Source organism: Myotis daubentonii, chromosome 5 (assembly GCF_963259705.1).
Source record: "Myotis daubentonii chromosome 5, mMyoDau2.1, whole genome shotgun sequence".
In the NCBI taxonomy this organism is placed as follows: Eukaryota; Metazoa; Chordata; class Mammalia; order Chiroptera; family Vespertilionidae; genus Myotis; species Myotis daubentonii.
The window spans coordinates 60,530,125-61,681,178 of record NC_081844.1 but is presented as its reverse complement, the minus strand read 5'-3'; the positions used below and the strand labels follow the sequence as shown (position 1 = coordinate 61,681,178).

The following is a 1,151,054-nucleotide window of genomic DNA, read 5'->3' as shown; positions in this document are numbered from 1 at the left end:
AACTAGTTTTGATGACAAAAGGGTTGGATGGCTTATTCTATGGAAACATAATGAACAGCTGAGGGCAATAATGGGCTATGGAAACCAGGTGTGAGAGCCAGAGGGCCTCTGGATGCATGCAGAAAAAGCTTTCATCTCTTATAGCAGCAGGCCTGACAAAACTGAGGACCAAGCCCAGGATTTAAGTCATAATGGATAAACTTCAGAGACAGTTGCCAATTAAGGCAAGTCCATATGCAAAGATCAGGGCACTGTTTGGGAAAATCCAGAACTCTGACAAGTGTGATGGAGACATCTGGATGGATGCTGCTGTAGGTTTTTACTCCCCGGACTCCTGAACTTTCTGAGCCTTGCAGTCAGCTCACTCCTCTCTGTTAAGGATGAGCATCCCCCATCCCATTCCCAAGCTGAACAGAAGTCTCCTTCCCTAGGCAATATGTTCCCCCTCAGGACTTGTCCTATCTCCAGGCTACTAGGCCTAGGATTAGGGTTAACTAACTAGAATTAAAATGAAGCAAAGCTCAGCTGGGCCAGCAGAGAGGAGAAACTGTTATTCCCCAAAGGAGCTCCAAGAATTTGGCCAGCATGTGCTGGGAGGAGCAGGAGTATGCTTGAGACTAGAATCCGAGGATGTTGATAATAGGGGTCAAAACAAAATGAGGGGAAGTTTGATAGCACCACATTGGGTTCTTAGGTTACAGGACTTGACTTACTAAGACTTAACACCCTGGCTCCTGGGAGATGGTGAATAACCTCTAGAAACATGGAAAAAGCTATGGCCAATTCTGAGCAAAGCTGAAATGCCTGTATTACTGTGGCAGATGGTGGAGAGAAGAATTAAAAGGGTGAGGAAAATGGGCATGCTGTAATGGATAGATTATCTTTGGCTGGAAGATCAGATGATTACGGAAAAACTGGAAGGCCCAGGGACAAACCATTTAATAAGGCCATAAAGACAAGAATTGATGGGATGGGAAGGGGTCAAGGGTCACTAAAACTTTAGCGGTAACTCTAGGCTACTGCTCACAAGAGAAACAAACTATTACAAAGTTTAGTTCGCTGATAGTAATGGGTGATAAGACCCTAAAAAAAATAGTGGCCAAGTGGCAATGCCTAATGGCCAAAGTCAGATGGGGTCACAAGTATCAAAATGACTCTCAAACTGGGAGTGATTATCCAAGGGGGCCTGGCCTGCAGAGAGTTATGAAGAAAGCTAATAGGATATATACAACCCCTTTAGGGGTAAAATAATTAACTGGGGGACATTTTTCTTTCCATCTCTGACACTGGGCTTTCCATGATTAGAAGTCTGTGTCCTCAAAGGGGGCATCTTTCTTCATGGTACCCAAAAAGCACTCCACTGAATTATAAACTATGCTTATTGACTTGGCATTTTTAGTTTTTTATGTCCAGGGATCTGCATACAAGAAGAGAAATCACTGTCTTGGCATAGAAAGTGATTGCATCAAGAGGAGATAGGGCTGCCTTTATGTATTGGGCAGGGAGGAATATCAGTGGAGTTCAGGTGATCCACTTGAGTTTCTTTGCTCGCTTGTCCATAAATGGACATGGCACTCTACTCCAGCCTATGGTGACTAGATCCCAGGGGATGAGGGTCTGGGTTATACCACCAGGTAATCCACTGAGAGCAGCACAGGTAGTGGCAGGCAGGAGGTGACAATAATTGGGAAATATTTTTTCTCTTCATTCTGGTCATGGTTAGTAAACTGCTGGAATATTGTAATGATGTATGTGAGGGTGACTTTTACACATCACCTACAAGCTTCTGCTCTTGTAGAATGTATTAGTCCATTTCAGAGGTGTCCTTAGTGCTGCCATGGAGTCAAAAGAGGCTCCTGCCACCGCTGTTGTGCTCGCCAGCCATGAGCCTGGCTTCTGGCTGAGCGGCACTCCCCCTGTGGGAGCGCACTGACCACCAGGGGGCAGCTCCGGTGTTGAGTGTCTGCCCCCTGGTGGTCAGTGCGCATCATACCGACCGGCCATTCTGCCATTCAGTCGATGTGCATATTAGGGTTTTATTATATAGGATAGAAGATATTTCACGCTACCCCCTTTTTTTCAAGTGGGAGAGTAGATTTGGTCCCTGCCACTTCATTCTGGTTGAAGTTCAGTCACAGTCTTGACATATTTTACTGCAAAGAAACTAGTCCTTTGAAGCTGACTCTGACATTATTTTCCATCCACACTTATAAGGGTTTTATTAGTATGGATGACAAAAATCTACTTGTAATACTGTGTGTATCTATTTCTAACTCTGTTAACTTAGTTATACATACATCTTGCCTTAAAAAATCCTGTCAGTAGTTTTCCATCAGTATAAGAAGAATTCTTACTACCAACTTTACATTTAGGCAATATAAGCTTTAAAAATTATATTTATGCAGGTTTAATGTAAGTACATGCTTTTACTTGTCAGGAGAAATCATGGCAACCAATGATCCTTGATTTAAAAATTTTTTTTAAATAGTTACATACTCATATTCAGAGAAGAAAAGTCCTAGGGTGAACTTGGTGAGAATCCTAAAGTTCTGATGGATCTCTTGGGGAGGAGTTGATTATTGTTATTTCTTTTTAGAACACATATTTTTTCATTGATTTCAGAGAGGAAGGGAGAAGGGGAGAGAGAAACATCAATGATGAGAGAGAATCACTGATCAGCTGCCTCCTGCATGCCCCCCCTACTGGAGATCAAGCCTGCAACTCAGACATGTGCCCTGACTGAGAATCAAACAGGTGACCTCTTGGTTCCTGGGTAGAAGCTCAATTGCTGAGCCACACCAGCTGAGCATTATTAATTTCCATATCTTAAAAAATTAAGCATGGAATGCTCCTTGATGACTGAGAGGAAGGCACAAATGGAAGAACAGAACTCTGCAGATCCTCATCAGATTTACAAAGTTAGAAAGAACCCTGCATCATCTGGGTTAGTTCCCCACCCTACTCAGAAGTCGTCCATAGATCACTAAGTTTATCTAAACTATTTAAATACTGTGCTTCTTTTTTTTAGAACTATAACTAGTTGTGTCTATATCTTAATAGGAAATGAATATTATGATATAGAATAAAGTTAGCCATATGCACCTGAAGCTTAAATAGATAGGCTCATGAGATCCTGACTCTTGGATAGATTTTTAGAGTTTGGGCAACATTAAAAATCTATTTTAGTGTGGTAGGCAGAATAATGGCTTTCCAAAGATATCCATGTCTTAATCCCAGGAAACGGTAGGTTATGTTACATTGCAAAGAGGAATTAAAGTAGCAGATGGAATTAAGTTTGCTAACTAAATACTCTTAAAACAAGATTATTTGGGGTTATCTGGATGGGCCTAATGTAATAAAAAAAGGTGGAAGAAGGAGGCAGAAGAAAAAATCCAAAGTGATAATGATGTGCAAATGGCTCAAGTCTCCCTTGCTGGTTTTGACTATGGCGGAAGGGGACTGTGGGCCAAGGAATAAGGGTTAACTTCAAGAGAAAAAAAAAAAAAAGGCAAGGAATGAATTCACCCCTGGAGCCTTCAGAAAGGAACACAGCCCAGCCAACACCTCGTTCATAGTGCAGTGAGACCTGTGTCAGACTTCTAACCTACAGAACTATATATATAAAAGGCTAATATGCTAAGTGTCTGACAGTTTGACCGTTAGCTATGATACGCACTAACCATCAGGGGGCAGATGCTCAACCCACAGGCATGGAAACATGGAACAGACTGATGAATCTCAGAGAGAAGGGGGGAGGGGGGAGAGTGGGAAGAGATTAACCAAAGATCTTATATGCATACTAGAGACCCCTCAGGGGATGTTGGACTGCCAGTTTCAGCCCAGTCCCCGAAGGCCAGGCCGAGAGACCCCACCGGTGCACAAATCCTCTAGTAAGATAATAAGTTTGCATTGTTTTAAACCACTAAATGTGTGGTAACTTGTTACAGCAGCAATAGGCAACTAACATACTTAGTTATCTCCTAAATCTTAAATACAAATATTAACTCTTTGGTCTGTGGCTAGAAGATCAAATGTTTTCATAGAGCATAATTATTATTTCCAAACAAAATTTAAATGCTCCCAGAGTTAATGGTGAAGTAATTATTAGTTAAACCATAACTTAGGTGCAGACATTTATTGCAATAGAATTTCTCAAAAAGTGGAAATAGAAGATGGGAGAAACAAAGTTTTCCATAACATTAGCACATTGTCTGACAGTGTTTATGTTAATGAAGCAATTTAAAATGGACTCATGAAACCCTATACTCTTTGGGATACTGTCACCAGGCTGCAATGAAAACAAAAGATGCTAAATTATTATTGATACTGGCAGTCATTATGTTATATTTTTTTAGAGTTCTTTATTCAATACCACCTATGAGTCTTTTGTAGACCACTGAGATTTTAATGAAATCCCAAAGCAAACCCACACTAAACACTGGAGAAGTAAGAGTTCATTACAGTATAACTTCCCTGGGCTAGATGTATGTTGAGAATTATAAACTCGAGTTAATGTAAGAGAATGTGCAAAGAAGAAATGCTCTGTGATTGCTTTTCATATTTGAGAACTTGCATAGTCCTGAGAATGCAATTGTGGACCCCTCAGGTTAATGGGATGTACCTGTTAAGATGGCATAGCTCTTTTTGTGCAAAGCCTATAAGCTAAACACAGCTATAATAGGCAGAGTAAAAATAGTAAGAGACTTTCTAAATAGCTCATGCAGCTGTAAAGTAGAAACTAATTTTTACATGGTTAATGCTAGGAAATGACTCCTATATCATATAATCACAATTGTAATATGCAGGGTGCATGCACTCGCACACACACACACACACATACATTGCTATCTTAAAGTTTGAGATTTACATATTACCTGTGTAATTTTTATATATTCCTTATTATATAAAATAAATACAAAATCTCATTATTTACTTGATACTAATCTTAGATATCAAGTTTTTCTTGGTCTCCAAGAAGAAAAGGTTTAAAAAACACAATGAAAGCACGGTTGATATAGTCTATATAGTTTTGACCTTTGCTGGTGTCTAAGCCAATCTATAATAATAAAAGCAGAATATGCTAATTAGACCGGACAGCCCAACAATCTTCCGGATGTCCTTCCAGATGAAGCCGCCATGGCGGGGGCCGAGGCAGAGGCGGTTAGGGGCGATCAGGCAGGCAGGCAAGCAGTTAGGAGCCAACAGTCCCGGATTGTGAGAGGGATGTTCGACTGCCAGGATCGGGCCTAAACTGGCGGTTGGACATCACCCAAGGGGTCCCAGATTGTGAGAGGGTGCAGGCTGGGCTGAGGCACCGCCCCCCTCCCCTCCTGTGCATGGATTTCATGCACTGGGCCTCTAGTGGGTATATAATATACCTGATATGTTCATCAAATTATTTTACTTTGCTGGTGGGATCTCTGTTTTTTTTTTTTTTTTTTTTTTTTTTTAAAGAAATGTACTTAACACTACCAGACAATCATAAAAAAGGAGTAGTTATTGAACCTTTGTTTCTGTTGTATAAAAGAAAAGTTTAAAGAAAATGTTTCTGTATTAGAATTTCAGTCTGAAATGCCACCCAGGCCTCTCAACCCAGCCTTAAACTTGAGTCTAAGAAAACAGTTGATCTTTATCTTTCAACTTGACAAAATGTCCTCCTTCTTTGAAATCCATTTTTTTTTTTTTTACATGTGCTTGTCATTGTGAGTTAGAAATGTAAAGCTCTTGGCGGTAAGATAGGAACCTTCTTGTTTAATTTTTTGACACTCTAAATATCCACTCTACCAAGTTGGCATTCCAAAAATATTGCTCATTAAAACCTTAATCTTCCTTTAGTGGTTTAGAAATGGTAGCAGGAGTTGTTGGATTTAGCTTCTTCACTTAGAGCAGTGGTTCTCAACCTTCTGGCCCAGTTCCTTATGTTGTGACCCAACCATAAAATTATTTTTGTTTCTACTTCATAACTGTAATGTTGCTACTGTTATGAATCATAATGTAAATATCTGATATGCAGGATGGTCTTAGGCAACCCCTGTGAAAGGGTCATTCGACTGCCAAAGGGGTCGCGACCCACAGGTTGAGAACCGCTGACTTAGAGGGTTAAAAAAATAAAAACACTTAATGGGAACATTACATCCCATTCACCAAATATTCCTCGAGGCTCTTCTGTACAGCAGTAATGAATATTCATTGGAAGATTAGCTGACATAACCACTATGATCAAGTTCTGCAGTTGATACATAAGAAATGTAATAGGGATTCATGGATTCAAAAAATGTATGCTCTTATTGAAATAAAATAGAAGTAAAATAGAAATTGATTTTAGATCAGACAAAACTTAGTCCATCAGTTTCTGCTTTGAGAGCCCATTTCAACTGAAAACTCACCATTAGGAAGAATGTATTAGCTACTAAAATGGCCACTGATAAGAATATAATCATGTATAATTAAAATAAATGTATTTGCATAAGACTACATCTCAAATAATAAAGCACTCATGATAAAATCAGATGTATTTCCCCCCTGGCATTTGTCACTTTTCCTTTCAAAAGGCATTTATTTTGGCTGGCCTTCCGAGAATTCCTGATTTCTCATCATGTTGCTGTCCTCTGATACTAATGTGTAAGACCACCGTGACCTTCATTTATATTTAAACCATGAGCTAACTCTAGAAATAGACGTCATATCGCCCACTGAGAAAACTGCTAGGTTAGCAATCTGTATTACAGAAATACTATTTTTAAGAATAACTAAAAAGTATAGTTTTTTTAACAGATATGGCAAAATAAGAAAGACCAACATGAGTGTGGCAAAGAGTGAGAAGGGCCTGCCACCCACAGGAAAGTAACTGCGTCCCAGAAGGTTCCATGGTCCAGCAGGAGGGCTGCTGGGTGAATGCTGAAGCCCAACACAGGAACGGTTGGTGGGACCACAGCCACACATGCAGCTTTTGGTAGCAGGAGAAAATACAGTAGGCCCCCTCTTATCCACAGAGGACGACCAGTGGATAGTACCACACTCTATATATACACCATTTTTTCCTACCTTTCACTTAAAGGAGGCACTTTATGGCCTGTCTTTGGCATATCCAAATTGCCAGCTTCACTATTCTTGCACTTTAGGGCTGTTATGAAGTAAAATAAGGGTGAGTGGAACACAAGCACTGCCATAGGGCGATGGTCAATCTGAGAACATGAGACCTCTACTCAGTGACCAATGGGGAGGGAGCGTCTACGGTGTGGAGACCCTGGACAAAGGAAAGATTCACATGCTGGGTGGGACAGAGCGGGAAGGTGCGGGATTTCATCATGCTACTCAGATGGTGCACAATTTAGAAGTTATGAATTGTTTATTTCTAGAATTCTCCGTTTTATATTTTTGGATCTTGGTTGCCCGAGGGTAACTAAACCATGGAGAAACAAAATTATGGATAAGGGAGGGCTACTATATTTGAAAGAGGATTTTAGGGTCCATGATGTCACCCTTCATCCATTCATAATGCCAATGTGGTTTCTACCCAGTCCACCTCCCACTTCTCAGAGACTGTTTCATTAAGTCTACCAGTGATCCCCATGCTCTACCACATCCAAAGATCAGCTCTCTATTCCCTTACCTAGCCTATCCTCAGTATTTTACATCAGTGGCTACTATCTTTCCCCTCAAACATTTTTCCTTTGGTTTCCACTATATCACACTTTCCCATTTTTCCTCCTACCTTGCTGGCCATTCCTTGTTAGTCTCCTTTACTGGCTTTGCCTCCTTTCTCCACTTTAAATACTATATCATATCTAACTGCTGTAACTCAACATGTCACTGTACATATCTAACCTACATGATCTTAACTAGTGCCAAGGCTTTAATTCTATCTTCCAAACGTAAGGTACTGCTGCTAGAGACATACGATACTGGGGTGTGGGAGAGCATGGTAGCACAGGGAGGCTGAAAGGGAAAAGGGCGCCTCTTGAGTTCCTTGTTCCAAGAAAAGAGACCACAAAGTTGTTGGAACAGGAAGGCCCTGAAGTAGGACAGATGGGGTGTGAAAGGCAGAGAAGGTAATGATAATCATCCAATTAAAGATACACCCTGGTGTCAGAGCCCTCATTTGCCACAGTACTAACCATTCTTACGTCTCAGTTGTGCTGTGTCTCTCTTGACCAGGGCCACGAGCCCCAAGTAAATGACAGGGCTGTGTATGCCGCCTCTCAGATCATAGGGATGATTGCAAAGCGTGGTGCACCATGCTGAGCCTCCAATGACTGTTATCATCCTGGTTAACTCTGGACAGAGATAGAGGAAAACAGGCATTTAAATGTTGCTCATTGAAAAGGAAGTGTGTGTGGTGGGGTGGGGGGGGGGGCAGAAGAGGTACAGAAGACAGATGACAAGCTGAGAGTAGGGGGAAGTGAGGTTTGTTTAGAATTTTCTGGGGTGAGGAACATATTTGTGAGGTTCACTTGTGCTTTTCTGCGTCTAGTCTTTCCAGGCACGTAAGGTTGGGGCATTGAAGTGGGAAAGAAATTGTATTTCCATGCCCCCATGAGGTTTGGTGTGATGATGTGACTCTCTTTAGCCAATGAAATGTGAGTAGAGGTGCCATGTGATGCTTTGGTCAAAGTACTCAATTCCCACATGAAGCTGCCCTGTGAGCTCCTGCCGGCTTTGTGATCACAGGTGCCCTGAGTGTTGCTTTGCAAACTGACTCCTGTAGGTGGAGGGTGAGGAGAGCCCAGGGAAAGGCGCAGAACACTCCGGTTGGGTAGGTGGCAGTTTAACAAACCAGGGGACTTACCCACAAGGCTTGTGCTGAGCAGTTGCGAGACGAGTAGATCTCAGCACCTCGGGCAGAATCTGAAGTTTCTATAGATGTGTTGTTGTGGTCAGTCATGTGTACCATCCAGATGGTGTTAACTGCACATTGCTCTCCCCAGGCTGTGTTCTCAGCTCCCACTATGGAAATGGTGGACAGAACCTACATTCCAAAAGCAGGGGAGGGGTGAGGAGCCTCTGATTGCTTGGGCCCAGCTCCCAGGTCAAAGGGCAGTGATGTCGTCATGGTAACTTCCCCCACAACAGGATCAAGCCAAGACCATGCCTCCAGGACAGATAGCAGATCTGGGTGAGTAAGAAGTACTCCTGTTCTGTTAAGCCCTCGATATTTTGGTGTTTTCTGTTACCACAGCATGAAACAGCCAGTCCTGACCTGCACACATAGATGTTTTTGTGCTTAGCTTGTTCCTTAACTGCAACTCCCTCCAATTTTCTGCACCTTCGTCTCTTCCACTGATGGTTGATAACCAATTGTCTACTTTTCGAAGGAGTCTGAAGCTTTGGAGCCTTTCTGCCTTTTCACTTGTACCTTCTTGAATAAAATGTGCTTAGATGTAGCATCTGAACTAAATGCTTCCCAATCCATTTATGCTGGCTCCAACAAGAGAATTTTTTGAAACATGGGGAGGAAATTTTCTCATTTCTTTGGTTTTATGGGTGAACACAGTATACTATAGAAACAGTGAGTGGGATGCCAACCAGATAGCAGAAAAGGACGTTGGAACTGCCGGACAAAAAAAAAAAAAAAAAAAAAAAGAAAGAAAGAAAGAAAGAAAGAAAGAAAGAAAGAAAGAAAGAAAGCCAGTAGGAAATAGTATGCTTATGTAACTTTGATAGAAACTACCGAGGATTTGACATTCTTTCTTCTCTAGAAATCCTGGTTCTTGAATAAATGAAGGAAGAAGTACTCGTTTTGATGTGGGGACTTCTTTAAAATTCTCTTTCTCTTGGCTCTTATTTCATGCCATTATAATCTTTGTACTCAAGCGGCCTCTGAAAGAAGGATCCAAGATCCTTAATGGAGGAGGAGGGGACACGGTGGTTCATTTAACTTGAATTCTTATCAGGTCTTCGGAAATCTTAGTCTGGTATTCCCCAGCCAAAGAAAGAATAATTTCTGATGGAAAACCAGGGACACTTGAAAATTCTGACAAAAAAAATCCATTTCTAAAATACATTTAATTCATTTATAAAATACACGCAATCTAGAGTACATTCATTTACCATCTAAATGAGGCTTCAATGGATCCAGCCGAGTGTAGTTGCAGTGCTAGGTCTCAAGGCAGAGCTCTGGGCACTACTTTAACCTGCGGGCGGCGTCATTATACATGGCAATCAGCACGATGGCACCTGCTCATTAGGAATTCATTGCGTGCTCACGCGGCTATAATGCACTTCCATTTGTATTCCACAACAATTTAGCACTGGGGACTTACAAGGCATTTGATCAATCTTGTGTGGCGCTCTTGTTGTTACTCCAGGCAAATTAATGTGAAGACGAGTGCAACATATTAAGCAGATTTAATTGTTCATTGATCAAGCAGTACCTCTGGAATGCATGCACTTGAAGATGTAATATTTCCTCAGATTTTGAAGGTGTGAAAATATATCGGTTATCCTGTTAGATTGAGTGATGGACGATGAACATTGAAATATATGCAAAACTTATTAACTCCTTTTTTTTTTGACATGAGGTGTTTTTTGACATGAGGTTATATTACGTATATATGGTCTCATAAAATCATAGTTTTTTTTGTCATTAATTAAAACAGTACTGAATTTACAGATTAGTTTTTTTTTGCTTTTCTTTATTTTAATGGGTTTAAAATGATTATGAAAGGTGTGACAGCTGTTGAACTTTGAAATTTAGTACCTCCTCACATTTTACCAAGCTGGATGAAGCCATCACAACTTGAGAATAGACAACGTCTTCAAAGTAATAGTAAGACATAGGCTATAATGCCGGGAACTGGGGTTTTGTAAACGTTACCATGTTACTCAAAGAAAGCACTTATCAGAAAAGAGGTTGCAGGAGAAAAAAAGAGGCAAAATCCCTCCTCTCTCAAACTTAACTGCATGTAAATGTTGCCATGTGGAGCTTTTCTAAACAGTCTTGTTTTATGAATGGTTGTTATCAATGGATTCTGCTTCATCATCTTAGTATTTTAAGTAATTCCAAAATTCAGAGGTTTGCTCCGATTAAGAAAAGCCTGTCAACTCTTTCTTTCTTGCTTTTATATAATTATAAATATAAACTTAGAATTTCTTATTTTGTAGAAGAATCCAGAGACAATGAGATTATGAATTAAAGGCAGTTTATAGAAAAACAGGCCAGTCGATACATTATGTGAGGGGCTAGGACTGGCAATATTTCTGACTTTGATATTGGAGCAAACACCTGAAAATTGTAAGTGTGGAATTGCAGCCGTTTGGAAGAGATCATTATGATGATTTAGTGCAATCTTCTCAGCTTACAGGTGAGGACATGGAAATCTAGTTATAAAATTAAAAGCCTTTTTTTTTCTTTTTTTTTTTAACCATCAAGAGAACTTATATGCATAACCCATAGACACAGATAATAGTATGGTGAAGGCCTGGAGAGGGGATGGGGGAAGTAGAAAGGGCCAATGTGGGAAAAAGGGGGGCATCTGTAATACTTTCAACAATAAAGGTAAATTTAAAAACAAAACAAAAATTAAAAGAAAGAAGAGCGTTTAGAAATGACACTAGTAGGCACCATATAACAATTAACAAAGAGTAAAAGGCCGTTTGTGACATTTTGCTTCGGGTACTGGATTAGAAAGTATGAGATTTAAGTTTGGTGCATTTAATTAGATTTAGAGTTTGAGCTTGTAAGGAATTTCTATTTATTTTAGTTGGTTCAGATGACATTAGATCATTAAACAGTCCATGAGAGATTATTGTTGACACTATGCTAAAAAAGTTTAACAGGATGAAGCCTCTTTGTTATCAAATTTTTTATTCTTCTTTGATGTATTGTTCATTTGGTGAAGTTTTAATCTCATGTTTTAGTGGTTTCCTGGCTTTGGAGTTTATGACTCAGATGATGCTATTTAATCAGGGGTCAGACTAATAAACCCTACCTCGTGCTCACTAAAATTTCAGTACAAACAGAGTTGAATGACTGTGCTATCTTGTCAGCACATGGCTTTTTTTAATGTGCAATTGCCCCTGGAGTTATTGCCCAGTTTATGTTGTAAGCTTTGGAGCAACAAGAAGCATGTCTGTGTAACTTGATCTGAATAATTTTTAATAACATATGAAGTTATGTTAGAGTAAATTATGGCAATAGCAATAACTAATAATATTAACAATTAAATTTAAAATTCATTTATTCCATGACTACTCTATGCATGGCACTGTGCTAAGAATTGGATATGAATTATCTATGCAAGATAGGTATTATTATTTCCATTTTACACATGAGTAAATTGAGGCTCCAGAAGGTTAAATAATTTGCTGAAGATTCAGTTATTACATGTTACAAATAAAAAGCAGCCTGCTTTAATCCAAAGATCACAATGTTCCATTGGATATGTTCCAACTCAATGGTCGGCAAACTCATTAGTCAACAGAGCCAAATATCAACATTACAATGATTGAAATTTCTTTTGAGAGCCAAATTTTTTAAACTTAAACTATATAGGTAGGTACATTGTTATTAACTTAATTAGGGTACTCCTAAGGCTTAGGAAGAGCTACACTCAAGGGGCCAAAGAGCTGCATGTGGCTCGTGAGCCGCAGTTTGCCAACCATGGTTCTAACTGAAAGTTGAATGACATCTGTCCCTTAGGTGTGCTGTATTTTACTGTATTCCTATCACGACAGAGTAGTGCTTCTCAGACTTGAATGTGAGGATCTAGTTAAAATGCAGATTTTGATTCAGTGGGTCTTGGGTGGGGGCCTGAGAACCTGAATTCCCAACAACCTCACAGGTGATGCCAGCGATGCTGGCCTGTGGACCACCACTTTGGGTATCGATCTCTAGAGCAGAGATGCCCTACTTGGTGGGGAAGGAATGTTGGGAAACACGCTCATCAGATCTTCATGGGAAGCATTTAGAATAACTTTCAACCTATAGTGTTTTCCTGTTCCTAGATGAATCTCACCTGCTCTTCTCCACCCCCTAAGGTGAGGCTGAAGAGAGCCTTGGATACCGATCAGAGGCCTGCTACTGGGATAGAAAAGGATTGAAAAGGACTGATCCGGCCAGCTCAGAATAGGATATCAAAAAACCAGTTTGAGGCCTGGGTGAAAGCATCCATGCTAAGGCAAAGGGGAGAGAAAACATAAAGGGAGGGAACTGAGGTAGGGAAAGAAGAGATGCGAAGGAAGGAGAAAGATGAGAAAACGTGAAGGAAAATAACTAATCAAGGAGAGCCTCTCTTTATGGTGACAATGATGTGAAAACGTAAGCATGGAGGTATTTGGTGGAAGAGCATTCCAGTCAAAGGGATCAGCAAGTGCAAAGGCAGTCGCTGTGGCTGGAGTAGAGAGGGGAAGGGAAGAGCAGTGAGGTTAGGGAGATAGCTAGAAACAAAGTTCTATGGGACTTTGTAGGTCAAGGTCAGGAACTGAGAGGAGGCTGAGCAGAGGGGTAATATGATCTGACTTGGGCTTCAAAAGGGCCCCTCTCATTGCTGTGTAGGAGCAGGGAGACCAATAAGGAGGCCAGTACAAGGGTCCAGGTGAGAGACAGTGGAAGCTTAGAGTAGGGTTTTGGTAATTGGGAATGTTAAAAGTTGGTTGGATTCTGTGTTCCCTATCTTAGTGTCTGAAGTCCAGCTGAAGGAATCAAGCTGGTTAATTCAAGGAGCTCTACTGTCTACTACAGTAGTATGGGTGCATTGTGGGCCAGCTGCACCAGAATCCGCTGTGGCTTTTGTTAAAATAAAGATTCCCTGGACATGCTCAGGTCTCCATGGAATATCTGGCCAACGAGGCCGAGGAATGAGAGATTAATAGCTCCTGCTGTAATTCCCTCGCTGGATACATTTTGAACCACTGCCTGGTCCTTACAAAAGAGAGAGAGAGAGTTGAGTCCTTGCAAAGATTTGTGTCTTGTTAGCTATTTCAAGCCCACACTTTAAATCCCTGCAGGCCAGAATTGAGAACATATTGTGAGCTTAATAATGAGAACTGGAACAGCTCACTGTTTTGGCCTAAACTCTCAATATGGGATGCCTCCAGCAGGCTGTTCCATTTCAGCCTTACCAGGGGCTTCATCAAACTTTCTGGCATTTTTACATTGATTTTCATATTTTGGAACCTTTTGGGTAGACTTGATTTTTAGCTTTAGAGATTGTAAATATTGCCAGTCCAGTGTGGCTCAGTGGCCGAGCGTCATCTCAGGAGCTAAGAGATCATGGTTAGATTCCTGGTCCGGGCACATGTTCGGGCTGTGGGCTCAGTCACCAGTAGGGGACATGCAGGGGACAGCCAATCAATGATTTTCTCTTATCATTGATGTTTCTATCTTTTCCCCTCTTCCTTCCTTGCTGAAATCAATGAAAATATTTTAAAAAAAGAGATTATAAATACTAACAACTGGACCTAGAGTTTTCTTAAGCTTGTGTCTATATGATCCCCAAAGTGTGAAGCTATGTGTTTAAGACATGAGAAAGGAGATTTGGCATAACTTTCTAAGGCTATTCTGCTTTCTTGTATATTCATAAATGAATACTCTCTATTAACAAACTATTTTTTGTTTTTTTTCTTCTTTTATTTTAATAACAAACTATTAATGTAATAAAATAGATTTCCTTGGCTTCCCAAACAGCAAATGATGCTTTGAGATGAGGTAGTGAGGATTAAAGCATTAAATAATAGCTAATAGTTTTGTTCTGTCTTGGTTTCATTCCCTCTACTACCTACTTTATTGCCTCATCCTTAATCTTTTCCGTAGCTAAGAGTGAATACTAAGCTGTTTCTCTAAAATCTTTTGCCATGGTATGCGCTTCCCCTGGAACCAGGGTATTACGTGTGTTATGTGTGTCCCTGAACTAAAATTCTTCATGGCTTTATGGCAAAGTATTGTGATATCATGCTGTATGTCTTATAACCATTTCTTTCCTGCTTGCCTACTGTATGTGAGTTTTCCCAGTTTTACACTATAAAATAATGAAATATGACACTGCTCTAAACATTTTTACATAACTTACTTCGTTTTATTTGGGGCTATTTTTTTTTTTATTGCTTAAAGTATTACAAAGGGTATTACATATGTGTCTTCCCCCCCCCCCCCGCCCTTGACTATCCCTTGGCCTCCCCCGCCCCCCAGCGTCCCATGTCCATTGGTTATGCATATATGCATGCATACAAGTCCTTCGGTTGATCTCTTCTACCCCTCCCTCCTGCCCCCCAACTTTCCCCCGCTTTCCCGCTGCAGTTTGACAATCTGTTTGAGGCAGCTCTGCCTCTGTATCTACTACTGTTCAAAAGTTTATAATGGTCTCTATTATCCATGAATGAGTGAGATCATGTGGTATTTTTCCTTCATTGACTGGCTTATTTCACTTAGCATAATGCTCTCCAGTTCCATCCATGCTGTTGCAAATGGTAGGAGTTCCTTCTTTTTTACAGCAGCATAGTATTCCATCGTGTAGATGTACCACAGTTTTCTAATCCATTCATCTACTAATGGGCACTTAGGCTGTTTCCAGATCTTAGCTATGGTGAATTGTGCTGCATATATCCTTTCTGATTGGTGTTTCTGGTTTCCTGGGATATATTCCTAGAAGTGGGATCACAGGGTCAAATGGGAGTTCCATTTTCAGTTTTTTGAGGAAACTCCATACTGTCTTCCATAGTGGCTGCACCAGTCTGCATTCCCACCAGCAGTGCACAAGTGTTCCTTTTTCTCCACATCCTCTCCAGCACTTGTCATTTGTTGATGATAGCCAGTCTGACAGGTGTGATATGGTACCTCATTGTTGTTTTGATTTGCATCTCTCGGATGATTAGTGACTTTGAGCATGTTTTCATATGTCTCTTGGCTTTCTGAATGTACTCTTTTGAAAGGTGTCTATTTAGGTCCTTTGCCCATTTTTTGATTGGATTGTTTATCTTCCTTTTGTTAAGTTGTATGAGTTCCCTATAAATTTTGGAGATTAGGCCCTTATCAGATATGACATTGGCAAATATGTTTTCCCACGCAGCGGGTTTTCTTGTTGTTTTGTTGATGGTTTTTTTTTGCTGTGCAGAAGCTTTTTATTTTTAAGTAGTCCCATTTGTTCATTTTCTCTTTAGTTTCAAGTGCCCTAGGAGCTGTATCAGTGAAGAAATTGCTTCGGCATATGTCTGAGATTTTGTTGCCTTTGGATTCTTCTAGTATTTGTATGGTATCCTGTCGTACATTTAAGTCCTTTATCCATTTTGAGTTTATTTTTGTGTATGGTGTAAGTTGGTGGTCTAGTTTCATTTTCTTGCATATATCTGTCCAATTTTCCCAACACCATTTATTGAAGAGACTATCCTGGCTCCATTGTATGTTCTTGCCTCCTTTGTCAAATATTAATTGAGCATATTGGTTCGGGCCGATTTCTGGGCTCTCTATTCTATTCCATTGATCTATATGTCTGTTCTTGTGCCAGTACCAGGCGTTTTTGAGAACAGTGGCTTTGTAATACAGCTTGATATCTGGTATTGAGATCCCACCTACTTTGTTCTTTCTCAGGATTGCTGCAGCTATTCGGGGTCTTTTTTTATTCCAGATGAATTTTTGGAGAGTTCGTTCTAGATCTGTGAAGTATGCTGTTGGTGTTTTAATGCGAAGTGCGTTGAATTTATAGATTGCTTTGGGTAGTATGGACATTTTAATGATGTTGATCCTACCAATCCATGAACACGGTATGTTCTTCCATCTGTTTATGTCTTCCTCTATCTCTTTTTTCAATGTCCTGTAGTTTTCTGAGTAGAGGTCTTTTACCTCTTTAGTTAAGTTTATTCCTAGGTAGCTTAATTTTTTTGGTGCGATGGTAAACGGGATTGTTTTTATAATCTCTCTTTCTGAAAGTTTACTATTGGTGTATAGAAATGCCTCAGATTTCTTGGGGTTAATTTTGTATCCTGCTACATTGCCAAATTCATGTATTAAGTCTAGTAGCTTTTTGATGGAATCTCTAGGGTTTTGTATGTATAATATCATGTCGTCTGCAAATAAGGACAGTTTTACTTCTTCTTTTCCAATTTTGCTGCCTTTTATTTCTTCTTCTTGTCTAATTGCAATGGCTAATACTTCCAGTACTATGTTGAACAGGAGTGGTGAGAAGGGGCATCCCTGTCTTGTTCCTGTTCTTAGAGGAAATGGTGTTAGTTTTTGTCCATTGAGTATGATGTTGGCTGTGGGTCTGTCATATATGGCTTTTATTATGTTGAGGTATGATCCTTCTACTCCCGCCTTACTGAGAGTTTTTATCAAAAATGGGTGTTGGATTTTGTCAAATGCTTTTTCTGCATCAATTGATATGACCATGTGGTTTTTTTCTTTCAATTTGTTTATGTGATGTATCACGTTTATTGATTTGCGGATATTGTACCATCCTTGCATCCCTGGGATAAATCCTACTTGGTCATGGTGTATGATCTTTCTGATGTACTGCTGGATCCGATTTGCGAAGATTTTGTTGAGGATTTTGGCATCTATGTTCATGAGGGATATTGGCCTGTAATTCTCTTTCATTGTGTTGTCTTTACCTGGTTTTGGCATTAGGGTGATGCTGGCTTCATAGAATGAGCTTGGAAGTGTTCCTTCCTCTTGAATTTTTTGTAGTAGTCTGAGGAGGATAGGTTTTAGTTCTTCCTTGAATGTTTGGTAAAATTCTCCTGTGAAGCTATCTGGTCCTGGGCTTTTGTTTGCTGGAAGCTTTTTGATGACTGCTTCAATTTCTTCCATAGTTATTGGCCTGTTGAGATTTTTAGATTCTTCCTGATTGAGTTTTGGAATGTTGTATTTTTCTAGGAATTTGTCCATTTCCTCCAGGTTGTCTAGTTTGTTGGAGTAGAGCTGTCCATAGTATTTTTTAACAATCATTTGTATTTCTGAGGGGTCTGTTGTTATTTCGCCCCTATCGTTTCTGATTGGGGTGGGGGGGACTATTTTTTTAAGGAAAGGTTCCCAAATGTAAAATCACTGGACTAATTTATAAGAGATTTAAAAAAATTATAACTTATTACCAGATTATTTCTCAGAAGACTTGAGCTGATATTCCATGCCATGCCATGGGTAATATTTCCTCTTAATTCATCAGAGCAGTATAAAATTGAAACCCTTAATATATATATATATATATATATATATATATATATATATATATATATATTGCCATTTAATAGATGGCACTTAGCCTATTACTTAAATCTTTTTATCATCTTTCCTGTGGTTACAATAGGGTACTTGTAAAACTGGGACATGAATTTAGGGCAGAGTCAGAGTGACAGCTTTCCTGCAAATGGCTCTCTGGCTCAGAACTGTTGTTTTTCGGTCTCTGACCCATTTTGTAAGACACATTCTGACCAAATGGAAGTTCCAGGTACTCCACCCGTCTGTTGCTTTGCAGAGAAGTTCTGCTGCTGGGCAGAAGAGGGCACTGCTTGTTTGTACCAAGTAGGGACAAACCTATCTGACCCATTTAGGGAGAGTAATTGGTGCCAGAGACAGCGCTTCATTTTGGGGTCCGAGGACTACTGTGGGGAAGGCCTCAGTTCCACCCATGCCTGACGAAATCTGTTAAGCATTCAGTTTGCTGTTACTCACTGAGCTTAGAGTTCCAGGTTGTAGAGGTTACATCGCTGACACCAAGGTCTTGGCACCCAGGCAGGCACCTGCCTCAAGAGGGAGTGCTGGCTTCCCCCAGGAGACAGCAGCCCAAGCCCAATACTGGCAAGACTCTGGGAAACCAGGAGGTCAATTAGCATTTGATGAGTGGTGAAGGCCAGGAATTTAGAGAGGCTGGGATAGCAAGCAGACTGGGAAGGTAAGGACATTTTTGTTAAAAGTGCGAAGTGCTACTGAAGATTTTCAGGCCAATCATATTTCTTCTTTTTTTTTTTCCCCTTTAAAAAGCCACAAAGGACGTGTACAAATGCATTATTAGTGCAAAAGGTTAAATCTTAACACAGAGGGCTGAACAATCCTTAAAGTCCCTTTCTTACCTTCTTGTTCTACTCACACTCCCTTCCCCAAAGACCACCACTGATAGAAAAAGTTTGATGATTTTGTGGACATACTAGTATATAGGTCACATATATCTTTCTTTCTACAAAAGTGGGCTCTTACAATACATACTACCCCCAAACTAGTTATTTTTTCACTTAATCATAAGACTTACCACTGTTTCCCTAAGAGTTCACATAGGTCTACCCTATCCTGTATATGACTTGTGACACGAATGATCATGAACTAATTAACCATTATGCTGACGAGAGACATTTAACTTGTTTTCAGTTTTCATTATTACAAATAATGCGAAGTGAATGTCCTTGTGTGTATGACTTTGTGCACAGAATTGCTTCTGTAGGATGAATGCTAGAGGTAAAATTGCAGGGTCAACTTTTATGTGCATTCAAACATTTAATAGATATGGTCAAATTACCCTCACAAAGGGAGACTGTAACTTCTTAAAGCCATTGATATGAGTCAGATGTCACCACAGGCAGCTAACTCTACAAACACAGTCCACAGCCACTAATACTTCTTTTTAACAACTAGTAGTTTGTTCCCTAACTGAGGACTCATCTCTCTGCTGCACATTGCAGGCTGTTTCCTGTCCAGCTGTGGGCTGGAGGGGAGAGATTTCATCTTAAGGCCTATGTGGTGGTGAAAAAACCACCAACAAAAGAGGCTGGTGTGACTGCAGGGTTCAGAGTAACCTTGGAGGGAGTTCAAAACCAGGAAAACTTCCTGGGGGAGGTGTCTCCACAAGGAAATCTCGGAGACCATGGAAGAGCCTCCTTTGGGAACGAGATAGCGCAATATCTGCTGACTCAGCAGGGACTTCACTTTTAACCATTTCCAGGCCCCAAAGTCCAAAGAAACATTTCTGCCACATCAAAACTGTGTTAGCTCCTCATCCCTTCTCACCCTACACCTCCTTTTCCCATCCCCACATTCTGGAAGCAGAATCAAGTGTGGAGCTGAGAGCAGGAGGAGGGACCACCGCCACCGCTCCACTGCCCCCAGCCATGGGAGCTGGGGAAGGGAGATCAATGCTGAGTTAAATAGAGGACTTCAGGGCTTGCTACTTACAGGATTTGGAGAATCAAATTCCTGAATTGAGATTGTGTTTTACATAAAATCAAACAAAAGGCCCTATCATCTCAGAGTTGCCAGGAAATCTGGGACTTGCTCAAATCAGGAACCTTCATTCAGACATAAAGCATGGTTCTCAATCTTAGCTGCACTTCTGTGCCACGGGGGAAACTTTCAGAAATCCCAAGGGCCAGGTCATGCCCCAGACCAAATACATTAGAATATTGGCAGGTGGGGCCTAGGCGTCAGAATCATTACAGCTCCCCACGTGATTTTAATGTGCAAACAGTGAGGGGCAAAAAATGAAGTTGCATTTTTATAATAATCAAGAGACTATTCCCCATACTGGAAACACTTTGGTTTGTGCTAATCCCAGGGTCTTTATAATTGAACTTCTTCCAGAACTGATGGACAAATTACAGATTTAAAAGTAAATTTTAAACTTTAAATATATTTTTCCATGTTACCTAACTCTCTCTCTATATATATAATGTAAACTATGTTTGGCATTGATAATTGAGAAGTCTGTCTAAAACCCAAGCTGTTAAGTTGAAAAATGGCTGTGGATTTTATAAGTAGGCTGTAGTGTGATGAGCTTTCGATTATGTTTGTAGCGGGACATACTCTAATTTACCGTGACATACAGATTTGACTAGCAGGATGCTTTGGGAGCACTGCAGAGAGTTTTGGTTGGTTTGGCTGAATTGCTTCAATACCAAGAAGAAGAAACTTATAGAAAGCTGCAGCTTGGCAGAAAAGGCAAGGGACTCACTTGTGATTTTTTTTCTCATACTAACCTCTTCCTCCGTGTGTTTATTGATTCCCAAACGCGGAGTGTTTGCACTGACTGCATCAGAATCCCCTTGGGAGCTGCTAAAAGTATTGATTTCCTGGCCCTGCCCCAGACCTCCAGAACCAGCCTTTCTCTGGTTGAGACGGGGGAAGCTGGGCAACAGTATTTTAACAAGGGCTCTCCCGTGGTTTTGAAGCCCAGCCACATGTGAGCAGTCCTGGCAAATGCCAACCGGTGATGAGACCTTGGAGTAAGTATAAAACCTGCTGTGGGGAGAGATAAGTCATCAATTAGGGATCAAACTGCTAGCTGTTTAAAACACTTATTATGGACTGTGGGCTGTGTTCTTGCAGAGCTAGCTGCCTAAGATGCCATCTGAAAGGTTCCTCAGTGAATGTTTTAAGCCATTTGAGGAGCCTTTGAGAGGGTTGCCTGCCTTTTCAGTTGGGTGGGGTGGGGGTCACATGCGGAATTTTCATTGACGTTTTCTTCATCTGGTTGTATGTTGAAATGATTAGGTTAGGAAACAGGACAGAGGAAGAATCCTGGTCTCTCACTGAGCTCAGCCATCTTATGGGACATCAACTCCTCTCATGTCTTTCATGAATCTTTCATCATCTTTCTCTTTGTAGCACAAGGAGTCCAGGCTCTGTGTCATCTGCATTGCTGCTACTTTGTTGTAAACCAGGTTCGTGTCTTGCCTAAATTATTTCAGTAGTTTTCTAATGGGGACTCTTTCTTCTTTCAGTTTTTTGTTTTCTTTTCCCTCTTGATCTTCTTATATGAGAGAAATCCTATGAACTGTAACTCAGATCTTGTACCCTGCCTCCCCCCCACCCCAATTAAAGTCCTTCAGTGGTTTCACAATTCCCAGAGGGTAAAAGCCAGAGGCCTTATAATGACCTAAAAGACTCTACATGGCCCATCCTCGTACCCTCTCTGCCTGCACATTCCACCGCTGCTAGCGACATTGCCTCCTTGCTGTCCAGAGAACATAACGCTGCAGTTCCACAAGCTGACTCCCACCAGGCCAGCTTCCACCCTGTCACTGACCTTGCCCTTTCCTCTGTCTTGGAGTGCTTTACTTTGGGATGTCCACTGGCTCATTTTCCTTACCTCCTTCATGTTCTTACTCAGATTGTTCCTTCGCAGTGAGGTGCTGGCTTCATCTCAAGCTGTATGCACTCCTCTCACTCCTCTTTCCTTTCCTTGCTTTTTGTTTCACTCAGCACTGATCATTATTTGACATACTTTATGTTTTACTGAATATATATATCTGTGTTCCTCAATTTGAATGTAAGCTTTGAGGACAGTGATTTCTTTCTTCTTCATCATCTGTTTGGAACTACTAACAGAGTTCCAATATGGACAACTATCTGACACTTAGTTGTTCCTCCAATATATTTGTTGAGGACATGAATGAAATGAATGAGTCCTATTGACATCACCTGAGACTTAGTGAGCAAGACAAATAGTGGGACTTAGTGACAAACTTTATGACTGATATATTTTTCAGTTAACCTTTTTCCCCTACTTAGAATCATATTAAATTAAAGTATCTTCAAGGGTTCTCCTGCTGGCTAGGCCAACTTTTTATTTTTGGGTGAGCTCAGGGCCCTTTCTAGTACAGTATTATTAATATACACATTATTCATGTTTTGGTTGAGAAGTGGCAGGGAGGTAATTTGAAAAGAAACTTCGTGTGTGTGTGTGTGTGTGTGTGTGTGTGTGCACGCGCGCGTTTGCGAGTGCCCGCTCACACAAAAACTTTGATCTGCTCTTTCGGTCAGCAGAGACTAAGTCCCTTGGAGCACTGCCATAGTCTGTACTGACCCTCTTTAGCATGCTGACATGAGGTGGGTTGGTACTGTGCCTTGGGCAAAGGGTGTAACCCTCCTTTCCCCGTGATCATGCCTAGCAAAATCTGTCTCTTCTAGGTTTGCAGAACTCTCAGAAAGATGTGACAGACTAGTTTGGATAAGGGGCCCAGGGCCTTTTGAAAGGGAACTGTGTTCTAACCTAGAGGTCAGCTGTAAAGGGACATATGGTAAATGTTTAGGACTCACTGGACAAGTGGTCTCTGTCACAGTAACTCAGGAGACAACTTTGCTGTCATAATGCCCAAGTAGCTATAAACAACACTTCAGGAAATAAGCATGACCGGACTTCAGTAAGACTTTATTTACAGACACTGAAACTTGACATTCATTTAATTTTCCTGTGTCGTGAAATAGTCTTCTTTTGATAGATATATTTCAACCATTTAAAAATGTAAAAATAATTTTTAGCTCGTGGGTCATATGAAAGAAGACAGTAGCACCTGTGACTTGTGAAACATTGCTCTAATCCTTGATTTCCAAGATAGAAAATAGTCCAGGAGCCCCTTGTTGAGGGAGGGACTTATCCCAGCACACAGGAAGTAGTGTTATGCTTTGAGAAACATTGGACAGTGTTCACATATGAGAGGGAACTATAACCCGGGGTCTGGGTATGGGGCAACCTTATGGGCTATGAGGGTTTGGCAGTACTGGAATGATCACGGTGTTAGATGCCCATCCTCAGGGTTGGTAGAGCCAGTAATCAGTAGGGCCAGTGGTCTGATCAGGCATCCCAGTGTCTCTCTCTGCTGAACATTTGGAAGATGAACCAACCCCTTGTGAAACCGTTGTACAATTTGGCATAGTGCTTGGGAGAGTTCTCCAGAGGAAGTTACTGGGTTTCCTGTGAATGTAGTTTTATAGGTTCAAACTAACCCTATTTGTAACCTAGGCTAGTGAAAACGTTCATATCTGTTATTCTTTTTTGTTTGTTTGACTAGAGATAAGCAATCAGGAAAAATGGATGTTTTGCTATATCTGTTATTCTTAAATGATTTCTCTTTAGGCCCCAGAGTCTCATAGCATGGCAGCTCCTGAGAGCTCAATAAGTAATTAGTGATTGAAGTGTAAGAAACATAAAGCACTGCCCATTCCTTGGTCAATGTTTTTTTTCTTCAAGAATTTCTGCGATTAAAAGGAAAAGGGTAAATGTGTATTGAACGTGCCTCCACAATTATTAATTATCTGCTTTCATCCTCCCCAGAAGGTAGACATTCTTGTTTACAGGTGATAAGTAACCTGTCCAATGGCTTATCGCTAAAAAGAGGTGGAGTCCATTTTTGAACACAGGCCTCTCTGGCTCTGTACACCTCCATTGTGTTTCAATAGATGGATGTCACCCATTCTCTGTATAACACAGGAGGAAAAGTGAATTTGATGTGTTGGTGAAGATCATTTTCAAGCTCCTTCACTGTCACTAAAACCCAAATAATCTCTCTTCCACCTGGCTATTTTTCTGCTCATACCAATTAGTTTGTAGGCTTTGACAAGATACTTTAAAATATAATATACATGGGTGGGCAGAAGTAGGTTTACTATTTTTTGTATGGAGAAAGACATGCAGGTTACGATTATTACAATAGATTTATTAACTATCTCTGTTTCACATACATCTGTAAACCTACTTTTGCCCACCCTGTATAATCTATAATAATGAAAGCAGAATATGCAAATGGACCGAACAGCCGAACAGGGGGATGACCTTCCAGACGACCTTCCAGACACAGCTGGGGCTGCAAGAGCCAAGGCACGAGGCCTGACTCTTGCACAAATTTCGTGTATCGGGCCTCTAGTCTTTTATAAGGATGAATTCTGTCTTACTAGTCAGCCTAAAATTTCTCTCAGAGCATTACAAACTCAGCTTTGGAATATACTTGAAAGACCCCTTCACCCCTCCCCACCAGAGTCACTCAAATACCTTTCCTTTAAATTCAAACACTTGAAAGCATATGATGCCCCTCATCTCCTTTTTCATAAATGAATCACTCCCATCATCTTCAACTGTTGCTCACAGACCAGACTGCTCACCTTTAGGTTCCTTCTGGTTTCCCTCTCTCATTCTCTCCCTTCTTCACTGTCCCATCTCACCACAGTGTCTCGGCCAGGGGGTGGGGAGAACACAGAATGGTGAGGTGACTATGCAGTTACGGATGTGCTGATGTGTCCTCCCTGCGGGACTAGAGAGAAGCCACTGCCTAGACAGTGGCCTGGCTATACCCTTGATTTCCTGGGGTACAGCAGCATGGTGCATAGCATACCTGGACAGTTTGCAGGCTGCTGACCTGAGCACTTGATGTTATGTCTTCTACTCAGATAAGATATTGGGGTTAGACCCATCAATACCAAGTATCTGTAGAGAACAATACTAGAGGGATATTTCATAATGGACTTCATGAGGACCACTGAAGGGCTTATCGAGACCATTGGAATTGTACTCTTTCAAGAGAACTGTGAATATTTGGGGGCACTTATATGTGAGAAGCTACAAAGAAACACAGTAGGTTGAGATGTCAGTTTCTGATTCCACCTCACTAAGAAAGTGGCGATAACACCTCTTTCAACAGTATGGCTAAGGACCTACTTTTTAATGGTGTGAATCTTTGCAATATTTCACACTGTTCTTGTTGCACATGATATGGTTTTACTTCAGGGACCTTATAACTGAACATGGGGAGTTTTAAGTTTCTGATCATTCACTCCATCCTTTCTTTCCTATCTCTTTTCACTTTCCAGGTATCTTTTGAACTAGAGTATCTTTTGATCTTTTGTGTTCCAAGGATAGGAGAGGTTTCAAAGCCAGGAGTAGACATGGAAAATAGACCTCATATTTGGGCAGCTACATCATGCTTCCAATGAGTTGCCCCTCTAGTTCCCCTGGCTGCCATGGCTCAGAACTCTGCTGCTCAACTTCCCTTTCCATTTATGGTGGGGGCGATGGCAACCATGGAAATGCAAGCAGAGGGCCTGACTCTGGGTTAGGGGTCAGCAAGTGCTAGTTGACCTTCCCAGTTCTTCCACAGAACCCTGGGAAAGCACAATATGTGTGAGCCTGCCTGCGGGGACTCTGCCTGTGCATGGAAGAGGGGCATTAACTTTGGACCTGGCAGGGCCTTGCTGCCATTGCTACCCATACATGTTCAGGCGGCCAGTCCTCCCCACCTACCCGAGGTCATTTTAAGGAAACAAAGAGACAAAACCAGAATATATATCAAGAAATGGTAGGGTTCTGATGAAAAACTAATTAAAGGAGACAGATGGCCGACACACACTTCTTTGTCTGGATTATTTTGAAGAGTTATTTTTATAGCGTGTGAGGCAATGCTTGACAGCAGGTGCTCGTCTCCAGCATTTAGAGTGTGTCTAATAGAGCCTTAGGTAGGGGAGCAGGAATACTGACATTTTATTTTGTCATTTTCCTATTAAGATGTCAAACATACGTTTTAACAGCATTTTTAATGATTTCAGGGGACAATTTATCAGCTCTCACCTCTGAGCTACTAATACATTTACTCAGATTAGAACATCCTCTCCCTGTCTTTTCAAAGCCAAGTGTTTCATGGAAAGAATGTCAGGTATGCTATTCTTTTCAAATTATAAAATTTAAGTGAAATATGGGCCTTACGTGCTGTTTCTTAGGATAGTACTGAGATGAAATCACTTAATTGCAAATCAGAGCTCCAGGGACCTTGTCCCAGCAGTGCAACCGAAATAGCAGAGGGAGCCAGGTGAAGTCGGGTTAGGTTTCTGGCAACATCATTTTCCCATTGTGAAAGAGCACGTAAACAGAGAGGGAGGGAAGAGCGCTCAGTGGAAGCAAGTGTTGGAAGAACTTTTAAAATTCTGGCAGTTTTATCAGTTCATTCTATGATCCTTTATGCTATCAAGTACTGCTCTGGAAATCTGCAGAAAGTGTATGTAAAGAATAAAGAATCAAATGGAATGAAGAGTAGGAGAGGGAAACATGAAAGCAGAAAAGTAGTTAGAGATCTCTTTGAAGGGTTTTAAAAATATGTATTTTTTTTTATTGCTTTCAGAGAAGAAGGGAGAGGGAGAGATAGAAACATCAGTGATGAGAGAGAATCATTGATCAGCTGCCTCCTGCAGACCCCACACTAGGGGTTGAGGCCACAACCCAGGCATGCGCCCTGACTGGGAATTGAACCTTAACCGCCTCGTTCATAGGTCAACACTCAATCATTGATCTACACCAGTCAGGCCACTGAAGGGGTTTTCAAGAAATATTTTTTTTTTCACGAAACACTTAAGTATAAAACAACTCAGGAAAGTAGGTGATTGGACTTACTGAGGAAAAGAGGAAAAGTTCACAGTGTTAATTCAGGAACATATGCTCCCACGGATAAACAGCAAGTATCGACTTGAGACTTATGGGGTTGGAGAACTGATTGCAAAATGTGTTGGGTGACTCAAAAACTATTTTTCTACCCATTAAGGAGCATTAGGAATAGAGAGTGGTTTTGAAATAAATAATTGAAAGGAAATACAAGGCTCTTCCTGGCTTAATTTTTGCTAGCAGCCCCAAGCAACTCAATACATACCTATGTGGATAATAATTATTGAGAAATGAAATTATTACTGAAAAAATATAATCCCTACTTAGGGATACATTGCAAATTTCTTAGTTAAACATTGGTGAAAAATAAAATAACTAGCAAGCTTTTTCAAATTATATGCATAAATACAAAATCAAGTATTTCTGATAAAATATTGGCAGTAATTTTCAATTTAATATGTACTTGTGAGAACTAATTTGAGTTCTAAGAACAGGACTCTAAATCTTTACTGAAACAAGGCACTGAAAATTGTGGAAATATGTGCAGAAATGTGTCCCATCTCATATTAAGGTACATCATAGTTATTCTTTTATAGCCTAAGATGTCCTTAAGGGGACTACTTTTGCAATCAAGTGACTTTCCTCCTTTATCATCTTGTGTTCATGTCTCCACTTGCATATTTTGGTCTTTCTTTTCTTTATACATCTCCTTGAGTAATACTTGCACAATTCATTTATGTATTTTTACATGGGAGAGATAACAAAATATAGAGTTAAAGATTGGAATATGAAATTCATCTTTAGCAATGGTGACCTCTTCATTATGATCAGGCTACAATTATTGGATATTTGTGGACAATGAACACAGTAGTAATCAGAGAATGTTAGAGTTGAAAGGAACTATGGAGCTCATCTATCTTAAATTTATTATTTTCAGACTCGACTCCACTCAGAAGGAACCTCATGTAGGGTTGAAGATGCTCTGACATATCAAAGGTCACATGTTATGTTGGATACCTTCTCTTTGACCCACTTTCCACATTCTCAACTCTGCTCTAAATGTTAGATGCTGATTGTTAGGGACATTATATGAATAAGATTTCTAGTGTTCTGGCTTCTAGTTGAGATTAACTATGAGGATATTGCCTAGAGACCAGAGAGTAGGGAGGAGAGTGGGGTCAAGGTATTTATCCTCCTGGTTCCTTTACTTTAGGGTTGCTATCAGCTGGCTGCATCCTTAAAGTGACAGGAAGCCCTCTGCACAAAATTCTCCCTCTCTGGGCTCTGACAAGTGTTCCCTATCCTTGCTCCTCAGTTTATAAATGTAGAGGCACTACACAGTTACTAACCCTGGGTTCTACATCATTCCTGTGCTTCCCTATACTCTGCCCACATCTTTGTAAACAGTTCTTTAATTAAACTCCCCTTAAATGGCCCAATTTTAGCATGCCATCTGTTTTCTGTTGGGACCATGAGGGATATATAACCTATAGAATGACTTTCAGTTTACTTAATTTGTAATGCCCCTTGAGATGTCTGTAAACTAATTTTTATTTAAGGTTTCACAAAGTTCTGACCGTTGACAGAACTTAGCCATTTTTAAACCTTCGATAGATGAGGGAATTGCAGTTGGGACCGGAAGGCAGAGTCAAGACGGGTGGCACTGGAAGTTTACATTCCATTTGCTTACATTGGCATCGTAATAATTGGTGGCTCAGTTGCATTCTTTGATTCTGAATTCTATCAAGTGGATTTCTACTTGGTGACAGATCCATTTTCTGCCTTTCTACTATAAACTTTACAGTAAAGAGCAAGTCATTGTCATTTAACTGGATTATCAAGTTTGATTGACAAAGCAACAAAATGAACAGTGTTGGTTTAGACCTGTGAGATAAAGGGTGCTTTCAGAGGACTGAGGAGACCTTGATATCTGCCATCTCTACCCTTGCCCTCTAAAATTCTGTTAACCACTAGCTTATGGTTAATAATCACTTCAACTGTAGAGCCCATTCTTGAGTTTAAGACATTGGTTTTTGTTCAAACTGTACTCTTGGTTGATCATAATAACACTTTAAACTATTGGTGATTGAAAATGACCTCAGGCAAACATGTTTTAGCTCTTTCTGAGAAAGTTTTGATTTGGGAACAGAGGGAGATCTGAAGGGTTTGAATCCTTGAATTGGTGTATAAGTGAGAGGAGGGCAGTGGAAGCAAAGAGAAAACATTTTCATGTGGGAAAAATGCATATTATAATTTTTCCAGTCTGGAGAATAAGATTCGGTTTAGAAAAAAGTTGAAAAAACTCTCAATTACAGAACCGGGTGTAAGGGATGCCAATAAAGAAAAACAGTGAGACACAGTTTGAGAGAAACGCCCATTTTACTGGTCCCAGCCTTTGGCATTATATATGAATATACATTACAGTGAATAGGGCTCAGTGAAGAATACTAATATGTTTTGACTACTTACTGCATGCTAGGCAGTGTTCTAAATGTTTATATTTATTAACTCATTTGATCCTCATAACAATTCCATGAGGAAACTTGGTGAGAGGCTGGATAACTACAGCAAAATGACTGGTAGGGTGTATGATTGAAAGTCTTTACCGTCTCTTCTTCTAAAGCAGAGGTGGGCATGATCCAAGTCTTATAAAATTATTTTAAATTAAGATTTACCTTAACACTATCTAAAGATATGTCTCTTTGAGATTAGTTAACTGGCACTGGAGAAGAACAATTCATTTGACTCTTTAAGTTGAAACTCTAGAAGAAGTAAAAAAGAATGACAATCACTTTGTTCATGCCTACTCGTGTTTTTTTTTGAAATATACTTTTTATGTAAAAATGTACATGTACTAAATATATAATTTGATGCATGTTGATAAATATCTGTATCTGTATGTTAACTATGGGATTGAGGTCTGAACATTATTTTGCATCCTAACTAGAGAGAATTTTGAGCACCTGTCTAATTGTATTATTTCACAGAAGTAATGAGAAGAAATAGTGCATAGACCAGGCCTAATTTTATTTTTCTTTGTTTTCATGATCCAAAGGTGTTTCTTTCCTTTTTTCCTGCTTTTTTAGTTCACTCTTATCAACCATCTTAATCTTTTTACTTCTTTTTATTGGAGTTTGTCCCTAATTGGAAATGGCCCCTTAGGAACTTGCCTTGGTACATTCAATCCAGCCTGATAAGGGTGTTTGAAGGATTATTATGACCATTTTTCCCCCAAGGATATAAAAGCAGCAGGATTTGGAAAATTAGAGAGAAGCTTCAAGCAAGATGGGGAATGGAAGATCTAAGAGTGGCAGCTTGTGTGTAGAGAATATGGCATCACCTGCTGCTTGCCAACTCTCTGCCTGGCACCTTTCTCCTCTCTCCGTCACAGCTTAGTACAGAGGCTGAGACACATGCCTCTGATCTTGACAGCATCCTCCTGACCTCTGAGGACAGCTTGAAGTGGTCCCTACAGATGTGATATCAGCACTAGTGGTTGCTCACGAGTTATCCTCCAACTTTTTTGTTCTTCCCTGCATTCCTACAAGAATAATGGAATTCCAGAAAGCTGTAGTTGAGAGAAAACTTTGAAATCATGTAGAAAACCTCTGGAAGACAATTGGGCTAATTGCCCCTCAGTTTGTTTCCAATACTGTGATTTTAGAATTCATTTTTCCAATAAAAATGTTGAGACACTGGAGAAGTAAATGGCTTGAAAAATAACATACCAATAATTAATGCAGAGGTAGGACTGCATGGCATGTGATGCAAACTTTGGCACATCCATTATCAGCTTCATAAGCCCTCATGCCAGTCCTCAGTAAGAATCTGCATTCTTTCTACCTCACGTTTAGACTTTTGTTTCCTACTCAGACTCTGCAGTCTTTCAAACTCTTGTTAAAGGGCCCACTCACCAACTGAGGGTTCAATATGCCCCTGAGAAAGGTGGAGGTGAGTGTGTCAACATAGCACACTAGTCCTCTTCCATTGCCATGACTACTGCAATCCCAATGATATAATAGCTCACAAGACCAGATCTCACACATATCACCTCCTGACTCACCCCAAATTGCTCATGTAGGAAACAACTTCCCAGCTGATAAGTTTGCTCTTATAACTATAAACTTGGGAACAAGAAGAGAAATTGCATTATTTTTTTAAATTTCTTTATTGATTAAGGTATTACATATGTGTCCTTATCACCCCATTACCCCTCCCCCTCCCCCTTCATGCCCTCACCCCCCTGTTGTCTGTGTAAATTGCATTAATTTAAAATGAATATTTGCATACTCTGGTTTCTCTTCAGATCGCATAAATCTTTCGCCTTTTACTAAAATGAATATTTGCTTTGGATACCAAGCCAAGCACTGTGATATTTCAGATTTTCCAAGTGCTCTGTCAATCACAGAGACATGTGGAATTTGAAGTACTTTCTACTGAGGAGCAGATTGTAATCTAAAAGGCTCAGACCCTTCCCCATTTCTGTTTCCTCCATCAGAGCTCAGCATAGAGCTCTGAAATGATGCATGTCTAGTCAGTGTGCAGACAGAACTTATATTTACCAAAAGAAGAGAATACCCTGCCGTAAGAGGAAGTCTCAGGAACAATATGGCAGAGAGAGCAGAAGTGCACCATGAAGTAAGCCCGGAGCAGCACGGGATACAACTGAGAGGCAGCCTAACTGCCAACAGCCAGTCCTTGAGGTCAGTACCCCTTTGTGGCCCAGGCCTTTTCTTCCTTCCCACAGCATCTCACATAAAACTCTGCACCCCCAGTTCTTCCTGGTCCCTCTGTGAGCACTGCCGCCAGCTGCCGCCTTCATAGCCAGCTCCTGCTCTGTCACGAGATTGCATCTGCAAGAGAAGGGACATCCTCCTCTCAGGTCCCTGCCCAGCTCTCAGAAGCTTTTGGTCTGGGTGCTGCCACAGAAGGATCAGGGAAGAGATAGTGCATTTAATCAGTTCTGATTTTTATCCTCTAAGTACACATAAGTGTATGGTAATGCGTAATGATTTATCCTAACACATCTTCATCTGAACTCCAGAACGTTTTCTAAGTAATGCTCCATCAATCCTCCAAGCAGCTTTTAACACGGATAGGAAAATGAACATCTTTTCTATGACTCATAAACAATATGGATGCACTTAATAAAGCTAATTTTATGGAGATTGTGATGACGGTTCCTCAGCCTCAGTCCCAGAAGTGGGTTCTCGCTGGGGCAAACATTCGCTGAGTCAAAACTTGTACGTAGATGCAGCAATGCCAATGGATCTGCTTTATACTTGGATCTGCTTTAAACATTAGCTGGGTATTGACTAATGTATGGCTCCATAGAAATTTCCTTCCTACCCTTGCCAGTTTAACTCAGTGGGTAGAGCATCAGCCTGTGGACAGAAGGGTCCGGTTTGATTCCAGTCAAGGGCGCATTCCTCGTGGCAGGTTCCATCCCTAGCCCTGGTCCAGGAGTGTGTGTGAGGCAACCAATCGATGTTTCTGTCACTCCTCCTACCTTCCACTCTCTCGAAAAATCAATGGAAAAATATCTTCAAGTGAGGATTAACAAAAAAAAAAAAAAAAAGAGAGAGAGAAAAGAAAAAATTTTCCTTATATTTTAAAAGTTGTATTTTTAAAGGACAAAACCATTTCATAAAATTATAAATTTAAAATATGGAAGTCACTCTTACCATAACCCCTTTCTGATTCTCTGGTAGTAATAACTTAATTTGTGTAAATGGGATAAAATGTAAAGGGCTATATATCATTTTTGTCACTTAGTAATACATGCTGTGGTGTTATAAAATATATAAATCTAAGTCATGCTTTTTAATTGCTGCATGCTTTTTTTTCTAGCCTAAAAGATTTTATTATCCTATTGATTATCCTTTATGTATTTTCCAAGTATTTTTCATACTGCAAACATTGCTATGATAAATATTTTTGTGAGCAGAATTGCTATAGTGAATATTTTTGTCACATCGTTTGCCACAAGAAAATAAACGTTATAATTTTTCTTGGAGAAGGTATGGGTGTCTTCAGTATAAATTTCTAAAGGAAGAATTGCTTTCGGGAGAGCGCGGGAGGCGGGGGAGAGCGGCGGGCCCCTGCGCTCGGTTTTCTGTCTAGCTGTGACCAGTTGAGGCGGCGCGGCGGCATAGGGACGATGACCTCGCGCGATTGGTGTGTCCATATAATCCAAGAAAATGGAAACTGAACAGCCAGAGGAAACCTTCCCCAACGGTGAATTTGGTAAACGCCCTGCAGAAGATATGGAAGAGGAACAAGCTTTTCAGAGATCTAGGAACACTGATGAGATGGTTGAATTACGCATTCTGCTTCGGAGCAAGAATGCTGGGGCCGTGATTGGAAAAGGAGGCAAGAATATTAAGGCTGTGCGTCCAGACTACAATGTCAGTGTTTCAGGCCCAGAGAGCAGTGGCCCCGAGCGCATATTGAGTATCAGTGCTGATATTGAAACGATTGGAGAAATTCTGAATAAAATCATCCCTACCTTGGAAGAGGGCCTGCAGTTGCATCACCCACTGCAGCCAGCCAGCTCCCGCTCGAATCTGACGCCGTGGAATGCTTACATGACCAACACTATGAAGGAAGTGACTTTGACTGTGAATTGAGACTTTTGATTCAGTGGAGTCTGGCAGGAGGGATTATTGGGGTCAAAGGTGCTAAAATCGAAGAACTTCGAGAGGACACGCAGACAACAATCAAGCTTTTCCAGGAGTGCTGTCCTCATTCCACTGACAGAGTCGCTCCTATTGGAGGAAAACCGGATAGGGTTGTAGAGTGCATAAAGCTCATCCTTGATCTTATATCAGAGTCGCCCATCAAAGGACGTGCACAGCCCTATGATCCCAAATTTTATGACGAAACTTATGATTATGGTGGCTTTACAATGATGTTTGATGACCGCCGTGGCTGTCCTGTGGGATTTCCCATGCGGGGAAGAGGTGGTTTTGACAGAATGCCTCCTGGTCGGGGTGGGCGCCGAGAAGAGATTGTGATGATATGAGCCCTCGCGAGGACCTCCCCCTCCTCCTCCTCAACGAGGTGGCCGGGGTGGTAGCAGAGCTCGCAGTCCTCTTCCTCCACCACCACCACCTAGAGGAGGGGATCTAATGGCCTATGACAGGAGAGGAAGACCTGGAGATTGTTACGATGGCATGGTTGGTTTCAGTGCCGATGAAGCTTGGGACTCTGCAATAGATACATGGAGCCCTCCAGAATGGCAGATGGCTTATGAACCACAGGGTGGCTCTGGATATGATTATTCCTATGCAGGGGGTCGTGGCTCATATGGTGATCCTGGTGGACCTATTCTTACAACACAAGGAACTATTCCCAAAGATTTGGCTGGATCTATAATTGGCAACGGTGGTTAGAGGCTTAAACAAATTCATCATGAGTCAGGAGCTTCGATCAAAATTGATGAGCCTTTAGAAGGGTCCGAAGATCGGATCATTACTATTACAGGAACACAGGACCAGTTACGGAATGCACAGTATTTGCTGCAGAACAGTGTGAAGCAGTATGCAGATGTTGGAGGATTCTAATGCAAGATATTTTTTCTTTTTTATAGTGTGAAGCAGTATTCTGGAAAGTTTTTCTAAGACTAGTGAAGGACTGAAGGAGTCCTGCATCTTTTCTTTTTTATCTGCTTCTGCTTAAAAAGCCAACATTCCTCTGCTTCATAGGTGTTCTGCATTTGAGGTGTAGTGAAATATTTGCTGTTCACCAGATGTGATGTTTTTAGTTCCTTACAAACGGGGGTGGGGGTGGGGGGGAGGGTGTGCAAAAACTAACATTGAAATTTTGAAACAGCAGCAGAGTGAGTGAATTTTAATTTTTGTTCATTGTTGGTGGTTAGATAATTCCCCCTATGTAATTATTGTGAACACTTTGCTTTGTGGTCACTGTAACATTTGGAGGGTGGGATGGGATAGGGAAGAAAAGTAAGACTAGTCCATATGTCCCTGGCATCTATTCAGAGCAGTGTGCAGAATGTAATGCTCTCTTGTAAGAAACGTTTTATGATTTTTAAAATACATTTAGTAAACCTATTTTTGGTGGTCATTTTTTTTAAGATGGTCATTTTTCAAATGGCTGAATTCCCCAATCTACCCTCAACTAAACACTAAGTTTGATTTTCAGCTCCTCTGTTGGACTTGGATTTGGGCAAAAAAAATAATCTTTGCAAATTCAGTTCTGGTGATTTCTGGATGGTTTGAATGTCCACTGCTTGGGAAGAAATTCCATCATACCCCACTCATGCTTACAATAAGCTGGGGGTTTTGTTTTTGTAAATGCTTGCCCCTACTTTGCAACAGTTCCCTATGTTAGTAATTGTGAAGAGCCAAGGTGGGGAGCAGTACCAAGAATTAAGTAATGGTATAAATGTATACCAGAAGCCTGATAGCAAGTTTTATTAATTCGGAGTAATATTTGGTTATGGAAGTGACTGATGCTAAATAAATTCTGGTTATTTTTCATTAGATAATTTCTTTTTTTAAATTTTGTTTTATGGCTTAAAGTATTACAAAGAGTATTACATATGTCTCCTCCCCCCCTCCCCCGCCTTGACATTCCCCCGGTCTCCCCTACCCCCCAGTATTAGATAATTTCTTATCAACAAATTTAAACTGTCAACCTGCTTAGTGTCTATTAGTTAAACTTTGTAAAATAAATATACTTGTTTTTCCATTGTATGCAAAATAAAAGAAAAAGCATTTCTTTGTTATATGTTGGATTTTGTAGGAAATGTTTGTGAACAAGTAAAAAAAAAAGGGGGGGGGGAGTTCCTGTGGATGTTTTGTGTAGTATCCTGACGTTTGTATTAATAATAGTTAAGTTCACTTCCGAATAAAATTCCCATAATGCTAAAAAGAAAAAATAAAAGAATTGCTTTCAAAGAGTAATTCCATGCATTAGTTAGTTTTGTAGAGCAGTTTAAGACCATCATTCATTATTATTCACCAGGTGACACCCTGGCTTAGTGGTAGATGACACCCTAGGCAGTCCTGTTGGTCTTGGTGGGGCTCTCCCACATGAATGAGAGTTAACTAATTCTTGGCTGGTCTACATAACCTCAGCATTTCTCCTAGAATATTCTCCTGGGTGTGTTCTCATGGCAAGACAGAGCTCAGTGAGAGGAAGCGGAAACACGCAAGCATTTCTTCATGTCTCTTGTGTCAAATTTGCTACTATCCCATTGGCCAAAGCAAGCTATGTGGCCAAGTCCAGATGCGTGGGAGCATTAGCAGAGCTGTGAAAAATTAGGATCATTTGTGCAAGCAATTTCCACACATATTTAGGTTGCCAAATTGCCTTCCTAGAGGACTTAACTATTTTTTTATGCCACTACAAACGGTTTATAAGAGGATTTTGGCAACAAATTCAGTCTCCCCGTGTGGGAGATTGGCAGCACAGCGCCGCTCACTTCCATGACCCTTGTCTCTTTCTTTTGACGTCTGCTCTTATCTTCTAGGGCTACAGGCTAAGTACGTTCATTATGTTCATTGCTTTTCCTTTTGTATCGTTTTTCTTAAAGAGTTATAACATTTACATTCTTTTTTATAACTTTAATTTTTAACTTTAATTAAAGCAACTTTAATAGTCCTTTTTTTGCCTTGGCCAGAATTAAAAAGGCATTAATGTTTACTTCATCCGTCTTTTCATAAAGCAGACTCCCCATTCCTAAGCATGCATGTTTTGAACTCCATTTTAGTTGGATAAAATTTTGCTATTAAGTTTGCAAAACATGGTCATGAGTGCTGCGTTTTCTGAGATCAGACAGGGTCTATCCATCCTGTTGTCTTCTTGCTTTTATACATGAATGAGCTGAGAATAAATTTTTGGGTCACATGTTTCCTCTTATTTATCTAATATCTTTTGGAATTGAATGATCCTATAGAGAGCTTTTTAAATGATGATTTTCCCCCTCATTTATCCAACATTTATATTTATGGAGCTTCTACCATGTGACCGCACTATGCCAGGTACTAAGAGTATAGAAAGAAGCAACATCTAGGCAAATACCTCTGCTTCCCTGGAGCTTAAATTCTAGTGGGAAGACATTGACAATAAACAAAGTGAATAAGTAATAATTATCTACATATTACAGATAAATAAGTAAGTATCAGTAAACCAGAAAAGGGGGTATATGCAGTACCAGAGGGAGGGTTATCTTTAAAAGGGGGTAGCCAGGAAATGAGTCCATGAGAAGGCGACATTTGAAGGAGATGAGTAAATACGACTTACACATACTTGCGTCAAGAGCATTCTAAGCAAGGTGAGCAACAAGTGCAAAGGTCCTGAGGTGAGTTGTGTCTGGTATATTTGAGGGAGAGCAAAGAGGCCTGTTTAACTGGAGGTGCAGAATAGAGGACTGAGGTCAGAATATTGTGGTTAAGATCAGGTTGGGCCTTGCAGCTTATTTCAGGAGTTTGGTCTGCATCAGAATGAGATGTACAGAGAGCAGCTGGGTTTGAACAGAGAAGAGACAAGGTCTGACTTATTTTTATTAGGATCATTTATTTATTTATTTTTAGTTGTCTGTGGTCTTCACCCTTTTTTTGTACCCCTTTCTTTGACATTTTTATTCTATTATTTGATCTCCTCTCTGACATCTTATTTCATAGATAATTTTCTTAATTTTTTGTCATAGTGCAGAGTCTAAACCAGCCGTGGGCAAACTACGGCCTGCGGGCTGGATCCGGCCCGTTTGAAATGAATAAAACTAAAAAAAAAAAAAAAAAGACCGTACCCTTTTATGTAATGATGTTTACTTTGAATTTATATTAGTTCACACAAACACTCCATCCATGCTTTTGTTCCGGCCCTCTGGTCCAGTTTAAGAACCCATTGTGGCCCTCCAGTCAAAAAGTTTGCCCACCCCTGGTCTAAACTCTCTAATTTCTTGGAGTGTGTATCATTCTAGTGTTTGTTGTTTTAACAGTCTGCATTCTTTTACCCCCCATTTTCCCCTGCTCTGGCGTTTTTTGCATTATTGATGAGCCTTTTGTTTTCAGGCTTTTCATTTTTGAAAGGGGACAGTGGTGTCTGGGCCTTCTCACTGCTCACATAGCCAGTGTATATTCTATTTTGCACCTTTCTGTATTTTCATCAAGCTCTGATCTGGCAACAGATTAGGCAAGAATTGTTAGAGGACATTCCAAGTTTGTAAAACACTGAGATGAAACAATGGAATAAAAAGCCTTCAGGCAGCATTAGAAAAGCTTTTGTTAATGTTTACCTGGCCTCTGATTTAGTCCAGAGTACATGTGAGACGCGCTCAGTAGGTAGTTAATTCAATGATAAAATGGCTCTGAGTCTTACACTGGAGATGGTTGTTAGGAATGAATGGTCGTTAAGAGAGGAGGTAAAATTAAAAGAAGAATGAAAATAATTCAAATGAAAAATGGGGTCTGGGCTTTAGTTGAATTCATATGGAAATTCTTGTACAAAGCCTTAAAAAATGCTGTGACATTTTCAAATGCTCAAGACTCCTGATTACTTTTATGGACATGAATGGCTGCAACGTTTGTCATCCTATTGATCATCAGGACTCATTTGGTTGATTTTGCTGGATAGTCTCTTTCCCCCTCGTTGATCTAAATATCTTCTGGAAGCTGGTTTCACAGATGAAAAATGTGTCTTTATCAGACAGGAAGGGTCCCTCTCAGGATCATTCAGTGCCCCTGAGGACTCTAAGGGTACAGGTATGGAGACCGCAGAAACAGTGACTGGGAAAATTTGGGGCTTGGATTGGTCCAGTCTGCATCAGTTTCTTACATTGTTTTATTTCCCTACTCTTTGCTGCTTTTCTAAAACTGTCAGTTTCCTGGATGACCCAGAGACCATCTCAGTACAGTGGGGCCTTGACTTAGGAGTTTAATTCCTTCTGAGACCAAACTTGTTACGGAGCTCATTAAGGAGCTCGTTAACTCAAATTACTCTGTCAACTCAATGCAAAAAATCGGCTGAGAGACAGCTGGTATCTCAAAAAACTCGTTAGTCGGGACACTTGTACTCAAGGCCCCACTGTATTTCCTAGTTCTCATTAAATGTTTCAAACAAATGCTTGGCTATCAATCTACACTAACACTGAGTTGCAATCCAAGGAAAACCTGGGTTCTCCTGGTTTATAGTGTCATTGCTGACAGGACTGTGAATATGTACGTTCAAGACAGATGCGACCCTTTCCCTAGTATCTGTAAGTGCTCGTTATGGGGAATGTAAGGCATTTGCTTGGAAGTGGAAAGGGAAACCTGTATGCTGCCGAATTAAGCTGGAGAATCGGTGGTAATTATAACCCTGTTTGTTTTTTGTCTTCTGAAATGTCAAAATGTATTAACAGTTTAGCTAATGTGCTATAAAACACATTTAGATAATGTATTTTACTTTGTCTAAAATATAAAAAAGGGCTGGAGGAACCTTGTGGTGAAATGAATGGCTGGTATGTGAGTGAGAGAATGGTGCTGAGGTTGTTGGCTGGGCACTGGGAGGGTGCAGAGAGCTAACATTTACCTAGCACTTCTCCAGTGCAGGCTCTGTGCAGGTGTTTTAAGTAGAGTATAGTATTTAATACATAGAATGACTCTGCTAAGTTTTTTTTAAAATCTAACATTTTAGAAGGTAGAGCCAAATGAAATGGCCATTTTTGTGGGTAAAAAAATGACTGCATCTTGGCAATTTCAAATGGTTCAACCTAATATTTTCTTTTTATGGAGTGAAAAAGCTGGTATGTAGAGATATGAAGTAATTTTCCCAAATCATGCAGTTTCAAACTCAGGTTTTATGACTCTCAAATCCATTCTTATTTTACTGTACTGGGCTCCCTTCCAAAGAGGCTGTGTCATTACTTCTCTGTTAATGGTAGAGAAACCATTTAATACATCTGCATCATGGTTTCCATACCCCAGTGATCTATTAATACCACCCACCTACTTGGTAGAACTGTAATTAGGATCATATGTAAAACTATTTGGGGAATATGTCCTAGAAACTAATTACCACATTCCTGTTTTTTAGTCCAGGAATTTGGTCAAAAGATATAACATCAACCAAAATGAAAGGCATATAACTTTCTTTGATATAAACTATATCTTTAGAGTCACCCCCTAAAATCTCTTAAATTTCTTATAATAGAAAAATTATCTTTTTCTGTAGAAAACTAATTTTCATGACTTAGGAATATTTAGCAGCTGACAAGATTAAAACCATGTAAACATTATTGACTGACTTCTTAGGGGTAGTTTAATGCATTTGCTCAAAGGAAAGAGAGAAACTTCACTGATATGTTTGGGAGATTCACTAACCTTAGGCATCCACAGCACCTCATACAGCTTTTCTTACAAATTATAAATACTCAATAAATATTAAATGAATAACAGAGTATGGAAAATAAAGGAGAGAGAGAATAAAAAACCTTTTACTATAAATTCTGCAGAATTGATAATATCAGAATTGACTTCTGAATTTTTGAAGATTATCTGAAGAGCATAATAAGCGTTAACTATTAGAATTAATATGGTAATTTGTTTTACTTGAATGTATGTGTGTAGGGTCCAAATGTATATTTCTTCTCTTGAGTGTTCCTGGAGCACATATGTGCCATGAACTGTATTAAATGGTAGTGAAACAGTGACAACAAAACAGACACATTCTCATCCTTATCCAACTCAGTTTCCTCTGGTACTCGAGTCTCTGCATGGTGAATTAATTTCAGGGCGATTTGAGGAGGGTCTTTGAGCACAGCTGAAAGGGGATGAAAGGACAGTTGTCATTGGGTTATAGTTCAGAAACATATACAGGAACAGGAAATTGTTTGGATGCTTTGGGAACATGCAGTCAGTGCTTAGCTGATGAAAATTATGATGGTTACATGCCCAGCTCCTTTTGCCCGGGAGTGAGGATGTCAGACGATAGAAGGGAGGCGCTTGCAGCACAGTGGATCTGAATTAGGGATGTGAAATATTGGCTTTAGATATGGATCACCAACCATGAGTTCTCTGTTCCCAACTCTGTCCCAATCCTAGGAGTTTCTGCATACCTACATTTCCCCAGATTTTCAGCAGAATATTCTGTAGTGAACTGAAAAGCTTACCACAAGTGGTAAGTGCTACTTGTTATTAAATCATAGAAATATTTTTGAAAGACTTCTCGTGGCGTAAAAGACTTGCACTCATAAAGTCTTGGGACTATGAGTCTCAGTACTTTTCCCAATTTGTGACAGGTACCTAAGAACACATGGAGGTGATGAGTTAGTGGAATGGGCTGGAAATGACGTTATGTTCTGCCATTAGAATCAGAGCATCCATCAAGGCAAAGGCCAGCGTCTGGGATGTGATCCAAGATGATCTTGAGTAATGGCAGGCGGCAAGTCAATGCTGCTCACACGCTGTCTGTGTTCTAGAAGAATTCACGTCCTGATTTTGCCATTTTATAAAGATACCCGTTGAGCAAGGCATGGTATGAGATTCCCCATTCGAGTGACACCTGAAGATCTGGCTTTAGGGTTGCAATGATCAGTAACAGCAGTGATGTGTTAGTGTGGGTGTGACACATGTGCCTTCACACAAAAACAGAGTAGCATAAAGTTGCATTGTTTAAGTTAAAATTCCAAATACTGTAACTATTAATACTTTATCTTAGCTATTTCTTCATGAGGTTTCACATCCTTCAAAATGGTATTTTTTGTGTGTGTGTATGTGAACTTTTGAGAGTTTGAGTCAAACAGTCGACAATTGCCGGGAAGCAGTATCTCAGTGGATTGGGTTAATGCTCCAAAGAATGGCAGTTTCTCATCTATTTTTATACATTGCAATCGAAGGAGGGAACATAGGTGTGTTACATGAAATCCACTGGTGATAGATTAGAGAAGTGGGAGCAAGCATAACCGGGAAACCTCTGGATTGGATAAAAAGTAAAATGGTAGACACATACTTAGGTGGGTGCAGGAACAATCAACATGATAATAAAGGAATTTGTGGTATCTGTCCTGGCGCCCAGGCACATTAGGTTGTGCCCCAAGGGGTCCAGAAAAAAGGGAAGTTACAGGTTACCCAGACATTTCAAGGATATGTTATCATAGATACAAAAAGACAGATAAGCTCAGTTAAGGTAAAGGTTGACCTTGTCAATGAAGATACCAGCCTAAGAGGTGACTACCCACCATAACTGCTTTTAGTTAAAGTTTAATTTCAGACCATCCTTTGTGTTTACTTTAGGTCTTTGAGTTTGCAAGACTGCCATGCAGGCCTTCCCTGAGCTTGTCAGGTTAGCATGTGGCCCCTTTCATCCACACATCCCCCTTTTTGTCATAAATCAATGCAAAGGATGCATTGATGTCCACCGTTTTGGCTGGATAATGGGGTCCAGAGTGCCACGATGCTAGGAAGACTCTTTCTTTCCTAGGATGTCTCACTGCCAGCATTTGTCTTGATGAACAAGGTGGACCACTGGGGATGGGACAAGACCATAACCTTAGATGGCATAAAATTCTTAAAAATTTATAATTGAGGTTTATGAAATATGACTAGATTCATTTAGCCTGCTTTTTCTTTTTCTTTTTATCTTTGTGGTTTTGCCTAGGTAGAGATTAGCACTAGGTTGGCAAATGTAGTAATTCTTCAATAGAGGCTGTCCCACAGTGGGGAGGATTTCAATGGGAAGTTACTGTGGGCAAGCCAAGGGTAGAAGTCAGGGTGGGGATTGCATGAATTTGGGGGGCGGGGGTTGCTGATTCATCCACGCAGAACTCTCTAAGTGATACTCCCTGTTTTTTTCACCATATGGTCCTGTTCATTTTCTTCATAACAAAAGTCTGCCTACAGCAATCCAGAGCCAGAGTGGGACATTTCTGCTATGAGTTTGAGCTTGTTTAGATTCCAGTTCTACTCCTCCTCTGGGGTGTGACAGACCAAGGTGATCTGGTGGAGATGGGAAATGTATACGGCTGTAGAGATGTTAGTTTGTTTATGGTTTCCAGATTTAGTAAATAAAAATACGGAACACTAAGTTCTGTTTGAATTTCAGAGAAACAAGAGATACTCTGTTTAGAATGAGTATGTCCCAAAATACTGCGCTAAAAATTTTAGCTATTTATCTGCATGTCAACTTTAACTGGGTTCCTGTATTTTACCTGGCAACCCATTCTTTAGTTAGAACTTTAGTGGAGGGAGCTACCACCTAAAGTGGGCTGGAATTTTGCTATTAACGTTTGTTGATGCTGGTTTTTTGCACAGTGGTATTTGGTGGACCACCTTCGGATAATCAAATGTGAAGGAAAACGGGAACATGAACTCAGCACCCTGGGCTCAGAGTCTCATAGGAACTTTTGTGTCTTGTCAAAGGTCCCCCCCTCAGGACCTCCTGTGTGTCAGGGAAGGCAGCGGGCTACAAGTGGCCAAGTTTGCATTGACCTAGGGGTCTCCTGAGAGGATAAGAATTAAGATTCTCCAAAGCTTTTTATTGGAAGTTTCCATATAATTAAAGCCTGAACAACGTGTTAAAATGGTCCCAAACGACACCTTTTTGCAAATAAAGATACTTGGAAGGGAACTTTCCTAAGGTCAGGGGAGACCGAGCTGGTGGCCTAGCACAGTGGCAGCCATGCCGCCCAGTTTGTGCCACGGGCTGGAAAGCCCCTCATCCCGTTTTCCTGGCAAAGGGTGTGCTCTGGCAGTGATGCCAAACATGTGAGGAGTAATCTCATGAGGCCAAGGTGTTTGATCCTTTGTGAATGCCACCCCAGCGAGAGTCAAGCCATTTCTGATTCGAGTACTCCTGTGGCGGGGGCACACGTTTGGGTGGGCAGTGCTAGAGCCTCACAAGAATGGACACAAATGCAGGGTTAGGAGAGCCGTGTCGCAGGTTGGTGAGCTCAGGTTTGAAGCACGCACCATGTAGTATCTCACTCAACTCCTTCTTTCCACACCCACTCCCCACGTGGAGCCCTACTTATTCGCCTGATTCCTTTCCTCCCCAAGTGTTAATTCTTTTGGAAGCCCACCTCCCCTTGCAATTGGGTTGTTCTGTCTCTCTTTGTCTCTGTTGCACTTCAAACACATTGGACTGCTTTACTAATTCTTCTTATTGGAGGCTGCTTGGCCCTAGTATATCAATGAAAATTAGAGAGGGGTAAATGGGGGGAAAATGTGTGATGGTGGAGAGGTACCCCGATCTTGGCCTCACCCATATATGTTTAAGGTGACTAGTGCCTGGTACATAGACACAGTCAATAAATATTAGTTTCCTTTCACCTCTTTATTAGCAGCTGCCCTGTAACCGGCGAGCTAGGTTTATACCCAGACAGAGAGGAGAGGTGAGGAAGGAAGGTAACAGAGATTTTTTCTTTCTTTGCTTCCAAGGATTTATCAGTGGAAGGGTGTCATATTAGAGTGTGAATTGCTACCTACCTGGAGACTGTCAGGTTTTAAAAATTCTGAGGGCCTTGCTTTTTACTTCAATTAGATAAGAAAGTTGAAGTAAATCCATGATCTGTAATCCTGGGTGCACAGTAAGATGACCTGCGAGAATCCAGAAAAATACAGCTCACACCAGGATGACCATATAATTTGTCATCTAAACTAGGATCATGAAAGCATAAAATGGGACTAATCTGTAATAATAAAAGCGTAATATGCTAATTAGACTGGACGTCCTTCCAGATGGATGACCTTCTGGACGAAGCTGGGCCTGCAGCCCCAGGATCCAGGCAGCTGCCATGGCTGCAAAGACCTACTCTTGCACGAATTTCGTGCATCGGGCCTCTAGTTGTTCCATAAAAGGTGTCAAATGGGACCTTTCCTAGGGAATTAGCAATGTGTTTTCTCTCTACACATTTCTGGGCATTCTGACTTAATTGGTCTGGGGTTGGGGGGTCTGGGGGCGATGCAGAGGCTCACAGTGATTCTCATGAGCAGCTTGCTTGCTAATCACTGGAATCTTCCTGAAGTCCTTTGCACTGTCTCATGTCTTTCATGCCTTGGAGCCAATAGTTTACTGTGAGTATCTAAACTCTGGGTATTTGTGTTTTGTCCAAAGTAGGCATAATTCATTGCTTTTTCTGAGCCCTCTGGCTACCCTTTCTCTTTCCTTTCTATACAAACTAGAAGGGGGCAGGAGTAAAAGTAAAATTCTTGAGGGCTGGTTTTGCTTATTTTTCCCTTAAGAGAAACTTAATTCTAAAACAGCCTCTTTGGTATGTGGAATCTAATGAACAAAATAAAACTGATGATCTAAAATAGACCCAGAGTCATAGACGCATGAACAGACTATTGAACCTCAGAGGGAAGACAGGGGAGGATGGGTGGGGAGAGGTCAACCAATGAACTTGTATGCATATATTCATAACCCGTGGACACAGACAATGGGGTGGTGAGGACCTGGGGGTAGGGGGAGGGGGGAGGATGGGAGTGGGCTGGAAGAGCTTAATGAAGGAAAAAGAGAGGACCTATGTAATACTTTCAACAATAAAGATTTAAAAAATAAATAAATAAAATAGCCTCTTTGAAACCATGATCTACCACCGAGAATAGATTAAAAATTTATTGTGCCCTCTGGGAAGAACAGGTTTACTCATTCCTGAATTTAGGTCATATTAGTGAACTAAGATTAATGGCACATCTAATTAAGATGAGTGCTAGGAATTTCGTGTGAAGCATTGCTCTGACAATTACTGACCACGGCATCTCAGCGTCTCCAGCTTGCCCAGGGAAGGCACTCAACAGTCAGCTCTTTCAAATGAGCAGAAATCACATTTATTACTTAACTAGGACTCATTCTGGAAATGCAGATAATTTATATTACTCTTTACTGCCCTCTTATAACACACAGAACTAATTAAAAAAACTCTGGAAGTGATGAGCCGATCAGAGTATTTATACCGTAACTGTAGTCTCCAAAGGGTGCTCCTGAGTCATCCATGTGTCATACAATGAATAGCAACTGTCCACTCAGAGACTATTTGATAAAGGTAGATATGGGGACCCAGAACAGCCATTGGCACAGCAGGAAAGCTGACACAGGGCGATACAATTTCATTTCTCTAGAACATACACTGAGAGAGAGGGCAGTTAACAAGAGGGGAAGAGCATAATGTAGAAGTTGGAATGTAAGAAAGGGTGGGGAGAGCATGGTGGGCCACTTGGAATCCAACAATATGAGGGATCAGAAACTAAGGGAAAGCAGATGCAGTGCTGCTGAAAGTGTGGTGTGAGCGTCAGTGCTTGTCTGCCTACTGTTATCACTGCTCTGTGATAAGTGAAGAGAAAGAGAGGAAACTGAGCTTTTAGACTGTAAAACAATTTAACATTGCTTAGACATCCAAATGTGTGATTTTGTGTTTTATAAAATTATTGGTCTATGATGGACTGAGGAGTGGAAGGACGAGGGGAACATTCCTTGACCATGGTAGTTTGAGAACCACTAGACCAGTGGTCGGCAAACTCATTAGTCAACAGAGCCAAATATCAATAGTACAATGATTGAAATTTCTTTTGAGAGACAAATTTTTTAAACTTAAACTATATAGGTAGGTACATTGTTATTAACTTAATTAGGGTACTCTTAAGGCTTAGGAAGAGCCACACTCAAGGGGCCAAAGAGCTGCATGTGGCTGGTGAGCTGCAGTTTGCTGACCACGGCACTAGACTAAAGTGGTGGGTCATGGTATAGGAAGAAGAAATCGCCTGGCATATTAATGGCTGAATTTTCATGAAGATTCATGAGTAGCTATTGCTAATGCTCTTTTGAGCCACCTTGAGTACGGAACTACCCCACCATCCTATCGTATTCTTCCTGAGGTCTAGTTTTCTGACATTTGAGCAAGTTTGTTTCTTGTAACTAAGGCCATAAATGAAAGCAAAGCAAAGCAAACATCTACAGAATTGTGTTGGGACTTCTAATTTATTGTATAATAGAACTGAGGAATGTCTTTAGATTTTTCCATTTTGCTTATTGAGTTGTTATAGCATTTTAAATTAGAAATGTAGAATTTAGCAATTTATTAATTTAATGACAAAAGTATTGCATGGACTGATGGACCCAAGAGGAAGCCAGCCAAACAGGAGGGAGGGATTGTATGGCTCATGAGAGAAAATCCTCATAGCAAAGGAGCCCGGCAAGTCATTCAGGCCATAACTTGAGTTTGTACTTGATCCTACTCTGATACTCATTCCTATGTTCCTGCATTCCCTGGATACCACTGTAAAACTGAACAAAATGCACCATCTGACAATTCTTCTGGGAATTCTCTCCTCTTTGCTTGCCAGTGAAAGGGTGGGATGTATGGAGGGCGAGGAGCTTTTCTCCTGGTCAGAGACACATATGCAGAGACACTGAGAAGCTCTAGGGCAGTGGTTCTCAACCTTCTGGCCCTTTAAATACAGTTCCTCATGTTGTGACCCAACCATAAAATTATTTTCGTTGCTACTTCATAACTGTAATGTTGCTACTGTTATGAATCGTAATGTAAATATCTGATATGCAGGATGGTCTTAGGAGACCCCTGTGAAAGGGTCGTTCGACCGCCAAAGGGGTCGCAACCCACAGGTTGAGAACCGCTGTTCTAGGGAGATGTAGTGGAGATACCTGATGCTACAGTGTTATTGATGGCCAAGAGCAGGTTAATCTCAAATGTGGGGTGCCTGCATAGAAAGTGGGCTGTGGGTTTAGCTAGCAACATGGTGGGGTAGTTTGGAAAGTTTCACCATGTTGGAGGTGAGTGACTGTGGAGTACAATCTAGAAAGCTAATGAATGCAACATCTGAACCACGAAGATACCAGGGATGCAGGTAGGAGCACAAATTACAGGTGGGTCAATTCTACTCACCTGTGCTCCACCACCTTTGAACCAAAAAATCTGGATCATTCAAAAGGCCAGAGTAGGAAAAAGGGCTGACATCTTGTTGTTTTTGCAGGTGGTGCTCTTGATCTATTTGATCCACAATGTGTTTAGCCTGGAAGCAACTGAGTCACTTCTGTGATTTGTTTGGGGGACAGTGGAATATCCAGACTCAGGAACAGGGGAATTAGGGAAGTCTTAGCTGTGGGTGTGAGAATAGGTAGGACAGTAGATTGGGGTATCAGTGATTGAGGACTGCAAATGCCAGACTCAAGAGCCTGAATTTATCCTGTAGGCCATAAGGAGCCAGGGAAGATTGCTATAAAGTGGAATTATATAGAGAAAGTTAATTTTACAACATAGATTTATGCTGATCCTAGAATGATGTGCAGGATGGCTTAGGGTTCATGCAAAGGGATCTGGCACTAAGTCTTGTAGAACTAATGGGAGCCTCCATTAGGGGTGTAAAGGAGGGAATGCCAAGGAATGGACAGGAGAGACATTAGACAACAAAGACTGGGGATTGATCACATATATATTTGGGTAACTTAACTTAGTCACTTTAATCTCAGTACTCACTTTAATTGTTATCCACAACATATATTAAGCTACAATTCGATTAGTCAATATAAAGAGTAAGTTAAATAGACCTCAAGATATCCTTCAAGTGTTCCTAATGGAAATAGGCAATCACAGAAAAATATGCACTGAACAAATGCTGTAAAATCTCATTGATTAAAAAAAAATGATGGGGAAAGAATCAGATTAAAACAGAAGACACTGTGAGTTACAAAATGTTTTAAAAGAAATGCAATTTTCTTACTTTCTTAGAAATAGGTGCTCTAGATAAACATATACAGAACAGGTTTTGTTTTAGTAGACAGCTAAACTTTTTATAATTAATATTATTCTTCATATGCAATGTGCTTCTAAATAATCATCTTTAATCATAATTTGGTAAACATCACATTTGTTGAACCCATTGAAAACAGTTTTGGCCTTTGAAAACATGCAGTTATGTTTTATGAAATTGTAAGATAGAACTGGCTGGTGTGGCTCAGTTGGTTGGAATGTTGTCCTATACCCCAAAGAGTTACCCAAAGAACATCTTATCTTCGGATGCTTGAGTTAGACTGGCAAGAGAATTAGTAGGAAGTTGGATTATTTTCTCCCTGCTCCCTGAATTCTCCTAAGATCACAACTATACAAGCCCATGCTATCTTTTGGTTCCAAAGTATCAGCCACCTGAACTAAAAAAAACCCAACACACACACACACACACACACACACACACACACACACACACACACACACACACAGACAGACACACACATACACACACACCCCAAACAGGCAAATAAACAAAACCCTAACTGGTTAAGATGTAAAATGATTGTTGGGTCCCTGATCTCCAAGGTGGAAATATGCTGAAAAATCTGCTTACACTCTAAGGAGGGCATTCCCCCAACGATCTCTTCAGATGTGATCAAGGAAGATAGAGAAAATGAAAGGACATTTCAGAGTAAAGCCAGCCAAGAGCCATGAAGAATAATGGACAATGGACTTATTAGCAATCGACTTATCAGCTATTTATGATGAACTGGCACCCAATCAAGAAAATCTACCAGTTGCAGAATATGCCCAGAAGGATGTCAGAGTTGCTATGGACCAGTCTACTGCCTTCTTTTCATTAGTCTTCTTTTCAAATAAGAACTTAATGGCTATTATTCTGGCTGAATTTTACCCATTGTATATTGACCATGTGTGGGTCAGGTAATTAAAATGTAGTTCCTCCAAATGAAAAGGAGCCACATTTGTTCACGTGGAAATGTTCACAAGATTCTGGACTTTGACCTTGATGTCATGTTGGTTTGTCTCTCCCGAGAGAAGAGATGAATGTGTTTTTCATATGGAAGGAGGGAAATATACACTTAGGACCAAAAGGGAGAAGTATGATAGATTGTATTATTGTTCTCAAATATTCATTGCTTCCCTATGGCAGGATTACACTTCTTTGCTTCATTATATCAGATTTGGCCACCTTCCTTGCTTTGTAAAAGAACATATGAGTAGAAATGAAAAGCTATTCATTCAAGGGGAGTCCCTACCCTCCTTCCTCACTGTACTCCTTCCATCTTAGAAAATGGTTTCTCTACTAGCCTATGTCTCAGGACAAAAGAAAGACCTGTAGTAGATTGGATCATGAGCTTTCAAGAATATATAACATGATCAAGAAATAAACTTTTGTTGTCATGTGCTCCTAAGACAAAGGACTCATTTGCTATTGCTGCATAAGTTAGCTAAGCTTATTGATTCTTTAATATTTTGACTTCTCAAAGCAAAGTTTTGATGACATTGCATAGGTAGCTTTCTTTCCTGCACTTTCTTCCTAACTTTATTTTGAAACATTTAAAAACATTCAGTAGTGTTCATCAAAACATAAGGACAAATTGCTTTTATATTCTTAAAATCAACTGAAAAGTCAGATGCATTAGAATGTTCAGACAGAGGTGACCTGAACAGGATATTGGCAGTCATTTGTGTGTTTTCTCCTCACTTTTGCTACGGACTTTTGCCAGGTTGTGGTTGAATTTATATCATAGTTTATGAATTAAGTAGAGGCCCAGTGCACAAAATTTGTGCACTTTGCGGGGGGGGGGGCGGTGATCCCTCAGCCCGGCCTGCACCTTCTTGTAGTCTGAGACCCCTTGGGGGATGTCCACCTGCCTGCTTAGGCCTGCTCCCTGGGAGTGGGCCTAAGCTGACAGTCAGACATCCCTCTGGCAGCCCAGGAGCCTTCTGGGGATATCTGACTGATGGCTTAGGCTGCAGTTGGACATCCTTAGCACTGCTGAGGAGGTGCGAGAGGCTTCCACCACAGCTGCTGCGCTTGCAGCCATCGGCCCTGCTTGTGGCTGAGCGGAGCTCCTCCTGTGGGAGTGCACTGACTACCAGGGGGAAGCTCCTGCGTTGAGCATCTGCTCCCTGATGGTCAGTGTGTGTCATAGTGACTGGTCATTCCCAGTTGTTCTGCCGTTAGGGTCAATTTGCATATTACCCCTTTATTATATAGGATTGGACTTAGTCTAATTTAAAAGAATAATAAAAACTCTGGCTGGTGTTCAAAGAACCTCTGATCTCTGAGCTGTTCTTTCATCACTTGTGTTCTAATAATTTAGATTTTGCTACCATGATAGTGGACAACACAGAGAGCTTGAACATTCCTTCTTCCATTCTTGTTGTTTTCCTATTTATTTTCTCTCTTTTTTAAAAAAATTAGAGAGAATCTACTTATTAACTTAAAGGGAGAATAAGGAAAAAATGCATTCACAGAAATAGATGAATCTATATTTTTAAAAATCTGCCATGTGGTTTGCAATTGATTATATATATATATATATATATATATATATATATATATATATATATATATGTTTTTATCATTGAAGAAGCTGAATTTCCCACAGCTTTGGAACAAGGCCATGGATTTCCAGGAAAAGTAATTTCAATAGAGATATTTTATGACAATTAGATGGCAGAGAGAAGAGCTTTTAACAACTCAGAGCCTGTCAAACAAGAAGACATTATCTAAATGTCTTTGAAAGAAGATTTTAATTTCATTCGGTTGCAAAAATAAAGCTCATGGAAGTAATGGCATTTTTGTGTGTATTAACATTTTCAATATGCACAAATAATTCTGTCATACCTTTTCTAATTCTTATCAAGTCAACGGCTAAGAACTAAAAATTATTACTTAAAAAAGAATCATCAGGGAGAAACCAAGATGGCAGCATAGGTAAACACCGGAAATTGCTGCCTCACACAACCACTTCAAAAATACAACTAAAAGACAAAACAGACATTATCCAGAACCACAGGAAGGCTGGCTGAGGGGAAATTCTACAACTAGAAGGAAAGAGAAAAGCACACTGAGACTCAGAGGAGGTACGGAAATAAAGTGCAGAGGTACGGAGGTGCACGTGGAAAGGGCAACTGAGGATGCAGTTGTCTTTTTCAATCAGGAGGGAGTCTCAAGCTCATGACTACTCTGAACTCCAGTTCCTGGTGAGTTTCTGGGGACCCAGACTCATACAGGAAGAAACTGGACTGTCTGGCATCAGTCGGAACTTGAGGGCAGCTTTCTCTCACAGGTGCTTGCAGCGATTACCGGGACACTGAGACCCGGGGCCTCTTAGGGTAGGACTGAGGATCAGCCATAGCTGTTTGCTCCGCTCTGTTAATTCCCTGAGGACCTCCCCCCCCCCCCCACACACACACCCAAGCTGTGCGCAGAGGCTTTTGCATATGAAAGGCCTGGCCCTTTGCAATCTAAAAATTACCAAACAAACTGCAGCTGGGTCAGAGAGATCCAGAACTTCCAAAAGAAGGCCCAAGGCCCCACAGAAGCTTGCATTTCTTCACAGCTGGGCCTCATCTAGGCACCTCCAAACCCAAACAAAGAAGAGGAATCTGCAGATCTCTCCATAGCTCCTGCTGGGTAGCCTCAGGCAGAGGCTAAATTAGCCCCTCCTTAGAGATCCAAGAGCCAGTGTACACAGTGGTCAGAGTGGGACCATCCAGATTACAACTCCTCAGATCCATAAGGGACGCACTCAGAGGGCAGACTCAGTGAGCACCAAAGCCCCACTGAAGCAAGTCTTGCCCCATAAGTGTGTCTCCAGCACAGAAGTTCTCCGACTGTAGACACAGCTGATTCTCACAGCCAATTAGCCTGGAGGTCAATTCCTCCCAGTTATACCTACAACAATCAAGGCTTAACTACAACAAGACTGTGTACACAGCACACAAAGGGGTGCACCAAGAGTGTCCTCCTCAGGTAATTGGGGAGGCTGAGCCACTGGGCCCTATAGGACACCTAACACAGAAAGCCATTCTATCAACACAGGGAAGCATAAAAAATGCAGAGGCAAAGAAACAGGACACAAATGACAGAAATGGAGGAAAGCAAACTATTGGATATAGAGTTCAAAACCACACTTTTAAGGTTTTTCAAGAATTCTCTAGAAACTGCCGATAAACTTAGTGAGACCCTCAAGAAATCTAGTGAGACCCTCGAGGATATGAAAAAGGACCAACTAGAAATTAAGCATACACTGACTGAAATAAAGAATATTATACAGATTTCCAACAGCAGACAAGAAGATTGCAAGAGTCAAGTCAAAGATTTGAAATACGAAGAAGCAAAAAACACCCAACCGGCAAAACAAAAAGAAAAAAGAATCCAAAAATATGAAGATAGTGTAAGGAGCCTCTGGGACAACTTCAAGCGTATCACCATCCGAATTATGGGGGTGACAGAAGAAGAGAGCGAGCAAGATATTGAAAACCTATTTGAAGAAATAATGACAGAAAACTTCCCGTACCTGGTGAAAGAAATAGACTTACAGGTCCAGGAAGCACAGAGAACCCCAAACAAAAGGAATCCAAAGAGGACCACACCAAGACACATCATAATTAAAATGCCAAGAGCAAAAGACAAAGAAAATCTTAAAAGCAGCAAGAGAAAAAAAGTCAGTTACCTACAAGAGAGTACTCATACAATTGTCAGAACTCAACAGAACTCAACAGAAACTATGCAGGCTAGAAGGGAGTGGCAAGAAATATTCAAAATGATGAATAGCAAGAACCTACAACCAAGATTACTTTACCCAGCAAAGCTATCATTCAGAATTGAAGGTCAGATAAAGAGCTTCACAGATAAGAAAAAGGTAAAGGAGTTCATCACCACCAAACCAGTATTATATGAAATGCTGAAAGGTATCCTTTAAGAAGAGGAAGAAGAAGAAAAAGGTAAAGATACAAATTATGAACAACAAATACACATCTATCAACATGTGAATCTAAAAATCAAGTGAATAAATAATCTGATGAACAGAATAAACTGGTGATTATAATAGAGTCAGGGGCATAGAAAGGGAGTGGACTAACTATTCTCGGGGGGGGAAAGGGGTGTGGGGGGTTCGGAAAGAGATTGGACAAAAATCATACACCTATGGATGAGGACAGTGTGTGTGTGTGTGTGGGGGGGGGGTGGGTAAGGGCAGAGGGTGGGGTGGGAAACGGGTGGAGGGGAGCTATGGGGGGAAAAAGAGGAACAACTGTAGTAGTCTGAACAATAAAGATTTAATTAAAAAAACACACACACACAAACGATAAAAGAATCAGAAAAATACATGAGTTATATTTATCTGGGATATTAGTCAATCAATTAATTGCTTATTCAATAATTTAGTTATTTTCTTTTTAGGCACTTATACCTAGCACTAAGGACAAATACAATGAAAACCAAAATATAATCTTTGTGTAAGTCAACTTCCTTCTAATAATTTTAGGGTAAATAAGTGAATTTTAAAAATTTTGGTACAGTAACTTTATTCTGAACTGTTGGTGAATGTAGCTTTCTCTTGACTTGCTCCAAAAGGCATTTTGCTTTGGCTTTAGATTTAATTTTACAAAGTAATGTTTCCTAGCTTTATAATAAGCCAAATACTTCATTTCTGAGGGAGTTAATGAAAACAGATAGTAGATATTAATGTTTCAGTTCCTAAAAATTCCTTTAGATGTCTCTGTTTCATATCTCAAGAGAATTAGGCAATTGGGAAAGACGCTGCCTGGAGCTGGCTTTTTAACAAGTTGAGTTTGTCCTTTAAGCATAAACAAGGCTTTTCAAAAACAGAATTTGACAAAGTTAATGAAAGAAAAATTTGGATGACAGTATGCAGATATATCATTACTACTTTATAGTGTTTATAAGCCCCCAAATCATTTAGATTTGGGGAAATGTCCTTTTCTATTTAGTTTGCAAGAAATTCTGTTGCATAATACAATTTTATTACTGTTTGGTTTTATAGTATAACTCGTGTTTTTATTAGAAGATATCCATTCAAACTCAAGTGACAAAAATTATGTCTATATATTCTTTATCCTATGACTAGCCTTTTTAAAGTATATGAAATATTAAAATGACTCTGCTTTATTATATGCATGCACATATCTCTTAGAAATATAAACATGCTAGGATACAGTGATCTGTTTGTAAGGAAAAAAGACATCTGAAAATGTTATTAGACTTGTAGTTAAGTGAGGTGGATTCAATACATACACTTTACCTTCCTTCTCTACCAAATCCTAACTAAATTGATAGTAAAAGTATAAACATGCATAATCCAAAGGACAAAGAGAACATGGGAAGATATTATTTAAAAAGTCACCAAAATTTTGGCAGATGGAAGAGCAGAATGAAAAAAGCTAAAAAGTACAGATGGGGATGATAGAAAGTAGGCCACAGAACTCTATAAGGCACCAAGTCCCTCTGAAGGAAAAAGGTAGGAGTGAGGATAAAATTATCAGGCTTTGCTCCTCAAAATATTGCCCACCATACCTTCTGTTAGCCCCACTAAGTCAAAGGTTGAGAACTGGAGAGCCTATCAACCACCGCTTCTCCCAACCCCTGTAGCAGACAGAAAGTTTACATCTTCAATTTACAACCAAAGAAAGTTTGGGTTTGGAAGCCTCTGAAATACTAGAATGAAAGATGAGATAATATACTGATGAAAGAGGACTTAAGTGCTTAAGTGAACATCTAAATAGTATCTATATATATAAAAATCCAGCAACTGGAACACCGTAATGACCAGAATGACTGGTCACTATGATGCCCACTGCTGCTAGCGAACTGGCTTGATCGGGGGGTGGGGCTGGAGGCTAACCCCCCCCACAGCTCTTCCCCCAGGCCGACCTCCCCCCTGATTGGCCGGCCCTGCCCCTGATCACCTCCCCACCCCAATAGGGAGCAGGGCCAGCCAACCTCCTGCAGCTCTTCACCCTGGCTGGCCCCACCCCTAATCGGCCCCCACCACCCCAATCAGCCTGCAGCCCCTCCCCATGGCCAGCCCTGCCCCTGATTGCCCCTCCTACCCCAATAGGGGGGGGGGCTGGCCGGCCAACCTCCTGCAGGCCCTCCCTCTGGCTAGCCCTGCCCCCAATGGGCCCCCCACTCTGATCAGGGGCAGGGCCGGCCAGCCAACCACCCATGGCCCCTCCTCTAGGCTGCTGACTCCCGATTGGCCCCCCTACCCCATTTGAGGGTGAGGATGACCAGCCCACAGCCCACAGCCCCTCCCCATGGCTGGCCCCACCCCCAATCATCCCCCCCTACCCCAATCAGGGGTGGGGCCCATCGGCCAATCACCCACGGTCCCTCCCCACAACCGTCCTGGCCCTGATCAGCCTGATTGGCCCAACTGGGGCGAGCCAGCTGGCCAACCTCTCGCTGTCTCCTCCTCCTGACAAGCCTGGCCCTGATCTGCTGATCGGGGCTGGGCTGGCCAGACCCCACTTGTGCACAAATTTGTGCACTTGGCCTCTAGTATATTGATAACCCCTTAGTCTTCTCCCCTTTTCAACATGTGTAAGGTGGGCAGTGATGCCTTAAAACCAACAGGTAGTTCGTTGGCAGATTTCTTTCTGGAGTACCTGATTGACTCAAGAAACATAATCTATAGTTTCTGACATTTATGGGTTCTGACTACCCTTCAACGAAGCCCACCAATAGAAATATTCTTCCCCCCAAGCAGAATTATCAATATGATCACTTGATATATGAAGGAAGCATCTCATATGAGTTAGAGATGAGAACAATGTAAAAGGAACTCAGAAGAGACAAGGCAATGTAGAAGCAGAAGGAAAAAAGATAAAATAAAGAATCATTAATATTTATAGGGACTCAAGGAATATATTTTACTCTTGAAGAAATAATAAGTTTAAAAATTCATAGAATACAAGTGTCATAAGTAAAAATTTTTAGCAGAAGTAAAACATTTAATACATATATTAAATATAAAGTAAGAACTCTTAAAAAAATTAGACCAAATAAAGATAAAACAAATAGGAAAGAAAATATTTTTAAAAATTAGTGGACCAATCAAGGACAAAATATTCAACTAGTATATGTTTGAGAAAGAGAAGGAAAAGCAAAGAAATGGAGGAAAAAAGATTTAAAAAATAATGTGAGAAAACTTCCAAGTATTGAAAGCTCTGAATTTCAAGGCTGAAAGAGTTCTCTCAGTCCTCAGAAATAAATGGGGGGTGGGGGTAGGGGGGGCGGGAAGACATCATCAACACATAACATCATGACGTTTTAAAATCCCAAGGATCCAAAGAAGATCCTGAAAGTGGCCAGACAAAAACAACAGGTCATATTCTAAAGATGATAATCAACGAAGCAGTCCCCTCAAAATCCTGAAGAAAAAGGAAGTGCAACCTAGAATCCTATCTCAACCAAGTTATCCATCAACTGTGAATGTAAGATAGTATTTTCAGGTATGAGGGATCTTAAAAAAATGGATCATCTGTGTACTTTCTCAAGAGGCTACTGAGGACCTGCTTCACTAAAAAGAAGGACCAAACAGAAAGGAAGGAAGGCCATGGCTCTGGCCAGGTTAAACGGGCTATGAAACAGGAGCGAGATGTAGGGTCCATCTAGGTCAGCGGTTCTCAACCTGTGGGTCGCGACCCCTTTGGCAGTCAAATGACCCTTTCACAGGGGTCGCCTAAGACCATCCTGCATATCAGATATTTACATTACGGTTCATAACAGTAGCAACATTACAGTTATGAAGTAGCAACGAAAATAATTTTGTGGTTGGGTCACAACATAAGGAACTGTATTTAAAGGGCCAGAAGGTTGAGAACCACTGATCTAGGTGATAGTGAAGGGAAGTCCCAGCATGAGAGCTGTGTAATAGATTGTAGGACAATTAATTCAGATGAGAAATTAGCCCGGAGGACATCAGGAGGTATGCTTCCAAAGTAAAAGTGGAACTGGTGTTGTGCATTTGCCTGCTGAACATTATGTATGAGTCCAATAAGCCCAAATCAGGGATGTAATCAAAACACTATTTTTTTTGTCTTCCGCGTTGCTTTATAGCTTTTTAGTAACCCAATACATAATGCACCTCCCTACCCCAGCCCACTGTGAACAATCTTTCTTCTTTTTCCTTTGAACAAAATAGATTGCATTTTCCAGCCTCTCTTGCTGTTAGTTACATGTGGCCACGTGACTGACTGTGTTCTGGCCAATGGAACTTTGGGACCTACCTCATAAAAATTCCCGTTCATATTCTTTTTCCTTCTCGCAGACTTCATGCAGAAGTGACCCAGGACGATGGTGAAGCCATACAAGTAGAAAGAGACTAGGTCTCTGAATCATTGGCACAGCCACCTGCCAATCAAGAAGAAGACATTTCATGTGGTCCAAAAATAAACAGCTATTGTCATATCATGCAAAACATTTAGCAAAACTGTTCTCTGGGGACTTGCAAGGGAGACCATGCCTCTACCCAGCCTCTAGCTTTAGGGAAGGGTTTGGAAAAAATCATAGTGCTTGACATTGCCATGTGATTTCAGCAAAGTCTTACTGAAAAGGAGGTGAACTCAGGAAAGAATTGGCAAGTTGAAAGCAGAAATGAAAGCGAATAGAGAAAGACTAGAAGTTTGAGCCCTTAAATTTGAGACCTTCAATCTCAAATATATTCTCAACAAGTAAATTAGAATATCCTGTCCCAGACTATAACTAAAATTCTGCATTTGGTTTAACACTCAGGCTCCACCCCCCACCTGAGGCAGACCAGCTGCTTTCTGTGGGAGCGGGGCAGGTATTTTTGCTATCCTTCATGCCCACATATTCGCCACTTGCAAGCTGTTATTACTGATGCTATGGGTTATGGGAATAGAGCTCAGTGGGAGGAAGGGAATAGGGGGGAAATAATTTCATACTAGCCCTGCTTCTGTTGTAAAAGAGGCAAATGTTTGAAGCTGATTTTCCTCTTTGGGCTGCTTTGGAAATGACATGACTCCATTGTCCAAGTTAACCAACTGCGTGGCACTCCTTTGCTCTAAATCTGTCAGTCCTCTCATTTCTCATTCCAGGAATATTTTGAGCCCTCCAAGTTGTCCCAGTGAAGGCCTTTTTGTAAAGGATAGCAACCCCCCACCCCACCCCTTCTCCTAGGAAAAGGTGAAACAGCCTGGCAAATCATATCTTCACAAATCATATCTTCCTCTCCAATTGCTTGATCCTCTTTATATCTGGGTTTTGGATCCATCTGATTGGTTCTTTCATATCTCCTTTTAAAATCTGAATTTTGGTTCAATACTTCTCTTTGGAACTTCATATTGCTGTGACTTAGCTGGAATTTCCAATTTAATATACCATTACATTGTATTAGAAAAAGTTTTATCCCTCTCTTGGAAGAGTAGGGGAGAGAATTAATTATAAGCACCAAGAAACCAATTGCATAATAGGAATGTTGAAAATTATGCAATGTTGAGTTCTATATGAAACAGAAAATTTTATAAGAAAGGAAACGAACTGCCTTCTCTCCCATGCTATTGAGGGAAGGCAAGTAATGGGGATGGGCCATCATAGTCGTAACTATTCATAGCAAATCAATTTCATCTGCCAAAAAGAAGAATGGAGATTACGGATTTTAAAGGTGTTTTCCTCACAACAAATTGCCCATTCCAAAATATTAAAAAATAGCTAAACGAATTGCATTTCTTTGGGTAATTTGGTATCTTTAAAAGAAAAGTTTAGGCATGGTTATTGAGCTCATTGTCCAATCCAATTTCTAAAATTAGAACCCTCTACTTTGATCTTTCTCTCTGGTCCATTTTTCCTGACTGCTCACTATTCTCCAAGTACAGTCCCTCCTCAGTTGGTCCATGGTGGGTATCCTAGATCACTGAAAGTAGGAATATTGTGGCCAGATTGTCACCTCACTCCTCAAATATATTATAAACCAAATGTAGGAGGGAAATGAGCTCATTCACAAAGAACAAAGGCTACATCTCTAAAGGTTCCTGGCCTTTTAGCCTGCACCGTATCCTTATTTTGCAGGTTAGGGTTTTCTGTCAGTCATAGTAAAGGATCACTGTTACCCCCTTTCTCAGCTCACACGGGCAGTCACTTTTCCCATTTTCTGTGACTGCGCTACTGTGAATAGCACATCCCATACTACATTGGACTGGGTATGTGAAATGGTATCTTCCTTACTGTGAGAGAACTCCTTAAGGTTATGGATTTTATTCAACTTTGTGTGCCCAGGTGGAAGAACAGTGCCTGGAACAAAGGGCTCAGTAAATGTTGAGTGAATGAAAGAAATTGAATATGATTCTTACTGTAATTATTTATGTTTATATGTCCCTTCCTCTCGACTGTGAGTCCTACAAGGTATGAATTCTATCATACCTATTCCAATGGCCTTAGCATTTAGCATTGTGCCTAGTGCTTAACCCGTAGCAGTTGCTCAAGATAATGTGTGTAAAATGAAGAAATGAATGCATTAATTTATGAGATGTGCAAGAGCAAGCACTCTGTAGTCTGTGTCATCTGTGCTTTTGTTATACCAACTCTTGCCCTTATCTTTAGGGGCTCAAGACTAGTTGAAATAAAAAAAATAGCTTTGGGAGTCTGTTGCCATCCTCACCACCTTTTAAAATACACTGTACCAGTTTTGTTTATTTCAGATAATAAATGTTTGCTTTTTCTTTTCTTTCTGTTTTCTCTTCTTTCTTCTTTACTTTTCTTTCTTTTTCCCTGAGTTACCCAGGTCTTGAATGAAGACCAAGGTTATAAGTGCAGTTAGGATAAGCCTTTTATAGAACTGTTGCTTTGGTTTATAAGCCCAACTTCTTGGACCAGTCAATGCTGTTGGTATTGGATGTCTTAATGCAATGCCTGAGGCTTACAGATAAAAACACTAAAGAGCAAGGTGAACATATGGGCTTCCTTCCTGAATAATACTTATTGCAGAATGTCCCTGGCAATGCATAAAAATAGATGAAATATTAGCATTTTCAAAGCCCTAATCTCATACCCACACAAGCGTCCGCTCTTGTTTTAACGCCTAGCTTGGCTCTGCTCCACCTCAGAAGTACACCTACCTCCACCTGGGGGCAAAATGAACAAATTGCTCTTCCTTGTTCACAAGATGGATTGAGTCTCTGAAGATCACCTCTCTGTTGCAAACTCCAAAATCACTCTCAGGCCTAAGGTCTGCTTCTCTGTACAAAAAACAAAAACCACCAGGAGGATGAATTTTTAAAATCAGGTTGTTACGGGTAGTTGAGAGTTCAGTTTGCCCCTCGCTGGGGAAAAAGAAAATTTAACCTGCAAAGCAGGAGTAAAGGAATATTTTTAACACATCGAAACTGGCGAAATCTGTCACTCTCAATTGTGTAGCCTAGCAAAATGAGATGAGTGTAGTAGTGGCAGTTGAGAAAAATGGCTTTTCAAATTCAGTTTTTTTATGAGAGTAATTTAGGAAGTGCAGTATGGGAGTCATTAAGTACAAAACGCCATAAATGTCAGTGTGAGTTGTATTCTGCTTTTGTTTGGCTCAGCGAGTGGCACAGCGTACCTTCAGTCTGATGAAGAGGTTGTCTCGGAGGATATAAAGCAGAAGCATCAAGGCAGACCCTCTGAACAGCACCACATCCCCCAGGAAAGGGGTCCCTCAAACAGCGTTTGCCTGTCTTGTTGAGGAGACCAGGAGAGGTCAGAGGAAGCTGTAGCGTCCATGCCGTGAGTGATGTAACACCCAGAACTTCTCAGTGGGCCGGCCTCAGACTTTCCATTGGAAAATCAAGAGGTGAGCAGAAGCAGCGAGCTTGTGGGAAAAGACTTCACACAGGGAGGCAGGAGGGAGAAATAAAGCTTGAACCATCAGGCTGTGACAGAAGTAAATGGGAGCCCAGACCCAGCTGTGGCCCAGACTCCTGTTTCCATCAGTCACTGTTTTGGGGAGGCGACGGAAGGGGGAAAGTCTCTCCCACCCCCTCGCCTCTGTGAGCCTGGAAAGTAAGGGAGTGTGAAGTGTGACCCTTTGTAAATATTCGTTTGATGGTCTCACCAACTCTAGAGAGTTTTAAAACCAAGGAAATTTACTATAAATCTAAGATCTCAAGGAGAAAAATATTTTTATGAGTCTTGTCTTTATTGAATAATTCTTGAGTCCAGTACAGCATGGCCGACCTAACCTCTGTCTAGATACTGAGATGGGAGTGGCACTTAATAGAAATAGAATCACAGTTATTTAATAGCTACTCACTATAAAGAAGAGATTTTTTTACAGTCCCTGAGAAACTAAAGAGCGGGTTACAAGAACAGGCCCTGGAGATAAGGCAGCAGATTCCGCATCAAGGGCAGGACCTAACTGAAGGGAGACAGTGTTCTGGGGGCTAATCTTTGCACTGAGGTTTAGATGAAGTATATTCAAGTTGGTCAGACCTCCAGGATTACCCATCAGAAGAAACTGACTAGACTCTGTAGTGGGAGCAGTTATGTTGATCAAGTAAAGAGGAAGGCAGGATATGCAGTAGTCACTCTAAAAGAGACTGTTGAGGCAAAGGCCTTACCCCTGGGAATATCTGGGCAAAAGGCTGAATTCATTGCCCTCACCAGAGCACTAGCATTATCTAAAGGAAAGCAAGTAAACATCTATACTGACTCTAAATATGCTTTCCTACTACACGTGCATGGTTCTATCTGGAAAGAAAGACTATTAACAACCAATATAAAGGACGTTAAACATAAGCCAGAAATTCTGGACTTGCTACAAGCCATCCTGAGCCCTGCTCAAGTAACTGGGATACACTGTCCTGAACACCTGAGAGAAAACACAACCACAGCAAAAGGAAAGGGAATGGCTGATAAAATAGCGAAAGAGGCAGCAAAAAGAAAACAACTGATGTCCCTAACACCAGCAGTAGACCTATCTCAGGTTCACCCAGAACATTCTGCCTCTGACCAGAAGAGGGTGGAGAAATGGTGATTCAAGGAGACCAACAATAATTGGAAAATCAATAAACAAGGAATTATCCTCTTTCCTGAACAGCTAATACAGTAGTTCTCAACCTTCTGGCCCTTTAAATACAGTTCTTCATGTTGTGACCCAACCATAAAATTATTTTCGTGGCTACTTCATAACTGTAATGTTGCTACTGTTATGAATCATAATGTAAATATCTGATATGCAGGATAGTCTTAGGCGACCCCTGTGAAAAGGTCGTTCAACCGCCAAAGGGGTTGCGACCCACAGGTCGAAAACCACTGAAATAGAACCCATACTAAAATACATTCATGAAGCAACAAATTATGGGAGAGACTGTACTAACATCAAACCCTGGGTTGTGGGCCAAGGAATAGTCCAGGCAGTTTTCAGAGTGACAGCTAAGCACTTTTTATGCCAAAGGAACAATCCAAAAATGACTCCCACCTGAGGAAGGGAGGGAGACAGTTCCCTTTTAAGGATTGGCAAATAGATTTTACCCAGATGCCAAAATCTGGGGGCTGGAAATATTCACTTGTATTTGTTTTTTTGAAAACACATTTTTATTAATTTCAGAGAGTAATGGAGAGAGATAGAAACATTAGTGATGATTGATTGAATCATTGATTGGCTGCCTCTTGCACCCCCCACACTGGGGATTGAGACCACTACCCGGGCATGTGCCCTGACCAGGAATCAAACTATGACCTCCAGGTTCATAGGTTGAAGTTCAACCACTGAGCCATGCTGGCTGGGCTCTACTTGTATTTGTTTACACTTTTTCTGGATGGATAAGAGGCCTGCCCCACAAGTAACCAAGCCTTTTGAAGGACATAATCCCTTGGTTTGGACTTTTTAACAGTTTACAAAGTGCTAATGGCCCTGCTTTCATTTCTGAAATCACACCAAAGGTCTGTCAATTCCTTACTATTACATGAAAGTTACTTATGGCCTGGAGAACAGACGCCTCCAGAAAAGTTGAAAAGATGAATCACACCTTGAAGAAAAATATAGCAAAGCTTTGTCAGGAGACTCCTCTCCATTGGGATCAAGTTTTGTTAATTGCTCTGATCTGAATAAGAACAGCTCCCTGAAGTGGGATTTGTTTAAGTTTCTATGAAATAATATATGGGCGGCCCTTTAACCCACTAAAGGAGGATATATATGTAGATCATGATATCAAAATTAAAAAAGATACTCAACACCTTAACCAGACATTAGCCATAATAGAGATCTTTCTGTTTCAGGTCCATTGCATCCTTCTGAAGCCAGAGACACAGTCCTACTCAAGACATGGAAAGCCAGCTCCCCAGAGGATCAATTAGAAGAAAAATGGACTCAACCATGGGACAAGCTCCTAACCACCCCATCTGCCTTAAAACTAGCAGGGGTGAAGCCTGGGTTCATCACATCAGAGTAAAAAGAGCACTGGAAGGAGAATGGACAGCCCAATCCAAGAAACATTGAAAGCCGTCCTCCGAATAAAACAACTGCCTTAGTCTTAACCTTTTACCTGTTCCTCCAGATATTAGGAGAACTCTATCCCTTTAAACAGAATGAAAACACTAGGGTATATTTATAAAGCCAAAAATGGTCTGAATATTTCTGACTTTTGCCTTTCAGGAGGGACTTAGGTAGAACAAACTTTCACCTCTTGTCTTGTAGGGGTAGGTGCCCCCCCTATAAGAAACATCAGGAATTATACCCACTTCATCACCATCGATAAGACTATAACCTACAATGACATTTATTCTTTAGGACCCAGCACCTACCAAAAGGACAAGGACATGTTTTCACTGAAAATGGTGGCTGCTGCCCTGGTAAGGGAATGGGTTTATGTTTCTAACTGCTCTGAAAGTTGTGTCAGGTTACCTGCGGACCATGCCATGAACTGTACCAGTAATTTTTCAATAGTTTGTGCTTATGGACATGTCAAGTTACCAGGTGGGTGGCTTCTTATGTGTGGACTATCTGTTTAATCATATATACCAGCCAACAGCACAGGGGGACCAAGCTCCCCAGGAAGACTCACCATCTTCATGCCTCAGAGATATCTCAGCATCCAGACCAGGCATGATCTCTCCACTTACTTTCTCCAGATGGCAATGACAATGTACAATTATGGAGTCCGGCTAAGCATATTCCCCTGATCATCTTTGTAATTCGGGTAATGGTTATCTCCCTAAACGTAGACATGAGCAGACAAGCTTGCAGTATGGTAAAGGCCTTAAATGCCACTTCTAGGGCCATAAGTGCCTTAAACCAAGAAGAGTTAGGACAAATAAGAGAAGCAATTCTAGAAAACCGAGCTGCCCTTGACTATATACTCCCAAGGTATTATAATGGCTGTGAAGAATTTAAAGACTCTGTTGTTTTAATTTTACTGACAATTACCAGCGTATAGAAAACAAACATCAGGTTAATGATACGATTTCTAAGGTTAAGCAATAAGAAGGATTTTTGATGGCTATCATCAACAAATCAACAAATGACAAGTATTGGCGAGGATATGGAGAAAAAGGAACCCTCATGCACTGCTGGTGGGAATGCAGACTGGTGCAGCCACGGTGGAGAACTGTATGCAGATTCCCCAGAAAACTAAAAATGGAACTGCTATTTGACCCAGTGATCCCACTGCTAGGAATATATCTCAGGAAATCAAAAACACCGATCTGAAAGGATATATGCACCCCTATGTTCATAGCAGCACAATTCACCATAGCTAAGATTTGGAAAGAGCCTAAGTGCCCATCAGCAGATGAGTGGATTAGAAAACTGTGGTACATCTACATGACGGAATACTACACTGCTATAAAAAAGAAGGAATTCTTACCATTTGCAACAACATGGATGGAACTGGAGAGCATTATGCTAAGTGAAATAAGCCAATCAGAGAAAGATAAATGTCACATGATCTCACTCATTTGTGGAATATAATGAACAACATAAACTGATGAACAAAAGTAGAACCAGAAACATAGAAGCATCAGACAGATTGTCCAACCTATGAGGAGAGGTGGGGGGTGAGGGAGTAAGAGATCAACCAAAGGGCTTGTATGCATATATATGAGCATAACCAATGGACACAGACACTAGGGGCGGGGTGAGGGCATGTGCTGGAGGGTGGGGGAGGCTAGGGAGAGGTCAATGGGGGGAAAAGGAGACATATGTAATACTTTAAACAATAAAGAATTGAAAACAAATGAACAAAAAAGAAGAGATTTTTTACAGACCCAGGAAAACTGAAGGAAGTATTCCAAGGAGGAGAACAGGCCGTGAGGATAACGCAGCCAGAGCCCAGATCAAGGACAGCACCTGCCTGAAGGGAGGCAGTGTTCCGGGGCTAATCTTTGTGAGGACAATGAAGGAAGGCAGATTCTGGAAACTCACCAACATTAGATTTTTTCCCCACCCACTAACCCTGTATAAGAGCTTGTTTGAAATGAAATGTCAGAGCGGTATTTTCAGAGTTTTACACCTGCCGATCTTTCAGATTGCCAGCTATCTGATTAATAAATGCGCCATACGTATTCAACTTTGTCTCTACTTATTTGACTCCGGTAGTGGTCGGGAGCCAGGACCCTTTCGTGTCCAGTATTAATACTTTGGGTTTTTGACTAGCTTAAGTTCATCTCATACCTGGTTCTCAGAATAAAGCCTCCACCCTTCATATTTGTACATCAGCCTCTTCCTTTTTAAAAAACCAATCTTTATCCAACCCTGCACAAAAAGAGAGGGCTGCACCATCTCACCTAATCTTATCCCAATTCGTTTATATGGTTTTCTTTTGCAGACACTTAGTTCCTCTGAAAATTGGCCATGATTGTCTCACTTTTAAGCCTTTGCTTTTTGAAGTGTTTTTATGTGAACTTCAAATTGTACATCATGGCTTAGTCACATTGAACTAAGTTTCTAAAGTTCAGGTCAAGTCAACCTACTCTAATCTTCCTCGGCTCGCGTGAATGACCCCTCTCTGTGAATCTGTGGTCTCCATACCACCTTCTGTGACAGCCATAGTAACTCTCCCCTCTTCCCAGAAGTTTTCTCTATTATATTCTGGTCTCCTTGGCAGCAGATTCCATTGTACCCATCACAGAGTTTTGTTTGAGCTTGTTTTTCTTTGGAAGTTTTTACGTGCTGTGTGGCAGTGTATGTGTGCACGTGCACATACATGCGCATCTTAGGAGAAAAAAAGAGACGCTTCCTCTTTCCTTTATCTCATCCAAAGCACACTTGTTTATTCAGTCTTTCTTCCACTCTTGGCCCAATTATCAGCGAACAACCACCACTACCCCCTTGCCACATCAGGGAGTATAAAGGGCAGACACCCTCCAGTCTTACACCATTCCCCTGTGCTGCTCCTCTGCTTGCATAACCTCAGTTCAGAGATGGTGTGGATACAGTTGGCTCAGCGGTTTCATGAGGTCAGCAGAATGGCCTACATACTCCATCCGTGTCAGCCTTGTAAGATGGGCTGGAGCAGAGGAAGTGTTTCCAGTTAGGAAAATATAAGGTGATAATTCACCATTCTTTTGTATTTAGTGAGACAGAATCCATTTCAACATTATATCATTCAGTTAATGGGATCATGTTCACTTATTCATTCATTCCTGCAATTATCCATTCACTAACTCATCTATCATATATTGAGATCTGTTCTGGGCGAGTAGTTTTAGTAGGAAGGTATAGCCGTTATCTATTGCCATAATAATGTTGAATAGCAAATAACCAGAAAACCTCAGTATCATACAACAATATTTATTTAATTCATGAGTTTGTTCATCAGTGATTTCTGTTTTGTGATTTTGGCTGAGCCAGGCTTGACTGATCTCAGCTGAGCTCACTCATTTATCTGTCATCAGCTGGCAGTTAGGGGGTTGGCAAGGAGCCCCCTGGCTAGGAGAGGTGAGAAAAGTTCTTTTTCATGTGATTTCTCACCTCCAGCAGGCTAGCCTGGCTTAAGTACATGATGGCGAGGATCCAAGACAATGACAGAAATGAACAAAACTTCTTGAGACACAGCCTCACAATGGAACTAAGTCACTTCTGTCCTATTCAATTGGCCAAAAGTGAGTCTAAAGGAGAGCCCAGATTCAAGTTATGGGTGGAGAAGATGAGGAATAAACTCCAACACTTTAAGGGAGAATCTGCAAAGACTCATTGCAAAGAGCATGGGTTCAGGAAAGCCATTTGAGACACCAATACAATTGTCCTACCACAGGGAGACAGACTGGCAGACCCCAATTTAGACAATAATATGATAAGGACTATGAGAGCAATATGTACACAGTGGTAAGAGAGAAATATATTTATTTACAATGTTCTACCTTTCTAAAGGAACAAGAGGAAGAAAGAAGCCAGTAAACAATTTATGCTCTTTTTTCTCTCTCTCCTTTCCCGCCAATACATACAAGTCGGGTGTTCAAGACTTGCCTGGGGCAGCCACTTTAAAGAAGTGGGACTGAGCAGTTTGGATGTCGGCTCCTGTCTGCAGAGGTCATATGAATGCATTATTGTTTCTCTGGTGAAGACTAAGAAACTATGTATTTGGAAACAAAGCTCTTATTGACAACTTCAGATTTGTTTCTTGGTCTTCAGGGAAGACTTTTCTGTGTTATTTTTTGCTTTTGAAGTAAGTAATGGGCACTAAACTTCATTTCACTTTCTCATCCTGCCTTTGTCATTTTGTCTCATTAGATTTCGGAGTCTCACTTGTCTGTGTGATTTAGACTCCCAAGAACTCCCAAGGCAGAAATGGCTGCCAGCTATATTTTACAGAACTTAATCAATGCTAGGTATAGGTTTAAATCAATGAGTCTTATACTTTCTGAGTCATCCTGCAATTCAGCATCATACTAGTAACCTCTCAAAGAGTCAGTTGCTCTTTACCTTTGGAGGTTGGTATGGAAAAAGAACCAGTTAGAGCCTCTCAACTGTGGTCCCCTTGGACATAGCTATAGTCTCAGCAATGGACAGTGAAGAAGTGAAGGGACGTGATTGCGTGGTTGAGAGAAATACCTTACCTTGAAGAATTGTTCTAAACTCTCGAGTTACAGTCTGCCTGTCCCTTTTTGAATTCCCAACAATATCCTATTCTCATAAGAAATAACAAATTGACTTTTTGTAACTCCCACTATATTTTTCCCCAGCATCCTATAGTTTTCTGAGTATAGGTCTTTTACCTCCTTGGTTAAGTTTATTCCCAAGTATCTTAATTTTTTTTGTTGCCATGATAAATGGGATTGTTTTTTAGTTTCTTTTTCTAAGAATTCATTACTGGTGTGTAAAAATGGCATCAAATTCTGGGCGTTAATTTTGTATCCTGCTACATTGCTGAATTCATTTATTAAATCTAGTAGTTATTTTGGTGGAGACTTTAGGGTTTTCTATGTATAATATCATGTCATCTGCGAATAATGATAGTATGTGCTACCTACATGACTTAATTTAGACCATAAGCAGCTCCTTCCAGTCCTAAAATATCCCACTATTACTTGAGTGCCCATACTTCCCAGTTTTCCTGGGATAGTTGTTTTATCCCTGTTGTCCTGGCACGACTAACTTTCACTTTAAAAGTGTTCCTGTTTTCATAATACATTATTTAGTCCCCTACCTATTAATATAGGGTTTCATTACATTATATAGGGTTTTCAGTTTCCAAAATCCTTTACACTTACTTACTGGAAATATTATTTAGAAATCTAAAATCTCAAAAAACTTTATAATCTATTGAAAACAATTAGCAAGTCAGGATTTGATGAGTGTGAGGGAAGTAATGAAAGAGAGTTTTGAAAGTGAAATCACAAGACCACCAAAGGCAAACTCTCACTTTCCACTGGTGCCAGTTGTCCACTGTGGAGACTGGTCATCTGACAGGTGGTATGTGGCCAACAGAATGTTTATTGCTCAACTGCGTTAATAGGCAAATATTTCCTCATTCTCTAAACTGAAAAAGCCAATGTAAGGTTAAAAGTACTACCAAGGCCTCAGGACATTTTTTCTGTTAAAAAGATTTCATCAGTGCTTTAATTGATTATGTAATAGTTGCCCTTTTAAAATAATTGTATATGTATTCAAAATTATAGTTTACTCGTCAGCTTCTTTCTTCCATATTTATTTTTTTCTTATAATTTTTGTTGAGGAACATGTGTGGTTTGACCTGTAGAGTTTCTCACATTCAACCTGTTTAGCATGTTCCTTTGCCCTGTGTATTTCTTGTAAATTGGCATCTGGGTTTAAAAGCTTGTGTTTTTTCATCAGGAGGCAAATAATGACTGTCATTTTGTGAAGTTAGCAGCCATTTACCTTTACTGCCTGATTCAGGGGTCAAAAAACCCCTGTGAACCAAATATGGCCCATTTCTGTTTTTATAAATAACAGAACACAGCTAGGCACATTTGTTTATATAATGTCTATGACTGGGTCTGCTCTGAAAACAGAACTGAGTAGTTGAATCATGCCATGTGCCCTGCCAAACCTACTATATTTACTGTCTATCACTTTACAAAACAGTTTGCTGATCCCTGGCCTAATTCATTCATTGCTATTCAAAATGGCAATAATCCAGATATATATATCTTTTAAAATACAAAATTCTCTTAGAAATCATACTGATAGCTCCAATTTTAACATAGGATCACAGAATTCTTACTTAAACTCTTCTATAATTTTACAGTCTTTCTTAAACATCAAGAATCCTGGTTCTCAAAAAACAGGAATGATGGAATTTCACTTTGCATAATTACTCACCTGCTTAATCCCATTAGGAATAACAGCTTAGTAATAATAAATTATGATTACTAATGATTTATCAATTTAATAAATTTGTACATTACATAAAGCATATTATATTAAAATTATATTATATAAATTATGAAATTTAATTTGTAATTTATAGTTTATAAATATATAATATAAACCAATATAAAATATGTAAATATTAAAAATAAATGATCCTATCTAATAAAGAGGTAATATGCAAATTGACCACCACTCTAACACACAAAGATGGCCACCTCCATGTGGTCAAATATGGCCGCCCCATGTGGCCACAAGATGGCTGGCAGGGGAGGGCAGTTAGGGGCAATTGGGTCAGCAGGGGAGTAGTTAGGCATCAATCAGGCTGGCAGGGGAGTGGTTAGGGGGTGATCAGGCTGGCAGGCAGAAGCGGTTAGGGGCAATCAGGCAGGCAGGCAGGTGAGCGGTTGGGAGCCAGCAGTCCTGGATTGTGAGAGGGATGTCTGACTGCCTGTTTAGGCCCCGATCCTGGTAGGACATCCCTCGAGGGGTCCCAGATTGGAGAGGGTGCAGGCTGGGCTGAGGGACACCTCCTCCCCCATGCACGAATTTTGTGCACCAGATCTCTAGTAATTAATAATGGTTTATTAATAATAAATATATTACCACCAAATATTACAAAAACACAATTAAACATTTCTTCATTCCCTAGCTGATTTGACTCAGTGGATAGAGCAGTGTCCTGTGTACTGAAGGGTCCTAGGTTCGATTCCAGTCAAGGTCACATGCCTGAGTTGCAGGCTCTATTCCCAGTAGGAGGCAACCAATGAATGATTCTCTCATATTGATGTTTCTAACTGTCCCTCCCTCTCCCTTCCTCTCTGAAATCAATAAAAACATATTAAAAAAAATAAAAGATAAACATTAATTTTTTTTCATGTGGTATCTTTATTTTTTGTAACATACTTTATTCTCTACCTTTTGAATTAAACTGTTGTCTTACTAATTTTCTGTTCAGTAGATCTGTCCATTTTTGAGAGATAAGGTGTTGAAGTCTCCAACTATAATAATGGATTCACCTATTTCTGCTTGCTGTTTATTCAGTTTTTGCTTCATGTATTTGGACATTGTTTTTTTGTGCATATGAAGGATTATTATGTCTTCTTAGAGAATTGATCCATTTCTTATTATGTAATGCCTCTCTATATCCTTGATACCTTTGCTTTCTCTGAATTCTGTACTCTCTGGAATTAATACAGCTACCTACACTTTCTTTTGATTAGTGTTAGCATGGTATATCTTTCTCCACCCATTTACTTTTGTCTACTAAAGTCCTGAGTCTAGCATTTATGAAGCTAGAAGTGAGGAAACTTGAAATGATCAATTGGGCAAAGGAGATAAAAGGTAGAGGCTCAGTAAGAATCTAAGCAGAGAAGCAGAGAGAAGGAGAAAGATACAAGCTTGCCCCATTCAGGCATCTCCCTCTCAGGTTCTCCTATAATCAAGTCTCTATTCCAATACCCACTAACTAAATAGCATTGTAGTGCAGATGAAAGTTGATGTTAGGTACTCACTCTCCTAAAAAGGAAGATAAAATAGAAGAGACCTAAAACTTTACTTTTGATTTAGTGGCTTAAGGAAGGTGAACTAGAGAGAAATGTCTGCAAAAGAATACTTTTACTCCCATAGCCATTATTTGTGTGGAATCCTTGATGGAAATTGCCTGCCTCCTCTAAGCCCAATTTCCAGAAGTTTGACAGAGATGAATTGGATATTACTTGAAATGCTTTTATAAAGACAAAATGAAACCTGACCAACTAAAACTAAAGGAAACAGTGCTTGAGGAAAATTGTCCCTCTTCAACAAAAATCCAACAACACATCTCTAGTCTCATTAATCACTACAGAAATCAATACTTTATTTTGTTTTTAAGTTTGCATCTTTTTAAAGTCCCAGAAGTGCCTAGATCATTTAAAATAATTTTATTTAATTGAAGCTGATTTTTCATGTTTTCTAACTATTTATGAGAGACTCCTGAATCACTCAGTGATTTTATAAAATTTTATTGTTAAATTTGATAAAGATTGATTTATTGATGCCACTAATGGTAATACTTTTTGCTAAATCAAACATTTTAAAAGTGAGCTTCATTTCCATCTGCCAATATCAGCATTTATGTGTCTGAGGTCTTTTGCCACCATGGAAGCCATCTCTCTACCATGTACATATAGACAAGTGGTACCATTGCTGGATAATTGACATCTCCCAGCTCTAGAAGGCGACCTCAACCAATGACTCTTGAGAGTTTCTTTGTAAACATCCCAGTTCCTGTGTCTCAAGGGTGGAATCATTTTGTTTTACATCATTTTCCAGAGTTAAGCTCCAGTTACAGTGGTAGTGGAGTTAAAACAGCCAATCAGGGTTGCCTTCCCTTCAGTTAGATGCCACTGTAAAGCCCCTTTAGGAATGAAAGACCTATCACTATAGCTGCAAGAAACCCTGCTAGCAGATAGTTCTTAGCTATCAGCTCCACTTCAGGATTTTCCAACCCCCTTCAGCTGGAAAAACAAAACAAAACATCTTCCCCGAGAACATTATCCCTGTCACAGGGCAACTTGCATCCAAAGATTGATTTACACAGGATGGAAAGGCCTGACTCTCTCGAGCCCAGTTTGGGACAGTTATGAAAGGGCAATTCCAGACCCAGTGTCACCTGAGAGCTTGCTTGAGGCTTCCTTGCCTTGAGACTTTGTGGCAGCCCAGTGTCTCCCTCTGTCCAATCCTGCCCCCTTCACTTGCCTTCCATAGGTGTAGGTCCCGAGGACACTCCTTAATAAACCTTCAGCATATTACTCTCCATCTCCATTGGTTTACTGTGGACGCCAGCCAAGGAAAACTTTTTTGTTTCATGGCTCCACTCTCCTGTTGGTATTCTCTCGGTGTCCAAAATTAATCGTCTGCACTAAAATTATTGTTTCACTTCTGAATGTGGTCCTATGGATCAGACTCTCAGAATAGGATTCTGGAATAGAATTATTGGATTATTTTTCCAGCAAGAAGGCAATTAGTGGTGGTGGTGAATGGAACCGTGACCCCCACTGGCATGCTATAGCATCATGATGACCAAGGCTGTCACCTGTGTGTTTCTCCAGTGGCTCTTGCAGGGTAGTGCAGGGGGGATGGAATGCATTCGCTCATGTGATGTATCTAACATTATAACACATGGTTGTCATGAGATGACAGAACCGTGGAACTGATATTAAGCACAATCCATGTGCTGAGGGAAGAAAATGACAGACTCAAGTCAATATACCAATAATTTAGGGTGTGCTGTTAAAGCTATAAGGCCTGTAGACAGCATTGAAGGGACTCTGACCTTTTGCATTAGGAGAAAAAAATTGGACACAAAACTAGATTCATGGCCTGATTATAAAAACAGCAGAAATGAAGGTAAGGTTTCTTTCTTGCCTAGAACCAGGGCCTGTGATAGAGGAAGGAGTGAGATACTGAGACCTGGAATCAGATCATCTAAGTGGATGTGCCTGATGGAAAGCCTTGGTTCCCACATCCCCTTCAAAGTTTTGGGCCTGCATAAGGCCCTCCCTTGATACAGGCGAACAGATTATTTTGCCTAGAGAAGAGGCAGAAGCCTTATCTGCCTCAGATGCCTCTCAATGAAGTGTTTCTCTTCAATATTTACCTCCTCTCCTTTCCCCTTATGGTTTGTAGACCAATAACTCGGGTCAGGTCTTAGCATAGCCTGACTGGGGATGAACTCTTTCTTCCTCTTGTCAAACACAGTGATTAATTGCCAAGAGAGTGACAAGATCTGGCTAGTATGTATCCATAGAAACTTAGAAATAATCAAGATACTAGTTGGGAATGATAGTGGTGTAGATTATAAGGCTTACAGGGCAACGTTTATTAAAGTGGCATCATCTCCCTACCCTGCAATTGAAAGTCTGACAAGGACACTTGGGTCTGGCCCTAACACAGCTGTTGGAATTGCTTCTGGAAATTTGAAGAAGAATGATGGCCCATGCATCTTGAGTGAATTTATTCTGACACATGAATTTTTACCCGCTTCCTTGAAGAATTAAGCTCCAGGAACCACTGTAGTTGTTGGCTTAAAATGTACTTTTACTTCCTTCTTTCCCTTTGTATTTCTTTCCCATTCGTTATTGGTGCTCCCTGCACCTCCAGGATAAATACTCAAACCCTATCTGGGGATCTGTTTCTCTGGAACTCCAACAACAAGATCCAAATACATTCTCTTAAGTTTTCTGTTAACTGTGAGCCCAGGCAGACTGTGTGTACTTTTGTTAGTAACTTATTCCCTCTGGGTTTCAATTTTCTTCATCTAATATATGCAGACACTAATAGTATCTACCTCATGGAGACACTGTCAGTATTAAATAAGGCAACATTTGTAAAGCCTTTAGGACATTTCCTGACACGTAAGTTATTTGTTAAAATAATATTGAAAGTTTTCTTTTCTTTCTTTTTTTTTTTTTTGAGGAAGTAATGGGAAGATTTATCTTTAAAACTGCTTTTTGTTTTCCTGAACACTTTAGGGAGTAATATTTTTCTGGCTATGTTAAAGTAATTAGCTCTTCTTAACCATGCAGACTTTTGTTAGAAGTAACATATGTAGTAACTAAAATTAATGCAGATACATTTTGTTTTGCTGAGCAGCAAAAAAATACATAATGTGTTGGCTTCCATTTCATGTGCAAATTATTGAATAAATGAGTGAATTATAGAACTTAAGATTCATCAGGCATTGTTGGATAAACCTTAAATTCACTATTGGGGATCCAAGTAACTCAGAACTTCACAGCAAGTTTAAATATGCTGTGAACATTAGCAGGTGCTTTTATTGCTTTATCTCTGCAGGTCCAAGATAGAAATGGCCCTCAAGGGATAAAAATGGGTTTTCATGTTGCAGGCATAAGAAGCTTTCAAACGTATTTTGGAAACCTTTCCCTAACAGGTTCCCAAAATACATTTTCCAGTAGTCTTAGAGGGCTTGAGTAAGAGGTTTTAATTAGAACTCTCCCTTTTCTAGAGCAAACAGATACTAGATTCCATTCCATGATTTAGCTGGTTGTAGGGTCATGGGAGCCGTCAGGAACATTGTTCAGGGAAATCTCTGTTCTCCTTTATACACAGCTCCAGAGGTAACAGTCTGCCTGTTTTAAATTCAGGTTTCAATCCTGTCACTCCAGCTGGTGGTTGGTAAAGAGGTTGATGTCAGTGTGACAGCTCGGGCTCACTTCGATTTATTGTGTGACCCAGGTTGCTGGGACAGAGGAAGTTTGACTTGTTTTGCTTGCCTCCTGACAAGTTTTTTCTGACTTCATTCCTAGCCAAGCATCTGAGCCATTTTCTTTCCCTGGTTGTTTTCAAGAATTCTATACTGACAGCTTCATCAACACGCCTTTTTCCTCTTTTCTAGAGCTCCTGTACTGCATTCCAGGACTGAATGAAGACTTTCTCCTGTATCCACTGGGCTTTTCCCTCTGCACTAGGTTTCCCGAGACCTCACCAAGGATCCCGGAGACTTAGATTTGAATGTAGATGGTAAGAGCTTGCCAAGCTTCAATGAATTATTTTCTGATTTCAAAAGGAACATAGACTCTTTAAAAAGCTCTAAGAAAGTATGAAAAATGGGACGTAAATGTGGAAACTCATTCATTGTCCCATGTGTATATTATTATAGATTTTTCCCCCAAATCGAAATACTTTGAAAGGGATCCTAGTATATATTCTCTTTTGCTACTTGAATTGTCCATATGTTCATCATGGTTCTATAAAATGTGTACAAAGTTATTAAATTTGTAACTTCCTGAGAGGGTGTGGGTTAGTTTAGTTTTTCTTTACTAGAACTCATTTGGATTGCTCTTTCACCTTCCAAGTATATTTGCTAGCTTTTAATTATGAGAGGACACCCGGTTTTACTAAGGGTGTGTTTTCATGAAATTTTAGATTAAGACATAGTGTTAAAACACACACACAATAAGTATTTAAATATTTAATATTAGTTTCAGCATAGGCAATAACTAATCAAAACAAATTTAAGACATAGGAAATCTGTCTTCTACAGTGACTAAAATATATTAACTGATGCACAAACATAAGAGAAACAAACTTATCACAACAATTACAACTTACATGAAAGTTAACTACCCAAAGGGAATATCTAGCTTCATTAACTTTCTGACCTTTTTATGTTACAACTTATCCCAATCCTATCACTCTCTCTTTATAGACTAGGTAGACATGTAACTATTGTATTTATCTCCAGTGTCATGCTTAATTTGGTTCCCAAACCAAAACTCTTTAAACTCCAGTCAACTGAGTGTTCTTTTTGAGAATTTTGTCATTTTCCCCTTACATGGTGGTTCTCAACAGCTTGCTGTTTTGCCTTCCAGAGGACATTGGAGATGTCTAGAGACATTGTTGATTGTCACAATGGAGGGAGGAGATGGTGCTACCGGCATCCATTAGGTAAAGACTAGAATGTTATTAAAAATCATACACTACACAAGACAGCTTCCCCAAAGAAGAGCTATCTGACCCTAATTTACCCAGTAGCACAAATATTGGAATGCCACTCACCATCTCCATACCACAGTCACGGAAGATACTTTCCTCATCTCAGAGTCATCAACCTTAATCACCTATGCACAATCCTTTTTGCAATATAGTCACAGGCTCTGGGGATTAGGATGTGTATTTGTGGGGGATAGAAATTATTTCTCTCTCTTCTCCATTTCTTCCATTCTCCTTGAGATCTTAATAGGTGGCTATTGTTTATTTATATCCCTTGGTTTTTCTGTCACATTTCCTTCTCTTTGACCCCTTGATTATTTTATGCCTTGTCCATTTATTTTTAAATTAAATTCTTAAAAAATATTACACCAGCATTGTTAAGAAGTTAATACCCTGCACCCAGTTTCTCCTGACATTTTACATTTGTATGGCACATTTGTCACAATTAATGAACCACTATCAATGCATTATTGTTAACTAAAGCCCATACTTCATTTGGATTTCCATCATTTTTTTCCCTGATGTCCCTTTATTGTTATTTATTAATGTCCCAGGATTCCATCCAGGACACCAAATTCCATTTAGTTATCATGCCTTCTTAAAATCCTCTTGGCTGTGACAGTTTCTCAGACTTTCCTTGTTTTTGATGACCTTGAGACTTTTAAGGCCTCATAGGCAGATATTTTGTAGAAATCCCCTCAATTGAGATTTGCCTAATGTTTTTCTCATGGTTAGACTGGGGTTATAGGTTTTTAGGAGGAAGGCCTATGGAGATAAAGTGCCATTTTCCTCACATCCTATCAAGAGTATGTACTACCAGCATGACATTACTGTTGATGTTAACCTTGTTCACCTGGCGGAGGTGGTTTTTGTAGGGTTTCTCCCCTATGAAGTTCCTCTTTACCCCCTCTTTCCATCCTTGTCCTCTTTTACGTGCTCAGCTCACGCGTAAGGAGTGGGGAGTTCAGCTCTGCCTCCTTGAGGGTAAAGTATCTACATGAATTCTTTGGAATTCTTCTGAAAGGGAGATTTGTTTGTTTCTACCCATTTAATTATTTATACCATCATTTTGTTGTAGGCGGCAGGAATGGCTCCAGGTGTTAGACCAGTGAGGTCAGATGGAACCTGGGTTCAGCAACCTCAGTACTTGACTCTGGCTAGGAAAGAATTCAGAGCCAAGACCCAAACTGTAAGAGAACATTTATTTATAAAATCAGAGGCAGAGGAAATAATTCATAGAGAAATGGGCTTAGGAAACAAGTTATAGAGGTAAAGGAAGGGCCCTTGGAGCTTGGGATTGAGGAAGCTCATGGCAACATGCCTGGAGGGAGGGGAAAGAGGAGGGAGAAGGGAAAGGGAAAGGTGCAGGCATCTCCTAGGAAGACGAGCTCCCTGGGTCCCCTGTCCTAAGGATTTTAGGGTGGAGATTTTAGGGGAGGTCCCAGGGGAAGAAGGCCTTAATAGAATATTCAGCAGCTTTCCAGGTGTGTCCTTTCAGGGTCTAGGTCTCTACTGATTGATTGGTGGGCACCAGGGCAGGGGGTCATTATCCAATGCAGTTCAGCCTTGGGGTCACTGGTCTGATTTTGCTCTTGGAGCAAAAATACAACAGAGATCTAGATGTTATCTCTAGGGAGGAAGGGTCAGGAGGTCCAAATTGCATGACCAGCTATATGTTAGGAGAGGAAAGGTCACCCTGGGGTGAGGTCCCACCCTACAATTGTCCTTTGCTAGGACTCCAGGGCTTTCTGCCCTGGTGACTTCTGTACCTGGCCCGTTGTCCTTGCTCTGCTAATGTCTGTCTAACTGCCTACCACAATTTTTAATATTTTTATGGATTCATGGATATTTATTTTATACTTTGTGTTATAATCCAATATTACTTTATTTTTTTATGCAACATTTTTTACCTTTGATTATTGGGAAACTCTTTTAGTCAGCTCCTGTGTCCCTGTAGCATATCCCCATCATTGTGGGGTTGTTTGTTGGTCTGTATGCTGGTTTTGGAGCATGTCCTTAGTTTCTATCAATTCATGATCCTATAGGTTTGTTTATCTTGTACTAGAGGCCTGGTGCACGGATTTGTGTACTGGTGGGGTCCCTTGGACTGGCCTGTGGGGATTGGGCCAAAACTGGCTCTCTGACATCCTCCGAGGGGTCCCAGGTTGTGAGAGGACACAGGCCAGGCTGAGGGACACCACCTATAGAGACTGGGGATGGGGAGGGACCATGAGAGGGCTCCAGGGCGTGTCCACCTCATTTCACCCAGTCCTGACAGGCCAGACCCCAGCAGCAAGCTAACCTACTGGTTGGAGCATCTGCCCCCTGGTGGTCAGTGCACGTCCTAGCAACTGGTCAAATGGTTGAACGAACAGTGGGACACTTAGCATATTAGGTTTTTATATATATAGATACTTTCTGCCCCAATCCTAGTATTAGCCATTTCTACAAAAAGCCTGCATCCTTTTATTGGAAAATGATATGAACAACCCAGATCTTTGCATTAAGTGTGCTTGTCACTACTGGTGTGTTTTTGCTTCTAGGTCCTCTCAGCTGACAGAACAAGGAAATATTTGGTATATACTAATGTCTGTATAAACATATATCTGTATATATTTTATGTACAGATGTCCCCGACTCTATTCCATCACCACATGGATTATTCTAACTTACTACTGTTTCTTTTTTTAAAATATTTTTATTGATTTCAGAGAGGGAGGGAGAGGGAAAGAGAGATAGAAACATCAATGATGAGAGAGAATCACTGATCAGCTGCCTCCTGCCCACCCCACACCGGGGATCAAGCCCACAACCCTGATTATGTGCCCTGACCAGGGATTGAACCATGACCTCCTGATTCATAGGTCGATGTTCAACCACTGAGCCACACCATTGTTTCTTATCTGTAACTTCCCACTCCAACAGTGAAAAACCTGACTTTCACTAAGACCATTTTCTTTGACCACTCAGCATCTAAACTTCTTTTGATTGATAATTGTACCCGTATTTTCCTCTGGAAAGCACCCTTCTTGCACTCCTGTCCATATAATTTAGTGAAGTGGGTCCTACTCATTGGAGTAACAGTTGCATTCATTTACGTGTCCCTCCCTAATTAGCGCAACCATTCTCCTTGGCTATGGGTACTGATTCTGTGAGAGACACATGGCTCAGGTTAGTCCAAATTTCAGGACTTTTGCTGGAGTAACTGGGAAGAGAGATTTTCTTTCTGCCAACCTTAAAGCTGTGATGAGGCAAATCTAGTCACAGGGGAAAGCCTGCTGGAGAAAGGTGCAACAGAAAGTAAAGGCCGAATAGCGATAGCTTCCCTGTGATATCATCGGAGACCTGGATCCAGTCACACCTCTCCATGAACATTTCCTTTGTGAACCAGAAACTTCCTTATTTTGCTTAAGACTGTGATTTGGTTTTTTTCCATCTGTAGCCAGAGTCTCTGTGTCCTGTACCCACCCAGGCTTAAGTAGCTTTTATTAAATTTATGATTCTCAGGCACTGGAATGCAACACACTCAGTATGGATAATATCCTTTCAAGCCATGCATTTCAGTAAACCCAAGGTTAACTCTTAAGCCCTAACATTAGCATTTCTTTTGTGTGAAAACTAAGTAGAAATTTTATGCTTACAGTTAGGACAATTTTTAATTCAGGTCACTAGAAAATAAAGGGCCATGTTTGTCTTTAGTAATAAATTGGAGCAAACTGAAAATCATTGAACTTTTGCTTCCCCCTCCTTTATGCACATATTCTTTCATCTTCTTTTTTCAAATTACCATTTGTCTGCAAACATGTAGATGCATCATTTCCTTCTCATTATATTGTTTTTCAATCTGATGTCATTTTTAAATTCTGCACTTACAGAGAAAAAGTGGCATTTAGCCTGAGTTCTTGGTATTGTTTATAACGTTTAGCTACACATTAACATTGGAATATTTAGAATAAAAAAAAGAACAACACAAACTTCTAGGGTAATTGGAGTTTTCATTATCTTATTGACCTCTATGCCATGTGTGGAATTTTTGCCATCATTTAAAATTTTTGTTTGTTTCCTGATTTGAATGTTTGAGCTAATGCTCAACTAGAGGCAATGTTTGAAATAATTCTCAAACTTTAGGATGCTAACAATAGGTTGAGGGAATTGACCTGTTATTTGGTTCTTTTGACCAAATAGTTAGGAAACGTCAGTGTTAGGAGGTTACATTTATTCATGTCCCTGCCATTTCCCTTCAGGTGGAAAGAGATCCATCGCGGTAATAACCCTAGCCTCTCTGTGCCTCACCCAGTCAGGCCCCTAAGATTCTCTGAATGATGAGTTTGGGAGGTGACGGTGCCCATGCATTGTGTGCCTTGCTCTTCCTTTGCCGCTGCTCTTTTCTCCTACATGCCCTTTATTATCTCAGCCAATCAGGATACAAGCGGCAAAGTCTCTCTCCCAAACAGTGTTGCCTGAACTATGCCTGTTATTGTTACCTCTCTTTATAAGCTTCAGGTGACTATTCTAGTCCTTCAACTACTTAAAACTGCTTCTGACCTCACTAAGAGTGCCCTTATAAGCTGTCAGATCTTTTAAAACAAATACACTTCTTTTTCTGATATTATCTATAATTCTAGGTAACCCCTAAAACAGCAGCAATAGCAAACCTCTGTGCCCCAGTCAATGGCAATAAGGTCTAGTGAAACCTTGCTTCTAACTTCTTTCACCCCATGTATTCCCTGTTCAAAGATGTATCTGGACATGCACGGTGACAGCGTTTGCTTTGACCAGGTGCTCTGACTCCTGGGTGTGAGAACATCTTACAGATCCTCCCTTTAAGGAAAAGGAGCTGATGATGCTCACTGTACATGATCAAGACATGAGTGAAGTGTAGAAGGAAGTCATTTTATGAGCTGAGTCAGCCTGGATGCTGCGGAGAAGGAAGGAAACTTTGCATTAATGAAAGACAGAACAAAAAGGATGGGAATTGATAGACTCACTCACTCAAGGAATCATGAGTAAATGAGGTGAATTATTTAGAGATGATAGGAGAAGAAATGTTGCAACACACTTGCGTTTTTTTGTGTTGATATATACTTTAAAGTATGTTTGGGATGAAGATGCTCACTCTAAAACTGTGCTTGAGACAGTCTATAAATTAAATTAGAATTAAAGACAGACAGTTGACACTGCATTTTTCCCCTATGTTTATTCTATTGCCTTTGCAATGTAATTTTGTAAGATGTTTTGGGCCCAAAATAGAATTGTGTATATAAAGCAGCCAATTTAGTCAAGTGAATATCACATTTCCACTCTACCAGTCAATGGAGAAAGGGCAATTATGCATGTCTATAATCACTGCCCCCATTTTCTAAGTGGATATGGAGAGTAGAATATATGAAAACACCTCAGAATCAAATCCAGATATTCCATGGAATATTAAAAAGGGGGATGGTTACCATCCATCCCCTATGCTCCTGAGGTGGTCCATTTAGCATTGTCCAGAGATTTTTGAAAAGAGAAAATAATTGGATCTCTGAGCAGCTCTTACCCTCAGGCGAATTGGATGTGTAAACCTTTGGAATACCCAGCAAACGCTCTACCCATTTCTGAGTGAAACTCTCCTGCCTATCAACCCTGATGGAAGGACAGCCCGGTGACTTTAATGATTCTTATCCCTGTTCTAAAGGGATGGAACTCATTAGATTTAGATTACTAGATTTAGGGAGAGTAACTGACCCCAGGTCAGGCTAAGACTGGCCAGACCGCTGTTATCTCTGTGGTTTACTTTAAGGAAACCATAAGCCGTTAATTCCCTGTTTTAGGAAATTGAATTAAGTTTTCGTTGGCAGTGTTGTTTGAGGTTGAAAGTTGGACCATGTGGCCATAATGGACAGGAATAATGAATACTCAGAGAAGCATGTTGGCGGAGATTGAATGGATATGCAGAGAATCAGAGGAAGACATCAAGTTCTGACACCTGGAGAAAGGCACCATGAGAAATAGGGGAGACTGAAGGAGTGTCCAGTCCCTGGAGTCCCCTCAGTTGCAGATGGTACCCCATTAATGTATGTGCCCATTCCTGCCCATGGGTCTCCTGTTAATAGGCCCTCTTTTCCTGAAGTTAATTGAGCAGATCTCAGTCTCTTGAATCCAGGTACCAGATTATATTTTCAACACAAAATGTTTATTGTTAAATGTTCCCTCAGACTTGCCCAGTTTAGCTCTAATGGAAAATTTGTACTTCCTTTTCATGCATAAATGAGCAAGGCCACAAATTATGTTCTTATTCAACAACTTTTTTTTGGTATTTTAAAATAGAAATATCTCTGCTATTTCAGGCTGTTAGGGAAGTTTCTATTGGAACCTTCAGTTAGGGAAAGTTAAATGTATTTCCTTTGGCCACAAAACCTTGTGTGATAAGTGCATATTTTTCAAAATTTTCCATAATTGAATTTAACATGAACTTTCACTATCCCTCATGTCAGAACACTGAATCTGGTCAAGTGTGTAGTAAACTCACGCACGTTGGTGTTTTCTAAGTCATTTCTGGCGCCCCTCCCTCTGTGGTATTTATGGCTTAAGAGGCACTGGGCTACTGCTGCTGTGTGGGTTCCCTGCCATATGACATGTCCTGTTTGGGCTGTTCCCATTGATATTCATTCTTGCAACATTCAGATGTCCCAAGACATGTTGTAGTCCCCTTATGTATAGCATAGGTCACTGCTTCTTAAAATGTAGTGAAGGATGATTCCTCCTCCCCACCTCCCCACGCCCCTGCCACCCCTGCCAGGCATTCCAGATTATTTTTGTTAATCAGTCCTAGTATGTAGCTCATATGATGTGCAACTCAGCGCACAAATTTGAAACTTCCAATTGGTTTATGCCTTTTTCAAAAAGGGAATTGCTACACCACCCCTCCCCCTTCTCTGCTTTTGGAGGTCCAACCTCATCTTGGTGCTTATCATGCCAAATACCCACCTGGTTTGAGTTCTGGGATGGGTGGGGACACCAGGCTTTTCTCAAGGATTTACCAACATCTAAACTCTCTTCTTCTCCTCCTTTTAAAAAACTCTTCCTATTTTATATTAGGCAAAATTTACTTAGTATTGGGAGTGGAGGTAGGGAATACACTGGCTCATAATCTCTTTTATTTTCAGTCTTTCACTTATAGAATACTAGTAGCCTGGTGCCCGAAATTCATGCACATTAAAAGGGAATTAATTGTCCTAACTGGTTTGGAACAGTGGATAGAGCATCAGCCTTCAGACTCAAGGGTCCCGGGTTCAATTCTGGTCAAGGGCATGTACCTTGGTTGCGGGCACATCCCCAGTGGGGAGTGTACAGGAGGCAGCTGATCAATGTTTCTCTCTCATCGATGTTTATAACTCTCTATCCCTCTCCCTTCCTCTCTGTAAAAAATCAACAAAATATATATTTTTTTAAAAAAGGGGAATTAATTAGCGGAGATATTCTAATATTGCTATTTGCCCTTTCTCTATAATAGAAGTGTGAGAGATGAAAGGAAATTAGTAAAATGTATATGAAAATAACATATAAATGTATTAATAAATAAACAGTAGCAAAAGGCTATAACAACAGAGGCATGATATAAAAACGACAAAAACATGATATGAAAACAACAAAAACATGATATGAAAACAAATATATGATATAGAAACAACAGTAATGCAAACAATGACTGATAAAGTGATTAAACTTATTCTAATATCTCCCTGTACACCACATTAAGAGTGAAAACACTTTCAGAGTGCTTGACAAATTTCCCTTGTGACGAAGTACTTAGAACTTTAACTGTAACTTCACATGCTCTTCAAACTCGAGAGAAAGCAACATATAACTGACCATGTGCAAAAACGGGTTCGGGTAAGAATATGCCTACTTTGTCTAGAGTTTGTCCTGTGATTTATCAATAGTCATCACAAATGCTGGCATTGCGGGAAACCGTCGTCGAATCAATTTAAATGAGTGGCCAGTGTCAGATGGGGACAAATTAATTCTTGGAATCAGAACAGGCTCTCCCTCTGCAGATCCTGTTAATACTTCAGCTTCAATAATGTTAGGTCATAATCGCTTGATAATAAATCTGGTACCATTACAAACATTCCATTTACTACTGAGATTTCTCAATAGCATGATGATTGCACCCACTTTCAATTTTAATTTATGACACTGCATTCCTGAAGGAGTAATACTATTAAGAAATTCAATGGGAAAATTTTCCTTTTCAGCATCATCTGTGGAATCAATGGAATCATCACTCAAATATGTGTGAAAATCTCCATCGAGCATATCCAAATTTTCTTTTCTTTCTTTTTTTTTTTTATTGTTAAACTAAAATTTCCTAGGTTATACTTTATTTATTTATTTTTTATTATTAATTAAAGCTTTATTGTTCAGATTATTACATTTGTTCCTCTTTTTCCCCCCCATAACTCCCCTCCACCCAGTTCCCACCTCACCCTCCTCCCTCAGTCCCCACCCACTGTCCTCATCCATAGGTGAACAATTTTTGTCCAGTCTCTTCCCGCATCCCCCTCACCCCTTTCCCCCGCAAGAATAGCCAGTCCACTCCCTTTCTATGCCCCTGATTCTATTATAATCACCAGTTCATTCTGTTCACCAGATTATTCACTTGATTTTCAGGTTCACTTGTTGATAGATGTGTATTTGTTGTTCATAATTTGTATCTTTACCTTCTTCTTCTTCTTTCTCTTCTTAAAGGATACCTTTCAGCATTTCATATAATCCTGGTTTGGTGGTGATGAACTCCTTTGGCTTTTTCTTATCTGTGAAGCTCTTTATCTGACCTTCAATTCTGAATGATAGCTTTGCTGGATAAAGTAATCTTGGTTGTAGGTTCTTGGCATTCATCACTTTGAATATTTTTTGCCACTCCCTTCTGGCCTACAAAGTTTCTGTTGAGAAATCAGCTGACAGTCGTATGGGTACTCCCTTGTAGGTAACTGAGTTTCTTTCTCTTGCTGCTTTTAAGATTCTCCCTTTGTCTTTTGCTCTTGGCATTTTAATGATGATGTGTCTTGGTGTGGTCCTCTTTGGATTCCTTTTGTTTGGGGTTCTCTGAGCTTCCTGGACTTGTAAGTCTATTTCTTTGACCAGGTAGGGGAAGTTTTCTATCATTATTTCTTCAAATAGGTTTTCAATATCTTGCTCTCTCTCTTCTTCTGGCACCCCTATAATTCAAATGTTGGTACGCTTGAAGCTGTCCCAGAGGCTCCTTACACTATCTTCGTATTTTTGGATTCTTTTTTCATTTTGCTTTTCTGGTTGGGTGTTTTTTGCTTCTTCATATTTCAAACCTTTGACTTGATTCTTGCAATCCTCTAGTCTGCTGTTGGGAGTCTGTATAATATTCTTTATTTCAGTCAGTGTATGCTTAATTTCTAGTTGGTCCTTTATCACAACCTCGAGGGTCTCATTAGATTTCTTGTAGATCTCATTAAGTTTATCGGCAGTTTCTAGAAAACTATTGAAAGACCTTAAAAGTGTGGTTTTGAACTCTATATCCAGTAATTTGCTTTCCTCCATTTCTGTCATTTGTGTCCTTTTTCTTTGTCTCCGCATTTTTTATGCTTCCCTGTGTTGATAAAGTGGCTTTCTGTGCTAAGTGTCCTCTAGGGCCCAGTGGTTCCCCAATTACCTGAGGAAGACACTCATGGTGTACCCCCTTGTGGGCTTTGTGCACAGTCTTGTTGTAGGTAAGCCTTGATTGTTGTAGGTATCACTGAGAGGAATTGACCTCCAGGCCAATTGGCTGTGAGAATCTGTTGTGTCTGCAGTGGGAGAACTTCTGTACTGGAGACACCCCTCTGGGGCAAGACTTGCTTCAATGGGGCTTTGGTGCTCACTGAGTCTGCCCCCTGAGTGTGTCCTTTATGTTTCCACGGAGCTGCAAACTGGATGGTCCCACTCTGACCTCTGGGCTTCCTGGCTCCTGGATCTCTAGGGAGGTGCTAATCTAGCCTTTGCCTGAGGCTATCCAGCAAAAGCCTCCCTGCAGGGCTTGGGCAGGGTGGGTACCACAGGATCAACAGGGCGGGGCTAGCAGTTATGACGTCTCCACTTCTCAGTATCCTAGAAATCACTGCCAGCCCCTCAGAGAGAAAGCTGCCCTCGAGTTCCGACCACTGCCAGACAGTCCCACTTCTCCCGTATGAGTCTGGGTCCGTAGAGACTCACCCGGAACTGGAGCTCAGAGCCTGAGACTCCCTCCTGATTGAAAAAGACAACCGCGCCCTCAGCTGCCAGCCCTCTCTGCATGCACCTCCGCACCTTAGTATTTTACTTCCGCATTGCGCCTCCTCTGAGTCTCAGCATGCTTTTCTCTTTCCTTCTAGTTGTAGAATTTCCACTCAGCCAGCCTTCCTGTGGTTCTGGTTGATGTCCGTTCCATCTTTTAGTTGTATTTTTGAAGTGGTTGTTTGAGGCAGCAAACTCCGGTGTTTACCTATGCCGCCATCTTGGTTTCCAGCCTGGGTTATATCTATCCAAATTTTCTTCATTTAATTTTTGAGCATGCTCATTTTTTGGACAAAGAATTGCATGTTTAGATATATTTTTAATATTATCTATAGCAGTGGTTCTCAACCTTGGCTGCACATTAGAATCACCTGGGAATCTTTTTTAAATCCTGATTACTGGGCCTCATCCTCCGGAAATTGTTTCTTTGTTTTGGGGTGGGGCCACAACATTAGGAACAAAGAAACAGAATTAAAACTTTATTGTGGGGAGCCACTACAGTGTTTTGGACAGGTTCAAGCCTTGGACTGATGAGAGGGCACAGTCCTCTCATTGCCACGTGCAAGTCCCATCTTGGAGGGCAGTGCCCTCCCAGCACAATGGTAGCCAACTGCTGTAGTTGTAAGCTTGAACCTATGGTCCGAACATGTGGCCCCAGGTGCCTGAGTGATGTAGGCTTGATAGAGTTCAGTTGCATGTAGTTGAGTAGGATTGAAACCCAGGAGAATGTTGTAAACATCTTGGTTACTCCCTTACTTTGCCTCATAGAATCTGCTATAAAATAAAGGCATGGCAGTGGGTGTGGTTGCTGTCTCTCAGAGAAGCAGCGTCCCACCTAGACCCGGCTTTCATTCTCTTGTCTGTCTTTTCTAAGCCTTTCAGCTGCCCCCACTCAGGCTCACCCTTGGCTGTGCTGGCGTGGCACACTTTATAAAGAGATACCTCCATGCTCCCCGGGCGGGTTCCTGCCTCAAACCCCGCCCTTACAGGAAACAGCTTGGGGGAGGGTGCAGCCATTGCCAAGACAACCCCTTCAGGACTGACTTCCTTCTGCTTGGTTGAGCTTCTGGTGGTCGTGATGAACACCACCCAGGGTTTTTATATAAGTACACTAGGGGCCTGGTGCACGAAATTCGTGCACTGGATGTGTGTTGGGGGGGAGTGTCCCTCAGCCCAGCCTGCCCCCTCTCACATACTGGGAGCCCTCAGGCATTGACCCCCATCACCCTCCAATCGCAGGATCGGCCCCTTGCCCAGGCCTGACGCCTCTGACAGAGGACCCTCATTTCCCCCCATCACTGGTTCTGCCCCCAGCCCAGGCCTGATGCCTCTGGCCCAGGCATCAGGCCTGGGCAGGGGACCCCCAGACCCCTCCGATTGCTGGCTCTGCCCCTTGCCCAGTCTGATGCCTCAGCCAGAGGCGTAGACCCCCATCACCCTCTGATCGGCCGCTTGCCCAGGCCTGACGCCTCCGCCAGAGGTGTCAGGCTTGGACAGGGGACCCCCATCTTCCCCTGATCACTGGCTCTGGCCCCCGCCCAGGCCTGAGGCCTCTGGCCCAGGAATCATGCCTGGGCAGGGGACCCCCATCTCCCTCTGATCACTTGCTCCACCCCCCACCCAAGCCTCACGCCTCTGACCCAGGCTTCAGGCCTGGGCAAGGGGACCATCATATCCCCCCAATCCCCGGCTCCGCCCCCCACCCAGGCCTGATGCCTTAGCCAGAGGAGTTGACCCTCATCACCCTCCGATCACCAATCACTGGATCGGCCCCTTGACCAGGCCTGAGGCCTCCAGCAGAGGTGTCAGACCTGGACAGGGGACCCCCAGCTCCCCGCGGTTGCAGGCTCCGCCCCTGCCCAGGCCTAACGCCTCTGGCTGAGGCGTCCGGCTCGGGCAGTGGGGACCCGCAGCAGCAGCAGCACCGCGATCGTGGACTCCGCTTTAGGCCCAGGCAAGGGACCCTTAGCTCCCGGGACTGCCAGCTTCGACCATGTCCAGCTCCCATTGCTGGCTCCACCCCTACTTCCTGCTATCACTGGCCAGGGCGGCAAAGGCGCCTGATTCTCCGATCATGGCTGGGGGGCAGGGCAAAGGCGGCCTCAGGGCCGCCTTTGCCCTGCCCCCCAGCTCTTAGCTCCCCCCTGGGTTTCTGATCACTGTCAGTGGCAGGGGTCTTCTTCCTGCTTTCCCTTTCGCCTCCCTGCATTGTGCCTACATATGCAAATTAGCCGCCATCTTGTTGGCAGTTAACTGCCAATCTTAGTTGGCAGTTAACTGCCAATCTTAGTTGGCAGTTAATTTGCATATAGCCCTGATTAGCCAATGAAAAGGGTATCGTCGTACGCCAATTACCATTTTTCTCTTTTATTAGTGTAGATGCTTTATGCCTTTACTTCTTTAAGGCTTAATTTTGAGAAACTGAATGACAAACAAAAAATATCTTTTACTTTATGCCTTCAAACCTTCTCTTTGACAAAGCTTTCTCTCTGCTGTAAAATTAAGTGTCTATTTTTAAATTCCAAAGTCAAGATTTTTTTCTGTTTCTCTGTATTCAACTCTCTTAGTCCTTGGCCAAACCAATGAAGTCCCTTGCATGGGGAGTGGTTAGAAAGTTCAGGTAATTTCACAAAAATAACCTTTCTTGCAACCTCAAAAATGTTTTTCAGAACTATAGAGAACTCTACCTTTTGCAGTGATTTCCTAGTTCTCACTTTTCAAATTTCTAGGTGAGGATTTCTAGAAAGGTGTTGCTCTGATATAGAGAACCCGACTCCAGTCTTCCTTCTTAAGCACCTTCTGCATGGGGCATAGCTGATGGACAACTCCTGTGGCCACATTGTTGGATCCGCACACTCATATCAGGCCACACTTCCCTGAGGCTGTTCCCAGCTAATGACTAAGCACCATGGAGGTACCAGATTGAGGAATTCCTGTACTAGTGAGATTTTTCCAGTGGCCAGCTTTGGTCTGGAGTCTCAGCCAGACTCCCCATTAGCCTGGCTTTCTTACAACTCTGCTGCAATCAGAGGATATTTCTACACAGTCCTTCCTTCCCTCTCTCCTGTGCCAGGCACGAACTCTGCATTATCTATACTAATAGAAGGGTAATATGCTAATTAGACTGGACATCTTCCAGATGTCCTTCCAGAAAAAGCCACGGTGGTGGGGGCTGAGGCAGAAGTGGCTAGGGGTGATCAGGCCAGCAGGGGAGGGTAGTTAGGGACAATCAGGCTGGCAGGGGACCAGTTAGAGGCATTAGGCTGGCAAGCAGAGGCAATTAGGGGCAATCAGGCAGGCAGGCAGGTGAGCAGTTAGGAGCTAGCTGTGCCGGATTGCGAGAGGGATGTCCGATTGCCAGTTTAGGCCCGATCCCTGTGGGTGTCCCGGATTGGAGAGGGTGCAGACTGGCCTGAGAGATGCCTCCCTGTGCATGAATTTTATGCACCAGGCCTCTAGTTGTCTGAATGTTCTCCTTGCCTACTGTTGCACTTCTCCCTTCATCCTCCACTGGTGCTTCCATAAATGCATCTCTAGCACTTATAAATCATGTCTTGATGTATATTCCTCAGTGGACACAAACTGACACATGTTGGTAACTTTTACAGCCCTTAAATCCACTGGGTTAGGACACAGAGCCTCGGTCTTCAATAAAAGACCATGGGAAAGGTCAAGAAGTAAACCAAGGTATATATTTCACTTTCCTGATGGAAGTGAGTATGGGTTTCTTGGACCTGGGTCAGTTCTGAGGGTGTGCCATACGGCTTCTAGGATCTGGGAGAGTCAGAAATGTTGGAGCTTACTACTTTTGGTACAGGTGGAACTGGTGCATGAAGAAAATGTGAAAGGAATCCATGCACTGTTTCTAACCCATCTGAGGCTGTAATATGTTTTACTGTACTCTGAAGGAATAATTGGTTAGAGTCCTGATTGTTCTAATAAACTCATTATTGGGGGCCCTTTTGTCAGACATATATGCTTTAGAATGATCCTGATATATTGCTTTCCTTCTCATGTGATGGGCAAGGGGAAGACTTTGTGTGATGTGCAATTCATATTATTGATGTATCAGCTAGTTTGCTTTTGAGTTTCCCAGGCGTATTGAAAATAAATTAGAGAATTATTGGAATACCAGTAATCTCTGTACAGTATGATTTAATATCTTATGGGTTACACCACCCTATTCTTAAAGTGATAGAAGATCATTTGTATGAAAATAAGTTTAGTGAACATCTATCAATATGATTTTACTATATATTTTTGTGAGAAAGAAGTTAAATGTAATAGTGAATTTTATGTGTCAACTTGACTGGACCACAGGGTGCCCATGTATTTGGCCAAACATTATTCTAGGTAAGTCTATGAGCATGTTTCTAGATGAAATTATCATTCAAATTGATAGACTAAGTAAAGATTGCCCTGCCTAATGTGGGTGGATATGAACTCTTATCAGATATATGATTTTCAAATATATTTTCCCATTCCATAGGTTGCCTTTAATTTTGTTTATTGTTTCCTTTGCTGTAAAGTAGGTTTTTAGTTTGATTGAGTCCCCCGTATTTATTTATTTTTTTATTTGTTGCCTTTGCTTTTGTTGTCAGATTTTAAAAAAAATTGCCACCCAGTCAACTGAAGGTCTGAACAGAACAAAAAGCCTGAGTAAGAGGCAACTCCTCCTGCATGACTGCTTAAACTTGGCCATTGTTTTTCCAGTCTTGAAACTTGGGCTTTACTTGAGTCTCAAGCATGTTGGCTTTTGCATTAGAATTTATACTATCAGTTATTCCAGACTAAAATTAGACACTGGCTCTTTTGGGTCTCTAGCTTCCAGATTGCAGATCTTGGCATCTCTCAGCCCCTGTAATTGTGTGAGCCAATTCATTATAATAAATCCGTTTATACGCCTAGCACAATGTTGGGCAAATGGGTATATTTCTGAGTAATGTAATATATAGAATAATAGAGGCCCAGTGCATGGATTAGTGCATGGGTGGGTCCGGCTGGCCCGGCCCAATCGGGACAGATTGGGGCCAGGCCTGTTGGGAGGAGACAGTGGGAGGTTGGCCTGCTGGCCTGCCCCAATTGGGGCTCTATCAGGGCTGGTGGGCTGCGGGGAGGGGCTGCGGGCAATTGGGGTAGGAGGGGCTGATTGGGGGTGGGGTCAGCCATGGGGAGGGGCTGTGGGTGGTGGGGCCAGCTGGCCCCACTCCCAGATGGGGTGAGGGGGCCGGTTGGGGATCAGCAGCTTGGGGAGGGACCATGGGAGGTTGGCTGGCCAGCCCCACCCCTGATTGGTGTAGGGGGGTCGATAGGGTGTAGAGCTGGCTTGGGGGAGGAGCCACATACTGATTGGGGTGGTGGGGGCCCACTGGGGGTGGGCCGGACGGGGGGAGGGGCCACAGGCAGTTGGCCTGCCGGCCCTGCCCCTGATCAGGGTTGGGGGGCTGATCTGAGGTGGGGCTGGGTTGGGGGAGGAGGGCTGCAGGAGGTTGGCCAGCCGGCCTCGTCCCCTACTGGGGTAGGGGGGGCAATAAGGGGCGGAGCTGGCCAGGGGGAGGGGCCGTGGGAGGTTGGTCAATCAGCCCCACCCCCTGATCAGGCCCATTTGCTGGCTGCAGTGGGCGTCATAGGAACCAGTCCTTTCGACATTCTGGTCACTGGCTTTTCATATATATATAATTTATATGATCTATATATCTGATATATATCTGATATATTTACCTACCTGTATTCAAATAAATGGAAATAAGTCATTGGTAAATATTTGAAAGGTGAAGTGGGCCCTTGGATTTTCCTTCTTTTGTATTTTAACTTATTAAGATCCAGCAGGGAAGTAATCCAGCAAGAGATGCAATCTTTATCTGTGAAGCAGAGAGACGTGAAAGGGGCAAAAAACAAACAACACAAAAAACACACACAAGAAGTAGGCAGCTAGAACATATATGTAGGGAATGAAGATTATGAGAATATGTAATAAGTTACAAGTTTGATAACATCTGGATTCCCAAGTAACAAAAGAAAATGATGAGACTGAAGATCATCATTCAAGATGAACCTTAGGCATTTAAAAATCTAATTGATGATTAAGATGTTCACCTAGTGGCTTGGTGATTTTTAAGAATCCCACTTACATTGTTTAGGATAAAAATGGATGTACTTAGATCTTCATAAGGAATGGTTTCTGTGCTCTTGGGCCAGCACAGTAGATCAATAATGGAAGATTGAAGCTCCTATTTAGCCTGCACCCTATTTTATACTGCAACTTAGCAGCATAAAAAAGACCATTGAATAATCAGTATGTTTAAACAAGTAAGCAAACACTCATTCTTTTTCATGATAGAAGAAATACACAAAAGTGGTATTAACTATCTGGCTAAAATAAATTATAATGAATGCAAACTCATTACTGTTGAAATGAATGAATGCATAGCAGAAGGTACATTTATTGAAGTCAACATACTTAATTACATTTGGAGTAATAAAGAGAGTAGGCTTGAAGTCCAACGTCTCTTGAGCCTAAACATTAATTTTAATCTAATTTTCTTTTCCTTGATGTTGAGAAAATGAAAAGGCAAATAAAATTAAGAGACCAACCTTAACTTAATTAGCTTTGTTAACAGGGGATTGTAAGCTATTTGTACCATGTGTACTCCACATTGTGATCCAAGGAAAGGTCACTTGATTTTAAAGCCAGCAATGTTGTTATAATAATAAAAATAGCCATATGGCCTTTCTAATTCTACAAGAACAGGAGACATATATAAAGCTATAAGAGTCACAGTGACAAGGATGGAAAGTACACAGAATTTTGACACTGTGAAAGGAAAGTGTCTCAGCTGGGACTGCTATAACAGAATATCATAGATTGGGTACCTTAAATAATAAACATTGATTTCTTACAGTTCTGGGGACTGGAATGTCCCAAATCAAGGTACCAGTACATTTGGTTCTTGTGAAGGACTCATTCCTGGTTTGTAGAGAGCTACCTTCTTGCTGTGTGCTCATATGGCCTTTACTTAGTGCTTGTATGGAGAGAGAGAGAGAGAGAGAGAGAGAGAGAGAGAGAGAGAGAGAGAGAGATTCATCTTCTAAGTACACTAATCCCATCATGAGGGTCCCTAATGTAAACCTATTTCTCCTGTTAACGTAAAAAAACCATTGAAACCTGTAAAGAATTTTTGTGAGTTTATTTGAGCCAAACTGTCGACATATGCCGGGAAGCAGAACCTCAACGAATTGAGATAGTGCTCCGGAGAATGGGGGGGTTACATCTGTATTTATACATGAAATTCATTGGTGACACATTTAAGAAGGTAGGATTAAGCGAAGTGGGGGAAACCTCTGTGATAGGATAAAAAGTAAAATGATGGACATATACTTAGGTGGGTGCAGGAACAATTAACATGATAAATGAAAGAATCTGCTGCATCTGTCCTGGGCTCAGCACACCTGGTTGTGCCCCAGGGGCTCCAGATACAGGGAAATCACAAGTTACCCAGACATTTCAAGGGTATGTTATCATAGATGCAAAAAGACAGATAGGCTCAGTTACAGTAAAGGTTGACCTTATCAGTGAAGATAATCGGCTTAGGACGTAACTGCCCACCATAACTGCTTTTAGTTAAGGTTTAATTTCAGACCATCCTTTGTGGTTACTTTAGGTCTCCGAGTCTGCAAAACTGCCATGCAGGCCTCTTCTGAGCTTGTCAGGTCAGCATTGTGGCCCCTTTCGTCCACACTCCCAATGTCCCCCTCCCAATATCATTACATTAGAGGTTAGGGCTTCAACACATGGATTTGGGGTGATACAAACATTCAGACCGTAATAAAGAGTCTATATTTTAATGACACAGGTTGATGTTCAAGGCCTTTCCTCTTTTTATATTAAAAAAAAATCTCTCTCTCTTACCCAAATTATGTGCAGACTTTTATTTGTGTGTTTGTTCACACTCCAGGATACTGCTATCACACTGGGGTATTGTGATGTTGCTTAGCGTTTTAGGTGTAGTTTACCAACTAAAATGTGAAAACTCCAACTGAGACTTCTTCATGGCACCAGCACAATGTTGGGCAAATAAGTGTATTTTTTTGCTAAATAACTGTTGGATGAATAAATGAAGAGTAAAACCCCTGGTATCCATTACAAAAGATGACTCTGCTGGAAATGGTCTATTCCCCTTGAGAAGGAAGAAACAGCCTGAGCAGATAAATGGCTGCTAATTGTTCCCTTCCTATTGCTGGGCTGTTGAAGATTCGGGCTCTGATCCAGATGAGACTATTGATTTAGAAGGCACCACCTGATATGTCTTGGAAGTTACAGGACTGCTAGTATAGTATCTATGAATTGCTGTATCTGGTCAGCATTTCCCATACAGCTTCATCGTTGGTACAAAACGTTTAGCTTCAGAAAGAAAATCATTTCTGTTGCTTTTCTTAAGAAGAAATATTTGGTCTTCTAAAACTGTGTTAACTATCACAGTTCCTTAATGGGAATCCCAGGGCTAGGGAAAGAGGGGCACTAGTAATCATTTTAGCATGCCAGCCAATTTTTAATGCTTCCAGTTGGTGAAAGAAGAATGGATAGGTAATCATGAGGACAACAAATAAGGAATATAATCTCTAATGGAGCAAAAGCAAAGTGTTACATTGAAAAATGTCAAAAGTAAAGCTAAAATTGGTATATTTATCCTAAGCAAATACACTGGAAGGAGGCATTTGAAAAAGTCCTAGTGGAAGTCTAGCTGAGCCAGATGATCTGCTGTGAGCATATTTTGGCTTGATAGGCGCTGTCAAAAAGTAAGAGGCTGATCCTTCTTCATATGTAAAATGAAAAAGTTGGACAGTAAACTCCTCAAGGTCTGACGTTGTATGTATGAAGAAGAAATTAACACATTGGGTGATATTAGAGGTTTTTCTCCTCCATCTTTCTTGCATTATTATATGATTTCTGGAAAAGTTGGTAGTTTCCTGGTAGTTTTACAGCAGAGGCCTAAAGGCATTTAAGTGGAGCCCAGGTAATATCTCTTCCAGTTGGGTTAGTCCAGTGGTTCTGAACTGAAGACTATTTTGCCCTGCTGGCCTCAACTGTCAAGAGACATTTGATGATGTCTGTAGATATTTCTGGAGCCATGTGAAAGCAAGTTGAACGACTAATGTCCCATCAATTTCAAATACTTTGATAGGTATTTCCTCAAAACAAGGACTTTCTCCCATATAGCCATGCAATAATGATCAAAATCAGGACATTTACATCAGTACATTACCATTCTAATTTGAAGACCCCATTCAAATTTTGCCAATTGGTCAATACTTTTCTTTGTAACAAAGGGATCCAGGTTAGGATTTGTTGCATTTAGTTGTCACGTCTCTTCACTCTCCTTCAGTCTAAGACAGTTTCTCAGTCTTTCCTTGATTTTATCACTTGGCACTTGCGAAGATTACAGGCCAGTTTATGTTTTAGAATGTCTCTCAGGTCAGGCTCATTTGATATTTCCTCATGATTAGGTTAAGAGTTAAGCATCTTTGGCTGGAACTCCACAGAAATGGTGCTGTATTCTCTTTCCTGGCATCCTTTCAGGTAGTGCTTGTTTCCATTTGTCCTATCACTGATGACGTTAGTTTGATACTTTGTCCCATCAATAAATTAAATTAATTAATAAAGATGATGCCTCCACAGTCAAATCACTCACCTTCAAGAATTTTATGGGGAACTACTTTGAAACTGTGACTATCTCATTGTTTGTCAAACTTTCAAAGAATTCATTTAAATATTTGTGGGCTTGTGGTATCTTACTTTATTAATTGGGCTATATTTCATAATTATCACTATTTATTTTTTATGTTCAACTTATCCTGATTGGCTAGTGGGTGTCCAGTCAAGTTGTCTTTTGGATTCTTTTGACATGTCCCTGTCCTTCATTGAGTATTTCCTTGCTGTCTGGGACATATGTTAAAGCCCTACCCCCAATGTGATGGTATTTAGATGTTAGGCCTTTAGGAGGTAATTAAGCTTAGATGAGGTCATGAGGGTGGGGTCCTCTTTGGTGGTATTAGTGCCCTTATAGGCAGAGACCAGAGCTCGAGTCTCTCTCTCTCTTTCTCTCTATCTCTACCTCTCTTTCTCTGCCATGTGAACTCCAGCCCCCCTCTTTCCCACTATCTGCCATGTGAGAAAACAACAACAACAACAACAACAACAACAACAACAACAACAACAAACAGCTGTCTGAAAGCCAGGATGAGGGCTCTCAGATCATGGAATATCCCAGCCTGCAGAACTGAGAAATAAAATTCTGTTGTTTAAGCCACCCAGTGTATGGTATAGTGGCCTAAACAGACTAAGACACAGGCCCATGTTAAATGTTTCCCTGTCCCAGCTCAAGAGCCCAGTGACTGTCCCCTAAGCTATTCAGAACTCTAGACAACAGTGCTCTTGTTGCTCGCCTGGAATTCATGTCATGCTTTGGGCTTTTTGCCCAAAATGTGAAAACCTATCACATTTCTACAGACTTCAACCTCTGTATTCTAAATTAATGTGAACAGAAATCCACAGGAACCTAATTAATGGCTTGTAATGCTTTAACAATGTGCTCACATTTCCATGTAAATTTCCATCCTCAAGGCTCCATGATGCAACCATGAGTTTTGGCTCGAGCTCTTGGTAGTGTGCTTGTGCGGCAGCCTGGCAGGTACAGGCCTCAAGCTAGACTGCTCCCCTGGCCGCACACGGTACTGTGGAGCTATGCAGCCTGGCTGGGTACAGCGCCGGCCTTCGCTTTGCCACTGAAGGAGAACAACAGGTGCCAAAATCTGCGTCGAGTTTCTCCTTTGCTCACTGCTGTTCCTAATGAGATATTTCATCTGGACTCCAAGGTGAAATACCTCGGGGTGGCGGGTGGTGGAGGAGGCTGGAAGCACGCGCTCCTTCGTCATTCTTCCATGTCGTTTTTCTCCTGCGTTTCCTCTGGATCTGCCTAGTCGCTTACTGTAATATTGGTCTGTGTTAAAAATAGTAGGAATTCTTTTAGACAGGAAGGGGGATGCCAAAAACTGTAAGTAATTTTACCAGTTAGGAATGTATTGACCTTCACAGTGTACTTGTTTATTTTCTTTGTTTTTGTTACAATAAATAGGCATTTAAAAATATGCTTTAAGAAATCAAGGAAAACCATATGAGAGTAATGTTGGCTTTTGGGATGTTAATGAAAACAGTTACTGAAAGCAATCTCCAAATTCACTGGCGGTTTCTTTGGTAGATTATATTTGTTACCATCAAGTGGAAGTCACACCGAAGAACATTTTACCTGGCAGGATTTGTCACCGGTTGTCCCCCCGGGCAGCTTTTCTTCACCCGGATTTCCTTGCTAACTTTAATCTCAGAATTGAGAGTGACAGTGGCAAAGTGACCCTAGAACAAAATGTGAGGCATCCAAAGATGGAGTGCCCAGGCCTTCCCGCCACGAGCCTGTCTGAGCCTCCAGCTTCCCAACCCAAATGCCTGCTTTCCTGAAAACATGTTTTATTATAAGGTACCCTAACAGATGAACTGTCTTCATTTCAGTGATGCGCTAGGAATTGGTGCTGGGGGAACGGGGGCGTGGGCTAGTGGAGGGGACAGAGGAGGAAATGTGGCCCACAGGGCGGTGCCCTGCTTAGGTGAAGATAAGTTTGCCAGGTGCCTGAGCGGGGAATTCTGAGTAGCATGAAGTCACTAGGCACCTACGGAGAAGGAGGGACATAGGATGGATTGGAACACAGAGCCAAGGATTAAACAGCCTTGCAGAGAAAGGAGAGCTTGGATGTGGCTGCCAATAAAGTGTGATCTTCCCTAAGATCTTCCCTAAGAGCCAAGGATATTAGCAGTTTCCAGGGAGCACAGGCTAGATCTTGTAGCTGTGTTGCCTACAAGGGGGCCTTATAACATACATCATCTCTCCTCCTGGCTGTTCACTTTTGTTATATTTCTGTGATGGTGTAGCTATAATTTAATTATTTGTTATTTACCAGACACCATATAAACAGATGGTGTCTACTATCTCATTTAATCTGCTTAACACTCTTATGAGACAGGTATCATCATCCTCAAAGCAGCATTTTTTAGGTGAAGAATCTGACCTTAGAGGGTGAAATGAAATAATTAGCTCAAATTAGTATAGCAGAGCCAGAAGTTGACCCAGATCTGACTATTTCAAAGGCCATACTTTATTTCCTAGATGTGGTATTCTACAGTGCTTCCAACTATGACCTTAACTATTGTTGTTTTTTTAAGGTCACAAACCATGGTTATTAAAGACTTTGACACTTTAGAAATTCTGGACTTAGACCCTAGCCTTATAAGCACTATGTTCTAAGTAACTGAGCCAACCAATTACTTATATCGGTTAACTTTTGCTACGTATACACCCTGAAACATAGTGGCTAAAGAAAACCCCCCTTTTAGCTAGTTCATGATTCTGTGTGTGCACAATTTGTTTGGGCTTGCTGGGCAGTCCTTGTGATGAAGACTAGGTTAAACTCCTCTTGGCTGAACACTGTCACATGCCTGGGACCTCAACTTCAACTCTAGGGATGTTATCTCCATGTCTGTCATCGCTCAGAAGGCTAGCCTGAGCCTGCTCACATGGGCGGAAGGGTTTCAAGAGCACTAAGAGGTGCAGGAGGCGGCTGATGGGTGTTTCTCTCTCATCGATGTTTCTGACTCTCTATCTCTCTCCTTTCCTCTCTGTAAAAAGTCAATAAAATATATTAAAAAAAATAAAGAGGCACTTCAATGTACAAGTACCTTTTAAGTGTCTCTTTGTGTCAATGTTCACTAATATCCAATTGTTCAAAGCTAGTCACATGGACAGCCCAGATTCAAAGAGTGGAGAAATAGCCTTCTCTGTCCGGAAGGATTTTCAACTTTATTTTGCAAGGACATCACAATGCACAGGTGTTACATGACAAAGCTGTGGATGCAGGAGGGGAAGGATTTGTAATCATGTAAAAAACTTACCTCATTCTGCCCAGTTCTTTTAAAATGTTTGGTACTTTCCATGAAGGAAAATCAGACAAAAACTGAGGGTATGCCATAGAAAACATTCATCATCACTGACTATTGACTCACAAATATGAAGTCCTGTCTGGTTGGTCAAATTGTAAAACAATGCTCCTCAGCCTTAAGTGAATGACAAAGGTTAGAATTCCACAGTCATTACTCCTGCTTCTTAACAAATTTCATGTTTTTAATTGGCAGGGGAATTCTAAACATTGTTTATAAGTCACATATACATTTTCACAAATGACTGTAGAAAGACAGCTGGAGAATAAAATACCCTTTGTTCCAACATGCTCTGAAACCCTAAGAAGCCTGCCAATTGGAACTTTGGATTTTCCCCGTGAAGATTCAAAAGCAAGTGGTTATATAATTTAGAGAAGCCAACTCTTAACAGAAAATAACAATGACATGTCCCTTCAGGAATAAAAGCTATCATTAAGTGCCATGGGATAAACAAATTACTATGAGAAGAAAGATAACCTCTACCACATGAAAAAAAGGGACTTCCCTCAAGATTTGGCACCTCTGACATTGGCTTGGTGGTTACATGGCAGAAATGTTTTAGTGAAGTTCCCTTTCCTTCATAATGTTCTTGATTTCTACTGGGTCTGATTCTCTCTGCCTGAAAGTGCTGAACTATTTTATCTTCCCCGGGAACTGAGGATCCATTCACATTTTGGCAGGAGAGTTGAAGCAGAAGCTCCCTCATCTCTTCTGCATGGATTGAGGGTAATGAACTCCCTCACAGTCAATCCTGGTCAATGGGAGAGATTTTATTATGTGAAATAAAAGCCCATACTGGTTGTATAGATAGTTTGAGGTATGGATATGTTCCTGCATGGATGTCTATGGAAAGCCACCAAAAGGACTGCAGTCAGTGAAGCAGAACCTTTTTATGACCTCAGCTCAGAAATGTGCCCCCATGAAATGTTAAATACACACACCATCACAGTCTCAAACTTGGCTTTTCCAATTGTTTCAACAACTGAATATGTATATTCTCCCCTCCTCCCCCTAGCCCCTGCCTCCATCCCCTCCATGGTAAAAGATAGGCAAATTGTTTTAGGTTAAGCTCTAGGAATTGCTCTTTTGGCAAATATTGGCTTTGAAATGCAAGGCTCTTAAGTCAAATAGATTCAGTGGAGATGGCTTGAGATGATGTTGAATAATGCATTTGATACTCTCTTGTGGCTTTTGTGGTTCACCTATTATTGGCCGTGGGTTCATTTGCTAAATGCCAGTTATCAAAGGCAAGTTGCCAGAAGCTAATTTACCAAATTGTAGTCTCTAAATGGCACATTTGCAGTGTGGTCAGTTTCTGAATTGAGTGGAATCCATGTTGCTGAGCTCATGGATTCCTTGGCTCATAACCTCCATTCCTACTATTGTGGCTGTTTTGTTTATGAGCCTAATAGCAGAGGGAGCTAGGGAAGGAAGCTAACCGATGCCCACAGAGAGCTGTCATCCAATCCACATAATTTTTGAGATTCTCCTCACTTGAGGTCATCCTTTGGAGAGCATCACATGAGACACTAATATCTTCACATTCTGTTTCCATTTGTAGATATCCACATACCTCTTACTCAGACCTCCCTGTCACCAATTTTCCAATTGTGTTTCTTCCCAGTCCCTGACTTTTTAGCCAAACCATTTGCCACAGAGTCTATGGTTTGCCTACTTCTAGATCACCAGATTCACTGCTCAAAATTCTGCCCACTGGGGGCAGTTTCCCCTTCTCCACAGTCCTGCAGAGCTGTCTGAGATGGGCTTGAAAGACAGCTACGGTTGTTCTCTTTAATGTGATGTCTGTAATTGGGCAGGGCCATCTATCTGTAAAGCAAGTCTGGACTTTTTTCTTCTTTATTTAGCTGGCCACAGAGAGCTTCATATGAGCCATGAGTACAGGTTGAGAGAAAGAAGGAAAATAGTAAGAATAGGGTTTTATAACGTAGGCCTTTTGTGCCTGCTCTAGTTCAGTTTCATCTTCCATTTTATGATGGAGTATATGCTTAATTTTGTGTCTTGGTGGGCTAGACCACAATTGGCAGTTTAGGTCACATGGTAACTTGGTGGCCCATGGTCATGTGACTAGTTTCCATTAAAGGCCAATTATAAGCCAAAAATATATTTGTCAAAAAAGTTTAGTAATTTGAAAAGAATGGCATGTTTTTGTTTTAATCCCTAAAGGTTTGTGCTGTATTTCCTTTTAAGAGTCTGTCAAAGGTTTTGTATAGCATCCTTGTCTGCCACTGATATTTCAAGCACCATCAAATCTGTTGGGTCATGTAACTGAATTGGTAGAACAACTTTTACGAAAGTGAAACTGTTGTAGGTCCTTCTTTTATTCAGGGCCCCAGTCAAAAGCGGGCGTTTTCAGGCTCCTCAGTAAATGGATCAGAGTGGTTTGCCTAAGTGAAGCATATGTGGCCTCCCAAACAAAAAACTGTACCTTTTTCTTGGTGTTAGGAAGGGTCAGATGCAGTGCTTTTCATCCTGGAAGGGATTTCGCTGATGTGGCTGGCTCTTGAGATCTTCTGGGATTTACTTCCTGAACTTCCTGGCATGCAATTGTCTTGCTAATATGTGCAGAGTGGCCACAATATAGGCTAAGCAGGCCCACTCAGCACAATTTCATCAATGTAAAGGACTACCGTGATTCCATTGGAATAAAAAGGCAATCAGGTCCCAGCAGACTACATTATGACATAGTGCTGAGAGCTGATAGAGCCCTCAGATAGGCCAGTGAAAATATTGTGCTGGCCATGCTAGATGAAAACTAATGACTTCTGATGCTCTTTACTAGCAGGTATGCAAAAATATAACATTTTCCAGATCAATAGTTACATAGCAGGTACCAGGGAATGAGCTGAACAGCAGCTGCAATTGCTTGATAGTGTTTATGATAATTTACTACAGGCCAACTAAGTGAATATGGAATTTTGCTTAGTGAGCTTACATTAATCAATTCTACCTTGTCCAACTTTATATTCCACCTTGATTCTACACCTATAATATATACTATCATACATATTCCCCAAACTTCTATAATATAAATTGAGAAAGTCATGCAATTCTTTTGATGTGTATTGCATCTCTACATGAATCATACTTGAGTCTCATTCTTTGGGACACGTTGAGATGTGAGTGTATTTATAGCTCTAGAAGCCAAGGGAGGTAGTAGGAGGATCAGCAGGTCTGTGCAAGACAGCTACTCAGGGGCGGCCATTACACTTTCTTCAATCAATGAGAGACTTTCTTAGGTAGGGATGGAAAGAATGCTTCTAATAGCAAAGAAGGCTCAGCAAAATTTAGAACTTTAAGGTTCAAGATATGCAACTTTATTGCAATCTGTTCCATCCCAATTTTCATTGTCCATTTCCTTCCCAGTTAATGCTCTAATTTTAACAAAAGAGACAGTGTGCCATCAGAAGTTCAGTTTGTGTTGTGAGTTAGCCATGTATAGATTTCACTTTGGATTTGATGTTTAGAAAACTTGGCCCTAAACTAAGATTTTTATAGGGGTTAGGATATAGAATGTAGGAGTTTCTTTTAGGGCAAACGTAGATGTTTTCAGCTCCCTTATGTGAATCAGGAATTTAAAGCCCTAGTTTCTCATTTTCTTTCTTAAAGTTTTAAACTTATTTGGAAACAACCTACGAATCCCTATGGTACTCCTTATTTTTATTGAAATGTATGGCAGAAAATAGTGGGTCATCCACAATCTTGCCTCTTTAGGCTCTTGACTACAGGTACTTTCAGATGATAATTTGTGTTTGTGGTGATTCTGGTGTAAACACACCTTCTGTACTGCCAGTTGTATAAAAGTATAACACATATACTAGTAATCATGTCCAGTCTGTGATACTTGATAATGAAAATAAATGACTATGTCACTGGCGTATGTATGTACTATACTGTACTTTTTATCATTATTTTAGAGTGTATTCTTTCTACTTATAAAAAAGTTTGCTGTAAAATTGTCTGCTGTGTTACACTGGCAGCAGCCTCATCCATCTCGGGTTTACCGTTCTCTTGAGTGCATCATTTTTCCTTGTGCTTGATTTAATCGTGTTGTTTTATAAACATAGTGCAGCCTAAGTGCCCAGTGTTTATAAAGTCTACGGAGTGTACAGTAATGCCCCAGGCCTTCAGATTCACCCACCACGCACTCGCTGTCTCACCCAGAGCAACGTCCAGTTCTGCACACTCCAGTCATAGTGAGTGCCCTATACCGGTGCGCCATTTGTAATCTTTTATACTGTAATTTTACTGTGTGTTTTCTATATGTAGATGCACAATAGGTACAATGATATTAGAATTGCCTACAATATTCAGTACAGTAGCATGCTGTTTCTCCATTTTAAAATCTTTATTATCGTTGTGTGACCTAATAGATTACTTACGGTGAAGTACTTTAAAATTCTTCTTCGTTTGACTGAATTTGGTTAGGTATTAATTGGGCTGAGTAAGGGGAAGTCTCAGGTTTAGAGCCTTCAAGAAAGGTGTGTAGTGTTGCAGTAAATGTGCAGGGAGATCCTAACAGTGATAAAGTGATAAAGTGCACCAGTCATTGTGCGCTAGCCCCTTGATGGCCTCAGGTGTAACTTTGCCTCTAAGATGCAGAGAACAAAATGTCACATCTGTAATTTACAAGTTGATCTGAACATTTGTAAGACAGTTTAGTTAATTACTATTATTACAGCATGACCCTTTTAACTCTTTGTAATTTATGCATAAATATTAATTTTATTATAGAATGTTTTGGCAGAAACTTGATACTCTAATTCTTATAAAAATAAAAGATGCACTGTTTTTCTATCTGAGCCACCACTTTTTAATTCATTACGTCCAAAATTTAAATAGTGTGGAAGGCTGAACCAACTTTATAATTAAAAATAAGAAAAATTAAATAAAGTTTAAAATCTGGAATATTATTTTATATTCAGATTTCAAAGAATGCCTTGGGTCTATATTTTAAGAAAAGTCTGAATTCTAATTTTGATTTCAATTTAATTCAGGCAGGCAAATTTAAAAGAAAAAAGGATGGAGAACTAATTTTTCACTTCCTGTGAAGGAAGGAAAACAATGAGGGGAGCGGGCCATTGATTTGATGATAACAGGCTAAGAGATCATAGAGAAAAATTAACTTCATAAAGGGAGAGAGAGAGAGAGAGAGAGAAATCCTGCCAGTTCTTATTTTGCAATCTCCCTTTCATCTGTCCTTTCTCTCCAATTGCTCTGTTTTCATCCATGCTGAAATGCCTACTGCTTCTATCTTGCATCACAATAAGAAATTTAGAGCTTTGCTACCTCTAATTCTTTCTGAAAAACCTACCATTAATGTAATTCCAGCATGAAAAGCTCCCAGTAGCTCCTTTTTGCTCATAAAGCAAATTCAAATGTGATATGACCAGTTCTGTCCAATTTTATCTCTCATGATCCCCAATGTTAAACTATTTCTCCAGCCAGGCGTGGGCGCCCCATCCCTTTGAATATGCTATTATACTCCTGGGCTTCTTCATATGGAAAGATTGTCCAAATCTGTCCCTATCTTGTTCTCCCTCCTCTCTCAGCAATTTGGCATGTGATTGTATATAATCTTATGCTGGAATCAGAACTAGTTGTTAGTTTTGTTATTTTTTGTTTTGATTTTCTATTCCAGGGAAGGTGTCATGTTTTATGTATCTCATTGTCACAGTGCTCAACACAGCATATTTACCCTGTGTCTGGGGTAGAGAACCGGACTGAGCTCTGGGGTGTCCTTGTGGCTGCCTGGAAGCACTCCCAGGAGGCCTAGCAAGGGAGGATGTTTACAAAACACGGGCTCCCTGGGACTTATGCTCAAGGTTGAATGAATCCCAAGGGCAGAGTTTTATGAACTGGGGAAAATGAACATATGGAGATTTCAAGAGATACCTCTCAGTCTTCACTAGTTCTAGTTTAGAACTGCCATACATATTTTGGGAAGAAGTTGATAGAAATAAAGAAGTGAAGGAACTCGGAAGGAAGGAACTCGGAAGGAAGGAAGGAAGGAAGGAAGGAAGGAAGGAAGGAAGGAAGGAAGGAAGGGAGGGAGGGAGGAAGGAAGGAAGGAAGGAAGGAAGGAAGGAAGGAAGGAAGGAAGGAAGGAAGACAGGATGGAAGGAAGACAGGATGGAAGGAAGCAAGGAAGAAAGGTCCTATTTTGTATGTTGTATGTTTGGCAAAGGAAGCCCTGGGAGTTCTGTGAAAGTTGTCTTTTTAAAAATAAAAATAAAAACAGGATTCCTTTAGATAAGTTTACACTGAATTCAAACTATGAATCTATCAAGGAACTGTGGTCAAGCAGGCATCACCCCTGCTTACACTGAACACCCATTAAAAAGATCATTCTGACATTTATATTAGGCCCGAGAAGTTGAATTAATTACTGAATTAATTTATGTCCTGTCCTAAAGCATTTAAGGTATCTTTAAAAAATTTATTAAGTATCGCAAATTAACATATTGTAATCAATTAGAAAAATAAAGTAAGGAGGAAAAAGAGAGGTAAAGACCTCTCTGTAAACTACCTAAGAGGTTTTCTGTGTCTCCCTCTTATCCTTTAATGTGTGAATAGCCCTTGTTTCTTATTATCCCCCTGCAAGGCGTCAGTGCAGCCTAGTTATCTTTCAAATGGTTGGAAAAGCATGCCCCTACTTCAGGTCTTATTTTGTTAGTCAATACATTCTGTTCATTAGATTCCACAAATAAGTGAGATCATGTTATATTTGTCTTTCTCAGATTGGCTTATTTCACTTAGCATAATATCTTCCGAGTCCATCCATGCTGTCCCAAAGGGTAGGAGATCCCTCATTTTTATAGCTGCACATATTCCATTGTGTAAATGTCCCACAGCTTTTTTATCCACTCATCTACTGGGCACTTAGGCTGTTTCCACCTCTTAGCTATTGTAATGGAACAGACTGACATACCTGATGTGGGGTTGGGGGTATGGGAAGAGATAAACCAAACAACTTATATACTTACTAGAGTCCCGGGGCACGAAATACATGTGCGGTTCCGTTCCCTAGGCCTGGCCTGCGATCAGGACCATCTTCCCCGGCTGCCTACAGCCAGCCCCACCCCCTGCTGCCACCCATCCCTGGTTCCCTGTTTGCCATCAGGTGATCAGAGCCTGCTGGCCAGGGACCGAGAGGTGGTCAGTGTGCCTCATGGTGATCGGTTCAGCAGTCATTCCACCATTAGGGTCAATTTGCATATTACCCTTTTCTTATATAGGATAGTCATAGCCCATGGATAGTGAAGACAGGGGGTGGGGGGTAGGGGCTGGAAAGAGGGGGGTTAAGGGGGGAAAAGGGGAGATATCTGTAATACTATAAACAATAAAAAGTATATTAAAAAAAAGAAAAACAATCCTGCAAGGGCATTTCCCTTCAATGGCATGTTTTTCTAGGTTATGATCAGTGTAACCTTCAGCAGTTGGGCCGCCTGCCGTCTTGTATCGGTAGCCATCGATGCCCTAAATACTACTCAGGAGAGTCTTTGTCAGGCCAGCCCTACAACTCCAATACCAACTGTTTCAGTTTCATCTTCTGAGAAGCACCCAAGACAGGATTAGAATTCCAAGATTTACTGAGGAAGTGCCTGCAGAGGGTAAGGAGGAGGCCGCAGGCATAGGCAGGGAGAACCTTCAGACTCTCATGCAGGGTCTGACACCTGTGGGAGAGAGGAGGAAGAAAGGCAGGTTTGATAGGAAGAGTCTCCGGCCATGGCAGTGTTTTAAGAAAGTTTGTCCAAGCTAAAGGGGAGGCCAGGAGCCAAAGCTTGCCATTAGAGGAGTCTCCCATCTGCTGTAACCTGGGCCTCTCTATGTACCGTCAGCATGCAGACTGGGGGCAGGAATGCAGTGCTGGATCCAGAGGAGTGGCAGTGGGGAATGTCAGTCAATGTCGCCTCCCCCAGCTGCGTATTGATTTCCAAGGCCCCCACAGGTGGTAAGGTCTGTCTTATAGGGTATGTCATCTCTGGCCTAAAGTCTTCTGTATTTGAATCTTTGGTGACCATTGAACAGTCAGGATCATGAAAGTTTGTGTGTTGTTATAAATAGGTTAATGTTACCTTTTATAACCTGGCTAATTATGACATTAAAGGATAATGTCAAGTATGTCTGTGTTTTGCCAACAAGTTATTTTGGATGAGACATGAGCCTTTTTAGATCTCAACACATCTCCAAGATCTGGAGCTTGGTGAGTAGCAGGATGGGCCATATGCAAAATCAAGACCTGGAGGTGGGGATGTTAGGCACTGATGAGGGAAAGTGAACAGTGAAGGTCAGAGAACATTGGTAGAAATATAGTATACAGGGTGAGGCAAAAGTAAGGTTACAGTTGTGAGTATGGGAAGCACAGAGTTTATTCTTGTATTATTATTTATTAATTATTGTATTCTTTCCCATGTGAGCAACTGTAACCCTATGTTTGCCCTACCCTGTATATATGAAACCGACTTTTAAAACAGGAAATTATAGAAATGCAGTGAACATATCAGACACCATTACATTTGTAAAACAATTTCCTTTTCTGTTTGGCTCTGTAAGAAGTCATAATCAGGTTTCTGTGACATTAATAGGTAGCCTAACTTTTCTGCCTTTGAAGCTCCTTCATTATAATTACATTATTCTTCATTATAATTGCATTAACTCCAATTTTAAGTAAATTGACAAATTAAAAATGTACTTGAGGAATGTTAATAACATAGTGTCCTCCCCCAAATAGTTACATATTTCTGAGTCCTGCTGTTAGAACCAGTATTTTCCTAGAAATAAAAGTTTTCTGTGAATGAAGATTTTTGTGTCACACAGTGCGAACTCCCACTGGAGATTCAGGATCAGCAATGAGGATGCTCATGGTTCAGTTTTTACTTTATTCTTGTGTCGATGTGACGTCGCAAGGACATTTAGAGGGTTTAAAGACAGAAGTGAGGAAAGTAAATTAATGGTTAATCCTCTGAAGTTGTGAATAAAAAGCACTGTGCATTATGTGGTAGAAAAATAGCAAGTTTATTTAATTTTAAAACACAGCTTTGAAGCTTGAAGAAGTTAAAGATTAGAAAATGGAAGGATAGCTCCCTTTCATTTTAAAATGAGTTAAGAAATGAATTCTAGAGAATTAAAAAGAGAAGCAAGGTTATCATAAACTTTGGAAATAAGGAAGGTGAAATTAAAACTTCAGGCAAACCCTGCAGCTGAATAGTAGGGAATAGGAGAGCAGCCCCCACCGGAAAGTCAGTGCTGAACTTAGAGAACTGGACACAGAAACAGGATGCCCTTCAGCGAATCCGGACCAAAACGAGAATCGAGCAATGTAAAGGCTATTGATTACTCAACCTGGGGTCAATGTCATCTGGAGCAAGTTAGATGTCAGAAGTGTTGTGATCTCTATTTTACAAAGAAATCAAAGATGCTGAATAGTGGGATAAGAGCACTGCCTTTCTTTCCTGGTAATGGTGATTACAGGAAGGGACTTATGCCCACATTCACATCTGCTGTCAACTTATGGGATGGCTGTATGGTCAGTGAGAGCTCTGAGGCTCTGGGACACAACTTCTTTCTTTTATGGGAAGAGGACTGACCATAGATGGAATTTAGCTTCGGTGATGATGTACCTACCAGGGTACAAATCCTTTGGGAAAGAGGCATGCATATTCATCTTTCTCTTTCCCTCTTCTGACTCCTAATTCAGTACTATGTACTTTTGGGAAAAAGTTGGAGAAATAATACAGAAAAATCTAGTCTAATCTTGTGTTGCAAATGAGGAAATGAGTGGTTTGTTGTTGAGTAACTTGCCCACCATCACATGGTCAGCCCTAGAAGCTTTAGCGAAGAGTAGGTTTCATTTATAAAATAAATGAAGGTGGGAGCTTCGGTTGAACTAAGAAGGAGACTTTTTATTATTGTGTGGTATGTATATTAAATATTTCTATGCCTACAGGACCTTTAATAAGCAAATAAAGTAGGTGTTGGCATGAAAGTCTTATATTTAAAGCCAAGAAGAGCTTTCATACCATTTTAATGATCTCTAGTAGAAAAATTTATTACCGAAGGGAAATATCACTGAATCAATAATGAGAAACACAAATAAAAGATATACTTTCTAATAATTTATTTTATTAAAATCAATTCAAGATATGAAAACTTTATTGGAGCTTATATTGTCTCCTTCAACTTGCCTAGAATTAGGCAAGTGCATTAATTTATGTTTGTTAATTAATAGAACTTAATGAAATTCTTCTGAAATAATATTAGAGTTTCTCATTTTGAAGTATGGCTTTTTCAGGCCCGCTTTTTTTTTTTTTTTTTTTATCTTTCTTTATTAAACAAGGAGTGAACTAATCCTTTAAATTATTTTTTTCTGTCTATGGATATACACTTATTTCTAATAAAAGTTATTTTTTTCTAGACAATGTGTCCAAACTTTATATATATATAATGATAATTACAAAGTCATATTAAATAGCAGGTGAATATAAGTGAACATGGAAGGGGAGCCATCATTTATGTCTACTAAGGATGTATATGTTTACATTTATACATACTATGTTCCATTCTCTGTCCTAGGTTCTTTATATACATAATTTAATTTACTCTTTATGACAATCATTTTTGTTTGTGTGATTATCTCCTTTTATAGATGAAGAAATCAGGGCCGAGATAAGTTAAATACATGGCTTAAAATCACATGTCTAGGGAGTGACAGAGCCCTTATTAAAAAGCCTTTCTGTTTCTTTCATTCATATACCTTTCACTAGGCCAGAAAATATAGATGAGAACTGAAAAGAGGCATAAGTAGACAAAAATGAGGACTCTAAATAGCAGGTCCTGATAACAAGCTTATTCCCTTTAAAACATCTGACTTTTGACTTCTTACGCTCTACAATAACTTTTTCTTCTTTTCCTATTTATTTTCCCTTCTCTCCAGTGATCTTATTATCATTTTCCTGTCACTATGGGTTCATTAGAACAGCTGACATAGACAAGACCAGAAAAACAAAAAAAAACAAAACAGGATCTAAGGGTAATTAGGTCCTCATTCATCAAAGACAAGTTCAGAGAAAAATAGACATGATGAAAATGAGTATCACACATTATGGAGAAAGCTTAGCAGCTGTCATCATGGTAAAAGGGATGGTTGAGTGGAGGTGGGGGGTTGGAAAATTATATTTATGTGCATAGCCACACATAGCAAATGATTTACATTTTTGTTTTCATTGGATGGGCCATTGAAAAAAACAAAGAAATTGGTTGTGCTCTATCAATTTTGTTGCCAGATCAGATTAGATGGTATCACTAACAGGAAGATAAAGCCCCTTCAAGGTCTACAAGCTCCTTGTCAGTAACATACAGATTTTTAATATGTTCTCTTACCAGTAAATTTTCATGATTTAAACATGGGCGAAATTGAATGACATCCTGTTCGAGTCTGAAAGGTGAAGGATGAAGTTGAATAGAAGATATGAGGATTTAGAGGATGATATGGTATAGTTTGCAAGGATGCCAATGAAATCTAAATGTGGATGGGAGGGAGTGTTGTACAATGGCCAAGGGGTCTCTGCAGTCACACTGCCACTTATACTCTTGCCATGGTGTTGGGAATGACCTTGGGAATGTTGCTTAACTGCTCTGGCGGCAATTCCTCATATTAAAGGGGGGGGGGTAAATCATAATTATTGTGATAATCAAATGAGTGAACTCATTTTAAGCCTTAAGACAATGCCAGGTACATAATACATGCTTGATAAATATCAGCCATTTTTTATTGAGATCAGGAGGAAGCAGCCCAGGAAAGAAACACACACACACAAAAACAGGCCCTAGCCATTCCCTGAGAAATTAATAAGGAGGGAGAAAGCTTTCACTAGAGCTGCTGAATTTGCTGTCCTGTTTTATTTTCCCCCTCCAGAGTCACTGCACAGACTGAAAATGGAGGGATCTAAACAGCTGGGGGCTCAGTATGTTAAGCCTACTGGTCCTTCTGAATGTGTCTACTTCAGTGATTTATTTGGAAAAATGAATTACTACAATTGACTGAAGGTAAATTGCTTTTCAAAGTAGTATCTGCTTACTGTGATAGTCAAAACAAACCTTGTCACTTTGGGAGTATTTTTAGTACTTAGGGATGGTTATTAAAGGACACACATACCCCTCCCCCCCCCCCCCGTTCCCCCCCCTCCCCACTTGCTCCTTTTATAATGCCCTGTAGAGGGGTAATTGGATTCAACTGTAATTGTAAATTCTTCTCAAGGGAGATGTTGACACTGGTCAAAGCTTCTAATAAAATTAAAATTTTATTTGTATTCCTGTGGTCATTATTTATGGGACTTTTGGCACTATCGCATTGATCAATCACTGTTCAAAGACCCACTTTGTCATTAGCAGCTGCCATCCATATATACTGCTCTTGGCTGCATGCTGAGAAGGGAGAAAAATCTGGTAAAGAAAATTAAAAGGAATATTACTTGGGCTTTTGCAGACGGAAAACAACCTAAATATGATTTTTAAGACATTGTTTGATCTTTGAGGATTGTTGCCTGCTTTTGCCTGCCTGCTCCAGGACAGCAACAACTGGATACTCTATGGGTAACTTAGTTTACTGGCCCATTTTTCATTGAGTGTTGCTTATGGCACATATTTTGACATGCATCTTTTGTGTGTCTGACAATATTTTGTGCATTTGTAATGAAAACTTATGCATATGAAGAGAAGGAAGAAAGAGAATTTGATTGGAATTAAGAACCCAGCCACTTCCACCATGCCTCCTGCTACCTCCCATCCCAGCCATCACCATCCTCGGCTAGGATTACTATAATAGTTGGGACGCTTGGCCCCTTCTTACGCTGCTGCTATTTCCAATGCAGCTCCCTTTAAAGGTAGGTCATGTCACTCCTCTGCTCTTGTACCTCACAGTACAACCCAAGCATCATATCAGTTGGGCCCCTGCAGGCTCTAACGGTTCCTCTTCTTCAACCTCTGACCCCTCATTCTCCACTTCCAGCTGCACTGGCTCTGTTGCTATTTCTGTTCTCTGCAGCCTCATTCCCACCAATGTCCACATGTTTACTCTCTCACATCCTTCACGTCTTTACCTAAGTGCCACCTGAGCAAAAATACCTTTCCTGTCCACCCTGTATATAATACCAAGCCCGAATTCCAGCATGCTGTACCTCCTTAACTGAGGGCTATATTTCTCCATAGCAACTGTTACCATATGTCTCAGTCTAGGAACATTCATTTATTTCTTGACTCTTCCCAACTAGAATGTAAATGCCCTGCTGGCAAGGACTGTGTTTTATTCGCTGTCTTGTTCTTAATAATTAGAATAGTGCTTGGTCAACAGTAGGCACTAAATAATTTTTTAAAAAATGAATAATTGAAGCCTACTTGGCTAATCCCAGAAGATAGAAGGATTTCCTCCTGACTTAATTTCTCCTAATGAGACAGAGATAATTGTGATATATTCTCCATCACTTAGAAGGGTAATAAGGTCTAGAGCACAGGTGTGCAATGCTTAATCTTCCTTCTTCCCTCCCTTTCTTCCTTCTTTCCTTCCAAGTTGGATTTGTCCTGAGTAAGTGCTGGAGGCCAAGACCAACAAGTAGTCAGCATAATAAATGGTTCTTGGGGCTTTAGCAAGGGCTAAAAGCTATGCACCGATCGATCGTTCTGTCCAGACAATGGTGGCTGAAGGCAATCTCCTCCTAACCTGATCATCTTTTACTATTTACCAAGCCTTACCTTTGATATGTCTGTTTGGTTTGCTAAAGGGCAAATGTATATTCTAGTAAATAAAAAACAGTGAGTCTGGAGATTCAGGGAGCCCCTCTGCCTGGCTTTCCCCCATGCCTTCTAAATTTATATTTCTTTTCTAGTATATCCATTTGTGCATAGCCCCTTCTCCAGATTCTGAATCTTTGATGCAAAAGGTAGTGGCAAATAAGTGCTTTTCAATGATCATTCCAGTAGGGGTCCTGACAGTGAAGGGCAATATCAGAGTATATACTAAAAATTTTTAAATTGCACATATTCTGTGACTCCATATCTCACAGTCTTGGAAACTTCTATGGAAAATGCTAGGAGGCAGGCAAGAGGATTTTCATTGTAATATTGTTTGTCACTTGATGACTAAAGAAATATTAGAATTAAAATACTGTGAAGATTTATTTTATATTTCATTTTCCCCTTTACATTGTTATATTTTATTTGTTTATTTTAGTTATGCATTTTATTTATTTTTATTGATATACTTCTTCATGTAACATTTTTACTTATTAAATATTTATTTTTATTTATACTTTATATTATTTTTCAAAATAATATTTTATATTATATTATTTACACTTTATATTATTATATTATTTTCTATTTATACTAGAGGCCCGGTGCACGAGTGCACTGGTGGGGTCCCTCGGCCTGGCCTGCAGGAATCATCGGGCTGAATCCGGCTCTCCAACATCCCCTGAGGGGTCCAGGATTGCAAGACGATAGTTCTCAGGTGATGCACCCCGGAATCTGGCTCCCTCCTCTCTGGTTCCGGGTGCGTCACCCGAGAACCGCGGCTGCCAAGTCACTGCAGCTCGGCAGCTCCTGTGTTGAGTGTCTTCCCCCCTGTTGGTCAGTGCACATCATAGCTACTGGTCGGAAGGTCAGATGGTCAGATGGTCGCTTAGGCTTTTATATATATAATTTTTATTTATTTTTTTAAATATTTCTACATATACATAAAGTAGTAGAAATAGTTTTCTGTATGTATATGTGTATTAATTTGTCTTCCTCCAGTCCTGGCCGGTGTGGCTCAGTTGATTGGAATGTTTGATTCCAGTCAGGGCGCATACCTAGGTCGGAGGTGTGATCCCTGGTTGAGCACATTGTGAAGGCGACCAATCGATGTTCTCTCTCACATCAATATCTCTCACTCCTGCCCTCCCCCGCTCTCTAAAATCAATAAGCACCTCCTTGGGTGAGGATTAGAAATTAAATAAAATAAAAAAGAAATTTCTCTTCCTTCAAAATCATTGTTTTCTTACAGAATCCAAATATATTCCTCCTCCCCGCTCTCATTTTCCTACATTTCTTTTAATATTTTTTCTTTTCTTCTATGTTTAAATTTGGACCCCCCTAAAATAGTCAGACAATGCACTGAAGCTAACATATAATTTATTACATTTACTGAAAAACAGCTTAAAGTTTCTGTACTTAATTTCCAAAGACAGAATGTCACAGTCTATATTTCTATATCTAGACAAAGAAGAGAAAAATAATAACAAAATCTTCTTATTTGCACGAAATCCCAATTTTCTTGCTCCTGTGGGCTTTGCTTGAAAGAAAAAAAAAATCCTATAACTAATTTGCTTCCTTTTCTTCTTTTTTATTTATACTACCTTAATACATAAGGTAGTATACTAGTTAGACAAAAATTTAGAATGAGAAATTAAACAGTAGGCATTTTAACAAAGAGTACATATGAAATGATCTAAATCAGTTTATTTCAAGGTAATAATCTCAATTATATGTTGCCAGAGACTTCAAGAGTATCTATAAAGTTCTAATTTTCCAAGCTCTCCTATTTCTGTTCATATAAATCTTAACTTACTCAACAATTATTATTTATTGAGCATAATTTATGTATCTTAAGGTGTTTTAGTTGCTAGGGAAACAAAACAGAAAAAAAACCCCAAACCAAACAAAACCAAACCAAAACAACAACAAAACCTTCCCTTCCCTACAGAAGAGCAAAAACAGTGAATATAAAAAACTAGTATGTATTACATTATAAGAAGGCAATCTATTCTATGGGGAAATTATAAAGTATCATTTATTTGTTAACTCTACACCAGAGGTCTGGAAACATCTATATAATAAAAACTCAGTGGTTGTAATGCCGTAATGACCAAAGACTGGTCACCAGGAGGTGCCTTGACACTGTGTCCCACGGCGCTGGCGGGACTTGATGCTGGGTCCCACGGTGCACCGGGTATGAGTCTTGCGTGATTTCGCGTGCTGGGCCCCTAGTCTATAATAATAAAAGCATAATATGCTAATTAGACCAGATGTCCTTCCGGGTGTCCTTCCAGATGACCTTCCAGACGAAGCCTGGGCTGCAAGGGAAGCCTCGGTCCCAGGTAACTGCCAGTGGCCAGAGGGAAGGAAGGCCTACTCTTGCACAAATTTCGTGCATCAGGCCTCTAGTCATTTATAAATAATATGACAGCATCCCTCCCACCTCTCCATCAAGTCTTAAGGTAAATTGCTTTAATCAGAAACTCTTCCTCTCCTCCACTGAGCATACCAGAGCTTTCTACAGCAGTCCTCCCTATGGTTAATAACCTCTTATTGTGCCTAATTATAAGTTAAACTTGATCATAGGAATATTGCATAGGAAAAAACATGGTATATAAAGGGTTTGGTACTAGGCTCAGTTTCAAGCACCTACTGGGGGTCTTCGAATGTATCCTCAGCACATTAGGGGGACTAGTATCTTCAAAGGCATCTTAATGAAAGGTGCAGAATTAAGTTTATGGAATTAAGTGTCTTAAAATATTATTTGTGCTCAAACCATCTTTAATTACATTTGTCACACCTCTTTTTCAGAAATATTGGCTTGAAAGTCTCAAATAGCAATACATACATATACATACACACCACATCACACCATGCACACACCACACACACACATACACACTCTCTCAATCTACAGGAACCATATAATAAGTATAAATTATATCTAGAGATTTAAAAAAAATCTATACTGAGGATATTTTTTCATTGATTTTTTTTTTTTTTTTTTTTTTAGAGAGAGTGGGAGGGAAGGAGGAAGGGAGGAAGAAAAAGAGAGAAAGAGAGAGACATTGATGTGAACTCTCTCACATTGATCAGTTACCTCCTGCACATACTCTGACCAGGATCAAACCTGCAACCCAGGTACATGTTCTTGACCAGGAATTGAACCTGAGACCTTTTGGTGCTTGGGCCTATGATCCCATCACTGAGCAACACCAGCCAGGGCATATCTAGAGATTTTTAAATATTAAGTTACTAGAGGCCTGGTGCACAAAGTTGTGCACAGGTGGGGTCCCTTGGCGTGGCCTGTGAGGATTGAGCCCAAACCGGCAGTCCAAAGCCGCCTGCCACTCGTGCCTGCCGCTCCCACTCATCCTGGCCCCGCTGCACCTGCTGCGGGCTCATGCCCAGGTAGTCCTGATTGGGAGAGGCTCGCGCCACCGTAGTGGTGCTTGCCACCATGAACCCTGTGTCTGGTGCCCATCCCAAGGGGGTTTGGGGGGTCAGGATGTGATTGGCCCTCCAGGTAGGCGATGGGACACCCTTGCTGGCCCGGGATCCAGATCCATCCTGCTGAAGTTCACGCCAGTTGTTGGGAGCTACCTGGCAGCCACTTTTATATTGTTTCTTCCTTGGAAAGCGGCCGTGGTGCCCAAGGATCGTGCCTGGCCCATTCTCTGGAGATTGGACCCGCAGGACTACTGAGGGAGGGAGTGGCTGCCACCAGGTTGGTGGGCTGCCTGGACAGGTCAGTCAGCTGAGCGGCACTCCCGCTGTGGGAGCGCTCCTGCGTTGAGAGTCTGCCCCTGGTGGTGATTGTGCATTATCGCGACCAGTTGTTTGGTTGTTCAGTCTTTTGGTCGCTTGGGCCTTTATATATAGATTAGGTTCTGGTTACGTGGTAACATTTAATAAATTATATGATACGATAAATTCATGTGTCATTGTATTTGATACAAATTTAAATTTTAGCATATTTATTTGCAGCTGGATTTCAGTGTTTTTTGGCTAGCAGTTTAGTTACATAATAAAGTATAGTGGCCTTAATCAAACACATCTGTAATGTTTTCTTTGTAAATATTTTTTATTTTTCTTGAGAATCCAGATGTGCACTTTTCTCTCTGTCAACTCTGCCAAATTAACTCATCCATTCAATGCAATACCAAAGTGAAATTTTATAAATGTTAGTTTTTACTCCTATTACTGCTATGAATTTATTATTACCATCACATTGTTAACATAATTATAATCTTTCTGGCATTCTGAGTCCTTTTTGCTGGTTAATTTCTTCTCCTCAAACTGAGAAGTTTGCATCTGACATAAAGGCTGGCCTTCCTGCCATCCTGGAGATTTTACTTGTAAGTAAAGGAGTGATCTTGGTTTAAAAATTGTGCTTTTGAAATTAATTATATTTGTAACTCTACTAGCTTGTCTTTTTAATGTTCTGGTTTTATCTGTCCTGGAAAGGTTAGGAGTCATCACTCCAAACACGTGAGAGCTTTACTGGAAACAGTACCCTTTCCTCTCTTGTAATTGTTTGGCATATTTTTCCCAATAAGATCATGCTCGTCATGTCTTGGCTTGCTTTGTTCATAACCTTCTCCCTCCCTCATCCCTCCACCATTCCCTCCCTCACTTCCTCTCTTCATTCCTTCTTTTCTTCCTTTCTCCTTCCATTCATCCTCATTGCTCTAATTGTGCTTAACTTTGTTCTAAAGACTAAAACTACTATCCTCTCAGTGGCATAAAAAACTCAAAACAAAACAAGTCTTTAGGACCAGGTAGATTAAAATCTGTTTGGCCATCTTGTAGTATCTTGTTAAAACTCCTTGAAGGGACTGTGATTTTATTTTACGAATTTTAATTGTAGCCACATATATTTGAAAAACAGCATGTGCATGAGACAGGTTGTTTATTTAAAATCAATGCTTCTTTTGAAGATTCCTTGTAAAACTCTATGCTCAAAACTCCCCTCTCCTATCCACCCACATAGAATTTATGAACCACAAATTGCAAATCAATGACCCAGGCTGGGGGTGGCAGTGGGGGGGTCAGAAAACTACATCTAGCAGGTGCAAAACAATTTGATTTTTACAGCTCACAGGATAGGAAATTTTTTATTTTGTTTTAAAATGGTTGAAAAAAAATCAACAGAAGGATAATATTTTGTGGCATGTGAAAATTGTGTGACATTCAAATGTCAGTGTCTATATATCAAGTTTTATTGGAACACAGCCACGTCTGTTCATTGATGTGGTGTCTATGGCTGCCTTCCCCATAATAGCAAAGCTGAATAGCTACAACACAGAAGCAGGGGCCACAGAGCCGGAATATTTGCTATCTGGTCCTTTACAAAAGGAGTTGACAATGCGTCCTCTAAGCTTCATTGTAGCATAAACCCCCACAACATCTGAAAACTGGAAGTGCTTTTTAGTGATAGCGAGAATTCACGTACAGGCAGTTGGAGTTACTTGCAGAACATTGCGTGGGCTTGTAAAAAATATATAGAAAATTCATATTGGAATAGAAAAGAAACAAAGCACTTCTGCATTTGTGCATGGCATGACCTTCAGCAGCATCCAGAGGACTGCATAAGACCTCTCAGCCAGGCTCGGGGCTTCTGTTCTCTTGAAGGGCCTTTGGCACATGCCTGCAGGGCTGGCTGACAGCCTGGGAAGCTACCTCACAGTCTCTTCCTTTCCCCCGAAGGCTTTGGGACTTAGAACATAAGGGCAGCATACCTTTTATTCCATTTTCTTTTCCTTATTTCTTCATTTTCCCTTTCAAAATTGTTAATTATTTCCTCATGTTTGTATTCATAGATTTTTTTCCTTTCTTTCCTTTTTTTCCCCCATTACCCCCTATGCCCTCTTCCACCTCACCCACCCTCTTCCCCCACTGTATTCATAGATTCTTAACATTTCCAATCATGAATGTTAGGAAGTTTTTTTGTTTATTTTGGTTCTCACTTCCTTTCAGTTCTTATTGTAAAAATATTAGGAAAATGATTACAACTTCATTCCCTGGAAGAACTTAAAACTTATGGCTGAACCAGCAAATGGAAGCCAAATGATTTTTAAAAAGCCAAGTGTATTTTCCTCTTTATAAAATGAGATAGTATATTATTCTGACATGCACACATGCATACAGATTTTATATGTTCATATCAACTATCATGGAAAGTAAGTGTACCTGCACAGTAGCAGGAAGGAAAAAGGTTATTTTTTATGGAAGCAACAATCAACTAACAAGTAATTATGGAATACCCACAGGGAAGGTGCTAATGAAATATTTAGTTGGCCAAAATTGCTTCTAGCAAGGAGATACAGTGACTGACTTTATGAGGCTGTAAATTTTTGGAAACTGTTTACAAGCCAACAGTTCTGCCAGAAAGATCCAGATTAGCAGGATTTTGTTTAAGGGAAATTTTATTGAATGTAATCAGATATGAGAAGCTGAAATCAACATGGTAAAATTGTTCCATGTTCCCTAGACCCAATCATGAGATTCCCTTTTCAGGGACAGAAAATGATAATGTTTATGTGACTCACTAGGGAAAACCAAGGGCAGTTTAAACCTTAGAGCAGGCTGCTCCTAGCCAGCTACTGCCTTGCAGGCTATGCCAGTGCCCAGCTACCCTGGGGGATAGGGCATCAATATCTGCTTGGCACGCTGGTTGGGGACTCTGGGCTAGAGAAGTGACATTTAATGGAATGTATTTCATTCTTTTATGAAGCTTTCTCTTTTAATTCTTTATATTGAACCCACCTTTTTCTGAATATCTATAATAGATACGGTATGTATCATACAATTGAGCAATAAAAATGATAAATAGCCTTAACGTAGTCTCTAGTTGTTGAACAAGTGTATTTCTCACCTCACAATTGATATTGAAATCTTCTGGAGAGCAGAGATTACAGTTTTTCATCTCCTCCAAATTACATAGCACATGGTGGGCCAAGAGAAGAGATTTATTTATTTCACTTATTTATTATTTATGCTCTGCTTTCCAAAAAGATTTAACTGGCCTGTAATAATAGACATGCTAGGACCATTAAAGTAATGATTTTTTCAAAAGCTAAGACAAGAATCATAATACATATTGAAATGATGACATCATAAAGCCCTGGAGAATTTCACCACAGAATTTAGCCGAGATTCCTAGTAAAAGGGCTTAAGAGAGAAAACAGTGTCACTGAGTGATGGCTGTAACTCATGGGCAGAAGAGGCAGCAGGTCCCCTGTGGTCTCTGAATCCTGAGCGTCGGCACATGTGGACTGTTTACCCCAGGGAGCTTTGCTCCAGGCAAGAGATCTGTCTCATTATTGTGCTCTCTCTTTATGAGCAACTACAAGAGCAGCTTTGTAGGTTGGAAAAATCAATTTGCCAGTAGCCTCAGGTCCACCTAGCTCACTGCTTCCAAGCCATTCATCCTTCTGTTCTCCCTAGGCCTGAATTCAACAGGGAAGTATGAAGAATAACATAGTCCTCATGGCACTAAAAGTGAAAGTATGCGTTTTTACCAGGAAAACTAAGTTGTCTCTAATATTGAGTGCAAATCCACTTTATTACAAGTGGAAATCCAATCCATACTTTCCTGAGGTGCTAACATGGTCTTGTTGTCATAGTGGAGGTAGAGTTGATTAAAAGCCCTTAAATTTGTTTAAAAAAATTGATTTCACAGAGGAAGGGAGAGGGAGAGAGATAGAAACATCAATGATGAGACAGAATCATTGATCAGCTGCCTCCTGCATGCCCCTGCTGGAGACTGAGCCCACAACCTGGGTCTGTGCCCTGATCAGGAACCAAATAGTGACCCTCTGGTTCATAATTCGATGCTCAACCACTGAGCCACGCCTGCTGGGCTAAAATCCCCTTTTAACATAGATTCCCCAAAGAATTTTCCACAACATAATGGACAAGTACTTAACATGAGTTCTATTTAAGATACAGAATTGCTTTTCATGAGACCAAAGTCAACTTTCAAATTATAGTTATGTAAGGAATTGCCATGATGAAATTAAGTAATCAGGGATGTAACTTTCTCATCTCTATCTTCTTATATACTAGGAACTGGGGAACCTGAGGAATATCACACCCTTGAGATTACTCATTTCAAGTACTAACTGTGGTATCCAAGAGAATATAAACTCTAAATTAATTCAGTAGCTTTTATCTACCTTTTAGCCCAATATTCTTGCTAAAATTAAATAGGAAGCAATTCAGAATTTTAGGTACTGGATGAATGAAAATACTGGGTGTTATTGATTTAGATTGGGGTCAACAAACATTTTTTTCATAAAGGGCCAGATAGTAAATATGTTAGGCTTTGCAGCCGTATGTCTCTGTTGCAACTATTCAATTCTGGCACTTTAGGAGAAGAGAAGTATCTTGGGGAAACAGAGGAGTCTTCTGTTTACAAATTATTTATTTTAACTCTGATGGCAATCTTAGGAAATGTATATGATGATATGGCATTTTATATATGAGGAAACTGAGTGATAGGAAGCTCTAAAACAATCAATGAATTTAAACACTCCTATAGAATGCACTATAGTTTGATCTAGCTTAACCAACTGTTTCATTTGGTGAATATTTTTCCACATTTATTTTGAGATTAAGAATTGTACCCCTTAGTCTAATAGGAGTCTGGTCAACAGTCGTCTTCTCTTAGAAAACATTGTATTCCCTTAAGGAAAGCTAATTGCTTGATTTCTTTTCTGTTATGAATTGCTTAAGATTTGCCCAACATATTTGAGATTATAAAGTTCAATGAATTTTATGTATGAGATCAAGGGCCATTTATTAGCTTAATTCCATAAGTGTTTCTGCCTTTGCAGGGTGAGAAGAGTTATATGTTTCACCTTTCCATCCCTGTTCAGTCCTGCCTGGCATGCTCATGTATTCATTCATCCAACAGGTATTTTCAAAACATCATGATGAATCATGTGTTAACTTTTCACCCATGATCAATTCCTAGCCTGTCCTGTCTGCAATTCTCTCCAGAATAATCTGGAAGCTTTCTCTAAGACTGCTTAATGGATCGAGCACACTTGACTACTTCCTTCTCCTTGGTTAGCAGACTCCTTCTCTTTCTCTATATAGCCACAAACAGGTTTGGTCAAGGATTTGTGCATCCGCATTCCACCATTGTAACTTCCTCATGGTAACAGATTTGAGTCATAAAAATAATTGCTAAAGAAAATCTTATTAATTTGTAAGCAGAAGTAAAACACAATGTCTTTCCAACACACCCAAAGCTAAGAAAAGTGTGTAAGGTGTAGCCATGATAATAAAAGCAGATCTGCCATGTTGGAAAAAGGGAGGAATAAACTTGCCACATGCAATGCTCTTCAGAGCCAACATTCAACACTCTGACAGAAAGTCTTCCTGACATAGTGTGTAGATGATGTCTTAGAAATAAGGAGAAAGGACTCAGACACTTGATCTGTAAAGTGAGATATTGGCTTATCACCTCCAAGGTTATTTTAATATTCTATTATTTAATAATTATCCTTCATATCCTTAAATATTAAGTATATGGTTAATGGGGATATCCAATAAAAAATATTTTTATTATCTGTGAATCCAATTTGGCCAGGCAATAGTTGGAGCTCTAGACTCATAACCAAAATTGTGGGGGTGTGACGCACAAAATCCTTAAGAAATTGGTCATCATGAATGATAGTGAGTATAGTCACTCCTATTTCCACCTCTTTGATTCCTGGACTTAGTAGTCTAACTACCACAGACATAGTGTCATATAATGGCCATTAATTGGAGATGAACCTTGTCTTAAATTATTGAACTCTCACAGGGTATTTTCTCTAAGCGGGAGGCTCAGCTATGCCTTCAAAAAGTCATTCAACTGGTTAATCAGGCCAGCAGCTTCTGGACAGTGTCATGTGATGTAGGCCATAGTGGAACTCATAGTTGTTATCCACAACTGCCTGTCTTTGGATGGAAATCGGGTGTTTTGTCTAAGGATTATTTGGCAGAACCTCATGTCAGTAGCTCAGACATGCTGTGAGTCTTCAAGTGGCTGAGAAATTATGGGAAGCAAAGGCAAAATCATACCCAGAGCATCTTTCAATTTTAGCCAGAATGAATTTTGTATTTCTAGGGAGGAAGGGGTTGAATCTAGTCAACTTGCCATCAAGTGGCTGAGATTTATTGACTGATTTCTTCAAGGGATAATATGCTATCAAGGGGCTTGGGCACTAGCCTTTGTTTTGGCAAGCTGGTCATTTCATTATTTGAGATAAGAGAGAAACAATTTATTTAGAAACTGGATAAATAAATGAAAGAAATTGACTATTTATGAAATTTTTACTAATAAAACTCTTGCCTTGGCATAGTTGATAAGGGCAAATGTCTATTTCTGAAAGTATTCCAATTAGCAAGTAGTGGATAGTAAAATTAGCGTATCATCATTTTCGAACCCTTAAGGAATTAATTAATTGATCCCGGCAATGTTCATCATTGGCTGCTAACATAACGAAAAGATAACCAGACAGTAAGTCAGTATCTACTTTAGGATAACACCACCTATGAAACAGTTTTGACACCAACCCCCCACCACCAAAAAAAGGTCACCTGAAACATTTAAGAGCTGAGATCTGTTAAATAGTGGAAACAGAAGGCTGTTAAATGACACACAGGGATGAAATCAGTACAATGCACTGTGCATTATAGGATACATGCAAATTACTGAAAGGAAAGAATTTCAAGGCAAAATAAACCATACATTAATATAAGTGACATATTAATCAACCAAATGTATGGGCCTTGTTTTGATTCTCATCTAAATATCCCAAATGTTAAAAAAAATCATAACACAATTTGGAAAATGTGAACATTGGCTACTTGACGGCATTAAGGAAATGTTTTTGTGTGTGTATGGGTGTGTTTAACAAAAATGTTTCAGTTGTGTAAGGAAAGTATCAGTATTTAGAGATACATACTGAAATATATATTTAAAATTATAAAATGTCAAGAATTTGCTTAGAAACAATCTGGGTGAAGAGAACTGGGAGGTCGAGATGGAATGACTGAGTTGGTAACTGCAAGCTGTGTGAGGGGCCCGTGTGGTTTGTTTTATTTTCCTCCCCCCTTTTTTGGTATATGTTTGACATTTTCCATAATGATAGGTTACAAAAACAGAAGAAATATCATGCTTTTTAAAATAAAATATCTCATTCTATCTTTTGACCTTTTCTTTAAATTGCAATTAGCAGAGTAAAGATGGATAGAGAACTTGAAAGCATTTTCGTGTCTGCTTTTAGCTTTTCCTTCAACAACCTGCAGATCTACCAGCCAATGTTTTACACACTTAATAAGGACCTGACCTTATTTTCTTCAGTTTAACGGGCTCTCTGTGGCATTATGTGTCTTCAGGAAATCACGGTTAAGTGGTTTCACTTCACATATCACCTGACCTCCCTGGAGAAAAAAAACCCAAAACACAACCACCTCTTGACTTAGATGGAATAAATTTGAGGAAGTGGGCATAGAAATTGTCTTTTTTCATTACTTTTCTCTTTATCATTTTCAAAATTTCACTATTTCCTTATACTATAAGCTACTTCTTGCCATTTTCTTAATCACTTATTTTTACCAAGATTCCTAAACAACAAGAAATGCCTGATTCTAACTAAGTGATCAAGTTTACCTTTGGTTTGATGATACATGGCTTGATTGAATTACTCAGTAAACACATATGATTCAAAGCACTGAAGGGATCCCAGGAAGTATATTACATACTTCTGCCTATCATGAAATGTATCATTAAATTGAAGAGAGATAATAAATATGCTCACATATGCAAAGAAAGGAAAAAGCAAAACGTTTTTTTTCTAAACTGACTGGCAGTGACTTTTAAATAAAGCACGATGACAAAAATGGAGAAAACAGTGCAAGTGAATGTAATCGTAAAATACTTAAGACTTTAGCTGAATTCTCTTTAAATGGATGCAATTCATACAGTGGGAATTGAAAAAGAAAGGGAGAAAAATGTGAACAAAGATACCTGAAATGATCATGTAAGAGATGGTTAGAACTTATTTAACTGGGAAGGAAGTGAAGTGAAAAACAGAGAGAAATTGGGCTGTAGAGATTGTAGAGGTCAGATTATGCTGGGTCAAGAAAAGCAGGTAAGAGGACATAGTGGTAGCGATACGTAGAAGTGAGATATGAGGTCAAATTTGAAAGTGATCCATTCCTCTGGGGATGAACACTTGGGTTGTTTCTACATTTTAGCTATTGTGAATACTACTGCAATAACTTGGGGGTGCAATTATTTCTTTGGATACTGTTTTCAATTCTTTTGGATATACATATAGTCAGAAATAAGATTTCTAGATCATAAGGTAGTTCTATTTTTAATTTTTGAGGCTGCATCATTCTACATTCCCACAAGCAGTGTGTAAGGGTTCCATTTCCCCACATCTTTGCCAATACTTCTCATCTTTACATTTTTGATAATACTCATTCTAACAGGTGTGAGGTGATATCTCACTGTGGTTTTGATTTGCATTTCCCTGGGCATTAGTGATGTTGAGCATCTTTTTATATACTTGGCCATTTGTATATCTTCTTTGGATGAAAGCAATGAAAAGAGACACAAATAAATGGAGAGACATCCCGTGTTCATGGATTGGAACACAGTATTGCTAAACTGCCAATTTTAAAGAAGAATAAATAGAATTTCAATTTGATAATAGATTTCAAAAGATAGAAAAGAGGCTAAGAATCAAAGAGTACTTCAAGGCATCTATGCTTAAAGACTGGACAATTGTGTTAAGGTAGAAATAACTACTCATAGCAGAGAAGAAAGACCAATTTGTAATTACAGATATGTGTTGGGATATGTGATGAATTCTCAGGAGTAAAGGTCAGTTATGAAACTCTCCAAATATCCAAGAAAAACATTAGTGTCTTCTATCTCATATGAAAGGACACTGGAATCTATGTACCTTGTGACAAAAATTTCATACATGATATGAGAATTTGAGACTTTAAATTCCATTTCTTCCCTTTGGGCAAATTATTTAACATTGCCCAACCTTGGCTTTATTCCATATGAGTACAATAAATGATATTTCCTTCATAATACTATTTCGGGCCTCAAAAGTGATAACATATGTGAAACTGCCCAGCAGAGCGTCCAGAACAGTCAGACTCAACAAATGTTTGTTCCAGTGAAATTAAATGAAACCCTCTAAGGTCAAATTGCTTTGTGGTTCTACCAATCAGATAACCCCATCCTCTTGTCACACCATGACAGCGGCTCATCTATCACAGTGCTCCTTTAGGCCTGGGACCCAGGTCTCTGACCATTTGCTTTAGGTCGGCAGGATGAAATTTTTTTATAACTGGACAGTGAAAAATTGAAGGTGTTCACAGCCTCAGTAAGTACACACTTGCACTTTGGAAGTCTGCTTCTGATACTGCTCGAGATGCAGGCACAACTAATATCACATTTGTAATGTATGGTGAGGGGATGTCCTCTTCAAAATCTAAATTTAAGCATTCAGTGAGCCTTTGAAAAAAGGTGATGGGAGTCAAGACAGAATTTAAAATGTAATGATACCTCAGTGATTTATTGGCTTAAAAGTGTCTTGGCAACATGTTAGGGGAGGGTTGGGAACACAACCTCTTCCTCTGTGCCTGCCTGTTTTGATGGTCATTGTTTAACATGATTAAGTACCTGGTCTGTGCTCAGAGGCACCCCAAGGCCTTCGTTTCTCCCGGTGCCCCAGCCCTTCTGTGCCTGTAGTTTGGGTTTGGGGGAAAGGAGTTCGGACTCATTGGCCCCTAGGGAAGCAGTGGTGGCTGTGTAGCAGTTCTGCACTCCATGAACCTATTGGCGAGGGCACAGTGGCCTTGGGCCTCGTTGGATTGGCTCTGTGTGTTTAATAGGAAAGTGGTTTCACTTCCTCTGTCTCTGAGGTAGATTGGAAATTCTTTGTCCTTCAAGCAGGAGGAAAAGATGCTCATGGCGACTTACTACTCAAGGGTAATTTATGAAATTTAAAACGTGATTAGAAAAGGTCCTTGGAGAATGTACTTGTAGTAGCTTGAAGTTTGCTTAAAGCTGAGGAGAACGGGGTGCATTTTGTCATGATGAAGAGGCAAGATGTGATGCAATTACAGTAGAGATGGTCGGAGTAGTGCAGGCCAGGCCGGGGGCCAGGAGCCAGGAGCCAGGAGCCAGGGGCCAGGGCTGAGTCTCCAGATGCACCCAGCAGGTCTGCACTCTGATGTGATAGTGAGACTCCCAGTGGAAGTAGGTGATCATTCCAGAAAGTATACTGAACCGATTCAGTGACTTCTTCTCCATCTTTCCCCAGACTTAGAAGAAGATACACATAGAATTCTGGGGTCTTCCAGTTAGAGGATTGACAGCTTTAGTGTTTATCATTGTTGTTTATTTTCCACAAATGTTGAGACCATTAAGACTCATGTTTACCCATTTGCCTTGCAATCTCACTTTAGTTTTCTTTTTTTCACTCTCAATAAAACGGAACCCATTCTTGCAACAGTCTGTGAGCACACAGACTTTTATAAAAAATTCATTGTATGTTCTTGCTTTCTTCTCACTTCTCTTTGTATGACCCACACTTTTCCCAAAGGCAATATGCATAGTCACCTTACATCCACAGACTCACTTGGATTTGAATTCCAGCTTGTCCATTTACTGCCTGTGAGCCATACAACCATCTGCGTGTCCTCTCCCATCCTCAGCCTTCTCAACTTCTCGGAATGGCTCTAAGGATTAAATGAGATTTGTTTGTTCAATCAGCAATGCTTATTGGGAAGGCAGAGGGGAGCTAGTCCCAATACCTTCTATGTGACACGATAAATGGTGGCAGGGGCTGGGGTCACCATGGCTAGAACAACAGCGGCAACAACGACATGTCTCTTCTGATGGAGCTAACACCTGATCTAGTGAGATAGGCAATAACTAAATATATAAATACAAAAACAGGTTTTGGAGTAGTATTAAGTGCTATATAGAGAAAAAAGAATCAGGGACAGCGGAGAAGGAGGAGCTCAGAGTGCTGATTTAGACTGAGCTGGCGATGTGCAAGTCTCTTAGGGAAGCAGAGGTCTCCATCAAGTGCTGGAACAGTCTCTGTAAACATCTCAAGAGAGCATGCCAGGAAGAGAAAAGAAACAGAGCAGACTCTGGGGTGAAACATGCTGCTCTCTCACGCTGAGGAGCAGTAGGAAATGATAGTAGGGCAGAAGTCAGCTAAGTGCCTGGTACATAGTAATTGATTAGAAAACTGTAACTATTTTTAATATCATAAACAGAGACCAGATTTTTCTATTCACGGAAATGATCCTGCACACAGCTCTTCCTCTTCTCAGCTCCTCTTAGCTTGTTATGTTTGCCTGACTCTTGTGATAGCTGAGTTTCCCTTTTGATTTTTATTATCTTCTGTAGAGTGGGAATATAAGCCTGAAGCCTGGGCTCCACATCTAGCTTGCATATCATTGAATTTAGGACTGAGTGAGAATGGCCTTCAGTGTGCTACCAGCTGACTCAGGCATGTTCTCATAAGACCCCTTAATATACGACTGTGTAGATTTTTTGTATCTCATATTAGCCTGTCTTTTCTGTTTACTTTTATTTCTCACAAGCCAACAGCTTCTTGAAAGGAGGGACTGTTTCGTGTTTCCACCAAATTCCCAAAATGAGGCACAGGACTCTGCACATAGCAAGCACATGCTACATTTATTGAGTGTTTAAGAGCCTGGGGAGAAAACTCAGGCAGGAGTAAAGCCTTTAAAGGCTTTCATGTCCAACAGAGAGATTTGCACGCTGGTAGGCGAGAGATTGATGTCTATTGACTTACTGAGTAAATGTGTGTAGGGAGGGTGTGGCCTGCAGCCACCCAGTCTCTGCTGCGGCAGTGGCTCCAGTCCAGAGGTGGGGTGTGCGCATGAGTGTGTGTTCCTGCGTCTGTCTTTGTCTGCGCATTATCCAGGGGGATTTTCTCTTGGAACAGGCCCAACTTCCCATTTGCATTTACTGTACAGACCCTGGCTGAGGAAAGCAGAGGGGAGCTAGTCCTAATTCCATATCTGTGACTTAATTTAGAATGCCTGCCCACAGTATCTAGATTGCTCTTTTCTTAATATAGACCAAAAATACAGCCATGCTTTTGGAGCACAGTCTTTTTTATACAGGTGATGTTATCTTTATTTGGTTAAGACTTTGAAGACATGGCATGTTTTAGAAATTATCATAATAATAATTGAGATAATTAAAATGAGTTATTTCCATTATGCAAGTTGTACATACAATACTTTTCTAAAATGAATTTATCATCCTTTGGCATTCAAATACACTATCAAAAAGGAAGAGAAGCTTCTAGTCAATTAAGCAAATAAGCTCAGTGTATAGTTTTTTCTGGCACCTTTTTCTGACTGTGATTACAAAGTTATAGTTCAAGGAAGTTTAAATCTAATCAGAAAAAATAAAAAACTTTACAAGGGAAGTCAGAGTAGAATGCTCATATCTTTTGGTTAAATTTTTTTTAAATGTTCAAGTTAGCAAATGGATACATCTGTGTTTTTAATCATCACCACTATTATTTGTATTATTGATGGCCAAGAATGAGAGATTGAATCAGACAACCAACCACATATTGGAACAACTTCACCAAGTACAGAACACAAATATTGAACACCTAATGATGTTGTAAGGTACTGCCTCTTACTGGAAACAAAATGTTTGCAATCATAGGCATGGGTCAAGCAGTGTAGTAAGGGCACAGTCTAAGAGAGAGAGAGAGAGCAATGATAAAATCATACAAATGAACTTTGATGCCACCTTGTACTGTTTGGTATATTGTCAGAGCATGGTAAATAGGCATTTCCACAACATGTCCATCTGGTTTACCTGAAATCTATCCAGTTTCTGGGACAGTTGGCACTCCCTGATGAATCTCCATTTCAGCATTTGCCTTGGATCCTCTGCAAGGACCACATACATGTTTGTTTGTCTTGGGCTGGTTTTTGCAACATTTTTACAGAGTGGGATGGCAGGCTCCGCAGAGGGTTCAGATGCCGGCCAGGATTTCTTGGCCTAGGATCATGGCAGCACTTCAGTCCACCTTGGTAAGGCCCATTTCATCAAGATTCACCCACACAGTACTATGCTAATTCTTCTATTAATCAACATGGAACAGGAAATTGCTTGTCTGCAGCCTCAGCTACACATTTTTGCCTCTTGGTTAAATGAACAACAGTCAAAGAGATAAACACTAGAATTGTCTCTAAACATGCAAATTGTTTTCCTTGATATATTATGGTATATTAATGTGTCATCAAGCAAGTTTTCCTTTAATAGTTACATAAAATAAGGATTGCAGCAATAGCTTGCTTTGCTATATCTAAATCAAAACATGATTTTATCTACATTGTCTTAGAATGATATTTATGGAGTTTGTAGAAGACGTTTTGGACAGATCACTCACTTATCTTATGTCTCTTTCAGATCTTTCTTGAAGTAACTATAATAAAAACATATATAGCTCTAGCTAATTTGATTCAGTGGATAGAACATCAGCCTGTGGACCAAACGGTCCCAGGTTCAATTCGAGTCAAGGGCATGTACCTCGGTTGCAGGCTCCCCCCAGGCCCAGGCCCTGGTTGGGTCTAATGCAGGAGGCAACCAATCAATGTGTTTCTATCATGTTGATATTTCTCTCTGTTTTTCCCTCTCTCTTCCACTCTCTCCAAAAAGCAATGGAAAAATATCCTCGGGTGAGGATTAAAGTAAAAAAGCATATACATTTCTATGGATTAGCTTGTAAAGACTGTTACTGAATTTGCTGAAGAAATTTTTGCATTTTTAAGTTATTGCAAAATACATTTTAATTTGGTGGTTTTTACTATTGCACTCCACTCTCTTTATGCAGTATGCTATACAGTTATTTATAAGTTTTAAGCAAGAAAAATATTTCAAGTGATGCTACATAATTCAAGTAATATTTTGAATTATGTAGCTAAAACTCATGTTTACAGGCATAGCAGTCAGTATTACAGGTTCTACTGACTACCTAAACAAATTCAAATAATCGTGATGAACTTATAGTGGGATATCATCATGGAGTCAGCAGTTAGCTATTAGTTCCTTACCATTCTGGCTTGCACTGAATTTTTTCCATGTAGAAATCCTCTAGCTGGAAGGAGACTACAAACATCTACTCTGAAACATCAGCTTTACACAGACAGATACTGAGATCTAAATGGGATTTGGGAAATTATTCAAGGTCACCCAGCTTGGCAGGCAGAGACTAAAAACCAAAACTCTGGCTCTGGTTAGTAAGATTCATGGGCTGCTGGGTCAGCCAACCCCAGATTTGATTTTTTATTTTTACCTAGAATTACTTCATTTCTTCATTCATAAAATAGGGGTAAATGACATGCTCTACGGGGTACCATATGAGAAGGTATATAGGAAGTGCCCAGTATATTGCCTGGAGCACTCAGCAAGCCTGGTTTCCCTTCTCTCCAAGGCTCTTTGCAGGATAACATTGAGGAGCAAATGTTCCCCTCAGCTCTTCTTTCACTTCCCACTGGTTAATCTTTTGTAAGATAGGATTTCCAGCTATATTTATAGGTTTCTTTAAGCACCAGGACTATAAGAATTTGATCTTACCAAGCATTATAAATCATGCTATTACCATTTGTATTGACTTGGATTTATGTATTCCAAGCTCTAAAATACAACTTCACAGACATTTTCAAGAGCTTGTGAAGTTTAATTTTAGATTTGGTGCTGAAGTTTAAATTACCTGAGGTGATAACATACTCTTCACAGTCTAGTTGAAAAGTCCTGACCAGTGTTATTTATTCTGTGGCTGAAAGTTCAGGGATCACCAAGATGAAATAAACTAAAAGGGTTTCTAAGTGCCCTGGTTGTAGTTTTTGTTATTAAGTAAATAGAGATTTTTCAGACCAGTTAAAAGTAACTTTTGTCATGTAAATCGTTGGCAGGATGGGTATGGGGTATAGCAAGCCCCTGCTAGATATAAGTGCCTTAGTATCCAAAAAAGGAAAAGCTTTATTAAATACCAGATGAACTTTGAGGAGTATTGCCTATGTGCCAAGTTCTCTGCTAGAGAAAACCAACTCTTCTGAGGATTAAACTGATAGCTAAAGTCCTATCCCAAAAACAAGGCTAAGCTAAGTTTTAAAAAAATTAACAGACCCACAAACCAATGCTCATTTCTCTTTACCAGTTAACTTTCCAAGCCAACCCTTTCTTTGACTCCCTTCGCAACATATAAAATCATAATTCAATCTGAAATACTTATAGAATCAGAACTAAGAAGCTATTGTATAGTAGAATTAAAACAGCAATATTGATTTCTTTTTATTACCCTGGGCTTATGAGTTTGCAAGCTATAAATCTGTTTCCTCTTGTTCTAAAAAAATTTAGGTTTTCAACCAAATTTGTTTGAGCTGCTAGTTGCTCAAATGTTGGCATAATAAAGCAGTCAGAATGTGGCTTAGTGACAAAGGGCTGAGGAAATTCCAGCCTTTTAAAGATTGAGCTGTAAACATTCATGTCCGGGAGAAGGAAGTATGGCAATATGAATACATTTTTCAAAAACTGAAAAATAAAATAATGGTTTTGAGTCTAACAGTTAAGTCTTTAATCCATTTTGAGTTTATTCTTGTGTATGGTGTAAGAGGACTTAAATGTTAGACTCAAAACCATAAAAATTCTACAAGAAAACATAGGCAGTAAAATCTTGGACATTTCTCATAGCAATATTTTTTTCTGATATGTCTCCTCAGGCAAGGGAAACAAAAGAAAAAATAAACAAATGGGACTACATCAATCTAAAAAGCTTTTGCACAGCAAAGGAAACCATCAACAAAATGAAAATATAACCTACTGAATGGGAGAACATATTTACCAATGATATATCTGATAAGGGCTTAATATCCAAAATTTATAAAGAACTTATAAAAATCAACACCAAAAACAAACAAACCAATTAAAAAATGGGCAAAGGACCTGAATAGACACTTCTCCAAAGAGGACATACAGATGGCCACTAGACATATGAAAAGATGCTCAACATCACTGATCATCAGAAAGATGCAAATTAAAATCACAATGAGATATCACTTCACACCTGTCAGAATGGCTATCATCAAGAATTCAACAAACAAATGATGGTTAGGATGTGGAGAAAGGAAACCTTTGTGCTCTGTTGGTGGCAATGTAGACTGGTGCAGCTACTGTGGCAAGCAGTATAGACTTACCTCAAAAAATTAAAAATGGAACTGCCTTATGACCTATGCTTCCACTTCTGGGAATATATCAAAGGAAACCCGAAACACTAATTTGAAAGAATATATGCTTCCCTATGTTCATTGTAGTATTATTTATAATGGCCAAGATTCGGAAACAGCCCAAGTGCCCATCAATAAGTGAACATTTTTTTAAAAAAGCTGTGGTACACTTACATAATAATAAAATACTGCTCAGCCATAAAAAAGAAGGAAATCTTACCTTTTGCAACAGCATCCATGGACTTGAAGAATATTATGCTCAGTGAAATAAGTCAGTCAGAGAAAGACTGATTTCACTTATATGTAGAATCTAATGAATAAAATAAACAAACAATATAGAACAGACTCATAGATATAGTGAACAGATTGACAGCTAGCATAGGGGAAGTGGTTTGGGGGCTGGGTGAAAAAGGTGAAGGGATTAAGCAAAACAAAACAAAACAAAACAAAACACACAGACCTATACAACAGCATGGTGATTACCAAAAGGAAAGGGGTGTGTGTGGACAGGTAGAAGAGGGGGAAGGGGGGATAAATGGTGATGGAAGGAGAATTGACTTGGGGTGGTAAACACACAATATAATGTACAAATTATGTATTATAGAGTTGAACACCTGAAACTTATATAATTTTATTAACCAATGTTGCCCCCAATAAATTAAAAAAATAAAAAGATAAAATAAAATTATGATTCAGTCTGTATTTGCTAGGACCGTGGCAACAAAGTACCACAAACTTTGTGGGAGGCTTAGGACAACAGAAATGTATTGTTTCCCAGTTCTGGAGGCTAGAAGTTAAAAATCAAGGTGTCCATGGTTAGTTCCTTCTGGGACTGTGAGCGAGGATCTGCTTCACACCTCTTCCTTAGCTTCTGAGAGTTTTCTGGCAATCTTTGACTTTCCTAGGTTTGTGGCAACATAACTCCAGTCTCTGCTTGGGAAGCAGGGCATTCTCCTTGTGTCTCCACTTAGTCTTTGCTCTGTGTGGGCGCATGCCTCTTCAGATAGCATTCTTGCCATAACTAATTACATCCACAGTGACCCTGCTCTCAAATTCAGTCACATTCTGAGGTACTGGGGATTATGACTTCAACTAATCTTTTTTTAAGGGAACACAATTCAACCATAACAAGGTCCGAAGGGAAATGGTGTGGCACAATTAGCTGATGAATTTAGGTCAGATTAAGAAGAAGACACTGACAATTTAGAACAAAACAAAGAGCATAATTAGGACTGCAAGAGTCTGGATGATCAATTTGGATAATGCAGGGCAAGAAGGAGAAAGGGGCGACAATACGGAAACCTGGAGAGCATTATGCTAAGCGAAATAAGCCAGTCAGAGAAAGATAAGTATCACATGATCTCACTCATTTGTGGAATATAATGAACAATATAATTTGATGAACAAAAATAGATCCAGAGACAGAGAAGCATTGAACAGACCATCAAACCTCAGAGGGAAGGCAGGGGAGGATGGGTGAGGGGGCCGGGAGAGTGTCTGCTGGTAAGAGATCGACCAAAGAATTTGTATGCGTATAAGCATAACCAATGGACACAGACAATAGGGTGGTGAAGGCCTGAGCTGGGGGGGCAGAGGGGGCTGGCAGAGGGCAATAGGGGTAAAGGGGACATATGTAATACTTCCAAAAACAAGAATTTTTTTTAAAAAGATGTACAAATTGGCAGGTACAGACTAGTCATAGGGATGTAAAGTGCTGCATAGGGAATATGGTCACTAATATTGTGATAACTACGTATGGTGTTAGATCAGCGGTTCTCAACCTGTGGGTCGCGACCCCTTTGGCGGTCTAACGACCCTTTCACAGGGGTCGCCTAAGATCGCCCTGCATATCAGATATTTACATTATGATTCATAACAGTAGCAACATTACAGATATGAAGTAGCAATGAAAATGATTTTGATTGGGTCAAAACATGAGAAACTGTATTTAAAGGGCCAGAAAGTTGAGAACCACTGTGTTAGATGGTACTGAATTTATCGGGATGATCACTTTGTAACTTATATAAATGTCCCATCACTAAGTTGTGCACCTGAAACTATACTGTACCTCAACTCCAATTATAATAAACAAACAAACAAATAAAAGACAGAGAAAGGGAAGTAAAGGAAGGAAAATGAGGCACAAGGGGGAAGGAGGAGAAAGGAGTATAATTGGGGGAAGGGTGGCAAAGAGGACCAGGAGAAAGATTACATTAAGCAACGCTCTCATTTTTAGACTGGCTCAAATACTCCCTGTTCTAACTGAGCTTGAGTACAGAGCTCTACTCTCTTGAATAACCTTCCAAATCATAGCTAGTTTATGAGTTTAATAATTACTCACATCTTGTGTCCACTCACTGAAGAGAAATGTGTCTTTAGAGTCCTTTTGAAATTAGATTGCTTCTGTGGGTTTAAACCTACAGGAGCTTGTAATTTGGACCATTTGTTTCCTAATAAAGAGGATTAGTTGTTGTTTTTTTTTAAATATATTTTATTGATTTTTTTACAGAGAGGAAGGGAGAGGGATAGAGAGGTAGAAACATCGATGAGAGAGATCGATCAGCTGCCTTCTGCACAACCCCCCCCAGTGGGGATGTGCCTGCAACCATGGTCCATGCCCTTGACTGGAATCGAACCTGGGACCCTTCAGTCCACAGGCCGACGCTCTATCCACTGAGCCAAACTGGTTTGGCAAGTTGTGTTTTTTTTTCCCCCATATGTAGAACCCATAGAAGAAGTCACAATGTGCTCACTCCTGATGTGAAGGATCTCAGTACGACATTCAGGGCATAGGAGAGCTGGGTGCTAGGATGCTATTGTTTCTACTGCCTCAAAAAGTAGAGCTGAAAAGGTCCTATTTATTCATCCAATACATCTTCCTGCCACAGTCAAATTACCGTCAGCACTCTTCTTTCCAGGATCTTGTATAATTCATGTTTTAAAGCATCAAGAGCATATAATTCCTGGAAAACCTGGCCTGTCAATATACTTTATGGTGATGTGATTAGAGGACAGGTATATTATGATTCATCAAGGATCAATATAATGAGAACAATAAAGATCAATCAGTTTTTGGACTCTTAAGATTACTATACAGTATTTGTATTGCTTTTTGTTTACCAAGGTACTTTTTTTTTTTTAAACATATCAAGATTTTGTCATACTAGAGGCCCGGTGCATGAAAATTCATGCACTGGTGGGGGGTCCCTCAGCCCAGCTTGCCCCCTCTCACAGTCCAGGAACCCTCAGGGACAGGAGATGACCCGGTGATCAGGGGAAGGCAACGCCCCCATCACACCTTTGCTGCTGCCACAGCTGGCAGAGCAAGCCTTGGCCAGTCCTGGTTACCTGCGCCTCGGGCCAGTCCTAGGCGGCTGAGGGGCTGGGGAAACTGGGGGACTCCAGAGGCAGGCACGTGGAGCCGCCGGGCCCGCCTGCCATCCCAGCAGGGCTGAGGGGACTGGACGCCACTATCTTGTGACTGTGGGCACCGCCATATTTGAGGGTGGGTCAGTCAATTAGCATATTCCCTCTTTATTAGATAGGATAACAAAACAAAATACAAAGCTTAGAACTGGATCACTCGACCCTTTCTTTTCTTATCTCCTCCCAGTTCAAAATGCTTGCATCTCTTAATAGCCAGCATTCTCTTAGGTCTGCAGTTAAGCTCAACACATTCAAGCCTCAGCACAATCCTATTTGTAGTTTTAGCCTTTTTTTGTTGTTCCAGAAAACCAGCTTAGTCTGCCCCCCATAGCCACTCTGCTTCCTGTCATAACGCCGCTTTCCCTGCGCATACAGAGAGCACTTGCCCTTCTTGTACTGTGTTGCTGGGTGGGGCTGATGCTTGCCACATTTCCTACAGAAAGTTTGGCGGGTTGTAGGAACATTCACCATGTTTGTGAGCGCTATCGGCAGGGAAAGGAAGATGATCTACCAAGGTACTTTTTACATATATTTTCTCAGTCAGTTCTTACAGCATTCCTATAAGATAGGTGAACTGTTGTTCTTGTGTCCCTTTCACAAATAAATAAATTGTGGTGGAATCAAGGCTAAAGCTCCTCATCTGTCTTCTCAACCTGTCCCTTTGCCCATTCACCTCATTAACTCAGCAGAGTATCAAGTCTTCCCAGGCTTATTCCTGAATGCTCAACAGTTGCTTTGAATATAAATGACATAAAAATTATATGAGAAACTAAATACACAAAGTCATAGTATGTGAGAACAAGGAATTTGTCTATGGTGATGAAGAGGGGACATCATGAAGGGGGTTCTACAGTGGAAAGGCTACTACCTATGCACAGTACTGTGTAGGACTAAAAGATGTATGTTCCAGCCAGACTTCCCGGGAAGATGGGAAACTAGGATCTGCTTCCAGCCACAAGCCTTCTTCTGTTCCAATTACTCTCTTCTCATTTTGTTTGCTGTATATTTGTCATGTTACAGTATTTCCATGGTGATAAGCTAGGACATTGCAAACACTAATCAAATCAGTCTGTAGAAAGAAGAAGACCAGGGAACAAAAGGACTTCCTGGTTACACAAAAATAACCTGTTAATAACCAGTTCTGAGGCAGTTTAAAGGAAAATGAAAGGATACCGTAAAACAGAAGGAAATTATGATTATTCAACTTATCAAAAGGTTTTAGATGCAGTAAACATGCCAGCTCTCACACTCAGTAAATTTAACAATTGATTCTCGGCACACTAAACATCATCTTTTTAATGCATTGGCACAATTAGAGAGATCATAAATTCAGTGTTATTTTTAAGTGGCTAAGAAGTAGAAAATATTTTAATCATGTTAAAACCATATGAGAAAAAAATGTAAATCATCACCAACAACCACAGAACACCCCAAAGTCTCTGTCCTTTCTTAGGAGCTAACACACAGCCCTGCTTCCTTCAATGGGGAAAGCATAGTTCAGCCAGGGGTGTATCTGTTCACAAGGCAGGTAACCGCCTGTTTCGATCTTTCAGAAAAATGATGGAGTTTTTCGCCACCCTAAACAGATGATCACATATAAAAAAAAATAAAATGTTATTTATCTATATGTCAGTTGATGTATGCCACTTATTTCTTTTTTTCTTCTTTGAGGAATGCAATGGTGTTCTGGATCAAGCAAGCCTGCTGCTATGGAAGGAGTAGTAGGGTTGTCCAACCACATGTACCACTGAATTTCCAAAACAACAACAAAAACCTCAAAGTCCATTAATGCATCTGCTCATCGACTTACTCACTCAGTTGACACACCTTTACTCAGTGCCTATTATACTCAGGCCATGGAGTAGCTGTTGAGATCTCACATATTATCAAAGCCAGCAAGGACAGATCATGATGAAAGCTCTATGTTTAGTCTTCCAAAGACAGTTCACTGCAAATGTGCCTGCACCCCAAAGGCATAAGCACATTTACACACCAACACACTGTCATACTTAGTCACCCCAGAGGCATGAACTAGACCGTGAACCCATTTAGGAAGCAATATGTGCTCCACAATGACATGTACTTAAACTCTAGATATGAGTTTAAGATTCCATAGATAAGAAGAAAAAAGGACGGATATTGAAATGCCAGCCATTTATGTTGTCAAGGAAGGATATTAAATACTTCTCAAACAAAACTACAATTTACTATCACTTTCAATTCTTTAACAAAAGGATATGAAAACACCTTCTTTTCCTCTAAAAGGGAGGGCTGGTTCTCAGAATAAATTTAGTCATGTAAACTGAATATACTTAGCTGAGTGAAAAACTCACCATATTGTTTTCTTTCTTCTTGGTTCCCTTGATGAAAACTTGTCTCATTTTTCCTTGTACACACTCCTCAGGTGCTGGCATCAGTCTATAAACCACATTTTTGAAACAATAGCAGAAAACACCACAGCTGCAGCTCTGTGATCAACCAAGAGGCTCATATCTCAATCTAGTCTCAGGCACTAATTAATGTCAGATCTTGGTCAAGTGGCTTCCTGTTGTTCAGCTGTTAAAAGGGAATTCTAATGGAATTTGTAAGGATTAAATTATATAACCCATGAAAAAATTTTGCAGTGCCTTATAAGGGCCACCAAGCTGAAAGCTATTGTGGCAACATATCTAAAGTAGCTCTAGATAATCCAAATGCCCATTCTATGCCCTTCCTGTCAAAAGCTCTGATGGGCCCTACCCGGTTTGGCTCAGTGGATACAGCGTCAGCCGGTGGACTCAAGGGTCCCAGGTTCGATGCCGGTCAAGGGCATGTACCTTGGTTGCGGGCACATCCCCAGTAGGGGGTGTGCAGGAGGCAGCTGATCAATGTTTCTCTCTCATCGATGTTTCTAACTCTCTATCCCTCTCCCTTCCTCTCTGTAAAAAATCAATAAAATATATTTTTTAAAAAAGCTGTGATGGTCTCAGAGTTTATACTTCCAGGCTGGCAAATTAATCTGTTGCCTTTTTATGGATGCCAGCAGAAAACACCACTCTTGGTTCAGACACAAAGACAGTTCATTACTCAGCAAGAGGAGTAGCCACAGTTGTCAGCATTTGTGCCCATTCCTGAGCCCCAGTTTCCACAGTGATGCTCGGAAGGCCAGGAGATTCTTGAAAAGTGCAGTGGGCTACATTGAAAAGAGGAACCCTGGCTTGAGAGAACCAGGATTTTATATAATGGGAAGTAAGCCTGTCTGGCTTTTGCCCTAGAGAGAAATATTATATTTATTACAGTGGGAAGTAAGCAAACTTGCCCTTGTTAGAGAGGGTGACATTATCTCCAGCTTTCAAGGCTATTTCCTATTCAACATCTTTGAAAAGATAGTCCAGAAAAAGGTAGTGTGTCTGCCCCAAGAACAGGTGCACTAAAGGTCCATGGAAAATGGTCGCCTAACACTCCCTACTTAAAAAATAATGTCTTTTGAAAATTTATTTTTACATCAATTTTAGATTTACAGCAAAATTGAGAGGAAGGTACAGAGATTTCTCATATTCCTCTGCTCCCACACAGGAACAGCCTCCCCCATTATCAACATCCTTCACCAGAGTGGTATATTTGCTACAGTGAATGAAAACGTTATGATACATCATAATTACTCAAAATCCATAGTTTAAATTAGGTTCACTTTTGGTGGTGTACATTCTATGGTTTGGACAAATATATAAAGGCGTGTGTTTATCATTATAGTAGAGTACCAAATAACACTCCCTACTTTTTAGAAATTGTACTCAACTGATTGTACCTCTTCTCCTCTAAAAATCTGAATTCTCCTTTTAACTGGATATTTCCCATAAATATTGAGAAATTCTTGACTGTCTACATTCCTAAAAAGGAAAAAAGCATGTGAATATCCAATTTTTCAACACTATTTATTAAAGAGACTATCCTTTACTCCATTTAGTGTTCTTGGCTCCCTTGTCAAATATCTGTTGATCACATGTGTATGGGTGTATTTCTGGGCTTTTGATTATATTCCATTGGTCTATGTATCTTTTTGTGCTGGTACCATATGTTTTGCTTATAGCTTTGTAATATAGTTTGAAGTCAGGAAGTGTAATGCCTCCAGCTTTGTTCTTTCTCAGGATTGCTTTAGCTATTTGGGGTCTTTTGTGATTCCACATAAATTTTAGGGGTGTGTTTTCCATTCCCATGAAAAATACTATTTGGAATTTTGATAGGGACTACATTGAATTTATAGATAGGTTTGGGTAGTTTGGATATTTTAACAATATTATTTCTTTCAATTCATGAACACAGTATATCCGTCCATTTATTTTGTCATCTTTAATTTCTGTCATCAGTGTCTTATAGTTTTCAGTGTACATATCTTTCTCCTACTTGGTTAAATTTATTCCTAGGTATTTTATTGTTTCTGATACTATTATAAATGAGATTTAGAAATATCTTTTTCAGATAGTTCATTGCTAGTGTAAAGAAATACAACTTATTTCTGTATGTTGACTTTGTATCTTGCAACTTTACTGAATATATTGGTTAGTTCTAAACCTGTTTTAGTGGAGTCTCTAGTATTTTTTTATATACAAGATTATGTCAACTGTAGACAAAGACAACTTCATTTCTCTCTCTCATGCATGCGATATATATATATAATATTTTTCAGCTATAAAAAGAAGAAAATCCTGCCATTTGTGAGAATGTGGATGAAATTTGAGGGCATTATGCTAAGTAAAATAAGTCAGAGAAAGATAAATACCATATCATCTCATTTATATGTGGAATCTTGAAACCCAAACTCATAGAAACAGAGTAAATTGGTGGTTGCCAGAGACTAGTGGGAGGAGGAAATGGGGAGATGGTCAAAGGCTGTAAACTTCCAGTTATAAGATGAGTAAGAGAGTAGATCTTAAATATTCTCACCACAAAAAACAACTAACAAGACAAAACAATGCAACTCAGTAACTCTGTAAAGTTAACTGACCTTATGTTGGTAATCATTGCATAATACATATGTACACATATCAAATCATCATGTTGTATACCTTAAACTTACTTTATATTATATGTCATTTATATCAATAAAACAGAGGAGGATAAAGAAAACCAACTCCTCTTTACTTCTCATCTTCCCCTAGTCACTACTATATTCTCTTTACATCCCATTTTTTAAAGATGTTTTATGCTTGATTTCCCATTTAATCACAATCCATTTTCTACTTTTATTATTAAATAGGAAATAAGTACAGAAGTACACAAATCATATGTGTATAGTTTAATGAGTACCTGTACTCAGGTCTAGAGACAGAACTATATGAATACCATTATAATACAGTAGCTTTAGTCCTAGATATTTAACATAGGGTATATAAACTAGGACACATGTACAAGAATGTCTATTGCAACATTATTCAATCTTGTAGAAGTGAAATAACCATCTGCAGAACAGGTATAATCTTCCCCTTATTATATACTTACTAGAGGCCTGATGCACAAAATTTCTGCAAGGGTCTCAGCCCTCAAAGCCACGGCAGCTTGCCTCGGCCCCTCGCATCCCTGGCTTCATCCAGAAGGTCATCCGGAAGGACATCTGGAAGGATGTCTGGAAGGTCGTTCAGCTGTCCAGTCTAATTAGCATGTTACACTTTTATTATTGTAGATAATTCTCCCCAACAAAATTTACCTCTTCTCTTATAGCCACTGTTCTTGCATATATGATAATAATGCTGTTAATTTTCTCTAAATTTTACCAATATACTTTAGTCTTTCCTGGTCTTTGAATTTTATGAAAATAGAGTCATAATTTGTATTCTTTTGTGTCAGCTTCTTTCACTCAACATAATAAGTCTGAGATTTATCTATATTCTTGCGTATACCTGAAGTTTATTGCTGTAGCTTATTCCTTTTCATTCTGTTTAGTATTTTATTGTATGTGTCTTCTAAAATTTATTTACCTATTTTTTTGTAGATGATTATTTCCATTTCTGTAATACTAAGGAATGTCACTGTAAACATTCTTATAAATGTGCCCTATTGTATGTATTCTAGATTATATACTAGAAGCAGAATTTATGTATTACAGGTTCTATGTATCTTTAATGATAATAGATCATTGCCAACTGTTTTCCAAATCTTCACTCCTACCAGCAGAGTATTAGGGTTTCTATTTTACCACATTTTATTTGATTAAAAAGTAAACACTTCAGTAATATATGTCAGGCGATATTCTCAGCACATTGATTTAAGCTTTATAATATTATAAAGATGAGGTAGTATTGTTCTTCCCACTTCCAGATAATGACATCGAGGCACAGAGAGGTGAAGTGACTGGCTTCAATTCACACATTTGAAAGTGGTAGAGAATTCAGTCAAAGAGATTAGATTCATAATCATTCTGATATGTGTCTCTCTTTTCTATGCTCACATTTATTTTCATACTTCAAAATTTTTGACAACCCTGTACATCTGTAATGGCAACTTTACTTGTGTTTTAATTTGCATTTTCCTCAGTATAAGTGGATTGAGCAGCTTTTTAGATCTTTGTTAAGTATTTGGTTATTCTCTTTTGGGGATTTCAGGGCAAGTCTCTCTGACCTAAGTTTATATTGGAAACTTTGCTTTATCTTATTGATTTGTAGACATTCTTTTCATAATCCGAGTCCTGGATATTCTGTATATCTCTATATAATTTTTTCCTACTCAGAGACTTTCATAATTGGTATCTCTTTATGAACAAAAGTCATCAATTTTAACATAGTTGAATGTATAAATTATTTTTCTACAGTGATACTTTTTTTGTTCTACATTATAAATTATACCCACCAATAAATACAGGTATAGATTATATTATTGCCCATATTAACCTCTATACATTTAATTTTTGATGAGATCTCTAATACATCATGAATTCATATTGTATATGTTATGATAATTTTATGTGTCAACTTGTCTAGGCTATGGTGCACTTGTCTAGATGTTGTTGTGAAGGTATTTTGTAGCTGTGATTAACATTTAAGGTCAAATGACTGTAAGTAAAGGATATTACCTTTAATAATGTAGATTAGTCTCATTCAATCATTATAAGGCCCTAAGAACACGAACAACAACAACAACAACAACAACAAAATAACTGAGGTTACCCAGAGAAGAAGGAATTCTTCCTCAAGTTTGTAACGTAGAAGTCCTGTCTGAGTTTCAGCCCCCAGAATATCCTATGGATTTCAGACTCAAGACAGCAGCTATTCCCTGTGTGTCCAGACTTCTGGCCTGCTCTACAGATCTCACATTTGCCAGGCCCCACAATCACATGAGTCAGTTGCTTAAAAGTCTCTTTATTTACAATATATTCCATTGGTCTGTTTGTCTGGAAAACCCTGACTGATACAGATTTTGGTACCCAGAATAGCTCTAGAGGAACAGAATGTTAGGGGTGAGTTTTCTGAGTTGGTTCTGCAGTTTTCGGGATCCATTCTCTAATACAATTAGATTCAAAGACACTAATGACTCTATTGTCATTAGTAAAGAGGACACTGATACTCCACGGCATGATATGGCAATGGAGATATCATCATTGGGTTGCTACTACTAGTAAGTGTACTTAACTCAGTAGGGGAAGAAAAGGATGAGCTCAAGTGCTCATTAATTCCAAGCTCAAGTGCTATGTAAATGACCTAAAAGTTTCAGAGTCTGTCCTGAAAGAAAGCCTCATCTGTATCTGCAAAACTGATATTTCTGAATATTAAACCCAGATTGGTCTTGTGGTTGGCTGAATTACAACACAGGTTGAATTTCCATGCTCACAAGATATCTGTTATTAAAGTGAGGTTATTGATTATGAAGGAATGGGTTCCCAAAAATTGCAGTGGGAACATATTGGCAGTTCTTAAATTCTGGTGCATCATCTTTGCCAATGGAAGCAGTCACTCTATCCCCATCTGAGATTAATTGTGCTTTGCCTGAGGAATCTGTAAAGGCATTTCCTGAAATAGTTGGCTTGCAAAACACTATTGAGTCTCTTCAGGACACCACCCCCTGTTTTTGCTTCTTCACCTATAAGTAGAGGCAAGTCCCAGCAGATTTCTGCCCTCTTGATCCACAAGTTCATCAAAATCATAGCTCAGCCCAGCCGGCATGGCTTGGTGGTTGAGCATCGACCTACGAACTACGTTACATTTTAATTCCTGGTCAGGGCACATGCCCGAGTTGTGGGCCCTGTCCCTGGTGTGGAGCATGCAGGAGGCATCAATCAATGATTCTCTCTCATCATTGGTATTTCTACCTCTCTCTTCCTCTCTAAAATCAATAAAAAAATCATAGCTCAGTTTTATAGTTCATTTTATCTTGGATGGATAAAAGGCTCTGGGCCAAAGCAGGCTTTGAGTGCCCTGGTTACCTGGTTATCTGGGTTCTTGTTTTCTCATAAGTTTTGAGTTGATAATTCTTTATTATATTGTAAATTATTCAATAGTGAGAAACTATTTTATACAGCCTTTTCCCCCCTTATTTTTAGGGTAGTATGAGTGTGTGTGTGTGTGTGTGTGTGTGTGTGTGTGTGTGTGTGTGTAAGAGGCCTAGCCTGCCATGACTAAACAGTGGAAGCATGTTAAACTTAGGTTTGGGGAAAGATGAAAGCTTTCATGTAGCCATGAGGGTTGGCAACCATATATTCCTAACCTTTCATTCTATATTATAAAATGATGGTCCACTTCTGGTTATTTTTCCCTAAGATGACTGTTTTTAAGGGCGAGGATGCATTTTTAATGATAATCATGGTGAAAAAGAAGAGAGTCTGAAAAATTCAAGGTGAGACTAGAAATAAAATAAGATTAACCATTTTTAAAAATTTTCTAGTATGGCATTGAATTAATAAGGGTGTAAATGTGTCATTAGCTCTTTGGGACCAGAAGCCATTGTCCACTTTACCTTACATTGAATATATAGGTTTGAAATCCAAGTGATTACTGAGTTCTACCATTCTCATGGAAAGGTTATTGCCATGACCTCAGAATAGAAAAAGGGAGGGGAAACCAAGATGGTGGCATAGGTAAACAACGGAGATTGCTGCCTCGAACAACCACTTCAAAAATACAACTAAAAGACGGAACCCAGGACCACAAGAAAGCTGGCTGAGGGGAAATTCTACAACTAGAAGGAAAGAGAAAAGCATACCAAGATTCAGAGGAGGCATGGTGCTGAAGTAAAATACTAAGGTGCCAATGTGCGTGGAGCAGGCTGGCGGCGGAGGGCGTGGTTGTCTGTTTCAATCAGGAGGGAGTCTCAGGCTCTGAGCTTCAGTTCCAGGCGAGTCTCTATGGACCCAGACTCATACGGGAGAAGCGGGACTGTCTGGCATCGTTTGGAACTTGAGGGCAGCTTTCTCTCCAAGGTTTGCAGCGGTTGCTGGGACACTGAGAAGCAGAGCCTCTGGGTACGGGACTGAGAGCAGCCATAACTGCTCACTCTGCCCGCCCTATTGATCCCCTGGGACCCGCTCCACCCAAGCCCTCCACTGAGGCATTTGCAGGATAGCCTCAGGCAAAGGCTAGATTAGCACCTCCCTAGAGGACAAAAATTCTCCCACTGCAGACACAGCTGATTCTCACAGCCAGTTGGCCTGGAGGTCAAATCCCTCCCAGTGTTACCTACAACAATCAAGGCTTAGCTACAACAAGACTGCACACAAAGACCACAAGGGGGTGCAACAAGAGTGTCTACCTCAGGTAATTGGGACACTTAGCATAGAAAGCCACTCTATCAACACAGCAAAGCATAAAAAAATGCCGAAACAAAGAAACAGGATACAAATGACAGAACTGGAGGAAAGCAGGCTTCTGGATATAGAATTCAAAACCACACTTTTGAGGTCTTTCAAGAGTCTTCTAGAGACTGCCAATAAACTTAATGAGATCTACAAGAAATCTAATGAGACCCTCAATGTTGTGATAAAGGACCAACTAGAAATTAAGCATACACTGGATGAAATAAAGAATATTATACAGACTCCCAACAGAAGACCAGAGGATTGAAAGAATCAAGTCAAAGATTTGAAATGCGAAGAAGTAAAAAACACCCAACCAGAAAAGCAAAATGAAAAAAGAATCCAAAAATATGAAGATAGTGTAAGGAGCCTCTGGGACAGCTTCAAGCATACCAACATCCGAATTTTAGGGGTGCCAGAAGATGAGAGAGAGCAAGATATTGAAAACCTATTTGAAGAAATAATGACAGAAAACTTCCCCTACCTGGTGAAAGAATTAGACTTACAAGTCCAGGAAGCGCAGAGAACCCCAAACAAAAGGAATCCAAAGAGGACCACACCAAGACACATCATAATTAAAATGCTAAGAGCAAAAAACAAAGAGAGAATCTTAAAAGCAGCAAGAGAAAGAAACCCAGTTACCTACAAGGGAATACCCATACGACTGTCAGCTGATTTCTCAACAGAAACTTTGCAGGCCAGAAGGGAATGGCAAGAAATATTAAAAGTGATGAATGCCAAGAACCTACAACCAAGATTACTTTATCCAGCAAAGCTATCATTCAGAACTGAAGGTCAGATAAAGAGCTTCACAGATAAGGAAAAGCTAAAGGAGTTCATCACCACCAAACCAGTATTATATGAAATGCTGAAAGGTATCCTTTAAGAAGAGGAAGAAGAAGAAAAAGGTAAAGATACAAATTATGAACAACAAATATGCATCAATCAACAAGTTAATCTAAGAATCAAGTGAATAAATCATCTGATGAACAGAATGAACTAGTGATTATAATAGAATCAGGGACATAGAAAGGGAGTGGACTGACTATTCGTGGGGGGAAAGGGGTGTGGGGGATGGGGGAAGAGACTGGACAAAAATCGTGCACCTATGGATGAGGACAGTGGGTGGGGAGTGAGGGCGGAGGGTGGGGTGGGAACTGGGAGGAGGGGAGTTATGGGGGGAAAAAGAGGAACAAATGTAATAATCTGAACAATAAAGATTTAATTTTAAAAAAAGTTTCTTTAAATAAAATGTATTTTCTTAAACAAAACAAAACAAAACAAAAACAAACAAAAAGAAAAAGGGTCTGCCTTAAATTATGACTGCACAGAAATCTGTAATATTCAATTCTTTTTCTATATACTATATGGAATATATGTATCTATGGTATATAGTTATAACAATAGCATCTATAAATATATTTATAAATATATATATATAATATTGCTTATAACTATCAGAAATAAGGTTTTAGTTATATACTGAATACATTTGACCCCTATGATTTTGCACTTGATTCATTTCTACATATAAAAAAGGATTTGGAAAACCACAAGAGTAGTAAAATAATTAAAGTAAACATTTACAACTCTGGGGAAAAGGTTAAAGACACTAGGGGTTATTGGGGGGAAGAGGTGGCTGAAGACAAGACAGCATTCATCTGAGAAGAGACACAGGCAGTAGATCATTTCTTCTTCTAATTATTATTAAAATTTTGTAAAGTATTCTCTCACTTGGCCTCACACTATAATCACCAAAGAACCTTAAAAATATACTGATGTCTTAGTCCCATCCTCAGGCTTTCCAACTTCATTGGTCTGGGATATAAGTCTGGCATATAACTTGGACATCAGGGATTTTACAAAAACTCTCCACTCAACTCTATGGTGCAGGGAATTCTTCACTATAAAATGAATTTAAGGCAAATTCCTGAAGTGCAATGGCTCAGCGTGTAAAATGTAAGTTCAGCGGTACTCAGGTTTACCATGAAGTAGAGAATACTAGAAGATGGGATTTCTATATATCCACTATAAACAGAAGAAAAGATACAGTGCTTCAACTGTAGCAGAAGGAATGCTGATTGAAGAGAAAAAAAAATACATCCTTACAATTTGATATGCAAAATTCTGCAATAGATAATAAAGGCGTGTTGTGGCATCTTGTAATTTATTCACATTAATTTAAGGCGGTTTTGCCTCAGGCTGTGAACTCAGACAGAGCTGGGCTTGAATTCCTATTCCTGGACTACTTAGGTGCACAACCCTTGGCAAAATTAAACTCTCCATGCCTTAGTTTCATCATTCATTCAATCAGGAAATAAATATTTATCAAAATACTGCCAGGCAGGCACTGCACCTGGTACTGGAGATACATCAGTGTCAAAAGCTAAATGAATGATACGCCGACTTTATCAGGCTATTTGCAAAGATTACATGAAAATATATGTAAAGTGCTTAGTAGAGTTCCTGGTTATTCTTATAAAAAGTATGTAAAGTATTGTCTAAAAGGGATGGGTAACATTGGATTCGAGGTGAAATGAGTGGAATTTTTTATTAATGGTTTTTGACAATGGTTATAAGTTTTGCTACCCTCTGTATTTAAAGCAGAGCTTAAACCAAAACACAAAGTAAAAAGAAAGGCACACCCTCTCTGAAACAATCAATCACCACCACCACTACCAACAACAACAACAAAAATCCCAAAGCATGTGCTATTTCCTGGGACACTGAGTAATCAAAATGGCTCAGAAGCACACTTTGGAAACCATCCATATTACGTTCAACACAGGATGTAATGAATCACTGCTCTCCTCAATCTCCTTTCACTTCTTAGGAAAGAGGATATTACTGATAACAAGAAATAAAATCCATTTCTGTGAACTGGACATCCCCAGAGCATTTCCACAAAGTGTGGAGTTGAATAACTGACGTAGGGTCTGTCTGTCTACCTCATTAAACTCCCCTTTCAAACAGATGTCCTTGGAAGAGAGTAAAAATTGAAAGCTAAAAAATGTTTAGGAATGTCTAATTTGCTCCTTAAGATGTTGGCAACATACTTATAATGGAATAGAAATCTAGAGTAGAAATCTTCTATGTAAAGCCAGCAAGTATCTATAGAGCTCTTCATTAGCCACCATCACTGGGAGATATAAACCATTTATCCCATTTACAGATATGGAAATTCACCACATAATTAGACACTTAAATTTTCATGTAAAATATATTCCAGATCTAATAGAGTGAAAACATTTGAATTTTCTTCAGAGTTTTACAGCTCCTGGCATACAATACATTCTTAACAGTGTTATTTTCTTTCCCCTCCTTCCCTCCACTGTCTGTACACACTCTCTTCTGTGCAATAAAAGATCCCATATTTATATTTATAAATAGAGACAGAGAAGCATTGAACAGACCATCAAGCTTCAGAGGGAAGGCAGGGGAGGGGGTGGGAGTAAGAGATCAACCCAAGGACTTGTATGCATGCATATAAGCATAACCAATGGACAGAGACATTAGGGGCGGTGAGGGCATGTGCAGGGGGGTGTAGGTGGCCGGGGATAGGTCAATGGGGGAAAAAGGAGACATATACAATACTATATGTAATCCTTTAAACAATGAATAATTGAAAAAAAATACCCCAGCAAGGATGTGTAAATGAATACTGCACTTAACTTTGAATCAATCTCAAGGGTTCCTATGCCTGTATGATGAACAGCAAAAAGGGACAACAGGTATCATACCTACTCTCCTAATTACTTTCCCAAAGGCTTGCCTTGTATACAGTCAACCAAATAAGTCTTAATCTATTTTGGTTGTTAAGGTGTGGAAAGTTTGTGAGTCTGCTTCTGTTTTCTTTGTTCATTTATATAGTTCTTTAGATTCCACATATAAGTGAAATCAAAAGGTATTTGTCTTTCTCTGGCTTGTTTTATTTTCTTTGAACAAAACATAAATGGAAACATTTTGACTCTAAAGGGCAATAAATAAAAATTTGTGCTTCCTTATGGTTTAATGATACTGAAAGTGGAAAAAAAGAAGAAGTGAATTGTTTGGGGCTTGAGATTTTTCCCTTCATTTCCCATAATAATCACTCATGCCACCCAAACCAACCAACCCTCCTTGACAGTAGCGAGAAGGAGTGAGAAAAAGTGGAAATGTTGGGAATAGATCCAATGGAAAGTGATAGGAAAAATGTACCACTTCAATTTAAATGACTGTCTTCTTACCTCATTTGACCTCCAGAAGCAGTATTTAACAGCTGGTGTTCAATACTTGCTCAGTAATTAAGATAGACTTTCAGAGGTTCCAGTCTAAGAAACTTGACTAGTGTAGCTGATTTAAGGAAAATAGCATTTTGAGCAAAAGTTTTGGGGGAAAATGTCAAGAATAGCATAGTCATGATCTAACATCTGTTCGGTTACATTGTGCCTGTCATTGGGTCAGTAAAATGTGAACAGAGGTGAGTGCTTTCTAAATTCCTTTCTAATTCTAAGCTACAGACAAATCTCAGCTGTGGGAAATACAGGTAAATGTTTGTGGAGCAGTATAGCATTTTCTATGAAAATAGTCTAACACATTTTTTTTCTTGAAATAAAGTTACTAAAAATCAAAGCATAAGAGCAGAAAGCCTTAAAGTAGTAACAGTGGCTTTTCTCTGGCAATAAAATGTACTTACCTGAAATTTACAGTAGCTGTAGAATAAAAACAATCCTCAACTCAAAATTGACTTAGTGCTTTCAGAAACACAAGAATAAAATCTATTAACAGATCAACCAAATTTAATTGAATACTATGAGTAATAGAAGAGAGGTGCAAGGCTGAGAACACCATGGTGACTCTGAATTGAAATATTTAACTTTCCATGAAGGTGAAGAGACGAGTTCCTATGGTGTTTGTGCTGAGTTGATTAAAGAAGCTATATTATCATGGACATGGTCGTACAAATATCGTACTTCAGAGATATTGTGGGTTTAGTTCCAGACCACCACAATAAAGTGAATATCATAATAAAGCAAGTTACAGGAACCTTATAAAAATCATGTTCTCACTATGCTGTAGTCTGTTCAATGAGCAATAGTATGTCTAAAAAAACAATGTACATGCCTTAATTAAAAATATTTTATTGCAAAAAATTCTAATCATCATTTGAGTCTGTTGGAAAAATGTTGCCAATGGACTTGCTCAATGCAGGGTTGCCACAAACCTTCAATTTATTTATATTTTTAAGCAATATCTGTGAAGCCCCATAAAGCAAAGCGCAATAAAATGAAGTATCCCCGTATCTGAAACAGCCGGTCACTGGCTGGAGAAGGACAGGAAAAACTCCTACCCAGCACTTGGCTCCCAGGGAACCCTCCCTACACAGAGATTCTGAGCTTCTGATTGGACACTACTGCCTCCATCTGGTGCTGTGACAGCCAGTGCATGGAAGGCAGGAGGAGAGCAGAAAGCACATTTGGTGTCAGGTAGACTTGAGGTTTTGAATTCTGACTTATATCACTGACTTGATTTGCTTGACATTAATTCTGTTTGACACTGACACCAACAAAGACTTTAATCCTGCTAAAATAATTTTAAACCTAACCTTAGCCTTGGCCCTAGCCCTAACATAACCCTAACCCTAACTCTATCCCTAACCCTAACCATGACCATAACTCTCCAGGTGATTACAATGTGCATGCAAGGACCTAGATGCTAAACTTAACCGTAACCCTAGCCCAAACCCTACTCTTAACATTAAAATTAAGCTTTACCTAAGACCTAGCCCTAAATATGAACCTAATACTAGCCCTAAATATAACCATAACCCTAACCCTAGCCTTAAAGCTAAACCTAACACTAACCCTAATCCTAAATCTAGCCATAGCCCTAAGCCTAACCCTAACTCTAACCATAGCCATAACCCTATCAATAAACCTAGCCCTAGCCCTAACCCTAACCCTAACATTAGCTCAAGCCCTAAACCTAACCCTAACTCTAACCCTAGCCCTAGCCCTAGCCCTAATCTAGACCTCAATCATAACCCTAACCCTAATCGTAAACCTAACAATAAACCTATCCCTAGCCCTAAACCTAACCCTAACCACAAACCTAGCCCTAAAACTAACCCTAACCTTGTCCTAGTTCTAAGTATAACAATAACCCTAACACTAACCTTAACACTGGCCCTAGCCCTAAACCTAACCCTAACCCTAGTGCTAGCTCCAGTCCTAAACCTAGCCCTAACTCTAATCCTAGTCCTAGTTCTAATCTAGACCACAATCCTAACCATAAACCTAACAATAAACCTGGCCCTAGCCCAAACCTTAACCATAAACCTAGCTAAACCTAACCCTAACCTTGCCCTAGCCATAACTATAACAAAAACTCTAACCCTAACACTAGCCCTAAACCTAAATCTAACCCTAATCCTAATCCTAACCCAACCCTAAAACCTAACACTAACCATAGCCCTAGCACTAGCTCTAACCCTAACACTAACCCAAACCGAGACCTAATCCTAGCCCTAGCCCTAACCCTAAACCTAACCCTAAACCTAACTCTGCAGGTGATTCCAATGTACAGCTAAGAACCCAGACACTAATACTAACCACAACCTTAATCCTAACACTAACCCTAAACCTAACCTTGTTCCCTAACACTAGGCCTAAACCTAATCCTATCCTAACCCTAACCCTAACCCTAACCCTAGCCCTAGCCCTAGCCCTAGCCCTAACCCTATCCCTAACACTAAGCCTAACCCTAAAATTGACCCTAACCTTGTGCCCTAACCCTAACCCTAAACCAAACCCTTATTGGCCATGGCGGGCAGACAAGCCAGGAGGGCTGGGAGGCTGCAGGTGCTCTTCTTGTCCTTATATTTTAAGCTATTGTTAATTATGGCCTTCTTTTAGGGTTCTGCCTGTAATTTTTGTGCAAGTTGGATGATGGCCTATCAAGATATTAACCCAGAAGTCAGGGTCTTCCGGTGTAATTAACAGCTTAATGAATGTCCTAGTCATTTCACTATTTACCAGTACATGGAAACAATGAACAAATGCAAGTTGAAGCAATGTTATTGAGTGTAAAGAATACCACTGTCGGAAAATTTACAGTCAAGTTTTTACCCCCATGAATCTGTTTTTTTGTTTGTTTGTTTTCATAAAGTGACAATAATCACACTTGTTCTAAGGACCTCACATGGGTGTCCTGAGGACCAAGTGGGCCAATACTTGTCAAACCTCTTTGTAGTCATTAACATTCTAGACCAGGGGTCCTCAAACTGTGGCCTGCGGGCCACATGCGGCCCGCCGAAAACATTTATCCGGCCCGCCTGGTGTTTTTGCCGCCGCTGCATGTCCTGCTTAGCAGTCGACTCGTCCCGGGCCCGCAGTGCGCATGTGTGGAATGTCTGAGGGACAGTGAACTGGCCCCCTGTTTAAAAAGTTTGAGGACCTCTGTTCTAGACCCAATTATGTCCCATGGTGTTGGCATCGAAAGTGGCACATTAAAAAAGATGAGCTAACTGAGCTTCCAGGTCACAGAGTGATGCATTAATATTCACTTCTGATTTTTTTTTAGCCATTACTGAATGTAGGTTTTGGACATGAAAAATAAATGGCAATTGTAAGTACTCTACCCTCTGTCATTTAAAAAAAAAAAAAAGGAAAAATAGATTTTTATTTTTTGGCCAAGTAGTTCAATTTTCATGAATTTTACCTGACACCTCCTAGAGTTTTACAAATAGAAGCTTTCTTTCATAAATTTTTTTCCTTTTTACCCATAAGAATATGTGAATTTTCCAGCTAACTGTACTGCCTCCTAACAGCATAAAAGATGGACTGAATGAGACCGAAGAGTCACAGTTAAACTTTTGCTATTGTTATTAAAATTGATTAGAACAAAAGAGTAGGCAGTTAAAATTGGAAAGCATTGTGTAGAAAAGGTAGCAATGACAAATTGGTCTTTAATTGTCTTTAAAGCTAATTGAACACAGGGACTTCTAAATAGAGTTATAATTTACAGGCTAATAAATGCCAGCAACATCTTGTTATTAACATGAAAATCAGCAAACATACAGGGAGAGACTAGTTTGGAATATGGCAACTCTATGGACAGGGAAATAAAACACACATCAATTATACATTCTATTTTTAATTTGTGTATAGTGCTCTTCTCTAAATGGAAAGAATAATAAAAACTTCTAGTGTTTCTAACCTGGTTACAAATTCCATAGAATAAAATGGCTTGCCTTCATTAGCAAAACACTAATTTTAAAAAACAAGGTTCTTTGTTGGAATATGGCAAAAACCTTCTCTCTCTTTTTTCTTTAGCCTTAAGCTATGAAAAGAAGTCTGTAAAACTATCTTTATTTTCTATGTAATATGACTTTCCCCTTCATTTGCAGATAGGAAAACTGAGATAAAGAGAAATGGAAGAATATCAATGTTTTCTCATTTTCCACTTTGTGTTATTTGGCATGTCTTTTCTTCCTAACAAACTATGCCTCGAGGAAAGACCATGTCTTATCCACCACAGACCGCTGCGGCCTTGGTTGGGGTTACCCAGTCCTGTGCACTGTCACAGAGCTCCAGCCTGCTAATGCCTGTTGCTATGTGTAGAAGGGAACAGCTAACAGTAGGCCTGTAGTCTTTCCTCTAGCCTCTGGGATTCCTCGAAAGTCCTCTTAGGAAATTTGTAGGAGGATATTGCAAATTTGGGCGGTTCCCAAGATCACCTTCACATTCAAGGATTTGCTAAAAAGCCTGATAGAACTAAGGAGGACTGTTATACTCATAGTTACAGTTTATTATAGCAAAATAGGCACAGGGAAAGGACATTTAGCGAAGGTCCTAGGAGAGTTCCAGGGACGTCTTGACAGTGCTCACTTCTACCAGTAATGACATGTGACAGTACACACGAAGGATTGCCAGGGAAGCCCACTCAAGCCTCAGGGTTCAGATTTGTTTCCAGCTTTACAGAGGAATAATTAACAAATAAAACTGCAAGATAGTTAAAGTGTACATCATAATTAATTGATATATGTATACATTGTGAAAGGATTCTTCCCAGGTAGTTCATCAACACATCTATCACTTTATTTATTTATTTATTTATTTATTTAGAACATTTAAATTCTCCTTTCTTAGAAATTTCAATTATTCAATTCAGTATTATAGAGAGGTTGGTAAAAGAATACAAACTTTGAGAAATAAGCTGAATAAGGTCTGGGGATCTAATGTATAACATGGTGGCTATAGTTGATAACATTATATAGTGTAACTGAAATTTTCTAACGGCTTTAGAAATTCTTATTGGAGATCAACCATATAGACAGGGTCACCTACCCTGGCTGACCTTAGTCCCAAGTCCTTGCAGAGATTAAGCTGCGACTGCCTGGCCCAAGGCTCTCTCCATAATTCATATTGTCAGTATAGACAACCCACAGTAGCCTCAGACCTCCAGTTAAACACAGATATTTCTATGAGGCATACCATTCCAAGAACTGAAGAGTTCTCATCCCAGGAGCCGAGGACAAGGGGCAGGATAAATCCTTTATTGCATATACACACTGCACCTGCGATTTACATGACCTTTACTCTATCAAGACTACTTACACTGTATTCAAAATAAATAAGCATTGGTTAAAGTTGCTAAGTACCTCACTGTGAAGATTCTACATGAGGTAATTGTAGCTGCTAATGATGAGATGCAGCTGCACTGGAGCTAGACGTAAAAGCTCAGGAGATCCCAGAGTTGATGGCTTCTCCAAGCTGAAGTGGTCCATGTCTAGTCAGCCTCTCCTCTTGTGACCACAGGGCCCCAAATGAGGAGAATGTTGGAAATGCATCTAGTGGGAGTAACAAGACCTCTCCCTTGCTGTTGCCAGTTAGGCAGGTTTTATGTTTTGTTTTGTTTTGTTTTGATCCCATATCCTTTATTCCAGCGAAGCAAACGTGGTGCTAGGGAAAGTCTACTGTGTCTCATGGATTTTATTATCAATCCAAACCTAAGACACATGCTGATGGCTGAGCAGAGTGGATATTGGGTTATATAACTAATGTTTTTAATGCCTACAATATGAATGACCTCTTTAATTTTTTCAATTAATTGCTTTAGTTTCAACCAAACTTTATTAGCAGTAAATTTATTAACTCTCTTTTGAGATCTTCCGCATTGCTATTCCCTTCTCTGGCCTGGTGAATTGCACAGGAAATCTAGAGGCTAACCCAGTCGGTGCCACTATGTTCATACTAATCCACCATAAATTGGGAGAGATTGCTATGCATAGATGAGCCTTGAAGACATTTGTGTGAAGTGAAATAAACCAGGAACACGCAAAACAACAACAACACACACAAAAAAACCAAAACCACATACAAACAAAAACAAACCTGTCTTAACTCACTTACAGAGATATGGTACATGAAATAGTCAAAAATCACAGAGACTGGAAGTAGAATGGTGGTTGCCAGGGGATGGGGAAGTGGAGATGCAGAGTTATTGTTTAATGAGCATAATTTTAGTTTTACAAGATGAAAAAAGGTATGGAGATGAATGGTGGTGACAGTTGTACATTATGAATGTATTTAGTACCAATGAACTGTACAATTAAAAATGGTTAAGCCTGGCCAGCATGGTTCAGTGGTTGAGCATCGACCTATGAACCAGTTAGGGCACATGTCCCGGTTGTGGGTTCGATGATCTCCAGTGGGGCATGCAGGAGGCAGCTGATTAATGATTCTCTCTCATCATTGATGTTTCTATACCTCTCTCCTCCCTTCTTCTCTGAAAGCGATAAAATATATTTTAAAACATGGTTAAAATGATAAATTTTATTTTGTGTGTATTTTGCCACAATAGAAAAAAGTGGAGAAAAAACCTACTGTGATAAGTCAAGAGTGAGATCACAAAATAAAAGAAAAAAGTTATATTTTAGTATCTATAATGACACTTTATTTCTGCTTTTTATCAAGTGGCCCTGAATTTTTATTTTGCAATGGACCTTGCAACTTATGTAGCCCACCCTGCAATAAAAATTTCACTCAGGCAATAAAAAATATATATATATATATATATATATATATATATATATATATATATATATATATATATATTATCTGACTGGATAAGAGAAGATAGAATTGAATTAGCTGACAGACTTCTTCAACAAGTGCAGAAAAATAGAAGCAATGTTACAAACACACAATGCAACTGAATTTTCCAGAGTCTTAAACCTGTATCCGGCAAGTATGGTGGGACCTGGGCAGCCTTTCTAGCTAACAGCATATCTTACACGCTACTCATTACGGTCATTTTAAGTTATCTCAATCACATATTTTAGGCTAACTTAAAAACCCTCTGGCACAGATTTTAAAAACAGTATTTTGAAAGCAACAACAGCTGGAGTGCGAATTTCTGATTAGGGCACTTGGAAAGTTAACCAACCAACCTTAGAGTAGAGATTAACATTCAGTTGCATGTACACATGCATTTAGCCGACTCAACTGGAGTGTTGCTCTGATGATGTAAAACCCAGCCAGTCCCTCGTGGGAGCTCTACATTGATTTTCTGCATTCCTTTTTAAAGATGTTTAAGTCCAACACATTTTTTAAAACAAAAATAATCCCCGTCCTTATCTGACCTCTCCCCATGACACACACACAACACAAACCAGCTGCCTTGACTCTAAGGTCTCACTCCTACTGCCCCCAAACCGTCTAACCTCTCCATGCCTTAATTTCCTTCACTATAAAATTAGGACACTAATTTTTACTCTTCGAGAATTTTATATTCATCTCCCTCTTTCAGTTTAAATATTACTTCCCCTGGGAAGCCGTCCCTGGTTTAGTTATTCTTGCTATTTCCCTTATAATACTCTATCTCTTTTATATCATTCACTAGAGGCCCGGTGCACAAAAATTTGTGCACTCAGGGGGAGGAGGGGCCCCTCAGCCCGGCCTGTGCCCTCTCGCAGTCTGGGACCCCTCAGGAGATAACGACCTGCTGGCTTAGGCCTGCTCCCAGGGGGCAGAGGGCAGGCCCAATCCCTAGGTGCAGCCCCTGGTTGGGCTCAGAGCAGGGCCAATTGGGGAATTGGGGCGCTGCCCCCTGTCATGCACAGAGCAGGGCGGATCGGGAGGTTGTGATGCCACCCTCAGTCATGCTCAGGGTAGGGCCGATTGGGGGGTTGGGGCGCCGCCCCCTGTCACACTCAAGGCAGGGTCGATGGGGAGGTTGCAGTGCCACCCCCTGTCACGCACAGAGCAGGGCCCATCAGGGGGCTTGGGGCTCCATACCCTGTCAGGCACAGAGCAGGGCCAATCAGGGGGTTGGGGCACTGCCCCCTGTCACGCACAGAGCAGGGTCAATCAGGGGGTTGAGGAGCTCCCCCCTGTCACTCACAGAGTAGGGTCGATAGGGGAGTCGGGGCACCGCCCCCTGTCACACTCAGGACAGGGCGGATCAGGGGGTTGGGGTGCCGCCCTCTATCACCCACAGAGCAGGGCCGATCAGGTGGTTGGGACGCCACCACTCTCACACTCAGGGCAGGGCCAATGGGGAGGTTATGGCTCTACCCCATCACACACAGAGCAGGGCCTGTGGGGGTTGGGGGGGATTGGGGCGCCGCACCTTGTCACACACAGAGCAGGGCCGATCAGGGGGTTGGGGCGCCGCACCCAGAACCACAGGGCGATCAGGGGGTTTGGGTGCTGCCCCCTGTCACACTGATCCGGGTGCCGGGAGACATATTACCCTTTTACTATATAGGATAGAGGCCTGGTGCATGGGTGGGGCTGGCTGGTTTGCCCTGAAGGGTGTCCTGGATCAGGGTGGGGGTCCCCACTGGGGTGCCTGGCCAGCCTGGGTGAGGGGATGATGGCTGTCTGCAGCTGGTCACACACCCTTCAGGGTGGGGGTCCCCACTGGGGTACCTGGCCAGACTGGGTGAGGTGCTGAGGGCTGTTTTCAGGCTGACTGAAGCTCCCAACCACTCCTTTTTTCTTTTTTTTTTTTTTAATTCTGGGCCAGCTTTAGCTCTGGCTCCAGCTCTGAGGCCTCTGCTGCTGAAAGAAGGTATCTGGTTTGTTTAGATTCTATAATCGAAACTCTGTATCAACTCCAGCTCTGAGATCCCGGGCTCGCTGAAAGCAGGTTTCTGGGGTTTTGTTTAGCTTCTATATTTGTTACAATGTTTTTTAAACTGCAGGCTCAGAGGCCGGCAAGGCAGGCGGGGAACGTTGGAGTCCTCCGTCACTGAAGCAAGCAAGCCTCATGTTAGTTTCAAGCTGCCTGGCTGCCGGCCGCCATCTTGGCTGGCAGTTAATTTGCATATCGCCCTGATTAGCCAATGGGAAGGGTAGCGGTCCTACACCAATTACCATGTTTCTCTTTTATTAGATAGGATTATGTTCTGATATTCCTGGACTTGTTTATTTACCTAATATACCATAAGTTTCAGACTAGAAAATTAGCATGTATTACTCATATCTGTCTTTCTAGTGCCTGGTAGAATGCCTGCCTAATATGTATTAATTTAATATATTTTTATTCATTTAGAAATTTCTATATGGCTTGCAGTAGAATTTATTGCTATATAAAAGAAAAGTTTCTTATTCAGTCTGCCAGTCATCTCTTTTTAAAGATGCAGAAGTTTCTTGTAGCAATTCTCCTTGCTAAATGTTAAGGGCTTATAAGGTTTAGGGATGCCTTCTGGCTAACTTTGTAAAGGACGTTTGCAATATTATATCTATATATCTTGTTCCCATCCATATTCTACCCTCTACTTCCCCCTCCCAATGATATACATCAGTTTGTTTTCTCTGGACATCTATGATTGATAGCTACAGCCAGACACTCTCTACAGGCTTGGCCATAGCGGCCAGTGTGTCATTCAACCAAGACTGGTGAAAGGCTGAATATCACAGTGTATTGAGTTTAATTGTCCCTGTAAAACCTTTCCATTGTTCCCTATGGAAAGACACACAATTTGAAGAGTTTAAAGCTGCTGTATTCTTGGAGTTTGAGTTTCTTTTTATTTGAAAACTGAAATGTAGGTTATAACATATAATAATTAAAAAATTCTGAACTATTCGATAACATGTTGAGGTTGTCACCATTTCTATCAACAAGCAGGAAACACACGTAAGAGAAAAATCGTACAAAAGTAAAACACTATACCCAGGCCAGGTGGCTCAGTTGGTTGGAGCATCATCCTGCGCATTGAATAGGTTGTAGGTTCATTCAGGGCACTTGCCTAGGTTGCGGGTTTGATCCCTGGTCGGAGTGCATGTGGGAGGCAGCAGATTAATGTTTCTCTCTTGAATTGTTTAGTTCTCTCTCTCTCTCTCTCTAAAAATCAATAAATGTATCCTTGGGTGAGGATAAAAAAAAAACCACTATAGAAAATAACACAGCCCAGGAGAAACCAAGATGGCAGCATAGGTAAACACCTGAAATTGCTGCCTTGCACAACCACTTCAAAAATACAACTAAAAGACAAAACGGACATCATCCAGAACCACAGGAAGTCTGGCTGAGTGGAAACTCTACAACTAGAAGGAAAGAGAAAAGCACACTGAGACTCAGAGGAGCTGCAGAAGTAAAGTGCAGAGGTACAGAGGCCCATGCAGAAAGGGCTGGCAACTGAGAACGTGCCTGTCTTTTTCAGTTGAGAGGGAGACACAAGTTCCCCACTGCTCTGAACTCCAGTTCAGGGAGAGTCTCTGGGGACCCAGACTCATACTGGGAGAAACTGGACTGTCTGGCAGCAGGCAGAACTCAAGGGCGGATTTCTCTTAGAGGTGCTTGCAGCGATTACCTCAGGACACTGAGACCCGGGCCACTTAGGGTAGGGATGAGGATCAGCCATAGCTGTTTGCTCTACCCTGTTGATTCCCTGACACCCTGCCCCACCCAAGCTGTGTTCAGAGGCTTTTTCATATGAATGTCCTGGACCTTTGTAATCTAAAATTACCTAACAAACTGCAGCTGGGTCAGAGAGACCCAGAACATCCAAAAGAAGGCCCAAAGCCCCACAGCAGCTTGCATTGCTTCACAGCTGGGCCTCATCTGGGCACCTCCAAACCCCAAACAAAAAAAAATCTGAGGATCTCTCCATAGCTCCTGCTGGGTAGCCTCAGGCAGAGGCTAAATTAGCACCTCCTCAGAGATCCAATAGCCAGTGTACCCGGTGGTCAGATTGGGACCATCCAGATTACAACTCTTCAGTTCCATAAGGGACACACTCAGGGGGCAGACTCAGTGAGCACCAAAGACCCACTGAAGCAAGTCTTGCCTCATAAGGGTGTCTTCAGCACAGAAGTTCTCCCACCATAGACACAGCTGACTCTCACAGCCAATTAGCCTGGAGGTCAATTCCTCCCAGTGATACCTACAACAATCAAGGCTTAACTACAACAAGACTGTGCACACAGCCCACAAAGGGTTGCACTAAGAGTGTCCACCTCAGGTAATTGGGGAGGCTGAGCCACTGGGCCCTATAGGACACCTAGCACACAAAGCCGTTCTATCAACACAGGGAAGCATAAAAAATGCAGAAACAAAGAAACAGGTCACAAATGACAGAAATGAAGGAAAGCAAACTACTGGATATAGAGTTCAAAACTACAGTTATAAGGTTTTTCAAGAATTTTCTAGAAAACGCCGATAAATTTAGTGAGACCCTCGAGGATATGAAAAAGGACCAACTAGAAATTAAGCATACACTGACTGAAATAAAGAATAATATACAGAGATCCAACAGCAGACTAGAGGATTGCAAGAATCAAGTCAAAGATTTGAAATATGAAGAAGCAAAAAACACCCAACCGGGAAAAGAAAAAAGAAAAAAGAATCCAAAAATATGAAGATAGTGTAAGGCACCTCTGGGACAGCTTCAAGCATACCAACATCCGAATTATAGGTGTGCCTGAAGAAGAGAGAGAGCAAGATATTGAAAACCTATTTGAAGAAATAATGACAGAAAACTTCCCCTACCTGGTGAAACAAATAGATTTACAAGTCCAGGAAGTGCAGAGAACCCCAAACAAAAGGAATCCAAAGAGGACCACACCAAGACACATCATAATGAAAATGCCCAAAGCAAAAGACAAAGAGAGAATCCTAAAAGCAGCAAGAGAAAAACAGTTAGTTACCTACAAGGGAGTACCCATAAGATTGTCAGCTGATTTCTCAACAGAAACTTGGCAGGCCAGAAGGGAGTGGCAAGCAATATTCAAAGTGATAAATAGCAAGAACCTATAACCAAGATTACTTTACCCAGCAAAGCTATCATTCAGAATTAAAGGTCAGATAAAGAGTTTCACAGCTAAGAAAAAGCTAACAGAGTTCATGACCACCAAACCAGTATTATATGAAATGCTGAAAGGTATTCTTTAAGGAGTGGAAGAAGAAGAAAAAGGTAAAGATAAAAATTATGAGCCACAAATACATATCTATCAACAAGTGAATCTAAAAATCAAGTGAATAAAAAATCTGATGAACAGAGTAACCTGGTGAATATAATAAAATCAGGGACATAGAAAGGGAGTGGACTGACAATTCTCAGAGGGAAAGAGGTGTGGGGGGTGCAGGAAGAGACTGGACAAAAATCGTATGCCTATGGATGAGGACACTGGGGGCGGTAAGGGCAGAGGGTGGGGTGGGAACCGGGTGGAGGGGAGCTATGGGGGGAAAAAAGAGGAACAACTGTAATAATCTGAACAATAAATATTTATTTTAAAAAAAGATTAAAAAAATAAATAAAACAGCCCAGCCAGCATGGTTCAGTGTTTGAGTGTTGACCTATGAACCAGGAGGTCACAGTTCCATTCCCAGTTACGGCATATACCTACATTGCGGGCTCCATTCCCCTTAGGGGTTGTGCAGGAGGCAGCTAATCAATGGTTCTCATCACTGATGTTTCTATCTCTCTCCCCCTCCCTTCTTCTCTGAAGTCAATAAAAATATTTTTTTTAAAGAAAAGAACAAAGATTCCTCAAAAAAAAAAATTTTTTTAAGAAAGTACAGTTTGCTCATTTTTATACATATTTTATTGATTTTTTTTACAGAGAAGAAGGGAGAGGGATAGAGAGTTAGAAACATCAATGAGAGAGATCGATCAGCTGCCTCCTGCACGCCCCCCCCCACTGGGGATGTGCCCGCAACGAAGGTACATGCCCTTGACCGGAATCGAACCTGGGACCCTTCAGTCCGCAGGCCGACGCTCTATCCACTGAGCCAAACTGGTTCGGCAAAAATTTTTAAATGAAATACCATATGGTCCAGCAATTCCACTTCTGGGTATCTATGCAAAGAAAATGAAAACACTACTCAAAAAGATATGCACCCCCACATTCATTGCATCATTATTTACAATAGCCAAAACATGGGAATAATCTAAGTGACCGTCCATGAGTGAATGGGCAAAAGTAGAATATTATTCAGCCATAATAAAAGAAAATGCTTTCATTTGTGGCAACATGGATGGACTTGAGGGTATAATCTAAGTAAAGTAATTCAGAAAGAAAGACAAATACCATATGATCTCTGTTATATATGGAATATATATTTAAAAACCCCACAACACACAAAAACAAGCTCATGGATACAAAGAACAAATTGCCAGAGGTGGGGCGTGGAGAATGGGAGGTAGGCAAAATGGGTGAAGGAGGCCAAAAGTGTAAACGTCTAGTTATAAAATAAATAAGTCATGGGGATGGAATGTATACCGCATGGTGACTATAGTTAATAATACTTTATTGCATATTTGACAGTTGCTAAGAGAAAAGTTCTCATCACAAGAGAAGAATTTTTTATAACTATGTGTAGTGCTGGATGTTTGCTAGACTTATTGCGATCATTTCACAATATATACAAACATCAAGTCATGTTGTATACATAAGACTAATATAATGTTATATGCCAATTATGCCTCATAAAATATATATGATAAATTATTGAAAATAATGAAATTATGCCCATGGACAAAAATGAAGTCAGACAATGTCATACAAAGTCATGTTATTCAGGGAATTGCAAACAAAATCTCAAATAACCCACTAAAACTAGTATTTTTTTCACAGTGAAAAAAATGATGCAATAATGTAACCCTTTGGTATTGAGTTAAATTGAATAGGAAGCATGTTCATAGAGTTAATTCATCTAATCACAATTTCTCCATTGTAAGAATTCTTTTACACTTTATTATATGAAAGATGTGTTCCTTCAAATCTTTAATCAAGCTCCATAATTCATTTCATCAACATAGTGAAACATATATCATCAAAACACAATGTTCCATAGATCATTCTACTGACAGAGCTCCATAAACCAAGGAGCCCTGGAAAATAAATCACATTGTCTTCTTTGTTGCCTTGAAAGTAAACATGAATACACATAGAAAGGAAATATAAAAGGAAAACCACAATAGGTGAATAAATGTAAAATATCATTGAAGACTTTATTAACATTCATGCACTTTGTGTGAAAATAGAATCACATTTTTTAATTCCTCTTTAAAGACTTACAGTCCTAATTCATAATTATTATACATTTCAATTTTGCAAAAATATTCAACTGCCTTGATTCTATGGTGAAGATGGAGGATAATGCAGAATAACTGAATCCCTGGTGATCCAGACACTGCTGCAAACCGAACCTGCTTCCACGAGCCAGTTCCATAAGTCTCAGTGTGGAGTTGTTCTCTCTTCCCCTATGCTCTAGTCCAGTGGTTGGCAAACTCATTAGTCAACAGAGCCAAATGTTAACAGTACAACGATTGAAATTTCTTTTGAGAGCCAAATTTTTTAAACTTAAACTATATAGGTAGTACATTGTTATTAACTTAATTAGGGTACTCCTAAGGCTTAGGAAGAGCCACACTCAAGGGGCCAAAGAGCCGCACGTGGCTCGCGAGCCGCAGTTTGCCGACCACGGCTCTAGTCAAACTTCTTTATTCCCTTACCCTTCCCTTCCGTGCCTTTTCCACATGGCTCGCTCTGCCAACAATTTCTTTCCCAATGCCAGCTTTCTTATGAATCTTTCTCTCCAGACAAAGTTCCTTCAGACCCCTACCTATAATAAATACTTTCTATCCTCAATTATTATTTTTTTATACTGGCCTTAACTTTTTTACAAAACCACAAGCTTTGTGAAAGCAGGATCCATAAGAGATTGATTTTAGAATATCTGAGAATGTACTCAGTGGAATATTTGCTAACTGAAATTAAATTAAATTAAATCAATTTAAATTAAATTTATTCTCATTTCAGTATTTCTCTCCTTTCATGCATACTTGGACTGGTGCTTTTAAGACCTGAGAGATGGGGCAAAGAAGGAAATCATCAAAAGCAGTGAGTTCTCGCTGAGTTTTGTTTTTTTAGAGGTAGAAAAATGACCCAGCTTTCTGCCTTTGATCCAACAGTTACCTGACTACTTACCCACACATCAGACTTTGAACTGGCCACTTAACTCAGAAATAAGTGAGTTTAAGCAAAGCAAATATCAAACAATTGTCAGTTAGAAGCAATAAGAAATTATTCCTTTAAGTGCAAGGAAATATAAAATGGAAATGGGGCAGAGTCAAATAAATTCTCACAGTTCCTATGAAAAAGCCCTATGTTCTTCAATGATGAAAAGTTATAAGAACATTTAAAAAGATTACAAATGTATAAAATTGAAGAAGACATGATATTTATCTCTGCCAGTAAAATTCATACCAAAATAAAAACTGGAAACAGGAATTATATAGCTCCACATGTTGGAGTGAGGTCACATTTTAGAGTCCAGAATAAAGGTAAATCCCACACTCCCTAAGCAGACATATTTTTTTTTTCTAATTTCCCAAACCATTTGTCAACCTGTTTGAAACATCAGCTACAATGAATTACAACACAGATAAATCACACTCAGATTGGAAGCAAAGTGAGATTAACCTGGTAGGTCATATCTTATTCTCAAGCACTCACCTCCAGCATCAAATTAAAAAATAAGATTTTTATTACCTTGACATTGGTGAAAGCAGAATTTGATCTGAGTTTTCCTTCTCTTTCAATCTTTTGGGAGAAAATTTTCAATTATTTTTAAGCCAGCAGAATAACAAAATCCCAAAACTTTTACTATGAAACTCTTCCCAGAGCACTGTTAAGTTTATATGAGGAAGCTTAGAAAACGTAAGGGTCCTGTCTTTGAATTGAATGATTATGAAATTTGGGTCTTCTCTGGCACATCAGATGCCCAAGGATATCCGTTTGACTCTCATTTTAATAATAACTTTCATGTGATCTAAACTCTTAAGTTCATGCGCTATGTAATATATAATATCTTGAGAAGAACTTTTAATAAATTTCACTCATGAAAGTGGTGATAGTATGTCCTAAATTTTCAAAACTTGGGGATTCAAATTTTATTCTTTCTTTGTGCTTGGGACTACATGACATGTTTAGTATCAATCCAACCAAATGTAGCCGTTGACTCTGTTTTGCCGTCTTATCACACATTGCTTGTATTCTTCCGTATATATTTCCATTAACGTATCTATTCTCTACATTAATCTTCCATAGCCTCTGAACCCATTTTAACTTGGTTCCCATTTCAAATGACATTCCTCCGTCAAGTGTTACTGATGATGTCTTCAATCCATTCTCCTGGGCCTCTCCACAACACTTGGAACTTCTAGATCTTGAAACGTTCTCTTCCTCAATGAATCTGATTACTCCTATGTGTCTTCCATGATCCTTCTCTTATGAATCAGATTGCTCTTTCTCAGTTCACTTCACCACATTCACTGCTCCCTAAATGTTGGCATGTCTCTGGGTTTAGTCTTGGTACTTTCCCTTTTATACCTTACCTCCTTGAGTGATAGTAAAGAAAATTCGGAATTGAACAGCAGTTAAAGCAGTAAAAACAAATTTTATTAGGAACTACAGTCATGCACTGCATAATATTTTGGTTAAAGTCGGACTACATATATGATGGTGGTCCCATAAGATTACTAGTATAATGGAGCTGAAAAATTCCTATCACTTAGTGACACCGTAGCCATCGTAATGTCATAGCACAATGTATTACTCATGTGTTTGTGGTGATGCTGGTTTAAACAAAGTACTTTTCTCAACCATATTTGTAGTAATTCTATTTCTACAATATTGCAATGCATGATAGCTATCCACTTTATAAAAGTGTAATTTAAAATAAGCCTTTCAGTAATGGCAAAATAAAAAATACACAAAATTATAGATGTTTAATTGCTTGTTAAAAATAGATTTTTAAGTGACATTTTGTAGTGTACATTTTACTAGAATCTGGCATTCTGCAAGGAAGTTTCAAAGAGGTAACACTTGGGCAGAAATAGACTCACACAAACACAGTTAACTGTTCTTTGACAAAGAAGCAAAGACAATACAACGAAAAAAAGTCTTTTTGACAAATAGTAATGAATGTGAGACTTGACGTGGGGTGAACCCACAATACAATGTACAGATGATGTGTTATAGAATTGTGCACCTGAAACCTGTATAATTTTTTTAACCAGTGTCATAAATTCAATAAAAAGCAAAAAGAAAAACAACAAAAACAAATGGTGCTGAAACATCTAGACATCCACAGGCAAAAAAGAAAGAAGAAAAATCTTGACACAGAAATTACATCCTTCACGAAAAGTAACTTAAAAGGAATCATAGATCTAAAGCTAAAATGCAAAATTATAAAACTCCTAGAAGATAACATAGGAGAAAATCTAGATTACTTTGAATTTGGCAGTGACTGTGCAGCTTCAACATCAAATTAAAAACTTTTCTATGAGAAAGACATTGTAAAGAGAATGGGAGACAAGCCACAGACTGGGAGAAAATATTTGTCAAAGACATATCTGTAAAGAAATGGTATTCAAAACATACAAAAACTCTTGAAGCTCAACAATAATAAAATAAACAACCCAATTAGGTAATGAGCAAAAGACCTTAACAGATACCTCACTGAAGATATACAGACGGCAAATAAGCAAATGAAAAGATGCTATGTCACCAGAGAAATGCAAATTAAAACAGCAAAATACCAGTGCACACCTATTAGGATGGTCAAAATCTGAATGCTCACAAGGATGTGGAGCAGCAGCAGCTCTCATTCATTGTTGATGGGAATGCAAAATGGCACAGCCAACTTGGAAGACAGTTTGTGGGTTTCCTATAAAACTAAACACACTCTTCATACCATCCATTAACAATGCTCCTTGATATTTACCCAAAGAAGTTGAAAACTTAGAATCACACAAAAATCTGCTAACAGCTTATTTATAATTGAGAAGTGCCAAACTTTGGAAACAATCGAGATGCTCTTCAGTAAGTGAGTGGCCAAGTAAACTGGGGTACATCCAAAAGGAATATTATTGGGCACTAAAGGGAAATGAGCCATAAAAAGACATGGGGTGAGGGGGTGGTACCTTAAATGCCTAATACTAAGTGAAAGAAGCCAACCTGAAAAAAGCTGCATACTGTATCATTCCAAGTATATAACATTTTGGAAAAAGCAAAATTATTGAGATGGTAAAATGATCAGTGGTCAGAAGGGATTGTCACTATTGTGTTATTAATGTCATCATAATAACATAATTAATGTCCTATTTTTCTATTACCCCCTCACAACCAAACTTTTTGACTTGTTGTTGTGTTTTTTTTTTCCCACCATAAACTCTATTTTGGTCATTCCCTCTGTAAAAGCCTTTTATGACTAACCTTGACACATGTTTATGAACCAAGAAAATGAAATACTTCAAGGACCACATCATAAATCTCTAGTGTTCTCTTCTAATCCAAGCTCTGTAGTTGCATCCTCAATTCGATTCCCCCTTGAGCCTTAGCTGAGCTACAGTTAGACTTGAACTTTTAACAAATCATTCTTAAAATACGCCTTTCTGCCTCAGAAATCGTAGTTTACAAATCCTCAAATTTTATTTTATTCTGCAATATTCTTTTTTCTCTAAATGCCACATAATTTAAGCACAATACAAGTTATTTTGGAACTTAAGAAAACACAATTATCTTGATACTAGAGAAGTTTTTGGGGAAATAAACCATTCTTAGCACAAAATCTAAACCCAAATCCTGCTATTCCACCACATTGAATACAATCCACTTATAAAGTCACCTGTTAAATGTGCTTGCATGCAGAGAGAAGATGATATCTCAAACTTATAGCTGGATATTTAAATTTTATGGAAAATTTCAAGGAGGCCCCAAGACTCCTGACAAGCATATTAAAATTTCTGAGAATTTTTCAAGAGCTGATTTTTTAAGAAAGTGTGAGATGAATCGGTTGACTTTAAACAGTGACTGTTTTCTTTAACTCCTTTACTCCCTGAAACCAGCACTAGTTAGGCAGGTTGTCGCAGCAAGTCTCCTTCAGCCCTGGCTATGACACATCCTGGCGACCACCACGCACATGAATTTCTGAGCTTCATCTGGAGCTTTTAAAAATGACATTTCTAAATATATTGCATCCAAGTTTCATGGAGAAGAGTTCAGGCATCACTCGTTAGAAGTTTTCTTGTGATTCTGACACAATGGAGACACCAAAGCTGGAGGAGGATAAAATAACTTGCAGGTTGTTGAGAATCTGTGAGCTGGGTCCTAGAGGTGGCTTGTTCTGTTTCTCAGCGAGGACTTAGTTATGATAGAATAGGCATTAAGACCTGTGTTTTTCTTAATTCTTTAAAAAAGATATAGAGTCCCCTGCATTACAAATTCATGTAGTTTACTTTATCCAGAGCTTTTAAAATTTATTTTAGAAATAACTTTGGATCTTGGATTGTTTTGAATATATTGTTTTCCTAATGATGTTTCCCGATTTTATTCAGAAATGAGATGTCTGAGTGCACAGAGTCTGATTACTGAGTGCTTATGAGTGCATCGTTGAAAGGGAAGTTGAGAGCTTTTTACTTTATCAAATAGAAGTTGACATCTAATAATTAAGTGTTGGGACATTAAGACAATATCTTGGGCCTGCATTCTGACTTTCTAAGCCTCAGTTTCCCCTTGTGTAAAAGGGAGATGTCTTACTTTGACTTTTCATGGAAGCCGACTTTAAAACAGGAATTTGAGTGCAAGTACTTGATTGGAAAAGTGGAGAGAAAAACAATTGAAATGACTAAAAATTAGGCAAGGTGGAGAAGGTAGGCAACAAAATGTGTGCTTTAGGGAAGTTATTATGTGAGCCTCAGAGCTGAGTCCCACTAGGAAAATTTTGGGAGTCAGTGAGCTACCCCACAGGGGTGTTCGGTGTGGGGTGGGGAGGAGCAAGACACCAACTCTTGTCAGTCTTGGAAGAAGGATGCTCCTAGGAAGATACTAGCTGATTATCAAACTAGCCAACCACACGAGCTAGCACTGTGGGTTTTGACAGCCAGAGAAAACCCTGGGGTAAAGGTTTAGATTGCTGCAGATAGAATGTTGGGCAGTTTGTACAAAACAGTTAGGGGGAGGGAATATGGCCCTCATTTAATAGGGGTTTTGGGAAAATTGAATGAAGCATCACATATCAAACACATAAAACACACTGGATATTCAGTATCTGTTCCCCAACCTTAGACTGCTTGTAAAGCTTCATCTATAAATTTTCTTAAATAGCGATTGGCCACTTTTTTAATAATTTAAATATGAACTTCAAGTTAAATATTTTTTTGTAATAATGCAACAAGTGGATGATTATTTAAAAGACTAGAGGCCTGGTGATCAAAATTCGAGTATGGGCGTGGTCCTTAGGCCTGGCCAGCGATCAAAGCACAAGCGTCTGGTGTGGAAGGGCAGGTCCCAGCTGACTCCTGGCCCCTGGGCAGCACCTGGGCCCCTGGGCCCTCATGCGCCCTCCTCCACCTGAGTCATGGTGCCTGAGTCCCCACACGGAGATGCGGTGAGCATGGCCAGATGCGGGCTGGGGTGCAGTGTGGGCCTCTGGGCTGCCTAGCATCACTGCACTGAAGCCGGGCAGGCAGTGCACTCTCTCCTGGCTGGCCTCGCAGACCAGCTCCTGTGCAAACCCACGGGGAGCCCAACCAGCCCCTGTGGTCCTAGCGGCTGCAGCCTGGCTCACCCAGAAGAGGTCTCAGGGTGCTGGGCGGGCTCCTCACAAGTGCCTGGCACATGAGCACGGGGCGAGGGGGGGGGGCGGGGGGGGGCTTCCCTGGTGCACGAGCCCTGGAGGGTAGCAGGGGGATTGAGGGCAAGCTTGAGGGACACCTGGCATTCTCATCACACCTTTGTCCCCATCACCCTTGCCCCCAGGTAGCTGGCGAGAGGTCACAGGGCATTGCCAATGTCCACCATGTTCCATGCCACCCCCTGGTGGTCAGCACACTTCATAGTGAGTGGTTGAACTCTTGGTCTCCCCGTCAAATTCTTGGTCGAATGACTGCCTGAGGGGACAATTTGAATATCAGACTTTTATTATATAGGATAACCTTTAAGAATAAAACAATAAAACTATTTCCATAATGATACTCTATTCCTGGTGGTATATTAAAGTGCATTATAGTCAAGAAAATGACTACATTTTCCTTGTTTTGTGTTCTTTTCTAGACCTGGCTATTTAAGAAAATTAAAAAACGTTGTGTTCTTATTACTATCATAGAGCAAAGTCAGTATAGCAGCGAAAGAATAAACAGTGTTCCGTTGTCTCATGTATCAACAAAATTACCCCCTGAGTTCAGACCTGCTGTGGTTTCAGGTAGTTGATGACATATGGCCTATAGAATATAACTGCATTCCGAGGTTACAGTTCAGTTGATGGCCAAACATACTTTGATTTCTAAGGAGAAGTATAATGATAGGAAAGGTATTGCCAGGGAATACATAATAGCAAGACAGTATTTTAACTGTTCATATTAGGCTATCAAGACTTTATCTGATCTGTTATTGTTGGACAAAGCTATAAAAGTGAAGAATGACATCTTTCCTCCCATCCATTGATACGATCCTATCTAATAAAAGAGAAAAATGGTAATTGGCATACGACGATACCCTTTTCATTGGCTAATCAGGGCTATATGCAAATTAACTGCCAACTAAGATTGGCAGTTAACTGCCAACAAGATGGCGGTTAATTTGCATATGTAGGCACAATGCAGGGAGGTGAAAGGGAAAGCAGGAAGAAGCCCCCTGCCACTGACAGAAACCCAGGGGGGAGCTAAGAGCTGGGGGGCAGAGCAAAGGCGGCCCTGGGGCCGCCTTTGCCCTGCCCCCCAGCCATGATCGGAGAATCAGGTGCCTTTGCCGCCCTGGCCAGTGATAGCAGGAAGTAGGGGTGGAGCCAGCGATGAGAGCTGGGCACGGTCGAAGCTGGCAGTCCCGGGAGCTAGGGGTCCCTTGCCTGGGCCTAAAGCGGAGCCCGCGATCGCGGGGCCGCTGCAGCTGCGGGTCCCCGCTGCCCGGGCCGGACGCCTAGGCCAGAGGTGTTAGGCCTGGGCAGGGACGGAGCCTGCAACCGCAGGGAACTGGGGGTCCCCTGCCCAGGCCTGACACCTCTGCCGGAGGCCTCGGGCCTGGTCAAGGGGCCAATCTGGTGTTTGGTGATCGGAGGTTGATGAGGGTCAACTCCTCTGGCCGAGGCATCAGGCCTTGGTGGGGGGCGGAGCCAGGGATTGGGGGGATATGATGGTCCCCTTGCCCAGGCCTGAAGCCTGGGTCAGAGGCGTCAGGCTTGGGCGGGGGCCAGAGCCAGTGATCAGGGGGAGATGGGGGCCCCCTGTCCAAGCCTCACACCTCTGGTGGAGGCGTCAGGCCTGGGCAAGGGGCTGATCCTGCGATTGGAGGGTTATGGGGGTCAACGCCTGAGGGCTCCCAGTATGTGAGAGGGGGCAGCTGGGCTGAGGGACACTCCCCCCCCCACACACACACCCAGTGCACGAATTTCGTGCACCGGGCCCCTAGTATATATATAACCACCTGAAGGCCAAACCTTTAGAGAGGGAGTGTGAATTCTGTAGCATGGCCATCTCCATTATTGGCAGGAGTGTAGCAAGTAGAAATCCAAAACATAGAAGTGTAGCCCTTGCTAATTTTGCTCAGTGGATAGAGCGTAGGTCTGTGGATTGAAGGATCCCAGGTTCAATAATGGTCAAGAGCACAGCCTTGGTTGCAGGCTTGACCCCAGCACAGAGCCGAGTGAGGGAGGCAACCAATGCACATTGATGTTTCTCTCTCTGTGTCTCTCCCCCTCCCTTCTACTCTCTCTAAATCAATGGAAAAATATCCTCGGATAAGGATTAACAAAATGAAACAAAAATATGGTCTGTGCACAAGCTGAAAAATCTACTATCATCATCTATCCCCTGGATCTAAGTGAACAATGGTAATGACGGAAAGCTTTCCGATCTGTTTCATTTTTTCCTAGGAGCAGAGTTTCCTAATGCTCACTGGTAGAAATGCAACTAATTCCTCTAGTCCTGGTGAGAAGTTCCACTCTTCCTATTGCTACCCCCCTTGCCTCCTCAGTAAGCCGTTTCAAAAGAAAATTAGCAATTGTGTTAGAGATCTGTTTGGCATGAGTGGATATCAGTTCACGTTTTCAGGAACAAGGAAGAACAGAATATATGGAGTTAACCCCTTTGGGAAGTCAAGTAAACGCACCAAAATGGAAGTAGACTGTCCCAAACCATAGCCAAATCCATGTGATAGTCTGGAAAAAAATTTCATTGTCAAGGCAGGTAGCTGTTGGTTTAAAGGTTGGTTTAAAATGCTTAGAAGCTTTGTAAAGTTGATAGATGTTACATTTTGTTTCATTAATTATGAATGGTATTAAGATGTTTAAGGAAGCCAGAAAAGCGTTTAGTGAATTATCTTCTGTGTTCCTGAAATGATATAGGGCAAGAAAATGTGTTTTATTAACAAAGGTAACATGTACAAAGTTGATGATAATCTGAGGAAAATACCTCTTGATTATAGATCACTAAACAAATATTTTATAGATGTTGTTTTGCCATTTAAAAGAGACATAAATGTAAAAAAGTAAATATACAGTTTATTTTTTTTATGAAAATACCCACTAAGATCAGATTTGAACATCCAAAGACAAATCTCCTGAATAATCCCTTAGCCTCTGGCTAATGCACCTGTCCACTTGTCCTCATCCATATTAGATCCAGAGCCTCAGCTTCTTTCTCCTCATCTCATTCCCTTGTACAAGACATACCTGAGTGCTTCTCTGATGTATGTTAGGGCTTGTAGGTTGCAGAGCATAAACGAACACAGTTGTGCTCTTTAATCGGTAGTTCCGCTGAGAAGTTTCACTCTTCCTATTGCAACCCTCCTTGCCTCTTCAGTAAGCCTTTTTAAAAGGATATAGCAAATAATGAAATTTGTTTCACAGCTACAGTGCTCATGGCCACGTAGGCTGTGGCCGGTGGCTGGGAGTGAACGGGAGTGAGAAAAGGCTCCTGAAGTCCAGGGGAGAGATTATCAGCTCAAATTTGGATAACACAGATGAAAACAGAGAAGCACAGGCAGATTTCAATATTGTTTTTGTGCTATGTCAATAGGTTTTGGTGAGTGATTTTACATGTACAATGAGAAAGAAAAGTCATTTTTGCTTTCATTTATCTAGCATAACAGGAAATCTGCATAACAGAGAGGATTACATTTCCTTTTGTAGAACTCAGAGGAAAAATAATAGAATGCCATATTCCTATCTTAGTGCTTCTTGAGTCATGCTGGGATTAAGTAACATATTATTCATGAGATCAATATATAACTCATAGAACACATAAACTTATAGTTATCATTGTTATCCTTACAAATAACTTTGCCAGTAATTATTAATATAGCTTAGTGCTTTATGTTTTATAGAATGTTAGTACATATTATCTCATCTGATATCTTTTTTGAATCCACATAAATATGCCAACTTCTTTCCCATACAGTCTGTACGGTCAAGCTTTTCCTTTTACTGGGAAAGGCTCAACTGTACTCTTTATATGGCTACTCTATGCTTAAAGTCTTGGCTTAACTGTCACTGTTTCATGGACACCTTCCATGTTCCTCCTTTCTCAATGATGTCTTTCTCAATACCCTACCATAATATCTGAAAATATACTTTTCCTTCAGAACACTTATCACCCCTTGTAACTGTATTTATATGTGTGATTCTATTGTTAATGGCTTTCTTCTTCACTCCATAACATTCATGAGGTGAATTTTTTGTTCTCTACTATATCTCTAGGCCTGACAACAATGCCTGACTCAGGAAAAGATAAATATTCTTTTTTTAAAAGAATGAAGGTAAACAATAAAAAAAAAAGAATGAAGGAAAATAATTTTTAAAATTCCCATTTATATATAGAAGACATATGGCACATTTTTCATTGTGTTTGACTTGAGATACTCCCAGGACTGTGTTACCATCATTATTATTAACACTATTCTGTATTGTAATTTTTCTGGGGCCACTAGCGCATGAATCCCTGGAGAGAATTTATTCATATTCTATTCATCTTCTCACTCTTTCCTTAGTGAAGGCAAAAAATAGAGTAGGTACACAATTTGCTGACTGAATGAGTCGTTGAGACCATAAGGATATTTTCCAATAATTCAAGAGGTTATCATGACTTGCACTATGGTTGTAAATTGTATAAGTTGAGATAAAATAGAAATAGAGATTCTGTAGATGTAGAAGCAATAGACTTGGACAACTTATCAATAATTATATATAGCCAATGAAATAATTAAAGAATGAAATTTCAAATACAAGGACTTAAGTTTGAGCAGGAAGATATTACATTTTATTAGATTGAACCATGTGAAATTCCTGGTAAAAGCAGACAGCTAGTATTGTCGATTTCACATGGATCAACAGATACATTTGATTTTTATGATGTTGAGTTTGAGATATTTATAGCATTTTCACATTCATTCCGTATTCAAATGGAAAATTCTCTCAGGTTTTGGAAATACTTAGAAATTGGGCTAGATTTATCAGTTTGGTAGTCAATTGAAATGCAGTTATAGGTATGTAGGAAGGAAAAAGAAAATAATATAGAAAAAAACTTGAAGAACACATATACTGATGGATACTTAAGCCATTTCTACATTTTTCTGATTATGAACAATGTCCTACATTTATATGTATGTTTGAACAAACATCTTATGTTTTTTGCATATGTCCTTTTTGTATGTACTAAAATGTCAACAATGCCAATATTTTAAGGTAATTGAAGCTAATTCAATTTTATAAATATGTATTTGCCTACTACCATGTGCAAGGTAGTGGGAATACAGTAGTAAACAAAAGATATATGGTGGCTGTCCATAAGAAATAGTGATATTTGTAATACCTGAATCTTATGTAATGAGTCCTTTATTAATTAGTAAAAATTATAGTTGTAGTAAGTAAAGAGAAGAGAGGGGTGAGCCTTAAAAATACACTCTCTCTTTGGTTTTTTAATTCTACTCATTGGAATTCTTTAATGGAATAGTAAGAAATTTGTGCAAAGATTTATGTACAATATTGTTTAATGAGTGTTATGTATAATAGTGGAAATTCGGAAACAAATGTGAAAAAGAAAGTATGAACATTCAGTTGATGGACTACTATGAAGCTTTTAAAATTCATATTTTTGAAAAATATTGGCATGAAAAATGTTCATTATGTAAAGTTAAATGAAAAAAAAAGCCACAAATCTCTGAGTACTGCATGATCTTAATTTTTAAACACACATGGGGGGAAAACTTGCAGAAATGGGCCAAAATGAGTTATTAGTGGTTCTTTCAATGGTGTTGTGTTATGAGCAATTTTAATTTTTTTTCTTTCCAGTCCAGGTACTTTCTCAATCATGTAAAATGAACATACATAATTTTTATAATTAGTTAAAAAGATGTACCATATGATTATTACATGCAATGCCTTATATTAGTATAGAACAGCAATGTTCAACCTTTTTCATTTCATTGCACACATAAACTGATTACTAAAGTTCTATAAGCACACCAAAATATAGCATACATTTTTTGCCCATCTGACTTTTCCGGCCATTCTCCTTAGTTTTGTTTCATTCACACCAGATGGCTATTGTGTTGGCTATTGTCATATTTTTATTTGTCAATCTAAGAGAAAAGAGGTCAGTGCCTCTGACTAAATAGTCAGGTATTCCATGATTTAAAAATTATTGTTGCACACCAATGTGCCACAGCCACTTGTTGAAAATTGCTGACATAGAAGGAAAATGAGATATGATTTTTCTACCCTTGAGGAGGTTGCAATAAAGTTAAAGAGATGAGTTATACATACATGGGAAGTATATGATTAATTATAATAAATACAACAGTAAAAAAAAGATTAAAAGAAACTTAATTTGAGTACCTGCTAGTCTGGTACTGTGCTAGTACATTCACCAACATTATCACATTTCATTGTTTCAACAGTCTTGTGAGGATTAATTTAGTGATGAGGAAATTAAAGCTCATTGAAATTAAGTCTCTTGTCCCAGGTCACCCAGAGATATGAAGTGATAAAGTGAGGATTCAACCCCAGGACTGGGTCATTTTTGTAAAAATTGATCGTTTCCACTGTGTGTGCTTGTCCAGTAAGGAGGCGCAAGAAGAGATGAACATAATCATTAACCTAAGCATTTCAGTAGAATCCATGAAAACTCACTCATTTTTTCTCAAGAGATTTAGGGATTGTCACCAACTCTAAAAGCTGGGAAGTATTTTTAATCCCTTCAAGGACTAGTCCAGTGAATGTCTTATATACTCAGTGTGTGATAAGTAGAGAATTTTTATGTTTCTGTTAGTCAGTTGCTTTAAAAGATATAACATGAATCTCTGTATAGTCATCAATTGCTTCCACAAAAGGGAAGTTCTTAAACACCACAGATAAAGCAGAGATGTATGATTAATGGCTGCAAGCCGGATTACTTTCCTGGCCATTCTCCTTATCTGCAAGTGATATAAGTTGGCAGAAAGTCAGAAAATGGATGTTTCAATCAATCCTGCTTTCGTCTGTGACAGATCTCTGCCTGAAAGGAGTGGGCAGTCCTATGTCTTTCCTCTCCTTTGTCTCTATTACAGGGTCTTGGGCTGCATTTTCTCGGACACTGGAGAAGAATTTATTCAAAATAATGGTTCTCATTTAGATAAGGGAATTAGATCTATCACTATGCCCAAACAGCACAACCAGACCTATTTCTCCCTCTCTATTAAACAAATAAAACATCACCCTTGTGTCTGCTACTGAAAAATGTCTTTACCAGCGCAAGATTTATTAGTTTGCCCAAGCTCCCATTATATTTCTTCTTATGTTTGATTCAGAACTTTAACCATGTAAAAGGGTTTGGGAGTAGAGAAAAGGGAGAAATGTGGGATATGTTTATTTAATAAAAAAAAAGACATTAAATCTTTTATTTCACTTTAACTATTATACATTAAAATGCAAGTTTATAATCATTAGTTTTATTGTTTTAAGAGCTATCTTCTTTTTTATTTCTCCCTTAATGTGATGTTAAATGATTTGAGGAAGTAGTGAGTTTCTTCACCATCAGAAAAACTGGAATCTCATGTGGAATTTTGCTAGTATGTCTAGTGTCTTGAAATGAAACTATTTTCTGTTACAATATTATGAATAATAACCATTATTTGTGCATACTTTAAACTCTGAAAAACAAGTATTTTTTCCTTCACTTTCTAAATGAGGACTGAGACTCAAAGCATTTGAATATGTATTCTAGGTGGTAATTATTTGACTTGGAATACTAACCAATTCTATACTTCTTGCTCTTTTCCGTAGGCAATGCTCTCTTTTATGTAAAATGTAATTGTTGAAACACATGTAATATGCTCATTTCTAGTCATTATGGAAATGCAAATTAAAACCACAATGAGACCACTTCACACCCATGAAGATGGCTATTATAAAAAACAAACAAATAACAAATGTTGGGAAAGACGTGGAGACATTGGAACTCATATGAATTGCTAGTGGAAGTGTGAAATGGTATTGTCACTGTGGAAAAGAGTAAAGCAGTTCCTAAAAAGTTAAACATAGAATTACCATGTGATCCAGCAATTCTACTTCTGAGTATATACCCCAACCAATTGAAAGTGGAGCCTCAAAAAGATACTTGTCCACCAATATTCAGAGCAGCATTACTCACAATAGCCAAAAGATAGAAACAACCCAAATGTCCATCAACAGATACATGGATAAATAACATGTGCTATATACATACAATGGAATATTATGTAGCCTTAAAAATTAATGAACTTATGCCCTAGCCAGTTTGGCTCGGTGGATAGAGCATTGGCCTGCGGACTCAAGGGTCCCGGGTTCAATTCTGGTCAAGGGCATGTACCTTGGTTGCAGGCACATCCCCAGTAGGGGGTGTGAAGGAGGCAGCTGATCGATGTTTCTCTCTCATCGATGTTTCTAACTCTCTACCCCTCTTCTTTCCTCTCTTTAAAAAATCAATAAAATATATTTTTTTAAAAAATTAATGAACTTATGATACGTAATACAACATGGGTGAACATTGGAGACATTATATTAAGTGAAATAAACCAGATATAAAATGATAAATATTGTATGATTCCACTTATATGAATACCTAGAATAGATAAATTGATAGAGACAGGAAGTAGAATAGAAGTTACCAGGTGGGGAGGGGAAAATAGGAATAATTATTTAAGGAGTATAGAGTTTCCCTTTTCGGTAATGAAAAAGTTCTGGAATTGGATAGTGGTGATAGTTGCAAAATATTGTTCATGTACTTAAAACCATCGAATTGTATACTTAAAATGGTTAAAAATGATGAATTTTATGTTATGTATATTTTATCACAGAAATTATAATTGTTGAAAAATGATAAAATTTGAGTTTATAAAGACATCTCTTTGATATATATTAGAAGTTGAGCTTCTGTATTTGCATGACAGTAAGATTGTATCCAAAATATCAGACCAAGTTGTGAGGGATGCTACTGACTATATGGAATATGAAGATGTCTGGACAGAGAAAGACAAACACATCAGTATAACTATATCTCTCTAGTCACACACATCCCCCAAATTTGAAAGATCAGAGAATTCAATACAGCAGTAATAAGATTAGTTGAAGGAAGTTACATAAAGCTTCTCTGAGGAAACAAAGTTTAGTCTATGCAAATGAGGTCAAAGAATTGGATCTGAGTGTGGATTTAAAGCCCCTGATCACATGGTGACTCTAAGGAAGGACTGATAATGTCAGTTTGAAGTTCAGATGATCACTGTGTATATATGTGGGTCTTACGTTTTGTTCCTGAGCTCCCACCCTTAAGTAATCATATAATTATCAGAATTGTTGATCTTACTTCTCTGAAATGCTAAATGTGGTTTTCTTGATGATTCTGTAGTTTATCAACCACAGAAAGTTTTACATTAAATAGAGATATTATGGAGTGTATTAACCCAAAATCATTTATACGTTGAGTCCAAGGTCTAGATTAAGCTTTTAGCTGCTTTGGCAGTTTTATATATTTGGCATCTAAATAATTTATAATGTTTAATGGAATCTGGTAAGTGAAATAATTTAAGTATAAATTAAAATGTGTAATAGATTTTGGAATTGTGCTTTTAAGCTAAAACTATACCCAATATTTTGACTAAGTTTGCAAAAACTGGAGATGCCTTCTATTTATAATCATAATTTATTATATTTACAAGACTTTAAGATGTATATACAAATTTTTCTTGTTACAGTTTTGATTGAGCTGTCAGGAACTTATTAAAATGCTGTAAAATTGAAACAAATTTATAAGTATAATCTAAAATATTTTAGAAAATGTAATTTACTAAGTTTGTCAATGGAATTAATTATTTAAAGTAGTTTAGTCTATCCCATTTGAATTAATAGAACAATCATCAAAGAAAATGTAAAAATAATTGCTCTTTGCTTATTAGTGTTATGAAGTAGAATAAGATTTGTTAGTTAAATTAAGAGCTTAAGATAAGCTAGTTTCCTTTATAATTACAACTTTAATAAAAGTTATAGTAATATAAAAACGAAGTAATCAAGCATAGTTTTTGCCATGCACAAAGACCCTTTCAAGACATTTAAGAACTAACATGAAAACTACACTAAAATTCCCAACTATCTATTCCCCATTCCCACCTCCACATACATTAGCAAGATACAGCCTGTGTTCTTCATAGGAGAGCTCACCATTACAGGAGTGAATCAGAAATTTTTGCTGTCGGAGCTCCTTGGGTATAGAATAAGTCAATGTTTCAGACCAGAAATATACATCGTCTTCTCCTCTTCTTCCTTCTTTTCTTTCCCCTCCTTTTTCTTCTTTTCCTCTTCATTTTCCTTCTCTTTCTCCTTCCCTTCTTCTCCCCTTCTCTTCCTTCTTCTCCCCGCTCACAAAGATAAATTCTCTCACCATAAAAGATTTACACCGTTCCCAAACTCTTTGCTCACCCGATTTTCTGTTGGCAATTCCACAAAACAATGCCTGCAGGTTGAATTGATTTTAAGTGCAAGGAAGGGCCATTCTGGAAAGTATCAATTTTATGATTTTTCCTGTTAGATTGATTATACTTTTAAAAGCCAGAAATAATTTGAATGGTGGGAATAATGCCAAGAAGCTTTGGCATATGAAAAATAGTTTTTAAAAAACAGTAAATAAAAATTTAAATTTTAGCATACTCTTATAACCCTCTTTTCCTTTCTCATTGACCAGAAGAGCATTATATTTAATAAATGAACTTGATGATCTTGAGTAAAAGCTATAGGATTCATTTTCTCAAATGACTTCATTTCTTTCAGAGGCTGGTTTGACGTAAAGACTCTGGAAATTCCAAGCTCTTTTGAAAGACTTTTCACTGTTATTGGCCAAGCTCCCTAGACTGTATAGATAATGCCATGTGCACCTGGATGGGTCTGGCTTGCTGAAGCACCTGCTGGTTTGCAAGTGCCAGACTTAAAGGCTCTTCTACTTCTCCTTGCCATGTCACTTGGGCACATCTCAGTCTTTGCATGTCAGGGAATAAGGAACCTGGAGGACTAAATTAGCGTTGTCTACGTCACTGTGTCCAGCTGCTGCCATTGCCTCAAACCATGTTGGATGAGCTTTTGGCTAACAATCTCTCCCTACTTTTCCTAGGGAAGCATACCACTACCTTTGCCATACCTATTTTAATGTTTTAAAAACACCACACCAGTTCATTTTTGCTAAAATAAAGTTGCTTAACAAATAACCAACAAATCCTAGAGGCATACAAAGTTATATGTTTATTGCTCACATGTCTGAAGTTATCTAGGGATCTGGTACCAAGATGTGGGAAATTACATCATTTAACTCTATTAGTTCATCTCTCCCTGTATCTCAATCCTTTTGCCATGTAAATTTGCAGCACCCATCCCTATAGACAGAATGACCTGCCCTGCTAAGACATCTAGGGATCAGTTAGGCAGTTTGCTGATCTTGGCTGGGCTCACTCACGTGTGGGGGTTAGCTGGGTGTTCATTGCTCTAAGCTGCTTTGACAGGTGCAAGGCAATTCATTGTGTTCCATGCATTGCTTCCACTCCAGCAGGCTGGCCTGGGCATGTTCTCATGGTAATAGCAGAAGCATAAGGTAACAAGCAGAGACAGGAAGACTTTTTAAAATTTAGCGTAGAACTGCCTCACTGCCACTTTGGGTTTAATCTGTGGCCAAAGCAAGTCCAGAATCAAGTAGCAGGGCAGAACATTTTGTCTACGGAACAGGTGATTCTGTCTGGAAAGTTACATGGCAAAAGGATTGAGATATGGGAGAGAGATGAAGTAATACAGTCAAATGATGCAATCATCTTGGCCACAGACACATGTGGAGTTCAGTGAGGGCAAAGCAGAGCCTTACTGTTGGACTTTTCTAGTCTCCTTCCTCTGCCTCAATTTTGTACATTCACCAGGACCTGAAGGAGCTGGCTTCCTCCTCATCTTCTTATCATAGGGATAGGATCTCCCTTACACATCATTGTAGGACCCCTTACACCAAGCAAGCCTCTCCCGTTATGAATGAGTGAAATAAAATAACTTAGGAAATTCTTTTCTATTTTGACACCTGGCTTCCATGACTAAATTGTTACTAGGGAAACTAAGAAATTTAGGTTTGAATTTCAGAGTTGACTGTTGGCCTCTTTGCTTAAGGCAGTACCCTTTTGCTTCTTCCCTTGAGAAATAAGCCTTAAGATTAGCTTTGAAAATTTAAGACTGCTAGTAAACACGATTTAATGGAGAAATAAAAATGCATCAGGTTAGTATTTACAAAATATACTCCCATTACATTTTATTTTTAACTTCAGGTACAGATTTTACCTCAGGCAGTGGGTTTTATTGCTTTATTTAATAGTTTATTTCAAAGATATTTACATTTTGATACAGGACCTAAGATATTTCACATCTCTGGGTTTCCATTTCCTTATCTATAAAAGTAAAGGTATTGGAATTGAAATGTTGGAGCTTGAGAAAGTTACTTAACTTTTCTAGGCTTTAGTTTTCTCATCTGTAAAATACAGACTACCAGAAATCTCTTACAAGCCAATACCTTGTTATACGTAAAATTCCAAACACCCTCAAGACCTAAACTAAATACGCAAACAGTAACAGTGGAATAATTTTAAGACTGGTCATATGGGAAGCTGGCTGTTTGGAGACAAAGGCTTTCTTCAATACAGTTCAAATCCAACAAAGGAACCATAATACAAGTTCTAAGGCCAGTTCTGCTGGAGACTGGAACACTGCCTGTGCAAAGAAATGGAGAATGTTGACTTTCTGAGGAAGTGAGTCAGACGCAACCTACTTGAACTGAAAGCAGCTAAGTGATTAAGAGAAGATTGACAGTCCATTTAGGTAGAAGTAAAGTCAACTGAAAGCATATGAAATAGCCATAGGGGCAACAAAAACAAAGTTTATTTATCAATAGTGCTGTAATTTATTACACTTCAGTATTTCAGGCTCTATACTTTCATTTCTCCACTAATTTTCACAAATACTCTGCTGTCTGTCACTTGCAGTAGGATCATCCTATTGACACACTCAGAGAGCTATTAAGAGGATTACTAATAATGTGATAAAGATATTTATGATGCAAATAAAATTGCTAATATGAGCAATCTGCAGGCATTTTGATGAGAGACATGACTCTTGTAACTATTAGTAGATATAAATGTAATTAATATTGCTTTCACCTAAGTCAGTTTCTTTAGAGGGGTAACCCTGACCACAGTAAAGGAGCTTTATATTTTGACTAGAGGCCCAGCGCACGAAATTCATGCACGGGTACGGTCCCTAGGCCTGCCCCCGCCCCCCCCCCCCCGCCAACACCCACCCCCACTTCCCCATTCCCCATTGAGTGATCAGAGCTTGCCAGCTCGGGGGGAAGAACCAAGAGGTTGGCTGTTCTGCCTGTTCATCAGCCCCACCCCTACCACAGGTTGCCCTCTGTGTGTGGGGTGACTGGTGGGGTGGGGGCCTTGGCCTGGTGCCACCCGCATCCCCCACCACCCACCTCTGGTTTCCCATTCACCATTGGGCGATTGGAGCCTGCAGGCTGGGGAAAGGGACCCAGAGGTTGTCAGTGCACCGCATAGTGACTGGTCGAGCAGTCGTTCTGGTCATTCTGCATTTAAGGTCAATTTGCATATTACCCTTTTATTATATAGGATAGAGGCCCAGTGCACAGTTGGGGGCCTGCCCTGATGGGGGCCCCAGATCAAGGTGGGGGTCCCCACTGGGGGGGGCTGGGGCCAGCCTGGGCGAGAGGCCACGGGTGGTTTGCAGGCTGGCCACGACCCTGATCAGGATGGAGGTCCCTGCTGAGGGTGAGGCCGGCCTGGGCGAGGGGCCACTGGGCTATTTGCAGGCTGGCCACACCCCTGATCAAGATGGAGATCCCTGCTGAGGGCGAGGCTGGCCTGGGCGAGGGGCCACTGTGTTGTTTGCAGGCTGGCCCCACTCCCAATCAGGGTGGGGGTGCCTGCTGGGGAGCAGGGCCAGCTGGGGCAAGGGGCTGCTGGGTGGTTTGCAGGCTGGCATCGTCCCTAATCAGGGTTAGGGTCTCTGCTGGGGGGCGGGGCCAGCTGGGGCGAGTGGTTTGCAGGCTGGCCACAACCCTAATTGGGGTGGTAGTCCCTGTTGGGGGGCAAGACTGGCCAGGGCAAGGGGCTTGTAGGCTATCCATGCTCTCAATCAGGGTGGGGGTCCCCGCTTGGGGATGGGGCTGGCTGGGATGAGGTGCCATGGGAGGTTTGCAGGCTGGCCACGCCTCCTATCAGGGTGGGGGGTCCCCTCTAGGGGGCAGGGCCAGCCGGGGCAGGCGGCAGTCATTCTGGTCTCTGGTCATTCTGGTCATTCTGCCATTTTGGTTGCTGGGCTTTTATTATATAGGATATTACATACTTTTATTTCATTAACAAACATGGTTAAAAACACCTAAATAAAAAAATTAGCTAATTAATTCCAACCATATGTTTTTTTCATCATGATTAAGTACAGTTACTTTTAAGGCATAATAAATTACCCCCAAATGTCCTGGTATAAAAAAAAAAACAAGCATTTTATTTTACTCTAGACTTTAGGGGTCAGGTTGTGGAAGGAACTTACTGCAACAGTTCTCAATCGGGGTCTCTTTCCACTGTGGAGAAGATGTTAATCTACTTTACCTAATAGTTTAAAGGCTGTGAACTTCAGCTTGGTCATGTGTTAAGAAGAATTGGGATAATTTAAAATGGTTTCTTTACAATCTGATAAGAGACTTTAAAGACTATTGTCTTGTATGGGTCTTAAAAATCCTATTTACCTATCAAAGCTGAGAAATGACTTTATTGTTCTAGCTTCTAGCTGTCTTTCCACCAGAAAAAAAGTTGGGAACCACAGAGCAACATAGTATACAATTTAACCTGATATGAAAATGCTTAAATAAAAGCAAATTTGGAAAATTCCTTGATTGCTTAGTCATACAAGCAAAGCTTAATTCAGATTACTTTGCAATACTAACTTTTTAAAAATTATTGATTTCAAAGAAGAAGGGAGAGGGAGAGATAGGAACATCAATGATGAGAGAGAATCATTGATCAGCTGCCCCCTACTGGGGATCAAGCCTACAACCCAGGTATGTGCCCTTGATAGGAATCAAACCCGGGATCCTTCAGTCCACAGGCCAATGCTCTATCCACTGAGCCAAACCAGCTAGGGCTGCAATACTAACTTAACTTGAGTCATTTCTTGCTATGTCTCTGGACCTAATAAGCAAAACTACTTTCTCACTAGCTAAGCTGCTTCATCCCAATATCCCAGTCCATGCTTTGGCCTGAGTACTCCTGGTTTTCAAGCTGTCTTTTTGATGTGTACACAATAAATATTTAGCAATTACCACTTCAGTGATTAATTGATTTACTTTGGCTATTTTTGGACTTCCACAGAATTTCACACCTATTTTTTTATTTACTACGAATTGTACCAACTACATTCTAAGTGCCTTTGTTACAATCTTAGCTATAGAAATGACTACGATAATATTTCTGCCCTTGAATAAGATAATAGTTCCTAGCCTCAGGGCATAAACAGATGTGTAAAGAGCTAATGGCCATTTTACATAAGTAGTCCTATAATGATGGCATGAGCAAAGCATCATGAGAACACAAAGAAAGCTCGGCTAACAGTACTCAGGAAATTGCTGCACTTTAAGCCTCAAGATAATACTCCTGCTAAAATAGGGCCATTTCACTGCAACAAATAACATAATTTAGAAAAAGTAATGTGGTATATTATAACCACAGGACAGAAACTGTCAACATCCTTTACCTGAAAGGAAAATAATTTCTTGCCAATTCAAGATGTTTGACCTAGTGTCACATAAGGAAAACCAAACATCTTTTGGTATTCCTTTTTGTTCGCTTGTTACTTTTTTTATGGTTTGGTTTTATTAATTGAAAGATTACTTTATAAAATTCCATTGTCCTTGCAAATCAAAACCACAATAAAATATCAAAACCACACCTGTTAGAATGGCTGTTATCAACAGACAGGTGAAAACAAGTATTGGAGAGGTTGTGGTGAAAAAGCAACCCTCATACAATGCTGGTGGGACTATAAACTGGTACAGCCAACAGGGAAAACAGCATGGAGGCTCTTCAAAAAATTAAGAAAAGAGTTACCATATAACCCAACAATCCCTCTTCTGGATAGCTACCTGAAAAATTTTAAAACATTTATTTATAAAGATACATGTACCCCTATGCTTATTGCAGCCTTATTCACAGTAGCTAAGGCATGAAAACAACCTAAGTATCCTATTTGGATAAAGAAGATGTGGTACAAATACTAGTATACAATGGAATACCACTCAACCATAAGAAGGGATGTTGTCCCATTTGCAACAACATGGACGGATCTTGAGAGTCTCATGCGAAACAAAATAAGTCAAACAGAAAGGGCAAAAACCATATGATTTTACTTATATGTGGGATATAAAACTGAAAGCAAAAAACAAACAAACAAATACTCATAGACTCGGACAATAGTATGAAGGTTATCAGAGGGGAGGGGAGGTTGGAGAAAAATGAATGAAAATGGTAAAGAGGTCAAACATATAGTGAAACAGGGAGACTAAATTATGGGTGGTAAACACCCAGTGCAATATAGAATTGTGCCCTTGAATTTATGTAATGCTATTAACAAATGTCACCCCAATAATTTAATTTAAAAATACATCATTTTTCCAAGATGATTTAGTTAAATATACATATAATTTTGTCTTCAAAAATTAAATGTATCACTTTTTAAAACTTAAATCCTCTTTGATTATTATTTATGATTGCCTATTATTTATAAGATATTGATGAAATGCTGTGGAACACATCAAGATAGAAAAATAATCAGTTTCAGGCCTTATGAGTTTTCTATTCTAGTGCAAGAAAAGTGGTGCAAAAATAATATTAGGTAAAATAAAACAAATGCTATCAAAATGTTATGGAAAATGAGGTGAATGTGCTTTGAATTTTGATCTTCATGTTTATTGTTTTTTGTCACTACCAGTCACCTCAACAACATAATGTAACTTCCGGTTTAGATTTTTAGTATTTTTATAACTTCATCCTTCGAATAGAATGTTATAGCTGGAAGTAACTCTAGCTGAGGACACTGAGTGTCAGAGAAGTTTAGTTGTGTCTGTGGTCACATGGGTAAGCCACAAGGTTCTGACACAATGTCTTACAGTGCTTACTCTGTAAGCAGGGACAGCAAGTTCATGGCCTGTTGCTAAATCTGCCCAACAGCTATGTCTTAATGTTATTATTTTTAGGTACTTCAGTATTTCAGAATAATTTATTTGATTTACTTCTGGCAGGACATGCTGAACATTTAGGAATGATTTGAGCATTTTACAATGGTGAGCCTCCAAGGGCATCTGAGTCTGAAATGCCTGTGCAATCTAGGCTCTACAGCACGTGCCATATTCCACATGACATGTACTACTTGCAGTTCCCAGAGCCTGCTAGGTTTCACTTAGCTGCTGGGTCTTTAAATTTATAGCACCCACTTCTTGGGACAAACATTCCCATCTTATCTTTTCTTCAACTGAGTATTATTTATATCAAGACTCTGCTAAGGAGCCACTGCCCTAGGAAGTTGGATCTGTCAGGCTTTGCCATGTCTTCTACTCAGAAGCATTGCATCCTGAAATTATCTCTTACAAAGCATGTCAACTTCACATAATCATCTATTTACTTCCAAACAAATTGAGGACAGGTATTATCTGTTCATCCTGGAATCTCTAGTGCTGGAATCTCAACTTCTCTGGCACATTGAAATATTTCAATAAATGTTTGCTGACAAATGTTATTTATTTATTTATTATATTTTGTTGATTTTTTTACAGAGAGGAAGGGAGAGAGATAGAGAGTTAGAAACATCGATGAGAGAGAAACATCAATCAGCTGCCTCCTGCACACCTCCTACTGGGGATGTGCCCGCAACCAAGGTACATGCCCTTGATCGGAATCGAACCTGGGACCTTTCAGTCCACAGGCTGACACTCTATCCACTGAGCCAAACCTGTTAGGGCTGACAAATGTTATTTTATCAAATAGTGTAAAAATGGTAAAAATGGCATGAGAGTTCCATATTTACATGTACTCTCTTAGAAAAGGACTCTAGCTCTTAGAAAAATACTCTAATATAACCACTTTCTTTGGATTTGTGATTTAACATTGTGTGCTTTTTAGTGTTGAATAATACGTTAAAATATCCTAGGGAAAATAATTATAAATCTTAAGTTACACAGTCAACATAATATTGAGAAAGGGGGAAGAAGCAAAGAAATTTGCTACCTGAAAAAGAAACATTTTTTAAAGTATCCTATATAATAAAACCTTAATATGCAAATTGACCGAAAGGCAGAACAAGCAGTCACTATGACATGCACTGACCACCAGGGGGCAGATCCTTAACACAGGACCTGCCCCCTGGTGGTCAGTGCGCTCCCACAGGGGGAGCACCGCTCAGCCAGAAGCTGGGCTCATGGCTGGCGAGCGCAGCGGTGGTGGTGGGAGCTTCTACCACCTCCACTGCAGGCGGGTGGTAAGGAGTGAGGGGTCCTGGACTGAGAGAACCCCGGACTGTGAGAGGGATTCCAGACTGTGAGAGGGTGCAGGCCAGGCTGAGGCTCCCCCCTCCACCCCCAGTGCACAGATTTCGTGCACTGAGCCTCTAGTGGCTTAATAAAGTTGGATCTAGGTCAAAGGGAAAGGAAATATACAAGAGTGTAGAAGAAGAAAATCATTAACATTTAGAGTGAAGGCTCCCATGGTAAAGGCTCCATTGAGCTGTAAGTCTCTCTGGCTGAAGATTTGCCCAACTGAAGACTCTGTAAAGGGAGGCAGCTCCCACTGGGAGGTACACCTTGGGTTTTGGGTTCATCATTCCAATCACATCTAGCTTTGGGGGTTCTCAATAATGAACTCCCAACTCAAGGAACTCTTGTGTCTTTCTGGCCTATTTCCCTTTAGAGGTGGCTCAACTCAGACTCCATTACTGAAATGTGGGAAGGGTATTTATCACATGGAAATGGTATATTCAAGAATGCAACTTGTCTGGCTCCAGTGGCTTTTTGACATTTTTTTTTAAAAAAGGCAGCTATTTCATTGGGAGAAACATTATCCCCAACTTCACTGCTTAAAGCAAAGCTACTAGATTTTCTCATTTTAATGAGATTTCTTTAAATGCCTAGGACTTATAACTTGACCAACCTGAAACCTAATGGTGTCTACAGGATTGCAGCCATATTTCAGCCATAGTCCCAGCTATGCAGAATAAAAAATGGACATGGTTACTTTGCTCTGTTGCAGGACTCAAGACATTTTTCACAGCTCTGTCCAATACTTCCCTCTGTGAACCTTGTTATACTTTTTACTCACTCTTGACTTTTATCAATGGCCTGGCTATATGGTCTGGCACTTCCAAAACTATACAATGGCATATTAAAGATAATTCTCTTTGGGGTCATGAACTTTAGAAATAAAGTCATGATTAATGATGATACTTGTCTGAGTCACACATGGAGGCTTCTCCACTCAGATGCCACCATTGCTCTCTGATTCACATACATATCAGACAAGGCAATACATTCACCCTCAGAGACTTGGCTGAATTTAAAGGGTTCTTGTTTTTTTTATTCAGAGAGTACCGCTATCAGACTTGTGACTTCTACCAAAGTTGACCCATTTGTCTTGCAGTAAGGGAAATTGTCACATAGGACATTGTACCTGCTGTTCCTAGATGACTGACTATATTAGACCTTTCAATGCTCCCAGGCTATCAGTAATACCTCACTGCTGTTGACATGTTTTTAAGTAACAATGTTATTTTTCCATCCAATCACCCAACTCTAGTCAGTTTATCGTATCCCTTGAAATGAATCTATACCACACGTTTAGCTTTCTGGACCATTTTCTTTTGAGAAATGATGCACCTTTTATTATAGAGGCCATTCAACAATGAGGAATGATCACAGCATTCAGAGGACTTTCCATTCTTCCCACCATCCACAGAGACCTGGTGTTTATGAGTGTTGCAATAATTCCTCAAAAATAATCTCAAAATGATTTCAGAATCTCTCATATTTCCTCCTTGTCCACAGATCTTAGTAGATGGTTTGGTCACCAGATGTAACTCTTCCCTCTCAGCCACTTCCTGAGTAATGATCAGGACAAAAGGGAAGTGAGAATATATAGACTTATTATGTATGTATGTATGTATGTATGTATGTATGTATGTATTTTAAAAATTTTCTTTATTGTTGAAAGTATTACAGATGTTCCCTTTTTTGGTTCATTGATCGCCCCCCTCCACCCCACACCACACTATTGTCCATGGGTTATGCATATATGCATATAAATTCCCTGGTTAATCTATCCCCACTTACCCCCATTCTTGCTTTCCCTCTGAGATTCATTGGTCTGTTCCATGCTTCTATGTCTCTGGATCTATTTTGTTCATTTGTTTATTTTGTTCATTAGATTTGAACAAATGAGTGAGATTGTGTGACTTATCTTTCTCTGACTGGCTTATTTAGTTTTCTTATTTTGAATATGGAAAATGTTGGCGAAAGTAAGGCATCCCTAGACCATAAGAAGTACCTTTTGTAAGTTGTTAGGTCTAAAAAAAAAACAACACCCTCAAACTTAGGGTCCATTGAAAAAAAAAATAATAATACAAATCATTTGAAACCATTTTAAAAATTTTAATCTTAAATAAGCACAATTAATCATCAATAGGCTGTGTGCATTCATTAAGCACTGAAATCTTGAAACCAGACTGGATATCACCACCCTCATCTCCTGTTTCACATTAATGCATTGCAGTACTTTGTTTTTATCATTTCAATCCAGGAAACTCAGCAGTTTTGGAAGTTATGTGTCACTCAAAGGAATTTAGCAATCTAAAGTCAAAACTGAAATTCCTTGAACTAGTAGTTCAAACAGTATCTGACAGATCTCAGAAATTATTGTGCTTCCACTGAAAAATCTAAACATCCTCCCCGACACCCTTGTGAGTTTGCAGCAGTGGACCGGGTGGGTCATGGTGACCCACAGCACCTCATGGTTTGCAGGGATCCTTCAACTCTAAGATGCTATAATTCTATGTTGAGAGAAGATTCTTATACAAGAGGACATTCTGTATTATAGCAAGTAGATTTGAGGACAGCATTACATAGATGAGTCAATAATTTGAAGCCAGGCACCTATGGATTTGTATCCTGCATCTACTTCTTCCTACCTGGAAGCCAGGGAGTCATTTAAATTCTCTCAGCTTCTTCAAGTGAAAATTAAGATAATGTTATGCATACCTCACTGCAGCACTGTGATGATTAAATAATGTAAAGTTCTCAACCAAATGCCTAGTACACTATATAAGTGCTCAATAAATGTTAACTTTTAAAATGAAAATTTAGCCACTGGTTGAGAAATTATTTTAATATGTTGAGTTTTTCATAAGTAAATAAAGTACATCACTAAATTAAATTAGAGAATTGAGACTGAAAAATAAAGATTTATGAACTTATTTAAGTAAACATTAATCATTTTCTGAGTACATTCTATCTTGTTTAAGAGCATATCAACTTTTAAAAATATAAGTATGCATAATGTCTACTTATTTCATGAAACTATAACCCTCCAAACAAATTCTGTTTTCTAGATTGTCCAGAGAATTACAAGATGACACAATCCTAGGAAATTATTAACAACACTGATCACTTGTTTTTTTTTAATACTTAAAAAACCCTATTTAAATTAATTGTGTGATTTACATAAAAGTTTTGTTTAGTAAAAATTTATATTAATATAGCATTCCATTCATCAACATAAAGAGTAAAAGACTGAATCTTTCTTTTTCCCCATTTAATCTTATTGCCAGTTTCTGAAGCTTTCCACTCTGCGCCTGTCAAACATTATTTTTTCAATATGAGCAAAATAGATCTTGAAAACTATGGCATGTTTCCTTTTCCTTCTGAAAGAAGAGTAAAACTTGGAGAGAAGGAGGGAGAGAAGAAGGAAGGAGTGAGGGATGGTGAAAACCAACCTATACCTGTATTGTAGATACATACTCAGGGGTAAAAGAGAAAACTTGTTATACTGGCTTTTCACATTCTTATCAGTTTGCATATCATTTGTGATAGTTGTGCTTGGTTGAAGAGTTATTTAAATATCCTTGAGTCATATCCTAATTTCTAGATAAGCTTCAGATCTGATGGGAGTACAGTTAATATCAGGTTTGACAGTCTTTGCAGCTGTGAGACATGATGAGTTTACCACAGGACCCAAGCTTGCGATTTTTATTGAGCAGTATTGTCCCTATACACTCTGACTTCATGGAATAGTAAAGGGTAACAATCAAGGGCTGGAACAGAGCCTGTCAGCAGTGCAATAACATTATTAGGCAGTAGCACCCCGGATGATTTGGTGGGGCAGGGATTGCGCAGCTCTAGTGAAGCAATCACCTCTGATACAGTAGGTACAAGATGATCTGTAGGACTGAATCTGCACGCTGAAGCACAAGAAACTGGAGAACAATAGCAATGGACCAGATCAACTAATATTCTTGGCACAAAAACATGTATGAGATCCAAGAGAGAAAAAAAACTACTTACCCACCCATAGGGAAAGCAACAGTATCCCAAGAGGAATTGAAAAACCTTTCTCTAAAATCTTGAAAAATTTATCTACATATTTTCTCCACATTTTTCTCTATTTTTGCTCTCTCAATGTTACTCTAAAGAAAGATTTTCCTGCTCTGTCTCTACAATGGGAGAACATGGAAGCAAAATAATGACCCAGAGGAGCCACTGGCACAGAAAGATGGCCATGTACCTTTGCAGACTTTTGTGTGTGTAGAAACTAAATTTGATCGGGAATAGGGGGCAGAGAAGACAGAACTGAAAGGAAGGGCCTGGCTAAGAGGTAAGAGATAAGCAGTATCATGAGTTAGAGACTCAACATTGAGCAGCCTATCTAGGTACTAGTAGACCCTCTCTGGAATCTAATGTCTGTGTCCTGTTCCCTTTGCAAAACCCTAGACCTCTGTATGCCCATCCGCGAGTGGAAGTATCTTAGGCGGAGATGAAGGCGTGAAAGGAAAACTCTACTCCTGACCAAAGTGAAAATAAACAAAACCATTTGGGCATCTCTCTCTGAGCCTGAGCAATAGTGATTACACGGCCAACGTTAAAATCTTCTGAAGAGGCTACTGGTTTCAAACAACATTATGAGTTCTAGGAAATTCTGAAAAGTTCTGCAACAAATGTCAAAAAATATTTCAAATGTTGAATAAAATTTTTAATAATAGGAATCACATAAATAAATGGGTTCTAATGAAATCAATGGAAATTGTCTGGAGCCAGGAATGAAGCAAGAACAGAAGTAAAGGAGGTAACTGAATCCTGAAGCAGCCCAATGACCCAGGGAAATATGCCCCTGGTCGCTTAGAACTTGGGTTTTTAATGATTGAAGACAGGCAAGACAAAGATTAGCGATATTATATAGTGAGGAATTAGGTTGAAGACCCTTGTGTAAAGCCCAGAGTTGTAAATACCTAAATCATGGAAGGGATGAGATAGGAGACATCTCTGACTAGAAGAACTGACTTTGGCTAAAGGGAGAAGGAATGGTTTTTCCAAAATATTTTTGTCCATAGACCTGCTCTTTAGTGGGCTGGTAGCTTACTGGGATATAGAGGAAGTAGGCACATTCTTTCTTAGTGAAACATTCTCATGTTAAACCTCAACAAATTCCTACAGAATTTTACCAAACGTATGCTCAGAATCAAAGATCATGAAACACAGAAGTAAAACAAGGACTTGTGAGTAAGAGATGCAGTACTAACAGATACCAGAAAGAGACAAAAATTGGAGTTATTAGAAATATAAAATGAGTATGACTAATGCTTTTATATAAATAAAAGATGGAATAAAAACCATGATTAAGGATCAAGCACCTATCAAAGATGAGCAGACGTAGTTGAAGAAAAGCAAAATTGAACTTTCAGAAATGAAAAATGTAGTCAGTGAAATTAAAACTCAGTTAACAAAATAACAGTTTAAGAGATAATACAAGCTAGAAGATATAAGTTGAGAAGTTATACAATTGTTACAGAGACAACGTGATGGAAAAGTGTAAAAGTTTGAGAAACATGAGCTAGTCCAACACATATGTAATCAAAGTTCTGGAAAAAATAATACACTGAAGAAGCAATATCTTAATGGATAATGGCTGAGAATTTCATGAGACCTAATGAACTAATTCTGATGAGCAACAACAAATCCAAACTAAGAGATCATATGTAGGTACTAAATTATTCTTCAATGCACAGATGTAATTTTCTGCATTAGATTTTCAGCAGGGCCATTCTGTTATTGCCATTATGTTGACCAGTAGTCCTTCCACCTGCCTCCCTTTAATTCCTAGCTTATTATTTTTACACAACATCCAATTGTCTCCTCAGCCTATTTTATACATATGAAAAGAAAAACTGCAGAGCACCAAATAAAACAACAGGTATTTATAAAATAGCAGAGAGAAAGATAGATTATAGACAAAGGAATGGAAACTACACTAACATGTGACTTCTCAACAAACTTCTCAACAGAAACCAGAAGACATTAGAATCTTCAATATGCTAAATGTTTCTTTCAACCTAGAATTATACTCAGTAAAGGCATCTGTCAAAGAAAGCCAAATTAAATACATTTTGGTGTATAAGTGGTCTACTACAACAGAGTGTCCCTGAAGAAACATTTGAAAAATATACTTTAGAAGAAGGAAAAGATATTAGGAAGAAGGTCTGAGCTGTATAGAAACATGGGACATAAAGAGAGATCATTGGAGAGGGCTTACAGGAGACTTCAATAGCCTACGTAATGTTCTATTTCATTCTACTTATTATACTTATATGTTCTTTATGTACCAAGTGCTTTACAATTCTATTTTATTTTTTTATCCCGAAGAGGACACTTTTTATATACAATACTTTTTAAAAATGGCAATGTATTTTGTGAAAAATCAATGGGAAAAGCTAATGCAATAAATAGTGTTGGCAAAACATAACACCCATTTGGGAAAACATAACATGAAATATCAATATGACATGATACAACCATACATTAAATTCCAAATAGATTTAAAGTAAAAAGTTCTTAAAGAAGGAGAGTGTTTGTGTAATTTTGATGTGAAACAGAAAGGTAGACTTGACTATGTACTACAGCGTTATGACAAGAGACACCATGAGCAAAATTAAAAGATACATATCAAAACAGACAAATATTGCATATAAAATTATTTATTGCTACATAAAGAGCTTTTATAGCTTATTAGGGAAAAGGGGCAAAATAAACAAGTAAGCAATTCACAAGTAAAATAAATACAAAGGGCAAATATATTAGTCAACCATATTAGTAATTAAAAAATACAAAGTAAATTCCCTAACTGGTGTGGCTCAGTGGATAGAGCATCAGCCTGTGGACTGAAAGGTCTCGGGTTCGATTCCGGTCAAGGGCATATACCTTGGTTGCGGGCACATCCCCAGTAGGAGGTGGGCAGGAGGCAGCTGATTGATGTTTCTTTCTCATCAATGTTTCTAACCTTCTATCCTTCTCCCTTTCTCTCTGTAAAAAAATCAATAAAATATATTAAAAAAAAATACAAAGTAAAGGTTGTTTAATCAGCTGTCAGATTAGCAAAAGTTAAAAATTATCTTTAGTGACCAATGCTGTTATGAGAAAATAGGTAGTTCTTAAAATATTATTTAGATTACAAATTTAAAAATACTTTTGGAGGTTAATTTGTCAATATGTGTCAAAATTTTAAATGTATATATACCTTGTTACAGCAACTTGACATCTTTCAATTTATTATAAGGAAGTAGTGATTTGATATATATGAAAAGATGCATTTTCATTGTAATATTTATAATAAAGAAGAAATTATAAACAGCCTAAATTTCCATCAAACAGGGGACACTTTATTTTTTAATTTAATTTTATTTTTATTGAATTTATTGGGGTCACATTGGTTAATAAAATTATATAGGTTTCAGTTGTACAATTCTATAATAGAACATCTGTAAATTGCATTGTGTGCTCACCACCCCAAGTCAAGTCCCCTTCCATCATCATTTATCCCCTCTTTGCCCTTTTTAACCTCCCCCTCCCCCCTTTCCCTCTGGTAATTACCACACTGTTGTCTGTGTCTATGAGTTTTTTTGTTTTATTTTATTTTGCTTAATCCCTTTACCTTTTTAACTAAGTCCTCCACCCCTTTCCCTCTAAATACATTAAAAATAGCTGAAACTCACTATATGGTTCCTCTAGAAAAAAAAAAAATACTGTAGCATAAGAAAAAGAGCAGCATGTTATTATGACAATGCAGTGAAAATGAAATCGTTGTAAAAAGTCTATATATATAAAAAGCCAGTGACCAGAACTCCGTAATGGAATGACCAGTCGCTATGACTCCCAATGCGGCTAGCGAACAGGCCCAATCAGGGAGTGGGGCTGGCCAGCCAACCTCCCACAGCCCCTCCCTCCAGCTTGCCCCACCCCTGATTGGGCCCCAATCAAGGCGGGCCAACCTCCCGCATTCTCCTCCTTCCAACAGGCCTGGCCCGATCTGCTGATTGGGGCCAGGCTGGTGGGACCTCACCCATGCATGAATTCATGCACTGAGCCTCTAATAATTTATAAAAGGATGGAAAAAACTTTTAGACAACTGTCTGCATTATGAAAATAGATTCGTGCAGTTGTTGTTCCTGAGAAATATGAGCACCAGTCAAATCTATAGAACAGGCTGAGAAGGAGATAATTTCATGTTGTGTAAAAATAAGAAGCTAGGAATTAAAGGGCTACTGGTCAACACAATGGCAGTAACACGATGAGCCCTGCTGAAAATTTGATGCAGAAAATCCGTGCATTGAAGAAAAATTTCAGAGTTCTCTTAAAATAAGGAACAAAATAATAAGGTGAAGGAGATGATAAAAGGACAGTAAACATGAAAAACAGAGAATAGAGATACCATTTTAAAAGTGTAGATAGTGCTGAGAAAGGACAAAAACAGTAGGAATATCTACAACATATTTATTGAGAGCCTCCTGTTTGTAGGGCCTGAGCTGATATACACATGTCACGTCACTAACTAACAGGTGAGGTCAGCATTAGTTCCCCAGTTACATAAGAGGAGATTAAGCCTCAGAGAAGGGTTTACTAAAGATCAATTAGTTGGAATTTGAACCCAGATTTTTCTGATTCAAATGTTTGAACTGTTATCTTTCCCAATAACATCAAAAAAATTAAAATTCAAGTTACTTTGGATAAGGGCAGAGTCATTTTGTATGCAGAACAGATAAAATCAATGAAAAAAATATTAAAATTTCATATTCCAAGTAATATATCATGGAAATATTATATGTGTGTGTGTGTATCACATAGATCAAAGGAGAAAATAAAGACACCAATATAATTTATGTGTGTGCACGCAGAGCTCTAAAATAAGATCAACAACTACTGAATTTAATAGTTAAGTTGCAAAAGAATAAAGACTACATGCATTGTTTAATCTTAAAATGTATATACTATTTGATTTAGATATGTCATGGGAGAAAATGTATTATAACATATCATTTATATAAACCAAAGAAGTTCAATTACAAGGTAATCTCAGTTGTACCCTAAAGGCATTTAATAACCTTAAAACTCCTATATAATTAAATGACTTAATAAATGAGAATATACTTACTTCTTATGATGAAGAATATAGGGTGTCCCAAAAATGCATACACACACTTTGAATAATTATAAAGTTTATTAAAATACATTTTGTTTTCAAAATTGAGCTATCAGCTGTTAAAGTGTGTATACATTTTTTGGGACACCCTGTATTTTTCTAACCAACAGCCAAAATTACATTTAAAGGTTAAAATATCAGAACAATTTCCAATTAAATCAAGAAACAAGGTGGTGTGAGCTGCTCCTTCATGCACTCTCCAGGGAAAAGAGTATCTTGATAAAATAACAGTTACTTGATTGGATTTGATAGGACAAGGGTCTCAAGGTCAGGGCACTTCTTACTAAATGCTATTTTTGCCAAATATTAAAATGTATCACAGTCTTTTGCAGATGCAGCTGTAAACAAGATGAGCTTGAGAGGAGCCCAACAAGATAAGTGTAGCCAACTGCAAAGAAGAAATTAACATGTCACTAACCAACTAGTGTATATAAGCATGGCTAAGCCTCCCTTTCCGGAGACAGAACTTTGGATATGAATCCCCTTTCCTTTCCTTGTTGCAAGTAAGTGAAGCTACCTAAGGACAACCACGTCTCTTCCTTGAGTAGAGCACTCCAAATGGTGGACCCCATTGAGTTTGGTAACACTTGGGCTACTGAGAAGCAGGACAAGTGATATTATTCTATTAAGTACTCAAATATATAGCAGAGCCTGAACCATATTAAAATTGCTGAATTTAATATGGCCTCCCGGCAACCAAATAGCTGACCTTTGCTGGTAACAGCCTAGCCTCAACCTGTTCACCCTAATGAAAACTTGATCATGTAAATTATCTCTTTCTTACTGATTGATTTGAGAGAGAGAGAGAGAGAACATTGATGTATTGTTCCACTTATTTATGCATTCATTGGTTGCTTCTTGTATGTGCCCTGACATGGGATCGAACCCACAACCGTAACGTATTGGGACAATGCTCTAGACTAGAGTCTAGCCAAGTGAGCTACCTGGCCAGGGCCTCATGTAAATTATCTTAAATTAATTCTCACATTACTTCGAAAGTATGTTATGCTTGCCAACATTTTACATGTGGAAACTGCAGTATCACACAGGAATTAAATGGTGAATCAATATTTGAGCCTAGGTCTCCCTCTTACTCGCCAAAGCCCCATGTTCCCAGTATGTACTTACTGCCAACCATGTGCCAGGAACTCAGCTCTAATCTCAAAAATAACATCACAAACAAGGGATTATTAAGCAAAAAAACGAGCACCCTGTTTTTTTTCAATCTGTCATAGCTTAAATACATTTACTTATCTGGTTTCTGAGAAGCTAATCATTGCCAAGTTTGTACCACCATCTCAGTGAGGAAACAGATACTCATCCAAAACAGGTTGAGAACAAATACGTGCCAGTACGAACAAGAGCAAAGGAAATATTCTAAAGGAATAAGAGCAAGAAGTTAACATGGAAAGTCTCCTTGAAGGGGAAATCTCTTGAGATGGCTTTTGAAAGAGGATTTGGCTTAATGTGTCAAATAAATATTAACCAGAAAAAAAAAAAAAGCGAACCAGAGAGGCACATTTAAAGAGACAGAAAAATAGGAGGTAGCAAAATGATGTGTTCTTCAGGGTAAATATAATTATACACATTTATACAGAGAGATTATAAAGAGAGATGAAACTCAGTGGTTCAGTTAATGAAAAGCTAACCCTAAGGAGCTAGTGTCTGATTTTGTAGGCAATTACCTTCAGGTTCAGCTGTGACTGCCACACAGTATGTAAGTTGGTGTTTGATCTTTTCCTATGCAAGTCAAAATAGCACGTTATCTCCTGTTTCCCTAATTAAAAAAGCTGTTTTACTGCTTATTCTGAGACTTTTTTGTTAAGATTTTAGGCGCAGACATGCTCTTTTTCCTACCTATGAAAGATTATTTACTACATAAACAATCTGGTGACTCAGTTATAAAGCTGAATGATTTATAGGTTCTCAGAAAAAATGTTCATTTCAAAATTACATTGAAGTACTATCACAAGATCATTTTAATTGGCTGTGTGTTTTTTTTCCTATTGTTGTTTATTGATTTAGTCTCCAAGAAAGTATATGTAAATTTGTGTGTTTTATTGAAACACAGGTGGAATTATGAAAATATTACTTTATGTTATTTATTTAGCTAAATGTCCTTTGGCACATTATTTATTGGAGCTTTGCCGTATGTAAATTGAAAATAATAACTCCGACCTTATTGAGTTTAGTTTTAGGATTAACAATGATGCATATTACGCCACAAGGGTATATACAACTGCTGTATTTAGGCAGTGAGTAATATAACCATCGTTAATCATATATGGGCTGTGTTCAGTGAGCTTACAAAATATTAGGGAAGATGTGGCTTTGCTAATCGTGATGGGTTCAAATATTGGATTCAACATTTAATTTCTGCATGATACTGGACAAGTTTATCTTAGATCTATAATTTCCAAAAGAAGCCAAATAGATTTAAAACTAGGCTCACCTTAGAGTATTTCCCAATTGTACCAAGCTAACTTCACACACAAAAAATATTTTCTCAGTCGATCCTCATCTGTGAGTTAAATTTGTATGGTTAATGGTACTTGCTTACATAGGTCAGAGTCTTTGAGCCTTTAATCCAGGACTCCTTTCTCTCAATTTTTGAGTACAAAAGAATAAGTATGTATCTGGTATGAAAATTCTCATTACACAATCCTGGCAGAAAAGCTAGCTAATTCAGCCCTGGCCAGTTTGGCTCAGTGGATAGAGCTTCCATTGGCCTACCGACTGAAGTGTCCTGGGTTAGATTCCATTCAAGGGCACATACCTGGCTTGCAGATCAATCATTATCTCTCATCAATGATGTTTTTACCTCTCTCTTCCTCTCTAAAGTCAATAAAAATATATTTAAGAAGCTAATTCAGATGATATTGTGATATTACCTCAAAGTAATTGTGATAGAAAATTCTAGCAAAGATTTTTTTGTACAGGGTTAGCTGCAAACCACTACTTGTAGTCATAGTAACCTACAAAAATCAACCACAACACATTGTAAACTTAATGTGGCAATTATGTCACATATTTCCCCTTTGGACAGGAGGGATTAAACCTTTTACTGTACTACTTCATAAAACCTGTGGCATGTAGTAAATTCTGAATGCAGAGTTAGCGATCAGTAAATGCTAGAGAAAGGATGATTTGACAGCATTAGTTTTAGGCCTGTCAAAGCCTATTTTGAATCTACAAATCTTAGATTTCCCAAACTACGCATTTTGTAAATGCAAGTAAATGTAGGTTTTAGGAGAAACCAAGATGGCGGCATAGGTAAACACCGGAGATTGCTGCCTCGCACAACCACTTCAAAAATACAACTAAAAGACGGAATGGACATCACCCAGAACCACAGGAAGGCTGGCTGAGTGGAAATTCTACAACTAGAAGGAAAGAGAAAAGCACACCGAGACTCAGAGGAGGAGCAGTGCGGAAGTAAAATACTAAGGTGCAGAGCTGCGTGCGGAGCGGGCTGGCGGCTGAGGGCGCGGTTGTTGTTTACATGTTTACAATCGGGAGGGAGTTTCAGGCTCTGAGCTCCAGTTCTGGGCAAGTCTCTACGGATCCAGACTCATACGGGAGAAGCGGGACTGTCTGGCAGTGGTCAGAACTCGAGGGCAGCTTTCTCTCTGAGGGGCTTGCAGCGATTACCGGGACACTGAGAGGCAGAGCCTCTGAGGGCAAGACTGAGAGCAGCCATAACTGCTAGCCCCGCCTTGTTGATCCCGTGGGACCCGCCCAACCCAAGCCCTGCAGGGAGGCTTTTGCTGGATAGCCTCAGGCAAAGGCTAGATTAGCACCTCCCTAGAGATCCAGGAGCCAGGAAGCCCAGAGGTCAGAGTGGGACCATCCAGTTTGCAGCTCCGTGGAAACATAAAGGACACACTCAGGGGGCAGACTCAGTGAGCACCAAAACCCCATTGAAGCAAGTCTTGCCCCAGAGGAGTGTCTCTAGCACAGAAGTTCTCCCACTGCTGACACAGCTGATTCTCACAGCCAATTGGCCTGGAGGTCAATTCCTCCCAGTGATACCTACAACAATCAAGGCTTAACTACAACAAGACTGTGCACAAAGACCACAAGGGGGTGCACCAAGGATGTCCTCCTCAGGTAATTGGGAAGGCTGAACCACTGGGCCCTAGAGGACACTTAGCACAGAAAACCCCTGTATCAACACAGGGAAGCATAAAAAATGCGGAGACAAAGAAAAAGGACACAAATGACAGAAATGGAGGAAAGCAAATTACTGGATATAGAGTTCAAAACCACACTTTTAAGGTCTTTCAATAATTTTCTAGAAACTGCCGATAAACTTAATGAGATCTACAAGAAATCTAATGAGACCCTTGATGTTGTGATAAAGAACCAACTAGAAATTAAGCATACACTGACTGAAATAAAGAATATTATACAGGCTCCCAACAGCAGACTAGAGGATCGCAAGAATCAAGTCAAAGATCTGAAATACGAAGAAGCAAAAAACACCCAACTGGAAAAGCAAAATGAAAAAAGAATCCAAAAATATGAAGATAGCGTAAGGAGCCTCTGGGACAGCTTCAAGCGCACCAACATTTGAATTATAGGGGTGCCAGAAGAAGAGAGAGAGCAAGATATTGAAAACCTATTTGAAGAAATAATGACAGAAAACTTCCCCTACCTGGTGAAAGAAATAGACTTACAAGTCCAGGAAGTGCAGAGAACCCCAAACAAAAGGAATCCAAAGAGGACCACACCAAGACACATCATAATTAAAATGCCAAGAGCAAAAGACAAAGAGAGGATCTTAAAAGCAACAAGAGAAAGACAGTCAGTTACCTATAAGGGAGTACCCATACGACTGTCAGCTGATTTCTCAATGGAAACTTTGCAGGCCAGAAGGGAGTGGCAAGAAATATTCAAAGTGATGAATGCCAAGAACCTACAACCAAGATTACTTTATCCAGCAAAGCTATCATTCAGAATTGAAGACCAGATAAAGACCTTCACAGATAAGAAAAAGCTAATGGAGTTCATCACCACCAAACCAGTATTATATGAAATGCTGGAAGGTATCCTTTAAGAAGAGGAGGAAGAAGAAAAAGGTAAAGATACACATTTTGAACAACAAATACACATCTACCAACAAGTGAATTTGAAAATCAAGTGAATAATCTGATGAACAGAATGAACTGGTGATTATAATAGAATCAGGGACATAGAAAGGGAGTGGACTGACTACTCTTGGGGGGGAAAGGGGTGTGGGGGATGGGGGAAGAGACTGGACAAAAATCGTGCACCTATGGATGAGGACAGTGGGTGGGGAGTGAGGGAGGAGGGTGAGGTGGGAACTGGGTGGAGGGGAGTTATGGGGGGAAAAAAGAGGAACAAATGTAATAATCTGAACAATAAAGATTTAATTAAAAAAAGTGTAGGTTTTAAATGGAGGATCTGTATTTTTAGGAGCTAGACAAGGAAAAATAGTAGAAAGGCTTCCAACACAATTCATATATCGGTAGCAAGCTCTTCATGCATGGATGAAAGTACCTTCAAATACCATTCATAATGATTTCCAACACTTCTTCTATTTTCACTATGTGTGAACATAAAAGTAAGCTTTGCAACAGTAAGATTTTCTTTTGCCTGCACTATAAATTCATTTCTTACTTATGTTTCGAATAGAACAGTATTGCCAACCCTCCCGTTTGAAAGTCATTTTCTTTTTTTTCAGGGAAATGGCCATTCAATGTTTTTTGAGGATTTCTGACTTTATGCAAGCAATAGTAAATTTTCAAATGCTTTCTTGGAACACAGCACCATTTTCTATGTGCAGTGTTGGGCAAGAATCCAAATAGGCATGATATCACATCTACCTAAAATTTTGCTTTGCAGTTTCAACTGCATGGGGGTGGTAATTTCTGTGGTTTGTTTAATCAACACAGTGTTTATTGACAACTGTTTCTTGGCTGGGATCAATGCTGCCTTTGGCTGAGTACTTAAAGGGAATATTTTGAAATGTAATCATTATTGTCCCTTTTAATTTAAGATCTACAGCTGAGCAATTTTGGTGATATCCTTGTCACTTCTTAAGGCATCAATCCTGAGGTCTGCTATTACTTAGATATTTCATTAGATAAAAAGTACCTAGTTTCTCTATGCCCCAGTTTCTTTCGAAATAAAGTAGAAATATAGGCTGAGTTTCTTTGTAAGACTAATGCCTCTTCCTGGCAATGTCTTCCAGATTCCTTTAAATAGAGTTTAAATTTGAGATTCTTAAGTGAATATTTACATGACTTTTTCTTCATTTTAATAAATCAAGCTGTAAGTGACTATTAGTAGGTGAATAGCTATGTACAGCTATTATAAAATACTAGAGGCCTGGTGCACGGATTCATGCACCAGTGGGGTCCCTTGGCCTGGCTTGTGGGGATCAGGCTGAAACCAGCTCTCTGACATCCCCCAAGGGGTTCCAGATTACTAGATGGCGCAGAGGGACCCCACCAGTGCATAATCAGGGACAGGGAGGGATCACGGCAGGGCTCCAGGGCGTGTCTGGCCCGTCTCGCCCAGTCCCAAAGGGCCAGACCCCAGCGGCAAGCTAACCTACCAGTTGGAGCATCTGCCCCCTGGTGGTCAGTGCATGTCACAGTGACTGATCGAACTGTCAGACACTTAGCATATTAGGCTTTTATTATATAGGATGTAGGTGAATCAAACACAGAGCATACACCATGACAAAAATAATTACTTGATGATTGTGGCTCTTCTCCCTCAATTAGTATTGATAATTTATTCCAGAAGCAAGTAATGTATCTTTAATAACACTTTGCAAGTGTGTTTTCTAGAATACAAGTTCTACATAAAATTAATTGGTTTTCTACTATAAAATGGTTCTTAGACCAATATATTTGAGAAATAAGTCAAACAATATCAAACAGGATTTTTAATTGCAGGATTCCCTGGAATATTTAATATGCCGGTAGTCATTTTGGACTTTCTAAAAAGAGTTTGTATTTTGATGAAATCCAAATATACTTTTTTTTTCTTTCTTAGTACTTTTTTTGTGTTCTAAGATATTTTCATTTACCTAAAGATTGCAAAGTTTTTCTTCTATGCTTTCTTCTAAAAGATTTATATTTTTAGTTTTTACATTTAGGTCTCTGAACTACTTTTGTGTCAATTTTTAGGAGTGATATGAGTTTAAGAATTACAAATAATATTTTAACTAAAAATCCAGTTATTCCTATATTTTTTGTTGAAAGATTATTATTTCATACTTATCCTGCCACAACTGCCAAAACCAAATGACTATGTGTCTGGATTTTTTTTTTTTTCTGAACTCTTTATTCTGTTCCTTTGATTTTTGTGAGTATTTTTATGCCAGTATTACACTGCTCAGGTCTTTTGTAGCTTTATATTAAGTCTTGATATCTGGTAGTATAAATCCTCCCACGTTTTAAAAAGTGTTTTGCCTCTTCTAGCTCCTCTATATTTGCATATCAGTTTCAGAATCACCTAATCAAGTTGTACAGGAAAGCTTGCTGGATTACACTGAGTCTATGGATAGGTTGGAGGAAAAGTGGCATCTTAACCTTGAATCTTCTAATTCATGAATATGGTATTTCTCCAAACATTTAGATAATAGGCTGGCAAATGTCTTCCACAAAGTGTAATGTAGTAAATATTGTTTATGCTTTGCTAAATTATATAGTCTCTGTTGAAATTTCTCAACTGCAAAAGCTGCCATACCCAAATGATACAAATGGGTGTGGCTGAATTCTAAAAACAAAATAGGCTAACAGCTGTAGGCCATAGTTTATCAACCTTTGATTTAGGTCACCTGCAGTTTCTCCCAGCAGTGTTTTGTAGTTTTCAGTGTACATGTTATTAAATTTATGCTTAAGTATTTTATGTTGGATACTTTTGTAAATGAGTTTCTTAAAACTTTTAACTTCTAATTATTGATTGATATAAAAAACATATAATTTATGTTTATATACTTATCTTGCATTCTGCTAAATTCATGTACAGTACTAGGAATTTTACTGGTAGGTTCCTCAGGAACCTATTCTCTGGAAATAAAGACACTTTACCTATTTCTTTCCATTCTTTATGACTTTTTTTTTTTTTTATCTTATTGCACTGTCTAGGTTCTCTAGTACTAGTTGAACGGGAGTTATAAAAGCAGACATCTTTGGTTGTAGTTGATTTTAGGGGTAAAGCATTCCTCTTTCACTATCAAGTAAAATGTTAGCTTTATACTTTTTTGTAGTTACCCTTTATCAGGTAGAGAGTTTTCCTCCATTTCTAGTGTCCTGAGAGGTTTCATCATGGCTGAATGTTGAATTTTGTCAAATGCTTTTTTCTTCTTTATTCAATTACTACTGAGCTTTTCATTGATTGGCTTTGAAATGTTAAGTCAGCTTTGCATTCATTACATGAACAATCCCCACTTGTTTCTAATGTCTTATCCTTTTTACACATTAGGTTAGAGTTTTAATATTTTGTTAAGAAATTTTGTGCCATATTCAAAAATATTCTGCTGTATATTTCTTTTCATATAATATTTTTGCTGGTTTTGACAGAGTAATTAATGGCCTCATAAAATAAGTTGATAAGTATTTCTTCCCCCTATATTTTCTTAGAGTTTGTATAAGATTGGCATTATTTTTCCCTTAATTCTTTAGTGGGATTTTTCAATAAATCCACTCAGGTCTAGAGTTCTATTTGTGGGAAGGATTTTAATTATGAATTACATTGCTATAATGGATGCAGATTAATTTAAACATTTTGTGTGTGTGTGCATGTGTGTGTGTGTGTGTGTGTGTGTGTGTTATCAGCTTGTGGCTTTCAAGGTACTTGTCTCTTTAAGGTATCAAATTTATTGCCACAAAGTTGTTTTTTACTTTATTTTTTTTTGTCTATTGTGTATAGTGATGTCTTCTTTTTCAATGTTGATATTGATAATTGTGCATTTTCCCTCTTTTTTCTTGATCAATTTGGCTAGAGATTTATCAATTTTATTGATCTTTTCAAATAACTTTTTTTTCATTGATTTTCTATTCCATTTTAGCTTTTATCTGTTGTTTCCTTCTTTCTCTTTGTGTATATTGTCTTCTTTTTTTCCTACTTTCTTAAGAATGGAAGCTTATTCTATTAATTTTAACCTTTTTTATTTGTAATATAAGTATTGACAACTATACATTCTTCCCTAAGACCTATGTTAGTTGCATCCCTTAAATATTGATATACTTTGTTTTCATTATCACTCAGCTAAAAGTATTTCATAATCTCCTCTGTTATTTCTTCTTTGACACATGGTTAATTTGAAAGCTTTTTGTTTAATTTGGAAAATTGTCAGAATACACTTTTAGAAAACTATTAAACACAATTCTTGTTTAAATATAGGACATAGGGCATAAGTAGAAGGCCTCAGGAGTGGCTTAATAATTCACTCTCATATGATCTTTTTGTATTTATATAGATTAGATAGATATTGATATAAATATATACATTTTCATGTTATATATTTAAGTAAGGGAATTTGAACTAGATTTTGATTGATAAGGTCAGCCTTAAAAGACTGTTCAGAATAGTATTAGCACATCATCTCTTCATTTTATTTAAACCCCTTCTCTCCATTACTAAGTACCAAAACATTAAAGATTCCATTTACTTTTAAATATATTAAAATTAAGTATGTTATTATATAACTTTTTTAATTGCTCTCGATCTTGAAACTAGGTGTCCTTTCCCGCCTTCCATGGGTACACTTTTACTCTTCAGTTCAAACAAAATCAACCATCTCTAATAGGACCCAGCCAGAGTGTGAAGGCTGCTAGCTCTGCTGTTTCTAACTCTGCTAGCCTTTGTTAGTCACTTTATTAAAATAGCCTATTTGTAGTGGCACTGTAACAGTCAGACCAGCTTCCTTACAGAAACACAATGAGATCAGGAAGCATAAGTTCAAGGGAACTGATGAGTTTCCTCCCTGGGGGTGGCTAAAACTACTCTCAGGAACTTTTGTGCAGGAAGCCATGGTGGGCAGGTGTCCATTTAGAGGCGCAGAGGGGATGCATACTCAAGCCAGACCTGAGTCCAGATTTTTGCTGGGCCACTCAATTGCATGTGACCTTAGGCAAGTCATGTGATTTCTCTGGGTCTTGGTTTCTCCATCTGTAAGATGGACATAATAATAGTTCATATCTCACAGCATTGCCATGAGGGTTTAATGAATTAGTATTTGTGCTTAGCAAGTACCTGGGGACACACCACAGAGACTACAGATGTATTAACTGGTACTGCTACAGCTCCGAAAAAGCGGTAGCTTAAGAAGCTCTTGAAAACTTAAGTTATCTTTAAGAGGAGGAGTATTCCTCTATTGTCAGGACCACCGAAAAATCAGAGGTGGGAGCAACTTTGAGGTAAGGCTGCATTTCAGGTATGCTTTAACCAAAATGAAACTGGGGGTATCCTGGGTCATGTTTTTCAAAGACCAGAGACCAACTTGCTCCTGGCCTGTGACTTATTCTTAGAAGAATCATAAATAAGGTCATAGTTATAGACTTTGAACACCAAACCAGAGGAGCTGACTGTCAACTTCTTCCACATAGTCTCGGAATCTATAGAAAATATTTACTAGTAAGTTATTGTATAGACAACTGCCAAATTGTCAAACATTGTCTTTGGAATGAAAAAACAGACACTAAAATTTGTAAAACTATCATTTTACTTTTAATTCTTTAAATTCAAAGAAATATTAAGTCAATTCTGGGAGTTAGTTAATTTTCGCTGCTTCCCACATTATAATTGTACTAGTTATTTATCTTCAGGCAGTTTCAAATTATTTCATCAATCTTGGTCTTTGCTTTTAACTTTTACAGTGGAATATACTTGTTCATTGGTGTGAGTAATTTTCAATATCTTGCCAAACAGCCTGTGGCAACTGAAAAGCAAGTTGCATATATTAGACTTTTCTGTTTGTGCTCAATGCAGCAAAAACAATTTATGCTGAAAACCCAACTTTATAGAGTTGCAGGCACTTATATAACTAATCCAAAAATACTTCTCTTTCTGTAATTAAGAAAACAATATTGACCTATATTGTTGGCAGGCAAGTGGTAGAGCAAAGCATGTTTTATGGCTATAATCATTTTCCATTTCACTTTATTGTTATTTATGCTATTTTATCTCCCCAATCTGACTACATGTATTCTATTTCATCCCGCCCGTTTTGTAGGCTCGATCAATATTTGAGACCAATCTTATTAATCTATGTACTCAGCTGGTGCTTTAAAGCTCAGCTCTAGGAAGAAAATTCCCATCAGTTTCAGTGTTGTGCAAAATTTTCAGTAGCTTAGAACATTCAAGATGGCCCTATACGCAGAGTGCACTGTCAGCCACTGATTCCCCTCAGCACTGGGGACAGCTGACAAGGTTCTGGAGCCCCTGAGCCAGTGAGCCCAGCGAAGAGCAGAGTCTAGTTCTCCCAGGCAGCCCAAACGCAGCCGGAGTTAGGATGTGAAAAAACCTCCTCTGGCAGCCGCCCTCTCTGGCTCTGCTACTTGGTACTGAGGGTTGGATAGCCAGTGAGGGGCCTTACTGTCTGCACATCTACTCCTGCCACCCGCTGCAGAGCACTCAACAGCATTGATCACAAGGGGTACAGCAGGAATTCACTTTGCAGGGAGCTCATGGAGCTCTGCTGGCTTCCAAGTTGAGGCTCGGGACACAGATCCATCTCTCCATCCCTCATCTCTATGTTCACATAGACACACACTTTAGTCCTTTGGAGGCTGCCATATCTTTTGCAACAGACTCCAAACCAGATGCAGGCTTTCACAGAGCGTGCCCATGCTGCCAATCCAAATCGGAACTTCAGCATTTTGCTATGAAAAAGTCTCATCAGATTTGAAATCATTAGCATCATCACGAGAAAATGGAACATTACCTTGTCTTGGACAGAAAAGAATGATTGTTTCATTTCCAACTATGGTGAAATTTTGAATGAGTGTAAAAAAAACCTTTTTTTACATTTTGATATTTCACTTATTTTGTTGATAGTGATTATCTAGAGGTCAACTTTTTTCATAAAGATATGAAATGATTTTATGTAGAACTTTACGCCACCTCATATTTAAATCACTTCTAATATTTTTCTATTTTATTTTTAACAGGCGGGATGATATGGAATACATTGAGTCAGACACATATTTTACTAAGCTCCAGGGAGCCTTATCATTTTTTCTATGACATAACCCTGGAAACTTTGGTGGAGGACCTTCCATGAGGGATTTTCGGTGGCTCACAAGTGAGCAAGATTCCCTCCAAAGGGCTTCCCAAACTGGGCGCCAGGCCTTTCCTCTGGACCCTGGCCCGCAGCTCCCTTAGCCTCAACAATGAAATACCACCATCATAAAATTGCACAGGATCCCATGAAATGGGGCCACGTGCAACGTTTATCCTCGACTTCGCACTCCATCAGCAGACAGGCTCATTCCCTTCAAGTTCAGCCTCGGTGCCAACTGCCTCGGACAAAGTAGTTACCCAACATTTCCTCTTTAAGACCTGAGAGCCTTCCTTCTTCTACCTTGCGCGCCGGCGAACCAAGGTGGCTGGTCGGGAGAAGCCGCCCGTTGCCATGCACACATTCCCGCTTTCCTTGGGCGGCTTGGGCGCGCACCACGCCCGCGTCTCCAGGCTTCTGTGGGGCCCTCGCCTCGCGCTTTATCTGCAGGTGCCCAAGGGGGTACCGGCCGAAGCCCGAAGCCGGAGACCAGAGCTCTCCGACCACCTCCCAAGACCCCTCCAGGTTCTGCGCCCCTGCGCGTGGTCGTGCCAGAAACCTGACCGGCGCACCAACCCGAGGGAAAGGGCAGCCGCGACATCTTGGGCAGTTATCCAGGAACTGCCATCTCACCCTTCCCCCATCGCCCTGGGTGTTTATCTTCGCTTCTGCTCCCCACCCGTTTCTCTTTCACTTTTGTTTTCGCTGGGGGGTTGGGACTCCTGGAGTTCAGAGCGCTCACCCAGTTCACTCGCTCTCCGGCGGCGCCGTAGCTCGAAAGGAAAGGCAGTCGGGTGGCCGTGCCCTCTGGCTGCGCCACCTGCAGCCCCTCACCCAGCAGCCCGGACTCGATGGAGGTACAGAGTTCAGCCTCTCCGCTTTGGGAAGGGAGGTGTGGGTGGCTGAAAGGCCGTTAGAATTTCCCCCGAACAGTCTCCGCCTTGGACCCCTCCCACCTCCAGCTGGACCCACCCGGCTCCCCGACAGGCTGCCCCGCCCTCTTCTAGGGAGCACTAGACTGTGACTTCAGTTTTCACTTGCACTTCGTGCAGAGATTTTTCACCTTCTGGCCCTTCATTTCTCTGGTGGCCTCTTCTCGCCATCCTCCGCTTCCAGAGGAGCGCAGATTGCTGGTCACTTGGCCGTCCCGCGGGTTCCCTAGTGCGCTCCTCTCTTTGCCTGTTGCCAGCTGCAGGTGAGACGCCAGGGTGGGTTGGCGGAGAGCAGTGACGTGCGCCTGACCGCCCTCGCCAAGCCGCAGGTTCAAAGAGAAGACGGCGTCTGGCTGCACCAAGCGCTGAGTTTCTCACCCCATTGAGCTCAGAAAGTTCAAGAAAGGTACTGCATCTTCCCGCTTCTTCCCTGATCCCTCCCAAACCCCCTGCAGGCCTGCGCGCGCGCGAACACACAGGACTGTCTGTACCTTTGCTGGCAAAATCAAATTCCCCTCCTTTTCTTTGATCGGGAACCTTGCCTTCCAGGGAGAGGAATTTGCAGGAATGGTCACTTTTGGCAGTCAGACCTGGGTCTGTATTTTCAGTTCCAACCCTGGACAAGACATCTGTCTCTCAGAAAAGCAGTATGAGAAACTTGGAAGAAATGCAGGGGATTTGCATTTCATTCAAATCCTTGTTCAAGGTGGTTTTAAATTAAATTCCAGTTATTTTTTTTCAAGTGTTATCGAGACTGCATTTGCAAGTGTATACAATTTATTTGAATTTAACTATGTAATCCCATGCATTTAAGGGTTTGTTAACTTCCGTGCATGTATAAGGTAAGGTTACTCTTCAATGATGCTTATAACAGATTCTTAGTGAGTCGGAAGTTTTGAAACTAGGAGTGAAGTGGTTGTCACTAGCTATTATTTTCCACTGTGTTTTTTTTTTTAAAGCTACTTTCTTTTTTATTGGATTCACTGGGGGTGACATTGGTTAATAAAATTATATAGGCTTCAGGGGTACAATTCTATAATACAGCTTCTTCCTCATGCCATGACACTGGTGATGGTGTCAATTTGTAGCTGATAGGCATCTTCATCTTGTCCATGTGCCCACAGAGGCTTTATTCAGTCTGGATGTTACAGCACCCTGCTGGGTGAACTGGGCAATACAGATGCAATTTCAAACTCCCGCCCTTTCATTAAAAAGCCGGGTCAGGCCCTAACCGGTTTGGCTCAGTGGATAGAGCGTCAGGATGTGGACTCAAGGGTCCCAGGTTTGATTCCTGTTAAACGCATGTACCTTGGTTGCGGGCACATACCCAGTAGGGAGTGTGCAGGAGGCAGCTGATCGATGTTTCTCTCTCATTGATATTTCTAACTAACTATCCCTCTCCCTTCCTCTCTGTAAAAAAAATCAATAAAATATATTTCAAAAAAAAAAAAAGCCAGGTTAGTGGGTATGGTAGACAGAAGGAGGAAGTACTAAAGAAAGAATGTTATATATATAATATAATATATATATGTAATATATATATATATATATATATATGGAAGAAAGACAAAGTAGTAGTCACTCTAGATTTTAAAAGTGATGAAAAATTTAAAAATTTCCTTCCTATAGTTAAGAAGTGTCAGAAAGTGCTGAAGTTTTTATGGTAGTGTTTTAATGTCATATTCTTAGAGTTCTTCCTCTGCTTTGTGTTCTCAAAGTTTTAGTGGTACTCAGAATGACCTTCCCTGCAGCCCTCTGCTCTGGACAAAGGGGCAGAAAGGAGCCGGGTCGGCCACTGGTCCAGAAGCTGTAATAGGCAGTGTGTTCGCAGGATTCTACTCAGCTGTTTGAATGGGTCTCAGACCCAAAACAGTTTTTTAACATTCGCATTCACTGCTCTGCTGATGTGGAGGGGGAACTCCAGAACCTGATTTGAGCTGTAGTTCTGGAATTTGGAATTTTCCTACAGATTACCGGTGGGCTTAAGAAAAACAATGTGATGCTTTTTGTTTTAATCCATGAGATTCAGATGTAAATGTGAACAGCTGTATCACAAAACATGTTTGTCAATGAATTGCATGTTTATAAACTTCTTTGGAGGATGGGAGAAATAGCAGTTTAAAGTTTATTGAAATAGTTTGATAACTGGCGGGTTTTAAGCCCTAGGAGGTCCTCAGGTTTGCTGGCTCTGAGTAAACTTCAGGAAGACTGTGAAGGAAGTCCTGAAATTTGTGTATAAGTGGATTTTTCCAAGGGAAATACCCATAATTCTAATCAGCTTTTTAAATGGGTCTTGGACCCAAAACACTTTTTAAAACATTTTAAAATTTAGAAGACTCTCCTTTTTTCTTCTCCTTACTGTTAAGTTTTGCTCACTCTGTAACTATTCTTTTGAAGGTTAGGTAATGATAATACACAATACTGTCTTTGTGCCCACAACCTGAATTATGGGAAATAATACTAATCTTAGGTAATTTTTTGAGTTCTTATTATGTATCAGATGTTGTTCTAAGAATGGATGTATTTTTTTAAATTGTCATAATAAACTTATGTGGTGGTAAGGATTGTATTTTGTAGCTCAGGAAATGGAAGCATAGCATAATTTAATAACTTCCCCCAAGTTACAGCTAAAAGGTGGTAGAGCTGGGATTTGAACCCAGACAGATTTGGTCACTGGTATTTATGAAGGATGATATTATTTCCATAGAAATACTTCCCACAATTTGACAGTGACAGTCAACCCCTATTGCATTTGGATGCAGGGTTATGATAGAATGTTGGGTTTAAAGCCATGCTTACATGGTTCTTACATGATTGACATTATTAATGATATATTTAAGGATGGTCTTTATGACCAGATAATATTCATAGGAGTGTCTATATGTGTTTGGTTATTTGGAGACATTTCCTTTATGGTTCCTGAATGAAAACATTTGTCTAATTTTTACCAGTTTTTGCTGACAGAGCTTGACAAGTAGTGGGCAAATGTGGATTGATCTATATGTTTCTATCTATTGATCTACCTGTCTATTCATCCATCCAAACAGAAGGCTGGGATTCATGGGGAGATCAGGACAGAAGACTTTCCCATTCTATCACAACTGAGGCGGTAGAGTCAGCCGTTTGGGAAGTCTGCTTTCAGAAAGATTTAAGGTATGATGCTTGGCAAAAAAGCCAGCTTTTTTCTTCAGCTCAGTATTAGCTCTTGCATTAATTTACCTAGTAATTACAGATTACTGCATGAGACTGTTGAGACTGAACATTGCCTAAGTGCTTGCTGCTACCCTATTTGATGGATTGGATGGGAAAATCCCATAGGAGAGTTGAGAGAACACCTGGGGTTGTAGCTAGTACTGGAATGTGTTATAACTATTACATTTATTACTTTGCTCTATGTCAAGGAATGGTTTCCTCTTTTTTTTTTAAAGAAGTTATTTAGTGCTGGAATCAGAAATAGAAAATAAGAGGCTCTTTGGTCTCACTTGTACATATTTTATATCAGGAGGTGGGTATTTGTATGCATATATTTTCCAGTGTTTTTTTCCACTTTGAGTCTATTGGTGTCTTGCCAGTCGTTTTCAGAAGAGCAGAGGACTGTATGTAGACCACAAAAAATGGACCAAGAACTCTGAGTCCCTATTAGCTGATCATGTTCAAATAATACACAATTACTTCTTCCTCCAATGCTGACAAGATGCAGGGACGATCAGGAGAATGACAGAAAGTGTTTACTCAGATAAAGGAATTGAAACTAAAAATGATCCTAGAAGAAGAATATATGATGCTTGTAAGGTGGGGGAGGGGGGAAGCTCTACTTATCACAGGGACATGGAGAGAGACCAGTGACACATTCAAGGACCTCTTTGTCATTTCTCCCCTTGCACATGGTTAGCACGGACTTCTGAAACTTTCAAATAATTATTCTTTAATTAAACATGTTACAGTTAGAAATCTTACGATATAGCTTTCCAATTTCTTTGACTTCCTTCATCCTCTGCAGCAACAAAAATAAGTATTGAAATGTAGTCATTTAAGAATTTTATTGTTGAAAACTATTATTTATGTTACTTTAAATATTATTAGTATGCAGTTAACCAAAACAACTCATTAACTTTGATAAGAAATTATTAGGCATAAAATTAAACTATATTGGAAGTGTATATGTGTATAGATATAGATATGGGTGGTGTTGCGATCAAGGCTTTGATTGGAAAGGGTTTTCCTAACATCCCTTTTTCAGATTGCCCCTCTGTTTGGCAAGAGGCAGGGTGAGATTCTGGATGTGGGGGGAGATGCCTCTCTTTTCATAAAATGGGAAGAGGGTGATTATGAAAGGGGAAGAGGGAAAGGAGAACTTGCTAGAAATGTGCTTGCCTCAGGCATATTTCAGGCATATCACTCATAAAATAGTGAGTCTGGAAATAGGTTTCTATAGAGCTCTCTATGCCCATAAGAGCTTGAACAGCTGCCAGCTTCCCCAGGAGTGCCTGCACTTCGCGTTGAAGGTCTCTAATCATACTTATTGCCCACCCCCCACCTGCTGAGAGGGTGGGGGTGAGATGAGGTGCCAGCCAGGTTTGGGGGCTTGGATAGCTTTTGCAGCCTAGTGTCTTCCAATCCTCCACTCTGGCCACACTTTCTCTGGGCTCTAGACACACTTGCTATTTGTTAGCTTTCCTGCATCCTATTCAAAATGCCCACCCTCTGTAGCTTTTGCTGTCCCTTCTACTGCCCAGGCTGAAGGCTTTTCTCCCTTATACGAATGTATTTGGTGCTGTCTGCATTCCCCTCTAATAGCTTTTGTCTCTGTAAATTCATCTTATTATGTGTTTGTCTCTGTAGTTATGTTTTAAATAAAGATAGGACAATGTGGCCTGTATGCCCAGCCAAGGGCAGGTCACATAGTTGACTTTTATTGACTTCAGTGAGAGTAAGTCAGGTCATCCAACAGCTTGACAGCTAAGCAGAGGAATGTAAAACATGTAGCAAACATAAGTAATATAGCAAAACCAATGTTACAATCCTATCTAATAAATGAGAAACATGTAAATTGACCTTCCCTCTGCTACGCTCACCAGCCAATCAGGAATGAGTATGCAAATTAACCCGACAAAGATGGTGGGTTAATTTGCATACACAGGTGCCGGGCAGAGAGTAGAGCGGGAGAGCCAGAAGAGAGTGGAGCAGCTTGGGGAATTTGGCTCCCCAAGCTGCCAGACGGAGAGCAGAGAGGGAGAGCTGGCGGCTTGGAGGACTTGGCAGAGTGGGAGGCTGTGGGACTGAGACAGAGCAAGAAGGGAAAACCAAGAGTGCAGGGAGCACAGGAATTCTGGGAATAGTAGTTCTGGTGGCAGCCCCAGGACTTGAAGTGGAAGCCCAGAGCACAGGGAGCACCAGGAATGCTGGGAATCATAGTTCTGGTGGCAGACGGATCCCCTAGACACTAGAGCAAAGTGAGCCTGGAGCAAGTTACTGTTGCGGTGGGTAATGGCGGGAAAGCAAAGGTGAGAGACATAAGTAAAATCAGAGTGTCTAAGAAAAATTAAAGGGAAGATATCCTAAAACTTCCAGGAAATCTTCACCAATGAAGCAAAGAAAAAAAAAGCCTCTATTATTCTGTGAGCAACAAACCAAACTGGGTTGGGGGTCTCAGACAATTTGCTTATATGATTGCAAAGACAGACAGAAACTCTTGGATTGGAGAGGGCTCCCCTAGGGCTCCCAGATTGGAGAGGGTGCAGGTTGGGCTGAGAGACCCACCCCCAGTGCACGAATCTTCGCGCACCGGGCCCCTACTATTATAATAAAAGCAGTATTTTAGGAAATTTGGTCTGGGGTAACATTTATTGAGGAAAAAACACATTAGAGGTAAGGGAACTAGCCATAAATTCATGGCAGTCTTCCAGGTGTGTAGTCTCCTTCCTATCACCTGCTCAAGGGCATAGCTCTAATAATTCATCCTTTCTCTCCACCATCACTACTTTTCTCTCTGTGGTGGGTCTTTCCAATCACTATATAGCCATGCTGTATTTTTTTCCATTAAAACAAAACAAAACAAAAAAAACCTCATGCTTTTCTCCAGCCACCACCTAGTTTTTCTGTCCCCATTTTATGGAAAATTTTCAAAGTCTATTCAGTTCTCTGTCACCAATTTCTCTCTTCTTAGTCTCTCTTGAACCAGCCAGGTTGTGGTCCCCACTGCTCCACTAAAAATGTACTTGTCAGAGGTTCTAAGAACCCCCATGCTAAATGCAGTGGTCAGTGCTTGGCTCCCACCTGTGCATACCCCTAGAGTTCTGGATTAGCTTGGAATACCTTCTTACTTTTACATCACCAGCACCTATCTGTCTCCTTTACTGGTTCTTTGTCCCCCTACCCTTTTAAATAGAGAAGTTCAAGGGCCCAGTGCTTAGGCCTTTTCTTGGTCTATACCAGCCGTGGGCAAACTATGGCCCGTTCGGCTGTTCTATCCGGCCCGCGGAGCCGAAAGAGTGGAGGGTTCTCTTGCTCTCCCCTCCGCTCCTTCACCAGCAGCAGTGTTAACATGTATTAGTTCACACAAACACTCCATCCATGCTTTTGTTCTGGCCCTCCGGTCCAGTTTAAGAACCCATTGTGGGCCTCGAGTCAAAAAGTTTGCCCATCCCTGGTCTATACTCACTCCCTTGGTGACCATATTCAGTCTCTTGGCTGTTAATATCTTCATACACGGATACTTGCTATATTTATATCTCCAATCATGACTTCTCTCTGAACTCCAGACCCAACAGTCTTTCAATATCCCTGATTAGATATCTAGTACTCAGCAGATTCCTGACTTAACCCAAAACTGCTCCTCCCACTGTCTTCCCGATCTCAGTTGATGGTAATTCCATATTTTTAGGTGCAGAGACAGTTAATCAATGAATCTTGGATTTGCCCTTGACGTCTCTTTTTCTCACACCTCACATTAATCTTCCACTAACCCATTTACCTGTGCCTTCCCACTGTTTCCCACATCTGACCTTATCAGCCCCTTCACTGTGCCACCTCGCTCCAGCCATTGATATCATATCTCATGGTATTATTGCAAGAGTGGGTCTCCCTGTTGCTACATTTCACCCTCCACCCAACCTTCTTCTCAATACAACACAAGAGCCAGAATGTTTAACCTGTTTCTGCTCTGCCTTCATTAAATAATAAAAACCAACACAAACCCACCTGACAAATAAAACAAAAAAAATCCCTGAGAACGATAACTTAAAAAAAACAAGCCACAATAATTTGTCGTTATTGTGCAACTGGGCTACTTCAGCTGGTTGGTTCTTCTTAGGTTGCTGGGGAGAAACATTCAAGAAGTTTTCTTCAGTTCATCTATCTGGCAACTCAGCTGGGCTGCCTGGAAAGTTAAAGGCTTTCCTCTTCTTTGTCCATGAGAGATAGCTCTTGTCAGCAGTTGAGAAGGCTGCTTCGTGTTCATAGAGAGTTAGGAATCTAGAGACCTTTTGTGTTCTCCCTTTTGTTTAGCTGGTGGTAATTAAAATTATAGGAAAATTTTCTTATAAATCTTGGGAGCTTCCTGTACATTTTTTCATTCCTTGAGAAAAAGACATACCCACAAAAGTCTTGACACAGGCTCCTCTTGACTTTGGCTGCAAGTCAGAATGCTGAAGGACGAGCCCTTGGGGTTTTAGAGGCGCTTCTGTCTCCCTAACAGAGCCTACGAGGCACTACATTTTAAATCTTTCTGAGGTCTTCATGAAGAGATTTTCCCCAGCCTCATATTTGATTTGATCTTTAACCTGAGAGCACATGGTGCTAGTAGACCCCTGGATGTGATTTTTGCCCTAAAACAACTTCTTTCTTTAAGAATCTTTTGCTGACTAGACAAGCAAGCAGGACAATAAATTTTCGTTTCCAACCTAGCAAGTCCCGATTCCCTCTAAATTCTGCTGAACATTTCAGTTCATCTTTCTCTTCCTGTAATTAATCCTAGGCAGCTAAACGAAGTCAGTTTTCACATTTAGAAATCTTAAGCATGTCCATAGTTCATGAGTACATTTCCTTAATTCTGTATTGTTGCTGGTGACAGTGTTGCCAAGCATCTTACTATTATATAACACCAGAGGCCCCTTCCGGCTGCCGGCTGGGGCCTTCCTTCATTCCGTGCCGCACCCTGGTGGTCAGCGCACATCCTAGCGAGTGATCGAACTCCCAGTCTCCTGGTCAAGCTCCTGAGGGGACAATTTGCATATAAGGCTTTTATTTATATAGATGAGTAGCCCTCTCTCTGATAATAATTTCATCAGTGCCCTTGCTTCTCTTCAGGTGTTTCTCCACCACCTGGTCTCATATTAATTTTAGTGCCGGTTCTTAATTGCTATGTAATAAACTACCCCCAAATTTGTTCAAGGTTTCCAGCTTAGAAATTTGGACAGAAAATAAAAAAGGCAATGACTTGTCTTCACTCCACAATGTCTATGCTCTCAGCTGGTATGATTCCAAAGCTCAAGAACTGTCTGAGATGGCTTAAGACATTGGGTAATATATATGGGTTCTCAGCTGTGGCTGTTATCTGATTCCTTCTCCACTTGGCGTTTCCACCAGGCTAAATTGGGCTTTCTTACAGCATGATGTTCTCACGGTTGTCAGACTCCTTACATAATATCCAGCTTCTATCAAATAGGAAATAGGAGCTTCAGATGCTCTTAAGAAGCCTGGGTATGGAATTCCCAGGCTGTCACATTTGTCTCATTCTATTGGAAAAACAAGCAAGTCAGAAGGTCCTCCCAGATTCAAGGGGTGAAGACATTAATATTCTCTCTCTCTCTCTCTCTCTCTCTCTCTCTCTCTCTCTCTCTCTCAATGGGTAATGTTGCCATGCTTGTTCATGGAAGGAAGGCATTGATTGATGGCAGCTATCTTTTGGAAATCTGCCACACACTGTGATCCTGTTTAAACCATAATTCATTCATTCCATTCCTCTATTCAAAACTCTCTACTGCTTTCTCATTTCACTTCATTAAAAACCAAATTGCATTGCAATGGTCAGTGAAGGGCGAAGTGGTTTGTATCTCCATGATCTCATCCACTACTTCTCCCTTAGCTCACCAATTCAGTCACATTGGCAACCTTTCTATTCCTCCGCCACCCTGCTCTATCCTTATTTAAGGGTCTTTGAACTTGGTGGCCCCCTGCCTAGAATGCTGTTCTCTCAGATATGATCCACTCCTTAACTTCTTCAGAGCTTGGCTCAACTATCCCTTTTGAGGGAGGGTTTCCCTGACTGGTATACTTCAAACTGTACTGCCACCAGCACTCTGGGCTTAAACTCTTCTCCACACACCTATTACTATTTGACATACTACCAGGTTTTTACAGTGTCATAGCCAAAACTCTTAGAGTCAGATATGTTTAGAATTCAGAGTCTTTTCCAGATTTTGAAAAAGTAATTGTTATAGACCGAATTGTGTCATGCCCTTCCCTCCTCCTCCCAATTCATATCTTGAAGCCCTAACCCCAATGGGACTGTATTGGAATAAAGGGTTTCAGGAGGTAATTAAGGTTAAACTAGGTTATTATAAGGGTAGGCCCTTAATCTGATAACACTGGTGTCTTTATAAGATATGGAAGAGATACCAAGAGTGGACATGCAACAAAAGGCCGTGTACAGACATATTGAGAAAGTGGCTCTCTGCAAGGCAAGAAGAGAGAACTCACCAGAAACCAGCCCTTCCAGCACTTTGATCTTGGAGTTCCAGCCTCCAGAATTGTGGGGAAAAAAAATTTCTATAGCTTAAACCATCCAGTCTGTGGTATTCTGTGATGGAAGCCCTAGCAGAGCAGACTGAGAGTGATACAAATGCCTTTAATATATACCATGCAGCAATCAAGCTGATTCAGATACCTCCCCAAAAGTGAAATAAGTGCAGAACATAGTCTTATGTCAGTTCAATTTATGTTTGGTTAACCTATGAATTAAGTAAAAACTTTCAGTTTTTAGAACCTTTTTGATTTACGTTTTCAGATAAGGGATTTAAATATGTTGTATTTGATTCTTTAATACATGCCTTTCTCTATTTGAATGTGAGCTACAGGAGAGCTTGTACTTTTGTTATTTTGTTCGTTGCAATAACTCCATCGTTTGTCATAGCATATGGTAGGCACTAATAAATATTTACAGAAAGGGTGTCAAAGAGTAGGGTATGTTAAAAGTAAAGGGGAGCCCTGACCAGTTTGGCTCAGTGGATAGAGCGTCGGTTGGCGGACTCAAGGGTCCCAGGTTCCATTCCAGTTAAGGGCATATACCTTGGTTGCGGGTACATCCCCAGTGGGGAGTGTGCAGGAGGCAGCTGATTGATGTTTCTCTCTCATCGATGTTTCTAACTCCCTATCCCTCTCCCTTCCTCTCTGTAAAAAATCAATAAAATATTAAAAAAAATAAATAAAAGTAAAGGGGAATAGAAAGAAGAGTTATTTCAAAGAAGATCAAGTTTATTTCTTCATTGATCTGTTTCCTTTGGCAACATACTTTTCAATTCCAAGTATGGGCAAGAGGCTCTTCTAAGTACTTGACAGGCTTTGATTCAGTCGGAGGGGCAAAGTGCAAAGAGAGTCCTGGTGACATCATCAAGATTTTAATCTTGGGAGACAGGAAAAATAAACACTGGAGGAACAGACATTGGTTACAACTGGGAAATGGATGAACTTGATTTTGCAAACATTAAGACTGAGATAAAAGTGGAACATGCAGTTGCATATGTCCTGTAATTTATTAGAAATACTGGACTGAAGATTGGGTGAGCTATATGTACAAGATATTTTGTTTTGTGACTTAATAGTAAAGAATGATTGACTGAAGCACTGTCAGAATATTTCCTCAGGAGGCCAATGCACGTATAAAAGGTTTTGGGAAGAAGACCAGAGGGATCTTTATGTCACTGTGCTGGGCTCTGACAGAAGGAATGTTCAGAAAATGTCTTCAAGAAGGTGTTGGCCAGTTTTTAGGTCTTCAGAGAGAATGTCAGACTTCACACCTTCCCGCCTAGCTTCCCTGTCATACTTACTCTGTCTGATACTCTCACAATGGATTTTATATCCCCATATGACTAGTCTTATGTACTCATCTTTTCTCTTTTAATCACAGTATAATTGACATAAAACATTATATTAGTTTCAGGTGTATAACCTATTGATTCAATATTTGTATAAATGGCAAAATGATCATCACAATAAGTTTAATTAACATTCATCACCACGCATAGTTACTGCATTTTTTCCCCATGTAATGAGAACTTTTAGAGACTTACTCTCTTAGCAACTTTCAAATATACAGCACAGTATTGTTAACTATAGTCACTACAGTGTACATTACATCCCCATGCCTTCTTTATTTACCTGGAAGTTTTGTACCTTTTAACACCCTTCAGTCATTTCACCCACGCCCAACCCTGCCTCCAGCAACCACCAATATGTTCTCTCTATCTATTAGCTCATTACTTTAAAAACATATCCACTTTAAAGAATCACTTCCTTATGAAGTTCTCATGGCAAAACCCTAACTTTGCCACCTCTCTGGCCCCCTGAAAAATATCGCCCACATCCCTCCTTTATGTTCTCTCCACGGATACTTTTCTGTGTGCAGTATTTTACAATATTGACCTGTGTTCACGTTGCCTCTCTGTGGTAATTGGTGGAGGTGGTCCTAAGGATGGCAAGAATGTGATGGTGGAGTTGGAAGGGCTGCAGTTTGGGAAACATTGCGTCCTTGTGTGACTAGCACCTTGCCCAGCACATAGTAGATCTTTAATTATGTTCTTTTTGTTGTCAGTAATTATCACATATTGCTGAGGGGTCAAGTAATATAAGGTTATGAGGAAAGGAGCTTGACTAGACTTATTTGGAAATAACCCATCAGTGGTCACATAACTTTTGGGAAACCATTCCCATCATATTCAAAAAAAGGCAAATACAATTTCTTGAGGACCGAGGGCCTAATTGGGGCCAGGCTACAGATAGAATCCTTACATTCATTATTTGGATGATACTTATGAGCTCTTTGGAGTAGTATGACCTTCATAGAACTAAAAAAAAAAAAAAAAAAAAGGACTGTTTAACATTGTGTGCCAGTTTTTTCACTGAAGGGATACTTTTACAAATTTCAAAATAAATTCTTTAATAAGTGCAAGGGGAAGAAACAAAGCGCACTCTATTGTCTAACTTGCTTCAAATCAAAAACCTTTCCTTTTCCTAATTCCAGTTACCAAATGTTTTGAAAAAAATTTTTCAATAGACAAAAACAGCGAGAGAATTTTATAAAAATAGTAGTATCCTCTATAATGAAAGCTTAACATGCTAAGTGTTCAGTCATCCAATCAACCAATCAAAGCATAATATGCTAATGATATGCTAAGGCTGCTCAACTGCTCACTATGACATGCACTGACCACCAGGAGGCAGACAGTCGACCAGTCACTATGATGTACACTGACCACCAGGGGGCAGATGCTCCAACTGGTAGGTTAGCTTGCTATTGGGGTCCAGAGCGAGATGGGCCGGACATGCCCTGAAGCCCTCCTGCAGTCCCTTCCAGGCTGGCCAACCTGATCATGAACTGGTGGGGTCCCTCGGCCTGGCCTGTGCCCTCTCTCAATCCAGGACACCTTGGGAGATGTTGGAGAGCAGGTTTTGGCCTGATCCCACAGGCCAGGCCAAGGGACCCCACTGGTGCATAAATGCGTGCACCGGGCTCCTAGTAGTTGATAATTATTTAGTGCCTCTTCTCTTGAGAATGCAAGAGAACAAATACACAGTCATAACAATATTACTCTATCACTTTAAAACTTGTAATAATCCCAAATGTCAGATTTTAAAAATCTATAGTTTATATCTTTAGAGTCTACCCCTAAGAAGCAAGATTCTAGTTCTCATTGTTTTGTGAAGGACCTTTAAAACTTCAGACATGTGACGTGATGATGATTTTAGGTTTGATATTGAGGTATTTCTCTTCTAAAACCTCAACCTCTCTTAATTCAAGGCACATTCGAAGTTTATAAAGCATTTGCTTCCAGGCTACAGGTTTGAATCCAGATAGGCTAGCAACAGACCAGATTGAAGAGCCTGTACTATTATATTCTGGATTTAACAACCCCATGACTCTCTACTCCTCCAATACCTCATTCCCCAAGGTTCCTTCCCAGACTTTTGCTCTAGGTACCCCTCTGTCTGCTGGTAGTGATGGGATGAGCAGTTGCTTAGATCTAAGGTATAGACATATGCAGTTGTGTTGCCAACTGCATAAGTTCTGTGTGCCCCATAGTCCAGGCCCAGACTGCAAGTACCAGTCAAGGTTAACACATGCAGTGAAGCAGGCTTCTCCCAGGTCCTACCTTTCAGGGAAAATGAGGGTAAGAACAAGATACTGCCATTTAGAAACCTCTTCCCATCTCCCCCTCCACTTCTGGGTCCTGACTGTCCAGCTCTGAGCTGCCAAACAATTCCCTTCTCCACCCATGGGATTTTCACAGATGTGGCATCAGTTCCTGAGCACTCCACAAACCACCTTATTTCTCTGGAACCTACAGGGCGGATTTTCAAAGAAGGAGCCAGCTGCCCTTGCTGATTCTTCATCTAACTGATCCATACAAGAAACAGTAGCTATATAAATATATGATGCTATATATCAACCCACACTGGGAAAAGATCCCAAAGATCTGAGTGTGAAAGCAAGAGTGGTAGCTTAGTCACAGTGAGGAGATTTCCATCTTCTCATTCATCCAAGGCGGAAAGGTGGTAATTGCTCTGCGTTGAGTTATGAGGAAGCAGAGCTGTCTCTGAGCAGTTGTGGATGGCATGTTTACTTTAGTTGTTCTGACCCAGAAAGTAGTGGTATGAAAATAAGTGGAATGAAGTAGATGGCATTGTAGAAGTATTTTGCTGGTGGTACTAGTGTTGTTGCAGGATAGTTACATCTAAGATCCAAAATTAAAACAAACCAAAATCTACAGCCCTTCAGTTATTGTCAATACATGTGGGGTTATGAACCCCTTCCCAGCCTATTGCAATCCTAGATTTGGGGGATAAGTTGACCTCTTTTGAGATTGAAGCTAACATGGAGAGACAGCACAATGGATCATGCGTGCCTTGTACTTTCTGTTCCCTGAATGAGCTACTAGTGAAGAATTGAACTGGGAACCCAAGACACAAGGTCAACCCCAATATTACCTCTTTGTGTAAAACTGCAAAAATACATTTAGTTTCTCTGCACTTTGGTTCTCTTCTGGAACACTAGGATGATTAGACTGGAGGCATTACCTCAGGTGTCAAATCTGATGGTTTTGAGGCTTAGCACAAGGTAGATGAATTTGATCATATGCTGCTAACCATCTGTGACTGTCACAGATGAACTTAGGCACTGGAAGGGACTTCAGACATGGACCAACCTGGCCTCCTTATTTTAAAGATTAAAAAAAACAACCTGAGGCTAAGAGACATGAAGTACCCTGCTAAGGCCACTTAGCTATCTAAAGACAAAACCAGGAGCAGTCAAGTCTCTGGCTTCCAGTCCACTCCATGGTTTTGGTACATTTGGAAGGCTCCCATTGTCATCAAAGAGCCTTCAGTCTCAATATTGCATGAACTATGGTTTTGGAAATTATGCTAATGATGCATAGACTAGAAAGATGGCAGTCTGCATGAAGTCTAGTAAATGACAGGATGGTGAACATCTCTGCCGTGTTTACACAAGCCCAAAGCGGTGATTCTATGTCTGTAGAAATGAATGTTTGTGGCCCAAGCACATGACAGCAACACATTTAATGTTAGTTGCCTGGGAGGCTATGTTCTATAACTGAGTGGAGATAATTTTCTATTTTGCATTCTAACCTAGATGATATAGTCTACAAGACTTTCCGGTTTCCTTTGTTCTCACTCCGCCATTTGTCAAGGAATCTTTTTGTTAGTAATTTGATCATTTAGGTTAATAGTGCAGTCTCAGTTATTTAAGGAAGGCACTGGTTCAAGAAGTGGCCACCCACTTTTAGCCATTATACCACTCCACACCCAGTAGAAAGGGTCAAAATCTTAAAGACTGTAACAAATGTGAAATCTTATAGAATGAATGAAGCACGTTGGGTGTTTGAAAATGTCTATCAGCCCATCTTCTTTGCACAAAGCTAAGGATCATGAAAGAGAAACATGAAAAACAAAGAATAGAAAGAAGAAAGACATGGTAACCTACTTATAGTCGTAGTTTTAGGAACTACAATTTAAATAAGAACATGTAATGAGACCCATGAAAGAGGAGGTAATGCACATAAACTGTCAGTCTCCTAATGGAAGGGCAGGCATTCTGATAGCTGTGTCCCAGACCCAGCGCTTGGCGAGAAGAAAGAACCAGCAATGCCATGAAAGGCAGACAAGTCCTGCTGTCCAGTCCAAGGAAACGAAGGCCAGCACCCACATGGACCACACTGCAACTCAAGAGTCCAAGCACTCAACCAGTTGCCAAATAAACTGCACTAATACAGAGTCTGCCTCTTAGCAGTTGTATAAGCACTGTTGCTTTGCTATATAGACTGGAGAAGTTAAGTTTACTTGTCACAAGCAGCTTGTCAAACCGTGCTTTAGAAACAAAACCTATGGGACTTCTACTGCAAATTTGTGGCCACTGTGTTGATTCAGAGATCCAAAGTTCAGGGCACATTTTATAAAAAAGCCAAGTATTTGGAGTGGGAGACAACAGAGGCCTCGTTGGTAGGAATAATTAAACCCTGGAAGAGTGACAACCAGCTCTAGTGAAACAGTCTGGAGACGGGACTGAGGGATTTTGTGGTCTAAAGTGCATCTATGTTTAATAAAAGATCAGCTTCGCCTTAGACTCTTTAACTTAATTATGTTATTTCTGAGGATTGTGGCAATGGTACCCCTTTGCTTCTGTAGGGGCTGGGTGAGAAGCAGTGGAAATGTGAGAATCCAGCGGGAGATGTGCGGTGTAATTAAGCTGTTGCTTTCACTGATAAGCTATTATCAGCAGGTAATAAGAAATGTGCATCATTCCAAATTGTCATATGGCATCGAGTGCTGCAACAGATGAGGTTATGTCTTCTGTGGCAGCAGCAAGCAATCATATAGAGATGGGTGCCATTATGGCTGCTATAAATCATAACATACACTTTAATAGTTAAACAATTATCTATAGTGGCAGTACTGGAAAATTGTTTGGTAATGATTGGCTGATTTTTATGTTGAAGAATAATTTTTATATGAATCTTTTTATATAAATACCCGAACAATTCAAAAGAAGAAAATCCTTTTTGAACATATACTTGGGAACTTTTTATTGGTTGGCTCATTTATCTTTAACTAGAAATATTTGAAGGATCAGAAAGGCACCAAAATAGCCATATATATATATATATATATATATATATATATATATATATATATATATTCCAAAAAAATGTATACACATGTTTGAATAATTATAAAGGCACTATCTATTAAAATACATTTCATTTTTAAAATTGAGCTATTAGCTGTTAAGCTGTGTATACATTTTTTGGGGAAACCCTGTATATATAATATTTTATACATATATATTTAGTATTCCTTTTATATGAAGATGTTGCGTAGTAGGACCAAAGAAGTAAAAACCGGCCACTAGATTTAGACCTCTCTAGTTTCCTGTTGTTGAAAGCCACAAGTTAACAAGGGATAAAAGGAAAATCTTTCTTCTTGAAGGGCTAAAACTACCAGGCTTCTCTCTTTTCTTTCTCTTTCCTTTCTCTTGGTATTGTTTCTTTGTCCACTTATCTCTCTTTCCTCATCATATTTTTCATGTTCTTCAAATCTTAGCTCAAAATTACCAGCAGTAAAAACCTGACCTTGACCCACCTGGCTGTCTTCTTCCACTTTGATTCTGCTGTACCAGCTGCGCCTTTCCATGACCGTTTGACAGCCTTTTTTTGTGTGAGAATTTTAAAATGATATCAAGGGGTATGTCTTGTCAAATGTTCATTTCAAGAAAAAGCTGGCACCGGGGAGTCAGTCAGTCACATCGCTAACGCATGTTTAATTTGCCAACATTTTTTCATAGCAAGGCTTCCCCGAAGAAGGAATTAGTTAGTGCGAGTTTCATTCACTGTAAAGTGGCACTTTAATAACACTGAACTAGGTGGTAAGGGTGTTAATGGCCATTTTCCTCTTGCCAGTCCTGAGGGAGGGTGGAACAGCCTGATGTGAGGGATCCAATGACTGGTTCATGGTGAGGTGTTATCTTCACAGAGTGATAATCACTAATAAGAGGTGAGACTTTTGAGTGTTCACTCTCTGTCAAGGCCTGTTCTATGTAGTTTGCATGAATGAGCTCACTTGAACCTTACAATGACCAGTGAGGTGGGTACTCACATTGACCCCATTCTGCAGAGGGAGAAACAGAGGCCCTAAGACAGGGGTGGGCAACCTTTTTGTGAGTGCGTGCCCAAACCAGCAAAATCTCTGACATCTCTGACTCAAAATTCTTCTGCGTGCCAACCCTAATTTTTTGAGAACGTGTTACGCCTACTTGATATCTCTTAAGGTGTACGTATGTGAAGAACCTTGAAGAAATAATAAAATTCATTCGAGCGACAAAAACACAGTATATGATGATGAAAAAATACATTTATTTTTTAATGTGTACATGTACACTGATAGTCCGACAGAAAACTTTATGACTCTGTTTGATATTATCTGTGGGACTTTTGCTGCTGCATCACTGATGACAGAGATTTTACATCAGGTTTATATTTCGTGACCTTCAGAGATATGCACGAGCTACTACTTTCATCCGTCAGGCTACTCCTATTACGAGACTTAACAAAATTCATCACTGAGAGCAAAGATTTACAAGCGTATGTGGATGAAACCAAAACACTGGTCGGATCTAGGAAGGCAGGGAGAGTTAAGGCTGAGGCATAGAAATTGCTCTTCCCCTTTCTCATCAACCCATGTTTATGGTCTTAAAGATAACTTGTTATGTAAAATTATTTATCTAAGATGCACCTACACTGAATTTATCTGAAAAATAAAAAAGTTGATATTAAGAAAAAAATTGTAAATGGAAGATTATAAGAGAAGGTTTCGCATGCCAGCAAAAGTTACTGGTGTGTCATGTTTGGCACGCGTGCCAGGGGTTGCCCACCCCTGCCCTAAGAAATTCATTAACTTCCCCCAAACCTTAATGTTAGTAAGTGGCTATGTCAGAATTCAAATCCAAATCTGTTTGACACCAAAGTCGTGCTATAGCTAGATCACAGTTGTACAACAGAAACTTTTGCAGTGATGAAAATATTCTGTGTCTGGCCGATGTGGCTCGGGTTGAGCATCAGCCCAGACACCAGGAGGTCACCAGTTCTATTCCCAGTCATGGCATATGCAAGGATTGTGGGCTTGATCCCCCGCAGGGGGCATGCAGGAGCAGCCAATCGATGTTATTATTTCTCATTGATGTTTCTATCTCTCCCACGCCCTTCCTCTCTCTCTCTAAATATCAATAAAAACATTTTAAAAAAATGTTTTGTATATGCTGTGTGCAGTATGGTAGCCAATAACCGCATGAGTACTTGAAATGTGGCTAGCTCAACTGAGGAAGTGAATTTCCAGTTTCATTTTATTTTAATAAACTTATGATTATATTAAAGTAGCCATATGTGGCTAGTGGCTACTAAATTGGACAGCACAACTCTGGGTACTTTTTGTATGTTGCAGACTATAAGCTAATGGGAAAACCAAGTCAGGAAAATACGTTAATAGAATATGCTATTCTTTCTCCATTTCTAGAGTTTCCCTAGATCCCACATTAAAGAAAAAAGGCCGATCTGTTGCCATATGGAAGATTCAATTTAAAAATAAATTAGTGACTGCCTCCTCTGGTTCAGGCACTGTACTAGGCTTTGGGCATTCTAAATTACCAAGCTACGGTTCCTGTCTTCAAGGAGCTCATAATCTCAGTAACTCTGAAGAATATTTTAAACATTTTTTCCCAGAGTTTCTTCATAGATGATAACACAGAAATTTAGATCTCTCCTCTCTAATTCTTTGCTGTGTTTTGCCCTCATTTTTAATATTTTCTTAACAAACATAGACTCTTCTTTTTTTACTGCAAAATAGACTTATTGATGCCAACTCTGAAATGTTGCTGGAACCACTCTCCTCATAATCCATTTACAATTATCCATTTTCAGAAGTGTCAGTCCTATAGTGTTCTGGTCACTTCCAATTATTTGTCTAGTCCAGCGGTTCTCAACCTGTGGGTCGCGACCCCTTTGGCGGTCGAACGACCCTTTCATAGGGGTCTCCTAAGACCATCCTGCATATCAGATATTTACATTATGATTCATAACAGTAGCAACATTACAGTTATGAAGTAGCAACGAGAATAATTTTATGGTTGGGTCACAACATGAGGAACTGTATTTAAAGGGCCAGAACGTTGAGAACCACTGGACTCTAGTCTATTTAAAATCCCAACCACATCTCCATATGTTCCTCCAGTTGAAGTAATAACTGGGACTAGTAAGGGAAAGGGGTGCCTTCTAGCTTCCTCTTTCTAGTCCTAATTGTTGGAAGTTAGAGACTGAGAGGGTGGCATAGGACCAAAGGGCCAGATGTCTCCTGCTTAACTAGGCCATCCTCTGTCGGTTGTTGCTTCTTTTCCTGGCTAACAGTAACTGATCTTTGATACCTTCTGTATGAGAGGATTCTAAAGTTGGGCTCTCTTATAGGATATGTGTGTGAGTTCTTCCACATTCCATATAGTGGCCTCCCCACTGGCCTTCTGTGGGTGATCAGGCTTAACCTCCCCTGGTGGTACAGCTCAACAGCTCTCATTATCTGAGTCCCATTGGAGGCCAGGCTTGATCACAGCTTTGCTGGATCAAACACTGGAAACAAAATATGATACTTTTCTCCATTGTTTTTTTTCTTTTGCCAGGTAAGTTTAAGAGCAAGTCAATAATACCATTAGCTGAGATGATATCCAGCCAAGGGATAAAATGCCAGTCTGTATTAATCATCTCTGGCTGCCATAAAAATACCATACTTGGACTTCTGGAAGCTGGGAAGTCCAAGATCAAGATCAAGATACTGGCTGGTTCAGTTCTCTGATGAGGACTCTCTTCCTGGATTGCAGATGGCTGCCTTCTCACTATGTCCTCACATGGTGGGGAGGAGAGAGGAAGCAAGCTCTCTAGCGTCTCTTCTTATAAAGGCACTAATTTTATTATGAGGGCCCCACCTTTATGCATTCACTTAACCTGATTACCTCCCAAAAGCCCCATCTCCAAATACCATAACATTAGAGGGTAGGGTTTCAATGTGAGAATTTGGGTTCAAACATAATCTCTCTGTGTATAGCCACATAACAATTTTCATCCTGTCCTCAGCTTGTGATTTCAATCTTTGTCTTTCCCTGACTGGTATTTTAGTCTCCTGTATATGGACTGGGGTTGGGCTCTTGAAGTGGAGTTAGTGATTTGTAAGTCATAGACATATTAAGGGTTTGCCTACCTCTGCGTTAGTCCTGGAGCAGGTATCTGATGTAGCTATGAAACTCCTTTAGATTGTGGGCCAACCTAAAGCTTCTTTATTCCCAACATTGGGTTTTAGTCACCAGTTCCAGGGAAAATGTCAAGCTACATTTAAAATCCTATTAAAATATAATTCTTCACCCACCCTCTTGAATTCTCAGCCTCCACAAGAAACATTCCCTTTGAGTAACACTACTTCAAGGCCAGCTCAAATGTACCTACTCACTGAAGTCTTTCCAAGTTCCTTATCTTCCTAATCTCTATAGAATTAATTGCCTCACTCTATTTTTACATGGGTTTTTCTTCATTCTTCTATTGAAACACTAACAGCTTTATTTAGGTTTTTGAAGTTTTCCCTATGCACAGGTTGGTGAGTTCCTTAAGTATTAAAACCAGTTATTAGAGCATCTAGTATAGGTCCTTATATACAATCTTGAGTAAATATTTTTCAATAAATAACTCAAGAAAGTACCAGTATGCAAACATATATATTGAAAGTCTAAACTTTTGGACTTAACATTATATTAACTTTTAACTTTATCAGTAACAGTCAGAAATAAGATTATACATACAATTTTATTATTAGTATAGATATTCTTTATATCATGAACCATTCTTATCTTTGGTTAAAGTGTTTCTTAATTTATCTTACAAAATAGGATTTATAATGCTTAACTCTTTTAAATGCTGTAATTAAGTTACACTACCTTTTAAGTAGGAAACATACTACTTTATGGTTTCCTAATGGTATAATCTGTTGGCATAGTTAAACTCCTTCAAAATGACATATTCCTTGAAAACATGATGTATTTTACTACTGAGTGTCTGCAGGGAGAGTTTGTCACTTCACTCTTAGAATAAATGTTTGCAACTTAGAGATGGTCAGTAATGACACTGAGTCCACAAACACATTTGACATCACATTTGCTTTGTGGGGGGTTTTTTTTTGTGTGTGTGTGAGAGAAAATAAAAAAAATTTCACTGGAGAACTGTATGAAATGTTATAGTTTCTTTTAAATGATGTATGATTATTTGTCTTCCAAATGAAATAGTCAACATGGATTTGAGTTAAGTTATGGGGAAGTCTGAAGGTTTTAGGAAAAATTAACCCCCCCAAATTCCTATTGACTTCTGAAGCTTTCTCCATATGAGTCTTCCTGTTTTTCTAGCCTGATCTGTGAGGCGGGAACTAAATGTGAGGATGGGAGAATCGTTCAGTACGTACTTTTAAATCATTTTACCCCTCTCCTTGACTTCTACAGAATTCATTTCCACATACGGCCATCTGGTTATTTGAAGCAGTATCCCACCATGTGCCATGCTGGTGTTGTCACAGGACGCAGAGAAGTCAATGTTAGCATATAGCCAGCCAACAGGAAGTCATGTAAGTAAGGTTTTAAGAATTATATCAGGCAGTATAGATTTTTTAATGTAAGCATGTAACGAATAATAATGAAGATGTAGCAAACCCGGTGAAGTTATATATAGGGTGTCCCAAAAATGCATATATACACTTTTAATATTTATAAAAGTATTGTTTATTAAATTACATTTCATTTTCTTTTTTTATATTTTATTGGAAGGGAGAGGGATAGAGAGCTAGAAACATCGATAAGAGAGAAACATCAATCAGCTGCCTCCTGCACACCTCCTACTGGGGATGTGCCCGCAACCAAGGTACATGCTCTTGACCAGAATCGAACCTGGGACCTTTCAGTCCGCAGGCTGACGCTCTATCCACTGAGCCAAACCGGTTAGGGCAATTACATTTCATTTTCAAAATTGAAATGTAACATCTATCAGCTGTTGAAGTGTGCATACATTTTTGAGCACCTGTATATACTCAGAAATTTTTAAATGAGCATTTTGGCTATAAAGGAAAATGCCATTTGTCATAGAATATTTAAGGCATTTTCTGAGGACAGAGAACATTGCATATATCAGAGATGGGCAATATGTATTTTTTTCTGAAAAGAGCCAGGTGGTAAATACGGTAGGCTTTGTAAGCCAACTGATCTTAGTCATAACTGCTCAGCTCAGCCTTATTGTTGTTTGGCAGCCGTAGACAGAATGGGCGTGGCTTTCTTCCAACAAAGTCTTATTTACAAAACAGGTGAAAGGTTTGGCCTGTGGGTCATAGTTTGTCCACTGTTGGCATGCAAGGTGAAGACATTCTACATCTCATTTTCTGTAATTATTTATGTTATTTTTGAAAGGAACTGGAGAGCTTAAAATTAAATAATGAATGCAATTCAACTACTCAATTTCTGAGTGATTTTGCCACTGTCAAAAAAGTAGAAAATAATGTAGATTAGGTTTTTTGGATGGCATATTGAAACTTTTGAAAAATATTTGGGAATAATGTAAATTAAAGTTCAGCCTCAAGAACTAAACAAAATAAAGTTACAGACATGGAAACCCAAGAAACTGACTTTCTCTTGATAAAGTGAATACACTTTTATTTTATTTTTACTTTCAGTAATATTAGCTCTTTGAGAAAAAATCCTGGGGCATGTGTATAGATCAGGAAAAATATGAAATAAAGGGTTTATGAAAAATGAAACTCTTTACAAGAATCTTAAGAGGAAAAGGTAAATTCCTGTCTTGGGCAATCATTTCTGGCATCAGAAAATAATAAGTAAATAAACATTGAAAGGAAAAGTATGAAGAACGTGCTTTTTTCCTATAATTACCTACAAAGTACAACTTATCCTCTAACTTCATATCCTTCCTTGAAACTGCTCTATTTCCTAGAATTTTAATTAAGAATTCCTCAAACTGAAGAAACGTACTAACAGTCTTAGGGAAAAACACATACTAGGTATTGCTACCATTGAGGAACCCAGCAATCATTAAGAAGTAATATATCAGGATAAAGAAGGGATCATACTAGGAATGAAATATGATTTCTATTAGAGTAATTCATCATATTCATTGATCTAAGGGAGAAAAGGCATATGTAGCATATGTTAATCTCTATAGATGCTGAATAGTCATTTGACAAAATGCAACAGTCATTCTGCATGTTAAGAAAAACAAAAGATGACTCAATAGAGTAAGAGTTAAACATATTATGACCATGACAAGCTGACAGACTGTTTATGCACAAACATGCACAGACACAAACATCTGAGCCCGGACACAGCCTTATAAGTAATGGCAAAATGCTATAGGCTTTCTGCTGTGTCTGCTATAAGTACAAATGAAATGAAAAGGGTGCATAGTTCTCACCATTAGCAAAGCTCTGCCTGAGTTATTAGTCAGCAAAGCTAGACAGGAGAAAGGAATGTGAGGATAACATTTAGGAAGGTGAAAGTAAAACTGTTATTTGTGGGTGACTTAATACTTAGAAAACCCAAAGAAGCTAAAATGTTTCAATTCCAACATCTAAAAGAGAAAAAAAGATAAATCTGACACATAAGAAAATTTTTTTTGGTTGGCAAAAACAATTCAAAACAAAAAACCCCAGCTACTCTGGGGAAATTCTAAAGGAGAATGATAAACTAAGAAAAAATATCTGCCTCTCAAATAACCAAGCATTTTCTCGCTGATATGTTAAATTGTGGGGGTGTGGGGAAGTGCAAAGCAATAGAACGATGGGCAAAGATTATGAAGGGATAGTTTGCATTAAAAGAAATACAAATTCCATTTCAACTCATAACAATATTCAACCTCCTATAAAATACTCGGTTTTTACATTTTATTTAAGAACTATGGGAATGTAAGTATATATTTCTGAGTTTGCTTGCGTTTCATAGGGGCAGTTTCAAGAACCCACAGGAACTAATAAAAATGGTTGTCTGAATAAAGACAAGAGGGTGGAGGGAAAACAGGGTGGCCAGGGACAGGAATCGGCACGATTTCTAAATGGATACCTCTCATATTGTTTTGTTTTTCAACCATGTAGATAGATTACCTTTATAGAAAAAAAATATTATAAAATGTATTTTTTTTCAAATTTGTAAAACGAGGAATTGCATCTCATTTTATTTTGTATTCTTGATTATTATAGACATTGAATTTCTTTGTTTTCATTTATTATTCATTTTTTCATTTTTTGAAATTATCTCTTCAGTTCCCTACATTTAGAGATATTTTCATTTTTGTAAACCAAATTTTCTAATTCCCTACAACAGTGGTCGGCAAACTGTGGCCCCTTGAGTGTGGCTCTTCCACAAAATACCACTTGTGGGTGCGCACATCCAGTGCGATTGAAACTTTGTGGCCACACTCAAAGGGCCAAAGAGCCACATGTGGCTCACGAGCCGCAGTTTGCCGACCACTGCCCTACAATATAAGCAACCAGTACATTTTAACATACTTATTTCGCTTAAAAAAATCTGTTTATCTTATCATTTTGTTTACTATACATTAACTTACAGGAATTCATGATTTTTATTTTGTCAAATCTATCCATCTTATTTTCTTAAGTATTTAAAAAATTGTTTTAAAGCCTATCCAGGATGATATACTTATATATTTTTTAATAGAATGTCTTTTTTTTTTAATTCTCACCTGAGGATATTTTTTCCATTGATTTTGGTTTTTAGAGAGAGTAGAAGGGAGGATGGAGGGGGAGAGAGAGAAAAAAACATCGACATAAGAGAGACATATGGAGTAGTTGCCTCCTGCTGGAGGGTTCTTTTTTTTTCCTTTATTGATTAAGGTATTACATATGTGTCCTTATCCTGCCCCCCTCCTCCCACCCATCCCCCGCTCATGCCCTCACCCCCCTGTGTCTGTGTCCATTGGTTATGCTTATATGCATGCATACACATCCTTTGGTTGATCTCTCCCCCTTACTGGAGGGTCCTTGACCAGGAATCGAAACTGGTCAAGACTAAGGGCTGATGCTCTAACCACTGAGCAATCTGGCAGGGCTAGAATGCCTTTTTTTTTTTTTAAAGCTGGAATTTGTCATATGATGTGAGATGAGAATATTATTCTTCTCCTAAATAGCTAACCAATGGCTTCTCAGAATGTTTGTTAAATAATGTTCCCTTACCGGCGGTGTCATGATTCAGTGTTTCATGAAGTCATCTATTCGTACTTCAGTGACAAATTTATTTTTTTGTGTGGTCAATTTTAACATCCACTAGGTCTAGTTCCTCTTTATCACTTCTCTATCTCAAAATAATTTTCACCAGTGGATTTTTCCCTATCAACTTTAAGATCATAGTGTCAGTTTAACTTTCTATATCCACTTATATGTCAAGTTCACTTCCAATTTTATTTCTTCTGAGATAATTTGGAAAAATAATAACTCTGTAGTGTATAGTGTTCCCATCCAGGAATAAAGTATACTTCTCAAATTATTTTGAGGATGGTCTTAGGGCGACTCTTGTGAAAGGGTCATTCGACCGCCAAAGAGGTCACGACCCACAGGTTGAGAACTGCTGTTCTATTGTCTGATTTTATTGACTTTTATTCAAATTCAATATATTCCTTATCATGTTCATTCTTAAGAATATAATTTTGTCATTAATATGAACTAAGTAATTTTTTCTACATATTGCTAAGATATAGAATGATGAATATGAAAATTTTTGTTATTTAATTTTTATTTATGATTTATTTTGTTCTAAACCATCCCATATAACTTGCTGTTTTAGTTCTTATGATGCCTCATGTAATTTGCTTATCTTTGTTAATTAAATAATTGTAGAAGAATATACCAGTAGTGGTTTTATTATTTTGAATAATTATAACTATAGTTTCTATTTTTCTGCCATTATTTGTGTTAATCAGAAATTCCAGAAAAATGCCAAATAATATCACCAGAGTATCTTATTCTGATTCCTGAATACAATGGGAATAAATACCTATAGTGATTTGCTAGTCAGCTTGACATTGGTATTAAATTGAAGGAGATTTTTATTATCTTAAGAAATTATTATTCTATTCCTTTGATTAAGAATGTTTTTTTTAAAAAAAACAAGTGCTGACTTTTGTCAAATTTTTAGGGCACAGTTGGTACAGTGTTTGGAGATCAGCTCACTAGAATCTGAAGCCCTCTCTGCCACTTAGTAGCATTGCTATCAGTTTTATCATTTGCCAGATGGACGCAGCAATGGTTCCTGCCTCATAGAGGTTCTATAAACAGCACATGAGCTAAGCCTGTTATGCGTGGCCTTTGGATTATAGTAGGCACTTAATAAGCAATAGCTATTACTATCATCTATTCAGATGATGACACATTTTTTCTATGGAACAACTTAAAATGAAAGAATGTGAGCAAAGCAAGTCTGACACGAGTCAGAAGACAGTGACTTACCTTATTAAGAGCATATATCTGTCTACCCTGTGTTGGAGCACCTGTGGTTCAATTCACACCCTATTGTCTTCCTTCTCAGTATGTCACTTCCCTTTAAAAAAATGGGTTTGCTTTGCCTAGTCAGCAAGATTAAGAGACAAGTTTGTGTTCTGCTTTTCAGAACTCTATTTATTCACTTATGGGGAGGAAGGGTGGAGTTCAATCAAATACTAATTTTTGAAACTCTGGATTTTTTAGTTATAATGGGGGATAATGTGAGATGTGTTTATTTTTTGTCATGTAGCAGTGTATATTTTATCACATATTTTAGTTTGTCTTGTTTTGTTTCGTTTTTATTTTGAAAGGCCAGGGAAGAGAGAAAGGCAGAGGAGTGTAATGAGTTTGGTGAAGTAGACAGGAACTAGAACACGTATTACGTTAAAGGTTATTCCAAGTATTATTTTGGACTGAATCCTAAGGTCAACAAGGAACTTCTAGAGGATTTGAAGCAGGGGAGAGACATGATACAATCTATGTTTTACCAGGATCTCCAGTCCAAGAAGAACAAACTTGGGGGCGGGCGGGCTATTCTTGGGTAGTGAAGAGAGCGTTAGGAAGTAGTCCAAGTGAAATGAGATGGTGGTTTGGACTCCGATTCAAGGAAGAATGTGACAGGTTGAGAATAATCAGCGGAAGACAGAATAAAATGCTTGAAGTGAGCCCTAACCGGTTTGGCTCAGTGGATAGAGCGTCGGCCTGCGGACTCAAGGGTCCCAGGTTCAATTCCAGTCAAGGGCATGGACCTTGGTTGCAGGCACAACCCCAGTGGGGGGCGTGCAGGAGGCAGCTGATCGATGTTTCTCTCTCATCGATGTTTCTAACTCTCTATCCCTCTCCCCTCCTCTCTGTAAAAAATGAATAAAGAATATATTTAAAAAAATGCTTGAAGTGACATATCATTGAAGTTAATAGGCCAAGAACTATGGGCACTCTGCGTCACTGGCGTGGCTCACGACAGGTCAGTAGCCTTTGCTTAGATAATAGCTGCTGTCCAGAAGCACCGGCTTAAAGTCTTTTTTCTACGGAGTGCTCCTAATTAACCATTGACCTCGTGTACAAAGTTTGAAATGCAGTTCCACTGTGACTGAGGATGGATGACAATTGTGATATGGGAGGATCACACTGCGTTAACTGCGCTTTGGGCCCTGGTGGGTACGTATTACCAGGCCCTAGCGTGCCATGATTTTAGCTAGTAATTTATGATGGGTGAAGGAACCAGTTAACTAAACTTGTTAGAAAGGTATATAATATAAGATTAAGGACTTTTTGTGCATGGATTTTGTGATATCTTTTTTATTTTTATTTGTTTTTAATATATGTATATATTTTTTTATCTTTTGACCCCCTCACCCACCTCTTTGCCCTACCCCCTGCCTCTGACAATCACCATTCTGCTTTCTGCAGCCACAAGCACCTGTCCCACTCTGCCCAACTCACCCGCTCAGCACAGGGCCCCCGAGTGTGGTGTGCATATTTTGTCTCTACATAATATTTAGGAAATTGTGAAAAGAGTATGAGGATTAGTCACTTACACATAAAAGCAAGAAACCCACCGTCACCATTTACCATGAGTAAGGTTATTTACATAATCCTCCATTTTAAGGTACAATAGGTTATCTAAATATTCTGTGGAACCCTAACTTGATATTGTTACCATTTTTTATGGGACATTAAGCTCTGTCTACTGCTACTGTTAGTAAAGTTCACTTTACAGAAATGTAATTTGTGCACTAAAAAAGTATACAGGTTGTGTGACTACTTTTTGTTCATGCACATTTTATAATTGTGGTTACATTGCTTTATAATTTTATCAAAATTGTTCATTTTATTGTAAATTGATTTTGTGATAGAGGTAACATTTAGTGCCACATATGCTGGAACACCCTTGTTAAGTGATATTCTCTTTAGAATGGAGGGCCTTTTGAAAGATAGATGCTGTAGATCCTCCATCTACCTTACCAGGTCATGCTGTATTGGGTTCAGCTTCCTTTCCATCGCCTCACCACGCCTCACCCATGCAAGCCTCTGGCTCTCTCTCCAGCCGTCTTCTATACTCCCTATGGGCTTTCACAGAAACTTCTGGATTCCTTTCAAAGAGGAAGCTTGGGTGTGTTAACGCAATCCTCTTCGCTTAACTAATTCTCAGCTTTGTTTTTCAGTCACATTTGGCTGCCTCTTGATTGTGGCTTCCCTTCGTGTTGGTATTTATCCACGATCCCAGAGTGGGTGGGACGGAGGGGGCACAGCTAAGCCTGCCACCCAATACGCTCTCAACCTGCTCCGGAGGAGGGGATCAACCCTTGCTGGGAGGATTTATCACACACACACACACACACACACACACACACACACACACACATACGTCTTCTACCTCTGTTTCCCTTCGCCTTCCCACTCTCCTGGCTGAAACATCTGCTTATGACATCTTTCTTATCCTCGGGGCAACCTGTCTCCTAGCCTTCTTAGACAGAAGGTGTTTTCACTCTCACCTCTGCAAGAAACCCTATAGACCAAGTTTCATTTTCAAGGGAGGGGCCTCTGGAAAGCTGGGCGGTAGGGATTTTCCAAGCAGAAGGTGACTTTGCTTTAATTTCTGAGGAGCGCAGTCAAGTGGTAGACACTTGGGTGCAAGCTGGGCTCTCTGGTTCCTGCTCTGAGGCTGCCACTTACCCGCTGTGTAAGTTTGGGCAAGTTATATAATTTCTCTGTTCCTCAGATTTCTCATCTTTAAAATGATGATACTGGCAGAACCTTTGTTATACAGTGGTTGTGATGACAAAAAAATAGTGGAAGTAGCTCAGAACAGTGACTGATAAGTAGTATTTGATATTTGTTAGCAGTTATTCTTTTATTATTAATAATAATAATAAAAATTATCTTCTATATATTCGAAGACATAATATCAATAGAATATGGTAAAGTGATAAATGTAAATATTTTTCTATATAGAATAGCTGTTGTATATTTTTGTATTTCAGTAATCATTACTAGCTACTAATAATATGAAATATGGTATAGTTGAAGGCCTTCTATCTGGTTCAGAGTCATTTTAAATCTGTAGTTTATAATTAAAGAAAGATGGCAACAACTTCTAACCACTGTATTGCATCAAGGGTCTGTCTGTATATGAGAAAATGTACTAGTTTGAGAGCGTTAAAGTCTCATTATTGATCATTACACTGTTTACAGTGGTTTAGCAATAAGAAGTAAATGGTCTCGCAATACCTGTCACTTTTATTTCTTCATGACACGAAGATAAGTATATTTTAATTTTGTTTTCCTTTTATTTCAGTGCTTAACAGAGAGTGTAGCATTGGGATTGGGAGTGACTTTGTTTTCTTTTTTGTTTCAATCTAGTAGTTTCAATGCCATTTCCTACTGATTAGTCTCCTTTCTTTTCACATGACCTCACAACAAAATATTATTTTGTGTCATTAATCTATCTTTGATTTATAATCTCAGTGACTTTATCATTTATAAAATCTTAACGGTGTGTATAGCAAAACAGAAACACAAACTTTTCCATTTTTCTCAAAATAAAGGATTTCAAACATTTGTGAGTAGCAAGAATTTTCCATTGACAAATATTCGCAGGATCTAGATTAAACAGTAGACTTAATACATTATAACAAGGAACACTTCTAACCACTTAAAGTTTGGGGTTGCCTGATTTTAAAAAAACAACACACACATAGAGCAGTGACAACAAAGGAAAAATGATTCTGTTTGTAGACCATTATATATGTTGACTGTAGTCTCTAGCTATAGGGAATGGCTTTGATTTTCTTGAAAATACAGTGCAGTTCCTAATCTTCTGGCCTTTAGCTACACAGCCTCTCAACTTAGAACATATCCACTCCTTCTCCCTTCAGGCATGTCTGCTTGCCCTGCAGGTCCCAGCTTCCTTGTTATTTCCTCCTGAAAGTGTCATCTCTGTGCATGTTCTTATAGCACCTCCTCGAATATGTCCACTATTATATAATTGCTGTGGGTGTATCTGTCTTCCTCATTGGACTGTGAGCTCAGTGAGGACAGGCATGACATTGGCCTTGATCACATAGTAGCTTTACTTCAGAGCACAGCACTTAGAGCATTTCAATGGGCAATCGATATTCGTTGAACAAATTAATTTGGAGTAGACTGGAATAAGTTTTGTTTTTACCTTTGTGTATCCTTTATCTAATTACTAATACAATAGAAGCCCCTTTTCTGGATCAGGACCCATAGCTATTTGTCATTCATTGAGTAAGAGAAAACATACAATGATCTGTGTTTTCGCTGTGTGCAACAAATCAGACAATCAGATCAAGTATTCAAATGGTCTCTCCTTAAGTGGTTGCTGTATAAGATCAAGGAGGTGATGTGATTTGACTGACTTTGTATTTTGGGCAGTTCCCTTAGCATATTGCTATGGGGATTATGGTCACCTAGATCAGATACCTCAATTTTGCCTTACCTCTTCACCATACTTCCTGCTTTGATGATATCTTTCTGCTTCCTATAGCTTTTCTATAGCTACCTTGGGCCTCTGGAATGGTACTAATCTCAGGGTCCCACTGTCCTCAAATATTCTGCTTCATACAAGTCCATGTGGTCTCTAGTTAATGGCAGCTTTATATGATCAAGAATGGGATTTTTTTCTTGATGGACTTTATAGCTTTAGCAGGTCCCTTAGCACATTGCTATAGGAATTAAAGTCAATTATCTGCGATGGAGCCAGACTATGTTGGTACCACAGAGTGCTATTAGAAATATTGTCTTAAAGGGTTCCAGCACAAGTTTTACATGCACACTGGTCCTGTAAAATATGAGATCCACACCCTATTCCGCAAAAACAGTAATTGACAAGAATCACATCAATTAGATTTTATTGTGCACTAAACATTTCTGTGAATTGTACTTATGTCAGTTCGGTTTGCCCTCTTTCATTTCAGATTTTCATTTGTACTTTGCGCTCTGTCTCTCACCTCTGCTTACTTTATGAATACACTTTTAATACTTGGTCAACTAAGAGTCATGTTCATATCTGTATCTTTTGAAAATTTGAAGTCAATCATAGTTTTCCTCCTTATTTAAATATTTTTCAGATAATTGACTTTAATTCCTATAGCAATGTGAAGCAGAATATTTGATCTAGAGCACACAATGACTAAAACACAGCTAAATGTCATTTTGTTGATTTTAAATAACTCAAGCACATATATGGCATATATTTCTTCAGCTATCGAGTATATAATTTTGTTTTTGAAAGAACCATTGATTTTTTTTGTTGGCAGCTTTTGAATCTTCTTTTTTTCTTCGTTAAGATAAGGATAGGAATCTTCTTTTCCCCATGAGTCACCAGGTTAGGCAGAACATCACAGACCCTCACCAGCTCAGTTGTATTAGGAACAGTGTAGATTGTGTGTGAAACAAAAACCAGTCCTGGGTTACTCAATCACTAAGTCATTTGGGACAAGTCACTGCACTGCCAGTCCGGGCTCTTAGCTCGAGGCTCTGGACAGAATTCACAGCCATCTCTGAAGTTCATTGTCTCCAATTTATAAAATGAGCAGTTCTAAAATTCTATTCTTTTCAACACATGTTTGACCTACTTTGGTCAGTGTCCAAGTCTCTGGAAATATTTAATTTATTGCAGCTTCACTGCTTGAAATTTGTTTATTGGATCTCATAAAGACACATGAGAAAATGTTACATTGTGTGTGAATATTATAGTAAAATTGATTGGAATGTGCTGGGGCTTATCATACTTAATCAGCTATGGGATTGTTTTTCTATTTTTACAAAGTAAAACTCCTTCTTGGGTTCCAATGTTTTATACACTCGGCTCTTCTCAAATAAATAAGTTCTCCATTTTTTTCCTTTTCCTCTTATTTCACCAGAAATATCTTTCACAGTATTTGAATATTCTTTGGTCACAATTTATGCATGATTGTTCTTACTTTAATGGGGTATTACTATTTCTGCTGTCTAGGTTAAATTACCAAAACACTTAAATACAGACATCATGAGGGTTGACTGTGGCCAGAGTGTTTAGCAAAGTTGTTGTTGTTTTTTCTTTCTTTCTTTGTGAAATAGGTTGCATGAGACACTGGTGTTGTCATTCTAATGGGTTCTCTTTGAAATTGATGGCCCAGTTGTGACAAGTCGAAGTATCCATATGATGTTATAAAGTGCTAAAGAAAATTAAATGAACAGTTAATTTAGAAATGGGGTCTGAGCTATAACTCCTCTCCCTGGAAGGGAGGATATTATGCGCAACATGCACATGGGGAATGATTTTTTTCTGGTAATAAAGTTGGGAAAATAGCAACCAGAACAGAACAAAACTATTCATGATGCCGTTCAGTATGTAAAGAACAAAAAAGAATTTTCACTGAGCAAGAACCTCTACTACTATATGTTTGCAATGATGCCTTCATGCAAGGGGAAACAGATGTTTATCTGTTTTTCTTTTGGTTTTATTTTCTCTTAACACTGCCATTTTGTCAGTACGTGGTTTCATAAAGCTGTAGGATTCTCATAGGAAAACGACCGAGGCCGTGTGCTTTGGAAGCCGATGTGTTGATTTCCTGGCTGGATAGTAATATTTTATTGTAGCTGGGGGGAGTGTGTGACTAGGAGTGTTAGAGGCAGGAAGTCTAACACCACCAATACCATGTCTAGAACTGAGCCATCGCCTGTGTGTTATGTGCTTCATGCCGTTGAATGAATATTGTGTGACTGGGGGTTGTCTTTATTATTTTGTTGTTTGAATATCAGAGGTTTGTCAGATGGCTCCGTTTCTTTGGAACACGAGATGGAAAGTTTTGTTGCAAAGCTTCTTTCATGGAGATAACTTTATGTCTTGGCGATTATGTCCCATAAAACTTGACCGGAAATCGTCTTTGTGAGTTGCCGCCCTGTGTTCTATTAAAAGGTCGGAAGTGGAGCATTAGTTTTAACTCAGAGCTATGTTTGCCCAGCGTGTCTTTTGGCCACATTCTTCATCTTACCACTTTCTGCCTACAGAACATCACTCCCACCAGCCTTTCTTCAGGGACTCAATAGCCTTGTACAACCATCCCTGCTGTACATCACAACCAAGCTTTGTGGGCATCTTCCTTGGCTACTTGCATTGCCAATACTGTATACCATTGGGGTTCAGTCATTCACCTCTCCTGTCATGGAGTCCTCAGTGAGTATTAATTGAACATTTGGGGCAGATTTTTTTTGACTGAAATGAGTATACTTTAATGCCAATTCTTCCTTACTAAAACTTCTTTGTTTCCACTTGCATTTTGCACTTGCATTTTGTAGCCATGTCACCCTGGTTTCATGTCTTCACTGGTTGGCATCTTAAGATATTCGTTTCAGCTGTTACACACCTATATGCTCCCTATAATTTTGTGCCTGATTAATGTTCTATCGTATGTTAGTTAAGCAGAGCCTGAGAGAGTGCCTGTCTTCCAGTATTGTACACCGTTTATCTTCTTTCCCAAGAACACCTTTTTTGAAAATCTTCACCCAAGGATATGTTTCTATTGTTTTTGTTTGTTTGTTTTTTGAGAGAGAGGGAGAGAGAGAGAGAGAGAGAGAGAGAGAGAGAGAGAGAGAGAGAGAGAGATTGGCTGCCTTGTTGGGGAGCACAAGAGGCTTGTGGACAGTCTGAGAAAAGGGGAGTGTGTGGAAGGCTGCCTGCCCCGTTTATTGGAATTCCGACGTAGGGGAGACTTAGCGGAGTATCGAAGGCGGCTCCCCTAATTATTCCTTGACCTTTCCAAACAAGTCTGTGCACGTGCAGACCCCCAGGTGTTTACTGGAATCCTTATGCTTAGTCCCTGGATGCCCCTGCCTAGAAGACAATGTAAACACATGTGTCCTCCCAAGATTAATCACCTACTGATTGTATCTAAGGATAAAAATGCCAATGAAAGGCAGGAAATCAAGGCTGCCTAGCTTCTTCAGCGGGGCGGTCCGTTAGCCCTCTCCCCCACAGTGAAACTGTCAGAGTAATCTGTTCATCCATTGTTCAGGGGCTGCTGGTCAGCCCCAGTACTGCCTCCCATATGCACCCTGACCGGGGATGAAACTGTAGCCTAGGAATGTGTCCTGACCAGGAATTGAACCCGCCACCTTTGGTGCAAGGGGCGATGGCTCCAATCAACTGAGCCACTTGGCCAGGGCCTCCCAGAACACCTTTTGATTGTTACTCCAAACTCTTCTATGAGATGCACTGTATGAAACACGATTTCTTTCCTTCCTTCCCCCCCCCCCCTTGAGTTGCATGTTTAATGAACCTGAGTGAAAAGAAGGGGGAGAAGACATTTTTTAAGGGGAATAAAAGCCAGAGTCATCTTTTGCTTTCCCTGGAAACAGGTTGCTCAGCATCCAAGGTGGAGTCTAAACTATACAGATATTTCTTCATCTTTTCCTTTAAAGATAAATAAATAAAGGACAAGTGTCAGTCCGGTGTGGGCAGGCTGTTTCTTTGTGCCTTAATGGCCACGGTCGTCCAGATGTTGAAATGCTCTAAGTGGGAAAAGAATTTTCTTTCAGCTTCTTTTGTGCTAATGGTGTTTATTTGATGTAAATATTCAATTCTTAGCTTGATAATGGGTGTCCCAGGGAATCAAAGAGATATAAGAGGATTCTTAACATATGTTTATTCCCATTTAATTTATGTTTTATATCTCTCCACTGGAAGCTGAAAAAAAAAGTGTTTTCCTCCCAAAAGTCAATTACTCTGCGTGGCCTTGTTACCCCAAGGTTGGGCTTTCTTTCTTTTCAGGTGATAACCCACAGAATTGGCTTGATATAAGGGGTTAGTGCTGAAAGTTCATCCTCTCCTTTGGTTATACGTAACTCCAGGCATTAAGTGACCATTTCGTTGTTTCTGAGGCCAATAATCTTTCTTTTCTTTTGACATCTGGCAGGCTAGGGATTTTTATTTAATTCACAAACTTACAGCTCATGTTGAAGTAATTTATGCTGAGAAGTGATTTTTCTAGCCAGTTGTTCAAATTTTTCAGTTAATGGTCGACATTCGATAGAACGTTTGAACAGGTGTACTGGGCTATAGATTGTCAGTGTAAGACTTTGCTCTTTTAATCTACCTTTCCTCCTTCAGAACCATAGGACTTTCTGAACATTTGTTCAGCTTTAACTAAGACAAGTTTAACTGTTACCTTCCTATGTCAGTGACTAATGCACTAATACCCAGCTTTGGTTCTCCTTATTCATACCTCCCTCTTCTTAAACTGAGACCCATATCTGTTTTAAAAAATGTGAACACTAGGAAGACTTTACTCAGTGATGACTAACTGGATTTTCTTTGCTGAGTCTAACCTTGAAAAGCATTGATAATTAAATTCCACAAACAAAATTAATTGTATCTACTAGTAGTTACAGATTTTTCCTCATCAAACTTTTGAACAAAACTACTTAAAGTATAAGGTAGTAGCTAGAAATCCAATCAGAAAGTTAGTGCTAGCTTACCTCTGCATGTTCATAACCCATACAAGTAATCTATAATCACATTTAAAAATATATAAGCTCTATGAGAGCAGAGATGTTTTTCTCTCATTTTCTGCAGCAGCGAACATGCACACACACACACGCACACGCACACATACACGTACATACACTGGAAAGTCAAGATTGGAAAGTTCCCTGAACAGTTAGGGAAAGGAGAGAGACATTGTGGTGTCATAGGAACAACCTGGACTTGGTATCTGCTCTGAGTTGTTCTACTAACTGTGGGAATCTGGAACAAGTTATTAACAGCTTCTGGCTCACTTGTATCTTGTCTTTATATTAAGACAACATTTGACGTTTACTTTTACATCAGTTATTAGTGTAATATGTGTTCAAAGGTGGAGAAGATGATGCTGAAGGGGAAGAATAAAGCTTTAGGCTGGAGAGAGGGTGGTCCAGATTTTCGGGGGAGGGGGCATTTCTCACTTTTCACTCTCACCTGTAGTTAGAGTTCTTTAAGGGGCTATAACCCAAACATACTGTGAATGAATTTGTACAGAGATTGAATAATGACCAGCATTAATAGGCAGGTAAAAATGCAGAAACAATATGAATACTTGTAAAAGCAAATTTTTTTTGAAAATATAGCCAAGGAAGCAACAATAACAAAGAGTGTCATCATACAGATGGAAGTTCCTATCAGGCATATGTGCTGGGGAGGTCGGGACATTTCATGTAGGACCTCAACCAACAGTGCCCCAATCCTGAACCTATGCAGCTAATAATTAACACATGGGCTCATCATGCAATCAACTGTAAATTCTCACTCTTGAAGAATTGGCAGTCTTTCCTTTCCCGTAAAAGGATGAGTGCTGATGACTAGGAATCATAAATTAAGTTGTAAAAGCAGGATTATTTAATGGATTAGGGTCATAGTTTGTTTAATAAGTAAACGGTTGGTCTGAGTGTTTATACTAGCTGAAGTTAAAAAATGATTTGTGATTTTTTTTCTCTTTGGTTACGCATTTGATTACTAACTATTGTCAAGTACAATTGTTAGGTTACATCACTAAGAATCAAAAATTGTATTCCATTGCCCAGAAAATTAAATCAGATTCCTTAGCTTGACTCTGAATGTCACATGCGATCCAAATGCCTATTCAAGTGCATTTTCTTTCAGTACTTTCCAGTCAATGGTGCCTCAGGTTTTCTCACAATCAGATGGTATTATTTATGCTGGGTCTATATTAGCTGGAATATGCTCCTACTTTGGATTCAACTTTTATTCAGTCTTTAGTATTAACCTCAATTGCCACCCCATCCAAAGTCTTCTCTGTTTGCAGCAGCATTTATTCATTCTTATTTATTATTCATTTATTCATGTATTCACAACCACTCCACAAATATTTATTGAGCACTTTCTATGGTACAGGTTGTCCTTTCCTAAACATGAGTTTTATTGTAGGTAGAGTCATATCCAATAATTACACTGAGATTGTATTTTAATGCTTATTTTCCCGCCTCTGTAAAAGCGATCTCATAATGGCAATGGTTATGGGCTGTTTGTTTGTCTTTAAGGAGAGATGATGATAGTGTAAAGCCTGACTGGGCAGGGAGCGAAGAGGCTGGCTCTGTGTCTCCTATTGGCTGCAGCTTAATTTGGGGCTAATTCAAACAAGACCTTTATTAAGCTTCTCTCAAGTTTTTTGCAGTGTTAGGCACTGTAGGTGATACACAAATAAATGTATTTTATGTATGTTTGTTACTGACATGCATTAAAAAATTATTTTATAGAGCCAACAATCTAGAAGAAAGACCCTTAACCTGAGACCAGAGGAATGAATGTTTTAGCTCCAGATGATTTTAACCTAATTTTTGTATATGCATTTATATGCATTTTTATGAAGAGATGGTGAATAGCTTTTAGATGTTAAAAGTGTCACTGAGCCCTAGCTGGGTGGCTCAGTTGGTTGGAGCATCATCCTGTGAGCCAAAAGGTTTCTGGTTTGATTCCCAGTCAGGACAGTTACAGAAGGCAACTGACTGATCCGATGTCTGTCTGTCTGTCTGTCTGTCTCTCTCTCTCTCTCTCTCTCTCTCTCTCTCTCTCTCTCTCTCAGAATCAATAGAAACATATCCTTGGGTGAGGATTAAAAAAAAAAGTGCCATTAATCATTAAAAAAAATGAAGTTAAAAAGCTCATGATCTCAATGACCAGCTAAAGAACAAGAGCCATAGAAGAATAACAATATGCTAAGCTGGGTTTGGAAAATGGTAAAATGGTACCTGCCTGTGGTCATTTAAGGAAAGGCTTTCTGAAAAAAATAACTCTTGGAGTATTTGCCAGCTATCTTCTGGCTTCAGCTTCCTCATGGAGAAAGAAGATGATTAGTAAACATCCAGATTCATCTTTATATACTTTATTTCTTACAAATTTTTGTCTGCATGCACTTATACTTCCTCTTTTATATGATAATGATTTTTAATATTTTCTATAGAGAGAATACAAAGAAATGTTGTTCTTTTCTCTACCAAAGTAAATTGAAATTTGTTTTTTTATTATTGATGGTTTAGGAAGTATTTTCATTTCCCTTTATAATGCATTACCGGCTTCACCCTCAGGCAGTTCTTGTTTGGAGGGAAGCTTGGGAGAAGTCCAGCTTGGGGGTTTCACTTGGCATGATCTCAGAGAGGCAGGTGCTTCTGCAGTGGCTCCAGCTTGGCTAGGTCTTCACTGCTCCCTCTTGACTCCCCATCCCCACCCTTGTGGGAATGTCTTGTGGGAGTTGAGGGAAACTTGGCTGAGAGCCTAGGACACAGTGACCCAGATGGGTTGTATTTACATCCTTAGAGTCACCGATAAGGTCCAGACACCCCTTGATGTCTGTTGGGGCTCGATTGTCTTTGAAGTCCAAGTAGATTGGAGGAAATGCTGGCAGCCTGCTGACTGATTATACTTGCTGGTAGTACCTGCTTGCAAACCCTGGGTGACTTCTAGGAGGTAGAAGGTGACCACCCTCTGGGGCCACCCTCCTTGTGCCCTGAGCCCCCTGAGCTATGGCAGTTGCTTCCTCACTACAGGCAATGCAAAATGCAGGCGTTGGAGCCCCACTGACTTTGTGTTAAATCTGCCTCTCATTCCAATTACCCCGTAAATTAGAACTTGCCATTGTCATTTTACACTTTCATTGCCAAATGGTTTTTTGGTAAATGCCTAGGACTTGTGCAATGAATGTCATTTGTGATCTCATATACTTTTTTTAATTTTTAGGAATAATTATTTTTCTCCACTTTACCCCAAACAGGGTAGAATTTCAGATGACCTGAACTTTTAATATAATGGATTTTTAAATGGGTTGTACCAGACAAAATTTTTGTTTAATACTTCATGAGTATATTAATGTAAATCTTATTGAAATAAAAATGCTTTATTTCCTTCATTTTTTAAAAAATATCTTACTGATTTCAGAGAGGAAGGGAGAGATAGAAAGATCAAGGATGAGAATCATTGATCGGCTGCCTCCTCCATGCCCCACACTGGGGATTGACCCCACAACCCAGGCAGAATTGAACTGTGACCTCCTGGTTCAAAGGTCGACACACTCAACCACTGAGCCATGCTGGCCGGGCTATTTCCTTCATTCTTAAATATCATTCGTAGTGGATGTCATTCAGTGACCATATTCTCTTTCAGGAATAAAGAACTTGCTATCTCACCTAGTGGGAGTGCTACTTGCTAGAGTTTTCAGCTGACAGTCTTCTCTGGGAGAAACTTTCCTTTCAGAGAGCACACCCACTCCCCAGGGCAGCCAGTGTTCTTTGAGGGGAGGGGAGGGCCGTAAAGGCCATTGTTTCCCCAATTTGTACAACTGCAGAGGGCCACCCCGCTGCCCAGCTCCACAAAACCCAGTCACTGAGTGCAGAGTGGCCTCCCTTCTTCCTCTGCCATTTCTGCTTTCTTGCCTTCCCCTACAGGTAGTGATTCTGCAGACCGCCCCCAATATACCTCCTGCACGTGAATTAGGCAGAATCTCCTCCCAGAGAACCTGCTCTGAAATAAATTTTTTAAGCACAACCTTTTTAATAACAGCTTTTCTGGGGATGAGGATAGAGATTATTTATATGATGTGACCCAATTTCAGAAACGTTCAAATTGAAAAAAAAAAAAGTGCTTCTTACAGTCAAGGAAGAGCGCTCCACACACGTGCTATAATTGCTTGCTGCGCGAACACGCTGGCTGCCACCAATAACCTGAAGCACTTAGAAGCCTTTCATGGAAGCCATTATCTGAAGAAAGGTTAAAGATTGTTGTTCTTTCCTTTCCTCACTGCACTTTTCTCTTTATATGCTCTCCTAGCTTGATCTCCTCTGAATTCAACGTTTTAAGCCAATTATTTCTCTAGTACTGCCATCTCTTGAGCTTCTAATTTGCATATTTGTCTATCTGCCAGAGCATTTCTTTGATATCCCACCAACCTCCCAGACTTAACATATCCAACACTGGGTGAGTCATCTTCCCTCACACCAGACCTATCTCTGTCCAATCTCAATCACCACTGCCCTGACCTTCCAAACCATAAAACCTGTTAGTTATCTTAGACTCTCCCTCCTCCCTCATCCTAAAATTTTGACAGCCAACAAAACTTGCCAATTTTGCTGGGACATAGTACTCCAATAAGCAATACTTTTCAGTTCCTATTGCTGCTTCCTCAATTTAGCTCCTAAGCTGGACTGCTATAATAACAATTGACTCATTTTCCTACCTTCTTTTTTTTTTTTTTTTTAAATTAAATCTTTATTGTTCAGATTATTACATTTGTTCCTTTCCCCCCCCCCATAACTCCCCTCCTCCCAGTTCCCGCCCCACCCTCCGCCCTCACTCCCCACCCACTGTCCTCATCCATAGGTGCACGATTTTTGTCCAGTCTCTTCCCACATCTCCCACACCCCTTTCCCCCCCAAGAATAGTCAGTCCATTCCCTTTCTATGTCCCTGATTCTATTATAATCAACAGTTCATTCTGTTCATCAGATTATTTATTCACTTGATTCTTAGATTCACTTGTTGATAGATGCATATTTGTTGTTCATAATTTGTATCTTTACCTTTTTCTTCCTCTTCCTCTTCTTAAAGGATACCTTTCAGCATTTCATATAATCCTGGTTTGGTGGTGATGAACTCCTTTAGCTTTTCCTTATCTGTGAAGCTCTTTATCTGACCTTCAATTCTGAATGATAGCTTTGCTGGATAAAGTAATCTTGGTTGTAGGTTCTTGGTATTCATCACTTTGAATATTTCTTGCCACTCCCTTCTGGCCTGCAAAGTTTCTGTTGAGAAATCAGCTGACAGTCGTATGGGTATTCCCTTGTAGGTAACTGAGTTACTTTCTCTTGCTGTTTTTAAGATTCTCTCTTTATCTTTTGCTCTTGGCATTTTAATTATGATGTGTCTTGGTGTGGTCCTCTTTGGATTCCTTTTGTTTGGGGTTCTCCGCGCTTCTTGGACCTGTAAGTCCATTTCTTTCACCAGGTGGGGGAAGTTTTCTGTCATTATTTCTTCAAATAGGTTTTCAATATCTTGCTCTCTCTCATCTTCTGGCACCCCTATAATTCTGATGTTGGTACGCTTGAAGCTGTCCCAGAGGCTCCTTACACTATCCTCGCATTTTTGGATTCTTTTTTCATTTTGCTTTTCCCGTTGGATATTTTTTGCTTCCTCGCAATTCAAATCATTGACTTGATTCTTGCGCTCCTCTGGTCTGCTGTCGGGCGTCTGTTTAATATTCGTTATTTCAGACCGTGTGTGCTTAGTTTCTAGTTGGTTCCCCAATATAAGATCGAGGGTCTTATTAGTTTTCGTGTAGATCTCATTAAGTTTATCGGCAGCTTCTAAACAGTTCTTGAGAGACCTTAAAAGTGTGGTTCTGAACTCTATTTCTTCCATTGACAATTTTGTCCTGTTTCTTTGTCTCCGCATTTTGTTATGCTTCTTTGGTGCACCCCCTAGTGGTCTTTGTTCGCAGTCTTATAGATAATTCTTGATTGTTGTAGCTAATTCCAGGGAGGGTTTGACCTCCAGGCCAAGTGGCTATGAGAATCAGCTGTGTCAGCAGTGAGAGAACTTCTGTCCTCTAGGGGGGTGCTAATCTAGCCTTTGCCTGAGGCTATCCGGTAAATGCCTCTGTGTAGGGCTTGGGCGGGGCGGGTCGCACAGGATCAACAGGGTGGGCCGGAGAGAGCAGTTATGGCGGCTCTCAGTCCTGTCCCCAGGGGCTCTGCCTCTCTGAGTCCCAGCACCCGCTGCAAGGCTCGGAGAGAAAGCTGCACTAGCTCTGACCGAAGCCAGACAGTCCCGCTTCTCCCGTTTGAGTCTGGGTCCCTAAAGACTCGCCCAGATCTGGAGCTCAGAGTCTGCGACTCCCTCCCGATTGAAAACAACAACCGCGCCCTCCTCCGCCAGCCCGCTCCGCGCACTCCGCACCTCAGAATTTGACTTCAGCACTGCGCCTCCTCTGAGTGTCCGTATGCGTTTCTCTTTCCTCCTAGTTGTAGGACTTCCACTCAGCCAGCGTTTCTGTGGTTCTGGGTGATGTCCGTTCCGTGTTTTAGTTTCACTTTTGAAGTAGTTGTTCAAAGCAGCAAACTCCGGTGTTAACCTATGCCGCCATCTTGGTTCCCCCATTTTCCTACCTTCAGTCTTGATTCCTTTAAATACATCTTCTGCACAATGGTCAAGATGATCTATATCACACACTCTGTATTTATTGCTCTCGACACCATCAGCCATACTTTCTAATTACTTGTTTGTTTCCTGACATTCTGAGGTTTTTTCCAGTGCTGTGTCCTTAGAAGAAGAGTGACTGGTGCATAGTAGGGGCTCAATAAATATTTGATGAACGTGTAAGTGAATGAAGGAACCAGGACTAAATTTCAGTTGTCTTCCTTCTTCGCATGTGTAATGAGCAAATTACTTACTTTCTCTGAGTTTTGCTTTATTTGTAAAATGAGGCTGATATTAATGATGCCTCCCATATTTTTCTCAAAGGTTCTTGATGAGATAGCAATGTAATATTAATAGATGGTGTTTAAAGTCCTTATTCGTCTTGCAAAATCTCAAGTGCTATACATGTAAAATTTAATCTGCACAATAATCATAGGAGGTATGTTCATTGAGCAGCTCCACTTTGCTGATTTTGGGTGGAGGAAATGAATCAAGGTATATACATGTCTTGAAGTCACCTAGAGCGTAAAGAATATCCAGGACTTACAGGCACATAGCTGGGACCACTGTCAGCCTTGCCTGTGCGCTTCCTCATTTTGTGCCTATACTTAGTGAAAATGATCCTAGATAGGAATCCTATGGCTTTATCAGTTGGAAAATATTTCCACATTTTTTTGTTTTAAGAACCTATGCTAACATTTGTCAAATATTCTCCCCATCTGCAAAGGCAACCATATGACCTGTCTTTTGATCTATTAATGTAGTAAATACATTAATAAACTTCCTGATTGTCACCATCCTTTCATTTCAATAATAAAATCTACTTGTAGTCATTTAATTTTATTCTGTTAACACACTGCTTGGTGAAATTTGTTGATATTTTATTTTAAAAGGTTGCATCTTTCATATAAGAAATTGCTATGTAATTTTTTTAAGATATCATTACATAGTTTTGCTATCAGATTTTTGTGCCCTTGAATTAAACTAATCTTATATTATCAGAAGGATTTATAAGTTCCCTGAGTGTTTGGAAAAACCTGCATGAAGAAATCAGTCTTTTTATTACATATATTTAGACTAATCCTCAATCCAGTTTTTTCCATCTTCTTGAGTCTATTTTGATAACATATATTTTCTTAGAAAGTCAGTGCTCAAATTGATTTGTATGAATGTGTAATCTATAAAAATTATAGTAATAATTGCCCTTTTACACTTTTAACGTATATAATTTGAGACTTTCCATTTTGGTTTTGATCAGATTTGTTTTAAAAAGAACTATATATATATATTAAATTAATATATATATATTAAATTAATTTCAGAGAGGGAGGGAGAGAGAGAGATAGAAACATTAATGATGAGAGAAAATCATTGATTGGCTGCCTCCTGCATATCCACTACTGGGGATTGAGTCTGCAACCCGGGCATGTGCCCTAACCAGGAATAGAACACTGACCCACTGGTTCATAGGTCAACGCTCAACCACTGAGCATGCTGGCTGGGCAAAAAAAAAAGAACCATTTCTTGATTTTACTAGTTATTTTTCCTACTTCATTAACTCCTGTTTTTTTAGTAATATTTTATTCTATTTTCTTTGTATTTTTATTATTTTCATAGATTTTTGAGATTAATGCATAAAAATCATTTCAATCTAATTATTTTATATGAGAGACTATAGAATTTTCAATCACTGTGCTTTTGCCATGTTTAACAGATACTTCTTATATAATTTTCAGGTTGGTTTTCTCTTTTATATTATCACTAGAGGCCCAATGCATTAAATTAGTGCAAGAGTAGGCCTTCTTTCCCCCAGCTGCCGGCACCAGCTTCCCTCTGGTACCCGAGACTCGGGCTTCCCTGGCAGCCCCGGTTTCATCCAGAAGGTCGTCCAGAAGGACAGCCAGTCTAATTAGCATATTACGCTTATATCATTATAGATTATTTAAAAGGATAAATTTTCATATAAGTGAATATATTTTTAAAACCTTTTCTAGGCTTTTATTGACTAGAGACCTGGTGCATGAAAATTCGTGCACTGGAGAAGGTCCCTCAGCCCGGCTTGCCCCCTCTCACAGTCCAGGAGCCCTCAAGGGATGTCCTACTGACGGCTTAGGCCCACTCCCTACTATTCAATTCAATAGTCCAATATACCAATACTGATTTGTGATCACAAAATGTGTCAGGTGTAATTTCAGATTTTTATAATTTTTTGAGACTTTATTTTAGGTCTAGTACATAGACTTTTTTTGTCTAGGTCATTGATAACGTTATCAATGTTTGGTGTGTTCATTTTTTTATGTACTATTTCTGTAAGGTAGAATATTTTCCTCTATTCCTATATATTTACCTAATATACATATTTACTACATACAACATTGTTTATTGTTCTAAAATTTGCCATAGGCATTGGTTAAGTGGAGCCAGCTCTAATTGGTTTGTGAGAGCCAATGGTTCAATATTCAGGCATTTTGTGAACAAGTTGTTAAACCACTGGCTGGAAATCAGTGTGGTGTAGGATATTTACATAATATAAATTGGCAAATGTTACAAATCAGTGTGGTTTTTATTTTTATTTCTGAGAGCCAACTTACTTGCATACCACAGACCATAGCCCTTTCATTTTTGTTTAGTATAAATTTCTAAAAAAAATTAGAAATAAATTTCTAAAAATCTTTAATAACTTCTTATTTTCCCTCTATATAATTTTAAGCTATATTGTTAGGTGCATGAAGGTTTATGATTAATATATCTTATTATAGGTTGTAACTTTTATACATGTGCCTTATCCTAGTACTTATTTGAATTCTGTTATTCTAGTATTAGTATTACTGCACTTTTTCATTATTTGCATTTTCAAGTTTTTTGTACCATTTAAATTTTTGTTAAATTATTGGGGTAACATTGGCTAATAACATTATATAGATTTTAAATGTACAATTCTATGATACATCATCTATATATTTCACTGAGTTTCTACCACCTAAAGTCAGATCTTCCATCACCATATATTGGACCCCCTTTATTCTTTACTACTTCCTCCCCTCCCTTTCCCTTTGGTAACCACCATACTGTTGTCTGTACCATTTTATTTTTGTTCCATTTCTTATAAATGACTTATTTTCAAATTTATTTCTCTGTATTTCTCATTATTTTTTAAAACACAATCTAAGTGTCTGTCATTTAGTAAGCAGATACAGATTTTATCCCATCTTTGCATGTGTGGGTGGATATACTTGTATGTTTAGACTAACTACTTCCACATTATGTTGTATGTATATTTTTTACTGTGCTTCCTTTGCTTAAATTTTCTTTTTTTGCCTACCGTGGCCTTCCATCAGATAGGTTTAGTGTTATTTACTTTTGGCTTGGAAATTATAGTGATATATCTAGGGTTTTCTTTTTCTGCAGTAAACTTTTCTTTTGATTTTTGCAATTAATCATCATGAATGTATTTCACTTTCTTCAAATAATCTTAACACGAGTTTACTTCTCCCACATTATTTCCCATATGGAGATTACTTATGATTTTTCTTCCACCTTGTTAGTTGGGAAAGTGCATGTTGGGCCAGGGGTTGCCCCTGGTGGTGGGAATTGGGAATGCAGTGACTGCAAGTTGGCATGCGAGAAATTTGATTATAGATGTTTTATAATCATGTTGGTGATGGTGATTTCACGGATGTATACAAAATTCTGCATATCATACACCTAAAATGTGAAATTATACCTCAATAAAGTTGATATTAAATGTGTGGTGGGGAATGTCTGCAAGAGCAAAGCTGTAGGATATAGAAAAGGCCCATTACCAGTTGCATCTCAGGAAATTCTAATGGCACATACTTTCCAGCAATGCTTTGTAGCTTGGAATTTGAAATTGGCAAAATAGATGTAGCAGAAAGATGAAATGTGGAGGAAGTTCAGGGTGCTACTTAGGATATGACAGTGACTAAGTGAGCCATCTGCTGGATAGGGAGGCAAGTGCAGCTAAGAGGTTAATAGTTGTGACAATGGGGACAATGTAGTTATAAATAAATTAAAAATAAAATCCAACAAACGTGATATGCACTTATTATGTGTCATGGATGCTTTTATGTGTTGGAGGTACAGGACTAAACAAGATAAACAAGGTTTCTGACCACAAGAATGTCACATTTTTGCAAAATAAATAAATGAATGAGGTTTAAAAAAGTACTTAGACCCAAATATACTAAATGTTAACTTGTTTTTTGCCCCAAACTTCCTTAAATATCACATTATACCTGCTTTAGAGAAGTGTACGAGCTAGCATTTTTCAAAAACCCACAAACGCTTTTCAAGAATGTTTGCGCCTAATGATAAAAACATTTTTAAAAAAGCACATGGCCCCGGTCAGTCTGGCTTGGTTGAGTGTCATCCTGTGCATCAAAAGGTTGCTGGTTTCATCCCTGAACAGGGCATGTGCCAGGTTGTGGGTTTGAATCCCCAGTCCAGGTGCAGTGGGAGGCAACCAATTGATGTTTCTCTCACACATTGATGTGATTTTTCCTCTCTCTCTCCCTTCTTCTCTCTAAAATCAATAAAAAATGTAAAAAAAATATTTTTTAAGCACATAAACATATTGCTACATAGAACTATACTAAGAAATATGCCCTCTAACTATATATATGCATCATCATTGTCTATCTTATATGATAAACTTCCTGAGGTGTTTTTTATTCACCTTTTATGATACCATCTATTTAAGGAATGTTTTTTTGAATAGTCATGATAACCTAGCTATCTGAATTTTATCCCTGCCTTTGTCTTTGGCATTATAGATATTTAAATGTGTACAATTTGCTTTGGAGACTTTCCAGTATAATTTAGCAATTTGTATTGTTTTAAGCATTCCCAAGAAAAACGTTTTATTTAAAATTTATATTTAAAATACATATATTCTATAAACTTTGTATGAAATTGTATTTTTAAAAGAAGAAACATCCTACCTAATAATTTACTTTTGTTGTTTTGATAAGCTGAGATTTATGGGCTCTACTATCATGTGTGTGGCTTTATGAGAGCATTAAATACCAACTTCAGATCTTATCTTTGCATGGATTACTTTTTCAAAATCACAGTAGTAACCATGGTAACCTAGTTCATATATATTTTTTAACTTACTAGTTAACACAGATTGTATCACAAAATTTTATGTTTGACATTTTCATAATATTGGTGTCAATTAAAAGTAGTGTGAAAGCAGTTACTGAAAAATGCCAGTTCCCTTAATGACAGACAGGAAAATCTGAGACATTTGAAGATATCAGTTTCTCAGCTGTATTCCAATGGGACTGATTAAGAGATCCACAGGAGTCATAGGTCTGCAAACTACAAACTGTGGGTCAAATTCACCAGTCGTCTGTTTTGATAAATGAAGTTGTATTGGAACACAGCCATACCCATTCATTCATGCATGGTGTATGGCTGTTTTCACAATGCACTAGCAGAGTGACATCCTCAAGACAGACCCTACCAGGCCTTTTATTACAAATCCTGATGTACTGTCTGGCCCTTGAGAGAAAATGTTTACCAGTTCCTGCTTTATACAGGGGCAACAGATTTGTCCACTCTTACCCACCACTACTTTCAGATTATTATCAAATGACTCACTTTTCTCTGAATACACACTGCACTGGTTTGTGTATGTTCATGCTCAGCTCTTTCTTCCAACTAGAATGTTGTTTCCTTTTAAAAACTCATGTCTAAAATCTGCCCATTCTTTACAGTGTGATTCCAATAACACTTCCTCCAAGAAGTTTTACAATAAAAAGAAAATAAAATTCCATGAATGTAGCTCCCTTACATCCCCTAACATACTTGCTACAACCCCTGCCTCTTTCTTGCGCTTGTCTGACATACACAGCTATGATTCAGTCCAGTTTTCTACCTATTCCAGGCCTAACTGTTCCTTGCAGCTTAATGTGGCTGGAGAAAACACACACTAATCTTACCTCCATTCATGACCATGAACTTCCAATAGGCATGGCTCTCATCCCATACTTATTTTAGTTTATTCTCTTTCTTACCTTGATGGTGATTTCTTTCATTCTCCTCTGTCTTCAACCCCTAACACCTCTTCCCCATCATCACTCCCTGCTGATGACTGTTAATCCTAAGTAACTGGGAAAATCAAAGCCATAGTTGAGAAGTTACACCTCCACATTGCTCCACCTTCCAATAAAGGACAGCTACACTCCCTTACATTCTTTATATTGCACATTCAATCTTGGTTTGCCTTCATTTTTAGTGTGTTTTAGTGAATAGATAAATGTCTTTACCGTATAAACTAATATTTAGAACTCTTCTCTTGATGTTAATCTATGAAAATTTATTTTACATGTGCAACTAGGCAAGTAAACAAAGAGAATAAAATAAAGCAAAACAGTCATGTGTTAGATATATTTTCTCAGTGGGATAAATTACAATATTCATATAGAATGTAACATATTTACAGCTCTTTTCACAAGTTACTCCAGAATTAAAGCTCTTAGAACTGGCCAGATGTGTTGATATGCCTGTCCACTCTTCCTGTGTTTACCCCTGTGCAGTGACATCCTGCTAGGCTAGCAGTGCCGGCCATCAGGTCAACAAGCACTGTGCAGGGAGACCAAGTCACAGGACTGCCAAAACTTCCTATTTAAACTCTGTGAGCTCTCTGAGGGTCAGGCTAGGACTTAGTCTTCTTTTAATTCCCAGATGCAGGCACCCAGGTGAATGAAGGACAAACAAAAGATGCTGATTAAAAGGGCATTTTATGACCACATGCAATTTGTATGCCAGGCTTAACCACTCTTCTGTAGTTCGCCAAAAATATGGCAGCAAAGGAAGTGGACAATGTATTTCATCCCTGTGTTTGCCTCTCATAAAGTAGTGAACCTGGTTTCAGCCACTTCTCTCTGACAGGTTTTGTTGAGAGTCAAATGAGATAATGCCTGTGGGAGAACTTGAGTTCTACTTTGGAAGACCTGCTTTTATGCTAGCAGAGACGGGGGCTTTTTATTTATTATTAGCTTAGAGTGGGTCAGGTTCTTCCTACACTAAGTAGCCTACACTTCCCAACCACAGAATTTGTGAAATTCCTTGCATACCTCCTCCTCCTGCCCAACCTGGAATGTGAGGTCATATTTTATGGCCACATGTATGACATTTAACTGAAGCAAACGACTTAATCTCTCAGAGCCTCAATTTCTTCAGTTAAATAAAAATAATATCTTCCACATAACAATATTGCCAGGGTTGAATTTGATAATGTACATGAAAATAATTTTGTAAATCTGAGAGCACTAGGTAAGCAATATGTAGCCTAATTAATATTACTATCATTGATAATAATTATACTAGAGGCCCGGTGCACAAAATTTGTGCGGGGGGGGGGTGTCCCTCAGCCTGTCCTGCAACGATGCAAGTGTGCCTCCCCCCATCCCCGGCCGCTCCATGCCCGCTGCCCAGAGACCTTTCATTGCCACAGTGACAAAACAAGCATTCTGCCAGGCCGCTCATGCTGCCTGCTCTTAGCGGCCGCCCCGCTGGGACTGGGGAACTCTGGCGGGACTGACAGGACTGGATGCCGTCATCTTGTGGCTATGGGCGCCGCCATCTTTGTGACAGAGTGGTGGTTAATTTGCATATTACCCTTTTATTAGATAGGATATTAATAGTACACATTGAGTCCTGACCAGAGAAAGGAATAGAATATTTTACCTTTTCAGGTGTTTTTTTGACCAACATGGATCACACACACACACACACACACACTTCTTTTTTTCTGAGAGAGAGAGAGAGAGAGGTGAGAGAGAACCATCTATTGGTTGGTCTCTAATCTTGGCTGTCTTAGACTTGCTGTGGGGCCCAGACAACTTGCCAAATGCTGATAACCCTACCCCATAGGATTGTGAAAGGACAGAACAGGACTGATAGCTGTGTCCCTAACCCCTTCTCCAAGAAAAAGCCACAGAATGTATCAGTTACTCAGCCTGCCCTTATCTCAGCCAATAGGAATGCAAGGGAAAACAAACTCAAGGCCAAAAGTATGCTGACCACCCCCCTGTCTTTGTGTAACCAGACCCTAGCTGCACCCTGCCCTTGCGTCACTAGCCCCCAGCCCTCACTGAACCAACCGGAATCCGCCAATCAGTAGTCTGAGTGGGCCATAACCCTCCTGACCCCAAACCCTATAAAGTTTTTGTTCTTTCAAAACTCGGGGCTCTCTCACATCCTGCCACTGCGCCAGTAAAGGAGGCAGAGGGACCAAGCCCGGGCTTGAATAAAGGCTCTTTGCTTTTGCATCGGACTGGTCTGTCTTTGGGGGTCTTGAAATCTGGGCATAACAATTGTTGTGAGGATTAAATGTGATACATATATTCAGTGACTAATAGAGTGCCTGTGAGAAAAAAATAGGTGCTCAATAATTTTTATTTATTTTTATTTTTTTACTTTGGGGAAAATTGAGATTTAAAAAATATTTAATCTTTTCATGGCATATTTTGGTTCTTTACCTATTTTGGTTCTTCCAGAGATATTTTGTAGTTTTCAGAGGTCTTGTATACATTATTTAGCAGAATTTATTCTTAAGTAATTCATGTTTTTGGATGATTCTTTTTTTTTTTTTTTTTTAGTTGGGAAATAATATGGTTCATCTCTATCCTTTCTTTTTTATTTAATTTTGTTTTATTGCTTAAAGTATTACAAAGAGTAGTACATATGTCTCCTTCCCCCCCCTTGACCTTCCCTGTGCTCAATAAATATTAATTCCCTTACTTTCTTCCCCCCACCCCCTATAGTTTATTTGTGTTTTTAATGGATCATTATTTCCCCTGGATTTTATTATAGGAAGTATTCTGGATGGATGGCTGCTGGAAACCCATTGCCATAGCCAGCTCTTCTTCAATATTTAAGGCTTTATCTGGGCATTGAGTAATGAGAATTTTGGTAAGAATAATTAGATGAAGATAGTATATGGACTTTTCTAAAAGGTCACTTAAATTTCAGATATTTCATAATGTGACTCTTCGTTAGAGATCTTGGGATGTAACAGATGTTTGTTCTCACATGGATTGTTCTTATTTTGAAAGTAAATATAATAGGATTTTTAACTCTGTTAACCTTGATATACTCTCCATGTATAGCTTATGAATGTATTATTTCACTTACCTCACTCTATTGTTCTTTAAATATATATCTCTTCAGTGAATTGTGCAGTATGGGTTTTTGTTACTCATACCTTCAGCATAGACTAAATGAATCACAGAGTCTTAGTGGTTAAGGTGACAGTCAACACTGCCATCTGAAATTCTAAAGCTTTGACAACATGAAAGAGGCAGACAAAAGTATCAAAATTCTGGGAGGTCCCAAGAGAAGTGATATTCCTAAATCACCAAGAAAGATTATTATACAGTGGCTCTCATGATGGCATGAGTGTCTTCAGTTACTTCCATTTCTATCCAATTCATTCTCCAAGTGATATTCATTTATAATTAATTTTCATACAGTTGCATGAAGTTAATCTAGAACTATAAACCCAGGTTAGTATTTTGTGTTACTAATCTATGCTGCATAAAATATGTTGAACTATTCAAAATGAAAGAAGGATGAGAAGGAGATTAAGGATAATAAAAAAATTGGTGGTGATATTATTAGATTTGTACATTTTCTTAAAATTGGTATGTATTAAAAACATATTAAAGAATTTTGCCCACAAGAAGCAAAGCTGGAGGGCAGGCAACAAAGCAGATACATTCTAGTTTTATTAATTCTGAAAAAAGAACATTGATTCTTAAATTTTGATTTAAAGATATGATAAACTACTAATTTAAATATCACCTTTTAGCTAAGATATTTAATCATTTTCTCTATGATTGTATTTTCCAGAAACCATATTTGAGGAGTACGTCCATCCAGTGCTATTTGTGTTTACTTCTGAACAGTCATTTCTTAACTGAGGCTGGCATTCATGTCTTCATTTGGAGGTAATTTTATCTTTAGGCATAAATATCATCATGCTAATTGCCATTCTTCCTCAATATCTTCCCTATGAAGTGGTGTATGTTTAGTCGCCTTACACCTTAGGTAGTCAGTATTTGGGGTATGAGAGAGGGCTGATTATGGAGACTCAGAAGGTTTGGTAAACACTGAACATTTCTATATCCTAATAGGATTGCGAAGAGTATTAACATCCTGCAGATAAAATGGACCTTTGGCATATAACTACACTTGAAAGTACCTTCCTTATTAATATCCTGCATGATTTTCATGGCAGTAACAAAATAGATATTTAAGATTCAATCGCGTTACTTTTTTTTTTTAATCTATTTCCTGACACTGGCGTCTCCTATCCTTTGAGCCCTATCCTAGTTCATTTGGAAGCATTTCTTTCTTTCTCTAGACCTTTTGTTTTTTCTCCTAAAACATTCATATTTTCCATGCCGATTAACTTTTTTCTTCTTTCTTAGATGCAACTAGTAAACTCCGCCACTTGGCCTAAGCACCCAACCTCTAGCTCTGTAATCTGACTCAGGTCAGCCTTTAACTCACAGTGTGGGGAGCCAGTAGATTTGCACAGGTAAACCTTCCTCGAAAGAAGGATTAGTGTTGGTTCCATGCTTCTATAAAAATCCATCAGGGCACAGCTATTTTTCATGAAGCTTTCAGAATCATCCCATAGTCATTTGGTCAGTGTATGTATCTTTTGTCCAGATTCAAAATTTCTGTCTTACCAAAATGAGTAAGTATATGATTGCTCAGCCTAGACTGGGCTTACCGTCTGTCATGTTCATGTTTATGGAAAAGGCTGCTGCAAGCATAGCAATGATGTGCACAGCGTACCAGGGGCATGTTTAATGTACTCTAGAGAACATTTCAATTCAAAATCATTTATATGAAGGTGATTATTGCTCATTTTAAAAATTTTACTTATTTATTAGACTTAAAAGTCTGATGGGACCTCTACTTAAAGAAAAAAATAGTCATTCATTCAAAAACATTTACTGAGCCATACCACGCATTAGGTACTGTTTTTATTCATTGTAATCAATTGCACCCGGTTTTTATATGTTATGTCTTCCTAACTTTGTCAGTCCCCAAATTAGCTTTAAATTCACATGAGGTTGTCCTACGTGTTTGGTGTTTCTGTTCCTCTAGGGATGTTGATGTATGAAGGCAAGACTAACACTCATCTTTTCACTCATCAGGACAAAACATTCTTGCTTGCTCTTTTGCCTTTAGTATTTATCAAGACGGTATTATGTTCATTCAAAATGCTTTACTTTTTGGTTTTGCTTTCAGCTGTATCAGTGCAAGCCTTCCAAAAACAGAGGCAAACTGGCAGGATGTAATAAGTGATTTGAAAAAGTTTGAAAATCTTATTCAAGTAAGTGCTGGTATTTCCATAAACTATCTGATGTAATTGTTGTGGCGTAGCCCTGTCCCTGTGTTTTGCTGTCAGTCTTAATGCATCTCACTTGAAACAAAAATATTTTTGTAGAAATTAGTGGGCCTTGTAGAACCTCAATTGAAATTTTTTGCTTACAATTTTTGGATCCTAATTATCTTTAAATTCAATTAATAAATGGCCCAGCATGAAGAGCTCTCTGTCGCAACAGCCCAGAGAGAGATTTGCTGCTTCTACTAGAGCCATGGTTGGCAAACCGCAGCTCGTGAGCCACATGCGGCTCTTTGGCCCCTTGAATGTGGCTCTTCCACAAAATACTACATGCGGGCGCTCACGTACAGTGCGATTGAAACTTCATGGCTCATGCGCAGAAGTTGGTATTTTGTGGAAGAGCCACACTCAAGGGGCCAAAGAGCTGCATGTGGCTCGTGAGCCGCGGTTTGCCGAGCCGCAGTTTGCTAACCACTGTAGAGAAACCAGACATCTTTGGGGCAATTGCAAGGGGAATAGCCTGACCCTGGGAAAGGCTCTTTGCCTGTGGGCTAGAGAACCCCTCGCCAACCTAACATCACCTACTGGGCTGATAGAGAAGAGGAGCCCACTGACAACTGTGTTTAATGAAGTGTCTTCTGCCCCCCTGGGTGACACAGCAGGGACCAACGGAGTCCCAGGGGCATGAAGCGAGCCACCCTTCCAAATCAGCACAACAAAAATTCTGAAAACGGAACTTCATTGGAATCTAAGCACACAAACATAGGTCAGACCCTGCATGCTGAACCTAATCAAGGTGACTGCAGGCTAAATTAGAACATTTAAATAAGATCAAGGTCTCCTGATGTAATGGCCAAAGTACCTGAATACCATTGAAACTCACTGATCATATTGAGAAGCAGAAAAAATTACAACTTGAGTGGAAAAAGATAATCAACACATTCTGAAACTGACATGGATTAGATGTCAGAGTTATTACACAAGTATTTTGAAGCAACATCATAAAATTGCACCCACAGGCAATTACAGATATTCTTGAAACAACTGAAAAATCAGAAAGTCTTTGCAGAGTAATACGCTATATAAAAGGGACCAAATAAGAAATTATAGAAATGAAAATATAATAACTGAAATACAAGCCATTGATCCAATTACATAGAACAACACACACACGCACACTTTATTGCACATAAATATGGTGAGATCTGAACAAGGTGGGTGGATTGTATCAATGTAATTTTCTGGTTGTAATCTTGTACTGTGGTTATGCAGGATATTACCATTGGGGGGCAATGGTGAAGGATACACAGGGCCTCACTGTAATTTCTCTTATAATTATATACAAGTCTAAAATTATCTCAAAGAATTTAATTTAAAAAGCTTAATTTAATGTTGTCAGTAGATTGTTCTCATATCTAAAGCAGTGCATAATTTTTTATATTACCTAATTTTCTTCCCTTTCAGTCTATACATATTGATGCCACTTTATATACTGAAAGTGATGCTCATGTGAGTATAGTTTTTGTTTTAAAATTACTATATTTTCCAGTTTTCAAAGTCTAAGTATATTTTTTATAAATTTACTAAAATATGTAGTTTCAAAATCTAAATTTTGGTGTTTTCTTATACAATCAATGAATTTTTATAAGTAATTGTTGAGATTGTGGGGCTTTGGAACAAAGAGCTACATAGATGCTTTTTTGATACAATATATAAAAGCCTTTTCCAACAATGTCAAACAAAATATATCATATAATTTTGTGATGCAATTAAATGCAAGAATCAGGTTAACTGATTTAATTTAAGAGTACCCAACATATCAGTTGTTTCCAGTGCTGTAGTATATTACCATCTTTAATCATATTTCCTACAAATTGCTTAAATGCATTTATGGCTCACATTTTGCATGAATCTCTACAATAGTCAGAAAAGGATCCTGGCTGGTTTCTCTGTGAGAAAAGAAACAAACGCAACCCAGAAAACCTATCACAATTAAATAATAATATTGAACTTGTTAATAAATACCTTGGCATTGCCCAAGGCATGTATGACTTCAGGCATGTTGCTAGTCCTTTTCTTGATTGGTTACTAAAAATCAAGAAACAATTCCTTGACTTCTTCACCTCATGGAAAACAAACTATGCCATGTATTGCTCAGAATAGGGAGTCCTCTCTATTATTTCTCAATTAAAACTTCCCTGAAATAGAAGGGTTTGCCCCCACCAGGACTTTCAAAGTACTATTGGAAAGAAGCCATAGCCAGAAACTAGGAAAAATAGATATTCATCGACCACTTAGTGCAGTGCACACAGAAATCGTCTCCCTCCTTTGGCTTCAGCATGCTTTCCATTTTTCTTTGCATTTATTCAAAGTAGACAGTAGTCAATTAACCACTAATTCTCAGCATCCTGAGATTGCTTTTTTTACCTTGCAATTCTTGGGTTGTAGAAAGAAGTTGAGACTGACATTGAGATTTAAATCCTGACTCAGTCACTTTCTAGCTGTGTTACCTGGGTGCTTTTCTGAACCGTGGTTTTATTTTTTATTATTCTGCTAGAGGCCTGGTGCATGAAATTCATGCATGGGTAGGGTCCCTAGGGGCTACTGGCTGCTGGCCAGGGCCTTCCTTCATTCCACGCTGCCTCCTGGTGGTCAGCGCATGTCATAGCGAGCGATCAAATTCCCGGTCAGTTGAACTCCTGAGGGGACACTTTGTGTATTAGGCTTTTATATATATATATATATTTTTTATTTCTTATCTATTTTACTACCAACTTGGTGATAGTATGTGCCCTTTTGATCCTGGGCAGCTGTTTTGGGGGAAAGGGAATGCATTAGTCTCCCTTTATCCATGAGGGATATGATACATTCTATGAACCCCAGTGGATGCTGAAACCACGGATAGTACCGAACTCTATATATACAATGTTTGAGAAAGAGAGAGAGAGAGAGAGAGAGAGAGAGAGAGAGAGAGAGAGAGAATATTTATATAACTTTTTTTGCAGTACATTATTGTTATTGTTCTAGTTTGTTATTATTTCCTGTACCTACTTAAATACATATGCTAAAGTTATTTTATAAATTAGGCACAGTAAGAAATTAGCAGCAATAAATAACAACAAACGACAACAATTATAACAATATATTGTAAAAAAGTTGTATGAAGTGGTCTCTCTCTCAAAATATCTTAATGTACTGTATTCACCCTTCTTATGATGATGTGAGATGATACGATGCCTCTGTGATCAGATGAAGTGAAGTGATGGAGTGTTATGAAGCTACTATTTACCTTCTGACGACATGTCAGGAGGATCATAGAGCCATGCCCTATGAATTGTTTTTGTCCTGGAATTTTCCATTTAATATTTTCAGACTGTGGTTGGCTACGGGTAACTGGATGACTACTGTGTTGCCAGTGCCAGGCACATGAGTGTATTTCTGCTTTCATTCACCTGTGCAGTAAGCATTATTCAGGGCCTGCAGGGTCCCAGCACTGTGCAACGCGTGGAGTCAAGCATCGCATGGGCAAATCCCGAGGTGTTCATTAAATGCCTCTTTTCTTTTCAGTTTAGGTTTTTGTTAAGGTAACCCTTGTGGGAAACACATTTTTGTGGTACCTATAAGGTACCTTTCTGATTTGGCCAACCAGGTACTACCCCTGCTTTGATTTTTCTAATAAATTTCCTGGAATCCCATCTGCCTCTGAAACTTTTGATCTTGCAGGAATAGCATGATTGACAGCTACCACTGTTTCAAATGTTAACAGTACCACCTGATCCTAAAAGTTCTTTCACTACAGATATCAGTGTTTTCAGAGTCTCAGACAGTATCCTCACCCTTCTATACAGAGGAACTGTGCTCAGTGAGTAAAGGTGGCCTAGGATTTCCACGTTTTCCAGTTTCATTCTTTCTTCTGTACAATATCACCATTCTCCTTGATTGCTTTGTTAGCAGTTTGCTTTGGTTTCAATTTCACTGCGAAAAAAAAATCAAGCTGCTTCCTTTGTAAAAAATTTTAGGGGTATTGTGTTTCTTTATAAAATATTTGGATTGACTTGTTAAAAAAATCAAAGTTGCATCTATGTGAAAATGAAAAATGGGAAAATAACGTGTTTCTCAAAGTGGTTCTTTGTAACTTTATTTTCAGCCCAATTGCAAAGTCACAGCGATGAAGTGCTTTCTCCTGGAGTTACACGTTATTTGGCAGGAGTCGAATAATATGGACATTAGAGAGGTGATAGAAAACCTTATCATCCTAACAAACTCCAGTTTATCATCTAATGGGGTGAGTTACGGCAGATGTTTCTGGCTTGACTGGGGGAAGTCATGAGCTGGACAGAATGGACAAGCAGACGCTCGGAAGGGAGGCCACGCTAGTGGCCAAAGCAAAGTGGATAGAAAGAAGTTTTATGAACGAAGAAGATATAATAATTAATTAATTTAACAAATTAATTAATTAATTTTTGAGCCCCATTGTAGGCAGATTTAATTCCAGTGGAGTGGCACCCAGAATGGAAGCATCACTAGTGTGCACACGATCCTAAACTGCTCATTGACTTACTCATTCAGCACACGTGTATTGCATGGTGCCAGGCAGTGTTCTTCAGTGCTAGAGTGACAGTGGTGAACCAGTCAGGTCACTGACCTCAAGGTGTTTATCAGCAGGTGCAGTGGGTAGACATTACTCCGCACAATTAAGGGTTTGGCATGAATACTAGTAATCCATGTGTATTGGGTTATTACTCCACCAGACACGATCTTTAGGGGTTAAGTGGTAATTCGCTGAGTCCTTACAATAAATCTGTGAGATAGTTGTCCTTGTTTGTTTCAGTGTTGAAGAAATTGGAGCACTGAGAGCTTGACTTACTTCCTCCAATTCATGCAGCTAAGAAAATGAGCCAGGATTCAGATCTGAGCAGTTTCACGTCAGAGTCTGTCTTCTTATACATGCTGTAAAAGGATAACAAAAAATATGAATAATTTGAGTATCAAATATTAATAATTTAGACTATCTCAGGCAACATAAGCAATATGGGGTTCCAGGAAGGCAAGCACTGGGAGCTCCTCTTGTAGGCTGGGAGATCAGCTAACGGAAGGTACAACAGATGATGGCTCGCATGGCAAAACGTTAGTGGCCAAAGCAAAGTGCATAGAAAGAAGTTTTATGAACGAAGAAGATATAATAATTAATTAATTTAACAAATAATTTTTGAGCCCCATTGTAGGGCCTCGGGAAAATAGGAGTGAAAAACAAATATGGTCCCTGATCTTAAGGAGGGAGGAAGCATAAATAAACTGATCAATAAGCAAATGAATAATACATCAGTTACTCACTAAATCTAATGGCCAAAAAGAAGGCAGGTAAAGGCACTGGCACTCTACTTTAGAGAAGGCTTACCTACTAAGCTGACATTTGGCAAAGACGTGAGGGAACAAGCATTAAGGATACTTGGGGGAGTATGTTCAGGTGGAGGGAACTCAAAGTGCAAAGAGCCTAAAGCTTGTGTGGCTGGACACCTTGGATTTTTCCCTAAGAATTCCAGGCTGCTTTAAGTCTTTACTTAAATGTCACCTTCTCAGTGATGTCACCACTTTACAGTTTGCAGTCCATGTCCATGTCAGCATGCTATATCCCCTTCTCTGCATGTCCTACTCTCTGACATACTATGCATTTTACTTAATGAATATTGTCTGCTTTTCCCCACTCAAATGTCAACTTCAAAGAGGCAGGTTTTGTGTTTTTTTCAGTGCTGGATCCCAACTCCCAGAACAACGCCTGGCATATACTACTTACTCATTGTATTTATGAAAAGAACCTGTTAATATTTAAATACTCTTTATGATGTGTTGTTTCTATCTTATTGATAGAAAGACTGAATCATGCAACAAATAATTCATAACAGTATCAATGGTCAGCTCTTTTATGCAATTCTGGCATAGTGTGACACATGTAGTGGAAAGAGTGGGGGGGGACTGCACAGTCAAAAGACTTGGACATGGAGAATTTCATTTATTATGTTAACTGAGCTGTGTCATTTAATACCTCTGCCTTCCTATCTGACATGATTATTTTCGGTATTAAATCGGACAGTGTTATATGGAATTTGACAGTGCTTAGCATAGAATCTGTGCTTGATGAATACTGGTGAATCTGAATTTCAAGTGCTTAATGGATATTGAATCTAATTTTGTTTTTTGCTGGTAGAGGTTTCATGGTTCAGCTGATCTCAAAAAATGTATTTATGATTCCTACATTTGAAATATTCTAGTTATCAGTGAAACTCTGTTTGAATTACAAGAATTTGTGGTATTCACATAAATAGTTCAATTCAACCAGCAATGATTGCATGAATACTATGTGTACAGCCCTGTGCTAAATGCTAGGGAAACAAAATTTCATGGCCATGCTCTCCTGGAAGCATTTAAGAATAGTGGTATAAAAAGCATAAAAGTCCATAACATCAGTGTAATATGCGATGCGTTGTAAGGGAGAATCCACACCAGGGATTCTGAAAATGTAGCAATGGGACATTTAGGCTAATCACTGGGGCTATAACAGGTTCAGGAAAAACTTCCTAGTCCAGACAGCAGCTGAGTAATCTTAGCTGAAATAGGAAGTGCTGAACAGACAGAGAGAGAAGTAAAGGCAGTGAGGCATCTAAAAGCATGGCCTGCATGGGGATAAAGGTGTGAACTCAGTGTTCCTAGGGCAGAATGTTTGAGACAGTGAGGAAATGTGCAAGAAATAGGTAAGCAGGACCTATGTGCCATGCTGGGAGACCTGGACTTCATTTGAGGGTAGATGAGCAGAAACTATTGAAGGCTCTAAGTAGGGAATCCATAGTCTGATAGACATGGCTTACTTTTGTCAATGTCCTTAATCCTATATAATAAAGAGGTAATATGCAAATTAACCCTCATGCCCTCACAAGATGGCTGCCTACGACCAGGCCAGCAGGGGGGTTAGTGAGGGACTACCAAATGACTGAACAAGCAGGCTGCATGGGGTGACCAGGCTGGTGGGGGGGGGGGGGCTGTGAGAGGCGACCAGGCCAGCAGTGGGGATAGTTGGGGGTGAGCATGCCAGCAGGGGGTCAGTTGGGGGCGACCAGGCCAGCAGGGGGGGCAGGTAGGGGCAACCAGTCCGGCAGAGGGGGGTAGTTGGGGCGACCTGGCCAGCAGCAGGGGGCAGTTAGGGGTGACAAGGCTGGCAGGGGGGGCAGTTAGGGGTGATCAGGCTGGCAGGGGGGGCATTTAGGGGCAACCAGGCAGGCAGGCAGGTGAGCAATTAGGAGCTAGCGGTCTAGGATTGTGAGAAGGATGTCCAACTGCCGGTTTAAACCCGATCCCTGTGATTCCTAGCAGTCAGACATCCCCTGAGGGGTCCCGGATTGGAGAGAGTGCAGGCTGGGCTGAGGGGACCCCCTGTGCATGAATTTCATGCACCGGGCCTCTAGTCCATTATAAAAATAAGCCCACATCAAATTTCCCAGTTCTTCCTAATATGATATTAACTTGCCCAAGTTTTCATGTCTCAAGACCTCACTGTATGATTCAAAATATACCAGACTTTCCATTCTAATCCTTTCTTTTTATTTTGCAGAATATAACTGAATCTGGATGCAAAGAATGTGAGGAATTGGAGGAAAAAAATGTTAAAGAATTTTTGCGAAGTTTTGTAAATATTGTACAAATGTTCATCGGCACTTCCTGATTGCAGTGACCCTCTTCAGCATTTCTGTTATTTACAAACACTTTCCCATTGCTCAAAGGCACTGAAACACTTTGCATTTCCAGTGTGCTGCCAAAGAAGTTTTCTAGCAAGAAGATGATCATGATCTTGCGTTGGATGAACTCTTAGAAATGAAGGCAGAAAAATGGCATTGAGTAACATGATGTATACGAACATTTATTTTTAATTTATTATTGAAATTGTACATATTTGTAACATAATATAAATTTTTGAATAAAATTATGTACATATTTTATCCTTTGAAACTGCACTGATGTTTTACTTCTTATAAGAAAATAAGGGACATTTGTTAAGATTGATAGTCAAATTATTTAACAACTGCTGGGTCTGGGACCACTGACTACCCACCTTCATTTACTTCTCAGCTAGGTGTGGCACCCAGAGGGAGAACTGACTGACTGTCAACAAGATAGGAGAAACTAGGTGTTAAATCAGGGATTTCCTCTGTAATTTGGTTATTGACATATAAAGAACTGTTAAGAAAGAAAGAAATTACAACTTCCTGGCATGTACGTAATGTGGCAATAAAACCTTCACTGATAAGTAGAATTGTATGTAGAAAACAAATGGTTACAATGATACTTTATTTCATGCTTTCCCAAGCACAGGTACTTTATTTTCAGGGTTTTTTTTTGTGTGTGTGTGTGTGTGCTGTATTTGTATAATTAACTGATTTTATGACTTTCTGTCATAAAATAATTATTTATATAGCTTTGCAACATACTAAGATTTGTAAGCTCTCTTTCAGTGAACTATGACTTAAATGAAATGTACTTGTCTCACCACAAATTTCTTTTACCCAATTCCCCTCTGACTCTTCACTGAGAGACCATAGGGTAGGAATTGATCTTCTATAGATTTGCTTTCTCTCCATTGCACAGTACAAACTGGTTCTCTATTGCAACATTCTTTTGTCACCCAGTGCACCATCCATGCTCATGTATCTCATTAATATACACTTTAAATTTTCTTTCAAGATTGTTTTGAAGAAATCTGTATCCTTTTTGACCTTCAGAGTCATGTGTTGGCTCTCAGTTGCTCCTTGACCTCAGTCCAGACAAATAGTACTTGGAAGCCACACTTTAAAGTTTAGAGATTAGGATGGTGGCAGTTCTTTGTTGGTTGTTTTTGTTTTTTTGTTTGTTTTAATTCATCTGAAATTAAATTTTTAAAATTTATCTTTTGTTTGTCCCCCCTAGATTTCTATTGATAAAAGGTAGGGAAAATGCACCAATTAAACTGTTAAGTTTCCAATTCAATCCTTACAGTTAGCCTCCCTTCAGTGTTTGCTGGGATGGGGGAAGGAAAATCATAGCAGCAGTCACATCACCAATAATGGCAATGAATATTACAGTGACCAAATATCCATCCTGGTATATAAGCAGGCAAGTGGGTTTAAAATTTTGTACTTTTGACGAGAAACCAAGATGGCGGCATAGGTAAACACCAGAGATTGCTGCCTCGCACAACCACTTCAAAAATCCAACTAAAAGATGGAATAGACATCATCCAGAACCACAGGAAGGCTGGCTGAGTGGAAATTCTACAACTAGAAGGAAAGAGAAAAGCATACGGAGACTCAGAGGAGGTGCGGTGCGGAAGTAAAATACAGAGGTTCAGAGGCGTATGCGGAGAGGTGGCTGAGGACACAGTTGTCTTTTTCAATCGGGAGGGAGTCTCAAGCTCTGAACTCCAGTTCTGGGCGAGTCTCTGGGGACCCAGACTTATACGAGAGAAACTGGACTGTCTGGCATGGGTTGGAACTTGAGGGCAGCTTTCTCTTGGGGTGCTTGCAGCGATTGCCAGGACACTGAGAAACAGGGCCTCTAAGGGCAGGACTGAGAGCAGCCATAACTGCTCACTCCACCCTGTTGATCCCCTGGGACCCCGCCCTGCCCAAGCCATGGAGGCTTTTACATATGAAAGGCCTGGCCCTTTGCAATCTGATAATTACCTAACAAACTGCAGCTGGCCCAAGGCCCCAGGGCAACTTGCATTGGGTCACAGCTGGCTCCTGCTGGATAGCCTCAGGCAGAGGCTAGATTACCACCTCCTTAGAGATCCATGAGCCAGTGTGACCAGTGGTCAGAGTGGGACCACCCAGATTGCAGCTCCTTGGATTCATAAAGGACACACTCAGGGGGCAGACTCAGTGAGCACCAAAGCCCCTTTGAAGCAAGGCTTGCCCTGGAGGGGTGTCTCTAGCACTGAAGTTCTCCCACTGCAGACACAGCTGATTCTCACTGCCAATTGGCCTGGAGGTCAATTCCTCCCAGTGTTACCTACAACAACCAAGGCTTAACTACAATAAGACTGTGCACAAAGCTCACAAAGGGGTGCACCAAGAGTGTCTACCTCAGGTAATTGGGGAGACTGAGCCACTGGGCCCTATAGGACACCTAGTACAGAAAGCCACTCTATCAAGACAGCGAAGCATAAAAAAATGCCGAAACAAAGAAACAGGACACAAATGACAGAAATGGAGGAAATCAAACTACTGTATATAGAGTTCAAAACCACACTTTTAAGGTTTCTCAAGAATTTTCTAGAAACAGACGATAAACTTAATGAGACCCTCAAGAAATCTAATGAGACCCTCGAGGTTGTGATAAAGAACCAACTAGAAATTAAGCATACACTGGATGAAATAAAGAATATTATACAGAGTTCCAACAGCAGACTAGAGGATCGCAAGAATCAAGTCAATGATTTGAAATACGAAGGAGCAAAAAACACCCAACCGGAAAAGCAACATGAAAAAAGAATCCAAAAATACGAAGATAGTGTAAGGAGCCTCTGTGACAGCTTCAAGTGCACCAACATCCGAATTATAGGGGTGCCAGAAGAAGAGAGAGAGCAAGATATTGAAAACCTATTTGAAGAAATAATGATAGAAAACTTCCCCTACCTGGTCAAAGAAATAGACTTACAAGTCCAGGAAGCGCAGAGAACCCCAAACAAAAGGAATCCAAAGAGGACCACACCAAGATACATCATCATTAAAATGCCAAGAGCAAAAGACAAAGAGAGAATCTTAAAAGCAGCAAGAGAAAGAAACTCAGTTACCTACAAGGGAGTACCCATACGACTGTCAGCTGATTTCTCAACAGAAACTTTGCAGGCCAGAAGGGAGTGGCAAGAAATATTCAAAGTGATGAATACCAAGAACCTACTACCAAGATTACTTTATCCAGCAAAGCTATCATTCAGAATTGAAGGTCAGATAAAGAGCTTCACAGATAAGAAAAAGCTAAAGGAGTTCATCACCACTAAACCAGTATTATATGAAATGCTGAAAGGTATGCTTTAAGAAGAGGAAGAAGAAGAAAATGGTAAGGATACAAACTATGAACAACAAATACACATCTATCAACAAGTAAATCTAAAAATCAAGTGAATAAATAATCTGATGAACAGAATAAACTGGTGATTATAATAGAATCAGGGGCATAGAAAGGGAGTGGACTGACTATTCTTGGGGGGGGGGGAAGGGGTGTGGGAGATGCAGGAAGAGACTGAACAAAAATTGTGCACCTATGGATGAGGACAGTGGGGGGGGGGTGGAGGTGAGGGCGGAGGGTGGGGAGGGAAATGGGTGGAAGGGAGCTATGGGGGGAAAAAGAGGAACAACTGTAATAATCTGAACAATAAAGATTTAATTTTTAAAAAATAAAAAAATAAAATTTGGCACTTTTCAGTCCTCAAAAGTAGGATTCCTCCTCATTAGTAGTTTAATTTAACATGGATCTTAAGAAACCCAAAGCAGCCCAGGCCTTGGCCACAGCGAGGGCAGGAGGCAACCAATCAATGTGTTTCTCTCACATCGATGTTTCTGTTTTTCCCTCTCTCTTCACTCTTCCTAAAAATCAATGGAAAAATATCCTCGGGTGAGGATTAACAAAAAAAAATAAAATAAAATAGAGAGAGAAACCGAAAGCATAGATATACAACTTCTTAAAACACCCTTAGCTAACTTAAGAACAAAATAACAATGTAAAACATTACCTTTTATTTTTCATTTCTATATTCTTAACAAAATCAGTCTTTCATTTTATTCCAAAGTTTTTCCTTCTTGAGTTGTCCTCCATAATTAACCAGCCCAATGTCATTTGCCTGGACAAAGACACTGTGCTCCTGTCTCACCTACTGCCCTAATTGCTGAGAGTGTTTGTGAATACCAGATAATAAAGCACACATCTGTAGGCTTAGAACCTCACATAGTAAAGGGAAAGCTAATAAAAGTCAGGTTTACAGTCCAAAGCCCTATTGATGACTTATAATCTCATCTTTTCTTCATTGCAGAGACAGAAAAAGATGTATGAGAAAATATTATTTCTAACCTCTCCCAGAATAAGCAAAAAGGACTAGAAGGCAGAGGACTTGGAAGTGCAAACAGGAACAAGACAGAATTGGTGAGCACAGGGATTTTTAAAACCTAGTCACAGGTCTAGTTTTATATACTCTCATTCTTTATCCTAGAACAGAGGGTCAATGGAATTACTTTGTTATGCTGCTGTTGTGAGAGTAGCTTATATTTTGATGTGTTACTGTTTATGGCCATCAAATTTAATGGCTCATAGGTGAAACTGACATACACAATAATAAAATCAAGCAGTAATTTTAAAATCAAGTCATATTCTCCTCCCCAACACACGGAAATACTAGCAAATGTATTTTTGTTCCTTCATCTGTGTTATATCAGGCTTTGTTAAGCTTTCTGCATTTATGTGAGTCACAGTTAGCAGATGCATACCATGTATAAACATTTTGCCCAGGGGAAATCCCATTTCCATAGAGATTTGGTTCCATGCTTCTGAGTGTGTCTGATGGCTGAATTTTTGTTTTGACTAAGGAATTTATTATGCAAGGTAAATTTTAGCTTCACTGAAAAGTCCCCAATTGTATAATCTATCTGATGCGACACAGAAGAAAAATTAATGAATCATTAATGGCGAGTCGTGATATTTTACTTCTTCAATCCAAGACTTCAAAATAAGCTTGAGAGGAATTGCAGAGGAACTCGTTACACAGAAGCAGAACTGAGAATTGCTCATTCAGTTTTTAGAAATGTTGTCAACACTTCCTGAATGTCATCATTGTCACTGTTTTCTTTCAGTAAGGAATTCACTCCTTCAGATATATTGTAATCCAATTTGTTGAAAACCTACTGTGTGAACATAATGCTGGGTGCTGCAGTTACAGCTGCGAATATGGCAGTGGTAGTCTCAGACTTCATGGAGTTTATTTCTAGCATAAGAAAGTCATATGACCCAATTAATCACGTGAGTGCTCGTTCATTTATACCAATTCTGTGAAGGGCTCCAGCAGAGCATATACAGGGATTGGTTCAAGATATCAGAGAGAACTTCTTTAAGACAGTGACATCTGAGTTCAACTATACATTATAATTAGGAATTATTTGGAGCAGGGGAGGAGTGGGAAGAAGCAATTGGAGAAACAGCCTCCAAGGAAGGATTATGGCATATTCAAAGAGTGGCAGGAAGGCCAGAGTGGCCAGGCTCAGAGAAAGTACTGAAATAAACTGGGAAACCAAGTATCATCTGATGGGATGGGCTCTGGTAAGAATTTTGCTTTATACTCCAAAAGAAAGGGACTTTTATTCTGACATGTATAAAAAATACATGTGTCTAGTGTCCCGAGAAGAGTTGAAGTCAAAATCTCCCAACCACTGAATCCCAGGGTAAAAATATATTTCTGATAACATCATCTTACACTTCATTATTGCAGTCATTTAATGAATTCCTTGCAACATTTACTGGAGATCAACTTCCACAAGCAATTATTCGTTCACTGTTAACTACAACAAACCTGTTTACTATTCATAGGATGTGAGAGACAAAAGGCCATGAGGATCAACATGTAAATTCGGTGTTGAGTTCTGCAATAGTCAGAATTGAGCTGTGGTCTACATCTTAACACAGGGAAGACTTCTTGCAAGAAGGACTTTCTAAATCACATTTACATTTTTTAAAAAAATATATTTTATTGATTTTTTACAGAGAGGAAGGAAGAGGGATAGAGAGTTAGAAACATCGATCAGCTGCCTCCTGCACATCACCTTCTGGGGATGTGCCCGCAACCCAGGTACATGCCCTTGACTGGAATCAAATCTGGGACCCTTCAGTCCTTAGGCTGATGCTCTATCCACTGAGCCAAACCAGTCAGGGCTAAATCACATTTTAATGAGAACCACGTGATGTGATGAAGGCAGGTCCTTCTCATCCAGGAAAATGGGGTAGAGGAAGGCTCCAGGATATGTGTAATGATACATTCTGCTGACTGGTGATGGGCACATTTAAAACCAGACATGGAAAGAGGCAAAACAGATGTGGTGGGATGGAGAGAAAGCGCAGTCATACTCCATGAAATCAGGAACTCATGGGGTCAGGGTGTGGAGTGGCTTAGAAGAAACAAAGGCTGGTGTGTTTAAGGAGAGGATGTGAAAGGAGCAATATTTCTGAATAAGTGACACTGAGGAGTTTAAAGGTGAGGCTAGAAAGTTGGTGCAGTGATGGTCCCACTTGACAAGTACTCTCTTTTCAAGGGTATTAAAGATCATGATCATCAGCCACATTCGACTTCCTGACTTGAGTTAATAACATCAGAGCTCCCAGGGTGGCTCTCTGAGGACACACCAGGCTGATGGAAATAATAACCCTCTTATGCTTTTATGATTCTTTAACGTTCACAAAGCACTTCCACCTGTATTATTATTTTATTTTATAAGAGGTTCTGTCCCTCATGGGTATTGATGAGAAGAGATGCAGAGCCTGTGAAACATTTTGCTTAACTTACTGATGTGGGAAAAAAAAAAAAAGGAGAGAAATCACCTGAAACTTTTGTCCATGTTCAGCTGGGTATTTATTCTATGCCCTGTTGCCTTTTATATTTTCTTTCAAATAAAGCATGAGCATAATACTTGGGGTGGAAAATTGTTTGTAGTTAAAGAAATGAAAATACAGTTTAAGCACATATTTTTATCCCATATTTTGATGATTTTACTTCACACAATTCTATTGTGGTGTTTTGTTTGCTTTGCCCAGATGGCAAACACACCATTAAGTTTATCCAGCCTGAATTAATTATCTTTTTATAGGAAAAGAAAATCCTTTCCTTTTGACAAGTAAGATGTTTGTGCTGTATTTATGAATAAATAAAAGCCGTTGTTATACACGGCATTATTAATAGCCTGGCTTTAAAGACCGCTGCAAACAGAAAGTTAACATGCAGCCACAGGCAAACTTTATCTCAAAGGCCACGATGATGCTATTACCTGCTTTTCAGTTGGGTGGCTTTTTGATAGGTGACATGGGCCTTGGAAAGGGGATTTTTCTTTTAGTGAAGGAGAGTAGGATTGCAAAACAGAGGAACTCTTTGCCCCCCCACCCCCCGCCCATTCCTCCCCCCTCTCCCCCGGCCCAGGATCTTTTGAACTCTGAACCAGAAAAGGGAAGACAAAGTATAACTAACCCTTGTCACCACCATGAGATCTTTTCTTTTAAAGACACTTGTTTGGGCTTCAGACTTTCCCTGATTGAAGGAACCCGGTTTCCCATGAAGTCACATGGTTTTTTTTCAGCAGAGCTGACTTGTCCCTAAGGATACATTTCATTCCTCGGTCATCTTTATTTCCAAAATCAAACATAAAATGTGCCCAAAGGAATGAGTATTTGCGAACAGTGTACTGAAGGCTGGCTGTGGGAGCCCTGAGTGCCGGCTTCAGGGGGGTGCATTGTCTATAGAGAATTGAAAAACAATAGTAGAATTGTACACTGGAAACCTATATAATTTTATTAATCAATGTCACTCCATTACATTTTAAAATTTAATAAAAATTTTAAAAATCTGACTGAAACTCTGTCTGCCTTTATGGATTTTAAATGATGTCCATGGTAAAATACAGACAGCCCTGATTGCCTGATTTACAATGGTTCAACTTAATCACTTTTTTTGTCTTTATGATGGTGTGAAAGTGATAAGCATTCAAGTAGAAGCCACACTTCAAATTCTGAATTCCAACCTTTGCCAGGTTAGTGGTACACACCACAATATTCCCATGATGTTGGACAGGGGCCTATTTTTTGCCTTTCAAACTCTTTATACTGCTTTGATTTCTCTGTCACCTTAATCACCTCTCAACAACATTTTTAACCCGGGGTCTACAGATAGCTAGGTTGTCCATGCATAGGTTTCAGGAAATCCCTAACCCTCAGGAAGAAAATGTAAGCATTATGACAGTGTGTATATATTATTTTTCAGGAGAGAGCCCATAGTTTCCATCAGATTCTTAGATTGTTCCATGAATCAAAATGATTTAAAAATGCCACTCTAAGAATCCCTTTTTCTCCCCATTAAATTGAAAGGTCAGTCGGTATTATATCTTGTGAAACTTGCATCATATTTTACTGCACATCTCAGGGTCTTATTAAAATGCAGCTTCTGAGTCATTAGCTCCCAGAAAATCTGTTGCTATTGGTCCATGGGTACACGTTGAGCCACAAGGATATAGAACTCATAATGTTTGCCATCAGACAGCTCTTGCCTCTGAGCTATTCCCGGAAGCCACAACCATGACTGAATAGACACCACAGAGATGTGAAACCAGATGTGGTCTCAGCCATCTGATCTTGGGCAACGTTCTTGGTACAGAATAGTACTACATAGCTTTCTCCCCTCCCCCGCCCCCGGACACATTTTTGGCTTCCTTTTACTCTAGTGATTGTTTCAGAGTTATAATCAGCAAAACTGAGTGCCGTATTATATATGCCCCAATCTTTCTTGAAAAAGTTCTTTCTATTTTAATGCCTCAAGAGGAATAGCACTCCAGCCTTTTCTGCCCATCACATCTCACCAGCCAACTGCCTATTAGTCTATTTGCTGTGCTTTTTGGCTTAGCAGCTGGTTGCCCTTGGAAATGCTGCCTTTAAGCCAATTTGACCAGTGCCTTCTCTCACCTTTATTCCAACTTCAGCACTTAGTTGCACCAGTTATATTGGTTAACTCTCACCTAGCGCAGCGAATCCTACAATATTACCAAATTCTTATCCTCTCTCCCAATCCATTTTCAAGCTATCCCACCTGCTAGATTTCACATACCTCACTAAAGCAACGACTGCAATTTTACCTTATTACTGCCCTGAATGTAATAGCTTGCTTACATTATTGACATTAATTATTGATGTTTGGCCTTGGTTACTCATCTTCTTAATTTTTGTCCTCAGAGTGTCAAGAATCAAATATGGCTAGGTTGCATTGCATCCGAGCTCCCATGTCAGCTGAAGCTGGGGGCTTACATGCTTTGGAATAGGTCATGGTTATTCCTTCTTGTACTTTAGGTCATTGCCCTTGCTGATGAATGATTTCATGCTCCCATCATTAAGCCAGAAAGGCAGGACGATTTGGTCACCACTCTTTTCTTGGCAACGCCTCAAGGTCGTGATTAACATGGAACTTAGATTAAACTGACCTACTACAAATTCTCGTCATTGAAAAAGTCTCTCAGCAGATAGTAGTGAACAATAGTGGTAGAAAACAGAGGTCCTAATCTATAATTTTTCCGTTTTTGAACTTGTCACTTGTAAAAAGAGACTATAGTGTGAAAAAAAAAATGGAGGGAAAGGAAGACTGTTGTGTTTTTCTTGAAGACTGTTAGGCTCAAGGTTAACAGCCAAGCATAATTCTTGTTTAATTGTCCTGTTACCACCTAGTCCTGTTTATGTCAGCAACACCTTTAATAGCATGTCACTTCAAATCACTGCACTACAAAGACAGGCACTTTAACTTACATTAGCTACAAAATGAGTACCCTTTCTGAAGGAACCCCTGAGCTATCAAGTACATTAGTGACGATGCATGTTACCTCTAAGATCTCTCTTAGAAGCCTCAGCCACTAATGTAATGGACACCACCCTCCTGGGACATAGGTCCGAGTGCTTCCCTCCCCTTTGTAAAGGAGATGTTGGGTGCCAATCCAAGATTTGTGTTTTCTAACACCATTGCTTCGTTTTAGAGTCTCTGTCTAAAAAGGGAGGGTTTGTTTCCTGGTGTTAGTTCTGCAGTCCTGAGTGTTTTGATGCTGCCAAGGGCCTCTGACTATCTTCTTTGAGCAGTGTGACCTCCTGAGAAGAACTCCCTAATGCTTGACTATTCAGATGTAATTGAAATCTGTAGTAATATCATTAACATTGCACTGGTCCATATATATATATATATATATATATATATATATATATATATATATATATAGAGAGAGAGAGAGAGAGAGAGAGAGAGAGAGAGAGAGAGAGAGAGACCATGTATGTAGTTGTCATTGAAAGCTAGAGACAAGAAAATACAACAGTAAAATTCATTCAGAGATCATCAAAGAGACCATTTCAATAACACGTCTCTAGGAATGAAACCCCTTGTTGATATATTATCTGATTTCATCAATAAAGCTAGGGCTATGCCATTTGATGACAAAAACAAACCTAATGATTGTTGTCAGCCATAAATTCAGGCAGAATATTCTTTAATTCTAGAAGTAATTGAAGTGTTTGGAAATCATTGTTAGGATGGCTAATAGAATTTGCTGCATGACTAACAAATTCCCACAACAAATTTACCATCTTGTATAGGTAACTTACCATTGGACATACTTTGTGAATGCAAAGCCACAGCATTTCCCCCTTGCCTCTATAATGGGTATTGCAGAACTTTGGGAACCATAACTCTGAGTTTTCTTTCTGAGCTAAATTGCCCAGAGCTCAGGGAAGACGAGATGGGGCAAAAGGAGGCAGAGTCACACTTCTGTCTACAGTGGGGCCTTGACTTACGAGTGTCCCGACTAATGAGTTTTTTGAGATACCAGCTGTCTCTCGGCTGATTTTTTGCATTGAGTTGATAGAGTAATTTGAGTTAACAAGCTCCTTAACGAGGAGCTCAGTCTCGGAACGAATTAAACTCATAAGTCAAAGCCCAACTGTATCTCTAACTCAACAGAGACTACACGGAAGCCTAGTATTAGATATATTCTTGGGATTGTTATGGGAACTCGGGAGTCTGGAAGGGAGCCTGGTGGAGGTTCCTCGAAGCAGCTAACATCAAACATTTAATGGATGAGTAGAAAGTTTACATAAAAGGTGGTTAGAGAAGTCCATTCCAATATCTTTGCCCTGACCTCAGGATTTTTGCTGTTGCCACTTTACCCTCATCACTTTCACCTGTTTTGAACTCTCTCTCTCTGTCTCTGCTACTTTCAATCCTCCTCCTTCTTACAGCAATGCATATATCTCTCATTCCAGGCTGATTTTGGAGTAAAGTTTTTACAATCTTTTGACCCTAAGTGCCTCTCAGATTGTTCTCTGTCAGAACAAGGACAATATTACATTTTATTTTCAAACCACCACACTTTCCCCAAGGACTAAGAATTTGATCTTTTCTATACAGCTATTTCCTCACATAACTTAACAAAATTGTTACTCTGGAGCGGTGATTTTCACCTTTTTTATCCCATGGCACACATAAATTAATTGCTAAAATTCTTCAGCACACCAAAAAATACATTATATATTTTTTGCCAATCTGACAAAAAAGGTATAATTTTGATTCATTCACACCAGATGGCTATTGTTGTGTTGACTGTTCTCATGGTTTTTTAATTGACAATCTAAGGGAAAAGAGATTAATGCCCCTGACTAAATACAGTGGGGCCTTGACTTACTAGTGTCCCGAATAACGAGTTTTTTGAGATACCAGCTGTCTCTCGGCTGATTTTTTGCATTGAGTTGGCAGAGTAATTTGAGTTAACGAGCTCCTTAACGAGCTCCTTAACGAGCTCGGTCTCAGAACGAATTAAACTCGTAAGTCAAGGCCCCACTGTAGTCACTTATTGAATGTGTTAAAAATTCTTAGGGCACACCGATTGAAAATTGCTGCTCTGGAGGATCCTGCTTGAATGCTCTAGCCATCACATACAGAAAAATTAATCCAAAATGCTGATTGGTGTTTGAAAAAGAAGGCAGGGTCCACGGAGGCACTGGGCCTAAATAATCCTCCAAGGAATTCTGGTGGCTTATTCCACATGGAGGCTGTTATATTTGGGAAGAATTATTGAGTACATGACCCCTGGCCTTTCTAATAATCTTAGACTTTTTTGTGTTGTTGGAATTTCAGACTTTTCTGAGCAATTCTGGTGACTTTTCTGAGTTCACTTTGTGGATTTTTGTACTACTCAACTTAGTCCTATGTCTCTTTCATCAATGGCATAGGCACTCCGTAGTCTCAGGTCCCACCACACCTGCTTGGTTTTGACATCTGTACAACTCTATGGTCTCTGCTGCCATTTGATTATACAACGACTGAAAGACCTTCACATTTAGGTTTTTACATTAAGGTGTTATCTTAGAAACCCTGAACCGGAAGCACAAATTCAGGCTGCCAGCCACCTTTTCCACAGAGGTTTCTGGGGAAGATATACGTGCAAAGCAAAGAAGGCAGACAGCAACTTATAGCAGCAGCTATCACTACCTTGGCTTTTGGTACCTCCCAGTTGCTGTGTGAAATCTTTGCCAGTGTGCTGGATGATGGCACTAGAGTCTCTCTTAACTTTGACACTATAAGCCCATCCCCTGAATCTCAATGCTCAGCACCAAAGTCAAGAGGGTATAAAAAAATCAGTGAGGAAAAACAAAGAATGGAAAATTTTCTTAATCCTTAGATGGAGGAAAGTTCGCCTACATAGCCCCAGAATTCTTAGGGTTGCTTACGTTGCCAGCTCCAAGAGAAGAAGAGAGTCCCTAGAGTAGAGTGAACTCCCCCCCTCCCCCCCTCCCCCCCCTCCCCCCGCTCCACACACACACACACACACACACACACACACACACACACGCACTGACTCAGACCTTTAATCCTTCCCTATCACATGAGCTTTGCAGCATTTTTAGTACATGGTCCAATAGGACATCTTTGAGGTTAACTATACCATGTCCTCCAGTTATGAGGATGTTTCTATGTGGCTGAAGAGAGGTGTTCATCTTGCACAGAGGTCCTGGGGAGGATCTTGTTGGTTGGGGGTGGTATTGCCTGGAAATGGTAAAATGGAAAAGTAGCAGCCTTGAACCCTCTTAAAGCACCCAACAATGGGCTTTATAGGAAAGCTGCGGGGGAGGGGGGGTTATGGAGAATTGAATTATTGAGGCCAGTTCAAAAATTTCTCTTAATTTTTTTAAGTTCAATAAAAATTCCTCAATCTGGATTCGGAAGTTTTCCATCAAATGAGCCCCCTTTACCTTTCCAAACTCATCTCTCTATTTCCCTAAAAATTTCCCCTCCCTTAACCTCACCAGTTGTGCCATCCTGAAATAATTAAGTTCTTCCTTTCTTTGGGTCTAAATCCCGTGTACTCTGAGATTCAGCGTAAGCAGCACCTTCTTCATTCTTTTTTAACACGACACCCTGAGACATTCCGATCTGTCCCACTCTTCATAATCCTTGGTAAAAACCTATGCATCATGCCACATTATCATATTATTTTGTGAGTGCAATCAAGTTCTTTTCAAGCAGGTATGATTTGTTTCTCAAAATAAGCATCGAGTTGGCAGCAAGTTTCTCTTGGGAGAAATCTTTTTCTTTTTTGCATTCCTAGGGCACTAGTAAATCATGCATTCATTCTGCTTGCAAATGTGTGTGACCAGATGGATAGATGAGCACATCTACATATCTCCAAAATTAGTTCACCTGCCAGTGATAGTGAATAATGTAGGGTCAAAAAAGGAAAAGATAAAGCCAGATGACAGTCAGTACTTTAGCAGAAACCCGTTTGAGAGAGTCGGATAACTATTTTTAATAGGAGGCCCAAATTAAGGTTTTTGAGTCAATTACTGCGTAGTTGGGAAGTGGTTCCTGCATAAACTAGATACTTATATTGTTCCTTAATTCCTGACACAGCTATGCCTTTCATTATGATTGATCTAATCAACTGTTTTTTTAATTAATTTTTTAAAAATATGTTTTTATTGATTTCAGAGCGAGGAAGAGAGAGGGAGGAGAGACAGAAACATCAATGAGAGAGAAACATCAATTGGCTGCCTCCTGTACAACCTCTACTGGGGATCAAGCCCGAAACCCAGTTATGTGCCCTGACTGGAAATTGAACCTGTGACCTCCTGGTACATAGGATGATGCTCAACCAACTGAGCCACACTGGCTGGGCTTCTTTCATTAATTTTTTAAAATTATATGAGTTACACATGTTTGTTATGGGAAGATTAGAAAATTCAGATTATAGTAGAGAAAAAAATAAAATTGAAATCCTGCATACTACTACCATTTAGAAATCATCACTGTGAACAATTCTTTTTTTAAAAAAATAATTTGACCCTCTACTTTCAGTTAATTATTTTCCCCCAAAGTTAACCAATTTCATTTTATTAAATGATTATTCTTCCACATATATACTTAAATCCTTTTCTAGATGCTAATGTTTTTCTTCATTTGCCTGTTTATCTTAATATTTGAGCAGACCAAAACATTCTGAGGGTATTGGTGATATTAACAAGTAAAAATGTGCACAATAACACAAAAGGTTAGATTTGGAAGAAAATGTAAAGGAAAAGTTTTACCTTGCACAGAATGAATGTAAAGTTTTGCAAAGTCTTTTAAAAGAGGCACAGAGTGGACTATAACTGTAGGGGTAGAGTTAATAAAACTAAAAAAGGTGTGAGTCTGTGGTAAGAAGTTTTGGTCATAAAAGGAACAAAGATAAAGGAGTGTCACAGAGGCAAACAAATGCAGGGGAAGTTCTACGTTTGCTCCCCGGAAAAGGGGTTCTTTGGTTCAAGATTTGAATTATTCATTGCCAGAGAGAGCTGTATTCCTCTCACAGTGACATGTGTACCAACCTCTCAGAGCCTGACCTTCACTAAATGTTTGAATTTTACTTGTTCCCTTTTCTCTGACTTGCTGCTTAATGAGCTAATCTCTGAGTGAAAGCTGGCTTCCTATTGGCTTGTTACAGGGAGAGAAGGTGCTGGCCTGAGGATGCATGTGTCTGGTGCCTGGGCATTTATTTATCTCATTAAAAATGCTTAAGTTACCATCCTCTTCTGAGTTAGTTTATGTTAGTGTCACTGAGATTTGAGTCTGCACATATAGAGGCAGCACGATGACTTTAAAAACAGCTTTTCTCTGAGCAGAACTAACAAGACGTGTAATAAATAGATATTCAACCTTGGTTTCAACTGAACCAAACAATTTAGATACCCAAAAGGACACTTTCTGTATTTCCATAAATTAATGTTCACCCCACCTGTTTTCTATTTTAAATAGGAAGAAAAGAGGGTCTCTAGGACCCTCACTTTAATGCCAAATAACTTTAAGGAAGATTTAAGAACTTACAGATACTAATTATTTACTAAAAAAAAAAAAAAGCATACTCATGTTAAAAATAGATGAGCTCCTCTTAGAAAGAGGATCGGCTGCCTTAAGAGTTTGGAAACCCTGAGTGTCCCGCACACAGGACAATCTGCACGCCCTGCCAAGCTCTCAGCACAGGACTCCCCGGAGTGCTCACCAGAGAGCCTGGTGACAAGGCAGAACCGAGAGATCCTTCCCAGGTGCAAGTGTCCCGACCTATCGTAGCCTGAGGGCAGAGCATCAGAACTGAGAACCCTCCCACACTCAGGCTTTCTACTGAATATGAGATAGCAGCAGTGTATGAGGAGTGGGGCAGGACAGCTGAGAAAGACCCTCTGAGGCACACACTTATGGCTCCGGTCTAATTATGACCTGACATAAACTTCACGAGGACTCCTAACCTTCTACCTAGTGCTATGTAATGGCGGTCAATCATTGGAGAAAGACTAAAAGCTGAAAGGACCTCCCCCCCCACCCCCCACCCGTCCCCCCACCTCCTACACACACAGGTGCAAAGGCACCATGGTTGAGGAGCAGAACCAAGGGGAACCCCTAGCACTCTAGGTCTTATTTGCAAACAGACCTGTATGTTCAGATGTTTTCAAACAAGGATACCAAAGCAATTAGATGGAGAAACCAAAATCTTTCAATGAACAGTGCTTGAAGAAGTGGATCTCCATATAGAAGAAAAGAACATCTGACACCATGCATGAAAAATAATTTGAAATGAATTATAGTCTTAAACCTAAAACTGAAAGTTTAAAGCTCCTATAAGATAAAAGAAAAATTAGAACTTGTGCTCATGAAAATTCACCACTAAGAAAACAAGTAAGCCAGCCTCAGACTGGAAAAAAGATTCTTTCAAACTAGCCTCTTTCCTGGCTCTTCCCAGGCTCTGCTGGTGCCTCCCCCTACTCAATCCCTTTCCTGGATCTTGAACGGAGGGACTTCCTGCCCTTATTCTATTGGCCCGTTCCCCAGTTTTTCTCAGGTCAGACTCCACCCCTTGATGGTTGCCATTTTGGTTCCCACTGCACACGCCTAGTTTTGCTTCATCATCTGGCTTCTGTGGTGCATAATTCAGCAGAGGAATTTTTCCTTGGCTGTTTATCCTTCCCCAGGTAATCCAATAATCTGCTAATCCCGGGGAACAGCCGGTTGTTTCCCAGGGAGATTGGAAAGTTGGTGTTTCCTGCCTGCTCGGTTAATGACCCTTTGGTGAAGGATGCGGCTGTAACCTCGGGTGTCCGTGAAGCCATAGCTTCCAGACTTAATCAGGCTTAGCCCGTTTAGCTCGCTTTGCTTTTGTTAATACCTAACTAGCTACCTAGCCAATGCTAACACCTTGATGGAGGTGTGGATTATACAAATGGATGAATTTGTCAAAACCCTGGACATGTACACTGAAGATTTCATAGATATATTTTTATTGATTTTAGAGAGAAAGTAAGTGAGAAGGAGAGAGAAGCATTGATGTGAGAAACATCAGTTGGCTGCCTACTGCAGGCCCCCTACTGGGGATGGAGCCCATTGTGATGGGCATGCACGCTTAGCGTCATATGGTGAAATGGGTATAGATATGTAACCTTTAACTGACGTACAGAAAATTTTGTAACTTCTTTGTACTCTATGTATCTTGATGTTAATCTGTACTTCTTGGAGGCCCAGAAACGCTCCAGCCAGGTGTGTTACCGATTTCCATTGAGCTTGTAAAGGAATAGGTTGTGGTTAAATGCTCCAGCCAGGTGTGACACCACACCGGTTTCCATTAATGGTTAGCACCCTTAAATAGGCTCTGAGAGAAAGGCTCGGGGCTGCAGCAGGGTGGGGCTTCCTATGGAGGCACCTGTTGCAGACGCTGGCCAGCTTTCAATAAATCCTCGCTTGCTGCTAAGACCTGATTGGAGTCGGTGGTCTTATTCTCGCAAATGTTGGTCCATAACATTTGGAGGCCTCAGTGAGATCCCCGGCAGGGGTGAGAGGGACCCCCTATTTAAGGCAGGAGGCTCTCCCCCATTTATCGCCGGGCATGCAGCGAGATACCCGGTGGTGGTGAGAGGTACCCCCCGAGGGGCAGGAGGCTCTCCCACCCATTTGGGCAGGGAAGGCAGTGAGGATCTATTGAAAGACCTGCAGGAGGTAAGAGGAAAAGGTGCCTAGGGTTGAGATCTCAAAGAGGGGAGTCAAGGGGAGGGCTGGACACAGCATTACCTCCCGACTCCAGCCGGTGGCCACAACGGTGGCCACCGCAGCATCTGGCAAGTGTGACTTTCGGTTGCACTGGGTTTGTCCGTCTGGTATTCGTTGTCTGGTATTTGGTATCTTGGTATCTGTTGTCAAAATTTGTCTGCTTCTGTGTGCACCCCGTTGCAGTGTCTTTTGAAAAATGTTCAGGACCTCAAGGAGCGAGCTGCAGGTTCTGGGCAACCTTAGGTTGCATTTGTCTGGTTTGTTTTGTCTTTGTTCTTTGTTGTCTTTGTCTTTGTCAAAATGGGTCAGGGTCAGTCATCTTTGTCGACCCCCTATCAGTCAGGCCCACTCCTGGTGGGTGGAAGGGGAGCTTGATCACCTCTCGGGAAGCTATGGAGCTCCCTCAGGCATTGGGTATTAGTTAGGAATTAGGTGGATTGTTTAAACTCTGAGTAAATGTCTGGTGAAAGTGTGTGAGTGTGGAGGGAGGGGGCCTGCCCTCTCCTCTCCTTTATGTGGCTCCACGACTTTGGTTACGGAGTCCAAGTGGGCTCCAACCTGCTTTTCCGCGATTCGTCATATGGCATAATGGTGACTCACCCCCACGTGGAGGTGACCAGGCCCGGGGTTTATACGGGTGCACCTTAGCTAAGACGAATCTAAGCTCACAAGGGACGCAGCCAGGCGGGCATCTGAGTGTGGATCTGTGAAAACAGGTCACCCCCTCCCTTGTCTGTCTCTCGCCACCGATCATCATGGGGTCAGGACAAAGTTTGTTTGTGTAGGACTAGCCAAATTACTACAGAGAAGGGGGACTGGATACAGCTCCAGCCTGGGCTAGTTTACTAAGAAAGTGTAAATCATTACTGGTCTGTGTGAAGTAAAAGCTACTTTGATTTATTCTGCTTTCTGTTGATATGCTTGGCTGAACGTTTGGGCTGGACCCGGGATAGTCTGAAAAAGTCTCTTGGCAGCTGCGAGAATTATTTTTCTCAGAGTCTTTTGCTCACTGTTAAAGGGGAATCAGCCCACTTAGTTAATAAAGATTTCTGTCTATCAGTTGCCCTTACCTTGGTTGTAAATTTACTGTATTAAATTAAAGTTCTAGGGTAGATTTAAAGGTTATGATATTAATGCTTTTGATTTACAGCGATTCTGTGAACTGGAGTGGCCCACTTTCCAGGTGGGATGGCCGGATGTAGGGACTTACGATTTAACCACTGCTTATCGGGTTCACCATATTGCCTACAGCCGGCCGGGTCACCCCAACCAAATTCCCTATATTCAAGTGTGGGTCGATATTTTGACTGAAAAACCAAGGTGGTTACAGAGTTGTCAAAATGAGGAAAAGAAATTGGGACAGAGACAGACAGTCCTCTTGGCTTCGGCCCAGAAGGGCAAAACTCCCCCTGTTCTCCAAGGTCCAAGTGAGGAGGCATTCCCCGGGGTCAGGCTCCCCAGTAAAGACCCTGACCTGGAACCCCTGCCTCCTCCACAGCCAGTTTCCTTTCCTCCGGAAACACCAGTCCAGGACCCGGCTCCATTCTCCCCTCCTCATACTAGGCAAGGGACAGCGTATGGAGACAGAGAGAGAGAGAGAGAGGGTCAGGGCAGAGGGGAGGAAACTTGTTCTGGATCCGGATGGACAGCCTACATCTGACCAAGACAGATTAGAGGCTGTGTTTCCCTCCAGGCGGCCTGACTGGAGCCCCTATAGTGACAGGGGAAAGGAGGCTCTCGATTGGTATCGCCAGACTCTATTGGGGGGCATCCAAGCTGCTGCTCGGAGACCCACAAACGTGTCTAAGGTGACAGAGACAGCCCAGGGGCCTAACCCTAATGCCCCGGAAAGTCAGAGGGCTGTCATTGTTGCATTTGTTTCCCAGTCAGCCCCGGCTATTAGGAAAAAATAAATTGCAGAAGTTAGAGGGCTTTGAGGGGAATTCAATCTCTGAGTTGGTTGAGGTGGCCCAGAAGGTTTTTAACAATCAGGGAGGACCCGACGGCAGGTTTAAACACCTGGATGGCGAAGGTCCTCCCGGCCATAAGCGAGAAAAAGGCCCAAGGGGCCGAAGAGACAAGAAGGGCAAAGAAAAGCCTCATGGGAGAAAAGGAGTCCGACCCTGGGCTTGGGAAAAATCAGTGTACATTTTGCAGAAAGGAAGGACATTGGAAAAAGGGAGTGCCCTGAACGAGCGGGGGAACCGACTCCTGTGCTGGTGGAGGAGGTAGATTAGGGTTGTCAGGGCTCAGCTGGCCCCCAAGAGTCTAGGATAACCCTGATAGTGGCGGGGGGGGGGGGGGGGGCAAAAGGTGGACTTCCTTTTGGAACTCAGCACTCACTCAGGCCCTCTGGTGGGAAAGGGAAAAAGAGTGAACATTTCAGCTTCCTGAAAACAGCTGCCTTGTACCCTGCCACACTCCTCCCTGACGAGGAGGCAGAAGCCCCTTTGCATGACTGCGAGGAGACACTGACTATCCTCACTTCCCTCCGCTAGGATCTTGTGGACCAGCCCCTGCAGAATCCGGATGAGACCCTCTACAAGGACAGGAGCAGCTTTGTAGAGGAAGGTACCAGGTATGCGGGGGCGGCAGTAGTGACATGAGGAGGAGCCAGGGGGAGATCTACAATCTGCCAGGATTAGTAAGAAGCCCTGGTGAGCGCCCTGGCACTGGCCCTGCCAGACCTACCCAGGGATTGCAAGGATATATCTCCTCACACTGCCCTTACAGGAGGCCAAGGAAGTGGCTAAAAGACCAGTAGGGCCCCTAGAAGTTCTTGTAGCCCTACCAGCGTGAAGGCTCCCAGAGAAGCCTACTCATCTGCCGGAGGAGCAGAGGCTAGCTGAGAAACTAAGGGCCCGGGAAGGAGAGGCTGGATGGCTAATTCTGCCAGACGGGAGGCCTATAGTGCCAGAAGCCCCGGGGCAGACGATCGCTTCCCAGACCCTCCAGAGTATCCACCTGGGGGGAACGAAGCTATCAGAACTACTAGGAAAAGAATTCTATATCCCAGGACTCCAGAAAATATCTCAAGAGTTGGCTAGAAGGTGCCAAGTGTGTGCCCAGGTGAACCAAGGGCCCCCTGTTGTGGCCACGCCGGGGCAGCGATTCCGAGGTCAGAACCCCGGAGAACACTGGGAAGTGGACTTCACTGAGATACCAGGAGGACAAGGAGGATATAAGTACCTGCTGGTTTTCATTGACACCTTCTCTGGCTGGCCTGAGGCATACCCAACCAAGGCAGAGACAGCACAGGTAGTAGTTAGGAAACTCCTCACTGAAATTGTCCCCCGGTTTGGCCCACCACTATACATGGGGTCTGACAATAACCCAGCGTTTATCACCAAAGTTACACAATCCATAGTTAAGGCCCTAAGGGTTACTTGGAAATTGCATTGTGTTTATAGACCACAGAGTTCTGGACAGGTAGAGAGGATGAATCGGACCTTAAAGGAAATATTAACTAAGTTAAAATTAGAGACTGGTGAAAACTGGGTAAGTCTCCTTCCTTTTGCTTTCCTCAGAGCTAGGTGCACCCCTACATCCAAGGGCTAACTCCTCTTGAGATAATGTTTGGGCGACCACCGCCATTGGTGCCCAGGTTCGGGGAAGAGGAGGTCCCCCGTCTCTCTACCCGTAATTTGCTTAAGTCTTTGCAGGCACGCCAGCAAGCTGCTGCAACAGCCCAAAGGATTGTGAAAGAGGCCCACCGAGAGACTGAACAGCAGAAGGAGCCCAGGGGACATCAGTTTTCTCTGGGAGACCTCGTCTGGGTCAAGTGGCACCAGCCCGGAGGACTTGAACCGTGGTGGGATGGTCCTTACCCCGTAGCCCTCAGCACCCCGAGCCGCCCTATTATGTGGGCATAGGAGTGAGTGCAGACTTTGGGGACTCTAACCGAAACGTCTGGAATGTCTCCACAGACCGAGAGACGCCAGGACTTTACCCATAGGGACATAGAAGGAGGGGGCTCACTCTAGGGGACATCTCTGGCACGGGACTGTGTGTAGCCTCAGCCAGCTACTCACTAAAAGACTCCCCTTATCAGGACAATTGTAACCAGACCCTAAGATTAAGAGGAGAGCCGGGAGCGGGGGTCCTCTGGTACCTGGAAGCCCTAAATGGGACTTGGTGGGCATGTACCACAGGAATCACCCCGTGTGTTCTCTCTTTGACTATGCAAGTGGGGGAGGGGAGCCCATCTCTATGTATACTGACCCATATTTTACCCCAGGTATATTATTACTCTGGAGAAAGGGGGCAGGAGCATCTTCTGATACAGCCAAGGCGGGTCAAGAGGGCCCCAATACTTGTTTCCCTCCTAGTAGGGCTGGGTGTAGCAGGATCCACAGCTGTGGGAACAGCAGCCCTCATCAAGGGGGACCAGAACTACCAAGAGCTGGGCCGCCAGATCGACCAGGACCTGAGCAACTTGGAAAGTCCATAGGGAAACTAGAGGAATCAGTAGGGTCACTGGCTGAAGTGGTTTTACAGAACAGGAGGGGCTTAGATTTATTATTCCTGAAGCAAGGGGGACTCTGCCTAGCCCTGGGAGAAGCTTGCTGTTTTTACACCAACCACTCGGGAGTGATCTGAGAAAGTTTAAGCCAAGAAAGAAGTTGGCTGACAGAGCGGAGGCTAGCAAGGCAGCAGGGAAATGGTATGAGAATCTCTTCTCCTGGTCCCCCTGGCTGACAACCCTCCTGTCAGTGGTGGCCGGACCCTTATTTTTACTTATAGTAGGATTAATATTTTAGGCCCTATTTGCTAGTAGATACTAGCGATGAATTCAGAGTCTGATTCATCCTAAAGACCAGTAGGGAATATGATGGGCATGCAGGCTTAGCGTCAAATAGTGAAATGGGTATAGATATGTAACCTTTAACTGATGTAAAGAAAATTTTGTAACTTCTTTGTACTCTATGTATCTTGATGTTAATCTGTACTTCTTGGAAGCCTGGACACGCTCCAGCCAGGTGTGACACCGATTTCCATGGAGCTTGTAAAGGAATAGGTTGTGGTTAAATGCTCCAGCCAGGTGTAACACCACACCGGTTTCCATTAATGGTTAGCACCCTTAAATAGGCTCCTAGAGAAAGGCTTGGGGCTGCAGCAGGGTGGGGCTTCCTATGGAGGCACCTGTTGCAGACGCTGGCCAGCTTTCAATAAATCCTCGCTTGCTGCTAAGACCTGATTGGAGTCGGTGGTCTTATTCTCGCAAATGTTGGTCCATAACACCCATAACCCCAGGCATGTACCCTGACTGGAAATAGAACCCGTGACCTTTTGGTGCATGGGAGGATGCTCAACCAACAGCGCCACACCGGCCAGGGCAACCCTGAAGATTTCTGTAGTTCACTGTATGCGAATTATATTCAACAAAAAGATATTTTAAAAGTTTTTCCAATCTTACTTTATATCAAATACACATGACTTGAGACACTTTCCCCTCTGTGGAGTTAATATAGTCAGATTTTTTTTATCTATATTTAAAGTAACTTATAAAGAATGTCTTTTTCCTCCTAAGACTTGGGAATATAAATAATTCATGTTCACAGTTAAGAACCCAACCTTAAATTGAACTAAGCACACTTAGTGAGTGAAGTTCATTCACTAGCAGGTGTAAGGCAGGTGCTCTGTGGGGAACTGTCTGAGGGTTACAAGCAGCCTGACTAATGGATTCATCATCATATGGAGCATGACTTTATAGTGCGGCAATTGTGTTAAAAATTTTAAGCCAGCCCTAACCAGTTTGGCTCAGTGGATAGAACGTCGGCCTGCAGACTGAAAGGTCCCAGGTTTGATTCCGGTCAAGGGCATGTACCTTGGTTGTGGGCACATCCCCAGTAGGGGGTGTGCAGGAGGCAGCTGATCAATGTTTCTCTCTCATCGATGTTTCTAACTTTCTATCCCTCTCTCTCCCTTCCTCTCTGTAAAAAAATCAATAAAATATATATTTAAACTAAAAAAATTTTCAAGCCAGAGGATTGCTCCCTATTTTGCTGTGATGTCTTAAACAATGGGTATCTCAAAATATGTAGTCAACATATATTTACTAAGAACTCACAGAAGACATAGTCCCACTCAGAGCTGCCAGTGGAACACTAAAACTAATTTGTGAACAAGCATATCAATCTCATTTGCATAAGTCAGTGTTGTCCTTGAAAGTCTTTGGATCTAGGGCCTCATTTAAATGATAATCTTTTTGCTTAAAACCTTAAGAGCTAATTTTTTAAATTACAGGAAAAATGTTTATTAAGATTTCTTAAAATTGGCTTAATCATATTCTTTATTCAAATATAGTTCCAAATTACACTTGATTATTATTTTTTAAAATTCTATCCTGAAAAGACGGTGATTTGCTACCATTAAGAACATTTAAGAGCCCCATTTGTAGGTCCTGGTGTTATTTCTAAAAATTGTCTCTATAATTTAGTTGAAAAATATTAAAGGAGTACTTTCAAGGTAATTGGCGTGATGATGGGTGGTAGGAAGATGATATGAAAAATATACAACTTCTACCTACTCTTGCTCCAACCCTCAAACAACTCAGAAATACCTTGAAGGGACCAAAATTCTGCCACCCTCAGAAAGAAACTTGGATCCTCCTCCCATTCTTGCCCACGAGATTCAAACAGAGAAACCTACTTCAGAAAGGAGGTTCAAGATGCTGCCTTTCCCTAATTTAAATTAATTATGGTAAACAAGAGGGCTTCAGGCAGGTGCCTTTTAGCTGTACCCTATGTCCTATGATCCTGAGTTACCTAGCAAGGATTTTTCTGTCATGTGTGTGTTCCACCTTTCCTCAACTACCGTAAATCACCCACGCTCACTTTTGAAATTTAATACCCCATTCCCCTGTTTTATCCTTTGTCCAAAATGTCTTATATATATATATCCAATGTTGCCTCACTGTCTTTGGAATTTTCATGGATATATCATGTCTATGTGAATTCCCCATGCACATGTATTACATTTTTATTTTCTTCTGTTAATATATCTCTATTAATTTGGTTATTAGCCACAGCCAGAAGAACTTAGAAGCTGGGAGGGAAAGTATTAATATTTTTAGCCCCCACAACCTCATGATAGTACAATTAGAATCATGTCCATACTACAATCATCTAAAAGTTGCTATGTGATCAGTGAAGCAGTAAATAACTTCATCTGAGTTAGGCTCCACAGAGGCAATAACAAAGAAGAAATAGGAGTGCAGTAGGTAAACAAGGCAGGAAAACATATCCCCAATAGAAAGGTCAGCTTGTGTGATGGCGTGAAGGCACAGAGCCAAGGAAGATATGCTATGTTTAGAGATTTGCAAAAAATCCAAAAGCACAGAAAAGTCATTAGAGCTGCATGATAAGAACGTTCTTGTAGGACATATTAGAAATTTTGGTTTTATCCTACATAAGTGCAAAAACCAAAGATTCTTAAGCAGGGAACTAATATATTCATATTCGTATTTCAGAAAGATTCCTTTTACTGCTGGTGACCAAGAAGGCCTTATAGTTTCTCTCAACTTGACTTAAACATTAGATTTCTTGAAATATGTTGTTGGACGAGAGCTCTATGGATTCCCTGGATCACCAGAAAGATGAGCAAGAGGGTCCTCAAGCAAACTAAGCCTTCAACATTGCTGGAGGGGAAAATTGGCAAAATGGAAGGTGTCCTACTTCGGGCACATCATGAGAAGGCAGCGTTCTTTTGAAAAGACAATGATGTGAGGAAAAATAGAAGACGGCAAGCAAAGAAGACCAAATATGAAATTGACTGACTCCGTAAAAGAAGCCCTAGTCATGAGTCTACAGGAGCTGAGCAGGCTGTTGAGGACAAGACATTGTGGACATCACTTATTCATAGGGTCACCAGGAGTTAGAGACAACTCAGTAGCATAGCATGTAGCACATGTAGGTTTTGGACCTCCCTTTTCTTGGAGCATTTACTTTAGAAAACTTATAATTACAAATTATTTTTCTGTCCCTATGAAATGTATGTAAATCTCATTAAGAACCTCTTGACAATGGCCTGATCGGTTTGGCTCAGTGGATAGAGCATCGGCCTGGGGACTTAAGGGTCCCTGGTTCAATTCCAGTCAAGGGAATGTACCTTGGTTGCGGGCACATCCCCAGTAGAGGGTGTGCAGGAGGCAGCTGATCAATGTTTCTCTCTCATCGATGCTTCTGACTCTCTGTCCCTTTCCTTTCCCCTCTGTAAAAAATCAATAAAATATATATATTTTTTAAAAAGAACCTCTTGCCAATTTTACAACCCAGGGAATATCTTTCTCAAAAACCTAGGACCCAACCCTTTGAAATATAAGCATTAAGAAAGATAGCTCCCGTATCTCCCAGTCTCTGTGGGAGGTAAGAACCTAGCTACCTTGGGCTACTTGTTTCAAATTATAAAACTCCTTCCTGTCATGTAAATAAGAGAGAGTTTGCTTTTCAATTGGGTAAGGTCAATTGGCAAACATAGGTGGCATACAATTACTCCAACCCAAGCTCAAGAATTGTCCAGCCTTTTGTGTTAGCAGAGTTCAGTCTCTCTTCCCTATTGCAATGGTCTGGAATAAAGTCTTCCTGTCTGTTTAACTGTGTCCAGTGCAAGTTTTTACTTTGACAACAGTGTGGACAAATATTTTATAGATAAGAGGGAGGGAGCACTGAGTGCAGGTGATTAATTATGAATATTTACCATATGCAGGCAGAGCTATTGAGATTCCACTAAAAAATTAGCAGAGTAAGAGACAGAAATAAAAAAAATATATATTTAGAGCCCTAGCTGGTTTGGCTTGAGGGATAGAACATCAGCCTTCAGACTGAAGGGTCCTGAACTCGATTCCAGTCAAGGGCACATGCCCTAGTTGTGGGCCGGATCCCCAATGGGAGGGGTGTGCAGGAGGCAGCTGATCAATGATTCTCTCTCATCATTGATGTTTCTATCTCTCTCCCTCTCCTACCTCTCTGAAATCAATAAAAAATATATTTAAAAAAAGAAATATTTAGAGAGCAGAATCTATAGGATTTGGTGACTATAGATTTTTAGATATGAATGGAGAATGATTCTCAAGGTTGTTTTTTGTTATTATTTTTACAAGAATCAAACCTTTAAGACTCATTGATGAAGAGTATTAGAATGTATGAAAATGGAGATGGGTAAGTAAATTTTCCTCAACCCAACTTTCTGAGTTGCTATTTGGAGGTCTGCACAAACTATATACCTCAGAAAAAGTTCACCTACATCTGTTGAAGGCACAGTCCTCAGAGAAAAATAATGTGGTAGCAGGTGAGACTGACAGACCTCCTCTTGAAAAAGTGGAATTTCTCTCATAGTTCTTCCTTTCAGTGCCCACCATGAGCTCTTGTAAATACATTGCTGGTTGTATTAGGAGATAAACATCTTGTATCTGACCTCTATATTCATCAAGATAATCTCATCACTTCTATTTGATTAGATTTAGTGCTAGAAAGAAGAGTCCATTTGAGAGAGATTGGCTAATAATAGCATCAAACAGACTTAGTTTTCTGCATATTTTCAACCAGAACATAAAACTCTGTCTCCAGGGCCATTCTCTACATTTCATCAACAGACGGTGTCACAGTCGATTGCTGTGCTCTTGTACCAGCATATAAAATCTAAAGCAGCTCTCCAAGGGAGCACTAAATATAAAACGCCTGAGTCATTCTGTCTTACAAGGAAGCATATGGGGACCTTTGCTTCCTAATAAAAAAAACAATGGGGGTGGAGACAGTAGCCACAGGATTCATCTGAATCACAAAGCTTTCACACTCAGCAAACAGCTTGAAATGTGCAACAGTTTTAGGCTGTTAAGTTTCAAGTATAATGGAATTTTGGAGGGGGGGTATTCATTTTTCAAAATTTCTGATAAACTCAATCTATCATTGGGCCCCAAAGGCCCTGATGAGTTCTTAATATTCAGCTTCCTTAGTCAGTGCTTTATTAATCATGTTTAGTGCCACACTTTATTTCCCCCAATAAAACATCAGATCACTCCCAAATTTTAGCCATCCTCCCAACAAGAAAAATCCAGAAGAAAGGTGCTTAATCTCATCTTTCCATGCTATGTTTAGAGATTTGCAAAAATCTCTCAAAAAACTCAGCAATACCTTGATGGGACCAAACTTCTGCCATCCTCAGAAAGAACCTTAGACCCTCCTCCCACTCCTGCCCAAGAGATTCAGAGAAACCTAATTCAGGAAGGAGGTTTTAGGGTGCTGCTTTACCCTAATTTCAATTACGTATGGTAAGCAAGAGGGCTTGACTAAACATTAGATTTCCTGAAGAGTCAGCCTGATGTGGGAGAGGCCATTTGGCTCTATCACTGAACTAAATTGTGCTTGGAATGGAAACAGAAATGCAAGAGCAAAGAGCAGGAGCTTTGAAACAGGGATGATGCTAAATTCCAGAGGTTTTGTCTCTGCCTTAGGGACCACTTAACTGGTGGCATCATATTCCATGGACCTGAAATTGAACAGCAGCATGATGAACTATGCTGCTCATACTTGGAAAAGTGCAGAGAAGAGAAAGAACAACTTTTGCCTTGCCAGATGTAAACCTATGGAAGTGCATCCTCCCTGCTAATTCTGTGAATTTATGCATGTTTAAGATTAGCCCATAGGTTAGAGAATGGAGCTGCTTTGTATATGTGGACTCCCCTTTTCCCTTTCTTTCTTCTGTCCTTTCATCTGTCCCTCTTCTCTCCTTCTGTCCTTCTTCTCTCCTAAAACTGTTGCACATTTCAAGTGGATAGAGATTAGTCATCCCCCTGTTGCTTAATGCTGTTGGCCAATCATGAGGTCTTTAAAACAATTCCAACTTAATGGCTAAAAATTTCATTTCTCACTAAAATCAAGATAACACTTTAAGGCTTCTTGTAGATATCCCCTCTCTTTGAAGGTCCAGACATAAATCATATGGATAATATCATTTACTATGTTCTAGTTCTAATGTATTAATAAACAGTTTATTTTCATACCAGTAGTCATAGAACCAGTGCACTTTAATGATATAGAAAATTCGTATTCTTTCCTCCACAGTTCAGTATCCTAATTCAAAATCACAAAACCCCAAACAGTTGGGTCTCAAGAACGTATTTAGGTAGGAAGAATGTGCAATTCTAAGTTGGAGTATAGAAAATGTTGGCTAATCTATATATCTATCTCTCTCTCTCTCTCTCTCTCTATATATATATATATCTATATCTATATCTATATCTATATCTATATCTATATCTATATCTATATCTATATCTATATCTATATCTATATCTATATCTATCTATCTCTCTCTCTCTCTCTCTCTCTCTCTCTCTCTCTCTATATATATATATATATATATATATATATATATATGCCTAAGTGACCAGCCAACTGGCTGACCAACTGTCGGGTACCTATGATGCACATTGACCACCAAGGGGCAGACGCCCAATGCAAGAGCAGAAACCACAGGCATGGAAACATGGAACAGACTGATGAATCTCCGAAGGAAGGGGGATGGGGGGTGGGAAAAGATTAACCAAAGATCTTATATGCCTACCAGAGGCCCAGTGCATGGATTCATGCACTGATGGGGTCCCTCAGCCTGGCCTGTGGGGATCGGGCTGAAACAGGCTCTCTGACATCCCCCGAGGAGTCTTGGATTGCCAGAGGGCACAGGCCAGGTTGAGGGACCCCACAGGTGCACAAATCCATGCATAGGGCCTCTAGTTTTTAAATAAAAATTTTAAAACTATTTTGAACAATTAAAACTAATAACATAATAATTAAGTGAGAATTTTCCTTTCACACAATCTTCCTGCCCGTTCTCCCCTCATTCCACTTTCTGAAGGGCCCCTCACTTTTACTGTCCACTTTCCCTCTAGCATCGCCTAGCAAGGAGGTCAGCCTCCCTCCTAACTGGGCCTCCGGAGATAAATCCAAACAAGCATCCCTGCATCTTTCAGAGTCTTTGTGCTCTGTGGGTCAGGGGTCCAGAGCTTCCAGTCTGTGATGGTCCTTGATCTTCTTCCAGCAAACCTCTGGGCATGACATTTATAGAAAGCACAGGTTAGCAAAGTGCTTTTTTCCTCAGGAAACAATATAGAATATTTTAGCTGTTCAGCAAATGGAAAAGACATGGTTTGCTTATTCAAAATTTGTATATTTTCTCCAATAAATGTATTTTCAGTCAGTTCCCTATTAACTACTACTGGCTTCGAATCTGACCTTTATCTGTTTTTAAGATTATATTTTTACTTTCTTTAATAAAAAAACTATATAAATATTCCTAAGCTGAACTAGTTATTAATTTTGTGATTTATTAAATATTACTAATTTTATTACCTCCTTTTAGAATTATTTTAATGTGAATTCTACCCCCCACCCCCTAAAATCTACTTTTGCAAACCCAGGGTTTATTTCTTCTCTGAGTGAAATCATATGGTGACTATAATTTGAGTTAATTCCAGTAAGCAATAAAAAGATTGCTAGATACCCAAATCAGCAATCTGGTCTTCTTTTACAGCCTCTCTTTCCAAAATGCCTCCCTTTTCAGCCCTCTGCCTCTGGGCATGGTATTCTGATTTCACTATTACCTCTACAGCATTGGGCTCCAGGGGCACAGACGCATTTCCCCAAATGATTTCCAAACTCAATCCATCCTTCAGTAATTACATTTGTAGATAATGGAGAAGGAACCATTAACCGTAGAGGGCTTTTAAATCATAATTAATTGCACATGCAAATGCACTGCTAAATTTGGATGCTCAATTAGACAGCTAATTGCATCGAAAATGAAAGCGCCGCCTTAAATTGATGACATGAGCCCTGGCCCACCGTGTGCATCCTCACACTTAAACAAACAACAATCTCCCTTCTTGATGCAGTTATAGGTGTGGAAAGGAGGGAAAATGCCACCTGCAGAAGGTGGAAGATGTGGCCCGTCATAGCTGTCCCACAATTTGTATCTGTAATACAGATGGTCTATAATCTATTTTAAACCAGATCCTCTGAAGATGAGGCACCCTGGAGATTACAAGGTTTTCGGGCTCTCTATAAACATTTACTCATGAAGGAAATGCTATACTTAGTCAGTATCTTATTCTTTAAAAATGCAGGAGACATTTTCCTATGGGCCTTTAGCTAACTCCTATAATGTATCTTGAAGCTTTATGATAAGGAACTAGGAGTTAAATTAGAAGATTTAAATTATTATAACCAACATCATTGCTCATAGATACATTGTCTCATATTTGTAGAGCAATGACAATTAATGTTTGAATATATATTTGCTCATCTCATCATAGCTCCATGTGATGAGCAGGATACATGAAATTTTCCACATGTGATGAGCAGGAAACTACCATTCAGAGAAGTGATGTGATTCGCCCCAGAAAGCCAATGGTGTTGCCTCTATGTTAAAACTCAGTCTGGTGGTCTTTCCTGAAACCAGCAGTGATATGCTTTGTGAAATAAATGAGCCTAAAATCTCTAGCACTCTAAGAGGAATTTCAGATGATTTTGTAATTTAAAAAGGAAACCATCTTAAGAGCAAAAGTAGTATCTTAGACAGAACAATGGCCGCCAAAGATGCCTATGTGCTATTCCCTGGACCTGTGAATATGTTAGGTTATATCACAAAGGGGAATTAAAGTAAGTAACCAGCTGATCTTAAAATAGGACCTTAAAATAGGTCCTGGATTATATAGGTGGGCTCAGTGTAGTCATAGGAGTCCTTAGACATGACAGAGGGAGATGGAAGAGAGACTGAGGGAGCTGTGACTACAGTAGAAAGGCGCAGACAGATGCAACGTTGCCGGCTTTGAGGATGGAGAAAGGAAGCCAGGAGCCATAGAATGTAGGTGACTGCTAGAAACCGGTAAATAAAGGCAATGACATCGGTTCTCCTCTAGAGTCACCAGAAAGGAACACAGCTCTGCTGACACCTTGATGTTGGCCCAATGAGATCTGTGTCAGACTATTGACCTCCGATGTTGCAAGATAAAAATTTGTGTTGTTTCAAACCACTTAGCTTGTGGTAATCAGTTCTGGCAGCCATGGGGAAACTAATACAAATTATGTCTAAAAGGGACTCAGCTGAACTGTAAACAATTGCTTGCAAAATAAATGAAAAATGTGTCCTCAATGTTGTGTCTGTATCGGTATGACCTAACGACACATGGCATTTGCCTCTCAGCCCATGTCACCCCATTAGAGCTCAAAAACCATTCCTGATCTTTTCCTGAGAGTTTACCCACACTTATTAAAATTGCTGGTTACAAGAGATTCATGAGCCCTTGATCTGCAAAGACAGTTGCTTTTATTTTCTATTTTACTTAAATAAGGCTTGTCGGGCTCTGTCAATGTCGATGTAAACTGCTTTGATGGCTGACTCTCAACTCTCTTTTGCACATCAGACTTAGTATTTTGAATTGATTTTTTACTTCTTCTTGAGAAATCCTAAACATAGTGTAACAGAAAAGTTGCTTGAGGGTATAACAAGTGAGGTAAAAGAGGCCTGATTTGGATTTAGCTAGATTGAATTGAAATTAACCAAGTTGTGTCCCAGATAACCACTGTAAGAGTAAAAACTTGGCCAGTAATAGAATTTCATTGATTCCAAGACAGTTAGCCTTTCCTATTTTGACACATAGAAATCAACATTCATTATAGAACCGATAACATTTTACCACCACTTCCAGCCAGATGGGTATGTACAACTTGGTTCTACTGTTCTTAATTTCTTAACTTCAATTAACTTACTAAAATGTGCATTGGTCTGAATCAAGTGTGCAGATCAAGTCTAATTAGCATTGAATGAAAAGCTGTTATGTAAGCAAAAAGGTGAAGAAACTGTATTGCCAAGCAGTTGCTCTTAGTGAAACCAATATTCATTGCTGATGGAATAACAAAAATTATACATTTCTTTTTTGTTGTTGTTGGCAAAGCAAAGGATTAAAGAAATAAAATACTGACAAATAAATAATGAAGCTATATTACATTGCCCTAATGGGGTATATGCAAAAAGATTGCCTTTTAGACTACAAGCAATACAACTGAAGGCAGGGGAAATTGACAAGTTCCTCAGGAGAGATGAAAAAAAAATCAAGGCAATGAGAGGCTACTATGACTAATTCATGAATTGTGCAGGACATTCATTAAAGCATTGATTCATAATTTCATCAGCAGTATTCTTTCCTACAAGGACAGTCATTGATGTCTCTGATTAGGTAAACAATAATGAGAAGTAGAGAAATGGAGGAACAGGATGGGTGCTTTAGTTTATACACTGAGTGGCCAGATTATTATGACCAGCCAGATTACTAGGACCAACCCATCAGTACAATGAAGTGAATTAGTTATGCAAATAATAATAATAAAACCTTGAGAGTATTTGCTTAGGAAGTTTTCAATATTCAGTATTTTTGGAAGTGTCAATGAAGTACTGATGGGGTGGTCATAATAATCTGGCCACTCAGTGTAAATTGCTCCTATAGCATGATACAGAGGCCATCTGTACTTATAATAGGGCAATATGCCAATTGGTTGGGACGCCATCACATAACAACCAATCAGCAGGCTGCACATGCTTCAAGCGCAGGTGGGCGGGGACTTGCAGCATTGGGGATAGGGGGTGGGGACTTGCACCGCAGGGGACATGAGGCTGCCTCCCAGCCTGGTGCCTGGCTGGGGACATGAGGCTGCCTCGTTAGCTCCTCATGTGAAAGGTGAGCTCAGATCCTCATTCTTATTCAGTGTAGTGGAGCATGGGAATTGGTTTATAGGGTTCAGTCCCACTTGGGGAAATGTTACTACAGTCTGAGAGTAGATGCAAAATGGGGATCATATTTATTCACCCACAGGCTTGCTGTAGAACAGACAGAATCACCATCCTCACAGAATTCAGGATGCCCACGTGCAAACCTACAATGAAAAGTCAGCAACACTCCACATGTCCAAGAACTAGAAACTGCCCTTTGAAAGGAGCGTATGGAACAGAACCGTGAGTCCTGGGAGGGCGAAAAGGAAAGCTGTCCTTGCGGTTAATTTAAGAATTTAAGGTGCAAAATTGGCATCAGAAAGTAGTGGCATAACACCGAGGCCATGCAGTCATGTGGCAACACTGAGACCATGGGACCCTTGGTACGAGCAGTTTCTGACACCGTGGGAACCCCCTGCCCTCATCCCAGCCTCTGGGTGCCGGTTACAGATGACGACATGTGCAAGGATGAGGGCTCCAGGCCTGCGGTGGCAGGGTTAGGGGACAGAAAGTCCATAAAGACTCCCCCAGCCCGCGCAGCATCAGGCTGTGTGGCACGTGCCCGCTGATGGCATCACCAGGTGACATCACCTAGAGGGGCCGCTCAGGCACTTTCCCTGGAGTGGAGCGTACACCCAGCTCAGAGGCAAGGAGGTACAGGTTTGGGGGTCACTCCACTCCCCGCATCCCCTGCAGTGTGGCCGGAGCTGAAGCTGTAGGTCCGTCTGGCTGTTGTGGGGCCTGGATAGTGTGGTGGCCCTGGCGCTGGTGGAGAGTGCTGGGCACCTGAATTTGGGGAGCCTCCCAGACCCACGGGCCTTCCCAGCTAGACCGCTCCCCTCCTGCATCCCTTACCAAACCCAGGTCTGACCCTGGTCCTCCCCATCAGACCCCAGGGGCACAACCTCCCAAATGGTGACCTTTGCCTGCATGTCCTCACTCTAACATTTCAGTCTCAGAACCTAACACCTCCCTTAACCCCCTCACCTCTGATCTAACCTTTAACAGGAGCCATTGCCAACCACATCTGGTCCAGCACCACTCTCACCCCTCTAGCCCCCCACCTTCCTCCATGGAAGCTGCTATTGCTTCCCGTGAACTTAAACAAAATAGGATTAGTCAAAGAAGAATATGTCTAAGCAAAGACCTTGAACTAAAGAAGAAATAAAGTAACTAATATACATGAGAAAAGTTAACTTCAAAGGTAATCAAGTAATTGCAAAGGAAAGATACCTGGAACATTTAAAAAATCACAATATTCAGTACTGAAGAGGGTGTGATGAAACAGACACCTGATAGCACTGCTCCAGAGTATAGGGGACAGCATTTCTGGAGACAATTTGACAGGATGTAGTAAATATTCAGGCTCCTGGGCTGGATGATTACATTTCCAGGAATTTATCACACATAATAATCAAAAAGTTGGGCCAGATAGCATCATCATAATAAAAGGCTAATATGCAAATGGTCATCACATCGTAACACCATAATGACCGAACAGCAGGAGGCTGTGTGCGAGGCAGGCTCAGGTGGGTGGGGACTTGCAGTGTCGGTGGGAGGGGACTTGTGCTGGCCCGGGACGTGAGGCTGCCTCCCTGCCCAGTGCTGGGCCGGGAGACGTGAATAGCACTATTCAAATATTTCCTCTAATTAATTCCCTTTTAAATGTGCATGAATTTCATACACCAGGCCACTAGTTTAGAATAACAGAATATGGAGACATTTGAAATCACTATAAATTAGGTTTTACTCCTAAGCCTTTTTACATAACCAGAGCAAGGTAACTTCTCTGAACCTTTATTCTGAAATATCAAATAAAGTAATATTTACTTAGGGCTGTAATGCAAGACTTGAATAAGCTTTTCATCTGTTTCTCTTTCCTATAACCAAAGGAATGTTTATGGGTCTGTTGTGAAGAATTTTTAAGGACTTTGAAATCAGAGATAGGAATTCAATTCCTGGCTCCGCCTTTCATAGAGTGACCTTATCCTTGTTAGCCAGCTCCTCAGTTGTGGTGACAGTCAGCCTCCAAGGTGGCCTTCCGTGACCCCTTATGTAATCCATCACCTCACTGGACAAGGTTTCATCTGTGTGATCAACAGCAGAAATAATGTTAGTTCACCTCTGAGTTTGTTGTAGGAACTGCAGCTTCTATCTTAGCCAGTATGTGTTTTGGTGGAAGACAACTGCCTTGTCTTGAACCTACTCAGGCAACCCTGTGGAGAGCCCCACATGGCAAGACGCAGAGACTTCCATACAGAAGCCAGCAGGGAACTGAATAAAAATGAATACAATCTCTCATCTAGAAATAAAAAGACAATAATATTCACTTCATAGAGTTTTGGAAGGATCAAAAGAGAGCATATGGCAAAATATCAATACAAATGCTAATTGCTGTGATGTTACAGGTCTATTTATCACACCTCAGGTAACCATGGTGCCCTTAGACTTCCCCTTAATCCTGAATAAGCCACTAGGAGGCATTGTGTCAGGGCTCCCAAGCCAAGACCATCCTCAGGTTTAATGATTTGCTAGAAGGATTCACAGAACCCTGATAAGCTGTTCTACTTATGGTTACGGCTTATTACAGTGAAAACAGATTAAAATCAACAAAGTTAGAAGGTACATAAGGCGGGGTCCAGGAGAAATCAGACACAAACCTCTGGTTGTTCTCTCCAGTGGAGTTGTACAGACAGCACTTAGAGCACTCATTAACAATGGATAATAAGACATGTAGAATATGGTCAATCAGGAATGCTCACCACAATCTTGGTGTTTAGGGTTTTAACCAAAGATCAGTCACCTCTGCATAGAGCACCCATGTGGCTGACCTTAGTTACTCTTCAGTTTCCTCAGAGATCAAACTGATACAGTATGGCTCAAGGCCCTCACCATATGACCTTGTTAGCATGAACCCTCCAGTGTGTCCCAAGGCCCATAAAAGACACTCATCAGGGAGGATATTCCATCAGCTTTAAGGTTATCTCCCAGGAGCTGGCAAAGGCCAGTCTTTATTTGGAATGTGCAGGATTTGAGCTCCCCAAACCTGCTGAGTTAACCTTTTACTGCAAAGGTGTGGTCCTATAGATTTATAGGTTTGCATTTATTCCTTCATCTATTAAACATCCTGACCATGCACTCTGCTCTACCTCTTATTTCCAACTAGTGACCCAGTGCACTGATTCATGCACATTGAAAGGAAATTAATTAGAAGGTGGTTGGCGGGGCAGGACTGGGTGAGATGGAATGAACAGGCCCTGGAGCCAACCTCTCATGGTCCCTCCCTGGCCAGTGAACCTGGGGTGGTGCTGTGGCTTGAAGGGCGTCTATGGAGTGAGAGGGGTCCCTCCGGTAGGTGGAGTCCTTCAGCCTGGCCTGCGGGGATTGGGCCGAAACTGACTCTCTGACATCCCCATAGGGGTCCCAGAGTGTGAGAGGGAACTCAGAAAAGTTGCTGTCCTACAGGGTGTAGAACACAAATGCAAGTGTGCAGTAAACCAGATTCAGGGCGACAGTGCTCCAGCAACAACATAACCCATGGCCGAAGGTGGAATCGCTGGTTTCAGCGTGTGTCACCCAAGAACCTCCACTGCCAAGTCACTGCAGCTCGGCAGCTCCTCTGTTGAGTGTCTGCTCCCTGGTGGTCAGTGCGCATCATAGCGACTGGTCAGATGGGTGGAGGGACACTTAGCATATTATATATATATTATGATGACAGGGCTTTCTTAGAATTATGCTACTCTCATTTGATTGGCTCTAGTATGGACTACAAAGAATTCCCTCTTTCTCCAGAGAACCAATAGGAAGAGCCCCAGATGTCCTTAATGTGACTGGGCCTCAGTGATACTGGGCCTCAGTGATACTGGGTGGGGAGCTAGCGTCAGTAGCCCTACAGAAGAAATGAGCATACTGTAGGGAGGAAGCTGCAAGGATCAATGTCAGGGCTTGGCATTCTTGTCTTTTTTCTCCCCTGACTAGTCAGGGGACTTTCTTTGTGTCTTTGTTTGAAAAGTAATCATGGTTGCAAATTAAAAAAATAAAAATTTTCTGGTTTTCCCAGTGAAGGTCAGCAAATCCCCTAATGCTGGGTTGACTAAAGGTTGGAGTCTGTATCTTTTGAAACTAGTTCTTAGAATTCTTTTATTTTATTTTATTTCTTTATTGGTTAAGGTTAGTTCCTAGAATTCTTATACAAACATGCTGTTTACCTACAAGTTAGATATTAGTCAGAGTCAGCATTTACAGAAACAATACTGAAAGACTAATGAGCTGGGTTACAATTCCCCACTGTTAGAATTAGGGTAGAGTTTTAGTGTCCTGGTTCAGGAAACCCCAAGCAGAATTCAGAGGCTCCACACTTAATCATTTCCACATGGCATATTTAAATTATTAGACATTTTTAAGGAAATACACATTGGTCTCCAAGTAAAGGAGGACCTCCCCACCCCCCTTTTCCCCTTTAGCCTGGACTATTCTTCTAAACTCAGTCTTTTCATCTGACTGTGTTTTGCTTCCAATCTGTCTTGTCACCTTTTAACCTTGCTGCTTTTTCTGTCCATTTTTATCCTCATCTTCCTACTTGGGCTTTATATTCAACATTTTCTTTTGCCCTGGCTCTTCTCGACAGTTGTTCCATGATTTTACACTGTCTAAATATGTCCACTGAAGCTTCTGTCATCCCAGACCCCTCTTCCTTGGTCTTCTGACAAATCCATGTGCCTGATGCCTGTGAGATTCTCATTACCAATGAGTAAATGAGAACTTTGATTTATACCAAACTATAGAGGGGCATAGCCTCAAATTTTGAGACAATCAACTTTGTACTTGAAGCTGTTTATTTTCTCCATCCCCATTGAGTAACCTCTCCTGCCTGCAGGTGGGTCTCTATGGAAGACTTTATTATGTAGAGGAAACTGGCCTGTGGTCAGAGGCACTACATGGCCTCCACATACGACTTACATATAGAGTGAATCAGTTTCCACCTTCTGGATTCCTGTTCCACCAACTTAGCCTTCATATCACATAGTTCAGCCTCTAGTCACAAAAATCTCTTTTGTAAGCTGCACAAGAACACAGGTGATACCCATAAGCCAGACTTACATGTAGATGTAAGAAGGGACGAAGCTAAGACTGATTGGTGCAGCCCAGGTCCAGCCTGAATGATGTGTCAGGAGCAGGTTGGGAGGGGGGGTGGGGGGGGTTGAGCTAACTGCCTTTCTGCCAGTGGAGTCCAATGTCTACAGCGCTGTAGGCCCATCAGAGGTCCACCTTTCATTATTTATACCACCAGTACATAGCTCCTTGTCTGGGCAGAGTGTGAATCCCTTCCTGTGTTATGGTTCAAGAAAATGTAAAACAACTGTGGTGGTTTTCACAGATGAGGGGTCACAATATCAGGATCTTTGGATGGCTTAAAACTAAACATAATATCATCTGTTGCAAAGATGTGGTCATTTTGAACTTCTGGAGCTCCTTGAGTATCCACCGTTAAGAAGTCAGCTTATCTTCTCTGGCCACATGCTTTGTCTTAAGTTGGCCCCTTAGATCAGCGGTTCTCAACCTGTGGGTCGCGACCCCTTTGGCAGTAGAACAACCCTTTCATAGGGGTCGCCTAAGACCATCCTGCATATCAGATATTTACAGTACGATTCATAACAGTAGCAACATTACAGTTATGAAGTAGCAATGAAAATAAGTTTATGGTTGGGTCACAACATGAGGAACTATATTTAAAGGGCCAGAAGGTTGAGAGCCACTGCCTTAGATACTGGGTCACTGTTTCAGACATGGACATGTCTGATAATATACCCTCTCTGATACCCATAAAAGTTATTAGTACAACAATCCTTAAAATTCCAAGTGATTTAATGCTTCCTTCGAGGTATAGCAAAGAATCGGGATACTGAGGTGAATAAACTCTACTCCTCACCTCATCTTTGAAGAGAGCAATGCCAAGAAATAAATGGCAAAGCGAAATTACCAAAGCTATAAAGGAAAGCTCCAGACACTTGCGAAGGAAGAAAACAGGTGACCGAAAGACAGTGAAGGGGCTTGATTAGAGTGAGCATATGTTCTGGTTTGCTTGGGGCAGAGTTTGTTTATAACTATTGCTCTGGAATGACTATTATGAACACCAGTCTTGCTCTAAAAACTATCCTGGTTTAGGTGATAGGTTGTATGGTGACCCTAAAATTAACTGGCAAACGGCCCACATGTTCACACGTAGAGAACTGAAAGGCAGGTGGAGCATTCTGAGGAGAAGCAAAGGTGTGTGATCCAGAAGCGCCTGAATGCCCCAGGATGGCGAGAAAGAGCAAGAATTCTGACTTAGAAGACACCATTAATGGGGTAATTAGGAGGTCACTGGTGACTTCTAGGGAGAAGCTTCTGAGCATTTTTGAGGCAGAGGTTGCAATTTCAATGGAAAGGGAAGTGAGTTAGAGGGTCTGCACTGGACACCGACTCTAGGAAAATGTGATAGAGGAAGGAAAAGTGGTGCAAGTCTATAAATGAATTGATCTTAAAAAAGAAATTGAAATGCAAAAGGCTCTTGAACATATGGAAAAGTGCTTAGCATAAAAAGGTAATTGAAATTAGAATTGTGCTGCAATATCATTTTTTAACTGTCACATTGGCAGTGGTGAGAGGAAAGAGGCACTCTCATATCACTGTTGGTAGTGAATAAATTATTGTAATCTGAATGAAGAGTGGCTTGGCAATATGTATGAAAATATAAAATACATGTTCTGTTTGACCTAGAAATTTCTCCTTTCAGAAATTATCCTCCAGATATACTTGCATAAGTACAGAATTACTTTATGTGAGGATATTTATTATTGAATTATATGTAACATCAAAATATTGGAAACCTAATGCCTTACAATAGGGAACTGTATAAATAATTACAGAATAGTGTGGAGTGCTCAGTACATGTCAGGCATTATTTTAAGTGTTTTATTGGTAGTGTCTATTTTATTTTCTCTAAACCTGTGATAACAGATGACAATCACCATCCTTTTATAGATTTGGAACTGAGGCACAGAAAGGTAAGTGTCTTGCCCAGAGTAAAATGGTAGTAAGTGGTAGATCTGGGATTTAAACTCAGAGCCTAGTCTCATAACCACTAATATGGACATGCCTGTTCTATAAAACCATGAGTTCTTTTGTTGTTTGCATTTTTTAAAAATGAGGTAGACCTATAGGTACTTATATGGAATGATCTCCAAGGCATAATTTTAAGTGAAAAGCACTGCATATTATATACTATAATTTGCTGAAAAAAATATTAATGCCTGTCTATACAGACTCCTTCTAGAAGACCACACAATAAGTAGGGGTTGTCTCTGAGAATACAGTTGGTGGCTGTGAGATAGCAGTAAGCGGTAGAAGACATGTTTTACTGTATTTTCGTTGGTATATTTTAGATTTATATCATGTGTTTCTATTATTTTTTAAAATAATTTTTTAAAATTAAAGTACACTTGGCATACAATATTCTATTGGTTTCAGGTGTACAACACAGTGACTCAACATTTATGTACTTTACGAAGTGGTCACCATGTTAAGTCTAAGAACCATCCGTTACCATACAAAGGGACTGCAATATTATTGACTATATTCCCTATGCTATGCCTTATACCACGGTGACTTCTTTATTTTATAACTGGATATTTATGTCTCTTAATTCTCCTCATCTTTTTCACCTATGGTCCCACTTCCCTCCCCTCTGGTAACCGCCAGTTTGTTCTCTGTATCTATAAGTCTATTTCTGTTTTGTTGTGTTTGTTCATTTGTTTTGTTTTCAATAAAATTAAATTTTAAAAGTAAAAATAAAATAAAGGGTGATACAAAACAATAAAAATAAAATATAGGTAATAGTAACAAAATGTGGGTGGTAATTGAAAACCCTGATGCATGCAGGAATAAGACAGGGGCTGACAGGAACACACTGGGCCAACCTGAGGCTTTACAAAAACACCCCTGCATATTTTTTTATTGGATAAAATACGTACAAAATGAGATCAACCCTCTTTACAAAATTTAAGTATACTGTATAATATTGTTAACTACATACGTACTTTTGTACAGCAGATTTCTAGAACTTATTCCTCCTTCATGACTGAAACTCAACACTCATTTGTATTATTCAGCTCAAGTTTCTGTAACAAATTGCATTAGACAGGGCCGCTTAAATAACATTTATTTTCTCACTGTTGTGGAGGCTGCAGGTCTGAGATCAGGAAGCAAGCATCGTGAGTTTCCTGTGAGGTCTCTCTTCTTGGCTTATAGGTGGCTGCCATCTTGCTCTGTGCTCATGTGGCTTCTTGCGGCGGGGGGGGGGGGGGGGGGGGTGGGAGGGGGGAGAGAGAGAGAGAGAGAGAGAGAGAGAGAGAGAGAGAGAGGGCGCTCTTGGGTTTCTTCCTATAGGGCATTAATCCCATCAGACTGTGACTCTGTTCTAATGACCCAATTTGGCCATAATCACCTCAGAGGCCCTGCCTGTCTCCAGTATAGTCATGTAGGGGTTAGGGTTTCAACATGTGAGTTTGAGGGGGACACAATTCAGTCCATAACACCATGGAAAAACAGCTCTGCACTTCCCTTTCCTCTCAACACCTGGCAATCAATCCCATTCTACTTTCTGCCTCTATGACTTTGGCTACTTTAGATAATCCATAGAAGTGGAATCATTCTGTGACTGGCTTATCTCACTTAGTATAATGTCCTCAAAGTTCAAACACATTGTAGCATATGACGGTATTTCTTTCTTTTTGAAGGCTGAATAATATTCCAATGTTTGTTTATACCATGTTTATGTATCCATTTAGCTGTCTATGGACATTTAAGTTGTCTATATATTTACCTTTAATGCAGATTTTCTGGATCTACTGCAAGCCCTCCAGCTCTCTTTTGCTCTCAGTAATGCCAAGCTTCTAGACTCTAGAGCAGTGGTCGGCAAATTGCGGCTCACGAGCCACATGCGGCTCTTTGGCCCCTTGAGTGTGGCCACGAAGTTTCAATCCCACTGTACGTGCGTGCCCGCACGTGGTATTTTGTGGAAGAGCCACACTCAAGGGGCCAAAGTTTGCCAACCACTGTTCTAGAGTATGCTGGTCCCATCAGCTCTTTTAGTTGGGAGAGCCAGGTATGTATGACTTTTTCTACATGTTAAGTTACTTCTCTAAAGCAGTATCTCAAATGTAGTTTATTGTGTTTAAAAAGTATAAACATAATGTTATTTTCAAATTCTTATTAGTGATTTTGCTAAACACTTTAAGCACATTTAAAAAAATACTATCTGTAGGGAGTGGCTTTAGGGTCAAGCTTCGGACTGAACTGTGGCAGAGCCACATACAAGTCTCAGCTTGGAGGGCAGAACCCTCTTAGCACAATTAAGCTTGACCTGATAGTCCTCCCTTGTTCCTAGGTAGCTAATGGGCTGTGGGAGGTGCAGCAAGTGCTGCCAAAACAAGGCTTGAGTAACAAAATAGATTTGAAACTGGCAAGAACATTCTAAATATGTTGACCACACCCCTTGTTTTGCTTTGTGTGCTCTGACTATAAAATAAAGCTTTGGTTTACAGGCTGTGTTCACTGTTTCCTCATCCAGGCAGTGATCCACTTGGATCCAACTGTATTCTCTTGTCTGTCTTTAATCCTTCACCGCCCCTCCTCAGGTTCACCCCTGGCCATGCTAGATGCAGTTCAACGATCTCTATATCCAAGGTTGGTGTTTTAACCCCATATCTGGGTAGGTTATCTTAAGCTTAGAGAGGTGGACTGGCTTACTCAAGATCACACAGCTGGCAGGTGGGTGAAACTGGTTATGAACCCAAAGTAGAGAACCAGAAATTAGAAGTTAAAACCTTGTACAAGTTGCAATCCTGTAAAGAAGGTGGATGTGGAGTTTGCTGTTGATATCTGCTATTTCGGTGCTCTGTAAAGGGAAAAATCAGCCTTTTGACTTCAGTACCATTTTGTTCTGTATAAGGAACCTAATAGGCTCCATATGCCTAGCAACTAAAGAATAGGATCAAAGCATTCTCTCTATCATTCATTCCTTTGAACGAAGAGGAGGTTGTATATAATGTTGACAGCTGACATAGACACATTAGGCATTAAGGTGGCTTTAATTATTGGTTTAATGAGAAACCATATATGTCAAACCAAAAGCTTTAAGACCCGCATTTCCAACTCACTCAATTCATTAATACCCCTTTTAATCATAGATATCTTAGAGATATAATTCCCTCTAGAATTAAACTTCTGTCAATAAACTGAACTAAATAATAACTATTGATTTCAACAATGGATTCCAACCAGTATAAACATTAAAGTGCCATGGTTAAAATTAAGTAAAAATGTTCAGTGATATGGTCTTAGAAATGATCTGTCTATTTTTAAATGGGGGCCTCAACAAATGACTATGGACAGTTCAATCAAAATCCCAGAAGTGTATTAAGGACAGTAAATAAATACCCAGAGTTTTAAACTAGAAACTATTATCTGTTCTTTAGTTACAAAGCTGAGTCAACTCTTGCCCAAGACTGTTTGGTCCTTTTTAATATCTCATCAGTATTCTGTACATTATTGATGAGTCAAAATATATGATCTGAACCCAAGCCTATAGACTTTTTTTTCTGCTTTCTCAGAGAGATTCATCAGAAGCAAAATGAAATTCAAACCTATGAAAAGAACTTTAGAAGCATCTGCAGTGAACTGAAATAATATGGGAGGAATGGAAAAAAAATAAATTATTCACCAGAAAAAGAAGAATAAGCTTTTAAAATCCTAACAGGAGAATATGCTACTGCTACCTAAGAAATGGATCACTAAGTTGTGTCCCATGATGTGGGGAAGTTATTCCTTCAACTTTTTATAGCACATTCCTAAGGTAGACTTTATTTTTCTTTATCAAACCTAATGTAATTTTGTTCAAGTCTGGAAGAGACTAAGCTTTTTCTCTCAATATTCTTTGCTAGTTTCTTTCTCAAGGTGCCTCTACTTCAGTTTCCTGACTTGAGGTTTTTATAAGATTGTAAATGTAAACATTACGGAACAAAATTTAAAGAGAAGAAATCCATAATGCTCATGAATATTTAAATAAAATATATATCCTGCAACAAATACAGCAAAATGCCCTTGCTATTTAAGTGGATACACAGCAAATGTCCCTTCATAAAATACCCGTGTTCTTCAAAATGCTTTTCCAATACCTTAAACTCATATTTATCAGAACTGACTGAACATTATGCATTTGACTCTGTCATTTCACAGCCATACTTGGAAGTATGGAAATATAGCTGGTGATGAAGTTAGAACAGATCATATAGGTTTATATCCTTCAAGTGACTGAGTGACTGAGTGGCAAGGTCTAGAAACTCTTGAAGGCACATCACAGTGGGAAAAGCAATCCAAGTGAGAAGTCTGCTCCCATCTTTAACCAGCCTTATATACAAGGCCAGGACTGGAGAAGCATGGCCGTCGGAAATAAAGGAGGAATGAAGGCTTCCGTGCCACCCACTCAGTCTATGTTAAGTTGCTTGTGAGGTTGATTTTACTTGTTGCAATGTCTTGATTTTTAGTGATTACACGAACTAGGTTCATTTGATATATATCCAGGTAGAAACTATGCTAAAAAAATGCAGATCCCTTGTCAGATTCAAAACCAAATCCCTCTGAGACAACAATACCAGATACAGAAATCATTTCTGCCATAGTAAATGTAGGTAAAATTCAAAGCTTCATGTCAGGAACACAGTCCATAATCCCAAAGTCATCCTCGCCCACTGGACTATTGGTGGATACCAATGATGTGTTTGTTATTACTTGCACACATACTAGTAGCTTTGTTCATTTCTATGAAAATTTTCTGTAGGGGAGCTTCTGCATTAAGCTATGTATCAATTAATATTGATATTACATAAATTTTATTAAAATGGGGAAGAGAGGCGGGGATAAGCTTTATTTTATTAAGATACTTTGCTAAATGTTTTAATTCCATGCATCAATCTTTGATTTCCAGGAATAAGATGCTGTAGACAGAATTAGATTTTGATTGGGAAAACATCTATGAAGCTTAGAGGAGAGAGAGAGAGGAGAGAGAGAGAGAGCAGAAGTAGGCAGAGAGAGCATTCAGACTATTGTAGATGGTGGAAACAGCACCCAGTGGGGTCAGACTGGACCTGGGTTCAGCAACCTTGGTACTTGAGTTCTGGCTAGGAAGGAATTCAGAGCCAAGACCCAACCTATAAAAGAACATTTTTTTATGAAATCACAGAGGTAGAAGTAATTCCTAGGAGAAGTAGGCTTAGGAAACAAGTCATAGAGGCAAAGGAAGGCCCTGGGAGCTTGGGAGTGAGTAAAGCAATGGTAATGCTCCTGGGAGAGGGGAGGAGGGAAGGAAAGGCTTGTGTGTGCTCTCAGGAGGGAGAGGTTGCTGGGTCCTCTGTACTAAGGGTTTGTTTTTTTTGAAAATATGTTTTTATTGATTTCTTTAGAGAGAGAGGAAGGGAGAGGGATAGAGAGATAGAAACATCAATGAGAGAGAAATATAATTGGCTGCCTCCTGGACGCCCCCTACTGGGGATCTAGCCCACAACCTGGGCATGTGCCTTGACCTAGAATTGGTCCTGTGATCTCTTGGTTCATGAGTTGAAGCTCAATCCCTGAGCCACACTGGCCAAGCTGTAGCAGGCTTTTAAGGGTGGAGATTTTAGGGGACCTCCCAAAGAAAGATCTCAAAAGAATAGTCAGTAGCTCTCCAGGTCTATCCTTTCAGGGTCTAGGTCTCCACTGACTGGTTGGTTGGTGCCAGGGCAGGGGATCATTATTCAATTCAGCAAGTCCTGAGGTCAGTCTTGGCACAGTGTTGCTTATCTGGGACTGCTGCTTTTCTGGTCCTGGAGCTGAAATACAACTGAAGCCTGCATGTTATTTCTAGGGAGGAAAGGTCAGGGGGTCCAAACCTCATGAACAGCTGTATGCTAGGGGAGGAAAGGTCATCTGGGGACGAGAACCCGCCATATAATTGTCTATTGCTAGGCAACCAGGGCTTTCACCCTGGTGAACTTCCTTACGTGGCCCATCGTCCTTGCTCTGCTCACACTCTGGCTGCCTACCACACATCTATTTCCAAAACCTTGGCTAAGTCCAGACCAGAGATGAAACATTCAGAGTAAAGTGTGCCATGAAAGACATCCCTAATCAATCAGTGTAATCGTTCCTGCTGATCTCAGATATAGACACAAGACTCTTCTTAACACAGCTCTCTAGGAAACTACTATTATAAATTTGACATGTGAGATAAAACCCAACTGCCACTTCTGGTTAGATCTCCGAACTTTTTTTATATGGATAGGAGCAGCAATAGGTCAGCGTAAGATGTACAAAAGTGAAATCTGGGCTTTCATTAATGGATGCTCTGCTGGACCTGAACACATTTTCAGGGTCTCAATACACGACTTGTCTCAAAAGATATATACACTATGCTAAAGATACATGTATATATATATATATATGTGTGGATACATTTACATGTATGATATGTATATGTATCTATATTTCTCTTTATCTATATGAGATACTTTTTTTAAATCAAGGAAGCCAAATTTGTAATCGTTTCATACTTTAAATGCACCCATACCCATTTGGTAGACAAATTCTTCAACCTCCAAAGAACAGTTGTTTTTTTCACGCATACATACTTGATGTCTGTGTTTTGGGGTAGGACGCCACTGCCTATTTCTTCAAGCTGCCAGCCCCAAAGGCTTTGCCGACACTGCACTTCCCGGCATCTCTCTGTGTGTGTGTCATTTCAAGCACAGCTGGAAGCAAGTCAGAGCTGACTGCCTCAAGGTTTGTGTCCTTTTATAGAGCACTTGGCATAATCGTCACATTATGGATATTATTCTTTAATGTAAAAATGAGATAATACCATTACAGTGGAGATCAAATTGGGTTTTGCCTATCCACTTCTAACATCTCTTTGAAAATTTTCATTTCTTCAAGTTTCCTTGGTTGGGGGAAAAAAATCCCTGGAGTATGAGCTCTCTAAGGAGTTATGCTTATGTATTAAATTCTTGCCACTGGGCAAATCTTCTGACCCAGAAAGATTTAGTCTAAAACTTTTATAAATAATCCCATCCCTTTTCATGTGCTTCTCCCTGCATTTTAATTATGTTTTTGAGAAAAGTGAGAACAAATTTGGTTGCTACTATTCTTATAAGAGTGATGCTGGTTTAGCTTGAGTACAGCCCCATTGCCCTTCTCAATATTTTCCCCCCAAGTCTTTATCAATGTGTCAAGCATAATTTATTTGACCTGATTTGATTGGATTTTTGAAAGGAAAAGGATTTAGAAATGCTGAATTACTCATTCATGATTCAGTGTGGGGTTATTCTGAAACTAGACACTGTGATTCAAGCGGATCCAGGGATGTAGGCTGAACACCAATTTCAATTGGGTTCTCTGAGAAGTGAATTTGGGCCTCGGGTCACCACAATTGGCGGTACTTAAAATTTCCATGTGACTATGTGCTTAAATCTTAACAAAATAAGGCCAGACCAAGTAATTAGGGAGAAAAGAGAGAGTGAAAATGCTGGGCTGAAGCACATCTCCTTGACATGAGGACACTGAGAAAAACAAAATCAATGCATTATTTGCTTGATTCATTGCATCTAAACTTATTGAATTGCTGTGTCTCACATGCAAGTTTACTGTACAGATGCCAACTATGTGTCAAGGCCTCCTGTAGAGCATGTCTCAGAAAGTGCAAGGGGGGTTAGTGGAGGTAATTGTATTGAAAAGAATTAGTGCCTCTCCCTTTCCAGTAGATTCTGTGTTAGGTCTTCAAAGTCCTCTTCTGTGGTCAGCCCAGTGACCCTCATATTCACTTGCGTCCATGGATTACACAGAAACCGGAGAGGCTCCCACAATTGGAAAAAAATAAATCAAGATCTGGATTTTGTTTTAAAATAGACTTTAAACATACAAACACCTTAAATGTTTGGTTAAGTTACATCCTATCCACTTGCAGAAGGTGCCTTCGAGTGAGACGCAGGGACTAGGGCACAGGCCGAAGGAACGCCAGATGGCCAGAAGGAACATCAGATAAGCTGACTGCAAGAATTCAACCATACCTCCACTTCCTAGAAAAAAGGTAACAGTAGTTATTTTCATCTCCCTTCTAACACTTACCTCCCTGTGTGGTAGGGAGACTTGAGCAGAGCCAGGAAGATGGACCAGGAACAGAAGGCCCCCAGGGTGAAAAGCCCTGGATGCCTAGCAACAGAGAATTGTAGGGCAGGACCTCATCCTCAGGGTGACTTTCCTCCCTTAGCATATCGCTGGTCATGCGGCTTGGGCCCCCTGACCTTTCCTCCCTAGAGATAACATTTAGGCCTCGATTGTATTTCAGCTTCAGGCCCAGAAAAGCAGCAGAACCAGATCAGCAACACTGTGCCAAGACTGACCTCTGGACCAGCTGCATTGAATAATGACCCTCTGCCCTGGTACTGGCTAATCAATTAATTAGTGGAGACCTAGACCTGAAAGGACACACCTGGAGAGCTGCTGAATATTCTATTGAGATTTCCCCCCTGGCCCTCCCCTAAAATCTCCACCCTTAAACCTCAGTGCAGAGGACCCAGGAGCTCTCTCTCCCAGTATATTTCCATGCCTTTCCCTTCCCCTTCCCTCTCCCTATCTCCCCAGGCATGTAATCTTTGCCTTCCTCACTTCTAAGCTCCAAGGGCCCTTCCTTTATCTCTATAACTTGTTTCCTAAGCCCATTTCTCTGTGATTTTATAAATAAAAGTTCTCTTATAGTTTGAGTCTTGGCTCTGAATTCTTTCCTAGCCAGAACTCAAGTACTGAGGTTGCTGAAGCCAGGTTCACTCTGACCGCACCGGTCTAACACCTGGTGCTGTTCTCACTGCCCCTAACACTTGCAGATGTCCAAACCACTGCTCCACATGGGCAGTTGACCAAGGTTTGACCACTATAAGACCTTCTTGGGTGGCAGTAGTAAGCAATCCACCAGGGTGACCCTCACAGTGCAGGGGTGAAGATAGGTGCTAAGCAACTCAACAGAAAGGGGCAGTAGCTTGGCCCTGACCTGAAAAATTCCACTCTCCTCTCATACCTTGCACAAGCCACCTTGTCCCCAGTTTATTAAAGCAGCCAAGCAGAACCACTCAGAGTCACTTCAGAGGACTATTGTAGAAAGGGCCCACATGCTAACCTGACAAGCTCAGGGAAGGCCTGTATGGCAGTCTTACAAACTCAAAGATCTAAAGTAACCACAAAGGATGGTCTGAAATTAAACTTGAACTAAAAGCAGTTTATGGTGGGTAGCCACCTCCTAGGCCCATATCTGACAAGGTCAACCTTTACCTTAACTGAGACTGTCTGCCTTTTTTCATCTATGATAACATACCCTTGAAATGTCTGGGTAACTTGTAGCTTCCCTTTTTCCAGACCCCTTGGGGCACAACCTAATGGGCCTGGGCGCCAGGACAGATACCACAAATTCCTTCATTGTTATCATGTTAATTGTTGACTGTTATGTGTCTATCATTTTACTCTTTATCCAATCCCAGAAGTTTGCCCACTCTGCTTTCTCCCACCTCTCTAATCTATCACCAGTGGATTTCATGTAACCCACCTACGCCCCCTCCTTTGATTGCAATGCATAAACATAGATGAAAAACCGCCGTTCTCTGGAGCATTATCCCCATCCGTTGAAATACTGCTTCCCAGCAGTTGTCAACAGTTTGGCTCAAATCAACTCACAAAAATTCTTCACAGGTTTGAATGTTTTTGCGTTAACAGGACCTTCCCTTACCCTGTGCTGCCTCCCTTGTGCTCCAGCATAAGCTTAATAAAATTTGTTTGGAAATTTCTCTGGTGGTTCCTCTTGATTTCTATCTTGGGGACCCCAGTGCCAATAACAAGAAGACCCTGAGAAAGAGACCCCAAGAGGATAACAAGTTTTACAGGCAGAGCCAGCTCCCGTCACTGGCCCTAAGCTAGGTTAGGAAGATTGGTGCCACCATGTGTAGCTGATGCTGGAACCCAGTCAGCCTCGAGGGTTTGTAGTCTGTGCGGTCACACAGGGACCCATGCATGGCCAGAGGAGCCCCGCACTTCACTTAGTGCTCTCCTGTCACTGCATTAAATTTTTAGCAAGAGACTCTGCATTTTCATTTTCCACTGAGCCCCGCAAATTATATACTCAATTCCAGCAGCAATCTCGCCCTCTAGTTCTCCCCAGTTTCTATCTATTTTAAGTAGGCCGGCACTTACCCGGTTCCTCCCCTGGAGGAAATACTGCATGGTGGGGTAGGGTTAAAACTGGACCCTAACTGGCTTATTACTTCCTAAAACTCCATCAGTAAAAGGATAATTGCTCAGGGGTTGGGGAAAGAAGTGATGGAATTACTATTGGATTACCTTCTTGATCTTTCAAAGGAAAAATGACACATTTAAAAATCATAACAATTTTCTCACTAGGTTCCATTGATCAGTGGTAAAGAACCATTTTTCATTTTAAATTAAGGAACACAAATTCTATGAAATACCTTCTCTAGCACAGGAATGCCTCACTTCTTATGCTTAGCCTAAGTTGTCAGTACGTCCTTTTGACATCAATTTCCAAGAGAAGGAAAATGTAATAATCTGCTGCCGGGGTCCAGCCCCAGCGGGTCCAGGGGTTCCCAAAGGCGTGGACGGAGTCGGTGAAGAAGGAATGACACGGAGACAGCGTTCAGTTGATCAGCAGCCCAGCCAGGATCTCTAGCCAGGATCTCCAGCCAAGTTCTGGTCTCGATCTCCAGAGAGGTTCTGCTGTTTATTGTCTTGTTACATCCATATTTATCCCAGTTGATTTTAATCCTGTCAATTTCTATTACAAAGGTTAGGGCGTTTCTTATCTCCATTCCAGGGAGTAAAGATTCTGTGGTACATCTACACGATGGAATACTATGCTGCTGTAAAAAGGAAGGAACTCTTACCATTTGCAACGTCATGGATGGAACTGGAGAGCATTATGCTAAGTGAAATAAGCCAGTCAATAAAGGAAAAATACCACATGATCTCACTCATTCGTGGACAATAGAGACCATTATAAACTTTTGAACAATAATAGATACAGAGGCAGAGCTGCCTCAAACAGATTGTCGAGCTGCAGCGGGAAGGCCGGGGAGGGTTGGGGGGCAGGAGGTAGGGGGGTATGAGATCAACTAAAGGACTTGTATGCATGCATATAAACATAACCAATGGACATAAGACACTGGGTGATAGGGGAGGCTAGGGGACTGTCTAGGGCGGGGGGATAAAATGGATACATATGTAATACCCTTTGTAATACTTTAAGCAATAAAAAAAATAAATAATAATAAAAAAAAAAAAAAAAAAGATTATGTAGTTTAAGCATGATTGTTTGTAGTGATTAACTACCGGCCTGGCACTTAGTTAAGGAGTTTCATCCCCTCCCTGACTTCAGGGAAAAATTCCTACCTGGGGAAACAACCTTTCTAGGAGAGGCATCCCCTCCCTGACTTCAGGGAAAAATTCCTACCTGGGGAAACAACCTTTCTCGGAGAGGTGACCTTGGTTAAAACACACAGCGCTAAGGGGAGCAAACATATTAAGAACAGTATGCTATATACGCCAGGTCCCTTGAAACATATGCTGTGCAGATGTTTCTTTCCTGCAGCGACTGTGTCAAGCAGCAAGGATGGACCGGCTTCCGGCAATCTGCCAATATAGAATAAGAAAGTAGATTAGAGACTTCTGAGTTGGGCCTAAGTTTGGACAGAGTATGAAATGAAATATAATCTTTAGGTCCTCGGTAGGAAGCCAGACAGATAAAAGAAGGTTTTAAGCAAATGTCTAGATACCCAGTCCCTCACAAACATTATGAACCTGGAGTTTTAGTTTCAATAAATATGTAGGTTCCCCCCAGTTTTCAAAAGTTTGCATTATGCCACTTCACTTTTCTGAAAGACCTACATTAGAACCTGTTTTTTGCTAACCAAAGGAAATCCAAAGATGATTTTCACTTTCAGGAAAAAAGGTGAAAAACAAAATTAGGGCTCACCCTTTGTTTTGCAGGGAGTGTTACAGAGGCAGCAGCACCCTGAGCAGCAAGAGTGGCCCCACCACGCTCCTTCCCAGAAGCTACACTCAGCATCTCCGCATCAAGCCCCGGGCCTGGGAACTGTGTCTATGAGCATGTGTGCTGTATCTCGGCTTAGTTTGTGCATCTGTGAGCAAGATGTGTCCTAGGGTATCAGAAAAGCCTAAGAGAGCTCATAAGGGTGTTATGCTTAACATAAAACTAGACATAATTAAGCATATGTAGTATCATTTGATAGGTTATTTTTTTGGGGGGGGGGTCTTGAAATGCTAAACAATTTGTCAAATAAATTAATGGCCATGGCTTCTTTATTTTATGTGGTTTCAGCTTAGGAAAGGGTTCATAGGAATGCTGTACTTCCAGGAAACCTATAGACTTGACCCAAGCTTTGTTCACGTCTGGTCAAAGTCTGTACATTCTGCTTCATTTGCACTGTCACTCAGCTGTCTCTCTTGGTTCTTCAATATTCTTTCTTTAGCTTTTCCAAGGCAAGGGCTGTCTGAATCACTTAGTTTTATACACATGTTCCAACACCACAGATTAATCCGAAGTGATGTGAAGCCATCTTCCTCCTCACTTCAGGCTTTCCTTCTAACATTTACAGGGATAGTTACAAAAAGAATAAATACAAATCTTTAATCAAATGGAAAACACTGTTTTAGTATGTCTTTGTAAAATTTAAGCCAGATGAATATTTTTCTCAAAGCTTTCAGTGGAAGAATTTCACACATGAAGGGTGTCTAGTGCAATAGCCAGAAATGAAATATTTCTTTTGAAGGAAGGTCGTTGTCAAGAGCATGGGAGTAAGTCTAAGGGATACCACCGACAGTAGTGTTAGGCTCTGAAGGGAAATTGCACCCACATGATTAGCCACATGGATAATGATCCTCTGCAGGAATTCCATCACAAAATAATGTAAGCATTAAGTTTTTCTCACATTTTTAATGGAGAAGTTCTCCTTTCACATTTTAGAATTTGGATGAATACATGAACATGCGAAAATTTGACATTGTGGGAGAGCTATGTAAAATGTTGGGTTTCTTCTTTTATTGTTGGAGACAAGAGACAAAGAAAGCAAGAGACTTTGACTATAAATCAGAACCTTATTTAAAACAGCAAGGTTAAAGTCTCAACCTGTGGGTCGCGAACAATGAAAATACATCCTGCATATCAGATTTTTACATTACGATTCATAACAGCGAAATTACAGTTATGAAGTAGCAACAAAAATAATTTTATGGTTGGGGGTCACCACAACATGAGGAACTGTATCAAAGGGTCGCGGCATTAAGAAGGTTGAGAAACACTGCAAGTCTAAAGTATTTATAAAGTATCTACAGAGGCATGTTTAAAGTTGATGGACAGAGACTTGACTTGGGGTGGTGAACACACAATACAATATTCAGATAATGTATTATAGAATTGTATAACTGGAACTAGTATAAGATTGTTAACTAGTGTCACCCCAATTAAGTCAATAAAAAGGAAAACAAAAACAAACCAGAATAAAGTTCCCCCCAATTATCTTCTGCTTTTTCAAAGCCTATATGTAGGAATGGAGATTATCAGAACAATTGCAGAAACTCCTACTTAAATCCTTTCTCCTGGCTTCTTTGCTCCCCAGGGAGAAATTCTTGTGTTGGAGAGGGTATTTCAGAGAATTTAATTGTGTTCCTTATCATAAAATCAGACCTGTCTGCAATAGTTTGGAACAATTAGCAAATTGTTATCCGTTTTGTTCTTCTTAAGCACTGGCCCCCAGGGGAAATGGCGAACTGTCACAGAGGCAATTGCAGGCATTCTTTTTTGCTTTACCTTTTCCTGCTGACTCCTAATCCAAGCCTCTTGCAAATACATTTATAGGGTTTATAGAGGAAAAGCAACATTTAGCCTTCAAGAGCCAAACTTATTTTCCGGTTTCATGGTTTCCTCCCTGTCAGTATTTCATGAGGGAGCTGATTTCCATTTCATATCCCGGGAAGGAGCATTATCACATCGTCATGAAGAAGTAGCCCCCATTATCCCTGAGGTTGGCCAATTGGAATTTACCCTTGCTGATGGTGGAGCTGGGGCTGCTGGGGAACAGTGAAGCCAGGCAGGGAACCAAGAGGTGCCTGGAATTTCCCCGAAGAACTGAAAAAATGGCTATCCTTTGCATCACTATGAGTGGAAGTAATTTCATGCCAAATAACATTAGCAATGTGATCGGAATCTTTTATAATTAATTATTCTTTCTGTGAGCAAATGTGCTTGAGAAAGTTCAGTACCCCTCACTTTTCAGCTCTCATCATTAGGTGTAGGTCTAGACCAGTGGTTCTCAACCTTGGCTGCACATTAGAATCACCTGGGAATCTTTTTAAAATCCTGATTTCTGTGGCCCCACCCATAACAAAGAAACAGAATTTCTGGAGGATGAGGCCCAGAAATCAGGATTTTAAAAAGATTCCCAGGTGATTCTAATGTGCAGCCAAGGTTGAGAACCACTGCTCTAGACTCAATGGCCTTGGGAAAATAGCTCAGTAATCATCGCCTCCAGGTGTTACTTTGCTTTGTCTCTTCTCCTCTCTTTCCTGAGAAATTTTAATTTTTCTGTCTAGGTTCTGTTTGCGCCAGGGTCAGGCACGGGGGCTGGAAGTGGTGTTATTTGCAAGCTAGCAAGGTGCGCAGAGCTAACGTAGCAGGTCTGAGCCTGCTACCCCTCGGATAGCAAGTTAAACCTGCTTGCAAGGTTGGCCCTTGGCTGACGTCTGGGACCTTGGATTTCGGGAGGGTTCCCACCATTCCGAGAACTGATAAAACTGACTCATTGTGCCTCATTAATAACTCATAAATGTTATTTATGTTGAACACCTGTTTTCCTTCTGGGTGTCTGGAATTTTGTCATGCACTAGGCAGAGGGTGCATATGTGGCAAGACTTCAAGAAAAGCCTTGGGTACTGAGTCTAATGAGCTTCACTGGTAGACAATACCAGTAAATTAATATGTATTGCTAAAGGAATTTAGTGCATCCTATGTCAACCTGCTGGGAAAGGTCTCTTGGAAGCTTGTGTCTGGGTGCCCTACAGACCTCACCTTATCCTTTGGTGACTTTGCTTTGAATCTTTCACTGCAATAGGTGACAGACACGAGTACAATTATCTGCTGGGTCTTGTAAGTCCTCCTCACCAATCATCAAACTGGGTCTGGTCTTGTGGACCCATCGACACACAAGATATAACAAAGAGAATGCATGCTCCATTTTTCATCTAGACTTTTGAAATTGAAGTCTTATGATGCATCTTTTTATTATTTTCCATCACTTTAGAGAACCTCTAGAAGAACTTAAACAGCAGTATGATTATACAAGCTATAATCTTGGAAATAAAGCATTAATTGTTGATTCTACATTTAAATTCATTATTTTCATAACAGTCTAGTGTACTCTATTCAAATTGAATATTGGGGCAGCTTTTATTTTTACTAGTAAAGAAGTTATCATGTAAAAGGTTATTTCCTCAGTAACACCACTTGTTTCGAGAATGCTGGCTTAAAAATTCTAGGGTTTTTGACTGAATTAGTGTCCCCGGAGAAATTTGAGTTGAATTTTCTGAGAAACAGAAATAAAAATATGATATCTGAGACAACATATTAGACACCAGAAGCTATAACACTCCCAGGATATTTTTTGTGTTGTCTGATATAAAAGAACTATTGCTTTTGTTGGTTGTATTAAATGTTACATTAGATTTTGTCAAAATCCTTCAGAAATTCTTTAGATGGCCACGGATATTACTTAAAGTTTTGATAAAATGTAAGTTTGATAGGATGGGTGAGAGACTATTAGATGAAGCTGGTTACACAGCAAGTGAGCGGCAAAAGTGGGAAAATGAGACTTCTCTTTAGCCACTACCCAACTCTTCTCCACTTCTGAGCATCTTGTACTGAATTTCAATGGACTTTTTGGAGGCAGACCTCTTGTGTGTATAAATGCAAACTTAGAGCATTTTGTTAACTCTTAGTGCAAGATTCAAAGTCCTGCTTCCACAAAACTGACTTCCAGAGTCAAAATGGATTGTTCCTACCAAGTAGAAACAATAATATGCTTCAGCCTTCCTCTAAACAGAACTCCATCTAGATTATTTTAAGCTTGGGATTTGAAGCCAGATGTGAAATCTGCTTACTAACCACAGGATAGGACTTGGTCACATTATTAATTTTTCAAATCTTCCTTTTATAATCTATAAAATGTGAATAACACCACTGAATGTGAAGGACTATAGTAATCACCAGATGAAAGACCAGCATGTAAGTACAAGACCTACAGACTGTGCGAGAAATATTGGGGTAGGCATTCAATAAATGGTAGAAATTCTGGCTTATCACCTTGTTTGGGAGAGCCCTTACCTTTGACAGACAGATGGTAAAGGCAGCACAAATAAATAAAATACATTTCTACACAACTCACTCCAGAACAATTAGTTAGAGTTTCCCATGTAAGAAGTGGTTTGATTGAAAAATCAGTTTGGATTTCAAAGCATTTGCTCTTTTGATTTATGATTTGAAGCCCGCTTCTCTCCATATTTTAACACCATGGTATGTTTCTCCTGATTAATAATCACATGGACTTCCACTAAACCTTATTTCAATGAGAAGAGGAAAACCTACTTCTTCATGATTCCTCCCACCCCTGAGAGATATCTTAACACCTTATATTCCATACTTTAGGTCAGGCCAAATTTGGTGAAAACCCATCCAGTCACTTCCTGGGAATGTAGTAACAGATAAATAGGTGAACTTCATTTCATTTTTATTGGAGATGATGATGGTAGACACTGATGCTTGTTCTTCTCCCTGTCTCTAACTAACATTGACAATGCTAATGTCTGCTTGGTCCAGAACAATATGGTCCAGAACATGGATTTAAAAATTTCTTCTGAAACTTCATGTAATATAAAAATGTTTGGAGAAATTTACAAAACAAGGCAAGCCATAGATAATGGAATTAAACCCCAAGTAAGGGTTAAGAAGTGAAGGAGAAAAGTTGTGGGCAAGATGGAGCGTTAATGGAAAGTCAGAGAAAAAATGTCATAGCACTAACATGGGACTATGAAAGAAAAAGGCTAGGGGTGCCTGTAACCAAAGAGAAAAGGCAAATTTGCTTTTGGAAGTGATGCCAAGAAGTTCATCAGACACTGTATAATCTAGACCTACTACTGCCTGTCATAGGCCTCCTGCACCCTTGCCATACCAAATGATATGTGGTGTCCTTGATATACATGTTGACATTGCCAAGCTATTGATCATGGCGCTGCCTTTACCTATTGGTCTGCTTACCAAACGTGTTCAGCATTGAAGACTCAACTCACGCATCACTCTCTCTCTCTCTCTATGAAGACTTTCAGAAAGCAATCCAAATAAAACTGATCAGTTATTCCTTTGGATCTCCACTGTACTGGCTGTACTAATAATTACTTAGATCAGAGTACCCATAACATACTCTTGAATTGGTGCCTGTGGCTTTGTTCACCTTGTACATTGTTATCTTCTTATGGGCTAAGAATTTAATTTATCTTTGTATGTGCCTGACACAAAAATATATTTTAAATACGTGGCCATTTGCATGAATAAACACAACAAGAAAGAGGAAAAAATCAAGAAATGAAATAAGGAATGAAAAAGATCTCATAAATTTAATAAAATTGTAGAGAAAGTATTTTTCTTACCTAGGTTTACCTAAGCTATAAAAGTTGCTCCTCTCAGGCCAGTCTTTAAAGATGACCATTTACAAAAAGGTTCAAAAAATTAAAAATATATATATATAAAAGTTTGCTTACTAAAGTGTTTACAGAGAAACTATAACCCAAGGGGCTGAGTAACACCATGAATGTACACACAGACAAAAAACAAACTAACAGAAAATAAACGAAAATCCAAATCCTGGCACTCACGTTTTTTCTAATAGCAAACACTTTTTGAAAATGAAGATAGTTCTCAGACATTTCAGTTGAAAAGTTCAAAAACCAGGTAGACACATACACTAAGGAGGTTTGGCAAGCGGTCAGGAGACACTTTGCTTTCCTTAAGACCATAATTAGCTCCCAGAATTTTACCTTACTGTTTACCCCTTTCACCTATTTTTTGACTCTGAACTTACATTTTAGCACCAGTGATTTTCCACGATGTTAAAGAATGGGTTTGGCAATCATGGGTCCTAAGGCCATCAGAGCTCTTCATTCCAGCATCAATCACACGAGAAGTTTATTGGCACCAAGACACTTTTTCACTATGAAACACCCAAGAGAAAATGCTTCTTAATGAATCAGAGCTGGCAGTGTTAGTCTTGAAGCAAATGACAAACTTTCAGCAGTCTCATTATATGTAATTATCAACTTTGAAGTTATGGTATTAAGGTCTACCATTGGGCATAACCAAACATATGGATTTGCTAGCTGCTGAGACTACGGAGGTTTTGATATCCAGTCATCATCACCTGTTCTTATTCGATAGTCCTCATGATCAATTATTTAGCTCTTTAATAATAAACCTATCAACCTCTGGTTTTGTAAAGTAAAACTTGAACAAATATTTTATGTCTATAGCCAATCTATTTCTTAGTTTACCACTCCAAAAATACATTATCTATAACTTAACTAGAAAAGGGAGGTTACATGTATATTTATTCAATTCAAATACACCTATATTAAATAACTATTAAGTATCAGAAAGTACACTAAGAACTTAACGAGATTTAAAAATGACTGTTACCCTGTTTCTGCTCTTAAGAGCGTGCAAATAGTGGCTGAGAAGAGAATGATAACAGTGAAATGTATAACGAAAGCAAGAAGGAAAATGATAACGGTAGAGCTATAACTATTTTTATAGGGGGTTCAAAGAAACAGAAATTCTCATCAATCTGGGGATGAAGGTGAGGGGATGGGAAATAGGATTTAGTCCATGGAAAAAGGGGGATGGATGTTGAGGATAAAAAAAGATTTTAAAGACCAAAGAAGACCTCCAAAAATAGCATGTGAGTGTTGGGAGGGCTAATGAGCTAATACAGGAGCGTACTTAGAATGTTGTTGGGCAGAGACAATTCATTATCCTCATTGCCATCAAATAGGTTATAAAATGCAAACTTGAACATGTGATTATGACATGCGCAACCTTCCCTGGTGTCTTGTAAAGTGAGAGATGGTTTTCCTAACCTCTCAGGCTTCTATTGGGCATCTTTCACAGCCAAGGATTGTGTATGTAAGCTGAGGCCTGAGCAAAAATGTGGGTCAAGTTGTGATCGCCCATGTCCCTCTGTGCAGTCACTACCCTGTTTTTCTTCTGTTGTTGCTTTGGGACCTGCGATATCTAAGAGAAAAAAGAAAAACATGTACAATAGAAATAGCTTCAGGTTGGGTTAATGTATCAAGGGACAAAAGTATTCTTCCAACCGTAATATGAGGTGATGGGAATTTTTGCTTGCATTTTCTCTCTCTTCTTTCAGACAGGGACAGAGCTTAAAAGGACATCTTTTATCCAGGGCATGATGGCTGTTTTCCAAAGATGAGCTATTTGTGTGACATCCTTTTTAGTTGTCACTTTTCTTTGTGTCAGCTCCGCATAAGCTGACAGAATCACTTAAACCATTCAATTCAAACACTCAAACACCAAATTAGGGAACTTTAAAGTGTCTTCCAATTCTGAGATGCTATGATTTCAGCCTATAAAGGTAAAGTTGGGAACGAGTTTATTAAATTTTATATCTCTATGATAGTGACTGGGTCATTTTTCAGACAATGATAATTAATGTTTTTCCTAATTAATTAGGAAAACAAATCTTTATATACATTAATGATAGGGTCTAATATTCTGAGGTATCATTTGGCCTTGTCTTTTTGTATTAATAACTTTTCTAAATGTAAGAGCAATATTTGATGCTTGGAGAAAAAAATCTGCAGTCCTCCCCACAGCTATATCAAAGCTACAGTTCTCAGTATATTGTAGTATAGAATTGTACATCTGAAACCTACATAATTTTATTAACCAATGTTACCCCCAATGAATTCAATAAAAAACTATAGTTCTCTCCATTTCCAGCAACAATGCTGTCTTCTCCCCATGTTGCCAGCCTCTATATGCTCAATCATACTGTATGCTCGATCATTCCCTTTGAGGTTCCTTAACTCTGCCCCCACCTTTGGAAATAATGGTCTACTTTAATCTGTCTCCCTTTTCTATGTAAAGGAATAACTGACTTGCTAAAATATTATTAAGATACCATATAATTCACTCATTTTAATTATATAATTCAATAATTTGTAATGTTTTCACAGACTTGTGCAACCATTACCACAATCAATTTTAGAATATTTTCATCACCATCCCCCAAAAACCTTGTACCATTTAACAATCATCTCATTTCCTCCACTTGCCCAGGCCCAAGCAACGACTCATCTATTTTCTATCTGTGTGGATGTACTTAATGTGGACATTTTCTATAAATGAAATCATATAATATGTGGTCTTTTGTGACCAGCTTCTTTCACTTAACATAATGCTTTCAAGTTTCATTCATGTTGTAGCATTTATCTGTCTCTTTGTTGTTTTAATAATTTCCAAATAATATTTTATTTAAGATATACCACATTTTATTTATCCATTTATCAGTTCATGGATTTTTGGGTTGTTCCCCTCTATTTTTGGCTATTATAAATAATATTGCTGCAAATATCTATGTACAAGTATTTACACAGACCTATATACCAGTACTTATTACTCAGAGTGCATATCCAGGATTTTAATTGTTGGGTTATATGACTACTCTGTGTTTAACCCTTTGTGGAACTGCCAGATAGTTTTCTAAAATGACTATACCATTTTATCTTCCCACCAGAAATATACAAGGGTTCCCATTTTCCATATACTTGCCTACACTTATCTGTTCCTTTTTAATATAGCCATCTTAATGTATGTGAAGTAATATCTTATTGAGGACTTGATTTGCATTTTGGTGATGGATAATGATGTTGAGCATCTGTTAATGTACTTCGGAACAATTTGTCTATCTTTTTTGGAGGAATATCTACTCAGATCTTTGGCCATTTAAAACTTCCAATCTCCTAAATACTTCATTTGTTTTTGCCTGGATTCTTGCTAGGATCCCAACTGATATTTATAGCAGGACCATCAGATTTATAGAACAGCCCTACTTCAATTTCATGAAGAATGTAGGGCAAGCTACTTTTGCAAACATAAGGAAGGAAATCACTTCCATATTACTACACTGACCTCAGCCATTTCTTTTGAATTAAAGCTGTATCTCAATATGGTCTCTTAATCATCTACTTTTCATTTGAATCATTTATTGCTACACTATCCTAAAAAATGGGAGACTAGGTACCTCTCAGAACAAGTCACAGAAAGTGGAATTTTAGGGCTCTGATTTTCCCAGCATGCTTTAAAAAGCCTTGGTGTTTGAAACAGCTTAATAAGAAAAGCTCTAGGTTAGAGTGAATGTGGCCTCTTCTTATGAAAATAATTCAGACTTCTGTGAAACCCAGCAGTTTCAATAAAGTTGGTGTTTGGAGTCACACAGAACTGGGTTTGAATATCTACTCTACTATTTATTGGCTGTATGAGTTTGGGCCAGTTACTGAAGCATTTCAGCCTCCGTTTCCTTATCTGTATATTGTATATAAAATATTTTTGAAATGTAAGTAAAATAATACAAATGAAACAACTAGAAAGAATAATGATAAACAATTATTTCTTTACCTACTGTCCGTGCCCTGTCATTTCATGTTAGTCTGGTTCTAGTTCTGAAAAGTATCTTTTTCCTTTATAAGGCTAAGTGTGTGACCAGAATTAATGCAGTTATGTCACAAAAGACACATTTTATCTATGGGATATGTGAATACATTTAATTATATAGTTTATAATAAAATTCTAAGATACATTAAATATTATTTTCTTTTTAAAAACAACAACAGTAAATAAGACAAAGTGATAGACCTCATAGAGTTTACATTTTTTTTTTATTGATTTTTTTACAGAGAGGAAGGGAGAGGGATAGAGAGCTAGAAACATCGATGAGAGAGAAACATCGATCAGCTGCCTCCTGCACCCCCCCACTGGGGATGTGCCTGCAACCAAGGTACATGCCCTTGACTGGAATCGAACCTGGGACCCTTCAGTCCACAGGCCGACGTTCTATCCACTGAGCCAAACCGGTTAGAGCTAGAGTTTACATTCTTGTGAAGACAAGCAATATATCTATAATAATGAAAGGGTAATATGCTAATTAAACCGGACATCTTCTGGATGTCATTCCGGATGTCCTTCCTGATGAAGCCTGGGCCTGAGGGAAGCCATCCCGGGTCCTGGGTTCTTGGGGGCAGCTGGAAGGAAGCACACCAGTCCCAGGTGCCTGCTGGTGGCCCGAGAAGGGAGAAGGGAAACCTGGGTCCTGGGTTCCAGAGGGAAGCTGGTGCCGGCAGCTGGGGGAAGGAAGGCCTACTGTTGCACGAATTTTCATGTATCGGGCCTCTAGTATATTTATAAAAGTGTAGAACAAAAAATAAAATTGTGCTTAGGGGTCTCTCTACAAATCTATAAGCTTCAGAAATAGCCCTGTCATTTATCTAAAACATGAATTTGATTACATGGCTGGGAAAAGTAACATCATAACCTCTATTTATAATTGTGAGCATGTTAATATTTTGTATTGACAACACGCCAAGTGAAACAGAGCAGTTCTCTTTTCAATTCATTTCTCTGAGCTGATGAATTATGAATATGAAGTGAGAAGCCTGTCTTAGGATATTAATGTTATATCTCAAAGAAGCAAGAGAAAAAGCTCTGACCTTTAGGAGCACAATGAATTCATAGAAAACCAGTCCTCCAGGCATCCACCCTGAAAAGTGCACTCTTATCTACAAACCACACAGATGAGGTACCCTCTTAACTCAAATAATAGCCATGTCTCCCTCCTGAAAATTGTGGAACTCTGCTTGGACTATAAGAGTCCAACTGTGCAAAGAGCTATGAATGAAGCTACGCAGACATTTGGATCCTGCTAGTGGAGATATTTTTTTTTTCCTGAGTACAAATGGAACATCAAACAAGCATATTTTAAGTACATAGAATATTGGCAGTTGCAGAATCTGGTTCTGGATGCTCTTGTCCTTAAATTATATGTAATCTATTTATTTTTTTTTAATATATGTTTTTCTTGATTTCAAAGAGAGGAAGGGAGAGGGAGAGATAGAAACATCAATGATGGCAGAGAATCATCAATAAATAGGCTGCCTCCTGCACACAACCTGGACATGTGCCCTGACCAGGAATTGAACTGTGACCTCCTGGTTCATAGGTTGACCTTCAACTGCTGAACCTCACTGGCGGGGCTATCTAATCACTTTATTTAAAGTGAGTCAGTTTATACTGACTTTATTTTTTTCTTGCCAGTCCCTACTAAATTCACTCTATGAAATGTCTTTCTTACCCCTGGATTAAAATTCATGTAAATTCCACAATGTTCCCAATCATTCAGATGATAAAATCTCTCTGTTTTTTTAGGTACTAGAAAGTCCTGTCAGGTTAATTATTACATCCATCAAGTTTTTGCTCAAATGCTATCTTCCTTGACCATCTTATTTAAAATTTCAGAGCTCACTTTCTCCCCAGCATTTCATAAATAATTTACTGATTTTATTTTCTATCTTCACTAGTAAATTACTGGAGTTCAGTGACTCTTCCCACCCTCCCCCGCCTCACATGTGTGGATGGTGTTTACTGATTGAGTCCTTGAACCAAAAACAGTGGGGGGCACATTGTAGGCATTCACTCAATAAATATTTGCTGAAAGGGAGAGTGCACCAGAAATCCAAATTCTCACTTAGTTTAAATGTTTTCTCCTTTCCCAGAGTGGACTCACCTCAAGAGGGACACTGTGATGAGCAAGGAGGTTGCAGGCAGCTTCCCCCCACTAATCAGCTGCTGCTTGTGGCTGCAAGAGGCAGGGTGGGAGAATACAAACTTACCTGTGGTAGTAATTTGCATTCAGGCACAATTTCATCACAGTTGTGACAGACGCACAATTTGCCAATACTTTTCTTTGTTGGGTGGTTGTGGGTTCTTAGGAGATGTCACATTGCTGAAGCTCTCTCACCTCTGTGACAAAGGTGATGCCTTGACCAATAGGTAGGCTGCTTGTGACATTACATAAAATCTAGATGTTTTCTTTTCTGTACTTTATATTAAAATAATATGAGCTTATTATAACAAATAAAATAATTATATAACAGAGGTTTATAAAGGCAAGACAAAAATCCTCCCTTTATTCCCCAAATAAACCAAATCAATGCTAATAATCTTTTTCCATAATTTGCTTCTTATTTGCAAGCACACATGCAAATATAGAATGTTTTTGTATATTTATTTTTATTTAATTAAACCATGCTCTGCTTATTACATTGATAAATTGTTCATGCTATTGTTCTACAACTTCTTCTAATGTCTTATTCAGATAAAACCAGCATATTGAACAAACATGATAAATGACACAGTTGAACAAACTTTGTTTTTTGTTCTCTTGTCTCTTGTTTCTCAGTCTTCTTTATCAATTATTTAGGGTATTTAATCTTTCCTTGCCCCTGGATGAAAACTAAGGTCACTTTAAAGGCAGACTCAATTAGATAAATATAATGTTCATTCCTAGATATTAATCAGATATTCAGAGTTGATTTAACAGTAAGATCTTCTTCCCGTTCCCTGTTTGGGTCCAGTTTATTACTTTATTTTCATTTAAGATTTGAATCTAGATGAAATTATTGTATATCGTTTGGGAAGGCTACCAAGCAGGATCGCACATGGGGTGGACTTGGGGACAGGTGGCAGCAAGCTGGAACCGTAGGAGTGGGCTTTTACTTCGCAAACAGGGGAGGAAATCTAGGATTCCTAAGCTTCCTAAGGACTGGCTCATTTGAATAATCACACAGTCTCTGAGCATAGAAGCTGTCCCTAGTTGTTTGGTACCTGGTCCAGGGTATAATTGGTGTGCCTCATAGCTGGATAGTATGGGAGCCTGATAGGGGAAGTGGTTATGGTAGGGGCTTAGCAAACTGCCCACAAAGGGGAATTGAGAGTTTTAGCAACAATTTCAATGCTGAGTCATGATAGCACTTATGAAATGTTATATTACCAGAGACATCACCTTTCCAACAGTGCAAGTGGAAGATTTCTGGTTCAGACTTGGGTGTTCCTGCCCCTTGGCAGAGTGAGCAGGGTTTTTGCTGAAGGACCCCAGTGGTGTAATATTGGAGTCAGACTGTGTGTCCCCTAAACCTGATTCTCTGGGCCTCCTAGAGATTCTCAGAGACATCCTGTGTTAGTCAGGTTTCTCCCTATGTACGGAGAGGGTTATAATAAACCAAGGTTCATACATATAAAGTTCTCACTGGTACCAATCACACATGTGTGTTTCCATCTGTCATTGTTGATCATGAATTTGGTTGACACTTCTATTATAGAGAAAGGGCGAATAGCGATATTAAAATATTTCTTCTAATTAATTTCCTTTCAATGTACACAAATTTAGTCACTGGGCCACTAGTATTATATAAAAAAGAATAAAACTATTAACTCCACACAGGATACTTTCACTTTCCCGTCTCCTCCCTGTTCTGTCTCTTCACTCTCCTTTTTCTGTCCAATATCCCTAGTTTCAAAGTTTTGCTGAGCAAGCTTTGTACTTTGAGGTTCAGGTTTTTGTCTTTTAATTCTCTGGAAGTTTTTCACATTTATTTTTAAAATTCCTATTTAAACTATTTATACTTTGCACTTCACTTTGGTGACATTTAAACCAAAATATTTTATTATATTTTTGCAAAGGCAAAGGCCAGAGAAGTTAGTGAAGAAGTCAGAGAAGTGGATAAAGAGTCAGATCAAAAGCTTGGAATTCCTGTAGAATTCGGGGACTTTGTGCAGACCAGAACATGAAGGTAGGGCAAATAGAAGCCTCCAAGTGAAAAGATACGGCAGGGTGAGTTGCTGTAGTTGCCCTTAAGCCGTCCACTTCTTGCACAGTTCAACCCTGCTTCTTGAGGGGAAATCCGTAGAATTCCTGATAGATCCTGGCCATTGATATATATAAAAGCCCAGCGAACAAACAGCGGAATGACTGGAGAGACAGGTTGCTATGATGCACACTGCAGTGGCCAACTGGCCTGATCCAAACCCTGACTGGCATCCCCCCAGTCACCCATGGCCCCTCCCCCCAGCCAGCCCCGCCCCCGATTGGCCCCCCACCCCGATCAGGGGTAGGGCCACTGGCCAACCGCCCACAGCCCCTCCCCCTGGCTGCCCCTTTCCCTGATCGGCCCCCATCAGGGCAGGCCAGCCGGACCCCACCTGTGCACGAATTAGCCTATAATAATAAAAGCATAATATGCTAATTATGCTGAACAGCCAAACAACCTTCCAGAAGACCTTCCAGACAACCTTCTGGATAAAGCTGGGGCCGAGCCCCTTACGTGAATTTTGTGCATTGGGCCTCTAGTGGATTATAAAGGCAGGAGCATGGGATTTATAGCCACATCGATTTGGTATTAAATAACTCCTGTACCGCTACTTAGGTGTTATCAGGCAGCCTCAGTTTCCTATCTGTTGAAAAGAAATAACAACCACCACCTCACAAATTGCTATGGAAATATATACGTCCACAGCCTGTGAACTGGGTACTATTAGGCACTCAAGTAACATCGGATCTCTCTTTCCCTTGGGCACAGCTGATATTTGCCTCAAGATAATAAAACTAATTTGGAATTCAAGCCACACATCTCCTGCTGAGAAGAGGAGCAACTGGAAAAACAACACCTTTCCCCCTCCAGCCAAGCATGTCAATTTCCATTTTTGTGATCACTTTCTGTGTTTGTCCTGACACACATATAGAGTGGAAAGTACCTTGAACTGGCAGATTTGTGTCCTGCAAAAATATTATTTTGGCTTTGATAGGCAGATACTTTTTGGCTTATCTCTTCCTAGTAAGAGGTATTTGTAAATCACTAGAGTTTTCTATGTGAACCCAAGATCTAGTCAACTACAAAGTAAAACAAAACCTCAAGATAGCTGAAGGACAACATTAAATTTTGATTAATCTGGTATCTTAGAGTGTCTCTAGGCAGCACAAACCTCCTTACACAATGATTTATTGCCTGACAGGTTAGCTTGGGAAATACACAAGTTTTCCCTGAAAGGGACTTTTATGAGGTAACAGGCCCACATTCTGCCTCCAGGCACAGAGGTTTCTAACATTGTCACTCTACTTTGTCCCTTCGTTCTTAGATCTGGGATTTTAAAAAACTATTTTTTTTTCTCCCCTGGAAGTATATTAAATAAAAGTTTGTTTCTCAAATATTTTATCAAGGAGCCCTTGGTTAACCTCATCTAACCAGTTATTATTTATTCTGCATTATGGTTAACTATATGGCACCTGCATTGTAGACAAATATAAAATTCTTTGATTGACTTTAAGCTTTGCAGCACACATGGCCATGTTAGAATCACCTCCTCCAGTTGTTAGCTGTGAGATTTTGTGCCTGGTTTGTAATTTGGTACCTCCACAGAGGGAAATAGTGATCTTCAAATTATGGTCCCCAGACAAACATTAGCAGCATCACCTGAAGCCTATTAGAAATGAACATCCTCAGGCCTGGCCAGGTGGCTGATTTGAAGTGTTGTCTCGTACACCAAAAAAGTTGCAGGTTCAGTTCTCAGTTGGGACCCATACCTGCGTTGCAGTCTGATTTCCTTTGGGGCTCTTATGGGAGGCAGCCAATCAATGTTTTTTCTCTCACATGGATCTCTCTCTCTCTCTCTCTCTCTCTCTCTCTCTCTCTCTCTCTCTCACACACACACACACACAAAATCTATAAAAACACATCCTTGGGTGAGGATTTAAAAATTTATAGATATAATGTAATACAATATTACATATACTTTTTAAAACCTCTATACATTAGTACTACTCCCAACATATTCTGTTATACTTTTTATGTTAGATATCTTTTACCTAACTTTAGATTTCCTGCCCCCCCCCCCCATTACACATCTCCTGCCAATTGGGATATATGCAAAATAATTTACATGCTTTCTTCTTAGCCAAATTTCTAGCTGTATTCATCCAGAATTTGCAGTATTATGTGTTTTGTAAACCAAAACCCTAGCGAAAGCTGAACTTGACATCCCACTGCAATTTGGTTTTACTAGGCCATTTGTAAATAATAAAAGATTTACAATGAATAAGCTTGCCATATAGCTGTTATTCAGGTAACTAGGTCTAGTGCAGTCAATGAGCAGGTAAATCAAAGTATCTGATGCCATGAGATGTACACCTGAGAAGGTTGCAGTGAGTGTGAAGAAGGGGAAAGAATAGTGGACAGAAAGTAGTACATTAGTTGGATGATTAAAATCTTAAAATATCTCAGATGAGCAACAAGAGTGAAGTCAGTTGGTCAGGGAGCTGCTATACATGCCATGGTTTTCCAGCTTTGCTATCTTCAAAAGACCCATTGTTCCAACTACATCCTAGAAAATGATATCAGAACTCCAGGGACCCAGGCATTAATGTAATTTTTAAACTCCTCAGACGGTTCCAAGATATAGCAAAGGTTTGAACCTAATGCTATCATTGAAACTGACATAAATGCAAAACCATGAACTTGGAGAAAAGCATATGTTGGTGGTGAGCAGCCCAGCATATGAGAATGGCTTTGATATCATGCCTCCAGAGGCGAAACTCTCTCTTATAGTCCTTCTGTGGGTTATGACAGAAGCCACATTTTAAACCCTATTCCTGGTAAGTGTTTATATTAGAGAGTTTATCTGGTTTAGGATGAAAAATATGACCTGGGTTAGGATGAAAGAAGGAGAGCATGGAAGCTGAGGCAGATATCTCAAAGGGCACGAAGGTCCCCTTCCCCTGTTGCTGCGAACAGCGAGACTTCCTCCCAGACGCCCAGGTAGGAGGGGAAGCACAGCAGATGTGGTTTGCATTGAATAAAGATCACAGATTCTTCTTAATCACCACCTTTCCTTTTTATGGAGTAAGTGTAAATTATTGTCAGTTTCGTCATTTGTAGTCAGAGCCTGAACAGATGCTGAAGGTTTAGTTTAAAATGATATGTGTCTCTTATAACAACCTGCAGTATGCTCCCCAAGGACTACTTAGCTTCCACATCCCATAAACTGAGCACAGGGGAGCTTATTCTGAAAAGCATTTGAGGTAAATTAAGCACAATGAATGCAGCTTTCTTTAGAGATAACATTTAATGGAGATATTATAGGGCTTCCTATGTGGGCTTTGAGTGGGCATTTGCCTTAATGACTTTGTTTAACAAGCTTTCGTTGCCTGGCTTGTGTGATGTGAAGTTCTATTACAACTATTTGTTCTTAAGAGTTTCGCTACCAACATGTGGCAACCACAGTTTGACTTTCCTTATATTTAAACCTATCGACAGATTATTAGCTATAATCACTTAAAATCAAATAGTAAGTCATAATAAAATGTCAATAAACTTTTAAATATTTAGAATCAACCATTATATGAACCATATGGCATAAAAGAAAAAAAAACACACTGAAATTTTATTGAGTACATACAGAGCAACACATATTTGTGTGTGTGTGTGTGTGTGTGTGTGTGTGTGTTAATTCTAAACTGAGAGTATTTTTCCATTGATCTTTTAGAGAGAATGGAGAGAGAGGGAAAGACAGAGAGAAACATCAATGTGAGAGAAACACATTGATTGGTTGCACGCACCCTGACCAGGGCCCCTGGCCAGGGAGGAGCCTGCAACCTTGACTGGAATTGAACCCAGGACCCTTTGGTCTGCAGGCTGATGCTCTAGCCAGTGAGTCAAACCAGCCATGGCCACATACCTTATTTCTTGATGGCAAAACAATATTCCAAAGAAATAAATTAATATCTAATTAATGTTTTGGTTTAATGTAATTTTAATTAAATACTAGCTCGATTTATTAGACTTTAACACAATAACCATTTGAAAGAATAAATAAGCAAGAACTGCTAAGAAAAAAGAGAGCCTAGTATTAGAAAGATTTAAAATACAAACTGTGAATACTAGTAAAAAATCAACAGATCAATAAAACAAAGTAGATAACCCCATCATTCATAATTATTTTGTTTGCGATAAAGGAAACAACTGTTAGAAGATGGAGAACTATTCATTAAATGGTTGCAGGCAATAGATGATCATCTAGAAAATTATAATATTTGATTTTTAGTTCACACCATATATCAAAATAAATTCTAGCTATACTAAACATTTTATATAAAAAGTAATATTATAAAATGACATACATACTTTATATGAACATTCTTCTGATGTTTGATTGGATGACTTCAAAAACATACAAGACTAATTTTTTAAAATTATAAAGAAAAATCCCTATATTTTTCTACATAAAAATAAAACATTTTTGTTCATAATAACATTGATGAAAATGAAAAGACATTTTAAGCACAATACTTATTATAAACATGATGGATATGATTTTTATCTTTTTTTAAAAAATATATATTTTATTGATTTTTTACAGAGAGGAAGTGAGAGGGATAGAGAGTTAGAAACATCGATGAGAGAAACATCAATTAGCTGCCTCCTGCACGCCCCCTACTGGGGATGTGCCCGCAACCAAGGTACATGCCCTTGACCAGAATCAAACCTGGGACACTTCAGTCCACAGGCCAACGCTCTATCCACTGAGCCAAACCGGTTAGGGCTTTATCTTTAATTATGAAATAGAGATGTTACTTTTGCCCTTGTTAAGTCTTATTTCTGATTGGTGGCACTTCACCTAAATATTCAGCCAGAAATATTAAACTCCTAGAGAGTAAATGGGAAATATTTGTAGAGAAAGGGTATGTGCACTCCTATTAGTCCAAGGAATTGTGGGTATGGCAAAGAAGATATAAGAAGTAAAGGTAGACTTGTAAAATTATCAATCACTATCTCCTACGCTATCTCCACATCCCTTGAGTCTACTTCTTGAGGAACAGATTTAAAACATCCAAAAAGTTGTGGAGTAGACCATGTGGTGAGTGGCTTGCAATATACTGGGAGAAGAATTACACATGGCTACTTCCCTCATGGTACTGGAGTGATGGCACAAAAGTGACATTAGATGGTGAGAGAGACACTCAGGAAGTGTTTCTGGTTCCCACCAGCTTATGCGTGTCCAGCAAAGGACACAGAGGTGCCATGTGCCTATGGAGGAAACAGAAAGGTACTTGGATCGGGTGACGAGGCCACAGGGGGTAAGGGTTTATAAACCAGTGGCAAATGGCAAGAATCAGGGACTCCCATGAAGGGTCCCAGCACATTAAGCTCAAACTACTAAGTGGGACCCTCAGCAATCACTAGTCCAAGGAACACCCAACCCAACCACTCCTCAGTGGAGACTGGGGAGGATCCTAAAAAGTTAGGCTCAATATGAAGACTCAGCACCTCTGAGGTTGTGAGATCATAGAAGATAGAGATGGCAGAAAGCACAAAAGGAAAACGACTTGTGAAGATGAGAGTATTTGTAGGTAAAATAAGGGACTTACGATCGCTTCCTATATCTGTAACATGAGTAAATTTCTGGTCTAATCACATGTGTTGCCTATCTGTATATTTCTAAAGAAAATAGCATTACTCTCTGGGAGGTGAATCACTGAGGGCCTGGAGTAAGAATAGACCTCTTAGGACCATCTTCTTCCTCCTTCACGGCTCTATCCTTCCTTTCTATACTAGTATACCTCTTGTTCTGGGAGGGAAGCTTCTTCCATACTTCTTGTTATATCCTCTAGTTCTATGGCAACAAGCCTCCTGGGTTAGCTCTCATATGGAGAGTGAAGGTGGGAATTCTCTCCACAGTCCATAGTATAAGTACCTATGAGTTTCTACATCCTCTAGGTGCATTCTAACTGGGAGTTCTGGAGTACAAGGAAGTAGGGATCTTTGAGAATAAAAATTATTTGATTTACTAGCTTCTAAATATTATCTCCATTAAAAATAGCCTTAAAGAACCCATGCCAAGTGATAAGAATTCCCCAAAGAAACAACAGAAAAAGCTGAGCAAGAAATTCTCAAAAGAAGAAATGGACATATTAAATCACATTTAAATTCACAAGTAATCAAAACTAGACATTTAAAATTATAAAACCTGATTAAATTGACAATTAAAAGAAGATAGTTCCCAATGTTGGAGGGAATACTCTGAGAAAGAATTTTTATATAATGCTTCTGGCAATGTTAATTTGTTTAAAATAGCTTCAAAGCAAATTGATGATACATTTTTGTATTCTCAAAATTATCTCCTAAGATCATATTTTTATTATTAGAAAATAAAATGAATATGCCTTTAAACAAAGCTAAGTAACTTTCCCTGGTCTCAACCACTGTCAACCATAGTTAGTGACAGTGGGGTTAGTGAGTCTTCTACCTGACATTTCATATAGTCCTCATCTGTGTCCACCAGGCATTTATATCAGTAACTGATCCAAGGAAGCCAGGTATAGGGATGTTGTACTATGAGTTTTAAGTAGCTTTAGTTTTTGTGCTTCAACTGAAATTCTATGTCAAATTTTTTCAAAGATGTGTAAATAGTCAAAACATAAAGCAAAGCAAAGTACTAACTTAAAAATAAGAATATTAAATTATTTCTCAAAGAATATTTAAGCTTAGCAAGTCAATGAATGGTAACAAATGGTCAAAATCTTTTCCTTAAAGATCTGGCAATGTGTTGTCCATATAACAGTTCATAAAGCAGATTTTGTAAAAGAACCTAACAATAATAGTGACATGAAAAATGATAAAAAATGAAGATGGAATCCCAGATGAAGGTGGCAAATGTTCAATTGAATCACTGTCTCCTCTGACAGGTGACTTCCCAGGGACAGCATTAGCAACTCAGAGAAGCAACCAGACATCTCTTCTTTCTTGAATTTCATAATGTTTTCTTCATGAGGGAATTAGTACAAAGTTATCATACACACATTGAATGAAGGATTCAGAAAGATTGAACAGACCCAGAAAAATACTACCTTTATATCTTTAACTTTTCCCCAGGAAACTTGATCTCTCTCTCTCGCTTTCTCTCTCTCTCTCTCTCTCTCTCTCTCTCTCTCTCTCTTCCTCTCTCTCTCTCTCTCTTCCTCTCTCTCTCTCTCTTTCTCTCTCTCTCTCTCTCTCTCTCTCTCTCTCTCTCTCTCTCTCTCTCTCCCTTCCTCTCCCTTCCTCTCTCTCTCTCTCTCTCTCTCTCTCTCTCATCGACTTTAGCTAGGGAGATCCAATGATCACGAAGTTGGTTTTCCCAGGGTGGGACTCGATTTCCCTAAATGTTGGAAACTTGACTACATAATTTGTGGTAGTGAGGGACTGCATCTGTGCTCTCCCCTAAAAAAAATTGTAAAGAGATGTTTTCCCTGGGCTCTTATATGAAGTTAATGAAAGGGGTCCTATACAAAGAAGTGTACATTTATCTGTTTTATAAAATGTGGCCAAGAGAACTCCTGTTTCAAAGCTGGATTCCTTTAAGCTAAATGAAGAAGTATTCTTTCTCTTAATACTATCATCCTATATAATAAAACCCTAATATGCAAATTGACCAAACTGTGGAACGACCAGCAGAACGACTGGTTGCTATGATGCGCACTGACCACCAGGGCACATACGCTCAATGCAGGAGCTGCCCCCAGCCCGCAGGCCCTGACCATTGGCGGCTGCGGTGGGGCCAGGGCCGGCAAGTGGGCGGCACCAGGCCAGCCAAGGTGGGTGCGAGTGGGGGTCCCAATCGTCTCAATGGTCACCCCACAGATCGACCCTGATCGCTGGCCAGGCCTGGGCACCCTACCTGTGCACACATTTTGTGTACCAGGCCTCTAGTTTTCTATAAAACATTAAAACATTTGATTCTCTAAAGTAAGATTTTATAGAAATAGAGAGTAAGACTAAACAATATTTTGTGGTCAAATTTACGAAATATTTATTATAAAACTTATGTTCAGGGTTAGCAGCACAGAAAGCTAGAGGGCCTGCTGATGCCTTTATTTTATGAGGGAGAGCCCAGAGGCTCGGAAAGCACAAGCCACATTTTGGAGGTTATACAACTAGTCGGCACCAAGGCAAGACCTTACCAGGGCTTGTGACTGTGGTTCATCCCATTGCATCTCTAGCCTAGGAATATCTACTATGCAGCAAGAATTATGTCTTCCTTTTTCAGTTTGCCAGGCAATGATGCACATGTGGTACATGATTTCAAGATGGGTCTAATCTAATGAAAGGGAGGTTCAAAGTGCATGCTTAGTGTTTCAGGCCATAAGCTCCTCTCCCCCACTTCCTCTGACCTAAGACCACTGACTTGTGATAGTGTCTGTTACTTAAAGAATCTGATCCTGGTTGTAACTTTATTTGATACAAGCTTGCTGTGTAATATCATGGAACTAGATTTTTTATTTTTGGGGGGGCATAAAAACCACTTCAAATGAACTCAAACCTTTCTGTGACTTTTTCTCAGCACTCATCACTCAATATCTATTATTATATGAGATAATTCATTTGAAAGGGCTTAACTGAGTGCCTGTTGAAAAGATATGAACCAAGCTGGCTGGTGATAAGAAGCATTTATTTTATAACTCTGATTCTTCTGCTAGTAGTCCTGGGACTTGGTGATGTTCCATGACGTTTATGATCCAGACCAGGAGGTTCCCACAATATAACTCTTGACATTCCAGAAGGGTGGAGAGATTATTTTCTTTTTTCTTTTAATTTATTTTATTGTATTACCTTTTAAATCCTCACACAAGAATTTTAAAAAATTGATTTTAGAGGATGGAAGGGAGAGAGAAACATTGATTGGCTGCCTCCCATACAGACCCTTGGTGAGGGGGACGATGCTCCAACTGTGTACAGCACAGGGGCCTACTGGAGCAGGTCTGCCTCAGGCTGGCCGGCAGTGTGTGGACCCTTGACTTCCTGTAAGAAATATTTCAAAACATGAGTCCAGGTGGGTTTGAGAGTATGTTTATTAATGTTTGGGACAATGAAACAAAGGAAGGAATTAGGGTAGAAGAAAAAAGGGGAGAGCTTAGCCAGGGGTGGGCAAACTTTTTGACTCCAGGGCCACAATGGGTTCTTAAACTGGACCGGAGGGCCGGAACAAAAGCATGGATGGAGTGTTTGTGTGAACTAATATAAATTCAAAGTAAACATCATTACATAAAAGGGTACGGTCTATTTTTTTCAATAGTTTTATTCATTTCAGACGGGCCGGATCTGGCCCGCGGGCCGCAGTTTGCCCACGGCTGGCTTAGGCTGTGCTTTGGCCTCTAGAAATGTTATGAGCAAAGGTGGGGCTGTTGTTAGTTCACTGGGAAGTGAAGGTCGCAGCGATAGAAGTGAGCCAAGGTGAGGCTGCTTTAGCTTACTGGGAAGTCAGAGAAAGGGGGCCTTGGAGACAGGATTAGGGAGTGAGCCAGGGTCGAGCTGCCACTGCCCACTGCTCCCCTGGCTGTAAGTCTCGTGGGAACACTAAGAAATAAAAAGTTAATGCCCGGGAAGGGGCCTGGGCATACTCTAGAGCAGCTGTGGGCAAACTATGGCCCGTTTGAAATGAATAAAACTAAAAAAAAAAAAAAAAAGACCGTACCCTTTTATGTAATGATGTTTACTTTGAATTTATATTAGTTCACACAAACACTCCATCCATGCTTTTGTTCCAGCCCTCCGGTCCAGTTTAAGAACCCATTGTGGTCCTCGAGTCAAAAAGTTTGCCCACCCCTGTTCTAGAGTGAGTCCACACTGAATCTTTGTCCAGCGGTCTTTTTATCAATTTGATCTTTTCTGTAGGTGAGATTCTTAGGGGAGGGTTTCAGTAGAACATTCATCAGTTTTCCAGGTGTATTTTTAATATGCCTATGCATCAAAATGAGCACATAGGGGAGTTTGGGATTATTCTTTGGTCTGTTTTACTTTTATCTTACGTCTGTCTGGCTTTAATGTGGTTTTTGTCATTTGTTCCCCAACTTCATCCATTCTTGAATTCAGCTGGCACAAATGGCATTAGTTGGTTTTTTTTTCTCTATTTTCCCAGGCCAGGTTGAATTAAACTATGTATTTTCTGGTTGGGGAGTGCAGGTCTAAACCATTTGCTTCCCTTGGCTAGGGAAGACAAAGTCTTGCAATTCACAAGCTGGCTGTAAGCTGCCCATACTGTTTGGCCTTGTTTAAATTCTTGTCTCAGTTTCCCCATTCTACTTGCCCAGGGAATTTCCTAGCTTCTTATTGTCCTGCTACACAACCAGCTAAGCCACCGGTCATTTTATTTTTTACTGATACATCCTAAGCACCTACAGCAGGACCAGGCACAGTGTAGACTCTCAAAAACCATTCCCAGTGAACAAATAGATGAGTGTGGGCAGAGGAACCATGTTATAACATGAATCTGGAGTCCAGCTCTGATGCCCGAAGCCCAAGCTCACAGAAAAAGCAGCTGCCCAGGTTGGGGATGGAATTTATTATTTAGGGCAAGAAATCTGACTAAGAAACAGCTTGTGAGAGGTGTTTCATTTCACAACGTTAAAGGAATGTAAGAAGATGAGATATGTCAGTAAGGATTTCTATGGCATTGCTTCAATTGTGAGAATTTTTCAGTCAAGATGACTTGTTTTATATTTTGGGCTGAATTTTTCCCTTGATATTATTTTTAAAAAGAATTGAATAATACTGGCCTCAAACTCAGCAACAGATTTGGTACAATTTCATTAACTTGAACCTCATGGATCTTGGATAATTGCTCCATTAGCCAGCATAATTTTAACTTTCCTTTTCTTTTTTAAATATTTTTAGAGGAAGTCCTCAAGGAACAAAGATACTTTTAAAAGAGACTATTTAATGTACCAATGTGATTCAGATTATTTAGAAATGAACTTTAATGAGGAATAGTTCTAGAAACTTTCCCTTAAGATAATTTAAAAAGTAATGACTAGAGCAGCCGGGGAGAGGTCAATGGTGGGGGGAAAAGGAGACTTATTTAATACTTTAAACAATAACTAATTTAAATTAAAAAGCCCTAGCCAGTTTTGCTCAGTGGATAGAGTGTCTGCCTATGGACTGAAGGGTCCTTGGTTCGATTCCAGTCAAGGGCAAATGCCTGGGTTGTGGGCTCAATCCCTAGTAGGGTACATGCAAGAGGCTGCTGATCAATGATTCTCTCTCTTCATTTATGTTTCTATCTCTCTCTCCCTTTCCCTTCCTCTCTGAAATCAATAAAAATATATATAAAAAAGTAATAACTAGATTTACTAAGTTAATTTGAATTCCTTGAGGTAATTTAAAGCCTGTTACTAACAGCTATTATTAGGAAGATGTTTTTAATTTAAATAAATGTTTTTAGGCACTAATTTTGGTTTTGGCCCAAACCTATGAGATTATAATGATGAAGATATCATCTGTGTTATGAATCTTTATAGAAGATAATGTTGTATAGAGCAATGCTGCCCATAGAAATATAATGTGAGCTACAAATACCATTATTTAACTTTAAATTTTCTAGTAGCTACATTAACAAAGATGAAATTAACTTTAATACTGTATTTAACCCAAATACCTAATGTATTATATATATTTTTAAAATATATTTTTATTGATTTTTTTTACAGAGAGGAAGGGAGAGGAATAGAGAGTTAGAAACATCGATGAGAGAGAAACATCGATCAGCTGCCTCCTGCACACCCCCTACTGGGGATGTGCCCGCAACCAAGGTACATGCCCTTGACCGGAATCGAACCTGGGACCCTTCAGTCCTCAGGCCGAAGCTCTATCCACTGAGCCAAACTGGTTAGGGCGGGTATTATATTTTTATCAGGTAATCAATATAAACATACTATTTAACTTAGTGTGTTCAGGCTGCTATAACAAAACAGCTTTTAAACAATAGAAATTGATACCTCACAGTTCTAGAGGCTGGAAGTCCAAGATCAGGTTGCCAGCATGGTCAGGTGAAGGCCCTCTTCCAGGTTGCAGACTTCTGGTTGCACCTCCCATGGCAGAAGGAGTATGGAAGCTCTGCTGTACTACAGTGTTGGGAACTCAGGAGCCGCTTGAAATGGGGTCTATCCACAGAGACGCATGAAAAGCATTTCTGGGACCCCCACATGGAAGATAAGGTGTAGTGGCAACATGTATTGGAATAGAAATAAAAGACTGCTCCCCGGTTCTGGAGTCTAATCTCTGTCATTTCGCTGTGAAGAGGTCCAGCCTTGTCTTCAAGACCAGAAAAGGGGCCAGAGTCCAGTGATTCTGTGCCAATGGGTGGGCCCATGCCAAGGCTTAGTCCAGTTTGGTCTCTCCCTGTCCGGGTAGCTTAGTCTCTGTTCCTGGCTGAGCTCTAGCCAGTGCTGAGTGGCTGTAGTCAGGCTTGTGCTCTGAGCCACACTTGGAGCCGCATGGCTGCCAGGAAGAGAGAACATGCAAGTGCACAGAGAATGAATCTGTGTTACCAAGTGAGAGGCCTTTGTTACATTCTGATTGCATTATCTCCAGCTTGGGAAGGATCAGGCACTCTTTCAAACTAACTAACCAATTTCCTAATTCTTCCAGGATTTGTGCTGGGTCCCCCCATTAACCAACCCATTTTCTGGACCTTTTGGCGGGGAGCTGGGGGGGTTTCCATATTCCTTATCCAATCTGATCCTTTTCCCAGGCTAGAGGCCTCATGATTGCCATCTTGGCTCCTACTAAGCATGCCTCAGCAGAATGACCTCCCCCTGAGCCATTTTGGCTTCTACTGGGCATGCACACAGCAGAGTTGAGTAAGAATTCTCCCTGCCATGTTATCCCTCCTTGGTGATCCCAGCTAATGGCCCTTAACAGCCTCTCTGCCCTCTTTGGGGATTTGGTCCTGAAGGGCAAGGATGCAGTGGTCCCCTGGGGAGCCTATGAATGCTGCAACTTCCTAGTGGAACAGGCTTATTTCCTGACTCGGCTCCCTATTTTATTATGTTTAATGTCTGATTTGATTTGCTCCCTTCCTTTATTTATAACTAACTAGCTACCTATGCTAACACTTCGGAGCTTTGTCTGTAAAAGGACAAAAGAGAATTATAGAATCGTAGAAGTAGTTGGAAGTCCTAGTGATTATCCCATCTTTCTCACTTTATAGCTGAGATCCTTAGAAATTGAGTGACTTATTTATAAGCAAAATGATAGCTAGGGACGAGGGACAGTGTGAACCCAAGTCTGATTCTTAAACCAGGACTCCTTTCTCGGCAGGAATTGCCACTGAGGAAAACGAAGCACAGGCTGGGGCAGGAGATAGTGGAGCAGAGAAAATGGGGTATTTTTGGATATTTCACCCCTAGGCTGAATGTGGTCACACGTGGAGTAAAGAAAAAAATTAAAATGATACTTTATTCTCAAGCATTAGAAAGCTTCAAGCTGAGCAATGGAAATTATGGGGATTTTTTGGGGGGGCTGGGGGGAAGAGGTGTGATTCATTCCCGTAATTATTGCAATGCCATGCTTTATTTTGAATGGAGATGTCATTGTAATATTTTCAGTCTCACTTTCATTTTCAATTGTTTTGTTATTCATGGATCATAGGCAGAGGAAGACAAGTTGTTACTACTGAAGCATCTCTAGGAAATTCTTCTGGGCTATTAAGCAACCATTTCCATTTCCTCCCTCCCTCATGAATTGCTGCAAAGCCACAATGCTTCGGAAATGGATTAGATGAATGCTGCTTAAGAAAATAACCCGCTGGCCTTCCGATGCCTTATACTAGTAAGGAAAGTGTCCTCTCTATATTATTACTTCACAGATCCATGTGTGCCTTGTGAAGGGGATGCAAAAGCAAGTTCTCACACCTTACTCTCAAATGAAAGGATTCTGTTTGGTCTGGCTATAGGGACCTCTCACTATCTGAGGTCCCATTGTGCTTCCTGTACACAGGAGTCACCAAAATTGATAGGAATTTTATTTTTCCCAGGCAAATGATTTAAGTTAATATAGAAAAAGTTAAGTGCCTTAAAGCTAAGAAGTAGAGTAAATTTAAAACAAAGATAAAAATGCATATGTGCTTAAAAGTACAAAAGGGAAAAGTTATAGATAACTTATTTAACTCTTGAGGCTGATAGAATGAAATGGAAGATTAAGTCTGATTTCAGTGGCGGCTTTTTAGTCTGCTGATAGCAAAATCAAGTCCGATGTGGGTAGTCAAAGTAAAATAAATGCCCATCAGTTAACCAGCATTATATATCTTCACTAGGAAAATTAATAAAGTGGAAATTTCTAGGTTTAAGAAGTAATTTCTTCTTAGTTTCCATAAGAGAAACGGCCCTGATCAAATTTCAATTTTCTTATATAATGGCACTGTTTCTATGAGCAGCTATTTCTTTTATTATTACTGTATCTTTTATTGTTTTTTTTTGTTACTGATATTTCTCAGCCTATATTTTCTATTATACACTTTTCCAACAATGCTTATTTGATCCCTCTATAGGCTCTCTATATCCACTGTCATTCATATTCTTTTGATTTGTAGAATTAATGTTGGTCAAAGTTAAATTTATATATACAATATCTTTCTATGGCATTCTTTTGTCTTTTTCATCTATAAGACTAGGACATTAAACCTCCTTGTTGGTTTAGCCCTTCCCAAGATTCTGGGACTCTTCTTGCCTGAGGAGAAAGAGGAAACATAAGAATACCATTAGAGTCAGTTCAAGCCTTTCTAATTCTGTCTCTATTCTAGTTCCACCGTGTGGTAAATACCAGCTAAGTACTCACCAAAGCCCTGTTTTCCTGCTCCTGGGCACACAGCTAATCACATCCCCCATCACCTCTGTCATGGCTAAGGTTCCATTTCCCAGTTAGCTTTGGACATGCCACTGAGGTCTGTGATCAAAGTTAGTGTATCACTTCCATTCTTGGCCCATGAAAATCTCTTAGTCATGATTCCTTTATCCCGTTCCCCCTCTCTTGCCTGCTGTGTGCAGATGGGCATGACAACCTTGAAATCCTCATGATAAAACTGACAGTCGTAAGAGGGAAAGTGTATGGTTTCTGAAACACTGCTTGAAGGAGAGATACTTATCAATCAGAAACATCCATTTAAAACTTAAGTGGAAAATAAAGTCCCCTTATAAAAAAAAACACCCACTTATAAAAAACCCACTGATTAAAAACCCACTGATAAATAAAGTCCCCTTATAAAAAACCTACTGTGTTTTATATATTACAGTGGCTGTAATTCCCTTATTAAAATGGAGACACATGCTTCTGCAATAAATTACAGTCCTAATAACTTGGTCCCTGTTTACTGGCCCTAAATCTTAGTTGCCTGTGTGGTACCTTACCTTCTCTCTCAGTCCTTCAGGAAACTGAGCTCTGCTCTGGAAGCCTGATCCATGGAGCAGGCATTGGATAGACCGTCTAGTGTGAGGATCAGACTAGAACTAAGTGCTCTCTTGTTACCCAAACACAGGTCCAGAAGCACCACCTGGTCTTTCGGGATTCTACCACACCTGCTCTCTGGGTTTCTTTTCCCACACGCCTGACTCTGGGGAGTGTAGCATCCCCAGCTCTGGTACTACCATCTCCTTGTGGTCATATGAGCATTTTACATTTTTAAAGTTTTCCTGCTGTGGAAAAAATGGATTCTATTTTGTGCTTTAAAAATAAATTGGCAGAATTACTTATTTATTTAAATGAAAAAAAAAATAACACATACAAGGAAGAAAGTCTTTCAAAATGAAAAAAATACAACCTTTAAACTTATTGAATAAATTGTGATACTTTGAATGAAATCATAATCAGCATTTAATTATCATAAGATGGGTGAGGAGATTTCAGTTTCCTTTGACAAGCAATTAGACATTTTTTAAAAATATATATTTTATTGATTTTTTACAGAGAGGAAGGGAGAGGGAGAGAGAGCCAGAACATCGATGATGAGAGGAACATTGATCAGCTGCCTCCTGCACACCTCCCACCAGGGATGTGCCCACAACCAAGGTACATGCCCTTGACCGGAATTGAACCTGGGACCCTTCAGTCCGTAGGCCGATGTTCTATCCACTGAGCCAAACCAGTTAGGGCAGCAATTAGACATTTTGGTGGACAATTACATTGCTCTCTAATAAACATCCTAATAAAAAAGAAGTTTCCTATAACAAACATGCAATGTTTTCAAGATTACAGGTGTGGTTAATCCCTCCCCGCCAATGCCCAGGGTACCTAGACTCCTGGAATCAGTGTTCTCCTACATTGAGTCTTGACTGGTCCCACCTACTTTGTAGAATGCAGCAGAAATGATGCTTCATGACTTCCAAATCTAGGTCAGAAAAGGCCTTATGGTGCCTACCTAGTTCTCTTGAAACACATATGAAAGGAGAAGCCAATCACCAAGTAAAAAGTCTACCTACCAGGAGATCGCCATTTCCTCTTTGTGAGGAAGTCCTTGGTGGGTGGCCATGTGGAAGGACCCCACGGAAAAAGAGAGCTGATCTTGCCATCCCAGCAGAGGTGCCAGGCTTCTGAGTCATTTCACATCCAGCCCCAGCCACCCTGTGACTATAGCCATTTGAGAAATGCTAGGTAAGACATGCCCAACTGAGCCCAGTCAATGCAAAGATTTAAGACTAATAGTAATAAATCATTTTAAACCACTTAGTTTTGAGGTGGTTTGTGATACCAAAGTAGACAACTGGATAATAGTCTAACAATTCTTTTAAAATATAAAAGGTTCTTGCCATCTTAGATTTGTTTTGTAACTTCAGTGTACTTAATCTCTATATCATAAACACAACTTCAGGAAGTTCAAGGGATTGGGGAAAATGGGAGAATCTGAGGTTCTATTTAGGCTAGAACAGATAATATACCTTAGTGGTGTCAGGAGTAGAATATAAGATACTAAAAACAATTTTTTTGGAAAATGAATTTTCCTAGGGCTAATGAGAATGTACAATCTAAGTAGGTGGTCATTAGAACTGCATGAATAGAAATGATTTACTGGAGTCATTTAAGAAATTGAGACTTGGTGTATAGCTATTCCAAGGTTGTAAGCTTTAAAAAAGTACATGAAAATAAGAATTGTGTGTCATTAACCATTGATCCAGATGCAAATATACATTATTCAACAGTACCCGTCATCTTTGTGGAGGAAGGAAGATAAGAATGATAAGAGGTGTTGCTAGGATGTCCATGGCTTGTAAAGATAAACCCAGGATAATTTTCATTTTACAGTTGTCCATAGTTAACATGCATTTAAAGGAAGGGTGCTGTCTTTGTTCTCAATTCTTTCATACTTAAATTTTATCCTTGATTTTCCTCAGCATTACAGATTTGATCAGCTCTTTATATTAACAAGAAAGCCTCTTTCAAGCTGTAGATTTATTTAACACACTGTAGGTTTATTTAACTTCCCATAGCTGTATTTTACTCAACAATATACTTATATTTCATCACATAAATGACTGCTCTGAGAATTCTCTGACTCCCTCATGACCAACAGGAAATGTAATGTGGTTTGTAGTTAGAAAGGATTGTTAAGGACCAACTACTTATAGCTTGAGTATTGTTTTTACTGCTCCCAAGGCAAGCATAAAAACTGAGCAGTGAGAGCTTATTCAGTAGTATTTAAGAAAGAAAGAAAGAAAGAAAGAAAGAAAGAAAGAAAGAAAGAAAGAAAGAAAGAGAGAAAGAGAGAGAGAGAGAGAGAGAGAGAGAGAGAGAGAGAGAGAGAGAGAGAGAAAGGAAGGAAGGAAGGAAGGAAGGAAGGAAGGAAGGAAGGAAGGAAGGAAGGAAGGAAGAAGAAATAAACTGAGCCATGATGCCTGGATAGCTTTGGGATTTGGGAGCTGGAATGAGGATAACATTCTGGACCTTGGGACCACCAGGGACCAGATAATATGACAGTAAATATCTTAGAAGTGGCAAAATGGACAAATTAAACTATCACCATATGCAATCTACTGCCATAGAACAATAGAATTCTGGAGGAATCTATTTGAACAATGAATCCTGGAGGAGACACAGAGTTATAATGCTGAGTTCGTGAATTCACATGTGTACTAAACATTTTCTGCATGCTAAATAATCAGGATGAGAAAGACATGCATTCATTCCCATGCCGCCCCTCAAAAAAAAAGTAGATCTTACTGGGATTAATAATTACATTTGTAATTTTTAACAGCTTTTAAAATTTATTATAGTACTTTTATATATATATATTTTTTAATCAAGGCATTCTAAAATCTAGCCATGACAAATGAGAGCCTGAAACTGTTTAATGTAAGACAGGAAAAACAGTCTTCATAGTCAAATCTATTTATATTTTTTCTTCCTAACTTATAGCACACTGTTCATCCCCAGCTCTTTTACATCAGCAGAACAGGCTAACACTCTATGCAATGGAAGCACATTTTTCTTGAGGGAGAATGGGGACTCAAGGAGAGCACCATTAAGCTGGAAATGAAGCCCTAAGGTGAAAAAAAAAGTTATCTTTGCAATTCCAGGCCAACCATGAACCAACCTGCATGATTTCACTTGAATCTGCAGAAAGTAGGTGTGTCTGGGACAACCTATAGACAGAAAAAACGCATTAAGACTTCCAAGAGACCCTCAAGGAGTGATTGTCTCTCTTGGTTGCATGTTAGAATTACCTGGGGTGGTTTTAAAACTCAGGATGCTCATTAGGTCAATTAAATCAGGAGCTGGGGTGTTTCAGGGAGGTAGGCTGGAAACCAGACATCAATCATTCTTACAGCTTGCACGTGATTTCAGTGTGCTCCCAAGCCTGGATTTGGCTGCTCTGAGGCCTTATAGGTGGGGGAGTCATCACATTATGCGCCGCCTGATGAGCTTCTCAATGGGAAAACAAGCTTAAAGACTTCACATCTGCAGCCTGTTACTCAATCATCTAGTCTCGCAAGAGATGGGATTACAGGATTTGTTGATTTGGCAAGAGGATTTGTTATGGCCTCTGAGGAAATATTAAGCACATCTCACTATGTTTCCATAATTATTTAGCCTAGGCTTGATTCCAAACACACTCCCATTATTTTACTTCACAGCAGATATGGTGCACCGGAGTCTGATCGAAATCTGCTGCTTCATGGAATATAGGTTTATTTTTAAATTTTCCATAACAACTTTATTGGACCATGGCATGACCCTTATGTGGAATTACCTCATTGCATGTATTTAGCATGTTGTTTTTCTTCTATTTTCTAGAATTATTTCATTGGCATTCAACTCAATTACTGGGAAAAAATTTTCATCTGATATAATCTTAATATCAATAAATATTTAATGTGCTCACTTTATGCAAAGCATGCTGTTATGTGCATGACTCTTCCTCTTAAGTAGGTCAATCTGTAATGGGGATGACCAAAGAGAAAAACATGTAAGTCAAATAAAATACATTGGAACAAGTTCTCATTAGTTTTATGAAGACATTCTGGAAAAAGAATAGGGCAATTTGTGCAGAAAGGAGAAAGAAACAGGACAAGTTATGGTGACAACTGAACTTAGTATTTTTAAAACTGTAACTTTTTTCTGATTAGTGAATTTACATAGAAAAGAATTGGGAATATAAAATGTACAAAGGAGATAAATAAATTATTACTAGCAATCCCACATATACATATATGAGACATTGATAAATATATATGTACATCTATAATATATTTGAATACACACTTGTTTAAATATCATATACATTTATGCCTATTTATATATGTGGATAACAATTAATACATTACACATGCACATAAACTACTGCAATATCCAAGAGGAACTAAATAAGGCATCCCTGTTCATAGCCCAAGTTCTTAATCAATTGAGAAATAAAGAGTAGAAGAGGAAGGTTATAATAATGTTTTCATTATTGATAAAGGCTAAGTTGGAGCACATAGCTTTGCATGAGAAACCAAACCATCCGCTAACTGAAGCCCAAAGTTTTGCACTAAACCCTCCAACCGTAGGCAATTCTGGATGCTGGGAGATCAAGCTCCATTAAGGGATGGCTTGGCCCTGGAGGAGCAGAGTAGAATTTAAGCTTTCCATAAAGTAGGATGGTTTCCAAAGAGGAGAAAAGTACGAGCCAAGTTTAGTCTTTAGGAATTTACAAATATATGTAATTATTATACAATATGTATGTAATGACATTACATATACTATATATAACATATATGTAATTGTAAGTATATATGATGTAGAAATTCAACATAGTATTACTATTATTACAATCTTCAAACCAAAGTATTTTCTAGCCAGGCTGCTTTATATAGGATATCAGAAGTTTTGCAATGAAATTAGATGGCAACGGTATGCTTCCCCAATCATAAAATGCATGAAGACTTTTTATTCATAAAATTAAAGCAATGAAAATGTCCCAATCTTACCTTTAAGCCCTCTGACAATATTAAATTTCTAGGGACAAATTAAAGTTCAAAGAATATCCACTCTTGCAAGTTATAGCCAAATGATGCAAATTCCAAATCAAATTCCTTTGACTTTTAAAAATAAATGCCAGCCCAGCCAGCATGGGTCAGTGGCTGAGTGCCGACCTATGAACCAGGAGGTCATGGTTCGATTCCCGGTCAGGGCACATGTCTAGGTTGCAGGCTCAGTCCCAGGTAGGGGGGCATGCAGGAGGCACCTGATCAATGATTCTCTCTCATCATTGATGTTTCTATCTTTCTCTCCCTCTCTGAAATCAATAAAAATATATTTAAAAAATAAATTCCGAAAGTAATCCTTCCCTATTTATAATTTTGTTCAGTTCAGTCAGAGGGGTTCACTACCCCTGGGGAGAGTTGTATTTTTTCAGTAGCTGCAGCCCGGGAAGTATGAGGATCTCTTAGGGCCTCAGAAATTCTTAAATCAATGTCAAGACATCATTCTCACTTCATTTGGACTCTAAAATAGGACTCAGAAAGTAACCCTAACCCCACACTCACCAAATTTAGAATATGAGCCAAAGGCTACCCTTAGATCAATGATCCACTGTAACTATCCTGTTCCCTTACACCCCGTATAAGTGTTGTCAAAGGACATTCTATTGGTGTCTGAAAAACAGATGGTAGATGGTAACTATATTTACTTCTTTTTGGGCTGCCAGCCAGTCTACTTTTCTACAATCCACATCCTTTGAATTTAATTGATAGGAACCACTCAGCAAATGATCAATTTTGTCACTACGAATTTGTTAATATGTGGGTCCCAGGGAAAGGAGGACCCACATATTTTTCCTTCTCACCCAACCTATTAGAAATCTTCTAATTTCCAGGTCCCTTTAAGCACTTCCCTCCTGAGATGAGCTTTATTGTTAGTACTGACTCCTAAGTATTCCATGAGGTATTGTGTGCCTGTGTATAACGACACATTTCCTTTGCTTCTTGGAATGGTACTAATTCGGCCTAAAAAAACAAAAACCCTGCCTTCTAGAAAAAGATGTCACCTTAGGGTCATATTTGTTGCTGCTGAAAAGCACCCTCAGAATTTCTGAACAGAAGTTGCTATTGAGGCTGCTGGAGCGGGTGCCCCTGAGGTCCTAGTGACAGCTGGTGCCTCAGCCGCTTGGTCTTCTAAAATCTCGATGCTCTTCTGCTCCTTTTCCCTCCTACAAATCCCTTGGGCACTGTGATCTCCACATGCCCAGCTACAATAATTATCATTCTGAAACTCGCCCAAACATTTTTCCCTCCTATTTTCATTTTATATGATTGAGCCTTTGGACCAGACACAAATTTAAGGTCAGCGCTTCACAGTTTCAACCTGTGCCCTGAATGCACAATGGCATGCCATTTACTGCCACCTGAGGCAAAAGACCTTAAGCCTTAGCCACAAGATATCTTAACACCTAAAAGCTAGACACTTCCTAGTGTTCGGTGGCTCCTGTGTAACCTTGCTGACTTGCCTATACTTGAAAGTACTAATCTCACTTGAGTCTAGCCGTGATACCAGGCCAAGCTATGCCCCATCTTAATAAACTACAGCAGTCTGCAGCCTAAGGCCTTAGCATCTACCAAATGCACTGCTTTGCTCAAGCCCTTGCCTTGCACTATAAGTTCAAAGTCAAAACGCTGCAATTTGCACTGTTGGGCCATCTGTGCTGGCTAAAGGCCCATGCCTTTGGCCCCATTTCCACAAAAAGTCTTTTAGGATCAGAGCCATACTGAGTTGCAATCACTTGACAAAATCAAAAACACCTAATGACTAATGCTTAAGAACTCTTAGCTAAAAGCTAACTATGCTGGTTGAAAATCTACCTGGCCTCATATAAACTCTATAGACCACAAAATCTTCCTGCCTCAATACTAAATACTAAGGTTGCTCAAACCACAGGAAATTGGCTTTCCAAATTCTTCTTGTCTCTTTTTCCAGTGTTGTCAGTCACCATAAATGGCTTTAACTATACATATTTCAATTTAGTAAAATACATGTATAAACATCAAATTTAGTAAAAATAAATAATACACATACATATTCAATTTAATAAATTTTAATAAATAAAATAAATTACCTGAAATATGAAAGAAAAACATATCAAGTATTTATTTATTTTACTAAATTTAGATCATACCATATAGAGTAACATGTATTTGGTGTTCATATATCAACAGTATTTAAAATCTTTCCTAATATTACATACTAGGGGCCCGGTGCATGAAGATTCATGCACGGGGGTGGTGAGGGTCCCTCAGCCCGACCTGCACCCCCTCCAATCTGGGAGCCCTCAGGGGAGCCCTCTCCAATCTGGGAGTTTCTGTCTGTCTTTGCAATCATATGAACGAATTGTCTGAGACCCCCAACCCAGTTTGGTTTGTTGCTCACCGAATAATAGAGGCTTTTTTTTCTTCTTTGCTTCATTGGTGGAGATTTCCTGGAAGTTTTAGGATATCTTCCCTTTAATTTTTCCTAGACACTCTGATTTTTACTTATGTCTCTCACCTTTGCTTTCCTGCCATCCCCCACTGCAACAGTAACTTGCTCCAGGCTCACTTTGCTAGTGTCTAGGACAGGGGTCCTCAAACTATGGCCCATGGGCCACATGGCAATACAAATATTGTATTTGTTCCCGTTTTGTTTTTTTACTTCAAAATAAGATATGTGCAGTGTGCATAGGAATTTGTTCATAGTTTTTTTTTAAACTATAGTCCGGCCCTCCAACGGTCTGAGGGTACAGTGAACTGGCCCCCTGTTTAAAAAGTCTGAGGACCCCTGGTCTAGGAGATCCATCTGCCACCAGAACTATGATTCCAAGCATTCCTGGTGCTCTGGGCTTCCACTTCAGGTCCTGGGCTGCCACCAAAACTACTATTCCCAGAATTCCTGGTGCTCCCCATGCTGGGAGCAACCAAGGGAGCCACGGCCCCCCAAGCCTCTGGCTTTCCTGCTCTGCTCTCCACCCGTTGGGTTAATTTGCATAATCACTCTGATTGGCTGGTGAGCGTAGCAAACAGATAGTTAATATACATGTTCCTCTTTTATTATATAGGATTACAAAATTTAAACAATTAAAATATTTAAATCACAATACATCATGAGCCTGGTAAAAACACCAATTAATACAGTGAAGCTTTATGAAAGGGTACATGCTCCTCACCATCCCACTGTTTGACTATCTAGAGCAGTGGTTCTCAATCTTCCTAATGACGCGACCCTTTAAGAGTCTCATGCTCTACCGACTGAGCTAGCCGGGCACTTCTGACGTGACCCTTTAATACAGTTCCTCATGTTGTGGTGACCCCCAACCATAAAATTATTTTCGTTGCTACTTCATAACTGTAATTTTGCTACTGTTATGAATCATAATGTAAATATCTGATATGCAGGATGTATTTTCATTGTTACAAATTGAACATAATTAAAGCATAGTGGTTAATCACAAAAACAATATGTAATTATATATGTGTTTTCCGATGGTCTTAGGCGACCCCTGTGAAAGGGTCATTTGACCCCCAAAGGGGACCCACAGGTTGGCGACCCACAGGTTGAGAACCGCTGATTTAGAAGCAACCCCTTTTAATTCTTTCAGCTGAATCTTTTATTTTTTGAATTGAAATAAAATTGACATACATTACATTAGTTTAGGTGTATGACATTTGTGTATATTGAACATAACAACAAGTCTAGATAAAAATACATCAAACACACAAAATTATGTTTCTTTCTTATGAGAACTTCTAAGATCTACTCTCTTAGCAATGATTAAATATGCAATTCAGTATTAAGTATAGTCACCATGCTGTATTTTACATCCCCATGACTTATTATTTTATAATTGGAAGTTTGTACCTTTTGATAATAATTTCTAAGGATTCTTAACTGATTCTTTTTGTTGCTCCTTTCATCATCCCTAAAAATACTACCTTGTACTACGGTGCTTCAATTACTCAATTTTAGGAGTTATTTATTCCTTTGTCTCTTAATACACAACCTCTTACTATAGTTAAGTCTCTATTTTTAATTAAATCAACACACTAAGTGTAGTTTACTTGAAAACTTATTCTTTTGGAGCTTTTTCATAAACAAGAGTTTCTAATTTTTTCTTAACCACTATGTCCCTTTATCTTACGATTACATTTCAATAATTGATTTGAGCAGACATTTTATGGAGTATTCATATGTTTGTTTTACTGTTTCTCCTGGAACATTCTGTCCCTCACTTGTCATCTAGACATTCAGAATGCTAATCCTGGGACTTCTTCTTGGGTAGGAGGCCTCCTTTCCTAAAAACGTGTCTTTGTCTATCTTGGATTAGATTATTGCTCCAGCTTAACATGTGTGGAAAGTGATATTTCTAAAAACTTGTATGTCTGAAACTGTGTTTATTCCAAACATTTGGCTGAAAAACTGGCCAGACATAGAATTTTAGTCCAAAATCTATTTCTTTCAGATCTCTGAAAGCTTTGCTCCATGACTATCTAGCATCAGTTTTATTGACCAGAAGGCTGGTACCGATCTGATCATTCCTCTGTGGATGACCTATCTATGTCTCTCTGGAATTTATTAGAAACTTGTCTTTATTCCTTTGGTTCTAAATTTACACAAATACTCGTCTAAGAATGGAACTTTTTCCATTTGGAGGCTTATGTCCTTCAAGAGTCAACTCTGGCAAATTCTCTTGAATTGATTATTTGATATATTACAGCCTTCTGTTGTCTATGCCCTCTCATTATAAAACTGGAGGTCAACCGAGTCCAGGGCTCATGCTGCCTGTCACCACCCAGCCTAAAGCAGAGACAGGAATTGGGGTATAAGTGTGTGTTTAATAATATCAGATGCTGGAAATCTGGGAAGGTGACTGATAAAACTCTAAATGTACCTTCCCTTAAGCTTGTTAGGAGAAAGCTTATACAGGGGAATCAGGGAAAAGGGATGTGGGTAGGTAGTAAAAGGGGGTTTCTGGTGACTTGTAGTTCTGGAATTTGATCCCCTGTAGGGGTCTTGGGTCTTGATAAATGCCTTCATTACAGATCCTAGAACAGAATGGTCAGTGTTCTGAAATAGGTCAAGCAGTGATTGTGTCATTCTGGTCTTTTTGCAACCTAATCGATCAGCCTCTGCATTCCTGATGGCCAGGGGTGTAAGTTCAGGGCTGGATTATAAGTCTTTTTGTTCTTGCCTGGTCAGCTGAAATCTGCAGCAAATCTTAGCCAGAACATAACATTAAACATATACAGTTGATTAATTAATTACACATTTGGTTAGTAAAAGGGTGGAAAGGAAAGAGAAAGGAGGAGGAAAGGAGGAAAAGATAAAAATAATATTTTTATTCTACCCTTGTGCCCCTATCAATTAGGAATTACTGTTAACATATCAATGTTTATTATTTGTTATTCAATAAACAATTTCAAAAACAAGATGCAAGTGCTTAGTTTAGATTGATTATGTTGCATGTGATAGAAATAAACTCCTAACAGGTCCTTGAATGTTGACTCTTCAGACCTTCTCTTAGAAAAGGTCACAGAACCAGTAGCTGAACTTGTCCCAGAGGTCATAGGGAGACCAACCCCTATTGTGTAAGTGTAGACACTTGGATAATTTAGGTACATTTGTCAAGGTTTTACAGCCAGTTAGTGCCAGAGCTGGGATCAGACTGAAGGATTCTCATTTTCTAGCTAGGTTCCTTTTCCATCACATGTTTCCCTAGTTCTGTCACAACTCAGTGGGACTGAAGAACAAATTCACACATTGTAGCTCAAACATGATGGATATGGTTTCCAAAGGAAATTCTAGGGGCTTTTATAAAAAAAAAAAAAAAAAAAAAAAAAAAAACACACAAAGTGGAGAAGGGCTACCGAGATGGCAGACACTGAAGATACCCTTCAGAGGTGTGGATTTTACACCCCCCCCCCCCAGTCACTGTTAACTCCTTCTACAACTGCTTATGGAGCCATTTGCTAAGATACACAGTGGTCATTAAATATTTCATATTTAAATATAACATTGCTTCCTTAGAAATTATTATCAAAGAATTGTTTAAATTATATAAAGTTTAAAATGCATATGGAAATTTCTGTAGTAGAATAGGGCCCTTAGAATAAGCATTAAGAATGAATTGTGGTGTTAAAGAAAACCCCAAATGGAACCCACAGTTTGAATATACTGCTAATCCCATAGCCACAAAACCAAAACTTAAACTGTCAAGGTTTCCTGCTGACAAATGAAATTCTGGTTTGGAGCCTGAGAGCGAAGTAATAATTGATTCAGGAATGGTCATGATCCAGACACTTGCAGTAAGAGTTGCAGCAAGGCCTGGACTGACAGTCGGTTGGTCAGTATATTTTGTCTTCTAATACATTTTTGTATGCAGCTATTATCCTGCAGGAAATAGCCCAAGTCCGAGGCTTCTGGAAGGAGACATAAATGAATTTGCATAACTAGGTAAATTACATGGGATAGGGAGGAAGGGAAGAAGGAGAGAAGAAAATGTTTAAAGTGTTTTCATACTGATATTCATTGGCTCCTCCCAAAATATTTTTTTAATTAAATCTTTATTGTTCAGATTATTACAGATGTTCCTCTTTTTTCCTCCCATATCTCCCCTCCACCTGGTTCCCACCCCACCCTCTGCCCTTAACAGCCCCCCCGCCTACTGTCCTCATCCATAGGTGTACGATTTTTGTCCAGTCTCTTCCTGCACCCCCCACATCCTCCCCCCCCCCCGAGAATTGTCAGTCCACTCCCTTTCTATGGCCCCGATTCTATTATATTCACCAGTTTACTCTGTTCATCAGATTATTTATTCACTTGATTTTTAGGTTCACTTGTTGATAGATATGTACTTGTTGTTCATAATTTTTATCTTTACCGTTTTCTTCTTCTTCCTCTTCTTAAAGAATACCTTTCAGCATTTCATATAATACTGGTTTGGTGGTGATGAACTCCTTTAGCTTTTTTTTTTTTTATCTGTGAAGCTCTTTATCTGACCTTCAATTCTGAATGATAGCTTTGCTGGATAAAGTAATCTTGGTTGTAGGTTCTTGGCATTCATCACTTTGAATATTTCTTGCCACTCCTTTCTGGCCTGCATAGTTTCTATTGAGAAATCAGCTGACAATCTTTTGGCTACTCCCTTGTAGGTAACTAACTGTTTTTCTCTTGCTGCTTTTAAGATTCTCTCTTTGTCTTTTGTTCTTAGATGTCCATTTTGTCTTTTAGTTGTATTTTTGAAGTGGTTGTGCGAGGCAGCAATTTCAGATGTTTACCTATGCCTCCATCTTGGCTTCTCAAGAGACCCAAAATATTTTTTAAAACTTCATAATATAAATATAGAATGCCCAACTCCTTTTCCATTGATTACCAAAGATAATAAGCGGAACAAAAGCACGGACAATTTTTGCAACCTAAGTATATTTTAATGATAAGCACACAAGAGTGTAAAATGAAGAGAATATTAGTCCAATTAATTCTGATAAAATAAAATTAAGCCATTGGATACAAAGCTTATAAGAAAGTGTTGTAATAGCACATATTTTATGTTTATTTTGTTTTACAGACATCAATATTCTTCAAATGCAATTTTGCAAAGTGTTTTCACATTTGGAGAATACACATGTCTTTTGGTAAGACTGATCCAAGAATATTCTATTTCTGCCACAACTCAGCCCTTTATTGCAAAATCAAATGCACTAAATTTATTGGTTTAATTGTTAGTATGAGATAATTCAAAGAAGGCAGAAATGGAAAATTCCATCTCAATCATTGGAGCAAAACGAGCTGTGCACTATTCACTTTTCTTTTCATATTAATGTAATTATATACTTTTTCTGGTTTTTTTTCTTCTAATATCTTAGAATTTTAACATTTTTTTCCACTTCTAAAGGTAGATATTTATTCTAAGTCTTGGTATTTCCTTATTTGAAATATTTATGCCAACGCATCCATAATTTCTTCATTTCTTTTATAAATGTCAGTTCATTTAGTTTTTAGATAATTGAAGTGGATATAATAATGTCTATTGAAATAGGCTTAGGCAGAGATAAGTAACTTGTCTGAAATAGTGGATAGGAATTTTAGGATTTGAATACACATCTACCTAACCCAAAGCTGTCCACTTTCTTTTATATGACAGTAAGTCTACATCCATTGCAACTGCTACTGCCAAGGTCTTAGACATACTCTTTATGAAAGATTATTTGGAGATCCCTGTCACCCTACTACAACAGAGGTGAGAAGAGTATGGGAATATTTGAGTTTTACCTTCAACTAAGATACTGGTCTTATTTCTTACAACTTGATTATTGAAAAACAAACAAAAACAAAACCCCACAGCTTCAGTGTTTCTTTTGGAGGAGGCAATGGCATTATAACTATATATATTTGTGCCCTTAGCTTCTTACAATAAATGAGGTTTAGATGAGAATATTTGTTTATTGAAGAAATTTACTTATACCTCAAATATTTCACAAGTCCTGAATCTATTCTACAATTACATTTCATGGGCCTGATAGTCTTGTAAAGGGCCTGTTCAACACTTTACCATTTCATCTAGACAATGGGAATTGAAAATAGCCATAACATTGAAAAAAAGTATTTAAACTGTGATAAGAATGAATGACACTTTCATCATTTTGTAACTTTCATTAAGTCGGAAATTGGAAATGTTTGCATATGGCTTTCTACTGAAGCCAATTTTCTTGCCTTTTAAAACAAGTTATGACAATTTCAACGCTTAAGACATTTTCAAAAGTATCATTATTTGTTAATTTGTTTTCTTTTTTAGTTGTCTATAAATTGTGATAGGCTGCCTTCTCAGCTCTTTCAATGTAAGTGTTCATTAACTCATGTAGGAAAATAAGGAAGCCAGCTTATTAAGTAAAGAATGCTATACTAGTATTGTTTTTGATATTCCACAAAAAATGGGAAAACCAATTAAAACTTAACATTTTTCTGCTGTGGCCTTAGATAAGAGAGTTATTTACTGTCAAACCATAGTCCCTTAGTTCCTACAGGAATTCAGTCTTCTACCCTAAATTTGCCTCTATAATTGTTTAAATAATTATTTTTATTTTTAGAGAGAGGAAGGGAGAGGTAGAGAGAAAGAGAAAAATCAATGTGAGAGTGGAAAATTGATCAGATGCCTCTGCACTCTCCCTACTTGGGATTGAGCCCACAATCCAGGCATGTGCCCTGACTGGGAAGGGAACCAGCACCTTTTGGTGCATGGAACGATGCCCAACCAACTGAGCCACATGGGCTAGGGCTGTCTCCATGATTTAATATTTTTGCCTTCTTAGAAATATGTTGGAACAAATAGCAGAAAAGATATTTTTTGTTAAGATACTTTCATGAAAACAATTAAGCATAATTTGAAAAGAAAGTGGTCTGGACTGCTAAAAAGGCTGAGATTGCTTTAGTTTGATTATACAGTCTTAGCAGCAAATTATAATTTGAGAGAACATTTGTCAAAAAGTCACCACTCATGCCCTGGCTGGTTTTGCTCAGTGGATAGAGCATTGACCTATGGACTGAAGAGTCCCAGGTTGGATTCCGGTCAAGTGTATATGCAAGGGCTGTGGGCTCAATCCCCAGTAGGGGGGCGTGCAGGAGGCAGCCAATCAATGGTTCTCTCTCATTATTGATGTTTCTATCTCTCTCCCCCTCTCCCTTCCTCTCTAAAATCAATAAAAAAATATTTTTTAAGCGTACCAACATCAGAATTATAGGGGTGCCAGAAGATGAGAGAGAGCAAGATATTGAAAACCTATTTGAAGAAATAATGACAGAAAACTTCCCCCACCTGGTGAAAGAAATGGACTTATAGGAACAAGAAGCGCGGAGAACCCCAAACAAAAGGAATCCAAAGAGGACCACACCAAGACACATCATAATTAAAATGCCAAGAGCAAAAGATAAAGAGAGAATCTTAAAAACAGCAAGAGAAAGTAACTCAGTTACCTACAAGGGAATACCCATACGACTGTCAGCTGATTTCTCAACAGAAACTTTGCAGGCCAGAAGGGAGTGGCAAGAAATATTCAAAGTGATGAATACCAAGAACCTACAACCAAGATTACTTTATCCAGCAAAGCTATCATTCAGAATTGAAGGTCAGATAAAGAGCTTCACAGATAAGGAAAAGCTAAAGGAGTTCATCACCACCAAACCAGGATTATATGAAATGCTGAAAGGTATCCTTTAAGAAGAGGAAGAGGAAGAAAAAGGTAAAGATACAAATTATGAACAACAAATATGCATCTATCAACAAGTGAATCTAAGAATCAAGTGAATAAATAATCTGATGAACAGAATGAACTGGTGATTATAATAGAATCAGGGACATAGAAAGGGAATGGACTGACTATCCTTGGGGGGGAAAGGGGTGTGGGAGATTCAGGAAGAGACTGGACAAAAATCGTGCACCTATGGATGAGGACAGTGGGTGGGGAGTGAGGGCGGAGGGTGGGGCGGGAACTGGGAGGAGGGGAGTTATGGGGGGGGGGAAAGAGGGACAAATGTAATAATCTGAACAATAAAGATTTAATAAAAAAAAAGAAATCAATAAAAAATATACTTTTTAAAAAGTATAAATACAAAAAAAAAAAAAAGTCACCACTCAACATGCTTAAACATTTCTATTAATTCTGGTTAACCCTATTAACTACTTCAATGAAAATAAAACAACCTATGCTTACATGAAACAAAAAAACAAATAAGGCTTATTCTACATAGACATTCTTTTGAATGCATTGGTACCTTAAAACATTTGTAAAAAAATGTAAATAATTAAATCTGCATAAAAAGTCATTGTCATAATAGAAATTTGTCTGAAAACTAATGAAATAAGCTGTGCCTTGTAATAATTGAAATAAGCTGTGCAACTTAATATACTTTTATTTGGTTAGTTGACTAATCAAATGAATTAGAGAGATAATAAAATTGGCCTTAAAATTTTACATTAACCTATGATCTAAGGTCTTTCTTAAAAATCCATTATGGTATAAAGTGTAGCCATTGAGAGAAAAGCTATTAAGTAGGCAACTTACCCTTTAAAATAGGTGTTGTCTGATTCCTTTGAACAAAAATCTGTGGCCTAGAAAGCACAGATCCAGAGAGATTACTGAGTGGGAGACAATTCCAAATTTAAAGACTTCTCAAAACAAGCCACAGCATATATTTTAGCAAGTAAATTATCTTACACACTGAATGGCCACCCCGCCGAAGGTGCTAAAGAAGAGGACAAAGTTCTCTGTAACATGATACCTATTATAATATACTAGAGGCCCATTGCAGGAAGATTCCTGCAAGAATAGAGCTTCCTGAGGCCGGAGTGAAGCCGCTGCCTCGTTCCCTCCCTTCTCCGCCCCCTCAGCTCCCTCCAGTCTCCATGGCCTCACTCCCTCCCTTCTCTGCCATGTTGGCTCCCTCCCTTCTCCACTGCCTCGATCCCTCCCATCTCCACCACCTTACTCCCTCCCTTCTCCGCTGCCTCGCTCCCTCCCTTCTCCGCTACCTCGGCTCCCTCCTCTCTCTGCTGCTTCACTCCCTCCCGTCTCCACCACTTCGCTTCCTCCCATGTCCACCGCTTTGCTCCCTCCATCTCCACTGCCTTGCTCCCTCCCTTCTCCACCACTTTGCTCCCTCCCATCTGTGCTGCCTCGGCTCTGTTCCCTTCTCCGCCACTTTGCTCCCTTCTGCAACACTTGGCTTCTTCTATGCTGTCTTCAGTCTTTTCTCCACACCTGTGTATGCAAACTAACTGCCATCTTTGTTGTGTTAATTTGCATACCACTCTGATTGGCTGGTGGGTGTAGTGGAGGGACAGTCAATTTGCATGTTTCTCTTTTATTAGTGTAGGTGTGCTTTGATTAAATTGGGCTGCAGTATGTGCATTGGCAGGGATGCTGTTTCATTTTATTTCATTTTATTTATTTTTTAAAATATATTTTATTGACTTTCCACAGAGAGGAAGGGAGAGGGATAGAGAGTTAGAAACATCGATGAGAGAGAAACATCGATCAGCTGCCTCCTGCACACCTCCCACTGGGGATGTGCCCGCAACCCAGGTACATGCCCTTGACCGGAATCAAACCTGGGCCCCTTCAGTCCGCAGGCCGACGCTCTATCCACTGAGCCAAACCAGTTAGGGTCATTTTATTTTTTTTATTAATCCTCACCTGAGGATAATTTTTCCATTGATATTTAGAGAGAGTGGAAGAGAGAGAGAGAAGAATGGTTACTTGCTGCACGTGCCCCAAACAGGGCTGGGGATTGGATGTTGCTCAGGGCAATGATGCTGTTTTAAAAGCAAGCAAAGTGGTGGGATGGATATAGTAGTGCAGCCCACAGGAAATTTGTCAGGCTTGTCACGGAGTAATATTGGAGGAAGGCCAGATAATAATGTAGATGAAATCATAGGGTGACATAATTATAATATTGGAACCTCTCATGATATTACTGATCCGGGTAAAAGTGATCACCTGAAACAATTAGGTGATTGTTTAATGGGGAACATGAAAAGCCACAATGCAACACCTTTCTATGTATTTCTGGCTTGCAAAGGGGGAAAATAACTTTACAAGGAAACAACCAGTTTGTCACTGCCTTAATCAAATGTTTAATCTCCACAACACCAATGACTGATGAACCAGAAAATAAGTTTTCTTATGTGGTGCAATGTAGTATCCAACATTACATATTATGCATATTCCCCCCAAAAGTAGTTCTAACTTCTGGTTTGCAGAAACCACAGGGAATAGAGGAAGAAGCCAGACAAACAGAGAGTTCAGAAAATGCTGATTGTAAAAGTCTGGGCAGAATATGGCAATGCTTTCACATTTGCTTTTGGAAAACTTAGGCCAGTGAGGTTTTCAAGAGATTGACATGACAGGACAATTTCCGCTGAAGTAAAGAGTTTTTTCATGACCTAATTTAGCTCAACTTTCTCATTTTATAGAAAAGTTGAGTTCCAAGGCCATCTGAGATAGTAAGAACGAATCAGCATTGTTTCCCAGATCCTAAATCTATAGCTTTTTGCGTGGCCTCATGTTATTCCCAGGGGTAGGATGGGACTTCATTGTTCAGTATGTTCCCCAACACTACAGACGTTACAGAGAAGTCTGGAGGATAATTTAAAAGATGATACAGAGAACATTAAACATCAAACGTGAGCCTGGACCAGGTGAACATCTTTAAGGTCTTCTCTAAGAGTACATGGTTTTATGCGTAAGTCACAACTAATCTAGCAGATTTAAGCTGGGTTAACTTTGGAATCCTACCCCCTTTTCTACTCTTGTCTTTGCATGTAGTTTTTGCATGCGGGGTAATTTTAAGAAAAGCCTGACAGCCAGGGACAATTTCATAAAACAGATAAATTTTTTAGCTCCCAAGGAATGAGTAAAGAAAGTGTTATTGTTGCTTGTTTTTCATTACCTTCAGATAATATTCACATAGAAAAACGTACTCCCATCCTGCTGTCAAATTCAATTAAGTAATCACTTCATTTGCACTCCCTTTATGAAGAAAAAAATCACATTTAAAATATTTGCAAGCTCTCTATAGCATAGCAGCTACATACTCTGTTTCTGTGAAAGATTTGTTTGTAAACTGTAAATTGCAACATGGATAATTTTTGCATCCACTTCTACAATGACCTTCATGACTATTTGTACTAAAGCATGCTGGGTAGCACTAGCTTCCAAATGGGTTAAAACAAAGAAAAGTTCTGAAGTCAACATTTTCCTCATGGGGCTAATGAGAATCAGTAGCAAAGATAGGCCATGTGTGAAGGTACAAAAAAATGGTTTTAACAGATTAGGTCATGAGTTTCCTCATGAGATTATTATAGCCATGTAAAGCAAACTGTTGTTGGACATGGCTTTTTAAACCATGCTGGTAAATCATTAGCCTAACAACTTTATTCTCTTTTACTCCAAGTGTATTGAAGATCTGTCCTCAAGAAAGGATCCTCAGAGAGGTGGTTTTTATACCCACAGAATAGAGGAGCATGGTATTGATCTGTTTTTCATGAAAAGAATAGTGCCTAAAAACTTGGGATATAAGGCCTACATCCCTTTTTCTGCACCCAGCAAAATGGAAGAAAATAGGTTTAAAAAAATCACAAACCACAACCACAAGGACAAAATTCTTATTTTCTATATTAACTATCTATAATGTCTCCTTTTTTTTGTTGTAACTATAATTATAGTTCTGACAGGCAAAAATGCTAATAAAGAGTTAAAACATTTTTTCTAAAGAAGGCAACAGGGCAGGGAGAATAAAAATGCAACGAAGAAAAAGAAAAAGAAAGAAACCCAAGAACATGGATATTCAGATATTTTATATATCTGAATAGCTTTTCTACCCTACTCCCCTTTATAAACCCCAAACAATAATGTTCCACATTCAAAATAAAGAAGAGTGTTAGACTGTTCAATCTTTTGAATTGTAGATCTTACTTTGCTACTTATTTAAAATAAAAATACTAACAACTTATTTTTATTTTCAAAATCATCCTGATAATAAATATAACTATATTTCCTATTGAATAAGTATTGTTAAGGGTCAAGAACATGTTGTTTGTTATTCTATTTAATCTTCATTATTATTCCATGACATAGACATCATTGTCCCCATTTCACAGATGAGGAAACAGATTTTGTTTTGGCAAGGTGTCCAAGTTCATACAGCAAGGAAGTATGGGATTTGATTGACTCAAAAGTTACATTCTTTTTTCTTCCTCTTTTCGTAGTCTTATTTCCTTAAGAAACTAGGTCAAATGTAGTGAACAAATGGGCTAGAAGATTCTTACTCTATTATAACTCTTGAAAAGTATTAATACTATTTAATTTGGGTTTTAAGTTCTTGGAATTATATAAATTAATTCCTTAGACTAAGACACAACTATGAAACTTACTAAATATGTGGAATTTTAAATAAAAAAGTCTCCTCCAAACTTTAACCTTATGCTATAAAAATATATTCCCATCATAGTGATGTTAGTTTAATATTAAACTCTAGATGCTTAGAGCTGAATCTCAATTCATGCACAGATTAAAGGTTTGTAAAATGTTGATTAAATGAAAAAGATCTGTAACTTTTTTGTTTCCCACTCACATAAGCATCTGCGAGGATCCCTCACTTCCAAGGTTGCTTGTGATTGCGACTTGCAATATGTGGGGGAGTTTGGGAGGACGCTGCAGAGTAGTTGGGAGCCAAACAGGTTTTGGATTCACTTTTGAGGGCACCTTTCCTCTCACTGGTATAATAGTCTCCCTCATGCAATTATTTTGAAGATTCAATGAGAGAATCACCATAAAGCATTTAGCACAAGGCCTGGCACTTGTAATGATCCTTACTTGTTGACAATGAATACATATTCAAATGTCCTATTCAAATTCCTTTAAAATACAACTATCTCCTACTTTTTCTATCTCATAAACTTGGATTTTCACTAATTTTACTTGCTTGTGTGTGCAGCTAAACCATATTATCATCATTTACTCTTTACATGAGTGGAATTGCTCAAAGGGACAGCGAGGCAGCCGTTGTACAGAGAGCATTGGTCATGGACTCAGAAATCTTCTCTGTGTGACGGACAGTAAACTGCTTTCTCTTTCTGAGCCTTATTTCCTCACCTTCCAGTGTTGTTCTGAAAAAAATAGGTCAAGTTATCAACATGTCTATCATTGAGTCAGCATATAATAGATGCTCAGCAAATAATAGTCAATTCTCCTCATCTAAAGTATACCAGTATGTTTCTGGAGTAGGAAGTATGATTTTGGCTTTCTCCTTATCCCTCTGTAGCTCATTCATCGGCACACCCTGGGTGTCTTCCTAACAATTACATACTCCCAGACTTCATGAGTAGAATGTATTTTCAACTTAATTTGACCACGTGACCAAACAGCTGAGTATGTGAATTTATTGGATTGTTTTTTCACTGAAATGGTTGAAATGCTCTTCTGCATCTTATAAGTTCCAGGGTGCTATTTTCTTTGTTAATGATGTCCAAACAAACACAATGTTAAGAATAAATGGCAGGAAACACAGTGGGAAATGAAATTTACCAGGTGGAAGATCAAGAAGAATTAAGTGCCAAAGCTCTAGCTCACATGTCTGTAAAATTGATCTGACTTAATAAGTTTAATGCAAATAGAGTTGTATTATTTGGGACATACACATCTTTAACTGTGTGAGCACATCTTGAGGTTATCCATTTAGAATTCTCATGAATAAATAAATATAAATAGCTTGGTTTCACTTTTAAAGATTAGCTTTTTATCTGACATTTAAAACTGAGCATATACTAGCATATGAACAGACTTTAAAAACCACGGTCAGTTGGGGCATGCCTGAAGACAGCTCAGGATTGCCGTATTCTTCCCAGTAAAAGAAGTACTTTATCTCTTGTCTCATCATCGTGATTAAATCTGTTTGTTTTTTACCTTCCTGTAGATCATTTTGTTGCAACCACTGTGAGACTTAAAGCATAGAGCTGCTACTAATCACACCAATTTTTCACTCCATGGCTTTGCTAGGTGATTTGGTGCAAAATATTTCCATCTTTTCTCCTAGATAACCCTGTATATCTTTCAGGATTTAACTGTGGTGTCCTCCGGCCATCTTTCCTTCATCCTTTCTTCTTATCCAGGACTAACATAATGCTCTTCCTCCATATTCTTAAATCCCTCTGCATAATATTAAAATTGTGACTTTCCTATCCGTCTGGTTTACTATGCTGTGAAAACCCTGTTTACTCTTGAATCCTGCATACAGTTCCCAGTGCATCGGACATGCTCAGTAGGTAGTTGCTGAACTAATCGGAATCTATTCTTGGACTCCCTTGTGTATCCAAGTTTATTCCAAAGTGACCCCCAAGTTTCTACTAGTCTAAGAAGAATGTTTCTTCACATACAACTCACACGAAGGAGGCATTGATAGGCACTATGATGAAAGCAAATTCTGATTTGTGTGCAGTGGTCGGTTTCCATCTTCTCACTGCTATCTGAGAGAGTCATAGACACTCAACTCATTAAAGCTGTAACATGCAATTTGCAATGGGATGAGTTAAGAGATGTGAGCTCTTTATAAATCTGGTAAGTTCCACTCTGTGGTTTTGGTTTACTGCTTTGCAAAATAAAAATAATGACTGATTTTTTTCCTATCTCGTGTAGGGATCCAGACACTTGCCCTGCCCAATCAGACAAATAAAAGATGATTATTTTAATTGATTACACCTCATCTTCTCTGAGACAAAATTCACCAAAAGAAACATTATCTTTACTGACATAGGAATACAAGTAAGCCAATCGGAAAATTAACCCATATTACATTTTTACTACATATACATCTGGGATTCACTTCTCTAATACAATTATTTTTAAATTACACCCAGAACAAATAATAGAGCAAAATGGAATCCATTTTGGTGGACTATTATCTTTTTCAGATAAAACAATACCTGCATCATTTTAGGCAGATGACTGTCTAAGATAAAACAAACAAACAAAATAACTAACTAGTTAATTAAGTTATAAACAAAACCAAGAAAAACAAAATCTAGGAAAAATATTTTACAAGCCCCTATATTGAAAATAACCTTAAAAAGATTTGCTATACAATAAGCAGTACTCAACAGAAAAGGGTATAGTGGTGTTAACAATAAGACACCAGGCCCAAAATGGATTTGCTTATGCTAAGCCCCACATTACCAAACCAAGACCTAATTTAATTATGGTTTTGGCTCTCCCAGAACTGGAATCTTAAACCAGCCCATCAGGAATCAGCTGATCAGCACTAGTTAGGTCCCCCACCTGACAGATTCCAGCCATCCCCTGCCTACAGGAAAGTGACCTTGCAATAAACAACCTGCTTTTTTGTCTAGTATAAATTCCTTGTTCCCATTCGCTTCTGCATATAAAAGTCTTTCATTTTTACTGCTCCTCAGAGCTCCTTTCTATTAGGTTGGATGTTGCCTGATTCATGAATCATTGAATAAAGCCTATAAGATCTTCAAAATTTACTCAGTTGAATTTTGTTGCTTTTAAAAATAAGTTTCTTTATTGTCCTTTTCCCATGAAAAAATAAATATATTTTATTCTATACCTTAGCACTAACACCGCCTTTTCTGAAGAAAGGTCAATTCAGCAGTTCTTGAATATCTATGATGTATTAAAATTTACATCAAAGTCCACGTTGAACCTTCTACTTAAAATTGTATTATGTAAGGAAGTAATCTCTCTTTGCTCATCTCCCTGCCTCTAGATTTAATGAAAGTAGAATCACCACGGAACAGCAGCAGGTGCCTTTTAGCTTCCTTGGTGATTGACTCTATCTCCTTCAAATGTTTTTCTAGGGCAGCATCTGCAAGCAAAATCAATTGCGCATTTCCGGCAGGCTGATTTTTCTCCTCTCAAAAAGTCACTATGCATCTTAATATATTGAAAAAAGTGTGTGTGTTTTTATAGCATCTTATTGGTTTCAGGTTCCAAGGTATTTAGAGTCAGATAATATGCTCACTTGCTTACATTTGTCTCAGTGCTTCCCCCCTCCCTTGTCCAGAACATTTTTTTAGCATTCATTCTACGTTGATCTAAAGATTTAAAGCCATTATATATGCACCGTTCATGAAATTTGAATTAATTTACATGGAAAACCTTTTTCTAATCCTCTCAATTGTAAATGTTGAATGACCATATTCTTTAAATGGGAAAAATCCATGCTAGAACAGATATTAGTATAGAACACTATAAAGGCAGAAAAAACAAATGTGAGTGTTTATCTTAAACACACAGTTAAAAAATAATTTCTACTTGTACCTTTCAGGTATAGAACACAATCAGTTTTCTTCCTCAGGAAAATAGTCCAAGAACTATTAATTTCAAGAAATTCCTCAAAAATATAATTTTTCTCACAGGATATAGTCATACTTCAAGAATTTAAAAATCACATTTAAACCATTACTTTCTCACAAGTCTTTATATATTATCTCTTGCTCCAGCCTTTGCCTAAAGCAGTACATTTAGAAAAGACATTTACTTAAAAATTTTTAGAAAGAGAGAAACACAAATAAAATTATCAGATACAATCTTCTTAGGTATCCTGATAATTTTTAAAAAGATGACTGATAAAGGCTGTGCTAAAAAAAATCACTGAATCTTATTACATTATATAGTTATAATCTAATAAATCCCACGGAAGTTGTTCATTAAGAGAAAGTTTAAAGAATTTACATATAGTATGTCTTTTTCCTGTCCACATCGTGAACAAATGAGCAGGTAGACACGGTGGAAGGCTGTTAAAGATGAAGATATAACATTTTTACAATTTTTTGAGATACTTTTAGGCTTACAGAATTGTAAGGGTGGTACAGAGACTTCCTGTACAACTTTCCCCTGGCTTCATACATACCACTGGTACAATACCATTAACTAAACCAGACACATTATTTAGAGTTCCCACTAATGTCTGTTTTCTGTTCAGGATTCAGTCCATAATCCCATATTTCATTTAGTTGTCACGTCTTCTTTGTTTCCTCCAACCTGTCACAGTTCTTCAGTATTTCTTTATAACTCATGAAATTTGCAATTTTGAAAAGTACTTGTCAGGTATTTTGTGATTGTCCTTCAACTTGGATTTTCCTAATAGCTTTTCATTAATAGACTGAGCTTATGGATTTTGGGGAATGCCAGAGAAGTGATGTGCTCATCTTATTACATTACTAGAGGCCCGGTGCACAAATTCGTGCACAGGTGGGGTCCCTTTGGGTGGTCTGCAGGGATTGGGCTCCAGCTCGTGCCCCCAGCCTCACAGCCTCACAGCCCAGCCTGGCACCCCGCCGTGGCCTGGTGCTGCCCCCTCACTTGCTCCACCATCCCGCCTGCAGGGCAATCGGTCAGGGCTGGGACACCACCTGGCTCCCTCAGTGCCTGGGAGCTGGGCAGCGGCCCTTTCCCCGCCGCCACTGCTAGTCGTGTCTGCAGGATGATCGGGCCCCGCTTGCACCTGCTTTGGCCTGGCACTGCCTGCTCACCTGCTCCATCACCCGACTCTTGTCAGGGCTCATCTGGGCCGGCAGCACCTCCACTGCCACCCGCTGCCAGCGCTGTGTCCCTAACGCCACCCATGTTCCATGTTGCCCCCTGGTGGTTAGCGCACATCATAGCGAGCAGTCAAACTCCTGGTCGAACAGTTTGCATATTAGGCTTTTATTATATAGGATAACAGAGGATAGTGATATTTTATTATTAGTGACCATCAGAGTAATTTCATAATGGTGATTTTCTATATTAATTAATTAGAATTTCTCTGTAAGTATAAGTTGTTTCTTCTCTATCATTTATTGATTTATGCAAACATTTATTTTTATCACAGATGGTTATTTTATTCTTTGGTTAATAATTCAATACTATCATAATTTTGTGACACTAGTTGTCCAACTGTGAACATTGGGATTCTTTCAAGTTGGCCCTTTTATTCTTTGATCATGTTCCTCTCTATTTTATTTTATTTGTCTTTACTTTCTGGCATATCAAGATGATCCAGATTCATTCTCATTCATAAAGACACTGAGGACAGAGAACCCAGTGTTTGTTGCTATGAAGGACTATAGAATCATGTCCACATAGTTTATGTGGCTTAGGATAAGTGCTGGCTTGACATCTCCAACTATACTCACCCACTCTCTTGATTCCGCTCTCTGGAGATATCAAAATATAGCCCTGGAATAAATTTTCTTGACTTTAAGTGGGAGTGTCAGTCTATTGCAACACTCAAGGAACCGTTGCATGGATGTTTAAGATAACAAAGTACTACTTCCCCCAAGGTTACTCTTCTACTTTTACAGCGGGTAGCATTTTGTTATAATTCATTAGCTTGCTTCACCACAGGGCTACCTACAGCATTGTTCTTGCTCAGATGTATAAACACATGTTAGTATGAACATATAGTGATGATGATAAATACAGAAGGGGAATGTTTCTTGCTGTAGGATATGTTCTTGAAATTCTCCAGATGGACAAACTTTCTTCCTTTAAATGCAAGCAGGGGCCTCATTTCATTAATTCTTTTGCAACAAGACCTAACTAAAACTCCTTGGGATTTGCCTTCTACTACCAACTGTTACAATGAATTATAAATAATCAGATCCAAATAGCTATATGGAAAAGTTATCACCTGTGCTCAAAATGACTCCACATATATTCTTGACTACAAAGATCAGTGATCTGCCCAGTGTTGAAGCATTGGCATCTGGTTCTTGGAACTTTTTAGAAATTGTGATTAATCTTGCTCCCACAGAATAGCAACCCTGAAAGGTGCATTCTGCTAGTGTCTATGAGATTAACCTTGTAGCAATGCAAAATTTACATTGTAATTGTGGTCCAGCATAAAACTATCTATTCTCTTTGAAATATTGTAGTCTACTCTTCTAATACTTTCATTAATTTTTGGACATTGCTATTTGATGAAAATGAAAAAAAAATGTATAATAGGAGAAAAAGACAGAAACATAAAAAATAAAAATCACATTTATTTGAACAAAAAATACACACAGTGTACAATGAATATGGTTTCCACAGAACAATAAAACAAAATAATACTTCTCCAAATGCAAATATAAAATAATCTAACCTATTTTTGCCTCATTTCCTAGCAATACACATTGTTGGTTCATCTAGAATATATACTTAACATAAGAAAACACATGCCAACTTTTCACATAAGTACCACAAGAATCTGAAAATTAGATGTTAGATTAAATAAAATAATGAAATATTCACATGAGAAGTATACGTGTGCAAAGGATTGAACGTGTACAGTGACATGGGTGTCTTACATAATTATAGACACATGGGGTGTGCCTTTTAAAAGTTTGAAAGTTCTTTGACGTGAAATGTTTTTAAAAATTGAAAGTAATATAAAAGCATCACAGAACTATATAGATAATATAGCAATCTTGCCAATAGTTGGGTCAATATTGCTTGCTACTTAATAGTACTGCACTGAGTCATCATTAAAGATAGACTGTTGGATTGGGTCCTTTGGAATAATTTAGATGGTTTTAAGAAAATTGTGAATGTATTCATACTATGAGTGTGAAAATGCAACGTCTTAAATAAGTCCGTTTACTTACATAAATACGGTTTATCAGGCAACATCACTTGAATTAGGTCTTCTCTCCCTTAATATTCATTTTCTCTGGGTACTCTATTTAATTGTGAGTCTTATTTCTGTTTTTAATTTAAAATTCTAAATATTCATGTAATCTATAAAAGTTCAAGCTCAGGAGAACTTATTGCATGTATTTTTTGGGGATTATTATTACCTTACAATGTTTTCCTACTTCCTTGTTATAGTAGCCAGATATGATTTGCTTCTTTGACATCAGAAATGCTTTAGGCTTTCTCTTACTTGGCTAGAAATAAAATCCAAGGTTCCATATCTTAACTCTGTACCTAATTGGTTTGCAAAATCTAAAACATTAATTTTATTTTCCTGTTCTGAAAGACAGTTTTTGCTAAAGGGAGTATCTGCTTGGAAAGTTCTGACTTAAAACCGCCAAAAAGAAAAAAAGTTATATGTTGGAACTTTCTTTATATAGCAATGAAACATAAATATGGGGCAGGGGGGTGGGGGGAAAGCATAGATTTTGAAGATTACGGGCGGCTAAATGAATGTGAATTCACACTCAAATATTCAATCAGTGACACCATTCTGAGCAAATCATTCTCTTCAGTAATGCATAATTTGTAAAGCCTCCAGCTCTTAAGGACAACCTGAGTTCAATAAGTTTGCTTCCCTTGGTAATTGCTGATTAAAGCTTGTCTCAGATCAATTTCTTAAATCTCTGATATAAGTTAATAGATTTCCTACAAGATTACACAGGGCGCCCTGAATATGAAACTTAACAACTGATACATCATCCTATTTGGAAATCAAACACCTAAAACATCTGTGGTGACTTAGCATCATGCCAGAGTTAAATTAACAGTTTGGGTTTCAGTTGAGCTGTATTTATTAGAATCTGGGCACAGTAATGTGCCACTATTTTTTCCTGCTTTTCGCAAATGCTAAAATTATAAACTTAAAAATTGGTGCTGAAGCACATTTTCACTGATCCTCTAATTAGGCTAACATTTCCCTGATTTTAGCCTGGAGTTCTTATTGCTCACACTGAGGCTGCATCGCCAAGATTTCCCTTTCCAAACACCATAGAGAGATATGTTTTAAACACATCTCCCTGATGAAACAATTTAATTATGAATAAAATATAAATATCAAATGTTACTGAGACCCTAATCAGAATCTTCAGAGAGGTTAAAAACTAAAACAAAATTGCAGCCATCTGAAGATGAATGACTGCATTTAATATCATTTTAATAATGTTATCCTGTTTCCAATTATTCATTTTCCAGAGAAAAAGTGATGGTGGCATTCAATTGTGTGCCAGTAAATACTTAACAATGGGATTTCCAGGAATCAAAGGCCATGACTTGTAGCATTTGGATATTTCTTTGGGGTAAATACTCCCACTGTGGTTGATTTCAAGCTACCGATGTGATGTTACTGAACATGGAGCCAGGAGGAGGTGCACAGTAGATCTCTATAATACTGTATAGCATTTCAACTGCAGGTACAATTGACATATCCTCAAGAGTAGAGATACATTGAACACTGTAGTAAAATAATTAGGAAGTGGTAGTTTTGACTATTACCTTTGTTTATAATAACATTTATTCCATTTTGTTTTATAATTTAATATTTAATGATGGTTGTTTTTAACAACTAACATAAAATTCCTGAAAATATAATGATCCACTGTTATGAGTTAGCGCGAGCCAGTTCCAGCACAACCACTGGACAGCCTCTTCTGGGCACATATCAAACTCTACATGGGGAGGGGTTTGACTTGCTGGGGAAGAAAATCATCAGTCTAGACAAATTTTTTTCTTTTCCATCTTGAGTCTTATTTTATGCAAAATGCCATTTTCGTTGAGGGAAAGAAAGGAAGTATCCTCCATGCAGATGCTAGCTTTTCAAGACCACTCAGTTACTCTGATAAGTAAGCACAGGCAGTTAGGTACGTGGCATAGTGCCGTAACTGGGCATTTGGTCATTTCAGTATAATTTGTCAGCTGCATCAAAGGAGCAAGCGTTCTGACTCATCAGATAACCAGACTGACCAAAATATTTACATCAAAGGATTTGGCAGACTCTTGAAACACTCATGGCAATATTTACAAGAAGCAAAGAACCACATGAGAAACAAATGAATGGTTTCCCCTAAGGGTGGGGCTGCTTCAAAACATTATTTCAAACTTTTATGATCAACTGCTCGGTGGGACACTTCCGGGCCCTGGATCTTTTGTCACTGGACCAAACATAATCAGGATGTCACCTTCCCTTGTTTTTAACTATGCTTTCCGTAGGACTCTGTCAATAGTGAATACGGAATTGATATCTAAATTTGATTATATTAGATGGAAAATATTTCTGAGCAAAAATTTATCTTGTTTGAAAATTTCATTTTCTTGGTTCATTTTCTGGCTTGACATGATTTCCTAAAATCAACCTGCTAATGCATGTATCTTTAAGTGAAAATGTAGATAGAAAAGAATGACTGAGGCTGTGTCTGTACAAAGGAGATTTTAAAACTTTCTGTTTAACTTTGGCTCTTTGATTTAGAAAACCTTAATAATTTAAGAAATAATGAAGTGGTTTTCCAAGGATACTTGGAATATATCTTAGAAAAGGGGCAATACTGTTGTTGGTATGAAACATGAATTTCCTTGATGAAATCCATGTTTAAAAGTATGTACAAATATTGGCTTCCTGTAGGGAAATTCAGATGACTATGTTCATAATAAACAAAAACTCATCTGCATTTGTAGTACAGTAACTTCTACCTTTTGAAGCATCTATATCATTACGTATTATAAAAGAAGAAAATACTTGAAATGTCTCCCCCTCCAAAAAACAACAACAACAACTATTATTGGCTTTCTAGTTACATATGTTTTCCACACTTGAGTTAAGAGTTTTCATTTTTACAAATGCAAATAAAAATTCTTGTTATAAGAGTATTTATAGGATGATAAGTCAGTCTCTGAGACTACCACTTGCTTTACTGAAGGAGGACTCAAGGAAACCTCTCTCTTCTAAACCTTTTTACCTTAAATCCAATGGGACAATGAAAACCACAAATCCTACCATTTTCAAATGAAATTTGAAACAAGTCAAAGATTTTGAACAAGTCAAAGATTATATTAATTCCTGAAATGGAGAGTGAGGTATAAAAAAATAACACTAAGATAAATTTATCCATGAATGGATCCACAACACACAGCCTCTTTTATTCAAAAGGCTGTAAGTAGTTTGGCAACCACCTCATATATAACACCCATAGCCATTAGTTAAAATAGTAGATTGATAATTCTAGTATTAAAAAGCCCCAAAGAATTATGTAAAAAATTTTATTAATTTGAAAAACCTATGAACCTAGAGATCTGTTTGGAATCCTTATTTCAATTAGTGTCTTAGTCAAGGAGCTATCACATTAGCTATGGAAACCCCCACAACATCATCCACTAAATGTAGTCTTAGCTAAGAGATGTCTATGTAACAAGCCTGTGGAATTTCTGAAGGTGACTTATGCTATCAATGTCATGCTCCTCTGATGAGAAAGGAAAAATAATAAATTCTTAAAATTTAGAGAAAATGGGTTTCATTTATTCAGTATTGTAATCTAAGTTTTAATTCCAGTAATAGATGTCAATTTCTATTTAACTAACTAGAACTCACCTATCATTTTCATGGGTATTTGGCATGGCAATTTGGAGAAGAGATAAGCCATAGGGAAGGACGGTAGGAAAAGATTGTAATCATGGTTCTAAAATTATCTACCTGGGTAATTGGGGGTATAACTTTCCTGTGCTTTCATTTACCCATTTATGAAGGTGTTACACAAAATGATCTCTAAGGCAGATTCTAATTTAAAATTTTAACAATTTATGGTGTTATTTTACTGAGTTAAGGACAAATTTGAAATTCAGGTTAACAGAAATAATTGCTTTGGTTTATCATTAGTTATGGTTGCATACTTGTTAGAAGGTTTATTCACATATACTATTCTATGCCAGGTAATGCATACTGACACCATCTATATTCTGCACCAAGATGACTGCTGGGAAACATCTCAGAGACATTTTCTTGAGTGTCATGAACCTGACCACATAAAGTTCAGGCCAATGGGGATTTTCACTTAGGACATCAACAGGATGACCGTCTTTAGTTTCCTTGCAGTTTCTGTTCCTCATGGTATTTTGCCCATTATCCAATTCAACTTTCTCTCCTGCTACTTTTACAACAGGGCCGTATATCCCATGCCCGAGCTTTGAAAAGACACCATGTTTTTGGAAAGTATTTTCACTGCTTTACTAACACTGTCCATCCATCTGTTTGAGGAATAGTCACATCTTGACTGGGTGACAAAGTACAGGCATACCTGTAAATTGTTCTGTAACCAGGATCATGAGTTAACTATACCTAATTTTAAACCACTAGAAAAATATGTTTTAAACCTCCAAAATGGGCTCTAAGAGTATGTGTGAGAAAATCTGGGACATTTCACAAAGTCCCTCTCCCTGTCACACTCTCCTAGCTTCATTGTGGAGGGACAGCACTGCTCTCTGAGTCACTGCTAGTCCCCCATGGCACCTGTTACCTCAGAATGTCTTTCATTAAATACCCCATGAATGAAAGTTACATGTTCCGAGCTGATTTCAATCAGCAAGAGTCAACACATAGAAACTTAGAACTGGAAAGGACAATATTATGTAAGATTTTTAAAAAAATGAATCTTTCAGAGTAATATGCTGATAACCGTAATTCAAGTAATTCCTAGATTTGGGCAAACATCCCTGATGATCGCCCTCCACAAATTCATGACAATAAAAGAAAAACGAAAAAGTAGAGAATATCCAACTGAAGCGTATTTGTGTTCCTGTTTATTTACATGTTGGAAAACTTAGGTGTCAGCTTTTCCATAAGTCCCCTCTGGAGGTCTGTAGTACTTGGGGAAAGCCATCAGCTGTAGCATGTTGAAAGCATACTTTCTGCATTTGATATTCTTCAGTACATTCTCTATGCGGCATCCTTCTCTGGTAAAAGGGGAAAAAGTACAACTTCATGAAACAGAATAAATAAATATGCTTTATTTGTTCAATGCAGAGTTGCAGCAACAGTCCGAGTAAAAATAACAAAGATTCAACTCTACATTTGTTTTTTGTTTGTTTTTCACAAATGATGATACATCTTACAAAATTAAATCCTAGGCCAGGCCCAATACCATTATTGCCCTCGGAAAAGAGATGATTAAAGTCTCTTTGCTCTTAACAGGTATTTAAGGTTTAATAAACTCTTTAAATATAATTTGCTCCACAATACAGCTTCACTTTAATCTCATAAATATATCTGCCTTTTTAATAACTCTTCCACAAATTAATTTCTTTAAAACACATTAAAATCTATATGTAGCCCTAAGGATACAGGTTCTAGGAATAAGGCATTTAATTGATTAAGTCTGGCCCTATAGATTTTTAAAGGAAAGTTCAATCTCTATTTCACTTCATTATTTTAACTGTGCAATGACGAGAAAAATGGCTTCTGGAACAGCCTGGTCCGAGTCTCCACTTTACAGAGGAGAAGTGCTATGCACAGACAGTACAAAGTCACAGGTGCGGAAACGGGGCATCAAGACACAGACAAGACCTCGTTAAAAAGAATAGAAAAGTACTGTCCAAACCACATCAACCCAAACCATAGTTACAAACAGGTTAATTTAATTACAAAACAGAAATAGCCATTTTCTTCATAGAGTTACTTGACAGAAGGGGGTTAATTGCAGCAAAGAAATGACAAAACAAACAGGTTAAGATATCAAACAGAAGGTTCTGCCAGCTGATGGCAACGATTTTAGCACAGTGGAAATCAAGTCCGGAACCTCCCACATGTCTAGGACTTGTCTCAGAGTTTCAGTGTGTTGTGCAAACTCAGTCTTAATTTCTTTGATAAATTTAACGGGAAGAGGAACAGGAGGTGTAGACCTTCAAGCTTTCAGGATTCTGTTCTGTGTCTTATTCCAAAGATAGTAATTTTAAAATTCTTCTTGAGCTAGTGAACAGGGGGAAACACTTCTCCATGAACAAAAGAACAAAACAATTCACTTAATGCATAGTACTTCTTCTTTAGATTTTAGGAAAAAACAAAGAAAACACAATTCAAACATCTGTTTTAAATTCTCTGGATCTTAAAATGTAGAAATATTACAGCATTGTCCCCATAATTTAAAGTCCATTATCATTTGTAGAAAAGAAAGGAATACAACAGTAAAACTTATTGGTATTTGGCTAATAGTAATGCAAGACTTAAAATAAGCCACACGACTAGCAGGTGTGAGCTGACAAGCAGCAAGGCGACAGGATAGAAGTGTCGAGAAGTTGGCTTGTTATCAGATAGACAGCCTGTTTCAGGATCATCGGATTCATTCAGGGCTCCCTGGGTTTGTCTGCTGTTAAACAGGGTGGGGGTGTAGGGGGAGAAAAGAAAATAGAAGAGCATTCACACAGTAAAGAAACTCAACCTTAAACATCCTGAAGTAGAGCACATTATCTTATACAATAAAGCTGCTTCAGATGGAAGTTTTATGCTAAATAGCCCTAAATACACTCTGTGTAGTTTTCCTCACTGACAAATGTATTTCTCATTGACAAATGTTGTTACAAAAGGAAATTCCTTTTTCTTTTGGTGCAAGAGAGAAGGGAGAGACACTCGGATGATATTTCACATGGTTTGAATCTGAATGTGCAAGGAAGAAGCAAATAAGTATAATAGCAGCAATAAACAAAACTCCATGAATAAAACTAAAACGTGGATCAGCCCATAAAAATAATCGGATAAATACATCTTTGGCAAATGAAAGAGAAACGGTATGTAGTGAAGCAAAAGAATGTGTCTGACACATTTAGGCTCACTCTCTACTGGTCTCGTACCTGTATAATGTATTACATTAGAAATATGATTTATAGAAATGGGTTGGTATTTAAAATGAAAGAAATATCTGACATGCCATCCTCGGCAGCCATAAGATTAGTTTAACAAAACCTGACTCAGCGTCCTTCTTACTCCTTCAGCTCGTAAATTACATTGTCTCCTGCTCATCTTACTTAAATATCTATGGACTCCGGAGCTTAAAAGAGATCCATCTTTGCGGAGTGACACCTTAAACAATAAAAGATTCTACATCTCCAGGTTGTGTATTTTCTGTGTAAGTAACAATGGGTACTTATAATTGGCTTAAAAGCAGCTACAATTATGGCAAATAAAAAATACGCCATACTGTCCTAGCCGGTGTAGTGCAGTGGTTGGAGCATAAGCATGGGTACCAAAGGGTTGTGGGTTTGATTCCCGGTCAAGGGTGTGTACCTGGGTTGCAGATTCAATTCCCATCCCTGACCCTGGCCCCTGTCTGCTTCCTTCCCTTCCACTCTCTCTAAAAAAAAAAATGCCATACTGATATATGTTGAAAATTAAAATTCTTCTCTATGGTATATTGCATCAGAATTTCAATCATGCTCAGTTGTCAAGGCGCGGTTTGATCTCCATCAGCTCCTCCATGTTTGGAGGCAGAAAATGAGTGGTGGGTCAGTCTTATGGAAAGTGCACCCAAAGCTAAGTTCTCAACAAGCCCCAGAGCTGCCAGTGCTCCCTTTCAACCAGGTGCAGCCCCTGCAAACCCCCTCCACAGACATTTCTGAGCAGGTGTCGACCACCTTAATGAGCACACTTGGATAAACAGTCAGTAGTGATCATTTTCAAACCGTAGTTTAACACACCAAGTCAATCACCCAGTGTGTGCTCTAGTGTTTCCCATTGTTTGGTAAGATTTAAGGACCCTGAAGCCAGGGGCCAGGTAAAGTGGAAGCTTATCTGGAAGACAAATAATTTATGGAGCAAAAGGGAGGGCTATTTTGGACTTGCGTAATTTCTATTGTCAATGGTACAAAGCACTTGGTTACTTATTGAATTTCCCGCTCCTCATTAGGTAGGAAACCTGCAGTAGATTTTAAGGTATGTTTACCTTTGAATGTGACTAAGAAAAGCTTCCTTGTCCGATATTATTTTTTCTGTGGGCTTGCCTGGGGGCTTGGAATCCCTACATTGCTCATCCCAGAGAAATATTTCATTCATTTGTTCAGTAAATTATTACCAATGTGTATCTCATTCTTTTACAACTTCTAGTTTTCATTTATCTCATAAAGAATATAATGTATAATAGAGTAACACACATAGAGGCAGCTATGATATCCATAGTCTATGAGACCACCTGGCTTCAAGCTTGAACCAGTCACCTGCTAGTTACATTTTTTAACTAGGGCAAATTTTTAAACATTTAATGTCTCCATTTCCTCATCTTTCAATAGTGTTAATAATAACAATACCTACTTCACAGAACTGCTATGAAGTGTTGTAAGTCACACTTACACACTTCTTAGAATAGAGCCTGGCATATAGTAAGCTTTCAATAGTGCTTATAATTATTAAATAATTTGTAAGTCGAGAAATACACACACCTTGGTAGTGTAGCTAGTACCTTTCTAGCTAGTAGGGAAATGTAATCAAACGAGGTTGTGAGTCACTGTTGCAGCCCACTGGTGTTCAACTGCAGACGTGCCATGGGGGTGGTGTTGGAGGTGCAGAGGGCCAATCAGAGCAGGTAACTTTTACTGATATTACTTGATTGTGCCTATGCAAAAGAATTTGTGTGTGTGCTACCGCAGTGGCCACATCTGGGCAAACAATAATCATAGTTATTTCAAACATACCACAGAGCAATCTGAATTAGTTTAAGATCCCTAGTCAACCATGCTGTGGTCTGGTTGAAAAGAATAGTTGGAAACAAGTGGTCTAATTCATGTTTGAACAATTCTGGGAACTAGAAAAAAACACTTTTCAAGAAGTCTATTCCATACACTGAGACTTGTGGAGGGTGTTGGGTCATACAACATGCGTTGGCCATTGGGGAAGATGGGATAAAGGACCAAGGGAGGCTGGATAGGTGACTTTTAGGTCCCCTTGCACATTTCCAGATGCACAAAGTAAACAGAAAGGGTCTGAAGTAATGCTTGCCCTTTTTCTACCCTCAGTTCCAGCACATACAGCTACAAAACTTGAGCAAATACTTAATCTTTTCCCATACAAAATCTCGTTATGCACAGGAACAATGAGATTGTTAAAAGAGTTAAGTAAGGTGATACATTCAAAAACCTTAGCACTTGGGGGTATAGCTCAGTGGTAGAGCATTTGACTGCAAAAACCTTAGCACTGGAGACTATTATGCAAATTGAAATAAGCCAGTCAGAGAAAGACAGGTATGAGATTATGTGATACCTGTCTTGAACAAAATAAACTGAAAAACAAAAGAGATACAGAAACAGCCGAAACCGGTTTGGCTCAGTGGATAGAGCGTTGGCCTGCGGACTGAGGGGTCCCAGGTTCGATTCCGGTCAGGGGCGTGTGCCTGGGTTGCGGGCACATCCCCAGTGGGAGATGTGCGGGAGGCAGCTGATCGATGTTCCTCTCTCGTCGATGTTTCTAGCTCTCTATCTCTCTCCCTTCCTCTCTGTAAAAAATCAATAAAATATATTTTTTTAAAAAAAGAGATACAGAAACATAAAGCATGGAACAGAATAACGAATCTCAGAGGGAAGGGAGGGAGTGGGAGGAGATTAAACAAAGAACATATGCATAACCCATGGCCCAGACAATGGTGTGGTGAAGCCTGTGGGGGAGGGTTGGGAGCTAGGTGGAGGGGGTGAATGGGGTGAAAAAGAGAAACATCTGTAATGCTTTCAACAATAAAGATAAACTTAAAAAAAGCACAGTACAAGGTATAAAACAAGGCCTGGATAAATATTAGTTATTGTCATTACTGTTATCACCAATATCATCCTCACTCACACTCCTTCCTATCCCGTTTTAAGATGAAGTTGATCTGTAGTTAATCTTAACAACCTTGTTGAAAACTTGGTTCCTCTCCAATGTTCCCTGTTAGGAGAGAAGTACTAACTCCTATCATCTATCTATCTATCTATCTATCTATCTATCTATCTATCTATCTATCTATCTATCATCTACCTACCTACTATTATGTATGTATGTATGTATGTATGTATCCAATTATGTATCTATCAACTATTTGTCATGGTGCAAATGTTAGATTCTGATTACAAATGTAGGTTAAATATTAACCACAACCTATCAATATAGTACTGCAGAAATAATCTCTCTTTCTAATAATCACACGTAGATAGGCAGAGTGGATACAAGTGGATACAGTCTCGTGGCTGTCTCCTTGCTTCCTGCTAAGAATAGCACAAATGATCATTTCTTTGTGGGAACAAATGAATTTTTCTAATTTATTGAATTTATTGAGATATAGGTTTCAAGTGTACAACTCAATAAAACACCAGCTGCACACTGCATGGTGTGCCCATTCCCCCAAGCAGTCTCCATTCCCATCCCCCGCCCCCTTTTGCCTATCTCCGACTACTCTCCATCCTCCTTTCTCTCTGGCTATCACCACACTGTTATTATATATATATATATATATATATATATATATATATATATATATATATATATATATATTCTTGCTTAACCCTTTTACCTTTTCATTCAGCCTCCCATCTCCCTTCCTCCCTGACAATTATGAAGCACTCTGCAAGTGCAAACTGCAAAGGATGTGTTAAGTGGTAACATCTGTAATTTCCCCACTGGGAAATGATGACCAATAAGTTATCAGTGGTACCCTGCAAGGTTCCGTGACAATCATGTCACTAGTTGCAGCCATCACTGACTGGCTCTCCATGGAAGCAAACCACAGTGTGTCTACACTGAAAATGTGACACAATCAGACATTTAAGGGCAGTTTCTGAATCTGCAGGAGAGAAAATGATTTTTTTTTTAATCAAATGACCTGTCAAAGCAATCACTTAAAATAGAAACAAGGAAAAGGACATGTCTCACTTTTAAACACATCACTGCCTACACAAGGAGACATTTCCTTAAATAAAACCCAATGTGCGTGACTTGATATTTGCTTATTCCCTCTCTCTTCTGTCAGTGATGGCTGCTATATCCTAGAGAGCACAAGTCCCCACTGTGGGTATCCTCTCAAATCTTTCTGACCATTGCAAACAAAAATCAGAATCCTCCTATCTCCCCATGTTGGTTAATTCATTAACAGTTTTGTTATCTGTTATTTTATTCTTTAAACCACTATCACTCGTCAAGCTCCCCCAAAGGAGAATTACCAGTTAAAACTGAAAAGACAATGGAACACTACTCAGCCATATGAAAAGATGAACTACTGCCATTTGCGACAACGTGGATGGATCTTGAGAGTATCATGCTAAGTAAAATAAGTCAGATGGAGAAAGGGCAAGAACCATATGATTTCACTCATAGGTGAAACAGAAAGCAACAAACAAACAAGAAACCTCATTGATACAGGCAACAGAAGGGTGGTTACCAGAAGGGAAAGAGGGGTGAAGTAGATTAAAGGGGACAAAGGTGGTCAAATATATGATGACAGAAGAATACTAGACTTTGGGTGTTGAGCACACAATGGAATATACTGATGATGTATTATAGAATTGTGCACCTGAAATACATATAATCTTATTAACAAAGTCACCCCAATCAATTTAATTATATAAACTGAATAGAAAATTTTTTCTTTTGACCAAAAAGCTCATTTCCTCCCATGTTAAAATGAGACCATTTCACATTTAATTACACCAAGTTTAAAGCTATGGACATACCATCTTGAAATTATGAGCCAAGATTTTAGAATTAATATCTTACAGAGCTTTATTGGGCCCTACATTCATCTGCTGAATTGACCTTAATAGAGTATCATTTTCAGGCCATGGACTGCTGGACTGTGTCAATTTTTAAACTGGCAGATATGTGTAAAAATGCATATAATATACCTCTGTATCAATAAGAGCTTTGAGAGTGGTACAGAAATCACAGAATCATAGATTCTCAGATTTAAAAGTGACTTTAAAAAATCTTCATGTTGAATTATACCTTTTCATGTAATTTCAGATGAGAAAATAAATCAAAAGGCCTTGCCTATGCTTCTGCCACAGCAAACTGTAAGGAAAGGATGCTGAGAGGGTTGTTTCCCTTGTTCATAGTCTGATTATAACATAGTCTGGTGAGATAAAGGGAGAAGAACCATTTGTTTTCAGTTTAGATTAAGGTCCATGAAATTCAATGACTGAAACTACTCATAGATGACAAACTATCTACCAAATCTTTAAAAATTTTTGATTTGTAATTAGAATATTAAAAGTAGACTTTTAGAACTTTAAAAAACCTGAGCAACTATTTAAATACAGGGGAAATTTTCATAAAAGCATAAAAAGTGTGGCATAATTTCCAGTAGCTGAGAAGCAAGATTGGCCTTTGTGGCCACTGGATCACTAGACACATTTAAAATGCTTTCTTTATTCTAACTGGAGTACAGAATCTTAATTCAAAATATCTTGTGTCAACCACAGAAAAGTCCCCTAAATTATGAAATTACTTGAAACGCATGTGACCATGTCACTGCTTTGAGTGTCCAGGTAACGGGATGTTTCTAATAATCCTGTACAAGCTGGCTGTTTAAGAAAGAACAGCATTAAGCAAAACATGCACTCAGGGGAAGGGTGGGTCCTCCCCACAGGACACTGCACACATGTAATTCTAAGGGGAGGACTCCTGTGAACTAGAGGGTACCAGAGCATGGTAACCAGGAAGATGGTAGTGGACTTGGGAACTTGGCATAGCCAAAAAGACTGATGACAATGAGAATGAGAAGAATCCCATTGGCTTGCAGAAGAGGAAAATTTATGGTTAGATGGTTGTTGGTTTCAATAGTCAAAGGTTCTGTAGTTTACAGTCTGGGCTACTTTGAAAGGCAATGGAAATTTTTGAAGTAAAGAAAGAGACCTACTGTGTGGCTTGAACTATTGATTTGATAGATACTTTATAGACATTACTAGGTGTATCAGCTAATAATACAGATTTTTTTCAATAGGTGGAGTTACACATATGTTGATATATGTGCGATTTGATTTGTATGCTGTTTTGTTGAATTGACAGCAAGCTTTAAAACTTCATAAGTCAAATTTGCTGAAGGTGTTAACATCATAGATATTTTTACACTTAAAAATGTCTAATTTCATGCCAAAAAAAAGAGCATTTGAGGGAAGTTTTAATTCATTACTTTATTTTGAAGAAAAAGTTATCGTATACTTCGGGAAGCTTATGGTGAACATGCTCCATCTCAAGATACTTGTGAACACTGGTTTAAACGCTTTAAAAATGATGATTTCTATGTGAAAGACAAAAAATGTCCAGGTCAACTGAAAAAGTTTGAAGACCAACAATTATAAGCATTATTGGATGAAGATGCATGTCAAACTCAAAAACAACTTGCAGAAAGATTAAACATTGCTCAGCAAACAATTTCCGATTGCTTACAAGCAATGGGAAAGATTTTAAAGGAAGGAAAATGGGTGCCACATCAACTGAACAAAAGACAAATGAAAAACCGAAAAGTCATCAGTCAAATGTTGCTTCAACGGTACAAAAGAAAGTCCTTTTTTGCATTGAATTGTGACTTGCAATGAAAAGTGGATTTATTTTGAGAATCCCAAAGGTAGAAAATCATGGGTTTATCCAGGTCAACCATCAACATCAACTGCAAGGCCAAATCGCTTCAGAAAGAAGACAATGCTCTGCGTTTGGTGGGATCAGAAAGGTGTGGTGTATTATGAGCTTCTAAAACCAGGCGAAACCGTTCATACTGATTGCTATGGACAACAAGTAGTCAATTTGAAATACGCTTTGATTGTGAAATGACCAGAATGGGCCAGAAGACACGGCAAAGTAATTTTGCTTCATGATAACACACCATCACACACTTCAAAACCTGTTAAAGACACGTTACAAAATCTTGCCTGGGAAGTATTAACCCACCCGCCGTATTCACCAGACCTTGCTCCTTCAGATTCCCACTTGTTCCGACTGATGGCACACACACTTTCTGAGCAGCACTTCAAAACATATGAAGAAGTGGAAAATTGGATGTCTGAATGGTTTGCCTCAAAACAAGAAAAGTTCTATTGGGACAGTATCCACAAATTACCTGAAAAAATGTGTAGCTAGCGATGAACATTACTTTTGAAGAAAGCACTTTTGATGTTTCTCTTGAAATTATCGTGTTTTCTTTTATTACAAAATCCGCCATTATTAACCGGTACACCTAGTGTCTAATTCATTCCTTACAAAGGGTCAAACTGGTTGGTAGTATTTTCTCCTCAGGTTCAAAAGGGTTGCAAAACTTGCTCAAAGGGAAGATAAGACATTTTTATCACTGGTTGTCTAATGGAAAAACTTATTCCTTTCACTTTACTGATTTGGATCCTCTAATCACAGGTTTCACGCTAGGACTCAGAAACAGCCAGGTGTGATTTCTTGCCAGTTGTTCGATTAGACTAAGAGCCCTCTAAAGCTACTCTTATCTCTACATTCCTGTGGTCCTTTGATTCTATCACAACATAAGTGCAGTACTCTGGAGATGCATATATTTACTACTAATGGAACAGGTGACATTTCAGTAAGAAATAACTGGGGAAGAGTGCCAAAATCAAAGAATGCAAAGCATGTTGACATTGTTTTGGGACTCTCAAGTTGTTATTGCTCACTCTTATCTATTTCATATTTTAGTTTAGAATTAAAAACCAAACACCTGACCTATTTGATGTTTCAATTTAATTTCTCCTTTGTATCATGTTTTGTCCTCTTCTTCCCATCTCACTCTTTTAGTTTTATTAAGTACCTGAAAAATGGACATTTTTTTTATCAGGAAAAGCAAGGCTTCAGGAGCAATATTCTCAGATATAGCACACTTTACTTTGAAGAAGAAAAAAACTCCAGGAAAGATAGGAAAGTGTCTTGGTCTCAAATCTAGATGTGTTTTATAAAATTTTAAAAAAAGGAGAGAGAGACATATGAGATGAAAGCATAATTTGCTTTATTCAGATGATTATCATAGAACGGATTCCAGTTTTTATCTCTGAGTTTTAGAAAGGAGAATATTTGGATAAAGTCCAGAAAGAAATATCATAAATGATTCAAGAACTGAAGAAGAAAGCTTATGAGAAAGTGTTTAAGGTTAATTTTGTCTGGATACAGGAAGGCTAATATGTGATCACTACATTTAAGTGTAGGTAAGACAGTGGTAAAATAATTTTTGAGAAATTAATTTGTGTTTTGCTCTCGTATATTTTAGGCTCTAGTATAAAGCATGTGCCTCAATGGTTTTAGCAAGGCTGAAAGCAAGAGCTGCCTGAAACTAAATAGATTAGTCCTTCTTTAATCTCATGAGTAAGAACATGTGAGGTATCTATTAAGGGGGAAAGGATCTTTGAGGGCTGAGAGGGAGAGGGAAAAGGAAGGAAAGGATGAAGAAGTTCTGTGTGGTGCCTCATGAGGGAGAACCACCAGATGGGAGTAAGGGCTATGAGATGCATCCCAGGAAACCAGCCCTAAATCACTGATCAGCTTCCCCAAAGATTCCCTTGTCTTGGATACAATGAAATGAAGGGGCTTAAAGGAACCATAATGAAAAGGAAATGGGCACATCAGTGGCCGGTGACTGATATAGATAAGAAGCCTTCTAGAAGTTACAGTGCAAGATAAGGCCTGTGGCAAGAGGAGAGCTCAAAACACTAGGCTGACTTGCCATCAGCCCGGCTGGATGGGAGCTGAAATGTGGACTAAAAATTGTTTAAAGAAAAATGTCAAAAAGAATCAAACCCAAAAACAAAAATATTACATCTTACACTCTAGTTAGTAGACAGGTAAATAGGCCAATTCTACCAAAAGGTAAGTATATAGATATAGAAATACACCTGCAACTCTTTTTCTATTTCCCACACAATGTGATTAGCTTTTCTTTGTACAGGATCTCCCAGATGACTTCATTTTAATTGCTTCAAAGTGGCGGTCAGAGAGGAGAAAGGAAACTAGGCAGGAAAACATTCTGTATCTGTCGCTAAATTACTTAAAATATAAACAGCCATTGTCCCAGTGCTCTTGCTGTCACTCTCAGGAGTTTGGGATCCTTTATCCCCCAGTTAAGAGGAAATTAATGTGCAGAAATAAGACTTCTGATTCTGTTCTTGATACAGAGGACAGAGAACGACAAGGCACGTCCATCGCCAGCGGGCTCCCTGGATAAGCAAGGAACTGGCAGAGCCTGGCTGACTCCGGGGCCAGCTCTTAAGCTCTCCAATAAAAACAGAAGTCCACATGGACCCATGGATTATAGCCTGTGCTATTCTGAAAGTAGCCTGGGGATCGAGGCTAAAACTCGACTAGAAACAAGGCTAAAACTTTGGATTCATGTAACAGGAAGGAAAATCAGCTCAACTACCTATTATTCAGTTAAGTCTCAACTTCTTCCCTTTAAAAGAGGAGAATGTCAACATCCATTTAACAGGATTATTGTGAAATTATGTAAAGGCACCTACCACCTTCAATAAAGAACCCCTTTCCCGCTTCCCCTTGTCAGTCTCAGTTCTATTGCGGACAGTGGTACCTTGACCCCAGTGCAGCTGCTCAGCTCTAGCTCTTTCTCCTCTCGCTCTCTCTAATGTTCAAGTGCCCAAAGTTTAGGACAGTACCCTTTACCCTCCTCTAGTACCTATACTTTCTCTGGGCGATTCCAACCAGTTCCGAGACTTTCCCATCATTTTATGCGGATGCATCTTAAGTTTCTCTCTCTAGTTGAGGCTGCTTCTCTGAATTACAGACACATACGTTGCATCTTCACTGGGATGCCTTACAGACAGACTCTGAGATAGTGAAGGGTGGACAAACATGCCACCGCACAATATGCCACATTGAAATAAGGGTTATTTTGAGATAAAGGCACTTGAAAGGCAGCAGATACAAGAGGGTGCTCTGACCTCCGCTTTCCTCCCTGAGAGCAAGAGATTAAAATCCTTGTAAAAGATGCCCTTCCTATACCAGGAGGGAGGAAACATTCTTATCATAAGGGACAGGGAGTCAATGCCAAGAGAATTCTACACAAAGACTTTGTTAAAATAATTCATCTTCCTTTAGCTCCCTTCCTCTTCCCATACATATTTTAGTTCCTTTTTCATAATTGCCTCTTTGTTCAGCCTAGTATAAAAGCCTTTAGGTTTTTGACACTTTTGGAGTCTTCATTATCCTATGAATTTTTCCATGTACATGTAAAACCTGTATGCCTTTTTCCTGTTACTCTTGTCTTAGGCCAATTTAATTCTCAGGCCCAGCTGGAGACCCTAACAGGGTCGAGGAAAAGTTTGGCCTCCCATACAGTTTCAAGGTCAGGTCTTAACCTGAGTCCACTGCCTCTGCCACCTTTCCTCCCTTCCTTCTCATCACAGGAAACGCCCACTCTCACACAGTCATGTTAAACACTTCCCTTCTCCTCTTTTGCATTTTTGCACCCCACATCCATCCAGCAGCCAGTCAGACCACTTGGCAGCATCTCCACTGCTACCACCTGACTGTGACCCGCCTTCATCTTGCTCTGGAACTAAGAGAAGCAGTGTTCCTGCCCTCACCACTCCTGCCCCTCTATTGAGTTTCATTAAATCCTAAGACATCCATTCAGCCACATGGCAATGCAGCCAAGACACAGTCTAAAACCATTCCCCCCAGAGCTTTTATGGAATGCAAATCCAGCTGCGCCCAGCTGCCCACAGGGAGCCACGCTGTCAAGATAGCAGTGGTGCTTCTCCATCTGCAGGGAGGTGGAGCTATCTTCCACTGCGCAGCAGCCAAAGCTCCTGAACCTCAAGGAGGAACTTCAGCTACATCCTCTTGCTCCACAATCCCCCAGGTTTTCAATGCCCTCCCACCACTGCCATTTCTGTGACATCACAAGCAGCTAGATGAATCCTGCCAACCTTTACAGAGATGGAATCCTGCTTTGGGCCTTTTGTTGTTGTTGCTGAGTCTGAAGTGGATGGAGGTGAGCATGAAGCAGCTCAACAACAGACACCAGGATTCCCGGTGTTGTATATTCTCAAACATTCAGTCCAACCCACTCCCTCAACAGGACCCTCCGAATGAAGCAATTTAGAGTATTGCTTGAAGCTGTCAGAGTATTCATCATTTGCTTAACAAGGATAAGGACTCTTTTTTTTCTCCACTTTCCGATCTCTTCCCATTCCCGTTTCCCAATTCTCTCTTTACTTCCACCATCCCAGGCAAACAGCGTGATGTTACAATTTCTGTTGTCTACTTCTGGAAGGAAAGGGTTCTGAAAGTCCTAGGAAACAGATGCATTCGTGGATATTAGAGCTTAGATTTGGATACAAGTGCATGGCTAAAAACAACAATAGTTACACAACTATGAAACAGACTGACTCTACAGTATGAAATATACCAAGGAGGAATAACTCCAGGGTGTCACTCAAAGTGCTTTACATATATTATCACTAATCTCTGCTACCGGAAAGGTGTCTTAGAAAAACAGATTTTGTGATGGTCAGTGAAGACTAAATAGAATTTAAATGGCCAGAAATGGGGTGGGATTAGGGGATGGGATGTAAATAACATGGAAAGGATGAAACATGAAAGTACCAGATGCATTTGGAAATGACCCAGTCTGCTTTGGTTATGATAATGGGGCAGCAAGGAAATCAACGAAGGCAGGAAATTAAATGTTAGGATACTTTCTTTTTTGTTGCTTATATATATTAGACATTTTCTAAAATGAACATATATTTTGCAATAAGAAATTCAACTACATTGTTTAAAAATGAGACAGGGCTATGTTGCTAATGTTCATGTTTGATGGTACAAAAACTATTCCAAAAAACTATCGCAAAAGTGTGATTAGCTATGTGTTGTAGCACAGCACCCAAATGCAAGAGGTAGGATGGCTTGAGCCAGGACTGCAACAGGAATGGAATAAACTAGAGACAGAGACCAATTTGAAGGTTATTATAATAATCAAGGGGGAAAAGCAATGAAGGATTGAACTTGGAGTGAAGGGGAGGGTGAGGAAGTTACAGATTTTAAAGCAGAAGTACTCTGAAAAATAAAGTTAAGAGTTTAGATAGGAGAAGATCAGGGAGATAAAACAGTAAAAAATGATGTTCAGGTTTTAGGGGAAATGCATCCTATTTAAGTATGCTATGTCTGCTGCAAGACTTTAGTTGGAGATGCATAATAAAAGATAGGTCTAGACAGACTCTATACCACAATTCTATACTCTAAATTTGTAAGTTTCCTATAAAATGTGGGCTAATCAGATGAAGTCATCCATGCAGAGAGAATATGATGAGCAGAGATGTGGGGGAGGGCAAACTAGGGAATACCTGCATCTGTAAGGCCAGTGAGGAAGGAAGCGGATATAGACAGTGATAGCAAACAGTCACAGATTCAAAGAGAGAAGGTGTTAACTAAAGTGACAAATGCTGCAGCAGCAGTAAGGAGGCTGCAAAGTAAATAAATGTCACTGGATTTGATTAGGTGACTTGCAGTCTCTGACTTTCAGGAGAATTTTGGAAACAGAAATTAGTTTACAATCAACTGATGAATGAGTGATGATGCCTGGGAGGCAGAATCCTATTCTATTTCAATTACTATGTCCAGAGACTGGACCAGGAAGGGAAGAAGAAAGACAGCACAGAGCCTCAAAGATTCAGCAGGATTGATGAAACTGTTTTAGGATAGTAAGGTAAGCTTGCTTGGAGGCACAGAGGACAGAAGAAATGGGGGAAATTCAAGAATATGGGTTGGTTGGCATTCTTAACCTTTTCAGGGGGAAAAATTGTTTATGGATTGAAGACTAGCTACAAAAACAGGGAGCTTTTACTGTTTGTCAGAAAGTCCTTACGAAGTGGGAATCCACTAACCTCAAAGCATCCCCTGAACATTGAACTAAAGATAAAGGAGTTTAGCTGCTGGGATGTAGGAATGCAGGAAAGTAAACTAACGAGAAGCTTAATCTCTTTGCATTTTGTGACACAATCATAACTTTTTGCAATATATCCTCAGTGGTTCAATAAGAAAATAAAGCCAAGATTGGACTTCTGATCACCTAACCATTAATGTCACAATAAGTTTGGACATCTATGTTGCTGCTAGTGAGTTTGGCGTAGCATCTTGGCATATAAGTTTGAAGCCCAATGTCATGTAAATCCCAAGAGTTTACACTTTACATTTAATACAGATTTCAAAATAGTATATATTTCTCCTGAACGGATTCCTTTCTCATGGTTTGGAGTGAAGCCTTCCAATGATCATATCAACATAAATATTACTAATTAGAAGCACTTTATCAACACAAATGACTATGCTAGAATTGATTTTTTTTTTTTGGCTTCCTTTTAAGTTTCTAATACAGCTAATGGCCTTAATTATCTGACACTAGATTTTGTGTCCAACATACTATTCCTGATCATGGTCACTGGGAATGCTTTACAACTGGCTTCCCAGAAGTAACTACTTGGGGGTGAATCAATGCTCTTATAAGATGCCCAGCTGTTTTCTTCTGACGAGATAGATACTTCCTCTTATTTTTCTGTTTAATGCTGAGTATTTTCTTTCCTTTGTAAAAATTGGTACTGTCTTAATATAAGTTATGTGTCAATTGACTATGGATCTTGGTTAATTTTACTTTTCACACTGTACCTCTCAGCCCCTCTAAGGATATAAACTACAACTCCCTGAAAATAATAATTCCCAAGATATCTGCGATGAAGTAAGTTGGGAAAATACTAGGTTAAAAAATCAAACAGGATTATTTATTTACTTATTTATTCAAGAAATATTTTTAGCTACTTTGTGTCTTGAATAGTCCAATTTGACTATAGTCTAAGAGTGATAGGAAAGAAGAGGGACAATGACATAGGAAAAATTGATTGATCCTAAAATGACAGAGGCCCCCAAATTTTAAGCTAAAGAATTTTAGCATTACTCTCCATGTGGTGGAAAGTGGCAGGATCACTGTTGAACTTTAGGAAAAAAAACACCTTGGGAGGAATGAAGAAAGTAGATTGCAAGGTAATGTACCAGAGAAAAGAGAACTATTAAGAGGCTATAGCAGTGGGCCAGGTGGAAAGTAATAAAGGTCTGGAATAAAGCAACAGAAAACAGCAATGAATGAGAGATCATATATGAAAGATGAGGAATGAGAGTGAATTGACATCTTGGAGAAAATTTAAGAATTAAAGACAGATGCAGATGTTATAAATTGTAAGAGTAAAGAGTATTTTATGTTAAATCCATTCTATCCTCTCTGTCCCCTTTTGTAATTACACCGATGCAGATAATCAAACTGAGTCTAACAGAGCCATCATTTCTGACACTTGCAACAACTTTCTGCAATAATTCTTGAAATGGCTGCATTGTTTGCCAAACAGATGGCTATCAAAGTAAATATGAAATGTTACTCAGAGCCAATTTTGGTACTTGCTTGGAGTTCACTTTTTTGATTAAAAGATTGTGTCAGTAGTTTCATTCTAGTAGAACCAAGAGAATTCTAAGGGTGCCACCATTTCTTTTTCTGTCCATTTGGTTTGAGCTTTGTTGCACATCAGTCAGAAGTCACATTCTGTCCAATCAACTCTTTAGTGCTACATAAAGACACTGACCTTACTTTTCTTTCATTTTGGCTACTTTTAAATTGCTTAAAGCTTTTCTTCAATTCAGATGGTTGGAGCTAGAAGGGAACCCCTAGAGATCACCAGGGCCAACTCCTTCATTTTTCAGATGAGAAAGCTGAGGCCTCCGGAGGAGGACCAGGATCTCATTAGTAGCCCAGCAGTGTAGAGCTGGGACTGTGTGCAGAACAATTAGATTAATGATACTCTTCTGCTCCCACACAATGAAACAATCTTCCCTCAGCCCCATCCCTAACAGAGAGGAAGGAGTCACTTCCTCACTCCTCAGCATCCTGTATCCTCTCATTATACACCGTGAGGATAATTCTTGTGGGAAAATGCTCCTGGGGACTTAGGAGGGAGTGAGCTGGAGACTACACACATATGACTCATTATGATCTCTCTGCTTCCTATGGCGTTGGTTCCTTTTTTTTTTCTAGACAATTAAGTTGTGAAATTGGCCTTTCTGAACCTTCCACTGTGGCTGCTGCTGCTCCAACTTATAAACCACAGATAATTCCAGGAAGAAAAAAAGAATAATGGATGGTTCATATGACATTCATAAAGCATCAACCAGGCTCACGGCAAGTTCATGATAACAGTTACCACTACTGAGTACTATTTGTTTGAGTCGCTCTTGTATATTGATATTGGAAATTGCAAGGCACCACCCAGCGGAGAATATGCACATATATTATAAACTCCATTTGCTTTCATTATTTCATCTAGCAATCAGATATCTGAGAATATACCTGAACATACATACACCTCCAACAATAAAAAATTCAGAAAGTCAGTCATTACAGCATTATCTGCAATTGCAAAATACTGGCAAATATATCAAGTGTCCAACTCCTGGTGATTAGTTGATTTCACAATTGCTGATCACTTCACCCTCACGATCTTTAATTTTCATACCATGACTGGGAGGTAGGTACGAGGATCCACTTTGCAAATGGGAAAGCTCAGAGATATTAGGTTGAATCTCCAAACTTACCCTGGTAATAAGAGATAGAGATGCAACTTGAATCTGGTTCCTTCTGAATCCTAAGTCTGTGCTCTTAACCTTGGTGTTATACTTTCGTTTTCTACATTCTGCATTGTGCGAGAAACTATGTAGATGCAGTATCTGCACATGTACATAGAGGACAGCTCAACATACTCAGGATACTTAGAGAAAAACATGTAGCATCACCATAAGTGAAATGAATCTAAGGAGTTCTCAGTGTGGGTTTAGGCTTAGAGTTTCCACACCCCCCAGTTTATGCTTATTGCCCCAGCAGGATTTAGGTGGAGTGTGTCTAGTTAAAAGGGTATAATATAATAACGGAAATAAAAAGAAATAAGACAGAGGCATGGATTTGCGGTGTTTGTTCTATAGGTGTGTATTTATGTGACAGAGTGGTAAAGAGATGAGGGGGAGATTAAAACAGAGAATGCATGGTGGGACAAAGAGGTGAGGAGGCAATGAAATGACATTATATGGTCATAGGATTCCATGTGATATACTGAGTTTTAGAGAAATTAGTTTGAAAATACTATACAGGGTAGGTTGAAGTAGAGAGATTAGAAACAGCAAAGGCAGTGGGGAGAATACTGAAGTAATCAATGTGTGAAGCAAATACCATGGGATGGCAAAGACAAATTGTCAAAATCAAGGGGAAGAAAAGGCAGAATTTCAGTCTACAGACAAGTAATTGAGACCTGCATGATTATTTATGATCATATTGGCCCCAACTTTTAGATGCCATCATTGTGGGCAGTGAGAGAACAACAGAAGTTGGCTTAGTGCACTCAGGAAGCTTTGCAGCTAAGGGATTGGACCCAAAAGATTTTATGCTCGTTAAACAAAAGTGATGGGAAAATTGGATCATATAGCACAGAAAACACAATACAGGCAAACTGAACTGTTGTCACATCAGCAAAAGAATATCATGTCACAGTAAATAACTCAAATTTTGTTGGTTTTGTTCTATGTCATTTGTACATAGGGTTTGGCTTTATAGTTTTACTAGAGGCCTGGTGCACAGATTCATGCACTGGTGGGGTCCCTCGGCCTGGCCTGTGGGGATCAGGCTGAAACTGGCAGTCTGACATTCCTCCAGGGGTCCTGGATTGCGAGAGAGAGCACAATCCCTCCCCCCTTCCCTCTGAGATTCATCAGTCTGTTCCATGTTTCCATGCCTGTAAGTTGAGTGTCTGCCCCCTGGTGGTCAGTTTGCCTCATAGCTACCAGTCGAATGGTTGGACACAATGTATTAGCCTTTTATATATACAGTGGGGCCTTGACTTACGAGTTTAATTCGTTCCAAGACCGAGCTCATTAAGGAGCTTGTTAACTCAAATTACTCTGTCAACTCAATGCAAAAAATCGGCCAAGAGACAGCTGGTATCTCAAAAATCTTGTTAGTCGGGACACTCGTAAGTCAAGGCCCCACTGTATATAGTTAAGAGCTAGATGCATAGAAGTTTATGCCTGGTTTTATGTTTGGGCATATATAAGTAGCATCATACTAAAAATAGTTTATGTCAGAAAGGAAGGTATGCAATGATTATTTCTCTTAAAGAAGTCAACACATGACTCAATTTTGAGAAACAGTCATCTATACAAATAATATTGCTTTTTACATCCTGGCTTTGACAAAGAGGTAGTTATTGGTCATGTGCAACTTAACAGTTTAAGTGGACTGGTGTACTGGAAATCAAATGGCAAAGGGATAGGAAGAAAATATGGATTAAAATGTAACAGCAGCAGTTGAGACCACATCAAGAAGTATACACCTTGTATGACCAATTATAGAGAAAGACCATAGAATGAAGAAATACAAGTAATAAAACTAACCATACAGGCTTTGATTGATACTCATTACTTAGTACTAATAGCTGCACTTGGCTAAAATATGTGCTTGTAGTTATGTAGTGAACTTTAAATATATATTTCTTTCCAGAAAGGTGAATATAGCAATAGGCAGGAATTTATTTTCTGGCCAGATTAATAAATTACAACTTTCAAGATACATTAAAAGAAAAAAGTATTAAGAAATATTAAAGACAATCTAGATGCCATCTCTAACTATCCCAAACCACAAATTAATTAACAAATGGTCCAAGGGTTGCATCCATGGATGTAAGGAGTTGGTTTTAGGCTTTTAGTCAGGTGGTGTTGTTGAGCTCCAAAACTTCATGGCTCCAATATTTACTTTCCTTCCCTTTTCTAAAAAAATATAAATAATTCATTGAAAATCAGCTGCCAAGAAGTTTGTTAGGGCATCACAAAGAACCGACTTTGTATAAAGAAGCTTCCAAAGTTAATTTAATAGTACTCTAAGACATTCTTATATACATATATGAAGCTAAAATAGATCAGGGTGCTTATCCTTTTGTTTCAGGGAATTGTATCCTAATGGATTTCAATTTAGTACAAAAAAATTAGCTGTCACTCATATTATCTTAAAATACTTGCTATTGAAGAAAAATTAATAAAAAGTCAACAGCCAGTTAAATACCAAAATATAAATTATTAACCTATAGTTTCCTATAATTCTATAAATTAGTAGGGATTTTTTTTTTAAAAAAAACTCCAACTAGATCACATCATGAATCATATAAAGAGAGCCTATATCTATCTTTATAGAACACAGTGCCTATGTACTAGAGAGTCAGGCAATCCTAGATTTGAATGTGGCTTTGCCTTTTGCTACCTGTGCTACTTGGGCAAGCTACATCATTTTGCTAAATAATCACTTTTGTTATTTTTAAAATGGGGATGATAATAGTATTGTTATACATAGGTTGATAGGAAAGTTAAATACACAGAAACAAGCATGCACCATATAGTACGTTTAGCATCCCAGCCCTATATTAAGTACTCAATAAGTGGTTACTATAATTATTAGTGTCATTACAAATGTCATTACATTTATTTATTGAATAAATGACAATGAAATAATCTACAAGATTTCTGTACCAATGACTAATTAATTTTGAAAAACATACAATGTAACATAGAATTATCTCTAGAAAAGTCATAGTCAACAATAATAATTTCAAAAAAATGTATTTGGTTATTTCTAATAATACTTTGTTCTTATAATTTATATATATGAAATGCATATTACATTACTCCCTCTATACTTTACAAATCCAAATTTTATGGGCAGTAGAACAAAGTTTGATTCTTTTTAACCAAAAGGTGTTTAACTTATAGAATACTGCTTGCTTGCTTTTATAATTACACATTATGGAATTTATTTCTCTTATATTTCTATTCCATGTCTAATTTAATAATATGTATAATAAAAGAACTCGGTCACTGAACCTTATAATTTATCTTAGTCTACCTGAAATAATCATTTAACTTTGATAATGTTTTGCTGTAATACTCTTAATCAAAAATTATTATGATATATTGGAATTTTTGTTCAAATATTTACACTATGAATAAATATAAGTATTTAATTTCTTGTAATTGAGATAATGATAATTAGGGAGGTTGATGCAGCCTGAATTATTAAAATGCTTAATAATTTCTAAAGACAAATGATGTTGCTTTTTCATTATTAAACTAGATTATTTATTCTCTAGCTATTAGCTAAAATTTATTTTTCCAGAGATTGCTACGTGCACTTAAGCATAACCCATGTTCTTCTGATAACAGTTTATAAACTAGAGCAATTGCACAAGGTATAAATTAAAACAAATACATGGGTTTCTTTCTCTTTCCTCCACTACTCCATAAACAGGCATATAGTCATAAAATAACATTACTTCTCTGAAAAATTCTAGTTAAAAATACATTGAATACTTTCATTAAACCTTCTTTAGAACATACCGCCTTTATTTTATCTATTGGCCAAAGTTTTCCATGCTAAAATTATCTAGTTTCCTAAGACACAATTTCCCAAATGGGATTCCATGAGGTATTGATGAATGTGTGGTGCTGGGTCAACAAAAGACCAGCTTCTTTTTGATGGAATTTTCCTGACTTTAGTCTATCAAGGTGTTGGAGGCTTTTGGGAGCTGGTAACACACAATGTCTTGTACTTGGATGGTTTCTCAGGTATTCACTTTATAATTATTTGTTGAAATGTACAGTTATATTTTGTTCACTTTAATATTACTATTCATATTCTAATATTATGCATTGAGATATTCGGAGGGAATCTGGTGAGAAAAGGTAATGCTTAATCTAAGGCAGACACTGTATGGATGCTGACATTCTGTGTTATTAACAGAAAGGACAGCTGTGTGCCGCTGGATGCTAGTGATGTTGGTGCCAGTGCTGGTATTTTGTTAGGAAATATGAGAGATTCTGTCTCCTGTTCTTTGTCTCATTGGCAGGCCACCACATCTTTACATAAAGTAAGTTAAAATCGTACCATAGTCATGGTCAAGCTTATCAAAAAATGCTTTAGATATGCTTTGAGTGTCTAATTCAGAATTTATATGAGTCCCTCAAGTTCTCTCTAAGAAATCATGGAAGTGACAACCTAGACCTAGAAAATTGCGGAAGGACAGTGAGTTACTAATGGCCAACCTCTCTACCAGGGAGCAAGAATGTTACAATAAGAACCCAAGTTCAGGTATTTTTTGTGTTGATTCTTACCAGTGACATAGCCTCCAGCAACCATTCTCTCATTCCCTTGAGGCTTAACTTATTCCTATTTGAATGCTGGGCCTAAAAAATGTAGAAGTGGGCACAATCATTTATTCATGTCCATGGAGTGCAAGTTGGTACTTTAATAGTGAGATACTAAATGATGTCTCGGATAAAATGAATGTGTCTTCCCAAAAGCCTAATGGTTTTAGGGAGTTATATGGACACTGGAGAGATCTGTTCTTAGAAATATTTTATCATTCTAATCAACTTATCACTTAATGTATTTAGTTATATATTAGTACACATTATCAATCTTTGCCTTTATTTCCTTCAGACAACACTGCTGACCTTTTATGTACTGATTTAGGAACTTCTTGTGGAAACGTTGTTATATGGGTCATTTTAAAAAATCCTTTGATCATCCAGTATGCTGCTTGTCATCCTCTATTATGCATAAAGTACAACAAAACCTGGCTGACTTCCCTGTGTTCAAGGTAACCGTATGCTGAGATATAATATTCTGTTGTCTATGTTTCTGTAGAAGTGAATGCCTTCTGAGTAGCAGCTGGGAACACTACTATTGCATCTGAATGCATGTATGAAATAATCACTGCTGCAAGTTCAAGTTCATTACAGCCTCATTTCAAGTTCCAGCTGGGAGTTAAACTCAAATGCAGACTAAAATGGGTTTTGTTATCCCTATTGTGCTGCTTAGAGGAAGATGGTGCATGATGTGAGAAAGAGTGATTGCTGCTGGGGCTCAGAGCCCAATTTGAAATAGTTCACCAAATACACACAATAATGTAAAAATCAGGTAATTCCAAAGAGAGTCCTTATTTTTCTTTTATTAGGAACTGAGTTAATCATGGATGTCTGCTTGACTGGATTAAGGATCTGCAACATTTATTTTAATATCTTCTGATCCATTATTAGTGCTGTGATTATAGGAGGCTTGGCAGTCACAACAGACTCCTAACACATGCTTAAATATAGTCACAGACAGGAGGGGGCATTTTTGGGCATCAAGAATTTAGGAGATGGCTATAATGATGTACAGAAGGGACACAATCTTTATTAGGTACTGTCTATAAAAGGGGATAGATGAAGGTATTTATCACTACGGCACCGTATTCAGAATAATCTGTTGTACTGACCTGGTAAGGATGCTTCAAATCAGCGAACTTAAAACCATAATCGTTAGCTGGAGATTGCCTACTAAGGCATGTTAAGACATAAGACTGATCAAGTGTGTGTGTGTGTGTGTGTGTGTGTGTGTGTGTGTGTCCCCATTCACTAGCTTGAACCTTCTAGATTCTTGTCTTTGCCTCATTAATTCAATAAATATTTTTGGTGGAACCACTCCACGCATTTATAATTCCAAAGTCATAGTAACCATGATGCTATTATGCATCCGTTTTCAATAACATAGTGAATTAAAGTTGGCTTGACAGTTAAATAGAACACTATTAATACTGACAATCACTAATTTGTAAGAAGCCCTGAAAAGGAGATTAAGACTCCTCTTTCCTTCTTTGCACTTGTGGTGACACACAGGACTCAGGGGTACAGAAGGACTCGGGACTGCTCACTCGTACAGAAGAGGCCATGACATATACAACCATCCACCCAAATTCACAAAGTAAAGCAGGTCTCTGTCATATAGCAAAGGTCTTTTCTATCCTTTATGTGATTCTCACATTCTCATTAAGACTAGGTGAGATAACGTTCATTAAGTTCTTTAAAATAGCACGAAAAGGGAATTACCTTTTTATTTGAGTTCACTCAAGAGACTTTGCTATACACATCCTATCCTGGGTCAACAGAATTTTTAATCATAATGTCATCATTTTAAACCATAAGTTTTGTTAATAGAATTTATGCAATGTTATAAAAACCTTGTTTAATTTTCTACAAAAATGTCTTTTTCTTACAGAAAGTTTTGTCCTTTGGAAGGTAACATGAATACACAAGAACAACTACAAAACAATTAGCATTTGAATAGTTTATGAGTTGGAAATGCTTTCTTTTAAATGAGAGAGGTTTAAACTATAAACACTGCTACTGTAAGTACATTTAATTTAGAAAAATTCTAGAGACAGAAGATAAATAATGGTATCTCCCTTTTTCAAAATATCAATCTTTCACAGAAACTTTGATTAGTAAATTAAATGCAGTGGTTTATAAAACAGATGATGTGAAACCTGTGAAAGTTTAATTCAACCAAGGGAGTGATAGGAAGATGAAGAAAGGGAGAAAGAATGACTTTTGATCCTCAAGAAACCCAAGCTCCAGGCCCCAGAAAGAAGCTACTATTGGATGTTTTAGTCGGTAACAAAATTCCAATATGATTGGAAGCAACTTAGCCTAAAGACACACAGATATTTTACAAGAAAATGGACAGCCTCAAGTATTAAACTGGCAAATACAAATCTGCAAAGGGTTGGTAACATTAATATTTTATGTCCATGGTTGTAATAGGATAGGTACACTGATTAAGCTGGAAGTCTACTGTCCTCTAGTTGCCTCTGGAAATCTGAATACTAGTGAAAAGGGAAAAAAAGGAGACAAATCAACTTCGAGCTCAATTTTGCAACTCAAATGCACCTTTGGTCTTGTCCTAGTTACGGGAACCCTGAAGGTTCAAATTGAAGAAATTTCTCGCCTCTTACTTCTCAACCACACAAATGATCAAGAGGTAAAAAAAAAAAAAAATGCTAAAAGGAGGCAAGTTTTTCTCTTAAAACTTAAAATCCCTGTTATGTCAGGGTATCTGTATTCCAAAATGACAGGCGCCATGGAAATAACTAATTACAGATGGGGACCTATGAATACATCATTACATAACAAACCCACACTTAGGAAATGTAGCACATTTCATAGCAATGTTTATAATGATAAAACTATTCCATTTTAATTTGAGGATGTTAAAAATCAATCATAAGCTTTTTCTATCTGCATCATTTTTATCTGTTTATCTCATTCTAAAGCTACAGAAACTTAATTCTATAATTAAATTCTTCATTCCCTTATGCCTGTGCAATTTTATTATTCTTTCTCTCCAGTACTGGTTAATAATTGAAGGTGAGAACTAAAGCAAGTAGCTGAGTTGATCTATTTCCATTCACAATTCAAAAAAGTAAGGCCTCAGAAGCTATTCCACATGTAAAAGGCATCTTGACACATACACTCCCAGTGTTGTACTTGAAATTAAGAGGTCTGTCAGTACTGACATGAACATTAACGAAGACTCCTAGGCCGCCAGAAATAAATCTGCCTGGGCATAAAGAATACAGAGTTCTTACATACCCACAGGCAAAAGATTGAGTCATAAAATCCAGAATTGGTAATATTCTATTTCCTTGAGCTACTGATGCTTGAAATTATATCAAAACTTTCTTTCTTATTCCCCAACTTTCTGCAAATCCACTTTCTGTTTATACAGTGCTCTTTTTGCTTCTTATTAGACATTTCAAGAATCTACAGTGCCTAAGATATAGTAAAAATAAAACATATACATATATAATGTGTCCACTATTCCTCAGGACGCAACTCGAAGGCTCCAGATGAAGAGCACATCAGAGGATCTCACCCTCCTGGAAGCACTCATGTACTTGTGCATTTGGGTTTGTCTTTGTCTTGTCTCTCTTACCAGATTGGAGTTATTTTAGGGCAAGGAACATATTTTATCTACCTAATGTGCCTTATACTGATGAATAGGTTATAAAAATACTACTTGAGTCAAGCCCCCCTAGAGAGCCTAGCGCTGTTCTCTCTGATAAGTACGCTGCATTTGGGCCATGTTCGTGCTAGTTAATAAATAAATGTGTTTGATTAAAAATTGATTATGCTTTAGCCTTAGTACACACCAGCAGCTCATTAGCACAATACAGAGAATTAGAGTAGCAGTTATTTGTATACCAATTTGATACTTTTATTCGTTATCACTATCAAAACGATTTTGAAAATGAGGCCTAATTCTGATTTCATGGATTCCCTCAAATGAAATCAATCCCTCATTTTCACAAATGGTGTTAAAATAAACATCACTCTATCACTGGGCTGTTATTTCTCAGATCGCGACTTTTTTTCTTTTGCTCAGAGTGTCCTCGAGGAAACTATTTTAGGTCCAATCTGTTCTGCATTCCACCAGCATGCCCTAGTCCAAGAGGCTAGGCACTCTAGATACCCTCCAGTTCAATATTTTGTTTAAAGCACTGCAGACAGAATTCACACGCCATTCCCACCTAACAATTATGAATGACACACTCAAAAAGAAGGGTTTGAGATTTTACAAAACCAAATAGAAAAACTAAAACTTGGCTGAAGTACTATTTTTACTCTGAGAAATTTCACTCCTGTATTAGAACAAAGGGGGAGGGTTCTCAGACAAACTCAGCTTCTGATGATCTGTAGTCAGATGTCTGCCACCAACACAGCTTTCTGTCGGTCTGGGAATAAAGGATGTAGGTTATTTTGGGTTGAATCATAATCATGTTTATAAGTATTAAGAGGAAGTCAACTAAAATGGAAAGTAACAGCAGAGATCAGATTTTTATTTGTATCACAGGTACCTAGCCCATATACTAGTACTGTCTCACCTGCCTGATGAAGACTGTTATAATGGGGGAAATTGCAGGCAGGTTAGAAATCACCTAGGAAACCAATGTTTTGTTCAAGGATAAGGGCTTCTAAACCTGGATACTCATAAAAGTAACTTTCTAGTTTTTCTCAAGGTCATTACTTTTAATAAGTATTGTCAATATGTCCTACACTTATGCCTCTAGCAAAACATGCTGAAACTTCTAGATTAATCAATGGCTTTTCTCTTTTTAACTTAAGAAGCATCAAAGCCTCTTATGGGTGGAATATGTCCTTTCTTAATTTACCTGTCTTGTAATAATATAAACTTAAAGGTCACCTTCTCTCTGTAGCCCTGACAGTGCCCCACATTCATCTCACCACACCTGACAAATTCATTGTGCCCTTATCTATGTTTCCCAAATCACTTTACACATGATATCATAAAAACTTAAACCATCACTATTTATTTGTGTGTGTCTTCAGTATGAAGCATGATTCTTGATAAGTAATACACACTCAAAAATTGCTTACTTCTTTGAGTATTCAGAGCCATCTACTCCTTATAGTAAATGGCTTCCACCATAGTGGAAAAACAATCCTATCTAATAAAAGAGAAACATGGTAATTAGCTTACGACCGCTACCCTTCCCATTGGCTAATCAGGGCGATATGCAAATTAACTGCCAGCCAAGATGGTGGCCAGCAGCCAGGCAGCTGGAAGCGAACATGAGGCTTGCTTGCTTCAGTGACGGAGGACTCCAATGTTCCCTGCCTGCCTTGCCAGCCTCTGAGCTTGCAGTTTGAAACATTGTAACAAATATAGAAGCTAAACAAAACCCCAGAAACCAGCTTTCAGCGAGCTGGGATCTCAGAGCTGGAGTTGATACAGAGTTTCGATTATAGGACACAAACAAACCAGATACCTGCTTTCAGCAGCGGATGCCTAAATGCTGTAGCCAGAGCTAAAGCTGGCCCAGAATAAAAAAGAAAAAGAAAAAAAGGAGCGGTTGGGAGCTTCAGTCACCCGCCAGCCTGAAAACAGCCCTCAGCCCCTCACCTAGACTGGCCAGGCACCCCAGTGGGGACCCCCATCTTGAAGGGTGTGTGACCAGCTGCAAACAGCCCTCAGCCCCTCACCCAGGCTGGCCAGGCACCCCAGTGGGGACCCACACCCTGATCCAGGACACCTTTCAGGGCAAACCAGCCAGCCCCCACCCATGCACCAGGCCTCTGTCCTATATAGTAAAAGGGTAATATGCCTCTCAGCACCGAGATCAGCGGAGCCGCGAGGCCTCCCGGCACCGGGATCAGTGTGACAGGGGGCAGCGCCCAAACCCCCTGATCGCCCTGCGGCTCTGTGTGTGATAGGCTGCAGCGCCCCAACCCCCTGATCGGCCCTGCTCTGTGTGTGACAGGGTGCGGCGCCCCAACCCCCCCCCCTCCCACACGGGCCCTGCTCTGTGTGTGATGGGATAGAGCCATAACCTCCCCATTGGCCCTGCTCTGTGCGTGACAGGGGGCGGTGCCCCAACTCCCCTATCAGCCCTACTCTGTGAGTGACATGGGGAAGCTCCTCAACCCCCTGATTGGCCCTGCTCTGTGCGTGACACAGGGGAGCTCCCCAACCAACCCTCTGATTGACCCTGCTCTGTGCTTGACAGGGTATGGAGCCCCAACCCCCTGATTGGCCCTGCTCTGTGCATGACAGGGGGCAGTGCCCCAACCCCCTGATGGGCCCTGCTCTGTGCATGACAGGGGGCGGTGCCCCAACCCCCCAATCGGCCCTACCCTAAGTGTGACTGAGGGTGGCATTGCAATCTCCCAATCTGCCGTGCTCTGTGCATGACAGGGGCGGCACCCCAACTCCCCAATCAGCCCTGGTCTGAGCCCGACCAGGGGCCGCATCTAGGGATTGGGCCTGCCCTCTGCCACCCGGGAGCAGGCCTAAGCCAGCAGGTCGTTATCTCCCGAGGGGTCCCAGACTGTGAGAGGGCACAGGCCGGGCTGAGGGACCCCCCCTTCCCCCTGAGTGCACAAATTTTTGTGCACCGGGCCTCTAGTCCTATATAATAAAGAGCTAATATGCTAATTAGACCAGATGGTGAACCGACCTGTGTGTGTGTGTGTGGGGGGGGGGGCCCAGGGCCACAGGGCCTCGAGATAGCTGGGGCTGCGAGGGCCAAGCCCCTTGCATGAATTTCGTGCATTGGGCTTCTAGTCCAGAATAAAATGAAATTGTTTTTGTAGAAACAATTAATAGGGTTATGATTAACCAAGATCAACATTCTGATCTGTGTTGTAGGAAGAAACAGAGCACAGAGGTAGGTCATCATCGTGCTGTAAATTGTCTTTGTGGTGGTAAGTAGACCCTTCAGGGAGACATGGCTCCCCCCTGCACCCAAGGCAAAAAATAGAGCTAAGCTAAGGAACTTGATATTTCACCCCATTTTCCCACCCTGGTACTAGGGTGGGCCTACAGAGGAAAAAGCAGATCCTAGGTAACTGCAGCTCTTCACTCATACCCTGTTCTCTGACTGATCATCCAATGGGGAACTGTAGTGAACTTGAACCGAACCAAATTGTCCATTTCAACAATCTGTAAACTTTATCAAGACTTTGGATTCTGGTTTAGTTAAGAATCAACCACAAATTGGTTCCAGAGCAGCTATATGCTATGTACATATGACTAATGCTTAGTTTTGCACCTTCTATGATTTATCAATGAAAACATTTCACCATATCCCAAGAAACTGCCCATAATATTTCTCTCTTAAATATTCTTTTCTTTACTTATTTATATAAATCTTTGGTTGAAGAGAACTTAAATGATCTATTAATCAGATGTCATTATGTAGAAGTATGTTTTATTATAAAACTCAGCCCCATTTCTTTAAAAAATTTAAGTAACTGCTCTATTTATATATTAACACTTTAATTAATCAATTTATTTATTTATTTATTTTTGACACTATTACAGATGTCCCCTATTACACCCTTCGCCCTTCCCCCACCTCAAGCACAGAGAAGATATAATGTGGAACCTCGCACTTATTTAGGCCACCATACTTATCTCAGGGGTTAGGGTGGCAAGAATAAAAATATATACATTTCTATTTCAATGCAAAATATCAATTACCCCACTAGACCCTGGGAGAAACCTTTGCTAGACAGCAGTGTATATGACAAAGGACTACATGTTTCAATTTATCATGCAGTGAGACAAAGTTCCAGGAACAAAGAGAAATATAGATCAAGAGAGGCAGCCTAGGCTCCTAGAAGCATGGAGGTGGAGTAAGGGCCTCACACCACTTCCCAGCTGTGAGGTCTTGAAGCAAGTCATTTAACCCCTCTGTGGCTGCTTCCTCTTTTTAAGACAAAATCCTATGATTATAGTAAATGTAGGGGAGATAATATTTGTCAAGTGCTTAGGAAAGTACCTGGCACATAGTAAGCATTACATAGTGGAAGGGAAGAAGGGAAGGACAAGTACACCTTTGCCCTACTTTGCTTTTTATTCTGCATATTACATTTAGAACATGGTATCCAACTTTATTTGTAACTGGAGGCCCGATGCATGAAATTCATGCATGGGTAGGCTCCCTAGGCCTGGCTGACAATCAGGGCTGATCGGGGCCCTCCGGCTGCTGGCTGGGGCCTTCCCTTGTTCCACACCATCCCCTGGTGGTCAGTGCACATCATAGCAAGCAATCAAACTCCCGGTCTCTTGGTCGAACTCCCCAGGGGACACTTTGCATATTAGCATTTTATATATTTCACATCTTAAAGGGATTAAAACAAGCAGTACTTAGGCTGTGTAGCTCAGATGATTAGAGAATCATCTGATAATGCCAAGGTCTTGGGTTCGATCCCCATCAATAAGTGGAACAACAAAACTTGATGTTTCTGTCTTTCTCTCTCTCCATCATCTCTTTCTCTAAAAATCAACCTATATATATAAAAGCCTAAGTGAACATTATGACCTGCCGACTGATCACTATGACATGCACTGACCACCAGGGGACAGATGCTCAACACAGGTGGTCAGTGTGCTCCCACAGCCAACCTCCCATGGCCAGCCAACCTCCTGCAGTCCCTCCCCCTGGACTGGGTGCGACAGCCCTGATTCGCCCCGATTGCTGGCCAAGCTGAGGGACCCCACTCGTGCATGAATTCATGCACCGGGCCTCTAGTTAATAAATAAAATAAAATAAAAATAAAGCAGTCAAGCAGAACACAGAAACCACCTTTAAACACTGGCAGGCTGACTTAAGGAAAGAGATGCTGACTTCCACTATTTTGATCCACACACTTGAGTGCATTAATGACTGGAAGTTATAGGGTGACAGATTTCAGCTTAACATGAAGGTGAGTTTTATAAAATGCATAGCTGTCCAACCACAGAATGGGTTGATAGGCAAGCTCCCTGCTATTGGGCATGTGCAAGTAAAGGTTACCTGACAATCTGTCAGGGATATTGTATAAAGAATCCCTGCCTTGTTTGGCAGGGTCACTAGATAATCTCTAAGGTCCTTTCCAAATCTTGCGGCCTTAAAATATCATTAATGTGAAAAGTCACAAGTGTGTAGAAATAGAAGTAGCTTGCAAACTGACTTTCAGGAGGATAACAATCAGGGCTCGAAAAACAACATTTTATTCTGTACCAAAAGCTTGTGGTCCTTTACAAACTCACAGAAAATAATGAGCAAAGCAATCAGTCTGGCATAGCTGGGGAAGCTGATATGTCAACTTAGAGTTATATTCTGTTTGTCTTATTTTAATGAGATAACACGAAGTTTGAATTTTCTTTCTTAATATTAAACTTACTGGCTGAAATAACAGTGTAAGAATAAGCATATTTCTCACATGCCCCAACAATGGGATCATGTTAATAAAGAGCAATTTATAAACAAGATCAGGTTAGGTCTAAGAAAAACAAACATTAAAATTATATCTATAAGACACATATATTTTATATATAAAGAAACATATATAGTTATATATGCATATACAAATACATGTATATGTCATTTTGTTTTGCTTAGCATCTATCACTTTGGCCTCCAAAGTAAGACAAAAACAATGTTAAAAAGGTTCATCAGAATTCACTTTTCCATTTAAGTTTATTTGAATGATAAGTCTTGCAACGATGCCAAAGTCATTTTGTTAAAAAAAAGGGGGGGAGGGCAGGGGTGGGAGAGGGCAATGGGGGGGGGAAAGGGGGACTTATGTAATACTTCCAATAATAAAGATTTGTTTTTAAAAAAGGTGGCTTTAGATTACTTCTTCAAACACCAAGATCTAGCCCCGCTCCAGTAGTTGTGTATAAATTCTCATGATGCTCAGAGAAGCGTGTCTGCTCACAGCAGAACCGTTTCTGACTGAAGAAGGAAATGTCCGACTGCCCACAGCGTGTCGGCTCCTTACCACCATCATGTTAGATTCAAGGAACAGGATCTTCAGTTGAAATGCTTTCCACAAAAACTAACTGAAGGGCTGTTATAAACTTAGGAGCAATATCTAGATTTAAAAAGAATTACTGTATTAGACATATCTTCATTAACATAAGATTCTGTGAGGTATTGGACCAGAAGATATCTGGCGTCCCTTTCAACACTCACTCAACAGGAAAACATATTTATAAACCACAGATCTATATCCTAATCGAAATGGGGACAACCACGTTAACTACACTTGTTTAGATTCTTTGATAAAACATTTGTCCTCGGTTGAGATACTATATTTTGCCCTTAGGTCTCTTGGTACCAGTGGAGGTATTAGAACACAAAATGATAATGATGCAAAAGGTTTCTTTGATATGTGAATAAGAACTCTGTTTTAACAGGGCCATGGCAAGAATGTCAGGTTGCCGTTTCCCTTAGTGGAGAAAATCAGTATCTATGGGGACTGCACACTACCTTCCTTGTAGCAACTTTCTCTCTTGTCTGCTGGAGGAATATTCAGTGCAGATGATCTGTACAAGCAGAAGGCTTGCCTCTGCTGGGGAGAGAGCCCTGCAGGCCAGGAAGGCCGTCGCCATCACCCTGGCCTGGAGAGCGGCCTTAAGGGACCATGAGTGTCAGGGATGAAAGTTGACACAGGCCTTTACCTCGTCAAACCCCATATTATTCAGAGAGCTGGTTTTCCCTTCCTTCCCTCCATACACAGGTCCAGATGTTTCCAAAATTCTTTTAGTTCTGCTCTTTTTTATGGACTGTGCCAAAATTAGTGAAGTCAAAATTTTGCTTCCATTACTAATCAACTCCAGGAGGAAATTAGTGGAGTTCAACAACATATTGGCAAAATGTGCTGATACTATTTAACATTTAGATGGAGGTGAGAATATTCAAAAGGTAGTTACTAACTTTCAAATCAAGCCTAAAATTGTTGAAATACACACACATAAATTCACTTTCATTAGTACTAATATTTCAGCATCTCAAAATTCTTAAGGCTTTTTAAAATATTAAATATTCTTTTTCATCCCAGAATCCATACCAAGATTGTTAGTGTATCGTACTTTTGTTACTCAAGAAATGTGGGCAAAGGTGGCAAAATAAATAGAAACACATTTGTTATAAAACTATATGAAGCAGACTGTGAAGAAACATGACTTTCTTTTACCTTATCACAAATAGAAATGGGACACAGTTTCCAGTTTCCATTATGGTCTGAAATCATAACCTTGGTAATAGAAAGTTTAAGTTATAGAAGAACTTTAAGGATTGCATTTTGGGGAGGTTATAACTGACTACATGAATATCAAATCATATTATTTTCTAAAAATAGATGCATTAACCTCCTAAATACAGCCCAGTAATTTAGAGTTAATTTCTAATCATATACAATATCTATAATCTATACAGGAGCTACACAATTCATTAACAACTTTAAAATTATTAAAACACACAATAAAATTATATTTATATAGTCAAACCAGAGAGGATAAGAAAATAAACTAGCCAATGCCTTGGTTGCCTTTTGTTGTTATGACCATGATTTTATATATAATTGATTATCTTTTGAGAGAGAGAAATATTGATGTGAGACAGAAACATCCATTAACTGCCTCTTGCAAGTGCCCTGAATGAGGATGGAACCCAAAACCTGGGTATGTGCCCTGACCGGGAATTGAACCAGTCATCTTTTGGTGTATGGGACCTCACTCCAACCAACTTAGCCACCCAGCCCGGGCAACCATGCAATATTTAATAATACATACTTTTCATATAAGCAGTGAGATTTTCATGTTATAGAAAAAATTATGTTTTTGTGTGACTAGAAGTTGTAGGAGTTTTCAATAAATGTATCTATTTCAAGAGTAGCTGCTGTAAAATCGGTTCAGTCTTGTGAAGAGGAAGGCATTTCTCCCTCTTTCTCTGGCAAAAATAATGTATTTTGACAGCTCTAATATGCTTTTCTCTCATTTTTGTTCTGGTCTACCCAAGAGAAAAAAATCTTTATCACAAAAATCAAATAAAACTATCTGTGCTATACAAATTCCATCTCTGAATTTATGTTATGAAATTAAATTATGAAACAGAAACTGAATAGAAGATGCTATCTATTGTATTTCTATTTTATGGAATGAAAGAGCGGTCAAGGTGATTTGCAAACTCTGAAGCATGAAAAATATGCCATTATTTTCTCAAATAGTTGAGAAGATGGGCATCATTTGAAAATACATAAATTAAGATGTAGAGACTAGATTTTGTTTTCATTTTATAAAAATGATAAATCAGTATTACCTAACTTGGTTTGATGAATGCTAAGAGCAAATTTAGGAAGGGCCTTGAGCTAAGGACAGAGGGATGCTTTATGTAATTTAATTTTTAGTACTTAAATCCTGCTTTGTTTTAAAGAAGAATTTAAGTCAGTTTAAATGGATATATAATATTCAGTAAGATATCAAGAACGAAAAGTAAGAAACAGTAAATGCAAGGGTTATGGTGTAAAACAGGACTAAAAATGAGGTTACTATATATAGATACATGTTTTAAAGACCCATTAAAGAATGCTGTACATTTGAAGTAGATGGATCACAATATTGGCCCTAAGCTTTTTAAGTCTCTATAAGAGGGAAACTGCATAATGAAAACACACAATCACACACAGACAATCCCCCCTAACTTATCCCCACTTCCACACACATGCACCAGAGCTGTTCTGAAGAATTATAAGCAAGCCTAGTATTACTGCTATGAAAATGAATACAAAGAATCTTCACAAAGAGGGAACTTTACAAGGTAATGAAAATTGTCTGACAACATAGATCAGTGGTTCTCAACCTTCCTAATGCCGCGACCCTTTAATACAGTTCCTCATGTTGTGGTGACCCGCAATTTCATTGTTACAAATTGAACATAATTAAAGCATAGTGATTAATCACAAAAACAATATGTAATTATATATGTGTTTTCCAATGGTCTTAGGCGACCCCTGTGAAAGGGTCGTTTGACCCCCCAAAGGGGTCGCGACCCACAGGTTGAGAACCGCTGACATAGATGAACCCTGAAAATATTATACTACATGAAAAAAGTCATTCACTGTGTTTGATTCTGTTTCCATGAAATGTCCAGAACAGGCAAAAGTAAGCAGTTGCCTGTGTTGGGGGACGGAGGTTGGAGAGAGACTGCGAAGGGATATAGGGTTTCTTTTTCGGGTTCTTTTAGAATAGGTTCTTACTCCATTGTGTCAATATTTGCACAACTCCATGAGTAAACTAAAAACTATTGAACTGTATACTTTAAATGTGTGAATTGTATGATATGGTATGTGTAAGTAAATTATATCTCAATAAAACCGTTACAGTGTGCATCACTGTCATCTGGGGGGCTCATTAGAGGACTGATCGGGGGCCGCACTCCTCAGTTTCCACTCCAGGAGGTCTGCGATGAGGCCTTTGCACCTACATTTCTACCCAGTTCTTAGGTGAGGTTGACGCTGCTGGGCTGAGAGCTAGTGCACAGAGACTAGCAATAATTGAAAGGGCCGTTTCTCTTACTTTCTTCATAGAGTCTGAGGATATCACAACAAGCCACAGTTTAGTAAAAACAATTGAATGAGAGAAGCCATTATGACAAAGGAGGTGGCAGCAATAATCGCACTAAGAATAATGAGAATCCCCACCACAATAACATCAATAGCAGCCATAGTGGCATTTAATATTGACTGATGTAACAAGTTAAGGGCTTCCATGATCATTATTGAATCCTCATCACAACAAATCTATGAGACGAGGATGTGATGCTGGTGAAATTAGCACAATGTTTATCAAGTAACTGTCACACTTAATCATACTATATTCTGTTTCCAACTTCCTTTCAGGTATTTTTCATTGTATAGACAAAAAAGCTAAGGGCTCTTAGAATTTCATTCCCACTGCTAAGAAGTGGAGAATCAGATGGTCTACTTCCAACATCCTTGCTCTTAACCATCACCCTGTACTCAGCCTACTATCCACTGAGCTAGATTAATTGTTAGATTTTATAGAATTCAAATCACTGCTTCCACACAAAACAATGCTGTGATACCTGAGAAGTTATTTGTTGCTACTAATAAACTACTAATTTTACAAATGACATGTTTTAGAAATGAAACTCCCAATGCCTGGAGTGATGTCATTCACAATTACATGAATTCTGAGAGGCTCAGTGAATGGAAGTGAATAGCTTATAATTGTGCATAATATATTTTTTCCTTGGGACTTGAAACCATAATCCTTTGGGCATGAACTTACTACTAGTAGTATTCCGGGCATTCGAACTTTTCTGTCATCTGTGATCTTCCAACCAGGAGAAAAGACTGCAATAGTTTAGCTGCTTTTCCATAAAACTATTGCCTTCCAGGCAAGTTTTCATTAAAGAGTGCCCTGTGAAGGTTCTAGTTTGTTCTCCTAGGTGAGAGACTGAAGCCCTATAACTAAAACTTAGGTAGAAGGAGTGCTGAAACACTTCTCTCACAGTGTTTGTCAGAGGATCATAAGCACTCTGAGGAAGGCAAAACAGTACCGACAGTATATTGATTTTAATAGTTTTGGATTTACTTTCAGTGCGTTAGGACAAACATAACAGAGCCATCAAGTGCCTGAGTCCATGGTGGCTAACATAAATGACTGTCCACGTGGCACTTATAAAAGAATCTTTAGGTGGGTAAATGAATGACTGAGATGTGGGAAGCATTCTTATATGGAAACTGAATGCCCTTACACACTTGTGAACTCTAAAAGTAAACAGGACTTGAGATAGAACGTTGCTATTTGTTCCACATGCACATTTACTCCAAAAGCTCTTCTCTTTGAACACGGTGTGGTGTTCAGGTTCGCCTTGGTTGCTGTGTCAACGCCTTCCAGGGACGTAAAGAAACTTTCTGGGTTTTGGCATAACTGCTCTGTGCAGATCATTCAAGCCTGGGCTGCCTTACATCTCAGGCTTCTTGAATGAGAACAAGTCCTTTCTAGGACTAGTTCCTGCTACACCTCATTTTCCAAGTGCAGAGGCATCAATCACCTTCCTAATCACCTATAGGTTTGTGTTTGTGTCTCAAGAGGAGGTTTACTTTCCATGTCTAAACGGAGCTCTGCCCCCGTCTCTGCTACAAAGGCTCATATGTCAGCAGCTCCTGTCAAAACACAATGAATTTCTCTATCCAAACTCAAGACACCCTTATGTCCCATTCCACCGTACTTCCACTTTAAAAACCAACACACAAAACAAATAAAAATATGCTTAGAAAACAATCACTCCTGAAACCCTCCTTTCTAAAACTTGACTTAACCACAGTAGCCCAATGGTTTGTAAAGGCTGAAATCCTCTCTTAACCTGCAATTATGTGCAAACTCCCAAAGTATAAAACGTTAAAAATGAGATGCTGGAAGTGAAAACCCAGATGGCTGATCAATGTTCAGAAAGATGTTAAATATCGCTTATCATTGGGAAAATACAAACTTAACCAAGATATCACTTTTTAACCCATCAGATTGGTAAACACTCTTATAGTGTAAATATTGGGGCATGTGGAAAAACTGGAACACATGTTTGCCTTGTGGGATATAAATTAGTATAGCTATTTTGAAGAGCAATTTGGTAGCATACAGTAAAATTGAAAATATAAATAGTCTACCACCCATTCCATGTGTAGGTTTATAAAGAAACTCCCATACTTGTGTTCATGTGTATACATCTGAGAATGTCTATTACCCTATTGCTTTTAATAGAAAAGGATCAGAAACAACCTAAAGTTCAATAGAAAAATTACATTCCATTCACATAAGGGAATACTATACAGCTGTTAAAAGGAGAGGGCTAGAGTCTATGAACATAGGTATCAAAAAACATGATATCAGCTGACTATGTTGTATGATGTGACTCACATTCTGACACCACTTATGTAAACAAAAACATGTAACAAATGTGATGAATCAATAAACACTATTCTTAACCATAACTGCTCAGATATTCCTCATCAAGAACCCCTAACTCTTCCTTGACACTTACCTATATCATGCTCAGTTAATATCTCACCTACCCCAGAACCACCCCAGGCCACAGTGATTCCCTTTCTCCTCTGAACCACGCTAATAATTAGTACTTCCTACGAATGCAGCCTCATCTGTTTCATACTAGCACTGTGGGGATTAATAGAGGTTCTTCATACATGCTGTTTAATGTAATTTTAGTGCATAGCAAGAACTCATTAACGGTTAGCTGCTACTACTGTTACAAAGTTATTTCACCCTTTGTTTAGCATGGTACTATACTGCCATAGTAGATACTCAATAAATGTTTACTCTTAACTATGAATATGACGTTGACATAATTCTGCTAATGATATATTTGCCCATTGAGGTGGGGTTCCTGACTCGTCATGTAGTGGATATCCTCAATTGCCCACAAAGTCTGTGGGCACTCAAGAGCTGGACACCCACAAGTTCCACTGCATGAGTGGGATGGCCCTGTTATCTGTGGACCACAGATAACCCCATGTTTCAAGCTCACTTTACTTCTTGATTCTCAGACCTTCTCTCACATAATCATGGATAGTTTAAGCCTTTTAGAAACCAAGTATGTATCCTGGGACTTCTAAGACCTTGAAGACCAGGGAAATTCCTCCATTTTAGGGGTTTCAGAAGAGGTACTTCCAGAGAAGCCTGGGATAGGGAAGAATGCTCAGGGTAGACAGAGATGGGGACAGCATGGGGAGCACGGGGAACAGATTAAGCAGAGCACCTGAGCACAGAGCCTTTAAATAAGTGACCTCATTGGACAACACCTACAGAACAGAAAGATATTGTTATCCTAGTGAACAGATTGGAAAACTGAGGCCTGGAGATTAATTAACTTGTCCAAAGGTGCAGAGATAATAAGTGTTTCAATATGGATTTTTAACCCCAGGTTTTCCCGATGTTGAAAGCCTGTGTTTGTGGCAGAAGTTAAATCTATTTATTTTAACTAGGTTCATTTTTATTTATATTTTATTTCATTGAATTGAATAAAAAACATATACTCCATACACTTATATGGCGAGGTCTTCAGTTCATAATTTCAGGAATGGAAAGAAATGACTTATTTGGAATGCTGCATATAAAGTTGGCAGCTCCTCTGGATGACATGCTTGATACTGGGTCTTACTAATACTTAGAAAACAAATATTCTACACCAAATGACTTAGGGAGAAGAAATCAACCTCAAAACCACTACTTTTTAAATAACATTTTATTGATTTTTTAGGAAGAGGGGAAGGGAGAGAGAGAGAGAAAAACATCAATGTGAGCGTGAAACATGAATTGGCTGCCTTCTGCATGCCCCTTCTGGGGATCTAGTCTGCAACCCAGGCATGTGCCCTGACCAGGAATTGAACTGGCAACCTTTTGGTGCACAGAACGATGCCCAACTGACTGATCCATACCAGCCATGGCTAAACCAGTTTTTTGGTTGTAAAATAATATGACAAACATAAATGTATGCAGAAGATTACCTAAAATTAGTACATCCATTTAGTTCTGGAAGTTGAAAGTTTGTTGCACGTTATTTTAATCACTCCTGTAAGATCAGTTATCTGTTGGTGGTTCATCTGTGGATCTCTTGTGAAGAGTTACTTGCTCCAATATGATTTCTAAAGAAGTGTATTCTTTGCAGTATCTTTTACCTTAGTGTTAGCTGAAGCAAAAATATCCTAAATGGGGTCATTTTTTATGTAATTATTAGCTACCCTAAGATGACAGTGACTCCATTTGGACTTATTACTGTTATTTGTCACAGATATGAACTAAAGCAACGCAGCAAACACACCACTGGAATTCTCAAGGGAAGAGATAACACTTAGTGATAATGGAAAAACTGTTCCTGCTGATGCTGTTCTACGCAAACACCTCCCTTTCAAGTAGTCAAGAAATAACTGAAAGCTTCAATTACCTGTGTCTACAATGCTTATTATTCACTTTAATATTTGAAATAGGGGGTAATGTGAAAAAATAGCAGTTCTTTTCTGTCTAGTCCAATCAAACAAAAGCAAATAAAAATAAGCTGGAGTGGAAATAAGACTAAGGAAAGAAGAAATACATTTTTCTATTTCAACACAAAAGTGATACCGACAAAGACATGAGAAATGAAAACATAAAACCTTTACTGATATTAACTGATGAAGGGTCACTCATTTATAAAGCAGAACATTAAATAAATTATGCTGCCCCAACATAAAAATGTCAGGTGCAACATGTTGAGAACATGAATTTCAACAAGATAATAAAATTCAATAGGGCTGATGGGCCTTTTAGTCTCTCTCCTATGACTTAACTGTTTACTAAAATAGAATGATTAAAGCCCTGTATCTTAAGGGTGATAAATACGTTGTAGGCTGTAATGTTCCCTGATTAATTTTACTAATGACATATCAGCTATCTTAATTTTAAGCAGCCATTATAAAATGACAGATTGCAGCGTAATGTAGCTTGAGGAAAATAAAAGTTACAGACAGACAACTAAGGAATATGGTGTCACATGTTACACTGTATAAACACATAATGCCAGACATCCTACAAGAGAAATAACTATACACCGGCATGTTCATTTTAATTTACTTTTTAGTGCCAATTACATTTCCCAACACAATTACTTTGGGATAAAACATGACATTTTACACTCCATTCAAATTTTGTATTTTAATTCCAATTCTAATCATTTATTAATCAAATATATTTAAAAATTCCTACGAAAATGTTTTCTGCTAATGCACTGGGACAAGATGGCATTCACTGGAGAGTTCATAACTGAAAATTGAATGCTGGTACTGCATTCTTCCTTTCTTTAAGAAAAATATCTGCTGATTATGCAGCCACCATGTTATAAATTTCTGCTGTAGATGATTAAGGGGGAATTTGACAATATACATACCCCTCACACTCAAAGAAAGGGAATGGAGACTAAGCTTATAGTTTTACCACAAAGCCATCAAAAGCAGTTACTGAAGGGCATCAGGTTTCAGTGAGGCTGACTTTAGTCAGGTGGTTTCCACCCTGGCTCCATCCCAGAGGCTCACCTCCAGCCCCAGGGGTTTCAAATGGGCAATAAGGGTTGGGAATCATTGTTTCGATCTGGCAATATAGGCAACTCCTAGGAGCTCCTTACAGAGTCAGATCTAGCCAGGCACCTTGCTAACTTTCTAATCTGAAGAAGATCGTCTTCTTCCATTTCAGTCAAACAGATTCTAACTAGAGGCTGATGGCGGGAGTGTGCAGCCGCAAGGAAGTACTGGATGTGTAGGAAAATAGAGAGTGAACATTTGAACACTGTACAAAGAGTGGATCCAGATTTCGACTTAAGGTAGGGCATTTGTAGCCTGTTTTGCTTTTGTATCATAACTTCTCCAAACTCTCACTTTCATCTGATGGAACTTTTGCTTATTAAATATGTCATAATTGAAAGATAACTTGATGTGTTTAATTCCGAATGTCTATGTGTGAACAAAACTTCCTAGTATATAGAACCTAAACTTCATTCATTCATTTGCTCACTCATTCACAGTATACTTATTGAGAACCCACTACCACTAGGCATTGATCTAGGCACAGCCTTACTGCAGAGAGAAAGGGAAAACAGAAATATCGTTCCTCATGGAGCTTATTCTGGCATGGGGTTTCTGAATAAGCAGGTAGACGAAGCTTCATTTCTTTTTATCAACAACATTTTGCTCATCTACATAGAATAACTTGAAACTTTTACAGCGATAAACACAATAAAATGAGAAAAGATAAGATGAGGAAAAAATGAAAGTAAGAAAGCAGTGATATAACCTTGGTAAACTCTAAATGAATACAGACAAAATAGCCTGAAGGGTGGTTAGAATAATCAAAGATAAAATAAATTGCAACAGATATAAAACAAAATAAAAAACTTCAATACATTCAAAACCATGAAAATTAAACTCCTTTAAAACAGTGATCCTGGTGTGCATTTTAAAGTCACTGGAGGGTGGGGCTCCCCACATGACAGAGAAGCTTTGCAAATCCTCTCCCTTCCCAACATCCTGGACCCTGGGAAATATTGTTGGAAATAACCATTACTGTCCCCTTAAATAAATAACAGTTTCCCCTTCAGGATAATTTATGTTGCTTGGATCACTTTAGTCCTTTGTTGTCTCTGGTCTATAAGTATCCTGTGTTTCTGCTCTCCCCTCCAGCCCTTTTGCTCATCCACAGTGACACGTTTACTCTTTTTATGCACCTTAGATGGTTTCATACCCTGATTCTGAATTTTCCCCATTAGCACTGGTAGGTTATTTTTGAAAAGAGAGATTATTTTTGAAAGAAGTTTTTTTTTGTCAACCCAATGTGTTTCATATGGCTCAGATGTTCATGTCAGGCCTCAAAGATATCCTCCTACATCTATAAAAAAATTATGATAGAACTCCACCTAACAATGGAAATGCCCAGAGACATGGAATGGGTAAAATCGAGGACTTCCGAAACCTCTCATTAGTGGGGAAAACACATAGGCACAGAAAGCGGCAAAGTCTCCGCTAGAAGACTACAGCAGTTAAAAGAAAAGGGGAAGCTAATGACATGGCAGATCTGAAGCAGCCCTGTCCAGAGGATCACATGGCATTCCTTCCTGGGAACCAGGAGCCTGTCCCACGCTTCCTGGTGTGCTTCTGCATCAGTGTCTGCAGCAAAGAGACTATTTCGTTTAACTTTTTAATTAACGTGTGTCCTTGCTGACAGACATTGTGAATGGGGTACTTTTCCCTTCCCATTATGGCTTTGACTTTAGATTTAATTACTGTGGAAATGAATCAAGAAACATGACTTCAGGCACTGCATTTTAAATGCCAGCAGAGTAACAATGTGACTTCTCTATTTTAAAGTATTAGTGTCATCCCGTCTTAATGATAAGTGATATCAAAATAATTTTAGGAAGGAGCTACCAACCTGGAGACCCTGCAACTCACGGGAAGATCACCTGTTAGTTGCAATTTGGAAAGGTTTTGTTTGGATAATAACTTAGTTTTATTTTGTGTGTATTCATAACTACTCAGATATAAAGAAACTGTCCTCTTCAAGTGCTATATAGGAAAAAAACAACAGAGCCTGTTCACTTAGGTTTAAATGACTTGATGAGATAGAACCTCCATGTATATTGTAAAAATTTAGCCAGATTCTCTTCTACTGCCTAAAATGAGTCTGGGGAATATTTAAAAGTATATTATCTTTCATGTCATGAGTGAAAAGCCATGGAAATGCAGTGAAGTTATTAAGTGGTTAGTTCTCCAGTAAAATATGCATTTGCAAAACAAACCAACCAACAAACAAAAGAACAAAAAAAACCTTAAAATGATTTTAAAAGAAAGGAAGTGAAAGACAAGTGGATACCTTCTCATGCAGTCCAGTGCTCGGATGAAGAAGTCCTTGTGCAGCTGGTGCTCATCTCTCAGGATGGAGCACTGTTCAAGCGTCACTGACATCGATGTCCTGTCTTTGGCACTTTTACAACAGGTGAAACGAATACCATTTAGTTTGCGACAAATCTGTAACACAGATGGACAGGCCGTTTATTGTTCTTTGGCTGGTTACTCTAGGGTGGGACTCCTAAACTCTTCTTGTCTCAACACACTAAATTTATGTTAATATGTGATAGTTTCGGTTGGTTCGATCTGCTCTATTGAATGTAAAACCACAGCTGGTCGTTTCAAAAGCCAGTGTAACAGATTTTAGGTAGTGTGTATGGTGTGAGGCGTGGGACTGTTGAAACCACAGGGGTGGTCAATATCCAGCAGAGGCAGCAATGCTCCCTGAAGGGGGCCCAGCTGTAGTGGATAACCCTAACAATCACAGCTTAGGAACAACACCTTAATTGTGAAGGGGCTCAGACACTTGATTTGAATCCTAAATAACTAATGTTGTCTTACTTTTAAGCAACCTTTGCTAGTTTTGGTTTTAATGTTAGAAAATTTCAAACATCTACATGGTACCAGCACAGCAGATGAGGGAACCACTAACCACTTATCAATACAACTAATAAGAATAAGGACACCGCCCCCTCCCCCCCAAAAAATATTACTGCTAATTGCACATCTACCGTGTTCCGGTGCCCTGCTAATACATTTCATATAGGTTTGAAATTTAATTAACTGCACATGAACCCTGGAGGAAGGTATAATTATTCTCATTTTACAGGCAAGTACATCGAGGTTTGGAGAGGTTAAGTAACTTGTGTACAACACTGTCCAGCCAGGATGTTAATGTAAGTCCACCTAACTCTAAGAATCAAGTCTTTAACTTCCATTCTATTCTGTTTTTATCTGTAATTCCTTCTTTTTGCGATTCTGCCATAAATCAGGAGAAGCAATAATCTCTTTTCTCATCAACTCATGGTTAACAGGTGAATCATTCCATTCTTTTCTCTTCCATATCCCTTGGTAGAGCCCTGATACCAGATACCAACAATCAACTTTAATATCAACATGTAGTTAACATAAATCTGACATAACACAGGCCTGCTTTATTATCTGCCATCAAGGAGGCCTTACCAGTTGCCTTAACTGTTTCGAGAAGAGGATATAATAATACAGTTTATCAAGGTTTTATACCATCTATATATTTTTTTTTACCAATACAAGATTTTATATATTTTTTTCTTATTCTTTTTTTTATTATTGCTTAAAGTATTACAAAGAGTATTACATATGTCTCCTTTTTTCCCCCCCACCCTTGACAATCCCCTGGCCTCCCCTACCTCCCAGTGTCTTATGTCCATTGGTTATGCTTATATGCATGCATACAAGTCCTTTGGTTGATCTCTTACCTGCCCCCCTCCTGCCCTCCCACCCTCCCCAGCCTTCCTGCTGTAGTTTGACAGTCTGTTTGAGGCAGTTCTGCCTCTGTATCTATTTTTGTTCATAAGTTTATAATGGTCTTTATTATCCAGAAATGAGTGACTTCATGTGGTATTTTTCCTTCATTGACTGGCTTATCTCACTTAGCATAATGCTCTCCAGTTCCATCCATGCTGTTGCAAATGGTAAGAGTTCCTTCTTTTTTATAGCAGCATAGTATTCCATCGTGTAGATGTACCACAGTTTTCTAATCCATTCATCTACTGATGGGCACTTAGGCTGTTTCCAGATCTTAGCTATGGTGAATTGTGCTGCTATGAACATAGTGGTGCATATATCCTGTCTGATTGGTGTTTCTGGTTTCCTGGGATATATTCCTAGAAGTGGGATCACAGGGTCAAATGGGAGTTCCATTTGTAGTTTTTTGAGGAAACTCCATATTGTCTTCCATAGTGGCTGCACCAGTCTGCATTCCCACCAGCAGTGCACAAGTGTTCCTTTTTCTCCACATCCTCTCCAGCACTTGTCGTTTGTTGATTTGTTGATGATAGCCAGTCTGACAGGTGTGAGATGGTACCTCATTGTTGTTTTGATTTACATCTCTCGGATGATTAGTGACTTTGAGCATGTTTTCATATGTCTCTTGGCTTTCTGAATGTCCTCTTGGGAAAAGTGTCTATTTAGGTCCTTTGCCCATTTTTTGATTGGATTGTTTATCTTCCTTTTGTTAAGTTGTATGAGTTCCCTATAAATTTTGGAGATTAGGCCCTTATCAGATATGACATTGGCAAATATGTTTTCCCACACAGTGGGTTTTCTTGTTGTTTTGTTGATGGTTTCTTTTGCTGTGCAGAAGCTTTTTATTTTGATGTAGTCCCATTTGTTTATTTTCTCTTTAGTTTCCAATGCCCTAGGAGCTGTATCGGTGAAGAAATTGCTTTGGCATATGTCTGAGATTTTGTTGCCTTTGGATTCTTCTAGTATTTGTATGGTTTCCCGTCGTATATTTAAGTCCTTTATCCATTTTGAGTTTATTTTTGTGTATGGTGTAAGTTGGTGGTCCAGTTTCATTTTCTTGCATATATCTGTCCAATTTTCCCAACAGCATTTATTGAAGAGACTATCTTGACTCCATTGTATGTTCTTGCCTCCTTTGTCAAATATTAATTGAGTGTATTGGTTGGGGCTGGTTTCTGGGCTCTCTATTCTATTCCATTGATCTATATGTGTGTTCTTGTACCAGTACCAGGCAGTTTTGAGAACAGTGGCTTTGTAATACAGCTTGATATCTGGTATTGAGATCCCACCTACTTTGTTCTTTCTCAGGATTGCTGCAGCTATTCGGGGTCTTTTTTTATTCCAGATGAATTTTTGGAGAGTACGTTTTAGGTCTGTGAAATATGCCATTGGTATTTTAATGGGAAGTGCTTTGAATTTATAGATTGCTTTGGGCAGTATGGACATTTTAATGATGTTGATTCTACCAATCCAAGAACATGGTATGTTCTTCCATCTGTTTATGTCTTCCTCTATCTCTTTTTTCAATGTCCTGTAGTTTTCTGAGAAGAGGTCTTTTACCTCTTTAGTTAAGTTTATTCCTAGGTAGCTTAATTTTTTTGGTGCGATGGTAAATGGGATTGCTTTTTTAGTCTCTCTTTCTGCACATTCACTATTGGTGTATAGAAATGCCATAGATTTCTTGGCGTTAATTTTGTATCCTGCTACATTGCCGAATTCTTTTATTAAGTCTAATAGTTTATTGATGGAGTCTTTAGGGTTTTTAAAGTATAATATCATGTCATCTGCAAATAAGGACAGTTTTACTTCTTTTCCAATGTGGATGCCTTTTATTTCTTCTTCTTGTCTAATTGCAATGGCTAATAATTCCAGTACTATGTTGAACAGGAGTGGTGAGAGTGGGCATCCCTGTCTTGTTCCTGTTCTTAGGGGAAATGGTGTTAGTTTTTGTCCATTGAGTATGATGTTGGCTGTGGGTTTGTCATATATGGCTTTTATTATGTTGAGGTATGATCCTTCAATTACCACCTTGCTGAGAGTTTTTATCAAAAATGGGTATTGGATTTTGTCCAATGCTTTTTCTGCATCAATTGATATGACCATGTGGTTTTTTTCTTTCAATTTGTTTATGTGATGTATCACGTTTATTGATTTGCGGATATTGTACCATCCTTGCATCCCTGGGATAAATCCTACTTGGTCGTGGTGTATGATCTTTCTGATGTACTGCTGGATCCGATTTGCTAAGATTTTGTTGAGGATTTTGACATCTATGTTCCTGAGGGATATTGGCCTGTAATTCTCTTTCATTGTGTTGTCTTTACCTGGTTTTTGTATTAGGGTGATGCTGGCTTCATAGAATGAGCTTTGAAGTGTTCCTTCATCTTGGATTTTTTTGTAGTAGTCTGAGGAGGATAGGTTTTAGTTCTTCCTTGAATGTTTGGTAAAACTCCCCTGTGAAGCCATCTGGTCCTGGGCTTTTGTTTGCTGGAAGCTTTTTGATGACTGCTTCAATTTCTTCCATAGTTATTGGCCTATTGAGATTTTTAGATTCTTCCTGATTAAGTTTTGGAATGTTGTATTTTTCTAGGAATATGTCCATTTCCTCCAGGTTGTCTAGTTTGTTGGAGTAGAGTTGTCCATAGTATTTTTTAACAATCATTTGTATTTTTGTGGGATCTGTTGTTATTTCGCCTCTATCATTTCTGATTTTGTTGATTTGGGTCCTTTCTCTTTGCTTCTTGGTGAGCCTGGCTAGAGGTTTGTCAATCTTGTTTATCCTTTCAAAGAACCAGCTCTTTGTTTCATTGATTTTCTGTATTGTTTTTTTGGTCTCTATGTCATTTATTTCTGCTCTAATCTTTATTATCTCCTTCCTTCTGCTCACTATGGGCTTTTCTTGTTGCTCTCTTTCTAAGTCTTTGAGCTGTAGATTTAGATGATTTACTACCATTTTTTCTTGTTTGTTGAGATAGGCCTGTAGAGCTATAAACTTCCATCTCAGGACTGCTTTCATTGTGTCCCATAGGTTTTGGATTGTTGTGTTTTCATTGTCATTAGTTTCCAGGATGTTTTTAATTTCTTCTTGGATCTCATTGGTAACCCAATCAATATTTAATAACGTGCTATTCAGCTTCCAAGTGTTTGAGTATTTTGAGTTGTTTTTATTGTAGTTTATTTCTAATATTATGGCCTTGTGGTCTGAGAAGATGCTTGGTATGATTTCAATCTTCTTGAATTTGGGGAGACTTTGTTTGTGACCCAATATGTGGTCTATTTTTGAAGATGTCCCATGAGCACTTGAGAAGAACGTATATTTTGTGGCTTTGGGGTGAAGTGTTCTGAAGATGTCAATTAAGTCCATCTGATCTAGTGAGTCATTTAGGATTGCTGTTTCTTTGCTGAGTTTTTGTCTAGCGGATTTATCCAGTGATGTCAGTGGTGTATTAAAGTCCCCTACTATGATTGTATTGTTGTCGATCTCTCCCCTGGTATCTTCCAGGAGTTTTCTTATGTATGTGGGTGCTTCTGCATTGGGTGCATATATGTTTATCAGGGTTATATCCTCTTTTTGTATTGATCCCTCTAGTATTATGAAGTGGCCTTTCTTATTTCTTGTTATGGCCTTCACTTTGAGGTCTATTTTGTCTGATATAAGTATTGCTACCCCAGCTTTTTTTTCATTTCCATTTGCCTGGAAGATATTTTTCCATCCCTTCACTTTCAGTCTGTGTGAGTCCCTTCTAATGAGGTGAGTCTCTTGTAGACAGCAAATATATGGGTCATGTTTTTGTATCCATTCAGCCACTTGATGTCTTTTGATTGGACCATTTAGTCCATTTACGTTTAAAGTTATTATTGAAAGGTACTTGTTTGTCGCCATTTCTATTTTTTTTTTTTGTGGCTGCTTTCTTTCTGGGCTTTTTAGTTCTTCTTTTTACACCAGTCCCTTTAGCATTTCTTGCATTGCTGGCTTGGTGGTGATAAACTCCCTTAGCCTTTTTTTGTCTGTGAAGCTTCTTATTTCCCCTTCAATTTTGAATGATAGCCTTGCTGGATAGAGTATTCTTGGATTCAGCCCTTTGCTTTGCATTACTTTGTAAATTTCTGTCCATTCTTTTCTGGCCTGATGTGTTTCTGTTGAGAAATCATTTGATAATCTGATGGGGGATCCTTTTTGGTAACTCTCTGTTTCTCTCTTGCAGCCTTTAAGATTCTGTCTTTGTCTTGTACATTTGCCATCGTTATTATGACGTGTCTTGGTGTGGGTCTTTTGGGGTTCATCTTGCCTGGGACTCTCTGTACTTGTGTAACTTTTTTCTTCCCCATATCTGGGAAGTTTTCTGACATTATTTCTGCAAATAGATTTTCTAATCCTTGCTGCTCTTCTTGTCCTTCTTGCAGCCCTATTATGCGTATGTTACTTCGTTTCATGTTGTCCCGAAGCTCCCTTAGGCTCTCCTGCTTTTTAATTTTTTTCTCCAGTTGCTGTTCAGATTGAGCTTGTTTCTCTGCCTTATCTTCTAATTCACTAATTCGGTCCTCTGCTTCTTCTAGTCTGCTGTTGAAACTTTCCATGGTGTTTTTGATTGTAGCTATATCACTTTTCATTTCTTCCTGATTCTTGCATAGGTTGTTGATTTTCTCATCCATCCTGTGAATGAATTGTACAACCATTATTCTGAATTCTTTTTCTGCCATGTTGCATGCTTCAACTTCATTAATGTTCTTTCTTGGTGACTCCTCATTGTCTTTCCTCTGGGGGTTGTTTCGTCTCTTCATTCTGATTATCTCCTGATGGTTCAAACGTCGAGTTGCGTGGGCCTGGGCCATGGGCAGTGGGGGCCTCCCACCACCCTAGTGTCACTGAAGAGCTCTGACACTAAGATGTGTGGTTGTTGTGGGTTGGTGGGAACCAGGCTCGCTCAGAGTCAGTGTTGTTAGCGCTCAATGTGGCCTCGCATGCGCCCTTAGAATCAGGGACCCTGCCTGCACTGTGCTGAAACAGAGACCCCCCTGAAGCGTGTTGAAAACCAGAGCCCCCTAGCATGCGCCAGAAGTCAGAGTTCCCCAGAATCCAGTATCAGAGTCTCTGTTGCTTCGGGCGACCTTGCCTTGAGAATCGGGGTCCCTGTGTGCCCTAGCACCAGGAATTGGAGTTACTGGCTCTTAGTATGAATGCACAGGGAATCAGGATCTCAGGCGCAGGTGAAAGGAAACACAGTCAAGTCACTGGTGCTTTGTGCTGCCTCCTGCCCAGAGAATCGGGGTCCCTGGGCCTGTGATATGCGGGACAAATTCCCGGTGTTTGCGTGATTGATCCCAGCTCAGGGCTCAGAAGCTGGCAGTGCGCGTAGGCTCAGTTCCTGGGGTTCGCGTGTTTGCTCCCAGCCCAGGGCTCAGAAGCTGGCAGTTCCAAGGTGCTCGCGCACTTCCAGGCTAAAGTTCCTGGAGCGCTGAGGCCCTGGCAAGGGGTGGGTCTATCAGTTAGTTACTCTGGCACTGCCAGCAAGTCTGCGGGAAGGGGGGATGGGCTCTGTTACTCACGGATCTGCCGCGGGGATTTCTGAACTTTTGGTGTCCACAGGTCTGTAGCTGTGGTAGCAGGTCTCTGTCCCCAGTGGCTGCAGGGTTCTGGTATGCGTCTGAGATCAGACTGGGTGGTGCTGAGGCCAGGATCCTAGTCTCAAGCAGCTCTGTTTCCCAAGATGGCGTGGTCGCCGTGCCTGTGCTGGCCGCCCAGGATTGTCCACGCAGGGAGCGGGACTCCGCTGCCTAAGACTGCCCGGTTTAGCAGCCCCTTAGAAGACTTGCAGAATCTAACTGTCCCTAGCTCATACACACACACCACCTATACCATATTTTAATGGTGATTCTTAGCCTAGGATTTACCAGTCCTTATTATTTACCAGTACCTTATTTGGTACTTTCTCATTATTTCCAGTAGAAGTGACTAGAGAACTGTGAAAGCATGATTTTACCATACAATAATTTTCCATCTAGAGAATTCCAATCCATTCAAATAAATAGTATTTCAAAAAATTTAATATAAAATAACAAAGGTTGGACTATATTCATGGTAATAAAATATAAATCTTGCTATCTACTTATCAGATATGATTTTTTAAAAGAATGAATTTTCAAATACTATATTATCACTATTATTTGTGACATCCTACTAAGAATACTGAGTGTTCTAAATTTAAAATTGAAAGGAAGCAGGGCCATTTCATCAGAGTAGACAGGCTGCATTTTTACAACACTTTTTAATTATATGAGGTTAATTTAACACATCTGATTGGCATTTGATCTTCAGATTCTCATTTTTATTTTTTAAAATTTAGTTAAGATAAAACCAAAAGCTTTATCTTTTTCAATTAGAATGTTAAAGCTTATCAAAAGCAGGATTTTCATCAATAGATTTATAGAAGGGGAAAGGAAATAGAAGCAGAAGTAAAAGCTTTTTTGAAAATGTCAAAAGGGATTTCTATATTTCTTCATTTTAAGAGTATTATCATGGGCCTTGGTTTACAGGATATTGAAACTGAGGTATCAGCCTACAGATATGCTATTAATAATAAAGTTAATATTCCCACAGAATGCTAAATTTCCACACTGTGCATATGTGTATTCATCAAGACAGGTACTTTCACACAAAGAGAAGTTGTGAGTAAGCCACATTTGGCCAGTATATGAATTTTAGAACAGTATTTCAGAAATGAATGGAATTAATGGGAAAACTTTTTTATATATCCAAATGGGAAAGTACATATACTAAGAAAAAATATACATTTGTGTTTGCATGTGTGCATCCTTCACTTTCCTATTTACATAATTGCATGGTATGTATATAATGACATGTATCTGTCCCCAAGTTGCCAGATAGCCTTGGTAAATGATCAGACTTCCTTCAAGCTACCATGTTATTAGGGAAAGAGCAAAAATAACTTACAATCTGCCTTTGTGAAATTTCTGTGAGAATTAACAAGCATAGTAGTGTTTGAAGATATAAAGAGCAGTCACACTGGGGAAAAAACTATTAAAACAACCTTCCTGTAATGCACTATGGTGCTAAATGGGACCAGTGTAAATGAGCCGCCTGAAAGCCATGTTTCATATTGTTACCTTTGATGTTCTTCCCTGGGGCTCCAAGGGGGCATGAAGGGAAACTAAAGCTGCTTTCCTCTGCCTTGCTCTTGGTAAGTTATTTTATCTTTCAACTTATGGTAAATTATCCATTCCTTTTCCACAGAAGAGAGGAAATAATATTGGATTATAATGTAAGCACTGACAGTAGGGGGAAAGGCTCTGTCTGAAACACTATTGATAGCGAATGAATAGAGTATGCTAGCAGTTGGGTTAACCTAACTCCAAATTACAAGAGTAATGCTGAGAGCAACTACACACATGGAATTCATCATCGAGAGCTCCAAGGTTTGCCTTTCCTAATGAAAAGATCCATTCCTTAGGGTCTGAATGTTTAGCAAAACTTGTAAGATTATCCAAGCTATGCCTGAAATGGTTGCCAGATAAGAGCTTGCAAACCGCAGGCAAGATGCTCTTGCTCACTCTTGTAGAAATCTGGGGTGGGAAATCAGGAAGATCTTCTACCCTGAGGGTGTCATTAACTGAGAAAGAACCATACCATATATAGCTCATTACCCTGAGAGCAATCTGCCAGTAATACATTCTATGCCAATATCTAAATTAGCAAACACATTTACAAACTCATTAATTGAACAATATGTCCAGGAGCCTTACTGAGGCTTTAAGTCAGAGATCTGATAACTACATTCTGTTGAAATCATAAGTCTCTCGAGCATGAGATGGGCTGAAACATGCAACATCAAGAAAATTGAGGACACTTCCTTCTAACCTCCAAGTGTCAAACATATCCAAGATTTGTGAGAAAAGCCAATTGAAGGATTCTTTCTCATTGAGTTTATCTTGTTCCAATTTGTGTTCTAGTCTACTGATAGCACTATGACAATGCTTTATCTCCTAGACAATGGAAGATGACATCTGGTAACTCAGAGTGCTAATGTTGGCCCCTATCGAGTAGACACCCAATATTGATTGCTGGTCCTCGCGGTGACAGTGAGTAAGGTCTAACAGGACAGTGCTTACCGTTGCAGCTAGCCACATGATTTCTACATTCTTCCTCTTTTTGGCTTGGATATTTTGATGGAGATTTTCTAATAATCCTTTTAAATCATTTTGTTCATGAAAATGTGAAATGTCTGAAAAAAGGAGAAGAAAAAGAAACAACATTAAGCTGCTCACAAAATTTTCCTCAATATATTTGCAAATGCAATCGATGACAACAAGTGGTGTTATTTGGAGCAGACTATGTAAGGATAATCATACTTATTAATCCTCTAGTTTTATTCTTTATTTAGACACATGACTCAGTTTCCCTATTCTGTGTAATTGTGGTAATGTCAACTAGTCTCATATAATACCAGTGGTTCTCAACCTTCCTAATGCTGTGACACTTTAATACAGTTCCTCATGTTGTGGTGACCCCCAACCATAAAATTATTTTTGTTGCTACTTCGTAACTGTAATTTTGCTACTGTTATGAATCATAACGTAAATATCTGATATGCAGGATATATTTTCATTGTTCGTGACCCACAGGTTGAGAACCATTGCATACTAACAAGAAAAACATTCTTTTTTTAAAAATTGATTTGAGAGAAAGAATAAGGGAGAGGGAGAGAGAAACACAAATCAGGAATCAAACCCACCACCTCTTGGTGTATGGGATGAAGCACCAACCAACTGAGCCACACCGACCAGGGCAAGAAAAACATTCTTAATGATGATGACTGCTTCAATCATAGCATGGCATAGATGGATATAACCTTCCATTTTTCATTACTGAATAGCTAGTCTGAATCAAGAGACTATATGGGGTAAATATAAAAATCCTGCAAAAACACTGATTTAAGGCAACCTCATGTCAAGATTCTTAGGAGATTTTTTTCACAAGGTTCACAGTCAGAGGCAGAGTCAAATAAAAAACCTAGTCTCCCAACTCCTATGCCAGTAATTAATTTTCCCCAAATCTGTGCTAGTGTCTTCACAATTAACTATGGGTATTAAAAAGCAATCATCTTAACACAATGGACCAGCTTCTTCAGAATTCTGAGACTCCAGAATAAAGCATAATGATTTTTTAAAATAATTTAGTTTCATTGTTGACATGAAGATATTTTTAATCAGCCATTTTAAACCACCTATACAGCTCCTAAATATAAACCAAATGGCTATCCTTTGCCCATAAGGATAATGCTCTAGCATAGACAGACATGATATTCCTTGTAATTTCACCCCCTCTCCCCACTGCATGCTTTTTAGAAGGGATCATTTTGATGTGCTTACAGTTTTCAAGTCACTATTTCCATGTCTGTCATGACAAAACTTGCCATATTCAGAGCACATCCCTATCAATCCAACACTTTACTTGCTGCCAAGTTTTTTTCAACATGACAAAAATCTTGCAGGCCACAGAAACTCAGATCTGGTTCTTGAAAGAAGTATCATAAGTAATGACTAGTTTGTAGATTAATAGATGAGCTTTCAAGATATAATGATAGAGCCTTACATAGCCACTGAAAATCATGGTACCAATAGAACATACATTGGTTTTAGTCTGAAAATCAGTCTCCTAAAATGTAAATATAGCCAATAAGTTTTGCTTTTTGCTCCTCACTCCTGCATTCCTCTAACAACAAACTTAGAGCAACTAATCTCTATGCCTATCTCCATAGGAATATCATTTATTCAAATGGGGTTGAATAATGTAATAAAAAAGGCGAAAGTACAAAAATGTTCATTGCTTTGTTTAATATTTTTAAAAAATTTAAATTTCAAAGAGAGAACAGTAAACTGTTACATCGTGCTGCAATGTAATATATAGGTAAAATAAATAAATGCTGTATGTAACATCATAAATATATACAAAACATGTTGAGTAAAAATTGCAAATTATAGCAGGATTCATATAAGATAACAGCAATAATATAAAGTTAAATGTGCAAAGCTGTACCATATTTTCTATGGTTGCATACATTTGGAGTAAGAAAGTGTATGAGAATGTAAAACACCAAATTCAGGGTATTGATTTGCTCAGAGGCAGGAGGGTTAGAGATGGAAACCAGACAGGGCTTCCCCTTTAACTGAAAATATTTCTTTCCTACAAAATCTGTGAGGCTGAAGGACAAGTTCCCTAGTGTTTGTTATTTGATGATCTGTTTTTTGTTTGTTTGATTGAAACTTTCATAATTGTTTTTAAAGAAAGCACCCAGCCCAAATTCTAGAAAAGTGATTTCTAGTGCCAAATCTTGCTCCAACTTTGATGTGTGGTCTTGGGCAAGTTGCTTAACCCTCTGTCCCTATTTTCTCAACTGCAAAATAAGGACAAGAACCCTGTCAAGTTTAATTGACTTGCAGTGGAAAACAATTAATAAAAGTCTTGGCAGAAGAGGCTACATCATTAAATTCTGTGTCAACTCTGAAAAACAGAGGAAGACATTCAGAGCTCTTAAGAGAGTTCATAGCCTCGGATAGGATGCCAAGCTTCTCAGAATTTATCCAAAGTAGAAAACGTTCTCTTATACATACACAGGTGCACAGTGATCACGATCAAGAACATTCACAAAACCAGGGACTGACTCCCACCGCCTCCCAATGGAGCAGAACAGCCAAGTACACATGCACTTTGGAGTACACCCTTTCTCCTTGTTTCGTCAAATGGGGCTTCTTCAACAAGAGTTCTGAATCGGACATTGACCTGAATCAAAGACAGGGTGTTGAGCGACGAACAGGAATAGGACTGTGAACTCTCAGCTGATCGAACTGTAACACTAATGAAGCCAAGGCAATAGCCTCATCCATCCCCTCATTGTCAATTATTTTAAGTTGTCAGAGTCTCAGATGAAATGGAAATGAATCCCAGCACCTGTTCCACTCACTTCCCACTGCATAGCAGGCATAAAATCTACTTGGGATCAATCACGTTCTCACTCTGAAGTCAATCGATACAATTCCATCACCCTTGAAATCAGGACTAGTTCAGGGATGTGCATCTAAATCTAAGCCAGTCAGAACCTGACTCTAACCTGGGCAATTGTTGCAGGGGTATGGATGCAAGTGATCTGTGATGTTCCAGGTGAGGGAGGCTCAGGACTCTGTAAAACGCAAAGGGGAAGAAAAGCTCTTTGGTTGAGGATGGGAATAGTTCATGGCAGCCATCCTTGAGTCACAAAGGGACAGTGTCAACACGAGGAGTAGCAGAGGAATGAAATGGGGTGGGGGAAATCATTTTAATATTGCAGAGCCACTAAACCCATTATATATTGGGCAGGGATATGAAATATTGTAAAGATAGTTTACAATATTCAGCTCACACAGGGCTCTGGGTGTTTTTCCTTCTTAGCTCACAGGGCCAGGCAGCCCTCCCTTATAGGGCTGACACAGGACTCAACTAGTGGAAGCATTCCAATAGACCTGGATGACAATACCCTTCTCCTTTGTTTGGGAAAAGTGCAAGAAATGGACATTATCAAGAGACAAGAGAGAGGTCTGAGATGATAAACTAATACTTGCTTACTCCTCATTTAAAGGATAGAGAAAGAAGCATTTCGTCCAACCAAATCACTATCACATTTGCTCCAAATCATATAGCAAATGTGATGGTGACTCTAAAACATGGAATAGTTTGTGCTAGTGATTTATAGAAGTGCTTTATTTTATTATTTGCTAACCCCAAATTTAGGTGTCTCAATGATCTAGGTGGGCATGAAAGGGGCCTTGAAAGGTTTCTGAGATCATGAACCCAATGGGAAGAGCAAGGAGAGAAGTACTCATATCTGCCCCAGCAGAGTCTCTGCAGTTGGTCAAAGAGGGCAGGTAGGATGTGAAGGGAAGTACATCCTGGTGGTTCAGTGTGCCTTAGAGTCAAGGCAGAGAGAACAACCGTCTGAGAGCTGCATCACTTTTCAAAGATGCAGAAGGAGAACTCCACAGCACACAGTACCCAGATAGAGCCAACAGACCTCCCGGCTGTCAACAGTTCCGGCACCAATTTCAGATATTTACTTCTCGATTCAGATGAAGACAGCAAAGATTTACAGGACATGGCTTTTCCATTCTTAGGATCTCCATACTTGGCTCAAATAAAGCCCTTTCCCATTAATTACTAATGCAAAATAGTTTTTTTTCATATCACTAAGTTTTCAAGTAATTAACAAATTTGAACTTTATCAGTATGCTGGCTACCAAAGAATTTCCCTGTACTAAATTTCATTTTGGCATTAAAATATTTTATGTGAAATAAAATAAACCTGCAGGTGAAATTTTCTAACTACGCATACACACATGCGTATACATATGCCATTATGATATTTTAAGGCAAGAGTCACTGTGTTATGAAAAGATCTAAACACTCCGCCACCTAAGATGGTTCAAACTAAGTGTCAGAATAGAGATCAGTGAACAGAGTGCGAGTGATTCAGTGACAGATAGAGTTTTATTACAGCTTTTGGTTATAAACATAAAAATATTTCTTACTTTATTAAAACCTGATATCTTATCATTGTGAATACCTCAATATCCCAACATATTTATAGTACTTATGGATGAACTCCAAAGACATTCTTGATTCTCTGACTTTGGACTGCTCAAATGCTATGTGTTTAATTTTATGGGAAAAAAGAACTGTGGAATTGAACAATGGAAAAGAAAGAGAGAGAGAGAGAGAGAGAGAGAGAGATTGAAAATAAAAGAAGAATCCACAGGCATAAAACATATTTCTATAGGCTTAGATGCCTTAATAGTTTTTCACATAAAATTGCAGTAAGTATATGTGATAAATTGGTTTCTTATTTTATATCACTTTATATCCCCTATAGAAGTTGTATTCTATCTGATTTTCTCCTTGGATATGCATGATGCATCTGATGTAGCTTATAAAAAAAAAACCTAAACCTTTACTAAAGTCTTTTACATGGTTAAGAATGACACAAAATTTCTATTGGACTCAACTGAGATTTCTAATGATAAGTTTCTTATTTTTACTTTTGGTATTGTCCAGTGGCACTGACAATGTCCTAGCACAGTGATGGCGAACCTATGACACGCATGTCAGAGGTGACACGCAAACTCATTTTTTTGGTTGATTTTTCTTTGTTAAATGGCATTTAAATATATAAAATAAATATCAAAAATATGCCTTTGTTTTACTATGGTTGCAAATATCAAAAATTTTCTATATGTGACAGGGTACCAGAGTTAAGTTAGGGTTTTTCAAAATGCTGACACGCCGAGCTCAAAAGGTTCGCCATCACTGCCCTAGCATGACCAGCCGGACACATTCAAGAGAGCAACCAGGGTAACGAGGCAGGTGTGGACCATGCCACCTTGCCAATCAGCTATGTTGGTTCAGAGAATCTCAAAATTGCTCTCACATCAGCAGCACGTGCTTCTGCCTTCCATTGACCTCTATATCCGACCTCTCCTGAAGATTTATAATCAAGCAATTATTATTGTTTTCTATAACTCTCAGACTTACAATCAGGAGGCATCTTTTCCATAAATATTGTGTAATATTCTTTTAGAAGTTCAAAATTTTCCTGATTAATACTTTCTTGCAAAGAAACATCTCCAAACCTAAAAAGAGAAAAAAGAAAACAGTAATAAGTCATAAAATAGCACCTTCAAGGAACACATTTCATCTCTCTTTTTAAAATAGATGGCTAAAGTTGCCTAAGGACTCTCCTTTATTTTATTTTTTTTAGAGAGAGGAAGGGCGAAGAGAAAGAAATATTGATGTGAGAGCTTCATATTGATCAGGGCCTCCTGCATGACCCCTACTGGGGATGGAACCCACAGCATGAGCATGGAATCCAACCAGCAATGTCATGGTACACAGGACAATGTTCAGCCAACTGAGCCACACTGGCCAGGGCAGGAGTCTCCTTTTTTTTTTTCAGAAATGTTGCACAATGGTGATTTAAAACACATCCCAGTCACCACTGGCCCTGAGTCATTCCACCAATTTCCTTGACACACCAAAATATTTTCATAATCACCAAATATAAACTTGAATGAAACATCAAGTCTAAAACACCAGCCCCTGTACTTGTACATAACAGATATTCACTTAATGTTGGTCTTCCCACCTCTGTAGGACTATATCTCTGAGACATAGATAGCTTTCTTCTCTCTTTTTATCCCTCCAATCTTCCTCTTCACCCATGAGACTTGAGGAGAGGTCCAGGACTGGACTCTAGGCTGCATATAGACTTACTAGAGGCCTGGTACACAAAAATTGGTGCACTCGGTGGAGGGGGGTCCCTCAGTCCCTGTGCTCTCTCACAGTCTGGGACCCCTCGGAGGATGACCACTTGCTGGCTTAGGCCTGCTTCCCGGGGGATTGGGCCTAAGATGGCAATCAGACATCCCTCTGGCAGCCCGGCAGCCCTCGGGGGATGTCCACTTGCCAGTGGGGAGCAGACCTAAGCTGCAGTCAGACATCCTTAGCGCTGCTGAGGAGGCAGGAGAGGCTCCCACCACCATCACTGTACTGGCAGCCATCAGCCTGGCTTGTGGCTGAGCAGAGCTCCCCCATGTGAGAGCGCACTGACCACCAGAGGGCAGCTCCTGCATTGAGCGTCTGCCCCCTGGTGATCAGTGTGTGTCATAGTGACCAGTCATTCCCAGTCTTTCTGCTGTTAGGGTCAGTTTGCATATTACCCTTTTTACTATATAGAATAGAGGCCTGGTGCACGGTGGGGGCCGGCTGGTTTGCCTTGAAGGGTGTCCTGGATCAGGGTGGGGGTCCCGCTTGGGTGCCTGGCCAGTCTGGGTGAGGGGCTGAGGGCCGTTTTCAGGCTGGCTGGGACTGAAGCTCCTAGCCTCTCCTTTCTTTCTTTTTTTTTAATTCTGGGATTTATTTACCTTCTATAATTGAAACATTGTTGCCATCACTAGCGCCCTTAGCTCTGAGGCCGCAGCCGGCTGAAAGCAGGTATCTGGGGTTTGTTTAGCTTCTATAATTGAAACATTGTTGCTTTTGGGCTCAGAGCCGGGCCACGGCAGGCAGGGAACCTTGGCTTACTCCATCACTGGAGCAAGCAAGCCTCCTGTTCGCTTCAGCTGTGTGGCTGCCGGCTGCCATCTTTGTTGGCAGTTAATTTGCATATTGCCCTGATTAGCCAATGGGAAGTGTAGCGGAGGTACAGTTAATTACCCTTTTTGTCTTTTATTAGATAGGATACACACTGACTAGGGCACATGTAGAGCCCTCCAACCTCTCAGGGAGTAGTTCTGCCAGTATTTTTTTCTGTCCATACCGTGAAGGCCTATACCCTCTGCACTGGTGCTCTTCTGCCTCTTTCTCGAGATGAAACTTTCTACATGTATATAACATATCTTATGTTTTCAATAAGCATTTCCTAGGTTTAAATTAGGGGTTGGGAACCTGTTTTCTGCCAAGGGCCATTTAGATATTTATAACACCATTCGAGAGTCATACCACAATCTCAACTTAAAAATTAGCCCGCTATATTTGGTCAAACGTTTAATTAACTCACCCCTAATGCCTTGGCAGGGTCCAACCAAATGATTTTACAGGCCTTCTATGGCCCATGGGCCAGAGATTCCCCACCCCTGGTTTAAACTAAAAACCTACTTCTCTCTCTCTCTAACAGAAACAGACTGATACAGAGAACATACTGAGTGTTGCCAGTGGGAAGGGGGTTGGGAGACTGAGTGAAAAAGGTGAAAGGATTGAGAAGTACAGATTGGTAGTTACAAAATAATCATGGGGATGTAAAGTACAGCATAGGGAATATAGTTAGTAAGATTGTAACAACTTAGCATGGTGCCAGGTAGGTACTGGAAATATCAGGGCAAACACTAGTTCTAAAATATCTGATTGTCTAACTGCTATTCTAGTACACTTGAAACTAATACCAAATAATATTTAATATAAACTGTAATTAAAAAGAAATTAAAAAATAAATAGAAAGAAAACCTGAATATCAATCTTATACCTGAAGCTTACCTCTCAGCAAGAGTTTGCTGTTCATTGATTCCGACATTAAAAAGTACGGGATGTACGTGAAGTAACTGCCCTTCTTTGATCTGCAGAGGTAGAGTCTCAAACATCCTCGCTGGAAGCTTCACCTCCACCACGTAATGTTCACTGAAGCAAGTGAAGGACAAAGAGAGGAAGTGTTGCTTATTTCATTCGTTTTTATGTTATTTTAGATTCATTGGAAACAAACAATAAAACAGTTGGAATATAGCACTGATTTAGGTTTGTGGCTGCTATCTGCTTATTTTCTGTTATTAATTCATTCAATACTCATTTCATTCACTTCTGTACTAAATTACTTGGCATAAAGGATTGTTTACATGTTTGATTTCTCTCCATTGTTCTGAGTTCCTGTAGGAAAGGAAGAGAGTTTCAGTTCATTGTTGTGTATCAGTGGTATGTGCATAAGAACCTCAATATTTGTTTTATTGATTTAGTTATTTTAAAAAACCAATCGATATCAAGAACAACAAAGTAATTCATGATACATTTCTTAATATAGTGAATCTAAGAAGCCAAATAATTTATAACATTTTTAACAAGTATGGCCTGATATTATTGATGAACCTCCCTCTTTGTGATGGCCTGATGCAAATGTAATAGTTTCATTATTTAGGGCAAACCGTTGGGAGTTCCTTATCATTTTGCAACATTAGCATATCACAGGTGGATATTTTTGGAAATTTCCATTAAAAAATACTCCTAACAGACTGTCGAATCTCAGAGGGTGGGTAGGAAGAAATCAACCAAAAACTTGTATGCATATATGCATAACCCATGGATACAGATAATAGTGTGGTGAAGGCCTGGGGCAGGGGGCAGGGCAGGCTAGAAGGGGTCAGTGGGGAAAAAAGCAGACATATGTAATACTTTCAACAATAAACATTAAAAAACCAAAAAAAACCCACAAAAACACTACTCATAGTGTTTAGTGTTGAAAATTTAAATTAGGATTAATAAAATATGGTCACCATGAATATCTACTTGTATGTTTTGAAACTTGACATCTTCTGATGCAGTGTGAATTAAATATAGAAATAGAGTTTTACGCAGAATTTAGGAAAATCCATGTGATTCCAGAACTATATAGACTGCTGGGATTGTAATACATGTATTTGGAAAACAAGCACAGGACAATCAAAGAATCTCTTTGTGAAATCTCTGTAGTTTCTCCTGTTCATGTGGCTAACCAATTATCACAGCAACATTTTTGGAAAGATTCTCCATTGATTTGTTTTGGCACCTTTGTTGAAATTGACTGACCCTAAAGGTAATACTTTATTTCTAGACTCTACATTCTGTTCCACTGATCTATATGTATATACTTATGCCAGTACTACATGGTCTTGATTATTGTAGCTTTATAGTTTTGAAAACAGAAAGTATAAGTCCTCCAAGTTTGTTCTTCTTTTATAAAAGTATTCTTGGTTTTATGGGTTCTTTGTATTTTCATGTAAACTTTAGAATTTGATTGCCAATTTCTACAAAAAAATACAACCGAGATTTCAATTTGTGGAGAATTGCCATCTAAACAATATTGAGAATTCTAATTTGTGAATATGGACTGTCTTTCCACTTATTGAATCTTATTAATTTCTCTAAGCAGTGTTTTGTGTGTTCTGTGTACAGTTCTTGGAGTACTTGGTTGAATTTAGTCCCATGTAATTACTCCTTTTTCATGCTGTTGTGAATAAAATGATCTAAATCACCACTGTTTCTGACAACTTTTCAGGAGTATACTTTTTTCTGCTTTCCAATCTGAATTGTCAGCCCCCTCCTCTGGTAATGAAACTGCTGGTTTTCATGGGCTATCTTCCTCTGGTAATGTTGTGCAAATAGAGCTGAGGTTGCCGGAAGCAACCTGGCAACAAGGTCACAGACTCCAACTGTCTTATCCCAATACTCACGAGTTTTCCTTCAATGAATGCTTCTAAATTTGTGTGTGCATTATTCCCTTAGTCCTAAGAGGACCATCTTAGACAATTCAGTCCATTTGTAATGTTGCTTTCTGAAGAGAGGATCTGCCAAGCTGAGCACTTAGCCATTCTAGAAGTCCACATCTGTATGATGACTTCTGAATTTAGATAAAGCCTGAAGAATCCCCTCAGAAACAGCGTCCTGTACTCTGTCTATATAAAATGGCCTGGTAAGCTCCCCTCATACATTGTGATAAAAATATCTGTTTCTCCCTTTTGATAATAATCTTTAAAGTATTATAGAGTGGTACTATTTTCTAGGTATGTGCATGAGCAATTTTACTCCTCTTTCTTCCAATGAATGGTAAATTAAGCATTAGTTGGCACATGAAATATTTAGTTTAATGAGAATGTGCTGTTTCTTTATGTCTAAGTAGCCACCTTTCATTCGACTACCTCAAGTCAACCAGCACACAAAATTATCAGACGTTTACTAAAGTCAAGAAAGCAAGATTAGCTTGAACTTGCTTAGTCTCCTCTTCATCTCTCTCTACCATGAGCAGGACTCTCTCTATTATAGTACCCTCATATTTATTCACTGTGCTCAGAAAATGTTTTCAAATTTCAAATACCATCAGGAAGCATTGAAAAGTGCTAACAGCAGAATGGTTAAAACTTGGAGGACTTCTGATTGAAATGATTTACCATAGGATATAATTTTTCTGTTGGAGCTCTATACTACATAGCATCATCTTCTTAATTATTTCTGATATTCTGCCTATCATATGCTGACCTTTGAAGCTATTTATTTAAAGCCATTCTCAGAAATCTCAGTCTGGGAGTGAATTGTCAAAAATAATTAAGAAAAATGGTGGCATATGCCCCTGATATAGAAACACATCTTTTCTAAAATGTTGCTGCCTTTAACAGAATTTAATATGAAGTCATCTCAAGAATTATGATGCTATTAACCAAATGATTCTAGCAAAAGTAAAAATATCCAGAGCTTTACACTGGATAGTAATAAAGAGGAAAATATTCTCTTCATGCAAGCTGGTAGTTTGAAGTCCTCATATTTCATGGAGAAGCAATGCCATACTCACCTCACTACAGTACAATTTACAGTCAGGAGACTTCTAGGAGTTTTTAAAGATCTTCGCCTATCATGTCACCTACATTTATTTCTCACCAACAAGGGAAAGAGAAAAAAAAAATTCCAGAGCAAACCTTACTTCTCCTCAGCTCCTTCATCAAGAGCCAATTCAAATATCTAACAAAGCTTGGTCTTCGGGAAATGGGCACCACTTACCGTCTCCCTGTGATAACTGGCAAGACATCATTGGATTTGGCTTCAATTATTTTAAATGCAACTTTCTTCAAGTCTGAAATGCCAACAGCCATGTCCTCCAGCATTCCGATTTCATCACCTAAATGAGAGAAAGGAGCCTGGTTACAAGTGTACTATTTTTTAAAAAATATATTTTTATTGATTTCAGAGAGGAAGGGAGAGGGAGAGAGAAATAGAAACATCAAAGATGAGAGAGAATCATTGATCGGCTGCCTTCTGCACACCCCCTACTAGGGATTGAGCCTGTAACCCAGGCTTGTGCCCTGACTGAGAATTGAACTGTGACCTCCTGGTTCATTGGTTGATGCTCAACCACTGAGCAACACCAGCCAGGCACAAGCACTCTATTTGAAGAAAGTGTCCCTGGGTAGTCTACCTCACTGCTGGGATTTGTTCTAGCATTTTAGTAAAGGAGTTTCTGAATGAAACAAATCCATTCTCAATGCTTTTCCTCAGAGGCTGAAAGTTTTCATCAGTGAAATAAGAGCCATGCCAACGGACTCCAGCAGTTCACGGGCCCTTTGAGGGAAGGAAGAATGTGCTCATTTGCTGGGAGGCAGCAGCGATGTTTTGACTGTTCTACGAAACAAAGTGTCCTGCAGTTTCTTTTCATTGGCAGGACTGATATTTGATTTCTAGAAATAATAGAAATGGCTGAATTGAAGATCCTACCTAGGCTCATGCTAGTTTTATATCTCAATACGCTGGCAAATAAAGCCTAAGGAGGAGGTAATCAAGTACCATTCTAATCAGCACTGCCCAATAGAAATAGAATGTGAGCCACATATGTAATTTTCCATTTTCTGAGAGTCAGAAATCTTTTTATTTATTAATTTCAGAGAGAGAGGAAAAGAGAGAAAGAGGGACAGAAAAACATCAATTTGTCGTTCCACTTATTTATGCATTCGTTGTTTGATTCTTGTATGTGCTCTGACTGGGGAATCAAATCACAACCTTGGCATATTAGAAGGATGCTCTAATCAACTGAGCTGCCCAGCCAGGGCTCAGTAGTCATATTTTAAAAGATTAAAATAAAAAGGTTAAATTTATTTTAATAATATATTTTATTTTAACTCAATATCTCTAAAATATAATTCCATTGATAAATCAATATAATCAAAATAAATAATCAGTTATTAATATAAAACTCTTTTTTTAAACTAGTTGTTAAATCTGGTATACGTGTCTTATACATACAGATTTGAACTAGATAAATTTCAAGTGCTCAATAGCCATACCAGGCTACGAATTGAACAGTGCAGTTCTAGGTATTAGAGGGTTAGACTTTGAAAATCCAGTTCTTGAAACTATGTTGGCAAAGAGCCTTTTCTATTAAAAAGCCAGATGGCTGCTTAGGTCTCCACTATGAAATAATTTATAATTCTATTTTCATAACATAATGGAGGGGAGTACAGTTACAAAGTGAATGCAAGGAATGAAAAGTTACATTACTTCTGGAATGCTTGATGCAATAAAGTTTTACTTTCATTTTTATGTTTAACTGAGGAATCCAAGGACCAAATATCTTATGAATAGGAGTATGACTTTCACATGTACCAACCATCCATACTCACTGTATGTACTTAACAGTCCTTCATATTGTACTATCAATCCCACCGTGTGAAGCTGCTGTAGGAAGCCAGGGTCATGCAAACTTGTGTGTAATTTGATGATAAAACCACAGACCAATCCAGCAAGCTAAAAAAAAAAAATCATTGAAGAAATTGATGGGGGTCAGCGAACTTTAATTTAAAAATATTGAAGACTTCTGAGGCATCAGAGATTTAATTAAAATATCTCAAGTACATATAACAAAACTCTATTTATATATCTACGTTGAAACCAGTTGGCAGTCTTTGATCAAGTAAGGCTGGGGCAGGCAGCATTGTGAAAGAGGAAAGAGCATGGGCTCTGAGTCAGGTCGACATGACTACAAATCCTGTCTCTACCATTTCCAGCAGTAAGACAATTAGAAGTTATTTAAAATGTACACATATTATTATTTTAAAAAATACTTTTTGCACATACAGAATAGAAGACTACTCATTTCATAGAATCATTGAAAATACTCAATGAGGAAATGTGTATCACTCAGAGCACATAGCTCCATTTGTCACTGGAGCATCCATGACAGGGGCAGTTTGGTTAAAATACTCCACTGGTCTTAAATGTTTAGAAAGAGAGGCCTTCTGTCTCTCTCCCTCCCTGTGGCTGTCTATAAAACTCATGGGGCAGAGGGAGGAGGGGAGAAGAAGGCCCCCGCATAGCCACTGTGATGGAGGCCAGTCTTGGTGTCATGGAATCTGGTTGGGTGTAGGCAAAAGGAGGCGCTCCTGTCAAACCTCCTGTTCAAGCCTTCCTGCTGGCAAATTTATTTTCTAAACAAAACAAGAGACCATAATGAGGCCCTATCCTGGAATCCATGAAGGAACTGTATAAATAGTGGGTTGCAAACAGGCCCCTTTGCCAGTCCTAGCTGGCCACTGCAGTGCAAGGCAACTATCCCTTTCCTTCCACTGTGCTCTGTACAGAGACCCCAAGGTATGATACAATGACAGCATGGGCGACCCTTTCCTTCACAGACTCTCTGTTCTGAAATTTCTACATCTACCTTTCAGAGACTTGGCCACCTCTGAAGAAATAAACACTAAGATCTTATAAACTGTTTTGTTCATATCTATATCTATATCTATATCTATCTCTATCTCTATCTCTATCTATCTATCTATCTATCTATCTATCTATCTATCTATCTATCTATCTATCTATCTATAAAAGCCTAAGTGACCGGCCAACTGGCCAGTAGCTATGATGCGCAACGACCACGAGTGGGCTCATTGCACAGGCATGGAAACATGGAACAGACTGATGAATCTCAGAGGGAAGAAGGGAGGGGGGAGGGCAGTAAGAGATTAACCAAAGATCTTATATGCATATTAGAGGCCCGGTGCATGGATTCATGCACTAGTTGGGTCCCTTGACCTGGCCTGCAGGGATCAGGCCGAAACCACCTCTCTGACATCCCCTGAGGGGTCCCGGATTGCAAGAGGGTGCATGCAGGTCAGGCCGAGGGACCGCACCGGTGCACAGATTCATGCACCAGGTCTCTAGTTATGAATAAGAAAAACTGGGTACCAAAACTATCAGGAAAGAATCCCTTTAAAAATAAAACTGCCCAGGGGAGACCCCTGTCTTCACCAATGATAGCAGCGAACAACCCAGCATGGTGCTGTGCTCACAACACAAGGGGCACCTACTGCTTGGCTGAAGACGATGTCCCTTCTCAGAGTCAGCATCAGACACTGGGGCAAGCTGTAGGCCAGTTCCTGAAGGAGTACGAAGGTCAGGGATTGCTTGGCTCGGTTCACCACTTCCCCCATGCAGTCCTTCAGGGTAAGGATGAGGGGGTACAACTGTTCATACCAGTCCTCTGGGAGGGGAAAACGGGTATAAAAACAGTGGGATAAGTGATGGAAGGTCTTGCAAGATAGGGCCCATTTGTTGTTTTTCTCAGTCAAGTTATACATATTACTAAAGATTCACAAAGCTTAGATTTGACGATCTCCAATTGAAATATCTCCTCTGAATGCCAGATGAACAGTCTTAGTGAATTGAACAACACGTTTCCTAATACTTGTCCTCTTTCATCTCAGTGTCTCTGCAAATCTTCTCTCTACCTGGAACACCCTTCCTCTACTTCCTTTCCTGACAAACACTTCAGTTTACCTGTAGGCTCAATTCAGGATTTCTCTCTTACAGGATTTCCCCCTAACTAGCATAAGTCACATAATCCACTTACCAAAGTTTGAGTTGAGTTCCACTTCTTTTCCTGCCCAGAGCAACTTTCTGTCACTGTTCTAGAACTATCTAGCATTGCTCAGCAAGAAAGGGAGCTCACTGAGGACAAGGGATTGATTTTTTAATTACCAAACCTCCAAAACTTACTATAGTGTCTAGCATATGACAGGTATTCAATCAGTTTTCATTGAATGTTAAAAAACATGTAACAAAAGCCTTTCAAGATAAGGACAAGCATGAGGAAATCACGTTTTTGACAGTTTTTGGAATTTGAGCAGATTGCTCTTCAAACCAAGATACAAAATTGGAACCCTCTGTACTTTTCGTGTGCCTAGATTTTGAATGTGTTTCAATTATAAAATTATGACTTTGGCATGTGACATAGATATGATTTTCAATGTGTTAGAAAATCAAAGCCCTAACAAATATCAAAAATGACAAATTCTGGGTTGTGTGACATCCTATTAAAATATAAATAAATTGCCCTAGCCGGTTTGGCTCAGTGGATAGAGCGTTGACCTGGGGACTAAAGGGTCCCAGGTTTGATTCCGGCCAAGGGCACATGCCCAGGTTTTGGGCTAAATCCCCCCCAGTAGGGGATGTGCAGGAGGCAGCCAATCAATGATTCTCTCTCATCATTGATGTTTTTATCTTTCTATCTCTTTCTCTTCCTCTTTGAAATAAATTTTATATATATATATATATATATATATATATATATATATATATATATATAAAGTATGACAGATCTAAAGAAATGAGTGCATGTTGAAAATTAATTATGAATCAGGATCTGAAATGATACAGATTCTCAGCATGGAAGTGTAAGTTTCACCATAATTAATGTCAGTGGTCAGTAGCAGTTAAGATCTTGGGAGAGTTATAGGGAATGAGAAAAAAATCATAATCACTATTTAAAAAAAATCACTATTGTTCCATGTCTACTGTCACTTATTTATGTTGTGGTGTAATACACTAAATGAAATAAACCAAAATGGTTGGAAGGGTAATTAATGACCTCAACTTAATAAAAAGATATGCTCTTGTAAATGCTTATGCGATGCTATGACAAAAATACATTAGGAACATTGGGAGTTATTTAAAATATTGTACAATTAAGTGTTATACTCTGAATAAAAACACTAGAGAAAGGGGAACTCAATGAAAGCCTAATAAATCTATAATCATTTAATAAAGGACTCACTTTTGGGCAGACTAGGATAAAATATGAAAAATGGTTCAATTTAAACAAGCTTGGTTATCTATTGATTCTTATCTGATTACTACACATAAAAAAGCAAATCGACAACATCACTTAGTTTCAGAATAAAAGACATCAAGAAGGAATACTCTATATCCCCATTTTTTTCATATTTATATTCTTTTCTCTCCTATTCTCTCTCCCATTCTTTTATTTAATAATTGTTCTCAATATGAATGTATACACTAAAACATGCACACACACACACACACACACATAAAAAACCAAATATTTCAATAAATTGACTCCAATGTAAATCTTAAAAGATAACAATAGACCAACATTTTGTGCTTAGGTCTGTAAAGATCAGTTTCTATTAAAGAATGCTCAACCATAAACTAAAGCTCAAGCAGCAGGTGGCGCTGTTTCCTCAGGCTGAAGCAGGACCACTTTGTCACTCCATTCAAGCAACTGATTTAAACTTCTTTATACACATGCATGGCTCCCAAGCGGAACCATGTATATTGTGTAGGCACCTTGAATCATGCTATCCTGTGTTAAGTGGTCACAATATTGGCCATGGAATTTGAGCAGATTTCTCTTTCTAGTGAGATAATCTAAAATTTACTTGTTCTACCTTTTTCCCTTTGTTAGATACCAAGTGACAGCTCAAGGTAAACATGGCTGTTGGGTTTTCTTTTTTGAAGGTCTTTAAAAGAGGAATCATCACAGATTTCTCCATTAGCATCAGGATAATTTTTAAATTCATTTCTAAATCTATTCTCACTCATATTTGATCAGTTGATTCTTAATTGCAATCAGATATTTAAAAAGAAAGTCTGATTTCTAGTCCTACTAGAATAAAAGTGAAAACCTGGAATATAGAAAGAGAAATATGCTGTTATTCCACACCTAAGAGTATTGTTAAATACTTGTCTGGTACACAATATTCTAGTATCTCCATTTACTATAATTATATACACTTTTTTGGCTAAAATTTAAGGAAAATGACAGTATAGGAAAACATTAATTATGAATGAGAAAATTACAAGCTTTTCAGCAAGGTAGAATGTCTTAAGGATAGTAGTCAGTTTCTTTTGGAGAAGCATACGAGAGCTAAAAATAGGTGTGTTTTTCCCTGGAAAAGAAACAAAGTTCAGCAGCTGAAGAAAACCTGCACTAGCAGATGCAAATTGCAATGACTCTGGGTTTGTTTCCTGTTGCTATCCACTCAGTGTGACTCTCCAGCTCTGAAATAAGCACAACATGGCATGTCAGGCCAAAGAAAGGCCCGGTCAGGTCATAAATGGCCTTTTTGCTCCAATGAGCAGCCAAATCACCCTCACAAAGAAACAGCAAATGCTTTACTTCTCTCCTGAAAGTTATTTTTTTGGGAAAAAAGAAATGCTGCAGCTGTTGATAGTCCTGACACTGTTGTCACTTCCCCCTTACCTTCCTGCCTCTCCATACATCACAGCTGACATGGTGTTTACATTGTCCTCATGATAAAGCCATTTCCTAATAGGGATGAAGATGGTGTTCATTCTGTCCTATTTAGTCAAAGTAGGAAATCCTGAAATGTACACGTCCATGCTTCTGAGCTTAGTTTCGTCAAGTTTCAGGTAAGATTTTACACGCACGTGTGCACGTGCACACACACCCACGCCCCACAGTTTTGTCACTGCACCAACACCTCTCCAGGAGCTTATTGGTCCATTTGGCATCTAAGTGCCCCATCCTTTCTGATTCTATCACTGGGCTCTTTTCAGTGACAGGGGAAAATACAAAAAAGCACGCTTTATTGTCTGTATATAAACTTGCTGAAACTCCTTAACCCTGACAGCAACAAGCAGAGTCTTTGCTCAGGAAAACAAAATGTGCGTGGCTTCACTGAGCTTTTCCTGAGCTTGGTGGAGTGTGCTGGCAGCTGGCCAAGTGGAGCTTGTTTTCCAGCCTTTGACTGTTTCTATAATGCAGCCAAGGGAAGCTTACTGAAGGATTCAGAGAACTACTGCGGGCGCCCCTCACCTCCTCCACACACCATCTATTTCCCGCACAGGATGCTCGCGTCCTCTGAGCTCAACGGCACTTAGGGTACTCCGGAGAAAAATAAAAGAGCCAAATACCAACCAACTGGAGCAGGGCATACTGCTCTCCTTCCAATTCCTGAGCCATTTTCTTCTCAGGTGCTTGGTCCTCTTTGCTCATTTAAAATAATTAACTTCAAACAAGCCTGTAGCCACTGTTGTTTTTGTTATCACAACTTTCCAGACATAGAAAAAAAAGGAGAAGCTAAAAAATTGCACGCCCATTAATCTTTATGAAAAGAGATCAGAAATGAGTCCAGCTTTGAGGTTTCGCCTGAGTTAAGGAGATGATGAACTGCGATGCCTGGCGATTAGAACGGCCTTTAAGGAGGGTGATAACATTTCCAAGGTTGTGAGAAGAAGAGACCAAACCCACAGCCAACAGGGCTTTTCTATAATCCCCAGAACTCAGGCTGCACAGAACAACGCCGGTGGGTTCACCAAGGGCCTGTGTCCTATGCCACACCTGATATGGCAGCCTATGGGCCCCTCTCAGAGAAGGCCCTGTCTTTCAGGTATGATTTTACATGAACATCATAACTAGAGGGGTCAATTAATGCTAAGGCTTCCTCTCCTGATACCTTACCGCTAAACTTCTTCGTACTGGTATAATATAATGTGGCCAACTTTGGTCATGGAACCTGCTCATACAAGGCCTCCAGTGTCTGAACATATCCCGGGGTTATGGAGCACAGAAACGAGGTTAGCCCAGACAATAGGGCAGGGGTCCTCAAACTTTTTAAACGGGGACAGTTCACTGTCCCTCAGACCATTGGAGGGCCGGACTATAGTTTAAAAAAAACACCTATGAACAAATTCATATGCACACTGCACATATCTTATTTTGAAGTAAAAAAACAAAACAGGAACAAATACAATATTTGTATTTGCATGTGGCCCGCGGGCCGTAGTTTGAGGACCCCTGCAATAGGGAAAGGAAAGCACCTGCTGAGACTTAATGCCTAGAATATCCTCCCTGGTCACTCAGAATATCCTCCGCTAAGTCTCCCTACCCCTTGCCCATCTTCATCATCCATCTCCTGGCTTTGGTCCAGGATAATTAAAAACTCAATCTGGATATATCTTTTGTTAACAAATGCTAACCTATCTTCCTTATGTCACCTTTTCTCCCTTTTTTCACTGCCACCACAAGAAATACACTCATTTGTTAGGCAAATAGAACCTCCCAGCTATGAGGTCCTATAGGTGATACTAGTACTTATAACTCATGGCCTCTGCCCTCAAGGAGGTTAAAATGTAGAATGGAAGGTAAGAGGTGTAAAATAATACCTACAATATCAGCAAGTTTGGTTAGTGCTATAAAAGATGGGACAGTGACAAAACACATTGAGAAGAGTGAAGAGAGAAGAGAAAAGGGAATACATCTCTGGTGAGAAGATTATGTTTTCCTGGTTGTGTCTTTTGCTGAACACTTTAAGAATTTTCTCAGTGAAGGGAGTTCAGGGAAGCTGATGGCCTGCAGGCAGTGAACACCTGAAAGTGAGGCTTTGTAGGAACAGAGTCTGGAGGGGCGCCTGGTTTGATAATGCCAAATGCCATAAACAAGTGCCTTAAAATGACTGGAGGGCCCGTAAGGGGGGATAGCAGGGGGGCAGGAAGGGGCTGAAATGACTCAAGAACTTGGAAAAGGATGAATAAAGTGAAAGTAAATGTTGAGTCTGAAGCTCTGAGAAAAGATAAACAAACAAAAAACAACAACAATAGCAGGGATAGGGAATGAGGTAAGTAGGGGTGGGAGAGAAGGAGGAAGGTGCAGAGTATATAAGAGCAGGTGAGCCAAAAGCTAAGATGCAAGACCAAATCTGCAAATAATGGGTCTCCTGTAGGGACACAAGTTTTATTGTAACCCTGGAGTTATGCTGTGCCTTCCTTTACCTCTACCTCAGGGCAGTCTTGAAGGTGCCAAGGGTAGTCACACAAAGGACACACATGTATCTAAAATGTACTCCTCATTGTGTCCACTGAACTAGGATCCAAGGTAAATGACTGAGCTGGGCACCTTCTGGATGTATGAAAGTATGAGTGTGCTATTCAACTGGAGACAAGCTGCTATGAGAAGAACAAAGGCAACCTTTCCTCATGTCAAAGAAACCTTGTTTGTTTAAACCCTGCCAGCCTGAGAAAACAGTGTCATAAAACTTTCCAGTCTTCCTCCTAGAAAAATAGCAAAGGAAATGCATCAACTGATATCCTGGCTAAATTTCTCATTTCGAAGCACAAAGTTGAAAGCTTTAAGTAAATTCTGCTAAGTCAGTTTCCAGGAACTAAATCCATTAATCAAACAAGCTCTGTATTTGGTATAGCACCACGGTGGAATGGGGGGTTATGCTGGACCTGGAAGAGTCACCCACTCGCATGCATTGGGCTTATTTTGCCTTTCAGCCTTAATAAAAGCTGTAACCTCAAGACGCTGCCACTAGAGTGGGAATGACAGGACACAGGTGACTTCAACTCTACTTCTTCGCCCATTAAATGTGTACAATTATCCTATAAGTGTTGAAAGAATTAAATAATACAGGTAATATTTTTATTTTTATAATATATTTTTATTGATTTCAGAGAGGAAAGGAGAGGGAGAGATAGAAACATCAATGATGGAATCACTGATCTACTGCCTCCTGCACGCCCCCCTACTGGGGATCGAGCCCGCTACCCAGGCATGTGACCTTGACCAGAATTGAACCCGGGGCCCTTCAGTCCACAGGCCAACACTCTATCCACTGAGCCAAACCGGCTAGGGCCAGGCAATATTTTAAAAGCAACCCCCAAAATATTAGCTATATCTTCAAACAACAACAACAACAACAAAGAAAACAATCATAAAGTAATTTACATATCATGCACTGTCTCCCAACCTATCTTGCATTTGTTTCTTATGCTCATCCTTCTCTCCTATTTTTTTTTGGTTTGAGAAGAATTTATTATTATTATTATTATTATTATTATTATTATTATTAATCATTATTATGGAAAGTATTACATATGTCCCTCTTTTTCCCCCCATGGGCCTCTTCTAGCCTGCCCCTTCTCTCCTATTTCTGAGAGAAACCCCATAAACTCCTGTAGCTAGGAACTTCAATTTGTGTACCAGATCTCATTTCCTCTCCTCTACTTAAGAGTGTCACTCAAGCAATTCTCTCCCCTTTCTCCTACATTGTCAATATTTCCTTTGTTACTGGATCATTCCCATTACCACACACACATGCTGTTACCTCCTCATCTTTAAAAAATAACCCTCTCTTGATTCTCGTCTCCTCTACAGCACGATCCAATTTCTCTGCTTCCTTTCACAGTGAACCTCATCAAGAGTTGTCTACACATGCTGTCTGCACTTCCTTTTCTTCTTCTTGCTCAACCCACTCTACTTGGGTGTAAACTCTTTCTGCTCTAATAAAGTTACTCTTGTCACTGTCACCAGTGGCTTCCACACTGCTCAATCCCAAGTCATTTCTCAGTCTTTGTTTCACTTGATCTATCAGCAGCATTAGGCATGTCAATCATTCCCTTATGAAATTCTTTCTAATCCTGGATTTCAGAATGTCATACTCTCCTGGTATCCTCCTACCTTACTGCCCATGCCTTATCCAACTTTGTTGCTGGTTCCTCCACTTCTTTTTGCACTAATAAAATTGGGATGTTTCCAGTTGTGATCTGTAGAACACTTCCCATTCTCTGAAAAATTCAATCCTTTGTTGACATTATTCAGTTTCATGGCTTTAAGTACGACGACAATTTCCAAATTTATTTCTTCAACCCGAACCTCTCCCCTCAATTCCAGATCCTTACCTCTAACAGTATACTTGATATTTCCATGTAAATATAACATGTTCCAAATGAGTTCCTACTCCTGGCCACAAAACCTGTTTCTTCCTAATGAGTACATAGCCACCCCACTCCTCCAGTTTTGCTGATGCCAAAAATTGTTAAATCATTCTTGAGTCCTCCTTTCCTCTCATTCTCCCATTCAAACCATCAGAAAATTCTGTCAGCATTACTTTCAAAATATGTACAGAATCCAAATACTTTTCATCACCTCCACTGCCATCTTCTTAGTCTAAGCCACCATGATAACTCCCATAGATAATTACATTTGCTCTCTAACTGGTCTATACTTGGTTCTACCTTTCCATCTATAGTCCAATATCAACATAAGAGCTTAGGTGTTAAAATTATATCAAATAAGGTTAATTCTATGCTCAAAATTCTCCACTTGCTTCTTTTTTCTCAGAGAAAAGACAAAGGGCCTACATGATCTTTTCCCCCAAGTTGTCTCTTTGAATTCATCTTCTCCTCTCCTTCACTTTATTAAAATCAAACAGGCTTCCTTATTACTTCATGATCATGGTAGGCAAATATCTGCCTTAGGACTTGTGGGCTAACTGTCTTCTATACCCAGTATAGCTTTCCCTCCATATACACATGGCTCACTTCCTTATCCCCTGTGTCTTTGCTCAGAAAGGAACTTATCAATGAAGCTTACATTAACTAGCCCTCTAAACCTTAACCCCTGCCCTCCAACAATAGTCTAAAGCCCTCTTACTTCACTCTATATTTTTTCCACAGCATTTGTCATCACTAACATATTATGTAATGTCCTTATTTCTTATGTTATTTTTTTTTAAATATCTCTCTGCTGCAAGGAGATATACTTTAGGAGGGCAGATGTTGTATCTGTCTTGTTCATTGCTGTATCCCTAGTGTCTGGAATAGTGTCTGACTCATAGTAGGTGTTCAATTAAAATATGAGAAGCATCAATCAGACCATCAAACCTCAGAGGGAAGGTAGGGGAGAGTGCGGGTAAGGGGGAGAGATCAACCAAAGGACTTATATGCAAGCATATAGACCTAACCAATGGACGCAGACAACAGGGGGGTGAGGGCATGAGTGGGGGGGATGGGGGGTAATATGGGGATAAGGACACATATGTAATAACTTAATCAATAAAGAAATTAAAAATAAAATAAAATATGTTAAATGCCTGAAAGGAAAGAAAAAAGTAACTTTAAATAATGTGGCATCTTTATTATCATAAAACTTTAGAACTAGAAGCAATTTTAAAATTTTGCAGGTGATATTTATTTTACCAACAAAGGGAGGTCCAGAGAATTTAAGTGATCTGCCAAAGGTCATGTAGCCAAATAAGTAAATTGTGGACTCACCAAGTATCTTGGCTGAGTCAAGTGTTGTGTTGTTACATCATAGTTCATTGAACAATTTTAAGAGAAACATTATTTTTCTGATAAGAGTAGACATTCAAAAATGTAATCATATAAATCATCATTGGAATTCTAAGTTTACAATAAAGATATCCATGGTCACTTTTGCTTACTTTTTACCAAGGTTTTTTAAAACTTGTAAATGTACTTTAAAAGTTGTTTTACCTGCTGATCTATGGGTTCTAAAGGACCTGATTCATTCATGTTTCTTTCTCATGAAATTCTAAATGTTCATGTGTAGAAATTAAAAAATATTAATAGTTAAGCCCTTTGATAAAAATGATACTCTGTGCTTGAATCTTTGCACTTTAAAAAATAAAACAGATTTGTTATATGTATGAAATAATTGCTAATTTGAGTATAAGTTCTGGAATATAATGATTTTCATGTTGGTATACATACATGTGCACACATGTTAAAGATATTCACTTAATAATATCAAGAACATGTGCCAAATTCAAATAAATAAGCCATGGAGATATAGTGTACAGTACAGGAAATAATGTTAGTAATATTGTAATCTCTTTATATAAAAGGCTAATATGCAAAGTGTCCCCTCAGGAGTGCAATCTGAGACCAGGAGTTCGATTGCTCACTATGACATGCACTGACCACCAGGGAGCAGCGTGGAATAAAAATGCCCTGGCCGGCAGCTGGCAGCTGGCAGCTGGGGAAGGAAGACCCCAGCCAGCAATGGAAAGGCCCCAATCGGCCCTGATTGCCGGCCAGGCCTAGGGACCCTTCGTGCACAGGGCCCCTAGTATTGTAATTACTGTGTGGTGACAGATGATTATTAGACTTAGTATGGTGATCACATCATAAAGTATATAAATGTGGAATCACTATGTCATATACCTGAAAGGAATATAATTTTGTACCCCAACTATACTTGAATTAAAAAATAATCTGCCAAATCATATGTTGTCAGAGCTTATGGCTGGATACATTAGGAAAAAGTATTCAATGACTTATGGTATTTGGTCTTCCCATGGGGCATTTCTTGATATTCTTTCAAAGACAAAAAAAAATACAGGACATGCAATAAGATGAATGGATACACAGATGGTTGAACACAGATTCCCAAAGAGCAGTGCTTAATCAGTGTATCTCAATGCATACAATTTTCCTAGTGATGTACCTCTAAGAGCTGTTTTTATCTCTGTTTTCCCATCATTTTTATCTATTACTTCTGTGAATGGACAGAAAATATTTATAAAATGTGAATAAAATAAACCTAGGTAGGACAGTAGATATGATGGATGAAAGAAATAGGTATTTATTAGAGTGTACTGAAAAGTGTATTATGCTGCAGTCATGGGTTTAGAGATCAATCTTTTCAGTAGAATTGAGATAGACTGTGTCTTGATCTCCTTGTGCCCCTAATACTTCACAATTTCTAATACACAGGGTGCTTAAATATTACTTGAATCTGGAGAAGCCTGAGAGATAGGTCAAATTTAGCAAGATTTATGGACATAAGTGGACTTCATAGTAAAATGTGGTGGTCAAACTAGCTAATGTGAGTTAAGATATCATTGATAGAATTGTATCCCAAAGGAAGGAGGTGGTGTTCCTGTGTCACTCTGTGTTCCATGCTATTGCTTTGAAAAATGACCCCCAAAAGTGGCAATTTAAAAATGGACATGAAGATCCCTTCATGATATGTTATGTGATAATGTGGAAAAAGGGAGTAAATTTGTCCTGTTTGGGGCAGAGGATTAGATCTGGGCCAGTGGGTAAAGTGAAAGGAAACACATTTCAATCATCTGGAATCTGCCACTCAAAAAAAATAAAAATGGTTTTCTATCAGTGGAGATGTGTATCACAGGTTAGGTGAGAATTGGCAGAGACACTGTAGGTAAGCTTCTTAGCATAATTTAGGAGGTTTAATTACAGAATATTTTTTTAAAAATATATTTTTATTGATTTATGAGAGGAAAGAAGAGGGAGAGAGATAGAAACATCATTGATGAAAGAGAATTATTGCCCTAACCAGTTTGGCTCAGTGGATAGAGCATTGACCTGTGGACTCAAGGGTCCCAGGTTCAATTCCGGTCAAGGGCATGTACCTTGGTTGCGGTCACATCCCCAGTAGGGAGTGTGCAGGAGGCAGCTGATGGATGTTTCTCTCTCATCGATGTTTCTAACTCTCTATCCCTCTCCCTTCCTCTTTGTAAAAAATCAATACAATATATTTAATAAAAAAGAAAGAGAATTATTGATTGGCTGCTTCCTGTATAGCCCCTACTGGGGATAGAGCCCAAAGCCGGGCATGTGCCCTGTCTGGGAATAGAACTGTGACCTGCTGGTTCATAGGTCAATGCTCAACCACAAAGCCTCACTGGCAGAGCTAATTACAGACTCTTTAAGGGCACACCGTAGTCTAAGATTCTAATATTTTCTGATTTTTATCCTTGAGTCCTTACTTTATTATGAAATTGAAGTCATGTGGTATTATGCATACAATAGATGCTTATAAGAATGTTTAAGTGTATAAAAACTAAAAGGACCATCTTGTTCATAAAGAAAACATGTAAATACATATGACCATGAATGTTGAGAACAAGAGAGAAGCTTTTACTTCTTTCAGCACTATTGGCATTAATCCTGAAAAGAAGTGTATGAAGTGAGTAAGACATATGGCAAAATCCTGGACCTAAAACAAATGAAAACCCTTCAAAACCACATATTTAAAACACTATTAAGTACACTGTAAAAGGAAAATCTGAAACTTTAAAAGAAAATTGCAGGTTAAAGAGGAACATAAAACATGGATAAAGGTAGTAACAATTCAGAATACTGTCGGTTTGACCATGTTAGCTATACACTAGCAAAACCAACACAAATTATAGCTAAAATGTAAAAATAAAGGCTGGTGATGAAGAAAGAAAAACTGACTGTCAAAGGGGTGACTTACCCTATGAGATTTCAAAATGTATCCCAAATCAAACATAAATTAACAGAAGAAAAATTCCAGAAACTGAGTAAAAACGTTTACTTAACTTCATATATAAAGAAAAAAACAAAACAAAACCTACATGAGGAAAAAAATCACTATATACCTGTCTATCTATAGACACACACATTACATACCCACATGTGTATGCATATATATGTATGTGTGTGTATGCGTGTGTACATGTATCCATAAAAATCTAGACTTACTAATATGTCTTTGGAATAATGCACAAAGATATTATTCTTATATGGAATCAGACCTTCTTATATCTTTCTGAAATTATTCACAAAAAATATCCCTCAGAATGAGGCAAAAAGCATTTCATCTATCATATTGCATTCTTTTCAGGAACAATTATGAGATACTGTGTCCTGATATCCCTCAAAGTTTCTAAGAGTTTTAGGATCAGATGCTTGTTTTTCTTCCTAATAAAATTTTGTAGTAATGCATAAAAGTAGATTAAACTATGTTGGATTCTTTAAAAGAAAACACTGTTCTTCTTTGACAAGGTTGTTATGTAGCCAAAAAAAAAAAATTGAGCATTGCAAGCAGTTCTGAAAACGCAACTGAGATGCAATTTGATAAGTAGCCTTCCATCATCCAAGCCAGAGAGGTGGAAAAGCATGCTATCAGCACTTTCATCAAAGGCACTATTGACTCTTCTCTTTCTGTCTCATTTTATCATGACTTTCTCATTTTGTTTACTCAGTCAATAATTGGAGAAAAAAGATTCCTTACCCCTTGGATGAGTTTTAATGGAGTCCACGACAGAAAGGTCCTGCTCTCCATCTCTGCTGCCACCGCTGTCTTCACTACCACCATCACTTTCAATCAGTTTGTCCACCATAGCAATAATGCAGTTCAGGCTCTTCCCCACGTTGGCCCACACCCTATCCTGAAAAGAGCATGAGTATCAATACACATTTTTATTACAAAAACAAGATAAGACAAAATCTGATGCATCCATTTTAGAGAAGCAAGAAGAGAAACCATCATGACCATGCAGACTGAGTGACTAGCTCTAATACCCTCATTAATTTGGCCAGACCATGGATACACAAGAAATACATTTTCTCTTAATAAAGCAAAATTTTAAGTGTTATAAATCTTTTTATTTAGTTGATTCTTTTTCTCTGTCATAAAGCAATGATAAATTACCATGCAACGTTAATCCATAATTGAGCTCAAAGTATGAAATTTTAAACTGGATATATATTATCATTTTCTTATAATTTTCCTTATCAATACTTAGTAAGAAAGCAAAGACACAGCAATATTTTTAAAGAATGCTCACCACTTACATTAGAAATTCCCGTTTTTCTTTTTATATTTTTATAATACATACACAAAGTTTACCATTTTTACAATTTAAAGTGTACAGTTCAGTGGCATTAAGTACATTGTTGTGTGACTATCACCACCATCCATCTCCAGAACTTTTGCATCTTGCCCAATTAAAACTCTGTACCCTTTAAACATGAACTCTTTCCTCCTTCAGTCCCTTGCAGCCATCATTGTACTTTCTGTCTCTATTAATGTGACTTCTCCAGGAAATGGAAGTTCTTAAAGTGTGGTCTCCAGCTAATGGGAATGAACTCTGCTACTGAAGAAAAAGGGGGGAGAGGATTGCTCTTCATTTTCCAGATTGGCTTTGTATGTGAGATACATTTTCAGCTCTCTTCTTCTTCTTCTTTTTATTTTTAATCCTCACCCAAGGATATTTTTCCATTGCTTTTTAGAGAGAGTGGAAGAGAGAGGGAAAGATAGAGAGAAATAGCGATGTGAGAGAAATACAGATTGGCTGCTTCCTACAGGAGCCCTGACCAGCATTGCTTAAGTGATCAACTTTTCTAGATCTATTTTTTTTTTATCAGCAAGAATGTGAAAACTAAACCAGAGCTGGCATGGGGAGTCCAAAGCAGCCCTGGCATATCTATATCTTCATGTACAATTTCCCACTTGTCATTACCAATTTCTAAGGACTTTGATTAGAACAAGCATATAGATTAACAGAGCCAATTTCCTTCTTTAAAAAGAAGCTTCAGTGTATCCTTGATTGAATGCAATTTGCACTATACTGGCCTAGCTCAACATTGCCAACCTGTCTTATTTTAATAGCTTGGTAGTTCTTTCCTCTGATCCTAACTTTATAGAGACTGCTAGATGAAAGGAGTTGTACTTAAAATACTCCATGGCACAAACTGGCACATGTATGCCTCAAGCTATGTAATACACACACACACACACACACACACACACACACACACACACACACACACACACACCATGTCCACTAAAAAGAGGCATACATTTGCCATCCATCAGAATTAAGTGAGATTTCCTGATGTTTGCTTCCTATGGATCCTCCTGCTTAACTTCACTTATTTACTTATGTAAACATCCTTGACCTTCCTTTCCAATAACCACACTGCTGGTCTTATTCCCAAATTCAGCCCCTAGTCACAGCGGACTCAGATAAGCAGCCAGTTTCTCCGGTATTGATCTCTCTACATTCCAGTGGTTTGGACCCAGACCTATATATCAGCTATCACACAAACAGGTCTACACATGAGTGCCACATTTATCTTCATTGATCAGCATGCTCAAGTCATCAGTCCTCTGGTCAAAAGCAGGCTAAGCACTACAGTGAATCTTCATTCTTCTCTCAGCCAAGTGTCACCTCTCTGGTGAGTCAACCTAGAAAATTCTTATTTCTTGTTACTCTTCACAATGAAAACTTTACCAGGTCAGTCGTCTTGCTCTCCTAGCAACATCCTATTAAATAGCTTAACATATATTTTCTGGGCACCTGCTGCTTGCCTGTTCAGTGCTGATCATTGGAGACATGAAGGAAACCTTGGAGGAACTTATATTTCTACCTGGACACATGCTGCTTTTTATGCGTCGAGTACCTTCTTCCTTCTCTTCCATCAATCCAAATACTAACCTTTTCAAGTCTGACCACTTCCAAAAACTATTCATGCTACCCTCCTCTGAATTTTTGCTGTCTGATAGACAGAGGGCTCTATGAGGGAAATGACTATTATTCATTAATCCTTTTATTCTCAGGTTCGTAGGTGATAAATAAAAGAAAGAAAGAATGAATGAATGGATAAATGAAGGAAGGGTTATATATTTTTCATCTTCTCTAATTTTCATATAATTTCTTTCTGAATGTTTTCAACATTTTTTAAAAATTGATTTCAGAGAGAGGAAGGGAGACAGAGAAAGAGAGAAACATCTATGTGAGAGAGAAACATTCATCAGTTGCTTCCCACATGAGCCTCTGACAGGGGATAGAACCATGGAGGATAGAACTGGCAACCTGGGTATGTGCCCTGATGGAGAAGTGAACCTGCCACCTTTTGGTACACAGGATGACACTCCAACCAACTGAGCCACACAGGCCAGGGATCTTTTCAACATTTTTTATGTGTATCACTCAACCACCTCTATTCTGGGAATCTCAATATCTCTGCTTGTTTTATGAGTGCTGGCCATTCACTTGAATTAGATGATATGGTTGTTGAGGTCAGAATCCATATTTTATACTTGTTTTCCCCCAAGTACCTATAGCATTGCTACACACCACTGGTGCTTAATTAACATCTGTTGATTGACTGAATAACCAGCTACTTAGGAATAGAAAGGAATTAAGATACAACTTTAAGAAGTATTACCACATTTTCAAATTAAAGTTAGAATTAAGATCAAACTCAGGCTGAGTTCACTCTAATTAATGCTACATCATGCTAAAGCTTTCAATTCAGTAAAAAATTAAATAAAACAATTGTTTAATAAAAAAAATTTCTACCTATAGGCTAAGGCTTTTAATTTTAAGTTGGTAATTGGATGTTGTCTATATATCATTAGATAGTTGTACAACTAGTTGAGTTATATGACAATATCAGTCGATATGCTGCGTACCACCAATTTCCAGGATTGATTTTTAAAAACATGAATGTACCCCAATATATTAACATTCTGCCTATATATACCTCAGCATTTCTTTCAACAATTCATTAAATTTGGGGTATTCAAAGATTTCTATTTAGGAAATAATGTCTGACTATTCACATTAAAATATATTAAAGTTTAAGGACACTTGATTTAATGTAATCATACATTTTTAAAGTGTGTATGTAAGTTTGCATATTTATTATTCACAGGCACTTCAAAATATTTGACATTGAACCAGGCATTATAAGAGTCAGGAAAATATCCAAGGGAGAGGATGATATCCAACATAAAACCACAGGAAAATCACCCATTAACAAAAATAAAATATCTCTGTTAAAATCATTGGTTTGAGTTTGAGGATGAACTGCTGATTCTGCAAATCCCTCCATTCACTCTGAAAAAAAAAAATACATTGAATGCGAATGGAGGAAACACTGCCTTAGGTGCTATAAAACAGGGGACTGAAGGTGAATGTAATAACTGCATGTGGGAAAATCTAGAATTGGGCAGCATTTCATGAATATGCATGCCCATAAAGATCTCATTTGGGGCTTCTCTTCTTTAATAGAACATTTGTGCATTTTAATGGACAGTCATGAACTTTGCTTAATCACCTTTTGTGGACTTTAATATAAAATAAGTATTCCAAGCTCATTTCTCCTGGGTGAAATGGACTGGAGAAGTTCAGGAATGTTCCCATCCATCAAAAAAACAGATGATAGAACCCATTCAGTTGCCATGTCAGAGACTGGCCTCATTCTCCCTGTCTTTTCCTGCCATTTCTGATGGGTAGAGTGGATGCTTTGCTTTCAATGTCCCTTCTTCATTACAAGGTTAACAACACCCGACAGTCCTACTATGTGTGACTTAGGGAATAAAAATAAAAAGGCTGGGATAAGGGGAAAATAGCTGCTTCCATTCATATTTTTGGGGAGAAATAGAACTTATTTCTGGGTAAGTAGGACTTTGTAATTGCCATGTGATAATCAAAAGAAATTAAAATGGCCACCACTGGGTTTCTGGAAGCTTTTGGAGGCCCTAACTCACCATGTTCTTAGCTTTGGTCATCCCTGATATTCTGTGTCCATCCTGAATTTTACCACTTTCCATGTTTGGTGGTAATTTAAAGATAACTTGAATAGTCACCTCAAAGTTGATTCTGAAATGAAAATATGCACCAAGGAGAGAGGATATAACTAGGTATTTTGACTGGAACAGAGAAACAAAATCCTCAAAATAATTTATGAATTCCAGCGTGTGTGTGTGGTGGGGGGTGGGGGGGAGGTGCCTGACATAGTGCAGTTATCTTAAATAGAAATACTTGGTGTTTCAAAATAAAAAGGTAAACAAGACCAGTATTTTGAGGACAAATTTCAGTCATTACTTTACTCTACAAATGAGTATCCAGCACCTTTTTATGTGCAGATGTTCTGCTTACTGCAGCGATACAACAGTGAACATGACACTGTCTTTGTCCTTTAGGAGCTTATAAAGTTCAAGAACACAAGGAAGAAACAGACTGGTTATAATTCATTGTTAACAAGGCTGAGTGATCATGGGATAAGAATAATGCTTTATTATACAAAGTGTTTTGGAGTTGAATGCATACACACACACATACTATATATCTGTCTGTCTACCTATTACATAAAATTTGGAAATAATTGGCCATATTTTAGTGAACATTTTACTCATTTTGATTACTAAACTATAAGGTGTCGCTTGAGAAAAGTTAAATCACAGGTTGGTATCTAGTTGTCCATAAAAATTAATTACCTCTAAAAATTGAGAATGATAGATTTCCTTCTTATTAAGATAAGGTCAATGGTTTCACAAAGCATAATTCTAGCTAGTCAGAAAACTGAACAGATTCTCTTTTGAAAATCAATTTGCATAGGTATCTCTGTGTTATGCATGGCCTGAATGATTTTCCCTAGAGGTAAAGTCTAGGATGAAGACAGAAGCCTGCAAGAGACGCTGAGAATACACGTCACTGAAGATTGCTCATAGGGTTATCTGGCAAAAATATGTTTGTCCTCAACAGTTAGTAATATTTTGAAACTATCTGTCATCATGGCTACCAATTATGGTAATATAAACTGCTCTATTAATACTTCTGTTAAGATTAGGCATTCATGTTTGTTCTAGACATCATTAGAGAAAGGTGCAATACCAAGTAAACTGTGAGATGTTGATAATATATTAGAAACTGGTTTGTGTAAATCTTATTCCAAAATGCAATCTTTGCGAATATTGAGTTACAGAGACATCACATTTTTTTCAGGATATAAATGGACTTTATTATCAGGATGACTGACATAAATATTACTGTGCATCTGTGCTATTGTTTCTATGATCTATAAAATTCTTGAAAAGTTATTACGGATTAATGTGGATCATCTATTGTGTTCATGTGACATAAACACATTTTACCTTAATAAGGCATAGCAAATGTTCTCTTAACTTAAGAATGTAACTAAAATCTAAAATTTGATTTACATTTACAACATGAAGAGGGAATTAATTAGGTAATTTGAATGCTGAAATGTCTGATACAGAAATGTAGTTCAGCTAAAAAGTAGGTTTGGGATAAATAATAATAGTTTTCCTATTCTTCTCTTTGATAAAATGTATCAGAATATAAAGGTTCAGAAGGTCACCTTTTTTAAAAACAATTTTTTAAATGAAGGTAGGCAGACTTCAGCCCAAACCCATCAGTGTACTAATGTTAACATTAAATCACAGTGTTAAAGAGAATAGCATAATTACTGAAAACTACAAAACTGGGTCAACTTAATCCTTTGGTTGGATGACATGCTTTCATATTTTGGACAAACTAATCTTGGAATCCCAGCTGTTGGAAGCATCTGTTGTAGAAATGTAGAGGAAGACAAGCAGTATGTCATCTTTACCAGCTAAAAGATGAAGAATGCTATATTAGCCTATTTGCACAGATTGTCATAAAATCTCAGTATTCCTTTGGAATTTAATTGTTTACCAACTTTTCAAGAACTCAACCTCCAAAGCACTCAATCATTAATAAGTAAAATTATGCAAATAACAGACTTTTTTGGTCAGTGATCATTTTAGTTTCAATCTCTTCCATATTGATTAGATAATTATTATATAGATTCATGTCATCAATTTTGCTAACAAAACAAGTTGAAAAGAGGCAGGCTCACTCTCATTTAGAATTAATAAAGATTCTTTCTCACGACCTCAAAAAGAAAGATTCTGCGTGTGTCAGCAGAGTATTCAGAAGTTATTTACTAACATGCATTCACTTTCAAAATATTTATTGTGAGAAGCTCCATACAGTTGTTCATGTTAGGCAACTGTGAAAACTACAGTCACTATAGGAAATTAAATAGAACAAATAGATTTTTTTAAAATGGAGCTACTGTGACCTTATGTCTAAACCTAAACCAATGTAAGTGATCAGAGAATATTTTCATATGATAACACAGAAAACCAATTAAATTTATTTAAAACATTGAATTAATTCAGGAAGTTGACTAGACTTGTAATCAGTGCTGAAACTTTTCTAATACCTAATTAGCTAGAAAAGTGGAACACAGACTTGTTTCCAATTCATTTACTAGCACAATCTGTAAAGACATCTTCAATTAGCTATATTTTCTTTGAATTTATAAAACTTTTCAAAGTTAGTTAAAGCTTTGGAAATAATGGTAAATGGTTATAGCTTTGGTGGATTTTTTTCTGTTTCTTTTTTTAAAAAGAATTTTCATGTCTTGAAAGAGAATTTTTTTTAAAAGAAAGTGGTTAACAATAATAATCTATCTAACAATCAAATTCTGTTATTGCTGGCAAATAGAGTTAAATTATTTTGGGAGGAGAGAGTTAGAAGTAACTTCTCTGAGTGGGAAATATTTCCCTTGTAATTATGGTAAATTTAGACAACGTTTTATATACTTTCTAGTAACAATGGGATCCAGAGATGAAGAGTCCTTATGAAAAGGGGAATTTGGAGACAGAGTAGCGCCCCAGAAGAACATCATGAGAACATCATGGCCACCTACAAGCCAAGGAGAAGGCCCGGAAAAGCTCCTTTTTTCACTGCCCTCAGAAGGAATGCACCAGACAGAACAGCTGCTCAGTGACCCCACGGAACTGAATGGTTCACTGGACACCTCCTCACCTCACTGTATGCGTCCCACTCTCTTCCAGCTTTGCCTGTCATAAGAAGGTTCTGTATATCAAATGTTGAGTTGAAGTCACATTAATGAAGCCCACCTTCTACCATCTGTCTCTCTCCAACCTTTTGTCATAACCTTTTGCCACTATTTGTTAACATGTTTTTAACTACCACTAGGCTCTGAGGACCTAATACTTACCTTCCAATTTGGAACAACTACGATTTAGAAAGTCCCCAAAGTTATGTAAAGTAAAGGAAATAAGGAGGGAGGCAGAAGAGGGACATTTTTGTGTAGCAGGAGGAAGGTGAGATATGAGGGAGGATTAGCATAACACAGTGAGGTGAAAATTGTAAAAACCAACGATACCCCAAATTCCAAAATTCTCACTTGACTTTATATAAAATGGTAATTATTTATGAAAAGCTTAAGTTCTTTTCTGTATCTACCCAAACTCTTAAAATTCATTATATGCATTTTTGATAGAGCTGTTTATAATATGCAGTTTTCTTTTTTATCACAAGGAATAGCACTGACCCTCATAATCAGATTATTTAATTTACATATGCTATAAAAGAAAACATAGAAAAAATTCTAAAGTCATCCAATGCCTTGGCCTTTCCAGGTAATGGAGCGCTATCACACAGGTAAATCGTTTATCTCATGACCACCCTAAGCCAAACAGGTGCTTGCAGTTGAGAAAATCGAACTTCAGAGAGGTTAAGAGGGGCAAGTGCCTTGGAGCTCTCAATAAATTGAAGGAAAAGGTGAGGTAAAAGGCAGAAATACTAGATTTGCTCTTTTGAAAATGCTTCCGTGGGAGGAATGCAATCTTAATCAGCAACAACAAATACTTATTCAGCATTTACCTCTTGGAACCCAGCTCTGTTTTTCCTGTGATAGAAATTTTATCAGAAGAAAGAGCAGCCATCACTTCACAGCACTTGAGACAGCAATTTTTTGAGAGATCTGGACCTTTCCAATAATTTACTCCCTGAACACTTTTAAATTTGGGGTAGCAGGAATAGTAATTATTAACTGTTTAACATATAATACAGCTAGCATACTCTTTTCTTGGTTAAACATATGCTACAGTCAAGAGTTTCATTCCATGTGGGCATATAATTTGGAGGGAGTCTTAGAAAATCAATAGGTATTAATTCAGGAATAACACACACTGGTCTCCCTCACCCAGCACCTTCATGTTTCTCCTGTCTTATCTGCCAACTAGAGTTCCCATCCACACTGGCTTCTTTTGTCTACTTGGCTTTACCTTTTTTAAAAAATAGTATGTTTTTATTGATTTTTTTTTTAGAGAGAGAGAGGTAGGAAGTGCGGGGGAAGAGAAACATCACTGCAAGAGAGAAACATTGATCAACTGCCTCCTCCATGTCCCCTACTGGAGATAGAGCCAGAAACCAGGGTATGTGCCCTGCCCAGGAATCAAACCAGCAACCTTCTGGTGCATGGGATGATGCTCAACCAACTGAGCCACACTGGCCAGGGCACTTGGCTTTCCTTTTTTCAGATGCTTTATGTGGCCATCCTTCTGCTAATTTTAGGACACCTAGAGGAACATCTTCTTAATATAGAACCATGAGGAGAGGGATTTAAGAGATCTTTATATCCACTGCCATTTGGTTACAACAATGAAAATACTCGTTGCATCCGAGTAGTGCATTATAGATAATTTCAGACTCTTTTTCTAAAGCACAATTGTAATGGTTTATATTACCTTGGCAATAAATAAGGAAAGGTGTTATAGAATCTAGCAATTGTGGCATCTTTGCTTTGATGACATATTCCTGGTTGTATATATATGATTTATTTGACAGCAAATACATTTTTATGTCAAATAAATGTGATCTAGGAATAAAACTTCCATTCATAATTTGCCCTGAAGTAAAAATGAGACTGATTCACCCACAATATGTATCGTGACTGCTTTCTGCCTTGTTTGGATAAAAAGCAGATTTTTCTTCTTATGCTGACTTAATGTCTCAGGACTGAACACTGGGAAGAAAGTGATGTGCAAGAGACTTACCCACTCTTCCTCATCGTATTCTGAATGATGGGGAATGGAGTCCTGCCTTCTCATTGGTGGGGGTAGATCCTGGGGACTGCTCTCCTCGGTGCTGCTCTTAGGCGAGGGTGGCTTTTTAAGGATGCCTCCTGGCCTGGCAGTGTAAAGTGCTAACAGAGCGCTTCTGACCAGCTGATCCTTAAAAGCATGAACAAAAAGCTCTGTCTGGAAAGAAATTGACAAGGATTAGAAATACCATGGTAGGCATCTCAGCATAGAGCTATGAAAAGGTCAACTGCAGATTTGTTGGCACGTAAGAGAAAATGATTCATACCAATCAATGGAACATAGTTTGGTTTGGGGATGTTGCCAAGGCCTTGAGTCCTCCTGCTCTAAAAGTCAATGCCGAGGTTCCATGCGCGCTATCAGCACCATCTGTCGCCTCAGCCCCTCACTTTTAGTTCCACATTCTATCTTTGGAGATGGATTTCACTGGGAATAATCATTCGAAAACCATCTACCTTTCAAGTAATTCCAAATAGAGCTTAATGGAAAATATCATCAGATTATAGATAATCTACATTTTAAACAGTGTTAAAGGCTAAAGGAAGACATGTCTTTTAGAGGCAGGAGACTTGGTTTTTACTAATTTCAACAGTAGAGATGAATAAGCAGTCTTCCCATGAAAACCTTTGGCTTTTATTCCTTATTATCATCCCCTAATTGTCTCCTCCACCAAATGGTTTCGGTAGTGCTCGAGGTTAGCGAGGTGACTATAAAACCTACCATGGAGGATTTTACAGGCTGATGGTAAATAACCTGGTGAGCACTCGGATAATGACAGCTTCCCAGCGATAAAGAACTTCACAGCTGTACTTTTCAATTTCCCAATGAAATGTTTAATAGCTTCACCCCGTAATATACCGGAGGGGCAGTGATTGATTTTCTGTGTCATAGTACACTTAGCATGCACATGGGCTCACAATCTGTTCAAAGAGTGGAGAAGTCACTCACTCACTGACCCATATTGTTATCATATTTATCCTTTGTAATCTCTTAGGAAGGGGTCCTTTAAGTCATAGCATTATTTTCAATAACAGTTGATATAATTACCATTTAATGTGACTCTTGACTACAGTGCTGACTGCACTAGAGCTGTAAGTCTGGGTACCTGTTTATTGTGCTCTCTCATGGTGCAGTCAACACTGCCGTGTCTAACTGGTGGTTACCACATTGTCTCTGTCTCCTGTTGTGTCCATGCAATTAAAGAAAATCAGGGGCCTAGTAAGATGATGTCATATCTGTATAGCTCTTCTTTACAATAGATCATGAAATTCTAGAACTGAAATGGACTTGAAAGTGGACCTCTTCATTAACCAGATAAGGAAACTAAGAAACCAGTGTGGTGACCTGTCCAAGGCAGACTGTGTATTAGCAGCACAGATGGAACAGATGCCGTTTTCTGACAAATTCAGTAGTGTTTCCCCTTACTCCACACCACCTCCCAGCCACTGCAACTGGAGGTTTCTCTCCTTCCCCTTCTTCCCAAACTCCAACTCCCAAAGTGTTGTGAACAGCTACCAGCTCTCAGAATTAATTGTGTCCACAATTGCCCATGTAACTATCTTTACTGCTGAACTTTATTGGATGTTTTAAACACTCTTTTAATCTAGAGGCACTTTAAAGGGAATTAGATGAGAAATATGGAAAAAGACTATGTAAGAATAAGAGATTGGAAAATATTTTCATAATAAACTAGGAAATCAAAATAAAAAGCACCTTTTTAATTAAAAAATAACACTTGAAAAAAATTGGCTTGACAGTATTCAAACCAGTATAGTTATAGCAAAATGGGGAAATATGTTGTTTACATAATTTTCCATATAGAAAAAATATGTCTATCAATGTTAATTTAAGTATTAAAAATGTGAATTTATTTCCATTCAACTTAACTAGACTACTTCTCTGTTGATAATTTCAATAGCAACTTTTGATTTATTTTTAGAGCAAAACAGCTTGCCTTCTTTGAATTCCTGCTACTACATCTCTAGTCCTATACCACTCACATAATTACCATGTGGCTAAATATCTATTCACATGCAATGAAGTCTTATATGGTTCTTATCATTGCAATCATTTTCCTCCCATAGCATGCACACACTTCATTTATTCAAATCTCATTTGGGTTGATTTATCACCAAGTCCTGGGAGATTATACAGTAGATTCTTATAGTTTTACAACTCAGAAATTTTGGGTTGTAATATAATATAATACACAAAATATTAAGAGGACACAATAATAGCTGATCTTTTACTTTGTGTTTATATGAAAAACTTATCTGACTCCTTGGAAACTCTCAAAATCCTATATGTAGAATCGCATTCTGTTAGAAAATAGAAAATAATCTATTCACATGACCTGGAAACAAATCTTAATTTTCTTGAGCAACATTACTTAGTATAGACCAATGAAGATCCTGATACTTTACAGTCAAATAAATAAGCTTATAGAGATTAATATATCCACAGAATTCCAACATGTCTGTATTTTGTTGTTCTTGCAACTGAGAAGATACTAGGGAAGCTAAAAGTCATGGCTAGAGTGTGATCATGTCTCTGAGTTGCCTGTTGCCTTGGAGTTCTGATAAGCTATTTTCTTTTCTGACTCAGCTCACATTACATTAAGTTAAAAAAGAAATGTTGTCTAAATGTTATCATAAGGGTAGGCAAAACAATTCTTTTTAAGTATCAGTTCAATAATATACTAAAAAAGCATAAACTTAAGCAAAGGCAACCCATTTTATTTGTTTGATATTTTAAAGAGAGAAATGTTATCTGAAAAATGAAATGTTTTTCTGCCTTACTGACATTTCTCCAATTCGTATTCTCATATATATTTTCAAAGTAACTTGAATTATCAGCAAGTATAAAAGTACTAAAAATTATTTCTCCTGGGAATAAATTTCCTAGTTTCCTGACTATCAGTGGCAGAGAAATAGTTAGGATATGTTCATTTAAAATGACTCTTTTTAACTAGAAATTTCAACAAATTAATCAAAGTCCCCTTCCATTTGGAATGACCTTATTGTCACTGAAAAAATTCAAGGCTATGTCTAATCCCATCTGCAATACAGAATTAGCCAAAGGAATAAACAAGTGACCATAATTTTAGTTGTCATGTATATGGCAAGAAAGAATCCTGTTTGTTTTTAAATTTGATATGCTTTAATTATTCTATAGGGCATTGGAAAATAGGCAGCATAGAGAGATAAACTATATGATCCTTCTAACTATCTAGCTTACTTCCAGAGGCAGTTTCCAGGCTATGGCACAAGGAGGAAGAAGCCACAGATGAACTTCTCAAACTGAGGAAACAGAGATTAGAGCTTGGAAAAGCCAAAGTGGTTAGTGAGAAGTCACAGAAAAGAGTACCAGAAAGGTGGGAACTGCACACAGAAAGAGCCCTGATGATCTGTAAATGGTGCTTTTAAATCTTTACCTGAGTACTGATCTGCATGTGCGAGGATTCGGGGTCATAAGGGCTTAGAATAGCTCATCTTCCCACCAGCAGAGTGGGCTTTGTAATACACAGGGCACTGTGTAGAGCCCTCAGAAGGGTATGGCCCAAACAGTGGGGCTAAATTAGTCCCAGGTTAAAGGCTGCTCTGGATCCTGCTCTAACGGGGCTTAAAAATAAGGCTTGAAAGGATCTTACTGATTGCTAATAACTTAACTTCACACTAGCACAAAATCCAACATTATTTAAGGAATACAAGAAAATCCAGCAACCAAGAATGTAAAATACAAAATTCCTGTTATTCCATAGAATATACCAAGCATACAATGAAGCGGAAAATTTCGACCCATAATTAGAAAAAACACACAGAGATTTTATCTCCCTTCCAACTGCCTGCTTCCTTGCTGATGCTGAAACTACTGACCCACACGGGCAGCTGATCAAGGTTTGACTGCTAAGGGACCTTCCTAGAGTGGCAGAAATAGAGTCTGCCATCTTGCCCCCACACCACAGGCACAGCAGGAAAGAAGAAGTCACCCTGAAATGGAAAGTTCTGCAAGCCTGCTTTTAAAAAACAAAAATCAAACAAAGAAACAAACCCTTTTCGCTCAAACTTGCAAAAGTGTCCATTAAGTCATTAGTAGCAAATTCAATCAATTAATTAAAAAATAGAAGACCATTGTTGGGGCATGGAGTCTGAACCACCAGCAGCATGGCTAGGTAGAAATGAATCATACTTTATTTTAAATCATAAGTTACACATTGTCTTCAGAGACTATGCAAAACTCTGTTAACTGGGATAATTATTTGAACTTCCAGTAACACATTCTTAAAATGAAAATGCATGGCTTGCAAACCTAAAAAGATCCTCCTGGTTTCAAGGGCTGACAGATTTATTAGTAGACGAAGCATGTCTACTCAGTTAAAAATAAAAATATAGGGGAAAAAGTTGGAGCGATGCTGAATTAAAGGAGGAGAAAATACGTGCCCTGTCCCCCCACCCAAGTCACTGCAGCAAGTTGTAAATGATGTGTGAAATGACTAGCCCCTGTCCAATGCACAGGAAGAACATAGATACTGCCCTGTGATCACTGCAGTGATGTGCTACCTACTAACATTTCTGCTTAGGTGAATCCAAGAAGCCTCATCTCGTCCAGAAATTCCAAAAAGAACTGAACCAAAATGAAATTACCTTATTTTACTGTGTATAACACTTTCCTCTCCCCCGCTTCACTTTTCCATGGCCATAATATATTTATTGATAATTAGATATATTTATTGACTATCAGAATAGTTAAGCATTGCTGATGAGTTTGTGTAAAATTTTCTTTGTAATTTTAAAAATGTAAAAATCAAAATGCATATATTACATAGAGGATACCGGAAAGTTTCCTCCCTCCCTGGTTTTTCCCTTTTTGTGCTATGGCCTGGAAACTGCCTCTGGAAGTGAGCTAGACAATCACTATGTACCCACCATTTCAAGGTAAAGTAAAATAACACCAGTCACGAAGCCCCTGGCACAAGATTTGGCGAAGTCGGTACTTGTAAAATTTGGGTCAGTTTTCCCCTCCCTTCCCATGATGGAGGCACCTGATCTGACATAGAAGGAATGCTGCAGTGCAAACTGGAAGTCTTAGGCTTTGACTTTTTAACTTTTTAATTAATTAGACAATTCACTTGACCTTTCTGAACAGGTATTAGCTAATTTTTAATACAAATAGATATTGTTTATATCCTATGAGAAAATCATAATAATGTACTCTTTAAACTAAAATGTTAAATAAGTAAAAAGTATTATTATTATTATTAATTAGCATATCTGAATAAAAAAATATACACCTATCATATCCAGGTTTCTATGAATCTGTTCTTTAGGGCTGCAAAAAACTACACTGTTATTTTATTCTAAAACTAGAGGCCCAATGCAAAGATTCATGCACATTGAAAGGAAATTAATTAGAAGAAATATTTTAGAGGCCAGGGAGGAACTTGAGAGATTATCCAGCCAGGGAGGGGGGAGGGACCAAGGAGGGCTCCAGGGCATGTCCAGCCTGTCTCGCCCATCCCAATTGGCCAGACCTCAGGAGCAAGCTAACCTACCAATTGGAGCATCTGCCCCCTGGTGGTCAGTGCATGTCACAGCAACCGGTTAAATGGTTGAACAAATGGTCCGACACTTAGCATATTAGGTTTTTATTATATAGGATAACACCATGAGAACTTTCTTTGGTCAGTTTCTTCAAGGACATATTTACTGAAAGGATCTCATAATAAATTGCAAGATGTCCTCAGAATGCAGAGGTTAAGGATAATTGTATTGGAATTGGACACCAGGACACCTGGTTTTATATTTAAAATCAAACTGCAATTTGTCTTTTTCTACCTTGGTTCTCTCTGTGTCATTTAGTTGCCCTAATTAGTTATGGAATTGATGTAGTACCTACCTTTGCCAGGCTACCTGTCCTCTCTGCATATAAGGTTCAAGTCACCCTTAGAAAAATGAAGGCTTAGTTCCCACTAACATTTCAAACAATAACTAATATTTTGGGGAAATTTTAGAACCTTTTCCCAGTAGATAATGTTGAAAGTGAATCAGGCAGAGAAATTACCCCATGTCACTGATAAGAATACACATCCAAGTCCTGTTTTCAAATGAAGTGAATTCCCATTTAAATGTATAGCTTCATATGCATATAATTTAGGTGATCACCAGAGGAAATAACTTTCAAAATCTAATTTATTTGACAAGGCCACGAGCCAAAGAAAATGAAGGATGTCAAGGAAAAGAAAAAAATATATACCAACCAATAACAGGTTTCATTTCCTACAAGGAAAAAAAAAATCAGTGCTCAGTTGAGATTTAAAAAGAGAATGAGGCCAATTCAGTTTGATCCTGTGGCAATATTCTGAAGCTTACTTTTTCACTTAGTCTAGTTTACATTTCCAGGTGCTAGGAAAGGCAATGTATGCATAAAGCAACACCCATGTGGATTGGGGTATTTCATTTTCCCCACTGTAGGAATGATTTGGGTCTTACTTTTTCTGAAAGCATCTTTAAAGAATTCTTCAAGCTGTCTGGAGAATGCTGGCTTGCAGAATTAAGCAGTAGGTCTGCATGGGTTGCTATCAGAGGTTGTAGTTGATTGATGTTGCTGAGAACTTCCTTTGCTTTGGCTGTGTTTTCAGGTGAATAGTAAATAAACTGGTAGCCAGTACTACAACAACAAAGAGAAAGGCAAGTTACACACAAAGCAGAAAGAATTTGCAGCCCTTAATATCAGATGGCAAATCATAAACATAAGTCCATATGTCATTACTTCCTATTGAACAGATAAGAACTATTCTAAGAGATTTTTACAATGTCCTAAGAAGAGTTGTTGTTGTTTTTTTTAAGTAAAATGAACAAGGTATTTTTTAAGACTAGGTAAAATAAATCTAGTTCTTACTCATATACTAGGAACATTCTTTATGTTTACATATATCAAGTATTAACAATCAAAACAAATTAGTGTTAGTATTAATTATTAATAAACTTGAGGTCACACAGCACAGAGGGAAAAGACTGAATATAAATCCTGGCTCTGGTACTTACTAGCTGGGTGACCTTGAGCAGCCTTCTGCTTCCTCATGAGGGAGGTGGGCATAATTACCTGAACAATTATTTATAATAGGGGGGTTAGGTTGGTGATCATTCGTGGCAAGTGCCTAATAGAGTGCTTGACACAGAGCAAGCAGCCAATAACTACTACCTATATCTTTCCCCATGATACTTGGGACAAAGGGAGTAAATTTTAATGGCTGAGAAATGAATTTAATGCCAAGTGGGCATATGGAGAATTTTATTGTAGAGAAAAAGGGCATTTCCAGCAAAAAATTACATTATGCTATTTTATCATCACCCTTTTCGTTCCTGTGGTTTTTCATTTGTTATAAAAAATCTAAAATTGATTTCTGCCTTTTATAACTATCATCTAGGAATTGGTCAAGCAGGTTATGTTATGGGGGTAGGAATTCCATGGAGGGAAGAAATCTTTGGCCAGTTTTATTAGGAAAGATAAAGGAGGCATTCCAGCGGGGAAAGGAAGAAATAGCAAAGCATTAGGCAAAGGGGAAAAAGAGAAGTCATGGTTGTTGCATTCACAGGGTTGGTGCAAAGCATGCTTACATCCCTTTGTATCCAACTGTCAAAGCATTTCTCACAGTACCTTGCTACTATGTTGGGTACTTATTGAAAATTCCCATCATTCCATTTCTTATTTTGAAATATTAAAACCCAATAAGAAAAATTCACATCTAGGAATCACTGTCCCCTTCCCTTTAGACACTAATGATTTTCAGGAGGAAGTATCCATTTCTTCAGGGAAATATTATTCTTTTGTAAACATATAATGGCTATCATGCTAGTTATTTAATTTTTTTCTTGCATGCTAATGAAGAGGAATGTCCTTAGTTGCTTGGACTATTCCTACGACAGGACAAGAAGTCAACGAAGGCATAGGTTTATGAAGAAAACACAGTGCTAATCTGTGACACTTAGGGGAATTTGCTCTCAACTTTGCATGTGACTGAAATTTCAGAAGCAGAATATTAAAAATAAAACATACCTTACTTATCATATATATTTTGATGCCAATTAAAGCCCCAGACAAATAACAATGGTGAGGAGGAGAAAGGAAATGATGTCCTGTCAATGATTTGTCTCTTTCTGGCTCCCCCAATCTTGGGCAGGAGTGTGCTAAGGCCCTTAACAAAAATCATCTGTACTCTGGTTTGGTACGAAGTTCAATCTACCGCGCCCTTTAGTAAATCAAACAACCGGGTGTTATTTTTGTAAAGATAATGATTATCTAAAGATATTGATGGGGCACCAGGGTGGGGCTGATGTTTGATGCCCAGCAGCTCTGACAGGAGAGAGTAAGACTTACTACCCACCCAACACAGAAGGCAGTGTGTAGTGGCTGCTCCGCGACCCCTTTCCACTGATCTGCTCCTCTGGCATTACACTTTGCTCTCTGGTGTCATCTTATGGGTACTGAGAGGCCTCCCACAACCTAGCTCTTGCTTGGAAAGCTAGCCATCTCAAGGTCATATGCGCACTTCCATTCTTCTCTTCACATAACTGTCCTCTTGTTGAGGATGGCATTCCTGGCCTCTCATACAGTCACTCCCATACATTATTTTTTTCTATGTATTTCTTACTCTGAAAATTCCCTTAGTGTCTCCTCTCCATTTGAATTGAACATGTACATTTTCAAGATTTATTTCTCAAGTGTTCATTTCTTCTATCCGAGTTCAGCTGTGCTCAAATTTTAGCGGGCGTAAGATTGACTAGGGGATGAGGACAGGGTCTGGGTGTTAGAAGTGCAGATTTCCTGGCAGCGCCAGGCGGTTCTGCGCCAGTAGGTGGTAACATTTGTAACAGAGGGAAATCCCGATGCAGGTGGAGAGTAGAGCACTGGCAGGGACACCTGCTGTCACTGTTTTGACCCTTATCCCCTCTGAACCCTTGATCTTCTACACAATAATTCTGATAAAAGTTCAGTAATCTTACCCTAAGTTCCTTATCGCGAACTAATTTTAATTTTCACAAACCTTTTACGAAACTACTTTTGCACTCCATTTTTATATTTAGCACAAGATGCTTCGGTTCCTTTTCCATTACCAGCGCTGCCTCCCCTAACTTTTTGCACCATCCCTTCATCTTTTCCCTCCCAATATACCTCCCACCCACTTCCTTCCCTCCAATACATTCCTCAGTCACCTTCCTGGGACATTAATCAGTATAACCCTCCCCTGCTCCTAAGTTGGTCTGTCGGAGTGTAGTTAGGCAGCAGGCATCGCTTCTCCCACTTTGGTCCCATAATGATGAGCACCTTACCTAGTGAGGCTGAAAGATTCATTTTCCACAATAAAAGCCAATGTTGGTGTCCAGGGTGAAATAGTATGGTATGGAAAAAAATATCGCCACCACAAAATAAGTTTAAGTAGACATAAATTTCATCTACCTATTCAGTGCCTTACTCTTAAACATGTCATATATTTTCACAGTTATAGCTTCTTAAATGGAAAGTTATGAGTACAATTTAATTATCAAGATAAAAAGAATATAGCAAAACTCTGTTTTATAGTGGTCTGAAATTTAAATTGAATCCAAACACTTGAATTAAGTATCAATCAGACAAAACCAGCAAAACTACAACATATCTGCTTGGACAAAAAATATTTTATAGGGTGTAAATAATATAGCAAATCATAGATTAGGAAAATTGAAATGGGCTTCATAATAGTTTTCCACTAGTAAAACAATTAAGTGTACATATGTAAATATGTACATTTTAGTTTCTATTTATTTAAATTCTTTAATATCATTTCATTAGAACACACACATATTCACATGTAGGTGTGTGCATGTTGTTATGGGGGTGTCATATTTTGGAGATATAAAGAAAAATAAAGCAGGTAGTGAATTAATATTCGTATTCATATACTCTAATTAGTACCAGGATACAATTTAGACAAGGACTGTATATCCTGAGCGAACATCCCACTTGGGTTGCTTTTCGCTGGTCCTCCTGCATATGTACCCCATCCTCTCGCATTGACTTGCTTCAGGGCTCAGTCCTTGGAACTCCTCCTTTTTAAAAAATCTTCATGTCCTTCCTAAATAACCTCATTTAATCTGGTGGTTTAAACACCTCAGTTGTGCTAATGACGCCCAAATTCACATGTCTAACCCAAATCTATTTTCTTGAACTCCAATTAAAAATAAAAGCTCTCTACTCGGGAGGCCCTGTGTTAGCGAGAGGCCAGCTGAGTCGCCAACGTGGCGTACCTGGTCCCACACTTGCACAAGGTGGATGAGACCGTCCTTTCCGAAGAAGACCTAGCAGTCGACATTTGGTTCGGGCACGATTGGAACACAAGTGCATGAAAGTGGAAGAGGTTCTGGACAGCATAGCAGAGGCGCTTAAACATCTGGCAGTTACTCATCTTGTGGAAACTACATCAGTACCTGACTTCAACAAAATGTATGAGTTATACGATCCGTGGACTGTGTTCTTTTTCTTCAGTGACAAGCACATCAGGATTGGCCTGGGTACTGGCAACAACCAGATGAACTGGCCAAGGAAGACAAGCAGGAGACTTCATGGAGATTGTGTACCTACTGAGGCGCCCGGAAAGGCTGGCCTGCTCGTGTCCCTGAAGGACTGACTTCTCCACAAAGTACAGATACTGAACACTTGTCCCAGGTTCGATGTGCTGTGGACTCATGTTCACATGGAGATGTCTGGAACTCTCAAAACCCTTTGAGGAAGTGTTTGGAGTTGGCCTGGCACTGTACTTTTATGTTTTCAAATGTTGTTAAGTCTCTAGCTGAAGTAAACAAATACATGGTGATGGGAACAGTCAAAACAATCAAACAAACAAACAAACAAACAAAAGCTCTCTTCTTGACACCTCCAACTCCCGATGTCCCCAACTGGGCTCATCAGCTCCCCATTCTTAACCACCAGCCCCTACACTCTTCCCAAAGTAGTTCATAGCAAGTCCATCTGCTGTGGTCTATGTCTCTTCTCTTTCTCTCCTACTCTTTCTCCAATTTTTCAGAAAATTCTGCCTTTTCCTTCAAAACACATGCAAAACCCAACCACTTATTTTCATATTCACAGCAACCACCTGGTGCAAGACACCATCACCTTCTACCCTCAGGATCATTACAATAGCCTAGAATCTTCAGTCCTTACTCTAAGACAGTGATGGCGAACCTATGACACGTGTGTCAGAGGTGACACGCAAACTCTTTTTTTTGGGTTGATTTTTCTTTGTTAAATGGCATTTAAATATATAAAATAAATATCAAAAATATAAATCTTTGTTTAATATGGTTGCAAATATCAAAAAATTTCTATATGTGACATGGCACCAGAGTTAAGTTAGGGTTTTTCAAAATGCTGACACGCTGAGCTCAAAAGGTTCGCCATCACTGCTCTAAGACATTAAAATCCTTGACTTATGCTTAGGTTTGAAGGAGGCCTGAGGCAGGCAAGGAGAGAGAAATACAGCAATTCTATCTTAGTTCCCTGCCCACGCCCCAAATTCTAGGAATCGAATCGTTCCGCCACTTATCTTTCCGCCCCTACAGGCACTGCTCCCTCCACCCCTGAACCCATTTCCTCAACCAAGCTAGTCCTGTAGTAAATGGAGGCTTGGACAAATACAGATGAGAGATGATGAACAGGCAAGGATGAAAGGGAAGGAAATGATAGAAGAGGAGGCGCCTGGGTAGGAGACCAGCATAGAAAAAGTGCCATACAGTGATGTGCTTCTGTTCCGGTGCCAGAATGAAATCTCCAGAGAAACATCTAAGGGACAAACTCCACTTTTTCCCAACTTAAGCACTACTTGTAAAACAAACAAACAAACAAAAAATAAAAACATAACAAAACAAACAAAGAATGATCCCTTGAAATCAAGAGGGAAGGATAGATAGGCTCTCAGCTTTAACTGAGAAGAAAACCATGTGGATAATAAATGGAAATGTACCCCTTAGTGTATTTGAATATACCCTTCTCGATTCACAGGGTTTAACAATGTGCTTCAGGAAACTGTAGAAGGCAAAAAACAAACAAACCCAGACTTTGCTTTTCACCAGGCAGCCTTTCCTTTTTTTTTGTTTTTCTCCCTAGAAGTATGATTTAGAAAAAAGAACTAGAGGAATACAGTATTTGTTTTGTTTACTGCCTATGGATTTCACTCATATAATTAAATGAGTTACATGACCTAAGCTTAAATTGATGTTTGTCTTTGAAACTACTCATTTAAAAAAAAATATTGGTTTCATGTTAATTTTAGAACCAGCAATTTTGAACAAGGCTGATTCTGCCATTTATTAGCTCTGTGACAGGTTATACCAATTAAGAGGGATAAACCTAGAATTCATTTTGATTTATTTTGCCCTCAAAGGAAATTTGCCTGTTGGCTCTGATCACAGTAGCTCCTACTATCCCACTTTTTAGGTTGCGAGCTCTTATCTGTAGTTTCTTAACCAATAAGACCTCTTTTCTATGTACATCCTTTCCTTAGTCCTATCCCTGCCCTAAAAAATTTTTCTCAGGCACAATTATATGATCTTCAAATAAACAGTCTAATATGTTTTCACTTCCTGCATTGCCTATTTCCATTTATCTTTAAATTTAATTGCCCTTATTTTCTTTGTCGACTTCCAAGGGGCTGTCCAGTTCTACTTCTCATAGTTTGTCTACTGGTATTTTCATGCTCACTGCTCTAGGAAGGCGGGATGGAGGAACATCCAAACCAGCTCTCCCAATTGCTCCCATCTAAAATATTTCTCAACTCCAACCTGGACTGTATCCATTCATGTGCCTAATCAAAGTATAGAGTAAGATAAGGTACAATAATAGAAACTATTCAAAAAATACACTGCAAAAGCAAATGCTTCCTTGACTGCAAATGGGTATAAGAGACCTTTCTGGAGTGATGGATATGTCATAAAATTGAATTGTGATGATGACTGCACAATTTTACAATTTAAAAAATCATTGACTTGTATACTTAAAATAGATCAGTTGTATTGCATGCAAATTAGCATACCACAAAAGCAGAGAATGGAAAGGTGGTTGCCAAGAGATTGGCAAGAAAAAAAATGGAGAGATGTTGGTTAAGTGGTACAAAGTTTGTTGTGTAGGATGTGTAAGTTCTGGGGATCTAATGCAGGCATGGTGACTATAGTTAACAATATGGTATTGTATGCTTGAAATTTGCTACAAGTGTAGATCTTGCGTTCCCACACAAAAACAAAGAAAAGAAAATGATAATGATGTGATATGATAGCTAACTTAATTAGCTTGATTATTTCACAATGCATACATATATCAAAGCATCAAGTTATATACCTTGAGTATATAAAATTTTCATTTGTCAATTATACCTCAATAAATCTGGATAAAAACAAAAATGAATGTTCCCAGCACATACACTATTATAGTGCTGGTGATTATGATCCTGAGATAGGAACACAGAAAAAACAACAGGTATATTTAGGAGTCATTTTCTTTTTTTTCTGTGTTAAAGCTGATATTTGTTGGAGGGTGTCTAGTAAAACCAACAATTTACACTGTAGATTTAAGACTAATAATTCAAATCTCTCCCTCCTCCTCCTTCTTCTGTCTCACATTTTAATAGCTAATACTTATTGGGTCTATACTAAAGGCCTAGCATTACGCTAAATTCTTTTCAGGGATTATTGTATCTAATCTTGACAACAATTCTCAGAAGAACAAATATTATTCCATAATACAGATATGGAAGTTGAAGTCTGGGTGTGTTAAGTAACTTGGCTTGGGTCACACAACTAGAATAGATGTTAAAACCAGGGTTCAAAACCAGGCTCTTATTATTACACAGTTTGAATTCTTATGTTTTACAATCTCATGAACATGATATACAAACAATTTAAATTTGTAAAAGTTATAATATGAAAACTAACATAGGAAACATCTTTTATTTAGTAATGTAATGGTAGGTACAGCCAATAAATATTAAAATATAATTTTCAAAGTTCTTATTTGCTTATTAAGGCAAAGCTTATTAGAAAAGATACATGATTCTATTTTATAATACAGCTTATACTAAAGAAAGAATTTGATAATTATCTAGCAGTAAATTGCTCTCAACAAATATTTTATGACTGCTACGTGGCCAATGCAATGAGGAACACAAAAGGCCAGGGGTAGCCAGCAAGATAGTCAGTGGATGAGAGTGATGATGCCTGTCCTCTAAATGCCACAGCCAGGGGCTGGTAGCAGAGAAGGAGAAAAAGGAAATAACTTTTTTGCCTCCTCATCTTCCCATAAGACCTTGCAAACCGAAGGCTCTGTATTCTTGCTGTGTACATTATCCTTCAGGGTAGCCATAGATTCAGGACTTGATTACTAACTTCAGTTCTATAGCTCCTTATATTTCCAGCTCAGACAGTCATTTAAAAATAATGTGTAAGGATAACACATGGCAGCCACTTTTTTAGATGTTTGTAGTTGGTTTCCTGTTACCTAGTTTCCCAAATGTGCTGGAAGTGGCAAAAGGCTTTTACAAAAACGTTTCTCTTATTCTACAACTAGATAAAAAGGAGTTAGAAAACAAAACCATCCTAAAAATATAGAACTCTGTCTGCATCTATCTGTCACATTCAAAATAAATATGTTATCCTTTCAGAAACATTCACCAATATGTTCAGATTGCTGTCTTCTGTGTACATTTAATTTCATGTATTCTTTTGGGCACATTTTCTATATTCATCCCTACATACCTCATAATCCACATACTAATTAAAATAACTACATAGTGTTCTACTCTAGTGATGCAAAGTAGTTTGCTTATCCATCCACTCAAGTTGTTTCTAATATTTTATTATTATGGACAGAATCAATAAATATCTTTTAACATTTTTTTTCTTTTATTACTTTTATTCTAGGTATACCCCTATATAAGTGGTTTCCCTGAGATATATTTGGGATAATTATAGAGAATCAGTAAGATAATATTCTAGAAATATTTTTACTGACTACTGTACACAGCAATTTTAGGCAGATTAAACTAGTAACTGATCTGAGTGCAAATCACCACTTTGATTCATGTTTTTAATAGTAAAGATATAGTAATTTACTTTTAAACTTATCTATATATATAAAAGGCTAATATGCTGTGTTTGACCATCTGACTGGTTTCTATGACACACACTGACCACCATGGGGCAGACACTCAACACAGGAGTTGCCATGGTGCGCACTGCCATTTACAGAAATGGCACGGCAGGCCTGGCACCCACAAAGAAACACTTGGCTTCCCCCAGGTGGGACACAGGCCCCACCACCACCCTGGAGTGACAGACCACCAAATCACAGCTGACACTGCTGAGACCCCATGGCGCAAAATGTGGCCCACAGCCTAGCCCAGTCCAGAAACAGTCGCTGTGGGCACCGGGTAATGATGTCACAGCAATGCCCAGCTTCCTCTCCCTAGTGACTAGTCTCCTTGCAGTTTCTTCAGCCCAGGAACAAGACTTGCTTTGTAGCCATGTGGAAACATTTTACACTTTAACCAAATGTCTGTGAAGCATTTTCCCATGCCTCATCTCATTTGAGCCTCACAGAGGTCCTGGAGTAGGAAGATAGGAGACTCTGTTGAATCTTATTTTCTTTTCATTAGCTGGAAAATGGAGATTTAGAAAGCTTAGAAACCTGACCTAACTGAAAAGAAGAAATGGTGGAACTTGAAAAATGACTTTAGGTTTTCTCACTGCACAGAATGTAGTCAAACACTGCTGTAGTTAAATATTTTACCCTTTGTTCTCCCTGTGTGATCTACAATAATAATCTGCTTCATGTTGATATTTACTGCTGTATTGCTGACAATTACCTGAAAGAGAAGTTGGGGTGCTTCACTGGGCTGGAAAAAGTTTAACTAAATCAGAAAGCAGGTCTAATTAAGTTTATCTATATATCTATATCTATATCTACATCTACATCTATATCTATATCTATATCTATATCTATATCTATATCTATATCCATCTATCTCTATATAAAGCTCTTGCTGGCACCAATTGCACATGTTTGTTTCCATCTGTCATTGTTGATCGTGAATTTGGTTGACACTTCTATAATAGAGAAAGGGCAAATAGCATTATAAAAATATTTCTTTTAATTAATTTCCTTTCAATGTGCACAAATTCGTGCACTGGACCTCTAGTATTTTAATAAAAGCCTCAGAAAAATTGAATGGAGCAACTTTTAAAATTTCTGTCTGGTGGGTTGCAAAATTAATTCCTAGAAATGTCATCTGTAACTAATATTATTGGTTAGAGCTGATATTGTTTATTTATTAAGAGCATGTGCTTGGGGTTGAATATATACTGATTATATCAGGGTGAATTGGCATGGAAGAACTTGGGGGAGGAGAAGTCTAATTTTCTATCTCTGGCTCTGTCATTATCTGTATGGGTGATTCAATTTTTGGACCTCAGTATTCTGATCAATAACATAAATAGGGGAGTTTGTGATCTCTGAGATTCCCTGTTACTCCTAACATTTAAAACATTCTTTACTGAGAAAAAAGCACTGACTCAACAAAATGATTTTCTTATTTCCAAGGACTTCTTATTATATTGAATACAGATAACTGACTTCATTAATTAAGCAATGAAAATAAATGGTTTATGTCCTGTACTCCTTTTCCCAGTGGCCTTGGCATCTATCCAGTTATAGAAAGCAGAAACCTAAGACTCCTTCAGCCCTGCCCAGTCTCTCTCAAGCCCTCATCCAGTTGGATTTAAATCCTATAAAATTTCCTAAAAAAATCTCCTTTAACTTAGTAGTTACCATTTCCTCTCACCATCACTGTTATGATGTTATGATAGTCTAATTGTTTACCCTTCTTAAATTCTCTCCACACTGTCACTATAAATGCAAGTCTGATTATGTTAATCCTCAGACAAAAACTCTGTCCATGAGTTCCCATAGACTATGGATGAGCTGCCAGGACTTGGTATCCCAGCCTTAGATTCTCTCTCTCTCTCTCTCTCTCTCTCTCTCTCTCTCTCTCTCTCTCTCTCTCTCTCTCTCTCTCTCTCTCCTCCCCTTCTTTCCCTTTCTAAAAATCAGGTGAGGATGAAAAATTAAATAAATAAACTCCAAAAACCAATAGTACTTTTAAATTTTCTGAACACTTATTTGTATATGACTTTTCCCCTGCTGTTTGCTGCCTTTGCAGTGCTGGATATTAAATATCTAAGCTAATAGAGAGCTTTAAAAATATGCTAGGAGTCACTCAGTGTCTAACCTGAGTACAACATTCTTCCTAGGATTAAACACATACTGGTTGAGATGACTTAACTGTGTCAGGGTTTAAAATATTTTCTAGTTTAAGGCAAAGGAGAAAGGTAATTCCTGACTTTACAGAAAGTAAGTTCGTAAACCATTTGACTTATTCATAGTTAGTTTTTTAATGAAGCAGAAAAAAGGTTTCTTTCTATAATTTGCTTATTAGATTTCACATTCTGTCTTTTAAGTTCTAACCTTCCTGTTGATTAACTTTTTTTTTTCAGAGCTAAAACCACAGTCACATTTGATTCACTCTGTGAAATTAAGACATTTATTTGTAAAGTCAAATTATCCAAATTATGTTCCTGAAAAATTGTGATGATATACTTAATAAGTCTTTCCTCAAAATCTCAAGATTTTTAACGCCTCTTTCTAAAATGTAATTATTTCAAGAGAAATAAGCTACGATCTATTGTGCAAATAAACTAAACTGAAGGGTGAGAAGTTCAGTGGCTTCTGAAATCCCACAATTAAGATTGATTATGTGCTTTAGTTTCATACATTTTTCTTGTCACCAAATTTATCATCACTATAAATTTTAGATATTTTAGCAAACTTTTATTTATTTATATTTAAAGTCATTTTCTTAAAAGGAAAGATTTCAATTCTAAGGATTCTGAATAGTCACACTATACGCAATGTTTCTTGCCTCAGCTCGGATCATAACTTGCTTCACAAGCTTTTGGGTAGGTTATGGAAGACTGTCATCAATTTTTAGATGTGAAAGTCACCATTGCATTACTAATATTGAATTGGACTTTAGGTTGGCTATGCTTTTTTTACTGATTTGAGAGAGAGAGAGAGAGAACGAGAACAGCAATCTCATTGGTTGCTTCTTGTATGTAGATCGAAACCTGCAACCTTGGCATATTGGGAAGACATTTTGACCAACTGAGCTATCCGGCCAGGGCCTTAGGCTGTCTATTTTTATAAAAATTATCACCTTTCTCGTTTCAGAACATATAAAAGTATATTTCCCCTTCCCCCTGAGGTGCAAGCAAACACGAACATTTGAGTACCTGACAAATAGCTGTTTTAAAACCCTACAAAACATTTTCCACAAATGCCTCTATGCTTCTGTTTTCTAATTCCACAGTCATTCCCTGAATTTCTATCACCTAATTCAGTCACACTGAGCTCTCCGGGCAGAAAAGATATTCCTATGACAGGTGATCCTTACACTTCTTTCATTCACTCCCTCATATTTGTTCAACATACACTTATCAAGTTAGTTCCTGGGGATACTAGACAAATTCAATCCCTCCCCTCACAGTACACACAATCTACAGGAGAAGACAAGATGATTAGAAAGCAGACATGGTCTAGCCAAGGAGCCAGAGGAAGCTCACAGGCAGAACTGAAACTAAGAAAGTTCAGTTTGGTTCACTAGAGAGGGTGGTGTGAGAGGCAGTTGGAGAAGAAAGTAGGGCCAGGGTACATGAATATAATAGGCACCTTGGACTTCATCCTCCAGGCAATAGGCAGCTAAGAAATGTTTAAAATTATGAAGTCACTAGGTTGTATTTGTCTTTTAAAAATGTTACACCAACTCGGTGAGAAAAATGGATTGGATGAGAGCTGGCCTGATTAAGGGATTTGCCGGTAGACGTTTACAAGATGGTGATTCTATGATTAGGTTTATCCTAAGTCATCATTCATTATTGAAATGAATGACTTCCTGAGAAATAAGAAACTAGAATTGACAGATCTGATTTTTCCCTTTATTTGAAACTAGAAGTGGAAGCAAGGGAAGAAGAGTAATCAAGAATGTCTAGTGTCTAAGTTGAACATCCAGATGAATGGTGGTAACTTATGTGAATAAAAGGAATCCTTGAGAGAAATTTGAGGGTAACAGGGTGAGAGATGACTTCATATGTTGACTTTGAAGTGTTTGGATGATACCATTAATGGGGAATTGTCTGGACTTCTTCATGAGCCATGCCTGAGCTTAACACAGAGATGCTGCCAAAAATCCTGTTCTCAAGAATATGTGACAGTTATGCATCTTATGCCCATTGATACCACTTTTTTTGGAGGATAATATGGCAGCATTTTAACATTTAACAATCTCAACTAAGAAATTCCACTTTTAAGAAGTTATCCAAAAGAAAAAAATTTTCAGAGACATAATAGTAAGAGTGTACATTGCAAACACAGTTGGTTATAGCAAAAATTAGAAAGTGTAAACGATCATCAATATTGTTTTTATTGGTTAGATGATTATGTTAAAGTCAATAAATAAAATCCTTCTTTGCTTTTAGAAAAAATGAAATCTACATGTATTGAAATGGGAATTTGTTAACACATTTTTTAGTGAAAATATACTTGTTTATGTATTTTACATAAACACTAGCTGATATTATTAAGTCCTCATTATGTGCCAGGTAGCATTATAAAATGTTTGGTGTGTATGAAGCATCACATTTTCAGAACAACCCTATAAGCTAAGAAATGTTATTTACATGCTACAGCGAGGAATCTAAGGCACAGAGAGGGGAGGTAATTTGACTAAGGTCACAAAGCCAGTAAGTGCTCAAGCCAGAATTTAATTCATATAGAGAGTGGAATCTGTTAATTGTCTGAGATGAAAGTTTCTGCCTTGCCCCAGAGTGGGGGCCAGAAAAATTAAACTAAATTATAGAAAAGTTAATAACATCACATTCCCATGACCTGAGTTTGCAGACTAAGAGTCATAATCACTGAAAACTGGTGTAGCTCAGTTGGTTGGATGTCATCCTATGTACTGCAAGGTTGCCTGTTCAATTCCCAGTCAAGGCACATGCCTGGGTTGTGGGCTTGAGTCCTTGTAGGGGATGTGCAGGAGGCAGCTGATTGGCATTTCACTCTCACATTGATGTTTCTCTCTCTCCCTCTCCCTTTATCTCTCTCTGAAAATAAACTTTAAAATCTTAAAAATAAAGAGTCATAACTACTGAAAACTCAAATAGTTGGATGCCTAGAAGAAATTGCACAGAGAAAGACATTAAGCTGTTCCAATTGGCTTATTCTGGGGAGAGAAAATGAAAAGGCTTTCCACTTTATATGCTTCTTTATTCTTTGAATTTGTGCATTACAAGCACATTTTCCTTGTATAGTTAAAATGAGAATGAAGGAGAAAAGCTGCATTACAAATTCATTTAGGATCATATGCAACTCAGCAAAAATCCTTCCATTTCTTTGTATCACATTTAGTTCAGTGCATTGAACGCCTCATCATTTAGTTTGTACAGTATGCTTGTCTCAACATGACTATTTCATTAAAAAAATTTATTCTCTCCATACTCCAAGTTTTAGATGTACGAGAGACAACCCACTTATTCTCAAAGACTGATGTGTATAGGGAGCTGCATGCAGGGAAGTGCACACGGAGAATACCAGCCTAGTACACAGTATTTTCAGACCTAGGAGTGCATTTGCTCCAATAGGAACGAAACTGAGAGCTAAGAGTGGCTGAGGAGGAATTGGCTCCCAGAAAGAAAAGAATAAACCCCCAGGAATCAAATTGTAATTTACACACAGATTTAAATTTCCATCTCTATAAAAATGACATATTGTCTGCCCCTGGACACAGTTCAAAAGAAAAAAGGATTGGCTAGGACTTTATTCATACTTATTCTTATTTCCATGGGGCCTGTGAAACACTTATTTTTGGTGATATAAAGTGTTGTTGTTTTTTAAAGGAAGGAAAATTTATTTGAAAGTGAATGGTACATGAATTGTAGCTATAATCTAATATTTTTATGGACAAGTTTTGGTGTACACAACCCACAAACACAGATGTTTTTAAAGGGAGAGCATTTATACAGAGTGGGGCAAAGGTAGTTTATATTTGTGAATACGCAAAACACAGAGTTTATTCTTATGTTATTATTGATTAATTACTGTATTATTTTCCATAGGAACAACTGTAAACAAATTTTTGCCCAACCCTGTATATTTTGAAGAATTAGTCACTTTAAGCCATTTGGAATTTTTGAATTTACAACATAAAAAAGTAAAAACATAGGTCATAGGTGGAAAAACAAACTAGAAGAGACCGCTCACACCCAGACACCCCCAGTAACTGCATTGTTAAAGATTATGGGTGATTATAATCTCTTTTTTTGGACTTTTCTACATTTTCCAATAAACATATTAGCAAAATTGGAAAATTTTCAAAAGAAAGTATTAATAAAAAGTACATAATTTAAAAGTAAAATATTTCTACTTAAAACATATGACATGATCTCAGAATAAATACTCTGCCAGGTTTCTAAGAAAAGATCAGACTAGAGTCAGAGAAAGTTTCAAAGGAGGAAAAAATTATTGGCTTCCTAAAGCAAATTATGGATTCAGTTTTATTGCTTTTATTAAATTGATTTGAATCACTCATTCCCTTTTATAAAAGCAAAGAACTTTCAGTCTTAAGCATGAAAGTGAAGAGTTTTCAAAGAAATGTTTTTGTAACTGCTCATGTTACTGGAGAGAGTATAAAAAGGGAAGCGCTGCAAAACTCTTCAATAGCTTAGATGTCTCAGCTCTATACTACTAACAAAAAAACGTTCATTTGTTGTCTTGCCTCCAAATTGAGCAGTGGTTAGTGATTCTATCAGAAGAATATATTCTAAAAGCTTTGCATCCAGTTCTCTCATTTCTGATTTCCTGAATGCTGGCTGCACCTTAAGCAACAGAGAGCTCCCTGATGCAGTATTTCCCCTTTTATCGAAGAGTGTCCTATCCTATATAATAAAAGCCTAGGGGGCGTCACACCCTTGCGCAATGTTGTCACAAGATGGCCGCCACAAGATGGCCAGCAGGGGAGGGCAGTTGTGGGTGATCAGGCCGGCAGGGGAGGGCAGTTGGAGGTGAACAGGCCAGGAGGGGAGGGCAGTTGGGGGCCATCAGGTCGGCAAGGGAGTGGTTAAGCATCAATCAGCCTAGCAGGGGAGTGGTTAGGGGCAATGAGGCAGGCAGGCAGGTGAGCGGTTAGGAGCCAGCAGTCCCGGATTGTGAGAGGGATGTCCAACTGCCTGCGGGATCAGGCCTAAACCAGCAGTCAGACATCCCCAAAGGGGTCCCAGATTGGAGAGGGTGCAGGTTGGGCTGAGGGACACCTCCCCCCGCACCCCTATGCACTAATTTCATACACTGGACCTCTAGTCTATAATAGAGAATGAGGAAACATCTATTTATTTCTCCTTACAATAGTAAGGAAAATGTTCCTCAGAATTTTTGCCATGCGATTAGGTCCCCATTGTTCTCATACAAGGTAAGGCTGATTTGCTTAACTCTTTATATCACTGTTTCACTTTCCTTCAGAAATTTCCCCCAAATTCTAGTACAGACTCTAATACTAATTTCTATTAGTGAAATTTTAGTTTGTTTTCCTTATGACTTTTCCAAACGATTATTTTTTCCTCTTCCATTTGAAATTGTGGGGTAGTTAATGTTGATTATGGTCATCTGGAACAGATGGGGGTAGGCAGACAAACCAGGATACATATTCAAGGCAGGCATGTGACGGACATTGGGATCCTTTGCAGGGAGTTAGTTCTGAGTCCATTCCAAATGAACTGGCAGATCACAGGGAATTAATAATCTCAAGAAGAAGTTAACACTGTCCTTCACTGGCTTTTTTTCCTTTTTTTTTCTTTACAAAGGCTCTTGGTTTTCATGAGGAGTCTTTTAATCTTAATGAAAGAGCTATGCTTTCGGGTCATGAACCTGCGCTGTGAAAATTCTGGCTGAATTAAAGTTCCTGCTGAAATTAGAAATGATCAAAACAGGCAACACAAGTGTTGTGGTAATTTTTACCTTTCTCTAAAATAATACTGGAGGTAAAGAATTCATTCATATTTTCTTTTTTTTAAAGAAATATATTTTATTCATTTTTTACAGAGAGGAAGGGAGAGAGATAGTTAGAAACATCGATGAGAGAGAAACATCGATCAGCTGCCTCCTGCACATCTCCTACTGGGGATATGCCCGCAACCCAGGTACATGCCCTTGACCGGAATCGAACCTGGGACCTTTCAGTCCGCAGGCTGACGCTCTATCCACTGAGCCAAACCGGTTTCGGCCATTCATATTTTCAAGAGAAACTCCACAAGCTTTCAAATAGTGTCATAGGTAAACCACTGCCTCCAGGAATACATAGATATTTGATGTGATCGTTGAAGACATAGGTTACAAACATCTGGTCTTTAAATAAAATATACTGAGAATTAGCATTTTCATTCTCCAGGAAAAATCTCATGTTTATATCATGAAAATCTCTAACACATACTAGATTTTTTATTTGTTTGGATGCTACTGAGGTCCAAATTTTCCAAGATCAAAATTCTTATATCGTATAGCTCCCATCTTTCATTCTGTTTTGCAACTTTTTAATGAGTTTGGGATTTTTTAAATAAAAACTTCTAGTAAGCAAATTGTAATACTTTTATTCATTTCAGCAAATATTCCCTTGTGTAGATTTTCTTTGTTTCTGATACATACCAATTGAGTATTCATACATTTTTCAAGTTCAACTCATCTGTGTCACTATTCCTTTCTATTCTCCATGTCCTTCATACGTCCTCTCCCATAACTATTCACTTACATCTATAACAGTGGTTCTCAACCATGGCTATACATCAGACCCACATGGGAAGCTTTTAAAACATACCAATGCCTGGGCTCCATTCCCAGGACTTGCACTTCATTTGTCCCGGGCAACATCCTGGCATACAAAAAATGTTTTTAAATCTCCAAAGGTGATTCTAATGTTCAGCCAAGGTTGAGAATCCCTGCTGTCTCTATTTATCATATTGTATCATGAATAATTGTGAAATTTTATTACTCACGGGAGTTTTCAGCACTTTATTTCTTTAATCCTCACTGGGGGAGGGAGGATTTTTTTCCATTGATTTTTTTAGAGAGAGTAGAAGGGAGGCAAGGGGGAGAGAGAAAGGAGAGAGAAACATTGACGTGAGAGACACATCGACTGGTTGCCTCCCACTCATGGCCTGAATGGGGCAAAGGATTGAACCTGCAACTGAGGTACTTGCCCTTGACTGGGAATAGAACCTGAGATCCTTTGGTCGGAGGGTCCATGCTCTAACTACTGAGAAAACTGGCCAGGGCTGGAGTTTTCAGCACTTACATTAGAGACTATATCTCATTTATAAGGTGAATTCCAATGCCCATTGCATTTGATCTACGGAATGCTGGTCTGCTAAGTACTCTGTGGAGCACTCCAGAAGACCCATAGTTCAAGAGAACATCATCTCTTACCCAAACATATCCCAAAGTGTTATGGGAAATATCAAACAAGGGCAAACCTGATATTCCATAACTGTGACCTAGTAAGGTTATAAGAGAAATAAAATATTAGGACAGAGAGTCAAATCAACTTGAGAAATCAGGAGGGCGTAATAAAGAAGGTAAAAATCTTAGGATTGACCATGTGTAGAATTTTGAATAGGATTATGTGTATGATTTTGACAGAAAGCAATGTAAACAGTGTGGAGATGAGAACAGAAGAATTTCTAGTGAAAGAGAACAGGATGAGGAAAAGGGAAGAGGTGGGCAAGTGTGAATTCCATTAAGGAAATTGTTTCATAGCATTTAAGAAGCAATTATAGGGAGAAGAGGGTGATGAAGGTAGGAAGCCAGTGGGGTGAGTTCACAGAGGCTTTGAATGCCCAGTGGATGCAACTGGATTCCATGAAGGGTTCTGAGCTGGGGAGTATGTAATCTTATATTTGTGCTTTAAAGAAAGATCAATTTGCCTAATTAATTATCTTAAAGCCTTTAAAATACATTGTTATATGATCTGAATTACATTATATGATTACTGCAAGCAAGTAAGGCTTCTTGATGCTAAAATCCTTTTCATTATGTGGTCAATGAATTCATCAAACAATAGATCACTAAGGACCAGAAATTTCTGTGCTCAGGAGACAATATTTCATTGGCTTGGCAGAGAAGAAAATAGATACAGGTGAAGACATACAATGGCTGTGGTAGTCCCCATAAAAAACTGGCCTAAAAGACTTGGCTATTTTTTTGGGGGGGGGGGGCGGTTAGCAAAAGGAAAATGAGGTAAAAAAAATGTCCTTCACTTAACATGATTTTCTTCACTTCTACATGTATAGGTCCAAGTTACTGATTTCATAGTCACGTTGATGTCTCCATTATTGCTTTTGATGAACAGATGCAATATTGTGGGTGAGAAAACCCTCAGAAAAATAATTTTCATAATGTGATATCACTTTAGGCATAACATCTTTGCTCAGGCCAGCTCTTACCACGATGGTCAGGCTGATACTGGACTCATTTATATATTGCCTTAGCAAGCCACATTTTTCCCTTACTACTGCCCAAATGAGAATACCTTTAAGATCTACACCACGTTATTTATTTACTTTTTTAAAAATTTCACTGTATTTATCAATAAAGTTATCAATAAAGCAATAGGACATATAACACATATTTAAAAACCCTAAAGCAAGTCAATGTTTAAAGTATTGGATATACTTATATCTTTTATCTTAAGTTTAATCCTACAGCTGCATGTGAGTTTGTATGTATATAAATATCCCTGTGAGAAGCGAAGAATACTGAAGAATTCAGATATCCATGAGGATATTTAAAACAAGATATATTATTCAGAATCTAACCACACAGCTCAACATTTGCCTTTGCCAGTACTACACAGTGGTATTACATGAAACTCTATGGTGAAGTTCCATGCTTCACATACCGATGCTCTACTCATTCAGCTAGTGCAGTGGTTCTCAACCTTCTGGCCCTTTAAATACAGTTCCTCCTGTTGTGACCCCAACCATAAAATTATTTTTGTTGCTACTTCATAACTGTAATGTTGCTATTGTTATGAATCGTAATGTAATTACCTGATATGCAGGATGGCGACCCCTGTGAAAGGGTTGTTCGACCGCCAAAGAGGTCGCGACCCCCAGGTTGAGAACCGCTGAGCTAGAGTCTTTGTGCCCTGGGGACAGTTTTCCGTTTTTTAATTGTGTCAGGCACTTTAAAATTGGATTGAGAAAAACAAATAAATTAAGTGAATTCTCAAGATAGAGCTGCCCAGTTCCAGACAAGATGGAGTACACACAATCTATTTTCCTTCTCCTGCTAATCACAAAACATACTTGAGTCACAACACGTAAGTCATTTATCAGAAGACTCTAAGAACAAAGAAGGAAGATTGGCTGGGAGCCCCAGGATCTGGGGAATGATATGACAATGACAGTAAATTCTATGGGTTGTTTTCTTGCCTACTATATATATCCCAACTTAGGTGTTAGACAAGCCCTCAATGAAGCACAATGTCAACTAAAAAATAGACGCCAAGAAAAACCAAAGGACTAGTAAAAGGGTAGCCCAACAAAAATAAAACTTTTAAATACACTTGCCTATTCGAGGGATGAATAGCACATAATAAAAATAGCAGTGTCTCTCTCTATTTGAATATGGTACAGCAGAAGGAGAGGGTCAGTGGGAAACCATGGGCAGAAACCTATATTCTACCCCCATTCCCTTTTTAGCAAAGAGACAGCATCCCTTTCCCCATGGATTCTGTGAATGAACCAACTTCCAACCCCCATGAATTAAACAGGAGGTGCCTCTCCCCTCAGAGCCCCTGGTTGGAACTCTGACTTCCCCTCTGTTACAATCATGAGGCAACAGAACTATTTTTTTTTTTTTTTTTTTTTTGCAGCAGAAGGGATTCCAGAAGGAGTTTCTTTGTGGTCATGGAACAGTTCTTTGTGATGATTACTCTAATCTACACCTGTGATACAGTTTCATAGAACTATATATTCTCCTCACCAAAAACAAAAACAAAAAACTGGTGAAATCTCAGTAAGGGCTATAGCTGAGTTAATAGTACTAGTATTGAATCAAAATCAATTTCTTTAAAACAAGAAAGAAAAATATATGTGCCTCATTAGCTTATATATTTATATAGTAGTATATCAGTTATTCAATTCAAAGTTATTTTTAATGTGTCTGTCCTGAACATTGGACACCTAATAATACATGTGTTATGTATGTTATAAATGTGATAAAACTTTAAAATTTAAAGATGGTGATTTTGCCACTCAGGTAGATTTTCTAATATTACTACTAAACCAACTATGACAACAGAATACTATTTCCCCCTAACTTTCAAAATTCGGGTTCTTAATCTAAGAAGAGTAACTACTTAAAAAGAGAAGTTTCCATTCACATCTGGATAAAACTTCTTATGGTTTACTTAAGTGCAATCATAATCACAGGATATTATAAGATAAACTCTGGGACCCCTCGGGGGATGTCAGAGAGCTGGTTTCGGCCCGGTCCCCACAGGCCAGGCCAGGGGACCCCACCAGTGCATGAATCCATGCGTGGGGCCTTTAGTTATAAATAATAGAAATTAGAAATAATACTTTAGGTTTTGTGTCATGCTTTTTCTCTAAGAAATGAACGTCTTCTCTTTCAATCTCATCATGTAACTGATAAGAGTTCTGTACCATGTCTCTTTTTCAAATGGCATAATTAAATGGCAGGGCAGTTCATATGCCTTGCCTCGGACCACAGTGGAAATCACCAATAGGGTAAGAGTCATAAATTAGGCCTCATGATCTCCTTTAAATGTCTGGCTTTTCAATTACATAAGACGATGCTTTTAGCTAAATCTCTACCTGAACATCATTCCACTGAATGAGCAATAGTTGATACCAGAATACTCTCTTGTTTTAGTAGCTTTGTTTCCACAAAAATTTTCTGCCAGCACAGCACTACTCAATAAGCAACACACTCAGGCACTTAATTTATTTTAATTTCATTTCTGTTTGAGTATTTTTTAGAAGTTCAACATCTTTAAGTTATTAAATATGTTGCGATACAAGAACTATTCATTGTGATGGACCAAGTTTCTTTATTATAAATGTGTATATAAACTTCTCCAAAGGAAAGATAACCATTAATGCATCTTGTCATCACTTACTTTCTTCTTTCCGTTTCAAATCTGTGGAGTAGTTTCCGAAGACCACCATTCTTAAATCCCTGAAAATGGGCAGCTGGGGCTCCCACGGTGATAACATCATAGAGAGCATCTGGAACGGGAATGGACAAGGAGATGAACACTTTGCAAACATTTCTCTCCAGCATGCTGTCTGCACTGAAGCATACACAATGTCGGAAGTCTGAGACATTATTCTGTTTAATTTTGCAGGAATGACTATGAACTTGCATCTCAAGGGGGCAAGAGGAGCTAATTTATCTTTCTAAAAGCCACCTGTGCACCTATACAAGTTATAATATATCCTTGATTTATGACTACATCTTAATTATACGCTACTGTGTAGAACAGTATGTTCTCCCATTCGTCTGTATACTTACTGAGATAACATGCTAATTGGTCTTTTGTGTATTTTATTTTATTGAGTTTTGCATCATTTAATTAGCAATCATATTGAAATTCAACAATAATGAATCTTTCCACCGAAATTTACAGAGAAAAGAAGCATTTTGGTTCAAAGCCAGAACAGTACCAGTGCATTTTTTAAAAATCTATATAGAGTAGTTTCTGCCTGTTTATACAAAATCTTATACAATTTTAATGCAAGCTTTTGCAATTTCCTCAGGTGAAAGAAGAATACACAAAATGTCTCCTGATCTATTTTCCAGCAAGATATTTTGTGGGTTTTTTTTCCTTCAAAATAACCATACATTTAAATTGAAACTCAATCCCTTGATCTTGAAAGCCATCAAGTTTCATATATATTAAGTTTATGGCCTTAAAACATGCCATCAACACTAATAAAAGAGAAAAATGGTAATTGGCATATGAGCTACCCTTTTCATTGGCTAATCAGGGCTATATGCAAATTAACTGCCAACTAAGATTGGCAGTTAACTGCCAACAAGATGGCGGTTAATTTGCATATGTAGGCACAATGCAGGGAGGCGAAAGGGAAAGCAGGAAGAAGCCCCCTGCCACTGACAGTGATCGGAAACCCAGGGGGGAGCTAAGAGCTGGGGGGCAGGGCAAAGGCGGCCCTGGGGCCGCATTTGCCCTGGCCCCCAGCCATGATCGGAGAATCAGGTGCCTTTTCCGCCCTGGCCAGTGATAGCAGGAAGTAGGGGTGGAGCCAGCGATGGGAGCTGGGCACAGTCGAAGCTGGCAGTCCCAGGAGCTAGGGGTCCTTTGCCTGGGCCTAAAGTGAAGCCCACGATCGCGGGGCCGCTGCAGCTGCGGGTCCCCGCTGCCCAGGCCGGACCCCTCAGCCAGAGGTGTCAGGCCTGGGCAAGGGGGCGATCCTGCGATTGGAGGGTGATGGGAGTCAACGCCTGAGGGCTCCCAGTATGTGAGAGGGGGCAGGCTGGGCTGAGGGACACTCCCCCCCCGCCCCACACCCAGTGCACGAATTTCGTGCACCGGGCCCCTAGTATATTGTAATGAAAAGTATCCCAATCAGAAAGAAAACAGAGTGAATGCCCTCTTGTTAAACTACATTTTATCTGAGAAACCTAATTTCACAGTAGATCCTTTTCATGTTGATTTTGGTATTGACACACTGACTGTTTTTCAGATCTCATTTACAGGGAAAACATACATTATTTTATTAGCTTCAGGTAAACACCATAACTTTTCCAAAGTGGTTCAGTCTAAATGCACCAGTAATATCTTTCTTAACAATAAATGTCTTCAAACTCAAGGTCACGAAAGAACTGAATACAAACTAACCCATCAATAAAGCAAATATTGAACAATCATTTAATAGATTGCTGGAGTGATAATCTGTTGCCTTTTTAAAAAGTCGCCAATAAAGTAGAAGTCAGCTCATCTTAAAATAATAGAATATTAGACTTCTGTGTAATTAAAAAAAATTGCCTAGGGGACTTTAACCCAGGCCTAAGAAAAAGGTTCCAGGTATCCGTGACCATATATACATTTTTGTAAGTGCATCTGTTCTACTTCCTGGAAAGGGGTCACAGCTTTCTTAAATGGTCATGAGCTCACCCCATTAAATAATCCTATTCCTATAGGCCTTAGGAACATCACTGAATGTCAGCCAGCTATTAATCTTAACTTGTTCTAACTCTTTCAACCTGCCCTTTCTCTCTGGTTTCCTATAACAAGTATAGACAACACATTCCTTTAAACATTCCAAACTAAAATTCTCAAGCTCTCAACATCAGTTGCTTTCTTTCCCTCATCATTTTATCTGATCAGTTTCAACAACTCTGCTCCCCAAATTTTATTCTCTTTTATCACTGTGAACTCTATTTTAATTCTAACCTTCCTCAGTTCATGTCAGGATTATTACTGCCTCTTCAATCTTAGCCTCCTTGCATCCACAGTGCAGATCACTTCTGTTGGTGGCCATTCAGTCACTCTACCCAAAACACAGGCTTCAATTCTTCTCATGTATTTCAAAGATTATGAGAACATTCAAATGTGTGCATGTTGTAGATGCTGAATAATTGTCAATAAACAAACAAATATTTTAAGGATGAATTGTTTATCTAATTTGTCTTTAGATTACACAGGGAATTACTATTCTTAATCGAAGAATAAGAGGTTTAAATACACTATCCAGAAAAAAAAAATTGAAATCTGGAACATACATATCTCCAGGGGAAGAAGATAACCATATATCCCTCCCTGAAACACATTCAATAATAAAAGAACAAGGGGAGTTTAAGATTACCTACATGGAAAAGATTGAAATTAGACCCTTCATGCACACAAATCAACTCAAAGGTATTAAAGACTTAAACATAAGAACTAAAATTATAACATTACTAGAAAAAAACTTAGGGACATTTCATAATATTGGTCTGTAAAATTACTTCATAGATATTACACTAAAAGCACAAGTAACAAAAACAAAACTAAACAAGTGGGACTACATCAAACTGAAAAGCTTCTGCTGGCCCTGACCAGGCTGCTCAGTTGGTTGGAGTGTCATCGAGTAAACCAAAAGGTTGAGTGTTCAGATCTGAGTCAGAGCAAATATCTAGGTTACGGGTTTGATCATCAGCAGAGGCATGTATGGAAGGCAACAGATCAATGTTTCTCTCTCAAATCGATATTTCTCTCTCTCTCTCTCTCTCTCTCTCTCTCTCTCTCTCTCTCTCTCTCTCTCTCCCTCTCTCCCTCCCTCTCTCTCCCTCTCTCCCTCCCTCTCTCCCTCTCTCCTTCCCTCTCTCCCTCTCTCCTTCTCTCCTCTCTCTCTCCCTCTCTCCTTCTCTTCTCTCTCTCTCTCTCTCTCTCTCTCTCTCTCTCTCTCTCTCTCTCTCTCTCTCTTTCTCATAAAAACAAAAATATATCCTTGGGTGAGGGTTAAAAAAATTTCTAAGGAAACAATAATGTAAAAAAGCAACATAGAGAACAGGAGAACAAGAGAAAATATTTGCAAATCATTTATCTGATGAGGGGTCAATCTCCAAAATATGTAAGGTACTTCTATAAGTCAATACAAGGCTCCAGGAAGTCTTAATATTTTGCAATTGTTATTTGATAACAATCAGTTATCACTGTATTGAAAGTTATCTATTTTGGCTCCTTCATCCTTGAATTTCACTTGCCATTCATTACTACAAAATTAGTAGACAGATCTAAGTACACCATGGGGTTTACTTCCTGATCTCATCTCAGTTTAGTTAATGAAGAATGATATACACTTAAAGTACCATGTTCATTCTTGGCCAGAGCAGATGCACTCCTTTGAATGTAGTTAGAATTAACTTCAGTTGATTGATTTCCTTTAAGGGAGAACAGATATTTAAAAAAGGCAATAAAAATAAAATTATAAGATAACAATCTGATCAGTAATATTTGTCTCATTTTAAAAATTTACCCATTTTATCCTGCTCTTTAAATTAAGTAATTTTGTGACATAAATAGCCCTTAACTGTGCATAATAAAAGCTTTCTGATTTTTTGTACTAAGAGACAACTATAAAAATGTAGGTGAGCATTTTATTTTACAGAAAATTTAAGCAAAAAAGTTGAAGGTCCTTTTTCCTTTCTTATAAAATATAATCTGTATTTCATCTACTGATATTTTTATACCTCAAAAATGGTCCCTGGCTTTGTGAAAATGGTATAGTATACATAATAATAGAAAAGTGAAATTAAAGTTGCGTCTCATCAAGCTAAAGATACCAGGTTGACTTGAAATTTAATAATAGGGCTGCTTCATAGCCTTTTAAACGCCATTTAATAATAGAAATGAGATAATAAGTCTATTTTCCCCAGAAGATCTCTTTAAAATTCCTACAACTATAAAAATAGTGCTAATAAAAAAATGTAGATATGCTGATCTCATTTCAAGGAACAATTTAAGCATAGTCCCTGACTTCAAAATGGCCCACAAATGACTTTGACATGATTCACAAGACCACAGGGATTTTTGAGGATAATCTGTTTCAAAGTAGTCCAAGAAATTTGGCATCATCATGAAACATGTCTAAAGGTAATTATGCTTCGTTGATGAGGTGATACACCCAAACTCTTGAAATGCAGAAATCAGGGAGGTCTGACAGCTCCTCTTATTTGTTCCAGCTTCAGTGTAGAGATTGGAAGTTTAAGAGGCAAAGAGGTCAACTGATTCATCCATAGTTACACAGAAATGCGGGTGACATTGTACCTAACTCCAGCTTTATGATATCATATAGTGAGTTCTTTCTTTTACTATTTTTCCCTTTCCTCTTTTCTTTCTTCCACCCTTCCTTTTCTCTCATCCTTCTTTTTCTTTCTTTCTTTCTTTCTTCCTTCCTTCCTTCCTTCCTTCCTTCCTTCCTTCCTTCCTTCCTTCCTTCCTTCCTTCCTTCCTTTCTTTCTTTCTTTCTTTCTTTCTTTCTTTCTTTCTTTCCTTTCTTTCTTCCTTCCTTCCTTCCTTCCTTCCTTCCTTCCTTCCTTCCTTCCTTCCTTCCTTCCTTCCTTCCTTCCTTCCTTCCTTCCTTTTCTTCTTCTTCTTCTTCTTCTTCTTCTTCTTCTTCTTCTTCTTCTTCTTCTTCTTCTTCTTCTTCTTCTTCCTCCTTCTCTCTCTCTCTCTCTCTCTCTTTCCTATGTACTATAATATGATCTATATACATAAAAGGCTAATATGCTAGGTGTCCGACTGTTCAGTCAACCATTCGACCAGTCTCTATGATGCGCACTGACGACCAGGGAGCAGATGCTTTTACTGGTAGGTTAGGTTGCTGCTGGGTTCCGGCCAATCGGGACTGGGTGAGATGGCTGGAGCCCTCCTGTGGTCCCTCCCTCGCCAGCCAACCTACCACAGTTCCTCCCCAGCTAGCCAGCCCCAATTGGCCCCAATCAGGACTGGGCAAGACAAGCTGGACACACCCTGGGGCCAACCTCCTGCAGTCCTTCTCTGGCCTCTAAAATATTTCTTCTAATTAATTTCCTTTCAATGTGTACGAATTCATGCACCGGGAATCTATATCTATATCTATATCTATACCTATATATCTATATATCTACATATATATCTACTAGAGGCCCAGTGTACGGATTCGTGCACCAGTGGAGTCCCTCAACCTGGCCTGCACCCTCTCATAATCTGGGACCCCTGGGGGATGTCAGACTGCCGGTTCCAGGGCCTGCGGAGATTGGGCCGAAACCAGCAGCCCAACATCCCCCAAGGAATGTAGTAGTGCACAAAGCGGCAGCTGGGCATCGCGCTGCTCTGGCTCATTCCGGCCCTGCTGGGCCTGCTGTCGTCGCCACACGGTAGCGCACTACCATGGACGGAGGAGAGGCTCATGCCACCACAGCTGTGCTTGCCAGCTGTGAGCCCAGCGTCTGGTGCCCGTCAGTCAGCTGAGTGGCACTCCCACTGTAGGATCACACTGACCACCAGGGGGTAGCTTCTGCATTGAGTGTCTGCCCCCCTGGTGGTCAGTGTGTGTCATAGTGACCTGTCAAACAGTCATCTGGTCGCTTAGGCTTTTATATATATATATGTATATAATAGATAAAATAACTTAAACATATAATATTATAATATCACAAGAATCCAGATGTTATACTATTCACAACTGATTTTCCAATAAGATAAAATTTACTGAGATATATCAGAGTGGAAAATGGTATTGTTAATTTCGGGGTACTGTTTTTGTTATTATTGTCACTGCTCTAAAAGATCTCTATTGTGGTGGGTACTCTCTTGCATTTAATTTCAATAATGAATAAGGATGAAAATTTAACTTAATGGGTCTGGGGGCACCAGAAGTTAAATGGAGGTTATTTCACTTGTCAGTATGAGACATGACATCATTAGTTCTGCTCAGTTACTTGTTTCAAGAGCTAGACATTAGCCTCAGATTTGGTAAATCTGCCTGCTATTGTTTGTAAAGCTGCCTCTCCAAATATAGCAGGCATATTAATCAAAGGTGAATCGATGCAATTTACTAATGGTAAGAAGGAAAATGAATGTAGTCTACATTCAATAACTCACCAGTGAAATACCAAGGCTTGGCCAATCTTACTTGCATCATTACCTTACAAAATGTTGTCTGTAATTCAGCCAAACATTTAAATCAGTAACCATGGATCTTAAATAAATTTAACTGCAATTCAAAATCTGCTAAATACATGTTACATAAGTAAATAGGAAATTTGATTGACTACCATCTACACCTTTTAATTTTTATTTTGCAAGTAAATAAAGCAAAGCTCAGAGTGGTTATTAACTTGATTACAGCCAAAGAAATTGTAAGTCCCTAAAAATTCAGTCATTTTAATTTCTACTGTAACATATAGTTGGTGATCTAGTCTCTAAAGCACCTACTTTATTTGAAGTCCAACCTCAAATAACTTTTAAACTTATAAAAAATAAATATTTTAAAACAAATATTTAATGTTATACATATTTTATACATGCAATATACATCTATACTAATAAAAGTGTAATATGCTAATTAGCCTGGACGTCTTCCGGACATCCTTCCTGACAAAGCCAGGCTGGGTGAAGCCGCCCGCCCACAGTCCTGGGTGCCAGTGCCTGCAGCTGCAGCCTGGGAAAAGAGAAGCTGAAGCCGGCCACCCGCCCGCAGTCCTGAGCAGCAGTTCCTGAGGCTGCGGCCTGGGCAAAGCCTCCCACCCCTGCTCCTGAGTACCTACAGTGGGCCAGAGGGAGGGAAGCCCAGGTGACTACAGCTGGCCAGAGAAGGGAAGCCTGGGTCCTGGGTGCAGGGCCAAGGCAGAGGTGGTTAGGTGTGATCAGGCCAGCAGGAGAGCAGTTAGGGGCGATCGGACAGGCAGGCAGAGGAGATTAGGGGCAATCAGGAAGGCAGTTAGGGAAGATCAGGCAGGCAGGCAGAGGGGTTAGGGGTGATCAGGCAGGCAGGCAGGCAGGCGGTTAGGAACCAGTGGTACTGGATTGCAAGAGGCAGTCGGACATCCTCTGAGGGGTCCCGGATTAGAGAAGGTGCAGGCCAGGCTGAGGGACCCCCTCCCCTTCCCCCGCCCCCCGCATGAATTTCATGCACCAGGCCTCTAGTACTAATATAATATAATACATTATGCAATAGATTTCAGTATCTTCACATTAATTCTTGGCTGTAGGAAAACTTGTTCTTTCCTACATTTTCTCCTTAAGTTCTTTAAAGGGAGGAACCAGTCTTTCTGAAGACTACTATGACAAAAATCCTCTAGTTTATGAGTTGTATCCTAGTTCTAACAGCAAAATCTTGCTTTTCTCTCCACTGCTTGATTTTTTTATCACATATAAAAAATCCCTCCATATATCCTGTTATGGGTAAATCGTGCCCCACAAGAAAGATATCTTAGAATCCAACCTTATTTGGAAATAGGGTCTTTACAGATTAATCAAGTGGAAATCAGGTTCTTAGGATGAGCCCTAATCTAATATGACTGGAATCCTTAAAGGGGAAATTTGGACGCAGAGAAGGACATAGAGGAGAACACCATGTGAAGATGGAGGATCAGTGTGATGCATCAGCAAACGAAAGGAAACCAAAGATTGCCAGGAAAAAAAAAAGGAGTTAGGATGAGGCAAGAAAGGATTCCCCTCAGGTTCCAGAGGGGGCTTGGCTCTACCAGCACCTTGATTTTGGATTTCTGGCTTCAAGACAGTGAGACAATAAAATTCTGCTGTTTAAGCTGACCAGTTTATGGTGCTTTGCTATGGCAGATCTAGGACACTGGTACATTTCCCAAACCAAACTAATTAAAAGAAATTTTATTTGCTTTTCTAAATTTCTCTCGTTTAGTTTCTAGTTTTTTCTTGTTAAATTGGAGAAACAGAAACTAGAGGCATTGCATTCATCCTAGCTCACTCTAGTCTATTTTTCAGATAGTATCTTGGCAAAAGACAGCATAATGTAAATGATTCTGTCATTTTCAATAAAGAAAGATGATGTAAAAGGCCACTTAGATAATAATTTCTCTTTGGCGGAAGTATTTTAAGGATCATCACCAAATATTTGAATGCATATTTAAATACAAGCTTCTATCGATTTTGCCCCAACAAACTACCTGGTTTGGTGATACTTCTATCATCCACCCAAGGCTGTACCCCAGGTCATCCTTCTCTCCCATTTTATCATCCTATCAGTCATCAAGTCTTACATTTGATGATGTTTCTAAAATGCCTCTGCCTCTCTAAATCATCTTTCCTCTACATCTTGCTACCTCCTTATATTTTATTGTCTCTTTACTGATCACTTTAACAGCCATGATAAAGCTGACAGATCCACTTTGTCCCACTGATGGCTAAGGCCACATATATCATGGAAACTCTTATCGTTCATTCTAGGTGTTTTACATACTCTAATTCACTTCATTTGGAAGAGAAAAACACAAATTAGAAAGATTAGAAATAACAAATTTAATAGAAACTAGTGAAGCTGCAATTCTATTCCATTCCACTACAAAATATATAAACTTTTTACTATATCATAAAGGCCTCTTCATATCGGCCATTAGAAAAAAAATCATGTTGGTTATCACATAGCATTTAAGTACTTTAGCTTCTTTACTACTTGTTGATATTCTGGTTTTTGCCGGGGTCCAACCCCAGCGGGTCCAGGGGTCCCCAAAGGTGTGGACGGAGTCGGCGAAGAAGGAACGATACAGAGATAGCGTTCAGTTGATCATCATAGCCGGGTTCGCTTGTCAGGGTCTCCAGCCAGGTTCTGTACAGGTACTCCAGTCAGGTTCAGTGTCCAGGTTCCAGTCAGGTTCTCCTGTTCTGAGTTCTGTGTCATGAGTTCTGTGTTCTGAGTTCTGAGTTCTGTCTCTTTCTGTCTTGTTACAACTGTATTTATACCAGTTGATTCAATCCTATCAATCTCTATTACAAAGGTTAGGGCGTTTCTTATCTCCATTCCAGGGAGAAAAGATTATGTAGTTTAAGCATGATTGTTCGTAGTTAAAGGGATTAATTACCCGCCTGGCACTTAGTTGAGGGGTTTTATTCCCTCCCTAACTTCAGGGGAAAATCCCTACCTGGGGAAAGCAACCTTTCTCAGAGACCTTGGTTAAAACACATAGTGCCAAGAAGGTGAACAAACATATTAAGAACAGTATGCCATATATGCCAGGTCCCTTGAAACAGCAAGGATGGACCGGCTCCCGGCAAATTCCCCCTTTTTTATTTTTTAAAAGCAGGCATTAAAAAGAAAAACCTCAAATGCTCTCTTATATCCATTTTAAGAGTAGGATTGGCGCTTTCTGCTATTACCTGAGTCCTGATCTATCATCCCAGGGAGAGCTTGCCAATCCTGCACTTTCCCAGGGTAGAAAGGCTGCAGTGGGGAAGAAAAACCTCAAATGCTCTCTTATATCCATTTTAAGAGTAGGATTGGCGCTTTCTGCTATTACCTGAGTCCTGATCTATCATCCCAGGGAGAGCTTGCCAATCCTGCACTTTCCCAGGGTAGAAAGGCTGCAGTGGGGTTAAGGATAAGGCTCCTTGGGCCTACCTTCTCCCATGCCTCTACATTTACCTTTCCGGCACCTTTCCTTCCTCAGAAAAGCATGGACGTATTTCTTGTATAAAATGTTCTGTCTGACTGGGAGTAACCTTAATTCCGCTGCTAACAAGCATATATGTTAAAAGATCAATACGGAGTCTTTTTTTCTTTAGACTCAGTATGGCACATCTTCTTAATCTAAAGATCAATACAGAGTCTTCTTTCTTTGGACTCAGTATGGCACATCTTCTCAATCTAAGAATCAATACAGAGTCTTCTTTCTTTGGACTCACTATGGCACATCTTCTCAATCTAAGAATCAATACAGAGTCTTCTTTCTTTGGACTCAGTATGGCACATCTTCTCAATCTAAGTTATGTACTATCCACCTTCTTACCCTACTTATCCTCTATAGGGGGGTCTGTAGCACCCTGGTGGAGTCCTATCCGTCCTGAGTGTGGGGGTTCTCAATGGGGGGGGCTTACCTAGGGGAATCCTGTTCCAGGGGTTCCCAAAGGTGTGGACGGATTCGGCGAAGACTATCCACCCTCTTCCTACGGTGGAGTCTGATCCGTCCCGAGTGTGGGGCGCTTACCTAGGGGTCCCTGTTCGGGCGCCATATGCCGGGGTCCAACCCCAGCGGGTCCAGGGGTCCCCAAAGGTGTGGACGGAGTCGGCGAAGAAGGAACGATACAGAGATAGCGTTCAGTTGATCATCATAGCCGGGTTCGCTTGTCAGGGTCTCCAGCCAGGTTCTGTACAGGTACTCCAGTCAGGTTCAGTGTCCAGGTTCCAGTCAGGTTCTCCTGTTCTGAGTTCTGTGTCATGAGTTCTGTGTTCTGAGTTCTGAGTTCTGTCTCTTTCTGTCTTGTTACAACTGTATTTATACCAGTTGATTCAATCCTATCAATCTCTATTACAAAGGTTAGGGCGTTTCTTATCTCCATTCCAGGGAGAAAAGATTATGTAGTTTAAGCATGATTGTTCGTAGTTAAAGGGATTAATTACCCGCCTGGCACTTAGTTGAGGGGTTTTATTCCCTCCCTAACTTCAGGGGAAAATCCCTACCTGGGGAAAGCAACCTTTCTCAGAGACCTTGGTTAAAACACATAGTGCCAAGAAGGTGAACAAACATATTAAGAACAGTATGCCATATATGCCAGGTCCCTTGAAACAGCAAGGATGGACCGGCTCCCGGCAGGTTTTGATGATTTTTTTAAAACCATTATATGTTATGTTCAAACTGCTGACAGACACTCAGTAATCAAAAGTTCCTAAAAGCCTTGGGCCAATCCATCTGATTTTTATTTCAGTTCTTTCATTTGACAAATTCTTGGTTAAAATGACGGTCACCGCCAAGACAGAGAAACAGCTTGAGTCCAACTTTGGGCTTTGGTTTCTCAAGATAAATAGTATACAATGAACAAGTCTTGTTTTGCCTTTTTCTTTTCTTTTTTTTAAAAATCCAAACAGTAGCACAATTGGCAGCTATTAGGAGTCATTGACACTACTTAAAGAAGCTAATATTCATTTTGCATATTCACCTGCAACTCAGTTCAGGTGCTACATTGATAAAGTAGTCCTCAGAAACAGCAACAACAAAAAATAATAGTGCCTTTTAAATAATCAGGGTTATTATCAGCTTCAACTGTTTCATCTTTATCTGTATATAAATGCTTAAATTGTAAAGTCTGCCAATGGTGGAGATTTTTAAAGAAACACCCTAACACAGTTGCCTATTTTGAAAAGAATACTATACACTACCTTTCAGGTGGGGGCTGTGTACGTGCATCCTCTGCAGGTGTAGATTTATTGGAACAAATTCTAATGTTTTCTCTCCTTTGCTGCTGCTTGATTTGAAAGAGGACCCTAGGTGGAAAGAAACTTAATATTACTAGTAAGTAAATAATGAGGACATGTGTGTGTACATTTGCTGAAAAATAAATTTGACATAAAGAACTGTTATAAAAACTTTAGGAAGAAAATATAACTGTATGATTTGCTTTTCTTCTCAGATATTTAAATTTTTTTAACTCTCAATTACCTTTAGAATAATGCCGTGAGGTAAAATAGTGCATTTTTTCTTTGTTATTTTTCACGCCAATTTGGAAGCATTAAAAGTATAAGATGCTTTAAAAAATATTGGCTGTTCTATGTCCATAATAATGTTTATTATTGTTTTCACATAACATATATGAAATGCAGCACAGGTTGAATATGTAGAGTTATTACTTTCACACCTGTTTCCTTGCTGAGTTCTGTCAGAATGTCTTGGTACATATTCACCATTTGATCACAGTGAGCAAGGACATTTTTCCGTAGATTGTCCCAGTGAGGAGAGAGTTCACCAAGTTCTTTTAGCTCCTGGTTCCTGTTAAGAATGGGAAATGGGACAACATTTTTATGTAAGTCCATAGACACAAACTGCTTAATTAGGGTTGTTAAACCCATAAAAAATTGATTCACCACTCTTTTTGAGAAAGCTCTATGTGCTTTTTAGGGGGGAAATAATCATTTTAATACAAAGAAAGATATGAATAATTTAGGTCACACAAACATTAAACATATCAAAGAGAAAAAAGTGCAGGTTAATTTACTGATAAAAATTTCACAAAGCCTGGCCAGTTGAGTGTCGACCTATGAACCAGAAAATCATGGTTCAATTCCCTGCCAGGACACATGCTCCAGTTGTGGGCTCAATCCCCAGTGCTAGGGAGGTGAGGGGGGTTGCAAGAGGCAGCCGATCAATGATTCTCTTTTATCATTGATGTTTCTAACTCCCTCTCCCTTCCTCTCTGAAATGAATAAAAATATATATTTTTAAAATTTTTTCACAAAGATGGCAAAGACTATCTAATATACATAGAGGCCATTCAGTTAAAAAAACCTCAACAGAAAAATGCTAAGTTCTAGGCTTTGACCATCCAAAATGAAATAAAGTGAGAAGGATAATCAGACTATGTTCGAAGGAAACATAAGCTATTCGGGTAATCTAATTTATATATAATAGAGATATAATTTTTTAAAGCCAATGAATAGTATGATCAGGTATGATTTTATTGGTCTCAGTTTCTCCCATAAGGCCAATTTAAGTAAATGTTGCATATGTTTTGCCCCTTCTTTATCAAAAGAAAAAGCTAATCATGCCATTTAGTTTTTTTATTTTATTTTATTTTATTGATTTTTTACAGAGAGGAAGGGGGAGAGATACACAGTCAGAAACATCGATGGGAGAGAAACATCGATCAGCTGCCTCCTGCACATCTCCCACTGGGGATGTGCCCGCAACCCAGGTACATGCCCTTGACCGGAATCGAACCCGGGACCCCTCAGTCCGCAGGCCGATGCTCTATCCACTGAGCCAAACCGGTCTCGGCACCATTTAGGTTTTAATTATTAACTTTTATCTAATTCTCTACCCTTTATGCAAGTTAATTTAAATAATCAGAATGCCTTTTCAAATTATAATGATAAATGGTTTTAATATGCTGCATGGTTAAATCTCTTATTCATTTCTGTAACCTTTTACCAACAACATTTTCATGAGGCTAATTTAACTAGCAATAATGAACCTTCTTTGCTATTTTGGCTGTGCAACATGCTAAATACCAAGCTAATAAATTCAGAAGATGTAGAATCTTTAACATCCTGTTAAATGCAAGAGTAATGGATGGTGTGCAAAAATGTGACTTGGTTCCAAATGTTTGTAGCTGCCTTTGTTTTGTTTCAATGGGATGCACTGTAGTTTTGCTATATCTTTCATTTGAGGTATTTATAACTTTTTGAACAATCATCTCATTCTCAACTATCCCACAGATTAGCTGTCATCACGCAACATTTGTGGGAGAAGAAGTAATTAATCAATAGAGAGTGAGAGTAAAGAAAGTTCATGACCAAAGATGGGGTAAGAAGGAAGGTTGAAGAATTAGGGAGTCAAGTTCTCTGTGTACACGCAAACACCAGGCTATTTAAATTCAAGACAAGCAACAACCACCACCAAAGCAAACAAATAATCCCCCAAGCTGGAGATATCCAAGTTTAGAAAACCTTGGGCAATTAGGTCAAATCAAAGGATGATAGCTAGTATAATATATCAATTTAATTTGTAAGCTTTTAGGCTGTAGTTCCAATATGTACTTATGATAGAAATATTAGTTAGGTATGTCTGCTTAATAATAATAGATGTTTAATACTAGTAGGTTTAAAATTTATGTTGCCTCTGAATAATTATCAGAAATAGTAATTAAAAGGAGGTGATTAGGGAGTAAAGAGAGGGAGATAGCAAAGACCCTTACTATGGTGTGGGATCCTAACATGGCATACATCTCCTTGCCTAAGAGAAGTCTGGAAGTATAGTCAGAAAAGTTTAGTGATTTGTGGGGAATGACTTAAAATATGCTGGTATTAGTCCATAAAGTTTTGTTTAAATTTTACTACACTCTTCCACTATGTCAAAATTTATACACAGGAATACATAGAGAAATCTGGCATTCACAACTTTTTTGTTCTAAGAAATGGCATTGCAATGGCACACATTCTGAAAAAGACATATAACCAACATAAGGTACCTTTGCATTAAAAACAGTCAAAAATAAGGGAACTACAGAATAACGGTATCATAAACAGAGTGGAGTAATGAACAAGTTGTAAAATAAAGTGAGGCAGAGAAAGAAAGTAGCTATAAGTTTTAAAAAAATAAATTCATTAGATTAATACATTAATATACATAAAATAGAAGATAATTAGGTGTACCAAAATCAGAAAATTTTTCAATCAGGAAGGATAGAGTTTATATTATATTTTAATTTGTTACTTGGTGAACAGAAACTTTGGAGTTTAATAGTGAGATCCAACCCCAGGGAAGCATGAGGGAGGTAAGAAGAAAAGTGTTGCAGGAAAAAAGCAGCAGCAGACATAAGGTGGTATGTTCCTGAGCTGGGCAGAACTTCACAAGAAAACAAGGCTGGTTGCTAGGTCATGTGCAACAACTCTAGAGAAGTCCTATGGCACCTTCGCACCTTGGAACAGCTTGTTAGGTGGGGGAAGAGACATTTATATGCCCCTTCCTTACCTTCTATATTTCACTGGTAAAGATTCAGCCTGTGGGATATTAACTCCTTTGCATGCCGGTTGTGTAATCTATCTCCTTTGGGTAGCCACTGGGGAAGCAATATCCCGGTGGAGACAGAACTTTCCTGGTTCTGGTCTGATATGACACAGGTGCCAGAGCCACTCTGGATCTTTCCATGTAGATGCCATGGGAGGCATGCTAATGTCTGGTCGTAATCTTCAGAGAGGCTGATACAGCTGATGGAGTTAGGAAATTAAGTGACAACAGTAACTATATATGGGGATCTCCCCTGAATGAGTGGTCAAAAAGTGAAGACATATTAGGGTTGAGCCACTATAGGAAAGCACATAAACTGGGCCCAGGACGGGCATCACCTTGCACAGCTCCAATGCACTTGCATCGTTTTCTGATACCCAGAGAGCATATAACACAGCATTCCTCATACCTCCCGAAAGAGAAGTTCAAGTACAATTCTTCAAGGTCATACTAGTTGCTCTTCCCAAGATTTAAGGAGAGGCAAAGAACCAAGCTACAATATCTAATACTCCAGCTGACCCTTGGGGCCTAATTAATAATATTAATCACCAATCTCCTCTACCATTCATTCCAGATTTTCTTCATATGTCACTGGCACTTCAGCTGGTCTGGGTTGCTGCCTTGTGAGGTCTCTCAGACTTTAATCAAAAGGGATTAGGCCCTTAGTTGTCTTGCTCATATGGAATCCCGGTTGTTGTAATTGCCCACTCATATCTGAGCATGGGGCACCTCTGGTTCCAGACTTTTTTTCTCAGGTTGTGAAACAGCAGCCTTCTTTCTTTATGACGGTAAGAATAGTATCTCTTACTGTCTTTGCTGGACCATTGTAATGAGGAATGTGTGGTAACCAGATCACATGCGGAGTCAATCATAACTTCTAGTTAAGTGGGACTATGAATTGTTCCCCTGACAGAACCTCCAAAACCCATAGCCCAAGAACCACAATTCTAACTGGAAAAGTCCAAGGCTGTAGGGAAAGGCACATTTTTATATAGATGGTTTGTTCTGTCTTACCTTGTTTAAATATTTCAAAATATATGCTTCTCCTCTTCAGCAAAATAGTAAGTTATATATATATATATATATAATGTTTTAAACACATACAATTGAATAACATAAAGGAAAAATGAAATTAAAAAACAACCCTATGAAGAATAAAGAGACATAACTGAACACAAAATGAGGCATAGGGGAACTGGAAAATAAATAGCCAAAGCTGCTGTAAAGTTTTTTTTATATATAATGCATAAAGCATGGCAAGAATATTAAATAGATAAATGGTTTAAAACTTTGTTTTTTATGGCCCTGGGAGTGTTGTGGCAGAGGGCCAACGGGAGGATGTTGAACAAAAGAGAAGCCAAGTAAGTGGACAGGCGTCAGGCCTGTTTCCTCACTCAACCCCGACTAGAACAATCTGCTCCACTGAATCTCTCTGATTTATATGGGAATTTTGTGTACAGTTTGTTTGGGGGGTGGGGGGAAGGGCTCTGTTGCTAAAAAAATAAATTACAAAATTAAAACAAAAAATAAAAGAAAGTTTAGCCTCTAGTTAAAGCTTCTGTTTAAAATAACATTCGAAAACCTACTGATGATATATACAAGGAGGAAATTTCAACACAGGGGAAACATGCTCTGAGCTTGCGAGTGGCAGAGGCTCCTCTCCCTCGTCTTTTTGTCCTACCACAGTTCTGTTTGACTGAGGTTTGTTGATTGAGCAAATGAAAGGTTTGCTTGCAGGTCATTATTTTTAGTTTTTCCTGAATTTGACAAAAGTCAAAATATAAAGTAGGATGCTGAGTTCTCTCCTAGTTAAAATGGAGAGATCTGAAAAATAAAGGAGGTACTACTGAATCCTCTAACCTTGTATGATCTAGATCTGTAACCTTGGATTGGTCGAGTCTTCCTTAAGAATTCACAAAGATTAGAAAATACATCTTCATATGGAATTTCTTCCTATGATGGTTGATAGTCTTCCTAGGACATCAACTTGACTGAATCACAAGGTGTCCAGATATTGGGTCAAATGTTATTGTGGGTGTCTAGGAGGAAGTTTCCAGATCAGATTAATATTTGAATTGTTAGGCTGAGTAAAGCAGATGGGTCTTCCTACTTTGGGTGGGCCTCATCCAATCACCTGAAAGCCTGAATAGAGCAAAAAGGGCTGACCCTCCTGGGGTAAGAGAGAATTCCTCCTGCCATACTGACTTTGAACTTGGATACTGGTGGTGTGGTTTTTTTTTCAGCCTTTGGACATGAATTGAAACATTGGCTTTTCCTGGGTCTCAAGCCTGCTAGTCTTTGAACTAGGAATACAGTATACCCTCTCTTGAGACCCCAGCTTGATAACTCACCTCCAAGACCTTAGAACTTGTCAGCTACCATACTTCACACACACACACACACACACACACACACACACACACACACACACACACACTTTATGGTTGTGTTTCTGTGGAGAACCTTTACCAACATATTAACTATACAGGGATTCTATCACAAAGATTTCTCTCTGCTTGGTGCAAAGGAAGTTAGAAGGTAGGTTGAGATAAAAACATCTGGAAGATAGTTTGAACTCTTTCATGGCTTTTTATCCCTCCCACCACATTTTACAAAAACTCTGTTAACTTCTTCAGACGAAAATTGCGTAAAGAGACTTGCACAAGAAATCTCTCTAGTTCTGAGGTCAAAGCTCCACATGCGAGCCCCCTATTTTATTAGAAGTCTGAGTCCAGAATGATAATTGTTAAAAACTTGGGCATGTAAATTCAAAATTATGAAAAGTAGTTACTTTAATAAAGAGTGCCTGGGAATAATAATTAAATCATTTATAAGGATTTTAAGACCAAATAAAAATTTATATACCAAAGGATATGACCCAGTAAAAAAGACATTAAAATGTCATTTGAAATTATTACCTAGGTAAATAGAAATACTTTCCCCCAATAAACTGTACAATACCATTTTTAGAATAAAAATGGAACCTTTTAAAACTATAAGAGTCTAAAACTACATGTGGGTATAGATGGATGGAAAGTTTAATGGTCAACTGCTTTCATTCATTATGCAAAATTAGACCTCAAACCCAAAAGAAGTCATAAAAAATGTACCCATTAGGAAAAAGAATTAAATACTAAAATTTCCAGTGAAGAATAGACTACATAAATGACCAGTGGTGATTTCAATTTCATAAAGTGGTTGGGTGACACCATAAAACCAAACAAAGTTCAACTCGATGTCAGGTTTCACAGTATTTTCAACCCACAATTCAAACTGTGCTTTAACCCAGACAAGAATAAAAACTGCATCTATAAATCACAGCCTTTTTTCTTTCTCTTTCTTCCTTCCTTTCTTTCTTTCTTTCTTTCTTTCTTTCTTTCTTTCTTTCTTTCTTTCTTTCCATTTTTCTTTCTTTCTTTCTTTCTTTCTTTCTTTCTTTCTTTCTTTCTTTCTTTCTTTCTTTCTTTCTTTCTTTCTTTCTTCCTTTCTTTCTCTTTCTTTCTTTCTTTCTTTCTTTCTTTCTTTCTTTCTTTCTTTCTTTCTTTCTTTCTTCTTTCTTTCTTTCTTCTTTTTTTTTTAAAAAGCCTTTTTGCAAATGACAGTGTTGTTCATGTTGCAATCCATAAGCCACTAGTTCACTGAAAATCGACTAGAATGGTCATTTACTGATTTTCACTTGACAGTAAAGTAAGTGGATGTTGTACTATGTAAGTTGATGTTGTAGACTCAAGGAGGTTTCAAGTTATAAGCAAAGACTAAGAATTGGAGCACAATAACTACAGGATTCAGTTGTAATCACAGAATCTGTTTGCATTTGATAAATAGCTAAATTCTGTCATTTAATTTTAGGTAACTGCATTAAAAAATTAGGAATAAAAAGTATATCTTAGTCTAGCATAAGAGTCTATTTGCTGTCCCTGATAAAGGTGATTTGGTATTTACTTATAAATAAAGTCTTTTTTATCCTTTGAAGTTTGTTTTAAGTTTATCAAACATGGACAACATTTATCTTTTTAACATTGTAAAGCTCAGTGTTCCATTTATGTTTAAAATGGTGGCACATCAATGAAGTTTCTCCTAATTCCACATATATTAATTATGTGCCTTTCCATTGTGGGCAACCATGAAAATTACCCACTGCACAGGAAGGCTGGTCAAGGAAAGAAGTGTGCTAGAATGCTCATCCTCTTTTCATTATTACTGCCCATGCTTTTAGAAATTGCAAGCATTTCTGGGCAGTTTCCCTTCCAACTCCCACCCCAGGGTCTGGGGTGCAGAGGTGACCCAGTTAAGTTTCTTAAGTCGATGGAATCCAGGAGGCCCCACAAAATACTTAGTGGTAGGGCTTTTGGTGGACACCATAAGCCTTTTCAGGTAATGAAGATCACTTCTGTACAGAATTTATCTCTTTTTTATTTTCAAAACAATCCTCAGAGATACCTGTTCCAGAGCTGGATTAATAAAAATTAAAAAATTCAGTTGCCCTCAGCACATTTCAAGTGCTCAACACCCTCACAGCTATCATATGAAACAGTGCAGTTTAGAACACTTCCATCATGGGAGGTTCCATTGAACAACCTTGCTTTAGGCAAATGAGGAGAATGTAACTGAGAAATGAAGTGACCTGTTTAACCTATATTGCTACAAAGTGGCCAAATCACGACTTATACTCAGGGCTTATGATTGCAAATCTTGTTCTATTTTCCACTTTAATTCCTGGTGAGTATGGTTTCTTCTAAGATAGTAATCCTATTTTAGGAGGACAAGACTGGACTCTTCCACCTGAGGGACTCATCTGAATGTAACTTCCACCCAGGTCAACAGAGAGCTGGTTCAAATATTTGGCTCAAGTGGGCACTTACAGCCTTGGCCACCGTAACTACTGGAAGATCAAACAACAGAACAAAATTCTTGTTTATTTTCTATTCATTTAACAATAACAAAATTGACAAGTTCTTCTTTTTCTGTGGCCCAGAAGGCTCTAACTAATCAGAAGCCTTTCATTCCAAAACATCTGCCCCAGATACAAGCATCAGCTTTGTGGAAAAAGATACACCCAGTCTGCTTTTCTGCCCACTTGGAGTTTGTGGCATTGAATAGTGAACATACTTATGAGGTGTGCTCGGTTAGTAAGCTAAAGGAGAGTGAAATAAATTACAGACCTTTTTGGATAAAACACTATTAACTGTCAGCTAAGATGAAGAACAACAACAGTTTTGATATATTGAGTGTCTGCTGTGTACATGATTCTTCACAAAAATGGTATGAGTGGTTTCCACATATAAAAGGCCTATGTATGTATGTATGCACCACGGGTTTTCATCCATAGTTCACAACAACTGTGTGTGTTTATTATTTAACCCCTTCTTTACAATAGAGAAAATTGAAAATTAAAGCGGTCAGATAAGTTTGCCATGTCATATAGCTGTGAAGTGGAGTTGGGGAGCCAAGTTCCAAACCCAGAGCTGCACTTACAGACAGACACAGACACACAGACACACACACACACACACACACACACACACACACACACCTAGACTAAAACTCTATAGTTATAAGTGTTAGAGTCTTCTGATTGCTCATTTAATTACTACAGTAGTCCGATAGGACAAATAATAATGTTATTACCTAAGAAGTAAAAAAAAATCTAGAAATGGAGAGATTATATAATTTAAAAATATATACTATCAGTTTATATCAAATGGCAGATGTAGGTTTTGAACTCAGATCAATGATGATTCCAATCTTGTGCTTTCATCATTACAACACACTCTCTCCTACTCATATAATTTGAAATAAAGATCTTGGCACAATAGACAAAAATGTTTCTGCATGAGTTCTGCCTTATATGTTCTGTGGGGATACTGTAATAGCCAAACAGCAAAATCAAACACATATTACTATCGCCAGCTTGGTGATGCTAAGATAGTAATCCTGTCTCTACAGGACCTCTCATTAAATGATCCCAAGAATCCATAACAACAAACCTAATGGCACACAACATCTGCCTTTAATACTAGGAGTTGGGAGGGCAAAAGCACTTTCCATGATAAATAATATACCATACAGTATGCCAACTGAGCATCAACATTCTGTTCATGGAAAAAATGAACAGAAAAAATAATACTATTCAGTTGTGAATCAACAGTGGAGTCCCAATGGGATATGTTTATGCATCCTTTTTGGATCTATAGGACTTGAGGTTGTTCTCAAAGAGAACATGCAAAAGAACAGAGAAAGGAACACAAAGAGAAATAAATTGGAAGAGATGCAACACTATAAAAACACCCATGAGTCCTGGCTGGTATGGCTAAATGGTTAGAGTGTTGGACATGCACTGGAGGGTCTCTCTCACATATCTCTCTTGATTATGCTCATCTTCTAACATTGATTTCATCCTCTTTTAGTTCTCAGACTATACAAGTGCCAGACAAAATAAATACAAAATACTCCCATCAAGAAACATCACAAAAATTCTGATTATTGAAGATGGAAGTTTTTTGAACAACCGAAGGAGAAAAAAATAGCTATAAATGATCAAGTATCAGAATGGTAAAAAAAATCATCAAAGAAATAGAAGCTAATGAAAATGAAAATATAAAATTATATAAAATACATATTAAATATATAATATTTTTATTCATTAAACATATCAAAATACAAATCATAAATAACTCAGAGATTCTTCTCTGCTGAGGAAAGATAAATATTCCAATTATAACCAAAATAATTTTCATATAACATTGGCCGATGGGTTAGATCTATGGGGCATTGAATTTAAAAATGTCATAATGAAAATGTTTTTATTAATCCTATTACACATGAGATAAATACAGAAAGATACAAAAATACTTTTAGATTTTTGTAAAGCTTGTGCCTAGGAGACTAAAGTGGTCCAGGTCTGTATTGGGTGATAATATCTATTCTCAGCCCATTTTCATGTACTTTCTAGTCAGGGAAAGTAGAAGAATCTTTTAAGGTTCAATAAAAAACTAATTCCACAAATATCATTATCTGGGATGAGGATAGAGGTGGGAAGGCTGACAGCTCGAGCATCCATTTTCAATATGGGCAAAACCATGCTCACTAACAGAAATGAAACATGAACTGTTTAAAAAAAAATGTCCAATAAAAATGCATCTCTATGTAAAAAAAAAAAAAAGATTTCAGTGTGCCTTTATTTCTTCCAAGTATGCAAATGCTGGTAGACAAGATGCACAGTGCAGAAGATGAGGCAAGATAAGTAGAGAAAAAGGAGGTCCCGCTTGCCTTATAGCCCATGGGAAGGGGAAATCTTGTCTAGTGATAAATAAATTCTGGAAAAAACAACAACATAAATTATATTTCGGAATGCCAAATCATGTTGTATGAACCGGCCACTATGTTGCAAAATCTCACTGTATATCTTTTTGTATAGTGAGGATGGTTTTGAAATAGAATTTATCTGGGTATATTCTAGTTGTAGTTTATAATTCCTAATATATACTTTTATCATTTTTTAAAAAGGCATTTATATAGTGTTATCAGTTTGAAATAAAATGAACCCATTTTAATGATGGTCACAGAATACTTTAATGTAAGGTATAAAACCAGACAATTAAATATATTTTGCATTTCTCTAAAACTAGATATAGTGCTTAGAAAACCAAGTTAATGGCATATGATACCATTTAAGTAAACATGTAGAACATATCTCTGAAACCTATATTTCTATATAGCAACTAGGTTTTCAATCCGGGATTTTAAAATATCTTATTGACTGACTTTTCTTTGATAAGAATACACTATGTTCAAGAAATAGATGGATGTATAACTATGTAGACACACTTTATCAGAATTCTAAAATATAACTCTGAAAATGTAAAATACAGAAATATTCACAGTGCCTAGCGAATCTTCAGAATCTATATTTTATAAAACATAAAATATAATGTTCACCAAAAAAGTGTTTGCCTTCATTAAAATATTTATCTCCATGAATTTAATATATGTTCAACACTTACAAACACAAATATCTAAGACAAAGCATGTACGTTTTCTCAAAGAAGTAGTAATAAGACTTTGAAAGTTTATATATCCCAAAATCTATCACATTTTTCCTATTTAAATATTTTGCTTCAGATTTTTCATATTTAATTTGCACGGTTGTTTTTCTACATGATACACACAATTATTTACATGCTTTATATAAAACCAAAGAAAGTATTTAATTGTTATAAAATATTATTATCCTTTCTGCTAAACTTGTAACACTATATAGCAGAAAGTTTCTCTCTTTCTCCACCTCTGGGATCATGAAGAAAATATATATATAGGAAAGAAATGAAGAAGGAAAAAAGAGAAAAATACATGATATACATCAAACTAATATTTTCCTGGGGAGTTTTATGGGTCATGAGGATCATTTTTTCCTGAAATACTGAATTTTTTTAAAAATAACTTTGTTCCATTATAGGTTTTCAAATATCATTTTCTAGTGTAGAAATGTATACCTTTTAGATAAAGCCAGTCACGGTACAGCGACCAGAGCCTCCCACATAGACATGTACGTGTGCACACCATGTTTTCATACTGCATTCGTAGCTGTTACGGAGCATCAGTTCTATGGGTGTAATCATTTTACCTAGTAACTGTCATATTTCAATGAAGATTGAGCACAGGAAAACTTTGAAGTAGTACAAAAGCTGAAGAAAATACTCAAAATAAACAAAATATGTGGCAACACTAAAACAAGCAGTAAAAACTTTATAGGTGGTAGTTTGGCAAAACTTATGTAACTTGTCTGCAAGCAACCCAAGTTGAAGGACTGTAAAGCTTGAAGCATTATAAACACTGGCAAACACACACACACACACACACACACACACACACACACACACACACACACGCCCCTTCTATGTATTTAGGATCTCTGAGTTGTCTTCAATACATCACTCTCCTTTTCCTTCCGTTATAATAACCCGCCATGACCCAAACCGTCAAGTATGCTTGATCAAGACCCGGTCTGCTTTTTAATGTCAAATCCCTGATGTATCATGGTTGTAGAGCAATTCAGTAAACTTTTCAGAAGCAAGGTCTTATACTGAGCACTTTGCAAGCAGAACCTCCCCTCTTCCCTTCCAAACACACAAGTACAGTTTTTCAAGACTGACTCCAGGAAGCTCCTTCTGGAAATCTGCATTTTATAACATTTTCAATCAGATTTTGTGTGACTCTGTAACCTGAGCCACAGATTCCAAGCAAGTTAGGCCATTGGCAGAAAAGTCATGAGTGGACAGTTGTATTATCACAGGCTGGAAAGCATGGGATCAGAGTAAATGAAATGAAAATGTAAAAAAATAAATGGGTTTGCGAGAAAGTGGGGGTGGGGGTGGGAAGGGGGTTGAGGCAAGTAAAATGATTTTAGGGATCTGAACAGACTAGGGTTAAAAGAGGCTGAGAAAAGAACTTCAGAGTAAAGCTCTGTCCAGACTGGAGGTTCCACCCAACCAAGAAAAATGTTGCAAAGTCCTTTTGCAAGGCAATGTCCCAGTCTCACATTCTTAATTTAATTTATTATATTATGCCACATCATGTTAATTTTATATTATAATATTCATTTTTCTATTATAGTCACTTATGTTCATTATAAGTATAATTTTTAAATTACTTTTTCAGTTGGATGGCATATAGCTGCAAGTAGATTTTCAAGAAAGTTTTGTGGGTGACATTCTCTGAGCTCCTGAGTATTTAAGTATGCCATTTCCATTGCCTTCATTCATAAAAAATTCATAACCTGACCCTATATAATAAAGTGGGGTCACGGCCTTTTTCTCTCAAATATCAGTGGATGTTATTCCATGGGCTTCCACAGAGAAGTGTAAGATTATCCTGATTTTAGAATGTAAAAGAGAAAAAAACAAAACTGCATAAATTTTCATTGTTTTGTTTTTCAAGCTTTTGCACTAATTGTTCTTCCCAAAGAACACTTAAAATTATTTGGTAGTTTACTGCTTTGTGCCCTGAATATCTAACACCTTTCTCACCATGTAAACTTTTTTTTCACCTTTGTTTAGCCTTTGAGAGGAGCTTATCATGTTTGTCTTCCACATTACTGAGCTGATTTCTCAGTGTCAAATCTTCTCTGCGGGCTCTGTGGATTTAATTTGGCTGCTGCAGTTTAAAACTTCATCATTCCCTACATTATCCTTTCCTTCTCAGCATGCTCCCTAAAGGATGGTGGTTCTTTTCTTATGGCTTTCTCATCCTGTTTCATAACAACCACACCTTCTCATACTCTACTGAGATGACTAGCCAATTTTCCCACATTTTTTTTTGTATTGCCTTTTTGAGTGCAGCATGATTGTTTTCTCCTTTTCTTTACAAAAATTATAAGATGCATTATTAAAATTTTAAACGCATTCTAATAATGGGAGATTTACACAGCAAAAAGGTTGGAGAAACCAAAATGTATTTGGAATAGGCTGGTCTTCACAGTGCCTAGCAAATCTTCAGAATCTATCAAGTTTTTATAGTTTTAGTTTCATAGGATTTAAATGGAATTTTCTTTTCTGAGCAACCCCCAGTGTACACTGACAGTCCCTAATTCTGCCCCTTGAAAGGGAACTTTATAATTTGGAAGCATTGTTCCTTTGTCTCCACCAAAACTTCTCATTATCCCCTTCTATGTGTTTGCAATTTTTGTTTTTGCTACAAATGCATAGCAAGAAAGAGATTCAGAGAAAGGCAAGAGAACAGAATGGGTAGATGACACTTGTGGTATGCTAAAAAGTAATACTTATAGAGGCTATGCATACACAAATTCCATGACTTAGTGGCTGTTTTCTCCTTATTTTCTACTCCTCATCACCCCCTGGGATTTACTGTCTGTGAATGGACAGACAGAGAGGTATGAATGGGAGTAGGGTGCAGGGAGGAGTTAGAGAGAGCACTAGGGAGGCCTCAGAACTAGTAGAAGGTCCACTGCTCAGCCTTTATGGGGTTTCCAAACTGATGACAAAAGACAGATTGGGGCAGCAGTAGGGGTCCAGCTCTTAGCTTTCTTTCTCACTAGCTTGCTGTATTTTTAGGTGAAATGTACTAGTGGGTCCATCAATTCTGTTATATATAGTATTATGTGAATCATAGATTCCAGTGTTTTGTGAAAGCTCATCATTTTCCATCCTGTGTCTTTATAGATATCTTAGTGGGGATTTAGGACTGGCTAAATTAGATGCAGTATTAAGTCCATTTTATAGGGTAAGGCTTGGCCCTGACTTTGACTCTGCTTTAGCTGAGAGTCTTGTTACAGATGAGCAGTTCCTGTGTGGTTCTCAGCTGAAATAAAGGTTCTGAGTTCTGCCTGACACCTCTAACTCAGCTTGCCTCTGGTGAGTCCTTCCTCATTCTATAACCCCTGTAAGGCACAATTATTCTCTCCATCCCTTCTCTATCAAATGTGACCTTTACATGACTCTGGTTGGAGTGGCTCTTAGTGTCCAATAGTCTGATTCTTTTATGACTTCAAAGATCCAAACTCATGCTTCTTTAACATGTAATCTTGATTATTCTTCCTGGGATTTGCATTGCCCACCAACTACTCTTAGGACTACCTCTAGGAGGATAAGGATTGAATCACGTGGCTTATATTAATTCATTCTTGCAGCTGGCTCCTATAAGTAGTTTGCTTAACTTTCTGTACATCTTACAGATACTCTTGGCCTCAGTCAATAGCTCTTGCCAGGTTTCTGTGGTTGATTATCTGCACTTGGCTACTCTCAAATATCACCTTCTTATCTCTCTTTCTATCGTTATTTCCCTAGAATCATGAAGTTTTCTTATAATCCAGGTTCCTGTCTCACTCTCCCTAAAATTCAGGTTCTGTTTTCTTTTTCTTTTCTACTCACTTGGATACTCACTTGGATATATAGTATTTGTGCACCCATTCCTACCTACCCTAGTAAATACAATTACGTACCACTTAACAACAGGGATGCATTCTGAGAAATGTGTCCGTAGGTGATTTGGTCATTGTGTGAAAATTATAGAGTGCACTTACACAAACATATGGAATGGTTGCTACACACCTAAGTTATGTGCTCTAGCCCATTGCTCCTAGGCCACAAACCTGTATAGCATGTTATTGTTCAAAACAACAGAAGGTTAAATCAAGCACAAGAGAATATGATGCAACCAAGAGACACAGTAAAGAAGAGATGTATGAGGTTGCTTTAGAGGTTGCTTTCAGCATAATGTGGCATGTTGTTTTACAGCATTTTAAAAAATAAGTAGAAAGAGTGCACTCTAAAGCAACGACCTATATATATAAAAGCCCAATATGCAAAGTGTCCCCTCAGGAGTTCGACAGACTGGGAGTTTAATCACTTGCTAAGATGTGCACTGACCACCAGGGGTGGAACGAAGGGAGGCCCTGGCTGGCAGCCAGCAGTCACTAGGGACCCTATCAGTGCATGAATTTCATGCACTGAGCCTCTACTAAAAAGTATAATATCATAAATACATAAATCAGTAGCCTAATCATTTATTACATTATCAAGTCTTACAGACTGTAGTGCTGTACTTTCCTAGGACTGCCAACACAGTGTACTTGTTTACATCAGTGTCATCACAAACACATGAGTAATGCCTTGTGCTGGTACGATGTTCTGACTGCTGTGACATCACTAAGCAGGCAATAGAAATTTTTCAGCTCCATTATAATCTTACTAGAGGCCCGATGCATGACGATTCGTGCAAGAATGGGCCTTCCCACACCCGCCTGCCGGCACCGCCTTCACTCAGGCTGGAGCAGCCTTTCTGCCTTCCCACACTGCCCAGAGGCCCAGAGCAGCTGGGGCAGTGTGGGATGCCTGTATCGTTATCATGGCGACATCACAAGTGTCCCACCTGGCTCCCGGTTGCTTGGCGCCTGCATATGCAAATTAACCTGCCATCTTTGTTGGGTTAATTTGCATACTCACTCCTGATTGGCTGGTGGGCGTTCTGAAGGTATGGTCGATTTGCATCTTTCTCTTTTATTAGTGTAGATGGGACCACAGTTGTATATGCAGTCCATCATTGACTGAAATGTTATGAGGCTCATGATGATACTGTCAATATTGCCAAGTTTAACCAGTCTTGTCCATGGTGTGCTCACTGGTTTATGTCAATATGGCATCCCTGGAAACTGTAAAGTCTACCAATACTCTTAAGTAACTTGATGTACTAATGTGCACATAAGGCAGAAATGCAAATTTTGAACATTTCACACCCTGCTGTGTATTACAGCAATTTAAAAAATGTTACCTATTAAAAATATTTGCTAATTTTCTGAGATTTGGGGCCTTAGCAGTGTTTAGTATAATATAGTATTCAGCATTTTTAAAGTCACTAGAGGCATATAAGGCAGGAAACAAATTGATTAGTCACGGCTCAGAGAAATTCTCATCAACTACCCACTCTCACATCCTTTTGTTTCATTATAGCAATGGATTTAATTTTGTTGTACAACAATACTGCCCATTCACGTAGCATATTTTATCAATCATCTTGAGTTTTTAGACTAACAAATATCTGAGAGTCTTGTTACAGATGGGTAGTTCAAAGAAAATCAAGGAGGAATTTTTTACAGAACTGTAACCAAAAACAGATGAGGTGAAGACACAGGGATTATTAGCAAGGTCAAAGCTCAGGTTATTGGCTGGACTTCAAGCTATTTAATAGAAATATAATGCACACCACAAAGGAGAGTCACATATGTTATTAAAAATTTTCTAGTAGTCATATTCAAAAAATAATTTACAGCAAGTGAAATTAATAATATTTTTATTTAATCCTTATTATGAAATCAGTCTTTTGTTTGTGTACTAAAAACTCAAAATCTGCTGTGTAGTTTACATTTATATAAGATCTCACTTGGACTAGTTACACTTTAAGGGATTAAGAGCCACACAGGGCTAATGGCCACCACACTAAACAGGTCTAGAATTTCATGTTATCATCATACTTTGAGAAAAAAAATATTTTTTTGTTTTTGTTTTTAAAATCTTTTTTTTTAAAATATATTTTATTGATTTTTTACAGAGAGGAAGGGAGAGAGATAGAGAGTTAGAAACATCGATGAGAGAGAAACATCGATCAGCTCCTCCTGCACATCTCCTACTGGGGATATGCCCACAACCCAGGTACATGCCCTTGACCGGAATCGAACCTGGGACCTTTCAGTCTGCAGGCCGACACTCTATCCACTGAGCCAAACCAGTTTCGGCGAGAAAAAATATTTTATAGGAAAAAAATTATTAATGCAAAAGACAAAATTATTTTCTCTTACCTACACAAATCTTCTTTTATGTGAAGAGAGATCAATTCCTTAGGAACATGAAAAGAAAGTATGCTCTCTGACATCTGCTCCCGGATTCGCATCCACTTATTGTCAGATGTGGGAAATCTATATAATTTACACACCGGGTTCTTTAACACTGAGTAGAAGAAAGAAACAAAAGCTTGAGGGTTAAATTATAAAGATATGCACACTAGATGAAGATGAATTAACAAAATCATTAATCAAAGTATTTTCTAATTATTTATTCAATCAAAATTTGTTTTTAAATAAATAATAATCCATTAGTGGTTTTGAACTTCTAAGAATTTTGTTCTACCATCTTATTTTTTTCAGTAGCTTCTTGAACATATAGTCTTTTAAAAAGAGAACATATTTTATTGATTTTTTTACAGAGAGGAAAGGAGAGGGATAGAGAGTTAGAAGCATTGATGAGAGAGGAACATGTATCAGCTGCCTCCTGCACACCTGCTCCTGGAGATGTGCTCGCAACCAAAGTACATGCCCTTGACCGGAATTGAACCTGGGACCCTTCAGTCCTCAGGCCGACATTCTAACCACTGAGCCAAACTGGTCAGGGCGAACATATATTTATCAAATTAAAAAATAACACATCAAATGCTAATTCATAAATATGACTACTGTGGTGCTCCAATTTATCACTTATTAATTTCTTTTTCTTCTAAAGATTTCCTTAATACATATGTATTTATAGATACAGATGAAAATACATGTATTTATACATAATACACACTTTGCAAAAATATATTTCTGAATTTCTTCTGATCACTCTTAGTTAACTTTACCTATTTACATAGTAGATGACAACTGGTAAGTTTTTTTCCAGAGGTTTTAAATGACCCCACTCCTAAAATCTATTGATTTCTTAAATGTCAGAAAACTTATTCCATGGTTTACCATCTATTAAAATTCAAATATCATACACAGTTTAGTGCCAATGAATTAATAACACACTTTCCTGGAACTACATTTTATCAGGAGCAAGACAGGGAGACTACGAACAAACTGTATATTCAGAGTAGTGGGCAGTGATTAGGGGAGAAGTGACAAGATCATGCCATCAAGGGCTTTAAAGATTTAAAGAAAATGTATAGGGCCAGATATGAAGATAATACTTGGTTCTATTTGTGCGTGAGGCTAGCTCTCCTCCCATATTCCTGAACCAGGTATTTCAGGGTAGAATTTTATTTCTCTCCCCTCTGGCAGCCACCACAGTTATTTCTTGTCTTTTTTTTATAATAGTCATGCTAATAAGTGTGAGGTGATATCTTTTTGTAATTTTGATTTACATTTACCTGATGTTTAGTGATATTTAGAATGTTTCCATGTACCTGTTGGCCATCTGCATGATTTAGTTATAAAAATGTCTTCAGATCATTTACCCACTTTTTAATTGGAATGTTTGTTTCTTTTGTTACTGATTTGCATGAGTTCTTTATATATTTTGGATATTAGCCTTTACCAGATATATTTTCTTTTATCTGAAATATTAAAACTTACAGCAAGTCACTGAAAAAAACTATGATATTTCATTCATTTTTAATGTGACAATGTTTCAAAGATATAAGAATTTTACTACAATATCTATTGTCATATCTCTAGAGTTGGAGAAGACAAAAAAATGTATTGAATTCAATACAGTGTCAGTCAGGTTAAACCACTCCTGGGATCTCATGAATTCTAATACAGTTAATATGATCAGGAATATAAATGTATATTTTTATAGTAAGACAAAAACTCAATCTCCAAATGTCCAATTTTTTCCTTACTAACCTAAGTAAATATTCAGCTATTTGGTTTATCTATACTCAGTATATGTGCAGCTTTTTAATCTCCTTTTTTGTTAAGAGTATACAGAATCACTGCATCCAGCAAACCATAATTAAACTCCTTGCATTTTCTTGCCTTTTATAAAATACTAATTATATTTAGAAAATTTATATTTTATATTAATTCACAAATGAAACATTCTTCATTTCCTGTCATCACAAAGCTAGTCCTTCAACTTTTGATTTTATTGTTTTTGTTTGAATGCTCTTCATTGCATTCTAAATATAAACCTTTGTTGACATGACTTCAGCAGAAATCAAGGGCAGTTTGATTAAAGAACTCCAGTGCTGTCCTCTGACCATCTGGTGCATGACATGCAAGGATTCTATGGGAACCTGCTGTTTATAAGGAGAACACATGGGGCAAATAATTTAAAATACCAGACAACTTGATCATCCAAAAAAAATCCTAATACTGTCTGCTATCTAACTCTTATGGTGTGATTCTGAACTTTTGAAACTCAGAGGTCTCCAAATACTAGTAATAAATTTTATATATTATCAGGATCTCAATGTAAACATAGTATAATATTTTTTAAAGCCAATTTCATCCATCAGGATTCCTTATCAAACATCTACTATGTATAAAGCAAGAACACACCCACTCTGTATCCTGAAACAGCATAAAATGGTCCATGACTTAAAAAAAATAATAATAATGGCTTGACTTTTAACTTCCATGCAAATTTGTTTCATTGGTTACAAAAATGACCAGATAAGATGTTCTCAACTCAAATTTCTTATTGGGTGGATAGTGAGGAGATTTTGACATCCTTACATAAAAGAAAGGCATGGTATTCATGCATCAAATATTGAACAATGGGCCATAAATGATGAATGTTTTTGTCATTTTTTTAAATGCTTCTCCCCTATCACAGAGATAAAATTCCGACAGTTCTGCACATACACTCTGGCTGTGTAAATGAGTCTGTCATGTTCAGCTCTGGCTTTTCACAGATGCCACGACTTATCTCCAGATCACCACCAAACGAGTATTACATTAAATGTTAAAAGGTCTTCTTAAAGAAGAAGAAAAAAAAGATAAAATATGAATAATTAAATGGCAATAAAGTACATATTTATTGACAACTGAATCTAAAAAACAAAATAAACAAACAAGCAGAACAGAAATAGATTCATAGATACAGAGAACATTTTGACAGTTACCAGATGGGAGTGGACTTGGGGGAATGGATGAAAAAGATGAAGGGATTAAGAGGTGCAAATTGGTTGTTACAGAATAGTCTTGGGTATGTAGAGTACAGCATAGAGAATATAATCAATAATATTCCTATAATTATGTATGGTGTCAGATGGGTATGAGATTTATCTGGAAGATCACTTAGAAAGTTATAGAATGTCTAATCACCAGGGTGTACACCTGAAACTAATATAATATGTCAACTGTAATTGAAAAATAAAAAAAATGATTTTTAAAAAAGATGCATTTCTGACCATACAATAAGCTCAACCCAGCAATAATATCTATCTAACCTCTATTATAGGGTTTTTTAAAAGGCATCCTTGTGTGTATTCTCCTCATGTTTTAAACTGCTTTTCCCAAAACAATTACTAAAAATGTCATGTGACATATTCTATCAAGAGAAGAGTGGTGGAGACATTCTGGACCATATCTTAGTCTTGTGACCAATGGTCAAGTTCTAAGCTGGTCCAGATAGTGATACATTCCCCTTCAGGCCTACCCTATAAGCTGAACAAACATAGGGACAGAAAGTAAATGGCAGATTTTCCCCACAAATTGAAGCACAACTCATTTTCTGTATTGTCTCTTCCAGACACTATAACAGGGCCTATTTAACAAGATACTGTGCCACCTGCTTTTACATGGAATTCAGAAATTGTGAAAGCCCAGCTGCTCCAATTCTGAATTATCAAAGTAAAGATGTCAAGAAGATGGTCATGCTACCACATTGACAACATACACAAAAAATATGGCTGCTTAAGCAATCTGCTTTAGGAAAAAAAGGTAATCCAGAGAGCTATCACGGGTGTGATTTTCTCTTTTTTGTGTCTCTCTTAGAGCTGTCAGTGGATTGGACAAAAAATTTTGGAAATCTGGATTCCGGGTCAAGGGGATCATCAAAAAGCCTTATTTCATCAGGTTGTCTTTAACATATTTCTCCAGAGGAAGCTCATCTGTGATTATCTTCACATAATTTTTTGCTTTTGGGAGGTGGTTGGAGTCACATATTTAAATGGAATCTGACTTTATTGGCTTTAAGCCTTACAAAATCATTATTTTAATGTACTACAGATTCTTGTAGAAAATCTATTCATTCTGTAGCTCTTAATTATGCACTTGTTTAATAGTTCAATTATTCAGCTGAATGTACATGCATTGCCTATTCTCCAAATGCTACATTATACTTACTATAGACAAGTCTGAATAATCCAATTAGACACTGACACTCCGCATTTGTACTTGAACGTATCTTAGATTTATATACATCTTAAATGTCGGTTGTGTCTTTTTAAGAGTGGGTGAGAATTGAAAAACCTAACAGAAATCACTAAAACACTATCCTAAGCATGGCTAATAGAAAAGAAAAGGTAAAAAAAGACCTTGACAGGAGCTCTGAAAATACATCAAAGAAACATTTCTTTAAGAATACTAAAGATGAGAAAGAAGGCTTCCGGGGCTGGGTGAGGTAGGTGAAGGGATTAAGCAAAAACAATCAATCTGGCTTCTATGAACCATTTCAATTCCAGGTCAGGGCACCTGCCCAGGTTGTGGACTCAATGCCAAGTATGGGGTGTGCAGGAGGCAGCCGATCAATGATTCTCATCATCGATGTTTCTCTCCCTTTCCCTTTCTCTATGAAATCAATAAAAATATATTTAAAAACAAACAAAAAATCTTATAGACAAAGACAAGAGTATGGTGCTTATCAGAGGAAAAGTGGGGAGTGTAAGATTGTAGAAGAAGGGGAAGGGGGCATAAAATGGTGATGGAAGGAGACTTGACTTTGGGTGGTGAACACACAATACAATACATAGATGAGGTATAATAGAATTGTATACCTGAATATAATTTTATTAAGCAGTGTGACTCCAATAAATTCAATAAATTAAAAAAATAAAGATGAAAATGTTAAAAAAAGGTACTCCAAAGAAAATTTTAGTTACTATTCTCTAGGTTTGTCATAAAATCTAAATTGTTATTGTAAGTTGTTGTGTTTAAAACACACACACACACACACACACACACACAGTAGAAATAGGATATAAATAAGCTGAGTTGGACAAAGTGCAAGTCTAGCGAAACCCATAAACTCTTGATCCTCCATCTTCAATTCAAGGCCAAGAATAAGAAAAACTATATCAAATATTAGAATAAAATATGAAAATAATAGTTGTGGAGCTTAGTCTCCAACTGGAGATCACAGGTGAGTTTAGTGTGCAGAATTTAGATGTTAGATTTTTGGTGGTCAAGAAAATAATTTGTCTCACTCCTTCTAGTTTGATTTGTTCTGTTTAATTGTAGTTCAGGCATTAAATCAGGGACAAAACTAGAGCAGGTAGAAATTGGCTCATATTTTATGCTGGGCAACCTGGAACAGCCTGTAGTGTACCAAACTCACATTGGTTCTTGCCAATTTGCCTCTGTTTAAGGCATTCCCTGCAACTCAAAGAAGCATCCCTCTTTCATGGTCACCTTCCTATATACTCAGCTCAGCTAACATCTCCCCCAAGGAGCCTCCCTTGGCTTCTATCCCCTGCCTCCCACAGGTGACTCTCCTTTGTACTCACCATCCCCATCTCTGTCGTGTTTCTTACCAGTTGTGCTCCAATTATCTGTTTACATTTTTGTGTCCCCCATTAGAATGTGAACTTTGTAAAGGCCAGGCCTGTGCTATTTTCCTCATACAGTAAATGCAAACATTCCACAGAAATGAGCTTAAACCTTGCAACTCAGATGTTTCCCAGCATTGCTGTCCCCAAGGAGAACAGTGAGAGTACCAACTGTGCATTAAGAGGGGAAAATGCAAGAGGGGAGGACATAAGTAAAACCTCACTTCAAGGGAGAGCACAGGCATCACAATGAAGAAAGGAAAAACCTCCTGGCCGGCATGGCTCAGTGGTTGAGCGTCGACCTATGAACCAGGAGGTCATGGTTTGATTTCCAGCAGGGCACATGCTTGGGTTGTGGACTCGATCCCCAGTGTGGGGCCTGCAAGAGCAGCTGATCAGTTATTCGTTCTCATCATTGATGTTTCTATCTCTCTCTCTCTTCCTCTCCCTTCTCTGAAATGAATAGAGTATTTAAAAAAGGAAAAACCATAGTTAAAAGAAAGGCCTCCTCACATTTTAGCCACAGAAACTTTGACTACATCATCTTCTTGCCTTTATTTTTCTTCTAGTTTATCTCAAGTGGGCAATGGAGGAAATAATGTACTTAGAAACATAGTGGAAGCATTTAAAGGTGTCTAAGAGATCACTCCATTGATTATTAATTAGATAGTGAAATTCACTCTTCCATTGAAGCTACTTAACATCCTAAATATATTAGCACATAGTAATGAATATATATGGGAATTCCAAAAGAGCAAAGTTAATGGACTCCATCGCATTTGTTAAAACAGCAAAGGGCAAAGAAATCTGTTGAGTAAGCATATAGGATCAAGGGCCAATGTTATGCCAAAATGACTCCAAATTTTACATATTAGATAGTTATAAATACAAGGGCAAAATCTATTTAAACTAATATGGATGAAACACAAGAGATATTTTTGTTAATACAAAATGATACCACCTAAAATTTGACAAGGTAGTAAATTTAGTGCCCAACGAATGAAAAGAAAAAAAGAAGAAAACTGGGAATTTGTTTTTGCCGGGAATTCATCAGGGTGTAAATAAGTATAGAAGGAAATTTCTAACAATCTCTTAAAATATTCTGAGTCATGCAATGATGGGGGTATAGTGAGGAGAATGTGACCCCCAGTATTTAGCTCAGTTGTGTGATATTGTGAAAGGCAATTAAAATCTGTGCTGTGATATGAGGCAGAAAACATTTTATAAATGAGACTTTGGTAGTGATCTGTAAGAAAAGCAATAAACTATTTTATTTGAAACCTAAATAATTATATTTGAACATGTTTCTCGTGGAGGGAATAACAGTGCAGGTTTTTATTACCTGAAGAAAATATTCAGAGATATGCTTGTTATCAGCCATTCGACAAGCATTTATTGAGTTCCTATTGTATTCTGGCCCTCGAGATACAGAAATAAGTGATGTTCCTCTTCTTAATAGTTAATAATCTAGCATCTACTGCAAAGCAGCAGCAGTAGATGGCTTAACATTATTTTGGGGGGAAAGATTATCAAAGATACGGTGGCCTATTTTGAGAAAAAGGTGTGATTCATCTGTGAAGCAAGAAGTAAAAATACCACAAAATTCTCCAAATCGGGAGCATGGCATGGATTTAGGACTGAGGGCGGGGCAGTCCCCTCACCTTTGCTCAGATCACAGCTTACACAGTCTTGAAAATCATCCCTGTCAGACACGCCCTTTGAGAATGTGAAGGACAGTATCCACGTTGATACTCAGCATGAAAGTGGTCTTTAGAGAATAGAAACGATAATTTCATGATTCAAGAAGTAGAGAATTCAACCGAGGAAGATGCTGTATCAGATATAATGCTTGCTGACAGGGGGAAACGCACTCAAAATGGGAAGGTATCAGGAAACTTTGGGATGGGGGCCATTAGCTCCCCAGATCTGGCATAGTAACATAAGGGTCCACGGAAATACTTTTACAGGGAAAATTGGGAAAATTGAATACAGAGAGAATTGTCATCCAGACAACAATGTAAAAAGATATAGCTGTCTGTGGTAAGGCTTATTAACTATAAATAACTCCTGAGAAAGACAACTGTCAATGACAAAGAAGTGATATATGTCTCCATGTGCAACTGATTGCAATGAATACCTGTATGAGATATTTATCAAAAGAAGAAAGTCATAGCAAAAATGAAACTAAGCTGTATCTGTTCCAAACATTTGTAAGCCAAAAAGGAAGTTACAGCCTGTCCAAGTTGATCTGGTCGTTTTTAAAAAACAGATGTGCAGAGAGGCTGACCTTCCTGCCGGGGTCATACTGATGGTTGGCAAATCCTGGCTTCGACAGCAACTCTCACAGCCGGTCCATGGTTCTCACACTGTAACCACCGGAGCCCGCTGGTTCCTGTTTTTGCTGGAGACAAGGTGTCTCCGTGGATGTGATTTAACGGGACAGATGAGAGACCTTACTGTTTTTGTGCTTCTCTATGTTCATAATTATCTACCCCTATGTCCCCACCCCAGCAACAAATAGATTTAAGTGTTCTTACTACCATTTTGCTTAAGGGAATGAGCCAATCAAAACTAGTGTTTTAACAACTTTATGAGTTCTATAATTAGAAAGTCAAACTAAATAAGAGCTTTACATTTCTAATACTTATTGTCTTGCAGTGTGTCCTGTTTCAGAGAATATAAAACCCAGCAGCTAAAAGGAATTTGGTTTCCCAGGTAGTTAAGGTACAGCTATATCTTTCTTACGGAATTGTCAATTCCGCCCACTCCTCCTCCTCATCTTTTCTCTCCTTCTGCCCTCAATTCCCCAGACTCCCAACGTACACATTCAACTTGCAAGACAAAACAGGGCACGAAAGAAGTGAGACCTCAGGGGGAAGAGTTTTTTCTTTTTAGTCTTACAATAGATAAGTGAATTTCCTGAATTATAAATGAAGCCTCTGGAGATATAAATAGAATAGGGAAGAGCTGCTGAGAGATATGACATTCTCTTCTTCTCACTCTATAAGTGCTTCGTAACTCAGTGGAGGCTGGCAAGTTCCACACAATACATGAAGGCACAGGCTGAGAAGGATGTCAATAGCTCCCTTTGCCTACAGATTTTTAAAAATGCCATATGGGAATATAATGGATTCATTCCAAAGTTGCCGAGTGTAGATAGATAAATAAATAGAACAAAAGGCAAAGTTACACACAGGCCAAATTCATACATATTCTATACCTGCACAATGCATTTTTATATTCTGAACAGAAACATTTTATGGTTGTACTTAGTTGTTTTTTTCATACTTTTAAAAATCTAGTACACAGTGAATTCAATGGTTGATGTATCATAAAATTGTACACTTGCAGCCTATATAACTTTATTAACTGATCTATCCTAATAAATTTAATTTAAAAAAATTTAAAAAATAAGTGAGATCATGTGATATTTGTCTTTCTCTGACTGTTTTATTTCACTTAGCATAATAGTCTCCAGGCCTATCCATGCTGTCTCAAAGGGTAAAAGATGCTTATTTTTTACAACTGCATAGTATTCCATTGTGCAAATGTACCAGTTATTTAACCCGTTCATCTACTGATGGGCACTTAGGCTATTTCCAAATCTTAGCTATTATAAATAACTAGAGGCCTGATGCACAAATTTGTGCAAGAGTAGACCTTCCTTCCGCTGGCTGCTGGCATTGCCTTCCCTCTGGCACCTAGACTTGGGCTTCCCTCCAGAACCCAGGACCCGGACTTCCCTCTGGCCGCCCGCAGGCACCCAGGACCCAGGCTTCCCTCACAGTCCCTGCTTCGTCCAGAAGTTCGTCCAGAAGGACGCCAGGAAGGACATCTGGTCTAATTAGCATATTATGCTTTTATTATTATAGATGCTGCTACTAGCATAGTGGTGCATATATTCTTTATGACTGGTGTTTTAGGGTTTTTAGGATATATTCCCAGAAGTGGGATTGCTGGGTCAAATGGCAGTTCCATTTTTAATTTTTTGAGGAAATTCCATACTGCATTCCCACCAGCAATAAACTAGTGTTCCCTTTTCTCCATATACTAGCCAGCACTTGTTGTTTGTTGTTGTGTGTGTGGGTGGGGGGATGAGAAGAGATAAACCAAAGAACTTATATACTTACTGGTGGGGTCCCTCAGCCTGGCCTGTGCCCTCTCACAATCCAGGACCCCTTGGGGGATGTAGTAGTGCTCGAAGTGGCAGGCAACTGGGAAAGAGCCTGAACCAGGGCCTGGCACCACACCACTCCTGCTCATCCTGACCCCACTGCACCTGCTGCGGTCTCGCACCCAGTCAGTACCGATAGGGAGAGGTTTGTGCCACCGTAGTGGCACTCGCCAGCCATGAGCCTGGTGTCTGGCACCCGTCCGTTAGCTGAGCAGTGCTCCTACTGTGGAAGCACACTGACCACCAAGGGGCAGCTCCTGCGTTGAGTGTCTGCCCTGGTGGTCTGTGCACATCATAGCAACCAGTGACCAGTTGCTTAGGCTTTTATATATATAGATATGCATAGCCCATTGACAGAGATAATAGGGTGGTGAAGGCCTGGAGGGGCTGAATGGAGGTTGATGGGGGGAAGGGAGACACCTGTAATACTGTTATCAATAAAAAAATATATATTTTTTAAAAACACAAAAAAATCTATCTTTTATAACATTTCACTGTCATTTAGTCTTATCTCTGCCTAATAAAAGAAGGCTAAGACAACATGTGTGTGGCAAATATCCTAGGTTCTGAGTGCTCCTCTGGTTGACTAGACTAAGGAGGTTTGAAAAGTGTCATTGGGACTAAGTGGAGTATCACCACCAAAACTGTCACTGCCATGAAAGGAGAAAAGCAGTAATCAATCATCTCTCACCCCACTAAGGGAGCATATTTGAATTGCAGAATGCAGCTGCTCCCATCAATTCCATGGCAGCTGTCTTTGTCATATTGCAATTTACACATTAGGAATAGTACCCTCATAATTTGGAAGAGTTACTGCAATTCCAAGATTCATGCCTTACAGATTTTACCACCCAAGTGATAGGAGGTGCTGATTTATTTTTTACTACGTTCCTTCTGCCTCTGCTTCCTCAGATAATCTATTCCCTTACTTAAGACATTTTTCTCTTTCTCTTTGAAATTTATATTAAATCAATCAGTATTTCAAGATGGCATTTCTTTTTGTGTGCATAAAAAATTACAAGGTTTGAATGAGTAAGTCATTTAAAAATTATCGTATAGTGTACACAATTTTGGTGATAACTTGATTCATTCAAATTGTATTGAAAATGAACTTAACATCTCCCACACTAAGTTTTGTTTCTCAAAACTGACATTTAGTAAATGAAATAGATTATCTGGATATCCTATATAATAAAAGAGAAACATGCAAATAAGCCATCCCTCCTCTATGCTCAAGCCACGCCCACCAGCCAATGAGGAGTGTGTATGCAAATTAACCTGACAAAGATGGCAGGTAATGTGCATACACAGAGCAGTGTGGGAGAGCAGGCAGCTTTGGGGGATGTGGCTCCCTCGGTCGCTCCCTTAAGGGGACGTGGCTCCCTTGGTCACCAGACAGAGAACAGAGCAGGAGAGCCAGAGGCTTCGGGGGACATGGCTCCCTTGGTTGGGGAAAACCCAGAGCATGGGGAGCACCAGGAATTCTGGGAATAGTAGTTTTGGTAGCAGCCACAGGACCGGAAGTGGAAGCCCAGAGCGCAGGGAGTACCAGGAATGCTGGGATTCATAGTTCTCCTAGACACTAGCAAAGTGAGCCTGGAACAAGTTACTGTTGCAGTGGGGATGGAGGGAAAGCAAAGGTGAGAGACATAAGTAAAATCAGAGTGTCTAGGAATAAAGGGAAGATATCCTAAAACTTCCAGGAAATCTCCACCAATGGAGCAAAGAAAAAAAAAATGCCTCTATTATTCTGTTAACAACAAACCCAACTGGGTTGGAGGTCTCAGACAATTCACTCATATGATTGCCAAGACAGACAGAAACTCCCGGATTGGAGAGGGCTCCCCTGAGGGCTCCCATATTGGAGAGGGTCCAGGTCAGGCTGAGGGACCCCCTCTCCACTCCCCCACCCCCACCCAGTGCACGAATCTTCATGCATAGGGCCCCTAGTATTACAATAAAGGACTAAAGGTTTATTTAACCTTCAGGTAGAGAAATAAATGTGAGGAGGACCCTTTGAGGATACATTAGATATTTTAACCACACAAATAATGTATCAAGTACTTTTATGATCCAGGGCTGATCTAACTGTTGGGTAGACCTTTCACTTTTTAATGAATATCCCTCTAATATTACATCCTAAGTAAAATAAAAAATTTTTTAAAGAATGTCATTTGGTCATAAGTTGAGGCGGAGCTGATCTTCTTTGGTATAATCCCTCATTCTACATAAGTGTAGTTAATGTTTTGTTGTTATTGTTAAATTTTATTTTGAGTTCTCTGTACATATAAACACAGTCAAATGGTCGCCTTCCCTTTTTCCATTTCCATTCTCTATTATTAGTGTCTTCCTTCAGGGAACAACTCTTAATAGTTTGGGGTTATGTACTAGTAAGCCTTTGAAGTACGGTATCATTCATTCAGCTGATTATAATGCTATGTATGTCTTTGTTTAAATGTACATCAAGACAGGACTAGAAAAACATTAAAGCTTCTTCTGTTGTTATAGCAACATATTAATTAGTGTTTTTTTAGTAATAGCACAGCCTAGTAATTATGAGCAAAGGCCTTAGGATTGAAACTGTATTTAAATTCTGAACCTGCTATTTGCTAAGTAGGTGAACTTGACCAATTGCCTCAGCTGTCACATGGGGATAATGATAGTACCTACTTCACAGCACATGTCAGATGTCAGAAATCAAGGTAAGACAGGCATACAAGGCATTGAGCACAGTGCCTGTCATTGTAAAAGTCATTATTTACTATTATTAGTGGTATAATAATTTATATTATTTAAATATTAGTTTCATAATTTACATATACATTTTATGACACATTTTTAACTGTACCATATATCAGTTTTATTCATAAGCTCATAATTTAACACATTGTTTAGTACCTTGTTGAAATTCAAATATATTACTACTAGATGCTTGGCGCACAAAATTCTTGCACGAGTACAGTCCCTAGGCCTGGCCTGAGATCAGGGCCATCTTCCCTGGCTGCAGGCAGCCAGCCCCGCCCCTTCTCACCACCCACCCCTGGTTCCTGGTTCCCCATTCGCCATCAGGTGATCAGAGACTTCCTGCTGGGGGAAGGGACTGAGAGATTGGCCAGCAGGCCCCGATTGGGAGATCAGGGCCTGTGGGCTGGGGCAGCTATATTGAGCGCCTGCCCCCCTGGTGGTCAGCGCGTGTCATAGAGACCAGTTGTTTCACCATTTGTTCGACTTGCATATTACGCTTTTATTATATAGGATAAGTAAAACAGTACATACATACACGCCCAAGAATGTGCAGATATGTGTATGAATTTTTCTTGCTGAATCCATATATCTACTGTTCTAGCAACTTCATTTTGAGTTCTATAATTAGAAAATCAAAATAAATAAGAACTTCACATTTCTAATATTTACTCTGTTTTCCAGTGTGTCTTGTTTCAGAGAACATAAAAATCAAGCAGCTAGCAGGAATTTGTCATTTAGCCAAGGTATTTATGCATCATTCTTGTGGAATTGTCAAGTCTCCCTCCACTCTCCTGGCTGATCACAATTACTGATTCAATGATTAAGTGTGCACAAACGATTCTATGAGAATGCTGCCCAGGCTTAGTGTTGACTCCACAGGAAATTAAAATGTATGCTCATATGAAATTAATGCAAGTTTTCAGAACGGAGGTACATACCTGCATTCAGAAAAGGTAAGTTGTCTTTTCCGCTCACATTCTCTGGTGCTGAACATTCACATACAAGTGCACACTAGGGAAGAACACAAGAAAAGGATAAGAAAACAGTTGAAAGTAATCAAAATAAGAAAATTATTTTGTTTGCAGAACAAGAGGCTGTGCACATAGTATCAAAAAATTCTGAACAAGACATTTTGTAACACTATTTTCAGTGTTATCTCTATCATGAAGCTTGCTTAACTTGTGATTATTTATTTATAATATGATTGTATTATATGGTCATAGAGTACATTTTGGTTTTAGTTAATGGCCACTTAGGAACGAAAGTAAAATCTGGGAAAGGACTGTCCATGAATGTTCCTAATACAGCAAATTAGATTTGACAAGCTGAAGGATTTTGTTTTTCTGACAGCTGGAATGATTTTGAATCAATAAAAAGCAAATTATTTTCTATATTTTAAGCAAAGGCAACTTTAAATCGTATATATATATATATATATATATATATATATATATATATATATAATCTCTCAATCAGGGCCTGCGGGCCAACCTCTCAGTCCCTTCCCCCAGCAGGAAGTCTCTGATCACCTGATGGCGAATGGGGAACCGAACCGGGAACTGGGGGTGGGTGGTGAGAAGGGGCGGGGCTGGCTGCCTGCAGCCAGGGAAGATGGCCCTGATTGCAGGCCAGGCCTAGGGATCGTACCTGTGCAAGAATTTCGTGCACCGGGCATCTAATATATATATATATATATATATATATATATATATATATATATATATATATATATAATTTTATATTTTACTTCATTTTATATATATATATATGTTGTAGTATTTAATTACATAAAGGAAAATGAGAGTTTTGTCTCTAGCAAAACAGTAAAAACACCTGCTCATACTGTATAGGGACAATTTACAAATAAGCTGATCCAGAGATGGGCAAGGCCGTGAGCCCTTACGAAGCCCACACTTGTCTCCACAGAAGAGAAGAGGCCTAGAGGAGCACAAAGCAAACCTCAAGTGGGAGACAGTATCCCAGACAATCTATCAGTAAGCGTGGGACTGTCCTTCAGCTTCCCGTGAAGCTGTAACCAACAGAGGAAGCAAGACTCTTCTGACCCCAGGAGGTTGACAAGAGACCTATTTTCACACAAACACCAGGATTTGTTTCTTCACATGAGTTTCCTTCTATCGCTAGCCAAAAAAAAAAAAAAAAAAAAAAAAAGCTGGGGGAAGGAAAACAATAAATTTTCAGAGCAAATATTTCAAACTGAACAAATAAATGCTGATAAAAAGAAAACAAACAAAATACCAGCAATTTCTTCTGGTGATGAGTTCTGTGGGAAACAGCCACCATTCTGGAATGCTCGGCCTTCCTTAGAAGGTTCCTCAGACTCAGACCGCTCCCCCCAAAATGGGGAATCAGAATTGCTTGGGCTATTTCCTAACTGTCCAGTCTGTCTCCCTCCACCCTTCCTTCTCCAGGCACTGCCCAATTTGAGAGTCACAATCACTGAAGTCACAGGTAATGATGGATTATAGATATATATAGATAGATAGAGAGATAGAAATAGATGATATAGATATAGATGACATATATAGATATAATTATAGTTATATAGTTATAGATATAGACATAGATATAGATGATATAGCTATATAGATATAGATCTATCTGTATATACATATAGATAGATAGATATAGATATAGATGTAGATATAGATACACTAGAGGCCCGTTGCATGAAGATTCACGCAATAGGCCTTCCTTCGCCTGGCTGCTGGTACCGGTTTTCCTCCGGCACCCAGGACCCAGGCCTTTGGTCCGGCCACAGCAAGGCTTGGCTTCTCCTCTGTGGCCGCAGCGGAGAAGCCAAGCCTCTTTAGTCTTCAGTCTTCAGTCATCTTCAGTCTTCACTCTGCGCCTGCATATGCAAATTAACTGCCATCTTTGTTGGGTTAATTTGCATACTCAACCTGATTAGCTGGTGTGCCTAGTGGAGTGATGACCAATTTACATATTTCTCTTTTATTAGTGTATACACACTCACACACACACACACACACACACACACACACACACACACATATATATGTATGTATACACACACACAACACTCATAAATTTTGAGATATAGGACTTTAAGTCAGGTCACTGGAAGGCTTTGGATTCATACTTTCCGGGAGCTAAGGATCCAGGAGGAATGGCACATTCTGGGTTACATTTTAGTAAGTGCTCTGCTGAAAATAGACTATGGTGGAGGGCAGTGCCGGGAGGAGGGAGGAGGGAATCAGGGAAACATTTAAGAGACTACTGTAAAAATGTAGGTGACAGTCAATGTTGGTAGCAGGGAAAGGGTCATGAGTCCTTGGATTCTGGATTCATTTAGAAGTCACAATCAACAGGATTTATTGACATATTGACTGTGAATATGAGACAAAGAAATGAGTAAACAATGACTTCAATTATTTTTTTAAAGTTTGGATACCTAATGCAACATTTCACCTAATATATTGGCTTTGTAAAAGGACAGTATTCGTATTTCTTTTGTGAATTTCCTTTCTACTGCTATGTGATAGTAACACGTTGTCTTCTAGTTCTATGTATACATATATCAACTAAAAGTTTGAACCAGGGTAATATGGTGAATGACCCTCTGCTCTATCTTCCCTGGATGAGAAACATAAATATAATAATAAAAATATGATCTGAGGAAGCAAGTAAGTAAATGTATGTGAGAGGAGAGAGTTTGGATTTTTTTAATATTTTATTTCATGCTCTGAAGGCTATGTAAAATTCAAAATTAAAATGCAGTATTTTATATCAGAGGTATTATTATGAATTGAACTGTGTTCCTTAAAATTAATATGCTGAAGCCCAAACACCCAATGTGACTGTATTTGGAGATAGGACCTTTGTGGAGGTACTTAAGGTTAAAAGAGGTCATAGGGATGGGGCCCTAATCTGATGGGGCTGTGCCCTGCAAGAAGAGGAAGACACCAGAGCTCACCCTCTCTGTCTGTGCACCTGCACCAAGGAAAGATCATGTGAGGACACAGCAAGAAGCCTGCAAGACAGAAGAGAGCTATTGCTAAGAACTGAATCATCTGGCATTTTAATCTGGAACTTTAATCTGAAAACTGTGAGATAATCAATTTCTGTTTAAGCTACCCAGTCTATGATATTTTATTATGGCAGCTGAGCTGATTAATATGGGTATTAATAGTTTATCTGCTTCAATATACATGAGAGATGATGTGTCATGTACTCACATGACTATGGGTCTAAATGTAGTTTCTTGTCTTTCTCTGCCATAAATGCAAACCAGTAAAAAGGATGCTATTATCAGGATATCCTTTCTTTCAGTGACTTTGTCCTTTCATATGTTTCAGTCATTCACTAACTTGGGACTTAAATCTCCATCAGTAACAAACTGTGTTAATACACCTCACTGACTTTGATTTCATGCATCTGCAAAAGTGTGTTTGCACCCCAAGATGATCCTGACCACGCTTTGAAAACACTGAGATAAAGTTATTTCCACATGACTTTCCTAAATGTCATGCAGAGTGGACTTACTCCATGTTCTCTGTTCAATCACCAATATTCCCCGGGACTGCCAACAGAGTCTATAGCAAATTTTATAAAAGAAATTTGCCAAAGGTCAAGGTTTACTAAGAATCAGGCAGGACGAAGGTACTGCCGACAAAGCTCGCTGTGTTTACCATTTCTGTCACCCGTGACTCTACAGGGTTTGTGCTGACACCGTCACCTCCTATTTCTAGAAGAGCTCGGTTAAGTCTCTTTTTTAAGGTCACATGACTAAGTCAGAAACATAAAGCAGGACTTGGGTGGGGCATACGCCTGCGTATCGAGTTCTCCGGTTATGAAAAGATCAGGATTCAGCTTGCGCTACCTCAGAATAGAAACGCAATAAAGAAATGAAGGGGTAGATGAACTTTGAGAACAGAGAGGCAGCTAGTGATAGAGTCAGAGGAGGGAAAGTGGCCTAACTTAGAAATGGGACATGTGTCGGCTCCTGGCCTGGCTCATGCCCACAGGTCCAGGCACCATCATCTGCCTATTTCTGATCTCAGACCCTGCTTACCCTTAAAATCCTCCCTCCTTAATTTTGATACAAACCATGTGGTGCTAAGATGGGTCTTATATAGAACTCCAAAGGACACGAGGACCAAATAAAGGGACTCACCCCAAACGGGTCTTGTTTACACAAACCCTAAGAGGATCTGCTACGAAACTTCAGCATAGCCCTGACATTTGGAGGCAACCTGATTCAAACTCCAGGCCTCCTTGGAATCTTTTCATGATCCGGGATATGCTCCAAGGGAGAGCAGGGGAACAGAGAGAAACAAGTGTTGCCTTTCTTAGCGCTAGAACTATGTATATTTGAAAAGGAGTCTTATATTGTGTAAAGTTAATGATTCATTAAGTGTTACATAAACACCATCTTCCATGTAGATGTTTCTTTACCAACAAAATCCAAATGTTCCCAGATAAGAGTCTCTAAGCTAGAAGTTAAGTCAGAATGAGCCTTGTCATTAAAAAAATGTTCATTTATAACGAGGCAGGAATTACAGTGTGTACACAAGCTCATGTTCCTGAAAAGAACTATTAGCCATTTTGAAGCCTGTCCCCCAAGCCTCAATAAAATAGGCAATTGCATTCCGAAGACAGGCATTTGGGCTAATACTCAATATCAAGTTTTCATCTCCTGCAGAAAAGGGAGTAGAAAGCAAGTAAAACTCCCGGCCACATCTTGAGAGGCACTGGAGCCTTTATCCTGGCCTTCAAGGAAGCCCCTTGGCCTCCAGCGGGCATCGCCCCTCCTCCAGAGCAGCCCCTCCACTGTGGACAATTCCCTGCTTCTCTCTCCGCAGTTTCATCAGGCACAATGTTATGAAGTCTGCCCTCCTTCACGTAAAAATGAAATCTAAGTTCAAACTGCATCTTTTTCCAAAGAGGGTTTTGAGAGTAGGGAAGTGGTTATTTGTGGTAATAGTCCTCCAAGAATTTCCTGGGCATCTCCTGTAGGGTTAATTATGGCAGAATGCAACCGTGATCAACTGAGAAGAGGCAGTGTGGACACAGGAGCAGGTGGAGAAGAGGAAGATGTTTCTGAGTGGCACCTGCCTTTGCCTAGTTCCATGCAAACAGCCTCGGCTTCAGAGGCTGAAACACACTTCTGGTACTCAGATTGCAGAGCTGATTTCTCATTTAGCTCTTGAAGAATGAGATTTCATACCCCACAGAGGTGTTGGTGATTCAGACATCCGGTGAAGATGATCCTTTCTAATTTAACTTGTGCAATGAGCTGGCGGAGACCCTACCTTTTGTCCCTGCACATCTGCCGTGATGTGGTCGGCTTCCCCATCCTCAATCTCCCCCATCTTCACGACACTGACTTCTATGGTGCCAACAACTTTGCCACCATCTGAAGTTCTGCAACCAAACATAAATGACATGGAAGGGTAAGAATCTTCTCTCTCCTTAAATTGCAGTAATCCCCCCTTACCTGTGGTTTCTCTTGTTGTGGCTTCAGTTACCCTGCTATCAACTGTGGTCCAAAAATATTAAATAGAAAAGCCCCAGAAATAAACAATTCATAAGTTTGAAAAATGCACGCTGTTTTGAGTAGCAAGACGAAATCTCGCTGAGTCCTGCTCCGTCCTGCCCAGGACCTGAATCATCCCTCTGTCCAGCCTCCCCATGCAGTACATGCAATATAATAAGGTATTTTGAAAGACAAAGACCACATTCATATAACTTTTACTACAATATACTGCTATAATTGTTCTATTGTAGTAACAGTGTTATTCATCTCTTACTGCGACTACTTATAAGTTAAACTATATCATAGCTATGTATGTAGAAGAAAAAACAGGAGTACAGTATACATAGGGTGCGGTACCATCCACAGTTTCAGGCATCCACGGGGGATCTTGAAATGCATCCCCCTTGGATAAGGGAGGGCTATGCCCATACATATCTGTTTCTGGAAACCACGAACATTGCTATTTACTTCAATGGTTTTAATTAAACAAATCCGCTTAAACCACAGCAACGCATATTAATGTTGGTGTTGTTTTTAATTTCAAAAGAAAATGAACCATGAATTTGCAAGGTAAGTACATGGATTGCCAAAACTGACTGTATGAAGGTGAAAGCCCCCCTAGGCTGGCAGGAGTGGCCTCAGCATCACGGGTCAGGGCCCTGTTTGGCAGCCTCCACACCTCTGCAACAGCAGAAGCCACAGCCCCTCTGCACCAATTACATGGGATATTGTGTACATCTATTACAGAAAACACAGCTGAGTACAATGGAAAAGACATACACATCCCTATATTCCTCTATGACTGGGCCACTGGCTACAAAATTTGATTTTGTTTCATTTTTCTTTCTAAGAGATCAGGTAAAGAAGATTCTCTGCTAGCAAACATAAGAAAGTTAAGAAACATGGAGAGCAGAATTTAATCATAGAGATTGGTTAGTAAAACTTATTATTTTTTCAGCTAAAAACCTGAGACTCAAAAAGATGGAAAGACTCGCCCAAGGTAACAAAGTGGCAAAACTGAAAATCCGGGTTTCTTTTTCAAATGTTGGTCACTGAGCAACTAACTCCTCTCTATTTAATGATGGTGATATTAAGATTTCCATCATCATTACTGTTTCAAACATGCACACGTTATGGTTGACAATAATAATGAAAGCTAAAAATAAGATGAACAACCACCATCTTTTAAGATTCTCTAATTTCTTTCTCTGAACAAGAAAATATCCAGAATAAATGATGCCATCATACCATGGAAATACTGTCACAAGTAATGGATATTTCTCCCTTTAACCTTCTTGGAAAATAGGTAACAAATCACCCATAGTTATGATGTGTTGCTATAACTTCTAAGACTAACAAATAGTAATCACATGACACTTGGTTTTTCTTTATATAGTCATGTTCTTTTCATACTGTCTTTCTTTCAAACAATTCCTTCTACATGTCACTAGTTTATTATGAGAGGTGTCAGAGAAGAGAAAATTAGTAAAAGGAATTTACCAAAATGCTAATTAAAATAATGACTAAGTTAATTAACAATTATGTTATTAGATAATTAATTACGCTTTTCAGAAAACTGAAATAGAAAATTCTGGTAAGCATATATAGCTAGTTTTACAATGTAATAAAATAAAGATTATGTACATAAAGTTATTTACTTGTTAAATAGCATATTAATATTTCATATTAAAATATAAAAATGCAATTTTTAAGTCACTGTAAATCATAACATTGACTCAATTATTTAAAATTAATATATAAAACTTAATCATTCATCACAAAGAAGATGTGTATGTGGAAGACAGTATAATCTTTTTAGTGAAAAACTATATTAACTTCAATTCTGGGATGGTTATAAATAATTCATTATACCATTTTCCAATTGAAAATGACATAATAACTTGTCATAAGTTATGATATGACATAGCTCTGTACAATTTTTCAGCACCTGATAGTGAAACAGTTTATTAACAAGAACCTTCATGGGCACTACCCGTAATTATTTTTCTAAAAGATCTGCATACTTTCTTCCCCTAATCTGATGATTAATAACAATTAAACATACCTGTTTCTTCTTATGAGAATTGTTTAAAAATTTGTGCATGAACAAAACTTATATATAACATTCTAATTTTTTCCTTGAACTAAACCAAGGGATGCACATAATGCTTTGAAACAGAAGGCAGATGTTCCACAGCCTATCCCAAGACTGTAGAATAAAGCAATATATGCCACAATGGTTAAAAGTGTGAGCTCAGGAATTTGAGCTAGCTGCTAGCTGCACGACTGTGGGCAAGGGGCTTAGCTATACAACACTTCCTTGTAAAATGGAGACAATGATAACGTTGTTATAAGGATTATATTGACATGATTTGTGTAAAGTGCTCAGCACAAGGCCTTATACAAGATACGTGCTTCTTCCTTCTCCCCCCCCCCCAGCCCCCCTTATCCTGGTAGTAGAAGTGGCAGCAGCAACATAATTATTATTGCCAGTAATGTATTATATGATATTTAATTTTATTATCTCCAGAAATATTTTATTAAAATTGGCATTAAAGATTATAGAAAAAGATTATAGGATCTTGTGCCATATGAGTTTCAACAGTGATTATGCACTCACTAGAGCTAGAAAGCCTTAGTAATAAAAGATGTTCTAAAGCTTACATTCCTAACAGTGCAAAAAGCACAAGTTTATAAATAATTACAATGACAGCAGGCATTTCAAAGCCAACGCAGATGACTGAGCGATGTCCTGTGGGAGTAAGCTTCTGAACGATATCTCTATCTGTTTCCTTTGAAAAAGTATCTGGCTATTGTTGCAATCATTTTTATGCCTCTGGGTTTCCTATTTCTACTTATCTACCAAGGCTTCAACTTATTCCCAGAGCAAACTTAAAGCAAGGGGCTTGCTTAATCTAGCGACACTCGGGGGATTGTAGAATCAACCTCCCCCTGAACCATTTTGTTTAGAACACTCTAAATATCCTAAAGGATGCCTCTTCATCTGAGATTTGTGGGAGACAGAATGGGGAATCCAGGTTGTAAACTAAAGAATTGAAGCCAATGAACGGGCAGTTAAAATGCAGAACAGTTCATTATTCATTCTGTATCAATTTACCAGACCCAGCATATGGATATTCAACACTTCCCTCCAATCAGGAGAATCACAATTGGAATATCTATTCCCTTTCTCCAAAGGCTGTCTCAAAGATCATTTAGTAGAAATTTAGGAAAAATTTATATTCTTAAACTCTCAATTATGCTTTCAACCCATCAGGTTGGGGAGGCTAGTGATAATTGCTTAGCCATTATTCATCACAAAAATTCTACTGAGTTGTCTGTAATGGAAATTCATCATATCTGTATGAAAGACACACAGAAGAGAGTTCTGGATTGGAAGCGAGAAACCCAAGCACTATTTCCAGCTCAGCTGCTAACTAGCTGTGTGACGAAGGACATATCACTTAAATTACCTGGATTTTAGTTTCCTTTGAGGCCAAACAAAGAGTCAGTTTCTAATAGCTGCTCTATAATATCAGCAATAATCGCTAATTATCCACTATTCACTCCTGTGGTTTCATAATATTATTCTATCATAGGTACCATAGGCCATCATAGGCTGGTGCAACCTTGAGGAAAATCTGAGACACATTCTAACCGATCGTGCTCACTCCCACCTTCCTGTCCAAACTTTCCCCAAAACAAAGTACATGATAAACCTGGGAAGAAACTCAAACTTATAGTCCAATAAAATAGCTATTTTTTCTTATTTTATCCAGTTATACGTATTTTTTTTCTGGCATTATGTTATTTTTACAAGGATACAAATTTGACTGAGCCAAGAAACACTTTTCGAAAAACTTATATGGCAATAAAAACAGGCTGTAGTAAGAAATAACTATCTCAATCTATGTGAAGGGGGGTGGGGGGAAACCACTATGCCATTTCAAACAGTCTACTGCCAGGTCATTACCACTAGTTAATGCAGAGAGCTGTACGAGAAATAAAAGATGGGGTAGTCCATGGCTGCTAAAGTATTCCCATCACAACGCTGCGTTCCTATTTGTTTCAGCAGATACACTTAAATATTTAATCACGCCCACAAGATGAAAGACAACAAAGAGGAAAATTTCAGCAACACAAATCTATACTCCCTTCTCACTTAGGTTTTCAGCATGCATAAAACATTCGTGATTAAGGCTCTTTAAAATCTGCCTTTAAAATAACTCCCCTAATGCTTCCTAATGACACATTCTATTTCCTATGCGGAAACACACAAACATTTTTACAAGATTGAAAAAAGGGTGATGGGGACAGTCTTCTAACAAAGGACAATTTCATGACATTCTTCCTCTAAGCTTCTTCACCACTTACGTTATACCTTTCCTAGTAGAGCAAAAAGAAAAAAACAAACCTACCACTGGAAATGTGGAACAGTAACATGTAAATAATTCCTCTACTATGGAAATGCCACAGAGATACAAACCAACAAAGTGACTTTGTAAATATCCAGGGAAAAGCCGTCATTAGCACTGTCAGTCTTTGTGAATAGAAAGTAAGCCTGGTGCTATGCACGGACTCTTCAGCTGTAAGGTGTGCCTTGCATTTACACCACCTAGACAAGTAACTGGAAAACGAAGGTCTCACCTGGACAGGAAAATAAACAACGGCCATAAGTAAACAAAGTGAGTGAGTGCCCCCGATGATCTTCCTGGTGAATTTATTTACCTGGCAACGCTAGATTTACTTAGGGCTCACAGAAGTGAGAGTTCTATTTAAGTATGTATAACTAAACATACCTCTATCCTGGCTGAAATTCAGAAATGTAAGAAGCCATATAATCCTTCCAAACTAGAACTCAAATAAAATGTTTTAGTAGTTCTAACTATTAGAACTTACACACTAAAGTTTACTCCTTAGTCCCGCCCCCCCCCCTCTTTTCTCATTACAAGCTGGCCTTCAGAAATTCCATCCATTATTATGGGATTCAACTCTCTCTTCTATAAGACTCTACCACAATTCTATATTCCCTACTCTGTCCTGATTTCCTGATTTAGAACTCCAGTTTCCTTTTGTCCTGACATCGTTATTTCACACTCTGTAAGTTTGAAATCTAACATTTCCTTTCCTTAAGCGCAACTCACATCGACAGCCATAGCATTCTCCAAAGACCAAAAACCACAGACTAGTCCACCTCAACTTTTGCTTTGCCCTGCCCCTACCTTCCAAGAAGTCACCCCATCCTGTCCATAAAGTTTCTTCCACGTGGTCCTCTCCAATGGCAACATCCCAATTAGATTCATCACCTCTGCTATGTTACACCTGGAGAACCTACCTCCTATCTGCCGGTATCTTTCTCTTCTATTCCATTCATGTCAGGTTTTCTTCTTAAAGCCTTGCTGTCACTACTTTATTTCCTTTCCTGTGTTAAAAGTTCTTAGATATTGCTCAATGCCAATCCAGAGAATCTGAAGTATAGCCTATCTTCTAAGACCTTATATCAGGACTTGTCAAGAGGTATGGATATCTCAGTATCTTTGGTTCAAATTGGTTCATATCATCACACACCATGAAATAGCAGAGTGTGCTTTAGTGGAAAGTGCAGCCAGCATTAACAAAGTTCTCACTCATGGTGTTGGCTCTTTGCAGTAAAGAGCTATGTGATCATGAGCAGGCAACTCGGACTCCATAAAATTTTCCAAATTATACATATGAAGATCATAAACATCCTACTTATCTCAGATTTATGTGACCAAAAATAAAATCTTAAATTTAAATATAAAAATGCGTTAGAAGTCCTATGGTTACACAGTGTGGGCCATGGAGCTTCAAGAACACAACATGGGTAGGTTGATGATGTTTTTCAGACTAACTGGCCTGTAGAGTTCTCTTCACTGCTAAATACTGCTAAATTCCCCCTATAAAACTAACTACAGAAAATATTTCCCTCCTTGTGACTCTATTTGGAAACTTCTTGTTTCAATGTTAAATGTGAAATACAAACCATCTCCTTGAATGTAAGAAATATATTGCTACATAACAAACGACCACAAAATTCAGTAACTGAAAGCCACACCATTTGTTATCTCACAGTTTCTACAGATCAGATGTCTAGGCCAGGTCCTTTACTCAGGGTCCACATGCCTAAAATTTATGTCAGCTAAGCTGCATTCTCATATGTTAGATCTAGAAAATAATCCTCTTCCCAGCTCTTTCAAATGTTGTTGGTAGAATTCATTTCCTTATGGTGAGGTATGTCTCTTTATTCCCCCTAGTTATCAGCTGGGATGACACTCAGCCCTAGAGGCCACCCTCAGGTTCTTACCATGTGGCCCTCTCCATAGGCAGCTCACCAGATGGCAGTTTGCTTTTTCAAGGTCAGCAGGAGAATGTCTCTCTCTAGTCTGCTAAGAGGGTGTCAGTCTGATATCTCAGATACCCAGTGAAGAATGTGTTTTAAGGAGGGAGTGATCCACTGGGCAGATATGCTAAGAAAGAGGAGCATGGGTAATTTTCCATTGGATTCAACAAGATGGAAGCCATTCATTCCTGATCATGACAAGAGCTATTTAGGTGAAGTACTAGGGATGAAAGCCTGATGAGAATGGGTTCAAAAGACAATCCTATTGGAGAGCATTATGCTAAGCGAAATAAGCAATCAGAGAAAGATAAATATTACATCATCTCACTCATTTGTGGAATATAATGAACAACATAAACTGATGAACAAAAATAGATCCAGAGACAGAGAAGCATCGATCAGACCGTCAAACCTCAGAGGGAAGGTAGAGGAGGGTGGAGGTAAGGGGAAGGGATCGACCAGAAAACTTGTATGCATGCATATAGGCTTAACCAATGGACACAGACACCAGGGGGGTAAGGGCATGAGTAGGGGGGTGAGGGGCAATGGGGGATAAAGACACATATGTAATACCTTAATCAATAAATAAAAAAATAAAAAGCCTTTTAAATAAAAAAAAAGATAATCATAGGAGTCACTGTAGAGACAGCTCATAAAATGATTCTTCTATGAAGAAGAGCAGGGAAATGGAGTATAAGTTAGAAGGCAATGTGAAAGATTTGGCAGCATTTTTTAATGCTACTAGACATGATCTAGTACAGAGGAAATAATTATAATACAAAAGTAAAAGGGGATAATTGTTGGAGTAATGTCTTGGATAGGTGAGAAAGGATGCAATCTAAAAGATGAGTAGAGGGGTTGACTTTAGACATGCAGCAGAGTTCATCAACAGTAACAGAAGAAAGGCAAAGTAGACGCTGGTAAGGTGGTAAATAAAGCGTGAGAAATTGTCAAATTCCTCTTCTCAGTGAAACAGAAACCAGATAAATCCACTGAGAATGAGGAAGAGGGGAGATATCTGGAGGTTCTTGGAACAAGGTGTGAAATAATGGTTTAAAGGTTGGGAGGGCAAATGGACCAGTGGAATCTAGTACGACTATAGACTAGTAGTAAAAGCACCCAGGAAGTTAGGGGTCGTGATTCCTAATGGAACCTAGAAGCATGGAAATTGGGCTATCCTAGCCCACTTGAACAAAATGTTAGATTTAAGCACAGTTTTTGTTGTTGTAGCTTTTATTTTTATTTCATCCATCCATCCATCCATCCATCCATCCATCCATCCATCCATCCATCCATCCATCTTTTGCTTAGAAAGTATAGTAATAGAAGAGGAGCACAGCAGTTGAGGGTGTATGCAAGGAAATTGTTTTGTTATTTCTCAGTGATGGACCATGCAACCTCAACTATGTAAGAAGAATTCTGGATATGGGGGAGGAATCTGTGAAGAATGAAGACATGACTTTAGATCAATGACTTGATGCAGTCAAGGAGCAACTAGGAAGATACTGGAAAGATCTGAGATGGAAATCAGAAAATAGAATACAGCACTTAAAATTAAGACTCTGGAGGGGTGGAATTAATGGCAAAATCTAGGGAATGACCATGGAGTGGGTTGTGAAGGAGGGTAGAGAAAATCCTGAAAGCCTAATGAACTGAAAAGATCACCTACAGGGCTATGGAATCGCATGTGTAAGAGGAGCAGTGCTGAAGAGGGACACAGTGAATTGCAAGTTAAAATCCTCATCAAACGGTGACATCTTTAGGTCATATCCGAAATGGGAGACGCCAATGGTATATTGGAGGCTGTGAGCCTCAATCCTGGAGAGTTTTCAGAGGATGCCCATCCTACACCAGGTAGCCACTTAGCAGAGCTGTCAGGGAGAGAGAGCCAGCTCCCAGTTAAATAAAGAATAATGACCAAGGAGAGGGGAAGGGGCTGAGGAGGCACCTCAGGTATCAGAACAGAGTTGGGAAGCAGAGGCCACCAGGAACAGAGTAAGAACTAGACAAACAGGGAAAATGATGGGTGGATGAAGGATATCTGCACAGGGACCCAAGAATGAGTAAAGGTTATTGACACAAGAAGGAAATTCAGTTTAGCTAGGCAAAATAAGCAAGGGCAGACAGGGTAGCACTAATTTTAAAATATTACAAAACCTGAAATTTCCCGTTCTCTGATTTTAACTTGTTTTGTAACATCGTCTTGACACTGCATTACCAAATCCTCTGGTAATTATTTCAGAGTTCAAAATGTGACTGATTCACAGTTAAAGCAGTGCAGGTAGAACAACAAAGGTCCCTACAGAAATTTTTGTTCCAAGGAAGGAAAATAAGTAAAGCAAAGTGCAAGAAACACTGTTACATAGAAATTATATACTGTTCTTATTCATGCTAAACAGAATCTGAAGGTCAACAGGAATAAGTCAAATGCCCTGTGCCAGTTTTTCAATATAAAGTATATGGGAAAGCAATACTTTTTATCCAAAAATCTCCCTTTTAAAGCATTATTTTTAAACTTTTTATTATAAGAGAGCATATCTATTAATAATTAAAAGATGTTTATCACATCTCTAAAAAAATCCATATAAGAAAAATAATGGGTTTGGGTATTCAGTCGGCTGAGGGTCTCAAAGAAAGTAGAAAGAGTAAAAATGAAGTCACAGGATTAAAATTTTCAATGCAACAGAGATTTCTCTATATCCTTTTATAAATTTTTAAGAACTGAATTGAACTTAGTATTCCAAATGAAAGTTTCACTAACTTGAAACAACTCTGGATGTAGCTATTTTCTCCTTCATTCTAAGATAAACTCCTGAGAGCTCAGTATCAAAATTGGATAAAATCTGAGAATGCTTGAGCAGAAAGTAATCTTAAGTATCATCCAATTCATTTTGTACAAACTGAGGCCCTGAGAGGTTAAGTGAAAGGTTCAAAGCCACCTCTCAAGTCATTAGCAGTGATGGAATTTGTCCAAGAACATTAGCAATCAGAAGGCTATGTCTGATTTTTTTTAAAATTTATTTCTGAAAATCAAAATATGAAATGGTAATTTATTTATCTATTTATTTTTAGCTTCTTGGTCAATAAGTAGTAAGGTTACCCACAGCTTCTGTCCGAATTGGCTACAAATCAGGTTCTCATGATCTTCTTGGATTTGGATTTGATCATTTGCTAGAACACTTCACAGAACTCAGAAAAGTACTTATTTCACCAGTATATTACATTATAAAGGATATCATAAAGGGTATAACCAGAGAAAAGACTCATAAGGTCCTGAGTGAAGGATCTTCTGTGCCATGGAGTTGACATGTACCACCCTGCCAGAATAGGAAGGTGTGCACCAACCCAGAAGCTATTGGAACTCAGTACTTTTGACATTTTTCTGGAGGGTTGCTCACATAGGCATGATCGATCATTCACTCAATTTCCAGCCCCTCTCCACTTCAGGGAGGTTAGGTGTGGAGCTGAAAGTTCCAAGCTTCTAATTATGTCTTGGTCTTTCTGGTGACCAACTGGCATCCAGGAGCCCAACTATCTCTTACTCAGAAGATAAGGTAGCTCAGAAAGCAGTTTCTTAAGAGTTTTGGAGTGGGCTGTTGGGAGCTGAACTAAACCAACACACATCAATGAAATTTTTTTCAGAATAGGACAATAAACATATTGACCAATATTGAAGAACAACAAAAAAATCTACTTCCTGGAATCATATGTCTAGTTAATGCTAGAATTTGGACCACAGTCCTAAGCAGTCATGTGACTTGGTTTCCAGTCCTAGTTAATGCAATAGGCAATCTACATGGCCACCCTACAACCTGCACTTAGACTTCATGAATCAGCGTTATGTACTGATTATTAATATGCATGGCTCAAACAGAAGGAGGAACTCTTGCCCAGAATGGGTAATCATGAGCACTTTGAAATGATACTTGTTCCATTGTCGGCCTCTCCTCTAGACTAAGAGTTGCCCAGCATTCTATTTTCAGATTTGTTCCAGAAGAAAACTCTCCTGATACTTGGAAATTCACTAGCCTTTCTTTTTGACTCCATCTCTCTGTATCTGTAGGAAAGACATTAGGTGGAACGTTTGAAACACTTTCACTGAGGAATGAACCTGTAGGTGTAAGAAAGGAAAAACCACTGTCCAGGAAATATATATATTCCTATTATTTATTTACCTTAGCTCTGAAACTCAACGAATATTGGACTGCTTCATTTTATGTCCATGACTAGCATTTTTGAACTCAAAGAATTTATAAAAACAATATTTGAGGAAGAGAAGCAATTTCATAATAAATATTATAAAACCAGTCACACATATTTTTATTCTTTTCCCCTCACTGGAGCTTCATATCGCCTTTATTATCTCAATATATTTTTCAAATGAACTTGGCAGGAAAGATAGTGTCACTCAGTCCTTCAAGGACAGGAGGGTTTTGAGGAAAGCAGAGATGGCATGAAAGAAAAAATGGGGAGTAAACTATTTTCTATTAAAGTATGAAGGGATCCGTTCTTTAAAAGCTGTGCTATAATCCCATAATTTAAGTTCACCTCAGTGATATTAATTTCATTAGTAGGCAGATGGGAAATTTTAAGCAAAGTAATTAACTCCTGGTGACAGTTATGAAACTTCGCTTCCTCCAATGTCACAATCACAGGTTTATCCTTAAAGTACTTTAAAGGCTCTGTCATTTGGTCATAGAAGCAATTCATTTCTACTAGTCTTAGAAATGAGGCTGGACAGCTAGGAAATTTAGTGCTAGTTGGCAGAACAAACAAACAAACCCAAGGATCCTTAGAAACTGTCTCTCTTAATATTGCGTAAATCCCTGGAAAAACTTCAATTTCATTCTAGATAAGAGAAACGTAATTCCCACTATACATCATTTCTAAATTGAAGATTGAAACTTTTAATCTTGCTTTGAATTAGAGAAACTGCATCAATATTGGGGAGGATAAAAATAAAATAAAATTTACATTATCTGCCATGTCTTCAATGGAGGGATGAGTATTAAACCAAGTTTATCCTGGCACTTTAAATTTGTTTTTAACAATAGTAAGTTTTAATGGAATGTGTTTGTTTATTTTCCAATTTATATATGTGAACATCAGAAAGATGTAACATTTAAAATATATATAAAATATGTATATACACACTAGAGGCCTGGTACACAGGATCCATGCACTGGTGGGGGGCATGGCCTGCGGGGATCAGCCCGCTGTGGGAGCACCACTCATCCTGGTCAGCCCAGCGGCAATCCCACTGTGGGAGCGCACTGACCACCAGGGGGCAGCTCCTGCATTGAGTGCATGTCATTAATATAGGCTCAGTAGCACTTAGGTCAGGTCCAATTTAACCTGCCTTCAATCATTTCAGTTAATTTTAAAAGCTTTCTATGCAAGATAGTAAAATTGGCCCATAATATAACAAAGTCATCAGTGCCATAAAATGTTATAAAGAAGAGTCCTTAGTTACCTAATTATCTATTGAATTCTAATAAGCTAAAGTATTTTCATCAAGGGACCCAATGGATCACCCATAATAAAGCTGGGCCCATTGCTAGAAACAACCCCTCCCTGCCTTGTAACACAGTCTTGAGAAAAACAGTTTGTTTATATTGATACAAAATGTAACAATGAAGTAAAATAAACTTGCTTATTCCTGTTTATCTCTATTATTTTATCTTTGATTCCATCCTTCTCTTCTGCCTTGTTAAAATCGTTTATCATATTATTTTGGTCATAGAAGCAAAATATGACCTTATTTTCTATTTCCTTATCTCCCATTCACAAAGTAGTCTTTTTCCTTTTCCTGACTCCATTCCTTATCTTAATGAAGTCCTATCGCAAAGAATCTCTTTCAACCACACTTTTACCATGAGACAGCCATGCTGTGACGCGGAACCAGAGACATCAGTGCATTTCATTTAATGGTTAGGGTAGAAAATCCTGGGGTAGAGCATCCCTATAGAGCAGCGGTTCTCAACCTGTGGGTCGCGACCCCTTTGGGGGTTGAACTAAGACCATCGGAAAACACATATATAATTACATATTGTTTACAGTAGCAAAATTACAGTTATGAAGAAGCAACGAAAATAATTTTATGGTTGGGGGTCACCACAACATGAGGAACTGTATTAAAGGGTGGCAGCATTAGGAAGGTTGAGAACCACTGCTATGGAGGAAATGCATCGTCAAGGGGCAGGTCACTTTCTATATATTCTGAGGCATGACATCTCCAGCACAGCTCACTCATATATATTAAGAACTGACAATGTGTCAATGGAAAAGCAAAGTCAAACCTCACTGGAAACACAGTTAAAAAATTATGGCCTTCTAGGGATCATTAGCCTCTGTTAGCTGGAGCAGGAATGATTAGCTTTGACCTGCTTCTTCTGGCACCCACTCCCAAGCCTGATGACAGAGGCATGGTCCTTTGGTGACTGAGGAGCTGATGTAAGCCATCGTGGGGGATGGCGACCCGGCCTTGTCACTGACATGCTTGGAGAGACTGGTCTCTCAGTTTTTAATGATAGTACATTTGGAGAACACCAGGGTCTTCTAGGTGTGCTTATTCCCTGGCAAGGGGTATCACAAATGGAGGAAAAATAATCGGAAGGCAGCGTGGGCAAGAAGCGAAGTGGCAACACTGACACACAGACAAACATTGCTGTGCTCTCTTGCTGCCCCAAGTTGAAACTGGGCTCCGAGAAACACAGGGACTCTGACTGCACATTTAGAAAATGCAAAGTGCAGGGAAGTCACTATAAATCAGGGAGGAAGTGGGAGGAAGTGGTGATTAGTGTCGAGAGCAATGTGTGTGGCTTAGATGAGGCTGAAAAGCAGAGGTGCTGTTTTGTATATCTTGGCCAAGGTTTTTGCATATGTTCATGTTCACATTCTTGCTTATTTGGGCGTGAGGGGAAAGTACGAAGGGATATAACGTTTAAAATAGGAGAAGAACGTGATCAGATAAGGATCTCCTATTATTAAAATTATTAACATCAGCCCGGCTGGCGTGGCTCAGTGGTTGAGCGTGAACTATGAACCAGGAAGGTCACAGTTCAATTCTCCGTCAGGGCACATGCCTGAGTTGTGAGCTCGATCCCCAGTGGGGGGCATGTAGGAGGCAGCAGATCAGTGATTCTCTCATCATTAATGTTTCTATCTCTCTCTTCCTCTCCCTTCCTCTCTGAAATCACTAAAAAAAATATTTTTTAACAAAATTATTAACATCAAAAGATGAGTTAAAAATGATGATTCTTAGTTTAACCCAGAAAGAAAAAGCAGCAAAAGGCAGAGCTTTCAGGGGAAGAGCTAAGCTCCATTTGGGACAGTTACATTATTAGGTGATTTGTGAAAATAAGTGTGTATCCACTTATGGAAGCTTAAAAATCTGTCAATGGACATAAAAGATTGAGCATGTCTTTTGTCCCTCTTTTTCCATATGTTTTGTACAAAGTTCACAAGATGATGTCTATATAAAACATGGCACGAATGGAATGTAAAATGCCACACTGTTGGCAATGCCTGTGGATTTGTGATGGGGAATGAGAGAAACAGTTGAGTTACAGCATGTGGATATGGGCATGGTGTGTGGGAGCGAAAGTATCGTGTGTAAGAGTGAGTATTCATTTGGGTGAAGGCTACAGGTTCTTGTTTTAAACCAGCATTTTCTAAATTACGTAGCTGTGTTTCCTGGGATACCGTGTCTGCTAAGCTGTGAACAAAGAAAGCTTCTTATGTTCAGATTAGTTTTGGAAAACCTGCAGGTGACACCTGCCCTCTGAGAGTCCCAGTGGGCCAACAGGATTCATTAAGGCTCTGAGAAGTCCTGCAGCAAGGAAACCCACCTCACTTTTCTAAAATATAGCATTTCCAAAATTATTTGACCATAAAACTTCTTCATTCAATAAACATATACATATAACTGAAGGATACCAGTGTTCCAAAAAAACCTGTTTGTTTGGAAAAGCTGCTATAAATGTGTCCAGAGCAGCAGAAACACAGGGTGATAATAATGAAAGTGACTTTGGTAAATGTGGGCAAATCCAATACAAAAGTTTCCGGTCAAACATAATTCCTTGCAGGCCTAATCATTCCTGAAAATTATCTTCAAAGCTAAATTAGCTCTCAAACTTCCTAGGCAGGTAGATATTTGTATACAGCTATTAACTGGATGTGATTTGCATTTTAAAAGAGGGAAGATTTCAGGCTTTGCTATTCAAATGGAGTTGCTCTTGAAGTACTCTACTATGTGCTATCCCTCCAGTGACTGAAAACTCTACTTTGCATCTGACAAATACCATGTCTTTTGAATAATGCAAACTAAGAAAGTGCTCTTTGGTTTCTGTGGTCAGACCTACATAAAAATGGATTAGGAACATAAAGACAAATGCAGACTACTTAATTGTAGAACCATATAAATGATAAATGAAAGACAGTCTAGTTGAATGAAATAAAAATAATAACACTGATGATAACAACTTTAACAACAGGAAATGACCATGATGAACGCCTTGCTTTGCATCAGATACCATTTCAGGTACACAACATTGGTTGTGTACAATCTAACCCTCACCTGAACACACACACACACACACACACACAGCCTGAGGCTAGAGAACTAATCAATCAAAGAAAGGAACATAAAAAATTATAGCTAGCGTTTATTGGGCACTTACTATGTGTTGGGCACAATTGTAAACATTTTACATTAATAATTCATGTGAGCCTAACAACAATTCTGTGAGGTGAGCACCACCGTTGCCTGCATTTCACAGATGGGAACACAGTCTCAGAGCAATCAGCCATCCTGCTGGGCAACAGAACCTGGTGTTTGGTCTCTGGGCTGTTTCCAAATAATGTGCTCTTCCCACTTTTCTACTGTCTTAATCTGAAAATATCTATGCACTTTGCATTCTCTGATTTTATGACAAATCAATGTAATTGGAACAGTTATGACAAAGTGCTCATGTAGAGACTTTTTATCATTTTAAGCAATTGTCTCCCTAAAGGACATTATCACAGTTACTTTAATAAATGAATAAAATCAGTTTTAGAAGCCAATGCCCCAACTTCTATGTTCCCTTCATTCTCCTAGTCCACTCCTGAGAGGTGTTACTTGAATTGACTTCTGTCGGCTGCTTTTAATGTATTCAGCAATAAAATGCATCAGTAAACTCTAAAAGCAGCTGACACTCTGTGATGCATTTATGAATTTCTGTCCTGAGTTCAGTGCTATATTGCTAACATATTAAGTCAAACAAATTTGATTTTTTCCCAACTCTAGTGGGATTCTGCCTGTTTCAGTCAAACAAACTGATCTCCGTAGGCCGCTTGCTGGCATCTGCACCTAAGAAGTCAAGTCTCATGTCACAGCAATTGAAGCCAGAATTCAGGTTTCAGGTAAGTATCCATTCCTCAGGGAATAGAAATGGTATGTCCAGACCGAAGGTTAAACCAACTCCTCGGCCACTGACCAATTTGGAGAATTGTAGATTCTCAAACTTAACAAGAAACAAGGAAAACAACCTCTGCCAGCACCGGGATAGAGCATTTTTCACTAGTGCAAGGAAGTGCATAGCTCATGATTACATTTATTAATTGCCCAGAATCACCCTGGGAGGGAGGTCATTACCACGTCTATTAGCAGACGTTAAAGAGTAGATAAGCCTGGGGAGACACAGTTGTTGACAAAGCTGGGACTTGAACCAAAGTCTGGTATGAAAATCTGTTGTCCTGTTAATTACATTCTTTCCTGAGAATAAAAAGAATGAAAGATTTATTGTTGGACAAAATAGCTGCTTTCAAATGTGATCACAAAGAAGAAGCTGGAGACTTGTTTTACTTAACACCATGAAAGAGATCTGGGACCATGGCAGGGCAATCAAACTCAGGAAAAAATAAGAATACTTTTCTAACAAGGACCTGTTTGAAAACGGAAAAGATGCGTGGCTTCCCGAGTTTGAGTCCCCGCCACTAAATGTGTCTGAGAAGAACCTGCTGTGCCAAGGTCTCTTCTGGGCTCTACAATCACTGAATCCTAAGATTCTAAGCAAAATGTCTCTTCTCTAGGAAATCCTTGCTATGAGAATCCTTCTCTCTCCTCTCCATGTTTCCATCCCATCCCAGCTGAGTGACCTTAGCAAATCCAACTGCTGTTCCTCAGCGTGCTTAGGAGTGAAACAGAAATAATACCACCTTCCAGGCAAGATTATTTAAAGATCAAATTTGACAAGATGTTGGAAATGCTAATCCCTCATAAAGCTCAAATAGTGTTAGTTACCTCTTCCCAAACGTCTATGAGGTCAAAGTCAGTGTCAGAATCAGAGGATCCATTCTGGGAGAGCTTCAATCGCACCAAAAGCACAGGGAAGGAAGCGCTCCAGGATGCGAGGTTTCCCCTTAGACATGTCTGGATCAATCATGAGTGTGCATTTGCTACTGACTTGTCTGTGTTTCTGCTTGTTCATGCCCAAGAAAATAATGCAGTGTTCTTATGCATACTTTCAGGCTTTCTGATGTGCATTTCTTAATAAATTCTACATAAAAGCATCAATTACCTTAGCTTTTTATATGCCATTCACATCCTCTAACTTTTCCATTGATGCATTTAATAAAGTATAATACTATTCTGTTTTATAATTAATCATGAATATTCTCTCTCAAAGAGGGTTTATTGGCCACCAGTCAATGTCTACTGCCCTTATCCTATAGTAGAGGCCCATTGCACAAAGAGATTCATGCAATAGGCCTTCCTTCCCTTGGCTGCCGACACTGGTTTTCCACTGGCAACTGGGACCAAGGCCTTCGCTCCGGCCGCAGCAGAGAAGCCAAGCCTCTTCAGTCTTCAGTCTTTGCTCCGTGCCTGCATATGCAAATTAACCGCCATCTTTGTTGAGTTAATTTGCATACTCAGCTGATTGGCTGATGAGCATAGCAGAGTGACACCAATTTGCATGTTTCTCTTTTATTAGTGCAGATAATAAAAGGCTAATATGCAAATTATCCCCAAGGGCGGGAGTTCGACTGACCAGGAGTTGGATGTTCATTGGCCACCAGGGGGTGGCGCAGAACATGGCGGGTGTCAGCGGTGTTGGCAGCAGGCTGCATTGGAGGCACTGCCGGCCCTGATGGGCCCCAAGAAGAGCAGGACTGCGGCAGGATGGTGGAGCAGGTAAGTGGGCAGCGCCAGCCAAGGCAGGTGCGAGCGGGGCCCCTGAATGCCCCACCAGTTGCCCCACCAATTGGCCCTGATCACCAGCCAGGCCTAGGGACCCTACCAGTGCATGAATTTCATGCACCGAGCCTATAGTTTAATAGAGAAAATGTTTTAGACATACAGAAAAATTAGTGTTGCCAAATCATCAGAACTTTTGGCTGTACTCCTGCTTTTTAGTACCTAGGAAAGCTAACTGGAAGACTTTCAAAAGAGAGTAGAATGTATTCAAAATAGATATAACAATTAAGACACATGGATGTGGTTTTTAAAATTCATCTCTGAGGTTCAAGTAGCTATTGATAAGAAAAGGTGCTGTTACAGAAGCATTCCATCATACAAAGAACTTTAAAGAATATATCTGGTGTTTAAAGTAAGATGATGTGTATAGTCTTTATCTCTGTGTAGGAAAAGCATCGTAGTAGTAGTAAGAGATTAAAACTCTAAACAAGTTTAATTTCATTTGAATAGAAAATAATCTATCATTTAAAACTGTATTGTCAGACTATGGCCAAGGTGCGTCTCAGGTTACTGTGGAGGTTCAGAGCCACTCAGAGGATTCTAAGAACAAACTTATTCTGATTCACTGCCCTGGGGTGTCTAGGACACCCGTGGGCTCCCAACATGTGAGATGATGGTGGCAATTTCATGTCTTTATCACGCTGAGTGCACTTGTGGAGAAAGCCATATGTCATAGTTTAAGGAGCCTTTCCCTATTATTTCCAGCTCTGAAGTGAAGAACAAGCCTTTGTGGGATTACATTTCAAATATGTAGGGTTTATCTGTTGTTCTTTTATTTTTACAAACAACAAAAATGAAGGGTGTATGTGTGTTTATGAAGGTTAAATAAAACATAAAATAATAAAAATGTAAAGACATCATAATTTGGATCTTAATTTCTCTAAGCACAAATATTTGATGGTAGAAAATAAGTATTAATGGTTTGTGGGAAAGCAAAATAGTCCTAAAAATCAGATAAACAAATACATATGCAACAACACATTCTATGATACATATGTATATGCATCAATATGTACACCTATAAATGTTATATAAAATAGGGAAATCTTAGAAATAAACAGAAGATGAATGTTGATTTCTTTAATAGCCTTTCCCATACATCTCTATATTTTAAAACATAACAACCTGAGAATTGTATTGTGTTAAAATGTCTGGACTATAAGTGGGATAAAAGTCAGATATAATCAGTACAAGGAAATATTTAAAACAAAACAAACAACCCAAAACAAGCTTTTTGTTCCTGACCTAATGTTCCCCAGCTCTGTACCTCAGAGACTCTCTAGTCAGTAGAGAGAAGATGAATTACATCAGAAGGAAAAAAACATGAAGCACCAGAAATCACAGGCTATGATAAGTCTACTGTGTCTGGTTCATAGGGAGGGAAATCGAAAAACTTGGCAAAGCACTAAAGAGAAAAAAATAAAAATAACCTAGCCATTTCAGAAATGATGTTCAACAATTATTTATTCTAGAAAATGCAACTCATTGTTTTTCAATTTGTTTTCCTTAAACACAATGAAACTCAACTGAACAGGAATTAGGGGTATTAAATTAAAAGTGGAAATTTGTTTTGATAGCCTCTAAATCTGAAATTATTATATTCCTATCTCCTTCCAAGGGTCGTACTCTCAACTTGACCGTTCTGTTCCTACCCTCCCTCAAAGGCATCGTATGTAGTCACTAATTTCCATTTTACCAACAATTTCCAGTGCCCTGATTTCGGTTTCCCAGGAAGTGTCTGCTGTGTAGCACGCCGCTGTTAGTGACAGTTATGATAAAATCACAACTGCTGCTTGTGAGTCAGCAAAAGGAGGAATAAGGTGCTCAGCATCTTATCTAGAAAACGCATGACCTGCTGCTTGTTCTAAGTTAGCTCCGAGTTTTAACCCAGCAGCACTCTGGTCAGATCTAACCACCATGCTTGGCTGGTAACAGGTTTTTCCAGGGCCCCAGTGCCTTTGAAAAACTAGACTTTTCAGCCAGCCCGTACACCCTTCAGACTGAAAATAAATGCAACAAAATTTTATTGGGAATAAAACTCCCCACACTATCAATATTTTAAATGTCTTCCCAAATAAAATACAACAACAACAACAACAAAATAACAGATGTTTACGAGACAGCCTAAGGGAAGCCAGAGAGAAGATGATGGCTTCAACGCTTACTTTTAGGCATGAATATGAATTACTTTAAATTGTGTACTACCTATTAAGTCAAAATGCAAAACCGTATGAGTCAGTACTAATCAGAAAAGGAGACAGCCAGCAGTACAAATTCCAACAGACGTCACAGCATTTTTCCTAAAATAAATTCATGGTAATAAGTGGTCCTTGGGGGCTGGGTCAGACAGCAAACAAACTTAAGAGACTATCTTCTCCCTGAGAGTCATCTTTATATTTCATCAAAAGAAGGCATCTTCAGTTTACAACTAGGATTCTATATAAATATCACAAGGCAGTGCTCTCCCCTCCATGTACACATAATTATAAAAGAATAAAGTTATATAGCAACATACTATGGTTTCAAATTTATTATAAACTTAAAAATAAATATTTATTTTTAACATTCTTTTCATTATTAAAACACGCTGGAACTTCCTGAAGATTATCTCATCTTCTCTATCAAAAGAAATTGTCCTTATACTATAAATCAGCTCTATCTATTGTCTGTTTCAATATGACTCTATTTTAACATATGTTTATATTTAAGATAGCAACAAAATAAGCTTTAAAAAAGGAAATAATCATTTTACCCTCTAGCATCAAAAAGTCTGCAATGCCTCTAGCCAATATATTTCAATCCGAGAGATGCACTTGATTTTAAAAGTAATATTTTGATAAGTAACACAAATTATTCAATAACATTGCTCATCACTTCTAATGCTTTCTTACTTTCAAACAAATGTCATCCCTTTAATGATAATGTAATTCCCCTCCCCACCCCCCCACCCCCCACCACAAGGGCTAATAAACTTTGACAATCTGAAACGTGAACTTGAATGTGAGCTTGAATAATTGCTGTTTCAATTCAACCTGTTGCAATGGAGAATGTAAGCCCTTTGAGAGCTGACATCTAAACATATGCGAGAACTATGACTGTCAAACCCAGCCAGCCCTCAGTAAATATTGCGGGCTAGTCACTGTAACGGTATTATTGCAGACCGAGAGACCCACCTCAGGCTCAGGGCTAGCAGTTGCTCCTTTGACCTCAGTAGCTCCCCCACTTTAAAACTGGCATAGCCCAGGAAGCTCCGCTGAAAATGAGAGAAAGAACAGTTTTCATTAACTTCTGAGGTTCCTAATATATCTGCTGTCATAGCGATCACACAAAATTCGTCTCTAGAAGAATAAGATGTTAAATCTCTTAGCCTGATAAACATTTCACGGACAGAAATACAATCATTACTGATATATCCACCTCATGGGGTAAGTCTCAGGGGTGCAAATGCATCCTTTTCATTAAAACAAAGACAAAGAGCCTGGAAAATAACAAAATGTGTGACACAGAAGCCAGGACTGTTCCACTAGCTAATTTTCTCCCCATATGAAAGCTGGGGTAAAAGAAAGATGCTAACTTTCAATATTTACCAATGCCACTGTCGCTCTTATTAGAATCCTTCGTCACTGGCAGCAACAACGCTGTATTCCAGATATGAGCAAATCTGGTTGTTGGAGCTATTTTTATGTGGGACTCTGGACAAGTTATAAATAGAAATGCTCTATTTTTCCCCCATCACAGCAATGCTTAAAAGCGTTTGTTTCCTTTGTTATTTCTATCCTAGCATGGGACAATTTCATCCTGACACAAAAAAAATAATGGGACTTGTTCAGTTACATTTCCTAAAATTGCTTTTTTAACCTATCATACCGGGTGTTGACTATCTATGAATATCTACTTTCTCCACTCTTTGACTCATAATGTAAAGAATAAAACTCTAAATTGGTTGTGCTTTTCCCAAATAAAAAAATATTTCATCTCTTTTTAACATTCCTGGCTTCTTCTGATTTAAGAGTCACAGTATTGTGGTATACCATAAATAGGATTTCTCATTCTCCCCTCAAGGTCAAGAAGTAAAGAAGAAAATATCAAACCCATATTACTGTCTGTGCCATTGCTGCCTAACACATTGTAATATGCTACAAGATCAGCACTACATCTTCCAGAACGTTCTGTCTTCATAAGTCTGCTATCAGGCTTCCCTAGAATGAGAGACCGGAGGCCAACTGGGTCTTTTCAGAGGAAAGTGTGCAATTATTCCATGCATAAAAGGCTGTGTCCATGCTGAGTAATTGTTGATAACAAGAGAGGAAAGCTTCTGGTCCACATTTTTCTCCCTCTTTTCCAAGTTCTAACATAGAAGGACTGTTCCAAAGGGCTTCAAGGCAAGCATTTGAAATAAACTCAGTTTTTAAGTTAGAGATGCTTATATGTTAGTGGTGATAAACCCAATTCATTAACTTGAAACTCAAAGAGATGGTTTAGACACTGAGTCACCAAAGCCAGAAGCATATAATGCTAAATTGTTAGGTGGGGACTGTTAGGTGAAAACAGAGGGTTTGTGAAAATACTGGCTCACGGAGGGATGAAATGAGAGTGAACTGAGGCACAGAAGGATGCCCAAGAGCTGTGTGAACAAAGCCTGAAGAAACACAGGGCAGAGCAAGCCCACGAGAGATCAGCTGAACAGAAGCAGTACGCGACTTCATCAGAGATACTAGCTACAGCATCCTTGTATACAAGAGCACGGAGACTCTGCTATTCCTGGGTCCCTGTCCTGTTGCGTTTTTCTTTATTAGCACTTATCACAACACACACACGTGCGCGCAGACACACACACACACACACACACACACATCTGCTTATTCTGTACCCCCAAATAAGTGATATTTGAGGCTCCTCAAGGAGCTTTATTCTGATTTCTGATACCCTCCCCCCACAGTCTAGTATAAAGTAGGCATGTGATAAATATTTACTGACAATGAATGAATGAATGAATGAATGGGATAGTCATAGCTTCAAGTAAGTTATTCTATTAGATGGAGGAGAAATGCTCTTTCTGCAGATATTTATAAACTACTATAATTCACTGAAATGTGAGAAATCAAAACAATGGTAGTGTGTAGATTGTATGCTGTTGTAGTAAGTTTCATTTAACATTTTGTATTTTAAAGAGGTTTCACTTTCTCTCTCACTGATAATCAGCGTTTTTCATTTACATTCCATTTCTCACTTATTATCCATTCTCAAAGAAAACTTTTAACTGATCAGAAACTCCATAATTCCTCAGCATTTGCCTTTTGAGATTCTGAAGGTACAAAGGGTTTTGGAATAAATTAAAAACTACACATGTCATGAATGTTATTGTGGTCTCTTCAGCAAGAAAACGAGCAAATGCCCCAGACCGGAATGCAGCAAGGAGACAGGTGGAGTGGCTATTTCCAGACATGGGCAACAGCCACGCCATGAGGCACAGCTGCAAGGAGAGACTGTGACCAGAAGCCACTGACTGTCTCTCCTGTCCACCAGACCAGGAGCTGCTGTGGAAGCAGGACCTTGGCTTGACCATCTTTGCGTCAAGCCCAGCACCTGGAACAGAGGGGCTGCACTGAGAATGCCTGCAATGTGCCAAGAATGTCCGTTGGTCCGTCTTGTCCATCACAACTGTCAGCCACATGCCTAATCTCAAAGGATAATAAGAGATCTTACAGAAATAACACAACATGTTAAAAATCAATCTGGGGAAAAGGCGCCCTAGCATTACATTATAAAAATGTATCAAACTAGAGGAGGTGTTATGTAGGTATAAACGCTACCATATTTATTTTAAAAAAAAAATCCTGGGACTATATGTTGCATAAAATGCATGAATGAAACCGCAAAATTTCATGATAATGTACAATTGTTTCACATTGCAACACCAACAATGGCATTGCCTGCCTATACATTTATTTTCTAGAAGGTTTTTATGTATTAGTTTTACTTCAAAATAAATAAAACTAGGTCCCTCTGCACCTGCCCCCCCCCCAAAAAAAAATTGGAAAACACATCATTCATTCCCATGAATATTCACTGGTCTCCAGTAAAAGAATGAATTAGAGGGAAAACAGTCTTTATTTTTGAAACCTGAATTCCTATGAGGGGAAATAGCCAACAAGAATGTAAAATAAATAATTTTGTTTCACCTAATGTAAAAGGATAAAAATATAAAACTATTTCGTCTTTGCTGTTACTGTAATCATAATCATAATTTTTTTTAAGTTTTTTAAATATTTCAAGTAGAACTCAAGGAACAATGTTTTCCATCTCTCCTTCGGTGCCTGTTTCTAAAATTCTCACCTTAAAGGCTTTAAACTGGAAGCTCCAATATCAGGGGGAAAATAAACAAGACAAACAAAGCATGTCAGCCTCCCTGGAGCTGGACCTCCGAGGTCTGAAGTGCAGTCCTAAACCAATCATTCTGTTTCAAATGGAAACCAGGCAATTCCATCATCCCCCCAGGCCTCGGGCGGGGTCCGCTGATGGCACTGCCAGGCCTTGTTTCTCTGTCTTCTCCTTCACAAACCTGCACTCTTGGATAAGTTACTCCACCACTCTAGGCCTTACTAGTAGTTTCTGTATGAAAAAGGTGCCTATGATCACGGTATATCTGTCTCATAGTCATTGTCATTGGAGCCGAAGCTATCCAGAAAAAGCACTTAGTACGTTGCTCAGAAAAAAGGAGGCATTCCATGGTATTAGCTGTCACAGTGATTAAGATGATACACTCAAGCCCTGGCCGGGTTGCTCAATTAGTTGAAGCATGATCCTGTGCACCCAAAGGTTGGAGACTCGATCCCCAGTTGAGGTGCATTTGGAGGCAATCAATTGATGTTTCCCTCTCCTATCAATGTTTTGTATTTCTCTCTCTCTCTCTCTCTCTCTCTCTCTCTCTCTCTCTCTCTCTTTATTTTTTGAGAGACAGAATAAAAATAAAATCAATAAACATATCCTCAGGTGAGGATTTAAAATAATAATAAAAATCAATAAACATATCCTCAGGTGAGGATTTAAAATAATAATAATAATACACTCAAAAGTCAGATGACTTAAAAGTGTTATAAGTCTACCTTAAGTACTTTTTGGAAAAGTCAGAGTATTTAAAAATATACACGCATATTTTCTCATATAGTCTATGAGAAATTCCCGCAATACACACACACACACACACACACACACACACACATACACACACACACACATTAAACAATAGGTTCAGAAAAAATATAAATTAAAAGAAATACTAGATTACAAGTGCAAAAAAAACAAGGATACAAAGTTTGCATGGTCCTATCAGTTACTGTTGTTGCATGTTACCTATGATTCCCTATAGCTCATATTTTTGTCAGATCACGTGGAATGTTCAGCAGTGCCCAAGAAATGTCCATCTGGAATCAGAGAATGGCAGGGCTTGTTAAGGCACTGCCATTCTGCAGGGGAAGAAATGGGCCCAGAGGAGTGAACTGCTTACACCTGGTCACAGGCCAATTCCAGTCCAGGCTTCTTGCTTTTCGGTCCAGCATTCTTCCACCCCCATCACACTAGCCTCATTTCCAAGGCAGGTGGCAATGCCTTTCCTTCTGACAGCGCTCTGCCTGCACTGCACGTGGCTCTGACCTCTCTAGTCTGCTCATGACAGGCAGCACTTACCACGATCGTTCTGGTCCAAGCACCCAAAGCAGGTGATTATTAAATGGCTTCATGCACGATTTCAATCACTCACTTGGCTGGAGTGTGTGATGTCAAGCAGAGGAAGAAAGGAAGGCACCTGTCTCAATCCCTGGCTGCTCTCCACAGGGACTGTACAAGTAAGCAGTTTATCTCACCAGCCTTCACAGGGACTCTGAGCAAGTCACAGATATCCCGCATGCTCAGCGGGGTTGTACACCCCCCTGGAGCAGGTCCTCAATGGTCCCCTGGTCGAGCACTACTGCATAAGGAGCCAGAGGATGTACAACCTCATACACATGGCCACGAGCTGGGCAAACCTCTATCAGGTACATTCATCTAACTAAGCCTTTATCAAGAGTACATGTCTCCTTTACAATGAAATTTGCAAGGAAACTCCCAAGATTGTCCAAATACTGTCTAGAGCTGCATTATCCAATGTGTAGCCACCAGCTTGAGCCCTACCTTGAGCTGTAGCTCTCAATTAAGATGTGCTCTAAGGGTGAAATGCACATCAAATTTATAAGATGTGGCATGAAAAAAGGAGTGTGATAAATAATTTATTGATAATGAATTATATTGATTATATTTTGAAGTGGTAATATTTTGCAGATAGTATAGGGTTAAATGAAATATTAAAATTAATCTCACCTGTTTCTTTTTACTCTTTTAAAAGCCTAGGCTCCTAGGAAGTTTAAAATCACATTTGTGGTACACATTATATTTCTACTGAATAGTGCTGGCTTAGAGGTTATATGGGTACAACAATAATACTTTGACCTATTCTTATAAAACTACATACAGGAACTGTGGTGTACATTTTCAAAGGTCTCTGAAGAGCTGATGGTGATATCATGAGGCTGATACACCACATCTTCCCTCACATAACCTACAAGGCAGGTCCTTTTTCAGAGCCTGTGTATTTTTTTTTAACTCTCAAGCCTAATAGTTACAGTTACACGGTTTCCCACCCCACAGGAATGGAAAGTGGATACATGCACTATCCACACTGAATAAAAGCATCGTACCTATGTTTATGCTCACGAGAGAGCCAGCATTTCAATCATGTGCCACGCAGAGGACTCTGTTAGCCAGCGTTGACCTGAGAAACATCAGAGCCAGCAGAAAGGGACCCTCACCCTCACCGTGGACAAGCAGCGAGGAGCCTGTCCCCTTGCCTCTCCCCTCACCACAGCATGAGCAGCAAGAGCAGGAAAGGGTAGGACATGCGTGAGAACCAGACTATGCTCGCCCCCCACCACAGGCTGCTGGAGGCACAGAGATGTCCAGCCTGCAGTGGAAAACGGTGTCAGGAGAGGATGGACAAAAATACTTTAAAATTAGAGATTCAAGTCTTATAATGAATAAGATGTATTCCAAGAACCTGAATGAGAAAAAAAATAGCAAGGAAATTCATACAATTGGGTCAAGATAGCAATAAAGCTTCAAGCAAGGGGGATTTAACACAGAACAGCTGGGGCGGGAGGTGGACAGTAAGAAGGAAAAAATTAAACCATCTCATCCTGAGACTCAGAAATAAATGGACTTTCTTATAAAATAATTATTAACTTTTTTTTAAAAAAATATATTTTATTGTGTTTTTTTTACAGAGAGGAAGGGAGAGGGATAGAGAGTAAGAAACATCAATTAGAGAGAAACATCCATCAGCTGCCTCCTGCACACCTCCCACTGGGGATGTGCCTGCAACCAAGGTACATGCCCTTGCCCGGAATTGAACCTGGGACCCTTCAGTCTGCAGGCCGACGCTCCATCCACTGAGCCAAAGCGGTCAGGGCTATTAACTTTTTAATGGTTACAGATTTCAAAAGGCCTTACACTTGGTGAAGGATGGGTAAAGGGTGTGATGACAGTGTGCAGTGGAGGACCTAGCTTGAAGGAGGGCGCCTGGGGTGGATAGAAAGAAAAGGTGTCTGATCTCAACCCAGATCAGGGAGGGAGACAAGTGCTTGAGCCATGAGGGCCGGAGGCTGGGAAGAACTTGCTAGGCCCGCTGGAGAAATTAAAACGAAGCCCCCGTGGTCTAGGCACAGAGACTGGTAGGGACAGTGAGAGCAGCCTGAGAGGTGAAGGCAGAAAACAAAGCAGGGAGATTCTCCTGAGTCAGAGGTATTCAACCAGTCCCCAAGAAGAAACAAGAAGCTTGTGTTAGGCATGCGCGAGCACCAATACCCTTTCCCTTCTACCCTACCAGATTCAGAGATGGCTGGCATTCTTCTCGGGCATATATTTGAAGAGCTGCCTTGCCAGGTGGCATGTTCTGACAGGTTTAAATAGCAAGAAACAGAAAGCATCACAGTCCTGTGGCTGGTTGGTTCTCTGCCTCCTTCCAGAAGAGGTAGAACTCACACCTACAATTTCCCCAGCCTCCCGGTGGTCCAGGAGTGTTAGCTGGGAATTGCATCTCAACTACCTGCAGGGCAACTTCTAGACGCCTCGCTAGCCAGCCGGCCTAAATCCCGATTGACTGGAGGATTATTTTCAGGAGATAAGAAATGTATTCCATGCAACTCAGCAAATACGTGACAGAGCTTCCTCATATACTCACACCCTTTCAATGTAACTCCGTTTCATTTGTCAGCCACTAGGCAGGAAGCCAAGGAAAACCCAAATCATTAACTTCGAAGTGATGAGCGCGCCTTTTGGAAACAAAAGAAGCACTTACCCCAATCTCCGGCAGGGTGTCCTTGTGTTCAGGCAGGACACTGGTTCGAACCTACGAAGAAAAACAAGCATTTTCCAGGTGAATCTGGAGTAGAAACCAGTGCAGAAGCTTCACAGGCGCTGGCTTTACTTTGCTTCGTCTGACGTCAGTGCAGACTCCCTGGTTAATCATTGCTGAAGTACCTGTGTACAACCCCCACTGTAGAGCAAGGAAGCTGTCCTTTTATAGCTCCCAGCTTTTCTTATGTTTCTGAGTACACAGGACTGCCTGGATCCTCACACACCACCACTTGTCAAACAGAGATATCTGGCCTGTAAGTGAATCAGCTTTAATTTCCATAAAAAGCAACCCTCATTCAATATTCCCGGGAAATGATTGAACTGGTGTAGAGGAAGTTATTCATATATGCTCAATAGATATTTATTCTCTGAATGAGCACCCAAACCCACAGTTCTTATAAGTTCTCCCTCCCACTCGAGAACTCTGGGCCTAATTGTCAGATACCATTATCGATTCACTTGCAAATTAATTCTTAATTGGGGGAGAGGGAAACAGTGTAAAATAATTAGTCGTCTGGGTAGGCTTTTCAGAAGTTTGAAAAGCATTCCAAGTGAAATATCAACACCTTGGATAATAAGTGTGAAAAGTGTTCCATGTGAACTATCAACGTCTTAGATAATAAGTTGACAGGAGTCTTCTGAGCAGTCCCGCTTAACCTGGCTGGGCATTAGAATTACTGGGGACCTTTTCAAACTTTGGTGATCTATCCCGCCCTCAGACATGGATCCTTTTTTGAAAAATAAGTACAGAGGTCTTCTATTTTTTTACACTTGTCATGCCATGAATTCATAGGGAATGGGCTCCTGCAGCTCAGGCTCCTTTCCATTGGTTCTCACATGGTGTGTTTATCTGGGTGGAACAGGCCGGCACTTCAGTTGAACCCAGGCACCTTTCTCTTTGACTTCCTTCTTTTTCTGATCATGTTCCTTCACATGTTTCGGGAAGCTATCTCAGCTCTTAAGAGTGCTTACTATGCTGAATCCATACATTAATTCTCTTGGCAAGAATCTTGCCCTTGTTTGTTCACAGCAATGTCCACTGCATGCTGGGTGACACTGTAGACTCTACCAGTTTTCCCACAGGAACAGTTGTGGGGCATCCCTTGATGTCCACAATATTACCTTTCTTACAGATCCGCACGTACGCGGCCAAAGGAGCAACTCTAAAAGGCCTAGAGAACACAGAGCATGTGCCTCTCCTCTTTCCCTTTGTGCTCGTCATTTTGGCAAATTAATGGAAGATAGTGGTTCCGGCCGAAAAGCCAGATGTGGATTCCAATGTTCAGTGGCCAAGTCTATGGTTCTCTATGTTGGAAAAAGAATGTTCAGCCTAAGAAAAGGTCTTATAAGAGTGCATCAGATCCGGACTGATGACAACTGCCGGGAAGCAAAATCTCAACGGACTGAGAAACCGCTCCAGAGAATGGCAGTTTTGCAGTTTATTTTATACATTAGAATCAAAGGAGGAGACATAGGAGGGTTACGTGAAATCCATTGGTGGTAGATTAAGGGGGCAGGAGAAAGCAAAGCGAGAACTCTCTGGGATTGGATAAAAAGCAAGATGTAGAGACACTTCTTTGATACTGCTGAGTGCAGGATAGTTAACGTTTACAGCGCACAGAGAGGATATGTGGGGGACAAGATAGCAATGTGGTGTCCTGCCCTGCTGCCCCTGGTTGTACCTTTGATGGGGCTAGAAAAGAAAATGACTCAGACATTTCAAAGGTACGTTATCTTAGATTCTCAAAAACAAAGACAATGTCAAAGGTAAAGGTTGACCCATGACAGGGAAGTTAAAGGCCCAGGAAGTGGCTACCACTGTGACCCAGTTTGAGCCAGGAATTTCTACCTGCGGGCTTCCCTGATGGTCACATTAGGACTCTGGGTTTGAAAAGCCACCGTGCAGGACTTGCAGGTTTAGTACGTGGCCTCTTTTTCATCCACATCTACTTAAGACAAAAATGTTTCAAATGAAAAAAAATCATGACTATCTTTCTCACTTAAGAAAAAGCTAGTAAAAAGCAGGAGGAATCATAAAGCCTAAATATAACATTATTTCAGTTGAAGTAAGAATGAGATAACAAGGTAATTTTGTGAACCATTGCCAGCCCAATAAATTCCATTAAGTAAATAGAAATAAATAAATACAGATCTACTAGTACATATTAGCACACTCTGCTAAACTGGAGAGCAGAGGGTTGGGAGGGCAGATGGAACAGAGGGACCCAGGACACCTGGACCAATGCTGTAGAGGTCATTTTAACAAAATTCCTCCAGAGGGACAGTACTGTCGATCACATTGCTTTTAAAATCCTTTCACCCCTGACATGCCTGACCCTGCCAGGTCAATGTTCCCTGGTTGAAGGGATGTGTAAAATGACCCTCCTAATGTCCAAGCATGTGAACCAGCTCCTAATGGCCTACTCATCCTTACCATGGTTTCTAGTTCCTGGGAAAAAGCCTCAGGCCGTGGTGAAACAGTTCATTTTAACTTCCACCTTAGCACTCTTTCTCTGCTTCTTTATGACACATCCAGCTCTATCATGGGCACAATTTGTCAGTCATTATGACACAAAATTGTTCACCAGAGCACAAAATAAATGACAAGAGAGATGGACCAGAGTAAACAACACAATTTGCAGAACACACTCGATTTCATGAGGATTTCATGATGCAGCGCTCACTGAGAAGAGCATTAGCAGTTTGGTAGCTGCATCAATGTTGTTTCGTCCACAATGTTCAGCTGCACTATTCAGCCTCATTAGAGGGAAATCATTAGCTGGCCTCAAAGGATGAGGAAACTACATATTAATAGTGGCCTGTAGTGGATCATACAGTGCGTATGTGCATATGGTATCTTTCTCTCACTCTCCTCCACCTTCTTTCTCTCTCTCTCCATATATATGTATGTTTATATGGACTATATACGTATGAAATATATATATATGTGTGTGTATATATATATATATATATTAGAATGGACTATATAGACAGTGGATAAGTATTCACACACATGCAACACATAAACACATACATATATGTGTATATTTATACATAATTTAAAAATATTTTAACACTCAAATACCATTATCTAAAGGGATATGCTTGAATTTAGAAATAAAGTGAAAAAGTCAGAAGCTGGTGAGGGTCAACATATGCAGAAATGCATAAACTACGTGATATATAATGTTGGATAAGTTGGAATTAATAGTAAAAATTCCTGCAACATGGTCATTAGACTCCAAAATTTATATTGATTTTATCAGTAGAACACTTATTCCTTATAAATATAAATAAACTAGAGAAACAAGATTCTCAATCCAAATTTGTGTACAATGTAAAAAAATCTAAAGATATCTACAGACAAGATTGCCACATCCAACATGTGTGTGAAACTGTGTGTTACTTCACCTAATAGAAGCACTTTTGAAAAGTACATATATGTCACATTTTCCTAAATCGAGTTATGTTTACCAGTAAATCACTGATTTAGAGTTTCTGACTTTGAGAAACTGAAAGACAAAACTTTTGTAAACCAGTTTTAAATTCTATAAAGTCAGATTTTCATATGAAACATTTGTTTATATTAGTATGCATGTATATTTCTAAAACATTTATATTTAAGGTCAATGCTACTGATATCATGACATGTAGGTTACACATCAATGATGCATTTCTTTTTTAAATATATTTTTATTGATTTCAGAGAGGAAGAGAGAGACAGAAACATCAATGATGACAGAGAATCACTGATCAGCTGCCTCCTGCATGACTCACACTGGGGATAGAGCCCGATACCCAGGCATATGGCCTGACCAGGAACCGAACCCATAACCTCCTGGCTCCTAGGTCGATGCTCAACTACTGAGCCATGCCAACCAGGCCAATGATGCATTTCTTAGGTAATATATACTCCTCATTACAGTGAACTCAAACTAGGTGGCCAGCACTGGGTTTGCTAGTGAATAAGGTCCCATTGCTTCCATTTGGGACATTAGAGTCTAGTGGGTGAGGCAAATGTATGAATAATCCAGTACAATGTAATAAAGGCTGTACTGGAAATGTGAGCATTTTCCTGTGGGCATCCAGAGTGAGTAGTAACTAATTCAGGCTGTGAGTGTCAGGAGAGGTTTCACAGAAGAGGTGGTGTGAGTTCTGAAGGATGAGTAAAAGTTTTAGGCAATGAAGGATATAACAAAGCAAGCCGGTGCTGTATAGAAGGCATACATCAAAGAGTTATAAAAGCCCATTTGTGGTTGAGAAAGAGTGGGTGTTCCTTGATGCTATAACATGGGGACCTTCATGAAAGGAGCAAGAGGTAAAAATACTTGAAGAGACAGGTTGGGATCATTTGCTGTAAAGGGCCATCTATCAAGGAGCTTTATGCAATTTATAGGCACCAAGAAATTGGGGAAGACATTTGGATAGAGGAGTGATATGATCAGAGCCTTGAATTATCCCAACTCCACTCCCAGTCATGCTGGGAGAAGTATTTAACATCTTTATGCCAGCTGTCTTTTACCTGGATGTCAGTTGTCTTTAACATGGAGTCAGTTGACTTTTACATCTTTACAGGACTTAGGAGAATACCTGATACAGAGGAAGAGAAGAAGTAGTGAGGGAGATAGGAGATGAGGAAGGAAGGGAAAAAAATAAAGGAGAAGAGAAGAGGAAAGAAGGGAGGAAGACTGAGAGACAGAGAGATAGATAGGGAGGGAGAAATATTTCACTAGGGAAAAAATGTAAGCAAAGGACAGATTTAGAAGAGACCTCTTGATGAGGAAGAGATGAAGCAATGGTTGTCACTGTAGCATTTGGAATATTTCAGTTCATGGGTAACATCAAGCCTCCTGAGATTTACTGGCCTTCCTCAAGAATTAATTTTCCCTTTTTTGGTCTCATTACCAGTTCTTGTCCATGTTTGTCTTCACGTTACCCCTCCCTGGCTCTCCCCAGAACATAAGAATGTTTGTCTGACTACACATTTAAAAACTGTATAACTTCCTTTAGTCTAGACTTTTATGATATCAAATAAAGCAAGACAGAATAATTAATAGGAGTGATCATGTAGAAGATTATATATTCCATCTTGAGTATGTCACCAGGTTCATGTAAAACACATTCATTTCTTTCTCTATCAACTTCTTAAGCAAAATTCTGCATACTAAATTTACCTTGAAAAAAGAAAAGTCAAAAGGTAGCATATAGTGAATTTATACTCACTGTTTCGTCAAATCCCTACAGAATGGGTCAGAAACTTTCATTGTTCCCAAGCAGGAGGCTGCTTGGACTACCACAGCAGTGGCTGAATACAGCACTACTCCAATGCTCAAATCCATGGAGAATTCCCTAAACTAGTCAACCTTGTTACAAACAGCATGGGCACTACTCCCCTGAGGGTGGGAGCAGGGTGAGGATTGCAGTGCTTTTCACAGTAACTATGAATGAGGCAGTGCCACTGCCTCAGCTGCCAGGACATCACTGGGTCCTGAGATCAAGAGAGGGAAGGCCAGGCTGCCCTGGTCTCATGCAAATACATCTCCCATTGGCCGGTGAGGAAGAAACCTTCCCCTGCTCATCCAGCTTGAGGGCAGAGCATATTGGCAATAGTAGAGGAATACCCTTGGGACACAGGGAGCTTAGATGCTATTCTTAGACTGTTGTCACATCTGGTAAGGTCTCTGATAATGAATATGTCACTGAAACACATCATTTTTTTACCAATTAAAATTTTACTCTAATTCTCTATATGTATCTCAAATTAGAATGCATAATAACATCACAGGTACTGGGTATGAACACATAACTGCTTTAATACTCAAACACATAAAAACCTGAAATGTTTAGCCCCCTTTCACAGTAGGAATAAGTTGCTCAGTCAATATTTTATTTCCTTGTACTGAGAGATAGCCAAAAAATTTTTTTTAAAAAAGATTAACAGAATCTCAAAGCTGGAAGAGGTCTTGGACATTATCAGACAATGTTTCTTAAATGCCCCTGCGTATACTCAACACCTACTGGTCTGCAGTTGGTTAGAAACTTATAAAAATACAGAATATCGGGCTTACTCCAAATCTACTGAGCAGACTCTTCATTTTAACGAGGTTCCCAAGTGAATCACATGCACATTAAAGTTTGAGAAAGAATGACATAGATGCAAGTTCATGAATGAAATAAGTCACAGATGAGAATGTTGATACTCATTTTCACATAAACATGACTGGGAGAAGGAATGGGGTTTTGTCTTCTGGTTATGAAAGTGTTTAGTAATTTTTTTCAATGTCAGGCATCTGTAAAAGCTCCAGATAATATTTGCAATCAGTAATGCCCTTTACTTTGTTATACAAATGAAAGGGACTGCTCTGGTCATCAAATCAGTGATTGATTTGGGTCAGAGCTAGGCTGGAATTTTGGTAAGACCCTGTGTTAAAGGCTAATTCTCCACCTCCATAGACCCTCCACATCCCAAATTCCTAAACACCAATATCTCAGAATGTGACTGCATTTGGAGATAACGTGATTAAGTTAAAATGAGGCATTAAAGTGGGACCCTAATGTAATAGGGTAAGACAAAGAGACCAGTGATGCAAACACAAAAGAATGACTACATGAAGTAACGCATGAGGGTGGCCATCTGCAAGCAAAGGAAAGAGGCCTCAGGAGAACTCATCCCTGCCATTTGATCTTGGACTTCCAGACTCCAGAAGTGTGACAAAATAAATTTCTATTGCTCACACCACCCAGTCTGTGGCATTTTGTGACAGTAATCCCAGAAAACTTAGACATTCAGTCTATCGTTGTCATAGGGAATGGCTTTCTGTGACTTTCAACTGAGAGCACAGCTCATCTTTGCTCTTCAACCCTGAAAGAGTACCGGATATTCTCAGACGTCTCAGAGCACTCTTCCGCACTGTACCCCAGAAGACTTGAAAATCTGGCAAATGTTTTTATAGGCAGATGAGCTGTGAGTTGGAGCTTTAGTCTCCATATTTATCACTTCAAGTTCACATGAAAACCAAAATCTCTGATGGGTTCTCTGTGTTTAGCTGCCATCTTGTGTTTATAAAGTCCTGATGCTCTGACTTCAGCTGAAGGGAGAATTTGTAAATGCCCTCAGGTGAGAAATGGATTTTGTCTCTCGCTTGTTTTTTGTGTTCCCTGGTTTCCTAAGCACTGTGAAACAGTGGGAGGTTTCCCTCAGCTTTCTATAGGCGTCCGGCCTGGTTCTTTAGCATCCTGCAAAGCTCTGAGTTCAGTAAGCCTCTTCTGAGAACAAATGGACATTGACCTGAGACACCTGAAGTCATGATTTCTCATTTAATTCAACTAACTGCTTGAAAATTGCCGATTCTCTTTCTCTGAGCAGCAATAACCCTTCTTCAGCCCATGCAAAGGCTCTTCTTCAGCCCATTCTCATTATCAGCGAATGCCACAGAGGAAAATCCGCAGGCTCCTGATAGCTCAACTCCCAAAAGCCCTCCTTTCTCTGGAATTTTAGTTCATCTCATAATTATTTTCACAGCTTGATGACGTTTTCAAACGTGATTTCTGTAACATGTCTGGATTGTTTATAGCTTATTGTCAGAGGGCTCATGGCTTGTCCCACCCCCCACATTTGACCCAAAGTAAATTTTTTAATAAATGAAAGGTTTTGGAAAGATAAGAAATCTTCCAAATGTGCTGGAGAGATGAAAAGTAATAATTAACAGAACATACTGAGAAATGATTAGAGAAGGAGAAAGTCCCATTATATGTTGGTCTGCCAATTGAGGTAAGTCTTCGATAAACCAGTTACAAATGCATAACTGCAGGTAGTTTTCTTAGTCAAAACAGGGTTTCCCCTAAAGCCTGAGCACTATCCAGAAATAATCCAATAATTATTTAGTATGGCATGCTGTCTTGGTCTTTACTAAGTAAGTGTGATTATCTTTCACATGTCAAAACATGCCTAAACCGGTTTGGCTCTGTGGATAGAGCGTCGGCCTGCGGACTGAAAGGTCCCAGGTTCGATTCCGGTCGGGGGCATGTACCTGGGTTGCGGGCACATCCCCAGTAGGAGATGTGCAGGAGGCGGCTGATCGATGTTTCTCTCTCATCGATGTTTCTAACTATCTCTCTCCCTTCCTCTCTGTAAAAAATCAATAAAATATATATTTAAAAAAAAAACACATATCATACAAAATTATATACACAAGAACATTCTATAGACTTCCAGTCACAAAGAGATGACAGGAAGACAAATATAAGCACTGTTTTATGTTGGATGCATCCAATCTTAGAGGTTTTCCCATTTCTCTAAGGAAGTGATGTTCACATCGTGGCTCTCTGATCACATGGGTCCCTTTATGCTTAATTAGCTGCTCTTTAAGACTTCTAATTTTGCGATATGAATGTGCCATTATACTCAATTCCACCAATCATACAGGAATCATGTGGTCCTTTAGGTTAATGGTGACTGCAAATGCAGCTCCAGAGGCACATAACTCTGAGTATCCCTGCCATTACCCACATTTTATTCCCTTTCCCTTTCCAACTATTACAGAGATCTATTACAGGCAGTTGAAAAATGACCGAAACAGCAAAAATACCTTTAGACATTCCCTTCCATTGTCAGAACATCTCTGAAAGATAGAGGCTCTGCTAAAACACTGAGGTCTGGTTTTTGTGGAAGTCGAAGAGGTTTCCCTGCCACTGCACTGAGAGTTTAGTTTGTGTCCTGTCTTTCCAACACATGAGTTCTGCACCTTCCTGAAAGGGACACTGGGCTGAGAAAGGTACCCTGGTTCAGACCCCATCAGGTTTCTTGTTCTACGTGTACAAGCCACGGCCTGTCCTGGACACTTACCTAAAGCCAAAAGGACGAACATCTAGAGCAGTGGTTCTCAACCTTCTGGCCCTTTAAATACAGTTCCTCATGCTGTGACCCAACTATACAATTATTTTCGTTGCTACTTCATAACTGTAATGTTGCTACTGTTATGAATCGTAATGTAAATATCTGATATGCAGGATGGTCTTAGGTGACCCCTGTGAAAGGGTCGTTCGACCGCCAAAGGGGTCGCGACCCACAGGTTGAGAACCGCTGCAAAGAGCTGCACAATTTAAGACCACAGACTTAAGTGTTAAGAGACGTTTAGGTATTTTAACAACGAAAATAAAGAACAAAGGAGCTCTTTGCACTGCAAAAGCTCTGTGAACTGATACTTTGCTAAACTGTTCATTATAAGTTGAGTGCTCCATTTCTGTTGACTTCCAAAGCCCCACCTGAGGAAATTATTAACATGTGACATATATACAGGGTTCAATTCAAATGTGGTACATGTGTATTAACAGTTTTTTGTCAGTTCAAATCTCCATTACTGCCTCCATCTCCCTTCCTCCCCTTCTCCACTATCCCAGTGCACAAGCATAATTGGGTCATTATTCAGAAAAGTGGAAAGAGAGTCACTGAAACGGATCCCTTGATCCTAACACTAGATCTAGACTAAGTATGTACTAGCTCAGAAGAAAATAATATAAAGTTTATAATTAACAAATAAGGATGATGGATCAAATATCCATGATCTATGGGTTATTTCATAAGTACACATATTTATTTTTTCACTTGTTACTGAGTGTGGTATTAATGTTTCGCCCATTTTACAGGTGAGAAAACTCAGTTTCAGAAAACTGGAGTCACTTGCTTGGACCACTTCAACAGCAGGCTATCGATCAGACATTACAGGGTCTGCTTCCAAAGTCTATGCCTGTCCACAGCGGTGTCTCCCCTGAGCCCAGACTGATGGCGACTTTAATTGTCTTCCTTTAGGCAGCTTTATGAGAGTTTTAAAAAACAAAAATCTAATAGCCTCAAGGAACAGAAACACACACGATTTATCACAATGCCAGACTAAAAACACCATCCTTAGGTAGTATCAACCCTCAATTAAGACCACAGTAATGAGTTAATGAACAAGCTATTAGACAGAGAACAGTAATATCAACACACACACACACACACACACACACACACACACACACACACACACACCTCTATTAATGTGATGCTCCATGAAAGTCATTAGTCCCAACACTGTAAGGCTAAATAATTCTATGTAGCTATAAAACAAAACAAAATTGTTGTGATATTACTCAGTATTTTAAGAGATCATTTACAACCCAGCATTTTGTAACCCCAGTCAAAAAAAAATCGATCACCAAGACCTGGGTAAAGATCAATTGACTTATACAATCAACCCACAAAGTATATTATTTTTATAAACTGAGGGAAAATAGTGTATATAGGTAGGCATAGGGGAGCAGAGCTTTCAATGTAGCTGTCCAATGAAGTATTTGTCACCAGGCCAAAATGGGGCAACTGCAATAGCTCTATTCTCCTATCACACAAGTTTCTTTCTCTATGGAATTCTACCAACGTATCTTATAACTTGAACAATGGGTCTCAATGTTGGCTGCATATGAGCATCACCTGGAGAATCTTTAAAAATGCTGATGCCAGGGCCGCACTTGTTTATGTTCCTTTAAATTGTTGTGTTTCTAATCACTCAAAAAGGCTGCATACAGAAGCACACCTGACAAGGCAGTCCCTCCCATTAATCAGACAATAAAGAGATCTGCAAGAATATTAAACAGTGCCACTCTCTCAGTATATAGTATATAAATTTCCTATATGCGTTTTTAGTTTTCCAAAATACACCAATTTTAAAAACATGTATTACTTCTGTTCATGTATAATGGGTTTAGTATTAGCTATTTTAAGTGAATTATCAGATACTTTAAAATTCTCTTAGTTTTAATTTCTACCAGGGAATGTGGTAGAAACACAGAGTTCTTAAACTCCACACAAACAAAAGCCCTTTGGGATTCCTGGTGATTGTTAAGAATGTAAAAGGACCCTGAGATCAAAAGTTTGAGAAGCACTGCTACCGGGGATCCTCACATTTAGGATTTGTCTTTCATGACTACTAGGTCAATCCTGCCATTTCAAAGAAGATTGCAGAGTCTTAGAGGTGGACGTCATGTTTACTCTATGCACCCACTAATCCCGCCTCTAAATCACGTGGTTCACTGAGCATGCCTTGTTCTCATCTCTCTCCATGCCTTTGCATATGTTGATGTGTCATTGTAAGCGCTAAGGTTATGGGTTGAGGAAGGAACAGTCACTTCATGGATTTATGGTCTAGCTGGCATCAGGAAGAGATGGTAAATAGCAAAATGAAAGTAAAATAGGGTAACTGAATAAAGTGTTCACAGGGGTATTTTGCTTGTATTGGTGAGAATGGGTTTCTCTGAGCAGGTGATTTGATTAAGACCTTCATAAGAAAAGGAACCAGCTCTGAAAAAAATGGGGGAATAGTATTCTAGGCCAAGACAATATCAAGTGCAAAGGCCCTGAGGTCAAAATGGCTGAAAACAGTGATTGAATTAAAGAGAAAGAAGTGGAAGATAGAGTCAAAGAGAGGCAGGGCTCTAGCAACATGGGCCCTATATTCTAATCGCAGTGGAAACTCTAGCAGGGTCTTGAGCCAAGAAGTGATGTGATCTTTTTCGTGCTTTAAAAATATTACTCTGATTCTATATGGAGAACAGACTACAGAAGGTCAACAGTAGAAAGAATGAACAATTTGAGACATTTGCAAATTAGTTTTATTACTTTTTCTATAATCAAGGTCAAGCTAAATGTTTAGGTATTAAAGAGATAATCATTGAGTAGCTTTGAGTCATTTAATGTTTCTGAATATTTATAGAAAACACTTCAATAGTAACAGAGAAATAAAGTCATTATATAAATTTCTTATATGTACAACTACATTAATCTATAAGGATAATAATGCTCAACTGGTCACAGGAATATTTGTGGATAAATAATTATCTAAATGCATTTAGTGATAAATAAGAAATGTTGTACTATTTATACCCTATTTATCTTATGGATATTAAGAAATAGCACAGCTTTTGAAATACAAAAATCTTAAAAAGAAGCATGGTATCTTAGAGCATGAGGGAACTCAATTCCCTGAGAGAAAAAAAATCAGCAACCAACTAAGTGATGATAATCTATAATAATAAAAGCATAATATGCTAAATAGACCAGACATCCTTCCTTCCTGTCAAAGCCGCAGCAGGTGGGGGCTGAGGCTGAGGAGGCAGAGGCCCACGACCACCGTGGGGGTTGGGGGTGGGGGGTGGGGGGCAGCAAGGCACTTGCACGAATTTCGTGCATTGGGCCTCTAGTAGAATTATAATTACTAAAGAAAGCCCTATGAATAAGATTGTTTAAGGATGATTGAGCACTTCTGGCAGGCACATATGACAGCAGTATTTTGAAAATATCTTCATTCTTACATCTTTGCATCTGAATCATGTCAGCAAGCAATGATCTGAAAACTCATGAATAGGAAATAGTGATGCATGTTTGAATGAATATAAAAGGGAAAAGCAGCACCTTTAATTGTCCAACCAAACCCTTTCTTTCCAGCACAAGAGACCAATTAACAGGGCTTCTGAACAGCATCTTTCCACTGGGCACAATTTTGCACGTCATTGGGCCTGACTTAAAATACACTTTGGAAATCCAACTCTGGGCTTTTTAAGTTAAGATTGCGGAACATTCTACATCTGCACTGGACCACTAGCTGCCTGTGAGATGGCTCTTTTCTTTTCTATTTAAATTTTTTCTGTCTGTTATACAATGTAAACTGGCAGTCAGAACCAAGTACACACACACACACACACACACACACACACACACACACAAATGCATAGAAGTATTTGGCAAAACAATTTAAGTCCATTAAACTATAACCAACAAATGCCAAAATATCCCTAGTTTCTCAAACCACTCAAAGCTTTTAAAATATATCTTCTTGATGTCTGAACACTTTACTGTCTCAAGGAAACATATGAAACCTAGAATCTTAAAGAACTTCTTAAGAGTTGGAATATCTCTGTCATTAATAGTGCATGTCTTATACTTAGAGTTTCTGCTTGGTATTTTGGCTGTCTTGGTGCCTAAAGTGGCAGGCACAATTGGAGCTACTGGGTTCAGACATCTGAGAGGAAACTATTTAAAACCAGGTGCTCTAAGCAAAGTTCACTGGAAGATATAAGAGAAACAAGGGGCATTTTCATGTACTCTTCTTATTCAAAGTTGTACTTTTACCTTTTGCACTTCTTTCTTTGATGCTGCCAGGAAGAAACTTTCAAACATTCTCAGATAGGGGTGCTCAGTATTGCACAGACAAGATGAGACCGCCATCAGGAAATGCAGAGACTTTAATCATGCGGAGTGGTATTCTGCCTTCAAGGAATGTGGTGTGCAGGTTAATGTTTAACAACTGAGGATGGCGATGGGAGGTAAAACTATGGTTCATAGAGTGGGCCAATTTCTGTGGTGTAAATACTCCCACTCTTGCCCATTTAACTTGAGACAACTGACAGTAGAGTTGGGAGATGCGCAACTGGGGCTAGTGGAAGCAGACTGCAGCACACCACCACGGGGCCAGGGTGCGGAAGTCAGTACAGCAGAGGGCCTTCGGACCCAGACATGCTGATATCCTAGTGTATTGTGAGCCAGGCTGGGGCTAACTCAGGCATCTATTTCAGGAAGAACTTAGGATAACACAATTCTATTCCCAACAGTAATTTTAAAGTAAAACCACCTTTAGTCTCACATCTCAGGGGATAAGGCCATCTCTCAAAACCCAATGATTTCTATTAATTTTAATCTCAGCAGAATTCAATTGTGTGTCCAAGAGGTGACCAGCACTATCTATTCCATCCGATTCCCAGTAGCTGCTGAGGAATTCTTTTCAAATCAATGGAAACTTTGACCATGGGAAAGATGCAGAAACACACTAAGAATCTGGCTCGCCAGAGTTGGTCTCATGACATCTCTGGGCTCCAGGGTCAGGTTTAAGTGCCCTGGCAGTGAGTACTGGATGCTTCAAAATGTTCTCTATCTTCAGAGTCTGTGATTATGGTCTTGATCGTGTGATGCATCAATGTTTAGAAAAGTATTTTCACTCAATGAGCCACAAAGCTGGAAAAAAACTGAGGTTGTCAGCATATCCCCTGGCCCATAAATAAACTTGCTCAGAACCAGAACTTCTAAATTGTTGTCTAAACTCTTAGGAAGTCTTCTACTGAGGAATTTTAAAATTTTATTCAAACAAATTTCTCTAAAGGGAATTAACTATGCTAATAATTTCACCTGATTAAGAAAAGCTCATTTTTAGAACAGCTGTTTTGTACAAGATTTATTTCACAGGTTATTCCAAACTAAGCTACATGATATGATAGTCTGTGCTTATATGACCATGTTTGAGACTTCAGACACTATTACATTAAAAAAATAAATTTATGACACTATAATTAGACTTTATTCTTGTTTATTTTCCTTCTTTTCTTCAAATTAAGCATCAAGGTAAGTAAACATAGCTAGACCTTACAGGTTTTGTAATAATAGGTTACTAGCCTTCATAGACACATCCATATTCATAAAAAGAACAATGGAAGAGAAGAGTATTAAATGCTATTCTTAAAAAAAGAAGGAAATATTTCTCAGTGACATTGGGAAATGGATATTTAAACTTGCTAAAGAGGGGAAAAAATAAAAACATATATAGTAAGGAAGTAAAAAAAAACAGGTAGGAAAAAAGACAGGTTCACATTCATCATCATGAAAACCCATACTGAGTGCTCTATCCTTTATGAGTTAAGGGGTGCTGTGCCAAAGGAGACATTAGAAATAATTTAATCTAACACCTTAAAAATTTGCAAAAGATAATTTTTCCAGCTTTACTGAGGTATAGTTGACAAAATTCTATATGTTTCGGGTGTACAAAGTGATGATTTGATATACATATACATTGTGAAATGATTACCACAATCCAGCTAATTAACACTCCCATCCCCTCACATTAGCTACCATTTTCAGTGTGATGAGAGCACTTAAGATGTACTCTCTTGGTACCATTCAAGTACACAGTGCAGTACTGTTAATTATAGTCACCATGTTTACTAGTACATTAGATCCCCAGAACCTCATCCTATAACTGGAAGTAGGGATACCTTGACAAACATTTCCCTGGTCTCACAATTAGCTCAGAAGAGTAAGGCCTAGCCCTAGACTCAATGCTCTATTGTTTCCCTTTAAAAACGTACACATGCATGTACCTCTAAGAAAACCTCGAAACACAAGACAGAATACCATTTCAGGTACATCGTGATCACAGCTGTGAGGAGGGCACGTCGGCTTGTCTGATTGAATTAGCTTGGACCTTTCGTTTGATCTCTGTGCTCTTTTCCCTAAAAGTCAGGCCCTTGGATCAGCAGCTTTGGGATCTCATGGGTACTTGTTAGCAATGCAGACGCCTAGGTCCTGCCCCAGACTGCTGAGTGAGACTCTCAGGTGAGGCAAGTGCATTGGGTTTGAGAAGCCTCGAAACAAAGGGCACATTATTTCAAAATGAAGGACAGTTTGCTAAATGACCAAATCTTTCCTTTATATCCTTTGCCTTTTTCAAATTCTATTTCGCAGAAATCAGGAGGATTGAAAAATAATAATATATTTTGTACAATTAGTTAAAATAGATAAAGATATATTTTATAATAGAGTTCTCATATATGAGAAGAAAGGAAGAGTTGTTCATAAACACCATATAATTCAACAGCAGAGCTTCATTGCATGATCTTGTACTAAATCCACGTGGTTTTTGTTTGCTTTGTTTTGTTTCTAATAGATACCTCATTAGGCAGTGCATGAACTGCCTCTAAATACTGAATGGATGAATTATTTATGGCACAACCACACCTGTGACAAACACTCCTCTGAAACCCCTCTAGAATTCTGGTCTCTCAAGATCTCCCAAGGATGATGCCTATAACTCAAGCAGGCTCACTGATGCCCTGTCGTCTAATTCCTGGGAAAAATGCCGAAAAAAAAGTAAGTCTCTGTAGGGATCCAAGAATTTCCAAAGCCGCTGGAGGAGTTATAAAAAGAAAGGCATTTGTCCATTTCCATGGGAGCTTCTTCGCTTCTCCCACTTTCTTTATTAATAGTAACTCAGATTTAACCTTTCAACAACAAAAACACAAGCTTGAGTGGACTGCTTCCTATCGTTTGCTTGGGGCCCAGGTTGCTTCTCTTCCCGAGCTTCAGCTTCCAGCTTGGGGCCTGTTCTTTTTCTAGTCCTAACTACCTTGTGTTCACTTCTCACCATATCTTATCTCAACCATCTTACTCTTTAGAATTAAGTCATAAATAATAGAATCGATTTTCTTCCTCAGAACTCCAAGTTTCCCAAGAATGCCTTAAGGATGTCTTAGCTTTCCATATGCCAGAAGGAGAGAAATACGGATGCAAATCTAATGGATATTTACTGTGGAATCACACTTCCTGTTATGCTATTCATGTTTAAATTTTCAACCATGAAATACAATCTGAAATTTAAAAACAGTGGCTTTCAACACCTGTGGGAGACATGCAGAGTCAATCATAAAACTGCAGAACATGAAGAATAGAGTCAATTGACTTTTAAAAAGTCGTTAATCTATTTTTATCAGAAAGAAAACTGCATGATTATATACGCATACAGTTTAATAAGTACAAATTATCACCAGTGTAACCACCACCTGTGGAAGAAAGAACTCAGCCAGCAACCTAGAAAACCTCCTTTTGAGCCTTCCCCCAATACAACCCAACCTTCACCACAGTAACCATTGTCCTTTTGTAATGATGTCCTTTCTTTTCCTTATAGTTTTACGACCCCAGAATGCACCTGTACACAGAGTGTGGGTTTTCTTTTTGTCTATCTTTTCACTTAACATAAAATACAGAAATACTGTATGTATTCCTTTGTCTTGCTTTGTTTACTCAACACATTTTTGAGATTTATCCAAGTTGTTGCATGGAGCTAAGGTTCATTTATTTTCATTGCCAGATAGTAATTTGTTGTAGGACTATACCACAATTTATTTATCCCTATTACTACTGATGAATATTTGGATTATTTCCACATATTGGCTGGAATGAACTAGAATGAACTGCTGCTTTGAGATTCTTATACATATTTCTGGAGCACAAGTACAAATCACTTTCCAGGGGAACTGCCCAGGAGAGGAACTATAGGGTCTTTAGAGATCACATCTTCAACTGGACCAGAATGCAAAACAGTGCTTCAAAATGGTTATATCATTTACTGTCAACCACATGAAAATCACACATATATTTTTATACTTGAAACTATTCAACATTTTAATGTTTTTCAACTGTTGATATGCAATTATATTTCATTTAACATTTCTCCGCCTACTATTAATGAGAATGATTCTCAAATGTGTACCAGTCACTTGAATGTTATTTTTGGTGAAGTGCTAGTTTAAGTAGTTTGTTCTTTTTTTTATAGTTGTCTTATTTTTGTTGATGTAGGGGTGGATTTCTTCTTTGTCTGTTAATCCTCACTTGAGGATATTTTTCCATTGATTTTTAGAGAAAGTGGAAGTGAGGGAAGTAGCGGGAGAGAGAGAGGAGACAGAAACATCTATGTTAGAGAGACACATTGATTGGTTGCCTCCTGCACTCACCCCAATTGAGGCTGTGAATCGAACCTGCAACCCAGGCAGGTGTTCTTGACCAGGAATTGAACCCTCAACTCTTTGGTGTGAGGGCTGTTACCCCAACCACTGAGAAACACCAGCCAGGGCTATAGGGGTGGCTTTATACTTTTTAAAAAAAATTGATTTTGAAAGCAAGAAAGAGGAAGGGAGAGAGAAACACTGATTTGTTGTTCTGCTTTTTAATTCATTCAATGGTTGATTCTTGCATTCTTCCCTTACTGGGGAGCCAACCTAAAACCTTGGTGTATCTGGACTAATCTCCAACCAACTGAGCTACCAAGCCAGGGCTAGATATTTTACATATTTTATAGATACAATGGGTCTTAGTCCTTTGTAATTTATATGTGTGGCAGATATTTTCCCACACTCGACAACTTGTCTTTTTACTCTTTCTATGGTTCCTTTTTCACCTGACTCTCTTAAACGTTCACATTTGAAAACATATGACAATGTGAGGGAAAAGAACTATATAATCATACACCTTTAAAAGACGATGTCTCAAGAATGTATCCAATATCATTATCCCCAATTTTGCATCCTAGAAGTGATCTGTCAGCACTTGCTGTATCATCCTAAAATTGCCTATGTGTTACTTTGCAAATGCTTTCAAGTCTCTCCATGTGTCTGAAACATTCCCTTTCACAGAACCCCAACATCTAGGCACTGACCTATATATCTAACAAATACTCTAATAAGACCCCCGTTGATTAAGTGCCACTGGAGAGAATAGCCATCTGACTGTCCTAGTAGATTAGAATTGCAGAAAACTTCGAAAGAAAATAACATATCCTGCTTGGAGAAATCTCCTCATTTGCCTTGACATAGACCCAACAAATGAGGGACTTCTTTTTGTTTTGTTTTGTCCTGCCTTTCTCATTCAACAAAACAAGGTTCTCAAAGCCTTTTAAAAGGCCTCATAAGTATTAAATATTTGTTATTAATCAATTCTGATTATCCCAACCCAGAGAAAAACTTGCATTTCAAATATTCTAATTTCCATACATTGCAATTTGTGCCAAATCCTATTTGCTCCTCCAGATCCTACTTCGCCTTCTGCCTCTGATCTCTGTGTACTGCATCAAGCGGCGTCCTTGTCCTGTGACTGTCAGTTGGGGTTTGACAGAGGGACCCTGGCAGCAGTTTGGGGGGCCCGAAGGGGATGGGGAGGTGGGGATATGCATGCCTTTTATTCCTTTCCTGCCAGGTGGCTTCTGGTTGGCCATGTCCTTTCACCAAACTGGCTTTCTCCACGCAAGGCCCTCTGTTTTCTGAAAGCTGCTCGCCCTTCTCTCTCTTGGGCCCAGGAGTGATAATAGCTCTATCATTATCAAACCAGGTTACTGTGCTACCCTTTGCAAACAGGCCCTTTGTAAATAAACCCTCCTGGAATTATCCTCATTTGCAAGTGCCATCTGTTTCCTATTGGGACTGTGGCTGATACAGGTTTAATAGCCATGCTTGTGAGCAAAAAAGAGAAGCAACACAAAGCATTAAGGTAGATTACCGAAAGTGCTGCCTTCCTGGGCTCCTACGGGCAGCACACAGAAGCAAAGTCCTCTTTTCTATGGAGCTAATGGCATAATCAGGGAACACAGAAATTATGTTGGGCCCTGGGAATGTAATAAACAATGAAGAACAAAATTATTCTTCCCTTGGAAGGACAGGTTCTTTATACCAGGACTAAGTTGTAGACCCTAATCATTACCTGCAGCTGCAGCCTGAAAGCACCGAGTAAAGCGCTCCCCTCACACAACAACACTTTGCACCCTCTTCTCGAGCTTATTCATTCTCACCGCCACATTTTGGAACATTATTTAGTTCAGGAAAGTGAATTATGTTTCCATGACCCCATGAATCCTGGATCTGAATGTCATTCAGTGTGGGTGTTTTTTTTTCCCTTTTCTTACTGTGGTTTTTTTTTCTCTTTCCCTCAAGTAAAAAAGGCAGTTCAGCTGGTGCTTATGTATCTATTAGAGGCCCCGTGCACGAAATTCGTGCACGGGTTCGGTCTCTAGGCCTGGCCAGTGATTGAAGCACTAGCATCTGACGTCTGGGCTCTGGGCAGCACCTGTGACCCTACTTACACCCACCTAGGCCTGGTGCCGCCCATTCACATGCTCCACAATCCTGCCGTGGCCCTGCTTTTGTTGGGGCCCATCAGGGCTGGCAGCACCTCCACTGCTGCCTGTTACCAGTGCAAAGTTGCTTATTCCCACCATGCTCCACGCTGCCCCTGGTGGTCAGCGCATGTCATTGTGAGCGGTCAAACTCATCGTCTGCTGGTCGAACAACCGCCCGAGGGGACAATTTGCGTATTAGGCTTTTATTATGTAAGACTCCCATTGTACAGCTCTCTTATTTTCTCATGCTTTGTGATAGTATTCAATAACAAAAATTTCTCTTATTCGTAGTTCATGCAAAACTAAAAAAGCAATGATTAAACTGGAAAAAAACAGAACAACAAATTATAACTAGTTACACAAATACATGCCTCAGGATGCTACAAAGAAATGTTTTTGTTTCTCAGCTACAAGACTGTTTTTAAGGAAAAGCCTTATTACTTATATACTATGGAAATGAAAGTCGCTCCAAACTAGGGTGATTTAATACCACCAAAAGCACATCAAATGGAGAGATTTTATTAACTGAGATTACTAAGTGGAAATGCATATGGTGTATCTGATCAAGGACATATGGTGGGGGCCGCTGAGGCAGCCTCATTTCCAATATTTCCATAGAAAAAGATCAGAAAGGCTTAGTTGCAGGATCTCTTGAAAGACCTCAGGGTGGCTCTCATGGCCCCTGCCCCCTGGTATTCCTGCCATGTATAATCCCCTTGCCTTGGGTGTGGACAACACCTGCGACTTACCTCTAACCTAGAATATGGCATAGTAATGATAGAATATTACTCTTGAGATTGTTATATTGCATGGCAAAGGTGCTAAGATGCTGGCCTATGATTACATTATGTTACATAAGATGTTTTTAGCAGATTGCAGCCAGAGACCCTTCTTGTATGGAGTAAATGTCCATGTTGGAGAAGCTCCCAGGCAAGAATCTGAAGTCAAGAAACTTCAAGTCAAATGCTGGCAAATATCGAAGGCCCACAGTCACACAGCCAGAAGGGACCAGATTCCGCCAAGAACTGGAATCAATAAGGATCGACTCTGCTCCATTTGGCAGCCTAGCCAAGACCTTGTTTGCAGACTCTGGGTACTCAGCTAAGCCCAAATCCTAACCCAGAGAATTATGTATTGCTTTAAGGTGCTAAATTTGCGATGATTTGATATATACTTCTCTAGCCCTCCGATTCCTTGCATGTAAAATAGAAACGATACAACTTCCAGAGTGGTTGCAAACTTTAAATGCAATACTGTGTCCAACGCACACCTCCTAGGACCAAGCTCTCAGAAAGCTCCCCAAAATTGGTAGCAACAAAGATTACTACTGGTATAGCAGAAAGTTAAATCTCAGAATAGTGAATACAAGATGAGGTCTCAGAAAGAGGTGAGTTCCACTAATGTTAATAGCGAAGATGCAATCAAGTAGAGTAATGATTAACCAAAAACTTAACAAATTTGGGACTAGCACTAAAAATCGAGCAATGGAAGACATTGGTCTTGCGCGCCCTCCTCTTATCCTTTCTTGTCCTCCCCACCTTCTTCCTACACTCTCTCGGCTCTCAGGTTTCTCCTAGCAGTGGAGATTGTTGAGGATTGGGAAATCTATTTTTTTAAAATATATTTTATTGAGTTTTTACAGAGCAGAAGGGAGAGGGATAGAGAGTTAGAAACATCAATGAGAGAGAAACATTGATCAGCTGCCTCCTATACACTCCCTACTGGGGACCTGCCCGCAACCAAGGTATATGCCCTTGACTGGAATTGAATCCGGGACCCTTTGGTCCGCAGGCCGACGCTCTATCCATTGAGCCAAACAGGTTAGGGCTGGGAAATCTATTTTAAGGTAGGTATTCTCATAATCGCTTATGCCGCACCAGAAACACAACTGCCTCTTCTGCCCGAATATGAAAATTGTTGAGTCTTTTTTGCACATGTTCAATTAAAATTACAGAGAAATGTTTTTAAGAACGTGAACATTTTTATAATATATAACAATTCAGAAACAGAATTCATACATTGCTGAAAGAGCATTCATGTTACTTAATAGCAGTCTGAACTACTTTTCTTACTGCCTAGATCTCTGAAACTGAGCTTTATTTATGATTCTCATTTTGATTTCAGATCATTTTAATTACCCATAAAGAGCAAGTACCAACACTGAATGGGTTACTACTTATGTTGATGCTTTTAAAGCTAGAATAGCTAGTGGCTTCATTACAAAGTTTCTATAAACCATGTCTATATGTGCATGCTATCATAAAATAAATTGGATAGAAAACCTATTATTAGTGGAGAAATGCAAGCAAAGAATAACTAGTACTTTAAGAGTGTCGAGTACAAATCAACGTCACTAATTTAAAAGTATAAAATTTCATCCACCCCTCAGTTTCATTAGAAGAAAAATCATCAGTGAGGAGATGAAGGATTTCATTTCTATCCTGTCCATTCAACCATCTGAATGAGAAGAAATTTGAATATTAACAGCATGGTAACTGGAGTGAAACATTTTTGTGGTTTCAATTTATTCCTATAAGGCAAACAGGATGTTTTCCAACATAACCACTCAAACAGGAACCCTGAAATTGATAACCTAACTGGTCAATTAACCAGACATCTCACGAACTGAATAGACTACATGGCCCATTCTAAAGGGTATAGTTCATATTTTGTAGTGACAAAGATATTGATATTCTGGAGATGGAGGAATTGACGAATATAGGACATTTATCTAATGGATGTAAGTACATCCTTTGCTTCTGAGTTCACATAAATTCCTATACCTGTGAAGGCTTTAAAAACACCTGCAAATTTGTAATAAATCAAAGTAATATAAATTGGCCTTTCACTAAACTGAGGAATTGTAGTTTTGCCTGTTTTTTTAAAAAATATGAATTCCATAATCAGAATTCCTAGTTGACTGAACAGAATAATGACTAATAGCTCCAAAACCACTCCAGTTACCTTTTATGCCAACTTTTATTTACCCTGTAGTCTGATTTATTTACCGCCTCAAGAACTGGAATACTAAGTTCAAACAGTTATCAGCGATAGCTCATATCACTGATTAATTGTAAATTTGGCCAAAGCACCTCATCTCTTTGACCCTTTGTTTGTCTCTAGTAAAAGAGAGAAACTATTCTTTACTCTTTTCCTTTGTTTAGAGACTCAGATGCGAGACTACATGTGAAAACACATTGAGAACAGGAAGGCACTATACAAACTTAATATAAGGTTATTATAAAGGTTAATACTACATTTCTGGCTCACAGGTAGCTCACTGAGTATCACTTTGCTAAGTAATTAAGCTGCAACTTAATAACATAAACAGTGAGATTTCCTGTGCTTTCAAGATGTCATCATTTAGCTGTTTTTAATATTGAATGTGCTTTGATTATCTTTCTAATAATCGCTAGAGATTAATTTTAATCCATTTACATTATATAAAACTAGAGGCCCAGTGAATGAAATTCATGCACTGGGGGTGGGGGGGTCCCTCAGCTCAGCCTGTGCCCTCTCGCAGTCCGGGATCCCTCGGGGGATGTCACAGTAATTCAAATTTAATTTAGTAATGATCAAAAGAACCAGAATCACTCTGTGGGGAGCAGGCATAAACTGGCAGTCGGACATCCCCCTCGCAGTCCAGGACCCCTCACTCCTTACTGCCCACCTGCTCACTGCTCCTTACCACTTGGCTCACTGCTCCTTAGTGCTGCTGTGAGGTAGGAGAGGCCCCCGCCACTGCCACTGCGCTTGCCAGCATGAGCCCGGCTTCTGGCTGAAGAACGCTCCCCCTATGGGAATGCATTGACCACCAGGGGGCAGCTCCTGCGTTGGGCATCTGCCCCCTGGTGGTGGTCACTGAGCATCAGAGCAACCAGTCGTTCTGGTCGTTCCACCATAGCTGTCGCTTAGGCTTTTCTTATACAGACTAGAGGCCTGGTGCACAAAAATTTGTGCACTCAGGGGGAAGGGGGTTCCCTCAGCCCGGCCTGTGCCCTCTCGCAGTCTGGGACCCCTCAGGAGATAACGACCTGCTGGCTTAGGCCTGCTCCCAGGTGGCAGAGGGCAGGCCCAATCCCTAGGTACAGCCCCTGGTCGGGCTCAGAGCAGGGCCGATTGGGGAGTTGGGGCGCCGCCCCTGTCATGCACAGAGCAGGGTGGGTCTGGAGGTTGCGATGCCACCCTCAGTCATGCTCAGGGTAGGGCCAATTGGGGGGTCGGGGCACCGCCCCCTGTCACACTCAAGGCAGGGTCGATAGGGAGGTTGCGGTGCCACCCCTTGTCACGCACAGAGCAGGGCCGATCAGGGGGTTGGGGCACTGCCCCCTGTCACACACAGAGCAGGGTCGATCAGGGGGTTGGGGAGCTCCCCAATGTCAGGCACAGAGCAGGGCCCATCAGGGGATTGAGGAGCTCCCGCCTGTCACTCACAGAGTAGGGCTGATATGGGAGTTGGGCACCGCCCCCTGTCACACACAGAGCAGGGCGGATCAGAGGGTTGGGGCACCACCCTCTATCACCCACAGAGCAGGGCCGATCAGGGGGTTGGGGCGCCGCCACTCTCACACTCAGGGCAGGGCCAATGGGGAGGTTATGGCTCTACCCTGTCACACACAGAGCAGGGCCCGTGGGGGGTGGGGGGATTGGGACGCTGCACCCTGTCACACACAGAGCAGGGCCGATCAGGGGGTTGGGGCACTGCACCCTGTCACACACAGAGCCGCAGGGTGATCAGGGGGTTAGGGAGCTCCCCCGTATCAGGCACAGAGCAGGGCTGATCAGGGGGTTGGGGTGCCACACCCTGTCACGAACAGAGCAGGGCGGATAGGGAGGTTGTGGCCCCATCCCCTGTCACACACACAGCCGCAGGGCGATCAGGGGGTTGGGGAGCTCCCCCTGTATCAGGCACAGAGCAGGGCTGATCAGGGGGTTGGGGCACCTTCCCCTGTCACGAACAGAGCAGGGTGGATAGGGGGGTTGTGGCCCCGCCCCCTGTCACACACTGAGCCGCAGGGCAATCAGGGGGTTCGGGTGCTGCCCCCTGTCACGCTGATCCCGGTGCCGGGAGGCCTCTTGGCTCCGCTGATCCCAGTGCTGGGAGGCATATTACCCTTTTACTATATAGGATAGAGTCCTGGTGCATGGGTGGGGCTGGCTGGTTTGCCTTGAAGGGTGTCCTGGATCAGGGTGGGGGTCCCCACTGGGGTGCCTGGCCAGCCTGGGTGAGGGGCTGACAGCTGTTTGCAGCTGGTCACACACCCTTCAGGGTGGGGGTCCCCACTGGGGTGCCTGGCCAGTCTGGGTGAGAGGCTGAGGGCTGTTTTCAGGCTGGCAGGTGACTGAAGCTCCCAACCGCTCCTTTTTTTCTTTTTCTTTTTTATTCTGGGCCAGGTTTAGCTCTGAGGCTGGGCTCCAGGTCTTAGGCCTCCACTGCTGAAAGCAGGTTTCTGGCCTTTGTTTACCTTCTGTATTTGAAACAATGTTGTGATCCTGCTGGCTGAAGCCCAGCGACTAGAGCAGGTTTCTGGGGTTTTGTTTAGCTTCTATATTTGTAACATAGTTGCTTAGAGTTGCAGCTCAGAGGCTGGCAAGGCAGGCGGGGAATGTTGGAGTCCTCCGTCACTGAAGCAAGCAAGCCTCATGTTCACTTCCAGCTGCCTGGCTGCCGGCCGCCATCTTGGCTGGCAGTTAATTTGCATATCGCCCTGATTAGCCAATGGGAAGGGTAGCAGTCATACGCTAATTACCATGCTTCTCTTTTATTAGATAAGATTATATAGATAGCCCCACCTCTCTTGTGAAGGGTATCATGCATTTAAAGAGAAATAAACACAGAAAGAAGAAAAATCTTTGCAGCTGGGAAAGAGAGCATTAGTCTCCTTATCAGAAATATAATATAGCCAGGTCCAGTCTGTAAAACAGGGAACCCAAGGGGGAGGTTAAAAAATATGTTTAAATAAAGTGTTGTATAGACCCTCTACTCAAACTACAAGGTTTAGCAACCAAAAAGATGGCACTCTAGTGGGGAAAATAGATGTGGCAAATTACCTATTTCCATCATGCCTGTCCCCAGGTAGCTGGCAACAATATTGCTTCTACCAGGTGTAAATTTGCAAGAATGGAAAAGATATCAGCTAGAGCAAGAAAAATCAACGCTTTTACAGCACTACACTCATCAGTCACCCAAGAAACAAGGATATAACTTTTTTGACAAGATGATAAACACTCACATCACTGAAGATGTTGATAGTTTTTCTTTAAAACATAAAGATGTAAAATAATCCTTAATTTCCACATTTTTTGCCATTTTGTCTCATTCAGTTAGCACACAACACTATTTTCTCAAGGTGGAGTCCTTTAAAATAAAACATTGTTCTCTTGGTGTCGATCATCTCATTTGATTTGTATGGAAGTGCTTTATAAGCTCTCCTTAAATTATTCTAAGCTAACTTTGCTTGGCTCTACTTATTTCTATGCAGTCTTAAATTCACAACTTAATAACACTGAAGTGCACCTAAATCATTTATATTTAGGAAATATGCACAATAATAAATTCTTTATGGCGATATCTATGCATTGCAAAATCATAATGTCATTCTTTAGTAGAAAAAGAAACATTATATATCCACAGACATACTTATAACTAATTAAATTATATTACAAGACACACTAAAGGTGACAAATCTCTTGAATAAAGAAGGCATTTCTTGGTTAAAAGGATCTGTATTCACTATCACATAACTCTTTCCTCATTTTTTAAAATGCCAGAGTGTTTTTGTGTGGGGGAATAATAGTTGGAAAATCAAGTGTTTGAAAAAAAAAGTGATAAAAATGTGCAGAGAAATATATGCCATACATTCATTCATAGAGGTGTGACAGTAGACAGCTATGGGTAAAGGAATGTGGTTACATACTCAATGCACATAGACATTTGGATCAGAAATAGTATACATGCATACAATTATTGAACCATGAATCACAGCCACATTAATTAGAAAGGGTAGAATCTGAGCAGAGGTAGATAATGCAGTGAATTCAAGTCAAACTTAAAAAGTTCAGTTCCAGTGGTCTTCACAGGAAAACAGCCACAGTAATTCATATTTAATTTAGCAATGATCAAAAGAACCAGAATGGTCAAAGAAAATAGAGGGTGTATGCTTATATAGATTTAGGGCTTACAACTGTCCATTTTCTCTATAATCGCTAATACTTCGCCTTCCTTAGTGTATACATAGCCTAGTGAGTGAACTTTGGGGCAAATGGCTTCTAGATTTTTCGTCTTCTATTATGTGATTGTGGAAGTCTGGGAAACTGTTTTTCATCTCAGGTGTCTACCTAAGTTTGCTGATGTAAAAATACAGTAGCAACTCATTTAAGTCATGCATATATAGTCAGGACAACAAGGAAATGGAATTGTAGAAAGAAACAACAGTAGAAATAGCTCTCATTTATCAGACAGCATTATCATCATCTTATGGTGCTGAGCTGGGCACTTAATTTAAATAGGCATGATCTCTGTAGCCTAGGAATTTATGAACTAAAACATAAATAACACACTCTTGTTCCTTTGCAAGAGAAGAACAGAGATCTGCCCTGTAGGCTTGCTAATTAAATCCACACATTTAAACTCTAGGATAAACTGGTCATTAGCTTTACTTCACTTTTTTCCCTCCTTTTTAACTCTTGCCCTCTGTCACCCCATAACTTAAAAAGATTTGGGGAACAAAAAACTTATAGAAGGAATAAAAAAAGGCAAATAATCTCAATCATTAAATAACATGAACAACAGACGCTGAAATAGGACTAAAAAAAGTGACATATTGATGATGTGGGAAAGGATAAAAGTCTCTTTCATTAACCAAACTGGCATCCAAATAAACAAAAATGGTAAGAGAGATGATCTGGATGAACAAAGATAATAAATAATGGTACATTAAAGTGAAGAACAAAAGAGGAATAAAAATTTAAAAAAAAAATTAAGAGAGGGTTTGGGAGCTGTTTAGCAAAATAAATTGTTCTACATGGAATTATGGCTCTAGCAACTCAGCAAAACAAACAAACATTAATTTAAGCTTACACTGTCTAAATAATTGAAATATTTGGTTTAAATTGGATCTTTTAACATTTTTAAAAAATACATTATTATTGACTAGGGGCCCGGTGCACGAAATTTGTGCACTGGGTGTGTGTGTGGGGGAGTGTCCCTCAGCCCAGCCTGCCCCCTCTCACATACTGGGAGCCCTCAGGCATTGACCCCCATCACCCTCCAATCGCAGGATCGGCCCCTTGCCCAGGCCTGACGCCTCCGCCAGAGGTGTCAGGCTTGGACAAGGGACCCCCATCTCCCCCCGATCACTGGCTCTGGCCCCCGCCCAGGCCTGAGGCCTCTGGCCCAGGAATCATGCCTGGGCAGGGGACCCCCATCTCCCTCTGATCGCTTGCTCCACCCCCCGCCCAAGCCTGACGCCTCTGACCCAGGCTTCAGGCCTGGGCAAGGGGACCATCATATCCCCCCAATCCCCGGCTCAGCCCCCCGCCCAGGCCTGATGCTTCGGCCAGAGGAGTTGACCCTCATCACCCTCCGATCACCAATCACCGGATCGGCCCCTTGACCAGGCCTGAGGCGTCCGGCTTGGGCAGCAGGGACCCTCAGCTGCAGCGGCCCCGCGATCGTGGGCTCCGCTTTAGGCCCAGGCAAGGGACGCCTAGCTCCCGGGACTCCCAGCTTCGACCGTGCCCAGCTCCCATCGCTGGCTCCACCCCTACTTCCTGCTATCACTGGCCAGGGCGGAAAAGGCACCTGATTCTCTGATCATGGCTGGGGGGCAGGGCAAAGGCGGCCTCAGGGCCGCCTTTGCCCTGCCCCCCAGCTCTTAGCTCCCCACTGGGTTTCCGATCACTGTCAGTGGCAGGGGGCTTCTTCCTGCTTTCCCTTTCACCTCCCTGCATTGTGCCTACATATGCAAATTAACCGCCATCTTGTTGGCAGTTAACTGCCAATCTTAGTTGGCAGTTAACTGCCAATCATAGTTGGCAGTCAATTTGCATATAGCCCTGATTAGCCAATGAAAAGGGTATCGTCGTACACCAATTACCATTTTTCTCTTTTATTAGTGTAGATTTTTATAGAGAGAGGAAGGGAGAGGGAGAAAGAAGAGAGAAACATGGATCAGCTGCATCCTGCACAACCTCAACTGAGGACTGAGCCCACAATCTCAGCATGTGCTTTGACCAAGCATCAAATCTCTGATCTCTCAGTGCATGGGAAGATGCTCAACCAACTGAGACACAATAGCCAAGGACTTTTTAGCATCTATAATAATAAAAACGTAATATACTAATTAGACTGGACATCCTTCAGAACGAAGCCAGGGCTACAAGGGAAGCCCCGGTTCTGGGTACCAGAGGGAAGCCAGTGCTGGCAGCCAGGCGAAAGGAAGGCCTACTCTTAAATGAATTTCGTGCATTGAGCATCTAGTTTTTATATAAAGGTACAATGTTAAGTAGCAGTAGCATAAAAGTGCTAAATGACAGGCAGAGCAAATCCCCAAATGAAGGTTCCCAATTAGAAGTGACACAAAAGGTAGGGCCTGGTACCTCTGACCTCCACAGCATTGCCCAGGTTTAGTTTCATGACTGATCCAGATGGAACAAGTAAAGATAACAGGCTCGACTAAATTATATGGTTACTTTAATTGTTCATTTCACTCTATGTAGATACAGCCAGTCCTCTCTTACTAAGAACACTGAAGCAATCTTTCTGTTAATAAATGTGTGGTCATAAAATGCCTAGATAAGCAACAATGTTTTCAAAATGTGAAGACTGAATTTTGATGATTTCATCACAATGAATGCCATTCCCTTGTATGGTAAATAATCTATTTTCAAATTAACCAAGTGAGTGCTTAAATAAAAGATTGATATCATTTTAATTCAACTTTAAAAAGATATTCAACATATCCGAAGCCCAGCCTTACCTTCAAACAGGGAGACCTCAGAAACCTCCCAGGACCCTACAACCACATCACCAACGGACTAGCTGCTTCATCTGCGAACCCACGATACACCAAGACTCCAGCTTCCCCAGCCGCAGGCACCTAAAATGTTTGTCTAGGGGGAGACAAAGTGGCGCCGAATAGGTGGCTGGGCCCTGTACCTTCTCACAGAGCAGATAGAAGAAACAGCTGGATCAAACAACATCCACCCGGAATTGGTGTATTAAACACAGCTGGTGAGGCAATCTGTGGTCAGAAAGGTCAGAGATCATGTAGAGAGAGCTCTGCCTCCTCAGATTCAGCTGGGTGTTTGTTGTTTGCATATTTTGGATTAGCTGTTGTTTGCATTCATCGCAGAATGTTTGTTGTTTGCATTTTTTTGGATTAGCTGTTGGTTTTTTGGAGTTTTCTCCCTATATACACATATATTTTCCCCCCTTCTTTTTTCTTCTCTTTTTTTTCTCTCTTACATTTTTTCCTTTTCTCAATATCATTTTTGCACTCTTTTTTCTTCCCTAATTCTCTTTTCTCTGGTGGTCACCTTTATTTGGGGTTATTGGTGTAGTGAATACATTTGTGTTTGGCGCCCTGTGCGTTGTGTCTTGTCATGTTGTATTTTGTGCCTTTAAGTCAACACAGGAGAGAGAGAGTTACATAACCAAACAACCTGAAAGGAGTGAACATGGGGAGACAAAGAAACAGCCCCCACATGAATGAAAAGGAGGAATCACCGGAAAAGGAAGTAAACAAAATGTAGGCAAGTAATATGTCAGAGAAAGAATTTAGAGCAATGGTCATAAGGATGCTAAAAAGGATGGAAGACAAATTCAACAATATGTGTAAGAACCAAGAGGAAATGAAGAAGAACCAAGAAGAAATGAAAAATCACATCGTTGAAATAAAGCACACAATAGAAAGCATCAACAGGAGACTAGAAGAAGCAGAGGACCGCATCAGTGAGCTAGAAGACAAGGTAAAAAAAAAAAAAAATACCCAAGCACAGCAGCAACTGGAAAAGAAAACTTAGAAAACAGGAGGAGACCCTAAAGTTTTGGGACAACACAAAACAAAACAACATCCACATAATAGGGGTCCCAGAAGGAGAGGAAACTGAACAAGGACTAGAAAACCTGTTTAAAGAAATAATGACAGAAAACTTCCTGGATATTGGGAGGAAGAAAAAACTCACACAAGTTCAAGAAGCTCACAGAGTCCCAAACAGGATGAACCCAAAAAGACACATTATAATTAAATTGGCAAACACCAATGACAAAGTAAGAATCTTAAAGGCTGCCAGAGAGAGACAGAAAGTTACCTTGAAGGGATCTCCCATCAGACTATTGACTGGTTTCTCAACAGAAACGTATCAGGCCAGAAGGAAATGAAATGAAATATGCAAAACAAGGGCCTGAATCCAAGAATACTGTACCCAACAAGGCTATCAATCAAAGTTGAGGGTGAAATCAGGAGCTTCACAGACATCAACATCATTAAAATGTCCATAATACCCAAAGCAATCTATAGATTCAATGCAATCTCCATTAAAATACCAACAGCATACTTCACATACTTCAAAGATCTAGAACAAACTCTCCAAAAATTCATTTAGAATAAAAATAGACCCCGAATAGCCACAGCAATCCTGAGAAAGAAGAACAAAGTCGGAGGAATCACAATACCAGATATCAAGCTATATTACCAAACCACCGTTCTCAAAACTGCCTGGTACTGGTATGAGAACAGACATATAGACCAATGGAACATATAGAGACATACAGAGAACCCAGAAATGGACAAGACTCCATAGGCAGCACAATAGCAGACATATGTCATAGCAATATCTTTACAGACATAGCTCTTAGGGCAATGGAGACTAAGGAGAAAATAAACAAATGGGACTACATCAAAATAAAAAGCTTCTGAATAGCAAAAGAAACCATCAACAAAACAACAAGAAAGTCCACTGCATGGGAGAATATATTTGCCAATGCTATTTCAGATAAGGTTTTAATCTACAAAATTTACAGAGAACACATACAACTTAACAAAAGGAAGATAAACAACCTAATCAAAAAATGGGCAAAGGACCTGAATAGACACTTTGAAAGAGGACATACAGAAGGCTGAGAGCATATGAAAACATGCTCAAATTTACTAATCATCTGAGAGATGCAAATCAAAACAACAATGAGGTACCATCTCACACCTGTCAGAATGGCTATCACCAACAAATCAAAAAACGACAAGTGTTGGAGAGGATGTGGAGAAAAAGGAACTCTTGTGCACTGCTGGTGGGAATGCAGACTGGTGCAACCACTGTGGAAGACAGTATGGACTTTCCTCAAAAGGTTAAAAATGGAACTCCCATTTGACCCAGTAATCCCATTCCTGGGACTATGTAGGGAGCATCTATAGGGTTAAGCCTCGGACTGACCTGTTGACAAAGCCACAAACAAGTCTCAGCTTAGAGGGCACAGCCCTCTTAGCATAATTAAGCTTGAACTTATGATGTTCCCTAGATCTTATCTGGGTAGCTAATGGGCTGTGGGAGGTGCAGCAAGTACTGCCAAAACAAGTGAAACTCACAAGAACATTGTAACTATGCTACCACTACCTTGTTTACCTCTAGCTATAAAATAAAGGCTCAGCTTGCTGTCTGGGTCTCCTCTGTGGCCTTAGCCAGGCACAGGAAGATCCACCTAGACCAGCCGTGTGCAAACTATGGCCTGCGGGCTGGATCCAGCCCGTTTGAAATGAATAAAACTATTGAAAAAAAAAGACCATACCTTTTTATGTAATGATGTTTACTTTGAATTTATATTAGTTCACACAAACACTCCATCCATGCTTTTGTTCCAGCCCTCCGGTCCAGTTTAAGAACCCATTGTGGCCCTTGAGTCAAAAAGTTTGCCCACCTCTGACCTAGACCCAGCTTATTCTCTTTGTCTGTCTTTTCTACATCCTTCGCTGCCCCCACTCAGGCTCGCCGAACCCTTGGCTGAGCTGGCCTGCCACAGGACTATATCCCAAGAAACCAAAACACCAATCAGAAAGGATATATGCACCCCTATGTTTATAGCAGCACAATTTACAATAGCTAAGATTTGGAAACAACCTAAGTGCCCATCAGCAGATGAGTGGATTAAAAAACTGTGGTATATCCACACAATGGATACTATGCTGCTATAAAAAGAAGAAACTTTTACCATTTGCAACAGCATGGATGGAACTGAGAGAGCATTATGCTAAGTGAAATAAGCGAGTTGGAGAAAGATAAATATCACATGATCTCACTCATATGTGGGATATAATGATCAACATAATTTGATGAACAAGAATAGATCCAGAGACAAATGGCAGGAGAGGTGCGGAGGTGGGTGGGGGGCAGTTAGAGAGCACCAACGCACTTGTATGCATGTGTATTAGCATAACCAATGGACACAGACACTGGGGTGGGAGGGTCTTTCCTAGGGTGGGAATGGCTGGGGGGGGGGGAGTTCAAGAGGGGAAAAAGGAGACATATGTAAAACTTTAGACAATAAAGAAAAAAAAAGACAAAAAAAAAAAGATATTCAACAAATAGCTATTGAATTCTTACTATGTGCAAGCCACGGGGACCAAAATTTTTCACCCAACTGCTTAATAGGATAACACAGAGAGTGTTAAAGAGCCAGGGCTAGTAGGCATTAGTTTTCAGATGAAAATGCCATCTTAAAAATGCCATATATTCCAATTACCTGATTATTATTTGGCCAGTGCTCTGAGGGGGAAGTGTGGCCTTCTCATTGGGAATCATCCACAGTGTTACATCGTGGCTGACCATATGAAGATTAGAGTAAGCCAAGGCAATATTGGTTTGATCACCTCCCACAGGGGTCAAAATCTCACAATAAACTTAATATATTTACCTTTTGCTGAATTAGCAAAGATACTATTGTGTTTGTTTAATTTCCAAATTGGAAATATCAAAATAAAAATATTAAAAATCAATAAAAACATTATTACAAATAACCCACTAATTAAAATACCTGAGTGAATACTTTCAATGTGGACTTTTCTCCTGAGGTCTCTCTGATACCACAATATAGAAGACTGAAAATGAAATATGAAATAATTTATGAGACAAAGAGGGGGTCCACTAGGTAATTGTTTTTTCTAGATTTAGGTGCATGTATAACAGCAGAGGTGGTTCAGAAAAGTGGGACAATCTTCCATAAAGAGAAGGAAGGGTCTCCGCACACACACCCCACCTCGAGGTTAAGTATTTATACCCTAAATCACAACAATTTCATGATACCCTGAGGGAAAGAGAGAAGATTCAGGGAACTATAATTGTCAGAAACATGACAGAACATCTGAATGGGACAATCTGTAAACTCTGCTACATAAATTATAAGACAAAATCAGAGCTCCACTATGTGACCTATCTCCAAAATATACATCAATAACAAAGATAAACTATGAGCTCCAACTTGTGAATGATAACATTCTTCCATCCTGAAGCCTTTGCTTATGCTATGGCGGTGCAGGGGGTAGGGAAGGGCATTAATATGAGGAGGGGCCATTGAAAAAAGACCTATGTGAACTCTAGAGGGCACCAAGGAAGAGCCTTTGTTTCCATTGGCCTCTACATTAATTGTTCCATTATTAATTCTCTTGGATTAATAAGAGGATATGAAATGGGTTGACTTTTGCCATTTTAATGAAGTTAAAATAATCACCACCTAGTCACTTCAGCATTTGCTCTCATTTAGAAAAATATTTCCTTCTGGTATATTTTACCTTAGAGGAAGAAGCATTAACCAGTCAACTTTTGAACCCAGATTGTGGACCCAACTTGGGTGGAACCTGGAGCCCCAGTCCCAGCCACTCGCCTTGCCTTCTGATTCTTCCTCCACATAGATGGTGAAGGGGACACTAGAAATTGCTAGCATGTGGGCAGCTCGTTCCTACGTTCTTTTTTTGCATCCTCACAATTGACAAGTGCAAACTGGGGATATAAGGAAATGAAAGAACATCTCTCTCAATGTGAGTCCAGTGACACACTAAAGGAACATGGCTCCAGGCCAGCAAGCTGCAAAGAGCTCAACCCAAGGCAACGACTGTCTAAAACGGAGGGGGAGGGGGGGGGCAAACTTTTTGACTCGAGGGCCACAATGGTTCTTAAACTGGACCGGAGGGCCGGAACAAAAGCATGGATGGAGTGTTTGTGTGAACTAATATAAATTCAAAGTAAACATCATTACATAAAAAGGTATGGTCTTTTTTTTTTTTTAGTTTTATTCATTTCAAACGGCGGGATCCGGCCCGCGGGCCGTAGTTTGCCCACGGCTGGTCTAAAACATCCCTAGCGAACAACTGGAAGTAAGAGTCCTTCCCTCTGTAGCCCCAGAAGATTAGCAGAGCAAAGCCTTGCTGTGTAAGAATCCCCCATGTCCACTTCAGTGAGAGCCTGCTCCAGGAGCTGTTCTGCTGGAGGGAAGGCTGACTGCATGCACTTCACCGCCAGCTCAGCGCAGGAAGCCTGAGGCTGCTGCTCTGGGAAGATGGTGTTTGCAGCTCAGCCTTGCCAGCACCACTGAGGAACACAGATCTATTTTCCTCACATGTTTACCCTTCTTTGGGAAGAAAGGTTCCTGTCCTTCCAAATGTCTACCTTATTTGGCTCTTTATTAGCTATCACTACATACTCTGTGTCTAGTAGCCAAGATTGCTATAGCAATAGCCTTTAATTGACAATCTGAGTAAAAATAAATTAAGTTGGGTCCATTATCAGCAATAGATCCTCATTTAGTTACAAACTTTGATGTCACAGAAGATAGCCCATTCTCAGCATACCTCTTTTTAGTTCTCAAAAAAGAAAAAAACAACTGATAAAAGAGATAAAAGAAACATTTGAGAACCACTTTGTAAATGAGGGTTACAAAAAAAGATGACATAAAGGGGAAGCTATTTTTTATGCTGTCTGTTGGCTCTCTTTGTAAGTTAGATTCTGGGGAAGAAAGATTGACTTTCTCATAGTAGCTTAGCACTAAATGGTCCTCCAAGAAAATGAAAGTCAAACTGCTCTCTCAGCAAATACGTAGCTTAAGACCAGAGACCGATTTAGACACAGGGAGGATCTCATGGATCAGGTTTTCCATTTTCTTACAGAGGCATGAGAACGTTATTTTCCTTAAAAATATAAAATATGGACCTTCTTTCAACATCAATAATTTATTAAAATAAAACATTTTCTAAACATTACGTATCAATGCAATACTCTTTGAAGTAGACAATTTTGTAAGAAAAAATAGTAATCACCCTATCTGAATGTAATAGCAAGAATTGTCTTCCATAAAAATCACATCATTAGATCCCCCACCCATCCCCACCAGCAAGGGGTCAAGGAATCATACATCACATCTTTATTATTCAGGTATACTTTAAACATAGACAAACCAAGAATTTTATGCGCAAATAATTCCAGGTCTTTCTGAAATGAATATTGCCAAAGAAGTTTTTTAAAAAAGGTATCATCGTCACTATCTGAATGGAGCATCTGCTGCTTTTTAGAGAGAGAGGAAGGGAATAGAGCGAAAAGAAACATAGCCCTAGCTGGTTTGGCTCAATGGATAGAGCATTGGCCTGTTGACTGAAGGGCCCCAGGTTCGATTCTGGCCAAGGGTATATGCCTGGGTTGCGGGCTCAATCTCCATGAAGGAGGCAGCCGATCAATGATTCTCTCTCATCATTGATATTTCTATCTCTCTCTCCCTTGTCCTGCCTTTCTAAAATCAATAAAATATATTTTTTAAAAAATAAGAAAAGAAACATAAATGTGGGAGAGAAAAACAGATCACTGCCTTCCATATGCATCTTGACCAGGGATCGAACCTGCAACATTTGGGCATACAGGATGACACCCAGCCAGGTCTATCTACTTATTCTTTTCAATGTAAACAGAAATAAGAGTTGTTGGGGGTTTTTAAGATCCTCAATGCACTCTAAAAATAATCATGCTCTAGGACACACACCATTATCATCCCAATCAAAACCATTTCTTATGCTCTTAGATTCAACAAGCCATGGAAAGAAAATTAGCAGGAGATGTGATGCTGTCTGTTGCTTAGCCTTTCTCTGAGCATCCAGGGAGGCGTTACATCAAGAACATATGGTACGCCCTTGCTTTATTTAAGCAAAATAATAAAAGTGGAATAATTGTTACATTCTCTGTTCAATAATTGGTGTCCACATTTCAACTACCATTTCTCTAAGATAACATAAATCAGAGTGCATAATGCATAATATTCAATATCACCCTTCTTGGTGACTATTCTTCTGAGTATTTTCTTTAGGAAAACAAACAAAAAACTAAAACCTAAATCACCAATACTAATATCATTCACTTCCACTTACCCTGGATTTGCCTCATTCTGCACTAATATTCTAATTCTTTGTTACAGCAAAATAAGTATATTACTCAGAAACAATGGAGTCTCAAACCTTAGAGGGCCTCGTGTGGTGTAAAGATACAGTGCTCTGCTATTGGTAAGATATGTGACGATATAGAAGTTGTTTAAGAATATCTAAGCCACTATTATTTTTTCAAAATTTAAAAGAGCAAAATATTAATGATTATAGCATAAATAATAAATCCTACTTTTACACTGCAGAACTATATATCTGCATCTCAATTTTCTTTTTCTTTTTCTTTTTTTCTGGCAGTTGCTTTTGTTTTATTTTTTTTTATTGCTTAAAGTATTACAAAGGGTATTACATATGTGTCCATTTTTCCCCCCGCCCTAGACAGTCCCCTAGCCTCCCCTATCCCCTAGTGTCTTATGTCCATTGGTTATGCTTATATGCATGCATACAAGTCCTTTAGTTGATCTCTTACCCCTCTACCTCCTGCCCCCCAACCCTCCCCGGCCTTACCACTGCAGTTTGACAATCTGTTTGAGGCAGCTCTACCTCTGTATCTATTATTGTTCAAAAGTTTATAATGGTCTCTATTATCCATGAATGAGTGAGATCATTGGTATTTTTCCTTCATTGACTGGCTTATTTCACTTAGCATAATGCTCTCCAGTTCCATCCATGACGTTGCAAATGGTAAGAGTTCCTTCCTTTTTAGAGCAGCATAGTATTCCATCGTGTAGATGTACCACAGTTTTCTAATCCATTCATCTACTGATGGGCACTTAGGCTGTTTCCAGATCTTAGCTATGGTGAATTGTGCTGCTATGAACATAGGGGTGCATATATCCTTTCTGATTGGTGTTTCTGGTTTCTTGGGATATATTCCTAGAAGTGGGATCACAGGGTCAAATGGGAGTTCCATTTTCAGTTTTTTAAGGAAACTCCATACTGTCTTCCATAGTGGCTGCAACCAGTCTGCATTCCCACCAGCAGTGCACAAGTGTTCCTTTTTCTCCACATCCTCTCCAGCACTTGTCGTTTGTTGATTTGTTGATGATAGCCAGTCTGACAGGTGTGAGATGGTACCTCGTTGTTTTGATTTGCATCTCTCGGATGATTAGTGACTTTGAGCATGTTTTCATATGTCTCTTGGCTTTCTGAATGTCCTCTTTTGAAAGTGTCTATTTAGGTCCTTTGCCCATTTTTTGATTGGATTGTTTATCTTCCTTTTGTTAAGTTGTATGAGTTCCCTATAAATTTTGGAGATTAGGCCCTTATCAGATATGACATTGGCAAATATGTTTTCCCACACAGTGGGTTTTCTTGTTGTTTTGTTGATGGTTTCTTTTGCTGTGCAGAAGCTTTTTATTTTGATGTAGTCCCATTTGTTCATTTTTTCTTTAGTTTCAAGTGCCCTAGGAGCTGTATCAGTGAAGAAATTGCTTCGGCATATGTCTGAGACTTTGTTGCCTTTGGATTCTTCTAGAATTTTTATGGTTTCCTGTCGTACATTTAAGTCCTTTATCCATTTTGAGTTTATTTTTGTGTATGATGTAAGTTGGTGGTCTAGTTTCATTTTCTTGCATATATCTGTCCAATTTTCCCAACACCATTTATTGAAGAGACTATCTTGGCTCCATTGTATGTTCTTGCCTCCTTTGTCAAATATTAATTGAGCATATTGGTTCAAGCCGATTTCTGGGCTCTCTATTCTATTCCATTGATCTATATGCCTATTCTTGTGCCAGTACCAGGCAGTTTTGAGAACAGTGGCTTTGTAATACAACTTGATATCTGGTATTGAGATCCCACCTACTTTGTTCTTTTTCAGGATTGCTGCAGCTATTCGGGGTCTTTTTTTATTCCAGATGAATTTTTGGAGAGTTCGTTCTAGATCTCTGAAGTATGCCGTTGGTATTTTAATGGGAAGTGCATCGAATTTATAGATTGCTTTGGGTAGTATGGACATTTTAATGATGTTGATTCTACCAATCCATGAACACGGTATGTTCTTCCATCTGTTTATGTCTTCCTCTATATCTTTTTTCAACGTCCTATAGTTTTCTGAGTAGAGGTCTTTTACCTCTTTAGTTAAGTTTATTCCTAGGTAGCTTAATTTTTTTGGTGTGCATCTCAATTTTCAAAGCAGTTTTACATACAACCGTCCCGGTGATGATCTGTCAGCCCCTAATCCACTGCCTACACTCTGCCTTGTGAAGTTGAGGCTGGGCCTCTGGAAACCACATTTTTGCGTTCCCAGCTTCGCTCCGGGTTAGGCTATTCTAACAAGGAGTACTGGCTGGACACTGCGAAGTCTGGAGGAGGAAGAAGAAACACATTCCTTCCGGGGGGCTAGCTGTCAGTCTTCTTGCCGTTCCTAAGAGCTTTGCCCTAGCTATTCTTCTTTACCCCGGGAGCAGGTTTTGTGTGTTTTTTCTGTAGCAGGAGCCCAAATAGCCTGCAATACCCCCACCACTTGCAGCCCTGTCCCACCCTCTCAGAGACACAAGCCCTAGCCTCGCCTTTGGACAGCAGAGTAGGTCTCAGGCCTATGGGGCTTTTTTAATAAAATCTCTATTGTTGAAAATATATACATCCTCCTTTCCCCCCTATTAGCCTCTTACAGCCCTCTCCAGTCCCCTCCTCCCCTCAGGCCCTCACCTATGGGAGGGGGGAGGGGGCAGGAGCTGCCATCTTTGTGATAGTTTTACTTAGTTCAACATGGTATGCCTACTTGATTCCTTATACACAATATCTACGTCCAAATACCTGGTGTGGTTTCTATCTCCCAACTGAGTCCTGATTGATTCGCTAACCCAATGGGAGGCAGATGGGCAAGCATTATTGTAACCAATTCACAAATGTTCACAAAGTTGATTCTAACCCTGGGAAAGGAAAACCTGGGAGTTGAACTCATTCTTCAACCTCCCATCTTGGCACTCTTTCCATAGAAACTGCTTCCATGGGCAACCTGCAAAAAGTATTTCTCAAAGACTTTATGTGCAATCAAGAACCATAGGTCAAAAGTATGTAACATGACTCAGATAAGCATGGTTATTTAACATCGGCTCTCTCCCACAAAGCCCCAGGTGAATTTCTACATAAAAGTTCTTTCATTTCAATCCATTCTAATAGTTTTAAGAATTTGAGTTAAGACATATTCTTATTCCTGTAGTATAACAGTCATGATCCATTAAAATCAAGCCCATTAAAGAATGTCAAAACCATACTTATGAGCTGATTATTTCCTGCGGAGTTATAAGAGTGAAATTTAAAAAGCAAAAGCAAAATACTAAATAAAAGGTAGTTCTTAGTACTGCATTTGCTTACTGCCAGATAGTCTATAAATATGAAAACTGATCTTGGGAGCTGCTGCTTAAGATGAAAGTAATAAACGCTTCCTGATGGGGTACTCAGCGAGATTTTCCAGACACGGGCTTCCTCACTCTTGTGGGCCAAATAGTATGTTTTTCCTCCTGTCTGCTCAGTGAATGTGTTTCCAAAGACTGCTTTGTGTTCCTGTAAATCACAGGAATTCCTTCACAGTACAACCAGAGGACCAGGCAGCACAGCTTGATCAAGTTGGAGAAAGCCACAAATAGTTCCCAAATGGCTTCCTTCCACTACTGGCCACCTCATGACTACAACAAAAAGTGAAAACAGAAACACCACAAGCAAATACATCAACTTTTGTTCTTCCCTCATTTCTTTCTAGATCACCAGGACTGAAACACAGGAAAAACAGGTTACAGGGACAATATCTTTAGTGCCTGTGCTATATAATATATTAACATATACATTCTGTATGACATCAATATAAATGTATAAATGCATATCCTATATAATAAAAACCTAATATGCTAAGTGTCTGGTCGTCCATTCAACCAATCAAAGCATAATATGCTAATGATATGCTAAGGCCGCTCAACCACTTGCTATGATGTACACTGACCACCGGGGGGCAGATGCTCCGACCGGCAGGTTAGCTTGCTGCTGGGGTCTGGCTGATTGGGACTGAGCAAAATGGGCCAGACATGCACTGGAGCCCTCCTGTGGTCCCTCCCCAGCCCTGATTTTGTGCACCCGTGGGGTCCCTCGGCCTGGCCTGTGCCCTCTTACAATCCGGGCTGAGGGCCCCACCCCCCCCACCGACCCTGAGTTCACAAATTTTGTGCACCAGGCCTCTAGTATGTATATATGTGCACACATATAGCAAGAGAAAACTACAGATATAATTTTTCTACACTAAATAATATTCTCAAACCATATGTTCATATGTCTCATTAGGAATTAAAGTTACCTGCTAATTTAATAGGATCAGATTTCAATTCCCTTTTGAGGCTTATGGCACATCACTCACAGAACAAAGTAAGAAATGCAAAAACAAAAGGAGCCCTCCCACCTCTCTTAATTACCATTATTTAAGCGCCTGTGAAAGAGCAACCTTTACTTTATAGCTCCAGCATCACAGGATTTGCCACTGAGAAACTCATGCTAAATAACCGCATCTGAGTTCTCTGTGGCTGAATCCAGCCTGCTGTGTGCGAGGCAATGTCTTATTGTAGCAACGTGCAAGATTATCCATGGAGCTTGAGCTGATGACAAGTGGCCTATTCATTACCCATAGACTAGCTTCAAGTACAGGTGGTGTCTTCCCAACTCACTACTCACATGACTAATCCCTTGCACACTTGACTTTGGAGATTATCTGATACTTTGAATCACAGAACTTAAATGTGCTGTCATAGAGCACAGGTTAAAAGGTGAAAAGTCACTAACTGTATTTTTTTAAATGTCCATCATAAAAGAAACAATATCTATGTCTTCAATCTTTAACTGATGAGATATATCTGTGAATATTCTCCCTTCATTCTGCTCAAATTGGTAACAGCAGTAACTGGGGATCATGCTAATAAAGTCAGTAGGGAATTGTCAAGACTTTGAAAACACTAAGATCCTTATATTGCAGGGGGGTTTTTTACATTGTGTGTGTAAATATTAGCCTCTAGGGGGAACTCTAGGCTCTTCACCTTAATTTCCCTAAAGGCTATGTCAGGAAAAGAGGAGAAATCTCCAATTCTCTAAGGGGAATGAAATCACTGGTCAGATTCCAGGACATTGATTGGAGCATGCTTATAGGACTGGAGCTTTGGCGGGGGGGGGGGGGGTGTAAAAGTCAGCCTAAGGGGAACAGACTGACAGAAGTCAGAAGGGAGGGAGATTGGGGGAGGGGGCACTACTAGAGGGAGATGGGATAGGGCTGAGTGGAGGTGGGTAAAGGGGGGCTATAAGGGACATTTGAAATAATGTCAACAATACATTTTCTAAAATAACAAATACATAAATAGATAGATAAAAATCAGCATAAAAAATTACTTTTTTCTTCATCTTCTATTCCTTTCACAGAGCAAGCTGACTGAGTCACTGTGCTGGCAATCTCCTCTCTTTCTCTTTCTGTATATCTATATACATATACATATACATATACATATACATATACATATACATATACATATACATATACATATACATATATGAATATAGCGATATTCACACATAACTGGGGTTATCTGATGACTGCCTTTGCTGAGCCATCCATTTCCAGGTTTTTGAGGGCAAATATTATGCAAAGGAATATTTGGCATTCCTGATGCACTTACCATGTCACAGCACTCTAGATCTCTCTTCAGCTGCTAGAAGTATGCAGGAATATTCTAGAGTGTTTATTTTTAAACTGCACAGAATAGCATTAACTACTTTTGTGACTTTGGGCATCTCACCTTGTTCTATGAGTTTAGAAATGTAAATGGTTTCTGAAGTGCTTTCTGGCTCCAAAATGTTATGCATTTTATCTCCATCAGTTTCTTTCCAATGCTAAGTGAAATTTAGTTCAACAACTCTTGGCAGTCTGAGTAATTTGCCTACAGGGTGATTTCAATGGCATAATGCCATTCAAGGTCATGGAGCAAAACCCCAAACATCTAGCAAAGCACATAAGAAAGAACTCAGGTCAGATGCATATGACCAGTTGGTTGCAGAGACTGGGAACACAACAGCCATAAACAACTTAAACAGGTGAAGCTCAAGAGCAAAGCCGCCATGTACCTTTAATCCAGCATACTGGATAACATGGGCAATGAGCTTCTTAGAGTCCTGGGACTTGGGCTCAGCAACTGTGTCTGCTGACTCTTACATCTACACATTCGGTGGAATGCACCGACACTAGGCATAAATCATCTTCCTGCCTGTGCTAGCAGCTTTTCATCCTCCAACCATGCAGCGATCCAGAACAGGGCTGGATGAGCACAACTCATCTAAGTGTAGGAGGAACAAGATTTTCACAGAAAAAGCAGAGTAAGAGAATTCTTGTCTCCTCCCCCCACCCCCCCCCCCCACCCCCGACATGGAGCTCTCACCATTTCCATTTTGTACATTTTATGTATCTGGACAGTCAAGGAATAAACTGGCTAGAACAATTCAGGCAAAGGACGGAGGAAAAAAATAGAATCATGAATTCCTGTTTTCCCTAACTATCAAAATGAATTGGCATTATGGAAAGTAGACCAAAGAAAGATCTTAAATGCATTTAATCTGATGTCCTCACTTTACAAACTAGGAAACTATCACTCAAAGAGGTCCAAGCCTTCACTGGAATGCTTTTTATTTTGGGCTTACTGTAGATGCTATTATGCAAATGGAAAATCCTGCTTGTGCAACTCCAGAGTGTAGAGAAGAAAGTGAAAGTACACCTAGCATTAGCCTACTGTAGCAGTTATCTATTTCTGCAGAGCAAAACATCTGGCTATTTAGTGGATTAAAATAATAGCAATGCATTATTCTTCATGATTCTGAGTTGATGGTGCAGTTCTGTTCATTTCACCTGGGCTCACTCAGGGGGCCGGTCAGCTTGAGGCGTGGCTGGTGGCAGATGCTCTACAATGGCCTCGCTCCCATACCCGGGGCCTCACCTAGGATGGCTAGAACAGCTGTAACTTCTAGGACTCTCTCCATGCCATCTTTCCTCTGGGCTTTTTACATGATGAAGGCATACTCCATGAGGACAAAAGTAGAAGTTGTAAGTCCCTTTGTCACTTCTGTTGTATTCTACAGGTCAAGGTAAGTCACAAGGACAGACCAGACTCTAGAGGTGGGAAAGTAGACTCCACCTCTTTTTAAAAAAATATATTTTATTGATATTTTACAGAGAGAAGATGGGAGAGGGATAGAGAGTTAGAAACATCGGTGGGAGAGAAACATTGATCAGCTGCCTCCTGCACACCCCCCACTGGGGATGTGCCTGCAACCAAGGTACATGCCCTTGACCGGAATCAAACCCAGGACCCCTCAGTCTGCAGGCCAACGCTCTATCCACTGAGCCAAACTGGTTAGGGCAAGACTCCACCTTTTTACAGGAGGAGCTGCAAAGAATCCAGACATGTGATATGGAAGCAACCTAGGTCTCCATCCATAAATGACTGGATAAAGAAGATGTGGTCTATATCAACAAAATAATATTAGTCATCCATAGAAAAGAATGAAATTGTGCCACATATAACAACATGGATGGACTTAGAGGGTATTATACTAAGTGAAATAAGTCAAAGAAAGACAAATACTGTATCATTTCACTTAAATTTGGAATCTAAAAAAAGTAAACAAATAAACAAAACAAAATAGGTATGTCCATCTATCTATGCAGTTGTTATTTTATATAGTTTTTTTGCATGTGCTATTTTCTGTGGATATTCTTTGGGTGTCATCCTGGATGCTCGCTCTTTACCTCAGCTACTTTGTCCTATGGCTCACTAAGTCTAGTTGTTTTTTTCTCCTGAGTTTAGCTACAATTCAACCACTTCTCTCCATTCTGCTGCCAGGATGCTGATCCAGCCACCATCATCTATTCTACTTGCTCAGCCCAATCCCCTTTTGTCCATATTCCACAAAGTAGCTGGAGTGATCATTTAAAAATACAAATAGGATTATACTTCTTAACTACTTAAAGCATTTCAGTGGTTTCCTAAATCAGATAAAATTAAATTATCCTAAAATAAAATTGAATTAAAATACCTTCAACTGATACCTAAAGACCCTACAGGTATCCCCAGACTAATCCCTAGCAAAGGTCATGAATAGTTTGAGTAGGTGGGATGGGCACTGCTAGTTGTCCAACTCTTTCATTTTGCCACTTCTTCCTTACTGCCAGACCCCCAACTTTGTTAGGGTTGGCAATTTCCCCAGCTTTCCTTGTAGTTAGAGTTGACTGCCAGATTTCAGTCAATAAGATAAAAATGGATGTATATGCTGAGGGACTTCCTTCAGGTTTCCAATTGAATATCTTCTCAAAGATGCTTTCCTAATTACCATTTATAGGATTAAATTCTCTCCTATTAATTTCTGTCTCAGAGTCCTATTTTGCCATAGCATTGATTGCAATGTGTAATTAGATAATGAATGTGTTGGCTGGTTTGCATCTGACTCCTCTGCAGGTTCTGGGAGAGTAATGAACACTTACGCCTGATTTACAGCTGTGTGTTGTCACCTCTCACAGTAGTCAGATTTAGTGGACAAGAGAATAAATAAAATAATAGGTTCTGTAAGTTTTTATCAACATTACGAACTATATTATAAGTCCATTATGTCAGCAGACATTTGTCTCATTATATTTTGTTAAAGTATCATGCTTGGTGATGTGAGAAATATAACAGTAAACGCAGCAGGCCCTTAAATGCATACACTGATGTAAAAATAACCATAAAGGGCAGCAGGTGACATCAATATGGCAGAGATGCTGTGTGAGCTCAGGGAGAGGGAAACCCCTAATGACTGTAGTGTTAGGAACATATCCTGGGAGATTATCTAAGTTGACCATGAAGCTGAGCATCATTGCAATGGAGGTAGAAGATGAGGGTGAGTGTGTGGGGGGAGGGGGGGCGGGGGGGGCGAGCAGCTCAGACAGAGAAAAACTCCAAAAGCACTTCCCAAAAGTGCAGGGTGGTGTGAGGATAATAAGTACCTCATAGAAAAAAAAAAAGGAAAAGAAAGAAAAAAAAGAAAAGAAAGAAAGAAAAAGGAAAACATATGCCAAGTAAGTATATCTTTCCTAGTTGTATGCTTCTTATAACACTTTACTTGAGGCAGCAGCTGGTAAGGACACAGATTGGTCTTAGGAGTAAGGAAAACCACGCTTGAATAAGGCTAATTTAAGAAAACACACTAGAGAGATGGAAGAGAGAAACTGGAAACAGGATATGCAGTTCTGCACAAATTCTATCAAAATCTTCATTGGGGGGTGGTGTATGTAAGAGGTGGGAGTAGTTAATACAAAAATCGCATATGTCCAAATTGGGAATCAGTAAAGACAGAAAAGAAATCAGTTAGTTATAAAGGTAAGAACATTGATTAGACATTTAACAGAAAGGTAAAACAAGAAAAATGAAGCAAATATAGTTTTAGAATCAATTTTAGTTACCTGTGAGAGAGTTTAGTATTACGCACACATGGACATGTACACACACACACACACACACACATGCACTACATACATTCATGGCAGATTTTAAAATTATTATAAATATATGTTGCAGTGAACTATGTAATTCCAATTGTGCCATGTGGTTGACATAAGTGGAAAGGATTATGTGACATGTATGTGTGCATATGGGAAGTCATAAAGTATCCTATCTAATAATAGACAAACATGGTAATTGACCATACCTTCACTACGCCCCCATTGGCTAATCAGCGTGATATGCAAATTAACCAACAAAGATGGAAGCTAATTTGCATATACTGGCTGGGAGCGAAGACTGAAGAGACCGTAGAAGGAAGGCAAGCAATGGAGCCGAGGTTGCGGAGATGGGTGGGAGAGAAGCGGCAGAGAAGGGTGGGGTAGGAGCGGCAGAGATGGGCAGGGTAGCAGCAGCAGAGACGGGAGCGAAGCCCTATTTTTGCAGGAATCTTCCTGCAATGGGCTTCTAGTATTATATATAATTACATAGAACTATATTATTTTCTATGTATATATTCATACATAGATACTCATATATCTCAAAATACATTATATGTATCACAGACTACTCTTAACCCTTGTGTCATGGACCCTCACAATGCCTCTGAGGGTAAATCATATTATTATTCTGCTGAACATTTTATAAATATGGAAGTAAACCAGCGGTTCTCAACCTGTGGGTCGCGACCCCTTTGGTGGTCAAACGACCCTTTCACAGGGGTCGCCTAAATGCATCCTGCATATCAGATATTTACATTACAATTCATAACAGTAGCACAATTATAGTTATGAAGTAGCAACAAAAATAATTTTATGGTTGGGGGTGACCACATGAGAAACTGTATTAAAGGGTCGCGGCATTAGGAAGGTTGAGAACCACTTAAGTAAACGGATAGAGATGATATAACTTGCCTAAAGAAATAGGGTCAGCTAATGCTCAACGCCAAACAGAACCAGGATTTCAAAACTCACTGAGTCCAGGGGACTTCCCATTACATTTAGGACAGCACGAAGACATCTTGTCTTGTAGCAGGTAGAAGAATGAGTAAGGTGGTGTCTCATATATAATACCGCCCTAGATTTATACACCACATTTCTTCCAGAGGCTTTTCAGATACGGTCTCATTTGTCTTCCAACAGCACTGAAAGGTAAATCAGAGCAGGTAGGTTCATCTGCATTCTCTGAGACAGATTATCTGAGGGAAGGAAGCGTGAAGTCACAGTGAACCGCTAGCTCTGCAGCCTTCAGACTGGAATGCAAGTGGCTGTTTTGCCTCCCAGGGCTCTGTCTACTAATCTGGGTCACAGGTTGGGGAGATGCCAGAAAAGGAATATAATTCTGTTATTTCATTGTTACTCTTTCTCATATCTCTCTCTTGTGCCTCTGCCTATAGATATGAAAGGACAGGTAACAGGAGCTTAAATGAGATTTTTTCTGTTGCTCCAAATTGATGATTAACATTTGCTTAATGCTAATAAGTATCCCATGTTCTAAAGATAACTGCAGACAATAAGGGCTTAGTCTCATCTTCAGAGCTTCCTAAGGTGGCTGAAGTAGTCCTACTAACCCCATACATTTACTCTGCTGACGTTTTTTACCTGTCCTTTAAAAAGAAATTGAGTAAGGAGAGAGCAAAGAAGTTAACAAGTGCCATAGATTCTTGGCCTAATGCAGCGGTTCTCAACCTGTGGGTCGCGACCCCTTTGGCGGTCGAATGACCCTTTCACAGGGGTAGCCTAAGACCATCCTGCATATCAGATATTTACATTACGATTCATAACAGTAGCAACATTACAGTTATGAAGTAGCAACGAAAATAATTTTATGGTTGGGTCACAACATGAGGAACTGTATTTAAAGGGCCAGAACATTGAGAACCACTGGCCTAATGGGAAGTAAAATCTCCTCCTGTCAAACAAGCTAAATAAGAGGAATCTGAGAGAATTACTTAATAGAGATGGGGATTCTAGTACCTCATCGGTTTCCCTTAGTACAGAGTATTCCTGATCTTCCCTGTATTATCTAAGAAGAAGGAAAGGGAACTGACAAAAGACAAGAGAAAAGGAGGTGATTTCAGTATTTCAGCTTATACTTTCAGTATTTGGTTCCCACTGTCAAGAAGGATACCTTCCTTGGAAGAGAGTGGAACTGGAACCATCCTATCAGCACCTCAGAGAAAAGGACTGCTCGCCAGGTGAAGGGCCTCAGGTCACAAGAGATACATGAACAGGATCAGGTTCAGGAGACTGTGCAGAAGGGAAGCCCCCACCGAGCTCTCCAACAAACTCATGCATGTCCCCCCCTGAGACAACCAACAGTGCAGTAACAAGAGAGGGATGGACAGCCTGGGAAACAGCAGTAGTCAACAAAGAGGAAGCTAACAAGAGCTCCAATCAGGAACAACCATTCTTTTTTCTTTTTCTTCCTATCTCAGCACACAAAACAGAGTGAGAGGAAGAATGCCCAAAGGCTGACCAGTCAATCCTCCTCTGGCTCCCAGGTAAGGAACTGGCAGGCAGAGTAGACAAGAATGTCACACTCCCCTCCCCGTGAGGTTGGAGGGGAAGTTTTGTAAACAATAACATTGGAATTTCCAACTGGCCAAAATTTGAGGAATGAGAGATAACTTGAGAGTCATGGTATCTGCCTAGGATGTCTTAAGGGACCTGCTACCCACCTGGGAAGAGAAATCTGACGTAACACAGCAGGGGAGCAAAGACTGGTGAAAAATAAAACCATTTCATGTGTGTTCCCTACTGAGTATACACAGATGTAAAAATCAACTGAGACCTGCTGGGTCCAAAGGTGTGGACAGAGTCGGCGAAGAAGGAATGACACAGAGACAGCGTTCAGTTGATCAGCAGCCTAGCCAGGATCTCTAGCCAGGATCTCCAGCCAAGTTCTGATCTGGATCTCCAGCAAAGTTCTGTTTCGGATCTCCAGCCAGGTTCTGTATCCATGTTCTCTTGCTAGGTTCTCCAGGTTCTCCAGCCAGTTTCTGTAGCCATGTTCCCTCGCTAGGTTCTCCAGCCAGGTTCTGTCCAGGTTCTCCAGCCAGGTTCAGTCACCAGGTTCTAGTCAGGTTCTCTTGCCAATTTCTGTAGTCAGGTTCAGTCCAGGATCTTTTGCCATGTTCTCTCGCTAGGTTCTGTCTCTAGGTTCTGAGGCCAGTTTCTGTCCAGGATCTTTTGCCATGTTCTGTCTCTAGGTTCTGTGTAGGTTCTGGTCTAGGTTCTGTGCCTCTTGGTTCTGTCTTCTAAGTTCTGTGTCTTGCTGTCTTGTTACATCTATATTTATACCAGTTGATTCAATCCTATCAATCTCTATTACAAAGGTTAGGGCGTATCTTATCTCCATTCCAGGGAGTAAAGATTATGTAGCTTAAGCATGATTGTTCGTAGTTAAAGTGATTAATTACCGGCCTGGCACTTAGTTGAGGGGTTTTATTCCCTCCCTAACTTCAGGGGAAAATCCCTACCTGGGGAAACAACCTTTCTCAGAGAGGAGACCTTGGTTAAAACACATAGTGCCAAGAAGGTGAGCAAACATTTTAAGAACAGTATGCCATATATACCAGGTCCTTTGAAACAGCAAGGATGGACCGGTTCCCAGCAGAGACCAGGAAGGGCTTTGCAGTGAAAAAAGAATATTATTTATGCTTCTCTATGCAGATGATTTACTACAATAAAAACAACCCATAAGCAACAGGCAGAAGAAGAAATACTATGAAGGGGATGTTCACAGTCCATGGTTTCAGCAGAACCTGCAGTTTTCAGATTCCTGCCTTTACACTCAGATGTGAACAGTGTACAGCAAAGAATCTAAAAAGGTTTACACTTAACACTACGAAGAACATTTATTTCAGACATGCAGCTACATCAATTAAATGCGATGAGTATTCACAACATTATTCATTTCACCCAGCAGCTCATTATAATGCATGCGCAAAAGCAGCCAAGATTCAGTGAGGCAACAAACCACAACGCATCCTTATAAATCACCCATCACTATTTTAAAAATATATTAAATCTTTACAATGTTCTTCTCTAAATTACTAATAATGGTCAAAATAATCAATTAGTTTCCCACTTACTCAGAGAAATTTCCATTTGATCTAGCATCCTGATTATACAAATTGATCCCACAATTACCTTCATTCAAAAATAATTTTAAAAAATGCTTTCCAACTTTAGAAAGTAACAATCATAATTTTTGCATACTTATTAAAGAATAAATGGTTCTAATACAAGCAGCTATTTTTTTAATTTAAGAGATTGTTAATTAAGTTGCTGCATGAGAATAAGGTAAACCACAGAAATTAAAAAGAAGAAATAAAATGCAACATGATTATAAAATGACTATTTAGTGTTATGTAAGCAAATTGTCACTCAATAATCCATGTGCAGCTTAGCATTATTGCTCATGGTGGCTGATGCAATACAAGTAAGAATTCAATTCAGTCCAACTGAATAAATATTTCCTTAATGCAGCCTGTGAGGGATACAATGTGTTTAGGGTTGATGTTGACTCAGAAATGCAAAGATAAATAAGACATAGTCAATAAGGAGAAAAGAGTGGAACAAATATTAATGTCCTAAAGCTTGAAAGTATCACCATCAGCAAAATGCTAGGTAACAAACAATGCATTTCCTGACGAAAGCAAGTCATATATGCTGTATCAGTCAGGCCTAGTAAGAAACAGATGGCAAACACAAAACGTTTTAACTGAAGAGGATTAAAGAAAGGAACCGCTTAGACAGGCATGGGAGGGTCAAACGATACAAGAAGATCCAGGAGCCCTAGCCAGTTTGGCTCTGTGGATAGAGCATCGGCCTGCGAACTGAAAGGTCCCAGGTTCAATTCTGGTCAAGGGCACATGCCCAGGTTGTGGGCTCGATTCCCAGTGGGGGACTTGCAGGAGGCAGCCAATCTATGATTCTCTCTTATCATGGATATTTCTATCTCTCTCTCCTTCTCCCTTTCTCTCTAAAATCAATAAAAATATATATTTTTTAAAAAAACACAACAACACAACACAAATGTATAAAAAAAAAAAGGAGAAAAACAAGAAGATCCAGAAAAGTATCTGGGTATCATGGACCCTGAGGAAAAAGATACCTAGATACCTACTAAGAAGGGCTCCCAGGAGCTAACTGGGCTCACATTTAAAAAACAGAGCTTAGCAGTCATTTCTACACGGTGGCTCTCACACAAACTGCATTTTACAGAGAATCCTCTACTGAATTATGTACCTCGGCACTAAACTGCTGGCCTGCACTATGTTTCTGCCATCTGAGCCAGCCCTCATGAAGAGTTCCTGGAATCCTATTTCAACCAATAGGACTGAGGCTTTCCCCATCCAATCAGAGCTGCACAGCTATATCTCCCCCTCCCCCCAGCAGCATCTTCACCAACCAACCAGAGCACTCCATTCTGACCAATCAGAATAGTGCCTTTTGGACCAATCAAACTGTGAGGATTTAAAGTCCTCATTTGCATGAGAATGGACCAATCAGCGATGAGGGACTGGAACTTCTGTCTATATGTCAGTTTCCCTCTGGTTCTGAGAGTGCACTTTCTGTTTCTACCAAAGGCTAAAAGGTGCATTTCAGGGCTGGAGCTGAAACACTGGAACTGAAACACAGAAGATGTCTCACTGGAGCAGAGCAGACCCACACAGAGAACAGTAGGTGAGCTGAGCAGACCCACGCAGGGCATAGATAGCTTAGCCAGAGAGGGGCCTGGCCCCAGGACCACCTCACCGCAGGGCCTCCTAACAACCATGCTGTTGTGCTGTACCACAGTTGTGCTGTTTGCTCTGAATAAAGATCCCTTCTTCACAGCACCCCAAATTGGGCATTCCTGTTGGTGTTGAATTCTCACTGATGACCTTCAGTTGACATTCTGTAGCCACAGTAATTGGTCTTCCTTATCCCTAGGGGGAAGGGATAAGGGAAGGACCATGTTTACTAGGGACCTGCTGAGAGATGGGCCAGAAGTAGTGCTGCAGGACTGAATAGGAACTGTGGAAAGAGGAAAATAGCCAATTCCAAACAGAGCTAGGCTTAGGGGTGGGAATGGAGGCTGTACATGTCAGATTTCTCTCTCCTCCCATACTCTGATCACCAGCAGGGCTGCACCTTGGCTAGGCCCCATTGAAAGCTGAAAGCAAGGGAGCTCAAGGTCCTGAGATTAGAGAGGCCTGAGCAGGAAGGAGACATATGGAGAAGAATGGCTGTGGTGGAGCAGGCACAGTCAGGGCAAACAAAATAGCCAGTTTATTTGTGTTAATGTGGAATTTAAGATACAGTAAACCAGACTTGCCTTAATTGATACTTTGAGGTTTCAAAAACCTGTTTTCACAATGAATGAGGTACAATATGGAAGATAGAAAACTTAGAGATTAAAAAAATAGGTATTAAAATGCTGCAGTCCCCAAATATATCCAACATTCGACATTCAGAGTCCATATCACAAATCATACATTTGAAAAACAAGTGCCATACTGAATGAGCTTCCTTATTCCTAGTGCTGCTTGGATAGGGCTATATAGATCAAAGCTTCTTTGGTAAAAGAGGCATCTTCTCATCCTTAGTTCCACACTGACATCCTTAACTCCACCTTTCCTTGTTTTTAGACAATGAATCTGTCACACAGTGGTCACTTAAGTGACAATTTATCCTATATACTTTTGTTGATTCAGGAAACATGGAAAATATAGAGTGCTAGAAAATGTAATATATAATTCTGATTAAATGAAATATTTATATTAAGGACAAGAGATGGTTAGTGTATTTAGGATAAGAAAAAAGAGAGTCAGTCTTGAGAGCTGCATATTTGACTCATGGAGGGCTTTAGCCCAATATTTACATCATCATAGCTTCCTGTTAAAGAAGTTTTGGTGGAGAGACTAAGATGTTTGAAAGCTTGGGAGATTTTTTTTTATTATTGACCCTTGGCTATGAACAGACCCTTTTCAGTAATGATTGGCTTTTGAGATAACCATTAAATTCCTTGGAATGTTGATAGCCATAGTTCCTATCATCAGTCAACTTCTTGCTCTCCTCATTTCTTATATCTCAAAAACTGTGAAGCTTTTGCCAGTGGGAAAGGAACAAGGCCATGGTCCTTATCACGAATGAGTAGTGATAATAAAGAGGCATGTTACAGACTTTCCTTGGAATGTACTAGCTACACCTCTAGGTCATAGAAACAAGGAACACAGAGATTCTGCCAGCAATCTTGGGAGGATTCTGGTCATGCTGGCTGGTTGATGGCATCGATTTCTGTCAGGAGATTATTTCTCTGGGGATAATGACACAGAACATAAAAGAGAGATACAGAAAAATAATTACTCTGATATCTTAGTCTTAGGTGCAAATATTAGCTCTTAATTATAATCTAGGTACATAAAAATAAGATGAAGTTCTATCTGGTAGGTGATTTTATCTAAACAGAAATCATCATAGAAAACACAAAATTCAAATATTAACTGGCCAATTATATTAGAGGTCTTCATAATTAATAAGGCCCAATAATTAGTGTGGCACGATTTCATAACGCTCTATAAATAAGCCAATAATTTATAGTGGTAATAGGTACTATATAAGCACATTTAGAAAAAAAAGAATATTCACTGAGATTATTTAAAAGGTTGGGGGTAAACACCTCTTTTGTTGATTTTTCATTTATGAATAGATAATATCAATCTCTGTGCTCCGGCAGGCTGTCATTCAAAACCATGTTACCTGAAAAGTATTGATGGACTACTTACAGTTGCTAATTCCAAGAAGTACAAGGTTATGAATACAGCAAATGTTAATGCAGTTTTAAAAAATACTTTGGACCAATCCTTAAACCAACAACATTTGTTAACACAAGGATTTACATTTTTAGGTTTTCTCTCATGGAAAATGCTGATTAGACAACTAATAACCTTCCTCAACCAACTTTTTTTTTTTTAATCCCTGTGAGAATACTCACTTTGCGCCTTGCCAAGGTCCCTGGTCTTGGCTTCACTAAATGCCATTAATTTCTTCTTAAATCGCATGAGAACCCAAGAGGAGATCTGAGGATTTATATCATGAAACAGAAGTATCTGCATTTGGAATGGTTCTAATTTGCTTCTCTAGGATGAATGTCCTATATCTATTTATTAATTAACATTTTAGATCAGTTAATTCATCTATGTGAATATATATATATATATATATATATATATATATATATATATATATATATATATATATGCAGTTATTAGGGGATGTCTAATTTAACTCCATTAACTCCTTTTCCTCCTAGTTATTTTCATATCCATCTAGACATAAGAGTTCAATAGCTCTTATATAGTTAACAACTGCATGATTTTTCCTACCTTGGTTCAAGCAGATTAAAGATGGAAAAGTAAAATTTCTTCAGAACACAATTTCCTGGAACTTCCTCTAATTCTCAAACTCAAACTTTATGTATAATTTCTAACAGATATTGTCCAATGTTGAACAGCAGTAGTAAAAATAATTATATGGATGGAACTTTGTGCGCCAGGAACTGCTAAAGGCTGGGTATGCCTAATACCCTAAACTTATGAGGAGAATTCTATTCCTGTCTCCATTTTACAGAAGAGAGAAGCAAAGCTTTATTGATGTTATTGAACTTGCTCAAGGTCACATGGTTAGAAACTAGTAGTGCCAGGACTCAAACTCAGATCTCCTTGTCACCAAGGTTTGTATTCTTTACCTTATATTCTACGGCCCCCAATTAATGCATGAATTACAAACCCCACTGAGTCACACTAGAGATGTTCGGCTGAAAGTTTCAGAATTTGTGCCAGTTCCTGGCTCTATCCCTATAATGGGATTAGAGATCTGCCCTTGCTATGCATTGTATGTAGCTTATGTATTTTGCTAGAACCCTATGTGTTCTCAGGGCTGGGGGAATTATGGTTTGGTCATCCCATATGAGTTTAATACTGAACTAACAACAGTGAAGCATGGTGTACTGCCATGCCAGGCACATTGAATGAATGAATAAGGAGCAGCCTACCGCCCAGTATATGTGCTGTCCTTCTCTATTAAGATACCCAAACAAACAAAAGGCTGACCATTGTCTGAAGCAACCCTTCTACTGAGCCATGCTGCCTCTGCAACCACACGAGCTCTCTAACACTGAACAACAGAAGTCATTTACAAATACAAAATACCCCATTACAACACAGATCACTGCTTCCGGAATTGAAACAGCCTATTCCTCCCTCATACATCTTCCAAATAACATTATAAAACAAAGTCATAATTATAATAGAAAGGATTTGTATCTCTAATCCCAAACATTGAGTTAAATTTTGGTATTTTAATAGTACCATTATCAACTTAAATTCACTGTCTTCAAACCCCAAAAATAATTTTTTTCTAATATTCAACATTTTGGACAATGGCATCTCCATTCCTTCAGCCATGAAATATTAGTAACTAATGTATTTTTCTTTCATGTTCAGTATAATAACTGATGCCTATATAGCATATAACCATTTACAAAACCAAAATTGTGCATATCCATTTCTTTATTTGTTCAGAAACCACATAATCTGAGAGACAGTAAGGCTACAAAGTGGTCAAGATACTACCTTTAATTCAAAAGGCGTACCATCTAGTTAAGGAGGCATGCAAGGAGACAAGGTGTTCAAACTATTAAGTGAATACTGGAGTGTATGTCCGTACAAACTCTTATGGGATCAGAGAAGATGGTGCCCTAGTGAATAAAAACGGACATCAAGGAGTGCTTCCCAAATAAATTGCATAGGACACAATAGGAAGATGAATGTAAGAAGAGAACTGGTGAAAGGGAAAAGACTGACAGCAAAGGAATAGAGACACGACGGATGTTCAATCGCTCAGGAAAAACAAGCCCTTTGGGGAAATGTGCGACTCCACATGAGCGCAGGGAGTGAAAGATGGCATTTGCTGGGTAACAAGCCTGGGTCATGCCAAGAAAAGTCCTGTATGCCAACCTAAGGAGCTTGGACATTTCTCCATAGGTGTGACAGGAGGAAGGAAAAGAGGTGGGAGGAGGAAGAGGAGGAGTCAAAAGGAAGGAAGGAAGGTGGTAGGGAAGTAAAAAAGAAAAGGAGGGAGAAAAATGAGGGGATCTTGGAATTTTTCAGCTCACCCAAAGTATCCAGGGGTTACTTTCGCTCTGGAGCACCTGATCTAAAGTAGCACATGAACTCTTGTGCATGTTCTGATACTTCCAAGAGACACCGAAGCTGTTGAGAACCACACCTCGTGTCCTAAGGAGGGCTTCTTCCTCCCATGCTTCCAGGAAAAACAAAATCCTGGTATATCAGACAATGTTTCATTGGCCTGGCTTAGGTCACATGCCTAGGAAATTTATGATAGAACATACTGATATACCACTAGTAACAGATACAGTGGTTAATTAATTAATTAGACAATACCAGAGTTTCCATTCATGCTCACATTTATATCTCCATCTATTAATGAGAAAACTTGACACCCAAGATTAAATGCTCAAGGTCACTGATAACCAATACTCAAACCCAAGTCTGTTCATCTACAATGTCCATGTTCTAGATAGTTATAAAAATGCCTTCATTCTAGTCAATTACCAGCTTGGGACAATGTCCAAATATATGCTCTAAAAATTACCCATTTTCACCTGGCCAGCATGGCTCAGTGGTTGAGCGTCAACCTATGAACCAGGATGTCATGGGTTTGATTCTTGGTCAGGACACATGTCTGGGCTGTGGGCTCGATCCCCAATGTGGGGCGTGCAGGAGGCATCCAATCAATAATTCTTTCTCATCATTAATGTTTCTATCTCTTTCTCCTTCTCCCTGCCTCTCTGAAATCAATAAAAATATATATTTTTTAAATTACCCACTTTCATGAAGCTCACCAACTACTACACAATGAGTCCCTGTGGAATTTGTCCAGAGTTCTAAACTCTTTTAGATGTTCCTTAAAAACAAGTCACATTGATAAAACTATTTCAGAATAAACAGATTCCCTAAGTCTTATATCTACATAATATAATGCTGTGCATTAAAAGGAAATTTAAAAAAATATAATAAAGGCATCAAATATCACTTGGATTTGGTTCTGTAAGTGTAGAGAGCTTTGGAAGGCATTTCAGTGGTGGGCAAATTTCCCTCCCCAAGTCGCTCCTTCATTTCCAGTCTGGCTTCTGACAGTCAGTGGGAATGTGTGCCTCTGATTGAGCAACTTGAGACATTCCCAAGGACAATAAATAAGGCAGATGACATCCTTTCATTCCTAGAGCCGTTTTCTAGCACTGGAAGTAAGCACAGTTACTGTATTCCACTCATTCCTGCCGCCGAGACGTCACCACAGCGTGTGTCACATGATGGCTGAAGAGATTCTTCCTCCATCTCAGCCCTGAACCAGATGTTAGCCTCTGTATCTGCCTATAGATAAATAAAATACAGGGACATGCAGTGCACTTCTCTTCTGAACTTGAAATATAGGGGGTTTTATGTAAAATAAATCATTTCTCCACCCCCCTCCACCCCCTTCACCCCAGAAAACAGGATCACTCTCAAACAGCCACAGGCTCTAACAATTCCCATTTGGAAAATATGACTGTATGTTATGCAACTTAGAGGAAAGAACTCTGATGGAAGAGGCAAGACCTACATGTGTCATAAATTCTATTTTTGCATCTATATTGAATGGATTGGTGCCCTTTCATAAAGTGGAAAGTGTTGGAGAAGATGAATAGAGTAACAACGTTTGACCTTTTCAGGTGCTGAAAACCTAAGATCATAAATCTCAAATACTTAGAGAAAAGATACATCTTACTAAAATCGTTAGAATCGCTCCCTTTGAGACCTAAAGATTTACAAGTAAAAACACCCTTGTGGTAAAATGTAATAGGCAGTAAATATTATTTGCCATGTGATTTATGGTCATTTAAAATGCAGCGTTTAAGAAGAGTGCCAACTCTCTGGAGCGAAGCATACTGGTTCATGTCCAAGCACTTCTACTTAGGACTTTCTTACCCATCTGTGCCTCAGTTTTCTCATCTGGAAAATAGACATGATACTAATAGTACCTGTCTCTTCGTATTTTGTGAAGATTAAATGAGCAAATATGTAAAGCCTAGAGAACAATGTGTGATACAGATTAGTGCTATTAAGTAAGGGATTGCTGTTTTTATAATAAGGCTGATGATGATGATTTCTTATTAAAAATATAAATAAAACATATTTAAATATAAATATGTAAGGTAAAGATTCATTTAGAAAATACTATCTTTTATCATCTACCCAATGGGAGTCTTTCTGCAGTTATTGTTAAAGCAAACAAAAAATAAAATAAAACTTTTTTCCAAAGTTAATTATGATATTAAAATATTAATATGATCATCATCATCATAATATTAAGAGCAGCAGGAATAGCTAAGTAGGAGAAATAAAAACTAATTATTTAAGCTACTGTTTGACAGTGGTTTCTAGACAATATAAATCTTGTCACTTAACCTTAATTCCATGCACCTATCTCCAAATGATTGCATAGATATTTCCACATAGATATCCCACCTACATGCTGAATTTATCATATCAAAAATCAAATTGGCATAAAGGCTGTGTATTTCTCATCTATGTTTTGTTAATACATGCAACATTTACAGAATAAGTATACAGACATTTAAGTGAATTAATAACTTGTGACATGACTAAACATGGTATAGCAAATAATTTCTAGGAACTTCCAATTTGAAGAAATAGCATTAAAAAACATAGTTCTTCTCCTCCCTTAAATATTTTTATCTTGATCAGCATTCTGGGATATCATGATGACTTGACCACATAGCTCCTGAAGGTCAGTACATTGATACTGAAGTCTCATATGCTGTATATAACCCAGCTAACCTGAGACAGGTACCAAACAATCTTATCTAATAAAGAGGGAATATGCTAATTGACCCTCATGCTGTCGCAAAGATGGTGGCGCCCACAGCCAATAAGGAGGGAATATGCTAACTGACTGGCCCGCCCTCAAAGATGGAGGTGCCCACAGCCAATAAGGAGGGAATATGCTAATTGACTGCCATGCCCTCAAAGATGGTGGCGCCCACAGCCATAAGATGGTGGCACCCAGTCCCCTCAGCCCCTCCAGGGCAGCAGGCATGCGGCAAGGCCAGGCAAGCTCCGCACGCCTGCCTCTGGAGTCCCCCAGTCCCCTCAGCCCCCCAGATGCCCAGGGCCGCCCAAGGTGCAGGTAACCAGGGCTGGCTGAGGCTTGCACTGCCAGCAGTGGCTGCAGCAGAGGTGTGATGGCGGCGTTGCCTTCCCCTGATCGCCGGGTCACCTCCTGCCCCTGAGGGCTCCCAGACTGTGATAGGGGGCAGGCCAGGCTGAGGAACCCCCCTCCAGTGCATGAATTTTCATGCACTGGGCCTCTAGTATAACATATAATTGTCACAGCTATTACACAGCAAGCTAAGGTAGGCTTATCCAAATCAATAGGCTGTCAGGGCATTTTAGCTCCTATACACAGATACTCTGACCCCAGAAGCAAGATTCACTAAGGAAGTTAGTTACTCCTAGGTATTCACAGAGCCTTCAAAAAGTAAACTCCTCCTCTTTTCCTTACTGAAGGCCAAGAGGAAGTTCTTGACTATATTTACAAGTGTGGTTATCTTCAACATTGGTTTGATTGAAAGTCATAATAAAACTGAAATTATTAATAAAGTTAGGAACCAAAATACTTCCCCTGAGAGACTTGTGCAGTGGGATTCAATATCAGAAGAATTAGATTCTGGTCAATATTTCAATATGACCTATAGCAAATTATTTAAATTTACTTTCCAGCTCTGTGACACAACAGGCACCCTATGAAGATCAAATGCGGTCTTGTATATACAAATTCTTTTAATTACTGAAGTTTTATGTTATTTATTTGTTCTTTGTTTCCTGTGATATCCCAAATACAATTAGCACTTCTGTAAAGGGTGATGTATATAACTATAAGGCAAGGTAATCCTCTTACTCATTTAAAGATACTTTGCCATCCAGTAACAACACTTGTACACTGGTTTGATGTTTTTTTTGAAACACTTAAGGGGTTTTTTTTTTGTTCTAATTTAGCTTGGTGTTTCTGAAAGTCTAAATGGTTAAATCATTTTCTGCATAGAAAAATATAAATGTGCTGTGCAGTTTTTTTTTGACAAGTTTTAGTTGCCCGTGATCTTAAAAGTTCCTTCAGACAAGCTCAAATAGCTGGGCATTCAGGAATTCCTTAAGGTCGGGCTAGAGAAGACACAGTCTGCTCATCTCCTGTCTAACAAGTGTCCTTAGAAAGAAAGTGGAGACAGTAAGGAGGGTGGACAAGAATTCTTTATTCACTGGTTTTGCTTTCCGCTATAAGCAAGGCCAAAGAACCCTACAAAAGCCTTTCGCTTACAGCAGTTTGAATGACATCTCAGAAATCAAACTGGATGATGACTCAGAATTGGAAGAATTTGGCAGAAGGACAGGGTAATTTGCTGATCAGCCCATCAGGAAAAAGTGCTATCTGAAAAGTGAATCTTAAAAGAGAGGGTTATTTACCTCTCTTATTCTCTGTCATGTGTGGCTTCAGAAGACAGGCCTGCTATCTGAACCCAAGTCAGAAGATGAAAATCAGGCAGTGAAATGACTAGTACAATGGAAACTGTGGCCAGGCCTTTGCAGTCATCATCTTTTTCAGTTCTTTTTCTCTCCATTAAGAAAGAAATACTCAGGAAATGAATGCTGGATTATCAGAACACAAAGGATCAAATTAACAAAATATTAAAATAAAAACAGAGAAAATAGCTTCTTATTCATTGCTGTTCATATGTTTCAATCAGTAACATCTCTGGAGCACTAGTACAGGCTCTGCAGCCAGCCACAAACCACCTGACAAGAACAAAGATGAGATATCCAGACTGATCAATTCGCTGGAAATATGGTCAACCTTGTGGAATCTGATACCATGAAATCAATAATCCTTCTCTTGGAAACACAGCAGTACCACGCAGCAAAGAAAGTCCTGAGTCCAAGAATAAAATCTGCAGGAAATAATGCAGACACCTGCATTTCTAGTTTCCAAAGCACTGTTACAGGTGTTAGCCTGCTGTCCTTCCTCCAGTAGTAGACAGCAGGTATTAGGGTCTCTATTTTAGAGCTGGGGAAACAGAAACCCAAAAAGGGTGACTTGTTTGAAGCCACACACCTAAGTAACAGATCTGAGAGTCAAGCTTTTGGCTATGTTCTTATTTCTCAGTGTGGCATCGCGGTTGAGAAGGAACCCTCGTAGGGGCAAAGAGTTGTATCCTTGATTCAGAGTTTGGAAATGTCCTTGCTGCTTCCATCACTATATGTACCTGATTTTCCCACAATGGCATTCAGAAGCCCTGTTCTTACATCCGCTGGAGGGGTTTTCAAATGCCTCATAGGGTCTATTGTAACAGTTGATCTCCAGTTTTGTAGTGTCTTTTCTCAGATTCATATTCAGGTTGCAAGTTCAAAGTCAAAGAAACTAGGACCAAAGGAAAGCCACTTATTTATTCCAGATGCGTGCTAAGGAACACAGAATGGGAAAGGCAAGAAAACGGAATCTGAAGGACGTGCTTCCGCCTTTAAGCCCACACTTCACAGAGAAAAGAAAATGTCCGTGAAGATTAACACTGCCCGGAGGATATTTTTTGGCTTTGGGGCGCAACAATGAAGCTGATCCTGGCATTTAAAGTCTAAAGCCTTACTTAATGTACATATATACACACATTTGTAAATATTGCTCAGTGTGCGTACTCATAGGTAAAGCTGTGCGCCTATGTGAATACGTAAGCACATGAGTTCAGCTTCTAATAAGTGGCCACAGGCCCTTTGTTGCTCTGAGGCCAGAGCAAGCTGCCCTGCACAGGTCACTACGCCTCAACTTCAATTCAGGAATGCCAAGCCAGTGGGAAGCTGCACCATATGCTTCACATTCACTGAACGGGGTGGGCTGGGTTTGAGGGGGTGGGTGAGCTCTTGTTTATATTGGAGTCCTAGCCAATGAAGATCGTCTTGAGAAACTGCTTTCACACCTCCCAAAACACTATTATGACTCTCAGTGCCCTTTTCAAAAAACCCAAATAGCAGTTTAAAAAGTATTAGCATCTTCTTTAAAATTGTAAACATCCTTATGACCCTATATCTGATTAAAGGGAATCTCTCTATAGTGTTTTTTCTCTATAGAAGCTGTTTTCTCTCCCGCCGTTAAAAACCATTCCCTGAGTTTGAGTGAAAGAACAGTGTGTTTGTGACTTCACACACTCAGCTCCTAAGGACAGCCGCCACCTCAGCACTTAGCTCATCCTCAGTGATTACCTCCTAAAAGACAGCTTGACTTAATGCCAGGGAACCTAAGTAACCTGGCTCTGGCAACATGCAAAGAAAATCTTGGCCATGTGGAAACAGACGTCCCTTAACATTTTTCAGTGTGACATCATTCTCTGCCTTGGCACACACGACTTTTCTCAGGGAGTTTAAAAATAATTTTCATGTACATTTAAATACCAGCCCGAAACTAGCTGTGGTTATCAAACGACTCTAAGGGAAGTCTATGTTTCTGTAAAAGCTCCCATTGTTCCCGCTGTGCAGAAGCGTATATAAACTTAGGGTAATTAAAAGCTATTCCGAGCTGCAGCAGACTAACCTCTTAAATCACTGGTTTCTGCTCCTTTTTAATCAGAAGAGATGTTTTGGCAACACCTGACGTGTCAGCTGTGCAAAACCACGAGGGAATGGGAAGCCAACGCAAGGCACATGTCCTCGGTGCCCACGCGGGTCTGCTTCAGATTACCCCGCCGGACAGCATGGCGCTCACTACCCTCCACCTGCACTTGCCGCTGTGCCAAGAACACGGCTGCGGGAACCAGGCAGAGCTGGTCGGTCAGGCGCTATCGGCCTAAGCCACTGGACAACTGGTAACCACGTGGGAAATGCTGGAAAACTCTGAAAATGAGGTAAATATCCCAGAGTGGAGAGAAGTAAGGTCAAGCAGAAATCCCTCTCAGTTCAGGGTCCAAGTTAGACATCACAAATCTCAGCGGTCAGTTCTCAGATCACTTGATTGGTGTCAGCAGGTAAAGAGACGGACGCTTCCACATGGACTGTGAATCATGATTTTATTACCCAGCTTCCTGACACGGACACCCCTGACACGAACACCCACAAGAAGCTCCCACTTCACTTGAGACTGCAGATCCTAGAGTCCCCTGAGAGTCCCCCTCGTTATTTTGGGGAGTTCCCACGGGTTTCATCAAGTTTTGCAAATGATTGCCATCTTCTTCCTCTTCCGCTCTGGGGGATGTTTCCAGCAGCTGCCTTCACTCCCTGCTGATGGTCCCTGACAGCAGGTCCCTCACATTCCCCTAGGCACTGAAGCCCCTCCCTCCCCCCCCCCCCCAGGCTGTCACTTGTTCCTGGCAGTTCCCTTCCTTCCAGGACTGCTGACAGCAGCCCCCTGTATAACATCAGTACTTCCATTAAAACACTTAGATTCCAATACTTTGCTCAATTTTCCACCCTTCTTCTGAACTCGGAAGAACTCTTTAAATATTATAGAAATTAATCCACAGCCTCCAACTTGCATATTATTTTTCACATCTACCTTTCCTCTTTTGTTTAGGCCATGTATGCGCACCTAAAATGTGTGGATTTCACCTGGAGAGCATTATGCTAAGCGAAATAAGCCAGTTGGAGAAAGATAAATATCCCATGATCTCACTCATTTGTGGAATATAATGCACAAAAATAGATCCAGAGACAGAGAAGCATTGAACAGACCTTCAAACCTCAGAGGGAAGGCAGGGGAGGGCTGCAAGGTAAGGGGTGGGTGTGTGTGCAAGAGATCAGCCAAAGGACTTGTATGCATATTAGCATAACCAACGGACAGGAACCCTGGGGCGGTGGGGGCTTGTCCTGGGGAGGTGGGAGTGGCCAGGGAGGGGTCCATGGGGGAAAAAGGAGACATATGTAATACTTTAAACAATAAAAAAGAAAGAATCTATTAGTTCACAATATAAGGAAGATCTGCAATTTAATTGCATCCACAATTTTTTTTGCTTTGTTTATACTTTAGATAATATTTTTATTTTTATTTATTTATTTTTTTAATATATTTTATTGACTTTTCAGAGAGGAAGGGAGAGAGATAGAGAGAGTTAGAAACATCGATGAGAGAGAAACATCGATCAGCTGCCTCCAGCACATCCCCCACCGGGGATGTGCCCACAACCCAGGTACATGCCCTTGACCGGAATCGAACCCGGGACCTCTCAGTCCGCAGGCTGACGCTCTTAGATAATATTTTTAGATGTCTGCAATACATATCACAATAAACTTGGACAATTTAAATAAATAAATAAATTGTGTAGATTTCCATATAATCAAATGCCAGCCTTCCCCTATCAGTGGTTCTCAACCTTCCTAATGCCGCAACTCTTTAATACAGTTCCTCATGTTGTGGTGACCCCCAACCATAAAATTATTTTCGTTGCTACTTCATAACTGTAATTTTGCTACTGTTATGAATCGTAATGTAAATATCTGATATGCAGGATGTATTTTCAGGGGTCGCGACCCACAGGTTGAGAACCCCTGTGATGGTATAGTCTTCCATTTTTTTTACAAGAGCTTTAATGTAATTTAGTCTATACACTTAATTAATCCACTTGAAATTTATTTTTATAAGTGAAATGAAATGAGACTGTAATATTATTTTCTTCCAGATCGATAGTCATTTAACCATCACTTTTTTTATGTTAAATAATCAATTCTATACCCGCTGAGTTAAAATCATCTAAATCATAGAGTTAATTATAGTGTATTCTGGCATCTGCTTCTGGATTTGATATTCGACCTTACTTCTATTTGTCCATTCCTATGATCAAACCATGTAGATTTGATTACAGTTGGCTTTATGTTATATTTTGATATTTTTATGCCTGAGAGTCTTAATCATTAGTTTTTAAAATGTCCTTTCCTATTCTTAGATTTGACTTTTAAAAATAAACTTTAAGATCACTTTTATCCAATACCCAATAAAAATGCCTTTCCCATTTTATTTGGAATTATATTAAAATTATAAATTTAATTTGGGATAATTTCTATTTTATGATAGTCTTTTCTTCCAACACAAGTATGTTTTCCCATTTGTAAAGATATTATTTTATATTTTCCAATAAGATTTTATACTTTTCTATGTAATTTTTGCTATAAAAGAAAGAAGTTATTGATTTTTAACTATATTTATCTTGTAACCAACCAACTTACCAAATTATCTTATTTGGTCTCTTAGGCTTTCTAGATATTTTAGAGAAATAGTTTTGTTTCTTGCCTTTCAAATTTTATATAAGTAATATAATTTTCCCACTGTATTTTCTATAGCCTCCAAGAAAATATTGAATAATAATAATGATAGTGATTAGTTTGGTGGTTAGTTGAAATGATTTTAGAATGTCATTGTTCAGAACATTTGTATTATCTTATTAGGACAAATTTTTATTATATTCCTATAATACTATCTATTTTATATTAGATACATGGCAACTAGATTTATTAAATGCCTCTTTGGCATGTAATGACATAATAAAATGAGTTTTCTCCTTCAGTTATTAATAAAATGGATTATGTTGATACATGTACTTATATGAACCATATTGCTTTCCTGAAATGAACTCTACATGGTCAGAGCATGTTCTGCTTTTTCCACATAGATGAATTCTGAATACTATATGTAATTTTTGTACCTAGGTTTTAATTGAAATTTGGGTAAATATTTTTTAAAACACTCATCAGAATTTGGTATTAAACTTACCTAGCCTTCAGAAAATGAATTGGGGAAGCTTTCTATTTCTCCCCCTACTATTTCAGGGCATATTGTTTATGTACCAATGATTCATATAGATTTCTAGCACAATGCCCACAAAAGTTCCCTGACAGCATAACTGCTCCCCACCTAGGCTGTATTTCTGGGTCAAACCTAACTTCCTAAACGTCTGCTCCTTTATGATGAGGGTTCAGAGAGCTTTTAAAACTTCTGGACAGACACCCATCAAATTAGATTTATGCTGATATCACTAAATTTCAATCTGTGGACTCAACAGGCTCAAACTAGAATCGCCCTGCAGCTCCACCAACCACTCTCCTTGATGATCTCTCATGATGCTTCAAAATAAAAGGGCTCATTGCTCAAAAACTTAGAGAGCAAAAAATTAACAGTCATCCTGTGTGTTTGCTGGAGTTAGGGCTGAGAGGAATAAGAAGAGCCCAGCATCCCATTAGGAAACACAGTCTGATTAGGCGTCTCTATGTTTGTGATTAACATTAATAAAGTTGTCAGCCTGGAAACGAGAATGGGAAATGGCCTTCCCTAATTGTTTCTACTTTAATTGGAGAAAAGCAAATTAATTGTAGATATTATTGTTTGTCTTTTTAAAACTAGGTTAAACAATGTTTCTATAGCTCACACATCTGTAGACACTGAAAGGTGAATATACTAAACTACACTTCTGCTGATCTCCAGGAATGAAAGACGTGGCCACTTCACAGTCAAGCAGCTGTTCTGCTATTGGCAAAAAAAAAATTTTTGTAGGAAACTTGTTTTGCTTCTACAAGTAAATTCACCTTGTTATTTCACTGTGAAAGAGCCAGTCTTTCTCCATGCAAACAGCATTATTTTCTTGGAGGAAGTGCGGAGGTATCCATGACTACCCTTCCCTCTACTGTGGGAGCCCAAACAAAAAGAAGAAACTAACAAAAGCCCTGAATAGATGATACAGAACAGGAACTGTGTGAGTGCCCATGACAGTAGCACAAAGAGACAACAGGAGGAACACACTAGAAAAGGAAAAAATTATGTCAAGAGCAGCATAGAGTGTAATGCACTTGATATGCAAACTACAGACAAGGGGAACTAAAAGAGATAGAAATGCAAATTTATAGAGAGCAGCATAAATGCTAGAGGGATGAACTTAAAATATGTAGCAGCATTTTTGCCCATTGTAAAACTGAGAAGTCAGATACACTACCAACACTTTCGTTAAACCCTTCAGAAAACTGAGGGTGTCAATAAACCAAAATGAAATAAAGTCCAGGGAGTGACAGACTCGTCCTAGAGGAAGAAGTGCCTATGGCTGGTATTCCTGGCGGAGCTGCAGGAAGAAGAGGGTTTCTTCATAGAAACCAGCTGGACTTGGAATGTCCTTCACATGAGTACATGTGACCTAGCATGAGAGGTCTGAATCCTGAGGAGCCTCAGCCACAGCATGAGTCTCATCCATCCACCTACTCTTTCTCACCAGACTTCAACATCATGAAGGAGGGTATTTCTATGTGCGGGAGAGCTGAGAGTCACCACTCAGTTGCACAGGGCTTTCTCCAGTGCTAGGGCAGGAGAGCAGAGCTTGGTTTGCCCATGCACTAAGCTGGAGCTCGGAAGAGAGAAGGGAGCAAACTGTGAGTTGAAAACATTGCCCCAGGAATCTGAGTTTGGTTTAACATATAAAAGTGAGTTAATATAATTCACTATATTAATAGAATAAATAGTAGAAACATTTAAGCATCTCAATACATACACAAATTTGACTAAGTTAAAAATCATTCATGATAAAAACTCACAGAAAATCAGGAATTGAAGGAAATTTCTCAAGCTGATAAAAGGCATCCATGAAAAACCTAGAGTTAAGGTCACACTTTAAGGTGAAATATTAAACACTTTTCTGTTAAGTTTGGGAACAAAACCAGGATTTCCACTGTTCCCACTTCTATGAATATTGCCCTGAAAGTTCTATTGCACTGAGCCAGTGCAATAAGGAAAGATAAAATGCACAATGGCTGGAAAAGGAAACATAAATCTCTCATTATTCACAGATAACACGCTTGTATGTTTACAAAATCCCATGTAATCCAACAAGATCCTTTAGGACATAATACAGCAGGATACAAGGTAAATATTAAAAATTGTATTTCTACCTATTAGTAAACAAGTATTGAAAAACATGTTTTAAAAATTATCTTGCATGATAGCATGAAAGACTAAAATACATCTAGAAATAAGTCACAGTGGTTGGCAAACTGCCGCTCACGAGCCACATGCGGCTCTTTGGCCCCTTGTGTGTGGCTCTTCCACAAAATACCGTCTTCTGCGCATGGGCCACAAAGTTTCAATCGCACTGTACATGCACGCCTGCACGTGGTATTTTGTGGAAGAGCCACACTCAAGGGGCCAAAGAGCCGCATGTGGCTCGCGAGCGGCAGTTTGCCGACCACTGGTCTAGAAAAATATTATGACCACACACAAACGATCTGAACAGAAATATATTGCTGGTAAAATTTAAAGATCTAAATAAATAAAATTTTATATTGCTACCATATTTACAGATCAACAAATTACATATTGTTAATATGTCCATTCTTTCCAAATTGATCTATAGATTCAACATAATTCTAATCAAAAATTCCAACAGGCTTTTTGAAGAAACTGACAATTTATTCAAAAATTTATAAGCAAAGACAAAGCGTCTAGAATAGGCAAAACAAAAACAAACAAAAGAACCAAAAACCTTGATGAAAAGAACAAAGCTGGCAAAGATAGAGGACTTATGTTATCTGATTTTGGGACTTATTATAAAACAAAAATAATCATGGTATTGTCACAAAGTTAGACAAACAGATCAATGGGACAGAACAGAACATCCAGAAATAGACCTACGTGTATCAGTAGACAATTGACTTTCCAATCAAGGTAGCAATTAAATTCAGTGGAAGCAAAAGTATTTTTAATAAGTAGTGTTATAATAACTATTTATCTACATATGAAAAAATAACTTTGATCCCTACTTCATTCCTATCACAAAAACTAATTTGAGATGGATCTTATATGTAACTAGGGGCCCGGTGCACGAAATTCGTGCACTGGGTATGTGTGGGGAGGGGAGTGTCCCTCAGCCCAGCCTGCCCCCTCTCACATACTGGGAGCCCTCAGGCGTTGACCCCCATCACCCTCCAATCGCAGGATCGGCCCCTTGCCCAGGCCTGATGCCTCGGCCAGAGGCGTAGACCCCCATCACCCTCCGATCGCCTGATCGGCCCCTTGCCCAGGCCTGACGCCTCCGCCAGAGGTGTCAGGCTTGGACAGGGGACCCCCATCTCCCCCCGATCACTGGCTCTGGCCCCCGCCCAGGCCTGAGGCCTCTGGCCCAGGAATCATGCCTGGGCAGGGGACCCCCATCTCCCTCTGATCGCTTGCTCCACGCCCCGCCCAAGCCTGACGCCTCTGACCCAGGCTTCAGGCCTGGGCAAGGGGACCATCATATCCCCCCAATCCCCAGCTCCGCCCCCCACCCAGGCCTGATGCCTCGGCCAGAGGAGTTGACCCTCATCACCCTCCGATCACCAATCGCCGGATCGGCCCCTTGACCAGGCCTGAGGCCTCCGGCAGAGGCGTCAGGCCTGGGCAGGGGACCCCCAGCTCCCCGCGGTTGCAGGCTCCGCCCCTGCCTCTGCAGGAAGCCTCTGGCCTAGGCGTCCGGCCTGGGCAGCGGGGACCCGCAGCTGCAGCGGCCCCACGATCGTGGGCTCCGCTTTAGGCCCAGGCAAGGGACCCCTAGCTCCCGGGACTGCCAGCCTCGACCGTGCCCAGCTCCCATTGCTGGCTCCATCCCTACTTCCTGCTATCACTGGCCAGGGCGGCAAAGGCGCCTGATTCTCCGATCATGGCTGGGGGGCAGGGCAAAGGCGGCCCCGGGGCCGCCTTTGCCCTGCCCCCCAGCTCTTAGCTCCCCCCTGGGTTTCTGATCACTGTCAGTGGCAGGGGGCTTCTTCCTGCTTTCCCTTTCGCCTCCCTGCATTGTGCCTACATATGCAAATTAACCGCCATCTTGTTGGCAGTTAACTGCCAATCATAGTTGACAGTTAACTGCCAATCATAGTTGGCAGTTAATTTGCATATAGCCCTGATTAGCCAATGAAAAGGGTATCGTCGTACACCAATTACCATTTTTCTCTTTTATTAGATAGGACTAGAGGCCCGATGCACGAAATTTGCGCAAGAGTAGGCCTTTGCAGGCATGGCAACTGCCTGGGTCCCTCCCTCACAGCCACAGGGGCTGCCTCGATCCCACAGCTGCAGCCCTGGATTCATTTGGAAGGATGTCCAATCTAATTAGCATATTATGCTTCTATTATTATAGACTAGAGGCCCGGTGCATGAAATTCATGCACTGGGGGGGGGGGGGCGCTCAGTCTGGCCTGCACCCTCTCGCAGTCTGGGACCCCTTGCTCCTTACAGCCCACCTGCTTACTGCTCCTTACTGCTCAGCTCGCTGCTCCTTAGTTCTGCTGTAGAGGTGGGAGAGGCTCCTGCCACCACCACTGTGCTCACCAGCTGTGAGCCTGGCTTTTGGCTGAATAGCACTCCCCCTGTGGGAGCACACTGACCACCAGGGGCAGCTCCTGTATTGAGCGCATCATAGCAACCAGTCGTTCTGGTCATTCCCCCGTAACAGTCACTTAGGCTTTTATTATATAGATTAAAAATGTTAGAACTACAAAATACTTTGAAGAAAGACACTGGAGAATATTCTAATGGCCAGAAGTAGAAAGGTTTCTTAGGGCACATAAAGCACTAAGTATGAATGAAAAAATCTATAAGCTGAATTAATTACAATTAAAAAAATCTAATCAATAAAATATATCATTAAGGAAATAATAAGGCAAGGCTAAAACTAAAAACAACCTTCAAAACATATATTCAACAAAAGCACTTATATCCACATATATAAATTCTTAGAAATCAACAATAAAAAGAAAACTTTAAGAAAATAAACCAAAAGACTTGGACACTTCATTTAAAAAAGATAGATGAATAGCCAAAGGTACAAAAAAAAGATGCTCAATATAATCAGTCCTGATGAAAATGCAAATTGAGACCATGAGATCCCACTTTACATCCACTAGAATACTAAATAAAAATGACTGACAATATCATTATTGGTGGAGGAACTGGAGAATAAAGTCATACAATAACTATGAAGAACAGCTTGACAGTTTCTAGAAATGTTTAACATGTATCTGCCCTATAACGTATCAATTATAACTCTTCAATGTTTACCTCCAAAATAAAACAAAATATCCACACAAATGCTTGTACTCAAATGTTCATCAACACTTTACTCATTGTTGTCAAAAACTGGAAGCAATTAAATGTCTATAAAAAATAGTATGAATATTACTGTGGTATATCACTACAACCAAATACGGTGCAGAAATTTAAAAAAAAAAATAAAAAGCACACTACTGAGTTACTCAGCAACATGAATGTATCTCAAACATAATGTATCATGCTGAGCAAAAGACACCAGATACAAGAAAGCACATAATATGATTCCATTCACATACATTTCAACAAGCAAAACAAATCTATGTTGGTATTTATGAGAAAGTGGTTGCCCCTGGGTGTGTGGGGTGGCAATTGACTGGGAAGAGTTACAAGGGAACTTTCTGGAATGATGGCAATGTTCTAGACCTTGACAAGAGCTGTCTGTTTTCGCGTATGTAAATTATACCTCAATAAAATATAAATATGCTCTCAGTAAATATATACTACTTGTCAACTACTTGTCACTTTGTTCTCAAAGTGGAGTTATTTAGGAAGGGCAGCAACATTTTAGAACCCTGAACCACTTTTAAATGAAATCGTAACTCCCCTTGCAGACTGGGTCACCATACGGACAGGAGCACTCGAACAGGCAAAGGCTGAGTGAATGAATAGGTTGAGAGGACCAAGAGGTACACATAAAAGAAAAGGAAGAAACAAGGTCAGGGGGTGCAAAAACAAACGTTTAAGACCTAAGCTTTGCCATTTCATAACAGGTGACAACAGCTATTTTTCATGAACAGTTGATGTCCACTTCATTATAAAATTTATTCAGATATCAGCAATTAGTTACATGCTTAATAACAGTGCTTCAGAATTTTGGACATGAGTGTTTTTCCTATAGTTGAACACTGACTTTTTTCACTTAATCAGTTTTTAAGCTATAAATCAAGAATGCTTTAAAAGTGTCAGTTGAAATGAAAATCCCATACTGTTGGAGTGAAAATGGGGGAAATCCTATAAACAATATATGTATCACAGCACAGCCTGGAAAAAATAAAGGTCTTTGACTTGCCTACTGAAGTTTTCAGAATCCCAATTTCTTCTCTTTAAAGGGCAACATGATACTTCCCTCAAAGAATTTTTATGGAGACTAAAGAAGAAAGTATACATAACCTATGAAACAGAGTCCTTTGTATGTACCTATTAATCGGTAATCTCAACTTCATTTTCCTTACCCAGTGCATCATATATTCTAGGTAGAGAAGAGGGCCAGCCAGCTCACAGAATCTGCATTTCAGCAGTCTTAAAGTGGTAAGAAGTCAATGTAGAAAATCAAGCCAAGTCAAAGCATACTAAATGTAAATGACTTTATTTTCCATAAAAGTGAACTGGACACTTCTGTGTCGAGACTTGTACTAGAATTGCTTTGGGCATAGAACACACAATGCAATAAATTTACATCCAATCTTGATGAGTGACCAGATTCGGGGGGGGGGGGCGCGGTATGCTAGTAAATGATAGTAAAAAGTGTCTTAGGACCTATATCCTCCCCTGAGAAATGTCCCGTGTCTACTGGACATGGAACTCTGCCCTATAAGCTGAACATCTAACAAGTTGGAGATAGATTCACCCCAACAGCAAAAGAAATGGAGCAATGTGCACTCCTGCAGAATACATGAGAAATTCCCATTTCTACCATAGGCAAAACGAGTCTGCAACCTAATCATGCTTTGCAGATCGATGGCTGTGCTAACCTGGGTGTTGTAACAGCCCTGCTCACTACCTTCCAAAATATCACTGCATGGCAAGAAGGGGAAAAGAGACAAACTTTGATGGTGATGTTCTTTTCCTCTAAGAACTTCTCCTTCCTTCTGAGATTTTTTCTGTAACTTATGAAAGACCCACTTGAGTCCCTAGGGCTGAGCACTGTAAATGATGCGCTGAAAACACTCCTGCATGTGCTGTTTCAGTTTCCAGGAGCTTTAAAATAGAGCATACAACCGGCATACATCCAGCAGGCATCGACTTCACCTTGAGAACGGGGGCTCTCATATTCTATCACCGGGCTGTAGTGTAATGTCAAGCTTTAAAGTCCCCACCAAACAGCTGGATGCTTGATTAGCCCATTTTTAGAAAACAGATAATTTCCTCCTGGTGAGGAAAATAATAAGCCACTCTAATTCTCATAATGACCCTAGCACCCCCGTATTTCACCTCCCCATACTGCAATGAATGGGAAGGCTGAAAGATGGAGTAGGAGGAAACAATAGCCATTCTGATTCAACAGTTAAACCCATCTCATTTGTTACAATGATTAATTGCATTTCTACTAACCTTAGTAAAATAATCAATCTCAGGTCCAGTTGTGTAGAGGAGTACAAGAACAACAACTAGTTTGATAATGGCTGCATTGAAGGCACAGATGACAACTTATCATTTTTCTTTAAGAAGATATATGAATACTTCTGTAAATGAATATGAAATGACAACGTAACAAATTTATTTGACTGCTTAACTCCAAATAACCATAAACTCAAGAGGGAAATAAAAGCAACTCAATCACCAGACTCAACTAATGAGAACTCAGCCAATAAATAGACTTCATTGTCCTGGGTTAGCCTAATATGATCAATGGTTACTAGGAGCAAATATTAAAGCTACTTTTAAATACATGCACACAAGTCATTAATTTCCCAAAACACATAAATATGCATAATCTCACTTCTTAAGCCTTAAGAGTATTATGATCTTAAAATACTTAGGTTATTAAGTGTTCATAATCATAAACTACTTTAAACACACTTCCTGCCTCCTCCTTCCCCACCCCATTCCCACCTCAAAGAAAAACTTCAGAAATGAAAGACAAGGGCCAGGATGAAAAGTCTATGTCCATGGGGACTATTAGCAAATTCATGAACTGTGTTCCTATTTACACTTCCATCACCAGAGCTAATTGTTAGTTATTTTAAGGAAGAGGCTATGCCTTAATTAACAGCACTTGGTAAGTGAAAGCTGGCTGCATTTCTCAAGCATGTTCAAGTTTCACAAGTCTTATTTCCCAGCAGGGATTCCAGTTCATCCACTACTCTTATGTGATAATACCTCTGATCAAGGAAGAAAGTCTCTAAAAGACCCTAAAGAATTAGTTTCCAGAAATAGAAGGCAATTCAGAGCATAATTAATGAGTAAGCTAATTATTTATCCCTAAAGCAGTAACATACTGCACACTGTAAATGAGGGAGATTGAAGGAGATAGAAACACCTTTGGTGTTTAATATTTCTAAAGCTGATATTTCTGAAAACTTATCAAGCCCAAGAGTTTAGGGGCAACATTTTCATTCCTGTAGCAGAGCGTTTCTATACCCCTGTCCCTTCCATAGCTTCAATCCTGTCTGTGCCTCCGGTCTGTAGGGAAGGTTGAATCTGATCATGTGCTTGGAAGAACATAAAACCGCATGGTTACTGCTTTGCTTTCCCTCTCATCCTGATCATTTCTCTGCCTATTACTCCTCTGCTCAGTGATATCACCTCCTCCTGCCACCCATGTGAACCATCTCTCTCTCCTTACCAACTTTGTGATTTCCCCCCAGTCCCTTCATTTCTCTGTTCTCTGGCAGAAGGCAAAAATAAAAAAGGGACAGCCATCGATCTGTACATGGCCTTGTGCATAGTCTATCAAACCTGGTCTAGATCAGTCCATTCCTTTTCCACAGGTGGCCTCAAAAGTCAAAAAAAAAAATAGAAAGAAAAAAATAAAATGCCAAAGAAAACATTTTTAATTGCTAGTCTTAACCCTAATTTTGTGTTGCAGAGTACTTTTGTCTTTCCCCTCTTCTTTAAGGAAGTCAGAAATAATATAACGTCACTAAAGAAAAAAAAATACTATAAAAAACAGATTTTAGATAATATTCCTTTATTTGAGTTTTACTATTTATGAGGGATTATGAGGCAGCAGCCAGAACAATAACAGCGATAAAAGCAGCAACTTAAACTTATTAATTAACCTATAACAGTCTTCTAAATAATTGACCTATATGAACCTATTTAACCCTTACAACAACCTCACAAGGTAAATATTATAAATGAACAAACAGAGGCACTGAGAATGAACTCTCCCAGCGTCACAAACCTGGTAAACATAACAGGAGCCAGATAGTCAGCCTTCATAATAGACGTACCAGACCACCACAACGATTTCTATTCCACATACATGCTGTGCATTTAATTGGACATGTTTGCTGCAACTTTACAGAAATGAACTTTTCTGGGACTAACATAGGTAGAAATTGCTTCAGTGTAGAATTTTGTCTCTATTAAATACCCCCACCATCCATCTATGCTATATATTTTATGGTAAAGAATGGAAAGAAAAGAGGAGCAAGACAGAAGTGCCTAAGTGAAGGCAGAGTTTAAAGTTAAGTTTCCCCTGGACCAGGTGCTGTGTGGTTCCCCAGGTCCAGCAGCATCCCTGGACTTCATCCAGAATCCCATGGAACCCACTGACACACCTGCTTTCAAAGTGTCTCCTGGTTTGTGCTTCACTGTTGACCATCAAGACCCCTGCCTTGAAAACAGACTAAAATGTATGCTAAAGGGAGAGACTTAAAGGAAAAGGCTCATATTTTAAATTTCCCCTTATCAATCAATGCCTACCCAATAGCATTCTCTCCAGTGCAGAAATTTTAAGAAAGGCCTCTAGAAATATTGCCTGGGTACTTCACTGTCTACCCAGGAGGTCTGGTTCAAGTGGCTGAAAAGTCAGACCAGGTAGGAAGACTGACGAAATCTAGGACAAAATAATCATTGGGACTTTATATGACTTTCATGGAAAGAGGACAATTAAAGCTTCTGTCTGGTGCTTGCCTTGCTTTCTTTGTTTGCTTTGGTGCCAGGAATAACTTCAGGAACTACAGAGAGAATGTCTCTCTATACATTATGTACAAGAATAAATTGCAAAAGTAGAACACTTTGTCAATCCGTTTTAGAGTAATTACAATATCAAGACAGTTTTAAGCCATTATTTCATTTCTTCCACTAGCATTCTACCCACAGTATTACACCTTCAGCAACTTCTTAAAACAACAACAACAAAATTATAAACCAAGAGATTAAGCCAGCCTTCCTGAAAAAGAGAAAAATCTGTTCTGGAAGCTTTTGCTCTTGCCCAATTGCCAATTTGGTGTTAAGCCAAATGAATTTGGAAAAAAAAATCCTAGCAAACTATAAACATAAAACAAGCATCAACACAATACAAACACCATATTTGAAAAAATGCCAATTACATTAAAAAAGGAAAACCACACACACACACACACACACACACACACACACACACACAAAACTAATAGTTTGGAAAAACACAACTCCCTTTCCCAAAGAAAGAAATCAGTACAAGTACTTACGGTATCATGAGACTTATCCTTGACATCATAGACTGTGAGTTTTATTTTGGTCTCCTCATAGATGGGATACTCAGATGGGAAAGTGACACCCGTCAAAAACAGTGGGTCTCTTGTTCCCTGTAACAGCACAGGCAGACAACTTTCATTTGACAAAGCAGCAACTGCAGTGGGCAGCGTGCAGTGACACAGGAGAATACAGAAAGCGTGTCTGGGCGTTTGTTTTTCTAGGAAATAGTTCTATAAAGATCTGAATTACAAAATAACGCTCAGAGCCAACAATATGGCCCCAGCCCCCAAAGAGCTAATATAGCTGTTGATAGTAAGTGGCCCTGCCTCCTTGTCAGAGCTGCTAATACTTTGAAAACCAATGTTATTTTCATTATATGCAGAACCCTTCTTTGGGGTCAGCTGTTCAGTCCATTTAGAATACATTCAATGGCTATAACCTGTAATTTAGGCATATAAGCTAAGATATTGACTGATCAAATTAAGATGAAGCCATTTTCTCATGAAGAACCATTTGGGAAGCGTATGCTGCCCATCTATTTCCTTTCTGAAATGATTCAATGGAAAGCCATGCCCTGATAATGCCCATTTGTTTTTAGATGTGCTGCTGGGTGTGTTTTCCTCAGACTAGAAAACTAACGACAGGAACTAAATATGATGGATTTGACCTATGAAATCTCTAGCTCAGGATACAGTGCTCAGGATATCTCAGTGTCTCAGAACCTATATTGAGAGAGCTGATATCCAACATTAAATTTTATATCTATATTTAAATATCTATACAAGGTGGGGCGCACATAGGTTCACAGTTGTTAATATGGAAAGTCATACAATAATTAATAAATAATAATACAAAAATAAACTATGTTTTGTGTACTCACAACTGTAAACCTACTTTTCGCCCCACCTTGTATTGCTGAATATTATTGATATGTTTGCTAGAGTTTCTGAAAGCCCAAGCAATTCATTTACTCATTCATTCTTTCTTCTCTTTATTCAGTAAGTACTACTTTTGTTCCTCACTGTGTCAGACACTTTAGAACAGGAAGTGAATAAAACAGCCCCAAGCAACTATAAAATCAAATATAAAAATTTGAAGTATGTCAAAATAAATAATTTCTTTTATATTTTGGCAATATTTTAAAAAGGATGAAGTTGAAGTAATGCTTGACATTTTTTTTCATATAAATGAACCATTTTACAATTGCAGTCCAGTTTTCTTTAAAAGAATAGGTTATATTTTGTTTGTTCAATTACAGTATTCACCACAAATTATACCAGCATATAGGAAGCCAAAGTTTCCACAGGGCAGACTCCGGGCTGTGTGCAAGCCCTGGGTCATTGCCATTAGAGAAAGGAGAGGAGTTCATTCTGAATCATTTATTCCACCAACTGCATCAAGACTGCAGGTCAGCACTGAGCCAGCCGGGCGGGCCTGAGGTCACTTCTTACAGAGAAACTCATTCTAAACAGTCAGGGCTCACTAGTCCAAAAAAGGCAGGCAAAGCTGAAGGAGTTCAAAACGCACTTTTTTAGTCCCAGATATTCAAATAAGTTCTCTCGCATGCACCAACGTTGTGAAATATGTGTGATAAGGACAAAATAATCAAAAGGGAAACACTTCCTCGTTTGAGTCTGATCCAACACAATAACAAGTTTCCTCTCGACACATATTGAATGTTATATTAGTAACAATAAATGTAAATAGGAAGTCTCTCATCTGATGAGTAATATTTGCACCTTTTGCCTGGAAACATTACAGTTTTTAAAAATCATTATGGACCTTTCTTTGAAAAATATTGTCCTTTCAAAAGACAGTCACAAACAGCTGAGAATATAGTTTCCACAGATAGACTGAGGAATACAGGAAAAATGAAAAGGGCAAAAAAAAAAAAATTAACAGGTTTAAAATTTCTCTGAGTACTTTCATTTCATTTAAATTTACATATATAACACTAAAAATAAGATCTTTTATGAAAAATGCAAATTCTTCCCTCATTTGTTTATTCTGGGAAGTTACCAGGGCATGCTGAATGACCTCAAGAATGCTTTCCCAAATGACAGGGGATAGTAACACAGCATAGCTACAGGCCACTGATTTCAGCTGCTTGCTCAAATCCAGAGAGAGACTGAGAGAGGGAGACACACACAGAGAGAGGAATGCAGGCGAGGAATGCAGGCGCACAGCATGCTCACCTCCACAATTTCCGTGCTGGAGTATCTTGTCAGTCCCTGCTCCGAGGGGTGGATTACAGAGATCTGCACCAGGGTATTCAGCTTCCGATCGCGGACAGGAGCCACCAGATCCTTGCAAGCTGGCAGAGGCAGGGTGAAGAGAAAGAAAAGAAACTGACACTAAGTCTCAGGGAAAACTTCTGTCCCGAGTTGGAAGTAAAAACTTAGCTGCGGCACTGAATGAAATCTCCGGGGACTCGGGCTGATTTTACAGAGGAAGTCCCTTGGAAGTACCTTACAGAAATAGGAAGTCACGTGCTGCGGAGCTCAATTGAGAGTTCATTTCCACTGACCACATTTGCAGCTCTTGCAAGTCTCTGCCCTGGGATCCCAGCTCTACTGTGTGACTGCACAGGCAGCTCAGGGACTTGAGTGCCTGTAGTCATTAACACCCGGGCCTTAATTCACGCTCTTAGGCTAAGTAAACGGAGCCAGGCGCTATCCAGGAAACTAGCTGTCTGGTATTGACACTGGCTGTTCAAAGGCTGGAAGGCACACTTGCTCCTTACCTAGCTATTGCCTAGACTAGAGCTAGCTAGCTTCCTAGAGTCCTGCACCAGGACAGAGGCTGGGCGGAGAAGCTAGCCTGACAGCAGCACTAGCCACAAGAGAAAGGCAGAGGAGGGGTTAAAAAAAAAAATAACCCCCAAAACCCCGCCCTCTGTCTGGGATTCCAGCCAAGTCTGGGAGGGAGAAATGTGGAGTAAAGATGGGTTAAATTTCTGCCCAGGGGCCACAAATGTAAGAACTTTCCTTTGAAACACCAGGCTCATATTACAGACTCTCATCGCTATACCATATTTACTGGAATATTTTCTCCTCCTACATATCATTCTTATAATTTGATCAAGAAAAATAAAAAGATTCCTTTGCAGCAAGCCCAACACCTTCTCTTACTGTGTTTCCTGCCTTGGCTTTGAAACAGTAATTTTACTACACACTGTTGCATCTTGAAGTATGATGCCTTTCCTCACCAGAAGGGGTTCAGTTAAGCTCAGGTGATGGCGTGATGCAGGCTGCAGCAGTGATGGGGAAATGGAAAAGCAGTCCTGGTCCTGGGTTCATGGGGGGCGCGGGGGGCGCAAGAGGGGGCCTGCGCTGGGCTCTGTAGCATGCCTACCCCATGCCTCTGACCAGCACAGGAAGAGAAGGAGGGATGGGTGTATTTAAACTACTGGAACAGAGGAACTAAGGCTTAACTCTGAAACTTGAAAGCAAAGGTTATCACCTTTCAATGGCTTACAGATCATCTCATTTTGTAGAAGCAGAATGGGAGTAGCAGGCGCTTTGGAAGAAAACAGGCCTGGTTTTGCTCTAGGCATCCCAGCTAAGCCATGCTGGGCAGATTTCACTTCACTCCTTCCTGCCAGACTTGGAGATCTTTTTACTCCTATACGGTATTCTGTCATCATTTCCCTTATGTAAACCATGCTCTTGGTTAGGGAAGCATGTGTGGAACGAATAATAGCTACAGTTCATTTAACCCTCACTATTTTTGAGGCATTTTGGTATTGATCTCCTTATTCCTCAAAATGGTGCCTTGAATTACTTCAGTTTTGCACATGAAGAACGAGTAGCGTGGAAATATTACATGCTCACGTTTACCTTACCAGGCTCTCATCACTTGCTTACATCATGGACCCTTAGCTTCCTTTCCTTTCCTGACATCCTGCATTCCTCACCCACACAACAGCACTGCTCTTTGGAAGGCCCTTTACCAGGATTCTTTATTGCCCAACCCAAGAGAACTACAGTTTTATAAAGTACTGATGTGAGTTTTTTCAACAATGTCAACATATCGCCGGAAGGGGAAAAAAAAGTTAGATTTAGACTTTACTGTTCTTTGGTGGTTATTTTGATCATTTCCTCCACTTGCCTTATGTGTTTAAGTTATCACTCTCTTTCTTTTCTGCTCACAGCATACATCTCTCAAACTCTCTCTCTCTTCACTTACTGATACCAACATATATCCGTCCTTGGATTTTAAAGCTGGGGTCTATTTGTTTCAAACGCATGCATCTCACACACTTCTTGCTCCTAGCCTTGTCGCTACCTTATGACACTTTTGCTCAAAGTAAGTTACTACTCTGGTAATTTCTTATCAGGCGTGAGTGTGGGCTGTGGTTATTTCCCAGAAGTGAGCAGCTGTTCTCCATGTTATCAGAGAAGCTCTCAGACTCACTCCTAATAAAAACAGAGAAAAGCTCCACCCAACTGAAAGTTCTGTCCTAACAAATTTGCAGATTCCCCCCAATACTGATGAAGCAAAAGCAATAATGGCACTTTGTGTGTCTTTATATTCTATACCTAAAAACAAGTATAGAAAACAACAACTCAAGTCATATCTTGGGGTACACATATCTCTTTTCTTCTCAACAGCCCAAAGAATTTATTGTTCCCTAATGCATATGCAGCAAGATGTCATGCAAGGACCCTCAGATGGGTCAGAATTCCTGAGCTGTATCCCAGATTCCCTGTTTCCTAGTTATGTGCCACTAAGTCCCAAACTCTTAGACACTCAATTTCCTCAAATGTCTATCTATTTCTCAGGGTGGAGAAGAGAAAGAAATTATGCCCTTCTTATGAATGGATTTTCTTTTCCATGCAAAATAAAGTCCACTAATATCATTATACTAATACTTATTAGCATTAATACCAACATTTACCAATATTTATTGTTGTGTTATACTGCAAAATAGTTTTTTATTGACTCATTCATATTCAGACAGCCCCATAAAAGCTATCACCAGACCCAATATTTCTTTGTAAATATCAAACCCATTACATGAGTCATTACATTTCATAAAGTGAAACCCACACCCACCATGGATCTATTAGTGCACATATACTGAAACTATATGTATTGAGAGTGAGGGGTGATAAATGCTGAGTGACTGCATTGCTTCATGAAGAGATAACTCACTGGGGCACAGTAAAGTCTCACCTGCACAGGAATTACTCAGTAGCCAATAAGAAGCCTGAAAAATCTATTTCAGAAATCAAACAATGTTCTATTGGTCTGCCAGCCATACTTACCACCCAAATTCCATTACCCAACCAAAATTCCACTCTCAGAGTGACCCGCATAAATGGCCTGCTTCTGCTGTTTTGTTTTGTTTATTTAAGTATTCTTGAATCAAATGGGTAGTGACGAATCAATGCAATCGATTGTTCATCAGTACATTTTTACTTTTCTTTAGGCCTTTTTACTGGCTTTGTTTTGGACTAAGCTATTTAAAAGTATTCTCAGAGCCCAGACGAGTGAAAATACACAAGATGTTCACAGGTTGGGATTCCAATGTGCTTGTGTCCACTGAATTGACTTTTTAAAAAAAATTTTTTTACTGAAAAGGGAAAAAATAACAATATAGAAGTAATGAGTAATTTTTAAGTATAATTTGAAACATTTCTTTAGGAAAAATAAAAAAGCTACAAGAGATTATTTTTCCTATTAACTGCTATAATTACTAGCAATGTGAGGGTCCACTTTCTATTTATGAGATTATGCGATACCTATAGGGGTCTCTAGCTCAGACCTGTACAGGAGCCAGGAGGCTCCCACTCTCCTAGAAGGGAATTCTCAGTAGATGTGCAACGATAAAAAAAATGGAGCTTCAATATCTCAGGGAAGGGCCAAGCATTCAGCCAAGTGGAAAGTGGAAAGCGTAGGCTGCGACAGAAGAGGGGACCGCTATCTACTCAAAGTCACTGCCTGAAGGAATGAAAGGCCACTGTGGCTTGATTTCAGTATTTGTCCAAAGCTTGAAATCTCAGTCACTGTAAGAGCTAAAACTCTCAGAGCCACACAAAATACATCTGTGATTAAATTTGGTCAAAGAACCATGAGTTGCCAACCTCTGTTCTGGGTGCTTAAAGCTACTCCCTGAATTCTTAGGAATAGAGTATGGATCATCTTTTGCCCAGTAGTACAAATATTTGAGAGTCCAGAAGTTAAAGGGCAGGGTCTTCCAGGTTCATATAGAGTTACTATTCTGTCTACATAAAAATACTGTTTTTATAAATGAGCAGTTTGTTTCATTCAGCCATCATTTCTAAATCATGCCAAGAGCTCAGTCCCAGCAATAATAAATTTGAAGTGGAGCACATGTTCTTTCAGGTGCCTTGGAACACAGCAGCACTGGCCAAATCCTAGGAGTTCTAAGACCTGCTGGGTGTGGAATGCACAAATCAGCAGAGGTACCTGCCACATGCTTGCACAACAGCAGTGCTGTGACCCACCAGGCCAGCGTGAGTTCCCTTCAGCACCAAGCAACTGTCTCTTTCCCCTTAAGAACTCTGTCTTCGGTGAAGTCAGCTCATTTTTCTTGCCTCACGCCATTTCATCTCTCTTCTTTCCATTCAGTGTTAGTGGCATCTAACAAAGTTTCTCCAGAACAAAGCAATGGTCACAAGCAGAGGAGATGAGGGAGCAGCACTCTAGTGAGAGTCTCCACATCTCAATAATTCTGTTCTTCAATTATCCAAAGGAAAGTTAGGCTTAGAGGAGAAACCACACAGTATGACAAATATAAAATAAAGGATTATTTTCTACTTGAGATAATATTGTATTTGAGAGCTGGATTTAGCTTAAATAGCTATATACCTTTGGATAAATGACTCTATTTGAGCCTCTGTATTCTTATCGATTAAATGAAGTTTTTTAAAAAGCAACAAATTTCATAGATTTGTTATAAATATTATATGAAGTCAAGTATGTAGAATGTAGGTACATAATAGGCACTCTAAATTAATATGATTATAGTTGTACATTGACACAAAATGGATTTTATTACCCAATAAAATTAATTTGTTTAAAGAGAAAGGAGGGAAGAGGGAGAGAGAAACATCGATGATTGGCTGTCTCCTGCATGCCCCCGCAACCCTGGAAACTTCCCTGACCAGGAATTGAACCAGTGAACTCTTAGTGCATGGGAAGATGCTTGACCAACTGAGGTGCACTGGCCAGGGCTCTATCCAATATTCTTATAAAAATTATGTGCTCAAGGTATTCCAGGTTGGTCTGGATTTTGTGTTACTTACTTTTTTTCAATAAAAGCATTTTATTACTATTGTGTGTGTGTGTATGTATATATATATATATATATACATGTATATATGTATATATGTATATACATATATACGTATATATACAAATATATGCGTGTGTGTGTGTGTGTGTGTATATATATATATATATATATATATATATATATCCTATATAATAAAAGCCCAGCTACCGAAATGGCAGAATGACCAGAACTACCAGAGACCAGAATGACTGCAGCCCCTTGCCCAGGCCGGCCCCACCCCCCGGTGGGGACCCCCACCCTGATCCAGGGCCCCCATCAGGTAGGCCGGCCGGCCCCCACTGGTGCACTTATAATATGAGCCTCTATCCTATATAATAAAAGGGTAATATGCAAATTAACCCTAATGGCGGAACAACCAGAACAACCACTTGACCAGTCGCTATGAGATGCACTGACCATCCCTTGGTCCTTTTCCCTGGCCAGCAGGCTCTGATTGCCCAATGGCGAATGGAGAACCAGGGCTGGGTGGTAGGGGGCATGGGTGGTGCCAGCCAAGGCCCCGCCCCACCAGTCACCCCACATAGAGGGCAACCAGCAGCAGAGTCAGGACTGGTGAGCAGGCAGAAATGGCTGACCTCTCAGTCCCTTCCCCTGGCCATCAGGCTCCGATTGCCCGATGGCAAACAAGGACCCAGGATGGGTGGCAGCAGGAAGATGGCCCTGATCACAGGCCAGGCCTAGGGACCACACCCATTCACCCCATTCACGAATTTCGTGTGCCAGATCTCTAGTATATCTCTATCATAAAAACCCTGGGGTCATAACACCATCACAGCAGAATGACCAAAGACTCATCGCCAGAAGGCTTCATGCACAGTGACATGTGCATGGGTGGGCGGGGACTTGACTCTGGGTCCCATATCCTGCCCCCATGGTGGGAGTTAGTCTGGGTCCCGCCGGCGCAGTGGGTCTGGGTCTCCCGCATATTGCACATTGGTTCTCTACAGTGTGAGTGAGTGAGTGTGTGTGTGTGTGCATATGACATTTTTGTACCTTCTTGTTTTCATATAATTAAGTAAGGGAATAGAAAAACCCTTTTTTGGATTATTTGTTGAATTCAGCAATCATAGGTATCATGAATATACCACCTTCTGTGCAACCAGATGGGCACACTCACACTGGTTAATTTCCCTTCTGACTAGGCACTTCCAAAGGAGAAGCCACGAATAGCACAAAGCTTTGTTTTTTGTCTGCCTCAGATGTGCTACATGTAAATGGTCAGCTTCCCCTCTAAGCACAGGTTTAGCTAGGAAGTAAGTTACTTGACTCTGTGGATAATAGTTTACAGGGAGGTATTATCTTAAAACTAAAGTATCCCTGCCGAAACCGGTTTGGCTCAGTGGATAGAGCGTTGGCCTGCGGACTGAAGGGTCCCAGGTTCGATTCCGGTCAAGGGCATGTACCTGGGTTGCGGGCACATCCCCAGTAGGAGATGTGCAGGAGGCAGCTAATCAATGTTTCTCTCTCATCGATGTTTCTAACTCTCTATCTCTCTCCCTTTCTCTCTGTAAAAAATCAATAAAATATATTTAAAACAAAACAAAACAAAACAAAAAAAACTAAAGTATCCCAAGGAATCATGGAAAGACTTGCTCCTCTGCTCTATATACTCCCTTCATCAAAGAGGAAGACTATTCAGAGGGGGACCATCCAGATTACGACTCCTCAGATCCATAAGGGACACACTCAAGGCGCAGACTCAGTGAGCACCAAAGCCCCACTGAAGCAAGTCTTGCCCCAGAAGGGTGTCTTCAGCACAGAAGTTCTCCCACTGCAGACACAGCTGATTCTCACTGCCAATTGGCCTGGAGGTCAATTCCTCCCAGTGATCCTACAACAATCAAGGCATAACTACAACAAGACTGTGCACAAAGCCCACAAGGGGGTACACCAAGTGTGTCCACCTCAGGTAACTGGGGAGGCTGAGCCACTGGACCCTACAGGACACCTAGCACACAAAACCACTCTACCAACACAGGGAAGCATAAAAAATGCGGAGACAAAGAAACAGGTCACAAATGACAGAAATGGAGGAAAGCAAACGACTGGATGTAGAGTTCAAAACCACGGTTTTAAGGTTTTTCAAGAATTTTATGGAAACCGCCGATAAATTTAGTGAGACCCTGGAGGATATGAAAAAAGACCAACTAGAAATTAAGCATACACTGACTGAAATAAAGAATAATATACAGAGATCCAACAGAAGACAAGAGGATCCCAAGAATCAATTCAAAGACTTGAAATACGAAGAAACAAAAAATACCCAACTGAATAAGAAAAAAGAAAAAAGATTCCAATAATATGAAGATAGTGTAAGGAGCCTCTGGGACAACTTCAAGGGTACCAACATCAGAATTATAGGGGTACCAGAAGAAGAGAGAGGGCAAGATATTGAAAACCTATTTGAAGAAATAATGACAGAAAACTTCCCCTACCTGGTCAAAGAAATAGACTTACAAGTCCAGGAAGCGCAGAGAACCCCAAACAAAAGGAACTCAAAGAGGACCACACCAAGACACATCATAATTAAAATGCCAAGAGCAAAAGACAAAGAGAGAACCTTAAAAGCAGCAAGAGAAAGACAGTCAGTTACCTACAAGGGAGTACCCATATGACTGTCAGCTGATTTCTCAACAGAAACCATGCAAGCCAGAAGAGAGTGGCAAGAAATATTCAAAGTGATGAATGCCAAGAACCTACAACCACGATTAGTTTATCCAGCAAAGCTATCATTCAGAATAGAAGGTCAGATAAAGAGCTTCACAGATAAGAAAAAGCTAAAGGAGTTCATCACCACCAAACCAGCATTATATGAAACTAGGGGCCCGGTGCACGAAATTCGTGCACTGGGTGTGTGTGTGTGGGGGGGGTGTCCCTCAGCCCAGCCTGCCCCCTCTCACATACTGGGAACCCTCAGGCGTTGACCCCCATCACCCACCAATCGCAGGATCGGCCCCTTGCCCAGGCCTGACGCCTCTAACAGAGGCGTCAGGCCTGGGCAGGGGACCCTCATTTCCCCCCATCACTGGTTCTTCCCCCAGCCCAGGCCTGATGCCTCTGGCCCAGGCATCAGGCCTGGGCAGGGGACCCCCAGACCCCTCCGATTGCTGGCTCTGCCCCTTGCCCAGGCCTGATGCCTCAGCCAGAGGCGTAGACCCCCATCACCCTCTGATCACCTGATCGGCCCCGTGCCCAGGCCTGAGGCCTCCGCCAGAGGTGTCAGGCTTGGACAGGGGACCCCCATCTCCCCCCGATCACTGGCTCTGGCCCCCGCCCAGGCCTGAGGCCTCTGGCCCAGGAATCATGTCTGGGCAGGGGACCCCCATCTTCCTCTGATCGCTTGCTCCACCCCCCGCCCAAGCCTGACGCCTCTGACCCAGGCTTCAGGCCTGGGCAAGGGGACCATCATATCCCCCCAATCCCCGGCTCCGCCCCCCGCCCAGGCCTGATGCCTCGGCCAGAGGAGTTGACCCTCATCACCCTCTGATCACCAATCACCGGATCGGCCCCTTGACCACGCCTGAGGCCTCCGGCAGAGGTGTCAGGCCTGAGCAGGGGACCCCCAGCTCCCCGCGGTTGCAGGCTCCACCCCTGCCCAGGCCTAACGCCTCTGGCTGAGGCGTCCAGCCCGGGCAGCGGGGACCTGCAGCTGCAGCGGCCCCGCGATCGTGGGCTCCGCTTTAGGCCCAGGCAAGGGAACCCTAGCTCCCGGGACTGCCAGGTTCGACTGTGTCCAGCTCCCATCGCTGGCTCCACCCCTACTTCCTGCTATCACTGGCCAGGGCGGCAAAGGCGCCTGATTCTCTGATCATGGCTGGGGGGCAGGGCAAAGGTGGCCCCAGGGCCGCCTTTGCCCTGCCCCCGAGCTCTTAGCTCCCCCCTGGGTTTCCGATCACTGTCAGTGGCAGGGGGCTTCTTCCTGCTTTCCCTTTCGCCTCCCTGCATTGTGCCTACATATGCAAATTAACCGCCATCTTGTTGGCAGTTAACTGCCAATCTTAGTTGGCAGCTAACTGCCAATCTTAGTTGACAGTTAACTGCCAATCTTAGTTGGCAGTTAATTGCCAATCATAGTTGGCAGTTAATTTGCATATAGCCCTGATTAGCCAATGAAAAGGGTATCGTCGTACGCCAATTACCATTTTTCTCTTTTATTAGATAGGATGCTGAAAGGTCTTCTTTAAGAAGAGGAAGAAGAAAAAGGAACTCTTACCATTTGCCACTGATGGATGGAACTGGAGAGCGGATAAATACCACATGATCTCACTCATTTGTGGAATATAATGAACAACATAAACTGATGAACAAGGACTGATCCAGAGACGGAGAGGCATTGATTGGACTGTCGGGCCTTGGATGGAAGGTTGGGCAGGGTGGGGGTAAGGGGGAAAGATCAACCAAAGGACTTACATGCAAGCATATAGGCCTAACCAATGGACACGGACAACGGGGGTGGGGGGGGGGGTGAGGGCCTGAGTGGGGGGGGGGTAGAGGGTAACATGGGGATAAGGACACATATGTAATATCTTAATCAATAAAAAATATATTTAAAAAAAGAGGAAGACTATTAATTCTAATAAAGCTTCTTTTTCTTATAATTAAAAAGAAATGTTACAGGTTGATCCCAATATAGCGTAATGAAAGCACACCTTTTATGCCCTTTAAAGACTATTCATGGGGAAAAAGAAAGACATGAATCCATGTCCCTCAAGGGCAATGAAGACCAAGGTACAGAGGACGGAAGACATACTGAATAGAAAAGCAGCCTGATACAAACAGGGCTTGAGGGAAACAGACATCTGGTTTTCAGGCTCCCTCAACTTGGCAGTCTTCTCCTCCCACCACCAAGAGAAGCAGCCACTTCCCTAAGTCTATGGTGTGGGTAAGCCCCTTGCAGCCTAGAAAACAGTTTTTTCTTTACTTTTCAAATTCTTAACATTTAGTCAGGTTGCTAAAAAAAATGTTACATATATATCCTGTTCCTTGTGCTTCAGAAAATTAGATGCCACTGATCAATTGATGCACCAATTTGGGTTATATTTCCAATCCAATAAATTACTGGACTTCATTATATGGTTTCTCAGTTACCATTGTATACCACTGATTCCATCTAGATTAAATCAATTTTACACCATACATTAAAAGATATATGTAGCCCTTAAAAAGCCTGATAGCCCTTCTCTCAACTTACTTTGCCATTATAAAATGTCTTCCTTTTAAAACATTTCTTCTGCCTTTCTGGGTTTTTTGCTCTTCCATTTTCTCAGGAATTTTAATCTTCTGAAGACTAGGATCTCAACCTTGACAATTCAGATCCCCTGAGTGGATTCAATCCCAGGGCACTGCAATGTCTGATAATTCATTTGTGTGTAGTAAAACGACTGAATACACAGTGTCCCTGCCTCATACTAACATCCACACAATGAGAATTTCATGAGTAGTTAGGAACACTATTCCCTCTTGAATATTTTCTTAAGGCTATTTCTTAGAGATATGTGGCTGTAGAGCAGGCTTAGCTAACTTACAGCCATTCATATATATCCTTCTATTTCATTCTGTATTCTCTGCAGAATCTGTACATCTCTAATTGATTGAGCTGAGTGTGATATTTTGCCCTCCCTGTTCATTTTAGCTTAATTTCAACTGATCAAGCCTATTTTCTACAATTTTTCTGATTTGGTATTATTTCTTCGTGTTCTCTGCTATTTCAAACATCCTGTCTTACATATTTTTCTCATCAGTATGAAAGGTGAGGTTATCAAAGTCATCACTTGCATATTCATAAGACTTGACTGCTGAGGTCAGGAATACATCTTTCTTAACAAACCACAACTTCTTCCTTCAGTTAAGTAACCATTTTTTAAGCCTTTATAGAAATTAACAAAAATGTGTTATTTTTCTCCTTAACTGTTGTGTGGGAGATTTTAATTAAGACACACTTCCCTAAATAATTTGTGAACACTGCATAGCTGCCAACATAAGCAATAGTTTTTGAAAAAAAGAAAAAAAATGTATAAAAGTTGTGTGGAAGAAATAACTTAAAATTTGGAATTTTTTTGTTTTTAACATATTTTATTGATTTTTACAGAGAGGAAGGGAGAGGGATAGAGAGTTAGAAACATCGAACAGCTGGCTCCTGCACACCCCTTACCGGGGATTGAGCCTGCAACCAAGGTACATGCCCTTGCCAGGCATTGTCCCCAGGACCCTTCACTCTGCAGACTGATGCTCTATGCACTCTATCCACTGAGCCAAACCAGTTAGGGCTTTTTTTTTTTTCACTGAATTCAAAATGTTAATATTCCAACTTCAAAATTAGGGTAAAATAAATTTACTCACATAACTTGAACAAACACCATTAATTTTAGGTTTCCAGGAAGTCAGGGGATGAAAAGTAATTCAGTATTTAATGTTCAAATATAAGAAATCAACCCAAGGAATCAATGCACACATATACAAACTCACACATACACACACACACACACACACACACAGCACACGCAGACTAAACAAACAAAAATAAAGCCATCCTGATGAAAGAATTCCTTACACATATTAAAATAATGCTAGATTTTTTTTTGCTTCTATATGACCACAATAAAATGCTAATTATCATACAACTTTTTTTCTTAATTTTTAAGAGAACTCTGCTATAAAGAAAAGGTAAAGTTTTCTCCTATGCAAGTTATTTTATTTTTTTTTAGATTTTATTTTAAAGAGAGAGAGAGTCAGAGAGAGAGGGCAAAACATCACTGTCAGAGAGACACATCAATTCCCCCGACACACTCCATCCGGAACCGAACCTGCAATTTAGGCATGTGCTCTGACTGGGAATGGAACCCAACCTGAGACCCTCTGATGCACAGGACAACACTCAACCTACTGAGCCACACTGGCCAGGGCAATATCATACAAATGTTAAGGTTTCTCTCATTTAAGGTTATACATGAAGCTTGCAAAGAATATGGGGGTGTGGAGCAGGAAGCACAATTTACCGCACACTTCCTATGTCCCACGTGGCATTAGGCTTACACTTTGCCTGTGTTAGCTCATGTCCAGAACAAAAATGTGCCTGTTGCTGCCTCGTGGTTCCATTAGTTCCATATACATATTTTTAACTAAACAGTCAGTCACATTTGTAGATCACAACATATGGCTAAAGATGAAGACTATTATTTATGTGTTTATTTATTTTTTACCAATAGTTCAGTATTCAGCAGCCTGCATTAATATTTTGTCAGTAACATCATTCTATCCCATCTGGTCCCATGCATGGTCAGTGGTGATTTCACTATGTAACAAGAATTTTAAGACTTCCAATACTCTGATAATAGAATTCAAGTAAAACTTGAGGAAAGGATGAGAATAATGCCATAGAGAGAAACCAGAGGACAGAGTTATTGAGGAATATCGGTAATAATTTGCAAGAAGGAATTGAAGAGATTTTGTTACAGAAATACTGCTTTCAAATTCTTGCTACATTGAGATTTGAGCACCACTGCTCCTAAATTTCATTTCAATGGATTCACTTGTAAATTAAACTGATCTCTTTGACGTAGACAGCTGGATTTAAGAAAAGAGAAACAGGACCTGAAATAAAATGTGCTACTTTGCCCCCGACCCCATAACAAGACAATATGAAAATATGCCACCATATTTTATATGGATCTGTGTGTGTTAAAAGAAAACATGTTGGCCTTTTACATAAAGTGGCTGAGAAGATAACACTCACTTCTATAGTTGAGACATTATACATACTAAAGTAAACTACCTCCTTAGTATCGTTTGCCAGTTTTTGCATCATTAAAGAATCTAGAGGGAGAGAAAAAAAGGAACCTGGGCCTGGAATAGTGGTGCTCTGGGGAATTGCTCTTTTCAGGAGCAATAAAGATGCCAGCTGTACAGAAGGCTGCATATTTGCATGTGAAAAGAACAAATTTGGTCTAAATCACTATTGTCAGTACCAAAGATTCCCTTCTCCAGCTTGTCCAGGCTCCCTCAGCTTCTCTCATGTCAAGCCTCAGAAATTTCTATTTTGTCTTATTTTCATGAGTGTTACCTAGGTAGCTGAGACTCCATCCTCAAGAAATTGAATTCAAAACAAGTCTATGCTTGCGTGTCTTCTGGTTCTGATATCCCATGCTAAATGCGGTAAACCTCACAGTGGTCTGGCATCATCGCCTAGCGCTGTGTACAGACTTGGCTCTTTGTGTGTGTGCTCCAAATCCACGCTCCACTTCAGAAACAAGTGCTTGCAGCTTTCTGCTGTTCTTTTCAACAGGAACATATGTGCTGCTTAAGAAAGAATGAAAATGTTATTCCAAGAGTGGAAGCTGGTCCCTCTGAATACTAAAAGAAATAGCTAGTGAGTCCATAAATGGAAATCTGTAGTGTCTGAAGTAGGATTGCAGAAGAGGAAGAAACACAGGAAACAACCTTAAGCCTTTTATCTGCTCAAAGGTCAAGAGGACAACATTTTTTTCAGAACTACCAGTTCAACGTGAGAGATAATAGGATTCCCATTCAGGATTCCTGTTCAGGACAAGCACAGAGCCCATCAGTGGATCCAGCAGGGCGCATGGGTGAGTGGGAAGTGGCTGCTTCCCAGATGTACTTCCAAACCTAAAGATGAGGCCAGTGCAGTGGGTGGAGACAATTAGTTACAGGAGGGGCAGCAGGAAAGTCAGGACCCAAGTCGCCAAAGGTAGATGGCTAAGAGATGTGTGCTCAAAGTTGTTGAACTCCAACTGAGGACACAAAATGATGTCCAGAAAGTGTTTGGGAGTTTGAGAAAGAATAAAGGAAATAGGATCCTGGAATATTGCCTTCAGGAGTTGATTCTCTAATAAAGGAAGCTAAGGTCCATCTGTCTGGGCAGGAAGTAGTAAGCAATTCAGAAAGCAGTTATTTAATCTGGATGACTTCATGAATAACACACAGACTCATGGTCTGCGTTCCACCCAATCCTGACTAAAGCAATTTTTAGACATGCTTTCCCAAACTAAAATGTTTTAGATGAATTTCATGTGTGTGTGTGTGTATGTGTATGTGTGTGTGTGTGTGTGTGTGCGTGTGTATACATTGCACATAGGAGCTTAAATGTTAGAAGGTGGTTCTTAAATTAAGGTAATTTTTTAAATTTCATTATTTTTCCTCCTATAAATGTATTGTGCTTAGTAATTATAGGTGGAATTATTAAATGTTTCTATGAAATTGCTGTCCCTCTAATGCCAAATATTTTACAAGTCAATTGGAAGTATTAAATCAAAGCCATACATAGAAAGAGTAGGAAATAAGGGGGGAAGGGAAGAATAGGAGAATGGATGGTTCTGAGAGGATAATTAGCTTCTCGTTTTATTGTCTCCCTTTGGGGGCAGACAAATTTTGAAGAGCCCAAAAAAGATAACTCCTGTTTTTCTTGAGTCTTTTGAGTCAATCATGTATGTGACTTTCCTGTAGAAAAGAGAAAATTTCTATATTCATGTCCAACATAGGGCTTTAGGACAGTCATTTCTTCCATCATAAGATTGTTGACTCACAGGAAATGAAATAAGGTCGGTACAGATAAGCTAAGGCTAGATATGACTAGTGATCTAGGAGACCTGAGACAAGAAGGGGAAGACCAGTGAGTCTGAAGGTGAGAAGACAAATGTGGTTAGCTGGAGGGCACAAAGGGTCTAATAGAGCAACAGCTACGAGTTTAACACTCTGTCAAAACAGTGTAGATCAGATAACTTGAAAGTGAGAGAAAGTGGTTCTATGAGAATCAGAGTTTGAAGGGAACAAAGAGCATGTCTCAGAATATTCAGGATCTCCAAGGAGAGCAGTTCAAAACTAAAGCTCACCAGAGCATCTGCTGGGTGAATGAAAAATGCTTCAGAGCCCTGGCTCTACAGGAAGTTCCAGATAGAAGGAGAAGTAGACTATACTACCCAAATTACATGAAAGAACCATCTTCTCAGCTCTTTCAGGACATGTGGTAAACTGGATAAGCTAAGAATATGAGACACCTTCTATTTGAAGGTCCCCGTGGCAGTTCTTACTTGCTCTGTGTAGTAAATACCTGAAAGATCAGAGTCAGAGACTGCAGTCCTGACTGGATGACTTTAAATTTGTGTTGGAGTCTCAGTATCCTCCACTGGAAATGGGAACGATAATTATCGTTATTCCCACTGAGTGCTTGTGAAGGTTCAATTGAATATGTGAAAAAAGATCTATTAAATTCCTAACAATCCTATATGATAAAAGACTAATATGCAAATTGTCCCCTCAGGAGTTGACCAGGAGACCAGGAGTTCGATCACTCACTATGACGTGTGCTGACACCAGGGGTCGGTGCGGAACATGGCAGGGCACTGAGGAAGGAGGAGGCAGGGAGGCCGGGAGGCGGAGATTGCTGGCCAGGCCTAGGGACCCTACCTGTGCATGAATTTCGTGCACCGGGCCTCTAGTGTATTAATAAAGTACTTCTCATTTTCATATATATTAGTTCAAATGCCTTATGAAATAGCAATTATTATCCAAACTTAATGATGAGGAATAAGAGTTTCTGAGAGAGTAAGTGGTTAATCCAAGATAGCAATTAGAATAACAGCATTAAGAGGTCACATATACATCTAGCACTATTTTTAGTGCTTTAAGTGCACTACCTCATTAAACCCACAAAACAACCCAGTTAAGATAAATTGTTCAGAGTTGCATAGGTAGCCAGTAGCAGAATCAGGATTCATACACTCTTAGCAGCCCACGCTCTCAAACACTGCCCTTGTACTGCCTTCTCTCGGGGTTACATGTATAGGCTGAAATGTATAGGCCAAATCTCTGGACCCAGTTCATTTCTACTGTTTTAGTTATCTGCTATGCTTCTTACTATGTTCATAAGAACATCTCCATAACAAGATTGCTGCTTCCTGATGCTGTCATAATACAGACATCTTAAAGTTACTTTGTGAAGAATTTTAGGTGTAGACTTCTACACAGGTAAGCAATTGTCAACTATCCAGTCTAGTTACAGAACTCATTTGTTCAGCTCTGCCTATGACTGTCATCCTATCAGTTCTCTCTATAAGAACCCTAAGGGCAGTAAAGCTCTATCTTTCTGAATATAATTTACTAACAACAAAATGTCAATAGTTAAACAATTGTATTTCTTGAGAAATTTAAAATTAATTGCTTTTTACAAACCACTGTGTTAGTAATAATTATGAAATGTTTCAGAGGTACATCTACATATATAAACTTATTTAATGAAGAAACATGAGCGGAACAAAGCAAGGGCACCCATCCATGCATCCAGTTCATGGATAGTTATGGACTGTCTAAATGTGCCCAACATGATTCTAGGTGACAGTTTCATAGCGGTGAACAAGGACACAAGTTCCCTATTTTAAGGAGCTCATAATCTAGTGAGACATGAAATTTAAGAAAATAATTTAGTGAGAATTTTAAACAGGATGATTTAATTGAGAATTTTAGAAGACCATGGATCAGGGAAACCTTCTCTGATGAGGTGACTTTCAGCTTGGAAGGCAGAGGCAGCAATGCCAAGACTCAAAGGTTTGGCCTATTTGACAGGCGAAAAGAAGACGAGTGTGGTTGCTGAGCCAAAACATTAGCACAGACAAGGTGAGAATGGAATGTGGTAAGACATTTCAATTTTATTCTAAGTGAAATAGAAGCCAATGGAGGATTTTATCTAGGGCAGTGAAGTAATCACATTTACATTTCTGGTAAGAGCTGATAGTGGCTTAGAATTGAAGGATAGTGGTGGCAATGGAGAGAGGTGTTCAACTTCAGAATGTTTTTTCAACATGGGAATTATAGGACATGATGGGCTTGATGTAAATTTTGGGGAAAAGAAGAATTTAGAAAGACTTATAGTTTGGGGATTTGTGTAACTGAATGGATGGTGATGTATTTTACAGATGGGCATCAAGGGGGCATAAAATGCTTTAAAGGGCAGGAATGAGAATCAACAAATCAGATTTAACTATCTTAAGCATAAAATACCGCCTACGTGAGCTGGTGGAGATATCTACTAGCCAGTTGAAAATGGGAGCAGAGAGCTCCATGGAAAAATGAGGGCAAGTCACCAATTTTGGAGACAAAGACTCATAACTGTTATTTAACATTTATGTTTGGAATTGTTTAGAGCAAGATCGTGTTTAAGTTTTTTGTAGTATGGGGATAAAACTTACATTCTGAATGGCACAAGTTTTGACCTGGGATATTTTTTTTTCTCCTCAAACTGACTTCTGCCCCCTCACCACTGCAGATAATGGCTGAGAGCAATCTGTGTCATTGGTAAAGTAGAGGTCATGCAGGAGTAAGGGGCACAGCACTTGAAAAGTTTGGGGCTTTCTCCTATCAGGCAAAGCATTCAACTGCTGGCAGGTCACTTAACCCCTCCAAGAGTCAGTATCTTTGTTGTGAAATGGAGGCAGCACCACCTTTGCCAGCTGCAAAAGGTCAAAGCCCAAGACAGAAGCCTTTGGGAAAAAACTGTTTTGTACAATGGAAACGAGAAGGGTCTTTTTTGGAACTCTGAGCCCCACTCCACTTGGCTGCTTCTCTTCCCCATGGCATGGCTCCCGATAGGATACATTCGGGTACCATCTGCTCGACAAGAAGGCCGGCTGACAAATTTCAGCCCCACAGACAGCAGCATCATAACCTCAGCGGCTTTTGACTTTACACAAAGCAAAGCCACCTAATGAACAAAGCCCCTAGGTAGTCCTGATCCCTCAATTACTCATACATGGCAACAGATGCTGCAAAGGTAGGGCTGATCCAGCGACCAGCCGCTCTCAGTAATCAGACAGTGGAGGGAAGAGTGTAATTAGGTGAATCACACAGAAAGAGAAAGAACCTGGATGGAGCATGTTGATCATGGATGAAAGACACAAATAAAGACATCAGAAGATGAATATAAAAAAAAATAAACCCTAACAAATAATTTGTTAAACCTATGTGGAAGGATCAATTCAGGCCTATGAAGTTAAACCTGGTCCAAGATCCCCTTTAATTAAAAGCTTCTCTGATATATATTACTCAGAAAGAAATTTGACAAGAAGAGTAAATATAATTTATCACAGCAAAATTCAGTTAAATGATACAGTCGTGGCAAAGAGAAGAAGAGGAGTCTGCCATCTCACATACTTCTCATTTATTACTGATGGCTGGTATCTGAACCTCCTGAAGAGGGCCAAGCTGGAATTTAGATCGATGTCAATAAGAACATTCCCGCCGTGGCACACACTATGTCTTCAGTCCCCAGAAGCCACTACCCACATGACGGATCTGTTAAGAAACTCTAATTGGTTCCTTTTTCTCTTCTTTCAATAAAATCTCTAATTATTTCAGGATTACAAAAACATTATGCAGGTCTTAGATAACTTTTTATTGTCTTCCTTTTCCCATTCCTGTACTTTTAATAACCAGCCACAAAGAACATGGCCTTTGGAATTAACATCTATATTCCTCCACTTCCTGGCCTCATGCCCTTGGGCAAATGACTGAATTCATCGGTGAACATGAATAGCTGGAAGTCGGTTTAAGGAGCAGAGACAACAAGTGAAAAGGGTACAGCCTAAGACCTCTCCCTAAGTGATAGCAATTATTATGCACAAAAATGCAACGTCAAGACCCCCTGCTTCAGGAAGTATTCACTATGATGAGGTGATTCAACCAACATTATATTCAGAACAATAAAGGCCAACCAATCATTAATTGCATGTCAAATACCAGTTTAAGTGCTTTATGTATATTAACTCATTTAATCCTAACAAGAACTTTACAGTTAGATACTGATATCCTCCCCATTTTACAGATAAGAAAGCCAAGAGTCAGAAACATTGTGTAATATTTCTAAGGCCACAAAGCTAGGTAGTAACAAAGACAAAATTCAAATCCTAGCAATGGGCTTTGCACCCCCTCTTTAGCTAGTGAGCTATAGTGCCCCCCACTCAGATTATAAACTGAAATCTGCGCCTGAAATGCAAATACATTTCTATTAGTTGTCTATTACTTTTATTGTTGTGATGTCGATAAATGGTTGTTTTGGAAAATATCTCCTAAGAAGTACATATAAGGAGGTTTTGCATCTTTAGATTCAACCAACTTCAGATGGAAAACAGCATTTCCCATTTCAGGGCCAGGAATTTGCGGAGATCCAATTGTATGCACTGTTCTGCACCATTTCACATAAGGGACTTGAGCATTCACGTTTTTTTTGTATCCAAGAGGGTCCTAGAACCAAAAGCCCACAGGCACCAACAGACATCAATATTACTTGCTAGTTATCTGATGCTGTCAAGACTGAGATAGCTCATAGACAGACACATTGGGATGATTCTTGTGTGTGCAAATTCTGCAGAGGTATGCAATTTTCAGGAGCACAGCATGGCTGCAAATTCTGTAGTGTACAGCTCAGCATAGCCAGAGCTTTCTCTGAGTTTCACATCCCCAGTGCCAGTAAGACTCAATTAGTTCTTTCTGATACCTAAATACAATTTGCTAGCAGTAACACAATGTTTAAAAGACTGTGTTCGTTTAGAATTTTAAAACAAATTCCTAATATGTATGTAACGATTATAAAATATTGCAAGAGGATTTCTAGAGACTTAATTTATTTTTAGAGTGGGATTAGAAGTAATAAAGAGGGAAATGTAAATGAGCATTAAACGCATCAACTTGGAAAATGAGCTCTAGGATTTTGTTTCATGTATTTAGCTACTCCCTTTGCCTCAACTGTCCCTATGCTCCTTCTCAAATCAAATGAAACCCTGTTCATCCTTCCAGACCTGGTCCAAAGGCCACTTCCTCTGAGATATTATTTCCAATGCCTCAGTTACATTTAATCACTGCTTGTGCAGTCCTTCTATCGTTCTTGGCTTATACTGTTATTTTGCTCTGATTGCAATCTGCCTGGCCTTACAGTTGTTTCTCTTACCAGCTCCTGGAAATCCTTGGGAGCGGGAATCGATAAGGAGGGGATACAGGATGATGGTTAAAAGCAGCAGCTTTCGAATCAGAAACAACTCAACTTGGATCCTGACTGTCACTCAACTCCCATAAGATCTCTGGAAAGTCGACCATTAGGAATCTTAGATTTTTTTTATCTTTTGAGTACAGATAACATGGGAGAGCATGCCCTGTACTGAGGTTTCCTGGTTCAAATCTGGGGCTCATTACTTTACCTATTTATGTCTAAGTTTCTTTTCCTGTAAAACAAGGATGATAATAGAGCAATTATTTCATAATGAAAATTAAAGTAGTTAACTTATGCAAATTATTTAGAACAATGTATGGTGAGCAAATAAGCTCTCAATAAATGTTTCTTATTTTTAATGTTATTATCCTGCAGAATTGTGGTGAGAAAAAAAAATCACTTCCTGTTTATAAGGAGGTAAGCATATACTTGGCACAAAACTATTGTTCAGTGGAATGCAATTTTTTTCTAAGGAAAGTATCATACTCTAAGAATCAAGAACATGACAATAAATTTATAATAGACAATAAAATAGGGCCAGCCCAGGCCTTGTCTAATTCTTGGCAGTTGTTTCTCTTGTCTCTTGAAGATTATCTAGCAGCTTGTATGAAGCAATATTTTTTATCAATAAATTAAATATAAAAATATATTTCTGTGCTTGGTATTCCCTTTAGCTGGCCCTGCATACCATGTAAAAGACAAAAATACTAAAGAAGATAAACTAAAATCTTCTGCTCTCCCTCTGGAGTTTTAAACAAGTCAGAGCTTTATAATCATTTATAGAACACAGACCAGCAGTAGAAGTATGGACATGGGAAAATCGGTAAGTTTGGCCTCTTAAGATTTTCTCTTTCAGAGAAACATATAAAACTATGACTGATTTACAGCAATTCATAAAGTATAAATGGACCTGACATGTAGGTTAATGAAGGCACTAGCGAGCTATAAAAGCTGTGTCTATAAAGAGATGACACTGTTCGGTGGTGCTTATCAATTCGGGCATATTTTTATACACATTTTTAAATTCTGAAGACAGAAAACTGATCACATGATTGACATGATTTTGTTTCTAACTGGGCTTTTAGAAATAAAAAGGTTCTATTTCCAAAATCCAAAATTAGTACACATAATCTAATATGCGATCCAAGAGGAGAATAGAGCATTTGGAATCAGTGTTTTCCTGGACAAAGCCTTAACAACCACAGAGGATAACCTCTTCTTACTAAAGCCACTCTAATATCTGAAGTAACCTACCTAAGGACATCTTGTCATTGGCATGCTGTGACAAAACTGAATTTTAACCATTGAACACATTAGACTTACTGTTTTGAATTTATGGCATATATGATGTCCATATAAAATATGAAACACATTTTTATAAGCTTTCTATTGACTCTGGGATGAACTTATAAAATAGTTCATAGAAATTTATTTTATCTCATTGTCAATATTAGTCTTCTCTATACATTTTCAACAATGGATTCAAGAGAATAAATGTACCCAGATTTTAAGAAATGATCACTCTTCTTAAATGCCAGCTTTGTTGAAATGAAAACAATTTTATTAAACCATAAACAAAATAAGCATTCTCCAGGGTTTTTAATTATTTCTCCCTTTGTGAAAATAAAAATGGTTTCAATACACTCAAATGAAACAATGAAAGAAATGTGGAAGCAGATTTGCAGTTGTAAGATTGAATTATTTAATTTAAAGGCAGCCAACCATGAGATATACAGTTAACAATGGACATGAGATACTCATTTTTTCAGTACATGCTTATTTTGTGATAGCAAGATATTTTTAGTCAATTAGCTTGCTCAATTGACTAAGCATCTCCTACCTCATTTAGCTGAATAAAGATGTAGCAGGGGAACTTCAGCAAGATATAGTGATTTTATAGTGGCATACAGACAAGGAAGAAACAAATCCTCCACAGAAAATAACTTATTCAAAGCAATAGACACCTAACAAAATCAGTGTAGCTGTTTTCTAAATGCAAAAATGCAAAGCCATTGGAATTCTCAATTTATTTGAATACTCAAGAATCAAATATCAAAAATCTAGTTGAAAAATTAAGTGGAAGTGGAAAAAGCTCCCTACCTTGTTTATCCTATTTTTTGTTAAAATTTTTTATTCTTGTTTTCAGACACTATGCTTTCTAATTTAAATAAATATGCACATTCTTCAACAATGATAAAAATATTTAAGAAATTATTACTCTCATTATTCCTTATGAAGTTAACTATGTAACAAGTGAAGTGTTGAAGAATTTGTGGGATTAAGAACACAAAGAAAAAAGTGATAAAAATATACACTAAAAAATATAGTATCCTTGAAAGAGTAGTTTAAGTATCTTTTTTATAGAAATAAAAAGGTTGAGGATCTTAACTACCATGCTAAGAGACATAACAAAGAATTTGGGGGATTTATCTTTCAAGATCAACAATTCAATTCCCTGAAGACTCTAAATATCTTTCTTTTGTTTAATCGTCGGGCACTTCTTGCCCTGTGATAAGATAAAATCATCTATTGTTAAGAAATCTAGTGTACTTTTTAAATAAACATAAAAAAGATATTTGAATTTTTTAAAATGGGAGGTCTATCATTATGAATCATTTCCTGCAGCTGCTCTTCTGTTAGATCTATGATCCAAAGCCAGAAATTTAAGTGACAACAGCATTGCTACTGAACTTGACTGGACTTTCAAAAAAACAGCATAGTTAGGTCTCTGAACAAGACAGATCACTTAAAATCAAACAGAAAACAGGTATTGGCCCAGACATGCTGTCTCTTGAAAGTTGGCCACTAGGTTTACTGAACCTCCTCTACCCCAACTGCTTCTGCCTGCTTCAGATTACCCCTGTTCTCCAAGATGCAAATAAGAAGGCTTATATCTGTGGTTTGAAATACACTGAATAATTCAAACAAATTTTTACTTTTCAGAAGTCCTGTCAAAAATGTAAAATAATTATTTTTTCATTCAAAATAAATTATGGCTACATGAAGGCTCTAGTAGTAAGAGCTATTGTCAGTGAGTCAAGAGGTGCCTAGGCCTATTTTGCTCCTCAGCTCCCTTTGTGAAAATGAATTGGTTCTACATCTGAGAACTCCAGGAAAAATAACAAAAAACGCGTATAACTTTATTGGTATTACCACAGATGTTTCTTGAGTTTTCACATTTCTGTTTCTCAATACTTGAGAAAGAAAACATCTAGAATCCTTAACTTACAGCACCTTTTAGCTATATATGTAATAAAAATGAAATGTTAAAAAAATAAATTATACCAAAATCAGAAATACTGATAACAATAAATTCAGATGAGGCTGTGGAGCAACAGGAACTCTTACACATCACTGGGAATGCAAAATGGTACAGCCACTTTGGAAGACAGCTTGACAATTTCTTACAAAACTTAAATATATTCTTACCATTTGATCCACTAATTGAGCTCCTTGGTATTTGCACAAAGGTGTTGAAAAGTTATGTCGACACAGAAACTTGCACAAGATATTTATAGAACTTTTATTTATAGTTGCCAAAACTGGGAAGAAACCAAGATGTCCTTCGGTAGGTAAATGGATAAATAAACCGTGGTACATCCAGAAAATGGACTATTATTCAGTGCTAAAAGAAATAAGCTACCAATCCATCGTATACAATAAAAGGGTAATATGCAGATTGGCCCTAACGGCAGAACAACCAGAACGACTACTGGACCAGTCACTATGAGGCGCACTGACCACCTCTTGGTCTCTTTCCCCAGCTGGCAGGCTCCAATCGCCTGATGGCCACCCACAGCAGGGGCGGGGCCAGTGAGTGGGCGGGAACAGCTGGCCTCTCAGTCCCTTCCCCTGGCCATCTGGCACTGATCACCTGATGGCGAACAGGAAACAGGGGGTGGGGGGTGGGGCTGGCTGCAGGCAGCTGAGGAAGATGGCCCTAATCGCAGGCCAAGCCTAGAGACCGTACCCGAGCATGAATTTCGTGCACTGGGCCTCTAGGGAGAATACATAGAGAAAACTTAACAGCAATTTCAGTGAAAGAAGGCAATCTGAAAGGATGATATACTTTATGATTCCAACTATCTGACCTTCTGAAAAAGGCAAAACTATGAAGTCAGTAAAAAGATTAGTGGTTGCCAGGGTTTAGGAGAGGGACGGATGAATAGGTGGAGCACAGAGGATTTTTAGGGCAGTGAAAATCCTCTATATCTGTGGTCGGCTAACTGCGGCTCACAAGCCACATGCGGCTCTTTGGCCCCTTGAGTGTGGCTCTTCCTAAGCCTTAGGAGTACCCTATTTAAGTTAATAACAATGTACCTACCTATATAGTTTAAGTTTAAAAAATTTGACTCTCAAAAGAAATTTCAATCGTTGTACTGTTGATATTTGGCTCTGTTGACTAATGAGTTTGCTGACCACTGCTCTCTATGATACTATAATAATGGAAACCCATAGAATGTGCAATACCAAAAGAGAATCCTAATGTAACCTATGGACTTTGGGTGATGATGATGTGTCATAGTAGGTGCATCAACCATACAAACGTCCCACTCTGGCAAGGGATATTGAAAATGAGGGAGGCTATGCATTTGTGGAGGTAGGGAGTACATGAGAAATCTCTACAACCTTTTACTAAATTTTTCAGTGAACCCAAAACTGCTCTGAAAATGAAGCCTATTAGAAATCACAAACAAACTATTAAAATAAAAACTATAAATAGTTATTTTCTCAATAAATTATGCCTCAAAATAAAAGCATCATCCCGTTTTCAAGATGGGAAGAATAAGGAGGCATTTTTGGGGAAGTGAGACTGAAAGGGGCACACAGGAAAACAAAGAAAAACTCCACCTTAGGTCAGTTTCCAGCCAACGGAGTAAAGAAGTAGACACACAGATTTCCAGACATGCTGATTAGCAACAAAACCCAGTCACTGCATGAGAGTGAGTTCTGGGCACCATATCTGTGGTTGGCAGACTTGGTTGAAAGGCCCAACTTTGTCATCACTGAACCCTATGCTCTTGGGGGAGTGAAGTGACCTAGTCCTCAGCTCAGATTCTTTATGCAAGAAGAGAGAAAATAGCATTTACCTTATAGAACATTGTTCATAAAAGATTATAAAATATATAAGGATATAAGTAATGTACCTACAACTTGCAAACTTTATGTACAAATTATTATATTTATCGACAAAAATAAGATGGAGTTTCTTACCGAGGATAAATTCCAACTGCGGTTCATTTGGCGTCTTCTGAATACCTATAAATAATAGGTAAGAATTCAGATTAAAGATAGTTAAGTCATTATCAAAAATATGTCATTGAATGTTACTATGTTTCACCATGCCCGGAATATATTAGTATATTATTTGGCAGAATAAAGAAAGTCAATTGATCAGGTTTATAAGCAGTGGGTTCTCAGCGGAAGACATAATATTTGTGACAGAACTAGACATAACTAAAAATTTGACTGAGCTACTTAGCTCCATAGCCATTAAGAATCTCAAATATTATAAGCTGTGACAAATATAAAACATTTCCCACTGTGTCTGTTTCTTTTAAATGCATGGAGATAGAGATGGAACTTTCAAAAAAGGACAACCTCTCCAAAGCACTCTTCCATATAGAGTTTTCTTTCAAACCACTCCAACCTGCTATACACAGTGAATTACTAATTAAAAGAATATCTCTAGATAGGTTATAAAGGATATTATGCTGGTGGTTATACTGCTAGCTTATTGATAGCTCAAATCAACATTCCATTAAATGCCTCTATTTCTCTTGTTGGAGTTTTTTTTTAAAAAAATCTAATAACATGGCTCAATGATTTAAGATGCAGTAGAAGGGAAAGTAAGTCTGAGGACAAAGGTAAGGAAATGGGAACATCTAATGACTAAAGGTAGAAAGACCAGGCTGTGATAAGTGAGAATGGCAGGTGAATGCCTGAGGACGGCACACAGTACAAGAGTGGATGAGGCCTGGGATGCCATTTGTTAGCTCTCATGGTGGCCAAAGAAGCAAAACTAAATTATGGACAAGTAAACCATTTGGCAGTAATGTAAGAATATTATGCAAATCCTTTCCTTCTTTATTTTTACTGGTGGACTCATCAGATACTATTTAAATTTAATAGCATCTGGTCACTAATATATTGTTAGAACCACCTCTCTGTATAAAAATCATCCATTTTTTATTTATAGAGTTCACAGGTTCTGCATGGTAACCATTTTATTTTTCTTCCTGCTGACATTTAACAATGCTATGGTTAACAATTTTAGACTTTCCAAGAGAGGTTAAAGTGACAATCATTAGGTAGGCCTTTGTGCATTTTGAATAGTGTAGATTTTTAAAAAGGTTATTAACAATTAACTCTGCTATAAGCTCTGACAACCAAATTTCTCAAAAAATGCATCCAACTAATACCATTTTCTAAGGTTTATTTTTATAATGTAAATTAAATGAGAGGTTAGGCATATGTTTGCCAATGTTAATAACTGGGCAACAAGAACCTTCTGAAAAGTAAAGAAAGGACACAATTCATGCTAAACAATAAAACCTGAACCCTAGAATTTTGAACATGGGAGAAAAACATATAATTCTTCCAATGATTTTAATTATGCGAGTAGCACAAATCCCGATTGTAATGTTCAAGTCTCCAAGCTTGCTCTCTATGGGACTTGGTGCTCTCAGGTAGGGCAGTGACAGCAGTGCAGCCATTTCACCCTGAAGCTTTCCACTTAGTCCTTGGTGTTAAAGGGAAAAATGTCTATGTTCCAAAAAATAAATCCACATGAGATTATACAAATGCTAAATAGAAGGGGTACTTAAGAAGTATTAGTGTCTTAATACACATTCAGCAACTTTGATTCTACCATTTGATATTTAACAGTTTCATGGACTATCATCTATCTCATAAAAGATGATAAGAGATAAGAAGCATTTCATAGACTCACAACAATAGAAGCAGGGCAAAGGGAAAACATGTTGTTAATCTTATGCCATTTGTTAGAACCCCAGTTTCTGTGTGTTTGTCAGAGTTCCAAGAAGGGTCACACACATACTTACTTGTCAAGTGAAAGTCCCCGCTCTCATTTGCCTGGGGTGTGGGAAGGAAGTGCTGGCCTTCGTCTGATGTGCCTTCCTCTTTGATTTCCATGATTAACCTTCACAGTTGCTTACTTTTTAGTTTTCTAATATTTCGTGTCCAAATGTCACTGCCAATGATTCCTGGTTTAGTATGGACGTATCTTCACATTAAAGACCTGATATCCCACTCTGAAATTCTGCATTGAGGAAACATCAACAGCAAAAATATCAGTTACTCTAGAGTGCAGTCGAAAGCTAAGAATTAAAGGTGGGTAGAGACTATAACTACCTGCCTGCCTATACCACTTTTACATTCAAGACCAATACACCCAGTTAATATAAAGAACTCTGGGTTAAATGAGTATTTTCCCTGCAATTATGTTATGGTCATATGAGGGAGTTCTAAATCCTGAAAGGTATATTCTTTCTCTTTTAGTTCATTCTGCAACATAGCAGATAGCTACAGGGGATGCTAACTGAAATGCACCTAATTTAGCAGCAAGGACAGACAGCATCTTGTCGAGGCATTATAATGTTTCGCCAAAGTGAATATTACTTTCATTCTTTCCATTAGAACTGCCCTTTATACTCATCTCTCCTACCATCCTTGTTAGGACATTATTCATGAACACATAAAGATAATTTGGCATGACATTCTTCTTCCAAGATGAGCCAACAGGTTGTGCAGGGGAGTTTCCAACCTCATCATTATCCACAGAGTCTCTTGCTGCTCTGCCTGATAAAGGTGTAATTGTTTAATGATCGAGGTAGATGTTGAAAAGAATGAATAATAATCCTTAAAAGCTAAAGCTCAAGGGGAAATGAAAGCAATAGCAAAGTGATAAAAATTAGCATGGGGAAAGGAACCTTTCCAAGAACTTAATACCCTGTTAATACAGACAGCCTCCAAGTTTCAAATTCATTTTGATATCTAGCATGATATACATGACCAAAAATTAAATAGAAAAAAAATCAATGTAGTTTTAAACCAAGTGACCAGTTGAATTAAAATGTATAAAATCTTTAAATGTCTACCCAATGCTGTTTAATGAGATTGCAGCAATAGAGTTTGGGTTTGGAATACTAATTTAGTCTCCAACTACACAAATCCACAGCCTTACTCTTTGTTGTTCTTAACAAAGCAACTTAATTTATAATTCAGTTCTAGTTTTTAAGATCATCTGGCAAAAATTAAATCCAGAAAGCATCTTGAATCTTTAGAAAATAATACAATAAAGTTGCAGATAAATACACATTCGCTGCTAAAGATATAACGAGGAATACTTGTTGGGGTAAAGGGCCATTGCACCATATTCTGTCAATTTGAAGATTGTATTTTGAATTAATACAATGCTTTCTAATTTATTTTTGACTATTTAAACTTAATAGTCTTTCTGATAAGGGCATGTAGTCACTGAAACAAATTCTCTCCAGTACCTATGACAAATGCATGAGCATTAGTGGGGGTGATATCTGTGGAAGACTGCTATGTATAGGACTTAGATACAGGAGTTGGTTAACTTTACTATACTATTTCTTGACCAAAGACTCAACCCTCAATTCTGATCAGTCACTTTAAAAATTGAAAAGGAGACCTAAAAAAGGTAATATGAATGAATCCTAACAAAATCCCAACTCTGTACACTAATGGTGAATAATTAATAAAATAATATAAACTCTATGTGTGGGTGTGTGTAATTTGGAGGTGAGTGGAGAGGATTAAAGTGAGATGCCTAAAAGGACTTGTTAACATGGTCCAATTTTAAGCATAACATAATCCATTCAAAGCTATTCACTATCTGAAAAATAATTTCAATTTTAGAGAGAATGGAGCCACACATACAAATCTGAAAGAAGAAATCAGATCCACGATGTTATACATTTTCTCTCAGTAATGGAGAAAAAAAGTAGGCAGAAAAACAGTGAGGATATAGAAGACTAAACAATACTGCCAACAACTTGACCTAATTGACATTTTAACACAATTCATCCCACAACAAAATACTGATTTTTTAAAAAATATATATGAACAATTCATTAAGATTATATCTTAACTCTAAAATAAACCTTAACAAATTTAAAAGAATTAAAATAAAAACAAGTATATTTTCTGACCATAATAAAATTAAACTAGAAATCAAAAAATATCTGGAAAATCCCCAAATATTTGAAAATTAAACAATACAGTTCTAAATAATTTTACATATTCAGAGGTTATTCATAGAATATATACATATATGCACATATTTGAATTAGAATGAAATCCCTGCCCTACAAATTAAAAGATACCTGGAGGAAAGTTTATATTAATGCTTATATTAGAAAAGATCTCAAATCAATGATCTAAGCTTTCATCATATAACTAGAAAAAGAGCAAATTAAGCCTAAAACAAGCAGAAAAAGGAAATAATGTGTGTAATAAGCATAACTGATAAATATTTAGACTCCAGAATATATTTAAAATGTTAGCAAAACAACCCAATGGAAAAAAAGCCTATCAAAATATATAAACAGGTACTTCAAAAATATCAAACACAGATTGCCAAGAAACAATTTAAGAGAGCCTCAACTTCACTAGTTGGAAATATAAATTAAAACCAAATGAGATGTAAGTGTATAACCATCAATAAGTAAAAATTTTGAAGTCTCAAAACCTCAAATATCGATAAGGATTTAGAGCAATATAAACTTTTATGCGCTGTGGTGTTCCAACCACAATGGAAAATAATTTTGTAATATCGAGTAAAGTTGAACAGCAATTCCACTTCTAAGCTATATTCTAGAGAAATTCTTGCAAACACATACCAAGACACAGAAGGAGGTTCACAGCAACTCAACTTCTAATAATAAAATATTGAAAACAGGCTAAATGCTCAGCAATAAGAAAGTAGATAAATATATTGCTGTCTATTCATTCTATATAAAATGGGTTGTCATCTCACATATCAACATTGATTAACTCCACAAACCAAGTATAAAGAAAAAGAGGAGAAAGAGTGAGGAGGAGCTGAAGGATGGCGGCGGGGGGGGGGGGGGGGGGAATGATGGTACTTATAGAAAGCTTTGAAACATGTAACATAATACTCTAATTTTATATTATGTAGGGGTGCAATCACAGAGAAATGCATGAAGAGTTATGATGCCTGGGAGATGTGATCAGGGAGGGGGGAACACAGGAGCCTTAAAACCAGGGCTATGACCCACATGGGGATTCACCTCTGTCTTCACTGCTCATTTTCCCTCCTGGGGAATGTCAGGGTACTTGAGAGGCTATTACCACTATAGAATAATTATATTCAAAGGTTTGCAACTAGGCCCCTATTCTTAGGAACAGGGATCTACCCTTATTTTATATCATTCAAAAACAATAGCAGAATAAAAACAGGTTTCAGGAAAAGGTTCCCTTTGAGAGAAATGGACATAAATTGACAAATTTGATATTTTACCTGAAAAAAACCAACAACTATCGGGAATTTTTTAAGGTCAAGGCCCTCCTGGCTTCTCACGAGGCCCCTGACCAGGCAGAGAATAGCTCCTGTCAGAGCAATGGATTAGCATTCAGGGGCAACATTTCTGCCCAGGAAAACCAATTGCATCAGAGACAATTGAATTGTCCAGGCCTTCAGTATGGTTTTGTTACCAATATTAAATTCAGTGAGGATCTGCTTTGTCACAGAAGAAAAAAGATGAGAGCTGTCAGGACTCCAGTTTTATCAAAAGTCCAGCTATGGGGGCTCAGTTCTGAACCAGCTGGCAATGTTCTTCTCAGCTTTGCCCTGAGGAAGTAGCCTTGACATGAAACAAAACAGAAGACCCGTGGATTTAGCAAGACCAAATAGCAACAGTCTTTTAAAGCTTTGCCACTTAAAATGTGGTCCCTGGGCCTGCAGTGTCTGTATTCCCTGGAAGGGTGTTAGAAATGCAGACCGTTGAGCCAGACCCAGATCTGCTGAATTAGAATCTGCCTCGTAGCATAGGTGATTCCTGTGCACATTCAAGATTAAGAGGCACCACTTTGAGGCACAGAGGACCACCAGATTCCAGATCTGTACACTGGGAGAGGAGAAGAAGGAGTTCTAGCAGATTAAAAAAAAAGTTGATATGGACAAAAGGGCCATGTCACTTAGCCAGACTTTCTAGACGGATGGCATGAGCTTTCATGGATCCTGGCCTGGACTTCAGTCTCTTCAGCCACTGACTCACACCGAACCTCCAGGGCTCCTTTCTTCCCAGGATCTCCTAATCTCAGCATCTGCCTGGGGCCCCTGATACCTACCTATTCTCTCACTTACTACCTGGCCTCTTGGTGATGGACTCTTGCCAGTGACCAGTCTTACCCCGGCCTAGATTCCATCCCCACTCTTACTTCATTTTATCTTTGCTCTCTCCAGCCTCAACTCTGCTGCCTGGCTCTTGGCAGTCTACTCAGCTCTTGGCAGGTTAAACCCAGGTACCTCCGGGGCTAAACAGAGCCAGGTCATGGCATGCCACACTTCGATAAGTGTTGGAGCAGCTCACAATAAGAACTGGTGACTTATTATTTATCCATGCAGGAGCATTGTCCAGAAATTTTGCTGAAAATGTCTGGACTGTGGGTTTTAGGGCACAAAGCAGTTAAAACTACTGTGACACAATGAAATAGGGAGAAGGGGATGGGATGGTGACAATAGAACCAATTCAATAAAATATAATTGACCAGCATCATACACTTCCCTTTGCTCCCTATAAATATCAACTCCAAGGGGCTCTACTGATACCCATCCAGTCTTCACAAAGTTCTCTTTACCACCACTTCTGAAGTTCATTTTAGCCAAATTTTCTAAGGACTTATATGCCTTTTCTGAGTATATATCATGTGCCATGCTCTATGTCATCACTCTATAAGCATTAAATTAATATTCATAACAAATTTAAGTTATTAACTCCAGCCTTACCAGTGAAAAACTGAAGGTTAAAAAGTAATTTGTTTCAGGACCTACGTCGTAATTACAGAACCACGGATGTGAACTTGAGTGTCTGATTTCAGAGCATTTTCTCTGTTCTTTTTACCATGTCTTTTAATTTTATCCTACCAAAATTTATACACTTTTATTATCCCTTAAGAAAGAAATTAGGGCAATGGGCAGAGAGAAAGAAGGGAGGTCTAGGAGACATTTATTTATGCTTTCATTTATGTTACTTTTTTTTCTTAAATGGAAAACCTATAGTTTGTCAATATAGCATTTAATGCCTAAGTACCAGGACCAGGGAAAAGAAAACCAGGTCATGATAGATGTTTTTATAATTCCATTTATAATGTCATTTCTGATGGAGACATACTCATCCCTTGTTCTTTTACTTGGTCTTGATATGAATATATTTGCAGTGGACAGCCAGCATGAAAAAAAATCAAGAATAAAAATTCTAAATAATTGAAGTTTGAAAATGGAAACTAATGATTGAATGCATCCAATTCTCCAGGTCCAGCATTCTGGATACTTAACAAAGGAAAAATATTTTCTTCCTTTGCTTCTTTGAATCATAGGGCTCCCTTTTGGAGATCACAGTCCAGTAAGTAATAACCTCAAATTGTGATGAGTATTAAATGATCATTGAAAGTAGCAAAATCTTGATGTTCAAGAGGACAGAACACAAAGCACAATGGAGAGAACTCTGTTCAGCAAGCAGAGGGACTATTTCTTTGGTTCATTATAAGTCAGAGATCAGTCTGTCGCTCAACTGTTTCAAATTAGGATAAGAACAATGTTGGTCTCCACTGTACTAGTATAAAAAGTACAATCGAGTCTCTTTGGATCCCTGTGACAAGGCAACCCATAATCCTGAGAACTCAGAAGGCTCTGCCTCAACACCGCATCATATCTGAGCCAGAATTTACATTGTTTCCCACAGTGACCTGATGTCCTGGGGGGGGGGGGAGGGGGGGGAGGCACCTGGACCAACTTTGGGAATACAGCCAGTCAGCCATCTGATGTGTGAGCAAGTAATTCTGTGTTGGTCATAAAGATGGAAGCATCCTGAAGAATTACAAAGTGAGGGTGGGAAGCATGCTTGATTTGATCTCAAGAATCCCTCTGCAACAGGTTGGTTACATATGTCTACCTTTAAATTACTAGGATGATATATTTCAAGAGAATACAGCATTGAAGAGACTTTAAGGAATCAGGGTCGTCCCATTTAGGGTATGAGAACACACAGGCCCAGAAATGGGACAGAGGAGCTCCTTGGACGCAGCTGGCTAATGGCCCCACGGGGATTGAAGAGAAGGTCTGTGTTCTGAGGTGGGCTTTGTGCCCTTCTCTTCAGTGAGACACTCTTGAGTGCGTCTCCTATGTCACCTAAAGGATTAATGAAAATGGGATTTTTCAGAAAAGACTGATGTCTCATGGAATCTTTTTCTTCTATAAATACTTCATGTGATACATGGGTTTTGTTTACTTAAGAAAAACTTATAAAACCTGATCTCAAGCCCCAAATCTACTTTAAAAAACAAAAATTGCTATTGCTCAGCAAAGGTTTTAAAAGCTAGTACAGCCCTAACCGGTTTGGCTCAGTGGATAGAGCGTCGGCCTACGGACTGAAGGGTCCCAGGTGCAATTCCAGTCAAGGGCATGTACCTTGGTTGCAGCTGATCAGTGTTTCTCTTTCATCAATGTTTCGAACTCTCTATCCCTCTCCCTTCCTCTCTGTAAAAAATCAGTAAAATATATTTTTAAAAAGAATTTTTAAAAAAGCTAGTACAAGTGGGTTATATAGCAATTCACTAGATGCCTGGGCACTTTTTTAATGCCCTTTACTGTCATCTGAAAAATGAAGTTAAAGACAGGAGTTTATTGTCTACACTTAAGATAACAGGGTTGTTTTCTGATCATTTCATTTAGCAATGGCGTATTCCATACATAATGACTCCAAGCAGCACGTCTCAAGCCTAGCTTGAGAAGCAGAGACGTATAGAGAGTGTTTTCATTTGGTGGAAGGTTGATTTTTTTCACTTTTACTAAATAAGAGTGCTCTGAGGAAGTGCTGCCTCAGCAACGTCAAAGATTCAAAAACCTTAAGAACACTGTCACCCACATATCCAAGGCCTGTTAAATACCATGTGCTCAAGCAAAACTGAAACCGAAGTTGATTATATCCGCGGGGCATTTCTAATACAGACATCATCTATTAATTCACAGACTGATTGAATTCCTTATGATGATACATTTCAGGTTCAATTAGTAGGAACTAAATTATCTATAGTTTCTGATGATTAATTGCTCATTTTCTTTTGAAATTTGAAATTTCAAAGGAAGACAGATAATGAGTTTAATTAAAATTTTATCTTCTGCCTTTTATTATGACAGGCAAGAATAAATGTATATATGTGATTATTCTAATTTCACTTTAGCTCTCCACAGAAGTTCACAGAGCGCCTGAGGTTATCTACAAGGAATATAATATGCCATAGCTAAGTTTTCTCAGTCATACGGTCTATGAGTTTTATTTTTCACTACCAGAAGTTTCCTTACACTCCTCTAATATGTACCCACTTACACATTCTACCTTAAAATATTATCCAATAACATTGCACTACAGTGTAAGAACAAACAATAAGTAATAAAAAAATTCAATTCCTAAATTTGAATTGGGCACAATATCTACAAAAAGAATAAGGCTGAGCAGTGAAGTTCCAAGCCATTGTTCCATCTGCAAACTCATCTAGCATTTCTCTGTGCCTCTCATGGAACTAGAGAAAAGCATGGATTTTTGTTTGTTTGTTTATTTTGTTGTGTTTTTTAAAAATATATTTTTATTGATTTCAGAGAGGAAGGGAAAGGGAGAGAGAGCTAGAAACATCAATGATGAGAGAGAATTAAGCATGGATTGTTTTAACTAATATTCTCTGTAACCTGAGCTGACATTCTGTGATCATGGGGAGTACAAGAAGGATTGCCATTGAGGCAGTATGATATTCAACTCAGCTTTTATGTGAAAAGTATGTTATAAATTTATGCCTAAATACTGAATAAAACAACCCATGTGGACTTTCTTTCTTTGTTTCCCATTTTCTCAATCTTAGGCTGAGGCTCTCCAACTTTTAGGATTGTTTTGATCCCAGGTATAAGGAGAAGTAAGAAAAGGAAATACCGTAACCATCAATTCATGGGACATGTATTTACTGAGCATCTACTATATGGGATGTACTGTTGTAAATGAAAATGTTTCCCTATTTATCCTGTCATTGCCAAAATACTCATTTTCAATCATTAAATAGCACCACCAAGGTAACACCCACACCCCCACACCCTTCTCTCCCGCCTGCCTCCCACCCTTAACACCCACCTCTCACCACCCCACCAAGTTTAGCACTTAACACTCCCTGGCTCTTTTCCTTTTAGTGAACTACTTTGAGAATTTCTCTACCAGGTTTTGTTCCCTTTTATGGAAACTTAATAAATGTGATTTTGTTTGACAATTTCTTATTGCCGTTCGGGGTCTTTCTTTTATCATTTAACTCTGCGTTAGTCTAGTATGCACATCTGAGTCCCTCTCACAAGCACTTATTATTACAGTAATTTAGCATGAGAGAGGTTGTATAGCAAAGTGGCTAAGAGGCCTATTATGAATCCAGGCAGCCGAGGCTCTTCTACTTATGCCGGAACATTGGGCAATTTACTTAACCATACTGTCCCTTGGTTTCCTCATCACACATGGAGACGATGCTAATATCTGTCTAATTAATTGTGAAGAGAAATGAATGGGTATATGAGAAGTTTTCAGGTGTTCCATTTTTTAGCAGACATGGACCAAAGCAACTAAACGCTGTGTCTGCATTGATTAAGAGTAAACACACACACACACACACAAACAAGCTACCTGGGGATTTTGAAAAATAAACAAAAGCAGGAGAATCATGAGGAGCTAAAACTTGGAGAAATTTTAAACCACATGAGAGTGAGTTTTTCATTTTCCTCTCTGTTTTTCTTGTGGTTTTGACCTGAAAGCAGACCTTAATTTTTCATTTTTGTTTTGTTTTTTACATACACCATAAAATTCTGACAGATGTAAAAGGGTTAAAATCATGCAAGTATTTTCAGAACATAATGTGAACCTTCAGCATACGAGGGTAGGCAAAGAAGCCAGACTCAAAGGGTACATCCTGTGTGATCCAATCACATGGCATTCCGGAGAAGGTGAATTACAGACACAGAGGGCAGATCAGTGGTTTCTGGTGGTTGGAGAAGCACAGCAGACATTGCCCATAAGGGGGTAGAACATCGAAGAATTTGGGACGATGAAGTGTCCTGGACTTTGATTGTGATAGTGAATATATGACTGTTTACCTCTGTCAAAAATTCTAGAACTGTACATCAAAATGTGTGAATTTTACAGTGTAGGTTTTAAATAGTAAACATAAAACAAAAATATTAGAAGATATAGCACGTTGTTAATAGATATAACTAGCATTATTAATATTAATATTTACTATTATTAGACATGGCTAGATTAATGGAGAAGTACCCTAAAAGAGGTATAATTGGTCTGCTTTGATAACAACTAATGTGAATTAATCAAGAGGAATGCAGAGACATAAAAGGAAGCAAAAAGAAATCTGCTCCATGAAAGACTAAGAAAAATAAATTGGGAAAGAAATATTAATTTATAGGAGCTAAGAATACAAATTACTAAGATTTTTTAAATCTTCACCCAAGGATATGTTTCCATTGAATTTTAGAGAGAGGAAGGGAGAGAGAAAAGCATCGATGCGAGAGAGAAACATTGATTGGCTGCCTACTGAATGTGCCGCAACTGGGGATTGAACCCACAAGCAAGGCAGGTGCCCTGACCAGGAATGAAATCTGCATCTTTTTTGGTGTATGGGATGATGCGCTGAGAAACTAAGCCACCTGGCCAGGATCCAAATTACTATGATTTCATTGATAAATTCAAGTTTGAGCCTAAAGGCATTGATAAATAGGGGCTCCCTTGGGCTTGGGGTTTGGAATAGGGAAGCAGTGGAACAGGCTCTGTGGAGAGACAGTGCCCAGCATCACCTGTGCATCCACATCATAAATCAGGGGAGGTACCTAAGGTTATAGGGAAAGGGATGCAGTGTGTTCTGGGAATTGAGCACCTACACCATTGGTACAGAGCCAGGCTTCTGGCTCTGAGAGACAGAGCAGCCAGAACCAAGGATACATTCAGAAAGCCAACCGGGCTCAGACAGCTGATGTGACTGCAGCCTGGTGCTCATGCCACCAATATCCCAGACACCAGTGTGGAAGCAAGCAGCACACTGTGCCAGATGTTCACTTCCGGGGTGTTTTTGTTTTTGTTTTAAATAAAGGTAACAAGATGGAGTAGAGGATAGAGGATAGAAGGAAATAGCCATTAATATAGGTGGCTGGGCTTTCACTGGCTCAGTGTCAGGATCACAGATGGAGAACAGGAATAGTACCTGAAAACAAAACAAAAAAATCAAAGGGGCTAAGATAATAATCTCAGGAGATACCTGAGACTGCTTCATGGAGGAGATATCTGATCGGACTTTAAGGGATGTGTACTTCAAAAATGTGGGGATCGATTAAGGGAAGGGAGAGAAGAGAGGGAAAAGAAGGAGGGATGAAAAAAAAAGCAGGGGAAAAAATACTGAAAATGGAGGCAATGCAGGCCATGACAAAAAGCCACCCTGTAGAATAGGCATAAATAACAGGAAATGAACTAATGTGATGGGAGCAGAGTGCGCTGGAGAGGCAGCAGGATGTGGGCGCACTATCGCCACGTGGAATCATTCCTGCTTCAGATGTTAGAAGGGAGTTTGTAAACCAGGGAACAGGACAAGCTGGGTGATCCAACTTCCTGGCGCTATTAGTTCACAGCTCCATTCAATTAAACAAATTAGTACTAATTGAGCAACTATCATGCCTAACAGCATATGAAGTGTTGTAATTCATAAATATGTCGCTATGCCCTTAAGTGGGGTTGACAATCTGGAGAGAGAATCCAAAATATCTATGAGAAAAAAATAGCTTGAGTACCAGGATTTGAGGTTTTGCCTCCAGGGTACAGAATCAATAAGCATAGACTGTTGCAAATACTAAACTCTAAAAGCTTACTATTTGCAATAGTCTGTGCTAGATATTATAATATATATCCTCAAATTTAGCTTTGTTTCCTTTTTACTTTCTTCTTTTCTTCCTTCCTAGAACTTAATATATCTAGATCTGCTACTACATAACAGTCAGTGTGTCTTGTCAAAAGACAAATAAGAGAGAAACCACATTGCAAATGGGATTTAGAAATTCTGTTTTAGAGATGGGTTTATTGATATGGAGAATAATGAGAAAATTTGTACAGATAGGGAACAAGTTAAGGGGCTGGGACTTTACTCAGTCCTCAAAACTTTAAAACCACTGTTTTACACAGAGCAAAATATGACCCCTGAAAATTACAATGTATAGAGGTTAAAAAGACTTGTCATTTGGTTGAGAAAATTCCTCTGAAAGAGGAAACAGTAAAAGTTCAACTTCATGCCCGTTGGCCCCAGGGGCCAGCTCATTTGAACATAGGTGATTATCCAATTTGGCTGGAATATTACCATTTCTATTTATCTCCTTCCTTCTATGTTCCATGTTGGTCTTTTTTTTCTTTTTTCCTTGTTTTTCTCTTTTAATCTATTTTCAGTTAAGATGTCTAATTAGATTCCAAATTTGAAACACATCTCTAACAGAAAGCAAATGGCAAGAGCAGTAATTAAGGGACAGCTGTCTTTTGTCTTTCTGGGGATGAAACAGGCTTTTTTCCCCCTAAGTTATGAAATCCTACTGAATTTTTCATGATTTTTTTTCTTATGTTTGAATAATAGTTAACTGAATCGAAAGATACTGAATTGATCTTAAATAGTCAATGCCCTTTCCATCACAGATGCTAAGCACCTTTCTTCTGAAATAAGTTTAGGTTAACTCTCAGACTCTGGTCCTTGAAACGTTTATTGCTGCAAATACAAAATCTTCGAATTTTATATCAAATCAAATCATTCTCAGGTGCCACATAGGCATTATTCCAAGTCATTTTTCTCACTTTAACTATTTTTTAACTTATGAGAATTTTACAAATCAAGAAGAATCTGCCTTCTCAGTGGAAAGGAATGATTCAGAGCAGCTGAGATGCAAACAGTATTTTTTTGTGTGGTTTTCCTTTGTTTAAGAGAACAAATATTACTAATATTGATATTGAAAATTACTTAGTAAGCTCTTACTCTAGTGCTCCCTGTTGGTACTTAAGGCTCTATTGTCACATGTAAAGTATAATCAGACTTTGAAGCAATTCACCATATAATTCACATCATGAAAAATCTTCTGCCTGAAAAAGCTAAACCATTGAAGCAAACAGACTTTTTTTCTGGCTTGAATTATCTAGATTCTAGAAAATTAACTATTATAATTTAATGTGCAGAGCCATAAAATAAGTCAATTACTTCAAAGCAGGCCAGCCTCAGGAGTATAAGGAACTTCTTAAAATACATAGTTCCAAGAAAGAAACTTTTTAAATATTTCCTAATGTTAACCTGGCAATAACTTTGCAAATTCTCAAGTAAAATTATGGTTCACACACAGACATACATATACACATATGTATACCTATATCATATACATATTTATTTTAGAACTTCTCAGAACCTTTAATATGTTAATGTGCATTTAAAGCTCCTGAGAATGTTAAAGTATTCAGATATTTTCAAACTTTCTTGACCCCAAACCATTTTATGCAGAACACATCATGGAACCAGTGTCCAGAGGAATGAACACATTTGAGAACTTCTTTGCAGAATAATAACACATCTATACCATGCTTTAGCAGCAGATGAAAGAGGGTAGGGTTGGGTGATAGATTTAAAAGCATCTATATTCTGGGGACCAGTAGAGAAGACCAGATAACACTGCACTGAAATGCCAAGGGCAGAAAGTGGCCAGGCAGAGCTTGTCCCTTACCATGGCCATTAAGACCCTATGGCCTAGGCCAGTTCCCATATTCATTCTCATCCTATTTTCCACCCAGCTTCCTCCTATGTCTCGCTCTACCTCTGAGACTTTGCTACAGCTACTTTCCCCCTTTTTCAATCATTTTATTTATTCAATGCTGTTTCATTTGTCTGGGACTCTCTTCCTCATACTTCAACTCTTAGATCAATGTCATCTTCCAGAAAAATACTCTGTGTCTAGCCAGTCCACAGTAGACTCCTCCCTTGCCACCCAATATGTTCTCCCACAGAACTCTGCTATTTCTCCTTCCAGCATTAATCACAGTTTTCACTCATACACTGATACCTGCTTGTTTATTTCATGTCACCTCCACTGTAAGCACCAGAGGACAGGACAGGATGAGGCTCATCAGATTGGTCAGTTCTATAAAATCACCAAATACGTCACAGAGGACTGTTTGCCATATAACAAGCCTTTAATCAATATGTGCTGATTTAATAATAAATACTAATAATTACTTTACATTTATGTCTAGGCCTAGCCTAATGATAACCCTTGACATTGATTAATGCAGCGGTTCTCAACCTGTGGGTTGCGAACAATGAAAATACATCCTGCATATCAGATATTTACATTATGATTCATAACAGTAGCAAAATTACAGTTATGAAGTAGCAATGAAAATAATTTTATGGTTGGGGGTCACCACAACATGAGGAACTGTATTAAAGGGTCGTGGCATTAGGAAGGTTGAGAACCACTGGATTAATGTATTCATAGAAATCAATCCATCTTTAGAATATGGTCAGCCACTCATAACACACAATCACACATACTGTAAGACAACAAACTTGCAAAATATTTTTTTTAAATAATAGGGGCTATAAGATTGAATTATTCATCCATCTGAATATTATGTATCAGTTACTAAGAATCACTCTTGTACCTGCTCTCTTGTTGTATTCCTCAAACAGCTCTGCTCTTCGGTTTTGCTTTGCTGATTTCAGAGCTCTGTGAAGGACAGAAGGGCACAATGTCAGGGCCGGTGTTTTACTGGGAAGTTCTCTTACAAAAGCATCCCTAGCTAACATAACATGTTGGTTATGCCCATCGTTCCGAACTTGAGGACTTACATCATCGGCATAAGATCCATGGAACAGGGCTACTTCTTTGCATTCCACATGAACCCGCTTCACTTGCTCACAGAACACCACCGGAAGGAACTATAGCTGACCCTTATTTATTTGCTTACATGAGCCAGCACTGTTCTAAGTTACATGGATTAACTCACTTATTCCTCATAACCACTGGAAAGCCCAAGGTTACCTCAGCAGTTAGAAGTTAGGCAAACCCTGCACATTCCAAAGAAAGGCCTGTCATCCGCTCCTGGAAGATAAGCTCTGGAATAGTCTGCCTGGTAGAGGTTTTGTATGCCTAGGGCTGTGGCCTATGCTGTCCCACTTTGACCAGCTATGTTTATGGTGAGCACCTGTGTTTTGCTTGGGGGAGCTGGAGTCTGAAGTCAGAATAGTTGAGGTCAACCGTCTAGTCCTGCAAGCTTATGTGACTGACCCCTAACAAAACTACAAGTGACCCCCAATAAAACTCGAGAGACCAAAGCTCAGTTCAGCGTCCCTGGATGACCACACTTCATTCATCTTCGCAGTTATTGTTGCTGGGAGAATTCAGTACATCCCCATGTAACTCCACTGGGAAAGGACACCTACGAGTTTGCAGCTGGGTTTTTACTTTATGTGTGTTTCTATTTGCTGATTTGAATCTGTTTCCTTTAGCTGTAATTTACAACTACGGCTATAAATATAACAGCTTGTCCGAATCCTGGGAGCTCTTCCAGGAAATCACCCAGCCTGAAGGGATCAGGGTGTCACCGGAGGAAGAAGGTTCTTTGAGGTGTCACAGGAAAGAATTCGGAGACACAGGAAGAGTTCAAGCACTGATGGTAGGACTGATTAAAGTGAAAGTACACTCCTGGGGAGAGAGCAGGGGCAGGCTCAAAGAGCAGCTGCACTGATCCCTGGGGTTATGCTCCTTCTATTCTCAGATGTATTATGGAATTAAATACAAATAAAATACAACACAAAAAATAAAGAAACCTGTAACTAATTATTTGTGTGTTCTATGGAGAGGTCAAGTGTACTTCTGAAGCTTAAAATTTCTAAAAAAATTTTAGAAAGAAAATGCCTGGCAGATTAGACTATGTTAAAAAAAAAAAACTTACCTAAGTAAAAAAAAACGTTTAAACCAAAGCAGATTACAATTATTTACCACAAATGCAATACACCAAAAATCTACCCTATATAAATAATAAGTACCAAAATAACAAAGGATACTTCACAACTTATTAATGAAGAAACTTATTAATGGACATATGGAAAAATGTCCAACTTCATTAGTACTCAAGGAAGTGGCCATTAAACAATGACCAAAAATATCTCATCTAACAGATTGGCCAAGAAGAAAAAATGTTCATGTTTGATGCCATTTTGATATTGCTCTGAGTGTCACTCTCCTACAACTCCTAAGAGCTCAAAAAGTATTCCTACCCTTTCCCAGAAAATCTTGGAAACATTCTCACCACATATAATTTACACAAGGTGCTCATTTCAGGCACAGCTCAGTTTAACAGCCTCTAAACCATAATAACCTTTAGGAAAGTGACTCAAATATTCATAATGGCATCACAGGTACCATACCCAGGACGTAGGAGGAATGCAATAAATGTGTTAAATATATCAATGAATTAATGAGCTTATTTCTTCATTATTAAAGTAAAAGTATGGTAGTCTTCTAAAAAAAATGTTTTCATACCCTTTGATCTAAGATTACTATGCCAAATTCTGAGATTATATTCTAGGGAAGTAATGCTAAATGTATTTTTTTAAAGTTCTATACATAAAGAATTAATACAATATATTACTTAAAATAGAAAAATATAGAAATAGACTAAATATAATAGGGAAATGTTTGAAAATATTGTTATAACATTTTGGTGAAATATTATGTCAGCATTAAAAAGAAGAGTTTAAAGTTCAGATTTTTAAAGGCTTATTCCAAAATGTTAAATGTGAAAAGCAGGACTTAAAGTTGTGTATTTGATATATAACAGGCATAGTATGGTGGTTAAGACTCAGCATAAAATCTCACCTTCACTAATACTTAACTATATCTCCATGAACAAGTTACTTAGTCTTCTTAAGCCTCAGTTTCCTCATTTATAAAATGGATAGTGACAATATTACCTATATTAAAATGCTATTTTCATTAAAAAATCAAATTAGATGATTCAAAGTGTTAATAGTACCTGTCATATAATAAGCATTCAGGAATTACAGCTATAGCTGATATTTAAACTATTAAACAGAAACAAAACCTATGCAATTCAGATAGTCTCTAGAGTCTAGATACTAATATATCAATGCGTAGGCAGTAGTTTTTGTGTGGTAGATTTTTAGCTTTTTGGAGTCTTTGGGACATATCCCCTATGTTTGGAAAATATCCCACCTTACAAGTTTACACATCACTAGGATGGATGCCAGAAATTGACTTCTCAGTCTTCATTACACGTAAAGAGCCTAAGTTGTCCTAAAGGGGTATGTGCTGAGAATGTTTGGGTGGAAGTGTAAGACCTGGACTTTTCTGATAAGATAATGTTGTACAAGGCTTCAATTCAAAAGCACGTGCTGCTCAGAATCTCTCTGACAATCCATTCCAAAAGCTGACATCTTTGCTAGCTCCCAGAGGCATTGGAGGCACAGTATGGACCATCAGGCCCACATCAGCAGTGTGGGCGGTGGCACCTGTGCCAGCATCAGTAACTGGGTGTGCATCCTGGAGTGGTGCTCATATGCGTGTGATTACACTTGGAGTTCCTGAGCCAGTGGGTGGGTTGCCTCCAAGTCTGAGCTTCTGGTCAATAAGACTTTAATGGATTCTATGCACTTTTGCCTTTAGCAGCCCTTTTCTCCATCACACACACACACACACACACACACACACACACACACACGTGCATATAATTAGAATTTATAACTGAATTTATATAAAGATAGATATAACAATACTATGTGATAAAATTTTTCAACCCAATATTTTTTTCTTCAGATCTTAAAAGAAATGAAAACATTTTCATGGGCCCATAAAAGCTACGCAGGTCATTGGCATTTTGTCTACTGTGCCTGATAGAAAAGTTGGCCCAACTTAATGTTTTTAGATTAATTCCTTTTCTCTTTCAACCAGCTTGAGTCTATTCTGTTTGTAGCTATGAACACTGATGATACAGATGGCAAAACTACAGTGAAATTTTTATTTTTAAAACGTTTTCAAATTTCTCCAATACTTTAAAAAAGCAAGTATTACTTACCAAAGGGAAGATGAGACGTTAAGAAGATCTGACTGGTGAATGTCATCACCAATTTATAGCATTAAATGACAGTTTACATACATATCTCAGAATCTCAAGCCAGGAGGGGACTGCAAAGATCATTGTGATCAATTACCTATCTGTCATTTGAATCATCTATACCTCATATCCTGACCAAATTGTCACATTCAGCAATACTGAACTCAGTAGCTCACTATCTTAGGAAGAAAATGAGATATCCTATCTCTTCATAGCTTTGACTGCTAGAAAGCTATTCTTTAATACTAAGTCCAATTACCTATTTCTGAAACTTTCTTTTCCCTCCCTGTATTTGCAACATCTCAGTATTCTTCATGCTCCCATTTTAAATATCCCATATCAGTGCCTTGGAATCATTGCATAGCAACCCAATTCAAAATATCTTTATATCTATTCCACACACTTGTTACTTTGATTCTGCATCCGTCTGTCATTTCCCTGGGTAACCTGTTGCTCGAACGCAGAAATGTGAATTGCTAAATCAGAGGCACTGTATCTTCTTTCTCTTCAGATCACAAACTCATCATTTCTTTGACTCCCATCAAAGGAAAACAAAATTGCACTGGTCCACAGTTTTAAATGAAATTTGGATCTCAATGCAAAATGCAAATGTTAATGTGTTAGAAGGAAAACTCTCCTACTTCTTTGTTTTTCCTGAAGAAGCTAGCCAAAATGGAACAGTGGACATTGTACAAAACTGGGAATATAGAAATACTGATTCTAAGTATTCTAAGTCTTGATTCTGCTATTAAATTCCATGTAATCTATAATATTCAGATCCCTCTATCCCTTTAGGAATAATATAGACTCAACATTTTTTGATGACTTGATTTCTAATAAAGAATTCAATCCCTATGTCAATAGGTATACAAAGAAAGTAAAATTAAAATAAAACTATTAAGCAATATCATGTCATTTGTATATAATATTTGGCTTTAACCAATGAACAAGACAAATATTAAGTGTGATTCAAATCAAAAGTACACCATCATTAGTTAGCCCTTGATTGCCATGAAGTCTGCATTTTTTCTGTTCTTAGAAACCAATAGACCTATATGTTCTACACTCACAGATAAGAGTTCTGATCATCCAAAAGAAAAAAAATACAGAAATATTCCATAGACATAAGTGATGACAAAACCTGTGTCTACATTAACTGAAAGTCCTTTCCTCTGATTTACTTGTTCAAAACATACTAGGTTCTTGTATAAGTTGTGGTAATAATAGCTTTTGTAATAATCATGAAATGTCAGTCACTTATTTAATTAATTAATTGATCCAATTTTTGGCTGAAGGGGCAGAGAAGGAGTTCTACATTATGAAGTCATTCAGGAACCCAGGCTGAGAGAGACCCCACTATCTTGAGGGCAACCTAAATATGGACATCCAGCAAGGAGATTGAAAGAGAAGAGAATGAGAATGATATGGAAGCACTTTATGGAGCAGGTCTGGATGTGTCACATGATCTACACCTTGGAAAGGAGCCAGGATCTCTGATAGACAGCTGGCCATCTCCATCACAGTCCTCTATAGATAAAGATTGTGGCCCGGTGGTGGAGCATCAATAGATGAACCAGGACTTCACAGTTCCATTCCCGGTCAGAGCACATGCCAGGGTTGTGGGCTTCATCCCCAGTGGGGGATGTGGGCAGGAGGCAGCCAATCAATGATTCTCTCTCAACATTGATGTTTCTATCTCTCTCTCCCTCTCCCTTCCTCTCTGAAATCAATAAAAATCTATATTATTTTTATTTTATTTTTATTATTTTGTATTGTCTAAAGTTTTAAATATGTCTTCTTTTCCCCCTCTTGAAGCCCTCTAGCCACTCCCACCACTGAGGGCAAGCCCCCACTACCCAGTGTCTGTGTCAATTGGTTATACTAATGTGCATGCATACAAGTCCTTTGGTTGATCTCTATCACCCCACCCCACGACCCCATCCCCTGCCATTTGTCTCTGGATCAATTTTTGTTCATCAGTTTATGTTGATCATTATATCCCACATGAGTGAGATCATGTGATACTTTCTTTCTTTATTCTTTCTCAACTGGCTTATTTCGCTTAGCATAATGCTCTCAGTTCCATCCATGCTGTTGCAAATAGTAAAAGGTCCTTCTTTTTTATAGTGGTGTATTATTCCATGTGTAGATGTACCACAGTTCTTTAATCCACTCATCTGCTGATGGGTACTTGGGCTCTTTCCAAATCTTAGCTATTGTAAATTGTGCTGCTATGAATATAGGGGTGCATATATCCTTTCTAATTGGTGTTTCTGGCTTCTTGGGATATAGTCCTAGAAGTGGGATCACTGGGTCAAATGGGAGTTCCATTTTTAACTTTTAGAGGAAAGTCCATACTGTCTTCCACTGTGGCTGTACCAGTCTGCATTCCCACCAGCAGTGCAGGAGGGTACCTTTTTCTCCACATCCTCACCAGCACTTGTCATTTGTTGATTTGTTGATGATAGCCATTCTGACAGGTGTGAGATGGTACTTCATTGTCCTTTTGATTTGCATCTCTCGGATGATTAGTGACTTTGAGCATGTTTTCATATGTCTCTTGGCCTTCTGTATGTCCTCTTTCAGAAAGTGTCTATTTAAGTCGTTTGCCCATTTTTGATTGGATCATTTATCTTCTTTTTGTTAAGCTGTATGAGCTCTCTGTAAATTTTGGAGATTAAACCCTTATCTGAAATAGCATTGGAAAATATATTCTCCCATGCAGTGGACTTTCTTGTTGTTTTGTTGATGGTTTCTTTTGCTGTGCAGAAGCTTTTTATTTTGATGTAGTCCCATTTGCTTATTTTCTCCTTAGTCTCCATTGCCCTAAGAGCTGTGTCTGTAAAGATATTGCTATGACATATGTCTGCTATTGTGCTGCCTATGGAGTCTGGTAGGATTTTTATGGTTTCCTGTCTTACATTTAAGTCCTTTAGCCATTTTGAGTTTGTTTTTGTGTATGGTGTAAGTTGGTGATCTAGTTTCATTTTTCCATGTATCTGACCAAATTTCCCAACACCGTTTATTAAAGACTGTCTTGACTCCATTGTATGCTCTTGCCTCCTTTGTCAAATATTAATTGAGCATAATGGCTTGGGTCCATTTCTGGGTTCTCTATATGTTCCATTGGTCTATATGTCTGTTCTTATACCAGTACCAGGCAGTTTTAAGAACTGTCGCTTGGTAATATAGCTTGATATCTGGTATTGTGATCCCTCCAACTTTGTTCTTCTTTCTCAGGTTGCTGTGGCTATTTGGGGTTCTTTTTTTATTCTAGATGGATTTTTGGAGAGTTTGTTCTAGATCTTTGAAGTATGCCGTTGGTATTTTAATGGGGATTGCGTTGAATCTATAGATTGCTTTGGGTAGTATGGACATTTTAATGATGCTGATTCTACCAATCCATGAACATGGTATGTTCTTCCATCTGTTTATGTCTTCCTCTATCTCTTTTTTCAATGTCTTATAGTTTTCCAAGTACAAGTCTTTTACCTCCTTAGTTAAGTTTATTCCTAGGTATCTTACTTTTTTGGTGCAATGGTAAATGGAATTGTTTTTTTCATTTCTCTTTCTATAGGTTCATTATTGGTGTATATAAAGGCCATAGATTTCTGGGTGTTAATTTTGTATCCTGCTACATTGCTGAATTCATTTATTAGGACTAGTAGTTTTTTGATGGAGTTTTTGGGGGATTTCTATGTATAGTATCCTGTCATCTGCAAATAAGGCCAGTTTTACTTCTTCTTTTCCAATTTGGATGCCTTTTATTTCTTCATCTTGTCTGATCACTATGGCTAGCACTTCCAGTACTATATTCTCTCTCACAATTGATGTTTCTATCTCTCTCTCCCTCTCCCTTCCTCTCTGAAATCAATAAAACTATTTCTTTAAAAAAGCTTGTGAGAGTTACTGAGTCCGAGGCAGAGTATATACATTTGTCTATACAAATCCCACATGCCTAAAGAATGAAGTAGGTAAAATGATTTGGAATTAAGGGTTTTGGTAAAGCTGGCAGCAGAAATAGGTGAAAACAAGAGGATCATCAGAAGAATGTGGTGATTACAAGCTGCAAGTACTTCAGGGAGGACAGCCAACAGGGGTCCAGGAAAAATGTAATACTGGATCAGAAGCATCAGAAATATCTTTAGGGTCAAAGTTGTAAAAGAAAGGGAATTTCTAGGGGTGTTATTTTTATACTCATAATAAAAGATCAAAATACTCCTCAGGCTGACCTTCAGGACATTTTATGATGTGCCCCTTTTCAGTCTTCTTTGATAGTTCTCTACATACATTTGCCTCAGTGATTCCGAAATGACTCTTGTTCTGAGCTTCTGCAAATTTCTTCTACATGCCAGGAAGAATATTGTTTCACCTTGGCATTCCCATATTATTTATGTTATTGTGGCTTGTTATATAGTTATTTATTGTATATCACTACATGAATCTATTGGTGTGTTTTTTGTTTTTATTCTTCTGTACATCTTTTTCTATAGTAAAAGGTAAAATGTTATTGAGTAAATGTCTGAAAAAGCAACCAGATTTATACATTAAACTAGTTGTTTTTAAACATTTTGCATACTAGAATTCCTTGGGGACTCAAGAGTTTCAGTCAGTATAACTGGGGTCTTCTGCATTTTTTAAAAGCTCCTATTGAGTTGGTTTCATTAGCTTTTGGAAAAACACAAGACTAAATCTGCTGAATCTCAGGTAAAACTATTAAAAACCACATTTCAGACAACACAATGAGCTCAGTAGTTTTAATTACCCACACATAAACTGACAGGCATATGATATAGCACTGGAAGTTTTTGAAAGAACTGAGATCCATTTCTTTTTTTTTTTTTTAATATATTTTATTGATTTTTTACAGAGAGGAAGGGAGAGAGATAGAGAGTTAGAAACATCGATGAGAGAGAAACATCGATCAGCCGCCTCCTGCACATCTCCCACTGGGGATGTGCCCGCAACCCAGGTACATGCCCTTGACCGGAATCGAACCTGGGACCTTTCAGTCCGCAGGCTGACGCTCTATCCACTGAGCCAAACCGGTTTTGGCGAGATCCATTTCTTAGAACAAATAGTTAAAACTGCTCAAGAAGGGAACATCTATTCCATTTGGTGTGGTCATGAAAGAGATGGCTGTGAGGAGCCCCAAAGTCATAATCATCACAATAGCATTACCTTTAGTACCCTCATGAGGGTGAAGAAACACAAGAAATCGTTAAATATTACAGAAAGAGACATATGGCAGCAATGTGTAGGTACTAGTTGGGAAACCTTGTTAAATTAAAGTAGAGAAAGTCAATAGCCTACAAGAATTCTGGTGATTTCTTACCAAACCCCTCCTATGAGCCCAGGAAAAATGCATGCTGTGGATGAGAACCATAGGCATGGCTAATACATGGAAATAACGATGTTATTGTCAGGGAAAAGTACATAGTGTTCCTTGTTCAAACTTCAACCAGCTCTATCAATTTTGAGCTAATATAGCTGTGAAATTTTGCTCTTCCAAATGGTTTCATGCATAAGCAGTAAACTGTACCAGTCAAATGCCACACACTGTCGCGTGTTACAAATCATCTTTCAAAACCTGGAAAGACAGGCAGAGTGAGGATGACAGGGAAACCTTCAACATAGCCTCCAGATCAACCTTATCTAGGAAACAAAGTGGTGGTTTTTTTTACCAAAAACACTTACAAGATTATCTTTCAAGGAATGTCAAAGCAGATAAAAGCACTTTTTTTTTCAATATATCAAAGGAAAGGGGACAGTTGGGGACTCAGTGAACTGGTGATTATGGCCCTTCAAAGAGAACGCTTAGGACTTAGAGTTCTGGAAAAAAGGAGAGACTACATCTGACAGGCTGCTTTTTCAAAATAAAAGATTTTAGGAGACACCACATATTCACCCCAAGATGGTAGATTAGACGTGCAGAATAAAGTAAGTATACAATAATCTAACCATAAAAGTTAGCATTTTTGATAATGTATTATGGTCAAGGCCTATGCCTGAAAACACTGTCTCATTATCTTTCTTGCTTTAATGGTTTCTAAATTGGAAAGGCTGATTGAGGCCCTAAGCACTGAGGCCAAAAGAAGAAGGTCAAGAACTAAGAATAGATTTTAAAATTAATAATAAAAACTGTGGTAAAATATAAAAATAAAAAGAACAGACCAGAATAACTTCCCCTAATGGAGATAGATCTAGGCAGGTTTTGAGATACAAGCCTTTGCAGAGTTCATAATGTGAGCTACAGGGAAACCACACCTTGAATATCTAGATGGCTCTAGAAAGAAATTTCAGAAACTGGAGTTATATTTGAGCAACAATGACACAAAAATTGGTGTCAAGAGCTCAGAATGCCATTGTGTCTGTTTCAATGTGGCTCCATAATTGTAGGTGACAGGAAGTCTGGTGTTGCAGTTCCGGGAACCGTGTGTTATGCTGGAGAAGCTCATCCAGCCCATGAGACCCATGTCCACCAAATCTGCACTGTGTGACATCCGTTAGTAGCATGAAATCAGCCGCAGTGAGAGTATTTATAACTAAAAAATGGGCAAACATGAAAAATCAGGACCTCCTGTTTTCTTTTCCTTTTTCTTTTCCCCTCGAGAGATCCAGTTTGCCAGCACACCAGCACCCTAATGGAACGCGTCAAGACCTTTGTGAACTATGACTCCAAAGAAGGAACAATTTAGAGGAGACACACTAAAGAAAATCCAAGCAGGAGGATGATATAGCTCATCTGGGCCTGCGTTAGATTTCTCTAATCAGATGACAAAATACCGCTGAGATAATGTTATTCCATTCTGAGAGGTGATGATAAATAACATTTGTATGACTATTAGATGCTTTTGGTATATCCAGAAATAGATGAATTAATATGTCTCACTCTAAGAGCCCCTCTAATAAAAAATTCAGAAGAGTGTGTTAGAAAATCACATGCCTGGACCAAAATCAAAAATCAAGAAGATACTCAGAATGCAGCAAACTGTACCTGTGCTACGTGAAGCAGAGAACAAAAAGAGCCAATTTAAGAAGCAGTTAAATGATTTAATCTTCATCTGAGCCTTCCTCCAAAGTGCAAGGGATCAGTATGGGGAATGAACATTAGAGTTAGATCATTCTCCTTTAGAAAACATGATGCAAAAGAAAATATTTCTATTGTCCCTAAAGAGATGGAAAATACTTAAGGCCTGAAAAATTGAAAAAGGAAACCAGAAAAATAATTGTTAGAACATATGGTCATCACTAGACTAACTGCCACAACCACTAAGGAAGCCAATTCTACCCAAGCTTCTGAGTGGACCCTCCGAGCTGAGACTGAACAGAATGAGAAATGGAAGGAAGAGAAATTTCAAAGTTTAACTTATTTGGGTTTAACTTCATATATTATTTCTCCTTTGTTAGTGGTTTTATAGCATTTTAAAAAAAACTATTTACATATTATTAGAGCATCTTTAAGTTGTCATATGTTACAATTTCACAACTTTGATAAAATATATTGGACATGTAGCTGGGCATGAAAAATAAAAAACTGAGTATATTTTTAGCTTAGGGCACAGTAAGGTTCTGGAATCCATTAATACACTATTCTAACCTAATTCAATGTCCTTTTAGAGTACTGCTGTCCAATAGATGGTTCTGGAAGGTGCAGATATGTTCTAATCTGTTCTTTCCTAGGGTACATCTACCAGTTACATCAAGCTATGAGCACTTGAAATGTGCCTAGTGTTACTCAGGAACTGGATTTTATTAATTTGACTTTAGTTAATTTGAACTTAAATAGCCACTTGTGGCTAATGGCTACTATATTGGACAATGCAGCTTTAGAAGTAAAATTAAATTCCCCACCAGCTTAACAAAGGAGCAGTATCTTTCTTAACTTTGTAAGTAAAGAGCAGGACTTCCTACGCCCCAACAGTGTCTTCTTTCATAGGGGCCAGGCTCAACTCTGGTGAGTCACAGGCTGGTTGTTAAAGATTACGCGTATTAAAAAGAACATGGCTGAGGTGCATGGGGCTTCCATCCCTCAGGGCTCTTATTTCTAATAGAATCACACTAGAATGGCACTCCTACCTTTCTCCTCCCTCCACACTCACTTGAGCTTCTCACTCTGTTTTACATTAGAAGACATTGTGCATTCTTTTCTGCTTCCCACCTTGTGGTAAGCCTATAATAGTGGGCTCTGTCCCATGCAGGAAGCCTGCATTTGTCCAGCTCTATCTGATTGGGTGGCCAAGTTTAATTCCATAGTGAAATATTGAAAGCTCAATCTGACATCAAGTATGCCATATAACAATCAATATTTTATCAGTAATACAGCTGTTATTTAGAGCTCCATGTGTTGGATTTCTGTGCCTACTAATCACTTCCTTCCAAAACATGGAGGGGGAAAAATAATAATTTATTGACCACCCCCTCCTTCCTCAGAATTTTAACACCAATATTTCTGATCATTTAATGGCATCCGAAGTAAAAGGTAGAATCTGTCTTTGTGGTGAACTCTATTTGTTCTGAGAGAGACTGCTTGAGTGATACTTTTAGGCTTATATACAAGCTATGTGTGTATTAGTTGTATGAAGGCCAGAGGCATAAGTCATATAAAAGTGCTTTGTACTGAGATGAAAGCCTTTCCTGACCTTCTTGTATTGGTCCAATCTTGCATTATTTGCTTTCACAGCATCTATATCTTCTCCTTTGTGAAACAGCATATCTTAATTTGTGCTATTCATTAATGAATAATGTACAATTCCCACTAGATTGCAAATTCTATGCTTCATAAGGGAAGAGACTACACTCATCTTTTGATCTTCATTTCATTTCCAGCACTTGGTAAAATGACTGGCACAGAGATAATATGCTCAATAAATGAATAAAGTAACATTTTATTTGAGGACATAAAAGATTACTTTAGTATGAGCAGAAATTATGATGTAAATTTAATTTTTGCCTTCTTTTCTACATTGTCCCTAGAAATCAGGGTCCTGTAAAAGGAGAACTCTTGTTTGGAGGAGTGTAATAATCTCTAAGAAGAGAAAACTAAAAATGGTCATAATGGCAGGAACCAATAATAACGACTGAACTCATGCTATGCTTTTGCTTCCATTCCACAGGTCAATGACAATAGAGATAGCTAGATTATTCAAAGCACATAATCACAGTGCGCAGACCAGGAAAACAGCCTCCATTTGTTGGGTGTCATTATGGTCAGACACCATGCTGAGCACTCCAGAAAATGTGAGAGTCAGGGTAAGAATGGTTTTGTGAGCCAGTTTAATCTCTACCACTTTGCAGAATACCTCCTTCTCATGGCCATTCTTTAGGTTCCCAGAGCAAAGGCCAATAAGAACCCTCTGTGAGTGGATATTACTAATGACTCACGTTTAGATTTTCCCTTTTGCACCATAGTTTCCAGAGGTCTCAGCCAGGTTTGTGAAATCGAGATCGTGTCCTTTTATGGACTAATGTAGAGCCTGTGGATATATTTTGCATCGAACTGGAAAGCAAGAAGCTAAGACAGGATTGATACAATTATATGATTAGAGGCAGTGGGAGAGACACCTGGTCTAAAGTGATAGATGAGCAGCAACCAGAACAGATCTGTGGGATTCAAGAACACTCACTAGAGAATCTAAAAAAGTATTGGGTTTCTTATCATCATATAGAATAAGGCCTCGAGATTATTGCTACTTAGAGATTAAAGGAAAATGTGATATGGAAAAGCCGACCTACCCAAATAATCTGGGGCTGTAAATTAATTAGAAAGGACTACGATGGGGTCTGAAAATGAACCGAGACTGCTGCTTGGGAACAAGGAACAGTTTATTAGAACCAGAGAATGTGGTGCATCATGAGAGGGTTACTGTACAAATATCAGAAAATGTTTCCTGCCCTAGAACATCATTACAGTTCTTAACACTGTAACTTAAGAAGAGGCAGAGAACAGCGCCTAAAGCCATCAGGGGAATGGCATATGAAGGCTGTCATATGCAGTCAAATTAAAAAGGAAAATTCTGCTAACTTGAAAACAGAAGCTGAAGAATAGCATCAACATAAAAATGAGCAACTTAAAAATCGATATAACTTACAAACTTAATATAGATTTGCTCAACAAATTTCAATGTATTAAGGCAAAGAAATACGCTTTAAGGAAATACGATCACCAGCATTTTATTAACACCAATTAGAAATACATTCTGGAAATATACATACATTTGACAAGAATTGGTCAAATTTATTGAAAACTAAGCCATAGGCAGTTATTAATGGAAAACTCAGATATAGCCTCTCTTTAGGGTTAAAAGCTACAAATTCCAATAACCATACCTTAAGGAATCCAATGCCAATCAAACATTAGAATTAGAAGGGTCTGAACACATCAGCAATTAAATTCCAGAATATTTAGGGGAGAAAAAACAATTTAAACAAGAGCTGATATCTAATTTTTTTAACATATTAAGCACCCTGTCAGTCACCGGTGATTGACACTATACTTTCCGTCCAGAAGACAAAACAGGTTGGGCGCTTAACGTGTTAAAAAGAAAACATCTGTAGATTAAGGAATTCCTCAGGGAAAAAAAAAAAAGGTCTTTATTCAGACATAAAAACAGTTGCAATTGGGAGTCTTTTATTTAATTGTTAATTAATAATGATTTCTCTTTTTAAAATATCTATGCCATCAATGTAGCTGTGTCACTTGGGGCATAAAGCAGAGGTACGGGACTACTCATCTGAGAACCCTGGCTCTGCATGGGGTTTCGGGAGATTAGTGTGCTCCTTTCTGGGGCTGGAAATAGCTTTCAGAGAAGGCATGCATGGATACGTTTTTTAACTTGACACTAGGGAGATATAAAGTTACTTTGGTAGAAGAGACTTTGATCTTGGGCCAAAAGGCTGAGAGAAGAGAACAAAGCAATCAGAGTCCAGGCCTAGTCTCAATCTTCATTTAAATGTTTTTAGGAACACATCACTGGAGTGGAAATTTTCTCATTAAAGAAAGAAAAGAAAAGAAAAACACATGTATTTACATTTCAGACTGTAGTCTATCTCTGAGTTACAAAAAAAGTAAATAATAATATTCAAAAAGGGCTCTGTGCTATGTTTAATGTAAACATCATACAGATCAATACTCCCTTGTTGGCTAAGGAAGAAAATAATTTCTTTTTCATAGCATCGTTCAGAGATAACATCTCATTTGACCTTCAGAACAATACTAGAGTGCATAAAAGCAGGTGTCATGATTTCTATTTTACAAAAGTAAAGACAATCTCTAAGAACGAGTAAATGTATCAATAGCTGCCTATTTCATAATGTCCACTGTGTGAACTGGTTCAATTAGAAGCTCAACTAGGTTGAGAAATTGGGATTTGAATAAATCCGTCTAATTCTAAATCCATGCTCTTAATCCCTGTATTTTAAATTTCTTGTCTAAAGTAACACGCTTTTACTACTGGAACAAACAATTAAACTCTTAAGCTAGTGTTATACAAATTGCCTCCTATATCCTTTCACAACTAAATAGCCATGTGAATATGGCTAAATATTAGACATTCACCAAACCCTTTACCCTTTGCCCTTTGCTCCTAGGCCAGTGATGGCGAACCTATGACACGCGTGTCAGAGGTGACAAGCGAACTCATTTTTTTTTGGTTGATTTTTCTTTGTTAAATGGCATTTAAATATATGAAATAAATATCAAAAATATAAATCTTTGTTTTACTATGGTTGCAAATATCAAAAAATTTCCATATGTGACACGGCACCAGAGTTAAGTGAGGGTTTTTCAAAATGCTGACACGCCGAGCTCAAAAGTTCGCCATCACTGTCCTAGGCCCACACCTAGACTAGCAGGAATCCCAAGCCTTTGGAGTAATTAAGTGCAGCCACATGACTGAGATCTGGTTGGTGGAGTGTAGATACAGGCTTCATGTACATATTGCAGACCTGGATTCTGATATCTCCCATGTTCTCCCTCCCTCCCCACTAGCTGCCTGAGGAAGACACCAAGGAGTGCAGAGCCACCAGGGCAAGGCTCCTGGTTCCTACATGACCACACAGAAGGTAATTTCAGACTCACACCAGCAAAGCCTGAGAATTCCATTTGCTTCACATTCTCACCAACATTTGGGGTTATACGTCTTAATAGAGTTAGTCCACATGTACTGACAATTGTGGCTTTAATTTGCCGTCTCCTGATAACTTATAAACTTTATCATTCATTTTTGACATGTTCCTTTGAGACTATTCTAATCCTTTTCCCAATTTTAATTGGGAAGTTTACCTTTTCCTTATTGTGTGATAGCAGTGTTTATAATCTGGATACATTCTTTTGTTAAATATATTTTTTGGAATACATTTTGTTAGGAATATTTTCTTCCTATGTGTGACTTGCTCTTTTGTTTCCCTAATGCTATTTTTCAAATAGAAGTTTTACATATTTATAAACTTTAATTATCAGTCTTCCTTTTTATGGTTTGTGATTTCTTACCATATATTAGAAATCATTTCCTACACAAGTTCATAAGAATAGTCTACTTTGTTAGCTTTTAGAAGGTTTATATTTTAGCACTTACAATCTGGAATATAGTTCATCTAGTGAGAGCAAGAGCTGATGTTCACTTTGTGACACAGATTTATACAGTTCCTGCAACATTTATTGCAAAGAATTTCCTCAAGGGATGCCTTGGTGCCCATATCAAAAACCAAATGACCATTATACGTAGGTCTATTTTTGGACAGTATTTTGGTCCATTAACTCATTCATCTTTATGTATGCGCTACCGCACTGTCTGGATTGGAATAGCATAACAGTAACTTTGGTGCATTTTCATATAATTTTAGTATTAGCTTGTCAATTTCTACTCCCATCCAAAATATAGTTTGCTGGGATTTTGATTGGACTGCATTAAATTTTTAAATCAATTTTGGGATAATTGACATATTTTTTAATTGATTTCAGAGAGGAAGGGAGAGGGATAGAGAGATAGAAACATCAATGATGAGAGAGAATCATTGATAAGCTGCCTCAGCATGCCCCCCACTGGGGATGGAGCCCACAATCCTGGCATGTGCCCTGACTGGGAATTGAACCATGACCTCCTGGCTCATAGGTCAAAGCTCAATCACTGAGCCATGCCGGATGGGCAAGAATTGACATCGTAATAAAATTGAGTTATTGAAGCCATTAACATGGATTAAAAACCTTCTGTAAAGTCTCTAAGCAAAATCTTATAATTTTCATTGTAGAAGTCTTGCACATAATTTGTTAAATCTCCCGTAGTATTTTTTGTCTGCGGGTGCTCTTACAAATAATGTATGTAAAATGAATTTTCTAATTGTTTCTGCATGTATATATAAACAGATTTGTGTAAAATTGGTCTTGTGTACTATGACCTTTCCATATTCACTTATTTCTTGTAGTTGCATTTTAGATTTGTCAAGATTTCCTACATACATATGTCTTCTGTGAACTAAGACAGTTTTAATTATTCCTTTGAATTGTTATGACTTTTATATATTTTTCTTGTGTTTTTGGTTTGACTAGGACCTCCAGTACAATGCTGAATAATTTGTTTGTACCATGTCTTAGCTGGAAAATAGTCAGAATTTTGCCATTAAAAATGATGTTTGCTGTAGAGTTTTTATCATGAATATTTAATAAGCATTTGAATTGATCATATAGTTTCTTCCTTTCTTCTACTAATTTGGTATAATATAAAATTAATTCTTGAATCTTACAATCTTGTATTCCTGGGATAAACTCCAAATTCTCATAATAAATTATCCTTTTTATATATAATGGAATTGTTTTGCCAATTTTTTATTAAGGTTTCTCATCTCTGTTTGTGGGGAATAATGGAATTTATTTTCTCCTAATGTCTTTAATTTTGAAATCATGATGTCTTTGTTAAGTTGATTGAAAGTGTTCAGTCCCCTTATATTTTATGGAAGTCTGCATAAGAACTGGAATTTTTTGCTCTTTAAATTTATAATAGTACTTATCAGTGATGCCACATTGGCCTGGAGTTTTTATTATGGGAAGAGTTTTAATTACAAACTTTATTTGTTTACTAGATACAAGACTGTGCATATCTTTTATTTCGTGATTTTAAAGGAAATGTCCCATTTCATCTAAATTGCAGAATTTATTGATCTAAAAGTGGTTCATTTTTCATAATATTCACTTATATTTCTCTTAATTAACTTTGGGATATATACTATCATCCTCTCTTTCAAATCCAATATTGGTCATTTATACTTCCCCTTTTCTTGATCAGCTGTGCTAGGGGTTTATCTATTTGATTAATTATTGTTTTTAAATCCTCACCCAAGTATATGTTCATTGATTTGAGAGAGAGAGAGAGAGAGAGAGGGTGTCCCAAAAAATGTATACACACACTTTGAATAATTATAAAGGAATTGTTTATTAAAATACATTTCATTTTCAAAATTTAGCTATCAGCTGTTAAAGTGTATATACATTTTTGGGACACCCTAGATATTCTTTATTTTTGTCTGGCTAATCTTGTACAATATTTTTCTTTTTAGGTATTCATCCACATCCTTGCATGTTTTCCCTTGCTGTAGAGATTCCATTGCATGATCACACCAAAATGTATTTATGCTTTCTACTATTAAGGAGTATTTGAGGAATTTCTTCTTTCCAGCCATAATGAATAGTGCTGTTTTGAAAAGTTTGAAGACTTTTTGTAAAAAAACAAAAACAAAAACTTTTCATTAATGTATAAATATATCTTCATTAGAGATACATGGTAGCACTGGGTCATGGGGTACATATGTGTTTATCTGTAGTAGCTATTGTCAAATAGATTTTCCAAAGTGGTAGATCCTACTTATATTTCCACTATTAACATATGAGAGTTTCCATTTTTATTTTTTTAATATAAAGTTCTCTCTATTTTTTTATCCTCACCTGAGGATATGTTTATTGATTTTAGAGAGAGATGAAAGGATATAGAGAGAGAGACAGAGAGAGAAGAAACATTGATCAATTGCCTCCTGTACGTGCCTGAGTGGGGATGGAACCTGAAACTTAGGCCTATGTCCTGACTGGAAACCAAACCCACAACCTTTTGGTTTATGGGATGATGTTGCAATCCACTGAACAACCTGGCCAGGGCATATTCTCTATATTTTTTATGTAAAATATTAAAAGTATATTATAAAAAGTATATTTTAATTTATTGTATTATCTTCTAAGACCCATTGTCACATCTTTATTAGAATATTGTATTTTCTATTGTTTTATATAAATCTTTTATGTAATAAAGATATCAACTGTTAAATTTACAGCAAATATATTCCCACAGATTCTGTGACTTATGTTTTAATTCAACTATGCCAAACATAGTGTGTGACTCTGGATTGATCATACTTTGAGTTATTCACATACCTGCTTCAGTTCATTAGGTATATGATGTAATGATGTGAAATATTTATTGTAATGATCTGAAATGTCACTTTAAGATTGATATTTATAACAAAAATTGTAACAATGTAGACTCATGGCTACTCTTTGGAGAGACAGAAGTACAAACTGGTAAATAGCAAACAAAAAGAGGAAGAACAAAAGATATCTGTATTAAAAATATCTAAAGGTATATAATTAGAGTAAAATGAATCTATAATGAATAAGATGAGACCTTCATTTGTTTTAGTATTTTTTGCCCTTCTTTGGCCTTTCATGAAATACTGTATATGAATGTAGTCACCATGTTTCTCTAGCTTACCCAGCTAAAACAGGCCTTTTTAACTGATTAGTCATGTCACATTTGTCACTAAAGTTGTGACTAATGCCAGGTGATAAACAATGTTGAGTCCTAGCTCTCTGAGTCTACTATTAACTGTTAGACTCACAAAATGCCAAACCAACAAACTATGCAATATGCTCAAATTATATTCATCAATTATAGTCAAACCAGTTTCTAGTCTAACATGTTTTCATAAGATTATCTTCTGAAGAATTTACATTTAAAATTAGAGAATTAAAGTGACATCTGTTAATGATAAAAGCCTCAAATTTATACAGAGACAACTAATAAGCTACAAGACTTCCAAATAGGCTTTTAAATCCACAAAATGTGTCATAGTCTTTAATCTCTGCCTCACCTGAAGTATATTTTAAGCAAATGCTTTATTGGCTAAACACAGGATAAATAAACCAAAGACCAAAGTTGTATATAGAAATAAAACCATTTCTAAATTCTAAATTCATGGTTTATAGAAGTAAAACCATTTCTAAATTCTAAATTCATGGTTTGCTATCAATGTGATTGACTTTTCTAACATTATCCTGAAGCAACAATATTTTCCAATAGGAGACTTCATCATTTCCTACCAGTATATTTTCACTGGCTTCAGCCTTTGCACTGAAAGCCTATAACTTTCTTGGCACATTGTCAAACAGAAGGAGGCCAAGACTTATCTCTAATATGTGTCCACCCACTACCCACCTGAAACAAGTAGAGAAAATGAAAAAAAAATCACTTCAAAATAAGCTTAAGTAGATAACTGTTTACAGTGATGAGATCTGCCTTGACTCTTCAAGGGTAAAGAAAAAATATATATTCCATAAAAAACATTCAACCCATCTAGGGAACTGAAATTGAGGTTTTAATACCACTCAGAAAAGCTCTGGTACCTTACTTGACTTATCAAGAAGCAAACAACTCAGCAATCTGAGGGTGGGGGGAGTAATTAATAGAGACCTCAACTATGCAAAAATCATAGGAAGCAAATACTTGAGATCAGGGAGTTATTTTTAACATATACCACTTGATTTAAAGGAGGTTTAATCAAGAAACACAATGAGTTAAAGTAATGCAAAATAAAATTTAGAATAGGTTATAATTTTGTTGATCTAAATGTATATATATAACCTAAATAGTGTGCTTTATTGGAAAAATTCATGGAGGAAAACTAAGTTTTGATTATGTCACCCAGGTTATGAGTTAATTTTGTGGGGGGTTTTTCTTAGTGATTTTATTTGCAAGCTAACTTTTGCCTAAGATATACTGCATAGAAAACAAATTGCTTTTACTAGGATACTGAATATGTGACTGTTCAGGCATCTCATGGAATTAGTTACCCTGAGAATGTTGTTACCATCACTCCACATGGGTCACTATTGCTGAAAGGCACCAATTATATTCAACAATCCTCTAAGCATCCTTCTCTCTAAAAAAAGGTCAAACATGCAGGCTGTTAAGAAATTACTTAAGTTTTACTATATCTTGAATGACTAATCTATACACTCCTGACCTTTATTTTTTTCCCCACCCCAACCCTGCAATTTGACCAAAACCCAATTACTCCATGGAATGACTTTCACTGAGATCACTAATGAGAGCCTGAAGGCTAAATCCCCTGCCTGGACCCAGGTTTCCAGAACATGCTTCTCTGTAGCCTTAGAAAATGTTATTCTTTTTGAGAAGTAGACTGGATTCTGGAGACATAGCAAAATAAACTCAGGAACAACCTTTTCCTACACAATAAGCTCTAAGATTCCTGCCAATTCTGAGTCAAACCAATAGCTAGCACTCTAGAAGCTAGGGAGGCCAAGCATGGGAGAATAATGCATGAGCTTTCTTCCCTAAAGGGTGGGGCTTGGCAAGGTTATGAGGAACTTCATTGAAGTCCAAGGGCAAAACGTAATAAACTGTACTTTTGAGGAAAACCTGGTACTCAAAAGCCTATGTATTTCTGATAAGGGTGACTGAACTCTGGTTTCTCCTGGACACTATGGAGTAAAGAAAATACATCAGGGGGTGAGTCTCTCTGCTCTTAAGGTCAGGCGATTACAGAGAGACTTGAGAACTGAGTGGGTTTTTAAGAAGCAATTGAAACAGTTAATTCTTAAAGTTGTAAATTCATTTGGTACTTCTTTAATATATAAACCTTCCCCCAGTCTCTGGCCAATTTTATAACCCAAGAATGTCTTTCTCAAGGACCTGGAAGCCATCCTTTTGAAATAAATTATTGAGGGGGGGCGGTGGTTGCAGGGCTGGGTGAAAAAGGTGAAGGGAAAAGAAAAGAAAAGAAAAGCAAAGAAAAGAAAAGAAAAGAAAAGAAAAGCAAAGAAAAGAAAAGAAAAGAAAAGAAAAGAAAAGAAAAGAAAAGAAAAGAAAAGAAAAGAAAAGAAAAGAAGAGAAGAGAAGAGAAAAGAAAACCTCATGGAAACAGACAACAGTATGGGGATTACCAGAGGGAAAGGGGAGTTGGTGGAGGTAGAAGAGGCTATAGTGAGAATAAGTGGTAATGGAAGGAGATTTGACTTGGGATGATAAACACACAACACAATATACAGATGATATATTATAGAATTGTACACCTGAACTCTATATTATTTTATTAACCAATATCACCCCAATAAATTCAATATAAAGGGGGAAAAAAGAAAGTTCTATCTCCCAGTCTCTGTGGGAAGGTAGAAGCCTAACTACCAGAAGCATCAATTAGCAGACAGAAAGCCTAAACATATTGCATATGGACCCACCTCCCCACTAATGCCCTCCAGGACTTTTCCAAGAGCTCACCACAGTTAAAAACTCTTCTTCCTTTTGTTTCAGTTGAGTTGAATGCACTCTCTCACCCATTGCAATAGACTTCATTAAAGTCTGCCTTGCCTATTTAACTTTGCCCAATACAATTTTTCTTTGACAACCACTGTAAAGCACTTCAACCATAATGTAGTGGTAGTAACAGCTATGATTAGTAAAATATTCATTAAAGTTTATTGACCCTATAAGCCAGCAATTCTCAATCAAGGGGAATTTCGTACATCGGGGACATTTGGAAAAATCTAGAGACATTCTTGGTTGTCACAACTGGGTTTGCTCTTGGCACCCAGAGGGTAGAGGTCAGGGATGCTGCTCAACATTTACAGTGTACAAGGCAGCCCCTGAATAATGTGGTGCAAATGCTAATAATGCATGCTTGAGAAACCCTGCCTTAACAATCAGATCCTAAGAGCACTCTTTCCTAAGTCTCACCTGTCATTAGTCAACAGAGCCAAATATCAACAGTACTTCAAAATAGACTGGCCCAGGCCGAAAACCGACTTCTGTGCATGGGCCACGAAGTTTCAATCGCACTGTACGTGTGCCCACTCGTGGTATTTCGTAGAAGAGCCACACTCAAGGGGCCAAAGAGCCGCATGTGGCTCGTGAGCCTCAGTTTTCCCACCATGGGACTAGGTTATGCCAAAAAAGCATGTGCCATAATAAGTTAGATTATAGTTCCTACAACAGGAGCAGGCAACTGAAAAGAACTATTAACAACCTTTGAAGAGCATATCATTGGGAAAAATGCATAGAACCAATGACATTTACAGAATATTGAATTATTTTCACACCAAATGAGCCCATATTTCACATGAGTATATTGCTGATGATAACAGGTTCTACCACTTCCTAACTATGGCAATACAGGCCAGTCACATCTCAGGCTCAGTTTTCTCGTTGGGTAAAAGAGGAATAAGAGCAGGTGCCTCACAGTGCCATTGTAAAAACTTGCCAAATATGATGCTGTTCGCTGCTCAGCCTGGTGTAAGCTCTCAGTATATGATGATGATTTTAAAACTGCAATAAGAAAGGAAAATAGGAATCCCAGAATTGACTCCTTAATTAACAAACGAGGAAATAAGTGACAGCTAATTAAGTCCTAAGCTTATCATTTAATATATTTTGAGACCAAACTAACTCTTCAAACACCATTATTTTTATGAAAATGTAAGATCTAGATAATCCAATCTGTGGGCTCAATGAGTCACTTTGGACTCATAATCACTTAAAGGTATTTCTTAATAAGAATGTAATTAGATGTTTAATTAGCCTGCATAGGCTGATGAACTGCCACTCAGCCATTATCTCCTTTAGAGGTTCATCTCAATCAATTTCTGTATACAATAGCAATTATGATTAATCCAATATAGATTAATATATAGATTGCCACCACCTATCACTATCTCACAGACAAAAGAATGACACTTCAGCCTCCTTAGAAGAAAAACTAAGTTTGCAGATGCTCTCAGCAAGTTAACTTGTTACTGTTAACAGATTACTGCTCTCTACAAGATAACTTAAACAGATTACCTGATTTCCTTTTCATTTTCTCAAAAAGCATTTTTGTAGCAATTATAAAGAGCAAGCATAGATGTAATTAACTTGTGACACATTGATCTCATTTTATTTGGCAAGCTCACAATAACAAAATATTTAAACACTTTCCCTCCTCCGCTTTTGCATACAGCTAGAAAATTCATATCAGGACAAACTGACTTAAAATGGTTATATGACGCTCAGATGTAAATGAATTTGCCTTACTTTGTAATGTAAGGCTCTAGTGAATTCTCAACTACACATTGAGTAATAGACCTTAGATATTATGTCTTATTTTTATTTATCCTGCATTAAGAACTTTTATTATTAATATTTATCTTATACCTTCTTGGCAATGTGCTAAGGATTATCTGAGTTTCCTCAGAGCTATATTTTAAATTTAGAAATGCATTAGTATGTGAGAAGTAAAAGCATGAAATCCCTTGTCTCCACTCAATAATTCACTACCAAGTCAATATATAAAGAATATTTTAAGCCATCAAACTAAAGGAAGTGCAGTTCAAAAACAATGGGTGTCTTTCCCTGAAGTTTTCTAAACCAATTTTTCTTTCAGATAGACTTGTCAACTCCAAACTGAACAGGACTTGGATTCCTAAGATCCTGGGAAATGAAGACTATCTTGCTTCATTTTCTATTCTATATAAAGTAGAGCAGTATTAAAATTTTTACATTTTTCTCATATTTATGAGTTCCAAAGGGCATATTTTGGTGACTTCGATATGCTATTCCTTCTTCAACTTTATCATAAGCTCATTTTCCAATTTTATCCTAAAATTGTGAGTCAAAGAAAAAATCCTAAAAGTGCTAGTCCTCTCTAATGTACTTTCGAAAAGGGGAATATTAAGTGTAACTTCAGAACATAATACTAAGAAAAACTTAGTAATAAGTTTTAAGAGTGGCAAAGCTATAGAATTACCCTTTACAATGACCCTAATATGAAGACAAATCTGTTTGGCATTCCATCTACTAGTAAAAGGGAAAACTTTATCATCTAGAAATCTTCCATAGACATTTTTTGGAAGAACATTTTTCTGTAAGACACTTAGTACCAGTGTAGATGCTGACCTAACTAAAGCCAGCATGTTAGTTTGTTTGGAGAACAAGACCACTAAAGTAGATAAGTGTGTTAACAATTTAATCAGTTGCTCTCATCTTTGGTTGTGAATCATTTCTGAAGCTTTTAAATACTAGGATGCCCAGACTTCCTGCAGATCAGTTAGATCAGAACATCTAGGCTGGGAACTCGGCATCAGTATTTTATAATGCTCCTCCCAGAGATTTCAATATGCAGTCCAAGTTGAGAATCAATGTTTTAAATAAATAAAAGATTGCATTACAATTGTCATGATAGCAGAGAGTTAAAAGAAAGACTTAGATATACTTTCATAATTGAAAGTATAATTGATTAGAGTAGGAGAATTACCTCTCCACCCCCTGAAATAACATTTATAATGAGGTTTAAAGTCACCACTGAAATAGGTTTTTAAATTTTTGTACTTTTCCTTATAATAATCCAGCAAAACACTGAGATCATTTCTATATGTGTATATTTAAGTTGATGCAATTTTATTGGCATAGCCCTTTGTAAGACTGCTAGAGGCCCAAAATTCATGCATGGGGCCGGGGGGGGGGGTCCCCTCAGCCCAGCCTGCACCCTCTCCAATCTGGGACCCCTTTGGGGATATCCGACTGCCAGTTTAGGCCCGATTGAGATCAGGCCTAAACTGGCAGTCGGACATCCCTCTCACAATTTGGGACCACTAGCTCTTGCTAACCTGCCTGCTTGCCTGAACGCCCCTAAATGCCCCCCATGAGCCTGGTTACCCCATGCAGCCTGCTGCTTGGTCATTTGGTCATGCCTCACTAACCCACCTGCCAGCCTGGGCACCCCATGCAGCCTGCTGCTCTATCATTTGGGAGCCCCTCACTGACCCCCCTGCTGGCCTGGGCACCCCACACAGCCTGTTTGCCCCACATGATGGTCACTTAGGCTTTTATATATATAGATAACATATGAAGGTTAATATTGTCAACCCATTCAATTGACTCTAGGTGAAACAGAAGATTCAGTCACTGGTTAGGCAACCTTTTCCCTCCAAAGTAGAACAGTAATATGAAGTCTGGCATAAGAAAATCAGAATAAAACAGAAGAAATAACTTTTACTAAATCTTGTTTAAAAGTACCATGACAAGTAAACTTATGAAAATTGGGGACACAGGTATCTGAGAAAGTGCTGCACCTGTCCTCACTGACTACTGCCCCACTGGCTGACCTGTTAAGTCAGGCCAAAGACTTTGATCCCATTTACACATCCACAAAAAGTCCAAGATATTATTCAACATTAGCCATAGATCAAGTTCCAAATGAATTGCCATTTGTCCATATGGTAACATTTTCAGAGCATCTTGGTTGATATTTTTTGTCTTTCTTTATACCTCATTTTCTAAAAGATCAAGAAAAGACAATATAAACATTTCTAGTTGAGTTGGTGTAGGTTTATGCAAAAAAATTAAATGATAAACAATTCTTATATTTCCACTTCCCCCAAGTGTTCTGTTTCTTTCTTGCTTTCTCGGTGTCTCGCTTTTCATCACCATCATCATCGTCGTCGTCGTCATAAATATCTAGACAGAGTCGCTAAAGTGTAATTTTAAAATGCCTGAGGGTCCTTTTAGTTTTCTTGTTTCCTTTTGTTCTCAAAGCCCCCCTTAGGTGACTTTCTCCACAGTAATACAAATATTTTTAGAGGAGTCTGTCTGGAGGCCCAGAACTCTGCATTTGGAATGGAACTCTAATGAGATGACTAAGTCCCGCCCCCCCAAAAGGGAGGGAATTCTGAAAGAAACAACTAAATGACTAGCTTTCACACTGTCCTCAGAAATTCAGCGCCCCTCCATCAGAGTTACCTCAGAGTAGGGACAAGAGAGCGCTGACCAGGTGGCCTTGACCCAAAAAGTGGGACAAGGACACGATGTCCATTTTCATATGATATATAAGGACATGATGTTCAGAGCATTGCATGGCTAAAACAAAAGCTTAACAACCCGAGCTAGTAAGTGGGAGGGCCCTTTGTAAACAGTACTGTGATTTATAAGCGCTAGTTAGTAATATTACTACTGCTGTTTCTTGGTTCCTGTGAAAATTTAAATGCTTGTTTTATTAGGAAAATGCTTAATTAGGTAATAAATCTCAAGAAAAGGCACTGTTCCAAGTCAGATTCATTTTTATCTCTACCATTCTGTGCAATAAGCACATTTAAAGAAATCCTAAAGGGATTCAGCCAGTGGAGGAAGCAAGAGCAGCTGACTAAACCGTTCTGTCACAGCTTTAATTCACACAAGGTCAACCCAGTCGGCCATCGTCTGCAATAAGGAAACTCACCACACTTCCTGGTTGTTATGAGGGTACTCAGGGAAGTGTCCCCTGCCTCCGTTGGTTGGAAGGGAGCGCTCTAAGGATCTCAATTCAATGATTGCAACTTGGATATTTAATCCCAGGTGATAGCCAAACACTAAAGAAACATTGAAAAATAATAACCACAGCAATCCAATTTAACTCAATGTACATTATCTGTCCTAAAAAGGAGCAACACAAACATGATACTGTATGGGACTTAAGTATAATCCTTACTATGTGCCAGGGATTGGCCTAAGTGCTCTAAATATATCAGCTCATTCATTCCTCATAACAACCTATGGACTCAGCACTATGATTACCTTCTTTGACAGCCCAGAGAGAATACGTCACCTGCCCAAGGTCAATACTGGAGCTAGAATTCAAACCTAGGCAATCAGGTCCTAAAGATCACCACAATGTTTTAGTTTTCAGTGAAGTTAGGGAAAAGACTGTATATTTTTATCGGAATTCTGCCAATTGTAAGTATGCCTTTGTGTTTGATATCTTATCTTCCTTTTGCTCCTCCAGATCCTCACCCCATGCTTTTCTACCGTGCGCTATGCACCAGAACCTGGCCAATATGGAAAGCACCCAATGGGCTTCTGGTTGGGTTGGCAGTAGCTGGAGATAAGAGGTCAAAGGGAGAGTAAGGTCAGGTATTTATTTTCCTGGTTCCCTCAGTCTGGTCACTACTAGTCAGTTACAACCTTCTGTGGAATTGGCAGCTCCCATCAAATGACTCATTTCTCCACCTCTCCCTTCCTCTGCCCCTAAACCCTTAGACATAACAATAGCTCACTGCTGTTACAATTGCTGGGGCACCAAACTATATGTGTTATTTTCCCTAAGACCTGACTACATCTTTGTAAAAGAACTTTATTAAACTTTATTCAAATCACCATTCCAAGAATCTGAGTAAAGAATTGATTTCTCCATCTAGGTTACACATGACTGGACAAAATAATCATCGCATAACCCTCACTATCCCCACTTTCTAGTCTCTGCACAGCAGGTCCAGGAAATAAATTCTACAGCTGCCCCAAAAGAAATACATTATACCTACTATAAGCATATGTGAAAATTATTTTTTATTTTTTCTTAGTGTTTTTTTTTTTTTAAGAAACCAGGAGTTGAGGTCTACAAATAGAGCGGCATTTTTATTCTAATAATAGTCAGAGATTCTATTAAAAACATCCTGAGTGTCAAACAGCAGGACAGTAACAGACCTATCCCCGTTGGGTGTTAGTCTCTTTGAGTGGAATAAGCTTATGGAAGCCTTAACTTAAGTGTCATAAATCAGACACTTAGCCTAATTAAATACAGAAATACCCCATGCCGTGCAGCTGATAACACTAGCTAGACAGTTGGCTTCCTAGAACCAGGTAGTAAAATATATCCAGGAAATGTGATTCCATGGGGCAGAAAGAGACCAGGTGCATCCTTGTTTTTCCTTTCAATCCAATTAGCCATTTATCAGACACAAAGCACATTTATAACTATGTCTCAAACAAAAGCATCGAGCATCTGAACTGACCTTAACATCTCTTCTTCAAAACATCTGATCTTAGCAATTACTGTAACAGCCCACCTTGTGTTAAGAATGTAAGTTACTTCTATTGAAGGGATGTGAGCATAACACACTGAGCCATAATTCAAAAAATTATATATCTGGTTACCCACTCAGTCCTCTTCCCTAATCCACCTTAATAGTGTTGACAACTCTTTTCTGTTCCACTCCCGGTTTCCATGCGGAAAATCTAGCTTTTTGCTACATTTCTGTTGGCTAGGTTAGAAGGATGCATTTCCTTTTACTGTGACTTGATGTTTGCAAAGTTAAATTGTGTGTGGTGGGGGGGTGCGGGGGCAGGGTGGTAATTACTCACTGTCTTTGCTTACAAACATTATTGGAGCTGAGACCGCCTACTGAGAGCTCCATCATCAGAATGTGACACACAGGTCTTAAAGCTTATGAATATGCACAACTACCAGTGGGATGTGTGTTCCGTGCATAGAGTCAGCTCTGACTCCTGGTGACTCTATGAATGAGTGATGTCCCTGATGTCATGTCCTCAACAGCCCTGCTCAGATCCTGCAGACTCATGCCTACAGCTTCTTTTATGGAGTCAATCCATCCTGTATTTGGTCCTCCTCTTTTTCTGCTGCTTTCTGTTTCTCTCAGCATTATTGTCTTTTCCAAAAACCCTGCCATCTCATGATGTGCCTGAAATAGGACAGCATCAGTTCTGTCATTTTTTGCCTCCAGCAATGTTTCAGGTTTAATTTACTGTAGAACCCACTTGTTCATATTTCTAGTGGTCCAGGACCAGTGGGATAGATACAACAAACTGACATTTCTCTGTATTAGCATTTCATAGAACAATGGATGGATGCATAATACATTAACCCATCATAGCAATAAGTATTTAGGGACTCTCTTGGGGTACTTCTGGTCTGGAAGGAAACAATGACCATGACCTTAGATTAAAAGATAGGAATCCGAAATCTTTCTTCTCTAATTCTAGTTCTAACACCAGTTAATGGTGACAACAGAGCTCCCCGACTATACTAAAATGACAACACTCTATATGACCTGGCTCACATAATTCTCTCCCACAATGATTAGGGCTAAGCTGTGGATCCAAAAAGATATTACAGAAATGATATGTGTGACTTCCAAGGTTAATTCATAAAAGCCATTTGGTTTCTGACTTTCTCTTGTGTCACTCAATCTGGGAGAAACCAGTTGATTCAGGGAACAGCCCACGTAGTGAGGAACGGAGGCCTCTTACTGAGAGCCAGTACCAACTGCCAGTCACATGATTAAGTTGTCTTGGAAGCACATCTCCACACCCCAGTCAAGCCTTCAGGTGGATGGTACTCCAGCTGACATCATGACTGTAACGTTATGAGAGATTCCAAGCTAGTATCATTCAGCTAAGCTACTCCTAAATTCTGGGTCTATAGAGACTGTATGAGATAATAAATGTTTGCTGCCATATCCTTAAAGATTTGGGGGTAAACTGCTACATAACAATAGGTAACTAAAATGCTCTTCATTCTGATTTTCTACTCTATATAAGGTTTATCCTATATGTGTATATTTCCTTTTCCCAACCCTAACACACACATATCTGTATTCCAAACAATCCCTCCACACAGGAGTATAGCAAAATATCTAGGTTATGCACACTCTGATAATGACACAATTTTAAATAGTTAATGCTATAAGATATACATGTCCATAGCTGCCTAATTCATAGTACAAACAATAAAGCTTTATCTGTAAAAGTCCTTACCCAAGAAATTGTTTACAAAAATAAATAATGCATGTTTGATCTTTATAATTATATAAATCTAATTTATTTGCAACTCCGTAGATCATGCCATTGTATAGTAGCATAAAAAAAACTTGTGATATCATTTTATTACACAGAGAGTTATAAGTATTGAGTTATATCCTGACATTAACTCCTTTGTTAACTGCCAGAATTGAGTCATATTATCTCAGCTGATATTGAAATGAGTAAGACGGTTAAGAGGAACATCTGGCTGAAATATTGCAAAGGTCTAGTTAGTGCATTTAAACCAAGTATGGGTGTCTTCAGCTGTAGTAAAATTCCAAACAATTATTCATTGTCACTTTCCTATGAGTCATCATGACTTTATACAAAGAGTGTGAAAATATTAACAATGCCAGAAGCACCCAAAGCAAATAAATATATCATTCTCTCCCACCTGTCTTCTTCTCTATATAAAATCAATCTATCATTCTCAGATCAGATCAATTTTAAAACACAGTAAAATTAAAGAAACGTATTTACTATTCATATCACTATATTTCTAAGACTGAAATAACAAAACAGATGAAAAATTACATTTCTAAAATCTTTTGGATACCTGTATAACATTTTTAGTAAAATCACTTAAAAACTGTTCTCTGTATGAGAGCCCAACATAAAAATAGGCCTGAAAACACAGGTTACTTCCTTAGGTTTGATGTGAATTTCTCATAGGGAAATCAGGATTCTAAAAAACCTAAGTAATATTAAAAGTATTGAATTGTACTTCAAATGAAATTGTACTCTATACAAATTTAGCTTCTGCAAAGGGCAGGAATTTTCTTTCATATGAGCTCATAAAATAAATTTTTTAGAGTTGTAAGAACTAGAGAAAAATAAAAAATGCAAAAAGAATGATATTCAAATGTTTTATCCTTAAACAAACACAGCAGAATTTGACTAAATATAGGGTGGTATAAAGGTAATGGTTATGGAATGAGAAAGACAATGTGCTTTTATGAAATGCTCAAATGATCAAGGGTTAACTCATTAATTCTTGGCACTAGATATTACATACCTAATTTTAAAATTTTGTTTGATATTTACACTTAATACCTGTATTTTATACATTTATAAATTATCAAAAGGGTAGAAATGAGGGACATTCACTTCTGTTATTAAGTTGGCTGACAGCATCTTAGGTATGGGTCAATAAAAAATAAAGAATAAGTCAAACAATTTTTGTTTAATCAATTTTATTTATTGTTGTATCAAAATTATGCCCTGGTGAACCAAGGAACTTAAGATATACCTAGTAATTACAAATCTATAAATCAATTTATTCTTTAATCAAAATTGTGACTGGACATATGCTTAATATAATTTCAAAGGGGTTATTTTACTCTGAGAAATCATTGATTTAATTCTGAGAAACTTTATGCATTGGATTGTATTTACTCCTGATATAATACAAAGCTATTATTTCTCTTCAGATATCTCAGAATATCTGTTAAAATGAATGAATAAATGAATTAATGAATGAATGAAAGAAGTTTTCACCAATTAATTCTGGCAATGTTTTGGCATGAATATACTCCATTTGTTTGAAAACTACTGATATCCTGTTGGTCTTTGTGTTTTTTATTTGGCTTTTTACTTACATAGAGAATTGTATGCAAAAACTACTTTTACTACTTCCTCCCCCTCAAAATCTACATTGAGTATAATATCTGCAGAATAATTTCTCAGAAAATCAAACTATTACTTGTATATAATTTGCATGCCTAGCTAAAAGGAATAAGACTTAGGTCCTGACATAAAGGAGATGGAAAATATAACCAGAGAGATCAAGTTAAATTATATGAAACAATTAAGGAGAATTAAGTTCTATGATGTATAACAGCATTTCCCAAAAGATCCAGATGTTAATAGATGTTTCATTTTTTTAAAAAGTCTCCCATGGTCAAGTAAGTTTGGGAAATAGTTCTTAAGACATTACTCTCTTGGTAATTCACAATGTCCATTAGCATATTAATGACTGAAAAGTTTTTCAGCAAAGAATATGGTTGTACTTTGATTAACCCAGAATATTCAAAATTTCTTTAACCATTGAAGCCTTAGTTAAAATGTTCTGTTTGATCATGAAAGTTTCACAAATAAAAAGAAAAAATAACATAAGCATTTTTTCATATTATTTTAACAAGCATTAGCATTTTGCCATATTTGGTTCTGATATTTTAATCTAAATAATAATAAAAGATTACTTATACAATTAAGGCCATAGCACCTCCTTCCATATTGATTTCCAGTGCCCCAGCATTAGAAACTAAGTCTTTGCAATATAGAGGATATCATTAGCAGTTGAGACAAGGGAGACGAGTCACTATTGCACAGACATAACCATACACGAGGGACTGCATGACAGAAGTGGTCTTCAGATAGGGTCTGAATACCACATGGACATGAGACATAGGTTTTGGTATCAGACAGAACTTCATTTATATCTCTTCTGTAATACTTATTGCAAGGGAATTTATCTTGCTAGAAATGAATGTCTTCTTTTGTAAATGGAGACAATATGGATTATCTAATAGTATTATTTAATGAGATACTATATTTAAAAAGCGGACAGGAAACCGTAAAAATATTAGAAGAATCCACAGGCAGCGAAATTGCAGACATATGCCGAAGCAATTTCTTCACTGCTCCTAGGGCAATGGGAACTAAAGAGAAAATAAACAAATGGGACTACGTCAAAATAAAAAGCTTTTGCACAGCAAAGGAAACCATCAACAAAACAACAAGAAAGCCCACTGCATGGGAGAACATATTTGCCAATGTTATCACTGATAAGGGTTTAATCTCCAACATTTACAGGAAACTCATAGAACTTAACAAAAGGAAGATAAACAACCCAATCAAAAAATGGGCAATGGACCTAAATAGATACTTTTCGAAAGAGGACAGAAGAAAGGCCAAAAGACATATGAAAACATGCTCAAGGTCAATAATCATCCGAGAGATGCAAATCAAAATGACAATGTGGCACCATCTCACACCTGTCAGAATGGCTATCATCAACAATCAACAAATGGCAAGTGCTGGAGAGGAGACAGAGAAAAGGGAACCCTTGTGCACTGCTGGTGGGAATGCAGACTGGTGCAGCCACTGTGGAAAAACAGTATAGCGTTTCCTCAAAAAATTAAAAATGGAACTTCCATTTGACCCAGGAATACCACTTCTAGGAATATATCCCAAGAAAATAGAAACAGCAATCAGAAAGGATATATTAACCCCTATGTTCATAGCAGCACAATTCACCATAGCTAAGATTTGGAAACAGCCTAAGTGCCCATCAGTAGATGAATGGATTAGAAAACTGTGGTACATCTACACAATGGAATACTACGCTGCTGTAAAAAATAAGTTCTTACCATTTGCAACAGCATGGATGGAACTGGAGAGCATTATTCTAAGTGAAATAAGCCAGTCACAGAAAGATAAATATCACATGATCTTACTCATTTATGGAATACAATGAACAACATAAACTGATGAACAAAAACAGATCCAGAGACAGAGAAGCATTGATCAGACCGCCAACCCTCAGAGGGGACATAGGGGAGGGTGGGGGTTAGGGGGAGAGATCAACCAAAGGACTTATATGCAAGCATATAGGCCTAACCAATGGACACAGACAACAGGGGGTGAGGGAATGAGGGGGGGGGTAATGTGGGGATAAGGACACATATGTAATAAGTTAATCAATAAAAAAATTTTAAAAAGTGAAACAAAAAATAATATGAAAAAAAGTGGTTATTATAATGTCATGTGTATAGTAGGTGTTCAAAGTTTCTAGTTGTAATTGTAGTTTTGCTGTTGTTAGTAATACTAGTAAGAGTGGTAGTGGTGCCACTCTTAACAGTTGTTAATTTGAAAATATGAAACCAATCTGAAAGAAATTCCTAGGAAAAGAAAGATGGAACTAGAGTACTGTCTGACTGTACTAGTAAAGGTGACTCCAAGCTGGGGTTTGGAGGACACGATGAAAGAGGAATTGAAGATACCATTTTAGGGCAAAAGTTCTCAAAGTGTGGCTCCAGCAACAGCAATTCTTGAGAACTTACTTGCTAGATAGGCAAAATCAGGACTCCAGACCTACTCAGACACTGACTGACAGGAGACCCAATAACCTGTGTTTTAACAACCTCTCCAGCCCCCTCCTTGCCAGGTTATTGTGATGCAGGCTCAAGTTTGAGACCCACTGGTTTGGAACAGGATGAGTAAGTGGGGATGCTGGGAAACCAGGCGAGCCAGGTACATGAGAAAATGTCAGAGCTAATGATGTAGATTCTCAGTTAAAGAGCTAAAATTCTCTCCCGATGTCTTTATGTGCTTCCAGTTATGGGTTGTGTTTTACTGAATGGCTTCCCGATCTCAGAGTCATTACTCAGCTTTCAAGTTCTCCTTGCAGCCCACCTACTCAGCAAAGCAATGCCAAGTTTGCAACCCTCAATCACTCCCCGTCCTGCCCACAACCTCCCTCCTACACTGTTCTCCTGCTTTAAGCTTGGAGGCTCCTCAGGGAAGGCAATTTGTCTGGCACAATTTCATCTAACATGAAATGTCATGTACACTTACAGAGCTTTATAAATAATAAATGAGGGTAGTAATGGCCTAGAACCCAACTTTAATAGTAGGAATCCCTGGCCATTAAATATAAAACAGTTACCAACAGTATATATATATATATGTCTAGTGGCCCTTCCCTGGTCCCTAAAAGGCAGAAGTCTGCAAAGAACATGCTGTTGTCTGTATTATTTAAGAGCACTTTTCTTTCAAAAACCAATTTCCTCTTAAATCCAATAGGTGTAAGTACAAAAGGAGGGAGAGGGAGAGAGAGAGAGAAGCAGTAGCCAGCCACAGGAAACATTTACCTCCTTTCAGATTTTTCCATGGTATCTTGGAGGGAGTTTTATTGATTCTTAGGTAGAAATGTAGGTGGAGAAATAATGAGAGATCTTATTATAATAGCCTACCAGAGACCTGAGCAGTGTATTAATTTTGGCCATAATATGTCAATTCCAACTGCACAAGAATCAGCTCCAGCATGGTGACAAGAATCAATTGTGTAGGCCTCTCACATAAGCAGATGTACCATGGCCCGTTCCGGAGCAGGATGCCTATGAGAGTACCACCAGCATTTCACAGTAGTGCCGACTGCCTTGTAACATCTGGGAATCCATGTCTAATAAAAATGCAAAATCAATCTTCAGGGACTTGAAACATGGCACTCCTATTATTTATAAAAACAAGATAATTCTGATGTGTTTCTTATTGTGGTTTACCTTTTGCTTTACAATTTGTATATTGCATGTATGCACACATGTTAACTTAAAATCCGTAAAATCTATAGGATAGCATGTAAAAAGTAGGCCAGTAAAATGTATCTTTTATCTTCACTTTAGGGAGGGAAAGAAGGAAACAAGTATTCAGGAAGAAGTCTCTGCTCAACTTTTCAGTTGAAAGATATTTGCATCAGAATGAATAGGTTTTCCTGGAAAATTAATTCTGTGACTTAGGAAAGTCCTTGGATATCAGTCAGATGATGAATCTTATATAATCAAAACATGCTTATCTAGCATCAAAAATGTGAAATGGTGTTAGGCAAATCCGCTGCATGCGGCTGCTTGTGTACAGTTGTGTAGTCTATGAGAAGCAATTTCTTTTTATGAGTCCAAGTTGATGATGTAGCTTTGGGCATTATTACAGCATGATTTATTGTTATCTAACCCACCCCTGAGAAAAATGGCACTGTCATCTGAACAGAATAAAATTTCTTTTGAGTAGATTTTTTAACAAGCCTGTATGAAGGTCACAATTTCACCATCGCAGTCAAAGGGGAAAGACCACACGAAATAAACCAAGGCACTAGTCAGAGGTGGGCTGTTTCTCCATAAAGGAGCCAGAATTTTCTAGTGACATCTACCAAAGTCAGTTCTCAGTTTCTTTTCAAAATATTGATATTAAAGCATGGTTGATTCAGCTGAATAGGACTAATGCGCACATAGAGGATTCATTCACTTATTAATGCATGAGAGCATTTTTAATCAATGCTAATTTTGTTTTAATTTACTTTTATGTCAATCCCAGACATTAAAAATCCTAACTCAGGCTGCACTAAGAACAGACATCAGAAAAATTTATGAATACCCAATTTCTATTTTCAATATATCACCATATTAATTTTATTTTCAAATCATTATTAAGATATATCCACTTGTCCCCATTGCCTCCCCCTCACCCTGGTCCTAGCTAGAGTCCTCTGTTGCCCAGGAGTAACAATGTCCTCCCACCTGGCCTCTGCACCCATCCGGCCAAGCTCTTACCTTTCTCCGCAGAGGAATCAGATGACCTTCAAAACTCAAATCGCATAATATTTCCCTCAGCTTAACTTGCAGAGGCCTCTAATGCTTCATAGGATAATGAAAAACAACGGAGGACCTGCAGATGGCTGCCGCTGGCCTCTCCATCCTCTGCAGCAGAACTCTCCAGCTCTTATTGCTCTTGGCTCTGCCTCTTCCAAGACTAGTTCTGTACTCCCCCTCTACCCGCCACCCCCCCCCTCCCCGCCCCAGGACACTTAGTTATCATTCTCTCTTAGTTCACCTTGATCCATCAGGTCTCTGGCCATTCTGCTTTACTTTTTCAGGGAACATTTCCCTGACCATCCCACTCCATCCCAAACAAACCAGATCCCCCTATTATATGCTCATCCCATGTTCCTAGCTCCTATCTCTGTAGGAGGTAGCTACTTTGAACTAATCTGTGCAATTATCTAATTAATGGCTGTCTTCCTCACCAGTTAACAAACTTCAAGAGGGAGCGGCCCATGTTAATTAAAGCGCACCAGCCTGCCACAAAGAAGACAGTCATTCACTAACGATTTGTTAAATACCAGATGTACATATACATTATTTACAAGACAAAATAAAAGAAACATTTCCTAAAAGTTAGAAGAATGACAGTGAAAATGAAACATATCAAAGTACTTGAGTAAAACTGAAATGTACTTAGACGTCTAGAAATTTAAGTAATTAACTGTCATTGTGAAATGGATAATTGAAGGAAAAGAGGGTTGATAAGTTCAGATCTTTTATTTTACTCAAAGGCCATTCATCTGTTGACCTGCTGCCTCTTGGGCTTTTAGAACACCTCACAATTTTGATTTGCTGTATGTTAGCAGTTGTGAATCATAATGGTAAGCATTAGATTTTTTATATTTGTACTAAGAAAGAGATCGGAATGCCAATAACTAATGCACTTAGAAAGCAAATGAAACGCATGTCAAAAACAGCCACACGAAATAAATGAATCAGAAAATTATTTCAGTGCAATGGTGCCCAAAATTATAGATCTAAGAGTGATAGTGCCCTTCACCCTTTTATCTTTGGAGGCCAATGTTCAAAATGTATTATAAAATATCATCCCTCTCACAATCGGGATCAGCCGCTTATGTTGTATGAACATATACACAAGACAAATGCTCTCACTGTTCCATAGCAAGGCTCTACATAAAAGACAGTCTACTTTCAGAACAGCATGGGACAGATTTGTGTATCCTTCTAGAACAGTGGTTCTCAACCTGTGGGTGGCGACCCCTTTGGGGGTCGAAGGATCCTTTCACAGGGGTCACCTCAGACCATCAGAAAACACATATATAATTATATATTGTTTTTGTGATTAATCACTATGCTTTAATTATGTTCAATTTGTAACAATGAAATTGGGGGTCACCACAACATGAGGAACTGTATTAAAGGGTTGTGGCATTATGCTTTTTAACCTGAGAGAGGAAAACAGTATGTATTTTTATAATCATCTAAGAGAAAATACAGCACTTGTATGTTGTTCCAAGGGAACAGCACAATTTACTGGTCACTGAAAACAGCCCCCTTTGTTCTTAAAATACATTCCTTGGGGGAAGTAAAGGTTCATTCTCTAGTGTTTTCCAATCTAATGCCTTTGTTCATTTAAGCTTTTAAAAGTTGAAGTTGTTTGTTTCTCTAGCATAACCTAGCCCATCCTAAATGGTATATATTTAAAATATCTAAAAGAACATCTGTCTTCATACCTTGTCTAAAAGAGTGCATATCATCTTGAAGGCTTGTCCAAATGGCTACACTGATGCATAAATTGTGTAGCAACGCCAAACATTAGGAACATCGTGACTCAGTTCATGATTCAACAGAAGGCTGAGCACCTGGACGCGCATCTTTGGTTTGCTGTCTGACGAAGTCCCTTGAGTTAAGTAACAACTCAGACACAGAGAAAAGCTGAGGGAGAGTTTAGTTCATCCACCTACACAGAGTGAGATACACCTTTCTCTTGCTTCCAGATAAATGTCAGTATCTTTCACATTTTAACAAAAACAAAATTCCAAGCAGGACTTCAAGCTCTTCAGGCCATCTACTACCTGTGCCTGTGCCCATGGCAGATCTCCAGACTTTTCCTAGGAGGGTCTGTATGTGAGAGCCAGCTATATGGCAGGGCAGCAAAAGTGAGCAGGGTGCTTTGCCAGGACCACTATTCTTGGTTTATTAAATAGAAAAACAAAGTACTCTTGGGCTAATAATATCGCTTACTTCGAGGGATTGTAAGGATAACATGAGTTAATCCATACAAATTGCCTGATGCACAGTAGTAGCTCCATAAATTGTAAAATTGTTATATGGTAATAATAATAATGATAGTTTGCAGGATTATTGATATTATTTAAATCAATACATTATATGTGCGTATTTCCCAAGTACAATTCTCAATCATCATCTTTTTCCCACTCCATACTTTCCTTCCATGGAAATCTCATTTACTCTATGGCTTCCATTATCAACTTTAAAATAAGATTCCTAAATGTACATACTCACCCATGATGTCCAGGCTGACTGTCCAATTCCCTCTAGAACATTTTCAACTGGATGTCCCATTGTTTTCTCAAACTCCTCATGCCTACATCATGCATTATAGCTTCAACCCAGGACTGACCTTACAGCTGGTGAGGATGAGCCTTGTCTTAGGGCCTGATATTGAGGGTTTTCTCTATCCCCTCTCTGACTGCACCCCTCTCCCCCAGAGCAAGAAATCTGCAAAACCATCACTATATAGTTATATCATAAATGCCCTATTTTTCCCAAGGGCAAGTAAAATTACTGACAGATTAATTGCATAAAACTAAATTTCCCAATTATCTGTCCAAAAATTAAAATAAACATTCAATACTGGATTCATGAAATCTAACAAAGCCTTATATTTAATATTTCTATAAACAATGCAGGCTGATTTTCTAAGTCTTATTTCTGTGCCTTGATAATTAGCTGCCCTCCTTCTCTCCATTTTCCACTTCAGAAATCATTTCTGATTTAACTTCTAAAAACTGGAATTGAACTATTTCTGAAGCAGGGAAAAGATAAATGACCATTAATTCAACTGATAATTAAACACCTGAAAATCACAAAAGGCTGTATTATCGTCATTTTCTGCCTTTCTACAATTAAGAATTTTATTTCCCTCTAAGTGGAAAAATTATTTTCTCAAATCAAAAGAAGTGGCAGCTGTACACAGAGTAGTGTGCCCTGGCATTTCGAGAGGTGAAGTCGCCTCTCTCTGCCCTTCACCAAACAGCTCTTATCAGGACTTACTCAATCTAGGCAACACCAAGTATGATGGGAAGGGGCTACGTCAGAATCCTCTGTCATCAATGACCTTGACTCTAAGCAGGCAAAAGAATCAAGGTTCGGGGAGCTGCCACTGACAGGGATCTGCCAGGTCAGTTAGGCAGGTTGCTTAAACTTTTTTTAGACTTCACTTTCCTCCTCTCTCAAATGCATTGACCTCTCACATCTGAAACTCTGCTCCTACGTAAGGGAGCTCTCACTTTGTGGGAACTTTAAACACATTATGAACCGGGTTTTAAAAATGAGAGTTCAGTATGCTTCTCTCCATTGTCATGTGTGTTATGATTCATGGGATCACCTGATTTTGGAAAACAAATGGATGGATCTTGAGAATATCATGCTAAGTGAAATAAGTCAGATGGAAAAAGTCAAGAACCATGTGATTTCACTCATGTGTGGGATATAATACTTAGAGTAACAAATGAACAAATAAGACAAACAAACAAACAAAAACTCATAGACATAGACAACAGTAAGATGGTTATTAGAGGGAGATGGGGACGGGAGGGAGGTAATAAAGGGAAAGGGGATCAAATATATGGTGATGGGAGGAGATGTGACTTTGAGTGGTATATAATAGATGATGTATTATAGAGCTGTACACTTAAAATCAATATAATTTTATTAATCAATATCACCCCAATAAGTTTATGTTTAAAATGAAAAGTAACAAGTGCATATTTTTTTAAAAGACAGCAGCTAACCAAGTAAAATCACTTGAGTGATGAAACAAAAGCTGTGGTACCTCTGATCCACTGGTCATGAGATAGGTCTAATCAAGGAGGGAGAGCACACCAGGCCTTGGCCATCTCCAATTACATTCTATGAAAGCCTCCATTTCAGCTTATATGTGTGCACTTTCCAGGATATCTCATGCTCTTTCTCATCCACAATTTTCTAAATAGTAGGCTCGCTACATGTCCAAGATGACCACAGCATGTGTGGGAGAAATAGGCTATTTCACTTCTTCAGAGTTGCCCCCAAATCCCTATACCTACCTGCAAATGCAGTTCACCTCCTTTGAGGAGCACACTCTGATCACTCCCAGGAAGGAGACAATATATGATAAGGTGTATGTTTGGGTAATTATTCATATGCCTGCCTCTCCTGCTGCACTGTAAGAATCTCTGTTTTTCCAGACCTGACAGCGTTGGGCATAGAGACAGAACTTAATACAATTCAATAAATGATATAAAATTACTCTTAGTGAAAACATTTTTAAAGCCTCTGATTTTTTTCCTGGTAGTTTGACATATCATTGCTATTCCATGAAATTTCTAAAGGTTAACTTATTATCTCTTGTCTGTCATATGACTTTAAAACAGTTGCTGCCACAAAAAGTAAATGGCTGAGCATTATCTCTATTTAATATATTTGAAATGAGCTATTGTTTTACTTGATGTTTTCTGTATTGGCCCAACTAACCAGTATGAGGTGTAGCCACACTTGACATTGTACACAAAGCCTGCATCTTCCCTTGAATCTTCTGTTCATGTCAAAAAACAAATTATGGTACCCAAACATAACTCTTAGGAATTGAAGCTGATGTTTATAAATCATAGTAGTCAATAATTAACACCTATAAGGCAAATTCTGCAGATAAAGTTGAAAGTACTTCAAAAATTTATAGTCTACAAAATATACTGTGTTATTTGTAAGTGATTAATTTTTGAAGCTTAATGAATACAACCACGTTGTAAACGTCAATAACCATTATCAGCTACCTAAAAATAAATTTTCATTAAAACTAAACACATATCTATAATAATAAAAGCATAATATGCAAACTGACTAAACTGCTGAACAGCGGTACAACCATCCAGACTACCATGCTATGAAACCCACTGGCGCCAGCCCAGCCAAGGCAGATGCAATGGGATTGGTCGGGGGCCCAGGCCACCAGCCAGCAGAGTGATCAATTGGAGGATTCCACAATCACCCCAAAGAGGGAGGCCCAGGCTACCCAGCGGCAGTGCTGCGGTGGGTGAGCAGGGCCTCCCTCTGTGGGGCTATCCATTGTGGGGCTCCCGGACTGGGAGAGGGTGCAGGCCGAACTGACAACACCGTCCAGTGCATGAATTTCATGCATGGGGCCTCTAATATAAGATTTAAGGTAAAGGCCATGAGCCTCAACACTGAAATGAATCTTTAAAAATACTCCATCAGGCCCTAGCTGGTGTTTCTACATGGTTAGAGTGCTGGCCCAAGCACCCAAGGGTATGGGGTTTGATTCCTGGTCAAGGGCACATACCTCAGTTGCAGGTTCACTCTCTGCCCCCAGTTGGGGCATGTGCAGGATCCAACTAGTCAATGTGTCTGTGTCTCTTTCACACCAATTTTTTTTCTCTCTCTCTCTCTTTCTCTCTCCCCTTCCCTCCCTTCCATTCTCTCTGAAAAGCAATGAAAAAAAATATCCTCAGGTGAGGATTAACAAAACAAAAAAACTAACAATAAAATACTACATTGGAATTCCTCTGTCGCTCTTGAACTTGGTTATGCTGAACTCCAGAGAAAGGAGAGAGAAGTAGTGAAATAGCCTGTTTCTCCCACACATGCTGTGGCCATCTTGGACTTCAGCTTGTGTAGCCAGCTTCCAACTGAGGTTTGAATGGAACTGTCCCCGGATGTTCGTGGCTATGGAAATTTGGCCCTCTCTTAATGAAACTTTCTACTTCTGCTTCCCACTCTCCATCCAAAACCACTCCAATAAGTCCCATATAATTTTCCAGTTTACTAGGCATACGTTCCAGGAAATAGGAGATAATTATGGTAATTGTACTTAACAGGGCAATAAATGTGACTCATGGGTAGTAAGGGAAAACTTTCAAATGAAGCACATAATGTATATTCAAACGGAAAGCTCTTGAGTCTTTGGATGATCAGCAGATACAGGTTTTCAGAGATGGGAATGGAGAGTGGCAGAAATAGGACCCAGTTAGGGCAGGAGAGTGGCCAATCAGGTTCTTAAAGGGAAATCAAGGTCTATGCCTATGTGGCCTCAGTTCTCCTGACAAGAACTGGATCTTCATGGACGCCAGGCATTAGACGGAGAAGATAATATGAGTAGTCATAGGCATATAGGAGAGGCTTTATTGCAGACCAAGTAGCCACTGCTTGAAGACAAAGCAATTCTTCAAAATAGCCTTACAAAGTAGCCGCACAAATCAGTCCTGGCTAATACAGTAGCACACAGGAGCCATACCAAGCAGCCACCTAGGCTGGTCAGTAACACATCTTTATACTAACTTAGACAAAAGAGGCTTTTTGCCAAACAGTGACATCAATATATGGGTGACAGGAAGGCAGCCTGTGCAATGTAGACAGTACAATCGCTGTGTCCTTGCTTTTGCCCTGCATATGACAAATTGGCCTTGAACACCTGGTATACTTTGATTAGGGCCCCCACATTCAAAGTAGCCTTGAACATCTGGTGTACTTTGATTAGGGTTCCCACAATGCCTTAGTTGGAGGCTGAGTTACATATGTCTAAGATGTTTCCTAAGTGGACAAAACAGAAGAAAAACCAGTTCTTAGAGAGACAGAGACAGATAGGGAAGACGAAAAATACCTTACCCCATGAACCCTAGAAATATTTCACAATTACTCCAAAATATACCTAGAATTTTTCAAATCCTACTTTCAAAGGAGACATAAAGGAAAACTGAATTAAGGAAGTGTGAATTCTTACTTCAAGGAATTTATCACTCCCCATCTTTTTTGAAAACTTGTACCTTAAAAAAACAACAATAAAACGCTCACCTAAACTTGGAGATTCTGGGAAATGATGATCATGAATGATTTTTATGGGACAGGAACCAAAAAGCACAGCACAGTTATAATTGCCAATCATCCACCTAAATCCTTATGTAAGTGATTTCCCATACTCCTTTGTAAGCATTATTTTTTAAACACAAACATATTCAACACCAACTGCTAAATTGGTTAGTTCCACATGGCAAGGGGGGCAGCCAACAATCTGATGTGTATTAAAATGGTAATACATTAAAAATAATTTCTTGCAAACATTGTGACATGGAAGAAATTTATAAAAACAACATTGACATTCTAATTATGATCTAGTCAACTCAGGCTTCTTTGTATGTGAGTATATATACTTTTTTTTTCTTTCTCCCCCTTTACCTCCCTCCTCCCAAGCCCTTCCCACTCTCCCAAGTCTTCATGGGCTACAGTATTTAAAAACAAATATAACATGAATTTACATAACCATGAAGCTAAATATGTGAACTATAATCTTTCAAGCAAGTTCACATTTATTTTTCAAGCAAGCTCACATTTATTTTGCCTAAACATCTGTAACACTGGGTATGTATTATAATTCTTTGTGATATCATAAAAGGATACCTTGAATAAATATGCCAGGAAAGAAAATATGACTCATGCTAAGCCTCACCTTAAAAAATTTGAAGGATCCTCTTATTATAAACACTGACAAGCATATAAACAGCATCTTGGTGAACAAGCCACTTTGAAATTCTAACTATTTCCAAGATGAGTGTCTATTTACATATCCATATTGCAGGCACGGGCATGCAGGTTAAGGAAGGTAAAAATATACTTTCCCCAGAATCCTTTTAGCAAAATAATTTCCTTATAGGAAATAGGAATAGGAATAAGACCTCCTTCAACTTAGTTATTGCAGAAAGACACTTAGAGTTATGAACCACATATTCTTTTACCAATGAACAGAGAAAAAAATCAGTTTAAAAAAGGGGGGGAGGGTAGGGAGAGAGAACACTGAAGTTAGAAATTATACAAACTTGATCATAAATTATATGAACTTAATCCTGGCCCCTGTTCAAGTCTCTTTGTGTAAATGAAAAGAATAAGCTACAAATCCCTCCATCTCACACACACACACACACCACCCTGAGGAGACATCTCACGGCTCTAAAACAGCAGCTGTAGACCAGAACTGTTCCTTCATTCATTTCAAACCAGAAGGTTTGGATGATCTCCAGGTTGAGTAACCAAGACCTGCTTCAGCTTGCTCACACCACCTGCGAGATGTTTTCTGTGCTTGTCACCCAGATACCTGAGTGTCTAAGGAAGTAAGAAGACAGCCAGGTGACATTTATTTTGCATATCTATATGCCAATATAACAACAAAAAACTTGCACTACTAAAGCAGGACATGTTTGAAAGTATGTTTGAAAGAAGAATTTTACCAGGCAGTATGCTTTTGCTTTTAAAGAGCTATCTGTATTAATTCAATAAACCTGTCAATGAGGTAAATTCTAACAACTGAGAAACGCACTGGAAGGTGCGGTAGTTGATGAGCTCAATTGCATTGTCTGTCAGTTCAATCAAAATATTTGATCAGTAGCCTGATAAAGAACACAATTTAAATTACTGCTTCCTTCTTTCCCATGACTTAATTTATTCTTTCTCACACCATGTTCTGTTGACCTGAGGATAAAACCTGTGTTATTTTATAGAGACCAGGAAGTCTCAAGGTTTTCCCTGGAAGGTAGTCTGTGAGAGTCTGGTGAGTAGGAGATGCATCAAATTGAATAAACTACATCATTCCACAGCGCTGATTTTAAAATTTCCCTTTTCAATTTGTTTTATATTTTGTGCTTTGTTTAGGATATTTGGTTAAAGAATTCCTTGGAAACTGATAGGGAGAGGTGGGCTAAATATATGTATATATGTTTGTTGAATTAATACAGACTATATATATAAATATATAAATATATAAATATATAAATATATAAATATATAAATATATAAATATATAAATATATAAATATATAAATATATAAATATATAAATATATAAATATATAAATATATAAATATATAAATATATAAAACTACACTTTTGGAAGAACTTTTCCTGGTTGCTCTTTGAAATGATGAGTTGTTATAGAAGCACCTGTCATTTCTACAGCCTACCTTTTTTTAATTCTTTATTGTTTAAAGTATTACACATGTCTCCTTTTTTGGTGAGCTATATATTTATGATAAAATGAATTAGTACCTTTTAACTGATTTTCAGAAATACTCACATAATATGTAATAGGAAAAAATTTACTAAGTTTTTCGTGAAATCACCAATCTAAAAAAAAAAAAAAAAAAAAAAGCATTGAGTACGAAAATAAAATGTCTACGATAGCTATCGGATCCACCTCCACCCCCTTTCTCTGTTCTTCTCCTTGTCAGAATTGGTGAACATAGAAGGCAAAAGTCTAACTTTCTCAACTTCTGTGCTGTAATGTTTTGGATGCAGTTTAGTTTCTGCCAAGGAGATGCCTCATGGAAAATACAAGGGCGACAGTGACACTGAGGGGGCAGATGGGCTCCTGCACACATGGGCCTTGGTGGCAGCTGGAGCCATATTTTCTCCTTGGTTGGTGTGTGTGGGAGGTTGTAACTTTGGCTGGGGTAGCAGCAGTTCCTGACCAGTGGGGTGGTGTCAAACCTTTGATGCAAGAAGTCACATGATGGCCTCCTGACTTTGGCTCCTCTAGTCTGTTGAAGATTTTGTGCTTAAACCCATTTTTTTTTTTTGCTTAAAGTTTCTGTTTCTTGCACTGAACCATAGCTGAAAAAAAAATACCATTACATAGGGAAATGAAATAGTTTGTTTTGTGTAAGCATTTTGGATGATATTGGAGTGTTTACAGAGTGAATCCCTGATATTGATGCTCTGTTCCCTTGCTTTTCTCTTGTATCAGCTCTATTCTTATCTTGTCCCAAAAACAAATCTAAAAATTGCTTCAAATTCTTTAAAAAGACTCTCTCTCTCTCTCTCTCTCTCTCTCTCTCTCTCTCACTCGCTCTCGCTCTCGCTCTCTCTCCCTCATTTCCTTCTCTTCCCTCCTGTACCTCCCACTCCAACAGCCCACTCTTTGGGTATTCCTCTTAGATCTTTCTAATTTTCAAAAGCTTCTTGTAGTCATGCCTTCAGCTGGTACTTTTCTTCCTTGGTCTACCTTCAATCTTTATCTGTCCTCCTCATATCTTTGAGTTTCAATTTTCTCTCTTCTCTATTATACAGAACAATTCCGCTGTCCCAGCTTCTACCCACAATTGGAATAATCAAGTTCATCTAGATAATCAGCAAAACAAAGGACACCCTTAGAACTGTGAATGTGTTTATGTTTACTTCTTTATTTGATGTTTTTGTTTATTAGTGTGTGCCTGAAATCTTACTCTTTGCCCTACATAGCTTTTTCATTTTTTTCTTGTGAATATAATTCTCTTCCTAGTCAGAGTGTTATTACATAAACAGCAACAGAAATCTCTTCTTCTACAGTAGAAATAACTGACTGACTAGCCAAGATTTGTCCTTCCCTTTCATAATGGACAGTTTTTGATGGGAAGTAGGTCCCAGACAGGAGCTACATTTCCTGGTCCACTTTTATTTAGGTTGACATTGTAACAAGTTTTGGCCAATGGAATGCAGGATTGCAGTGATCTGTGAGCTAAAATGATTATGTACTAGTGTGTATTCCCTTTGTTCCCTTCTCCTTCTGAAATGACCTTGAAGGCCATGTGTTGAAGATGAATGCATTCAAAATTAAAGGTGGCAGTAATCCCTGAATGACTATGTGGAGCAGAGTTCTCACCTACTGCTTTAGACAGTGACATGAACAAGCAATACAGTTTTTATGGTACTAAGACACAAGAATTTGGGGGATTATATGCTAAAACAATGAGCCTTACCATAACTAATTCAAGAACAACTTTTAATTTTAGCACCTACTGAACATGAGTATGTGCTTCTAAATTTGACTATAAAGTCTAAGTCAACACTAATCAAAATGATGTTACTAAAACACTGTTGAGAGGAAGAGATTATTGAATAAGTGGATGTACTGAAGAAAATATCATCCCTTAACAAAATAAGCTTGTTTTCTTTATAAATAAATTTTTTAAAATATTTATTTTTTCTATTAAATGCCTTAAAGTTTAAAATGCTAACATGTCATATGAATCTAAATAAAGCAAATGATCTTGAAATTCTTACTTCCCAGAGCAAGAATAGGATCTTTTGAATTAGAACATGGCTTGGGAAATACTGGCATTTTAGCATTGGGGCTCTCTGGTTAACAGGATTGAAGGAAGGAAACCATGAATTGTGCAGATCTCTACAAAATGGGGAGGGGGGTGACAGAAGCACATGATCTCACTCATATGTGGAATATAATGAACAAAATAAACTGACGAACAAAATAGATCCAAAGACATAGATAGAACAGCCTGATGAGTTTCAGAGAGAAGGTAAGGGTGGGGGGACTGAGGGGAGATATTAACTGGGGAATTTATACGCATATATGTATAGCCCATGGAGATAGTCAACAGTGTGGTGAAGGCATGGGAGGGGCAGATACGGGGAGGAGGAGGTCAATGGGGAAAGGGGGAGTGCACATCTGTAATACTTTCAACAATAAAGATACTTTTTTTAAACACTAATGAGTATAAGCATTAAAGAATAATGTGGATATTCTTATAGGACAGGTTTTCTCAACAGAAAACCTGTTGATATTTTAGGCTGGATAGTTTTCAGCTGTGGGCACTGTCCTGTGCATTAAAGGATGTTTAGCAGTATAAGTGGCCCCTGCCCACTAGATGCCAGTGAAGCCCTCCACAAGTGTGATAATCCAAAACACCTGCAGGCTCAGCTAACAATCCCCCGGGGAGTTGGGTACAGCATGGAATCACCCCCAGTTGAGAATCACTGTTACAGAAGATGATGAGCATTGTTTTAAAACAAACAACGAACGAGAAAAGTTGGCATTTGTCTCACTTTATCTCTCTTGATAACAGTTCTTGATAATATAGCTTATTCTTAATAGATTCCATTAAAATGCCTCAGTCACCATACCCAATTCTGTTTATAACTTAAGTTATGCAACACCTGTCCTAGTCCTTTTAAAATATTAATTAACGAATTGAATACAATCATAGATGGAAAGTTTCTTACATTTACAGAAAACACCAAGTCCTATGAAACAGAAAATGTATAAAATGACTGAGTTATGCTTTCCAAAGATTTCCAAAGATAGGATGGTGGGAAACTTAATTAATATTCTGATCCATGCTTTGGTTTTAATACTCAATAGCATATGTATGAGTAGGAGAGCAATTTATAAAGAAAAATATATAGGTGTTAGTTCTGCAAAATTTTAATGAGCCAATATTTGAGGCATCTGCTAACATTAGTGCAGTACTAGTCTATATTAATAAGCATGTACTCTTCAAATCGTAGACTGTTAGTCTCATTTGATTCTCCCCAACGATGTCTGGAGTATTTGGTTTGTTTCTGTGGAGCAAATCCTAATGCTGAAAAATTAGAATTTGTGATCAAGGAGAATCATTAACAGTGAGAGGAATACAGGAATTATAATATATTTAATAGGTTGCCTCAGGGAGAAGTTGCCAGGACAAAACCAAAAGCTATAAAATGCTTGAATTTATGTTTCAAAAAAAATTACTAACCTGAATATAAACAGAAAGCGGGGGGGGGAGTAAGAGAATTTTTTTTTAAACCTTTTACCCAACCTTTCAGTCCAGGTATGTTGGGAAAACTAAAAACAGAGACCTGAGCTAAGCACTGTATCTGGACTCCTTGGAGGTACATGGGGATACCCACACTATATTGGGATAGGCATCACAGGGTGGAGGAGATTGTGAAGAATATCAGGAACCATATTGTCTGGGCTTGCCACAAACCAAAAGCTTCCTATAGCAGAGATTGGTGGGAGCATAGGCAAATATTTCTGTGTACCAGAATTATGTAAATCTTAGAGGGAGGGTGAGGAGAAGGAAGGGAGGAGAGAGAGAGAATATGAATATGAATATGACAATGAACCTAAAAGGGGGTTTTGGATCATGGCAACTGATGTTGCAACAGAAAGAGACATTGGCCATATGGTGAGGACCTGGAAGAAAAATAATCTGAAGATGCCATAAATAAGGCTTAGGACCTACAGCCAGATGATTTAGTACACAGTAAGGTCAAAGGCTAAATAAGGATCGAATCCCCATGTCCCCACTCTATTCCAGAATGTGACATAAATCCTCCCTGGATTAAGTGCCCTGGAGAGTAGAGAAGATGTGAATGATTCTGAACTGATTGAGTTCAAACGAAAAGAGAGTTTATGTGGAACTGGCAACGATAATGTTTACTTCTATAAGGCAGAATAGCAGCTTGAAAAAGATTAGTATAGAAATACAAAGTCAATTTTTGTATCCCTAAATTTTGTGACCTGTAAAATTTAGACCCTCCATTGAAAGCAAAGAGCCTTGCCCTTTACCTTCAACTGGTCCCTTGCACTTATACCCATTTACTGGCTGAGAACAGAATTTTGAGTATATGTGGGACCAAAGCACATCTACTTGGGTTTTAACATTTTCCAGGCTATCCCCGGGTAAATTGGGTAGATTTTTAAATATTAAAGTAAATTATAACCTGGTGCATGTGCCAGACAGCCTATAAAAACTGCAATTATTAATAGAGTTAACATTTTTATCACCTTTTCCTTTCAACATTTACCAGTTTTAGGATTCTTGTTCTCTATCCATCTTAACTTCAAATCACTTTTTTAGGAAGACAAACTTTTTCCCAGAGTTCCCCTGTCTATCAGGATTACCAGACAAGCTGCAGTTATTATCTTAATACAAGTGGGATGGAATGAAAGGAACTCCGGGATCATTTTATCAGTTCAGGATCACAACAATTACTCTATCACCCTTTGTCTCAGGCAGACACCCTGAAAAATAAAAAGCAGACCCAGAGAAGAGATCTTCTTTCCATTTACTGAGTCAAGCTTATTTAATTTCCAAAGAGTGGGGTCAGATTTGTGGGTAAAGGAGCAGTGTGATTGGTTACCCAGACTCAGTGCAGCTTCTGTGAGGAGCCCTGAGAGGGTGACACTGAGAAGCAATACCTCTCAGTAGCTACAGCATCACAGGTGGGAAGACTCTGAACTGGAGTTGCAAAACCCAGCCATCCTGCTTCTAGACTTCCTGTTTCCAAACCAGGGCCCCTGCTCCTTTGTCTGCCTTTCCCACTGTCCTGCAGTTCGACAGCAGCCCAGGCAGAGAGCTAGAGGCAGTCTGTCGGGCTGCAGGGAGCTTTACTTTATAATAAACATAACCAACATGTGCTGTTTTTCTAGGAATGATGTTTAGTGCTATATATACATCATTTTATTTAATGCACTATTTAATGCACACACACACACACACAATGTATGTCTCTTCTTTATACACATCTATAAACTAGAGGCCCGGTGCATGAAAATTCATGCATTGGAGGGGGGGTGGGTGGGTGGAAATCCCTCAGCCCAGCCTGCCCCTTCTCACAGTCCAGAGCCTCAGGGGCGGGAGGCGACCTGGTGATCATGGGAAGGCAATGCCCCCATCACACCTCTGCTGCTGCCACTACCAGCAGCACAAGCCTCAGGCAGCCATGGTTACCTGAGCCTCAGGCTGGCCCTGGGCAGCTGGGCAGCTGCCATCCGAGGCTTGCCTGTGCCTCGGGCTGGCCCTGGACAGCTGGGCAGCCGTCATCTTGTGATGGCATGATGGTAATTTTGCATATTACCTCTTTATTATATAGGATAATTTATTACATATAAATTAATTATGCATACTTTATATATATTATATGTAACATATACATTCACTTTATGGAGGAGAAACTGGAGTTTAAGTAATCTGACGAAGGTCAATCACACAGGTAATAATTTAAGAAGCCCAATTTGGAAGCCACAAAGCCATTATTTTTCCATTATGCTCTTTCCACTTCTTCTCAAATACTTCATTTAAATTAGGAAGGATGATTTACCACTGGATCAGATGGTGAGACATGGCAGCCAGAGTTTGATGCTGCTAACCATCTACACCCTCTAGAGCAGTGGTTCTCAACCTTCCTAATGCTGCGACCCTTTAAAGTTCCTCATGTTGTGGATTTAAGTTTAGAAGTTAATGAAAAGAGAAAAGAAACATCTCCCCGAAAGGGGATGTTAGGTAGTCCCCGAGTTTCTTTGTGGATTCTGGTTGGCCCAACCATAAAATTATCTTCGTTGCTACTTCATAACTATAATTTTGCACTGTTATGAATCGTAATGTAAATATCTGATCTGTAGGATGTATTTTCATTGTTACAAATTGAACATAATTAAAGCATAGTGATTAATCACAAAAACAATATGTAATTATATATGTGTTTTCCAATGGTTTTAGGCAACCCCTGTGAAAGGGTCGTTCGACCCCCAAAGGGGTCACGACCCACAGGTTGAGAACCGCTGCTCTAGAGCTCCTGGGAGAGACTTCCTAAAGTCAGCATCTCTTCAGGCCAGGAGCAACAACAAGAATAATTAATATTAATAATTAATATTAATATCACTATGAAAACTAATATTTATAGTTTTCACTATGATTCACTATGAAAACAAACATTTACTTGACAAACGCAGGGTGATAAATACTTAGCTTGAATTAATTAGCTCATGCAAACCTCAGAACAGCAAAAACAATGAGGTGGGTGCCAATATTATTGCCATTTGTAAATAAGGAATTTGAGGCGGAGCGGAATCATCACCTAACTGAAAGTCGGATTTAAGCTTAGAAGTTAATGAAAAGAGAAAAGAAACATCTCCCCAAAAGGGGATGTTAGGTAGTCCCCGAGTTTCTTTGTCGATTCTGGTTGGCCAATACTCCTGGCTAAATTCCCCAATATGCTTTGAATACGGAGGCAAGAGCGCAGATAAGACAAGGGGCCAGGGCAACAGGTCTGCCACAGGACACAGCCCGAGTGAGAGACTAGTAGAGCCAATCTAAATCAAAACCACTAGACTACAGGCCCTCTTTTCTTGTAATTTTATTTGTGCCAGTTATCAATGCACTGCCTCCAGGCTCCAAATCCAGTTCACAATGGCTGCTCAGGGAAAACCGAGGTGGGCTCTTCACATGCACATTTTCGTTGGGCAGTGTGGGAGATGCTAAGCTGTGTGCGTTTCCGTTGGGCGGTGTGGGAGATGGTAAGGTGTGTGCGTTTCCGTTGGGCAGTGTGGGAGATGCTAAGCTGTGTGCGTTTCCGTTGAGCAGTGTGGGAGATGCTAAGCTGTGTGCGTTTCCGTTGGGCGGTGTGGGAGATGGTAAGGTGTGTGCGTTTCCGTTGGGCAGTGTGGGAGATGCTAAGCTGTGTGCGTTTCCGTTGGGCAGTGTGGGAGATGCTAAGCTGTGTGCGTTTCCGTTGGGCAGTGTGGGAGATGCTAAGCTGTGTGCGTTTCCGTTGGGCAGTGTGGGAGATGCTAAGCTGTGTGCGTTTCCGTTGGGCAGTGTGGGAGATGCTAAGCTGTGTGCGTTTCCGTTGGGCAGTGTGGGAGATGCTAAGCTGTGTGCGTTTCCGTTGGGCAGTGTGGGAGATGCTAAGCTGTGTGCGTTTCCGTTGGGCAGTGTGGGAGATGCTAAGCTGTGTGCGTTTCCGTTGGGCAGTGTGGGAGATGCTAAGCTGTGTGCGTTTCCGTTGGGCAGTGTGGGAGATGCTAAGCTGTGTGCGTTTCCGTTGGGCAGTGTGGGAGATGGTAAGGTGTGTGCGTTTCCGTTGGGCAGTGTGGGAGATGCTAAGCTGTGTGCGTTTCCGTTGGGCAGTGTGGGAGATGCTAAGCTGTGTGCGTTTCCGTTGGGCAGTGTGGGAGATGCTAAGCTGTGTGCGTTTCCGTTGGGCAGTGTGGGAGATGCTAAGCTGTGTGCGTTTCCGTTGGGCAGTGTGGGAGATGCTAAGCTGTGTGCGTTTCCGTTGGGCAGTGTGGGAGATGCTAAGGTGTGTGCGTTTCCGTTGGGCAGTGTGGGAGATGCTAAGGTGTGTGCGTTTCCGTTGGGCAGTGTGGGAGATGGTAAGGTGTGTGCGTTTCCGTTGTGCAGTGTGGGAGATGGTAAGGTGTGTGTGTTTCCGTTGGGCGGTGTGGGAGATGCTAAGGTGTGTGCGTTTCTTTTGGGCAGTGTGGGAGATGCTAAGGTGTGTGTGTTTCCATTGGGCAGTGTGGGAGATGCTAAGCTGTGTGAGTCAAAGGCACTGCAGAGACTGCAGGAGAAAAGGGCTTCCCTTCCCAGTTTCTATGAGCTTGCTTAGCTGCCTGCTACAGCATGAAGAGCTTTTCAGGTCCCAGCTCCTAACAGCAGGCGTGGCTACCCAAGCACCCTGCTGCACACGGTGTCCCCAGCCTCCAGATTCTGCATTACATGTGGCATCCTGGTGTCTGGTTCTTGTAACACAGGTGGTTTCTGTGCCAGAGAACTGCATAACTGCCTGCTCCTCCAGTGCCCAACGCCTGAAGGTCACAGTGGCCAACACCACTCACCACCGGTAGCTTCCCCTGGCATACCTCTCAGAGAGGTGGTTTGGAGGCGGTGGGCCTCTGGGGATATACTGCCCAGTAAATAGAAGGTGACTTTCCCACAAGCTCCCGAAGACACATTTCCAGCAAGTTCTGCCAGGGTGGCGCCATGGCAACTTGTCTGCCATCCTGTGACCATGGCTTTGCCTGTTCAACATGATCTGGATTCCAGGCTTGGAGGCAGGGGGAGGAAACCCCCCATGAGAGCTCTGCCTCAGCCCTAGAGAGAAGACTGCTCCTCATGGCTCCTATTTGTATATTAGCAACTCCAATCCCCTGGTATAGGTGATACTTCTTTCCATGAAACTTGCTCTGTCCAAATTAGAGTGTGGTTTTTCAATGCCTGATTAGACCTTCACTGAAAGAATAATCAAAACCTTTCTTCCCCATTGCAAGAAAATATAGCATTCTTTATCAGAAAAGGAGGTGATTTCATCTCATTTTTCATGTAAATAATCTTTCTTGCCTTTACTTAATACTCATGAAGCAATTGTTTAGGCTGGTATCTGAAACTTAATTCAGGGCTTTGGAGTCAAATATTAAAGAGTTCAATTTTATGAAATGCTTTTCCCTCCTTGGGTTACAAATTATCTTGATCTCCAGGGTCACAGCTCTTTGATTGCTTGTGGGGTTTTTTCAAATAACCCATTTCATATGAAGTTCATTTTCCTCTCATATTAGGAATACTATAAACCAGTAAAGCCATTTTTCCAGATCAGTAATAACTAGATTGTTTTCTTCTAATACACATAACTCTGATGAAATAGGATGCTATATATACCAACAAAAACTCAGTGAATGAATTCATCTTTTGCACAGTGTAAACACTGTAAATTTTCCTTGTTCAAACTGAGCATCAACTGGTTTGACTATGTAATAAAAAAGGTAGCAGATGTTCAGAGAAAGGGGGAAAATGTATATTAACATGCTCAAAACAGAATCTCTCTTTATCATGGGTGAGAAAAACCCTCTGGAAATAGTATACTTCTTGGGTCTAAAAATTATATCACTGGGGCGTGGAAGCCCATTTCTCAAAGTACCGATTTGTGGCACAATTCAAAGTGAATTTTGTTTACTCTTACAAGCTAATGTATAATATTCCTACATTTAAATGTATTAACCCCAACAGAAAACCTTACATTACTGTTTTCCACACGTTCAGTCTTTCTATTTCAATCCCTACATAATCGCTGTTTTCAATTAGGTTCAATGGTGCACTTTGTTCTCTGGTTTAACTCCCCCCTTACCATTCCCACTTCTTAGCTAACTGCAAATTTGGTACATATGAGCGCTTCTATTTTCAAGCAAATGAATTTTATGCAAACTCATTTCCACTGTCACATGATTAATTCCCCTTTAGCATTATAATCTGTTATATTTGTGGATGATAGGCAGAAATGAAATGGAACTTTTCTTTCTGATGGAGCTGAATCCATTAGTGATACTTTAAATGATGTAGTTAAAAGGTCATTTTTACTTCATTGTACTATAAGTGGGTTTTTTTCTTAATCTTAGAATTCAATTGTAGAGTCAGCATTAAAAAAAGAAAAAAGAAACCTCTATCTTAGTAACATTTGCTCTCCTTCACTGGATGGCTTTTTTTCCTCCTTAAATCTTCAACTATCACCTAAAGTTTAAATTGCATTAGTTTTTAGGTGGCCCTAGTTATTTTTAACTTGAACTCTTGACAGATTGTATGCTGCATAAATTTTAGAAACATTTCTGATATATTTGTAAACTCTACAAAAAAGTCCTATCTGTTCCATAAAATAGATTTTAAACTTGATTGCAAATGAGATACCAAGATACTAAAGATACTAAGCATCAAAATGAAGTGTGGAAGTGTCCACCAGAAGGAATCTCAGAAAAGACCTCAAAAGCCTGCAATGTAGCTACTGGGGTGGCTACTGCATGTGAAGGTCTACAGCAAGAAAGAAGTGAATGTGGTGGAGAAAAGTCTGTGAGGAAGTTTTATTTGAGAAAGGTGTGTCCCATAACTGAAACCTAGTGAGGGGCTCTCAAGGGTTCTGCTCAGAATGTGTATGTGTGACTGGTGCAGGTTGTGAGTGTGTGTGTGTGAGTGTGTGTGTGTGTGTGTGTGTGTGTGTGTGTGTGTGTGTACATAGTGGACTGAGGGCAGACCTTGTCCTACGGAGTATACAGAGAAAGATAGCATGACTAACCAATCTGGCAGCATAACCAGAGTGTTACTAATGTGTTGAAATCAACCTGGCTCTCAAAGTTCATCAGAACAAATTTATGAGTGTTTTCTGTGGATCATATGCAGAATCCCATGGGGGGAAAACGGGAGAAAGAGAATGGAAAGAGGCCATGTGCAGGGGCCCACCACAGACGCACAGGTGGAGTGGGTTGCCACAGTGGGATGGAACAGCTTAGGAGCTTTACCCCAAGACATGGAAATTGCCATCAGAGGAGATCTTCCAAAGAACCTATGGAAGCATCCATGGGAGAAAAAAATCTTTTAAACATCCTTTCTAGGATAAGAAAGAACAAAGCAGATTGTATTATCACTCAAGAGAGAACAATCTTCATGCCCTTCTCTTCCTCTTCCTCACACTAGTTTGACTCAGAGAGAGGAGGAGGGAGGGAGAGGCCAGGGTGAAGAGAGAAGGGAGTGATCAGACTTGATTCCTGCAGGCAAGTGGCTCTCTGAAACTGTGCCTCAGCTGGCAGAGGGGGCCAAATGGAGATTGAGTGTTGACTAATATATTGGAGTAGACAGCCTATTTTCTGAATCAAGACTGTATTTTGTGAATAATGTGACCTTAGGACTTTCTATTACCCAAAAGTAATGAACTTGTTGAGGTTTTCATCCAGTAATGGAGGAAAAATTTCTCCTATTGAATAGGTTCCACATAGACACTGGAAAATATAACCAAATAGATTTTATAGTTATGTTCCAGGATTTGTGCTTTCCAAGAATATGTATTATTTATACTAATCTATATTTAAATCTCAGGGATCCTGATTATAGGTGTGTAGAAATATATCTGTAGGAATGCCCAAAGTATATGGGTATACAATATTAGAATCCAAATGTGTCAAGGAAACAGCACCTATGTTAATCCAAAACATAATGAGGTAAAGACTCAATGTACTTATAGTGCAGCAGTTTTATACTTAATGATAATAATAATAATGATAATGATAATGGCTAATGTGAGCTAAGCACTTATTTTGTGCCAAATAGCATCCTGAGCATTTTATAGTGGAAACTTGTGTAATGTTCTCATCAATCCTAGGAGGTAGGTATCTCCAATGTAAGGAGAAGGAAAATGCGGCACAAATAAGGCAACTAAGTAACTCATCAAGGTCACTGAGTAAGTAGAGAATAAACTTAACTAATCTCTATAACAACCAAGGCGAAACAGTTCACAAAAACACTGTAAGTCTACTATAGAACAACTCTGACTGAAAGGTAAATTTGTAAAGGGACAATTAGTTATTCATCCTTTAGTTCTCAGAAAGCCCCCTTTACCCTCAATTACATTCATTTCCACATACTATTATATCTTGTCTGTGCAAAGAACAAGATATATTAAATCTAATAGAGATACACAAAATGGTCTGAGGTTTAAATAATTGGGGGTGTAAATTTCAGGAAAAATGACCAATACATTCACTTTTCAGAGTCAGTTTTCTCCATTATATCTACTGTTTATCTGATAGAATAATGGGGTCCCTTTGATCAGTGTAAACATCACAAACTGAGACACCTAGGAGTCTGAGGTGACACAATAATAGGTGTCAGCTAATGTGCTATTTGTGAGTTAGAGAAATTGTAATGTTGTGTTGTCACAGTGATGTTCAAAGAGTCCTAAGCTGGATAGTGAAGGTGGAATTCCTAAAAGCTGTTCAGTAATATATGTGTAACCTATATTGTTAGCAGAAATATGGGAATTCTCAAACAATAGTTTAAAGTTTTTACATTCTTTGTTAATTCAAAAAGCAAGGCCACACCATTCGACAGTCATGCACCTTGGACAACATACACCCTTGAGGGCAGAGAAGAATCAGTCCAAGGGAATGCTGAACTCCCAATACATTTCCCTTTCCAGTTTATAAAAGACATATATACTTTGTGAATAATATTAAGATACTGCAGATAAATAAAGAATATAGAAGTTACCTTAATTTTATCATCTAGATGCAAACATCATTAATATTTTATGCTCTTTTCAAAAATGAAGATCATATTATACATCATTTTGGTCTACTTTATATTTTGAGCATGTGTTTTTTTCATTCAAGATTCTTCAAAATCATAATTTTGATTCTCTGTATATTATTCCCATTGTATAGCAATACATATGTTCTTTACTCTCCACTTCCTGATTCTGCTGCTTTTTTGTACTATTTTTTTTTAACCAAGCCCACCAGGATAGTGCATAAAGCTCAAATAGCTGAGCAGGTACTTCCTGAAAATTCAAGAGCTTAGCCCCAAATCATATTGTTCAAATAGTATTTCTGGAGTCTCAGAAGTCTGAGAATGCTAGCCAGACCTTTTTTATTGTAAAACTATGTAATTTTTGTTTTATTTTATTTTTTCCATCACCATTTATCCCCTCTATATCCTCTTCCACTTCCATCCACCCACCTCCACACACACACACCCGCAATCACCACACTGTTTTCTATGTCCATGAGTTCTCTATCTTTTTTTTCCTCTTGTGTTCAATCCCTCCATCACCCCCAACACCCACTTCCCCCTGTCCCATACCAGAGCTGTCTGCAGGCAGACTCTTTTAAATAAAAAACATCTGTCTAAATAGGGAGTATGCCCTAACCCTGCCAAATCTGGGGATCTCTCAGATGTATCAAAGAACTCTTCAGCTGCCAGACCCCCACTTCCTTACAGGATTGCCTGGGCAACAGTTAAACATGGACTACTTACAAGTGGCTCCAACATTCTGCACTAATTATCTACAACCCAATTAGCAACATTTGGCAAAAGCAAAGAGACCTTAATCTTGTGGATCACTAGTGAATCAGAGTGAAAGAGCCAAATGGGCCATTGGTGGTCACCGATTTTAACCCCCTTTTATATCTCAGGAAAACTAAAGACCATGATGGTTACGTCACTTGGCTGAAGTGACACAGTGTGCACAGTGAAGCTGGCAGATAAAGACTGCTTTTGCCTTTCCTGAAAAAAAAAATACTATTTCTAATTATTTACACTGAAATACTGACTCCTCACTTTCTATCGTATTTCCATATTTGTGGAGGACAAATTTGGGGCTCAATTTAGGATGTGATATACTAGTATTCATATCTGGTCTCTTTTTGAGACTAAAATATTCAGGGAACCCATAAGAAATCATTGGTTGTGCAAAACTCAGAGAAGAACAGCCCAACTTCATGCCTTTATCACCACTATGTTCTATTTGAAAGCCTGATTACTTAAAGCAGTGGTCGGCAAACTCATTAGTCAACAGAGCCAAATTTCAACAGCACTTCTTCAAAATAGACTCACCCAGGCCGAAAACCAACTTCTGCGCATGGGCCACGAAGTTTCAATCGCACGGTACCCGCGCCCGCACGTGGTATTTTGTGGGAGAGCCACACTTAAGGGGCCAAAGAGCCGCATGTGGCTTGCGAGCCGCAGTTTGCCGACCACGGACTTAAAGGCTGAGAAAAAGGCTAAAATCCTTCAATGTTCTTAGGGACAGATATAAGCTAAGGATTGTTATGAACATAGGTCACATTTGAGCAGGGAAACAGGTTCTGACTCTGATCAATGGTAACCTTGGAGAGAGGCCCAAAGGAACAGCTTTGAAAGGCAAGCACATCTCTCAAACTCCTGTCACTACAGAGCAATGAGTCCTTCATGGGTGAACCCTGACAGGGTCAGGGGCTTGATAGCAGATGAGTGGAAACTGTAAGTAGTAATCTGAGTGTTTTAAGTTTTTCTGTCAGTAATGGAACAATAGCCAAAACATTTCAAAGAATATAAATATCCAAACAGAACCAAAAGAAGTCATCAAAGAAAAGGTCTACTTCCTGAAATATAATTGACTAGAGGCTGATGCACGAAATTCCTGCAGGAGTAAGCTTTTGTAGCTGCAGCAGCTGCCTTGATCCCTCCCTCGCAGCCACAGTGGCTGCCTTGATCCCACGGCCACAGCCACAGCTTCCCTTCGTCTGGAAGGTCGTCTGGAAGGACGTCAAGAAGGACATCCAGTCTAATTAGCATATTACACTTTTATTGTTATAGATAAGATCAATATATAAGTTAGAAGAGGCTAACTCAGAGGGTCCTATCTTACAGAGAAACAAAAAACAATATGACATGAGATTATCATATTAAAATTTTAAATGCATATTAATGAAGACAAACCTAATTGCCTCTATAACAACCCATCTGAATTGTTTAACTGGGGAAATTTTTCTGGTATTGGCAAATGCTTTGATATGAAACAGTTATTTTTTATCAAATGCTTTATAGATACACTATAGTTTCACTCTACAGAATCCTTGAAACTTCAGTCATTCTAGATGCCATATTTTCAGCATCACAGAGGGGTACCCTTCCTAAGTACCAAGTATAGTATATACTTTTTTCATTTAACATTTTGACAGAAAATCATTCTAAAATGTATTAAACATTATGAGACCTTCCTTAAAAGTACATTGGGCATAATGTGCTTTTCTGTGATGACCCATCACTGTAAATATTAATTATTATGTTGTGTTATAATAAAATTATGCCTGGAAGGTCCTCAGAAATGCATACTCTTGATTGCCCTTAAAACTATGGAATGTCAGAATTAAACAGGATGCAAGAGCTGGTCCAGCTTTCTCAATTACAGATGAGGACACTAATGTCAAGAGAGGAGTGATGTAATTTAATAAAGGGGACATAAACAGTGACCCAAGGCCTCCCATCTTCTTAGCCAGAATCCTTTCAATCACCTCAAATTGCACACCACAATCTATGCCTGTCATTAGTTCCTCTGCCTGTTTTTTTATGATTCTTCTCTCTCCTGCTTATTATATTCTAGGCTCACCATCCTCACCATGCCGGTGATTCAAACTCCCCCATCCTGTAACTGTGCCCCCGATGATGAGCCCTGAAGTCCTGGCACAGTCGGTTTGGAATGGGAGCCCACGCTCACCAGAGGGTGAGGGCTGGAAGTCAGGCTCCGGGGAGTGCCAGGTCCAATACAGGAGAGGGAGCTAACATATGCAGAGTAAACTAGCCTGAACCTCAATCAACGGGTCTAACCAAATGCGGGAGTGGAAGATGCACACGGAGCCAATGTGGGGAGGAGGCACAGAAGGAGTAAGCCCTGGGAGGTGGGCCCTGACAAAGGTGACTTCTTTTATCCCCACCCCAGGGTGATTCTATTTTGAAAATACATTCAGTGGGAGAGAGGTTGGGTGCCGGCCCCTCAACCAATCCTAATTCGAATGTGGCTTAGAAAAGAACTCAGGCCCAGATGGCTAGACATGGGAGTCATGAAGATCTGAGTAACCTGGTGGACTAAACAAGGGATAATAGGCACCGGATATAGGACCTGGGGCCTGGCTGAGTCAGAAGTCTCCCTAGTTTCCTTCCTGGCAACAGCTTTTCCTGGCTTTTTCCCAGAGCCCCTGAGGGTTCAGAATGGTTAAATTCCAGGTAGGAGAGGTGTTATTGATGCCATGGTTTCCATATCAATAAACAGATAAGGCAATGGCCCAATGCAGCAGGGAGAGGGGAAAGAGGTATTTTAAAGCCAGCCAATTACGGATGAGCCTGTCCTAGCAGGATGGTGAATTCTCACTTTCTGAAAAAATTGACCTTTTGTCTAAAATGAGGTGACCAAGGTTCTCAGGGAGTTGAGGACTTGTCCAGGGTGACACAATGGCAAGGCCATTGCCTGTTATTAAAAGCACCCAGGATTAGAGCCCGTGCTCCAAGTGGTGGTCATAGGTCAGGCTGTTACCATATCAGAGAGAAAGCCCTCGCCACACAGTACTTCCTCCTCACTTCTCTCTGCAGTGGCAGAAGGAAGGCTTGCTTTGTTGCACAGTCTGGAAGACAAATTGGTATTCTCTGTAGAAACGGACAGGATGATTCATGCGATGTGGTACATAATTAAGGTCTGTGAACTCACAATGAGCAAACCAGAATGTTAGTAATCTTGGGTGAGGTGTGGCTCAAGAGGGCAGCCATACCTCATTCTTTATTTTAATGCCTTTGAGGTAGGAGAGTTAAAAATTCTCTGAGATAAGAAAACTTCCCCAGAACAAGAAGTTCTTTTTAAGTTTTTCCTCCCCAACCTCTTGATCTCTCACTTCTATCATGAAAAAACACACACAACATACATCTATATGAATCTTTCATTTCATTGCCAAGAAGCTATTTTCCTCTCATCCCTTGTGCTTTGAAGTGTTCATTTAATTCAAACAATTATTGGGGCTTACAAGTGTCAAGGCCTCAGATTAAGACAATGTGGTTCTTACTTTCACAGTCATGCACAGGGTAGCTGGAGAGATGGAGATGTAAATAAATTACCTGGTGATTAAACCCCTATCGGAGATACACTGGCAAATATGTTCTCCCATGCAGTGGGCTTTCTTGTTGTTTTGATTGTGGTTTCTATTCCTGTGCAGAAGCTTTTTATTTTGATGTAGTCTCATTTGTTTATTTTTCTCCTTAGTTTCCATTGCCCTAGGAGCTGTATAGGTAAAGATATTGCTACAACATATGTCTGATATATTGCTGCCTATGGATTCTGCTAATATTTTTATGGTTTCCCATCTTATGTTTAAGTCCTTTAGCCATTTTGAGTTTGTTTTTGTGTATGGTGTAAGTTGGTGATCTAGTTTCATTTGTTTGCATGTATCTGTCCAATTTTCCCAACACCATTTATTGAAGAGGATGTATTGACTCCATTGTATGCTCTTGCCTCCTTTGTCAAATATTAATTGAGTATATGGCTTGGGTTGACTTCTGGGTTCTCTGTTCGGTTCCATTGTCTACATCTCTGTTCTTGTGCCAGTACTAGGCAGTTTTGAGAACAGTGGCTTTGTAATATATCTTGATATCTGGTATTGTGATCCCTCCAACTTTGTTCTTCTTTCTCAGCATTGCTGTCACTAATCATCTGAGAGATGCAAATCAAAACAACAATGAGGTACCATCTCACACCTGTCAGAATGGCTATCATCGACAAATCAACAAATGACATGTGCTGGCGAGGATGTGGAGAAAAAGGAACCCTCATGCACTGCAGACTGGTGCAGCTACTGTGAAAAACAGTATGGTGTTTCCTCAAAAAGTTAAAAATGGAACTTCCATTTGACCCAGTGATCCCACTTCTAGGAATATATCCCAAGAAATCAGAAACACCAATCAGAAAGGACATATGCACCCCTATGTTCATAGCAGCACAATTCACCATAGCTAAGATTTGGAAACAGCCTAAGTGCCCATCAGCAGATGAATGGATTAGAAAATTGTGGTACATCTACACAATGGAATAGTACGCTGCTATAAAAAAGAAGGGAGCCTGATGCTAAATTATAGTGCCTTACAAAGTGAAAAGAATTTTGTGTTTTCCTCACTGAGATGGCACAGAAGTGAGGAGTGAGAGCAAGGAAAGGGAGGAGGATGGAAAGACAAGGAGAAAGCTGGGTCTAAAGGCCATTTCATAGCAGGGACTGGCTAATGCTCTACCGTTTTGTCATTTGCATTTAAGTCCTTTCTATCTCCTCAAACCTGTTATAAATTCTCCTAGACACAAAGTTGTTGGGTGAGTGTTTCTGTTTGTCTTTCTGGAAAGCGTAGTGCTCGTTTTCTGTGTTGATAAGAGGGGAAGGGTAGCATGCAAAGACTGGAAGGGTAGCATGCAAAGACTGGCATTGTGATCCTCAAACTAAGCCAACTCAGTTGAAGCAGAAGCTCAGAGTGGCATACAGCCTGGAGAACATCACTTACATGGAGCAAACTTCAAAAAGTGGGATATCAGAGGACTTTCATAGGGCACAGAATAGTGACTCAGGCTAATTTTATTTTCTTTTGAGAGATGGGATACCCTAGCTGATGCTAGAGTTTTATTTTAAGTCCTGTTCAAGTTCCTTTGAATGCTGACACAACAGACAGTTTAAGTCCCTTGCTTAAATCCTGGCCCTGGTTCTGAACCAGGAGCAGATGATAACACACAGTGGGGTGCCTATTTCAGAGGTGGAGCAATTGACTCAGCATCAACCAATTAGGTCATGGGATTTCTACCACAAAGTCAACGTGAAGTTGTGGAAAGTACTTGAAATCACTCAGATAGAATTTGGGTAAGGAAGCTAACTGGGGTTGTATGCTTGTGGCAAAAATAAAAACAAACAAACAAAAAAAGAAATATGGGCTATGCCAAATGGATGGACTCGCGAGAGCATGCTGCTGGAGCTTTAGTATGCATGTGCACCACCCAGAAATCTGTTTCACTGCAGATTCTGATAGTAGGTCTGGGACAGAACCTGGGTTCTGCATTTCTAACCTACGCCCAGATGATGCTGGGCTGTTTGTCTGCGGTCCACACTTGGCACAGCAAAACTAAACTGCTTCGTGAAATAGCAAATAGAAGAGTCTGACATTTATTAAATTAACATCTAACAGTGGGGATTTTTCCTTTTGTGTTTTGCCTTGATACTTGGAGTCTTTGAGGAAGAAAAAAGAAAGTATTTTACTGGAAAAGCACACCAACTATCAGAGCACAGTGTCAGAGAAACTGGATTCCTACAGGAGACTGGTGATTAGACCAGCTTTTGAGCCTTTGGTGGAGTCACTGATTACCAAACACTAGGAATCATCTTGGGACATTCAATAGCAAGGGCTAGAGAGGATTTACAGAAGGGGCCACATTGATTCTCAGAGAAATAAACGGAATATAACAACTAAAACAATTGCTGCCATTTGTTTAATGTTTACCACCTGTCAAGCACTGTTTTAAGTATTTTTTCACTTAATTATTAATATCTCAGTAATCACATGAAGTAGGAACAATTGCTATCTCTACTTTAGAGATGAAGAAACTTAGACTTAGAGAAAGTTACTTGCCCAAGGTCACACAGCTACTAATTAGCTGGACAGGTGTTTGAACACAGGCCGTCTGGCTCTGCAGTCCACACTCATAACCACTATGCTGTCTCCACCTTCTATCTCCATTGCTCCATCAAAACAGTATTTGCTATAGAGACCAATAATTTCCAGGATGCAATGGACATTTTGGATCCTCTAAATAACAGTGGATAACACAGACCTTTCCTTCCTTCTCTGAGTATTATCTTCCCCTAGTTTGCAGGGTGTAGACTCTCCTCGTTTCTGTTCTATTTTTCTATAATTCTTCTGTTTTCAGTATCCTTCTGCCTTATCAGGACATTAAACCCTGGGTGTCCTCAGGGCTGAGGCAGAGTCTCTCCTGCCTTTCCACCCTGTAGTTTCTTCAAAAACACAAGTCACACACTCCTTTATCACCTGTACTTCAATGACTGCAGGTCTCCACTCTCTTCAGAAGCCTAGACCCAAATATCTAACTTGATGTCTCTATTTGTATGTCTGAAAAGTTAGGCCAAATGCAACAGATCTACAACTAAGTTAGGATGGCTGCCTCCATCTTCCCCACCACATACCACCTCATAGCAGAGGGTATGTCTGTGCCATACCCATAATCCCCTTGGCTTTATTATTTCCGTTCATACCCCAACTTCCACCTTCCAGTGCCTTCCCTGGCCTCTGGAGTCTGCTCTGTGTGACAAGCAGGAAATGCTGGGAGTTGACGCCCACAACTCAGCTAATGACAAACAGGGAGGAGCTGGGCATAAACATCTCAGCTCCTTTTCCTTCAACTGGGGTAACCCTGAGGTGCATGTTCCATACTGGCTTCTAGAGTTCCCCAACAGTTATAAGGTCATCGATGCCATAGTAAATTCCTCTAAAATACACCTTTTATGGCTCACCTTCCTTTCTCCATCTCGCTTCCTCACTTCCCATCAGTGTTCCCTGGGATCAAGTCCCAAATAAAACACATGCCCTTAAACCTGTCTTGGGGTCTGCTTCTGGAGAAGACCACACCAAGATACACCCTCCACCCGATTTTCTTCACGTCTCCCCATCCCCGTGAGTGGATGCACCGTCAGCCTAATTCCACTGGCTAAATAAATAAATAACTCCACTGGCTAGAAACCCACTTGGCCTCTGACCTGGCCTGCCCGCTTAACACTCCAGATCCACTATCAGTAATCCTACAAACTCTCCATTCAATAGCTTCAAAGTGTCGCCTCCTCCAACTCCTTCACTATCTTCTCGTCCAATCATTTCTCCCCTGCCATAGTAAAAACAATTAAAAAAAAACAGCAATAAAGAACCTTTACTTGATTTTCTTCACCCACTCTTGTCTCTATCAAATCAGTATGCAGCAAGAATACTATGCAAACCTGCTCATGTCACACTCCCCAAGCAGCCCCCCTCTTTGGAGCCATTGGTGGCTTCCTCTGGCTTTTAGGCTAAGGAAAGACAAGCTCAACCAGAGGAAAGGGCGCAGCGGAGTTTTGCCTTTCTTTTCGGCTTCATCTTGCATCACACTTCCTCACACCCTGCGCTCCACCCAGTCTGGACCTTGAGCCAGCGCTGTTGTACTTCCAGCCTCACTAATGGGTTTTAGTGAAGTGAGAAAACAATTTAGTTGGTTGAGATCAGCATTTTATTTTAATGAAATGGCAGAAGAGAAACACATCAGACTGTTATTTGTCAGAACTTTTTTTTTCAATGATGTGTGTACTGCATTGTGATGAAAAAACTATTTATAACCAAATATCACAGTCAAAAGGAGTTTGCAAAATGATGCCTTAAACCAGGGGTCCTCAAACTACGGCCTGCGGGCCACATGCAACTACAAATATTGTATTTGTTCCCGTTTAGTTTTTTTTACTTCAAAATAAGATATGTGCAGTGTGCATAGGAATTTGTTCATAGTTGTTTTTTAAACTATAGTCCGGCCCTCCAACGGTCTGAGGGACAGTGAACTGGCCCTTGTTTAAAAAGTTTGAGGACCCCTGCCTTAAACATACCATGTTCTCGCCTACCACTGAGCCTCAGCAGATGCTGTTCCCTCTGCCTGGAAAGCCCTGCCCTGACTTTGCCTAGGGATAGGGGTTCCAGGGAAACCTCCTGATAGCACCTGTATCCATACTGGGTCCTGATGGGAGTGTCAGGGTCTGAAAGACTGCCATGCCCATCCCCAGGCAGCACCATGTGTAGCTGAGGAGAATTCAACACCTCCCCCCGACCCGCAACTGAGGAAGATTACAAGTAAAGCCATGTAGAGTCCAAATATTAAGCTGCAGGGTGGCTACCAACCATATCAACCCAAAAGGTGCCTGTGGGAGAGAGGGTGGGAGGTGGAGCCTGCAGCGGTCCCCCAGCCCTCGGAGTGTGGCCGGTGGGACTTTCTGGCACAATGCAAAGGATAAATCGAAGGTTGACAAAATATGGCCATGATATCATATTTAGAAAGCTAGTTCAGCAGGCCAAGAGAGAGTTGATAAGCATATTTGTAAAGACAGCAGCTGTGGGGTGGAGAGGGAGGGGCGGGCAAGCCTGAAAGATAAGGAGGGTGACTGCGTGACTGGCTTACAATGCAGTCTATCTCCTGGATCTATGCGATCCTAACTGACTGTAAATCAGCATTTTAAAGTTGATGTAGATAGTCTCCGGAGCCAACTTTAATAGGGTGAGGACCCTGAGGCTGGTTAAAAAAAAAAAGTTTAAAACATTCCTGTTTCCAACTACTGGCAGAAAATGAATATATTTATTTTTTCCTATTCGGTGGAGAGTTCTTAGCTGTGGGTGACCTGTGGGGACACACAGGCAGGATTGTGGAGATGGAATGAATTCAAACCTCTCAATTGATAGGTAAGGAAAGTGAGGCTCAATCAGAACCCAGGACCTCGGCTAGCCACAGGAAGGTTCTGTCTGCACTACCACAGGTGGTCAAGGTGCAACTCCTGAACAAGACCCATGTGCGCCTCCTCTTTCTACACCAGCAAGACTTCTCGGCACCCTGTGGGATGGAGAGGACAGGCAAGCTATGTGTAGGGGCAGCAACATACAGTACCCCTCTGTCACTATGGCAGGCCATGGCTGGGGCCCTGACTCCAGACAGGAGTGCAATATGTATGTAAGCGGAGAAACAGCTATTGGTTTTTAAATGAGGATGTGGTTTAGGGTTATGGTAACTGAAATAGAAAAAAAAAGGGGGGAGGGCAAATGGAGATAATTTTGGGGCAAAGGTGAAAGACCTTTTTCTGACTAGGTATAAGGGATAAAGAGGGAAAAAGTACTACGGAAGAAGCTAAGACTTGGAGCCTGGGAAGAAAGTTGGGACCACTGCCCAAAACAGGTCATGTGGGAAGGAGAGGCATCCCAGGCCCCAGAGAGAAAGACCAAGAGCTCAGTCGGGGACAGCTTAACTTTGAGAAGAAGACAGGATATGCATGTGGACATTTCCTGCTGACGTGTTATCTAGGGGAAATGTTTTATATCACCTGAGGCAGATTCATTTCCACTTTGAGTCAGAAAGACGAACTTAGCAGTTACAGTGAGAAGCATAAGGGCCTGAGGACGTGCACAGACTGCTGGGGAAAGCATGGGTGGTGGTTTTGATCATCTTCTAAGCAGATACCTGGGAAACGTGCACTGTCCCCAGAGATTCCGGCAGGAGAACAGAAGGCAGAGGCTGAAAGGAGCTCTTTCTTCCCTTTTTCTGAAGTCTCAAAACCGCCCTGCTGTGGGGAGCCTTCAGCCAGCCTCCAATATCACACCCAAGTCGGCCTGGGAGAGCTTTCAAAGAGGCTGCCTGGAGAAGCCTGTGGTGCTGGGATAGATGCAGGGCTGGGGGGCGGAGGGTGGGGGTCCATCTTCAGAAGGCGGCGGGAGGCTGGCCATTAGCAGGGTGAGGCTGCTGACAGGAAACTGGGAGAAAGAGATGTAGGCAGGAGAAAATAAAGTATGGATAAAAGTTGGAGCTGAATTTAGGTTCAAATGTCAAGATAAACACAGGTAAGAAGCAAAGAGGATTGTGTAAAACTCCCTTAGTTCCCAGAAATAGAACTTCTGTGAAAGTCAGACTCACCGCAGAGAATCACTTCAGAGAACTGAAGAGACAACAAAGGCCTTGAAGTTCATCAAGTCCACCACCCCCACCTCCCACAAACACAGAAACACGGCCTCCACCCAGGAAGAAACTGAGCCAGAGAGGTCACATGACCTGCTGGTGGCCACACAGGCAGCTGTCAGTGGCAGAATCCCTGTGTAGGCACAGGGTTGTACACACACGCCAGGGGTCCTTCTCACCATCCCACACTGCGTCACAAAGCCAGTTAAAGATGTGGTCGTGGTATGCCCAAACCATGCAGAGTCATAATGCGTATCTGATAAACAGTAGAATAAACTGTACAGATAGTAATAGGGAATATCTGCAATGAAACATAAGATGGAATTGAGATAACATATGCCATATAAAAGATCAAATGGAATTGAGATCCCCAAGCAGGTGCATCAGAAATGGTAAGGTTGCCCATGACAATGATGTCTAACGTCTACTATTGCAGAGCTTCTGGTCTCATCTAGGGGTTCAGACTCTGCTTCCCCCTCTAGATCTGGTCCTGCCTCCAGAGGCACAAGAAACTCCAAACAAGCAGTTCAGTGACAGTCAAGCCTGTTTCTAAGCTCTGTGTTTGAAGCACAGCTGCTCAGGGCTGGGCTTAACCTCATTGCCCAGTTGCTCTACATCTGAGACCCATTCCTGATTCCAACCAAGACAGCCATACTTGCCTTTGTCAAACCTAAAACCCTAGTCACAGTCTTCCCATCTGAATCTAAAGCCCAACTTTTCATCTCAGCTCTAATCTGGCATCATTCCCCTGTCCGGCCCTCTTTCCAACCTTGACCCCAAATTCCAAGTCCAGCCTTGTATTCAGGTCACTTGTTGCCCATTTTTGTCTGTTGCGGCTGAATGTCCAGACTGACTCTACTCTGCCATCTGGGTTCCTGGCATTGATTTGTCCTGCACCCCATTTCTTACACCTGCACTATTTTCCAAATGCCATCATCCCAGCCCAAATAAGACAGTGACCACAATCTGATTTTGGCAGCAGAAAAGAAGAAGAAAGATGAAAACTAAGAGTTGAGGGGGAAATAGGGTTTCTTTTAGAAACAGTGATTACTAAGATGCTAAATAAGAAACTTATAAATGAGATAATTCTAGAAGTTATTCAAAGCCAGCTATGTCATGCTGCTGTTGACCAATTCAACTTGGAAATCTCAATGGATTACCATGAGAAAGGGTTATTTCTCCATCCCAATATATTCCCAGTTTGTGATGATTGGTGGGGGAGAACTTGCTCTATGTAGGAGCTAGGCCAGTGGTTGGCAAACTCATTAGTCAACAGAGCCAAATATCAATAGTACAACGATTGAAATTTCTTTTGAGAGCCAAATTTTTTAAACTTAAACTATATAAGTAGGTACATTGTTATTAACTTAATTAGGGTACTCCTAAGGCTTAGGAAGAGCCACATTCAAGGGGCCAAAGAGCTGCATGTGGCTCGCGAGCCACAGTTTGCCAACCACGGAGCTAGACTAATGAAGTCTCGGCTTCTGGAAGCTTCTTGATCAGGAACAAGTCTCCTTGATTTCCTGCAGGTGAAGAGAGACTGGAATTCCCTGAGAGTGTTTTCACAGCCTCTGCCTGGAAGTAGCACAGATCACTTCCTCTCACAGCCCATTAGCTAGAAGTGGGTGAGGGGTCCCTCCTTTTGCAAGAGGCTGAGAAGCCCAACTTCTCCATGTGGCTCAAAGGAGAGAAGTCCTGGAGGCCAGGAATGCTAGAAACATTACACAGAGATTCCAATTGAAGCAGCTCCAAAATTCTTGCACTTGTTGCATTAGCAAAAGGGATAATTCACTGGCAATTGTGAAAACACTTCTTGTTTTAAGTTGACAATAAACAAAGCAGTTTGCAATAAGTCTGATAAAAAGGAAATGATAGCATGCGTGTTAAAAGCTGAGAGAACCGAAGGTACCAGGGAGTGGTTGTGCTGCTACAATAGTATTGCACTGTTCTGTTTGTGTTTGTCTTATTTTTGTGGCTTGAGAAGAAAAAAATTTTAATGTCATTTTTAATGTGTGCCTTGTATGTAATGAACCAAGATTTAAAATGGAGCATTTCCTCTCATTTTTATGGGTAATCACATATAATATTCCAGAACATAAAATAGCAAGGATGTCTTGTTAAAAGCAATTTTTAGTGGGTCAGTGTGGCAGCTGGATTGCAAATAGTAAAATCACATGCATCAATTTTATCAATATTGTGATTTAATTCTACAGTGTCACATTTCTACACATCTTTCAACTTGTAATCATAAGTCATATTAATTATGGCACTAGTTTACCTAGGCCTGGCATTAAAATACTTTCAATTCTCAGTGCATAAATTGAGCCTGTTGGCAAGAGTATGCTAAAAATAATGAGGAAAATAAGCTGCTCAATTGCCCTCTAATATTGCTCACTCTTCTTCCCATGTTCTATGTTAAAAAGCTTTTGAGTCGTTTATTTCCATTTAACCCATGGCCATGGTCTTATACACTTTAAAAGCCTACAATAGGATTAAGGCAGCTGTAGTTCTGTCCATCTGATTTGCCTGGAGCCACTGAAGGGTGGGCTGGGACTCTCTTGAACCTCATCACATCTCCAGACATCACATCAGATGAGCAGCAGAAAATACAAATAAGCAAATATGTCACCTCTCATTTCACAAAATGGGGCTAGTGAGTTCACCACAGAAGTGAACTGTTCTGGTGCGACCTCACCCTCAACCCCAGAGGCCTTTGGCTAGGACACCTTCTGAAAGCCCCATTTGCCACCACCCTTGCTAACCAAGACTGGGCCCTCATGAGAATGACAGGTTTGCCCTGGTCCTTGCTTCTGCAGCTGTGAGGGAGCATGGATGCAAGGCAACCAGCCCTGTCTGTGGAATTTAAGGTACTTTTTTAATCCTGAAAGCTCAAAGGTCCTACTATTGATTTTTCAAAATCAGCCTCACACAGGATAAGACCTTTACTGTCATTTTGGTGAAAACTGAAGTGACCCTGTCAATATCACCTGTTAATAGTTGTTAAGCCAGCATTATAAATTCCCTCCCCCCAAAATATTTAATTAGACCACACTTCAATTTAACAGAAAATATATGTTAGAGCTAAACTCACTAATGACATGACATAAATTTGCAGGAGACTAGAACTTAGTTTTTTTTTCATCAGATCTGCTGGAAGACCAAAAGGTAAAAATTTAAAAGTTCTCTATTCACTGGTTTTTCTAGATATATCACTGGGTGGGAAAGAATAAAATGTACTACTGCTTAAAAAAAGAGACTTGTGATTAGATGAAAATATACTTTTGAAGCAGAAATTATTTCACATGAATAGATACCCATTTTATAAATTAAAAAAATGGAAGGAGCCTGGCCAGGTGGCTCAGTTGGGTGGAACACTGTCTTGTGTACCAAAAGGTTAAGAATTCAATTCCAGGTCAGGGCACATACCCAGGTTGTGGGTTCAATCTCTGGTCAGGGTGCACATGGGAAACAGCTGTTCCATGTTTTTCTCTCCCTCTCCCCCTTCCTCTCTCTCTAAAAAAATCAATAAAAAATGTATCCTCAGGTGCGGAATAAAAAAAAGAAAAACAGAAGAGAAAAGATTCTATGACTTGCTCAAGTTTCTAAAGGTGATTATAAATGGAGCAAGAAAGAGAATGTTTTCCTCCTAACTTTAATTCAAATATCTGATTTGAGAATTTGGGGTGCTTCTAAAGATCTGTAAAGACGGAAATGTGTATTTGTGCATATATTGTAAGAAAGATTCTAACTGAAGTTTAAATAACATGTTTTCCTCCATAAAGTTTCTATGTATGTTTCAAGTGTCCAGCATCATGTCTAGATTTCTTTTTTTCTTCTTTATCTCCTTCTATTTTCTGTTTTTTTCTTGAGATCCTAATAGGGGGGGGGAATGAGATTTTATCAAACAGTTCTGACCTAGAAAGAGAAAAAGAAGATCTTTAACAAAGAAAAAATAATAATAAACCAGATTTTTAAAGAGGGGGGTGTGGAGAGATGCACCTACATTATTTTACTTTATATGGATAGAAAGAAAAAGTTACCTAGTTTTCTATTGCTTGAACAAGGACAGGGATTCTCTTATGAGGCTCTGAAAGGTTTTACAGTTGAAAAGTAATGTGAAAAACAATCACTTCTGCCACTGAATGATTGTTATAAGGCTCAGCACCTTCAATAAAAGGATGCTTCTGTTCAATTTCCAGTCACATCAAATTCTCATTACGAGCAGCTCAACCCCATCTCTCCATGAGCCAGACTGTATCAAAAGCAGCAGCTTTCTGCATTAAGTTTTGTAACACGCAGTTACATCCCATATATCCCAGGTAACAAAGCAAATTCTAGGACTTTGCCCCTCGGTGACTGACTGACAGGCTTGGATGCTAAACTTCAATGAGACCTGGTGCCGGGGAGCACTGGTGACTGAGGGGCCTTGGAAATAAGGAAGAAATGTGGCTGCTTTCTGTAAAACCCATTGTCCATTTCCCAAATGTCTGCAGAAAATCCATTTTGTGTGAAAGAAAAAAATTAAGGATTGCTGAGAGTTTAATTCAGAATCCATGAGGAGGAAAATTAGAGAGGCAATAAGCTCCTCCCTCCCCGCCCCCCACCCCCCAAAAAGTCCTAGGGCAGAAATCTCCAAAGCCCACTTAATAATTCCCAGGCCATTCTCTCTTCCCATGTTATTTGCAAATAGCAGATATTGCTAGATTTCCTTGTAAGGTCTGGTAAGGAAATGAAATTAAATGCCACTGAGGTTAGAGCTCCAACACTAACCATGGAAATGAGACTAGGGAGGTGCAGAGTGTAATGACGAATGCTAGGCTCAGAGGGGGAGCACAGAGTCAAAACATAACTCACCTCACCAGCAAAGAGGACAGCGGACTTGACCTCAGACAGCTTTGCCCTTTAAAGAAAGCTCTTTTTGAGCAGTGAAGAGCCACTCAAGTCAGCAGAAAGATGAATATCGCTTTCAAAACAGAAAATAGGTCAACTGACATGACAGAATGAAAGCTGGAGACTGTCAATTTTCTGTAAGGCAGTAAAGTTGAAACTGAAAGGTAAAATTCAAGGATCCAAGAATGGTAGGTTTTCTTACTGGCAACGTGTCCAGTCTCCTGCTGAGAGTCTGTGGCTTGCTGTGCCTGGGAATGTTGGCTTCAGTTTAAGATTTAACCAAACTGGAGTGATTAAATGGTGCATGCTTACGGACACGGCTCATGGGCACTTCAGAATAGGCTAATTGGAGAGGAGTTAGGTGACAGAGCTAAAAAAGAAACAGCAACATTTGGCAATGGAATAGTTTGAAGATGAAATGAAATAACGGTGTTCATAAGGCAAGAACAGTGATAATGATATTAAAAATTAGAATCCAGTTTACAGTTACATTATACATGACAATTATGAGGTCGCATACATTAGACCCATGGAGCAGATTCCAAAAATGGCCATAATGCTTTGTAGTGCCTCCAATCAAAACAGTGGAGTCTGTTTGCTCGTCCTCAGATTGGGGCTCATGCTGTAACTGGCTTGGGCTAATAGAAAGTGGCAGAAATGATATTGTGCCAGTTCTGAGAGTAAGCCTCCCCAGAACATGCAGCCTTTCCTCCCACCTTCTCCCTGCCTTACTCTCCCTATCAGAATCTGCCACCTCCATCTGCAGGAGCCCCAGGCCCCTATGGGAGGAGGGAGTCACTGCATAGCGATCACCACTGTCCTGATGCCAGTTCCGGAAGCAGAGCCACCTCGCCGACCAGCAGCTGACAACAAACCCGGGAGCAGCCTCGGCTGCAGCAGCAGCAGAACTGGCTGGCTGACCGCGGACCAAACTGCCAACCTGTTGAATTATGAGCTAAATAAGAAGAGGTTATTTTAAGCCACAAAGTTTGGTGGTGATATTTTTAATGCAACAAAAGATAATGGACAGAATCTATATATTATTCTAAAAAAGCTTCACATGCCAATTATCAGCTCAATTTGACAAACCTTTATTGAGTATTCACTATGCACCAGACATGCTGACCTAGCTCAGTAATAGTTCCTTGGGGACACAGAACCCCCTGGTGCGGAGTGCATCCTGGGGGTGCCAGGAAGGTCTGCATATGAGGACCGCTGAGTGAAGACTTGAGATATACTTATCAGTGTGTCGGGTGAAGTAAAGGAGGACAGGGATTTCAGAGGAAATGGTAAAGGTGAACAGACGTTAAACAGCAAGGGATAAGCAGGAAGATGCAGGAATTTATATCAGTAGAAGGTAAAGTGTGTGACATATTCAAGAAATGGCAATAAACAAGACTGGAGGAGTTAGTAAGAGCCAGGCCAGGCCAGGCCAGGCTTTGGATGCTCTCATAAATAGCTCAGAACAAAGCACCTCTATTGATAGACACCCGGGCTAGTAGCTCTCAAACACTGGGGCGCCTGAAAGCAATCTGACGATGGTAAGAATAGAAATGTCGAGGGTCTGTCCATAAATTCTGATCCAGGAAGTGTAATGGAGGCCAGACTTTGGACTTCAAATGTTTTAATTTTGCATTTTTTTATATGTAACCTGGTGTCTGGTTACAGACTGTTCATGGACCACATTCTGAAAAGCATCACTAGTCCTGGTAGACATAAACTAGCACTGACTGAAGAGATTTTAAACAGAGGGTGGCTCGGGACTACCTATATTATTTTCAGGTTAGCATTTAAGGCTGATGTTTCTGGCTGCAGTCTGATAGGCAAACTGGAAAAACTGAGTGAAAGAGGCAAGAATGAGAGAATCTGAATTAGGACTGTGGTATTAAGGATGGGAAATAATGTGTAACATGTTTGGGAGGTTAACTTGCCAGGGATTTTTCTTACCCAAGGATATTTTTTCCATTGATTTCTAGAGAGAGTAGAAAGGAGGGAGAAAGAGGAGGAGGATGAGCGAGACGGGTGGGGAGAGAGAAACATTGATGTGAGAGAGACACAACAACTGGTTGCCTCCTGCATGCACCCTTACCAGGGCTGGGGAACCTGCAACCAAGGTGCATACCCTTGATGGGGAATCAAACCCATGAACCTTCCCTTCATGGGCTAATGCTCTAACCACTGAGAGAACTGGCCAGGACTTGCCAGGGATTTTTGATGACTGGAAGGAAGGAGAGGGAGGGAAAGAAAAGTATCAAGGATGGAACCCAGATGAAATTAGATTTTAGGTATCTTAAAAATGTCCAGAAAGCACTGGTTTGGAAGTTAGAGGTACGGATTTAGGAGTCATCAGTATACACATATAAACTAAACCATGGAGGTTGGGGAGAGGTCTTGGGAGAGTAAATAGAGGGGCAGGTCAAAAACAGGACCCAAAGATACATCGACACATAAAGGATGTCTAAAAGATGAATAGCAGCTTAGGAAGCTGAGAAGAACTACCATAGAGTTACGAGAAAATCAAGGTGATGGTGACCTTATAGTCCCAGTAGCCGTAAACTAGCACTGACTGCTCCAGGCTAACCATGGTACCCACTCACCCTACTTAACAATTAAACACGTCCCTCAAAGTCTCCTATGATCACTGCCAGGCTCAATTCACTACAGTGTTGGGTGCAGGAAACTGAATAGAGTGGTTTGAGTAGACACCTTGAGATAAACATGTGAAATGGAATTTATACAACCCTTTTAATAAATTATAAAGGATGCAGAAAATTATAAATAAAAATATAAAAAATATATACATGTAACTACTTAAGCACTTTGGTGAACAATCTTACAGAATCTCTTTGTTCATATATAATCTTAAGTAAATAGGATCTTTGATTTTATATATGAATATCCATATATATTATAGTATCCTATATAATAAAATACTAATATGCAAATTGACCGGACACCGGAATGACTGGTGGAATGATTGGTCACTATGATGCACACTGACCACCAGTGGGCAGACACTCAACACAGGAGCTGCCCCAGCTGGGGCCATCGAGTGGGTGGCGCCAGGCCGCCAGCCAAGGTGGGTGCCAGCAGGGGACCCACTGATTGCCCCGCCTGCTGGTTGCCCCACAGATCAGCCCTGATCACCAGCCAGGCCTAGGGACCCTACCCATGCACAAATTTCGTGCACCAGGCCTCTAGTATGTAATAAAATTTGTCGTATTTACACAAAAATATTGTCACCTGCATGCTAGAGATCTATATTAGGGCTGGAAAACTATTTCCTTAAAGGGCCTGATAGTAAATATTTTAGGCTGTCTGACCCCCATGGTCCCCATTGCGGCCCCATGGCCCATGTGCAGTGTAACACACAGCATCCTTAGACAATATGTCAATGAGTGGTCATCGATGATCTGACCCATAGGCTGTGTTTGCCAAATGCTGATCTATATCATAATCTTTAATGACTTCACACTGCTTACAGCTATACCACAAATTATTTAACCAACCTCACTTCGAGAAATGTATCCCAAGGAGATTTTCAAATGTTTGAAAATGCAAGATCAAATAATATGTTTAATACAGAGTTATATATCATTCTGGAAAAACAGGGACAATGAAAATGCTCATCAGAAAGAGATTAATGACATAATTTTTGGTAATTCATTTCAAAGTTAGAACACCAAGTACACGTTTATCTCTTTTCTGAACTATCTGTCCCCTAACTCAGATCAGTTTCTTCAGTTGCAGAGATCTGAAAAAAAAATTTCCCTATCAGTTATAATGTGGCTAATCATTGTTTATCCTACATGACCACGACAGGGAGAAATATGGATAAAATTATATACAATATATAATGTATAAAATTATATGTAATATATAATGTATAAAATTATAGTACAATTTATAATGCTATTTAACCTACTCATATTTCCCATTCTTATTCTTTTTGGTCCAGGATCCAATCCAAAATCACACTTTTTATTTACTTGTTGTGTTTCCTTAGTCTCCTTTAATAGAAGCAGGTTCTCAGTCCTTTGTTTTTCATGACCTTGACAATTTTCAAGAGTACTAGATAGGCACTGTGATACCCCAGGACCAATGAACCCACCTAGCACCCAGATCGTGGTTTCTAAATACCAGGCTCCAATAAACGAAAGCTATAAGTGCTTGGAGAAACAGATAGGGAAAGTACAAGATGAGCCTGAAACATCTTGTGGTGCCTGGAAATATGGAAGTGCTTAAAAAGGGGTGGGAGCATATTCTAAAAAGATACAGAAGCCAACTAGAAGGTGAGTCACAAAGGCCAAATCTGAGAAAACTGAACAACAAAATAAATGACTGGGATAGATTATAACCCAGGACACAAAATAAGAATTCACTTGTTCATACTAACATAAACAATGAATGCTCAAGTGACTGGATGAATAAGTAAATAAAGAACAGTAAACTTTTCCTTATTATAAATTTCCAACTAGTGTCTGTAGATTACAAAATGGTTGAAATTTTAAAAAATCACCATTTAGCAAACACCACAGTATTGTTTCCAGCAAGAATGGTCAATGGGTGCTAAAATCAGTGGGAAAAGTGTAATAAATAACTAGCTACTTAAATGCTCTCAGATTATTTCCCCATAAGATCCCTTGTTATATACAAGGAAATACAGTAACTTTTCAATGGAGAAACCCATCACTTGTTGCGTTCACCAAATGATCAGTTACCGTTTTTTGTAATCGAACAAATCAACATCAAAAGCCTTCGAATGTGATGTACTGAGAAGGTCAGAACCTCACTTTCTAGTATCTTTGCCAAAATGCAAAACCTGAATTCAAATATGAGAAAACTGTATTGATTGTCAGGGCCCAGTTGACCTAGTATTAGACACACTAGGATACACCATTTATTAGATGCATTTTCAGTGTGGCCTTTATTCAGTTCACAGAGAGATCCATTTAAAAGACTCTTAAGAAGAAAAATTATAGGATATGAGCCGAGCCTCAAGAAGATTAAATTGGCAGCGAGGATAAGATACAAATTGAGGGGAGTGAAATGAAAGCTACAGAAGGAGTCCATGCCTGTGAGGGATCTGCTGCATTATTTCAGGCACATTGTCATAACTATCTCGACTCGGGTAATGGCTGTAGAAATGAAGACGGGAGAGTAGACGGAGAAATAATGTGAAGAAGAATCAAAATGATTTTCTACTCATGGAAGGCGAAGGGGCTGGAGAGTGTGAAAGGATGGTCCCTATTTATTAGATGGAGCAGGCGGTGGGAAAAGTCAGTCTGCAGCCTGGGAGAGAGAGATAACTCCTAGGAATGTCTGCATGTCCCATTAAGAAGCTGAGTTTGAAGAGAACATTTAGCCTGTGCAGTTATAATGCCGGTGAGGGGCAGAACCAGTGCATAAACCCGAACCTAAGCTCAGGAGTTTCTACAGCCCATATGAAGTTCAGTGTCTACTGAGACTCTTCAAGGGGTTAAAAAAACAACCCTGCAAATGTCTGCAACTGTCAGTTTGGAAATGCACAAACCATCGGACTTATGTGAAAAATTATAAGCAACTCATAAAAAATGTAAAAGGATAGTGAAGTTCCCTTTCTATCTGTGAGTTGCATTGGGCTTTCTGTACCCAGAAGGACCGTGTTTCACAGGCTCCCAGGGCTTTCACCAGTCACCTGTTTGACTGTCAGAGCCTGGACAACCTCAGAGATCACTCACCCCAGGGTCATCCCTTTAAAGGTCAAGTATCTGATCCCGCACATTCAAGTATTTGGAATACAGCTGAATCCACAGACAGCAGCATAACCGAGGGCAGCTCTCAGGGTGGGCAGAAGACCCATCACTCAGCCCACGTGGTTCTAGGCATTAACAGCCTTGACAGGAAATGAGGGGGGGCAGAATATGCTGATCACAAACCATAACTAGACACCTTCCAGCAATCCACTCCTGGTGATGAGAGCTGTTGTTGAGACTATAGTCCCCCCCCACCACCACCCCCCTCTAGTCTTTCCCTAAAGGGAGATGATGAGGCTGAGAGAAGCAGAGGGCTCATCCTCCCTGCAGAAAGTGTAGAATGAACGAGAAAAATCTCTTCATTTTCAAAGGTTGAATGAATGAAGGTAAGCTGAAATAAGTAAGTTTATTCTCACTAAATATTTTTTTCTTATTTCTGATAGCTGTAATAACAGTAAAATAAATGCATCCACATTGGGAAAAGTACCCATAAAAAGGCAGTGCTTCTCTTAAATTGCCACAGCCAAAGTCAACACATTTTTAATCCTTCTCTAACCACAGTTCATTACAGACTCTAAGGAAGGTTTTTCATCATGGCCATTCATTTGTGTATGCTTCTGAAAAGAAATGAAAAAACATTTCTAATTCAGGTACTCTACCTTCTCGCAATTAAAACATTAATTTACTTGAGACACTGCTTCTCTAAAACAACCATGTTTTCAAAATTGACACTCCACGGAATTTGCTAGGAACAGCTGAAGGCATAGGGAGAGACACAGCTTCAGTGAAAAGATTACAGTTCCGGGGCTAACGTGGGAGAACCAGTAAGCTCAGGGTTGAGCCTTTCTCCTCCGCATCCACGCCTCTGATTTTAGTTTGGCTTTGAATACTCCTCCCCCCTTCCCCTTCCCTTTTTTCTTTTTCTATTTGCTGTTGGATAGAATATTAAGTCATAGGGAGAGAGAGCAGGCTGATCTTACCAAGGAAGTTGTTTTTCTCAAGTCCTTTCCTTCTCAAGTGGGTTCCCAGCCCAACCTTACTCAGTGTGATCTAAAGCTTCTCACTTCTGGTGACTCACCAAGGTCCAAAGTCCGCCACAGCACTACCTGAATGCTTGACTCACCCAGAAATCCACTTGTTATTGGAACTCTTTTCTTCTTCCGCTCATATAAAAAATGCGATTTAGAAATGCTGAAGCAATAACTAGACGAAGAAATAAAGGACTTGGACCTGGGACTTTATTGCTATCATCACTTCCTTTCTCTCTCTCCTTCATATACATAAAATTCCAAGCATCCCAAAGAAGCTAATGAAAACTTGGCACATAAGTATTTTTCTAAAAATACCCAAAAGTGACAACTCTCAAAAAACAATGATCTCTTTCCCATCATTGATATATTAAGAGCAGAAGGAATGCATTCATAATCTTGTTAGATAATCATAGATATACAGTAAGTAATAGCTACTAAAGACGATATTTTTTTATGGGATGTACTTCAATACACAATTCAGAACTACTTGGGATTGAGGCAGGATTGCTTCTCAGTTGGAAAAAAAATTCAGAAAGGTATTTTTGAACTTTTTAGTAGGTGATAATCCAGTAATTCTGAGAAACATTTTACAGGCATATAGAACAATTTACTATGGTACTTGCAAATGGATTATTAATACTCATAAGTCAGTAGTCTTGACCTTTCCAAATGTTACTGTTTTGCTGAAACTAGAACTTAAAAATAAAATATTATGAGATTTACCTTAAAATTTTTAGGTGAATGAGATAGCAAATTAATGAATTATTTAAATATAACACATATTTATTCTGATTATGGGCATGAATGAGAAGGAATTTGTTGTTTCATTGCCAGGGACTTGGACTGCACACACACACACACACACAAATTCTGCCCCTGTGTCTTATAAATTCTAGATGGCAACAGGATGGCAAGAAGGAAAGAGAAAACTACAGAGTCTTCCTTTATTTATCTTAACTCTTGACCTTACATGTTGGAAAGGTGAAGGATAATTGCGGCCAGTGTTTCTTCAATTCTATAGCCTTCTGGAACAGACAACATCAATTTCATAGCAATGTCATCACCGTTTATTCCCATCACAGTGGGCTGCTTGCCTGATGAAAACATAATTGGAAAAAAGTTCTTCTTATGTGGCATTGTAAACCATCTGCCATATTCAAGTTTTACAATATGTAGCAAACTCAAAAAGAAAAGAAAAAAATAGAAACAGAAGTGTTAGGGACAGTATCAGCAACTAAGAGCTACAAAGAGATGACATTATTAGGGAAAGAAAGATACGCAAAAACTGACAGCGTATGAACATGCAAAAATACATATCACTGCAAAGACACATGAATTTTCTTTGCTTTCCACATCTTCCTCTGTGTGCTTTAATATATTCCCAATCTACCAAGGAATGATTTACTTACATTCATTTATTAACAACCCCATAGTGCTATGTGCCAAATCTGTCCTAAGTGCTTTATAAATATTAAATCACTAAGTTCGCATAACAACCAATTTTCTACGGTAAGCACTATCATGCCCATTTCACAGATGAGAGAAACTGAGAGGAAGAGCAGGATTTGAAACTGAGGCAGTCTGTAGACGGGTCTCCACTCCTGCCATGACATGGTTAGTGCTGGTGACTGCTTGTGGCCGCTGCCAAAATAATCATAAAAATTTCTCTAAAATGTAAGTAACTAAAAAAATAAGGACTATATTCTATGATTAATTTCAAAGTTAGCACTGACATCCAAATTCACATTCTCATATTGGTAGCTCATGGAATATGTGTTTTCTTTCCTGAAAAGCTTTCCTATAAAACATAGGTCAATGTTTCTTACAAAACATTGTCTTTCCTATACAAGACAAAAGATGCTTTCATTTCACTGCTGATGAATACAGTGATTCAATCCACTAAAAATATATACATATGTATTTTATTTATATATACTTAACAAGTGCCACCTCTCATACATAAATTTTCTATATGTAGGAAATACAAAGGTAGGAAAATAAAATCACTATAATTTTTCCCTTCCCCTCCAAAAGATGATTGATTATTTTGGGTGAGGAGCTAGGTATAAGAATCAATAACACCCTCCCCTCACACACAAAAAAAAGTAGGAGAAAGTGGGGAATAAATAAAACTGAGACAAAGAAATTAGTTGGTATCTCCCACAGGGAACTACAATATGTACTAAAGAAGTCATATCATTTTTCAGTGTCTGTGAAAGAACGGAAGGAAACCAAAATTGCTTCCTTATGTATTTTGTTTCATACCAAATAATGAATCGATGTTCAATGACTTTGATATGTTCCCTTGTTAAACAACCACATTCCAGGAGCTCCACACTTCTTACTCTCTCTCTTTTTTTAATCCCTGAATATTCATTTGAAAATTAAGTTAGAGCCCTCATTATACTTGCTTCTTTATCCACTGAAAATTTTCAACACATTATGAAAATTAATTAATATTTTACTGCAATTTTTTTCATTACAAAGTCAGAGCATTAACATTTATTAAAGTGTCATGATTTTGTGGGGAGGGATAAAATACAAACTGGACATTTGGGAAAAATAATTTTGAGCTAATTTGACTGGGGGAGGAGGAAAGACTCAGTACCCTACAGGAGACTATAAGCTCCAGGAAGGCAGAATCTGCACTGATTCGGAACTTGGTAGGAAATGGAACACCTAGAAGATGATCTCTGATTAAGTCATTTTAAACCCTACTTAAAAGAAGAAGAAAAATGTATATTAGCAATTTTTTGTTGTTGCTAGTCCTCACCCGAGAATATTTTTTCCATTGATTTTTTTAAGAGAGAGAGTGAAAGGAAGGGAGAAGACACAGAGAGAGAAACATCGGTGTGAGAGAGACATATCCATTGGTTGCCTCCTCCATGCACCCCAACCAGGGTGGGGATTAAGCCTACAATGACATATATGCCCTTGACCAGAATCAAATCTGCAACCCTTCAGTCCCAGGGCAACGCTCTAACCATAGAGCACCGGTAAGGGCAAGCAATTTTTAAACAGTATGTCATTCCAATATTTCTGCATGTGAATAAATGCTTTTGCAGACCTCAGATGAACTGCTAATCATAGATTACACTACCTGCCACCCACACATAGCACGCACACCTAATTGTTCATGAATTACACTTCCTTCTCCTTTCATTTCAGACCTCATTTCTCTTTTCTACATCTCATTACACATACACCCACCCCTGAAGAAAGACATATCCTCTTCCAACCTATAATAATACCAAGTTCCTCATAAGATCTTCTCTCTTATTCTAAAGTTGTACCTGAGAATTACCCTCCTGTTTCCTACCTGGCTCCCATTAAAATTTATTCTGTTCACTAGTCCAGCCCCACCTGCCCAAAGATTCCTGGGGTCCTCACTCAGTCCTCTGCTGTCTTCTAGAAATTGAAGAGAGCACAGTGGGGCAGCAGGTGGGGAGGAAAAGATAAGGAGGCCTGGGCACCTCCAGATGGAAACCTATTATGCATTCAGAAACATTTCAAATCCACCCAGTGCCTACCCATCTGTTTCATTTTTTCCCTTTTCTCCACCCTTGATTTTTCATTTTGACCCTACACCTTGACTTTTCACCCCACCAACCCGGTTAACCTCAGTAAATTTTGATTTGGCCATGTAGAGGAAAATAGCTAACCATTATTCACATATACTGATTAACATTTATGTTTAAAGTAGGCCAACAATAATTATATATAATCATAAAATGCCTAAGAATCTTTGTTGTGAGTTTTATTTAATAACAATACTCTATTCTTATCACATATGCTCAGTCTTTATAAATTCTTACATAAGTAGCAAAATCAATTCCTCTCAATAAAGAAAAAGTCATCAACAAAACAACAAGAAAGCCCACTACATGGGAGAACATATTTGCCAATGCTATCACTGATAAGGGTTTAACCTCCAACATTTATAGGGAACTCATACAACTCAACAAAAGGAAGATAAACAATCCAATCAAAAAATGGGCAAAGGACCTAAATAGACACCTTTTAAAAGAGGACATTCAGAAAGCCAAGAGACATATGAAAACATGCTCAAAGTCACTAATCATCCTAGAGATGCAAATCAAAACAACAATGAGGTACCATCTCACACCTGTCAGACTGGCTATCATCAACAAATCAACAAACGACAAGTGCTGGAGAGGATGTGGAGAAAAACGAACACTCTTGCACTGCTGGTGGGAATGCATACTGGTGCACTATGGAAGACAGTATGGAGTTTCCTCAAAAAACTAAAAATGGAACTCCCATTTGACCCTGTGATCCCACTTCTAGGAATATATCCCAAGAAACCAGAAACACCAATCAAAAAGGATATATGCACCCCTATGTTCATAGCAGCACAATTCACCATAGCTAAGATCTGGAAACAGCCTAAGTGCCCATCTGTAGATGAATGGATTAGAAAACTGTGGTACATCTACACGATGGAATACTATGCTGCTGTGAAAAAGAAGGAACTCTTACCATTTGCAACAGCATGGATGGAACTGGAGAGCATTATGCTAAGTGAAATAAGCCAGTCAATGAAGGAAAAATACCACATGATCTCACTCATTTATGGATAATAAAGACCAGTTTAAACTTATGAACAAAAATAGATACAGAGGCAGAGCTGCCTCGAACAGACTGTCAAACTACAGCAGGAAGGCCGGGGAGGGGGGAGTGGGGGTAAGAGATCAACTGAAGGACTTGTATGCATGCATATAAGCATAACCAATGGACACAAGACACTGGGGGGTAGAGGAGGCCAGGGGATTGTCAAGGGCGGGGGGGGGAAAAAAGGAGACATATGTAATACTCTTTGTAATACTTTAAGCAATAAAAAAAATAAAATAAAGAAAAAATCAAAGATGTATTGTTTCACACCTTTCTAGAGATTGCAAACATAAGTTTGTGGAAAGGTAAGTTTTATTAACAGCCATGGAATTAGATAAAATAATAATTTGATGGTTTTGGCAAAGAGTGTGGCAAAGAGGTAATTCAAATCAGATTTTCCCAAAAGTAAAGGAAACACTAGAAAGCTAAAGGAAACATAGACCTATATTTTAGCCAAATGATACATTTAAAGGCAATGTTGATCAATAGTGCTTAATTGTGCCTGATATATGGAAAGCATGCAGGAAATATTAATTGAATACATGAGTGAATGAATTGCTTTTCAGGTTTATACCAGGCTGTTAAAATAAACTTGAAAATAATTAGCCATTTTCTACATTCTTCAGTTGCTTATCACTGCTTTGCAGTCAGTCAACACTAAAGGTTTACTTTTCTTGGATTGTCAGTAGTAGGTCCCATTTAATTTTATCTTCTGTTTCCAAAGCCCTCTCAGTCTTTGAAGACTGCCTGTCATACTTCCCTGTTGTTGAATTCAATTAGGTCTATAAAACTCCGTATCACTGGCACATAGAGTGATGGAATTCCACTCAATAGCTGGAGTGGTAAGGGAAGGAGGCTGCCTTGTCTCCCGAGTGGTCTGGGCATTGGAAGGCCTGAGAGCAAGATGTACCTAACAGATAAGCTCTGAGCTATCTCCACTCCTTAGGGTTTCTCCAGTAATAAGTGAGAAGTTACACTGATGCTCGTATAGCAATGGGGTATTCAACCTCTTAGCGATACTAAGGAGCTGATGGGAAGTTGGAAAGACATCAAAATAGAACATTGTTTCTCACAATCAAAACACCGTATTCCAGCAAAAGCACAAATAGTGAGAAATGTGCATGTGACTATTATTTACACGGGAATGTCTGCTCCTCTGCTTGTAGGATTAGAATGGATACAGAGAAAGTAGCAAGCATTTAAGTGATTTGAGATTTTTTTAAAGTATGACATTTTTTATCTGGATGAGTGTTCCAGCTCCTCCTCTTATTAACTCTCTCGTGCTAGATTCTTACACTTGCTGTACCTGTGCCTCTCTTTTCTCCATTGTAAAATGTGAGGAAATAATGCTTACCCTCCAGGTTGGTAAGTCCCATGGTTGGCACTTAGAAAATATTCAGTGAATGGCTGGCAAGCATTGAACAGGTACTCAATAAAAGCACATATATACATACATACACATTTATATATATTATATAGTTACATATCATATATAATATGCTACATAATATGATATACACTATTATTATATTGTATTACATATTATGCATTGTATAATTACTATATGAGATAATACATTATAATGATATAGTATATATTATATGTGTGTGTTATATTATACTAGAGGCCCAGTGCACAAAAATTTGTGCACTTGGGGGGGTTCCTCAGCCCAGCCTGTGCCCTCTCACAGTCTGGGACCCCTCGGGGGATGACCACCTTCTGGCTTAGGCCCAGGGGATTGGGCCTAAGCTGACAGTCAGACATCCCTCTGGCAGCCCAGGAGCTCTCAGGGGATGTCTACTTGCAAGCAGGGAGCAAGCCTAAGCTGCAGTCAGACATCCTTAGTGCTGCTGAGGAGGTGGGAGAGGCTCCCACCACCACCGCTGTACTGGCAGCTGTCAGCTTGGCTTGTGGCTGAGCAGAGCTCCCCCTGTGGGAGCACACTGTCCACCAGAGGGCAGCTCCTGTATTGAGCGTCTGCTCCGTGGAGGTCAGTGTGTGTCATAGTGACCAGTCATTCCCAGTCATTCTGCTGTTAGGGTCAATTTGCATGTTACCCTTTTATTACATAGGATAGAGGCCTGGTGCATGGGTGGGGGCCGGCCGGTTTGCCCTGAAGGGTGTCCTGGATCAGGGTGGCGGTCCCGCTGGGGTGCCTGGCCAGCCTGAGTGAGGAGCTGAGGGCCGTTTGCAGGCTGGCCATACCCCCTTCAGGGAGGGGGGTCCTGCTGGGGTACCTGGCCAGCCTGGGTGAGTGGCTGATGGCTGTTTGCAGGCTGGCCACAGCCCCTTCAGGGTGGGGGTCCCCCCTGGGGTGCCTGGCCAGCCTGGGTGAGGGGCTGATGGCTGTTTTTAGGCTGGCCACTGTCCCCAGCCACCCAAGATCCCAGTGGAGGCTGGCTAGAAGCAGGTATCTGGGATTTATTTATCTTCTATAATTGAAAATATGTTGCCTTGAGCGGAGGCCACAGCCGGCCAGGGCAGGCGGGAAGCTTGGCTTCCTCCATCGCCAGGGCAACCAAGCCTCCTGCTTGCTCCAGCTCTGTGGCTGCATATAGTCACTCTGATTGGCTGGTGGGCGTGGCTTGGGGCATAGCAGAGGTGCGCTCAATTTGCATGTTTCTCGTTTATTAGATTAGATATTTATAGATTATATGTAATGTATATATGCTTATATATACAGTTGATTCTTGAATAATGTCAGGGTTGGGACACTATCACCCCACACACTAGAAAATCCATGCATAACTTTTGGATCCCCAAAAACATAACTACTATTAGCCTACTGTTGACCAGAAGCCTTACTGAGAGCATAAACAGGCAATGAACACATACTTTATATATTATATGTATTATATACTGTATTCTTACAATAAAGTAAGCTGGAGAAAAGAGAATGTCATTAAGGAAATCATAAGAGTAAAATGCATTTACAGTGTTTATTGAAAAAAAATTGACGTTTAAGTGGACCCACATAGCTCTAAGTCAATTCCAGGGCCGACTGTATTTTAAAGAATTACAATGTCAGGGAGGGCAGGTTGGTTTGGGTGGGTTAGACAGTTATGATCCCACATCCCCCACAACAGTCTCCACCTGCTGTAATCCTCACCCAAAGACTATGACTGCTGCAGGAAGAAGGGAAATAGAAATACCAACCCCAGTACCAACCTCCTTATCACAGAAATGATGGCCAATAATAAAGCCAACAACAAAACCATTCTTCTGTCAGCTGGATCATGGGTCCCTTTTACTGCTCTCTGTATCCTCCTGCCGACGCCAGCGGAGGATTGCATATTTATGGGCTGGTGACTAGAAGTGGGGAGATGGCTCCACGGGATGGCCGGCCAAGCACATACGTGGAAACTTGAAGAACAACTAACTGTTATATCTGGGGAACGTGATAGAAGTCCACCCACAGAGAGCCCGCAGGGAATGGGGATTCAGAAATGGCTTCTTCAGTCTGGCTGGAACAAACTTTCCCACACAGCCACAGTCTCCCGCGGCCCTTCCTCCTTCAGAATCCTGGGCATTATTTTCTCCTGCATGTGGACCTACTGAGCAGGCGTTCCTGACATTAAATCCTGCCTCTGCAGTGACTCTCAACCTTACCCTGGCTGGAGAAAGTGACTTAAAGCACAGAAAGGAAAGTAGCACCAAGATACCATTGGGCCTAAGCTGACAGTCAGACATCCCTCTGGCAGCCCAGGAGCCCTCTCATGTCATCTTCTGTTGTGCTGTCACTGGGGACAGAAAATCGCCAATGTATCAACAGAGTGCTTCTCAAACTTGTCAGGATTCAGCTTAAATAGCCTCTCCTTGATAAAGGTTTCCCTACCTCTTTGAATCAGAATTTAGTGAGCTTCCTCATACCCTCAAATAACTAGCACAGGCTGCTTATATAGCACTTACTGTAACATGCTGGGAAACGTTTTGTGTGTTCATGTGTCAGCAGTCCCCTGCCTTCAGTTGTGTAGCTCCCTGGACATTAGGGAAATGACACTCATTGTGATCCCTGATGGCACTGGCTCCAGACAGGCAGGATCCATTAAGTGTCAGATTGCTCGATGAATGAATGAATAAATGAATGAATGAATAACTGGAAATGCAGATTTGGTGGAAACTAGAACACAGTTTCCCTATGTGACATCTGGCTAGCCCTGAGAGCTTCAAGCTCTTCAACAAAAGCCTGTTAATCCTTAATTTGGCTGGAAAAAACTTTAAACTCTGATAAGGGTCAAAAGAAGAGAAATTTGCTGTGAAATACCATTTCCCCTAGGAAGTGTTAGCCTCATTATTTTGGCTCTCGGTTCAGCCCCAAATCCCACTTGACCCACAGTATAGCAGAATCATTATGAGAGGCCAAACGAAAGGGAACAGTATAAAAAGAAAAAGAGAGAAGAGAAAACAAGGAAAATTTTTATTGGACAGGAAGAATAGGTGGATTCACTCAAGGAGAAAATCAAAATGAGAATTATAGTAACTTTAAAAAAAGCTGCAGAGGATCTTGAAAACCTACTTGAAAGTAACAGATGAGATGACGAAGGCCCAGAGTGGACTGGGAGGCGACCAAGATTAATGAACTGAATCAGGGTTTTCTACCAACCATCTATTTTCTCCACTGTATCTCACTGCCTTTCTAATACATTTCTATTGCTGCTACGTTCTGAATTTAAAAGTTCTACAGTAAAAAATAATAACATAAACATATAATCTATAATAACAAAAGCATAATATGCTAATTAGACCAGATGTCCTTCTGGACAAAGCCGGGGTTGCGAGGGAAGCCCAGGTCCTGGGCGTCTGCCAGCGGCCAGAGGGAAGCCCAGGTCCCGGGTGGCAGAGGGAAACCAGTGCCGGCAGCCAGAGGAAGGAAGGCCTACTCTTGCACGAATTTCGTGCATCAGGCCTCTAGTAATAATATAAACACCTCTGAGTCCCTAGTTCCTCATCAAAAATGCGAAATGATCACAATAGCTGATTCATAGAGCCTTTGTCAGTATTACATAAAATGAGTGTAAAGTGCTTAGGGCAGAGATGGCATATGAAAGCACTCCATAAATATTACTGGTATTAGCAACTATCATCTGCTTCAAACTCATGTCCATTTCAGTGCAGTTCTTCCAGGAAAAGCTGGCATGAAAACAGAACTAGTACAAGCATGATATAATGGATGCCATGTCACGAAATTGAAGCCGATGATAACTTGACCATTACACCCTGACCCTGTGGTTACTATTATGTATATCCGACCTAGTTGCTCCAATAATTCAAGGTGCTGTATGCAAAATTACATATTGTGTGTGTGTCCAGGTTACATTTAAGAAATTGAATCTCTGCCTGTGCCATTTCGTTACTGTTACAAATGCACTAAGTTGCAGAGTAAGAGCTCAAATGCTTTTTAACTGGCCTGGACACCATTTATGACTCCCTAGGGCTCCACAGGTAACAGCTACATTTCCACTCAACAACCAGCTGGGGCAAATTTGTTTATTTAACAAATATTTATTGAGCTTCTGCCCTGGCCAGTGTGGCTCAGTTAGCTGAGCGTCATCCCATACACCAAGTGGTCCAGGTTCCATTCCTGGTCGGGGCACATGCCCGGGTTTCGGGCTCAATCCCCACTAGGGAGCATGCAGGAGGCAGCCAATAGATATTCCTATCATTGAAGTTTCTCTCTCTTCCTCTCTCTGTCTCTCTCTAAAATCAATAAAAACATTTTAAAATAAATATATATATATATATTTATTGCGCTTCTAATATGTGCCAGGCATTTGCGTGGTGTTAGGATACAGCAGTGAACAAAGCAGGCTAAAATCCCTGACATATTAGAACTTCATTGTAGCAGAAGAATGATCCAGAATGTAAAGGGCAGAAATAAACATGTTTAACCTTTGGAATTGCCATCTATGAAGCTCAAAGGTAAGCTGCCCTTATATTGGAAATAAAGGGATTTTTAATAAAAATTTTACTTTTGCCTGGCCGGTGTTCTCAGTGGTTGAGCATTGACCTATGAACCAAGAGGTCACTGGTTCAAATTCTGGTTAGGGCACATGCCCGGGTTGCAGGCCTGATCCCCAATAAGGGGCGTGCAGGAGACAGCGGATCCATGATTCTCTCTCATCAGTGATGTTTCTACCTCTCTCCCTCTCTCTCTTCCTCTCTGAAATAATAACAACATATATTTTTTTTAGATTTTCTTTTACCTTGACGCTGTGCACACTATCTGGTAAGATCTTAGGCTTCTACATTATGACCAATTATGTTACCTGAGATGCCTTTACCTTTATTTGCATAAGGAATACCAAATGAGAATAATACATCAAAAGAAATAATATGAGAAAAGTCTGCTGGGAATGAGGATAATAATTATAGATTAACTTAAATCAGAAATACCAAAGCTTTAAAAGGAATGTATAAATCATGTCACCAAGGGAAAGCAAAAGGCACAAAAGTCACTTCTAGGGCCAACTCACCTAATCTTCAACATGCCCACCGTCCTCTCTGACTCGACTGTCTCCACTTTTAAACCTAAGCAGCACTTGTGGTTTGGGATCACACTCAAGGCTTGGCAATGCAAAACATCACCTCCTCCCTCTACACCTGTTGCCACGGAAATAGCAAATCCAAATCCAGACTCTAAACATAAGGAACAATTCAAACATAACATGGTTTCTTTTTTAATCTGGCTGTATGGAATTTAATAAAACACTGCATATTTTATTATTTATAAAATTGTGTGCCACCTTTACATCCTGGAAGCTTTATAATAAATGTGTGCATCTGTATCTATTTATGCATACATGTGCATACACAACATATACTATACATACACACATGTATGTGTGTGGGAGGCTGAGCAGCCATTAGGTGCTGTTTGAACAGAACACTGCTATTTGGAATGGCAAGATGGATGCCAGCACAGGAACAGAGAGAAAAAAAAGACAGGAAAACTGCAATAGAGCATCCTAAGTGGTATGGCAAGGTTTGCCATCCTTGGTGATGAAGGGCATGGAATTGGATACCTAATCCAGCCTTAGACAAAAGAATGGTCGGGGAAGGCATCCCGGAAAAAGTACCACCTGGACCAGTTTTGATTAATAGATAGAAGCTAGCCAAAAGAATGTCTGGGGTGGGGGGACATGCAAAGGCAGATGATATAAGAGAATGTGTGATACTGTGAAAAACTAAGAAGTTGTTCAGAACACCCTGAGGGGAGCATGTATTTGAGGCTGAAATAAGCAACTGTCCCTTTCTATTTCTATTCATTGTGACCATGGGCCACACCACTATGTAGTCTGCATGCCCCAGAGTACATGACAAGGTGCCTTATGCATCATAAATATTCAATAAATGCTCTAAGAATTAAATAGCTGATATTCAGTAACACTTGGCCAAGTAAGAGTAAAACCCAATAATAAAAATTCCATTTAATACTTAGTTTTTATATATTCTCACCCTCTATTGTAATTTCTCACTGGAAAAAAAACAGAGAATGTAGGAAGAGCATGTTGCATATTTCTTAGCCCTGTTTATCATTAACTAGAAAGTCCTGCTAGATCTTGAAAGTCCAATTAGTAACTTTACAAAACTATCTCATTACAGGCATGCGTGAGTCACCTCCTAGTACTGCTCTTGGTGATTTTAGTTCAATTGCCCAAATTATAGTCAAGGATAGCCACCATTAATAAATTCCCATTAAGAATTGTGTTTTCCCTGCAGGTTGGAAAAACAAGAAATATACAAGCATTTAGATTTAACAGAGAAATATCAATATAAAAAGTCTCTCTCAGTGTTGGTGATACAGAAAGGAGGTCCATTCAGAAGGTAGTGGCAATTTCCAAAGTAACCCCTCACAGTAGTATTTGTTATTTGGATGAAGCCATGTTTTGTCTTTTTATGAAATGGTACATCTACCTCTTAGGAGCTGACTCAAAGCCACTAAACTCGTGAGCCTGATGAAAACCAGAATGACAATCTCGTGTGTGTGTGTGTGTGTGTGTGTGTGTGTGTGTGTGTGTGTGTGTGTTTCAATAAAATTTTACTTATAAAAATAGGTTGGCAGGCCAAATTTGGCTCATGGGCCATTGTCCGGCCCCCGACAAACTTTTACATTGCATACACGGTAAAACCATGCAAAATAGAAAAATATATTGTCGATAAATTTAGTAAGGATAACTAGCATTGCTTGAGTCAAAGAACATTTAAGTTAGACAGACATGTTACAATTACACTCACTTTGCCCTTTGTAACGAAAGCATAGATAGTACAAAAATAGTATGAAGTGGACAAGAACCTGAAACTAGTTTATTCAAAACCTTCTTCAATTAACCACTATACTGCAAAGAATTTTTGAAATAATTATGTTTTTATTGATTTCAGAGAGGGAGAGAATGATAGAAACATCAATGATGAGAATCATTGATCGACTGCCTCCTGCATGCCCTCTACTGGGGATTGAGCCCAGAACCCAGGCATGTGTCCTGACTGGGAATCAACGGTGATCTCCTGGTTCATGGGTCATCATTCAACCACTGAGCCACACTGGCTGGGCTACAAGTGATTTTTAATTCTGGTAGCCATGGGCTATGAATTTCCTTTGAGAAAAAACTTTGACTTATCACTAATATTAATATATAACATTATTTTAAAATTTCTGCAATAGAAAATTGGAATTTTAATCTTTGTTGTGACAAAAACATATATAAGAAAATTTAACATTTTACAAATTTGGGTTTTGCTAAATTTTTGATGATTTTTTGTTTCATAAAACAGTGATCACAATATAATAATTGTTTAAATATATGTGTAAGATAAAATATTAATGTATTTGTTTTTCATTGCAGCCTTCACAAACTAGCATACATTTAATGGCTTAAAATAACACTCATATATCATCTCATAGTTCTGTAGGTCAGAAGTGTTATTACAGCATATCTCAGTTGGTTCCACTGCTTAAAATTTCACAAGGCAGAATTATAATCTCTTAATCTATAAGGAGAGCTATAATGATTTCCCCAGCAATCAAACATCCCCGTATGATCAATAATATTCAGAATGCTTACTTATTTATAATGACAAATTGCTACCATGTGGCCTAGAATCTTAACATTGGTTTAATCAGTGAATTATTTCCCTATAGAGAGACCTATTTGTGAAACCAAGTATATTAGTTATCTATTGCTGTGTAATAACATTACCACAAATGTAGTGACTTTAAAAAACACACATTTATTACCTCACAGTTTCAATGGGTCAGGAATCCTGGAATCCTTTAGCTGTGTCCTCTGCCTAGAGTCTCACAAGATTGTAAACAGGATGTTGGCCAGAGACATGGTCTCATCTGAGGCTTGACTGGGAAAGGATCCCTTCCAAGACACTGAGGCAGAATTCAGTTTCTTGTGAAATGAAGCACTTTGATTGAGGCGTGATGGCTTTACCATCTTTTTGGTGGTTGGCCCGAGGCTGTCCTCAGCTACCAGAGGTCACCTGCAATTCCTCGCCATGTGGGGTTCAATCCAACATGCTGCCTACTTTCTCAAAGAAGACTCTAGCAGGATGGATGCTACAACCTCATGTAACATAAATACAATATTGCATAGCCTATTACTACATGTAATAGGAGTGTATATCCTGTCACCTCTGCAATGTTTATTGGTTAGAAACAAGACACAGATCCCATGCAAACTCCAGGAAAGGAGATCTCACAGGTGTGTGAACACGTGGTGGAGAGTGATAAGGGCCTTCTTAAAGGTTTGCTTGCTATACCACATAGTAATGTCTGTTTTGTGAATGACACAAGAATCAAATATATCAGAGCAAGACAGACTAATGAATCCATTCGTCTCCATCACAGACAGTCTTGCCAACAAGATGAGAATATACAGCTTCTATGGGCTCCTCTTCCCTGAGTGATAAACAGGTATTGACAAGGTTTATGTTAGTGACTATCTTATCTTGGTCACTGGATGTCCAACTTTCCTCTGATTCTTAGATGCTACATCAATTTGCTAAGGTTACCTAATAAAATATCACAGACTGGGGAACTTAAAGAACAGAAATTTATTCTTCACAGTTCTGTAGGCTAGAAGTGCAATATATCAAGGTGTTGGCAGGTTTGGTTTCTCCTATGGCCTTTGTCCTTGGCTTGTAGATGGCCATTCTCTCCCTGCCTTCTCACATGGTCTTTCCGCTGTGCACATGCTGTCTTTTAGAAATGTGGCAACACCAATAAGCTTACAATCAGATCTCACTTGTCTGTTACCTCTTTTAAATTATTTTCCCAGCTTGAACTGGGATCCATTGAGTTTTTGTGTGAAACTTTAACTCTCAGAGAGAAATTATGTTCCTCTTAAGTTCCCAAGGAATTTGTGACTGTGGACCCCTAAAACGGAAAAGTAAACATGCCTTCATTTTGTGATCTATCCCTACCAAAAAGACAAACACACACAAACAGTAAGTGCAGCTTTACTAAACCCAATGACACTGTATTGAACATCTGCCTCAATTCATCCAACACAATTTATTGAGTCCCTGAAACAAAGCTACATGCTCTCTGCATTCACGGAGCCAACATTTAAGTGAAAAACACTGGGTAGTGGAGGAGGGGGAAGGCAGATAATAAAAAAGCAAGCAGATAAACACAAATCACATTTGTAATATGAATATGAAAGGGGATAAATGCTAGGAAGGGGCTATGAATGTGAATGGCAATGAAATGTGAATGCTGGCTAGTTAGGGGAGGAGAAACCCACCTTATAGTGAAGGGTGAGGGATGGCTTCTCAGACGTGGAGGCATCTCACTGGAGGCCATAGGATAAGGAAGAACTAACCAGGTAAAGAGGGAAGAAAAAGTGATTCCAAACCAGGCACCAGCAAATGCAAAGCCCCTCAAAGCTGTGTTTGAGGCCCTGAAGAGAATACGGAAAGCAATGGGGACAGGGATGAAGAATCCAGCTCTTGCTTACGCTGTCTAGTAGATGACACGCACAAGCATCGTGGTCAAGAAAGCAAAGGGCCTGAGTGCGGATGGAATGTTTTGGGTCCAATCCCATCTCTGCTGCTTACTGGCTGTGTTAACTAAGATGCTTTCCAATCTCAAAAGCAGTAAGGGGTTGTTGCATCTGCAGGTCGCAAAGACTCCATGAGTTAATATGACACACTTGGTGTCTGGCAAATAGTCTGTGTTGAGCAAATATCAGCTATTCTTACATGAAACAAGCCCAATATCCTATTGTCTCTCTTTATGTTACTTCCTGTATTAAACCTGCATCTGAAGAACTTCTAACAGTCACAGAGTTGCTGTGTTTTATTATTAAGGATCTCTAATTTAGAGATATAGTTAATTTGGGGAAGACTGAGACTTAAAGGCATCATCTGAGAGCTGTGGTTAAAATCCAGATGTTAATTCTGTCAAGAAAAAAGGTCCCAGTGCGGGTCACAAAGAATGTGTTTAAGTAGTCCATTATTTTATTCAAATATTAAAAGACAAAAATATGTGTTAAGAATTCAATTTCTCCCTCTAGTTCTCCCCTGGCCCCCAAAAATGACTGAAATATTTTGGTAGCTTAGAGAAAGCAGAATATGTTCCATTTTATGGGATAAAGTTAAACCACAGAGAGAGATATGTTAAACAAATTGAGTCAAAATAATTTAATCCACCCTTCACACATTTTCAACTTCTGGGCAGATTAGAAGGTACTGTCTCATAATTCAGCAGATGTGATACATTCACTGTATGTGGGATTTCTGTTATTATATGGCCCAGCTTCAGGATAATTCCGAAATCACAGTATGCATAGAACTCATCCTTAGATCAAAGAGGAATTCAGGACTCTTTTCTTTCACTTCATCACTATGAGATTTCTGGAAAAAAAATACAGCTGAAATAAGTGTAGAATGTGGGATAGAAGGGGCAGAGAGTGGCATGTCTTTTCATTATTTGGGGTACAAAGAAAAGAACCAAAGAAAAGAGAGCTGAGAAAAACCAATCACGTTTAGAAAAATATACTTTTGTTTACCCTGAAAAAAAAGCATATGAAATCTGGGAGGACAAAAATAACATTTTATATTCCTCAAAGAGCTTTAGGGACTTTTTCTCCAAGCTTTATATTGAGAAGAAGAAGAAAAAAAAGAGCACCCAAGTATTTCTACACCACAGTTATCTCTCAGATCCAGCTTCCCCAGTCCTATTGGAAATCAAGGGCAAGCAAACAAACTACCCAACTTCCTGTCAGGTTAAAAGCTTATTGATCAACATGCTACCTTCCAAATTACCAAGGTCAGCAAACGACAATTCTCCACCAACTCTGGGTTACAAAAAAAAAAAAAAAAAAAATACTAGTTCTGTTCTTTCCATTATAAATAGTTCCCATAATTCATCTTCCTTCTGATTACCCAATGGGAAAACAGACCATGAGAATTATTCCAAAAGGGGCATCAGTGTAGGCATATTGTTCTTTGTGTGAGATGAACCCAGAGTCCTGCAACCATGTGACTCCTGCAGGAGCTGAGCCTGGATCAACAGCGGTTGAAGAAGGTGCGGTGCAGTGGATGCTACTCGGAAATTGCTACAGGTAATGGCTGGTGTGAGAGATGCTCGCTGTCTTTTGCCATTGTGTTAAAATGAAAGCGTATTACTTATGCCAAGGAAAAAGCCTACTTTCAAAACATAAAAAGATATGCTACAGCTGTGCATTGTGGGAGCCAGCGACCGCTGTATTATCAGGCAATTTGGCACATGCGTGTGATACATGCTGCTCCTCTTCCCAAACACGTTAACCTGCTGCTGCCAATGTGTTCTTACTGCAGAGACCCTGGCGGCCCTGAATGCCTTCTCCACGCATTTCCCTAATCTGCTGGAAACAGAACATCTAACCGTTAGGAAAATAAACCTATTCATGGATGGCTACAGGTTGTGCACAACTGATGTCAGAAAATTATACATTTGTTGTGAAGGCCTGAGACTGGACCTGGGATTTGCACCTCACATTTATTAAAGCTGCCAAGTGAAACCGCAAACATACAGGAGAAGAGAAAGAAGCACAAGAGCTGTCATTCGCTTTCCCTGGGTCTGCTCAAGTGGGTGGAAAGAGACCCAGGGACGCAGGGGCCTGTGAAACTGTAATGTGCTCAAACAATAGTTTGCGTGTGTGTGGGAGAAGCTGGGCAGAAAAGAGGCCACCTGAAATTTGTGTCATCCGGAACCAGAGACGTTCCAAAAAGAATTTTAATGACAGCGCTAGTTACTAACAGTCGCATAATCAATCCATAAAGAATATAGTCTGCCAAAGAGAAAAGGAGTTCTTTTGTAAGAAGCCTCTTTGGTAATGAGCGTGGTGAGTGTGACAACAAACCCTTTCTGAAACAGGCATGGGCCGGTTCGCTTGTGGGAGGCCTGGTGCTGCTTCCCTACACGGCATCCTTTACACTCGTGGATCTGTGCCTGCTACTTACACATCGGGGAAAAGTCCACATCCCCCACAAGGTCCCTATAAAACTGAAATGAATGCTGCAGTCGGCACCATCAGGCCACAACACGACAAGGGCCTTCACTGGACATTTTGCTATTGATGTTCAGTCGGTGCACATTTTCTCCCAACCAGAGATGAATTACCATTTATATTAGACGATACATATATGATGCACAGAATAAATTACCCAGATTGAGTCTCACTTTTACTAGTTTATTAGCTGTGTGCCCTTACCGTGAACTTATCTAAGCCTCATTTTCTTTATCTGAGAAAACAGATATAAGAATAATATTGTACCTCTTACTTCCAAAGATCAAATTAAACACCCATGTACCCCCAGGTAGCCTCACCAACATTTTACTCTGAATGGGGTCATATTTATTTTGGGACCAAAATGACAATGATTCTGAGACCCTACCTGCCTAAACAGAAACTCTATCAATGATTTTTAAGAGTCCCGAAAGGGGGCTTTATCAACTCAGTCATTCTCCCTCTCCTCTCCTGGTGCACTGAGCGTTCCTGCTCCCCAAATCCTGCTCAGAGAAGCGGGGAGGGGGCCTTCCCACCACACTGCAGAAGGAGCAGCTGTGGAGGATACCTTTGTTCTGGGCCCAGTGAGCTATCTACGGGTGCTTGTGAAGCTGCTGGTCCTCAAAGCTGGGTTCCCTGCAGAGCGAGGAAACGCGGTCCTGAGCCTTTCCTCTCCTTCCACAGGGCACCGCCGCCTAGTCCCAGGAACTACATAGAGAAGAAGTTCTGGTCATCATTTCCAACCATCTCTCTCCTCCATCCGTCACCTCATACAAAACCTCTGTAAAGGTTCTCCAGACACAGAGCCCTGAGCAAAACCACAAATACACACAAATGCTGGTGATGACTGTAAGGTGGGCAGGATGTACAGACAGCACTGACACTCAGCTCAGCCAACTGAAAGGCCTATCTGTGTTTGGATGCATTCATTTATCCAGTAAATACTTCAGGGAGCAAGTTTATTGGGTGAGATGGATTTATAGAGAGAAATCAAGATATAATATTATTTGTGTCATAGAGCAGCTTTCAAATCCACTCTTTTGGATAACCATTTCTTGGCTATCTTTTTCTGGTTGTTTTCAGCTATTAACAATTGCATTGTTACTAGTAGATATTAAACAATTCTATTCTAGCTTTTAATCTCTTGGCTAAAGCTTCTCTTCATTACATAGTTCCATCTATTGCCTCAGCTCTCATTTCTTTGATCTTTTTCTTTATACCCAAAGAAATGAGAAGGCATGCCACTCTGGCCCTTCTGGCCCATATTCTAGACTTATTTCAGACGTATTTCTTCCAGAAAGCCTGACTTCAGAATTGAAGCCCTTAATTTTGCCTCTCACTAATGAATTACATATGTTATATCAGACATTTAGATATTATAATTCTGGCAGGCAAGAAAAGGGAGCATTAATAGCCTAAAATACTATGTCAATATTGCTTCATTTTTATATCTTTGAGGCTTAGCTGTGATGACTTCCCCCTGTTTTTGTTGTTGTCATTATTTTGTCTTATTTGTAGTCTCCTTTAAGTGAAATGCCTATTTAGCTATATTTTTGCAATGATTAGTTGAAATTACATTTTAAGTCAGACTATGTGAGACTTGCCACATTACCTAATGTATGTGATGGGGAGATGAGTGTTGAGTCCTTGCTCTCCTGGTGGTATCTCCTCTCTCTGCCTAATACTTTCTAATTCTTGCTCTTAGTTAGTCCTAATGCAGTTAGTCCTTGGGCAGCTCCAACGAAGAGTCTCACTCAGCAGGCACCTTCCTGCTAACAGTTTCCACAGCTATGAACTAACAGGTCAGTTACAGAAGTCCCCGAGGTGGTGAACTTTCCTAATCTGCCTTCTCCATACACACCCCTCCTTGGAAGTGTCCCCTGTGGAGAAAGGGCAGAGGTTTGTCAAAGTGCTTCTTATCATAGTATAATGGAATCTCCAGGAACAGGATGTATAGCTGAGCTACACTTAATGGGAATGCAAAACTTATGGATCAAGGTTGGATATTTTAAGAGGGGAAGGGAGAGCTATTTTTATTTTTACTCTGGGCCAGCAGACATAAACAAAGCTGTTCTGAACACACCTGGACATACAGTCATCCTAGTCATGGGAAACAATGAACTTGGCAAAGTACAGATGGTTAGGCAGCCATTTGAGGGAGCTCTTTGCTTTCCCTATATTGGTCTTATACAGGTCACCGAGCAACACCCTCCCTGTTATAAATCCACCATACTTCTTATGAAATGCCCAGCTTGATTCTCCTTCTTCTTTTTCTTCTTTTTCAAAAATAGCCACAACAACTATCCCCATGCTTGTTGGCCATGTGATCCTGCCACTTTTTCCATTAAGAGATAGAATTTGTTTTTCCTTTTGCCCTCTCCTGGAGTTTGGGCTGGTCTGGTCACTTGCCTTGACCAATATTAACATGTGGAGGAAGTGAGGTGAATGTGATGTCTGGGGCCTAGGCCTCAAGAGATTTTGCAGCTTCCCCCTTGGCCCTCTGGGACTTGTGCCTGAGACCACCTTCCTGTGAGGAGGCTCGGGGTGAACACATCAGCAGCCGAGCTGACCTGCCCAGCAGAGGCCAGCCTCCTTGACCTACCCACTGAATGACCAAGCCAGGAAAGACCAGCAGAATGCCTGCCAGGCAGCACACTGAACTGTGAGAAGTAATGCATCACATTTTGTTTTAAGCCAGTACATCTGGGGTTGGCGTGTTATTCAACAGAGGACAACTGTAACACATACTTAAATTATTTTCCCCTCCAGAGCTTTCAGATACTTGCAGTTTAATACTTACAATAAAGCTATTTGGGATTTATCCAAGGCACCGAATTTTAAAGACCACGCAGGTTTTAAAACCACCGCAATCAATAGCAAAGGCCCTCAGCTACCAGCTAAAGTAGCAAGCTCATCTAAGCCCTAACCCCAGTAAATGGTGGCACCGTCACCTCTTTGATATAAAGTAGAAACCAATAAAGCAGGGGCTTAGTTTGTACCACGTCAGGGATCACTCCCACTCATGCCTCTACAGGCTTCACAACGGCAAGGATTCAAGGGCATTATCTCTGCTTTTAGTTCTTGCCTCAGAAAATTACGACATCTCAGTTATCCTTAAACAAACAGCACATTTCCTGCCTGGGCTTCAGAGCCTCGGTTCATTCATTAAATTCTTCTATGATGATGAGCCAAGTATTGAGCTGGAGGAATTACATGATGTCATTCAAGCCTCACAACCTCAACAGGTAGGTGGCACTCCACAGAATACAGTCCTTGCTCCTGTTTCATCAAGTAGTAACTGAGAGGATCAGGGAGTTCAATTCCAGAACTACCTTATACCAAAACTTGTGGGACTTCCTGTTTCTTTGACTCTGTCTTGATGTCTAAATTAAGTCGCTTCTGATTTCTTTAAAAGGCCTTTTCCTAGGCCCTACAGATTCCGAAATTCCACGCATGGGAGAACTTGTAAATCAATGGTGCCACCATTTATTTACTGGGGTTAGGGCTGAGATGAGGCTGATGTCAGTTCTTAAACATTTCACAATAAATTTCATAAGCTTTTCATAGAACTTCAGAAGAAATAACAATTGAAGTAAATGTGCAAATTTAGATGAGTGAGACTACATAGTTTTTCACGTGAATGACTCTTTGAACCCCTCAGAATTCACCTTTCCCCTAGATGATCCCCTCTGAGGTAGGATTAAATTCTGAAAGGTGACTGTCAGCAGGCTTCAAAAGCAGATTTGCTGCCATAAAAATCCCTTTTCCCATAAGCATCTTTCCTTTGGGGAAACTGAATGAATATAGCATGATAAGTGTCATTTAAGAATCAGTGGTCACTCATTAACAACTTGTATTCTGGTAAAATATCTACTATCTATTTCTAAGGTCACTGTGTCTTTTTCTGGAACACCAAGAGTTGTTAACAGGCAAAGCAATAAAGTACATAGGTACCACCATGCTTGAAACTCTCTTTTAGAAAAAGAATCTACAGTTTGATGAACAAATGCCCCTAACTCCACAGTAAATTTGTTCTAGATATAAGTACTATTCTAATAAAATAAAATAAAATAAAATAAAATAAAATAAAATAAAATACCACCCTTCCTACCTCAAGAAGAGCTAAACAATTTTAAAATATTAGATTGAAGCACAGCTGTTCAAATACATATTTTCAAATATTTTGGATCTTAAGAATGTTCGCTCAAAGGAACTTTTCAATCTTTTCCCACGTAACATCCTGTCTGGCCTGGAAAGTGCGAAAATTCCTCAAGGAAGCTGCTGGCAATATATCTGTTTCATTAGTAAAGAGAACGCTGAAATCAGTTTACTCTGAACTCAGATCAAATTCTAAGTTGAGAAGGTCTAAAAATGACAATTTCAACTATCTAAGACATATGTATAAATCTTAAGTAAAAATCAGAGGCAAGTTTTTAAAACATAAAGAAAACTGATGATTAAAATATGTTTAAACTAGAGGTGTCAACCAAATTCACGATTGACAATGACAAGTTGAAACACACGCATGCGGTTGGCGCTAGCAAGTCAACTTAGCCTTTTATAGATGTAGAATAAATTTGCTTAATTAGACCTGCTTTCTGAGTTAGCTCAACTTTTTCTAGCCCAGTGAAGCACCCTAACTTCTCTTTCAGGTAACTGTCAGCAACACAATAGTAAATATCAATATGAAGAACATTATTATTGTAGATCATGCAGGGAGAACAAAGGGTAAAATATTTGACTGCAGCAGTGTTTGACTATATTCTGCACAGTGAGAAAACCTGAAGTCATTTTCAAGGTCCACCATTTCTTACTTCTTTTCAGTTGGGTCAAGTTTCTAAGCTTTCTAAATCTCTGTTTTCCAGCTAATGAAAAGAAAATAGGATTCTACCAAGTCTCCTATCTACCTACTCCAGGACTTCTGTGAGAATCAAATGAGATGAGGCATGGGAAAACGCTTCACCGACATTTGGTTACAGTGTAAAGTGTTTCCACCTGGCTACAAAGCAAGTCATGTTCCTGGGCTGAAGAAACTGCAAGGAGGCTAGTTGCTAGGGAGAGGAAGCCAGGCGTTGCTACATGACATCATTACCTGGACAGACACTTAGCATATTAGCCTTTTATATATATATAGATGTGCTGTAGTAATCTTTCCAATGAATAGATTAAGTAATGGATATAAATATGAAATTAAAGACTATCTTATAGGTAGATCATAAGAAAGGGATGGAAGAAATATACTTATTTAGAAATTAAAAGATTATTTCTGAAATGTTTGGGTTCACATGATTAAATTTAGAATCATAATTCCAGAATTTGAAACCAAATAAGAATCGTAGTACTCATTTAGTTAACCTCCTTATTTTAAAGATGAAGAAACTGAGCCATTAAAAGGTTAAGAGTATCCACAAATTACATCGAGTCAAGAGAGGAATTCAGGCCTTCAGATTTTGTTCAAGGTTTTAATCTTTTTTTCATTATTTTCACATTTCTTCCTGTGTCTGAATTTAACCTTTTTATTTCCTTTTTTCCAAAAACTCATTTAAAATATGACCTTTGAGTGAGCACTTTGGGATGATGGAATTGTTCTGTATTCTGATTATAGTGGCATTTACACAAGTCTATTCATACATTAAAACTTATACTACTATACACCACAAAAAGTAAATTAAAAACACCTACCAATAACCTTCAATGTTACTGGAGGAGCTGATTTTTTTATCTACTGTATCTGAATTTTTCATACTATAATTTCTTAGTTATTTCCAATAGAACCAAGAATAAAATGCAGGGTATTTTAATCCCTTTGTCCTTTGATTCCATTTTATTTGGTGGCCTAATATTTTATTATATGCAATTATTCTATTATCAATGTAAATGTAAAATAAGGAAATAAGAATGAATCCACTGTTATTGACCAAATTTGCTGAGAGAGAGAGAATTTTTGTGTGAGAGAGAAACTTACCATGGAGAGGTAAGCTGTTCAGATCTACTAAAGTTTTAGAAAATTATACCCATTTAGGTTAGTTCTAAATAGCTCAAGGTGACGTAGAAAATAATTGCAACTATCCACCATTTATGGAGTCCATGTGCATTAGACACTGTGTTAGAAAGGTGTCAATTATATCTGGTCCAGAAGGGTCATTCAGGAGAAAAACAACATTTTTATGCCAGTCATCTGTATTTAATGCAAACACAGGGGATAAATTCAGAAGATCATGGCAGAATGGAAAAGATATAATTACCAGAATCACGCATTAAGATTCAAATTAAAACGTCACTTTCTTTTTCTCACTCTGAGATATTTGACAAGTTGTGGGTTTGTTTTTTTTAAAACATCTCTGAGTTTTAGTTTTCTCACTAATCAATGGAAAAATCTTCCCTACCTTGCTGGATAATTGTGTGGATTAAATATTATGATGTATGTAAATAATCACATTTAACATTTATTTCGTGTTTGCCATGTATAAGACATTATCCTAAATACTTTAAGTAGTATAATTTATTGTCTGCAGATAAGTTTAGAAGCAGGTGCTGTTATCCTCAGCTTACAGAGAGGAAAACTGAGACAGAAGGTTAAGCAACTCACTGAAGATTATATAATTAGTAAGTTGAAAACTGAGACTTGGACCCAAACATTCTGGTTCCAGAGCCCACTTGCTTAAACAACCAATCCATTATTGTCTCATGTATAAATGAATTGGCAGAGAGTGGATGTTTAATTAATGATTGCTGCTGTACTGAAGCTTTTTATTTTTTATTGCAAACTAATCTCACTGGACTCCCAGAAGCTGGAAGTGGGAAAGGGTTACAAATGTTAATGATGTAAATGAAACCATTTTTCTAACACTGTGGTACTTCTCATTACATCTCGCTTCACCAATGCAGTGAAGTCAGAGATTTCTTTTAAATGTCGATGTTAATCAAAAGTGAAGGCTTACATTTTTTTAAAAAAGTCCCCAGCCCTTCTCAGTGGTGGAGCGTTGACCAATGAACCAGGAGGTCACGATTCGATTCCCAGTCAGGGCATATGCCCAGGTTGCGGATTCAATCCCCAGTGGAAGTCCTGCAGGAGGCAGCTAATCAATAATTCTCTTTCATCATTGATGTTTCTCTCTCTCTCTCTCTCCCTCTCCCTTCCTCTCTGAAATCAATACAAATATATATATTTAAATCCCCAGCCCTTAACCTCTCTCCTAAATTCTGGACCCAGATGTTCAATTGCTCTCATACCTGTTCACACCTGTTAGAACAACACAGAACTGGGGTATAGATAAAGAAATGGGATGTGAAATGGAGAACAAAATGGAAATTTTTGCAGTTCAGTCCTGGTAGATGAATTGCCTTTCCATGAGAAGAGAGACCATGAGCCAGCCTGGCAGAGAAGGAGAAAGTAACTCATCTAGAAAACTCCCTGGACTAAGGGAAGAGAACACGTAAGGACAGTAAGAAGAGAAACATCCATGAAGAGCAACGGTGACCTGAGGGAAGGAACAAGATTGTCACAGCAGATCATGGCCTCTGTAGAGAATATTGGCTACCAGAGGATATGGGCACCATCTCAGACCCTTATGTTTTTAATATAAAAATGCCTGTGCTAAAAATATAAAATACAAAAGTGCCTGTATGCATCCCATGCAAATTAGTTTTCACTGAAGAGGATGTTTTGACCCACATACCTCTATAGGCTCCTACAGATATCCCTTTAGCCCAGATCCTTTATACTCCTGACTGCCTCAGGCAACCTGTGGGAACTGCGGCCAGGGCAGAACCATCTTCATTTCTCCTTCTAATTTCCTGGTCCAAGGTCTATCACAGTGTCAGGGTGTGTATATCTCTGCATATTCTCCACTCCTAGTGTACTTGCTCTGATTCAGGCCAATATTTCCTAGTCCCAGGACTGCCTACCTAGATACACCCTAAAAGTTAAGGGTGCTGCCTGCAGAATGCATTTGCTGCCTTCTCCTTTGCTCAGTCATGAGGATGTTTACAACTTGGTGAACCCTAAGCACCATGCTCCAGGAAGCCCCAGCACACGACTGGAGTTGGTACACAGATGACACTTATTGGCTCTATCCTCACACCTTTCCAATCTGTCCTTCCTACTTTGCCAGAGTCACCCTCCTAAAACAGAGATCCACTGTGGTGGCGGAATTCTCAGAAGGTCTCCAATATTTCCACTGAGAAATATCTCACTCTGAGATATTTGACAAGTTGTGGAGTTTTTTTTAAAACATAATATTTAATTCATGTATACATGGCTTATGTAATTCCTACCTTTTGAATGTGGATAGAACGTGAATATGATGAGCCATAACCCCAATGATTAAGTTAATAATCAGTTGGCTTTGAATTATTCAAAAGGGAGTGACCTAATTAGGTAAATACTTAAAAGGGACATGGCCCTTCTGAGAGTCAGAGAGAGCTGAGATGAGAGATTTGCGAGTGCTGCCTTTGAAGATGGAGAAAGTCATGTGACAAAGGTTGTGAGCAACCTCAAAGCTCAGAATAAACCCTGGCTAATAGTCAGGACGAAATCAGGGACTTCAGTTATACATCCACAAATAACTGCATTCTTCCAACAACCATGAGAGCGTGGAAGAGGACCCTGGGCTCCAGGCAGGAATTCAGCCCAGCTCACACTTTGATTTCACCTCCTGAGACCCTGAGCAGAGAACCCAGGTACACCATGCTCAGACTTCTGGCCTGCCAAACTGCGAACAAATAAACTGACATTATTTAAGCCACTGAGTTTGTAAGACTTTGTTATACAATTTTAAAATATACCCTTTCTTTTTTCTATTTGAAAACTATAACTATTTCCCCCAAATGGCAGAATAAAGTTCTTAACACAATGAAATTTCCTCAAATATTATTGGCTGCTATAAAATAAATATTTCTCCCATTCTGTGGTAAATATCCCTCCGTGCATCACTCTCCCAAATGAAAACCCCACATGACTCAGGTATTTTTAAAGGAGTCTACTTGGGAACTTTAGCAAGTGGCTACGTATCCTCCTACTGAAGGTTTGCCATACAGTTTCCTAGTACAAGAGCCCGTCACTGTGACGCTAGAGCCTAAACGACACTCTTCTGTCTTGGAGCCTCCGTGGAAGGTCGGTGCACGTCAGCCACCTGCTCCCCTCTCAATTCCAGCCCCATTTTCCTGCTGCGGTTATTTTGTGGTTGCTCAAGTTGTTTATATTTTCCTTGATTCGTCTTTTTGACAGGCATTTCAGAATAGATACGGCCCTCTCAATTCTGCAGTCCCTAATGCTTAGTTTCTGCGCAGAGAAAATATACTCAATCTCTCTGACAGGTGGATTCTTCCCCAGGCTTCCCCCCAACAAATGATAAACACAAATGAGTGCCCAGGCTGCCTGTAAGGAAGGCACGCGGTGGAGCAACGCCAACGGGACATCAAAGAGACGACACAAAATATAGCTTTCCTAAGAAATACTCCATTACTCTACAGCCACGCTATGTCTATAAAGGAAATCTACCTCTTTCCCATTTCACTTATTATTCTCTCTTTCGCCCATTTTTTTTCTTATGGAAGCAGGATCTCACCAACTCCCCTGTGATTAACAGCCCAGAACACTGAATGTGCTAGTGCACAGAGGACAGTGTGCTCTTCCAGGGCTCGGAGGGAAACAAAGAGCATGCCCGCTCTGCTCTCAGCCTCGTCTGCTGCAGGAGTGAGGGATGACAGGCATCTATCAGAACTGCTTCCCAGGAGGACAGTTGGTCAGTACTGATTGATTATTGAGTTGAGCTCTTAACTTTGGAGGACATTGATTTTCATTTACTAGTTCAAGAAAGGCTGATGGGCTGTTTTTGATGTGGCAAAGAGTAAAAGTAAGTAAGTACAAGCAAGAGATGGAAACTGAACTGAAGTTGACCAGTTTGGAATAACAGAATACTTATAACAAGACTGGTTTCAACAGGAGGAATGCTAGGGGCTGCTTCAGGAAGAAGGGATGATGTATTTACAGGTGAGTGGAAGGACACGCCAGAGTAGCTGAGTGTGTGTGTGTGTGTGTGTGTGTGTGAGAGAGAGAGAGAGAGAGAGAGAGAGAGAGAGAGAGAGAGAGAGAGAGAGAAGAGAAAGAGAAAGAGAAAGAGAAACATGAGAAGATGCAAAGGTGATCCTGATGATATGTCTTTTAAAAGGTATAGGCAATGAATGACAAGTGCTGTGGAGGTGATAATACCTTCCACACTGGATTGATGTGGCAAATAGCATTGAACTAAAGGCCTTGCCTAAGCAGGTGCTGGTAAATGTTGCTTTCTTCCTGTCCTTCATTGTTTTATTGTTTTCCACCATTTGTAGCAAGTGATTCGTTGATTAGTAAATCCTAAATAAATATCTGCTTATTGACCGTGTGCATGCCAAGTCCCTCTCCTCTCCCTTCCCCTCCCCTCCCCTCTCCTCCCTTCCCCTTCTCTCCTCTCCTCTCTTCTCTTCTCTCTCTCATCCCACTTAGGTTCAACTTTGGACTTCCAACTGCCTCAAAATTTGAAACAAGGTAGAATCCATTTCTTACAAAGCAACTCACTACTGCTCTGCACCACCCTCTCTGCAAAAAGTTCGTCTGCCTGACACACTGCTAAACTGTGACACTCACCTTCCCCGCAAGGCTATGAAACTGAATTGGCTCAAATTAGCAGCAAAATACAGAAAATAAGTTTGTGAACTGAGACCATATAAGGCAATGTTCTCTTTGTTCTGTTCTACACAGTTCCTTGCAGATACGGTGATAATGAATAAATCCTAAAGGAATCCACAAACTCAAAACTATGATAGATTTGCATCATTTCAAAGGAATGTCAAAGGCTTGCTTGATTACATTTTCTTGTTTCCTATTCCACATTCTTTTGGATTTTCTAAAGTTCTTGCTTTTAAAACCAGACTTTTCTACTTCCCTGAATAGCCTTTCCTATCTAATAGTCCAAAGGAGACAACAAAGTAAGGGGCTACAATTTTATTTTCATTTGAAACCCAATTACTCAATTAAAGTAGAAAAATAATTTTGAAGGCATTTTGGAAGAAATGTGGTCAACAATGAGGTGGATAAAATATTGAATAAGAAAGAGACCCTTATAAATTTATTTGAGAAATGAAAAGTAGGGAGGGAGGGGGGAGAGAGAAAGAGAAAGAGAAACATGCACTTATTTATGCATTCATTGGTTGAGTCTTATATGTGCCCTGACCTGGGATCAAACCTGCAATCTTGACATATTGGGCAATGCTCTAACCAACTGAGCTATGTTCCAAAGCACAAAGTGATGCAAATATCCAATCCTATATGGTAAGCTTCCCAAACTATATAATAATTTGCAGCAGCACATTTCTTCAAAATAAAGTAATGAATTAAAACTTCCCACAAATGCTCTTTTTTTGGCCCAAAGTTCGACATTTTTAAGCATAAAAATACCTATGATTTTTTAACCTAATAAAATTTATTGTAATACAAAAAAAAATACCTATGATCTTAACACCTTCAGAAAATTTGACATATGATGCTTTGAAGCTTGCTGTCAATACAACAAAATAGCATACATATCAAACCGCATATATATCAACATATGATGTGTAACTCCATCTATTGAAAAAAATTCGCATTATTAACTGGAACACCTAAAAGCCTAATATGCAAATCGACCGGAACAGCAGAATGACCAGTCACTATGACACGCACTGACCACCAGAGGGCAGATGCTCAATGCAGGAGCTGCCCCCAGCCCTCAGGCCCCAGGCCAGCCAAGGTGAGTGCCAGTGGGCCCCCTCCCACCCCCCATAGCCCTGCCAGTAGCAGCAGGTGGCGGGTGCCAGCTGGGCCTCCCCTGATCATCCCATTGGTCTCCCCACAGATCGGTCTCCCCATCACTCTCCTCTGATCACTGACCAGGCTTAGGGACCCTACCCGTGCACAAATTTCATGCAGCATGCCTCTAGTTAAGTATAATTCACACCATATCAATTCCTGCAACACCATTAGAGAATATCACTCTGATAGCTTCCAAAACCAGATAACATCATTTAAAGGTTCCTGAATCTTGTACCTGCATCAGTCACTTGCAGATACAGTATCTCATTCAATTCTCACTGCAACCACATGTAGGATGAAACATTACACATTTGGCCTAGACTTCAGGTTTTCTGTCTTCTAATCCATTGCATCTCAGCATGGTTTCAGAAATTACTGCTCTTTGAAAAACAAAAACAACAATAAATTTTAGAAACCTCCTGTGAATCCTTTTATCCTGGCTGCATGGCATCAATTTTCTTGTTTAAAATGATACTTATGAAAATTATCTCGCCTGGTGGTCCAGCTCAGTAGGTGAGCTCCATCATCTCCACAGTGGTACAGTTCTTGTCATTTTATTCTCTAAACTTTCACTTACAGAAAGTAGCAATTAACATTTCCTGTCCCCAGTGAATTCTCCTTTTGTTATGGAGAAAGTACCCCGTGATTTCAATGAACCACACTTACTGAGTTGTCCCACATCTGAGGGAGAGGATCTTTCACATGCTCATTTTTAATATCTGGCTTGAAAATTATCTGACAAGTGTAGCTAATTTTGTATACCCAGTAAGTTAACTGCTTTAAGGTACCTGAGTGAATTATATTGAACAAGAAGAAGAGCCTTGCCGTACATTTTCCATAATTAACTAGCATGAGGCTATGGTTAAGTAACGAGAGCTAAAAGGATTCTGTAAAGTTAATGAGTAGCACATTAATTAAATAAGTATAAAATTGGAGTCTGTAGCAACATACTATATTAAGTTTATAACAATTTAATTTGGGTTTTCTCATTTACGGGCATTAATCTTTTGAAAGTCCATGTAAAGGGCATGGGAGCTTCCCAATATGTGAGTCTATTGATATTTCCACTTGTCCTCTTACTAGCTTCCTGCATTGTTGTTAGGTGTCAAAAGCAAGACTATTGTCAGCTAGAAAGCTAATAGTATTCCTTAAATATTGACAGTGATACAAAGTATAGACTATTTGAGACCATTATAAACTTTTGAACAATAATAGATACAGAGGCAGAGCTGCCTCAAACGGATTGTCGAGCTGCAGCGGGAAGGCCGGGGAGGGTTGGGGGGCAGGAGGTAGGGGGGTAAGAGATCAACTAAAGGACTTGTATGCATGCATATAAGCATAACCAATGGACATAAGACACTGGGTGATAGGGGAGGCTAGGGGACTGTCTAGGGCGGGGGGATAAAATGGATACATATGTAATACCCTTTGTAATACTTTAAGCAATAAAAAAAAATAATAATAAAATAAAATAAAATAATAAAAAAAAAAGAAACAAAGTATAGACTATTTGATTGACTGATTCTGAAACGCAAAAATATGGGTAAAATGGATACTGACAATGGAGGGCAACATTAAATCATAATTTTGAGGAAGATTTTAAAATTATCCATAAGAGAATAAAAGACATATGGGCAATGATAAAATAAACCTGTAATACTTTCAACAATAAATATGACTTTTTAAAATTCAACATGCCAAACTTAACCAGCAATACTCTCCTTTCCTGGGACACTCGCACATGAGGAAATGACTCAATCAAGTACACCAGAAAGACTCCGTCAGACACTGTGTGGATTCCTGATAGTCAGCCCTTAAAATGGGTATCAACAAGATGTGGTGGGATTTCAAAAATAGGTTATAGTCCCAATACTAGGTATTGTTTGACATTCTTTCCACTTGCAGTTTTATCTCTTTTGTGATAGTTAAACCACAGGGGATTCTTAATTTAGCAATTCTCTTGGAGTTGAAAAGTCCTTTAGAAACACAACTAGACCGTTCTTTCATGCTCTGTCAGATCTTAAGAATGGTTATTTAAAGCAGGAATATTTCAACCCCTTTAATGCACCAGCTACTGACTAGGAAATAGTGAGGCTGGATTTTCTCCACCTGAATTAACAGATGCTGCAAGTCTCTCTGTCAAAGCAGAAGACAGTCCAACGGAAGCGGTTAGTAGATGCATAGTTGGAGATGAGATATTGGTAGATGGGGTTCAGAAAGGGCTGTCTTCCAGATTGGCAGATGGGGATGGAAGTGAGCAGGATTCTAAAATATAACTAGTCAGAAGAGTGGACAGTGTAACACAGCTTGACCCTTTGTACACACGTGGTCACACTCTTAACTCTGAACCATCTGACACCCTCTCCTTATTGTCTCATTAAATAGCATCACATGTGTGATCTTCTGGGGAGTCACAGTTTTAATCTTCTGTGATATGGATGGCTAACTATCCACCAAAAATGTGCCCTTTTTATTTCATAGCACCATGTTGATGCGGGAGGTCGCTGTCTAATCAGGTTGGTCCATGTGACTAGATCCCACCAAAGGACTGTGAGACAAAGGGGTTGAAAAACTCCATCCTGAAGCTTTTAAGGAGATGGAACTGAGGTACAGAACTCAGCGGATGGTGGAATCAAAAGGTGGAAAGAGCCTGAGTTCCTTGACTAACCCCATGGAGAAAAACTAAAACTGCCCTACTGATCAGGAATAGCCACACTGGACTCTTACAGATGTGAGAAAAAAATTTTAAATGGTGCTTATTAATTGGAGCAGCTAGAGTAACCCTGTAACTCTAAATCCTCAAATAAAGTAAAATAAAAATGTATAATTTTTTAATTCCTAGCTATATAAATGTCATATAAATAATTATAATCTTAAAATAGATGGATTAGTCTCAACATTAAAAAGTTGTAACAGTTGAAAGGCATTTCATTACTCTAAAACATTTAGTAAATGTTAGCAATCATCATTTTAGTAAGGACTGAAAAGTAATTGGAACAGGCTGAAGTCCCTTGTTGAGATAAATTACCAAAAGGAAGGAAACATTCCCTTTGGTAACTGAGAAATTGAAAGAGATTAAAAACATAGATGGGGGTAAGAAGGGTACAAAGGACAATTAGTGTTTTTCTAGTCAAGAAATAGTCAGATAAGTTATTCCATCTTAACGTTATCCTCCTTGATATGGTGAATATCTATCTTACTTTTTTGTTAAAATATCATCCTATCTAATAAAAGGGTAATATGCAAATTAATCGTCACTCCATCACAAAATATGGCAGCACCCAGTCCCTGACTCAGGCCTGCGGCTGGAGTGTCCAGTCCTGTCAGCCCTGCTTGCCCCTTGCTGAGTGTCCAGGAGAGCAGTGGCCGAGCGGCGCGACTGGATCCGCCACCTCAGGTGGATCCAGCCTTGCTGCTCGGTCACCACTGGAGGGTCCAGTCCTGTCAACCCTGCTTGCCCCTTGCTGAGAGCAGACACCAGGGCCCTGCTTGTCCCTGGCCGTGGCGGCAAACCAGAGAGCAGACAGCAGGACCCTGCTTGCCCGTGGCCGCAGTGGCAAGCCAGAGAGCAGACAGCTGGACCCTGCTTGCCACTCGCCAAGAGCAGACACTAGGGCCCTGCTTACCCCTGGCCGTGGTGGCAAGCCAGAGAGCAGACAGGCAGGCAGGTCCACAGAGAGCAGAGAACCATAGGGAGCAGGCCTAAGTCGTCAGTAGGACATCCCCTGAGGGCTCCCAGATTGGAGAGGGTACAGGTCGGGCTGAGGGACCCACCCCCATCCCCACCCCCTGTGCATGAATTTCATGCACCTGGCCTCTAGTCCTATATAATAAAAAGATAATATGCAAATAGACCAAACAGCGGAATGACCGTTTGGTCACTATGATGCGCACTGACCACCAGGGAACAGACGCTCAATGAAGGAGCTGCCCCCTGGTGGTCAGTGCACTCCCACAGGGGGAGCACCACTCAACCAGAAGCCAGGCTCACAGTTGGCAAGCGCAGCGGCAGTGGCAGGAGCCTCTCCCGCCTCTGCAGCAGCACTAGGGATGTCCAACTCATGCACCGGGCCTCTAGTGTCAAATGAAACATATAACAGCACTTTAAAAATTGTCAAGTACTAAGAAAGTTAAAGAAATGCCATTGTTAATAAAGTAATCAGTACAGCTTTGTAGATAGAAGGATAATGAAATTATGTTAATTTCATTTATATTTTTTTTCAGATTAGATTTGGAAGTTTAAGAAAATTTGGAATGACACATTTTAATGTAGGAAATAAAAGTCTAAAAGTAAAATGAGAGTAAGAATTAAGTTAGTAATATATTTAAGAATAAACTAAGTTAACATTTTTTTTATATATATTTTATTGATTTTCTACAGAGAGGAAGGGAGAGGGATAGAGAGCTAGAAACATCAATGAGAGAGAAACACCGACCAGCCGCCTCCTGCACATCCCCCACCGGGGATGTGCCCGCAACCAAGGCACATGCCCTTGACCGGAATCGAACCCGGGACCCTTGAGTCCACAGGCTGATGCTCCATCCACTGAGCCAAACCGGTTTGGCTAAGTTAACATTTTAATGCAAAGACTATGTTTATTTAGAAAATAAGAATGTTTAGACGATTAGATTTTTTTTCAATATGGTAAGTAGGTCATTTTAAAACATAACCACTTAATTGTGTGTTTTTAAAATATCTATCCAATTTGCTGAAATTATTACATTTAATATTTTAAAATAGACTATTATTCCATAAGCAAAAACTAATAGACTTGAAATTTATATTCATTTACAAGTTGAAAGACTATTTTAATTGTTTTGATCTGCTTCTAAGAATGCCTATAGCAACTGTCCCCAGATGTTTAGACTTTAGATAAAGCTGTTAAAAATTTTTAGAAACCTTCAGTCAGTGAAAATTTTCTCTGATAAAATTAAGAAGTCTGGCATATAGAAAGTTTAGAAAGATGAATTTTTTTAAATGTTTGCTTAGGTAAACTAATTACCTTGAGAAAATATTTTCAGATATTCCAAAAAAAGACAAAGGACTAATATACGTAAGAGAAATGCTTAATCATATGAGTGCTTTCAGGTAATTCTTGTAATTGACTTTATAAGAATAATGCCAAGCATGTAACTCTCTGGTCCCATGACTCTAACTGTCTACCTGAGGGATCACCAGGCTCACTTAGCAACCTCAGGCTTGGCCTAAACAGGAGGTATGAGAGGCCCTGCCGAAGACTAACTCTCATCTTGTTGATTTCACTATTCACCCCCATCCATGCCATCCATGCCACCCAGGACTTGGGTGGTAGCAAACTAGGCAATGGCCCCCAAAAAATATTTTCATCAAGGCTCTCGGAGCCTAGCTTGTGGCTGATGGACTTAATTCCATTGTGCACACCTTGCTGCTTAGTCCTGCCCAGGTCTCCCTACTTCTACCCCAAGTTATCTGGGTGGCCCACTGGCCCCTGGATCTCGCTGCCATCTCTGAGGCCATGGAAGCTGTCCCTTTTCAGCTTTGTGTCTAATACTTCACCAAGGTCTCACCCAATCATGGGGTCATTCTTTCTGGTCCTGGACCAGGTTGCTACCATCCAATATCCGGTACTGTAACATATGCAAACAGTAATACGAGGGTGCAAGGTGAGAAATGAGACCATTTCTGACACTTTGGACTGCCAAAGTCAATTTCATCCCCTTTCATACAGAAACATGAAGATAGACAACAAATAACATTAGATTATTAAAATTTTATACTTCATATTTATAATTAGAAATATTGTTTTAAAAATTTTTTATACTTCATATTTATTAGAAATATCGAGTTTTAAAAATTTCTTTAAAGGAAAGCCCTAATAGAAACAGGATAAAAGTATTTCACTTCACAGAGAGAAAACAAAAAATAGAGGCATAATAGCAAAAATATTTTATAGTTCTGTAGTTATTTTATGACTACAGAAAACAGAAAATATGTAATAAGATAACTGAAGTAAAAAAATTTTTTGAACCCAAATCCTCACATTTCATATACTTTTTTCTCTCACAAATTTTACCTCTGGAATTTTATTCTAAAGAAATAATAATTGAAGGTTACTCACTGTACTTTGTTAATGTAAAAAATGAAAATAATGTCAACAGTCAAAGCAACCAATTTAAAAATTATGATATAGCAATACAGTGGGATATTATCTGCTGTTAAAAATATTTCTATAAACTATAAGAAATGATGTGAAAATTTGTGAATATTTCATTAATAGAGCAATAAAAATTTTCCTCCTATCCAGAATATTTATTTTGCTTGATAAATAAACACATGTGTGCATATATATGAAAATTTGAAACATATACATTAAAATATTTACAGTTAGGGGGGAAATTGCTGATTTATATATGAGCAATAATTTCAAATTATTCTGCAAGAAACACAGTATTACTTTTATAAAAGAAGAAAAATGCTCATATAATCTCAGATTGAGTTAAAAAAATTTAAACCTATTTATAAGAGATCCACCTAAAGAAAATGATTTTTTAAAAGTTTAAAAATACAAATATGAGGGAAAGTTTAGAGGTAAGTTAAAACAAAAAGTAATCAGAAATAAAGCCATCACTTTCACAGACACACACACACACACACACACACACACACACGTTAAATTAGTTTAAAAAAATTTAATGGTATTATATAGCCATTAAATAATATTTTCATTCAATATGTTATTATATTAATGAATATCTTATGTATAATATTAAGTAAAAAGATACCAATGTGTATATTACAAACTCAATAAAATATGCAACAGAAGTATTGCATTAAACTAATATAGTAAATGCACATGTAAAAAAGTTTTATATGACTATATTATGTATAACTCATTATGACATATTGGGTAAAAATACTACAAAAAATAAAGCAAAACATTCATAATAACTTCCCTGGGTGACTCATTATAAGTTATTTTTTAAATATTCATAGCATATATTCATATTTATATACAAATGTATTATTTTTATAATCAGACAAAATATTGTTAAATATTAAATATGTATGAGCTATTGAAACTAGTCATTTTATGCAATACCAAAGAGATAAAATTGAAAGAGTGAAATCATAAAAAGGTAACAAAAATTAGGCTTTTCTTCTGTTTCTTTAAAAAGAATTCACTAGTATCATTGCTCACAATCTAGAAACACAGAGAAAAATAACATTTTACAAAATCAATCACATGAATTTCCTTTTTTAACATTTTTTAGACTGTCCTAGGATTCAGCCCTGGAAACAGAATTTTTAACATGAGATTGATTATGTCTGTGTATGTGCTTACTTTCCTTGCTGTTGAACACCTACAATCTATTAATGTCCAATGACATCACTAGCCTTGGAAACAAAAGAGTAAAGACAAGTGCTATCTATCAACCTTTTAATTTGCTAAAATCCCTTAATGAGGACTAATAACCCTTAATATTCATTTGCTTGATAAACAAGCCATTTTATATGAATGGAAGGTCAACACAGTCTGAGGATATTTTTATTCTGCTATGCCAGATTTTAATGGTTGCTGAGGTTCAACTGCTATAAATACACACATAAAATGCCCACCCACATTTTAAAGTATGGCTTTTATAAATAAAGGAAGTCACTGAACGTGATGTGTTTTTAAACACCTATCTTCTTGAGCCTATATCAATCATTTTAGTTTGGCACTGGAAAGCCTAAATTCTGGGGCAATGCTGACCTTATAATGACAGTACAATGGGCTCAAGAACTGCCACCAGATGGTGGCAACAGAAAGACTTGTTGCCTAAATGGTAAAAACAGGAGATGGCTTTCAATGCCTGTGTGCCTGCCCAACTTAGCCCTTTTATTCAGTCCCTGTTATGCTTGTCCAATCTTTGTCTCTCTTTATGTATTTATTATTTATTGATGAGAGAGAGAGAGAGATTGATTGTTCCACTTATTTATGCATTTGATTAATTCTTATATGTGCCTTGCCTAGGAATCAAACCGAAAACCTTGGCATAGCGGGACGATGCTCTAACCAACTGAGCTACCCAGCCAGGGCCTAATCTTTGTGTTTTGGCTTTTTCTTATTTCTTGATCTGTCCTCCAGTTTGTTCACGTGGCCCACTTGGCCAGGACCCTGATATCCAAATGTTGGAGGACAGGTATTAATCACAATGCTGACAGAATCTGGCTCCACTGAGTACAAATCCCCAAGCCCAATAACTATAACTCACTCTACTGGCCTTTTTGAATATGGTCCCTACCTGGACATTAGAAAGGTTAGGAGTACAGGTTCTGGAGTCGGGATCCTGGGGTCCAGTTCTGTCTCAGCTACTTACTAACTGCATGAACAAAAATGAGTCACTTAACTTCTCTAAGCCTATGTCTCCTGAGAAAATATCTCCAAGGGCTTGTGTGGGAATTAAATGAGATTCCATATAAGAAGCAAGCATATGGCCAGCACTTCTTCATAAGTAGATCTAGAAGCAAGTTATCTGTGAATAGTAAACAATATATAAAGCCTTCAAGGGCAAGAAGAATGACTGCCTGCAGGCCCTTCTGTCCAAGAAGGAAGTCTCAGGATAGATGATTAGGTAGAGATAATTGAGCACAGGAGTCCAATTCAGGAACTAACTGCTTGTTCAAGGAGTAGAGATGAGGAAAGACACTTGCCATGTTGCGATCAATCAATGGTGACAATATGAATTTACCCTTTTAGGAGAAATATGAATATGAAGGCAGACCATCATGACATTATTTATTAGAAGACTATGGTGATGGACTGCGGAATTAAACCCACAAGGCCTGCCAACTGGCCATTAGTAATATAATAAGAAGTGAGTCACCCACAGAGGTCAACGAGATCAGACTTCCTTTAGTCCTGCAACACTTCTAGTTCCTGCCCGGTAGTAAAAACCAATCTTGTTTTGCTAGAAGAAATATGTAATTCTAAGTGTCTGATAATTTTCAAACTAGTAACAAAGATTTAAGTTCCTCTTGGAAGGGGAATTTTTAGATGGTATTGAGTCTATGGTTTCATGTGTTTCTCATTAGACAACTAATTTTACGTTATCGTGGGCAAATTACATTTCTAGGTTTTGTTTCCATATTTTCAAAATTTAGATGTGGGGATAAGTATTCTTTAGGTTTCTTCTGACTCTAAAAGTTATTGTTTCTATGATGTACTGCTCCAAAAACAAAGACTAAGTATAAGAGAGATCTGACACCCAACATAAGAAGATATAGAAAAGGGCCAGTGAAAGGAAAATTATATGTCACGCATCCACTCATGAGATAAAATTTTTAGCTATACTTTGAACTGGAAGAAATATTAGAAGACCTGTCCTCAAATGGTTTTATTTTAAACATGAATAACTGATCTGAACTTAGACCAGCATTTAGCAAGTTGAATATCTCATCTACTCAAACATTTGTTATTTCCTTAACTGTGCGATGATGAATTACATAAAACATCCCTGACACCTCTTCCCATGAGACATTAATATGACTTCTCTAATCCTGAAAAATTCCTTTCAATAGTAAGGCTGAGGGAATTGTTTTATTGTTCTAATAAAAGAGAGAGAGAGAGAGAGAGAGAGAGAGAGAGAGAGAGAATGTTTAAGGCAAAAGTCATTTCCTTACTAGAATATCATATTTCCTTTCATCTACTTCAATTTATTTTTAGCTCCACAATGTCACTAAAGCACTCAGATATTCAGACCCCTGGGCCAGCGATGATGCTTCAGAGACAGCCCCTGTAGTAGACAGAGGTTGGAAAGAGCCATTATCTGCCTGATATACTATTTACATATTACACCTCCGCATTTGATTTCTTTAGAACAGTGGTTCTCAACCTGTGGGTCGCGACCCCTTTGGCAGTCAAACGACCCTTTCACAGGGGTCGCCTAAGACCATCTTGCATATCAGATACTTACATTACGATTCATAACAGTAGCAACATTACAGTTATGAAGTAGCAACGAAAATAATTTTATGGTTGGGTCACAACATGAGGAAATGTATTTAAAGGGCCAGAAGGTTGAGAGCCACTGCTTTAGAAAGTAGGGTCCTGCTGCTTTAGAAGTCAGAAAAACATCCATCTACAAACCAATGGCTTGACAAGACACCAAATATACTTTCTTTAAAGCAGAGATCCTAATGTGATCAGCACAGTCCCCTAAGAATGTATTGGAAACACAATGGCATTAGGAACTGTGGAGCTATTTTTTGTCCTCTGGTAAAATCCTACATGAGCAGTTACCTATTGAAAGACATTATTTGGTGATAACTTACTTTTCTTTTTATTTCTCCATTTATGGCATTAAAATGATTTTTAAAATTATATATATATATATATATATATATATATATATATATATATATATATATATATATGTAAGTGGCATTATTTCTAAGTTTTACTTCAGGATAGTAAAACAAGTATAGCAAAATAGTTGTTATAGAAAGGTTGAAAAGGACTAATTAAAAGAAATATAATTAGGGGGGTCGTGTGTGGGGGCATGTGTTTAAGCTTAGGCAGTCTCTTCTCCATAACCATCAGTACCTCAAACCCATGCAGATGGTTCAGTTCTAGAAGATGAAGAGTTGAAAAGCCCTCATCTAGCAGAAAACACTATTCTGTGGGCGAACCTCTCAAGTGATCTAGATAGGATTCAATCCTTGTCCAGAAAACACTAATGATCACTCTCACTACACCAGCGGTTCTCAACCTGTGGGTCGCGACCCCTTTGGGGGTCGAACAACCCTTTCACAGGGGTCGCCTAAGACCATCGGAAAACACATATATAATTACATATTGTTTTTGTGATTAATCACTATGCTTTAATTATGTTCAATTTGTAACAATGAAATTGGGGTTCACCACAACATGAGGAACTGTATTAAAGGGCCGTGGCATCAGGAAGGTTGAGAACCACTGCACTACACCAAGAGAACTTTCTTCTTAGTCAGTAAGTGCTGTACACCCTTCAACAGTATTCCCTGCGTAAATACATTTTTAAAAAATAGACACACTGTGGCCTTATCTAGACATTAGAGACTTGATCAATTGAATTTAGGAATGGATGGCAACTCTTAGTGAAGAAGTAGCTTCTCTTCTATGCATTCCTCCCCGACCCTTTTTTTCTTCTGGGCAAGCTGGCTGGTTTCAGCTAGTTTTACACTTCATCCACTTCAAATTCTGGTTAGGAGCTAAAACATCACAACACATGAATCTAATTACAGGTCTTAGCTGGTAAATTCAAACTAGACTTGATTATCTTTAGACTAATTTTAAAATGGCATTTTAACATAATATATTAAAACCTCACATACTCCTACTAATTTGATTTCCTCAATTTGGGTCAGATAGCCCAGCCAAGAAAGCAACAGGAAAGCAAATCAAAATATTTCTTAGCTACGCTGCATTCCAAAATTGCCTACTCCGTGCCAAATCCCATTGCTCACCCTTACCTATCACATCCCCCAAGGAAAGCTCTTCAACTAACATGATCATTTGTTTTAGGTTTGCTCCCAAATTAAAAAGGCATTTCGTTCCTCCTGCAAAATACCTACTGCTAAACAACCTGAATCTGTCTTTATAGCTGCCTATTCATCTCTATAACCATGAAAAAGAAAAAGATGGAAAATCGTAGAATCAAAGACTCTTGTTTGACATGAAACAGCAATGTAAGCCTCCTTATTTAACAGGTTACCTGCAAGCTATTTAGGAATCAAAGTCACTGAAAGGAAAGGTACCTTCTTGTAGTAATTATTTTTACTAGTGATGTGCTAGTTCACCAAACACAGTGCTAGACCTGGGCTGCTAATACTGGAAGTGTCCTCTCAGCCATCTCCATATTTCCATTTCCCAGGCAGCTCGTTTGGTTTCTAGGCTTTGGACTTGGGAGAGGTTCCAGACCTACCAAGGCACACTGGAGCTGACTGAGGTGGCAAGGTCCTCTTCTCGCTCAGTGCCCCGGGGCTGCCACATTTCCACATGTGCTTTGAGGTACACCCACAACACAAAGGTGAGCCACACCCACTTCACAAACGTTCACCAGAGTTAGAAACTCTCAGTATCATTCACTTTTTGGTAATTTTCTTTTGAACAAATCCCTTCTCAGAAGCCAAGCCTAAAGGCTACCCATTTAAATGGAAAGGCCACCAGGCTGCGTTTTCAGTCAAGTCAGTATGCAATGTATAAATGATATTGTTGTATCAGTTGCTTTCATAAAATCCTACTTTTCTGTCATTTTGCTATTAACTGTAACTACATGGTCCTATAAACAGTCTAAAACACACACTTTTGGCTATTTCAATAACGCTGCAGTGAACACAGGGGTGCATATATTCTCTCAAATTCGTGTTTTGGATTCTTAGGATATATTCCAAGAAGTTGGGTCACTAAGTCAAAAGATAGGTCCAATTTAATTTTTTGAGAAAACTCCATACTGTTTTCTATAGCGCCTACACACCAGTCTACATTCCCACTAACAGCGTACATTCTCCACATCCCGCCAATGCTTGTTTGTTGACTTATGGAAGACAGCCATCTGACAGGTGTGAGGTGACATCTCATTGTGATTTTAATTTGCATCTCTCTGATGATTAGTGACCTTGACCATTTTTTCATATGCCTATTGGCCATCTGTATGTCCTTTTTGGAGAACATATATACATAACATATAGATATAGATAACAGTGTGGCAATAGCCAGAGGGAAAGGGGTGGAGGCTGGGTGGAGATGGGCAAACAGGGGTGTGGAGGGAATGGGGACAGAAAGAGACTTTGCTTGGGGCAATGGGCACACGATGCAGTGTGCAAATGATGTTATTATTGAGTTGTACACTTGAAAGCTATATGGTTTTGCAAACCAGTGTCCCCTTAATAATATTCTATTAAAAATAAATCCTATATAATAAACCCTAATATGCAAATTGACTGAACGGCAGAACGACCAGTCACTATGATGCACACTGACCACCAGGCGGGGGCGGACGCTCAACACAGGAGCTGCCCCCTGGTGGTCAGTGCTGGGAGCGCCACTCAGCCAGAAGTAGGGCTCACAGCTGGCAAGCACAGTGGCAGTGGCAAGAGCATCTCCCGCCTCCGTGGCATAGCTAAGGACCCTTCAGACCCCTCTGGGAATGTCCACATAAGCCCACAGGCAGACATCCGCCGAGGGGTCCCAGACTGTGAGAGGGTGCAGGCTGGGCTAAGGGACCTCTCCCCACCCCGGCCCCAGTGCATGAATGTTATGCACCAGGCCTCTAATAAATACATAAATAAGTCAACCTAAAACACTATAAAAAGTAAAATTTAAAAATTAAAAACTTTGAAAGGAAGAAAAATAAATAAATAGCTTAAAAAATGAAACACACTTATGTTAGTATCATTTATTCTACACTCTGCATAGTCTTTTAATGAGCCGTAGATCTGATGTTATAATCATTTCCTAGCACAGGCATTATACCCTTATTGTCATGTAAAGAAGAAAAATATGCTATTCAGAGTAACTGATTCCACTTAACCTGGGATGCCAAAAACAGGTGTCTTAGCAGACATGTAAGAGCCCACTGAACCAAAGCAGACATCAAGATATTCTAAATGCAATTCAATTGTGAGATAAAAGGCACTGCATCCAAGTGCAACTCTTTCTCCTCTGCTGTGCTTGCTAATTACAGGCCCTGGACTTCTGGGGAAGGCTGAAGGAAAAAGAGATTAAATAGGCAGGAAAGGTCAGGTATCTAAAGCTTAAAATGAGAGTAAATTTAAAAGTGTCAGTAATTTTGGCATTAAAGCAAACATCTGAATAATAGAAGGGGGAGGGAGGGAGGGAGAGAGAAAGAGAGAGAGAGAGAGGAGGAGAAAGAGGGAGAAAGGGAGATGGGGGGAAGAGCGAGAGAGAGAGAGAGAGAGAGAGGGAGAGAGAGAGAATAAAAGGCTTTTCAAGGAGATGGATGTCTGCAAATGCCAAAGAAATGAAGATTGTTAATAATGAGGGGGGGGAAAACAATAATGGTAAGATTTATAGCAGAAGGCAAAAACAGTCTATTTGTTCTAATATCTTTTTTTATCTGTCTTGAAATTCTTTAAAATTCAACATAACAAATTGTATTGTATGGCATTTTAATGCTCCATGTGCATTCAATCTTAATAAATAGGACTGGCAGATATTACTGTCTATTATTTTAAAAATTTCATCATGTATAATTATTCCAAATCCATCCAGAAACAACTCAAAAGTCCAATTATAAAGAGCACTATTTTTTCTGCTCAGTGTGCAATTTCATCTTAATGTGTGCCTTCGGAAGGCTCTGTACCCTCCATTGTTCTAGTGCTCTGTAGTTTGAGCCCCATCCTGGAAGCAATAACTGTAGTGAAATTATTTCATCTACTGCTGACATTTGAAAACAAATGTTCTAATGATGTGGAAATGATTTTACAAGAAGTTAATTTATTCTATCAATTTCCATGACTTTTCTAGTTTTTTTGACACTTTTTCCCTGTAGGAGAATATTTAATGTAATTACTTGGCAAATCTCTCTCTCCTTCTCGCTCCCTGTTATAAATATACCTACCCAATTTAACCTTGAACACAGATTGTTTTAAAAAAAGAACATAAATTTGGTGTTATCTCCTTTTCTGAAGAATCTGTCATTAATGTCAATAAAAAATAAATACTGGAAAAGGAGCGATATTCGTACAATATGTAGCAAAAACAATGATCCTTAAGAGTCATTGAGTTATGTCTCTGATAAAATAATTATAAAATTCTATTTTTTTCATTAAAATAGCATCACTAATTCATCCATAATAATTCCTACCTAAAACAATAGTGACAATTTCACACAAAGACAGGACTGAAGTGATTTGCAAGGCAAGCCTCACAGAAAGAACTTGGACACCTAGTTAATTGGGTTATTGCCCTGACACTCTCATACACATCACAGTTATAGAATAATAACCTCCTCATCTAACTAACCAGGATTCAGTGCCAGATGAAAACCAAACTTGATAAGAACTTATAGGACAAAATCAATGACTTATTTTATTGAATAAGATAAAGTTATAATGACATAAATAAATAACACAGCTTAATTAAGAAAATGAACAAACTTTATAAGAAAAGGTCAAATCAGTATGTCTGAGTCAGTATTTTTAATTATTTTATGTACAAATGTATAAAAATTATTTTCATTTATTTTCTCACAATCTTATTCAGACAAAATAACCAAACTACCTTATCGTGGAGTAACTATTTTGGTTATGTAGGCAAAATACCAGATTTGGGAGATCAGATGATTTATTAACATGTAGAATTATTATGCTAATGCATACTAACATACTGTTTTCATGCAGTGCATGACATATGAGGAAGAACAAGCTAATGAAAATTTTATGGTGATTTTTAGTTGGTGAAAAAATAACCAGATGTGACATAAAAGATAGCCTCATAATTTTGTGAGCATATTAAATATTTGTTTTGGAACAAAATGTATTGCCTTGCTTGTATATGAGGGCTACCTTCTTACCCAACATTCTTTTGTATATATTCATCCTATACAATGTTGATTTTCCTCCCAATAGCACTTATTTGCCATGCATAGAAATGGCAATAAGTAGTTGTTGGATGGGTTGAATTGTATGCCCAGACTCTTTGTGAAGAAAATGTCAATATCCTATATTTCCTACAACTGCTCCAATCTCACCGTAATCGGTAAGGAGAGGTGCAACTCCAGTTATTCTCAGGTTTAAGGTAGAAGTTTCAAGATAAACTCAGGCTCATCAACATTGAATCAATAATTCACTAGTCAGTAAGTGCACCTTTCTCAGGAATAAGCACTGTGACTATTAATATAGCGTCTGTTTGCCCTTCCATTTCTCTAAAAATTATTTTGAAGCCAGTTTATGATTTTAAAATATTAATTTTATACTTTTACCATTATGACTAAAGATATCTGCAAAGGCCTCTAATGAAAACACTAAAAAAATTAACCATGAATTTATGAAGTACTCAGAGGAATAATTTTTCTTTAAGACCGAATCCTGAGCATTGGGAGGTAATCTGGATGGCTTCAAGTTCAGCACAGCACAATCTAAAGGAATGACTTCTGACTAATTCATCAGTACTGCCCGACACCTGATTTAATAAAACATGGGCAACGTCTATAAAACACTGGTGGCAAAAATAAACACAACATCGATGACTCCCTCCCTGACCGTCTTTGGCCTCTCTGTCAGGCCACTGGCCCACATCGAGTATTAAGTCAGCACTGCAGTTCGGACAGATGTTGTACATGGAACTTCTTTCAAGAAGCCATACTGATGCTTCCCCCAGTTGGAAGAAAGCTGGCAATGCCCCTTCCTGCATGCAGAAGAGAGATTCTTTAAGAGAGGTTCCACGCTGCTGTGCAAAGCAAAATGTGTGCGGCAACACGAATACCTGCTCTCACCGACTTGCTGGATGCAGCCAAACCCTCTGTCTGCATCGGGCCAACGAGGGAGTGGGGTGGGGACGGTCAGTTGCATCATAGCATGATTCGGAGCACAAGGAAGAACAAAAAAGGGGACTCTCCACATCCTCACTTTAAAACGCGGTTCTTTGCTTCCTTACATGTCGACTTCCTTCAGTAGCTTTTGTTCGATACTGAAACCTGGAACCACATCTGTGAAGACGAGCGCCAGGTGCTGATCAGTATTTAAACATGTGGCACGATGATTTTTGCAGCATTTGTATTCCGTAACTTCATTTTGTAAAATCTTCGTTCTGTCCCTATGTTGTGCGGCACTTCATGGGTGTGAGAATTTTAAAATCATTTTAAGCTCATTAGAAGGGCTTTCAGCAGATGAGATTGGGACAGGTAGTTAGTCAGGACATTAAAAAGCCCATTTAAGGGAAGAACAAGCTGCTCTAAACATTTTATCTTAACTGAAAATATAGATATACACACATAATATTTGCCAATCTTCTGAGGTTGGAACAAGGCCTTTTCTCCAACCACACCTATGCTGATGGGTGAACTGCTCTGTGTTTCTTAAATAAAATCCAACCATAAGGCAGCATTTCAGCTTGGCTGTCTCCAAAGTGAAGTCTGCAATAAAAGGTTAACTTACCCACAGGGTGCTCAGACCCCACATTCCAAAGAAGAGCTGGTTCTTAACTGGCTCCTGGGAAGTAATCTCTAAGCCCTTAGAGCAGACTGTCTTGCCTGATAAGAACATGTGTGTATGCCTGAGGGCTTGGGTCATGGAAAATACTGCATGCAAACAGAGTGATATAATGAATGCCTTCTTTGTGTTTTTCTATCATCTGGAGCCCTGGAAAATAATGGTGATATATATAAGGTATCAACCAGTAGGATTGGGAGAAAACCCAAAAACAAAAGTATTGTAGCTTTTGGGGATGGCAAGAGAAGGTGTATTGTTAAATATACATAGCTCAATGATTATGTAGAGGTCCAGTGCACAAAATTTGTGCACTCGGGGTGGGGGTGTGGGGGGTTCCCCTTCAGCCCAGCCTGCACCCTCTCACAGTCTGGGAGCCCTCGGGGGATGTCTGACTGACAGCAGACAGCAGTTGGACATCCTTAGAGCTGCGATGGAGACAGGATAGGCTTCTGCCACCACTGCTGCGCTCGCCAGCTGTGAGCCTGGCTCAAAGCTTCTGGATGAGTAGTGCTCCCCCTGTGGGAGCGCACTGACCACCAGGGGATTGTTCCGCCATCTGGTCGATTTGCTTCTTAGCCTTTTATTATATAGGACGTCTATATGCACACAAAGATATATGATAAATAACAAGTCTCTCTGAAGAGTTTATCTCTTAAAATTTGAGACAGATGGTTTTTCTACATAAGTGAAATTTAATTCAGCTAAATGTTTTCTTGTTCAGATTTTGGCCTGCATATTACATACACAGACTGCCTCTGATGCTTACTTGCTATGCTTTGCTTGCGTATCTGCGGAGGAGGAGGGGCACTAGAAGAGTTATTTAGTTATTTTATCAAAACTCTCTAACGCACTGAAAGCACAAAACAGGACTTCTTGGTGACAGTGGCATAGGCCATAGGACTAGAGGGAGTGAAAGGCACTTCCCATCAGGGAGGCTTTTGGAGGACACTGGTGCACAGAGACCATCCTCCCCATGGAGGAGAAAAAAATAAAGCAGAGTGTATTGAGCTTTGGTGACTTCTAAAGGGTATCCGTAGAACACACTATAGAAGAGAAAAATGTTACCTACACTTGGAAACTAACAGGATTATAAGAGGTTCATAGGAGACCACCCATGACTACCAACTTTTGGGCAATGTGCCAGTCAAATGTCTTTTTGTCAGGTTATTGTGACTCTGTATTTTGTTCTCCAGGCTGAGAAGACCTGGGGATCTATGAGTCACAATGTGGACAAACCAGCAAATCTTAATACAATCTATTAAGTATTATAACAGGTATAAACAAAGGGGTGGGGTTAAAAAGGGTGTACCAAAGCCAATCTGTGCTGAGGAAAGGGATGGGAATTTGGCAAAACCTCACAGAGTAACTGGTGTTTAAGCTGAGTCAAGAAAACTGAGTATACATGTACCAGGCATCAATAGGCTTGGTGGGCATTCCAGGCAAACACAGAGAGGCAGAAGAGAGCATCACTGCTCTGGGATTGGCCATGATCTGGGAAGGCTACATCACAGGGTACATAAGGCGATGAAATGGCAGTAAATGAATATGGAAAGGTATATCTTGGATTTGTCCATTGAAAAACTCTTTCATTGCATATGTATAATAAAACGTTCTTTGGTATGTTTGTGGTTAGCATGCTCACAAGTGGGGGAGTAGCCACCAGCCAACAGGGCTGCCCTGCAGATAGGTTTGCCAAGATGTCAGGTGGGTTTTGTGAAACAATACAAAATGGGACATTCTTAGAAGGTAATCTGGACCTTCGTGAATGGCTCTGCCATAAAGGATTACACATATTGTCCCTTTGTGCAAACTCAACATATTAATACCAAAAAGTTTCATATAACTTGTCCAAGAGCATATGATTGGTGGGTTGCAGAACTACAAGTATGGCAATAGTCTCAGAATGGAGATCAGACTAAGTTAACAACGTGAAGATTTCTAAAAAATTCCTTCCCCTTGCCCTGATCAGTTTTTCCCAGTGGTTAGAGCATCAGCCTACAGACCTCAATTTCAAGTTCGATCCCTGGCCCCAATTGGGGCACATGCAGGAGGCAACCAATCAATGTCTCTGTCATATCAATGTTTCTTTCTCTCCCCCTCCCCACTCCCTTCCACTCTGTCTGAAAATCAATGGAAAAGAATATCCACAGGTGAGGGTTAAAAAAGAAAAGCCCTTCCCCTGTACCTCCATGGCTACCTAGGTACACAAGAGCTCTTCTACCAGTAATTCCAAATAGATCAACAGCCACGCAACCAAGAAAGGCCTGAGAATTTAGAAGAGTGATGGGATAGGAGTTTGATAACTTAAAAATAGAAAAGCTGATCATTTAATTACAAATTAGTATATGTCTTTAACGTTTCACTGCATTTTCCCTAGTGTTCAGGGACATTATTTGTGAAGAGGTAGCCTTGATGCTCAGCCACAGCCATTTCAGATTGAAAGGAAGAGCCAACATGTATTTCATTCAATACACCTCGGTCACATTACTCCTTCAAAAGAAAAAAGACACTTCCGCATTACTAGTTATTTGGCAAAACTGTAATTGGACTAAATTGATATAAGACTACAAAAATTAGTCAGAGTGATAATCCAAACCTCAAAAGATCAGTTTGAACAACACACATTGGTTATATATTAATAAAAGGGAATAAATCAAAGAACATATGTGTGACCTTGAACATTTCTATAATTTAATATATTTTAAACTGCTGCCAAAAAAGTGGACACTCATTTTCTCTGACATTATTCCCTGACTCAGACTTAAGTATGTCTTCCATAATTCTGAAAGGCATAATAGTCAGCGGTATATCAAAGCAAAGCTGTGGCTTCAGATATGCTGCCTCCCTGCTTTCCAAGCCGAAGCGATATTACTTAATAAGCAGAAGCTGACTTCTGCCAACACAGTCCTCTACTTGCCTGCGACAGGGAAATATACAGTCCTTTACACGAAGAACATTTGAATATTTACCATTTTATAGATCCTTCCTGGCTGCTGGGATGATAAAAAAAAGCCAAATGCATTTTAGGACAATCCTTCCTTGGGTAGACAGACTTAAAAAATAATATTTCAAAGACTGTTCAAGGGTGAGAAAAATGTTTTATAAACAATATTTTAGTGACTTCCATGGTGAAAATTTTGTAATGTGGCTTTTTATATGGTGTAGTGTCATTCCACTGAAATTCTATCTATAATCATTTCTACAAATATAAATGGTCAAGAGTTTCCCTACCAAGCTAAAGTAATATTTAAGTTTACACACCAATTATACTTTCTCTAGAATCAAATAGGTTTTTCTGTGCAAATTTATCCATAGAATTTAAGAATATTTATCAAGATAATTGATTTAAATGTGTAAGACTAAGAATCATCTAGATAATAACAAAAGGTTAACTGCATACTATATATGAGCCATAAAACGATATTTGATTTGAGAAACTAAATGACTGATTGAGTAACAAACAGCAGGCACAGCTTCACAAATCCCAGAAGGCTTATTTTCAACATTAAATGTGACTGAACCCCTCAGGTGTTGATCAGATTTTTCTTAACTCTCTAGAATCAGGTGGGAATCAAGTCTGGAACTGCTTCCAAGACACTGAGACCGTGGTTCCCACTTCCTAGATAGACCATAAGGATGTATTAAATTCTCCAGAATGCTAACGTTTAAACGCTTAAGTGGTATAGGCTAATATGCTAGTTTTCAGTTAACAGAAGGTAACAGTTAAGGCAAGTTAGGAAGGAAATGACAAAGTCACCAACTGTAAGTCAAGAACGTTGAGTAAGGAGAAAGGCTAATTATGATAACCTTGGCTGCCAAGCAATATATAGTTGTATCTTGGGTTAAGGCCAAGAAATAAAATCCAAGTTGAGAGGCAGACCCAGAGTCTAGTTGGCTCTCTGTGTGAGCTGCCCAGACACTCAGTGATCAGGATTCATCATAAAGGCTGGAGGACAGATGAGGTCAAAATAGCAATAAAACACAGGGCATAACCTCATCACACCATTTCCATGAAAAGGGCAGATCAGGGACCCTCAAAATATTGTTCATCTTTGACAATTCTTATCAGCCATTATGAATTTTCCTGTAGCATAAAATATGTTTCAAAGATTGTGTAACATGCCCCAAAACACAACCTCAATTATAAATGACAATCTTTGTTTATTCCTGAGTTCCATATGGGACTTAAAATTTAGAACAATATACCTTTGTTAAGAGAAAATAACTTCAACAGAGAAAAGAGTATGTGTCCCTTTAGCTCCACTCTCTAGAAATTAGGAAGCAAACTATCTGACCCAAGAAACACTGAATAGCAGAAATTACCCAATCTATAGGAGGTAGGGGATGATGATCAAGACTTGGTACTAAGAAAAAAGTGGATTTAGAGAAGGAAACAAAAGGTATGTGGCAAGGTTTTCTTTTCTGTTCGCTAAAAACTGATGATTTCAGGGGGGAAACAAGACAGAATTCTAAAGAAAACTGGGAACAAACATAGAATTTTGCCACTAGTAAAATGGAAGATTTTTATCATTATTATTGAAAGCTATGAGTGCTGAAAGTTACTAAAAAAGAACATCAAAGAGAAGAGGTGAAATTGACCCACTGACAAGGAATCCAGAACATGCTCCAAGGCAGAGAAGCACTGAGAGGATTACATCAAAGTATGCATGAGATTAGAAAGAGTATTTTATTACTTTTCCTTATTAATTTTCCATTCATTTCAAAAGGACTTTCTAAAATAGCTACGATGCCAAAGCACAAAATTAATCAATGGAAAAAATTGAGAGCGAGAAAATAATTATTGAAAATCCAGTGAAGCTCTGATGGCAGTTTGTACACAGAAATACACAGCATAAAGTCTTCCAGAGTTGAGCTGGGAAACAAATTCAGCTTCACATTTTCCAGGATTCGAAACAAAAAGGGTTGCAAGGACAGTGAGGTTGCTAACTCTTTCTCTTATACAATCATCCTTCCTCAAGAAAACCCTTGAAGGAAAAACAGAAGCCTTGGGCTAGTCCAGATAGCAGAGCTAGGAGGGTTCTACAGGCCAAAACCAGGCAGGGAGAGGATAGCCAGAAGAGCAAGCAAGTGGGAGGCATGGAGAACACCAGAGCCTGTTGGTTGCCACGTTGAAATTTGCAACCATAGGAATAGAAGATACAGTCCTGGGGACTGAACGATGTGGATGATATTTGCTGAGACACTGCAAACAGAGTGGGATGTTGTGGGACTCTCAATGACCACATGCACACCCCAGGTCCTACACGTTTTATCCCTGTCTCGATCAGGCATCACCTACACAGCTTGGATGACACTGTCCTTGCTCCCACACCAATGATGCCTTGGCCCGGCCTTGTTTCCCTGTCTGCCCAGACCTTCCCACCCTGTCCTGTGGAACCCCTATCCCATAGGACAGTCTGGGCTAAACTTCACTCTGTGCCTCTTTGCCTCAAAGAAATAATCTTGCCTGACAGCACTATCTGGCTTATTCATTCTCCCATGACCACATCATCCATGAATAGACACTAAAGCTGCACTCAGCCTTCTCTTGCAGACACCTGTCCCTTCCAGACCATCATTTTTGGTTTGATTTTTCAGAAAATTTTGTCTTCAGAACATTTTCCTGATTCTTTTTTTTTTAAATATTTTTATTGATTTCAGAGAGGATGCAAGAGGGAGAGAGAGATATAAACATCAATGATGAGAGAGAATCATCGACAGACTACTTCCTGCATGCCCCCTACCAGGAATTGAGCTGCAACCCTGGCATGTGTCCTGACTAGGAATCCAGGAATCAAATCACGACCTCCTGGTTCATAGATCGATGCTCAACCACTGAGCAACATCGGCCGGTCTCCTGATTCATTTTATCATCAGAATGAACTGTGGGATCAATACTCAGTCATCCTCTTTAGTAGCGAACTGAAGGCCATTTCCTTATCTTGTGTATCTCACATCTGCTGCAGGAAATATAATTTGTTTTCTTTGTGAATACTAAAGTAAGACCAAGATTTTGACAGGAAATACTGCAGGGCTATGTAAAGTTCCCTGGTACACTATGATATTTCTCACCTCCACAATTCTACATGTTATTGCCTCTTTTCTAGAATGCCTTCCCATAACACTGTCCTATGGAAGACACTCCTCCTCCTGTCATGATCAGGCACAACCTACGCAGTGAGGATGACACTGTCCTTGTCCCCACACCAATGATGCCTTGGCCCTGCCTTGTTTCCCTGTCTGCCCAGTCCTTTCAGCCCTGTCTGTGGAACCCGTAGCCCACAGGACAGTCTGGACCAAACTTCACTCTGTGCCTCTTTGCCTCAAAGAAACAATCTTGCCTGACAAGATTTCTGCTATCTCAGTAAGCCCGTGGTCCTCTCTCGTGTCCCTCTCACAGCAGTTAACTCACATGTCCATGCGTTACAGACTCCTCAGAAGGACTATGTGAAGTTCCTCAGCCTATTGGCAGACAATAAATATTTGTGAAATGAATACAATTTTCTGAAATTACAGTCTCTCGCTCAAAAAATATGTCGAGTGTTTTCAATAGGCATTGCCAAGCCGTCTGTTCGTAATCATCTATTTGGTTAGATTTAAACCAAAAAAAAAAATTATGAATCCTTCAACAGAATTACCCAGACTCTTGTTTTCAGGTCATTCTGAAGCAAAAAGGCCGCAAAATGTTTGAAGAGCTAGTGACATTTCTCTATTCAATGCTGTTAATTCTCAAGATCTGTGATGAGAAACTTCTTAAAGCAGCAGCCCAAGCTGACGGTATAGCATGGGCCACAATACAGTTCACATCACAAAGCCTCACAGTTGTTGGAGATCAACATCTGCGAGAAAACACATTCTGCCATACACACATGCATATGTTCATGCACAGCTGAGTCATTCTTTAGAAAACAATATTTATCCTCCTCCTTCTCTATTAAGCTAACTTCGCAAGGAAGTACTAGGTTCTGGTTTCATGCAACTTTGAAAGTCAAATAAACTTTCTTTATCTTGCAAAATGCAGAAATAGATAGCTAGATATAAATAGATGGCAACTACCATTTCCATAACAGAATGAACTGACATTTATACATTTAAAAATGTTTTCCATAGTGCACTATCCTGTATATATTTGTGAAGGAAGTGACATCGTTGCTATAGTTTGCTAATGAGAGCTCTAGTCACCATTAATACCATCTGCCTCTTAATATCCTTTTAAGACATAATAAGAAGTCTTTTATTGATCTGTTACTATATGATTCAGGTGTGCTGCAAAGCATGCAGACACTGCCTGGGAGGGTGAGCCAACAAGGCATCATGTAGGTAGAAAAAGGGTGAGCTGGAGAGTCTTGGCCTAAATACAACACAGAGAACAATGCTTCAAAGGTAATTTTTGTTCTTGCAGACTAGAGAAAAATATTCATCAGATAAAACAAGTAATACAAGAGGATGTGGTGAGGAAAAGATGTATGAGCAAAGGATATATTTTAAAATAAACATAAAAACCTTTTATTTTGACTTCCCATCCCCAACATCTTCAGTGTTACCTGCTGTCTCCCCACTTCTGCATCAGCTCCCCACAGGAGACTGGGCTGCCTTGGAAATTTTCTTCACTTAAAAAGACTAGGTAGGGGCTTACTGTGCTCTTGATTTAGTGTCAATTTAACATTGAAACAATCTTGAAAGAAACCCAGCTCTCCTGCGGGGAACTGTTGGAGAGTTGGCAAAAAGGACCAGGAAAGGAATTGTAAATGTTCGTCTCCCATTCCTCCAGGAGAGCCTTGCCGGTGCTTCCAGCTTCATTAAGAAAGCCAATTTAGACTTTTAAATGGCTCCCAATACCACCTTTCCTAGTCCAGTAAATAGTGAAGGGGTGACCTCTTTGTAAAGCCCAGCAAGTGGTCAGAAGTCGGTCTAGAGGCCCCAGCCCCTCCTCACCCCCCGCCAGACCAGGACCCACAGCCCTAGGACCTTTTCCCTGGAACCTATTTTTAGAAAAGCATACCCAAAAGCTGTTTATAACCAGCTCTCTTTTCCATCATGCTGTTTCGAGTTCTGAATATAATTCTCAGTTATCCTAATGTGTACCATCCCGTCTGTGCTGACCAGCTGAGCTGCAGGACTCCATGGAACTAAGAACTCAGGGAAACCATCTGTTTAATGTGAAACTCCAAGTGCACCTCCCTTTCCAATGGGTCTCGTTTCCTTCTCATCTTAATGTTATCTTTAGCTGTAACTGTCATCACACTTTCTAACAAACCCTAAAACCCCACTGAAAAAAAATCAGAGGGGAATGATAGCCTGCTGACACCAAGACGGGAATGTGATTTTGAAACATTTGGCAGCCTTTTGTTGTGTTGTTGTTAATTTTAGTTTCTCAGGATCCACATAATACAACATATGCCACAAGGTCCATGTTTGGAAAACAGATGGTACCAGAAAAAATGTCCCTTGATTAATACTCAGGTTGTACCTTCTAAGGTCAAACCCCGTATACATTTATTAGTCAGGCAGAGGTAGGAAGACCATTAAAGACAATGTCAGAGCAGGTCCCAGGTGTCTCAAAAGCATTAATAAGATCACACCTGTTTATCCATTGACAATTCATATTTGGAAAGAAAGCAACATCACTATCCTACTTACCTGATACAGACAACGTCAGTTCATCCCACGACTCCTGAATAATCTGCTTTTGTTCTCTCTTCTCTAGCCTTTCTCAAGGTAATTCAGAAAAAAAGGTAGGCACTTCTCAACTACAAAGCCCCTAAACCAGTGTTTCTCGACCTGTGGGTCGCGACCCCTTTGGTGGTCGAACGACCCTTTCACAGGGGTCGCCTAAGACCATCTTGCATATCAGATATTTACATTACGATTCATAACAGTAGCAACATTACAGTTATGAAGTAGCAATGAAAATAATTTTATGGTTGGGTCCCAACATGAGGAACTGTATTTAAAGGGCCAGAAGGTTGAGAACCACTGCCCTAAACTATTGACCTTGGGGATTGATTACAAAGACCCCTTTGTTCACCGCATCCTTTCCAGAAGCAGCCAAAGCTCCACTTGAACAAATGAAGGAAAGAACCAGGAGGTGTGAGCTCCATTTCCAACTCTGCCACTTGCCAGAGGCCGGCAGGCCCTTCACTTTTCTGGGCCTCCTTGACTCCCCTGAATTAAAGGGATCCATCAGATAACTTGAGCAACCTCTTTCGACTTAAAATCAATGAAGAATTACCCAGTGTTCTCAGGACAGATTAATGCTGGGTTAACACACAGAGAAGAAATGGGCATGCGGAACAGCTTCTCTGTCCCATTAAAGACTTAATTCAGAAGCCACTGGCCAGGCTGGCTTCTCACCTGCCCTGTTGTTACTTTAAATAGATTACTAGTGACAAACAGATAAAAAAATATTACAAGATAAATATTGAAGGTAGATATTAGTAGGTGGCATCCCTCCTACATTTCATAATTCACTTCCTTCTATTTGCCAAGAAGATTTACAGTGAACCTAAAGATATTCTCAGGTTAAATTTATCAAAATGTTCTGATTAAATTATTTAATGTTCTTGAAAAATATATTTGCTTTTATTATATGCAGAGGGATACCAGCTAAAATCCTGCAGGAAAATCTGTTTCTCTACTAGAAGCAAAAACTTAAGAAACCAATTTCTTAATTAAAAACTACCTCTCACTATTGGTCAGTTTTAACACAGGGCATTTGTGAGTAGTGAGAGGGGGAGAAATATGCAAAAATTGCAATGCAATTTATTGTACCTAGAAGATCTTCTTAATCATCTTTTTTTAAGTGTTAATATCTATGCCTGTGTGGTAAAAATAATAAAATTTATCCATAAAATATGCAAAGCATTACCTGGCAGAATAATCTTCTCTTATGGAGGTATCAAAATCACTGACCCTCCTTTCAGGACTGCACAAAGATACGATGTTCTGAAACTGAGGTCCAGCAATGAAGAAAGAAATGAAAGAGTCCCAAACACAAAGCTAATTCTTAAGCAGTCCTGCCAAAGTTAAAAGCATGCCTTCCATTAGCCAGGAAGCTCGAAGCGGATGATTCTGCTAAACTGAATAGATATTTTGTTTCCCTAAAAATAAATTTTAAAAAAATAATACATGGAAATAAATTTTAATAATGCTGAAAACCTTTCCCATGCAAAAGATCTGAATGTCTTAGTTCTTAATACATTCTTTTTTTTTAAAGCAAAGGATCAAGTATAATGCAGCTGTCACTTTCCTCCTGCAATTATCTGTAAATAAGTACTAGTTTATTTTTAAAATAGTATGTATAGTCTATGATTGAAAACAACTGATTGAAGGAAAAATAAGATGTTGCATTATGTGATTAGCAGTATGCCTCAAAGGCGGGACCCTATCCAATACATATGATTTAATAAACTGTGCTACAGAATTTAAATGTTACATAATGCTTATTAAGACAACTATAGTACTGTATCCAGCAGAGCCCAAGTTACCCTCCACAGAGCCAATTGCAACCAGATCTTAATTGTCAGGCGTAGAACTCCCTGGTCACATACGTGTCATTCACTCAATAAAGGCAATGTTTCTTATCAGGATATTGGATCGAAAGGGACAGAACAAGACAAAACCTAGATACAGTCGATAAGGCCCCAGGTCAAGTTCCCGGAGAGTGGGCTGGGACTATGAGAATTAGACAAGTGCCCCAGGTCAAGCAGGAAAATGTTGAATGTCCAAGAGCCCTCAGTGGATGAAAATGTTAGAAAGATACTAGACGTCTAGAAAGACAGTGTTTAGAACCCAGAGTGTTGGATGGTGACACTAGCATAGAAGAACTGAAGTTCACTCTGATCTTAAAATGAGTTGTTTCCTCTCTGCCCTGTACCATGTTCTCTAATAATTCAGAGAGAGCTTCTGAGCCCATGAGCCATTACTGTAGTCCTGAAAGGGTTGAAAAAGTACCCAAAAACTTCACCTGAGATTCTCCGCAACAACCAACCTCATTCCTTAACCGCGTCCACCACCTCGAGGAGGCAATTATACAACGAGGCTGCCACCCTCAACGAGTATAAAATCTAGCCGAGGGGACAAAACATATAGGTTTGCTTGATGTCAATAACTTCTGCGACTCTCAGCAAAATGACATATAATGAAACCAATTTTACTGTAGGCAAGCTGATATTAACAAGAGTTAAATTCCTATGGCCTCTCATCCACGTTATAACAAAATGACATTGTTATTCGAGGACACGCTGTATACACACATCAGTGCAAGGCAGTAATTGACCCAGTTCCTAACTTTGTGGTACAAATACTCCCTTTCCCCACCTTGCCCCAAATCCACCTCCTGTCCAAACTACACCACAGTGTCTACCCAACTTCCTCACTGCACTTCTTAAACTATCTTACCATGGCATCTGCAGTGCCAACTCAACCCCTGTCTCCCTCTTGTCTTACCATCAGCTACTACTTACATCGTTCTCTTAACATTTCAAAACTACGAGCTACAGCCATCCCCTCCTGTGCCTCTCAATTCACCAATCCCTTTGCCAGCCAGCCAGTTGAGGGGTCTAGTCAGGGGGCAAATTGGATAACACTAAGAGTATCCAAGCAAAAGTAGGCTCATAGTTCCACTCTTTTATTGTAAAATTACTTATTATATGACTTTCCTTTACATGTTTTACTTGTTTTCATAAAAGTACTTTCCTCCAGCAAGGAAGTTGATAAAACCTGTGTACAGCCCAGCACACTCCATTGTGTGCATTTATTCTTAGAATGGCAGGTCGGAGAGAGCGAAGCACAATAGGGACAATGGCAAGCTTTCACTTTCTTTTAGTTTAAAGGTATGTCAGTTATCATTTATTATACTAATAAAGAATTTTTTAAAACTTCTTAGAATCACATCTTACACATGTTGATGTGAGTTGTAAGCAGCATAAGCTGTGTTGTTGTTATTTGTTGTATAATGCTTCATAATTTCCAGGAAAAGGAGACATCTGAAGAACTGACTTCTACGAGAAGTCACCTCTAACCCAATATTTCCCCCTCCTCTGATACTGTTAAGCTTTCCCCAACCCATACCAACGTCATTGACATTCCTCAAAAAACTGCCTAAATCTATTGAGTTGCCATTAATAAAAAAAAAAAAAGAAAGAAAGAATCTGGTGGTATCAACTGTCAAAGTGAATTATTATATTATTTATTTATCTTTATATTAGCATCTAAATCAAAATAATACTCTAACAAAATAGGGAAGTGATGTTTATTGTTTTTGGCAGTAGCTTTTAATCACATGATTATGTTCTGTTCATCTTCTCTTAAAAACCTATCCAATTAGATAAAATTGTCAATCAATCTCAACTAAAAAAGGTTTGGACAACATATTCTTAGTGAGCTTTTCTATATGCTTTAATGTCAAAGTTTATTGCTTTTCATTACTTTATGTGATCAAAGCAAATACTAAGATCCTACAAGAAAAACAGGAGACAGAGTTGAGAGATATGTAAGCAATGGAAGGAAATGCAGCCAACAGAACTTCCCAGGATCATGCGTTAAAACACTCAGATCCCCAAACTGTGATCTAGTATAAATGTCAGATCACTAAACATGGGTAACCATTCTTATGTAGGGACTAGAGCCCCAGTGCACGAATTTGTGCACATTGAAAGGAAACTAATTAGAAGAAATATTTTAATATCTCTATTCGCCCTTTCTCTATAATAGAAGTGTCCACCAAATTCATAACTGACAATGACGGATCAAAACACATGCATGTGATTGGCACCAGCAAGAGATATAGATATATATATATTAGAGACCCAATGCATGAAATTCTTATGCACTCAGGATTGGGGGGAGGGGGGAGCGGGTCCCTCAGCCCAGCCTGCACCCTCTCGAAATTTGGGGGATGTCTGACTGATGGCTTAAGCACTGTATTAATACCCCTTCTGTATTCTTAACACTGCCATGGAGACAGGAAAGGCTCCCGCCACCGCCTCTGCACTCACCAGCTGTGAGCCTGGCTTCTGGCTGAGCAGCGCTCCCCCTGTGGGAGTGCACTGACCACCAGGGGACAGCTCCTACATTGAGCGTCTGCCCCCTGGTGGTCAGTGCATGTCATAGTGACCGGTTGTTCCACCGTTTGGTAGATTTGCATATTAACCTTTTAGTATAGAGGATAAACTTGCTTAATTAGACCTGCTTTCTGATTTAGCTAAACTTTTTCCAGCCCAGTGAAGCACCCCAACTTCTTTTTCAGGTGATTGTCAGTAGCACAGCAGTAAATATCAACATGAAGCAGATTATTATTGTAGATCACTCAGAGAGAACAAAAGGTAAAATATTTAACTGCAGCAGTGTTTGACTATATGCTGATCAGTGAAAAAAATTTGAAGTCATTTTCAAGGTCCGCCATTTCTTACTTCTTTCAGTCAGGTCAAGTTTTTAAGCTTTCTAAATCTCCGTTTTCCAGCTAATGAAAAGAAAATAGGATTCTAGCAAGTCTCCTATCTACCTACTCCAGGACTTCTGTGAGGATCAAATGAGATGAGGCACAGGGAAATGCTTCACAGACATTTGGTTAAAGTGTAAAATGTTTCCACCTGGCTATAAAGCAAGTCATGTTTCTGGGCTTAAGAAAGTGCAAGGAGGCTAGTTGCTAGGGAGAGGAAGCCGGGTGTTCCTACATGATGTCATTACCCAGCGCCCACAGCCAGTTTCCAGGCTCAGCTGTGGGCCACATTTTTGTGCCTTGGGGTCTCATCAGCGTTGGCTGTGATTTGGTGGGCGGTTGCTCCGGGGTGGTGGCAGGGCCTGTGTCCTGCTTGGGGGAAGCCAAGTGTTACTTTGTCGGCGCCAGGTCCACGGTGCCATTTCTTTGTAAATGTCCAGTGCACATCACAGCAGCTCCTGTGTTGGGCATCTGCCCCCTGGTGGATGATGTGCGCCACAGCAACCAGTTGGATGGTCAGAGGGACACTTGGCATATTAGCCCTTTATATAGAGAGATAAGACATTGCAAATCACTTTCTAGGCACTGCTTTACCCAAATCCCTTTGTTCTCCTGCATTCACAGGTAAATAGCAATAATAATAAGAATAACAACAACATCCTTACCAGATAAACTCAAAATTATAAAGACTCTATTTGGGAATTTCAAATTCCCAGAATACTGCATATTTAACAAAACAAGGGACTATATAATTTAAGGCTAGGTTGTTTGTCAGAATGTGACACCTGCTTAAATTTAGAGAGGATAGCGCATGATGAAAAATTTTATTCTGTTAAAATTCTGATCTGTTTACCCCTAGCCAGTTTGGCTCAGTGGATAGAGTGTTGACCTGCAAAGTGAAGGGTCCTGGGTTCGATTCTGGTGTAGGGCATGTACCTGGCTACAGGCTCCATCCCAGGCTCTGGAAGGGGTGCTTGAGGAAGGTAACCAATCGATGTGGCTCACACTGATGTTTCTCTCTCTCTGTCTCTCCCTTGCCCTTTCACTCTCTCTAAAACAAAATCAATGGAAAAATATCCTCGGGTAAGGATTAACCAAAAAAAAATTTTTTGATCTATTTATAAATGCTTTATTTAACATCCACCCCCTTTCTCTCCCTCCCTATACAGTAAAACATCTCAATAGATTTGCCTATACTCTTGGTCCTCCCATTGTCTTTTCCATCCTTCCATAAAACCATTCCAATCAAACTTTTGTTTTCATTATACTATCAAAACTGCCGTTGTCATATCACCAATGACATGCTGTTGCATAATCAATGGCCATGCAACCATGATTTAATACAGTGATTTTCAACATTATTCACCTTATGGACACATAAACCAATTACTGAAATTCTGCAGCATATCAAAAAATATATTTTTGGTGAAATGACAAAAAGTAGGTATAATTTTGATTCACTCACATTGACGGCTATTATTGTGTTGGCTGTTGTCATTTTTTAATTTGACAATCTAAGGGAAAAGAGGTCAGTGTCCATGACTAAATGGTCAGGTATTGAATGTTTTAAAAATTATTGTGGCACACGGGTTAAAAATCGCTGATCTAATAGCTAAACAATTGGCAAAGTCTCCAGCAACTGAATAGTGATATCAGCATCTCTAGTTCAGATAGTAAGCAAAGGTCAGAAGGTGTCTTTAGTCTATGGTCATGGTGAAGCCACATAGTAACTTCTAAAGCCACAAAAGGCCAGGGGCAGAGGGTGTAGACATTAGGCTCAATAAATGAAGAATCTGGTTTCAGTCGATGGGTATTTGTATATACTTTTTGCTACTTAAAATGCAGATACTTGAATGCTGAGCTGCCATTTTTAACTTAAAAATGCACTAGATAAAGAAACTGCATGATCTGTCTTTCCCATAAAAACACAACTGAGTTGAATATGGTTTTAATAATTCTTCTCTGTGCTATGCCTGCTATTCCTTCAACTCAATCCATTTGGAACCAGATCTTCAAAAATGGGAGCAATCAGTCAAATTTCTATAGAACTGTATTTCTGTATTCTTTTCCATTGTGGGATAGAGAATTTCTTTTCTTCTAAATATACGTTCTGAATTCTATTAACACCTATCATTGCTTTTTAAAAAAAAAAAAAAAAAAAAAAAAAGAGCATTCTTGTTAAGGAAAAATCTAACTGTTGTGTATTTATCCTATTAATCGTTTTCATCCTAGGCCAGTCCCATGGAACTAATATCTTTAATTCTTGCAGCAGGTGCTTTTTCCTACCTCAGATTATAATCTGTTCTTAGAATCAGGTCACATGACCTTTCTCTGAAACTACGTGTGGTTTTGTAGTTAAGAACCAGTTAAATGTCTTGAATTTATATTTTTATGCCACTTTTCAATATAAAAACTATCTGGGCCAAGAATACTTAGTTAACATTGTACCCAAAATATTGCAAAGTGTTGAGACACAGATGTTTTACACATTTGTTATCTCAGAAAATGTTAAGATCACATTTCAGTCAGAGTTATGAATTGAAAACACAGAAATTGGCTCTGGCTTCCTTAAATCATAAGGGAATTTACTGGGAAGATGTCAGGGTTGATGAGCAGCCAGAGGGCCAGTCTCAGAAAACTGGTGGGAAGAAGGGAGACCCAAGAAGGCAATCAGAATCACAGAAAAAGTCACAGAGAGAGAACAATCTGGTCTGTTGTTGGTTCTACCTGGGCAGATGATAGCCAAGGTGGGTCACAGTTACCTACCTCCTGACTCCTGTAAGACAACGGGAGAAGAAACCATACTCATTACATTACCACAGTGGTTAGTGGTCACCCCCTTCCACCCAGTGTCTGTACTGTGAAAGGTGACCTAAACGGGTACAGTATAGCCAAAAAATCATGAAGGTCAACCACAGGCCACCCCTGAAGAAATGCCACAGAGATTCAATAGCAGTCACAGCCACTTAGGTGCAATTAGGCTGAAAAGATCATCAGAAACACCCTGAAAAAAAAAAATGGGAACAAGAATCATTGAATAGCCAGGAAAAAAGGTGAGACTCCAGGAAAGGAAAAGGGCTCTGCCTTCTAAGTCACTAAATATATACTGATAAATATATGTGAAATTGCAGACCTTGTTTTGAACAAAAGGAGGGTGCGTCAGAAGGAGTGACTGATAGAGGAAGCTGTGCTTCACAGTGCAAAGGACCTAAGTCCTCAACAGAAACACAGGATGCAACATAGTGGCAAGATAAGGAGGCCCGAATGGACACGGAAACTCAGATGAAGCAAACTTAAAAACAAATGAACCAAGGTATTATGAGTGAGGCGTACAAGTACAGGAGTGGGGGTAAGCAATGAACACACCTTGAGAGGGCTAATTTTCAGCAATAAATTAGTGTAAGTCTTCTGCCATAAGGATGTGAGAATGTTCATAGTTAGAGAGAGAGAGAGAGAGAAGGAGGAGGAGGAGGAGGAGGAGGAGGAGGAGGAGGAGGAGGAGGAGGAGGAGGAAGGGAGTGAGGGAGTGAGGGAGGGAGGGAGGGAGGAAGGAAGGAAGGAAGGAAGGAAGGAAGGAAGGAAGGAAGGAAGGAAAGGAGGGAGGAAGGGAGGAAGGTAGGAAGGGAGGAAGGTAGGAAGGAGAGTAAAATGATGTATGAATTACATGTAATTTGATAAAACTATCCCTTGGGATGTCTATTTTATTTAAATCCTACATAAAGGCCGTTGTCTGAGCTGTGAATACTCACCGTACCATGGAATACCCAGAGCATGCGCTGTTGTAATTATTAAATTGTCTGTCTCCCCTTTTGGGTTTTAAGCTCTATGAGAGAGGAGGGCATATGTATCCAAATATATTTTGTCTGTCTTTGTAAGTCCAGAAACTAATAGACTTTTTGACTCAGGGTAGGCACTTAACAATTCTGAGAGATTGTATCAGTGCATGAATAATAACTTCAGTTGCTAAAAGGCCTTACACACAGGAAAGAGAAAACCTGCTCTGCTCCCCATCTATTCAGGTCAAGAGTATGTGTTTGTTTATAAATATGTGTCATGTTTTATTGACATGAATCAATATCCAGAGCTCAGTCACCAGCGCTGGTAACCAGACCCTAAAAATCACTAATTCACTGAACGGCAACCACCCTCGGCTGAGGCTAAATAAATAAGCCTAACCATGATTCCCTATTTCAAAGACAAATCCCATAGATTGAGGTTTAAAGCAGGAATTTCACACTCATAGGCCCACAGGAGCCAGATAGCATCATCCATGAGGGTCATGGGCAAATGGGTTTTGTGGTAACAATGGGGACTGAAATGCAAGAACAATGCAGGCCTTTTTCTTTTTCTTTAATATATTTTACTGATTTGAGAGAGGAAGGGAGAGGGTGAGAGAGATAGAAACATCAATGATGAGAGAGAATCATTGATCAGCTGCCTCCTGCATGCCCTCTACTGGGGATGGAGCCCACAACCCGGGCATGTACCCCTGACCAGAATGGAACCTGGCACCCTTCAGTTCACAGGCCAGTGCTCTATCCACTGAGCCAAACCAACTACAGCTATGCAGGTCTCTTCTGAAGGGAGCAGACACTGCTCGGCTCCAGTGAATTATTCCCAGATCTTCTGACTGGATTTTTCAACCTGAAATTCTAAAATTTGCTCATGAAACTACACATTTTTCAAATCTGACTTATTAGAACAATAGAGAACAAAACAAATCTCTGGGCCATATCCAACTGTTGGGAATTATCAATTCATGATCGTGGCTTTAAGCCAATGAAGCAGAAGACAGACTTTGAGACTGCTGATTGACACATTCTATTCTGCCAGATCCATCAATGCCCTTCCCTTGGATCAGCTCCTCCTACTCAATAACAACTCCAAACCTTCAATGCTATCAAGCACCAGCTTGCATTGCTTTTGGTTTCTTCAGCTCACCCACTGCCGGAAGCCAATTCCAGCATGTCATAATTGCAAGAGTTTCATCAAAAGGTTGATGGAACTTGGGGACTCAACAAGGGCTGAGTCACATATGTTGTCACCTCTTGGAAATGGCTGAAGACATTTCCCCAAACCTGAAAAGGGATGATTGCTTGCTGCCAGACAGCTCGGGGGATCTTAATCTACATGCTATTGCCTCCTACTGGCCAAACGCCTAAACAGCCATAGGCTAATTTCCCCCATTCTGACAATGCCTCTGTATAAGAAACCCTGACCCTTTGAAGTGTATATCTCTGCCTTGCCTCAGGACAATTTGTGTTAATAAAAAGCATGGTGTCCTGAGACCAGGAGATCTTAGTTTCTTTTAAACTAGGCTCTTCTGACCCCCAATGCCTTTCAAAATTATCTTTCGTCTCTGGACCATTTAAACGACGCACAGCCTTCTCCAGATTACCTGAAACCTTCTTAATGCAGGAACAAGAACCCCGGCAACCCACCTCTGGCACTTTCCTCACACAATGGCACTAATTCCTACGTAGTTACTTTTAATGGGAATGGACCCTGCTTGAAACATTTAAGTGTTTGCTTTCCCTTTTGATCAACTAAATTCCATGAACTCCATCATAAAAAATTGGAATGGAGCATAGGGTGCTTTTTATTTCACAGTCTTGTGTGGTTGACTACATATGAGATAAAACTGATGAAAAACTTGTTGGTCATTGATATTATTTCCCTGCTTTTATTTGTGTGTTTTTTTTCCTTTTATAGCTTGCAAGCTCAGTTGTTACAAGGAAAATCAATAAACAAGTTTTCAAGGAAACTTATACCCAGAGAGAAGAAAGGCCCTTTTGCCATGGAGTTATTCTTTTCCTTTTTTAAGGCTGTAATATCCACTCCACAGCCGGAGTTCACTTGCAAGTCAGCAGAAACCCTGCGTGCTCGTGAGAACTCTGCTGGGAGAACAGGGCCCCCAAGTATTTTCAGAGGGATATCTTTTGTGAGTAGGACAGCTTCTGTGGATTGAATTGTTCGGAATGTCAGGCAAGATTGAAGAAAGCAAACTAATGTGGACAAGAAAATAAACCATTACCCACATGTCCAGGGGCTAGGGCCTGGGAAATCAACTTCACTATAGGCCAGTTAAAGGGTGCAGGTCCTCCCGAGAAGCAGGTGACTTCATCTCACTGCATTTCAGTTTTCTCACGTGTGAAATGGAGATTCTGACAGATTGGAATGCAAAAATGATTCCAGTTCTCCCTGCTCCTGTCTCCAACCAATTGTAATGTGATTTTGTAACTTTTTTTGCACAATGGTAGAGTCTATTGCCCCATCCCTGGATTCCAGTCTTGCTTTGGTCAATAGAATGTGATAGAAGTGATTTGATGCCAGTTCTAAGCCCAAGCCTCAAGAAAGCTTAAGCATTTCTGCTCTTTTTCCCTCAGAACTCTGATACCACCAAAAGGACAAGCTCAGTTTAGACTGTCGCGGGAAGAGAGATCCTGTAAAACAAAGCCAAGTCAGCCCATTTGTCCCAGCCAAAGTCATGGACACAGGAGAGCTAAGACAAGATCAGCAAAGTCAACCCATAGCTGACTTTTCCAGCTGGCTGCAGATACAGAGCAAACCCAGTTAAGATCAGTGTAAACTACACAATTTGCAGATTTGTGCCAATGAGTTTTGCTCATTGGGTGTTTGTTACACAGTATAATTGTGACAAAACAAAAACAGAGATAACAGTGAGACCTAATTCTTAGTACTGTGGTTAGAACAGTGCTGGCATCAAATAAGTAATTGATCAATATTTGCTACTATTCTGGTCCATAATTTGTCAATACCACATAGAATGAGATTGGGGTAACTTCTTAAAGAATGAAATGTTTCCCAAACTGAACTCCAAAAACAAAGAAAATTAAACCTGAGATGTCTACCACAAGGTTTGTGAGATCTAATAATGACAGAATATTGATCTATTAAATTTATAGTAATTTTAATAAATTTATAAGAGCAAGCATCCTATATAATAACACCATAATATGCTAATTAGACCAGACAGCCGAATGAAGTTCCAGACGACCTTCTGGACGAAGCCGGGGTTGTGAGGAAAGCCCAGGTCCCAGGTCCCTGCCAGCGGCCAAAGGGAAGCCAGCCCGGGTCCCAGGTGCCTGCCAGAGGGAAGCCTGGGTCCTGGATGCCAGACAGAAGCTGGTGCTGGCATCCGTGGGAAAGAAGGCCTACTCTCGCATGAATTTGGTGCATAGGGCCTCTTGTATTTTCATAATGAGAAACAAGTAACATGTCAATGCAGTAAAAGTAATCGAAATCCAAAGCCCTTCACACTTCCTGTATAAATATCTAATATCAGATCTTTGCCCAGCTATCATGTCACCAATTAGATCAAACATCAAACCTCTCCCTTGCAAAATGGTCAGTAACACTTTTATTATCTGATTAATTGACCAGGTAGTTTTGGAAAATGCTGATTTTTATATCTTCCTTCTGTAGTTTTATGATGCTCATTTGAATACAAGTCTCTGAAAATCCTGCTATAAAGAAACCTCTTTAACTTTGTTTAACCCAGCATTTCTTAAAATTAGTGAGCCATGAAACCTTTTATCCTTTTGTCTATTTCTATGTAAAACTCATTGAGTTCAGTAGCACTAGGTTCCAGTGAGCACACTTGTGAAGAGACATGCGGGATGCAGCAGCAAAAAGTGGTCTTTCAACATCAGGCTGGGCGTCTGAATTCCTGGAAGAGCCCAGAGGGAACCCGGCCCTCTCTATATTAACTTAATTGTATCAATGCACAGATAAATGAGCATGTTGAGGAGGAACTCACTGGTGCATATGGAAGTGGGAGTCAGTTTCTCAATGTGGAGCTAAAACAGTTTGCTTGAAATTGGCACCATCTCTAATACAAAATACTTCAGGAACATCTGTGGCATTTAACTATTTGTAAATGATAAGGAAAGTGACAAACTGAAGACAGATTTCTCGGTCCCATCCCAGCCCAACCCTCTAAGGGGGTTAAGTACTGGAAGCATAGGGTTACAGAGCAAGCAGCTGTGTGCTCCCACACCAGGTTCAATGTTGGGACTGCCTTAACTGAACATCTGGCTAACGATGTGCCTTCCATTTATGAGCAGCACTTACCCACAGCATCTGCTCCCCAAGAGGAGATTACATGGGTCAAGAAACTGCAGCATGCTTCCAAATGTTTGCCTCATCACCTACAAACATAACTCAGCCACTGTCATGAGGAAAATCTTGATAAGTTATTTTTAGTAGTAGTTCTAAATTAGCAATACACACAAAAAATGATAATCTTATGAACTTAAGCCAATAATTCTTGACTACAACTTCAGTATGAATGAAATTATTTCTTTAGCCTATGTCCTAGCCCACCTTCCACTTACTGCAGCAACTACAACATTTTTTTAACCTTAAAAGTGATAAGGGTATAACATTTACATTAGTATTTTTCCTTGGGAGAACTGTTTCAGTAAAGAACATGTTTTCATAATTCTCTTTCTTAGCTTTTCCTAATATATTTTTAAAATGCATTGAAATCAGAATTTTTCCAAGGGGGAAAAATGGGAATAAGTCTACATTTTTAAATTTTATTTTAAAACTAGGGGCCTGGTGCATGAATTTGTGCATGGGTGGGGTCTCTCAGCCTGGCAGGTGATCGAGGCCTATTAGGGGGATAGCTGGCCAGGGGGAGGGACCCCGGGAGGTTGGTCAGCTGGCCCCCCAATTAGGGCCCCGGGGGGAGGGACCGTGTGAGGTTGGCCTGCCAAGTGGAGGGGCCACAGGAGGTTGGCTGTGGGAGTGCACAGACCACTAGGGGGCAGCTCTTAGATTGATTGTCTGCCCCCTGATGGTCAGTACACATCATAGCAACTGGTCAACCGGTCGTTCGGTTGTAACAGTCACGTAGGCTTTTATATATATAGATATGCTTGGCACTTGGTCAAATCATAGCCAATCACCTAAGATTGAATTCTATCTGATGATTAAAATCTAACAGATTAGTCTGAATCTTCCTGCTAATGTGAATCTGATTTGACTGGATATTAATGACATTATTTAAAAATAATATTATTAGTGTCTAATAAACATTGGCCAATACTATAATTTTCTTATTAATTTCTGGGGGGGGAATGAGATGCTTTTTTACCTGGTGCTTTAAGGATTAAACAATTGTGTTTATTATAATTCATGCAAAAATATCTTTTTTTTTTTTTTCAGTTTCTAGATGTTTTCTTTATCAACTGGTGAGCAAATACCCATTACACTCTTTGGCATATTTCAAAATGTCCTGAGTATTTTGAAACAACAGAGCACAGATCCAGGAAAGTTTAGACAGTTCTAAGTAAACAGTGTACAGATGTGGATGCTGAAAAATTTATACCACACAGTCTTCTGACGGGCCGAAGCACTGAAAATGCTTCTTCTACAAAAACAGAACGAAACAAACCCAAAGCACAAATACTCCTGCAATCATGGCATAAATTAATCATAAAGTATTGAAACAGAAGTTTAGAGCTTTGGCAACAGATATAATTTCTAACAAAGTACTCATCCTCACACATGGTTCTTCATGCCATCTCATTGGTGAACAGAATACTAGAAGGAGAAGTAATTGTTCACGTAAACAAAAACCCCAGTTTAAAAAAACAATTTCAAAATATTTTATGATGCTTATCATCCTCCTCATATTTCAAGAAATACTTCTTATACTTTTAAAATAAGTACTTACTATTCTCAGACAGTGTTCTAATAAAGTAGCAATTATTTTTTGTTTTTACCAATGAAGGCCACAGAAACCCTGGGAGGTTGCTGCTGACATCTAGTGGTATAATTTTAAAAATACCAAATGCATTAAAAATACAGGTACCTAGAGATAGAAAGGAACAAACATACGTATATATGCACTTTCAAAGTGCAATGGACATCCCACATTACCAATTATTTGCCTCTGCCCACACCACTCTGCCTGTAATGACTTGCTTCCCTTTCCAAAGTACTTTGAGTACCGCAAAACCGAAGAAATAGAAACTAACACAACGGCTAAAGCATTAAAGGAACCAATTGCCTCAAATCCTTAGTCCTCTACTAGGAATTACCAGTTCCCTGAGAGCCCCAACTCCCAAAGGCCCTGTCTCAATCCCAATGGTCCTAATTTCATCTCAACTTCCCAAATAATCCTAGTCCTTTCCCAACCTCCATACCTCGAGTTTAGGTACTTCCAGGGCCCCAGCCTAAAGAGGCTCTACTGTGGAGCTGGGAAGATGTTATTTCAGACTTCATATCCACAAGCATCCACACACATCCAAAATGGCCACAAAATTCCTAGGCATGGAATTCAACCATTATTGAAAACTTAAAAATAGCCATCATGGACTGCTTTAATGACTTCCAACCATCCACATGAATGATGATATACAGAAGAACATGGAAGAAATTGACATTTATGTGAAAAATGATAGGAACAAGGAGATAGCTTCTACAAGCATGTGAAAGGACTTTTTTTTATCCAATGATATGTTTTTATTGATTTGAGAGAGAGAGGAAGGAAAAGAGAGAAAAACATTGACCAGTTGACCAAGGATCAAACCTGCAACCTAGGTATGTGCCCTGACCGGGAATCAAAGCTCCAACTTTTTGGTGTATGGGGCAACGCTCCAACCAACTAATAAGCCATGCCAGCCAGGGCTAAAAGGATATATTTTGTACCCTCTGTATGCCTTTATGTATGGTGTACGTGTGTGTGTGCGCGCGCGCACAGAATAAGAGACTTTCAAATTCTAAATGTACTTCCACTCCAGCTAGAACACTTGTGAAGGTAGTAGGTAAACAATGAACTGATAGATGAATGAATAAATGGATGAGGTAGCAAATTACAATACACTTTTTCTACTGATCCTGATGTTAGATAAGCAATATCCTCAAAAGGCAGTGTTGGCTTTCAGCAAAAGTGCCTTTGTTGTGTAGCTCAAGTTAGATGTTTCTCCAGTGACATGTGCAAAGTGGCACAAAGCCAATGGGGAATACAATTAGGCAATCTCTCTTTGGTGAAGAGAGTGTGTTTCAATAGTTGAAAATTATTTGCTTTATATATTAGTATATTTGAATATTGATTTTATTCTCATTGAAAGAGGATAAAGGGAAAGTAGATTCTCAAGGTATTTCTAATTACAAAGCATAGCTAAATTATAACTCTCATAGTAAGGAAAGTAAATATTCCTTCAATGGAAATCCTCGAGATGGAAGGAGCTCATTCATTTCAATTTATCTACTTCACTTACAAGTGGGGGTAACAGTGGTGACAGATGGATCTACTTTAATCATGTTGAAGGGGACAAAAATCTCATATCTGCATGTGTACTTTTACATATAATAAGAAATGTATATATATACACACATACATGCACACATGAGAACCATTACATAGCAGTATATGCAAATCAGTGTGACAGATACTAGGCAACCATACCGAGTGAATATAGATTAAGAGAGAGAAATTGATGTTGTATAATGAGGAATTCAGAAGATTCTGTAAAGAGAAGTTTTCTGGTTATATGTAGACTTTGGAATATAGGGGAAATAAGATCGGGTATGCAGAGTGGAGTTTTCAGCATAAGAAAAAGACAAAAATATGTAGGGTCTGTTATGGAATAGGAGATTAAAAAAATAGGGTAAGTAACACAGGTTGAGAATCGGTGGAAAAACTTAAATATTAGCAGGAGTTGATCATAGACAATGCTATAACTTATAGTCTTGGGAGTGTTTTTTAAGTTTTAAGAAAATGAAGTATCCCACAGAATCTAATACTCAGAAGAATAAAGGCTGATGAGTACTTTTGCAAATAACAAAAATCATGAGAACCAAAAAGGCAAATTCATAAAAATTATCATAATAACTCTCATGTAAATTCCTCTTTAAAAATTACTTTTTAATCACATCTCCATGAAAATGTTCCAATGTTTTATTTCCTGATTTTCAGTTTAAATTCTCTTTGGGAGCATGTTTGGCCTGATGTTGTATCCATATTTCTGAAAAGTATTGTATATGTCGTACATGTAATCTAATTCAGACAATGTGACAATTACATCACTATTTTTATTGCGTGCCATAGAAATGCTTCTAGTGCTCATTTAAATTCATGGTCATTAACTTATTAATCAACCTGCAAGTTTTGAGGCTTTACTTTCATTATTATGTTGCAGAATGTATGTAATATATAATATACAATATAATTTGTGGTAAGCTCTTAAAATATCAGAAGATTTTGATCCTTTTAAGTCTCAACTAAATCTCAACAAGCGTTATTACCACAACATTTTCTACAGCCAGTAGAAACAAATCTACTAATAAACATGATGAAACAAATCTCTAAACAAATCTCCTATATCTTTATAACTTAGTTTTAGTGCTCTTGAACATAAATAACCCTATACACTAGCCTTATGACAGTTTGTTTCCAATTCTCAAAATTGTGTTTATATTAAACTTAGATTTCAACCTAAAGTACATTAAAAAATTACTGCATTTTTAATATAAATTAAGGATTGATGCTGCAATTATAATTTCCTACAGAAAAAGTCAGATATATTTAAGAATAAAATTTAACATTCCTGCATAATAAAAATAAATTTCAGGCATGACATTTTCTTAATTGAAATTCAATTTATTTTCAGGACATATAAACCTATATAAAAATGAAACAGAATAATGGTGTCTTTTTTTTTTTTACATAATCACACTAGATATATAGAAGGATATTCAGTCCTGACTAGTTAAAGTTGCCTCTCTCTGGATGACAAAATTAAGAATATTGTCACTAAATTACATAAATAACTTCACATAATAATATATAATATGAAGAGCTATTTAAATGCCCCTTTTAAAAGGGTTGAATGTAGAACTTTCAGGTATCCTTATACCCAAAAGTGCTTGCTAATCCAATAGGTTGCTCTCTGAGCTCTATTGCCAGTGTTAATCTTACACAAAAGGAGTGGGTTAGTCCTCATGTGAAACTGAGAAAACTGACCAGTCCCGTTCATCTAAAAATAGCACCATCACTAATACACCTGAATAGTCTTTTATTTAAACACTAGAGGCCTGGTGCATGAAATTCTTGTACTGGTATGGGGCAGGGGGGAGGGGGGGCGGTCTCTCAGCCAAGCCTGGGACCCACCACTCCTTACCACCTACCTGCTTGCTACTCCTTACCACTCGGCGCACTGCCACAGAGGCAGGAGAGGCCACCACTGCTGTGCTCACCAGCCGTGAGCCCGGCTTCTGGCTGAGTGGTGCTCCCCCTGTGGGAGCACACTGACCACCAGGGGGCAGCTCCTGCGTTGAGCGTCTGCCCCCTGGTGGTAAGTGCACATCATAGCAACCAGTCGTCTGGTCATTCCGCCATAATGGTTGCTTAGGCTTTTATTATATAGAATGATACATAAATATTCCATCTAAGATATTAGAGACACAGCATCAGCTCATTAGCATTCATTGTCTAACAGAAACTGTTTATAAGATTGCAAACACCCCTATTTCATGGAATCCAAATGACCAGTTTAGAGAGATGACAACATAAACACCATTTCTCCCATCCCAGGTCACTCCTCCACACTCTACTCCCAGCATCTGCACAAACACACATGTCCTAGAACATCGTCCCTTCAGGAGTTTTATCAGACCAAAAGCACTTGGATTCTGGCAAAACACAGAACTGTTCCTTTATTCTCATGATGGAAGGAAACACATTTTATACTCTGGGTACACAATGCTAGAAATCCTACCCTTTTAATGGAAATTTCCCCTTCCCACCCAACTTTCCCTTTCCTACATTCAATTCAAAGTGTTTTCATGTCTTAAACAAACAAAAGACTAATAAAACAACAGGTGCATATGTACATTTGTATGCACATGAACATGAACATATACATGAACATGTACATACCTCTGAAAAAATAATTTCACAGAAATGAATCCTGGATAGTCTGTGCTCCTTTTATCCTAATGGGCATGGATCCTTGACCCTCCCCACTGGCTTCAACTCATTCCATGTCTTTCTTTCTCTTACTGTGTCACCGCCCACCAATTCCCCCTCAACAAGCACTTTTCTACTACTTATCTCCTATGTCTACATCACATAGTTCAGTGTCAACACCTTCCACATACAGTCTAGGTATCAGTGCTCATTGCAATGTCTCTCTGTGGGGAGTCACAGTTAATAGTGCTATGCAAAATGCAGCTCTCCATTGATGTCACTAACTATTTAAGAATATTTTACAGATCCCATTAAAATTTTAGTATAGCTAAAACTTGAATAGAGTGCCTACAATTCCAAACCGCCTTTAGGAGAGAGAAGCTGATTCCTTAAGGGATTTACAGCTCCTTTGAAGTATCAACTGAAATCAGAAATAAGTATAAACACCCAATTTGTAATTCAACCTAACAATTTATTTTTGCTCAACTGCAAATTCAAGGTCAGAAACCAGTTTTCTGCTGATGTCCATTAAATTTAAATGCTACCTTTGTTTCAACACTCATTTGTTTTCAGGAATTTGACAATTTGTCAAAAGTAAAACCCAATCAGTTTCAATTAGACCCAAATAGTCTAATATACATTTCAATAAATCTCTTATGCATATACATATGGTAACATCCTATCTTCAGAGCTCTATAAATAGATAACATTCATTGAATATATGGGTATAATGCCCATCACAGTTCTAACCTTTTAGAAACCTTACTGGAAAAAAATGCTTTTAGATAGTACCTTTATTCATAAAATATGCACATGTATATCTGTAGCTTACATTTTATTTACCCACATATATCATTAGGATATTTGTATAAGTGTTCATATTTTTAAGCCAACATATGTAAATAAATCACATAGCAATTTCAAAATTTAGCAACTATATATGCAACTGTTAAGCATAATCAGGCATGCTATTCAACAACTGTATGATATAATTCAGTCTTTCCAAAGAAAATATGATTTGTATGATGGTGTCTTCATAAAACTCAAGAGTTTGAGAGGAATTTGAGCTGAAATTTTTTTTGCATATTCAAAAAGTAATATGTAAAACCATCTGACTAATGCTTGAATAAAAGGAAATTCTTATCACTGTTCTCTGACAAGAATCTAATTCTCTTATTGTAAATGTGAATAAACTAATTGGAGTTATTTCCAAACAAAGAGAACATATTCTCCTAGTCAAGATCCTATTCATATATTATGATAAATGTAGTGTCAGAACATTGACCATTATCCACAATGTTTTGATACCCTAAAATATGTTTAAAATTTTACTGTTATTTCATAATTTGGTATTCCTTATAAACCATTCCCTCTACTTTTCAGATAATGATTTACTATTACATATTCAATAGCTAAAACCAGTAATCAAGGAAACCAATGAGTTTAATGTATCAGAGTTAAACAGACTAAAAAATATATCAATTCACAATAAGTATTACCTTGGTCTGATTTTTCATAAGAGAGTGCAGATCTCTTGCCAGGTAACACCATTTCTTTGGGTTCTGTGGGCAAAGAGAAAAGAGATTAATAAAAACAACCTTTCTTTTTACTCTTTAAGTGCTTCTTAAGGAAGATTCATTAGTAATAAAGGTCAGAGAAGAAAATCATTTAACAAAATATTCAGCAGCTGCCATGGGAATCACTTGTTTAAATGCCAAATAACTTCCCCAAAGGTCCCCTCGCCCCTGCAGCCCAGAACAGGGGTATCTGTGGCAGATACTCAGCCCAGTCTTCTTTGCTTGTCTCTGTCTTCTTGCATGGGAACAAGATTCTCACTTGAGCAAGAAGAAACATTAGCTTCCATCATGTGAAAAGATCAGATGTAAGCCACGTTGAGACAGAACATTTACTTGGAGTACAACTGACTGAAATGGAATTTGCAATTATCTAAACTTACTTTCCTCCCTCCCCCAGTGTGTATGGGTTTTTAAATATTCATGAAAGTTTGGTTTTCTATTCCGTTTTTCCACAAAAGTGATAAAATGAGATATTGTGAGAACCTTCTGTAAATAATTGCAGATTACCCTCCTCATGAGATACAATTTTAGAGCTTTTCCATGCTGCAGTGAGGAGGAAAGTACTTTATAGAAGTCAAAAGTTATGAAAATATATCTTATTCCCTCCCTTAGCATATAGCAATCTTGAGGAGTATCCCATAAAAGATTTTATTGCATCATTATCTGAATGTGCAGATTGGAGGATAAGAAATTCAAGACTGAGCAATAGCTTTCCAGAAAGGACTGTCATGTAGATAGGTGAGACATTTAAATTCACCCCTTAAGAAAGTTATTTGAAGAAATGTTAACAGTTAAAAGCAACACTGATTAATTGGCTATAACAGTCATTATAAGAATAGTCATATAAATGCAATCACCATATCTTACTAGCTGTGTGAACTTATGCAAGTAAATTAAACTCTGTAAGCCTTCATTTTTCATCTGTAATACTGGAATAACAATTATTTCTACTCCATAGAGCTGATAGGATAAATAAATGAGATAAATATATATAAAGGACATAGAACTAATGAATGTTAGCTAATATAATTATCAACATCATTATGACTCCTTTTTATCATCATTCTCCTTTTAAAAAATATGCATCATCTGTATCTTGCATTATATGTTGACCCAAAGTCAAATCTTCTTCCATTACCATAAATTTGACTCCTTTTCCCTTTACTAGCTCCCTCACTTGAAACCTAAATAATTTTATTAACCAATGTCACCCCAATAAATTTCACACTGGACAGTACCTAATTTGCCTACTGCTTAATCTGACTCTGATAGCAAAGGAAATGCAGGTGTTTGGACAAGTGAGGCGAACAGACTGAGTAGCATTTCAGGAAGATGAGAAAGCTGCCAACCACTTCACTGCAGTGGCTCCCCTTCATTTTGCTGAGGATTTTAGTTCAAAGAAGCCCTCCAAGACATTGTGCTAAACTTCAGGATTCACTTAAAGCAAATGACCATTTCCTACTCTAGAGTACACTCAATCCAATTCTGAAAACACCTAGTGACCCCCACCCCCCACTGCAAACTAGGGTTTCTAACAGACTTTAGAGAAAACATAATAAATAAAAATGACTCAAGAGAAATAGTTTAGTGGAGGAAACATCTATAGAGAATTATTTCAAGGAATTGCTGAAAATACCATCATGAAACAATATATAATGTGTTGAAGCAACAGGAAGTATTGAAAGAATATTCTGCAATCAGGAAAGAGGTGTTTAAAAAATAATCTTAAAAGATTAATCAGGACAGCTGAACTTGTACTCACTGGCTGACAATCGGTCCTGTTCACAAGAGGGTACTCTGAAAGACTAAATCTGACAGGTAGGTAAGTAGGGATATGTCTTTCCAATACATTAGAGAAACTGGAAGTGTACGCATTAGACAGGAACTGAAAGTGTACAAAAACATGACGAGCAGCTTATCACGGGGCTGACCTGCAGTGCCCACTGTGTTTCTCCTCAACCTTTAATAAAAGTGCCAGTTTCTGCCACATGAGTATATAAGGAGAGTGGGCATTCTGCAGCCCAGCAGTGGGTTCTCACCAGAACCCAGACGGCATTCACACCCTGATCTTGGATTTCTAGCCTCCAGACTGAGGTCAGGAAAGCCTTGTTTCATGGAACCAAGTCAGGAGAGTTCCCATGGGAGCAGCAGCCAGCAGCATCAGACGAGGAGAGCAGTCACAAAATCAGGATTGAAGAGTGCTCGGGGTCTTGGCATTTAGACCGGTTATTGGTGTCCTCCTGTCTAACCGCGTATCAAGGAAATCTTTCAAGTCCTCCTAACGATGTGCATCCCTGCACTGGTGCAAATGCATGGAGTGCCTCAAGCCTTCTCTGGATGTGCTCATGAGGACACTGGGGCTGAAGCATGGGCTTCTGATTCACCCTGCCCAGCGTGAGAGAGTGTCCCACCTACACGATGTCAGACTGTTGTTCACAGTGCAGTGTCAGCAATCACCACCTACATGGTCTATTGCGGAGCCAGCACATGCTAATGAGCATTTCACATGAGCTAGCTTGTTTAATCTTTGCCATAGTCCTACCATATTGGTATACTGCTTCTCCCATTATATGGATGGGAAAAGTGGTGCACGTTCATATCAGACAACTGATACCTTCAGATCCAGGGTTTGGTTGATTTCTATGCACCGTGTCACATGCCCAGAGATTTCCAATTAATTTCCTAGGGTGGTGTTGGATATCAGTATTTTTTAAAGCTGCCTGGGTGATTCTAATGTGCATTTGGGGCTGAGAACCCCCTGGGGCCTGGTGGCTAAGCTCATATTCATAACCAAAACTTAAAAAATAAAAAATCCATACACTTCTTTATTTATGGTGCCTATGAATTCCCTAACCTAGATATTTGTTCACTAAACAAACTGGCTTTAAATAAAATTGTTTAAATCAGATTGCTACTAAAATTTAAAAGGAAAGTTTCTGAAGGCATTAAAGAAGAGAAACACTGGTAGCACCACTGGGAAGAAAATGGACAAGATATAAAGAGGTGTCTCCAGTAGTTGCATCCCTGATAGGGATAATTAAGAAACACTGCTTCAGACTCAAAACTCATACTGTGTATTGTGAAAGAGTGCGGCACACATAATTAGAAATAAACTAGGAAGGGACTTTGAGTCACACCAACAACGGCCCCTAACTCCAGGGTACAGACACCAAGTAGAATTACACCTCTGTGGGTTGAACTGTTTCCCTCAACAGATATGTTCAAGTACCACCCTAGTGCCTGTGAATGGGATCTCATTTGTAAACAGTCTTTCTAGAGGTCATTAAAATGTAAGCTAAGATGACATCATATGGGGGAGGGTAAACTCTTAATCCAATATGACCGATGTCCTTATGAGACAAATATAAACACACACACACACACACACACACACACACACACACACACACAGGAGAGTGTCATGTGAAGACAAAGAGACAGAGGGAGCTCACCATGTGATTAGGAGGGCAGAGATCAGAGGGATGCATCTGCAAGCCAAGGAGTGCCAGGAATTGCAGCTACCCCAGAAGCTAAGAGAAAATTAATGGAACAGAGGATCTCCTAGAATAGATTCTAGGACCTAGAGCTCTCAGAAAGAACATGTTGACATTTTTTTTTGGACTTGTAGCTTCCAGAACTGTGAGAAAACAAATGCCTCTTGTTCTAAGACGCCCAGTTTGTGGTCATTTGTTACAGTGGTTCCAAGATATTAATGCAACACCTTTTGAGCCAATATGAACTAGGGTCTTATCTATATACCCTGATCAATTGGAGCTTTAAAAAAATCTTGTAGTTACATTAAGCCACCAAACATATTCTCAATTTGTAAATTAAAATACCCAGCTGGGATCTGCTGCAAGTGGAAACCAACAGCCAATGACGAGCATCCTATATTTTTACCCCAGGTCTTTCTTCTCTAACCATTTAATAATCTTGGTTCCAATACCTCTGGAATATGGAAGTAGAGTGAAAGAGGAAAGGTAGGATAAGAGGAGGTAAATGGTCACTGAGGTAAGAGAACTGGTATGTATTTAAGCTGATTCTCAACTAGTGTTTGCTTCCCCTTCTCCAATCATTGGGGACTTGATATGAGTCACACTGTCTCACTTTATCACTTACTACAGCCACAGCTCTGAGCGACAGCTTTGGCTTCTATCTGCTGAGACCAGTTCAGTCCCTGGGCAGCCTAATGGGACAGGACCTAGACAGCCTCCTGACAGTGCTCTCACATGCACGGTCCACATCTGTTCCCCAGGGAACTCTTTAACTAACCCTGGGAAAATAGGTGAATCCCAATACAGCACTGCTACTTTGCTGGACTATAAACTGCCCACTAGCTCATTCCTTGGTCTTTAGATTCATTACTATTTTGATGACCACTCCAAAACTTTAGAAGACACATATTACACTCTCACCAAGTCTCCTTGAAGTACCTCTTTCTAGCAATAAGAGGGGAAAAAAGAAAAACCCCACAACCTACCTCCTTGTGATATTCCCAGTGGACCCTCAGTTCATGCCCCACAAATCTGCTTTTAATCTCCAAATGTCCTACCCCTGTTGGAGTGTGAATGTAAAAGTTATCTAAAAGTGCTCATGCTCCTACTGGGGAATTTCTACAAGGTGATCTATTTCATAAATCACTTTGATGTCTGGTAGCTATTCCCTTTAGGGCTCAAAATTTTCCAATTTTACAATCTATAATATTAGTTTATATAATTTGAGCTTTAAGAGACCCCTGAGAGAAGCAGCTGAAAATTGTACAGTATGTCGACTGGATATACTTTTTCTTAAGTTTCCTGAACATTCCATGAATTTTACATTGTTCTCCAATATAATCTGTCCTACTCAGTTAGGCAGAGTGCTAATGGCTCCCATGTTGTCTCTCCCAGTTCCATTCTCCTTGTCTATTCCTCCTCGTTGCGGTTCAATTCTTTTCAGCACCTTCCAAATTTACCACCCTGTCAACGCTTTAATGCCAACTTCTGCACAAAGTGATCCCTGGGTGCGGTGGACTCTGTTGATTTATGATTCGCTGACCTCGTGTAGCAATTACAGTTAACGCCTATAATTTATATCGCCTTCTTGGATAGCCTTACACTGTCACGTCTCCCCAACTATATTTTGAGTTCCTCAAGGTCAGTTATTGTATCTTTTGCCTATCACCTAAGTCCTTCATTACTTAATTCAATGTTCAGCACACAGGAAGGAAGTTCCCAATAAGTATGCACCCACTTGCTAGGTATTAAATACCTACCAACAAAGATAAAACAGAGCTAACTTATGTGGCATAAATATCTTACCATGTCTGATGATAGAAATTACATAACCAGACCTTATTGCCACATAAAACTTAAAGAATATTTGAGCAAACTAATATGTCAGGTTTAAAAAAAGGCAGCTAACAGGAATATGAAAGAGGTACAGACCATCAACACTAATAAAAGAGAAAAATGGTAATTGGCGTACGAGCTACCCTTTTCATTGGCTAATCAGGGCTATATGCAAATTAACTGCCAACTGAGATGGCAGTTAACTGCCAACAAGATGGCGGTTAATTTGCATATGTAGGCACAATGCAGGGAGGCGAAAGGGAAAGCAGGAAGAAGCCCCCTGCCACTGACAGTGATCGGAAACCCAGGGGGGAGCTAAGAGCTGGGGGGCAGGGCAAAGGCGGCCCTGGGGCTGCCTTTGCCCTGCCCCCCAGCCATGATCAGAGAATCAGGTGCCTTTTCCGCCCTGGCCAGTGATAGCAGGAAGTAGGGGTGGAGCCAGCGATGGGAGCTGGGCACGGTCGAAGCTGGCAGTCCCAGGAGCTAGGGGTCCCTTGCCTGGGCCTAAAGCAAAGCCCATGATCGCGGGGCCGCTGCAGCTGTGGGTCCCCGCTGCCCGGGCCGAACGCCTAGGCCAGAGGCATCAGGCCAGGGCAAGGGGCCGATCCTGCAATTGGAGGGTGATGGGGGTCAACGCCTGAGGGCTCCCAGTATGTGAGAGGGGGCAGGCTGGGCTGAGGGACACTCCCCCCCACACACACACCCAGTGCACGGGGATCAGCGGAGCCGCGAGGTCTCCCGGCACCGGCATCAGTGTGACAGGGGGCAGTGCCCAAACCTCCTGAACCCCCTGATCGCCCTGCGGCTCTGTGTGCGACAGGGGGCGGGGCCACAACCTCCCTATCCGCCCTGCTCTGTTCGGGACAGGGGAAGGCGCCCCAACCCCCTGATCAGCCCTGCTCTGTACCTGATAGGGGGGAGCTGCCCAACCCCCTGATCGCTCTGCGGCTCTGTGTGTGACAGGGTGCAGTGCCCCAACCCCCTCCCCCCCCCGCCCCCCCCCCCCCAACGGGTCCTGCTCTGTGTGTGACGGGGTAGAGCCATAACCTCCCCTTCAGCCCTGCCCTGAGTGTGAGAGTGGCGGCGCCCCAACCCCTCTGATGGGCTCTGCTCTGTGAGTGACAGGGGCCAGCGCCCCAACCCCCTGATTGGCCCTGCTCTGTGCGTGACAGGGGGTTGCACCGCCACCTCCCCATCGACCCTGCCTTAAGTGTGACAGGGGGCGGTGCCCCAATCCCCCAATCGGCCCTACCCTGAGCGTGACTGAGGGTGGCATCGCAACCTCCTGATCCTCCCTGCTCTGTGCATGACATGGGGCGGTGCCCCAACTCCCCAAATGGCCCTGCTCTGAGCCCGACCAGGGGCTGCACCTAGGGATTGGGCCTGCCCTCTGCCACCCGGGAGCAGGCCTAAGCCAGCAGGTCGTTATCTCCCGAGGGTTCCCAGACTGGGAGAGGGCACAGGCCGGGCTGAGGGACCCCCCCTCCCTCCCCGAGTGCACAAATTTTTGTGCACCGGGCCTCTAGTCATATAATAAGGATGCTGATATTTGGGAATATATCCACATGCAAAGGTTTTCCATTTTTCTGTGTCGATAATTTTAAATCCATTTTAACAAATAATAATATACATTTAAAATTAAAATCATAGCCCTGGTCTGATAGCTCAGGAGCGTTGTCCTGATACACCAAGGTTGCAGGTACAATCCCTGATCAGGGCAGATACAAGAATCAACCAATGAGTACATGAATAAGTGGAACAATAAACCAATTTCTCTCTCTCTCTCTCTCTCTCTCTCTCTCTCTCTCTCTCTTTCTCTCTCCCCCCCATCTCCCCTACTCCCTCTCCTTCTTTCTCTAAAATAAATAAATAATTTTTTTAATTAAAATAATGAGTCCACAAAAGAACTATTAGTTTTATTAGTAAATTTAGTAAGGTTCCTGAATTCAGGGTCATTATACAAAAATCAGTTGTGCTACTATATAACAACAAAGAAATTTAAAAATAGAAATTATACATTTAAAATTGAATTTTAAAATCTCAAATACCCTGGAATAAATCTAACAAGAGATGTTATGACCCCTACACCAAAAACCTACAAAACATTATTTAGAGAAAGTAAAGCAGACAAATGAATGGAAAGAGATACACCTTGCTCATAGTGTTAGATTCAATACTATAAAGATGTTAATTCTATTACAAAGACTGATTTGTGTATTCAGTATAATAACAATTGAAATTCCAGTAGTTTGTTTTTTAATTTTAAGTTAACAAGCTAACATTTCTACAGAAATGCAAAGGGTGGACATATGCACACCATATGGCTGGGAAAATTTCATTTCTAGGTTTATGTAACTACTTTAAACACATACAATGGTTGCCAAAATTATGTACAAGAATGTTTATAGTAGTATTCCTCACAGTAGAGATAGTCCAGATATCCAGTAACCATAGAACTGATGAACAAATTAAGATCTATTCAAACAATAAAATGCTATATATATTAATGAGAATGAACGAACCACAGTTATATCACCAACAATGATAATCATCAGAAACAATGTTTAGGGGAAAGACCATAAATAAAAAAAATAGATACTACATGACATAATTTCTATAAAATGTTGGCAAGGAGGGACCTCTTGTTTGCTATAAGTGACCAGGAGAGGACATACGGGGAGCTTTTGAGGTACTAATACTATTCCTTGTTGAGCTGGCGCCTGGATCTTCAGGTGTGTTCACTTTGCAAAAATGTATCGACACTCCGGTTCAGCTCAATGGATAGAGTGTCGGTCTGCGGACTGAAGGGTCCTGGGTTGGAATCCGGTCAGGGGCACATACCTAATTATGGGCTCAATCCCCAGTAGAGGGAATGCAGGAGACAGCCTATCAATGATTCTCTCTCATCATTGATGTTTCTATCTCTCTCTCCCTCTACCTTCCTCTCTGAAATCAATAAAAATATTATTTTTTAAAACGTATTAAGCTGTACACTGTAGATTTGCTCACTTTTCCATATGAATGTTATACTTCAATAGTTTACTTTCTTAATGGCATTAGAATCTCCACCCACCTGTATGTACCACTTGAAAAAAAAAAAGGCACAAATGATTTTAAAGATAATCCCTGATTTTAAAGATAATAAGGAAGAAATAAAGGAGCAGATTCCAATCTGCACATTATCTACAGGTGTGGTAATGCAGAACAGCACATGGCACAGAACATTGGTGTTTTCCCTGGAACACAAGCTATTTTCCATATTTTCAACAAATAATATTCCTCCTCAAATTACTTATTCATTGTTGGCTTTGTTTAATAAAAAGGGATCTGTCACAAAATGCATGTATATTCCATGGTAAAGCACATTGGTATTTTTAACATATACAAACATATTTGTATATTTGTATATATTGAGAAATTTTTTTTTGAGAAATTTTTATTATTGAGCTACACTAACCAGAAAACATCTAGAGTCAGATGGTAAACATTATACCTGACCTTTGAAGGTATTTCCTTTTGCAAATACTAAAACTGCTACCAGTTGGACTCCTTTATAATTTTCCCTTGTTTATTATGTTATGAAACAATTATTTCAGAAAAGAAAAACACAAACAAAATAATGGTTTAGAATTATAGGTTTTTATAACTGTCTGCATTTAAACTTTGGAAAGGAAATATAAATTGAAAAAAGAAACACAATAAACACCTATTTATCTCTGTCTGTACGCAGTAAGATAGAGAAACTTTTCTTTTCTGAATTATAATTATACCTAGATTGAGCATCAATAATGAAAAATCACAGAGGTAATCATCAAGGCTCAGGCATTTTGAAATGCAGGCTGAATCTGTGCCAGGGGAAAGGCAGATGTAAAACAACACCAAAGTCACGGCCCATGTTTATTTTGTGGTGTGTGTGTGTGTGTGTGAGTGTGTGTGTGTGTGTGTGTGTGTGTGTGTGTGTGTTTAATTAAATGTATTGGGGTGACACTGTTTAATATAAACATATAGTTTTCAGGTGTGGATTTCTATGTTACAATATCTGTAGTATTTGCATTGTGTGCCCACCACCCAAACTACAGCCCATGTTTAAAGCACACCAACAATGGGATACTAGTAATAATTCATTTCTACCCTTTAATTTTAATAATTAGACCTTTTACTCAGTTGATAGAAATTTTTTCTCTAAATGATACTCTAATTTCACCAGTAATATTATTTACTTAATCATGCTTCATTCTCTGCTGTTTATTCATATAATCAAAATATTTTCCCATAGACAATTTAGCAATATAATAGACTCAGGAAAACTACTTTTTGAAAACTATTTCTTAAATCTCTAAATTGAATTGTTTTATGGGGTATAGGGGAGGCTAGAGGACTGTCTAGGGCGGGAGGAAAAAATGGACACATATGTAATACCCTTTGTAATACTTTAAGCAATAAATAAAAATAAATAAATAAATAAATAAATTGAATTGTTTTAGAAGTGACTTAATTGATATTAATGCAGTAACAAAAGTAAACATTGAGAATTGCCAAATATAAATCAGGTATTGCTCTGAGTTGCTGTTTTACACATTTAATACTCATAAGAACCTTAACAGCTGGGTGCACTATTATCCCATTTCATAGATGAGGAAACTAAAGCATAGTCTGGTTACCAGCAGTTACCTAAACCAAAGAGCCAGTAGCAAAGGCAGATTTGAAGGCAGATAGCTGCCACCAATCCCGTTCCCTTGGCTTTTCTGTGGAGCTAGTGGCCTTTGCTATTTACAAGTGAGTACCTGTTATTATAGAACATCTTAGTATTTAATATATTATTTAATTCTTATTGTGAGGTCTCCCACTTTATTTTGAATATATGTTTTATTTAAATTTTTTTTACCCTGTGTATGCTTTTGCTATTTCCTATATTTTTCATGTATTCACCAGAATGGTAAATTCTATTCTTTGAATTTAGAGGGGGTAGTATGTCCTAAGAGTTTAAAGCAAATTACATGTGTCATCCATTTACATTTCAACACACATACTCACCCAGCACTATGCTCTGAATTGATTTTTATATAGTTTACTAGAGGCCCAGTGCATGAATTCATGCACCAGGTGGGGAGGGGGGTCCCTTGGCCTGGCCTGCAGGATAGGGCCAAAAGCAGCTCTCCAACATCCCCCGAGAGGTCCCAGATTGCGAGAGGGCACAGGCCAGGCCAAGGAACTCCACAGGTACACAATCGGGGCCAAGGAGGGATGCAGGAGGTTAGCCAGCCAGGTAGGGATCGATCGGCTGGACCCCAGCAGCAAGCTAACCTACAGGTCAGAGTTATGCCCTCTGGTGGTCAGTGCACATCATAGTGACTGGTTGACCGGTCAACTGTCTGCCCCCCTGGTGGTCAGTGCACATCATAGCGAGCAGCTGAGTGGCCTTAGCATATCACTAGCATATTATGCTTTGATTGGTTGAACGGCTAACCGGTCAACCAGACACTTAGCATATTAGACTTTTATTATATAGGATTGGGCATTTTCTCATCTTCTATCTCCTGTTGCCAAAGTCGGAGTCTAGATGCTTTATTCTCAAAGGGTGGCTCATAAGCCGGTGGCGTCACCATTACCTGGAAGGCTTGTTAGAAACACAGAATTGCAGGCACCACCCTAGGCCAACAGAGTCAGCATCTTTATTTTAACAAGTACCTCAGGTGATCTGTAGGCAAATTAAAGTTTAAGAAACCTGAATTAATGATATATTCCTCTAAATGAAAGGCTTTCTTAATCCTTACTTCAGCTACTTTATTTTCCCAGGTTCCCTGAAAGATATCCTTATCAATTTTACCACTAAGTGTTTTAGTCTTTTAAAATTGTTATTGAGTGTCTCACTATCTCTATCAGCTTTACTGCCTGCAGCATTACTGAATTTTACTGAATTAACCACTGAGGACTTAAAACTGAAGATCTCCTCCAGGGCTGTGTGAAAAACTATTTGTTTGCATGTTGCTGTATCCTCCACAAGTGACTACAAATACCATCAACTGGAAAAAGGCAGAGCTGCCATGCTTTAGCTCTGGTGTGTAGCCTTGTAAATGTCTATGAGAGTTCCTAAGTTAAGAGATCAGTAGTGGAGTAGCTACTGATTTATCAAAATCCTGGGAGACGTTATGCTACATTATGTCAAAATGCTGATCTCATTTCCTTTGTGAATTCTTCTCAGATTTCTTAGTTCTCAGGTATTCACTTATAAGTTGCCCTAGGGTTTTCTGGCTTTTTATATAAGTTGACCTGAAAAGATTCCAGAAAAATCTTTTAGTATAATACTAAAAGATTAGGATTTTGCTTCTGGCTAGAACAAACGCTATCAACAACAACAAAAACCAAACATAATAATTAATGAAACCCTCAAACAAAGATAAATATCCATGTTGAAAACCATCACAATAAGCTTCCAAAAAAAATTTTTTTTTAATGAAAAAAACTGATCTGAAAAATGTAAGAGAAAATTCTGGGCTGGTAAGTAGTTTTTACTGTTTTAATGAAGTACCAGTACCAATATCTTAAATATATAGAGATAAAATTTGTTTATGCCTTATCTTTTTGCATTGGTTCTTGAATGGATATCCAACATATGAAAGGGAAATGAGGTTAACTTCCTTGAGCATATAATATAAGGAATATCACTTTTAAAATTTTGCCAATAGAAAAATAAAGAATATATGAGTATGGTCTGGGTATCTACACTAATAAAAGAGAAAAATGGTAATTGGCGTACGACGATACCCTTTTCATTGGCTGATCAGAGCTATATGCAAATTAACTGCCAACTATGATTGGCAGTTAACTGCCAACAAGATGGCGGTTAATTTGCATATGTAGGCACAATGCAGGGAGGCAAAAGGGAAAGCAGGAAGAAGCCCCCTGCCACTGACAGTGATTGGAAACCCAGGGGGGAGCTAAGAGCTGGGGGGCAGGGCAAAGGCGGCCCTGGGGCCGCCTTTGCCCTGCCCCCCAGCCATGATCGGAGAATCAGGCGCCTTTGCCGCCCTGGCCAGTGATAGCAGGAAGTAGGGGTGGAGCCAGCAGTGGGAGCTGGACACAGTCGAAGCTGGCAGTCCCGGGAGCTAGGGGTCCCTTGCCTGGGCCTAAAGCGGAGCCCACGATCGCGGGGCCGCTGCAGCTGCAGGTCCCCGCTGCCTGAGCCGGACGCCTCAGCCAGAGGTGTTAGGCCTGGGCAGGGGCGGAGCCTGCAACCGCGGGGAGCTGGGGGTCCCCTGCCCAGGCCTGACACCTCTGCCAGAGGCCTCAGGCCTGGTCAAGGGGCTGATCCAGTGATTGGTGATCGGAGGGTGATGAGGGTCAACTCCTCTGGCCGAGGCATCAGGCCTGGGTGGCAAGCTGAGCCGGGGATTGGGGGGATATGATGGTCCCCTTGCCCAGGCCTGAAGCCTGGGTCAGAGGCGTCAGGCTTGGGCGGGGGGTGGAGCAAGCGATCAGAGGGAGATGGGGGTCCCCTGCCCAGGCATGATTCCTGGTCCAGAGGCCTCAGGCCTGGGCGGGGGCCAGAGCCAGTGATCGGGGGGAGATGGGAGTCCCCTGTCCAAGCCTGACACCTCTGGCGGAGGCGTCAGGCCTGGGCAAGGGGCCGATCAGGTGATCAGAGGGTGATGGGGGTCTACGCCTCTAGCTGAGGCATCAGGCCTGGGCAAGGGGCAGAGCCAGCAATCGGAGGGGTCTGGGGGCAGAACCAGTGATGGGGGGAAATGAGGGTCCCCTGCCCAGGCCTGACGCCTCTGTCAGAGGCATCAGGCCTGGGCAAGGGGCAGATCCTGCGATTGGAGGGTGATGGGGGTCAACGCCTGAGGGCTCCCAGTATGTGAGAGGGGGCAGGCTGGGCTGAGGAACACCCCCCCCCCCCACACACACACACACACACACCCAGTGCACGAATTTCGTGCACCGGGCCCCTAGTTAGATAATAAAAAGGGATTAATTTTGTTAAAGGTGCAATAATGATACTGTGGTTATGTAAGATAAACATGCTTATCTTTTAGAAATGTATACTAAAGTAAATTAAACTAAAATGTCAAAAAAATTGCCAATAGGACATCGGTACACCACTACCACAAAAGATAAAACTGCACTAACAAAAACAGAAAGACGGATATTAGCAATCCAGAAAACATTAATAATAGAGAAATTTTAATATCTATAAAGGCTTAAATAAGCAATTAGACCATTGATTAGAAGTGGTGAAAGAAAAAAAATGGTGTTTTTTTTTAAATATTCATAATGTCACTGAGCTAATACATTATATTTGAAAAAATGATGTGGAACATTTTATGGACCCTTTTGTTCAAGCTAATTACAATGATAACTCTTTGCTATATATTATTGCTTTTCATCTTTAAAATAACTACCTAACAGAGACATAAAGAACCCTTTACCCATTTTTACAACACTTCTGGCTTGGCCCAAGAAAGAGAGGAGTTTTGTACCCTTTATAGCCTTCCTATTCTATCTTATGCTTTACTCCCTCCCCGCCCCCTCCCCCCCCCCCCCCCGCGCGCGCACACACACACACACACACACACACACACACCTCCATGGGATAAGGATATCTGATTAGTCAGCCAACCATATTCTATTACTAGGTGGTTTCTGTGCCTACAGGTGTTAGAACAAGTAAAACTTAGTCCAAAAATTTGAAAATTAACTAACATTTTTTAACTGAATTAACTCTTCCTTTCTACCCCCATTCTAGGAACCAAGAATTTTGGTGGAGGATATAAAAAACAAAACTGACACAGCAGAAAAATATTTTCACAACACTAAAAGTACACAAGCACAGAAAACCCACACAGTAGCTAAATGAAGAAACTTTTAAAAACCTTAGAAAATAAAAATTACAGTTGAATGACTCCATAGTTCACTACCAAAGTGTGACAGGAAGAGGGGACAAAATAAAAACTGTACAGTGCTCAATCAGGGAATTTCTGCTTCTGATAATATAGACACTAGTAAATCTAAAAAGCCCTCGGCTTCAAAACATCTAGAAATGCTTAATAAAATACAACAAACATACTTTAAAATGCATTGTAAAGCATTTACTAATATAAGTGGTGTTTACTAATACAGGGATCTTAGAGCCTGGAATTTTAATAGCCTAATAGTAAACAGCTATTAGTAAACCTAAAGTAAATACTTTAGGTTTGAGAAAAATGGGAGCTTAGAAATAAGAACATACAGAAGCCAAAAGAAGTGTGCAATTTTTTTTAAATGCCTTCTATCAAGGACAAGTAACAAGGGGAAATTATCTATTACATCCTTAGCTTGGAATAGAGAAAAAGAAAATCTATCTTCTACATACACAAACCATGGTTCTACCCCATGGCTTTTGGGCTCACTCTTATCTTATGAGATACTAACTTATGTTATAAATTGAAAATTACTGAAACCATAAAGTAACTAACAGAAAAATAAATTAATAAAATAGAAAAGCCAGTCAAGAAAATAGATCAAATTATTATAAGACCTTAATAAATTCCAAAATACAGTAACACAATAATAGATGAAAGAACTGTTATTAATAATGATAGTTATTCATGAAAATGTCAGTGTGGAAAAGAATTATATAAATCCATAATTCACAACTTCATGGCTCTACATTTCAAAAAGATAAAATAATTTAAAGCAATTTTAATGTAAGTTTCTCTTCTCATCTAAGAATGAGATAAAAACTTTTAACCATTACAAAGATGAAGAAAAATCATTAGACAAAAGAGAGATTAATTAAATACATGTTAAAATTGCATATTAAACTATAATAAAATAACTATAAAACTATAACAAATGGAATGCCAATACATAGAAAAAATATTTTGCAAAATATTTAGGGAATTTATACGTGACCAATACTTAGATTTCACCAGATAAGTGTCAAAGCAGTGAACTAATACTATACAGATGAATAAATACAAAAAAAGAAGTCACATCAGACTGTATATAATGTGTACAACATGACAATTAAAAGTATTCCGAACAGCCCTGGTCGGTGTGGCTCAGCTGATTGTACATTGTCCCATGCACCATGTGGCAGGTTGGATTCCCAGTCGGGGCACATGCCCAGACTGTGGGCTGGATTCCCTGCAGGGGATGTGCAGGAGGCAGCTGGTTGATGTTTCTCTCTCATTGATGTTGCCCTCTCTCTCTCCCTCTCCTTTCCTCTCTCTCTCTCTTTCTAAAGTCTATAAAAACATATTAAAACAAACAAAAATAGTATTCAGAAATACCTCAACTGCCCTATGAATGAGGAATGATAAGGATGCTGTCATTTATCAAGTTGATAGTATATAATATTTTTTAAGTTCCAAGTATCAGGAACAATGCATCTTTCTCATTATTTGTCATGATGCTACAACCAAATTGTATTTGTGTGCCACCTATAAAAACATGTCTTAAAGAGTACCCTCTATCTCTTTCTCTTTTTAAAAAATATATTTTATTGATTTTTTACAGAGAGGAAGGGAGAGGGATAGAGAGTTAGAAACATCGATGAGAGAGAAACATCGACCAGCTGCCTCCTGCACACCTCCCACTGGGGATGTGCCCACAACCAAGGTACATGCCCCTGACCAGAATCGAACCTGGGACCTTTCAGTCTGCAGGCCGATGCTCTATCCACTGAGCAAAACCGGTTAGGGCCCTCTATCTCTTTCCTGACACAGCTTTTCTCATGTCTGCTTTTTAAAAAAATTATTTCCGTTTCCTCAAAATAAATGTTTTTTCTTTACATGAAATTCTACAGTTTACTTCAAAATATTGTCTACTCTGCTCTAGTCCCTCTCGCTCTTCATTAATAGTGTGTATCCATTGTGACTAGGTTCCAAGAGGGGTGGGGGGAGGGGGAGGGGAGGGGGGAGGGAGATGGAGAGGGAGAGGGAGATCCAGGCCTGATGACCCAGCAAGTGGTAGGCTATGTATGATAGAATAACACTTTCGTCATACACTAGCAGCCCAGCGTGTGAAATCACGCGAGACCCAGTCCCAGCGCCCTGTGGGACGCAGCGTCAAGTCCTTCCTGGTGACCAGTCTTTGGTCATTACAGTGTTACGACCCCTGGGATTTTATTATATAGATAGTGTACTAGTTGAAGCAGTCACAAGCCCCTACTCACAGATTCAAGTGGAAATGAAAGACCCCATATACAGCATATTAGTCGCGTGAGAATGACATGGGGATAATATTGGTGTGGCCAAAATATAACCTGCTGAACCCTGAATAAAGGAATGACAAATATATCATCGTGTAATTGATATATATGAGAGGGATTACTAATGCTCTCAAAAATGTAAGAAAATAAAGTCCCCCCCCCCCATAATTAAAATGACAATAATGGTTAAGAGTTTTGGCTTTGGACTCAGACAGACTTCGGTAGGGTTGAAATAAATTACCTGACATGTATAATGGGGATAGGAATACCTACTCTATATGTTTGTTGCCACATAATAAGGACTTGTTGTTACTATTATAAAAATGCTAACTGCAGTATTTTTGGAAAACACAAATGTATGTAGAAAAGAAAATTAGTCACTCATGATTGCACCACTCAAGAAAATTGAAACTCATTTCTATTGCCCTTGACAAAACAAGAGTCCTATTTTTATAAAAAGGATACAATTCAACATGAAAATGGAAGAGAAAAAAAAGACAGACATCCTGTTCTGCCCCATTTCATGATACTTCCCAAATGGCATGGCTCTGCAGGGCAGGTAGGAGAGGCAGGAGTCTCATACAGCACATGACAGTATATGCCTCTGAGGAGGGCCAGAGGAGGTCTCACCAAGAAGGAGGTACATAATGCATGGGCGGGCGTAGATCACTGGGAAGCAATGGGAAGAGGGCTGAGAGCAGGTGGTGAGAGCAGCAGAGACACAGCAGCAGGCTGAGGGATCCGTTTATGAGGGGCGCCGGGGAGATAGGTCTGAGCAGATTGATGGGGTCTTTTAGGGGAAGCAGTGAATAAGGAGAATTATTGGTCAGATGATGAGCATGGATGCCAATTTAAGGAATTTAAACAGTAGCTCTATAGGTCACAGAAAGCATCAGAAGTGTCTGAAGGGGGGGGGGTGCGGTTAGGACCTATACCATTGTATTTTAGGTCATTTAATGTGAAACACGCAGGAGAGCCTGAAAACGGAGATAGAATGTAAAACAGACAAGAGACTTAATGAGAAAAAGTTTTTTAAAAACCAGAGTCAGGAATTCATACAGGATGCAAAGGAACTAAATACAAACATCGTAGAAAGGGCTAGAGATTCTGCAGACACGCGCCATATTGGAGTACAACTGTTACAATAACACAATGTTGAGAAATATAAAAAAGAAATGTGAGCCAAATGGGCCAGTATATGCTATGTAATCAGAACTTTGTGAGGTAGTTTCATTCATCAGTGTTAAAAGTGAGACACAGGAATAGTATAAGTAAGTAAAGGAGCAAAAATGGAAGTGTTTGGTTGTGGTTGTTTTTCCAAAGAGCCAAAGCAATGGGGGTATCAGAGTCAAAAAAAATAAGCCCAGTAATGACGACGGCCCTCAAGTATACAGCGGAAGCTACAGGGGAAAATGCTGATGTGCTGCAATGGAAAATGGGTGTAAGTATGAAAACAAGATGTGTTTCATAGAAGTAACAAAGCGTTTCCCAATATATACCTTGCATCCCCTCTCTCCTTTCACGCAATTCCACGAAAATCTTCATGAAGCAGTAACACTCTCAGTACTTTATAAATTCACCTTCCTCAAAGGCCTCCCTGAGATACTTCTAACCCCAGGATTCTGATTCACTCTCCTACCTCCTTGGCAAGGCCCTCTTCTAAGCCCATGGCTTCTGCCTGCGGTGTATGCAGCTGGGAAGAAAGAGAACTCTCTTGAAGTCAGCTGGGAGGTGCGAGTCAGCAGTTAAGGGTGACAGCTATCATGGTCTCAGCACTTTTTCCATATTTGACTCTGATTGTTAAAAGTCATTAACAGTATCACTCAGGGAGAATGCATAACCTCCTACAAAACTGTTCCTGAGGCCTGGAGGTCTGGGTGCACTGTTCAAAGAGACAATTAGTTAGAAATTCAGACTGTCTCATTCCTGATCTGGGTGCTGCTTCATTCTGCATGTTTTCTATTCCTCGTGTTTCCATCTGAATATTTCCCCCTGTACTTGGGAAGTTATTTATTTCACTGTCCCCAAAGTATATCATATCTTGTACACATCCTGTTATGGACTCAAAGTCTGTGTCCCTCCAAAATTCATGTGTTGAAGTCTAATCCCCAATGTGATGGTATTAGGAGGCGAGAGCTACGGGAAGTGATTAGGTCATGATGGTGGAGCCCTAATGAATGGGATTAGTGCCCTTATAAGAAGAGGCCAGAGAGCTCGCTCAGCTCCTGCCATATGAAGGCACAATGAGAAGTCGCCAGTCTGACACCTGAAATAGAGTCCTCACCAGAACCCAACCACGCTGGCATCCCGATCTCAGACTTAGAGCCTACAGAACTGTGGGAAATAAATGTCTGTTGTTTATCCAGTGGATGGTATTTTGTTACAGCAGCCAGAACTAAAACCAATCTGCTTAAAAAAGAAATTCCATTTGAAACACTTGATGTTTTTAGGATGTAGAATTCTGTTTTACTCCTATCTGGGGGCCTGCCTTATAACATATAAAACTAAAACACAGACACCACAAGCCTACCGACATCTAAGTTGAGATTTCTTGTAAGACCTGCTTAGGAAAATAGACATTTTTCAGAGCTGTAGAATGAAAGCCAACCACACAAGGTAAAGATCAGTGAATCACATCAGATGCAGCTGAAAGAGAAAATCACATTGTTCTATGTGGAGAGCAGAGATTTAGGGAGCCCAAGCTGCCTTGCAGACAGGGGGGATATGGGCCTGGGCAACCACAATCTGATCCTGGAGGAGGCTGGCCTGGTAATCTCCCAAGGTCGGCATGAAATCTCATTTGCAGAGAGTCCACACGCCACGTGTGTCCTCAGTTTCGCCATCTGTAGGTCTTGTCCGGCTGCAACTTTTTTCATTCAAGAATCACAGCCAGGTTTCTGCCCACACCCTGGCCCTGAGGCTGGGACTCTCCCCTTTCAAGTGTCAGAAGTGAGCACCCTGCTGGCTGCTGGCGGCGGGGGAGGCTGTGCCCTTCTGCAGCTTTACTGTTGGGTGTTTAAGCAACTCGCTGGGGAAATTCTGGACTTAATGAGCCCTTCTCCTGCCCTTGGAAGAGTCAAAGAATGCAGCTGTCAGGCGGCAAGAGGTGCACAGGAGTCCCCCAGACCCTCCTAACTCTTCAGATAACATCATACTGTAGGTTAGCAGTGACTCTACCTCCAATAAATTCCCCAACAAAGCCCCCCTCTGCCCCCCACCCCCCGCGTGTCTTCTTTATTGTCCTGCATGTGCTGAGAGGTCTTTGAAGAAAAGCAAGTTTTCCTTTCTCCTGATGAAGATGGGAAGGGACAGCATGTGGGATGGGTAGTTATTAGAACCCAGCCACCCAGGAAGCGCCTCCGGAGTACCTATGCCCTTGAGCCAGGCTCTGAGCGCAGGTCTACAGATGTGTTCTGAAGACAGTAAGGATTCCTGGCCCGGCCCGCCCCGCCCAAGGGCAGGACCCTGTGCGTAAGAGACTCTGAGCCTGTATTCTGACAGACCTAGAATAAATGTCTAAATCAGGACTTTTAGTCAGATAAACATTTTACTGAGGTCTGATGGTTACGAACCACTCTCAGCGACCACACTTAAAACAATCAGAGTTGGCCTAACATGGTTTATAAAAATGGCATAAATTTTTACTTCAAATCCTTACTTTCTTCAAGGTTAAACTTTTAGCTGTACATTGAGGGCAACCATGATGATGCACATGTCTTTGTCATTCTCACTGTCATCAAATACGTAGGTGTATCCAGAGTTACTTGAGGTCATCAGGTTACTTATGCTCCGGGCTTTGGCACTCACTTCAGATTGAAGCCAAAATTGATTTGTTGTCGACCTGCTGATTATCACCCTGTCCAGCTGGTATGACAAAGAGCAGGTCAGCCCAGGAGAACCCCTCAAGACAAATTTGCATATGGATTCCTTGTCTCCTGGTCTCCTTTGACTATATTTGGCTTGCTGTGATCTCTTGGGAGTATATGTCTTTTCAGAGAGAGAAAACCTGAAATCCTTCACAAATTTGTTTTGAGGATGAATTTTACTGTTGAAAGCTCATCTATAGCAGAATATGCCTCTCAGGGAGGAAATAAGACATTTTTTCAATAAATTGTTTCCCCCAGGGGAGAAAAGAGATGAGCATTATGTCAATATGTCTATGACACAGAAAATATTTATGAACTTTATCGGTATTATTTTCTGTTTGTGCACATTGCTACCAAAAAAAAGACGTAGGATGCTTACTGTGCAGAATGCTAATGGAAAACTCTGAAGATGGCTTTACCACCTGCCTGAAGTCCCAAATAATTCTCCTCTGTCCTTGCCTTTCTTCCTTTTTGTCACAAGGGCTCAGTTCAGGTTTTACTGGTTCCTAAGAAAACACTAGAAGGCATTACCTTGGGGACTGATTTCTACCTTCAGCAATTGAAATATAAGAATAATATCAGTACGATTCCAAGTAAGGTCATATTTAATGGCATACGTGAAAACTGTGCTCATTTCCAAACTAGCTGATCTAGAATGAATTTTTCATTCAGAATTGCCCTTTATACTTTTAGTAATTTCTCTGCATCTCATCTCTTCTCAAAAATAACTCCAAAATATTATTAGCTAGGGGTTTCTTTTGCCTTCGATTTCTCAAGTAAATGAGTCATGCTGTTCTCTAGGACATCTTTTACTAACGAGCTTCTTTATTTGGGCTGAAGCAATGGTGACCCTGAGTGCTGACAAGCAGTAAAAATAATTGCTTGGAACCCAAACAGTGACTTTGTATGTGAATAAGTCAAGTGCACTTTGAGGTACAGACCTGTGTTTTCTTTCCTTCTACATCCCCTTTCTGTCCACAACAATATTTATTATCAGATTGTATCTTTTTTAAGTTATTCTATATCTAGATTTAAAAATTATTGAAGTAGTATTTTAAATTCGGTTTCATGCTAATCAGCAAGATGTAACCTTTTTTAAAACCAAACAAAAAAAAGTTTTTAACTTCAAAGCTATTGAAGTGATTCAGGGGAATTCTATTACATATTGAAGATGTACATATAACTATATTTTATCAACTTAAAAATATATGTATATCTGCAAAATGAAAAAATTCAGTCTCAAGGTGAATGGCTGCTGAATTTGATTTTGTAACTCTTTTCTGCTTTACTGAATTTATTAAATACAATGAGGCTTTGAGAACATGTATCTGATAACATTGCTTAATAATTCTCACATTGTTCAATTCTGACCCATGCGTGGGCTTTTGTACACTCACCTTAGAATTGAATGAGCCAGTATACCCAACAGTAGACTGACATGTGTGCAAAAAAAAAAAAAAAAAAAGACTAGAAAGGTCTTCTATTTGCCTGACACATTACAATTTCAAATTATACAATTCCTCATGATTATACCTGCCTCCATTGTAACTGCCTCAAAGGGTTTGCAAATGTTAAATGAAAAAATGCAGGTAAATTCTGGACACATATGTATGTCACAATGAATAGGAACTCTTATTCTTGTTCCTGATTTCATTTTCTTCAGTGAATGACACACATTGCTATTCTATATCTTCTCATAAATCTGTTCGTCTTTTTTTTAATCTTTATTGTTGAAAGTATTACATATGTCCCCCTTTTTCCCCCATTGACCTCTTGGTGCTGACCCTGCCCCCTACCCCAGGCCTTCACCACCCTATTGTCTGTGTCCATGGGTTATACATATCTATATACATAAAAGCCTAAGGGGCGGCTGACCAACTAGCCGATAGCTATGACGTGCACTGACCACCAGGGGGAAGATGCTCAATGCAGGAATGGAAACCACAGGCATGGAAACATGGAATAGACTGATGAATCTCAGAGAGAAGGGGGGAGGGGGAGAGTGGGAACAAATTAACCAAAGATCTAATACACATATTAGAGGCCCAGTGCATGGATTCATGCACTGCTGGGGTCCCTCGGCCTGGCCTGTGCACTTTCGCAATCTGGTACCCCTCGAGGGATGTTGGAGAGCCGGTTTGGGTCCAAACCCTGCAGGTCAGGCTGAGGGACCCCACTGGTGCATGAATCCATGCACCAGACCTCTAGTATGCATATAAGTTCTTTGGTTGATCTCTTCCTGCCCACCCACCCTGGCCTTCCCTCTGAGATTCAACAGACTGTTCCATGCTTCTATGTCTCTACATCTATTTTGTTAATCAGTTTATTTTGTTCATTAGATTCCACGCATGAGTGAAATCATGTGGTATTTGTCTTTCTCTGACCGGCTTATTTTGCTTAGCATAATACTCTCCAGGTCCCTCCATGCAATCTGTTCCTCTTTCCTTCAAGTTAGCACTGAATTCAAGTAATAGCCACAGACTCATGTTTTCCTTCTGAAAGGCATTGAGTAATTCATGGGGTATGAATTCCTCAGACTATATTTTGCCCATACCAATTTCTCTCAGTTTCCTGACTCTAGACTTCACTGGGATCAATTAGAAATAATATTACATTGACATTTTATGAACTTTTTTAAACAAATTTTTGTGTTTAATTATCCAGCTCTTTGAAGAGTATAGTATATTTTTCTCTCCCAGATAGTTTCTTCTGTCAGTGATCTCAAGTAGTCCTTTTTTTTTTTGCCTATTACTTCCCAATTGTAAAGCTTTAATTTTAACTCTTTTCAAAAGAGTTGGTGTGAGACTGTCAGAGAGAAGAAAAAATAGAGGAGCTGTTGCTTCTAAGAGCTGAATATCCCTTCTCATCAAGGCTAAGCACTTGTACATAAAGCCATAAGCATGACCAGAAGATTAATCTGGAGGCATGTAAATTATATGAAAAATTAGGCTTTACTTAATTTGCTTTAGAGAGAAATGGAATGTTACCCTGTGGTCAGCAGAATAGGCTGTCCTGTCACCTTTGCCCTATAAAATGGTTCCTTGATCTTCAGCAACCAGCCATTACTCATAGCATCTCCCCATTTGGATAACATTTTCAGTGGCATTATAGCAGTATCTACTCTCTGAAGAAAGAAAATACTGTTGATTTAGTAGTATAATGAACACTAGGAGTTGCCCACCCAGAAATTACTCCCTAAACGAGCCGTGGGCAAACTACGGCCCGCGGGCCGGATCCGGCCCGTTCGGCTGTTCTATCCGGCCGGCGGAGCCGAAAGAGCGGAGGGTTCTCTTGCTCTCCCCTCCACTCCTTCACTAGCAGCAGTGTTAACATGGCAACGTCAGGAAACACAGCCGCAGCTCCTTCTTCTGAGTCCAGTTTAAGAACATGTGGCCCTCGAGTCAAAAAGTTTGCCCACCCCGGCCCTAAACTCATTTTTTTCCTTGCTCACAAAATCCCAAGTTTGTTCTGGTCCTGCTCATTAAGCCCTAATTTTACCAGGCATCACCCCCTTCATTGGCTTCAGGGGAGATGGCCCTATTTCTGGAGCCAGCACCAGACCTGGGGGTGAATCAGAATGTGTCCAGTTCTCTTTGCCAGTGATTGCTTTATGCCACAACATGTGATGTAGCTCAGGCTGATGAGAGGATTTTTTAAAGAGATACAGAAGAAAGCTGTACCGGCTCCTGGATGTTGTCATGTCTGCATGTGGTTATGAAACTGCAGCACTCATCTTGAGACCCTGAGGGAAGTCAGCCTGAAAGGAGATGCTGAGGCTGGCAGAGTAGAAAGATCAATGTAAAGTTTGATTTTGATGACACTGTTGTTGGATTAACTAACCTTGGAACTGCCCTAGCCCTACATCTGGAGTTTTTGCTATATAAAATAATGAATCCCCTCATTATTTAAGACATGTTAAGTTAGGGTTGCTGATACTTGCAACCAAAATCAGCCTACCTAACCTACAGCGATATTATTTTATGAGATGTTTGCAAAAAGACAGACAATGTCCATCACTTCAGTGCTGGCCGGGGGGCTCTGCTCTTGTTTTAAAGCATTTTAAGGCCTATTTTCTCTCAGCTTCCAACCTATAGGTATTATTATAACTTAGAAAGGAAAGGTGAGGCAAATCATTAGACAAAATAACAAATATGTCAAATATGAAAGGTGAGAGCAATGCATTACAGTCATCAAAAAAGACTAGTGATAAAGGACAGACCTGAATCTAACCTTTTGTTATATTTATCATTTAGGAATGACTACCCTGAATGAATGAATCCTGAATAAGGCATGTGAGGTTGAAAATAATATGGGATTCTATCAAATAGAATGATAGCCAGAAATGGCCAAGATGAGATGTAATAGGAATAAGTGTAGTCTTAGATTTAGGTCCTAGAAAATGCACTGTACAAATTTAGGAAAAGGCTAAAAAGACCTAGTGGCTTCAATTGTTCCCAAATTTGGCACAAATGGTGTGTGTGGCCACTATAAACATTATGAGGTCTTGAAGATAGTGTCTAGAGATAGGTAATTTTCATCCCTGGCTAGATATTAAAATCACCTGTGTTCTTTCAAGAATGCAAATATCTGAGCTTAACTGCAAATATAATATATCAGAATACTTTGGAGTTGGCCCTGGCTTTGTGCATTTTGTAAAATCCCATAGGTAAAAGCCAATGAGCTGGTCTAAACTCTAGATCAAGCAAGATCTGCTAAACTCATCTCTAAATAGACCTAATCAATGTGACTTTATTTAGTTCTGGGAACCACAGTTCAAAATAGACATTTAAAAGTTGAAATGCATACATAGGAAGCTAAGCAAGAGGGTGAGGAGTCTTGTAATTTAATTATATTATATGATTAGTAGATGAAAGACCCAAGAATATTTGATCTAGAAATGAAAGTACTCAGAAGGAACCGATAAAAGGAAATCATTTGTGCCTGTTAGATATTTAAGATTTGAGCAAAAGCAATACTATTGTTTGATAGCTTTGAAATAAAGGATTAGAGGACTAATGAATGAAGTTGGAAAACCACAGATTTCAATTAATAGAAAGAAAACTTTTCAAGCCATAGGGTTCAGCAAAGGCAAGAACTGCTTTAAAAAAATAGCAATTTTCTCATAATTGAAAGTTCCGCAAGTGGTCAAATAACTGAACACAATGAAGAAGCCTACAATGGGGACACCTGCCCTCAATGGGGAGTGAATTAGAACACCTTTGAGGTTACCTTTCATTGAAGGTTCTATAATAAGTACTCTGAGCAAATATATCAACATTAAGATCACAGAAACAAAGCACAGAAAGCAAACTTGGAATTCACCAGTTGAAGGTCCTTCATTCTATCCATAACAACTGCTAACACTTAGGGAACTACTACTACATGTCAGACACTTCATATATATTATCCCTAATTCTATTTTTTATTATTTAAATGGAATAATTGAACATATACACAATTTGAATGAACCTACAGATAACATTTTTAAAATAATATGTTAGCTTAATAAGTTTGCAGGACTAAAGACAACTAGAATATGATGTTTTTAAAAAAGTCCATTTATAATAAAATCCACAAAGTAAAATATCTAGGAATAAATCTAACAAAAGTAGTATAAAACTCTTATGCAGAACTTTATCAAAAACCATTGAGTAAAATTAAAGAAAATTTAAGTAAATGTTCATGGAGAGACTCAATTGATCTGCAGATTTGGTGCAATTCCAATAAAAATCTCAAAACAGTTGTGTGTGTGATCTGACAAATTGATTCTCACATGTATGCAAATGGAAAGAATCGATATTAAAAAGACTCTGTTAAAAAAGAAAAACAGTGAAAGAACTTACTCTGCTAGATGTCAATTGAAAGCTACCACAATTAAGACAATGAGGTGTTAGTTTAAAAACAGAACCATGGAACAGATTACAGACCATATGAACAATTTATTTATGAAAAGATTATAAAATGGCAAAGCAGTTGGAGAAATATTTAATTCTAAAAAATACTAACCTTGAAAGAAAAGATAATTAAACTATAGCAAGAGTAGAACTTTTGGTCACACAAAGACATAATACTCCTAATTCTTACAGCAACCCAGAAAGATCATATTGTTAGTCCTATTTTATACATGAAGAAACCAACTTTTGGGAAAGGTCTCTTAACTTACTTTAAGCATTTAAGTAGTACGTGGGAGAGATGGGACTTAAAACCAAGTCTTGCCAAAACCACTCTTTTTTTTTTTTTTTTTTTAATACAACCACCAGTGACTTCTCAAGGTCTACAAAATGAGTAAACTCCCTGTTTCATATTTAAGAACTTCTGTGATCTTTCACCAACCTCTATTTTCTTTTTTTTAAATATATATATACTAGAGGCCCGGTGCACAAAAATTTGTGCACTGGGGGGGGGGGGAGGGGCGGGAGTCCCTCAGCCCGGCCTATGCCCTCTTGCAGTCTGGGACCCCTCAGAGGATGTCCACCTGCTGGCTTAGTCCTGCTCCCTGGAGGATCGGGCCCAAGCTGGCAGTCAGACATCCCTCTGGCAGCCCAGGAGCCCTTGTGGGTTGTCCACTTACCAGCAAGGAGCAGACCTAAGCTGCAGTTGGACATCCTTAGTGCTGCTGAGGAGACGGGAGAGGCTCCAGCCACCACCACTGTGCTGGCAGCCATCATCCTGGCTTGTGACTGAGCAGAGCTCCCCCTTGTGGGAGCGCATTGACCACCAGGAGACAGCTCCTGCATTGAGCATCTGCCCCCTGGTGGCCAGTGTGTGTCATAGTGACCAGTCATTCCCAGTCGTTCTGCTGTTAGGGTCAGTTTGCATATTACTCTTTTATTATATGGGATAGAGGCCTGGTGCACAGGTGGGGGCCGGCTGGTTTGCCCTGAAGCATGTCCTGGATCAGGGTGGGGGTCCTGCTGGGGTGCCTGGCCAGCCTGGGTGAGGGACTGATGGGTGTTTGCAGGCAGTCACACCCCCTTCAGGGTGGGGGTCCCCACTGGGGTGGCTGACCAGCCTGGGTGAGGGGCTAATGGCTGTTTGCAGGCTGGTCAAGCCACCCCCCCCCAGTGGGGACCCTCACCCCATGGAGGTTTGGCCAGCCTGGGTGAAGAGCTGATGGCTGTTTGCAGGCTGGCCACACCCCCTTTAGGGTGGGGAGTCCCCAGTGGGGTGCCTGGCCAGTCTGGGTGAGGGGCTGAGGGCCATTTTCAGGCTGGCCAAGCCCCTCCGGTGATGGAAGCTCCCGGCCTCTCCTTTTTTTTTATTCTGGGATTTATTTACCTTCTATAATTGAAACTTTGTTGCCTTGAGAGTAGGCAGCAGCCGGCCGGGAAGCTTGGCTTCCTCCATCTCCAGGGGCAACCCGCTCCTGCTCGCTCCAGCTCTGTGGCCACAGCTGGCTAAAAGCAGGTATCTGGGGTTTATTTACCTTCTATAATTGAAACTTTGTTGCTTTGAGTGGAGTTCAGAGCCCGACATGGCAAGCGGGGAAGCTTGGCTTCCTCCATCATTGGGGCAACCAAGCCTCCTCCTTGCTCCAGCTCCGTGGCTGCCAGCCGCAATCTTGGTTGGGTTAATTTGCATATACTCGCTCTGACTGGCTGGTGGGCATGGCTTAAGGTGTAGCAAAGGTATGGTCAATTTGCATGTTTGTCTTTTATTAGTTTAGATTTTATTTCAGAGAGAAATGGGGAGGGAAGGAGAGGTAAAAACATCAATAATGAGAAAAAATTATTGATCAGCTGCTTCCTGCATGCTCCACACTGGGAATTGAGCCTGCATCCTTGGGTATGACATGCCCTGACCAGGAATTGGACCCTGACCTCTGGTTCATAGGTCAACACTCAACCACGGAGCCACACTGGCCAGGCCAACCTCTATTTCCAACCTTACCTTTCATCAGTACCCTTAATTCAACTTAGGATCCAATTAAACTGAACTGCTAGTTTCCTTTTGTGCCCAAGGTCTCCTAACTCTAAGCCTTATCTTAAAGCTGTTCCTCTAATTTTAACACCATTTCTTCTATTCTCCTCATCTTCCTAAACTCAAATTCTATTCAAGGACCAGTTCAAATATTTCCTCCTCAAGTCCCCTTCCTCCTCGACTCAAAGTAAGTTTTCCATCCTGAGAAGCCCCACCATTAGTAACATTTCCTGCTTTGCTGTGTGTGTGTATGTGTGTGTGTGTGTGTGTGTGTGTTTGCATTATAACAATTTTTGTGTGTGTCTAATTTCTTCAATTCCCCCCACTAAAGTCCCCACAAAATTGAGTGTATCATCATGCACGTGAAGCATGGTTAATACCTTTTGATTAAATAAATGAATAATACATTTAAAAACATGCCACAAAGATTTTAATTGATTGGCCCAGGATCACATAAGTAATTTGTATCTCTCTCAGAACCTGGGCCTACATGTTATAGAGAGTTTCATCATCATCATCATCACCATCATTATTATTATTATTAAATTATATCATAAAGTGATTCTGCTACAAAAATAAACAAAACCAAGAAAAATCATGGACTTCTGATTCAGCTTTCCAAAAGGCAGAAAAAAAATACAAACAGAAAAAAACATTTTTGGAAAAATCTTCTGTTTTCTTAAAACCAGAAAATATATTTGTTGTCATATTTTTTGAATTATTATTCACCTTAAATAATTAAAGTCAAGCTCAAGTACCTCAAGGTGATATGTTAGGGCAGTCACTAAATATTCAACCACCAAAGTTCATAAATACCCAAAAACTTACATTTCTAATTAATTACATAGTATCATGGAGTTGAGAACACATTCCCTGAACAAATAAATCTGGAAAATGCTGGAAATTTTTATGTCATCATATTAAATCTGGAATATGCCATCATATAAAGAAACATCAATAAATCAATCATTTTAACAGCTTCTCTGCCATATCACATGTGAAAAAGACAAAGAAAATGTCTTTTAACTCGCAAAACAGATACACAAAAAAGAATGTAAAGTCAGAGAACTTGGTAGAAAAATATAGCAGTACATATATTACTGTGAAATGTTATTGTTTTATACAAACTGGCAGCAGTATACTTGAAGTTAGTGTCAACATTTATAAAAGCTTTCACAGTCAACTCCAGAGAGGAAAATATGCTGAAGAGCCAAGATACTCTTAAGGAGCAATAAATTATGCTGAAAATTTTTTCAATGCCTGGCTCAAAAAAAAGGGAAAAGCTGTAAAGAAGCCCAATATGTAAGAACTGTTCATTGTAAAAAGTAAAAGTGAATCTTATCATTTTAATTATTCCAACTGCTCTTATAATAATTTAGTATAAAACCCATTGAAAATGAGTGTTTTATGAAAGAAAATGTTCCCTGAATACACTATGCTCTCTTTTGCTTTTGGCCCAACAATGATGCTACCACTTCTAGGGACACCATTGCCAGTCAGCCCTCCCCACTCACAATTCCTCTCCCCCGCCTACACTGCATTCATTCTTCAGGTTGCAGAGGTCATTTATACCTTGGAGAATTCTTCCCTGAACATCCTCCCCACAGTTGGGTTGTCTGTCCCCCAAAAAAGAAAAACTAGCCCTAGCACCCTATGCAGACCCCGAATACAGCATAAAGCTACTGTCTTGTCTATCTGCACTCCCCCCTTCTTGCAACATGTATGTGCATACACACATACACACATTCACAGACACAGACTATAAGCTCCTTCTGGGCCAGGATATAGTATCTAGTATCTTTTGAAGAACACAGTACAAACACAACATTTTTATTGAATGAATACATGGTCATAAAAAAGTAATTTTTTCCCATTGGCTAAATTAATATCCAAGTGTCTCAAACATTTTTCATTGTATTCTGCAATATTCCCCATTTTATCTTTTGGCCAGGGGAGCAGACATCCTCAGGCTATCCACAAATTGAAAACCTGATTGAAGTTTTGTGCATAGGTCCCTGTGGATATTTTTGCATATTGGTTTTCCACTTTGAAAACAGAAAAAAAAAATGTATAATATCACATAACTTATTTTAATATATCTGTATTGATTTTAGAGAGAGAGGGAGTGATAGAAACATCGACTGGCTGCCTCTTACATGTGCCCTACTGGGGAATGAGCCTACAACCAGGGCATGTGTCCTGATCAGGAATCAAACCCTGACCTCTTGGTGGATAGATCAATGCTCAACCACTGAGCCACACCAGCCAGGCTCATATGACTAATTTTAAATGCTTACCATGAAAGTCTCTACAAATAAAAACATCATGATGGAATATGGGAAAGATGGAGATATGTGACATTTTAGCATTCATAACAATATTTCCAGGTTACCTTTTTTCAATTAATTTTATATTTTAAAAAATGTTCACAGTGCATCTCATAGTAATCATCCCTGTGACAGATTTTTAGAGCCCATTCCATATTAGGAAAATTCACTTGAAAGTCATGTCAAGCTCACCAAGCACGTGTGATATTTGTTATTTTCTGTTTTTCACACACTGACAGAGGTAGAAAGATTACACAGCCTGCTTTGTCAGATATTATATTAAGCGAATTGCGTTTTGGATTCCCTGTTACGATAGAATATTGGGGTAGCTCTGACCTTTCGTCCTTTCAAATATGAATCAGTCACACTATAGGGACAGTTGAGAGATAATAAGAGTCTTAGCCAAGGGTGGAACATAAACCATTTCAAAACCAATGAGAACACAAGGCCAACTGTGTAAACCTGGAAGCTGGCCAAATCCAGCCTGCTAGCCAAAAATGACCATTTCTGATGATCAAGATTCAATATGAAACCCTGACACAAGGGAATTTTAAATAAAAATGGGTTACAAACTTGAGCCCACAGTTTAGGGGTTAATGCCTTTATGTGTCTCATGCAGAACATGAGACATGTAACAATATGCTAAGTGCACACACACCCACACTTTTTTCATGTGTTTGTTTTGATGCATTCTATATATCTGTGTTAGGTGCCCCAGACCTCATTCTGCATCCCCCTGTGAGCATTTTAGAGTCTGTGGGCTCCTGAAAACACTCTGGTTGCTATTAGAGTTGAGCCAAATAAATCCATGACCACACGCACCTCAGTTCTCCAACTATCTCCTCCCCATCTACCCACCCTCAAACACATACACACAGAGTTTGTTAAAGTACAGAAGAGCCTTGAGAAGGTATAGATCATCTTAGTGATTTAAAATCTCAGTGTAAGTCTGAGAGACACAATAATCCTATGAGGTGGATTTATTCAAGAATTAAAAATAGCTGACCTGCGCTAACCCTCCTCTGGTTAAAGCTGGCTTATGGCACCTTTCCAGGAGTAAAGCAATCCTACAGAAACACTTTGCAGTGAGCCAGCCCAAATTTTTCCATCATTTTCCTTGCCTGGTTAGCCTAGATCTAATCCACTGCAGCACACTGTTCTAAGAGAGGGAGAACAAGATGTTCTCTTTAATCACTGAAGTAGAATGCAGTGTATATGGTAGCGGGTGGGGGAGGATCATACATCTGAAGAGGTGAGCCAGAGTAAAGAACATCAGCACGCTTGCCTCTAGATGTGTCCTCTTGGAAAAGTCATTCAAATTATCTAAGCATAAATTTCTACCTGCTTGCAACTACATTCTTAATAGAAACTTGCATAAATACTGTGAATTTTGGTTAAAAGCTTGTAACTAAACATATTCTAAGTCTCTTTCCAAATATATTAACTTGTCAGTGCTAATGAAAGTCTTTTATAATTTTATGAAACTTACTAATATATTTTACTTATGAAATAAAAATGATAGGTTTAAGAGAACTATCCCTCAATATATATTAATGAACTCCCTCTTTTTTTTATTTAACCCTCAATAACAAGATGTAACACCAAGCAACAAACAAAAGAATACATTATAAAGCACCAAGGTATTGCCCTGGCCAACACAGATGGAAGAGTTGCACCAGAGAAATCGGCATATGATTGAGAAGGGAAACTGAGCTTCAGAAATGTAATGCAACATAACGTCACATTTTAAGGAGGAACTCAGAAACCATAAACAGTCAACTTGAACCGGTTGCATATTTAAAGCAGGAATAAAGACTGTCATGAGGAAATAGGAAACTAGGAACCTGGAATCAAAGTCCTAGCTAACCACCAGAGTAAACATGGTGCCAGGCCAGTTTTACTAGTGCTATTCCTCTCTGCAGCCTGAAAACTTTCCAGAGACAATAATGACTTTTGTTTAATAAAAGAAGCATTCAAAATGCAGGGAGAAGTGGGGAAAATCAGCAAGAAAAAGTAAAGTAAATAGTCAAGACAGATAAAATTATTCCAGCTATTACAAGAAGGAAACAAATTTCTGGAGGAAATTAATGATTAAATATATTCATTGCCAGCTCCTTAAAAGCTATAATCTGCTGTTTAAAATTCTTTGAGTATATCCACTTTTAAGATGTTTTATTTCAAGTTCAAAAAGTTATGACAAAATGCTAATTTTGTTACTTAATTTATGAGAGCATACATTTTTCTTTCCTAAAAAAAAAGGATTAGCACATTCTCAAGACATTTTCTCTTCCTTTTGAATGTCTCAGACAAAATTACGTATGTGTATGCAATACTACATATAATTTACATCCAAAATATAAACTGCATTTAATCTGTAAGTTGTAAGTAAAAACTTAGAAATAAACCAAAAACAACAATAACAGCTCTTTTCTTACCAAAATCATTGTGTTTCTTTTCTGACCCTTTTAAAACGGTTGTTGAAAGGTGTATGAATGAACACATACATCAAACAGATAGTGAAACCCTCAGAGGTCATTTCTTGCTTTCCACAGTAATGAAAAATTCAAGGCAACTGTCAGAAAATAGCTGGCACAGCATCATACTGGGCTGACATCAAAGAAGCTGTTGATTTTATGGTTACTTTCAAACAAAAAAGAAATACCTTATTTGGGGCTCTGATGACACTGGACCCCACCCTGCGAACATAACCATCTTATTTTGACAAGAACAAAGAGGAACTAGCTGTTCTCCTAGGAGCATATTAGAACCCAGAGAATCATTATTCTTCAAGAAAGATTCTCAAGAGACACCCTAGATCTCTGAGGGTTTCTTTATTATGCAACACCTAGAGAGTCAGAGCCATCCTCTCTATCCCCACCCTCCCACCTCCCGCCATGGATGATGATCAGAATCTACCTAAGAACAAGAGCTCCTCAGGAAACTTAAGACACTGGAAACCTTTGGATATATACACAAGAGCACAGAGGTTGGGGCCAGAGCATGGAGGGTTTTGAATATGAAGCTAAGAAATCAGACTTGGTCAGAAAAGCCATAAGGGACTATGAACTCATTAAAACAAGGGAAATATGTGTTCTCAGTAAAGTTGAGTAAGTCATCTACTCTTGGGGCGAGTGACTAATCAAGTACTTAAAAATAATGAAAAAGATTTGGCCCCAAAATTTTCATGGCTTTCTGCAACAAAGCTTGGTTGCCTGATAGTAAAGAAAGCTAACAATGGGGTAATAGAGATTAGCAAGAAAATGGAAATGTCGAAACAACTAACCATGGGTCCAGAGGGACAAGCAAAACGGCTGAAGTCTACAAGATGTTTATGAGTCAAGATGATATAGAAGAGGGATGAAGGCTGGATCTGTAATGCTGAGAAATATAACACAGAGTCATGGTCTCCTAAGTGTGTTCTGAGGCCTCAGGCACACTGAGTGATGGATTGCACCAAAACACTCTCTCCAAATACAGCGCAGAATGCAAGACTGGACCAATCACGTTGATTGTATTTGGAGGAGGAGCATCCGTAGACAGATGGAAGGTGACCCTTGTGGTTGGAATAGATGGATCTCCTCACCATCCTCTCAATCAGCCGAGAATCAGTTTAGTCCAAAACAAAATTAATAAAATTGAGTTTGTTTGGGTTAGATTTAGAATACTGTACTGGATTTTCATTGCTAATGCCATCATAATTCCTATAGTTCTTAAGAGAAACATTAGCTAAACTAGTGGGACAGCATAGTATGCCAACATTTTTTATCTATGTATCCTGGATTAAAATTGAGCATTTTTAAATCATTATTATCTGTCTTGTTTAAGCTAGGATTTCAACGCATGAAAATGTATAGGAAATTGTCAGCAGAAGGTACTGGTTTTATGAAAACATAGTAAGAATGTGATGTAAATCAAAGCTACCATTCTTGTCCAGCTAACAAGGTGCTATTTTTTTTAATAAATATGTAATTCATTCAAGTTGTTCTGTTAGTTTTTTCCATCCCATTAGATTCTTAATGAGATTTTTTTCTCTAAAGAAAATAGAGATATTAAATCAATATAGCCTCCTATAAAAAAGTACAGAGCAATCTAACATCTGCAGTAACATCCTAATTATGGATCCTGGAATCAGTAATAAAAATATATGTTAATACCTACCCATTTAATTAACCATGCTCCAAATACTTTTAATTTTATTTATATTGTAGAGCAAACATTATTTACAGGGTACAGTCCATCAGTCAATCACTGACATAATCCACTGCCATGGTTTAAAAAGATATTCAAACATAGGATAATAACAGCATAATATGCAAGTACAATACACACATTTGCTTTTTCTCACTAATGTCTATTTAAAAGTCACCTGGATTCTTATTAAACCATTCGTGGTGAGTCTGGTAATTAGCAAGAGGCATAAACTCTTTTCTCATAGAAAAATCTTAAGCAAAATGAATTCAATGAGTGCTTCCTTTCCTAATACCATAGAAGGCTAGAGTGAGAATGGAATTTAGAGATCATGTCCATGGGTTCTTAAACCTAGAAGGTCCATAGATAATTCCAGATCCAGAAATCACACGGGAAATCATGAATATACTTGTGCACGTGCATTTGAGGAGGAAAGACAGTGGGGATAACATACAGAGACTTCCATCGATTCTTAAATGATTTAATGAGTCTAAAGATAGCAGAAATATCCACTTCCCATTTATTCTACACATTAGGTTTATTCTCTACATTCTACACAGGTAGAATACACTCTATTCTACACATCAGGAAATTGAGACCCAGATTGGGGACTAGAGCTACCAAAAGTCAAAGTCATGGAACTAGTTAGTGGTTATTTGAAGGGGGAAAATTCAAAGAAGCAATATACCTTTGTAGTCTAACCTAGAGGAAAATATGAATTTAAATTTGTCAAATACAAGTTTTATGCACAATTAGGGTAGGTAGCTTACATCATGCATTTTGAGACCCTTATAGCTCTTATAATCTTTATTTAGTAAATCTTTATTCAGTCAAGAAAATGGGCTCTGCAGTTTGACTGAGTTCAAACCCAATCTCCCTTATTTTCCAGCAGTAAGAGCCTGACAAACATTTTAGCCTTCCTGTGATTCTGTTTCTGATACAATGGGGATAATAGTAGTACTTGTCTTATTGGGTTCCCCCAAAACAGAACCTGATGGGATCCTTTGTGTAAATAGTTTGTTTACTAAACTTGGAAAATGCCTCCAGAAGGAATGAGGCATGACAAGAACAAGACAGAGCTATACGGGTGGAAAGTATTGAAGCTGCTTCTATAAGCCGTGGCAGCCTTGTTCATCTGGGACCTCTGAGAGTGTACAGAATATCTCAGAATTGTCGATCCAAAGGCGGGGAGGCTGGAGAATTAACCCACCAGCTCTTGTGCACCTTTGCCTGAGGGTTGCCCTGAGAATGTTAAATCGTCCCTGCCAAGCTCACAGGCAGCTCTAGTGATTTCCTACAGCTTTGGAGAAGGCCTGAGACAGAAGGCAGACTGACATACAATGTGTTTGAGGGAGACACTCAGCATGAGCCTGAGCTCGCACAAAATTGTCTCCACAGCAATGACTGGTCAGAGTTGAGTCAAAGGACAGTGACACAAGACACTAAAAGCACTGGCTCAATTATTTGCCTCAAAGCATTGTTGTAGGGATTTAATAAAAGTAATTCAAGTTAAAGTGGTTACAGCCGTGGGCAAACTACGGCCCGCCAGATCCGGCCCGTTTGAAATGAATAAAACTATTGACAAAAAAGACCGTACCCTTTAATGTAATGATGTTTACTTTGAATTTATATTAGTTCACACAAACACTCCATCCATGCTTTTGTTCCAGCCCTCTGGTCCAGTTTAAGAACCCACTGTGGCCCTCGAGTCAAAAAGTTTGCCCACCCCTGGTTAGAACCAACCTCATATATAATGAAGGACCAATTCATTTAATTGTGATTATTATTCTTTTAATATTTATTGAGTACCTACCAGAGGCCAAGTACACTGTATTAGGTAATACAAAAATAATAATAATAAATAAATAGCACAGACTCTGCTCTCAATTTCTTCCCAGTCTATTAGAGAGAACAAAGACTTCAGCATTTCTCAACCAAGGAAATAAATGTTATGATAAAAGTATACATTGAGTGTAATTGCTATACAAAGTAGGGAGAAACACATTCTGCCTAGAGATCCTAGCAAGCAGAAAGGTCTCACAGAGGAGCTTGTACCTGCATGGAATCTTGACAGATAAGTAGGAATGGCCTCAGGTGGGGGAAGCATTTCAGTTAGTGAGAGTAACATATACAGAAGCATGTCAAAGGTGCAAGAAAACATGAGATCTTGAAGAATAACAAGGGGCTCAAGGGGGCTGGAACATAGAAGTCCATAGGTGAATGTCAGGAGACAAAGCATGATCAAAAAGGGATGACTCATTTGCCTTAGTTTGGGATGTCTCTTTTAAAAATAAAAATAAATTTTTTATTGATTTTAGAGAGGAAGAGAGAGAGAGAGAGAGAGAGAGAGAGAGAGAGAGAGAGAGAGATCAATGATGAGAGAGAACTACTGATCAGCTGCCTCCCGCACGCCTCACACTGGGAATAGAGCCTGCAACCCTGGCACGTGCCTTGACCGGGAACCAAACCATGACCCTCTGGCCAGGCTGCCTTAGCTTGGAATTAATTCTACAGGCAATGGGGAATGATGGGAGGATTCATGCTTTAGGAACTTGTTAGAAGTACAGAAGATGGATTGGTGGAGAACAACATTGGATACTGAAAGAATCAGATGGGAGGCTATTGCATCTGATTTATCTGAGGTAAAGATGATAAAGGCCAAAACTAATCTAGAAGACTGTCAGTGAGGATAAGAGATAGAATGTATAAGTTTTGGTGACTGGATAAATATGGAAGTTAAGGAAAAATAATGTTTCTAAGATGACCTCCTTCTGGCTTAAGTAATTGATTGTTTAGTGATGTTTCTCGACCAAGACAGGAAATAAAGAAGAGACTACATCTCAGATAAAGGGAAATAAATTAGATCATTTTGAATATACTGACTCTAAGGTATCTACACCAAGCTCATGTTTGTTTCCACTGTAGAGTCAGCCAGAGGGTTCAGCTGACGTGAGAAAGGCACAGAGAGTTTCCCATGATGCTTTGCAGGGCACTTGGAAGTACTTTTCTGGGCCCCAAACTGAAACCAGACCTTAATAAGTAAATCTGATATTTTAGTAAACTACAAGCTATATATGAGCATTTTTTAATTCCAATAATTTATTCTAGCATCATTAGAATATACAGTAGGTGCATGATGGGTGTTTTAGAATATGATATGGATTAATGTTGTGTCTGAAATTCCACCACTAGTGATTTATTACTCTTAAGATATTGTTCTTTCCAGGAATTTTTGTTTTAAAAGTGCAAATACCTTTGGATCCACATATTGAGGTGTTATTACGCATGGCAAATCCATGTGTTTTTTTCATTAATCTAGTTGAAAAAAGAGACACTGAGGGAACAGGAGCTTTGGTGTGAGTCAGAGAAATTGGGGTCATTTGCGCAGATGGGGAAGACAGGATGGAAACAGACTAATTCTTCATTAGGATCACAAGTCATCATCAAAGGGCCCAGCCCCTGTCTAGAGGAAAGGTGGATTTGGGTTGAGGAGGGGCTCATAGGAAATGGAAAGTAACTAAATGCCGGGAGCCGGTCCATCCTTGCTGTTTCAAGGGACCTGGCATATATGGCATACTGTTCTTAATATGTTTGCTCACCTTCTTGGCGCTGTGTTTTAACCAAGGTCACCTCTCCGAGAAAGGTTGAATCCCCAGGTAGGGATTTTCCCCTGAAGTTAGGGAGGGAATAAAACCCCTCAACTAAGTGCCAGGCGGGTAATTAATCCCTTTAACTATGAACAATCATGCTTAAACTACATAATCTTTTCTCCCTGGAATGGAGATAAGAAATGCCCTAACCTTTGTAATAGAGATTGATAGGATTGAATCAACTGGTATAAATACAGTTGTAACAAGACAGAAACACACAGAACTCAGAACACAGAACCAGACAGAGAGACAGAACTCAGAACACAGAACTAAGGACACAGGGCTTGGAAGACAGGACCAAGAGAGACAGAGCCTAGGCACAGAACCTACACAGAACGTTCTCTAGGGACAGAAGAACTTCGCTGGAGAGAGCATGCCAGAGGATCCTGGAGAGGGACTGGCCTCGGAGCCTAGAGACAGAGCCTAGCGGGAGAACATGGCAAGGGATCCTGGACTGAACCTGACTACAGAGATTGGCAGGAGAACCTGACTGGAACCTGGACACTGAACCTGACTGGAGAGCCTGGACAGAACCTGGCTGGAGAACCTAGCGAGGGAACATGGCTACAGAACCTTGCTGGAGATCCGAAGCAGAACCTCTCTGGAGATCCAGACCAGAACTTGGCTGGAGATCCGGGCTAGAGATCCTGGCTAGGCTGCTGATCAACTGAACACTGTCTCCGTGTCATTCCCTCTTCGCCGACTCCGTCCACACCTTTGGGGATCCCTGGACCCGCTGGGGCTGGACCCCGGCAACTAAAGGCCGACTTCACTATTTTAGCTCTTTGGGCTCAACTTTCAAAATCTGGTCCAGTGTATTGTGTGAGAAAACTACAGTAGACACACAGAAAACAGAGTCATGCTTACAGAATACTGATAACAGTGTTTGTCTGTTTTTACAAAATCAGATTATTTCTCAATAAATATAATTTTCCAAGGAACCTGAAGCATCTTCTTGGTTGCTAGTGAAGCAGCAACCTACGTCCAATACCAATGTTCAGTCTAGAAAGTTAAGTTATATAAAGTAAAATGTTATAATAAAGATAAATCTTCATGTAATCACGTTAACCTAAGTAAAGGGGCTGTGATTTTCTAAGCCTGTCGTCTCTCAGCTTATAGAGTGGATGAACTTTCTTGACAGACCATTTCTTCAGTGAAATAATAGCATTCGTTTTCCTGCCTAATAAACTGGTACTATGAGCATCAAATCTTCATCTCCTCTATTAAGGGAAACGATTCCCACTGCCCTCCTACCATATTCTTTCATTAGGCAAGTACCTTAGGTCAGAGTTTCTTTTACCAATTATAGGCCTCATCAATTCCCCAATCTCAGTTTTAAAAGACTTTAATAGGAATTTAAGTTTCCTATAAGTAACAAGCAATTCCATTAGGAAAAGAATGAGAGAGGAAAAAGTGATTACGGAATTAAAGGGACGAGACACATGCTCGTCTGTTCAATACAACTCTGTACCAAGTCCTCTGAGGAGTAGTGATAATACAAGCATGGAGTCTACTTCTAAGAGGCTCACAGTGAAGCATAAGAAAACAGCAGTAAGACTAGGAATATATCCCAAGAAACCAGAAACGCCAATCAGAAAGGATATATGCACCCCTATGTTCATAGCAGCACAATTCACCATAGCTAAGATTTGGAAACAGCCTAAGTGCCCATCAGCAGATGAATGGATTAGAAAACTGTGGTACATATACACAATGGAATACTATGCTGCAGTAAAAAAAAAAAAAAAAAAAAAAAAAAAAAGGAGCTCTTGCCTTTTGCAACAGCATGGATAGAACTGGAGAGCATTATGCTAAGTGAAATAAGCCAGTCAGAGAAAGATAAATACCACATGATCTCACTCATTTGTGGATTATAGAGAACAACATAGACTGATGAAAAGGGACAGACCCAAAGACTGAGAAACAGCAATCATCAGGCTATCAATCCCCAGAAGGAAAGTAGGGGAGGGCGGGGGTAAGGGGAAGAGATCAACTGAAGGACTTGTATACATGTATATAAGCCAAACCAATGGACATGGACAACAGGGGGATGGGAGCATGAGTGTGCGGGGTGGGCGGGGAGGGGAAGGTTGGGGGTTAATGGGGGGAATGAGGACACATTTGTAATACCTTAACTAATAATAAAAAAAATGTGAAAAAAGAAAAGAAAAGAAAACAGCAGTAAGGTACATAGAAGATGGTAAACACCCTCAACTACAGAAAAAGGAACCAACTACCTAGAGTAGCAAGAGGGGTTGCCAACAAGATGGCATTAGTCTCTCAGTCAGTCAGTCAATATAAACCTATTAGGGCAGGGGCTTTGTTAGATGCTAGAGATCACAATCTAGTTGGGAAGGGGAGGAACAAAGGTCTTCTGCACTTGGGAAGGGCTTGAAATGAGATAAAATCATGAAAGATGATGAATGAGGGTGCTCATTAGCAAAGATGGTTAGGGAAGGCTTCTTTGAGGGCTGGAAGAAAAACAGCCATGCAAAGTTATGGGCTGAAACTACAGCAAAAAACAAAATTCCTAGGCAGGAACAAACTAGCTTGCCATCTCTGAAGGCAGGAAGAGGTCAATGTCACTGTAGCAGAGTGAACTAAGGGGATAGAGAAAGAAGAAAAGTCATAGGTTACTTAGGGGTCAGAGTATGTGGGCCTCTGGATAATGTGGTTAGAAATTTAATTGTAAGTAGAAGCCATTGAAGAGCTTTAAATGGGAATGCTATAGTTTGATGTAGGTCATAGCCAGTTTTCTCTGGCAGCACGGTGAAGAACTGACTTTAGAGGAGCAGTAGTGGAGACCAGGAGACTGATTAGGAGCTTGTGGCCATAGTTCAGGTAAGAATGATGATGGCACTAATCCAGAGGAGATATGATAGTAACTTAGACCTGGGCTATGGTAAGAAGATGGTGAAAATGAAAAAGATTCAGGATATCTTTTGGTAATGGGTTAACAGAATCCTATACAATGAAAGGCTAATATGCAAATCGACCAAACAGCAGAACAACAAGTTACTATGATGCACACTGACCACCAGGGGGTAGATGCTCTACACAGGAGCTGCCTCTTGGTGGTCAGCGCATTCCCACAGGGGGAACGCCGCTCAGCCAGAAGCCAGGCTCACAGCTGGCCAGCACAGTAGCAGTGGCAGGAGCCTCTTCCGCCACCGCGGCAGCGCTAAGGATGTCCACCTGATGGCTTAGGCCTGCTCCCCAGGGGAAGCGGGCCTAAGCCATCAGTCGGACATCCTCCGAGGGCTCCTGGACTGTGAGAGGGCGCAGGCCAGGATAAGGGACCCCCACCCCGAGTAAACAAACTTCATGCACTGGGCCTCTAGTCTATTAATAAATTTTATGTGGCATGTAAAGAAAAGGGAAACCAAGGTTTACTCTCAGGTGTGGCCTGAGCAGCACTGCAAGTGGCACTTGCTTTTACTGAGATGAAGAAGGCCTAGTGAGAAGGAAAAAATGAGTTTTCTGGCCATGTTGAGTTTGATATTCTACTTAGAAATTCAACTGGAGAGAAGCAGATAATTGGGTGCATGATTAAAGAGAGATAAAGGGGAGGTTCCGGCTAGGAATAGAAATTTGTGAGCCATCACATAATAAATGGTCTGAAACTATGTTAACATGCTGAGATGTATCATTCAACTCACGTTTATGAGGCATCTTCAATGTGTAAAGCAGATCCTGTTCCTTGTGCTGGGATCAATAGGATGGCTGCCTTTAAGGAGCTTAGGACAGCGTGTGTGCATGTGTATGTGTCTGGAGTGGGCGTGAGCCATAAATAAGTAAAATACACAGCAGAAGGAAGTAGCTATAAAACAGACCAAAGCAAAATGGAGTGGGGCTACAGTGAAAGATGTGATTAATTCCAACTGAACAATCTGTTTCTCAGAGGCTGTGACATTTCAGGTGACCCTTTAATAATGTGTTGATATTCGCAGGTGGATGAAGAGGGAAAGGGTTGAAGGTCCAGTGTGGGCAACAGCAGGGAGGTGCAAAAGTGAATACAAAACACCATCCTGGAGCAGGAAGGAATGAACAAATCAGCACAACACAGTGCCCAACAGGAAAGGAGCACCAAGCCTACATACGGAGGCCTGCCTGTACACAAAGAATGAAAGTGGCTATCCAAGGAGGTCAGACAGGAGGTGGAGGAAGTATGGGAGAACATTGATACTGTGAAAGCTGATGCTGTTAAGATCTACTGCAGCCGTATAATTGCTCTTAGGGTCTGAATCCAGGAAATGGACGCTTAGAAACTGATGCAGGAGACTAACAATGAAGGGCCTCCTCCCAGACTAGAGACAAGAAAGAGATGGGCCACTAAGGCTAGGCTGTTATGCCTGCGAATTCTCAATAAAAAAAAGGTCTGTGCTATCTCTTGCTCTTTGTCACACACCAGAACATTAATTTGACTATAATTAACATCAGCAAAGAAATTAGAACACTCATGTGCTATGACAGTAGACATTAAATCCAAAGGTCAGGGCCTTCAACTAAAAAATGACCTTACTTACACTTACTATTGCATGCAAACCATTGCTGAGAAATACAGAACCTTCAAATGACAGATTGCCTACTTACCATGTACTTATATGCCTATTTTTCCCAATGACAGAACTCTCTAACTGAATACAAAATACATATTATTAAAAATCACATGAGCTACATACAAATGTACATATGCACTATTACTCTTGCTATATTAGATATACTAAGATATTTCTTGATCTGAGATCTACTGACTAAACTATTTTGATACTAAAGTCTTTTTTACTGGAAGAGCTGAAATTCGCCTGAGCTTTCATGTATATACACACTTGCTAGAGTGCAGACGTGATAGTATATACCTCCATTTTGTATTCATTTCTGTATTCCTGAAGTTCCATAACTTTTAGAGCCTCGCAAAGTAAAGATGTGTGAAGAGAAAATACATGAGCATAAAAACACGTGAGCAAGAAACTATTCTTTCCCAGTGGTACCAGAAGGGCAGTGACCAAACTTTCTGCTGTGCTATTTCCCCAGAAAACAAGATAGATCTGGATCTCCCGAGGGTAAGGGACATCTGGTCCGATGGGTGCAGTCATGGATGCCTGCCCTCCAAAAGTTCATCCTAATCACCGTAGTTGGCCTCAAGCATCATTATGCCAGACAATATTTAAACTGCGATGATAATATCCAGTAGAAAACCTCTATGGGGTTTTGTTTCATGTCTTCATGTTGTTTTCTTTAAATTTCTTTAGTGTTTGTTTGTTTTTTACGAGAAAAAGAAGAGTGCATGAGCAAAAATATTACCTCAGAGGCTTTTCTTAAACCCATTCCTCACAGTGCTCTATAATTACTTCTTTCTTCCTATCTGGAGTGTATAATTCCAAGATGATCAGAGAAAAACTTGCCATCTGGACGTCATAAGAAAACAGTTTCCAAAACCTGCCTGCAGCCACCTGAACCAATGCAGTGGCAGTGGAGTTGGGTAAGACCCGTCATCACTGCATGTGAGATGGAGACACCTTGGGGCTCATCCTCACCCAACTGCTCTTCACCATGACATTCTTTTAGCCTCTGCTTGCAGATCAGTAAGAAGAAGTGCTCTTATCCCTCCAAAGGCCGATTAGTCATATTTTGGAGAGCTCTAATTATCATGAAATTCTCCTTTCAATCTGAGTTAAAATCTGCTGCAATGTAACTTGATCGATTTGTTCTTGTTCAGCCACTGGCAACTACACTGAGCATGCTGCCTTTGAACTATTGAAGGCAGCAATTATAAGTACTCCAGTTACAAACTCTTCATAAGCATCTATTCAATTATAAGTCCCTCATAAATATTCTCTATTTTTTAACCATTTCATTTATAACCTTGTTGCCAAAGTCACTCATTGATTTTGTCCTCTGCACTATTTGTCTTTGTTAAAATAAACTCTTTATCTTAAGTATTTTACACTTGCAAAAAAACTGCAAAGATAGGGGAGAGAATTTTAATATTGCATGCATACCCAATTTCCCCTACTATTAATATCTTACATTAATATGGGACATTTGCCCAGTGCAGGGGTCCTCAAACTTTTTAAACAGGGGGCCAGTTTAAACTGTCCCTCAGACTGTTGGAAGGCCGGACTATAGTTTAAAAAAAAAACTATGAACAAATTCCTATGCACACTGCACATATCTTATTTTGAAGTAAAAAAACAAAACAAGAATACAATATTTGTATTTGCATGTGGCCCGCGGGCCGTAGTTTGAGGACCCCTGGCCCAGTGGTTGGTTGAGCATGGACCTATGAACCAGGAGGTCACTGTTCAATTCCAAGTTAGGGCACATGCCTGGGTTGCAGGCTCAATCCCCAGTAGGGGGCATGCAGGAGGCAGCCAGTCAATGATTCTCTCTCATCATTGATGTTTCTATCTCTCTCTCCCTCCCCCTTCCTCTCTCAAATCAATAAAAATATAATAAAAATTTCTTTAAAAAATACAGAATATTTGTCACAATGAACTTATATTGATACACTATATATTGTATATATTACTATGTATATTGATTCATTATATATAATATATAACTAAATTCCATACTTTATTCAGATTTTCTTAATTTTTACCTAAGAGCCTGTCTAGATATAATATTACATTATGTTCCTCTTGACTCTGACAGTTTATCAGATATTCCTAGTTTTTAATTACCTTGATACTTTTGAGGAATATTGGTCAAGTACTTTGTAGAATGTTCTTCAGTCCAAATTGTCTGATGTTTCTCTCATGATTACACTGTGGTTATGGCTTAGGGAAAGAGACCACAGAGGTAAAGAGATATTTTCATATTCAAAGTAGGTACTGGGAACATGAAATCACTGTTAATGCTGACCTTGATCACCTGGTGAGGTTTGTCAGTTTCTCCACTATAAAGTTACTGACCCTCACTCTCCTTTCTATACTGTATTCTTGGGAAAAATGCAGAGCCCATATTTAGAGAATGATTAGTTAAGCTCCATTTCCTTGAGTGTGGAGTACCAACACAGATTATTTAGAATTCATTTTGTACGGGATATTTGTCCCCCACTTACTTATTTTTAGGTAATTTATGTATTATCTGTATGGACCCTTGGATTTATTTTATACTTTGGGTTATAATCCAGTACTGTTTGTTTATTTTGTTGCTGAAATTGTCTAAGCTTTAGCTACTGGAAGCTACTTCAGTTGGCTCTTGTATTTCTTTAAAATACCTCCATCATTAAGAGGTTTTGTTTGTTTGATTTACTTTATGTGTTTGTTCAAATACTTCCTTACTTTCAGTCACTACAAGATTCTCTGGGCTCACCTTATATATTTTCTGCCCCATCTATAAAATAACCCATTTCTCCTAGATGCTCTGTTTTTGTTTTGTTTATCTATTTCATAATGGCATGGGAAACCAAGAACTAAAAGTTAGGTGTGTTCATGGTTCTGAGCCAAGACTGGTCACAAGTGAAATTTAGGTGAGACTGGAAGGCAAAAGTGAAGCAGTGGCCATATTTAAGTTTGGAAGGTTGGTGTTGGCCATGCACTTCTGCAGCGATTACAGATAGGTCAGCTGTGAACCTCTGGCTGACCTTGCTGCAAGCAGCAGCTGCAGGGCCACACGCTTTCTGCTTCTCCAACTCCCAGGCCAACTTCTGCCTCAGCTTCTCCTGCCAGATAATTGCATCAGTGGAACTGGAAACTTGGAGGCTGATGCAGGATCCAGACTATCCTCCTTGCATGGTCCAGCTTGTCCATGGTATCCCCCTCCACTTCCACCTTTTCTTCTTGATGTTCTGTGGTGCTGACTTCAGGCCCAGCAAAAGCAACAGCCCTACAGAAACACGTTAACCAGTTCCCACAGTGACAAAAGGTCCAAGCTCTGTAAATAATGCCTTATTTCATATCAATCCCAGGGGTTCCACTTTATGACTGCATCCTGATTGATATAGGGACCCACTATCAACTCCTTTCCTCTTACTAATGGTGATTCAACTCAGAAGAGATAAACATTGAACCAACCACAGATTTGGAGAAACCAAGATGGCGGCATAGGTAAACACCTGAAATTGCTGCCTCACACAACCACTTCAAAAATACAACTAAAAGACAAAACAGACATCATCCAGAACTACATGAAGGCTGGCTGAGTGGAAATTCTACAACTAGAAGGAAAGAGAAAAGCACACTGAGACTGAGGAGGTGTGGAAGTAAAGTGCAGCGGTACAGAGGCACGTGCAGAAAGGGCTGGCAACGGAGGTTGCCAGCAACAGAGGACGCAGGTGTCTTTTTCAATCAGGAGAGTCTCAAACTCCCAACGGCTCTGAACTCCAGTTCCGGGCGAGTCTCTGGGGACCCAGACTCATACGGGGAGAAACTGGACTGTCTGGCAGCGGGTGGAACTCGAGGGCAGCTTTCTCTCAGAGCTGCTTGTAGCAAGTACCCGGACATCAAGACCCTGGGCCTCTTAGGGCAGGGCTGAGGATCAGCCATAGCTGTTTGCTCCACCCTGTTGATTCCCTGAGACCCCGCCCCACTGAAGCTGTGAGCAGAGGCTTTTGCATATGAAAGGCCTGGCCCTTTGAGATCTAAATTTACCTAACAAACTGCAGCTGGGTCAGAGAGACACAGACAGAACATCCAAAAGAAGGCTCAAGGCCCCACAGCAGCTTGCATTGCTTCACAGCTGGGCCTCATCTGGGCACCTCCAAACCCCAAAAAAGGAAGGGGAATCTGCAGATCTCTTCATAGCTCCTGCTGGGTAGCCTCAGGCAGAGGCTAAATTAACACCTCCTTAGATCTAAGAGCCAGTGTACCCAGTGGTCAGAGTGGGACCATCCAGATTACAACTCCTCAGATCCATAAGAGACACATTCAGGGGGCAGACTTAGTGAGCACCAAAGCCCCACTGAAGCAAGTCTTGCCCCATAAGGGTATGTCCAGCACAGAAGTTCTTCCACTGTAGACACAGCTGATTCTCACAGCCAATTGGCCTGGAGGTCAATTCCTCCCAGTGATACCAACTACAATCAAGGCTTAACTAGATACCAACTACAAACAAGACTGTGCACACAGCCCACAAAGGGGTGCACCAAGAGTGTCCACCTCAGGGAATTGGGGAGGCTGAGCCACTGGGCCCTATAGGACACCTAGCACACAAAGCCACTCTATCAAAACAGGGAAGCAGCCAAAATGCGGAGACAAAGAAACAGGACACAAATGACAGAAATGGAGGAAAGCAAATGACTGGATGTAGAGTTCAAAACCACGGTTTTAAGGTTTTTCAAGAATTTTCTGGAAACCACCGATAAATTTAGTGAGACCCTGGAGGATATGAAAAAGGACCAACTAGAAATTAAGCATACACAGGCTGAAATAAAGAATAATATACAGAGATCCAACAGCAGACAAGAGGATCCCAAGAATCAAGTCAAGGATTTGAAATATGAAGAAGCAAAAAATACCCAACCAGAAAAGCAAAGAGAAAAAAAGAATCCAAAAATATGAAGATAGTGTAAGGAGCCTCTGGGACAACTTTAAGCGTACCAACATCGAATTAATGGGGGTGCCAGAAGAAGAGAGAGAGCACGATATTGAAAACCTATTTGAAGAAATAATGACAGAAAACTTCCCCTACCTGGTGAAAGAAATAGACTTACAAGTCCAGGAAGTGCAGAGAACCCCAAACAAGAGGAATCCAAAGAGGACCACAGTAAGACACATCATAATTAAAATGCCAAGGGCAAAACACAAAGAATCTTAAAAGCAGCAAGAGAAAAATAGTTAATTACAAGGAAATACCCATATGACTGTCAGCTGATTTCTCAACAGAAACTATGCAGGCCAGAAGGGAGTGGCAAGAAATATTCAAAGTGATGAATACCAAGAACCTACAACCAAGATTACTTTACCCAGCAAAGCTATCATTCAGAATTGAAGGTCAGATAAAGAGGTTCACAGATAAGAAAAAGCTAAAGGAGTTCATCACCACCAAACCAGTATTATATGAAATGCTGAAAGGTATTCTTTAAGAAGAGAAAGAAGAAGAAAAAGGTAAAGATAAAAATTATGAACAACAATTACATATCTATCAACAAGTAAATCTAAAAATCAAGTGAATAAAAAATCTGATGAACAGAGTAAACTGGTGAATATAATAGAATCAGGGGCATAGAAAGGGAGTGGACTGACAATTCTCGGGGGGGGGGGGCGTGTGGGAAGACTGGACAAAAATCGTACACCTATGGATGAGGACAGTGGGGGGGGGGGTCAGGGCAGAGATTTGGGGTGGGAACTGGGTGGAGGGGAGCTATGGGGGGGAAACAGGAACAATTGTAATAATCTGAACAATAAAGATTTATTAAAAAACAAAACAACAACAACCACAGATTCACTTGGCTGTGCTCTTATCACTACCACATTTCTGCATATGGTCTATAAGAATATCATTAGAAGACCTGCAAATACCTACCTAAAATCAAAACCATCATACATATAGTTTTGCCCAGGCTTCCCCCATCTTAGAAATAAATTATAAGAAAAACAAATGAAGTTAAGTAGGCATGATTTCTGGTGGTCACCATTTTATTTCTAAGAGCAGACAAGTTACCTGTTTAATAATTCCTTTCAGAATCTCATAGAGGAAATTGCTACCAGACTCACTAGCTGGTAATTTTCAGAATTTATCTTTTTGTTTTTTTGAAAAGAAAGGTGTCTCTCTGGTTCCCTGTGATTCCTCAGAGATTGCTAACAGAGCTTCTCTAATCACAGCTATAATTTTTTTTCTGCACCCCACGGATGTAATTTGTCTGACCCTGGAGACTTGTATTAATTTAGAGCAGTTTGACATGCTCTTACTATTTCTTGTCAAGATTGCTACCAGGTGTGGGCTAACGTCTATTACCCACTTGCCCTGGCCAAGAAAAAACAGATTAGGAGTAGCCCACAGGGGAAGCAATGCTGCTCAGTAATGTGGTATATCGTGGTGCTTCCCAAACACTAATGTGCATATAAATTACCCAGGGTCTTGCTAAAACGCAGGATAATTTTCAGAAGGTGTGGATGGGGCCTGAGATTCTTCATTTTAACATGCTCCAAGAGGTGATGCTGTTTGTCCATGAACCACTTGTTGACCAGTGAGAATATAGTGAGAAGCAGATGCACATTTCCAGGGAAGCTAATGACACTCCAAGGACCATCACTTGCTCTGCCTCCCTTGGATATTGGAAGTAGCCAGGAGTTATAAGATACCGTAGGTGAATGGGAGGAAACCAGACTGCAACTAGAAAGCATTTCTGGCAAAATACTTAGAGACCTCAGAAGAAAAAAAAGACCTGGATCTCCAAGGTTTGAATAAGTTGTTGTGACCTCTCATTCTAAATAGTCAATGTGTATCTAATTTTGTAAATTATTTTATATTTTCTTATTCAAAATGAGCCCCCCCCCAAACATATAAATTTCATAGCCAGAAGGCATGAATATATGCCAGTGAAGAGTAGGAAATTAAGAGCCACACAAAACCAGACCTGCCAGTTAATAATGAGCTGGGGGCAGACACATTGCTTCTGGCCTGGGTTTGAGGATGACCATGAATAATGAGCAGAACTCAGTTAAAGGCTACTTTTAATCTGACTTATTCATTAAGTATCAAAAGGCAATGCAAAAAAATATACAAGATAGAAGTATAGATAGGAGTGAATATCTATATTGCCTTCCTTATATCTCATGGATGTACGTCCAAAATTTGGTGGTCTAGTAATCTGTGTGAAGAAAGATGCCCGCCTAGGCAGAGTGGACTTTTATATGTGATGGGAAGACTCTAGACCAGTGGTTCTCAACCTTCTGGCCCTTTAAATACAGTTCCTCATGTTGTGACCCAACCATAAAATTATTTTCGTGGCTACTTCATAACTATAATGTTGCTACTGTTATGAATCGTAATGTAAATATCTGATATGCAGGATGGTCTTAGGCGACCCCTGTGAAAGGGTCGTTCGACCGCCAAAGGGGTCGGAACCCACAGGTTGAGAACCGCTGCTCTTGGGTGACACCAAGTGATCCTCACCTCCTAGTGTTAAGGTCTTTGTGTAAACTGCTCCCCTTGTAACTTGCTTCTAATCAATAGAATACAGCAAAGGTAATAGAATGTCACTCTCTGTATTACACTGATTACATTGTAGCAGACTGGAGAGAGAGGACAGACAGACAGACTCCCCTCTTGCCTTGAAGAAAAAGTCATGTGTGAACTGTCTATGGAAAGAGCCACATGTCAAGAAACTGTGGGTGGCTTCTAGGAAGCCTGCTCTAGTCTAGCCCCTAGCCTAGGGCCTCAGTTCCACAATCCCAAGGGACTGAATTCTTCCAACAACCACATGAGCTTGGAAGAGAGCTGAGGTCCAGATAGGAATGCAGCCCTGCCAACACTTTGATTACACCTTGGTGACACTGGGCAGAAGACCCAACCAAGGCTGCCCAGACTTGTGACCCACAGAAAATATGGGATAATAATACTGTATGTGTTGACTTAAGCCACTAAGTCTGTAGTAATGTGTTACACAGCAACAGAAAATTCATATAAAGCATCAAGCTACATTGGTACCCAGAAACCACTTATACTATCGTATGAGGCAATGATACTTCTTCTGAGAGAGACACTAAATATTGTCCCCAGGCCCAATACCCTGATTCCAGAACACAAAGTTCTTGCCATCCATGCCCCTGGAGCTACCTACCACCCCTTCTCTTAGTCTGTCTCCCTAGGCTTAGGAGTTTTCAGTGTACGTCTTTAGGGACCTCCATGGAAGATGTTGGCATAACCTAGGAGAAAGACGAGCTATGTCATTCTTAAGACTTAGGTCAAAATGAAAGGGCGGGGCCCCTTTCAAAATTTTTAAAGAATTACAGGATGATGACAGCAGAGCATTAAACAAAGCATTGGGCCCATCTAAGAACAGGGCACTGTGCAACTGCAACTACTGTATTCAATATGCCTTCAGCGCATTATTCAAACTGAGCCTCAGTGTACTCGTCTGTAGAAAATGGCATGCAATAACTGGCAGTCAGTAATAGTGTGAAATGTGTGTATGTGGAAGTTCCTGGTCTAGTTTAGGTACTCAATAAATACTCGCTTTTTAAATCTTCCTTTGGGTCTGCTTATTATTGAACCATCAGCCTCAAACACACATCCTTCCTTATCCTTTTATTTCTCCAAACACAGATAACATAGTAACTTCAGCTGTCCTAAGACACACTGGCACAGGTAAAACCAAAAGATGATGATTTCTTTTAAGAGCTGTTACTTGTTTTCAGATCTTTCTTCCTGCTTATTTTTTTAAAATTGGTAAGTTACATAAAGATTTACAGCACAAATTTGAAAACATCTCAACATTTGCAAAAATAGATGTTTGTCATTTTATTGCCCTAACCTTATAATCCAGTATTTAGGAGAGCATACTCCCATCTGGTATTCATGAGCAATACAGCGCACTCTGCCTGGGATCGGAGATATCACAGTGGAGGGTCTCAGCTGGGTAAGTGTTGGAGTCAGAAGGAAGAGCTATAAGAATTCAAGCAGGTAGATAGACAGAAAAAGACTCTCTGGTGATTCTGATAAGGCAAGTATACAACTCACTACCATTACTTGGTTGGGATTTACTATTTTAGGAAAGATTTCCATACAGTTTGCCTTCTAGGGATGGACAGGGTTATGCTTGTTCTCTGTATCATTTTTTATGCATCTATAGATTTTTACAAATTGCTACTCCCTAACCTCTCCATCATGAAAATTTTTCTTCAGGCAATATATGATTTTTAATATTGGGTGAGAGATCTGTTCATGCATACAAAAAGATGGCTGATGGTCTAGATTCAGAGCATTCATTCACACTTGCCCATTCCCATGAGTACACGAACCAATACAGCCTTGGAACAGTAAGCTGAATTGCCAACTTATTTTACGTAAACAGGATAGGTAACTTCCTATATACTTAGTACAGTTAATATGCTCCTAATTTCTAGGTGACCACTGCAAGAGCCCATTCCAACTCGGTCACTAACAGAATCACAGCCAAATGTCCCTGGCATCTTAAGATTAAATTCAGAATTTTTTTTTTCTGAGACAGTTTTATAAATGTCAGTTATAAGTATTGAAGTTATTAAAATGATAACTTAGATTTATTATAATGTGTTGGATGGCATTTTGTGGGCTAACCTGGCACCCTAAACCTTGGTAACAGTGTTTTAATTATATGTTATTTATAAACAAACATTTGGAATACCAACTCCACCTTATCTGGGGGTCTTCCTGAATCTATAGCATCTAAAACCATCAATAGTACAGAGCAAAGATTATAAAAAAAAAGAAAAAGAAAATGATGCCTTAGTAATATATGTTTATTATGCTAGTGGAATTTTTTCTTTCTATTCTTATAAATTTGTTTCCCAGCCATTATTATCATTATTATTATTATTACTATTATTTTGTACCAATAGGGCACACTGAGGTCAACATGAGTGTGTCATCCCTCCCTCTTTTCCTGTGTTTCATGTTCCTATATTAAAAGTCATGGCAGAAACCATGAGAGGTTGGCCCATGTTCCATCCAAGAGATCAGGAGGCTATATTTGACTTTCAAAGGACGGAAAAGTAGACTTTGACTATACTGAGGTAAAAATGAACAAGAAAGGAAAGAAGGAAAGAAGGCAATTAGAAAGGATAAAAAGAAAGTTAGAGCACCATGAAAACCACGTGTTGATGCCGGGTCCCAAGGGCAGACAGCACGAAAGGGAGTGAAACAAAAAAATTAGACCCCGGGGAGTTGAGCTGGAAGCAAAGCCTGCAGCAAGTGTCCACAGCTCGCAGTGCTCCTTAGAGAAATGAGATCCTATTTATGAGGTAAACCTCATTGCTTTCACACCCACAGCAGAGAAAGAAAGAACAGGGCAACTTCTGCCAACTCAATGACAGCTTAAGTAAGTTCCGGTCCAATTCAGAGAGAACTACATCTTTTCTTTAAAGTGAACATTATTTTCACAGCTTATTAATGTCAATTCCACAAAGCTAAGTATTTGCATCTTCACATATGATGAAATCCAGCAGGCTTTCTCCTCTCTGACCTTCAACAAAATTCCAGAAGAGTGGTAATCACAGTTTCAACCAAGGTTGAATATCAGAGGGATTGAGAGACAGAGGTAGTGTCAAATAACTGTGCAGGTTAGAATCAATAGGACATATTCAAAACACAAAATGTGATGGAGATAGGACAGAAAAGCAAAGTTACATTTGACCTGATACATGCTGAGGATAGATACATTTGGCACTAAGAATTAAGGCATTAATACGCTCTAGAAAAACAATTTTCAGTTTAAACCAAAATTCGATTCTGTCTAGACTGAATCTGATCTTAGCGTACTTCTCATAAAGGTGTCAGAAGCTGTGCGATGGTTTCTTTTTTTGGGTTGCGAATATAAAATTAATGAGAATATAGAGAGTGCCTATGAGTTCATTTATCTCAAGACCATAGAGGCTTCAGAGAAATCAATCTCATAAGACTCGCTGCATTTGTGAGCTAAAAAGTGTTTTAAAAAATTCACAGTAGCATGGCTGTGGTTCTTTATGTGCCTGTGAGACACTCTTAAACTTGGCAGATTTCAACAAGACAGTGGTGGGACTGGGCGTTGGTGTAAGAGGGGCTGCTAGGGGAGCAGGAGTGTGGTGAAGTTGCTCATTTAGAGATTTATCCTATAGGGCTGAGTAGGTGGGCACTTCTCCCTCCAATTAAAAAAGAAACAACTTGCATCATGGCCAGTGTGGCTCAATTGGTTGAGCATCATCTCATGCACCAAAAGATCACTGGTTCAATTCCCGGTCAGGGCACATACCCACGCTGAGGGTTTGATCCCTGGTCAGGATGCATGAGGGAGACAATCAATTGGTGTTTCTCTCTATCCCTCTTCCTTCTCTCTCTCTCTCTCTCTCTCTCTCTCTCTCTCTCTCTCTCTCTCTCTCTCTCACTCTTAAGTCAATGAAAAAATATATATTTTTTTAAAAAAACAAACAAACAGCTTGCAATCTGTCCCTCAGGAGTCCCCCACTGCTGATGAGTCACCTTCCTACTGTTGATCCTATTCTCACAAGTAGGGCTGACCTCCTCCCCACTGGTTGTCCTGCTATGAACAGACCCCCCACTCTGTGTAGATAGGAACAGGAGGCAACACCCCGCAGTCATTATGTGAAGAAACCTCCTGACAGCCAGTGTTGTTCAATGTGGAATGGGTCCTCTTATAAGAAAGTGATTTTCATGCCACCAGAAACACCCAGACCAGTCATTGGCATAGATAAGATGCAAATATGAAGTGGGTGGTTGTGGTTAGATTAGATAAGCAGTTCCCATTTAGAATTTAATAAAATTTGAGAAGTACAAAGCAAAACAAAGAGAGAAAAAAATCAGATTGGATGGAAGATTTTGCAAGGGAGAAAGAATCTATAGAATCAATGAGAATGAATCTTTATAAATTAGGATGTAAGTCCTCATTTAAGGTGTGGACCATTGGCATTACAATCTTAAACATAACAAATGTAACAATAAAAGAAAACCTCGTGAAAATGAGCATCAACAATAAGAACTTAACAATTCTCCTTAAAAGAATTACTAAAGAAAGGCCATACTTTGCTTGTTAGTCAGTCAGTGTCCGCTGGAATGACGTATTTCTTCTTTTTGTCTTGTTAACCTTTTATAAAGCAATGTTATTTTAAATCAAATTGGATATCTTCCATATCAGTAATATTTGTGTTAGAGGGAAGACTAAGTGCCATGCGTAGACCGTTTTTAATGACCTGGCTTCCTTTCCCCCCTTCTCAGTTTTCAGTCCTCGGTTTCATTTTTAGGCATCCATTGTGGAAGATTAATTTTTTAAACACATTTTGCTACATTAGGATTATGATAAACAGACTTTTAGAAACCTCTGTACACTCTTTAAAACGTTAAAGTGATAGGACGTATGCATTAGAGAGAACAGAAAGTGTGAGAACGCTCCAGGAAGCATGTTCCAGGCCTTCTCCCATCCTCCCTACCGCCGTGCCACCAGTGACTGAGGCGGACTCAGTACCTGAAAGCACCGGAGTCTGGTGGCAGCTATTCGCTGTCGAATGAGGTGAGAGGGTTGGCAGGATGGCTGAGAGATGGTGAAGGTTCATCACTGGGCTGTGAAGAATAAAAGATAAGTTGCTTTCTAATAAAAAAAGATTTCAAGATTGTAAGGCTAAGAAAAATTCCAGAAACTATGGTTTTAGCTCCTGTATCTAAAGAACTTAGAAGTCATGATTCCCATGCTTACAGCAAGAAAAAAAGCTTTAAAAACTAAACATCAACAACTATTCTTAGACCAATGAGAGAAGTGAGGTTGCAGGGCAAACCGCCAACCCAAAATCTGTAAGGACAGGCAAATACAGAGAATCATAGCCAAGGACAGCTTACCTGAAGCAAAAGCTGCCGCTGGAGCATAAACTGCTAGAAACACCTTAAGTGCATATCACTGAGTGAAAGAAGCCAGCCTGAAAAGGCTACATACTGATTGATTCCAATTATGTGATATTCTGGAAAAAGTAAAACTAGAGATACTTTTTAACATCACTGGTTGTCAGGGATTTGGAAGGGGGCAGAGTGGGATAAATAGGTAAAGCACATAAGATTGTTAGGGTGATTGAATTATTCTGTACAATAGTATAAGAGCAGATTTATGATATTATATATTTTTCCAAATCGATATAACACAAAGAGTGAACCTTAATGTACACAAAATTTTTAATAAATCATTTTGGAGACCAGGAGATCCAACGCAGCAATATGGACTGTGATAAGAGAAACTAGATGTATTGTAAGTGTATGAAACATTCACTGAATGTGGTTAGGGGCAAAGATGCTGACCTAAGTGACTCTGGAAATGAGTGCAGTCTGGAAGACTAAAGGAAAAGGAAATGCACTGTACACTAGCTGATAGTTATTTCTCCTGTGAGCACAGGCTAACAGCCCTGACTGACACAGTATACATGCATGGGGAACTGAACAATTAAGTGGATGGGTGGCAGATGGTGGGAGACAGGTTTCTCCCTGTTGGAGTGGGCTTTTACAGATAAGCCAGAGGAGGAGGCTAGAATGATTCATATGGCAATGGATCCGAATTAGAGTCATCCGCAAGAAATCATGTTTATGTTAGTATAGGTAAACATGCTTATATATAGAAATGTGTGTGTGTGTGTACATGGGTTAGTATACACACATATTTCTTTGACATGTTAACAAAGAGGGCTGGCCTAAATACCTAGCACCCATATCTTGGTTTCTAATGCCATTCTTCAATAAAAAAGACTATATCTTGGCCTGCTCTAAAGTTTAAGCACTTTGAAACATTATATCTAAATATGGCAACATTTATACTATAATTTATGTGAAAACCAAGATTTATCTTATATGTTATCCAAAATTTATTTGACTGTGTTTGGATTCCATAGGAACTAGAGATGGTATTTTGATTTTTCAACTTTGTTATAAATACTTGAGTTACCAAGTTCCATTATCTCTCATTACCACCTAAAATCAAAGACCTTACTGGGACCTTGCAATTTACCCAACAAAAGCCTGAAACTCACCTTCATGAGAACACACACACACACACACACACACACACACACACACACACACACCAGAAAAACAAACCACCAACCTATCAACTAGATTCTTCCTTCAGAAGAGCAATAGTTTTTCTTTTCTTTTTTCTTCTATTTTCCCAAATAACAAATGCTGAAAAGAACTGCCAAATAGGGTTTCAGGAAACTTTCTAGGACTCTTGCTTGAAGGTGTTTAAACAGAAAGTAAAAATACAGAGAATTTGGAAAACTTCTAAAATTGAACGTCTGATAAAGATATATAAGAAAAGGAATCTCTCAGGGGAGTTTTAATAGACCTGTCTTAAGACTCACAGAATCACACAGTCAGGAGGAAAACAATATGCAACCTTTAATTAAAAACAGAACCTAATCCCACTTTTTTTCAGTGCAACAAGACTACTCTACTTTAAATGGATAAGTAATTAATCCACATGCATAAGTAATTAATTAGACTATAAATACAGTACTTTAGAGGCTAGTAATACCAGATGACCTAGAATGTGAAGATCTTTTGGAAATAGCCTTTGAGAATGCAAACATAAACCCCTATCATTCTTTATGTTTATCCAACTAACTCATGATCAGAACACCAACAGAAACTGCCACAAAATTTTTTTAATCCTCACCTGAGGATGTTTTTCTATTGATTTTTAGAGAGAGTGGAAGAGAGAGGGAAAAACAGAGAGAAATACTGATGTGAGAGAAACATATCGATTGGTTGCCTCCTGCAAGAGCCCTGAGCAGGGCTGGGGCAGGGAGGAGCCTGCATCTGAGGTACGTGCCCTAACCAGAATCGAACCCAGACCCTTTGGTTCACAGGCCTACGCTCTATCTGAGTCAAACCGGCTAGGGCTCCCAAACACTTTTATTGTCATCTCGATTTATAGTTGACTAGTTTGTGAGCTTTACACGCATACTATAGATATATTCATATATAAGGCTGTTATTAACATTGTGATCCCAAGGTCACTATGAAAGTTTTCCAAGACCAAACCTTGTAGTTATCATGTACTGTATATCCTTTACATATATCCGACCGCCAATCCTCCTGGCCCAAATACATTAGTTTAACATTATTTCTTCCCAATTTTACATGTCTAGACAGAAGAGGGCTCTTTTCTAACAATTTAAAAATTGAAGATATTACATAGGTACCAGTCTACAATGCTGACATTTTCCTGCGCTGGTTGTTAAAATACTAATCCAACTGTTGATGTCTACACTTACTGCCTTATCAGGAGTTACTAAGAATATTGCCATGGAGCAGAGGCAGTAGAGGCTGGGAATGGGACCAGAGGCAGTGTTGGCGAATGTGTGTCCCCATGTCCACTTACAGATCTGCCTCCTGCACTAAGGGGCGGCCATCGCAGTAGTCAAGAGCAATGGCTGTCACTGCCTCAAAGCAGTACAACACAGATGGGGGAGAGGTGTGGATGGCAGGCCAGGCAGCACTGGGGAAGGTATGGGTGACAGAGCACCAACCCAGAGTCTCCCTGGTCCAGGCCGTAATGGAATCACTGACATCCGGGTGTGTATCCTGCCCTGAGCCAGCTGCCCTCCAACTACATAGAAGCACTGAATAGAGGAAGCGTAATGAGGAGGTCATTGGAAAAGTTCCATGTGATTCACTGTCGTGATTGAGAAAAAGGCATCAGAGCTATTGACAACTTCCTCAAACAAAATATCACACTGACACTATTGAATAATCAACCAATGATTTTGAAAATGTTGGAATGATTTGATAAATGTAAATGACTTTACAACTTATAACACTTGGTAACCTGTCTTAGGATGTCAGTTAAGTTAGGAAATAATTATTTTTTAATGTTTCTTGTGCATTGATTAATATATTAATTTATACAACCATCTGGTTAGTAGTATTTTTAATATTATTTTTTTTCATTTTGCTCTCATCACCCCAGTCTATGAGGATGAGGGCCTATATCTAGATGTGTTTGCCAATGTATCCCCAAAGAAAAACATGTGCTGGCACATCATAAGCCTCAAAATATTATGCAATGAATGGTTAAATAATTAAATAAACACAAACTCTCCCAGTAGTTATAATTTCTCAATTCTCCCTAAATCTAATGTCAACAATTCAATTTCACAAAAATGTTATTAAAAAGCTACTAAGTGTAAGGCACCATGGGAATTCTGTGGAGGTTATGAAGAGGAACCCAGTTCTTGCCCTCAAACAACTTAAAATCTAAGGCTTGCTCTAGCCAGTTTGGCTCAGTGGACAGAACATCAGCCTGCAGGCTGAATGGTCCCAGGTTTGATTCCGGTCAAGACACATGCCTGGGTTGCAGGCTTGATCCCTAGTAGGGGGCGTGCAGGAAGCAGCCAATCAATGATCCTCTCTAATCATTGATGTTTCTCTCTCTCTCCCTCTCCCTTCCTCCCGGAAATCAATAAAAATACTATTTTTTAAAATAAATAAAATAATATAAACCTAAGGCTCTGCAGGAAACAATATACCTAACAGCATGCACGTGGCCACACCCTGTGGTACTTTAGTCTTGACAGTGGAGAAAGGGTTTGGGATTTTAGGATTGTGCCTGTCCAACGTTGCTCCTTCACATTTGTGGTTGTCAAGTGAAGAAGATACTGCACTTTCTGATTTTGTCAACCATAACAGCTGCTTCATCACCAACTTTGTTTTTGCTTTGCTTTTCCCCCTTTAAAGTTAGAAAATAATCATATGCATTTGTAATAAATATTGATGCGTTATTAATCCTGCTACATTGTTGAATCCCACCCTTGCACACACGTTGGCCTTCTTACCTAATGTGTGGCAACAAATGTGCACACATGCTGCTCATCATGAGAAGCAAACGACATGGATGCTTAAAGGTTTAAACAATTCCTAGCCGACCATAGAGGAAAAATATAAACAATTACATTACCTCACTGGTGTCTTATTTGTAATTATTCATAACAAAATAAGGTAGAAAAGACATCAGGATGCTGATTTTAGTGAAATATTTTTGAGCACTAAAGACTTCTAGTATCCACACACCATTTGTAACTTCTTCAGCTGTACAGATTTGACAGGTTGTATATGGGGAGGCATGACTATCCTTTATAAGTATTAGAAGAACACCCTTCTGGAACATCCCACCAGTCACAGATGGAGGATTCTCATCTAACTTTTAGATGGCAAAAAATAAAAGCCTTTACTATGATCGACAGCAAACACATCCATAAATAAGGTACAGGTACATCCATCTGTTTAATGCCACAGGCCCAGCCTCAGCTCTTCCTCAAGTGCTTGTGACCTAACGCCTAAAAATGCTGAAGTTTAAAGCCACTCTCATTGTAAAGGAAGTTTCTTCCACTCCACTCTAGTGTGACATGAACCTTTTTAACATCTCCAACAAGGGGGTGATGAGAGCAAAATTAATGCATGGCCTATTCATATACAAAGACAATAATAAAAATATTACCTTGAAACCGTATAACACTTTCATAAACTCTATGTCACTTTAGAATAGATATTAACATCTTTTTCTGAACATCCTCATAACAACCTGCTCTGTCATCACCATTCATTTGATAAAAGATAAAGTAATGACAATGAGTCTTTCGGGAAAAAACCTCCTCAGACAAGTCATCACGTGGAGCTAAAATACCTCTAGATGAACAGAGCCCAAAGTTTACTTGTAGGATTCAGCTGGGTTAATGCAGGAAATATAACACAGTGTTTCTCTAATATCAATGTCTTCATCTTTCCTTCACCCCCGTGTTACAAAGCGATTTAATGGTGTTTTGTGTTTATTCAGTTGAGTTTCGCTCTATGCCTTGTCACTGGCAATAAAAAGATAATGGAATAAATAATAACACATAAAAGAAGTTGGCGATGCTTTCTAGTTACACAGATTATAAATCCAAGCTAATAAAAAGTTTCATTTTAAAAGATTATAGTGCCAGCAACAAAATAAATGAATACTAAATCAATATTTTACAATATATCAGTGTCCTGTATGCGGTAAAAGCACAAAGTGACTAAAGAACCCCACATCTTATCTCTCACTTCTTTTTATCATGCTGCCTTCTGCGTCTTTGGGCAGTATTCATATTATGAATTGAAATTCTAATACCAAATAAAACGTAGTGGTAACTGCTTTAAAAATCTTGATACCAATTTCTCTCTGAATCCTAAGAAATACTCCAGACCATCACACTGTCCCCAGTTTGATGTTGTCCCTGAGAGGAGGAAAAGTCAACCAAAAACAAGTCTGAACCTTTCCCCAGGTGTAACCAGATTGGACCTTGCTTTCCACTCTAGGCTGAGGGGACAATGGCTGGAGAATGGGACACAATCCTTGCCCCAGGAGAGTATTTCCCATCATTGTGCAAAAGACAAAAGGGGAAGAATGATAAGAAAGCAGGTTAGAGGAATAAAGACCACACATCCTTTTCTCTACAGAAGAGATGTGTTTTAAACACAGTATCTTCAAGCAAAAGCAAACTGTCAGTGGAAGATAAGAGAATTGTGATGGGGGAGGAGGTTCCTTACCAACCACATGCCCAGGCTTTTTCCAACACCTAAGAGGTTGAAAAAATTACATAGAGCATGAAATAATTGGCAAACATATTAGCATAAACTGCAAAATGTAAGTCTGTTTTTCTTGAGACCATATAAATTAACCGAATGTTAAGACAAACATGAAAACAGCCTTGTTTTCACACACTGTTCATATACAGTAAAAAAGTACCTGCTGGTAAAACTACCTACTACTACCATGGCCCAAATAATCTGTCTTCTTCACCACAATTATTTTAGCTGGTTATTGGGTGAAGAGAAGAAGAAATGTCATGGACTATTAAAATTCAATATGGCCTACTAAAAACAATACCAATCAAAGCGTTTCCAATGGCCGTAGCTGGGACAATCTGAGAAGCAAAATTTGTAAAGTAATATGGGATTACAATCCAAAGCACAAAATCTTCATAAATCCATACTAACATAAATGAATGAATGACTAAATCACTACATAGAAGATACAACTCTCCTGTGCAGAAGGATTCCAACTGATGTGTGTGGATACTCTGCCCTCAAGGAGGAGCGGATCCTCCACCCTCAGGACTCCTGAGTGTGGTTGCACATGGTAACTGCTATCCAAGGAGCACAGCGTGGGAAAGGGTGGGAAGGAGTAACTACACTGGAAAAATCTGACAAACACTACCTCACCTAGGGGTCAAAATTCACCTCAACGGTGATACCACATGTGGACAGTATGTACTCCTGATAGGCTCTGATGAAAACGGCCATTATACTTCTGCGCTATTCCTCCCAAGAACCCATAAACCCAATCAAACTATGAGAAAATGTCAAATTCCAACTGGGGCATCTTATAATATCCCCAACTAGTACTCCTCGAAGCTGTCGTGGTCACCAAAAACAAGTGAAGTCTGAGAAAACGGTCACAGCCAAGAGGAGCCACAGGAGACATTACAACTAAATGTAATCCTGGGTAGGATCTTGGAACAGAAAAGAAACTTTAGACAAAAACTAAGAAAATCTGAATAAATTTGTACCTAGTTAACAATAATCAATATTGTCTCATTAAGCTTAGCAAAAGTATCATAATAATGTAACATGTTATTAATAGTGAGAACTCGGTGTGGAGGTTCATGGGAATTCTGCATTACCTCATAATTTGTCTGTAAATCCAAAACTGTTCTAAAACAGAAAGTTTATTTTAACAAAAGCTATGCAAATATAAATTTATTGTGCCACTCATAATTTTCAGTTTAACAAAACAATGATCTTTCAAGCTATCATCTATTAAATGTAAGCTGTGATGGAAAAATAAATCTGACATCCCAATCAAACTATGCCTTTGTGCAGGCATTTAGTTGTCATTAAATTTTTAACCTAATGAAGACAAATGAGATAAATAAGCTGGACAAAACATTTGCTTAATTGTCTATATATTTATATGCATTCATTGCATCCTCTATGAATTTTTCTTTATTTACAAACTGGTGTGTTGTTTGGAGACATATTTCAAAAATGTAGATGTCCTGCTTTGAAGGATAGGTGAGAACATACTGCCTAAACCCCCATAGGTACGTATTAATTTTCTCTTCACTTGTAAATTGCTGGCTTTGTACTCAAATACGATGCTGTTTCCCCCCTTCACTGTGGATCTCGTCCCCCTACTGTGTAGAGAGAGAAAAGTTCTACTTTCTATTGCGAAGTCATAATGCTAAATCTGTGTCACCATCCTTGTTTCTACGGCAACAGACTGATGTCAGAAAAGTGGTCAAGACCAATCCAGGACGGTGGAAAGACATCTTCTGCTTCTGTTCCGGGTGGGCCCTGTCGGGAAATACCTCCACCTCTGCACCCATGATTGCACCCTTAGCCGTAGAAGATTTTGCTACTCTCCATTCTTTAGGTTGTTAGCTTTCAGCAAAGAAGATAATCCTCAGAATAAAGCAGGTTAAACTCCAAGTTCCCAATTTTCATTTCATAAGAAACTATTCCATCAAGAACGGGGCAATGATACTTTTTAAGTATGTAATTATGTGTTTGTTCATACTTTCCATACCCTTACGTTAAATATGCTGTTATAGAAAAAGAGTCAATGGGAGAAAAAATAATCCACTTAGTCATTTCCTGCAGGCTTAAACTGCTTTCTATCTTGAAAGAACAAATAGTAACAATATTCCATGCTGCCTAAGTTCTTTAGAAAATCCTATATAAAAAGATACATGCATACATATGTCTGCATATTGTATATATATGAAATGTTCTTATGTACCACGTGAATCTTGGGTTATTTTTTCCGTATAGTATAACTTGAGTGTTCAAAGTCAAACCATTTTATATAACGACCACTTATTAAGCATCTACTGTGTTTCAAGTGCCACTGTAGTTATATATAACAACAGATAAGGTATAGTCATGTCTTTCAAAAAGGTTTGTGACCTAGGCAGTGGTCGGCAAACTCATTAGTCAACAGAGCCAAATATCAACAGCACTTCTTAAAATAGACTCGCCCAGGCCGAAAACCGACTTCTGCGCATGGGCCTCAAAGTTTCAATCACACTGTACATGTGCCCGCACGTGGTATTTTGTGGAAGAGCCACACTGAAGGGGCCAAAGAGCCGCATGTGGCTCGCGAGGTGCAGTTTGCCGACCACGGACTAGTCTAGTGGGATGGGGGAGGTGCTGTGAATAGTGTCCTCAAACGTTTCATGCCTCCCTGGGCCTCACCATGTGAACCTCATTTGGAAATAGGGTCTTTGAAGATTTAGCTACCTTAGGGTGAAAGCATGCTAGATTAGAACTAATCCATGGCTGCTGCCCTTATAAGAAGAGTAGACAGAGACTGTCCTATGACAGCAGAAGCAGAGATTGGATGATCTATCTGTAAGCCAAGGAATGCCAAGGACTGCCAGCAACTACCAGAAGCAAGGAGAAGGGCCAGGAAGGGCCCGCCTGTGGAGCCGTCAGAGAGCGCAGCCCTGCCCACACCTTGATTTCAGACTTGTGGCCTCCAGAACTGTGAGAGAATACATTCCTGTTGTTCTAAGTCACCAGGTTTGTGGTACTTTGTTGTGGCAGCCTTAGGAAACCAACTCAGGGGTGGCATCGATATATATACAAACAAGAATTTTTGTAAGGATTGACTCCATTTAAATAGAATGCTTTAAAATGATGACATACACACCAGACTTCCACATGAAAACAGTTGTTCTAGATGTAACATAAAGTACAAACAATTGGGCCCTTGCTGGGTGGCTCAGTTGGTTGCAGGTTTGATTCCTGCTCACAGCACATACCTAGGTTGTGGGTTCAATCCCCAGTCATTCTATACTTCTCTCTCACATAAATGTTCCTCTCTCCCTCCCTCTCTAAAAATCAATAAAAACATATCCTCAGGTAAGGATTAAAAAAAAAACCACAAAGCACAAACAATTAAGATGGGGATTAGGGAAGAAATAGGATTTAATTATTTTCTTGGTGGTTAATAGGCCTGTTCCTATACCTTGCATTGTACCTACTCATTCAACAAAGTGGTTGATCCTTCCGATTATAGGATAAACGTGTTTGCATGAGGTTTCCAGCCATGGCTAACAAGCGACATAAAACTAAAGACCTGTGAAATGAAATTATCAGTCACAGACCCGCTAGGTTTCCAAAACACAAGCAAGCTGCCTCCTACAAGCCCCTCTTTCCCCTCGATTATTCAGTGTTTTCAAAGTCAAACTGCCGATGAAATGCTTTCATCTTTGAACATGCAGCTGCCTCAGACTTCCCCGGACCCGTTACATTTTTATGCATCCAAATCCTCTCTTTCAAGGAGCATGTCCAGGGAGGTGACAGGCCAGCTATGATGCCTGGGCCGCGCAGGCCCTTCGTAGAAGGGTGTCTAACTGATTAAACGCTTAGCATGCAAACCCACATAAACCGTGGAACCGGGAATTAAGACACCCTCTCTCACAGCACATCACCCAGGAAGTCGGCCTTCAAGTAGAAGTAAATCCATTTTAAATAACATTAACATTTCCTGGGTCTCTCCTATTATCGTTCTTGTGCCACTTTATATTCCGGATGTGTTTGAACTAAACAAATAAAACCATCTAACCCTACTTTATGACCGCTATATATGGACATAAAAAGGAAACCAAAATAACAACAAAAGACACCAGGAAATTGAACCTTCTTAGATAAACTTCTCGGGTGGTTTTAGGGTTTCCTTTTACCAGTACTAGAAAGAGAAAAATAAACAGCTGGCTCTTCTAGAAAGGGGAAGAGGGAGGGAGAAAGCCAAAAGTGAGGGGTTAAATAACAAGAAAACACAGGATGGAGGGGGATCAAGTAGTCAAAATAATAAGAAAATGGAACTGCAATGATGTTAAAGAACGAAAGATGGTAAAAAGCCCGCTGCACTTGGCATTATGTGGAAAAGCATGAGAGAAGCACCTAGAACTCTGTGGAGCCCCCGAGCCCATTCTGATTTCTGATCCCCTTCCCTTGCCAGTGTCTCAGGACCCCTCTGCTCTCACCCACATTTCAACAACTTTGCATAGCCACTGAGCACAGCCTGCTTTCCCAGAAACACGGGGCAGCGGTGGATTCCGTTACTGACATTTTTACCAAAGTAAAATTTCCGTGGCTTTTTCTCATCAGAGGCTATTCCAGGGTTTGGTTTTTCTATTTAAAAATGAACAATTTAAATGTGTGTGTGTGTGTGTGTGCGTTTCCAATTATGCCTATGTCTATATTTCAGTAGGTTTACAATTTCTGTAGGAAAATTTGAAAAACATCAGTTGTATACTCCAAAGTCTTTACTGTAAACATGGCTTTGGCAATCTATAATAATAAAAGAGTAATATGCTAATTAGACCAGACAGCTGAACAACCTTCCGGACGAAGCTGGGGCTGCGAGGGCCGAGGCAAGCCACCATGGCTGTGAGTGCCAAGCCCCTTGCACGAATTTCGTGCACCAGCCCTCTGGTATACAAATAAAAATCAATAAATCAATATAAAAGAATTCTGTGGCTCGGTAAGTTCCTAGGCATCTTCCAGCCCCCAGCCAGGCAGCCAAGATACTCTCCAGAGGGTGCCTCCCACACTTGGGAGGGCCTGTAGATACTAGGAACCCTTCCGTCCCCCTCCCCTATGGCTCCGCTGGTCTCTGCCCAATTATTCCTACATCAGGGAGCCCCCCCACCTCACTAGTCTAAACAGAAAAGCAACCATCCAACACTGCTCAACTCTCCATCCAGTTTTATTTCCACCCACACGGTATCTCTCCTGCTGATATACTGTTATATTTGCTTGTGAATTTTTGGTCCTTGGGGACAGGGACTTTGCCATTTTGGCTCATTGCCACATACCCAGCCCCCAGAAGTACATGGCTCTTGCGCTTGCGATGAATCTGATGAGGAATGAACAACTCTCAGTTTGGCCCTGCATCCTGGGATTACCTTGAGGTATTTACTCTAGAAAAAAAAGTGAGTCAAACACTCGTTTTCCTAGCCTTCCTGGACTCAAGTGCTCTGGGGTAGAAGAAAGATCCAGGATTGAGGAGGGAGTACATGCTGGTGAAAGTAAACAGATTTAGCAACAAACAACTTCATTTTCAAACATTAAAAGGCTTGCATCCAGGGCTCTGGTAGACATCACGTGGCCTGGGGAAATGTGCCAAGATGTTTGATGCATTTCCTTCAAACCAACTTGTAAAGGCTTGCACCCCACTGACTGCAGAACACAGGGTCTGGTTAGCATCCGAGTCACTCTCCGAGCAACAAGGAAAGAAACCAAGAACACAAAGTGAAATGTCTTAGAATGGCAACTAGAAAATTCCAAGTGAGTCTCAAGGAGCTACAAAACTAGAATCCTAATGAATCCACTTTCTCTAAGTCTGCAGCTATCTTCCAATCTGGCTGAAGCACCGGTATAATTTCTAGGCCACAAATCCCATCTGCGTTCCTTCTCCCTCTAGCAAGATATACAGAGAAGGTATTACTGAAGGCCTTAAAGTTGTTGAAGTACAATTCAGAGGTACATTGGTAGAGGTTGTGTTGTTTCCCTGTCCAGATTCGTATTGACTGGGCCGGTGTAGGCAGGGGCCATCTCATCACCTGCCCCCTACCCTTGACACACCTACCCTGAACAGGCGTGTGCACACACTCACACAAACACACATGCACACTCATAGACACACACAGCCCACAGCCAATGACTGACTGACACCCTTGGGTGACAAGGTGTAGTGCGGTTTACGGTGTAGTTTATGCCTCCATAGTACGCCCTTTTACCCCTACAATGAATGTACATCTACCCAAGACTAGAATTTACCTGAAACCACATCCTTGCTCAGTTCTTCTCCCCTCCATTGCCCGCATCACCTCTCCCCTCCAGCCTCACCTTGAAGAGCATCCCCTCCATAACTGATGGCACCTGAATCCCCGTCTCAGGCTCTACTCTTAAAAACTCACCATAAAACAATCTACATCCAGGTTAGGCTATTGACTTAAATTCCAAAATTAGGATGGCTTTAGTGAGATTAAATTAGAATAAATCCTACCTCATGTTAAGGCCACTTGAATTTAACAGGTTCTAAGTTTATAGAACTACAAAGATATTGAATGCAGGAGAACATTTCCTATTTCAGTTGACAAGTTCATTGCCATCCCTGCTGTGCCAGTACTGGGAGGAAATGCTCGATGCAAATGAATGCTGCAATGTACTATAACACCTTTTTCTTTTGCTCCTTTTCTGCACCTATAGTTGGTTGGTTTGCTTTTATTTGTGTATCTGTTTTTAATCTGTTAATGTAGAGGAGTTGACTCTGAAGCTTAAAGAAAGTATTATTCTATTTTCAATGTTTTGTTTTATGAAGTTGGTTCTGTGTAGTTTCTGGATTTTAAGAGGACTCTATCTCATGGTTTCTATTATAACTTCCTATGGGTTATCGTCAGTTAAGAATTTAATCTGTCTCCTGCATTTTATTAGCAAACTGTGTGAATTATCTTCACAATATGCAGGCTTGGTCCTGTCTGGTCAGTTATTTCTCTTAGGAATTATAACGCCTCTTGAGAACTTGGTCAATTGCTTTTTTATTTTTAGTTCTCACTTTTTAGTAATAATATTATAAAAAACTTCAATGAAGATAGAGTATTTATTACATTCTCGTGAACCTAAATTCTCTTGAGTGCATTTATTTATTAGATTTATAAACTACTTTCTCATGGAACAGTTAGATTTATATTTCAGTCAATTTTCTATTTTCACACATTATATTAAAAATACACACTGCCTTAATTAAAATGACACCACAATGTAGCTATACATTTTTTTGGAGGATAATGTTCTTTCTTTGTTGCTTAATATAATCCAACAAGTTACTAATAAACCTGATAAGAACACACATTTCCTGCATTATAGAGATATATTCAAAAAGGAAGGAAGAATTACCTCTTGGAGTATTTATGCAAAAAAAAATATATGTAATAAGTAGGAGAATCTCTATTGTATTATTAACACAAGCACAAATATATGCATACATATATATCTATGTATATAAAAGCTAAGTGTCCATCTGACCGGTAGCTATGACACACACTGACCACCAGGGGGCAGATGCTCAACACAGGAGCTTCCATGACGCGCACTGGCCATTTAAAAATAAACAGCACCATGGATGTGACGTCATTACCCCAACGCCCATGGACTGGGCTGTGGGCCTCATTTTGCGCCAGGGGTCTTGGCAGCATTGGCTGTGATTTGGTAGAGTGTCACTCTGGGGTGGTGGCAGGGCCTGTGTCCCACTTTGGGGAAGCCAAGTGTTGGTTTGTTGGCGCCAGGTCCATGGTGCCGTTTATTTATAAATGGCCAGTGAGCATCATGGCAACTCCTGCGTTGAGTGTCTGCCCCCTGGTGGTCAGTGCACGTCATAGCTACTGGTCGGAAGGACAGACACTTAGCCTTTTATATAGATAGATAGATAGATAGATAGATATTTTCCTATGGATTCAACAAATGTAGAATGATACAGTTTTACTTTTCTTAGTTTCTTTTTTTTTTTAATTAAATCTTTATTGTTGAAAGTATTACATATACCCCCTTTTTCCTCCATTGATCCTTTCTAGCCTGCCCCCACCCCCAGCCCCAGACCTTCACCATCCTATTGTCTGTGTCCTTGGGGTATGTATATATGCATACAAGTTCTTTGGTTGATCTCTTCCCACCCACCCTCCCCTGCCTTCCCTCTTAGATTTTCTTACTTTCTTAAATATAAAATGGGGATAATGAAAATTACCTCATAGGATTTTGAAGAGGACAGAGCCTGGCAGGTAGTGAGCAATCACTAAACACCAGCTCGACTGTTATGCAACACGGTATTACTGGTTCAGCAGTCCTGTGTTTAGGTCTGGACACACAGTATGAATGGGTCCATGGGTCCCTGACACAAGAAGAAGAGAAGACGTCTGGAAGTCTTACCACCTAAACATTGGCTAAAGAAACTGGCACTGTCCTCTGAAAGGATGATTCGATTTTGCTCTGAGTGCCCATAAAGGCCAGGATGAGAACCAATAGGTGGAAGCTGTGGGATGATAGACTATTTCCACATATAGAAGAATTCCTGACTGCCACAGTAGGAAGTGGGTTCTCTGTTGTGTCACACCAGCACAGCCAGGGGTGAACCTGAGAGGGGGTGGTGAAGGATTTAGAAAAGACAGAAAAGGAATGAAAGCTGGGTCTTGGAGGGACACTGCTTCTCTGATGGAGAGACAGCGACAGCGCCCGCAAGCCAAGTCTTTATTTTATAGCCAGATTCCATGCGGTAAAGTAAGGGCGTGGTCAAGATGTTTACACTGTTCTAATCTACTCAATTACATGCACTTGAACTCTATCAAGCCCACATCACTCAGACACGTGGGCCACGTGTTCGGACCATAGGTTCAAGCTTACAACTATAGCTGTTGGCTATAACTGTGCTGGGAGGGCTCTGCCCTCCAAGCTGGGACTTGCACGTGGCAATGAAAGGACTGTGTCCTCTCATTAGTCCGAGGCTTGAACCTGTCCAAACACTGTAGCTGCTCTCCATACCCTGTCACTGGAGACTTCAAGTCAAAGCAGGGTAACAACTCATCAGAGATATTGTAAAAGTGATCCCTCAATTGACTGGGAAGTTTGGCCAGCAGAATTCAACATTCCTAACAACTGGAATAATGGAAAACAATAAAAACTAAAGCTCACTACATGTTTCTTATGTGGCAGTGTTTGAGGCACTTTAAGTATATCCTCTTTAGTATGTCATCTCATTTAATCACCAAACTTCAGGAGTAAGTGCTGAATAATCACTCCCATTTTATAGATGAGGAAACATGACTTAGACCAGCCGTGGGCAAACTACGGCCCGCGGGCCAGATCCGGCCCGTTTGAAATAAATAAAACTAAAAAAAAAAAGACCGTACCCTTTTATGTAATGATGTTTACTTTGAATTTATATTAGTTCACACAAACACTCCATCCATGCTTCTGTTCCGGCCCTCCGGTCCAGTTTAAGAACACATTGTGGCCCTCGAGTCAAAAAGTTTGCCCACCCCTGGCTTAGACTCTTGCCTCAGAGGACATGACAGCCCTTAGCTGTTAGTTACAGTGTCCTTCAGGACATGATTAACCCGACTCAGGTCCCTTCAAAAAAAATACTAGCAGAGTTGGACATCCCATCTTTTTAAACATTTTGACATCAAAATGTTTTTATTGATTTTAGACAGAGGGAGGAGAGGGAGAGATAGAAACATCAATGATGTGAATCACAGATTGGCTGACTCCTGTATACCCCACATTGGGGATCGAGCCTGCAATCTGGGCATGTAGTCTGGCTGGGAATCCAACCCTGGCCTACTGGTTCATTAGTTAATGCTCAACCACTGAGCCACACTGGCCGGGCCCATCTTTTTTTATTAAATTTATTGAGGTGACATTGGTTAATAACATTGCATTAAGTTTCAAGTGTACAATTCTATAATACATCAACTGTATATTGCATTGTGTGCTCACTACCCAAAGTCAAATCTCCTTCTATCATTTGACTCAGAAGTCCTTTTTTTGGGTAGCTACCCAAAAAATATGAAAACATCCTATATAATAAAAGGCTAATATGCAAATTGTCCCCTCGACTGGGAGTTCAACTGGGAGTTTGACCAGGGAGCAGGGCTGGCCAGCCAACCACCCGCAGGCCCCCCTCCTGCCCCCCGTCGGCCCGATTGGGGCAGGCCAGCCGGACCCCACTGTGCACAAATTCATGCACCGGGCCTCTAGCTTATTTATAAAAATACTAGTGCCCCAATGCAAGGATTCATGAACACTGAAAGGTAATTAGTTAGAAGGTGGCCAGTGGGACAGGACTGGGCGAGACAGGCTGCAGCCAACCTCCCACGGTCCCTCCCTGGCCGGCCACACCTGGGGCAGCATCTGTGGAGTGAGCGGGGTCCCTCTGGCAGGTGGGGTCTCTCGGCCTGGCCTGCAGGGATAGGGCTGAAATTGGCTCTCCAACATCCCCTAAGGGGTCCTGCATTGTGAGAGGGTGGTTCTCAGGTGCTACATCCCGGAATTGGGCTCCCTCCTCTCTGGTTCTGGGTGCATCACCCGAGAATTGCAGCTGCCAAGTCACCACAGCTCAGCAGCTTCTGCGTTGACGGTCTGCCCCCTGGTGGTCAGTGTGCATCATAGCTACTGGTAGGAGCTCTGCCCCCTGGTGATCATTGTGCATCATAGCTACTGGTCGGACAGTCGCTTAGGCTTTTATATATATAGATAAGCACCCCTATGTTTATTGCAGCATTATTTACAATAGCCAACACATGGAAACAATCATCTTTTTGTTCTTTTTCTTTTACAGTCTGCTAACATGGTCCTGCAGTTTGGAATTCCGAAATCTTCCTGCCATCTTACAAGGGTTTCTTTCTCATTCACTCACATGTTCATCATGGTTTGGAGACCTGCTCCACATCTCTTAATACTGGATTTGGGCTGACGGAGCAGCCACATTATGAAAAGGTATCGATGAGCAGAGCAAAGGAAAAAGAGGGAGCTCTGGAGGGTGCCACACTGGCAGTTTAAATGCTCAGGTAAAGAAGTGACACAAGTGCTACTTTTACTTGCAAGCCACTGGTCACAATTAGTTGCTTGGCCACCCAAACACATGGAGCAGGAAGTGCAATCCTGCACTAGCACAGAAGGCATAGAGTCAGAAGTATTTGGTGGGCGGCACTAATAGCAATCACATTCTCACTACAAAATGTCAAGCATTCTCTTATCTAAAGGCTGCTGATAGCTCACAGCTGCTCAAAATGTTTCCCCCAAGTAATGAATGAGAGGGAGGAAACTTTCTTTGGTAGCACACTACAGTGACGGCACTGCCCCTGTTTCTCTTCTCCTGAAAGTGTAGGGTTTCTTCTAACAAATAAAAAGTAATTAAGATGAACAATTCTACAAGACTATGATAGCATCTATCCACTCCAAAACAACCCATCAAAGTAAATAGAATGACACAATTTTAGTATGTAGGTTTTTTAAAAACATAGACTGAATTTCTTTCTATCTCAATAATCTTAACTGATAAAGATATCTTTTTCATTAAAGTGCTTTATTATAGTTTGCAGATTATATAAATCGCTAAGTATTTTCTCTTTCAAATGACCTTCACTTCCAACGCTAATTCACAAAGGATTCACTGGGCGGGCTGTTGGACTAGTGGTGCATTGTGTGGAAGCTGTTCCCCTCCCAGCATCTCCATCCAGAAAGCAAAGGCTGCACTGGGTGGAGGCAGCCAGTCCCTGCTCTTTTCCTAACTCACCCTCTTCCCTCCTCTAAACCCTCCAGCCTTTAAAACTCTAGAACAGGCCAAGAGTAGCTAGTTGCTAAGTGTTTTCTTGAACCCACACAAGTAAGAGATTACTTTGCAATTTGAAATTAACCATAACTCCAACTCCAAAAGGTATGGCTTTTCTGGTATGAATCACCCCCTTCAAAGGCACAATCCAAAAGCTTTCTCTCCGCAATGTCAGAGGAGTGCATTTCTTTGGCGTGAGCCTTCACAGCGATCTCACGCTCATTCCTTTTCCCCAGCCCAGCCCTTCATTCAGATGCAAGTCTTCAATTCCTCCCTCTCAAAAAGAGTGTTTGCTCACCTCAATATTATTCCACTTTACACAAACAAATTTTTAAATAAAGACGATCCTTTCCTTTAAATTATGTAAATGGTAAAATGTTCAAAATGGGAACCTTTGTCCTTGGGTTTGGATACATATTTCTTGACTCAGTGTTGAGGACTTTTTAAGTAGTCATTTCCATTTTAGCACTAGCGAACTTAAAGCTAGGAAAAGCACTGGAGGGGTAAAAACGCTGGCAATGTTGGATAATAACTACAACCTTGGACTTGTATGCTAATCTCTTTGATGAGATAAATAAAGCATATGTCAGACTTTTCTAGTAGCCATGCTCTTTTTGATATATTTTAAAGGGCAAGTCATTTGCATTTTGTGAATATAATAGGTTTTTTTCTTTTAACTTCTTGAAGCCTGAGGACTTTTCCAAGAGGGGGATGTGGTTACGAGAATGACTTTAATGTGAGGACTGATGATCTAACTTGTAATCTAGAGATGTCCAAAAAAGCTCCCATTCTCATGTTTTAGACTCTAAATCATGTAATTTGATTATTTTCACTAAATATATTACATAAATTTAAGATTTTTACTGTCACTTTATCTGGCTAGCCTTAATCTACCAGCAAGTTGTTTCCTTTACCTAATATTCAATTCAATGTATAAACAGGAAGTGCCTGCTACGTGCAAAGCACGGCACTATATATTACTGGGGCTGTCACCGTAGAAGTCCTGACCTCAAGAAGCTGACGGTCCAGTAGAGATTTTAAGAGCGAGCATGTAAACAAGCATAAGGCAAAGAAGCACGTGGGAAGCGCGAGAGCAGAAGCACCGTGCTCTGGAGCACTGACCCCAGCTCACAGTCAGCCAGGGACCTCGGGGGGCTTTGCAGAAGAGTGCCATAGGACCCGGATTGGACCTTGCAGCCTGGGTAGAATTTTGAGAGACAGAACTGAAAAAGAAGCATTCTCTGAAGAGAGAAAAGGTGGACAAGCAGGGAGAGTTCGTGTGGGGAAAATCAAGTTGTCTTGTTTGGCTGTAGCATAGGGCACAGCGATGAAGAAACAGGGGAAATGCAAGCTGCAGACTCTCAGAGCCATGTAACACTCAAGTTAGAGGAATCTCAGTGACCCTTGTCCAGTTTCTTATTTTTGCAGAGGTCGAAAATAAAAGCCCCTTTTCATATGTTTCATTGTTTAGGTGCCCTGTTCTAGATGCTTAACTTCTTTTTAATTTGATTATTTGACCCACTTTCCAATGGTAGGTTCAAGTATAATTTCAATGCAAGCAGTTGGAGAAGTTAACAAACTCACCTGTGAAACAGACGTACACATGAGACACAACAACCACATCTTCCTTTTTCCAGATCTCAAAGCCCAAAATTTAAGGATAATAAATCCTTTCCCTAAGCTTCAGTTGGTGCAATGACATTGGTAAACATATTTGGCTGTGTGGGGGAATGAGGCTTCTATACCCTTAAATTTCATAAAACAAGGTCTTCGTTCTGAATATTCTCTTATCTCAGGACAATGCCATAGAGAGATTAATAGCATTAGCTCCAGCATTTTACTGAGAAGCTGCTGTGCTTTAGGTCTGCGCCTGGAGATTCTGCCAGCTCTCCCAAACCTCCAGTCCCAGTGGGCACAGCCCTACACCCTTGTTCATTCTCCCCAGGCTAAATTGTTTTCTTAAACTCAAACACAGACAAGCCAAACAAACAGAAAACTTTCTCCACTCTCATCACAATCTTTCTCCCCCTGCACAGGCACTGCCTCGCTGATATTTTTGTTGCAAGTGTCCTCATCTATAATACTGTTCTTTTCAACTATTGTTTCTCTGTGGACACTCGCAGACAGCTGAGCCTGTGTTCCTATTCACTTTGACAAGATCTCTCACCACTCTGGTCTTCACAAATTCAACTCTCCAGCTTCTGACGTACAGAGAAAATGAATAACCCAGCAAGCTCCCTAAAATAGCCAAGATAAAGTACAATGACCATTTTCATCTTTAAAAGCTCTTGGGAGCTTGTCACTGTTGTTGAAATAGCTTCTCCTTTGTAGCTGCTGAAATCTGCAGTGGCATCTCTGTCCACAGGCCTGTTGGTGACTTCCTATTGCTCCCAAAGTCATCTTCCCACCATTGTTTCCACAGCTCACTCAGAAACACAAATCAGGCCCAGCCTTACTGCTTCTAAGAGTCACCTGCTTTCAAAGCCAGTCATCTCATGCTTGGAAAAGCCAGAAGTTCTTTATTTTAAGGGTCAGTCTCTGGTTTGCCTCTACACATCTGTAGCTTGTTCTCCATACTGTTCTTTGAGAAAAGAATCTTCTAGACATGAGCCAGTCCCATGCTGTTAGCATAAGAGCTGGGCAATGTTAATGAAGATGGATTTCACCCCAGCCCTCTACCCCTATGCACTTAAAGTGCTTCCCCGTACATTCAGGAGATGCATGCCCTGAATATTAGCAGAAGTTAATTTCATTTTATCTGCTCTACTTGAAGCTAAGTCTTGAAGCCCAACCATCAAATTTAATAAAGCTACACGCAAACTAGAAGGTCCTCATACTAACTGGAAAAAAACGCCAATAATAATTTGTTACTATTCACCAGGAGAGATGCAATAACATCCCCTCAGCAGACAGAAAAATCCCATTACCGACTAAAGCTGTTCAGAATTCTGCATGTTCACATACATTACAGAAATATATATTTTTAGGGGCCGGGTAAAAAATACTTAGCACTGCCTGCAGCATGAAGTAGAGACAAATTCAAAGGCATAGAAGTATTTCCTGAAGAGAAGTACAAACTTCAAAAAACTGAAGTATTTATCCAATATGTACTATTACTGTCTCAACCTCATCCCCCTAGAGTACAACAAACTAACCATTCTCTGTTGAGACACATTAATAGTTTTTCCAATCACTCATTCATTCAACAAATATGAACTGGACACTTGCCATGTGCTAGATATTATGCTCAACACTAAAGAGATATTGGTGAAAATATCAATACAATCCCTGCCCACACGGAGATCACAACAGATGGTGAATTAAAGTAATAATGAATTTATAAGTAGAAGATAATACAGGAAGAGGGAATTGGACAGAATTCTGCAGGACCTCAAACTTTAAAGGATAGGCAGAGAAATGACACTGAGAAGGAAGACAAGGCAAGACACGGAGTGAAAAACAGGAGAACTAGTGTGCTGCTTTCACACCAAAGCCCTAGATTTCAGATCAGTTGCAGTATGTAAGTTACAATGCTGAGTCTACAAGAAATTAAATAAAATCCCTCAATGGAAATTAAAATGAACAATAAATCAAGACAGCGTAGGATAAGTGTTAATACCGGGAAGCTAGACCTTGAGGAAACCAAGGTCCCATATGAGAGAATAGGTGTTCAAAGAAAGCCTTGGACCTGTGTCCGAGAGGAGGCTGACCCTGAGTGCACACAGAACTGCTCAAGGGCAGTACTGTTCGTCAAAGGAGAAGCTGGAATGGATGGAACTGGAGAGCATTATGCTAAGTGAAATAAGCCAGTCAGAGAAAGATAAATACCACATGATCTCACTCATTTGTGGATTATAGAGAACAACATAGACTGATGAACAGGGACAGATCCAAAGACAGAGAAACAGTGATCCGGCTATCAATCCCCAGAAGGAAAGTAGGGGAGGGAGGGGGTAAGGGGAAGAGATCAACCGAAGGACTTGTATGCACGCATATAAGCCATACCAATGGACATGGACAACAGGGGGATGGGAGCATGAGTGTGCGGGGATGAGGAGGTTGAGGGTTAATGGGGGGGATGAGGACATATTTGTAATACCTTAACTAACAAATAAATAATAAATAAATAAACCCATTAAAAAAAAGGAGAAGCTGGAAAACTACTACACAGCAACAACTGGAACACATGAGGAAATCTGTCTGCCTCCATCATGGCTCTGAGCGAGGGGGAGAAAATGAAAGCGTTTTCTGAAAAACTGTGTGTATAGTTATTCTTTCACACGGGGTTAAGTTTAAATGACACTGCTCACACAGAGGAGGGCATGCAGGTCCGTGGTATCCTGCAGAAAGAAATGCAAATCCTCTTTGAAGAAAAGGATCACCCACTAGGGTCCCTTCAGAATTGGACAGTTTGGTAATTTTAGCCAAAAAATGTTCTCACATTAACAAATGAACATAAACCCAAGAAAACAAGCCATCATGGCCAGGGTCAGCAGTAACACCAAAAACTGTAGCACCTCAAGACTTGAGATATCAGACCCAACAGATACCATAAATAACAATGCATGAATGCCTAAAGAAATAAAAAATGGGATTTTATTTGAGAAAAGACCAATAATGATCCAAAATAACCAAAACAAAGTTGAAGAAAAAAGAAAACTAAATAGAATGAGCTAAATATCTTCTGTTGACCCCTCCAGAGCCAGTCTTTCCACCCTTTTCCCACCATGCTCTCATCCCCCTATTTCTATATGACCCCCATATTAATCATATCATGACTCCTGGCTTCCGATGAGGGATGGCCTATGTGGAGCACAGGCAGGAGAAAAGAGAGAGGAGGGAAAGTGAGTCTAGGTATTGTTACCTTGGCTCCCTCTCTCTGACGTCTTCAAGGCTGGCTGCACCTCTTATCAGAAGGTCACAGGAAGTCATTGCTCTATACAATCCTCCCTTCCTCCAGTTTCCAGTACCTGTCCCTCCCTGACAGCTCTGTTGCTGTTATTCCTGAGTTTTTGTCTTCTTCCTTGTGGTTCCCCTTTATCCTACCTAACCAGAATGAAAAGATAGATCACCACAAAGAAATGGCTATTAAACTGACAGCAAAATTCTCAATAGTAACAGTAAAAGCCAGAAACTGTGGAACAATATCTTTAAAGGGCTGAGAAACTGTCAACTTGGAATTACATAACCCTATTATTCAATAGCAAGTCCAAAACAAAGGCAGCTCGAAATAAACAGAAACCAAGAGCATTTACTAGTAATAAACTCTCAATTATAATAAGTGTACTTACAAAACAGCAATAGCTACAGGAAAAAATTTCACAATGAGATAGTATAGTGAAGTGGCTGATTATAAGATCAATACACTCAAATCAATATTTCTATACACTATTAACAAATAGTAAGAAAATGTAGTGTTAAAAGAGATACCATTTTAAATAACTACAATAAAATTGAGGTGTCAAATAAAATTAACACAGGATGGAGAGGACATTTATAGAGCAAATGTTTAAACTGTATTGAAAGACACTTTGTGCATGGATACAAAGATTATAATCAACATTTTAAGAGGTCATATCTACCCAAACTAATCTAAGGCTTTAGTGCAATTCCAATCAAAGAGAGGTATAGAGTAGGGAGACAGGGGCATAAGCATGTTCCATACATTTTTATAATATACAGACTATATAGAGATTTATAAATGTATATATAGGGTGTCCCCCCCCTCCAAAAAAAAAAGGTATACACACTTTAACAGCTGACAGCTCAATTTGGAAAATGAAATATATTTTAATAAACACCGCCTTTTAAAATTATTCAAAGTGTGTGTATACTACATTCTGGGGGTCACCCTATATACACATTTTTATCCAAGCTATTTTATATTCAAAAATATTAAATTTAAGAAAAGGAGAATTCAGTATCAAGAAAAAATGAATTTTTTCAACAAAACAGTTAAATACGAGTTGATACCGCCATATGATTAGGTAAGGAAAAGATAGAGAGCTACCTGTGGAATGTGCCACAAAAGATCTTAGTGACCTTCATTGGAACCGGGGTAGAGTCCGAACTATGATGAAATGGGGAAGTATGGTAAATGCTGAATATCTCTTCTAACATGCTTGGCTCTCCCCTAGAAGCAAAATGAAGGTAGCTACAGTGGAATATGCAGTAGAGAGGGTGTTCTTCTTATTAACATGTGAAAATCTTGAGCATGTTCATTGCTCATTGGAAGGAGTCAGAGGAGAAATGAAGACGCAGGAAATAAAGAACGATAGCTATGTAGAGAGCCACCCCTGAGAATTCAGGAGGCCACACAGGAAAGAAGATAGGATTGGGACAAGATGCATGAGTGTAGTAGACTGGTGGTGGGTTATTAAAGGTAATGTTTTTGTCAGTTTCTACTTTTATGGAAAACTAAGAGTTAAGAGGGCCTAAGACTTGTATGCATGCATATAAGCATAACCAATGGACATAAGACACTGGGGGATAGGGGAGGCTAGGGGACTGTCTAGGGCGGGGGGATAAAATGGATACATATGTAATACCCTTTGTAATACTTTAAGCAATAAAAAAAAAAAAAGAGGGCCTAAGGATACATCCTTCCCTAACACCATTTTCCAGTGCCTAATTTTGATGCTGGTAAATTCAAATGGATGAGCTGGAAAATCTCAATACTTCACAAAGACATTTATTCCACCAGATCTAAGCCACAAATTGCTTGGTGGTCCCATGTAATAGAACCCTCAAGTGTAGAACCAAGGCTATGGCTTTGCATCAGTGGCTCTTTCTGACTCCACAAAAGGTTTTGGGAAGACAAGCTCTAAGGGGAAAATAAAGTAGTAAGACTGTGCAGCTCAGAGTACCACTAAGAAAAGGAATTGTGAGTTGTCTGCTTTTGCATATTAAAACATTAATCTCCCCATGGGGGAGCAGCTCCAGTAATTTCTCTGCAAATGTCTTCTACAAGGATTCACAAGGGTGAAGAAAGACTTCTCACTATCCATTAATTTAAAGAACATGGTTCATACAATCCCCTCGTGCTTTCAATGAATTATGATCAACCTAACAACACCAATTCCTCTAGTGTTTTCCAAAAAGCATTTTTTTCCCTCTTTCCAACATTAAGCCTTATGCTGGGTGATCTGCAAATGAACCTCCCCATAGAGACCAGCCAACAAATCTGCAATGGTCACGCAATGCTGGCTCGCAACACTGTCTTCCATCATAAGGATTCTTCAAAGAATGCGATTTGATGCATGCTTATCTTCATGAAGAGTTGTCACCCAGGATGTGCTCATTTTCTTCAAATATATTGTTCTTAGCAGTGTGGGTAAAACCCCACGGTGTCTGTAGCCATGGTGCAAATAAACCTGAGCATCACTGGCACCACACCGTGTAAACAAATCTGTCCTAAAAACAAAATATATTTTGTGCTCAAGATTTATCTTCTAAGACAGCAAGAGGCAAAACAATCGAGCCCGTGCAATGGCTTTTCTACATTTAGCTTCCAACTTCTATAGAAGGCTTTAACCCATGGATTTTACAGAGGTGAACATTTATTTCTGCTTGTGTGGAATGTTCTGAGTAGAAAATTTAGTGACAGGTAAAATTTGTAAGTGTGCCCAATGAATGTACAATAACCGTGTAAATGAAGTGTATCGGATTCCACAGCTCTCATGAAAAATACAGCAGATGTTTCCTTCCACCTATGGTGATTTTTTTAGGCCACAAAAAAATTTGGCTAGAATGTTCCAAGTGCATAATTAAAGGTTTCCAATTGCAAGGCAATTTTATGCTCATAATCATCATAGGGTCTCCAGCTATTTTATACATATATAATATTTTTTCAGGATATATATCTTCTTCAACAGATTGGTCCAGCCAGAGCTCAATAACCCATTTTTCCCAACCTAAAATAGAAACAAATGCAGAGGGCAGGGTCCTTCCCTCAGATACCTGCACTGTTTTTAGCCAGCCTCCCTCCTGGACGGGAACAAGCACCTGCACCCTTCATGAGCACAACAGGGAGAGCACATGCTGCCCTGGTCCCATGGCTGCAAACCACCCACCGGAGGCAATCATTTTCCTTTCCCGTCAATCGAAGCTCCAGTGAGGAACTCCCAACATGGGACTGGTAAGCACATAAGGCTTCCTCTTACTTTTGCTGCTGATAGTCAGTGAATCAGATTGCAAGGGTAGTGTCCTGAGTAGTGGGTGCTGAAGGAATTTTCTCAGAATCCTGGATCTACCACTTCCTAAGTATGGAACTGGAGCATGTTACACTTCCACTCTGTGCCTCAATTTTCTCACCTATAAAATGGAATAATATCAGTGCCTGCCTCATACTAGATACAATTGTGGGGAGTAAAAAAGTTAATGAGTGAAGCAATCACAGTGTGCAAGAAAGACTAGGTATCATTATTTTTATCAGAATAGACCAGGTGAGTTCCCCTGAGGATGCATTTTCCCCCATGTAGCTTTTATTGCTGGTTCTGATGGATAAGACAGGGGTAATAAAGAACTCTGCAAACTACTCAGCCTCAAGAAGACAGAAGTTGACCCCACAGTTCTACAAATAGTTTGTAACTATTTTCCATAGTCCTTCTGCCAAAGTGTGATAAACATTTCAAGGGTCATTTTTCAACAGGCTCTGATGCAGCAAAAATCCTCACTAAGGGAGAACCATATTCAAGGCGATGCGCTCAGCAAAGTGCCTGACATATGGCAGGGCCTCGACAATGTTCACTCCCTTCCCATTTCTTTCACTCTGTCCCTCACAACCCTCTAACTCATGTGCATGAAGGAGCAAGCATATATGAGCACAACAGACATACAAGCATGCATGCACAAGTACACATACACACAAACACGCACACACATTCACATGCACACACTTTTTAAAGACCAGATTCTTCCCAGGTTTACCAAGAATTTAACTAACAGATTAAAGTTCTTCTAGGCTTTCATCAAGAAAGGACCATTTTGGGATCAGCTATTTTATTATATCATTTTCTGTCCTTTTCAAGCTCTAACTCGTTTACATACCAACTGACCTTAAAAAACAGTGATTTTTCTCAGGTAAAATAAGAAAAATTTTGAGGTCTACCATGTCCCATACATTATACAGGACATTGGGTCCGAAAGATAAATTGAAGCTGATCCCCATCCTTGAGAAATTTGCAATCTAAGAGGAGAAAACCATATAAAACAAATAAAGACACAAAATAAAAATAAAAGTAAGCCAATATCAAATAAAGACACTAAATCAAAATATTAAGAAACTATGGAGTTGATATAATTATCAAACTATTATCTAAAAGTCCAGACTTTACACACAGGGTTGGGCAAAAGTAGGTTTACAGTTGTTCATATAGAAAAATAATACAATAATTAATAAATAATAATACAAGACAAAAACTCTGTTTTGTGTACTCTCAACTATAGACCTACTTTTGCCCCACCCTGTATTTGTGTTCAACAAAGGCACCTTCTTGTTTTCATATTTTTTCAAATGAACTTACAAAATGCATCTATACTCAGAAAATATTTTATATCTACTTTACAAAATATTTAATTTAAAATTTATTGTCTAAAGTTTAGGAGATACTATGTCTGATAACTCAATTCCTCATTTGCTCATATAATAAAAAGTATTAATCGTAGTAATAAAATAGCTTGAAGACTTACTATTCACTGAAGACTAACCATGGCCTGACACCATGTGCTTTACATCCCTTATTATTTTTAATCCTCAGAACATCTTTGCAAGGTGGGTGCTACTGAACCAGTTTACAGATAAGGAGACTTGCCCAAAATTCATCCGAGTGGACTTACACATTTCTTGGCTTTCCCCAGATAACCCCCTTAGCCCTCCGCCATTTGGCATTAGGAAATAACTATATATTTGGATGAGAATCTGTATGAGGTTCTTAAATTTCACAAGAGTATCAAATCTATCATTCTGTTTTACTCAGGCTTTATACCATAAGAAGCCACAGAATACATTTAAACAAAAACCCTGCCACAAAACATAGCATTGAAGTGCATGTTGCTCATCTTTTATTGGAGCTTCATTTTATGTAATAATATACATAAAGGATAGTTTGAAAAACATGTAATCCATTTAGTTTTCTAGTTTAGAAGATAAAAACTCAAATGCCTGCAAGTAACATGTAAGTAAAGTGGGTCGGCGGGAGGAGCAGAGATTGTCACCTTCTGAATAGATATACCTTGCCTAAGGACAGGTAAAGCCAATATTTTGTTTGTTTGTTTGTTTAATCCTCACGTGAGGATATTTTTTCATCAACTTTTTAGAGAGACTGGAAGAGAGGGGAAAAACAGAGAGAAATATTGAGGGCCCGGGCCAGGGAGGAGCCTGCAACCGAGGTACATGCCCTTGACCAGAATCGAACCCGGACCCTTTGGTCCGTAGGCCAACACTCTATCCACTGAACCAAACCAGCTAGGGCTCAATATTTTTAAATGTGTTTTCCTACTCTAAGACAGTTTAAATTCAATTTTTTAAACATGCCTATGTTTTTGGCATCTATTCTAGAAACTCTAGGTGAATGCTATACAAAATATAGCAATTTCATTTTTGATACCTGGGGAGTCAATTGATTGTATTTGTAATTCAAAATTTTAACAAACCTGAATAAGTATATCTATTAAATATATTTGGTCACCCACCCCATCCAAGATGAATCTTTATAGTTGTTTTTGTTATATTCAAAATTGTAATTGAGTCCTAAATGAGCATTCTGAATATAAGATAAAACAGAATAATAATTGTATTAGTGGTTGTCAATATTTTTAATACTCTACTTTTATGACATAATTTTATAAGTCATCTTTATATACAATTCCACTTCATTCTCACTATAAATCTATCAGGTAGTTATTATCTCTACTGAAGAGATGAGAAAACAGGCTCAGGTAGATTATAATGACTTTCTCAGAATCACATTAATCTATATTTGGAAAAACAAAGACTTATACCAGTTTTGTTTTGTTTTTAATGAATGCAACATCCTTTTTAATGGAACGCAATTGTGTCTAATGCTAGACTGTGTGAACCCAGAATGAAAAGCATGCATGTGAAAGAAAGGGGCCATACCAGTTTGGAGGGGCCCAGAGCATTTCTATATTGGGCCCCAACTCATCAGCTCAACCAGTCTAGTGGGAACCTTGTAATATCAAATAATTGCTCAAATAACATCTATATTTTTATCCAAAATCATGGGAAATGGGTAATTTTAAATGTCCCAATATAGTTTTCTACCTAGAGCACCTCAGATCTTGCACTGGATAGTATTCATATTATTAAATTTAACATTTAAGACATACTACCTTGAGTCAGGCTACTGAACATATATTTTACATTATCATTAAACTGCTATAGAGACTCAATACCTTTATATGTGGTCTTACTATAAGCCATTACAAATCATTTTTAGAAGTATGCAGGGAATAAATTATGAATAAATAAATATATACCTAAATAAAAAATACCTAGTTTCTGCCAGCAAAGGACAACCTGAGTCCAAATTCTGTAACATCTCCGAGGCAATGATTATTTGTATAATGTTCAAGTAACACTTTCATAACCCAAAACTATCTCTTTTTTCTACTGAGTACAATAGATCATTTGAAAACTTACCTATCACTCTCCCTGTACTGTCCAAATGTTTGGGGAGATAAGGTGACTAACCATCTCATTTGCCCAAGTTTCTCCTGGTTTTAGCACTGAAACTCCTCAGTCCTGAGCAAACCCAGATTTTGGTCATCGTACAAGGGAGCATGAAACAGTTAAACTAGAGCTCTTTGAAGGTGCCTTCTAGAACTAAGACTGTGTTTTTAATGATTTTTAAATCATGTTTTATATAATTAATGTTTATGTGTTGTAATCAGAAAACAGAAAAGCAATATAAGTCTGTATAAGTTAGAATTCCAAGTTAAATGTTGTGTGATTTAGAATCCCATTGCAATTTCCTTGCTGTGCACTGTCTACACTGGTCTGTCTTTTTCTTTGTTACACACTCTTTCTCAGCATCCTATAAACAAGAGATTTTGAGAAGGAAATTTAAACAAGTGGAAGAAAAACTCTCTTAAGGCTTTGAGAGGATTTTCATCACTGCTAGTGCACTGTTGCTTCAATCATTCAACTAAAAAGAAACACATAAACCTAAGCATGAAAATTAGAAAATCTTAAAATAAACAAATTCTAAGCTTTTCTTTTGTTTTCATGTGTTGTTGAACTCAATTATCTAGTCTTTGAAATGGAAAGTGGGTGTTAGTAGAATCTGACACTTGACCCAGCCATGGGTAGGCTCTTCCTGTCTTGGACAAGGATATGAAGCATGGTTCTTATGAGCACACCCCAATACTTGTAAACTTCAAATGAAACTTACATATACTACACAAAAGAACTGCCCTTGAAAATACTAAAACTGGAATTGGAGGTAGAGATGAGTAAGCCTGAAGAGCCTCACACACAATGCTTCTCCTCCTTATCTATTTGTAGGGCACCAGCAGAGGTAGGGTCCATTAGCCTGAATAAGCAAGTCTCGGCTTCAAGAAAACCTAGAGGACTCCTGTTAATAAAAGCAAGGCTTTCTCTTCTGCGTGAGTCCAATAAGCAGACTGTTTTTATATACCAGGTCAATAGAAGAGATCTAGAGTATACTGTTGTGTAGCATTTAAGAAAGACATAAACAAATTATATGTATGAAAATATTTCTGGATTTTCATTTTTAAATCTCTCTAACTGGAGTACAGACTCAAATAAATAAGCTATAGCTTCAGGCTAGTTACCCAACCCTGTCACTCCACTGTAATGGGCCAAAATTGATCATCTCCTTGGGTAATTGTGTCAGATTTGACAACAAGAAACCAAATATCAAACTGAGCTGCTTACTGCACTGTACTTTGTTGATATACAAAGTAATATATATTTTTTGACAATTTTATGATATCTCATTACTGAGCTGTTGAAGAGAATAAACCATTATATATATATTATTTATACTGAGTGTATCTTCTTAGGCTAATTTAAGGAAAATAATTTAAAATAAATATATATTTAGAGCAAGGTTGTAGCCCAGTAATGGGAAAGAGAACCCTTCAGGTATCATGTGCACCTCCCTGTTCTGGACAATGAGATGCTATTAGGCCTAATATGTAAACATAAATGAGCAAAACAAATGTGGGCCCATGGTGCACAGGGCATGCTGCAGAATTCCTTGGTCAGTTCATAAGAGTGAATCATGAAAAAGGAAAATATTTAGGCAATAATAACTGGTGTCTAACATAGGGCCTCATGCACAGCATGAACAATCCCCTAAATCAAAACTTTACTGAGACACACACCAGGCTCCTGGATAATGAGACTAAATCTTGTAAAGCTGCCAATTCTGCTCAATTCCATTTGTACACTCAATGAAATTTCAATTAAAGTACAAAAATATTTTGAGGGTAGTCTTACCAAACTTTCTAAAATGAGTCCAGAAGACATATCAGTGAGAATGTTTTAAAAGCTACATACAAACACAAAGAAAATCAACTAGAAGAAGCTACCAGTCCTACCATATATTAAGCAAATAACAACATTTAAACCTGCATGATAGTAATAAAAGAATTGATAGAACAAGAGAATGAAATAAATATACCACAACCCAAAACCCACCCAGTGGGAAGGAGGGATGGAGACAGGGAAAAAGAGAGGAGTGGAAGTGCATGTTTACCTCTAAATAAGATAATATATTTAATGATGTGGTAGAGTCACAAATAACTGGAATTTGAATGGATTATTCAAAAACTGCTGCTGGAAAATGCTTAATATCTTTAGGAGGGAAATCAATTTAACTCTTATCTCATACCATACACTAAAACAATGTTGGGTAAACAAGAGAGAAAATAAAATCATTAAAGAATTCGATGTAAATTGTTTTCAGGGAAGAATAATTTAGGTAAACTTTAATCTTCTCTATGAATGAGAAAGTAAGCAAAAAAAAAAAACAATGGAAGAAATATGACATTCAACTTACTTACACATACATTGTCAACCTCCATATGTGAAAAATAATTTAAAAAGCAATATAGATAACAAATGACAAAGGGGACTGTATCCCTAATATCTAAAGGACACTAACATTCATGGAAAAAACTAAGGTCCCAATATGCAACCAGGCTAAATATATGAATTAATATCTAAAAATGAAGTACAAATTAAAATAGGCATTTCAAAAATGTTCAGCCTTGCCTAATCAAATAATAGAAAACAGTACTTTAAAACCTAGATTTTAAAGTAAAATCAATCTTGGTCCAAGACCCAATACTATCACTTACCAGTTGTGTGGCCTTGGGAGAGTCACACACCCTCTCAAAAAATGTTTCCTAACCTTTAAAACAAGATGATGATATTGTCCTCCTCTTACAGCTGTTGCAAAGATTAAATGAGATAATAAAGATAAAGGTCTTGTATGATGGATGACCTATAGGAGGTGTTCAATAAACACTATTGTTGATGATGATGATGATGATGTTATTGTGTTTTAATAAATTTTTATTGTTCAAATTATTACAGTTGTTCCTCTTTTTCCCCCCCATAGCTCCCCTCCACCCGGTTCCCAACCCACCTCATGCCCTTACCCCCCACCCCACTGTCCTCATCCATAGGTGTACGATTTTTGTCCAGTCTCTTCCCGCACCTCCTCGAGAATTGTCAGTCCACTCCCTTCTATGCCCCTGCTTCTATTATATTCACCAGTTTACTCTGTTCATCAGATTTTTTATTCACTTGATTTTTAGATTCACTTGTTGATAAATATGTATTTGTTGTCACTTTGTTGTTCATAATTTTTATCTTTATCTTTTTCTTCTTCTTCCTCTTAAAGAATACCCTTCAGCTTTTCATAAAATACTGGTTTGGTGGTGATGAACTCCTTTAGCTTTTTCTTATCTGTGAAGTTCTTTATCTGACCTTCAATTCTGAACGATAGCTTTGCTGGGTAGAGTAATCTTGGTTGTAGGTTCTTGCTATTCATCACTTTGAATATTTCTTGCCACTCCCTTCTGGCCTGCATAGTTTCTGTTGAGAAATCAGCTGACAGTCGTATGGGTACTCCTTTGTAGGTAACTATTTTTCTCTTGCTGCTTTTAAGATTCTTTGTGTTTTGCCCTTGGCATTTTAATTATGATGTGTCTTAGTGTGGTCCTCTTTGGATTCCTTTTGTTTGGGGTTCTCTGCGCTTCCTGGACTTGTAAGTCTATTTCTTTCACCAGGTAGGGGAAGTTTTCTGTCATTATTTCTTCAAATAGGTTTTCAATATCGTGCTCTCTCTCTTCTTCTGGCACCCCCATAATTCGATGTTGGTATGCTTAAAGTTGTCCCAGAGGATCCTTACACTATCTTAATATTTTTTCCATTCTTTTTGCTTTTCCAGTTGGATGTTGTTTCTTCGTATTTCAAATCTTTGACTTGATTCTTGGGGTCTTCTAGTCTACTGTTGGATCTCTGTATATTATTCTTTATTTCAGTCAGTGTATGCTTAATTTCTAATTGGTCTTTTTTCATATTCTCAAGGGTCTCACTAAATTTCTTGGAGGTTTCTAGAAGACTCTTGAGTAACCTTATAACCGTGATTTTGAACTCTACATCCAGTCGTTTGTTTTCCTCCATTTCTTCCGTTTATGACATGTTTCTTTGTCTCCGCATTTTGGCTGCTTCCCTGTGTTGATAGAGTGGCTTTGTGTGCTAGGTGTCGTATAGGGCCCAGTGGCTCAGCCTCCCTAATTCCCTGAGGTGGACACTCTTGGTGCACCCCTTTGTGGGCTGTATGCACAGTCTTGTTGTAGTTAAGTCTTGATTGCTGTTGGTATCACTGGGAAGAATTGACCACCAGGCCAATTGGCTGTGAGGACCAGCTGTGTCTACAGTTGGAGAACTACTGTGCTAGAGACACCCTTATGGGTCAGGACTTGCTTCAGTGGGGCTTTGGTGCTCACTGAGTCTGCCCCCTGAGTGTGTCAATTATGGATGTGAAGAGTTGTACTCTGGTATGGTCTCACCCTGACCACTGGGTACATTGGCTCTTGGATCTCCATGGAGATGCAAAGTCAGCCACTGCCTGAGGCCACCCAGCAGGAGCTACAGAGAGATCTTCAGATTCCTCCTCTTTCTTTGGGATTTGGAAGTGACCAGATAAGGCCCAGCTGTGAAGCAATGCAGGCTGCTGTCTAGCCTTAGTCCTTCTTTTGGAAGCTTTGGTGCTCTTTGACCCAGCAGCAGTTTGTTAGGTTTTAGCTTGCAAAAGAGCAAGCCATTCATATGCAAAAGCCTCTGCTCGCAGCTTGGGTGGGATTGTAAGTTGGGTGGGGTGGGGTCTCAGGGAATCATCAGAATGGAGCAAACAGCAATGGTTGCCAGTCAGCCCCGTGTAGGAACAATGATCGCTGCAGCACCTCTGTGAGAAAGCTGCCCTCATGTTCCTTTCCCGATGCCAGACAGTCCAGTTTCTCCCCGTATGAGTCTGGGTCCCCAGAGTCTCACCCAGAACTGGAGTTCAGAGCAATCAGGAGCTTGTATCTCCCTCCCAATTGAAAAAGACAACAGCATACCCAGTTGCCAGCCCGTTTCCGCGCATGCCTCCATACCTTCGCACTTCCATACCTTTGCACCTCCTACGAGTTTCAATGCCCTTTTCTCTTTCCTTCTAGTTGTAGAAGTTCCACTCAGCCAACCTTCCTGTGGTTCTGGATGATATCCATTTTGTCTTTTAGTTGTAGTTTTGATGTGGTTGTACGAGGCAGCAAGTACAGGTGACTACCTATGCCACCATCTTTGTTCCTCTCTCGATGTTATTGTTTTGACATTGTTACAATTATCTTCACTTTTCCAATTAGCAAACATTTGTAAAAAATAATATCCCTCAATTTTGGTGAGGATAGAGTTATGATTTATATACTTCCAGGGAGAATAAAAATGAGTGCAATGTTTCTTGAAAAAAAGGGTTCACACTCTATATTCAGAATACTACTACAAGGAATCACTCCTAAAAAAAAACATGAAAAATACAGACAAAGACTATCAGAAATGGGGTCATACAAAAAACATTTATCACAGTGTACTAACAGAAACAAATACCAAGAATATAAAAATCTAAGTTGAGAAGATGGCTAAACAAATGTAAATGGTTCATATGCCTAACTACCAGAGAACAACAACAAAAAAGGTTAGAGAAGTGATTACATGCATGGAAAAGTGGTTTTCTTTTTTATTCATGGCTGTAAACTGGAACAGAGTTTAGCATACTACCTTTTACATAGTAGGTGCTCAATCAATATCTAAACTGAATTGAACAACAGAATTCTAAGTGAACAAAATCAGAACTCTTGTTTTCACATACACACACACTATAACCTCAACTTTTGTAAAAGAATCATAGGAAATCTTAGAAGGAAATATGATAAAATGCTAACAATATTGTCTTTGGGTGATTTTTTTTTCTTCCTCAGACTTTTCTCCCACTTGCCAATTTTTTTTCAATGAAGATTTATTACTTTTATAATTAGGAAAAATGAGTAGGAAAAAAAAAGAATGAAAGAAATCAACTGGAAGCCAACTGGCTCACTTATTTCTCATTACACCATTCTTAGTGTGTACCATTCTTCACTCTCACCCAAAATACAAAATGGGAAATGAGAATGTAAATAACATGAATTAATTGGGAGGCAGTCTTTAAACCTTAGCCCAGGAAAGAAAACATTATAGTAAGTTTCAAAAAAAGTCATAAAACCATGTGTCTAATACTAAGAAAATTATACTGGGGCTTTGCTCTTTGTATGATTTTTACAAATAAAAATGTAGTGTGGCATAAATCCTTTAGATACAAATTACTTGTTTTCTCTACAACTGAATTCTCTTATCACATAATTCTATAAAGATTTATACATAGTGGTTACTGTCAATTTTTTGTGAAATCTGACAATAAAATTCTACTCATTTAAAATTTCAACTCTACACAAAATCTAAAAGGTCTGTTTTAAGAGATGTGTGACATTCTCAAAGGGAAGAACCAAACAAGTTCTCAAATTCCCAAATTCTCAAACACACTCACCAGGAACAATTAGCCCTAAAAACTGAAGTGCCATGTCACCTAGAGCATAAAATCTCCTTCAGGTGTGACAGCTGGACCACTGCCTGGGCTCATGCATTGAATGGCCAGTTTTCAAGACTGTGATTTAAGTTCATACCTCAGCAAAATTATAGATTACTACATGATGTGCACCTTTAAGACAGATGGTAAAATCATGACTCATTCCAGCTAAATTCTTATATGCCAAGGGTCTATTATGCCTACAAGATCTGTAGAAGTAAAGTTATATAAGAGAATTGATGGGGTCAGGTATGCAGATAGTTAATACCTGTCCTAGCCTTAAAAGCCTAATGTGGTCATTGGTTTAAAGTAGATACCAACTTCCTAACGTGTTCCAGGAACACTGCTGCACAATTCTGTTGATTAAAAAAATATGACATAGAATGTAAACTGAAATTCAATCCTTAATTATATAAAATCACCATATATTCCAGGAACAAATTCAAGTGCTTAATTTACCTAATGCCAAGATTTTTGACTTTTTAAATGAAATATGTAGTGTTTATACTGTAGTCATTATTTTTAAAACTGCCTTTCATATAAACCTATTTTTGTAAATAACAGCTTCATACGTGTATTTCCTTTGGTATAACTGCTAGGATTTGCTTCCAAAATTTCAGGGAGGAGAAAGTGAGTGGGATAACAAAAATGGCCATAATTTGACAACTATGGAACTGGACGTGCATTGTACCATTCTATTTTTTTTTTATTGTGCTTAAATTTTTACATAGTAAAAAGTTCTTGGTAAAGACGTGTATTTCTCAATTAGGCCAATTTAAGTTGGTTAACTTTTCACTTCGTCTCCATTCCCGCAGCAGCCACATTCAGTGAACATGGTTGAAATGCCTACCACACTGATCTTGAGGAAGGTTCCAATAAGGTGTCTAGACAATGCAGAGATCCCATTCTGGTGCACAGATGATGGAATACATTGATTAACTCTACCATAAACCGTAATTTAATCATCCAGCCAAAGACAAGGATGCCTACATCCAGATTAACCAAGAAAACGTAATTTAGATAAATTCAGCTGTCATAATTACCAGAAAATTATAGCGTGATATGGCTAATCCAATTTGGTCATGGTGGTGGCCAGGCCATCACTATCACAGAGCACATCAGGGGATCTGCAGAAGTGTCAGTGAGACTATCTGCACTTTTTTTTTTTTTTTGCATTGTCCCAAGGGCAATAGAGAAAAAATGAACAATTACAGCTTTCAACTCCTAGAAAAAATTGGCTCAGCCTGTGTAATGACAGGATTAGGATTAAAATGCAAATGGTTAATACAATATCTATTGTGGAATGACCATATTTTTTTTCTATCATCTCTTAATTTTCCCTTTCCCTTTCTCTTAACCTAGTCATAATCAGAATTTTGGCACATTTAAGTCAATTTATTCCTAACAATTCCTCAAATAAACAGATCCCGCATAAAAGCAGAATACGTTAACCATTACAATCGAATCTTCAAAGTATGACAAACAACAGCTCTTCTAAATATACTGCTAAGGATTTAGCTACCTGTTGATCTTAATGTCATTAGCTCACTCATCATATACATAAATTTGGTTTAAAAGAAAAGCTTTAATAACAAATATATTGCAATTAAAATGACCCAAGGCTACTGAGCATTGTACACTGCCACCTAGTGCAAACCATCTCTAAGTCCAAATGCACAATGGACACCTTGTGGAAAGTAGGAATGCTCTGTTTTAAAGCGAATTTATCCAGAAAGATCAGAAACATATTTATTCATAATTGCTTCAATATAAGAAGGCTATTGGAATTACAGAAAAAAAAATTTTAAGGGTGATATATTTCAATGCTGGGCATCAACTATGCAACATATTTTGTTAGGAACGTGATGTATGCCGGTGCTCTAAGTGGAATGTGTGGTTATCTAGCAAGTTTGGCATATGAAGATGTTAAATAGGATATTAAATAATCACGAATGACACTTCCAAGCTTTCTTGAGAGCATAGCTATAATCTCCCCTCATCTACAGGCTATAATTTCAATTTCAGATGCCACTGGATTTTGTTTTACTTTATTTTCCCAGCAGTGAATAATTTTTGTGTTTTGGTTGTGCTAATCGCTAGAATTCATCTCTGATCTTTTGGCTTTTAGAAAAGTAAATCCCCATGAAAATGAAGTGAGAATCATTTGAAAGAATGGATTAAGGAAAGGATTGACTTTGCTATGGTTAGAAAGTACATTTTATTTGCTTCATTGTAGTCTGCAATGGTAGTTCCCAGCTTGGTCTACTTAATGCACTATAACTACCTGCTTTAAGAACTAAGGTGAAAGGTGAAAGACTCATATGTCTGTCAATTAAGTTTTTCAAAATGAAAAGTATTAAAAGGATTCCCTTTGCATAGTTTTAAAAGTCACGCTCCCTTTTGAGAAACACAAATATCAGGTTCTCCTTTTAAAAACTTAAAATTTATAAGTAAGTGATAAATTTAAAACATAAAGTGATATATTTAATACATAAAAATTTTTATGAAATATATTTTTATTTTGATCTTAGATTCTTTTCATTATTGTTGTTATGTCAATAATTCAAAACCAGCATGAGTATCAAGGCTGCCTATACATCCCACAAACTTTTCCATTCCTGGAAATGTGGAAAAATCAAGAACATTATTCAATAATTTCAACATTTGGCCTGTTGTACTGTTTCATTTTAATAACCAGAAGGGCAGGTAAAAATAGATGATAGGCCGAAACCGGTTTGGCTCAGTGGATGGAGCGTCGGCCTGCGGACTGAAGGGTCCCAGGTTCGATTCCGGTCAGGGGCATGTACCTGGGTTGCGGGCACATCCCCGGTGGGGGATGTGCAGGAGGCAGGGGATCGATGTTTCTCTTTCATCGATGTTTCTGACTCTCTATCTCTCTCCCTTCCACTCTGTAAAAAATCAATAAAATATATTTTAAAAAAATAGATGATAGATAGAAAGATAGATAGAGAGAGAGATGATAGACAAATGGATGAGAAGGAAGGAGTGAAGAAGGAAGGGAGAGAGGGTAAAATGAAGAGAGAGAGGTTGGGTTTGTTTCTCATTTAAGGAAGTGTTGCCTCCATTCCCTTGAATTCATTAATTTAGAAAATTCCCAAAGGAATCTCAGATCAAAGCCATGTGATCTAGAAAACTTCTCAAGATTTCCTTTAATCAGCTTAACCAAATGACTACTACCAAAGCTATTTCACTTACTTCTGCTTAGGGCTAATTTGAAGCCCCCACCACACAATTAGGAAACCTAGTTGATATGGCTGCCCAATGCCGAAGACAGAACTTACTCACAATATTGCAATTTAAGAAACTCAGTTTGGAAAACATGATTTACAAACACATATGATATTGAAATCCAACTCTTCAGCCTTTGTTGGGATTACATCTATCCTAACAGCTCAATGTTCGGTCAAATTACAAAGTCAGTTGTAAAAAAGTCTAAAGTTGCTACACTCCTATATATTTCATTGGCTTTACGCTACTTACATCTATAACTAGGTACTTCTAGTAAATAAGATTACAACTGTGCCTTATATAAGAAAAATCTCACTGCAGTTTCAGAGATATATATATATATAGCTATAACAATAAAATTTCATAAGCATTTTTAAAATGCTCCCTTTAACATACACAGTAGTAAAAATATATAAAGTAAATGAACAGCCGGCTGGTGTAGCTCAGTGGTTGAGCCTCAACCCATGAACCAAGAGGTCGCAGGTTCAATTCTAGGTGAGGGCACATGCCCAGGTTGCAGGCGCAATCCCCAGTAGGGGGCATGCAAGAGGCAGCCAATCAATGTTTCTCTCTCATTGATGTATCTATCTCTCTAGCCCTCTCTCTTCCTCTCTCTCTAAAATAAATCAATAAGTCTTGATTCAAATGAAATTGTGCCTGAAGCTCTACAGATTCCTTAAAATGTTCTCACATATCTTAATGTGGTTTGTAGGTACACATGGCATGGAAAGTTTTGGGAAACAAAGGCAATGTGGCTCTTGCACACCAACGTGCAATCACAGCATCACTGGATGTCTTTAAAAATAAATGCTTAGCCGAAACTGGTTTGGCTCAGTGGACAGAGCGTCAGCCTGCAGACTGAAGGGTCCCAGGTTCGATTTCAGTCAAGGGCATGTACCTGGGTTGCGGGCACATCCCCAGCAGGGAGTGTGCAGGAGGCAGCTGATCAAGGTTTCTCTCTCATCGATGTTTCTAACTCTCTATCTCTCTCCCTTCCTCTCTGTAAAAAAATCAATAAAATATATTTTAAAAATAATAAAAATAAATGCTTAAACTGAAATAATTTCTCTAACAACCTCTTTTCTTCAGCCTGAATATGAAAGTGTGTGTATTTATGAGTGTGTCCTAAGGATCTCCATAAACAAGGATTTCTAACGCAACATAAACGAGTAGTGACAAAACGGCGTATGAAGCAGATTGCCAGGGCTGTAGAACAATGAAGGTACAGAATACAGAAGAAACAGAGAAGTACAGCTTTCAACTGACATTAACATTTTAGCGTGAGATCATTTAAAACAGCACATTTCTATCTATTAATATCCCCATGGTTACGAAAGACAAGAATGTATTCCATACAGGTTATAAAAATCATATTTGTATATGTAATATTAGTACTGGCTGGGGATTGTGCACTGTAAAATAAAAAATGTAAGCATTTTACTCACTAATTACAACTTTGTAATTTTTGTAACTTTGTATTCTCAGATGTCAGGTACTTACCTGGAAATTGACATCTACTTGGTTGCTAAGAGATATGAGATCAGTTTGCACTTTTTTCTCTGTCTTTAGGAGAACTGCCCTCTTGGGTTTTGCTCAAAGTAGAGAAAGTTAACTGTTACCCAAGTGGGGATTTATATTACTTGTACTAAAAGAAAACCCCCAGGTTTCAGAAGAAAACTGAATTACTTTCAATTTGCACAATTTAGAACAAATATCTGGCTTTTCCCTAAGCATAATGATTTTCCATCTCACACAACTAAAACATAATAGCATTATTTTATAATCAAATTTTTAACAGATGAGTCTATGTTATGCATTTTATGACAAAAAATCTTATGAGAAATGAAGTCCTTCAGTCAATTTGCATCCCCAAAGTAAAGCTCAAACCCAACCTTTGAAAAGTATTTTCTGCACGTGTGCTTCTTTAAACAGCGGTGGGGACTAGACTAAACTTGGTCTATCTGGATTTTCTTGTATTTTGTCAAAGCATCAAAAAAAGCAAAATGCGGTTATAAATATGTACATCCTAACTGGTCATTAGTTTATCACAAATGTAAATACTGACTTGCCTAACCAAAGAGAATGTTCTCCTAAAGTAAGAGCAGCATTTCAATCAGCACATGTTTCCTAATGACACTGAGCATCCAGACTGTCTTCACATGCACATTTCATAACCTTTCAAGGTCGATCTTCTAAATCACATTTTAGAGAATTACGCTGAAAAAGCATTCCATCGCAGGAGCATTGTGTATTACTACAAGCCCAAGCGATTACATTTTTGACCCCCAGGTACTTATTACAAAAGCCCTGGATCATTTCTTCTGAATTCATGTCAACGCCTCCCTGGAGTAGATCGCAAAGGAGCACGAGGTAATGTATTTCTTTGTCTCCTGAGACGATGACCACTTGCCCAGTCCTCTTTTTGCTCAACTTCCTGCACACCGTCAACCCGCTGGCCCGTTGGTGAATCCTGGCGCCTTACATTCTGCTTTAGCATTATGTCAAAGCAGTGACCATCTCTGTCCAGAACCCATTAAGAAGACTCCTGTTACAAGCAAGGTCTCTGAAATGTAGCTGTACAACTATAACAGGGCTATCGAGTGCCCATCTTGAGGGGAGAAGATGAATTTATCCTGTTTTCTAGGCTTTTACCTATTTTCTAGACCCACACCTTTTCAAACAAGTTCTGCCATTCTGAGAGGAAGGAGATAGGGAAAACGTAACACCTGGAGTCATAAAATGTAATGACCTCAAGTAACATCCCAGAAAGAGGGAGGAAACCTGTTCCCAGAAGGAAAACAACAGGCAAAGGAGCGAAGCTGCATCTTTGAAGCAAGAGGAACTGAAACCCCTCCCGGGTGTTTCCAGTTAAGTTTTTGCAGCGGCAGCAGCAGCACGAACCTAATCAATATGCACATCCTCACTCTTCTAAAACCTCCTGCCCCCAAACAGAAACGGCCGGTCCCTCTCCATGGGCGGGGGGGGGGGGTTGAGGGGGGCGAGGAGCGCGGGGGAGGGGGGGGGGGGGTACGCGCAGAAAGCACACCCAAAGGAGGTGATTTCAGAGGCAAAACAGGTCTTTGTGGCTCCAGCATCCTCTTTTTAAGTCCCAGCTACCAGCCCGAAAGTCCGCGCAGGCACCAACCCTAGCTTCTAGCTAGCCCTCCTCTGGCCTGGGCCTGCCTGCCAGAGGTGCCTGGAGAGCCGGCCGCGCAGTTTTCCAACTCCACCCGGCCCGCCCGCCCCCCGCGGCCTCACCCCAAGGCCCTCGATTTCCAAGCCCTTGGTGGGAGCTCTCTGAGGAGGGACAAGTGATGCTTGGTGGCTCGGAGCAGACGTGCCTGGCTTCTCTGCTGGAATGAGTTGCTGGGGTTGGGGTGGGGGTGGTCACGGAGAGGAAGACTCTGGACTTGGGGCAGCTATGCCCTCGGTATTAGTGACCCTCACTCCCACCCCCACCCCTGACCCTCGCCTCAATGAAGAGAGGAGGCGGGAGAGCGGGCGGCGGCAGCTTTGCGGCCGGGATGAGATTGAGAGCGAGCCGGAGGCCGCCGCAGGTGCCCCAAAGGGACCGCACAGGTGGGCGCAGCCTGGGAAGGTCAGTGAGGCCAGAGCTGAGAGTTGGCGGGGCCCGGGGTGTGAGGGGGTCGGGGTGACCACGCGTGCTGGCCCGGCCGAGGGGCGCTCGGCGAGAGGGTCATCTCGACGACAGGGTTACCAGCCTCCAAGGAAACACGCACAGCCTCCCCCTTAGGCGGCTGGGCTGGAGGGGCTACCGGGGCTGCCAGACCGAGAAACTTGATGCAAAACACACAGGCTCCCCGCGCCAGGACGTATCCCCGCGCTCGCGGCCCTGCTCCAACGCCTCCCGGATCACCCACAGTCCTCCCCCCACCCCCCTGCACCCCGCAAAGCCCCAGCGAGCCCTCGGGTCCCCGCGGGTAATTACCTCTCCCGGAGGCGGAGTGGGGGGCGGCAGCAGCAGCAGACACTTTGAGCCCGACTTTCCGGCGTTCCTGGGGAGCGTGTGCGCGCCGAGCAGAGCCGTGACCTGCTATTTATAGAGCGGAGCCCGGCTCCCGGGGCTGCGAACCCGGAGGCTGCGGGCGGCGCGGGGCGCGGGGCGCGGGCCGCGGCTTCCAGAGGCTGCGAGTCTCCCGCCACTCCCTCGGGCTCCCGCTCTCGCCGCGCTCCCCGCTCGCTCCCCGCCCGCCCCGCCGCGCGCGCCCCAGAGAAGTTGTCACCGGCGCGGCCGCCTCTCCCGCGGCTCACACGCCCCCTGGCACAGTCGCTACTTTCTCCCCTACCCCCACCCGCCCGGTTCCCTTCCTCCCCGCTGCACGTTCCTAGCGGTCAATGTCACCGGCGGCCGAGGAGAGGCAGCTCGTCCCCCGCTCCCGATGGAGTGGAGTTGGCGCCCCAGCCGCCTGGCCGCAATGACCCAAACACGCTTCCTCCGTGCGCTGACCGCACTCCCCTGACCCTGTGCTAGGCCCTCCGCGTGCGGGGAAGGGGGCCCGGCCCGGGGTGGGAGAGCCCCGCTGCGGAGTGGCGGCGAGGGGTGACCCGAGACCCCGCTCTGCGGCCGGGTCGGGGAAAACCACGGGGTTCTGTGCCGGGCGGGAGGAGGGCACAGGCGGCGTTAGACCCGGGAGGGGGTTGAGGCCCGGGTGGAGGGGAGCGATGACCCCAGTTCCTCGGTCCTCTGCCTGCCACCACCCTGGGACACGTCTCCCAGCCGCTCCTTCTCCGCGGGGATAAGTCTGGAGGGAAAGACCTGGCGCCGGCTCAGCGCAGCCCACGGCCACCCACCGCCATCCCCAGGTCCCGGCTGCTGACTGGGGCCCAGCCAATCCCAACAAGTGTGTGCGCCTTTGGCAGCCCGAGTGCGTGGGACAAATTGCACCCTGCGTGTTTAGAGTGTCAGGAAAACGGGGTACGTAATCACACAGTCTGAATGGAGGCTCAAACTCCCCCACTTCCTCGCAAACAGCCCACAGAGGAAGGCAAGCAGCCTGATTATTCCCAGCTCTAGGGTGTGGGGCAAATGAGCGTCCCCATCTGCGCCTTACAGGTGCCACCTGGCGGTTCTCTTGGAGAGGTTTTAACTGGGCGGCTCAAAGATCATGCAGAGCGCCAGTCCACACAGGCACCCTCAGCCTTTCCCTCCCTAAGGGCTCCTGGAAATTCATATTTTAAATAAAGGGGTGATCTTGCTAGTATACACGGGCTACCTTTGCCAGGCAGAGAGACTGGAATCCCCAAATGAGGATGGTGAAGTCGATTTGGGTTAAGTCTGTATTGACAGTTACCCAAAATAGGAAGCTGTAGCTGTCCCCAGCTGTCACCCCTGCTGTCACTTCCTGGATCTAGGCATCCATTCCCTCCAAACATCTAACTGCTACCAGGTTAGAAGCTTTATCAATGAGGGCAGAGACTTTGGTGGTTTTTTGTTTGTTTGTTTTCCCCTCAGTCTTCCTCAGAGATTGGAACAATGCCTAACATGCTGTAGTTGCCATAAATGTTTATAGAACGAATTAACAAACACTATGGGCCGGTGACTGTGCTTGTCCCATTTTCTCCCCTAGTTCCTGAAGCCCTTCTTTTTCCTTCTCTTCGGGCTGTTTCTGCTGTGCTCAGCCACCATCGCGGGTGAGCTACATGGAGAGAAGGAGGGTGAGTGACAAACAGTCCCTGCAGGACTGTGGGCAGATGGCTCCAACTTGAGAAGCCCCTTGGGCAGTGTCTCCTCCATGGGGCAGGGCTGATACCCATTTTGGAAAAACACCCATAAAACTTGGGGCTTGAAACAATGGGTAAATCCTGTTTGTAGAAGTCTATCAAGATTATAGAACTTTCTCATTGGGCAAGACTTTCAGACGTTATATTTATTTTATTGATTTCAGAAAGGAAGGGAGATAGAGAAACATCAATGATGAGAGAGAATCACTGATCAGCTCCCTCCTGCACACCCACACTGGGTATTAAGCCCTCAACCAGGCATGTGCCCTAACCAGGAATTGAACCATGACCTCCTGGTTCATAGGTTGACACTCAACCACAGAGCCACGCTGGCTGGGCTGTTTCAGCCTTTTCTTAAAAATATAAGATTGAAAGAATATTAGAACATCACAGCCCTAGCTGGTTTGGCTCAGTGGATAGAGCCTCAGCTTGAGGACTAAAGAGTTCGATTCCAGTCAAGGGCACATGCCCGGGTTTCAGGCTGGATCCCCAGTAGGGGGTGTGCAGAAGGTAGCCAATCAATGATTCTCTCTCATCATTGATGTTTCTATCTCTCTCTCCCTCCCCCTTCCTCTCTGAAATCAATAAAAATATATTTTAAAATTAATTTTAAAAATTGTGGGTTTTTTTAAGAGAATATCACGGTGCCAGACCTTTGTCACTATATTGAAAAGTTGTTTAGCATATCTGTCCTCTTTGTGTGAGTGTGTGTGTGTGTGTGTGTGTGTGTGTGTGTGTGTTTATGAAGACTGCCACAGTGCTATAATAAGCCATTTCTTCTAAAAGACAGAGGTATAAAAGATACAGCTACTGTCCTAACACTCAACATGAGATACCCAGAAAACCCCCTTAAAATTAAAATCCAGACATCATGCTGATCAAGACCTTTTCTAGGGATGCTGAGGAAAATGTGATGTGCCTATGTGTATCATCTAGGAAGTTTAAATTTGGGAGGTGGTGGTGAATAAGAGGGAGGGAAGGATATGAATCAGATGCATGTACTGCATGGTATTTTAAAAATCCATCTATCACCTGGTGTTTACCTTTTTTAGTTATTTGGCAGAGTTTTCCTCGAATAAGCCTAGAGGATTCAGATGTTTCTATGGTTTATTAAACTCATTCAGCATCCATTTTTACAAACCTTAAGCTTTTAGTCATGTGTGCCCCCAGCACATAACTCCATTTGCTAAAGAAGGACAAAATATTTTTCATTTCCTTCTGAAATATCTTTGTAGGGCCAGAAGCCAAAGGTGATTCCCACTAGTTACCTTGCTGTCTAAAGCACTAAAATCAAGCCAGGATCTGCAGCACTGGCGTTGCACCCTCCTTGTTAGTGACATAGCTCATACTTTCTCATTGTAGAGTCATTGTTCCTGGAGAGTTTTACTTCAGGTGACAGTGCTATGGCATAAGGAGGACTCAATATTTTTATGATCCTTCACTACTAAAAATCTCTTCTAAAATATAGCACCAAGTATGACATAGGCACTTCTTTATTCCACAGTTGTTCGTTTATATTAACAGGAACTTTGTAGATCAAGTCATTGCTTTCACCCCAGTTTTTAAGAATTTAATATTGGAAAAATTAAGCTTTGATATGCATACCTGAAGATTACCACTTGCTTGTATATGTGTGTATTCATATGAATGGGAGATGTTCTTAGTAAACTGAAGAAAGAGGGGGGAATTATTGTATAGGTACCTACCTGGCTGTCCCTAGAATTCAAGAACAGGAATGCAGCTGGGTATCGGTGTCAACTTGAAAACAGGGACTTTATCTCTCCCCTTCCCCACTACAATCACTGCTCTGTCCTTTCTCTCTCCCACCTCTTGCCCTCACTCTCGCTCACTCCCATACAGACTGTCTGCTTCTCTGCTGTGCATTGAGTTGCATGGTTACTAACAGCACAGCTCTTGAACTTCATAATCTATGGGCCAGTTCCAAATTTTCAAAGGTGCCAGAGCTGTCGAACTTCTGTCCAGACAACCAGGGGATGGAAGTGAAGCTGTGTTCTCATAGCAGCTCCTGTCATAAGCAGGTGGGTAGTGGTGGTACACTGAGGCAGTGGGGGAGGGATAAAAATGCCCAGAATGTGGGGAGGAGGATAGGTCATTCCTGACCACTAGTGTCTCCTAATCCTTGTTCTGTGAATACCAGTACGAAAGGCAGAGGGGAAGGGAGGAGAAACCTAAGGAGCAATGATGTCTGTGTGTGTGAGCCCAGGTGCATGTTTAAATGAGGTCTGAGGTAGAATGCCCCTGGCTGAGGGTGGTGCCCTGAGATGTCTTGTCCCAGCCCAAGTAACTAGATGATTTTCTGATCTCTCAACATGGGACTGGATGAGCATGAAGAAGGAATCAAGTATTTCACAGACAGTTTATTTTAGCTTCATTTTTCATGGCAAACTAAATAAGAGATTTTTTTAAGGTAAGGAAATGAGGGTGATACCATTTATATTTATTGAAGATAAACATTCTGTTCTCATTTACATAATAGTTACATTTCTAAAATGTATATAAATTATATATTTGAAAGTGAATCATTTTCTAAAATAATAGGGTTGTGAATCTTAACATTTTTGTAGTCATCAACCCCTTTGAGAATTTGAAGAGAGTTATGGGCTCTCCCCAGAAAAAAATATACGAGCAGATGCACATATATTTATGGTAGGATAATATATATGACATATTTACCTCAGATCTGGAACTTCAACATCATGTTTCTTTTGTCTTCTCCAATCACCCCCACTTGAGCAAGTGGAACAAGGACTATAGATTCTTGAACAAAAGATTCAAAATGCTAAGTAGGTTAAAGCCAAAAATTTGGTGGGAGCAGAGGTGCCGGAGCATATGTGAACCCGGGGAACGGGTTCCCTCCTACCACTCCTGCCCAGAATGAGACATAAATGAACTATGGGTAAGAAGACAAAACCCTTAGAAGGACAGGAGAAAGTTGCAATGTCGGGAAGGATGTTGTATTTGTTTGCTAGGACTATCAGAACAAAATACCATAGACTGGCTGGCATGAACCAGAAATGTATTCCTCACAGTTCTAGAGACTGGATGTCCTTTATCTACAACTCAAAATTTGTCCCAGAGCTATTTGTCAACACCTGTGAAAACTAACACACTTCTGAAGAATCTGGCTAACGTCTGTGCCATGGAAGAAGAAATTTTTCCAGAGAGCTTGGAATGGGAACTCTCACAAACCCACTTCCTCTAACTCCCCATTTATCTTTCCAATTCTCTTTCCTAATCAATCTAGCAAGCATTCATTGAGCACCTACTATTTACCAGGAATTGTGCTGAAATCTGGGAAAAGGTGAAGGCAGCATTAACTTTATCTTCAGAGAGCACATCATTTAGAGTTGATTTTCCTAAACATATAATTTATTATTTAGTTACTACTCAATTTACTTCAACATTACATTTAATGAATGTCTAGAACGCACAAGATATAGGGGCGTGGCAACAGAGGGATATGCATGTAATTTAGTTGACGGAACTAGACAAGTATACAAACAGGTACAAAACAAAGAGAAATATTAAGGGATAGTGCCATGAAAATTAGGAGACAGGAGAAATCAAACTTAATGGGAAGGATCAGAAAAATATTCATGAAGGAAGTGACATTTTATATGTGAGGGATTTCAGGGGACATAATTGGCACAAATTCCACATGGAGGCATTTCAGCACAGAGACGAGTGAGATCTGCCTGGTGAAAACTCATCCTTCAGGGTCTGATTCAAACATCACCTACTCTGAGAAGACCTCTTTTGAGTCCTCTTTTGTGCTTCCCCAGTACTGTGAACCTGGCTGTTACACCACTTACTGTATTGGATCTGTTTACTCTTGTGTCTCCTTCTTTGGGTCACAAAATCCTCCTGAGCTTTACTTAGTTTTGTGTAATAGATGTGAAGGTTCCAGAAAAGTCTGAGAGCTTGGAGCCTAGGGAATTATACATTTACTTATTTTTAAATCAAATTATATATAACTTGTAGCTTTCATCACACTTGCTGAAAAATCTATTAGTCAGTTCTTGGGGTCCACTTTACCTCTTTTGGACATTCTGCTTGGATGGGGGTTGACTCAGTCCTGAGGCATCTTCTGACCCAGGATTTTCTCAGCACTCCTGTATTTCCTTCAAGGTCATCAGGAACTGTGGAGCCCCACATGGAACAAGAAGTTCATGGAAGTCATGGCCCACCCATCTAGATAGAACCTTCTTCTGCCAATGTTCTCTAAGATGTACCAAACTAAATGAGGAACTTCTCTGAGACATGCCATGTTTGGGGTTCTTTGGAAGGTATCTCAGTCTATCTACTCTCTCCCCATTGAAGACTAACCTCTAAGGAGGAAGAAGGACAATCACATCTATATTCCTATTCTTTTCTCATTTCCTGCCCTTTGTCCCCTCTCCACTCTCTACTTCCCTACCTCTCACCAAGACTCCTATAGCATATCCTCCTCGTTCTCTGTGGCACCTGTGCTTCCCCTTCTTGGGGAAATAATGCCAGAGAAGGTACAGGGAAAGAATTTGAGTTGCCACGAGGAGAAAATTTATCTAGGTTATTTCCAAAGTACAGTGGGGCCTTGACTTACGAGTTTAATTTGTTCCAAGACTGAGCTCGTTAAGGAGCTTGTTAACTCAAATTACTCTGTCAACTCAATGCAAAAAATCAGCCAAGAGAGCTGGTATCTCAAAAAACTCGTTAGTCGGGACACTCGTAAGTCAAGTCCCCACTGTATTATTATCCCATGTTACACAACAATGAGTGTGCGTGTGTGTGTGTGTGTGTGTGTGTGTGTGTGTAATTATTAACTTTGTGAAGACTTTTGAAATTCCAGAGAAACTTCTTATAATATACACTACAGCAGTGGTTGGCAAACTGCGGCTCGCAAGCCAGGTGCGGCTCTTTGGCCCCTTGAGTGTGGCCACGAAGTTTCAATCGCACTGTACGTGCGCGCCCCACGTGGTATTTTGTGGAAGAGCCACACTCAAGGGGCCGCAGTTTGCCGACCACTGCACTAGAGTATTGATTTCTACAACATATCCAGAAAAATATAAAGTTACAGATATTATTCTTTGTAAATAGAATATAAGCGTCTCACACAGAACGCATTGCAATGTTCTCTAAAGTGAAAGCTGAGAAATCATTATAGATAGCTCAAAAAGGTTCGTCCTTTGAAACACAGCACTTACGGGCAAATAGGATCATTTTAAACCTTAGGAAAAGGTTGAGAAAATTCATCATTGTGAAAAGACAACCATTTTATTTGGTCTAAAATGAAGTAACATTTTATAGGACTGAATTTCAGTTTCATGAAAGTTATAATGAAAAAAAATGAGTGACTCAGTTTATGCTTTCTTTAATAGAAAAATAAAAACCTCCCTGAGTTACCCTTTTCTGGTTTTGTAAGCAACAGCTCTGAGAATAGACTCCAGTGCTTTTTAAAAACCTTGATGGGAAGAGTACTCAGGGAGGAGGGGGGCCAGGGGACAGGTGAATGCCACTGTTTTAAACCTGTGAACATTTTTATCAAGTTCTCCAAATGTAGGATTAACTTGAACCATGTGGTCAGATTGATTTTTATTTGGGGGGGGAAAATGTACTCTGGGTGGGTTTTGTAGTGGTAAAGCCAAAAAGAATGCTTTTCTACAATGGGTTGTTCAAAATAATGAGGAAGCAAACAGCTCTACATAATAATGAAAACGGATGTCTTTGCTGGAGGCCCTGTTCAGTCTCTGAGGAGGACAGTGTTTCCTGGAGGCAGGTTTTAAATTAGGGGTTAGAAGTGATGAATGAGAGAGAAACTGGAGCTGTCTCCTGTTGGATCTCAAAAGCCTTTGGGGCAACTGAACTTGAGGCAGGGGGCCTGTTCAAAGGCATGTCTCTTTTAAGGATGCAAAATGCTCCTTGCATCATGTTGACAGACCAAGTAGCATCCCCTCTCCACCCATTGTGTCCGGATCCCAACATCCCAGCTACCCCACAGAAGTCACCTGTTTGGTTTTGCTTGTTCTTCCTTCATTGTCATTCCTTTCTGTGCCCACCACTCCTTTGTGAAGTGTAGTTAGACACAATAGCAGGATCTGAGCTGAGGCTAGGTGACGTTGTTCCCTCCCAGGGTGGGTCAGGAGGGGCGGCAACAGGGTGGAGAAGCCAGCCTGCAGCTGGAACCAGAAGATGATTGATTGAGGGGATTCAAAACAAATTGGTAGAACACATAAGCATTCTTTGGATCAAGAAAATACTGGACTTCCAAAAATCAAAAGAGATGCCAGCTCCAACTATTCCTAATTGTCTGTCACAAGGAAGTGTGGTCCCTGAAGGCTGAAAACACCACACACATTTGGTGGTTAGTTACAAGAAACAGAGATACAATGGGAAGACATGAAATACTAAACATCTGTGTGGTCGGCCTCGCTCAGCCGTGGGCCAACTACGGCCCGGGGCGTTTGAAATGAATAAAACCAAAAAAAAAAAAAAAAGACCGTACCCTTTTATGTAATGATGTTTACTTTGAATTTATACTAGTTCACACAAACACTCCATCCATGCTTTTGTTCCGGCCCTCCGGTCCAGTTTAAGAACCCAAAAGTTTGCCCACCCCTGGCCCTAGCTGGTGGGTTCCCTCTCTCGTTGCTCTCTGCCAAAGAAGCTGATGGCATTGCTGCTACCGGGGCCTGGTCACCTCATACAGGAGAGCTATGAGTGCAGGGATGAGGAAACTGGGGGGGACACTGCCTTTCAGAACCACAGTTTGGCTCTCCTCTGAATCCCTCCCTGTGATCATGAATACTTCTCAGCAACTTTCATTGTCTGTGCTTCTTTTTGGAGGTTCCCCTTTCTGCTCCTACCACTGACTGAACAATCTCCATTGTCCACAGTCCAGTTTGCAAAGGATAGCATAAAACTGACCGAGGCAATGAATCCCTCATATTAAGAGAGCCTCTTGCAGCAGGCTAGCTCATGTGTTGCCCGTCCACACATGGTTAGGCTAGCCTCAGACCAGGTGTCCCCGCTTCTCTAGTAAGTGTCAAGGATGGCCTAACAGGTTTCTAGAAGCAGAAAACTGTGAGTTGGAGAGTTCAGCTTGAGAGAGCTACTGGGCACCGGGCTAGAAAAGGTCGTCAATGAAACAAATGCACATTCTAATACATAAGAGAGTAGCATGTGGTGAAAACATACACACATCCAGTGAAATATGTTTCCTCTAAAGGTCACGACAACAAAGACAGAGGTTCAAGTACTTGTCAACACTTCAGACCACACTTACAGATGGGGTTAAACCAGGAAGTCAAATCTCTGACTGTTCAGGTCAAATTCCTGATGTGTGATTCATTGGTGAGCTTTGTCTTCCTACAATAAGGGAAGCACTGCCCAGTTTTTGTTCTGCTTTTCATCATAAAGCATGCAGTTGTGGCTTTTATTAGTTCCCAAAGAGAAGGCATACCATGTGAAATAGGAAACCACAGCCTGATGGTCCCTTGATAATCTATAATCCAGAGCAGCCACAGTTTATTTATACAATTATTGATGAAAGGCTAAATTTTTATTATGCACAAACCAATGTAAACTGTTCTTAAAAGGAATGAAGAAGACAAGTCATCTCTTCTTGCACAAGTATACAATTACATGGTTTTCAGCAATCTCTCAATGTTTCTTTGAAATTCCCTTGGAATGTAGCTATTTTTATATTACCTACTAGAGGCCTGGTGTTCGGATTCATGCACCAGTGGGGTCCCTCAGCCTGGCCTGTGCCCTCTCACAATCTGGGACCCCTTAGGGGATGTTGGACTGCCAGTTTCGGCCCGATCCCTGCAGGCCAGGCCGAGGGACCCCACCGGTGCACAAATCCATTCACTGGGCCTCTAATATGCATATAAGATCTTTGATTAATCGCTCCCATCCTCCTCCCTCCCTGCTTCCCTCTGAGATTTATCAGTCTATTCCATGTTTCCATGCCTGTGCATTGAGTGTCTGCCCCCTGGTGGTCAGTGCGGGTCATAGCTACTGATCGAATGGTTGAACAGTTGCTTAGGCTTTTATATATATAGATAGGTAGATTCTCTCCCCCTCAACCCCAGGAATCTGAAGAATAAAATTATAGTCAAATTTTGACTTGCTTCTATCTCATTGTCAGACAATGCCCCCTCATTAAAATGGCTCGCTGGTGCAAGAGGCAGGGACTGGCTACCAGCACACCCACATTTCCATCAAACTTTCTGAGCTACTCAAGTGAATGTGTTCCACTCAGACTCTCTGGCAATGGCACCCAAATCAACCTGATCTAAAATTATGCTTTTGTCCTTTTGGTCTGACACCCCAAGAATTCATTCCCACACATATTGCAGGTTTTTACCATCATGAATGAGTAAAATCGTGTGCTTCTTCTTGTTTAACCTTTTTCCCTCCAGCTTCAACTCTGTGTTTGCCTCCACACCAGTGTGCTGGGAACTGATTCCAGTTATGGCTCTAAAGGCCATGCTGTAGCATGGGGCACATGGAGGACTGGCACTTCCTGCTGCCTTCACTACCTCAGTGAAGCCATCACAGGGCCCCCTGGCAAGAAAGGAACAGCTTCATAGGAAATAAGCTTGCTTCTGCTTTCAAGGTAGAATTGGGGCTTTTAAGATATTCCTAGACATAGAAGTCTACCAAATGCCCTATTTCGGTTTTCCTGTTCCCTTTCTTTCCAATAAAAGATCCATTGTTCACTTAAGAGATGGAATGTCTATAGGTCGTCACTGCATTCCAATTCAGAGACGAAGAATCGGGCTCTGGTTCTGCCAACAGCTATAAGAGAGTCCTGCAGGCAGCCATGGAAGTTCCCTGATTCTCTGATCGTACCTTAAGCAAAACTTTTAAACAACATTTGATCATTTTTCCTTGAAGTTCTCTGGATCTGATAGAAAAATCCACCCAATATCCCCATCACAGTCCTTGAATTCCTTACTGTGACCATAAGTGATAGCCTTCTTATTCTAAACAACCCAGGTGATGATTTAAGTGAATAAATCAACAGGAGCTACCTGTGTCTATCTTTTTGATACTAGCAGAACCTTAACTATCTTCAGTTCAAACTAGTGAGCTAACCAATCATGGAATCTCATTACTTTTAGTCTGTTACTTGTGACCAATATAGCCAATAGGTACCTTGTGAAGGTTCAGTGATAGAGAGCAAAACCTACCCCAGATTGTGTGAGCAGGAAGGAATTTGTTTTCCGGGGTATTACATGGCTTACAATATTGTTTGTAAACTGAAGAGACTATGGCCTGATTTTCTAGGGGTGGTGGTGGGGGGAACCATAAGTCAAAACACACAAGTGCTGTTGCCCTGGCCTCAATCAGGAAGGTGCCCAATGAATCAAGGAGTCATGCTGACAACTGCTAGCTCAAGATCAAAGCACTTCCACTGCAATCCATGCCACCAAAAATCAGAGCTTTGTGCCATGTTTCCCTCCACTCTTCTTTCAATTCTGGATTTAAGTCTTACGTTAAAGTATCTAGTTGGCAGAACAAAAATCACATCCAGAAATATGAAAAATATCAATGTTAGGTCACCAGCTTCTGCAGTGCAGGAAGCCACACTGGAAAGAGGTGGGAATTGATTTTGAGCCAGCCAGTCTACACTGGCTATCACAGTCCTCTTCCAGGGTAGGGTAGGGTGAGAGTGTTCTGTGATGGAGCTTGGCTGCCTCCTGACATGATTTTCTGATGCCAACCTGCATGTATTGCCACAATGCTGTCCACTGACAGCCTAGATTGTCCATCTCCATCTATTAGACAAATATTATACAGCCAGGATTTTGTATTAAAACTCCTCCTCGATGTGAAATACTTTCCTAGAGTATTGTTACCTGCTTCTTTTTGTCATACTCTTTACATGCAGTTTGTTTCCTTATTGGGTTGACCTTTTCCAATCTCCACTGCTGTCTTCTTCATAGAGTTTGCTCTATGGAAGGATCCAAGACCCATCAATATAGCCAATCACAATGCAATCAACTTGGGACACATTGCATCAAATATCAATGTACATTGATAGAGACATTTTAATGTCATCAATCTAAATAGATTTCTATTCCAAATTTTCAAAGAGATCCATACTGTCTCTTACAAACTTCCTAACAATAATATTAATATTTACCAAGTTCTCATCTGCCAGGGCTGACCAGCAGCCTCTGAACGACAGATGAACAGATTACTCTGACAGTTTCACTGCGGGGAGCGGGCTAAGGGGCTTGCCTTGCTCAAGGGTCCAAGCAGCCTCAATTGCCTGCCTCCTTAGGCTTTTATTGGAATTTTTATCTTTAGGTACAATCAGTAGGTGAGTAATCTTGGGAGGACACGTGTTTACATTGTCCTCTAGGCAAGGGCATCCAGGAACTAAGCATAAGGATTCCAGTAAACAGCCGGGGGTCTGCACATGCACAGACTTGTTTGGAAAGGTCAAGGAATAATTAGGGGCGCTGTCTCTGACACTCCCCTAAATTTCCTCAAAGTCGGAATTCCAATAAACAGGGCAGGCAGCTTTCCACATGCTTCCCTTTTCTCAAAATGTCCTCCTTACAAACTTTCCAACCAAGTCTCATGCTTCCCCACACACATCTAGGAACTAAATAATATCTTGATTTTTCTTTTTAACTCAGGTACACATACAAGACAGTATAATTTTTCTGATTCAAATATTTCCTCTCATTCCCAAGAGAATATTAATTATCCTATCAGTCATCCTCTGTTAATCAGATTTACTCTAATTATCTCTTTTCTTTCAAAATCCTTGACTCTGGAGGCTTTATGTTTGAACTTAAGTTTGTTTGTTTAAAGAATGTAGTACAAAATAAGTAATGTAGCTCTTTCTGCACATAATTAGATTTCATTTTTCAATCAGTAAATCACATAAGGATCACATTTACCTCACTGCCCCACGACCTTTCTATACTCGTCATAGCAGAATCTAAAAGCTCTTGATAATGGTAGCTGTGACCACCTACATTGAATCTTCCTAACAGCTGGTCCATAACAGCATTTTATTCCTAATATTGTACACAGTTTACATCTAGTTGAATATACAATAGGGAGGAAGCTCTGTTTTACTTCTATTTGAGATTATTGTTGTATCGTTAACTTGTGCCACCAATAAATAGGCATTTTGTTCTAAAATAACCATTATATATTTTTTGAGATTAGGTATCCAGCATATAGTTCCAAGGTTTCTATCTTTGATGAGCTAGGAAATTGGTTTTGTGTAACTGTGTCTGACACGTCTGATTCTAAAAATAAATTCTGGATGGCTCCCAGGTTAGCTTTCTGAAATTACATAATTTTCACAAGTTATTAATATCATTCAGGATTTCTCTTTCCATACTGTTTTTAAAATGAACACATTGTCTCCCCCACATTCACCATGATCCCCAAGTCATTCTTTTTCTTTGAAAGAGGTCCTGACTAGGAGAGGTATTAACTGATTCTGTCTTTCTGACCAGCAGTAATAAAATAAAATAAAATGGGGGCTCTCACAAGCTTGACTCCCAAACCTGCCTGCCCCATGTATTTTCAAACCTTGAAAAACAGACGTTTCTATTTGTTCTGAATTCCCTTTTTAGGTGTTGACACACAGTCTTTTTCAATACAGAAGCAAAGGATATGGCGGACTCGATACTCCCAGTGTTTACATCCAGGTCTGCACATGGTTAACACAGCGTGCCACAGCAGGCAAAATCGATGGCTTCAGTTCTCTGCAGCCTGTCTTCCTGATCGATGGATTATTGCAGCTGGGCTAATTATGCAGCGATTTATATCGATTGTTTAGAGCAGCAGTGGTGAATCCTAGTGACTAAACTTGCCATTGTAAGATTTGCTTCTTCTTGGACTGTACAAACTCAAGATAATTCAAACACCTCGAGAATGTACATAGTAATTTGGAGAAGGCCCATAATCCCATGTGATCTAAACAAACCAGAAAGGGAATTGAGCTTTCTAAGCACGTACATGTGGCTTTAAAATGTGACTTAGAGACTAAGGTGGAAGTGACAAAATCTTTTCTTACCAATTTTCAATTATTATCCTATCTTTTTATCCTTTTAAAATAAAAGTAAGCACAGAAAATAGGGTGGTGAAGTTGGGGGGGGGCACGGGGATGGGCTAGAAGTGGTCAATGGGGGGAAAAGGGGGACATATGCAATACTTTCAACAATAAAGATTAGAAATAAAAATAAAATAAAATAAATAAAAGTAAGTGCAGAGATTATCCATGCACTGGATTTTATATATGAGCAAGCTGGGTCAGCCGATATCATTGTGCTTATAGAGTTGACTTAATATCAAATAAACCTTAAGCCACTTTTTTCACATTTAGAAAATGAAGACCCAAGGCTCTAATTATTTACATATAAGAGTCAATTTTTGAATGATTTCTCTGTTTTTGAAGAAGCTGTCCTTTTCATTGCAGGAGGAAAATTTTCACACATGAGGGTAGTGTGCTTTACAACTATAGTTCATAGTGACTGTACTGTGGTCATATAGTTGTGTGTGTGTGTGTGTGTGTGTGTGTGTGTGTGTGTGTGTGTCTGCATACAAATTGCTAACTAAAGCCACTGAAGTTTTAAGCCACCAATAGTTTTTTAGATGGAAAACATGATAAAGGACTATTGACTGGCAAGTTGTAGGTGACTGCAGTTGCTCTTGAATTATTGAAAATAGGCAATGCTCCACTTGCTCTTTACTTAAAATAAATGAAGTTCTTCTGACTCATGAAACCTGCAATAAAAAAATCAAAATCTTTTATTGCCATCTCAGGAGCAATGTCTCTCAAAAGACACTGTGCCCGATGCCTTAACTGAGCAAAACAAGGGATAGCAATTTATTATTATTATTATTATTTTAAATATATTTTTTATTGATTTCAGAGAGGAAGGGAGATAGAGAGATAGAAACATCAATAATGAGAGAGTATCATTGATTGGCTGCCTCCTCCACACCCCCTACTGGGGGGCAGGATCAAGCCCACAACCCGGGCATATGCCCTTGGCTGGAATCAAACCTGAGATAGGCCGACGCTCTATCCACTGAGCCAAACTGGTTAGGGCAGGGATAGTAATTTTTAATCAAAGCATACAAGGCTTTCTAAAAACATTGTAACTTTGGGACATTAACACATTAAGCGCCCAGCCTGTTTTCTCTTCCGAACGGAAAGTATAGTGTCAGTCACCGGTGACTGACTGGGCGCTTAACATGTTAAAAAGCCTGTTCACTAACAAGACACTAAAACAAAAGAAACCTAAGTGAAAATGTCAATTTAAATATTTCAAAGGAATTCATGTAATGATGTATAAATGAAAGAAAATGAGTTGCATGTCTTTTTTAAGAAAAAAATTATTTAAATATATCTAATTTCTTGTACATTCTTTATTTCTGTTATATTTACCTAAATATGTGAATGTGAAGTTTTTCTTTTTACATAATTGAAACTGCTACTGGAACAAAATATGGTTTGCTTAAGTAATATAAGGTCTAAGTGAGAAATTTTGATGACAATAATAGAACAGGTATTTCATAAACAAGGAAAAATAAGGTATTTTTACTCATTGAGTCACCACTGGGACTGGGAATTTCAGGATGATCTACCAGGTAAGCAAAAGTACAGTTCACCACTGAATTATTCTGCGGTACTTTCAAAATATTTTTTCTAATTACAGAAGTATTAACACTCATTTAGAAAATTCAGGAAAGTATTTCTCAATTAAAAATGTCTATCATAACCTACCCAGAGATATTTACTATGAATATTGTCATGGATTTTATTCCAATATTAAGTGGTCAAGAGCATGGGATATAGAGTTATTTCAAATTGCTACTCTACCACTTACACACTTTGAGAATTTGCACAAGTAATTTTACTGCTTTGTGATTCAGTTTCTATAATCTATATCAATAAAATGGGCATAATAATAGACATAATTCATGAAGTCATTGAGAAGTTTAATTGAGGCAATACATATAAAGTGCTTAGGAAAAGTTCTTGGTACATGGAAAGAGTATTATATGTAATAGTTTTAATTATTATAGTTAAGGTTTTCCCTTTTATATATTTTCTTTTGTTTATTAAAAACAGATTCATAAATCTTCTGGAAAATATGAACAAAAATTTTAAAATAAAATTACACATGTTACATTATCAGATATAACCACTGTTAATATTGGGGTTTAAAATTTTAAAACTATCTCTGACCATATGATAGACCCCAAATACTTGGGGCAGGACTGAGGATCAGCCATAGTTATTTGCTCCGCCCTGTTGATTCCCTGAGACCTCGCCCCACCCAAGCTGTGTGCAGAGGCTTTTGCATATGAATGACCTGGCCCTTTGCAATCTAAAATTACCTAACAAACTGCAGCTGGGTCAGAGAGACCCAGAGCATCCAAAAGAAGGCCCAAGGCCCCACAGCAGCTTGCATTGCTTCACAGCTGGGCCTCATCTGGGCACTTCCAAACCCCAAACAAAGAAGAGGAATCTGCAGATCTCTCCGTACCTCCTACTGGGTAGCCTCAGGCAGAGGCTAAATTAGCACCTCCTTAGAGATCCAAGAGCCAGTGTACCCAGTGGTCAGAGTGGGACCATCCAGATTACAACTCCTCAGATCCATAAGGGACACACTCAGGGGGCAGACTCAGTGAGCACCAAAGCCCCACTGAAGCAAGTCTTGCCCCATAAGGGTGTCTTCAGCACAGAAGTTCTCCCACCGTAGACACAGCTGATTCTCACAGCCAATTGACCTGGAGGTCAATTCCTCCCAGTGATACCTACAACAATCAAAGCTTAACTACAACAAGACTATGCACAAAGCCCACAAAGGGGTACACCAAGAGTGTCCACCTCAGGGAATTAGGGAGGCTGAGCCACTGGGCCCTATAGGGCACCTCGCACAGAAAGCCACTCTATCAACACAGGGAAGCAGCCAAAATGAGGAGACAAAAAAACAGGTCACAAATGACAGAAATGGAGGAAAACAAACTACTGGATATAGAGTTCAAAACCACGGTTTTAAGGTTACTCAAGAATCTTCTAGAAACCACCAGATAAATTTAGTGAGACCCTGCATAAATCTAATGAGACCCTCGAGGATATGAAAAAGGACCAACTAGAAATTAAGTATACACTGACTGAAATAAAGAATAATATACAGAGATCCAACAGCAGACAAGAGGATCCCAAGAACCACCTCAAAGATTTGAAATACGAAGAAGCAAAAAACCAACCAGAAAAACAAAAAGAAAAAAGAATCCAAAATATGAAGATAGTGTAAGGAGCCTCTGGGACAACTACAAGCCTACCAATATCCAAATTATGAGGGTGCCAGAAGAAGAGAGAGAGCAAGATATTGAAAACCTATTTGAAGAAATAGTGACAGAAAATTTCCCCTACCTGGTGAAAGAAATGGACTTACAGGTCCAGGAAGCGCGGAGAACCCCAAACAAAAGGAATCCAAAGAGGACCACACCAAGACACATCATAATTAAAATGCCAAGAGCAAAAGACAAAGAGAGAATCTTAAAAACAGCAAGAGAAAGAAACTCAGTTACCTACAAGGGAGTACCCATACACTTGTCAGCTGATTTCTCAACAGAAACTATGCAGGCCAGAGGGAGTGGCAAGAAATATTCAAAGTGATGAATACCAAGAACCTACAACCAAGATTACTTTATCCAGCAAAGCTATCATTCAGAATTGAAGGTCAGATAAAGAGCTTCACAGATAAGAAAAAGCTAAAGGAGTTCATCACCACCAAACCAGCATTATATGAAATGCTGAAAGGTATCCTTTAAGAAGAGGAAGAAGAAGAAAAAGGTAAAGATAAAAATTTTATGAACAACAAATACATATCTATCAACAAGTGAATCTAAAAATCAAGTGAATAAATAATCTGATGAACCGAATAAACTGGTGAATATAATAGAATCAGGGGCATAGAAAGGGAGTGGACTGACAATTCTCGGGGGGGGGGGGGGGGGAGGTGAAGTGGGTGCGGGAAGAGACTGGAAAAAAACCGTACACCTATGGATGAGGACAGTGCGGGGGGGGGGGGGGGAGGTAAGGGCAGAGGGTGTGGTGGGAACCAGGTAGAGGGGAGCTCTGGGGGGGAAAAAGAGGAACAACTGTAATAATCTGAACAATAAAGATTTAATATTTTAAAAAGTCAGACAAAAAGGACCACACATTATATACCTTTTTTTTTTTTAATGTTCAGAAAAGTCAAATCTATACAAACAGAAATTAGATTAGTTGTTGCTGAGAGTGGGATGTGTGGATAGAAATGAAGATTAGCAGTAAATGGATATTGGAAACAAATGGAGGGCCATAAGAGAGATTATCAGGGTGATAGAAATTTATAGAACTGATTTATGGTGGTGGTTGCACAACTTGGCAAATTTAATAAAAAGTCATTGGATTGTATGCTTTAAATAGGTGAATCACATGATCTTCAGCAATGTATTTCTATATCAAAAACTGTGTGGTCTACATAGTACATACACAGAACCGTCTTTGGAGTTTTTCAAAGTCACTTATTTCTAAACCACTCAGTGTCAACCTTATAGGTAAAACATAAAAATCTACATTTCCAGCAAGGTCCCGTGCTAATAGTATTTAATCAATTCTTAATCACATTATATCTGAGAATCACTGTGCTAAAAGTAAATGGTATCACTGGTCAGAACAAAGTAAAGATCTAGACAGCGGAAGGTTAGTGAAACAAGTGTGCACAATTTAGAAAGTAGAACTCCTTAAGGAAGAATGGTTTGAGCTGATATCTGAAATATAAGTAGAAGAGAAAATTAGGGGAGGAGGGTATTTCAGGTCCACCAGCAGCTGGAACATGATAATTAGCTGTATTTTAGGAAGGTTCTATTAATGTTCTAGTTGCTGAGGGTATAATCTGCCCTGGGCCCACATCTATCTTCTGCAAATAAAGAATGATTTTGGCCTCAATGGTTAGAGTGCCGACCCATGCACTGAAGGGTCTTGGCTTCTATTCTATATCATTGAAAAAAGAGTATAGGAACATTTCTGGTAAACACATGAATATGAAATGTTAGGGCAGACAGATCTCAATTCAGTTATTTTGTTGTTAATTTCTGATCTTTCTCATAGCACAGAGATATTTTCCATATATTGTTGAAGATAACATTACAGAATAATAAACTGTGCAAGAAATCTTTGTCATAAGTACCAATTAATCCACCAAAACAAGTTAAAATAGCTTTGCAAACTGTTATGATTGCTAAAAAGATGCAGAAGAATCTCTTGGTAAATGTTTCATTTATGTTTGATACATTCTTTTAGAAAATATGCTAAGAAGGGAACAAAATTATGATAAAAATTGGCATGTGTTTCTTCATATGATAGATAATATTGAATGATTAGCACTTATTTATGAATATAGTATCCAATAAATCTTTAATGACTTTTTTATCTGTGAGAAAAACAAAATGAACATAGCAATCTCAGCTGGCCAGAAATCTATAACTACTAAGAATAAGATAGCAATTCCTGGAATTAAACCTAGCCTGATGATTCTTAGGCAGAGTCTTCTTTTTAAAAGTTGTGGACCGAATTTAGACACAATCTTATCAGTATCTTGCACTACCTCTTTTAACCCAAAGCATCCTGACGTTGTAGGAAATTTTCTGGCTATTTTTTATGTAGAAAGGAAACTCCTCATACAACCCTGCACTAACATTTACAATGCTGCACGGTATTACTCACTATGAGAGATGATGGAAGATTTCCTTCTACGTGGAGCATCAAGGCAGGTCATAAAATAGGACTTTGTGTAAAATGTGTCATTTGATGGTTCCTGAAATAGAAACTTTTAAGCAACACCAAATCACACGTTGACTAGATGCTGTTGGCTTCCCTCTAGTTCCTCGCTCATGTGGGAACCAGTTGTGACATGCCCCTTCTTGGCTCTGAATCATGCATCACTTCCAGTCATTCACATGAAACACAGTAACAACAGAGAATACACTTGGTGAGTTTGTTTTAAAAGGTGTTTAAGGCCTTTATCCAGGATAAAGATTACTGCCCACTCTAGGGATACACATGAAGCCCAGCTGCCTGATCTCTTTCTCAGGCAGCACAAACCTACATAAAGTCTTCCTGTAATATTAAGACAAGCTAATTTACAAAAGAAACAGCTCAACTTTACACGCAATAAAACCATCTGGCAAAAGCCACCTGTTACTTCCATAACTTCCTACATCCATTCTCTTGGGTGTGTTTTTTATGTACAGTGACAAAGAAATAATAAATCTATTAACACGCATTAAATTACCCGGCAAAACCTCACTTCCCAATCAAAGCACTTCTAAATCCATGATTCCCTCAAGACTAAACATATTCTTGCTCATATTGGATCAGTTCGAAGCAAGATGTCTTCTTCAGTAATAAATCAACCAGAATGAACAAGTTGACCAAAACCAACTTGAAGACAGGTACATCTGCTCAATCGTGGAGAGGCACATCAGCTCTGGCAACTTAAAAGGCTGCAGAACAGTGCTTCTCAGATTTTAATGTGCTTACAAATCACGTGGGGTCTTGTTAAAATGCAGATTCTGATTCAAGAAGTCTGGAGTAGCATCTGAAATTCTATGTCTAACAAGCTCCCAAGTGACAGCGAGGCTGCTAGTCTGTGGACCACACCGAGGAGCAAAGCAGTTGAGCTCCTGAGCGAGGGAAGCATAGCTGTATGCATGAAATCGTTCAGTTCTAGAATGCTTTCGTTTTTTCAATAGCTTATATGTAATCAGTTTAGGAGCAACAATATCACTAAGGAGTTGGAGACTTTAGGGGGAAAATGGTAGGGGGGATTTATACGGCTAAATATTATTATTCCCCAGGGCAGAGCTTTTAAACCACAAGCTCATTTGTTGTAATGTACCCTGCGAATCACACAAGGACGCCTCAAGAAGTCGAATTAAGGAGTCACATTTATTGCAAATCCGGGACTATGAGGGGGCATTTCGCTTTCTCAAATCTCGCAGTGATAAGATGGCCGCAACACCAGATTTATATAGGCAAAAATCACAAAGGTATCGATTACATCTTTGGGTTTGGAATGAGAAACCTGGTTTGTACAAGTTACAGAAGCGAAATTGAGCCGATTAGTTATCTACCCAGATTAATTATAGTTTTGGGTCTTTGGACCACTGAGTTGACACAAACACATTATCTAGAGCCCTCGGGTCTTGGGACCACTGAGTCAACAGAAACATGTTATCTGGAGCCACTGAAGCAATTTAGGATAATTGTGCTGTCCTGGTGCCCAGGTACAGAAGAATGTGCTTTCTAAAACCAGTATGACCACAACCAATGGGGTATTGAAATTACAATCAATAGGGTATTCAATCGAATACAATTCAGAAAATCAAAATAACTTTTCTATTATTTTAGCAAGCAAATAATGACAGAAGCCAAATCAGCAGGGTTAAATATTAAACAGAAATTCCCACCAAGCATGGTTGCCACCATGCTTCATTTCCTTTGTTCATATCTTGTCCACCAGCAAATCTTACCTTCAAAATATATTCCCCTAATATATATGTGTGTATATATATATATCTCCCTAATTTTACTACTTTTTACAACCCTATTGCCAGCACCTGGTCCAAGCCAGCATCATTTGCTCCTGAATTATTTCAGTAGCTGCCTCTTGATCTCCCAGTTTTGCCCCTACCATCTTTTCCCACACAGCAACCAGAATCACCTTGTTTGTTCAGATCATGCCACTCCTCAAAACCCTACAGCAGGGGTCCTCAAACTTTTTAAACAGGGGGCCAGTTCACTGTCCCTCAGACCATTGGAGGGCCAGACTATAGTTAAAAAAAAAAAAAACTATGAACAAATTTCTATGCACACTGCACATATTTTATTTTGAAGTAAAAAACCAAAATGGGAACAAATACAATATTTAAAATGAAGAACAAGTAAAGTTAAATCAACAAACTTACCAGTATTACAATGGGAACTATGGGCCTGCTTTTGGCTAATGAGATGGTCAATGTCCGGGTCCATATTTGTCACTGCTAGTCGAAACAAGTGATGCAAGTGTGCATCCGTTAGTCTAGATCTGGTTGGAGATTTCTGATGTTTCATTCTGGAAAAAGGCTCTCCTAACTTCAAAAAAAAGGCTCTCCTAACTTCAAAAAAAAAGGCCCTACTAACTGCAAAATAAAAAAAAAATAGACCTAACTTCAAAAAAAAAAAATCCTAACTTGTTCTTACCTCGGTCCTCAGGCGGCAGCAGGCTCTGCACAGGCAAGCTTGTGACTCGTCTGATCACACCCGAGACTGAGAGGAGGAGTCGAGAGACAGAGAGAAGAAGGGGAGTCGGAGAGTGTGGTGCACATTCCACACATGTGCACTGCGGGCCCGGGACGAGTTGGCTGCTAAGCAACAGGCAGCAGTGGCAAAAACACCTGGCGGGCCGGATAAATGTTTTTGGCAGGCGGCATGTGGCCTGCGGGCCATAGTTTGAGGACCCCTGACCTACAGTTTCTTCCTATTTCACACAGACTAAACGTCAAAATCCTTCCAATGGCCCACAACCATTTGGATAAAATGTGGTCTACCCTGGAAAGAAACCTATGATTTTAGTATTTAAAGTACTTTTCTAAAGTTTATCTCATATCAAAAGACAGAACTATTCAGCAAAAAATCAAAGATATCTTTTTTATTTATATTTTCAGAATGGCAGTATCAGAACAATTGAATAGAAATGGATTTATTCTCTTTTAGAAATACCTTTTAAAAATCCTAGTTTGGTAACCTTTTTAAACTTTAAAGGATATTGTGAGTCCATTTACATAGGCTCACAGAATCTCTTCCTTATTTAGGCATCATCAGAGTTGCCAGGTAATTAGCCAGAACAGAGATTTAAAGAAAGGGAAAAAGCCTATTTCAGCTGATAGAGTTCAAAAGCATTACTTAAGTCAATCTCAACAAAAATATTTTGTGTGCTATTCATTTCCTCTTATTATGTTTCAACATCAAATAACACTTTTCATCATTGCTAACCTACAAGTATTCACTAATTACCTCATACTAAACAAAACTTTTTTTAATTTTTAAAGTTATCTTTACAATTGAAAGTATTACAGATGTCCCCTTTTTTTCCTCCATTGACCCCCTCCACGCTGCTCCCGCCCCCACCCCCACCCCCAGGCTTTCACTACACTATTGTCTGTGTCCTTGGGTTATGCATATAAATTCTTTGGTTAACCTCTCCCCACCCCCACCCCTATCCGGCCTTCCCTCTGAGATTCATTAGTCTGTTCCATGCTTCTATGTTGCTGGATTTATTTTGTTTATTAGATTCCACATATGAGTGAGATCATGTGATATTTGTCTTTCTCTGACTGGCTTATTTTGCTTAGCATAATACTCTCCAAGTCTCTCCATGCTGTCTCAAATGGTAAGAGATCCTTCTTCACAGCTACATAGTATCCCATTGTGTAAATGTACCACAACTTTTTTACCCACTCATCTACTGATGTGCACTTGGACTGTTTCCAGATCTTAGCTATTGCTATGAACAGAGGGGTGCATATATTCTTTCTGATTGGTGTTTCAGGATTCTTAGGATATTTTCCTAGAAGTGGGAAATAATCTTATTTTCTACTCTGACCTTAGACTGGATTGAGTGTATATGTCTGAGTACATTTATGTAAGTTAGAGACAGTAATAAAGAGAAAGAGACAAAAATAATAATAATCCAGAGAAAAAGAAAGTGGTAGACTAGACTAGACTGGTCTTTGTATATGAGAGATAGTCAGCCACAGAAAGGCCAACTGGGGGCTAAGACAGAGCTAACCAGAGGAATAATGGTATTTCTCTATCCAATACATCTAGGTTTATTATAATTCAATTATTTATAAAATAAAATATTCTATTTTTAAGATATAAAAAATCTTAGGCAAATAAAAATCAGATTCCAGGGCAGCAGATAGTCTTCTATGTCAAACTTTTAGACATAAAGGCAAAAGAATCAACTAATTTTTAAGGGAGAAAATTAGGCTGGCCTTAAAATTATTCAGAGCAATGTTAATTCTAGAATATAGGGAAATTTTCAACAAAGATATTGTAGGAATAATGTGTAACACTACGGATTTTATACAGCAAACAAATTCAAACATAAAGAGTTTGAGAAATACAGTATCCATGAGCAATTTCTGAAAACACTATGATGATAAAATCCAACCAAACCAGTGATGAATGGAGAAGCCAGTGAAAATGCCTGGATAAGAACATTGAATTCATGGAATTACATAGCATTAAACAGGCATGGTAGGCAATTTATAAAAATAAACAGTACAATAGAAAATGAACTGTCATGAATTTGTGTTATATATATCACCAAAACTAATAAGAAAAAATAGGACACAAGGAAAACAGAAACAAACTAATTTTCCCATACCATGAGAAATCAAGGAGACAAAGTCAAATTATGAAGAATCTAAACAACAATAAATAAGTTAGCTCTAATAGATTATTCAACAGTATCTGAGAAGTCCACACTCTCTTCTCAAATGCCCAAGGAAATTTATAGAACTGCACACATACTGAACCACAGAGAAAAAACATCAGATCATGTGTTAAAACTAAGATTTGGATTAAGTAGATGGGGAGTGGAGCTGGAGATTCGGCATTACTATGCAGATTCCAGATGAGAGCAATGCTGCTGGCTGAAGGACCAACTTTGACTAGTAAAGTCTTAAACAACCCTGAGTCAGGAGAAAAATAAAACCAATATTACAGCATATATCACAGAAGAATTATGAGCTCAAATCTATTCAAATAAATATGAATACTTGGATGTAATAGCTATGTTTCTAGGAAATATATAAGGAACAAAAAGGATTCCAAAAGGAGATAAATATAAATAGATAATTACCATGGATAAAATTATTGTTAATGGCCTTTTACAAATATTGCCTTTTTAAATGAACTATCCCTTTATATCATTTTCAGATTTTATAATCTGGTTTTAGGAATTTTTCCCCTTTATTAAAAAACTTGATATATACACATGATTTCACACATCTGTGGAATATAATGAACAGCATAAACTGATGAACAAAAATAGATACAGAGACACAGAAGCATCCAACAGACCGACAAACCTCAGAGGGAAGGCGGGGGGTGGGGGGTTTGAGATCAATCAAAGGACTTGTATGCATGCATATAAGCATCACCAATGGACACAGACAGTAGGGGGCAAGGGCATGTACTGGGGGCGGGCATGGGTGTGGAGAGGTCAATGGGGGGAAAGGAGACACATGTAATACTTTCAACAATAAAGAATTGAAATTTTAAAAATTGATATATAATTCACAAATCATAAAATTCACCTTTTTTAAGTGTTCAGTGATTTCATTATATTTTTTAAATTGTGCAATCATCATTACATCTAATTCCAGATAGATATATAATTCCAAATTTTCATCAATCTAAGAAAGAAATTCTGTTCATTAGCAGTCATTCCCCATTGTCCCCTAGTTTTAGTTCCTGGCAACACTAGCTTACTTTCTATCTCTATGGATTTCCCCATTGTGAACATGAAATATTAATGGAATCATACATTATATGGTAATTTATGTCTGCCTTATTTCACAGAGAATAATGTTTTGGAGCTTTATCGATGTTGTGGCATGTATCATAAGTTCATTCCAGTGTTTCCCTTAAGATCAGGAACAATACAAGGAGATCTGCTTTCACCACTCTTACTCAACATAGTGCTGAAGTCCTAGCCACAGTGATCAGACAAGAGAAATAAAAGGCATCCAAATTGAAAAGGAGAAAGTAAAACTGTAATTAGTCTCATATGACATAATATTATGTATAGAAAACCCTAAAGACTCCACCAAAAAATTACTAGTTCTAATAGATGAATTTGGCAAAGTAGCAGGATATAAAATTAATATCCAAAAATTGGTGGCATTTTTACACACCAATAATAAAATCTTAGAAAGAGAAACTAAGAAAACAATACCATTTACTATTGCAATAAAAAAAAAGATATCTAGGAATAAATTTAACCAAGGAGGTAAAAGACCTGTACTTGGAAAACTATAAGGCATTGAAGAAAGAGATAAAGGAAGATGCAAACAAGTAGAAGCATATATCATTTTCATGGGTTGGAAGATTTAACATCATTAAAAAGTCCATAGTAATCAAAGCAATCTATAGATTCAGTGCAATTCCTATTAAAATACCAATGGCACCCAGTAAGTGTGGCTCAGAGGTTGAGCTTTGACCTATGAACCAGGAGGTCTAGGTTCAATTTCCAGTCAGGGCACATGCCCAGATTTCAGGCTTAATCCCCAGTAGCAGGTGTGCAGGAGGCAGCCAATCAATGGTTCTCTGTCATCATTGATGTTTCTATCTCTCCCTCTCCCTTCCTCTCTGAAATCAACAAAATACATTTAAAAAAAATACGAATGGCATATTTCACAGATCTAGAACAAATATTCCAAAAATTCATATGGAATCAAAAAAGACCCTGAATAGCCTCAGCAATCTTGAGAAAGAAAAAGTTGGAGGGATTGCAATACCAGTTATCATTTCCTATATTTCCACATGCATTTTCTATTTGATACTTGTGGGCTATTTATATACCAGTAATTTACTTTTTTAATTATAGAGGTTTTAGTTTTTTACATTTTAATATATGAATAGCTAGTCCCACATCTTCCATCACTTTTCAATTTGGATAGCTTAGACAACCAAATACATAGTTTCAATCAGCTGGATATTTTTTATGTTGTTGTTACTATTGTTCTGTTTTTATTTGATTTGTTTCCAAAAGGAACACTCTCAATTAACTTTCAAAATCAGATTCTCTGGCTACCCCAGATAACCATTACTTAAATCATGATTGAGTAGAGATCCCTTTAGAGACACTCTTGAGATGATGCTATAGTTCACAGTGCCTCATTCAGGAAGCCCACAGCACTAGGAAGATGATTTACACATTGATAGATTGTATTGTTTGTTTTAAAATACTGAACTGATATGGTATTTTAATATTAGAAGTGGAACTAATTATTTAATTCAAGTTAAATGGTCTGAATATAATACTATTACTATCCAAAATCCATCTAATTCACCCCTCTGAAATGCCTTGGCCGAAATTAAACCTGATTTTGCTTTCGAGGAAAAAAAAAAAAAAAACTCACATGGGAGTGTATTATTTGTAGAATTTTAAAAAGTTGCATAATTTAAAGTAAAAAAAAAACAAAACAACTATTTGTCAACTTGTTTTAAGGTCATTGAATCCAACTTTTCCATCTTATAGAAACCAAGGTCCAGAATATTTTATAGCATATATAAGTTTACATGACTAAGCCAGTTTCATTTGATTCCAAATTAAGACTTCGTCCTGTTCTCTCTGGTACAGTTTGTGCTTTATATTGCAGGCTCTTGTTCACTGTCTGAATACTAGTCTCCTAAGAATGAGAGTCCACACCTAAATGTAGAGTTCAAGCCAGCACTCATACACCTATGAACCAAATGGAGCATGCCACGCCCAGCTAAGTAAAGATACTAGATGGAAAGCTTTCCATTCTTCACTGTTTATTTGTAGTCATATGCATTTCTGATATGACTTTACATATCCAAAAAGTACAAATTCACATTTTTTTTCTTTATATGAATCTAACTACAGCATTCTCCATTCATTGGAAGACTCAATTATTTAATAATTAACCTTGGCATCTGCTCCATAACCTTTCCTACAATGAAATGTGCAGGGATTACTGTTTAATTAGATCCTATAATTAAAACAAATAAAAAATAAGCCAAGAATCCTAGAGTCAGCAAAGCTGTGATTTGTTTGTGCTTTTTTCCTCAAAATACTCCATTGTTTTTTCAAAATACTGTTCAAGAATAGCTTTTGAAAAGCTATAATACATTTCTGAAGTATAGAAAGGTCACTCATAAAAAAAAAAAGAACAGAAAAAATGGCACATAAACCAAAATACAAATCAGGATGGCTTTCTTAGACAAGGAGCTATTATTACAGATTTGAGTATGGTGGCAAGAGCCACAAAGGAAAACAGGAACCACCCCAGTTGTCATGGGTACACTGTCCCTCACTTGGTGCCTTCATTTTTACCTTTTATACTCTGGTTATTATATAATGATCTCTTGTTCCAGTATTTTTTCTAAGACCACCATATATTTCTTTTGCCTTTCTTTCACATAAATTATCTTCTCAAAGATGCTGCTTTCATTCTGCTCACTGCACATACTTCAGAAACCTCTTTGTTTTTTCTAACAAAGCCATTGGTTAATGTTCAACTTTTAAATGTAGCCATATATATGTATATAAGTCAAAGCACTCCAGTTTTTCATATTTCCCATACTTATCAGCTTCTTTTAGAACTGCTTAAGCTCTGCTACCAATTTGCGTAAGTCTTAAAAACTGCCAGTTAATCCATGAGAATTTATTTTATTTCTTTAAGAGAGTAGAGTAGCAGTCCACATTTTAATGAAATGGAAATAAAGGCTCTTTCCCTCACCATTGAGCAACAAGAAGTTTGCTTGGCTGGTGAAGTTTCTGATTTTACTGTTATCCAGTGTAACTGCATGAATTGGCACTCACTATTTCAATATTAAAAATCAGGTAAAATGAAAAAAGTCAGCTTATGAAAGCTCCAGAAAGCGAGATAACATGAAAGCTATGTTTCTGTAGTTGATAGAAGATATTTATCTTTAAGTTTGAATCTTTTAACTCATAGAGCTTGAATATAGTAAGTACTTCTCATATTGAGTGATGAGGCAGAAGGATTATATTAAGATTTGACTATTATAACAGATCTGCAATGCTTGAGCAGAGCCTTTGTTGAGCATCTACTTTTAAAAACAACCATTAATGGGGCACAATCTTATACATTTTCTCAGTCTGAACTTCATTTTAGTCTACATCTATAATAACAAAGTCAAGTGGAATGTTGAAATAGGTAAGTACATCAAGACACAATTCCATTGTGACAGTAAAAGAACTTTTGGGAGCCTGGATTTTTCTACAGGAAGTTAAATTTTCAACAAAAACTATGTGCTTTCTTAGCTATCCATTCTACCAGTAAAGATATAAGCAGGGAAATGATCTGCTTGACTTTCAGCTGGCACATCTCTCCAAAGCCCAATCTAAGAGTGCTGGCCTTCGGACCAAAGGTTCCCAGGTTTGATTCCGGTCAAGGGCACCTACCTTGGTTGCAGGATACTCTCCAGCCTGGGCCCAGTTCAAGTCTCATGCTGGAGGCAATCAATCAATGTGTTTCTCTCACATCGATGTTTCTCTCTGTCTTTCCCTCTCTCTTCCACTCTCCATAAAAATCAATGGAAAAATATCCCCAGGTGAGGATTTGCAAAAAATATATCTATCTATATAAAAGCATAAGTGACCGAACCACCAAACAACCGGTTGACCAATCGCTATGATGCGCACTGACCACCAGGTGATAGATGCTCAACGCATAGGATCAGGCTCCCTTCTATCTGGATCGGGCCTGTGGGTTTAGGGCCAAAACTGGCTCTCCAACATCCCTGAGGGGTCCTGGATTGCAAGAGGGCACAGGCCAGGCCAAGGGACCCCACCAGTGCACAAATCCATGCACTGGGCCTCTAGTGTGTGTGTGTGTGTGTGTGTGTGTGTGTGTGTGTGTGTGTGTGTAGATATATATATTATTTGTATTGGGGAAGACTGAAATTTTCTTTACATTACTAGATAACCAACCTAAAGTCAAGGGAGTCTATCTTTAGTCACTCATTAGAATATAAATTTTGAGAGCAGAGATTTTGTCTGTCTTGGTCAGCTCTCTATATTCTGCTCCTAACTTTTGGACACATAGTAGGTGCTCAGTAAATATGCATTCAGTGAGTAAAAATGGATGAACAAGTAAATGAATGAACTAATGAATTCTCAGGTGTCCTAGTTGAGGTCTAGGCACCAAGCCCTTTTTGTAAATGAATTATAATCAGGGAATCTTAATATATTGCCTTGCTCTGCAATGATCCTAGTAAAAAGTGCACTGCTCCTGAATGATAGTCACTTGGTTGAGTTCTTCCCCTACCTGCTCCCTCATTTCCCTTTGCCAAAACACACTTGATATTTCTCCTATTGCTTCTTTCAGACTCCAAGACACCATGCTCCACACATCTATTAGGATACTCACACATTAAAAATTTTTGTGCATCCCCAACCTAGACCTTCTCTCTGTCTCCACTCACCAAGATCTAATACTCTTCTCATGATCCTTTTTATGTAGTAAAGACAAAATAAAAACAGCTGTCAAGATTGTATTTGAGTACAAACAATTTTGTACTTGAATATTTGAAAAATCAAAGCGTTTCTTTAAAGCAATACCTACACTGCATTGAATGCTACAAATGATTAGTAGTTTTGTTTTTTCTGTTCTATAAATATCATTAAAATGCAGAAAACAGAATGACAATGGCCAATTTGTAATTAAGAAAGCTTAACAAAGGGTCAAGGGGGTGTATAGTGTGAGAACAGGGTTACGTTCAGCTGATCTGTTGCAATCCTATGTTTATCTCCAGAGATGCTTTGAGTCATGGTGCTGACCCTTGGCCAAACCTGAATAAAACGTACTAACTAGTGGTGAACATAGTCCTGAGCTAGGATCTAAGAAAGACCAGGGGGCAAACTGTGCCAGCTTATCAGCATTGTTTATAGAAAACGTACAGGTTGATGGTTTGCACCTGGTTTCTGTTTGTTCTTTTGTTTCTGTCATTGAGAGTTGTCATAAAAGCTGGTTTAAGTTACGTGATGAGAGGGGAATAAAAGACATTCCTCACATGGGACTCAGATTTCCCTGAAATCAAGGCAACTAGCACATAATTGGTGGCTCATAATCCAAAGACAAGGCACATCCTGCGTGACTGAGAAAGGAACCTGGGAGCTGTGCCAGAAAGTCTTGTCCCTCTCCGATATTTGTGCTTTTATTTCTCTTGCTGTACCATATCCTTTACCTTTATTTAAGCCAGCGGTTCTCAACCTGTGGGTCGCGACCCCTTTGGCGGTCCAACGACCCTTTCACAGGGGTCACCTAATACCATCCTGCATATCAGATATTTACACTATGATTCATAACAGTAGCAACATTACAGTTATGAAGTAGCAACGAAAATAATTTTATGGTTGGGTCACAACATGAGGAACTGTATTTAAAGGGCCAGAAGGTTGAGAACCACTGATTTAAGCTTGAATATACCATGGAGAATCTCATGGGTTCTTTTAATTATCCCACTCTGTGAAAATTGATGTAGCTGACATAAATCAAGTTTCCTTTTGTGTTACTCCTCCTGATGTTTATTTGTGATGATCTCCTCAATAGTAGATCACGTTGACCAAGTTTTCAGGTCAGACATGATGCATCTTGATGGAATAAATGACCTAGATATGCCAAGCTGTTCTGACTTTCTGTATGTTGATGGGTAGATTCACAAACATAGCATCAGTATCTTTCAAAAAAATGTCATAAATCTCCTTTGTTAAAATACTTGGCAAAACTTTAATGTTTTTCACCCATTAAGTTATGGCTTTGTTTATTTTAAAATAGATCTATAAAGAATGGAATGAGACCTGAGACCTTGGATTCTAAGATTTTGTTTCTTAGTAATCATGTAGCCTTCAAGCCCTAAGGACAAACATATTTTATCTGTAAAATAGAGATAATAATTTCAAATTCATAAAGTTGTTTGAAGATTAAAAATAAGAGAATATGTTGAAAGTTCTTAACACTAGTTAAATACTTGATAAATGGTAGTAGCTATTACTATCTTTGAAATCATCAAAACATATTCTGCTCTTTTGCTGTGCTTCTGTCATCTATGGCCCAAGATAGGTGAGTCAAAATTCACATGCATTTGGTTCTAGGTGCTAGTGAGAAAGTTGCCAGCAAATGTTGTCCCTTGGGAATGTTCTGTCATCCAAACAAATGTGAAGCTATATTAGGATAAATAGGCTAAGCTGCTATAACAAGAAAATGTAAAATACAATGGCTCAAATAAAAGTTTGTTTCTCTTTTACATAATAGCCCATGGCAGGATGGCTCTACTATCTTCAACAAGTAATTTCCATCATTGGCTACAGGTTGGATGCTCTGCTGTTGCTGTTTATAATTCAGTGGGGAGAGGAAGAACACAGGGAGTGCCAGTAGGCCTCCTTTCTAAGTCCATTATCTGGACGTTGCAAACATCACTTCCATTTACACCCCGTTGTCCAGACCATACTCACATGGCCCACATCTTGTTGCAAGACAGATGGGAAAATGCAGTTTTTAGCTGGGTGGACCCCATGCCCAGCTAAAAATCATGCTAAGTTAGAAGGGAAGATTGGCAATTTCTAACAATCTTCTCTCCTACAATTTGCTTATGTATTGGCTACTAAGGACAGCAAACTACTTCCATGCCTAAATATCTCCCAGCAGGCAGCAGTCCAGAGAGTGTGCAGACATTCCAGGATGTGTACAAAATGATACATAATAGAGTGTGAAGAAAATATTAGTATTAATATTTTGTTTAGTTTAAGAAGAAAAAAAAGGAATCCAGCCACTGTGGTTCAGTGGTTGAGCACTGACGTAAGAACCAAGAAGTCAGGGTTCAATTCCCAGTCAGGGCACATGCCTGAGTTGTGGGCTCAATTCCCAGTAGGGTTTGTGTTTTTTTTTAAAAAAAAAAAAAAAGAAAGAAAAAGAAAGAAAGAAAGAAAGAAACTAAGCTTCACTGATAGTTAACATGTGGCTTGACAGAAATTCTGAATCACATGACCTCTTGGGATAAGAATAGAGGGAGTGTTCACGGTCCTTTCATTCATACTTCCTGTGTATTCAGATGTATCACTCACTATGTATTACAACTCAAGCTGACTAGTTAAATGAATTAACAGATTACATAATTCTAACAAAGCTAACTTTCACAAAATAAGTGTCTTGAAAAAGACTCCTGCAAAAAACCATAGGTTAAATGTAATACTAATATAAAAAACACAAATAAATATCAACAAAGCAGGATTTTTTAAATACAACTTTTGTGTAATTGGCCAGTAGATCTGAACATTTTTTATCATATTTTTAAAATATGGCCAAAGATGTACTTCCTCTTTGGGGATCTGTATATCTTTGTGAGGAATTATTTCTACAAAGTTAGAACAATCCAATAATAACAAGTATTAAAGTAAACTGAAATTAGACCAATGCTTCTTAATCCATGTATCACAACATTTTGACCATTGTTTTCAAAAATAATAAAGTATATCTAGCCTTAGCACTTTGGCCAAGTGGAAGAGTGTTGCCCTTCGAACTGAAGGGTCCTGGTTTGATTCCAGTCCAGGGCTCGTACCTTGGTTATAGGCTTGATCCCTGGCTGTGATCGGGGCATTTGCAGGAGGCAACTAATCTCTCCCTTCAAGAAAAGAAAGAAAAGAAAGAAAGAAAGAAAGAAAGAAAGAAAGAAAGAAAGAAAGAAAGAAAGAAAGAAAGAAAGAAAGGAAGGAAGGAAGGAAGGAAGGAAGGAAGGAAGGAAGGAAGGAAGGAAGGAAGGAAGGAAGGAAGGAAGGGGAAAGAGAGGAGAGAGAGAGGGGAAGAAAGAAAGAAAGAAAGAAAGAAAGAAAGAAAGAAAGAAAGAAAGAAAGAAAGAAAGAAAGAAAGAAAGAAAGAAAGGAGGGCAGGAAGGAGGGGGAGGGAGGGAAGGAGGGAGGGAGGGAGGGAGGGAGGGAGGGAGGGAGGAAGGAAGGAAGGAAGGAAGGAAGGAAGGAAGGAAGGAAGGAAATTTAATAACACAAAGCATGCTAAAATAGTATTCCTATGTATAATATTAAAAAGCATGTTTGTGTCCTTAATGTAGTTATCCTTTAAATAATTTACTTTGTCTTTATTTTATCTTTTTTTCTGTTGTACATTTGTGTAGGATTTAAACGCACATAAAATTTTAGAAGAGCCCTAACCGGTTTGGCTCAGTGGATAGAGCATCGGCCTGTGGACTCAAGGGTCCCAGGTTCGATTCCAGTCAAGGGCATGTACCTTGGTTGCGGGCACATCCCCAGTAGGGAGTGTGTAGGAGGCAGCTGATCAATGTTTCTCTCTCATCGATGTTTCTAACACTCTATCCCTCTCCCTTCCTCTCTATAAAAAATCAATAAAGTATATTTTAAAAAAATTTTTGGAAGAGAAGTAAATGTATGTAATTTATCATTAATAAATGTTTGTGGTTGCCCTAGCTGGTTTGGCTCAGTAGATAGAGCATCAGCCTATGGACTGAAGGGTCCCGGGTTAGATTCCAGTCAAGGGCACATGGTTGCAGGATCGATCCCCAGTAAGGGGAGTGCATGAGGCAGCCGATCAATGATTCTCTCTCATCATTGATGTTTCTATCTCTCTCTCTCTCCCTCTCCCTTCCTCTCTGAAATCAATAAAAATATATTAAAATAAATAAATGTTTGTGGTCAAGATTTTACTGAAAAAGGTGTATGGTTAAAAGAATAGGGAAAGTACTGTTTTAATCCAAAGTTTCTCAATGTGTGCTTTTCAAAATGCCCTATGGCTTACCTAATGATCTACAGGACTTCTGGTGGTTTCAGAGGAAAAATCATTTTCATTGGTATAAAATTCACAAAGATTAAATGCTATATTACCTATGAATTTCAAGGGAGTTCCTTTAAATTCTTACTAATCATGACATCATTAAGTATGCATATACACTATAAAGATTGTGCTAATTAGTCACCATTACTAATATCCAGTTAACAGATTGCAATTCATCTCAACTACCATGTTGTTAGCATTTGTGTGCTTATTACTTACATTTGCTATTATTGGGTTTTTATTGTTTCTATTGCACTTTATCATTACTATTGCCTAATGTCCAGTTGCTAAGCCCCAAGAATAAAGAATATGATTTAGAGTTGGTTTATTGAATCACAATAGTACTAAAGAAAATATGAACTTAAATACTGTAGCTTAGAATATCATTTCATTCCTCTGCAAAATAGAAACAATAATAATACCCTACGGATACCACATAAAAAGTATATAAGGTAGCATTAGGTACATGGTAAAGTAACCTTAAAATCTGCTGACTTTTCTGCATAATTTCTCAAATCATTACTCTACTTAGCCTATAGAAATAAGATTAAAAAAATTAATCTTTTAAAAAAGACTAACCTTTTATCTTACCCTCCAGAGTTAAAATTAAGGAAGATCAGCCTCATCAAAAATGATAATGTCAAGTAGATGTAATGCATCATTCTTACAACATTTCAAGTGTTAAAAATAATCTCTTTGGCACCATTCCTAACATCAGCCAGGAATGATAATGTCAAAATCACCACTGCACTTTTATCATGGTGCACGCTGTACTTTTAATATTGCCTTCATTTCAAATTCTTATCAAATTGTTGTAAATTACCACCAACAGCATTTAAATTTGCATGAAAAAGAGTAAATACATTTCCCCACTATTTGATTAAAAGCAAAATGTGAGACCTTGAAAACTTTGTAATACATAATAAAGTTCTTTTCCGAGTTTGAAAATATTCCTCATGTTGAATGAAGTAAAATACACTTGTTTAGTACCATGACAGTTCTAGACTTTTTGTCCTTTCATCAATGTAGACCTTATTGAAAAGGATAACATAAATAAGAGATAAGCTCACAAAAATAAATAATGACTGGACAAGAGCACATATTAAGAAAAATGAATTATGAGTGTCACAGTGAGCTCCAATAACACAAAACAGCACTTATTGCATAACTGCTCTCTGATCAATAAATGTACCCCAGGTTATCAAGTATTCACATCAAAATCCTAAACCAAATGAATTCATAAACCAACTTATTAGTTTACCGCAAAATAACACTAAGCATTGAGGTTTTATGGGTTTCGGGGCCATCATCTCACACTTCCATTTGTCCTTAGAAGCACTGCCTGCTGGATGTTTACCTTCGATACCTTATTGCGGCTGCGACAATAATTACCACCCAGTCTATCTCCCTTTCTTCCTCTTAGTAACAAAACCCACATTTCTGCTTGGTGTGTGACCACCCAGAGAGTAGCATTTTCATTTCCATCCTTCTTGAAGCAAGGTGTGACATTGGTGATGAAACAGGAGCAGAAATAAAATATATGCAATATCCAGGTCATCTCCTGAGAGTCAACACTGCTTGCCTGCACTTCTCTTCCCCTTTCTCATTTGGTTAGAAAATGGAGATGATGGGGTCAATGTTGGAAGTCACAGGTTGAGTCAAGTGTAAAAGGAAAACAAAACCCTCTCCCTACCCTACTGGGTCAGGAGCGGTGGCAAGAGAAGGCACACTATCATTAAACATTAGAAAAAAATATGTACAGGCATTTTGGAGACAGTTTAAAGGTCTCCAAATTTCCTTTCATCAACAGAAAAAAACACACTTCTGCAAACATAACAGGCCACAATTTTCTCCAAGTTCTCATTAATGTTTGACTTTCAACATACTGCCAGGTACAAACCACAATGAAATGTCATCTTCAACAACATAATGAGATTTAAAACCCTATAGAATGCCTACATGATGGATTAACCGTCATATGAAATCTCTTCTATAACAACATTCTATAGTCTATAGTATAACAGTGCATATTTTGCACTCCACAAACAGTATAACACACAGGTAGAAGCAAAAATAACATGAGCAGTCAGAAAAATAGTAAAAACGTTGCCAATATATATATTTTTCTCGTAATAATTAGCTTTCTTTATTAACAGAATTAATCCTGGAACCTCAATGGCTCTGGCTCAGAGTGGAAGAGGGTTACTTACGTAGGATGGGCAGCTGGATCAGATCCCAGCTCTGTTCTCCCTGGAATCAACTTCTTAATTCCAATGCCACTGCCATCCTGGGCTGGGGTAGAGAATATTATTGTTCCCCATTTAATTATCTTGTCCAAACCACAAGTGAAATCACATAAAAATTTTGTGAAAGCTGAGGCTCACAAAAGGAAAATCTACCCAGAAAGTAACATTAAACAAGATATATAGGTGCTGGCTATAATATTTTGAAAATAATGTAAGCATGTATTTTTAATTCCCTCTGGCTCTCTCAGGCATTGAATCAAGGGCTTTCGTTGTTTTAGGGAAAGAGGCCATAATACCTAGAAAAAAAGGAATTGTTCAGGAAAAAAGGAATTCCTGTGTGTTAAATCAGATTTGTTAAGCTTGTAAATAGTCTTGAGAAAATAGTCTTGAGCCCTGGTTGGAGTGGCTCAGTTGGTTGGAGCATCATCCCATGCACAGAAGGGTCTCAGGTTCCATTCCTGGTCAGGGTACATACCCAAGTTGTGGGTTCAATTCCTAGTCAGGGTGTATACAGGAGGCAACAGATTGATATTTCTTTCTCACATCAATGTTTTTCTCTATCTCTCTCTCTAAACCAATAAAAAATAAAATAACATATCTTTGGGTGAGGATTGAAAAACAAAAAGAAAATCACCCTGAAAGCTGGGTTTCCTTGATCAAGAGCACCGCCTCCCCCCCACCCACCCACACACACACACACACACACACTCACACACACACACTTCTCTTTAAATATCAAGAAGCAAAATTTGGAGGATTTTTAGAGAATTCAAGGTATGTACTAAAGAAAAGTCTCACCCACCAGCTAAACCTCTTTTTGAAGAAAAGGGAAGAGAAGAGAGACAAGAAGGCAGGGTAATTCCAAAGGGGCTTCCTGCCCATCCCCCACCACTGGGGATAAAAACCTCCCCTGCAGGAAGAGCCCTATGTGAAGGGAGGTGGCTGAAAATGAAGACTGGTTGGGGGACCTCAGAGCAGGAAGCATTTTGCATCCCCTGTTGTGTACGTCTCTCAGAGAAACCAGTGTCTTCATGGTGCACCTCCTGACATGGCTCCAAAGCCCAAGTATAGAAATGGCTGAGGGAAGTGCCTGTATAGCCCCCACAGTTACTGAGGTTGGTAGTGGATGCAGAAGTTTCCACATCCCTAAAGAAAAGAGATAATCGCTGAGGGTACTCATTGGCATGATGGCAGCAGGGAGAGTGGGTAGAGAGCGGTCTGCTTTTGAAGAATAAAGTCACCCTAGAGTAGATACCCAGGACAAACTGCCAAGAGATGAAACAGTCGAGGGTCAACCACAGTGCAGGAGAAGTCAGCAAGAGAGGAGTAAGAAGACCCCCAGGTCCCCCAGCCAGACACATTCGGCCAGAGGAATCAGTCCACTGCTTCACTGCCCTGAGGACACCCGAGCTTCCTCCCATCTTGAGAAGCAGAAGGAGAATACTTTTCACAGGATGGAAGCAAACTTATTAAATACTAGTAGCCCTGTGCACAAATCCGCATGCCAGTAGCTCACCAGTAGCTGGCTGCAGCCCTCCAGTAGCTCTCCGCCTGATGCCCCACCCTCCTATAGCTCCCCTCACCTCCCTCATAGCTTGCTGCCGTCCCCTCCTGTACCTCTCCACTGCCCCCTTGTAGCTCGCTGTCCCACCCTCCTGCTGATCCATAATCCAGTCGTTATGTGGGGGGTCGTTACGCTTCATGGCATAACTCCATTTGCATATTACATCTTTATTATATAGGACTAGAGGCTTGATGCATGAAATTTGTGCAAGAGTAGGCCTTCCTTCCCCCAGCTGCCAGCACCGGCTTCCCGGGACCTGGGCTTCCCTTGCAGCCCTGGCTTCATCCAGAAGGTCATCCAGAAGGATGTCCAGTCTAATTAGCATCTTATGCTTTTATTATTATAGATATCTTTAGTGATTCCAGAGAGGAAGGGAGAGGGAGAGAGAGAATAATTGCATGCCTCCTACTGGGGATGGAGCCTGACCCAGAATCAAACCATGACCTCCTGGTTCATAGTTCATGCTCAACCACTGAGTCACACTGGCTGGGTTGGAAGCAACCTTTTATAAGAAGTTTGAACTCTGAATCAAATGACCCCAAAACTAGGCTGTTATAAAATTGAATACATTGGTTGGGTGTTTAGTTGGCAGATACAAGGTGCCTGCCATTCCCTACTATTCATAGCAATGAGGTCTGGAGAAAAGTTGAGCTCAGATACAGAAAACAAAGCTCCATTGTTTGTACACCGTTATTTGTGACTGTTGAATTTGACCCTGTGACATCAAGAACTTAGCTTTAATCATTTTCAGCTTAGGTACTGCAGAAAATGTGGTAATAATCTCAGAGTATGACTGGCAGTGCTTAGCTTCCCTGGCCTCTCTTTGACCTCTGACCTTTGGCCTCTGCCCTAGCACAGTGGTTAAGAGTATTGGTTTTAGAGCCAGGCTCAGTTGGGTCTAAGCTTGGCTATATCATTTACTAGCTGTTTGATTCTGAGTGACCTTAACTCACCCAAACCTTAGATTCTTCATCTTTAAAATGAGGATAATAATTGGGCTTATCTCCCAGAATTGTTGTAAGGAGTAAGTTATTATACATGTAAAGTGCTTAACAAAATGTGTGTCATGCAATGAGAGCTCAACATGTGTGTGTGTGTGTGTGTGCACTTTACACAAAAAAAATGCCCTAAAACATTATCAAACTGTGCAAGATTTTTATAGCCTTGCACTAAAAGCTCCCATAGTTTTATGTTCTCTAGAAGGTTATCTGCTTTTAGTCTGGCAATTCCCCAAATACAAAGCAGCACTCAAGGGCTATTGCAGGTGCCCACACTCTGCACCCCAGGGCTTGTGGGCTGTGTGGTGGGTGTTCATTGTGAAGTAGTGATATGTTCAGGCACTGTGTAAGAACATTTACTACTATAAGGACTAACAAAGGCTCAAACAAACGGAGCAATTTTGCCATGTGCTTCCTGCTGTCCTAAGTGCTCCACCTTATCAACTCTCATAATCCCACAACCCTCCTAGGTGGAGACTATTTTTATTACTATTTTGTAGGTGAGGAAATTGAGGAAAAGCGAGGCTAACTTCCCCAAGGTCACAAGAGCTGCAATTTAAAACCTGGCAGTCTAATTTAATATATCCACCTCTTGTCCACGTCACACTCTGCTTCGGAAATGTTTCTTCTCTCCACTTCGTGGCATCTTAGCTCCTGTTTATGGAATTCTCACTGCCTCTTCTAGGATTGCTTTTTCCTTTTCTTTTCTTCCTTTACCTTTTCTTTCCAGGCCTTGCTACACCAAAAGCACTGCCAGCCAATGAGAACATCGCTTCTGTGAGTAAACCAACCAATCGCCTTCCATGTACTTTCATTGTCTGGTCTGGGTCTTGTCTGCAATAAAGATACATGTGCTCTGAGACTTGTTCCACTAGAGCTGAGTTCACAGCTGCCTTCAACAGCTGAGCCAGCCACATATCTCCAATCTCATTTCTTGGTAGGGATGACACACAAACAGGTCCAGGTGTGAAGACAGATAATAACTTGAACGTGAAGTTTAGACGTGGCTCAGTTGTGGATGTGCCATAGCCAAGTGTCCTTGCTCAGGCTCCTCCCCTTGGGTGGACTCCATGAGGGTCTCTGCAGTGCTGCACAAATCGCTCCAGCCATATCAAAATCTGTTTACAAAGCCATCACTGTGATCAAGTGGCCACCTGAAGCTAAAACAGACTTGCCTCATCCATTCTGAAGAGTCAAAACAATGCTATTTTTTATATTTGTGTGACGTGTAGTGTGTCCTATTTATTGTAATTTATGGAGTCACCATAGACTGTGCCTTGAATGGTTCAGTAGGTGTCATTACACAGTTTCAACAGATGGTGATGTCCAGTCAGAATAGTTTCCCTATGTCCTGCCCTTGTCTTGACTTGTGTTCTATGCCCAGATCATCTGTAGGTAACTGAAAAAAAATAAAATAAAATAAATATCAAAAATTTAAGGCCATAACCTTTGAGAAAAAATGAAGCCCAAACTTGGATGGTTTAAATTAAGTATTCTGTATGGACACGAAAAATTTTTTTTGATGGTCTGAGCAATTACAAAGTCACTTCTCCTATGAGATCTACCTCCAGAGGGGTTAACTATTGACAGAAAATGCTGAGGGCAATAACTCATTTTATATTAAGAAAGAAAGAAAAAAATTTTGATGTATCTAGAAACTAAGGAAAATCCAGTCCTCCGTTTTCCATTGGTAACTATACGAGGAATCATTTATTTTCCTTATAAGCAAAGTTTGTGCCAATATAAAAGACTGTTTTGCCTATGTATAAAAGTGCTTTAAAAACTGAATATTTATAAATTCATTTTACACTTTAATTTTTGATAAAAAGTAATTTCAAGGAATAATTCTATAAATTTGACTACTAAGATGTTATTAATATTTCCATATCCCCCCTAAGTGCCTTTTAATCTTTACTTCAGTATTATGATTTTTATTACCAATAAAAATGTACACATTAAATATCTAACATAATTATGATTTAAATAAACTGCAAAATTTTTATTATCATATTCTAAATTCAAATAAAAAATATTTAAATAAACAGATTAACAGTATTTGTTTCCTATTAAAAGACACAATTTATAATAAGAAAATATCTTTCAGGGAAAAGACCACATTTCCTACATCTTTTTAAGTAAAATCTCAGTAAACCCTACAGCAGGAGAGAGAACACTGGGATTTGTGGACATCCTGGCAGTAGCTGAAGCCAAGGGAACACCTGAGAGCAGCCGGAGGTAGTGTAGACAGAGGACAGAACCTGAGACACCAGCATTTGAAAGACAGAAAGAGGAGGAAGGCAGGGGGGCCATAAAACAAACTGATGAAAAGTATTCAGACGCTTAGAGGAAACCCCAGGAGAAAATGTTGAAATGTTGCCATCAGGGGATGAAAATGGCTGAGGAAACAAGGACAGGACACAGGGTAAGTGAGAAGAACCTCTATCGTGTTTAATAGACAAAGAGTAAACAGGTTTTGTACCCCTGCATGCAAAACCCAGGTGGGTGGCTGGGAGATAAGCTCTACTGCCCTGTGCTGTGCTGGGCTGTACTTAAGGCTGTTGTGTAATTAGCACAGTGGGAGGTGATTGGCCTAGGATAGGGCCTCTTATGTGTGTGCTAGAGGGTGCCACCTGGGGGAGGGGCGGGGTACCCACCCCACCCCCACCCCACCCCACCCCACCCCCCGTGACACTCAGGAGATGGAATGTCCATTACTTCTCCACAGCACAGTTCAGATCAGGCTGTGTGTTCTCACAAGGCTTCGCACAGAGTGTGGAGATGACCAAGAGTCAACACAGAGAGAAATGTAAAACTTAATGCCCCAATGTGGCTCCCCTGAGGCTTCACAGTATCAAAATTTCTCACTGTCTCCACGTGGCAGGGGCACCTTGTGTGTCTAGGCTGTTGAATCCAGGCCCAACTCTTACAGTGCCAGAATTAGGGAAGGGTCCTCCTACCTACTGTTCAGTCCATGGGTCACTTCCTCAGTAAAACCCCTGCAATTAGTTGCAAAGATGGCTGCCCTTCTCCAGTAATCTTTTCTAAAATGTAGGGACCTAGTCTTTTATCCAAAGCACATATGTACTCAAGGAAGAACCACAAAAGCATCCTGAAGAGTATGGGTGGCAATTCTTGCTTGCCCTGTAAGGGGTGTGCATATGGGTGTTGGCAGGCAGAAATCTCTCAGCCCCCATCTCCCTGGGGACTCTCTTCACTGACCTTCCTCTGGCCCTTGGTTTGGAACCAGGATGTAGAAGTGGCATCCTCTGCCAACCCTCATTTAGGTGGCACAGGCAGAACTAGTCCTTCACTCATCCCTTCCTTAATCACTGGCTCCTCCATCTCCTTTCCAGGGACTCATCCACTTTGATTTCCTCAAGGGGTCACTGTGAATTATCTCAATAGTCCCATGGAGTTCCCAAAACCCTCTAAGGAAATGGCCATCACCCTACAGCCAAGACAAAATTATGGACATTTTCATTTCATGAGTACCTATAAAGAACCTTAGAAATGCTTGTCGTTAGGTGTTGAGCCCTGTCCCTCCAGACTGAAATAAACACTGGGGGCCCACTCTAGCAATGCCAATATGCAATCACAGGCAAAGTTCTGCCAAGAATCTTGTGGAGCTTTACACTGTTCACCAAGGATGGCCTCCTCTCTCCTTCTCTTTAGCTCCAGGGCATCAGAAAGATGCCTGGGCTGTTCCTTCAGATCAGCCTGTCCTGGAACACCCCACTAAAATGAGCCCCAGACAGGACCCACTTGTAAGTGCTTGCAATAAAGTCTACCTCCAGCAGGTTGGAGTTGCAGGGGAGAAACCATAAATTAAAGTTAATTTTCATAAATGTGATACTAGAAGGAAGGAAGGAAGGAAATAGAACTTAAGTATAGATCCATTTTAGGATAAAGGATATTTCACTCATTTCTTCATTCATTTCACAAATGCTTCCCAAGAATGTACTGTGTTCCAGACACTGAGGGGCAATCGTGAGCAACAGCAGATGCCCCAGTCCTCACATGGCTAGAGTCAGTCTAGAGTGGGGGAGAGGCAGACATTAGGTAATAACCACACAAACAAATATAACATTACAGTTATTAGAAGTGCTGTGATGTGAGGTTCAAAGGTGCTAAGAGAACACATAACAATCAACCCTGACCTGGGTATTCAGAGAAAGGTCTCTAAGGAAGTGATGCTTGAACTAAGATACAAAGGTTGGATGGGGGACATGGAGGAAAGAAGAGAACACAAAAGCCACATATTGCTTGAAGAAAATCGTTCCTAAGTCTGGGTCTGGAGAGACATTGTATTACTACATGTATATATGTATGGATATAATTACCATGTGTATACCTGAAAATATACTTGCACTTAGTATATAAGCAGAAATACCTTGTTTTAAAAATCACCCATAAAGGTCTTTTTGAATAGCAGAAGAATACATTAGGACCATCAGGTTTTGTTAGGGTGAGGGCATTTGAAGTCAACATCTGGCTTCTGGATAACCAGGTGTAGGCACTGGCTTTCCTTGAAGTGCATGGCCTTGAACAAGTCACTTTGTCCTTTAGTGTCTCATTCCTCACATCTGAACATTGAGAATATTGTAACAAGATGGTTACAATAAACAATCATGAATGTTCTTCCACATTACAAAATTCTATATTTCTGTAATTATTACCTGTTAAGATAAAGTAATTATCCAAAGAGTTCTGCGGTTTGAATAGCAATGTAACATGGCTAGGAAAACAATTAGTTTGAGCCTACTTGGGGTTAAGAATAGCTTATACGTACCTTAATTTGGCATCTTTAAAAAGTAGAATGGGAATAAAATCTTCCAGTAAGCTCTTTGTTAAAAAATTTCCATTTTGGGAAAAGAGAATTCATTTTGAAAGTCTGGCAGAAATACATGCTGATGGAGTTAAGGATGAAAGGAACTAGAAACATCTTGCAGCATTACTAGTATAGCCCATTAAAGTGCTTCCTAGGCTGCAGAGTACAGCATCTGAGAGGCAAACAAGGCTCTGAACATTGTTTTCTTGATGAAAATTCCCTATTCAATCCACCAAAAAAATATACAGTAAAAATAAATAAAAAGAAAATTCAAAGCAGAACCATTGCTGGGAAATGCTGCTCTAAGTCCTGGCTTTGGTCAACTTGTAGGGTAGTTCAAGTCACATAATCATGATGTACCAAAAAATATAATGAGGACTTAACACTGGTAGTTTTTTAGGGTTGGAAGATTGATTTACATCCACCACTTTTTTTGTTACTTAAACTTTGTTACTGTCATTATTTTTCTAGCTATTGAGTTTAACCTCTGCACACCGTAAACTGCAGGACTGTAGAGCATGCTCACAAATGAAAAACATTACTGAGCCCAGTGATCCATAGGGCATGTCATCCCACAGTGAAGTGTGCATGAAGTGAGACCTCTTTATTGTTTATATGTTTTGAAGCCAACTTACAAACCACTGTCTATGATTCTAGTTATATGACTTCTAATAAAAAAAATTACTGAAAGACTGAGTCTACACACAAAGCAGAGAATTAATTATTTGCATAACTATACTAGTAGAATCTGAGAACTGGACCAAACCTCAAGATCTTCTAGATTAAAGTTTCCCAAACATACCTGAAAATAAATATCTTATGAAATTAAAATAAAATATTAAAAAGTAGAAAAAAGATTATGGGGCCCCAACTCAGCAAAATGAATTGGAATTTCTTGTGGGAAAAGCCTTGACTAAATAGTTACAAGTGCCTTCGGGTAATATCTGAGAAAGGCTGATCTTGGTCCAGCTTTCTGCATGAAATTCAAATCCCAGCCTTATGTGGTTCTTACTTTATGTCCATGAGAAGCAACTGGGGAATTGTCTTCTTTTCAATATGGAGTCCAGTACTTCCACAGATGTATATCCAGAATCGGGTCTTGCTCCTGTTTTTGTTTGTATGTCTTGTGGTGGTTTTGTGTGTGTGTGTTGTTGTTGTTGTTGTTTTTTTGTGGGGGGAGGGACATGTGGGGAGAATAGTTGTTTGCTTGTTTATTAACGTTCCTGGATGATGCTGATGCCCAGGCTGGTTTAGGAACAGCTGCCTGCTCCCCTGGGCCTTATAGGGTTTATCCTCTCTCTGCTCCAACACCCCCATGCCAAGAGCCCAAACCACTTCCACCTAAAGCAATTATGTTTTATTTTCTCTGCCTAGGAAAACGCAGATTTTTTTCCACCTCCTTTTACGAACAGACACACCCAAACTATGAAAGGAAGTAGCTCATTTGACTCCTGTTGTTAATGTATCCACAGTGAGTTGGAAGTTTTTGTGCTGTGACAACACCCTCTCCAAGGCAGCACACACACAGAACAATTAGTTGACTGGCTAAATTGTTAGTGCTAACTGATAAATCCATCAGGAATATGGCATTATACATTGTGAGTACTGTAAAACTCAGCTATTTAGAAATTGCTTTGAAGAAAATTACTGTGCACTTAATGAGAACATTTCTTATTCTAAATTGATGTTTTGAATCTCTCTGATATTACAGGAAATCACTAGAAATACACAAGACTGAGTTTTTGCATTTTTTTCAACATATATATTAAAGCCTTACTTTGTTCTTGACATTGGAGGTACAGCAGGAAACAAGATCATTCAAAGGCCCTACCCCCCTCTAACTTCTATTTAGTAGGGACTAGGGAAGAAACAATATATAAAAAATAAAATATCTGGCAAAGATAAGGCTGTGAAGAAAATAAATCAGGATAAGCAGACAGAGCGAGACTTTTATGGAATAGAGCATTCAGCGCATCACCATTAGCCAGCATTCATTAGTATGATTTACGGATGTGTATCTTCCTTCATCTATGATTATAATGATGATGGCAATATTACTTTCCATATTTATGGATATAGCTTTGGAAAAAAAAAAAACAACAACCCTGCAAACTGCTCCAGAGAGCTTAGCTGGTCAAGCCCTGCCTTCTGACCATAGGCTCCAGTGCAGAACCTGTCACTGTTTGCTGATCTTCTTAGCTTCACAGGCTGCTCAATACCTTGAATCAAAATGAGCCACCTCTGTCACTCTGCCGTGTGCCATGTCTGCCCACAGACAATACCCCTCATTCATCATCGAGGGCAGCTCCCTTGGTGTCACATCAACATTCCTGATGGGCGTCTCAGTGAGTGCCTAGATGGATGTTTCTTTGCGCATCTTGTTATAGAGCAGCTGCTCCGGGTCCTGCGCCATCCATCCTCAGCCAGTGCGCAGTCAAGCAGAGCTGCACACACAGCTTTGTCGTTGGCAGGCTGGCTGCTCTCCAGGGCAGCTGGGGAAGGCAAGTGTGAGGCTGTGTTGCTATGTATTTATATAGCGATTATCGCCCTTATGGCATGGCTACAGGCTGATCAAACAGTAGGTCCAAACTAAACCAGGACACGTTCCCTACCTCTCTTGACCTTTTTTTGAAGAGGAAAACAGGAAAAAGTGAACCACAAATAGGCCATAGAAATTACTATTTTAGAAAAACAAATAATTAGCAAGCTTAAAGTATCTTTTATAATATTACTGTGGTGCTGACCAACATGGTGAGTCCAAGAGTCCTGGCCAAGTTTGCTCCATATTTTCACCAAATGAATGAGGAACAGCCACCACATGTTACAAATACAAACCACATCTTTTATTTTTATGGTGAGTTTAGTTCAAAAGCTCTTTTCTATACATTATATCATTGTCTTTTCACTGGATTTTCATTGGAAATATTTTTCAATGCACTGTACAAATAAAATTTTAATGAAAAACATTTTAAGATGTGTTTAGAAAATTTCATTTTACTGGTACAACCCCAACAGGCCATGTCTACAGTTAACGCCTAATTATCTATGTCCATAGATGCAAACAATGGAATAAATTGAAGAAAATCCAAAATAACCTAAAAGCCAGTTTTACCACAGTCATACCACAGAATTCAATGAACTGTGTAACTGATGTAACAAATGTTCTTTTCAACCATTTCACAATTGACTTTTGCCTTCCCACTGTTACAACTGCCCTTTCCTCATCTTGAAATTTTCTTAATCCATAACTTCCATGACACCACTCTGGGTCCTTCTACCTGCCTCTTGATTAACTCCTTTTCTTCCTCTTTCTCCCTCTATAGGTGCACAGGTGCAGTGTGCCATACTTTGTCCTTCCCTTTATCTACTCCCTTCCACCCAGGTCTCATCCACCTTTACATCTTCAACTTTCATCTCTTTGTAGATGACTCAAAAATCTTCATCTTTGAAATTTATATGCATACATATGTGCATAACCCATGGACATAGACAATGAGGTAGTGCAGGCCTGGGGTGAGGGGTGGGGGTGGGCTAGAGGGGGCCAAGGGGGACCAGAGGGAGACATTATATAATACTTTCAATAATAAAGATTTTTTTTAAATCTTCATCTTTTACACTAAAAATGGGTATACATAGATTCCATATGTATTGTTCCATAAAGGGTATTAGAACAACTGACAATTCATTTGAAAAAAAAAATGCAGATCCTATCCTCACACCATATGAAAAATTCAATTCTGGTTGGATTAAAAATATAAACATTAAAAAATGTTTTCTATAAAAATACAGAGTAGTCATTAAGTTTGTAGATATATATTTAAATATTTATCTATTAAATATATATTAATAAATGTATATATTAAATATACTAATGTATTTATCATGTAATATAACATAACTTCATTTACAAATTTAATCTCTTTGATGAGTTCTTCTGAAATATGCTAAAGGCTCAGATTTATTCAGTGAAAATCAGTACTAGAAATCAATGCATCACAGATCCACATGCAGGGACTTATGAAAATTTCATGTTAATGCACCACATCTGTTACAACTTTGTGATGCATTGAACTGTGAGGCACTAATGATGGACAACACATTGAACTTATCATGAATGTCACTGAACATATTTGTTGTAACACAATACCAATAAACCATGTATTATGGATATTATGTTTACAGAACTTCTGGTCCCCTGTTTAAGGAAAAAGTATATGGTTATTTTATTTAAAATCATGAGATTAAGAGAAGCCTTTCTACATATATAAATTATAAAACACTAAAAATTTAAATACTTTACTAAGCCACTAATCATCAATATATTTACTAGGTTGACATATTTCTCTGTCAACACACTTTTAAAACTGCTGATACAAATACAAAATTTAATTTGCCTCTAATGTCTTCAACTAATCAAGAATCAACATGCTGAGAAGAATAAATTTCTCTCCCTAAGTTATCCTCAAGTTTGCCAGCTCTAGAAGTCTATAGAATATGACAGAAATAAATACAAGTGTTCTTATCAGAAATGTGAGAAACAAGGTGAAGTAATTCCAAAAAACAATGGGAAAATAAATTATGAATTAAAATAGTAGTTTCCCAAACTTTTTCTCTTAGAACATTAGCACTTCAGAATGTAAATGTTCTATAAGGGAAACAAACCCACTTTATCATCCGAAAAGCTTGGAAGAAATCTAAGCTAAGCAAGAACATATTCTTCAACTACCATTATTCTTGAAGCCTCATACACATGGTAAGTCACTAACAGAGAGAGCTAGTAGCCAATGTACCCCATGTTGATTTAATCACAAACCCTGCTTTCCATGATAGTTATTAATAGCTCATGGTATACAAAAATGCCTACCAATATGTCAAGGCACTTGCTAAATTTAAAATAATTTGTTCTAAAACTAGAAATTACAAACTGTACCTATAATTTCATAGCTAATCAAGTAAGTCGGAGCCATAGGTAGAATGTAACATGTGCATTTTCTTAAACTAAAATGACAGCAGAAAGTTTTTGATATCCATGGGAAATAACAGCCTATCTATTCATCCTGCCATGTACTCCAGATACTGGAATTCACATTCTATTTACCACAGCTATATCTGGGCTTAGGGAGTACTTTCCCCATCCCTATTCATTCTCTTTTATGATCTGCAATTAAAACATATATGTTGATGATGTTGTCCTCTTTATGTTTAAAAGCTTCAAATTAATAGCTTTTGAGTTTAGAACTTCGTATCTTCTGGTGTAATTATACTAAAACACCGTGCGCCAAAAAGGGTATAGCAAAATTCCCATGATTTAAATTATTTATACTAATTAATAGTATCTGTAGTCACAAATAAGTCATATTAAATATAAGTGCATTATAGGGATATATTCAAAAAGAAAGGAAAAATTAGCTCTCAGAGTATTTATGCAAATAAAATTATACATAATAAGTAGGAGAATTTCTCTTGTATTATTAACACACGCACAAATATATGCGTACATATATACTGAGTGGCCAGATTATTATGACCACCTGACGTTTGTAGGCAAATTAGCCGTACACTGCATCGTATGGGATATGGAAGCCGAAGGCCTGTTCGAACACCTTTGCTGTCTGCAGTTACCAAGATAAAACGTCTCCAATTTGCACAGGAACACAAGGATTGGACAGTCGAGCATTGGAAAAAAGTCATATGGTCTGATGAATCACGTTTCCAGTTGCATCATGCAGATGGCAGAGTGAGAATTTGGCGGAAACAGCATGAAAGCATGCACCCCACATGCATGAGTACAAACCTTCAAGCTGGTGGGGGCAGTGTTATGGTTTGGGACATGTTTTCCTGGCATGATTTGGGCCCTTTAATTCGTGTGGAACGTCTGAATAGCACAACATACCTAAGTATCATTGCTGATCAGGTTCATCCTATCATGTTGAGGGTGTATCCCAATGGAGATGGCTTCTTCTAACAAGACAATGTGCCATGCCATGGAGCTTGCATTATGCAGGAGTGCTTTCAAGAACATGAGGGAGACTTTACCTTGCTTAGGTGGCCCCCACAATCACCAGATTTCAATCCAATTGAGCATTTGTGGGACGAAATTAAGAGCCATCAGGCAGCTGGTTCCACAACCATCAAATCTCACAGAACTGGACAGTGCTATTCATCAGGCATGGTGTCAGATTCCTCGCATCACCTTTCAACATCTCATGGAGTCAATGCCAAGAAGAATCGCTGCAGTATTGAAGGCAAAAGGTGGCTCTACGAAGAACTGATGGGGTGGTCATAATAATCTGGCCACTCAGTGTATATTTACATATAAATATGCATATACATTGGGGATCTTATTTTCCTTTCCCTCCTCATCAAAAAAATCTGTCAAAATCCTTAGGGCGATGTGGACAAGAAATACTCTGTTCTGCCCTGGCCGGTTTGGCTCACTGGATAGAGCATCAGCCTGGGGACTGAAGAGTCCCAGGTTCGATTCTGGTCAAGGGCATGTACCTTGGTTGCAGGCACATCCCCAGTAGGGGGTGTGCAGGAGGCAGCTGATCGATGTTTCTCTCTCATCAATGTTTCTAACTCTCTATCTCTCTTCCTTCCTCTCTGGAAAAAATCAATAAAATATATTTTTTTAAAAAAAGAAATACTCTGTTCTTACTAGGATTTCTTTCTCCTTTAGACTAGCCTGCAACACTATGAGATGAGGAACCAAATTGCCCCTTAAATATTCTTCCTTGTTGCAGTGACTCCGAGGCTTACCATTTAAATATTCCATAATTACATGGACTACATGCATAAATTGCAATAATTCCTCAACAGTGCCCTCAAACAGAAGGCCAGCAAACTATAGCTCTTGGGCCAAATCCAGCCAGCACCTGTTTTGATAGTAAAATTTTATTGGAATACTGCCACATCCCATATATTTAAATATTATCTATGATTGTTTTCATGCCATGAAAGCAGAGTTGATTGCTGTAACAAAATTTCCTTTGTGAGCAACAAAACCTAAAACATTTACTATCTAGCCCTTTACAAAAAAGTTTAACCCCTGGTGTAGACTTCTAAACAGGCCAATTCTCTTGTTAATGTAATCGCTACTAGATCTGGCTTGGGGATTGAGTTTGTCCATATATTTGAATATTTTTCTGAGCTTTCACAAATTTTATTAATGAAATATAATTTAAGTCTCTAACTAAAGAATTTATGGAAGTTATATCTTTTCTCAATCCTGACTCTTGGTTCAATTAATCCTTGGAGATTCATTTTTAAAAGTTCCAACTACATAGAGAATTACTGGTTCACTTCCTAGAGAAATAAATCCAATGAAAGATATGTTAAGACTTCTACACAGAAATCTATAAAACAGTACTGAGATAATTTTTAAAAGACTGAGACAGAGAGGAGAGGAGAGGGGAGGAGGGAAGGGGAGGGAAGGGCAGGCTTCCATGAATTAAAAGGTTCATTTTCCCAAGTTATCAATTCCTCCCAGATAATAAACTTAATGGAATACCAAGAAAAATCCCACTAGAGATTCCTATAGACTCTAACAAGCTGATTCTATTATTTATATGGAAATACAAAATAAAAATAAAGACTAGCTAAGACAAACTTAAAGAACATATTTGGAGGATTTACTCTTCTACCCAGATACAAAGACATATTATAAACTTAAATAATAAAAAGTGTGTTTTGGCACAGTAGAGATAAATAGGTTAATGAACAGAAACCAGAATCTAGAAAAATAGACAAACATATATATATATTCATTGGATATATGATGAATAAATTGTACTGGGTCAGTTGTTTATTCACATAAAAAAATGAATCTTAACCTCTACTTCACATAAAAATCAATTCCAGGTAAATTATAAGACTAAATGTAAAACAGTAAAACTTCTGGAAGATAATGCTAAAATAGCCTTCTGATTATGGAACAAACCTTATGGTAGCTCTCATGACTTCTGTCCTTGGTGCTCACATCCCCTTTGAGTTGGATGGGACCTGTGACCTGCTTCTAACCAAAAGACTATGGCAAAGGTGAAAGGATTTCAAATGTGATTACAGTCTCAAATAAATTGATTTGTAGTTACAGTAGTCCCTTGAACAAATAAGGTTTGACCTGCACAGTTCCAGTAAGTACAGTCAGCCTTCCAAATCCCTGGGTTTCACATTGGAGAACTCAACCAACTGCAGATTGAAAACAGGATTTTAGATCCACGGTTGGAAATCCACAGATGTGGAGGGCTGACTGCATGCATTGTTCTATGCCATCTATAATAATAAAAGCATAATATGCTAATTAGACCAGATGTCTTTCCAGGCATCCTTCTGGAAGACCTTCTGGATGAAACTGGGGCTGCCTGGGTCCCAGGTGCCTGCCAGAGGCCAGAGGGAAACCCGGGTCCCAGATGCCAGAGGGAAGCCGGTGCCAGCATCCGGGGGAAGGAAGGCCTACTATTGCATGAATTTTGTGCATCAGGTCTTTTCTATAAGAAAGCTGAGCATCCTTGAATTTTGTGTCCATGGGGATTCCTGCTACCAATCCCTCACAAATGCCGAGTGCCTATCTGTAGTTAAGTTTTGGGGGAGTCAAAAGTTATAGGTGGCGCTAGCTGATTTGGCTCAGGAGGTAGCGTCAGCCTGTGCACTGGAGGCTGCACAGGTTGATTTTAACCAAAGGCACATGCGTGGGTGGCAGGCTCAATCCCCAGTAGGGGGCATGCAGGAGGCAGCCAATGAATGAGTCTCTCTCATCATTTATGTTTCTATCTCTCTCTCTCTTCTTCTTTGAAATCAATAAAAATATATATTTTGTAAAAAGTTACAGGGGGATTTTCAATCATATGGGGGTGGGTATCCTTAACCTCCATGTTGTTCAAGGGTCAACTTTATTATCAAAAGACACATTATCCTATATGGATCTGAATTAATCAGGTGAGAGCCATTAAGAGGGACTCAGGCCCCCCCTAAAAGAAGGACTTTCCTTGCAAACCTGATGAGTTAAGAAGCCATATTGAAGTAGTCCATGTGATGAATTACTATAAGCGGCCTCCAAAAACTCCAGTGGTTTCTATGACCTGAGGGTACCCACCAATCAACAGCCAGCAAAAATACCTATCAGCAGTCTCACAGACACAGAGAAATTAATTCTGCCAACAACCTGAATGATCTTTGAAGTAATTCTTCCTAGTTGAGTCTCCAAATGATAACACAGCCCAGCCAATACCTTAATTTCAGCCTGTGATATCCAGATCAGAGGACCAAGTGAAGCCATGCTCAGGGACTGAAATAATATTTAAAATGTTAAGTTTATAGTAACTTGTTCAGTAGCAATAAAAAACTAGTGTGATGACTTTAAGGTAGGCAAAGACTTCTCTAATAGGATACAGAAATGCCAGAAGCCAGTCCATCCTTGCTGCTTGACACAGTCACTGCAGGGAAGAACCATCTGCAAAGCATATGTTTCAAGGGACCTGGCATATATGGCATACTGTTCTTAATATGTTTGCTTCCCCTACTTAGCGCTATGTGTTTTAACCAAGGTCACCTCTCCGAGAAAGGTTGTTTCCCCAGGTGGAGATTTTTCCCTGGAGTTAGGGATTAATAGGACTAAGGAAGGGAATAAATCAGTAAAACCCCTTAACTAAGTGCCAGGCGGGTAGTTAATCACTTTAACTATGAACAATCATGCTTAAGCTACATAATCTTTACTTAGGATAATCTCCTTTAGTTACTTCCTTGTAGCTTAAAAGAACAATAGAGTAGTGACCCTGGAATGGAGATAACAAACGCCTTAACCTTTGGAATAGAATGGGTAGGATTAAAATCAACTGGTATAAATACAGATGTAACAGGAGAATAAAGACAGAACCTGGCTGGAGAACCTGACTAGAGAACCTGGCTAGGCTGCTGATCAACTGAATGCTGTCTCCACGTCATTTCTTCTTCGCTGACTCCGTCCACACCTTTGGGAACCCCTGGACCTGCTGGGGTTGGACCCCAACACAGAAAGACACTAACTATAAAGGAAAAAGTTGATAAATCAGTCTTCATTAAAATCACCATTGAGAGTGTAAAAAGGCAAGCTGTAGAGCATGAGAATATATTTGCAACCATCTTTTCAAAGAAAGTACTCAATTTCATAATACTCTTATAAATCAAAAAGAAACAGATAGACAACTCAATTTTTTTAAATACTCACTCAAGATATTTTTCCACTGATTTTCAGAGAGAGTGGAAGAGAGAGGAAAGACAGAGAGAAATATTGATGTGAGAGAAACACATCAATTAGTTGCCTCCTGAACATGCCCCAACCAGGGCTCAAGCCAGGGAGGAGCCTGTTACTGAGTTATGTGCCCTTGACCGGAATCAAACCCGGAACCCTTTGGTCTGCAGGCCAACACTCAATCCACTGAGCCAAACCAGCTAGGGCTCAATTTTTAATGGGAAAAAATTTTTAAATAGGCACTTCACATAAAGGATATCAAATGGCTATAACACATGAATACATGTTTAGTATCATCATTTTTTCATGAAAAATGAATATTAATATCATAATAAAAATCACCACATTTTCACTGGAATAGCAAGCAGTTTAAAAAAAAACGAAACCAAATAGCGATCAGGATGTGATGTGGTGCAGCTAGAACTCTCATACACTGCTAGGAGATATGTAAATTTGACAACTACTTCTGAAACTGGCTTGAAAGTATCTACCAAAGCAAACATAAACATATTCTAGAATCCTTCAATTCCACTTCAGGGAAATAAAAATTTGTACACATGTACTAGAATAGTAATATCCTTAAATATTAATATTTGACTATACTTAATAGTCAAACCTGTAAATAATTCAAGTGCTAACAACTGGATGGCTGAATAAATTGTAATATATTTATACAATACAATATTCTACAATAATTATAATAAATATAAATGCTACATAGACAACACGAACGGATATCACAACAGAAAGTTGAGTGAAAGAAATCATACATAAGGACATATACAATATGAAAGCATTTATATAAAATTCAAAACAGTCAAAACTAACCCCTGTCAAAATACTGGTTACTTTGTGGTAATGAGTGGAGGCCTGGCAAAAGGAGGGCTTCTGGATACCTCTAAATCAGCAGTTCTCAACCTGTGGGTCGCGACCCCTTTGGCGATCGAACGACCCTTTCACAAGGGTCACCTAAGACCATTGGAAAACACATATATAATTACATATTGTTTTTGTGATTAATCACTATGCTTTAATTATGTTCAATTTGTAACAATGAAAATACATCCTGCATATCAGATATTTACATTATGATTCATAACAGTAGCAAAATTAGTTATGAAGTAGCAATGAAAATAATGTTATGGTTGGGGGGTCACCACAACATGAGGAACTGTATTAAAGGGTCCTGGCATTAGGAAGGTTGAGAACCACTGCTCTAAAGGTTCTGTTTCTTTCACAGGTGTGTTCATTTTGTGAAGATTCACAGAGCACATTTAAGATTTGTGTACTTTTCTATATGTATGCTATTCTTCAATAAAAATTAGCAAAGGCAATAAAAATAAAAGAACCAATGAGGAAGAGACATATCAGAAGAGGATTGGAGCCAAAACCAGTTTGGCTCAGTGGATAGAGCGTCGGCCTGTGGACTGAAGGGTCCCAGGTTCGATTCCGGTCAAGGGCATGTACCTGGGTTGTGGGCACATCCACAGTAGGGGGTGTGCAGGAGGCAGCTGATCGATGCTTCTCTCTCATCAATGTTTCTGACTATCTCTCTCCCTTCCTCTCTGTAAAAAATCAATAAAATATATTTTTTTAAAAAAAGAAGAAGAAGGGGAGGATTGGAGCAGTAGGGTTGGTTCAATGTAATTTTGGCACCAGGATGGACAAAGAAAACAGAGCAGAATAAACAGTCTAATAGCAGACGCACAGTGTTAGGGTCACTTGATTTATGCTGATGATTTACGACTTGCACATATTCAGAGCCCAAAGAAATAGAATAAAAGAAGTAATGAAAGTACTACATAAAATAGTTAGTAGTTGAAAATCCAGCTAAACTAAGGGAGCAGTTTCAAAGCAAAGAGAATGTATGTTCATTCCAAAAAAAGAAGTTTCCGTACAAAGCCTGTGGGTGTGGCAGGTGAAAGCAGCACACAGTGATGAGTACAGTCCTGGGGAAAGGACATTTCCTTGACAATAGGTCATGATGCTCAAAATAATCTGTTACCAACTTGATTATATTGATAGGCAGTGGGATAAAATTGGAGCTAAAAGAATGTATTGCCCCACCACTGTGCTGGCTATCTCTTGCTGTGTAACAAACTAAAATTCAGTGGCTTTAAACAACACGTGATTTATTACCTCTCATGATTTTGTAAGTCAGAAAATTGGGCAGTCTCAGCTGAGCATTTCTTATGCTCCTTGTGGTGTCAATAGATGACAGCTTGTGAATGGGCTCACTAAAGGGTCTAAGACAGCTTCCCTTACATGTCTAATGCCTTGACTGTGACAACTGGAAGACTGCCTGGACTCAGCCAAAACTGTTCATCAAGATGCTTACCTGTGCCCTCTCCAGAATGACAGTCTCAGAGTAGCTGAGCGTCACGTGGAAGCCTAGGGTTCCCACACAGTGATACAGAAGTGAGCATTCCAAGGGGTCCAGGCAGAAGCGGTAAGATTTCCTATGGCCTAGCTTTGGAAGTTTCAGAACTTTACTACCACCTCATTCTATTAGTCAAGCAAGTCAATAGGGCCAGTCTAGATTCAAAATGAGGAGAGTGAAACAGCCTAATATGTAACGAGGAAAGTGTGTGGATGTACAGGTAAGGAGGGAAGGGATGCCAGCCATCTCAGAATATGCTACCATATCCCATCATCTTCTTGTTATTCCAAGACATTTTACAAGTCAGTGGCATATACTGAAAGGAAATATAAAGTCTACAAAGAACAAAAGACTCCAATTTTAGCTTAGCATAAGGATGGATACCAACAACAGATGCCAACAAGGACAATGAATGACTGAGGAATAGAAGCCCTGCCCCTCTGTTGTATGCACTGGAGAAGGCCTCTCAGAATGTATATACACTCTCGGGGAGAATGGAAAGAAGAAAATCCCAAATGGATTAAGAAATTTTTGAATTGACTAATGTGACAATGTTTAAATTTGTGCCAGTAGGCAGAATGGGTTGGGAGAAAAGTTAATTTCAGTTCTGGAAAAATAAAATCTTATTTTTGAACTCCTAAATTTGCAGGCAATTAAATTACTACTATATAATTACTTTAAGCTTTTGTTCCTATTGGTTTGATCATCTTAATTATTTATATACCACAATTCATGAATGGCTAGCTCTGATGAGTAATTGTTGTCTACCTATTTCATTTTTCCTGAAATCTTGATATTCTTCTTATATTATCATAGCAAAGAATGAACTGTCTTATTATTTGCTTCAATTCCATAGTCTTGCTGACTTCAAAGTCTAATTTGTCTTAGATATAAAATATTTACTATTTTGATCACTTAGTTAATTTCTATAGACTCATGCTCTTGTAAATATTTCTCTCCTGAGATTGTCGAGTCTATTACTCCTTGAGGAGCCTCTAACACAATTCCTTCTAGAGTTCATTATTTGGTTTGGGGGAAGCTTTTGTCATTGAGCAGAGTTATAACACTTCTTCACAGACAGTTGGGTAAATATTCACTGAGATTAGCCACCAGATATAACTAAAGCAACAAAAAGTACTTTTGAAGTACAGAGAGAACTTCAAAGAGGAGAATATCAAGGGGGTAAAGTTAAATTCACAATTGTAGATTTAGTCACCATAAACTAAGGCAAACACAAACACATTGTAGTCCACAAGAAATTCTGGGTCATCTTTTTAATTGTAGTTTCCCTGTTGGTCCATTCTATTTGTACTACACCCAAAATTCTCGTGCCTTCCAGCCATAAAGAAGGTTCTACTCCTTTGACAAATTATCTCCCTACTTATAGGTCTGTTCCCCTTCAGGGTATTCCCAAGATCCATTTAGACATGTCAAATCATGTCTCTCCTCCAACAGGAAAAATAGCTCACTGAGAATCAATTCCAAAGGCCTAACAACAGCAGACCTGGATCTACGAATCTGGATCTACGAATCAGTACTTCATTCACTTCTCCTCAGTCTCATATATCACATACGTGCCCCTCTGCCTGTGGCAATCTTACCTCATATTCCCATACTTCTATGTCAAAATTAGCTAGCTGGCAATTTTGGTGTCCATGGTGTTAAGGTAATAAAAAGGAGGCAAGAGTTTGGGAGCAGATTTGATTAGTCCCTATACAATTTGGCAGTGAGCTGAAGAAAAATGGAAGTATACAAAGTCAAGAAGCACATAAAGCAGAGTCCCTTTGGATCAAAGATTTAAGTTAGCTCTCTAGATTCTATGGTCTTTGCAATCAGGCAGTAAGTTCTGCAAGAGCAAATGGGGGATGGGGGGAAGTGAGGGGAAGAACTTGATCCTAAGTCTTGAAGTTCTCATGATTTGCTCCTAAGTCTTGAAGTTCCCATGCCCACCATTAGGACTAAAATTAAAAAGACTGACAACACTAAATGTTGACATGAATGTAAAGCAATTGGAGAGCTCATATATTATTGAATGTAAAATAATACAAACACTTTGGGGGAAAGTTTGACAGTTTCTTAAAAACTAAACAAATTCCTCCGACTCCATGACCTAGCAATTTTCCTCTTTGAGATATTTACTCAACAGAAATAAAAATACATGTTTACAAAAAACGCTTGTATAAAAATATCCAGGCCTTTCTCATACATAATGACCCAAAAGTTTAGAAAAGTCCAGGGTCCCTAAATAGGAGAATGAATGCACAATCTTTGGTATATGAAAGGCTTGAACTTCTGATACACACAACTTGGATAGGTCTCAAAAGCATTATATTATGCTAAGTACTATTCCATTTATATGACATTCAAGAATAGGAAAAACTAATTTACTGTGGGAAAATCAGAAGAGTATTTGCCTCTGGATATAGAGATAGGGTTTGAGTATTGAGAGCCATGAGGGAATTTTTGGATAGTGGTGATGTTCTATATATTGAAATGGATTTGGTTTAAACAAGTGTATTCACTGGTTAAAACTCAGCAAAAGTGCTGATAATGTTTGCACATTGTATTGCATGTAAATTTTATATAAAAAGAAAAACAGTAATCCAATATTGAATTCTAGTTAATGATATGCATGTTGGAATATCTGGGGAGAAGTAATCTGCAATGTACTTTGAAATGCATCAAAAAGATAAAATGGATTGCCCCACCAGCGTAGTTCAGTGGTTGAGTGTCGACCTATGAATTAGGAGTCAGGGCTCGATTCCTAGTCAAGGCACATGTTTGGGTTGTGGGCTCAATTCCCAGTTGGGGACATGCAGGAGGCAGCCAATCAATAATTCTTTTTCATCATTGATGTTTCTATCTCTCTCTCCCTCTTCCTTCCTCACTGAAATCAATTAAAAAAAAAATTTTTAAAGATAAAATGGGTTAAAAAGTGGATAAAGGGATATATAAATATGTGACAAAGCACATATAGGACAATATAAATAATAGAATTAGGGGTTGTGCTTATATATAGTATGGTTTTTTACAGTAAAATACTCTGAACTTTATTGTATGTTTGAAAAATATCATAAACTGATTTAACACTTGCCATCTCAGCCCCTGAACCACCTGATAGGACAAGCCCGTCTAGATTAAAGATCCTTGCAATCAGTTGCATCTTCTCTGGATGAATTAGCAAGAAGAAAGACTTCAAGGGCCTGAATGCTGTGGCCAGATCCTCCAGCAGCTTCTATGCCATCCCTGATGACTAATTTAAGAGTTGGACTGGAATCTTGGCCATAGGTACCCTGGCACCCAACTAGACAAGAACAGAAATATACTTCTCCCCCCTAAAAAATGAAACATAAATTAAAAAAAAAGAAACATAAATAGATTTTAGATTTATTGGCGTTATGATCACAAAGTTTTACACAAACTGATGTACATGAATCTACACTAATAAAAGACAAAGATGCTAATTGACCATACTTTTGCTACACCCTAAGCCACGCCCACCAGTCAATCAGAGTGACTATATGCAAATTAACCCAAGCAAGATGGCGACCGGCAGCCACAGAGCTGGAGCAAGCAGGAGGCTTGGTTGCCCAGGCGATAGAGGAAGCCAAGCTTCCCACCTGCCCTGACCCGACTGTGGCCTCCGTTCATGGCAACAAAGTTTCAATTATAGAAGCTAAATAAATCCCAGATACCTGCTTCCAGCCAGCCTCCACTGGGAGCTTGGGTGGCTGGGGGTTGTGGCCAGTCTGCAAAGAGCCATCAGCCCCTCACCCAGGATGGCCAGGCACCCCAGCAGGACCCCCCACCCTGAAGGGGCTGTGGCCAGCCTGCAAATGGCCCCCAGCCCCTCACCCAGGCTGGCCAGGCACCCCAGGGGGGACCCCCACCCTGAAGGGGCTGTGGCCAGCCTGCAAACAGCCATCAACCCCTCACTCAAGCCGGCCAGACACCCCAGTGGGGATTCCCACCCTGAAGGGGCTGTGCCCAGCCTGCAAACAGCCATCAGCCACTCACCCAGGCTGGCCAGGCACTCCTATATAATAAAAGGGTAATATGCAAACTGACCCTAACAGCAGAAAGACTGGGAATGACTGGTCACTATGACACAAACTGACCACCAGGGGGCAGATGCTCAATGCAGGATCTGCCCCCTGGTGGTCAGTGGTCAGGGGGAGCTCTGCTTAGCCACAAGCCAGGCTGACGGCTGCCAGTACAGCAGTGATGATGGGAGCCTCTCCCGCCCCCTCAGCAGCACTAAGGATGTCCGACTGCAGCTTAGGCCTGCTCCCTGCTGGCAAGTGGACATCCCCCGGGGGCTCCCAGGCTGCCAGAGGGATGTCTGACTGTCAGCATAGGCCCAGTCCCCCAGGGAGCGGGCCTAAACCAGCAGGTGGTCATCCCCTGAGGGGTCCCAGATGCGAGAGGGCACAGGCCAGGCGGAGGGAGCCCCCCCACCCCAGGTACACAAATTTTTGTTTGTGCACCTGGCCTCTACTGTTTAGATATGAGAAGAAGGAATTATTTCAGCCCCAGTGCAATTTATCTTTTTGTTTTCCTTTAGAAAATAAACTGAAATTTATTGCATGAAGCCTTTTAAAAGTAATAAAATAATGTAAAATGGTCATAAAACCAATCGTATGTTTTATAGAAAATAGCAGAATAAAATCACTTTGTGAGATGTCAAATCCAAAGACGTTTATCACTTAAGAAAAGAAAATGTTCTCTGTCTTTAAGCATCTAAATCTGTTAACACCTTATGCCCTTTCAAAACTAGAAAGCCATTTTGTTACTATTTTAAATGACTCTACCAATCTTTGGCCATACTGATAGAAACCTTCAGCATGGATTCTGTTGACCAAAAAACCATTTTAATAGTTGTCTTTGAAACTCATAGATACAGACAACAAAATGGTAGTTACCAGAAGGAAAGTGAGCAGGGAAAGAAGAAGTCGGTAAAGGCGGTCAAATATATGGACACAGAGGGAAAACAGACTTCGGGTAGTGACTATACAATAGAGCAGTGATGGCGAACCTATGACACGCGTGTCAGAGGTGACACGCAAACTCATTTTTTTGGTTGATTTTTCTTTGTTAAATGGCATTTAAATATATAAAATAAATATCAAAAATGTAAGTCTTTTTTTTACTATGGTTGCAAATATCAAAAAATTTCTATATGTGACACAGCACCAGAGTTAAGTTAGGGGTTTTCAAAATCCTGACACGCCGAGCTCAAAAGGTTCGCCATCACTGCAATAGAGTGTACAGATGTCAAATAATTATGGTGGACACCTGAAAATTATATAATGCTATTAACCAATGTTACCCCAATCAATTTAATTAAAAATTTTAATTGTCTTTGTGTTATCTTTTCCATTATGCTTACTCAGTCTTCCTCCCTCCAACCCAAGCAAAAGAACAAAACAAAATATTCAGGTTTCCTATAACCATATCCTTTACTGAAACCAGATGTATGATGATGTACTGAGATCTACTAAATTTGGCCTACACAAAAATGTAAACATGAGAACCACAAGCTGAATATGATCCATGAATTCAACATTCCGCTAAATAAACAAGTGCTATATAGGAATTATTAATAAAAACATAATGAGGCCTGGCCATTTTGGCTCAGGGGCTGAACATCAACCTCCAGGCCAGGACACCGGCCCAGGTTGCAGCTCAATCTACAGTAGGGGACATGCAGGAGGCAGCTGATCAATGATTTTCTCTCATCATTGATGTTTCTCTCTCTCTCTCTCTCTCTCTCTCTCTCTCTCTCTCTCTCTCTCCTCTCCTCTCTCTCTCTTCCTCTCTGAAATCAATAAAAACATATTTTTTAAAAAAACAAAAAACATAATGAAGTCAAATGAAGCATTAGCTCAATTCAACTAGTGGGATTCTGTCGGATAAGAATTCAATAGGAACTTTAGAGAAACAAAAAACTGGAATATATTTCTAAGAAGACTTACAAAATAATACTTAAAAGAATAGAACTTAATGGAAATGTGAAAAAAAAAGTAGTAGGCAAGAAAAGTGAGAAAGCTGGTTACTTTGTGCCCTCCATTGTCACTGAAATAGAATAAGATGGAACTGGAACAATCTATAACATTAAGTTAAGGAAGATAGAACACTCATCACTGGTTTCTTTTCAGTCTTCAGTCAATTTAATGTTTGTGAGGCATTGTACCCTGTCAGTTATTTCCTCCCTTATGAAGCTCCTCTCTTTCGTAAAGTACTAATCCTTATTCTTATCTGACCTTGCTAGGCACTCTTTTTGTATCCAGTCTCCATGGTTTTACGGTCATAAAAGGAAGGCATGAGTTTAGAAATGGACTGGATTAGTTTCCATGTAATTTTTTACTTTTATTGTATACTTTTTATTTTACTTTTAGTGACTCTGCTCTGACTACCTGCAAAAGGTAAATATTGTTTAAGATCACATCCTTTTCAGTCCCCTATTTCTTTTTATTCTCTTTCTCCTTCCTGGGTAATCTCACCCACACATGCTGGTGATTCTTAAAATTATATTCAATCTTTAATCTCTTTCCAAAGCTCCAAACTGAATTTTTCTATTTTCAGGTGTCTTAAAGGTACATGAAACTGTTAGGGGCAGAAATAGAGTATTGGGGACTAGCTATTAATTATAAGAAATAAAATAGGAGCCCGGCCAGTGTGGCTCAGTGGTTGAACATCGACCTATAAACCAGTAGATAATGGTTCAATTCCCTGTCAGCGCATATGCCTGGGTTGCGGCTCAGTCCCCAGTGTGGAGCATGCAGTAGGCAGCCAATCAATGTTTCTCTCTCATCACTGATGTTTCTCTCTCTCCCTCTCCCTTCCTCTCTGAAATCAATAAGAATATATTTTTTAAAAGAAATAAAAGAAAATTAATCATGCTCATTTAACGGTGATTGTTTTGTTCTGATTAAAGAAAGCACAGTCTAACCTGGCTGGGAGTTGTATGCCCCTGAGACCTGGGAGTAAACCTTACCCCAAAGAGTCAACCTTGGACCTGGGAGTCCAGCTTGGAATGTGGTCCATTCTCATTCAAGAACTGCCTGTCATCATGGAAAGATTAACAACCTAGTTGCCCAAACAATGGAGTCCCACACCAGCCAGCATTGCCAGCTTCCCCTTGCCTGTAATACCCATTTTTGCATGCCCATTCTTACTCCTTTTTGCCTACTTCCCCCATGTAACCTTTGTCCCACCCAATATAAGCAGCTGGCTTATGGGGTGTGGGGGGAGAGGGAGGTGCGCAGAGAAGATTTTTGTGGATGACCTGCTGCTCTCCCATATTGCTGGCAGTACTGGAATAAACGCTCAGCTATGATTCAACACCATCTCTGCTTAATTGGCTCAAGTAGTGACAGGCAGCCTGGACTCCCTTGGTTGTCTGAGTAAAAAACTTTACCATGTTGAAACCAAACATTATTTCTACCTAAAACTTCATTTTCCAGTATTTCCTATTAATGACATTTCTATCAAAGCAATCCTCCAAGCTAGCAACTATAAAATGACCTTTAGTTCCACCCCACATTGTGGATTTTTGCTTGGGGGGGGGGTCCCCTTTCTCTACTGATGCTTCTTGAAAGTAAGGATATATCTTATTCATTCTCCTTATCTCATTGCCTAGGAAAGTATCTAGTACATATCAGTTGTATAAGGTCGGAAGGAAATAAGGAAAGAAGAGAGGAAGGGAGGAAGAGAAGAAAGACATAATTGTTAGGCACATTCTTGCACTCCTTTATGCTCTGCTTGGGGCTCTCTCGCCCCTCCTAGCAATCTTCCTGTTATTCTCATTATAGGTCTCATGATTAACAGCCTTCAGTTTCCAATAAACCACCTCACCCTGTTTCCAGTGGACCACATACACCTGGCCCTCACCTGCACCTGATCTGACCAGTTATCTGACTGACCTTTACCAGAGACATAAATATCCCGCTCCTTCTTTTCTACCCCACTAATGCCATTTTGGTTTCAGCCCTTCTGTTAGCAGATGTAATAATAAATTTACAATTCTTTACCCCTTTTGGCCTTGTGCATTCCTCCTTCAGCAACCCTAACAATAATGAAAGGAAAATGGAAAGGAAGAAGAAATGAGAAGAGATGTGAGGAGGAAAGCAATTAGTAAACTTACTGAGCTATTGCCCATCTATGTATAAAAGCCTAAGCAACCATTACAATGGAATGACTGGAATGACCGTAACAACCAGTCGGTATGACCTGCACTGACCAACAGGGGGAAGATGCTCACGGCTGGCAAGCACAGCCTCTTCCGTCTCTGTGGCAGTGCTAAGGAGGTAAGGAGCAAGTGGTAAGCGGTTAGGAGCGAGTGGCGAGCGGTTAGGAGCACTGAGCACCAAGCTCCTCCCCAGCTGCCTGCCGCTTTCCACACTGCTACGTCCCCCGAGGGGTCCTGGATTGAGAGAGGGCACAGTCCAGGCTGAGAGACCCCAACCAGTGCATGAATCCATGCACTGGGCCTCTGGTAATAGGATAAAGTTTATAGCAGCTGACAGTTGACACTGTAATTCTTCTAAGGAAGAGAGCACTTTTATCTGGATGATATTCAAAGTCCTTACAGTAAAAATTAAGTTCTTTAGGGCCTACATATCAACCAGTGAAAGCTTGGAGGGAGTGGAGGAAAGCCTTCATGATAAAGAAACAGACTCTGAAAAATTCTCTAAGGCAAAATAAGAAGAAAGGAGCAAGGAATAGAAATAGAGAAAATGAGGCAAATGGGTCCATGACAATGCACTCACCCCTATTACTTTCAAGTTTTCAATCACTTCTAGGAAATTCATTAAAGGCTTGGCACAATTGGATATTTTGTTATTGCAATACAGTGAATTGATTGAGTTTAGAATCTCAGTTTACATGGGGTAAAAAATGAGACAAAACTCATTGACATAAAAGGCATAGGACAAAGAACCAGGCAGATCTGGGTTTACATTCACAGTGACATGTTACAGTAAAAGTACTTAGCCTTGCCATAAAGCAATGAAGCATGACCCCCACCTCTGCCAGGGAATTTGGTACAGATGATCATTTCAGATGGACAATGATCCTATCCAAAGCATTAAACCAAAATTACAAAATCAAGTGCTCAAGATCATGTACGATACTAGAGGCCTGGTGCATGAAATTCGTGCACATGAGGGAGGAGTCCCTCAGCCCAGCCTGCACCCTCTCCAATCTGGGACCTCTCAGGGGATGTCCAACTGCCTAAACCAGCAGTTGGACATCCCTCTCACAATATGGGACCGCTGGCTCCTAACTGCTTACCTGCCTGCCTGCCTGATCGCTCCTAATCACTCTGCCTGCCTGCCTGATCACTCCTAACCCCTCTGCCTGCCTGCCTAATCACCCCTAACCACCTCCGCCTGCCTGCCTGATCACCCCTAACCACCTCTGCCTGCCTGCCTGATCACCCCTAACCACCTCTGCCTGCCTGCCTGATCACCCCTAACCACCTCTGCCTGCCTGCCTGATCACTCCTAACCCCTCTGCCTGCCTGCCTAATCACCCCTAACCACCTCTGCCTGCCTGCCTGATCACCCCTAACCACCTCTGCCTCGGCCCCCGCCACGGTGGCTTTGTCCAGAAGGACGTCTGGAAGGACGGCCAAAGACATCCAGTCTATCTGGTCTAATTAGAATATTACCCTTTTATTAGTATAGATTGCTTTATTGAAAATTCAGCCGAGGCTAAATCAGCTTAAAGTTTTAATAGGAACTCAAGAAATTCAGCTTTGACCTTGGGCAACCTCTTCATACACCCATTAAGTGTAAGGGTATAGTCTCTAAAAAGTTTAAATACTTGAAGCCAGCACAGCCTTGAAAATAGGCATTGGCCCATATTGCTTAAATCTAAAGAAATCTTTATAACCTAAGGGACACTTTGGCAATAGGCCAACAATTAACAGCAGTGTACTCTCCCCCACCCCTAGGGATTCTGTGTTCATTGGGGTATACTCATGTTCTCATAGCTGAGTGAGGAGAGGAGAAAAGAAGACAGGAATATCTAGTAATTTGAAGTAGGAATATTTTTATCTGCCAATATCAAGTTCTAGAACTATAAATAACTCCTTACTCCTAGGACACTACACCTTTCATAGTCATTTTGATGCTATATGGGCTAGTTTATTTCCTTTCTATGCTTCAGAACAAGTTTTATAACATAATTATATGTGTTGTTATATGAAGAATGAGTGAAACCACTCGTTTTGACAGGCTAATGAGGTACAGGAGTGCAAAATGCTAGCATTATGTGATTTCACAGAAAATTCTACTATTATGCTTACTTTGTAATAAACCAACTTGTGGACCTCAAAAATATGCTTCTGTCTTATAATAAAACCATTCACAGCAATAGATAAGAGACTTCTTATTTTCCATCAGTGATAGCCACCTCTGCTATAAGGAAAAATGACCTGGGTTGTTTTTGAAGCAGAAGTATGAGTAAACACCCAAGAAACACTCCAAAAACTTATTTTAGTTATCAAAATAAACTAGCAAAGCCTCAAAGTCACTTGAAAATATCAATCTTGTGGAGGTTATCACAACCTTAGATGCTACCTCCTCTCTCATCAGCATTATAAAACATTTTTTCATTTGACTACTTTTCTCGGCCATTGGCATTGTTCCCAGCTAGTATCTTCTCACTTTAAGATACCCTATGCCAGCCCTGGCCAATGTAGCTCAGTGGATAGAGAGTCAGCCTGCATACATAAGAGTCTCTCTCTCTTTCTCTCTGCATCTATCTCTCTCCCCCACTCCTTCACTCTCTCTAAAAATCAATGAAAAAAGGCCCTTGGGTGAGGATTTTTTTTAAAAGATAGTGTATGCCACATTTATACTTTAAGTTAAAAATTGTTCAGATACTTTATATTGTATTTTTCAAATTTATATTTTCTTTCCAAGTACCAACTTTCTGCACAAGGTAGATGCCATTGTCCTTGACCAAGAGACAATCTTTTCTTTAACTCAATCATGTTTATAAGCATGATTATATGTTCTATAGTTAGCACCAAAGAAAAACACTGGTGACATTCTCTACGCTTCTTTCTTACTGTGACACTTGCCCTCTGACAGCCTGGTGACATGACTGTCAATATGTAAAACATCAGTCTCACATGTGTTCCAAATCAAGAGCCATAGAACAGTTTGGTTACTGAGAAAAGGACAATTAAGTGGCTTTCTAATTACAATGACGTCAAATGTAGAAGAGAAGAAACACTGGATGTTATCTCTGAACCCCCTCCAACTTGCATTCTGATGCATATACTTGCTAGCCCCAAACCCTTTCCACTCGTGTCCTAGCTAGCCTTGCAAAAACCTGTTTCCCTGAATACTCCCATTTTATAGAGGCCATAAACCATAAACCATACACAACCCCCAGAGGGGGTTGGCAATGCTGGCACCAGCCAGGCCAGGCCTCTGGGTGTAATCTCACTTCCCCCATTCCAACCCATGGGGGCTGCAAAGCCCATGAGAAGTCCGAAATCCTGGTCCATATTTGGGAGACAAAGACACTAAGGGGATAAAAGGGAAAGCCCCCCCCCCCCCCCCCCGCATTTGGTACTCAGACTTTGGAGACTGATACCCTGAATCACCACACTAGTGCATCTGCAAATAAAGGCGTTCTTTCTGAATCCTCTGAGTGCCCAGCTGTTCATTCTCCCATGCTGCCTGGCAGCTTATCTGCAACACTACTTTGCATGGTATGGAATAAGCTCCCTCACTGCTTTCTGACGTAACTGCCCAACTCAAGCTGCCACATGACTTCACCTATTCCATCTGCATGTAACAGAGCAAGGAGAGAATGCTCTAAAGACCAAAAATGCGATTTATACAAGAGTGTCTCTCACTCTCTTTCAGAATCGATTTATTCTTAGTTTGAATAGAATTGAAAGAAACAGTATAGTGTAATTACTAAGAGAACAGACTCCAGAGCTAGACTGAATTGAATCCTGCCTCTGTTGTTTACTAGCCCTGTGTCCTTGGGCAAGTTACTTAAACTCAATGCTCTGCTGGATCAACCTGAGAGGAAGAAAATAATAATATATTTTACAGAGTTGTTATAGGATGAAGTTAATTAAAATATGTAAAACACCTAGAACTGTGCCAGGCACATGATGTTATATTTTATTTCTAAGTTCATAAAATATTATAAACAGCAAGAAAGAAGATCAGGCCCAGCGGGCATGGCTCAGTGGTTGAGCGTTTTCCTATGAACCTAGAGGTCATGGTTCAATTCCTGGTCAGGGCACATGCCCTGAATACAAGCTCAATCCCCAGTGTGGAGTGTGCAGGAGGCAGCTCATCAATGGTTCTCTCTCATCACTGATGCTTCTATCTCTCTCCCTTCCTTTTGGAAATCAATAAAGATGTATATAAAAAAACAAACAAACAAACAAAGAAGATCAAGGCTTCTGTAGCCATTTGCACTAACACTAGCAAGCATTATCAACTAAAAGTCCATAGTAGTAAGGGGAAGGACTAGGATTACTACTTAAAAATAGACATAAGACCTGGGGGCATTGAGTATGGGAGTAAAAGCTTGGTAAATACCCAAGTTTATCACTGTATTACATCACAATAGAGTAGTGAAAGTTTATAAAGAGGAACTTGAGCCTTCATGTCCAAGGGCTTCTATTTCAGCTCAATAAAATTGTGAATGTTTGTTAAGAGGACCCCAAGCATCTAAGGAATAATTAAAATAGGCTCAATAATTTCATTAAAGATGCAACACATTTTGAAATATTTTTGTTCAAAAGAACCAAATAAAAATTTTAGTGCCTTAATACATACTCAGCTAACCAAAACATTCATTTATTCAAAAAGATTTAATCTCTAAGTGGTCTTGTTATAAGAAGATACTGAGAATAGAAACAAAATACAACATAAATTATTTCATGAGGAGGTGTGGCAAAGACTGCTAATTGTTGCCCATCTTTTACCCTCCAAGTCTTTGTTTTAGAAATAGAAATTCCTTGAGTATATGGGGATAGGACTACCCACTTGTCTAGAGATTTTATGTCCTAATCTCCCTTGCAGCTCAGCGTGGTCATATGATTAAACTCCCATCACTTGAATATGAATGAAATCTGTTGCGTAACTTATGTGGTACTTCCTTATAAGAAAATTGCCTGCCTCCTGCTTCCTCTTCCTCTCTCCAGGGGCTGTACTGAGAACATAAAGCAGTTAAGCTAGCCTCTACCATGAAGATGAAGTAGCAACCAAGGAAATGGTTGAACAAAAGGACAGAGGAAACCTGGTCCCCAGGTCAACCTGTGCAGAGTTCCCTACCTTCTACAGACACCATGCCTCCCTATACACTTCTGTCTCATTTGAGCCAGAGTAATTTGGGGTCTTTTTGTAGCAGACTCATATCATCTTAATACTAGTAAATTTAGAGAAAGATAATAGATATTAACTTCAAGTCTATATTGAGTACAAGTATTTTGCAATTTACTATGTCAGGCTCTATAAAGATGCTGAATTAATTAGATGCAAGTTCTGTCCTCTGAGACTATAATCCAGAGAAGAGGAACTAAGTACCCAGACAATTACATTCCCATGTAGTCCACATTGCTTTTATGTGAGAATTATAAATGAGGTGTTATGGGACAATAGTAGGAGATAATTCTATCAACGTGCACCAATAAATCTTGAATCAGGAAAATCTTCATGAAGATGGCCTTTCAGAAAAATCTACAATTGAAAGGATTTCAAAAGCAGGGATAAACAATGACAGGAAAGGAAAACAATGTGAATAAAAGCACTTCAGCAGAAAAGTACACATGTGCTCACGTGTCCCTTTAGAATATAGAGTTGAAGGACCTTGGAATGTGTGCTGGAAGAGTAAGTGTAGATCACATTGTGAAGAGCACTGAATTGTAATTATAAAATGTGTATTGAGCTCTTTCTATATGCAAACATTGTGCTAAATGTTTTATGTGCACTTCCTCAACTAATCTTTTATATTTCCCCTTGAGGGTAAGGAATCTATATTTAATTCAGCAGGAAACAGAAAACCTGAATAACTATGAGAAAGTGAATGACACCCTTTAACTGTGCTTCAGGATGGCTAATCACCATGTAGGAGTGTACAGTGCAGGATGCAAAGCAGCGAGAATACTTTTGGAATAGACAAGGCTAGAGATCGAAACTTGAACTAGTGTGGCAGCATGAAACAGGACTCAAGACGTTATGACGAATTTGGCAAGTAATTACTTGATTGTGTGAAGAGTCCTATAAAAACAGGAAGTGGGAGGATAATCCTAATGTTTAGAACCTGAGCCCTGAAATTAACAAAATAGGGAGTGATGTGTTTTCAACAAAAAACAGAAGGTAACTGGGCTTATTGAGATGTTGATGGGTTCCATGCAGAGGACCTTTGCTTTCTCAGTACCATGACTTACTATGTGATTTCTCAAAATTGGCTGAATATTTCTAAACCTGTTTTGTTCTCTGAATAATAATATCCAACTCACAGACTTTATTTGAGGGTTAAAGAAGATAGTGTTTTTTAAAGGACAGAAAAAGCACCTAGCACTATATAGTACATAGTAGGTAGTCACTATATAGTTATCAATAGATAAAGATATAAACATATAAATTGAATATGTGAGAGTTTGTAAAATCATCGAAGAAAATAAAAGGTTTTGAGGCAAAAACCTTGGGAAATACCTTCATTTTAATACACAGTACGAGTAACAGGGGCCAGTAAAGGTAACAGGGGGAAATAGTAGTGAGGTGAGAAGAAATGAAAGATGGGTAAGAAGACCCAGGTAGAGAGATCAGCCTCTGTCAGGAAAAGGGATACACCTTCCTCCTGGAAGTAAAGGAGAGAGAGGAGGTGAGTGAAGACAGAATGATGTGGAAGACAACACTGTGTCATGAGAGAGTTCATGAAGCTGGTTTTATAGGAAAGTTGTATAAGTCATCTAGTGAGGGGAATTAGAATGGGTAAAATGAAAGACCTGAAGAAATGTTTACAGCTTATCTTTTCTTTTACACGTAAAGGGCATTTATCCAGCAAAGAATGTTATTTCTTAATGTTTCCACTTTAATAATATTTTATCAGGTCCATATTTCTCTTCAAATCATTCATTTTTCTAATATTTGGAGAAAGTTTTTAGAGAAAATACTCTCAAATGACTGAAATGAGTCACTCCTGGTGATTTCTATTCTTTAATCTCAACTCTAAGTATAAAAAATAAATGGCCATAGTGCTGGATGGGGTACCAAATTGCACAGTACCATTCTGAAACCTTCACCTTCCTACAGAATGAGTATAACACAATTTTATAGGTCTCTTTTCCGCTGTAGTGGTTTGAGTGATGTCCCCTAAAAATTCATATCAACCCAGAACTTCAGAATGTGACCTTGTTTAGATCTCTGCAGATATACTAAGCTAAGGTAAGTGGATCCTAATCCAATATGACTGGTTTCCTTATAAGAAGAGAGAAATGTGGAAGAAAGACATGTGAAGACAGAGGCAGATAATAAAGTTATGCTACCACAAGCCAAGGAATGCCTGGGGCTCTCAGAAGTTGGAAGACTCAAGAAAGAGTCTTAGAGGTTTCTGAGGGAGGAGAGCTCTGGCAACATCTTGATTTTGGACTTCTGGCCTCCAGAACTTAGGGAATAAATTTCTGTTATTTAAGCCACTTAGTTTTCAATCTTGTTAGGGCAACCCTAGGAAATTTATATGCCTGGGGGGGGGGGGGGGCGAGGGGGGGGAGGGGAAAGGGGCAGGGTTTAAGTCTTGTGACTAATAGGTGCTTCCTATATGTCTTATAATGATTACCCACAAATCAAAAGAACCATTTTCTACTAGAACTTAGCTCTGTTGAGCTTGCATCCCTCTTTAGAAACATCAGGAATCTATTTCTTAAACTATCATTGTAAACAGAGTAATGATTTATTCTGAAAGCCCTGAAAAATAATGAGGAGTGGGCATGAGAAAAAAGCATTTTAAGATCCATTGTATTACAAATTACGCAAGCACTACAGTAGAGGTCAGTCAAATGAGAATGAGAACTAATCATTCAGAATAAACAGCCAGTAGAAGAAGAAAAAATAGCTTAAGGCCCTAATACATGTCACTTTGAAAGAAAGGATACCCAATTAGAACCCTGAGCCTGGAGTAACTACAGTGATGAAAGCAAACAAAGTGTTAGGGCTCCACCTGAAACTCTTTGATAGCACGTCAAGAGGAATGCACATGCACAAACTGCCAGAGGGAACAGAAAGGACAAAGGCCCAGTCTGTTTGAAGACTGTGCTGCTTAATCTCACCACAGATTTGAATAAAAATACCAACCTGGCTCTCTATGCTTTGAGCCTATATGATATCACAGGAGGAACTAAATCAAAACTTAGAGATCAAGGTCTTGGATTGAGGTACAATTACTCTGGAAAGGTGGTGAAAAGATGCTACAAAGAGCCATAGAACAGCAAAAGAAAAACTTTAGACCTAACCTTTTTCTTGAAACAATAAAATCAGTAGGAGATAAAGGGAGAAACTATTCCTTTTTGTATTTGTTGAACTCCTGGGAAATATGCTGTGTTTATATGTGTAAAATAAAAATTATATATAATGGAGTAAAAAGGGCCACAGTAAGAAGTTATAACAATACTAGAGGCCTGGTGCACGAATTCATGCACCAGGGTCCCTCAGCCTAGTCTGCGGGATAAGGCCAAAACCAGCTCTCCAACATCCCCCGAGGGGTCCCAGATTGCGAGGGGGCACAGGCCAGGTGAGGGACCCCCACCAGTGCATGATCGGGGCCAGGGAGGGAAGCAGAGGTTGGCCGACCAGGGAGGGGCTGTGGGAGGGCTCCAGGGCATATCTGGCCCATCTCACGCAGTCCCAATTGGCTGGAACCCAGCAGCAAGCTAACCTACTGGTCTGCCCCCTGGTGGTCAGTGCACATCACAGCGAGCAGAGTTGAGCGGCCTTAACATATCATTAGCATATTGTGCTTTGATTGGTTGAACAGACAACCGGACATGTGGCATATTAGGCTTTTATTATATAGGATTATTTGTAAAGAACATCAACATTTGATTTGAAAATGGACTGGAATCATTGTAGACTTCTAAAGATTTGAGTAGCAAGATCAAAATGACACTTCAGAAAGTTACTTCTTACTGCTCTCGGTGGGTGGGATAGTTTAGAGAACAAAGACAATGAAAAGAATTTGAACATGAAGCAATTGGGTACCCAGACTGGGTTATGTATGTAAAAGACCCCAGAATTCAAACTGGATTAAATGAGACAGGCCTATACTTTGATCTGTATTCCTTCCACAAACTCTTCAACCAAAACCTCCAATATTTTATTCTCCCACCCTTAAGTAGATATTTCATCAATCATTTGCCTACATTCCATTGATCCCAATATCCTTTTCATTGTCCCTCATCTCCATCAGGTCCTCACTTCCATCCCTAAACAAATTAAATAACATAGTTCATAATTATAACCACTCCTTTCCATGTAACTCCCAACTTACTACTCTCCTCTCCTTCCTTTAAACTCACCTGGCTAAATCTCAGTGGTAATGAAGCACAACTCCCCACCTTTGTATCTGGGCAACTGAATGGCGCTGAAGGAAAACACACAACCATGCTTTTACCCTTCTTTCTTTTACTCCATAATCTCCAACCTCAAGAGGACCCTTGCCCATTAATCATTCTGTCTTCATGGTCCATTCAGTCTCCCACTTAGATAATTATTCCATGTCCTCAAATTTCCAACACCATCACAACCTTCTGCTGATGATATTATTTCCTACTTCTCTGAAAAGACAGATGAGATCATATGAGAAATTTTTCAAACTCCCATCACCATATCTGCTTTGAATCAGCCTTTTTTCTTCATGCTAGAAATGAACAACCCATCTTCTCAAAGTTCTACCCTTCCTCCTGTGTCTGGATTTGACCTCTTCTTACCTACTCAAATATGTCACTCTAATATTTATCCTTCCTTTTTTCCATTATCATTTTTTCCTCTCACTTAGATTAATGCCATTAGCATATAAACATATTATAATACTAGAGGCCCAGTGCACAAATTCGTGCACAGGCGTGGTCTCTCGGCCTGGCCAGCGTTTGGGACTGATCCGGGTCGTCTTGCCCAGTCCTAATTGGGGCCGACCGGGGCCAGCCAGCTGGGGTGGGGGCAGGGAGGGACTGTGGGAAGTTGGCCAGCTGAGGGAGGTTGGCTGTGAGAGCGCACTGACCACCACGGGGCAGCTCCTGCATTGAGTGTCTGCCCCCTGGTGGTCAGTGCGCATCATAGTTACCAGCCGGTCATCCGGTCATCCAGTCGTAATTGTCGCTTAGGCTTTTATATAGAGAGATTTTAAAAAAAATAAAATCCCTGCTTTGTTTCCAAATTCTCCTTTAGTTATTGCCTCATTTCTTTATTCCAAAATGTTCAGAAACTTAATTTTATGTCCTGAACTTCATTCTCTCTTTTACCCACTTCACACAGGCTTTTGCCTGTACCACTCAGTAGAAACTGTGTCAGGTCACCAATTGCCACAACATTATTATATGCAATGATAAATTCTTAGTCTTTAGCTCACCTATCATTAGCTTTTAACAACCGGTCACTCCCCCTTTGAAACATTTTCTTCATAAGGTTTCCAGGATGCCAGTTCCCCTTGGTTCTCCTCTTACTTCCCTGGTGGTCTCATGTACTTTTCTTTTCATCTACCCTAGCCTGTAAACATTGTAGAGACCAAGGGCTCAAACCTCAGACCTTTTCCCACTTCTATCTACTCTCTTTTAAAAAACCTAGTCTTGTGGATTTAAAAATCATCTATACATGCATAATTTCCCAACACATCTGCTTTTCCTCTGAACTCTAAGCACCTATGTCCTACTTTCATTATGATATGTCTATAATTGGGTTAACAATATGTGAGTATAAAATGTTTACAATTTGATTAGATGTATAACTGTCATTCTAAAATTAACATGACCAAAGAAATCATTCTTCAAGAGGATGTAACAATTGTCTTTTTAATAAATGGCCTGAGAAAATTGAATATTCACATGCATGAGAATAAAATTGGACCCCTGTTTCACACCACTCACTAAAATTAACTCAAAATAAATCGAAGACTTAAATGTAATGCCTGAAACCAAAAACTACCTATAATAAAACACAGAGGAAAAGCTCCTTAACATTGATTGGTTTTGGTAATGATTTTTTGGATATGACATCAAAAACATAAACAACAAAAGCAAAAACTAAGTGGAACTACATCAACAATCAGAATTGTACACATGTTATCTATCTTTATGAAATATTGTTGGGGAAGGGAATATGAAAATCATTAATATTGAAACCAAGCTGCTATATTTTTGTCAGCAATGTCCTGTAAATATCATTCTGACCGAAAATTTCTGAAACTATGGTGTGGCTTTTTTTGTGGGTTTTTTTTTTTTTTTGTATTTCTGTATTTTCATTACATTACAATATGTAGAGATTATTCAGTGAAGAAAAGTGGATGTGATTTAAAATTTCAAATCAAAACTAGCTTAAAAATACTAATCTAATAAATAATTCTCAATTTGCTAAGTGATCACAAAACTATTTCAATTTTTTTCTCCTAACACTTGACTCAAAATTGTATCCCACAAAAAGTTGCCCCAAGAAATATACAAGGCAAAGATATTTGTGAAAAGATATTTATTCTCACTAGCAATGTGGATAATTCAAATAAAAGTGACTTACTGCTTTAGACATCAAATTAACAACATGTTTATAAATAATGTTATCTGCTATTAGCAAGCCCATATGGGAGTATAAATCAGAGTATTGTTTCTATGTAGAAATTGATTAGATAAATAAATATTAAAAGCCTTAGAAAGGGCTCTTAACTCATCAATTTCAATTACTCAAAATAAAATAAAGATGCATATAATGATTTAGTACCATTGTTTATCACCTTGAACATTTACAAGCTACCCAAAATTTTAGCAATATAGAATTAGTTAAATAGGCATGGTTTAATCGCTACAAAAAAAAAAACAAACCCACAAATGTTTTAGGTGAACACGCAATGGCATGGAAAGATGTCTCTAGTCTATTATTAAGTGAAAAAAAAGTTATCGAGCAGTACGTGTAATGTACAGTTTGAGTCAGAGGAAGAGGGAAAGAAAAACTACATGCTCAAAATTAATCTCTCCAGTGTGCTATTATGTTTTTCTTCTCTTTTTTGCTTATCTGTCTCCTAAACTTTCAACAATGATAAATGGTTTTGTAAACAGAGTAATATTTGCTCTTTAATCTACTTTCCACTTTTAAAAGCTCAGTGACTTCTACACATTTATAAATACAATTTGCAATACCTTAGCTGATACATATCCTTGCAGATATGTTCTTTTTTCACACATTCATGTTTTCTTCATTCATCAATTCTCATGCCAATTTGTAAGTTCCAAAATCTCAAGGACAATTGCCTCAAATTCTTTAAGCTTTCTGATGCCTAATAATATAAGGTATACAAAAATTACACATATTAATATTTATCAAATACATGAATCAGAAATATGTGATGGAAAGAGGCCTTAAAAATTAAAGGTAGATAAAAGCTGTTGTTGATATTCTAAATACGTTTGATTAATATTTCCCAAACCAAACCCGCAATTACTGTCCCCGCTTCAGAGTTATTACTATTTGAGGCTATCTGTCTCAGTGTTTGAGTTCAAACCTTTGCTCAAAAAAATTCTGTGGATCTGGAGCCCTGAGTCCTGCCCACTAGGCTGGCCTGCCTGCCTACTTTATCATTGCTGGGAATCATGGCTCAATGCACCTATTTTCCTATATGTATGTTATACATGTGCTAAGCAATATAAGTAAAATATGCATTACAGCATTATTTATAATAGCAAAAGAATGGCCATAGCTTAATATTTATTAATAGATGTGTGACTAGATTATACTCTGTGTATATGATAGAATATATGCCACCTCTAAAAAAAAAGTAAGATAACTCTTAAAAAAATATTTTTTAATTGATTTCAGAGAGGAAGGGAGAGAGAGAAACATCAATGATGAGAGAGAATGATGAGAGAGAATCATTGATCGGCTGCCTCCTGCATGCCCCACATTGGGGATCAAGCCTACAACCCAGGCATGTGCCCTTGACCAGAATCAAACCTTGGGACCCTTCAGTCCGCAGGACGACGCTCTATCCATTGAGCAAAACCAGCTAGCGCAAAACAACTTTTTATATATACAGTTAAGGAACTGATCTTGTAAAGTGAACAAAGCAAAATGTAGAATTACGTATATGTATAGGATGGTAGCATGTGTTTATGTATATGTATATATGTGTGCGTAGTATCATTAAAGAATATACATATTCTTTATGATAGGAGAACTAGATGATCAGAGGACAGTGTGAGAAAGAGATTTAAACTCTTTTGTACCTTTTGAACTTTGAATCCATTGCATGGATTTCCTTTTGAATGAACTTGGAGCATATCTTCTTTATTAAGTGAATTTCTTAGTCATATACACGTGGAAAGCAAGCGGGTATCCCAAGCCTTCGGGGAAGAGTGCAGCATTACAGGTATGTTACCAGATGAAAGCCACTCTTACTAATACACCCTGGTGTGGAGAGCTGTTTTCTATGGAGGAAGTGTGAGCAAAATTGCACAGGAGTTAAAGATTAAAGAGGCCTCTGGGAAAATAGATATTGAGAGCTTGAGCTCATCTCTTTTGAGATTATTAAGAACTTTCTAATTGATCAATATAGTCCCACAGATGAGAATGACTTGCCATATTCCTAAAGGGGGACTTCACCAATAGGGGAAAAGCATATGGATTGGTGAGCTGAATCACAGTTCATGGTGGAAGGGCTAATTGCAGTAGAGCAAGCGGCTGTGACTTGACTCCCTTGCTGAGCTGGCTCCCTGATAGGTGCCCATGTTTTGATTATAATGTGAGTATGAATCAAAGAGTTGAACTTGGTAGCCCACATCTGGAACACCCTCATTGGCCCCAACCCTCATGGTTAAAGAGCATTCATATTGGTGACAGTACTAATGTGACCACAGATAGACTTAACACTATGGGAGGAGACCTCTCCCTATATTTAAAAACTACTAATACATCTGCAGTGGTGTCATTATAACAATAAATTGGACAGCATAGGAAATTTAAGACCTTCCATTTTTAACAGCAGCATGTGGCTATAACAGAAGCAAAGTCATCTGAAGACAAAGGCCTTTTCTTTCTTAATGAGAATTTGGAGGTATGACTATTCCTTGAAGTCAGTCAGTCCCCAGAGGTTACGAGTAATTTTTAACTTGACGAATGAGCTGACAACTTCACAAATAAGGTACTGGACTTTCTAGCAACTTAAGCACATGAGTGTTCAAGTCAATATTAAATTGAAAGATAAAATAAATATGAACTCCTTTGTACCCCCAAGGTGGTGAAGTAGGCCATACCAGTAACATAAGAGCCGTGTCTCTGGCCAACCTCAGGGATACCAAGAGAAAGCCAATCTAGTTGGGTCTCAAGAAGAACAGGAGTGGAACAGAGCTCCTGGAACTGGAAGGTGGCCCAGAGTATAAGGCGGCTGGGAAGCTGAACAGCAGGAATCTGGATCTCGCCCCAGGGTTTCAGCACCAATGTGAAAGCTCCTCCCTCAGCACTTCCTTCTTTTTCAGTTACCACCCAACCTCTTCACCTCTGTTCATCTTTGTTTCCTCCTCATAGCTTCTGTTTACACTTTGGCTATACCCATACCATTTAGCTTTGGTTCCCTCTACTAACTGCCTCTGAACTTCCTGACATGACCCATAGCAAGAACTAATTGGCTCAGGTAGGCTTTGCCAAACTTTCCACAGGGAACCATCTTCTAGTCATCAGCCTACTGTTTGACCGTCCTTGGGTTAGATGCCCATCAATTCCACCTGTCTTGGCTCTAAACCACATCTGGAAAAACCACAGGTTGGAGTGGAGGGAAGAGCAGAACTGGTAGAAAGCAGGTTGCCTAGGACTCCCCATCAGCAGAGTCAGAGCACACAGCCGCTTCCTTTAAAGGGGGTGTGGACCGCTGCAAAATCCCATGCCAAGTCTTCATGCTAGGGAACTATGAGAACCTGTAAATTTTATGAAAACAAGGTCCATAAGAATATGGTAGGGTGGGAGTGGCTGGGGAGAGGTCAATGGGGGGAAAAGGAGACTCATGGAATACTTTAAAAAATAAAGAATTTAAATTAAATTTTTTAAAAAAGAATATGGTAGAGATTCTGCTTAAATAGTAATTTTTACAAGGGCTAAAATTATGGGCTATGAGTAGAATTTCAAACTAAACTCACTCTAATTCTCCATTGCTAAATACAGTTCACTTAGAATTTAGGAAATTAATGAACAAATTCAAAACTTTGCCAAAAGGAAAATACTCCTTAAATTAATAGACTTAAGGGTTCTATGCCTCTCTCTTCTTGCTCCTTCAAGCCACTTAGTGTGCCCAACCCCTTATTCCATGTATTATAGAGTATGTTATGTTTACAACAGAATTTAATTTATGCTCCACAAATACCCATGTTAAACTCATAGCCCCTAGTCAGACTACAAGTTTAATATATTAAATTTAAAACTATTATGTTAAGAACAGAATGAAAAAATAATTAGTTAGTATGATAATATTGTGATCTTCCAGACATGAGCTGATTATTGGGCCAGCTTCCATTACAAAACAAGGACTACACCTTGATTTAATGGCTTTCTCTCTGAACACCCAAGGGCACAGTAACAAACATTATAGGATTACTGGGCAAAGATAATAGGAAAGAATCCAAAAAGTTCACACCCTAGGAAGAATTCCAAAACATTTTTAACCTTGGATTTAAAATCACGAAGGCTTCAGCTGCTTAAGGAAGGTGAAGATCATAGGCAAAGTGTTTGGCAACAGCTTGGCTGAATATTTACAAGTGGTGGGTTTATTTTGTGACTTTAATTGCTCTCTCAGGAGAATATGGAGACTGCAGCCATGTATAAATACCTTAATTTAATTCTGGCACTAAAAGTGGAATTAAATTTTTTTCAAACGTATTATGGAGAGTAATGCAAATTTAGATCTTTTGGGTTTTGTCTGGTTATTTTATATGTTGAAGAACATCTTTAGAGTTTTAAGTATATGTATTCTATCTCACATTATGCTTCCTTCTCCTTGATTTACTTTGCTCAGTAAAATATTTTACTGTACACAGAAGCAAGCTTAGAAGCTCCCTGCAAATCGAACATTATGTTTCTCTTACTAGCTGCCCCTGGGGTTCTGAGCTATAATGATTTTTTTTGACTATCCTACTATTTGGGGAGTAAATATATGAGATTATAAATATATTTCCCATGCATATTAATGCATAATGACATATAATTTTTAAAAAGGACTAGAAGGTACACCACTTCTCTAAAATAAGTAAATATCAGATGTGGTGTTCTTAACACCATGGCATAAGATGGGTACTTTGTGATATTGTCATACTAGCAATCTTTCATGAGAGCCTTTTATCTCCATTAGAAGTGTCATAGCTGTTTAGGTATCACAGGTACTCTGAAACCATCATATTCTAAGGGAGAAGCTCTACCCGCCAAGCAATTACTCATCTTATTTGTATTTAACAACTGTATAAAATACAAGGCGCATCTCTGATGCTACATTAATAATGAATGACAGTAATAAAGTTGGGAGATCAACAACAAATCAATTCAAATGAAGAAAAGTATAATAACTGAGAAAGGATAGAGTACTGAAAAGTAAAAGGTGCAATATACAAATCCCATAGCACAGAAACCCACACCTGAAACCTATATGTTCATGTTGACCAATGTGAGAACCTGTGAGAATATGAAAAATCAAGGTGAGGATGAGAGAACTAGAACCAGATCAATGAGGAAACATAGGCTACTTCCTTCTAGAATAAAAGCCTGCACTACAATGTGATATTCCTGAGCCTACATACAAAAGGAATTCACATTTGAAGAAAGCTAAGTGGATTATTCTGATTAGATTAAGAATATGATTACAGGCATCTCTCAGGTTCGTTCCAGACCACTGAAATAGAGAGAATATGGCCTTGCTCAGTGTACTCAGCAGTCAAGGTTCAATTCCTGGTGAGGACACATGCCCTGGTTCGATCCCCAGTAGGGGGCGTGCAGGAGGCAGCTGATCAATGGTTCTCTATCATCATTGACATTTCTATCTCTCTGTCCCTCTCTCTTCCTTTTTGAAATCAATAAAAATATATTTTAAAAATAAATAAATAAAGTGAATATGGCAATAAAACAACGCATGTGATATTTTTGGTTTCTTGTGAATATAAAAGTTATGTTTACACTACACTGTAGTCTACTAAGTGTACAATAACATTGTCTAGAAAAATAATGTACATACCTCGATTAAAAATATTTCCACCATCTGCGCTGGATGGTAAAATGGTGCCGATTGACTTGCTCAATGTAAGGTTGCCACAAACCTTCAATTTATAAAAAACACAATATCTGCAAAACATAATAAAGCAAAGCACAATAAAATGAGCATTCTTGAATGTGACATCCAAGACAAAGTGAATCTATCCTCTCAGTTCCTGGGAATCTTTTGCAAAGCCAGTAAGAGGTTATATCCTGAGAGCTTTTGTGCAAGAAGCATTTTAAAGTTTGAGGTAGAGAATGGATATGCATTATCATTAAGCTTCTAGAAATGTTTGTACTTTTCAAAAGCATCTAAGGCATTTGTTTAAAGACACTCTAAGTGACCATTTCTACACATTACTTACTTCTGGGAAGCCTAAGAAACTGTCTCACTACCCAGAGTGAGACACAAAATTGACTTCTATGAATTTTCATGAACATTCAGATGATTTGCAGACAAAACAAGTCTTTCCCACAGGCAATTAAGCGCCTCTGGGAATGCCAATGACAGTTTGCATGATTTTGAGCTTGAAGTTCACATCTACTCGTTTTTTGTTTAGTTCAAAAAATAAGAACTATTCTCCTCAAAGCGTAAAGAGGCTTAAAACAACATTTAAGTGAAATATTAAAACAATTAGGTCATTATGATGCTAGCTAACTGAAACTGACAGATATTTATCTTCCCATACAAATAAAGGAAAAAGTGATGGAAGTTAAAAGAGCAATAGAAAGATGTAAAAATAAATTATTGATGAGTTATCTACCCCCAATTATAGCTTATATAGGTTATAAAATAATCATTGATAAGACCTCTGATACAGCTATTAAGTATTATAGAAATGAATTGGATGACATACCATTTAACTACTTAATAATGTAGATTTTCCCCACCATCTTCACCTTTACCTCTCTTTCTACATCTGTTCAGGAAGCAACAATTAGTGCTAAATACTGAGTAGAGGATAGGTGGTGGTGCCTGCTTTTTGGTGGTAAATTAAGGTTGGTCAGGTCAGAGTGAAGCATGCCCTCTAGAGGTTATACAGGTCATGTACTATCTATAACAAATTATACAAATTTCAAAATATTTTGTGAAAATTCCAAAAATAAATTTACTTCCTTATACATTAAGAATAAAAACTGAGAGAAGAAGAAATTTCTCTATCTAACAAAGCCATCCTAACTAAATGTCTTTTATACACCGGAAGGTGGCTGTCAGGTTAAGAGCTGATCAGGGAATTCTAGCAATAAAAATGTGGATAATATATAAACTCAAAGGGAATGAAACTATCACATTACTTTACAAATACCAGGTCCTGAGAAATAATTCCTCATTCAAGTTTGAAAAATCAGAAAGAAATAGGTAAAAGGGGACCTTTAAAATAAAATAAAAAACCCTCTGTAATAAAGAAAATAGAACTTAGTTATTACCTTAAAAATAAATGGAGATGTCGATCGCTAAATAATAGTTATCCAATAAATAAAAGTTTATATTGTTTGTGTGTTTTTTAAAATCTCATGAAATATAAGAAATCATGGATTCAGTGAACAAGAGAAAGACACAATAAAAATTGAGCTGGCAGAGAAAAAGAAAAATTCAAAAAACCCCTCAAAAAACAGTAAAATATATAATAATTAAAATATGCATTGGAGTATGTAAAGTACAAAATTAAAACTGCATAAAATTTAATCAGTAACAACCTAGAGAAATTCTCTAAGAAAATGATAGCTACAGTGAAAGAAAATATTCAACCTTTGAATAGTCATCACCACTGAAAAAGATATCAGAATGGGAACAGAAGTAATTGTAAAAGATTTATTAGAAGGAAAAAATAAAAATGCCCTAAAGTAAAAATAATAATAAAGTGTAGGTATTGATAGATTAAAAAGGCTTACCAAATTCTAGGCAAAATTAATATACAATAAGCTAAATTAAAATTAATTATAAACTAAACAAAATTTTAAATTCCAAAATAAGATTTTATAAAAATTAGAGCAGAAATAGATTTTTTTAAGACAAAGGGAGAATCTTTTTTTAAAATATATTTGTATTGATTTCAGAGAAAAGAAGAGAGAGGGAGAGATAGAAACACCAATGATGAAAGAGAATTACTGATCAGCTGCCTCCTGCATGCCCCATACTGGGGATCAAGCCTGCAACCATGACCAGGAATTGGACCATGACCTCTGGGTTCATAGGTCAACACAACCACTGAGCGACACCAGCATGACTGCAATTTGAGATGTCTCCTGTCCTTTCATGTTTTTGTGTGTTGTGGGGTTTTTTTGCCTCACTCATTCTCTTCTTCCATCTGGTTCTTCTAGAGCAGTAGTTCTCAACCTTCCTAATGCTGCAACCCTTTAATACAGTTCCTCATGTTGTGGTGACCCCCAACCATAAAGTTATTTCGTTGCTACTTCATAACTGTAATTTTGCTACTGTTATGAATCATAATGTAAATATCTGATATGCAGGATGTATTTTCATTGTTACAAATTGAACATAATTAAAGCATAGTGATTAAGCACAAAAACAATATGTAATTATATATGTGTTTTCCAATGGTCTTAGGCAACTCCTGTGAAAGGGTCTTTCGACCCCCAAAGGGGTCACGACCCACAGGTTGAGAACCGCTATTCTAGAGCTAAAATATTATTGGAGGAGAAAGATCGTTCTTTTTCCTTTGAGAGTAGCAGAGAGACTTTTCCCCAGTTAAATAAAAAAAAACATAAATGGGATGAAGAGGTGCCCACATGGCAGTACTTTTCAGTTCTCTGCTTTGGGAAAAGAGGTTGTAAACACTGAGGATGTAATAAGGTCAGAAGGAGAACTAGCTATTTCTGTCACTTAGCATACATGACCTTTTAAAATTATTTATTTTTTCATGTGATATCTTATCTCCCCATCCTATATAATAAAAGCCTAATATGCAAATCAACTGAATGGCGAAACCACCAGTCACTATGACACACATGGACCACCCTGGGGGCAGATGCTCAACGCAAAAGCTGCCCCCTGGTGGTCAGTGTGCTCCCACAGGGGGAGCACGGCTCAGCCAGAAGCCAGGCTCACAGCTGGGGAGCACAGCAGCAGTGACGGGAGCCTCTCCTGCCTCCGCTGCAGGCGGGCAGTAAGGAGAGAGGGGTCCCAGACTGTGAGAGTCCCAAACTGGGAGAGGGATGTCTGACTGCAGGCCCAGAGATCAGGCTTAAGCTGGCAGGCGGATATCCCCCAAGGGGTCCCGAACTGGGAGAAGGCACAGGCCGGGCTGAGGGACCCCCCTGCCTCCGCTCCCCCAGTGCACAAATGTCATGCAATGGGCCTCTAGTCTTGATTATAAGCAACTTGAGATCAAGAGCTATGTCTCATTCTTCTTTGGATCCCTATTACCTTACCCATTGCATTATAGTGTGGGTCCTACATAAGTATCTGTGAAGATACCAATTATATCAGGCATACCAGTGGGAGAGAGAAAACAAAATGAAACAAAAATCTATCCTAGTTATTTAATTTTAGAAAAAGAAACTGAAAAATCTATAGAGATTATTTAGGGGGAAATTGAATGATAGCATTTAAAAATTCAATAACACACAGGGAGCTGGAAACATTTATGAACACTTCATTGAAAACCCAAGATAAATGTATGTCAAATTTGAAAATGCCCAGGGTGTGTGTGTGTGTGTGTGTGTGTGTGTGTGTGTGTGTGTGTCCATCCCCAGTCAAGGTTAAGGGACTTGTGGAAGCAGATTTTTCTGCTTAAAAGAGTTATCTGAGAATTACTTAATGTGATAGAGAAAGAAAGTAGGGATGGAGGAAAGAATGAAAGCGAGAGAGAAAAAAGGAAAGAAATTAATGTTTCAAGGACTAGAAAGCTGGCTCAGCTAAACAGAGCAGGGAAACTCAGGAAGGATGCCAAGTCAGGTAAGTCAGGTACAAACCTGAAATTAGGCAGATAAAAAAAGAATTGTGTGGAACTTTTGAAGAATGCCTGAAACCATGGGCAGAATTTGTGGATGCTACCTATGGAACTGGTGGGACCACTTAAGAGGTTTACATTTCACCCAAGAGCATGGAGCGGGAGAGGGAAGCAGGAGCAGGAGTAGGTGCAGAGGCCTTGGGAAGGACTGATCTCATCCAGGCTTTGAGTATGTGGTTTGAGAGGGAAACAAGGCAGGGTAAACAAAAATAGGCCTTTATATATATCTTAGTCTCCCCCTCTTATTCATTTTTCCTTGTCCTTGCCTGGCTGTCTTCCACTTTCCTCTCTTACCTCAAAATCCTATGCACTTCTCTACTATTCCCTCTTTCCCTTAAAGAATTCAGCCCCAAAGATATATTTTATGTGAATTGCTCTAAGTTTCATAAAAGCCTGAAACAGATGCCAACATTTAAAAACTTGACATTCCATTTTTCAGGTACCTCTTGAAAACAAAAAAGATCTGGCAACACAGCCCCAGTCTCATGGGAACAAAGAGCTGGCACTGGGTAGCGTCAGCCTCTCTACAGAGAGTGACATCCTGCATCCACTCAGTCCCCATCCAGCCAGCTTCACTAGTAATGCTATCTGGCAAGTTTCTGTTCCTCTTCTTTTCCTTGCGTGAAATGTCTTCCTTTCTTTGCCCTAGATATTTATTTTCTTCATAAATTTCCCTAAGTTGTAACTGTAGTACATATGGTATTTATTTTTGTGTGTGGCTGGTTTTTTGTTATTTATTTTTGTCTATTCTTTTTTATTATATTTTTATTTATTTTTAAAATATATTTTATTGCTTTCAGAGAGAAAGGGAGAGGGAGAGATAGACACTTCAATGGTGAGAATCACCGATTGACTGCCTCTTACATGCCCCACATGGGGACTGAGCCCGCAACCCGGGCATATGCCATGACCAGGAATTGAACCGGTGACCTCTTGATTCATAGGCCAATGCTCAACCACTGAGTCACGCCAGCTGCACTAGTCTATTCTTAACGTTTAACTGAACAAATAGAAACTTTTAGTTTTGTCTTTATTTCATATCACTCCCATACCAAACAATATGCTTTTAAATTAGTCTTGACCAAGGATAAAAATGTCCTTAGCATACATCCAAAAATAAATAAATAAAATCATTTAGTCTTGCTTTAGTGCTCTTTTAAAAGCAGTACAAGTGATAAGGTCTGTCAGTGTGATAGTCGTGAAAAAAGCATAAATGTTTTAATATATGTAAGTTTTTCTTTGACAACCACCAGTCCAGAGGTATTATTTGCTTTTAAAATAGTAATTATTAGCCTCTGTTTCTGTGGAAAGGAAGACCTTCCACACAACAAACAAGAGTCACTTTGGGGCTCTTATATTCACTGTGAATACATTTTTCCTAGAACTTATTGATGAGGAGCTTCCCGTGATCTCTCTGCCTAGATGTTTTTATCACAGTTGGTCCCTGGTCTGTTCAGCCTCACCCTGCTGGCATCCTACTTCCCCTCCCATTGAACCATGGCTTCATCTCTAAGAGACTCCTCATTTACATGTTGTTTGCATATTTGAAATGCCTTTACATAATTCTGATAATTGTTCATCCTTGGGGCCATATGTAGCATCATGATCCTGCAGTGCTTCTGAAGATGCCAGGTGAAATTCATTGGTAGAGTTTTATTCATTTAGTTAACAAATATTTATGAAGAGCCTGCCTGGTGGCGGATACTGTTCTAGGTGCTGAGGATGTGACACGGACTATGACAGTCTTCACTTTCCAAGAGCTTACTGCCACCAAAAAGTAAGCTTCTTGCTTCTCACAGAATGGGAACTGGACTATGCTACCCCACCTTCTTATGTTTACAACCTAATAAAAGGTTTAAGCAGATGAGGAAAAAAAAAAAAGAAAAGAAAGACCTGCTCTCAGGAAGCTAACAATCTAAAGCTACATGTGCCAATTTGTATAATGTCATATGTATTTTTACGTTTTATTTAAGATGCACCATCATTTCAAAAATGGCTTTACTGAGAAATGTGTGTGTGTATGTGTATGCGGGTGTGCATGTGTGCATGTATTCAGTTATAAGACATATCCTGATTCCAGAAATATTAACTAAAGAGCTGGTTTAATGGAATATTAACAAATATTATTGCTGATGGTGATAGTGCAAATTAAGCATATGCATAATTTTCACCATTGTAAAAAGCAACTAAGAAACAAACTCAATTAATACAAGAATAAAAGTGAAATGAGACGAACTTCTTCTTGACCATGATGGTGTTTTTAAAAAAAGAATTCCTCTGGAAAAGAAGAAGTGAAACTGTCATTATTGGCAGATGACATGATATTGTACATAGAAAACCCCAAGGACTCCATCAAAAAACTACTAGACTTAATAAATGAATTTGGCAATGTAGCAGGATACAAAATTAACCATTTATTGAAGAGACCATCTTGATGCCATTGTATGTTCTTGCCTCCTTTGTCAAATATTAATTGAGCATAATGGCTTGGGTCGACTTCTGGGTTCTCTGTTCTGTTCCATTGGTCAACATGTCTGTTCTTGTGCCTATGGCTTTTTTATACACCAATATTGAACTCACAGAAAGAGAAAATAAAAAAACAATCCCATTTGCCATTGCAACAAAAAATTAAGATACCTATAAATAAACTTAACGAAGAAAGTAAAAGACCTGTACTCGGAAAACTACAGGACGTTGAAAAAAGAGATAGAAGAAGACATAAACAAATGGAAGAATATACCGTGTTCATGGATTAGTAGGATCAACATCATTAAAATGTCGATACTACCCAAAGCAATTTATAGATTCAATGCAATCCCCATTAAAATAAAAACAGAATATTTCACAGACCTAGAACAAATTCTCCAAAAATTCATATGGAATAAAAAAAGACCCTGAATAGCTGCAGCAATCCTGAGAAAGAAGAACAAAGTTGGAGGGATCATAATACCAGATGTTAAGCAATATTACAAAGCCACTGTTCTCAAAACTGCCTGGTACCGGCACAAGAACAGACATATAGACCAATGGAACAGAACAGAGAACCCAGAAGTTGACCCAAGCCATTATGCTCAATTAATATTTGACAAAGAAGGCATGAGCATACAATGGAGTCAAGACAGTCTCTTCAATAAATGGTGTTGGGAAAATTGGACAGATACATGCAAACAAATGAAACTAGATCACCAACTTATACCATACACAAAAACAAACTCAAAATGGCTAAAGGACTTAAATGTAAGATGGGAAACCATAAAAATCTTAGAAGAACACATAGGCAGCAAAATGTCAGACATATGTCCTAGCAATAGCTTTACTGATACAGCTCCTAAGGCAATGGAAACTAAGGAAAAAATAAACAAATGGGTCTACATCAAAATAAAAAGCTTCTGCACAGCAAAAGAAACCATCAACAAAGCAACAAGGAAGCCCACTGCATGGGAGAACATATTTGCCAATGTTATCTCTGCTAAGGGTCTAATCTCCAAAATTTACAGGGAACTTATACAACTTAACAAAAGGAAGATAAACAACCCAATCAAAAAATGGGCAAAGGACTTAAATAGACACTTTTCAAAAGAGGACCTACAGAACGCCAAGAGACCTATGAAAACATGCTCAAAGTCACTAATCATCCAAGAGATGCAAATCAAAATGACAATGAGGTACCATCTCACACTTTCAGAATGGCTATCATCAACAGATCAACAAACGACAAGTGCTGGAGAAAAAGGAACCCTTCTTCACTGCTGGTGGGAATGCAGACTGGTGCAACCATTGTGGAAACAGTAAGGAGTTTCCTCAAAAAATTAAAAATGGAGTTCCCATTTGACCCAGTAATCCACTTCTAGGAATATATCCCAAGAAATCAAAAACATCAATCAGAAGGATATATGCCCCCCTATGTTCATAGCAGCATAATTTACAATAGCTAAGATTTGGAAACAGCCTAAATGTCTATCAGCAGGTGAGTGGATTAGAAAACTATGGTAAATCTACACAATGGAATACTACACTGATGTAAAAAAGAAGGAACTCTTACTATTTGCAACAGCATGGATGGACCTGGAGAGCATTATGCTAAGAGAAATAAGCCAGTCAGAGAAAGATAAATATCATATGATCTCACTCATTTGTGGAATATAATGAACAACATAAACTGATGAGCCAAAATAGAGCCAGAGAAAAAAAATATTTTAGAACATAAGAGAAGTAATACTGTTATTTGCAGATTTTTAATATTTCCTACAACTTTTGTGATATTATACTATGTTAGTATAGTTTGGATAATATTATTATATTTAAAATCTTTTTTCTTGAAATATTAATTTTTATTGCATGTAATACTATTATATTTAAAATCATTTTTCTTAAAATATTGATGTTTATTGCATGTAAATTATATTTAAAATAGTTTTTCTTGAAATATTAAAAAAAAAAGAATTCCTCAACAGAAAAATAAAAGAAAAAGGACTGAGCTTTTAAGGGTCTGATGTTTCTATTTCTCTCTCTCTCTCTCCCCCTTCCTCTCTCTGAAATCAATAAAAAAAATTAAAAAAATAACAAAGACTGAAAAAAAAGTGCCTCGTACTTGAGCTGGGACAGAACTCCAGAGTGTGACTTAATTAGCAGCACCTCTGGGAACTATCTAGTATTCATGATAAAATGTTGGAACAATTTTTGGGTAGATGATAATGACATTCAAACTCCTTTGAGAAATTAGACTAATACCATTTAACTTACCAGTCATCTTGTAAGAAATTTGACCTAACAATGATTACTTAATCATTTATTTTGATTTTAAAATTATTTAATTTATTTATGTTCTCTCCATTTATTGTTCTTCACCATTTATTGATGGTGGGAGGAGGGGATGGAAGGAGGTGTAAGAGGGCATGGAGAGGATAAATGGTGAAGGAAAAAATTAAAATAAATTTAAAATAAAATTTTAAAAATGCCTGTGCTAACATGCACTATCCCCACTTACTAGGGGGACCTGGTACTTGAGCTGGGACAGGCAGTTCTAGTTCTGATTTACTGCATGAAATGTGACCCTTATCCAGGGAAACTGAGACAAATCCCAATTTAGCAACTGATGAAAGTGCCTCCTGAGCAACAAGCTAAATTTGTTTTGTGATGCTGGTCTCCATAGGCTAGAGATGAGGAATTATTTATGTAATTAAACAGAATTCAGAAGAGGTATCCTCCTCAGTAAATGGAGTTCAGCACCTCCAGTTGGCAGCTGTTATGTGTTTTAACATGAAGTGAATAGCTTGGCCTCATATACTGGCTGGACATTCGTCTTGCCCACCAGTTCCCTTCTGGAATGGTACTTTGCAATGCATTAGAAAGTGCACGCTAGGCCTCTGCTTGTCTGTCAGGAACATACACAGAGAGACAGCTATTTCTGATTCTCATAACTATGCTGTAGAAAAAATCCAAATTGTAAAGCAAAATTGGCAATGCTTGTATTTGGATCAGAATTTTCTAGGTATGGTGTTGCAGTAAAAATGTTCTTATATAACTTTCTGAACTTTGGAGAAATGGAAAGCATGAAAGATCTGGGTTGAGAATAACTTGTCTTTGAAGATTTTCTTGGGAAAATGTAAGTTCCAGAAGGGAGATTTCACTTTAAGGATTTTAATTTTACTGTGGAAAACCTGATAAGAGTAATAGAAAGTATTCAAACCTCAAGCTTTTTATATTACTGTCATTATAGTAATAGGATTACTGGCATCTGTATTAAATCCTTTTTAATTAGCTGAGTTGCATAATCCAAGATGGACCTTGAAACAGGGGGTAAATGTTTTCAGAGTGTGATCTAAGAATTAACATAAATAATATAATGTGGACTCATTTCATAATCTCTTCTGATTCTTTTTTTAAATTTTTTTCCCATGGGAGATAGCACTGACCTTTGATCTGGCTTTTTTAACAATGGATTAATAGAATCTCTATATATAAAAGCCTAAGGGACTGAACGACCTGTCGACCAGTTGCTATGATATGCACTGACCACAAGGGGGCAGACGCTCAACACAGGAGCTGCCCCCTGGTGGTCAGTGTGCTCTCACAGTGGGAGCACCACTCAGATGGCCGTTGGGCGCCAGCCACAGGGCTCAGGGTTGGCTGCCACAGCCTGGAGATCACAGGGGAACAGCAGGGAGCCTACCGAGCAGAGGTGGCAGGTGCAGCGGGGCCGGGATGAGCAGGAGTGGCAGGCAGGAGTGGCAGGCAGTGTTGAACTGCCAGTTTCAGGCTGATCCCCGCAGGCTATAATGAGGGACCCCACCGGTGCATGAATCCATGCACCAGGCCTCTAGTAAATAATAAAGTTAGTGGACATAAGCATTAGGAGAGGAAAAAAAAAAAAACAAGCTATATTAATTGGGACTCTTAATTGTAAGAAACAAACCTCAAAACCAACTAGATTAAGCAAAATGGAGATTTATTGGAAATAAATGTGGGTAAATTATAGACTCGAAAAGGTAACAAGACCTCAAGGAAAAAAATCAAGGAGTAACTCACCAGGATCATCTCTTCTTGCTTCTCATCAGTTCCAGTTTCTCCAGGTGGTAAGAGACAGAACCAGCAACTCTGAATCATATACTTTCAGCTTTCTCACAACAAAGAAAGAAAGAGAAAATTTCCCCCATGGAGCCACTTAGGAAAAAAAATTCCAGAAAAGTATTCTGATTGGCCCAGCTCGGGTTAAATGTCCACTACCAAAGCAGTCACAGTGTCCAGGTGGATATGATAATCTAATTGGATAGGGGGCTGGGTAATGAGCACAATCCTGGGGCAAGGAGGTAGAAAAGTACTGATTGAAAACCCTAACAGAAGAGAGAGAAAAGGAAGCCTCACTTTCCCCACCCAGAGCTAAGAGAGGGGTAATTTTGTTGGAAGGAAAAAAGGAAAGAACCTGAGTAGACAATAGCACAGTATTCATCTGGCTTTCATTTTATATTTCTCCCCTAGAGAAGAAAACTGGAGGCAAAGGGAGGGGAGAAGAGAGGGGTGGGGAGGGAAAAGGAGAGGAGGGGAGGGGAGTTTTAACTGAAAACAGTAGTATTTCTATACAGGAGGTTTACCGGAGTTACCTATATACATTTGTCAGTGCATCTTATGTTTTTAGAAAAGGGTGTGGTAAGCAAAATAATGGCCCCAAAGATGTCTTCATCCTAGGAATCTTATGTGGCAAAAAGGGCTTTGACAGTGTGGTTGCATGTACAGACTTGAGAAGGGGAGAGTTCCTGGATTATCAGTGGGCCCACTTTAATCACATGAGAACTAAAAGGCAGAGAACCTTTTCCAGCTGTGGTTAGAGAAAGACATGATGATGGAAGAAAAGTAAGAGCTATGTGAAGTTGTTGGCTTTGAAGATGAAGATGGGGACAAGAAGCTAGGCAGCGCAGGTGGCCTCTAAAAGCCAGAAGAGGAAAGGAAACATTCCCTTCTAGAGCATCTAGAAAGGAACCGAACCCTGTTTACAGTACCTTTACTTAGCCCAGAGAGACCCTCCGTCAGATTTCTGGGCCACAGAACTGTATAATGAATGTGAGTTGTTCTACACGACTAAGATCGAGGCAATTTGCTATTGCAGTAATAGAAAACCTAATATAAGATGGTATGAGACCTAACATAAGGTGCTATAAAGTTTAAGAACAGGCCATATACATAGTCTGTTAATATCATTTGTGTCCAATGACAAAGAAAAACTGTAAAAGAGCTATGCTTGGGGTAGGAAGCGTTTTTCAATTTCTAGTTAGAGGATTTTCCTATGAATTAGTAAAATGTGAGGGCATAAACTACACCATGTTCTCAAGTGATATAGCCCCTTGTGGCAAAAGGTCAGTATATGGCCCAGCCGGTGTGGCTCAGTGGTTGAGAATCGACCTATGAACCAGGAGGTTAAGGTTCTATTCCCAGTCAAGGCATATGCCCAGGTTGTGTAGGGGGCATGCAGGAGGCAGCTAGCTGATCAATGATTCTCATCATTGATGTTGCTATCTCTCTCCCCGTCCCTTCCTCTCTGAAATCAATAAAAAAAATATTTTTAAGGAAAAAAAGGTCAGCATATGAATGTAGTTTGTTTTTTCTCTCCTGACTTTTTCTTCCAGGTAGCCTAAAACTATGAGACAATTTCAAAAAAGGAAATTGAGCCTATAAGTAGACTCCTACTGGGTTTTAGGTTTTAGTCCTTGAGTGATAAGTTTCTGCTTCTCCTATAACAGACTTAAGGGAATAGGAACCATAAAGAAATGACCCTGATCTGATGCACAGAACCTGTCAGGGACTGTGGGAGCGAGCACTGCAGAAGTCTGTCCTGCACTATAGACCAGGACGGCAGAAGTAAGCCATTAGATCTGTCAGGGTTTTGATGTCTGCAGTAATGTTCTGGATCTTTGTAGGCAGGAATAATTGAAACCACATCTATCCTCAGGAGAATTCCCACTATTAAAAGAACCCAACTGGCCCTAACTGGTTTGGCTCAGTGGAGAGAGCATCGGCCCTGGGACTGAAGGGTCTCAGGGTTCAATTCTGATCAAGGGCATGTACCTTGATTGCTGGCTGGATCCCCAATAAGGGGCGTGTAGGAGGCAGCTGATCCATGTTCCTCTCTCATCGATGTTTCTAACTATCCCTCTCCCTTCCTCTCTGTAAAACCAATAAAATATATTTACCAAAAAATATATAAATAAATAAATAACCCAACTGGGGCTGTGGTAGAATAGAAATCCTGACAATCAGAATCCTTCTTTATGTGAATACCCAATAAATAAGTTCTAAATTTAGTCAATAGTGGGTGGAGTGAAGAGATCTGAAGTAAACCATGTGTAAATTACATAACCAGATGTCATCAAATACAAGCTCCTTGAGGGCAGGGACTGTTCTGTTCATTGCTTTATATTTAATGCCTGGCAGTAGCCAAATATTCTATACACACCGATTGACTACATGAAGAGCATTCAAATCTCATCATGGCTTCAGCAGGTGCCAGCAGGTCCTGCTTGGCTTGGAGTCATCCTGACAGACTATAACCCTGTCCCAGTTTATCTAAAGAACAGCCAGTTTCAGAACAGTTCTTTCTGCCAATGGCTGTTATAGACACACCAGTGTCTGTTTATCTCCACAGGAAGCTGGGACAGTGGATGTCTAATATCAACTGTGCCAGAGACATGATAATATGACTGGATGAATCTTTTAGTGCCACGAAGCTTTTGTGTTCTTTCCAAACTGAGAGCAAGAACCTGCCCCACCTTGGGCCTTTATATCAGCTGTTCTTTCTGCTTGGAAAACTCTTTCCCAGAACTTCACAAAATCATTCCTGGCTTAGCTTCAACGTCACCTCCTCAAAGGGGCCATCGAGTCTACAGTAGTAGTACCTCACTCATCCTTTATCGCATCACTATGCTTTATCACTGGCTCATATTCTAATGCTTCTTTGATTTGTTTTTACTTTTGTTTTTGTTTGATTTGTATCTGTCTTCGCACTAATATGTAACTCTAGTTATTAGTTAAGTGACTTTGGCAAGCCTCCAGTTCTCAGAGCCTCAGTTTCCTCATGTGGTCAATAAGTATCAAGTGAGGTAATAATGTGGACTGACCTTGCAGAGTCAACTTTTAAGAAGTATTGGTTTAGAAAAAAAGGGCTCTTCGATTTAGTAAGATGAATCTTTTAAATGGAAAAAAAAGTGACAAATACCGTTTTAAATTCTAACAAGAGATATAATTTATTATTCCATAAATAGCAAGACATATATTTCAATTTTATAGTAAGAAATATGTGGGGGTTAATAAAAATAAAATGTTGATGTTTTTTTAAGTGATAATTAAATAGGACTATGACTTTGTTTAATACAATTCTGTAGATGAATAAAAAATGACTGACTAAATGCTCCCAGGATTTGTCACTACAAGCATTTTAATTCCTTTTTAAGATTCAGAAACATGAAATATTTCTCATATTTTTGCAGAAAGAAAATGTTAATTTCATGATTCAGGAGTGTTTTTACAAACTTTCACAGTGTAATGAGCCCATCTTGTGGCCTTTTATAATATTGCCACTTTTAAAATGAAACATATTTGTTAACCATAGGTTTAAGTGGTGTCATTTATTAAACAAACAACTTTTGAGCCTTTACTGTGTGCCAGGTGTTAAGCTTACTGCTGGGAATGTAGTGATGGGAAACGTAAAAAAAAAAACAAGGTCCTTGCTCTAAATTCATATCAATCTAAAGGAGAGACTTTTAAGCAGAGATAATTATAGCAGGAAGGTAAGTGCTATTATACAATAGCATAATCAAGTTATACATCATAGTTAAGTAAAGTGTCCCCAGAATTTAGAATAAAACTTGTATACTTGTATCTACATTTCCAGGAGTATAATTGTCTCTACTAATTGAGATAGAAATTATGTATCATTAGAGGTTGGGTTAAATAATTTGATTAAATAATTTCTAGTCTACAAATTTATATATATATATATTTTATTGATTTTTTACAGAGAGAAAGGGAGAGGGGATAGAGAGTTAGAAACATCGATGAGAAAGAAACATCGATCAGCTGTCTCCTGCACACTCCCTACTGGGGATGTGCCCGCAACCAAGGTACATGCCCTTGACCAGAATCAAACCTGGGACCCTTGAGTCCACAGGCTGACGCTCTATCCACTGAGCCAAACTGGTTAGGGCTAGTCTACAGATTTTTTTTAAAGTATATTTGTATTGATGTCAAAGAGGAAGGGAGAAGGAGACAGAGAGATAGAAACATCAATGATGAGAGAGAATCATTCTGCAACCCAGGCACGTGCTCTTGACCAGAATTGAACCCAGGACCCTTCAGTCTGCAGGCTGACACTCTAAACACTGAGCCAAACCAGCTAGGGCTAGTCTACAAATTTTTTAAACTTAGTGAAACCTACTAGTAAGTATCTGACTCTCATCTAAATCACCTGTTCTCAGAGTGTACCAAATATATATTTTTTAATAGCTTCCTATGTATGTTGCCTATTTGTAAGCAGGTTTCTGTTACCAGTGAGAAGAAGAGACCTTGATTCTTGTCTTCTTGGGGGAAAGATTTCAATCAAGAGACAGAGACAAAGTGTGGAAAGGCAAGCAAGAACTTGTTGACCCCAGCAAAAACATATTTAGGACAGTGAAACAAGAAAGGACATAGAAGAAGCAACAGGAGAGCCTAGGATGGGCTGTCTTGGCTCATTGGAAAGTCAGAGACAAGGGGGCCTTGGAGACAGGTTCAGGGGAGTAGCCTGGGACAAACTGCCGCTGCCCATTGCTCCCCTGGTTGCAAGTCTCATGGAGTCCCTTATAGTTTAGGGGGCTATGTGAAGCGGGGGTGGGGGGGGGAGAGGAGAAGAAGGGGAAGGGAATGGAACCTTCATTTTCAGGGGTTTTAAAGGCTGGGTGTTTAGGGAAGGTCTTAGGGGCAGATCAATGGAATATTCATCAACTTTATGCTTATGTACCAAAATGAGATTTATCCCTTTTATTTTTTACTGTCAACATAGCTATAAACAAATTTTAATTAATTTTTAAAAAGCTTTACTGTTGGAAATATTATACATGTCCCCTTTTTTCCCCCATTGACCCCTTCTAGACCATCCCTTGCTCCTGCCCCAGGCCTTCACTACCCTATTGTCTGTGTCCATGGGTTATGTATGTATGCATACAAGTTCTTTGGCTTATCCCTTCCCACCCATCCTCGCCTTGTCTGTCCTTGGGTGTGGTTGGCAAATGGTGATTAATGGGATTTCTGTTATCTGCCTCTCAGATTAGGGTGATTTAAGCTATTTACTCTTAAGCAGTGGTTCTCAATCTTCCTAATGCCAGGACCCTCTAATACAGTTCCTCATGTTGTGGTGACCCCCAACCATAAAATTATTTTCGTTGCTACTTCATAACTGTAATTTTGCTACTGTTATGAATCGTAATGTAAATATCTGATATGCAGGATGTATTTTCATTGTTACAAATTGAACATAATTAAAACATAGTGATTAATCACAAAAACAATATGTAATTATATATGTGTTTTCCAATGGTCTTAGGCGACCCCTGTGAAAGGGTCTTTCAACCCCCAAAGGGGTTACGACCCACAGGTTGAGAACCCCTGATTAGAGTTCTTGGTTTAGAGAAGATAGGATTTACTAGGTGACTGCAAACTGTTGTCTAACTATCTTCCCTATTCTGCTTGTCCTGGAATTTTCCTAGCTTCTTACTATTCTATAACATTTCCATTTCCCTATACCCACTGACAATCACAGCTTTAAAGAAATGGAAAGGCATTTGCATAAATCAAATACTTCTAAAATTCTGGGAAAATAAGGAAATTGAACTCAACACTTTATTTTTACTTATTTATTGTTTTTAATCCTCACCTGAGGATATTTTTCCATTGATTTTTAGAGAGAGTAGAAGAGAAAGACAGAGAGAAATATTGATGTGAGAGAAACACATCCCATAGGTTGCCTGCTGCACCAGCCCTGACTAGAGCTCGGGCCGGGGAGGAGCCTGCAGCCGAGGTACATGCCCTTGACCAGAATCAAACCCAGGACCCTTCAGTCCGAGGACCAATGCTCTATCCACTGAGCCAAACCAGCTGGGGCTGAACTCAACACTTTAAATGTGCTAGATTCCTCTTTCTCTCTCTTACTGGAATATAATATTCTGTGCTTTATGTTGGCTTTATTATGTCTAATTAGTTAAGGGGAAAACCCAAAGAACAAAGTTGCAGGCCTTCTTGGACAAAGGAGTGTCCCAGAGCCTTGTAGAAAAGGACTCCAACAGGTACTTTAAACTACTGACACTTCAAATGATTGACTTTGGGGTACAAATTTCTGAGCTGATATTGTTTAGAAAACTACCAGTAGACTGATTTCCAGGACTTTTTTCCATGAAGCAGAAGACTTCATAAATGCAGATGCCTAACTTAAGATCCAGTGAAACAAAATCTACATAGCATTGAATAAATTGATGTAGGAAATTTTATTAGAGTAATTGAAATGCTGTTTTTGTTACAATGTTCCATTTTCTGGATAGATGAAGTAGGACTCTAGATTTGTAAGGGAACCCAAGGAGGCATGTGTTAACTCTATTGCACCTATGAAAAAAATTAGGCCAAACCCAATGGGACCAGCCCGTGAACCTGTGAAAGATTAAGAAGAATCTTTGAGAGTATTAAGATCATCAGGTGGGGAAATTGTGAGAAAAATTGTGAGAGACACTGAAATGGGCAAAGGAAGATTAATGAGCATCTTCTCAATAGAACATTAGGCATTGTCTAGTGCAGTGATGGCGAACCTTTTGAGCTCGGCGTGTCAGCATTTTGAAAAACCCTAACTTAACTCTGGTGCTGTGTCACATATAGAAATTTTTTGATATCTGCAACCATAGTAAAACAAAGATTTATATTTTTGATATTTATTTTATATATTTAAATGCCATTTAACAAAGAAAAATCAACCAAAAAAATGAGTTCGCGTGTCATAGGTTCGCCATCACTGGTCTAGTGTATGCCTCCAGGTTGTCTAATTGTACTCTTTTCATTATCTCTAACTGATCTATTTCTACAACTCTGTCAATTAAAAGAGAATGATTAGCCTGGGCCGGTGTGGCTCAGTGGTTGAGTGTCCACCTATGAACCAGGAGGTCACAGTTGGATTCCTGGTCAGGTCACATGCCAGGATTGTGGGTTGGATCCCCAGTAGGGGGCATGCAAGAGGCAGCTAATCAATGATTGGCATCATTGATGTTTCTATCTTTTCCTCTCTGAAGTCAATAGAAATATCTTTTTTAAAAAGAACTGACAGTGCTCGCTTCGGCAGCACATATACTAAAACTGGAATGATACAGAGAAGATTAGCATGGCCCCTGCACAAGGATGACACGCAAATTCATGAAGCATTCCATATTTTTAAAAATAATAAAATAAAAAGAACTGATAGCATGTAAATGACTCTTATAGCCCAGCCAGTGTTGCTCAGTGGTTGAGTGTTGATCTATGAACCAGGAAGCCAAGACTCAATTCCCCATCAGGGCATATGCTTGTGTTGCAGGCTCAATCCCCAGTAGGGGGCATGCAGGAGGCAGCCGATCAATGATGTTTCTCATTGATGTGTCTCTCTCTCTTCCTCTCTGAAAACAATAAAAAATATTTTTTAAATGATTCTTATCTATAGAGATATAAATGAATTTTGAGAAATACGATTGACTTCACTACCACCATCGCCCCCATTCCAAGGAAGAGTCTTGGTTGCCACTCATTTTATTTTACATAGTATTGGTTTCCTTATCCTATATAACAAAAGGCTAATATGCAAATTGACCAAATGGTGGAACGACCAGTTGCTATGACGCGCACTGACCGCTCCATAGGGAATGGGCCTAAGCCATCAGTTGGACATCCTACTAGGGCTCCCAGACTGTGAGAGGGTGCAAGCCAGGCTGAGGGATTCCCCTGAGTGCATGAATTTCATGAACTGGGCCTCTAGTTTATTAAATAAAATGTTTGACTCATGTTCATTTTACATTTGTACAAGAGCCATGATGTTGCCTTTTATAAAAAATTATTTTTAACATAAGTATGTTATAAATTGTTTTATTTTAATTTTTATTTCAAACCTATTCTAAGAGAGAGGGCTTTCTAAAAGAACCAACTCAAGGATTTGTGTCCCATTAGTGATATTTTATAGGATTAATAACAAAAGAGTGATTAGATAATCATTTCAAAACTAGATATGAAAGAATACCTGATTAAGGGTCATTAAACTCCTTGAAAGACTGCTTAAAAGTTGTTAGGGCCCTTCAATGATTCATAATCAGGATGGGTCTCCCAGAAGAGGCTCTCAAACCTATCAGTAAAACTGCTTGAACATTTAATCAGAAATGTTCATTATTTCCAGAAAGGTTAGTAGACTACATTGCTCCAGACTAAGTTTGGGATTGATTCTTTCACATCCTAAACATTTTTAAAAGAACCTGAGGTTTGCTCTGTTTTTAAATTTGTTACATTTACAAAAGTTAAGTACTTTAGGGACTGTTGCTTAAGAAAGTCATAATTTGTCCTGGCCTGGTGGCTCAGTGGGTTGGAGCATCGCCCCATACACCAAAAGGTTGCAGGTTTGATTCCCAATCAGAGCACATACCTGGGTTTCAGGTTCAATCCCTGGTGAGAGTGCATACAGGAGATAACCCAATAGATGTTTCTCTCTCACATTGATGTTTCCCTTGTGAGCTCTCTCTCTCTCTCACCCTCCTCTCTCTCTAAAATCAATAATAAAAAGAAATATCCTTGGGTGAGGGTTTTTAAAAAAGGAAAATCAATACATTAAATTTATTAAAGGCAATTTAAAATGTTTCAGAAAATATAATTAAATTTGTAAATGAGATTTATTGTTCAAGTGAGCTTATTCAGCTAGATACAATGACTATAAAAGTCCTCTAAAAGATGGTTATTTCACATAAAATTATTAGATTAAAAAATGTTTAAAGTACACTGCAAATGAAATAAACATTTCTAAAATATTTAAAATATGTTAAATATAAATATTTTTAAAATACATAATCCTTTCCATGGTCAAAAAACAATCTTAGACAGCCAATACTCAAACTGACAGAGTCCCAAGCAAAGCCATGATTATCAATTATTAAAAATTATATTGAAGCCCTAACCAGTTTGGCTCAATGGAGAGAGCGTCGGCCTGCATACTGAAGGGTCCCAGGTTCGATTCTGGTCAAGGGCATGTACCTTGGTTGCAGGCACATCCCCAGTAGGGGGCGTGCAGGAGGCAGCTGATCGATGCTTCTCTCTCATCGATGTTTCTAACTCTCTATCCCTTCTCCCTTTCTCTCTGTAAAAAATCAGTAAAATATATTTTTTAAAAATTATATTGAAGAGAAGAGAAAGCATCAGTGTTTCCCTTGTAGTAGGAAAAGTAATAGTGTTTTTATACTTCTGTTTCAGTTATATGTGTGTTTGTGCCTACATGTGTATTAATCACAATATAAAATTTGTTTTTTACTGAGGATATAGTCAGAAAACTTTGAAAGTCACAGATATAGATGCATCAGTAGCTCCAAGTACCTCAAACTCCCTGTCAAACTATCCGTGGCTGAAAGGCATCTGTAGTCTCAGGAATACCAAAAGGTTTCATCTCAAACTTATAAAAATTTTATGCAGGGGGAGGCTGTTTTCTTTAATTCTTCAACCAAACTAGCATTGTTCATCTTGACATTTCATTCAACTTAAAACAATTGGCTCCCTACTAAATAATCCAAGGCACCAAAGGCAAGACACACTGTATTTCTTCATATATTTACTCACTATATCTATTTTCTTTCTTTCTTTTTTTCTGAGGACATGCACATGAGCACGGTTTTGAGGTCATTATATCTATTTTCCATTAATTCCCTGATGCAATGAAAATCCTCTTATTCTGAGAACCCATCCCCCAGCCCAAACCTCTTCTTGCAATATACCATCAATGATCTCTGACTGTTAGTCTCCTTTCAATCTTTATCCTATTTGGGCTCTGGGGTATTTGATTCTATTAATCATCCCTCCCTTCTTCTTTTTTTAAATATGTATGTTTATTGATTTCAGAGAGTAAGGGAGAGGGAGAGAGATAGAAACATCAATGATGAGAGAGAGTCATTGATCAGCTGCCTCCTGCATGCCCCACACTGGAGATCAAGCCCCCAACCAGGGAATCAAACCATGACCTCCTGGTACGTAAGTCAATGTTCAATCACTGAGCCATGCTGGTGGGGCATCCCTTCCTTCCTGATATTCTTTTCTTTCTGTGCACCCAATCTCCTCTCTCTCTCCCCCAGCTACCCAACTCTTCCTGGTCTTCAAGGCTTCTTCTCAAGCATCATTTCTTAGAAAGACTTTCAGAACTTTCCATACCACACTAATATTTCCTTTCTTTTAAGTATTGTAACTTCTAATTTTATATCATCTTATGTTAGTACATAGCTATTTATTTTCTCATTCTGTTTGTGGCATAACTTTAAAACATAAAAATAGTTAATTAGGTCATAAGCATCTTATCATTAAGACTCCTTTGCTGTACATTTCAATCATACTTAGGGTGACCTTTTCTTGATGTTGCCCTTACTCCTAGATGCTAAGGGCATTTCTTAGAGTGGAAATGTTATCTCCGTAGTTTACGTTTTTTTAAATGATGAATTCCTACTCAATCTTCAGGATTAGTTCAAACTTTATTTTCTCAGTGAAGGCTTCCCTAATATCAGTTCTGCTAAACCATTCATTACTTCACCTTCTATGTTCCCAACATGAACACTTCTCATAAACATAAATCACATTACACTTTCCTTATTTGTTTAAATGTCTACTTTGCTCACTGGATGTGGGCTAGTTGATGTCAAAAAAGAGTCTCGTTCATTCCTGTATCATGGATGTCTAAAATTCTACCTTCACTCATTGTGTCAGAATTCCCCATCCAGAGAGATAACGTCCATTCATGTTCTATCAGGGCTGGTTATACAGCACTTACAGATTTCTGGATACCCAAGGGGCCTCTCTGAATCATTTAAAAACAACTTACCATTTCAAACAAAACAAACAAAAAGCACTATCTTTTGTTTTGTTTTATTTTTGAGGAAAACAAATCCTAGCTTGTTCTTCATTAATTTATGAGTTCTGAAACCAAGCTATTCTGAAAATTAAGTTAGAAAAATTCATTCACAGAAAGACATTGTTCACCTTGACATTTCATTCAGCTTTTATAACTTTTTTTGCAACTGAGGAACTCAATTGAATCATAAGTTATAAGCTTTTCACAATGATCAAGCATTTAAAAATCAAGAGCAAAAGCCATAATAGAGCTCTAAGAACTTTACAATTTTAAATATACACCCCCTAACCACTCCCCTGACAGCCTGATCGATGCCTAACTGCTCCCCTGCTGGCCCAATTGCCCCCAACTGAACTCCCCTGCCTGCCTGATTGCCCCTAACTCCTTCTGCCTGCCAGCCTGATCATCCCCTAACCACTCCCCTGCCAGCCTGATCAATGCCTAACTGCTTCCCTGCTGGCCCGATTGCCCCCAACTGCCCTCCCCTGCCAGCTTGGTTGCCCTTAACTACCCTCCCCTGCCAGCCTGGTACCCCCCAACTGCCCTCCCCTGCTGGCCCGGTCGCCCCCAACTGCCCTTCCTCCCCTGCAGGCCATCTTGTGGCTACCATCTTGTGACCACATGGGGGTGGCCATCTTGTGTGAAGGCATGATGGTCAATTTGCATATTGCCTCTTTATTATATAGGATTGTTAATAATAAAATTTAGTAAAAATTGACAATATGAGAAAAGTTATCAGCAGCAAAAGAATACAAGAGCTGTAAAACTCTACAAAAACCATGAAAATTTATTTATGAGGAATGGCAGACAACAAATGAAAATTTCATACTGATAATCTGAGTGATGCTTGGTGTATAAAGAACCAGGACATCAGGGCTTCCTCTCTGAAATCAATAAAAATATACTTAAAAAAATAAATTAAAACAGGCTCTTAATTCCTTTACTTTCCTTGTATTTCCTTACAGAGACAGATGAAAAATATATTTTTAAAAAATCCTTCTTGAAATCCTCAATTTCTTTGGCTTCTCTGATATCATTCTCTTTAAGTTTTTGTCCTTCTCTGTTATCTTTTCAAGTTTCTCTTTTATTATCTGACTGTTAAATACTGATGGTCCCAGAGTTATTCTGGATTCTCTTCTCTTTTTGTTTGGCACATTGTCTTTGGAAATTTTATTCATTCCCATAGTCCCATGTGCCAACTATACTTTTTTAAAAATATATTTTTTTGTTGATTTCAGAGGAAGGGAGACAGAGAGAGAAATAGAAACATCAATGATGAGAGAGAACCATTGATTGGCTGCCTTCTGCATGCCCTCCTCTGAGGATTGAGACCATAATCTGGAATCAAACCGTGACCTAGTTCATAGGTCAATGCTCAACCACTGAGCCATGCCAGCTGGGCCTAACTGTACTCTTTTACTTATTTATTTTTTAAAATTCTTTATTAGTTAAGGTATTACAAATGTGTCCTCATCCCCCCCATTAAACTAACTGTATTCTTTTAATTACCAATTCTCTCTCTCTCTCTCTCTCTCTCTCTCTCTCTCTCTCTCTCTCCCTCCCCCTTTCTCCCTCCCTCTCTCCATTTCTCTATCTCCCTCTCTCCATTTCTCTATCTCCCTCTCTGTCTCTATTTCCATCTCCATCTGTCTGTCATTTCATCCAACAAATATTCATTGGCAGTTATTCTATGCCAGGCATCATGCCAAACACTCTGGCCCAGATTCCTGCCAGAGCACCAGATCCACATAACCAGTTTGATTTCTGTGTGTCTCAAAGGCATCTCAAATTCAAGATGCCCAGAACTAAACATATTATTCCCTAATTTTCCAAACATGTTCCCTACTCTATTTTCTGACCCAGAGACAAGAATTATCGTTCACCAGGGTGCCCAATCCAGAATTCTCAAGTCATATCTGAGTTCTCCGTAATTATCCTCCCTGCTTCTAATTAGTTGCTAAATTCTACCTCTTAAGTACAGGGTATACATACTTTAACACCTGATAGCTCAATTTTGAAAATGAAACATATTTTAATAAGGACTGTCTTTATAATTATTCAAAGTGTCTGTATACATTTTTTAGGGACACCCTATATTTTGGCCTGTTGTGGTTTTGTGCCCAGGCTCTGGAGTCAAATCACAGCTATACCATAGCTGACTGCCTAACATTAAAAATAAGTTGTTTACTTCTCTAGACCTCATTTTTGTCTTCTGTAAAATGAGGATGGAACCTAATTCATAGTGATGTGGTGAGTATTAAATGAAACAATCTATGTTCAGCACACAGCACTGTGCCTAGCACATAGGAAGTATTTAATAAACAAAGATTATTTCATTAATCATCCTTATTGACATTGCATTATTTAAAATCTCTCTCCTCTCTTGACTAACATCCTAAATGGTCAGCAATAACATTGTAACTGGTCTCCTTGTGTCTCATCTTGCCCCTCCTCAGACCATTCTTCACACCACTGCCCAAAAATCTGACCTAAAACACATTGGCATAAAATAGAAATGAAGTGAACAGTTTACACCCTCTTAGCTAATTACACATGGAGGGGGAAATCTCCCAAATTAGATCTACCTGAAAATTAGTATCAGGTCAGTGGTAAAGACAGAGACTTGCAATCAACTTCCAGATATAAATCACATTTATAAAATATTGGCACACTTTCTCCACAACAAATATTATCCATGTCCATTAAGCTTGGCCTAGCCAAAGCAAGTGGTTAAGGTCATTTTATTACAAGACCCAGGTTCCTGATTCCTGATTCTTTGTTAATTGGCCAAAACATAATGGAGATGGATGTTTACAACTATCCTCAAAACCAAAGGGGGAATCCCCTAAGAAGAGCTGGATAGTACTAAATTTTTATAAGCATTTTAAAAACTCTGAATTGTCAACAAACTAAAGAACTTTGGAGACTGCAAGGAATACAGCACGAAAAAAAGATTTAGTTGAAATTTATTGTTTTAACCTAAGAATTCAACCATTACAAGGCTGGCCAATGTTAAGTCATGTTGGTAAAATAGTTATCATTTGATGTATTGTGAAAAACTTGTTAAAGAACAAAATTACACTACGGAATCCTGTGTCCCTATTCTAAAGCTAAAGAAACCTTACAGCAGGAGTTAAGAGAAAATTCCTAACTTGATAGGCGAAACAGGGTAATATCATTGGTATCCCTAACTACTGATCTATTAACACTAGCCTACTTCTTGAGAGCTTGTTTGGAGGTTCTAGCAGGAGAGCGCAGCTACTCGTATACCCTTGACCAAAGACTGGTCCTCTCCTGGGGCGGGGGGGGGGGGGGGGGGGGGAAGGTCGTCCTCTTCAACCAAGCACGCAGCTTCGGGAGGGATGCACATGGATCGGTGAGAGAGGAGGGGGGACACCCGCCTAGCCAGCCAGATCAGCCGAATCAACCCTGGCGATCAATGGGGTGACAGATGTCGCAGCCAGATCGCCCTCACATCCAACACTAGCCTACTTCTTAATGTCAACTGCCAGTAACGTTTTGCCTTGTCTTTTTTTTTTTTTTTTAATCCTCACCCCAGGACATGTTGAGAGAGAGAGGGAAAGAGAGAGAGAGAGAGAGAGAGAGAGAGAGAGAGAGAGATCATCGAAACTGCAAATTAGGTATGTGTCCTGACCAGGAATTAAACCACAACCTTTTGGACAATGCTCCAACCAACTGAGCCACCTGGCCAGGGCCAATTTATCTAGTCTTCATTGAAATATAATCAACCTGTATCATTCAGACTGGAAAAATACTCCCAAAGAAAGACATTGCTTAGTTAGCAAGGCAAAGAATTAACCTGAAAATGTGCAGACAACTAGTCAAAACTTAACGTTTATACCATGCCCTAAAAAAAAACCCAAAACACAAACTAACAAACAAACAAAAAAAACCTGCATGAAAGAGCATTTCCTCTATTGTTTATTAACCACATTTTTAGTCCTACGCAGAAAATTAATATTGCTCGCTGTTTAAACAAAGCTATGTTGCCCTGACCAGTTTGGCTCGGTAGTTACAGCATCAGCTATGGACCAAAGGGTTGCAGGTTCGATCACCAGTCTTGGTCAGGCGCGTTCAGGAGGCAACCAGTCGTTGTGTCTCTCTCATATAGATGTTTCTCTCTGTCTCTCTGTCTCTCTCTCTCTGTCTCTCTCTGTCTCTCTCTCTCTCTTTCTCCTCCGCTTCCCTCCCTTCCCCCTCTCTCTAAAGATCAATGTAAAAAAATCCTCAGGTGAGGATTAAAACAAAAAAACAACCAAAAAAACCCAAAGCTACATTACTCTCTTGATAAATCAAAGAACCAGAGGAAAGAAATATTCAGAACACCTTATTTTTTTTTTTTATGTTGAACCAGCTCTGCTTTGAAAAGATTCTGCAGCATACCAAACCTTATAGAATAACTAATGTCTTCATTACTGCTTTCTTTGCAAGTAATTTCAACTCTTATATAATCCCATCTTGAGCTATGTTATCAAAAAGTTCTAAAAGATAAAGATATGAAGATCACAGTTAGTTCCTTCACAGATGAAACCACAAAATTAATGAGGCAGCATCATTCATATAGCGACAGAAGGAAATGTACAACTTTTACTGCTATTATGCCAAAAAAATGTTAAAAGGCACAGTTCCATATCACCACAACAAATCCCGATTACAAATTTATGTCATTGCATGTGCATGCATTTGTAGAGTTGGGAAATCATTTGTTCAGAGATTTTTTTTTTTAAGTAGCTAAAGACTAGAAACAATTCTAAAAAGGAAGGCATTTTTCAAATTCTGTCTCCATCCAAAATACAAAAATCTTATTTCAAAAAAATATTTGTTAGTGAACAATGCATTTGGATTCTTTCTAAAATATTTGAGGCCCAAATTTATACTGCCCTGAGCTCTGTCTAGAAATAAAAAGTGCACAGATCTAAGGATGTGTACATACTTGTTTATTACTAGAGGCCCGGTGCACAAATTTGTGCATGGGTGGGATCTGGCCAGCCCGCCCCAATCGGGGTGATCGGGATGGGCAGGCTGTGGGGAGGGGCTGTGGGCGGTTGGCCGGCTGACCCCACCCCCTGGTTGAACTTCCAGTTGAACTCCCAGTTGAGGGGAGAATTTGCATATTAGCTTTTTATTATATAGGATGCCAGTCAGACTTTTAGCACTAAAGGGGGTGGGGGAGATATTTAACTAAAAATAAAGTTCAACAATAAAAATGACTAATAATATATCTAACTCTTAGCCTAATGTCAGTAGTTTCCTTAGATGGCAATAGAAGAAAAATAGAGTATAATGTGATAAAAGAAATATACCTGAGTCCATTTCTGTTGCCTCTATAGAATTGATGAAATTAACAATTCCCTGCAAGGCCAATTATAGCTGCTGCTGAAACTTTGTGAAAGCATCATTTTGAACCTTTCAGTTTTGGTCTATAGCTATTACATTCTTCAGAAAAATTGTTAGCAATAATCAACATTTTCATCATATTGAGAAAAGAAATTTTGCAAGAAGCAGTGGTTTATCTTTCATTCAATGCACTGAGTCTCTTTCAAGTATACACCCAGTCTCTGGAGATAAATTCAACAGTGTGTTCTCAACAACAGCCTCTCAGTCAGTCCTATTTTCAAACCAAAGATGACTGTGCTGCTGATATAGTGCTGTTGTGACAGATGACTACAGTAACAAATTTCTCTATTTAGTTAAACAGGCTCTATTCACAACAGGCATCGAACTCTTTCCTTTGTATCATTCACCAACACTCATTCCTTAGCATAAACGTTGCTTTTCTTCACATTCTGTGCAATATGTGCTGGAGAAAAAACATCCAATTTCCAACACTATCATTATCGTCCCTACTTTACAATCCTACAAGGGTAGTATGGTGTAATGGAAGTTACACAAGTTTTAAAATAAGGCAGATCTTGGTTAGAGTCCCATGATCATCTAGTACAGCGGTCACCAACCTTTCGGACCTAACAGACTACCAGTGGTCCGTGGACCACCGGTTGGTGACTACTGATCTAGTAGATACATGACCTCGGGAAAGTTACTTACCTTGTATTTGTTTAATTATTTGTAAAATGGGAAGAATAATACTTCATTTGAAAATTTGCTGTAAAAATTAGATGTAGTACATGCACAGATGTAATCTCTTCTCCACCAAATGATAAGCACAAAAGCTGGCATTAAAGCAATAACTTCTTCTTATTTTTTTGATCTCTATCTTTCTGCACAGCAAGGTAATGAATGCTTTATATTTTAATAATGCTAACAAGCTCTCCATAGTTATTATTGAGCCATCTCACCTCTGTTGCTTTCATTCTCATCCAGATGACCTTTTGAGAACTGGACTCAGCTCTAGAATTTCTACATAGGTGAAACTTGGAGGAACAATCTGGTAAGAAGGAGACATTAGAAAAACTGTCTTAAAACTGAATTGTGCACAGCAAGGACATTGCTTTAATTCTAGTGTAAATAGAGGTACTTTTGCATTGATGCTGTGCTTACAAAACAAGCACCCTGCTTTTCTTTATGTTGTATGTTTTAGGGCTAGCTATTCAGAAGGCTGGTGGAGATACAAGGACCTTAAAAATCCCTCTTCTCCCATAACACCCTGCCATGATTTAGCCCATCATCAAACATTATGCTCCATGACACTTTTCAAAATAGCATTCGTAGCTCACATTAGTATCCATGCCCAGAATACTCTTCCTTTCTCATGACCTGTTTATTCCTCCGTGCCTACCTTAAGATATATTAAAAGTTAAAAACTACTCATTCCCCTTCATCTGATTTTGACCAAAATTTCATTTTTCTGGAATCAAGAGAACTGCAACATACTGGCTAATGCTGGGGCCAGACTGCCTGTGTTCAAGCAGGTGGGTGACCTTGGGCAGGTCCTTTACGCCCTCTGGGCCTCTCGGCTTCCTCACCTATAAAATGAGGATAGCAGTAGTAATCCATCCCGCAGGATTGCTGCAAGGACTTAATGAGTGATAACTGTAAAGTTTGGCATAAAGTTAGTGATATATAAAGTTTAGCGATTATTACTACTAAGTTAAAATGGTACTTTCTTATATGTAAATACAGCCTTCATAGAGGCACTTACCTAGAAGCAACTGCCTCATAATCAGCTCCTCTAGATACATGGTAATTAGTCCAACTGAGTGGTGCCTAAAATCCATTTTTCTTCCATTTTTATCTGTAGCAAAGTGTTATTTTTTCATACATTCTATGTACTTGCTATGTGCCAGACACCGTGCTGGAAGCTGAGAATATAATGGTGAATAAAAACACATATTACCTCTCCCCTGGTGATATGTATGAATAGTGGGGGAGAGCATCACCAATCCAATAATCATAAAACAAATGGAAAGCATTAACTATGAAAAACGCTACAAAGTGTGTTATATGAAGGCAAGAAGGCCAACTTGCCAAAAATCAATTTGCACAAAGCCAATTTGCCAAAAGTCAATTTTCCAAATGACTGATCCTCTGTATTCCCTAACAGATAATTCATCGAAAGCTAGTTCGCCAAAAGCCAATTTCTAGAAAATCAATTTGATGAAAAATAATCTGCCAAATCATCATTTTACCAAATGACCAATTCACTGAATTATTGGGGATGTTCTGAAGTATGAATTTCACAGAAGTTTTGACACAGTCCTTTCATTCCAGCTCTTTAACCCCACATTTGACAGTCAGTCTGAGCTAATGTCAATTTCATGTTATCTCATTTCAGACGCCAAGTCCTTCTCTAATGCCCAATGTTTTAGTGCTCCAATGTAAGCAAATGGTGGGCTTCTTACATGCAGTTCACTGCATGTAAGCTTGCAATTTAAGACTTAAGCTCTCCCTGCCTCTGCCTCTTCCAGAAAGAAAACTGCAGAGAACTATCTAGAACAGAGTGATAAACTGGCCTTCTGCAAATTGGCTTTGGCCAAATTTATTTTTAGCTAATTGGTCATTCATGGAATTGATTCCAAGTTGATTCTTTCTCAGTGATTACCTAAAGTTCATGTTTTGAAAACAGGGAATTTGGCCTAGTCAGACTGGTGAGAAAGGCTTCATTGAGGAAAAAAGTAACTGACCTGAGGTCAGAAGGATAAATTTTAAAAAGTAACCAAGCAAAAGGGGGAAGAAAGGAAGGAAACAGCATATGCAAAAAAAAAACTATGTTCAGGAGGAAGCCCTGAAATTGCAAGACTTTGCAAAATAAGCCAGTGTTGTGGGAGTACAGAGAACACATGAGAGCACAGTGTGAACTGAGGCTAGAAATGTAGTTGGTAGCTAGACTATGCGTCTCACAGACTATAATAAAGACTTCTGCTCTTATTTTAAGAATGGGGATCCTTAATATATTTTAAGTAGAGGACTGACATGGTCAGTTTTGCATTTTGAAAGATCACTTTGCAAATGGTGTGGAGACCATATTTTAAGAGTGTACTGGTGCTCTAGCCAGCATGCTTTCAGTAATTACAGCGTTTGCCTATGCACTGGAGGGTCATGGGTTTGATTCCTGGTCAAGGACTGGTGTCCTTGTAAGAAGATGAAGAGATGCAAGAGAGCCCTCTCTTTTTCTCTGCATGGGCACATAGGAAAGGCCATGTAAGGACACAGTGGGAAGGTTGCCATTTACACCCAGGAGAAGAGACCTCATCGAAATCAACACTAATTGCACTTTGATCTTGGACTTCTAGCCCCAAGAACTGAGAAAATAAATTTCTGTTTTTTAAGTCACCCAGTTTTCAGTCATTTGTATGGCAGTTTTAGTGGACTAATACAGCCCTTACCTATTGAAAGACTTTAGCGGGATATACCTCCTCTGTTATGTTTACTTACAGTAGACAAACCTGGAACCTAAGGATTTACTAGTATGGGCCAGGACACTGGAAAATGTTGGGTAAACCAGTAACTACCTGAGTATAAAATGGAATGTCATTCCTGAAAAAGCTCCCTTTGGGTAAATGATATAGCAACTTGCATTACTAATGTTGAGACTTCATGTTAATCTGTGCCAGAGTGAAGAGAGGATGTGGGAATCTGTGTTGGTGGTCTCAGACCTCTCTCTGCCAAGCCTGTTCCTCATGATTGCTTGTAATGAATATTAGTAAAGCTTGATTCAGGGTAAGATCTCTGGCTGTCATGTTTCTGATTTGACAACGCCATCCTTTGTGTTCAGATCACTACCTCAGAGAATTAAATAAATCAGTGCTTCTGAAAAATGCAGTGCCAAGTTCATAGCCAGTACTCATTAACTATTACTATTATTAATATGTTATTATAATCCCAAGAAATAATAAGAGCTCTCATTTATATAATGAATATTAGGTGACAGGCACTTAAGCTAAGTGCCTTCCATGGATTATCTCATTTAATCATCCAAAAAGCCCTATGTTCTATGTTTAATGCCATCCTATGAGATGCCTGAAGACTGGAGATTTTCCCAAGGTCATAGAGCTAGTAAATTGTGCCACTGGGTTTTAAACCCAGGCAATCTAACTCCCCAGTTGAGCTCTTGTTCTTGATTCTCAATAACCCTGCCTTGCTACACTATTCTGTCTCTGAAAGCCATTGGAATGTCCATCCAGGTGCTATTTTAGTATGCTGAAAAGATAATTTATTAACTAGCACCAAAGTGGCCTTCAAATGTTAATGCAGTTTCTGAATATATGTGACTTTCACCAAGGGAGTTACTTATGTCAGGAAAAGTAGAGAGAACGCTATCTATTATTTTTACTCAATTTCTCAAAATGTAATCACCATTTGATATCCCACTGAGCATAACCCCCTGTGCTTCCCCACAAAAGGGCATGGGCTGCTCAGTTTTGAAACAATGAGATAAAACTGGACCTTTAGGAAAATTAGCATGAGATTAGGAGAGTTTCTTTTTTTCTCTCTGTATTCACAGATAATGCAAGCTATTTCATGCTGTCATTGCTTTCTTTTTTTAAAATGTATATTTTTTTTATTGATTTCAAAAAAGAAGGGAGAGGGAGAGGGAAAAAGAGATAGAAACATCAATGATGAGAATCATTGATCGGCTGCCTCCTGCATGCCCCCTCCTGGGGATCGAGCCCACAACCCAGGTATCAGCCCTTGACCAGAATCAAACCCGGGATCCTTCAGTCCACAGGCTGACACTCTCTCCACTGAGCCAAACCGGCTAGGGCTCATTACTTTCTTATAAGCAACAATAAGGATAAGCAAAGACAAGGGAGAGACAAATCAACTCTACCTACTTTGCTAATAGCAATAATTACATCAACATACACGATTAACACATTATTCTGGAGGATAAAAGAGTACTGATAGGATTTGAAATTATATTTTGAATTGGTACAGACATTCCACAGCCTTTATTATATAATTGATAGTTATAAACTATATGCACTCAATTTAGCCTTATTCCATTTTATTCATTAAGGACATTCATTTTTATAAAATATCTGTAGATTGAATATTAAACCCAATTTCCATGGATTTTTACAATCCACACAATACTGAGAATGAGTGAATAAACAACAATATCCCTGGCACTGATGCAGACAAGAGGAAGATTATCTATTAATGTTACCCAGTAAGCGTTATAGTGGCCATGTTTCTGTCCATTGTGGTTCAGCTTCCGTCTGAATATCAAACATGAAGTAATTTTTCCTGTCAAAGAGAGTAGACCATAGCCTTTGCCATCACAGAAAACAGGGCATGACAAAGAAAACAAGGTTCACAGCAGTCATATTAGAAAAGGACCATATTTGAAGTATGCACTAGGAATTGCAGATGCAAAGATAAAGAAATTTCTGTGAATAGTAATAAGGGCTGTGATACAAAACATGTCTCCAACCTATTTGCAAGGAACCCTCCAAAAGAGGATTAGGAGGATGTGGAAGAAAAAAATCTAGATTGGACCAGAAGAGATAAGAATACTTATTAAGGAGAAAATAGAAATTGATAGTAGTATCCCATTTGTAAATAATTAATATTTAATTTTGTATACCTATACATAAGTCAACTGTACATAGAAATGTGTATTTGTTGTTTTTAGAAGTCCTTATGTAAAAAATTTCTTTCCCTAAGTATTGTTAGAAAGAGATACCAGAACTGAAAGGACCTGTTGGGAGAGGCAAAGTGCCATGGGCAGCTAGCATACTGCACATTCGTTCAGTGTATGCCAAAAATGAACAGCCCTGACCATTTCTCAAGGTTGTGTTTGCAGAGAGCAAATTGAGAGATAAGGTAATGTATCCATTCCACACAAAAAGCTGGCTTGCTTACTGCTTGCTATAATAACAGTGGATTCCCAAGTTCGGTGTTGCTATCATATAATATAGCCAACTGCATGTGCAGGCTCCCAACCAGGCCCTGTGTGAATGAGGGGCAAGGGAACCAAGGCAAGCATACTGATGCATCAGTGAAATAGTAACAGGCTAACATTATCTTGCAAGCATGGTAAAATCAAATCTCAGAACCAACAGACCCTGTTTGGCACTATATTAAAGATCCCAGGGTCCAGAATAGATGAATGAGGTAAATAACATCTTTCATAATATGTTTTTGTTTTGTTTTGTTTAAGGAAGATGGTATGTATCTTGCAAGAAAAAGGGCAGACAGAATGAACAATGCAGTTTGTGATTCAGGAAGAGAGCAAAGCTAATTGGCCCAGTATGAATATGATCATGTGATTGATCCACTGTCCTCTAGCAAGCCTATTAGCAGAAACTTGGAAAAAAAAATTTCCCAGCTGGCATGGCTCCGTGGTTGAGCACTGACATATGAACCAGGAGGTCACAGTTCCTGGTCAGGTCACATGCCTGGATTGTACACTCTGTCCCCAGTGTGGGGCCTGCAGGAGGCAGGTGATCGATGATTCTCTCTTGTCATTGATGTTTCTATCTCTTTCTCTCCCCCTCTCCCTTCCTCTTTGAAATCAATAATAATATACATATTTTTTAATTATCTCTGGTGTGTGGGCTTCTGGTGTTGTGGAAGGTTTTTCAAATGTCTAGAAAGTGCCTTTTTCTATAACTCTGTAATAAACTTGCATATTTCCTTATATTTTTCAGTTTTCACATATCTTTCATAAAGTTATTTGTAGCATTTAACTTTATATTATATATTAAGGAACAGAGTTCAGAAATTGATGGGGGTGGGGCAGTAGGGCAGTCATGGCTCGTATTCATTCATTAACCAAACATTAAGTATCTGTGTGTCAGCCATTAATGTGTTTGGGTTTTTTTAATAGGTCTTTGTAGAGCAGCTTTAGGTTACAGAAAAATTCCACAAAAAGTTTAAATGGTTTAAATTTTTCCCTATTATTAATAACTTGTATTGTGTGGCACATTCGTTACAAATGATGAACCAATATTGGCACATTATTAACTAAAGACCACAGTTTACATTAGAGTTTCCTCTTTGTGTTATATATTCTATGAGTTTAACAAATGCATCATATCATGTGTCCATCATTACACCATCACATAGAAAAGTTTCGCTACCATAAAAATCCCCTATACTCTACCTATTTATTCCTCCCTTCCCCTTAACCACCAACTGATAAAAGAGGGGAAATAAATGGTTCTTCTGTGCCATTATGTGTCAGATACTTGATGCATACTAAAACATTTAACCTACAAAACAATCCTTGGAATAAGGCGGTACTATCCCCATTATGCAGATGAAGAAACAGAGGTCCAAGTGTGTAACTTACCCAAGGCCACAACATAAAAAAGAAGGTAGAATCAATCCACTTAGGTATGTTTTCAAAAACAGTAATATTTCTTCATATTGATCTGAAAGTAAAAAAGTATAGGACATTAAAAAACAGAAAGATAACTGGCCTGCTTTGTTCCTAGCTCTGATTCTTTTTTAAAATATATAAGTTTTTTAAAATATATTTTTATTGCCCAGCTGGTGTGGCTCAGTGGTTGAGCATCAACCTGTGAACCAGGAGGTCACAGTTTGATTCCCGGTCAGGGCACATGCCTGGGTTCTCTCTCATCATTAATGTTTTTATCGCCTTCTCTTTTCCTCTGATGTTTCTCTCTCTGTGTCCACATGAGGATATCCCAAATTGAATTTTTACAAAAACCCAAAATTCATTATTTAATAACTAGAGGCCTGGTGCACAAATTCGTAGCTCCTGCATTGAGCATCTGCCCCCTGGTGTTCAGTGCGTCATCATAGCGACCATCAACTGGCCACTTAGGCATATAGATAGATAGATAGATAGATAGATAGATAGATAGATAGATAATTGAGTGCTGAGTACTAGGAAATACTGCACTGGGTACCTGGTAATGAATAGGAAGGAAGATAAACATGATCCTTGTCCTCATAGAACTTACCACCTAGGGTAGAAGAAAGACATTCAAGAATTTTAAAAAAATTAATTGTGATAAGAAATAGAGAGAAATACAGGATGCTCTGAAGATTTTTTACAGAATATGTGACCTAGTTAGGTAAGGCTTCCCCTGAAGATGGGACAGCTGGGATCTGAAAAAAATGAGTTAGTGAGACTTGGGAAAAGGGACCATGGGAGGGAAGGTCACTACAAAATATATATATATATATATATATATATATATATATATATATATATATATATATATGTATATATATATATAAAATTTTCCCCCACAACATTAAAGAGCTTATCCAAATAATTAGAGAGGTTTGCTGCAACTAGAGTAATTATTTTATGTAAAACATTCCAAAACTAAGGGGATGATTTCTACAAAATTTTTAATAAAAAAATGTCAACTTAATTTAATTGCACACCAAAAAACAAACAAACAAAAAACCATGAGCTTTACAGACCCTAGTTTGTTCTCTCTATAATTTGCAATGGTGTAGTATTGTCTTCTACATTGTCATTGCAGAAACTTTAAAAAGAACCTAAATAGTAAATGATAAGGTTCTCATTCCTGCCTTCCATCTAAATCTTTAAAATATCGCACAATTACCCATTCCAGCACTCTACCCATTTTAGCAAACGGGAGTTTTCAGAGTTGCAAATACCTCAATCACAAAACAGGTAAAACTGCAACCATGCCACAACCACCTGTTCTATACCTCATTCCTAGTTATACAATACTGTAGTTACATGGCCCTCTCCAAGCCAGTCACAGCCTTGGTTGTCCCCAACCAGAAGATTTTTCACCTCTCAACATTCAAAAGTAATAATAATAGTTCTGAATTTCTATTATAAATAAGAGGAGACACACAGGTCTAAGGGAAAAGATAAGGGGGTTGATCAAGACAGGAATCAAACTATAATTAATATTCCTATCCCCCCCCCCCTTTTTTTTTTTGCCTGCATCATGTGTTTTTGATTTTAGGAACCACAGAGAGAACTGTTAGCTTTCTATGTGCCTATAAACATTTATGTCCATTTTTAAAGTTTGGCATCCCCCACCATTTTCATTTTGAATTCATGTTGGTCAGTTACGACTGCTTTGATCTTTTGGGATTTTTTAAAAAAAATCAAGTTTCAATTATCTAATTTTATTTGAATGTAATAACTGGTAAAATGTCTATATATCAACAAGGTGCTACAGTTGTTCAAACTCCTCTCAGGCAAGAGGGCAGAAACTTGCCACCCAGCTTTTGAAAAAGCTTTTCTTATGATAATGAAAGTCTTTGAGATAGCAGCAATAATTGCTATAGGATGTAAATTAAAGGTAATGAATAATAAACCTTGATTATCTTCAAGGTCTTCGGATTTCTTCATAACTTCATATACCACCCTGTGCCCTTTACAAGGCACACACTTTGCCAACAGGCATTTCACTTGTGACTAATCTAACTCCAAGCTTGTCCTTGAGTAGGCATTGAGGTTTCACATTTGTTTCATTATAGCTTCAATTCTGAAAGTTGTTGTGTTTTTTTTTATCAGACTTTCATCAAGATTAATCGCATTTTGACCTTTATGCCTGTTGATTTTAGTTGCCACAAAAAACCAAAGTCTTTGGGACTCTAATACCCATAAGGCTCTGAACATTCCCTTTTCTGACCCATTTCTTAGCTTGTTCAACACCTTAAATCTTTCCACTGTTCCCTCTAAGACACAAAATTGCCTTCTCTGAACATTCCCTTCACTTCTTGCTTTAAAACCAATCAACCCTGCAGCCCTCTTCGCTGCAGCCCAAACTCCACTACTATTAGGCCTGCAGGTAGAAAAGATGACATGTTTGTTCCTTATTGATCTTTCCAGACCATTCTTCCTCCCTCCTCCATAAACATTCCCATTTAAATTTTATGACATCAAGTTACAACACTAACTGCCTTCCCTGCTCCGGTGTTCAAACACCATCCAAGCCAGTATCCACTTCCCCACCTCCCCGCTACATTCCTTGGAGATTTTAGTTCCTAACTCCCTGACACTGTCTCAAACCCTATTCTTGTCATAATTCCCAGTTGGCTTCAGTGTTCACATAGATGATCCATCTCATAAATTTTACTCAGTGCTTTGACCTCCTCTCCTCCAATAACTTTATCTTCTACCCTACTCAGCTACATACTCTCATCTATAACTTAATCCTTGTCATTCCTAGCAACTACTGCCTCTCAGTCATCTCAGTATGACGTATTCCACTCTCTGACAACCATCTCCTTTCTTTTTAGCTTGGAATCTGGAAAATTCCAACAACCCTCTGACTGTACTAGAACTACTATTCATTTATTCTAACATATTTTTTTTAAACTTCAATCTTTATTGTTAAAAGTATTACATATATCTCCTTCCCTCCCCCCCATTGATCCCTTTTAGCTCGCCCCCCCACCACCTGCCCCAGGTCTTCTCCACCCTATTGTATGTGTCCATGGGCTCTGCATATATGCATACAAGTTCTTTTCACCCACCCACCCTCCCCTGCCTTCCCTCTGAGGTTTTAACATCTTTTTATTGTCTCTCACCCTTCATATCTTAACTTCTGTCCTTATCTGGCTTAAATTGCATGGTCAATCATAATCACTCCCTTACATACACCCAATGCTCTTGTCCTTCTCTTGTCTCTTTGTACTTGGCCAAACCACAACCCTGGTTATTTTCAACTTCCTGACTCTTACATACTTGCACCTGTTCATATAAACATGGCTGCAGGAAACAAATAAATAAATTGGTCTCATTTATACTCATGACCTCTAACTTCAAATAGGCCTTCATGAGCCTAAGCAAACCCTGAAAGCCCCAGTTACCTAGGAACCATACATAACTCATTTCCATTCCACAAGATAGCACACTGGTCCATTATTTGATGACACAATGCTGATTGGACCTGGTGAGCAAAATGCAGCAGCTACTCTAGACTTTGTTGTAAGACACTTACATGCAGATACTAGTATACTGTTTTTGGAAAAACAGCTCTTGGATTGCTTTTGAACCTTAATAGAGACTGAATGCACAACCATGCATGAGCCATTAAGATACCATGTGACCTGTGCTGCCCATCATGAACTGGGTGTTATCTAACCCACCAAGCCATAAATGTAAAACGCACATCAGCAAACAGAAATGGTATGTATGTGATTGGGCCTAAGCAGACCCTGAAAGCACCAGTTACCTGTGGAAGTGACCCAAATGCCTATGACTGCCACTCTTGCCACTCTCCCATCTTGCAACTGTGGTGTCATAGGGAGTTGCCCATCATCAGTTGACAGAGGAAGAGAAAACTGGCCTGGTTTACTAGATAGTCTTGGACAATATGCAGGCACCACCCAAAAGTGGGCAACTGCAGCACAGGAGTCCCTCTTTCTGGGACGTACCTGAAAGATAGCAGCAAAGAGAAATTCTCCCAATGGGCATAACTGTGAGCAATGTATCTCGTTCACTTTGCTTGGAGAAGAAATGGCTATGAATATGATTACATAATTATTTATAGTCTGTGGCCAATTACTTTTCCCCCAGCCACCACTGTTATTCATTACAAAGTGGCCAGGGTAACAGGGGTGAAGGTTACACATGGGCTTCCACTCAACACGGCCATCCTGGCTGTGGCCACTGCTGAGTGCCCAATCTGCTAACGGCAAAAACCCACACTGAGTTCCTGATATGGCACCATTCCCCATGATGGTTGCCAGCTACCTGGTGGCAGGTTGATTATATTGAACTTATTCCATTATGGAAGGGTCAATGTTTTCTTTTACTGGATAGACATTTGCTATAGATATGGATTTGCCTTCCCTGCATACAATGCTCCATCTGTGAACTTACAGAACTTATGCACCATCATGGTATTCTGTACAGCATTGCTTCTGATTAGGGAATTCACTTCACAGCAAATGAAGTGTAGCAATGGACTCATGATCATGGAATTCACTAGCTTTACCATGTTCCCCAGCATCCTGCAACAACTGGCTTGACAGAACAGTGGAATAGTCTTAAAGACTCAATTACAGTGTCGGCTAAATGACAATAACTTGCCAGGCTTGAGCAAAGTTCTCCGAAAGGCTGTATATGCTCTGAATCAGCATGTGTTATGTGGTACTGTTTCTCTCATACCCAGGATTCACAGATCCAAAAATCAAGGGGTAGAAATGGAGTGGCTTCACTCATTATAACCCCTAGTAACCTATTAGAAACATGTTTGCTCCCTATCTTGTGCTCAGATGGCTTAGAAATCTTAATTCCACAGGGAAGGATGCTTCCATCAGGAAACACAACAATGACTCCATCCAACTGGGAGTTAAGAATGCCACTAGACTACTTTGGACTCCTCATATATATGAATCAATAGGCAAATAAGGGCTGTGCCAGCTGGATGACTAATCCAGACTATCAAAGGGAAATTGGACTGCTACTCTACAATGGAAATAAGGAATGTACTCTGTCCGGATTATAAGAAATCCCCAAGGGTATCTCTTAGTAATGCATGCCCGTGATTAAAGTCAATGGAAATCTACAACAATCCAATCCACACAGGACTACTAATGGCCCAGTTCTTCAGTAATGAAGGTTTGGGTCACTCCACCAGGCAAAGAACCACAACCACTTTAAGTGCTTACTAAAGACAAAGGGAATACAGAATAGTGTAAAAGGGTTGTTATAAACACCATCTATTACCACATGACTATTTACAATAAGGAAAACTAATTATCTTAAGTATTTCCCTTTAATTTATTATAAATGTGCTTTTATGTATAATATATTTGCTTAATATATAGATCAGTCACCCAGCCAGCATGCCTGAACACAAGATAGGGAGCAAAAATTTTGCTAATAGGTCACTAGAGGTATTAGTGAGTGATGTCACTTCCATTTCCATCCCCTGATTTTATATATATACTAGAGGCCCGGTGCACGAAATTCACCCAGCCTGCACCCTCTCCAATCTGGGACCCCTCAAGGGATGTCCGACTGCCAGTTTAGGCCCGATCCCCCAAGGATAGAGCCTAAACCAGCCGTCGGACATTCTTCTCAATCTAGGACTGCTGACTCCTAACCACTTGCCTGCCTGCCTGCCTGATTGCCCCTAACCGCTTCTGCCTGCCAGCCTGATCACCCCCTAACCACTCCCCTGGTGGTCTGATTAACACCTAACTGCTCTCCTGCCAGCCCAATCGCCCCCAACTGCCCTCCTCTGCCAGCCTGATCTCACCCCCAATTGCCCTCCCCTGCTGGCCTAATCTCACCCCCAACTGCTCTCCTCTGCTGGCCAATTTGGTTCTGATTGGTCGGTTTCTATGCCAGTCAGCGTTAAAAGCTCCGCCTCCTAGGCAGCCATTGGCTCCTCACCCTTCACCCAGATTTGGTTCTGATTGTCGGTTTCGATGCCAGTCAGTGTCTCTGAGCCTATCAATGGGTCTGATCAGCAGCCTGGGTGGAGGCCTGGAGAGAAACAGAGGCTTGGCTGCTGGAGAGAAAGAGAGAGGCAAGAGCTGATCAACAGCTGCCACAGAGGCTATGGAACAGACCCTGCTTCTCTCTTCAGGCCTCTCTCCGGGCCTGATTCACAGCCCCCTCAGAAGTCAGTGCTGGGCTGCCACAGCAACCCAGCGCTGACTGCAGGACTGCCTTCCGGTTGGTCGAACCTCTGGTGGTGCCGGAACCAGGGTTTTTATATATTAGGATTTTTTCTTTCCTCTTTTATTCCCTTATCATGTAACATAACATACTTAAGTATTGTTAATTTTAATCATAATATTTAAATTACAGGATATCAAGGAGAAGAGTAAACATCCTTCAAGGACTTGACTTCTCTGGGGAAAGGGTTAGTTTTTCTGGTTGTATGCAGGTTAGGTAGAATTACGATCTTATAGTCTTTATTTGGAGATCAAATATGATTTTGAGAAGTATATGGGTGCCGAGTTCATAAGGGGTGGGTTGTGATAGTTAATTTTATGTCATCTTGACTGGGCCACAAGATGCCCAGATATTTGGTTAAATATTACTCCCTGGTGTGTCTGTAAGGATGTTTCTGACTGAGATTAACATTTGACTAAGTAGACTGAATAAAGCAGATTGCCATGTACACCCCCACACACAATGGACTAATGGACTATAATTAGCCAGATACTGAACTGGACCTGGCTGCAACTTGGAATGGAAACTCTGAACACTGGCTTTGTTTTTACCTCTACTGAAACCCCAACTAAACTTCTATGACTGGAATGGGACTTTAGAAACATACAGATGTAATTGCACACAAATAAAAATCACTCAGTCTCCTATTCGAGTCTCAGAAAATTCCAGAACTCAATGGGGGAAGGAATACCTCATCTTTCCCAAAACAATAGTTCTTTCTAATCCTCACAATAAATTTGATGCTATAGCCAAAACCGGTTTGGCTCAGTGGATAGAACGTCGGCCTGCGGACTGAAAGGTCCCAGGTTCGATTCCGGTCAAGGGCATGTACCTGGGTTGCGGGCACATCCCCAGTGGGAGATGTGCAGGAGGCAGCTGATCGATGTTTCTCTCTCATCGATGTTTCTGACTCTCTATCTCTCTCCCTTCCTCTCTGTGAAAAAAAATCAATAAAATATATTTAAAAAAAAAATTTGATGCTATAGGGCAGTGGTCGGCAAACTGCGGCTCGGGAGCCACATGCGGCTCTTTGGCCCCTTGAGTGTAGCCACAAAGTTTCAATCGCACTGTACATGCGTGCCCCCGCATGTGGTATTTTGTGGAAGAGCCACACTCAAGGGGCCTCAGTTTGCCAACCACTGTTATAGGGTGACATAAATACCATAAGGGAAAGTTAGTCTCATAATAGAACTGTTTCAGTTGGCCAACTCTAACCTGCTTTTGGAAATGCTTTTTCTCTTTGCCAATCACAAACAAACACAGGAGAGAAACCAAGATGGCGGCATAGGTTAACACCGGAGATTGCTGCCTCGAACAACCACTTCAGAGCTATAACTAAAGGACAGAACAGACATCATCCAGAACCACAGGAAGGCTGGCTGAGTGGAAATTCTACAACTAGGAGGAAAGAGAATATCAAACCCAGACTCAGAGGAGGCGCAGTGCTGAAGTGAAATACTCAGGTGCGGAGTGCGCGCGGAGCGGGCTGGCAGCGGAGGGCGCGGTTGTTGTTTTCAATCGGGAGGGAGAACCATTTGCCGGATAGCCTCAGGCAAAGGCTAGATTAGCACCGCCCTAGAGATCCAGCACAGAAGCTCTCCCACTGCAGACACAGCTGACTCTCATAGCCAGTTAGCCTGGAGGTCAAATCACCCCTGGTATTACCGACAACAAACAAGACTGCGCACAAAGACCACTAGGGGGTGCACCAAGAAAAGATAAAAAAATGCAGAGACAAGGAAACAGGACGCAAATGTCAGAAATGGAAGATATAGCGCTCAAAACCACACTTTTAAGGTCTCTCAAGAACTGTCTAGAAGCTGCCGATAAACTTAGTAAGGCCCTCAAAAAGACTGGTGAGACCGCCGATAAATGTAGTGAGATCCTCAAGAAATCTAATGAGACCCTCGATGTTGTGATAAAGAACCAACTAGAAATTAAGCATACACTGACTGAAATAAAGAATATTATACAGACACCCAACAGCAGACCAGAGGAGCGCAAGAATCAAGTCAAAGATTCAAAACGCGAAGAAGCAAAAAACACCCAACTGGAAAAGCAAAATGAAAAAAGAATCCGAAAATACGAAGATAGTGTAAGGAGCCTCTGGGACAGCTTCAAGCGTACCAACATCAGAATTATAGGGGTGCCAGAAGATGAGAGAGAGCAAGATATTGAAAACCTATTTGAAGAAATAATGACAGAAAACTTCCCCCACCTGGTGAAAGAAATAGACTTACAGGTCCAGGAAGCACAGAGAACCCCAAACAAAAGGAATCCAAAGAGGACCACACCAAGATACATCATAATTAAAATGCCAAGAATAAAAGACAAAGAGAGAATCTTAAAAGCAGCAAGAGAAAGAAACTCAGTTACCTACAAGGGAGTACCCATACGACTGTCAGCTGATTTCTCAACAGAAACTTTGTAGGCCAGAAGGGAGTGGCAAGAAATATTCAAAGTGATGAATGCCAAGAACCTACAACCAAGATTACTTTATCCAGCAAAGCTATCATTCAGAATGGAAGGTCAGATAAAGAGCTTCACAGATAAGGAAAAACTAAAGGAGTTATTCACCACCAAACCAGTATTATATGAAATGCTGAAAGGTATCCTTTAAGAAGAGGAAGAAAAAGATAAAGATACAAATCATGAACAACAAATATGCATCTATCGACAAGTGAATCTAAGAATCAAGTGAATAAATAATCTGGTGATCATAATAGAATCAGGGACATAGAAAGGGAATGGACTGACTATTCTTGGGGGGGAAAGGGGTGTGGGAGATGCGGAAAGAGACTGGACAAAAATCGTGCACCTATGGATAAGGACAGTGGGTGGGGAGTGAGGGCGGATGGTGGGGCGGGAACTGGGAGGAGGGGAATTATGGGGGGAAAAAAGAGGAACAAATGTAATAATCTGAACAATAAAGATTTAATTTAAAAAAAACACACAATATTCGCCTAATACTTGTTTAAACTTTTATGGCTTCATTACTTTACCTATAAAATGAAACTATTAGCATCTATTTCTAAAAGTCTGTTTTGAGAACTAAGGATTAAGTATAATATATTGTTTCAGGCAAATAGAGGGTGTTTAATAACTAATAATTTCCTATCTGAGCTTTTTCTTTCATCCCCATTACTTGACTACTATTCCCAGATGTATGTTTATAAAACCATTTAATTAGCAATTGAGGTCTTAGACTAAATCCTTACACGAAATCTTAAAGCCTGTAGGATAGCACCTACTAATCCAATCTTTAGCAGCAATGCATACTATCGTAAAACCTTCCCACAGACTTCTGTGGTGAAGACCTGGCGAGGGGGGAGTTAGGGCTCGGAGGAGAGGGGGAAGGGGAGAAAATGGGAGATATCTGTAATACTATTAACAATAAAAAATGAGTTTAAAAAAAGAGTAAAAAAAGTTGAACAGGGATATGGTACTGTTATATAAATTTTAGTTATGTTATCAAATAAATTATTTAAAGTAGACCACTTCCAATTTAAATCTTATAACAGAACATAGTATATAAATGTTTTACTAATGGCAAAAGAAGGAAACATTTTTGAATACTTTGGTATAAAAACCTACTAAATATTTTATTTATGCATGTATCACTCAAGAAGTACTTTAAAAATACTGAGTCACCGCCTGGCCTGTGGGGAAGCAGAGGGCGTGGAAGTGGGGGGGGGGGGGCAACCAACTGATATCTCTTTCTCCCTCCCTCCACCCCATCCATTTTCTCTAAAAATCAATGGAAAAAAATATCCTTGGGTGATATCCTCAACAGAAATACTGAGTCACAGTCCTTTTGGAAGCCTGATAGTATGAAATATGTTATCTGTATTATATAGACAGAAAAAATTGCACTTTGTATCTCTCATACATTCAGTTTCTGAAGACATAATATTAACAGAAATGGGGAAATGTTGTTGATGATTCAGAGAATTCGTCAAGTTTTTAACTAACCAATATTTTTTTCCTATCTGCTTTGGAGTAATCACTTCCTCAACTATTCTTGTTCACCAATCCTCGTTTATCCTCAATTGGCTCCAAATTTTTTCTGCTACATTTCAAATCCACATACTCATTCCTCTTAATGCTTTAATTTATTTATTTTATTTTTTGTTTTTAGAGAGAGTGGAAGAGAGAGGGAAAGACAAAGAGAAACATGGATGTGAGAGAAACACACTGATTGGTTGCCTCCTGCACGAGCCCCAACCAGGGCTCAGGTCAGGGAAGAGCCTGCAACCAAGGTATGTGCCCTTGATTAGAATTGAACCTGGTACCCTTTGGTCTGCAGGCCGACGCTCTACCCACTGAGCCAAACAGGTTAGGGCTTAATGCTTAAATTTCTCCATTATTTTGGTCTTCTTTTTTTAAAATATATTTTTATTGATTTTAGAGATGAAGGGAGAGGGGGAGAGAGACAGAAAGATCAATGATGAGAATCACTGATCAGCTACCTCCTGCCCACCCCCTACTGGGGATCAAGCCTGCAACCGAAGCATGTGCCCTGACCAGAATCGAACCTGTTTCATAGGTCAAGGCTCAACCATGCTATTTTTGTCTTTTAATGTGGCACCATTCCCAATAAAGTCAAACTTTTCACTGCAGTTTTACCTTCCATCTATTTGAAAAGGACAAGTTCCTTAGCTACTCCACTGCTCTTGCACGATTGCCTTTTAAATCCATCAATTTTTTCATCTTTTATCTTCAATCTCTTCCCACAAATTTAGCCTCATTTCCTCTGCCTGGCTCCTAACTCTTTAAACTATTCTTTTTAAGATTATCCTACTTGATGTGTTAAATATATTGGCGTATTCACTTTGTAAACAAAACAAAACCCACTCAAAATGGCACTTAGCAAAGTAAACAACTTACACCTTTGTTCATTTTTCTACTGGACATTTAAAACAAACCATTTATTTAACGCTGTGTCCACTTTGCAGGCCATGAATGTCTGAGTTCACAACTATGACAGGCCAACTCTGTACAGGGTTATAATTAGGGAATGTTTTCCAACATAAAGGCCTCTGATTAAAGCCAGAGTTCTTACTGTGAATCTCTGGACTTGAACTTGAAAGAGGACAAGCATGACGACTGTATCTGTTCTTCCTTATTATAAACTGTCTTCAATGTCAGCATATACATACGTTAAATAATGTGAAATTTTCAACTAATTTTCTATTTCAAAGTTCTCTTTGCTATGACGCAGGTATAGAGGGTGTCCCCCCAAAATGTATACACACTTTACAAGGCGATAGCCCCATTTTGAAAATGGCATGTGTTTTAATAAACACTGCCTTTATAATTATTCCAAGTGTGTGTGTACATTTTTGGGGGGGGGGGGGGGATGCCCTACATAAACCCATCTTTCATTTTCTCAGCTGTCATTTTCCAGGAACTCTCCTCCCACTTTTTAGACAGCTTATACGTCTTCCATATGCCACAAAAGCTCGCCAAAAAAGGATCGATCTGCTGGCCAAGGCTTGACAAAACAAACTCTACTGGTCCTGACTCATAATAGAGCCGCGGGGGCAAGTAATTTTTACTTTGTTAACCACGAAGGAGAAGAAAGGCACTCGCATTCTTAGGAACCCTCGCTCATTTCTTGATGGATGAGCCAAGTCCATAAACGATTTCTCCTCCATCTGAGTTTTGAGGCGGTTTTTTTTTTTTTCCTTCTTTCTCCCCAAGTGCTTGAGTTTCCAAAACTTTGTCCTTCACAACATTTTACATAAACAGCAATTTCTCGGGCTTCCACGAGTAACCTGACCCGGAAAGAACCTGCAGAGATCTGAAGGTGGGAATCCTAAAGCCGAGGCCGCCGCCGCCGCCGCCGCTTCGGCCCTCCGTCCGGAAGGAAGGGCGCCTGTGACTCCACACGCGGTCCCCAGTGACGCGAGCGTCGCCCGGCGACCCCACAGGAGGCGGCCGCGCGTGCGCAGGAGCGAAGGGGCGGGGCGGGGCGGGGCGGGGCCGGGCGCAGCCGGGAGGGTGAGGCTAGTGGGGCGCAGGCGGGGCCGAGGAGGGAAGGGAAGGATTGGGGCGGAGCGGAGCGGAGCGGAGGGGCGGAGGGGCGGGCCCTTCCCCAGATATTTACCCCGTCATTTCCTGTTTGGGGACCTTCTGAATCCGGGTCAAGGGTGTTCGCCTTCTCTTCCCGGCTGATCCGGCGGCACCGTCGGTGACAGCGGCTCCAGGCTCAACCCAGGGCCCGTCTCCTCTCAACACCGGCTGGAGCCCGAACGTCCACACCTGTCCCGTGTCGCGGAGGCGCGCTTTCTCCACCTGCCGGCTCGCAACCCCGCATCCTAAGCGCCCGCCGCTGCCGGGGGGCCTCCGCTGGCGCCTCCGAGCTGATGCTGAGAAGGACCGCGGTCCCGGGGCGGCGGCGGCGGCGTGCGGGCCTCCGGCTCCCTAGGCCCGCCGCGGGCGGCGCTGGTTCTCCCGCGCCCCCCGCTTGCCAACTCCCGCCCGCGCTTGCATGGGCCCCCCTGCCCGATAAATGTGGCTGCTGAGGCGGCGGTGGCGGTGGTCGATCCCGCTGCTGCCGCGCTCCAAGTTCACCTCCGCCCCGGGGTCCTCCCGCCCCACCTCGGGGCTGTCTCCGCCCGCTCCCTGCCCCTCGGCCTCGCGGCGTGGCGACCATGGACAAGATCCTGGAGGGCCTGGTGAGTTCTTCCTACCCGCTGCCGGTGAAGCGGGTCATCGTGCGGAAGGTGGTGGAATCGGCTGAGCACTGGCAGGACGAGGCGCAGTGCCAGGCCATGTTTGACCTGACCACCCGGCTCATCTTGGAGGGCCAGGACCCCTTTCAGCGGCAGGTGGGGCACCAGGTGCTGGAGGCCTACGCCCGCTACCACCGGCCCGAGTTCGAGTCCTTCTTCAACAAGACGCGCGTGTTGGGCCTCCTCCAGCAGGGCTACCATTCGCTGGACAGGAAGGATGTCGCCATCCTGGACTACATCCACAACGGCCTGAGGCTCATCATGAGCTGCCCCTCGGTGCTGGACCTCTTCAGCCTGCTGCAGGTGGAGGTGCTGCGGCTGGTGTGTGAGAGGCCGGAGCCGCCGCTGTGCGCCCGGCTGAGCGACCTCCTGAGCGACTTCGTGCAGTGCATCCCCAAGGGGAAGCTGTCCATCACCTTCTGTCAACAGCTGGTGCGGACCATAGGCCACTTCCAGTGCCAGTCCACCCAGGAGAAAGAGCTGCGGGAATATGTCGCCCAGGTGACAAAGGTGAGCGGCTTGCTGCAGAACATCTGGAAGGCCGAGCCCTCCACACTGCTGCCTTCCCTGCAAGAAATTTTTGCAATCATCTCTTCCACAGGTAAGGGTCATTGTATCCCAAGAAAAATCTCTCTGGGGAATTCAGTCTGTCTCCCTCACACGCACACGCACGCACACACACACCATGTTTGCTTCCCTACCCTGAAAATATTGTTAATGGAGAACAGATCTTAGTGCCTCATCCAAAATTTTATTCCCATCCACTATCCTCTTCAGGCTGTCGTTTCTCCCTTAAAAAGCAGGCCGTATTTTTAATTTAACGTTGAGCACTTTGAGATCTAAGACCATTGGTACTAAACAGGTTGCTTAATTACCCAGCCTCTGCTCTAGTTATGAAATGCTTTGGGGATGACAGCTACTAAATAAAGCTTCTATTCATTAGTGACTAATGGTAGCCTAGTAATGTTTACCATATTATTATTGCACTGTAACCTTATTATTTTGTTATCATGAGCCTCCCTCCCCCCCCTTTTTTTTATGATTTCAGAGGGGAAGGGAAAGGGGTAGAGAGAAACATCAATGATGAGAGAATCCTTGATTGGCTGCCTCCTGCACACCCCCTACTGGGGTTGGAGCCTGCAAACCTGGGCATCTGCCCTGACTGGGAATCAAACCTTGACCTCCTGGTTCTTAGGTCGATGTTCCATGTTCAACCACTGAGGCTCACCAGCCTGGCTCCCCTGTTTTTTAATTTTCCCATTTTTTAAAATTCATGGTCTGTGCAGTTTGTTTTATTACTGGCCTGTCCTAGTTAACTGTAGTTTTTGAGTATTGACATTTTCTGTCCACAGCAGTGTTCCTGAGAGAGATTCAGGGAAGGGAAAGAATATGAGGACCTAATGGGTGTTTTTTCCCTTGGAGGATAGCCCATGAACTGCATCCTTAGAAAGCAGGGAGGGGTCAAGTGACACTTAGCAAGAAAATGCTTTGTCATCCAGGAATTTTACCTGTGCATTTTACCTGAACTTGGAGCTTCTAGCTCTGTAGGTTGTGGGACAGTAGATCCAAAACATTGTTCACTTCCTCTCTACGTGGTACAACCATTCTCCCTGGCAATTGTTGGGATTCAACTTGTGAAGGAGGTGTCCTCCTTTATCCTGAGAACCAGAAGAGTAGAATTTTAACAAGCCATGCAGTCTGATGAATTAAATAAATTTACAAACAAATTACCAATTTTGTATTTGCAGGATCTGAGTTGGTTTATTTTTTTTTAATGGTAATCTTTCTTGTATTGCCTGTGTTGCTAGAGTTGTTATATTTCCCCAGAACTTTTTCAACTGTAGCAATAAAGATGTTCACCTTGGATTTGCTTAATTTTTATATGGTTTAAGTAAAATTCCCCTCTCCCCAAATTTCCACTTCTTGAAGAGATTTTTTTAAAATATATTTTTATTGATTTCAAAGAGGAAGGGACAGGGAGAGATGAAAACATCAATGATGAGAAAGAATCATTGATCGGCTGCCTCCTGCACGCCCCCAATGGGGATCAAGCCCACAGCTGGGCATGTGCCCTTGACTGGAATCGAACCCAGGACCCTTCAGTCCACAGGCCAATGTTCTACCCATTGAGCCAAACTAGCTAGGGCTTTAAGAGGTTTTTAAATATCTTACTTAGAACACTTTACAGATTACTGTAATTAATAAGCTATAAGTTACTTTGGAGAATCTAACCTGGGAATTTAAATCTTACATTTCTGCTTTTTAAGTGAATATTTTAGCTCGACAAAGATAATATTAAAAAGTGCAAGAAAATAAAGTAACTCATGGGCCAAATATGGCAATAGTTTTTATATTGCAGCAGTTCTGTCTATAGAATGAGCAATCATTGTAATTCTTAATCTCTAATTTCTGTAATGTAACATTCCTTTTATGTGACGAGTACCCATGAGGTGGAGCTTGACAACTGTTTTCTGATTAACACCTTTGCTGCAATTACTTTTTTTTGGTTAATTGTTCTCTCTCAATACTTCACTTGAACCTTCTTGCCATATCCCGTTTTCTTTTTAATTAAAAAAAATAGATGCATCATTTGAACCTTCTGTAGCATTGGCAAGCCTTGTGCAGCATATTCCTCTTCAGATGATTACAGTTCTCATCAGGAGCCTTACTACGGATCCAAATGTCAAAGATGCAAGTATGACCCAAGCTTTTTGCAGGTACTTCTTCATGACACTATAGATGGTAACTGTAGATTTGGGAGGAGGAGATATTTTGTTATATTTTTGTCAATAATGAAAAACTTAGAAATGTTTAAAACGGAAATCATGGAATCAAATATATAAAAATTCTCCAAATTAATTGGGATGTATTGTTTACCTTACTATAGGCTTGACAGGCATCCCAGTAATTCACAAATCCATTTTTATTTCAGCTTTTTAATTTTCAAAAACATACATACATTTACACATATTGTATAGGCGGGAGTTTTTTGAATTATTAATGTATTTTACTAGTTTCTTTGCTCATTGTTTCTTGCTACCTGTTTCTTCCCTCTGGGATCTTTTTTTTCTTCTAGCTAAGTATATACTTTTACTGTCTCTTTCAATCAGGATTTCTGAGTAATACACTGTCAGCATTTGTCTGTTTAAAATGTGGAGTTTTTTTTCCTTATTTTCTTCCTTACTATTCAGTAGCTAGTCCTGTGATACCATACTATTAGGATCTTCTTCATATCTCTTTTTATTTATGTTTCCCTTTAATATCACTTTATCAATTCTCATTTATATGTGGTTGAGTTTCAAGTCTTTATGTAAAGTCCTCATTGTTCATTTACTTTTAAGAAACACTTTTTATCTCCTCCATCTCCACAGAGACACTCCTCTGTGTCCTATTTGGCAGCAACACTCTTGCCAGTGTAACTGCAGCAGCACTAAAATTTCTTTCTTTTTGAAATGAATATATCATAAATGAAGTTGTCTTCTAAGTAAAATAGGAAGATGCAGAGAAATACAGATTTCACAAGTGAAAGTGAAATCAGAAATCGGTTGGTCCCTCACCTTCATTGCCTAAGTGAGAATAGCTTACATTTTCATTTCATGCCATAACATTGCCACAGAGTCTTCTGGTTGGTCTTTTTGCCAGCAGTGACTTTATCTCTCTTCTCTAAGTCAGCCTGACCTACTCATTTTACCCTTCTGATCAAACTGCAGTGACTTTCACCACTTACTAAGTCAAGTGCAAATTCCACTTCTTCCCATTCAGCACTCCTGGTCTTAAGTTTTGAAAACTACCATAATATCCATCTTATGATTTTATTTTGTTTTTAAAATATATTTGGAAATTAATTTTTACCTATGGGAGGTTGTGATCCAATTTTTGTATTGCATTTCTAATTTACCTACATAAAGCTATTTAACCCATAATCTACCTGGAGTAATTATTCTTATATTACAAATGTTATTGAAAAGGATAGCAGTCTTTATTTTACCATACTCCCACCTTATACTTCCCTATACTCTATATTTTTTCACATATTAGCACTTATATTTTACTGTCATTTTCTGTAATGCAAAGAAATGCAAATGTTCCATTAGACATTATGAGCAGCCTCAGCCCTGACTGGTGTGGCTCAGTTGGTTTCCGGTTAGATACATCAAAAGGTCTCCATTTCAATTCCCGGTCAAGAGCACATACCTGGGTTGCATTCACCCTGAGCAGTGGAAAATAAATCTTAAGAGCAAAAACCTTAATAAAGATAATACCTTAGTGTTAATGTAGACAGTTATAACTTAGCTGTTATGAAAATAACCATTTCAATTTAGAAGTCAGTCCTTTAAAAATATTTGGTGGAAGAGAGGCATCACAATGAATATTTCCAGTGATATATTTTAACTCATTTATTCTTCATATGAGTTCTATAAAATAAGCATGTCTACCTATAATCTACAGATAAGAAAACAGACACAAAGAGATTAAATAATTTACCTAAGTATTTAAGGTCCCCCAGCTAATAATGGTGAATTGGATTTTTAAACCAGGTCACTCTGACTAAAATCTGTTGTTTTTTTCACTACTACCTTCTTATTATATAATCCCCAAAATTGGATTACTGGATGAAATAATATGAACATTTGGCCCAATTGCTTTCTAAGAGTCTTCATTGTGGTTGATGTCTAACATTAGGTACAATCTCCATCAAACCCTGTATTACTTCGTTTCTGTTCCCAATTAACTGGGCTGATATTCAAGAAGGAAAACACTAATGCAAAATGAGGCCACTTAGGATATTTGCACATTCAGTGCTCTTATCTATTTGAAGTTTCCTTTTGTTGTCTTTGTTTAGTAGAATTCTAACAAGGATGAAGAGACCTGTTTCACAACTATAAATATAAGTGTGTTTTTTAACAGTGCATTTCATATTTCCAGAGAGGAGAAATGTTGGTTTATATTTATGTCTTAGTTCAGATAGCTATATTTGAACTGCTCTTCTTAGAGTAAATTTGTCTAATAAATTTTTAACATCAATATGTAGCATAAATTTAAAACTTAAGGTGAAATGATAGTTATCAGAAATTCTTTTTATGAAAATGTGTTATATAAGAATCTCAGCTTATATGATTGGAAACTCCTGGAGTACAAGCACCCATTATACTTGTTTCTACATTTTGATTAGTGCTTTTCACAAGCAAGCTCAGTAAATATTGAGTCACAAAGTGAGTAATTATCTACCATAATCTGTTATTTCTAAATAATGTTGAAAATATTGTCAATATTAATAGTTTTCTTTTTCTTTAATTTTCAGAATGATTGATTGGCTGTCCTGGCCATTGGCTCAGCATGTGGATACATGGGTGATTGCACTCTTGAAAGGACTGGCAGCAGTCCAAAAGTTTACTATTTTGATAGATGTTACTTTACTGAAAATAAAACTGGTAAGTGGGAGTATATAAGTTTACTAGAGGCCCAGTGCACGAATTTGTGCGGTCCCTTAGCCTGGCCTGCAAGATCAGGCCAAAACCAGCTCTCCAACATCCCCCGAGGGATCCCGGATTGCAAGAGGGCACAGGCCAGGCTAAAGGACCCCACTGGTGCACGATCGGAGGCAGGGAGGGACCACGGGAGGGCTCCAGGACATGTTGAACCCCATCTCGCCTAGTCCCGATCAGGGTCTATCAGGATCGGCCGGCCAGGAAGGGATGCAGGAGGTTGGCCAGCTGGGGAGAGACTGCGGGAGAGCTCCAGGGCGTGTCTGGCCTGTCTCACTCAGTCCTGATTGGCCAGACCCCAGCAGCAAGCTAACCTACCGGTTGGAGCGTCTGCCCCCGATAGTGCATGTCATAGCAACTGGTTTACCGGTTGACTGTCTGCCCCCTGGTGGTCAGTGCATGTCATAGTGAGCAGTTGAGCAGCCTTAGCATATCATTAGCATATTATGCTTTGATTGGTTGAATGGACAACCAGACACTTAGCATATTAGGCTTTTATTATATACGAGAGGCCCAGTGCACAAAAATTTGTACACTCGGGGGGCGGGGGGTTCCTCAGCCTGGCCTGTGCCCTCTCTCAGTCTGGGACCCCTCGAGGGATGACCACCTGCTGACTGAGGCCTGCTCCCCAGGGGGATTGGGCCTAAGATGGCAATCAGACATCCCTCTGGCAGCCTGGCAGCCTGGCAGCCCTCCGGGATGTCCACTTGCCAGCGGGGAGCAGACCTAAACTGCAGTCAGACATCCTTAGCGCTGCTGAGGAAGCAGGAGAGGCTCCCACCACCATCACTGTACTGGCAGCCGTCAGCCTGGCTTGTGGCTGAGCAGAGCTCCCCCATGTGGGAGCACACTGACCACCAGAGGGCAGCTCCTGCATTGAGCATCTGCCCCCTGGTGGTCAGTGTGTGTCATAGTGACCAGTCATTCCCAGTCTTTCTGCTGTTAGGGTCAGTTTGCATATTACCCTTTTACTATATAGGATAGAGGCCTGGTGCACGGGTGGGAGCCAGCTGGTTTGCCCTGAATGGTGTCCCGGATCATGGTGGGGGTCCCGCTTGGGTGCCTGGCCAGCCTGGGTGAGGGGCTGATGGCTGTTTTCAGGCTGCCCACACCCCCTTTAGGGTGTGGGTCCCCACTGGGGTGCCTGGCCAGCCTGGATGAGGGGCTGATGGCTGTTTTCAGGCTGCCCGTACCCCCTTCAGGGTGTGGGTCCCCACTGGGGTGCCTGGCCAGCCTGGATGAGGGGCTGATGGCTGTTTTCAGGCTGCCTGCACCCCCTTCAGGGTGGGGGTTCCCACTGGGGTGCCTGGCCAGCCTGGATGAGAGGCTGATGGCTGTTTTCAGGCTGCTTGCACCCCCTTTAGGGTGGGGGTCCCCACTGGAGTACCTGGCCTGCCTGGATGAGGGGCTGATGGCTGCTTTCAGGCAGGCCAATCCTGCAACTGAAGCTCCCAGTCTCTCCTTTTTTTCTTTTTATTCTGGGATTTATTTACCTTCTGTAATTGAAACTTTGTTGCGGCTCCAGCTCTGAGGCCGGCTGGCTGAAAGCAGGTTTCTGGGGTTTGTTTAGCTTCTATAATTGCAACATTGTTGCTTAGACTGGAGCTCAGAGCTGGGCCGCGGCAGGGGGGGAACCTTGGCTTCCTCCATCACTGGAGCAAGCAAGCCTCCTGTTCGCTTCAGCTGCCTGGCTGCCAGCCACCATCTTTGTTAGCAGTTAATTTGCATATCGCCCTGATTAGCCAATGGGAAGTGTAGCGGAGGTATGGTTAATTACCATTTTTGTCTTTTGTTAGATAGGATAGGATTAGGATGTATGAACTTATATAATCAATCTTTTTATCTTTGGGTTGTTCCCTTTAAAACATCTAATTTTGAGTATGTTCTTGTTTAGTTTTGTTTTGGGTAATAATTTTGAATAGACTATAGAAAATTAAAATGCTATTTAAGTGTAGGTAACTTAAGTAATTTGCTGTGTTCAGATATTTAATATGAAAATCTGTTTCTCCCATTTTCCCTTGAATTGAACTAATCAAGCTTTATTAAGATTATTCTGCCAAAACTATCTTTGACACCAGTGCTTTCCAAAGTTGCTAAACCTAGGAGTTATTTCTCAGGCCTCCTCTCATTTGACCTCTCAGCAGTATTTGACACAGTTAATCACTCCCTCTTGAAACACTTTCCTCACTTAGTTTCCAGGGCATTATACTCTCCTGGTTTTTGTCCTAGTTCACTGGTATCTCAGTCTCCTATAGTTGATCTTTCTAAGTTTAGAGTGCCTTAGAGTTTCATCTTTGATCTACTTTCTTCTCCACCCATACTTAGCACATCCCTAAGTTAATGACTGCCAGGTTTAATATTTCTAGTCCATTATTCTTCCATGAACTCATTATGCATCTATCTAGTTGTCTGTACTTAGATCTCAAATTCAACTTATTCACTATCTAACCCTTGATTTTTCCCTCCCAGACCTGGTTTTCCCTATCTCAAATGGCCACTCCATCCACTTCTATTGCCAAAAACCTTGAAGCTATCCTTGTGTCTCTTCAGTCTCTCTCAACCCATAACCTAAACCCTATTGCTTCCATCTTTAAAATATCCAGAATGCAACCACTTAACTAGCTACATCGCTACCACCCTGGTCCAAAGTCATTATCTTCCCTTTCTAGAATGACTACAGTAGCCTCCTGCCCCTGCCCTTGGTCTGCTACAGGTGTCACATAGGTCCTACTTAATCTGGCTCTTATCCAGTCTCCTATATTATAGCGCCTGTGTATCTGTGCTTTACACTGCCCTCCTTGCTATAGCTGTAGTACACCAGGGTAGAGGACCTCGAGGTGCTGAGCCTTTGCCCTGCTTATTATGTTCTTCTCCCAGAGTATCCATTAGGTTTACTCTCATTTCCCTCAGTGTTTGTTTTTTTTTAATTTTCTAAAAATTTATTTTTATTGATTTTCAGAGAGGAAGGAAGAGGGAGAGAGAGATAGAAGCATCAATGATGAGAGAGAATCATTGATTGGCTGCCTCCTGCATGTCCCCGACTGTGGATCAAGTCTGCAACCCAGGCATGTGCCTTGACTGGAATCAAACCTGGGACCCTTCAGTCTGCAGGTTGACGCTCTATCCACTGAGCCAAACCGGCTAAGGCATCCTTCAGTTTTTTTATAGTCAGATGTCACCTTTTTTATGAGGCATTTTTTAAAAAAATACCCTATATAAAATACCAAACCCCTTTGCCAATCAGCATTTCCTATTTATCATACCCTGTTTTCATATCACTTGTCTCCATGTTACTTTTTATTGTCCCTACCTACCCTCTTGTGACCATAAATATTTGTCGAATGAATTGAATAATGGACCAGGAAGTTACCACCTAAAAACTTGGTTTGACAGATTTTCATTTGATCAGGAAGTTTGAGAGTTACTTAGGCCATTATATTCCCTTGATCTCTGTCATGTTACTTCCCAACTTTCTCCTCACAAGGTTTAGTAAGGCAACATATGGTATGATAGAACGTTCCAGAAAGGGGGATATTCACATAAATAATTTTTGGTCTTAGGAAAATAACCACTGATTGGGTTAATGGCTTTCTTACAAACTCTGTAGATGGATGTCTTGTCTTTTTTTGAAGGTTTTTAATCGACTTCAGTTTCCTCTTGTGAGGCCTGGTGCTCTTGCAGTTCTTTCTCACATGCTGCTTAGTTTTCAGCATTCTCCAGAGGCATTCCATTTGGTAAGTTATGACAAGGTTTCTATGTTGAAAAACCTTGTCTTAAAATTTTAGTTTAATATTGAGTCATATTTGTATATAGTGAAAAGATTGTACATTAGTCTTAAATCTATTTACTTATAGCTTTATGATTTTTTAGAAATTTGAGATTGTGGCATTTCCCTCCAAAGAATCTATTTTCAGAATACTTGGTATTTCTCCCAAACGTCTCCATTTGTCACCACAAACCAGCAATGTATGTAAATCACTTAAAATGAGTTATTTCAGCAGTTAATTGCCCTAATTGTTGGGCTTGATCATTAAATCAATAACCTTCTATCAGTTTGTTAACTCAAACTTGAGCAAATATGCTAGCAAAGTCGCCCAAGGAAAAAAACCATCAATTATTTGTCCCTGGCTTCAGGCACAATCATGTGTATGCCATTTGAGAAGGGGGTTTATTTTCAAAGTTTCCAAGAAGGAGACTCTCTAACATAACATAATCATCCATTCTAAGATTTATTACTCTTATCATGGAGCATACACACATTCCTTAATCTCTCTGAAAAAGAAAAGTAGTTGAGATAATAAATGGTTGCTTTTGAATTATTTGCCTTATTGAAGTAAGTAAATATGAAATCATTTATTTAAGGATTAGTTAGATCTGAAGTTAAATTGTGATCTGGCTTAGTAAAACTTAAAAACAAAGACCTAATTACTGCCTGTGTAGTCGGGATAGCCTGACCTACTCAACTAAAATTAGATTAGGCATCAGGTAGTTGTTCATATGGTAGTTAAATCACCTGTGACTCTAAATAACTCAGCAAAGGACTCAGGTTAGGAGTTGTTAAGTTTGAGCAATAATCTGGAATCACTATTATTAATCAGCATCATTATTAATCAGCATCATTATTCATAATATATATGTTTAAAGTAGTTTAGAGCAAACCAAGATTAATATTATGTGTGTTAATATGAACCAAGTTGGTTTTCATGTGCTTTTTATAAGAGGGAAAAAAAATTTAAATGGAGTAAAAATATGACCTGGCCACATATATCAGTAGTTAAACCATTGTCCTGATATGCCAAGGTTGCAGGTTCGATACACAGTCAAGGCATATGCAAGAATCAACCAGCACCCTAGCTGGTTTGGCTCAACGGATAGAGCATTGGCCTGTAGACTAAAGGGTCGCAGGTTCAATTCCAGGTTGTGGGCTCGATCCCCAGTAGGGAGTGTGCAGGAGGCAGCCGATCACTGATTCTCTGTCAACATCAATGATTCTCTGTCATCTCTCTCCCTCTCCTTCCCTCTTTGAAATCAATTTTTTAAAAAAAGAACCAGTCCTGACTGGACAAGGTTGTAGATCTGAACTCTGGTTGGGGCACATACAGGAGGCAACCGTTTGATGTTTCTCTCCCTTCTCTCTATAAAAATCAATAAAACATATCCTCAGATGAGAATTTAAAAAGAAAAATAAGAAGGAAGGTAATAGCCTGCATGGACATATATCAAAATGCCTTTAAGAACTTAGTCTTATTTCTGTGTCAGTGATCATTTTGATTATATAGGATGCTAGAGGCCCGGTGCACGAAATTTGTGCGGGGGGCGGAGGGTGGGGGTCCCCCACAGCCCAGCCTGAACCCTCTCCAATCCAGGACCCCTCGGGGGATGTTGGACTGCCGGTTTAGGCCCAAACCTTCTCACAATCCGGGACCACTGGCTCCTAACTGCTCACCTGCCTGCCTGCCTAATCGCCCCTAACTGCCACCCCTGCCGGCCTGGTCACCCCCAACTGCCCCCCCATGCCGGCCTGGTTGCCCCCAACTGCCCCCCTGTGGGTCTGGTCGCCCCACGCAGCCTGCTGCTCAGTCGTTTGGTTGCCCCACGCAGCCTGTTTGGTTGTCCGTTCTCTTGCGATGGTTGCTTGGGCTTTTATATATATAGATAGTAGTAGACAACTTTATTACTTGATTGCAAAGCCTAAATTTATACTAGGAGTATTTGGAATTGTAAATTAAATAATCATTGTTATAATTTTCTCCTTTTCCATTTCTCTCTCCCCCTTCACCTCTGAAGAAACAAAATAAATTTAGATTCTAATTATTTTAGCAAGAGAGTATCAGATAGGTATGCAGTAAAATTCTAATTCAGATTTGCTTAGAAATGAAGAGGTGATAGCAGTAGAGTGAAATCATTGGAAGCTGGTAGTTTCCTGACCAGAATAATACCTTTGATGAAGATTAAAGAAAGTAGTGCAAAAGCTAAAATGTGATTTAAGACCTCTAGCATAAGTGTAAACCAGACAGAGCAGAATAGGAATAGCAGTGTTAATTTTAGAATATGGTTATTCTCTTTAGGAGAAAGAAAAGGGAGTTGATTGGGATATTACTATAATTGTTGTTTATGCTATTTGATGATAAGACCTTAGAGCTATAACTTCACTTTTATTACTAGTTAGCAACCCAAAAAATGTCCTACAAATAGAACATAAGATACTTTTACTTATGAAGTATAAATATATAATATCAGATTACAATTATTTAGTTGGAATAAGTATAGCACTGTACTAATGGCTTGAGCCATTTCTACAAAATAGTTTATTAATAACCTTTTAAAATGTTAGTTCTGTATTAACTTTTAGTCTAATTTTATGATGAAAGAACATTGTTGTGCTTATAACACTAACAGTTTTCTAAATGTTTATTGAGCAATAAGCATTTTAGATTTCCCTTTTATTTTTAACCCGTCCTTTAAAATAATACTTTCGGATTCCCTTTATTTTAAGAAGGGGAATGGGTGTCATTTTGTAAGGATCACCATGCTAACATCTGACATCATCCCTATGCTTATCTAAATGAAAGGTAATCCTGTAGCCTGAGCTGTAATTTTAGATACATGCAAAAGCTATTTTGAAGACTTTTCTTGAAGCAAACTTTAATATACAAAGTGTGTATAATTCTTCCAAGTAAGAGTTCTAAAATTCACACTAGATGGAGCTCTTATGCTAATTCTAGGTATATCTTTTAAGTTTGTTTCTAACATTTTTCAACTGAAGGCATTTTTTAGACTGCAGTCACTAGGACTTTAGTTTGCATTTTAGATGGAGAATAAAGATGAGGAGGGGGGGGTTATATGGAATTAAAATCACATGACTTTGAAAACTAAATTTACCTTGATATTCCAGAAATTTTTTACTTCTTAATTTTTTTTTTGTAGCTGAACATATGGAAAGTTATTTGCTGATTGTATAACAATTGAATTATATTTGTAGGCCAGAGAATTTGTTGCCAATTTGTATAAATTGAGGAATATTTGTCTTCCTTTCTCTTCAGATTGTTCCTCATGTGGTCAGTTTGGTTCACTCCCTCAGAAGTGATGGTCTGCCTTCCAGTACAGCCTTCTTAGTACAGTTAACAGAATTGATACACTGTATGATGTATCATTACTCTGGATTTCCAGATCTCTACGAACCCATTCTGGAAGCAATAAAGGTATGATAATAGTTGCAACAATATTTGTGGATGTGCAGCCCATGATGTGATAGATGGATGTTTGATTGATGATAACCAGCTACTCAGTTTTCTACCTCATGGTAATATGCTTTTTATTTGAAAAATTCCGTTAAAATCAGGGTTCATTAAAGACAATTTAACTTTGGTTTCTTTGCTGTTTTTTATTCCATTTTAGCTATGGACTATTCATGAATGTCCATATTTCATAGAACCTTTACTGAACTATTTGTGAACTTGCCTTGTTTTTTAGTTTGTATACATGTTCGATCTAAAAAGCACTAATTCTCTTTGTTTTGAAGAATGGGTCACAATAAACATACTTTTCTCTTAGTAAACTTACTGAAGGATCAGGGAGTAGCAAAAGAATTGGAGAACTTTCTTCAGTCAGACTTAATCAGAAATCATTATAAATCAGTTCTATTGATATTTCTTTTTGAAGTCTGAAATACAATATAAGGTCTCATTATCTTCTGTATCTGAAATGAATAAAAAATATTTTACTATATAGTTAAATCAAAATGATATTGGTTGAACCCAGAACACAACACTGTTAATGTGTACCATTGGTTTGACATTTGATCCTTGCAGAAGTAAATGTCTTTATGTATAGGAGCTGTCATGGATTTGATAGTGTTAATCTCTCTCTATGATGTCACTATGTCTATAGATGAAAGCAGTTATGCTTTATATGTTGAAAATTCTGTTGACTGAAATAATCTCAGAAGAAGTAAGGGTCTCACTCGGAACCCAGGAAGCACTTTCTAATAGCTCCAAAAAATCAGGAGATTAAAATTCCTTCAGAAATTATTTGTTCTCTAAGGTTTAAGTACCAGATGATACTAGCAGTCCAAAAAGCCTCAATGATTTTACCAAGTGTTCTTATTCTCCAGTGCTCTACTCATGTTTGAAATCACTTACTCTTAAAATTTTATCTCATAAATCACAAAGCAGGTAAGAAGAATCTATTTTATAATAATTTTTAATATGGTTAAACATTTTTCATGATTACTTTGAGATTTTATTTATAAGGTTAATACTGGGTAAATATTGATAGTGAATGAAAAGGAGATTTTTTTCTTTATTTTGACTATATAATATAAAAGAAATTTGTTTAGATTATTGAATTGCGTGCTAATTTAGGTCCTTATTCTATTGCCTTTGAATAGTTCTACAGTATACTCTCTGATCTCAGTTTTATTTTTAAAACATTTTGCTGATAAATAGGAAACATGAATAGTTCATATGTGACTTGAATTCCTGTTGTGTGGGGGTTTTTTATTATTCCTCAGCTTGATAAACTCTACCTTTAGGAGATTTTAATTTATTTTATTTTAGGACACAATTATTTTTGCATATAATGTGATTTGATTTTTTTTGACAATTGGTTAAGTACTATAAAAACTAAGTGGGAGGTAAAAAAGGTTAAGTATTAGTGGAAGGATATTTATGGTGTTAATTTAATAACAAGAATAGTGTATATTTTTAATTTTTTTTCTTCTTTATGATCTGCAGGACTTCCCTAAGCCCAGTGAGAAGTTTAAATTATTTTTGCATATAGTGTGATTTGATTTTTTTTGACAATTGGTCAGGTACTATCAAAACTAAGTGGGAGGGAAAAAAGATTAAATATTAGTGGAAGGATATTTATGGTGTTAATTTAATAACAAGAATAGTGTCTATTTAAAAATTTTTTTTTCTTCTTTATGATCTACATACAGGACTTCCCTAAGCCCAGTGAGGAGAAGATTAAATTGATTCTCAATCAAAGTGCCTGGACTTCTCAATCTGATGCTTTGGCATCTTGCTTGTCTAGACTTTCAGGAAAATCTGAAACTGGGAAAACTGGTCTTATTAATCTAGGAAATACGTGTTATATGAACAGTGTTATACAAGCATTGTTTATGGCCACAGAGTAAGTTTAAATTAAGTTTAAATTTGAACCTTTTTATTTTCATTTTAACTGTAGAAATTGGTGCATGCTAATGAAATGCAAAATGGTAAGATTGTCTTCATATTATTTCTTATAAACAGCAGAAATATTAATATTTTCATATAATTGCCTTATTCAGAAATGGAAAGGTACTATTAAAATATTAACTTAAGTAAATTCTACTTTATATTTATATTATGTATTACATTTAGAATCTTGTGAATTACTCTGACTTGATACTTATTAATGTAACAGAGGGATTGGTTGAGTTGATGCCTAAGAGTTTGTGTCCTCAAGTACTAATTTGTTATTATCCTATAAGGTGGTAACCTTTCATTTTATTTGTTTAATCCTCACCCGGGAATATTTTTATATTGAATTTTAGAGAGAGTGGAAGAGAGAGGGAAAGACAGAGAGAAATATCGAAGTGAGAGAAACACTTCGATTGGTTGCCTCCTGCATGAGCCCTGACCAGGGCCCGGGCCTGGGAGGAGCCTGCAACCGAGGCATGTCCCCTTGACAGGAATTGAACCCAGGACCCTTTGGTTCTTAGGCCGACGCTCTATCCACTGAGCCAAACTGGCTAGGGTAGTAATAAATTTTTTTTTAATCAGTATATCTTTTGAGAGGGACCTACTTAGTTTTTTCTGCTTGTAGATATTTTGCTATTTATCAGATCAATAACTTATTTATTGCTGCTAAAAATTTAAGCTCTGCTTCCCACCCCAAGTTGATTAATATTGAACAGATGTGTAAACAGACTTGTTCCTTTGCCCTCTTACAGATTTACTTTTAAATTCATTGCTTTTACAGCCAAACAAATAGGAGACCAGAGGTTGTTAGCTATGCGAATGCTATCTGTAAAGGTACAAATTAATGATAAACTTTTCCTAAAGGTAAAAACATGGTTGAATTTTTCTCTTCAGCACCAATAGAGATTCATAGAACTTGACTAAAGATATATACAAGTTGAGTTCCAAGTCTTTTTATGCCTGCCTAGAGGAATCATAAACTAAAAGGTGAAAAGTTAGCTTTATTTGATTTCCTAACTCCAAAGTACATGTGTACGCTCAAAACTAAGGTGTTTTGGGTTTGGTTTAGTGTTTTCTTTTGTTTCCAGGTTTGTTTAGACACAAGCGATACTAGGCATAAACCTGAGAGAAACCATATCTCACCACCAGAGGTCATCTCGTCCAGCCATCTTACTTTACAGATGATAGAGAAAGCAGAGTGACCTATTTCAGTTATAACTGGCAATAGCAGTTCAAACAGCTCATCTATTGTACAGTGGCCAATAATAATTCCATCTCAGAATAGGCAAACAGCGTGTTCTATTTCTTTGGTAATAGAAATGTGAAGTCTTTATGGTTTTTTAAAAAAATTGAATGTAAAAGTACATAACATTTAAAAATTTTAATTAAAAAAAAATCAGGCATTCCCATTTCCAAAGATAATTTAAGTTTTATGTGCAGTGTTCTAGACCTTTTTTGTAGTTACAAGATTTTATCTAGTATAAAAACAAATGCATGTGGACAAAGGGGGGAGGGAAATGGGGAACATCTATAATAGTGTCAACAATAAAAAAATAGAGAATCTTTATATATTTTCTAGCTGCTTGCTTTTATTTTTACCTTTTAATGGTTTGAGTTGGGAATATCCCCATGTTAGGACAGTGACAGAACTATAAAGTATCTGCCATAATTCACTCAACCTTACTCCTATTGATGACTATTAATAGCTTGTTTTGCTCATAATGAATCTCTCAGCCCATATGCCTGTGAGGATATTCTTTGAATAAGACATCCCACATGTCTCCAGAAAGGCTACACTATTTAAACTTACCTACCAGCTAATATATAATTGTACTTAATGACCCCATACCTTTAGCGGTACTTAATATAATCAATCTTTAAAATATTTGGGTGAAAATGTCTTTTTGTTTTAATTTGCATTTTGCTGACCATTGCAGATTTTTTTCTGTCTATTTGTTGTTGCTGTTCATTTGTGGTTCTTTTCTAAATACTCTATTCTTTCCTTTGTGGATCTTTCTGTTTGGTCTTTTTCATATTGATTTCTATATAATCTGGATGATAATTCTTTGTTACATTCTTCAAATTTGCAGTGTTTTACTTGCAATTTATTATTTTATGTAGTTACTTCTGCTATTTTTCAGTTATAGTGCCTGAATTTCAGGAAGCCATTTTCCTCTAAATTTTCCCCTTTTTTTCTTTAAATACTTCAGTAGTTTTATATTTCACATTTAGCTCAATACCCCAAGTGGACTTGTAATGATGTAAAATTTTATCTAACTCCATTTTTCCCCCAATTGTATACTACCATTTTTAAACCACTCTAACTTTATAGGATCTTTTAATGACAGGATATTACTTATTTCATGCAGACTTGAAAGAATTTAAAAGTTGCTTACTTAGGGTATTAATTAATAGCTTAATCTATTTCAACTTGCTAATCCAGAAAATAGGAATGGTATGTGACAGTACATATAGGTCATTACCAGGCCACACAGTAAGTGCTTAGGTACCATCGTTCTCCCCTTCCTTCTTCACTACATTGTCATTAGTAACTTTGCTAGGTAAGAGGCCATTGGTAAGTAAAGTTTTACTTTGAGGGTAAGTTCCTGAACTAACTTCCTTTTAGCTTTTTAAAAATGCATATGTATGTACACATTTACCTGAAAATCAGTATATTTTATTCTCTTTCAGTTTCAGAAGACAAGTATTATCTTTAAATCTAAATGGGTGCAATTCACTAATGAAAAAATTACAGCATCTTTTTGCCTTTTTGGCTCATACACAGGTGAGTGTGAGTAGTGTGTATATGTTAATATTCATGTTATTATGATAATATTCTTTAAACTTCACATTATACCAAACTTGGTAAGCCCTTTTTAACTGATGAAAAAATATATATCTCACCTAGCATAACAAATCTACTTAGAAGTGTTAAAAAGATACTGCCTAAAATCAGGATATACTCTTACATTTTTTATTTATTTCTCCTACTTTTCATTTTTGTAGATGGATATTATGCTGACCCATTATTGTAATTATTTTCTATTTAATAAATAAAGTCTCATAAAGAAACCTTTTAAAATACATTTTAATAGTTTATAGATACTGAATTGGTAGACTTTCACAGTGATAAACAATTAAAACGATTTTATGGACCCAAGAGTTAGACGTGACCTGGTCTAATCCCTGATAGAATGTCTGACCTTGAGCAAGTCACACAGTTTCTCTAGATCAGGGGTGGGGAACCTTTTTCTGCCAAGGGCCATTTGGATATTTATAACATCACTTGCAGGCCAAACAAAATTATCAGCTTAAAAATTAGCCTGCTATATTTGGTCAGACACTTAATTAACTCACCCCCAATGCCTTGTCAGGGCCAGACCAAATGATTTCACAGGCCTTCTATGGCCCTCAAGCCGGATATTCCCCACCCCTGCTCTATATCTTAAATCTCGTCTACAGGATGAGAAGTTATGACTGATGGTTATCTAAATCTATTTCCAACTAGTTTATTTGCCCACATGTTTGACAGCTTAGAGCAGTGATGGTGAACCTTTTGAGCTCTGCGTGTCAGCATTTTGAAAAACCCTAACAACTCTGGTGCCGTGTCACATATAGAAATTTTTTGATATTTGCAACCATAGTAAAACAAAGACTTATATTTTTGATATTTATTTTATATATTTAAATGCCATTTAACAAAGAAAAATCAACCAAAAAAATGAGTTCGCGTGTCACCTCTGACACACGTGTCATAGGTTCGCCATCACTGGCTTAGCATAAAGGTTAAGCTCAATGTAATTTTTAAAAATTATCTTTATTGAATATATAGTAAGATTTCAGTTTTTAGTTCATAGTGTGAAAATCATTTTCTTGTATTTTCTCTACTGATATCAAAAGCGAGAAGCGTATGCACCTCGGATATTCTTTGAGGCTTCCAGACCTCCATGGTTTACCCCCAGATCACAGCAAGACTGTTCTGAATACCTCAGGTTTCTCCTAGACAGGTAAAAAATACATATATATGTTTAATCATCACCTGAGGATATGTTTAGAGAGAGGAAGGGAGAGAAAAAAGAAATTGATGTTATGATGTGAGAGAGAAACATTGATCAGCTGCTTTCTACAGGTAGCCTGACTAGGATTCAAACTCACAACCCAGATATGTGCCCTGACCAGGAATCAAACCCCCAGCCTTTTTGGTTAAGGGACGATGCTCCAACCAACTGAGCCACCCAGTCAGGACTAGGTAAAAAGTGTTTTTAAAGTTATGATTTGAATTGTGTTCTTTCATAACAGATTATTTCTACACAATGTTGTTTTTAGCCTTAAAATACATATATTTCAAGTGTGTTTGCAATATATTTTTAAGTGTTCTTTTATGATTAATTTGGGGTTTTTTTACTTTAGACCAGCTGTTCTCAAAGTGTGGTATGAGGACCCCTAAGAGTTCCTAAAACACTTTCAGGGGTCTTTCTTTTCTAGCTATGTATCTGTATATGTAGTTGAGGTCAGATTTTCTTCATATACTTCATCTAAAACAACATATACTATTATATTGAATACAGAGCAGACATGAGGATCCAGCTGTCTTCTATTAAGCCAAATACTTGAAATATATGCAAAATGTAAAACAGTGCCATTCTATTCACTAAATTTTTTTATGAAATATAACTATTTTTCAGGAAAACGGTTATATTGATAAGTAATGGGTTTATTATTTTTAAGTATATATTATTTTTAATCTCAGTTTTGGATAGATGTAACCACATAAATGAAAGCTGTTGGGCTCCTCAGTTATTTTTAAGAGTACAAAGGGATCCTGAGACAAAGAAACAAGACAGTTAATGAGAATATGCAATTAACTGTAACGTAATAAGTGCTATAAAATAGTATAAAGAAAGTGTAATGAAATACAGTGTAGAAATAGCCTGTAGCTTCTCTTCTAATCTACGTTGTCAAACTGTTCAGAATTCCTCTTGATTAGAAGAGGAGAAACTTGCTTTTTTAAGTTAAACATTATATATTTGATAAAAAATAATTGGCCTGTCTTTATAAACCACCAATATTTTGTAATAGAAATGACATTTAAATGTAAGTGAAGTAGCTGTGTAATGATATACTCCCCTGCAGGCTCCATGAAGAAGAAAAAATCTTGAAAGTTCAGTCCTCACACAAGCCTTCCGAAAGTCTGGGATGCATTGAAACGTCTTTACAGGAAGTAGCCAGTAAGGCAGCTGTACTGACAGAGACCTCTTACACAAATGATGGTGAGAAGACTTTGATAGAAAAAATGTTTGGAGGAAAACTACGAACTCACATATGTTGTTTGAACTGCAGGAGTACCTCACAAAAAGTGGAAGCCTTTACAGATCTTTCCCTTGCCTTTTGTCCTTCCTCTTCTATGGACAGCTTGTCTTTTCAAGATCCAGCATCATCGCTCAGTACACCAGATGGTGGTCTACTGGGAGCCTGTCCTGGTCCTTCAGAAGAACCAGGAATTTATAATCCAGCAGCGGCTACCTTTGTCTATGACTCAGTTATGAATGAAAGAATGCTAGGCAGCCCTCCTACTGAGTTTTGCTGTACTGAAAACACATCTGTCCCTAGTGAATCTAGCAAGATTTTTGTTAATAAAGATGTACCTCAGAAGCCAGGAGGTGAAGCCACACCTTCAGTAACTGACTTACTAAATTATTTTTTGGCTCCAGAGATTCTTACAGGAGACAACCAGTATTATTGTGAAAACTGTGCCTCTTTGCAGAATGCCGAGAAAACTATGCAAATCACGGAGGAACCTGAATACCTTATTCTTACTCTCCTAAGATTTTCATATGATCAGAAGTATCACGTGAGAAGAAAAATTTTAGACAATGTGTCACTGCCACTGGTTTTGGAGTTGCCAGTTAAAAGAACTACTTCTTTCTCTTCATTGTCAGAAAGTTGGTCTATAGATGTTGACTTCACTGATATTAGTGAAAACCTAGCTAAAAAATTAAAGCCTTCGGGGACTGAAGAAGCTTGCTGTCCCATTTTGGTGCCCTATCTATTAAGTTCTGTTGTTGTTCACTCTGGTATATCCTCGGAAAGTGGGCATTACTACTCTTATGCCAGAAACATCACAGGTACAGAGTCCTCATACCAGATGTGCCACCAGTCTGAAACTCTGGCATTAGCTTCCTCCCAGAGTCATTTACTAACAAGAGATAGTCCTAGTGCAGTTATTGAACAAGATTTAGAAAACAAGGAAATGTCAAAAGAATGGTTTTTATTTAATGACAGCAGAGTGACATTTACTTCATTTCAGTCAGTCCAGAAAATTACGAGTAGATTTCCAAAGGACACAGCTTATGTGCTTTTGTATAGAAAACAGAGCAGCACTAACGGTTTGAGTGGTAATAATTCAACCAGTGGACTCTGGGTAAATGGAGACCCACCTCTACAGAAAGAACTTATGGATGCTATAACAAAAGACAATAAACTATATTTACAGGTAAGTTGGAAATATAAACTTCATCATTTGTGGAAAGTAGTTAAACAATTGACAGGTAGTTAAATGAGCACCCTAACTTTGAAATCCAGCTTCTACATTTTCCAAGGAATTTACAGAGTGATAATTCTGAAATTTGAGTCTGGGTTTATATGAAATGAGTTCAACCTATATAACTAAGTTGCATTACTTTCTAATGTTATGAATTATGAAAAATTGAAGTTAGATGCAGTATAGAAGACCTTACATATTTTTAATTACACAAGATATGGTTATTATAAAACACTTTAGGCAAAAATATAGAGAGTTTAATAAAATGGTAGTATCTCCCCTCTTCCTTTTAGTCCCACTTACCAGGGGAAACAGCTGCTAAATTTGGTGTTTGTTCCTTTTAGACCTTTGTGTAAGTATCTTAAGAGCTATTTATTGACATTCAGGTAGATGACATAAAGGACACTAAAAGCTAGAAAATATAAAGACAGGATATTTGTATTACTTAAAGATCTGAGCAATAAAACCAAGGAGAAAAAATGACAATTAGTAAAGAAAGTCATGGAATAAAGGTTTCATATAAGCTGAATTTACTTATAAATACACTTTTTGCAAGGAGTTAGTGATTTTATTACTTTAAAGTTAATGAAGATCTTGTTCAAAATATTTTTCTTTGAAGCCTGCCAAGTAGCTATTAATATAAAGGACCAACAGTAAATTATATGTGAAGTTCTAAGTGTATTAATTGGATAATCCAAGTGATTTTATGAGCTTAAATAAGTTTCTAAAACTTTTGTGTTTGAAGCTCCTAAAACTAAAAGGTTCAGATAGTATGAGAAGAAATGGACCACTGTAGTACTGATTTTACTGAGTTTTAGAAGGAATTCTTCTCATAAAGTTTTGACATTTACTATATTATAAAATACTTAAAGATACATGATACATTCTTAAAGGAGTATGCAATGTACTAGTGACAAAAACAATACATTTTTCAGAAAAAATTAGAAACTCTAGAATATTTGTTAGAATTGATTTACAAATAAGATTCTCACATCCAGTCAGAAGGCTTATAATCCAGAGAATATAATGTTTTCAACCATGTTCAAATAAGCACTGGATGTTTAGCATCACGATTCTTTTCTTTTTTTTTTTTTAGCATCACGATTCTTAAAGATTAAAGAGGTGGAGTGAGGGTAAAAGGGTTAGGTTGAAGTAGAAATTTTCTATAATATAAAATACAGAAAATATGACCCAGTGCAATCTTGATTTTTGGAAATATGTATATTATTTATATATCATTGATTGGGTGAAATATTTATCAAAGAAGGGACATGGATTTTGAAAAGATGAGAAACTACCCTAATTTCTGTGATAGGAATGCCAAAAACTCTTATAACTGTAATAGCTACTTATATTGCAGCCTGGCTCTAAGTCAGTGGTTCTCAACCTATGGGTCACGACCCCTTTGGGGGTCGAACAACCCTTTCACAGGGGTCACTTAAATACATCCTGCATATCAGATATTTACATTCCGATTCATAACAGTAGCAAAATTATAGTTATGAAGTAGCAACAAAAATAATTTTATGGTTGGGGGTCACCACAGTATGAGGAACTGTATAAAAGGGTTGCGGCATTAGGAAGGTTGAGAACCACTGCTCTAAGTGATTTTCTCTCTCTTGCCATTTACCCCTGACTACAATATTTGAGTGCCATTCATTATTGTTTAATTGTCCCTATAATGGAAGAGAGTTATGTACTTTCATTCAGCTTTTCAGTGTTGTGCAATTCTAAATTTCATCTTCAATCTCAGATTGGCAAACTGTTTAAAGCAAAAAAATATATAATACTACCGTGCCAGATGGAGCAAAGTAACTGGGCTTTAAGTTAAATTTGGATATAGTACAGTTTTTGTTACTAATGTTAACTGTATTTTGAAAGTTCTTGAGGCTGATTATGCCTAACAAATTAAGGGTTTTGCTACCACAGTGGCTTTTAGACCTGGGTGAGTGACATTGACCTCATTTAAAAGTTGTAGGCCCTTTCCCAGAAAAATGGGCACATGCCAGAATAGTTTACATCTTCCAAGGAGTTGGTGCCAGTTTTTAGAGCCCAGTTTAAGAACTTGCCAAATGAATTTGTCATACTCACTTTTTCTCCTTTTGTGGATAAGTATCAAATAGTGTTCTAACTTGAGGTCATTAATATTTATTTAGCACCTATGTGTCTGGCACATAGATGAGTATAACTCCTGATAAAATTGCTGATGGTCTAGTAGAGAAAAGTTTTCAGTGTTACTGAAAGAAGATAGGCTCCATTTTCCTTAGCAGTGTTTTGAGATGTTTTACTTACTGAGAAATACTCTAAGAAAAGGGTATTAAAAATCCAGCTTTCTTTCATTATTTGTACCTTTTATTGTAATCACTCACTTCCAAAATTGTTAGAGTGGATAATCCATTGTCATAATCTTTAATTCTGTGTGCTGTATATTAGAAAAAAAATCCGTTCTTACGTGTTGATGGGTATTACTGTATTTTGAAAGTTCTTGGGGATGAACTGAAATATAGGAAAATTTTGGACTGTGGGCTTCAGTTTCCTCCTCTATATAGTCTGATACTGAAACGAACAGCCTTTTGGATCTGTCATTTTGTAGACGTTACACCAAGATTTTCTTCTCTATCAAGTTTGCTCCATCTGTGATTGTGTACTTTATTTACTGTAAGATTTGGAAAGGATTAGTGTAGTCAGTATTTTTAAAGTTACTAAGATTTGAAGGATGCTTATTAAGGATTAAGGCAGCTTTAAAATATTTATACAGGTGATATATCCATCCATTGTATTTAGGATTATAACTTCGTTAAAATTATTTTTAATTTTAGGAACAAGAGTTGAATGCTCGAGCCCGGGCCCTACAAGCTGCCTCTGCCTCCTGTTCATTTCGACCAAATGGATTTGATGACAATGACCCACCAGGAAGCTGTGGACCAACTGGTGGAGGGGGTGGAGGAGGATTTAATACAGTCAGCAGACTCGTATTTTGATCCTGAGAGAGTCCAAAATGCACTGGTCACAAAACACCTAATACTTTGACTGTTAAAATGACAGACTGTAATAAGTATCATAGCTATCTTTTATTTTTCTTTTCATTAGACCCTTATACTTTAAGAAAACACACTCAGTGCTTGTTTTTATTTTCTTAACAATACATTTATTAACAAAATGCATCATGGGGAAAAAAAATCTACCTCTTAAAATTCCATTTGCTTTTATGGTTAGACATGCTTGACCAAAAATTTTCAAAGGAAAATATATACCTGGTCCCTAATTAAGCTGCATTAAATTAGTAGAAGCATTTAAATGCTCCTATCCTCAGTTTTACTGAACAAAAATTTTAATTCATTTAGCATCCTTCATAAAAGAATTATGTTAGAGGTGAAGGAAATATTGTTTGAAAAAAAAAGAAAATCCCTTATTTCCTGTGTAGTTATCCCATTATTAAATTTAAATCTTTGAACATATGAGAGATGATAAGGGTCTCTAATGAAGGCAATAACATAAAATTTATCAAGCTGTAGTACTTGTCAGGCTTGTTTAATGCTGTCTTCAGCATCACTATCTGCATTTGAAGTACAAATGTTTTTAAAGGAATTATTTATACATGATGAATTGATTTTACAAAAAAGTGCATGATCCTATAGGAGCAACATTTTTACCTACAAATTGCTAACTTTGTAGTATTTCTAATTGTTTAGGGATTTAAAAATTCTATTTCAGGGAGTCCCTCTTCTGTGTGTTTTGAAGGAGGTGAGTTCTGTATGTGCCTTGCAGTACTGTAATTAAAAAATAGGAATCTCTGGCTGCGGGAAAGCTTTTTTAAAATGCAATGTTAGGAAGTGATTTTTTTGTGCTGACATTAAAATTATAACTTTTTTGAAAGGTATTATTAGATTTTCCTGAAGTAAAAATCTGATGGTCCTAAAACGATGCGTGTGATTGTTTTTAACTCTTAGAAGAAGAATTCATAGAAAATAAACGTAGTCAAGTAAAACTCTTTTTGATTTTGTTACTTAATCCTCAGAATATTAAACATTGAGAACATATATTTAGAGTTGTACCTTTGGTTTTCTTTTTTCATTTAAGTGATGTTTTGCACCATTGTGTCTATTTCATCATTTCAGATATGCTAAAATGTCAGATTCTACCATCCCACATTTCCTTCTGCCAGGAAACTGAAACAAGTCAGTTCTCCTGAGTCTTGATTATACAGTGTTCACGAGTTATCCCATTGCCCCCCGTCCTAAAGGTGTTAACTTATCCATGGCTGTACATTGTTCTGGAGATTGGTCTCATTTATTTTGAAAACATTTTAAGGAAAGAATGTTCTCTGGTGTTTGGGGGTTTATCTTTTTCCCATGCTTTTGATGGTAGTGATTAAACACACACTTCTCATCTTCCTTCCACTCACTACCTCCCACTTCTAACCTATTTCCAGTCACCAGGAAGATTTGGAAAACTGGATTAGTTAGTAACTGGAAATTCTTTACAGTATTAATCAAGATTTCCTTATAAATGAATGAACCAGGAGGTTTTTTAATTGCACTTTTTTTCCTGTGGGCTGCTTCTTGTCCTAATGGTGAATTTCTAAGCTATCCTATGTGCTCACTTATCCACAGATTAGATAATGATTTATAATCAAGTTATATCAGTCTCAGCATTCACTGAAATTGGTAGTCATTTAGTAATTGGAGGACTGATATTGGACTCAGCTGCTTCTAGAAACTTCCTTAAAAAACAATTAGAATATGGAAAATATTTGGGGTTCTTGGCTTGCTTTCTATTTGTATCATGAATTAAAGTTTGGAAAAAAAACACAATTAGCCCTGACTGGTTTGGCTCACTGGATAGAGCGTCGGCCTGCGGGCTGAAGGGTCCCAGGTTCGATTACGATCAAGGGCATGTACCTTGGTTGCAGGCCCATCCCCAGTGGGGGCCGTTCAGGAGGCGGCTGATCGATGTTTCTCTCTCATCGATGTTTCTGGCTCTCTGTCCCTAACCCTTCCTCTCTGTAAAAAATCAATAAAATATTTTTTTAAAAACCCACACAATTAGACCTATACACAGTTATATCTATGAATATCAAGTCATTTAAGGATTTTTATGCCAAGGTAATATGTATTGAATTTTCAAAATGATAACAAAAAATGAAATTCTAGGTATGTAATACTAAAACTATTCTGATAACTTAATTCTAATACCGAAGACTTGAAATTAAAGACTTCCTTTTAAGATTAAAAATATAGTAACGTTATTTGCTGAATTTAAAGTGTTATGTCTATGGAAGACTTGGAACTAGGGTAACCAGAAGCTTCATTAAAAAACGCACCTAACTGAACTTAAATAAGCTAATACTAAGGACTGCCATGATCTACTTATTCCTCAGGCAGTAATTAGCATCCTTGTTACTTCCAGCTTTATTTGTCAGTTTTGGTTTTTCCTCCCTGCCATATTCCTAGCCTTTGTACTTTCTTCTGCCTCTTGCAGATGTTATAAGGCCTGGCTCTAAAGGCTGGCTAGAGTACTATTGCTATCTCTCTTTAGTTCAGTTCAAGGTAATCAGTTTATGAAGCTGCTTAAAAAAGCTTATTAGGCCTCACTACTGACGAAAATGAAAAACTAGAAACCTAAGTCTGTCCTTTTAAAGATCTTCATTGACTCATTGGGAAAAGTAGTTTTTTTTTTCCCAGAGAGATTTTCAAAGAAGAAAAATGTGATGTGGTCAGTCATGCAAGCACTTGTAACCCATCCATAAAGCAGGTGCCTGTGCAACTCTGACTCATGACGCTTACCCAGCTCAAGTTGAAGGGAATACGCTCATTCTCCATTCAAGTATCTTCTCGCCACCTCTCTTCCCGCTGAATAATCAGGGAAGCGGGGCAGTGGTGGGCTAGAGACCCTGACTTTTGTCTCAATGCTGTAAGATAACAGAAGAATGCTTTGGCTATAGACGTAAAGGTCCCTCCCAATGTCTAGCTATCGGGGACTTTGTGACAGGTTCAAAATACCTATTATATTTTAACTCATTTGGGAAAGAACAAAAATATTTCAAAAGTAAGTCAACTAAAATCTATGTTCTCATTTCTGTTCTTTTTATGGCAATGTTATTTGTAAAAATAGTTGTCATTTCATATGCTACATCTTTACCAACTTTTGCCTAACCTCTTATAAACAGTGTTGAATGTTTTTGTGCCCTGCACAGTTTAAGGAAAACCAAATTGGTCTAGTCCAGTACAAAGATCTTACTGGGAATCACCGGTAATTTTGATGTTATGTACTTTGTCCTACTTCTTAAATATTAGTACATCTTTTTCTATGTATGTGTACTTCACATAATATACTCTATACAAAGAGGATTTTTTTTAATGAATATTTCAGAGGAAATACCGTGCATATTTATGTATAGTATCTTTTCTCATAAGAATGCTCTACTTTGTACATACTTTAATCTTATACAGGAAAGCTGCAGTTTCTTTACAAGTTCAAGTTTAATTTTTTTAAAAGCACTGTTTACTTTTATCAATGTTTTATCAGTGCTTTCCCGTATTTTCTAAAGAGTTTAGACTTCTAAAACTAAATATTTTTGAAGTATAGAAGGAAAAAAAATTCACATTTTATGAAAATTTATTGGGAAACGTTAACTATTAACAACTCAGTGCCTGGCTGGTGTGGCTCAGTGGTTGAGCATCCACCAATGAAGCAGGAGGTCACAGTCGATTGCCAGTCAGGGCACATGCCCAGTAGGTGGCATGCAGGAGGCAGCCAATCAGTGATTCTCTCCATTGATGTTTCTGTTTCCCTCCCCTTCTCCCTTTCTGTCTGAAATCAATAATATACATAAGGAGTAAGGTAAAAGTGATCCTGTCACTAAAAGGTTAAAGTGCAACAGCAAGGAAATTTGAGTTAAAAGTTTTCCCAAGTTAAAAAAGTAAGTCTAAAATTTAAGTTGTTCACACATATATAAACATTTACCCAGCTGCCATATATCATCATAGTGTTAGCTTCATTTTGTTTTTACTAAGTTAATTTTCTTATGGAGTCCTCTGGAAGTGAATGAACCTCAAAATAAGTAGGGAATTTTTAAAAAACACTGATAAAAGTAAACAGTGCTTTTAAAAAAATTAAACTTGAACTTGTAAAGAAACTGCAGCTTTCCCGTATAAGGAGAAATTTTTCTATAGAAATATTTTTAAAGAAATGAAGTAAAGATTTTTGTAAATCTTTACTTTGTTTACAAATTCAAAGAGATTTGTTATGTAAAACCTTTAGCCCCAATGTTACATAACCAGTGTGGATGTAACATTAAAAATAGAATCTAAGAAGTCAGCCAAGTGTGTTGCCAGCTCTCATCCGTGTCAGTTATGGCCTGCAGTTGTGTTTTTTTTTCTTAACAGAGCTCATGGTTTAGTTTTTGTTTTGCATGAGACACACATACATCGTGATTTCAGAAGGATGAAAAGGTTAGCCTTTCTTGGCTAGGTCAGCGGTTTTAAACCTTGCATTCATGTTAGAATCACTTTAAAAGCTTTTAAAATTAATACCATACCCAGGCTCCACCCAGACCTATTAAATTATATAAAGATTGGGCATTAATATTTTTTTGGAAATCTTTCATGTGATTTTAATGTGCAGCCTGGATTGAGAACTTTTAGGCTAGAAGAAAAGATTTGTTTCCTACGGCTTTTATCCAAGGAGGCTAACATTGAGTGTCTACCATGTGCTGGACACTGGTAGATATTTGTCTTTTTAACTTATACCAGCCCTGTAAGTGGATTCCTACCGTTGCCCTTATCTCTTTGTGGATAAAGAAAATAAGACAGATTATAAGTCTTCAGAACTCCAACTTTTGAACCTATCAATGCTATAATAGAGGTACAGTAGTAAGTAAATGAAAAATGTGAGCAAAAGACAAGCAAATTGCATATTAATAGAGGCTTGCAATAAATTTTATGAAGTTCAATGTCTATAATCTATTTTACTTATGCTTTTGAACTCCAAACATGATTCCTACAATAAAAAAAGTTCTTGCTTTGTTAAACTTGTAGGTAGTGTTCTGCATGGTTGAGAAACATGGTTCTTAACAAATTTATTTGCTATAGTTTAATCTCTGTTTGCTTTACAGGCCTTATCTTTTTCATTCTTTCCTTTCTGTCCTCCTTTAGTCATACTGAGCCTTACATAGTTCTTGTTCAAATGACATGATGTACTTCCCATCTCTAGGCTTTTTACACATGCAAGTCTCAGTATAGCCTGCCATACCCCTAACCCAACTTTTCCCTGCCTGCTTTCAATGGACTAATTCCTGCTCACTTTTCACTATGCTCAAGAGTTATACTAGCTGAACAAATTTTATTAGTCTCCCCTTTTACCCTGGGTTGTGTCCAGCACATGGTAGACACTCAATGTTGTGTTTCTTGTTTTATCTAGTGGAGCTAAATTAGCCCTAGAGTAAAAGCTGATTGTTTACATCCAACAAAGATTAAAGGCAGTCCTTGAAAGAATCAAACTCATTCATAACTAACTTAACTTCATGGAGAACAACCTCCAACACTCAAAAGGAATACAATAAATGCAGCATTTAAGAAAGTAAAATTCACCATATCTAGCATCTGATAAAAAACTATCAGAATTCAAAGGAGGAAAATATAACTCCTACCCAAGGGAAAAACCAATCAATAGAAACAGATTCAGGAAATTATGGAAAGGAAGGACAAACTAGCAGCTTATAGTACTATAAAGAAAAACATGAACACAATAAAGAAATGGAAAATCCAAGAAGCTCAACATCCTAGCAGAATAAACAAAACCATACCAAGGCACATCATAAGTTAATTAAAAACAATGATAGAGTAAAAATGGAGAGAAGAGATGAAGATGTACAAAGCCAGATATAAAACAGCCACATGGATTTAAAGTACAGAATAGGGAATATCATATAATAACTATATATGGTGCCAGGTGGGTAACAGACTTACTGAGGTGGTCACTTCCTAAGTTCTATGATGTCTAATTGCTATGTTGTACACCTAAAACTAATGTCTGGCAAATGTAATTGAGAGAAAAAATGTTTTTAAGTGATAAAGAGAAACTTAAAAGCAACTAGAGAAAAAGAACATGTTACATATACAACAGAGTTCAATAAAGTATATACAGCCCTCAAGCCAACTTCTTTATTTGTAAACTAGAGGCCCAGTGCACAAAAATTTGTGCACTCAGGGGGTGTCCCTCAGCCCGGCCTGTGCCCTCTCACAGTCTGGGACCCCTCGGGGGATGACCACCTGCTGGTTTAGGCCCGCTCCCTGGGGGATTGGGCCTAAGCTGGAAGTCAGACATCCCTCTGGCAGCCCGGGAGCCCTCGGGGGATGTCCACTTGCCAGCAGGGAGCAGGCCTAAACTGCAGTCGGACATCCTTAGCGCTGCTGAGGGGCGGGAGAGGTTCCCACCACCATCACTGTACTGGCAGCCGTCAGCCTGGCTTGTGGCTGAGCAGAGCTCCCCCTGTGGGAGCACACTGATGACTAGGGGGCAGCTCCTGCATTGATTATCTGCCCCCTGGTGGTCAGTGTGTGTCATAGTGACCAGTCATTCCCAATCGTTCTGCTGTTAGGGTCAATTTGCATATTACCCTTTTATTATATAGGCTAGAGGCCTGGTGCATGGTTGGGGACTGGCTGGTTTGCCCTGAAGGGTGTCCTGGATCAGGGTGGGGATCCCACTGGGGTGCCTGGTCAGCCTGAGGGGCTGAGGGCTGTTTTCAGGCTGGCCATAGCCCCTTCAGGGTGGGGGTCCCCACTGGGGTGCCTGGCCAGCCTGGGTGAGTGGCTGAGGGCCATTTTCAGGCTGGCTAAGCTCCCCAGTGGGGACCCTCACCCCCATGAGGGTGTGGCCAGCCTGGGTGAGGGGCTGAGGGCTGTTTTCAGGCTGGCCACAGCCCCTTCAGTGTGGGGGTCCCCACTGGGGTGCCTGGCCAGCCTGGGTGAGTGGCTGAGGGCCATTTTCAGGCTGGCTAAGCTCCCCAGCGGGGACCCTCACCCCATGAGGGTGTGGCCAGTCTGGGTGAGGGGCTGATGGCTGTTTGCAGGCTGGCCACAACCCCCAGCCATCCAAGCTCCCAGTGGAGGCTGGCTGAAAGCAGATACCTGGGATTTATTTGTCTTCTATAATTGAAACTATGTTGCCATGAGCGGAGGCCACAGCCGGCTCAGGGCAGGCGGGAAGATTGGCTTCCTCCATCGCCCGGGCAACCAAGCCTCCTGCTTGCTCCAGCTCCGTGGCTGCCAGCCACCATCTTGGTTGGGTTAATTTGCATATAGTCGCTCTGATTGGCTGGTGGGTGTGGCTCAGGGCATAGTGAAGGTACAGTCAATTAGCAACTTTGTCTTTTATTAGTGTAGATACTCATTGGAACACTGTCATTCCTATTTGTTTACCTATTGTCTATGGCAGTTTTCACATTACAATGGTGGAGTTGAGTAGTTGTAACAGTCTCTATGGCCTGAAAAGCCAAAAATATTTACTAGAGAACTTATCAATAAAGTTTGTAACCCCTGATATAGAGGAACAAGAAAGATGGCAGTCTTATTAGAAATTATGCAAGCTAGAAGGCAATGGAATGACATCTAAAAAAATGCAAGAAGAAAAACTGTCAACCTTTTAAATAGTCACTGTATTATACCAGAGGAAGTGTTATTCAAAATGAAGGTTAGAAACTTTTAAACAAAAGCTAAGAAAAATTTTTCTTGAATACTTGCACTATATACTGTGTTACAAAAAATTCTTGGTTGAAGGGAAATTATACCAGATGGAAAGGGATCTACACAAAGAAATGAAGTGCTGGAAATGGATTTGGCACATGACTCAATTTATAGAATATACAGGAAAGGAAGAAAGCTCAGCTTTGGAAAGCTCAAGACTCGCACTGTGGCCCTGGCTGGTGTTACTCAGTGGTTAGAGCTTCAGCCCATGGACAGAGGGGTCTCAGGTTTGATTCCGGTCAAGGGCACATGCCAGGTTGTGGGCTCAATCTCCAGTAGGGGGTGTGCAGGAGGCAGCCAATCAATGATTCTCTTTCATCATTGATGTTTCAATCTCTCCCTCTCCCTTCCTCTCTCTCAAATCAATAAAAACATTTAAAAAAATAAAATAAGTAAAAAGACAATCCATACAATGAGCAAAAGAGGAGCAAGAACTTCGAAGGAACAAATTTCTGATACACATACAAAAAGATGCTGACCTTCATTAGTAAAGAAATGTATATAAAACCATAGTGGCACACCATTAAATGCTCATAAAATGAATAAACTTTAAAAGATGGACAGTATCAATCTTTTGATGAGGTTGTAGAACATAGGCTTTCATACTACTTTGGAAAACTGGAAGCTATCTTCTAAAACTGGACATATGTATACTCTATCACCTAGTAACTCACTACTAGGAATAGATCTTACAGAAATGTGTGCACAGAACACATTTTAAAATGTTCAAAGTATTATTCATAGTAGCCTAAAACTTGAAATAACCAAATTGTCTGTGAAGAGAATAGAGAGATTGTGATATATCCACATACTAAATTCCTATAGAGCATTGAAAATGAACTCCAGATATGCATCACAACATAGATGAATTTCACAAGCATAATACTGAAAACAAACCACACAAGGAATACATACTCATCAAACTATGTACCTATAATTTTTTACTCTTCTGTCTATCTTTTATACTTCAAAAACAATGTTCAAGTTTCATTGTAACTGGCAGTTCTTTTGAGACTAGTTTAGTAAAGTGTAAGACTAGAGGCAAGAAAGCAGTTAAGCCAAGAGAGTTATAGAAAATAGGGTGAAAATGAAATATATATATATATGTATATATATATACACACACACACACACACACACACACACACACACACACACACACACACACTGAGTGGCCAGATTATTATGATCACCTGACGTTTGTAGGCAAATTAGCTATAATTTTGCGCTGAAGTTGCTAGAGGGCCAGACCATTATAAATAGGGAAGCAGGTTGTTTACCACGACAGTAGAAGTGATTTTTTTTCTGAAGATATGGGTAAACAACGCGATTTAACAGCCTTTGAATGGGGGGGGTGGGATTTCTTTTTAGGTTTAAATTAAAATGTCAGTTCCTCAGGTGTACTAGCCAGATTGTAAGTGGTCAGTGGTCTCATGTGACTCATGGCTACCTTCATGAACAGGACAACTCTAAATAATGGTGAACCTTTTAAAAATTTAAATACATATCTATTCCATAATTATGTAATGATTGAAAATGTTTAAGAAAAAAAATCAGTCTCAATCATACTTAGAGAATGGACCATGTACAACTTCTGAAAGGAGAACTTATTAATGACTTTTCCATTATTAAGGCAATAGAGCAATGGACTTGTTTTAATACTGCTCCCATTGACCACTCATTAAACAGTCTGTTCCTGGCTAGAAAAAGGAAAATAACTCATAATGTTTGCTTACCCTATTAGAACATCTTGTCTTCTTTTCATGTTTATTTTTATTTCTTGGGGTTGGGGTTATACTCTTGTCCTCTACTTCCTAGCACTGACCCTAGTTTATTTACAGACCATAACAACCTGAGACTAATATAATACTGAGTATCAACTGTAATTGAAAATTAGAAGAAAAACCAGACAATGACAGGGGTGAACATTTTTCAGGATGTCTGCCTTGTGGTATGTAATCTTGATACCAAACTCACAACGTTCCAGTAGAGAGCACTGCTGCCACTGAGTTTTGCCAGGATCCAAAGACTTGGCTAAGCCCAAGGCTCATGTTTATAAATCCTACTCAAGCTATGTTTTTTACAGCTTATATTTCCAGAGAACTGTATCAGTTTTTAGGTGTGAAGAACAGACTTTACCTTAATTTGGTTCTGTCTGAAGCAGTTTGTTTTCAAACATGGTTCAGAGTAAAAGAAGAAATATTGAAGTCTAGGTTAAAAATATGAAAAAGTAATTTCTGTTGTAATTGAGGGTACAACTTTGTGTGTCTCTGCTGAATAATTTCTTGCCTTGAATAATTTCTACCTTCTTTGCTTTTAGGAATCACAGAAGCAATTGCATAATTAAATTAGCCGGAGACAAGTTTGTTTCTTTCCTCAAACATGGCTAAGATGACCACAAAACGAAAAGTAAAATAATGATGATGATAATAATACAAAACTTGACTCTCAATCTCCACTGCCCTTCCCTAAATCCCAACAAAATAATAATAGAGAAAACATTTCAAGCAAACCTAAGAATCTTGCTTTGGGAAGTGATTGCCCAAAATGTTCTATTGTGTCTTCAGCAAGGATGCTGGCTGTCAATATAAATGGGTCAGCAAGTGTCTGGAACATGATGAATATTTCACTATTCACCATGGCTAGACCATGTAAGTGTATAAAATATATAAAGGGCAAGTTTATGTTAAATACTAGAGACAAAACAATAGATTGGCTGCCATCTGACAAATAAGTTATCTTCCTGGATCTACCATTGACTCAGAATAAATGCCTTAAACAATCCATATCTTCATTTTCTAGGCAACCCAGTGTCAGTTAACATCTCTTACTGGAGGTTTGTTTTTGAGGAAGACTAATGAGAGAGTAGCAATGTTTTATAATAATCTTCATTAAAAAAAAGATGTATCTTGCTCTTTCGATTTCACATATAAGTAGAATACTATGGCATTTGTCTTTCTCTAACTGAATTATTTCACTGAGCATAACATCCTCTAGGTCCATCCTTGTTTTTGCAAATGTTAAGATGTCATACTTTTTTTCTTTAAAAAAATTATACATGCCATAGTATTCTGCCCTGACCAGAAATTGAACCATGATATCCTGGTTCATAGGTCAATGCTCAACCACTGAGCAACACTGGCCAGGCAGATTTCATACTGTTTAATGGCCAAGTAGTATCCCGTTGTATCTATGTACCATAGCTTGAAACAGACTCAAAGACAAAGAGAACAGACTGGTGGATGCCAGAGGGGAGAAGAGTTGGGGGGCTGGCAGAAAGAAGCGAAGGGGTTAAGAACTACAAATTGGTAGTTACAAAATAGTCGTGGGGATTTTAAGTAGCCGGGCATACTGTCAATAGTATTGCAATATCTATGTATGGTGCCAGTTTAGGTACTGGAAATATTAAGGGGAAAACTATGTAAACTATATGATTGTCTAACCACTAAGCTGTATACCTGAAACTAATACCAAAAAAAAAGGAATTAAATTACAGACAAAAAAGAAAATAAATTGAAGGGCTCACCAAAAGTATTTTGTGCTAGTATAACATAGAAAACATTCATTTGTATGTCAACTTAGAACTAAAAAACCAATATGTTAATTAATTACTAAAAATCACCTTATAAGAAAGAAATCATTTTAAATCAAAAGAAGATGGTAAGCAAAGCCATCTTGCATTAAATATAAAATGGTAAAAAAAAAATTAAATGTATGGCTAGAGTTGGCAAGACTTCAGTGATAACCTCAAAGGCTCAGGTCAGTCAATGACTTACTTTCTCCACAAAAATTTAACAGAGCTGTTAACAAGAAGCTACCTGACAAGTATACTTGAGCATTGCTCTAACCTTCATTTCCTTACCCCTTCCAGTCATCTTTAAGATAATTTTTAATTAAAAAACAAAGTGCCCCAAAAGTAGGCAACAGAAATATTGAAAAAATAAGGATCTGAATCATCACATAGAAGAGTGAATTGGTTTTCTCCATCACTAGGAAAATCTCTAACAAGTAAAGGAGTGGTTTTAATGGTTGTCAAATAACTTTAAGCACTCATCATTCATGTACTAAGCTAATTGTAAACATTCCTCTCTGATACACCATTTCTAAGTAGAAAGCTTATTTTAAATTTTCACAATTTAAATAAAATGATTAAAGTGATTATTTTTGCCATTACACATTCTCAAAAATAGTATATTTAACACAACTTTCAATAAAGGGTTGGGACAATTGTAAATTCTGTGTATTTGGAAATATGGCTGTCTGCAATTAGATTGAATTCTCTCTGAAGGAATGCCTTCTTTGCATCCCAGTATCGACTGTAGCACTTGACGTTTAGTAGGTGCTGAATAGATGCACATGAAAGGGAACCTGGAACCTCTGAATTCTGATCTTCTCAAAGGCCTGGTCATTCTCTTGAGGCCTGAAAGAGTACACTATCTCTAGGGGTTTAAATGTCACTGAAGAGAACACAAATACCCAAGTCTAACTGAAAGACCTCAATTGTGCAAAGAAGACCTTACTCATATAACTTGCTAATGTACCATTCAGTGAGAATTTTCTCTCTCCTGCTGCCCTGTATAGAACTTATTTTTTTAGACTGGAAAATTTTAAATATATAAAAAGATAAGATGTATAATGAAGCCTATCTACCTATCACCCACTTTTTCTCTCCTGGGATTATTCTGAAGCGAACCTAGGCATCATTTTGACTTTAAATATTTCCAATTATATAAAAAATCCTACTAATTCTTATTAAAATAAAATTTAACCATAATAAAATGTTCACACCTAAAAATTTAACAATGATTTCTTAGCATCAGGAAACTCCAGTTACTATCCAGATGTCCCCATTGTCTTAGAATGCTTGGTTTTTTAGATTACTTAGAATGTTTTGTCTTAGAATATTTTTGTTAGAATCAGAATCCAATTAAGATCGATACACTGCAATTGATTTAGCTATGCCTCCTCAGACTTGTAAGGATTCCCTCCCCACCTCTTCCTCTTTTATTTCCCTTGCAAATTTTGCTGTTGTCATTGTTGAGTAAACCACTTTCCTGGTTCTATAGTTTCCCATTGAGAATATCCCTCTAAAGATTAAAATCAAATTATTGTTTCAAAGGCACTTAGAATACTTACTATATGGTTATGCCTCTAACTTGATACAGAGTTAGAGTCACTTGTCTTTTTCTTAATATCTAATTTTAGGAATTGTTTTTAATTTAATTTTATAAATATGTAAAACATATACATGATCTAAAATCAAAACTATAAAACAAGGTATATTCAAAGAAGATAAACTTCTATCCCTTTCCGCATCCTACTCCCTCCCCACTAGTAACCATTTCGCTTAATTTTATAGTTAATCCTCCTATTGTTTTTTGAAGCAAATGGTATATATAGTCATATCCATCCCTTAGATAAATGGTAGCATACTACACATGATTCTATCCACTTTACGTTGTAAAAAGTATACCCTGGTGATCACACTATAGTAGTATAGATAGTCTTCTCCCTTTTAGAGTGAGAATCATCCAGTTGTGTAGATAGACAATGGTTCATTAGACTAGTCCTTCACTGATGGACTTGAGTTGTTTGCCTGCTAACTGCTTGTGCTTATGCATTGAGAGGGTTCAGGTCTCCACTGCCTTACCACATAGCCCAGATGTAATGGTAGTTCTTTTGACTCCCATCATTCCTTCCTAGATGCCCTGTATATTGTAGCTTTCTCCTTTCTCTGTTTTGGGGAAGCTTGTACTTCCTCTCCTTTCTCCTACTCTCTCCTGTTCTCCTGCATCATCTGCACTTCACTCTGTATGGGGACACAAGGTGCTCTGCAATATCTTCAACAACCTCATGTTTTCTTCTTTCCAAAGGAGCTCTTTATTTTCCTTTGGAAACCTTACTATTTTGATAAAATAAGTGGACTTTTAGGCAGTCACCAGGGAGCAAAATGCCTCACAAAATAAAATCATTTCCTGGTTTCTGAGAACAATACGTCGTTAAGCATTCCCATTTCAAACAGTTCCAGCCTCAGCTGACCAAGAGGTACTAAATGCACCCCCATGCCTCAAAGGTCATTGACCATGCAACTATGGAAAGCATGGGGGATATCGGCATCCTCCGGGTCCTCCTTTAAAATTTACCAAACAACTGGGAAGAATTCTACAATTCACGAGCACAGATATAATTTTGTTTTTCAGAGAGATTGGCTTTATTGAGAGGTATAGCAGGACTATGAAACCCAGTGTTGAAGATTAGGGGAAAGAACAAAGAACTGAAAGGCAAGGAAAGGGTTAGAATAGGAAGGGAGGCTATGCAAGACAAGTTATGACTACTTCAGAATCTCTCCCTATTAACCGTGGCTACCCTGGTCCCCCACACACATATTCCAGACATCTCTGGACCTGCACCCTCATTCATTCATCCATTCCCTCCTTCTCTATACAATTATTAGTATGTCCTTCACATTATGCTTCATTGGGGTTTTATTACTCAACTATAACTCAGTTTTTTCATATTAAAACAAAAATAACTTTCTTTTTTATAGCTGCTTAATATTCTATTGTAAGCATGTATCTGCTCATGTGTTTGGGGTTTTACATATGGAATTTTTTTTGTTCATATCCTTTGTCCATTTTTTCTATTGAGTTCTTTATAAACTAGTCAGAACTCTATATTTATTAGGGACATAATCCTTTGACTTGATTTGAGTTTTGAATATTTTTTTCTTATTTTAATCTTTTCATCTACATTTTTATTTTAATCATGGTATTTTTGTTATGCAGAAGTTGTTCTTTTTTTTAATAGAGCAAAGAGTAACAGTATTTAGTAATGGCTTATATATTTTGTGTTTCAGTTAATAATATCTGGTGAAGGAGAAATTTAATTGTGGTTTGAAAACAGTAAGTCTTGAGGAAAAGAAATATTTAAAAGACTGAAAAATACTGGCAGATTATGGGGAGTTCAGAAAGCACACCTTCAAAGCATTGCCATAATTAAAGTCTGGTAGAAGGGCCACACCTATTCTTGTGACAGTTTAGGGCAGGGATAGAAACTGTCAAGAAATTAAAAGTGACAGTTTATTTTTTAATTGGTGTATAACACATATTATAAATTGAATAAAGTGCACACAATAAGTATGCAGCTCAACACATTTTCACATACAAAGATTTCCTGTGTAACCATCACCCAGATCAAGATTCTGCAAATGCCAAGTTCTTGGTCACCTTGAAAATGGAGGGAAAAAGGATGTTTAGTTCTGAGTGTTAAAGAAATATACCTGCCCTAGCCTATTTTCTCAGTGGATAGAGCGCTGGCCCTTGGACTGAAGGGTCCTAGGTTTGATTCCGGTCAAGGGCACATACGTTGGTTGCAGGCTTGATCCCCATGGCACAGGGCACATGTGGGAGGCAACCAATTGGTGTGTCTTTCTCACATCGATGTTTCTCTCTTTCTGTATCTCTGTCTCTTCCCCTCCCTTCCACTCTCTCTAAAAATCAATGGGAAAAAGTTCTTGGGTGAGGATTAACAGTAACAACAACAAAAATATGTCCTTAGTGCAGTAGAGTAGGAGGAGTAAATGGAATGAAGAGTGATGGACAAGAGTAAAACAAATACTGTTGGAAATAGCCCACTTCAGTCTGTTCAAAGGGCATGAAGATCCATCCTCCCGGAATTCTCATTCTTGCTAGAATTTATTCACATGAAAGAAAGAAAAACAAGGCTATTGAGCACCCAAAAGGCAGGACAAGATGGCTGAGATGTCATCTCAAGCCCATGTCTTAGTAAACAAAAGAAGTAGATTTAGGTGAGGCTTCTACGTTAGAGATGATGTGGATTGAAGAAATGGTATCGAACTGGCATTTATTCTTTTTTTCTTACTTTTTTTTTCTCCTGAGGGCTGGAGCCCCAGGGGGGAGGCATTCTCTACAGCTTCTGCAGATGTGGGCTCTTTCTGCAATATGGGAAGGGCTGCCCTGCTTCAGCACTTTTATAACTGCATGGATGAAGTTCCTCTTCTCGGAGTGCATTAAACACGCCTTTTAGCTCTCACAGTAAGCCATGTACTCCAACTTAGTCTTTATTAATAATAAAGTTGAATTGAATCTCCCATCAACCTTACTCCTTGTCTTATTCCCCAGCTTATTCAGAAACTGGATGGCAAACAGGGGCTCTATTGATTGGGATTCCAATACCATCTACTTACAACTATTTGGTATTTTAGTTCAAAACAATATGCTTATATTTTTATTTTTTAGTGTGTCAGCTTTTGGAGTAATTTGTTGATATTCATAAGTAATATGGGTTCTAGCTCACTAGCTCCTTCCCTCCAAGAACTTAAAATGTGTTTTTTGTGTGTGTGTGTGTTTTTTTTAGCTCTACTACTATAATCTTTGTAACTTGAAAGAACTGTGTTTTCTATTTCTTAACCCATCTACTTTAGATAGTATTGCTCAACTCTCCAATTTACAAAATGAGTAATTAGTTTCCTACATCTTTTTTAAATCCTTACCCGAGAATATTTTTACTGATTGTTTTAGAGAGAGGGAGAGGAAGAGAGGGAGAGAGAAAAGCAAGAGAAAAACGTCAATCAACGACTATTTGTCATATTCACCTCAACCAGGGATAGAACCTGCAACTTAGGTATGTGCCATGACTGGGAATCAAACCCGAAACTTTTCTGTTTATGGGATCATGCTGAGCCAAACACCTGAGCCACCTAGCCAAGGCAGTTCCTCACATTTTGCTCCAACTCTCCTCCTACACCATCTTTCAGCTTATCATCTCTACCTTTTACTTTTACCTATTTAAATGTATACTAATTTTATTTCATGTAGATTTACATACATGCAATCCTATAATTAAGTGTTGTAAACTACTTAAGAGCTGAATTATGAAAACTGAAAAGCAATTATAAATATTTAAAATATGATTAAGGAAATGCTATTCTTAGCAGAACAAATGATGTGATTGGACCCACCAAGAATGCAACATAATCTTATATCAATAAACCTATGCTGCTTGAAGGAACCTTTTCCAATGTCAGGGTCAAATGGATATTCTTTCCTTACAGTCTATCAACCACTTAGTATCATGTCACATTTTATGTTTGCTTGGTATTTAGACAATGGATTTTATACAGGTTGTTTTCCCCTATTGTCTTAGTCTGCTCAGGCTTCCCATGACAAAATACCACAGACTAGGTGGTTTAACAGGCATTTATTTTTCTCACAGTCTAGAAGTCCAAGATCAAGGTGTCAGCAGAGTTGGTTTCTGGTTAGACCTCTCTTCCTAGACTGTAGATGCCCACTTTCCCACTGTGTCCTCACATGGCCTTTCTTCTATGCATGGTTAAAGAAAGGGAAATCTCACCAGTGATCTTCCTTATAAGGACACAAGTCCTCTGCAATTAGTGTCCCACTTTTATGATCTCATTTAACCTTAATTACCACCCTAAAGACCCCATTTCCAAGTGCAATCACATCGGAGGTTAGGGTTTAACATATGATTTTTGGAAGGATATGATACCCATGTTTGTTCAAAATCTACACATTTAGTAAATATCAGAATAGTTATTCTCCTATGTTCATAAATTTAAAAAGCATCATGTATCAAGTGTCTAAAAACTAACCTGAGGATGCCCCAGAACTAAACCATGAACTTTTCTGCTCTGCTAAATATGCAATAAATTGTAAAACTCCCAGGCCAATTAATCTTGTTTTCAGAGAAAAGTCAAATTTTATCTACTTTCTACAGCTCTCTATTAGATGATTGAGGACTGGGCAGTTGTTCCTAAAGGCATTGGAGACTATTCCCTGTGCCCTGCCCTCCTCTTTCCACCACGCCTATATCCTATTGAGTAATAGGTATTTTGACTTACATCCAGGAACAAGGAGGTGATGACTCAGATCTCTCTTCATAAGACCATAAAGTGAAAGGCATCTTAGATGATATCCACTTGTCCGAAGTTTCTCATTTTATACCTGAGAAAACTGAAAACTTAGACAATCTGGATGATGTTTTATGCCCAAACTACACAGCAGAGCATATTAGAACCTAAAACTTCTGACATTTTGTTCTGTGTCCTGTCCATGATACCATGATGCTTTTCAATTACTCTCAATGAGCAGAAAGACTCTGGAATTCAGGGAAGCTGCCTAATTGTTTTAACCCTAAGTAAGAACTCTAAATCGTGTCTATTCCAAAGTTTAATATCTAATTACTGTCAAGAGCTGAATTGGAAAAAGCTGAGTTGCCAGGTATTGAGGTGGTCAATTAAGATAACAAGTCAAACTGAAACTAAAAACTAAACCTTTATTCATTCACCAAGATAGTAGTATAATCAAGAGGCAGAACAGGAAAAAACACTGGCTCCCTTAGTGTACCATCCCCCCCCCCGTCCTCCCCCCGCCCCCCCCCTCACACACACACACACACACACACACACAACCAGCTTTTAGGCAAAGGTCAGATCTGTCAGTGCAGATGGGGGATTGTCTCACTGGTGAGGAAAACCTGGGATGGGGGGATGGAAATAAGGAGTGGAAAAGAACTGAACACTGGAGTGTAGAGTGTCTTGAAGGCCCTTTATAAGAAGGCCTCTGAATGGAGAAACTTGGCCTAGGAACGTAGATATGTGTAAAGGCATGGCCAGTCTGTGTGGGGCTAAGTCTTTGACTATAACTCCCTCCAGACTGTACTCCAAGTTCCCCAAGAGGCCGGCCAGATAAAGTGTAGTAATTGCCTATGGTCAGCCTTGAAAGATTGCACATAGGCTTTTTGCCTGGAGCCAGACTCCTCAATTACATACGTAACAGCACCTTTTCACGTCCCTAGACCTGTTTAAAAATAGTCTATAACTCCCTAGAGATGACTGCTGCTTAAGGTATATTTTGATTATCATATTTCACTACAGCCTGAATAAAGTTAATTAGCACCAAATACTGTCCAGTTAGAGCATCTTTGTTGTCTACACCAAAGATGCTAAAATTGGACATTATTATGCATTTATTATGAGTGTTCCTCTGTGTTCAGATATAGAGCTGGGCACTTTGCAAGACCTCACTCAATACAGGCTTATGTTTCTTTGGTTGGTTACTATAAAGTTCTGAACATAATTCATGGTCCATTACATTTTCTTTGCCTGCACTATATGGCTTTCAAATTTACTTCCTAATTTTGTTGCCCCATTCATTGTATATGGTTTTAATTATAATCTCAAATCTTTCTTGGTACAAGTAATCTTAGTCGAAATAAAGAAAATAAGATATTAAATATATGTCAACTGGCATATAAACAGTTGTGGTTGCTTCCTGAGGAATTTCATCCTAAGAAAAGATATATGAAACCCTCCTTCCCTATTCCTGCCTCCAGACCCCACCTCTTCCCTGGCCTCAACACATTTGCTAAACTTGAACAGAAAATATCTGGAGAAAAAGAGAGGAAATTCACAGCCTGAACCAAGCCAAAGCATGTTTCCACCCATGTGGCAGGACTTCTCAAAACTTGCTAAAGCATATTTTGGTCTATAAATGTGTATTTTAAAGGGTTGGATATTGAAAGTGGAAAGGAAATTGAACTGCAGAGAGGGATTGAAGTATGGTGTGAAATTTCAATAATTATGCCCATTAACTGAAAAAATATTTGCTTAGGATTTCTTTCCAGTACTGCCCTGGCTTAGCCAACAGAACAGGAATGTGCTGGCCAGGAGTGCCCTAATGACCTTTTACCTACCACATTTTCAAAGTTGAAGCATCTCAGCTATGCCTTCCTATGTTAGGTGTATTTACATACTTTCCTCTATTTAAATAAATAACACACAGAATGTGAATAGATGGATTAAAGTGGAAACATGTTATAAAAGAGAGAGCAAGCATGAAGCCTCATCTTTCTGCTTCTCCCCAGCTCTGCCTCAGGCTTTGTTTTAAAAACTTGTTTATCGTTATTATTCTTACTTGATATAACAGCAAAATTAATATTCCTATTGGTGTTCTGTCATATGACATTTATGTTTGAGGGTTTTTTTGAATACTTAAATAGGCTTGGATAGGAAAGATAAAATTAGCTCTTATGTCCTAATTTTTGTTGATTTAAAAATTTCATAGGTACAGTGGGGCCTTGACTTACGAGTGTCCCAACTAACCAGTTTTTTGAGATACCAGCTGTCTCTCTGCCGATTTTTTGCATTGAGTTGATAGAGTAATTTGAGTTAAAGAGCTCCTTAACGAGCTCGGTCTCAGAACGAATTAAACTCATAAGTCAAGGCCCCACTGTATTATTTAAAAGCAGGCCTCCACTATTTCTTTCCTTGTATTTTTTTTTTTATGACTGACTTAAAAGTCTTCCCCACTACCTTTCTCTTTTATTCTCTGCCCATTTCCTTTACAATTCTTTGATCATCTATCTAGCTAAGTCTGCTTCTATATTCAGGCAGCCAACAGAATACACCAGCCGTGGGCAAACTACGGCCCGCGGACCGGATCCGGCCCGTTTGAAATGAATAAAACTAAAAAAAAAAAGACCATACCCTTTTATGTAATGATGTTTACTTTGAATTTATATTAGTTCACACAAACACTCCATCCATGCTTTTGTTCCGGCCCTCCGGTCCAGTTTAAGAACCCATTGTGGCCCTCGAGTCAAAGAGTTTGCCCACCCCTGGTATACACACTGTAAATATATTTGGCCTGACTTTGTTTTCTACCTTCATGTTGGGGCATAGAGAGCAAGAATCTAGAAGTGTTACGTTTTCCATCTTCTAAAAAAAAACACAAAAAATCCATGTTGTACTAATTGGCTTAACTTTTTAAAATCCAAGTTCAGCTTGCCTATGTTATGACTTTAATCACAGGTTCCTTTGAACAAAGCCAAATCCCAGCTGTACACACGGCTTTCAGGCTGGAAACAGGCAGTGCTATTGCCTGGATGACATTGCTCTTCCTGCGGGATCAGCAGATCTAACCACACCCACCCCCTGCCTGCCCTTCTCAGCAGTGGTCAGAATGTCACCCCTTCCATGTGAGGCAGGAAGCAGAGCCTGAATAAGGAAATAACGGCAACGGCGCCTGAGACTCTTGATCAACTAGAACTGCTAAAGGTCCCTGGCTGCCTTCTGGCCACTCTCTGGAACCACAGGAATACAGTGACTTCTTCAGTCTCCTTTATTTGTGAATAGAAGTAAAATTACCCTAAATGACACTGGGTAAATTCTCCTCCCGCTATATTAAGTTTACTAAGAAGGACAAAAGATATACATGACATCAATACATTTCCGTCATTTACTCACAATTATATTACTTAATATTTCAGGATGATTATATGTTAGGATTAACTATAAGAGTTATCCATTTCAAAGGAAATCTACCAAACCTAGTCATAAGCAATGAGTCAATCTTATCCCAGAAATCACTCAGAGGGAGCATATAAGTGAAGATAATGAGGACTTGTTCATGAAAATAGGACAAAAACAGTACATAGAATTTGAAACAACACCAAACTATTTTATGTCTAAATATAAACAATAGTAGCAATGTTGTAAACCAGAGGGAAGAAAGACCTTGAATGAGAGTGCTACTAAATGTTATCCATCCCAGTAGAATAGAAACTTCCCAAGGTTTGGGGAGTTCTAACCTCTCCTGTTACTAATCAAGTGCAGGAGTTCAGATTTTCACACAGAACTTTTATTCGTATATGTAAGTGACATCAAGCAACAAGAAACACAGAGGGTGGCATTCTTACGATAAGGTCCCCAAGAAGATGGGGTTCACAGACAGGGCCTTGGACTCTGTGCTTCTTCCTAATATAGAGAATCCGTTTTCCATGTTGATCTGGAATCAGGACACATTATTCCAACAGGAACAATTGCCTTAGTCACAGTGAGGCACTTAGCACAGAGGAACAAAGGAAAGAGCATCCAGTCTCAGGATTCAGATAAAATCAAAGCAGTGAGATGAATAGGGCACAGATTTCTGCCTGTTTTATTCTCCTGAGGTGTCCCAATTACTTATAACGATTCCTAACACATAGTAGGTGATCCTTAAATATTTATTGAGTATATGCACAAATGAATAAGCAATGATTCCACATTAGTCACACTGAAATGAAGCATAAATTGGTATAATAAGCATCAGAAAATTTTTTTTAAAAGTTTTGGAAGTGTAGTAGCCTGGTTTGTTTGATATTCAGCTAACAAATATTATATTTGAAATGATTTTAAAGCAAGGACATAAGATTGTTCATTTTTTTAAAACTCAATAAATTTCATGGGCATGCTGTGTGCAATACATTTAATATATAAGAGTAAGAGCTCTTGACTTTTTGCTTCTTTCTCCTCATGGTCATTTGACCTCTTTGTTCTGTTAACAGACTGAGGCTTCAGCGCTCAAAGTCCGCTTAGGACAGGGCATCAGGCATAGTGCCCCTGCTGTGCCGTGGTGTGTCTGAGGCTTGATGAGCTGCAACAGGCGGGATTGAGGCCTCTGTGTCTGTGAGACTTCGTTTTGCTTACAGAGTTCAACTCAGCCTCACCCATTTACCCTGCAGCCTCAGGTGTGGTCGCCTGTCCACTCCTGCAGCCCAGATTGCAGAGTCCAGAACAGATATGATCTTTGAGGACTTGGCCATTGCCTTCTCGCAGGAGGAGTGGGGGCTCCTTGATGAGGATCAGAGACTTCTGTACTGTGATGTGATGCTGGGAGTTTTTGCACTTCTATCATCTCCAGGTTGTTGGCATAAAAGGGATGAGAAGGAGGTGCCTCCTGAGCAGAGTGTGTCTGTAGGAGAGTCACAGGTCAGGCTTCTAAGACAGCTCCGGCAACCCAGAAGACCTGCCTGTGTAAGTGTAAGGGGTGTCTCTCAGTTTTAAAACCTATTTTGCACCTGACTGAGTCACAAGCAGCAGACTTTGAGCAAAAAGCATTCTTCAGTGATGCGTCTGTGAAAGACTCTGTGAACGTAAAAACCACTGAAACCTGTAAAGAATTTTTGTGAGTTTATTTGAGCCAAACTGTCGACATATGCCGGGAAGCAGAACCTCAATGAATTGAGATAATGCTCCGCAGAATGGCGGGGTTACATTTGTATTTATACACTAGGGGCCCGGTGCACGAAATTCGTGCACTGGGTGTGTGTGTGGGGGGAGTGTCCCTCAGCCCAGCCTGCCCCCTCTCACATACTGGGAGCCCTCAGGCGTTGACCCCCATCACCCTCCAATCGCAGGATCAGCCCCTTGCCTAGGCCTGACACCTCTGGCCTAGGCGTCCAGCCCAGGCAGCTGGGACCCGCAGCTGCAGTGGCCCCACGATCGTGGGCTTTGCTTTACGCCCAGGCAAGGGACCCCTAGCTCCTGGGACTGCCAGGTTCGACCGTGCCCAGCTCCCATCGCTGGCTCCACCCCTACTTCCTGCTATCACTGGCCAGGGCGGCAAAGGCGCCTGATTCTCCGATCATGGCTGGGGGGCAGGGTAAAGGCGGCCCCAGGGCCGCCTTTGCCCTGCCCCCCAGCTCTTAGCTACCCCCTGGGTTTCCGATCACTGTCAGTGGCAGGGGGCTTCTTCCTGCTTTCCCTTTCGCCTCCCTGCATTGTGCCTACATATGCAAATTAACCGCCATCTTGTTGGCAGTTAACTGCCAATCTTAGTTGGCAGTTAACTGCCAATCTTAGTTGGCAGTTAATTTGCATATAGCCCTGATTAGCCAATGAAAAGCGTAGCTCGTACACCAATTACCATTTTTCTCTTTTATTAGTGTAGATTTCAGTCAAAGGAGGAACATAGGTGGGTTACATGAAATTCATTGGCGATAGGTTAAGGAGGAGGGATAAGCAAAGCAGGGAAACCCCTGAGATTGGATAAAAAGTAAAATGATGGACACATACTTAGGTGAGTGCAGGAACAATTAACATGATGATGAAGGAGTTTGTGGTATCTGTCCTGCCCAGCACATTTGGTTGTGCCCCAGGGGCTCCAGATAAAGGGAAGTCACAAGTTACCCAGACATTTCAAGGGTATGTTATCATAGATGCAAAAAGACAGATAGGCTCAGTTAAGGTAAAGGTTGACTTTGTCAGTGAAGATACTGGCCCAGGACGTAACTGCCCACCATAACTGCTTTTAGTTAAAGTTTAATTTCAGACCATCCTTTGTGGTTACTTTAGGTCTCCGAGTTTGCAAGACTGCCATGCAGGCCTCCCCTGAGCCTGTCAGGTCAGCATGTGGCCCCTTTCATCCACACATCCCCCTTTTGGTCATAAATCAATCCAAAGGATGCATTGATGACCAACCTTTTGGTTGGATAATGGAGTCCCACGTTGCTAGGAAGGCTCATTCCTAGGATATCTCAGTGTCAGCGTGTCTTGCTGAACAGGTGGACCACTGGGGATGGGGCAAGACCATAACCTTAGATGGCATTGAAGGTCGAATTATTATTATTTAAAAAAGGGCAGGTAAATGGAAGGCAGTCAGGTCCTATATGTCCTTGTTAAAAAGTATTCTGGATCATTTCTAATTTTTGAGCCATCATGATCCGAGTCTTTTTGTTGTTTGTCAAGTTTTGTTTTTCTGCATCTAGTATAACATTTACATATCAGGAACAAAAGTAACAATACTGAACCAGCATTGATTAGGAACAGAAAATGTCTAATACTAGATGAGGAAAAGTCTGAGGGTAACAAGCATCCCAGCCAACCGAAAAACCCTTTACATGTATCATCATAAATTTGTATTAAGCTAATTATATGTTTTCCTCCTTCATCCACTGTCACTTGTACCTTATGATACATTTGGCTAGATGAATTAAGACTCTACTATTTCATAATCTAGAAACTCTAATTTCTTTTGGCTAGTTAGTTTCCATAGAAATGACTTCATGGGGAGGATTAAGTTCAATTTCCCAATACATTGGCTTTTCAGTATCAATGTTATCATAGGTTTTATGAACCTCAGGCAAAGTTATTCTGCCTATAATTTCAGTATTTATACCACATTCCAGTATTATTTAATGTAAACTTGGTGATATTACAGTAAAAATCACTTCCCTTTCCCATATACCAGATATTGTTATTTGTTGGGGTAGATACAATAGGCCAGGACTGGGTGAATTCAGTATTCCATGTGGATTGGGGGCATAACCATTCACCTTTCTGATTTTCACAATCAGACAGTGAAATAGATGGGTTCCCACTGTTTATTATTTTTAAATATGGCCCATCTACTTCCCATTGGAGGTATTCTAGTATTATTGAGGATGGTCCCTATGCCGGCCAGTTGAACTACTGGGAATTTAAGCTTAGGATCTAATCGAGGCACCTGGGCTTTTAAGATACAACGTCTTAGATTGCATTTCCCATCTAAAATTTTCCAAATTTCTGGGGAATCATATGAGTCCCATAAGTGTCTGGTCTGGGCTTAGGGTACAGGCATGTTCCCATTGTTGGGTTTGTGCATGAGTTTTCACAATCTGTCGTGTCTGTTCTCCATGCTGCTTCCCACCCTTTACAACTAGACACACAACATAGGGGAATTTTCTGGGAGCTAGGTCTGCCTCAGGCGGCTCTGGCCAATAGCGGCTGGGTGGTTTGGATGGCCTTGCCAGCTTCTTCTGGCCTGCTCCTGCCCTGCCCTGCCTGCCTCTTCACTCCTGCTACTAAACCTTACTCTGTCCCTTCTTACACATGCAGAACCGGGCCCAAGGCAGCGAGGTTTAAGCAATTTTAAAATTCCTTAACATACATTTTATTACGCATGTTGAAGGGAGGGACCGGGTTGCCTCCTCCAAAAAAAAATACCTGAATAAAAGAACTAATCAAAATAAGGCTTATTTTCTAACTTCATTTGTCCCTGGGTGTGGACAACAAATGACACTAATCAGTTTATTGACATAAACTATTTATAACCTTTGTTTAGGGAGGCAGATACAAATCATTTACTCCCAAGTGTCCTTGGTTTAGGGAAGATGGGATTTCTGCTCAGTTTCCCTATTTTACCTGTCCCAGCTTACTGGCCCATCATCCATTCAACTTTCTTTCAACATTTCTTTTCCTTCTCATCACATACACAACCTTCACAAATTTTACACTTTCAAATTAGCCTTCAAACCTTCTTCCTATGTCCTTCAAAAATGCATAACCATGCCTCAGACCTTCCATTAAGTATTTCTCTTTATCTTCCTCCCATCACACCAAAGCCATACTTCCAGTTAGTTAGAACTCTCAGCCTTAATTTTTTTAGGTGACATGTAAATAATTAACATTCCTCAGATTAGCAATACATTCATATTTTTTAAGAGACACAAACAGAAATTTCACTAGCTAAACAATTTTAGACAACAAAGACACATATTTAAACAATAAAGACAGATAACATTCCCCATTAAAAACTTTGAATCACCACGGCTAACAATATCAGTTTGTGAGCATACAGGCCTTGTTGAAATCATCTTGGGATAGCTGTCTGCCTCCGTGGTCAGCGACTTCTCATCCTGGAAAGGCCTCAGCTGTTTCTTGTCCTTGAAAAGTCTTTGATATCCGCTGCAGACGGAGATGGGTGTCAGAGATGGGAGTAGATGTCCATTCACAGTCAGGTGCCCTTTTAAATGAGAAATGTGAATCCAGAGCTAACTCCTTTAAGTTTAGCTGCACATGGGTTAGTTAGTAATACCTGGTAAGGTCCTCTCCAACGAGGTTGGAGAGAGTCTTTTATTTGGTGTCTTTTCCAATACACCAAATCTCCTGGTTATAAGCCATGATCTTTGAAATCTTCATCGCCCGGGAGTGCACTGTGAAATGAATCTGTTACCAATTTGTTAGTTCCTACAATGCAGAATGTCTGCTCTTTATTTTTCCTTATAATTGGGAAACAAAAGATTTAAAAGTCAACAATATTCTAAACAGTCATAAGAATAATTATCCTCAATTCATTTAGTCCCATAGTTATTTTTGTTTATCCTGATTATTTGCCAGTAGTTTTTGAATTCAGTTATTCCTTGAAGTTTTATAAATCTTCATCCAGTTCAAAAATATGACATGCTTACAAGCCTGCAATTTAGATTAAGTCAGAGTCCTTTTCATGGATTTTTTCTAAACATATAATATACCTACAAATGCATCAGAATAAAGCTGTCCACAAATGACAAAATTTAAAAGTGGCATGGTTATAGATTTGATAAAGAACTTTGCTTTTCTATAAAATATAAATATGTAAGATTTTAAAATGAGGCACATGGCTTATTGCAAGCAGTGTATTCAGCATTGAAAATAATTCATAAACTCCCAATCTGTGAAAAGCAAATACTAGAGCATCACTGGCAGACGCCCCCACAGGGATCCTGACTCTTGGCTGCCCAGTCCCTGATGGGACACAGGCTACCCTACCTGAGAGTTTTCTGTTTGAACTTGGCTCTGAATCTCTGCAAGTTCCTTTCTGATGCAGATGCCTTAACAACCCAGTGACCCGTCCCTTGCTCCTGACTGGAGCTCAGGTACATGGTCTTTCCTGATTGGCTAATTCAAAGGGAGGGGTTGGCCTTTGCTGTTTCACAATGGTGACCCCCAGGGGAGCGGAAAGCCATGTGGCCATCATGGCGGCTGTCAAGTCATGCAGCCCAAAATGGTGGCTGTCTACACTGTTCTTTGCAATTAAATTTAAACTGTTTTTTGTATTAAAAATTTCAGGTGAGATCACAGAGTTTATCCTCTTTTTTAATCAGACCAATAAGCAACATATTTTGAATTCCTAATTATTTCAGAGAAAGCAAAAATTATTTTGTCAAAAAATAAATTTCTACACTTTAGGCATCTAGCTACCACAACTACACAATTTCTCCCAATTCAATCCGAACCTTAAACTTTTAGCTGGCAAGTCAAATATTTAGCATTTCTCAATCAGTAACATTTTTAAGAATAAACTTCAAAAATACAAGACATAATCAACCAACAGATTCAATTCTATCCTCTAGGTTTCGTATGAGGCACACTCAGATCAATATTTCAGTATTATGTTACTTCAAAATACCTAGACATAAGTTTTTATCATTTGATTCAGTAAACTCCAAGGTCCCAAGTTCCCAGCGGCCCTGGAAAACCACGTTTGAGGCTGGCAAACAGGCCTGGCTCAGCCCTTGACTTTAAAAGGGCCTTTTTTTTTTTTTCTGGGGAAAGTCAAGAAGCAAACTTGTAGCTACATAATTTCTTGCCAGTTGCTTGCCTGTGGGGGAAATTTCAAAATTGGCCACGAGATTGTAGCTGCGGGGGGGGGGGGGGGGGGGGCGGGGGGGAGTCGGGGGGGACTGGTTTCAGCAAGTTTGGTCTAACCTGGTCCATTCAGATGTAAATTGACCACATTCTTTCTTTAAGAATTTGCTATAGAAATTCTTTGCTTAGAAAGCAACTAGCCCCTATCTCCATTAGAAAGGCGTGGCTAGCCTTTTTTATTAACAAAGGGCCAGTTTTTACCGGGCTACTTAGATTTTATAATTAATATATTTCAATAATTCTTGAGATTAAAATCCAATTATTATTTTAAGGCATTTACTTTGGCAAATTTTTGTAACAGAGACAATTTTACCAAATTTTCTTTTGGAGGTCTTAAAGTTAACTTTGGAACAGATTTCATTAACATTTCAAAAATCACTTTATTATGGAAAAATACCAATCTTGTTGCTAGAACCAGTCTGCATTTCTCCCCTGGGTCAAATTCACCATTTTTCTTAGGAAATAATCAGTCTTGGGGTTTTTCGTTTGTTTGTTTTTTAAATATATTTTATTGATTTTTTACAGAGAGGAAGGGAGAAGGATAGAGAGTTAGAAACATCGATCAGCTGCCTCCTGCACACCCCCTACTGGGGATGTGCCCACAACCAAGGTACATGCCCTTGACCGGAATCGAACCTGGGACCTTTCAGTCTGCAGGCCGACGCTCTATCCACTGAGCCAAACCGGTCAGGGCAAGTCTTGGGTTTTATTCTGTACATTTGTAAAGAGACTCCAGCTCAAAACTCTATCTAAAGATCAGAAAATCTATCGGAAAACCAAGATGGTGGCATATGTAAACACCGGAGATTGCTGCCTTGCACAACCACTTCAAAAATACAACTAAAAGACGTAATGGACATCATCCAGAACCACAGGAAGGCTGGCTGAGTGGAAATTCTACAACTAGAAGGAAAGGGAAAAGCATACCGAGACTCAGAGGAGGTGCAGTGCAAAAGTAAAATACAAAGGTGCGGAGGTGCATGCGGAGAGGGCTGGCGGCTGAGGACACGATTGTCTTTTTCAATCGGGAGGGTGTCTCAAGCTCTGAGCTCCAGTTCTGGGCGAGTCTCTGGGGACCCAGACTCATACGGGAGAAATGGGACTGTCTGGCATCGGTTGGAACGAGGGCAGCTTTCTCTCGGAGGCACTCGCAGCGATTGCTGGGGCCTCTGAGGGCAGGACTGAGAGCAGCCATACTGCTCACTCCGCCCGCCCTGTTGATCCCCTGGGACCCCACCCCACCCAAGCCAAACATATGCAGAGGCTTTTGCATATGAAAGGCCCAGCCCTTTGTAATCTGAAAATTACTTAACAAACTGCAGCTGCCCCAAGGCCCCAGGGGAACTTGCATTGCTTTACAGTTGGCTTCTGCTGGGTAGCCTCAGGCAGATGCTAGATTAGCACCTCCTTAGATCCAAGAGCCAGTGTACCCAGTGGTCAGAGTGGGACCATCCATAAGGGACACACTCAGGGGGCAGACTCAGTGAGCACCAAAGCCCCACTGAAGCAAGTCTTGCCCCATAAGGTTGTCTTCAGCACAGAAGTTCTCCCACCGTAGACACAGCTGATTCTCACAGCCAATTGGCCTGGAGGTCAAATCCTCCCAGTGTTACCTACAACAATCAAGGCTTAACTACAACAAGACTGTGCACAAAGCCCACAAGGGGGTGCACCAAGAGTGTCTACCTCAGGTAATTGGGGAGGCTGAGCCACTGGGCCCTATAGGACACTTAGCACAGAAAGCCACTCTATTGACACAGCGAAGCATAAAAAATGCCAAGACAAAGAAACAAGACACAAATGACAGAAATGGAGGAAAACAAACTACTGGATATAGAGTTCAAAACCACACTTTTAAGGTTTTTCAAGAACTTTCTAGAAACCGCCAATAAACTAAATGAGACCTACAAGAAATCTAGTGAGACCCTCAAGGTTGTGATAAAGGACCAACTAGAAATTAAGCATACACTGACTGAAATAAAGATTATACAGACTCTCAACAGCAGACCAGAGGATCGCAAGAATCAAGTCAAAGATTTGAAATACGAAGAAGCAAAAAACACCCAACCAGAAAAGCAAAATGAAAAAAGAATCCAAAAATACAAAGATAGTGTAAGGAGCCTCTGGGACAGCTTCAAGCATACCAACATCTGAATTATAGGGGTGCCAGAAGAAGAGAGAGAGCAAGATATTGAAAACCTATTTGAAGAAATAATGACAGAAAACTTTCCCTACCTGGTGAAAGAAATAGACTTACAAGTCCAGGAAGTGCAGAGAACCCCAAACAAAAGGAATCCAAAGAGGACCACACCAAGATACATCATAATTAAAATGCCAAGAGCAAAAGACAAAGAGAGAATCCTAAAAGCAGCAATTGAAAGACAGTCAGTTACCTACAAGGGAGTACCCATACGATTGTCAGCTGATTTCTCAACAGAAACTTTGTAGGCCAGAAGGGAGTGGCAAGAAATATTCAAAGTGATGAATGTCAAGAACCTACAACCAAGATTACTTTATCCAGCAAAGCTATCATTCAGAATTGAAGGTCAGATAAAGAGCTTCACAGATAAGGAATAGCTAAAGGAGTTCATCCTCACTAAACCAGTATTATATGAAATGCTGAAAGGTATCTTTTAAGAAGAGGAAGAAATAGAAAAAGGTAAAGATACAAATTATGAACAACAAATACACATCCATCAACAAGTGAATCTAAAAATCAAGTGAATAAATAATCTGATGATCAGAATAAACTGGTGATTATAATAGAATCAGGGGCATAGAAAGGGAGTGGACTGACTATTCTTGGGGGGGAAAGGGGTGTGGGGGATGCGGGAAGAGACTGGACAAAAATTGTGCACCTATGGATGAGGACAGTGGGGGGGGTTGGTGAGGGCGGAGGGTGGGAGGGGAACTGGGTGGAGGGGAGTTATGGGGGGAAAAAAGAGGAACAACTGTAATAATCCGAATAAAGATTTAATTTAAAAAAAACCAACTCTATCTAAATGTTCAAAAACAGGACAGTTGTGCGCATTAGTTTTAAGCCAGCTTTTCTCTTTACACGTGCACAGAAATCCCACATGCATTTTTAAATTTGGAAAACTTTTCAATTACGAGAAGGAGACTTTAAATTAGAATACTTGGGGAGAGGGCATCCATATTGGATCACCATGTGCTCCCTTCTTCCCTTCCTCACATCCTGCTTTAGGGGAAGTTTCAGCAAATGACTCAAATGGCTCATTTTTCCCAAAGTCATGCTTAATAGAAAGACATTTTAAATTTTTTTCCTATTTCACTTTCCAAAGTTATAGCTAGCACCCAAGGGTAGCTTAGAGCCAAAATTTGGTTATCATAAGATGTTCTCTGGTAAGTTTTAAATAAAGTTAGTCTTTTTGCAGGCGAGCCGATAGCTCTGCCCTCTCCTGCCACTTTTGAATCTCTCTGCACCAGAGGCGGATTCAGCAGCAGGGTTTCATTTCTTATTAAAGACTAGGGGCCCGGTGCATGAAATTCGTGCACTGGGTGTGTGTGGGGGGGGAGTGTCCCTCAGCCCAGTCTGCCCCCTCTCACATACTGGGAGCCCTCAGGCGTTGACCCCCATTACCCTCCAATCGCAGGATCGGCCCCTTGCCCAGGCCTGACGTCTCAGACAGAGGCATCAGGCCTGGGCAGGGGACCCTCATTTCCCCCCATCACTGGTTCTGCCCCCAGCCCAGGCCTGATGCCTCTGGCCCAGGCGTCAGGCCTGGGCAGGGGACCCCCAGACCCCTCCGATTGCTGGCTCTGCCCCTTGCCCAGGCCTGATGCCTTGGCCAGAGGCATAGACCCCCATCACCCTCCGATCGCCTGATCGGCCCCTTGCCCAGGCCTGATGCCTCTGCCAGAGGTGTCAGGCTTGGACAGGGGACCCCCATCTCCCCCCGATCACTGGCTCTGGCCCCTGCCCAGGCCTGAGGCCTCTGGCCCAGGAATCATGCCTGGGCAGGGGACCCCCATCTCCCTCTGATCACTTGCTCCACCCCCCACCCAAGCCTGACGCCTCTGACCCAGGCTTCAGGCCTGGGCAAGGGGACCATCATATCCCCCCAATCCCCGGCTCAGCCCCCCGCCCAGGCCTGATGCCTCGGCCAGAGGAGTTGACCCTCATCACCCTCTGATCACCAATCACCGGATCGGCCCCTTGACCAGGCCTGAGGCCTCCGGCAGAGGTGTCAGGCCTGGGCAGGGGACCCCCAGCTCCCCGCGGTTGCAGGCTCCGCCCCTGCCCAGGCCTAATGCCTCTGGCCTAGGCGTCCGGCCTGGGCAGCGGGGACCCGCAGCTGCAGCGGCCCCGCGATCGTGGGCTTCGCTTTAGGCCCAGGCAAGGGACCCCTAGCTCCTGGGACTGCCAGCTTTGACCGTGCCCAGCTCCCATCGCTGGCTCCACCCCTACTTCCTGCTATCACTGGCCAGGGCGGAAAAGGCGCCTGTTCTCTGATCATGGCTGGGGGACAGGGCAAAGGTGGCCCCAGGGCCGCCTTTGCCCTGCCCCCCAGCTCTTAGCTCCCCCCTGGGTTTCCGATCACTGTCAGTGGCAGGGGGCTTCTTCCTGCTTTCCCTTTCACCTCCCTGCATTGTGCCTACATATGCAAATTAGCCGCCATCTTGTTGGCAGTTAACTGCCAATCTTAGTTGGCAGTTAATTTGCATATAGCCTTGATTAGCCAATGAAAAGGGTATCGTCGTACGCCAATTACCATTTTTCTCTTTTATTAGATAGGATTTCAGATTCCAAATACAAATTAAGATTTTAATTTGGACAAGAAACCACATTGAGGTGACCATGGCACTCTTTTTTTCAGCCTGATTTATAAGACAACTAGGCTTCCCCAAAGCGCAACTCTCCTCCTCTTTAAAGAAATTAAACAATAACAAAGAGACACAAAAACATCAACACTTTTATACAGGCGCACAGAACACACTAAAAGTTTACACCAGAGAATGTCCAGCATTAAAAACTACCAAAGCAGTGTCTTTTGTCCCTGGTTAGGGAACTTCCCCTCTCTAGAATTTCAGTATATTCCCAATGGACTATTCAAAAAAACAAACAAACAAACAATGGACTAATGGAAAAACAGGGTGTAGACATTAATTAACTTCAGAATAGTTCTGAGACAGTCTCTAAAATTTTATTAATTTCCATCTTATTAGAAGAAATTTTTCTATGCTTTTCTCTAGAAGCTTCTAATTTCCAAATTAAGATATGCTTCTCATGTGCTCGTTCAGTTTAATTTCAGACCTGGCATTTTCTAATTTCTGCATGCAAAATATTAACATAGGTACCCCAAACAAACTGCATTTTAGCCATTTCTCAGTTAATATTTTCTAGTTAAATCTTCCCATTTCTGTAAAGTACTTGCAAGTAAAGGCTTCCTATCAGGAGTATTAAATGAGGGCTGGGGTCTCGGGAGCTTTTGGCCTTAGAGGCACAATTTCCCATGTTAATTTTAATTTTTTATTTTGGATATCTGTAGTCTGAGCAAACTTTCTAGACATGTTATGCAGTGGGTCAAATGTGGCCTCAGTTTCTCTCCCGGCTGTCTAAAACCACAGAAAAGGTTTAGGGCCCAGGCAGACCAAGCCTTAAGGTGGCCCCCTAGATAAGCCATTTAGTAATTACAGTTGCTTCGGGACTTCCCTATGGGGCTCCAGCATTTCTGAAAGCTCCACAAAAATTCTTAATCACCTAAGAACACCCAAGAATCCAACTATTCTAAAAATAAATGTTGCCCCTTTATCTTTGGAGCTGAATGAGTTCAGTTCATTTATACAGCGAAGGTTTTCTTTTTTGCTCAGACTCTCAGAAAGCAATTATAATTGAAGAGCCAAAATCAAATCCAGCCACCCATTTTTTCCTCCAGTCCTGCCTTAACCTGGGTTTTGCTGTGAGCCCTTAAGCTGGGGTCTTATCAACCCTGGTTCCACCTCGAGGATTTTAAAACAGCTCAAATAAAGTCCGACCTTCGACCAAAGGAAGGGAAGGTTCTGGATCCAAGAGACAACTCACCCACGTTCACCCAATGGGCAGAGAACCGGCGGGCTCAATGGGCCCTTTGCTGGATCCTAGCACCGAGTCAAAGTCCAAGGGATGGTCCTGGGTGAGCTTCTTTGGAATCCTGCCGACTACGCCAATTAATGTTAACATGAAAAAACCATTGAAACCTGTAAAGAATTTTTGTGAGTTTATTTGAGCCAAACTGTCGACATATGCCGGGAAGCAGAACCTCAATGAATTGAGATAGTGCTCCGCAGAATGGCGGGGTTACATTTGTATTTATACATTTCAGTCAAAGGAGGAACATAGGTGGGTTACATGAAATTCATTGGCGATAGGTTAAGGAGGAGGGATAAGCAAAGCAGGGAAACCCCTGGGATTGGATAAAAAGTAAAATGATGGACACATACTTAGGTGGGTGCAGGAACAATTAACATGATGATGAAGGAATTTGTGGTATCTGTCCTTGGTGCCCAGCACATTTGGTTGTGCCCCAGGGGCTCCAGATAAAGGGAAGTCACAAGTTACCCAGATATTTCAAGGGTATGTTATCATAGATGCAAAAAGACAGATAGGCTCAGTTAAGGTAAAGGTTGACCTTGTCAGTGAAGATACTGGCCCAGGATGTAACTGCCCACCATAACTGCTCTTAGTTAAAGTTTAATTTCAGACCATCCTTTGTGGTTACTTTAGGTCTCCGAGTTTGCAAGACTGCCATGCAGGCCTCCCCTGAGCCTGTCAGGTCAGCATGTGGCCCCTTTCGTCCACACTTCTTTTTCAGTGCAAACTGTCACCAGCAGCAAAGAGATGCCAGTGGAGATAAGCCCTGGAAAGAAGATATGGACAGGGCCTTGTTTGTAACCAGGTGCAGCTTCTATTTAACATGGATGCCTTCAACCAGTAGGGAAGTTGGCAAAGAATTGCCAGCCATCTCAGATATTCTCCAACACCAGGCCACTGTTAGCACTGAGGAACCACATAGTCGCAGTGAGATTTCCCATGAATATCCCGATGGAAAAAGTCATTGCCGATGTGTTGAATGTGAAAAACCTGCCAACAGCAACCAGAAAGTTTTTCATTATCTGGATGTCTCCTCTGGAGAAGTAAATAATGAGTGTAACAAATGTGGGAAATGTTTCACACGAAAGTTTAACTTCCTTCAGCGCCAGAGTTCACATTGGAGAAAAGCCCTTTGAGTGTAGTAATTGTGGGAAGTCCTTTAGGCAGTGGTCTACATTCAATCAACATCGGAGAGATCATACTGGAGAAAATCCCTAGGAGAGTAGTGATTGCCAGAAGTCATTCAGCGAAAACTCTACTCTCATTGAACTTCAGAGGGTTCACACTGGAGAAAAACCTTACCAGTGTAGTGAAATCGGGAAATCTTTTAGCCAGACACCTGAGACTTCACTCTGGAGAAGAGCCTTAAATGTGTACAGAATATTTTATTTTTCTGCATCAGAATAATAGTAGTGAAGGAGACTCTTTGACACCTATTTACCAAAATATAAACTCCTTTTAACGGAACACACACTCTGCTAGACTCCTCATAGGTTTCAGAATCAAGTGAGGCTTTAAGGAGCTGCATTGCACTTGCTAGCCTGCTCGAGCCTACTACCCAATTGATGTCACTGTGAGTACTTGTGGCTGAAGTGATTTCGCCTCTACCACCTGGAAAAAAAAGAAAAAAAGAAAAGAGTAAGAGCTCTTCTACGAAAAGCAAATCACAATACAGGTCGGA

At 39.4% G+C, this 1,151,054-nt stretch overlaps 3 protein-coding genes, 3 long non-coding RNA genes, 1 other non-coding gene and 2 pseudogenes across 27 annotated transcripts; 4 read left to right on the top strand and 5 right to left on the bottom strand.

The window, feature by feature from the left end:
• The first annotated feature begins 33,199 nt into the window (after positions 1-33,199).
• LOC132235506 (heterogeneous nuclear ribonucleoprotein K-like) lies at positions 33,200-34,812 on the top strand (annotated as a pseudogene).
• Positions 34,813-138,067: 103,255 nt separating this feature from the next.
• LOC132234295 (large ribosomal subunit protein eL42-like) lies at positions 138,068-138,396 on the bottom strand (annotated as a pseudogene).
• Positions 138,397-211,181: 72,785 nt separating this feature from the next.
• LOC132235503 (uncharacterized) lies at positions 211,182-213,948 on the bottom strand. Its single transcript, XR_009453032.1, has 3 exons — positions 213,816-213,948; positions 213,495-213,630; positions 211,182-211,411 (listed from the first exon to the last, which is right to left on the bottom strand). It is a non-coding gene; the product is annotated as an uncharacterized LOC132235503 (long non-coding RNA).
• IL15 (interleukin 15) lies at positions 213,474-276,109 on the top strand. Of its 9 annotated transcripts, XM_059697954.1 has the most exons (9): positions 213,959-214,090; positions 216,732-216,837; positions 235,493-235,614; positions 265,564-265,662; positions 266,602-266,699; positions 268,015-268,099; positions 269,576-269,620; positions 272,259-272,396; positions 275,715-276,109. In XM_059697954.1, exons 4-9 carry the CDS (start codon positions 265,651-265,653, stop codon positions 275,823-275,825), a joined length of 489 nt encoding a protein of 162 aa, XP_059553937.1. In that variant the 5' UTR covers positions 213,959-214,090; positions 216,732-216,837; positions 235,493-235,614; positions 265,564-265,650; the 3' UTR covers positions 275,826-276,109. The 9 variants fall into 9 exon arrangements, with proteins under 9 accessions (XP_059553935.1, XP_059553933.1, XP_059553940.1 ...); XM_059697950.1 differs by lacking the exons at positions 213,959-214,090; positions 265,564-265,662 and adding an exon at positions 213,502-213,609; XM_059697955.1 differs by lacking the exon at positions 235,493-235,614.
• A 108,255-nt stretch (positions 276,110-384,364) lies between these two features.
• On the bottom strand, positions 384,365-961,885 carry INPP4B (inositol polyphosphate-4-phosphatase type II B). Of its 9 annotated transcripts, XM_059697959.1 has the most exons (26): positions 961,556-961,885; positions 862,615-862,677; positions 705,375-705,439; positions 691,446-691,663; positions 689,596-689,640; positions 664,264-664,382; positions 662,062-662,178; positions 584,803-584,853; positions 577,589-577,668; positions 556,592-556,703; positions 551,237-551,309; positions 537,708-537,855; positions 520,533-520,663; positions 520,057-520,161; positions 508,341-508,449; positions 486,508-486,685; positions 479,975-480,178; positions 470,555-470,711; positions 457,791-457,963; positions 456,108-456,231; positions 454,495-454,612; positions 451,237-451,377; positions 448,741-448,838; positions 443,292-443,404; positions 433,684-433,838; positions 390,053-391,422 (listed from the first exon to the last, which is right to left on the bottom strand). In XM_059697959.1, the coding sequence occupies exons 4-26, from the start codon at positions 691,534-691,536 to the stop codon at positions 391,248-391,250; spliced, it is 2,817 nt and encodes a 938-aa protein (XP_059553942.1). In that variant the 5' UTR covers positions 691,537-691,663; positions 705,375-705,439; positions 862,615-862,677; positions 961,556-961,885; the 3' UTR covers positions 390,053-391,247. The 9 variants fall into 9 exon arrangements, with proteins under 9 accessions (XP_059553947.1, XP_059553949.1, XP_059553942.1 ...); XM_059697964.1 differs by lacking the exons at positions 390,053-391,422; positions 862,615-862,677; positions 961,556-961,885 and adding exons at positions 384,365-390,013; positions 786,548-786,637; XM_059697966.1 differs by lacking the exons at positions 390,053-391,422; positions 862,615-862,677; positions 961,556-961,885 and adding exons at positions 389,888-390,008; positions 786,548-786,637.
• An 81,824-nt stretch (positions 961,886-1,043,709) lies between these two features.
• On the bottom strand, positions 1,043,710-1,078,104 carry LOC132234294 (uncharacterized). The gene is made up of 3 exons (XR_009452881.1): positions 1,078,029-1,078,104; positions 1,071,628-1,071,716; positions 1,043,710-1,043,809 (listed from the first exon to the last, which is right to left on the bottom strand). It is a non-coding gene; the product is annotated as an uncharacterized LOC132234294 (long non-coding RNA).
• Positions 1,061,521-1,061,627, top strand: LOC132236191 (U6 spliceosomal RNA). The gene has a single exon (XR_009453159.1). It is a non-coding gene; the product is annotated as a U6 spliceosomal RNA (small nuclear RNA).
• Positions 1,078,105-1,090,464: 12,360 nt separating the features above from the next.
• Positions 1,090,465-1,116,329, top strand: USP38 (ubiquitin specific peptidase 38). 5 transcript variants are annotated; one of them, XM_059697944.1, is made up of 10 exons: positions 1,090,466-1,091,678; positions 1,093,659-1,093,794; positions 1,096,380-1,096,509; positions 1,100,196-1,100,297; positions 1,103,607-1,103,765; positions 1,105,505-1,105,698; positions 1,108,440-1,108,533; positions 1,109,649-1,109,755; positions 1,110,882-1,112,241; positions 1,115,109-1,116,329. In XM_059697944.1, exons 1-10 carry the CDS (start codon positions 1,090,997-1,090,999, stop codon positions 1,115,268-1,115,270), a joined length of 3,126 nt encoding a protein of 1,041 aa, XP_059553927.1. In that variant the 5' UTR covers positions 1,090,466-1,090,996; the 3' UTR covers positions 1,115,271-1,116,329. The 5 variants fall into 5 exon arrangements, with proteins under 5 accessions (XP_059553928.1, XP_059553929.1, XP_059553927.1 ...); XM_059697945.1 differs by lacking the exon at positions 1,100,196-1,100,297 and having other exon boundaries at positions 1,090,465-1,091,678; XM_059697947.1 differs by lacking the exon at positions 1,093,659-1,093,794 and having other exon boundaries at positions 1,091,552-1,091,678.
• A 24,734-nt stretch (positions 1,116,330-1,141,063) lies between these two features.
• Positions 1,141,064-1,150,079, bottom strand: LOC132235499 (uncharacterized). Its single transcript, XR_009453031.1, has 2 exons — positions 1,149,326-1,150,079; positions 1,141,064-1,141,808 (listed from the first exon to the last, which is right to left on the bottom strand). It is a non-coding gene; the product is annotated as an uncharacterized LOC132235499 (long non-coding RNA).
• Between the last annotated feature and the right edge of the window lie 975 nt (positions 1,150,080-1,151,054).

Bases quoted from the DNA above. Each gene is read 5' to 3' on its own strand.
- IL15 (XM_059697952.1), top strand. From the start codon at position 235,549: ATGCTGGTGTTGTCACAGGACGCAGAGAAGTCAATGTTAGCATATAGC. The intron at 266,700-268,014 runs GTAATTTTATCT...TTTTGCTTTCAG, and splicing joins ATTCATGTCTTCATTTGGAG to CTGTATCAGTGCAAGCCTTC. The intron at 272,397-275,714 runs GTGAGTTACGGC...TTTATTTTGCAG, and splicing joins CCAGTTTATCATCTAATGGG to AATATAACTGAATCTGGATG.
- INPP4B (XM_059697959.1), bottom strand. From the start codon at position 691,536: ATGGAAATCAAAGAGGAAGGCACATCAGACGAAGGCCAGCACTTCCTT. The intron at 470,712-479,974 runs GTAAGTCTCTTG...TGCTCTTTTCAG, and splicing joins AATACGATGAGGAAGAGTGG to GATAGGGTGTGGGCCAACGT. The intron at 451,378-454,494 runs GTAAGTGGTGCC...CACTTGCTTCAG, and splicing joins CCAGTTATCACAGGGAGACG to TGAACATTACGTGGTGGAGG.
- USP38 (XM_059697944.1), top strand. From the start codon at position 1,090,997: ATGGACAAGATCCTGGAGGGCCTGGTGAGTTCTTCCTACCCGCTGCCG. The intron at 1,091,679-1,093,658 runs GTAAGGGTCATT...TAAAAAAAATAG, and splicing joins TGCAATCATCTCTTCCACAG to ATGCATCATTTGAACCTTCT. The intron at 1,096,510-1,100,195 runs GTAAGTGGGAGT...CTTTTTTTGAAG, and splicing joins CTTTACTGAAAATAAAACTG to GTTTTTAATCGACTTCAGTT.